Source organism: Dasypus novemcinctus, chromosome 6 (assembly GCF_030445035.2).
Source record: "Dasypus novemcinctus isolate mDasNov1 chromosome 6, mDasNov1.1.hap2, whole genome shotgun sequence".
NCBI classification, from domain to species: domain Eukaryota; kingdom Metazoa; phylum Chordata; class Mammalia; order Cingulata; family Dasypodidae; genus Dasypus; species Dasypus novemcinctus.
The window spans coordinates 85,885,539-86,969,167 of record NC_080678.1 but is presented as its reverse complement, the minus strand read 5'-3'; the positions used below and the strand labels follow the sequence as shown (position 1 = coordinate 86,969,167).

The following is a 1,083,629-nucleotide window of genomic DNA, read 5'->3' as shown; positions in this document are numbered from 1 at the left end:
TACATATATTAAGCATCCATAGTTCTTCTCAATCCTGCTTTTATCTCCTAATAACCTATACTCTAGGTTTTAACTCCATGCAGTTTTTCTTCATATTTAGTTCATATTCATGAGACCATGCAATATTTGTCCTTTTCTGTCTGGCTCACTACACTTAGCATAATGTCTTCAAGATTCATCCATGTTATCATATGTGTCCCATTTTAATTTCTTCTTACTGCAGCATAGTATTCCATCATATGTATATACCACAATTTTGTTTATCCATTCATTGGTTGATGGACACTTGGGTTGTTTCCATCTTTTGGCAATTGTGAATAATGCCATTATGAATATCAGTGTGCAGATGTCTGGTCATGACATAGTTTTTAGTTCTTCTGCATATATTCCTAGAAGGGGAATTACTGGATCATATGACAGTTCTATGTTTAGCTTCCTGAGGAACCACCAAACTGTCTTCCACAGAGGCTGCACCATTTTACAATCCCATCAACAATGAAGGAGTGTTCCTATTTCTCCACGTTCCCTCCAGCACTTATTGTTGTCCATTTTTTTAAAATACTGGCCATTCTATGTGGTGTGAGATGATATCTCATTGTTCTTTTGATTTGCATTTCCCCAATAGCTAGTGATATGGAACATTTTTTCATGTGCTTTTCTGACCATTTGGATTTCTTTTTTGAAGAAATGGGCTGTTTAAATCTTTTGCCTATTTTTAAATTAGATTGTTTGCTCTTTTATTGTTGAGTTGTATGATCTCTTTATATATAATGGAAATAAAACCCTTATCAGATATGTGGCTTCCAAATATTTTCTCCCATTGAGTGGGCTGCCTCTTCACCTTCATGATGAAGTCCTTTGAATCACGGAAGTGTTTAAGTTTGAGGAGGTCCCATTTATCCATGTTTTCTTTTGTGGCTCATGCTTTTGGTATAAGTTTTAAGAATCCACCACCTACCACCAGATATTAAAGATGTTTCCCTACATTTTCTTCTAGGAGCTTTATTGTACTTCCTTTTATATTTAGGTCTTTGATCCATTTTGAGTTAATTTTGTATAAGGTGTAAGATAGAGGTCTTCTTTCTTTCTTTTGGATATGGATATCCAGTTCTCCCAATACCATTTGTTGAATAAATCGTTCTGCCCTGGCTGGGTGGGTTTTACAGGCTTCTCAAAAATCACTTGACCATAGATGTGAGGGAATGTTTCTGAATCATCAGTTCAGTTCCATTGGTCTACATGTCTATCTTTATGCCAATGCCATGATGTTTTTACCACTGTAGCTAGGTAATAGGATTTAAAGTCTGGAAGTGAGGGTCCTCCAACTTCACCTTTCTTTTTAGTATGTTTCTGGTTATTTGGGGCCTCTTGCCCTTCCAAACAAATTTGATAATTGTGGTTTCCATTTGTTTAAAAAATGCTAGTGGAATTTTTATTGGGATTGCATTGAAACAGTGTATCAACTTGGGTAGAATTGACATCTTAATGATATTTAGTCTTCCAATCCATGAGCATGGAATGTTCTTCCAATTATTTAGGTCTTTTTAAATTTCTTTTAGCAATGAATTGTAGTTTTCTGAATACAAGTGCTTTACATCCTTGAATAAGTTTATTCCTAAGTATTTGATTCTTTTAGTTGCTATTGTAACTGGAATTTTTTTCTGACTTCCTCCTCAGATTGTGCATTACAATTGTATAAAAATACCACTGATTTTTTTATTGATCTTGAATCCTCACACTCTTCTTAAATCTTTTATTAGCTCTGGCAGCTCTGTTGTAGACTTTTTGGGACTTTCTAGATATAGGATCATATTACCTATGAATAATGAAAGTATTACTTCTTCCTTTCAGATTTAGATGCCTTTTATTTCTTTTTCTTGACTGAATGTATATCCTGCTCTTTAGGGGTACAATGTTCTGTATTTGTCTATTAGGTTTAGCCCATTTATCATATTATTCAAGTTCTGTGTGTCTTTATTGATCCTCTGTCCAGATGTTCTATCTAATGCTGAGAGTGGTGTATTGAAGTTTCCAACTGTTATTGTAGAGATGTCTATTTCTCCCTTCAGTTTTGTCAGTGTTTGCCTCATGTATCTTGGAGCATCCTGGTTATGTGTATATATATTTATGATTATTATTTCTTCCTGGTGAATTATCCCTTTTATTGATATGTAATGTCCTTCCTTGTCTCTAAATAACAGTTTTGCTTTTAAAGTCAATTTCATTTTATATAAGTATAGCTGTTCCAGCTTTTTTTTTTTTTTTTTTTTTTTTTGGTTACTACATGCATGGAGTATCTTTTTCCATCCTTTCACTTTCAATATGGTGGTATTGTTGGGGCTAAGATGAGTCTCTTGCAAACAGCATATAGATGGCTCATATTTTCTTATGCATTCTGCCAGTCTGTACTTTTGATTGGGGAGTTTAATCCATTAACATTCAATGTGATTACTGTGCAGGCAGTTCTTATTTCACCCATTTTGATCTTTGGGTTAATCTGTCATTTTATTTTTAGCACTCTTTTGACACTTTTAGTTACTGTTACTGATACAATCATCATTTCTAGATTCTCTCCCATGCCCCTCTCTCTTGTCTTTTCTTTTCAGGCTGTAACACTTCCTTTAGTATTTCCTGCAAAGCTGATATTTTTGTTATAAACACTCTCACTTTCTGTTTATCTGTGACTATTCTAAACTCACCTCATTTTTGAAAGATAAACTTACTGGATATAAAATTCTTGGCTGGAAGTTTTTCTCTTGCAGTGTCTTAAATGTATCATACCACTGCCTTCTTGCCTTCATGGTTTCTGGTGAGAAAACAGCACTTAGTCTTATATGTAATGCATTGCTTTTCTCTTGCTGCTCTCAGAATTCTCTCTTTGTCTTTGACATTTGACATTCTGATTAGTATGTTCCTCACAGTTGGTCTATTTGGATTTATTCAAATGGGAGTACAATGTGCTTCTTGGACATGGATACGTATGTCCTCCAATAGGATTGTGAAATTTTCTACCATTATTTCTTCAAATATTCCTTCTGCTCCTTTTCCTTTCTCCTCTCCTTCTGGGACACCCATGACATGTATGCTTGCACTTCTCTTGCTGTTGTTTAATTCCCTGAGGCCCTGTTCGGTTTTTTTCCTTTCTTTTCTTCATCTGTTCTTTTGTATGTTCACTTTCAGAGGCCATGTCTTCAAGCTCACCAATCCTTTCTTCTGCCTCTTCAAATATGCTATTACGTACCTCCAGTGTATTTTTAATTTCATTTATTGCATCTTTCATTCCCATAAGATCTGCTATTTTTCTATGTATGCTTTCAAATTCTTCTTTGTGCTCCCATTGTTTTAATATCCTTAATCTTTTTAGCCATCTCATTGAATTTGTTAAGGAGATTTATTTGAACATCTATGATTATTTATCTCAACTCCTTTATGTCATCTGAAGCCTTATTATGTTCCTTTAACTGGGCCATATCTTCCTGTTCCTTGGTATGGATTGTAATTTTTTGTTGGTGTCTTGGCACCTGGCTTGCTATATGTATTCATTCTGGGTGCAGTTTCTCCCTTTAGTTTAGGGCTTTCTTGTCTTTTCTCCCTTGCTTGTTGTGTAGTAGGAGACAAGGATGTAGTTGGTGCTGCCCACATTGCCCCAGGAACTGATGAGGCTTCTCCCACCTTTCTCCTCTGTCAGGGGTAGGAACAGAGCTGTGGCTGTGCATAATAATCCAAGTTGGGCAGGACAAGACTGTCTGTAGTTGCCTGGAGAGACTGATCAAGCTTCATACCCCTTCCTCCCTTACTTGGGCAGAAATTTATGTCACGTGGGCCCAAAATGATCACAGTTGCCCAGGTAAGCTGAGGTAGCACTGGCTCCCCTCCCTTTTGGGGGTAGCGATGGACCCTCTGGAGTGCCTGACAATCTGTGTTGGCCAAATATGCCTGCAGTTGTCCTGATAGGCTGAAGGAGTACTGTCCCTCTGTCCTTCAAGGGGTGGGAATGGAACCACCAATGTCCAACAGTTCAGTCCACGTAGGCCAGAAGCATTCACCTTGCCTGCAGAAGCTGAGGAAACATCAGCCCACTCCTATCCTATTGGGTGTGATAGTGGATCCATAGGCATCCAACAGTCTAGTCTGTGCAGATTGAAAGTACCTGCTATTGCCCGGAGAGGCTGAGGAAACACCAGTTCCCTCCTTTCCTCTTGGGGGATTGGGGTGGATCCACAAGTACCCACCAGTCCAGGCTGTGTGGGCCAAAAGCACCTGCACTTACCCAGCAAGGCTGGGCAAACACAGTCCCTCTCTTGTCCTATTGGGGGTGGAGGTGGAGCAACAGGTGCCCAAAGTTCAGGTCTGTGCAGGTCAAAACTGCCTGCAGTTGCCCTGAGAGGCTGAGGGAACACCAGCCCCCTCGTATCCTACTGGGGTGTAGGGATGCAGCCCCAGGTGTCTGACTAGTCCATCTGTTCCCGCTGAAACAGTTGCCTGGAGAGGCTGGTGTAGGTCCCAACAGCTTCCTCCCTGCTGGAAGTGAGGCTGAAGCTAGGCTACAGCTATAGTCTGATTTTGGTGGAAAGAAGCCAGTCCTTACCAGCACTGGGCTTTTCAGCCAGCCCCACTTTCCCTCATGCCAGGGGTGGAGTCAAAATGGCAGTCACCAGCCTCTTTCCAACTTGGACAGGCTCAAACCCTAGCCATTCCTAGAATAATATGTTAACCGGCCAAGACCACCAATCAGAAGGTGAAGTAGGTGGACAACCATCTCCTCCTCCCCCCAGTTATGGGAAATTAAGCTTTTAACTCCAACCATAGAATAGATCTGAGGTGGCTTACAGCCATAGAGTAGGATGGGTACTGGCATCTATGGCTTGGTTTGCAGTTTCCCAGAGAGGTGGTGCAGGTCCCCCCAGCTTCCTCCCTGAAGGAGGTGGGACTGGGGTTTAGGCTAGAGCTGCAATCGAACCTGGATGGAAAGAAGTTGGTCCCTAGGTCTCTACCATCACTGGGATTTTCAGTCTGCCCCACCTTCCCTCATGCCGGGGATGGAGTCAAAATGGCAGCCACTGGCCTCTTTCTGACTTGGACAGGTTCAAACTTTAGCTGTTCCTAGGAGTATACTTTAGCCAGCTGGGGTTACTAATCAGTAGCTGAAGTCGGTGCCACACTGCCTTCCTCCCCTGTTTCTGGGAAATAGAGTTTCCAACTCCTGCCACAGAATCACTCCCAAGCCAGGTTGTGCCATAGGCTCCGACCTCTGGAGTGTGGAGAGTCTACTCATGAATCCTCTCTGCAGATGGGCAGTCTCCTTCCATTCTTTCAAGGCCTCCTGGGGCCTCCTGGCCTCCTGGGGCCCCCAAACAGGTCCTTCAGCCAGCTTCAGAGAGCTCTGGGTGTTTGCTAACTGCCCTGTAGCAGGAGCCAAATCTAGGAGATCCTAACTCTGCTGCCATCTTGGTGTCCTCCCTTTCCCCCTACTGACTGTCTTTGACAGATCCCTAGGATCTTTTCCCCCTGAGCTTATTTCAGCAGAACCTTCCCTGGAGAAGGAAGGTGTCTCTAGAGGGAGAAGTTCGTGGCTGTTTTTGCTGGAGCCTGGTGGATTCTACCAATTTCAGACGAGTTTTACGGCTGCTCAGATTTCCCACGCTGCCTCCCAGCAGCCTGGGGCTCCTGATCTCCCCCATGGGCAGGCAGGGGCCTCTCCTGTGCCAGGCGCTGGGCCTGGGGTGAGATCTCCTTGTCCCATTTTAGGGAGTGTAGCCCCCACAGCTCCTGCTCAGGAGGGAGAAGATTCCAGCTTTGGGTACCTGAGGCTGGGGCCCCCTGCCCACCCCACCCCATCCCACCCCCAGCCCTCAGGGCAGGAGCCCACCACCCCCCTCTCCAGGGGCTCCAGCTGCCTCCACTGTTCTGGCTTCAAGCTCACGCTCTTTTACTTTCTGCCACTTAGAACACTGGTTTTCTTGCTTTTTGCCAGCCCTTTCCTGGGAAGTTTTGTCTAGTACCGAGGCTTCATTTGTGGTTGGTGGGCATCTACATGGCAGGAAGCCAACCTGCCAGTGGTGGGCTCGTCCCCAGCAACACCAGCAGCCCTGGTGGCCCGGAGGGCACCCCATGGGCTCCACCCATCTGTGCTGAGGTTTGAGCCTGAGTGAGGGACAGATAGGAAAGGGGCCAGGGGGGCCGGCGTATTGGAATGGGAGGGTCCAGGGATGCCCTAGACCTCCCCGGACAGGAAACAGAGATGCCGAAAGAGCAGAGGCTCCCACAAGGCTCAATGGTCGCATGACGGAGGAACTGAGAAAACTGCCTGGATGCACAGCAGGTGTCGGTGAGGGGCGAGGTGTGGAATTGTGTGCCCAGGTGACGGCGAGTTCAGGAGCAGGTCCAGGTAGCAGGTAGGCTGCCGTGTGGGGAGCTGAGCCCAGGAGGTGTTGGGTGGAGATCACGGGGCCACAGAGGGTCGTGAGGGTGTCCGTGGGCCCCGGGTGAAGGCGGAGGGTCGGCCAGGAGCCCAAGGTCAGGACCAAGAGGAGGCCCAGGAGTGGGGGTCCACATGCCGAGATGGCAGAGGTGGGCGCCGAGGGGCTTCACGGGGCAAGGGTCTCCTGAGAGGAGGGCCGGTGGGGGTGTGGGTGCAGCCTGGAGGGCTCCGAGCTCCTCACTGGACTCGAGGGCCTGAGGGCGATCACGATTCGCACTCAGGAGGACGGGCCGCGGGGCAGCTCTGGGGTGGGCCGGTGTCCAGCAGGGATGCAGAACCAGGAGGATGGGCATGGGAGGGGTGAGGCAGGAATGGCCACGGGGCTGCGGGCCACTGGCCAGGCTCTGTCACAGGGCACCAACGGGAAGGCGGGCTCCGGGCGCTGGCCCTGCCCTTTCCTTGCTCTGGAGCCCTGGGATCACTCTAGGCCTCCGTCTGGTGCACAGGCCCAGCTGGACTGCCCGGCCCAGCGCCTGGTCCATGGCCATGGGGTATGGGCTTCGGTCACCCACAGTCTCCACAGCACCACGGGGCTGGCGCTGGCTGAGCAGCGCGGCCTGATCATCCCCACAGGACGGTCACGGGGAGCAAACCCAGGCTTTGGCCGAGGGATGGGAGGGGGAGCAGGTGCCGTGGAAGGTGGAGGCTGTGGGTTCCAGGTGTGAAACAGGTGCTCTGGAGGGCATTGTGGGGCGTTGTGGGCTGGGAGAAGCAGTGTGGGGGAGCTGGTTGGGAAAGGGGGGACTGCGAGGACAGGGACCAGGAACACTGAGAACCCGTGGGCTTGGACAATGACGGACACCAGCTGGCCTGTGCGGCTTCCAGGACTCAGCTCTGCAAGTCACCTGTGGCCCTGTGTGTCCCTGGAACTAGGGTGGCTGCAGGGGGCTTGGGAGCAGGGGCTGGGGCTGGGGCTCCTTCCCATGGCCCATGGGGCGAGCTCACATGCATGGAGCCTCACAGTCCTGCCTGGGGGTTCAGCAAAGAATGTGCAGTCAGGCCCTGGGTCCCCAGGCAGACATGGACCCCCTGGCCTGACCTTGGGCACGGGGACCTGTAGAGGGGCTGGGCCCACCTGGGGGCTCAGGGCTGGGCTTGCTAATCCCAGCAGAGGCTGAGCTTAGGCAAAGGGGCGCCTTGAGCTTGGCACCTGCCTGCAGAAAGGGGAAAATCAGCCTAACCATGGAAACGTGGTGAAACGTGTGACATGACGGGCAGGAAACCAGCTCCAGGTGAGACAGAAGTCCCAGTCCTGTGTATCCCATTACTGCAAACACTGCAGTTTTGAGATCAGCTCTTTAAAAGGGCAAGGGATGACTGTGAGCCATGAGCGCCATCTCCTGGAGCCAACTGCATGTCACAAGGGACTCCCCAACCCCCAGGCCCCACCTGGGTGCCTGGGCACCTGGTGCTGAGGCAGGAAGGTGCTGGGGGGGTGACCCTCAGCCCCAGGCCTTCTGGCCCTGCACCCTGGCTCAGGCTTCCCAGCCAATCTCTGAGGCAACCCCCACCCAGGGCAGGGTCCCCCACCCCCAGCCTCTTGCCCCTTCTTGGTTTCCGGGTGCCCAGGGAACACCTCCCAGGGCCGGTGCCATGGGAACCAGAATCAGCTTCCCATGGAGGCCCTACCCGGTGGGGTGGTGAGATGGGGGTGGCAGGGAAGGTTGGGGGGGTTCCCAGATACAAGGAATCCTGTCCCTCGGGCTTGAGGGCCCCAGGTCGCCTTTGGGCTCAGGAGCTGACCCACTGGTCATTCTTCTACAGGACGTCACTGGGGCCCTGCCCCATGGGGTCCCGCCCACTCTCCTGCTCCCACGTGTCAGAGCCACCTGAGCTGAGCAGCGGGGTCCCCGTCCAGCACCGCCCCCGGGCCCCTTGTCTGGGGGTTACTGGGAGCTGTGCAGAGCCTCGTCCACCCTCAGGACCACCGGGCTCCACTCCACCCTCCTGGTGGTGGCTGCACAATGTGCCTGGGGCCACGGGGTCAAGCAGCAGCCATGGCCTTATGGTTGCCAAAGCTTGGGGGTCTTTTCAGAGGACACCTTTACCCCCAGTACTTCTCACTTTCTGAGGGGCTCCTGAGGTGTTGGCTGAGCACTGACCCCCACTTCCTGCACGTGAGGGACAGACCCCGCCCTCCCCTCCCAGGCAGCACAGCCCTGGGGAGGCTGGGGCAGCAAGGGGGGACTGCAGGGGGGCAGGTGCTGGGCAGGGGGCAGAGAGGAGCTCAGAGTGACCCCAGGGCTCAGCTTGCCATGAGGAGGAGCAGCTGTGGGAAGAGGAGCAGGAGGGGGCAGGGCATCCCGAGAGGACTGAGGCAGAGGCTCCCCAACATGTGGAGACAACTCTGGGGGCACTGGGGACTGTCAGGCCCCCCCTCCTAACTGCCCTCCCCCTGCCTGGGTCCTGACAGCAGCTCTGTTGGAGTCACGTGACCAGTGGGTGGCCAGGAGGGACCCTAACGCATAGGGGCACCGGGCAGCTGTCTGGAACCCCTCAGTCCTCTGTGCAGGGACTGTGGGGGCGGGGGAAGGTGGGATGTGGGCAGCACCCAGAGGGCAGGAGCCTGCAGGAGGAAACGCCGCTGGTTCCCAAGGCTTTCCAGCTTCTGGAGCCCTGGGCCTGATTCCCCGCCGCGGCCAGGCCCTCAGGTCCCAGGCCCGGCCTCTGTGTCTCAACCCCTGCCCAGCCCTGCCCCCAGGCCCCACCCCCTCAGCTCTGTCCTTTGCTCTGGGGTCGCTGCCTCTGCACAGCCTGAGGAGGGTCAGGCCTGTGCTGCTGGGAGCAGCCTTTGGCAGGGCTGCTTTGATGTTTCCATGGAAACGCCCCTTGGACAGAGGCGCTGAGGGACACCGCAGGCTGGGGGCATCTGGAAGTGGCCTGTGAGAGTTGTGCAGGTTTCATGGGTCCCTGGAAGCTTCCATGTTAGGCAATAGAAACCCTCAGCTTCAAGATGCGGCCTTCCAAGCTTCTGAAGCCCCCCTCCCACGATGGGGGCTCCCCCTCCCCAGGCTGGTGTCAAAGTCCAGAGGGTCCTGGCCCCTCTGCCGTCCTCGGGGCTGCCCGGCTCACCTGGTCATGGCCCGCTCGGGCCTCAGGCCCTGGGGCCTCTGGGAGGGCAGGTCCAGTCCTGGTCACCACACAGCCCTGGGACCAGTGACCTGGGGCTTCAGCCCTGGATCCTCAGGTTGGTTCCCTCTGACCTCTGACCTTGACCTCTGCCCTCTGTCCCTGTTGACCCTGCCCGTGTTTAGAGACACAGCATCCCTTGGGATGTCAGCCTTGGTCCACACTGGGAGGGGATGCTGACCCCAGGACTCTCGTTCCCCTGGCAGTGTCTGGGCCACCAGCCTGTCCCATGGATCAGAAGTTGGAGGACAGCAGTGGCCGAGCTGCCACTGCCTCGCCTGGCCCAGGCTGCCCAGCACGGCACAGGCAGAAGCACCTGTGCACGTTTGAGAAAAGCAGTTTCCTCCGGGTCCCCTCCATCTCCATTCTGGGCTAGGCCTGGGGGTGCTGGTGGAAGCAAGGGGGCTGGGGGCAGTGTGTGGACCACATCAGGGCCATACACGCTCCCCGCAGGCTGCACGTGTGCATGCAGGCGGGTCCTGCGGGGGAGGCCGGGGGTCTGAGAGAGGGTCCTGCCTTCAAGAGGCTTGAGCATCACCCAGGATTAGAGACTCATGTCGGGGGGCCAACCGGGGCTGATGCCACAGCCCGAGATTAACCCGAGGCCAGGGAGAGGGTCCCCCAGACTCGGAGGTGACAGAGGAACCCCTGCCCTGAGCCACCCAGCGGCCCCCAGGTCGGGGCTCCCTCCAGGCTCCAGTGCCCCTGGTGGCCAGTGCTGACCTGGTGGGGGCTGGACAGGGACAGGCCCAGGCTAGGGGAATCTGGAGGCAGATGCCACCCCCACACCGTCATCCCCCGTGTTCTCCCTGGGGAGCCCAGGATCCCACTGCACACAGCGTGTCTGCACTGGCTCCTTGGATCCTCCAGGGAAAAGCTGTGGGATCTTAGGAAAGTGACCTTCAGTTTTCAGGCCCATGTTTGCTGATCTGTCAAATGGGGAAAGGAATCCCAGCTCCCATTAGGGCTGGGGATCCCCTGAGCACTAGGCACTCGTTGAAGTGGGGCGGGAGCTCCTACCTGGGGGCACGTGCACTTTGAGGCCCTCCAGGATTGCACCATGTCCCCTGTGGGGTTTAAGATGCTCGTGCGAGGACATGTTCAGGAAACCACGTTCCTAAGCCTAAGCCATTCCTGTGGCTGTGAACCCACTGGAGACAGGATCTTCTGATGAGGCTACTTCAGTTAAGGTGTGACCCACCTCAGTCAGAGGGGTCTTAATCCTCTTACTGGACTCCTTGATGAGAGAAGGAAATTCAGACAGAGAGAGAGAAAGCCACGGAAGCAAGAAGCTGAAAGCAACAGACCGTGGGAGAGCAGGGAGAGCCCAGCGTGTGGCGGAGGAACCCAGGACCGCCGGCAGCCGGCCTTCAGAAAGAGAGCATCGCCTTGCTGATGCCCTGATTTGGACATTTTCTCGGCCTCAAGTTGTAAGCTAACAAACTTCCATTGTCTAGACCAACCAATTTCATGGTATCTGCTTTGAGAAGCCGAGGAAACCAGAACAGATGTGGGTACCAGGAGAAAGGGGTGCCCTATTGCAAATACAAAAGAGTGGAAAGGACTTTGGAATTGGGTTAGGTAGAGGTTGTAAGAATTGTGAGGTGCTTGAAAGATAAGGCTTAAATTTATTTGAAGAGCCTGTTGGTAGAATTATGGATGCAAAGGTATTTCTAATGAGTCCTTAGATAGAAAGAATGCATGTGTATTGAAAATTGGGAGAAAGGCAGCCCTTGTTTTAAAATGGTAGGGAACTTGGCAATATTGAGTTCTGATGACAGATGGGAGAACTTAAGAGCTATGAACTTGAGGATATTTCCAAGCTAAGTGTGGGTGGAAAGTGCAGCCTGCTTCTCCTTGAACCTTATAAAATGCGAGAGGAAAGGGATAACTGGAAACTGAACTCCTGGATACAGGGGAAAAAAACAGAAATTGATGATTGGGAAAATTCTGAGCTTTGAGAAAGCAAGTCCCAGAAAATAGCACTCCCTGTGAGGGTTTAGCTGAGCATGGAACCGGGCAGTGGTTTCCTCCCCAGTCAGGACTGGAAATGCGGCTCTCCAGGCTGGAGCTGGGAACACCCTGCTGTCTGATGGCTTGGACCCCTGTGCAGCACATGAAAACCAACAAGCTTCTGTGAGATCCCTATGAAAGGAACCCCTGCCAGCCTGGACTGGAAGGGACAGAAAAGGATCAATGGAAGGAAAATCCCTTTAAGGGCAGAACGCTGGTGGCTGAGGTCTGGACTACAGGCATCTCCTGGGGCCCAGAGAAGGGGCCACGTGTGCGAGTGGGAAGGGCGAGCGTGCCCGCAGCTGGAGGCTGCGCCTTTCCCACCGTTGCTCAACCAGCGCTGCTCCCCCCTGTCGCTCAACCAGCGCTGCTCCTCCCCTGTCCCTCAACCAGCGATGCTCCCCCCTATCACTCAACCAGTGCTGCTCCTCGCTCTTGAGTGGGCAGAGCCTCCACCCAGGACTGCAGAGGGTCTGGCCCCCAGCCCAGGGCTCGAGGAGGGGGACAGTGAACGGGCACTGCAGGAGCCCGGCCAGGCCAGTGCCTAAAGAGGAGGAGGGGTCTGTGAGCCTGAGGCCCTGCCCTGGCTCTGAAAGGTGGGGGTTCTCGGGGTGCAGGGGACCCTGGGCTGCGAGGCCAGTGGGGCCCGTGACTCTGATGCATCCCTGGGCTGCTCTCTCCCCTGCCTGTGGAGGCCTTGGCAGGGAAGGCCCTGTGGGTGGGGTGGGCATGGGTGGGGGTCCCTCAGGACTCTCCTTGCCACCAGGCGCTTGGGTTCCAGCCCCCCTGCTCCCCTCCCCATGGGGGCTGTTGGGCTGACAGGTGCAGTGCAGGGCCCAGGAGAAGCCCCTTCATCCGCGTTTCCACACAGGGCAGCCCCCGTCCCCCACCGCCCCTTCCCTTGCAGGTGATTTGGGATGACGGCCGCATCACGTCCTGCTGCCACCTCTCTGCAGGGTCTGGCTCCAACAGCACCCTCCCCTCAGCGTTGTTCCCAGAGCATGTCCTGACACACTAATCACCCCCAGGCCAGCCTGCATCCCCGGGTCTCCTCTAGCTCAGGTGAGCCACCTAGAAGAGGTCAGCTAGCACAGGTGTGCCGACCTGGTCCACCAGGCCCCGTGGGTGTCACTGCCATGGCCCCTCTGTGTGGACACCAGGGTGACACCAGGAGGCCAGCCCTGAGGTCCTCCCACTCGTGAGGGGTCTGTGCCAGAGCCTGGGGACTCTCCACACGTCCCTCCTCCCTACCTGGGCTCGCGGCTGGACTGAACCCCAGGGCCCGTGGTCAGGTGGGGCCACGTCTGAGCTCACATCAGGGCACATGGCCAGGCAGGCCCCTGCCTCTCCAGCTCTTCCCCCTCCTGGGTGATGTTCCAATCGGCAGAGCTGCCACTGTCATTGGCCTCGAATGACCATGTGGCAGCTCAGTGTCTGCCGTGGCCAGGAACCCCTCTGCCCTGTCACAGTGAGGGAGTCCTCCCATGTGGCATTTTATGAGTGGGGCTATTTGCTCCTGCACCCGTTCCAGCTCATTCTGACTTTGCAGGGTCTGCTTCATTTCTGCCTCTTGGAAAATGTGTGTTTATTGCTCTGATTTAAAATAAAGAGGAAGAATTCCCCAGGAGAGTCCCCCTTTCACTCCTCTCAGATGTGGGCAGCTCAGAGGGGGGGCTTGTTTTCTCCAGCCCTGAGGACTCAGGTGGGGGGGCGGTCACAGAGGGCTGCACCCCTTCTCCCTTCACCAGGGTTGAGGGGCCCCTGATCAAGGCCCCAGCCAAGGGTCAGCTGAGGGGAGGGAGGGTGGAAGAGAGCCAGGGAGTGACTGTCCATGAAATCCCATTTTTCTGAAGCCTTGTGTTCAGTTCTCAGCAGAAGCGGAGGTCTGAAGTCCCAGGTGTGGCCGTCAGGGGGCCCGGTGACCTCACAGACAACCTCTGACCTAAGCCCGGTGCTGCCGCTGTGTCCTCGTGTGCAGGGACCGGGAAGGCATGAGGGGCCATGCCAAGCTCTCATCATTTAAACTAAGAGCGTTCTCAGCCTCCACTGTAGGAGGACGTAGTGGTCTCAGTCGGGACTGCATGGAGCCTTTAGGAGGAACAGACCTGTTCCTCCAGAGTCCAGAGTCCCAGGCATGGGCAGGGGCCTGCTCGTTTCACACAGGGTCAGGGAAATGCAGCAGCCTCGGGGACAGCCAGCTGAGGCACACTGAGCCTTGGGGCACAGCCAGCAGAGGCACACTGAGCCTCGGGCCACAGCCAGCTGAGGCACACCGGGCCTTGGGGCACAGCCAGCTCTGAGGCACACCGAGCTTCAGGGACAGCCAGCTGAGGCACACCGGGCCTTGGGGACAGCATGCTTCCTGCATGCTAAACCAACAAGGTTTTTGGGAGAGCTGTATGAACAAAACCACTGTCAGTCTGGAATCAAAAGGACATGGAAAGGAGAGAGTGAAGGAGAAACAGCTTTAAGAGGAACATCATGGAAGCTGAGATCTGGAATTAGGACATCACCTTGGGCCAAGAGAGGAACCCCACCCATGTGTACAGAGAGGGTGAGTTTGCCCCAGCAGCTGAAGAGGATAGATATTCCAACCCAGTGTTCTGGGAGAGTTTTGCTGCTCCAGGGCACAGAGAGGGTGGAGCACATTCCCCAAGGATTATGGTGGTTAAGATCAGCACCCCACAGGTCTGAGAGGGTTGGACCCATCCCCCAAAGGTTAGGGAAGGCCAGGTGGTCAACTCATTGCTCTGAGAGGGTTGAGCCTATATGCCAAAGGTTAGAGAGAATATTGTCTTCACATCACTGTACTAGAGGGGTTAAGACTCTAACCTAAAGATTGGATGAGGTGTGGCAACCACCCCAACACTCTTGGAGGGAGAGGTCTGGAGCTTGGTTGACACCCAGATCCTTGATGAGGTGGAACCAAGAAAATAGTCATTGGACAAGCAGGTGGAAAGGGTGGGTTTCCATATGGCCCCAAGGAGAAGAAACCATCATCTTAAGAGGTGGCATTGGATTGGGAAAAGTGGACATAATGGACAAAGGGTATGGGGAAAGGCAGGAAGAGATGAGAGGTGGAGGCGTCTTCGGGACATGGAGCTGCCCTGGATGGTGCTTCAGAGGTAATCACCGGACATTGTAAATCCTCACAGGGCCTACATGATGGAATAGAGGAGAGTATGGGCCATGATGTGAACCAATGTATATGAGGTGCAGAGGTGCCCAAAGATGTACTTACCAAATCCAATGGATGTGTCATGATGATGGGAACGAGTGTTGTTGGGGGGGGGGAGAGGGGGGGGTGGGGGGGTGGGGTTGAATGGGACCTCACATATATATTTTTAATGTAATATTATTACAAAGTCAATAAAAAATAAAAAAATTTAAAAAAAAAAAAAAAAAAAAAAAAAGAATGACTCTCAGTCTGAAATGGAATGGAGGATGCCTTGTAGGTTTACTGAACTGTAGAGGACTCATGACTCATGTTTCCCTCCCAATTTCTCTGAATTGTGATGAAAATGTTTATCCTTTGTCCATTTGTGTATTGGAAGCAGATGAATTGTTTTGTAAGTTTGAGAAGTCTGTAGTAGACAGGACTTGGCCCCAAGACAAACTATATTTCTTTACATTGATTGTGATATGATTTAGTACTTGCATTACTGATTTAAGGTTTTTTTTTTTTAATATTATAATGTTTTTTTTGGAATTCAGAGGGTGGAGTGTAGCAGTTTGATATGGTTATGAATTCCAAAAATAGGTATTGGATTATGTTTGTAATCTGGTCCGTACCTGGGTATGATTAAGTTATGATTAGGGCTTTGATTGGGCCATATCACTAGTGCATTCAGTCCCCACCCCTTGGTGGGTGGGCTTCACAAATAAAAGGCATGGCAAAGGACAGAATTGAGGGTTTTTATGTTGGAGTTTTGATGTTGGAGTTTGATGCTGAACCCTTAAGCTGGAGCCCTGGGAAGTAAGCACACAGAGGAAACAGAAGCAAGCCCCAGGAAGAGAGGAACCCTGAGCCAAGGAAGAAGCAAGAACCTGGAAGGGAGGATCTGAGAAGCCTGAACCCTCACAAATGTCAGCAGCCATCTTGCTCCAACATGTGAAAATAAACTTGGTGAGGGAAGTAACTTATGCTGTATGGCCTGATATCTGTAAGCTCCTACCCCAAATAAATGCCCTTTATAAAAACCAACCCATTTCTGCTTTTTGCATCAGCACCCCTTGGCTGACTAATACAAGAGCTGTCTTTTGTAATCCTAATTTCTACAAGATCAGTAGAAATACATCCCGTTTCATTTCCAATTTTGTCTTTTGTGTGTCTTTTCTCAAATGTTTATAAATTTATTTTTCCATAGAAAAACTTTTGATTTTGTTGATTCTCTTGATTGGTTTTCTGCTCTATATTTCATTCATGTCTGCTTTAATGCTTATTATTTCCTTATTTTTGCTAGCTTCAGATTTAGTTTGGTCTTCTTTTTCTAGTTCCTCAAGATGTGAAATTAGGTTTTGGAATTGAGATCTTTCTTTTTTCTAATGTACACATTTACAGCTATAGTTTTCACCCTGAGCATTGTTTTTGCTACACCCGTAAATTTTGGTATGTTGCATTTTCATTTTTATCATTTTCTAAGAATTTTATGATTTCTCTTGTAATTTCTTTTTTTATTGATTTTGTGTTTAAAGGTGTGTTAATTTCCAAATTATCTGTGGATTTTCCAAAATCCCTTCTGTTAATGGTTTCTAGCTTCATTCTGCTGTGGTCAAAGAAGAAACTTTTCATGATTTCAATTATTTCAAAATTATTATTTTTTGTGACCTAACATATATTCTGTCCTAAAGAGTGATCTGAGTCAACTAGAGAAGAATGTGTGTTTTGCTGTTCTTGGGTGGATAATTTTGCATGTGTCTCCTGGGTCCCATTGGTTTATAATATTTTTCAAGTCCTTCTCTTTCTATTTTGAAGTTCTGCCTGGATATTCTGTTGATTATTGAAAGTCATGTACTGAAGCCATCAACTACTACTGTAGAACTGACTGTTTCTCCTTTCAATTCTTTCAGTATTTGTTTTAAATCTTTTGGGGCTCTGTTATTAGCTACATAGTTATTTATAATCATTATATTTTCTTGATATATTGACCCTTTTATTAATATATATTGAAGTTATTTCTTATAACACTTTTTGACTTAAAGGTCCATTTTGTCTGCTATTATTCACTTGGAATATTTTTCTTTCCTTTCACCCTTGGGTTTAAGGTGAGTCTTTTTGTAAATGCATATAGTTGGTCATGCTTTTTACCCATTTTGTCAATCTCTGCCTTTTAATTGGCTAGTGTAAACCATTTACATCCAATGTAATTACTGATATGGCAGGATTGACTATGACCATTTTGCTTTGTATGTGTGTGTAAATCTGATGCCTTTTGTACCCTACATTTCCTCCATCTCCTTCTTTTGTTTTAGTTAATCTTTTGTAGTGAAATGATATGATTCTCTTCTCATTTCCTTTTCTGGATATTTTAAAGATATTTTCTTTGTGGTTCGGTTCCCATGAGGTTTACATTTAGCATCCTTAATATATAACAATCTAGATAGAATTGATACTAATAATTTGCCTTCAATAGGATACACAATCTCTGCTCTTAATACTCCTCCAAACCCTCACGTGGTGTTTTATTTCTCCACAAATTGCATCTTTCTATAGTATGTGCTCAATAACATAGAATTATTCTTTTATGCTTTTATATTTTAAGTCATGTAAAAAATTAAAAAAATTAGAGTTACAAACCAACATTATAATAACTCTTCATTTCTTCATATGACTTCAAGTTGCTGTCTGGTGTCCTGTCCTTTCCTCCTGGAGGACTCCCTTTAGTATATCTTGTAGGGAAGTTAGAGTGGTAACAATCTCCCTCTATTTTTGGGTTTCTGTGGATGCCTTGATTTCTCCTTCCTTTTTGAAGGACAGTTTTGCCAGATATAGAGTTCTTGGTTGACAATTTTTCTCTTTCAGCACTTTAAATATGTCCTGTCACTGCGTTTTCACCTCCATGGGTTCTGATTAGAAATCAGCAATTAATTTTAATGAGGATCCCATGTATGTAACTAGTTACTTTTCTCTTGCTGTATTTAGGAGACTCTTTGTCTTTGGCCTTTGACAGTTTGACTATAATGCATCTCAATGTGGATATCTTTGAATTTATCCTATTTAAACTTTGTTGAGCTTCTTGGATGTTATACTCACACCTTTCACCAAATTTGGGAAATTTCCATCCTTTATTCTTTCAAATATTCTGTCTCTCCCTTTTTCTTCTACTCTGGAATTATAATATGTTGATATGGCTCATTGTGTCCCACAGCTTTCTTAGGCTCTGTTTACTTTTTTTTTCATTGTTTTCATTTTTCCTCACCAGCCTGAATAATCACTTGTCTTATTTTCAAGGTTGCTGATTCTTTCTTTTGCCTGTTCAGATCTGTTCTTGAACCCCTCTAGTGAGTTATTTCAGTTACTGTATGCTTTATCTTCATAATTTTTTTGATCCTCTTTTCGATTTCTAATTCTTTTTGCTCATGTATAATTTTTCTGATTTATTTTAGTTCTTTGTCCATATTTTATCTCACTGAACTTATTTAGGAAAGTTATCTTACTGTCTTTGATTAGGAATTCCAGTGTCTGGCCTTTCTCAGAGATAGTTTATTCATTTTATTTTGTTCATTTGAATGAGCCATCATATCCTGTTTCTTTGTATGACCTGTGATTTTTTTTGCTGAAGTCTAAACATTGGATATTTTCATGTGTTAATGTTTAAAGTCAGATTCTACCACTTCCCAGGGTTCTGTAATGTTTGTTTAATGATCGTTGAAGGCTGTAATGTGGATCAACTCTGTGTTGAGAGTCTCCTTCTACATGTAGGCCAATTTGTACTGAGCTCTCATAAACCAGCCCATATTGAAGAATTAGGTTCCTCTCTGGTCTTTCTATGCATGCATCTTGCCCTGGACATGTGTAGTAGCTTTCAAAAATTCTCTGGCATGCACAAATTCTTTTTTGTGTCCCAGCTTCCCATCCTAAAGAGAAACTCTCCAGCTCTTCCTCCTGTGTCCCAGGCACCTTTTATATCTTCACCACATTTTACCCCAGTGGCTGTGGCTTATTTCTTCCCCATGATCTGTTTGCCCTGCTTCTCCACCCATTTTCTCTGCCCTGCATACTTTCCACATTAGGCAAAACCAGTGATCACCTTGAGTCAGTCTTTCAGGAGCCGTTGTGTGTGCAGACAGGCTGATGCACTAAATGGGACCCACCCTGTGAACCTGCAGTATTTGTCGGATGTGTGAAGTACTGATAAATGTCACAATGATGGTTTATTTTTTAGATTATCACTTAGGTAGGTTAGTCCTTACCACAATGAGTCATTTTTTTAAATGTGCATTTTTTTTTAATGAGCAGATTTTACAGATACATCATAATAAAATGTACTGCTACATTTGAAAAATAGGGGATGATGTGGGAGAGTGAGGAAGGTACAGGGGAATTCCTCATAATTTCAATGTAACTTTTCTGTAATCTAAAACCTCTTTAAAAATAAATTTTATTATATTAAAAAAAAACACAACAAAAATGGAACTGCCGAGCCCCTCCCCAGGGCTTTAAGCCCCTCTCCCTCGCTCCTGGCTCTGAGTTGGTCCATTGCTCGGCCTTGCCTTATGCGGCATTTTGTCACAGGAGCAACCTTCTTACCACCAGCTTGGGAGAGGATTTCCTGGCACACAGATGGCCTGAGAGGCGAGTGGGAAATGCTCTCCCCAAGTCCGTCCTGGGAGCTGGCTGGACAGACGGGGGACTCGGCTGCACAGGAGGGCGTGGGGCAGGGAGGGGGAGAGGGGGCTCCCTCAAGCAGCAGCAACGCCAGACAGGAAGGCTTTGAAGGTCAATGGTTATTTGTCCCAGGGTAAGCCTGCACATACAAACTACGTACACAAAAACGGGCCCCTCCAGAGAAACTTTTTTTAAACATGGGAAAAATTATGGTTATTTCCCTCACTAGCCATCTAACTCAATCGATATTAAACTCCAAAACCTGCCATATTTTTCCCCATTCTTGCCGTGCACTCAATTGAAAGGCAGAAATGTAGCATTCAGGAAGACGGGATTGAGGTGGAAACAGCCTAGTTCCCTAATGAAGTGAATGCCTGGCGCCCTCAGGCACAGCTGCCCTTGCAGACCCTCCTGAGGTGCTCGGGGACCCCACGCCAGGTTCCGGGGGCCCGTGGGCCTGGTGATTTCACAGACATGGAGAGACCGTGGGCTACGCCTGGTGGGAGGACGCTGCTCACTAAAACTCATCCTTCTTGTGCGTGGATTCTCCAACAGGGGCAGATGGAACCAGATGGGGAATTGTTTTTCTTCTCTAGTGGAGAGGACATGGTTCAGTGGAATCCTTCTGGGCTTGGGCACAGTTCAGGGCACCTGGACGGAGAAGTTGTGCTTCCAGCTAGTGACCCTGGGGGCTCCTCACCACCTTCTATGACACGTTCAGAATGTGGGACTCCAAAGTGGGAGACCAGGGACATGGAGAAAGGAGATGAGAAATTCAAAGGCTTCTCTTTGCGTGAAGTTAGGGAGGGAGACACAGGACTGGATTCACATGAAATAGGCTCTTTGGGCTTTTTCATGGAGCGGAATTTGGCAGATGGATGAAGACGAGGTGCTGTGAGAGGCACAATCCATGTCCATCCCCCACGGGGCCCCGGGATGCGTTATTCTAGCAGGTGGAGTGTACATGCATCTCAGAGAGGACAGAAACTCACCATGTAATAAACTCTTTTAATCATCAGCAACAAATGCCAACATCTTTTTGACTGTAAAACCAAAACTGTGTGTCCACCTAAGCAAGTCTACAATCCGGTTCATTTGGTGCTTTAGCGATGGGGCTTTGCAGTCAGGGCTCGCGGAGGGCAGGCGGCCTGTGCCCGGGAGTAGGGCGAGACCAGCGGCAGCATCCGGGAGGACCAGGAGTACGCACGGGGGGAATGGCAGCACCCCGGGCACACGGGGAAGGGGACCCCCCTGCGGCAAGGTGGGGCGCACAGGGCTGGGTCGCAGACCACCGGCATGCATGGGGCTCTCACTGGGGCGAACGTGAGGCACCTCCCCTGGAGGGCAGAGAAGAGAGAGAAGGTCACAGGAAGGTTGTCCGATTTGGGAGCGGAGGTTGCAGTTCCCTTGGCACGGTGGGCTGGGCTCAGGACACCTGCACCCATTGGTGGACCTTTCCCTGGGTGCTGGCCTCCAGCCTCCACTCTACTTGGTGATGAGCGTTGGCTGTCACCTCCTCTGCAGGGGCACTCCCCGCCCTCCCCAGGCCCGACCTCTGACCTTGGTCTCTCCCCAGGCCCGACTCCACCCGGGGCTGCAGCATTGCCCGGTTTGGGCCTCGGCATGTGTCTGCTGAAGGAGGACCCCTCCCCACAGCCTAGGCCACGGCGGGGACCTGAGGCTGGGGGCTGCAGGGGGCCCCTGAAGGCAGAGGGTCTGCCCCACCCACTGTGCAAGGAAGCCCATGCAGACCCTGCGTCTGTCTGCAGCACCTGCCGCCCCGGCGCTGCTGTCCTCTCTGCCCCTCCCTCCTGGGCTTGCCGAGGACCCCCACCCTCCACTCAAGGCCCCCGCAAGTGCCAGGAGAGTGACCAGAGCACATTGGCCCCTCCCTCACTCCCAGTAAGGAAGGGTCTCCCCACGCCTTCGGTCAGCCCCCTGGGAGAAGGGAGACCGCCGGCCTTCCGGGACCCCCGCTTGCCTCCAGCGGCAGCACCTCAAGACCCCAGCGTCTATCTTTACAGCCCAGCACCCCCGGCGCCCAGGAGGCCAGCCTCAGCAGGACAGGCCTGGCAGGGCCCCGGCGGGTGCTCGGCCGCCACCCTCGGCTCAGGCCCAGGGCCGCAGTCCTCCAACTCGCCCGCACACCCGTGTCCACCTGGCCTTCCACGAGGGCCCACCCGTGCCCGCTCTGAGCCAGGCGCCTGACATCAAGACAGCCCTGCTCTCAGGCACATGGCCCTTAGCTGCTGGAAAGTGAGCCCAGGGTGCCCATGTCCTTGAGGGGCCTGCAGAGCTGTGCACGTTTGCCAGGTGAGGCCAAGGGGCCTGGAGACCCCCTCCAGCCTGTAGATGGAGGACGGGCCAGTGTGCGCGCCTGAAGCCATGGAGCTCGGGAAACTTCCACGGCAGCTGGAGGAAGCTATGACACCGCCAGGACAGCCAAGCAGGGACTCCAGGAAACGGTCGCGTCACAGCCTCCAAGCCACCCAGGAAAGGCCACTGGAACCACGCGAGGTCCCCAGGCCCTGCTGACCTCACATGTCCCTCCCCACACCCCGAGCACACGCCGGGGCCTGTCCTGTGTGGTGGGGTCACCTCAGGACCTCACACAAGAGGGACGGCAGAGGACACAGAAGGCAGGTGGAAGCCAGCCCCGCACAGCTGGGGTCAAGCTAGGGTCAAGCTGGGGCCCGGCATGTCGGGGAGCTGAGAGCTTTCCTCCACAAGACATGGGGCCTGACCCCCAAACCAGGACACAGTGGGGATCGGATTCGGGGGCCACGAGCCACCCAGGAGCACTTGGAGAGTCTTCCAGCACGTGGACACGCTGCTGCTGGGCAGACGCCTCCTCAGTCGGAGACCTGCCGTCCCCTGGCTGTGGTCACTCGTTGGCCCCGCAGTGCCTGTGCTGACCTGCAGCAATCCCACTGTGGCAGAGACCAGGGCAGCCTGCACAGGGGCGCAAAGTCCCGATGAGGAGCAAGGGGCATGGGAGGCGTGTTCTCCGGGGCAGCATTTGGTGGCTGGGTGGGGTGTCAGCTTGACCAGTCATCTACTGGATAACACAGCTGCCATCTCTAGAACGGAGCTGGAGCCGAGCCAGGAGAGCAGGAGGGAGAGGCTGGGCACGTGCACCGTCATCCACGTCTGCCAGCCCAGGGGACTGCGCGGCCCTGGGACCACTCACCAGGCCAGACTCTTACCTTCACCAAGAGGAATTTCTCCTTTCCTGTGTTTACTAAGTGTGCTCAGCTCTGGGGGCGAATCTAAGAGCAGGCTGCGTGGCTCTAAGGTTCTCTTTCCTCCTGTCTGTTCCACCCCTGTGCTCACCAGTCCAGGGACGATGGGCCCAACAGGCATGATGAGGCTGATCTGACGGCAAGGGCACCATGTGCCATCCAGAACAGATGTGCATGGAAACTTTACATCAGATCAGGCAGGGTGGAGGAGGGCTGCTGCAGCAGGTGGGCGAGCAGCGCTTGGGCCGCCCGGTCCTCAGGGCAGCCGCACCCTCCCTGGCTCAGGCCTGTCTGCCCTGGGTGGCCTCAGGTGCTCTCTGTGCCCTCGGGCACACAGCAACCAGAGCTGCACACGCCCCGCACCTGCCAGGATGCAGCAGTCCTTCCACCTGCAGTGCCTGTCCTTGCTGGGCTTTCTCTCTGCTGGGTGCTTTTCCCAGATGATGCAGGACTAGCCTGGTCCCAGCCCAGAGCAGTCCTGGAGCACCGCCCAAGCCACAGACGTGGCGGTCAAGGGCCGGGCGCCTCCAGGGCCCCTGCCCCACCTGCACAAAGCGTGACGGGGGAGGCCGCGCAGGGTGGGCTGCAGGCTGGGCCAGGGGGCCCGCGGCCACGTGGGGACAGCTGCCAGGTGATGTAGGAGGACCACATGAGATCCCAAGTGCTGACCCGAGCACAGGCAGTGCAGGGTGAGGAGGGTGCTGGGCTCTGGAGCCAGGCCACCGGGTCCCAGTCCATCCCCGCCCCGCAGTGGCTGTGTGAGGTGGGGCAAAGCACAAGCCTCTCTGTGCTCCAGCTTCCCGGTCTTTACAGCTGCACGTAACACAGTGCCAAGGCTCGGGCCAGAGGAGGGGCCGGAGGGGAGGACTGTAGGGCTCCCCAAGGGCAGCTGCCCAGGAGGTCCACCATGAGCGCAGCACTGCCCTGACTCCAGGTGCACACGCAGTGCTGCCGTTTACCCCCGTGCCAGGGAGCCCACTCCAGGGGACCATGGCTACCTGGAAGAGCCTGTGGGGGCTGCACCCTGAGGCTCCCACATGGGAGGCCACCTCCCGGGTGGCATAAAGCCAGCTGACCCCCAGGGCTGCAGGCGCAGGGGCCTCGTGGGTCAGGAGCACTGGAGCTGGCGGCCGGCCCTGCTCTGCAGCCCCTTGCCCTTGACTCTGGCCGTGGCCCTTCAGCCTCCAGCCTGGACAGTGCCCCGCCCATCCGAGACCACAGGGAGGAGCGTGTGGGCGGCCACGTCCGGCCCCTGGGGCCTGCGTGCTCCTGAAGCCCCTGTCTGTGGGCACGTGTCACAAGGGAAAAGCACTGGGGTGTCGGCCCGCCGTGAAATGGGGGCCACATCAGGCGCACTGGGGTGCAGCATGGACTGAACAGGGCACACAGGAGGTCCACCTTGCCCTGCAAAGGAGATGTGGTGTGAGGACACATCCAGAGAGGGTCAGGCACCCCTGCTGCATGCCTGCTGGGGTGGTGGTCGCTGTGCTCAGTGTCAGAATTTGGAACAAGACACCCTTTTGGAGTGTGGGGTCAGTGACTCATTTAGGGGACAAGTTCCCAGGTCGGGCGAGCTACACCAGGAGCCAGGAGAGGTCCCTGAGGGGGCGGTCAGGGGGCGCAGGGAGTTGGGCAGGAGCCCACAGTGGGCAGGGAGGCCTGCACTGGGGTGGAGCAAGGAGGGGGCAGGCAGGGGCCAGGCGGGAGGCAGGTTCCTGATATGGGGGGTGGGCAGGGCAGAGAACAGCCCAGAAGGAGCCCTGCGCCGGTAGAGGCAACACCTGGCTGGCCTGAGCCACAGGGTGGGGCGGGTCTGGGCCAAGCAGGCCAAACAAGTCACTGTGTCAGGACAGGGGTGGGGCTGGCTGTTCCAGTGCTTTCCGGGGCCACAGAGGGGCACGGAGCAGACGCAGGAGAAGGGCGGAGGGGCCCGGCCAGGAGGAGGTGGGACTCTTGTCCTCCAGGTGGCCCTTTCACCCCAGGACACTCGGCCTGGCAGGGCTCTCCTGACCAGGTGGGTGGCATGACCAGGGAGGGTGTCTTGGGGCTCCTCCTCCCTGCAGCCCTGCGCCCCGTGTCACCAGCCACACAGCCAGCAGCTCTTGTCCTCATTCTGAGGAAACCTCGGTGGGAACTGCTTACCTGCCTGCTGTGGGCCACCTGCAAGCACCAAGAGACCAGGTGGGGCAGGGGCGGCCAGGCTCGGTCAACTTGGAGCACCTGGGGCACAGGCCCCCCAGCTTCGTGCCCTCCCCTGGCCCCCACACCCAGGGAGGAAGCAAAGCGACCCAGACCCTGCACTCCCCCAGGTGAAGCCTTCCAGCCAGGCCTCTGCACCTGAACCGTCGCCCTCTCCCCTGCCCCAGCCCTCCTCACCTCCATTTGGCTCAGACGCCCAGTGCCCGGGCAGTCACAGCAGCGGGTAATCATCACAGGGCGTGGCAGGCTGCAGCACACTGTCTGTGGGAAGAGAAAGCACCTGCTTCAGGGCGGCACAACCGGGGGGCTGGTGCTGCCACTCAGCCGATGTTTGTGGGATGAATAAGGAACGATCGAGTGAGGGACCCCAGATTCCATCAGCAGCCCGCACCCCCAGGGAGCATCCTCTGGGGTAAACAAGACATCATCTGGCTCGTCCCCAAAGTGCTGCAAAGCTCCCCTGTCCCCTCACTGCTCTGACGCTCCCGTTGGCAGAGCCTCCTTGAGGCTGTGCCCTGTGTGGGGCCTGGACCGAGGGCCCCAGAAGACAGGGGTTCACGCCTGCAGCTGTGCTCTCTGTGGGGAGCCATCTGTAACAGGGCGTGCCCAGGACGTCACTACTGGATGGGTGGCCAAAGAGAAGCGGGGGGCTCTGTCCACTCCAGGAACCTCATGAAGGAGGAAATGTGACTCAGGAGGAGCCTGAAGGCAGAGGACGGAGGGGACCAAGGATGGCGCTGTGTGGCCAAGGCATGAGGCCAGCCAAGGACCCCGAGAGCTGCAGTGACTGGCACCGGAACCTGCGGACCCGGGAGAAAGCTGGACTTCTGGGCTCCAGACCCAGACACAGTGACCTCCGGGTTCAAGCCACCCAGTGCATGGCGTTTGTCAGAGCAGCCCTGGCAAATGAAGACACCACATGCTGGGCTGGTCAGGGGTCCACGCACAGGCAGGGGATGCCCCTCAGCTACTGGGCTCGAGCTTTGAAAGCGTGACTGACCCAGGCCCACCTGGTCCCACGGCTGCTGCCCTGAACCTGGCCCTGGGCTCCCCCGGGTGGGCGCCCCTCACAGCTCCATGCCAGGTAAGCTCCCTTGCCCACCCTCAGCCCTGCAGACCCCAAGAGCTGACCTGGTCAGGCCCCCTCTGCCCACCAGGAGACCGTGATTAAGACAAGGGCCCGGCAGATCCCAGAGCTGAGTCCTTGCAACATGAGGCTCCTTTTCCAGAAGCTTCCCTGAGTCCTGGGCAAGTACCATCCTGCCAGCCAGCAGGGGCCCAAGGCCCCACTTGTCTCAGGAGTGTCCGTGGTAGACCCCCCACAGGGCTGCCCACACTGCCCCTTTGGTGGGGAGCCCAGGAAGGGGGGACGCCTGGCTTCGCTAGCAGCCCCCGTCCCCCCCACCCCTGTGCCCTCCTCCTCCTGCTCTGCAGGCTCTTGGCACAGGCGGTGGAGCTCCTGGGGTGGGGAGCGGATCCCTCCCTGGGCCGTGGGAGCCTCCGTGCATGGCAGATGAGCTCACAGGAAGTCAGGACGCACTTAGGGACTTACAGTAGAGGGTTCCAGCAGGAGTTGTGGCAGCTCCTTTTCTGTCTAGATTGAGAAAAAAAACATAACCTGTGCTGGAAGGTGTGATTTGGGCTCAGCCTCAGCCCCTGGGAGAGGTGGGGGACCCTGCTCAGAGCCGCAGGGCACAGACCAATGCCTGTGGGGCTGTGGCCAGCATGGCTGCCTCTGAGCCTCAGTTTTCCTCCTTTGTCACAGGGACACCACCCCTCCCTGGAGGGGCTTAGGCAGTCCAGGCAGGCTGAGGCCACCCCAAGCCGAAAAGCCCTTCGTGGGATGGTCCCCCACAGGCTTTCCCTCGAGCCCTCCCCTGGGCAGGGACCTGCCTGCTCCTTCTCTGCCCCCCCCCCCCTTCTCCTCCTCCTTCCCACAGCTCTCGGGATGGTCCTCCAGCCCCTCGAAGGCCCCTCCTTCCTAACCCCCGGAGCACCTCCTGTCTGTCCTCCTGCTGCCCTGCTGCACACTGGCCTCTGGTCACCTCTAGAAGGGCCATGGGCACTGGAGCAGCCTGGCCCAGTGTGCGCAGCCTCCCCGTGAGCATCCCATGGCAGGTGGGGCAGGAGGCCAGGGCGCTCTAGGTTCCAGGGGGGAACGAAGCCTGAGCTGTGAGCAGTCTTGGGAGCTGCCACCATAGCAGGGGCACTCACCTGCCTGCTCATGTAGCAGGGCACTCACCTGCCTGCTCACATAGCAGGGGCACTCACCTGCTTGCTCAGGCAGCAGGGGCACTCACCTGCCTGCTCATGTAGCAGGGCACTCACCTGCTTGCTCAGGCAGCAGGGGCACTCACCTGCCTGCTCAGGTAGCAGAGACACTCACCGGCCAGCACAGGTAGCAGAGGCAGCCCAGCAGCAGCAGGAGCAGCAGGGCGGATGCGCCGGCCACGACAGGGATCCAGGGGAACTTGGAGCTGCCTTGGCTCTCGGTGGGGTCGTCGTCCTCGTACTGGTACTCCTCATCAGCGTCCTCCTCGGGGTCCTCCTCCTCATCAGTGCCCTCGTCTTCTCTATTCGTGTTCTTGCTGGCATGCTCAGGGGACTGCTCAGGGGACTGCTTGGGGGACTGCTTGGGGGACTTCCTGGGAGTGCTGGCTGCAGCATTCTTGGAGGGCTTTGTGGGGCTCTTCTCAGGGGGTGTGTCGGGGGATTGTGCAGCGAGGCTTTGGCTGTTGACCTTGCTTGGGTTCCCAGCCTTGTCCTCGGTGGGTTTGGCAGCAGGATTCTCCCCCTGTGGAAGGGCCACCGTCACCATCCAGCCTTAGCTGCCAGAGAACAGGTGTGGCAGAGGGCTGGGCTGGGGCTGGGTGGTCCCCTCCTGGCTCCCGTCCCCTGGCATTCCACCCCCAGCCTCCTCCTCTCCTCAGGCGCTCCACCTCCAGGGACCCCAGGGGGGGCCAGGAGTCCATGGCCAGATGCCCAGACCACCTTGGCAGAGCCCAGGGCCACAGACACCACATGTGGCGGAGGCTGCCCCATCCCACTGCCTGAACCCCAACCTGGAGGGGTGGGCCTTGGGGCCCACACAGCCAGGGGAGCCACAGGCCTGGACTCTGGTCCTGGTGGGCCCCCTGCCCCACCCACTCGCCCTGGCTGCCAGCTGCCCCCCAGGGTGTCTGCATCAGGGCTGGGCCGACGTGCCCCATGATGGGGGTGCCCCCACCCAGTACTCACGCAGTCCTTTCCACTGAAGTTGAGGTTGTTGGCGATGAAGGTTATGCCTTTGTTGAGGCTGATTTCAACGAAGATGGGCCTAAAGCACAGAGGGGTTGGGCCGGTGACAACCAGGTCTCCCCCCTGGCTGGACCTTGGCCCCCAGCTCTCCTGGGTGCAGTGACTGTGCCAGCAAGGTAGTGGGGTAGTGGAGAGAATGAGGCAAGAGCTCCTTTCCCAGAGCACAAGGTCAGCCTGGCTTGGAGGCCCCAAGGGACACAGCTGGCCCCAGGAGCCCGGCATCGTCTGCCCGCCGTGCGGCCATGTGCCATGTGAGCGGCGGCCACGGGGGGGTCCCTTGGCTCCTCCTTGTGGACAGGGCACGTGGGCTCAGCTCCGGCGAGTGGCAGGAGCCCTTTGGAACCAGATGGGCTGAAGCGCGTGCCCCAGAAAAAACCATGTTCACGACCTGCACCCCGTCCTGGGGTGTAACCCAGCGTAAGTGGACCTTCTTAAGACATCGTTACGCTGCGGTCAGGGGAATGCGACTGCCCTTAGTGCTGTTACTGGGGGCTTTCAAGGGAAAGCCATTTGTAGGAGAAGACGCTGGAAGTCCTTGGGAACCCGGCAGAGAGAGGAGAGCACACAGCCATGTGGTGGGGAAGCCACGGGACCCCAGGATTGCCAGCTGCCAGTACCAGAGCGCTGCCCACCCTGGAGGGAGCCAGCTTCCAGCCCCAACACTGGCAGCCAAGAAAGCCCTCTTGTCAAGACAACACATGGCTTGGTAGATGTCACAGCATGGAGAAACTAAGGCAGGCACCCTCCACCTCCTGCCGTCCTCAGCAGAGCCGGGCCATGCAGATCCCTGCCCACCTCCAGGACCACCCATCAGGGCAGGTACAGAGGGCTCCCTGGGTGCCCTGGCCAAGGGTGCCCTCACCCAGGACCTTTAAACCACTGCCCACCTGGTCTCCTGCCATGAGGGTCCCCAGACCGGGGCACTTACTTTCCAAGTACTTGAGGTTCTACTCCAGGACAAGTTATGAAGTTGTCTCCAGAAGAGCTTGCTGCTTTATCTAAAAGAAAATCCACAGCAGAAGGTCAGTGCACGTCCATCCATCCACCACCTCCTGCTGCCCTCGGCCAGACAAGTGGACCCTGGCAGGTGGCCAGCCTCTCCTTCGGCCATCGTCTACTCAGAGAAATTGTGGGATCCCTGGCCTTACCCCAGGCACTGGGCAGCCGATGGTATTTAACAGAAGCAAGGCAGGCAGAGAGATGTTCTCAAGGCAGGAACGTTCTCGTGACTGGATGGGGAGGCAATCCCATAAAATATAACCATGAACAAAATAAATGTCAGGGAGTGCAAAGTGCATGACAATGAAAATGGGGAAGGCACAGAGCATGCAAGTGAAGGGACATCTACTCAGAACAGGTGGCCTGGATCATCTTTTACAGGTACAATTTCTCATTTGGAGACATTACGATATTTGCAGATGAACAGACGTGATGTCCGGGATTTGCTTCAAATAAGTGGCAGCGGGGATACCGACGTCACCAGCTTGGCATGGGTGGACCATTACTGACAGCAGGTGATGAGTATTTCAAGTTCATTCTATAATTCTCACAAGAATTGTATGCTGTTGAAACTTCACTAAAAATCAGGCCTCTCCAAGGAGGCAGTGCTTGCTCTGAGCCCCAACAGGTGAGGAAGCCACCAGGGAGAGGTCTGAGGGAGGAATGTTCCAGGCTGTGGAGGGGCCTGTGCCAAGGTCCTGAGGTCAGAACTACTCGCGCGTGTGCAGGGAGGAAGGGAGCGAGCAGGGTGGGCAGCGTGGGCTTTATCCAAGGACAGCGAGTGTGCCGGGGCCTGACAGATCCCGGGGTGCTGTGGACTTAAAGGCAGCAGGACTTTTGGTGGCTGGATGCAGGGGAAGCAAAGAGGCACGAGGGGGCCATGAGCTTTGGAGGAGAGGACTGAGTGGCTAGGGGCGCCCTTTCCCGCGATGGGGAAGCCTGACATGGGAAAGGATGTGGGCTGCTTTGGCTTTCCTTTAGCCTTCAGTTTCTGTGGGGTTTGGGACTGGGGCACAGGAGGCTGAGTGCAGGCCCACAGCTGTGGGGGGACCTCTCAGTCCACAGCCCACGCACTCACTGGCCCCTGGACTGGGGTGAACGGCACTGCAAAGCCGCCCTCTGAGCGGGGCTCGGCCTCACGGTCATCCCCCAGGCTGGAGGAGCAGGACCTCCGCTTCCCGAGGCCCGGGCCCAGCTGCGCCCAGGAAGGAGGGTGAGCAGCAGCGTCCACTGTCTCTCTGCAGGACGGAGGCTGGGTCTGCCACCACCTGCAGCCCCCGAGAGCTGTGCTCAGAGCTGCTGGGAGCACTGCCCTCTCCAGCAGAAGGACCCTGGAGGTGACAGGTCAGCCCCCTGCAGGGGAGAAGATTTAGGGGTGGTTCTTGTGGAATGTTTTCAAAACTAGGCTTTTTATCTCTTTAGAAATGCCAATTTTGGTGGGACTGGCAGCCAGGTGTTACTTCCTGGGCACTTGACCTATAAAGCACATGGATCAAAATGAAATGGAACCCCTGGTTACTGTCCTAACCACTTCAGGGGTTCCAGTCTCCTTTAACTTCAAGGGTGTCTTTTAGGAACCAATAGGTCTTATAAAGAAATATTTCTAGGGCATGAGAGTTGCATTAATTCCAGTTCAGTTTCTTTTCTTTTTTCTGTCAAATTTGAGAAAAATTATTTCACTATGCTGTATTTGAGAGGGTAAATGGTAGTTATTTGGGTTTGGGATCGGGTTAATGTTTTATTCTCTATTCTTTCCTCTAATTCCCTGTGGCTGCATCAATCTTATAATTAAGAATCTCTAACAATTGTGATTGTTTTTCTCTTTTCTACCACAGATCAGGGCTCTTCTCAACAAAATGGCTTGTTTCCACAGTGACCCGCTGACATTACAACTGTCAGAGGAGCCATGAACCTGGAGATCTGGAAACTCATCTCCAAAGCAGGGCTCGAGGTGAGGATTTGCTGTGGGAAGGTTGGGAGTCACTGGAAAACGGACTCCCAGGGAGAGGATGACCACAGCATGTCCAAGGTCAGGGTCAGGAAGCACAGGGCACTGCAGGTGCCACCAAGCCATGGCCAAGATGGCTCGTGGCCAAGACGGTTGCCTGAGGGGCAAGGCGGGCAGATCAGGAGGGAGGTGCCACCCAGAACGAGCAAGCTCATCACCCGAATTTATAGGCCTTCCCGCTGTCGTGAAAACAGCATGCTAAAGACAGAACTCATGGGACAGGGGGACACACTGGCTATTACATTTTTCTTCTCATTTCTCAGGTTTCCAAAAGTTTTCCCAGGTGTTTTAATAAGAGGAAAATGTGATTAGAAGTAACAAGACAAATTCTTCTCAGTGCATCAGAGCTGCTCATGACATGCCACGTGCCCTGGCTCTGACCACGTGGTATGGCCGGGTGCCCGGCACCCAGCACTGCCTCAGAGGGGACACCAGGGACCCCCGGGGGGGGCACAGGAACCCCCGGCTCTCTGGGGAAGGACCTAGAAGCATTTCCAGGGCCATCAGGTGGGGTTCTGCCTGCACCAGGAACTCTCTTCTAGGTGAACTAGAAGGTGCCCTCCATGGTTTTGGCCATCAGCACTGAGGGGCTCGGGCTCACCCACCCTGGGGAAGGGGAGGTAAAGGGAAACAGCACTTCCCTGGGCACATCACCCACATGCAGGGTGGAGAGCCAGTGCTGAGGTCCTCCCCGTGCTCTGCCCACCCAGAGGAGCAGATGCCCACCAGTGCTGGAGAAGGGAGCCGTTCTGGGTCTACCAGGCGGCTGGGCAAGGCACTGGCCCAGGAAGATGCAACTGCAGCAAATGGAAGCAGAGAGGAGCCAGCAGGGAGCAGAGGGTGCTGAGGGCTGCCCAGCAGCCCAGGCTCTGGGGAAGGCCCACCCAGCCCCAGCTCCCTGGGGGCTGCCTGCCGGGCCCTCTGCTTCCTCAGGCCGCTCACCCTCGGCCACGTGCCTGGCACCTCAGTCCTGCCAAATAATAGGCTGCTTCTTACATTTTCACACAATTATTACACCCTCGAGGGCACCTCCCGCTCTACGTACGAGATCTTGCCATGACCACGGCCCATGTTACAGGAAAGAAAACAGGTTCAGGAGCAAGGCCCTGGGGCCTGGGCCTCAGACTCTGGAGTCCAGGCCTGGCTGGGGCTCCTTGTCTCAGCTCAGGATGAGCCACCTTCCCTGCAGGGGCCAGTGGACCAGGCAGGGAGCACAGCTCAGGCTGGCTGCCCATGCCCCCAGAGCTGCCTGCGGCCCTGCTCCAGGTGCCCGGGGCCTGTTTCCAGTCGGGGTGGGAGGGGCCAGGCCCCCAGCCCATCTGACTCTACGTGGCACGCTGCCTCTGACCCCGCCAAGGCCACTGAAAGAGGCCATCAAGGGCAGGCAAGGCTGGGCATCTCAGAAGGAACACATGCTGTGGGGTCACTCGGGACTCAGAGGCATCTGGGCAGGTACTTACCTTCGAACTTGGTTCTGCTGAACTTGAATTTGCAAATTATGTCCTTCTTATTCAGGGCATTCGCAAAGCCTCTTCCGTGCACCTTGATATCAGGGCTTTCTGCAAGGACAATGTGGAACAGGCTTGTGAGGCGCTCAGGGCTGTGTTCCCTCGGCTCTTCCTTTCAGGGCAGGCTGCCCCAGAATGAACACCCAAGGGGACTCAGGCAAGGAAGTAGCTGTGGGGACACCACCTCTGGGGGACACCACCTCCGAGCAGCCTCTTCTCTCCACTGATTCTTAGAAGCCCTGTGTCCTGCCAGGCCTCTCCTTAGGGTGAGCTCAGCCCCTGAAATCCCATGGGGCTCCCTAAAGCCACAGGATGCTGGCGGTGGGCAGAGTCACCCCTTGCTTTATAGGTGAGAGCAGAGCTCGGTCCAGGTGGGCCCAAGGCCCCCAGGCTGCCTGAGCTGGGACCAGGCCTGGAGCCATGGGACTTCTGCACATACAGGGGCTGTTCCTTCATCCTGTCCTGTTGGTGCCCAGGGCAGCATGGAAGCCCCCAGGCCTGCTCCCGAGAGGCCCTCATGGCAGGGGCAGTTCCGTCCTAGCCCTGGGTGCAGAGCCCTGAGTCAGCTACCCCAGCACCTGCCTCTCCCTGGCCACCAGGGACCACTCCTGGCCCATGCTAGGCTCAGTGTGCACATCCGTCCCCATGTGAGAAAGGCTGACACGGAGGTGCCATTCGGGGCCTTGCACATGTCCAGGCGCTGGGGCTCCCCTGGGCTTCCTGGCCCTGAGGCAAATACTACAGCGGCTTTAGGGAGGCCCGCTGGACCTTCGGCAACTCCATCGCCGTTCCACCCCGGTGCGCCCACCTGAAATCCATCCATCCCCCCCCCCATGCTGCCCCCTGACCCGGGCCTGCTAATTTCAGCCCTCGTGCTTGGATGGTCCCCGGTCACTGGACCTGAGGGACTTTGCCTCTGAGGCCCAGCATGGCCCAGCGATTCCCTTGCTCAGGCAGCACCTGGTGGCTGTGGCCGTGCCCTTGGAAATGAGCCATGCGGAAGCACCAAGGGCCAGGGGCCAATCATGCCTGCCATAAAAGTCACTTCCAAGGCCAGTCCCTGTGCCCGTGGGTTCAACCCCTTTGTAAAGAGGAACTTTGAAGATGCTATTACGAGTTAAGGAATGAGCTCATCTATGAACGAGAAACCCAGGGATCATATTTCTTAAAATGCAGAGAATATGCAAATGCAGGCAAGGAGAAAACGCCAGGGGAGGAGACCATGGAGACTGCTGGCCTTGGAGTGGTAGGTGGGGAGCCAGCCAAGACCCCCAAGGATTGTGAGGCGCTTACGCCAGCAGGCCGCAGACCCCAGGAGAAAGCCTGGCCTGGAGCCCTTCGTGTGGGACTTTGGGGGCCTCCAACACGATGAGCCAGGAAACTCCTGATTGAAGCCAACCAGCACACGACCCTTGTCATGTAGCCTGGCAAGCTACGAGGACCTGCGGTGACAACATCACCTGCGGCTAATGGCAGGCTGTGTCGCTCGGCAAGGGCTCCCCCTCCGGGCGGGGGGCACAGGCTCCTTCTATCATGGCCTTCTGGCTGCACCCTCAGGCACGTCCCTTCTCCCCCAGCGGTACGCGGGCTGGGCCTTGGCCCAGCATTGAGTCTGCCACCCACACGGGCCCTTGCTGACCGGCCGACCCCACCCACACTGAGCAGAGGATGATGCTCAGTCATTTCCAACTTCCATCCTGGGATTATTTATTAACAGAAGGCGGAACCCTCATGAACACAGCGAGGCGTGGCTAGATAGACCCCAAGAAGGGACGTTCCCTGCCGGAGTGCAGGCAAGCTAGGCTCTGGACGGGGCCTTCCTGCCCCAAGAAGAAGCTGAGAGGAAACGTCCATGGGCAAAGTTCAAGCGGCGCGTGGACAACGGGCTCATCCTAAATCGCATTCCCTCGTTTCTGAGCATCTTCCGAGCAGAGTGTTCCCACTTTACAGAACCGGAGGCTACAAAGGGCCCTGGGCCAGGGCCCAGCTCGGCGCACGCGGCCCGGATCCCAGGCTGCTTCCCACGGGGCCCAGCCGGGGTCGCGCCACCCCAGCAGCCCTGCTCCTGCCCGTCCCTGTCGTGTTCTGAGCCGCCCTCTCAGGGCTCCTCCCCAGTAAGCCCCCGAGCCCCTGAGGAGTTGCCAGCTCCAGGAGATATGGGTCCTGAGCCGGAAAGCCCCGAGCAGGGGTGGGCATGGAGGGCAGGGATGGAGGCCCAGGACAGGGCCTTTTGGGGACCCCAGCACGGCGAGCACTTGCCCCCATGGCACAACCCTCACCCCCAGCCTCTACCTGGAACGCGCGTCCAGCCCCACAGCCCTAGCCGGCCTCAGGCTCCAGATCAACCCACCCACGCCTTGGACCCACCCCCACCCCCCAAGGATTCACCTCCAAGAGGAACCTGCTTCCATGAGGGAAGGACAGGGAAGGGGCAGGGAAGAGGACGCCCAGGCAAGGACTTCTGCTCTGCGCAGCAGCCACTCCTTCCCCTTCCCAGCCCCTCACCACCCCTGCCCCCTCAGCACCATCCCAGGGTAGGGCATCCGCCACTCCCAGCGCCGGCAGCCCCGGAGGGAGGCCGGGCTTTCGGCAAAGGGGTCTCTTCCTCTCAGGAAAAGACCCTACACCAGGCCGCCCGGGTTGGGGAGCTGAGCTGGGCAGCAGGGGTTCCCCAGGAGGGAAGGGCTGGGCAGGAGCTGAGGGCCGACAGGCGGGCAGCACTGTGTGGGCAGCAGCTTCCAGGTGACAGAGCCTGGTGATGGGAGGGCCTCCCACACTTGGAGACCCAGCACCAAAAGTCACTGCTGAGCAGGTCCCCTCTGGCTGCGCTCAGCAGGGCCCCGTGGCCATGACCGGGGAGAGGGCTTCTGCCCAGTCCCCAGGTGGGCGCGGGGCTCAGGATTCCACCTCAGGGAGGAGGCAGCTGCTGGCCGATGAGCAGGCGCCCCTGCCAGGCTGGGAGGCCCTTCTCCCCGGCGCTGAGCTGGGGGCATCTGGATGTCGGGCTCGGCCATGTCTTTCCTCCACGCCTGAGCCGCGCTTGTTGGGCTCCCCGTCCTCCGACGCTGTGACTTGCAGGTTTCAAATGGCCACTCAGTTTTGCGCAGCGGGGATGATGGCTAATTCCTCCTGTGTGACGTCTGTCTCGTGTGCTCCTGTGCTCCACCGCCTGGTGCTGCATTGAGGGGGCTCTAAATATGCTTTTCCTTTCTTGTTGTTTGTTAAACATTTTTTTTGAGAGGGGAAAAATGTACTTGCACACACATACCCACAAACACCCTCACAAAGCCACTCACAAATGAGCACCTTCCTGCACACTTCAAACACACTCACATACCACACACACACAAACACGTGCACACACATATAGACACCAAAGTATAAACAAAGGCACATACACGTGCACATGTGCACACACCACACATCCAAACACATATTCATGCTCACACGTACACATGCATACATTGCAAATACACACACACTGCATGTACATAGATACATACACAAACATGATTCTCACACATGCCCATGAACACACATAAACACACATGGATATGCATGCATACACATACACAACAACCCAAATATACACATACACATGCATGTACACACATCATGATATCCACATGCACACACACATGAAGTCTGAAACACATACACACAAACATGCACGCATACACACATACAGGTTCATGCTCCTATTATACTCGTATCTGTGCACAAAAGCATGCCTGCACACACACACACGATTGTTCTGGTCCACTAGGCTGCCGAAAGCAATATACCAGAAAGGGGTTGGCTTTTACAGTGGGGATTTATTAGTGTACAAGTTCATTGTTCTGAGCCTTGGAAAGGTCCAAATCAAGGCACCATCAAGATGGTACCTTCCTCCTGAAGACCACCAGCTGCCAGTGACCTCGCCTCCTCTGTCACACCACAAGGTCCTTGTTGGCATCTGCTGGTCTCCCTCCTCTTCCAGGCTGTTGCTTCCAGCTTCTTCCTTCCATGGCTTTCTCTCTCTTTGTGTGGATTTCATTGTCTTATAAGGACTCCAATAAGAGGATTAAGACCCACCCTGAACCAGGCCTTAACTGAAGGAACCTCATCAAAAGGCCCTACTTACCATAGGTCCACACCCACAGGAATGGATCAGCTTTAAGAACGTACTTTTCTGGGGTTTATACATGTTCAAACCATCACACTCTGCCCCGTGAATCCAAAAAGACATGCTCTTTCTATACTGAAATACATTCATTCCATCACAATATCCCAGAAGCCTTAATTCATTTCAGTAACAATATTAAGTAAACTTCTCATCAAAAGCAGTTACAGCTGTCATCTGTCCTGGGGCACAATTCCTCTGGCTGTGGACCTGGGGACTCAGAGCACAAGTTACCTGCTTTCAAGAGACACAGAAGGGATAGTCATAGGACAAACATTCCCACTGCCATAGGGAGAAATTGGAAGGAAAACAGGGGTCACAGGTCCCAAACAATTCCAAAACCCTTCAGGTCAGACCCATGAGATTTCCAGGTCTGAGAGTCATTATGGAACAATGGTGTGACCTCAGGCCCTAGTACATCAGAAGCCCCACCCTTTCCAGGTGCTTGCACAGAGTCCCTGCCACCACAAACACTGGGGTGAAGGCTTGTCAAGCATCTGAGTGGCAAACATCCTCTCTGCAATTCCACAGGCATCTGAGAAACCTGGCATGGTGGCACTCTTCCACAACAAGGCCACCACCTCCAAGCTCCCAGGCATACTCACACCTTCCACATGGAAGTGCTAACCTCCAAGCTCCCAGGTGTACTCACACCTTCCATATGGCAGGGCTGACCTCCAAGCTCCTGTGTGTACTCAAACCTTCCACATGGCAGGCTGAGCTCCAAGCTCCTGGGTGTACTCACACCTCCACATGGCAGGGCTGAGCTCTAAGCTCCTGTGTGTACTCACACCTCCACATGGCAGGGCTGAGCTCCAAGCTCCTGTGTGTACTCACACCTTCCACATGGCAGGGCTGAGCTCCAAACTCCTGTGTGTACTCACACCTCCACATGGCAGGGCTGAGCTCTAAGCTCCTGTGTGTACTCAAACCTTCCACATGGCAGGGCTGAGCTCCAAGCTCCCGGACATACTCACACCTTCCACATGGCAGGACTGAGCTCCAAACTCCTGTGTGTACTCACACCTCCACATGGCAAGCCTGAGCTCTAAGCTCCTGTGTGTACTCACACTTCCACATGGCAGGGCTGAGCTCCAAGCTCCCGGACATATTCACACCTTCCACATGGCAGGGCTGACCTCCAAGCTCCTGTGTGTACTCAAACCTTCCACATGGCAGGGTTGACCTCCAAGCTCCCAGGTGTACTCATACCTCCACAAGGCAGGGCTGAGCTCCAAGCTCCTGTGTCTACTCACACCTTCCATAGAGCAGGGCTGACCTCCAAGCTCATGGGTGTACTCACACCTTCCACATGGGAGGGCTGACCTCCAAGCTCCCGGGTGTACTCACACCTTCCACATGGCAGGGCTGATCTCCAGGCTCCTGGGTGTACTCACACCTTCCACATGGCAGGGCTGACCTCCACACTCCTGGGTGTACTCACACCTCCACATGGCAGGGCTGACCTCCAGCTTCCTGGGCATACTCACACCTTGGCTGGGCTGGTCTGCTCTCTTGGCTGAATACTGTCTACAGTGCAGATCTCAGCTGCCATCATTGTGCCTTTGAAGTTATTTTTCCATCAGTCTACCCCTTTTCTGTTCCTTATAGACTAAACTGGTAATGGCTCCATTCATACAGATTTTGCAAAAAATGTGTTGGTTTCACAGGTAGAATACTGGGGTCCAGGCCATAAGACAAAGGACCTTCCGGAGATCCTCCCTGGATGGTTGTGTTCCCAGTCCTGATGCACACTGACGACCGGCTCCCTGTTCAGGGATGTTTTCACATGGGGCACTATTCTCTGGGGACTCGCTTTTCAGAAGCTCAGAATTTACCACCCATCAATATCTGCTCTCTTTGTGCCCATCAGTTCAGTCTTCAGCTTATCCCTTTCCTCTCACATTTTACTATGAGCTGCAAGGAGAAGCCAGGCTGCATTTTCTACATTTAGTCTCATATCTCCTCAGCTACATTTCCAAGCTTGTCATTTCCAAATTCTATCATCTTCCATATGATATCAGGACTCAATTTTGCCAAATTCTCTGCCATTTTAAAACAAGGATTGCCTTTCTTCCAGTTTGCAATGACACATTCATCATCTCTGACTGAGGCCTCATCGGAAGTTCCTTTAGCATCTGTGTTTCTACCAACAATCTCTTCAAAGTACTCTGGGCCTTTTCTATCAAGCTTTGCCCAATTCTTCCCACCTCTACTCTCTCTCCCTTCTAACAGTTTTTTAAACATTTTAGGTATTTGCACTAGCAGCTACCCACTTTCCTGGTACCAAAGTCTATTCCAGTTTGCTAGGTTGCTGACAGCAACATACCAGAAATGAGTTGACTTTTACAGTGGGGATTTATTAGCATATAAGCTTACAGTTCTGAGGCCTTGGAAAGGTCCAAACAAGGCATCATCAGGATGATACTTTGTTCCTGAAGATGGGCTGCTGGGACCCTGGACTCCTCTGTCACATGGCATGGGGTGCATCTGCTGATCTCTCTCTTCACTTCTGGGTTTCATTACTTCCAGCATCTTGCTTCTGTGGCTTTCTCACTCTTTTTCTGAATAATCAACCCAAATGCCCATCAACAGATGGATGGATAAACAAAATGTCATTTATACATACAATGGAATACTACTCAGCTGTAAGAAGGAATACAGTACTAACACATGAGATAATATGGATGAATCTTGAGGACCTTATGTTGAGTGAAGCAAGCCAGGCATTGAAGGACAAATACTACATGACCTCTCTGATATGAATAAAGCAAGTCAAGCTCTCTCAGAGAGCTGGAGACTAGAAGATAGGCTTACAGGAAATAGGGGGAAAGAAGAAGGTTGTGAGCCATTGTCCACCTGGGCAAAATCTATCATTCACTTTAAACAACTCCAGTAAGAGGACTGAGAATGTCCCTGGGCCATGCCTTAACTAAAGAAACCTCATCAAAAGGCCCTACATGCAATAGGTTTACACCCACAGGAATGGAATAGCTGTAAGAACATGCATTTCAGGGGTCCATGCAGCTTCAAACCACCACCACAACACACGTATATACACACACAAAAACATGCCGACACACACATGCACACATACAGACTCATGCAGAGGCACACACCTACACACACACCCATATGTATGCACACACACATACATATACACATACACAAGCAGACACACACACACCTCTGTCTACACCAGTGACACCTCAGCCCTTACCTCCCATGCAGACACTGGTAGGCTCCAAAGATTTAATTTCAATACAGCTCTTCTCAATTACCTAGAATCCACAGTGGGCAAGAGGGCAGGGTGTGAGCTGTGGGGAGATTCTCGACAAGCCCCTCCTCACTTGCAGCTTCTCATGCCCATCGGGGTTCTCACATCCAGTTCCCACTCACCTGGGAACTGATGCTTGACAGGGAGTCCAGATCAGGGACCCCAAACATATGGTCCTTGGAGTCTGCAATTCCTTCCAGCTATGAGGGAGAGGAGGTGGTTGGGACGTACAGCCAGGGCATGGAAGGGGCAGCTGCTTCCACAAACGGGACAGTGCCTGGCCAACACGTCAGGGTCTGGGCAGTGTTTCCCTGGAACTAGATCCTTCCATCTGCAGGAGAACTCATGGGGGGCGGCCTCCACCCTCAGCTGGGGTACAACCAAGCCCACCAACTCCATCCTTTAAAGTGGATGGGGTAGACCCAAGTAATTGGGGAGGTTAGGATGGCATCCCTGGGCTACCCAGGGAAAGCAGCCTCTGACACCTGCCCCCAAACAGGCTCAAGGGTGGCCCCTGCGTTACCTGCTCTCACTTACCTGTTTTTGCTCAAATTCGTTTGCGCCAATGGCGAAAACGATTGCTCCCATCTTCCGAGCCTTTTGAGCCTAAGAGAAAGAAGGCGTTGAGTAGAATTCCCCAGAATCAGTGCAGCATAATGGCTGTAATGATGGATTGGACTCACTTCCTCCGCAGCCAGCCGGTCTGCCCCTTCAGGTATTTTTGCAGCCATCAGAGCATAGACCATGCTGGTGACCTTCTTACCTGGAGGACAAGCAAAGAGGGCCCAGGTGGGAACGGGACCTTGGGTGCACCAGGGAGCCATGGCGGCAGAACCTCAGGGCTGCCCGTGCGGGCAAGGTCTGAGCAGCTCACTGGGAGGCGCATGTGCCGGCCACCCTACTCTGCAGGCTTTCAGCAGAGAAGGGCCTGAGCCCAGGACCCACCTGGCAGACAGGAGTCCAATCCCACCTCAGGGCCCCTCCTGCCTGGCTGCCCCACCCTCCCACACCAGATGGTACCACCTGTGCCCGGAAGGGAAACCCAGCTCATGCACCTGACAGGTGCAAGACTCCAGAACAGCAGGGAGACCACAGGCTGACCTGCTGTAACGGGGGGGCTGCAGGTTCAGGGTAAGGGCTCCCTGAGCCGGGCTGGCCTCGGGGTTCCTGCCAGTGTCCTGGGCCCCAGGGCCCCTGGCCAAGGCCCTTGATGGGGGACCATGCACCCAGCTAAGGGCTCTGCAAAACCCAGTGCAGGCCCCTGGGAAGCCTGGAAGGACGTCAGTCCTGGTCTGAGGACAGCACACAACACCATCAGGGAGGGAGGCACAGGGTGGAAGGAAGAAGAGCTGAAAGCCACAGTGCAGCTCAGAGGGCACAGCGGGCAGCAAAGGGTGGCAATCGAGAAGATCCATAAACCAAATCCTACGTCTGTGCAGGAACATTGGCTGCTTCCTTTTCTTTTCTCAAGTGCAGGCCAGAGAGGGAAATGGCCTCACCTGGACACACCTGCAGCCTCTCAAGACCAAAGGTGCAGGCAGGTACCTTAGTTCTCATAAAGGCGAGGTGGGTATTACCTTAGCCTCCTTGTCCAAGGGAGGAATCTGTAACTCGGAGACCGTAAGGAACTTTCTCCAACTCAGAGATAGAACGTGGGGGAGGGATCGGGACCCGAACGTGCTGATGCCCAAGCCCGGCTTTGCCCTCAGCCCCTGAGCCCACGGCGGGCAGGAGGGGGCTTACCTCCAGTGGCGGCTTTTCTGATCATCATATTTGCCTGCAAAAAAGGAAGGAAATGTTGGGACAAGGGGTTTAGATGAACAAGGAGCTCTCCAAGAACGTGGTCAGGCGGGATGAACGCCCCAGGCTCCAGCAGATGTACCTTCTCTAGTCCTTCATTCACATATGAAAATGTCACGAGAATGGGCTCAACTGTTAGTCTCCGAAGGCCTTGTTGAAGATATTCTCTGAAATGCAACATGGAAAAGGCAGTGGAGGTGGGCGTGGCCCTCCCCCCGTCACTCTGCGTGGACGTGCAAGGACGCAGGTGCATCTCACATGCAGACAGGGCTCCGCTGTCCCCATGGGCTCGACCTGGTTTGCTGGGTTCATCCCTGACCCACAGCACCCAGCACCCAGCCCCAGGGGCCCTGCCTCTGACCATCCACTCCACAGTGGGGGCATCCCTGCATGTGCAGCTGCGAGGCAGCACTCACGAGGGACCAGTGTTTCCGTGGAACTCCTGGGGGTCCCCCGGCAGGTGGCCCATTGGAGGCTGAGTTTGGAAAAGCTCATCCTGCTTCTCCACTGCCCACCCCCTCCTCTGTTCAGCAGCCCCCTGTGCGGGGGGGTGGACTCAGTGCCACTAGATGCTTGTGTCAGTGCCAGAGGAAGCAGCAAATAGGCCTGAGAGGGTTCCTGGGCTGCTGCGGGAGAAAGGCCAAAACCTGGGAGGAGCATGGGCTGTGAGCAGAGGGCGGGGCAGTGGGGGCGACCTCACAGGCCCGCCCAGCCCAGGAGGTGGGGCTGGGACCCCTGGAGGCTGGTGTGCAGGCTCCGCCTCCCTGGGCAAGCCCCTCCTCTTGCAGGTGCCTCTTCCCGTAGGAAACCCCCCAATCTCACTGTCCTGACAGCCCAGCTGGGGCCGCCCAGCCCCTGTGCTCTAGCCTTTGCCCGCACAGCAGACCCTCCAGGACACTGCACCCACCACCCATGGCCACACGCTCTCCACACCCCCCCAGGGGGTCAGGCTCCCTCTGCTCCCAGGCCCAGGGCCCCTTCAGGCCCCACCCCATCCCTCTGCCCACCCCTCCTCAGCTCGGGCAGGAAGCACCTGTGGGAGCACCAGTCCCAGGCCGCCCCAGCTCTGCTCTAGGCCACACGCCCCCAGGGTTGCTGCTTGAGGACTCGGGGCTCCCTGCACGTGTCCCTCCTGCACGGCTCCCACAGCCTCCTGCCTGGGGGGGCCTTCCTGGCCCAGGCATGCTCCCCCTGGACACCACAGCCCCACCCAGGGGCCTTCCAAGACTTGCTTCCTCCCACCTCCAAACCCACAGGACACCCACTCCCCCTCCACGCTCTCACCCCTGCCCAGAGCATCAGCCCTGGCAGCTCCTCCCGGAGCACCATGGGGAGGCCTGGCCCCCCCGGTGCCCCCTCTCGGGTGCTGCCTCCTGCTTCCCCTGCTGCCCTGGCTTCCTTCCAAGGTGCGGGCAGCACGCTCTGCTCCACCCGTAGGCACCACCCACAGGATGACATATCCCCAGGTCTCATTTGGGCTCCCCACTCGGCATGGGGCCCCAGCGCTGTTGTCCCCAAGTGCCTGGACCCTGCATCCACCAGGCACTTCCCCAGCCCCACCCCCAGGCATTGTGACTCCATTCAGGCCACTGCATGCCCCCAGCTGTGCCCGCCCCATGCCCACAGGACCCTGCCCTTGGGCTCCTCTTTTTGACCCACTCTGGCTTCCCCGGACCCTTCGCTCCAGAACCCTGACTGCCCCCATTGTCCCGCCTGGCACTGGGGCTCACTCCTCACTGCCCTGCGGGGCCTCTGGGTCCACCGAGGGCGTCCAGGGGTCTTACTCGTCTGAGGTGAGGTCCATGGACACGTAGCCTCGAGAGTCGAATGTGATGAAGCAAATCCGCATTTTTGGGCTGCGAGGAAGTGCCCACTTGTGAGAGGCCACTCACAGCTGGAAGCCGCACACCCAGGCAGCCAGGCTGGGCCACAGCCCAGCTGCCCCCTCCCTACCGCATCTCACGTTTGAGCCCACTTCCCACCAGGCAGTGCCGACAACTTGAGTGAAGGATTTGGAGGCTTCACGCAAGAGCAGGTGCCAGGATAGCATTCTGGCCACCCCTAGAGCACACACCCCAGAAGATGCATGTGCACACCTGCACACACCTGCACACACCTGCACCTGCATCTCTGAGGCATCTCCCTTCTACTGTGATATTCTTGCAGCTCTGTCCCTCCTTCCTCTCCCCCATCTCCCCTCCTCCCTCCTCCACCAATTAGCCCCCTCTGGGGAGTTGGTCACCACCTCCCTGTCTTGGCCATGGACGGTCTTTACTGAGCTCCCCCCCACTTGGCACCACCCCTCGGTCACCACAGGGGGCATCCACTGGCATCTGTTCATGTGTCCTCTGCTCTGGCTCAGAGCACTGGGCTTGGGGCTCCCACCCAAGGGACGTGAAGGCCCCTAGAGGCTCCAAGGGATGTGTTCTCTGCCTGGCCAGGGCCAAGCTCCCACAGCCCAAGGGGCCTGCAGCTCGGAGAAGCCTTACTTCTTTAAAGTATTTGCAATGTCAGCAACGAAGTTGCAGATGCTCTTCCAGTTTTTCCCCACAAATGTCGACCTGAGGACAAGAGGGCATGGGTCAGGGGGACGAGGTGCCCTGTTGGGCAAGAGGGCAAGGAGAGTTTCTACCTGTCCCCCAATTCCAGCAGCCTCTCTAACAGGCACCTCCCTCCCGCACACAGCCTTGGAGAGCAACAGCCCTCAGGCCCCATGGCACATCTGGTGAGCAGGGCAGGGGGTGCCCCCAACCCATTTGCCCAGGTCAGAGGAGCTTCCTGGACCAGGGCCTTCCAGTGCTGAAGCCGAGTCAGCCCCAGGCAGACAGAGGTGTGCACCCTGGAGGGGCCGAGAGGGCCAGGATGGGGGCGATGGATTGGCTGGCTGAGCCCATCAGGTGCTGACCAGCAGGGAAAGCCACAGGCCCTCCCACCCACACTTTCAGGTACTTTCTCCCTCTGAGTAAATGGAGAAGCTTCTCCAGGTTGTGTTCAGTGCCTGGAAGAAGTGAGGTGGTTGGAGGAGGCTGAGGCCCCTTCTGGCCAGGTGGGAAGCTGCTTGTGTCTACGTATCTCCCCTGGGTTCAAGGTCTTTGCACATCCACAGATCTGTTGTGTACAGCTTTGTGGAGCTGGGCATGACTCAGGTTATGGAGGGAAGTGGCAGGTGCCTGGGTTCCTTGCAGGCCTGCAGTCTGAAGGCCTGCAGAGGTAAGTCATGGGGGCAAGGCTGGCCCCAGGCCTCCTTGTTCCCTGCTGGCTCTCTCCCTGGATCTGGGACCACTCAAGTCTCCCCTAAGTCATGCATCAGAGGGACCAACCCACAGGGAGGCCCTTCCTTTCCCTTCCAGCAGTTAATGTACCTTTGGGCAGTTTGGAGCTCTGTATCCCATAAAAAACATGTTCTGAAACTAAATCCATTACTCTGGGTATGAACCCTTGAGGATAAGGACTTTGATGAGGTTGCCTTAGATAGTATGTGGTCCACGATGGGTCCTAATACTGTTACTGAAGACCTTATAGGTAAGGTCACAGAGAAAAAGCCACAGAGGGAGCAGCTGGAAGGTAAAAGTCAACAGAGCCCAGAAGAGAAGGGGGAGACCAGGAGAGGCTGCCATGTGCATTGCATCATGACGTAGGGGCTCAGGACCTAAGACCTAAACAGCCTGCCCTGGGAGGCCAGTCTTTGGGAAGAAAGCATTATCTTGGCTTGGACCTCTCTCAGCATCAAAACTGTGAGCCAATAAATTTTTTTGTCTTTATTTATTTTTCAATATTAAATTAAAAAAATATGAGGTCCCCATATACCCCCCACCCCCCTTACCCCACTCCTCCTACAACAACCTCCTCCAACATCATGGGACACTCGCTGCACTCGGCGAACTCATCTCTGAGCACTGCTGCACCACATGGTCGATGGTCCACATTTAAGTCCATACTCTCCCCCAGTCCACCCAGTGGGCCATGGGAGAACACACAATGTCCAGTAACTGTCCCTGCAGTATCACCCAGGACAACTCCAAGTCCTGAAAATGCCCCCACATCACATCTCTTCTTCCCACTCCCCACCCCCAGCAGCCACCATGGCCACTTTCTCCACCTCAATGCCACATTTACTTCCATCACTAATCACAATTCCAGAATAGAGCATCAGCAAGTCCTCTTTAATCCATACTCCACTCCTCCATCCTGTGGACCCTGGGATGGTTATGTCCACTCCACCTCTGTATCAAGAAGGGGCTTAGCTTCCACTTGGATGATGGATACAGTTCTCCTGTTTGCAGTTGTAGGCTCTCTTGGCTCCCTGGTGTGGTGGTTGACCTTCTTCACCTCCCTGTTAGCTGGCTTTTTGTTTAATCCAACCCACTGTATGGTATTTGCTTTAGCAATGAGGAAACTAAAACAATTCTCAATGTCCTGTTTACAGACATTGCTATACACCCAAGAGCAACCTTCTCCTCCCCTCCCTCCTTACTGCCTCCTCTAGGCTGTGTCTAAAATGGTCAGCAGGGCAGTGCTCCAGGGTGTATTCACCAAATGCAATGAATGTGCCTTACTGATAAAAGAGGATGTTGATGTGGGAGGAGCGGGGGTGGGGGGTGGGGAGTGGAGTATATGGGAACTTGCGTTTTTTAACGTAAGAGTTGTGTGATGTATTTATCTTTTTTAAAAAAATTTTAAATAAGTAAAACTGCCAGCAGACAATGAGGAAACTAAGGACAGATGGTTCTAATGATATCAGGATTATCATTTATGGGGTATTTATATCCCAGGCACTTTTTATGCATGACTTCCAATTCCAGGACAACCTGATGACCCAGTGTTACTATCATTTCACAGATGGGATAACTGAGGGTCAGGCAGGTCAAGTCGTTGGCAACACTTTCTGGGGCTAGCATGGATAAGAACCCATCTCCAATCACAAAGCACCTGCTCTGCTCGTTGCAGGAGGTGCAGGCACTCTGGGTCCTATCTAGCATTGGACAACTTCTGGACTTCAAAGCTCTAGCTTCTGAAAAGGCACCCACAGTACAGACTTTACCCTTGGCAGCCCACAGGAAAAAGTACAAGGTCCCTCCTTTTCCTAGCTAATGCTAACACTTCTCTCTACTCTTCTCTTCTTGCCCTGAGTGAAAAGGCCCCTCCAAAGAATTACAATTACAAGAATATTTATAGGAAGCAAGAGTCGTCAACTCACACACAACATCTAGGAAAGTTCCCAGTTTGAGATGATTTTGAAGGAGGGTCTAGACTACAAAAAGAAAGCAAGGGCTTATGGCCAGTAGAATGAGTCACAGGATACCCAAAGACTGGAGAAGGACACAGTGTGGAATAGCAAAAAGCTTCTGGCACAACGAGCTGCAATAGTGTTTTTGTGCCCCCCTTTTAGATGAGAATGGACAAAGATGGTCAGACACTCGAGGAACACCTCAGCTCTTAAAATTTGTGACCAAAATATCAGTACCTACAGCAACAACCAGAAAAATTCAGAAGAATTAGTGAGCAGGATAAAATGTAAAAATTCTGCAATTCATAGTCTCAGAGAATTAAGAGAATATCTATGAAAAAATTGGGAAGCTAGTTATATAAGAGGGAAGCTTCTACATAATCAGAAAACATGGGAAACTAAAAGATCCCTGAAGTAACAAGATAAAAATAAACATAACAAATAATTAAAAACTAAATAACACCATAATAAATAGCTCAGCTATAAACAATACTTATATTGTAATGGCAAAGTAAGCAATAAATATTTAGTATGAAATTATTTAACTCTGTTGGGAAAATGGAAGAGGTCAAGAGATAATATGTAAACTTTAACAAGAAACTGCACTCAGTACAACCATGTTATCAGAATAATGTGCAACATGCTCACAAAAGAAGAGGTTTTGCAAGTGGCTGCTTCTGGAGGGTAGGAGTGGAGGTCAGGAGATGGGAGGTTAATTTTCAGTTTCGATGGGGCCATTCCTGCAGGGTATGAAAATGTTGGTCCATGCAAGGAAACCTGACCTAAAATTCAGAGTTATCTTCACAGTGTCTCCATAAAGAATGTGTCCCTGGGCACTGGACATGTGTGAGTGGAGGCAGATTACCAGTGCAGTTCTATTCCCAGGTGGAGATTGAGCCTGATGACCTGTGAGGTCACTAACCACTCTCTGAGCTGTGAATCCTGAAACCAAGCAGCAAACAAGAAAGGGTGGAAAAAATATGTTTCAGCATCAAGCCTGTACCTTCCTCCTGATCTTCCCACTGCCTGAATATACTGAGGTCAGACCACAAAAGCCACATGGGGCCATTGGCCTGCAAGGGCATCCAGTGAGCCACTAGGTCTCAAGCATCTTGGGGAGAGGCCCCAACATTTGGCTACTAGGACCATCTGGAGCAGGCTGATGCTTCTTGGACAGTGAGATGACAACTCCCAGCAGGAAGTGGTGGAGGGCATGAGTGCCAGAGGAAAGGACAGGAGGCTGCAGGTGGGACCAGGCATCCCATCCAGCCTTTGAGCACCCTGGAATGCCCTTTATTCCACACCTGCACATCAGCCACAGGTGCCTCCTTATGGACTTGTGAGGGGTCCTGAGAAGGTGAAAACAAGAGAACCTGGATGGCCCTCTGAAAGGGAGAGCACAGATTAACTGCTGCCTTGCCTGGCTCTATTCATCCTTGTGCATCTGCTGCCTTCCTAAGGTCAGTTCCTGGAACTGACTTAATCCAGCAGTACACCAAGATCTCAAGGATGCTGAGAAAGGGGGTACAAGTCACAGCCAAGGCTGTAGGGAAGCTGTGCGGCAGCCTATTTTGTGGGTTGAAAGAATTTTGTTGGAAGACTCCAGGCTCACTGCCTCGGGCCATTGGCTAGATCTCTGCTGTAACACTGGCTCAGGCCTGGTGTGAACTGGGGGGCCCAGGCTGCAGCTCCCTGAGGCAAGCTGTGTGACATCTCAAAAAAAAGATGGCCCAAGTGCATGTCACAAGCCAAAGGGAGATGAAGGGACACTCGGAGATGCCCAGGAGAGGAGCAGGACAGGCAGGACCTCTCCCCTTTTGGAAGAGAATTTAGGACAGGTTCTAGATCTGTCATCAGCCTATCAGAAGCCGCTTCTCAACCATCTACTCCAGGTCCAAGAAAGAATTAACCAGCTGAAATACTTTGGCCTTCCTTCAGTTAAACCCCCCCCCCCAAATTTGGCTGCAAACCCCAGAGATGAAGAAGTGACAGGACAGTCCAAATCCAAGGCACTCATGGGGAGGCTGCACACAGAGCTGGTTAAGAAAGAACCGAGGGATTTTGCATCCTGACCTCAAGATCTCTAAGCATGGAGAGGGGCGGGCCTGGCTCATGTCCCACAGAGCCTGGCCTGGAACCCAGGTCGGGACGCCTGGCATGTGCTCTGAGGCCTGGGTGCTGCCAGAAAAGAGCCATGTTGCGGGCAGACAAAGGGTGTGGGTGGGTACTGTGGGTTCTACAGAGAGTGGAGGCCGGTGGAGGCGGCCCTGGATGTCCCTTCCCACCTCCCTTGCCTGTGGGGCTATCCCCCCACCAGGGGGCTTTGGCGTGGGCCCTGGAACGTCAAAGGCTATCCCAGCTGCAGGGATCTTGGCTGACAGCTGAGGACAGGCACAGCCAACCCAGCAGAGACCCAGGCGAGGGCTTCCTCACTCAACCTGAGCCTTTCCTTTTCTGCAAAAAGAATTGAGAGTGGTCCTGCCTCGTTCTGGTAGAAACCTGGAAGGGTAAAGCTGCAACTGAGAAGGAACATTCCTTCCTTCTTCCCAGGGTCGAGGCACCAGGCAGCGTTCCTCCAGTGTTGCCATCCAGCCTGATGGAGGCGGGGCTGGAGACCGAGGAGGAATGTCAGTGTGTGGCTCTGACTCAAGGCCCCCAGAGCAGAAAGCCAGTCAGGGACCCTCAGGGACTGCAGCATGCCATCAGCAGAACACTGGAGACTATGGGAAGAGCATGTCCTTGATCAGGCCTTAGTGTGGGACTTCAAAACCCATGAGCCAATAAAAGGCTCTTCTAAGCTGACTCATTGTGTGCCTCAACAGTGTCAGCAAACCAAGACAGTTTTTGGTACTGGGAGTGGGGTGCTGCTTTTAAAATTATCTAAACATATGGAAGTGGCTTTAGAATTGGATAATGGGTGAGGGTTGGAAGAATGTGAAGCACTTGATTTAAAAAAAAAAAAAGCCTAGATTACTTTGAAGAGAAGATTGGTAGAAAACTGTATATTGGTGGGCTGTGGCACTGGTGCCAGAAGCAGCGTTTTCTGGAGGCTTTGCATTACTGGGAAATTCATAAGCCCTGAGCGGCCTATCCGGGGGTTAACAGGACAGGAGGCCTTTGCAGACTGATTTGGGGAGACAAATAGGAGTTTTATTGCTAAGCGGGGGAATTTTTGATTGCGGACACAAATAATAGCACTTCTGCCTAGAGCCCCGGCGCCCCCAAGCCTGGCTGCTGATCTGCAGTGGACTTAAATTGATAGCAATAAAGAGACGTCACCAGGGTCTGGCAGGGTGGGAGACATCTGGAAGCTGATTAGGGGAATATTTTGTGAAGCGTGGGAATTTCGGTTTTGGACTGTTATCAGCGTTTCCAGCTGGAGCCCCATCCCCGGGCCTGGCTATTGATCTGTGTCATTAAATTGGCTGCAGTGTAGAGGTGCCCCCAGGAGGCTGTTCTGGGGGTTTACAGGGTGGGAGGAGTCCTGAAGTCAAATTGATGATACATCCACAGAATAGACCCCAGTGAGTGAGTGAATTGTGGGGTTCAGACACACAGGATAGTTTGTGGATGTGACCTCACCCATAGGGCTGGCACCCAGCTGTGGGGATCCCTGAAGGCTGTGTTGTACTGCAGTGCTCCCAGGCTCTCTGTTAACTGGACTTGAAGTTGCCAGGTCTGAGTCCCCTAAACCCTGGTGGCCCACAACCCAGAGACTCACATCTCTTGAGTCTTCAATATCTCAGACTTTCCATCCCTGAATCCATCATGCCCTGAGGTCCATCTGAAGTCCTTGAATGTCCTAGCCCTCAACGTTTGTGTTTTTTCTTTTTTGTTTTGTTTTGTGTTTATATTTATTTTATTTTATTTTTTATTTTTTTAATGTCCTGATTGCTAACATTGCATTATTCTCTAGTCTTTTCTCACAGCATATCCCCCAAAGTCTTTTTTTTTCAGTTATTTAGGGTTTTTTGTTGTTGTTGTTGTTGCTGTTGTGGTTGGTGTATATCTTTTTTTCCTTTTCCCTACCTGTTCCCTGCCCTTTACCCACCCCCTTTTTCTATCTTCCTTTCTTCTCTTTTTTTTTTCTCTCTCTCTTGTCCCTCATTTTCTTCTTATTTTATTTTATCTTAATTATACAATAGGTGCTGCAGGGAACACCTCACATTTGCTGGGTTTCCTCATTCTCCACTGCCTCATTTCTGTGTGAATTTATTTTGGCTACCTACACTACAACCTTTCCCCTACATCTTGATATCCTCCATCATCTACTGTCTCTCCTATATTCCACCTCCCTTTCTTTGATTCACAAAGTGTCTAACTAAATTTCTAATACCTTTGTTTTGTTTTCTGTCTGTTATCCACTCTTGAAACTATTGCCTTTCTTTTCTCTTTCCCTCTTTCACAAAAATACTAGCTTTTTAATTATACCACATTCCTCCCATATTCAGTCAACTACCTCATTATAGGTACTCTACCTCCTGCTATAACTCTACACAACTTACATGAATCTAATATCCATCCTCCCAGATCTCATATTGTTGCTCTGTTAACATTTATCACCAATACTACTTTACGCTTTTTCCTTGCTTACATAATTGCCTTTCCCTGGCCCTAATACTTTCCTTTAAAGTGAACTCAACCAGCAATAAGAAATTAGAATAAGAAGAACAAAGTGACAAAGAGAAGATATAACACTTATGCAAAAACAACAGCTAATTAATCCCCAAGACTAGACAAAGAAGCTAAGGAACTGATTAAACCTGTCAAGATAAAATGACCAGACAGCAACAAAAACTACAAACCAAAACAGTAATCAGGAAAACATGGCTGAATCCAGTGAATAAACTAAAAATCAGGAAGGGGAGCAGAACTTCGCACAAGTAATTAAAGATCTCAGAACATTTATCACTGACAAATTTAATGAAGTAAAGGAAGAGGTTAACAACATGAAGACAACACTTGGAGGGGAAATTGCAGACATATGCAAAAAGATAACAGATATGATGAGAATGAACACCACAGTTCAAGAAATCAAAACAACTTGCAGCAAATATCAGCAAACTAGAAGAGGCAGAGAAGAGAATTAGTGATGTGGAAGACAGTACATCAGAAATCAAACAGATAGTAGAATTGGTTGATAAAAAGATAGAAAAAATCCAGCTAGGACTTAGGGACCTGAATGATAATACAAAATGCTCAGACATACGTATTATAGGCATCCCAGAAGGAGAAGAGAAGGGAAAGGGGTCAGAAGGAGTGTTGCAGGAAATAATGGCTGAAAACTTCCCAAATCTCCTGAAAGCGAGACAGATGTACATATCCAAGAAGCACAGCGTACCCCAATCATCATAAACCCCAACAGGCCCACCCCAAGACATATACTTGTCAAATTATCCAACGCTCAAGATAAAGAGAAAATTCTAAAAGCAGCAAGAGAAAAGAAAACCATCACATACAAGGGAAGCTCCATAAGATTAAGTGCTGATTTCTCATCTGAAACCATGGAGGCAAGGAGGCAGTGGTATGATATAGTCAAGGAACTAAAGGAAAAAAATTTCCAACCGAGAACACTCTACCAGCTAAACTAGCATTCAAAAATGATGGAGAGTTCAAAATATTCACAGATAAACAGAAACTGAAAGAGTATGCCAACAAGAAACCTCCCCTTCAAGAAATTCTAAAGGGAGTTCTGCAGGAAGAAAGGAAAAAACAGGACAGGCAGAGTTAGAGGAGAGTGTAAGAGCAACAAAAAAGACAAAAAGAGAAGGGGGGAAAAAAGCAAACAAAATATGACAAACACAAGTCCAATCAAAATATGGCTAACACAAATAATTCCTGGAAAGTAATAACACTGAATGTCAATGGATTAAACTCACCTATCAAAAGATTCAGACTGAGACATTGGATAAGGGAATATGACCCATCTATATGCTGTCTACAAGAGACACATCTTAGACCCAGAGACTCATGGAGGCTGAAAGTGAATGGTTGGAAAACAATCATACAAGCAAACAATAACCCAAAAAAAGCCAGGAGTAGTTATATTAATATCAGACAACATAGACTTTAAATGCAAAACAATTGTGAGAGGCAAAGAAGGATACTACATTTTAGTGAAAGGGACCATTTGTCAACAAGATCGAACAATCATAAATATTTATGCTCCTAACAAGGGCGCCTCTAAATACATGAGGCAAACACTGGAAAAACTAAGTGAAAGAATAGATGCATCTACAATTATAGTGGGGATTTTAATACACCACTATCAACTCTGGACAGAACATCTCAAAAGAGAATCACTAAAGAAACAAAATATTTTAACAGTATATTAGAGGAGCTGGATCTAATAGACATATATAGATCATTACAGCCAAACACAGCAGGATATACATTTTTTTTAGCACACACGGATCATTCTCCAAGATAGACCATATGCTAGGCCACAAAGAAAGGCTTAATGAATTCAGAAAGATCAAAATCATACAAAATAATATCTCTGACCACAGTGGAGTGAAGCTGGAAATTTGCAGGGGTCAGAGGCCCGGATTTCACACCATGATTTGGAAATTAAACAGCACACTCTTCAAAAAAACAGTGGGTCAAAGAGGAAATCTCAAAAGAAATCAATGACTACCTTGAAACAAATTATAATGGTAACACAACATACCAAAATTTATGGGATGCAGCAAAAGCAGTACTGAGAGGGAAATTTATAGCCATAAATTCATATATCAAAAAAGAAGAAAGAGCAAAAATTGAAGAACTAACTGCACATTTGGAGGAATTACAAAAAAAAAACAAAAACAAAATAATCCAACAGAAAGAAGAAGGAAGGAAATAACAAAGATAAGAGCAGAACTAAGTGAAATAGAAAATAAAGCACTTGAAAAGATACACAAGACCAAGAGCTGGTTTTTTGAGAAGATGAACAAAATTGACAAACCTTTAGCGAGACTAACAAAGAAAAAAAGAGAAGATGCAAATACACAAAATAAGAAATGAGAAAGGAGATATCACCACTGGCCTCACAGAAATAAAGACTATCATAAGAGGATACTTTGAAAAACTATATTCCAACAAAAATGACAATTCAGAGGGAATGGACAAATTCCTAGAAACATATAAGCAGCCCATATTGATGAAAGAAGAAATTGATGATCTCAACAAACCAATCACAAGTAAAGAGATAGAATCAGTCATTAAAAACCTCCCAACTAAGAAGAGCCCAGGGCCAGACGGCTTCACAGGTGAACTCTACAAAACATTTCGGAAAGAACTAACACCAATCCTGCTGAAACTATTCCAAAAAATCGAAACAGAAGGAACATTGCCTAACTCCTTCTATGATGCCAACATTACCCTAGTACCAAAGCCAAACAAAGACACCACAAGAAAGGAAAATTACAGACCAATTTCTCTAATGAACCTAGACACAAAAATACTTAACAAAATACTTGCTAAACATATTTGACAACACATTAAATGAATTACACACCACAACCAAGTGGGATTCATTCCAGGTATGCAAGGGTGGTTCAACATAAGAAAATCAATCAATGTAATACACCATATAAAGAGATTGAAGGAAAAAAATCACATGATTATATCTATAGATGCAGAAAAAGCATTTGACAAAATACAGCACCTTTTCCTGATAAAAACACTCCAAAAGATCGGAATACAAGGAAATTTTTTGAACATGATAAAGAGTATATATGAAAAACCTACAGCCAACATTGTTTACAATGGAGAAATCCTAAAATTCTTCCCTCTAAACTCAGGAACAAGACAAGGATGCCCATTGTCTCCTCTTCTAATTAATGTTGTCTTAGAAGTACTTGCTCGAGCACTGAGGCAAGAACCAGATATAAAAGGCATTCAAATTGGAAAGGAAGAAGTCAAAATTTCATTATTTGCAGATGACATGATCCTATACATAGAAAACCCTGAGAGATCTACAACAAAGCTTCTAGAACTCATAAATGAATTTAGTAAAGTTGCAGGTTATAAGAGCAATGTGCAAAAATCAGTAGCATTTCTTACACCAATAATGAGCAAGCTCAGGAGGAAATCAAGAAACAAATGTCATTTACAATAGTAAATTAAAAAAATCAAATATTTAGGAATAAATTGAACTAAAGATGTAAAAAACTTATACACTGAGAACTACACAAGACTGTTCAAGGAAATCAAAGAAGACCTAAATAAATGGAAGAATATTCCTTGTTCATAGATAGGAAGACTAAATATTATTAAGATGTTTATCCTACCAAAACTGATCTACACATTCAATGCAATCTCAATAAAAATCAACACAGCCTTCTTTAAGGAACTACAAAAACTAACTATGAAATTTATTTGGAAAGGAAAGAGGCCCCGGATAACCAAAGACATATTGAAAAAGAAAAATGAAATTGGAGGAATCACACTACCTGACGTCAAAACATACTACAAAGCTACAGTAGTGAAAACAGCATGGTATTGGCATAAGGAGAGACACACAGACCAATGGAATCGAATTGAAAGTTCTGATATAGAACCTCATGTATATAGGCATATAATATTCGATAAAGCCACCAAGCCCTCTCAACTGGGAGAGAATGGCCTATTCAACAAATGGTGCCTGGAGAACTGGATATCCATATGTAGAAGAATGAAAGAGGATTACCATCTCACATCTTATACAAAGATCAATTCAAGATGGATCAAAGACCTAAATATAAGAGCCAAGACCATAAACACCTTGGAAAGCAATGTAGGGAAACATCTACAGGACCTTGTAATAGGAAATGGCTTCATGAATATCACACCAAAAGCACAAGCAGCAAAAGAACAAATAGATAAATGGGACTTCCTCAAAATTAAAGCCTTCTGCACCTCAAAGAAGTTTGTCAAGAAAGTAAAAAGGGAACCCACACAATGGGAGAAAATATTTGGCAACCATATATCTGATAAGAGACTTATAACTTGCATATATAAAGAACTCATATATCTTGAAAATCAAAAGATAAACAATCCATTTAAAAAATGGGAAAAAGATTTAAACAGACACTTCTCCAAAGAAGAAATACAAATGGCTAAAAAGCACATGAAAAAATGTTCCAAATCTCTAACTATCTGGGAAATGCAAATCAGAACTACAATGAGATACCATCTTACTCCCATAAGATTGGCAGCTATGAAAAAAAAAACAGAAGAATACAAATGCTGGAGAGGATGTGAAAAAATGGGAACACTCATCCACCGCTGGTGGGAATGCAGAAGGATACAACCATTCTGGAGGACAGTCTGGTGGTTTCTCAAAAAACTAACCATAGATTTGCCATAGGACCCAGCAATACCACTGCTGGGTATATACCCAGCAGAACTGAAAACAAGGACACAAACCAATATATGCACACCAATGTTCATAGCAGCATTGTTCACTATCACCAAAAGTTGGAATCAACCCAAATGCCTATCAACAGATGAGTGGATCAATAAAATGTGGTATATACACACAATGGAATACTACTTGGCTGTAAGAACAAATACACTACAAACACATGTGATAACATGGATGAATCTTGAGAACCTTATGTTGAGTGAAGCAACCCAGGCATTGAAGGACAAATACTACATAACCTCAATGATATGAAATAAGCAACCTGCCTCAGAGAGCTAGAGACTGGAAGATAGGCTTACAAGAAATCGGGGGGTGGAGGAAGGATGTGAGCCGACATCTGCAGGGGTGGAATCTATGATGAGCTGGCAGTAAGTATGAGCACAAAGAAGAGATAAAATGGGGGCAAGGGGTTGCCTTTGGGTGGGGCTTTGTGGGTTTGATGGGGGCTGGGGATTGGCAGATGGGTAATATTGCCCAAAAAATTGGGGGAAGGGAAGGGCAACATACGAACATAGGAGAGTGTCAGGTGTTGGTTGAGAGTAAAATGCTTAGAAAAGCATATCAAAATATAATTAGGAGGGTTACCTGTTTAGGATGCTCGGAGGGGATGGTCTGACACGGGACGGACTCCTGGGGAATGTCTGAATGCTCATTTTGCCAGGGTGGGTTGTACCATTGGGTAGAGACCCAAGTAGTGAGAGTGGGGGTGGACCCACATCCTGAGGAGGACCAATGCCATCAAAAAAGAAGGAACTGTATCTCTGGAGAGAAAGGGTGGCTCCCAGGGCATTAGGGCAGTTGAGCAAGTCAGGCCCTGAACACTGTTGCAAGTATCTCTGGACGTGGCTCCTCGGGAAATGGAGATTGGCTGTCACTGTGGGCCCCAAGGGGAGGGGAAAATCGATGTTGAATGGATGGAACCAAGGTAAATGTGAGGGTAAGAGAGGAGTTTCATGAGAGTACACAGGGATGGATATAAAACATGTAATATTACACCAAAAACATATAGGGGACGACAGACTAATAATATAAACCATAATGTAAAACATAGGATAACTAAAAATTTAGAAAACTGTATATCCTAAAGCATGGACCACAATGTAAGCACAGATGTCACCTTGTTTGAAAGCTATTGTCTCAGAGTCTGTACATCAGTTTAAGTAAATATGATATGAATGTTATAAGATTATCGCTGTGGAAAGGAAAAGGTTTTATGGTGGTTGTGTGGGAGTACTGTATATTGTATATATGAATTACTGTGATCTAAGGCTCTTGTGAAGAGAAGCTCAATAATTAGGAAAAAAGAAAAGAAAAAGATAGGATGTAGAATTTTTCCAAATCAATACGTATTCTATATCTAACCTTTAAACTCATCGCTATGTTCCATTTTACTATTAAGGGAACCTGACATTATATTGGGCTTCACTTTTCAGGAAGTTTTGGATCACAGAGTGGTTCAACAATGGCAGCAAAGGAATACTGGTATGGGATGTTATTGACAGGCGATATATGGCTGACAGGGAGTTATACAGGGCATATGTCCAGGGTGCATGGTAATGTTTGGATATACTCATAGTAGAAACAATTAAAAACAACACCTAGAGGATACTGGGTTACTGGCTGGGGGGGGCTCTTTCATGGTCCCTAGGGGAGCAGCAGCAGTCCCCCATGTGCAACAGTAAGGACCAGGAAGGAATGAGGGTCCAACAGTGTGCCCCTGATACTAATGACTATGCTTGTGAGCCTATACGCCTGAAATAAGAACAAGGCCTAGAGCAGCACTGTGTTTAGGAGTTTCCTCCTGACAGCCTTCATGTTACTCAATTGTGGCCAGTCTTGAAGCCAAACTCAGCATGTAAATGCAATGCATTCCCCCCAGCGTGGGACATGACACCTGGGGATGAGCCTCCCTGGCACCGAGGGATCACTACCAAGTACCAGTTGATTATACAACTAGAAAATGACCTTGAATTAAAGGTTCAATGCAGACCAGCAGAATATCCCTGTCTACATATAATAACAGGAGTTTAAAATGCTGTTTCACCTAAATTAAGGGGGAAATGGAAAGGACAAGTGAGTTTATATGGCTATGAGTCTCTAAAAAAGAGTCTGGAGCTTGTCAGAAGGATTGCCCTTATGCACACCTGAGCAGAGCCTCAAAGACAGATAAAGTAGATACAACCTCAGGTATTGGTCCTTTTGAGGGCTAAAGAGACCCACAGGTTCTATGGTCATGGCAGCTGGGTTTCACTGCCATGCCAGTTGACCCTTCTTTGGAGCTGGTGTTTCTGCGTGATGGAGCTGGACTCAGATGGGATCTCTTTTCACAAGACTTTCATGCTACTTTACTGGAATTGTAGTTGGTACTGGGGTTTAAGATATATCTAGGGGATTTGAATCTCTGGACTGACAACATGATAGCCAGGCCCGGACCTCAACAGACTTCAGCTCCTACACTCTGATTTATTGGACTTACTCCACTCAGCTAACATGGAGTTGAAGAATGTCAACCACCACACCACGGAGCCTAGAGTACCTACAACTGACATAGATGTGGAATGGACACAACCAAGCCAAGGTCCACAGGAAGGAGGAATACAGTAAGGATCAGAGTGGACTTAATGATAGTCTATTCATGAACTATTGTGGTTAATAATCGAGAAAATGTGGCATTGATGTGGAAAAAGTGGTCATGGTGGCTGCTGGATGTGAGGAAGGGGAGGAAGAGAAGAGATGTGGATGCATTCTCGGGACTTGGAGTTGTCCTGGGTGGTGCCCCAGGGACAATTGCCGGATGTTGTATGTCCTCCCATGGCCGACTGGATGGAACGAGGGAAAGTGTGGGCTATGGTGTGGAACACGGGACATGGGGTGCTGAGATACCTGGAGATGTACTCACCAGACACAATAGATGTGACATGATTATGGGGGAGAGTGTTATTGGGGGTCGAGTGGTGGGGTGGGGGTGGTGGGGGCAAATGGGGACCTCATATTTTTTAATGTAATATCTTTTTAAAAATGAATACATTGAGTAGAATTTGGAAAAAAAAGAATTAAACAAAAAAAAAGAAAAGTGTATATTAAAAGTAAATTGTATACAGTTTCTATTTGGTTTGAGCCTAAAGTTTTGGTAATGAAGGGTGGCGATGGTTGCACTGCATTGTGAATGTAATTAGCAACACTGATTCATAGCCCTGAATTACATTGTGAATGTGGTTAAAGGGGAAATGTCAGGTTGTATATGTGTTACTAGATTAAAATTTTTAAAGAAAACTTAGGACTGTACAACTCAGGCAGAGAACCATTGTAAACTATGGACTACAGTTTATAATACAATTATAAAAATGTCCTTTCATGAATTGTAACAAATGTAAAACACTAATGTAAGGTATTAATAATAGGGTGGTATATTTGAATTCTTTTTCTTGCATGATTTTTCTGTAAGTCTACAACTTTTCTAATAAAAAAAAGAAATTGGCAAGCAAGTGTTTCTGGTGAGGGTTCAGAAATAACTGAAAGGTGTATAGAAAGTTTCTATCAACTTAGAGAACACTTGTATTGCAATGAACATCATGTTCATAGAAATATGGACATCAAAAGTGCTTCTGGTGAGGCCTTAGGAGGAAATGTTGAATGTGTTCTTGGAAACTGGAAGAAAGGCAATCCTTATTATGTAGCAATGAACTTGGTGAAATTGTGTACCTAAGCTGGATGGAAGACAACACTTGTAAGTGAGCTCTTGGATGTTTAGCTAGGAAATTTCCAAGGTAAGTGTGGAAAATGCTGCCTGGTATCTCCTTGCTATTTTTAGCAAATTGAGGGAGGGAAAACAGGTCTAAAAGGAACGAGCTATTGATGCTTTGGAAAGTTCTCAGCAGATCAAGACAACACATTCTGATTAGGCATGGAAACAGCTCTATTAGGGCCCTCCCCGAGATATGAGAAAGGCAGCTCCCAAGAACACGGTCCCACAGGAGGCTTTGGTTGAACTGAAATTTGCAAAGATTAGGTGTATGACTCATGGATCCAACCAGCCCCCTCAGAGGAAGTCAGGCTTGAAAATGCATTTATCCAGGAAGGATCTGTGGGAAATCCTTTTGTCTAGTAGCATGGGCACTCTTGAACTGCATGCAAAACTGACAAGAATTTTGAGAACTTTTTGAGTACAGGCACTGCCAGCCTTGGCACAGAGGGTCAGAGATGGGACAAAATCAAGAAAAAATGACTGCAGAGGCAGAGCCATGGAAGCAGAAGTCTGGGCTAACTCTTCTCCTTTGCACTTCAGTCCTTGATTCCATCCTTCCTCCTTCATATCCATTCTCTCCACAGATGCCAAAGGCTCTTTTGAAAACACAAGTCTGACCCATCACACCTCTGATGAAGGCCTCCTTTCAATGACCCCCAAATGCCCTTGAGATGAAGAGCAAACCTTATTCATGGCCCCAGGTCCCCGCCATCTGGCCTGTCCTCTCCTCTCCCTCTTCCTTTCTCCCCCCACTTCCTTGAGCTCCAGGCCTGCCTAGACCACCTGACATCTGCTTTCTCTGGACCTCTGCACAGGCTTCACCCTCAGTATGGAGTCCCTTCCCTAGAAGTCAGAGGTGCCCTGGTCAAGGAAGTGGGCACACAGTAGGGGCTCACCCACATTTTCCAAGTCCATCCAGTGTAAACACCTGGTCCCCAAATTCTGGGTGTCCCTGAATGGCAATGATAACCAGAGAGCCTCCACACGGCTAACAGATTTTTTTTTTAATTCCTCCCACTCCTTGCAGCTTGCTTGTTGTCTGCTCTCTGTTCATTCACTGTGCTTTCTTCTGTGTGTCTGTATATTTATTTTTATTTATTGCCCCCCCCCTTTGTGGTTTGCTTGTGTTGTCTGCTCTCTGTGTCCATTTGCTGCACACTCCTCTAAGATTTTACTTGTCTCCCTTTTAGTTGCGTCCCCTTGCTGGGTTGGCTCTCCACGGCATGCAGGCGAGCCTGTCTTCACAAGCCTACCACCATATGGTAAATGGGAGCCCAACTGACTGAGCCACAGCCACTTCCCTAAAAGATTATTTTTGCCTCCAAGACCACATCAGCAGCTCCCAGGGACCCCAGCCATTGGTTTAGGACTGGGTCCTGGAGTTGCACACTCCAGAGTTTCTATTCTGTCTCCATGTCTTCCTTCTAGAAGTGTCAACAGACCACTTTCAGTCCATGAGCCTCCTCCTCTCATTCTCTACAAAATAAGGGAAATGCCATTTACCCACAGTGTTGTCAGACACTCAGTCAGGGGCGTTAACTTCCTCCTTACACTTACCCCAGTCCAGGCCACAACTCACCTTCCTCACTCAAACTGTCAAAAATTTCATGGCCTCTGGTTTCAATATGGGTTTGGAATGTGGCCAGTTACCATATTCTCCACCAACCTATATCCTCACCATCATCTTCTCCAACTCCCACATGAATATGCGCCGGGCTCAGGAAATAAGGCACATTAGTTCCCTGGGGTTAAGAAGTCCACTGTGGTCCTGATAAGACTTCCACACCCACCTCTGGCCACATGCCAGCTTGAGGATATGCAATGTGTATACAAGGGCGATTTCTTTGGCAAGCTCAGCATACACTCCATTTTCATAATCCAGTAGCATCGTGGACTAGCAAATAAATAGACTGAGTGTGAGGAAGGGACCATGTAGAGCATCATTAATCCTAGGGTCTGATCTGGACCATAGACAACTTGAGTTGCTCACCCCCTCCCCTGCTCTCCAAGGATACCTAGAGGTACCTGTGCTTCCTCCCCTCTTTTAAGAAGCCAAATGAGAGCTATTTGGAGCAAAATGGTAAAATAGGAAGTATTAAAGAATCTTCCCTCCACCAAAAAAAAAAAAAAAGAGCTAGAAAAAGAGAGTGTAATTAACTAGGGGGTAACCCCAAAACCAGATCAGACATTCAGAACAACCATGGGGAGTTCAGGATGAAAGGAAAGACTGCCAAGAATTCAGTTTTTGTAATGAAGACTGGAAACCATGAGGTACTGCAGTGCTGGCAGTGGAGGTGGCACAGCTGTGGAAACATGTCATAGATTCTAAGAGTAGCTGGCTGTAGTCACTGTGGGCAGAGGAAACATCAGCCTCCAAAAGTCTGGCTGAAGGTCAAGGTCAGTTTGGGAAATCCTGAGACACCAGCACACATGCTAAGTTCAGTCTGGGCCCACTCATCAGTAGGGCGTTCTGGCCTCAAACAGCATCTGCTGGAGGTAAAGATCCAAGCATCTTTATATTTGGTAGGTATCTATGATGGTTAGGCTAATGTGTCAACTCAGCCAGGTAATCGTACCCAGTTGTTTGGTCAAGCAAGCACTGAGCTAACTGTAGTAGAAGGGCATTTATGGACTTTAGTCACCACTGACTTTACTGCATAGATAGCTGATTACATCTACATCAGTCAGGGAGATTTCTGTCAGCAATGAGTGACACTTTATCCAATCAGTTGAATGCCTTAAAAGGGGAAGTGATTCAGCACTCAGAGAGAATTTCCCAGCTCGTCTTTGGACAGCCAACATCTCTCAGAAACTCATCAAGGACCTCCATTGGACGTTCATCAGAGCCATGCTTTGCAGCCTACCTGTGGAACCTGGAGGTGTGCAACCCCACGGTGATGTAAGAGATTCTTATAAAATCGCATACAATTGACCGATATCTATTATTGGTTTTGTTTCTCTAGAGAACCCTGACTAACACAGTTTCATTTCTCTTTTTGTGTGTATTTTCTGGTGGATGGGTCATGAAGGACCTGCAGAGACACAAGCCTTGATTTTGGCTTTCCTGGCAACAATAGCTTCCAGCTTTCCACTGGCATCTACTTAGAGAATTAAGGGGTGGCAGACATTTTTGGAAGGGGTGGGGGTATGTTTTTTTCCTTATTATTCTACCCCCTCACTTTTTTGTCTTTTACTTGGTCTGGCAAACTGAGGAAGGCAATAGCTAGCCTGCAGAGTGACCATAATACTCAAAACTCAAAATGTCCAATTCTCAACCAAAAATTACAAAAATGCAAGGAGAGAGGAAAGTATGATTCATTTGTAGGAAAAATGAATTCAAAAGAATCTTTTAACAGAGGAAGCCCAGTCACTTGGATTACTAATCAAAGATCATAGATCAACTCTCTTAACAGGACAAATGAACTAAAGGAAACCAGGAAAACAATTTATTAACAAAATTATTATTTTAATCATGAGACAGAAATTATAAAGAGGAATCAAATAGAAATTCTTGAACTAAAATTATTCTAACATGAGGAAAATTCAATAGCATGAACAGACTGAAACAAGAAGAAAGGATCAGCAAACCAGAAGATAAGACCATTGAAATTATGCAAGTTGAGAAGCAGAAAGAAAAAAGAATGAAAAAGTGAAGAGAGTATAAGGAAATGGTAGGACCAAATCAAGTGTTCCAATTCATATGTCATAGGAATCCCAGAGGTAGAAGAGAAGAAGGGGAAGAAAGAATGCTAAAACAGATAATTGCCAAAAATGTCACAAATATGATGAAAGATAGAAATAAACTAATTCAAAAAGCTCAATCAACTTCATGCAAGATAAATTCAAAGAGATCTACATTAAGACACATTTTAGTGGAAATGGCAAAGCCCAGAGATAAAAAGAGAATCTTGAAAACAGCAGGAAAGAAGTGATATATCTTGTAAAAGGGATGCTTAGTAAGATTAACATTTGGTTGTTAATTCAAATATATGGAAGACAGAAGGCAATGGCATGAAATATTTAAAGAGTTGAAAGAAATAAATGACTGTCAAAGGAAAATAATATATCTATAAAAGTGCTCCTCAAATATGAGGGAGAAACTGTAATATTTCCAAATAAACACAAACTAAGGAAGTTCATTACAAATAGACATGCCTTATAAAAATGTTAAAGGAACTCCTTCACATTGAAAGGAAAGAACACTAGACATCAACTCCAAACTGTTTGAAAAATAAAGACCTGTGGTTTAAGTACATATATGGCTAAATGTCAATGTCAGTATTATTGTATGTGTCATTTGTAAATCCATCTTTTATTTATTATCTGGCTTAAAGTTCAAATGCATAAAACCAACCATAATGATACATTATAGAGCACACATGTAAAGAAGTACCTTTCAATAAAAGTAACATAGGGAAGGAGAGAAATAGGAAAAGGTTATGTGTAAACTATTGAAAATAAACTATAATAGATCTATTATGTCAAATGTGATCCATATGTTAATCACAAAAATGTCCAAAATATCTATACAAATGGAAATGAGAAGTGATTCAAAATGGGTCATGATAAAGGATCACCTTAGCAAAAAAGGTAGATAATAATGGAGCAAAGGAGGGATAAAAAATGTATGAGACATACAAAAAGCAAGTAGCAAAATGTTAGAAGTCTTGCCTTTTAAATAAATACATTACTGTAAATGAATTAAACACTCAAATAAAAAGGTAGAGATTGGCAGAAAGAATAAAGAAGCATGATCCAACTATATGCACTTAAAAGAGACTCATTTTCATTCCAAAGACACAAATAGGTTGAAAGTGAAAAAATGAAAAAGAATGCCCCAAGCAAATTATAACCCAAAGAGAGCTAAGATGGATATCTGATATCTTTCATATCAGAAAAAATATATGGTAAGCCAACACTCTTACAAGAAACAAAGATGGTTATTATATATTGATAAAAGAGTCAACTAAAAAAGAAGATATAACAATTATAAAACATATATGCACATAACAACAGGGCCCCAAATACATGAAGAAAAAGTAGAAAGAGCTGAAAGGAGAAATAGACAGTTCTATAATAATAGTTTCAACACACCATTTTCCATAGTAGATGAAACATTGAGACAGAAAATCAGCATAGAAATAGAAAATTGAAATAGCACCATAAACCACCTAGAATTAAGAGACATATATAGGGCAATTTACCCAACGACACAGAACACATACATCCTTCAAGTGCACATGGATCATTCCATAGGAAGACCATATGTTAGGGCATAAGACTTGTAAATTTTAAAAAATGGAAATCATGAAAAGTAACTTCTTGGAGCACAATGGAATGAAGCTAGAAATCAATAACAGAAGGATCACTGGAAAAATTATAAATATGTGGAAATTAAACTACAAACTCTTCAAAACCAGTGGGTTGAAGAAGAAACCACAGAGGAAATTAAGAAGAGATCTGATGCGGGGGCATTTTCAGGACTTGGAGTTGTCCTGGGTGGAACTGCAGGGACAGATGCTGTACATTGTATGTCCTGCCATGGCCCACAGGGTGGACTGGGGGAGAGTGTAAACTACAGTGTAAACCATTATCCATGTGGTGCAGCAGTGCTCCAAAATGTATTCACCAAATGCAATGAATGTGCCACGATGATGAAAGAGGTTGTTGATGTGGGAGGAGTGGGGTGAGGGGGGTAGGGGATATATGGGGACCTCATATTCCTTTAATGTAACATTTTTTAAAAATTAAAAAGGAAGAAAAAATAAATAAAATACTTAGAAAGAATTTTTAAAGCCAACATACCAAAATTCATGGGATAGAATGAATGCAGTGCTGAAAAGAAAATTTATAGCTATGAATTCCTATATGAAAAAGAAGAGAAAAATCTCAAATCAATAACTTAACTTCACATCCTGATGAACCGGTGAGAGCAAAATAAATTCAGTGTTAGCAGAAGGAAGGAAATAATTTCTATATTAGACCAGAGATTAATGAAATGGAGAATGGAAAACCATTTGAGGCAATCAACACAAATAAACTTGGGTTTATGATAATTTGACAAAATGGTCTGTATTTTAGCTACAGTGTCAAAGAAAAAATATGCAAATAACTAAAATCAAAATAAAATAATGCTGTCTTTACTGACTTTATAGAAATAAAAAGAATTAGAAAAGAATACTCTAAACATTTTATATCAACAAATTAGAGGGCCACGGTCAATTAGAAAAAGTCTTAAAAACACATCAACTACCTAAACTGACTCAAGAAGAAAGAGAAAATCTCTACAAATCTATAACAAATAAAGACACTGAATAAACAGAGCCGTCCACCAAAAATCCAGGAATAGATGGTTTCAATAGTTAATTCTACCAATATTTCAAGTACAAAATAACACCAATCCTTCTCTGATCCTTCCAAAGCATTCAAGAAGAAGGAACACTTTATAATTCATTCTATAAGGCCAGCATTACCTGGATACCAAAGGCTGATAAGGGAAGAAATTTACAGAGCAAGTTCCCTTGTGAATACTGATGCCAAAAACCTAAACAAAATGCTAGCAAACTGAATCCAACAGCATGTGACAAAAGATTGTACCCATGACCAAGTCGTGTATATATACCACTTGGTTCAAGACTGGTTCAATATATGAAAATCAATCCACGAATAGAATGAAGGAAACAAAAACACATGATCATCTAAATGGATGCAGAAAACACACTTGGAAAAAAACCCAGCATCCTTCCTTGATAAAACACTTAGAATTCTAGGATTAGAAGGGAAATTTTTCTTTATGATAAAGGTCAATTACTAAAAAATGACCTTAAATAAAAGGGTCAACTCAGACCAGCAGAATATCTCAGTCTACATATAATACCAGGAGTTAAAAATGCTTTTTGACCTGAATAAAAGGGAGAAATGGAAAGGACAAATGAGTTTATATGGCTATGGGTCTCCAAAAAGAGCCAGGAGGTTATCAGAGGGGTTGCCCTTATGCACACCTCAGCAGAGTCCCAGAGACAGATAAAGTAGATACAATCCCAGGTACTGGTTCTTCTGAGGGCTACAGACACCCACAGGTTCTATGGTCATGGCAGATGGAGTTCAGTGCCATGTCAGTTGGCCCTACTTTGGAGTTTATGTTTCCATGTGATGGAGCTGGACTCAGATGTGATCTTTGTCCACAAGTCTCTCCTGTTACTTTTACCGGAAATGTAGTTGGTGCTGGGGATTCAGGGGACCTGAATCTCTGGACTGACCATGTGATAGCCAGGCCCTGAGCCTCAACAGACTTGCAACTCCTACACTCTGGTTTATTGGACTTACCCCACTCAGCCAACAAGGAGGTGAAGAAGGTCAACCACCACACCAGGGAGCCAAGAGTGCCTACAACTGAAAGCAGGAGGATTGCATCCAGCATGCATGTGGAATCTAAGCCCCCTCTAGATATAGATGTGGAGTGGAAACAACCATTCTAAGGTCCACAGGATGGAGGGATAGAGTATGGATTAGAGTGGAATTACTGATATTCTATTCATGAACTATTGTGATTAGTAATTGAAGAAAATGTGGCATTGGTGTGGAGAAAGTGGCCATGGTGGCTGCTGGGGGTAGAGCGTGGGAGAAAGAGAGGTGATGTGGGGGCGTTTTTGGTACTTGGAGTTGTCCTGGGTGGTGCTGCAAGGACAGTTATCAGACATTGTTTGTCCTCCCATGGCCCACTGGGTGGACTGTGGGAGAGTGTGGGCTATGGTGTGGACCATTGACCATGAGGTGCAGTAGTGCTCAGAGATGTATTCACCAAGTGCAATGAATGTCTCATGATGATGGAGGAGGTTGTTGTTATGGGGGGAGGAGTGGGGTGAGGGGGTGGGGGGTATATGGGGCCCCATATTTTGTTAATTCAACATTAAAGAAAATAAAGACAAAAAAGAAAAAAGAAAAACTCACATCTAACATCTTGCTCAATGATGAAAACTGAAAACTTTCCCCTTAAGATCAGAAACAAGATAAGGATGCCCATTTTAATCATGCTATTCAATATTCAATATTGTACTAGAAGTTCTAGCCAGAACAATTAAGAAGGAAGAAGAAATAAACTGCATCCAAATTGGAATCAAGAAGTAGAACTATCTATTTTGCAAATGATGTTGTCTTTTAAATAGAAAAGCCAAGGGAATCCATGAGAAAACTACTAGAATTAACAAATTCAGCAAAGCAACTGGGTACAAGTTTAACACATTAAAAATCAGTTATGCTTCTATATACTGACAATGCACAATCTAAACACAAAAATAGGAAAACAATTCCAGTTATGACAGCATATAAATGAATGATATATCTAGGAATAAATTTAAGCAAGGATGTAAAAAACTTTTATAGTGAAAATTACAAAAGACCATTGAAAGATATCAAAGAAGGCATAAATGTGTGGCATGACAAAGCCCATGTCCATGGATTGAAAGAGTGAATATTGCCAAAATGTCAATTCTGCCCAATATGATCTATGGATCCAACACAATCACTGTCAAATTACAGCAGCCATTTTTGCAGAAATGGAAAAGCTGATCCTCAAATTCACATAGAACCGCAAGGAGCCTCAGATAGCAAAACAATTTTGAAAGAGAAGAATTAGGTTGAAAGAGTACCATTTTCCAATTTCAAAATACACTACAAAGTTACAGTAATCAAAACAGTGTGGAACTGGCCTAAAGATAATGCATAGTTGGACCATTGGAATAGAATTGAAAGTATAGAAATAAGCCCAAACATATATGGACAATTGATTTTGTACAAAAATGTCAGTAACACACATATGTGAAAGATTAGATTCTAACAAATGACATCATTAAAACCTGGATATCCCCTTGCAAAGGAATGAGGCTAGACTCCTACCTCATATCATATACAAAAATTGACTCAAATTGGATGAAGGTCCTAATTATAATGGCTAAAAATGCAAAGCTCTTTGAAGAAAGCAATCTTTATGATACACTATTTGGCTATGGAGCCATAGATATGATGCCAGAGTATGAACAACAAAAGAAACAATATGTAAGTTCCATTTCATGACAATTAAAACTTTAATTCATTAAGGCAGTATTAAAAAAACTGAAAATATTTTACAAAATGGGAGAATAGTGGCAAATCATATACTAATAAGGGTTTAATGTCTAAAATATACAGAAATTTTTACAATGCAACAACAGAAGCATAAAAAACTCAGTCAAACAATAGGGAAAATCTTGAACATACCAAAGAAGATGCACAAATGAAAAATAAGCATATGAAAAGAGCCTCTACATCATTAGCCAGTAGGGAAATATAAATGCAAACTAGGTTTAACTGGCCTTGACCAACCCACTTAGCCCCTCCAAGCCTCAGTTGCATCATCCTAAAAGAGGGGAATTGAACACACTCCCTCAGTTGGCAGGGACTAAAGTGTCCAGTATGTTGCTTAGCATGTAGTAAGTGCTCAGTTATTGTGATTTCACACACCCCTGGTGCCAGAGCTCCTCCTCCATCCCAGGCTGGGCTGTGCCCCCACTGGGCCAAACAGCAGAGCCTGGGAGAGCAGTAGGATGGCTGCCCAGCAGCGGGGAGCCCTCTGGACTCACTGCCCTTTCCGGAAAGACTAAACTAGAGAGGCTGTCATCCCCTCCAGATCCAGCTGTCCTCCAACCCTGATCCACTCTCCAAGGGGATGTCAACCAGGCGAGACCTGTCCAGGGTGTGTCAGAAGTCCCCCCACTAGGCAGAGGAAGGGATTCTCTTCCAAGATCTGCCTCCATCACTTGCTCCTGTGTCCCTCACTCACCCCTAGGGCCTCACCCCTCCCAGCCAGAATTGGATGGACACCCCCCTTTGCTCCTGTCCATTCCAGGGCTGTTTGGAGGATGAAAGAAGACAACACGGTGAAACCATAAAGTGCTCCAGCAGAATTGCCATTGGTTGCACTTCCATTACTCTTCAATGAATGCAAAGTTCACTGTCAACCCAACATGAGTTGAAGGTAGAAGCAAGACAATCTCTCCAAGGCTGACCCTGCACCTCCCTTTCCTTCTTTGCAAGGACAACCTCACAGGGGCCAGGAGGCACCTGAGCCACAGCCCAGGGGCCAAGGCCACAAGCAGACCTGCCAGCTGCTCCTGAAAGTGACTGTGAAGAAGGAAGCAAAGCCACCAGAAGAAGCAAAGCAAAGGATTTTCCAAGCACCAGAGACACTTAAAATACCCCAAGAAAGCCACGAACCTGCTTCTTTGGGACCCTGTAGAGACAGAAGTCTTCTAGACTAAAGATCAGCCCACTTGAAGGCCACTTAAAAGGAGGGACAGAAGCCTCAGAAACTTTGTGGTGGCTTATGTTCCCTTCCTTATAAAGAACTAAAAGAAAACAGAGTTTGACAGCCAAGAGATTTCAAATGGAGTCAGGAGGCCACACAGAGGTGACTCTTAGGCAGGTCTCAGGTGTCACAAACCACTGGAGTCTGCAAAGCCTCAGGCACAGGCTCCTCAAAACCTCAGGGACATCCCTACACCAAAAAGCAAAGTGCAATGAAAGGACTCAGCTAACTCCTAACATAAACCCGAACATCCTCCAACCACAGTCAACTTTTGTGCCCGTCTTTTTCTTTGAAATCTCTTGCTTGGAAATGCCACAACACAACACTACTTGGGGTGCTCCCTGAATCTCTGCTCCCCGAATTGCCATTCAAGAGCCCAGATGAACATCTTGGTTGCCTTGCAGCTTAGTCTATTTCTCAGTAGAAACCTCCAAAGGAAAAGTATCTGGACACAAAAGCCTGGAGCATCCTTCTGCCTCGGGAAACAAGGCGTTCCCAGAGCCACCTCTCTTGCGCCTGACCCCTGGACCTCCCGCAGCGTCCACAAGACAGGGGCTCCCCAGGCCCTGGACCCAGGCAGAACCCCCTGTGGAGCCTGGACCTGCTCCAACGACCCTCCCCCCCCCCCTCCGTGCACCAGGCGCCCCCAGCAACTTACTTGTCCAGGACGAAATAGAGATCCAAGGAGGGCTGGCAGGTTCCCAAATCCCCTGAATTCTGGAGCCACGCGCCCCTCCCGCTCCGAACGTGATGGGGTCTGCCCCCCGCGCTCAACACCTGCAGCTGCAGGAGCAGCAGCAGCAGCCATAAGGGCGCTGGCCCAGGCGCCCCGGGAGCGCGGCTCCCCATCCGTCTGGTCCCTCTGGGGGCCTGGAGCCAGGCCCAGCAAGTCCACCAAAGTCTCTTCCAGGCACTACCTCCGCCTCTGCGCGTGCTCAGCGGCCGCCGGCCCTCGCCTCTAGCCTAGACCCGCACGACCTCGCCACGCACCCACCCAGCGCGCCAAGCAAGACAGTGGCTGGCTCTGGGCACCAGCAGCAACTGCCTGCTCGCCCCCTTCCGCCGCCCCAGGGCCGGGGCCCGGTTATTACGATGGCCATGAGGCTGACGTGGCCACTTTGTGACCTGCAGCACTGCGGGGCTGTTCACAACAGCAAGGGGGAGTCACAGGATCTGTGCGGGGTGGGAGGGGCTAAATGAGGCGCCCCTTTCCCCCAGACCCTCACAGGGGGCCTCTAGGACCCTCAAAATCGCTGCGTTTTTGCTTAATAGCATATTACCACAAGGTTCTGGGTGTTTGTGGATGAGTACCCGGCACTCCCTCGCCCCCCACCCGCCCTCCCCACCCTGGCCTGGGAGCAGAGCCTGGAGGCAGAGACTGGGCTCAGGCATCTCTCTGGTCCTCAGTTACTGTCAATCCTGCGGGGGCCGCAAGTGGAACCCAGAGGGTGCTCGCAGGCTGAGGACGCCTCTCTCTCCTCACCCAGCAGGAGGCGGTCCTCCCCTGACCAGCTCCATGGGGAAACCGAGGCCCTGCAGGAGTAGCCAGCGCCGAAGGTCTGCAGCAGGCAGTGGGGGGAGGCGGGGCCAGCCACCGGCTCCCAGGGTCTCCCGACTCTCCCTTGGGGCTGCCTCTGGAGGGGTGGGGGGAGGGAAAGCCGGCTGGGGGAGCGGGAAGGGCCCTGGGAGCCCCCATCTGTCCTGAGGGGCCCTTTCTCCTGGAGAGAATGTCCCGGCCGGGCTGGCGCAGCCCGTTCCCCCGGGGTCCAGCTGAGACTCTCCTGGCTGGGAGGCGGAGCTGTGGGGACCCGCCTGCTCAGCGCCCCCGGGCCAGGGCCAGGCGCTGACAGGGCAGCGGGGCTACGCCCGCGGTCCAAGCCGGCAGGGAGGAGGGCCCGGGTCCCTCTAAGTGCACTGGGCTGGAGCTGGCTCTGGGCTGGGGGTGCAGTGACGGGGCACGGGCTCTTCTTTCACACCCGCTCGCTCAGCACTGCGACCACCGGCTGCTCCGGCTGCGGGCTGCGGGGAAGGGCCCCGTGTGGGGAGGAGGGGAGCCCCGCGCTCAGCCCTTATCAGAGCAGGAGCCGCAGGCCCTGGGACCAGCAGTCCCCACACCGTGGAGTCGGATGCCAGCGGCGCTGGGCCTGGTGGAGGCGGTGGTGGGGCCGCCCCGCGGGGCCGGGTGGTCCTTCGGGGCCTTTCTCCTCCAAGCAGCTTCCCGGGGAGACACGGGGTTCGTCCAGGGCTGAAGTGTTTGCTGAGGGAGCTTGAAGCCGCGTGCAGGGGCTCGGGGTGCGAGCTCATGTTGTTGAAGGGAGGGCCTAGGATCCCAGCTGCTGGTGGGAAGGGGCAGGCAGAGGGTGCCTGGAGCCCCTGGGAGAAGGCGTCACCCCATAATTTTACATTATATATTTAGTTCATAATAGCACAATCATACAGTATTTGTTCTTTTGTATCTGACTTGCTTCAGTCAACATAATGTCCTCCAGGTTCATCCATGTTGTCATGTTTCCACATTTCTTCTTATGGTTGCATACTATTCCATTGGAAGAATATACCACAATTGGTTTACCCATTCATCAGTTGATGGATACCTGGGTTGTTTCCAACTTTTAACAATCGTGAATAATGATGCTATAAACATGGGTGTGCAAAAGTCTATTTGTTACACTGCTCTCAGTTCTTCTGGGTATATACCTAGTAATGGTATTTCCAGGTCACATGGTAAGCCTATATTCGACATCCTTAGAAACTGCCCACCTGTCCTCCACAGTGGCTGTACCATTCTACATTCTAACCAACAGTGAATAAGTGTTCCTACCTCCAACACTTACAGTTTTCCATCGTTTACTAGTGGCCAGTCTAATAGGTGTGAAATAATATCTTGTAGTTTTGATTTGCATTTCCCTAATTGCTAGTGATGTTGAACATTTTTCATGTGTTTCTTCACCATTTGTATTTCTTCTTTGGACAATTGTGTTTTGAATTCTTTTGCCCATTTTTTAATCAGGCAGTTTGACTTTTTATTGTTGAGTTGTATGATCTCTATATATCATGGATATTAAACCCTTATCAGATATGTGATTGCCAAATATTTACTCCCATTGATTCAGCTGCCTTTTCACCCTTTTGAGAAAGTCCTATAAGGACAAAGTGTTTAATTTAGAGGAGGTCCCATTTATCAATTTTCTCTTTCATTGTTCATGCTTTTGGTATAAGATTAAGAAAGTATTACCTACCACAAGATCTTAAAGATGTTTCTCAACATTTTCTTCTAGGAGCTTTATAGTTGTCTCTTTTATATTTAGGTCCATGATCCATTTTGTTTTATTTATTTTTACAGTTTTTTAATTAAAGTGAATAGATTACAAAGAACATTACATTAAAAAATATTTTAAAAAACATGAGGTTTCCATATACCCCACTCCCCACCCCCCACCCCATCATTTTTGTAAATTATATATTTTTGAAGATATATACATCACACACAAAAAAGTTACATTAAAAAATATAAGAGGTAACCGTATACCCCCCAACTCCCACACCCCACTCCTCCCACACCAACAACCTCCTCCATCATTGTGGCACACTCATCGCACTTGGTGAACACATTTTGGAGTGCTGCTGCACCACATACATAATAGTTTACCTATAGTTCACACTCTCCCCCCATACATTCAGTAGGTTATGGCAGGATATATAAAGTCCAGCATCTGATCCTGCAATATCATTTAGGACAACTCAAAGTCCCCCAAATGCCCCCACATCACATCCCTTCTTCCCTCTCCCTGCCCTCAGCAACTACTGTGGTCACATTCTCCACCTCAATGCTACAATTTCTTCTATTACTAGTCACAATAGTTATAGTAAAATGTCAGTAAGCCCACTCTAATCCATATTTTATTCCTCCGTCCTGTGGACCCTGGGATGGTGATGTCCATTCTACCTCTAGATCAAAAGGGGGCATAGGTTCCATGGATGATGAATGCAATTCCTCTGCTTGCAGTTGTTGGCACTTTTGATTCCCTGGTGTGGTGTTTACCATCTTCACCTCTCTGTTAGCTAGCCTGGGTAAGTCCAAAGAACCAAAGAGTAGGAGTCCCAACTCTACTGAGGCTCAGGGCCCAGCTGGCACATGGCCAGTTCAGACACCTAAGTATGCGCCATCCCTAGCACCAACCACAGTTTCAGTAAAAGTGACAGAAGAGGCATGTGTAGGAAGGTCACATCTGAGTCCAGCTCTATCACACTAAGGAGCACAAAGTCCAAAGTAGGGCCCTCTGACATGGCACAGAACTCCAAATCAATCTGCCATGACCATATACCCTGTGGATCTCCATAGCCTTCAGGAGAACCAGCACCTAGGGTTGCATCTACTTTGGCTCTCTCTGGGGTCCTGCTGAGGTGTGCATAAGTGTGACCCCTCTGATGACCTACCAACTCTCTTTTGAAGACTCTTAGCCATATAAACTCATTTGTGTTTGCCAATTCCTCCTTTTATTCAAGGTCAAAAAGTCATTTTTAACACTTGATCATACATTTGGGCTGAGATATTCTGCTGGTCTGAGTTGACCCTTGTATTCAAGGTCTCTTTCTAGTTGCATCAGCAGTTAGTGATTGGTTGTAATCCCTCGGTGCCAGGGAGGCTCATCCCCAGGAGTCATGTCCCATGCTGGGGGGAAGGTAATGCATTTACATGCTGAGTTTGGCTTAGAGAGTGGCCACATTCACGCAGCCATCGAGGCTTTCATAAGGTAACTCTTAGTACCCTGCAGCTCTAAGCCAGTTCATATTTCAGGCACACAGGCTCATAAGCATAGTCATCAGTATAAAGGGCACATTACTGGACTATCCTTCCTTGTTGGTCTTTGCCGTTGCACTTGGAGGATTGTTGCTGTTCCATTGGGGAATGTGACAGAGCTCCCTGGGTAGGAACTCAGCACTCCCTCTGTTGATGTTTGTAACTGTAACTACTATAAAAATATCCAACATGTATCAGAACATTTTTATGTCCCCTGTATACATGCCCTGGAGAACTTCCCCCTCACTCATGTGCCCCCCATCAATAACATCCCACACCAGTGTTCCTCCGCTGTGATAGTTGAACCTCTCTGTGGTCCAAATCTTCTTCAGCAATGAAACCTAATATATTGCCAAATTCAATTAATAAGAAATTGAAATACAGTGATGGGTTTAAAGCTTAGAAATAGAATACATAATAATTTAGAAATACTAAAGTAAAAATGAATTGGTGTATTAATAAAATGTAAAGTATTATAAAACTTTGTTTCAAACATTTTGCCTTTTATCACTGTAATAGGTGTTGCTCTGTATGTACAGTGGCAAGGCACTTTCTTTCATTTCTTCCTCAGTGTCTATATCCTTTCTTTATTTTTCTAATTTTTAGAAAAAGTTTTAGATCACAGTAACTCACATACACAATATAGGGAACTCCCATATACCCAACATCAAACCCTTTTCCCCTTTCCCCAGCAATGATCTTTTTACATGTTCGTGTTATATTTGCTGCAGCTGATGTACAGATATTGAAATATAACTTTCAAACATGGTTCCATTTTGGTTTACATTATGGTTTATATTCTTAGACTGTACAAATTTCTAAATTTTTAGCTTCCTTATGTTTTACATTATGGTTTACATTTTAGTTTATAGACTTTTAGACACTTTTGGTGTAAGTTAACATGTCCTATATCCATCATTGCACGATCTTGTGGAGCACTTCCATTGCCCCCCAGTTGCCCTGCTTCCATCTATTCTATACCTCTCTCCCCCTCCCCTCAGGGCCCACAGTGACAATAAATCTTCACTACATGAGGGACCAGATTTACAGATACTGCAACAATGCTGAGGGCTTGGCATAGTAGACTGCCCTAACTAATTGGGAGCCACCAATTCTCTCAAGAGACACAATTCCCTCTATTTGGGAACATCAGGTCTCCCCAGGATGTGGGTACACTTTTTCACTCATTGTATGGGTCTCCACCCAATGATATAACACACTATGACAAAATGAGACCCACACCCTCCCTAGAAGCTTGCCCCTGTACCAGATGCCCCCCCCTTAAGCACCTTAAACACGTAATCCTTATTATATTTTCTGAAGAGTTTTCTCAACATTATAGCTTCAAACATTTACCTGATATTCTCCCATATTAAACTGTTCCCCCCAACTCTCCCCCCAATTCCTTGGGCCATCTGACCCATCCTCCCAACCCTAGTCCACCTCAAGCCCACAAAGCCCCACCCAAATGTATCCCTATACCCCTATCTTATCCCTTCCCTCTATAAATACTTGCCTCCAGCTTCTCATAGACTTCACCCATGTAGGCATCAGCTCACAAACTTCCCCTCCCCCACAAATTCCTTAAAAACCTATCTTCCAGTCTCTAGCTCTCTGAAACAGCTTGGTCTGCTTGTTTCATATCAGAGAGTTCATGTAGTATTTGTCCTTCAATGTCTGGCTTGCTTCACTCAATGTAAGGTCCTCAAGATTCATCCAAGTTATCACATGTTCTTGTACTGTATTCCTCCTTATGACTAATATCTCATTGTATGTATGTTCCACATTTTATTTATCCATTCATCTGTTGATGGGCATTTTGGTTGATTCCAACTGTTAGCAATAGTGAATAATGCTGCTTTGAACATTGGTGTGCGTATATCCTTTTGTGTCCTTATTTTCAGTTCTTCTGGGTATATGACTACCAGTGGAACTGCTGGGTCATATGGAAAATCTATAGCTAACTTTTTGAGAAACTGCCGAACTCCTCCAAAATGGCTGGATCCTTCTGCATTTCCACCAGCAGCGGTTGAGTGTTCCAATTCCTCCACATTCTCTCCAGCACTTATAGTCTTTTGTTTTTTTGATAGCTGCCAGTCTTATGGGAGTAAGATGGTATCACATTGTAGTTTTGATTTGCATTTTCCTAATAATTAGTGATTTTGAGCATTTTTTCATGTGCTTTTTAGGCATTTGTGTTTCTTCTTTGGAGAAGCATCTGTTCAAATCTTTTTCCCATTTTTTAAATGGGTTTTCTCTTTATTTTCGAGATATAGGAGTTCTTTATACATGCAGGATATAAGTCTCCTATCAAATATATGGTTACCAAATACTTTCTACCATTATGTAGGCTCTCTTTTCACTTTCTTGACAAATTTCTTTGAGGTGCAAAAGGCTTTAATTTTGAGGAAATCCCATTTATCTATTTGTTCTTTTGCTGCTCATGCTTTGGGTGTGAAGTTCATGAAGCCATTTCCTATTACAAGGTCCTGTAGATGCTTCCCAACATTGTTTTCCAAGGTATTAATAGTCTTGGCTCTTACATTTAGGTCTTTGATCCATCTTGAGTTGATTTTTGTATAAGGTGTGAGATGGTAATCCTCTTCCCTTCTTTTGCATATGGATACCCAATTCTCCAGGCACCATTTGTTGAAGAGGCCATTCTCTCCCAGCTGAGTGGGCTTGGTGGCCTTGTTGAATATCAGATGACTGTATATATTAGGATCTATTTCAGAACTCTCAGCTAAGTTCTATTGGTCAGTATGTCTATCTTTGTGCCAATACCATGCTGTTTTCACTACTGTAGCTTTGTAGTATGTTTTGAAGTCAGGTAGTGTGATTCCTCCAATTTCATTTTCCTTTTTCAGTATGTCTTTGACTATTCAGGGTCTCTTTCCTTTCCAAATAAATTTCATAGTTAGTGTTTCTAGTTCATTAAAAATTGCTGTGTTGATTTTTATTGGGATTGCATTGAATGTGTAGACCAGTTTTGGTAGGATAGACATCTTAAGAATATTTAGTCTTCCTATCCATGAACAGGGAATAGTCTTCCATTTATTTAGGTCTTCTTTGATTTCCTTGAACAGCGTTGTGTAGTTTTCTGTGTATAAGTCTTTAAATCATTAGTTAAATTTATTCCTAGGTATTTGATTTTTTATTTACTATTGTAAATGGTATTTCTTTCTTGATTTCCTCCTCAGATTGCTCTATTATCAGTGTACAGAAATGCTCCTGATTTTTGTGCATTGATCTTATACCCTGCGACTTTTCTGAAGGCATTTATAAGTTCTAGAAGCTTTGTTGTAGTCTTCTCAAGGCTTTCTATGTATAGGATCATGTCATCTGCAAATAATGAAATTTTGACTTCTTCCTTTCCAATCTGGATGCCTTTTTTGTCTGGTTCTTGCCTCAGTATTTGAGCAAGTACTTCTAACACAATGGTAAATAGAAGAGGTGATAGTGGGCATCCTTGTCTTGTTCCTGATCTTAGAGGGAAAGATTTTAGGGTTTCACCATTGTAAATGATATTAGCTGTGGGTTTTTTATATACACTCTTTATCATGTTCAGAAAGTTTCCTTCTATTCCTATCTTTTGCAGTGTTTTTATCAAGAAAGTGTGCTGTGTTTTGTCAAATGCTTTTACTGCATCTATAGATAATGAACATGTGATTTTTTCCGCTTATGTGGTGTATTACATTAATTGATTTTCTTTTGAATTATCCTTGCATACCAGGAATGAAACCTGATTTTTTGTGGTATATAATTCATTTAATGTGTTTTTGAATATGATTAGCAAGTATTTTATTGAGGATTTTTGCATCTAGATTCATTAGAGACATTGGTCTGTAATTTTCCTTTCTTGTGGTGTCTTTCTTCAGCTTTGGTATTAGGGTAATGTTGGCATCATAAAATGAGATAGGCAATGTTCCTTCTATTTCAAATTTTTGGAAGAGTTTAAGCAAGATTGGTGTTAGTTCTTTCCGGACTTTGTGGTTGAATTCACCTGTGTAGCCATCTGGCCCAGGGCTCTTCTTAGTTGGGAAATTTTTAATGACTGATTCTCTTTACTTGTGATTGGTTTGTTGAGGTCATGATTTCTTCTTTCATCAATGTAGGCTGCTTATGTGTTTCTAGGAATTTGTCCATTTCCTCTAAATTGTCTGTCTTGTTGGAATATAGTTTTTCAAAGTACCCTCTTATGATAGTCTTTATTTCAGTGAGGTCAGTGGTGATATCCCCTTTCTCATTTCGTATTTTGTGTATTTGCATCTTCTCTCTTTTTTTCTCTGTTAGTCTAACTAAGGGTTTGTCAATTTTATTGATCTCTTCAAAGAATCAGTTCTTTGTTTTGTTTATTTTTTGAGTGCTTTCTTATTTTCTATTTCATTTAGTTCTGCTCTGATATTTGTTATTTCTTTCTTTCTTCTTTATTTGTGGTTAATTTGTTGTTTTTTTACTAATTCCTCCAATTGTGAGTTATTTCTTCAATTTTAGCTCTTTCTGCTTTTTTGATGTATGAATTTATAGCTATGAATTTCCCTCTCAGTACAGCTTTTGCTGCATCCCATAAGTTTTGATATGTTGTGCCTTGATTCATTTTGAGTTAATTTTTGTATAAGGTGTGAGATAAGGGTCCTCTTTCTTTCTTTTAGATATAGATATCCAGTTCTCCCAGCACCATTTGTTTAGACCATTCTAGCCCAGTTGGGAAAGCAGTCTTTTCAAAAATCACTTGACTGTAGATGTGTAAGGGTCTGTTTCTGAGTTCTGGATTTAGTTCCTATGGTTAGTCTGTCCACATTTATGCCAGCACCATGATATTTTTACCACTGTCACTAAGTAATATGCTTTAAAGTCAGGAAGTGAGAGTCTTCCAACTTTATTCTTCTTTTTTCAAAGCATTTTTGGTTATTCAGGGCCTCTAACCCATCCAAATAAATTTGGTGATTGGTTTTTCCATTTCTCAAAAAAAGGCTGTTGGGATTTTTTTTGGAATTACATTGTATCTGTAAATCACTTTGGGTAGAGTTGACATCTTAATGATATTTAGTCTTCTAGGCCATGAACATGAGAATGTCCTTCCATTTATTTAAGTCTTCTTTGCTTTCTTTTAGCAATGCTTTGTAGTTTCCTGAATGCAGGTCCTTGATGTCCTTGAGCAGCAGTTTGATATTATTTATGAATTCCAAAACAAGATATGGATTATATTTGTAAACTGATCTGTTCCTCTGGATGTGATACCCTTCAATTGTATTAGATTCAGTTGGGATGTCTTTGATTAAATTACGCTAAGATTAGGGCTTTGATTCAAACATGTCAGTAGTGCTTGACTCAGGGTTGAGTTCCAGCCCTCTTGGTAGGCTGTATAAACCAATGCTCACTCAAGAAGACTCACAGAAGAACAGAGAGCTTTGTCAGTTGTGATCCTTGAGCACAGGGGAGAGATGAGCCATTTGCCTGATAGTTTATAGCTGACCTTGTGAAAAGACGAGAGCAGCTCAGAAGCCCTGAGAGATGAGTCCTATGCCAGTCAACATCTGAGATTAGAAGAAGCTGGGCCCACAGAGTGATAAGAGGAAAAGGTAAGGAGAAACTAGGTGGAGACTGCCTGCCATCTTGCTTCAACACGTGGCAACTGACTTGGGCGAGAAAGTACCTCTTATGGTACCTTGAGTTGGACACTTCAGGGCCTTGTAACTGTAAGCTTTTACCCTAAATAAATGCCTTTTATAAAAGTCAACAGATTATGGGTACTTTGCCTTAACAACTCTTTAGCTGACTAACACACCTTGGTTAAGTTTATTCCTAATATTGAATTGTTTCAGTTGCTATTAAAAATGGGATTTTTTTTCTGATTTCCTACTCAGATTGCACATCAGTAGTGTTTAGAAATGCTACACAGGAAGCAGACTTGGCCCAGTGGATAGGGCGTCCATCTACCAGGTGGTAGGTCCACATTTCAAACTCCGGGCCTCCTTGACCCGTGTGGAGCTGGCCCATGTGCAGTGCTGATGCCTGCTAGGAGTACCATGCCACGCAGGGGTGTCCCCCACATAGGGGAGCCCCACACACAAGGAGTGCACCCTGTAAGGAGAATCACCCAGTGTGAAAGAAGTTTCAGCCTGCCCAGGAATGGGACCACACACATGGACAGCTGACTCAGCAAGATGACGTAACAAAAAGAGACACAGGTTCCCATGCCGCTGACAACAACAGAAGTGGACAAAAGAACAGGCAGCAAATGGACACAGAGAACAGACAACCAGGGTGGGGAAGGAGAGAGAAATAATAAATAAAATAAATCTTAAAAAAAAAAAGAAATGCTCCTGATTTTTGTGTGTTAATCTTGTATCCTGCCACTTTGCTGAATTCATCTATTCTAGTGGCTTTGTTGTAGATTTTTTTCAGGAGATTCTAGATATAGGATCATATCATCAGTGAATAGTGCAAGTTTCATTTCTTCCTTTCCTATTTGGGTGTCTTTCTTTTTCATTATCTAGCCTAATTGGTCCAGATAGAACTTCTAGCACAATATTGAATAACAATGGTGACACTAGGCATCCTTGTCTTGTTCCTGATTTCAGTGGAAAAATTTTCAGTCTTTCATCACTGAGTACCATGCTAAGTGTAGGTTTTTTGTAAATGCATTTTACCATATTGAAAAAGTGTCCTTCTATTCCTATCTTTTGGATTATTTTTATGAAGAAAAGGTGCTGTATTTTGTCAAATGCTTTTTTTGTATCAGTCAAGATCATGGAATTTTTCTTCTTCAATTTATCAAAATGGTTTATTATACTCTTTGATTTTCTTGTGTTGAACCACCCTTGCATACCTGATGTAAAATCCACTTGACCACAGAGGATAATTCTTTTAATGTGTTTTTTATTAGGTTTGCAATACTTGGTTGAGGATTTTTATAACCATATTCATTAAAGATATTGGTCTATAATTTTCTTGTTTTGTAGAATTTTTACCTGGTTTTGGTACTAGGATGATGTTGGCTTCATATAATGAGTTTAGTAGTGTTCTCTTCTGTTCAATTTTTTGGAAGAACTTGAGGAAGATTGATATTATATCATCTTTGAATGATTGCTAGAATTCACCTGTGAAGCCATTTGGTCCTGGGCTTTTCATGTTTGGGAAGGTTTTGAAGTCTGTTTCAATCTCTTCATTTGTGATTAGTTTGTTGAGGTCTTCTATTTCTTCTAGGGTCAATGTAGGTGGTTCATGTATTTCTAGGAATTTGTCCATCTCATTTACATTTTCTAGTTTTTTTTGCCTACAGCTGTTCATAGTATTCCCCCATGATCTCAGTTATTTCCACAGGGCCACTAGTAATGCTCCCATCTCATTTATTTATTTGTGCCTTCTCTCTTTTATTCTTTGTCAGTCTAGCTAAGTGTTTCTTGATTTTGTCAATCTTCTTAAAGAACCAATGTTTGGTTTGATTGCTTCTCTCTATTGTTTTTTTGTCCTCAATTACATTTATTTCTGCTCTGATCTTTACTATTTCTTTCCTTTGGCTTAGTTTGAGATTAGGTCACTGTTCTTTTTCTAGTTCCTTCTTTGACTCACTGATTATTTAAGAGTTGTTTTTTTATATATTTATGTTTATATATTTATTGGTTCCCAGCTTCATTCTATTATCATCAGAGAAAGTGTTTCATATAATTTCAATGTTTTTAAATTTATTGTCTTGTATTATGACCCAACATATGGTGTATCTTGGAGAAAGATCCATTAGCACTTGAATGAATGTGTATTCTGCTGTTTGGGGGTACAATGCTCTATGGCTGTCTAGTCTGTCTTGCTCCTTTATCATATTATTCAGGTTCTCTGTTTCTTTATTTATCCTCTGTCCAAATGTTCTATCCAGTACTGAGAGTGGTGTATTAAATCTCCAACTATGATGGTAGAAACATCTATTTCTCCCTTCAGTTTTGCCAATGTGTGCCTCGTGTATCTTGGGGTACTCAGGTTAGGTGCATAAATATTTACTACAGTCATTTCTTCTTGGTGAATTGTTCCTTTTATCAATATATAATGACCTTCTTATCCTTTATAACAGTTTTGCCTTTAAAATCTATTTTGTCCAATATCAGTATCATGACTCCAGCTCCCTTTTGGTTGCTATTTGCATGGAATATCTTTTTCCAGCCTTCCATTTTAACCTGATTGTGTCCTTACATCTGAGGTGAGTCTCTTGTAGACAATAAATAGATGGCTTATATATTTTTTGTGCATTCTGTCAGTCTGTCTTGTGACTATGGAAGCCATTAACATTCCATGTTATTACCATAAAGACATTACTTATTTCATCAATTTTTCCTTTGATTTTCTATTGTCATAGCTTACTATTGTCTGTCTTTTGATCCTTTAATTTACCCTTCCTGATCATCTTCATTTCTATACTCTTCTCCAAATCTCTCACCCTTGTTTTTTTCCTTTCCAGCTGCAGCTCTCCCTTTAGTATTTCTTGTAATTCTCATCTTTTGGTAACATATTCTATCAGTTTTTGTTTGTCTGTGAAGACTTTGAACTAACCCTCATTTTTGAAGGACAGTTTTGCCAGATATAGAATTCTTGGCTGGTAGTTTTTCTCTTTTAGTACATTAGGAACATCATACCTCTTTCTTCTCACATCCATGGTTTCTGATGAGAGGTCAGTAATTAATCTTATCGTGTTTCCCTTGTATGTGATGCTTAGGTTTTCTCTTGCTGCTTTCAGAAACCTCTATGTCTGGTATTTGTCATTCTGAATAGTAGGCATCTCAGGATAAGTCTATTAGGATGTATTGTGTTTGAGGTGCACTGTCCTTCTTGGATATTGATGTCTTTCTTAAGGATTGAGAAGTTTTGGTGATTATTTCCTCAAATACTCTTTCTGCCCCTTTTCCGTTCTCTTCTTCTTCTGGGATGCAGATATTGCATATGTGTTTGTGTTTCCCATTGTCATTCAATTCCATGAGATCCTGTTCCATTTTTTTCATTCTCTTTCTACCCTCCTGTGTTTTCCAGTTCAGATGTTCTGTCCTTGAAATCACTAATCCTTTCTTCAAGCAAGTAAAATCCACTCTTATGTGCCTCTAATGTATTTTTTAATAAATTGTGGAATTTATTAAATTATAAATTTCATAATCAAAAGAATAATGAAGATTGAGAGAAACCTCAGAACTACAAGGACTAGACAGCAAAGTCTATGAGAATGCCATGAAGTGTATTACTGACAAAATCCCAAAGCATAAGATATTAGCAATTTACTTTACATTTACATTTCAGTAACTTTTCTATAAAATGGTTGTTAGTCATCTATTTTAAAATCCCAAATTCACATCTATTCTCACATTAAATTAAGCTTCCTGCTCATACTCTTACCAAATATCTCAAAGATACCAAATTTTATTAATGATTTTATGTCAATCCGAGCAAAAAAATAACACACAATGCAAGAGTCAGATGAGGTCTGTTAATGCACAGATAATGGGGGAGGGGCAAGATGGCGGCTGAGTGAACCTCCCTGTTAGGGTCTTCTGCAGAGAATCGGCTGGGCAGCGTTGGAGACTCTTTGGGACCGGGTTGTTTTGGGATTTTTGCTGGTCCGGAGGTGTCTGGACATCGATTTGGAGGGAAGGTAACAGAGAGGATCCGTCTGTGAAATATACACGGAGATCCCAGCTACGTGTGGAGGATTCCCTCCTTGGGTAGGCAGAGCCAAGGCATCTAGCACTGCCACAGTGGGGGTGAGCCCGGCCGGGCTGCAGCGGCGGATGCCAGGCCGGGCTGTGGCAGAGAGCGGAGCCGGGTGGAGCCGGGCCGGGGCGCAGCAGACGGAGTCGGGCAGAGCCGGGCTGGGCCATGGCGGAGGGCAGAGCCAGGCGGAGCCGGGCCGGGCCGCAGTGGTGGGCAGAGCCGGGCCACAGTGGCGGCAGCGTACAGAGCCGGGCGGGCGGAGCCGGGCGGACCAGGGCCGAGCACAGCGGCGGGGTTTCTGTTCTTTGTTTTTTCTTTTTTTTTTTTTGAGCCTCTGCAGTACTGGGGAGTTCGTGGGCCCTGGGCGGCCTATTGGGGGTTGGTGGGAAAAGGGAGGTGCTTGCAGACCCATTTGGGCAGACAGACGGGGGTTTTAGGGCAAAGCCGGGGGAATTTGTGATTGCGGACACAAACAATAGCATTTCTGCCTAGAGCCATGCCCCCCCCCCAAGCCCGGCTGCTGACCTACAGCAGTCTTAAAGTGATAGCAACAAAGAGACGCTACCAGGGTCTCACGGGGTGGCAGACGTTTGGAAGCTGATTAGGGGAATATTCTGCGAAGCGTGGGAATTTCGGGTTTGGACTCTGGTATTAGCGTTTCTGGCTGGAGCCCCTCCCCCGGACCTGGATATTTGATCTGAGTCATTAAATTGGCTGCAGCCTAGAGGAGCCCCCAGGTGGACGTTCCCAGGGACCACAGAGTGGGAGGGTTACTGAAGTGAATTGGTGATATATCCACATAATAGACCCTAGTAAGTGAGTGAATTGTAGGACACAGAACACAGGATAAAGCTTGTGGATGAGACCTCACCCATAGGGCTGGCACCCAGCTGCGGGGATCCCTGAAGGCTGTGATGCACTGTGGTGCTCCCAGGATTCCTGTTAACTGGACTCGAGGTTGCCAGGTCTGAGTTCCCTGGACACTGGCGGCCCACACGCCAGAGACTCACACCTCTTGAGGCCTCAGTACCTCAGACTGTCCATCCCTGAATCCACCACGCCCTGAGGTTCATCTGAGGCCCTTGAATATCCTAGCCCTCAACGTTTGCGTTTTTTCTTCTTTATTTTATTTTGTTTTGCTTTTATTTTTATTCTATTTCTATTTTTTTATTCCAGTTTTTTAATATTCTGATTCCTGACATTGCATTATCCCCTAGTCTTTTCTCCCAGCATATCCCCCAAAGTCTCTTTTTCTTTTTCTTTTTTTTTAATCCTCTCTTTCTTGTCCCTGATCTTCTTCTTATTCTATTTTATCTTAACAATACAATAGGTCCTGCAGGAAACACCTCACATTTGCTGGGTTTCCTCATCCTCCACTGCCTCATTTCTCTGTGAATAGATTTAGGCTATCTACACTATCCCCTTTCCCCTACAACTTGATATCCTCCACCATCTGCTATCTCTCCTACATTCCACCTCCCTTTCTTTGATCCACTAAGCGTCTAACTCTTAATTTCTAATACCTTTGTTTAGTTTTCCATCTGGTATCTGCCCTTGAAACTATTACCTTTCTTTTCTCTTTCCCTCTCTCATGAAAACAATAGCTTCTTAGTACATACCATATTCCTCCCATATTCAGTCATCTACCTCATTATAGGTACTTTCATACTACTATAACTCTACACAATTTACATGATCTAACCTCCATCCTCCCAGAACTCATATTGATGCTTTGTTAACATATATCACAAATACTACTTTACACTTTTTCCTTCCTTACACAGTTGCCTTTCCCCAACACTAATACTTTCCTTTAAAGTGAACTTAACCAGCAATAAGAAATTGGAATAGGAAGAACAAAGTGACAAAGAGAAGATATAACACTTACGCAAAAACAAGAGCTAATTAATATCCAAGACTAGACAAAGAAGCTACGGAACTGATTAAACCTGTCAAAGAAAAATGATGACAAGACAGCAACAAAAATCTACAAACCAAACCAGTAATCAGGAAAACATGGCTGAATCCAATCAACAAACTAAAAATCAGGAAGGGGAGCAGAACTTCACACAAGCAATGAAAGATCTCATAACATTTATGACCGACAAATTTGATGAAGTAATGAAAGAGGTTAACAACATGAAGACAACACTTGGAGGGGAAATTGCAACATGTGCAAAAAAATAACAGATATGATGGAAATGAACACCACAATTCAAGAAATCAAAAATACACTTGCAGCAAATATCAGCAGACTAGAAGAGGCAGAGCAGAGAATTAGTGATGTGGAAGACAGTGCATTGGAAATCAAACAGATAGTAGAAGTGGTCAATAAAAAGGTAGAAAAAATCCAGATAGGACTTAGGGACCTGAATGATAATGCAAAATGCTCAAACATACATATTATAGGCATTCCAGAAGGAGAAGAGAAGGGAAAGGGGTCAGAAGGAGTGTTGCAGGAAATAATGACTGAAAACTTCCCAAATCTCCTGAAAGAGACAGATGTACATATCCAAGAAGCACAGCACACTCCACTGGTCATAAACCCCAACAGGCCCACCCCAAGACATATACTTGTCAAATTATCCAATGCTCAAGACAAAGAGAAAATTCTAAAAGCAGCAAGAAAAAAGAAAACTATCACATACAAGGGAAGCTCCATAAGATTAAGTGCTGATTTCTCATCTGAAACCATGGAGGCAAGAAGGCAGTGGTATGATATAGTCAAGGTACTAAAGGAAAAAAGTTTCCAACCAAGAATACTCTATCCTGCTAAACTAGCATTCAAAAATGATGGAGAGTTCAAAATATTCACAGATAAACAGAAACTGAAAGAGTATATCAACAAGAAACCTCCCCTTCAAGAAATTCTTAAGGGAGTTCTCCAGGAAGAAAGGAAAAAACAGGACAGTCAGAGATGGAGGAGAGTGTAAGAGCAACAAAAAAGACAAAAATAGAAGGGGAAAATATAATAATACAAACAAAATATAACAAACACAAATCCAACCAAAATATGGCTACCACAAATAATTCTCTGAATGTAATAACACTGAATGTCAACGGATTAAACTCACCTATCAAAAGATTCAGACTGGGACACTGGATAAGGAAATATGACCCATCTATATGCTGTCTACAAGAGACACATCTTAGACCCAGAGACGCATGGAGATTGAAAGTGAATGGCTGGAAAACAATCATACAAGCAAACAACAACCAAAAAAAGGCAGGAGTAGCTATATTAATATCAGACAACATAGACTTTAAATGTGAAACAATTGTGAGAGACAAAAAAGGATACTACATTTTAGTGAAAGGGACAATCTGTCAAGAAGATCGAACAATCATAAATATTTATGCTCCTAACAAGGGTGCCTCTAAATACATGAGACAAATGCTGGAAAAACCAAGTGAAAAAATAGATGCATCTAGAATTATAGTGGGGGATTTTAATACACCACTATCAACTCTGGACAGAACATCTCAAAAGAGAATCACTAAAGAAACAAAACATTTGAACAGTATATTAGAAGAGCTGGATCTAATAGACATATATAGATCATTACACCCAAACACAGCAGGATATACATTTTTTTCAAGTGCACATGGAACATTCTCCAAGATAGACCATATGCTAGGCCACAAAGAAAGGCTTAATGAATTCAGAAAGATTGAAATAATACAAAACAATTTCTCTGACCACAGTGGAGTGAAGCTGGAAATTCGCAAGGGATGGAGGCTCAGACTTCACACCACAATTTGGAAATTAAACAGCACACTCTTAGAAAAACAGTGGGTCAAAGAGGAAATCTCAAAAGAAATCAATGACTACCTTGAAACAAAGGATAATGATAACACAACATACCAAAATTTATGGGATGTAGCAAAAGCAGTACTGAGAGGGAAATTTATAGCCATAAATTCACATATCAAAAAGGAAGAAAGAGCAAAAATTGAAGAACTAACTGCACTTTTGATGGAATTAAGAAAACAACAACAAAGTAACCCAACAGGAAGAAGAAGGAAGGAAATAACAAAGATAAGAGCAGAACTAAATGAAATAGAAAATAAGAAAGCACTTGAAAAATAAACAAGACCAAGACCTGGTTTTTTGAGAAGATCAACAAAATTGACAAACCTTTAGTGAGACTAACAAAGAAAAAAAGAGAAAAGATGCAAATACACAAAATAAGAAATGAGAAAGGTGATATCACCACTGACCCCACAGAAATAAAGACTATCATAAGAGGATACTTTGAAAAACTATATTCCAACAAAATGACAATTTAGAGGAAATGGACAAATTCCTAGAAACACATAAGCAGCCCATATTGATGAAAGAAGAAATTGATGATCTTAACAAACCAATCACAAGCAAAGAGATAGAATCAGTCATTAAAAATCTCCCAATTAAGAAGAGCCCAGGGCCAGATGGCTTCACAGGTGAATTCTACAAAACATTCCGGAAAGAACTAACACCTGTTGAAACTATTCCAAAAAATCCTGTTGAAACTATTCCAAAAAATCAAAACAGAAGGAACATTGCTGAACTCCTTCTATGATGCCAACATTATCCTAGTACCAAAGCCAAACAAAGACACCCACAAGAAAGGAAAATTACAGACCAATTTCTCTAATGAACCTAGATGCAAAAATACTTAACAAAATACTTGCTAATCGTATTCAACAACACATTAAATGAATTATACACCATGACCAAGTGGGATTTATTCCAGGTATGCAAGGATGGTTCAACATAAGAAAATCAATCAATGTGATACACCATATGAACAGATTGAAGGAAAAAAATCAAATGATTATATCTATAGATGCAGAAAAGGCATTTGACAAAATACAGCACCCCTTCTTGATAAAAACACTCCAAAAGATCGGAATACAAGGAAACTTTTTGAACATGATAAAGAGTATATATGAAAAACCTACAGCCAACATTGTTTACAATGGCAAAATCTTGAAATCCTTCCCTCTAAACTCAGGAACAAGACAAGGATGCCCATTGTCTCCGCTCCTATTTAACACTGTCTTGGAAGTACTTGCTCGAGCACTGAGGCAAGAACCAGCTACAAAAGGCATTCAAATTGGAAGGGAAGAAGTCAAAATTTCATTATTTGCAGATGACATGATCCTATACATAGAAAACCCTGAAAGATCTACAACAAAGCTTCTAGAACTCATAAATGAGTTCAGCAAAGTCGCAGGTTATAAGATCAATGCACAAAAATCAGTAGCATTTCTGTACACCAATAATGAGCAAGATCAGAAGGAAATCAAGAAACAAATACCATTCACAATAGTAAGTAAAAAAATCAAATACTTAGGAATAAATTTAACTAAAGAGGTAAAAAACCTATACACCGAGAACTATACAAGACTGTTCAAGGAAATCAAAGAAGACCTAAATAAATGGAAGAATATTCCTTGTTCATGGACAGGAAGACTGAATATTATTAAGATGTCTATCCTACCAAAACTGATCTACACATTTAATGCAATCCCAATAAAAATCAACACAGCCTTCTTTAAGGAACTAGAAAAACTAACTATGAAATTTATTTGGAAAGGAAAGAGGCCCCGAATAGCCAAAGGCATACTGAAAAAGAAAAACGAAATAGGAGGAATCACACTTCCTGACTCCAAAACATACTACAAAGCTACAGTAGTGAAAATAGCATGGTATTGGCATAAGGAGAGACACACAGACCAATGGAATCAAATTGAAAGTTCAGATATAGAACCTCATGTATATAGCCATATAATATTCGATAAAGCCATCAAACCCTCTCAACTGGGAGAGAATGGCCTATTCAACAAATGGTGCCTGGAGAACTGGATAGCCATATGTATAAGAATGAAAGAGGATTACCATCTCACACCTTATACAAAGATCAACTCAAGATGGATCAAAGACCTAAATATAAGAGCCAAGACCATAAAGATCTTGGAAAGCAGTGTAGGGAAACATCTACAGGACCTTGTAATAGGTAATGGCTTCATGAATATCACACCAAAAGCACGAGCAGCAAAAGAACAAATAGATAAATGGGACTTCCTCAAAATTAAAGCCTTCTGCACCTCAAAGGAGTTTGTCAAGAAAGTAAAAAGGGAACCCACACAATGGGAGAAAATATTTGGCAACCATATATCTGATAAGAGACTTATAACTTGCATATATAAAGAACTCATATATCTTGAAAACAAAAAGATAAACAACCCATTTAAAAAATGGGAAAAAGATTTAAACAGACACTTCTCCAAAGAAGAAATACAAATGGATAAAAAGCACATGATAAAATGCTCCAAATCTCTAGCTATCAGGGAAATGCAAATCAAAACGACAATGAGATACCATCTTACTCCCGTAAGATTGGCAGCTATGAAAAAAACAAAAGAATACAAATGCTGGAGAGGATGTGAAGAAAGGGGAACACTCATCCACTGCTGGTGGGAATGCAGAAGGATCCAACCATTCTGGAGGACAGTTTGGTGGTTTCTCAAAAAACTAACCATAGATTTGCCATATGACCCAGCAATACCACTGCTGGGTATATACCCATCAGAACTGAAAACAAGGACACAAACCGATATATGTGCACCAATGTTCATAGCAGCACTGTTCACTATCGCCAAAAGTTGGAATCAATCCAAATGCCCATCAACAGACAAGTGGATCAATAAAATGTGGTATATACACACAATGAAATACTACTCGGCTGTAAGGACAAATACACTACAATCACACGTGATAACATGGATGAATCTTGAGAATCTTATGTTGAGTGAAGCAACCCAGGCATTGAAGGACAAATACTACATGACCTCAATGATATGAAATAAGCCTCAGAGAGCTAGAGTCTGGAAAAGAGGCTTACAGGAAATCGGGGGGTGGAGGAAGGATGTGAGTTAATGTCTGCAGGGGTGGAATCTGTGATGAGCTGGCGGTAAGTATGAGCACAAAGAAGGGACAAAATGGGGGCAAGGGGTTGCCTTCGGGTGGGACTTTGTGGGTTTGAGGGGGGCTGGGGATGGGAAGAGGGGTAATATTGTCCAAACATTGGGGGGAGGGAGGGGCAACATACGAACATGGGAGAGTGTCAGGTGTCCGTTGAGAACAAAATGTTGAGAAAATCGTATCAAAGTATAAGTAGGAGGGACACCTGGTTAGGATGCTTAGGGGGTAAGGTCTGATGCGAGAGGGACTCCGGGGGAAGAGCTGAAGGCTCATTTCACCAAGGTGGGTTGTGCCATTGGGAAGAGACCCAAGAAGTGAGAGTTGGGGTGGACCCACATCCTGGGGAGGACTAATGCCGTCAAATAGAGAGAACTGTATCTCTCGTGAGAAAGGATGGCTCCCAGGGCATTAGGGCAGTTGAGAAAGTCAGGCCCTGAATACTGCCGCAAGTATCTCTGGACATGGCTTCTTGGGAAATGGAGATTGGCTGGCGTTGTGGGCCTCAAAGGGAGGGGGAAAATGGATGTGGAATGGATGGAACCAAGGTAAATATGGGGGCAAGAGAGGAGTTCTGTGAGAGTACATGAGGATGAATATAAAACATGTAATATTACACCAGAAACATATAGGGGATGACAGACTAATAATGTAAACCATAAGGCAAAACATAGGATAACTAAAAAATTTAGAAAACTGTACAATCTAAAGTATGGACCACATAGTAAGCACAGATGTCACCTTGTTTGAAAGCTATTGTCTCGGAATCTGTACATCAGTTTCAGGAAATATGATATGAATAAGCTAAAAGATTATCGCTGTGGAAGGGAAAAGGTTTTATGGTGGATCTGAGGAACTACTGTATATTGTATATATGAATTTCGGTGATCTAAGACTCTTGTGAAGCTGACATTATATTGGGATTCACTTTACAGGAAGTTTTGGATCACAGAGTGGTTCAACAATGGCAGCGGAGGAATACTGATATAGGATGTTATTGACAGGATATATATGGCTGACAGGGAGTTATACAGGGCATATGCCCAGGGTATATAGTAATGTCTAGATATACTCATAGTGGAAACAATTAAAAACAACAGCTGGGGGGGTACTGGGCACCTGGCCGGGGGGTCACTGTCATGGACCCTGGGGGAGCAGCAGCAGTCCCCCAGGGGCAACGGCAAGAACCAGGAAGGAAGGAGGGCCCAACAGTGGGTTCCTGATACTAATGGCTATGCTTTTGAGCCTATACATCTGCAATAAGAACAAGGCCTAGAGTAGCACTGTGCCTGGGAGTTTCCTCCTGACAGCCTTCATGTTACTCAAATGTGGCCACTCTCACAGCCAAACTCAGCATGTAGATGCAGTGCATTCCCCCCAACATGGGACATGACACCCGGGGATGAGCCTTCCTGGCAACGAGGGATCACTACCACATACCAGCTGAAGATGCAACTAGAAAATGACCTTGAATTAAAGGTTCAATACAGATCAGCAGAATATCCCTGTCTACATATAATAACATGACTTCAAAATGCTGTTTGACCTAATGTAAGGGGGAAATGGAAAGGAGAAATGAGAATATAAGGCTATGAGTCTCTAAAAAAGAGTCTGGAGGTTGTCAGAAGGAATGCCCTTATGCACAACTGAGCAGAGTCTAAGAGACAGATAAAGTAGATACAACCCCAGGTATTGGTTCTTTTGAGGGATAAAGAGACCCACGGGTTCTATGGTCATGGCAGATGGGGTTCACTGCCATGGCAGATGGCCCTTCTTTGGAGCTTGTGTTTCTACATGATAGAATTGGACTCGGAGGGGCTCTCTTCCCACAAGACTTGCATGCTACTTTATTGGAATTGTAGTTGGTCCTGGAGTTTAAGATATATTTAGGGGATTTGAATCTTTGGACTGATAATAAGACACCCAGGCCCAGAGCCTCAACAGACTTCAGCTCCTAGACTTTGATTTATTGGACTGACCCCACTCAGCTAACATGGAGTTGAAGAAGGTCAACCACCACACCATGGAGCCTAGAGTGTCTACAGCTGAAAGCAGGAGGAGTGCATCCAGTATCCATGTGGAATCTAAGCCCCCACTTGACATAGATGTGCAATGAACACAACCAATCCAATGTCCACAGAGAAAATGTGGAATGGGTGTGGGAAGGGTAGCCATGGTGGCTGCTGGGTTTGGGGAATGGGAGGAAGAGATGAGATGTGGAGGCGTTTTTGGGACGTGGAGTTGTCCTGGGTGGTGCTTCACGGACAATTACAGGACATTGTAGATCCCCCCAGGGCCCACTGGATGGAACGTGGGAGAGTGTGGGCTATGATGTGGACCATTGACTACGGGGTGCAGTGATGTTCAGAGATGTACTTACTGGGTGCAATGGATGTCTCACGATGATGGGAGAGAGTGTTGCTGTGGGGGGAGTGGGGCGTGGGGGCGGTGGGGTTGATTGGGACCTCGTATTTTTTTAATGTAATTTGTAAAAGTAAATAATTTTAATAAAAAAATTTAAAAAAAAAGAATATATGGGGAAAAAATGCACAGATAATAACACACACTGGTCAAAAGAATTGAAGAAAAAATATTTTATTCTTTTTTTTTTTTTTAAAGATTTATTTATTTATTTAATATCCACCCCCTCCCCTGGTTGTCTGTTCTTGGTGTCTATTTGCTGCGTCTTGTTTCTTTGTCCGCTTCTGTTGTCATCAGCGGCACAAGAAGTGTGGGCGGTGCCATTCCTCGGCAGGCTGTTCTTTCTTTTCACGCTGGGCGGCTCTCCTCATGGGCGCACTCCTTGTGCGTGGGGCTCCCCTACGCAGGGGACACCCTTGGGTGGCACGGCACTCCTTGCGCGCATCAGCGCTGCGCATGGCCAGCTCCACACGGGTCAAGGAGGCCCGGGGTTTGAACCGCGGACCTCCCATATGGTAGACGGACGCCCTAACCACTGGGCCAAAGTCCGTTTCCCATTTATTCTTATAAAATAAGCAGACCTCAAGAAAACTGGGTTATTACCAAACAGCTCTCAACTATTAACACCCAAATTCCTTATATTAAATAAATTTTTCAACAGAGACATGTTAGACATTTTACTTATAGGTCTATCTTGTCCATACCCCTTCCGACCCCCACTCCTAAAATATACTATTAGGCTGAGTATAATGTTAATGGGCAGAAATTTGCAGATAACCATTTCAGCTTTTAGCATGGGGCTGAAAGCTATTTTTATTTAAACTTCAGTTACTGTGCACTGTTCATCAGGCCTTCTAGATCTGACTCTGACACTCACTGTTGCACCCCCTGCTACTGAGCAATCAGTTCCAGAATGATCTTATTGACCATTACTATCTGATTTATATTAGAATCCAAAAGTTTCTGTTGGTTCAAGGGGTGCTATGCATCAAGTGCAGATGCATGCTCACTATCACTAATGGCATCTGATTCGGTTTCTTCAGTAGGGATGTTTGGAGCTGGTCCCCTGCTTGAAGATGTTGATCCTTGATCTTCTTCTCCTTCTCCCCTATGGCTCCTTTCAGCGATGCTATCTCCTCCCAGTTGCAAATGATCAAAAGAGTTGTCCAGAGAAGTGCTTGCATCAGAGAATGGTGCTGCAGGGTTTGTTAACTGACCATCTACAGAAGTTAGGAGCAGTAGCTGGTCAGTTAAGGAACCCTGCAGCACTACCTTTTGATGCAAGCACTTCTCTGGACAACTGAGGCTGAACTGAAGCTCCCCTCAGTGCTAATATACTGTCCTTTCTATCAGCAGAGCTCTCTCTTGCTAAGTTTGCAGTGGGAAAGTCACAGTCCAGCCCAAGTCCAGCTACACCCTTTGGCATCTATGATATCCTATTTAATCTTCCTGCAAAGCCCATGTTCATTTCTCCTACACTGAACCAAATTTTCAAGATCAGCAGCATAGAGAAACCCAGAAATCAGCATTTCAGTGCTCTTTTTATCTTTGGAGAAAGCATGCGTCCCCATCATAATACCACGCATTTTCACCATTCCTCTTCTTGTAACAACAGGTTGTTTTGTAAAGGAAATCCTCAGAAATTACTTTTCAGCTCTATTCACACACACATAGAAAACATGTTTGCAAGGCAGACTGACTGGGTGAACACGTTTGCAGACAAAGGGCACATTCAGGGACAGCTAGAGAAAGTGCGGTATTAGAACAGGACTCGGCTTTCCTGTTCATTGGAAGCATGTTTACTGAGTGGCCAATTTCACCACAACCAGCCATCATTTCTATTACAATTCCCACAGATTCCTGCCACAAAAATACAACATCTTCTTCCCCAGCAGTCAGTTTACAGTACTTTCTCTTCCACTGCTTGTTGATTCTTTCTCCCGCTGTGGCCGCAGCCACTTCGCAGTTTTTTCTCTTCAGCCTTGGAACCCACAGCTGCCATGTGACCGACCATCAGACCATGGGTGCTAATGCTCATGGGTGCAGAGGCTCACCCTAATGCACTTTTAACTCATCCATCGTGTCTTTCATTCCCATAAGGTCTGTTACTTTCCTTTGCAGGCTTTCAAATTGTTCTTTGTGCTCTCCCAGTGTCTTTTTAATATCATTTATCTCTTTAGTCATATTTTCTCTCAATTCTTTGAACTGATTTAGGAGAGTTTATGATTTTCACTGATTATCTTAAACCCTGTATGTCTTCAGGATACTTGGTATGTTCCTTTGCCTGGGCCATCTCTTCCTGTTTCATAGTATGACTTGTAAATCTTCTCTGATGTCTAGGCTTCTGAATATGTTGGTGATTTTGCTCTGATGACCAATTTCTCCATCTTGCCTATTGGTTTTTTTTCCACAGCTCTTCTTTGATATTTCGTTCAACTTATTCTAAGTCTTTAAAATTGCCCAGCTTAAGTTATCAAAATAGGGCCACGGACTTACTAACGGGGCACAGACTTTCTCTCAGTGCACAGAGAGAAACAAAAGTAGTTTTTGTCCATACAATTTCCAGACTGGCCAGCAGATGGCACTCATTGGTGATTGTCTTGGCTTTCCTGTGTTTTGGTCTGGCCACAGCTGAGATTCAACGTGGGCTTTACTGGCTGAATTCCTGAAGAAAAAGCCCCCTGGCTCCCCATCCCTTTTTGCTTGAAACAGCTGACAGGGAGGAAGATGTCTGTTCCCTCTCAGTCACTGCAGTGAGCCAGGGTTTTGCCCCAGCTTAATATACTGGAGTGGGGGAAGGGAGCCCTTCCCAGCTGCTGTGGGGGTTTGGTAACTCATGTTTGCTGTTTCAGCTTCTTCATCTCTTTGTCCCTCACCCTGTTAGGAGTTGCACAGCACTGTCCTGGTCTGCTGATCTCCAAAGCAGGTCCCCCAGAGAGCTGGTGGCCCTTTCCCCATTGTTTTTGTGAGAAACTTGAGCCCTGCCTTCCTAGTCCAATGCCATCTTCACACAATCCTCTCAAAGCATTGGGGGATTTTCCCTCCTGAGTGGTATTTAAAATAATGGAATGTCTTAAATAAATGGTATTTGCCAATTGTTGAAATCTGACATATTTCCCTGTGAGGGGTCTCTTGGTTCATATCCAATGTCATTCTTAATGTCATACTTTAATAGTTTGGCCTACATATTGGACGTCTCATTCATTGGGTCTTAACCAGCATTTCCCTAATTTCTGGTGGGAGAGGTCATCTGTTCACCTGATTTGAGGCCTTTGTGTTTCCTTCTCTGTGACATGCCTGTTCATATCTGTGTCCATTCTTTGATTTGGGTGTTTCTTCTATATATTGATTCCTTAGAATTAGCATTTATTATGGATACAAGTCCTTTAGCTATCATTGCAACTACCTTCCATTTTGTGGCTTGTTTTTTCTCTTTATTTGTTGTGACTTTTAATAAGCAGAACTTCTTTATTTTAACACACCTGAATATGACCATTTTTATAAACTTTAAGATTTCAGCTGTTTTGTAGTGTATCTTATTTAAGAAATTCTCCCCTATTAAAGGTGACAAGCATAGTCTCCTACCTTTTAAAGGTTTTGAAAACTTGCCTCTTACACTGAAGCCTTAGATTCATGTGGGGTAACTTTATAAGTGTGAGCTGCGCTCTCATCTGTTCCACCTTTTCCCATGGAGGTAGTGAGTGGCAGCCCCCGTAGTGGCACTTCCTCCTGTCCTTAGTGAGCTGCCACCGCCCCAGGAGTTTCCAGCTCCGAGCTCCTGGCTCCAGTCCGTGTTCCGGATCCACTGGTTTAGGATTGACAGGCTCAGCCCCAGGAGGTCTGTTATCCATGTGGAAAGTGGTCGGGGGTCTTGCTGCCCCTCCCCTCTTAGGGGAGATTTCAAACCATGTCCCCCTGGAGTCCGTGACTCCCTTTGACCAGTGACATGCTCCTATGTACCAGGTGCTGTAACGTGTGGCCAGGAGCTTTCAGGGCCAGCAATGGACCAGTGCCCCCACTGCCTGGTGCCTGAGGGAGGCTGAGGCTGAGAGCCCCCGGGGACCCAGGATGGGTACAGGGGGTGAGCAGGGAGGAGCATGTGTGCTTTGAAGCTGATCGGCTTTGGGATGCCTCGTTACCAGATGACATAACCCAGCCAATTCTGACACATCACGGACTTCTGTAGCCAGCCCTGATATTTCTGTGATTTCATACATTTTTGGAATCAGCTTGTCAAGGCTCCCCACCCTCCAGGCCTCTCAATGGTGGATTATAATGGCATTAATTATAGAGGTTCATCTGGGGGAAGGGAGTCTTTGCAGAACGATCTTTCTCTGTGGGCACCTGGCGTATCTCCACATCCTTAGGTCTTCATCAGCGCCTTTCACAGCATCTTCCCCAAATACCCTATATTTTTGCTGCTTTTATTATGGTAGTAATGATGTTTGCCTACTCTTTATTGCTGTTGTGACATAATTTGTTTTATTTATTATATCTGGCCACCTTGCATACTCATAATTCTAAAAATTAACTGCTGAATCTCGGGTTTCTATGTAAGTTGAAAGGAAAGGTGAACAACCGTGCTCTCCATCCTCAGTGAATTTTTTAATAGAAGCTGTAATAGTGGCAGGCTTGATTTTAGGTGGCGTGCTTCTCACATATTACTGTCAACAACTATGAAGAAGGCTATTGGCAGAAATCCTTTACCAGGGTAAGGAGGTTCCCAGACCTTCTATATTTGCTACAAATGATGAATGAGTGTCAAATTTTATCTAAACTATTTTATTCACATTTTGTGACCATATTTTTTCTCCAGTAGTCTATTAATATGGTTAATTATATTAATCCATTTTTGAATGTAAACCTAATTTAAATTTTTTGGAAATAAACCCACCTTGATTGTGATAATTTTTTTAATTCTGAAAGACTGAGCTTTACTAATAGTTTAGAATTTTTATGATCTAGGATCATGCATGAGGGATGCTGGCCTGTAATCCCCTATTTTTGTGCCATCCTTAACTGACCTTGATATTATGGTAGCCTCATTAGTGCATCCGGGAGTGTAATTTCTCCTTGGAAAGATTTCGTATGTGATCAATATAATGTGTTTCATGAATATTTGGTGTACCATCTGAGCCTAGTGTTTTCTCTGTGAGAATACTGTAAACTATGGATGCAGTTTATTTAGTAGCTCCAGGCTTATTTAGTATTTCCATTTGTTTTAAAGTCAACTCAGTTTATATACTTCAGAATTTATTCATTTACTCACATTTGATCATTTATTGATATAAAGTGGTTCAGAATGTTTGACTTTTTAAAATATTTCTGCTCTATTTTTGTTAAACCTTATTAATTACTATTACTGCTTCAATTTGCCTTCTCTTAACAAGACACAGCAAATAGACACAGAGAATAGACAACCAGGGGAGGGGGGGAATTAAATAAATAAATAAATCTTTAAAAATAAAAATAAAAATAAATTTGCCTTCTCTTAATATATGTATTCTCAACAAGGATAATATCAACCAAAGGTGGTGTATTAGTCAGCCAAAGCAGTGCTGATGCAAAATACCAGAAACTGGTTGGTTTTTATAAAGGGTGTTTATTTGGGGTAGGAGCTTATAGATACCAAGCATAAGTTACTTCCCTCACCAAAGTCTATTTTCATGTATTGGAGCAAGATGGCTGCCATCATCTGCAAGGGTTCAGGCTTCCTGGGTTCCTCTCTTCCAGGGTCTTGCTTCTGTTTCCTCTGTGAGCTTACTTCCCAGGGCTCCAGCTTAAGGCTTCAGCATCAAACTCCAACATCAAAAACCCTCGACTCTGTCCTTTGCCATGCCTTTTTCTGTGAGTCCCCACCAAGGGGTGTGGACTCAACACCCTAATGATGTGGTCCAATCAAAGCTCTAATCATAACTTAATCACACCCAGGTACAGACCAGATTACAAACATAAATCAATACCTATTTTTGGGATTCATAACCATATCAAACTGCTACAGGTAGCAAACATTGGTTTTGGCAGGGAGAGGAATCTTATTCTTTCCATGGATAAAGCACAGATGCACAAAAAGCACATAAGAGATAAAGAGCATATCTGTGGTATTAAAACCCCATGGGAGTACTCACAGGAAAAAAATTGAAAAATGGTTCTTATGAGGGCACTATAATGAAAATAGAAAGGTTAATAAACCCAGTTTCCTTTATCTTGAATTTCACCAGAATATTTTCTGTGTTAGGTTACTTTTCAAATAAATTTTGGCTCTTTTGTTAATCTCTATTGTGTTTTTGTATTTATTTATTTGTTCCTTCTTTAATATCACCCTCTCTACTCTTTTGAATTATTTGTTACATAATTATTTACAAGTGTGATTTAAAATTTTCTATTCAGTATGTTTTCTCCAAGGAATTCTTTCAGGCATTGATTTCCAAACTAATTGCACTGCCGTTGAAGAACATGATTTGTATGGTAGTGTTTCTTTGATTTTTACTGATACTTGTTTGATTACATGACTGGATGGAAGATAATTTATAAGCCCGTTAAATCAAGTTTATTGTATTGTCCAAATCTCAATTTTTACTTATATTTCATTACTTGACCAGATTTGTGTTGAAATTTCTCACTGTAATAGTGGGTTTGTCAATTTCCCCTTAAAGTGCTCTCATTTTTGCTTTATTTTATGGATTTTTATAGGTGCATGTGAGTTTAGAAATTTTGTAGCTTACTGGCCAATGAGACTCTATTAGATACGTATTCTCCTGAAGTCTAATCATGTGTGTGTGTGCACGCATGCTGAAGAATGTGTGCAGTTGCAGACTCCACCACCACTGCACACCGCCTCCCAAGCCTTTTGTCATGTTGAGGAAGTTCCCTTTTATTCCTATTTTTCTCAGTGTTTTTGTTTGTTTCTTTCCTTGTTTTATCAAGAAAGGGTATTGGATTTTGTCAAATGCCTTTTTTTTTCTTTTTTAGTTACCGGGGGTGGGGGATTGAACCTGGGACCTCACATGTGGGAACCCAGCACTCAACTACTGAGCCACATCAGCTTCCCTGAGGTGGTTTATCATCTGTTTTGCTTGTTGTTCGCTTTTGTTTTTTTTCAGGAGGCACCAGGAACCGAACCCCGGACCTCCCAGGTGGAAGGCTGGAGCTTAGTCTGTTGAGCCACGCCCACTCCCCTCAAAATACCTTTTCTACATCAATTGAGATGATCAAGTGATTTTTTCCCCTTCATTCTATTTGTGTTGTGAATCACATCGATTGATTTCCATACATTGAACCACACTTGCTTTCCTGAAGTAAATCCTGCTTGCTCATGGCATACCCTTCTAATATACTTTTGGATTTGATTGGCTAGTATTTTTTTTGAGGATTACTATGTCTATATTCAGACGGAAATTAGTCTAATTTTTTCCCTTGTGATATCCATCTGGCTTTTATATCAGAGTTATGCTGGCTTTATGGAGTGAATTAGGAAAAGTTCCCTACCCTTTAATTTTTTAGGTATGTTGAGATATTCTATTTCTTTTTCAGTTAGTTAAGTTGTAAATTTCTAGAAATATATCCATTTCCTCTAGGTTATCTGATTTATTGGCATACAATTGCTCATAGTATTCTCTTATAATCTTCTTAATTCCTGCAAGAGTATTAGAATGTCCTCTCTTTCATTTCTGAATTTGGTGATTTGCTGCATCATCTCTCTTTTCATTCTCTGTGACAGCAACTAAAGTTTTGCCATTTTTTTATCTTTTCAAAGAAACAACTTTTTGTGTCATTGATTTTCTTGATTGTGTTTCTATTTTCTCTCTCTGCTCTGATAGTTATATTTCCTGCCCTCTGGTAACTTTACATTTACCTTACTCTTTTTCCAGTTTCTCATGATGTGTAATTTATGGATGGTCTCTTTTTTCTTACATATATGCATTTATAGCTATAAACTACTTTCTAAGCACTTGAGAAGTCTGTGTATTCTGCTGATGTTGGGTCATGTTTTATATATGTCTAGGTCTAGTTGGCTTATGGTATTATTCAAGTCCTCTGTTTTCTTACTGATCTTCAGTCTAGATATTCTGCCCACTTATGAAAGTGGTATATTGAAGTCTCCAACTGTTATTGTAGTACTATCTCTCCCTTCAGTTTCATCAATGTTTACTTTAAATATTGGGGCTCCGTTATTAAGAGCACATATGTTTATATTTGTTATATCTTCTTGTTGGATTGATCTTCTTATTAATATATAGTGTCCTTTTTTGTCTCTTATAACAGATTTTAGCTCAGAGCCCATCTTACTTTCCTGGCTGCTATGGCAAATGCCATACAGTTGGTTGGCGTAAACAGGAATTTATTGGCCCATAGGTTCAGAAGCTAGGAGGCTGCTTCCTCCTGGGGTTGGTATTGTTCTGCATGGTTGGTAATCCTTAGGTTCCTTGGCTTTCCCATCACATGGTGATTTTCTCTCCTTTCTCTTCTGGGGTCTACTGACCCAACTTCCAGCTCCTTCATGTGGCTTTTGCTTTTTAATTAGGCCTCCAATAATAGGATTAAGACTGGTTCTGATTCAGTTGGACCTTACTTTAACTAAAAATAACATCTTCAAATGGTGCTTTTTACAAAGTGTTCTCCCACATGAATGAGGTTAAGATTAAGAACATGCTTTTTTTCCCCTGGGGTACATAATTCAACCTTTCACAAAACTTATTTTCTGATGTTAGTATAGCCACCCTGACTCTTTTGGTTACTGTGTGCATGGAATTTTTTTCATCCCTTGACTTTCAACCTATTTTTGTCTTTGAATTTAAGGTGAGTCTCTTGTAAACAACATATAGTCCTATCTTGCTCTTTTATCCATTCTGCTAATCTCAGGTTTTTTGAGTGGATTTATTAATCCACTTACATTCAAAGTAATGTCTGATAATACAGGATATACTACAGCCATTTTTTTTCTTGTACATCTTATACCTTTTTTTGTCCCTCATTTCCTCCATTGCTTCTTCTTTTGGGTATAGTTGATCTTTTGTAGTTAAACTATTCGATCCCCTTCTCATTTCCTTTACTGTATATTTTTATTTTCTTTGTGGTTACTATGAGTTTTATAATTAACATCCTATGTCTATAACAATGTAGCTTCAATTGATATCGACTTAACCTCAATACCACATGCAATCTCTGCTCCTACACACCTCTGTTCCTCCTCTTTATTTACTTCTGTTCACAAATTCTCTTTATATTTTGTGTTTCCAATAATGTAGAAATAGGACTATTTTTATGCATTTGTAGTTTAGGTTATGTAAGAAATAAAAAATTAGAGTTACATAGCAAGACTGTACTAATACTGCCATTTATAATTACCTATATTGTTACCATTACTGAAAAGCTTCATTTCTTCATAAGGCTTCAAACCACTGTCTAGCATCCTTTTTTTTTTTTTCAACCCAAAGAATGCCCTTTAGGAGGGGAGGCTTTGTGGTGTTGAAATTTCTCAGCTTTTGCTCATCTGGGAATGTTTTAATCCTCATTTTTAAAGGATGGTTTTGCTCGATACACAATTAGGGGCTGTGTTGTTTTTTTCTTTCAGCACTTTAAATCCTGCTTGCTCATCTCCTTAGTTTCTCATGAAATATAGGCACTTAATCTTATTGAGAATCCATCCCCTTTTATGTGATTAATCACATCTGCCTTGCTAAATTTTTTGGATTTTCTCTTTATTTTTGCCCTTAAGCAGTTCAGTTATAATGGGTCTCAGTGTGGATCTTTTTGAGATTACCCTATTTGAAGTTTGTTGGGCTTCTTGGATGTCTATATTCACATCTTTCATCAAGTCTGAGATGCTTTTGGCCATTATTTCTTCAAATATTTCTTCTTCCTCTTTCCTTTTCTCTTCTAATGGGATTCCTATGACAAATATGTTGGTACAATTCAGGTTTTCCTCATATCCCTTCAGCTCTACTCACTTTAAAAATTCTTCTTTCTCCTCTTCAGACTGAATAATTTCACCTAGCTATCTTCCAGATCACTGAATCTTCCTTCTTCCTGATTAAATCTTCTGTTGAACCCATCTAGTATATTTTATATTTCTGTTATTGTGCTTTTCAACTCTAGAATTTCTGTTTGATCCCTTTGAAAATTTTCTAATTGCTCCTTTTGGTCAAACATCACCTTCCCAATTTCCTTTAGTTCTATGTCCATGATTTCCTTTAGCTCATTGAACTTATATATGAGAGGCAACTTAATATCTCTGATTACTCATCCCAATGTCTGCGCTTTGTCTGTTGTTTTACCTTGTTCTTCTCAATGGCCCATCTCTTCTCATTTCTTTGTGTGCTTTGTGATCTTTTGTCAAAGTCTGGGTATTTGATTACTTTGGCTTTTTAACTCTGGAAATTGTATTCTCTCTCTTCCACCAGACTTAAGATTATATTGGCTGTGCATTGAGATTCTTCTTCTATAGCCAGTCCAGTTTATACTGAATCCATAGATCAGCTTGCGGTGAAAAGTTAGGTTGTTCTCAGGTTTTCTGAGCAGGTCTCTTGCCCTAGCATGTGTAGGAACTTTCAAGAAGTCTTCAATATGTGTCACTGTTTTCTCTCTACTAAAGGAGTTTCTCTTCTCAAATTTTCCTCTTGGCACCCTGGGCTGTGCTTTTTGTCTCAATCACAGTTTTTCACCCCAGGCACTACAGTCAACTAAGCTCTGCTCCTTCTTTCTGCACTGTTTCTACATCCCAGACAAATTCCTTGTTAGGAAAAACAAACATGTGCTTTAAGTCAGTCTTCCAAGTAGCAGATTGGAGCTGATGTACAAAGACATTTAGTGTGTGTGTTTGGGTGAGTTAATCACCAGGCATCATGGACCAGTACTTCAAGTTGTGCAGGCTGCCAAACCATCAAGCCACAGACTCTGAGCCAAGCCAACAGCTGGGGAGGGGCTCACAAGTAAAGGTTTCTGCAGCTTTCCAACCAATTTTAGGTTTTACTTTTCCTGATTTGTTGTTTCCTAAAAAGTTATTTATTGTTGACCAATTTCCAGAATTCTGGAAAGTTGATTCTGACAGCTGCCAGATTTCCACTATTTCTAAGGGGGGGGGGGCCATTTACCAGTAATGTCTTATTCCACCATTTTGCTGATGTCACCACCTTAAGCTTTGGGTTCCTTTAAATAATTTAAACTTTTTTTTCATTTATTAAGAACTTTAATCTTTCTACTTATTTGACTCAAAATGAAATGTGAATGGATTTGGCAGTTGATAAATCATGCAGAAATTAACAAAAATATATTATAGAGGAGCATTGTAGTCTGTCTACTGAAAGAATTTTTTCAGTCTATCTATATCAAAGAACCTCAGACCAATTCATAATTAGATACATGGAACTTTGGTTTGCAAGACTATTCTGTATTGATTTAAATTGTTTTTAAATCATTAACTATTGACCTCAATACCTCAATTTATCATAATTCTGGATGGGGGGGTTGTGAAAGAGATGCTTTTCAAATGATTTAGAATCATGTCAGCTTTGCCTAGTAGAATCCTTTTTCAGAAATCCCATAGGTGGCAACTTTTCTTAAACCATGTAATCAGACAAAATTTTTCATACAAGCCTAATTCTTGCAATGCTTTTAAATGTATTCTCCTTCACTAAGTAGGCTGTGTCTCTGTTTAGAAGGTCATTCTCCTTTCTAGTAGATGAGGTCATTGTTGGCATGTGGGAGGGTCTAGCTAAATAGACTGATGTATGAACCATGAACTTCCCCTTGCCAGTGTGCTCCCACCAACAAGAGGGGACTGGTAGAACACATGGGGTATGCCTGTGACCAGAAGAGCACACATGCTGTCTATTTCCCTGTTCTTCATGGTTCCACAAGCATTTAGAGGTCAATTCCAGGAGTTATGTTCAATAATACTGCAAAATACAGATCAGGACCCAGTGAGTTTATTTTTATTTATATATATATATATTTTTTTTTTTAGATACCAGGGCCAGGGATTAACCCTAGGATCTTGTATGTGGGAAGCCGGCACTGAACCACAGACCTACACTGGCTCCCCCAAGCTGGTTTTTCATTTGTTTCTTTGTTTTTATTTTTAGGAGGTACCAGGGATCGAACCTGGGATATCCCTGGGAAGTAGGTGCTCAACCACTTGAGGTACAACTGTTTCCCCTGAATTTTGTTTCAAAGAGACATCAAAAACCAGGAGTTACAAATAGACTCAGAGGTGCAGCTCAGGGGGCCCTGGACCTGAGCTGTCCAGTATGGGAGCCACAAGCCACCCAGATGATATAGAGATCAGGACCCAGGGCAGGGAACTGACTCCTGACGCTAGAGGCCTTGCACATCTAGGCGAACGATACGGCACCGGGAAGCACATGGTCATTGTGACCAGCAGTGCGATGGCTGGCACCACGGAGGAGTTTACTGACATCACAAAGAGGCTGGACTGGGCACAGGCCATTGGGGAGGTGACCAGCGGGGCCTGCCAGCCACCACAGAACTGCCATGTGGGCATGATGCACCCGTACATCACCATCCCCGTGGCCACAGGCCGCAGGTGGCAGCCCCTGGAGGGGTGGGCGTGGCATGCCACGTGGTGGTCCCTGCAAACATGGCCCTCGCCAGAGCCAAGGAGGCCCTGCAGTGCACCCCCAAGGGACAAGACAGAGCTCAGGCCTGCAGAGCCATGGGGTGGGGCTCCCCGGCAGAGGCCCAGGGCGGCAGGACCTCTGGGCTGCCCACGAAGGGCCTCCTGCTCCAGGCCCTTCACTAGGCCCCTGGAGGGCAGCACAGGGCTGGCTCAGGCTCCTGTGGGGAGAATGGGGAGCAGGAAGAGGCAAACAGTCCCCCCATATCTCTTTTCTGGGTGGCTGACCCAGAGGCCCCGAGTCAACTGGGAGCCCCTCTGCTCCCGGATCCAGGCCCTTAAGCCACCATGCCCGAGAGTGAGCTCCTCCCCTCTGCCCTCCCCACCTTTGCCCTCACCTGCCCCTCCCTCTGCAGGGGATCCCACCTTACCCACAGGCACTCTGCCCCCAAAACCACGGCCAGAGACAGGTAACGTCCACATTGCCTCCTGTCCCCGCCCTGCCCTGTGTCCACACGACTCCCAAGGACCAGGTGCAAGGGAGCTCCCGTCACTCTGCCCTGGGCCTGGGCCACCCTGCCTCCCCTCTGCCTCATCCTGGGGTCCCAGCTCTGTGCCCAAATCCCCACCAGCCTCCTACCCCCTCTCCCCACCAGCCTCCTAACCCCTCTCCACCCTGCCTACTGCGCAGCCTCTCCTCTCTCCACATCATCAGCCCCACCTTCTCCCAGTCCTCAGGGGTGGACACTGCCCCTGGCATGTCTCCCTTCACCCCCCACCCCTGCCTGGCACACAGGACAGGACACAGCTCAGCTCAGACAGCCCGAGGGAAGGCAAGGCCCAGTTCCCAGGAAGGGCGAGGCTGAGGGAGGGTTTGACTGGCTCCCCCAGGGGCTGCAGGGAGTGAGGCTCAGCGGGACTGTGGGAGCCTGAGGCCTCCCTGTCCAGGTGGGCAGGGACGGGGGGCCCGGGAGGCCCGGCTGGGTCGTGGGTGGGAGCACGGACGATGAAGGGACTAGAAAGGCCCTGAGTGCTCAGGCCTCACCCTGGCAGGGCCTCGGCTGGCTGTCTGGGCAGGGCCCTCGGGGGTCCATCCAGGGGCAGCAGGAAGGAGAAGGGGTCTGGGCATGAGACCCGGGGTCTCCCCAGAGGCCGTCCCCAGGGAAGGGGAGGCACAGGGGGCTGCAGAGAGGACCCAGGGACAGGTGGGACAGAGGAGAGCTGGGCCCTGCACCAGGGCACTGTGGGCAGGGGGAGGGTGACCGGTCGGTGACGACCACCTGGGACCCAGGTGGGCAGGGCTGGGCTGACCGCAGAGCCATGTCCAGGGAGCCTCCGTGGGGAACAGGCCACACCTCTACTGGACAGCGCATGGACAGAAGGACAGAGCACCTCACCTTCAGGGCCTGGGGGCTCGGCCCAGCCCCGAGGCAGGGGACCTGGAGAGCTGGGGAGCGCAGCACCCAGAAAGGTCCGGGAGGTTCCCGGCACCCACCCCCCCTCCTCGGCCCCGGGCGCGCTGCGGGAGGAGCCCGCGGGCCTCCAGCCCTGCTCCCCTCCTGCTGGGCACACCCCTGCGGCCGCCTCCCGCGGGTCCGGGCCCAGGGCAGCCAGGTCAGCTGTGGTGAGGTCCCCGCTGCCCACGCGGCCTCACGCCCGAGAGGAGTGGCCGAGGGGGAGGCGCGCGGGCCCTGCACGCTCCTGAGGAAACCTGGCCCGCCCACGCGTCCCCCGTCCTGGGCTGCCCCGCCCATGCGCCCCCCGCCTGGGCTGCCCTGGTGGGAGCCCCTGGTCACGGCCCTGAAGGCAGCGCCTCCTCCAGGCAGCTGGGGCAGCGGGGCGGGGCCCGCGGCGTCCTGCCGGGTGGACGCACCGGGAGTGGAAGGCGGGCGTCGCCTGGTCCCTGCTCCTCTCGCCCGCCCTGCCCCCTGTCCGGGCGTTTCCAGTCCTCTCTTCTCAGAGCTGCACCAGCTCAAAGGATCAGAGAAGGAGGTTTTCAGTGAAAGGGTTCCTCTAGGAATTTCGCATCTTGCTGCATGGTCTTTAGGCCCCCCCAGCCTGCATCCTAAAAACTGGACCAAAATTATGCAAATCACCCATCACCTCCCCTCCTGGAGAAGCAGCCTGCAGGCAGCCTGTCGCCCCCGGGGGCGCCGCCATTTCCAAGGCCAGGGAGGTCCCGGGAGCCCTGGGAAGGGTCTTGCTGACCCCTCACCCCTAAGCCAGGTCTCCTTCTGCGCCCGGGGGAACAGGGCGCTCTGCGCGAGCTCAGAAGCCCCAGGCGCAGCCAGGCTTGCTGAAGGCTGGGGCAGAACTGAGCTGGGGTCCACCCCTCCCCCAGCAGTCCACAGCTGCCTCCCCCTAAAGGACTCATTTCAGGCCTCCCCCAGCCTGTGACCTGCCGGTGCCGGGAGCCGCTGCCCCTTCTCCCAGGACACGGCTCAGGGGCCAAGGGCCCACCCCCAAGCAGGGGGCCCCTCTCACCTTCACCAATCTGCAGGATAGTCATCTGGGTGTCAGAACCCCGGGTGGAAGGTTCTGGAATTGGCAGGTAGTCGAAATCTGGATTCCTGGCCCCGTCGTGTTTTATTTCTCTCCTACATAAAGATGGAAAGATGTAACCCTGACAGCATCCCCAAAACACAGGTGCTATCACCTCCACTGCACAGATTAGAAGCCTGGGACTCTGAAGGTTACACAGGCACAGCTGGTCTGGGAAAGAGTCAAGACTCAGGTGCAAGTTCGCCTGCTTCCGGATTCCATGCTGCATGTCCACCTCACTGCCAAACGGGGCAACAAGAATGCTGATAGGAGCAGGCCCTGTCTTGAAGATGCTAGAAGCACCTTTGGAGCCTATTGGTCCCAACACCCTGCATTAGCCCAGTGCACCCTTTAATCCCACAAGTTACTTCTCTCATCACCCAACGCACGGGCTTAGCTGGCTTTTCCACATCGTGCGCTGCTCGTGAAGGAGTCCTAACGAGTGCATTTCTGCCCACAGCAAACCCAAGGCCCCTGCTGCCCCCAAGGCTGACCCCTGGCTTCCCTAGCTGTGGGACGTTAGGTGTCAGGAGAGGTGGTGGCGCTCCCGGAAGTGCTCGCAGCACACGGGGCACTCAAGGGTCTCTTCCCTCCGCTCCGCATGCGGCTCCGGCCCCGCAGGCTCCTTCTTGTGGCAGGACCACATGTGGGAGACCAGGTCGGATGCCCGGAGAAAGCAGAGGTTGCATACTGCACACCAGTTCTGGGGGGACAAGCCCGGGGAGGCAAGGGTGGGTGGCAGCAGGGTCAGCGAGGAAGCAGGGGCAGGTGACGCAGGTGTGGGTGTCTCGGCAGCGGCATGCTCGAGCCACAGTGCAGAGTCCCCCCAAAAAGCGCTGGAGAGGAGAGCATTTCGTGGCCACATATGCAAGTGCCAGAAGCCACCCACCCAGTGCTCAGAGTTTGAAAGCCGACTCCAGCAGGGGATGCCTCCAGTGTTGGCGAGTGACAGGTGCCCCAGGGCGTCTCTGGGTTCGCTGGCTGGGAAGACAGCTGGCCCCCGTGTCTCTCCTGGACACTTGGTGGGGTTGCTGAAGGCACTTCTAGGGCCACTGCGGGCACCACTGGGCCACCAGGAGAGGACCACACTGCTGGCCGGGCCCCAGGCTGGACAGCAGGGTCACCATGCTCGCCCTCCAGGCTCTCAAGTCCCCCCAGCCTCTCCTTAAGCCTCTGCACCTCCATGAAGGCGCTTTGCCTCTGCCCCCAGCACGCTCTGTGGGGCAGTGCTTTGGCCAGTCTGAGCTTACCCAGGGCCGCTGATGGCACCAGCTCAGCCCAGGCTGCCGCGTCCCAGCTGCCACTGCCCACCACAGTCTCGGAGCCCGGGCAGTTGGTTTTCTCCAGCAGCACCGGCTTGCAGCCCCAGCCTGGCTCAGGCCAAGTGAGCTGCCTGCCGTCCCCAGCCGCTGGGCTTGGAGTAGCCCCCTGCTCAGCAGCCATCTCCGTTAGCAGGTCCTGGACCCGCCGAGCCAGGGGACGCCCCAACAGGGGGGCCACTCTGCAGGGCTCCGGGGTCCCCATGGGCCTGGACCAGGCTGCAGCCATGAGATGAGGAGAGTGCCCCGTGATGGCAGGGCCTGGCCATGCTCAGATGGCAGGGCCCTGCAGAGAGAGGAAGCAACAGGGAGAGAGGAAGACATTCAGAGGCACCCTGGCCGCACCACACACCCTGCAGCTACATTTACCAGGCTACATTTACCAGGAGCATGGACCGCGGGGACTGGTCTCATTTGGGGCCAGGCTCTACCAATCACTGGCCGTGGGTTGTTAGTGCACTTGATCCTCTGAGCCTTCGTGGGTTGTCTGTAAAGTGGGAGCAATGAACGACCTTGACCAGCCCTCATCCTCACAGGAGAGGGGATCAGAGATGTCGCTGACATGGGGTGGGGAGGGAGGACTGGAGAGATAACAACATGGAAAGAAACACCCGGATCCCTGGGGCAGAAATGGCAGCTCATGGTCGATGGGGCAAGGCTGTGTGCCAGGCTGAGAGTCACCGCAGACCTGCTTGCCAAAAGAGACCCCCATGTGGGGGCCCACCTGCTTCACCTCTGCTCCTCTGCCAAGTGTTTGTTGACTGCCTACTTGAGCCAACTGGCTGCGTAGCATGAGTGGGGATGGACTCCAGACTCAACCTGTGCCCTGAGGTGTCACAGTCAGGAGAGGAAGACATTTGCTGACCACAGGCGGGACAGTGCAGGGTCAGAGGTCAGTGCCAGAGGAGAGGAGACACAGGGGTGCTGTCACCCCTGCTGGAGTGGCTTCCATCCTCACCCTGCCCTAAAAGGCTCGCTCCACATCATGTTCTTCAAACTAGTAAAAGCACCTACAGTTTCCCCAGCGGCTGGCGAGCGGTTCCGTCCCACTCCACTGAACACTCGCCATGTCTTCACCACTGGGAAAACCACCAGGGGGCAGAATCACTGCACCCTCTGCAGCTTGTTAGGTGTGAACATCCTGGGCTCCAGCCAGCACCTCCCACTCACGCTGTCCCTGTCTAGAGAAGGAACACACGGATCCACGCTCTTTCTATGGAGAATGTGCAAGTGTCACGTCCTTTCATTTTCATCACATGTGGGGGGTTCTCATTGTCTTTCCCTAGTTGGGGGGTCCTGGGGCTCTGAAACCTGAGCACCATGCTCGGTGACAGCAGGAAGTATGGGGCACAGCTTGGATGTCAGCCCATCGTGACCCCAAAGCCTTTCTGGTGGCTCCCTCCACATCTCCACCCCAGGGCCCTGCCTGGTTGTCTCCAAGACAACAGTGACATGCAAAGCCAGAGGAGAAGACCTGATGGCATTCGGTCTCCTCTTCCTAATTTCTCTCCAACTTTTCCATGTGCTTTCACCCCATCAAAGAGTTGGACTCTGAGCAATCTCTGCAGGACCTTCCCAACAGGTCCTCCCGAAACATTCCAACCTTTGAGCCATGCCTGGGCAACCCTTGGGGGTCAGGCTGAGAGGATGTCCAAACTGCATGCTGCCTGGGACACTGGAGGCACTCCTTCTCAAAGCAGTGGCTACACGGGGACAGCTGGTACCAGAGACTGGTAATATCAGATCATGTCTCCTCCAGAGGTGGGGGTGGCCTGCTCAGTTCACCAGATGACCCTGGGCCATGCTTCAATGTCCCATCTGCATACTGTGGGCTAAGTTATCCATCTATCTTCCAGATCACCAGGGAGTCATATTGTGCTAACTGGTGTGAAGCCAGTTCATCCATTTCTCAAAGAATAACTCGTCTCAGAAGCCCCATCCCTGAGCTTCCGTGAGCTCGTTTGCTCTCCCCTGTTCTCTTTCTCTGACTGTCCTCCAAATGACAGCTCCGAACCATATAATGCCTGTCCCCAGGCTGGGCAGGAGCCTGTCCCTGCTGCCCTTCTGGGTGCCACTCTCTGTAGATGGCCCCCCAGGCTCCCTTCCCAGGGTCTCAGGAGCCCTTTGCCAACTGCTGCTGGGTGGGAGCCCCAATGTCAGAACTGTCCACAGGCACCCGGGACCAGAGATGAGATGACCCGGGACCCGGGACCAGAGATGAGACCACCTTCTTCTCAGACAGAAAATCTTCCAAGAGGAAAGAATAGTTGCTAACAGGATGCTTCATGATATAAAAATAGAAGTCACTGTTACCGAAACGCTCTTACATGCCAGCCACTGAGCACACTTCATTTAATTTTCACAACCACAACACGGAAGTCAGGGAAAGACCCAAGTGCTGATCTCCAACCTGCCAAATACCATCTTGCTAACTTGAGCCCAGCTGTGCACCCTCCGAAACCAGTACGGTTCTGGGGTCCACCAACTGCTGAGTTAGATATCCCATCCAGCCACACAACATCCCATAACCTAAGTAACACTCCATCAGTGCAGTCAACCAAAACTTAATAATGGGGATAAAAATTCTGAGGAGGAAGGAAAGAAAGGAAGAGAAGAAGATACTGAACAGGCCGGCATTTCAGCAAACCACCAGGGAACCCACCTGGAGTCACCGCCATCACAGTCATAGGCACTGCTTGGGAGAAGGTCACCTGGACACATGCTAAGATGTCCTGCAAAATGACCCTAGCCCTGCCCCACTCCGACTGTGACAACGGCAGGCTCTCTGCTTGTCAAACAGACGTAATGCTGGTCTGAGGGGGCTGGCTCCCGGGGACCCCTGCCAGCCCTTGTACTCCTCTACCCTCATCCATTAAAACGCCTTGATGTCCAGGGCCCCGGCCAACCCCAGGCTTTGGAGTCTCATCACCTTCAGGCTTCTTTCCGAGCCCCCACGCCCTCCGACTCCTCTCAAGCCACTGCAGACAGGAGCTCTCATCTCACGGGCCCCTTGGTGCCCAGCTGGACTTCCCTGGGTCAGGAGAGCAACCCAGGACCACAGCAGCTCCAGGCAGCCTCCCTGCTCCCTCCCCACGAGGGCCTGCTGTGCATTCCCATGGGAGAAATGTCGCCTGTCCAGACTTCCAGAGGCAAAGGGCAGCTGGCTGCCCCCTCCTCTTTCTTGCTGCACAGACGCCAGCTGCCCTGGGGACAAGGAGTCCATGCATTCCTCGTTCTTCTGGCTCCAGCTACAATGCCAAAGACCACTTTGTTGTCCTCACACTCCTCCCTGGGCTCAGTTCACTCTGGGCTCTCACCCCCTGGCACGATTTGCTGCTCCTCAGTGCTCCTCTCTGCATGTGCCCGGAGCACACGTTGGTCTTGTCATCGTTGGTTCTTTTCAGTCCCAGCTCAGCCACACAGGCTCCTTTCAGTGCCACTCAGGCTCTCCCTGCTGGAGGAAACCTGCTTCAATCCCAAGACTCTGTTTTCAAGCCCTTGGATCATGAAGCCGGGTCTTGGAAACTGCGGATGAGCCCCCCCAGTCTGCAGGGTGCCTGAGCCCACCCAGACACTTTCCCCTAAGGCTCCCATCCCCCTCCTATGACCAGCACAGCCAAGTCTGCCTCTGAGAGCCCCAGCGCCCACCTCCCCACTGGGCAGGCAGCCCATGTTTCCTGGTTTATCCCCACCGCCTGGGCACTGGCTGCAGAAAGCTCATTGTTTCTTCCTGGGGACCACTGCCCACATTCTCCCATATCCCCCCCTGTCCATGCCATAATCCAGGCTGCCCAGGGAGCCATCGTGCTTTCATTCCTCATAGTGATTGAGTGCTAAGAACATGGGCTCTGGGGTCCAAAGGTCTGGGTTCAAGTCCTGATCTGCTCTGTCTGGCTGGGCACAGGATGCACATCTCCTCTGGGCCTGCACTTCTTCACTGCTATGAAAGCATCCCCGAGGGCCCACATCATGGGATACTATTGTAAAGATTAAATAAGTGGCTGTATCAAAAGTGCTCATCAGCCTGGCTCAGTAAATGCTGGGTAGCATCAATCTTATTCTCACAGTTCCTGCAAAGGGTTAGCCACCCACATGCCACCTTACTTCTCCTAGGGGCCAGCCAGAAGTTGGCACTGATAGCATTTGATGAAAGACCAAATGGCCTGGGCATCTTTCTCCTTCCCCCTCCATTCACAGAGGAACAAAACAAAACAAAAGAGAACTCTTGGTAAACAATGAGATGAGCTCATATTCCCCAGAGATCTGAAGATACTCTCCATGCCCAGTCATCTGCCAACCCTAGGTGTTCTAAGCCACAGCTCAGAAATGACTCTTCCTTGTTGACACCATCTACCTGGCTGGCTGACCCCTTCCTGTGTCTGCCTTCCTCTTCAGGGAAAACAAATACACATAGAAAATGCCTCCTGGCCTCCTGCTGCTTTGGTGACCCTGGATGTCAACCCTTTTTGGAAGATTGCAGAGGATGATCATCAGTGGAACTCAAAGGCCTATGGGTGGCTTTTGGTAGGAAGGGCATTACTACACATGGTTCTAGGCATCCTCCTAGCCCTGGCACACTGAAAAAATGACAACCTGGAGAGCCGGCCAGGCTTCTGTGGGGGCCAGCTGGGTGCCCAGGGCTGGGGGCGAGGACGGCTTCCTGCCCAGCCACCATGGGCTCCTCAGCCAGCTCTGCCTGCACCCCCGCCAGAGGGGATGCTTTGCTGGGTTCATGCCAAACCAAGGGCAGCCTTCAGGACACAGTCAGGCCCCAGGCTTGCAGGGACGGTGGCCTGAGTCCCAACACAAGTCAGCTGCCTGCACCCAAATGCTCACAAACTATCTTCTAAGGGGACATGCAATCCCATCGCCCACTTGGATGCTGAGAATCTGCAGGGGCAGGGCCAATGAAAGCAGAGGAGCAGGACCGGGGCTTCCAAAAGGCCCTGCGGGGGCATTTAGACAGCCAGCCATGGCTGAGGATGGCCAGGGCCCTAGAACTGGGAGAGTCCCACCACTCTCCATCAGTCACCCGGGGCTGCTGGCTGGCGCCACAGTGCAGACACATCACAGGCCCAGGCTGCAGCTGCACAGGCAGTCCACAGTGGGGCTGCGTTAGCCTCAGCACCCAGGGCTCCAGGGATGGCTTGGCTGGAGGCTCAGCCCCACCACTCACTCCCTCACTAGCTGTGTGGTCCTGGGCAAGGCCCTCGGGGCCTCCGTTTCCTCATAAGTAAAAGGGGGGTGGTTATCTTCACTTCAGGGCTTACTGGTAGGATTACACACGTGTGCAGGGCAGGGAGCGAGAGTCCAAGAGCAGCCTGGCTTTATGACTAACAAACTAGAGTATAGCAGCTCCCCAGCTAGGGGTCTCAGTTCCGGGGTGGGGGGTGGGGGGCTTTCAGAGGGAAATCCATGGTTCAAACATCAGGCTGCTCAGCCAGGCCCTCCCACTTGCCAACAGTGTCTTCCTCTACTAGAAAGGAGGACTCTGTGCTCTCAAGAGAGACACAGCCACAGCCAGGGAAGGTAAGCCTAAGAGCATTGCAACTCAAGAATTAGGTGTGTATCTGAAAATTGGTCTGATCACCTGTTTGTTAAGAGAAGTGGCCACCTCTGGGCTTCTGGAGAAGGATTCTGCTGAGCAAAGCAGACGTGGTGGTTCTGGATCCTTTGAAAAACATCCCTTTTGCCGTACCCCGCCCCACACACACACAATAATGATAAATTGGAGGTCAATGGTTAATGATTGAAAAGGCACTAACTCTTCAAGAGCAAATAGGGTCCCCCAAATGAAAGCTGCCCACATGTACCCATGAATTTGTCTAGTCATCTTTGATCTAAAGTGAAAAAAATCTTTCCTCCTCCATCATATTTAATTTTGTTCACTTCCTCTGTGTGATTTATCTACTGCCAAATTCCTCTTCCAAATCAACTGAAGAATCAAATAGCTGAATTATCATTAAAGATTATAATAACCTAAAGTAGGTTAAAATATTTATATGAAGCCAAAACTTTAAGCTTTAGCTGCTACTTAATATCCTTAAAACAAAGTTTTCTTTTTATAACTTAGCATATCTATCTATATATTACTTGTGTGTGTATCTGTATGTTTGAATATATAGATTTATATGTCATAGAAATATCATTAAATAAGGAAATCACATCTCTCTGAGAAGAGTAAATTTTTAACACTCAGTAAAAATTTGCCTTGATATATACTAGATCTCCTTTATTCCTCCAAAATGAATCTGACTTCCTTTCCTAGATTTCTTTACTTAGTGTGTCTAAGACATTCTTTGATAGTAAGATGAAATATTTTCACCCTGACCCTCCATAATGTAAACAAAAACATTAATGTCCAAAGCCACAATTAATACTATAAAATGGCCAGTATCTCATCAGTAATTCTGTGAGTTGATTTCTGTCCAACAACAGCATTGTGAGTAGAGGTATTAGAAGTGAACAGTTCACTTACTTCAACTCTCACCCAGATGTTTCCACTGTGAAGCCCCAGCCTCTCTATTGTCTCCCCAGAACCTGTCTCTGAACCTCTCCTCTCCCTCCACCCCTCCCTGCCCCAGCCAGGCCCTGCACCTCCACAAAGCAGGGCATGGGCACCCAGTGCCCCCTGTGTGCCCCTGCAAGGCTGAGCTTCCTTCCAGGTATGCTGTCTGTACGATTATGAAGGCAAGATGTCAGGAACAGGTTTCAATCAACGCCTGTCTCTAAAACCAAGTATTTTCTTCCAGTTTACCCTGAAAATTCAGATTTATAATTTGATCATTTTTGTTTTTTTGCCTCAGGAAAGGCACTGAACAGTTTGCCCATGCAGATCTATGAATACAAAATCTTAGAGAGTCTGAGACTGACGCATGCTTTTTACCTAGTGCTCAGCACAAGTCCTGGCTGAGCATGATGGGGGTGATATGGGATAGATGGGGGGTGGAGGATGGTGGGGGACGGGGGATGGACAACTGGATCATGGATGGATGATGGATGGATGGATGGGCAACAAAGACTGGAGTCCTGTGCGTGAAAAAGGAGAGGGGGAGAGGGTGTAGAGGAAGAGGAGGAGAGAGAGGAGACGGAGAAGGCAGGGGAAAAGAACAAGACAGACAAGAAAAAGTGAGGGGGACGAGAGGAGAGGGAGGCAGGCGGAGACGGGAAGACGGGAGTGCGCCCAGGGCAGGACAGAGCGGGCCCACGGCCCCCGCACCCCTCGCTCCGGGCGGCCGGAGGGCGCTCCTCCCGGGGCTCTCCCGGCGCTCTCCCCGCGCAGGGCCGGCGGTGCGGGTGGGCGGGCACGTCCGCGGTCTTGACTCCGCCCCTCGCGCCCCCGCGCCGCCCGCCGCCCGCCGCCCGCCGCCGCGAGCTCGGCGCTGGAGCCCGGGACGGCCCGGCCCCGCCTTCCTGCGCTGCTCCGCCTCCGGGGCGGGGTCTCCGGGCACCCCAGACCCTGGGTCCCCACTCCCGGATGGGCCGAGGCGGCTCGCGGGGCGTGTGGTGCGGTGGCCGCCCCGCTTTCCTTTAGGGGGGCGGCGAGGGGCGCAGCGCGGACCCCACTTCCCAGGCACGGACGCCAGAGAAGCCCACCGGGGCTCGCCGACCCGGGCCCCGTCCGGGGACGACGGCGGGGCGGTGAGACCCGGAGCGCGTCCTGGTGCCGCCAGCGCCACCCAGGCGGTGCCTCCAGCCGGGAGAGCGCAAGGGTCCTGTCTGGAGGAGCTCGGGACCCCCCACCGCCCTGGCCACGTAGCGGCGGGGCGAGGCGGGTCCTCGGCCCAGCCCGGCCAGGGCGCCCCCGCTCTGGTGAGCTGTCCCTCCGCCTCTCTCCAGACCCCGCAGAATTGGCGGCGCTGCGCCCAGGGACCCCGGGAGTATACGGGGGTCCAGAGACCTTAACTGCATGCGGAGGGTGCGAGCCTCGCGGGGCGGAAGCGGGCGGCTGCAGGGAAGGGCTCCTGGGCGCTGACGGGTGTGCCAAGGCTTGAGCGGCCGAGTGGGGGCTAAAGGGAGGTGGGAGCAGAATCCAGCAGTGGCTTACAAAATCATTACAACAAAGTTGGCTTTATTTCTAAATCTTACAGTGGATTATAGAGTTGAAAATGCACTAATGTAATGGGCCCTATCGTACACACTAGAGGAAAAAATAAGATGAAAAAAATGTTCAGATAAAATTCGACACATTCATGATTTGTAGCAACCAGACAGCTCCTTAATTTGATAAAGAATTACCACCAAAAACCTTCGGGTACCAGCTTTCTTCAGGGTGCTGTGTTAGAAGCATTCTCTTTAAAGCCAAGCCTACAGCGCTTCATGAGGATTGGGGAAGAGGGCAATGGACTAAGGGGCAGAGCCGAACGCCCTCACAAAAACGGAGAAGGAGGCAGAAGCGCTGTGAGAGAGCTGCTGTGGGGTCAGCAGCTCAGGACAGTGCCACACCACTCCCAGGAGGGGGAGGGACAGAGAGGAGGGCGCGGGAGGGACAAACTTTGAGTTACCAAGCCCCTGTGGCAGCCAGGCAGGGCTCCCCTCCTGCAACCCCCAGATAATAAGCTGGCGTAAAACATCTGGCTCATGCAGTGACAGAGGGGAACAGACATCGCCCTTCCTGTCAGCTGTTTAAAGGGAAAAGGGAGGGGAGGTGGGGTGCTTTTCTACTGTGAATTGGGCCAGCAGAGCCGGCTTTGAATCTCAGATCTGGAGATTGCACACGGGAACACCAGAAAACGGAGACTGAAGCACCTCTGTGGAAACTGCATAAACAAAAACTGTTGAACAAAAACTGTATCCAGGGAAGCAGACTTGACCCTGTGGTTAGGGCATCCGTCTACCACATGGGAGGTCCACGGTTCAAACCCCAGGCCTCCTTGACCCGTGTGGAGCTGGCCCATGTGCAGCGCTGATGCGTGCAAGGAGTGCCCTGCCACGCAGGGGTGTCCCCCGCATAGGGGAGCCCCATGCGCAAGGAGTGCACCCTGTAAGGAGAGCCGCCCAGCGCAAAAGAAAGTGCAGCCTGCCCAGGAATGGCACCACACACACGGAGAGCTGACACAAGATGATGCAACAAAAAGAAACACAGATTCCCAGTGCCACTGATAAGGAGAGAAGCAGTCACAGAAGAACACACAGCGAATGGACACAGATAGCAGACAACGGGGGTGGGGAGGGGAGAGAAATGAAAACAATAAAAAATAAAAAAATAAAGCAATTATGTTACAGGATTAAAAAAAAAAAACCTGTATCCATCTCCCTGGGAGGAAATCTGCACCCCACTAATGATGTCCCAGGCCCAATTTTGAAAACTTAAGCTGGGCAATTTTAAAGACTGAGAATAAATTGAACCAAATATCAAATAAAAGCTGTGAAAAAAATAGGCAAAAGAGAGAAATTGGCCTTCAGAGTAAATTCACCAACATATTCAAATGCCTAGACATCAGCAAAAAATTACAAGCTGTACTAAGAAACAGGAAGAGATGGCCCAGCCAAAAGAACAAACCAAATATCCTGAAGAGATACAGGATTTAAGGCAACTCATAATCAGTGATAATCACGTAACTCTCCTGAATCACTTCAAAGAACTTAAACAAAATATTGCTGAAGTAGTAATGGATATTAAGAGGACACTGGGAGAGCATAAAGAACAAGTTGAAAGCCTGCAAAGAAAAGTAACAGACCTTCTGAGACTGAAAGACACAATGGATGAGATTGAAAATACATTAAGGCACGAAGGAGCAGATTTGAATTGCCTGAAGACAGAATTAGTGACTTTGAAGGCCAACATCTGAACTAGAAAAGACAAGAGAACAGAAAGAGAAGAGAATGGAAAAAATTGAATAGAGTCTCAAGGAAGTGAATGACAAACATTGGCATTATTGGTGTCCCAGAAGAAGAAAAGGGAAAAGGGACAGAAAGAATAATTTGAGGAAATAATGACTGAAATCTTCCCAACCCTTATGAAGGACATAAATATCATTACCCAAAAAGAAAAACTCACCCCAAACAGAATAAATCCAAATAGAGTTACCCTGAGACACCTACTACTCAAATGACAAATATCAGATACAAAGGGAAGATTCTGAAAGCAGCAAGAGAAAAGCAAAGCATCACATCCAAGGAAAACTCAATAAAATTAAGTACAGACCTCACATCAGAAACTATGGGGGAGAGAAGAAAGTAGTGTGATGTATTTAAGGTACTGAAAGACAAAAACTGCCAGCCAAGTAATCTGTGTCTGGCAAAGCTGTGCTTCAAAAATCAGGGTGAGTTCAAAGTATTCACAGACAAACAAAAACAGATAGAATATGTAACCAAAAGACCAGCTTTGCAAGACACTAAAGGGGGTGCTGCAGTCAAAGGAAAAAACAAGGGTGAGAGATTTGGAGAAAAGTTTTAGAAATGAAGATTATTAGGAAGGGTAAACTAAAGGATAAAAAGACAATAGAATGGTATGACAGTAGAGAGCTGAAGGGCAAAATGGATGAAGTAAGTACTGCCTTTCCAGGAATAACACTGAATGTTAATGGATTGAACTCCCCAATCAAAAGACAAAGACTGAAAAAATGGGTAAAAATATATATGAGCTGTCTATATGTTGTCTACAAGAGACCAAACTCACATGTAATGATGTAACTAAGTTAAAGTGAAAGGTTGGAAAAAGGTATTCCATGCAAATAGTGACCAAAAAAAGAGAAGGAGTAGACCAGATAAATGTAAAATAACAATATTAAAGTATATGAACAATAATTACTCAAGGTAACTAACAAATTGTTTCTGGGATCAGTATTCTGTAAGTTTCTTCATACAAAATAAAGACTTGCTTTTTTTGTTGTTAATGAAAATAAGCTTTATTGCATCAAGTAATGAGTACATACAAAGATGAAAACAGTTCATCATTTTTTTTCCAGGCATTTTGATCAACTTACAGGAAACAAAACTGAAATCTACACATAGTCTCAGTATGAAAATTTTCAGGGGTCCTTGTTAGGTATGATTGATTGCTCTTCCGTATTTATAGTTTGTGTATTTTTTATTTGACTTCAAAGCACTAACAGTCATGCAAATGCTTAAGCAAAAAAGTTATATTAAACAGAAGCTACACTGTATGCCAAACTAGGAGGGGCCACTAAGTAAAGCGCACTGTTAGTATTTGCTAAAAACAGAATCCTTCAACCTGTATGAGCTTATGAAAAGAACAATTTATGTAACAATTGTATTCAAAAAGAGAGAATTAAAGTGAGACACTAGTATCTTGAAAGCAAACTACAGTTTGATGTAAGATAGGTAAACTTTCCATTTATTATTTTTTAATCAATGCTTGGAGGAAAAAAAAAAACCACAGGGACTTCCTAACTACTTAAAAGACAAATCCTAATCAACTGCAAAATCTTTTCTCAATTGTAAAGTCTGTAGTTTCAGAGCCTAATGAACCATGAGAGGGAATGGGGAGAAATAAAAACCAACTGAACATTTTGAACACAAGAGTTTCCTTTGAATAGGAAGATGAACTGTAATTTCTCGTCTTGTAAAAGCTGGAAACCTTCAAGGCTAACAAGGCTGCTAGGCTCCGGCATTCCTGTTTAGGCAGCTGCTCGGGAACCAGTCCTCTGGCGTGAAGGATGCCTGGTTTTAATCTCTCCATGGCACTCTTGCTCCCTGCGTTGGTGTTCTGATCTTTTTTCCCAACTCTTCGATAATGGCCAGCAGCTCAGCAGATTTGCTTTGGGGCACCTGGCCGGTCCCAGCTCCCTTGATTCCATTAAGAGTGGAAAACTGAGATTTGGGGCCCATCCTTCTTTTCGCTGGCCCAAGACATCGTGATGGAGATGCATGGATTCCTTCTCCATCCAACAGGCCTCACTTCCGTGGGAGTAGCCAAGGGATGGCTGCCCTTAGTCACTCAGCAGCTGGCGCGACTGAGCGGATGTCACCATGCTAGTGGCAGGAGAATGGACACTTGCAGCCGCGCTGAGGGAGGCGGCGGGGACGTGCGCGTTCAAGTTGGGTGTGTAAAATCCCCGCCGGCGGCACGGCACCCGCGTCCCTGCGCCGGTCCGCGCGCCCGCCTGGCTCCCGCGCACTTTCTCCGGTTGGCCGCCGCCCGCCGCAGGGTTCGCCCGGTCGTCAGGCGGGCAGGGCAGCGACTTTTCGCGGAGCCCTTGGGCCGGCTGGGCAGGGAGCGGGCGCCCCGGCGTCAGCTTCAGCCCCGCGCCCGCCCCGCGCCTCCCGGCGGGGTTGCAATTTGGCAAAGTTTTGGGGGCGGGGTACTGGGCACCGGGGTTGGAGGGGCCCTGGCGCTGCCCGGCTGCCAACGCTTGCTTTTAATTGGGAAGGACTGGAGAAGAGAACATTTGTTTTGGATACTTGATTTTTCTTGAACCCTTTCTTATGCATACACATTAATTAAAATAATCCATCCGGATCAATAATGATTTAACATAACTACTTTGAAAAAGACTTTTTCTTGCCTCATAAAATTATGAGATAGTATACTGTTATCTGCTTTAGTTCATTCCAAGATATGAAGAATTCCTAAATAGGAATTTGATTATCCAGAAAGAACTACGGCCTAAATGGAAATTAAATAACTAAACCAATAATTTAGTTCATTCTTAGAAATTATTATGTCCTAAAGTTAGAGCTCTGATATAAAAATTAGAATTAGGTTATAAATAATTTCTATTATATTAAAATTATTATTTACATTTGTAAATGTTTGTTTCTATACTATCTATTTCTTATAATGATTATTAAATCTAACCTGGTCTTCTACTCTCCTTTAAAATTTGTAATTTTTTATTTCTTTCAAATTATTTTTCTATTTAGTTTACAATTTGGGAAAGATGCTGTGAAAGCCACTGATGAAGACCTAAGAACGATGAAATGTGCCAGGTGCCCACAAAGAAGGATCTGCTCTGCAAGGACTCCCTTCCCCCAGATGAACTTCTATAATTAATGCCATTATAATCCACCATTGAGAGGCCTGGAGGGTGGGGAGCCTTGACAAGCTGATTCCAAAAATGTATGAAATCACAGAAATATCAGGGCTGGCTACAGAAGTCCGTGACGTGTCAGAATTGGCTGGGTTACATCGTCTGGTAACGAGCCATCCCAAAGCCGATCAGCTTCAAAGCACACATGCTCCTCCCCGCTCACCCCATGTACCCATCCTGGGTCCCTGGGGGCTCTTGGCCTCAGCCTCCCTCAGGCACCAGGCGGTGGGGCCACCGGTTCATCGCTGGCCCTGAAAGCTCCTGGCCACACATTACAGCGCCTGGTACGTAGGAGTGTGTCACTGGTCAAAGGGAGTCACGGACTCCAGGGGGACATGGCTTGAAATCTCCCCTAAGAGGGGAGGGGCAGGGGGGCAGCAAGACCCCCGACCACTTTCCACATGGATAACAGACCTCCTGGGGCTGAGTCTGTCAGCCTAAACGAGGGCCTGGAGCCGGGAGCTCGGAGCTGGAAACTCCTGAGGCGCTGGCATCTCACTGAGGACAGGAGGAAGCTCCACCACGGGGGCTGCCACTTGCTACCTCCATGGGAAAAGGTGGAACAGATGAGAGCACAGCTCACACTTATAAAGTCACCCCACGTAAATCTAAGGCTTCAGTGTGAGAGGCAAGTCTCCAAACCTTTAAAAGGTAGGAGACTGTCCTTGTCACCTTTAATGGGGGAGAATTTCTTAAGATACACTATGAGACAGCTGAAATCTTAAAGTTTATAAAAATGGTCATATTCAGGTGTGTTAAAATAAAGAATTTCTGCTTATTAAAAGTGGCAACAAATAAAATGGGAAAAAAAAACAAGCTGCAAACTGGAAGAAGGAACTTACAACAATAGTGGAAGGATTAGTATCCATAATACATAAAGAACACTAAAGAATCAATGTGAAGAAGATAAACACCTAAATCAAAGACTGGACACAGATATGAAGAGGAATTTCACAGAGGAGAGAACATGAATGGCCCCAAATCATGTGAATAGAAAACCTCTCCCTCTAGAAATTAGGGAAATGCTAAGTTGAGATCCAATGAATAAGATGTCTGCTTAATAGGCCAAAATATTAAAATATGACCATTCTAATACATGAAGGATTAACATATGACAATTCTAGTAATAGGAAAGAGATACCTCATAGGGAAATATGTTAGAGTTCACCAATTCTAAAATGCTGTTTATCGAAGATATACCTTTATTTTAAATATCACTCCAAAGAAGGAAAAAACATGACAATGGAGGGATTTTTTAAATCACTTACTGTTCTGTTACACATATTGAATACACATTTTTAGAATTAAAAAAGGGCTTTTAGAAAATAATGTATCATACTTGTACATACCAAAACTACTTTGGTTAAGGTATTTCTACATGTTTTTACATGCTCAGCCTGACATTTTTGAAGTTCTTACGATGCAGAGTTGTCTGTGCCCCGTGTTGTGCACAGGGGACTCTCCAGGCCACTGAAAGCACTGGGGAGGTAGCAGCTTTAAAACCTGGTGGAAGTGCCTTGGATGGCCTCCATGGAGAGGCGGGTCCTGTGTCCCCCTGGCTGGCCCCGGCAGGCTCCTGACTTGGGCCAGCAGGGTCCAGGGAAGTGACACGTCTAATGGGCAAGGTGATGTCACAAAGGCCAAACCCTTTCTGCCTTGTTCCCTGGAGGCAGAGCTCCTGGAGGCCTGAGCACCTCGTAGGCATCCAGTCCACCAAACCTTGGGGCTGGGGGGAGCCAGGTCAGCTGGCAGGCCCTGGGCGGGTGTCCCTCACAGTCCCAGCTGAGTCCACATTCCGGCCTTTCCCACGCAGGTCCCAGCCCTGGAGGGGAGAAGCTCCCAGATGAGCAGTCCCTGCCACTTGGGGGCTGGCGGCTGCTGGGGTCTTGGCGTCTGAGCCCTGGGGTGTGGAGCTGGGAGCAGCCGTCCCGTGTGACCCTAGAACCTGTGAGCATGACCCAAGGACTGCAGCTGCGTGTCCTGAAGGCTGGGGGTCTGTCCCTCAGCCCTGACCCCGGAGCACCCCCATTCCACAGGCCTGGGGCCTCCCGCACAGCCCCCTCCTCAGCCCAGACCCTGCCACCTCAGGCGGCTTCAAGGCCAAGCCGAGTGACCTTGAGCACTCTGACCTCCCAGGGCGCAGGGCTCCTCATGCCCTGTGAAGTCCTCGTCCCCCACTCCAGGGTCCTGGCTCCTGGTGACAATCTGCACTTTGTGGACCCCGGAACCTCTGGCACCCTAAATCAACATCCTACTCTGATCGACCTCGGCTCCGGGGGGTTTATTTTTAACCACACCCCCCCCCCCAGCGTGACGCCTTCTCCCAGGGGCTCCAGGCACCCTCTACCTGCCCCTTCCCTCCCCCCCCCCAGCAGCTGGGACCCTAGGTCCTCCCTTCAACAGCACGAGCTCGCACCCCGAGCCCCTGCACGCTGGCTTCACGCTCCCTCCCTCAGCAAACACTTCAGCCCTGGACGAACCCCGTGTCCCCCCGCCCCGGGAAGCCGCGTAGAGGAGAAAGACCCCAAAGGACCAGCCGGCCCCGCCGGGCGGCCCCAACACCGCCTCCACGAGGCCCAGCGCCGCTGGCATCAGACTCCATGAGCGGGGACGGTTGGTCCCAGCGCCCGCGTTCTGATAATGGCTGAGCGCGAGGCTCCCCTCCCCGCACATAACACTTCCCCGCCGCCCGCAGCCGGAGGGGACCGTGGTCGGTGGTCGATGGTCGCAGTTCGCAGTGCTGAGCGCGTGGATGTGAAAGAAGAGCCCGTGCCCCGTCACTGCACCCCCAGCCCAGAGTCAGCTCCAGGCCAGTGAACTCAGAGGGACCCCAGGCCTCCGCCCTGCCGGCGCTGCTTTGGCGCTGGCCAGGGGGCGCCGAGGAGGCGGGTCCCCACAGCCCCCCTCCGAGCCAGGAGAGTCGCGGCTGGACCCGGGGGTGCGGGCTCGCCAGCTCGGGCGGGGCTTTCTGTCCAGGAGAAAGGGCCCCTCAGGACAGACGGGCTCCCAGGGCCCCTCCCGCTCCCCCAGCCGGCTTTCCCTCCCCCACCCCCTCCGGAGGCAGCCTCAAGGGAGAGTCTGGAAACCCTCGGAGCCCGCGGCTGGCCGCGCCTCCCCCACTGCCTGCTGCAGGGCCTCGGTTTCCCTCTGGAGCTGGTCAGGGCAGGACCGCCTCCTGCTGGGTGAGGAGAGGGAGGCGTCCTCAGCCTGCGAGCACCCTCTGGGTCCCACTTGCGACCCCCGCAAGACTGAGAGTAACTGCGGACCACAGAGATGCCTGAGCCCAGCCTCTGCCTCCAGGCTCTGCTCCCCGGCCAGGGTGGGGAGAGCGGGTGGGGGGCGAGGGAGTGCCGGGTACTCACCCGCAAACACCCAGAACCCTCTGATAACCGCTATTAACCAAAAACGCAGAGATTTTGAGGTTCTAGTGGCCCCCTCTGAGGATCTGGGGGAAAGGGGCGCCTCGTTTAGCCCCTCCCACCCCGCACAGATCCTGTGACTCCCCCTTGCTATTGTGAACAGCCCCGCAGAGCTGCAGGTCACAAAGGGGCCACGTCAGCCTCATGGCCGTCGTAATAACCGGTCCTGGGGCGGCGGAAGGGGGCGAGCAGGCAGGTGCGGCTGGTGCCCAGAGCCAGCCGCTGCCCCGCTTGGCGTGCTGCGCGGGTGCGCGGCGACCTCAGGCGGGTCTAGGCCAAAGGCGTGGGCCGGCAGCCGCTCAACAAGTGGGAAGCGGGGACTGCACCTGACTTGTGGTGGCCGCCTGGGAGCCCAGGGAGATGGGGAGCCGCGCCCCCCGGGCAACCCCGCCTGCGCCCCTCTGGCTGCTGCTGTTGATGGTGTTGAGCGCGGCGGGCAGACCTCACCATGTTCGGAGCGGGAGGGGCGCGTGGCTCCAGAATTCAGGGGATTTGGGAGCCTGCCAGCCTTCCTTGGGCCTCTATTTCGTCCTGGACAAGTAAGTTGCTGGGGGCGGGGAGGGGGAGGTGAGGGTCGTTGGAGCAGGTCCAAGCTCCACAGGGGGGTTCTGATTCCCCGCCTCCCTGGGTCCAGGGCCTGGGCCCTGTCTTGTGGGCACTGCCGGAGGTCCAGAGGTCAGGCACAAGAGAGAGAGACTGCTCCGGGAACACCTCGTTTCCCGAGGCAGAAGGATGCTCCAGACTTTTGTGTCCTGATACTTTTTCTTTGGAGGTTTCTACTGAGAAACAAACTAAGCTGCAAGGCAACCAAGATGTTCATCTGGGCTCTTGAATGGCAATTCAGGGAGCAAAGATTCAGGGAGCACCCCAAGTAGTGTTTGTTGTAGCACTTCCAAGCAAGGGTTTTCAAAGAAAAAGATGAGCACAAAAGTTGACTGTGGCCGGAGGATATTTGGATTTGGGCTTGTGTTAGGAGTTAGCTGAGTCCTTTCATTGCACTTTGCTTTTTGGTGTAGGGATGTCCCTGAGGTTTTGAGGAGCCTGTGCCTGAGGCTTTGCAGACTCCAGTGGTTTGTGACACCTGAGACCCGCCTAAGAGTCACCTCTGTGTGGCCTCCTGACTCCATTTGAAATCTCTTGGCTGTCAAAGTCTGTTTTTTTTTAGTTCTTTATAAGGAAGGGAACATAAGCCACCACAAAGTTTCTGAAGCTTCTGTCCCTCCTTTTAAGTGGCCTTCAAGTGGGCTGATCTTTAGTCTAGAAGACTTCTGTCTCTACAGGGTCCCAAAGAAGCAGATTCGTGGCTTTCTTTGGGTATTTTAAGTGTCGCTGGTGCTTGGAAAATCCTTTGCGTTGCTTCTTCTGGTGGCTTTGCTTCCTTCTTCACAGTCACTTTCAGGAGCAGCTGGCGTGCCTGCTTGTGGCCTTGGCCCCTGGGCTGTGGCTCAGGTGCCTCCTGGCCCCTGTGAGGTTGTCCTTGCAAAGAAGGAAAGGGAGGTGCAGGGTCAGCCTTGGAGAGATTGTCTTGCTTCTACCTTCAACTCTTCCTGTTGGGTTGACAATGAACTGTGCATTCATTGAAGAGTAATGGAAGTGCAACCAATGGTAATTCTGCTTGAGCACTTACAGTTTCACCACCCTGGAATGGAGAGGAGCAAAGGGGTATGTCCATCCAATTCCGGGTGGGAGGGGCAGGGACTACAGAGGGATCTAATGTTTTCAAGGTTCATCCTGTTGCAGCAGGTCTCAGAACTTCATTCCTCTTTATCACTGAAAAATATTTCATTGTGTATATACTACATTCTGTTATTAAATTTATGTGTTGATGCCACTTTGGTTCTTTCCAACATCTGGGTATTTTGAATATTGCTGTAATGAACAGGTTTAGGGGTATCTGCTGGAGACCCTGCTTTCACTTTCTTGGGTATATACCAAGGAGTTTAATAGTCAAATCGTATGGTAGTTCTATATTTAACTTTTTGAGGAAGTGCAATACTGCTTTCCACAATGGCTGCACCATTTTATGTTGCCACCAGCAACGCTTTGGTGTTCCAGTCTCTTCACATCCTTTCTAATAGTTATTATTTTCCATGTTGTAAATAATAACTATTCTTGTGGGTCAGGGGTGGTAGCCATTTTGGTTTTGATTTACATTTCCCTACTGGCTAATGATATAGAGGTTCTTTTTTTTTTTTAAGATTTATTTATTTATTTATTTCTCTTCCCTTCCCCCCCACCCTGGTTGTCTGTTTTCTGTGTCTATTTGCTGTGTCTTCTTCTTTGTCCACTTCTGTTGTTGTCAGCAGCATGAGAATTTGTGTTTCTTTTTGTTGCATCATCTTGTGTCAGCTTTCCGTGTGTGTGGCACCATTCTTGGGCAGGCTGCATTTTCTTTCTCACTGGGCAGCTCTCCTTATGGGGCACACTCCTTGCGTGTGGGGCTCCCCTATGTGGGGGACACCCCTGCGTGGCATGGCACTCCTTGTGCACATCAGCACTGTGCATGGGCCAGCTCCACACGGGTCAAGGAGGCCCGGGGTTTGAACCACGGACCTCCCATGTGGTAGACAGATGCCCTAACCACTGGGCCAAGTCTGTTTCCCTAGAGGTTCTTTTCATGTGCTTATTTTTCATTTGTGTATCTTCTTTGATAAGTTCAAGCATTGCCTAGAATTTGACTGGGTTATGTTTCTGTTGTTGCATTGTAAAAATTCCTTTATATTTTAGACATTAAGCCCTTGTTAGATGTATGATTTGCAACTATTTTCCCCCTTTTTGTTAAATGCCGTTTCAGTTTTTTTGATAATGTCCTTAATGAATGAACAAAAGTTTTAATTTTCATGGAATGGAACTTATCTCTTGTTTCTTTTGTTGTTCATACTTTGATATCCTGTCTATGACCCCAGAGCCAAATGGTGTATCATGAAGATTGGCCTTTATGTTCTCTTCTAAGTGTTTTGTGTTTTGTCTTTAGCCATTATAATTAGGCCCGTCATCCAATCTGAGCTAATTTTTGAATATGGTATGAGGTAGGAGTCCAGCTTCACTCTTTTCCAAGGGGTTATCCAGGTTTTTAACATCATTTGTTAGAGTCTAATCTTTCCCATTTGCATGTAATTGACACTTTTGAATGAAATCAATTGTCTATTTATGTTTGGGGATATTTCTACACTTTAAATTCTATGCCAGTGGTCTAATTATTCTTATGCCAGTACCACACTGTTTTGATTACTGTAATTTTGTATTATATTTAAATTTTGAAAGTGTTACTCTTCCAACTTTATTCTTCTCTTTCAAAGTTGTTTTGCTATCTGGGCTCCCATATAGTTGCATGTGAATTTGAGGATCAGCTTTTCAATTTCTGCAAAAATGACTGCTGAAATTTGACAGCCATTGTGTTGAAACCATAGATCACCTTGGGCAGAATTGACATTTTAGCAATATTAACTCTTACAATACATGAACACAGGCTATGTTATGCCATGTTTTTATGCCTTCTTTAATGTCTTTCAAAAGTATTTTGTAGTTTTCACTATAAACGTTTTCACATCCTTGATTAAATTTATTCCTGGATATTTTATTCATTTGTATGGTATCATAAGTGGAATTGTTTTCCTATTTTCTTGTTTAGATTGTTCATTGTTAGTGCATAAAGACATAATTGATTTTTACATGTTATCTTGTACCCATTGCTGAATTTGTTAATTCTAGTAGTTTTCTTGAGTATTCTTTTGGATTTTCTATTTAAAAGATATCTGCAAATAGAACTAGGTCTACTTTCCAATTTGGATGAAATTTATTTCTTCCTCTTTCTTAATTTCTCTGCCTAGAACTTCTAGTACAAAATTGAATAACATGATGAAAATGTGCAGCCTTATCTTGTTCCTGATCTTAAGGGGAAAGCTTTTCAGTTTTCATCATGGAGCAAGATGTAAGATGTGGATTTTTCATAATTGGACTTTATCATAATGAAGTTCCCTTCTATTCCTAGTGTTCTAAGTGTTTTTATCAAGAAAAGTGTGCTGGGATTTTTCAAATGTGTTTTCTGCATCCATTTAGATGATCATATTTTTGTTTCCTTCATTCTATTTATGGGGTGTATTATATGGATTGATTTTCATATATTGAACGATTCTTGAATATTGGAATATATAACACTTGGCCATGGGGTACAATCTTTGTCACATGCTGTTGGGTTCACTTTGCTGGTATTTTGTTAAGGTTTTTGGCATCAATATTCAAAAGGGAAATTGGTCTGAAATTTTCTTTCCTTATGATAACTTTTTCAGCTTTCGTATCGGGATAATGATGGCCTTATAGAATGAATTAGGAAGTATTCCTTCTTCTTTAAAGCATTGGAAGGATTAAAGAAGGATTGGTATTATTTTCTGCTTGAAATGTTGGTAGAGTTCACTATTGAAGCCTTCTGTTCCTGGACTTTTTTTTTTTTTTTGATGGGAGGTTCCATTTGTTTATTGTGTATAACAAAATATCTTTAAGATTTTCTATTTCTTTTTTTAGTCAGTTTAGGCAATTGGTATGTTTTTAAGAATTTTTCTAATTCATCTAGATTAATTCGTTGGTATAATATTTTTAGAGTATTCTCTTATAATCCTTTTTATTTCTATAAAGTCAGTAGTGATGTCACTATTTTATTTTTGATTTAGTTATTTGTATCTTTTTTCTTTGACAATAAAGTTCAGTCCATTTTGTCATATTTTCAAAGAACTAATTTTATTTGTGCTGATTCCCCCAATTGTTTTTCCATTCTCCATTTCACTAATCTCTGGATTAATCTTTAAATTATTTTCTTCCTTCTGCTAACTTTGAATTTACATTGCTTTCTTTCCAGTTCATCAGGATGTAACATCAAGTTATTGGTTTGAGATTTTTCTTTTCTTTTTTATAAAGGAATTCATAGCTATAAAGTTCCTGCTCAGCACTGCCTTCATTGCATCCCATACATTTAGGTATGTTGTCCTTTCTTTCATTCTTTCTAAGTATTTTCTGATTATCTTTGTGATTTCTTTTTCAACCCATTGGTTTTGAAGAGTTTGTAGCTTAATTTCCACATATATTTTTCCAGTGATCCTTCTGTTATTGACTTCTAGCTTCACTCCATTGTGCTCCAAGAAGTTACTTTTTTGCAACTTTTAAAATTTACTGTGACATGTCCTCTGCCCTAACATATGTTCTCCCTATAGAGTGATCCATGTGCACTTAAGGGAAGTATGTATTCTATGTCATTGTGTAATTGTTCTATATATGTGTATTAGATCTAAGTAGTTTATGGTACTGTTTAAATCCATTTCTATGTTGATTTTCTGTCTCAGTGTTCTATCTAGTATTGAAAATGGTGTGTTGAAACTCACTATTATTATAGAGCAGTCTACTTCTCTTTTCAACTCTTCCTAGGTTTTTCTCATGTATTTGGGGGCCCTGTTGCTGGGTGCACATATGTTTATAATTGTTACATCTCCTTGTTGAATTTGCCTTTTTTATCAATATATAACAGCTATTTTGCCTCTTGTAAGAGTGTTTGACTTACCACCTATTTTATCTGATATGAGTATATCCATCTTAGCTCTCTTTGGGTTATAATTTGCTTGGGGCATTCTTTTCCATCTTTTGACTTTCAACCTGTTTGTGTCTTTGTATTAAAATAAGTCTCTTAAAACAGCTTATAGTTAGAGCATACTTCTTTATTCCATCTACCAATCTCTACCTTCTTGTTGAAGTGTTTAATCCATTTATACTTAAGGTAATTATTTAAAAGGAAAGACTTCTAACAATTTGCAACTCTCTTTTCATATGAATTTTAGGGAATGATTTCTTGCAGACAGCAACCTTTTTATACCCTGAAGTAATGGCCCCATCTAGACTGGATAGGAAGTTCCCATCTCTTGCCCTCCAATCCCACTCCCCAGAGGCAACAGCTTTAAAATCATCTATCTTTTTCTTATGAGTCTTTTTGCACATTTTGCTAATAACATGGTTGTACTGACTGCAGTTCCTTGTTAAAGTTTATATATTACCTCTTGACTTAGTATGGAGAAATACATTTATTTTCTTATACCTTTGTTCCCCTTCACAATTTTGCCCCCAATACTTCCATTCTCTCAAAAGAGTTCAACCATTTTCTGTTACCTATTTACTGCTTACATTGCCATTGCAAAACAAATATTCTTTACAGCTGAGCTATGTATTCTAGTGTTTTTTAATTTCTTAATTATTACTAATGTTTATTTATCTTTTTACTTCAGGGGGTCTCTTAGTTTCCCATGTTTTCTGCTTATGTAGAAGCTTCCCATTTATAAAGCTAGCTTCTTAAGTTTTTCATAGATAGTCTCTTTGTATCTTATCCCACTCCCCGTATGCTCCCTACATTCCCTGTTTCTTCTGAATTTTTCTGGTTGTTGCTGTAGTTGCTGATATTTTGGTCAAAAATCATAAGAGTGGAGGTGTTCCTCAAGGGTCTGATGATTTTTGTTTATCCGTTCTCATCTAAGAGTGGGGCACAAAACATAATTGCAACTCTTCATGCTAGAAGGCCTTTGCATTTTTTGCTCTTCTACACTGTCTTTCTCAAGACTTTCGGTATCCTGTGATCTATTTCATCGACCATAAGCCCTTGCTCTCTTCTTTGTTCTGGAGTCTAGACCCTCCTTCCAAATCACTTCAAACTGGAAACTTCCCTAGATGGTGTGTGTGCGTTGATGACTCTTAGTTCCCATAAATCATATCATTGTAATTCTTAGTTCCTTTTCAGTTAGGGCAAAAAGAAAGGAGTAGAGAAAAGGGAAGTTGAGAGTGTTAGCGTTAGCTAGGAAAATGAGCAGAATTGCACTTTATCCCAGGAGCTGCCAATTGTATAATCTGTATTGTGGGTGGATTTTCAGAACCTAGTGCTTTTCTATCTAGCACTTTTTAGATGCTGGGGTAAGACTGAGGCAGTTTGTGCATCCTACCATGAGCAGAACAGGTACATATTGGATTCCTATTCATGTTAGCTACGGAAAGTGTGGCAGATAACTTGACCTGCCTGAGCTACAGTTATCTCATCTGCAAAATGAGAGGAATGCTGGGGTCATGGGGTCGTCCTGGAATTGGAAATCATGCATGTACAGTGCCTGGGACATAAGCTCCCCAAAAACGAGAGTTCTGATGTCATGAGAAACATCTGACCTTAGTTTCCTCCTTGTTTGCTGACAGTTTTAGATGCAGCCTAGAAGAGGCAGTAAGGAGGCTGGGGAAGAGAAGCTGCTGTTGGGTGTATGGCAACACATATAAACAGGACATTGTGATGGTTATAGTTTCCTCATTGCTAGAGCAAATACCATGCAATGGGTTGGCTTAAACAATGAATATTTATTGGCTTGTGGTTTGGGGGCTGAGAGAAATCAAGGACTCATCAAGGTGATGCTTACTTCCCAAAATCTGGCATTTTGGGGCTGGCTGCTTATGATCATAGGTTCTGGGCTTCTCTCACCCGTGGCAACGTACATAACAGCCTCTCCTGGTCTTTCATTCTCTTCTGGGTTCTGTTGATTTCTAGCTTCTGCCTGCTTCTTTTGTGTGTGTTTTTGTCTGTGACCTTACTATAAGGTCTTCAGTCATAGGATTAAGACCCATCCTGGGCAATGCCTTATTGGAAGCAACTTCATCGAAAGGTCCTACTTGCAAGGTTCTCTCACTCAGAGGACTGGATTAAGTTTAAGAACATGTTTTGTGGGATACATAGCTCCAAACCACCAGAAGCATGCACGTTTGTGGGTACAGAGAAGAAGGGCCTTGCAGTGTATTGGTCCTTCTGATGCATGGCTTAGGAGAGACTTGAGCGGTCACAGATCCAAGGAGAGAGCCCAGCAGGGAATGAGGAGGCCTGGGACCAGCCTTGCCCCCATGACATACCTTGTGCAGGCCCTTAGCCTAATCATGTGACATGTGCACCTCCCATTATCCTCCATAACCTGGACCTATGCCCATCTACAGGATGCTGTGCGGGTCAACAGATCTGTGGGCTTGCAGAGACCTTGAACCCTGGTAGGTCAGCAGATGTGAGTGGCTTCCCAACTGCTCTCCAAGGCTGTGTCCGGGAGGGAGGCGCCTGTTAGAGAGGCTGCTGGAATTGGGGGACAGGTAGAAACTCTGCTTGCCTGACAGGGCACCTCGTGCCCCTGACCCATGCCCTCTTGTCCTCAGGTCGACATTTGTGGGGAAAAACTGGAAGAGCATTTGCAACTTTGTTGCCCACATCACGAATAAATTAAAGAAGTAAGGCTTCTCCGAGCTGAAGGTCCCTTGGGCCGTGGGAGCTCGGCCCCAGCCAGGCAGAGCAGACATCCCTTGGAGCCTCCAGGGGCCTGCACGTCCCTCAGGTGGGAGCCCCGAGCCCAGTGCTCTGAGCCAGAGCAGAGGACACATGGACAGATGCCAGTGGATGCCCCCTGTGGTGGCCGTGGGGTGGTGCCAAGGGTGGGGGGGAGCTCAGTAAAGACCATCCATGGCCAAGACAGGGAGGTGGTGACCAGCTCCCCAGAGGGGGCGAATTGGTGGAGGAGGGAGGAGGGGAGATGGGGGAGGGGAAGGAGGGACAGAGCTGCAAGAATATCACAGTAGAAGGGAGACGCCTCAGAGATGCGAGTGCAGGTCTTGATGTCACTGCAGGTGTGTGCAGGTGTGCACAGGTGTGCGGAGGTGTGCACGTGTGTCATCTGGGGTGTTGGGCTCTAGGGGTGGGCAGAATGCCATCCTGGCACCTGCTCTTGTGCGAAGCCTCCAAGTCCTTCACTCAAGTTGTTGGCACTGCCTGGTGGGGAGTGGGCCCCAATGTGAGACGCGGTGGGGAGGGGGCAGCTGGGCTGTGGCCCGGCCTGGCTGCCTGGGCTTGCGGCTTCCAGCTGTGAGCAGCCTCTCACAAGTGGGCACTTCCTTGCAGCCCAAAAATGCGGATCTGCTTTATAACATTCGACTCTTGGGGCTACGTGTCCATGGACCTCACGTCAGATGAGTAAAACCCCCGGATGCCCCCGGCGGACCCGGAGGCTCTGCAGGGCAGCGAGGAGTGAGCCCCAGTGCCAGGCGGGATGATGGGGGCAGTTAGGGTGCTGGAGCGAAGGGTCCGGGAAAGCCAGAGTGGGTCAAAAGGAGGAGCCGAATGGCAGGGTCCCGCAGGCATGGGGTGGGCACAGTTGGGGGCACGCAGTGGCCTGAATGGAGTCACAATGCCTGGTGGTGGGGCTGGCGAAGTGCCTGGTGGCTGCAGGGTCCAGGCACTTGGAGACGCCAGTGCCGGGGCCCCATGCCGAGTGGGGAGCCCAAAGGAGACCTGGGGACATGTCAGCCTGTGGCTGGTGCCTGCAGGTGGAGCAGAGCAGTCTGCCCTCACCTTGGAGAGAAGCCAGTGCAGCAGGGGAAGCAGGAGGCAGCACCCAAGGGGGGGTGCTGGGGGGAGACAGGCCTCCCCATGGTGCTCCAGGAGGAGCTGCAAGGGCTGATGCTCTGGGCAGGGGTGAGAGCATGGAGGAGGAGTGGGTGTCATGGGGGTTTGGAGGTGGGAGGAAGCAAGTCTTGGAAGGCCCCTGGGTGGGGCCATGGTGTCCAGGGGGAGCTGGCTTGCAGCAGGAAGGCCCATCGCAGGCAGGGAGGCTGCGGGAGCCGTGCAGGAGGGACACGTCCAGGGAGCCCCAAGTCCTCAAGCAGCAGCCCTGGGGGCGCGTGGCCTGCAGCAGAGCTGGGGCGGCCTGGGACTGGTGCTCCCACAGGTGTTCCCTGCCTGAGCTGAGGAGGGGTGGAGCAGAGGGGCGGGGTGGGGCCTGAAGGGGACCTGGGCCTGGGAACAGAGGGAGCCTGAACTCCTGGGGGGGTGTGGAGAGCGTGTGGCCATGGGTGGTGGGTGCAGGGTCATGGAGGGTCTGCTGTGGGGGCAGAGGCCAGAGCACAGGGACTGGGTGGCCCCAGCTGGGCTGTCAGGAGAGTGAGACCTGGGAGGGGGGTTCCCAGGGGAAGAGGCACCTGCAGGAGGAGGGGCTTGCCCAGGGAGGCGGAGCTGCACACCAGCCTCCAGGGGTCCCAGCCCCACCTCCTGGGCTGGGCGGGCCTGTGAGGCCGCCCCCACTGCCCCGCACTCTGCTCACAGCCCACGCTCCTCCCAGCTTTTGGCCTTTCTCCCGCAGCAGCCCAGGAACCCTCTCAGGCCTCTTTGCTGCTTCCTCTAGCACTGACACAAGCATCTAGTGGCACTGAGCCCACTCCCCCCTCCACAGGGGGCTGCCGAACAGAGGACGAGGTGGGCAGTGGAGAAGCAGGATGAGCTTTCCCAAACTCAGCCTCCAATGGGCCACCTGCCGGGGGTCCCCCAGGAGTTCCACGGAAACACTGGTCCCTCGTGAGTGCTGCCTCGCAGCTGCACATGCAGGGATGCCCCCACTGTGGAGTGGACTGTCAGAGGCAGGGCCCCTAGGGCTGGGTGCTGGGTGCTGTGGGTCAGGGATGCACCCAGCAAGCCAGGCCGAGCCCCTGGGGACAGCGGAACCCTATCTGCGTGTGAGATGCACCCGCGCCCTTGCACATCCACGCAGAGTGATGGGGGGAGGGCCACGCCCACCTCCACAGCCTTTTCCATGTTGCATTTCAGAGAATATCTTCAACAAGGTCTTTGGAGACTCTAAGTTGAGCATATTCTAGTGACGTTTTCCTACGTGAATGAAGGACTAGAGAAGGTACAGCTGCTGGAGCCTGGGGAGTTCATCCCACCTGCTCGCATTCTTGGAGAGCTCCTTGTTCATCTAACCCCCTTGTCCCAACATTTCCTTCATTTTGGAAGCAAATATGATGATTAGAAAAGCCACCACTGGAGGTAAGCCCCCTCCTGCCCACAGTGGTCTCAGGGGCTGAGGGCAAAGCCGCGCTTGGGCATCAGCGCATTCAGGTCCCGATCCCTCCCCCACGTTCTATCTCTGAGTTGGAGAAAGTTCCTTACGGTCTCCGACTTACAGATTCCTCCCCTGGACAAGGAGGCTAAGGTAATACCCACCTCGCCTTTATGAGAACTAAGGTACCTGCCTGCACCTTTGGTCTTGAGAGGCTGCAGGTGTTTGCAGGTGAGGCCACTTCCCTCTCTGAACTGCACTTGGGAAAAGAAAAGGAAGCAACCGAGGGCCCTGCACAGACGTAGGATTTGGTTTATGAATCTTCTCGATTGCTGCCCTTTGCTGCCCGCTGTGCCCTCTGAGCTGCACGCTCTCTTTCAGCTCTTCTTCCTTCCACCCTGTGCCTCCCTCCCTGATGGTGTTGGATGCTGTCCTCAGACCAGGACTGACATCCTTCCAGGCTTTCCAGGGGGCTGCACTGGGTTTTGCAGAGCCCTTGGCTGGGCGCATGGTCCCCCATCAAGGGCCTTGGCCAGGGGTCCTGGGGCCCAGGACACTGGCAGGTACCCCCAGGCCAGCCCGGCTCAGGGAGCCCTTACCCTGAACCTGCAGCTCACCCATTAAAGCAGGTCAGCCTGTGGTCTCCCTGCTCTTCTGGAGCCTTGCACCTGTCAGGTGCATGAGCTGGGTTTCCCTTCCTGGCACAGGTGGTACCATCTGGCGGGGGAAGGTGGGGCAGCCAGGCAGGAGGGGCCCTGAGGTGGGCTCAGTCTCCTGTCTGCCAGGTGGGTCCTGGGCTCAGGCCCTTCTCTGCTGAAAGCCTGCAGAGTAGGGTGGCCGGCACATGCGCCTCCTGTGAGCTGCCCATGCCTTGCCTGCAAGGACTTGGTGTGGGGCACTGGGCCGTGTCCCAGCATGGGCAGCCCTGAAGTTCTGCCACCATGGCTCCCTGGTACACCCCAGGTGCCATTCCCACCTGGCCCCTCTTTGCTTGTCCTCCTGGTAGGAAGGTCACCAGAGTGGTCTATGCTTTGACGGCTGCAAAAATACCTGAAGGGGCAGACTGGATGGCTGTGGAGGAAGTGAGTCCAATCCATCATTACAGCCATTATCCTGCACTGGTTCTGGGGAATTCTACTCAACGCCTTCTTTCTCTTAGGCTCAAAAGGCTCCGAAGATGGGAGCGACCGTTTTCACCATTGGTGCAAATGAGTTTGAGCAAAAACAGGTAAGTGAGAACAGGTAATTCAGGGGCCGCCCTTGAGCCTGGTTGTGGGCAGGTGTCAGAGGCTGCTTTCCCTGGGCAGCCCAGGGATGCCAACCTAACCCCCCCAGAAATTCCCATCACCTTGGAATCCTTCCCTTCTTGGTCCCTAAGTCACCAATGCCCACTGAGCTAGCCATTTCCCTTTTTATTCTCACAGCCACTATAAGCTACGTTTAGGCTCTTATCAAAGGCTGGAATTTTGGAAGCCTCCTGCTTCTTTGCCTTATACAGCAAGGCTAATCTTCCTCAAACACTTTTTTTTTTTAAAAGATTGATTGATTTATTTAATTCCCCTCCCCTCCCCCAGTTTTCTGTTCTCTGTGTCTTTTTGCTGCATCTTGTTTCTTTTTCTACTTCTGTTGTCGTCAGCAGCACGGAAGTGTGGGCAGCTCCATTCCTGGGCAGGTTGCACTTTCTTTCACGCTGGGCGGCTCTCCTTACAGGTGCACTCCTTGTGCATGGGGCTCCCCTACATGGGGGACACCCCTGTGTGGCATGGCAGTCCTTGCGCTCATCAGCACTGTGCATGGGCCAGCTCCACATGGGTCAAGGAAGCCCGGGGTTTGAACCGTGGACCTCCCATGTGGTAGATGGATGCCCTATCCACTGGGCCAAGTCTGTTTCCCCATTATCATTGTAATTCTTAGTTCATTTTCACTCAGGGCAAAAAGAAAGGAGTAGAGAAAAGGGAAGTTGAGAGTGTTAGCGTTAGCTAGGAAAATGAGCAGAATTGCACTTTATCCCAGGAGCTGCCAATTGTATAATCTGTATTGTGGATGGCTTTTCAGAACCTTGTGCTTTTCTATCTAGCAGTGTTTAGATGCTGGGGTAAGATTGAGGCAGTTTGTGCCTCCTACCATGAGCAGAACAGGTACATATTGGGTTCATATCCATGTTAACTATGGAAAGTGTGGCAGATGACTTGACCTGCCTGAGCTACAGTTATCTCATCTGCAAAATGAGAGGAATTCTGGGGTCATGGGGTCGTCCTGGAATTGGAAACCATGCATGTACAGTGCCTGGGACATAAGCTCCCCAAAAATGAGAGTTCTGATGTCATGAGAAACATCTGACCTTAGTTTCCTCCTTGTTTGCTGACAGTTTTAGATGCAGCCTAGAAGAGGCAGTAAGGAGGCTGGGGAAGAGAAGCTGCTGTTGGGTGTATGGCAACACATATAAACAGGACATTGTGATGGTTATAGTTTCCTCATTGCTAGAGCAAATACCATGCAATGGGTTGGCTTAAACAATGAATATTTATTGGCTTGTGGTTTGGGGGCTGAGAGAAATCAAGGCCTCATCAAGGTGATGCTTTCTTCCCCAAATCTGGCATTTTGGGGCTGGCTGCTTATGATCATAGGTTCTGGGCTTCTCTCACCCGTGGCAACATACATAACAGCCTCTCCTGGTCTTTCATTCTCTTCTGGGTTCTGTTGATTTCTAGCTTCTGCCCGCTTCTTTTGTGTGTGTTTTTGTCTGTGACCTTACTATAAAGTCTTCAGTCATAGGATTAAGACTCATCCTGGGCAATGCCTTATTGGAAGCAACTTCATCAAAAGGTCCTATTTGCAAGGTTCTCTCACTCAGAGGACTGGATTAAGTTTCAGAACATGTTTTGTGGGATACATAGCTCCAAACCACCAGAAGCGTGCACGTTTGTGGGTACGGAGAAGAAGGGCCTTGCAGTGTATTGGTCTTTCTGATGCATGGCTTAGGAGAGACTTGAGTGGTCACAGATCCAAGGAGAGAGTCCAGCAGGGAATGAGGAGGCCTGGGACCAGCCTTGCCCCCATGACATACCTTGTGCAGGCCCTTAATCATGTGACCTGTGCACCTCCCATTATGCTCCATAACCTGGACCTATGCCCATCTACATGATGCTGTGCAGGTCAACAGATCTGTGGGCTTGCAGAGACCTTGAACCCTGGTAGGTCAGCAGATGTGAGTGACTTCCCAACTGGCCAGTAAGGGCCCTGAGTCTCAGCCTCCTTCAACCTCCTCACTCTCCTTCCAGGCACTGAATACAACCTGGAGAAGCTTCTCCATTTGCTCAGTGGGAGAAAGGGTTTGAAAGTGGGGGCTCCCCCTGCTCATCCCCCTGGCAGTGACAGCTGGAGGAGGACTACCATGCCAGGCCTGGCTCCAATCTTCAGGTGGCTAAGAAAGAAGGGAGACAGGAAGGTCCAATCTGCCCTCCTTCTTCTGAGATGAGGGTTCTGTAGGGAATTCTTCCATAAGAAGGAAGTTGGGCAGAGTCTGAACCCCAAGAATGCGGGGGTCTAGCATGTCCTCATTAGGCCCATGTGAACTTTAGAGCTGGGCTATGGCCCCCAAGGGGCTTTGGATTGGAGTAATGCCAAAAAGCCCCCTCCCCCACTCAATCAGAGAGGAGCAGACAACGGGAATGGCCATTGCCAAGGGGCGGTGGACCTAGGGGATAAGGACCTTCAGAATCCACTGGGGCTTTGCGGCCAATCCATCGCCCCCATTCCTGGCCCTCTCGGCCCCGTCCAGGGTGCACACCTCCGTCTGCCTGGGGCTGACTTGGCTTCAGCACTGGAAGGTCCCAGTCCAGGAAGCTCCTCTGACCTGGGCAAATGGGCTGGGGGCGCCCCCCTGCCCTGCTCACCAGATGCGCGGTGGAGCCTGAGGGCTACTGCTCTCCAAGGCTGTGTCCAGGAGGGAGGCACCTGTTAGGCTGCTGGATTTGGGGAACAGGTAGAAACTCTGCTTGCCCGACAGGGCACCTTATCCCCCTGACCCATGCCCTCTTGTCCTCAGGTCAACCTTTGTGGGGAAAAGCTGGAAGAGCATTTACAGCTTTGTTCCCGACATCATGAATAAATTAAAGAAGTAAGGCTTCTCTGAGCTGTGGGCCCCTTGGGCTGTGGGAGTTCGACCCTGGCCAGAGCACACATCCCTTGGAGCCTCCAGGGGCCTGCACGTCCCTCGGGTGGGAGCCCCAAGCCCAGGGCTCTGAGCCAGAGCAGAGGACACATGGACAGATGCCAGTGGATGCCCCCTGTGGTGGCTGAGGGGTGGTGCCAAAGGTGTGGTCCCTCGTGAGTGCTGCCTCGCAGCTGCACATGCAGGGATGCCCCCACTGTGGAGTGGACGGTCAGAGGCAGGGCCCCTGGGGCTGGGTGCTGGGTGCTGTGGGTCAGGGATGCACCCAGCAAGCCAGGCCGAGCCCCTGGGGACAGCGGAACCCTGTCTGTGTGTGAGATGCACCCGCGTCCTTGCACGTCCATGCAGAGTGATGGGGGGAGGGCCACGCCCACCTCCACTGCCTTTTCCATGTTGCATTTCAGAGAATTTCTTCAACAAGGTCTTCGGAGACTCTAAGTTGAGCATATTCTAGTGACGTTTTCCTATGTGAATGAAGGACTAGAGAAGGTACAGCTGCTGGAGCCTGGAGAGTTCATCCCACCTGCTCGCATTCTTGGAGAGCTCCTTGTTCATCTAACCCCCTTGTCCCAACATTTCCTTCATTTTGGAAGCAAATATGATGATTAGAAAAGCCACCACTGGAGGTAAGCCCCCTCCTGCCCACAGTGGTCTCAGGGGCTGAGGGCAAAGCCGGGCTTGGGCATCAGCGCGTTCGGGTCCCGATCCCTCCCCCACGTTCTATCTCTGAGTTCGAGAAAGTTCCTTACGGTCCTCGACTTACAGATTCCTCCCCTGGACAAGGAGGCTAAGGTAATACCCACCTCACCTTTATGAGAACTAAGGTACCTGCCTGCACCTTTGGTCCTGAGAGGCTGCAGGTGTGTGCAGGTGAGGCCACTTCCCTCTCTGAACTGCACTTGGGAAAAGAAAAGGAAACAACCGAGGGCCCTGCACAGACGTAGGATTTGGTTTATGAATCTTCTCGATTGCTGTCCTTTGCTGCCCGCTGTGCCCTCTGCGCTGCACGCTCACTTTCAGCTCTTCTTCCTTCCACCCTGTGCCTCCCTCCCTGATGGTGTTGGGTGCTGTCCTCAGACCAGGACTGACATCCTTCCAGGCTTTCCAGGGGGCTGCACTGGGTTTTGCAGAGCCCTTGGCTGGGTGCATGGTCCCCCATCAAGGGCCTTGGCCAGGGGCCCTGGGTCCCAGGACACTGGCAGGTACCCCCAGGCCAGCCCGGCTCAGGAAGCCCTTACCCTGAACCTGCAGCCCACCCATTACAGCAGGTCAGCCTGTGGTCTCCCTGCTCTTCTGGAGTCTTGCACCTGTCAGGTGCATGAGCTGGGTTTCCCTTCCTGGCACAGGTGGTACCATCTGGTGTGGGAGGGTGGGGCAGCCAGGCAGGAGGGGCCCTGAGGTGGGCTCAGTCTCCTGTCTGCCAGGTGGGTCCTGGGCTCAGGCCCTTCTCTGCTGAAAGCCTGCAGAGTAGGGTGGCCGGCACATGCGCCTCCTGTGAGCTGCCCATGCCTTGCCTGCAAGGACTTGGTGTGGGGCACTGGGCCATGTCCCAGCATGGGCAGCCCTGAAGTTCTGCCACCATGGCTCCCTGGTACACCCCAGGTGCCATTCCCACCTGGCCCCTCTTTGCTTGTCCTCCTGGTAGGAAGGTCACCAGAGTGGTCTATGCTTTGACGGCTGCAAAAATACCTGAAGGGGCAGACTGGATGGCTGTGGAGGAAGTGAGTCCAATCCATCATTACAGCCATTATCCTGCACTGGTTCTGGGGAATTCTACTCAACGCCTTCTTTCTCTTAGGCTCAAAAGGCTCCGAAGATGGGAGCGACCGTTTTCACCATTGGTGCAAATGAGTTTGAGCAAAAACAGGTAAGTGAGAACAGGTAATTCAGGGGCCGCCCTTGAGCCTGGTTGTGGGCAGGTGTCAGAGGCTGCTTTCCCTGGGCAGCCCAGGGATGCCAACCTAACCCCCCCAGAAATTCCCATCACCTTGGAATCCTTCCCTTCTTGGTCCCTAAGTCACCAATGCCCACTGAGCTAGCCGTTTCCCTTTTTATTCTCACAGCCACGTTTAGGCTCTTATCAAAGGCTGGAATTTTGGAAGCCTCCTGCTTCTTTGCCTTATACAGCAAGGCTAATCTTCCTCAAACACTTTTTTTTTTTTAAAGATTGATTTATTTATTTAATTCCCCTCCCCTCCCCCAGTTTTCTGTTCTCTGTGTCTTTTTGCTGCATCTTGTTTCTTTTTCCACTTCTGTTGTCGTCAGCGGCACGGAAGTGTGGGCAGCGCCATTCCTGGGCAGGTTGCACTTTCTTTCACGCTGGGCGGCTCTCCTTACAGGTGCACTCCTTGTGCGTGGGGCTCCCCTACATGGGGGACACCCCTGTGTGGCATGGCAGTCCTTGCGCTCATCAGCACTGTGCATGGGCCAGCTCCACATGGGTCAAGGAAGCCCGGGGTTTGAACCGTGGACCTCCCATGTGGTAGATGGATGCCCTTTCCACTGGGCCAAGTCCATTTCCTTCAAATACTTCTTTACTCAAGCCTCTTGGCTACATTTAAAAAATACAAATTTCCATGGCTCCAGTAATTAGTGAAATATAATTTGGACACCTTAGGTTGCCCTCGAGACTTTTACAAGCTTATCTGTGGCTTCCTGCCTTCCCAGCCTTCTCTACACCTGCACTTTTAAAACTCCCTGCTCCAACTGGACTGATTTTCCACTGTCTCCCCACCAGACATCTGGAACTATTAAATCTCTGCATCCTGCCACAAGAACCCATTTTGTCTTTCACAATCCTGCCATTCCTCTAAGGCCCAGGCGAGCTAGACACCTTTGCGATACCTTCCCCAGCTACTTCCAAAGACCACAGGCTATTTCTATTTACCCTTGAAACTCTTGAAGCTGATCCTTCAGTGCCCCACATTGCCAAGCCCTGGACCTTATTTTATGTTTGTAATTTCGTATTATTTTTTTTTAAAGACGGTCTCCCAACTGTGTAAACTTGGCCAGACCCACAGAAAACCTGAACCCATCCCTGCTTCAGATCAACTGTAACTCATTTGCTGCTTAACTGACCTGCGGCACTAAATTTGCTTATGGATGTTTTATTACAATAAGCCTGGGTTGGAAACATCCTCAGAGATCATACTTAGTCTCCTATTTATTTCCATTCAGATCAAATCCACAAGAATATGTCAAACGTGTATTTTGTACAGAGCTCAAGCTCCTGGAGGCAGAGCCAGGGAAGATTTTGCCCTTTGCATCAAGGAAAGGCACATGCTGTGGGATTAAGTACACAGGACTGTAAAGGGAGGCAAGGAGAGTTAGGTGCCCTAAAAGGAGCAGAGACAAAGTGCTCTGGATGCTTAAAGAAGGAGAAAGGAATCCTGGGCTTGGCGTTTTACCCACAATATCCCCACATCCCAGCAAGGCATCCTGGCTATGCTGGGAGGGAAAAGACCAGGGTTTCCCTGGCATCTGCAGGCAGTGAGGATTTAACACTGCCAAAGGAGGGCTGAGGGGGGGAGGTGGCCTCTCTGGGAGAAGGCCCAGCAGCAGCCGCCATCAGGCTCAAGGCTGCAGCAGGGGGCAGAGTTCCTCACTGGTGCCTGGCTCACCCCCAGGGCCAGCACCCCTCCCTGAACACCTCCACCTTGGGATCAGGTATTTCCTAGGCTCTTGTCCTGCTGGCGGGCTCCTTCCTGGCTCCCCCAGCAGCTTGTGGTATGAACAGACATCAAAGTGATGACATTGAAGTGATTCCCAGTCTAACTTGCCAAGTGAGTTGCTCTTAGGAGAATGTTTACTGCTTCATTTTTGTTTCAAAATCCCCATCTGTGCCCATGAATTGGAGTTTGTCCAACTCACTCAAAGCACAAAACCAAATCTATATAAATTTCCCTGAATTGAAAGAGAGGACTTGAAAAGAACCCTTGTGTACGTGGACCCCTTCAAGTTAAGTATCATTAATTTCAAGGTGATAGCCTCTAGTCAACCTCCCTCTTCCTTTTGAGTTCAGTTCCCTTTGCTACTAATGCTAGTGAGGCTGTGGCTTACTGCCTTGCTTAGGAGTCAGGGTACTTTACCATCCTAAAGAATTGGTATTGACGCTTCCTTCTACCAGTCAAAGAGTATGAAGTTACTCAACTGCTCCCTTCTGTGCTTTGGCTTCCAGGAAGCCCAGAGTTAGGTTTTGTGCACTTACTCCAACCTACGGAGGCAAATTCTTTGCAGTTATATTTCTCTGCTCTCACCCTGTTACCTGATTTTGCCCCTCTCTTCTTTTGGGTTAATAAGTTTTGATCCTGTTATGTCTTTATATATATCCATTTGGAGTTCTGCTGAACCACCATTGCATCATTGCCCTGGTCACCTCTACTCTTTTTATAGGAAATTGGGCCACCCCCAGCCAGAGGAGGTCTAGCCATTTTCCCTTCAGGACTGAGCAGAAGGATTTTCTCCTCAGCGGTGAACTCTGATGGTAGCTCCTCCCAGACCTGCACCTTCTCTGAGCCCTCCCTGTAGGCTTCAGGAGCCTTCTGCATTAATTGGGCTCCACATTAGGGCCTGGCCCTCTAAACTCTTGAAAGGACTTCTATTTCCATTTCCCCCCATCTCCAAGCTCTTCTGTCTCAGAGGGAAAGCAGCATCCCTGAGAGCTTCTTGGTGAGGGCCTCCTTCCTGCCCTCTCTTCACAGGACCCTGGCACGCTGGCAACTGGGCCTGGTAGGCTGGGCTAGTCTCAGCGTGCCTGGTTGCCCTGGTAATGTAGGCGGGGCTAAGCTTACCAACTGCCAGTGGCAGTTATTCAAGAACATTCCATTGAACCTCATCTGCCTGAGGGCTTGATTCCGTAGCAACTGTTTAACTGCATTTTACAGAGGAGAGATGTGGGCTAGTCTCAGCAGGCCTGGTTGCCCTGGTAATGTGGGTGGGGCTAATCTTACCAACTGCCAAGGGCAGCTATTCAAGAACATTCCATTGAACCTCATCTGCCCGAGGGCTTGATTCAGTAGCAACTGTTTAACTGCATTTTACAGAGGAGAGATGTGGCTTGGTGAGAGTCATTTAAGCTAGCACTAACACTAGGTATCCTCCCTCCATGCCCATTTGTGGTCCTCTATGTCACAGCATCTGCCACTAATAGCTCCAGTGCCATCTCAAGGGCTAAATTGGCCCAAGTGCATCTCAGAGCTCTTACCAGATGGTCAAACGTGGCCTGACTCTGACCCAGGAGAAAAATCTAATGAGGGTAAGATTTCCAAAGTGTGGCCTGAGGACGCCTGAATTGGGATAGTCTCAGATGCTTGTTTCAAAAGTGAAATCCAGGCCCCACTCCTTACCCTATCTCCTGGAGGTGGACCTCAGAATATGTCTGAGGAGCCTCCCAGGTGATACTGATTGTATGTGCTTTGAGGACCACTGAGGCAGGGGATGGGTTGCAGGAATAGCAGAAAACTATAATAGTTACAGCTAATTTTCAAAAAAACACTTTTATTACCTACAATAAAATGTGGCCATTTAAAATGTACAGTTTGAAGAGTTTGGGTGAATGTATATGCTCGTTTAACAATTACCACAATCCAAATAAAGAACATTTCCCTCATGCCCCTTTGCAGTCAGTCCACACCCCCAGCCCCCAAACCTCACTTATCTGCTTTCAGTTAGAAATTAGTTTTGTCTTTTCTAGAGCTTCATATAAACACTATTATACAGTATGTCCCTTTTTTGTGTCTGGCTTATTTTGCTCAGCCTAATGTTTTGGAGACCATTTTGTTGAATTTATCAATAGTTCATTCCTTTTTACTGCTGAGTGATACTCCATTCACCTATTGTGGTTTGGGCTGTTTCCAGTGTGGGACAGTACATACAAAGTTGTTATAAGCGTTCTGCAATCATCTCAAGTTAATTTTTGTGTCTGGTGTGATGTAAGTGTAAGGGTTGAGATCCACTTTTTTTTTTTTCAGTATAGGTATCCTGTTCTAGCACCATTTATTGAAAAGAATCTCCTTCTCACCCTGCCTCTTAAATTATCTTGCCAGCTCTGTTGAAAGTCATTTGACCATATATATGTGGGGTCTGTTTCCAGATTTGTCATCAATCTACATAGCTACCTTTAAGCCAATTCCCCATTATCTTTATTACTGTAGCTTTACAGTAAATCTTAGAAATCAGGCAATGTCAGTCCTCCAACTTCTATTCTAGGTTCTTTGCATTTCCATGTAAATTTTAAAGTCAGCTTGTCAATTTCTACGAAAAGCCTCCTGGGATTTTGATAAAGATTGCATTAAATCTGTAGATCAATTTGCGGAAAAGTGACATCTGAATGTTGACTCTTTCAGTCCATAATTATGGTATGTCTATTTTAGTCTTTCTAAATTTCAGCAGTGTTTTATAGGTTTTCATTATACGGATTTTCCATATATTTGGTTGAATTTATTCCTAAATATTTCATGTTTGGGCTATTATTGTGTCATTTTTCCAATTGTTTGTTGCTAGTATGTAGTATATAGAAACAACTGCTTTTTGTTTATTGACCCTGTATCCTGCAAACTTGGCTAAACTCTTACTAATTGTAGTAGCTTTATGATGGATTCTTAAAGATTTTCTACACACCTGATCATATCAGTGTAATTTGGCAAGACTACCACAGAAGTCATGTTGTGTCCCTCTCAGTGCATCATGTTGTGCCCCTCTCAGTGATAGCCTCTAGTCAACCTCCCTCTTCCTTTTGAGTTGAGTTCCATTTGCTACTAATGCTAGTGAGGCTGTGGCTTACTGCCTTGCTTAGGAGTCAGGGTACTTTACCATCCTAAAGAATTGGTATTGACGCTTCCTTCTACCAGTCAAAGAGTATGAAGTTACTCAACTGCTCCCTTCTGTGCTTTGGCTTCCAGGAAGCCCAGAGTTAGGTTTTGTGCACTTACTCCAACCTACGGAGGCAAATTCTTTGCAGTTATATTTCTCTGCTCTCACCCTGTTACCTGATTTTGCCCCTCTCTTCTTTTGGGTTAATAAGTTTTGATCCTGTTATGTCTTTAAATAGATCCATTTGGAGTTCTGCTGAACCACCATTGCATTATTGCCCTGGTCACCTCTACTCTTTTTATAGGAAATTGGGCCACCCCCAGCCAGAGGAGGTCTAGCCATTTTCCCTTCAGGACTGAGCAGAAGGATTTTCTCCTCAGCGGTGAACTCTGATGGTAGCTCCTCCCAGACCTGCACCTTCTCTGAGCCCTCCCTGTAGGCTTCAGGAGCCTTCTGCATTAATTGGGCCCCACATTAGGGCCTGGCCCTCTAAACTCTTGAAAGGACTTCTATTTCCATTTCCCCCCATCTCCAAGCTCTTCTGTCTCAGAGGGAAAGCAGCATCCCTGAGAGCTTCTTGGTGAGGGCCTCCTTCCTGCCCTCTCTTCACAGGACCCTGGCACGCTGGCAACTGGGCCTGGTAGGCTGGGCTAGTCTCAGCGTGCCTGGTTGCCCTGGTAATGTGGGCGGGGCTAAGCTTACCAACTGCCAGTGGCAGTTATTCAAGAACATTCCATTGAACCTCATCTGCCCTAGGGCTTGATTTGGTAGCAACTGTTTAACTGCATTTTACAGAGGAGAGATGTGGGCTAGTCTCAGCAGGCCTGGTTGCCCTGGTAATGTGGGTGGGGCTAATCTTACCAACTGCCAAGGGCAGCTATTCAAGAACATTCCATTGAACCTCATCTGCCCGAGGGCTTGATTCAGTAGCAACTGTTTAACTGCATTTTACAGAGGAGAGATGTGGCTTGGTGAGAGTCATTTAAGCTAGCACTAACACTAGGTATCCTCCCTCCATGCCCATTTGTGGTCCTCTATGTCACAGCATCTGCCACTAATAGCTCCAGTGCCATCTCAAGGGCTAAATTGGCCCAAGTGCATCTCAGAGCTCTTACCAGATGGTCAAACGTGGCCTGACTCTGACCCAGGAGAAAAATCTAATGAGGGTAAGATTTCCAAAGTGTGGCCTGAGGACGCCTGAATTGGGATAGTCTCAGATGCTTGTTTCAAAAGTGAAATCCAGGCCCCACTCCTTACCCTATCTCCTGGAGGTGGACCTCAGAATATGTCTGAGGAGTCTCCCAGGTGATACTGATTGTACGTGCTTTGAGGACCACTGAGGCAGGGGATGGGTTGCAGGAATAACAGAAAACTATAACAGTTACAGCTAATTTTCAAAAAACACTTTTATTACCTACAATATAATGTGGCCATTTAAAATGTACAGTTTGAAGAGTTTGGGTGAATGTATATGCTCGTTTAACAATTACCACAATCCAAATAAAGAACATTTCCCTCATGCCCCTTTGCAGTCAGTCCACACCCCCAGCCCCCAAACCTCACTTATCTGCTTTCAGTTAGAAATTAGTTTTGTCTTTTCTAGAGCTTCATATAAACACTATTATACAGTATGTCCCTTTTTTGTGTCTGGCTTATTTTGCTCAGCCTAATGTTTTGGAGACCATTTTGTTGAATTTATCAATAGTTCATTCCTTTTTATTGCTGAGTGATACTCCATTCACCTATTGTGGTTTGGGCTGTTTCCAGTGTGGGACAGTACATACAAAGTTGTTATAAGCGTTCTGCAATCATCTCAAGTTAATTTTTGTGTCTGGTGTGATGTAAGTGTAAGGGTTGAGATCCACTTTTTTTTTTTTTCAGTATAGGTATCCTGTTCTAGCACCATTTATTGAAAAGAATCTCCTTCTCACCCTGCCTCTTAAATTATCTTGCCAGCTCTGTTGAAAGTCATTTGACCATATATATGTGGGGTCTGTTTCCAGATTTGTCATCAATCTACATAGCTACCTTTAAGCCAATTCCCCATTATCTTTATTACTGTAGCTTTACAGTAAATCTTAGAAATCAGGCAATGTCAGTCCTCCAACTTCTATTCTAGGTTCTTTGCATTTCCATGTAAATTTTTTTTTAATTGACTTTGTAATAATATTACATTAAAAATATATATGTGAGGTCCCATTCAACCCCATCCCCCCACCCCCCCTCTCCCCCCCCAACAACCCTCGTTCCCATCATCATGACACATCCATTGGATTTGGTAAGTACATCTTTGGGCACCTCTGCACCTCATAGACAATGGTCCACATCATGGCCCATACTCTCCTCCATTCCATCCAGTGGGCCCTGTGAGGATCCACGATGTCCGGTGATCACCCCCGAGGCGCCATCCAGGGCAGCTCCACGTCCCAAATATGCCCCCACCTCTCATCTCTTCCTGCCCTTCCCCATACCCATCGTCCACCATGTCCACTTTTCCCAATCCAATGCCACCTCTTCTATGTGGACATTGGATTGGTTGTGTCCATTGCACCTCTATGTCAAGAGGAGGCTCAGATTCCACATGGATGCTGGCTGCCATATTCCCATTTTCACTTGTAATCACTCTAGGCTCCATGGTGTGGTGATTGTCCTTCTTCAACTCCATCTTAGCTGAGTGTGGTAAGTCCAATAAATCAGATTGTAGGTGCTGGAGTCTGTTGAGGCTCAGGACCTGGCTATCACATTATCAGTCCAGAGATTCAAATCCCCTAACTATATCTTAAACCCCAACGTTAACTGCACCTCCAGCAGATTAGTATGAAAGTCTTATGAAGGGAGATCCCATCTGAGTCCAGATTCATCACACATAAACACCATTTCCAGAGAGGGGCCATCTGCCCTGGTAGTAAACCCCATCGGCCATGACCATAACTCTCATGGGTCTCTTTAGCCTTCATAGGAACCAATATCTGGGGGTTGTATCTGCTTTATCTGTCTCTCTGACTCTGCTCAGTTGTGCATGAGGGCAATCCTTCTGCCAGCCTCCAGACTCTTTTTTAGAAACTCGTAGCCATATAAACTCATTTCTCCTTTCCATTTCCCCCTTACTTTAGGTCAAACAGCATTTTAAAGTCATATTATTTTATGTAGACATGGATATTCTGCTGATCCGCATTGAACATTCCATATAAGGTCCTTTTCCAGTTGCATCATCAGTTGGTATTTGATAGTGGTCCCTGGTTGCCAGGGAGGCTCATCCCTGGGTGTCATGTCCCACGCTGGAGGGAAGGCATTGCATTTACATGCTGAGTTTGGCTTCGAGACTGGCCACATTTGAGTAACATGAAGGCTGACAGGAGGAAATTCCCAGGCACAATGTTGCTCTAGGCCTTGTTCTTATTTTAGGTTTATCAGCTCACAAGCATAGTCATTAGCATCAGGGGCTCACTGTTGAACCCTCACTCCCTCCCGGTCCCCGCCGCTGTACCTGGGAGACTATCGCTGCTCCCCTAGGGACCACGACAGAGCACCACTGGCCAGGAACCCAGTACCCCCCCTGCTGGGTTTTTAATTGTTGCCACTATGAGTATATCCAATCATTACCATGCACCCTGGACATATGTTCTGTACAGCTCCCTGTCAGCCATATATCACCTGTCATTGGTATCCCATACCAGTATCCCTCCATTGCCATTGTTGAAACACTCTGTGATCCAGAACTCCCCGAAATTTGAAGCCCAATATAATGTCATGGTCCCTTACTAGGGAATGGCATATAGCGATGGGTTTAAAGGATAGATAAAGAACTTGGATAAAGAACTTAGATAAAGAATGTTGACTTGAAAAAATTCCACATCCTATCCTTTTTTTTTTCTTTTCTTTTTTCCCCCCCCCCCCTAATTATTCAGCATTTCTTCATAGGAGTCCTAGACCACAGCAATGCATATATATAATATACAGCACTCCCATACATCCACCACAACACCTTTTTCCTTCTACAGCGATACTCTTACACCCTATTCACATCATATTTACTTAAGGTGATGTACAGAGTCTGAGATATTAGCTTTCTAACATGGTAATATCTGTGCTTACATTATGGTGCATACTTTAGGATACACAGTTCTTTACATTTTTAGTTCTCCTATGTTTTACATTATGGTTTACATTATCAGTCTGTCGTCTCCTATATGTTATGGTGTAATATTACATGTTTTATATCCATCCTTATGTACTCTCAAGAAACTCCTCCCTTGCCCCCCATTTACTTTGGTTCCACACATTTAACGTCCATTTTCCCTTCCACCTTGGTGCCCACAGTGACAGCCAACCTCCGTTTCCTGAGGGGCCACTTCCAGAGATAGATGGAATAGTGTTTAGGGCCTAACTTGCTCATCTGCCCCAATGCCCTGGGAGCCACCCTTTCTCTCGAGGGATAGAGTTCCCTCTATTTGGTGGCATTAGTCCTCCCCAGGATGTGGGTCCACCCCCACTCTCACTACTTGGGATTCTACCCCATGGTGTCACCCACTCTGGCAGAATGAGCATTTAGACATTCCCCAGGAGCCCGTCCTGCATCAGACCCTCCCCTCCGAGCATTCTAAACAGGTAACCCTCTTTATTATATTTTGATATTATTTTCTCGGCATTTTACTCTCCACCACCTCCTAACCCTCTCCTGTGTTCGTATGCTACCCCTCCCTCCCCCCACTTTTGGGCAACATTACCCAACCGTCCCTCCCCAGCCACCCTCAAACCCGTAAAGCCCCAACCAAAGGCAACCCCTTGCCCCCATTTTATCTCTTCTTTGTGCTCATACTTACCACCATCTCGTCTTAAGTTCCACCCCTGCAGACATCGGCTCATATCCTTCCTCCACCCTCCGATTTCCTGTAAGCCTATCATTCAGTCTCTTGCTATCTAGGGCAGCTTGTTTATTTCATATCATTGAGGTCATGTAGTATTTGTCCTTCAATGTCTGGGTTGCTTCACTCAACATAAGGTTCTCAAGATTCATCCATGTTATCACATGTGTTTGCAGTGTGTTTGTTCTTACAGCTGAGTAGTATTCCATTGTGTGTATATACCACATTTTATTGATCCACTCATCTGTTGATGGGCATTTGGGTTGATTCCAACTTTTGGCAATAGTGAACAATGCTGCTATGAACATTGGTGTACATATATCGGTTTGTGTCCTTGTTTTCAGTTCTGCTGGGTATATACCCAGCAGTGGTATTGCTGGGTCATATGGCAAATCTATGGCTAGTTTTTTGAGAAACCGCCATACTGTCCTCCAGAATGGTTGGATCCTTCTGCATTCCCACCAGCAGTGGATGAGTGTTCCCCTTCCTTCACATCCTCTCCAGCACTTGTATTCTTCTGTTTTTTTCATAGCTGCCAATCTTATGGGTGTAAGATGGTATCTCATTGTAGTTTTGATTTGCATTTCCCTGATAGCTAGAGATTTGGAACATTTTTTCATGTGCTTTCTTGCCATTTGTATTTCTTCTTCGGAGAAGTGTCTGTTTAAGTCTTTTTCCCATTTTTTAAATGGGTTGTTTATCTTTTTATTTTCAAGATATAGGAGTTCTTTATATATGCAAGTTATAAGTTTCTTATCAGATATATGGTTGCCAAATATTTTCTCCCACTGTGTGGGCTCCCTTTTTACTTTCTTGACAAACTCCTTTGAGGTGCAGAAGGCTTTAATTTTGAGGAAGTCCCATTTATCTATTAGTTCTTTTGCTGCTCGTGCTTTTGGTGAGATATTCATAAATCCATTTCCTATTACAAGGTCCTGTAGATGTTTCCCTACACTGCTTTCTAAGGTTTTTATGGTCTTGGCTCTTATATTTAGGTCTTTGATCCATCTTGAGTTGATCTTTGTATAAGGTGTGAGATGGTAATCCTCTTTCGTTTTTCTACCTATGGCTATCCAGTTCTCCAGACACCATTTGTTGAATAGGCTACTGTCTCCCAATTGAGAGGGTTTGGTGGCTTTATCAAATATTATGTGGCTATATATGTGAGGTTCTATATCAGAGCTTTCAATTCGATTCCATTGGTCTATGTGTCTTTCCTTATGCCAATACCATGCTGTTTTCACCACCGTAGCTTTATAGTATGTTTTGAAGTCAGGTAGTGTGATTCCTCCAATTTCGTTTTTCTTTTTCAGTATGTCTTTGGCTATTCGGGGTCTCTTTCCTTTCCAAATAAATTTCATAGTTAGATTTTCTAGTTCCTTAAAGAAGGCTGCGTTGATTTTTATTGGGATTGCATTGAATGTGTAGATCAGTTTTGCTAGGATAGACATCTTAATAATGTTCAGTCTTCCTATCCATGAACAAGGAATAGTCTTCCATTTATTTAGGTCTTCTTTGATTTCCTTGAACAATCTTGTATAATTCTCGTTGTATAAGTTCTTTACCTCTTTAGTTAAATTTATTCCTAAGTATTTGATTTTTTTTATTTACTATTGTGAATGGTATTTGTTTCTTGATTTCCTCCTGATCTTGCTCATTATTGGTGTACAGAAATGCTACTGATTTTTGCGCATTGATCTTATAACCTGCGACTTTACTAAACTCATTTATGTGTTCTAGAATCTTCGTTGTAGATCTCTCAGGGTTTTCTATGTATAGGATCATGTCATCTGCAAATAATGAAATTTTGATTTCTTCCTTTCCAATTTGAATGCCTTTTATTTCTGGTTCTTGCCTCAGTGCTCGTGCAAGTACTTCTAAGACAATGTTAAATAGGAGCGGAGACAGTGGGCATCCTTGTCTTGTTCCTGAGTTTAGAGGGAAGGAGTCTAGGATTTCTCCATTGTAAACAATATTGGCTTTAGGTTTTTCATATATACTCTTTATCATGTTCAAAAAATTCCCTTGTATTCCAATCTTTTGGAGTGTTTTTATCAAGAAAGGGTGCTGTATTTTGTCAAATGCTTTTTCTGCATCAATAGATATAATCATGTGATTTTTTTCCTTCAATCTGTTTATATGGTGTATTACATTGATTGATTTTCTTATGTTGAACCATCCTTGCATACCTGGGATGAATCCCACTTGGTCGTGGTGTATAATACGCTTAATGTATTGTTGAATACGATTAGCAAGTATTTTGTTAAGTATTTTTGCGTCTAGGTTCATCAGAGAAATTGGTCTGTAATTTTCCTTTCTTGTGATGTCTTTGTTTGACTTTGGTACTAGGGTAATGTTGGCATCATAGAAGGAGTTGGGTAATGTTCTTTCCATTTCAATGTTTTGGAATAGTTTCAGCAGGATTGGTGTCAGTTCTTTCCAGAATGTTTTGTAGAATTCACCTGTGAAGCCATCTGGCCCTGGGCTCTTCTTAGTTGGGAGATTTTTGATAACTGATTCTATCTCTCTGCTTGTGATTGGTTTGTTAAGATCATCAATTTCTTCTTTCGTCAATATGGGCTGCTTATGTGTTTCTAGGAATTTGTCCATTTCCTCTAGATTGTCATTTTTGTTGGAATATAGTTTTTCAAAATATCCTCTTATGATAGTCTTTATTTCTGTTGGGTCAGTGGTGATATCGCCTTTCTCATTTCTTATTTTGTGTATTTGCATCTTCTCTCTTTTTTTCTTTGTTAGTGTTGCTAAAGGTTTGTCAATTTTGTTAATCTTCTCAAAAAACCAGCTCTTGGTCTTGTTTATCTGTTCAAGTGCTTTCTTATTTTCTGTTTCATTTAGTTCTGCTTTTATCTTTGTTATTTCCTTCCTTCTTCTTCCTGTTGGGTTACTTTGTTGTTGTTTTTCTAATTCCTTCAAATGTGCAGTTAGTTCTTCAATTTTTGCTCTTTCTTCTTTTTTGATATATGAATTTATGGCTATAAACTTCCCTCTCAGTACTGCTTTTGCTGCATCCCATAAATTTTGGTATGTTGTGTTATCATTATCATTTGTTTCAAGGTAGTCATTGATTTCTTTTGAGATTTCCTCTTTGATCCACTGTTTTTCTAAGAGTGTGCTGTTTAATTTCCAAATCGTGGTGTGAAATCTGGGCCTCTGTCCCTTGCAAATCTCCAGCTTGACTCCACTGTGGTCAGAGATAATGTTTTGTATGATTTCAATCTTTCTGAATTCGTTCAGCCTTTCTTTGTGGCCTAGCATATGATCTATCTTTGAGAATGATCCATGTGCGCTTGAGAAAAATGTATATCCTGCTGTATTTGGGTGTAGCGATCTATATATGTCTATTAGATCGAGCTCCTCTAATATACTATTCAGATGTTTTGTTTCTTTGGTGATTCTCTTTTGAGATGTTCTGTCCAGAGTTGATAGTGGTGTATTAAAATCCCCCACTATAATTGTAGATGTATCTATTCTTTCACTTAGTTTTTCCAGTGTTTGCCTGACGTATTTAGAGGCACCCTTGTTAGGGGCATAGATATTTATGATTGTTCGATCTTCTTGACAGATTTTCCCTTTCACTAAAATGTAGTATCCTTCTTTGTCTCTCACAATTGTTTCACATTTAAAGTCTATTTTGTCTGATATTAATATAGCTACTCCTGCCTTTTTTTGGTTATTGTTAGCTTGTATGATTGTTTTCCAGCCATTCACTTTCAATCTCCATGCGTCTCTGGGTCTAAGATGTGTCTCTTGTAGACAGCATATGGATGGGTCATATTTCCTTATCCAATGTCCCAGTCTGAATCTTTTGATAGGTGAGTTTAATCCATTGACATTCAGTGTTATTACTATCAAGGAATTATTTGTGTTAGCCATATTTTGATTGGATTTGTGTTTGTCATATTTTGTTTGTATATTTTTTTGGTCTTTTTTGTTGTTGTTGTTGGTCTTATACTCTCCTCCAACTTTGCCTTTCCTGTTTTTTCCTTTCTTCCTGCAGAACTCCCTTTAGAATTTCTTGAAGGGGAGGTTTCTTGTTGGTATACTCTTTCAGTTTCTGTTTGTCTGTGAATATTTTGAACTCTCCATCATGTTTGAATGCTAGTTTAGCTGGATAGAGTATTCTTGGTTGGAAGTTTTTTTCCTTTAGTACCTTGACTATATCATACCACTGTCTTCTTGCCTCCATGGTTTCAGAAGAGAAATCAGCACTTAATCTAATTGAGCTTCCCTTGTATGTGATGGTTTTCTTTTCTCTTGCTGCTTTTAAGATTTTCTCTTTGTCTTGAGCCTTGGATAATTTGATAAGTATATGTCTTGGGGTGGGCCTGTTGGGGTTTATGACTTGTGGAGTGCGCTGTGCTTCTTGGATATGTACATCTGTCTCTTTCAGTAGATTTGGGAAGTTTTCAGCCATTATTTCCTGCAACACTCCTTCTGACCCCTTTCCCTTCTCTTCACCTTCTGGAATGCCTATAATACGTATGTTTGAGCGTTTTGCATTGTCATTCAGGTCCCTAAATCCTAATTGGATTTTTTCTATCTTCTTATTGACCCCTTCTACTATCTGTTTGATTTCTGAGGTACTGTCTTCCACATCACTAATTCTCTGCTCTGTCTCTTCTAGTCTGCTGATATTTGCTGCAAGTGTATTTTTGATTTCTTGAACTGTGGTGTTCATTCCCATCATATCTGTTATGTTTTTGCGTATGTCTGCAATTTCCCCTCCAAGTGATGTCTTCATGTTGTTAACCTCTTTCATTACTGCATCAAATTTGTCGGTGATAAATGTTCTGAGTTCTTTCATTGCTTGTGCCAAGTTTTGCTCCCCTTCGTGATTATTGGTTTGTTGATTGGATTCAGTCATGTTTTCCTGATTATTGGTTTGGTTTGTAGATTTTTGTTGCTTTCTGGTCATCTCTTTATTTTGACGAATTTAATCAGTTCCTTAGCTTCTTTGTCTGCTTTTGGAGGTTAATTAGTTGTTATTTTTGCATAGGTGTTATATCTTCTCTTTGTCACTTTTTTCTTCTTACTCAAGTTACTTGTTGTTGGTTAAGTTCACTTTAGAAGAAAGTATTAGTGTTGGGGAAAGGCAATTGTGTCAGCAAGGGTAAAGTGTAAAGTGGTATTGGTAATGTATGTTAACAAAGCAAGAATATGAGATCTGGGAGGATGGAGGTTAGATTTATGTAGATTGTTCCATGTAAATTTTAAAGTCAGCTTGTCAATTTCTACGAAAAGCCTCCTGGGATTTTGATAAAGATTGCATTAAATCTGTAGATCAATTTGCGGAAAAGTGACATCTGAATGTTGACTCTTTCAGTCCATAATTATGGTATGTCTATTTTAGTCTTTCTAAATTTCAGCAGTGTTTTATAGGTTTTCATTATACAGATTTTCCATATATTTGGTTGAATTTATTCCTAAATATTTCATGTTTGGGCTATTATTGTGTCATTTTTCCAATTGTTTGTTGCTAGTATGTAGTATATAGAAACAACTGCTTTTTGTTTATTGACCCTGTATCCTGCAAACTTGGCTAAACTCTTACTAATTGTAGTAGCTTTATGATGGATTCTTAAAGATTTTCTACACACCTGATCATATCAGTGTAGTTTGGCAAGACTACCACAGAAGTCATGTTGTGTCCCTCTCAGTGCATCTTGTCACTACATCTTATATTCATGATGTTAATTATTAGCATTTGGTTAAGGTGGTTTCTCCCAGATTCATCTACTTCAAAGTTACTATTTTCCCTTTGCAATTAATGAGTGTATTCTGGGAAGATATTTTGAAGCTATGTAAACATTTTCTTTCTCTTCATACTTTGGCCTTCTAACTTCAGCATCCATTGAAGATTCTTGCCAGCAATAAGTATTACTGTGGTATTTTCCAAATGGTGATACTCTATTTCTATCATGTCTTCTATACTGATTTATTGGAGTTTTAATGAGAAGAAAAGCTATCCATTATCCGCTATTCACTTACTTATTTATATCAGTGTGGACTATGGATATTTATTTTATTCTGGTGGTTGTAATCCACTAGTGTATTAGGTGTTCTTGTTTAAATTATAACAGACTTGGCAATTAAGTGTTCATGAAAATTGAGATACTCATGGTTCATCTCAATCCTACTGAAGCTTATTGTATGCTTTTTTTTTTTTTAGGGCTGTTCTTGATTAGCCTTTACTCTAGGGTTATTTAGCCATACATTTTTTTGGTTGGTTGGTTATCTATCTGTCTATCTTTCTAACTCTCTGTATCTTTTTATTACAGAGTTGTGAACTTACAAAACAATCATGCACATGTATAGAATTCCCATACAAGAACCCTTCCCCAACACACCACAGTGTTGTGGAACATTCATTACAGGTTATGAGATAATATCAATGGACTAGTATCACTAACTATGGTCCATGGTGTATATTTAAGACAGTGGATTTAATAGTCTATTATGTCCAATGTCTGGGCTTCCTCAGAGACAGTTGTTAATATTTTCCCTTTGTGAATACATTCTTCTTTCTTTGCATTCTTCATAATATTTTGGTGAAAACTGGACATTTTGAATATCATAAAGTGGTAACTCTGGAGACCAGATTCTTTCTTCTCCCCAGAGTTTGTTGTTGCTGTTTGATGTGAGTGTAGTTGTTTATTATTGACTTCTAAATTTTCATTTATTTATTTGCAAAGACTGTATTCTTTGTCATTTGTGGTCACTGAAGTTTCTGTTCTGTTAGTTTAATGCTGAGTTATTTTATATATATATATATATTAGATTTTTATTTCTCCCCCCTCGCCCATTTGTCTGCTTTCTGTGTTCATTCACTGTGTTCTTCTGTGTCTGCTTGTATTCTCATTAGGTGGCTCTGGGAACTGATCCTGGGACCTTCCTCAGTGGGAGAGAAATGATCATTCTCTTGCACCACCTCACCTCCCTAGTCTGCTGCATCTCTTATTGTCTCTCCTCTGTGTCTCTTGTTACATCATCTTGCTGTGCCAGCTCTCCACATCGGCCAGTATTCCTGTGCAGGGTGGCACTCTTGCACAGGGGGACACTCCCATGTGGAGCAGTGTTCCCACACAGGGTGGCACTCCTGCATGGGCTGGCACTCCATGTGGACCAGCTCGCTGCACAGACCAGCTTGCCTTCACCACGAGGCCCTGGGCACTGAACCCTGGACCTCCTATATGATAGATGGGGAGCCCAACTGCTTGAGCTACATTCATTTCCCTTAGTTAGTAATTTGACAGACTTTTTTTATACACCTGTAGCAAAAAAAGAAAGAAAACAAAACAAGAAACAAAACGATACTTTCCCAGTCTTAGCAGATAGACTCTGAGTTGGGACATTACTTCAACATTTAGGTTATTTACAATTTTGCTTTAACCTTCATTTCCTGCTTATGTGGAACCTGAAGATCATCCAGACATGAAAGTAGGGTATTCTTAGGTGTTTTCTGAGCCTGCATCTGGCCTTGGGCTTGGATGTGGACTTCAAGATTCTCCAGCATTTGCGGTAGCTTTCAAAGCCCTTATTTATCCCATGTATTTATCCCATGTATCTCCTTCCCTAACCTTTTACTTCATGGGCTTTGGGACTGCCTGCTGCTTGTCTCCTATGTTGTCCCTTGCTCTAAGCAGCTGCAGGTAGTGCATGACTTTAAAGACTTTTGGAAAATATTGTCTGCAAGAGTACTCTAACTCGGAGAGAGTTCCAAGAAGGGCAAAATATAAACAAGTCCCTGAGCTGATCCCTCAGGAAGCCACCAAATGCACAGCCACATTTTTTTTTGAGATACTGGGGCTGTGATTGAATCCTGACACTTGTATGTGGGAAGCTGGTGCTCAACCACTGAGCCGCATTGGCTCCTGAGTTGATTCTTTCATTTGTTTGTTTGTTGGTATTTTTTTTTAAGAAGACACTGGGGACCAAACCCAGAACCTTCCATGTGGGAAGCAGGCACTCAACCACTTGAGCCACATCTGCTCCCTACCCGCCCTCCCCCTTTTTTGGGGGGAATAGGGTCTGTATTTACTCCCTTGGCATAAGCAAGCTGCACCAGGAAGGTGGGCCATCATTCCCATGGCTGCTTCCGAGCAGCGAGGTGGCAAACAGGGAAGTGAGAATGCCACAGTGCTCTTAATGAAATTTAGCATCTTCTTTATTCTTTAAGCACTCCCACGACTATTGAAAGGTTTTGACTCCAGAGTTTTGAAAAATTTGATTCTGACAATTTTTTCCAGCTTAATCATTCCTTCAGTGGAGGAATGGCTCTTTGGAGCTATGTTCTCTTCATTCTCAGTGATGGCACACTACACAATTGATTTTTGTGTATTGACTATTGACTTTGTGCCTTATATGTTTGTAAATTTTTTTTTAAATTTTGGTAGCTTTGCAGTGTATTTTTTAGGACTTTCTACATTCATGTTCATATCATTTGTAAATCGAGTTTTTATTCTTTCTTTCCAATCTGTATGCTTTTTATCTCTTTTTCTTGTTGTATGGTATGAGCTAGGACCTCCAATACAATGTTGAATAGAAGTGGTGAGAGTAGATATCAGTGATTTTTTCCCGATGGGAAATGAATCTCATTTCATCTTTATAAGTTGGTTTATATTTACATTTCATATAAATGGAATTATGCAAAATGTAGTACCCTGTATCTGGTCTCCTTCTCTCATTATAAATTTTTTTGTCTGACATTAGCATTTTGTAGTATTAACTTATATTTGTTTAGCTTCAAAAAAATGGTCTTATATGTGCAATTCTACCCATATTCGTATTTCATATAATTATATATGAAATAATATATTTACATACACATAATATATTTAGTTCATAATATGGCAATCATACAGTATTTGACCTTTTGTGTCTGGCTTGCTTCACTCAACATCATGTCCTCCAGGTTCATTCTGTTTTCATATGTTTCATGACTTCATTTCTCCTTACTGTTGCATAATATTCCATTGCAGGTGTACTCCACAATTTGTTTATTTGCTTATCAGTTGATGGACACCTGGGTTTTACTTGGATATTGTGATTAACGCTGCTATGAACATTTGTGTCACTGCTCTCAGTTCTTCTGGGTATGTACCCAGCAGTGGTATTGCTGGGTCCCATGGCAAGTCTATAGTCTGCTTCTTTAGGAACTGCCAAATGGGTCCTCCACAGTGTCTGTACCATTCTAGATTTCTACCAACAGTGAATAAGCATTCGTATCTCTCTACATCCTCTCCAACATTTATAGTTTTTCAACTTTTTAATAGCGGCCAGTTTAATAGGTGTGAAACGTTATCATTGTACTTTTTTTTTTAAGATTTATTTTTATTTATTTCTCTCCCTTTTCCCCCTTCCTCCCCCCCCCATTGTCTGTTCTCTGTGTCCATTCATTGTGTGTTCTTCTGTGTCTGCTTGCATTCTTGTCAGGTGACACTGGGAATCTGTGTCTCTTTTTTTTGTTGCATCATCTTGCTGCATCAGCTCTCCGTGTGTGCAGTGCCACTCCTGGGTGGGCTGCGTTTTTCACGTGGGGTGGCTCTCCTTGTGGGGTGTGCTCCTTAAGTGTGGGACACCCCTACGTGGGAGGCACCCCTGCATGGCACAGTACTCCTTGCACGTGGCAGCACTGCATGTGGGCCAGCTTACCACATGGGCCAGGAGGTCCTGGGTTTGAACCCTGGACTTCTTATATGGTAGGTGGACACTCTATCAGTTGAGCCATGTCCAGTTCCCTCATTGTAGTTTTGATTTGTATTTCCCTAATCCACTAGTGATGTTGAACATTTTTTCAGGTGTTTCTTTGCCATTTGCATTTCTTCTTTGGACAGTTGTCTTTTCAAGTCTTTTGCCCATGTTTTAATTTGATAGTTTGTCTTTTTATTGTTGAGTTGTTGTACGGTCTCCTTATGTATCATGGATAATCTTTATCAGATATGTGATTGCCAAATATTTTCTCCCATTGAGTCAGCTGCCTTTTCACCCTTTTGACAAAGTCCTTTGAGGTACAAAAAGTGTTGAATTTTGAATTTTGAGGAGGTCTCATTTATCTGTTTTTTCTTTTGTTGCTCATGTTTTGGGCATAAGGTTTAAGAAACTACTGCCTACCACAAGATCTTTTTTTTTTTTAATTGTCTTTTGTCTTTTTTTTTAAAATACATAGATCACAGAAAATGTTACATTAAAAAAACATAAGAGATGGGAAGTGGATGTGACTCAACAGATAGAGCGTCCGCCTACCATACAGGATGTCCAAGGGTTCTATACCCAGGGCTTCCTGGCTCATGTGGTGAACTGGCCCACTTGCAGTGCTGCTGTACACAAGGAGTGCTGGCCCATGCAATTATGCCCCCACATAAGGGTGCCCCCTGCATAAGGAGTGGCCCCTGCAAAAGGAGAAACTACAGCCTGCCCAGGAGTGGTGCCACATACATGGAGATCTGATGCAGCAAGATGACACAACAAAAAGAAACACAGATCCCCAGTGCACCTGATGAGAATACAAGCAGACACAGAAGAACACACAGTGAATGGACACAGCAGACAATGGGGATGGGGAGGGGGAGAGAAATAAATAAATCTTTAAAAAAATAAAAAAATATATATGAGGTTCCCATATACCCCAAACCCCAACCCTCCCCTCTCCTCCCACATCATCAACCTCTTTCATCAGTGTGGCACATTCATTGCATTTGGTGAGTACATTTTGGAGCACTGATGCACCACATGGATTATAGCTTACTTTGTAGTTTACACTCTCCCCCAGTCCATTCAGTGGGTTATGGCAGGATATATAATGTCCAGCATGTGTCCCTACAATACACAAGATCTTCTTGAATATGTTTTCCTATATTTTCTTCTAGGAGTTTTATAGTTGTTTCTGTAAGTCCTTGATCCATTTTTATTTTTTGTATAAGGTGTCAAATAGGGGTCTCCTTTCTTCCTTTTGTATATGCTATCCAATTCTTCCAGCACCATTTGTTGAATAGACTCTTCTGGCCCAGCTGGGTGGGTTTAACAACCTTGTCAAAAATCACTTGACTGTAGATGTGAGGGCCAATTTCTGAGTTCTTGATTTGATTCCATTGGTCAAGCTGTCTATATGCCAGTAACATGCTGTTTTTTGTTTTGTTTTTTGTTTTTTTACCACTGTAGCTAAGTAATACAGTTTGAAGTCAGGAAATGAGAGTCCTCCAAACTTGTTCTTCTTTTTAAAGACAGTTTGGGGCCCCTTGCTTTTCCAGATAAATTTGATTATTGGATTTTTGATTTCTTTGAAAAAGGCTGTTAGGATTTTTATTGGGATTGTGTTGAATCTGTAAATCAGTTTGGGTAGAATTGATATCTTAATGATATTTAGTCTTTCAATTCATGAACATGGAATGTCCTTCCATTAAGTCTTTTGTTTTCTTTTAGCAATATTTTGTAGTTTTCTGAATACAGGTCCTTTCTCTTCTTGGTTAAGTTTGTTCCTAAATATTTAATTGTTTTCATTGCTATTATAAATGGAATTGTTTTTTCTAATTTCCTCCTCAGAGTGCACATCAGTAGTGTATAGAAACACTACTGATTTTTGCATATTAACCTTGTATCTTTCAACTTTGCTGAACTCGTTTATTCTAGTAGCTTTGTTGTGGATTTTTCAGGATTTTCTAGATATAGGATCATGTAATCAGCAATAGTGAAAGTTTTACTCCTTCCTTTCCTATTTGGGTGCCTTTTATTTCTTTGTCTAGCCTAATTGCTCTACCTAGAACTTCTAGCACAATGTTGAATAATGATGACACTGAACATCCTTGTCTCAGCAGGAAAGCTTTTGGTCTTTCACCATTGAATACAATGCTAGCTGTAGGTTTTTTTATATACGCACTTTACCATAATGAGAAGCTTCCTTCTATTCCTATCTTTTGGAGTATTTTTATCAAGAAAGGGTGCTGTATTTTGTCAAATGCCTTTTCTTCTTTAATTTGTCAATGCAGTTTATTATACTAGTTGATTTTCTTGTGTTGAACCACCCTTACATACCTGAGATAAAACCCATTTGATTGTGGTATATAATTTTTTAATGTACTCTTGAATTCTGATTGCAAGTATTTTGTTGAGGATTTTTGCATCTATATGCATTAGAGCTATTGGTCTTTTTTTTTTATTATTATTAATTTTTTTTATTTTTTATTGACTTTGTAATAATATTACATTAAAAATATATATGTGAGGTCCCATTCAACCCCACCCCCCCACCCCCCCTCTCCCCCCCCCCCAACAACACTCGTTCCCATCATCATGACACATCCATTGGATTTGGTAAGTACATCTTTGGGCACCTCTGCACCTCATATACATTGGTTCACATCATGGCCCATACTCTCCTCTATTCCATCATGTAGGCCCTGTGAGGATTTACAATGTCCGGTGATTACCTCTGAAGCACCATCCAGGGCAGCTCCATGTCCCGAAGACGCCTCCACCTCTCATCTCTTCCTGCCTTTCCCCATACCCTTTGTCCATTATGTCCACTTTTCCCAATCCAATGCCACCTCTTCTATGTGGACACTGGATTGGTTGTGTCCATTGCACCTTTATGTCAAGAGGAGGCTCAGATTCCACCTGGATGCTGGATGCAATCCTCCCATTTTCAGTTGTAATCACTCTAGGCTCCATGGTGTGGTGGTTGTCCTTCTTCACCTCCATCTTAGCTGAGTGTGGTAAGTCCAATAAATCAGATTGTAGGTGCTGGAGTCTGTTGAGGCTCAGGATCTGGCTATCACATTGTCAGTCCAGAGATTCAAATCCCCTAAATATATCTTAAACCCCAACATTAACTGCACCTCCAGCACATTAGCATGAAAGTCTTATGAAGGGAGATCCCATCTGAGTCCTATTGGTCTTTAATTTTCTTTTTTCATAGTATCTTTATCTGGTTTTGTTATTAGGGTGATTTTGGCTTCATAGAATGAGTTTGGTAGCATTCCTTTCATTCAATTTTTTGGAAGAGCTTGAGCAGGATCAGTGCTAGTTCATTTTTGAATGATTAGCAGAATTCACCTGTGAAGTATCTGGTCCCAGGCTTTTTATTTTTGGGAGGTTTTTGACGACAGTTTTAATCTCTTCACTTGCGATTGGTTTGTTGAGGTCTTCTATTTCTTCTAAAGGCAGGGTAGGTAGGTGTTTTGTGTATTTCTGGGAATTTGTTCATCTCGTCTACATTTTCTAGTATTTTTGGCATACAGTTGTTCATTGTATCTTCTTATGATTTCTGTGGGGTCGGTGATAACTTCTCCCCTCTCATTTCTGATTTTATTTGTCTTCTTTTTTTCTTTGTCAGTCTAGCTAAGGGTTTGTCTATTTTGTTGATCTTTTCAAAGAACCAACTTTTGGTTGTGTTGATTCTGTTTTTTAATTTTGTTCTAGATTTCATTTATTTCTGCTCTGATCTTTACTATTTCTTTCCTTCTGCTTGGTTTGGGATTAGTTTGTGGTTCTTTTTCTAGTTCTTCCAGGTGTGCTGTTAGATCATGGATTTTAGCTCTTCTTTTTTAATGTAAGCACTGAGGGCTATAAGTTTCCCTCTCAGGACTGCCTTTGTGGTGTCCCATATGTTTTGATATGTTGTGTTCTCATTTTCATTTGTGTGAAGATATTTGATGAATTCTCTTGCAATTTCTTCTTCGACTCATTGATTGTTTAAAAATGTGTTATTTAATTGCCATATATTTATGAATTTTCCCTTTTTCTGTCCATTATTGATTTCCAGCTATATTCTGTTATGATCAGAGAAAGTGTTTGTATAATTTTAATCTTTTTAAATTTATTGAGACTTGTCTTGTGACTCAACATATGGTCTATATTGGAGAGGAATCTATGAGCACTTGAAAAGAATGTATGTCCTGCTGTTTTGGGGTGCAACACTCTATAGATGTCTGTTAGGTCTTAAACTTATTTACCATATTATTCAAGCTCTTTCTTTATTTATCCTCTGTCCAGATGCTCTACCCAATACTGAGTGGTGTATTGAAGTCTCCAACTATTATTGTAGAGACATCTATTTCTCCCTTCAGCTTTGTCACTGTGTGCCTCATATATCTTGGGGCACTGAGGTTAGGTGTGATTAGATTGCTTTTTTTTTGGTCAATGAGGCATGACCCAGGTTGGGTCTCTGCCCTCTCACTGGAGGCTTATATAAATGGAGACACACAGTGAAAGTAGACATACAGAAAAGGGAGATCTTCCATTTTGACCCAGTCATGTGAGAGAGAGGACTCAAGGATCGCTAGCAGCTGAAGCTGAGGTGAGAAGAGGCTGAGCCCACAGGGCACCTCAAGGCTGAAGAGTCAAGCCATAGGCCTGATGACTCATAGCTGGGTTCAGGGTTCTGAGGCTGAGGAGGCCTGGAAAGAGACAAACCATATGCCTAAATACCCAGAGCTGAGCTCCTAGAGAAGATGAGCTTTGAGGGGGAAGGCTGGAACATTAGCAGGGATCAGCTACCATCTTGTTTCACCACATGGCGTGATGCCAGGATCACCAGTAGCTGACTTTGGTGAGGAAGCATCTCTGATGATATCTTGATTTGAACATTTTCACAAACTTGGAACTGTAATCTTTTACCCTTAATAAATTTCCCATTGTAAAAGCCAACCTGTTTCTGATACTTTGCATTGGCAGCCCTGTGGCAAAAAAAGATAATAGACTTAACTAGTGAAGTCATCTGTGCCTGGTATTTCCTTTTTGTAAGGTTTTTTAACTTTAAATTCAATTTCTTTGATAGATTTAGAGCTTACTTAATCTTTCTTATGTCAATTTGTGTAAATTGCCTCTTTTATTGAAGGTTTATTTAATGATGTTGATTAATTGGCATAAATGTGTGTGTAATATTCCTTTGCTTCATTTAACCTCTAAGCCACATCAACTCCTCAGAGTTGCTTTTTACATTTGTTTGCTTGTTGTTTGTGTTTTTGTTTTTAGGAGGCACCAGGAACCAAACCTGAAACTTCCCATGTGGGAAGCAGGAGCTCAACTGCTTGAGCCAATTCTCTGTGTCCATTCACTGTGTGTTTTTCTGCGTCCATTTGCATTATCCAGTGGCACTGGGAAACTGTGTCTCTTTTTTGTTGCATCATCTTGCTGCATCAGCTTTCCATGTGTGTGGCACCACTCCTGGGCAGGCTGTGCTTTTTTCACATAGGGAGGCTCTCTTTGAGGGCCACACTCCTTGGGCATGGGGGGGGGGCACCCCTGCATGGCATGGCACTTCTTGTGCGTGGCAGCACTGCACATGGGCCAGCTTACCACATGGGTCAGGAGGCCCTGGGGATTGAACCCTGGATCCTCCATATGGTAGACAGACACTCTATCAGTCAAGCCGTGTCCACCTCCCTAAAGAAGTTTTAGATATCATAAATATTACATCAAAAATATAGGGGATTCCCATATACCCCACCCATCCCCCTCCCACACTTTCCTCCATTAATATATTTCATAAGTGTGGTACATCTGTTACAATTGAACAAATATTGAAGCATTGCTACTAATCATGGTCTATAATTTACATTATGGTTTATACTTTGCATCACACAATTTTATAGGTTTTGACAAAAATTTATAATGGCCTGTATCTTTTTGCAATATCATACACAATTTCAATGTCCCCAAAATGCCCCATGTTACACGTATTCTTCCCTGTCTCCCCTCACAACCTCTGGTGACCACTGTCTTTATATCAATGATATGTGTTCTTCCATTACTAGAATAATGTCTCCTCTAGTCCTTATGTTTGTTCATTCCTCAATCTTGAGGATTTTAGGATGGTGGTACCCACTTTGCTTCTGATTGAAAGGCCCCATAGGTTTGGTTTATTTTTGGAGGCCCTGGGGCTTAAACCCAGGACCTCACACATGCAAAGAGGCACTCAACCACTAAGCTACACCCGCTCTGCCATATAGGTTTTCATATGTTGTGTTCTTATTTTCATATGCCTTGAGCTATTTAGTAAATTCTCTTTGACCCACAGATTATTTGAGTGTGTTGTTTAATCTCCATATATTTGTGAACTTTCCCCTTTCCTGTCTATTACTGATTTCCAGCTTCATTCCTTTGTGATCAGAGAAAGTGCTTTATATAATTTCTGTCTTTTTTAATTTATTGAGACCTGTCTTTGACCCAACATATGGTCTATCTTGGAGAAGGATCTATGAGGACTTGAAAAGAATCTATATCCTGCTGTTTTGGGGTGTGATGCTCCATAAATATCTGTTAGGTCTTGTTCATTTATCATATTATTCAAACTCTGTTTCCTTCTTTATCCTCTGTCCAGATGTTCTATGCAATGTGGAGAGTGTTGTCTTGAAGTCTCCAACTATTATTGTAGAGATGTCTATTTCTCCCTTCAATTTTGCCAGTGTGTGCTTCATGTATCTTTGGGCACCCAACTTAGATGCAAAAATATTTATATAGTTATTTCTTCATGGTGAATTGTTACTTTTATTCGTATATAATGACCTTCATTTCTTAACAATTTTGTATTTAAAATATGTTTTGTCCAATATTAGTATCACTGCTCTGGATCTTTTTGGTACTATTTGCATGGAGTATCTTTCTCCAACCTTTAACTTTTGACCTGCTTGTGTCCTTTTGCCTGAGGTGAGTCTCTTGTAGCCAGCATATAGATAGCTCTTTTTTTTTTTAACCTACTTTTTTGATTGGGGATTTCAAGCCATTAACATTCGCTGTTATTACTAGAAAGGCATTACTTACTTCATCCGCATAGTGCACATAGGGGTTACTCTGCTCCCTGCAGAACAGGGCCAGGGCCCTTCATCTGGAGTGCGGGCCAACTCCCCACTGTACAGTGGAGGGCACTGGGGAGGGGCCAGCAAGGGTGCCGAGAGTTTTCCTACTGTCTCTAAAGCTGTGTTTTCTTGACTCAGCACTCACCCAGCTTAACTATGCTCCTGAGGTTTGAGGAAGACGGTGTTGCCAGTTTTCACTAGTTATTCAAAGATTCTGTGTGGTAATGGTATCCTGGAGTGTCTCAGGCTGCCATCTTGGTTGGCTGAACTCCATTTATGATGCTCTTAAGAAGAAGCTTTTAATGCTCTGTCCAGCCTTTTAGCTGAACTAATTGAGGGATTGGTGTGAATTACCTAGTTGGCCGTTACAGGAACTAATAATATTAAAGAAACATTTATTTCCTCTAGTTATAAATGTAATATTTGTTCATTGTAAAGAATTTTGGAAACTAAAAGAGAAAAGTAAAAGGTAAGGAAATAAATACCTTATTAATACCACAAGTCAGCGATAAATGCTTATTCATTTTCTGGTATATTTCATTTTAGTCTTTTTTTTCTGAGTATTTCAGAATCTGGAAAACTAAATAATCACTCTAATGCATATATGCTTTTATATCCTGCTTCCATTTCTTAACATTGTATTGTCAGTTTTTCCTATTATAATTAAATATTTTGTGAAAGCATGGTTTTATTCACTTTATCATATCTTAACAGAAGTGTACCTAAATTTGGTTAGCCATTTTTCTGTTGTGGGACTTTTCATGAATTCTGATTTTTCATGATATATTGTATGATCAGCATCTCTGTCTGTATATGACTTTTCCTGGAGTATTTCCCTAGAATTGATTCTCTAGAGTGGAAATAGTAAGACAAAGAGTCTGTTTGGAAATGCTACGTTGGTAGGAACAGGAGCTATCAGTAAGCCAGTTTAGCTCTTTGCCAATTTGCCCTTAGTGCAGTCATGGCTGTTGGCAATGTGAACTCACTGTGAGATATGATTTCAGGAAGCTTATAATTGTTAATAAAGTGCATCAGTCAGAAAAGCTTTCTGCTGAACAGATGTATAAACAACTCCACTTCAAAGCAGTGGTCCTCAGCCCCAGTTATGCATTAGCATCCCCCAGATCCCCACCCCAGACTGGTGTCCCATGAATCCCTGGGATGTAGACATGGACATCTGGGGAATGAAAACAAAAATAGGCTTAAGAACCACTGATCAGATTTTAGTAGCCAAATGAATTCTAACTATTGAACTAAGCTCCTTTAACCTTTGCTTTCCGAGGACTTGGATTTGTTTCTGAATATGGCTGTACTTAAGGTGGGGTTATCCAAATAAAATATACAGTACACAGTTCTATTTGGAGTTCAGATAAATAACAAATAATTTTTTACTATAAGTGTGTCCTAAGTATTGCATGGGACATATTTACATTAAAAGTTATTCATTGTTTACCTGAAATTCAAATTTAACTGGGGGTCCTGTACTTTTATTTCCTAAATCTGGCCACCCTAATCATGGTTCAGTTTGAGGATGCATCTGATTCTCTGTGACATTCTGTGCTCTTGCTGAAGACTGGTGTTAGAACTCTCAAAGTTTATGAAGAAGTTGGTGTTTATAACTGACTCAGCCTCAGAATTTTTCTGCCCAGGACAGAAAATAACATTCATCATGTTTTAGAAGTAAAAGCACACCTTTCATAGGTCTAGGTTAGCCCCTCAGCCCATCCTAAGGTCTTTTGTGTGAAGCTTTTAGCTGGTGGAGGAAAGGGTTCCTCAGGTTTTAGTTTCTGAGGCTGCTCAAGCAAATACCATGAAATGGGTCAGGTTAAACCATGGGAATTTATCTGTTTATGGTTTTGGGCCTTAAAGAAAGTCCAAATCAAGGTGTCCTTAAGGCGTCATCAAGGGCTGGCTGCTGGTGATTTGGTCCTTAGCTTGTCACAGTGCAACGCACACAGCCGCATCCCCTGGCTTCTCCATTTTCTTCTGGTTCTGTTGAATTTCAGCTTCTGGTTTCCATGGCTTTCTCTCCCTCTGCCTGAAGGACTCCAAGTAATGGGAGTAAAACCCTTAAAATGGGTTCACACCCACAGGAATGGGTCAAACTTAAGAATATCTTTTTTTCTGGGGTACATACAGCTTCAAATCACCACAGCAGATAATTGTCTCTTTAGGCATGCCAGTGAACAGAACTGGCTATCCAGGAGCGGGTTTTGTTCAGCCGGGAGGCACTGGAGCCCCTGGTAGCCATGTGCACATAAGAGGAGCTGACCCCTAATAACCTGAGCAAAGGATAGGACATGTTAGTCTGTGTGTGTTTAGAAAATGCCTCTCCCTTTAATAGTCAAGTCTCAGAAGAGGGTGAACCAATTTGCACAAGTTGTCCAGGGGTCTTCTGTGTGTAAGGGCCCTTGGACCACAAGTTTAGTGGCTCCTTAAGACTTGAAGTTAGGGAGACCTGGTCCCTGGTCTATTGGCATGGCCCTGCCCAGTGCATTTTAGTAGATAGGAACCCCAAGGCATCCACCAGAAGGGAAGCGGGAGTCCGAGTTGGTAGTCCAGACAACAGGGGGCTGAAACAACTTTGATTCAGCCACCACCCCTCCCCCACCCTGTGGGTTTTGAGGAACATTAGCCAAACGTGTGGATGAGAAATTACAGGAAAGGGGAGGTCTCAGAGCCCCAGCGTGTGACCCCACTGTAGCCGGGCAGGAACGTGAACCAGCTTCAACACCCCAGCAACGGAACCCTCGATCCCACCTGGCAGGATTGACCTTCTGTAGCGCACCTCGGGGCAGGGTCTAGCAGTGGCAGTAGAGGGCTGGCTGTGTTCTTTCTTCCCCTGGGGCCAGGGAGCAGGACTGAAGTAGGAGGGGTTGACGACATGGAGGAGGGTGGGCTCGGGAGGCAGATCCTGGGCTTCCTCTACCTGAAGGCGGGTGGGTGCTTGGGCAGTTAGGACAGGTGGTTGTAGTGGAGTGGGAAAGAGTGGAGCCACACTGCTGCGTTCACATCCTAGCTCTGCCACCATCTGTGAGAAGGTGGCAAGTTGCTTCATCTTGTTTGGCCTCAGTTTCTTTATCTGCATAATGGCAAGAATCACGGCACTGATCTCACACAGTTACTGTGAGGATTAAATGAGGTAATGGATGTCAGAGTAGTGTCTGGCTCATAGCTAGTGCGCAGTAAATGTGGGTGCTGCAGTTGTTTTTAGGAAAGATAAAAGGAGTTGAGACAATATCAGCACCCAAGTGAGTGGAATCCCCCTAACAAGCTGCAAAGGTAGATAGATTCTCACTCTGAGAATTCATAGATTGTGTTCCAGAAAATGTGACTTGTTCAAGAGCAGGTGGGCAGGGTGTGAACTCTGGTGTTCTGGAAACTTAAGATTACATAACCTAAAAGCCCGGTCTCTGGGTTCTTCACCATGATCAGAGCCAGAGCTGAGGGAATATCACGGCAAATGAGTTGTTGGCCCAAGTGTACCCCCCAGGGGAAAAAACCCATCTTCTCTTTCCCATCTGCAGTGCCTCTGCCTTATTCTAACCCTCAGCTCTTGCCTGGACTCAGCAATCACTTTCTGATTGGTTTTCCTGCTTCCTCCAGTCTGCCCTCCTAGCATCTCAAGGGGCAATCTTCCTAAAATGTACCCCTACTTAGAGCCTCCCAGTGTCTCTCCACCTCCTAGAAGACAGTCCAGACTTCTGAGTTGCATACAAAATGAGGCTCCTCTCTCTGCTAAGCATCTTTTCCTGCTACTCTCCCAAGAGCTAGGTTCCCCTCCTTTTTGTTCCTATAGCATTTTGGACACACTTTTATGGTATCACTCTCCATCTTGTGTTGTTACTCTTGTTTGCACTCGATCTTTCCACAAGCTGGAATTCATTAAGGCAGAGGTTGTGTCTTGTGCACACTTGTCCTCTTAGTGACTAGCATGGTGCAAGCTACTAAGTGTTGTGAATGAGCCTGATAATTCTTGGGGCTCGTTTAGGATGCAGAGGTAGCCCCTCCTTGAGTGTAGGGTAAACATGCAACTTTTCATTGAATCATGGGTAAATGTGAAATAAATGGGAAGAAAATAAATGACTTTTTTACAACATATTGATGTGCCAATTCTTTGTCTATTAAGAAACCTGAAATAGTGCCATTTGGCTGTACATAAGGGCTCTCTAACCGACCAGCAAAAAGAAAGAAATATTACCAGAATTTGGTGAGGTCCTTTGTGGTGATACTGGTGAACTGCAGGTCAAGTTGGAAAGCTTAGGCAGGTCTCAATTAGCAGATCTGAAGGCTGAGGTACTCTTGGGTATTAAATAGGTACATTGGGGGCATCAAAGCAGATTATCAATTCTTCTGACTGATGGTGGTATAGTAGAGAGGTTAGGCCTCTTAACCAAGTTACCTAGATTCAAATCCCAGCTTAGCTGTGTCACTGTGGACAAGCTACTTCACCTCTCCATCACCAAGCTTACTCATATATAAAATGGAGATAGCAGTGGCTCACCTCCTCGCACTATTGTGAGGAGCTAATATTTCAAAGTGCTCAGAGCAGTATATGGCTGGTAGTAAGTGCTATGCAAGTGTTAACTCTTTTTAGGCTCTGCCCTATTCTTGTGAACACTGAGCTCTGTGAAATCAAGGACACTTCTTTCCTTTCACCCATCCAAATGCTCCCCAACCCCACGCACACCACCTGTGTGTTACTTTCACACACATCAGGGACAGTTCTGACTTTGAAAAGAGGCAATCCTCATTTCCTTCCTCCTGGTTGTAGAACTTTGGCCAGTGCTGGGCTGGTTAACAGCCATATTTCCTCTCAGAGTAATTGAATCTGGGGCATCTGACCAGTATATCACCTTCATGCCTTTGGCTCCTGATGCCAAGTCTCCCTGAGAATTAGTTCCCTTGGCATTGCAAGTTTCCAAACAAAGGCATGCTGAGCTTTGAGTTAGGGCTGCCCACTGTTTCTGTTGCCCTGACTGCACTGAAGAATGTTCTGTCTTTTCCTCTTCCATTATAGAGATCAAAGGAATTTTCCCTGATATATTGCTTAAGTTACATCAATTTCTTAGTGAGAGAAATATATATATATATATAAAAAGTGCATTTTCTAGCACTTTTTCTTTAGTGGCTCCTGGATGGATTAGTTTATGAACAAACCATGCTTTCCTTTTCTATTGCTTGCCTCAGCCTCACTCACTTCTGGATGGCATAGTAGAAAAAGCACAGGATTTGATGGCACAAGGTGCTCTGGGTTCTGGATCCAATTTTCCTCCCCCAGCTGTGTGAGCTCAAGCCATCCCTTCACTCCTGGGCCCCCAGGGTCTGCTCTTAAATGAGATGGTTGGACTAAGGTGCTTCCTAAGGATGCTCCCAGCCCATGATTCTTTGATGCTGCAGCCCTTCTCCCCATTCCGGACTCCAGGCTGACCTTTCATGAAATCCCCTCAAGAGGGCAGCAGCGAGACCTCCCATCTGCTGCAGCCGGGGAAGCGCAAGAGTGCCAGGCTACGTCCTGCACCCCGGAAACGCGATGGCCAGACTGCTCAGCCTGTGGGTTCGCATCCTCCGACACGGGCTCTGCTGATGCAGAGGAGCCAAGTGGGCATAATGGGACCCTAGGCCTGGGGTGCTGCTGACGACACTTCGGGTATCCTCTTTGGAAATGTAGAGATTGTAACCAGTTGCCATGTAACCAACATTTCAGTGAGACAAATGGCGACTTCTAAGAGGCTGAGACCATGCCTCTTCTCTCTCTCTCTCTCTCTCTTTTTTTTTTTTTTTTTGAGGTACCATTGCTGGGGATTGTACTCTGGACCTCATAGGTGGGAAGCTGGTGCTCAACCACTGAGCCACGTTGACTCCCCTGAGTTGGTTTTTCATTTGTTTGCTTGTTGTGTTTGCTTTTTTGCTTTTAGGAGGTACTAGGGACTAAACCCAGGACCACCCATGTGGGAAGCAGGCACTCAAACTCTTGAGCCACATCCGCTCCCTGACGCATCTTCTCTTACATCTCTGTAATATATAGCACAGGGCTGGGAACACTGTAAATGTTTACAAGCATAGTGTAAAAAATATTTCAATATTTTTTAATAATAGTAATGTGTTGGTGGTAAGATGTTGCTGCTGTGAAAACCAGTGGCATCTCAGGCTGCATTCATGGAAGCATGTTAACTAGGATGAGGGAGGTGATAGACTGCTCCATGCCAGAGAGATCTCAGCTGTAGAACTATTTCATTTTTGATTGCCCACTAAAGTTCTGTGACATCAGGGGCAATGCTTATCCTTTTTGCTAGTGTATTACCAGTAAGAGCACTGAGCCTACCAGATAGCAGGCCTGCAATGAACACACTGTCTGCTTGACAGAGGCAGATTTGTTCTTCATGAAGATGGAAAGGGGGCTCGTCACAGCTCATGAAGAGCAGCAGAAGTAAGGGGGATAGTTAGCCCATAGAACCAAAGGGAAGCCTGAGTATCATTGCCAAATATTTGAGTGGTTGCTACATAGAGAGGGAATTAGCCTTTTAGTGTTTTAACCAGAGAACAATGTTGTCACAGGGGTCTGGACATTACAACAATCTAAGCCATCCACAAATAGGATGGGTATGGTGTGATGGTGAGCTTTCTGGCCCTAGAGGAATTCAAGAGCAAGCTGGTTGACCCCCTGGTGAGGATGTTGCCATAGGGGATTCAGACAGTGGAGAAGGAATGGCTTAGTGGACATCTGTGCTTTTTCCTGCCTAACATTTGTTCCCCTTTTTGGTTACAGCATCCTGAGCTTGTTTGGGGGAGTTGTACTGATCCCATTGAGTACAGACTTGGAGGGACCATTTCTCAAGGTGCTCCCTGCTTGCAGCTAAGAGCAGCACACAACCCAAGCTAGGGTGCCCTGGAGAGGTGGTTCTCAGAGTGGGATCCCTAGACCAGCAGCACCAGCAGCACCTAGTAACTGGTTAGAAAGGCAAAATTCTGGAGTCCCACCTCAGAATCAGAAACTGAATCACAAACTCTAGCCATCTGTGTATTTATGAGCTTCCCAGGTGATTCTGACGTAAGCCCCAGAGTTTGCCTTTCCGATTAGAACCAAAACATTGCAAGCACTTGGCACCTCATCTTCTGCATGGGGCCCTCAAGACACTGCCCAGTGGTTCCTGCTCCTGAGTCCTGGAGCCTGTCCTTTCATGGACAGAACTCTTTGGCTTTTCCTCATTTCCACGAACTTCCCCAGGTTCTGCCTAAAACTGTCTGGTTTAGCTTTAGGTAAGCAGAGTCAATTTCTGGTGCTTAGAATCAAAGACCAGACGGCACTAGTTTGGACAGATTTGGTCAGCTGACCCCTAAGGTCCTTCAGTGAACCTATAAATGGCTGGTTCATGAAATTCAACCAGCTCCCCTCTAGTGTGAGCTCTGAGAGAAAATAAAAGTAGGCCAGGGGAACAAAAGAAGGTGGGGAGTGTTACCAGATACTGATGCCAGAGCAACCAGGATTAGATCAGGCACCAAGAAACCTGTCCCTGGTGGGAATGCATCTGCCGGCCGCCCGGACTCTTCAGGGCCCATGTGCCTCTCTGCAAGGGAGAGGATTAGCCAGTGCTCTTTGCACATTCCTTTTCTAAGAGCCGAGGTGGGGTGGCCTGTGTGGTGGGGTGGCCCATTGGGTTGGGAGTGATCTGAGGAAGAAGTCCTCACCTTGGTAACTTGGACCAGATGCGGCAGCACAGACCCTGCTGCCACAGGACAGCTCTGCTTTCCTGAGGACCAGGCTAGGGCCGGCTCCCAGCGAATGATGCCAACTGCTTTCCCAGGAGCGCCCTCTTGGGTGGTGGGGTGGGGTGGGAAGCAGAAAGAACAGGCACTTGGGAGAGATCTGAAGAATGATGGGAGTTTTTTCTAGTGGGTATGAAGATTTATTATGAGGCTTTTCTAAGGAAAAGTGGAGAGAAGTGAGTGGGTACATGTGGAAGTCATAGGGGCTGTGAAATGTCCACACATTTGGAACAGGTTCTGTTCCAAAGCACGCATTTGTGGATGTTCCTTGGCTGCCCAGGGCATGGGGACAGGGGAGCCAGGCTCGGAGCACAGAGTGCTGGGGCTTTGGGCCTCTCTAGCTTCATGCTCTTTGTTGCTCTGCCACTCTGGGCTTAGCTCTGCCTCTCTCTGGTTCTTCCTTATCCTCTCCTCTTCTGGGTTTCTCCAAGGGTTCTTGTTTTGGGTAAGAACACTTTGTGGTTGCAAGTGATTGATACCCAACTTACAACAACTTGGGGGCAGAGGAGGCATGTATTGGCTCCTGGAATCAAATCCTGAGTTTGAACCACCAAATCTTTGAAAGGGAAGGATGCAGCTGGATTTCTAGGGTAACTGCACCTCACCTGCACTCCTCTCTATGATGGTTTCCTTCTCTTGCAATATAGACCAGCTTCTGTCACATGGGGGGACACATGGAGGCAAGCAGGGCCCCACACTCACTGCTTGCAATTCCTGCTCCTGGAGAGGGGTCCACTTTTACTTTCTGGGTCCCAAGCGAAATTTAAAGAGAAAACCTGAGTGATTAAAAACCACAACTCGGAGTCATCACTATCCCAGCTCTGTCGAGGAGTACCTGGGTATCTTCCCCAAGTTACTTCGCTTCTCTGAACAGCAGTTTTCTCAGCTGAGAAATGGGATGAAAATAGTTGTGAGATCAGAGAGGACGTGTAGCCTTGCGGTTAGGAGTAGAGACCCCAAAGCCAGGCTGCCTGGCTGCCGTCTCAGTTATACGCGGTGTGGTCTTGGGTTGGTCCTCCATCCTAGGGTAGCTCAGCTTTCTAAAACAGGGAAAATAATGACACCTACTCATAGGGTTGCTGTGAGGATTCAGTGAGTCAGAGCACGGAAAGAACTTAGGGTGGTGCACAGCGTCTAGCTAGCACTTGATCGGTACTTGGTTTATCTCCAGCTCATGGTCTGTTCCTGTGGGCTCTCCCCATGGCTACAGCTGACCTAAGCCAGGCTGAGGGCTAGGGACCATGCCCTCCTCAGCTGGGGACGTTCTACTCCTTTCTTTGCTTGTCAGGAATGCCAGTGAGTAGGAACTGTGAGGGATGTTATTTTAGGGATGAACTTGAATCTGTTCTAATTTATATTTTTAAAAAGTCATCACTCTTAAACCTTGGATCCCTGTTATTAACAAATTGCTTTTGAGATTCTATTTACTGAGCACTTACTATGTGCCAGGCAGGGTGTCGAATGGTCCACATCCATTATTTAATTGAATCATCACAACACAGCACAGCAAGTGTCCTTAACCCTCTTTTACAGATTGAGGACATGAACTGCTGAGAAAAAGAGTAACTTGCTAGACAGAGTCCACACCCCTGGTCGCGGGAGGAGCCAGGAGTCAAACCTAAGCCTGCCCCGCTGCAGAGCCCACGTGGCCCACCCTGGCCGAGAGGCACTTTCTGAGGGAGACTGAGTCTGGAGAGCACCTTTCCTGAAGCGCCAGGGCATCCTGGAGGCCTCAGCCAGGCCTTCCACCTGCCCCTCTCGCCTCCTCCGTCGCAGTCAGGTGGCCTCTTGGCATGTAAGCCTATCCTCTTTTGGCTGGCTCCTTGTTCACTCTCTGCCTGGTTTACTCTGAGCTCCTGTTTCGTTTTTCCGCTTCGATGATAGGCTCCTTGTAGTGGGCATGTGCTTCAGCCTTCGCCCCCGTCCCTCCCTCACCGAGGGCAGGGAATAGGCAAGCACTCTGTGAAAGCCTGGTAACTCAACGGGAACCTGGGATGTAAAGGAGCGCCTCAGTACCGCTGCTCGCCAGGCGGTGGCGCCAGTCTGCAGGCCAGGCTCCCTGAGCCGAAGCCGCTGGTTTGGAGCCGGCAGCCTCAGCTTCTAGGGCCACCACCTAGAGAAGCACCAGGTATTGGTGCTAGCTGGGGGCAAGGGACCAGGAGAGAGGCCCAGGGAGCAGTAAAACTAGCAGAGAGTGTGGTAGGTTTGTGAAGCCCACCCTAAAGTGCACAGATGGAGTAAGGACGCCTGACTTCCTGGGGACAGCCCAGATGGCTGTGATGCCCCAGCAGTGCTCGTGGAGCTGGGCAGCCCTGGATTGGACATCAAGGCTTCTCTGAGCTCCGAGCTGCTCTGAGCACGGCCAGCCACGCTGCACGTGGACATGAGAAGTGAGAGCTGAGGCCTCTCCCTGCCTGGGCCAGACGGTAAGCTATGCAGGGCAGAAGTTGAAAGTAGAGTGGAACATCTGGCAGTCACTGTCCACTGCTTTCAGGGGCACTAAAGATTAGTGGGGAAACAGACAAATTGAGAAGGCATTGCCACATGATATGAGAAGTGCCCCAGTGGGGGAAGTGCACATGGCAGAGCCTTTAACTCAGCTCAGGGGCACCAGGGGGACTTCCTGGAGGAAGAGGCACCTATTCTGAAATCAGAAGGCAAGAAGGAGTTTGCTAGGCTTGAGGAAGGAGGGGTTGAGTTGGATGCAGAGGCTCCTGGGTTTTTGGGATTGGGGAGTGCCAGAGCCCCTGGGTCACTCCCGTTGCAGTCTGTTTCCCTCTGTCTTCATGCAATGCAATGACCTGCATGGAAGGATTAAGAATCTCATGAAAGCTATCCACCCTCTCCACAGGAAAAACAGATCCATGATTCCTCCTTAGCTCTGCGCACAGCTGCAGGGTTCCGTGGAGGCACAGAGGAACCAGGGTGAGAACCCGTGGATGAGGGACAGAGAGGTGGCGCCTTGTTCCCCTTCCTAAGGACGTCCATTCCTGCACCCCACATCCCCCAGCTGCTCCAGGTGTCTGAACAGGTTGGAGAGATGCCAGCAGGCTCGGCACTGACCTGGCCTGGCTTCCCATGGCATGGCTCTGTGGGGGTGGGCCTACCCCTCCAGAAGGTACCCCTCTGGTTTGGGCAGAGACAGAGAAGGCTTGTTCTTGGCCCATAAGAAGCACCCACTGGATGCCTGGTGTAACACCATTTGCAAAATGCAACGGGCCCCCCACCGGGCGGGCGCAGCACAACTGGTTTTCTCGGTCAGGTTGGGATGAGCTCTGGCCAGCTGGGCTGGCCTCCTGGTGCTCCCGATGAGCTCTCTGGCAGGAGGAAGCAGGGACCTGGGTTCTCAGGATTGACATCTTTAGATCACTAGAGACTTGCCGTCCTCATCCTGCTGCTTGGTAAAGGGCCCATCAGCTCCCCTCATGGCCCAGAGCTGGGGGTGGCAGAGCTGCACTGTGGGCCCTGCTGAGCCAGGGGCTCCTCCTCTGGGGGGCTATGCCCCAGGCCAGAGGAGGTAGGAGGCCGCTCCTGGAGGAGCAGGAGTGCTGGGCCTTGCTGGGCCCGTACTAACCACAGGGTTTTGAAAAGCCCCTCAAGTGGCGGTATGCTCCTTAGCTGCTGTTTGTAAAATGAAGACACTACCACTCACGGCTTAGCATGGGCAGGTGGAGCTGAGCCCCCGCCACCACAATAGGAGCCACCACTGATCCTCGCTCGCTGGGTGCAGCTTCTCTGCCAGAGCCTTTACAGAAGCCTTTGCCCAAGTCCCACTGATCCCTTTGGTGGAGATTCCCAGCCCCGGAGAGGTGGGTGACCCTTCTGGAGGTGAATCAGAATCGCTGAGAGGCTTTCGCAAAGGGGTGCTCTCTCCCTTGGCCCGTGGTGGAGATTCTTGGCCTTGTGGAGTCAGCCACAGGTATCAGAAGCAATCAAGATAGAACCCAGGGCCCACAGTGACAGTCAATCTTCATTGCTTGGAGGGCCATGTTCAGAGATACTTGCAACCATGTTGAGAGCTTGACGTGCTCGACTGGCCCACACATTGGGAGCCACCATTTCTCTCGAGAGATACAATTCCCTCTATTTGAGAACATAAGTCCTGAGGGGTGGGGGAAAGAGGTATTGACTAGATGGAATCAATGTAACTGTGTGGGCAATAGAAGTGTTCCACAAGATTATGCAAGGATGGATGTAAGACACGTTAAATTATACCAAAAATGTATAGGGACTGATAGGCTAAAATGTAAATCATAATGTAAACCATAGGATAACTAAAAATTTAGAAAATTGTATAGTCTAAAATATAAACCACATTGTAAACCCAAATGTTACCTTGTTTGAAAGCTATTATCTCAATATCTGTACATCAGTTCCAGTAAATATAGTATGAATATGTAAAAAGATTATTGCTGTAGAAGGGAAAAGGGTTTTATGTTAGATATGTGGGAGTACTGTATATTGTATATGTGAATTACTGTGATCTAAAACTTTTGTGAAGGCAAGCTTAATAATTAGGGAAGAAAAAGAAAAAGAAAGGACGTAGACACTAAGGAAAAGATGGAAGAAGTTGCCTTGCCAATTTGCATACAGGGCAACACTTATTGCAGTGATGGAAGGCAAAACATCAAAAACAAAGCTTTTGCATCTTTTAATTTTTTGATACCCCAATTTATTTTTACCTTATTTTTCTAAATTAATATGTATTCTATATCTAACCTTTAAACTCATCACTATATTCCATTTTACTATTAAGGGAACCTGGCAATATATTGGGCTTTATTTTTCAAGAAGTTTTGGATCACAGAGAGGTTCGACAATGGCATGGGAGGAATACTGGTGTGGGATGTTATTGACAGGGGACACATGGTTGGCAGAGAGTTCTCCAGGGCATATATCCAGGGTACATAAAAATGTTTGGATATTTTCATAGTGGATACAATTAAAAGCAACAACTGAGGGAGTGCTGAGTTCCTAGCCAGGGGAGCTCTATCACAGTCCCTAAAGGAACAGCAATAATCCCCCAAGTGCAATGGCAAAGACCAAAAAAAGGAAGGTCCAACAATGAGCCCTTGATAGTAATGACTATGCTTGTGAGCCTGGGCACCTGAAATAAGAACAAGGCCTAGAGCTGCAGGGTGCCTAAGAGTTACCTCCTGAGAGCCTCCGTGTTGCTCAAATGTGGCCAGTCTTGAAGCCAAACTCAGCATGTAAATGTGTTGCCTTCACTCCAGCGTGGGAAAAGACTCCCAGGAATGAGTCTCCCTGGTGCCGAGGGATTACTACCAAGTACCAGCTGATGATGTAACTAGAAAATGACCTTGAATAAAAGGGTCAACTCGGACCAGCAGAATATCTCAATCTACATATAATGCCAGGAGTTAAAAATGCTTTTTGACCCTGAATAAAAGGGGGAAATGGAAAGAACAAATGAGTTTATATGGCTATGAGTCTCCAAAAAGAGCCGGGAGGTTATCAGAGGGGTCGCCCTTATGCACAACTCAGCAGTGTCCTAGAGACAGATAAAGTAGATACAGCCTCAGGTATTGGTTTTTCTGAGGGCTACAGAGACCCACAGTTTCTATGGTCATGGCAGATGGAGTTCAGTGCCATGTCAGTTGGACCTACTTTGTAGTCTGTGTTTCTGTGTGATGGAGCTGGACTCAGATGTGATCTTTGTTCATAAGCCTCTCCTGTTACTTTTACAGGATCTGTAGTTGGCACTGGGGTTTAGTGTATACCCAGGGAACCTGTCTCTGGACTGACCATGTGATAGCCAGGCCCTGAGCCTCAACAGACTTGCAACTCCTACCCTCTGGTTAATTGGACTTACCGTATTCTGCTAACATGGAGGTGAAGAAGGTCAACCACCACACCAGAGAGCCAAGAGTGCCTACAACTGAAAGCAGGAGAATTGCATCCAGCATCCATGTGGAATCTAAGGCCCCTCTTGATATAGATGTGGAGTGGACACAACCAATTCAAGGTCCACAGGAAGGAGGAATAAAGTATGGATTAGAGTGGACTTACTGATATTCTATTCCTGAACTATTGTGATTAGTAATCAAAGAAAATGTGGCATTGGTGTGGAGAAAGTAGCCATGGTAGCTGCTGGGGGTAGGGAGTAGGAGGAAGAGATGTGATGTGGGGGTGTTTTCGGGACTTGGAGTTGTCCTGGGTGGTGCTGCAGGGACAGTTACCAGACATTGTATGTCCTCCCATGGCCCACTGGATGGACTGTGGGAGAGTGTGGGCTATGGTGTGGACCAGTGACCATGAGGTGGAGCAGCACTCAGAGATGTATTCACCAAGTGCAATGAATGTCTCATGATGATGGAGGAGATTGTTGTTATGGGGGAAGGAGTGGGGTGAGGGGGGTGGGGGTATATGGGACCTCGTATTTTTTTAATGTAACATTAAAAAAATAAATAAAGACAAAAAAAAAGAGATAGAACCCAGCCCTGGGTGAGCCCTGAGAGTCACTCAACAAGCCTCATTAACCCCACCCTGCCCAAAGTCGGATCTGGTGAGCAGTTACTCAGTTCACAATATTATTACTGAAGTTGTTTTTTTAAATGCCTGTGCAATTCCACCCACCGCAATTCACATTTTCCTTCTCTTTGCAATATTTCCCTTCTCCCCTGACTTGAGACAAGTGAAAGTAGTAGCCACTGTTTAACGAGCACGGCCGCACCAGGCCCATGCGGCTTGTGCTCCGGGTTAGTGCTGCACAGGTCTTGTTTCATTTAAGCGTGTCAGCAGCAGCAGCCCATTTGGGAAGGAGGAATCTGAGGCACAGGGAGGTTAACTGGCTGCCCTGAGGTCTTGCTGTGGGGGAATGGCAGAGCCCATTTCCAAGCCAGGTCTTTTAGATGCCACTGGACTGTGTCCCACAAGGTAAGAAGGGATTTGGGGGGTTTTATTTTCCCTCGTATGGACCTGATGTGGCCAGTGTTGTTCCCGACTGCAGGGTGACCATGATGTCCTCCATGGGAGGCTGGCCAGTTCACATTTGGTTCCCCTCTGCTCCTTTCCTTCTGCCCAATGATCCTTGGGAAACTCAGATGTCCCCAAGAAAGCCGTGAGCAGGTCAACACATTGTTGCCGGCAGGTTTTGGCTCACATCAGGGTCAGCTCTCTCTGGTCATGGACCACAGCCAGACTCAGCCCTCCTGGCCCCAGCCGAGAAGCTGGTTCCCACCCAGCCCCAGCCCCTGACAACAAGAGATGGAAATAGAAAGGTCTCTTCCTGCTGGCCTTCTCCTCTGGGTGGTGGGGCTCTGGGAGAGGGGCCGGGAGGGGAAGGAGCAGTTCCTCGTGGCCTCGGCCACTTTGGTGTGTTCCTTCACCACTTCTCCAGGGCCATGGTGATTGCCCTTGGCAGGGCCAGACAAGAGGGGGCCCACGGACACCCCAGCTGGCAGAGGTTCCCACAGCCATGGAGATATCAGCCTGCCTTCCTGCCTCTCCCAGCCCCCCAAACCTTCCCCTCTCAGGAAGGGAGTGAGAGCTCAGTCACAATGAAGAGTCAATGACTGCTCAAGGCTTAATAGATCACTGCTCCCCAGGGGAGGGGTGGCAGTTGCACTTCAACTGTCAATTAAGTTAATGGACTGCACTGGTGGCATTTCACATGTTAGTGCCCCACCTGGGGGAGGCTACCCTGGGGCTGGCTACAGAAGGATGCTGCTGGTGTTCTCCAAAGAGGATTGAGCTTGTAGGCTTAATTTGCAAATGCCAACCTTCAGTCATGATTCTCCAGACTCACTCCCAGTCTCCCTCCTCGCTGCGCCTCTGGAAACAACACACTGGGCTCCTTCTGGGGTCGCTCAGTTAGCCAGCGGGATCCGCATCCAAATCCCCCCTGGCCCTGAGGGCTGTGCAGCCTGTGATTCTAAGCTTAATGGGTTACAGGGGGGTTACTGGGGAGACCACAATCACTGCCCTTTGATTTCAGCCCCAAAGCCTTGGTTCCACCCCAGCATGGCTTCTGCGGTGTGGACTGCCCCTCCGCATCATGCCATCACTTTCTGCTTGCAGATCCACACAGGCAGAATGGTCCAGTGGACAGAGCACAGAACTCAGAGAGAGTAAGAGATGGGTTTGAGCTTGAGCCCCGTCCCTGTCTGCCACTTACCTGTCACGTGATCTCGAGCAATTCACTGTACATTTCTGGCTCTGTTTCTGTTTATTATAATCCCTGACCACTTTGAGAGATTGTTGTGAGGCTCAAAGGAGATAATATAAGGAAAAGTACTTTTAAATGGAATAGTGATTATATCTGATAGGATGCTTTCAGCGACCAAGTTAAAGAAAGTAAAACCCAAACTGGCTTAAATAATAAAGGAGATGGATTGGTTGTTATACTTGAAAGATCTGGAAATTGGGCAGGAACTGGCCCCATGGCTTCCCTGTGATTCTCTGAGCAGCGCCCTCCCCCCTGGGCTGACTTCATCCAGAGGCTCGGGGTGTGGAGGCTGCAGGACTTGGGTCTTACTCCAACCACAATCAAAGAGTCTCTTGAGAGGGGGAATGAACGTCCCCTCAGGGCATCCACCAGACCTGCCCTGTATCTTGCAGTCCTGAATTACATCATAAATCTGTTAGGGTATCTGAGGAGGCCTCCCCCCAAAATAGTATGCCTTCCCTCTGTCTGAGTTATGAAGATTTTGATATGTAAAGCAATAGAGGGGAAACGGACTTGGCCCAGTGGTTAGGGCGTCCGTCTACCACATGGGAGGGCTGTAGTTCAAACCCTGGGCCTCCTTGACCCGTGTGGAGCTGGCCCATGTGCAGCGCTGATGCACGCAAGGAGTGCTGCCCCACACAGGGGTGTCCCCCGTGTAGGGGAGCCCCACGCGCAAGGAGTGCCACCCCACGCAGGGGTGTCCCCCACATAGGGGAGCCCCACGTGCAAGGAGTGCACAGGTAAAGAGAGCTGCCCAGTGCGAAAGAAAAGTGCAGCCTGCCCAGGAATGGCGCTGCCCACACTTCCCGTGCCACTGACGACAACAGAAGCGGACAAAGGAACAAGACGCAGCAAATAGACACAGAGAACAGACAACCGGGGAAGGGGGAGGAATTAAATAAATAAATCTTTTTAAAAAAATAAAAAATAAAAAAACTAAAGCAATAGAGTTTGTTATAGACTAACGATATCGACCAGACTCAGACTCTGAATAAAGTTCCAATTGAGAGCTTTATTAGCCATGCGGCAATTGCCTCATCCTACGCAGAGGAGAGAGCAGCCCTGAATCGCGAGGGTGGAGTTTGCTTATATAGGCCTTTAGGTTCAGGGTGGGGGGGGGGCAATAGCTCAGCAAGCAAGCACATACAGAAGCAGGTGTTTGTGGTTAATCAAGCGCTGGGAATTCTATCAGGGAAGATAAGCGGTTGAGGAGTTTTTGTGATTTACAAGGGTCTGGGTCAGGTTGGTCTTTTGGCAGGGGCTGACCACACTTTCTACAGGAGGAGGCCTTGAGATAAGGTTTTACAGTTGAGCAAGCTTATTACAGAAGCGAGATATATGCAGTTAGGGGGCTGTGGAATTTTCCTCTTGGGTGGGGGTGGTCACAGGCTCTTACTTCTCCACAAGTTAAAAGTATGTATCACCTCTGAGGACTGGAAACTCACCTCAAAGAGGAAGAAGCAATGGATGGCTGAGTGTGCCCAATTTGCTCTTCCCAGATTTCCAGGTAGGGATGTTATTTGTTATGTTGCCTCCTCTGGATCAAAGTAAGCAAGGGTGGGAGAGAGACAAGGAACAACCTTAATAGATTTTCCTTCAAGGGCTTGAAGCTTAAGGAGAGGGAAAGGCACATTTCTCCTAAAATTCCCATTCCAGAACCATCTATGTCCAAGAAAACCATATACTAATGGTTTGGGCCTGGTTTTACTGAACTTGCCAGTGTCATGAAGAGGTGGGATTATCCTGAGTGGGTTAGAACAATACAGACCCCAAAACTGCAGGGTCCACTTCAGTAAACAGAAAAGTAAGCCATATATGGTAATCTCTTTTTTTTTTTTTTCTTAGTTTCTCCATTGTATTTATTTGAAAGCTAATGAGCAACTTGCAACATAAGCAACTTGCAGCATCTACAATAAGGTACAGGAACATCTTGTACAAGAAGAAGAAACAATTAACAGGTAATTTACAATAACAGGTGGCAACTCAGAACATCTTGTACAATAACAAGAAACAACTAATAGGTAAGCCAGTTTCCCACATCATATACCCTTTTTGGTTTTATAAAGCAATGAAGGCAGATTAGGTAGTTTCTTACTGCCTCATACCCTGAAGGGTTCATTGTGTGCTTACCGCTTAAGTGACAATGTCAAATCAGAAAACAGTATTTTATTTATTAATTTTTTGTCTTTATTTATTTTTTTAATATTACATTAAAAAAATATGAGGTCCCCATATACCCTCCATCCCCCTCACTCCACTCCTCCCCCAATAACAACAATCTCCTCCATCATCATGAGACATTCATTGCATTTGGTGAATACATCTCTGAGCACCGCTGCACCTCATGGTCAATGGTTCACATCATAGCCCACACTCTCCCACAGTCCACCCAGTGGGCCATGGGAAGATATACAATGTCTGGTAACTGTCCCTGCAGCACCACCCAGGACAACTCCAAGTCCCAAAAACGCCTCCACATCTCATCTCTTCCTCCCATTCCCTACCTCCAGCAGCCACCATGGCCAATTTCTCCACACAATGCCACATTTTCTTCAATTACTAATCACAATAGTTCATGAATAGAATATCAGTAAGTCCACTCTAATCCATACTCTATTCCTCCATCCTGTGGACCTTGGAATGGTTGTATCCACTCCACATCTGTAACAAGAGGGGGCTTAGATTCCACATGGATGCTGGACACAGTCCTGCTTTCAGTTGTAGGCACTCTTAGCTCCATGGTGTGGTGGTTGACCTTCTTCAACTCCATGTTAGCTGAGTGGGGTAACTCCAATAAACCAGAGGGTAGGAGTTGCAAGTCTGTTGAGGCTCAGGGCCTGGCTATCACATGGTCAGCCCAGAGATTCAGGTCCCCTGGGTATATATTAAATCCCAGCATCAACTACAGTTCTGGGTAAAAGTAACAGGAGAGGCTTGTGAACAAAGATCACATCTGAGTCCAGCTGCATCACACAGAAATGCAAACTCCAAAGTAAGGCCAACTGACATGGCACTGAACTCCATCTGCCATGACCATAGAACCTGTGGGTCTCTGTAGCCCTCAGAAGAACCAATACCCAGGGTTGTATCTACTTTATCTGTCTCTGGGACTTTGCTGAAGTATGCATAAGGGCAATCCCTCTGATAACCTCCCGGCTCTTTTTGGAGACTCATAGCCATATAAACTCATATAGATCAGTTTTGGTAGGACAGGCATCTTAATAATATTTAGTCTTCCTATCCATGAACAGAGAATATTCTTCCATTTGTTTAGCTCTTCTTTGATTTCCTTGAACAGTTTTGTGTAGTTTTCTGTGTATAAGTCTTTTACATATTTGGATAAATTTATTCCTAGGTATTTGATTTTTTATTTACTATTGTAAATGGTATTTATTTCTTGATTTCCTCCTCAGATTGTTCATCATTGGTGCACAGAAATGCTATTGATTTTTGTGCATTGATCTTATACCCTGCAAGTTTAGTGAATTCATTTATAAGTTCTAGAAGCTTTGTTGTAGACTTCTCAGGGCTTTCTATGTATAGGATCATGTCATCTGCAAATAAATTTTGACTTCTTCCTTTCCTATTTGGATACATTTTATATCTGGGTCTTGCCTCAGTGCTCAAGCAAGAACTTCTAAGACAATGTTAAATAGAAGGGGTGATAGTGGGCATCCTTGTCTTGTTCCTGTTCTTAGAGGGAAAGATTTTAGGATTTCACCATTGTAAATGATGGTAGCTGTGGGTTTTTCATATATACCCTTTATCATGTTCAGAAAGTTTCCTTCTATTCCTATCTTATGCAATGTTTTCATCAAGAAAGGGTGTTGTATTTTGTCAAATGGTTATTGTTTGCCTGTAAGAATGTTTTCCAGCCATTCACTTTCAATCTCCTTGAATCCCTGGGTCTAAGATGAGTTTCTTGTAGACAACATATAGATGGGTCATATTCTTATCCAACTTTCCAATCCGTGTCTCTTAACAGGTGAGTTTAATCCATGGGCATTTAGTGTTATTACTTTCAAGGAATTAGTTATATTAGCCATATTTTCTGTGGATTTGTGTTTGTCTTAGATTGTTTGATTTTTTTTCTTATTGTAGTTTTAGTTGTTCTTACACTCCCCTCCAACTCTGTATCTCCTGTGCTTTTCTTTCCTCCTGCAGAGCTCCCTTTAGTATTTCCTGAAGGGCAGGTTTCTTGTTGGCATTCTCTCTTAGTTTCTGTTTATCTGAGAATATTTTGAACTCTCCATCATCTTTGAATGCTAGCTTTGCCAGGATAGAGTATTCTTGGTTGGAAATTCTTTTCTTTTAGTACCTTGGCTATGTCATACCACTGCCTTCTTGCCTCCATGGTTTCAGATGAAAGATCAGCACTTAATCTTATGGAGCCTCCCTTATATGTGATGGTTCTTTTTTCTCTTGCTGCTTTTAGTATTTTCTTTTTGTCTTGTGCATTGGATAGTTTGACAAGTATGTCTTGGGGTAGGCCTGTTGGGATTTTTGCTGTTTGGGGTGTGCTGTGCTTCCTGGACATGTACATGCATCTCTCTTAATAGGTTTGGGAAATTTTCAGCCATTATTTCCTCCAACACCCCTCTTGTTCCCTTTCCCTTTGCTTCACCTTCTGGGATGCCTATAATGCATATGTTTGTGCATTTTGCCTTGTCATTCATGTCCCTAAGTCCCTGCTGGATTTTCTATCTTTTTATCAATTAATTCTACTATCTGTTGATTTCAGATGTACTGTCTTCCACATCACTAATTCTTTCCTCTGCCTCTTCAAATCTGCTTATTCGCTGAGAGTGTATTTTTGATTTCTTGGATTGTAGCTATTGATTCCCATCATCTCCATGATCTTTCTGTTCATGATCACAATTTCTTCTGTAGCTCTCCAAGTGTTTTCTTTTTTTTTTTAAAGATTTATTTATTTATTTATTTCTCTCCCCTTCCCCCCACCCCAGTTGTCTGGGTTTTTTTAAAGATTTATTTATATTTATTTATTTATCTCCCCTCCCCTGCCCCCGCCCCAGTTGTCTGTTCTCTGTGTCTATCTGCTGCATCTTCTTTGTCTGCTTCTGTTGTCAGCGGCACAAGAATCTGTGTTTCTTTTGTTTGCATCATCTAGTTGTGTCAGCTCTGTGTGTGTGGTGCCATTCTTGGGCAGGCTGCACTTTCTTTCTCACTGGGTGGCTCTCCTTATGGGACGCACTCCTTGCGTGTGGGGCTCCCCTACGCAGGGGACACCCCTGTGTGGCAGGCACTCCTTGCGTGCATCAGCACTGCACATGGGCCAGCTGCACATGGGTCAAGGAGGCCCAGGATTTGAACCGTGGACCTCCCATGTGGTAGACGGATGCCCTAACCACTGGGCCAAGTCTGCTGCCCCAGTTGTCTGTTCTCTGTTTCTATTTGCTGTGTCTTCTTTGTCCACTTGTGTTGTTGTCAGTGGCACAGAAATCTGTGTTTCTTTTTGTTGCACCATCTTGTGTCATCTCTCTGTGTGGGTGGTGCCATTCTTAGGTAGGCTGCACTTTTTCATGCTGGGCGGCTCTCCTTATGGGGTGCACTCCTTGCACATGGGGCTCCCCTACATGGGGGACACCTCTGCGTGGCACAGCACTCCTTGCGTGCATCAGCACTGCGCATGGGCCAGCTCCACATGGGTCAAGGAGGCCCAGGGTTTGAACCGCGGACCTCCCATGTGGTAGACAGATGCCCTAACTGCTGGGCCAAGTTTGCTTCCCCAAGTGTTTTCTTCATATGCTTAATCTCTTCCTTCACTTCATTGAATTGGTCCATGATACATGTTTTGAGAACTTTAATTACTTATTCAATGTTCCACTTCCCTTCCTGGTTTTTAGCTTGTTCATTTGATTGGGCCATGTTTTCCTGATTATTGGTATGGTCTGTAGTTTTTTGTTGCTGTCTGGTCATCATTTTATCTTGTTGGGTTTATTCTGTTGATTATCTTCTTCATCTAATCTTGGGGTTTAATTAGTTGTTGTTTTTGTGTGCATGTTAAGTCGTCTCTTTGTCACTTTTTTCTTCTTATTCTATTTCCTTGTTGTTGGTTAAGTGCCCTGGAAGGAAAATATTAGGTCCAGAGAAAGCAAAAGGGGTAAGAAAAGAGAAATATAATACTAGTATTGATAGTGAATGTTAGCAGAAGAACCATGTGAGATCTAGGAGAATGGATATTTAACTGATTAAGCTGTATATAGTTATAACCATAAAAAAGTGTAGTACTTATAATGAGATATTAAACTGAATATGGGGAGGAATATAGTATGAATTAAAAGGCCAGTGTGGTCAGGAGAGAGGGAAAAAGAATAAAGAGGACAATAATATGAAGAATGAATACATGATAGAAAACAGATAAGATGTATTAGAGATAAAAAGTCAGAAATATCAGGGGCTAAACAAAGAGAGGTGGAATGTAAGAGAAACAATAAATGATGGAGGAGAGAATGATGTAAAGGAAAGGGAATAGAGTTGGTAGCCAAAATCAGCACACACAGAAAAGAGAAAATTGAGAATGAAGAAGCACAGCAAATAAGAAATGTTGCCTGCAGCACCTAATACAACAAAAGAAAAAAAAAAGGAAAAAGAGAGAAGAGGGGAAAAAAAAGCAAGAAAGGAAAAAAGAAAAAAGGGGAGGTGGGGAGGGACATAGAGGGGATAAAGAGGAAGGAAAAACAAGAAAACAAACCAAGAAAAAAAGACCAGACAAGGCCCCAGGCAAGGAATCCTCTTTGCAAATGAATAAACTGCTTAGGAGTCTGACCTTCCTTCTTTCTCCCTTCCTCACTTCCTTCTCTCCCAAGGCTGCAGGAAGGCTACATGAGGGCTCCTGTAGGAAATCCAAATGCATCCCTGGTGAACCAACCCACCTCAGAAAATAATGACTCTTAATTTCTTGAGAGAGCACCCACCCTTTGCCAGGAACCCTAAATATGCTATTGGAAGGCTGTAAAGCACATCCTACTGTCCCTCTCCCTTAGGTGTGCTATGAGGGGGCTGCCTAATTTTCTGACTCCACCTTCTCCCAGACCAAGTTTCCTATCCCAGGGTTTTTAGGTAAATTGGGCTCTCTCACCAGATTTGCCTCTTCTCTATTCCTAGGCTCTCCCCAAGTCAGCTAATATCTCCTCCAAACTCAATAAAAGAGGGGGACCAGAAAAATGAACCTGTACTCTTGGGCCCCTCTGCACCTCCCACCTAAACGCTCCCACTCCTGGAGTTAGTTCATAACAGGGAGTGGGGGGGTGGATAGGGCAATGCCAGATTTCCAGGAGTGCTGGGCTTGGGAAACGGCCTGGGAGAATGTGGACTCGGGATATGTAGGTCTGTGAAACGTGGGCTGTGGGGGTTCAGGGGACACAGGCTTGGGGTTCACGCATTTGGGGAACAAGGGGCTTGGAAACTCTGCCCCATGACCAGCAGTTCTCAGTGAATGCTGCAGCTCTTAGCCCCAGGGGCAAGGCATCTAAGTTCAGTGTTAGACACCCATAGTTCTACCTTGAGCAAGCACCAATTCTGCTGCAGTCTCTCCAGATTGATGTCCAGACACCTCCCGCCCTGCAGGTTCCCCAAACAGCCTGCTCAGGCAGACTCTGTCACCACATAGCTGGTCTTTCTCAACAATCTTAAAAATTGAGATTGCTGTTTCTAAAATGATGGATCAATTATACCAGATTATACCATCATGCCAAATTAACCACAAAACTGGACATTAGACAGCAGGAGGTGCAGAAGTGTTATCCCTGAGAGGTAGGCCCTGTGCTAGCTCAGCTTTCTGCCTGGAGGCCCTTATGGTATCCCAGCTCAGGGAGAGGGAATCCAAGCAGAACACAAATGGCACTGAGACAACAGTGTCCTGAGGTCAGGAAAGCTGAGGTAGCTGGGGTTTGTGAGGCAGATATTAGAGAGGAGGGAGCTATGCATACATAGAGCTCCAGAAATATGCAAAAGCATTCCTTTGGGGTGATATAAAGTTCTGGAATTAGATAGTAGCCATAGTGAATTGTACACTGTTAAAGGGTGAATTTTATGGTGTGTGAATTATATCTCCGTGAAAAATAATGGAGAGGAAAAAATGTCCCCTTGATCTTTGACTGAATACTAAGCTGCCCACGTATATGGTGAGACCCAGGAGGTTGGGCTAAGAACAAACACAGGGAAAAACTACCAGGGCACTCACAGGATTGGGGAGCTTTTCAGTTCTGGTCATCTAGAATGAACACTTAGGGAATTTAGCAGTGATTTCAGAAAGACCATGTCTAAGAGGAAGGGTTAAATTATCCCAAAAATAGCAGTGACATAAACAGACATCTGCACACCAATGTTCATAGCAGCATTGATCATGATTGCTAGAGGTTGGAAACAATCCAGGTGTCCATCAACCGATAAATGGATAAACAAACTGTGGTGTATTCACATGATGGAATATTATGCACCTTTAAGAAGAAATAAAGTCATAAAGTATATGACAACATAGTTGAACCTGGAGGACATTATGTTGAGTAAAACAAGTCAGACACAAAAGGACAAATACTGTATGATTATGGTGCTATGAACTATTACTAAATATATTGTATAGCATATTGTATGATTCCATTTATATAAAGTGTAATTATATATCAATTTATAAAGATAAAAAAAAAATTATCCCCAAAAGTAAAGGCTATTCTAGATGCACTCTAACAAAGCATGAAAAGACTGATCCACAAGTAACTTAACCATACGGCAGAACAAAAATCAATGTTCTTTAAAGGAAGGCAACAAATTCCAGCACTCAAAAACACACAATTTGTAACACTAAGCATCTAATAAAAATGATTAGGCATGTAAAGAAGCAGGATAATATGAATCATAACTAGGTGAAAATCTCAGTCAATAGAAATAGACTTGGAAATGACAGAGATGATATAATTAGGGGACAATTTTAAAATAGCTTTAAAAAATATGATCAAGGATTTAAAGGAAAACATGGACATAATAATAGAGAAGGACTATAAAAAAGAACAAAATGGAACTTGTAGAGTGAAAAAATAGAATATCTGAAATGAAATTTTTTTTAATATCTCATTCATTGCCAGTGAGAATGTAGAATGGTAGTCAGTTGGTAAGACAGGTTGGCGGTTTCTTACAAAACTAAATGTGGTCTTACCATATGATCCAGCTGTCATGCCCTTAGGTAGTTATTACCCAAATATTTTGAAAACTTATGTCCACTTGGATGTTTATATTAGTTTTATTCATAATTGTCCCAAACTGGAAGCAACCAAAAGGTGAGTGGATAAGCAAACTGTGGTGTAGCCATATAATGAAATATTATTCAGCAATAAAAGAAATGTGCTATCAAGCCATGGAGTATGGAGGAAACTTAAATGCACTTTTCTTAGTGAAAGAAGCTAATCAGAAAAAACTACATACTGTTTGAGTCCACCTATATAACATTCTGTAAAAGGCAAAATAAGGGACAGTAAAAATGTCAGTGGTTGCTAAAGATTTGGGGGAGGGAGGGAGGGATGAATAGGTAGAAAACAACAGATTTTTAGGGCAGTGAAACTATACTGTGTAATACAACAATGGTGGATACGTGACATTATGATTTTTCAAAATCCATAGACCTGTGCAGCATCAAGAGTGAACTCTAAAGGAACTATGGACTTTACTTAATCATAGTCAGTGTTGGTAACTAAAGTACCACCCTAATGCAGAATTTTAATAATAAGGGAAATAGAGCAGGGGAGAAGGAGATATATGGGAACTCTCTGTACTGCCTGTTTAATTTCTGTAAACCTAAAACTATGAAAAATAATGTGTATTAATAAAAAAATTACCGGATAGGCTTAACAGTACATGGAGAAAAGAGCAGTGAATTTCAAAACAGGGAAATATAAACTATTGAAATGGAAACACAGAGAATAAAAGCTTGGAAAAAAATAATAGAGCCTCGCTGACCTGTGGAATAACATTAAATGAACAGGCTTTCTGGTTTACCAGAATAGTGGTGGGGGAAGGAGGGTTGCAAAAATATTTAAAGAAATAATGACTGAAAAATCTCCAGAAAGGATGAAAAATGTAAATACACATATCGGAGAAACACAACAAACCATATGCTGAATAAAACAAAGCAAACCATACCAGGCACATCAGAGAATTGCTGAACACTAATGATCAAGAGAATATATTACAAGCAGCCAGAGAAAAAAGAAATGATAGAGAGTGGGACAAAGATAAGAATGACAATGGACTGCTTATCAGAACAATGCAAGCCAGAAGACATTGGCAAAGTCTAATTAAGCAATCGTTCTTTTGTAGACAAGGAAATTGAGACTCACATTAATATATATGCCTAAATCACACTGCTAGTAAATGGCAGGATGTGATTTGAGCTCAAGTCTGTTGACCTGTCTCTGATTTTTTCCCCCTAGTTTGTCTCCTTTTAACTAATGAGAATATCTGATATGCTTTGGTAAGAAGGGTCAAGTTTGATGTACAAAAAATTTCAATATATTAAAGAGCAGAAAGTTAAGTTAAAATAACCTGAATTGCCCACCCAGTTATAAGCTTTTAATATATTTGTAAATATCCTTCCAGACCTATAAATACACATGCATGTAGACAACTTTATGGAAATGAGGTCATGCTCCTTGTGATTGAGTGCTAATTGCCTCCCAAGTATATATTCTCATCTTCTCCTGGACAATGTGGCCAATTGAGATGTTGCATTTTCCAGACTCTCTGGCAAATAGGAGTGGCCACTGGGACATGATTTGGGTAGGGCTCCTGGGAAAGCTGTTATGACCCTTCACTTGGATTCCCAGATCACGGGCATAGGGACTGAATTTCCAGTCACCATATTGTGACCTTGAGGAAAGAACTGCTTTCCAAGGATAGTAGTGGAAGCTTGAGTCTCTGGTGAGTTTAAGCTTTAAGGAGCTGCCATGCCATGGACTATCTCTAACTCCTTTTATGTAAGAGAATAAAGCATTCATTTATTTAAGACATTGGACTTAAAAAAACTACATACCCCTGTGCACATTTTTAACTTGACATCTAAAATTGTTTATACATTTGAATGTTACAAAGAATGTAATTTGACTTATTAAAACTGTTAGCATTCTAAAACTGTCACATTAATCTTTAAAATGTATTCAAATGTATACAAATTCCAGAGTGATTCAATACTCACCATCATTTATTTAAAAATACATGAACAAGTTTTTCTTTAATAGTCAAATTTTACATCACTTATTTTTCTTCTTGAACTCTTTTTTCCATTCCATGTATCTTGCAGAATTTCTTCCTAACATATTTTATGCTCAAAAGTCTTATAGATTACTTTATCCTGCTTCTCTACAATAAAATTATATGTCTTTTGATCTTATCTGAAATTAATCCTGGATTGAGCTAAATTACAATTTAACGAATATGCAATTGAACAAAATAACACAAGCAAACATAAGTAAATCAAAATTCTAAGCAAATATATAAACTTAAAAGTGAAAAATTGGAAATGTATCTCAATAGACAAATGAAGCATTTTTCCAGTTTATTTCCTTTGGCTGAATATTACTTATTGCTAGAACAAGACAGGGTTCAGCTAACTTCTCTTTCTATTTATTGTTTCTGTAGAGGTAGGCACAAAGAATGCTTGTTCACATAAGTAAAAAAGAACTGTAATGTATTTTGGTATATCATTGTCAGGTAATTCTTTTAAATTCTTATGAATTATGTACTAAAATCACATAATGATATACCATCATAATTTTTTTTTAGGAGGTGCTGGGGATTGAACCCAGGACCTCATACACGGGAAGCAGGTGCTCAACCACTGAGCCACATCAGCTTCCCTTTTTTGTCTGTTTGTTTGTAATGTTCTCAGGAAGCACCAGGGATTGAACCCAGGATCTAACATACAGAAAGCAGAAGCCCAGCAACCTGAGTTACATCCACTCCCCACAAATCTTTTTAATATTCCATCAGCTAATAGTTTACTAAGTCATCCTTTAATTTTTTTATCCCTCCCCACCTTGTGGCTTTTTGCTTGCTGTGTGCATCTATTCACGGTGCATTCTTCTGTGTCTGTATTTATTATTTATTTATTTACCCCCCCACCATGACTTGCTTGCTGTCTGCTCTCTGTGTCCATTGGCTGTGCGTTCTTCTTCATTTTCGCTTGTCTCCCTTTTTTTTTGTTGCGTCACCTGGCTGAGTCAGCACTCTGGGGTGCTTGAGCGCTTGCGGGAGAGCCTGCCTTCACAGGGAGGCCCCGGGGCGCGAACCCAGGGCCTCCCATATGGTAGAACGGAGCCCAACTGATTGAGCCACAGCCACTTTCCCCTTTAATTTTCTTCAAAGTAGAGAATTGAAAACCACTGACTTGCAAAAGGCTTTGTAACACAATCATTAGAGTAATTCACATCCTCAATTTCCGGGAAAGTATATGAAAAAGGCTATATACCTAGACTCACCGAATGACTATTAATTATACCTTTTTTTCATTACAAAGGGCCACCTTACTTTTAAACTGATATTTCATAAGATTTGGGGGGTGCTAAATTTAAATTTACCCCTATCAACACAATAATTTTGATGAAATCCTTTTGCCTCAGCCCAAGCTTTAAATATATTTCCAACTGAACCTTGGAATTGAAGGTCTAGTTTATTTATGGAAAATTTCCACCAGATATCCCAGTTGGCAAAGCCAACTCTTATTGCCAAACCAATTAGCCAAGTCAAGGTTACTTAGTTTGAAAAAATGACACACTTTCAGAAAAGCTCAGTAAGCAAGGCCAATAAATAATCAAAGAGCAAACACAAATGTAAATATTACTCTTCACTGGTCATATCAGAAGCTCCATCCCAGTAATGCCCCTCCTCCCTTCTCCTTAGAAGAGACCATTATCCTGACTTTTACAGTACTCATGCTTTTCTTCTTAATAATTTAATTTATCATTAATAATTTAACCATGTCTATACTTAGTATTGCTTAATTTTGAATTCTTATAAATGGAATCTTACAGTGTGTATTATTTTGTGTCTCACCATTATGTTCATGAATTTCATACATGTACTTACATGTAGCAGTAGTGTGATTATATTCAGTGTATTTTAGTTGTCCACTGTATGCTATTACCACAATACATTTATCTATTCTGCTATTAATGGGGATATCTGGATTATTTCCAATTTGGGATTATAATTAATCATGCTGCTGTGAATATACATTTCTGTTCCATCTAGAAGTTGAATTGTTGAGTACTATAATTGAAGAAAGTTCAATTCTAGTAAATTATGGTAAATAGTGCCAATCTAGTTTCCGAAGTGGTTGTACCAAAATTACACTCCTGCCTGCACTGAAAGAGAGTTTCTGTTGCTTTACATCCTTGCCCATCCTTGATTTCATCAGTCTTTGACTCTCTTATACCGTAGAACATTCTTTGAAAATCCTGTGCATTTGTAAGTCTTTGGATCTTTGTACTTCCTGTACATAAGTATGTAGTGATATCTATAACTGTGGTTTTAATTTGCATTTCTTCGCTTATGAATGGGATTGAGTTCTTCCTGTGAAATGCATATTCAAGACGCCTATCATTTTTCTAGTGACAGGTTTGTTTCTGGCAGTTTTGTAGGAGTTCTGTTATACATGCTGTAAATATCTTCTCCCACTCTGTGGTTTGTGTTTTCAACCTTTAATGGTTGTTTTTGATGAACAAGAAGTTCTTAACTTAATGGGATCTGAATAACAATTTTTCCCCTATGGTTAGTGCCTTTTGTAACTTGATCAGGAAGCTTTTGACTACCCAAGGCCATAAAGACAGCCTCCCATATTATCTTCTAGAAGCTTTATTATTTTCTTTTACATTCTGGTTGATAATCTGCTTGGAATTGATTTTTTTGGTAAGGTGTAAGGTAGAGGTTGTTTCACTTTTTTCCCTGTACAGATATTCATTATTCCACTTTATTTATTAAAATTATTTTCCCTTTCCAAGTCCCTTGTAGAACCATATTGTTGTAAATCAAGTGTCCATATCTGATTGGAAATTTTCTGGGCTCTCTATTTTTTTTTTTCTGATTGTCCAGTCCTGTGCCAAAACAACACTATCTTAATTACTGTGTTTTTATAATAAATAGGTAGAACATTTCCCCCCAAAACTCCTTCTTCTTGATTGTCTTAGCTATTGTTAGTTTGGGTGCTCTAAGAAGCAAGCATCAAGTTGACATTAAACATGCACATTTTTTAATGGAGGGAAATGCCTGTGTGAGAGAAAACAGGGAGGGAGCTTGGTAAGGCTGGGAGGGATGTCATACTGTGATGCAAGTCTGATCATAAGTGAAGGAAAGAAGATTGGACAGAAAGTTCTAGGCTACCATGCAGTTAAAGAAATATTCGGCAAAGTTGGGAATTCCTGAGTCAAACTAGGCCCTAAGAGTCCTTTGCCTCCCAAGAACAGGTGTGTTTTAGTATTCTTCCCTGTGCTTACTTGGTCATTGACTGGGAACAGCCCGTGAGAGGTGTGGCCTCAGGACAAACTCAGTGAAATTTCAAAGCGCAGTAGCTGGGGCCTTTGGCTGGCTATTCTCCCAGTAACTGAAGTCTGCAAGGCACACGCTGACGGCCATCACGTCTATCCTTGGTGTCAGGCAGGTCTACTTCTCCACACAGCTTTGGGAAGCAGCTTCTACATGGTTCCCTGTTAGGATTTGATCAGGATTACATCAAATCTACAGATCAGTTGCAGATAATTGATACTTTTATAACACAGGACTCCCAATCATAATATTTACCTTTGTTTATTGATGTCTTCTTTTATTTCTCTCAATAGTGTTTCATTGTTTTCTTCAAGATTTTATAGTTTGTTAGATTAGGTTGTAGGTATTGGCTATTTTTTTTTATACTGTCCAAAAATTTTTGTTGAGCAACAGTGCTAAATTCATTATTCATTTTGACAACTTGCACATTATTCTGGATTTTCTCTGTCATTAAATTAGAAATCAATCTGCTACTGGTTATTTTATTTCATCATTTCTAATCCCTATACTTTTTATTTCTTTCTCTTGTCTTGCTGCATGGGCTATCTCCTGTAAAATTTTGAATAGAAGTGAACAAATTTACCATGTTCTAAATCTCAAAAGGTGAACTTTCCACATTTTTACTAAGTGAGATTCTGCTGTATATTTTTTATTTACTTCCCTAGATCTATTCCCTACATTTCTGTGCTCTAGGAGGCAACTTGCAGAGATATCATTAATTGGCTCCATTGCCCTTTTGTTTTAGACTGGTTGTGGGCAATTGGAGGCATTGCTTTGAGATAGGGTGAGGAGGAGAATGAAGGAGGGGGTATTTATTCCTCCTGCTATTTCACATAGGTTAGATGTCATTAAGGTAGAAATCAAAAACAAAAAGATGAGTAGAAAATTTATCATATGTTTGGAAATTTAAACATTTGCTTTTAAACAAAGAAGAAATCACAATGTAAATCAGAAAATATTTTTAATTGAATGTAATGAAAATACTGCATGTCAAAACATGTGGTTACAGCTAAAGGTATACTTAAAGGGATATCTATAGCATTAAATACACATATTTTAATATATTATTTGTATATTAAATAAGTAATGTAAATTTAAATACTAATGGATTTGTAAATATTATATTAATACATTAATGATACTCAGTTTAGTTATTTAATGTAATTACTGATATATTGGGGTTTTTTGTTTTTAAAGATTTATTTTTTATTTATTTCTTCCCCTCTCCACATTGTCTGCTCTCTGTGTCCATTTGCTGTGCGTTCTGTCGTTCTCTGTCTGCTTGCATTCTTGTTAGCGGCACTGGGAATCTGAGTCTTTTTGTTGCGTCATCTTGCTGCATCAGCTCTCCGTGTGTGCAGCACCACTCCTGGGCAGGCTGCACTTTTTTCATGTGGGGCAGCTCTCCTGCAGGGTGCACTCCTTGCACATGGGGCTCCCCTATGCAGTGGACACCCCTGCATGGCATGGCACTCCTTGCCCGCATCAGTACTGTGCATGGGCCAGCTCACCACATGGGTCAGGAGGGGTTGGGTTTGAACTTGGACCTCCCATGTGGTAGGTGGATGCTCTATCAGTCAAGTCATATCTGTTTGGGGTTTAAATCTACCAACCTACCATGTTCTATTTTTTCTGCCTGTTGTAGTTTCACTTTACCTTCTTTCCTTTGATTTATTGAATATATTATTATTTTTCACTCTCTTTATTACTTGAAGTTTACTTATTGTAATATTCCTTGAGTGTTTACCCCAGAAATTACAACTTTCATTACTGACTTATCAAAAGTCTCATTATAACTAGTACTATTACTGTCCTTCTGGATAATGGAAGATTGTTAGAACATTTTAATTCCATTTCCCCCCTCTTGACTATATTTTCATTTTTGGAAAACATTTAAATTTCTTACATACTTTAAACTTAACAATACATTATTATTACTGTTTTTTTTTAAAGATTTATTTTGTGTTTATTTATCCACCCCCTCATTGTTTGTGGTTGCTGTGTATTCTCTGTGTCTGCTCATCTTCTCTTTAGGAGTCAGGGGGATTGAACCAGTGACCTCTCAAGTGGAAGAGAGATACTCGATCACTTGAGCCACCTTAGCTTCCTGGTTTGTTGTGTCTTTCAGTGTCTTTCCTCTTTGTGTCTCTTTTGTTGTGTCCTCTTGTTACACCAGCTCACTGCACCTGCCCACCACACCAGCTTGCCTTCTCCAACCTGAGGATCTAGAAAAAGAAGAGCAAACTAAACTCAAAGTGATTGGAAGGAAGGAAATAACAAAGATTAGAATGGAGATAAATAGAGAATAAAAAACAATATAGAGAATCAATGAAACCAAAATCTGGTTCTCAGATAATATTAATATAATTGACAAAACTTTACCTAGACTGATGAAGAAAAAAAGGAAGGGTGCAAATAAATAAAATAAAATAAAATAAAATAAAATAAAATAAAATAAAATAAAAAAGGGGGCATTAGTACTGACCTCACAGAAATAAAAAAGGATTGTAAATGGATACTATGAACAAGTATATGCCAGCAAATTAGAGAACAGATGAAATGGACAAATTCCTAGAAACACACAAACTATCTACCCTGACACAAGAAGAAATAGAAGATCTTAGCAAACCAATAAAAATTAAAGAGAAGTGAATTAGTCATCAAAAATCTCTCAACAGGGAAGTGGAGTTGGCTCAATGGATAGGGCACCTGCCTACCACATGGGAGGTCCAAGGATCAAACCCCGGGCCTCCTTGACCCATGTGGAGTTGGCCCATGCGCAGTGCTGATGCGTGCAAGGAGTACCGTGCCACGCAGGGGTGTCCCCCACATAGGGGAGCCCCAGAGCCACCCAGCATGAAAGAAAGTGCAGCCTGCCCAGGAATGGGGCCGCACACATGGAGAGCTGACGCAGCAAGATGATGCAACAAAAAGAGACACAGATTCCCAATGCTGCTGATAAGGATAGAAGCAGTCACAGAAGAACACACAGTGAATGGACACAGAGAGCAGACAACTGGGGGGGCAGGGAAAGGGGAGAGAAATAAATAAAAAATAAATCTTAAAAAAAAAAATTTCTCAACCAAGAAAAGACCAGGACCAGAAGTCCTCATAGGTGAATCTTACCAAACATTCCAAGAATAACTAACACTACCTCTACTTAAACTTTTCAAAAACATTTAAGAGGAGGCAACATTTCCTCTTTTTTTTTATTTTTTATTTCTAAAACACCCCTAGTCTGTTCTCAGTGTCCATTCACTGTGCATGTTCTTCTGTGTCCGCTTGCATTCCTGTCAGCAGCACCAGGAATCTGTGTCTCTTTTTGTTGTGTCATCTTGCTGCATCAGCTCTCCTTGTGTGTGGCACCACTCCTAGGCAGGCTGTGCTTTTTTTGCACTGGGTGGTTCTCCTTGCAGGGGCACACTGCTTGCGCATGGGGCCCCCCTCTGTAGGGGATACCCCTGCATGGCATAGCACTCCTTGCATGCATCAGCACTGTGCATGGGCCAGTTCACCACACGTGTCAGGAGGCCCTGGGTTTGAACCCTGGACCTCTCATGTGGTAGGTGGATGCTCTATCAGTTGAACCAAATCCGCTTCTCCTAACTCATTTTATGAGGCCAACATCATCTTAATAATGATACCACAAGGAAAGAAAATTACAGACCAATATCCCTTATGAATATGCACAAATTCTCAATAAAATACCAGTAAACCAAATCCAATAGCACGTTTAAAGAATTCTGCATCATGATCAAGTGGAGTTTATCCTTGGGTATGTAAGGGTGGTTCAACATAAGAAAAGAAATTAATGAAATACACTATATTGGTAGAACAAAGGTGCAGAAAGGCATTTGACAAAATCAGCAGCCCTTCATGACTAAACACTTAGAAAACTAGGAATAGAAGGAAACTTCCTCTGTGGAAGTCCTCTACTAACATCAGACTCAAAGGTGAAAGACTAAAAGCTTTCCATCTAAGATCAGGGACAAGTCAAGGATGTCCACTGTCACCACTGTTATTAGCCATTGTACTGGAAGTTCTAATTAAAGCAACTAGGCAAGGAAAATTAAAATACAACGAGAAAGGAAGAAGCCAAATGCTCCCCATCTGCAGATGACATGATCCTATATATAAAAAATCCTGAAAAATCGACAACAGAGCTACTAGAGCTAATTTTAAAAAATTTAGCAAAGTGGCAGGGTTCAAGATCATCATGCAAAAATCAGCAGTGTTTTCTATATACTATATACATTTTTAGGAGGTACTGAGGATTGAACCTGGGACCTCATATATGTGAAGCAGCTCCCTCTATATACTATTAATGAACAATCTGAAGAGGAAATTTTTTTAAATTCCCCATTTACTATAATAAGTAAAAGAGTAAAAAATCTAGGAATATGTTTAATGAAGGATGTAAAGGACTTATACACAGAAAACAACAAATTGCTAAAAAAAATCAAAGAAGAACTAACTATATGGAAGACATTCCCTGTACATGGATTGGAAGACTAAATATTGTTTATATGGTCAGTTCTACCCTGAGTGACTGACAGAATCAATGCAATTGCAATAAAATTTCCAACACCCTTCTTGGCAGAAATAGAATAGCACAAACAACTATAGAACAAGTAGATAAATGGAACCTCATCAAAGTTAAAACCTTTTGAGCATAAAAGGATTTTATCATGAAAGTAAAATGACAACCTACAGAGTGGGAGAAAATATTTGGAAATCATATTTCAGATAAGGGTTTAATATCCAGGATATATAAATAAATCCTACAACTCAACAACAAAAAGACAGATTTAGAAAGGGCAAAATCAATGTTGTTGCAAGTAAATATGAACCTTGTTTTTCAAGGAGTGAAGCGTGGTGCTTGCCATGGGTCCTGAGGGAGGGGAGGGAGGAAGAGAATAGATGGAATCTGGGGCATTTTGGGAACACGGGAAATGTTCTACATGATCTTGCAATGATGGATACAGGCCATGTTAAATTTCATCAAAATTTATACAAGTGTCTGGTCCAAGATGTAAACCATAATGTAAATCATTGACCATTATTAGTAGTAATATTTGTACATTGATTGTAACAAATGTACCACCCACATGTAAAATGTTGTTAATAAGGGAAAGGGGAACGTTGGGTATATGGGAATCCCCTCTATTCTGTATGTGGCTTTTCTGTAACCTAAAGCTTCTTTGAAGATAAAATGAAAAAAAAAAAAAAGACACAGGGGAATCAATGGAAAAAAAGTCACTTTACATACAACAGATCTTGCAGTGATGAAAGACATAATGCCCAAATTAATTTTTTTAATTTAAAAAAATTTTTATTTCAAATTTTAAAAATTTTTTGTATTTTATTTGTCATTTTTTAAACTATAATTACTATTTCATTTTCTTATAAATTTTATTTATTTTGTTGACTTCATTTTCAAACAAGTTTTGGGTCACAGAAGGGTTATGACTGTGGCAGGGGAGGATCATTGGTGTGGGGTGTCAGTGATGGGGGATGCATGGGAGGAAATTCACCTGGAGCATAAGTTTAAGGCATAGGAGAGTGTTCAAGTGTTCATGGGGCATTGTCACGGTGGGTGGAGATCCACACAATAACTGAAAGAATATCCAATTCCCATCCTGGGGAGCTCTGCCACATTCTCTAAAGGAAGAGCAAGAATCCCCCAGTACAGGGGCAGGGACTAAACAAGGAGGGTGGACCATTGAGGGGCCCTTGATATTGATGAGGTACTTATGAACTTTTTCTTTTGAAATTGGAACTAAGCATAGTATTATAGGGTGCCTAAGAGTTACCTCCTGAGAGCCTCCTTGTTGCTCAAATGTGGCCTCTTTCTAAGGCAAACTCAGCACACACATGCCTTACCTTCCCCCTGATGTGGTACCTGACTTCCGGGGATGAGCCTCTCTGGTATTGAGGGATTATTACTAAGCACCAACTAGCAATGCAGCTGGAAAAAGACCTTACCAAAATGGGGAAAGGGTAAAGAAAAATGAGTTTACATGGCTAAGAGACTTCGAAGTGAGTTGGGAGGTCATTCCAGAGATTATGTTTATGCACATCTCAGCAGGACCTCATTGACTGCCATAGAAAACGTTGCCTCAAATCCTGGGGCTCCTGAGGGCTCAGGCATTTGGCGCCCTGCCAGTGGGCCATAGTTTGGAATTGATGCTCCGCAGTGTGACGGAGTTGGATTCAGTTGTGGTTTCCCTACACACAGCTCTGCTGCCCGTTATATTTGAACCTATAGTTAGTGTTAGGGTTGATAGGTATACATCCAAGAGACTTAACTTAAGTCTTTGGGCTTTCCATGTGCCAATTGGGCCCTGAATCTCAACAGAGTTACAACACCTACTCACTGGTTCATTGGACTCACCCAGGACAACTGACAAGGAAATCATGATGGATAACGACCATCCTGAGGAACAGAGAGAGTCTACAACTGTGAGCAAGGTAGTGCCATCCATCTGTCCCATGGGATCTAAGCAGAGTGGGCTTCACCATCCCAGAATCCTCAGGATTGGGGAATAAATGATGGACTAGAGTAGACTTAATGTTATTCTACCATAGACTTATTGATATTCTAGCAATGGAAGAACTTTTTTCACTGATGTGGAGGCAATGGCTACCAGAAGTTCTGAGGGGAGGGAGAGGGGAAAAACAGGTGTAATATGGGGGCATTTTCGAGACACTGGAATTGTTCTGAATGATGATGCAATAACAGATACACCGCCATTATAAATCTTGTCAAAACTTACAAAATTGTGCAGGACAGAGTTTAAACTATAAAATGAACTATAACCCACACTTAGTGGCAATATTCCAATATGTATTCAGAAGGACTTTGGTAATGTGGGAAATTGTGGGAGGGGTAGGGAATGGAGCATATGGGAATCCCCTACATACTTTACATAACATTTATGCAATCTAAGTATCTTAAAAAAGGAGGGGGACAGGGCCAAAAGACTCGAATAGACATTTCTCCAAAGAAGATCTACAAATTACTGTTAAATACATCAAAAGATGCTCAACATCTTTAGCTTTTAGTGAAATGAAATCAGAACACAAGACACCATTTCATACCCTCTAGAATGGCTATTATGAAAAAAATTGGAAAGTAACAAGTGTTGGTGAGCATAAGGAGAAATAGAAACACTTGTTCATTGTTGGTGGGAATGTAAAATTAATGCAGCCACTGTTTGGTGGTTCCTCAGATAGTTAATGTATAAAATTACCATATGACTAGAAATCCCACTTCTAGGTTTATACACAAAAGAATTGAAAGCAGGTGTGGGAAACAAAGGCATGTTGTTTCCATAATAGCAAGTTACCTCCTTAACCACTGAGTCATGCTGTCCTTGGAGATATAGGTTCAGGTCATAAATCTATCAGGGAAATGTAACATTCTGGTGGAACAAGGACTTGCTAGAACAGAACGACCTGAGCAACAAGATTAATGAGTATATTTGTTTCAATAATATAATAGAACATTATGAGCTTTGGTAACTATCTAATTCACTGTGTTAGTAAGAATGAGGTAATGGTAATAGTTATCTAGAATAGTTCCTGCTTCTCACGGCCTGTTGGGGTATATAAGCAAGCCCCTGAGATTAATAAATTTGTCTGATGAGCTTAAGAAATCAATGCTAGCAGATCCCCTGATCCCAATCTCTCTTTGTCTTTCATTCCCGATACCCTTCAAGTCCGTGATTCCGACAAGCAGGGACCTGAACAGGTACATGCACATACATGTTCATAGTGGCATAATCCATAGTTGTCAAAAGATGGAAGCAATCCAAGTGTCCATTAACTGATGAAAGGATAAACAAAATGTGGTATATATATATACAATGAAATACTATTCAGCCATAAAAAGGAATGAAGTTTTCATGCCTTTGACAACATGGATGAACCCAAAGACATCATACTGAGTGTAATATGCCAGACATAAAAAGGAAAATATTGTATGATCTCACTGATATGAAATAATTAGAAGAATCAAATTCATAGTCAGAAACCAGAATACAGATTACAAGGGGCTGGGCTGGGCATAGGGAATGAGAATTTAATGCTTAATTAGAGTTTTTGTTTGGAAAAGTTTTGGTATTGGATGGTAGCGATAGTAGCACAACATTGTGAATGTAATTAACAATGGTTACATATTTGAATGTAGTTAAAAGCAGGAAATTTGGGAACTGATGTGGCTCAAGCTGTTGAGTGCCTGCTTCCCACATGGGAGGTCCTGGGTTCAGTCCCCGGTACCTTCTAAAAGCAAAAAGAAAACAAATACTGAGCAAACAAACAAATAAAACAATTCAGGGGAGCAGATGTGGCTCAGTGGTTGAGTGCTGGCTTTTGGCATATGAGGTCCTGGGTTCAATCCGTGTACCTAAAAAAAATAAACAAATAAAGGGTGTGGGCAGAAATTTTAGGTTGTACGTGTTACTAGAATAAAAATTTTTAAATTTGTAGGAGTGTATAACACCACCAGTGAACTCTAAAGAAAATTATGGATTATTTAATAGTGTAATTATATTGTTTGATCAATTGAAGGTACCACATGAAGACAAAGTGTGAAAAACAGGGAAAAGTGTGTGTGAGATGGAATGTGCATGGGAACTCTGTATTTTCTGCATAATTTTTCTGTAAACTTACAACTTTTCTAATAATAACATACATCAATTTTTCTTCATCTCTTTCTCTTCATATTTCTGCTCCTTCTTCTCTGATGGAGTGTTTTAAAGCAAATGCAATATATTAGTATGTGTATTTAACAGACACGGAGTTTAGAAAATCATACCCACAAAATCATTATCATACCAGCAATATTAACTAAATCCTTAATTTCTTTTATGGCCTTTTCTATGTTTAATTTTCAGTACTCACCATTTAGCTTAAAAAGTTTTTAACAATTAATTTTTCTTCAAATTTTTTCTTTAAACAAGGCCTACACATTACATTTAGTTAATGTGACAATATTCTCTGTAAAAGTATGGTTATTTTAAAGTCTGTATAAGATGTCAATTTCTGGAGCCTCCGTGGTTATAGAGGCAATCGCTCCTGCTTCTTTTTTTAAATATTGTCTTATTTCTTCATATGCCTGGTTATTTTATATTCTGTGTTTATGTTGTATTTGTAAGGTCATTTGTATCATATAATGTAGTGTAGTATAATCTCTATGTAATATAGCCTATATAATATAAACTATGCAATATAATCACATCCAATATAAACCATAGACAATATAAAGTATATGTAATGTAATGTAATGTAATGTAATGTAATGTAATGTAATGTAATGTAATGTAATGTAATGTAATATGCTATTGCACACCAGGGCTTTTCCCAGTAAACCCAGCTGCAGTTAAGAGCTGTGAGAAGTAGAGTTAATACATGTGCTTAGATCAGTGCCCAGCACTACATAGGTGCCCTCATAAGGGTGTTTTGGGCAAGGATGGTTAAAGGAGGATGAGCTAGGGCTGAGGGCTGTAGGGAAGAGGCAAGACCTTATGGAGCCCCTGCCCACAGGAGCTCAGCAATGGGTGGGGGCTGCTGCGTGTCAGGCGCTCACGTGGCTCTGCCAGCGCCAGGCGGGGGCTGCGGGAACAAGCTGCCCCTGCGCCTTGAGAAGCAGTGTCATCACCAGAGGCAGGCCCCCTCCTCCACGGGAGCGGAACCTTAATGGGTTCCACATTCGTCGGACACCTGCCCTGTGCTGAGGGCTGCACAGAGCCGGCTGCTGAGTGTTTGCGGGGACAGGCACCGATGGGCAGTAGATGGCTATTTGTACACCTGCAAAGCAGTCAGCCCAAGACCGAGAGAACAGCTGAGGTGGGAGCCCGAGCTGCCCGTGGAGCCCAGGAGCACTCCTAGGTCAGGAGCTCACCTGCTGCAGAGCTCTCCAGCTTGTAGGGCAGCCACAATCAGGCCTCGGGTCCCGGCGTGGGGCTTTGGGTAGAATGAACATGCATTCAAGTCCTGACTCCACCACTTACTAGGTGTCTGGCCCTGGAGCAGATCACTCGCTGCTCAGAGCCTCACCGTCTTCATCTGTAAAGTGCAGGTTATCACAGTACCTGCTGTACAAGATTGTTATGTGGATCAAATTAGAGCAGGCAGGAAAAGGAAGTGCATGGCAGAGCATGGGATTGGCCTGCGACAGCAGTGCTGATTGCCCTCTCTGCCCCAGTGGGCCGGGCAGGGGTCCCAGAGCTGATCGGACAGATAAGGAGAACAGGCTGCAGCATGGTGACATGACTTAGCCCAGGTCACATGGCTTGTAAAGGACAGAGCCCTGTTTTCAAGCCCAGTGTGCTCTACCCTAGGAACCATGTCGTAGGCAAGGCGTGGCGTCTAGCTAGGCAAGGCATGGCATCTAGTTGAGCGGCCCTCTGAGTCGGCTGCAAAGGGGAATGATGAAGTTCAGGACCTGGGTGTGCTCAGATAGACAATGATATGATTTATTGGATTTACATGAACTCTCTGGACAAAAATATGGCCAAAGTTTTCATTTGCGGATGAACCTGGATTAGTAAATGAATGAAGGGGAGCTTCATTTACACCTTCAGGGTTCAAGCGAATCCCAGGGGGTTTTAGGTGAGACATTGCCCCTGTTGTGTGCTGCCCAGGAAACTGCACTGGGCCGTCAAGGTGTTAGACACACACGGGCTCAGGAAAGGGCCTTTTACAGTTTGAAACTTGCTGTGATGGATTAGCATGTGGCTCAGTATCCTGGCTGTGCCGCTTATGAGCCAGGTGGCCTCCTGAGCCCTGGTTTCCATTTGTGGCGTGGTGATGAAGTGGTGTCTACTTCACAGGCCATGATGTTGCTAGAACAACACAGGGCCTGGCTCACAGCAGGGGCTCCGTGATGATAGCCAGTACCATTATTAAGGCACAGAGTCTCACTTTAACTTTCCAGGTGTTATCTTAAACAACCCAATATCAAGAAAATTGTCTTTCCTGGTGTGGACAAGAATGACGTCTCAGTTCACAGCCCTGGTAGCTAAGCTCCTAGATACCTATTACCTTTGTGAAGGCAGCATCTGCATTTTGTGCCTCAGTATCCGCCACCATCACCGTTCTCCCCCAGACCCAGGGCTTAGCCCAGTGAGGTTCTTCATGATGGTTCACCCAGTAGGACTGAGCATGCCATCCACCAGCTGGGGAAGTTGTTCCAGAAGGGACGGCACACTGGCAATGCCTGGGTCTGGGGCCAAGGAAAGGGAAGCCAGGGGGACTCAGCTCAGCTGATGTTTGGCTGTGACTTCAGCACTGCCCTTTCTGATGCAAGGTGTTGCTTTCCAAGGAGCTTTCCAGGCATCTAATGTGGAATGCTGATGACACAGCTATATTGAGTATAAATGATCCTGGTAGGTCATTTAGCCTCTATTTCAATTCTTTATCCAAAAAAAAAAAAAAAAAAAAAAAAAAGAAGAATAAAAACCTGCCCTCTAGGGGTTTTTAAAGAAGCAAATTAAGTCATAATTGTGATGCTCTGTAACTGTTCAGACACACACACACACACACACACACAGAGCTTACTACTAATTGGTTTTTCCATCTTCCCAATCTGGCAGGCTGGTGGGAAAACAAGACTGCCCAGAAGTCCCCTTTCCCTGTATTGACTGGATTCAGTAAAGCTCTCCTCCTGGCTGTGCCTTCAGAGAAAAGGAGCTACATGCTGCTTGCCGGGTGGTAGGAGAAGTGTCCTTAAATACGGTGTTATGCTGCTACTATTCGTTGCCCCAGTGGACTCGGGAAGGAGACATTTGTCAGGCAGGAGACTCCAGAGCACATGGTCACTGCTCTCGGGCAGGCAAACCCTCCAAGCTGAGCGCAGGCAGGTGCTCTCGTGTTTGCTCTGGGCAGAGGGGACAGCATGCCAATAACTCTGCCTCCCACCCCCTCGCCCCCCAGACTGCTGCTCTGATTCCTCAAGACACTCATCTCCTCTGGCCTCAGCTCTACCTCTAGCATTGCCATTCACCATGCTCAACAAATAACAATAATAATGATGATGATTATGATGGTAATAGTAAATGCTTGAGCACATACAGTCTGAGTCAGAGGCTGTGCTGAGGGCTTTGGGTGGCTCGTTTCATTTAAGTCTCACGACATACCAGTAAGGCTAGTGCTGTTATTATTATTCCTATTTTACAAGTTAGGCAACTGAGGCACAGAGAGGTTAAATGCCCATGTACAAGGCCATATGGCTAGAAAATCAGAATTTAAACCCTATTGATCTGACTCCAGAGTCTAAACTTTTTACACCTATACTTTACTTACTAACCACCACTTCAGTGAAGAATAGGTGGAAGGAAGGAAGGAGGGAAGGACAGAAGGAGGGAAGAATGGAAGGAGGGAAGGAGGGAAGGAAGGAGGGAAGGAGGGAAGGAAGGATCTCTCAAGTTGTGAGGTTGAAATGAGGACTGTGTGTTCTATCGAATGTAATGTAATGTTCTATTGAATGTAAAGTTTAAAAATGGTGACCTTGAGTATTATCATTTGTTTCAGTTTGCTAGGCTGCCAAAAGCAGATACAATAAAATGGGTTGGCTTTTAACAATGGGAACCTATTAGCTTACAGTTTTGAGGCTGAGGAAAATGTCCAAATCAAGGCATCATCAAGGTGATGCTTTCTTCCTGAAGACTGGCCGCTGGTGATCCTTGGGTCCTCTGCCCCAGAGCAAGGCCTATGGCAGTGTCTTCTGGCCTTTCTCTTCTCTTCTGGGTTTGGCTGCTTTCAGCGTCTTGCTTCTGTAGCTTACTCGCTCTTTGTCTGTATTTCATTCTCTTATAAAGGACTTCAGTGAGAAGATTAAGACCCACTCTGGGCTACACCTTAACTGAAGTAACTATCAAAAGGCACTACTTGCAATAAGTTTACTTCCACAGGAATGGATTAGCTTTAAGAACATGATTTTTCTGGGGTACATACAGTTCCAAACCACCGCATCATTGTTAGACCAAAGGTTGTCTCCTCCAGGAGGAGAAGCTTGCCTTCTCTAAGCTGGGCTCTCAGTACTCCTGGCATCTGGCTGAGACTCTTGAGATTTTCCCATCCTTCACTGCTCTCCTAATCAGCAGCTCGAAGGCTTTCCTCTCCCTCTGGGATAATACGAGCTCACATCTCTGAGTCAGGAGATTTGGAGATTTCTGCCCTTGGCCCTCTGGTTGCTGTGTGTGTCACTGGGAAAGTCCCTTAGCCACTGTGTATACATGAGTCTGCTTTTGTGTCTAATGAGAGGAAGAAATCAGAGCCCTGCCAGGCCACAGGGCAGGGAGGATCCGAGTGTGTGTATAACACCAGATTCAGTTGCTCCCTCACGTTCACCACATGTCAAGGGTTTGCTCTCCATGTATGCCCACAGGGGTTCCTGTATTGGTCGGCAAGACATAGAATATCTCTATCCCTGCAGAGAGTTATACTGAACAGTCCTGCTCTAGAGTTGTTGTTTTTCTTTTTTTCTATTGAGGTAAAACTTCCACATGATGAAATGCACAAATCAAGGAACAGAAAGTTTCCTTAAGGCCCCATCCCAGTTGTCGTTCACCCCTGCTCCCAGAGGCAATCACAATTCTATTTTTATTTGTTACCATCACTTAGTTTCACCTGTTTATGAAAGACTTTTGACTGGTTTGGCTAAAAGTCCCCTGAAAAGTTGCATCATCTTCCACGCCTGTAAGGAGTAAGGAGGATGCTGGTTGAAGGAGTGGGAGGGTCTGATGAAAACTGAGGCCAGAGGGGTAAGCACCCTCTCTAAGTCTTCGTGAGCACTGTGACCAGAAGCCAGGCCTCGCTGTGCCCCATTTCCTCCTCAGTGTCGCAGCATGTGAGAGAGCCAGGCCTTGGGGGTTTGAAGGTGGTTGGCTCCCACTGTTCTGCCACCTTCTGCTGAGATTTGACCCTTTGGGGCTGGTGGGACATGTTCCCTGCTGCACTTCTTTCCAGGAGATCTGTCTGGCATTCCAAGGCTTTCTGCAGGATTGCCCGGTGCGGGGAGTAGGCATGGAGACAGAGTCTGCCCGCTTCTGCAGACTGCGGGGAGCGGGATGGCCAGAGGACATGGCCCAAGGTCACAGTCACCTGGGCTGGTTGCTTGCCAGTAGCCTCAGCCCTTCAGTGGACATTTCCAGAAATTTGAATCACATTTGAGCTGGAAAGTGGATGCTGTGTGTGGCATTTGGCTTAAAACTCTGGAAAGGGGTAAGGGAGACACATGTCAGCTTTTTGCTTCAGACCAGTTGAAAGAAAAGAGGCTCAAGAAGGAAAAACCAAGTCCAACCCTTTGCGCATATGCTATCACCAATGTTCAGAAAATTCCCAGGTGCTCCCAGCCTGCCCCAGTGAGCCTCCCCCGGTGCCTGCCATCCCCAAGACAGGGGAAGAGAAGGCATCTGTGTGCCAAGAGCTGGCCAAGAGGACAGGAACTGTGACCCTGGGACTGCAGAGCTGCTGGCGAATGACCTTAACTGACTTTTGCTGGGTGAGGGAAGGGGCAGCCAGGTAGGAGCAGGCCCCAGGAGTTCTGCCCTCAGGCATAAATCCTAATTATGCACAGTGCAGAGACTTCCTGAGTCATCAAAGGAGATGGGGGGGCTGGGGTGCCGGCAAATCCTGGAAAGGCTCAGGGCCGGCTGCCTGCTGGTCACACTCACTTCAGTGGGCACTGACTGGCAGCTACACAGGATGAAAGAAAAGGGCCCTGTGATCTCCAGGAGGAGGCCAAGGGGGCAGCTGAGGATACGGCAGCCTGGAGGAGGGAACTCAGGAAGGACGCAGCTGAGGAGGCGCCCGAGGCAGCAGGGTCCCGAGTGGTGGGGAAGGAAGCCGGTGCGTCATGGGGAGGGGGCTAGAGACTCACCAGGCCCCAGGAAGGTCGCAGGTGTCCCTGAAAATGCATGTGAGCACAGCCAGGAAATGCTGGACAAGGAATCTCTTCACAGACAGATGTAGAAAGAGAGGCTTTTTCTGCTCACTGGTCAGGAGCATATGTGCCTGTGTGTGTGAGAGAGAGGGTGTGTGTGTGAGAGAGGGTGTGTGTGTGAGAGAGAGAAGCTTCGGGGCTGGCCAGGGGCTGCAAGGTATCTTTGTATTGAGGCAGGATAGAATGGGGACTTACGGAGGAAGGAGGCAGAAACCTAATAAGCCACAGAAATGGAAACTGAGGCAATGGCCTGCTGGCTCCCGTCAGCCTGCTGCCTACACGAGCAAGTAGCCAGGGGCTCAGGGCATACACCAAGGGCTGTGTCACCGGAAGGCAGCCAGCAACACCATTACACGGCGGGAGAGAGGGCAGGGGCAGGGGGGGCTCCAAACCCCCACCCTTTCAGGTTACCTCACGTCTAGTGGGCAGTGACCAGAGGCCACTCACCACCAGCCAGCGTGCCCTGCAGAGCTCGTGGCCAGCAGCGAAGCCAGTCACCACCGGACAGCACCCCCGAGCCCCCTAAGAGAATCAGCTCACCCAGTAGAGTCCTCCTGCTTTGTCTCAAGGATGCCAATCAAGACAGACCCTGGAGTCCTGTACCCCCGTCAAACAGGGGACCCAGGGCTGAATGTTGCATTTCTCTCTCTTAAGAATGCCTGTCCCCATGTCCGAGGGGCTTCTGTTCTCTTGCCTTACCCCCCAAGAAATTCTCTGCCTGCCTGGTTAATTTGTGCCTCGCCCTTGAATTCTTTCTCACGACAAAGCCAAGAGCCCAGACACTGACCACTGGCTCCGATAACAGTATCAGAAGCTTACATGAAAAATCAGGAAGTCTGAGAGGCCTGTGTTTCGAGGGGGGGGGGAGAGAGGTGGGCTTTTGTTGTTGAAGAGGCAATAAATTAATACTTGTTTATTTTGAAAGGATGGAGCTGCCCAACCATAGATTGGACTGCTCGAAAGGTAATGAGTTCTCCATCACTGGAGAGATACAAGTCAAGACTGGACTAACACTTGGCAGAGATTGTGTGCATAATATTTCAGAGGAGGAGTAGAATGGGAATTCAAAAAGGCATCATAGTCTGGACTAGTTCAGCGTTTCCATTCAGGTACGGACTTCTGGATTTTTGACATACCTGTGACTTGCCGGTTTAATTATTTATATACTATTTTTCTTTTAATAATTCACTCTTTGCCTGAAATTGAATGCATTTTTAAAAGAAAATTAAAATCAATATCATAAAGGAAAGCCAGAATCGTGTTTCATAAATAAGGGATAACCCTAAAAATCAATGCCACCACTGCCACCACCACCACCAAATAAATCCTCGCTAGAGGCCGTTGCCTGCCTTGTGCTCTAGGTCAGAATGAAGACAGCAAGTGGTTGATGCTAAAGACGGATGGGTCAGCTCCAAACCAGGCTTTCTCCCTAAGGTTATCAGAATTGGGGATGAAATGAAAAGCCTCTAACATGCCATCTGGGAATCAACCCCTGTTGTTACTTGAGACCACGTTCCCCTTGGCTGCTACCCATACTCTGTAGCCCTGAGGGAAGCCCTCCTCGACCCCTCTCTGTCTCCCAAGTGCCCCCACAAGGCACGTGGAGCCACTGCTCCAATCCTGCGCAGGAGCACGTTCCCTCGCCTGTCCCCTGCGCTCGTGAGTCCTCAGGGGTGGGCTTTCACAGCCGCTCGTGCAGGGAGGAGGGGGCTGCCCGGGAGCACCTGCCAGCCCCGCGGCCCAAGCACACCCCGCCTTTAAGCCTCCATCCCCAAACGCTCCTCCTTCCCCCTTCCCTGCTTCAGAGTCCGGCTGCGCTCAGAACTCCGCGTGGGCTAAACGCCGGTTTGAAAAACAGGATTCCTTTCAAAGACTGTTGTTTGCCTCCTGCACTCAGGCCTTTGAGATGGGGCACTTTAAAAGACGGCCAGGGATCGTGGAGCTAATTGATCACCGAGAGGGAGACAGCCGGGAAGCGGGTTTCCCGGGGGCTTTGTCTATGAGGCAGGGACCGGCTCTGCGCTGTTGCCACCTGCAGCGCCAGCGGGTGACGACAGCGTCAGGCACAGCTCCCGTGCCAGGATGCGGCAACACCTGGCCAGCAACGCCACGACGTGCACGGTAGGCGGGAAGGAAAGGTACCTTACCAGGTAATGATGAGCTTTACCCAGGGAGGGTTATATAAGAAGTCCTTAAACAGGAGTTCCCTGGTGAATTTTAAATAAAATTCTGTTTCTTCTGAGGGCATGCTAAGGATTTAATAAGGTGACAGTGTTTCAACCACATGTATTTCAGGGGCCCGTTTCCTCCTCCAGGCCACAGCTACTGCATGAAAGCAGCCTCAGGCCTTAGGACTGCTCAGGCACCCCTCACAACAGGCATTCTGTATAGAGCATTCTGTATAGAGCAAGGATTTTGTACTTTGAATCCCATTTCCCAGGGACTTATGCTATCGTTTCAAAGATGCTTTCTGTGAGCGAATGTAGCTCAGTGGCTGAGCGCCTGCTTTACTTGTAGGGGGTCTGGGGTTTGAACTTCGTCACCTCCTAAAAAAATCAAAGATGCTTTCCTTTTATATCTCATTTTGTCTTGTATTTTTGACATCAAGCACGGTGCTGAAAGAAAACTACTGGGGCCTTGAAAAGTAATTCTTCTAAAAAGAAAAGAAAAGTAATTCTCCCAGCAGTCCTGTGTGGGAGGGAAGGAAGGTGTTAATGTCAACTAATAGTGAGAAAGCCGAGGTGACCCGGTGGCCCCGGGTGACCCTGGTGGTAAAGGACCACACCCGCAACTTAAAAAAGTCAGCTTTATTGAGATATATTTCATATACCATAAAATTCACCCATCTAAAGGGAAAATATACTTCCACAGCAAACCTTCAGTGCTTTTTAGTATATTCACAGCATTGTGCAGCCATCAGCACTATATGATTTTAGAACATTTTCAGTATCTGAAAAGGAAACCTCAAAACTCTTAGCAGTCACTCCCCTTTCCCCTCTGCCTGCTGCTCCTGCTTTCTGCCCTGTAGATTTGCCTATTCTGGACATTTCTTACAAGTGGAATCATACAATATGAAGTGCTTTGTATCTGCTGCTTTCAGTGTTTTGTGGCACATATCACTATTGTTCCCCTTTTATTGAGAAATAATATTCCATTGGATGTCCTCAAATGGTTAAATATAGAGTTACCATATGACCCAGACATTCCACTCTTACCAAAGAGAAATGAAAACATATATCCACACAAAAACTTGTATCCAAATATTTATAGCAGCATTAATCATAACAACCAAAAAGTGGAAACAACCCAAGTGTCCACCAGCTGATGAATGAATGAACACAACACAGTATATATATGCATATATGTGTATATATAATAGAATATTATTTGGCCAAGAAAGAAAGGAAGTGCTGATACACACTACAACGTGGATGAACCTTGAATACTTTATGCCAAGAGAAAGAAGCCAGATACAAAAGTCACATATTGTAAGGTTCTATTTATAAGAAATGGCCAGAATAGGGACATCTATAGAGATAAAATGTCAATTCATGATTGCTGAGGGCTGGGGGTGGGGACAGATGGACGGTGGGGGTGATAACTAGAGGGTATAGGATTTCTTTCTGAGGTGATGAAAATATTCCAAAATTGACAGTAGTGATGGTATGGATATTTATTTATCCTTTTATTCATCAGTAGATACATTTGTTTTGTTTCCACTTTTTGGTCATTATGAATAATGCTGCTGTGAACATATGTGTACAGGGTTTTGTGTGGAAGTTTGCCTGCATTTCCCTAGGCTATATACCTAGGAGTGGAACTGCTGGGTCAGATGGTGACTCTATGGTAACCTTTTTGAGGAAACACCAGAGTTGTTTTCCAAGGTGGCCACCCCATTTACAGTCCAACCAGCAATGAGTGAGGGTTCTGTTTTCTCCACATCCTCGCCAACAATTATTATAACTACCTTTTTAATTTTAGGTACCCTAGTGGGGCGCAGCAGTATCGCCCTGTGGCTCGATCTGTATTTCCCTGATGCTCACCACTCGATTCCCAGGTCAATGCTTCTTTAGCCACAACATCAAAGAACAAAGCCAAGGAGAAACTGTTGGGGGAAGAAAAGCCGCTTCTCTCATTCTTCTCTCCCATTGTGTTGAAAGGTGAATTTGTTCAGTCCCTGAATGAAAATCTGTTTTGGACATAGTAAAAGGGTGCAACAGTCTCTTTTAGAAAGTAGAGGAAGCTCCTGTCAAACTAGACTTAAAAAGTCAGGATGTGGAGCCAGTTCATTTAAAATGAATATTAAAAAACATAACATAAATAAAAAACATAATAGTACCCAGTAGACAATAGACACTCAGACTGCCAACAGAGCAAACACGCACAGCGATTCTCAGGGGGCGTGCGCCCGCTCCTCCGTCTGCCTCCAGCCTTTCTCCAGAAGGCTCCCTGAGGCCGAAAGCTGCTTGCTTCATTTGGGTCTGTCTCCTCAGGGCTGTTGGGGCAGAAGCTGGCCTGAGAACCACAGCTCCATGGGCTGAGATTTGACACCCCAAAACATGTCATTGCTTCACAAGTGAATTACTGGCCGATTTAAGTGGTTTTCAAAGGGCACGTACCACATAATAGGCTTCTTTGCCATCCAGTTCTTCAGGTTTTAATTCTGTGACTTTGCCAACCAGAAGTGTGAGCAGAGAGTTAGAAAGAATTCATTCTGGGAAACCCATATAGAAATATTGTAGCAATTATACCACGTGTTGAGGATGAGAGCGAGAGCTCCATAGACTAGGCACATTTCCCTGAGACAATAAAAAGCAACCTTTTAGTAGTGATCTATAGATGGAAGATGAAAAATAAAGTATAAGAAAAAAGGAGCTGCCAATAAAGGAGAATATTATTGAATTTTTAAACCAGTACTTATTAAAGGTCATCTCTAAATAATCCTAAAAGAGAAGAAAATTCCCAAAGAATGGACTGGCATTGTTTTTTTTCAAATTAGATTTTTTTTGGTAGTTTTCATGTGTATTTAACTTTTTATTTTGAAATAATTTTAACCTTACAGAATTGTTGCAAAAAAATGCAAGCCCCATACAGAGAGCTTCGACCTACCCCTGCCCCACCTCCGATACCCAGATCCACCAATTTTAACACTTTGCCTCTTTCTTTCCCTCCTTCGCTCCTTCCTCCCTTCCTCTTTTCCTCCCTTTCCTTCTTCTCTGTCGTCTGTTTCTCTCTCTCTCATTTTCTGAACATTTGAGATCAGGTTGCACACATTTTTGTACTCCTTGAACACAATATTTCCATGTGCATTTCCTATGAACAAATATGTTCATTTGTCCAAAGGGCACATACCAAGTGTAATTCTCAAGGTCAAGAAATTTAACATTGATAAAGAGCTTACATTCTATCTTCCAATTTTTTCTTATGTACCAATAATGTCCTTCTGAGTCTTTTCTCCTCCCTTCTTAGATCCCATCCAGGATCAGGTAATTCATTTAACTGTCATAATCTCTTTAGTTTCCCTTTCTCTCTCTTTTTAAAATTGTGGAAACAATATTATAAATCTTCCCATCCCAACCCCTCCCCAGCACACCATCCAGTGGGATTAATCATTTTTGAATGTTGCAGAGCCCTCACCACCATTCATTACTAGAACTTTCTCTTTACCCCAATCGGGAACCCTCTACTAATGTCATCCCCTTCTCGTGCCCTGCCCTGTCTCTGCCTCACCCCCACCCCCTAACCTGTACTCTCCTTTCTATCTCTATGAGTTTGCATATTTGCTGATATTTTCTTTGTGCCTACCATGGGCATTAAGTTTGATATCCTAAATCCATGACAGTCATATTTGCTTCGGTACCAACTTAACTTCAATAGCATACGTACACCATACTCCTACACCCCCCTGTCCCCCCACCTTTCAGGAGTCCTTATCACTAATTATGTTATTTGTACAGTATGAGTCCAAAGCCATTTATTTATCATTCCATTTAATGCATTTGCCTTTTTGATCCTGTAGGAAGTAAAAAGTGGAGGTAAAAACGCAAAAATACACTAGTGCTGGTATTTATATCTACCAGTGTCATTATCTTTACTGGCAATCTTTATTTCTTCATGTGGCTTCAGTCAGATGTCCAGTGTCCTTCCCTGTCATCCTGCAGGACTCCCCTTAGTAATGTGTATAGGGCTGGTTGGGGGGCCACCTTCTAGCTTTTGTTCATATTTTGTGCACAGAAGTATCTTCATTCCTCTTTCATTTTTGAAAGATAGTTTTACCAGAAACAGAATTCTTGGCTGGCAATTTTTTTTTTCCCTGCCAGCACTTTAAATACATCTTCTCATATAACAGGCTTTTAATAAATGTTTGTTGAGTTCATCGATCCACCCAGACAGTCAATAAACATTTATTGAGGGAAACGGAATTTGGCCCAGTGGTTAGGGCATCCGTCTACCATATGGGAGGTCCGCGGTTCAAACCCCAGGCCTCCTTGACCCATGTGGAGCTGGCCCATGCACAGTGCTGATGCGTGCAAGGAGTGCCCTGCCACTCAGGGGTGTCCCCCGCGTAGGGGAGCCCCACGTGCAAGGAGTGCACCCATGAGGAAAGCCGCCCAGCGTGAAAAGAAAGTGCAGCCTGCCCAGGAATGGCACCGCCCACACTTCCCGTGCTGCTGATGACAACAGAAGCAGACAAAGAAACAAGACACAGCAAATAGACACCAAGAACAGACAACCAGGGGAGGGGGGGGAATTAAATTTTAAAAAAATAAATAAATAAACATTTATTGAGCACCTACTTTGTGCCAAGCACTATTCTAGGTTTTGAGGATACAGCAATGAATAAAACAGACTGAAAAGCCCCTGCCCTCATGAAACTTACATTCTAGCTGATGAATAAATGAAGTTGATAAATTTTGTGTTGGAGGCAATGTATATGAAGGGAATTTGTAAACTTTACTATGCTCCATAAAATAATGGGTTATATTCACAAAGAGATATAATATTATAATATAGAAACATATTTAATCTTCACAATAGGAGTCATTATAAGGTAAAAGTTTTCATTCCCATTTTATCAATGAGAAAACTGAGGAACAGAGAGGTTAAGCAATGTGCCCAGGATCACATAGCTGGTAGGGAAAACCAGAATTTAAAGGGTGGATTGGTAGCAGCATTTGTGTGCCAGACCCCTTTGCTATGGCAGCTCTCAAAGGACAGGAGGCAACTATGAATTTGGCATGAGTCGGCTTTCCAGGCTCTGGAGCCTGGCTGCCATGGTTTCTACTCTTCGGATCCACTTTGCTTGGTGCCAACGTGGGATGTTTGGACTGGATATTGGCAAGCCAGCCAGGTCACTGGAGCAGAGACAAGAAAAGTCCTATGGGACCGACTGACACCTGCTGTCCCACAGGGCCATCTGCATCCTGCTTGGCCCATGTCCTCACGACTTTGAGGCTGACCCTACCAGAGCCACCTGCACTGTCACCCACTTGCTGCCCTTCCTGCGTGGCTTTGCGGGAAGTCACACCCATTCCCGGCACCTGCTGTGGCGAGGCTTGGAGAGTCAGGAACGGAACTTGCCTGCTCAGGGCCACTCCTGTGCCCGGCCGGCCACCAACCCCCTTTCAGGGCAGAGAACCTCCCTGGGTCTGCAGGAGGAGGGGAGAGAGGGAGCAGTGTCAACTGACACCCCGTGCTGGGGAGGCCCTTGACGCTTCTCCCTGTAGAGGGTGGGCTGGTCCATTAAAGGCTGTCTCATCACCTTCGGTTCAGGCCTTTAAAAACTGAAGCTGCAAATGTCTCCAAACAGGGGACGGAGAAACATGCCAAGGACCCCAGGATCCCAGAGCCCAGGCCACCGTCCCGCTCACGCCTGTACCCCAGCTCAAACCTCAGGAAATAGCTGTAGAAGGAGAGGCCTGAAAGGGAATGGAGACCTACCCCGTCCAACCCTCTCATTTTACAGGCAGGGAAACTGAGGCCCAGCGAGGGGAAGCCACTCGGCTAAGCCATTATTGTTAGTTAACAAGTGGGTGAACGCAAGGGCCAGGCCAGGCCTGGGGTGGGGGCTTTTGCTGGGGGCGGGGTCCTTTCCCTGGCCAGGTGCCAGGCCAGCTGGGTGCCTCTCCCAGAGTGCCTGCTGCCCTCTGCTCCCCATTCCCCGTTGAGGCCCCCCTCTGATCTCCTGGAACACCTGCTAATTATCAGCCCAAATGGCAGGCAGGAAGGAGCCAGTTCACTTTGTAGTTCAGAGGGCTTTCAGGGAGAGGGCGGAAAGGAAGAGGAGCTGGAAAAAAGGAAACGGTGAGAATACCAGGAACGGCTCTCTCTGCAGATCCGTGGGGGCCAGGGACTGTGAGAAGCCTCTTCAGAGCTATTATTTTGAGGTTTCCAGTTTTATTGCCCATGGTTAGATGTCTTGCTCTTCTCTTTTAAACAAAGTCAATAAAGGAAACTTTCTAAACAAAATGGATTTTAAAAAAGTGTGGGCCCAGGCACTGGAGACAAGGACTCAGTGGCCCACCCTCAGCCTGGAAGAGGGGTTGGCAAAGCACCTGCTGCCTGTCTTATGGGCCATCGGTGGTCCCTGGGGCCCACAGCCCACAGCCCACAGCCCTAGCTGTCAGCCCCAGAGAGCCTCCCACCAAAGGAAAACCGTGCGCTTCAGAGGCACATAGTCCTGTGCATCCCAGCCCACTGCACACAACGAGTATTCCCTTTCACATTCTAAAAATAAGTGGGTAACAGCAACCTCCCAGCATGGTAGAGAGTTTAAAACATGCAGGATGAAAAGGATCTCAAGTCTGTAGCACAGCATATAGTAGCGAATGTCAGTTCCCATTCCTTTCCCACCCGCCAAACCCATGTCTAATTCCAAGAAGGATGATGGCCTTGTATTCTTTTCTCCAAAGGATCAGCATTTTAACTGGTGACTCTTAGGAATCACAGAGTCTGAAGGCTCAGAGACATGTGTTCCTAAAGGCAATTGGGGGAGAGAAACTATTTGCAGATCTTATATCTGATAAGTGTCTAGTACCCAGAGTATATAAAGACAATTCAAAAACAAAGACAAATAACACAATTTAAAATTGGGCAAAGGACTTGAATAAACATCTCTCCAAAGAAGACATATAAATGGCCAGTATGTACCTGAAAAGACATTCAACATCATCAGTCATTAAGGAAATGAAAATCAAAACCACACTGAGGTACAACTTCACAAGAATGGGTATTTCTAAAAATATGGAAAATAACGAGTGTTGGAGAGGATGCTTGTGCATTGCTGGTGGGAATGTAAGATGGTGTAGCCATTGTAGAAAATAGTTTGGTGGTTCTTCAGAAAATTAAACATAGAATTACCATATGTCCTCGCAATTCCACTCCTGGGCTATACCCTAAAGAACTGGGGGGAAAAAGGTGTTCAAATGAAAACTGGAACCCAAATGTTCATAGTGGCATATCTGCAATAGCCAAAAACTGGAAATAATGCAAATGTCCACCAACCGATGAATGGCTAAACAAAATGTGGAATACTGTTCAGCCACAAATAGGAATGGCATTTTGATACATACCACAACATGCATGAACCTTGAAAATATTATCCTAAGTGAAATAAGCCAGACACAAAAGGACAAATATTGTATCATCCACTTAGATGAAATAACTATGATAGGCATATTGATAGAGACAAAAAGTAGATTAGAGGTTACCGGGGCTGGGGGTGGGGTCAGTATGGGAAAATAGGGAATTATTGCTTAATTTAGTTAGGGGTGATAACAAAGTTTTGGTAATAAATGATGATGGTTGCACAACATTGTGACTGTAACCAATGCTGTTGATTTAAAAATGGTTAAAAAGGCAAATTTTATGTTATATCTATGTTACCACAATTTAAAAAAATATCAAATCATGGCCAAGCTTGTTTCATCTGTACTTGCCTCCATACTGGCTATTATTTTGAAGCCAATTCCAGGTATCATTTTACTTGATCTCTATGATTTCAGAATGCATCCTTAAAAGACAGTACTCTTTAAAAAAAAAAAAAACCCAAAACAATAACAGTAGCATTGACACACCCAAAAGAATGTATCTAATTTCATCAGACATCAGCAAGTGAACATTGACATACGCCTAAGGTTCTTCTTTTGAGTGCACATTGGCTAATTAAGTTCTGAGTGTCTTTCAGCAAAAAGCACATCTGTAATGTATACTCTACAATTTGAATGTTCAGTTTCTTTAACGTGGAATGGGAATTTAAAGATAATTTTGGAAGATGGTTGAGAGCAGAATCCTCCCGGGTGGTTATTATTATTTTGAAATTTGCTTTTATTGTGTATTTCCAAAGCATTCACCTTAGCTTTCAGAGAAATGACTCTCATTTTGTACTCACACAATTAGTTTTTGAAGTACTTAGTTATAAACTGACGTTAATAAGTTCAACTGGCATAAACAGGTTTGGAAACAAATACCTGCTATGCATCTTACTCAAATTGGAGGAGAAGAGCCTTGGAATACTGGCCGTGGTCATCATGCTGTGTAATTTACCCAGGGAGTGAGGGCATCAGATGATTTGATGAGTTGGTAAAATAGAGACTAATTGAGTTCTTTCTGGGTATTTTGAAGATCTGTTTATATTGCACAAATGCCTCTGCACCACTGCTTTTATATGCTGCATAGCATCCATCGTATAGAGAGGCATGATGTGGTACTTAACCTCCTATGTCTCATTAATAGACATAGAAGTTGTTTCTAGATCTTGTCTTACCATTTTACCTTTTTGCTAATATACACAGTGCTTCAACAGGCTTCCTTATTTGTACATCTCCATGTACTTTAACCAATACATCTATAGGATAAATATCTTAGTGTGCAATTCTTGGGTCAGACAAAGGATATGTGCATTCAAATTTTTATTGATGCTGCCAAATTCTTCTCCAAAAATTTAATTGCATTTATTTATGCTCCCATCAACTGTATTTGAAAGTGCTTATTGCACCCACACTTACTAACCATTACCAAACGTTTCCATCTTTACCAGTCTGATAAGTGGAAAGTAATATTGTTTTACTTCAATTTCTTTTTTAAAATGTATTTTTAAAAGATACTTAGATTACATAAAATGTTACATTAAAAAATATAAAGGATTCCCATATGTCCCACTCCCCCCACTTCCCACTTTTCCCCACATTAACAACCTCTTTCATTAGTGTGGTACATTCATTGCAATTGATGAACACATTTTGGAGCATTGCCACACAGCATGGATTATAGTTTACATTGTAGTTTACACTCTCTCCCACTCCGTTTTGTAGGTTATGGCAGGATATATAATGGCCTGTATCTGTCATTGCAATGTCATTCAGGACAATTTCAGGTCCTGAAAATGTTCCCATATTACACCTCTTTTTCCCTCTCCTTAACTGCAGCACCTCCAGTGGCCACTGTCTCCACATCAATGATATAATTTCTTCCATTGCTAGAATCACAATAAGTCTGTAGTAGAATACCAATAAGTCTACTCTAGTCTATATTTTATTCCCCAGTCCTGAGGATTCGGGGATGGTGATGCCCACTCCACCTCTAATTGAGAGGGGGCTTCAATCCCATATAGCTGATGGATTGGACTCTCTTGCTTGCAGTTGTATAATTTCTTTTATTATTTGGGTGCTTTAGCATTTTTCGTATGTTTAAAAGACATTTACATTTCTTTTGCTCTGAAATGTGATTCATAATTTTGTCCTGCTTATCTTTTTAAACAAATTTGTGAAGCTCTCTTTAATGATATTTAATTATATTTGTCCTTTGCTTTCATATGTGTGACAGATATTGTCACAATGAGGCTGAGACATTCATCAGAAAGGTGTGCCATCTTACTGTTGTATAGAGTTTTCTGAGGAAGAACCAGGGACTACACTTCCCAGCCTCTTTGCACATAGTCATGTGACTGTGTTCTAGCCAATGGCCTGTGAGCATAGTTGATGGCTTCTACTGCCAGGCCTAGTCAGGGGAATTTCCCTCTAACTCTCCACCATGATGGTAAGGGCTAAAGGTGGGAAGGCCTGTGGCAGCCTAGGTTCTGAACGATTCATAGGAGGGGACTTGTGCTGCTCTGTTCTGTTCATTGAAACCACTGAGTTTTGCTTTTTAAAAATATTTATTTATTTATCCATTCCCCTGCCCCCGTATTGTTTATGCTCGCTATTTTCTTTGTGTCTCTTCATTGTGTGCTCTCTGTCTTCTTTTAGAAGGCACCAGGAGCCAAATCTGGGACCTCCCATGTGGGAGGGAGGAGCCCAGTCACTCATGTAACTTCTGCCCCCTGCTTGTTGTGTCTCCTCATTGCATCTCCTCATTGTGCCATCTCATTGCGCTAGCCCACTGTTCAGTCTGTTGCGTCAGCTCACTGTCTTGCTTGTCTTCTTTAGGAGGCACTGGGAACTGAACCTGGGACCTCCCATGTTGGAGGAAGGTGACAAACTGCTTGAGCCATGCCCACTCCCAAAACCACTGCGTTTGAGCCATTACACATTAAGAATCTTTTTTTTTTTTAATTTTTTAAAAAGGTATTTAGACTACATAAATGTTACATTAAAAAAATAGGGGGTTCCCGTAGGCCCTGCTCCCCACACCACCCACATTTACCCCCATTAACAACATCCTTCATTAGTGTGATATCTTCTTCTTTGCAATTGGTAAACACATTTTGGAGCATTGCCACAGAACATAGATTATAGTTTACATTGTAGTTTACACTCTCTCCCACTCAATTCTGTAGGTTATGGCAAGATATATAAGGGCCTGTATCTCTCATTCCAATGTCATTCAGGACAATTCCCAAGTCCTGAAAATTCCCCCATATTACACCTGTTTTCCCTCTCCCTGACCTCAGGACCTCCAGTGGCCACTGTCTCCACATCAATGATATACTTTCTTTCATTGCTAGAATCACAATAAATCTATAGTAGAAAGTGGATGTGGCTCAATTGACAGAGCATCCATCTACCATATGGAAGGTCCAGGGTTTGATCCCCAGGGCCTCCTGACCCATGTGGTAAGCTGACCCACATGCAGTGCTGCCAGGTGCAAGGAATGACATGCCATGCAGGGGTGCCCCCATGTAGGGGTGCCCCATGTGCAAGGTGTGTGCCCTGCAAGGAGAGCTGCCCCATGTGAAAAAAGTGCAGCCTGCGCAGGAGTGGCACCACACACACAGAGAGCTGATGCAGCAAGATGACACAACAGGGAAGTGGACTTGGGCCAGTGGTTAGGGCGTCTGTCTACCACATGGGAGGTCCGCGGTACAAACCCCAGGCCTCCTTGACTGTGTGGGGCTGGTCACATGCAGTGTGGATGCCCGCAAGGAGTGCCGTGCCACTCGGGGATGTCACTGTGTAGGGGACCCCCACGCACAAGGAGTGCGCCACGTAAGGAGAGCTGCCCAGTGCGAAAGAAAGTGCAGCCTGCCCAGGAATGGCGCCACACACAGGGAGAGCTGACACAACAGGATGATGCAATAAAAAGAGACACAGATTCTCATGCCGCTGACAAAAACAGAAGCAGACAGAGAACACGCAGCAAATAGACACAGAGAACAGACAACTGGGGTGGAGGGTGGGGAAGGGGAGAGAAATAAAATAAATAAATAAATCTTAAAAAAAAAGATGACACAACAAAGAAGACACAGATTCCCAGTGCTGCCTGATAATGCAAGCAGATGCAGAAGAACACACAGAGAGCAGACAGTGGGGGGAGGGGAGAGGGAAATAATAAAATACATCTATAATAGAATAACAATAATCCATTCTAATCCATAATTCATTCCCCAATCCTGAGGATTCTGGGATAGTGATGCCCACTCCACCTTTAATTGAAAGGAAGCTTCAGTCCCATATGGCCAGTGGATGGGACTCTCCTGCTTACAGTTGTAGACTCTCTCAGTTCCTTGGTATGGTGGTTGTCCACCATCACCTCCTTGTTAGTTGGCCTGGGTTAGTCTGATGAACTGGAGAGTAGGTATTGCAACTCCATTGAGTTTCAAGGCCCAGCTGGCACATAGATAGTCCAAAGAGTCAGTTCTCATGGATATATACCTACCAACTCCAGCACTAACTGTAGGTTCAAATAGGGACCAAAGAGCCATGTGTAGGGAAACCATAACTGAGTCCAATTCTGTCACACTGGGGAGCACAAACCCCAAAGAAGGGCCCACTGGCAAGGCACCAAGCTCATGAGCTATCTGCCCTGACCAAATCATACTGCTTGGAGCCCTCAGGAGCCCTGCTATTTGGGGTAGTGTCTAATTAGCAGCCAATGAGGCCTGCTGAGATATCCATAAGTGTAACCTCTGGAATGAATTCCCAACTCATTTTGAAGTCTCTTAGCCATATAAACTCATTTGTCTCTATCTTTTCCCCCTTTAGGTCAAGGTCTTTTTCCAGTTGTGTTGCTAGCTGGTGCTTGGTAGTAATCCCTTGGTGCCAGGGTGACTCATCCCTGGGAGTCATGTCCCATGCTGGGGGAAGTTATTGCATTAATATGTTGAGTTTGGCTTAGAGAGATGCCACATTTGAGCAACAAACAGGCTTTCAGGAGGTAACACTTAGGCATCCTATAATACCATGCCAAGTTTCAATTTCAAGAGTAAAGGTTCATAAGTACGTCATCAATATCAAGGGCCTGTCAATGGACCATCCTCCTTTATTAGCCATTACCTCTGTACTTGGGGGATCTTGTTGTTTCATCAGAGAATGTGGCCGAGCTCCCCAGGAAAGGAATTAAATTCTTTCGGTTATTGTGTGACTCTCCACCCACCGTGACAATGCCCCATGATCATTTGAACACCTTTATATGCCTTATATGTATGCCCAGTTAACATCCTCCCATGTATCCCCCTTCACTGACACCCCACACAAATGGCCTTCCCCTTCCACAGTTGTAGCCCTTCTGCGATTCAAAACTTCTTCAAAAATGAAGTCAATAAAATATCCAAATATAATTAATTAGAAAATGAAATAATGATAGTTTTAAAAAATAGGAAATAAAAGAAATTTTAAAAATAAAAAATAAAAATAAAAAAATTTGGAATAATAAAAAATAATGAAAAAATACAGAGATTTTTTTTTACATTTGCCTTTCACCAATGTAAGATCTGTTATCCTGTATGTACAGTGATGTTTTCTTCCATTTATTTCCCCAAGGTCTTACTTTTTAAATTTTGTCTTCAAAGAAGGTTTAGGTCACAGAAAAGTCACGTATAGAATATAGGAGGCTCCTGTATATCCAACATCCTCCCCCATTTCCCCCTTCCCCTATTAATTACATTTTGTATGTTGATGGTACATTTGTTACAACTGATGTACAAATAATAAGCATATCTACCAATCACAGTCAGTGGTTTATATTATGGTTTAAATTTTGGACCATACACTACAATAAATTTTGATGAAACTTAACATGGCCTGTATCTATCACAGCAAGATCACTTAGAACACTTCCATTGCCCTCAAAATATTGCCTCTTCCATCTGTTCTATTCCTCCCTCCCCATCCCCTCGGGGCCCAGGGCGACAACCAGGCTTCTCTCCTTGTAGGACAAGATGCATAGTTAGTTACTTGCACAACACTGAAGGCTTCACACACTGGTCTGTCCTCCCCTATTGGGCACTGCCCACGCTCTAAGAGACTCACACCCCTCTGTTTGAGAACACAGTGGGGCTCCCAGGATGGGAGTCCAGCACTATAAGTCAAGATAAACACTTACACACTCCCTAGAAGCCTGCCCCTGGTACACCCTATCCCACATGTCCCCCATATCCAATGCCCTAAATCAGTAACCCTACCTTAACCTATTGCCAAAAGAGCACCCCCAACATTGTAGTTTCAACCATGTACCCAGTAATCCTCAGTGTTCACCTCTTCCCTCTTCCAACCCTCCCCCCAGTTCCACGGACAGTCCAAACCCCTAAAAATAGATTTTTAAAATCTATTTTTTAAAAATATAGTAGTTAGCCTATCCTAATTCATACATAAAATATCCAGCAAGTAGCCTACTAAAAGTTATATGCTAAATATATGTAGTATTTGTTTTTTGACCTTTTCTTTTTTAAAGATTTATTTATTTTTATTTATTTCTCTCCCCTTAACCCCCCCCAAGTTGTCTGCTCTCTGTGACCATTTGCTTTGTGTTCTTCTGTGTCTGCTTGTATTCTTGTCAGTGGCACCGGGAATCTGTGTCTCTCTTTGTTGTGTCATCTTGCTGCGTCAGCTCTCAGTGTGTGTGGTGCCACTCATGGGCAGGTTGCACTTTTTTTGCAGAGGGTGGTTCTCCATACAGAGTGTAATCCTTGTGCATGGGGCTCCCCTATGCAGGGGACACCCCTGCGTGGCATGGCATTCTGTGTGCATATCAGCACTATGCATGGGCCAGCTCACCATACAGGACAGGAGGCCCTGGGTTTGAACCCTGGACCTCCCATGTGGTAGGTGGGTGCTCTATCAGTTGAACTAAATCTGCTTTCCTGTTTTTTGACCTTTTTCATGCTATTTTTTTCCATATGTTAAAAAATTTTATGTTGTCAATTTTTAAAAATGTCTTTTGGGTTTTGTGTTATGCTTGGGAAGAATCTCTGTTTAAATTTCACACTTAAAATTTTGCTCCACCGGAAATTTATTTTGGTCTAAGTTGTGAAGTATGTTTCCAGCTTAGGTTTATTTCCCCCACCCCTAGCCTCCCACTTAATGGTTACAGAATTGTTCTCATTCTATTTATTGAATAATTTATTTATTTATTACCACTGATTTGAATTACATTTTTATCATGTACCAAATTCTCTATACATTTGCATTTATATCTGGTCTCTCTCCTCTGTTTTGCTTATCTATTTATCTATTAATGTACAGACCAAACTGTTTCAGTTATTGTAGATTTACAACAAACACATTTAAATATATAGAGAGGAGGTCCATTTTCCTTTTTCCTATTATTTCCTTACTAGTCTCATATGTTTGTTTTTCCAGATAAACATTAGAATAAACTTGTCTAGTTTAAAAATGTCGCATTTATATTTTAAACCAAGATTGCTTTGAATTAGGAACACCAAAATTTTATGACAAAAAATTTGTATATAAGAATATGTCTTTAATTTATTTAAGCATTATTTAAAATTGCTCAGTGGAGTTTTAAAGTCTTCTTTCATATAGATCCTGTACAGTTCTTGCAGCGTTTATTCTTAGATGCTGTGTCTTTTTTTTTCCTTCTTATAAAAGGTATCTTTCCTTCCACTCTATTCTCAAACCGGCTGTTGTTTGTATATGAAGAAGCCACCTGACTGAATTCCCTTTTCATTTCTAATGTTTTATTTCAGTTGATTTAAATATATAATCATATCACATGTAAATTTAATATTCAATCGACCTCTTCTTTCCTAAGTTAAATTCTCTAAATTACATTTACCTCCGCTCTTTCTCTTTATCTAGATTGCATTGGCTTGTACTTCCAGAACAATGCCAAGCAATAATGGGGATGGGGGTCTCCTGCTGCTAAGGACCTCAGGGCATCTCTAGTCACCACTGGCTGCTGTGACACTGCACAGAGGAAGCAGGGGTTGCTCTGGGAGGCCTCCGCGGACAGGCAGTGACCTCTGTTTGGAAGGCCCTCCCTGACCGCCCCCAGCCCACCTCCCTAGCCCCTCCTGCACTGTCTCCCACCCCCGGAACAGAAGCTCTGGCAAGGCTGACACGTGCCATTTTGTTCACTGCCATTTCCCTCAAGCCTGGTTCAGTGCCTGACAAAAGGGGAACCATACAATGCCACTTTGTTCAGTGAAACCAAACGATCACAGACAACCTTAGGCTGCCTTTTATAAAAAATGTCCTTCCTAATAACCACCCCTCTCAGTTTTATAGTGTTTTTTGTTAACAAAGTTCATTCATATACATTATCTTGATTGACTCTTTCACTGAAAAACTCTGCCAGTCTTTCCTTAATTCTCATTTTATGGATTTGGAAAAGGAGGTTCAGAGAAGTTAAGTCACTGGCTCAAGATCGTTCAGTAGATTCTGTTGTAGTCTTCTGATCCTTTCTGTTGAGTTCTGCTGCTTCATTACTGACCACCCCTTAGAAAACAGCTCTGGAAGGTTTTCCACGGGGTATTATTCAGCCAAAGGGGTACCGATGCAAAGTACCAGAAATCTGTTGGCTTTATAAGGAGTGTTTATTTGGGTAAAAGCTTACAGTTAAAGGCTCTAAAGAGTCCAACTCAAGGCTGCTTTCTCACCAAAGTCTGTTGCTACTTGTTGAAGTGAGGTGGTTGCTGATCTCTGCCTGGGGTCCCAGGGCTTCCTGTATCAGTCACTGCCATAGAGCTCATTTCTTTCCGGTCCTTCTCAGCTGCAAACTATCAGGCAAATGGCTCCTCTCTCCCTGGGGCCGCCAGAATAAGAAATGGCAGCACTGTTTCTCTTCCCATGGCTTTAGCTGTTCGAGCCTTCTCCTTTCTGTCACATGGTAGGACCAAAATGACCAACTCCATTCATATCAGTCCACCAAGGGGGCGGGGGCTCAACCTGAGCCATGCCCTTCAGACATGGTTGAATCAAAAGCTCTAAATTGATCTTATCAAGTAAACTTGAATCCTTTGGAAGAATTTAATACCATCAAAGGGTATCACACCAGAGGAAGAGATTAGTTTACAAACATAATCTTTCTCTTTTGGGGATTCATAAATAATCTCCAATCACATGGTGATGAAACGTGACTGGTTTTTAGCCATATGCTGAGGGTGAAGAGGGGAGTGAGGGAGAGAAGATTTGCCCCCTGGAAGTTGTTATGGGTTCTGCCCCTGCCAGCAAAGGTTTGCGTGGCAGCCTGGGAGGGTGGGCAGGGTGTGGATGTTTAGCAGCTGGGCCTTTCTCAGTTTATCCTCTGGATGACTGGGCTTCAACTGCTGCTTCTTGGGGCCACTGGGAGCAGTGACTCAGCTTCGGTCCCTTTGGCTGAGTGGTCCTCTTGGCTGGTGGTCCTCTGGGGGTGACTCCAGCCTCCAGACGCTGGCTCCTGGGAACTTGGCAGCCCTCCCTGCACATGCAATCCTCTTCCAACCGCTTTGGGATGGCTGGGCGTCGCACTTCCATTAATTATTCCATTTCATCCTCACCACGGCTCAAGAGACCACTATGATGATGTCCACGAATGAGCCTCGGGGAGGCTCAAAGGTCACAAGGTCCCCAGCTCATCTGCGACCTCGAGAACGCTAACGCCCATGCTCTTTCCAGTGCTCCTTGCTGCCCCCCACAGGAATGCTGACCGCATGCATGTGAAGTTCAGGTGGCTGTTCACTGTATCCCGCCGGGGGTAGAATCGGGGGGGCTGCCTGGAAGTGGTGAGTCAGAGGAGACGGTGCGAATTGTCCCCGGGGAAGGCAGAGTGAGAGAGGCAGGAGACAGCAGATTCAGAGAGGGTCGCGTAGCAGTAAGGAGGGCTGAGAGGATTAAAACCAGGCTCTGAGCTGAAGGGTAACATCTGAGTCAGAAATGCGGAGGCCACGTTTCCCAAAGGGCCGACCCTTTGATGTGAATATAGATTAGCTCCTGTGTGAGTTTCACTGGCAGACCTGGATTCCTTTTTTTCCTATGTTATTTTTTTTCTTTTTCTTTTTTTTTTATGTCTTTATTTTTTCATGTTACATTCAAAAATATGAGGTCCCCATATACCCCACACCCCCCTCACCCCACTCCTACCCCCATAACAACAACCTCCTCCATCATCATGAGACTTTCATTGCATTTGGTGAACGCATCTCTGAGCACCGCTGCACCTCGTGGTTAATGGTCCACATCATAGCCCACACTCTCCCATAGTCCACCCAGTGGGCCATGGGAGGACATACAATGTCTAGTAATTGTCCCTGCAGCACCACCCAGGACAACTCCAAGTCCCGAAAATACCCCCACTTCTCATCTCTTCCTCCCACTCCCTACCCCCAGCAGCCACCATGGCCACTTTCTCCACACCAATGCCACATTTTCTTTGATTACTAATCACAATAGTTCATGAATAGAATATCAGTAAGTCCACTCTAATCCATACTCTATTCCTCCATCCTGTGGACCTTAGAATGGTTGTGTCCACTCCACATCTATATCAAGAGGGGGCTTAGATTCCACATGGATGCTGGATGCAATTCTCCTGCTTTCAGTTGCAGGCAGTCTTGGCTCCCTGGTGTGGTGGTTGACCTTTTTCACCTCCATGTTAGCAGAGTGGGGTAAGTCCAATAAACCAGAGTATAGGAGTTGCAAGTGTGTTGAGGCTCAGGGCCTGGCTATCACATGGACAGTCCAGAGATTCAGGTCCCCTGGGTATACATTAAACCCCAGCAACAACTATAGTTCTGGTAAAAGTAACAGAGAGACTTGTGGACAAAGATCACATATAAGTCCATCTCCATCACACAGAAACAGACTCCAAAATAGGGCCAACTGGCATGGCACTGAACTTCATCTGCCATGACCATAGAACCTGTGGGTCTCTGTAGCCCTCAGCAGAACCAATACCTGGGGTTGTATCTACTTTATCTGTCTCTGGGACTCTGCTCAGGTGTGCATAAGGGCAACCCCTCTGATAACCTCCTGGCTCTTTTTGGAGACTCATAGCCATATAAACTCATTTGTCCTTTCCATTTCCCCCTTTTATTCAGGTCAAAAAGCATTTTTAACTCCTGGTGTTATATGTAGACTGAGATATCTGCTGGTCTGAGTTGACCCTTTTACTCAAGGTCATTTTCTAATTACATCATCAGCTGGTACTTGGTAGTAATCCCTCGGTGCTAGGGAGACTCATCCCTGGGAGTCATGTCCCACGCTGGGGGGAAGGTAACACATTTACATGCTGAATTTGGCTTTGAAACTGGCCACATTTGAGCAACATGGAGGCTCTCAGGAGGTAACTCTTAGGCACCCTGCAGCTCTAGGCCTTGTTCTTGTTTCAGGTGCCCAGGCTCACAAGAATAGTCAATAGTATCAAGGGCTCATTGTTGGACCTTCATTCTTTTTTGGTCTCTGCTGTTGCACTTGGGGGATTGTTGCTGTTCCTTTAGGGACTGTGATAGAGCACCCCTGGCTAGGAACTCAGCACTCCCTCAGTTGTTGTTTTTAATTGTAACCACTATGAAAATATCCAAACATTTTTATGTACCCTGGATGTATGCCCTGTAGAACCCCCTGCCAAACATGTGTCCCCTGTCAATAACATCCCACACCAGTGTTCCTCCCATGCCATTGTTGAACCTCTCTGTGATCCAAAACATCTTCAAAAGTGAAGCCCAATATATTGCTAGGTTCCCTTAATAGTAAAATGGAATATAGTGATGAGTTTAAAGGTTATATACAGAATATATATTAATTTAGAAAAATTAAGGTAAAAATAAATTGGAGTATCAAAAAATTTAAAAATGCAAAGGCTTTGTTTTTGATGTTTCTCCTTCCATCACTGCAATAAGTGTTGCCCTATATGCAAATTGGTAAGGCAACTACTTCCGTCTTTTCCTCAGTGTCTATTTCCTATCTTTTTCTTTTTTTCCTAATTATTAAGTTTATCTTCACAAAAGTTTTAGACCACAGTAATTCATATATACAATATACAGTACTCCCACATATCCAACATAAAATCCTTTTCCCTTCCACAGCAATAATCTTTTTACATATTCATTACTATATTTACTGAAACTGATGTACAGATATTGAGACAATAGTGTTCAAACAAGGTATCATTTGGGTCTACATTGTGGTTTATATTTTAGACTATACAATTTTCTAAAGCTTTAGTTAACTTATGTTTTACATTATGATTTACATTTTAGCCTATCAGCCCCTACATATTTTTGGTGTAATTTAACTTGTCTTATATCCATCCTTGTGTAATCTTGTGGAACACTTCTATTGCCTGATTTCTTGGGCAATATTACCCATACTCCCATCCCTAACCCCCTCAAGCCTGCAAAGCCCCACCCAAAGGTAACCCTATGTCCCCATTTTATCCCTTCCTTGTACAAATACTTACCTCCAGCTTATCATAGATTTCACCCATGTAGGTGTCAGCTTACATCCTTCCTCTATCCCCCATTTTCCTTTAAGCCTATCATCCAGTCTCTAGCTCTCTGAGGCAACTTGGTTTACTTATTTCATATCATTGAGGTCATGTAGTATTTGTCCTTCAATGCCTGGGTTGCTTCACTCAACATAAGGTTCTCAAGATTTATCCATGTTATCACGTGTGTTTGCAGTGTATTCATTCTTAAAGCTGAGTAGTATTCCATTGTATGTATATACCACATTTTATTTATCCATTCATCTGTTGATAGGCATTTGGGTTGATTCCAACTTTTGACAATAGTGAACAATGCTGCTATGAACGTTGGTGTGCATATATCAGTTTGTGTCCTTGTTTTCAGTTCTACTGGGTATATACCCAGCAGTGGAATTGCTGGGTCATATGGCAAATCTATACCTAACTTTTTGAGAAGCTGCCAAATTGTCCTCCAGAATCGCTGGATCCTTTTGCTTTCCCATCAACAGTGGATGAGTGTTCCCATTCCTCCACATCCTCTCCAGCACTTGTAGTCTTCTGTTTTTTGATAGCTGCCAGTCTTATGGGAGTAAGATGGTATCTCGTTGTAGTTTTGATTTGCATTTCCCTAATAGCTAGTGATTTTGAGCATTTTTTCATGTGCTTTTTAGCCATTTGTATTTCTTCTTTGGAGAAGCATCTGTTCAAATCTTTTTCCCATTTTTAAAACAGGTTGTTTATCTTTTTATTTTCAAGATATAGTTCTTTATATATGTAGGATATAAGTCTCCTATCAGATATATGGTTACCAAATATTTTGTCCCACTGTGTAGGCTCTCTTTTCACTTTAATGACCATCTCCTGTGAAGTGCAAAGGGCTTTAAATGTGAGGAATTCCCATTTATCTGTTTGTTCTTTTGCGGCTCATGCTTTTGATGTGAAGTTCTTGAAGCCATTTCCTATTACAAGGTCTTGTATATGCTTCCCTACACTGCTTTCCAAAGTCTTTATGGTCTTGGCTCTTATATTTAGGTCTTTGATCCATCTTGAGTTGATTTTTATATAAGGTGTGAGATGGGAATCCTCTTTCCTTCTTTTACTTATGGATATCCAGTTCTCCAGACACCATTTGTTGAATAGGCCATTCTCTCCCAGTTGAGAGGGTTTGGTGGCTTTATCGAATATTACATGACTATATATATGAGGATCTATATCAGAACTCTCAATTTGGTTCCATTGGTCTGTGTGTCTCTCCTTGTGCCAATACCATACTGTTTATACTACTGTAGCTTTGTAGTATGTTTTGAAGTCAGGTAGTGTGATTACTCCAATTTTGTTTTTTTTTTTTCAATATGTCTTTGGCTATTCGGGGCCTCTTTCCTTTCCAAATAAATTTCATAGCTAGTTTTTCTAGTTCCTTAAGGAATGCTGTGTTGATTTTTATTGGGGTTGCATTGAATGTGTAGATCAGTTTTGGTAGGATAGACATCTTAATAATATTTAGTCTCTCTATCCATGAACAGGGAATACCCTTCCATTTATTTAGGTCTTCTTTGATTTCCCTGAACAGTGTTGTGTAGTTCTCTGTAAGGTTTTTACATCTTTAGTTAAAGTTATTCCTAGGTATTTGATTTTTTTATTGACTATTGTAAATGGTATTTGTTTCTTGATTTCCTCCTGAGCTTGCTCATTATTGGTGTATAGAAACACTGCTAATTTTTGCGCATTGATCTTATAACCTGCGATCTTACTAAACTCATTTATGAGTTCTAGGAGCTTTTTTGTCCATCTCTCAGGGTTTTCTATGTTTAGGATCATGTCATCTGCAAATAATGAAATTTTTACTTCTTCCTTTCCAATTTGAATGCCTTTTATATCTGGTTCTTGCCTCAGTGCTTGAGCAAGTACTTCTAAGACAATGTTAAATAGAAGAGGTGGTAGTGGGCATCCTTGTCTTGTTCCTGATTTTAGAGGGAAAGATTTTAGGATTTCACCATTTTCAACGATGTTGGCTGTAGGTTTTTCATATATACTCTTTATCATGTTCAGATAATTTCCTTGTATTCTGATCTTTTGCAATGTTTTTATCAAGAAAGGGTGCTGTATTTTGTCAAATGCTTTTTCTGCATCTATAGATAAAATCATGTGATTTTTTTCCTTCAATCTCTTTATATGGTGTATTACATTGACTGATTTTCTTATGTTGAACCATCCTTGCATACCTGGAATGAATCCCACTTGGTCATGGTGTGTAATTCGTTTAAGTGTTGTTGAATACGGTTAGCAAGTATTTTGTTGATGATTTTTTTGTCTAGGTTCATTAGACAAATTGGTCTGTAATTTTCCTTTCTTGTGGTATATTCGTTTGGCTTTGGTACTAGGGTAACACTGGCTTCATAGAATGAGTTAGGTAATGTTCCTTCTGTTTTGATTTTTTGGAAGAGTTTCAGAAGACTGGCATTAGTTCTTTCTGGAATGTTTTGTCGAATTCACCTGTGAAGCAATCTGGCCCTGGGCTCTTTTTAGTTGGGAGGTTTTTAATGACTGATTCTATTTCTTTACTTGTGATTGGTTTGTTGAGATCATCAATTTCTTCTTTCATCAATATATACTGCTTATGTATTTCTAGGAATGTGTCCATTTCCTCTGAATTGTCATTTTTGTTGGAATATAGTTTTTCAAAGTATCCTCTTATGATAGGTTTTATTTTTGTGGGGTCAATGGTGATATCTCCTTTCTCATTTCTTATTTTGTGTATTTGCATCTTCTCTCTTTTTTTCTTTGTTAGTCTCGCTAAGGGTTTGTCAATTTTATTGATCTTCTCAAAGAACCAGCTCTTGGTTTTGTTTATCTTTTCAAGTGCTTTCTTATTTTCTATTTCATTTAGCTCTGCTCTTATCTTTGTTCTTTCTTTCTTCTTCCTATGGGGTTACTCTGTTGTTTTTTTACTAATTCCTCCAAATGTGCAGTTAGTTCTTCAATTTTTGCTCTTTCTTCTTTTTTGATGTGTGAATTTATGGCTATAAATTTCCCTCCTAGTACTGCTGCATCTCATAAATTTTGGTACGTTGTGTTATCATTTTCACTAGTTTCAAGGTAGTTATTAATTTCTTTTGAGATTTCCTCTTTGACCCACTATTTTTCTAAGAGTGTGCTGTTTAATTTCCATATCTTGGTGTGAAATCTGGGCCTTTGGCCCTTGCAGATTTCCAGCTTTACTCAACTGTGGTCAGAGAAATTATTTTGTATGATTTTGATCTTTCTGAATTCATTGAGCCTTTCTTTGTGGCCTAGCATATGGTCTATCATGGAGAATGAGCCATGTGCACTTGAGAAAAATGTATATCCTGCTGTATTCAGGTGTAATGATCTGTATATGTCTATTAGATCCAGCTCCTCTAATATACTGTTCAAAGTTTTTGTTTCTTTATTGATTCACTTTTGAGATATTCTGTCCAAAGTTGATAGTGGTATATTAAAGTCTCCCACTATAATTGTAGAGGCATCTATTCCTTCACTTAGTTTTTCCAGTGTTTGCCTCACGTATTTGGAGGTGCCCTTGTTAGGAGCATAAATATTTATGATTTTTTGATCTTCTTGAACAATTATCCCTTTCACTAATATTTAGTATCCTTCTTTGTCTCTCACAATTGTTTTGCATTTAAAGTCTATTTTGTCTGATATTCATATAGCTACTCCTGCCTTTTTTTGGTTATTGTTTGCTTGTAAGACTGTTTTCCAGTCATTCACTTTCAACCTCCATGATTGCCTGGGTCTAAGATGTGTTTCTTGCAGACAGCATATAGATGAGTCATATTTTCTTATCCAATCTTCCAGTCTGAATGTTTTGACAGGTGAGTTTAATCCATTGACATTCAGTGTTATTACTTTCAAGGAATTATTTATGTTAGCCATATTTTGTTTGGACTTGTGTTTGTCATATATTGTTTGTTTGTTTTTTCCTTCTCTTTTTGTCTTTTTTGTTGGTCTTACACTCTCTTTCAACTCTGCTTCTCCTGTTTTTTTCTTTCTTCCTGCACAACTCCTTTTAGTATTTCTTGAAGGGCAGGGTTCTTGTTGGCATAATCTTTTAATTGCTGTTTATCTGTGAATATTTTGAATTCTCCATGATTTCTGAATGGTAGTTTAGCTGGGTAGAGTATTCTTGGTTGGAAATTTTTTTCTTTTAGTACCTTGACTTTATCATACCACCGCCTTCTTGCCTCCATGGTTTCAGATGAGAAATCAGCACTTAAACTTATGGACCCTCCCTTGTATGTGATGGTTCTCTTTTCTCTTGCTGCTTTTAGAATTTTCTCTTTGTCCTGAGCATTGGATAATTTGACAAGTATATGTCTTGGTGTAGGCCTGTTGTGATTGATGGTGTTTGGGGTGCATTGTGCTTCCTGGACATGTACATCCATCTCTCTCAGTAGATTTGGGAAGTTTTCAGCCATTATTTCCTCCAACACCCCTTCTGTCCCCTTTCCTTTCTCTTCTCCTTCTGGGATGCCTCTAATACGTATGTTTGTGCATTTTGCATCTTCATTCAGGTCCCTAAGTCCTAGCTGGATTTTTTTCTATCTTTTTATCGATCAGTTCTACTATCTGTTTGATTTCAGATGTACTGTCTTCCACATCGCTAATTCTCTCCTCTGCCTCTTCTAATCTGCTGCTATTTGCTGAGAGTGTACTTTTGATTTCTTGAACTGTGGTGTTCATCACCATCATATCTGTTACCTTTTTGTGTATGTCCGCAATTTCCTCTCCAAGTGTTTTCTTCCATATTTTTAATCTCTTCCTTTACTTCATTAAATTGGTCTCTAATGTATGTTTTTAGATCTTTAATTACTTGTCCAATGTTCTGGTCCTCTTCCTGGTTTTTAGATTGTTCATTGGATTTGGCCATGTTTTCCTGATTATTGGTTTGGTTTGTAGTTTTTTGTTGCTGTCTGGTCATAATTTTATCTTGACGGGTATAATCAGTTCCTTAGCTTCTTTGTCTAGTCTTGGGAATTAATTAGTTGTTGTTCGTGCATAACTGTTATGTCTTCTCTTTGTCACTTTGTTCTTCTTACTCTATTTTCTTGCTGCTGGCTAAGTTCACTTTGAAGGACAATATTAGGGCCACAGAAAGCAAAATGAGTAAGAAAAAATAATGTATAAAGTAGTATTGGTAATAAATGTTAACAGAGCAACAATGTGAGATCTAGGAGAATGGATATCAGACTCATGTAAGTTGTATAGAGTTATAGGAGTAAGTAGAGTACCTATAATGAGATAGTCAGCTGAATATGGGGAGGAATATAGTATGAATTAAAAGGCCAGTGTTTTCATTGAGAGAGGGAAAGAGAAAAGAAAGACAATAATATGAAGAGTGGATAACAGACAGAAAACAGAACAAAGGTATTAGAAATAAAATGTCAGAGAATTTGGGGGCCAAAATAAGGGAGGTAGAATGTAAGAGAAACAGCAGATGATGGAGGATAGAAAGATGTGGGGGGAAGGGGATAGTGTAGGTGGCCAAAATCAATACACACAGAAAAGAGGAAATGGAGGATGAGGAAACACAGCAAGTGTGACACGTTCCCTGTAGCACCTATTATATAAAGAAAATAAAATAAAAGAAGAAGAAAGAGAGAAAAGAAAGAAAAGAGAAGAGAAAAAGAGGGGGCAAAAAGCAAGAAAAAGAAAAAGAGAAAAAAAGTAAATAAATGAAAAAGAACCTTGGGGGATAAAACGGGAGGGGGAAAAAAAAAAGAACCAAAGTTTCAAGCAAGGAATCCTCTTTGCAGTTAAATAATACACTTAGGGATCTGACCTTCCCACTTTCTCCTTTCCTGACTTCTTTCTCTCCCAGGGCAGCAGGAAAGCTGCCTGAGAGGTCTGGTAGGAGATTCAAGTAGGTCCCTGTTGAACCAACTCAACACAGAAGACTATGACTTTTTATTTCCAGTGTGAGAGCACCTACACCTCACCAGAAACCCCAAATATGCTATTGGAAGCTTGGATAGCACCTCCTACAGTCCCTCCCCCTTAGGTGCACTAGGAGAGGTCTAATTGATTTTCTGATTCCACCTTCTCCCAGACCAAGTTTCCTATCCCAGGGTGGTTAGGTAAATTGGGCTTTCTCAGCAGATTCACCTCTTCTTTCTTCCCAGACTCTCTCCAAGTCAGCTGGTATACTCCTCCAAGCTCAAGGAGAGAGAGAGAGAAAAAAAAACAACAACACAATGCGGCGGCTTGCTCGGTCGGTAGAGGTGGGGTCTGGCTGCAGACGAGGGGTTGGTCCAGCTCTGGACGAGGGGTCGGTCCCGCTTGGGACGAGGGGTCGGTCCCACTTGGGACGAGGGGTCGGTCCGGCAGCAGACGAGGGATCGGTCTCACAAGGGGTTGCGCGGTTTGGCTGACGGGGTCGCCCGGCGAAGCCGGCGATGAAGGGGTCGCCCGGAGAAGCCGGCGACGAAGGGGTCGCCCGGAGAAGCAGGCGACGAACTGGGGACAAGGGAGGCCAGGCCCTTGTCGGGGGCTCTCAGGACTGGAGGGCGCATGGCAGAAGAACTACCACGGAGACAAGGTAAACACGCAAGTCCACTTTATTGAGGGAGAGGCAACAGTTTTATAGGGGCTGGGGAAGGCTGATTGGTCGAAGCCACGCCCTGTTCTGATTGGTTGCCGGCGAAAGGTCAGTGGGCAGTACTGGACGGGGGAGGGGTGGTGGTTAGGGATTGGCTGTCACTGTTGCTGGGGGAAGGGGCAGGGTTTAGGGATTGGTGGCTGCTGTTGCTGGGGTGGAGGGCAGACTTGAGTTTCCCGCCCACGCCTGGCTGTTGCTGCTGTCGGGGGAAGGGAAAAGGGCGGGCTGGATTTTTCCGCCCACACCTGGCTGTTGCTGCTGTTGGGGGAGGGGAAAAGGGCGGGCTGGATTTCTCCGCCCACGCCTGGCTGTTGCTGCTGTCGGGGGAGGGGAAAAGGGCAGACTGGAATTTTCTGCCCTGCGCCTGCGCAGGGAAAAGGAAGAAGAAGGGTGCCGCCCCACAAGGCATCGGGTGACGCCATCTGGGAGGAGGGGCGGCCGCGGAAGCATGGCTGCCGAGAAGGGGAGACCCGAGGGCACTCTGCGCCCATGCCGAGCTTCCTTCAGGGGTGGCGGTGGGCCCGACCAACTACCCTATTATGGGGGCAGCGGAATTAGGCCTACCGCGGCCGCTCCCCCGCCAGGCCAGCAAACCACACTTCAGCCCGAGGGGTGACCGCATTTCCCCCTTCTTTTCAAATAAGGACCAGGATGGCAGCAGCAACAAGTAGCTGAGGCCCAAGAGGCAATAAGCAATGAGGGAAGCGGGGCTGAAGAGGGAGGTGAGTATGACGGGGATATAAATGTACAATTTAGGGGGTGGTATCTTGCCGTTGCAAGCAAGGGTGGCCAATGTCCAATTCTCGTTTATCTTGGTGGCTATAAGGTCCATGTGCTGTTAAAAGTCCAGGATGATAGCGCGTTACAGGTGGTTGATCTCTTCTTGGTGGCAAAGAGTGGCAGAGGCAGACTGTGTGATGGTCTGGAGGATCGCAGCGGTGAGAACAAGTTGTGTCAGGGCACCAGCGACAGTGGTGGCGGCAGCGTCGGGAGTGGTGGAAACGTAGGCGAGGACAACAAGAAGGCCAAAGTCTTCACGGGCGCGAGAGAGGCCGATGTTAATGGGGCGGGCCGACACGGGGCAGCCCAATCTGCAACGCAGTGGGGGTTCAGGCAAAAAAAAGGAGGGGGGCGGGGGACGAGAAAGGACGCTTTGGATGGCTGAGAAGAGGAGTGAGGTCGATACAGGAGGAAGCTCTGCAGAAGTATGGGGAGGCAAAAGCAGAAACGTTATTAGATGCTAGAAAGCAAGCCGTGGGCCGGGGAAAGCGGGTTGCGGGCCGTTTAGCAGGGCTGGAGCTGCTTGAGAGCGATGGCGGCATGGGGGGCTGCGGTTACAGAAGACTTGGGGCTGTTTCAAAGAGATCTTACACCGGTGAGTGTCTAGGAGACCGGCGAGGGCCCAAACTTGCGGGGCTTGCTTAGCAGATAGGATGTTACCCATTGCTAATGGCCTTTTGGAGCCGATAAGAAAAGGGGCCCTTACCTTGAGAGCGCAGCGATGGGAGCCGAGGTGCGCGGTGAGACGAGGGGTCGGAGCCGGTGGGGCTCCGACGGTGGTCGCGGGCCAAGAGAAGGCCCCGACGAGGGGAGGGCGGAACGACGAGCAGTGGAGCAAGGCAAAGGAGAGCAAGCACGGAGGGGAGAAGGCAGAGGTGAAGGCAGGGGTGGAGGTGCTCAGGCACGTGCTCCTGAGAGTTTTATTGGCGCCTCTTAATCATAGCGGGTCGGTATAAGCCCCCGACATGGAAGGAGAAAGCCATCCAGCGATTCTCCCAGACCGCTGTGGATCATATGAGGTCACCAAGGTTCAGGAGCAGCAATGCAGAGCAAAAAGATAGGGGTGAGAAGAGAGGAGGGCGTAGGGCTGTGGTAGGGTTACTTCAGACGTGCAAGCGTGCGCTCCCGAGAAATCCAAGGCTCCTCTTAATCATAGCGGGTCGGTATAAGCCCCCAACATGGAAGGAGAAAGCCATCCAGCGATTCTCCCAGACCGCCGTGGATCGTATGAGGTAGCCAAGGCTCAGGTAGCAGCAATGTTGCACGAGAGAAGTCCCAAGGTGAGAAGAGAGGAGGGGGGGCGACCGCCAGGTTATGGAGTGAGGCTGTGGTGGAGTTGCCTTGCCCCACGTTGGGCGCCAGCTGCGGCGGCTTGCTCAGTCGGTAGAGGTGGGGTCTGGCTGCGGACGAGGGGTCGGTCCAGCTCTGGACGAGGGGTCGGTCCCGCTTGGGACGAGGGGTCGGTCCCACTTGGGACGAGGGGTCGGTCCGGCAGCAGACGAGGGATCGGTCTCACAAGGGGTTGCGCGGTTTGGCTGACGGGGTCGCCCGGCGAAGCCGGCGACGAAGGGGTCGCCCGGAGAAGCAGGCGACGAACTGGGGACAAGGGAGGCCAGGCCCTTGTCGGGGGCTCTCAGGACTGGAGGGCGCATGGCAGAAGAACTACCACGGAGACAAGGTAAACACGCAAGTCCACTTTATTGAGGGAGAGGCAACAGTTTTATAGGGGCTGGGGAAGGCTGATTGGTCGAAGCCACGCCCTGTTCTGATTGGTTGCCGGCGAAAGGTCAGTGGGCAGTACTGGACGGGGGAGGGGTGGTGGTTAGGGATTGGCTGTCACTGTTGCTGGGGGAAGGGGCAGGGTTTAGGGATTGGTGGCTGCTGTTGCTGGGGTGGAGGGCAGACTTGAGTTTCCCGCCCACGCCTGGCTGTTGCTGCTGTCGGGGGAAGGGAAAAGGGCGGGCTGGATTTTTCCGCCCACACCTGGCTGTTGCTGCTGTTGGGGGAGGGGAAAAGGGCGGGCTGGATTTCTCCGCCCACGCCTGGCTGTTGCTGCTGTCGGGGGAGGGGAAAAGGGCAGACTGGAATTTTCTGCCCTGCGCCTGCGCAGGGAAAAGGAAGAAGAAGGGTGCCGCCCCACAAGGCATCGGGTGACGCCATCTGGGAGGAGGGGCGGCCGCGGAAGCATGGCTGCCGAGAAGGGGAGACCCGAGGGCACTCTGCGCCCATGCCGAGCTTCCTTCAGGGGTGGCGGTGGGCCCGACCAACTACCCTATTATGGGGGCAGCGGAATTAGGCCTACCGCGGCCGCTCCCCCGCCAGGCCAGCAAACCACACTTCAGCCCGAGGGGTGACCGCAACACAAAACACTGAGGGCTAGGGTAATCAAGGTCTTCAGATGGACCTCAGGGCACAGTGGATTCAGGGATGGGAAATCTGTGATATTGCAAACTCAGGGTGTGTGAGTCTCTGGAGCATGGGCCACCAGGGTTTAGGGGACACAGACCTGGGAACCATGCATCTGGTTAACAGGGGCCTGGGAACACCACAGCACAACACAGCCTTTAGGGATCGCAGTGGCCAGGCCGCCAGCCCTAGGGGGAGGGGTCCACCCACAACTTCTGACCTCTGTGTCAGAAACCCAAAATTCCACCTCTCACAAGAATCTTTTCTGTCACTGTCTCACCAAATCGACATCCAGACATCTCCTGCCCTGCAAGCCCCCAAAAGAGTCCACTCAGGGTTTGGGAACACCCCAGCGCAACAAAGATCCCAGGGATCGTTGCAGTTGGACCACCAGCCCTAGGGGGAGGGGCCCCACCCACAACTTCTGACCTCGGTGTCAGAAACCCAAAATTCCACCTATCACAAGAATCTCCTCCGTCACTGTCTCACCTAATCAACATCTGAACACCTCCTGCCTTGCAAGCCCCCGAAACAGCCCGCTCAGGGCTTGGGAAAACCCCAGCTCAATGAAGCCTTCAGGAATCACCACCACTGGGCCGCCAGCCCCAGGGGAAGGGTCCTACCCACAATCTCCGACCTCCATGCAAGAGACCCAAAATTCTACCTCTTGCAGGAATCTCCTCTGTCACTGTCCCACCAAATCGATGTCCAGACACCTCCTGCCCTGCAAACACCCAAAACAGCCTGGTCCAGCAGGGCTCCAACCCTACTTAGCCACTTCTTTGCAGGAGAGATTATGAGGTGCACTCACTCAGACAGCATCTTGCCCCCAGCCTATGTTATTTTTTTAAATTAAAGTTAATAGATCACAAGGAATGTTACATTAAAAAACATTAAAAAAACAAAAAACAAAAGAGATCCCCATATAACCCACTCCCCACCCCCCACCTCATCATTTTTGTAAATTTTATTTTTTCGAAGATATATACATCAAACAAAAAATGTTACATTAAAAAATATAAGAGGTTCCTGTATAACCCCCACCTCCCTACCCCACTCCTCCCACACCAACAACCTTCATCATCATTGCAGCACACTCATCACATTTGGTGAACACATTTTGAGGCACTGCTGCACTACACAGATAATAGTTTACCCTGAGTTTGCACTCTCCCCCAGTACATTCAGTGGGTTATGGCAGGATACATAAAGTCCAGCATCTGACCCTGAAATATCATTTAGCACAACTCAAAATCCCAAAAATGCCCCCACTTCACATCTCTACTTCCCTCTCCCTGCCCTCAGCAAATCCTGTGACCACTTTCTCCACCTCAATGCTAAAATTTCTTCTATTACTCGTCACAATAGTTTTATAGTAGAATATCAGTAAGTCCACTCTAGTCCATATTTTATTCCTCCATTCTGTGGACCCTGGGATGGTGATGTCCTCGCCACCTCTAGATCAAGAGGGGGCTTAGATTCCACATGGATTATGAATACAATTCTCCTGCTTTCAGTTGTAGGCACTCTTGATTCCCTGGTGTGGTGGTTGACCATCTTCACCTCCCTGTTAGCTGACCTGGGTCAGATGAACGAACCAGAGAGTAGGAGTTGCCACTCTGCTGAGGCTCAGGGCCCAGCTGGCACATGGGCAGTCCAGAGATTCAAGCCAGACTGGATTCTGATCACAGGCCTTTCATTTAGCGACAGGTAAGCTCTACCCCCACTTTCCCTTCCACCATGTCAAGCTTCCCCTCCTGCCCCTCTGGGGATCTGTAGGCTACTAAAGGGTCCTCAAAGACTCGAGAAGCCTCCAGCTGTCTATGGAATAGGAATTGCTATTGTGGGTGCCGGTGCCCTGTGCAGGCTGCCAGGGGCATCTCCTGCACCCATATGGACCAGAGAACAACTGCCCTGCCCACCCCTGAGCCACGCTAGTGATGCAACTCAGTGCTGGACTTCCCTTCTCACCTGATTCTGACAGGGAGAGAGTCCCAGGGTTGGCTTTGCCCTCCCATCACTGACTTCCAATGTCATTGACTCCCCTCTACACAAGCAAAGTGGGGCAGCAATCCCAGGCAGCAGTCCACTCCTGAGAGACTCGATTTCACTATTGAGATGGAAAATCTGCAGGGGTTATTGTTTTCCAAGGGGCTGGCCACCTCCCACACTCTCACCCCCATCTCCATCAGCAGCTCGTTAAAGCACAATCCAATATCCTGGTCAATGTCCCTTGAAACCAAACCTGGTGTCCCTGGCCTTGCCTCAGTCCACATGTACACCTCCTGCCATGGCTGACAGCGGACTCAGCACTGGCCCCCTGCAGCTAGATCCTAAAACGACTGGGCTTGGGAGGTGGATGGAATGAAAGAGGCAGCTTCATACTTATGGGATGGACAAAGAGGGACTCAATCTGAGGCCCACTGCCCTTTGTCCTCCTCAAACTCTAGTTACAAGGGATCCACAATAGGTACACTCTTAGAAAGAATGAAAAATCCTTAGTCAAGGATAATGTTGACAAGCAAGGGTCCGGCTAAGTCAGGTGGAGATGGGGTTATAAGTTATAAGCAAGATTGCAGGAGCTGGATCCTCTCATACTTTGGACCTCCTGATGGAGGTCAAGGGCTCCATCAGCTTCCTAATCTCTTTCTCTTTTCCCCACTCTTGAATCCATGCCATAGAACAAGTGCATCAGATTAGCACTGAGACGGATCATCTGATTCTCACCAAGGCTTTACACATGTGTGCATGCGCGCACACACACACACACACATACACACATACAGTCACCCTTACCTCTCCTCTCCCCAATTAGCTCCCTTGTACATCTAAGAGACATCAAGACTCTGAGAGGCCGCGGCGCGCCCTGCCGCAGCCGCCCCCAGGCACCGCTCGCGCCGCGCCGGGGGCGCCCAAGCCGGGGAGCGCGCGGTGGGCGTGCCCGGCCCGGCCCGGCGGGCGGAAGTGGAGCGCGGATTGGGTGCGGCGCCCTGGGCGCGCGGCGGGCGGGGCGCGCCCGAGGAGGCCTGCTGCTGCGCCCGGGCATGGGGCCGCCGGCCGCGCGCCGCTGAGGCCCCGTTCATGGACTGTGAAGACAAGGCTGGACGACCTAACAAGCCGCCCTCCCCCAAGCAGAATGTGAGGAAGACTCTTGATTTTGAGCCACTTTCCACCACTGCACTCATCCTAGAAGAAAGACCCGCCAATCTCCCAGCGAAACCAGCGGAAGAGGCTCAGAAACACAGGCAGCAGTATGAGGAGATGGTGGTGCAGGCCAAGAGACGAGAGCTCAAAGAAGCCCAGCGGAGGAAAAAGCAGCTGGAGGAAAGATGCAGATTAGAAGAAAGCATTCGGAACGCTGTCCTTATTTGGAACAATGAGATTTTACCTAACTGGGAAACAATGTGGTCTTCTAGAAAAGTTCGAGATTTGTGGTGGCGGGGTATCCCTCCAAGCGTGAGAGGCAAAGTCTGGAGCTTGGCCATCGGCAACGAGCTGAACATCACCCACGAGCTCTTTGACATCTGCCTTGCCCGGGCCAAGGAGAGGTGGCGGTTCCTGAGCACGGGAGGCTCCGACGTGGAGAATGAAGATGCCAGTTTTTCAGCAGCAGACAGAGAAGCCAGTCTTGAACTTATTAAACTGGACATTTCTAGAACATTTCCTAATCTCTGCATTTTCCAGCAGGGTGGTCCGTATCATGACATGTTGCACAGTATTTTGGGCACTTATACTTGTTACCGACCGGATGTGGGCTATGTTCAGGGCATGTCCTTTACAGCAGCAGTGTTGATTTTGAACTTAGATACTGCAGATGCCTTTATTGCTTTTTCTAATATTTTGAATAAACCATGTCAAATGGCGTTTTTCTGAGTGGACCTTGGCCTTATGTTGACTTATTTTGCTGCATTTGAGGTATTCTTTGAAGAAAACTTGCCGAAATTATTTGCTCATTTCAAGAGAAACAACTCCAGACATCTACCCAATTGATTGGATCTTCACCTTGTACAGTAAGTCCCTGCCCCTCGACCTGGCCTGTCGGATATGGGACGTGTTCTGCCGGGACGGGGAGGAGTTTCTCTTCCGCACGGCCCTGGGGATCCTGAGGCTGTTTGAGGACATCCTGACCAAGATGGACTTCATCCACGTCGCCCAGTTCCTGACCAAGCTGCCCGAGGACCTGCCTTCGGAGGAGTTCTTCGCTGCCATCGCCACCGTCCAGATGCAAAGTCGAAACAAAAAGTGGGCCCAGGTACTGACTGCACTGCAGAGAGACAGCCGGGAGCTGGAGAAGGGCAGCCCGTCCCTCAGGCACTGAGGCCGCCGGCCACGCTCGAGCGGCTCTACAGCGGCGTCCACGCGGCACCGGTTGTTTCAGACTGACGTGCCGGCAGCTGAGAAGAGCAGGGGCTGCTTTCATGTGTGATTCCTGGCACTGGAGTTGACCTTAAAACAAACTTCTAAAGAATTATCCCCAGGCATAGCCTTAAGAAGCCCAGTGGCACCAGGAGCTGGGACGGCAAGGGTCAGCCACTGCACGCGCCGCACGGCGGTAGAGGAGGGTGCCGGCTAGTTCACCCTTTGTCTCAGCAGAAGCTAATTAAATTGTAATGCTTTTATGTCAACTCCTGGGAAGTCCATTACGATCTTTCTTAGCCAAGATGCATGAGAAGTGTTCCTTGGGGGACCTCAGAGATGTTGTGGGCTCATCTAAGAAAGGGAGCGATGATTTAGTCACCCATGTCATCTTTCTGGAGCTGACGTCGTGTTTTAAAAGCCATCCACCAAAGATAGCGTTTGCAGAAAACGGCTCGTAGGAAAGCGGCTAAAGGTGCTCCGGGGCTCCAGGGAAGGCCCTGCCCGGCGGTGGCTGCGCAGCCGCCCTGCTGCGGTGGAATCACCGTGCCAGGCTGCCCAGTGGGCGCCAGCGGACCCCTGCTCTCCTGGCGCTCGCTCCCCTGCGTTGATGGAGCAGCGGTGAGGGGGACGGTCAAGGCCCCCTCCTCACACCCCACTCCTCTCCGTGGAGGCTGGGGTACCCGAGGCACAGCCCAAGATGCCCCTCTGTCTTTCTACTGGAACATTCGAACCAGTCCTAAGTGTCAGTGAGTCCCTTCTCATGCACTTAGCTTTAAAATATTGCTTCAAAAACCATCTTACTACTGAGTAAAGCAACACAAGCCTGAGAGTCCTGGGCAGGCCTGTCAGAATTCTCAACCCTCAGCCCTCCCCCCTTTTTGCTGGGTTTTCTCCCATTCCATTAGGAAATTTTTGCTGTAGCTTTTTCCTTATTTTGAGAACTCTGTATTAAGAACTTTGATTATCCAGATTCAAAGACAAGGCCAGGCTTTGCCCATTTCAGCCAGAAGGACAGGCAGGCATCCGTGCAAACAGGTCCCAGGAGCGGCTGGCGTGCTGGCCTGGGGGTGCTAGGGAGACACGGGCAGAGGGCAGCGCAGGTCACCCAGGGGCGCTCGGGGCAGGCCTGCCCTGCCCCCCAGGAACGTGTCCACAGCTTGGGTCTAGTTTTTAGGCTCTTGAGTGTGGAGCCAAGAATGGGGACTCTGGGCCAGGGCCTGGAAAGCCTGGCTGCGGCGGTCTTCTCTAGGTTTTCTGTACCTGCCACGCCCTAAGCGACACCTCCAGGTGCAGCAGCAAGTCGCAGTGGGGTGTCCTCCCACCCTCTACCCTGCCTCTGGCCCCCGTGGTGTTTCTCAGAAGCGGCCTTTCCCTGCCGGCCCTGAGTGCTCCAGGGCGCTGCAGAGCCAACCGCTGTGGCTGCTCCTGGGCCCCTGAGCTCCGGCCCTCCTGGCCTCTTGGCGCAGGCTTCCGGCTTCCCCTGGAGGTCTGGGGTCCCCCGGCTTGTGCCTTCCTGACGGTGAGATGGTGACGTGGCCCTGGCTGGGGCCGGCGTGGTGGGGTGTGGACAGCCAGCGCGTGCTGCCCTCCTCCCAGGTGCGCTGGCCCCTGTGTCGTGACATAGACTTTCTGTTCTTGGAGGATGTATATATTTTCTTACTGTACATAAAGATGTTGCTTAAGTCGTGACAGAAAGTGATGCACCGAGGGGCTCTGCTGTTCAGGATGATGGGCGGGATTTTACACGCATCCAAAACCCAGCTCTTAACGTTTTTAGTCAAGCAGTTTGACTTACATCTCTTCGCTAGCACCATTTATGCGTTGACTTTTGAAACAGGATCCTGGGCCAAGCTGGAATACTTACCAGGCTTTAGTTCAGAAAAAGGGTTCCATGGCCTCAGGGCCCGCAAGAGGGCTGGTCAGGGTGACGTGTCCCCTGCGGGGTGCCCACCTGGGGTCTGTGACCTTTCCGTGGGACTGCTGGAGAGCGCAGCCAGGCTGCTCTTGTCCCTGGGGTCAGGTAAGCGGAGACGTATGGAAACCTGTGTTCCCACGTCACTCGTCACTCGCCACTGATCTTTCAGAACCGAGGACTTCAGATTGGGGACCTTTGTGCAGCTTGCCCTTGACGGCAGAGAGCTGTGTCTTCCACCAGTCCCTGGGATCCCCTGTAGAAACAACACTCACTTTAAAAGGAACTTTTTAACTGCTCAGTTTTTGACTATTTTAAATAGTTTGCTGATAGAAGAATCCTGGTAACACTTGCTACATATCATGTTCTAATTGCTTGTACAGTTAACTTTTAATTTTATTTAGTAAAGTGTATCAAACCTAGGACTTTTTGAATTGTAAATATGTGGTTTTATTAAATAAAAGTCATGTAAAATTGTTAAAAAAAAAAAAAAAAGACTCTGAGAGGCTAAAGTAACTCAATGAAGTTCCTCCAAAAGAACAGGGTTCCAAAGACTCTGGATTGAATTCCAAAGTCCTGGACTGACCTTTTAAAATCCTTAAACTAACTCCTGCCATCATCACCTTATACTCCTTGCTCACAGACCTAAAATAGTACATCATTGTACCAGCCCAACGTCTTCTCTGCTATGCAAGAACTTTCTCTGGGTCTTCATTGCTTTGCAGTTTTCCCTCCTCCCCCTGAAATGGTGAGCATGGCTGTGCACACATACTTGTGCACGCACACAAGCACACATCCCTTCACTTCCGCTCTCCTCGGGAAAGGCTTCCTCCAGGCTTCTGCCCCATGCCTTTGCGAGCTGACTCATCCCTCAAGGCCCAGCCGGCTTCTGCTTCTGCCCGAGTTCTCTGATTCACATTCCTTTCTTGTCTCGGTGTGCCAGGAGCATTTAGGAGATGATTACACATGGTTTCCCTCCTGCAGGCATTTTGCTAGCTCCTTGTTTTGTAGCATCTTTCCTCCCTAACTAGATTACAAGCTCCATGAGGACATAGATTCTCCTTCTTTGTTATCCCTTGGAGTACCTAGCACAGATTTGGACAAAGAGCAGGTCCACAGGAAATTCTGAATATTTGATTGAGAATTTTGGATTCTTGTCTGAAGGGATAATTCCTAGTTCCTTAAAAAATTCCAAAGAAAGAGAAGCAGAAGAAATGTATTCTGGGAGAAGAGGACTTGGCCCAGTGGTTAGGGCATCCGTCTACCACATGAGAGGTACGTGGTTCAAGCCCTAGGCCTCCTTGACCCATGTGCAGCTGGCCCATGCACAGTGCTGATGCACATAAAGAGTGTCCTGCCACACAGGGGTGTCCCCCGCATGGGGGAGCCCCACACGCAAGGAGTGCACCCTGTAAGGAGAGCCGCCCAGCACGAAATAATGTGCAGCCTGCCCAAGAATGGCACCGCACACATGGAGAGCTGACACAACGAGATGACGCAACAAAAAGAAACACAGATTCCTGTGCCACTGACAACAACAGAAGCAGACAAATAAGAACATGCAGCAAATGGACACAGAGAACAGACAACCAGGGCATGGGGGGAAGAGGGAAAAAGGGGAGAGAGAAAAAATGTATTCTGGAAGCATTGGATATATTTGCAAGATGTTTGAAGAGTTACTGCATCTGTGTGTGTGTGTGTCTGTGTGTGTGTGTGTGTACAGGGGTGTGCTCGTCCCCATGGGTATACATGGGTATTGGATCCAAGGCAAAATTAGGCTCATCAAGAAGATGTTTGGTGACCACCTGCATATGGATATGACCACACAGTCCTTAAATTGTCCTAATTTGGATGCCTTTTTCTTCACACATTGTAACAAACCTACAGTAATGACAGAGAGCTGAGGCTGGAATGCCTAATGGGCCGTGGATTGAGAAATGATGTGATAGCATCTTGCAGATTGTAATTAACATGGGGCCCCTATTATGTCCTATCTGAGCTGCATCTTCTTGCTGACAAGCATTTCCCCACAATAATCACTTGTCTTTCAGCATCTCGAAGTGAGGGCTAATTGTGAACAGCTCCTGCCTGGAAAGGCCACCTGGAACAATTGGGGGACAATGGCATGGGACTCAGTGGCTGCTGGGCACAATTACCTGGGCATGCATACATGGTGAGTGAGACGGAGCATGGGGCAAGAGGCATTGGCTGGGCATTCAGACAGCACCTGCCCATGGCTGCTGGCTTCCTAAGAGGTTTCCTATCACCCTTGAGCAGAAGAACGAAGCATTCATCAGGAGGACTTGAAAGCACTTGAATCAGCATTTCTCCCTTAAATGATGCTAGTCATGATAAACTGTACAGAGACGGGAAAATACAGATCAACAACACAACCATTACTAGCATCTTGGTTAGTGTAGTCTTCACCACCCCCCATGATCATCAAAATTGCTACCATGTAGGAGCCTGTACTCCATGCACCACTGCTAGGCACCTTCCCTATATTCTCTCCAGATCTAGCAGGAATTTGCAAGGTAGACAATTGTACCCCCATTTTATAGATAAGAAAACTGAGGCTCGACCACTCCCACTTGCACAGAACAATAATTATCAGAGGTAGGATTTCAGTTCAGCTTTGCATGTCCAAAATCTGTGCACATGTTGCTGGGCCTGTTTTTTAAGCCTTATCTTTAAAACGGGATGAGGACCCTTTCTCTCCCTGATACCATATAAATTTGCTGTGAAAATTGAGTAAGCTGATGGATGTGCAAACTTTTTTGTAAACTGTAAAGTTCTGCATAGATCCAGATACCACACCCAGCTGTCAAGGAAGTGAACATGGTTGATCAAATGGTTTCTAATTGGATCTCACTGAGAAGCTGAGCCTGGGAAGATGTGTGTAGAGTGTGGAAGGAGGAGAAATGAGGCAAGTCAAGTACGTGGGCATGGACACCCTGGGTTGAGAGGAGAGAGTACGACTGGGCCACCTGGGCAGGACTGAAGGAATGGAGAGTGTGCTGAGCTGTGGGAGCACCCCAATGGCTCCCAACAGCCACCCCAGCAAACAGTCAAAATCAACACGATATGCTTATTCTGCAAATGCAGTCTCAAGACAAGCTTCCAACCAGATTGTCAACTCCTTACAGAAAACTTCTGGAGCTGCCACTCCTGCTGGGGAGCAGGAGGAGCACACGTTTGAAGACATGGGGTCAGCCCAGTTATAGGTCTGTCTTGGTTTGCCAGAGCTGCTGCTTTGGGCTTGACCACAGGAATTTATTGGCTCATTCTTTTGAGACTAGAAGTCCAAAATCAAGTTATCAGGGAAGCAGACTTGGCCCAATGGATAGAGCATCTGCCTACCACATGGGAGGTCCCCGGTTTGAACCCCGGGCCTCCTTGACCTGTGTGAAGCTGGCCCATGCACAGTGCTGATGCACACAAGGAGTGCTGTGCCATGCAGGGGTGTCCCCCGCATAGGGGAGCTCCACACACAAGGAGTGTGCCCCGTAAGGAGAGCCGCCCAGCGCAAAAAAAGGTGCAGCCTGCCCAAGAATGGTGCCACACACAGGGAGAGCTGACACAACAAGATGATGCAACAAAAAGAAACACAGGTTCCCAGTGCCGCTGATAAGGATAGAAGTGGTCACAGAAGAACACACAGCGAATGGACACAAAGAGCAGACAATTGGGGGGGGGGAGAGGGGGAAGGAGAGAGAAAAAAACAAACACAAAACAAAACAAAAACAAAATCAAGATATCAACCAGGCTTGCTTTCTCCCAGAGCCTGAGTGTTCTGGTGGGGGCTGCCTGCGACCCTCGGGGTTCCTTGCCTCAGCTCTGCCCCTTCTCACACAGCCATGTCCCTCTGTGTGTTGCTCTTCTGGTTTCCACTGACTTCTGGCTTCTTCCTGTGTGGTCTTCTCTAACTTCTGGCTTCCAGTTTCTTCTCTTTAAAAGGCTTCCTGTAACATGGATTAAGACCCTTCCTTGGGAAACGGACTTTGGCCCAGTGGTTAGGGCATCCGTCTACCATGTGGGAGGTCTGCGGTTCGGACCCCGGGCCTCCTTGACCCGTGTGGAGCTGGCCATGTGCGGCGCTGATGCGCGCGGGGAGTGCCGTGCCATGCAGGGGTGTCGCGGGGGGAGTGTGCCCGTGGGGAGGGCCGCCCAGCGTGAAAGGAGGGAGCGGCCTGCCCAGGAATGGCACCACCCACACTTCCCATGCTGCTGTTGGCAACAGAGGCGGATGGGGAGGCAGGACGCAGCAAATAGACACCGGGGGCAGACGTCCAGGGGAGGGGGGGAATTGAATGAATAAATAAATCTTTAAAAAAAAAAAAAAAAGACCCTTCCTCATGCAATTGGGCCATGCCTTAACTAAGAAAACTTCAAGAGGTCCTGTTTATAATGGGTTCACATCCACAAGAATACGCATTAAGATGAAAACCATGCCTGTGTTGGGACACATAATTCAATCTACCACCGGCCTGAGCGTGAGAGAGGGGCCAGGGCCAGGGCCGCTTGGAACGAGGCTCTCTGTTTCTGCCTCTCAGACCATGTGCCAGCCTCGCTGCCTCACTGCCTCACCGCCACTCTGCCTCCCATCACCTCACTTCCCTTCCAATTCTAGAATTTAGAAAAGACATAGAATTCAGAAGCTTTGGCTCCATTGCGTCTGTGAAAGTGTTGGGATCAGGAACTGGCTCTCTTCTTGAAAGACGAAGGTAGAGAGGACCCAGCATCTTAAACATTGACCCGGAATGCCAGCGAAGCCCCCCGCCAGGCCGGATGCTGAGCTCCACGCCCATGTTGGAGGCCCCGACCACAACCTGAGAGATTAATTGAAGTTCTGTTGGGCAACGCTCCAGCCCCCTGTGGCTTGTGCGTTTGTCTTGGAAGAGGACCAAGGCAGGAGTGGAGTATGACCAAAAGTAGGTGGAATTGAATCACAAGAGCCAGCACAGGCAGTGGCTACCATCCAAAAAAAGTATACAGAAGGTGGGTGAGGAGGGAAACCAGGGGGGCGTTAATGAAGATGGTACTTTGCTGGGAAGAACTTACAGCCACAGCTTGGGAGGGGGCAAGGCTGGCCACGTGCAGCTCCACATATCCCCGGCTGGGGCCAAGGCAGGAAACAGCTTGAACTTGAGCTCCTCATCCATGCCCTGCGGAGGGGAATCATCCCTCAAGCTGCAGCCCCCAAACACTGGGCCATCAGCACAGATCCCATCTTCCTTCCCACCAGATTTGTCCCAGCATGCGGCAGTAACCAGGGCTAGTGAGGTGATGGGGACCTGTGTCCACCAACCAGCCACCTCACAACTGGCTGCATGACCAGGTTCAGTGAGCTGGGAGTAGCAGGGAGCCAATGATTGTTCTTCTACCCATGGCAGTGACAGTGGCACCCTTAAGAGGAGACACCAGTGGGCACGGGCTTTCCTTGCTGGTGGTTTGCTGTGTGTATCAAAGACTGCCTTCATTCTTAAAATTGTTGTGGGGCTTAGTAGAGAAAGGGGCGTTGATGTGGTCTTTGCTCTGGGGAAGATTTTCAGAGTAATGAGTGATGTAAGGAGGAAGGCTAATGGATGCAGGATATTTAATGAACTGAGAGTAATGAATAAAGCAGTGTTTAGGAAGTTAAGCTATTGAGCTGCAGAAGCGAAGATGTGCTTGGATAATCTGAGCTGAAAAGTCGGCTAGGAATTTTAAAATGCACATGTATGTTCAATACCAGGGATCAATGGGCCTATTTACCACTGGCAGTCAGTTGATCTTGGTGTTGATGATTCTCCCCCATGGGCACCGGCTCCACAGGGATTTCCAGGGAAGGAAGCCATGTGTAACTAAGTGCCCCGCCCCCGTTTGTACTGCAAGTCTGCCCTTCCACTCCATCCCATACAGCCACCAGGCTATCACAAGGCAAATGAGACAGAGCTCTTCTGTCCAATGTTGGGATTTGGCGCCTGGAAGGTGGAGTTCAGAGTCTTCATATCACAGCTTAACTCTCCACTTAGAGAGAGAGGGATTACTTTGGGGGGCTGTTGTGAAACCTGCCCATTCAACTAATTAGATGGGTTCACATGGAGGTGAACCTCAGAAATAGTAATTAAATTCAGCCACAAATCCCTGTTAGGTCTTGGCATCCCTTGGTCCAGGACTAACTCAGTTGTTAGTTTGGTATTGTGCCCTCAGGCCCTCAGGGACCATCACTCTGGTATGAGACCTGGAGTTCCATTTCCTTGAGCTTCTGTCCCAAAGAATCACTCATTCTCTGGGTACATCAAATTCTACCTGCCCCTTGGCCTCATCCTATTTCCATTTCAAAGGACTGAAGCTGCTCTCTCTCTGCCTCCCTTGTTTTAATCTGTCGAATGCCTGATGAGGATCTAGAAGTTGGGTTTTATGAAGGATGTTTGAAGAATGATAGGAATTCAGATTGGAGAAGAGAAGAGGCCAGAAAGTACCATTTCTTTCTTTGACCCAGTGATATTTGGATGCCTGCAAGAGTAATCAAAGTTTGGGTGTACCAAGAATTAAGACCCAGGGGTGGGATCAGGAAGGGGACAGTCTCCAGGTCAGTATGAGGAAGTTGGCAGCTCTGCTACTAAGGAGCTGAGCCACAATTCAAGCAGCTGATTCTGGAGGAAGTGATGGAGACTATCCATCCTCACCAACATAGTCGTCATCATCTTCATTGTCTGCATCAGTGTCACCATTTCCAGAGCACCTACTGGACACCAGGTCCTCTGCTTTGTGTGCACAATCTCAGTTGGTGTCCCGTTAACTTGCTGCCACCTTCCTTTCTCACCCAAGCCATTCTCCCTATTCCCCAACTCTTTTAGCTTTTAGTCTTCTGGAGGATTGGCACTTGGGTCAAGGAATCTCAACAAGGCTGGACAGCCTGGGTAGAGGGTGGCAGTGGTAGGCAGGTGCCCACAGAGCTTAGAAAATAAAGTACTGGCCAGATGCAAAATAAAATTTGTGTCTCTCTCTGAAAGCTTGGGCTTTTCTTAGTTGAGCAAGCAGATAAAAAGGATCTTTTGCCCCTGAACCAGAGACATCATGAGGTAGACCATCATCACTGACCATTCCAGCTTCTTCTACCTCACCCCACATGGAAAGCTGCCCATGGCAATAAGTCTTTCACATGTTTGCATGAAATTTAAGACTTAGGTTCCCTCTTCCTGGGGATTTTTTTTCTGCAAGCCTGATCTCATGTAATACAATGGAAGTCTTTGTCCCTTTATTATTCAGTGAATGCTATGGTTCAAAGAGCAATTGGGAGTATTTTGAGGGACTTGGCAGGGGAGTTGGGTTCTGCTCAAACCATGCCACCTGGGCAAGTGCTAACATAGATAAGAATGGATAGAAAGGCCCTTTGCAAACTCTGAAGCACTATATAGATAGAAGGAGTTAATAGTAAGAGAATAGTAATAATGATATAATAATAATACTCCTCTAAGAGCTACCATTTGTCAAATGTTTACTAGGTATCATGTTCTGTGCTAAATACTTTCTATCTTTTTTGATCCTTATACAACCATATGGTCATAATGATCTTTAGTTTTATAGATGGGAAAACTGGCAATCTGAGTAGTTAATTAAATTGTCCAAGGTCATGCTTCTAGAAAGAAACAGAGCTGGGATTTGATCCCAGATCTGTCTGCTGCTGACACCTGGTTCCTGACTCTATGCCACACTTCCCTTCATGCCAGTCCCCAGTAGCTGATTTTCTTACATGGGGAACTTTATTGTCCACACTGCCAGAGCTGTCCCTGGCATGACATGACCATCTTCCAAGGACAGCTCAATTCTTTAGTGGTCTTCCCTATGCCATTCTTGGGGGAAAAAACAGAACACCTTGACATGCCAGTCTGCCACAGGCCATGTGGTCATTCTGTCTTTAGAAGGTAATTTTGGCCATAATTTTCCTACAAGTGACATGATTAGGCATAATTCTTCCTTGTGGTTGCTCCTGGCACTCCCGAAATATCCATCCAGGATCATGCTGGCTCCACCACCTTGGATGGAATCCAGAAGAAGGTTTTTATGGAACACGTCTTTAAACTGGTTAACAATTTAGGAATAACTTGGCCATGAAGGTCCTACGCTCATGCCCGCACAACAAACCTTTCCCTGCACTCAGACGACCTCAGAGTCGGGCGCTTAAACCTGCAAATGGGGGTGCGTAATTACATGGCCCCCAAAGAGGCCCAACAGTCAAATGAAAATTCAATTGTAAAAATAATTAGATCTCAGGATATTTTAAAACAGTGTCCAGAGGCAGAGCCTCAGGCTCCAACCACACTTGATTTCAGAGATAGGACCCCAACCTGAGAAACAAGAGACAAAAGTATTGGTGTTTGGCAGGTTGGAATTTCAGGCTCCAATTCTGCGGGAACATGCTGGCTGCTGGTGGGATGGCCAGATGGAAGGAGAAGCCTTTTTGAAAGATTCCATTGGGAAAGTTTGGAGCCTGCAAGTTCTCAGCATGTTTCCATAAATGGAGCGCAAACCACCCTTTCCCCAGTCCAGACATGATGACTTGTCTCTCCCACAACAGTTTATACATTTTTTAAGTTAATGGTGCTCTGTGCCCAGAGAGTGAGGCAACTGATGTGCAAGTGCTTCCCTGGAGGGGTGAGTTATGGGATGTCTTGTGAAAACTGAAGGGCCAGTTTGTTTCAGGATAAATGATCTTATTGTGCTCTGTTTGCTTTATCTCATTTGATTTCCTGCAACCAGCCTAAAATATTGGGGCATAGCTATTGTGATAGAAAGAAAAAGTAGGGTTTTTTTTTTCTTTTTTCTTTTCCCATAACCAGCAGCCAGAGTATCTAGGAAAATCACATTCCCCCAGGTCATATCCTCTACCAGGAGCTGAGCACTGGTTTATAGTTCCAGTCTCCCTGGCTAAATCAAGTCCCTCTGAGTTGTAGACCTCTTCCTTTGTTGGTGGGGAGCTGACTTTTGCTCCCAGTCATACACACACACACACACACACACACACATATAAACCAACAATGCTTTCTACAAAGGTGTCAAGGGTGACACATTTGGTAGGATGGAGAGAGAGAGAAAATTGTGAGAAATAAGTCCCTGGAACTAGACAGTCTATCTGACCATCTCAGTGGGAGTTTTCATCAGAGGCTTTGGAAGCATTGGTTCCTGGGCTGGTCTCGGATGCCCCCCTAGCTCTGAGCTGTCGGCGAGGCATGGAGGTCTCCCATGGTTGGTGACACATTAGGTGGTGCTTGCTCCCATTGGTCTATGCTGTGGGTAACTTCTCTTTCCTGCAGCAACCCTTAGTAAACCCTTTAGCAAATGCTGCTCCTGCAATTTTGTGGATTCTTGCTCTTGCTTATAGAGCTCCCAGCCTGCTTCCTGACAGCTCTCTTAAGGAACTTGTTCCAATATTCCAAGAGTTGGGAGGTAAGTCACTGTAAAAAGAGTTACACCAGGAGCATCTTACTCCCTGTTCTAGTTTGCTTTGCTGTCAAAAGCAGATAATTTTAAATTACTTGGCTTTTAACAATGGTAATTTATTATCTTACAAGCTTACAGTTTTGAGGCTGAGAAAAATGTGCAAATCAAGGCATCATTAGGCAATGCTTTCTCCCCAGAGATAGGCTGCCAGTGATCTTGGAATCCTCTGACATGTGGCAAGGCACAGGGTGGAGTCTGCTGGGCTCTCCCTTTCCTTCTGGGTTTCTTTACTTTCAGTTTCTTGCTTCCACGGGTTGCTTTCTCTTTCCCTGAATTTCTTTCTCTTGTAAAAGACTCCAGTAAGAGGATTAAGACTCACCCTGAATGAGTTGGGTCACATCTTAAGTTAAGATCCTATTCACCAAAAGATCCTCCTTACAACGGGTCCACACTCTCAGGAATGGATTAAGTTAAAGAACATTCTTTTCTGAAGTACAAACAGCTTCAAACTTTCACACTCCTTCCAATGAAATGTCCCCTGAATTGCAGAGAGAACTCATCAGATTTTGGTGACAGTGTCTGAGCTCAGGGGGCACTTGGTAACAGCTCCAAATTTTCTTTCCTGTGACCCACTATGGGGTAACCAGGCCAACCAAATGCCATGAACAACTGGCATTCCCTGCTGCTCCCTGAGATGGGCATGTAAGCATCTCTGTGTCCCCCAGGTTAAGTTTTGCTGAGCAGAGCCTTTGTTCAACAGACACAACTGAGGTGTGAGTGCAGAGGTCAAACTGATTCAGAATTAATGTTTTCACTGTTCAGAGACCAAACCTCCCCCATTCTTTCATTCCTCTGAAGAGCAGCAGGTTTTGTCACACTGCTTTAGGGAAGCAGGGCCTGATGGGAGCATCTCCAAGGATTTAGGAATATCGGGTTCCAACTGTAGGTAACCACCCTTCATTCACACTTGATGCACTAAGGAAGAGTTTCCCAACACTACTGGATAATCCTGTGTGTGTGGAGGTGTCCTGTGCATTGTGGGATGTTTGGTAGAAGCTCTGGCCTCTACCTACTAGAGGTTAGATGTCTCTATGGAGGTGACAATCAAAAATGTTTCCAGACATTGCCACGTGGCCCCAGCAAGGGGCGGACGGTGGGGTGGCAAAATCATCCCACTGCTTTAGTGATCCCACCCTGCTTGGGGCTCCCTGTACATGTCCGCAGACATGCATTTGGGTCTTTGCTCTTGTTCCTATGGCCAGGGCTGCTTCCCTTCTCCCCCAGCTCCTTGCCAGCAAATGCCTGATCTGCCTTCCGCTCAGGCTTCCTCTCCCAAGTAAACCATCCCTTACTTCTGCTCTCCTAGCAGTGCTCCCACAGGACCTTTGCATAGCTGCACCTTTGCACTGACCGTGCAGGTGCAAGTCACTGCTTATGCATTTGTCTATCCTGCATGAAGGACCATGAGTTCCTCGGGATCCAGAACAGGGCCCTGCTCCAGTTTATCCCCAGGGCCCAGTGGAGCATGTGGCACCTCACGGGCACTTCCCTGGTGTGTCTTAACTGGCCCTGAATGAGAGCCAGGTGGCCAAGAGCTGACTCCAGGGTGTGTCCTCTCTTGAGGGTTGGAACATCTTGGCCATTTAAGATGGTAACCCATGAGTTGGCCCCAATCCTTTTCCACTTGATTAAATAGGCTGCCAGGACTATTTCTTGGGGGTAATAAGTTGAATTCCACTCTCTGAGGCCATTCCTCACAGGGACTCATGGACCCACTTCAGGGGGTCTGCAAAGTCTCTGAAAGTTTTGTGTATATGTGCAAACAGGCATGGTTTATTTCCCCTGGAGATGGAAGCCCATACATTTAATCAATTTTCAAATGGGTCCATGAATTAAACACTGTTAAAAATAATTGCTTTAGCTAAATAATCTAGAGTCAGCAATCTAACCACTTATAGTGGCTCATTGGGTATTGTCAGGAGCAGGAAGGCAAGAGGCCTAGACTAGTAAAAGACACAATTAATGATGACTTCCAGGCTGAGCTGCATAGTACAGATTATTTCTGCAGGAGGGGTTCTAAACAGGAGGATCAACTTCAATGCCAAGTTCATGGGTGTCTTAGGAGGACCCTGGGAGGGCCGTTATGCTATAGGGATTTTAGTCTCAGTTTCCTTGTTCCAAAGCTTTGAATGACCAAGAAGAAAAATGGTCAATTGTTTTTACGTACTACAGCTACTTAGAATCATTAAGTATAAGAAGCACTCTGTGACGTTCCTCATTTATTGCTGGAGAGAAAAAGTGCAGCCATTTGAAGGGAAAAAAAAGACCTGGTTTCCCATCAGCTCTGCCATGCAGGAGCTTGGGGCCCTGACAAGGCTCTTGGCCTCTGAGCTCAATTGCCTCATATGACAAATGATGAAATACAGCTGACTCTTGTGGAGTTGACTGTTTTGCTTGTTTCCTTCTTTTGGAAAAGCAGTCCTTCCCCACATCGATCATGAGGTTTCAGTTGGAGGTTTCAATTATAATACCCCATCCCCCAGGCTGGCTAGGAGCTTGACCCAAGCTTGTTCCCATCATAATGGCTTACCCCCTTGAACTCAGTGGGGGGTTGGGGCGGCCATGAGATCTGAACTTGGCCAGAGTCCTTCCAGGGGGTTTTCTCCTGGGAGAGCCGGCTCTGTCTTTACTCGGAACTCAGGCCCATTCAAACTGTTTTCTATTTTGTGCAACTAAAATTGTACTAATAAAGCACCTACATTGTAGGATTTCTTTGAGGAGTAGAAGTGATGTATATAGAATAGTCAGTGTGGTATCTGGTGTCCAGCTCATCAAAAACACACTTTAAAAAATAGCAGAACATCATGTGGCAATTAAGCAGAATCTCAGGGAGCAGGTGTAGTGAGTAGTTGAGCACCTGTTTCCCATGAATGATGTCCCAAGTTCAATGCCTGGTACCTCCTAAAAATAAATAAATAAATAAAAATAAATAGTTAAAAAAAAAGAAGAATCTCTACCCATATTTGAATTAGGGCTAGTGAAATTTGTTAGGCAATGTTCTCCCTTTGTGTCTTTGCTCAGGGCGTTTCCTCTGCTTGCATTGACTGCCCCTCTTCACCCCCTCCACCTCGTCCCACTTACATAAGTTCTATTTATTCTTGCCTCAAATCTATATTAAAACAGTCACACCACTTTTTTTTTTTTGCTTAGAATTTGTCCGGTATATCTTTCCCAGGTCCTTTACTCTCGACTTCTCTGGGTCCTAAAATGACTGATGTTTCTGGGAAATAGCACATAGCTAAACAATTTAATTCCAACCAGGTAATTCTTTTTATTGGTGAGTTGAATCTATTTCCATTCGCTATGATCTCACTTTTGCCTGCTCCCCACTCCCACTCCCCTCACCCCAGTCTTCTTTTCTGCTTCTTTATTTCCCCCTTCATCTCTCTCTGATTTGGAAGCTATACATTTCATTTTGATTCTTTGTGATTACTCCAAAATTTTAATGTTTACTTGAATTATGCAATCTCAAATTAATCCATTCCTCTACCTTCTTAAAAATGATCTAGGACTCTAGATGCACTGTCCATTTAACAGGTTATTGCTGTCTAGTACGTTAGTTCCATCTTGCCTTGGCACCACCCAAATTTATCATTATATTATTGTTGCTGGTGTAGACACTCAATGCTAGTTTAAATTTACCCATATGGTAATCAGTATCTTTGCTCATCAGTTGTGAACCAATTTTTCATTACTCCCTTCTGGGTTCAGTTTCTTTATTCTAGAAGTTTTTAACCTTTAGACATTCTTTCAGGAAGAGTCTATTGATGATAGATTCTCTGTTTTCATTTGTCTAAAAATCCTTTATTTTAGCTCCATGTTTGAGTCACAGTGCAGCTCAGCATAGAGTTCTAGGTTGACAGTGATATTCATTCTGTCCTCTGAAGATATTATTCCAGTGACCCTGGTTTCATTTTGTGACTGTTGAGAAGTCTACCATCTGTCATTCCTCGTAGGTAATTTCTATTTTCTCTGTTGTTACTTTTAATATTTTACTCTTTGACTTACAGTTCTTCTACAAAGCATCTAAAGGTGGGTTTTATTTATTTTGCTTAGAACTTTTGCTTCCTGAATCTGTGGGTTCTTGTTTTTCCAATTGTCAGTTATTGTCTCTCTTTGACTACTGCTTCTTCCCATTCTCTCTGATCTTTTTCTGGAACTCACATACAGAGCAGATATGTAGCAGACCTCTTTCTATCTTCTCTTTAATGTAAATGCTCTTATTTCTAGCTTTTTCTCTATATGTACTACATTCCGAGTATATATCTCAGATGTATTTGCCTAGTTATATTCCAACCAAATCTAATCTGCTATTTAACCTATTTACTGACTTAACATTTTCAATAGCCAATTTTTTTATCCCTCCCCCTTGCAGCTTTTTGCATGCTGTCTACTCTCTGTGTCCATTTGCTGTGTGTTCTTCTGTGTCTATATTTATTTTTATTTATTCCCACCACCCCCCCCCATGCAGCTTGTTTGCTGTCTGTTCTCTGTATCCGTTTACTGCGTGCTCTTCTGCATTTTTTTTGCTTGTATCCCTTTTTGTTGCGTCACCTTGCTAAGTCGGCTCTCTGTGGCGCTTGTGGGCTGGGCAGCACTCCACAGTGCTTGTGGGCCAGGCAACATTCTGCGGCCTGCGGGCGAGCCTGCATTCACAAGGAGACCCTGGGACACAAACCCAGGGCCTCCCATATGGTAGACGGGAGCCCAACTGATTGAGCCACAGCTGCTTCCCACCAATTTGTTTTTAATATTCAGAAGTTCTATTTGATTCTTTTCTAGATATGTTATTTTTTTCTTCTATGATGTCTTTTTCCACTTTAAATTTTTGTATTCCTTCTTTTATGCTTTTAAGAATGTGTAAATTACTAATTTTACCGTCTCTATCACTCATTCATTTTTATGAGGTTTTTGGCAGTGTGATCTAATCTTTTTTTAAAAATTTATTTATTTATTTTTATTTCTCTCCCCTTCCCCTCCCCCCCAGTTGTCTGTTCTCTGTGTCTATTTGCTGCGTCTTCTTTGTCCACTTCCATTGTTGTCAGCAGCATGGGAATCTGTGTTTCTTTTTGTTGCGTCATCTTGTTGTGTCATCTTGCTGTGTCAGTTCTCCGTGTGGGCAGCACCATTCCTGGGCAGGCTGCACTTTCTTTTGTGCTGGGTGGCTCTCCTTAAGGGGTGCACTCCTTGCACATGGGGCTCCCCTATGCGGGGACACTGCTGCATGGCATGGCACTCCTTGCACGCATCAGCACTGTGCATGGGCCAGCTCCACACGTGTCAAAGAGGCCCGGGGTTTGAACCACGGACCTCCCATGTGGTAGATGGATGCCCCAACCACTGGGTGAAGTCCACCTCCCTGATCTAATCTTTACTTCTATCTACTGACATTGGCTCATGATGTAATTGTTTCTTCATGGGCTTTGAAATTTTGGACTGTGAGTTCATATTCACTGAGGCTTTACCTTTGGGAATCCTTACCACATAGAGTTGAAGGAATGTATCTTCATTCTTTCCTTTTTGTTGTATTCTTGGCAATTAATATACTTTTGTATGCACAGTAGTTGCTCAATAAACACTTTCTTGGTGGACGATATGATAAACTTACAAAAATATGCAAAATCTCCTCACTCTCCTTATTAGAAGGAGACCCCAATTCTCTACCACATTTCTTCAAGCTTTTCTGTGTATGTGAGATTTCCATTGTTACAGAGATATAAATTCTTGAGACAAGGGAATGTAGTTGACCTTGGGAGACAAGAAATGAGCAAAGGATCTAGAAAGAGGGAAAAAGGGATGGAAGAATCCTCTAGGAAGGAGAGAATACATTGGACAACAAATGAAAATGATTAAACAAGAATATTGGCATTTTGGGTTGAGAAAGGGAAGCAGATGCAAGAATGACATGGCTTATGTGCCAGAGGAGCAGGAGGCACCACACTGTTTGATTATAGGATGGGCACTCAGGGAAAAGTGGGGAAAGGCTTATAGCATTAGTTGCCTGCTTTATTTTTTAAAGATTAATTTGATTAATTTCTCCTCACCCCCTCATTGTTTGCACTTACTGTGTCTGTTCGTCTTCTTTGTTCCTTTTAGGAGGCTCCAGGAACTGAACCTGGGACATCCTCCCATCCTCTGATGTGGGAAGGAGGCACCTAATCACTTGAGCCACCTCCGTTCCCTCTTTGTTGTGTCTCTCATTGTGTTTATCTGGTGTTTCTTGTTGTGCCATCTTGTCACGTCAGCTTGCTGTACCTGCTCGTCGCGTCAGCTCTCTGTCTTGCTTGTCTTCTTTAGGAGGCACCAGGAACCTCTGCTCCCTGCTTTGTTTGTCTCTCATTATGTTTTTCTTCTTGTGTTTCTTGTTGTGTCATCTTGTTGTGTCAGCTTGCCACACCTGCCAGTGCTGTCTTCTTTAGGAGGTACTGGGAACCGAACAATGGACCTCCCTGTGATAGGCGGGGGCTCAATCACTTGAGCTACATCCACTTCCCTAGTTGTCTGCTTTTATTAATAATAGCAAATGGCAGTGAAAGGCCAGCACTTACCATGTGCCAGGCACTGTGCTAAGAGCTTTATCTGGATTCTTTTATTTGATCCTCATAACAACTCATTGAGGTGGCACTTTTATTATCCCTGCTCTATGGATGAGGAAATTGAAATTTGAGAAGCTAAGAAACTTAACCCCCATCCCACAGCCAGAGAATAGCAGAGCTGAAACTTGACCCCAGCTCTGTGGGCTTCCAGAACCGGAACATACAGCTGCTTTGGCTGACCAGCACTTGCGCTGGGATACGCTGTCTAGTATATTTTAATACATGACCCATGTAGTAGCTATGCCAGGGACCCTCCTGTGGCACTAGGGAGATCTTCTGTAGATGGGTAGACCCCATTGACCAAAATCACAAGTAGCACAAAGCACATGACACCTGGTGGGTGCCAGTAAATACACACCTAGTAAATAAAGAATGTGTTTTCCTTTGTAGAAGTGAGGAGCTGAGCACCGGAGCAGTGGAATAAGACGTGCTACACCCAGTCCCTCTCCTCCCCTCTCCCTTCCCTTGGCTTTCAAACACTGCACAGTCAGCTGGAGAAAGCAGTTTCCTGGTTCACTTTCCCTGGCAAGGAGGCTGAGCTGGGGGTGGCAGGGATTCCTGTGACATGTGGGGCACTGCAGGCAATAATGGTGCCGGGGAAGCACCGCCTGGCCTCTTGCAGCCTCTCCTGGCTGGGCGGCAATTTCTAGATACTGACCCTGCTGGGTTCCGTTATTAGAAATCCTCATCGTGGTAATGGAAGCACAACGCGGAATGCAGGGGATTCCTCCCAGGTCCCACCCTTGGCACGCGCACAGCCGGGTCTCCAGTGCACCCCCCGAGCCTTCCTAGGATTGGGGTGTCCATGCTGTAGGGCCCCCCAGGCCTGTGCTCTGAGGCAGAGCCAGCATCTCAAGCATGTCTTCTCCCTGGAAGCCCAGAGCCAGTGGCAAGGCTCACCTGCAGGGAATTTGCCACCAGGGGTCTGTATCTTTCCTTTATAAGGGAGATGCCTCGTTTCTTGCTGTCGAGGCTTTGGAACCCCTTTTATTGTGCCATAAGCTGCCTGTGCTGTGCTAGGGAAGCAGAGCACGGCGGAGAGGCTACTGACGTGGCTGGTGTGTGCTCACTTCGTCTTGTTTTACTTTCTCATTCTCTGCTGCTTGCTCTCCTTTCACTTTTCCCTACTTTTCTTCCTGTTTCTTCTCTGCTCTCAGCTCCTCTCCATGCCTAACATGGGTTTCTGTGAACTTTTCCATCGCTCCGCCCCCCAGCGTCTTCCTTCCTCCCTGGGGCTCAGCATGACATCCATGCCCCCCATTCGCCCTGCCTCCCTACAGCCCCAGAAAGGGCCTGGCTCATCTGCAACCCCAGGGCCCCTCCCTCGGAGGAGCTTCAAAGCTGCCTTCTGGGCCACAGGCTGGGAGGAGGCCGAGGAGGATGAGCTGCACCTGCTGAGTTTAAAGCCTCCAGCCCAGGAGCATTTCCTGGCCAGCCTGGGACGCCAGCCCCAGCGGGGTGTAGGGGCCCAGATGCATCGGGGTCAGCCCGGGGACTTCTGAGGGACTCTGTGCAGACCCACGGAGGCAGCTCACCTGGCAGGTGGGCTCCTGATGGGGCACAGGCCCCATGGAGCACAGAGCCCTGATTAGCATTTTAAAGAAAGGTCAGCAAGAGAGGAATTCCGAGACCTGCTGGGAGCAGAAGGGAGGCTGTCAAGGAAAGTTCACTGCCCCCTCCTCCAGGGGCCATCTGACAGGACAGAAAGGGCACCAGATGACGAGGAAGAAGAGTCAGATTCTAACTGCAGCTCAGTCACTGATGAGAGGAGGGCAGGTTACCTGACATCTCCAAACTTTGCTTTCCTTGCCTATAAAAAGACAAAGCCAGACAAACCACCTGCTAAGTCCCACCAGGTCCGGCGTTCTGATGGCTCCCGGGAGGAGGCGCACAGGGCAGTACAAGCAAGACCCCTCATTTCCTGATGTTGAGGCTTTGGAACCCCTTCGTACTGTGCTTTGCTAGGGAAGCAGAGCATGGAGAGGGGCTGCCAGCTTGCTGGCTGGTGTCCACCAAGCTGGTGGTGAGGCCTCGGAACAAACACCAGCTCTCAGTGTGACTTGGGATGGGGAACTTGACCTCACGGAGCCTCAGTTTCCACGTTTGTAAAGTGGAGGTCATACCTGGTGCTAAACCAAGCAGGAAAGCAGTATTTCCCAAAGGAAACTGCTTAGCCCTGGACTGTGCAAGGAACAATTTTAGTTCCTACTTGACCCTGGTGTTAAAGAAGAGTCATTCCCTTTTCAATTTTCTCTCCAACCTGATTGCCACAGAAACAGGCTTCCCATAACTCCTCTCCCACACGTCCAATTTCTCCATTTAGCAAGGAGGGTCCAGGTCAGCCAGCAACACCAAGCTCTGATTTCACCATGTTGCTTTTGTTCATTGTGTTTATTTTTACACTTCTCTTTTATTTATAGCAAGTGATGCTGGTTTTCCATTAAGGTAGCATTTTAGAATTTCCTTTGGAAGTAAATTTAAGTAAAGTAAGTCAACTTGAAGGCTAGTATTAAGTAATAGTGAAGGCAGCATGACGATATGGCCAAAATTGTGAAGATGATCTAAGACTCGGGGAAAGGTTGGCAGTACAGTTTGGGATGTGTGAAGTCCCCACTCTGTCCCTGTCCTCAGCGGTGGTTCATCATCACTGTTACTGTGCTGGAAGGAAGGGGGTCTCTGCTGATTTATGGTAGGTTGAGCATAAATGCCATTTCTTCCTTTGGCCTTGCTGTGGGTTCTCCGAGGAATAGGTCAGGTACTCTGTTCTGAGCTAGTGACACCAGTCTCCCTGGGAGACCCAGGATGAGAGAGTCCCCTGGGCAGTGCAAAGTGGGGATACATTCTGTTCAGCTTTTAGATTGCTTCTAACTCAAATGGTCTTCCCCACTGAATTTAATGGCAAGCCATTTCAATGGGCCGCCAGCTTATGAACCATTGAATTTCTACACTAATGACAAAGGGGCTGGAAGTCCCATCTGAGCCATTCTACTTTAACAGAATATGTTTTACCTTCTGAAACAAAAACTACTTATGCATACCAAACAATCTGTCTCAGTAAAGTGCGACCAAGACAGAACTTGATAGAGGAGCCAAGAGCAAGTTAAATAAAAAGTCTTTAGCCCATGACTATCCATCACCTGGGGGGTTCCCAGCACAGCTAGGACAGCAGGTGGGTGACTTTGCTCAGCTTCCAGCTTCCAATTCTGTTATAAGGAGGGAGGAAAAAAGGCAATTTATAGATAACCCACAGGATGTTTTCGTGGTCCCCCAACTCAGTGTAGCATCTTGCAGAAAAAGCATTTAACACGGAGTTCTGGAGCCCACGGAGGCTCTCCTACAGAGAGGTTCAGCTGCTTGCGGGACAGTGACCCAGCTGCACAGTGCTCTAGGCATACTTTCTGGAAGTCTGTAAAACTTTGTGCTCCAATCAGCTCATGTCTGACATCCCCAGACAAGGGGTCACTCTTCTGAGTCTGGATTGGTCAGAACAGCCAGGCGATTGGCAGGGGCCTCCAGCTCCTTGAGTGCCCCTCCGGACCGCTTGGAGAGCCATGCCTACTGGGCAGACCCGAGGACTCAGGTCCTGCCCCTGATGAGGACACCCCTCTCCTTCCTGTCCTTAGGCAGCTGTCCTCGGATGGGGTTTCATACACCCCAAGAAATTTACAGCATTTTCCTGCTGACACATGACAAGTCCCTTTCATAAAGACTCTCAATGAACTTTCCTCTTGAACTCAGCATCCAGTTTATTGCTCTGCTCCCAGAACATTGCTCAAGTGGGGTTTTGTTTTGTTTTAGTTGCTTTAAAAAAAAAAATAGAGCAACTAAGGGGTTTCTTAGGTTCACAGTCTTACCTCGCAAAATTCATACAGGTTATTTTTTGAGCCATTATCATTTCCTCATTTTGGGGAAGCAGAAAGCTTGGCAACTGTGGGGACTAAAGCAGAAGAGATGAGACATCACGGGAGGTAAATTCTCAAAATGAACCTACGGGAGTCTGCTTCTGATGATGCTATGCCAAAAGCAGATGCCTGTAGAGCAAGTTAGAACTGGAAACCCAAGAAACTCCCTAGAGATACGTGACATCCCAGCTCCTCACTTTTTCGTGTGTCAGTGTTTTTGTTGAGGGGGAAGAATGGTTTCCACGTGGTCCTTCCTTGCAGATGTGGCAATGGCCACGAGGCAGGTTCAGGATTAAGCCCTTGGCCTCTGTGCAGCCTCCTTTATGATCAAGCGATTGGATTACCTTGGAGCTGTAGCTGAGGAGTTTTGTCCCCGACTGCCCCCATGTTGATATTGCAAAGGTCCAAGCAGGACCCCTCTAAGAAAAGGATTAGAAAGCCTGCTGTTCTGAAAGAACAAGGTATGTGCCACTAAGAAGCCCCTCTTCCCCTTGGGTGCCCTGTTTTGCCACTAGTTAAAATGAGTGGACTATATTTTGCTCTACCTGCCTCCAGAGGTAAGATGCATGGTCCTTGTGTTCTGGCAGAGGGGCCGTGATCACTGGGGTAAAAGGTTGCTAGAAATTTCTGGAAGTCCCCCAGAATAGAAGTCAGAGGAGACTTCTAAGCCAGGTCATGGTCCATGAGGTTCGTCAACTTTGACCCAGCAGTGCAGATAGTTTCGGGGAATGAAGACTATATTTTTGCAAGTTTGCATCTTGGTGGCAGCAGGGACAGTTATGGTGGCACCACAGTCATTATTTTCCCAAAGGTGCTCGCTTCAATGTATTAGGAGAGGGAAGAACGACTCTTTAGGTACTATGTCCTGGCTCAAAAAATCCTTCATGTGGACTTGGCTATTCGCTCAGTGATAGCTGGGGGAGGCTGGGGATATATCCCACCCCCGGGCTGGCCCACACATGCACGTCTCTGTCACATCCAGTCACCGTGGAAGACAGGTGCTTGCGTCTAGGATGTACAAATATCAGTGGAAATCGCCTCAGATATATTTTTGACTACTATGAATCACTGGCCCACACTTGTAGGGTTTATTTTAAAAGTTGTTAAATTTTGAATCCTCTAAATGTCAACAGAATGAAAATTATTCAATTATTTTAAAAACGCTTTCCAAGGTATTTAATGACATGCAGAAAAGGCTTACAATGTAACATTAAAGGCAGACTAGGATAACAATATAGAAGTTTAATCTAATTTTAATTTTGCTAAAGTACACACCACAGAAAAAGGTGTAAAAAATAAAAATAAGTATTACGAATGTTTCTTTGTGGGTGGTGGAATGCTAGGTGATTTTTGGATTCTTTCATGAAACATTTACTTCCCACATTCTTTACAATGATTATGAATTATTATTATAAGCAGAAATAAAAATGGAATACCTATTTATAAAAAACCAACCTGTCGGAAGCAGATGTGGCTCAAGCGACTGGGCTCCCATCTACCCTATAGGAGGTCCAGGGTTCAATTCCCAGGGCCTCCTGATGAAGGCAAGCTGGGCAGTGGGGCAAGTTGGCCTGAGTGGAGTGCTGGCCCACGTGCAGAGCCAGCCCTTGTGGAGAGTTGGCACAGTGAGATGATGCAACAAAAGGAGACACAGAGGAGAGACAATAAGAGACGCAGCCGACCAGGGAGCTGAGGTGGCATGAAAAGATTGAGCATGTCTCTTCCACTCTGGAAGGTCTCAGGATCGGCTCCTGGTGCTGCCTAAGCAGACATGGAAGAACACACAGAGAGCAGAGAGTCTTTAAAAACAACAACAAAAAGAAGCAAACCTCTCAAAGTGTCTTCACCGAGTCGCTCCACGTTGGGGGCCAGGGCTCCCTTCTGGGACTCAGTGTTCCCATCAGCATGGTTTCAAGGATTGGGCCACTGTGATCTCCCTTCTCATTGTAAATCACAAAGAGGATTTGCTCCAGAGGTAACAGACTAATGTCATGTCAAGTTGCTTGACGGATCCAAGCCTCAGTTTACTTTCCTGTAAAGTGGGGAGAATAGCTACTGCTCTATCATGAACCATAAGGGTTTTATGAAGACTAAAGGAGGTAAGAAAGGGGAGAGCACAGTCTGCCATTTAGAAGGAAACACAGAGGAGTTTGAAGGAGTTTAGGGTTCCTAATGGCAGTGATAGCTTAGATCTGACATCAAGTCACCAAACAACATGAACCCTGTTAGCTGCCTTTATCATAGTGGTTTATATAATGCTAGGACTAATAACTGGATAATTAATATTGGGGTTGCAGTTTTTTACAGCAGGACTTCCCCTGGAATTTTCACATTTCAAATTTCCGACTGTTATAGTAAGCCCCTTTTTGAAGGCTCAATGTCATGAACCAGAAATAGCCACCAGAGGGCGATAGATCACTTAGAGTCACCACCTCGCTTCTCCAGAGCAAAACTAGGTTTATGTCAAGAGTGTGTGGGAACCCGGTGGAAAATGGAAAAAAATAAAATCCAGGGTACCTTAATGCTGGGCCAACATTTAAGTAAATAACCTTTATTGTTCTCTTGTCTTTTATTTTCATCACTCAGCTTTTTTAGTTTATATATTTATGCACTTTTATTTTAAATCCATTGTGATTATTCAGGTTTTAACAACCTCTGGTTTGCTTTGAACGCTGTTTCAGACACATATGAACATGGCAAAGAGGCTGCTCTCCACTCTGGGAAGCTGAAAAATATAATTTTATTAGAACAGTTGTAGGTTTATAGAAAAGCCATGCATAAAGTACACAGTTCCCATAGATGCCACCTGCTCCTCCCCATAGAGTTTTCTCTGGAAAATTTTTAAATGCATTTTTAAAAAAAATAAGTGGCCCTCATGGTTTTTATAACCGAGGCTGAGGTGTCTACTTTTGCTTAGCGCCTTCAGTTCTTGTAGTGAGTTCTCAGGCTGCAGACACACCTACGTTAAGTGAAAGTGCACCGAGGCTGCTTGTAGGTGACTGTCCATCCTCTTCACACTGAGGGAAGTCCCAGGGTGGAGCTTCGGACCTGAAGTGGGAGGACGGCGGTGAGGGGGCTGCAGCGCCCGGGAGTCAGAGGAGCCAGTCGGCTGGATGGGCTCTGCCGCGGGTGCCCCTGGAACCTGCCCATGGCCAGGGGGGCTGTGGGGCCATCTGGGCTCAACCAGGGCTGTGGCCGAGAGGAGGGGCCACTGGATTGCCTCTGTGCAGTTCTCATCCAACCAAGGGGACTTGCTGGGGTGCAGACAAGCAAAGTGGGGTCTGGGAGCAATAGTCGTACCTGCACTCATCTCTGGTGTTTTGGGGCAGGCACACACACCTGGCTTGGGGGTCAGAGATCTCACTTCTGGTCTGAGTCTGGCCATCTGAATTTGGGGTCACAGTAATTGCAGCCAAGATCTGTATACAGTTTTATTTTTCATTCTCATGATAATCCTTTGAGGCAGGCAGTGCAGTTCCTGTTTTTGTTCCAATTTTACGATCTCCAAAAGATTCCTGGGCCCCTTTTCAAGTGAGAGGATCCATCACGTCTGTGCAGAACCTTTTCCTAAATTGCTAAGGCTGGGAGCCAGGTTTTCTGAACCTGGAACAGAAGTTTGCAGACAATAAGAAAGTGGCTGGAGAGCACTGGGCAAAAGCCTGATTTTGTCTCTTGCTGACAGATGGTGGCCCTTTCTTGTTCAGTACCAGTCCCTGCCACTCCAGGAAGTGGTGAGGGATAGGGGATTGGAAGGATAGTAGGATATTGACTTTGACAGCGAGGTCTCTAATGAATCTGGAGTAAGGCTAGGTTTCGAATAACACAGAAGCTGCTAAAAGCTTTGGTCAGCAAAGACAGGGGTGAAGAGCAGGACGAGATGGTGTCTGGAGGCCCCTTGAAGGATGCTGAGATGACAAAGGTGGTGATGGAGCAGAAACACAGCTGGTGCTCCTGCAGCTGGGGGGCACTCATGCCACCAGTGGCCTCTTGCTCACAGCTCCTGGACTGGCGCTCCAGGGGAATCCAGGTTGTAGGGGGATGCGTGGGGAGGCCAGGGAGGGTAACAGCGGTTTGCAGATGCTCAGTTTTGTGTGGGAGGGAATCCTTTCTGGAGGTTTCATTGCCCAGTGGGGAGACGGTGCTCCCCTTTGATGCTCTTTTTATGTTAAGGGTGTCTTCCTTTTAAATTTCACTTCTTAGACTTCATTGAAGGGAAGTCCTTAACTTTCTTGGCATATGCTGAGGCACAAAGGCAACAAGTGCAGCCATTTAGAAGGCTGAGAAATAAAGCGGCCTCAGTGCTCACCCTTCTTGCAGAACCCCCCAGCAAGCTCCCCCACCCCAGTGCCGGAGACCACCCAGAACCCGTTCATGAGTGAGACCAGCGTGGGGGGATGTGTTCAGAGAGGGTGCTGAACACGGAGGATGGGGCTGGACGTACCACCTGGGCGACAAAGAGGGGTGTCTCAGACAGTTTCACTTTCTGAAAATACTATTCTGAGCTTCCTCGTGCATACTGCTTTTTGAGCACCAAATACTCAAGTCAGTCCGTTTCCTGCTTTGCCCTTGCCTCCTTTCTAATCACTGTAATGACTGACCCCCGAGCTCAGGAAAAGTATTCTGCAAAAGCAAATACATAAATAAATAGGGAGCCGATGTGGTTCAGTGGTTGAGCGTCGGCCTCCCACGTATGAGGTCCAGGTTTCAATCCCTGGTCCTGGTATGCAAAAAAAAAAAAAAAGTAGTAAATAAAAAATAAAAACATCCCTGCCATCGGCCTCTCTGCCCAGAGTCACCTTCCCTGCCTCCAACGACCTCCCAGGGCAAGGCAGGGGCTGATCCCAGTTGATCTCACTCAGCCAGACACTCCACCAGCCTGTGCAGGTAGGGACGTAACGTGGGTCTTCGCACCACAAGGAACCTGAGGGTTCCAAGCAGGCTGAAACTAACGCGCTGCAAGCTCTGGGCGTGAAGCACTGCGGGCACTGAGGGGAGGCGGAGATCATCTTCCTCGGAATTAGCACAGGAGAGAACTTGTGGCCCGCTTGTAGGGTGAGGGTCGGTGTCGAGGAAGGGCAATCCCCACGCTAGGAAAGGGATAGAGGCTGCTTGACGAGGTCACACACCCTCAGCTTTAAGTGGGGAGGAGGGAAGCCTCTAAATGGGAGAGGTGAGCCCTGATGGCGCCTGGAGCACCCCTTCCCTGAGTCGCACGCGTCCCGTGCTTACTGGGGCGCGCACCTTGCCTGAGGCCAAGTCCCTCCTGGTCCTCTCTTGCCCCCTCCCCTTTAGACAACGTCTATCGTTTACTGATGTTAAGGCAGAAAAAATCTGCTCTTGGCCCTGCCTCCAGACCAAGCACGGGACCCTGGGGCACCTAGTAAGAGGGACAAGAGCACACTGGAGATCGGTCGGTGTGTGGATCCTGGAGAACGGTCCTCCTCACTCCCGAAGCCCGAGGGCCCGGGGGCGCGCAGACTGTGGAATTCAGTTGAATGGGGCTCTTTGGGGGACCTCGGCCTGCCCCGGGCGCCGCGCGGTCCTCCCCGAGTCTCCCAGGGCGCTCAGCTGGGGGCGCAGCGCCCTGGAGAGAGGCGCCCGGTCCCGCGCCAGGGGCGCTCTGCCCTGCGCTTGGGGGACCGCGGGCGCGTGCGGGGCCGCTCTCAAGGGGCCTGCCCGCCCCCTGCCCAGCGCCGAGCCGAGGCGAGCAGCGCGGCGAGCCGCCTCCCCTCCCACCTAGGGTGGCCTGAGCCCGCGCCCGCTCCAGTTGCTGCAGCTGCTGCTGCTGGCGGCTGCGGGGAGCGCAGGGCGCGCGCCGAAGAGGCTCGGGCGGAGAGGACGGGGACTAGGAGGAGCCGCGGGCGAGGAGGAAGAGCGAGCGGAGGCCGCGGGCGCTCGGCGGCTCAGGGATCCCGGGAGGATGGGCTAGGCGGCGGCAGCGGCCCGGCAGCGGACGCGGTGAACCTGCCGCGGCCCCGCGCGCACAGGGCCGGAGGCGCGAGCTGAGCTCAGCCCCCGGAGGAGGCGGCGGGGGCGTCCGGGGAGGAGGGGGCTGATTAGACATTATTAACGAGTTCCCGCCTCATCAGGAAGAGCGGCTCGTTAGCGGCGCGGGAGGCGCGCGGCGCGGGGGGAGGGTCCCCGGCGGAGCGCAGCGCACACTCGTGGCGCACGGCGGGCGGGCGGCGCGCAGGGCCGGGGCAGGCCGGGGGGCGGCGCGGACCCCGGGCGCGGGCGGCCCGCGGCGTGTCCTCCCTCTCGGGCGCCCGGAGACAGCGCAGCCCCGGGCGAGCCGGGCGCGGGCCCGGGGAGGGGGAGCCGCCCGCGCGCTCCATCCGCCCCCCCCCCCCCGCCCCGGGCGCGCGGGCAGGCGATCGGGGGGAGGGCGGGCGGCAGCGGCTCGCTGTATATATCTCCGCGCACCCCGCCAGGTCGCGCACAGCGCCCCGAGCCCAGGCGTCTCCCCGCCCCCTCCCCGCGCTCCGCGGCGGCGGCGGCAGTAGCACAATATGGCTGTTGGTGGGTGCTCGGGGTGGCGCTGGCGGCGGGAGGAGCTCCCCCGAGCCCCTGCGCCGGCTGCCCGTTGCTAGCTATGGCAAATGGTGGCGGCGGCGGCGGCAGCAGCGGCGGCGGCGGCGGCGGCGGCGGAGGCAGCAGTCTTAGAATGAGCAGCAATATCCACGCGAACCATCTCAGCCTAGACGCCTCCTCCTCCTCTTCTTCTTCCTCCTCCTCTTCTTCCTCCTCCTCTTCCTCCTCGTCCTCGGTCCACGAGCCCAAGATGGATGCGCTCATCATTCCGGTGACCATGGAGGTGCCGTGCGACAGCCGGGGCCAACGCATGTGGTGGGCTTTCCTGGCCTCCTCCATGGTGACTTTCTTCGGGGGCCTCTTCATCATCTTGCTCTGGCGGACGCTCAAGTACCTGTGGACCGTTTGCTGCCACTGCGGGGGCAAGACGAAGGTAACGCGCGCCCCAGGCGCCCGCCCCCGCGCCGGCCCCGCCGCCTCTCGGGGTCCTCCACAGCCCACCTCCTCGCTCCGCACACCGCCGCGCCTCCCTCCCTCCCCGCCTGCCTTCCCCTCGCTGCCTTCCGTTGTCTCCGCTCTCCCTGCGCCCTCGGGATGGGGCAGCGGGTGGCGCGCCGCGGGGTGAGGAGTTACCCCCCAATCGGTGCGCTCCAGGGCGCGGACGCCCAATCCTGTCCCCTTTTTTTTATTGCAGGGTCGTTTGCGGCAGCGGCCGGGCCCGCGGGTGGGGGACGCGCGCCGCCCGGGTGAGGTGGTGCGGGGTAGGGAGCGCCAGCCCCGCGAGGACAGAGGAAGCTGGGTGCCGCTGGTGCGTGTTCCGTGCGGCTCACCTGCAGCGGCTCGGCTCCTCGCTTGGGCGAGGGGGAGCACATCAGCCCGCACTTGAGGAGTCTGTTGGGGAGATGAGTTCGTGGGGTTAGAAGGAGGGGGGGATTCTCTGGGATAGGGAGAACATCTTTGGGACTGAGGAATCACGGGGGAGGAACGCGGGGGGAGGTTTTGCGGGAGGGGAGGGCGAAGGAAAGTTGGGGAGATCCACCCCAGTTTTGGAGCATCCCGTGCGGCTGCCACCTTAGGAATGTGGCGAGGTCACGGATCTGATGTTACCTCCCTCTCCATCCCTTAGATATTCACGTGGAAAATACCCCTCACCCCACGTCCTCGGCCTCTGTCTTCCTACCCCCAGGCCACCCCCTTTGGGTCCCCAGACAGGCTGGCAGCAGCGCCAAGTTGGAGCGGGAACGGGAGGTCCGCTTTCGAGTGGGCCGAGGCGGCGGTTTCACGCCGATCCTCTTCCCCGGGCGCTTTTGAGGTGGCTGGATGTGGGCTGAAGCTATCCTGGCGCAGAGACGCCCACCAGCACCCAGGCTACACCTTGGATGTGTGGTTACTAGGCTGATTGGCTGGTCTGTGGTCTGGTCTAGAGGTTCCCGCCAGCTGGAGGTGAGGGGCGCGGAGGGGGGTGGAGGCTTGATAGAAAACTGTGGAAAGAAAAAGAAAGGACTGGGGGAAAAAAGAGTGCTTTTTTGCGCGCACGTGTGTGGGGGTGTAATTTCCATCCTAGGGAACTTCACAGCGTTAAAATTTTTTGGAGGGAAGGTATATCAAGGGAAAAGTGGGAGGTAGACAGAGATCCATGTCCCTCATTTTCACACCTTTTCTAGTGTGTAGTTTATCCGAGGACCCTCTCCAACTTCCCGCGGCGCAGCAGCCTCCTTGGTTGCCAAGCGAAAGCAGTGCGGAAGCTGGGGGTATGGGTGAAGGCTGGCTCTGAAAACACAAGGGGGAACTGAAGCGCTCTCTCCTCATCATTAATTATACATCGTGTTGGGTGGTGGAGCTCAGCTGTGTTTTGTGGCAGCACATTTGTGTTTTGGAAAATACTGGTGTGTTGGAAATAAGAGAGAAAAAGAAAAGCCATCACTCCACCCCCACCACCCCCTCTTCCTCCCCCTTCTCCGGAGACCTACAGGCGCTGGCCAGTCAGCAGGGAGAGAGGTTCCTCCTTCTTGCCTAGGGGGAAACCTCCCAGCTTCCGGAGAAGCCCTCCGATTGAGCCAGATCCTGGCAGTGAGCCGGAGGCGCCCTACCAGCGCCCTACCAGCTCGCAGCTTCGTAGGGCTTCTTGTGCACGTGTTCTCTCTCTCCCACCTTCTGCGGAGCCTCTTTTCCTTTCCTGAGATGCAGTGATTGCCCTTGGGGAGTCCTGGTTGCCCCTGCTAGAAATGTTTCCCAGATGGAGGGATTTTGGTGAACTTTTAAAAATAGCCCCCTTTCTTTCAGGCATGGGCAGTTTTGATGAAAATGAATACTTTTTTTTTCAATGAGGAAAAAGAAGTTTTGGTGTTTTTGTGATCCTGGGGTTTTTAACATGGCTTCTAAAATATTTTTATTCTGTGGGTACATAAATGCCAGTGCGGTGCTTGGGATGAAATGCAAATCAGATAGTTCACAGAAAGAATCTCTTTCCTAAATGATGACCAAGCATAACTTATGTCCGTTTTCTCAAGAAAATAGGTCTTTGGCAATCACTGTTAGGAAAAACAATTCCTAAGTATTTGGCTATATTTTATAGCTCCAAGACCTGCTCAGTTGACATAGCTGGAGGCTACTACAAAGAATCATCCTAAGACTAGAGATGATTGCACTGTCAGTTGGCAAGATGTGAGGTCAATGTCGAAGGACATCAGGTCACTTTTGATGCCATCCCATTAGAAAATACGCCCAGAATCTTTTCTACCTGGCCCTCAGTCTGCTCAGTTAACCATGTGTAGCCAGCTCATTCTAGCCAGTCACAACTTAGGCCTTTTATTAACTTTTCTTCCTACCCTGAAAGAATGTATTTTTGCCACAATCTTGCCTTTTTTTGCTCTTCATCCTTTTTGCTTTCCAGGTGTTTGGTGGTTGTGGTCTAGACATGGTAGAGAGCACTGCATTTGGCTATAGTTTGGAATAATTCTTTTAGTGCCAGGTTTCCCAAGCAAACCTAGGTTACATTTCCCCAGAATTCTCCCATCACTCAGCTGCATTGACCCTCGCCTCCTTCAGCCCCCTGATGCTTGGCCAGGAGGTGGGGTCTAAGGAAGGCAGGCCTTCTTAGCATCTGAAATTCCATGGGAGATGAGTTTCAGAAGAGAGCTCTGGAATCCCCAGGATTTGGTCTGTGGACTGCACTGTCCTTTTTGATCAGAAGGACAAATATTGTATGATCTCACTAATATGAAGTAATTAGAGTGTGCGAATTCACAGAGTCACAAACTAGAATATAAGTTACATGGGGCCAGAGAAGAGGTAGGAAATGGGGAAGTAGTCCTTAATTGGTACAGAGTTTCTGTTTGGGGTAGTGGGAAAGTTTCGGTAGTGGATGGGGTGATGGCAGCACAACGTTGTGAATTTAAGTAACACTGCTGAGTCGTGTGTTTGAATAGGGTTGAAAGGGGGAAATTTTAGGTTGTATATGTGCTACTGAAATAAAAATAAAAAGCCTTATAGAACTGTACAATACAAACAGTGATACCACCCTCATACAAAGTGTTAACAGGCAAAACTGTGTGTTTTGAGGGGGAGTATATGGAAACTCTGCACTTTTGTGTGATTTTTCTGTAAACCTACAACTTTTCTTAAAAACAGTGAAACAAAATACAGAACCTGAGATGGTAGAAGCGGGTCATGAGGCATCTTATTAGTCTGGCCGCTGAATCTTAAATGATGAATGACTTTACTATTTAAACAGAACTGTATGTGGCTTATTGTTTTTTGGAGAATAAAGTAGAAAGCTAATGCCTCCCCCCATTGGGAACATGGGCACAGTCATTCCAGTAGTGTGTTCTTCGCTGTGTTTTTTCACAGTATTGCTTTTTCTTCCTTTGAGTTTTGTCAGAACTCTCTGTTCACCTGGCTGTGATGTTTTGAGGTCCACAAGCAGGCTGGAGTGACAAGGGAACTAGACGGGCAGCCTAAACAAAGCTGCGACCTTGCAGCAGTCATTTAACCTCACTGGTCTCTCTCTGCTTGAGTATGAAATGTGGGGATTGAATTCTGTGAGTCATAATGTCCTTTCCTGCTTTCTGATTCCACATAGGAGAAAGGAAAGTTGAAGGAACTATGGGAAAAGTGTCTAACTCAGAATGTGTTTTGTGATCCCCTTTCAATTCCTTGAGGAATTCAGCCTCGGAGTGTGTATGTGTCTTTATTCTCATCCTCTACTCTTCTTCCAGCGTGCACTCTGCTTCTCTTTAAATGTCTGGGGAAACTGAGGCTTAAGGTCCAGCTTCCTGATGGAGTTTGCTGAGTGCCCCGCATGTGACTGGGCACACTTTCTGGCTGTCAGTTGAGCTGTCCTCCCTGCAGAAGCTTGGGCGTATGCAGGAATGGTCTGCATGTAGTGAATTACTGAGGGATCATCTCCAAGACTGTCTGAGAAAACCACGCATTTCCTCTCTTAGGCGCCTGACTAATTTTTATATCACATCCCATCATGGCTTGGTAATTATCCCAGGTCTGGCCTGATGCATTCAGCCAGGGTTGGAGTTTCAGAGCCTGGGGACTCTTGATTCCAGATTTGCCCTGGTGCCTTGTCCCTTCTCGGGGATTGGCTGCCACTGGCCCACCTTCAGGTACCCCTTGTGATCAGATCCCTTGGGGTAGCCTTGGAGACGTTCCGAGCTCCCAGTCACTGGTGAGTTTCAGCTGGCCTTCCCTTGGTCTGAGAACCTTGGCTTCTCATTCCTCACCCTCTTTATAGAAATACACTTTGGTAGTGACTCTGCAAACAGACAGACCCAAGGTCAAATTGTGGGTATCACACATAGTGGAGCATCTTTGCCTGGCATCCATCCCAAGCCTTGATTTCTTCCTCTGTAAAAATGGCATCATGATGCCCACTTTGTTGGATATTTATGAGGAGTGGCAATAATCTTATAGGATTCCTAAAGGAGTGACAATAATATTCAGCATGCAGCAAATGCCTGGCACTTAACGGGCCTCTGATAAGTGGGAGCTACCTCAGCTTCCCAAATTGTTGAGTTCATTTACTCTTTGATCCACTGAGCTTACAGCCTTTGAAGGGCACAAGACTAGAATAAATAGAATTTATTTAGACCTTGAAGTCTCGAGGTCTGGGTCATATGACTAGTTAGGATCAGACTGAGATTTGGGCTCATGGCTCTTGGCCATTGTAAGACAGGAAGATTGGTCAAGGTCAGCCGTGGAAGTCTGCGAGGATGAGGACAGTGTGGAGTCAGTGGGGGAGCCCTGACAATGTGGGGGTCTGGGAACTCTCAGCCTAGCACAAGTGGTGTTTAGCGGTGGGTATGTGGCTGCCTGGCGTCACTCCCCAGCTGCCATCCCTTTACTCCAGGGCCAGAGCTCACAGTCGTGATTCCTCAGTCACACAGCAGTCTCCTGGCCAGGGCTGTCTCTGCCTGGAGCAGCTCTTCCTCGACAGCCTCTAGAGCAGCATTTCCCAAAGTGTGTCCTGGGGAGCCCTTGTCCTTGAAGTTACCCTGTGGGGGGAAAAATGGGAGTCATGGAGCCTGCCTGAGCTCCTGTCTTGGAGATTCACACGGCAGGCTTGGAGAATCCTACCTGTAGGGAAACGGGTGAGACTGCTCTTGAATGTGCTCGCTTTGAGCACCTCTCCTGGGTGTCAAAGCTGGCCTGCGCAGTGACCAAGAGTCAACCTTGTGACCTTGAGCAGGGACTTGACTTTGTGCCTCCGTTTCCTTATCTGCACATTGGGGATCATCATCGAGCACAACCCTATGAGATAGGCACACTTATTAACCCTATTTTACAGCATTTCCTAGGGGGACACTGGTGACCCATGGCCTCGTTTGCAAGCCTTGGACTGGCTCTGCTTCTGGGTGCCCAGTGGCCTTGCTCAAACATGCAGCGGGATGCAGGGAAGAGCTGGCCCACCGCTTGGCCTGGGGGGCAGGATTCCAAGGGCTGGGCTAAGTGGGCTTTGTCTCTGCCTCGCTGCTTTCTTCATTGGATGGAGTAAGTGTCTGCTCTGAAGCTCCCTTTCTTTGACTGCAGTGAGAAGCCTGGTGTCAAAGCTGTCAGGTTGGTGTTGGGTTCTGCCACCAGGGCCTTCTTTCCAATGAGGGTGGCCCCACTCTGACTGGTAATGGCTGCGCTGCTCCATGAATCGCAGCAGCCAACACAGGTTTCCTGGGGCTTCAGAGCCCTGGAGCGTACCGCTGTGGTTCTGGTGACAAGGGCTGCATTTGTTCCACAGGCCCTGTGGAGGATGCTCGTCCCCATGGAGATGTTGGGCCAGCCAGGCCTCCCTGCTGGACCTCGGCCATTCCACAGCCTTTCTGCATGCAGCAGAGCAGATCAAAAGCATCCTTCTTTGAAGTGCCTCTTGAGAGGGTAACCTGGGCCCAAGGCATGCAGAGAGGGGATCTCGGGGGCCACAGGCGGAGGCAGAAGTGCCCTGCCCTTTTGGGCAAAATGGCCAGGCAGGTTCAGTCGGGGATATGGGATCTCAGCCTCCAAAGGCTTGAGGGAGCATCTGGTCCAGGCCCTCTGAAACCATCATCTGTACACAGATCCCCTGTGGAGCTGGAAGAATGCAGACTGGGATTCAGGGGAGCTGGGGTGGGGCTTGAGATTCTGCACCCCTAACAAGACCCAGGCGAAGCTGATGCCATGCAGACCACACTTCCTTGACCAGCCAGGACCTGGCCCATTCCTCAGCCTCCAGGCGGCCCATCTCTGAAGCCCGGCCTTTTTTAAAATATGGAAACCCCTAGCTCTTCAGCAGACAAAGTGGGAAGGGGCGTGAGGAGGCAGGTTCCCCATGTCAGGACAGGCAGGTAGTGAAGACTGCTCTGGCTTCTCCAGCATTCTGGGGTTTGGGCCGAGCACTTGTTGCTCACTCTGGACTTCTCTGGCACCTGCCCCCCAGGGAACCCATGGGCACGGCTGGGTTGGGGCTGGGTTGGAGCATTCTGGAGAAGTACACGGTCTCATCTGTGCCTTGTCCATCAGAGCACAGGCTGTCCCTGGTGCCAGTTGGTCATGGTGCATGGGGTGAGGCTTTTTGAAGGCCAGCATGGCATCTCAGCCAAACCACCATCTTGCAAAATGAAAGGCAAGCCGTGTGGCCAGGGCTGATGGTGCTGGTGCTCCAGGGATCCAGCGGGGGGCCACGCCCTCTGGAATGATTGAAGTTGGTGATGGCAAAACCACAAGCCCAGCTTTCCACAGGGACCTGGGTGGGCCTCCCCAAACTTGAGGATTTGGCTGCGAAGGACTAGGCTCAAGCCCTGATCATCTGTGGCCAGGGATGGGTAGTACCCCTCATTGCACTTCTCAGGAAATCCAGCAGATAAAACTGAAGACAGCTCCTCTCCTCGCCAGAGTGGAGTTGCACAGCTCATACTGCCAAGGACTTTTTCCTTGAGATGCACTTTCTGTGCTGTTCCATTGTCAAAGGGGAGACCCCGGGACAAACTTAAGCCATGTGAATTTCAGCACATACCAGGTCCCCAAAGAAACCTTACCGTTCTTATTACTGTTCATTTTGGTTTAATTGCATATTATGTGCCAGGAACTGTGCTAGGGGCCAGGTTTTGGGGGAAAAGTCATTAAAACCCAGTACCTTCTGCCTGTCTGCTCGATAGGACGTTTCCTTGGCCAGGAAAAAGTTATTTTTTTGTGTGGTATGGATTTGTGTGATCCCTGAGTTGACTGCTGACTCCTCGAGGGCAGGAACTGAGTCATCAAATACAAACACAGGCTAGGAGGGAACTTTCCCTAGTGGTTAGCTGGCCTGAGTGGGAGGGAGGTGGGTGCAAAGTCAGCCTTGCTTTTCGGGGATAGGTTGTTAGAAGCAATGGAGAAATTCTGGGTGAGAGGGATAAGCTTGACTTGATGAACAAATGATGTTTGAGTCATTCCTGGATTTTAATTATTCATGCCACTCCTGGCTCTGACCAGTAGATAATAAGGAATTTGTCAGGCCGGGGGATAGTTGCTTCTGAGGTAGGTGAGTCAGGCAGAGCACAGAAGGGCAGCTTCAAAGAGTGGCTACCGCAAGGGGGAATTTGCTTTTTTTTGGCGGGGGGGGGGGCATTATTTGGCGATTGTCTTTAGGGCATTGGGTCTGATTGCCAATTTGAGAATGTCATTGGCACTCCAGGCCCTGGATGGATATATGTAACCTTGTCATACCAGGCCTGAGAGCCTTGTCCCTATCAGACCTGTTTGATGAATGCTTCTTTGCATGGCCTAAAACAAACTTATTTAAAACACACACACATCTCACTTTGTAAACTTTATGCTGCTTCATTTGCCTCCTCCCTTCCAGGTTATTTTAGGGATCCAAATCCCACTGACTCTTGCTTTTTCAAAGATAATGAAGAGGAAAGCCTGTTTTCCTTCCTTCTTCTCTTCCATCTCTTTCTCCTTTCCTTTATTTTCCCTCTTCCTTAGTGGTCCTCATTCTCAAGGGCTTTCATGGGAACTCACTGTCATTTAATTTTGGTTTCTAGCACAATAAGGGGAAATACTTAGATTTGAGGAAGAAGTGGAGAAGAAGTAATTAGGGGAAATGCTGAATTAATTTCCCCATTATCAGAGTTCAACTTTTATTTCGGGGGAGGGATGGCTGGGTATATATATATATATATATATATTTTTTTTTTTTGAAGGCTGATAGAATTTTAGATTTGTGGCTTGAAGTGCAGTTCATTTCCATCCATTGACTGCCAAAGTCTGGTGTTTGTGATGCCGTTCACAAAGAGTTATTAAGGCAGGGATTTCTAGTAACACTCTTCCCAGGGCCGCTTCTAACTGTGTGAAGCTGATCAGTGACTGGTCTGCATCTTTGCATATGATTTGAAGGCAGGTTACCTACTGGGATGTAAAGACTGGGATGCCAATACCTAGATTTCAAGTGGAAAGTTCAAGAGCAGGGCTTATTTTCCTTTTCTGTTCCTTGTCTTGGCCTTGCTCCTTCTCCCCTCTTAGAAATGGGAGGGGTGGAGAGTGGCTGGTTAGGTTCAGGGCTCCAGCAGGTTAGTGGACAAGAAACAGGGGCTTGATTTACACGTTCTGAAGCACAGAAGAACTGTGACATCACGGCGGCAGAAGGGCCTTCAGGGCTGCAGGTCCTGCTTCTTGCCAGCGCTGGAGCCATCCTGCACCTTTACCAGAGGGCACAGGAGTGTGTGGCTCTCCTCAGGCCACTATTTCTTAGACAAATACACTTTAGAAAGAACAGAAAATGCTTTCTCTGCACAGCACTGGCCCTCTCTGCCTCTGGTCTGTCTCTGGAACACACAGGACAGGTCCTGGTTGAGGATAGCTGTCACGTTTGGAATCCGGTTCTGGAAGACCCCCAGCTGGTTGGAGTTTAGACGTGGACAGTGTTGTTGAGGCAAAGGATGGCTTTAAGCTCTGGCTGGTCACTTTCTTTTCCTCTCCAGGGCTTCTCCATGCTCCTCCTGTGTAAAGGTTCCCCTTGCCCCTTTATGCAGACTTTGGAAAGCAACCTGCTCCTGCCTGTTGGTTATCATAGTTTGCCCTCTGCGATCTGTTTGGTCTGTCGGGCTCTCTGGCTGTTGTTTTTTTTTTTAAATTAATTAATTTTTTTATTACATTTAGAAAATATGAGGTCCCCATATACCCCCCACCCCCCTTCACTGCACCCCTCCCCCCCACAGCAACAATCTCCTTCGTCATCATGAGACGTTCATTGCATCTGGTGAATACATCTCTGAGCACCACTGCACCTCATGGTCAATGGTCCACACCATAGCCCACACTCTCCCACGTTCCAGCCAGTGGGCCATGGGAGGACATACAATGTTCTGGCTGTTTCTGGACCCTGAGTCTGTTCCTTCATCTGTGATGTGCGCTGTGCCTCCAGGTTTAGCTTCCTTCACGGTTTCGCACAGGGCTTGGTCAAGAGCAGATGTAATTTGGGGGCCATGCAAAGACTCCAAGTGGACGGTGTGGGTCCTTCATCAAGAAGTCTGACTTGAACTCTGTGTTCTGGGTATCGGCCCTTTTGAGCCCAAAGGAGAGAGAACAGGTAAGAGTCTTGAGCCTCTTTTGCATCATTTTAATATAGCTGCTCCCTGGAATCGAAGGCTCTTCCTTCCCCAACTGCCCACCTTATCTCCTCTTCCCTTCAATTTCTATCTACTGCTGCTCCCATTCACCCCATCCTGCTGAACAGAAGGAGACCAGGCAAATAAAAAGGAAAGAAAGGAAACCAGGAGAAGAACTTGAGAGAGGGCAGAGGGTAGAGGGGAGGTGTTCACAAGAAGAAAAATAGAATTTGTCTCCTGGGAGTTAGAGGTTGGATAAATATATAATTGGGTGGATTTTGGGTTTTGTCCCTTCACCTTTGTCTTAATGAATAAATCATGTAAAATGACCTCACTGCCAAGGAGTGAAGCATTATATAAAGACCAGTGGGCAGAGTGACTTCACTTTTGGAAAAATTTAGCTTTTCAAGTGAGAAGTTCTGTCTAATTGAGAGCACGGGGCCTGTGTGTGGCCCTGTGGACCAGAGGGCAGGGTTTTAGGGCTTGGTGGGGATCTTCTTTGTGTGCTTATGATATGAGGACAGGAACTTTTCACTCCTCTTAAGGAGGAGTTGCTGCATTAATCTTGTTTCCCCTTTACGTGGCTTTGGAAAGTGGATCCTCTGTGGCTTTGGAAGTGGAAAAGGTGGGCGTCCGATGATAATCAAATGGAGAACTCAGAGTTGAGGTTCAGAGGCATGGGGGAAGGATTTTGAGGATGAAGGGCTTATCCATGTGCTGGGGATTTTTATGACTAACATTAGCTGGCAGATTTATGTATTGTTTTTCTCCTTTGTGCATGGGGGACTTCTTTCCTAAAAGGCTTAGAGGAATTGCTTAGCTGTCCGTGAATTATAGTCATTTCTCCCATAGATTATGGGAGACACTGCCAATTAGGTGAGAAGATTCTTCTTTTTGGGAATATTAATTTATTAATGAGAAACACATTTTTAAAAAAACTTTATTAACATAAAAATTTCCCCTTTTACCACATTCAAATATATAATTCAGTGCTGCTAATTACATTTAAAATGTTGTGTTACCACCAGGAAGATTCTTGAAGAATATAGTTAGGGTGTCCCCATCAGGAGTCACAGGAGAGGTCAACCGTTTGCATCAGTCTTGCAAAAGAAATCAATTTCTTAGATTCAACCGCAAAGCTTTTTTCTTTGTGAGATTTTCTTTTCAACTTCAGTGTTTTACATATTTGTCCTGAATTTTAATGGATTTTATGTTCATTGTAGAACATTCAGGCACTACAGGAAGGCATTAAAAGAAAACCCAACCCCTGCCACCTGGAGACGACCACATTTCCTTCCCTGACCATTCTCCCGGGGGGCTCAGGTTTTGTTGGTGGGCATTTGATGTTCTTCCTTTAAGAATTTGAAAATGGCAGCAACCTGAAAAGTGCCCATACTGGCTTTGTTTGATTTTGGGTTAAAAAAAATTATGGTAATAGGTGTGTGTGTGTATGTGTGTGTGTGCATGGGCATGTGTATAAAACATAAAATTTGCCCTGTTAACCATTTTTAAGTATACAGTTCTGTGGCATTAATGACTTTTACAGTGTTGTGCTACCATCATCAACTTTCATTCCTAAAACTTTTTTTGTCTTTATTTTTTTAATGTTACATTAAAAAAAATGAGGTCCCATATACCCCCAACCCCCTCACCCCACTCCTCCACCCGTAACAACAACCTCCTCCATCATCATGAGACATTCGTTGCACTTAAACTTATTTTTATCACTCAAAACAGAAACTCTATCCCCATTAAGCAATAACTCCCCAATGCCCCACCCACTCCCTAGCCCCTGGTGACCACTATTCTATTTTCTTTTGCTACGAATTTGCTTATTCTAGGTATTTCATATAAGTGGAAACCTACAATATTTGTCCTTTTGTGTCTGGCTTATTTCACTCAACATGATGCCTTCAAGGTTCATCCATGTGTAGCATGTGTCAGAACTTCCTTCCTTTTTATGGCTGAATAATATTCCATTGTATGGCTGGGCCATGCTTTGTTGGTCTCTCTTTCCATTGAGGGGCATTGGCTCATTTCCACTTTTTGGCTGTTGTGAACAATGCTCCTGTGAACACTGGTGCACTGTATCCATTGGAGTCCCCATTTTCAGTTCTTCAGTGGCCTTGTTTGATTAGATGGTGTTCAGATGGAGAACAAAAGAAAGGACCATCTAACCCTCCAGCAGCTTTTTTTTGCCCATGGAGTTGGATTAAATGGCTTCTGTTCTTAAGGTGAAGTTAAAGAATTACTTTAAATCAGAAGTTTCAATTTTGACACATGAGTAGCGGTTGTGTCTTAGGCAAGTCTTTGACTCTGGGCCTAGCTGTTCTCTGATTCAGTGATTTCAATGTAAAGCCATTTCTTAAATCAGATTTCAAAACTATCATTTTTTTCAAAAATATTTATTTATTTATTTCTCCCCCCTCCCTCCATTGTCTACTCTCTGTGTCCATTTGCTGTGTGTTCTTCTGTGTCTGCTTGTATTCTCATTAAGCGGCTCTGGGAGCCGATCCTGAGATCTTCTAGAGTGGGAGAGAGGGAGTCATTGCCTTGTGCCACTTCCACTGCCTCATCTGCTGCGTCTCTTATTATCTCTCCTCTGTCTCTCTCTTTGTTGCATCATCTTGCTGCAGCAGCTCTCTACATGGGCCAGCACTCCTGCGTGGGGCAGTACTCTCTGTGGGCCACCACTCTGTGTGGGCCAGCACTCCACGTGGGCCAGCTCGCCATGTGGGTCAGCTTGCCTTCACCAGGAGGGCCTGGGTATTGAACCCTGGACCCCAATTGCTTGAGCCACATCCACTTCCCAAAACTATCATTTTTATTGGATAAAGGACCAAAGACTAAGCTATTCCAGTTGATGGACCCAGGGAGAAGTTCTGGTTCTGGTGTAAATCACAAGAGTGAAATCTGATCGACATGCACTCCAAATTTCAGTATCAACTTTGATGAGGTTGCGTATGTCAGAACTAGGATCTGGAGACACAGGCCCTGCTGGAACCACTGTCAGACCTGTCATTAAAAAAAGTCTCAGAAATAGGATTTTGTCACTCTGCTATTACTTTTGACATGGCCATACATCACTTTTGAGGTTTAAATTTTAATTTTTGATGCTGGGGAAAGGTTGAAAGCATCTTAGATTATAAATAATGTGCTGTGTGATAGGCTGGCTGTGTTGAGGTTGGGCATAAAAAGAAGCATCTATTTAAGGAGGAGCTCTTGCAAATCAGCTTTCTTTGATGCTTTTCCTTAACTCTCCCCAGAAGGCAGCCCCGGTGCCAGAAGGCTCATCTCAGCCCTGTCCCATGGAACGTTCCTGCTGTTTAAAGCAGGGATAAGATTACCACAGCTTCTGTGGCAAAAGAGCACGTGTCTGAAGAGATGATCCCCAAACACTCAATAACCCCTGAAATATAATTCCTCTAGCACCTTAAGCAGGCAGTGCACCAGAATTTTCTGGAAAAGTTCTCCTAGGTTACATAATAACAATTTTATTATGCTACTGGGGTCATGTATTAAATTTTAACTTGTCACAGATACATTTCATGAACACTGCACAAATCCACAGATTACCAGGTAGCTTGTGGGTGTTATTAAGTGAATCAGTGATTGTGTGGGAATTGGCGGAGCCCAGGCAAAAATACTTATTTGGATAATTAGATTCTTCCATATTATAGTTTAATCCCTAAGGTGGGTAAAAACATCCTACCTCCAAATAAACTAAAAATTTTGGCAGTAGTGATTGCAACGACAGTACCGAAGAGTTGATTTATGGCCACGAACCACATATGAGAGAGATTTTTAAAAACTCTGGGCACCTTTTCATTTTCCTCGGACAGGCAGTGCGAGCTCTATATTTTTAACTGCTCCCCTCTTTCAGTCAGGAGCTGAAATGTCATCATGCAGATCTCTCCTGAGTTGCATGGAAACTAATAAAATCACGAAGGTTTCTATTTGTACTCTATGAACACATACTGTAATGAAACTGAAACAGCCCATCTCCAGGGATGATGCTATTTAAATGCCAGGCAGTGGTTTAAAACTGATTTTAATGGTGAAAAGAGAAACCAGCCAGTGAGGCACTCCCATTCCTCCCCCCCCCCACCTCAGCAGTACCTGTTTTCCTGAGAAAAAATTAATTTAAAACAGGAACCTCCAGTCTCTAAAATATCTGGTCTGTCACCTGCTATAGAAGCTGACAGTTAGTTCCCCAGATTCTCTCTTAGCCATTTTCTCTTCTTCCTCAGGTGTGGCCCTTTATCTCCCAAGCTTCCAGGTGCTTTTGTTTTGGGAAAGTCTTTCTGTGTGAACTGGAATTACTGGCTTCTTAGGAAAAAGAAATTCATATCAAACTTTTTTGAGTGCTTAATTGCTATGTATCAAACATTGCTTTAAGCTCCTTATAATGATTATGTTATTTAATCCTCAAAACAGTCCTACTTTTTACAGATTAGAAAACCAAGGCATAGAGAACAACAAAATTTTTTTTGGATAATCAACTTGGAGTGCTTACAGTATGTCCGGCAGTTTCCCAGGACTTTGTATGTCTTATCTCACTTAATCCTCACAACAACCCTATGACGTCAGTACTTTTGTGATCTTTGCTTTACAGATTAGGAAACTGAGGCATGGAGAGATTGAGTAAGTCGCCCAGGGTCACACAGTGTGGAGGGACAGAGTCAGATTTAAACCCAGGCAGGTGGTCAAATGCCTAACTCCTGCCCTGTAGGGCAGCAGTGCTCAGCTCATTCCTGCACACAGTGGGAGGGAAACTGTGAAGATGTAGAGGGGACACTGGGAGAGGAGTTGGCAGTTCAGACTCATGCACCATTCCTAGACTAGATGTGAGGCCCCTTGGATAAGTTCAGAGAATTCTATACCACCAGGATAGACAAGAGCCCTAAAGGTTATCTTGTCCTTTAATCTCTCTGAGTCTTAGTTTTCCTTGCTGTAAAATGTGATAATTACCTTTTTCTCTACCTAACAGGCAGTGATGAAGCATGCAGTTGTTCAGGTTGTTCACTGTGCAACTCCAGGTGTGCTATGATATTCACACCAGATAACTCATTAATTGATGGTCTGTGGCACATAGACCCTGTGCTCGGGGGTATGCGGAGTCATGGAATAAATATTGGGGCAGTTTTCTGAGCATCAGTCTTCCTTGAAGATTTGGAGAAAAACATGATTTTTAATGTTAACGCATACACAGATACCTTAGGAGTAGGAGGCAGAATTCAAGCACATGTGTACACACTTGAGAGAGATGTGTCTGTGAGAGGTTTGTGTGTGTGTGAGTGTCATCGGCATTGGTGCATGAGGGCATGGAGGAGCGGCCTGGGTCACCCCCCGGAAGTTTGTGTTCCTTCTCTGCTGAGAAGTGTCTTTTGATGGAAAAGTTTGAGACATAGGGGCGAAGTATTATCATTAAAGCGTGAGTGTAAGCATCCAGCACGGGGAGGATGCCTTACTGTTTCTACAGGCAATCTACTCATATCTCAAATTCTGAGACTCTGTTATTATATGAATGGAAATTCCATGAAAGGCAAAAAAAATCCCAAAATTCTCAGGTCTATTATCAACAAGGTGTATTTTGGATATCAGCAGGACAGAGAATTTAATCTGAACACTCGGAAGATGGTGGCGGGAACCCATTCAGTGGCCGTGCATGTCCCCTTGCCTTAGACGGACCCTGCCTTGCTCCTCTCCATTCACAGCCTGGAAGTCCGTCACCGTAGCCTGGTGTGGATCTCTTCTGAGGCCACTGGGCATGGTGGCCTGTGCCTGCTGAGCCCCAGGCACAAAATATTTGGCGACAGGTGGTGAATTGGGCAGTGAGCAGGTCTTCATGAAGCTTGGCTGCCCGGAAATGGCAGAGAACATTGAGAATCGCTCAGAGAGGGGGTGGCTAGAGCAGGCCCTGGGGCGAGCGGTGAGCAGTGTGAAGACCACCCCAGCCTGCCCACCTCCAAGCCCAGCCCCCAGGGCTGTTTCCACGAGGACTTGGGAGCCCTGGGCGGACCTCCTGGTGTGCTGGATGAGCCTCCCAGGCCCCCATGCCTGTGGCGTTGAGAAGGGAGAATGCTCGCATGCCAGCCCGTGTGTGTCCCAGAGGCCCCTGGCGAGGCATAACAGGACCTGGGGGACTTAGAAGATGCTTCTCTGCTGCCAGCGGTGCTATTTTTAGCTCCCTCCCATGCCCCCTGCTGTCCCAGGTGTTTGTCAGCAGAGCATCCTGCAGGCATGGAAAATGGCCGTCACCGCTGGGTCTGCCTTGTGTGGCCCCAGCAGTGTGTCTGGGGGACCTGCCGGCCCGGCCGTGCCTCCAAGGCCGGCAGATTGCTGCGAGGGAGCTGCGTCTCCAGCCTTTCTACTGGCCGTGGGGCCTGCTGGTTCGGGTGAGGTCAGACCAGCGTGAGCAGGTCTGCTGTCCCTGGCCCCTTCCTGAGTGCTGGCGCATGGGGCAGCATCGCCGGCCCGGCGGCGAGCTGTCACACTCAGCAGCCACTGTGCTCTCCAGCCCCCTGCCCATGACGGAGGAGTGCTCCAGGCTTGAGCGACATCCCTGATGGTGGGGAACATGGCGATGGCCACATTCGGCCACATGCGGTCCAGATGTGGTGGAAGGCTGGGGTGGCCTCAGGGTTGGTCCACTGCTCCCCTTTCCAGCCCTCCAGCTGGCCTCACCCTGTCACTCATGGCTCAGCTCAGATACCACCTTCCTGGGAAGTCTCCACCCACCCTAGTTAGAGGTCTGTCCCATGCTCTTTTTGGCGACTCCCCACTCTGTTTCGATGTCTCGTGTGGTCATCATCCATCTGAGGCTGCACTGCTGTTTATGTGGCCAGCACCTCGCCTCTTTGGCTGCAAGCTCCCTGTGGACAGCAGCGGTCTTTCTTCAGTTTTGGTCTTTTTCTTTTCTTATCTCCTGCTGTGCCTGGAGGGTGGCCAGGGAGCATCGGCTGCTCACTAGCAGTGCCATAGCCAGTCTCCAAAGAAGCCTCTCCATGTGTTTGGCTCCTGGTGTTCACATCTAGGGACAGAACCCTCCTTTGAGCCAGGCTGGCTCTGTCGTAGCTGGTAACCATGGGGGCATGGGGGAAGTGAGGAGCGGGAGTTCTGAAGCTGGGTGGGAAGAAGAGCCTTGGAATGCCTGCTCCTGGAGCAGCTAGCCACCATGTAAGATGCCTGAGCTTACCGTGTTGCGACAAGAGTGGGCCACCTGGAAAGGCACTGGAGGGTGAGATACTACATGGAGATAGACACAGAGGGAGAAAGAGAGAGACACAAGGCTCCCAGCATGAGAGTAAAGACACCATTTTAGAAGTGGATCCTTGAACCCCAGCTGACATCAGATAGATCAGAGATGAACCGACCAGCTGATCCCTTCCTGAATTTTTGACTTAAAAATCATGAACTAAATAAAGTGATCATTTTAAGCCACTTTGGGTGGCGGACTTGGCCCAGTGGTTAGGGCGTTAGTCTACCCCATGAGAGGTCCCCGGTTCAAACCCCGGGCCTCCTTGACCCGTGTGGAGCTGGCTCAGGCACAGTGCTGATGTGCACAAGGAGTGCCCTGCCACGCAGGGGTGTCCCCCATGTAGGGGAGCCCCACGCACAAGGAGTGCACCCCGTAAGGAGAGCCGCCCAGCACGAAAGAAAGTGCAGCCTGCCCAGGAACGGTGCCGCACACACGGAGAGCTGACGCAACAAGATGACGCAACAAAAAGAAACACAGATTCCTGTGCCACTGACAACAACAGAAGCGGGCAAATAAGACGCAGCAAATAGACACAGAGAACAGACAACTGGGGTGGGGGGGAAGGGGAGAGATATAAATAAAATAATCTTTAAAAAAAAAAGCCACTTTGTTTTAGGGTGATTTGTTACCCAGCCATAGGGAATTGGAACAAAGAGCCACTCTTTAGTGAGCTCCTTCCCCAAGAGCCATCTCATGCCCTCTGTCTCGGTGTCTCTTGGCCTCTCTTCCCAAGCTCTCCACCCTCAGCCCCCTGGGGCTTCTTTCTTTTTTTTTTTTTTTTTTTTTTTTTATGTGCTTTTTTTTTTTTTTTTTTTTAATTTTTTAATTTTTTATTGACTTTGTAATAATATTACATTAAAAATATATATGTGAGGTCCCATTCAACCCCACCCCCCCCACCCCCCCTCTCCCCCCCCCCCCAACAACACTCGTTCCCATCATCATGACACATCCATTGGATTTGGTAAGTACATCTTTGGGCACCTCTGCACCTCATATACATTGGTTCACATCATGGCCCATACTCTCCTCTATTCCATCATGTAGGCCCTGTGAGGATTTACAATGTCCGGTGATTACCTCTGAAGCACCATCCAGGGCAGCTCCATGTCCCGAAGACGACTCCACCTCTCATCTCTTCCTGCCTTTCCCCATACCCTTTGTCCATTATGTCCACTTTTCCCAATCCAATGCCACCTCTTCTATGTGGACACTGGATTGGTTGTGTCCATTGCACCTTTATGTCAAGAGGAGGCTCAGATTCCACCTGGATGCTGGATGCAATCCTCCCATTTTCAGTTGTAATCACTCTAGGCTCCATGGTGTGGTGGTTGTCCTTCTTCACCTCCATCTTAGCTGAGTGTGGTAAGTCCAATAAATCAGATTGTAGGTGCTGGAGTCTGTTGAGGCTCAGGATCTGGCTATCACATTGTCAGTCCAGAGATTCAAATCCCCTAAATATATCTTAAACCCCAACATTAACTGCACCTCCAGCACATTAGCATGAAAGTCTTATGAAGGGAGATCCCATCTGAGTCCAGATTCATCACACATAAACACCATTTCCAAAGAGGGGCCATCTGCCCTGGTAGTTAACCCCATCGGCCATGACCATAACTCCCATGGGTCTCTTTAGCCCTCAAAGGAACCAATATCTGGGGGTTGTATCTGCTTTATCTGTCTCTCTGACTCTGCTCAGTTGTGCATGAGGGCAAACCTTCTGCCAGCCTCCAGACTCTTTTTTAGAAACTCGTAGCCATATAAACTCATTTCTCCTTTCCATTTCCCCCTTACTTTAGGTCAAACAGCATTTTAAAGTCATGGTATTTTATGTAGACATGGATATTCTGCTGATCCGCATTGAACCTTCCGTATAAGGTCATTTTCCAGTTGCATCATCAGTTGGTAGTTGATAGTGGTCCCTCGTTGCCAGGGAGGCTCATCCCCGGGTGCCATGTCCCACGCTGGGGGGAAGGCATTGCATTTACATGCTGAGTTTGGCTTCGAGACTGGCCACATTTGAGTAACATGAAGGCTGACAGAAGGAAATTCCCAGGCACAAAGTTGCTCTAGGCCTTGTTATTATTTTGGGTTTATCAGCTCACAAGCATAGTCATTAGTATCAGGGGCTCACTGTTGAACCCTCACTCCCTCCCGGTCCCCACCACTGTACCTGGGAGACTGTCGCTGCTCCCCTAGGGACCACGACAGAGCACCACTGTGGGGCTTCTTTCATCACACCTTTTGTTCTTATACCCCTGGACCTTCACACGTGCTCTGCACACTGCGGGGGATTCTCTTCCCTTGTGTTCCCTCTCCTCTACCACTTAGCTGATGCCATTTCCGTGGTGTGCTGGTGACTGGGTAACAACTGACCTTCCAGGGAAAAACGTCCCAGGTAGTAGCATTTGCCAGTTTCCAGGGAGCGACTGCTCCCATCACAGCTGACTTCACAGTACCAGATGCCACCGAACCCAGAGGCAGGCATTGGTATCTACACTTCCCAGACAAGGACACTGAAGATCAGAGAGGTTCCGTCACTTTCTGAGATAGTCATTGGCAGATACGGGCTCTGGTCTGCTAAGCCTCAAAGCCCCTACTCTCCCCACAGCACCACACTGCCCTCCTGAAGAACCAGTGGCTGACCGTGAGCACAGGCAGTTCTGCTGCTGAGCTGGCCCACTTCTCCCGTAGGCCACTGGTCCTCCCGTGGTGTCTCGTGAGTTGCTGCTGGCCCTTCCTCATGCTCACCAGCCCTAGCCAGTTGCATCCTATCCTTTCTTTCTTGGACATTATGCTGTCTAGTCTCTGCAGTGCTTGCAGTGGTCATGGAAGCACCTACCAGTTCAACTTGAGGCTCGATTAGCTGTGTGTTGCAGTCAGGTTAGACCAACTGCTGCAACAAGCAACCCTAACATGTCAGTGACCAAGTATAGTAGAATTTAGATATTATTCATATAAAGTACCATTGCTGGTAGGGGTGGAGGGACATGCTCCACACAGTCATTCCGGGGCCTCGGCTCCTGTGGATCTGCCATCTCCTGGGGCTCTGAAGACTTCTACTAGATCCTCTGCACCAGCCTGGCAGATGGGGAGTGAGGAGGAGGGACCGCAAGGGGTAGTTTTTATGGAGTCATGTTGCAGTTGTTCACATCCCTTCTGCCCACACAGTGCACTGGCCAGAATTCAGGCACCTGCAGTAGATGCTGAGAAATTTAGGAGTGTGCCCAGGGAATCAGAAATGGGTTTGGAGGACCTCAAGCCAGTTTCTGTAGAACCTGGATTGCAGAGTCCCAGGCTGAGTAAGAATCTGGGTGAGGTCTTTGGTTGTTTGTCCATAGCTGGGTCTGCCCTAATTAATAATTACCATGGCCTAAATAGTGAAACTGAATATTTGCTGGTATCTACCAGATTACAGATCTGGCTTTATGCAACATACATTCTTAATCCTCTGTGTGGTAAGTATTATTATTATTATCCCCATTTTATAGGTGAGCTAAAGGTGCTTATGTTGTTTGTCCAAGGTGCATATGTTTCCAGAGTGTTATTTCTTAGTCCCTGCCCATCTGCTCTGGGGTTCCCTCTCCTCTACCACTTTTGGTCCCTGCCTTCAGCTTGAAGCTACTCTGCTTCTTAAACACCTGAGGAGCAAAGGGATGAAGGGGCTTAACCTCCTCCTCTCTCTGCGTGCCGTAGAGAACAAAGGCATCTTCGCTGTCCCAAGATGACGTTGCCCTTGCCCTCCCTGGTGTCATTAAAGGGCTTTGAGCTGAAAGTGGTTGCCCACTCTCATCCTTAGGATTTGAAAGCACCGTCTGCTGCTCAGCTCTTTCCTGCTTTGAATATTACCTTGAGTGGCTCTTTGCCTGGAACATGAAGAGCATAAGTGGGCTGGATGACAGAGGCTGCTTCCTGGGTCCCTCATCTTTCTCCCCATGGTGCATCCCCATAGCCCATTCCGCTCAGTTCAGATTTCATATTTAAGGAGAGTTCAGGAGTTCACTGGTGAGAAAACAGGATTGAAAGTGAGTAAGAACATGAGCAATGTGGCTTTTTTCTCAAATCCAATGGACCAGATTGTAGGTGTCCAAATGAGCTTTTCTTGTTCTATGCAGTCCAGTGTAGTCATCAAGAGCCTGCCCTTTGAGCCGGACAACTTGGCCTCAGACCACAGTTCTGCTACTTGCTGACTTGTAGACTTTGGGCAAGTTAACTTTTTGGGTCTTCCATGTACTCGCTTGAAAGGAGGAACTGGTGGGAACAGATGTGGGTCAAGCTGTTGAACATCCGCCTCCCACAGTGGGAAGTCCCAGATACGGTTCCTGGTGCTTCCTGAAAAAACAAAAACAACAAGCAAAACAAGCAAAAAAATCAACTCGGGGTAAGCGGCTGTGGCTCAATTAGTTGGGCTCCCATCTACCATATGGGAGGCTCTGGGTTCCAGTCCTAAGACCTCCTTGTGAAGACAAAGCTGGCACTTGTGCAGAGGAGAGCTGACGGCCCATGTGCCGTGGAGAGCTTGTGCAGCAAGATGACACAACAGAGGGGAAGCGAACTTGGCCCAGTGCTTAGGGTGTCCATCTACCACATGGGAGGTCCGCGGTTCAAATCCTGGGCTTCCTTGACCCGTGTGGAGCTGGCCCATGAGCAGTGCTAATGTGCACAAGGAGTGCTGTGCCATAAAGGGGTGTCCCCTGCATAGGGAGCCCCATGCGCAAGGAGTGCGCCCTGTAAGGAGAGCCGCCCAGCGTGAAAGAAAGTGCAGCCTGCCCAGGAATGTTGCCGCACACACGGAGAGCTGACACAAGATGACGCAACAAAAAGAAACACAGGTTCCCATGCCACTGAAAACAACAGAAGCAGACAAAGAAGAACACGCAGCAAATAGACACAGAGAACAGACAACCCAGGCAAGGGGGAAGGGGAGAGAAATAAATAAATAAGTAAATCCTTAAAAAAAAAAAAAGATGACAGCAAAAGGGAGACAAGCAGATACAGAAAAAACATGCAGCAAATGGACACAGAGAAGAGACAGCAAAACGAAAAGGAGCAAGCCACAAGGGGGGGAATAAATAAATAAAAATTGATCTTAAAAAAAAAATCAACTCAGGGAAGCTGATATGGCTCAGTGGTTGAGCACTGGCTCCCCACATATGAGGTCCTGGGTTCAATCTCTGGCCCCTGGTACCTCAAAACAAAACAAAAAAAGCAAAAAGAGGAACTGGTAATGGGAGCTGCTTCGTGGAGCTGTTGGGAGGATAAGAAGTATGAAATGCTTAGAGTAGTGACATATACAGAGTAAGCTCTATATACATTTTAGCTCTTGTTATTATTTAAATCTGGTCTCCTCTGGGAGACCATGACTTTTTTTCTAATGTGGACCATGACAGTAGAGGCTCACCCTCTCTTCCATTATGCCCTCCTCCAGTCCACTGGCTTCAGAGAGGTTCACACATGATCACATGGCCATCTCCCCTGCTGGAAGGTAGACTTTCTGAGGTCTGGAATGGTGTCCTCTCCAGCTTTGTATCTGCAATGTCTATCTAGTGCGTGTGTCTGTTGAGTACTTGGCACAGGCTGCCTGCAATGTTGAACCCATGCTTATGACCAGCTGCCCAGGGGCTGAGGCCTCTTTGAGGACAGGGACCTTTTTGTGCTTATCATGTTCCTTAGAAACCTATGACAGTGTCCAGCATCACAAAACACTCTTTGAACAAATGCAGGATTGAAAGGATGAATGATTTCATCCTTATTTGAATGATGAGGGAGTCTTCTTGGGGACAGCCTTGATAGTGCTGATTTCATTCTTTTTAATGCTGTCCTGGGTGACATCTCTCAGCATTGGAAAGTCACCTTGATTTTAGGAAAGCGTCAGAAGTAGTTTGCAGGCAGGTGGCATGAATAAGAGAGGAAGCCAATGGATAAGGGATCTCTGGTCTTATAAATATGTAATTATGAAGTGTTAAATCTGGAAGTTTTAGGTGGTTTGTCAATTTGTGAGCAATTTCCAAAGAAAAGTTCCAGAAACGTTTTGAGTTTTGGAGGCATTGGAATAAAGGTGTACTCCTCCCCCAACTTCCCACCACAAAGGGACAGCTGTCATTTTGAATATGAACTGTGGTCTCTTAAATTCAGCCTTGTGAACTTGATAGCCTAGCTTTGGCATTGAACAAAGATAGTTTTAAATCCCAGCTTTTCCTTTCATAAGCTGGTGCTTTTGAACAATTTACTGAACCTCACCAAGCTGACTTCCTATACTGGTAAAATGCAAATACTGAAAATACCCACCACATTGAGTTTTTGGGAGGGCTAAATGAGATAGATGATCAAGATGAATACACAGCCTTTTGGAAGTGCTCAGTAAATGGCACTGGTGATGACAAGGTGGACTTAACTGTAGATGCCTCTCCCTCAGTAGCCACAGTGAGGATGCTATGGAGAGGAGGAGGAGGCTGCTGGTGGGAAGCGTGGAAGTCAGGGGCCACAGTAAGTACCAAGATGAGAGGACAGTAAGGCATGTCAGTTTCTCTTGGGACACAAAAGATGGAGACAAAGTTTAGTATGAAAGAAAAAGTGGCATCAGAAAATGCTCCTTCCCTCTACCTTTACACCATTCCCCTGCCCTCTGTGCTACTATAGGAAGGAAGAGAAGGGATGGAAAGGGGTGGGAGGATGGGAAAGGAACAATTTTGGAATATAAGAGACCTTACTTTATAGGGTTGTTTCTGTGGGCCTCAGTTTGCCCATCTGTATCATGAAGGTTGGATTAGGCAATCAGGTCCTTGCTTGCAGCTCCACCAATCACCCATGTTTTGGAAGAGCTTTGCCTTTGCTCCTAACTGTTGTTTCCCCACACCAGCCCCCTTCCACAGCCTCAGGCAGACGTGAACAGGAGCAAAGGGAACAGAGGTGCTGGAAGGCATGGAAGTCACTTCCTCCAGAAGGTGGAGGGTCTGCAAGGAGGCTTTTGAGTCTGGGGGCAAGACTGCAAAGAGCCGGGTGGGCAGTCTTTCCATCCACCCCTCCATCCACCATCCTGGGGCTGGGATACCCACAGGGGACTGGAGTGAGTGCTCGGTGGGCCACAGGCGCCTTTTGGAGCATAAGGGCAAAGAAGATGTGTCCATCCTAGCTCCTGGCTACCAGTTTGGCGCATTAAGGAATATGTACTTCTTTGATATGCGGGGGCAGGCCGGGCACTGGCTTTAAGGTTTACATAACATCTGGTATTTGTCCTTAGACTTTTTCCTCTCCTGGGGATTATGTGTTCTGAGGCACCAAAAGCATTTGTCTGCACACTGATCTCCTCCTGGAAGACTTCCCAGATCGAACTTCTTTCCCACCTTCCACCTGCTCTAATCTCAAGTTTGTTTTGCCACAGTCATTCAGTTAAACAAATATTTTATTCACTGGCAATTTGTCCCACACTGGGCCAGGCTATGAAGAGAATACCAAGAGTATTGGTCATAGTGGCGCTGGATGAGGGGTGGACACAGGCTGTCCTTCCTCTGCTGGTGAGTGGGGGCAAGGGCATGGACTTGGGGGTACAAAGACCTGGGTTCAGCTCTCGCCTCCACCACCGAGGAGCTGTGTCATCTTGGACAAGTTGGCCATCCTCCCCCAGCCTCGGTTTCTCTTCCCGATGGGATGAGGACCACAGAGATAGTTCTGTCTAACCCATAAGAAATACACAACAGATGTGCCCACCATTTTAATTATGTATCCAGCTGGAATGATGTCATTTAGCAAATGTCGATAGAGTCAACCCCACCTTTGAGCACATCTTACCAAAGCACTGTGTTAGGTGGGGATGTAGATGACTCCCGAGAATTCCACCTAGCTTCCCTTGCCCGGCTCTCCAGCTAGGTTGTAAGCTCCTAAATGTAAGCTGCCTCTTCTTCATTTGTCTCTGTATCCCCTGCCCCAAGCCAACAGTGTGGCATAAGGCAGGTCCTTGGGAAACACTGGGTGAATGAGTGAACAAATGGTCATTCAACAAATTCTTGCTAATGAATTGGCTAAGAGTCCACACCTGTTAACTGTACATTTCAGGCACTGTCTCTCTTTCTTGTCTGTGGCTTCTTGGGCTCTGAGGGCATTGAGATATTTCTGGAAGCCAGACATCAGGCCACCTTCACCAGGTCCCAGACTCCGAGCAGAGGAGATGCCTGTCCCGGCCTGGGCTGCCGCAGGGTGTGGAGGCCCTGGGGTGGACTTGCGAAGTTAGCCTGTCTGCCCCCACCCCGGCCTCGCTTGCCTGAGGCTTGGCACGGGCTCCTGAGAAGTCTTATGCCCGACTTCCATAGAAGAAAGAGTATTTTGTGTGCTCCATGTGTGTCTAAGTGCTAGGTGGCAGCTTCCTGCCAGACAGTCTTCTCCTGTGTTTGATAAAATGACAAATTTGTTCTCTTCTTCCCCATCCCACCTTACCCCACCCAGCTCCTTTCATTTGCCATGTGAAGGGGCCTCTGTCAGGCCAGGCACCAGCTGTCCCCAGGGGAGCCAAGTTCCTCATTGCGCTGTGCCGTACAGAACCGTGGCAAATCGGATGGCGGTGGCTCAAATGCAAATATCCTGTCTTAGAACAGAGCGGTCATAGTTTTTCCTGCACACGGGGAAATAACAGCACAGAGGTAAATCGCTGAGCCTCTTTACTGCTAATTAACCCTTCTGTGCACACTTGAGTTGCCACATGAGCCCGGTCTGTATCTCCTTGGCACCCGCTGGTGGCCAGGATGTGTCAGCTCGGATGCCTCAGTGGGCTTTACCTGTTGCTCCCATTCTGTCTGCTTCGAGTGCAGAGACTTCTTTTTGAGCCGGGCTTGCTTTGACTTCTTTGATGAGGCTCCATGTGTATGGGCAAGCGCATCCAGGGGTTTGTCGGTTTATCCCAGTCCAGCTCTTGTTAATTGGGCTCCGGGGAAGTTTTCAACATGCTGTTAGGGATGGGGCCAGGGAGCTGCCTCTTGTTAAGGCCTCACAGCCCACCGTGTTCTGAGCTAGCCGCTCTGCACCTGAGCTGGTGAAGCCTTGCAGCAGCCCAGAAGGGTAGGTGTGCTTCAGAGGCTGAGACTACAGCTGCCCAGGGCCATGTGGACATCCCAAGAGGTAGAACCTCAGGACCTTGGTCCATTTGAAAGTATTCCTGCCATCTATCATCAAGCGCTGACTGCCGCCTGGCCCTGTGTGCAGAGCTGGGGATCCAGGAATGAATGAGCCCAGCTTTGTCTTTCAGGGAGCGCATGGCCCCCTCTGGACTCTTGGCCTTCAGGGCTTAGGGTAGGTCCAGGAGCTGTGTCAGGGCTGTGTACGAGGCGAGGCAGAGGTGCTGAAGACAGGAAGGCTCCCCTGAGACTGTCACACTTGCAATGTGGATGAGGAGGGGAGGACTCTGCCGGTGTTTGAATTTAGGTTTTTTAGCTGGAGTCTGACATTCAGACAGGGAGTATGCAGATCTTAGTGTACAGCTTGGAGCATTTTTACCTGGATATGTACCTGTGTAACCACCAGTTCCTGGAGGCAGGAATCGCATTCTCTGTTCCAGTTAAATAATAGAATTCCACCAGGAGTGCTCCAAGGAATTCAGAGGAAATGGAGCTCCATGAACCTGCCCCCAAACCTGGTTTCCATCAGAAGGGAGAAGATGAATATTCATGTATCTTGATCTCTTTTTGCATCATTTACATTTTGCTTTCTCTGGATTTGAAGCTCCCCACCTATCCTTGGGGTTCCGAAGAATAATTATTTAGTACATCACATCTATTGCACGGGGGGGGGGGGGGGGGCAGAAAGAGGGAGAAGAAAATAAATTGGGGAAAGTGAACGGCTGGACACCTTGAATAGCTTAGCCAGCTTCGTGCCCATGACCTGAACTTTATCTGGGTCTCTGGCCATGTGCATGAAATATGTATGTTATTAGGTAGCCGGATCTCTGGGGTTTGCAAGAGCAGGGCTGCTGCTAGGCTCTCACATGTGGGCCCTGCATTCATTCTTAGGGGAGTGCATTTGGATCTGGGTAGACGCAGAGGGCATGAAGAGAAAGCAGAAAGCTGCTGGGGTTTCTTTTCTTTTTTCCTTGAGCCCTTGTAAGCTTTTACTTAAATCATCTCACTAGGCAAATAGTTGCTTTACTGTTTTGTGGGTCTTGATCTTGCCTTCGAGTTTAGATGATAAACTCCTCCACAGGTGGACAGTGCCTTGCTCTTCTCTTGCACTATTCCAGCACACCCTCAATCCCTTGTCAGTGCTCATTGTGTGCACTGACTTTAGGGTCTTCGTCAAAATTGTTTGTCACTTGCTATCCCAGGGACATGAAATTGGACCTGGTTGTAAGCTTAGTACAAGAGTGCTCATCTCTGGGCATCTGGATGAACCTCCAAATTCTCACCATTGACCTTGGTGAACAGCAGGAGAAAAGTTTGGGGAAGTCACAATAGCACACTTATTGAGAACTTGCCTTGGGCCAGGTCCTGTATGAAGGAACTTACATAGCAGAATCAGTTATGATGCTTCTGGTTGCAAGTAGCAGAATCTCTGATTTAAGTTGGATTAAACAGTAAAGGGATTTCATTGGCTCATATCATTGAAAAGTCGGGTGACTTCAGGTGAGTCTTGATCCAGAGGCTCAGTGATGTCATCCAGGACCCAGTTTCTTGCTGTCACTCCAATCTGCTTTTTGTGTGCTTGGCCTCATGCTGAGGCTGGTTTGCTGCTGGTTCTAAGAGGGCCGCCTGCAGCTCTGGAGGGCATGTGCTTGGGTCAGTCTTGGCAGACAGCATTTTTGTTCTCACCTTCCTAGTCCAAGTCCTGAGCGTCACTCTAATTGAGACTGGGGTGTGTGGTCAGTGTCCTCAGAAGCTCAGTGCTCCCCAAATGGAAAACAGGGTCTGCAAGGAAAGGGGAAGATGGAAGTTTAGAGCAGTCAGCTGAAGTAGATGGGCTCAAGTAATTCTCGCAAAGCCTCAGCGAGGCTGGCACTGCTGCCACCCCCATTTACAGACAAGAAACTCAGGTACAGAGAGGCCTAGTAATTTGCCTTCACTAGTATAAACTCACATCAGGAATTAAACCAGGACAATTGACTCTAGAACCTGTTCTAACCACTCTCAGGCAAAGTGCTGTTTTAGGGCAATAAATCATTTTTGTTTTTAAAGATTGAGATAAAATTCACCATTTTCAAATGTGCATTCCAGTGGTTTCTAGTATATTCACAAGACTGTGCAACCATTGCTACTACCTAACTCCAAACATTTTTTACCATCCCCCAAAGAAACCCTGTACCCATTAGCACGAACTCTCCCTTCTCCCTTCCCCCAGCCACTGGCTACTCTACTTTCTGTCTCTATGGATTTGCCTCTTCTGGACATTTGTATAAATGGAATCATGCAACATGTGGCCTCTTTCTCTTAGTCAATGATTTTAAATTTTTTATTGGGATCAACTGTGCCTGAAGTCAAGGCTTCTTCCTCCTCACCTTTCCCTTCATGAAATGGACAGTGCTGCTCAGGGACTGGGAAAGAATTTCTCTACAAGAGGGAAGGGGGAGAGAGGGAGGTAGAGGGAGAAAGAGAGGGAAAGGAAGCGAGAGGAAAGGGAGGGAGAAGGTGGGAGAGGGAGAGAGGCAGCTCGGGATGTGTGCTGTTTGCTTTTTGGTGGTGCCACCAGCCTGGGGCTCTGAGAGGGCGGGATGTGCTTTTTTCTGTACCCAGTACATACAGAAGGCCTGGTACATACTCTGTGCTCGGTCATCATTTATTCTGCATTCTTGAGGATCTCCTCTAGGTCAAGTTATGTGAGAAGCCCTGGGAAACAGCAGTGAAACAGTCCCTGCCCCCCAGTGCTGCTGGTTGGTGCTGAGTTGTGTGTGGGCCTGAGTGTATGGGAGGGCACATGATAAATGCACCAACAAATAAATGAAAAATTTCAGGTGGCACATGGAGCAAACTAAAGAGGATGATGGGGTTGCAGTGTAGAAGGCCTACTTAGGAAGGGTGGTCTGGGAAGGCCTCCTGGCGAGTGGATACCTGCCTATGGAGAGAGGCAGCTGGGCATGGGGCCAGGGTGTCCCAGGCAAAAGTCTGTGGGAGGCACGAGGGTGGCATTCTATCCAATTAGAGATGACATGGGACGCTGCCACCTTGTTCCTTCTGCTTTTCCAGTGGCACCTCCCACGTCAGGACCGTCCTTTACCTGCAGCCTCTGCCCTGGCAGGGTTTGGCTACTGCTAAAAGGCCTCGGCATTTCCTCCCTATTTATCAGGTCCCCGGAGGCGCTGGGGTCTGTGCTCGGCTGGATCTTTCTGTGATTTCAAATTTTGGGTCCTGACTTCTTCATTTTACTGATTTAGGCCTGAGGCTGCCGATCAGCTGTCTTCTTTTTTTGCTTTTAAAAGGCAAATTGGAGTATTTGATGAGCCTTTCTCTTCCAGCGTCACGTCTGTCAGGTTTGAGGGAATGCGGGCCCAGGCGGGGGCAGGCATGCTGTCCCTCACCCAGGGGCGTGATGTCAGTGATGCTGAGTGCCGCTGCCTGCCCTGTCTGGAGGAAGAGGAGTTCAGGCCCATAAGGAGTTGGTGCAGCTGAGGGGGAAGACCCGGCACACACAGGCATCTTCCTGTCCCCGGGCTGGGGCGGCTTGTTCCCCTGAGCTCTAAAGCCACTGCAGCCGAGGGGAGCCCTGAAGCCGCCTGCTGCAGGCTGGGGAGGTTCGGCGGTGAGCAAGGTGAGCAAGCCGGCCTGTAGCCCTGCCCTCCCAGGGCTCACCAGTCCCATTGGGGACCCTAATTACACACCATTCGGGGACTGGGTTGAACTCACTTGAACACACACACACATGTTCCCTGCCCAAGAAGCCTGAGGTGCAATGCCAGGGGATGTGATGGGGCACCTGGTGGCACGGGGCTGGCAGCAGCACTGCAGGGCAGGCTTCTCTGCAGAAGTGAGACCTAAGGCTGAGTAGACATCAGCCAGGCCCGGGGCGGGGTGACTAGGGTGTTGAAAGATGGGTGCGTTTGAGGGCTCTGGCGGGGGAGGGCTTTGAGAGGCAGAAGGCAGCATCTTCCCAACCCCTGGGACCTGAGCACAGAAGACAGAAGAGGACAGAGAATAGCCACCTAAGCCCCAGGAGGCCGGGGTGGGGGGGTGCCTATCCCTCATTGCTCAGCCCCTCCTGGCTAGCACGGCGGTGCATAGCGTGAAGGCGCCCACCAAGGGCTTAGTGATGGAGTGTGGAGTGGTGTCCTGTGCTCCTCTAACAAATGACCGCACCCTCAGTGGCTCGAAACAACCTAGATTTATTCCCCCGCAGCTCTGGAGGTCAAGACCCGAAATCAGTTTTACTGCGTGGTGGGTGGTGAGTTTCTAGGTTCTTGGCTACATGGTGGGAAAGAATTCAGAGGCGCCACGGGGTAGACAGGCACGTCAAGGGCTCGATGAGAAATGAAAGAGCGGGCGCACACCCTCGGGACTCCGTGCGGGCGTGCTCCAGGGCAAGTCGCGTACTGGGGCTGGGGCCGTGGCCCCATGAGGCCTCCCCCTTCCCTCATCCATGCATCAGGGGTTCTTAACAAGGGGTCTGTGAGCTTGAACTGAAACACCAGAAAAGCATGGTTCTTGGGACGTGTTGGTGCGGGTGTGATGTATTTATTAAATAATCCACAGGACAGTGTGGACTTAGTTTTCACCTCACTGGCAAAGGGGCCCATGGAACAAAAAGATTAAGCACCCCTGATGTAAATGAGGGCTAGTGAGTCACAACATTCTCGTTGGTTCTGAGTAGCAGAAGAAGGAGTGGACCGTTCGTTGGTTCTGAGGGTCTGCCAGCTCCTCAGAGGTAAGGGGATGGGGTCCTGAATGGGCTTCTCTTTACCTGTTGTTTTTAGGTATTCGGCCTTGGGCCCCTTGTTGGCAGGCAAGGATGGGCATCCCAGCAGGAGTTTTACACAGAACTGACTGTTGGTCCTCATTGTCCATATGTCCCTGTTCTAGCTGCCTCGACTGGGCTAAAAAGTCAAGGTGTCAGCGGGGCTGGTTCCTTCTGGAAGCATGTGGGGAGAATCCGTTTCCTGGACTTTTTCACCTCCTTATGGCTTCCTGTATTCCTTGGCTTGTGGCCCCTTCCTCTGTCTTCAAAGCGCATGGCTGCTGTCCCTGCTTCCATCATCATATTGTGGTTTCCTCTTCTGTAGTCAAATTTCCCTCTTATAAGGATCCTTTTGATTTAGGGCTCAGCTGGATACACCAGGATAATCTCCCATATGAAAACCCTTAAGTTAATTGCATCTGCAAAGTCCCTTTTGCCATAGAGGGCCACTTTCAGAGGCTCTGGGGATTAGGACGTGCCCATCTTGGGGTTCGTGTGTCCACCTTCTGCAGTGTGTTAAATGAACAGCATTTTTAAGGGATGGTGACGGGATGTCCCTTGTGAGGGCAGGGGCACCAGAGACATGTGCTAAGTTGGGGAGCAGTGCCTTAAAAAGGGGTGACAGGCTCAGTCCTTTAGTTCACCCCCTTAGCTGCTCCTAATGCTCTCCTCGCACCTGCTTGAGCTGGAGGCAGTTTCTCTGGAGGCCCAGGAGCCTCACTCTCACTGTCTTCTGCAGCCAGCATCTTCCTTACACCACAGTGCTTCCTCCTTTCTTTTTTGCCTTTCTATCGTATATGTCCTAGTAAGCACTTGCTGAATTATAGACAATTGACTAGTAATATCGGCACAGAGGCACCCCAAGACCAGAACCGCATGTCTCACTTCTGACCCATCTGCTTAGGTGACTCTGGACTTGAGGGCCTGGGGGCAGAGTGATTTAATGGAGGTGAACAGAGTGCTGGGCAGGGAGGCTCCAGCAAGGCCACTGCCATGGACTGGTGGGGTGGGGTGGGGTGGGTGGGGTGGGCTCTTCCGGGCTTGCCCAGAGGGCTCTGTAGCTATCAGGGTGCCCTTGTGCACGGGTGGCTAAGACGACTGCGTGCAAGAGTGTGTGGGCTGACCCTGATGAAGCTCTCCTGGCACTCCCCTCCAGGCTCCCCGGAAGGGCCTCGGGGAGGAGCTGAGCTGCCTGCAGCTCGGGGACTGCCAGAGAGGGGTTGGGTGGGGGGAGCTGGGGTTGCAGACCAGGCTTTCCTGGCTCTGGGGAGGGGTGCCTTCTGAGGGCCATTGGGGCTCGTTGCTCTGACTCAGAGAGGTACTTGTACCTGACTCTCCCCTTCCAAAGGAGTGGGGGTGGCTGCAACTTAGAGCCAGCCTGCCTTTCAGCAGTGTCACCTACAGAGGGACCGAGGGGACCCGGGAACTGGGGGAGCCAGGAGATCTGAGCGAATGGTGGGACACAGAGCCTGAGGAGCACCCCTGGGCCCCAGCCCTTCCATCGTGGCAGGAAAGATGGTGGCCAAGTGGACACATTCGTGACGTGGCACCGTATCCACACCTGCTTCCTTTCAGGCCATGTGGGGTGGTGAGGAGCATGGATTCAGTGCCAGCTCCGCTGTTTCCAACCTCCAGAAATCTCAGTGTTCTGTGAAATGGGTGGAACCCCAGAGCCTCCCTCTCAGAGTATGCCCGACTCGGAGAGCTAATCCTCTTCAATACTGGGCACATAGGGCTCTCCTAGATCACTCTGTCATCACTCCTGTATGTCAGCCAGCCCAGGGCCTGTGGGGCCCAGCCTTGGTTGCCTGATGCGTGGAAAAGCTTTCCAGAAAGGGGAGTCTCTGCCTCCTCCCCCCAGCCCTCCCGAATCAGGGCTCATCCCCCCAAGACCCCTCTGGGCTCTCCCGCAGACCCAGGAAGGCTGCCCTGGAGGCAGAGCTGTGCACGTTGGAGCAGGCCCTGAGCAGAGGGTCGAGAGCTCCAGGCCCCTTGTCTAGCATCCCTGCCAGGAGCAACTGAGAAAGAGGGAGGTGGGCAAAGCCCCACGTTTGGAGTCAAACAGCCCTGGTGTGAAGCCCAGCCTGGTCACTTCCGAGTTTAGTAACTTCCAAGAGCCTCAGTTTCCCCCACTGAAGGATGAGGTTACTGCTCAACCTGTGGGCTGAGGAGAGGCCATGGGGGCCCCATTGTGAAGTCCTCCCCAGCTGTGGACTCTGTGCTGGCTCTTTCTTGCAGTGTCTCCTTGGCCCCAAGGAGGGCCTGGGGTGCACGCCCTGGCAGCTCGTAAGTGCTGGCGCAGGGCTCCTGGTGTCTGAGTGGACCTCTGCAGTCCCGGGCCCCAGGTGGCAGCCGGTGGGCCAGGGGCAGGGAACGCCTGTCTCGGCTCCCCTGAGCCCAGCAGCTGGCCGCCTGGCCCGCCCCTGCATCTGCTGTTAGAACCATGGTTTTTTATGGCTGTTCTCTTGCTGTCGGTCTTGAGGTGGTTTTACGGGCTCCGTGTTCTGGGAGCCACACCTCGGCCTGGGCCAGGGCCCTTGACATTCCCTAGAGCCTTTATGGTACCACAGGGGCATACGGGTGGGCGCATGCCCGGAGCCGCCTGCGGGGATGGAGCTGAAGGAGGTGGGAGGACGGGCTGTGAGCAGAGTGCTGCCCAGGTGAAGTCCAAGGCCCCCGGGCAGCGCGTCTATTCTTCCCATTGCCTGCTGCCATGGGAGCCATCTGCTTGCCTGTGGGACTGGAATGCTTCCGGGTTCTGTGCCCTGACATAAAGTAATCTCAAAAGACCTGAGGAGAATTTGGCGACTTTAAAAAACTAATACATAATGAGTGATCCTGTCTGTCAGTTAATTATTTTTTGAAGAGGCTGCCCCCCTCCCCCCTGGTCCTATATCCGTGTCCCTTACAGTGGTTGCCTTTCAAGGCTGCCTTTTGACATTTTCTCCCACCGGACTATACACTCCTTAAGGCTTTGCAGGAGGTGGTTTAGTGTAGGGCAGTGGTTAGAGCTGGACTAACCTTGGTTGGAACCCTGTTGTCACCCCTCAGCCATCTGGGTTGTCACAGAGACCAGAGGAGCCCCCTGCCCTTACTTCCCAGGGGCCAAGAATCCTGCTACATACAAGGTGGCCCTGGAGAATGAAGTGTTGTCCAGCCCAAATGCCACGGCTTCCCTGGAGAGACACTGTTAGAAAGTCCCCAGTAATACCTGGTGTTTGTTGTACACCTTTATGTGTTGGCCGCTGTTGTAAGAACTTTGCAGTAACCCTGTGAGGCAGGAAGCATGGCTATCCTTCTTTTACAGATAAGCAAAGTGAGGTCAAGTACTTGTCTATGGTTACACAGCTAGTGAGTGGCAGAGCTGGGATTGGAACCCTGGGCATTCTGACTCTGGAGCCCACACTCTTACTTACTCAAGGTACATGGCCTCCCTAAGGCTGTTCTGGTTCTAAGAGACTACAGCTCTCCTACCATGTGTCGTTCTTACCTATGTACTCGAAGAATTGATAACAGGTTCTCAAACAGATTCTTGCATGCCAATATTCATAGCAATACTATTCACAGTTGCCAGAAGGTAGAAGCACCCCAAGTGATGGCCAACTGACAAATGGATAAACAACATGTAGTACATCCATACAATGGAATATTATTGAGCTATGAAAAGAGTGAAGTTCTGATACATGAGACAACATGGATGAACCTTGGAGACATTACATGGAGTGCAATAAGCCAGACAGACACAAAAGGACACATGTTGTATGAGCTCACAGACCCAAAATAATTAGAATAAGCAAACTCAGAGTCAGGAATTAGATTATAGGCTATCAGGGGCCAGAGTGGAGGTAGAGGATAAGAGTTAAGGCTAAAATTGTACAGTTTCTGTTTGGGGTGATATAAAGTTTTGGAAATGGCTGGTGATGATGGAAGAACAACATCGTGAACATAATGAACGGCCCTGAACTGTGAATTTGAATGAGGTTAAAAGGGCAAATTTTAGGTCGTGTATATGACTAAAAAGAAAAACAAACCTATAGGACTGTTCAATGCAGTGAACCCTAATGTAAATCATGGACTTTAGCTAACATATAATGATGAGCTCTTATCAGTTGTAGTAATGATAGCACACTAATACAAGGTGTTAGTAATGGGGGCGGTATATGGGAACTTTGTATTTTCTGCATGATTTTTCTGTAAACCTACAGTTTCTCTAATAATAATAAAAAATGAGTATAGGGCAGCCCAGGGACTGGGGGGGGTGGCTGTGGAAGGAGGGAGAGGTGGCACTGCCTGCTGAGTAAGGGGGCTGGGGTGGGGGCGAGTAATGGCATGCATCTGTGTGACCCCGCTGCTGGACCCTGGGCACCCAGCCTGCCTTCCTTGAGAAACACTGCCCTTAGTTCTCAAGGCTGGGACCACATCCCTGAAATGGGACATTAGGAGGAAAAAACCATATCTGTGGACACACTTCCTTTAGGCCGGGGCTCCTTGCTGCCTTGGGCTGCGGAAACCCATGGCCGAGGTGGCTGAGAAAGGGCGAATCGAAGGGTGCCCAGAGAGAGGCTGGCTCAGCGGGGAATCCTGAGAATTCTGGTACTGGAAAGACCGAGCCCGTTGCGCTATTTTTAGCAGTATGAGGGGCCCTCGGGCAACGGGGGGGACGTGGGAGTCCTATTTTTTCCTCAGTCTTGTTAATGGAACCTCTAGCAGTGTTTATGCCTGATTAGGTTTCCTCTGAAGTCTCCCTTGCCTGCAGCCCCAAATTGTCCTTTTCCTTCAGCGCAGCTGGGAGGAGCAAACAATGAATGGTGTGAATCTGCGGTGTTTTCATTCTCCCTTCCTACCAGATCCAGCTCCTCCCAGAAGGCAGGTGGCAGCCTCTTTGGTTTTACATCCTTCCCCATCCTGGGCTGTTGCCAGAAACACAGACGGCTCCCCTCCCAGATGAATGAGTATTCCCAGAGGTGTTTCCTGGGAATGTTCTGAGAATGTTCCCAGGCCTGCCTGGCTTGTTTGGAACCTGTGAGTCCCCCAGGCTGGCCCGCCGGAGGGATGAAGGAGACTGCTTGGCTGGAGGGGCCTGCTGAGGGCTGGACAAAATGTGGGTGTATGGCATGCAGGCCCCACCCCTGCAGGGCCACCGCAGATATGAGGACCCAGTGCAGGGGGCAACTGGTAAGACATGGGGCAGGGATGTGCCTCCTCATTCGGTACATTCATATTCTCTCTCTCCACCATGAATGCTTTTTCAGAACAGCTTTATTGAGATACAATTCACGTGCCATACCTTTCCCTCTTTTAAATGGCTTTTAGTAGACTCACGAAGTTATGCCAACATCACCAAGATCAAATTTCAAAATATTGTCACCACCCCAAAAAGAAACCCTGTACCCATACCCCACTTCCTATATCCCCTGGCAACTACTAATCTGCTTTCGGCCTATTCTGGATGTTTCATATAAATTGCGTCCTCCAGTGGGTAGCTTCTGATCTCCATGTTCTGTGACAGTGTTCTGTCTTTTTCTCTGAGCATGTTTGTCTACATAATTTCATAGGTAACAGACACAAAGAAGAGGCCTCTTACGCCATCAAGACAGAAAGTTAGGCATGAATAATTAGAATCTGGAAAAAGTTGGTATCTTGAGAGAATCTCTCTTTCCCCTTACCCTGGCAGATGGGAGACCATCAGATTTTGCTGTCAGATATTGGTAAGTTTTGTGTGCCTCACATGTCAGAATAAGATCCCTCCCACCAACTAGGATGGTGAAATGTATAAAGGATGGATTCAGGATTAAAGGCATTTTCACTGCCCTTTTGTGATATACCGTTTGATGAGCAGCAAGGTTGGTTTTGTAGGTGGCATGGCATCCTCTTGTAAGCAAGGGAGCAGGGACTAGGTTACCTTGGTCACTACTCTTTGCTACCTGGACCTTAGCACAGTGTATGTCATTTTCTTTGACTCTGGGTCCAAGTAGCTTGTTATATCCTTTGACCAACATGACCTTGGCCATGCCCTTGAAGGCCAAGACGTTGCCTTGAAGTACACATGGTCCCTGATAGAGTCACTGGCAAATAAAGTGGGCTTGATGCTTACTAGTGGCTGTGGGGAGGGGAGGTACCATGGCAATGACCTTTGGTGATTAACAGACCATCAGGATTAAAGGGAGGCCTCATTGGAACCCTATGCTGGAGCTGCTTTATTGTGGGGCTGCTGGAAGTAAGTTGCCAATAGATATTTCAGTTCCTAGATTATAAAAGGAGAGCAAATGTATAATCCAAGGGTATAAAGGTTTCGTGCTCCCAGTCTCAGGTGATGGCATTATTTGTGCTTGGATGGCTGAGTCATGTGCTGATTTCTTCCTAAGTCCCTTCACTAAACACTTGCAGAGTATTGATCACATACGAGACACATCACAGTCTTTGTATTTGAATATGGGTTTAATTGTATCTCTATCTTGAAATGAAATTTTTGAGGTGGTCTTTATTCCCCCCACCCACGGGCTTTGGCTGGGATGGGAAGATGGATGTTGGCTGGTGTTCTTGGATATGTCCGTGCTGGTCTGACTGGGGACCTTGGGTAGAACCTTCACATCTGAGCCTCAGTTGCCTTCTCAGTCAAGTTCCTGCCTCTCAGAGGGGTGACGCTTAAATGAGATCATGTTTCTGAAAATAGTTTGAAAAAAAAAAGGAAAGGGCTGGCTGTGAGAGCACGGAGTCAGCCCTGGCTCTGTATGAAGGGCTGGGATGAAGTCTTCCCTTGCTTTTGTCTTTGCTCAGTGGGAGGGACCTTTGACCATCTCAATCTGGGGTGAATCATTAAGTGTCCATTATGTGGCTGTCATCGCTGTGTCAGGCTGTTTAACGCGAGGTTTCATGCCCTTTTGGTAGGGTTAGAATGAAGCTGTGGTTTGAGCATAAGGTATGGAGTCAGAGGACTTTGAGGCACATCTGGACTCTGTCCTCTGCTAACTGTGTGACCTTGTGCCAGGTGTGTGCATGTGTGTGTATGTACATGTGTGTGCATGTGTTCTATTGTAGTAACTTCTCTATGTATCCTGATACCTAAAAGAGTTGTTGTGAGGACTAAACAAGGAAATGTATATAAGGTGCTTGGAAATTCTAGATAAATCCTACCTCCTGCTCTTTCTTCTAGGCTGTTACCACCTCCTGCTCACATTCCTTTTGTTTTGTCTAATTATCCTCATTTTACACATGAGGAGACTCTAGTTCATTTTCATCTTGTGCAGCAATACATTCATGGGTGGCAGTCCCACCTCTGTTTAAATAATCCTGTGAGGGGGGAACTGACTATCTCTTGAGAGCTTGCCTTCCATTTTGGATCAGCTTTATGTGAACCTTTGAACATGCTGAGGTGGATGGTGTTGTATTTACATCAAAATAATGAGCTGTTATTTACATCAATGTGAATAATCCTGAGATGTGATATGATCTGCCGGCTTCCCAGAGTTCATGCTTGGGTTGTTTGTCAAGACATAGAGATGGGTTGATAGTGAACTTGCTCTTGTCTTGATGGTCCCCTTCCCACAGGTGAAGGCCTGTGGCATTTTAAGGACTAGTTCAGGATGGAGATGCAGGAGATTAGCTAGGGGAGTTGTAGGGTACAGGGGGAAGGGCTGTGTCTGGGAGGAAATGTCCATCAGGAGCTGTCTGGCCACTGAGTAGGAGTGATGGCATCATGTCCAGGGTCATAGGCCATGTTCTGCCTGCCTGGCAAGTGGAGCATCCCAGTTCTGTGAAGCTCTCTATGAAAATAGAGAAGAACAGATGATGACTCCTGAAGTTGCTGGAGAAGCATTCAAGAGAATCCCATAGGTACTTCATGGATAAAACACAGTAAACTACATACAGAAGGAAACTTTCTTAATGTGATGGTATTTGCTAAAATCTATAGCATGTGCTCAGTGGATAAATTCTAGACACATTCCCTTGAGGTTAAGGATAAGACAAGAATGCCCCCTATCATTGCTCTTAGTCAGCATTGACCCTTAGTTCTGAGCCAGTGCAATAAGACAAGAGAAATGCAGGAGAGACACAAATGTTGGAAAAGAAGAGTAAAAGAGTCATTATTTGGGGGGAGGATCTGATCATCTAGCTGGAGGAACACTAGACTCTGAATCTATAAATTATTAGAAGCAGGGAGTTCAGCAAGGTGGCCAAAGGGCAAGTACAAAAATCATGGCTTTCCAGTATACCAACAACTAATTAGAAGGTAAATTTGAAGAAACCAGTGTTCTATCTGGTGTGAAATATTGGTACTTATCCTATGTGGCAACCACAGCAGCAATTATTTTTGCCTAACATATATTTGTACAATGTGATAAGTACTATTAAATATAAAAATAGATTAATAGATTTATAAAATAAAAAAATATGTACAATAACATCAAGCCCATGGGGCAAGATACGTATCTTTAATTTTATTTTTATAGGGAGGAAACTGACTCAGAGAGGTTAAAATGACCTTGCCCAAGGTCACCTAGTGAATAAGAGGCTGAGCGGGGACTTGGCCTCCCAGGAAGGGCTCCTCTTCTTGGTTGCTCTCTGCCACCTTCTTCGGGCCTTTGTGTATCCAGCAGTTTGTCTTGTGCTGTCAGTTCTTTATTATCCATCTTCGGTGGTGGCAGATCTCGGTGGAAGGGATAATCCAGAAACATTTATATTTGGGTTGGAATGTACTCTTTGAATTCTTTTATGAGCAGCAGCTTGACCTGCCTAGAATGCTCGCTTTGTCTGATGCTGGGAGGAGTTGGCTTCCTTTGGAGGGTGCCTGGTTGAGGCACGTAGAGGGCAGACAGCGTCAAGCAGCTGCTGGCTATGACCTGGGGTCCCTCTCTTTTCATATTGGCTCAACTGCTTTCTCTTCATCCAATGTACATTTTTTGCTTTTTAAAATTTTATTAAATGCTTCTGCAAAAATGATAAAAATGACATGTTCATTGCAACTGGTAGAAATACAAGCATATTTATTTTTTTCTTTGAAAGCTCTCAGCTGCTACACTCCCCTTTTCCCATGCTTCCCTAATCAGTGGTCAGAACTCATTTCTCCTCCACTTGTTTCTCCAGGCTCATGTCAAGATATGCAAACATGTTTTCGTTCATTCAATAAGTATTTACCAAATGTCTATTCTGTGCCAGCCACTATGCCAGAACGAGAAAGACAAAATTCCCTTCCCTCATGGAACTTACAGACCAGAGGGTTACAATATCTGATGGTTAAGTATCTACTGTGTCAGCCAATGATAAATGCTATGGAGAAAAATAAAGCATGACCCTTTTCTCCTGCCTTTTTATTGCAATTTGAAAGGAAGGGTCAGGGTAGAGTTCATTGAAAGGTGAATTTTGTAGAGTCCTGCAGGAGATGTGGGAGAAAGCTATTCAGATCTCTGGGGAAGGAACATTGTGGCTGAGAGGAAGTGCAAAGGCCCTGAGGTAGTACTATGCCTAGAAATGGGCTCATTCTACTGGAACAGAATGTGATACCAGAAGAAAGGCAGGAAGTGAAGTTACAGAGGCAGGGGGAAGGAGCTGGAGGAGGGCAGGTTGCAGAGGGCCTTGTGGGCATTGTATAGGACCTTTTTGGTTGCTTAATGAAAATGGGACCTTATTCTGTAGTCTTTTTCCTTACAACTTGCTTTTCTTATTTAATAATACATCATGGACACCACTTCAGGTCCATAGATATATAGATCTGTCTCTCTTAGTTTTTAACAGTTGCAAAATATCCATGGTGTGAATGTACCTAATTTATTCAACCATTCTCTTTTGATGGGGTGTCTTTGGGTCCCATCTCCTACCTCCCCCACCCCCAACCCCACGACAGAGCTGCAGTTAACATCCTTGTATACACCGCCCTCCATTCTGGCACTTCTTTCTGGAAATTAGAGAGTGGAATTGCTAGCTCAAAACATGTGTATAGTTTAAATTTTAATAGATATTGTTAGAGTTCTCTCTAAAAAGGTTGAGGCCATTTTTTTTTTTCCTGCTAGAATTCCATTCCTACGACTCAGATGCCTGGCTTTGCTCCCAAGGAGCTAAATAGCTACTCTGCAGAGGGGGATGTCACAGCTACCAAAAGGGATGAGTCTAGAATCCTCTGTCTGGTGGGCAGGTGTGTGGCCTTTTGGAGGACGCTGCTGGGAGCGGTATTGGTTGCTCTTTTTTAGGGTTTGTTTTTGATGGTTGTGACGTCAGGATATCCAAGAAGATGAAAACACAGCTGTTGCTGTGTTGTTTGCATTACGTCTAATTTTCCATATGCTTAAAATAAGCACAACACCTAAGCGCTGCTGGGAAACAGATTCACACCTTGTCTGATATTGAATTGTGCCTGGTAACTTAAAGATATGGTTTCTCCATTGCATGCTCTCTGTGGGCTTGTAAATCCTATAAAATGGTGGTGGGTGGGTGGTGCTTGACCAGATCACAGTGGGGAAGGAGTAGTAATTGCCCAGCTCTCCTTTCCCACCCTCAACGTTTGGGAACAGGGTCTTATAAACTTGGAAGTACACTTTTCATCTGTTTAATAGCCATGTGTATTTGTGTGATTCGTACTGTTGGACATGTAGCTTGTTTCCTTTCTGTTGCAATTCAAACAATGAATTATCTTGCGCATGGGTCTTTTTATACATGGATGAGCATATCTTTTGGGAAGATTTCTCAAAGTGGAACTGCTGGATCAAAAGGAATCTGCTGTTTACAAATGCTGATAGAGATTGCCAATTGATGTCCACAGGGGAAAGAGGTGCCCCGACCATGGTGGTGTAAGTAGTGCCGTTGCACACCTGCTGCAGCAGCACCGGGTCTGGTCACACTTCCTGATTTTCACCAATATGATGGGTGCAATGTCTTATTTTATTGTCATTTCATTTTATATTTATTTCTCATGAGTAAGGGTGAACATCTCTTCAGATATTCACGAGCTATTTCTGTTATGTGTGTGTGAACTGTATTTCCAATCCTTTGCCTTTTATTTTTTCCTTCCTGGTGGATTATTAGTCTTTTTCTTATCTGGCTGCTTTCAGCATGGTCTGTCCACATTATGAGGGTGTTTGACTCTGTGCTCAGATAACCTAACCCGTCCAACTAGTAAGAGGTCGATCCACACTGTTTTTGTTGGCAGAAGTGAAAGTCTAGGCATTGGAGAAAAGGAGATACTTCTCAACCATCTGTAGGTGCATGTTGCATTTTGACAGGTGTGTTGCCCCAACAGTTCTTCAAACAGGTTGAAAGCAGACATGACAGTGAACTGCTGACCCTGGAGTCCATCAGCTGGTGTGTATCTTTTATATGGTCTCATTGTTATCCTGTTATTAGTTTGAGGACATATGCAGAATCTTGTTTGGTTGCTACTAAAATGTGTTTTTCCATTTGCTTGAATTTACAATCCTATCGTGTGCAAGTTTTCCAAGTGACAACTCCTTTGGGTTATGATTTAGTCCTGGTGCCCTAACTGCTGTAAGGACCCCCGACTTCAGTATCTTAACTCAATACAAATGTTTCTCTCTCTGGATCCTGAGCCATGTGGGGATCCTCATGGGGGAGCTCTCCTGGCAGGGCTCTCCAGCACCCGTCAGGGGTCCATGCCCCTTGTGTCAGGGGCTCAGCCCTTTCTGGGCCCCAGAGTTCTCTGAATGCTGGGCCAGCAGAGGGATGAGAGGATCGTGTGGAGGGTGGCATGGGCCAGGTGCTTTGCTGCCGGGGCAGTCCATGGCCAGTCTCAGCCTTAGGGCCGAGTGCCCCAGGGAGCCTGGGAAACAGTAGGCAGGCCATGTGCTCCAGTCCTTGGCCCTGATCCCAGCCCTCCCTGCATGTGCCTTGTCTCTTGTAAGTTCTCAGAGTGGCTTCCCAAGTGGGATATCATTCCAGCTCCACAAAGGAGGTGAGTCTAGTGTCTGAACCCCTTTTCAAGCCGAGGAACCTTAGGTCCAGGGACACTCCCAAGAGAGGCGAGGCCTTTAGGAGTGGACAAAGCAGGTATGGAAAATGGGCCTGAGAACAAGGCTCTCACCCTGCTGGTCCTTTCTTTCATTGCACTAGAGGGGCACCCACTTTGGCTGCACCTGAGCCACTTCTGTGCATGGCGGGCAGGGGAGAATGGGTGGTTTAGAAAGGCAAAATTGGAGGCAGGCCGGAGCCCTTCCTTTGCCCTGGTGAGTGACATGAGGGACAGTTGTCCCTTGCCCTTCATCAACAGCAGCCAAATGGTGAGGGGTGACAGCACTGCCCTGGGTAGAAGGCTTGGCCAAGGTGTCCCATGTGGGGCAGAATTTCCCAGGCTGCTGTGAACCTGGTGCCTCCAGGGGAGCTGTCCCCTTACCTTGAGTTCAGCTGTCGTCCCTCTCTTACCATTGGTGTGGCACACTGGCATTGACATTGGAGCTTTCTTCCTCACACTCCCATTGCCCTTTATTTAATTATTTTGAAAACATCTGATGCTGCGTGAGATCAGCATGCGAGCTGTGATATCACATTGGTTCTATTTCGAGTAGCGGGGAAACACGTGTGAGATGCTGTCACCGCCCCCGCCTGCCCCTGGCAAGGGCTGCGCTCTCAAGGGCCCATTGGATGAGCTGAGGCATGGCCGCTCTGGGCGCACCTTGGATGCTTTTCGCTCTAAGGGGACACTTGGGTTTCCTTATAGCACGAATGCCTTGAACTAACCTGGCCAAAGTCTGTAGAGAGACCCTTTAGGTTGTTTTATGAATTATCAGGGTGGCAGAGACAGCACCGAGGAGCAGAAAGAAAGCGAGCCATCAGAAGACCTGCATACAGATCTTAGCACTGTCACTTATGATTGAATGACCACTCAACTTTGTTTTTTTCATCTGTACAAAAGAAATAATATCCCTACCTGCCCTCCCACCCCGGATTCTTACGAGGATCACATTTATGTAGAAGTGCTTTGTAAATGGAAAAGCACCCTTGAATATAAGGTAATATTGTATTTATGGTAACAGTGGTCATGTGCAATCCTGGTGACCCATTTGGGGTAGAAGCTCATCGACTTCACTGCCATTCCTACCCCACATTGTGTTTCAAATCTGCAGTCACCATCTGGAAGTCCATTTGATACACCATTGGTCATGGAATGTTAGAACGGGTAAGAAGCTTGAGGCCTAACTAAACCAACCTCATCCTTTTATAGAGGTTGAAACTGATACATGGAGGGGAGAGACTTGCCCAAGGTCCCTAGAATGTAGGGGCTTCAGACTGTCAGTTCTAGGGAGTGGGCTCTTTTGTTAGTTTTTTGGGGTCAGGGTGCTCTGTCCATTCTGAAGAGGCTGGAAACTGGAGCTTCGGGTGGGGCTTTACCCTCGGTCACGAGGAGGAGTTGCAGCTCTGACTCACATTGGCTCACTCCTGCTGACCCCACATGAGCTCCACGGCTTGAGGTTCTGGGAAAATTTGGAGAGTGCTTGGAGGAGGAGCTTAGATGCTGAAAAGGTTGGGCACAGGGTCTGAGAGAGAAGGAAGGAGGAACTGAAATTGTTTGCTGGGAAGAAAAGGAGACCAGGGGTTTTCCAGAACAAAGAAAGTGAGGAGCCCGCTCCTGATCTTGGTGCTCATAGGCCCTCCACTCCCCCTCCCCCAGCTCCCACCTCCTATGCTCTCTCTGCCCTCTCCAGGGGGGCATCAGCCCCCAGGGCATATGCAGGAGGGACAGCTGCAGGACTGTGAAGTTCCTTCTGAGGAGCAGACTGAGGAGCTCCCCACGTGTCCTTTAAGTTAACCTAGAGACGACAAGGAGCAGTTGGTGAAAGTCCTTGCGAGACCGACTTAGGCCTGTTACTCGCTGAGCCCCGGCTACTCCTCTGCTGCCTTCAGTCTTGCTCACGTGTCATCTTCTCATTGAGGCCTTCGGAAACCCCTCTGTTTGTAGGTAAAGATACACGACTAGTCCCCACCCCCATTTGTCTCTTCTTTCCAAGTTCGATTTCTTTTTCCATAGCATGTGTTTTAGTTTGCTGGGCTGCCAAAATGCAATATACCAGACATGGGTTGGCTTTTACAATGGGGATTTATTAGGTTGTAAGTTTACAGTTTTGAGGCTAAGAAAAATATCCAAATCAAGGCACCATCAGGTGATGCTTTCTCTTCTAACCTTCACATTCTGTAATTTTACAACCTGGTAGTGGTTCATGAATTCTGTGTATGTTAACAACACATACTTGCTGTGAAACCTGTGCTGACAAAGGGGACTGAAGACACAGACACCTGTGATCTAGGCTCTGAAATGAATTACATTCCCCGTGGAACTCAGAGCCTCGGGAAACACATGGGAAGCATTGGATCCATGCTATAGACAGCAGCACATCTAGAATGTAGATTCTAGAATCAAATCTAGTCCAAGAACTAGTCAAATCCAGAATCAAGTTTGGACTCTAGATTCAAGTGTAGAATCCTCCCATACTTTAGTGTGCCTTAGAATTACCCAGAGGACTTTGTCAAAACACAAATTGCTAGCCCTACCCTCTGGTTTCTCATTCACTAGAACTGGGTAGGGCCTGAGAATTTGCATTTTCAACATGTTCTCAGGTGATGCTCATGCTGCCAGGCCAGGGACCACCCTTTGAGAACCACTGCTGTAGAAGTAGATGTGGAGGAGAAACAGGTCATTGTGAATTGGCAAAATCTGGGAGAGCTCGGAGCAGGAGGTTAGGTTTGAGTGGGGTATGATTGGAACAAGTGAGTGTGGAGGTGGAATTTATGCACCGCCATCTTGGAGTCACCACATGAAATCTGTGGGTACCTTTTGCTGGCCTTTCTCCTCTTGGCATCTGGCCTTACTCATGGCCTTGTCCAGTTCTCTTGGTACCATGAGCAATCTTGGCTGGCAGAGTCAGAGCCCCCAGAAGAGGAGGCTGACTAAGGCTTTGCCTGAAGTTGACCTTGGCCAGCTTGGATGAAGTCACTCCGAGCCCTGGACATGTCCCTTACTGCACAGACTGTCTTAATGTGTTTATTTGCCTGGGCCTCGCTCACTGCCTGCTGGCACCATCAGAGGTGTTGCTGTTGGGTTCTGTGGCTCTATTTCTGTTTTCCCGTCTGGCACCAGCACAGCAGGGGCAGATGAGGTGTGTGGCCACCCTTGCTTTACTCCTGGCTTCATGTTATTCTTAAGGCTGGTACTTGGTCAAGTAGAACATTTGAATCTCACCAGAGAATCTACAGTGGGAGCAGATGGATTCTTTTAAGGGGAGAGAAATTCCTTGGAGGAGGGAGAAGGCCTTTAGGAAGATAAAGAATGAGATTATGTTTAGACTTAACACACAGCGATGGGAGTGATGTTTACATGTGTGTGCGTGTGTTTAAACTCCAGAATGATGTAGGAATTTTTATTCCTTTAAGTGCCCTTCTGAAATTGGATATTAGACATTCTGAAATGGATGTTAGAGGTGAGGGGAGGCATCTGGGAAGCTTGGGAGGGGCCATATTGCTTGTGTGGTTGAAAGGCTCTGGGGTGGAAGGCAGCAGGTCATACAAATCACAGAATGTTGGGACAAGAGGGACCCATCAGCAGGCTTCTGCTGTGACCCCATCATTTTATCTGTGACCAAGACTTGTCTTGCTTGAATGTCACCTCTCCAACCATTGCCTGACCAAATAGCTCTCTCTTTCCTCTATGCTCCAAAGCTGTTTTATTTATGAAGTACTTCCCTTGTTTTCTAACTAGTTTTGTATGGGTTTGTTTTACACACTAGATCAGGGATCATCAAGCTACAGCCTGTGGGTCAAATTTGGTGAACTGCCAGTTTTTGTCCATAAAGTTTTATTAGAACATAGCGATGCCCATTTGTTTATGAATTGCTCATGGCTGCTTTTGTGCTACAGCTGCAGAATTGAGTAGTTAAGGCAAAGACCAAATGGTCTTCAAAGCTTGACTTTCTGGCTCTTTACAGAGAAACTTTGCCTGCCTATCTCAGCACCAGAAGGCGAACTTCTTGAGGGCAGGAATGAGGTTTCACATATTTTTGTGTCTTCCATTCCTTGCTCCCAATAAGATACTCAATAAATACATATTGACTAGACTTGATATGCAGTGAATTGATTTGTCAACAATCTTATCCATGAGGCTGGAGCCATCCCCTGGGTCTTCTTATTTCCTAAGTGATTTGTCCCACTGTCTGACCACTTTGTGCCCCAGTTTTCCCTCTGTAGAAAGAAGACAATTTTGTCAGCTCTGTTGAGTTCAGTAATCTGTGGTGAGGATAGAACAGGAAAGTAGAATATCTTACCCTAACTATGGGCCTACCTTCTGGTCTTCTGCATAGTTCTGGCATAGCCTGAAAACAGCACTTCTCTTTTTGGGGCCCTCTTGCTCCTCTGTCCCCACACTTTCAGTGCTCCCATTTGCAGGCTCCCATTTGCCTTCAGGCTAAAGTTCAGCACTCACTGCCTGGCATTCAGGAGTCTCTTTGCTTTGACCCTGACCTGTCTGTCCTGGTCTCTCGTTCTATCAGCATTTGTTTCATTCAGAGCCTTCTGCACACTGTCCCCTGCATGTGCCACCTTTGCCTGGGAACCCCCTTCCCCTGGCCCCATTTTGGAGGAGTGCCTTCCTTCTCCCTTCTTCTCTGTTGTCTGCTGCCTGTTGGCCTTTGCAGTTTCCCCTAATGTCTGACCTTCCTGGAGTCCTTTGACCTTGGCCAGTAGGAGTGACTGTCTCCTTTGTAGTGTAGTGTTGTTTTTTTTTTAAGACTTTGTGCATCCTTGTTAAAAACAGGGACCAGACCCCAGACCCATGGAATTAGAGCACAAGCCTCTTTGTTTGATTGTGTTTTGAACAAGCTCCTAATGGAGTTATAATTCTGATTGAAGTTGGAGGATCACTAATTTCAAATTATCTTTTTATAGGACTCTTTCTTGTCTCTTCAGATTAACTGTAAACCTCTTGAGGGGAGATCCGGGCCTTATTTTTCTCTTCAGAGCTGCAGGCCTATTTGGAGCTCCAGGCAGTGAGATGATTTGTAGGTGAGATAATCTCCTGCATCAGCCTGAAATCTGGTAGGCTCTCAGTAAACGTTTGCTTATTGATCGATCCCAGACGTAAAAGTTCCTGGGAAAGCAAACCATGCTCTGCTTTCTACAGCTTTTGCAAAAAACGTTCTCAAAGCCTGCGCATTCAGGAGCCCATAACCCAGACACAGAAATCCCACCCCGCTGAGAAAAGCACACCAGGCAGAATCCTTGCATTTCTTTAGCTCAGTTCTCTTTACTTTGATCTCTTTATGCTTATAAGATAAAGTCTCTTTTCTTCCCTCCCTTTGGCTCATCCCAGTAATGCAAAACCATAGGCGTGCAGGCTGACTGCTGGGGAGAAGTTTATTTGGACACTTAAGAATGTAGCAGAGGGTTTAATTTGTATAATGAGTTTTGCTTTCCCATTTAAAATGCTCAGAGAGACGTGCAAGTTATACTGCTTGTTTACACAAGTCCGGACTGTGCGATCCCAGCAAAGCCTCCTTCCCTCTTCAGGGAGTGATGGTACAGCCTTGGTGTTGAGGGCTGAGCTCAGGCCTCATGCTTTACTTCAGCCATGTGGTGGGAGGGAGGTTCAATTCCAGAAAAAATAAGTTCAAGCAGTGTTTGCTTAGAACACGGGAGGCTGTCTTTTCACAAAGCTGGGAGAAGAGAGCAGTGTATAGCCAACCCGTCATAACTGGGAGCCTGGGTCCCAGGTCAGGGCTCTCTTCTAACTGGAACAGAAAACTCTTAGGCTATAATGGAAATAAACTGGAGTCAAACAACCAAAACAGATGATCAAAAAACTGTGCTAGCAGTCAATAGGGAGGGCAGATTTGGGAAAGTTCTCTGTGCTCCTTGGTATGCAGATAAACTCTTCTTTCCTGTGTGTTTCCATTATCGGCATGTTTTATTTTTTCATGTAGGGAAAAAATATGGTTCTTCAACTTATTCCCCTCCTCTCTTCCTCTCTCACGATTTTACTCCATTAATATTAAGCTTAATTATTCCAATTTATTTTAGTACAGGTTAATGTTATAACGTTAAAAATGAATGGACCCTTCGTTTTAAAATAAGCAGTAATATTTAATATCTGATTAGAGCTCAAATAATTTAACACTGCATCTCTATTCTGTCATAAAATGCAACAGGAACTTACCTGTAAGAACCTGGATTGTTGCTGTGCTCTTGAGAAAACCCACAACCCTCTTTCTCTCTTTGTCATGAATCTAGACAGTGGAGGGCAGTCCTTTCAGAATCCAGAACAGGTATCTTCTGGGGTACAACAAGAAGCTGTCAAACTTGAAACAGTCTGCATTTAAGTGCTACAACTGTTTTTCCTCTGTCACCCCTGGAACCAAGAGCGTTGGTGGGAAAAGCTCAGTAGTGTTAGTGTGTGATCCTGTATTACAAATGAAGACAGAATCTGGCGCCTTAGCCTCCTCTTTGTACTCGCAGGTTCTCTCCAGTGGTGACTGTAAAACTGGCTCATCCCCTGTCACATTCAGAAGAAGAGAAAGTGACACAATGATTTCAGAAACATGTCGGATGAAAACTGGGGTCTTTTATTCTGTGAAGGGAAAATGTGTACTAATAAGCATGTTGTTTGTTTGGACAGTTAATTACATTGTGATATAAAGTGTGCTTGGTCAAACTGGCTTCTATTTGTGTTAAATATGAGAGTTTAGAAGGCCATCTGGCTTGTGTGCTTATGAGAGGGAGGTTTTGGAAAGGAGCTTTGGGGAAGCGGACTTTGCCCAATGGGCAGGGCGTCCGCTTACCACATGGAGGTCTGCGGTTCAAACCCTGGGCCTCCTTGACCCATGTGGAGCTGGCCCATGCACAGTGCTGATGCATGCAAGGAGTGCCGTGCCATGCAGGGGTGTCCCCCACATAGGGGAGCCCCACACACAAGGAGTGCACCCCATAAGGAGAGCTGCCCAGGGTGAAATAAAGTGCAGCCTGCCCAAGAGTGGTGCTGCACACACAGAGAGCTGATGCAACAAAAAGATTCCTGTGCACCTAACAACAAGGATAGATTACATAATTTTGTCTTTCTGTGTCTGGCTTATTTCACTTGACATATCTTCAAGGCTCATCTATGTTGTTGCGTGTATCAGGGCTTCATTTCTTTTTACAGCTGAATAGTATTCTATTGTATGTATATACCACATTTTATCTTTTCATCTGTTCATGGAGACATGTATTTCTTCCCCCTTTTTGCTATAAACATTAGTGTACAAATATCTGTTGGAGTCCCTGCTGTCAATTCTTTTGGGAAGACCAAGAAATGGGATTGCTGGGTCGTATGGTACTTCTATGTTCAACTTTCTTCTGCACTCTGGATTTTTGTAACAGCTATGTATGCGATTGGAGCAATCAACAAATTGTTAACCAATTAGATCCTTGGTAAAGTATGATTAAATATGACATATTAAAGAGGAACAGAGGTTAATCATCCTACCCCATTAATCCAGCCCCTCTGCTATCTGTGTCCTTTGTGAATGAGACTTTGCTTTTAAGAAATGTAAACTTTTCTTAAATCTACCTATGGTTATGCCTCCTTAGAATTTCCTCCCTGGGTATGGCCAGGGCTTGGGTTGAAGAAGTGCGGTTGGATGCACTGGCTTCTCCTGTTGAGCCAGTGCTGTGGCTGGACTTGGAATGTGGGTGACCAAGACAGGAAATCTCTGGGAGAGCCCCAAAGCCATAATCCTTCAACATCATGCAAAGCCAAGGAGGTTACAGCAAGACCCAGGACTAGCCTTGATCTTGCCCTCCTTGCAGAAATAATTCTTCAGAGAGGGGTAAGCCAGTTTCCCTCAAGGATGGCTTCCTTATCGTGAAGCTGATGGTTGTTGTATTACTCAAATTCCAGATCTTAGAATATTATCACTGCATGGGCCCCCAAGGCCAAGTGTGTGATACTAATCCCTTTTTGGGGTTAGACTCTCCTAGTGTTATGACCAGTACCCACAGTTACTGCCTTTGAAGTGGAGTTGCTGTGTGTTTGCCAGAGCTTGGATTCCAGTGCCCATTTGTGACCCCATCCATCTTTCTGTGAAACTGGGCCCGTGGTACATTGACCTGATTTCTAATGAGCTTTTAACTGCTCAGGATGGTATTTGCTGTGGTCAGGCCAGAATGAGGTGAGGGAGAAGCCTTGCCTGGGAGCCCAGGCAGCAAGAGCAAGGGTCAGGGCTGGGGAGGGGCAGGCAGAGCCACAGGATCCAGGCTGGCAAGAACAGCCCTGCTTGTGAGCCTGGCACAGGGATGCCTGCTAGACATGATAGTCCTGGGCCCACGAGCAACATTTGGAGCCAAAAGAAGGTTGGAGGCCCACAGTGCTGTTGATTGAAGCAGGAGGGGACGGAGATGCTGGAATTATGTCACCTTGCCAGAGTCGACTTTGCCCCATACACAAATTGGCAGATGGGTTGCTGGCCGGTCACGGGTGCAGACGGATCACAAAGAAGTGGGTCCTCCCTGGCTGGCTGCTTGTTCCCTGTGTTGGGGCCGTGCCTGCATCTAAGCAACCATGAGTCTGTGAAAATCAATTGAAAGTCTCATCCGGAATCAAATATGGAACTGAACACCTCAACCACCCAAGTCAAGGAGGCCCTGAAGGGGTGGCTCTGTGAGCTGACCTCATGGGGTGGGCTTTGGCAAAGATGCAGTGTCCTAGCAGGGGCAGGTAACTTCCCTGCAGTTGGTCAAGAAAGGGCAATCCTGCTTGCTTGTCCTTGGGATTCTAGAGGGAAGGAAAGGCTGAGGCTGCTTCTGGGTTTGTGAACATTTCTTTGTGTACCTAAATCAGAGCTCAGAGATGATGACAGTAATACCAGTCGCTAGCAACTCTTAAGCTTTTAGTCCTCATATATTAATACATTTATGCTTCATAATAACCCTATGTGGTAAGTGCTAGTTTCTCTGTCTCACAGAGGAGGAAACTAAGGCACAAGAAGGTTCAGTAACTTGCCAAGGTCAGTCAGCTAGTGGGTGACCAAGCCAGGATTCAAGCCTGGGCAGGGTGGCCCCAGAGCCCGCGCTCGCCTCCGTGCCCGCTGACCCTGGGGATGTGCTAGGCTTTTGCCCTGTGGGTCTGCGTGGAGATGCCTTTGATCTTCCTGGAGAAATTTCCCATCTTCTAAACCCTTGGAAAATGTGAGGAGTTGAACTTCCCAGCTCTATCCTGAGGGAATGTCTTCTGGATTTGCTGAATTTTTAAAAAAGGTTTCATTCTCTAGGAGCTTTCTCATGGGGATATCAGAGACTGGTGATGGCTAGCAGCATCAGCCTCTGTTCTGGCTCCCTTCCACCACTCCTAAAACTTGGGTGCTCTTTGCAGTTAGCTCTGCCTGCACCTGTCAAGGTGTGTGTGTGTGCGCAGCCACAGCCAGAGACCTGGGCCTGCTGAGCGGGCCTTCATCAGCCTCCCCTCTGCGGTATTGCCAGTCACCATCCCAGGGATGTCACGGTGTGGCTGGGAGGCTTCGTGGCCCAGGAGGGACGGCCACATGCAGAAGGTGCCTCTTACCCAAGGAGGGAGAGAATGTTTGGGAGGAAGGTTGGGCCTGGGGGCTGGACTGGCCCAGACCCAGGCAGCAGGTTTTTCCTGCCTGGATGAGAAGTCCAGTCCTTGGGGTTGAACAGCCTGGAGGCTGTCCTGGCATGGGCTTTTCAGAGCCTGGGCCCTGGTTGGCACTTCCGTGCCATTTCGGATGGAGTAGTGGTCGGGCAGGCAGCTGCTGGAGCCCTGTTGCCATGGTAACCCTGACTCCACCACTGCTTAGCCACGTGACCTTAACCACTTCAAGCAGGCCCAGCTACATAATTTGCAGGGTCCAGTGGAAAATGAAAATGCAGGGTCTCTTGTTCAAAAAGTTAAATTCAGCCTTTTTGGCATGGCATCAAAGTCCCTCTGCCACTGAGCGCTGCTTCCTCCCCAGCCCCACCTTGCTTCTTCTGCCCTTTCTGCTCTTGGGCACAGCCCGCTGCTCCGAGAGCCCTCACTGGCTGCTTCTGCACCTTTGCTCTTCCTCTTCTCTCCTCAAGGAAATGCCCTTCCCCTTCCTTGGCCGATAGCACTGCATCCTCCTGTGGCAGCCATCTTCCCAGGCTCCTGCCTTCTTCCTCCTTTCCTCTCCTCCCTCTCTGGTTTCACAGCTCCCTGCTCTGGGATGCCCTGTTTGGATAACGAGAAACAGGGAGAAGCCCAGAGACTCCCAAGAGCTGGGGGTCCAGGTGCTTAGCACAGGGGCAGCAGGCCTGCAGGGGAAATGGCTCACCCATCAGGCGACGTCTGTCCAGTGCCTGATCCCTGCCAGGCACTCTTCTGGGCTTGGGCTGTAGAGGTGAAGATGACAGACACCGCTCTGTCCCGTGGGGCTTACATTTGAGTGGAGGAAGATAGTGACACATATATTAACAAATTGATGGGGAAAGAGTTTCTGGTCATCAGAGAAGTGGAGGGGAGGGTGGGTTGTTTAAGATAAGGAGGGCAGGGAAGACCTCTGAGTGCTGCATGAGGCAGGACACTGGGCTGCCAGAAGCTCTGGGGTCTCCCAACCCCCTCTGCCCATTTCCTCTTCAACCCCAAGAGATGGTGAGGGGCCGTCAGTTTTCTTTGCCCCAGTGCTCACTGCACCAGCAGCCTGAGAAGTCACACCCTGTCTTTACATCACATCCCTCCCTCCGAGTAAACAGCATCCACCCTCAAGGTTTCTGCCTCGTGGATGGGCTGCTGGTTTCCCATAGACCCTGCTTTAGAGCCTCCTGGCATTTTATCCCAGCCACGGAACTTAACCCAGAGCCCCTTTTTGAGATCCCTGAGATGGCTGGGAGTTTGGAGCTACAGGGAACTGCAGTGATGGACCTGGCTGACCTCTTCATTTAAGAAGGTGAGTCCCTCGGTCACGGGGCTGAGAGGCAGGGGCAGGTGCCGCATCCCGGTCTCCTGACCCTGCAAGAAAGGGGTCACTCTTTCTCTACTTTTGATTTTTGATGTTCTTGGGGGATGCCAGGGGCAGGCCTGAGGTCAGGACATTTCAGTCATGTGGGTAACCCTTTGGATCAACAAACCAGCCCAGAGAAAGGCCCACTGGCTGAGACTGGGCTGTTTCCCTGAAGAGACTCCTCTTACGTATCACCAGTTCTTCTTTGCAGGAGGTGTCCGGAGCTGCTGGCCTCTAAACCCCCCGGCTTAATTTAGCTCCAGGCCGGACAGAGGCTGGGCTAATTATAGCCAGCTGGCCATGCTGGGTGCTATAAATAGTGTGGGATGCACCTGTTGGGTCGTTAGTAGGCATTTATCAAGGATTCCATAGCGGGCTGGACACCAGGTGTGGACAGGAAGCACCTAGAAGCTTTGAACTGTGCTGGCAATTTACAGTTAATCAGAGGGAGTCGGTGTGAGCAGGGGAGTGGGATGGTCAGGAGCACAGGCTTGGGAACCAGATGGCCTGAGCGCAAATCCTGGCTCCACCACTAACTAGCCGTGAAACCCTGAGAAAGTTCCCACCCTCGGTCCTTCCGTTTTCTCATCTACCAAATGCAAGGTTTAGTAATATCTACCTAAAAAGGATGTTGTGAGGATGGAGTGTACGTATACAAACACACACACATAATGTATGGGCGTATGTGTATAATATGTGTATATCATTTAGAGTAGCCTAGTATATTACGTGTAATAAGATTGTCATTATTTTTATGTGTGAAATGCCATGAGGATGTCAGAAGCACCCTGGCCAGGCGTGTGCCATCCTGTTGGAGGGATGGGGAGGCCTGGCCCCTCCCACCTGGGCACTTCCCCTTGGACAAGTTGCCTCCTATCCTCAAGTCTCCATTCTTCCTCTGTAACAGGGGGCACCCCGGTTACATTTCATGGGCAGCTGTGAGGATGAAATGGAAGGATCCCGGCAGGGCACTTTACACAAGGCCGAGCACCTAGCAAGCATGAAAGCAGGGCTCATTTGTAATTGTGACCCCTGCCCTGGTGGATGACTCTGGCAGGTCATGCAACATCTCCAGGCTTGACAGATGATTTAATCTGCGAGAGAAAGGGACCAGGACCTTAGAGGGCAGAGAGCTGGCAATCCTGAGACCCCCTGGCTGAAGATGGGAAGCTGGATCTTCTTCCTGTGCCATCGTCTTGCACCCGCCGCTGGTGGCTCTCGCCTTGGGACCTCATGGCACTCTCGCTGCAGGGCTGTTTGCTCTGTGTCTCTGCCCCTGTGCCCAGTGGGGTTCTGAGTGCCATGCAATGGAGAGTTTTGTCTGTGGTCCTGTTTGAAGACGATTTAAAGAGACAGGGGACCATTGGCTTAGTGTGGTGAAACAGAGGTCACAGGACAGAGATAACTAGAGGGGCACGTTCACTTTGTTCTGCTCTCAGAGCAAGCGTGCGTGATGGGAGTTTCAAGGAGGCAGCTCTCTGTTCTGGGAAAGGGGAGTTGCCTGCCTTAGACCTGCTTGAAGTGAGAAGACCCAAGAGCTCAGCAGCTCATCTTGGGCCTTGTTACTCAAAGTGAGGTGAGTGGGTGGAGTCACGGCACAAGCCCTGCCCCAGGCCTCAGACCCAATTTACCTTTTTTGTTGTTTTAAATTTTTTGTAATATTGCGCTTTATTTTTAGAGAAGTTTTAGATTTGCCTTTTAATGGGATTCCTGGGAGATTGGTGTGTACATGCAAGTTTGAGAAGCGTTGCTCCAGACCAGGGCTTCTCAAGCCAGGAAGCATTTGCCCTAAGCTACGGCAGAGAAATCGGAGGCTTTTGCATGGATCTTGAGCTTGGTTCTCACAGTGCCCTGGCAGCTCACCTGGGAGCTTGTTAGATGTGGGATGGGTCAGGCCCCACCCCAGACCTGCTGAATGAGAGATAACTGAGGGTGGAGCCCAGGGCTGTGTTTTCACCAGCCCACCAGGGGCTCGGGTGCAGATTGAGAAGCAGGAGCTGGAGCTGGCTGTCAGTCCTGACTGCACCTTGGTGTCACCTGGGGAGGGAATCACATACAGTGCCTGGGCCTCACCCAAAGAGGTGTGCCTGTGCCATGGCCACTGGGATTGTTAAAAGCTCTGCAAGGAATTCTTGGGTGCAGCCAGGCTCCAGAACCACTGCTTGAGGCCTGTAAGTCTCAGTTTTCTCAGCTATAAATTGGGCAGAAGAGCCCTGATTACCTGCCGGGAGAGATGAAAGTACCCTCTAAGCTACCATTTAGCTTCCTGGACCCAGGAAAAGTGCACAAAAGAGACAGGCTTTCCTCCATGAGGAAAGGTGCAGCAGGGGTGCTTGCCCTGGGCCTGGAGGGAGGGTGGTGGGGCCACATTGGAGACCTTCTGCAGCATCGGGATGGAATTGTAACGTGGCGACTTGCTGGCCTTCCAGCCAAGCACTAGAAGAGCAATGTCCTGCTTGATGCAAAAGCTCTGCTCCCAAAAAGGACATGGCCAGTTCCTGGGGAGCCCAGTTTGCACAGCCTCTTCCTTTTATGCTTCCCACACTCTGCCACTGCTGCCCAGTTCTGGGGCTCGCCTTTTTGTGTGGCCTTCGTGCTGTATTCAGGGAGGAGGATGACATCTGTTCCTTGCCGGCTTCCCTTGCATTAGAATGGGGAGGGGGCTGCTGGGGCACTGGGCCCCCTGGCTCTCAGTACTGGTGGTGGCAAGAATGAGGTTTAGAGAAATATTTATGCACAGTAATCCCTCTGCTATGCCATTGCCCATCTCCCGGGAAGCTGTGGAGCAAACACAGAGTTCTGGCCATAATTTATTGAGGGGATGCGCTGAGCCTTCCAAGGGTGAGGATGAAGCTGGAGAAGGGGGGGCAGGGTGATCATGGCCTCCAGCCCCAGCCCCTTTAGCGGGCCAGGGTCTGAGGGCCCCGGAAAGTCACCAATAACTCCAGCTACAAAGGGACAAACTGTGCATGCATCATGCATGCTCAGTTCAAAACAGTGTGGACACCAGGTGTGGCAAGTAGTCAGTGTCTTATCTCAAAAACCAAATTATACGGCCCTTACTGTGTGCCAGGAGGCACCGTTCTAAGTATTGCCTCATGGCATCCTTGCGACAGCCCTGGGAGGTGGGTGCCATTATTTCCCTTGTTTGCATGAGCAGTTGCTTCTCAGGGTCTGTGATGGTCAACTTCTGCTTGGCACAGATGGGGAACCTAAGGTCCAGAGAGTAGGGACCTGCCCAAGGGGTCAGAGTGAGGGAATGGCAGAGACAAAATGAGAAGTCAGGTCTCCATCATTAAGGCAAATCTTGAAAAACAAAAGGCTTAGCCAGGTCTCTTCTTGGTTTTAAGTTTAGGAAGACTTTATTACCAGGGCTTGGATTATGTAACAGCAGAAAAAAGAATTTCCCGGGTATTTGTGCTAAAAAGATTTATAGGAAAGCATCGAGTATGGTAAATTCGAAAACTGAAGACCATTTCCCTAGTAAGAAATACCTGTACATTATGAGTATGTGTCTATATCTATGTGCATCTACCTACACATATAATACATATATCGTGTATCCAATGCTAGATTATACATATACACCATACACAAACAAAAGGCCAACAAACAATAGCTGCTCTTACCACATGAGATGCAGCCTGATGTTTTCTTTCTGTTCTGTTCCATTTTATTAAAAATGATAGCCCATGGCCCATTAAGCAGACTTCTACTGGGTTAAGTCCTGCAGTTTGCAAACTCTTGGTCTAGTCCAGCTCTCTCACATTACAGAAGGGGAAGCGGAGCCTTGCTCACGTGCCACATCTTTTAGTGGGCTCCCCTCCCGCCTGCCCCTACCACTGCACCTGCGGCTTTTGCTAAGAACCTTTTTAGGGTGTTGCTGCCGGGTTGTCTGAGGCTTCTGGGTTTTGAGGCCTGGGCTATCGCCCCTTCCTGTCCTGTGAACATGCTGCAGACACGGGGCTCTCAGGCCCTCCCTGGCCTTCGCTGTCTCAATGCTTCTGTGGCTCCAGGTCCTTGTTCTTTTCAGCTCCTTCTGAGAAGCAGAGCTGGGACTTTGACACTGCGTCCCCAGGAGTTGTGGGCTGGTGGATACGGGTGTTAGGGACTTTGAGAGAGGATTCATTTATCTAGATCTCAAACCCCTTGTTCCCAATTCTAAAACCAGCCCCCCAAAGCTTTGAAATGTGAGGGTTTTCACGTAATTCATTTGGGAGCAAACTGACCTGAACTGACAGGAGGCTGTTCATTGCCTTTATTCATTCAACGTGGTGTGAATATTCAAACATCTCGTGGGAGAAAAGCTAATGTGTTTGCGATGTGCAGCCCAAACCTCATTCACCTTATCAATTTTCTAAAACTTAAAATAGTCTGAATTCTAAAACACATCTGACCAAGAGTTTTGGTAAGAGATTGTGGACCTATAGATATATTTGAAGTGTCTGTGTTATTGATTAATCAATGAATATTTCTTGAGAGAAAAGATTGATAGACAGCAGAAAGTATACAGGACCGGCTTTCAGAAAGTTGACTGTGAATAGCTATAAAATGAACCTCTGAGGGCTTTTGTGGGGGTGAAATGAGTGATGGCAATGGAAGCACTTTGTAAACAAGCTTCGTACCTGTGTAAGGTTGGGTGTCGTATGGCTTTTTAAAAAACTCTGAATTATATTTTCTAACCCTGCTCTGCTTTCTACTTTTTACAATGTTCATGTGTTGTGCATGTGGGTTGAAAAGGTATCGCTTTTATTTTGCTGTGCCCTGATGAAGAGTAACCAAATGCAAAATAAAAAGACAGAGCTACAGCTCTGTATCTTTGTCGAATCTTTTCCCATCCCCTCTGCTCTTTTCAAATATTTTCTTCCTCTTCTCTGTCCTTCCTTCATGGTATTTCAGGTTTCCCTTTATAAGGACTGTTGCCTACAAACTGGCATACATTTTTTTCTTTATGACTATTAGCCTTGTAGGGCATTAAAACCTCACTGTGTTTTCTTTTTCCTGAGAAATGCTTCACAATTTCAAAGTTTTTTGAAGTTTCTGCTTTAGAGGGCCCTGGAAACCTTGGACTCCTGAGACAAAAGCAAGGCTTGTCCAGCTTAAAATCAGAACCATCGAGACAGCAATCCTCAATAAGGATGCACCAGAGACAACATTTCTTATAAAGTAGCATACACGGTTTTACAGGATTTGAAGTGCTGTAATATCCTGCAAGTAAGACTGATTGGGACTCCAGTGTCCTGCCTGGTTCGAGCCTGATGGTTTCGTGTGGTGGCTGTGTCACCTGATGTCACATCTTAACATGGGGTCTATGCTTGTGCATCACAGGGCAATGACCTAGACCAGGCAGGTCTGTTCTGAGGGCTCAAGGAGATTTGTATTTCAGTTGTATTTGTAAGCATCCTTATTTCCCTTTCCCATTACTATGCTGGATTCTGGAGCTCAGATCATCTCCCCCACCTCCATTTCCCTTGGGAAGGGTCCAATCCTACAATTTCTCATTTAATTAAATTCACTCCTCAGATGAATAAGGGGACTTGTATTCATAACGGCCAGGACTTCCTCCAGAGACTGTTATTTGCTCCTGAGTTAATGTATTTATTTGGAAGCCGACAGGGGAGCCTGGCTGCTCTGCGAGGAGGGGGCCAGGCTGGCTGAGAGGCAGGTCGCCTGCCAGAGGGCTGGTGCCTGGGCAGCACAGTCCTGGCCGGGCCTCCCGTCCCCAGGTGGTGATGGATGGCGTGGCCTCTGAGTTGGAGAGAGGCACAAATGTGGTTGACACATGACAGACCCGGACCTTGGGTGGACCCAGCCTGCAAATCCCTCCCCGATTAATCTAATCCTAACTCTTGGGAGATTTGAGCTTTGCATGAATTTGAACTCTACTTTAGGGCTTGGCCCAAACCTGTTACATCGCCCTGCAGGCATCCTGCCCCCTTCCCCCTTGGTCAGCTCTGCCAGAGGACAGGACATACCAGGGCTGTCCCAGTGTGGGAGCTCCCTGAGCAGCGGGGGTGGTGGGGAAATGGGAGAGCTGGCTCCTCTTCTCTGTCTCCCTCCTTTCCCCCCACTTCCTTTCTCTTTTTCCTTTTCAGTTTCTGCTTTACTCTTCTTTTTTTTCCTCTTCCTCTACTTTTTTCTTTTTCCCCTATCTCTCCCTCTTCTTCCCCTCATTCTGTATCAGAGGAATGCAGGACCTTTTTTTTTTTCATTCTGGGCAATGAATACAGTGAGAATTTGGGGATTAGATCTCATCTAGGCTTGCCTGAGCAATGCTTGATGCACAATAAGTTTTTAGAAGGTGTCCTGGACATTGGAATAGCTTCTGAACTTTTCCTGGTGGGAGGCCAAGTCATCCCAGCGGAATTCTACCCGGGAAGGGCAGCAGTGGCAGCCTGGAGAAGGCGATGGCAGGGGACCCTCTCCCCAGGGATGCGAGCTCTGCCAGCTGGGGACCTTTCTGCCCAGCCCTGCCTTGGAACTCGGCACAGTCAGGCCTGCTGATGACGACACCGGCCTGTGGTGGGACAGCTGCAGGCACCAGCAGGCCACTCCAGAAATGCCAGGGGTAATCGGAAACTTTATTTTCAAATGCTTTCCCCAGCATTCATGGGTGGCCAGAAGCACTTTTGCTGTGGCACTTCTCAGGTGGCTGCCCCAGGCTGGGCCGGGGCAGACCAGGGAGGCCTGAAGCCAGCTTCCATCATCCCTGGACAGGGCCCCTGGGAGTGGGATGGAGGGACAGTCCCCAGAAGCCTGCAGCTTCATGCCCATGGGATTCTGGTGCTTTAGGCCCCTGGAGAGCAGAATCATGGGGGACATTGCTAGGCAGGAGTTTTCAAGGTATTCTACTTTAAAAAATATTTTCTTACTATTTTTACTTATCACTGCTTCCTATCCTTCTCTGTGCAGTGGGTGAATGTAAGAGAAATGCGGGGAATGAGTAACAGAAAGAAAGATTTTGGGGAAGAGGCTATTCCATGGAGGCATGACAGCTGCTTTACCTCTGGCAGTTTGTAGTGGGGAAGAGGCACTAACTTGTTCCGTGTATCCCCTGATAAGAGAATTAGGGCTGCAGGGAGGCATTTCTCATCTCAGAATTCTAGTGGGGTGGGGTGTGGGTGGGAGGCTGCATTTACACTGTGGGGCAGCCACGGGGCTGGGTGCTTTCTCCCCCAGATGAAGAGACCTTGTATACTGCAGGAGATCACCTCTAGCATAGCACCCATATTAGCTGCCAGTTACTGATCCCTCCTAACATGCGGGGTGCTCAATGCTGTCCCGGGATCAACCCATTTGATTCTCACAGCTCCCTGCTGGGCAGGAGCCATCGCCAACTTCATTTTCCTGATGGGGGAAATTGACACACAAAGAGTCCAGTCGCCCAAGTGCACGGCTAATTAGAGTTAGTGACAGGGCCTGAATTCTCCCCGGGGCAGTCTGATGTCAGCCCCTTCCCCTCCTTCCCGCTCCCATCTTCACCCCCAGGCCCTGCTCCACTCTTCAGCATCAGCGTCTACCTCTCCATGATGTTTTAATTGTGGGTTGAATGGCTGGGCTCTTTCTTTCACTCTTTTCCCCCTCTGCTTTCTTTTTATCATAGTCTTAACTGTCATATTAACATATTACCTTATAAACTAGTTGAAAAGGTACCACTTCGGGTAGATGTGCTCGGAAGTGAGAGCTCTCCCCTGCCTCCCCACCCCGCTCCCACCTGTTTCTCTCCTTTAAGGGAGAACCTACCTTGGAGGTTGTCATCTACACATGGGATGGCTCTGCTCTAGAGGGATTCAGGAGGGTACTGGGTGGGAGGACTCGAGGACATGTAAAAAGCCCAGTCAGTCAAGGCCATTCCCAGGGTGTCCCCTGATGGCCCTCTTCCTGGGTAGAGACAGATGCTGCCAGAAGTGGGATTTGCCCGGAGGTGGGCGCAGCAGGCCCTTCTCTGCATCTCCCTGGAGTTACGTCCTGCCCTGCCAGCTCAACTCCGCTCCCTTCTGCAGGCTGTCCTGCACCAGCTTAATCTCCCCCCCACACTGACTTCATGTCACTCCTCTGAGCTTCCTTTACTTCCCTGAATGCTGAGAGCCGGAGCTCCTCAACCCCAGAGTCATGGCCTCTGCTCTCTGACCCCAGCTTGCTGTTCCAACCTACCCTTCCTTGTCTGCCGTCCGTGAACTCCCACCGTGCCCAGGCTGGCCTGGCAGGGCATCCTAAGCGCACCTTCACAACATCCTTGTCTTTGTCTGGGATTTCCTCTCCTCTCCTATTGACTCAACTCTTGCTCATTCAGGGTTCAGCCCATTCTTTCATTCACTCAACACTGGGCCAACTTCAGGCCAGAAAGAGGCTGCAAAGCTGAGACCTAACAGGGCAGATCTCTCACCCATGGAGAGCCCTGGGCCTAAGAAGGGGCATGTATAAAAGTACTTAAAAAAATTTTTTTTGGGAGGAACGGGGGATTGAACGTGGGAACTCCTAAATGGGAAGCAGGCACTCAACTACTGAGCTACATCTGCTCTAAAAAAGTACTCCCCCACACACTTAAAATTTTTTTAAAAAGATACTTTGATTACCTAAATGTTACAGAGATTATATAGGGGATTCCCATATGCCTCACTCCCACACCTCCCACATTTTCCCACATTAGCAACATCTTTCATCAGTGTGGTACATTCATTGCAATTGATAAACACATTTTGGAGCATTGCCAGTAAGCATGGATTGTAGTTTACATTGTAGTTTACACTCTCTCCCGTTCATCTCTGTAGGTTATGGCAGGATATATAATGGCTGTATCTGTTGTTGTAATGTCATTCAGAATGATTCCCAAGCCCCATAAATGCCCCCTATTAAACCTGTTTTTCCTTGTCCTTAACCCCAGAACATCCATGGGTCACTGCCTCCACAACAATGGTATTTCTTCCATTGCTAGAATCACAATAAGTCTGTAATAGAATACTAGTAAGTTTATTTTAGCCCATAGCTTGTTTCCCAATCCTGGGGACTCTGGGATGGTGACGCCCACTCCACCATTAATTGAGGGGGCTTCAATCCCATACATCCCATGGATGGGACTCTCTTACAGTTGTAGGCACTCGGGGTTCCTTGCTAAGTTGTTTGTCCATCATCTCCTCCCTGTTAGTTGTCATCACCACACAGAATGCCTCTCTGGGGGTAGAGTATAAAGCACCCAGTAATGCCCTCCTCTAGGAAGCCTTTATTGATTGCTTCTGTCACTGTGAACCTGCCCTTCCCTGGAACCCTACAGATCGTCATCTCGATTCTTCTCTTTTGGTTGCTTGTTTTCTGCCTGGTATAATTCACTTTCTTTTATTGCCAATGTCTCTTGGCCTCTGTCCTCAAGGAACATACCACACTGCCTAGCACTGCACTGTGTGTGCCTATTAATAGGAATGTGCACTTCTATTGAGCTCTGACTTCAATGTGCGTTTGCATCTGTGCTTCCCCTTGATTCTCCTAACAGCCCCGTGTAACGGCAGAACAGAGCAATGAGCCCCATCTGCCAGAGTGTATGTGGCTTGCTCATGGCCGTGTGGTTGATAGGTGGTAGAGCCCGGCGAGGACCTGGGTGCTCTGGTCCCCACCCTAGTTCTGCTGATGCATGTACCCCTGCCACGGGAGCATAAGCGGATGGAGCTCCTCTGGGCCTGCAGCATGGGTGAGGGTGTGTGCTGCAGGATCAGAGGGCACTAGGCAACTGGGCGGAGAGGAAGGTTTTGAGGTTGAGATGGAGGAGGCTCACTGTGGACCAGGGAGGTACCGGGGGCAACCAGGGCTGATTGGATAAAGAGGGATTCATACCCCGACTCTTCTTATCCTAACACTTGTACTCATTCTCTTTCTCCACGGAGACTGGGAATAGCTGGTGGAGTCAGGGTTCAAGGAATGAGGGGTGGGGCTGGGGGCACAGTGGGCAAGGATGGATGAGAAGAGAACAAACTGAGCAAGGCCTGGGACAAAGGGCAGGGGGACCCATCCCTTCTCCCCGCGGTGACACGGCCTCTGGGGAGTATGCAGGTGAACCAGAGACAGGGGTTCCCAGGGAGGAGAAGAAGCTGGAGCCTCCCCCTCCCCTTACACATTTCAGAATTACATGCAGTTCTTTAAAGTATTTAGTGGAACTAGAGACAATCTATACAAAAAGTGGAATTCTCACTCCCTCTCACCCTGGCTATTGACTTCTGGCCTTGCTGTGACAGCAAAGGAGCTCTGTCAACACCACCTGGTTGGAAAAGTGGGGCTTTTGAAGCTCGGCTGTTTGAGTTACCTATGTGTTAAAAAAAAACAAACCTTACCTTGCACTTGACAAGAACAAAGTGTGTTTCTTTAGCCCTGGCATGAATCAAAAAATAGTTGAACTTTATTTTATTTATTTTTTGCTCAAGTTTAAAAATAAAAAGCCACCTTTGGGCTGAGATCAAGAATGGAAAATTTCAGGGCATAGGAGTAATTTTTTTTCCATCTGTTCTGGGCAAGGGATGATAATATGTTTTGATGGAAGGTTGTGTGTGAACCTCAAGACAAGGCTCAGTACATATTGCCTTGCATCCTTCGTTAGGAGGGTGTTGTCAATGAAAGGCCCTCCTATCCTGCCCTGGCACAGCTGAATAGACACGGTACAGAATGGTATGGGAGAGACTCGTGTAATTAAATACGAGTCACTGCCTGGGACAGGCAAAGAAGGAGGTAATTAAAAGTAATTGAAAGGGAAGTGGACTTGACCCAGTGGATAAGGCATCCATCTACCACACGGGAGATCTGCAGTTCAAACCCCAGGCCTCCTGGACCTGTGTGGAGCTGGCCCATGCACAGTGCTGATGCATGCAAGGAATGCCCTGCCATGCAGGGGTGTCCCCCACGTAGGGGAGCCCCACGTGCAAGGAGTGTGCCCCGTAAGGAGAGCCGCCCAGCACAAAAGGAAGTGCAGCCTGCCTATGAATGGGGCCACACCCACGGAGAGCAACAAGATGATGCAACAAAAAGAGACAAAGATTCCCGTGCTGCTGACAACAGAAGTGGACAAAGAAGAACATGCAGCAAATGGACACAGAGAGCAGACAACTGGGGGGGGGGGGGGAGAAGGGGAGAGAAAAAAAATCTTAAAAAAAAAGTAATTGAAGTTGCAGGTTCTGCAAAGGTGGCTTTTATCACATAAAGTGCAGGCCAGTACCTCACATGATCGATCACTGGAGCTCTAGATGGACAAATATCTAGAGGTAGCTGCTGAAACCAGGGAATTGCATTGCACCAAGAGAGACTAAGGGTTGGAACAGCACTGAGTTTTCATTAAAAACATCTAGAGGGAAATGGACTTGGCCCAATGGATAGGGTGTCCGCCTACCATATGGGAGGTCCATGGTTCAAACCCCGGGCCTCCTTGATCCTTGTGGAGCTGACCCATGCAGAGTGCTGATGCGTGCAAGGGGTGCCGTGCCCACAGGGGTGTCCCCTGCGTAGGGGAGCCCCACGCGCAAGGAGTGCACCCCGTAAGGAGAGCTGCCCAGCGCAAAAGAAAGTGCAATCTGCCCAAGAATGGTGTCACCCACACAAAGAGCTGACAGAACAAGATGATGCAACAAAAAGAGACACAGATTCCCAGTGCCGCTGATGAGGATAGAAGTGGTCACAGAAAGACAACAACAACAATAAAAAAAAAATCCAGAGAGTTCTTGACTACTATAGTTCATTTTGAAGGATATTATGGTTAAAGCTTTGTCTGAGATACTCTTCTTACAGTTTAATACTATTAAGTATGAAGAAACTGTTCTATGTGTGTCAATTTGATGGTTTCTGACCTCTTCCGAGGAAGTACACATTTGTGCTACCAACCACTTCAGATGTTCATTCTAAATTTAGAAGCTGTCTCCCATGGATGCTGAAATCAGTCACAAAATTCAGGTTCTTTCTGAAAAAATCTGAATGTCCATGAGTCTAGCACAGTCACTGGTGGAAATTTGGGCAGCTGAGACTCTTCCTTAGAAACCCAGGGTTGTCCTGGTGTGGCATCTCTGCGTGGGGCTGGGTGCTCCATGTGCCCACCCACAGATCTCACCGAGCAGCACCAGCGTGGCTGGAGGAGGGACAGGCAGCCAGCAGCAAACCCCCAAAGCACAAACCAGGAGACCTGGAGTTTTGTCTCAACTCAGTCATTTTCTTGCTATGTGACCTTGGGCATGATGCAGACTCGTCTTCCTTGTCTGTAAAATAAGTGTGTTAAATCATATATTCTCTAGGGTCCTTTCTAGGTCCCAAACCTTGTAATGAACAAACTAAAATTCAAAAATTCAAGGAAGAGCGTTAGCTCTTATTGGGGTGGTCAGTGTTGATAAAAGGTTGAAACACTTCCTGCCAGTTAAAAGTAGCCATGACCACAAGCAGCTTGATTGTCCCACTTACCAGGACCCCTTCCCTAAAAGCCTCTGGATCCTCCATGACCAGCTACTACAGGATTGAAGCCCGGCGCGGCTTTAGGCATTGGACCTCCACCCTGGACGGGCACCCACCCCAGTAGCCATGGCTGCCAGATAGGGTGCCCATCATCCCAGCTTACGGGAACAGCCTCCAGGTGGAGTCAGAAGCCTGAGTCCACTCTGCAGTTGATGTGACTTCCTGTTTGTACATCTGAAAACAGAGTTCATCATAAGCAGCCTACCTGCCTCTGGGGGGAAAGGGAGGCTCTGAAGCTTGACAGCCTGGCTCTGCCACTAATTAGCTGTGTGATCTTGGCCAAGTCACAATGTCTTTCTTACCTCAATTCATTGCCTGTAAAATGGGGATAATAACAGCACCTACTGTACAGAGCTGATGATGAGATGAAATGAGCTAACCCTTGTAAGATGCTTAGAGTAGAGTAAGCATCGTAGAAGTGACAGGTTCTATGGTCAAGGCAGATGGCTCTGGAGTTCACAGCCATGTCATTTGGCCCTACTTTGGAGTTTGTGTTCCTGAGTGTGATGGAGTTGGACTCAGATATAATTTTTCTACACATGCCTCTTCTGTTACTTTTACCGGACCTGTGGTTGGCGTTTGGGTTGGTGTATACTCAGGAGACCTGAATCTCTGAACTGTCCATGTGACAGCCAGGCCCTGGGCCTCAGCAGACTTGTGGCTCCTACCCTCTGGTTTCTTGGACTTACCCTGGCCAGCTGACAGGGAGGTGAAGAGGGTCATCCACCACACCAGGGAGCCAAGAGTATCTACAGCTGCAAGCAGGAGAATTGCATCCATCACCCATGTGGAATTTAAACCCCCTCTTGATGTAGAGGGGGACTGGACATAGCCATCCCAGGTATACAAGAAGGAGGATTAGACTATGGATTAGAGTGGACTTACTGTTGTGCTGCTGGGGAACTATTGTGATTAGTAAGGGAAGAAATTGTAGTAGTGATGTGGAGAGGGTGGCCATGGTGGCTGCTGATGGTCGGGAGAGGGAAGAAGAGATAAAGTGTGGGGGCATTTTCAGGATTTGGAGTTGTCCTAGGTGGTGCTGCAGGGACAGAGGCTAGATATTATGTGTCCTGTCATGGCCCATTGGGTGGACTGGGGGAGAGTGTGGACTACAATGTGGACCATTGTCCCTGTGTTGCAGTGGTTCTCCAGAATGTATTAGCCAGATGCAGTGGATGTGCCACAATGATGGAAGAGGTTGTTGATGTGGGAGGGGTGGCATGGGTGGGGTGGGGGGTATATGGTGGGGACCTCATATTTTTTGAATGTAAAATTTAAAAGAAAATAAAGAAGAAATGAAAAAAATAAGTAAAAATAAATTAAAAAATTAAAATAAGCCATCATGGGGGAAAGACACTAAAAAAAAAACCAAAAAACGTGATAGCTGTGTGTGTGCTGCGAATGCTTGCACCTGAAATAGAGGGCTTTATGATGGGTCAAGTGAGATAATGTGTAGGAAGTACCTAGTTCAATGCTTGACACATAGTTCATGGTAAACCAATGCTAGCTCTTATCTAACTGGGTCCTATTAGAAAAAACAGTCACATTTGAGGTGTTTTTAGTAGTGTCTCTCCCAGGATCTATGTTATTTCTAATTGACATAAAAATAAGTTTAAGTAAATTATCTGGAGGAGCACTCCACCTGCCCTAGTCTGTCACAGTCACACCTGCACACAGGCACATGCACACTCACACACTCTCTCCTGTTTTCAGTAGCCCCAGGGCGGGCCACCTGTGGAGGTAAGGAAGATTTGCTAAAGAGCAGAGGCATTTTTTTTTTTTAAGGAGAACCCTAGTTCCTTGCTTGAGCTTAGTTTGGGGTAGACCCTGTTTGACCTGGAGCCCCATGGTATACTGGCGACTTAGGGACTTTAGTGGTGCAGAAGGGGGTCTGTCTCTTCTCTGGGTCTTTGCTGGTAGAAGTCACAAAGGCACTAGAGAACTTGAGAGCAATTTTTTGACGCTGAAGAGGCAGCACTTAGCATCTAGGAAACTGGATGCCTGTGCCTGGAGCCCCAGCCGATCTGATGGGAAGGAAAGTGGGAGGCACACGCCCTGCCGGGAACCACCGCGGGGCTCCATGCTGGGTGGGCTCGCCCACCTCACTGCTGCCTTACCAGCACAGGGTGGAATTTGCTGGGTCAGGCACTTTCTAACTTCACGTGGTCTTCCCCTGAGACCCACACAGAGTAAGAGACACATTTTACCTCTCAACCCATTCCACACATCCCTGTATGCAACCAAACAGAAGATTCATGAAGCAGCACCATTGCGAGGTGCCATGCACTCTATGTTGTGTGCTGTATTATTTTCTATTTCAGTTAAAAATTACTGATTGTGAACTACTAAATAGGTTCTTTTTTTTTAATTTATTTTTTAAATTTATTTTTCTCCCCTTCCCTCCTGCCCCTGCTGTTGTCTGCTCTCTGTGTGGACTTGCTGTGTCTTCTTCTGTGCCCACTTGCACCCTCGGTGGCACTGGGAAATTGTGTCTCTTTTTTGTTGCGTCATCTTGCTGTGTCAGCTCTCTGTGTGTGCGGCACCACTTCTGGGCGGGCTGTGCTTTTTTCACACGGGGCAGCTCTCCTTGTAGCACACACTCCTTGACACGGCAGCTCTGTGTGTGGGCCAGCTCACCACATGGGTCAGGAGGCCCTGGGGATTGAACCCTGGACCCTCCCGTATGCCCATATGATAGGCAGATGCTCTATCAGCTGAGCCATGACTACTTCCCCTAAATAGGTTCTTGTGGCCTGCTACTGGGTCATGACTTGTGGCTTGAAAAAACCAGGTGGAATGATATTGGAGGTCCCTTGGGTGCTGTTATTCTGTACTCTGCTTGGGACAGGAGGGGAGGGTGCAGGGGTTTCATCTCTGTTGCTCTGGACACTGCGCTGAACTATCATACCAGCTGGCTGTCCGGTTCCAGCATTGGAGCCAGAAACTCAGCACATGGGCATTTACATAAACACGAAGACTTGAAGGTATGGATAAAATACTTGTAGGCTATGGTGCCCCTTCCGGATTTCCCAGACTTAGGAGTTTAAAAGGGGAGATCCCTAGCCAAAGGGAAGGGCTGGTGTGGCACTTTCATCACCCCACGTGGACAACATAGATGATGTGGCCTCACGAGTTCTCAACAAAGCAGGGTCCTTTAGCTCTTACAGTTGGCCACTATCTTAGTTTTCCAGGGCTGTTGTGACAGATGGTAGACACTGGATGACTTGAAAACAGGACTTTACTGTCCCATGGTTTTGGAGGCTAGAAGTCCAAAATCAAGGTCTTGACAGGCCATGCCTTCCCCCAGAGTCTGTATCATCCTGGCGGTGGCTTGCTGCAATCCTTGGGGTTTCTTGGCTTGGCTTGCATTTGCCTTTGCCATATGACCATCTTCTCTGGCTTTGATTCCCTCTTCTTAGTCCCCTGTACCTCTCTCTAGATTTCCTGTCCTCATAAGGGCCAGTCATATGAAGTCCCATCTTGACTCATTTGGGCCTCATTTATATAGGATCTTTGCAGATCCTGTTCACAAATGAGTCCACACCATAACCAATAATAGGATCTGCAAAGATCCTGTTTACAAATAGGCTCACACCTATGGACTTGGGGGGAAGTTGATTAGAACTTGAACATACATGTCTTTTGTGGGGGACATGATTCGATGGCCCACAGGTGCTGTGGTCAGGCTGCGGGCTGGGCATGTCAGGGAGGGTGTGCACAATGGCTAATGGCTGCCCAGTGCGGGCCCTGACCGAGTCCAGGAGCAGCGTCCAGCCACCGTGGCAGGTGCCAACCCTGGCATTGCTGGATCATGAGGGACTCTGGGGTCCCACTGGAGGGTCTGGGGTGATGGTGATGCCCATGCAGCAGTTCAGGGCAGCAGCTGCTTGCTGATGTGTAACAAGTCTTTCAGTATTTTAGCAACTGGGAGACTGTACCAGTATGTACTTCCCAATCTCAGCCCTGGACAACCTAGCCCTGTTGCCTTAGGTTGTGCCAAGGAGAACACCATTAGACCCCACCTTTCATGCACCAGCTGGGGGTGGCCCCAACTCTCACCCAGTGCTGCCTGGTGACAGGGACTGGGCTGACCACGGGTGTGGGGGTGGCTAGCCTTCTGGGCCTGAAGCCCCCAGACAAAAAGAACCCATCAGTCCTTTTCAAATTTATGGCCAGAAGTCACTCACTCATGTCCCTGGAGTAGCATGGAAGCGAGATGTACACTGATGATGAAGTTGCATTAGCTGGCTCTATAATTAAGGTTCTCTGGGCCTGAGCTGCAGCCATGGTCCTGATGGGCAGGGCAGCTTCCTAGAGGCAGGGACTGACTATTGGCATTGAGGGAAGGTGGCCCCGGTGTTGGACTGGGGAGTCTCCATTATCACAGGCCCATCTGTTTCTTTGCCTCGAGCATCCATTGCTGAGTCTGTGATGAAGGTGTCAGGTGATATCAATTTAAATGTGGACACCTGTGTCCTTGGACCTGGTCAGATGCCACAGCCTCTTTTCCTACATGATGCAGATCAGCTGATGGGCCCCACCACTTGGTTTTCCAGCACTGCGTTCATGCCAACCTCTTCTCCCCTCCCCCAGCATCAAATGGCTCTGAGGAAATCTTTCTCAGGCTGGGTGAGGAGTTGAAGTTGACACTCCAAGTCCCATGCTGCCGGGGTGTCACCTGCCTCAGGAGGTGGGTCCTACCAGCTTTGTTGTTACTTTTTTAAGACTAAGGTTATGATCTTTCCAGGACTAAATTGGAGAAGCAAGGACTCACTTTCTGAGCCCCCTCATACCATGGGATAGGACTATCCATTTCACGGATGTACTGTGAAGATCAAAGGAGATAGAAAACCAGCTTTGGCAAAAGAAAAGAATGTATTATTATTGTCATTGTTATTTAGCATTTCTTAGACTATGAATACCCAAATGCCTCATTTGATAGGTACAATCTTCTACCAATCCAGTCTGGGATGTTGGCTGACTTTCTTAGAGAATTTCTTAGAGAATGGCATAAAGAGAAAAAAAATCACTTCCCATGCATAGTCTGAATTCTTAACTTGGCTTGACATTGTAAATTAAAACAAACAAAAACAAAAATATGGAAGAGGGGGACCCAGAATTACCCAGCCCCTCTTCTAATAGCCCATTATTGCTGTCTTTTGATGGCCCTTGTTCGATTCTGGAAACCCTAAAGAGGATGAGAATTATATTCTGCCCAGGAGTCCCCTATAAGCCGTTTAAACAGTGTTGAATTGTACACTCATTTTTTGTAAACCCAGTTGGGCTAATATTATAAACTTGGTTCTCTGTCACTTCTGGCTGGCTTGGTATTTGTGTCTTTCTACATATCTCTTCTGTCTAGTGCACACTCTGTACAGAAGAAGATTGCACCCTCCCAGCTGGAGAATGCCTATAACTCATGAACTGGAAATTGAAGGGCTAGTTGTGGGCCTTGATTCATAGTGGTCCTGAAAGCTTTGGGGCAAGATTAAACTGCCTTTGGACAGTGACTGGCAGCTGCCAAGATTGAAATAATGAGCCTGGAGCCCCCAATTCCCTGCAAAACGCTTGAGTTAATTTCCTTCCGTAGCTTTCCCTTCCTTTCACAAACCTGCCTCTTGTCCTGCTCTATGCTCATTATGTCACATCCATCTACTGCTCTTTTGCCAGACTTAATTGCCAGAATTATCTGAGTGAGTTATTTATATTAGTCTAAAACCAACCTGCTCTTGCAGCTAGAGGACCATCAAATAGAGCACATTTGATTGTCTTGTGACTTTCAGCCCCAGCTCTGGCAGCATCTATAGGAGATGGGTTTGATGTATTAGAGTGTGATTGTGCCTGTGACTAATGGGCTGAAGGCTGGAGCTGGGGAAATGCCCCAATGATTGTATTTTCAGCTCCCACCTCTGCGCCTTCACCTGTGACTGTTGGGTATTGATGGAAGCTGGCTTCCTGGGGTTGGGCATGAGACACTAGGTGGGGAGTGTTTGTGACCCAGGCACCTGTGCTCATCTTGATCCTCAATTCTGGATGGATCTGGGCCATGTCTCCAGGGTCCTGGTTTCCACCAGATGCCTCATGGTCATGGCTTTGAGGTGAATGAGGTGTGCAGACCCTACCTTATTGCATCACTGTCTTCATCAATATCAATGTTGACATTTCTGTGGAGGGTCCTTTACAGTTGATAGAGGCCTGTCACTTCCATTATGACTTTTCATTCCTCCCAACCACTTTTGGAAATTATTGCTCCATTTCTAAAGATGAAGAAACTGAGGCTCAGAGTGGTTCAGTGACTTGCCCAAAGTCTCCCCGTGGTTTCAGTGACAGAAAGGGGCTTTGAACCACCGTCTGTGGTCAGAGCCTAAGGTCTTTCAGGCCACACTACATGTCAACCGTGAATTCTTATCCATTCTTCTTTGAAAGGAGCTCAGCAGGCTTTCAGGAAACATGCATTTTGCTATTGCTCTTTTACAGGATGTCAGCGTTTGCCTACGTTAATTTCCACATGGTCTTGATCAGGACTCTTAACAGTGAAACAAGGCTTACTTGGTTGATTCCAGCACAGAACCAGAGGGCCCAAAACGCAACCAAGACTCCTGACCTCTGTAGCATTAGCTCTCGTCTCTGGATGCCGCTCCCGGTCAGGCCTGTGTGTGCGCAAAGGATGCGGGGGAGGTTTCTGCCTTGCAGAGCTAAGTTTGGGTCTCTGTACTGCTCCCTTTTCATCTGTTTAGTTTAACCTCCAAAGTATTATACCATGTTCTCTGTGCCAAATGAAAAATGATGTTTTCACATTGCTTCATGTATCATTCTTAACGCCAGCATAGGGGCTGGGTTGCTGGAACACTTTACCACACTCGGCACAGAGCTCACTCTGCTTAAAGCTCCAAGAGGTACTTGGCTTTAAAAAAAATCAAGCTGACTGGACAATAGGATGTTGTAAAGATAAACAATTGTTTTGGAAGTTCAGCCCAGAAAGACAAGCTGGAAAAATAGGTAACGCTGAAGTGTCATTTTAGTAAATGATTTTTTTTTTCCCCCAGAGATGGAAGGTGGGCTGTTCTTTGATGATAATTTTTAGATTATTTCTCCAAGATTTACATTTCTGTTATTCTTTAAAAATTTTTTCCTGCCCCATGGGGTCTTCAGTCCTGGATACTCATTTCTTACAATAGTCAAAGTGACCCTTGATCCATAGAGTTTTATTTGGGCTGAAGTCAATTTCCCAGGAGAGAACACCCCGGCTTTTCCTAAAGTAGATCAGCCACATCTTATCACGCTCTCTGGCCCCAGCCACCCAGGTCACTTCTAATATAAAGACCTTCCTCTTCCTTAAAGGTGGGCACAATCAGGAACTCTTTATCCTATACATTTTTCTCTGGTGCACACATGTGTTGGTGTTTGTGCAAATGTGTGTCAGAGTGAAGAGATGATAAGGAAAGAGGTATGGGAGTTGGGATCTTATGAGTTGGAAGATTTTTCTCAGAAAAGAATGTCATTTTTTATAGGTTGGAGGAAGTTAGTAATATGTCACCACCGACCTGGCCCACACCCTGCTTTGATCGACCCTTCTTCAGGGTTCTTTGTTTGATGTTTTCTGTCTTTCGTAAGCCCTGTTGGCTCGGAGCTTTGTGCCATGACCTGTGAAGTCAGGTTCTTTCAAACACAAAGCGTTCTTTAGAGATGGCAGCGATTCCATGAACGGGAAGGCCTTGGAAAGCGTGTGGGCTCATTAGCCAGAGGCACAGGTTCTTTTGGATTCTTCCTCAGTCTTCATTTCCAAATTGCAAAAACAGTTTCTGTGGACTCTTCCTCACCTCATCAGAAAGGACTGTACACAAGGGAGCTTTTTCAGGGAGCCTTTGATAGTTTCTCTCCTGGGCCCTGTGGCATAACCTGGGCTGTCTGAGGGTTACAGAAAGAGCAGGCATGCCATTGGCCCTGGAAAATCTGGCTTTGGCCTGACTTCAAGGAATTTGTTCTGCCTGCTTTGAAGAGCCAGTGTTGCCAGCTCAGGGACGCGATGAGCTCCCCTCTCCATGAGCTTTATGAGTAGCCTACGCCAGTGGTTCCTGATCTTGGCCATCGAGTCACCCGTTGGAACCTAAAAAGGAGGTTAATCCCTACTCAAGACCTATCCAGCATGGTGGAATTATCATGTACAGTGATAATGTATTTTTTAAAAACCAACTCTACAGGGGATGCCCTTTCAGGCATGAGAACCAGGGACTCCTTACTTATTGACTAGGAAGTGGGGAGAAGGTGGTGGTTGGGGGATGACCCTTGACTAGCACCTTCTTTCCTTCTGGTCAACTTGAACTCAGCCCCTGGCCACACACCTTCATGGATCTGGAAACATCCTCTTGCTGGCATTGAGCCCTGGGTTCAGCAGGACACCCTAGTCCCTGTGGGGGCGTTTCCCTGAGAAACGGCCCTGAGATAGAAGCTGCTTCCTGGGGGTGGGGTGCTCCTGAGACATCACAGGGGGGCTCATGACTGAAAAACTCAGCAGCGCCTCCTTGCCCACAATGGCGCCCGGGCTGTGGCCCAATGGGCATGGCAAGTGGGCAGCTCATTTCATGGCCACGTAGGGTTGCCTGATAACTGCCCAGCAGAGGTTGGTGCACTCCTCAGTCCAGATCTTAACCTGGGCCTGAGTTGAGGGAGCCATTAGCTCCTTGAGGAGTTCCTCCCTGTCCCCATTTCTCCATCTCCCTTCCCTTTACTGCAGCAGGAAAGGAAGGTGTGGGCAGTGGTGAAGAGCCATTGATCCTTGATGGCCTATTTGGGAACATTCAAAATATGTAAGGGTTACATTAAAAAAAATCAAAATAAAAATAGCTTATGGAATCCCAAGAGGGCAAGCAAAAAGCATACAAAAAATTTCAGATTTTCTGATTTATGAAGTAGGGGAATAATACTGAGAAAGTTGGCTTTGCCTTTTTGTTGCTAAAATCTTAATGATGATGCAGCAGCACAGAGGCTACTTTCTACCTTTTTCTCATTCTTTAATTAGATAATGGGCTTCATCAAGACTCTGAGCCACAGCTGATGCTCAGGCCATCGTGGTCCCCAGGTCTAAGAGGTCCACGACAAGAGAAAATCATAACATGATTTTCAGGAAGAACAAAACTATTCCCTCTGGGGGGTTAAATTCTGATGCTGGAAATGCCAAATGCTGAAGGGGAATCAGAGAGCACCAACAGACAGGTGTATCAGTTGTCTACTCACCTGGTAGATGAGTGCCTCCACTGGCTGTTTATGATGGTTACCACTTAGCTAGTACTCTCCATGCTAACTGCTTGACCTATTATCCCTTCAATCCTTCCCACACCCCACAATGCATGTGCCCAGTTACTGTCCCTGTTTTCAGATGAGAAAACAGACCCAAAGAATTAAATAACCTTTTTAAGGTCTCCCAGCTGGGAAATGGTAGAATTAGGACCCAAACCCAGGCAAGTGCATTCCAGAAGTCACTGGTTTATCCACTGCTCTGTTCTGCTCTTTCCTGATATAGCAGATGACTCTGCTCGGGCAGCCCCACTGTACATGATAATTCCATTACGCTTGCAAACCTCATGTTTGTTTTGGCGGGACTCTCCACTGATAGAAATCTCCCCATCTCTTTACATACAAGCTCTTAGCCTCCTGCATGTAAACCCTTTTACTCTCTGTCCAGGTCCCAGAAACACTTGGAGATTGTAGATTTGTCCAGGGAGTATTTTCCCCCCTTGGCTAAAGGAGGTTCTATGCCTCTGTCATCTAATATTTGACCTTATTGCTTCTGGCCTTTCAGTGGACTTTGTAGGCACCTGTAAGCTTTTAATTGTAGTGCTCCCTTAGTGGAAATCAACTTCCCAAGCTGTCTTCAGGAGAAGAGGGTGACCTTTAAATGCTTATCTGTCATCTTAATGATGGCTAGAGTAGATGATGCTGATCAGACTTGACAGTAGGGTACCTGTCCTTCCTTTTTTTTTTTTTTTAAGGATTTATTTATTTCTCCCCCCTGCCCATTCCCCCTAATGTCTGCTCTCTGTGTCCATTTGCTATATGTTTTTTTGTGTCTGCTTTTATTCTCATTAGTGGCTCCGGGAACTAATCCTGGGATCTTCTGGAGTGGGGGAGAGGCAATTACTCTCTTGTGCTACCTCAACTCCCTGTTCTGCTACATTGTCTTATTTTCTCTCCTCTGTGTCTCGTGTTGGTTCATCTTGCTGCGCTAGCTCTCTCCATTGGCTGGCACCCCTGTGTAGTGTGGATTACCTGTGCTGGGTGGCCTTCCCACGCAGGGTGGCACTCAGCGTGGGCCAGCTTGCCACATGGGCCAGCTTGCCTTCACCAGGAGGCCCTGGGCATTGAACCCTATATGGTAGAAGGGAGCCCAATTGGTTGAGCCACATCTGTTTCCACCATTCTTCCTTGATCCTCCATGTATGTACTTGGTGGAAAGAGGACCTTCCTTGAAGGACCAAGGCCGAAGCATCAGTGAATCTCTGGGTGGAATCTTGTAGCATCATTGCGCTCATCAGAAATAGTCAACTGAGGATGCCTCCTGGACTCTTGTCTGGGCAAGTTACACTGGAAACAGCACCTGGCCTCTTGGGTGGGGGACCTAAAGGTAGAGACGGTGATGTATTAATGGAAAAAACATGGACCGTGGAGTTGGGGAGCTTAGGATTCAGTCTGATTCTGCTGTTCTCTTTCTCTGGTCCTCAGCTTTCTCATCTATAAAATGAGGCCATTGAATTAGAATCACAGTACTTTTCAGAATTTTCTACTGAAATTCTTTCAGAGGAGAGAAAAATAAAGGTAAACAAGCCCTTCTCCATCCCTCCTCCCAAGTTATAGGAGATTAATCCAAAGTCAGCCACTCTACACACAACATTTATTTAATAAACTTGTGTAGGTTTTTCTATGTTACTCCATGTTATATGCAATTTATGTAATATAAAAGTAGTGTTTTGTCTTTTTTTTTTTAAAGGTATTAGGGCTGGGGATTGAACCTGAGACCTTGTATGTAGGAAGCCAGTGTGCAACCACCGAGCCACATTGGCTCCCCTGGGTTGGATTTTCCCCCCCATTAATTTTTTTTGTTGTATGTTCTTTTTGTTTTTAGGAGACACCAGGGACTGAACTTGGGACCTCCCAAATGAGAAGTGGGTGCTCAACCACTTGAGCCATATCTGCTCCCCTCCCTATCAATTTTATATTCTGTTAGTATGTCTCCTGAGTGGCTTTGTATACTGTATCTCTCACACCGTAATTCTCCTTGAGGCCTAAGTTCTGGGAGGCAAATTTTTGGGGCAGGTCCTGTGCCACTGGTTGGATTGGGGAGGGCAGTATATGAAAATAATTCTTCTGCTTTGACTACCTTTACTGCATGTCTATTTTCGCATTGCTTCTAGCATTGTTTCCTCGCGGACTTAACAATTATGTCAACATCTTACCTTAAAAATGCTCCACTTTTTGAAAATGTGCTCAGAGGGAGCATGTCCAGTCCCACTTCTCCCCCTAGCCTTGACCCAGCCATCTTCCCCAGGGAGAGGCATGCCTGAGACTGACATGCCTGCTTGGGGATGTTCTCCAAGGCCCCTTCCGCTCAGCTCTGTGGCTCTGTGAGGGATTGCAAAGCTAAGATAAGCGTGCCCACAGCTCTGCAGATGGCCCCACAATATGTTAATCCAAGAGAAAAAAGAGAAATCGATGCAGGAGAGAGCAGCATGAAATCCCAGAGGGAGCGGGGGCCCTGGGAACTTCCCAGTGCTTCCAGCAGTGGAGTAAAGGCAACTCTGGCTGCTGCTGCACCCCCTGGGGCCAAGCATGGGCTAGTCTCCCATTGCAGGCACTGGGAGCGAGGCAGCCCGACCCAGCCATGCTCAGATGAGAGCCTCTGGGAAATGATTATCAGATCTGGGCTGGGAGCAGGGCCAGACCTCTGTCTTCTCCAAGCCATCTCCATCCCAAGCAGACACCCAGGACCTACCCTTGGCCTCAGAGCTGTCTCTTCTTTCTCATCCTTTCTCTTTGCTCTGCCCTGGCCATGGTCATGAGCAGACCAGAGGCTAGCACCATTGCCTGGTTTGGGAAAGTCTCTTAAGTGGCCGAGGCTGGGGGTCCCTGCACAACTCCTGAATCTTACACCTTTCCTTTACACTCCATTCTTTCTCTCCTCTTAGCACCCTCATCTTCTGAAGCTGTTCTCTCTCTGAATAAACTAGCACTTAATCCTCCAGGGTTGGCAATGGAGGAAATTTCTCCACGTGGACAAAATATGCCCAATGTCCCTGACTGCCCAGTTTTACCTTTCTCTTAGAGAATTGCCTGCTTATCAGTACTACCGCCAAAACTAGTTACAGGGTCACCCTTTCCCTCTTAACTTGGTGGCTCAAACTTAGATGTGTGGCTTTCCCACCTTTCTCTAATTCCCTGTATCATGTTGGAATTTGGTCTGGGACTTTACTAAAGACTCAGGGACAGCAAAAGTGAAGGAAACAGAGGGTAAAAGCCAGGTAGCTGCCTCCCAGTGTCTAGTTTATCCCTCATAGCTCACAAATCCTCCACTGTGTCCTAGATTTGGGCTTGCCTCCATGAGATGGGACCACCCATCTTTCCCCAGCCCACAACTAGATCATCTGCCCTCCTAGACACCCAGAACCAGGAGAGGGAGGTCAGAGAGGGAGGTGTGAGGGCCACTCCCTCCTTAGGTCAAGGCTCATCTTCTGGATCTCCTGTTAGAAGACCTCCTCTTCCAGGGATCACTAGTGAAGGAACAAGAGCCTCCTACCCCTATTCAGGGACATTTCCTCCTGGCCCAGAGGGGCATCCCCCGACCCCCCAGGATAGTGGTGGTAGAATTCAGTGTAGTTCATTCAACACCTCCAACCAGCCTGGGAGACATCCTAAGGGCAGGACCCTTGGATAGGTCTTGGTGGAGGCAGGATAAGATAGTGGCTGGACGTGGCTAATCTCAGATCACCTGCATTCTAATCCTGTCTCTGCCTCATTCGAGTTGTCATTCTGAGAGGATACCTTAACTGCTCTGTGCCTCAGTTTCCTTCTTTGCAGAATATGCATATTTATAGTGCCTATTTCAGCATGGACAGGTATTTGGGATTGCTGGGTTAATACATACAGGCATTTAGAATGGTTTCTGCTGGTAACCATTGCCAGTGATTTATTCAGAGCGGGTCTGCTCCGTGGGTCTAATCCTTGAGTGGCCGGTGTGGCAATATAGTGTCACCAACCATGGCACAGCAAGGCATGTTGTAAGTTTTCCGAGCCTTCATACGTGCTTCTCCGTATTAGGTCCCCTCCCCTCCCTGGAGTATTAGCTCCATGAGGCAAGGCTCTTGCCCATCTTATTTCCCTCTATAGCTTCAGTACCTAGAACCATGTCCAGCCCACAGTAGATGCTCAATAATTATTTGTTGGGGGATTGAGGCTTGTGAGTGAGTCATAGCTGGTGGTATTAACTCATTTGACAGAAGAAAAATCCAAAGCTTGGAGATACAAAACACCTCTTCTAAGATTGCATAAGGAGCCAGCAGCAGAGCTGGGATGAGACCCCAAGTCTCCCACCCTGCTACACCATTGCCCCTATCAAGAGTTGTACCCACAAGTAGGCTGGCGAAGGGGCTAGAAGGTGGGTTGCTGCTAGGGCCCCTCTCTGTACATACATGGGTGCACACTGTAAGTTGGAGGCTTTTGAGTTTGTAGACCAGTGGAATCTGCTACAGAGAAATCCTGCCAAGGGGCAGCTTTGGGGAAGGCATTTTTTCTGCCAAGAAGGGCAGGAGGGGTGGAGCAGGTGACTGCCTGCCCTTCTACAGCAGGCCTGGCCCACCTGGGGCCTCGAGGTGCTGGATGGGCGTACAGGACTGAGGTTGCATGCTCACACTGCTGGTTTGACCTCTCTGAGGTGGCGCACAGGTCACCATTCTGTAAATAGGACGTGCATCCCGTGAGGAGCTGGCCACTAGGCACCTTTTCCCTTTTTGGCTTCCTCTGGGGCTGGAAGGCACCTCAAGGGACTGTTTTTTTCCCCATCCCTTTCCCTCCATACTAGACTGTGCCAAATATATTCTAGAGAGATTATTTGCTCTTAAAAAGGGTCAAGAAATAGACCCAACGACTCCTCCTGGAACTTGTCCTAAATCAGGGGCAAGCAAACTTTTCTCTGTATAGGGCCAGAGAGTAAATATTTTAGGCTTTGTGGGCCGTACAATCTCTGCTGCAACTCTAAGCAGGCCATTGTAGCACAAAAAGCAGCCACAGAGAATATGTAAATGGATGAGCCTGACTGTATTCCAATAAAACTTTATTTACAAAAGCAGGATCGGGCTGGATGAGATCCATGGGCTATTAGTTTGCCAACCCCTGTTCTCAGTGATTGTCTTTGGGGTCAGCTCCTTTCCTTTGGTTTTGCTGGTCCTGGATACTCCTTGAGTCAGATAATCCAAGACAGCCAATTCCCTGTTGACACGTCTCCTCGGCCTCTGCTTTAGAATCCTTCTCTGAGAATACTTGCTCGGGAGAGGTCCTGGAAGGGTCTGGAAACATGCTCCTTCCATGCAGAAGGCTTCCTGCGTGTAGAAAGGCTGACTTTCACCCTAAATCCCAGTTGCCCTGGAAAGACCACACAGAAGTGGGCTTGGATGGGGGGCCCTTCTTGGGTGAAGCTGAATTACAGTAAATCTCAGGCACTTGAGTTCCTGGCTTTGCGTTCCCCTCCGTGCCGGTCTAAAGCCAAGAAAAATGAAAGGCAAGGGCTGTCTGAACTTGGGCATAATATTTAAGTTTTCATGGGTATGGTGAAGTATAATTACCGGGTCCTATTCATTCAGCCAAGCCCACGTGGTTCCCTAATAATTCATGGTGAGGGTGGCAGGCCTGCGGGGAAGCCGTGGGGCCCTCTAGCAGGCAGGGCTCAGACATCTGGATTCCAGGACGTCCTGGCCCTAAGAGGGGAAATTTGGCATGATTTTTTTCAGCCCATCCTTGCACAAGGAGGTTTTTATGGAAATTTGAACCCTCCCAGCTCTACACCCTGGCTTTTAGCACCTTTCATTTTGACTGAAGAGCTTTCTTCCTCCGCTCTGATGGATTATCCAGGCCGGGCTGAATTCCTGTGCAGAGTTAGGATACGTTAGGGGAAATATTTTGGTGTGGTAGAAACATCATGATTTCTGGGACTAGATTTGCGTCTTGGCCATTACTCGTCGTGGCCCTTGGTGAGCTCCCTGACCTCTGTGCACCAGGCAGGGTGGGGGTGGTGGTCCCGCCTCGTAGCTGTGAGGATGGAGGAGGGTCGGGCTGCAGAGCACCAGGGTGTGCCTGCCCCGTGGTAGGGGCCCTATAAAGGAAAACCAAAAACTCAGTTGCTACAACACAGAAGGACAAATACTGTGTGATTCCACGTACATGAACTATCTAGAATGAGCCAATTCACAGGTAGAGAGTAGTTACAGGTTACCAGGGCCAGGGGGAAGGGGGACTGGGGAGTTACTGCTTGATGGGCCTGGAGTTTTTGTTTGGGGTGATGGAAAAGTCTCGATAGCGGATGGTGGAGATGGTAGCACAACACTGTGAAGGCGATGAATACCTCTGAACTGTACACTTAGCAATGGTGAAAATGGGCAATTTTGTGTTCTGTGTATATTGCCACAGTAAAACGAAAACAAAACCATAACAACCCAGGTGCTGAAGTTCAGGTCTGGCCTGGAGGCTTTCCTGACAAAGAACCATCCAGCAACAACGTTTTAAAGCCTGAAAGGAGGCCTGAAATCTGGGGCGCAGGCTGAGCAGACATTTCCGAGAGGCCGCCTGCCCCTTCCTTTTTCCACCTTGAAACATTCAGCCAGCGTGCCTGCACACCTTTGGAAGACTCTCCTTGGTGAACTTTTCCAGGGGAAGGGGTGGGCTGGGGCTCCGTATTTTCCAGGGGACCTGCTGAGAAGGGCCCGCCTTGCCCGTCTCCGTGAACAGGTGTGTTAGCAGGTTCTGGGAGGCAGGTGCCCCTTTATCGGTCCCTTGCATGGAGCGTCTGGCCGGAGAGGGGCCGCCCGGCCAGCGATCTGTGTGCCCTGTGTCCTGGCGGGGTGGGCCAGGGCTTTCTGCAGGTTTTCAGCGGAGCCGGGTGCCCCCAGCGTGCCGTGAACCAGTGCGAGGCAGGGAGGCCCGGAGGCCACCGAGAAGGGTGCGAGGACGAGGAGGTGGCAGGGGTGGAGAAGGCTCTCTCCCTTGCAGGCAGGGCGTGTGTGATCACAGCCAGCCCCACACAGACATTCCTCCCTGGGAGCCGCGTCAGGCTCCACACAAGGAGTGAGAAGATATAATTTTAGCGTCTGGGGTTGACTGATTCCCTGCGGAGGTTTCTGGGCTGATGGGCGTCACTCCTCCCCATCCAAAGGATGGACTGGCCCGGGATCAGTGGGTGCAGATGTTGCCAGGAGGCAGCCTGCAGGGAGTAGGTGGAGAGCAATGTGTGTGCCCGTGCGGCCCGGGGGCCTTTGATTTCAGGACAGGGAGGTGACATCAAGGACACTGCAGGGGAGATTTAGGGACAGGTCACGGGTCTGCGCGGAGCTATATTGGGTCTCTGTTCCCAGGCCGAGGAGCACCCTCCTGGGAGTGAGGCATGTTTTCCAGGCCCTGATCCACGGCCCTGCTGCCAACACAGGTGTGCATTTCGGTGGAGGCTTGCCCACCTCCGCGCAAAACCAGGCAGCAGAATCTCTGGAATCTGGGGTCCTGGCAGAAGCCTCTCGGCTGTGGTCTGGGAGGGAGCGCACCAGACCTGGCGGAGGGGCCCCTGGCGTGGGGGCGCCAGGCAGTGGCCCCGCTGGCTGGCTGGGCTCTGCACCTCTGTGTCAAAGTCCATTTCTGGGAGATGGAAAACCCAAAAGACAGAGCCCGGGGGCCCTCGCCCAGCCCAGAGTTCCCAGCCATTCCTGTGCACATGGAGAATTCACATCTGCGCAAAATCTGCTCCACATTTTCGCAGAGCTTTGCCTCCCCTCACCATCAGTCAGGGTGTATTAGGGGAGTAGAAACTCATTTGAATATGAGTCTAAGAAAAAATATAATTAGGAAGATAAATTGAAAAATGCATATAATATACTTCTGTGCCAGATATAAATTACTTTATCCACACCACTGCTCCCTTCCATTAACCCGGAAAGCTGGGAGTAGTCTGTGGCATAAAAAACCCTCCTGGAGATTTTTCCCAAGGAGCCCAAACTATCAGGAACTTCTTAAAAGTGAAACTTAAATGATAGCATATAGATAATAACATACTGGAAACTTTATGATTCCATTTAAATTAATGACTCAATGACTTCGTCAAGGGCTGGAAAGAAATGAAACTATTTCCCTTTTGCTCCTCGTGGGGATCTCTTGGGCAGGCAGAAGGCTGGGCTGGTGAGGGCAATGCAGTTTCTGTCTTCCTCTATAGGAAGACAGTGTCATGTGGAAGGGGGGGGTTGACTTTCTTTTTTGGTGTAGTTCTAGGGATCAGAGTTAGTGTCATTGGTTAGAAATTATAGAAGGGTGGATTTCAGGTAAATGTAAGGACTCACTTTGTTTAACAACACAGGCTTTGGAAACCAGAACGTGGGTTGAAGCCCATCTCTTCCACCTATTAGCTATGGAAACTTGGGAAAATTCGCTTTTTTGGGTGTTGGTCTTTTCAACAGTAAAATGGGCAAAACCTGATGGTAACTTCTTAGGATTGTTCTGAGGATTATGACAGAATGTGCTGAGCTTAGAGTAGGGCAATTCACTAAAAGGTAGGTGTTATTATTATGATAGCAAGGGTAGCAGTGAATGGCACGCCCAAACATCACTGGAGATTTTGGTAATGTACAGATAGATGGATGTCTTCTCTTTTTTTTTTAGTTAGGCCAGTAATTTATTCAGGTAGGACTGGAAGAGAAATGGGAGAAAATAACAGATCATGGGTCCCAGGTAGAGAGAAAGGGGCTGAAAATGATAAAGCGGGCTGATTTACAGACTGTAGTTTCCAGTTATAGCTTATAAATGCCCAGGTTTTACTTGCATGTTGATCCATATGGGGGGACTCAGTGAAAGCAGGACACAGAAGGCAAGAGCAGGGGTCCAAAGGCAAGAGAGAGAGAGAGTTCAGCTTTTGTGCTTGCTTTTTTTTTTAAATTAGCATTTTTAAAATCTTTTTTTTTTCAAAGCAACATAGATCACACAAAATGTTACATTAAAAAATATGAGGTTCCCATATACCCCACTCGCCACACCCCTCACTCCTCTGACATTGACAACTTCTTTCATAAGTGTGGCACATTCATTGCTTTGATGAATACATTTTGGAGCACTGCTATATTGCATGGATTATAGTTTATGTTGTAGTTTACACTCTCTCCCAGTCCATTCAGTGGATTATGGCAGGATATATAATGCCTTGCATCTGTCCCTGCAGTATCATTGAGATTAACTCCAAGACCTGAAAATGCCCCCGTATCACACCTCTTTTTCCCTTTTCCTGCCTTCAGCAACTCCCATAGCCACTGTCTCCACATCAATGATAAAATTTCTTCCATTGCTAGAGTCACAATGTCTTCTTAGGCCTCCTGCCTGGAGCTTCCTGGGTTAGATTCAGTGGTCCCCAAACTTGTATATGACCATCTCACTCACCTGGGCGTTTTTCTCCTTAAAACTAGTAACAACTGATTTTGAGAATATTCACTAGGAATATTTCAAGCAACAGCCAAGTTCAGAGAAGAAATTTTAAAAATTACTCAAAATCTTGGCAACTAGAAATATCCATCATGAATATTGGGAGAAAATCATTAAAAAATCTTTCTATGGACATCAAAACCGGAAGGGTACCCAGATAGTTGATGGACTGACAGAAATTCATTTAGAATAATGGGATCACCCATTACACCCTAATTTTAACAAAGAATATTAATTTGCTTGTTTTCTAAAAGGAAACATGGAAATAGGAATCACTGAGATCTGGTGTTGCATTTTGATATTATTTATGAATTCCAGAAAGGGTATTTGATTATGTTTGTAAACTGGTCTGTTCTTCTGATACCCTTTGATTGTATTTGATTCAGCTGAGAGGACTTTGATTAAATTATGTTAAGATTAGGGCTTTGATTCAACCACATCAGCAGAATGTAACACTCCCTGCCCCCTTTGTGGGCTATATAAATGGACATTCACTCAAGAAGAACATAGAAATAGATACAAAAGAGAAGATGCACAGAGGAATAGAGAGAGCTCTATAGACACGGAGGAGGAGAGAACTTGTCGGCTTTGATCCTGTGGCCTTGGGAAGAAAGATGAGCCATTCACCTGATAGTTTGCAGCCGAGGAGACCAGAGACCTGAGCTACTGAGCAGGCCTGGAAAGAAATGAGCCCCAGAGTAAGAGAGATGAACCCTACACCAGCCTACAGCTGAGATCAGAAGAAGCTGGACCCATGAAGGCTTAAGAGGGTAGAGGAAGGGAAATGGATGTCGCTCAAACAATTGGGCTCCCGTCTACCATATAGGAGGTCCAGGGTTCGATGTCCAGGGCCTCCTGGTGAGGGTAAGCTGGCCTACGTGGCAAGCTGGCCCACACAGAGTGCTGGCCCATGTGGGAATGTGGCCCTGTGCAGGAGAGCCACCCTGCATAGGAATGCTGCCTTGAGTGGGAAAAGCCACCCCGTGCAGGAGTGCCAGCTGACATGGAGAGCTGGTGCAGCAAGATGATGCAACAAGAGACACAGGAGAGAAAATAAGAACATGTAGCAGAACAGGGAGCTGAGGTGGCGCAGGAGAGTAATCGTCTTTTTCCTACTCTGGAAGGTCCAAGGATCGGTTCCTGGAGCTGCCTAATGAGAATACAAGCAGACACAGAAGAACACACAGTGAATGGACACAGAGAGAAGACAATGGGGGAAACGGCGGGGAGGGGGGACGAGAAATAAATAAAAATAAGAAAAAAAAGAGGGTAGAGGAAGGCTGAACCCTTGTGGACATTACCTTCTGTCTTGCTTCAACATGTGGCAGTAGACACTTGGTGAGAAAGGAGGGAGGGAGGGAGATTCCCTAATAATTCATGTTGCTGTTTTCTCTCTTCCTAGGAGTTTCCAATTTGTCCTGTCATCTCCCTCAAGTCAGAAAAGGGAAAAGATAAGTATACAAGCATAGTCTGCTTCTCTCCAAATTTGTAGTAATTAGTGAGAAGTCAGGATTTTGGTCTCACCAATAATGCTTCTGGAGAATGAAGTGGGGTTAGGAACTTCCCAAGAAATGCTAAATGCTGTTCTCCCATCTCCAGCGCCCTTCTCCACCTTTAAATGCTGATGGCTGGAACGCATCTCATTCCTTGTTAGATTGTTCCTGGCTTTCCTCTTTTGTTTTGTTTTGTTTTGTTTAATTGCATATTAGGTGAGGAAGTTCTTTTGAACTAATTCCATTCTGTAATTTGTCCCCTTCCAAAAAATAAGCAAACAAAAACAAACCTCCATTAGTGTTTAAAAAAAAAAAAACTTTCCTAGTCTCAATCCACATATATGGAATCATATTCTCCTACAGAATCTGATCACAGAAATCTATATTTTTACAAAGTTTCCAAGGCAATTCTCACAGTAATCCAAGTTTGACATCCTTAGGTTTCCTATAAGATTCTTTCCAACCCTAAGATTCTGAGATTCATTATGTTCTCTTAAGAAGTAAGGAAGGGGCATTAGCACAGAGATTCTAGGAGTCCTATTTTAGACTTTTCCAGGTGTGGCTTCCCCTCACCATGTGGAGGAAGGAGGCTACGCATCCACTTGTATTCTAATGATTTCTTTTTTTGGACCTTGGAGTAATAGAAATTTAGTGAGAATCCTTTTTGTAACCTACCTTCTCTTTACTCAATTTCCTTATCAGGAGTAAGGATTTTCCTTGGACTGTTTTGAGGACCAAATTTAAATAATGTATACCTTAAAAGCAGTTCTTATGATATTAATTAAAGGTTATACCTGTTTTCTTTTAGTTAGTGTTTTCATGGTATATAATATATTATCTCTCTTTATTGTCAACCATTTAGTAAGTTTTTGTCTTTGTTGAATTTCTTGTAATTGTCAAATAATTGAATTTTATTTAGCTTTTAATTCAATCTGATAATCTATATCTTTTAATAGGTAAGGTTAATCCACTTATGTTTACTATAACCAGTGATATAATACCTGAAGCTTTCTCCATAATTTTATTTTGAGTTTCTATTTACCATCCCCTTTCTTTGCTCCTTTAATTCCCTGTCTTGTCTCATGTGGCAAGGACAGTTCCATTTCCCCTCATTTTTTCCCATTGCTGGTTCAGAAGCTTTAGATCACATTCTATTCTCTTCTTGATTACCCTTAAATTTTTAATGTAGGTACTTGACGATATACTTTTTAGGAATATTTAAAGTGATACAGTATTATTACCAAAATAATGTACGCAGAGGTTCCAGCACAGTGCCTGGCATTCGGTAAAGTACACAATGAATTCCGGTTACTTGTGCTATTCTTGCTATTGCCAACACTACAATTGATATTAATATCATTATCATTTTTGTTTTATCCAAAGAACCACCAAGCATTATTTATATCTGTGAATACATTATCAAGAAGCTTAATTTTATGAAAATTATCCAGAAGATATTTGGGTCTGAGTAACACCAGTTTCTCCCAAGGCGGTGGCAGTTAGGAGAGGCAGCTCCGTTGTCTGGGTATGTTTCTCCCCTTGGCTTATCACATCTTTTCACATGATTTTTCTCCTTTGTAAAATGTTACATCTCGGATTCAGCGAGATCAGTCTTGCAAAGTGCTTAGCACATAGTAGGTTTTCAATAAAAGGTAGCTGTTAGGTAGATACCAAGCTGAACTCCCCTTAAAAATCCCAGTCTCGACTCATTACCTCGTCTTGTTTCCCTGAAGGCCAGTTCTCAGCTTGTATCCCTCCGACCCTGAACCCCTGGCCCCGGGCCTTTGTGGACCCGGTGTGGATGACTGTTCATCTCCACCTGGCTGCGGCACAGCTGGGCAGGGGCAACCAGGCCTGTGGAGTCAGTCAGGAGGATTCTGAGAGGGATTACTGGCGGATTAGTGGAATGCCAAGAGGGATGGTTCCAGATGGAGGTAGGTGTAAAGTGGAGCTTTGCTGGATGGAGTTGTTTTTGCACAACATATTGATCTCCTCGGGATGGGAGAAAAAAAGAAACAGCAGCTCCTTGCTGCTCTAGGGGAGTGGCAGGTGGGAGAGGACAGGTGGGAGTCTGTGGGCCCCCTCAGCTGGCTTTTTTTAGATGTACCATCAGGTACTGGAGTTGCATTCCCACTGCTCCCCCCGGCAATGCAAAGAGCAGATTACTAAGCAGGGCTGGGCTGGCAGCGAGTTTAGCTGCTTTTCCTTGGGTGGTGGCTGTAGATACTCCAGGTGGGTGGGTGCAGATACTCGGCGGGGGGAAGGAGGATACCCATGCCTGCTACGCACAGAACAGAGTGCCTGGGTTTGCCTGTCTCTGAACCTTGGAAATAGCAGGGGCCCGCAGGAAGGTGAGCCTGGACACTTGGGGACGAGGGGCCCCACCAGAGCCAACTCCCATCCTTGAAGGTGTCTCCCAGATAGACCTATTGGAAGAAGAGTGTTCTGGGCCCCAAGCCTTAGTTCTGCCTCAATGCCACGGCCCATTATCTGGGTGGTCCTAGGTCATTCATGTGTCCTGCCTGTGTCTCCATTCCCTAACCTGTAAAATTAGAATTGCAGGTATTTTCATGGATTAGGACTTAGGAGATGAGACTTAGGTTTTCCTTCCATCTCCATCAATCTGTGATCTTGGACAAGCCACCTGACTTTGCTTCCCCATCTATAAAACACAGAATGATAGCACCTGCCCTTGCTACATCGTGGGGAAGATGGGAAGGGCAAATGTGAGGCTGGCCACGCACACAGCTCTCAAGACGGGAGGGAGGGCTCTCTGGGGACGTTTGCTTCTTAATGGGGCAGGTGTGGGCAGCTGACGTGTGGATGGTGTAAGTCCCACCATCACCAGCCTCTTCCAAGGGTGTTCCTGGACCAGTCTTATTAGGCTCTGACCGGCCCCACGGGGTAGACGCAGGACTGCATGGCAGCCCACGGGAGACAGGTCATGTTCAGCAGGAGGAGGGACCTGCTCACTGAGCTTGCCAGCCTGGGAGGTCACTTGTACCAGTGCCAACTCTGTGCCAGGCACTGCAGTACTCACTTCACGTGCATTATCCCATGGAATCTGTCCTCATAGGCATGGGCTGATCAGATTAGATGCTTTTCGTAGAGGGCCTGTGTGGGTCAGGCTTTAGCCCTTTGGTTGTTGGGTTGTGGAGAGATCCAGAGTTCATGGTGGTGGGACAGGGTGGGGGGTGGCGGGGGTCTCATAGACTCGGGGCTTCTGGTCTAGCTGGGCTGGTGAAGTGTCCTGTTTGCCTTCGGTTTGGTCCTGGCACTCTCCAAGACACATGGGGAAAGCGAGGTCTACAGAGTTGAAGTGACCTTCAGGCTGATCTACCTCAGATCCAGCTAACTCAGGAAAGTCTGCAGTGAAGGCTCTAGAGCTGGCAGAGGTCAGAGCAAAGGGGCCATGGGCCGCTTCAGTGGCCAGAGAGCTTGGTGGGATCCTGGCCTTTGAGGTCACCCTGAGGGTTCCCGGGGGCTGGTGGCCAAGGGCGAGAACTTGAATGTGTGTGTGTGTGTGTGTGTCGAGACTGGGCGGGTGCGTGCACAGGCTGTTGGTGAGGGTGTGCGTGTTAGAGTGTGTGTGCAGGGTGTAGAGTGTGAGTGTTTATGTGTGTAGGCTATTTGTGAGGGTGTGTGTGATAGGGTGTGCATGCAGGTGTAGAGTGTGAATGTATTGTTAGTGCGTGTATAGTGCATGTGAGTGTGTGAGAGTGTGCAAACGTATGTCTGTGTGTGCGCATAGTGTCTTCCCAAGGGCCGGGCTTTGCCGGCAGCCTGCTTGTCCATCACCGCAGTAGATGCAGGAGCCCATTGCATTTCTGCTGAGCCCTGCCAGAAAGTCAGCACGAGGGACAGTCACAAAGGCCGTGCAGGGTCTGCAGAGGAGCAGCCCACCTTTCACCACTGCACGGCCCGTTGGGAGGGCTTGGGTGACAGAGGGGTGGGCATTGCCTTCGCGGATCTACTGGCTCCTTAGGAGTCTTTCTATTCTTTTTTTTTTAAAGATTTATTTATTTATTTATTTCTTCCCCCTCCTCCCCCCTCCCCACCCCGGTTGTCTGTTCTCTGTGTCTATTTACTGCATCTTCTTTGTCCGCTTCTGTTGTTGTCAGTGGCATGGGAATCTGTGTTTCTTTTTGTGGCATCATCTTGCTGTGTCAGCTCTCCATGTGTGCGGTGCCATTCTGGGCAGGCTGCACTTTCTTTCGCGCTGGGCGGCAATCCTCACGGGGCGCACTCCTTGCGTGTGGGGCTCCCCTATGCAGGGGACACCACTGAGTGGCAGGGCACTCCTTGCGCGCATCAGCACTGCGCATGGGCCAGCTCCACATGGGTCAAGGAGGCCCGGGGTTTGAACCGCGGACCTCCCATGTGGTAGATGGACGCCCTAACCATTGGGCCAAGTCCGCTTCCCTCTTTCTATTCTTAATAGCAGGTGTCTCAGTGCTAGGTAACTGTTTTCTTCTTAATTTATTTCTTCTTTTAAAGGCAGATGAGAAGGAGAAAGGGAGGCAGAGAGCAAGAGTCTGAGAGATTTCAGGTACCATGGAGTCAATCTGAAGCTCTTAAGCAGAAGAGAGAGAGAATTTGGAGTGAGTTTTCTTTTTTTTGCCTTTTAAGAAAGCTCACGTGTTGGACGTCAGAAGTTTAGGCCCTGGTTCTGGGAGGGCGGACCAAGGGGAGATGGCGAGGATGAATTTTGAGCTCTAGCAAGGCTCGGGTGCTGCAGAACGCCTCGGGCCTGTGGAGGGGGAGGCCCCTTTCCCTCGCATGGGCCTCTGGTGGGATGTGGCCGATTTTGGATCATGAGGAAGGCGATTCTCATTCCAGATATTAAAGTGGAGAGGGTTGACGGGAGATAAGAGAAGTTTGGTTCTAGAGGAGAACTGAAGCCCTAGTGCGTGTCGGGATTAGGTGACAGGGTTCCTAACCGCTTCTGTATATTCCCTTGCAGGCTGTAGAATCAGCCATCGCCCCATAAGGGAAGTGAACTAGAGTCCCTCAGCTTTTATTGATTTCCTGCTCTGTGCCAGGCACTAGACGGGGCCCCATAAATTACACAAAGATGAATAAGACAGTGTCTGGCCCTGAGGACCTAACGCTCTATGCTGTAAGACATAAGCTTTGAGTTTGTTTTTTTTTTTTAACATATTTTAGTTGCCTTTTTAAAAAAAAGATACATACATCACAAAAAATGTTATGTTAAAAAATATAAGAGGCTCCCATATACCCCACACCCCCCACTCGTCCCACATCAACAACCTCCTCTTTCATCATTGTGGTACATTCATTGCATTTGGCGAATACATTTTGGAGCACATGCTGCACTGCATGGATTATAGTTTAATTGCAGTTTACACTCTCCTAGTCCATTCAGTGGGTTATGGCAGGATATATAATGTCCAGCATCTGTCCCTGCAATGTAATTTAGGACAACTCCAAGTTCTGAAAATGCCCCCATATCCCACCTCTTCTTCCTCCTCCCTGTCCTCAGCAACTCCAGTGGCCACTGTCTGCACATCAATGATACAATTTCTTCCATTGCTAGAGTCACAATAGTTCTATGGTAAAATACCAGTAAGCCCACTCTAATCCATATTTTATTCCTCTAGCCTGTGCATCCTTGGATGGTGTCCACTCCACCTCTAAATCAAGAGGGGACTTAGATTCCACATGGCTGATGGATGTGATTCTCCTCCTTGCTGTTGTAGGCACTCTCAGTTCCCTGGTGTGGTGGTTGACCATCTTCACCTCCCTGTTAGCTGACCTGGGTAAGTCCAACAAATCAGAGAATAGGGGTTGCAACTCTGCTGAGGCTCAGGGCCCAGCTGGCATATGGACAGTCCAGAGATTCAAGTCTCCTGAGTATACACCAACCCCAGCACCAACCTCAGGCTCAGTAAAATGACAGAAGAGGCATGTGTAGAAAGGTCACATCTGAGTCCAGCTCCATCACACTCAGGAGCACAAATTCCAGAGCAGAGCCCACTGACAAGGCACCGAACTCCAGAACCATCTGCCATGACTATAGAACCTTTGTGTCTCTGTAGCCCTCAGGAGCACCAGTACCTGGGGTTGTATGTACTTCAGCTGTCTCTGGGATCCTGCTGAGATGCGCATAAGCGCAACCCCTCTGATGACCTCCCAACTCATTTTGAAGTCTCTTAGCCATATAAATTCATTCGTCTTTACCATTCCCCCTTTTATTCAAGATCTTTATATAGTTGCGTCACCAGCTGGTGATTCGTAGTAATCCCTCGGTTCCAGGGAGGCTCATCCCCAGGAGTCATGTCCCAAACTGGGGGGAAGGCAATGCATTTACATGTTGAGTTTGGCTTAGAGAGTGGCCTCGTTTGAGCAACATGGAGGCTTTCAGGAGGTAACTCTTAGGCATCCTGCAGCTCTAGGCCTAGTTCAGATTTCAGGCATACAGGCTCATAAGCATAGTTGTCAGTATCAAGGGCTCATTACTGGACTATCCTTCTTCACTGGTCTTCGCCCTTGCACTTGGGGGATTGTTGCTGTTTCATTGGGGAATGTGACAGAGCTCCCCTGGCTAGGAACTCAGCACTCCCTCAGCTGTTGTTTGTAACTCTACCTACTATGACAATACCCAGTGAATATCCAAATATTTTTTTAAAAAGATTTATTTTTTACCTATTTCTCTCCCCTCCCCCCAGTTGTCTGCTCTCTACGTCCATTTGCTGTGTGTTTTTCTGTGACCACATCTATCCTTATCAGCAGCACTGGGAATCTGTGTTTCTTTTTGTTGTGTCAGCTCTCTGTGTGTGCAGTGCCATTCTTGGGCAGGCTGCACTTTCTTTCGCACTGGGCAGCTCATGGTTTTGGAATCAAATGTGTATTAGCACATGCCTGCTTGGGGATCCCTCTGCAATTGACATATTGCGTGATCGACTGGGTGTTCTCACCATGCTGACATGCATGCTAAGCAAGCCCCAATTTCAGTGCATTTCCCCAGCAATTGCTGCTTTTTGTAGGAGATTATTTCTGATTCATATTGACTTCTTACTGGAAAACGCTTCAGCGGGATAATGAGCTGGGTAGATTTCCTCTTCATTTTCTTTGTTGTTGTTGTTGAATCCATATGGATAACCGGGCCCTTCTCTTACACTTTATCGATTCCCGAGTTTAGGAGATGGCTCTGTAATCGACAGTCTCCTCAGTGTCACATGGGCAGAGAGAAGTGGCTTACTTGTGGATGCTGGCCGTTCGAGAAGCAGTGCCGTTCCAGGAAGGAGGCTCTGGCCTCAGGCTACAGCGCTCCCTTCCAGCCCTGCCAGCCCACCAAGTGCCCATGGGCAAGGCCCTCGCTGCCTCTTCTGTGGCCCTGGCTTTCCCTTGTGGACCTGTGGGGGTCAGGCTAGGTGGCAGGGAGCAGCCGCCCCTTCCTGTTCTCACTGTTTCCAGGCTGGAATGGGGCCCTTCTCTCTGGTGGCTTTGTGTCTGAAGGCTGGAGGATGATCCTGCTGACCTGTGTGCTCTCACCATGGTTTTCCCAGGAACCCTGATGGATGTGTGCTGAGTCTCTCTCTCTCCCTCTCTCTCTCTCACAGACACAAACACGCACACACACGCCGGAGTCCTTATACTGAAGCTACACTGTTTTCAGGAGGGCCAGCAGGGTCAGCTATGTGGCTTCTGCACTGGGATAGCCTGGACCCAGTTGGCTCTGCTGGGGACCAAATTATGACCTTGCTGGCACAGGTGAGGGGCGCCTGCCCACAGAGCTTACTGGGCATGGGCTCATGTGGAGTCCCTCCTTCTGTCCATTCCAGGGTGCTGACTGTCAGCTGAGCTTACGTACAGATGAATTATTCTTGTTTCAGATTATCATGGAAAATCTTGCTTGCATGGAAATTCTTAGGCCAGGATTCAGTGGAATAGGTGATAAAGGTCGGTGGCATCATTTACAGTCTCTTGACTTTTATTCTCCCCTGTAGCCTGTAGATGAGCTGGATGCTTGCTAGAGTAGCAAAGACTTGGGATTTGGGATCAGGCACACCCGAGTGTTAAGCCCAGCAGTGGCACTGTTGGCCACATGTCCTAAACAGTAACCTCCCTGAGCCTCTGTTTACCTTCTCTAAAATGGTCGAAAGCAGCCTTGACCTAAGGGGTTTGCTGGTGAAGACTAAGGGAGCTAATCCTATGTTTGCAACATCCTGATATTGGTGATATGCAAGATGCTTTTAGGTGGGACACAGATGAATTTCTTATTATAGTTGGATATTTTAGTGTGCTTGTGAATAAATAGAACTAGCACATCAGAGCTCGTGATTTCTCAGATATTGCCCAAGACAATGCTAATTTAAAAAAGTGAGACTATTTAAAGTTGATTTAAGGAGTAATGTACAATAAGAATTAGTGCAGGACCGTTGCAGAGATGGCAAAATCATGAAGGTGGGAAACAAGATTTTGGGTCCTACTGAGCTACATTACATAAAAAATCTTGAACGTGGTATCCGCAGGATGAAGGTGTCTTTCCTTTCTCGTCCTCTCCTGTAGCAGAGAAGCTGTAGGTCAGTGGTGTAAGAAGCGCGAAGGATTAAATCGATGGTAGCTCAACTTTGCACACTGCATCTGAGTTCTGTTAAGCCATGCTAGATAAAATGACTACTGTTCCAGAACCTTCTGGGGCAGATGTTAGTCATTATAACCTTACAGCTCTAAAGCTAGAATAGTCTTGGGGACAATCTACTCTGTTTTATATTAGACTTATTTGATTAAAAATAATAATGGAGGACAAGGAAAGACCCAAAGAGTTGTAGACTTATGGAAAGACACACAAACAGTAGACTAGCTCCGCTAATCTTTAGGTTTTGGTACCTGAGGAGCTTTCTTCCCTCTCATGGTCAATGGCTACACTGTTTGTAGTGAGTTCCTAGAACTGGAGCCCGCTGGATTCAAATGTGTAAGTCCCAGTACACAAGGATCTGTTCTTTAGCCTTGTCTCTCTGGCCCTCTCAGTTTGGGGAGAGGCTTGGAGGGTCAGCGGCTGAGACACTGGGCTGGAAGAAGAGAAATGAATTTAAAGTCCGACGTCTTCACAGTGGCTGTGAGGGCTGCGCCTGCTGCTGCCCTCTGGGCGAGGCTCTGCCTTTATGAGATGGCTTTAGCCACCCGCTGGTGGAATGAGATAAGGGGTGGGAAGTGCCTAGGGCCTGGCTCTCCAGATAAGTGTAGTGGAGATTGAGTGTGAAGGCTAGGCGGTCCACTTTAAACTGAGATAGGACCTCACAGTCCCAGGCCCTGACTTTCCTGATAGACACTCTGCCTGGCACTTGGAATTAGCCTTGTCACTGCCTGTTGGGGCCTCATGGTCTTTTTCCTGGGGATGTTCTGGGGTGGGGGTGGGGGTAAGTTAATTTTCTAGGAATGGAACCTCTCTTTTTCATACTGGTTTTCATTTCCATTCTCATGATCTCTAGATGATGGCCAGTTATTTTTAACACATTCATTCATTTATGTATTTGTTCTTTACTAGGTCCTAGGTACCAGGTCCGAGGCCCTAGGTTCTAGGTACTAGGTCCTAGGTCCAAGGTACTAAGTTCCAGGTCCTAGGCTCTAGGTACTAGACTCTAGGTCTCAGGTCCTAGGCTCTAAATACTAGGTCCTAGGTCTTAGGTCCTAGGCTCCAGATACTAGGTTCTAAGCCCTAGGCATTAGGTTCCAGGTCCTAGATCCTAGGTCCTAGGCTCTAGGTACTAGGCCTTCGGTACTAGGCACAGTGTGCTTCACCTGCTGTTGGGCTAGGGCACTCCAGGTGGGGGCATTAACTGCTGTGGAAAAGCCCATGTGTTCCCCTGGCTGAGGAATGCCCAGGAGTGAGGAAGGCTCTTGGGAGAAATGAAGAAGATGCCCCAAACCAGTTTATTTTGTGGGAGCCGGCCCAAATTATTGTTCACAATGCAAATCTGGGAGTGTGCCAGGCCGTATTAATACTGCATGAGACAGTAACAGGGCCCAGGGCTTGAAACCCGAGCTGCAGCCTAGAATGGAACTGAACAGTGGGCCTTGTCTTAAGGGGACATGACGCACTCCCAGAAGTATGCGCGGCATTATTTCCCTCTAATGCTGTTGACTATATTTGCACACAATGGCCCCGAAGGGTTTCAAAAGGAAATGGCAAGGTCAGATGGGAAGTGTTTTTTATTACACATGGTGGCACCTTTTAATGCTCATTGACTTAATTATTATTTCTTTTGTTACCTCGGTGAATGAGAAGAGAGGAAACCTACATCTCTCCTTGATTGTCTGCTGAAATATATCTCAGCTAGTAAGCAAATTGAGAAATCTGGGACTCATTCACAGGTAGAACAAAATGAATAACACTTAGAAAGCTCAGAACCACCAGCGTGGCATCGAATTCTGTCTTCTAAGTGCCAATTTGGACTCTTCTGCACTTCTAATTCAGTTCGTGGCTGTTTCCATTGTCTTCCTGGAGAAGAGGAAGTCTGTGCAGTTTCTAGTTGGAATGTTCCGGCCACTTGCATCTGTCTAGAAACCAAGCAACTGAAAAGTGTAATTATCTGGATGCTGTTGGCTTCTGAGAAAGAAATGGAAGGGATGTCAGGGATGTACTTGAAGAGGGACCTCCATTCAGACTGTGCACTAGAGCATTTTCCTAGACGTTAAAGGAAGATTCTGCTGTATACAGTACAGTTTAGTGTTGAGTATTTCAAAATATTAATTCTCTTCAAATTTATAGTCCACTGTAAATGTCGCAAGTCAGGATGCTCTGGTTGCAAGTAATGGAAAACAAGGGCTCAAACTGGCTTAAATAGTAAGGAAATGTGTTATTTTCCAGAAGTAGACCAGAATCGGGGGGAGTGGCAGGGGTCCAGGGGGGATGGCAGTGTTGACGCGGGGGTGTGTTTCAGGCCCAGCTCCTTCCATCCCCGCTCTGCTGTCCTTAATGGCATCTTCATCCTAAATCTAGTTCCTCTCATGGCAGCAGGATGGCTGCAGCAGTTCTGGGTGTCACATCGGACATGGCAAAGTTCAAAGCAGGATGGGACCGTCTCTTCTGGTGAGGGCTTTATATAGAGAGGAACCCTTTCCCAGAAGCCTACTAGCATTTTCCATTTGTTTCATTGACCAGAACTAATTTGCTTCCCACCCCTTCACCAGTCAGTGGTAAGTAGAATGGGACTGTCCTGACCGATGTAGACTAGACAAGGTCTACCAGCTGGTGTGGGAATGGGGTCAGCTCACCTCAGGCACAAGGCAGTGGAGAGAAAGGTGGAACCTGAACAAAATGGGGTCATGCGAGGAAAGAGGAAGAGGTGATGTCTAACTCCCTCTTGCCTCCAGAATAGCAACAGTCAAATCCCATTTACCTGCAAGGTTCGTGCTAGAATCTGGAAGGGAAATTAGAGATGGTCCACTTCAATCCCTTCATTTTATAGATGAAGCAAGGGAGCCCCAAGAATGGCGGTTACTTGCCCTAAGCCACCGTGGAACCCCAGGCTCCTGCTGTGTGGGGTTTCCTGGCTGATATCACATACCTGTGGGGTAGTAGCTGGGATGGGAAAATGTTGGCAGAGCTTTTAGAAACTATTTGTAGGGCCTGTCATTTTTGTTCATCAAGCATTTATTGAGCAACCACTGAGTCCATAACCCTTTGGGCATTCTGTGAGCAATATAGGAAAAGTGACATCGAGGAAGTCCCAAGGCATGGCAGAGAGAAGCCAGGCCCTGGAACCCACGCGGGGACAAGTTCAGATTCGTGAGGGCATACCTAAGGTTGGGTGTGTGTTTTCTTTGTGGGGGAGTTCTCCTTTGGTTCTCATTTTGATATTCTCCCTATATGATTCCAAAGACTTAAAATGGTGTCTGGAATGCAACCAGTACTCCAAAAAGGCATGGCAAATTGCATGAGCTAAAACTGCATGAAGCCTAGAAAATGTTGATTTAATCTTCTTATAACCTGTTCAAGTTGGATACAAAATTAAGTGATTGTAGCTATTCCCTAGATAAGATTGTCCAAAGGAAAATATTAAACCACCCTACCTTCCTGAAGCCTAGACTCTTTGGCCAGATTTGGACCGTCCTCTTGATGGGTGGGTATTGGCTTGGTTAGAGAATCAGGCAGGGATGGTGGCTAAGCCTGCTGGTACCCAGGGAGGCTGCAGTTCATGGCCATGCAGTTCATGGCCATGCAGACTGTCCTTGACCAATGTCAGCTCCTACTGTGTCTTCCTCTTAACCTCTTGCATCACCCTCAGGTCACCCTTCAAGTCCTTCCTTTTACCGTCAAGGTGGTTCTAGTTGTTCCTTTTATCCTAATATCAATTGCAGAATGTATTGGGATGGGAGGTAGCTCTTGTATAAATAGCTCGGTACCATTTTCAATAAAGGAACCTACAGCTGGGCCAGCATGGCCAGTGTTTTCATTTTCTCCTTTAGGGTCGAGTCTCCTGGGCTGCAAAGGATCCAGAACTTGAGAAGCAGACTTGGCCCAGTGGTTAGGGCGTCTGTCTACCACATGGGAGGTCCGTGGTTCAAACCCCAGGCCTCCTTGACCCGTGTGGACCTGGCCCACGTGCAGTGCTGATGAGCGCAAGGAGTGCTGTGCCACTCAGGGGTGTCCCCCGTGTAGGGGAGCCCCACGTGCAAGGAGTGCACCCCGTAAGGAGAGCCGCCCAGCGCGAGAGAAAGTGCAGCCTGCCCAGGAATGGCGCCACCTACACGGAGAGCTGACACAGCAAGATGACGCAACGAAAAGAAACACAGATTCCTGTGCCACTGACAACAGAAGCGGACAAAGAAAGAACACGCAGCAAATAGACACATAGAACAGACAACCAGGGCAGGGAGGAAGGGGAGAGATAAATAAATAAATAAATCTTAAAAAAAAAAAAAAAAAAAAAGGATCCAGAACTCAGAACCCCACAGACGTACCGCTGCCCTAAGGGTTTCTAAAATCAGGCTCTGGTTCCTGTCCGTTTTTGAGTGTCAGAAACTTCAAAACATTTGAAGTTTCCCAGAGGAGAAAGGAGCAGCCGTCTTGTTATTCCGAGAGAGGGCCGCAGAGGCAGTTTGCGCATTCTTGGCTTCCTTAACGTTTGGATTCTCGAGCCTGGCCTGCGGATGAAGAGCAAACTCCGGCAAGCTTCTCCTCTTGTCATGCCGATGGAAAGTTTTCTGCATCTGTTTTATTACTCAGGCATTCCACATTCCCTGTCGACCTCTAACATACTCTTCTGCTCTTGCTGTTTTTTCATTTTTTCATTTTTTTATGTACTAGTGCCAGAGATTGAACCTGGGACTCGTATGTGGGGAGCCGGCGCTCAATCACTGAGTCATATCTGCTGCCCTGAGTTGGTTTTTTCATTTGCCTGTTGTTGGTTGTTGTTGTTGTTTTTAGGAGGCACCAGGGACTGAACCTGGAACCTCCCATATGGGAAGCAGGTGCTCCCCTGCTTGAGCCTCATCTGCTCCCTGCTGCTTCCCTTTTCGCTGTAGAGAGCTATCTTCATAGACTGTAACAGCTGAGTTCTCTGAAGAGTGAAGTTTTGTCACACAAATCCTAGTCTTACATTGACTTCCGCTGGGAAATTGAAGATATGTTCCTTTGAGGGAAATATCATTAATTCATTTATTTTTCTTTTTACTTTTAAAGTTGTAGTGTATAAAATAATTAAAAGTGAGTATACCATTGAGTCGGTGAATCTTCAAAGCTAAGCACACCCTTGTAACCGATAGGCAATTCAAGAGTAGAACTTCTTAATAGTTTCTTGACTTGAACATGTCCATTCTTTTTGAAGCATTGCTTCAGCATCTCCCCTCTGATATCACCCTCTCCTAGACATCACCAAACTGTGGGAAACCCTCACGTGGAGGTTTACCGTAGCGATTCATAACCATTAAGCACCTACTGTGTGCCAGGCATTCTGGCAGGTACTGAGTATGTATCTCTGTGTGGCTGGGGAGTGTGGTGGGGGAAAGATCCAAGATCAAAACATGACTTCTCTTCTCAAGGGCGCCCCAGGCTAGGAGGGGAGATGAGATGTGCACAAGCTTGATTTCACCCCTATGAGAGTGATCAAGAAGAGCTGTGAAGAGTGGACTTACTGGTATTCTACTATAGAACTCTTGTGACTAGTAATGGAAGAAATTGTAGCATTGAAGCAGAGAAAGTGGCCACGGTAATTGCTGAGGGCAGGGAGAAGGAAGAAGAAATGTGATGTGGGGGGCATTTTCGGGACTTGAGGGGACAGATGCTGGACATTATATATCCTGCACTAACCCTCTGAATGGACTGGGGGAGAGTAAACTACAGTGTAAACTATAATCCGTGCAGCGTGGCAGTGCTCCAAAATGTATTCACCAAATGCAATGAATGTGCCACAATGATGAAAGAGGTTGTTGATGTGGGAGGACTGGGGTGAGGAGTATGTGGGGTATATGGGAACCTCTTACATTTTTTAATGTAACATTTTTTGTGATCTATTTATCTTCAACAAAATACAATTAAAAAAAAAAGAAGAGCTGTGATACAGTTCAGAGGAGCAAGAAGTCCCGCCAACCTGCAGGTGGGCACGGGGTTCAGGAGGACTCTGTAGATGAGCTAAAGTTCCACCCTGCAACCTGGAGAGATGAACCTGCTCCTTGATGGGACCTGTGCCTACACTTATGATGTATAAAACGGGAAGGAGCCAAAAAAATTTTATTTATTTATTTATATATTTTAAAGATTTTTATTTATTTATTTCTCTCCCCTCCCCCCTCACCCCAGTTGTCTGTTCTCTGTGTCTATTTGCTGCGTCTTCTTTGTCTGCTTCTGTTGTTGTCAACAGCACGGGAATCTGTGTCTCTTTTTGTTGCGTCATCTTGCCATGTCACCTCTCCGTGTGCGCCATTCTTGGGCAGGCTGCACTTTCTTTGGCGCTGGGCGGCTCTCCTTATGGGGCGCACTCCTTGTGCATGGGGCTCCCCTACGTGGGGGACACCCCTGCATGGCACGGCACTCCTTGCGCGCATCAGTACTGCGCGTGGGCCAGCTCCACATGGGTCAAGGAGGCCCGGGGCTTAAACCGCGGACCTCCCATGTGGTAGACAGACGCCCTAACCACTGGGCCAAGTCTGCCGCCCTATTTATTTATTTTTTAACCTCCCCCACCCCGAGATGGCTCCCTGTCTGCTCATCTTCTCGAGGAGGAACCAGGGACCAAACCTCCCACGTGGGAGGCGAGTGCCCAACCCCTGAGCCATGTCTGCTCCCCCATGTCATGCTTTGATAGTAGGTGCTGCTGTTTAATACCTGAAGCTTACTCAGATGCAAGACTTTATTAAAAGAAATTAGGGCTTTCTGTGCTACCAGTTCTCTTAAGTTCAAAATGAGGTAGAAAAGATTCACTTAAACCACTGGTTGCCCATAGACTCATTTCCACTGGACTTGGCAGTGTGGCAGAGTTCGAGCCTGTGGACTCTGTCCTCCGAGGCTGAAGGTGGGAACCAGGCTCTAAGCAAGGCCCCCTAAACTCTGCGCCTGCCCTCAGCGCCAGTCCTGCTCCTGGGCAGCGACAGCTGTGCAGTGTGGGTGAGAGGGCGTTGTGAGGAAAACGGTTCCAGCTTGCATTTTCTGACATGAGGATTTAAATTAGCATCTTTAAATGCAGTTCCCAACAGTTACTCAATTTTGAAACTACTGGGTATTTGAGGGCGGGTGGAGGGTGTTGAGGGGGAAGAGAGGCAAGCTGAGAAGGCAAAACATTTGGGGGTGTTTTTAAAAAAGTTAATTAAGGGAAAGAGTGTCAGCTGGGGGAAAGCGCATCCCAGGCCCGTGGCAGAGCTGCTCTATGGAAATTGCAGAATCTCCCCCATCTGCCCCACGTGGTAGAGGCGGCTTCTAGGAACAGGTTGGAAGTGGCTCATGGGACTATATAGGAAGCCCTGAGGCCAGTTACAGTCTCCAGAGAGCACTATATTGCGTGAGGATTGACCTTAAGGCAAGAGGCTTCCCAGGGTGCTGGACCCAGATATGGGCTGGACTTTTGGGAATTTGGGTGTTGTACTAGGGTGAGTGTCATTCCTTCAACCATCACTCCCAAGGGGTTGAGTAAAGTGGAGGAATCAAGTAAAAATAAAAATAGCCATTAAAAATAAGTAATGGTGATGCTCACATTTATTGGGCACTTCCTATGTGCCAGGGACTGAGTTAAGAGTCTTGCCTTAGCTTGTCTAATCCTCACAGCAGCTCCCAGAGGTGGTTCCCTGCTATCCTTGGTTTACAGAGGAAGAAAGTGAGGCACAGATAGGTTAAGTCCCTGTCCTAAATTGCAGAAGTAGTAAGTAGCAGAGTTGGCGTTGAAACCCATGCTTTCCAGCACTAGAGTGCTTGCTCTCATCTTATATTTTACTGGCACCAGGAATTGGGCACCAGGATGGTAACTTAGGAAACCAGATGAGTGCAGGAGAGTGAAATGGAAGATGGGAATCGGGGCCTCAGAGTATTTTTGAGTTGTAGATTGTACCTCTCATAGCTTTTTACAGGTTGTGTTTGGATGAGGATGAGCAACTAGAGGGATAACGAAGATCTCAACCCATGCTGGACAGTGACTGTCCCTAGAACTCTGTCCACAAAGACCATGCTGAGCTCTTTTATACCTCTGGGCCTTTGCACATGCTGCTGGCTAAAATCCCTGTTGCTCTTGTGCTTTGTTTGCCTTGCTCCTTCTCTGTCAGGTCTTAGAGTAAGAACATTAGCTCAGACAGGCCTCCTGACCACCCCTCCTGCAACGGATGTTTATTGTGCACCTACAGGCATTATGTTAAGTACATGGCACACAGTGAACAAAACAGAGATCAGTGCCCTTGAGGAACTAGTTCTAGCAGAGGGAGACAGATAAACAATTAAAATAAATGAGTACAATGTCTAGCAGTTCTGTTATTTTCTATTTCAGCAGCCCACTGGCCTCCTTCAGAGCACTTATGATTTGTAATTATTTTCTTTCTTTAGTTGATTCTGGTCTGTCTACCTCCAGTGGTAAGCCCCTGAGGACAGGGACCCTACCTGACCTGGCCACCACTGTATCCTAGATGCCCAGCCCAGAGCCTGGCACAATAAATGTTGGTTGATTGACTGAATGAGGAATCAAGAAGATTCCTCTGTAGCTGAGCCTTTTGAGATTTCAGTGTCTTCCAAGGGCAGGTTTGTTGGGGAAAGAGTGCCCACGCGTCATGGGCATTTCCTCTGCTAAACTCCATCCTGAGCTTCGTCCGCTCTCTCCCTGAGGGCAGTCCTTGAGAATGTGTCCTGGGTGACGCCCACGCTCCTTCTTGAAAATGGGCACGGTGGCGCCCTTTCTTCTCGGTGAGGATTGGGAGTGAGGATGAGGGAGCAGGCTTGGCGGGAGCCTGGCTCCCAGGAGCAGAGGCTTGTGTGTGAAGTGGGGTGACGGGTGGGCTCCTCTGGAGGTGGCGGCGCTGCCAGGCAAAGGGGCAGGCTGGTGGGAGGAGGGCAGAGGGCACGCGCCTCTCATCTCATTCCCGGGTAAGCGTCAGCACTGAAAGGGACCACAGGCTTCCGTCTGAGATGTTTCCGTCAGCTCGTGGTCACAGGTGCCGCCCAGTGCTGAGCCTGTAAGTGCCTCGTCCACGGACGCCTCGCCAGCACCCTGTGTGGCGCGGCACCCTGCAGAGGTGAAGTGACTTGTCCAAGGTCCCAGGGCTGATCAGCAGTGGAGCTGAAAACCAAACCCCAGCCCTCCCCAAATCTTCCTCTACCTACCCCAACTGCTCCTCATTTTTGGTGACATCGAGCAGAAGGCACTCATAATGTCAGAAGGTCCCTAGAGAGAACCTTAGAAAAAAATTCTTTTTATTCTGTGTTTCACCAAGCAGGGCCTCAACTTTTGAGGTAATAGCCAAATCTACTTACTTTATACATGTTCCTGGTATTTATTGTTCTGGCTATTATTAATAAAAGCCATAACAATCCAGCCTTTGGGTTGGAGAGGCAGCCCGGAGCGAGCTGCACGACCTTGGCTGCGATGCTGATACTCTTTTCCAGTCTCATCTCGATTATCCAGGCTCACGGAAAGGGGACCGGCACCCACAAATAAGCCTACAACGGCAACCACAACAAATCAATTACCTGCTCACTGCAGTGTTGACTGACAAGTAGGTCCTAAGTCTTTATGAGGCCGACCTTCAAGCATGACTGGCTTCTCTCGTGATCTTTTAGAAAGTACAGGGTGGGAAAGCGGCCCTGCTTTCCAAGTCAGGGATGGAGAAGCAGCTTTAGCTGCCGCCTCTCGCCTCTGAGTAGAGCAGGCGTGGGGATATTTTCAGCAGCCGAGGTGGGGGGTGATTTCTGTTTTTCTCTTTCCTAAGGCAACTCGGGGTGATGTAGCAAGTTGTCTTAATCCCCCTTTTAGCATTTTGCTGGCTGGTGGGGCCAAATGGAAAATGTCAGCGTGCTCGCCCGGGCCAGGCCCCGGCCCAGGCCGAAGCCAGCTGTGTCTCAGGGCTGCGCGCGGCTGACGTGGCGTGCGGCTGGAAGGGAATGGAAAGGTCACAAAGGCCTGCCTGGGACGAGCAGCGGACGGAGCCAGGGGTGCTGTCCGGTAACATTATATGGACGATGAAATTGTAGTGCGGAGCCCGAGAGCTGCAGGGCTGGGAAAAGAGATCTCAGCATTTTCCATGATTAACTTTCTAATAGTAACCGAGTGTGTACGGGGGGTGCTTAGCAACGGGAGATAATCTTCACTGGGTGTGCATTAGTACAGTGCATGTGGCTTCCCACCATTATTGGGTTTTTCCTATTTTATTTCTATCATAGTCTCATGGCAAGCCATGGGGGTGCTGGGGGGAGAGGGGCAGGGGTCGGACCATAAATCTGTTGTTCTTGCCTGCAGAATGGGGAAGCAGCTGAATTTGTCTCCTTTCCTCATTGATCCGTTCCCTCTCCCTTCAATCCCAAACTGTAGATGAGCACAAGCTCCTTTTTAGCTCCAAGTCCTGAAGAAACTGATGCTTGGGAAGGTTCCTTAGAGGTTGGGGACAGAAATGGACCCAGGCCCCCTGCCCAGGCCCCCTGCCTCCGAGCCCAGTGCTCCCGGAGCCTACTGCAGGCTTTTCCCTTCTTCTCCATCCCCTCTGCTAAGAGCTGTGCCCTTTTCTTGGGTTTTTAAGCAGCCCCTGGAGAGAAGAGATGGAGTCACATTAAAGTTTTCATGTTTTATGTGTGGCTTGCCCGAGAGGATTTTTAAATGGGTGCGGAAAGAAGGCGTTGCTTAACTCAAAGGAGTGAAGGGTTGATGATGAGATTTAGAGTCCCAAGGCCTGCTGCATGGTGGAATATTCTAGGTGCTGAGGACATAAGGGTGAATAAGACACAAATCCCCTCTCTTTTGGAACTTATATTCCATGGGATGGTGCAGAGACAGAAAAATATTAAATGGTTAATTTAGTATTAAATGGATAATTTAATTAGTGATAAAGATTTAAGAAAACGGCATAGGGAAACGGACTTGGCCCAGTGGTTAGGGTGTCCGTCTACCACATGGGAGGTCCGCGGTTCAGACCCCGGGCCTCCTTGACCCGTGTGGAGCTGGCCCATGCGCAGTGCTGATGCACGCAAGGAGTGCCCTGTCACGCAGGGAGAGCCCCACGCGCAAGGAGTGCGCCCCATAAGGAGAGCCACCCAGCGCGAAAGAAAGTGCAGCCTGCCCAGGAATGGCGCCGCCCACACTTCCCGTGCCGCTGACGACAACAGAAGTGGACAAAGAAACAAGACGCAGCAAATAGACACAGAGAACAGACAATCGGGGGAGGGGGGGGAATTAAATAAAATAAATAAATCTTAAAAAAAAAAAAGAAAATGGCATAGGCTAAGGGGATCATGCTGTGTGTGAGGGGTCAGGAGGGTCTTACTAAGGAAGTGATCATTCAGTGGAACAAGAATTACCTACCTGAAAAAAGGAGACCCTGGGTGTGTCTGGAGGAACAGCATGTCGGGCGTATGGAACAGCAGGTGTGAAACCTCTGAGCAGGGAGTGAGCATGGCTGCTGGAGAGCTTCCCTCACTGCTCTATTTAACTGTCCCCATTCCTCTTTTGCTCACCTGCTTAATTTTCTCCATGGTCTTATTTGTCATTTATTATCTGTCCAAGGAGAATATTCCTTCCACGAGGGCAATACTTTTGTCTGTTCAATTCAGTTCTGAATCCCCGTACCTAGGAGAGCGCCTGGGACATGCTGATGTTGACTGAAGCTGTGAATGAAAGCACCTGTGTTTGGGTGGACAGTTGGAGGAACTGCGGCCAGTGGGCAGGCAGGAGTCAGGGCTCATGGGAGGAGCGGGAGAGGCTGAGACTCAGGCCCTGGAGTTAGTAGGTCCTTGTCCCCCTGGTGCAAGGGGCCTGGCCTCCTGGCCCTGTGAGCCCCACCGCAGCAGGAAGACCAGGTCGTAGCCTCTCAGAGCCTTGCTGGCCCCACCCCTGGGAGGCTCATTAGCTGCGTAGCTGATAATGAAGTGCCTTCTACTGTGCCAGGGAATCTACATCCGGGTGTTCTGCTCTGGTGCAAAATTCCTAGGAGCCTGGGCGCCTCCTGAAGGACGTCAGTGTCCCTGCTCCCGGGAGCCCAAGGCCCCACGCTCGGTGTTGGCGCGCGTTGTCCAGGGGTGGTTTCCCGCCTGGTTGCTCTGTGCAGGTGCCTTCTGTTTTTTAATGGAGGTGGCCTGGGCTCTGGCTACAGCATTTCCTTCCCATATCGATCAGGCGGAGGAAATGGAGGGAGACGTGCTTGCTGAAGACCCAAGAGCAGTGCCATCTCTCCAGCCTGAGGTTGCGCCAGGGGAGGAAGTCCTAGCACCTTCTTCCACCCACACAGCCCTCCCCTTCTGCACACAGGGCACACTTGCGCACGCGCACATGCTTGCTTCCTCTCCCCCTCACCTTTCCGTGCACACTTCCCCATGTCCACCAGCTCTCTCCCCCGCATTCCGTTCCCCGATCTCACATATTTGCTCACACACCTGCACGTCTTCAGATGGGCCTCCCCGGGGTGAGCCCTCTCCTCCCCACACCCGCCTCTACCCACTCAGCTGCTCACCCCCCTGCCGCTCCACCTCACCTGGGTATCCCCGCTCCCACCCACTTACGCAGGCACAGAGAGGGATCTTGACCTGCTTTGCAGCACCTGAGCCTCAGAAACGTGGCTAGGCGGGAGACATGGAAAGTTTTCCGGGTGCCCTGCTCCCTGATACCGCGGGGGAGGAGGGGGAGGGAGAGGGGGAGGAGGAGGGGGAGGGGAGGGGGAGGAGAAGAGGAAGCAGGAAGCCAGGCTGCCGCTGGGCACGTAGGGCTCACAGGCCTCTGCTCCCTGCAGTGCTTTTGGAAGGATCTGGCTCTCTTAGTCTTAAGTTCCTTCACTTAACAAACATTTATTGTGCACCTACCACATGCCAGCCACCGTTCTAGCCTCTGGGTGTACGGCAGAGAACAAAGCACATGGGCTCTGCCCTCAGATTTGCATTCTGGTTGTGAAGATAGACCATAAGCAGGACAAATCTGTGCCACAATCAATAGATCAGATGGTGATAAGTGCAAGAAGGCAAGTAGGGAGAGGGTAGGAATGGAGTGGAGGGAGCTCGTGCGGAGGTGCCAAGGGAGCCTCTGGGGTGAGGGAGCCTCATGCAAGTGCCTGATGGCAGCGTGGACGTGAGCTCTGCGGACATCGGGGAACGGCATTGCAGGAGAAGGAACAGCAAGTGCGAAAGTGTGGTCAAGGCCCAGGAGGTGTAGGGAAGGGCCTTAGAGGACGGGGAAGCCGTGGGGACGGAAGGGTAGGAGTGGCAAGGAAATGACCTTGCTGGTCATTTATTAAACATCTGTCACCTCCAAAAGACCCTGGCCCCTGTAGCCTCCTGGATGTGTCAGATTCATCCTGTGGGCTGGTGCCTGGTGCTCAGAGTGGCTCAGAAAGCACTTGCTGCTCGGATCAGTTGTCCTGTGGAGTGTCCTCTGTGTTCCGAGGTCCGCGCTGGCCACGGCCGTGCCAGGGATGGAAAAGGCCTAGCCCATCCCCTGCGGGGCACCAGGCTCCTGAGGCAGGCCCCCTGCATCGTATCGGGCGTGGGGCGCAGAGCACCGCAGGGGTGCCGGAAACCTACCCGGCTCTGGGCTGGCGGGAGACTCTTGGTTAGGGGACCACAGCTCGGGGAGCTGATAGGTGAGCAGAAGGAAGGGGAGGAGGGAGGAGGAAAGACACATTTCAGGTGAGGGATGGAACCGTAGGACTGGGAAATGGCCCCAGTACGTGGTGCATGGTGGGGGATCCCCACAGTTTGGAGGTTCCAGGAGTGCTGTTCAGTGTGACGTTCCTGCTCCATTTGTGCTGGGAAGAGCCTGGTTCAAGAGGACCCCAAGTGCTTCACCCGGCAGGTGCTGCTCTCGTGGGGCCGAGCACGGCCAGCCTCCCTTGGCGATGCTGGACCTGCGAGCATCGTCTTTAGTTCCCTCTTCACTGTGGCTCTCGCCCTCTTGCCGGTACAGCCTGTTGGAGCAGCAGCCGGGACGCTCTCCCCAGGGAGAAGCCGAGAAGGCCGGAGGCCTCTGAACGTGCATCCAGGCACCCAGCCTCCCCCTCACAGGGAGCAAGGTGGTGGCCGCACCTGTGTTTTCTTTGGTTTGTATGGTGTAGCAGTTTTTTGTGCTTTTTTTTTTTTGCATTAATTGCCTATATTTAAAGCGGGAGGTTCAGATAAAATTCAGGATTTCTAGCTTTCCTTGGAAAAATAAAAAGAGTGGCTGGACAGTCATAGGCCCTTGTCCCCTCAGGGCTGGGCTGAGCAGTCGCTGCCCTTCCCCTGCAGCCCCCTTACCCCCAACAGCCTGGCTCCTGGGACATGCACACTTGGACCCCTTTTATGGCTAAGGAAGCAAACACGCAGGGCTGTACTGCTTCCACTGTGCTCAGGACTGGCTTTTGAACCCGTAAACTCTTCCCGGGTCCATTCCAGTGGGTGGAAGCCCTCTTTCTAGTGTCATTTATTCTGGGACAGTTGGATTTCACTGGAGATCAAAATAATGGAGGGGGGCAGTTATGTGGCTCTAGACTGGGTCATTGAAACACACAGGCCACATCTTCTGGCTTGTGCAGAAACAGTCTCTAAACTTGGGTGAAGAGGTCAAGGTCAGACATCTCAAAGGCTGAGTGCAGAGTTCCCGGATGCAGAGAGCAGGGTGGGGCCAGGCTCTCCTCCTCCCCTCGCTCACCCTCCATCCTCCCTCTTATCCTCCTCTACTCGCCTAGCCAGGTATTCGGTGAATCTTTACTTTCAGAAAGAAAGACTAAAAGGCTGAGGTGAGGAAGGGTCTCGTGAGATGGCTCCCTCCTGCCCACGCCCCAGAGCAGCTCCCTTTGGCTTCTGAGAAACATGTGGGCTGTGCCCGCCAAGTGAAAAGGCCTGGAGCCAGCTCGGAGGAGGCGCCGTGCTGGCGGTTTGCCCCTCGAGCCTTCGGACCTCCGTGGGGAGCTGTGTGCGCTCTCTCCTTCTGGTCCTTGCTCTGAGGAGACCAGGCTCGAGGGGCCCCACGTGGAGATCGTCTGGGTCACGTGCCAGGTGGCCACCTGGGGAAGCTGCAGCCAGGGCCCAGACCCTGTGCTTCCCCCTTTCCAGGGCCTTTCCGGGGACTGGCGTTGGCCCGCAGCTTCTTGGGGGGCCTGGTCCAGCTCAGAGGGACAGACCAGCTGCCCCTTGTCCAGAAGGTGGGACTGTGGGGCCCTGTGGACCCTGAGCGCCGGTGTAGGTCGGGGAAGCCCCACGCTGCCTGCCGCCGAAGTTAGCCGGGAGGCTCCGGGCCGGGGTGCAGTCGGGTCAACTGACCCTTCAGCCCGCGGGACATCTAAAGATAGGCTCAGGGGGCGCGCGCTGGCCCCGGGCGTGATGCACGTCTGTGAGTGACGGGCGCCCACCGCGGTGGCGCAGGGGCTGCGCGGCTGCCCTGCGGTCAGGAGGCTCTGCTGCGGGACGGGAGGACCCTGCAGTCAGCCCAGCCTGGGGGCCAGGACCCGCCTCCCAGACGGCCCAAGGAGGGTTCCCAGAGAGCTGCTGCCTATGTCATTTATGTGGGCGCCGGGGCTGGGTGGAGCAGACAGGGCTGAAGAGAGCAAGCGGACCCTTGGTGCAGCCAGCCAGACGTACCCAAGGACGCGGCTGCCTGGCTGAGTGGTCACCATGTGGATGCACTTACCCCCAATTGCCCATTCGCCCCCCCTCTTTTTTGTTTTCTGCCTATTTCCTTTGACTTCCTGGCCTGGCAGTTCTGGGTACAGGTGACATTCCCTTAGAGTTATGCAGTGCTTTACAGTTTGCAAAGCACTTCTGATATATTGTCCAGGCAGCACATGCCTACATGCATATATATATTTTTTACTCTTCACTGTGTCTTGTTTCTTTTACTATTTGAGCTTTTACCACAACATGTATTCATTTTTCAATTGGAAGTGTTTTATTTCTTTTCCTTGTATGCCACTCTCTCCTCCTGCCTCTCCAAATTTAAGACTCAAGAGAAGGAATCGCTTTTGCTTATCTTTTGTTATGTAACAAAGTACCCCAAAACTTGGTGGCTTAAAAACAGCATTTTATTTTTTAATTTTAATTTTTACATAAAATAGTTATTTTTTTTGAAAAAGCACATGGATGCAGCACATATTCACTGTGCTCCTCTCAGGTACTGGAGACGTGTTACGGGCTAGGGAAGCAGCAGTGACGTGGAAAGTTGTGGTACTTGCTCTCGGGGAGATGCTATGAAGGAAGAAAACACTGTGCAATGGTATGGAGTGTTTCTTTACAATGAGTGGGAGCCAGGCAGGTGGAGATTTGGGGGAAGAGCATTGCTGGCAGAGGGAACAGCTAGTGCAAAGGCCCTGTGGTGGGAATAAACTTGCTTGTTTCAGAAACAGCAAGAAAGTAACTCTGAACAGATTGTAGGCTACAGATGATAGGGGAAGGTGCGATGGAAGGAGTTTGGCAGGGGCTATGTAGGTACAGATGAGGAGGTTTTCCTTCTCAGTATGATGGGACATTATTGGAGGGGTTTAGCTAGCCATGTGAAGTGTTTAACATTTTTAAAAGGTCACTCTTGCAGCCATGTGGGCAGGGCGCCCTCTTAGGAGGCCATTACATCTACCCAGGAGGGAGTTGACGGAGGAATCAGCGGACTCCAAGGCTCAGGTCAGACATACCATCTCAATCCTTCTCGATGAAGACGTGTGCTTCAGAGAGTGTCAGTGGCTTGTCCTGTGGCTACCAGGCGGCAGGGCTAAAAATGGCATCCGGAACCTCAATTCCAGGACAGCCCCATTCTTTCCTCACCTCAGCCTTGGTGTCTCGGGAAGTCGCCCTGTCTTCTGTCTTGCAGAATCTGGTCTGGGTCATTAGCTGATGGGGCAGTCCCTGTGAGCCCCTTTCCTCATGATGCCAGCTTGGCTGCCAGGGTGGCACTTTCGTAGGTGCCGCTCTCCTTCAGACATGTGGGGTTATTACTCAAGGCGCACACTTGGTTTGTCTCCAGGATGGTGATCAGTCGGTACTAACATAAGGTATTAGTGGGTGGTCGTGTTCCAAAGGCCAGCCCAGTGCTTCAGGCGTGGGTGGGAGATGGGGTCAGCAGAGAGAAGAAATGCACTTTGAGGAGGCAGGAGGTGATGGGTGAGAGGAGAAGCATATTACAGCATTTCTAGCCATGAGCATTAAAAAATATCACCTGACAGCATGCAGATGATGAAGTGCTCTCTTCATCTCGAATAACAAAATCATTCAAAATAAAAACCGATATTTATTGTTTCCTATGTGCCGGGAACTTTTCCAAGTATTCAGCATTCTTTATTTCAACATCAGGGAAATTCTGAGGGCTTGGTATTTTCACTGTTGTCCCCATTTTAGAGATGAGGACACTGCAGCTTGGAAAGGGCCAATAACTTGTCTGTGCTCCTTCAGCCAGGAGGTGGTAGAGATGGGGTTTATGAAATGTTGTCTTTTTCTGACTCCAAAGTCCATTTAGTGAATGACTATGAAATGTTTCCTTCAAGATCTTGTCCCAGAAGGGACCGGATTTTGATGTTCTGAATTAGACTTGGTTTCTTTTTGTGTGGCAGTAGAATTTGCTTATGGTCCTGTGTTAAACTTGTATGTGAGGGGTTGTTTTGTTTTGTTTTGTTTTTTACTGCCTGCGAAGTGGGGTCCCTGGGTTGGCAGTATCAGCATCACTGAGAACTTAGGAGAAATGCAAATTCTTGGGCCCTATCCCAGACCTATTGAATCATAAACTCTGGGGCTGGGGTCTAGCAAGCGGTGTTTTAATAAACCCTCTAGTAGTTGTCATGTTCCAAAAAAAGTTTTTGAGAACATTGGTCCACACTGATCCCAACACACTCCTATGTGTTTGCATTTGGAAATCTCTTAAGTCTGGATGTGCTTGATGAGCCTGACTCTGAGGCTTCAGATGGGGTGAGGACTAGAGTAACATTTCTCAAAGTCACTTCCACGTGATTTAAACGGTATTATGGGGAAGTGGACTTGGCCCAATGGATAGGGCATCCTCCTACCACATGGGAGGTCCAGGGTTCAAACCCAGGACCTCCTGATGCATGTGGAGCTGGCCCATGCGCAGTGCTGATGCGCGCAAGGAGTGCCGTGCCATAGGGGAGCCCCACGTGCAAGAAGTGCACCCCGTAAGGAGAGCCACCCAGTGCACAAAAAGTGCAGCCTGCCCAGGAATGGTTCCACACACATGGAGAGCTGACGCAGCAAGATGATGTGACAAAACGAGAGGCAGATTCTGGGTGCCGCTGACAAGAATGCAAGTGGACATAGAAGAAGACACAGCAAATGGACACAGAGAGCAGACAACTAGTTGGGGGGGTGGGGAAAGGGAGAGAAATAAATAAAAAATAAATCTTAAAAAAAAAAAAGGTGTTAAGCCAAAAAAGGTGTTGTGTGCTCATGTCTGAGAAACATAGGTTTCTTTATTACAGACTTTTAATATATTAATTGATTGTACTATTTTTGGAGATACCAAAATTATTGACCATAGAATTCCTTTCTTGAGGAGCAAATAGCAGGCCTACTGTTTAGGAAACACTGCACCCCCTAGAGGCACTTTATTGAATTCGGGTCATCATACTAACTCCTTTCAATCAATCAATTACACCGTATTTTCTAGTAGATATGCCGTGTTCCTTCCTGTGGCGGAGGCTATGACCAATGCCAGAAATGAATAGGGGATTATTATTTATCAAACACCTGCTCTATGGCATGCGAAGTGCAAGACACTTCACAGTCTCAGGGGTTGAGGAGCAGATGAGAAAACTGAGGTACGGAAAGGTGAAATCACTTATCACACAACTAGGAAGTGGTGGAGCTGGGATTGTACCCCAGGACTGTGTGAACCCCAAATCTCTTTTCTCTCCTTTTTCCACTGTGTAACCTCATGGAATTTGGGGAGACAGGAGCAGTTCTCATGGAACAGAGGACCAGACCCCCTAATGGGCGGTCTTGGGACACTGTGCAGCTCTGATGGATGAGATGGGCAGCATTCGGTGAGCTGTTCCTAGCACGCTTTTGAAAAGAAAACCACATTAATTACTGTTTTTCTGATTCTAAACTTAACACATGCTTCTTGTTGGAAACTTGGAAATCCATAAAAATGTAAATATGAAAGCAACTGTTTATATCCCAGAGACAATTGCTGTTACTATTTGGATAGATTTCATGTGAACCTTTTCTCAGGGCATCTAGATGCATACAGGAGTATTTTTCCATTTCATCAACAATTCTCTGCTTTTTAATGATGCATATTGGTTTCTCAAATGGATGCACTGTAATTTATTTAACCATTTCCCTCTTGTTGGGCCTTTAAGCTATTTTTAGTTTTTCACTATTTTAGGTTGTGCCACAGTCAAGATCTCTAAGTGTCCATTTTTATTCACATCTCAGATAATTTCCTTAGGTCAGATTATTAGAAGTGGAATTCATTGGGCCGAAGGATATGCATGGTTTTAAGGTTCTCTAGAAATACTGCCAAGGTGTTTTCCACAAAGATCGTGCAGTTTTCGTTCAGTCCACCAATAGGGAATGAGAGTCTTTTCCTATTCGCTTTCTACCCCTTCCCCCCAGGGAGCCGAGAGGATGCAGGAAAGGAAGAGCAGGGCAGCCTGGCCCCTCCGGGTCCCCCGCAGCTGGGGGGTGGGCTGGGTGTCTGTCCCTCGGGCTGCGATGGGCGCCGCGTCAGTGACCTGGGGCCGCGCTGATGAGGGCTGTGATCAGCCCGGCTGCGGAGTCCACGGTGGGAAGGACCAGCTGGTTCAGGGACAGTCCCTTGGTTTGGGTGGTGCTCCCTGCAAGCCAGGCTCTGGGGGGCTGTGCCGGCGGGGTCATCGGCAGAGCTGGCCAGGCAGGGTGCGCGGAGCCTCAGATTCGACCCTCAGCTCATTTCAGGGAGAAACATTAGGAAGCCGTCTCCACCTTGCTTCATTCCATTGTACCCAGATAAAATGCCTTAAGCACTGAGAAAACAGCGCCGCTTTTTGTGGATATTCTAGTCAAAAGGGAGCTAAGCTAAGTTTCAAGAATAAATATTTTCCCCATGGTGTCCCACATAGCTAATGATATTTTGAGTGAAAAAAGTTAATTTACAGGCTGCAATACATTCTTGGCTTGTTGTTGATTGGAGGGGAAAAATATCACTTGCCCAGCCGGGTTGGGTAGCAGTGCACTGCTTGTACTGTGAGCTGAGTGTGCGCGTGGGACCAGAATGGCCTGCTCCTCTGGAATTAAGCTGTGTGGTTGAAGGGGGAAGGCATCAGAAGGCTCAGAAGGCCACCCCGAGAGGGTTGGGGCCTGAAGGTTTCAAAGAAACATCTCGTTCTCCATCTCTTCCCATCTTTCTCTCTGTCCTTTCTTCTCCCTCCAGTTTGGTACTTAGGAACATCAACTCTCACCATATTAGTTGCTCTCTGGGTGTAGGAAGCCCTGGCAAGCCTCCTTGCTATTTCCCGTTTTGGATTTTGGAATGTTCTTGACATTGCTCTGGTTTGGGCTGGAAGCCAGCAGTGTTTCCTGGCTCTGACCACACCCAGCGCATCCCCTGGATGTGCTACAGTGGAGAGATGATGGGAAGAAACAGGCTGCCTAATGTCTGATGGTCAGGCTGCATGGGGCATGGGAGGGGGTCACCGCTGCTGGCGTTTACCAGCGTCGTCCAAATTCAGAAGAAAGCCTCATTAGTTCAACACGTGAGGCAGTGGGGTTCAATCACCAAGGGTGGTGGGGAAGCTACTCTACCATTCCCTTAGAGGAAATGGAACAAAGAGTTGGTCTTTCATAAGCCACGTGGCTTTCAGCGACCATCTTTCCCTTGTATTGTTTAGGGTCCGTTGCCAAAATCCTACTGGTTCTACCCCATTCGTTCCCAGGCATGTGTTCCTCTCCTCTCTACTGCTGCTGCCCCTTGTGTAGTTCCAGCTTCCTTCACTGCTTACTTGGCTGTTGCAATAGTCTTCTAGCAGTTCTCATGACTCCTTTGCTTCTGATTAGTCACATGTCTGACTACGCAATTAAACTTTTCAAATGTTAGCTGATTTTATTTCACTTCCCCCTCAAATACTCTTCCTTGACTCCACGTTAGCTAAATGGAAACAAAAAAGTTCAAACCTCTATTCTTGATGTTGTAAGACCTCCATACTTCCTACCCATCTACTCCCCTCCTTCGCTGTGCTTCATTCCTGCTCCCATTCATGTGCCTCTGTTTTCTGCTCTATTGGGTGTTCTTCCTTTCTGCTTCTTTGCCATGTACCTCCAGATCCCACTAATTCTTCATGGCCCCAGGTCAAAGCCAACTCTTTCAGGAAGCTTCTGCTTCTGATGTTCCAAGCTAAAAGTGATTTCTCCCTCCTAACCACTCCCTCCCCAATTCCCTCTATTGTGACACCAACACTTCATATCCTCTTTAGAGTTTCTGAATACAAGTGCTCTCTTTTTTTTGCCTTGTGGGGCTCCATCCACCTTTGAGTCCCCACATTGCCAGGGAACAGTGCCGGGCACACTGTAAATATGCAGTAGTGTGTGAGGAATAAATGAATGAACGGCCGAGGGTGTCCAGTGGTGGCCAGCCCTTACTTTCCCGTGCTTTCCACTTAGCCTTGTGCTCACCTGTGCTGGCTCCTGCTGGTGAGCCACTCGCTGCCCAGGTGCCTCTCAGGATGCTTGCGTCTGTCTTTCCAAGCACGTAGCAAGGGGCAGTGGGTTAGTGACTCATGAGTAGGTGGAGCAGGTGTTCGCCTTGAGAGCTGTTGACTCAGCCACCGGTGGCTAAGCTGGGGCTCCTCTGGGCTATGAATGAATGCGCAGGTAGCATGAATGAACAGCTGGTCGTGGGCTCTCAGGGGACAGGGTCTCCTGGCTCCAGACTTCCCAGCTTTGGGGGTGCACAGCCCAGGGCCTCACCGGGAATGCTAGATGCCACAGTATAAGCATTATACATTTTCCAGGAGAAGCAGTTGTTCTTGAAGGTTTGGGAATAAATATTCTTTAAAATTTAAGTACATCTATCATGGAGAGGAAGGCACATAGGCACACAATTTAAAAGATAAAATGGGGCACTTTAAAGAAACTTCATGCCTGGGGAAGGCTCGTTTCAAGTTACAACCAAACTCCCCGAGGTCGGTGCTTTTTTTCTCTGCGCCTTGGAGATCTTATGATGGAAGCATTTGCAAGAATCAGCCGCCTCCACCTCCTTCGGTTGCTAGTTTCCCATCACCACCTTCACCAGCTCCCACCCATGTGCAGCTGTGACGGGAGTCAGGCTCGGGGAGCGGACAGGCCGGGTCTGAACCCCTCCAGCTGTACAGGCGCGTGGGGGGCTGTGGGGGGAAGGGACGCATGCGCTCTGTCTTTCCAGAGGCGGAAATGACTGTTGGGAACATGATAGGGCTGCGAAAAGTGTGGGGAATAAATTACAAAGCTAGCGAAGGTCAGCCCACAGTGATCAATGAATTAATATGACACACTCTTTTCAGGCAGGAAAATAACAAAACCCAACTGGGAGCGCTTCAGCTGTTGATGCTACTCACGGGTACCACCTTGTGGAGATACCCTCCAGTGCCAGCTCCAAGGGAGCTCCTGTCCCTCCCAAGTGCCACCCACGTTGCCTGCTGTGTGCCCTTGGGCAGGCACGTGTTCCTTCCCTCTCATACCAGACTTGTTGAATGATCAAATACCCAACACAGAAGGTTGTTGAAATGGCAATTTATGTAAGATGCTTAGCATAGTTTCTGGCTCTTGGCTGACACTTCATACCTTGTTGCCCATTTGGCTGACCACTCCCAGGCCTGGAGAATCCACCAGCACCCATGGCAGTTCAAACCCAGGGAGGGACCAACTATTTGCCCTCCTGGGTTTCTGGAGGAACAGTTTAGAGAATGCAAAAGCTCTGTGTGAGCAGAGACTTGTCTGATTCATCACCATACCTGCTGGAACAGTGCCTGCCATGTCGTTGTTCATATTTGGACGACTGTGTACAGGAAGTAAGTCCCTGTACATGCAAGGACACTGAGGCACCAGAGGATGTGCCCAGAGTCTCCGAGGAAGTTACATGCTAAAATGTTGTCAATTTAATGACCTCTCCTATTTGAAATTAAGCCTCCACACTTCTCTGAAGCTTAGAACTAAGCTCCTGTTCTCATGTAGGGTCCCAGCTGTGGGGGCAGGGAGGGGTGTTTCCTGCACATGGGTGCGTCTTTGGAAGTGAGGAACCCATTCTCTTTAAAGCCACTGGTACTACAATGAAGAGGTGTGAGCATGATCTCAGTAAGGGATTGAATTCATCCTCTCGGAAGAAAGAAAGAATATCCTCTGTGTGTATTAAAACAATGCTTGAGGGCATCCAAAAATCTGTCTTTGGGAAGGTCACTGTGATTCTTTGTGATTGCTTTGGTTGGGCTGTTGTTGACCCTTATTTATAAGGATATCAGCTATTTACCAGTGAATCACTGTCACCTCGATTGAATACTGCCTTATGTGTTTTTGTGTATCCTGCATATTAATTACTCAAAAGAAAGAGGGGGAGTGGGTGTAGTTCAGTGGCTGAGTGCCTGCTTCCCGTGTACGATGCTCTGGGTTCAATTCCCAGTACCTCCTAAAAAGGGGGCGGGGGCTTATTGATTCCTAAGGCGAAGAGGTGGTAGCTTCGCTTTTTGAATACTTTGTATACTGAGATTCCTGAGGTAGCTAAGTTAGTTCTTGTTTGGAAGGTGGGTTTTATTATTACAATTTTAAACCAAGAAGTTCATGGGAAACGGACTTTGGCCCAGTGGTTAGGGCGTCCGTCTACCATATGGGAGGTCCGCGGTTCAAGCCCCGGGCCTCCTTGACCCGTGTGGAGCTGGCCATGCGCAGTGCTGATGCGCGCAAGGAGTGCCGTGCCACGCAAGGGTGTCCCCCGCGTGGGGGAGCCCCACGCGCAAGGAGTGCGCCCGTGAGGAGCCGCCCAGCGTGAAAAGAAAGAGCAGCCTGCCCAGGAATGGCGCCGCCCACACTTCCCGTGCCGCTGACGACAACAGAAGCGGACAAAGAAACAAGACGCAGCAAATAGACACCAAGAACAGACAACCAGGGGAGGGGGGGAAATTAAATAAATAAATAAATCTTTAAAAAAAAAAAAAAAAAAAAAAGAAGTTCTTTTATCACTGACTCTCTGTCCCTGACCTAGAAGCTGGGGCTGATGTATATTTAACATTTTAACCAAAAAAAAAAAAAAAAGAGTCTTATCTGGCTATGATTGTGCTTCTTTGAGAGAGTTTCCAAGTAATCTTGAACAAATCAAATGAAAATGAAAAGAATCTATTATCCATTAATGGGATAGATCATCATCGTTACTATTTTTGTTATAGCTACTTCTCTTCAGTATCTCTTGAGGAAGTTGTTATTTTTGCCATTCTCCAGGTGAGAAAACTGAGTGAGACTCGGCGAGTTTAAGTGACACAGGTCTGGGGAGTGGTCGAGGTGAAATTTGAACTGGGTGAAGTGAGAGACAGGGTTTAGCCCTCCCAGGTCAGGCCCAGCTGAGACAGTCTCAGTTCCAGCCGAGACAGTGTGGGGCAGCCCCCGAGCCTCCAGTTCCTCTCGGGGACCCGGGGGGAAAGAGCGTGTAACGAAAGTTCACTGGAGGCCTCCGGAGGAGGGGCGCCGCGGCACTTCAGGTGGAGGGAAGCGGCGCTTTGACCTCAGCCTCCCCCTCCTACGCGCCTTTAATGAAGCAGTGCGAGGAGCATTTTCTCTGTGTAAGAAAAGGGCTATAAAGAAAAGGCTTTTCCAGTGCTGAGAACGCAATTATTGGTGGGCGTGTCGGGTAGAAATCTCTCTTTTCGTGACTTTCTCACTCTACCCAGAAGCCTCAGCTGTTGTTTCATGGCAACCGATACAGCTGAGGGGCGGCTTCCTCTGGGCCCTGGGATGTGCGTTTTAGTGCTCGTTGTTAGATGTTTCTGCTGTGTGATATTGGGGCGTCGCCTCCCTGTGCTTCATGGGTCTCGCCCATGAGATGACGGGGTTCTGTGGTTGGTGGCAGTGGGCCTTTGTTGCTCTAAAATGCCAGAGCCTGTTATCTAGCCGTGATGACACATAGTCAGCCGCCGTGACTGTCGCATGTCAAATTTGAATTGCATCTAATAGGAGTGGAAAGTTGTCTCCTGCTTCAAGGGACATTGTGATTTAACTGGGACGTTCCCGACCTCGGTCTGTTTACAGACGCAGAGTATATACTGCGTGGCCCGAGGCCCGCGCCAGCCCCTGCCCTGTCCCCGTGGGCGCACTGGCGGGGAGGGCGGAGTCCAGTGTACCCAGGCTGCCCTCCGGCTGCTGTCTCTTCGTTGCAGAAACCAGGGCCTGGGGCCGGCTGTGCCTCCACTCAGCAGGTTGCGGAGTCGGGCTGGGAGGAGGGATGGAGGACAACACGGGTGGGAGGGAGGCCCTTGAGAGACAGGCTCACTGGGTGGCTCAGCGTCTCTTCCGGCCGGAGAGCCTTGGGGAGGGGTCGTGGTGCTGTGTCGTGAGAGGCATGATGCCGTCGCTCCATTGTCGGGGGCAGCATACATCCTGAGGAGTGGGTGCTGAGGAAGGCTTTTGACCTGCGAGGCAGGAGAGCTGGGTTCGAGGAATGAGGAACATTAGGCACTGTGAGTGCTCTATGGCCCTCATTCCATTCCCACTGCACACCGAGGGGCAGACTCCATTATTCTGTTTCATGGATGATGAATCTGAGGCCCAGAGAGGTTAAGTAGCTTGCCTGAAGTCGCCCAGCAATGACGAAATGGGGCAGGATTCTTGCACTCTGCACTCTTGAACCAATGGGCTTAATTACTGTGTCAGTGGCTCTCAAACTTGAGCTCTCACCTGAGGATCTTCTTAGAAGACACTTGCTGGCCCCACCCACCCCAGAGGATCTGATTTCAGTAATTCTGGGGCGGGCCTGACAGTTTGGCATTTCCAGGAAGTTGTAGGTGGTGCCAGTGCTGCTGGACTAGGGCCCCCTCCTTGAGAACCACTGCTCTGCGTTAAACTCCTCTTCCCCCTCCTCCCAGTTTTGTTACCTGTAAAATGAGAGGCTTGGAGTCTTGTACAGGTTCTCTCCAGTTGGGCCAGTTAATTTAGTTACCCAGGAATGCTCGTCCTTCTCATCGGTCACAGTCGTGCTTGGTGTGACCAGCAGAGTTTGGGAAAGACCAAGAGAAGTTGGACAAACTCCCACTGTTGCCGGGTTTCTGTCCCTCGTCTCCTTTTACTTTTGACAATTTGCTGTCATAGATTTTATGGCGTTGTTACTGCCCGAAGGTTCTTGACTTTCAGATGATCACTTTGGATTGCACTCTTTATCAACATGAAATCCCCTGCGTTGTCTTATTAAATGTCTTTTGCCTTGAATTTTACTTGCTGGGATACCAATGCCTCTAATGTTGGCATCACTCATTTTACTTGATTTTTGCATCAAATATTTTGGCCCATTGGGTTTCTTTTAACCTTATCATAGCCACTTGTTTAGGATTTATTTCTTATAAAAAGAGTATCATTTTATGTATCTGTACACCATATATTATACCATACATTTTATACTATATGTTTATGTACACACATACGCAATGTAATTTTATTCTTTTAACTATTATTAAGTCAGCCTCTTTGCTGACTTCCATTTTTTATGTTTCTTTGCAATCTCCTTTGTCTTGCTACAATGGACCATTTTTTATTTTTATACTTTTCTCTAATAAGTTGGAATGTTAGCTCTACCTGTGTTGCTTCTGAGGTGATTAAAAATGCACTCAGGGAAGTGGACGTGGCTCAACTAATAGCACGTCTGTCTACCATATGGAGGGTCCCGGGTTCAAACCCAGGGCCTCCTGACCCATGTGGAGCTGGCCCACGTGCAGTGCTGCTGCGTGCAAGGAGTGCCATGCCACGCAGGGGCACCCCCATGTAGGGGAGCCCCACGTGCAAGGAGTGTGCCGCTCAAGGAGAGCCACCCCATATGAAAAAAAACCCAGCCTGCCCAGGAGTGGCGCCACACACACACAGAGCTGACACAGCAAGATGATGCAACAAAAAGAGATACAGTTTCCCAGTGCCAACTGATAATGCAAGCAGACACAGAAGAATACACAGCAAATGGACACAGAGAGCAGACAACCAGGGGGAGAGGGGGAGAGGAAAAAAAAACGTACTTAGTGAGTGAATGTGGCCCAAGTGGTTGAGCACCTGCTTCTCACATGGGAGGTCTTGGGTTCGGTTGCCGGTGCCCCCTAGGAAAAACAAAAAAACAAACAATAAGCAAAACAAATGAAAGGACCATCTCAGGGGAGCCGATGTGGCTCAGTTCTTGAGTGCCAGCTTCCCATATATGAGGTCCTGAGTTCAATCTCTGGCTCCCCGTACTTCAAAACAAAACAAAACAAAAGCATACTCAAAATATATATTTCTAAAGATTAATGTACAGAGTGAAACATCTCTTTACTCTCTACAGTATAAAGAAAATAACATTAAGAGTTTTCTTTTTTCTATTCCACTCATTATACCCATGCTCCTATTGTATAATCTGATATGGTAAGCCTTTCTTTACTGTATTACTATTACATTTTACATTTTTATATTTACATGTTTCTCTTCTCTTTAAAGAAGTTTTGTCTTTAATTTTCACTTTAATTTGTAATGATAGCTATAACAATTATTTTGACCTGACAGATCTTAGGGCTTAGTACCAGATCTTGGATATCAGGACAGTTCCTAATATTGAAGTCTTTGTTGTGATTAATGCCTTGGTCATAAATGTACGGAAGTATAATACCTATATAACTTCCTGAACAATTTACTCAGATTTGTTGCACTTTGTTTCTTGTAATATGCGTAACAACTTGGCTCTGATGTTGAGTTTTACAGAGGAGAATTTAGATACTAACTTGATTTTTCTTCCTTTCATAGATGATTTTCCATCTTCTGCTTGAATGCACATAAGGCTAATTTTTTTAATGAATTTAAAAAATATGTATGCCAGATAATAGTGAGCCTTTTGACCTTCAGAATTAGGTCTTTTCAGTGTTGGAAAGTTTTCTTGTGTTTTCATTCTTTCCTCAATTTGGATTATTCAGATTTGGCAGTCCATAGCTGTCATATTTTTGTATGATCTGCTATTTTAGAATTCACAGTATTTCTGATTATTTTTTGATTTCCTCTTCATTTGGGGAGTTCTTTGCAAAAGTTGTCCTTCCCATCACGTCTTGTTTCAGGGCTAAGTTTTCCTGACTTCTATTGTGGAGGTGAAATGGGTTGTTTCTAAATGCTCCAATTGCCACAAGAGTTATCATTTCCTGAGCACTCCTATGCTCTCACTGCAGCCCTAAGCATTTTACCTGCATGACCTCGTGTCCTCAGCACCGCCTTGAAAGGAATGTGCTTTGATTGTCCTCACTGTGCAGATTGGGAAAGCAGATGCTTAGAGAGGACCGGCCCTTCTCAGCATCACCAGGTGGTAAGCTGTGGGGAAGGACTCATGTCTGCCCAGTTGAGGCACTAGGAGACCTTTCTAAGCAGTTTTTCTTCACGTCTCTTCTTCTTCAGTTTGAGTGCCATGTTCTCTGTCTTTTATGCTAAAGAATGTTTTCGAGGTATGGTGGGAGCTTTTCCCATTTTTCTCCCATGAATGCAGCCAGTGTCTGCCTGTAAATAGAGAGGCTCCGTTTTCCACAATCCCCTCACTGTCCACCTCATTGCTGAGAGAATGTTCTTCTTGGATCTTATACCAGAGCTCTGGTTGATGGAGTTTTACAGGATCCAGAGACCTCTGAGGCCAGGCTTGTGAGCTAGAGCCCTGAGTAGTTCCAGAAGGGGAACTTAATCCTGGTGATATTTCTTCTCTGCGTTTGGTGAACCTACCGCACCATGTGCCAACTGTTTGCATCTGGCTTGCTGTTTGACCTGGCCACCACGCCAGGTACAAACTGTGCTTGGACTTGTTTTCCTTCCTGGATCTGCCACCTGTCATGTCAGGGATAAGCTTCTGCCACCGGCCAGTTTGCTTCTTGGTGTACCTGCCATGTGTATCCTGGGGCTTCCCAGAGCTGCTGCTGGCAAAAGCTGCTGTGGATCTGCGGTTCCAGAGGGAGTCCCGGTGCTGAGCCGCAGCTCTACCCCAGGCTTGGCTCGTCATGCCATAAAGTCCTACCAATTTAGGTAGCTCTGATAGGAGGTTCTTCAAGGGCATATCATAGCCACTCTGCTGCTTCTCAGGCAGGGAACTTGTTCAAGGGGCTTCACTACCTTCTCCCTTTTTTTTCTCTTTCTTTCTTTCTCTTCCCTTCCTTCCCTCCCTCCCTCCCTCTCTTGCAGAGATTCTTTTAGGTTTCTGGCATAGGGTGACACTTATTTCTAGTTTCCTGAGTTGTTGCATGTTTCCCAGGCTCCTTTGGTTAGGTGAGCAGGAATCAGGGAAGGAAGACGTGGCCTGCCTGTACCCCATTACCATGGCACTTGTAAATTGAGCAGCTCCCTTTGAAGCCAGGTGCAGGGCCTTTTTTCCTGCCACTGCCCATGCCACAACCTATTCTTGTGGGCAGGTGTCTTTTTGTCCTCTTGACTTCTCTGTTCACCTGTAAGTTGCATATTCCACTTTCTCCCTTTCTCCCCACCTTAGGTTTCAAGTCTTAGGAAGAAAGTATTGGACCCTCTGGGCTAGGTATTGAGTTGGATGGGGTCATTGCAGCCTCAGATTCTGTGACTTTGTGTCAGCATTAGTCCTGGTGATCTATGTCAGGTTCAACTGAGTTCTCTTTTAGGTGATCAAGAGACTTTGTAACAGAGAGTGGGTCCTGCACCAACTCTCCTTGCAGATTCCAGATTCTCAGCTTGGGAATTAAGTTTTTGGCAGCCTGTCTGGGGTTTCTGGAGTTCACAGTAATGCAGCGATGTGCCCTTGATTCATTGTCAGGAGGTGAGAGCGACAGTGTCAGCACTTAGACTCAGCCTAGGGGCTCACTACCCTCCAAGGGCATCATCTTGGTGCATTGGTTCCAAATCCATTTTGTGTCAGCTCTGGGCACAGTCACGTCCTTGAGGTTTCGTTGATGGACAGTCATTCCTACCAAATATCTGACCCCCCAGTGGTTTCAAATGTGTTATTCAGATGACCTCCACTCCCGGGCTAAGAAGCAATGGACATTTTCCCCCATGGGACTTTGATTATACATAAACAACAGTCAATGTTAAAGCACTGACTGCTTCAGAAAAGTCATTAAGGGAGATTATGGGGTGTTGCCAATGAGCGCTAGGAGAGAAAACCAACAGAGGTGCACGGCAAGATCAGGGATTCAACCCCCGGGGAGTTTGCTCTTGGGCTGTTGCTTGCTCTCCTGCATTGGCCTCTGCAGAGACCCTGGGATACATTGGTCCTCTAGTTGGCCTTGCTGAGAGCGTAGATGGTGACGTCCTAGTGAGGCGAGAGAACATGGGAAGAGTGAGGTGTGTGGGGGAGGGGGGTGGGCAAGGAGGGAGGGCGAGTGGCTTGAGGAGGGACGGACAAGGAGTTGAACTCTGGAGAGGCTGAGTATGAGGTCCCCACGGGACACCAGGTGAGGGAGGCAATGGGCAGCTGGGGTGGGGAAGCCTGACCAGGAGGTGCAGAGGGTAGCCGCTTGTTCTCTGTCTTGGGAAACTCACTCAGCCTTTTTTTTTTTTTTTTTTTTTTTTTAATTTTTTTATTTTTTATTGACTTTGTAATAATATTACATTAAAAATATATATGTGAGGTCCCATTCAACCCCACCCCCCCACCCCCCCTCTCCCCCCCCCCAACAACACTCGTTCCCATCATCATGACACATCCATTGGATTTGGTAAGTACATCTTTGGGCACCTCTGCACCTCATATACATTGGTTCACATCATGGCCCATACTCTCCTCTATTCCATCATGTAGGCCCTGTGAGGATTTACAATGTCCGGTGATTACCTCTGAAGCACCATCCAGGGCAGCTCCATGTCCCGAAGACGCCTCCACCTCTCATCTCTTCCTGCCTTTCCCCATACCCTTTGTCCATTATGTCCACTTTTCCCAATCCAATGCCACCTCTTCTATGTGGACACTGGATTGGTTGTGTCCATTGCACCTTTATGTCAAGAGGAGGCTCAGATTCCACCTGGATGCTGGATGCAATCCTCCCATTTTCAGTTGTAATCACTCTAGGCTCCATGGTGTGGTGGTTGTCCTTCTTCACCTCCATCTTAGCTGAGTGTGGTAAGTCCAATAAATCAGATTGTAGGTGCTGGAGTCTGTTGAGGCTCAGGATCTCACTCAGCCTTTTTGAACCTTAGTTACCTCACCCATGAAATGGGAATATTCACAACTCCCTCATAGTGTGTTTTGAAATCGAATAAGCAAACAAACCTGGTGTTGCTGTGGGTGCTCCCTGGTCTGACAAGGTGCTCAGAATGCCCTCTCTTCCACGAAGGGTGCGGTCTTTGTACCAGCCACGAGGTGCCCTCTTCTCTGGAAGGTTGGTGAGGCAGATGCATAGGATTTGGTTGTCAGTGAGGGGGTAGACATGGGTCTGGAGTGCGGGCTGGCACGGAGGGCTGGTCGGGCTGGGTGGAGGGGTATGCAGCTGGGTGAGGGTAAGCCGAGGCCGTGGGTGGTGAGAGTGGGGCCAGGGAAGAAGAGGGGGTGAGCCAGTCCTCAAGGCAACCTATTTTGGAGCCCAAGTGCCATCCCAGACCATCCACATCCAGGTGAGCCTTCTGCTTCCTCCTGAGGTTGGGGCCTCCAGGCCTCCAAGGAGAGGCTCTGGGTCTTCCTCAGACCGACGCTCCCTGAGAATCTTTGCAGATGGTCTCAGCGGGCCTTGATGCCAGCAAGCTCCCCCGGCAGGAGGACTGCCGGGATGGGAGAAAGCGCAGAGAGCAAGCAGAGGCAGCTCATCAGGGAGCGCCGCTTCCCGGCCAGGGGGATGGCGGAATCCCTCTCTGGACCGCTAAGTGGGGGGTTAGCTTTTCCCTGGGGCTGGGACCAGAGCACATACACCCAGTGCCACCAGGACCGGCTCCGTCAGGCTCCATCAGGCTCTGCCGTGCCTGTCTCTGCCTGGGCCAGCCTCGGTTTACAGGGCAGAGAGCTACCTTGCAGGTTTTTCAGGCGAGTGGATGCATGGGAAGTTTGCTTCTCCAATTCACTGTGGAGAAAACAGACGCTTGGAAGCAGTCAGTTGTGTAGCTGTTCTCCAGCTCTGTGTTGTGTCTATTGTCATTTGGATGTTGGATCCCACCCCCTTGATGCCATTTACAAGTGCCCAGAGGACAAAGGCCATTTGCGCAGGGGAAGCCACCCTTTGCACAGGGCTTTGCAGTTGGTTAAACACTTCCTCTGGGTTGCCTCCTTCGGTCCCACTCAGCAGGTCTGCATGGGATGTATGGCCATCATCATCCTTATTGTTCAGGCAAGGAAAGAGACTCTGCTGGAGCAACTAGTTCATTGTTCTGCAACCAGCAAGTGGCAGACCTAGACAGGGGTCCTCCTGCGCATAGTAGGCTCACTGGCAAGATAGCAACTCGATGAGCACCACGTCCGAGTCCAGTGCCTAATGCCCCCTAGATGTTGCAGATGTGTCACTCTTGTGTCCTCAGCTAAGGCCAGGAACCACTGGGGACAGGAATCAATCTCTCGTGGCTCCCCCAGGCTCCCAGCTCTGGTTGTGCAGTCTCCTGCCTACCCTTGCACCTCACTGATTGATTGGTGTGGTGTTACACATGTGGCCTTTTATAGGCCACTCTAGGAGGGTGATGAGTTTTATGGATTTGTCCAGTGCCTGAACTTGAACCGCATGCACCGTTCACTCCCACGCGCTTGCTCGGTGGTGCTCGCATTCTGTCTGCCTTCCTGCCTCCAGCGCTCGCTTGACACGTTAGCATTCTGGACTACTGCGGTATGCAGTAGTGCCTGCCCTGGCCGGCAACGACCAAATTCCTGACCTTTGGGCCTCGGGTCCCCGTGGGCAGCTTGTTGCCATCCGGACACCAGGCCCTGGCCCTCGGCAAGGCATCTCCCGGTCTTCTGCCGGCTGTTCCTCTGCTTTCCAAGCACCGTGCCTTCCTTGGGGGTGTGGTAGAGAGAGGCATGGTGAACGGGGGTGTGTGCAGTGTCCTGGGACGGGGTGGGGGCTCCTGATCTGCAGCCAGGGTCCTGCTTTTAGAAAGCCTTGCCAGAAATCTGGAGTCATCACTGAGTCTTTTTAAAGGACCAAATCCAGTGCCTGGTACTGCATGTGCTGTGGAAACAAAACCACTGTTGCCAGAGAGACAAGACAAACAGCAGAGGATTCTGGTTAAAACTCAGACTTGTGTTCAACTACCTGGTTCAGAGTCTCTGCTTACTAGCTTTGATGTTGGGCAACTTATTTCACTTCTCTAAGCTTTAGTTTCTTTGGGTGTGTCAAATAAGATAATTCATGCAGAGTGCTTAGCATGGGGTTGGCACATGGTAGGAGCCTAATAAATATTAGCTTAAAAAATCTCTGGCCCCCTCCATGTCCACTGTAACAATAAGAACTGACCCTTAGGTTTCAGGCACCTTTAAAGGGTCTAAATAAGTACAAAGTCTTCTAGTCTTCATGGGGACCCAATGACAAAGCTGTGCTTATCTCAGGTTCTGAGATGAGGAGCTGGGATTGGACCCAGGCAATTGGCTTCTCAGTCTTTGCTTTTAACACTTCACTTTACATGGCCTTGCTTTGAGACCCACGTTTTCTATCCCTCAGTTTCCTTATCTTTAAATGAAGATGATGAGGGTACCAACTAGGACCCTGAGGAGAAGTCCTTGAGCTTTCTAAAGTGCTTAGCATGATGCCTGGTGCATCATAAGCCCTCAATACACGGCCACAGCTGTTTCGAGAAGGAGCACATGCGCAGGTGACCAAAGACCCGGGCTCTTAGCTGTGGAATCCCATGATGTTTTGTTGCAGGTGCTCAGAGCAAGGAGGCTCAGCACGGGCCAGATTCTGGAGAGATGGGGAGGGAGATGTTCCAAGTGAGGGGTCAGCTTGGGCAAAGGTGAGGAGGAGGAGAAGCAGAGCGTGAGGAGGAGAAGCAGGATGTGAGGAGGAGAAGCAGAGCATGAGGAGGAGAAGCAGAGCATGAGGAGGAGAAGCAGAACGTGAGGAGGAGAAGCAGAGTGCGAGGAGGCCAGCGTGTCCGGCAGAGAACCTGTAGGAGAACACTGGGTTTAGAAAGTTCGGTTGGGGGCAGATCACTTGGGACCTTAAGTAGCCGGTGGCTTCTGTTTTGCAGGCCGTGGGGAGGCTGAAGGTTGTTCGGCTCGTGGAGGACATTTCCGAGAGCCTTCTGGCCCGCTAGCAGGTGGCCGCTCCGGGACGTGAGGGAATTGGTGTTTGTCGGAATCCTGCTGTCTTTCCCTGGTCCACAGGGCGGTGGTCACAGAGACAGACCAGAGGGTGCACAGGTGTTTGCTGTTCTCTTGGTCTGAATTGGGCTTGGATTATCCGAAGGGGCTGCAGGGCTCTAGACCCATCCAGCGCTACAGGTTGATTCCGTTGAGCTGCTATTTGTGTCACACATGCCTGTCACACAAGGGGCATTAAAAATAGCCCAGTGGCTAATAGCATTTCTCAAAATAACTGCCTGCAAAGTGCTTTGCTGGGGCGAATGGCTACTAAAATTAGACTCCCTGGTGTGTGGGAGTGAGTGTGTATGTGCGCGTGTGTGTGTGTTTGTGTGTGAGGGAGAACTTTTAAACCCACTCTGCGCAGTTCGGGGCCCACAGTCAGACCCTTTTGTTCGCTGGTCCCTCCTGCTGGTGCTGGTGTCCCTGGGAGGCCCCCACGGGGCTGTCGCACACCAGCGCGTCTGCCCTACATTCCCTGGTCGCCCTGCTCTGAGGAGCAGACTTTTGAAGAATCTTGGGCGGGGTGGGAGGGTGGCCTCGTTGTAGCTGTGGCCTCCTTCTGCGGTGTGCCAGGTAATAATAGCACGCCGTGGGGGCACTCGCGCGCAGTGCGCTGTCCAAAGGGGAAACTGGGCCACGTAACAGCGTGGCAGGCCCCTCAAGGTGACCTAGTAACTGAGGGCATGGACACACATGATTTTCCGGGCCCTCACTCTCGGCCGAGGCCCTGGAATTCCTCAGAGGCCTCCTCGGCCTGTCTTTTGGGCCACCGGGCTGTCGGGTCACTCCCAGTCAGTTCTCAGTTCACCGACGATACCATCGGGCCGGGGTTCTTAACCAGGGGTCCATAGGGTCCATGGGAAGATTTCAGGGGGTCCGTGAGCTTGAATTAAAAAAGAAATCAACTTGTTATCTTTATTTTCTCTTGCCTTTAACTGAAATCGAGCATTTCCTTCACTTATGAAGGTATGCAATAACTTAGAGTGGTATTCATTTCACATCACATTACAGCTGTTGCATATCTTGAAAAATCATGCTCATCCATACTTTGAAATTACGGTAATAGTTAGACCTGACACTGACTGAGTGTCAGAACTATCTACTGCTACATTCTGAGGAGGGGTCCGTGGTTTCCACCTGACTGGCAAAGGAGTCTGTGGAACAAAAAAGGTTAAGAACCCCTGCTGTAGGGGATGTGGGGTTCCTAAGAGCAAGCTAAACAACTAAGTGAATCGGCACTGCAAGGAATTTGGGAGGCAAGACCAACTGGATCCGAGGGTGAGAGCCTCGTGTTCCCTTGGTCAATGAGTTGCTTTAAGAAGGTGGGTCTTAGTATACTCATCTCTGAAATGGGAGAACATTCTGTTATTCATTTAGCAAGTGTTTACTGAGAACCTGCTGTGGGCCTGGCCCTGTGGTCGGCACTGGAGTTATGAAGAGTGGTTCATGGCACAGACAAGGTCAAGGGACATTGACAAGTCAGTGGGAGGTATGTGGCAGCCCCATGGGGATGTGGAGGTTCGATGTGGGCCAGGTTGGGGAAACGCGTCCTCAAAAGCTGACTGGATAACTGGTGCTCACTGGCCTTGTGTGGTCTCCAGAGATTTGGGTGCTGCGGATGGAAACTTGTGTGTTTCACCTGGATGGACTCCTAGGGAAAAGCAAAATTGCCTCATCCATGGGAAGCTGTGTTTAGATGGACAGTTTCTATAGTGGACAGAGCATGGGCTCTGGAGTCAGATGCTGTGATCTTTGACAAATTGCTTAACCTCTCTGAACCTGTTCGTTTTCCGCTCTTAAGTATGAATACTCATAGAGCCAACCTCCAAGGGCTGTTGTGAGCATCAAATGGCATCATAGATCCCCAGTGCCCAGCGCGGTCCTGGGGTGCAGCAGGGACCCCATACACGGAGGCGTTTGGTGGTAGTAGTGACATGAGGATTGAACTAACTGAAATTGCATTTGCCTGAGAAGTTGTTCTGCTCAATCATCATCTTCAATCATGGTGACGACGATTTCATTTTTGCATATTTTCAAGTTATGGCTATCCATGAGACATCAAGGAGCTGAAGTCACTTACTGGAAACGAGTTAGGTCAATTTCTGAATGTTGGAGTGGAGAGGAGCAGAAGGCAGAGGTGCCCCTCTTTATGTGCCAAAGTTTATTTCAAACAGTTTACTTGTCATCACATCTCAGGTAAACTGCATCCTATGTAATATTCTCTATGGACACTGGGTATTTAAGAGGAATCTTTCCCATAAACCCATGGGTAAAGCCAAACACTGTGGACTCTAGTTTGGCAGGGACCTTAGACATCAGGACACAGTTCCCTCGCCCACAGGTTCTCGACCAGGGTGATTTTGCCTCCTATGGGTCATTTAGCACAACTGCTGGCATCTTGTAGATGGAGGCCAGCGATGATGCTAAACACCCTGCAATGCACAGGACAGCCCCCTGCAGCAGACGGTTGTCCAGCCCCAGTGTCACCAGTGCCAAAGACTAGAGAATTGACCCTCAGTGGAGGAGAGTGACATGCCCAAGGTCACACAGCACATTTAAGCTGGATCTGGGACCCAAAACTGAGTCAGTTGATGAGACCACGCCTTCTTCTAATGCACCTTGGTGTATTCGTCTCATTGTGCAAATAAATCATCAACTTTAATAATGTGAATGAGGTCTTATTCCACACGTTATTATTTTCAAGGCACTTTCCCTATAGTATCCTACATTTTTCTTTGGAAGTCCAGATCTCCCTGTTCTAGACTTGCTTATTGAGTAGGGCTAGTTTTAGCAAATAAAAATACAGTGAGCCCAAGTTAAATTTGAACTTGAGATAAGAAATATTTTTTAGTACAATATAGTCTACGTGATATTTGAGATACCTGTTGATCTTAAATTCAGATTTCATGGGGTGTCCTGTCTTTTATTTGGCAGCCCTATAATCTCTACTTAGTGACCTGAAATCACTGTCCATGAACACACAAGACTGTGGGACTCCCCCCCCCCCCCGCCCCCCGTCCCCGGCATGAGGCCTCCCTGCATTGCACACAGACCCCTCTGCTTGGAGGGTTAGGTGGAAGGGGTGGTGGGTAGACCCTGAGAGTCAAGCAGGCATCCCAAACTCCTGGCCGGCAGGTGCCTGGGAGGGGCTGGCCCTCCACACGGGGCTAATGGGAAACTGCCTGTAAGCTGAGACTGCGCCAGGCTGGCCCTTTGTATAACTGGAAAATAGTTGTGGTTCAAGTGAAGTGTTAGCAAGTGACCTGTGCCCCTGAAACACCAGGCCTGGGGGAAGTAGTGGCAACTTTGCTCTTGACCTGAGAGCAGAGGGTCCTTTCCACTCCCACCAGATTCCAGGGAACATGACCACCTGGGCACGAGGAGCTGCAGGGCCGTGGGCACTCGCCCCCTCGGCTGGGTTGCGGCAGCTTCTAGGACGGTCGTGCAGTGTCTGCACGGCCCCCGGGCTCTGGGCCTGCCCCAGGGGCTGGAGCTGGGCATCTGTAGTCGGTCCAGGGAGAGAGGACAGCGGCAAGGGGCCAATCCCCCGAGCCACCTCCGAGCCTGTGTGACCCTAGCCTTTCTAAGAGGTTTGGAGGTGGAGGCAGTGGCAGGCTGGGCCAGAGTCCTGCCTCCTGCTGCAATGCTGCTTCTCCACTGGCCCAGGCACCACCTGGGGCTGTCGGCTGGCAGCCTTTCTTCCCGGTAACTGAGAGCAGCCTTCGAGGATCTTCGGGGCCACTGCCTGGGGGCTTCCCCTGTGCCCTGCCGTCTTGTGGCCATCCACGAGCCTGTGGGCCATCTGGCGTCCAGTGGATAGCCCCCGTCTCTGCTGAGGGTCCCAGGAGGCAGAGAACCAGCTCAGAGCTTGGCATCTAGGAGTGACTGAGCTGTGGGGTGGGCGAGAATGAGCAGGTGGCGCTTCAGCAGCTGGGAGTGTGGGGGACAAGGGCCAGGGCTTAGCCCAGAGTCTCTGAGCGCTGACAGCGGCTTTTCCTGGTTGTCCCCTCCCGGGGCGGGGAGACCTGTGGATCACAGTGCACAGGACTGGGCCTGTGGGGACCTTTTTGGGGGGGGTCGAAGGGCGGGCGCAGTGTTCAGGACTTCCAGGCCATTGTACAGAAGAGAAAACCGAGGCACCGAGGGGAAGGGGCACGTCCTTGGTCCCCTGATGCCAGGGTCCCTGGAACCTGCTGGTCGGCCCAGGTTGCCTTGGATCCCACTATCCCAGCTCTGCCTGCACCCCCTGCCCCCGGCCCAGCCCCTTCTTCCAGGGCTGCGGTGGGAAGGAGACCCCTTGGTGACTGCTCTGGGCTGGGAGCTCCGACAGCAAGTCGAGGAAGGAAATCTGCTCCTTGCTTTCAACAGGGACAGGAGAAACCCTCAGGCTTGGCAGGGGCCAGGATGGCTTCCCGTGACAGTCCCAGGCCCTTTCATCCTCCCGGTGTCTGGAGGGGTAGCCACACCCCAGATCTAAGCCTGCTATAGCCACCACGAGTAACAAGACTATTCCTAAGAGCGCATGCTCCTGGGGAGCGCATGGCGCGGAGAGCCTGGTCCTTAAAAATACCTGAGCTGCCTGAACAGATGGAAGAAGGGTCACGAGCGGTCAGGAGTAATCGGCGTTTCTCGAGTACCTGTACCCAGGGACAGTTCCGAAGCCCTTTACACGCGTCACTTCGTTTCATCTGTAGGACAGCCCTGGGAAATGGGGGGAGATCAGCCCCATTTTAAAGAAAAGCACACGGAGGCTCTGGGAAGGCACCTGTCTCCAGATCTTTCTGCAGGTAAAAGGGCAGCACCTGGTTTGACTTCAGATAGTGTGACTGGGACGGCGGGGCCTGGGCTGTTAATTGCTCGAATTGGCGGTGCTGAGGGCATGGGAGATGGAGGTGAGGGAGAGGGAAGGGCCCACGGCGCGTTCTAGGACGTGCTCTGACTTCCTCACCCTAAAGCTGGCTTCCCCCAGAGAGTCCCAATGGCTCCAGCCTCGATTACCCCCTGTTTCTTCTGTCTTAACCTGAAATGGATATTGAAACTCGGTTTGGCTTTTTTTTTTTTCCAACCCTACCTTGGCAGGATGGCAGCTGCCTTGGGGACAGGGCCTGGCCTGGGGCTCCCCTGTCTTTCCCCTGACACCTTCCAGCAGAGGCCACACCGCGGGTGGCCACCCAGCGAGGTGTGCCAGGGACTGTCCCAGTTTCAGCAGCGAATGTGTGGTGTCCTGGGAAACTTCTCAGTCCCAGGTGAACCTCACTGACAGGCTGCGCTGGGGGACACAGCTCCGCCTGGTCTCACGGTGGTTGTAGACAGAGGCCCCACCCAGGGCGGGCCCTGCCTCCCAGCAGGTGCTCTCCTCCCTTGCCCTGAAGTGCCTGAGCCTCCTGCTCCGTGCCCTGAAGACAGACTTTCGTAGGCAGCTGCTCCGGCTTCTCATCCTGGTTTTGGGAAGTGACCCCCACAATCAAGAAGCTGGAAAGCTCCTTATGTAGTGCTCGGGTTGGGCTGGGGGCTTTTGGGATAATCTTGGAGGTGCAGCGAGTGCCCGGGGGAGGCTTGTCCTTAAAGAAAAGGGCATGGCTTTTCCTCCACCACAGAGCTCAGGGCCTCTCGGGCAGGACCTGTCGGCTCGCAGGGGCCACGGGACAACTGACATGTTCTCATGGCCAGATGGCGGATGAGGCAACGCTGCCTTCTAGACCTGAGGACCGCAAAGTGGGGTGCACCCAACCATCCCCTCTTTGGAATATGGAAGAAAATACTAAACTGTCAAGTTTCTTTTTTTTTTTAAGATTTGTTTATTTATTCATCTCCCCCACCCCTCTGCCACTTGTGCTTGCTGTCTGCTCTCTGTGTCCATTCGCTACATGTTCTTCTGTGTCTGCTTGTCCTCTCATCTTCTCTTAAGGAGGCACTGGGAACCAACCCCGGGACCTTCCAACGTGGGAGAGAGGCACTCAGTCGCTTGAGCCACCTCAGCCACCTGGCTTGTTGTCTCTCTCACTGTCTCTTCTCTCTGTCTCTTCTTTGTTGCATCATCTTGTTGCACCAGCTGTCTGCACAAGCCAGCTCACTTTTACCAGGAGGCCCCGGGAACTGAACCTGGGACCCTCCATATGGTAGATGGGAGCCCAATTGCTTGAGCCACATCCTCTTCCCTGTCAATTTCCTTTTATCATCCTTTAAGTTACTATTTTTGGGTATATTTTATAATGTCTATACTATTAACACAGTATGATAAAATATTATATATATATATATATATATATATATACACACACACACACACTCATACATACACACACGTGTAAGGATGTGTCTTGATGGGGCTGCTCAATCTGAACTGCTCCTCTTGTGTCCAAAGAAGTATTTTAATGAAATGGTTTGGCTGCAGGATGGATGTTAGAGTAATTTCAGCCGAGGGAGTTCTGGATGAAGGAGAGAGAGAGTTTTAGTGTAAATTGCTTAGAACACCTCTTAGTTGGTGTTTAACCGATACAGATGGTGCTTCTGTCTCCCTGAGGATGGCTGGGCTGTATTTTAGGGTAGCAGGTCTCAGGGCAGTGGTTCTGTGCAGAGGGAGGTAGCTCTGGCAGTCATATTTTGCAAACCTTGTTTCATCAAGTCTCTAACAGGATGTGTGTTAGCTGATGGGTGACAGGAGCAGCAGTGGATAGAACAGTGGTTCTCCAAGTGGGATTCCTGGACCAGCAGCTAGCTCAGCATCACCTGGGAACTTGTTAAAAATGCAAATTCTCAGGCTCGGTGCCAGACCTACTGAACCAGACTCTGGGGGTGGGGCCCAGCGGGCAGTGTTTTAACCAGCCCTCCAGGTCAGCCTGGGGCAGTTCCAGTTTGAGAGCAATTGAGATAATCTGGCAGCAGCAAAGAGCGTGAGTCCTGGTTGAGTCCTGGTTCCAACGGCTACTGGTTCTGTGGCAGCCCTGGGCAAGTAACTGAGCCTTGGTTTCCCTGCTGACAAATGAGGGTCATAGCACCTCTCTCCCAACTTTAGTATAAGGATGAAAGGAAATTGATGTCAAGTGCTTTAACCACAAAGAGCACAGAGATGCTTGCTATTTGGCATCAACTATTATTATTTTTATTGTTCCTTGAATTATGATGGGGTGGTGGCACCTTTTACGAGGAGGTATGGAGAGCCTGATTCCCAGTTCCTCCACTCACGGGCTTCTCAGTCTTGTGTTGTCAGTTTCAATAAAATGTGGACAATAACACCTATCTAACAGGCTTGCCCCGGGATTGAAGGAAACGAAGTGTCTAAAGTGCTTTGTAATGTGCAAAGAGCCAATCAAACATGAAATTTCTGGATAGTTATTTACCAAGGTGGCTCCTACTTTCTCCTCTCTGGAAATTGTACCATTTCTCCCCAAATAATTAGCGAGAGAGAAGAGAAAAGAAAGTCAGAAAAGAAGAAACATTCCTGCTAACTAACTGGGTCACAAAGGGAATTTTTTTCCCCCCAAGAATCACTTTGTTGTCTAACAATCTCTGACATTTCTCTTCTTTTCTCCCGGGTCCTTTGAGACCAGATACTGGCCTCCACTTCCTTCCCCTGTGATGCGAAGTTGATCCCTTATTAAAATATCAACCGCAAGTCTTGAAAACTCTGCCTAGTTTCCTGGAGGAGGGGAGGGTGGTGGTGAGTGTCCAGCATGTCCTTTTGTCATTACAATAATTGCTTGGTTGGTGGTGCCAAGACATCAAATAAATTGCATCCTCCTGTTAAATGTCTCAGTGCTGTTTTTGCCACATGAATTGTCCCAAGGTGGAGATAAGCTTTGCTTATAATTTCACCAGACTCTTCAGTGGGGAAAATGGGCAAACAGCCTTCCCTTACCCACACACTCCCACTTTTTCCATGACAATGTCCAACGACAACATATCCATCACCAGAGAGAACTGGAACCGGCCGACACAGGCTTCTGGAAGGTTCTGTTGTCCTGTGAGAGTATTGAGGGTCCAGTGAGTGTGTCTGCAAGGTAGAGTTAGAGCTGGGGGGATCCCCGGGGACAAGAGCCCCTTTGCCCTGGTGTCTGCCAGCAGGAGGCAAGAGCTCTTCGACCTGGGATGAGAGTCATAGCACGTTCCTCTTCGTCACTGAACTCAATGAGCCACACGTGGATGAACTGAGAGCCTAAGTCACGACCACGTCTCATCATTAGGCTAATGATGAATAAGGACAGCAGAAAAAATCATCTGGGCTCTGCCGTGGCATTTCTCTACTTTTCCAGAAAACTGCCAGAATGCCCTTCCCCTGTATGAGTTGAAGGAAATGGAGGAGAAGAGAAGGGTCAGAGTGCAGAGATTTCTGATATGCTGTTAGTAGCACAGCCAATTAAAAATAAATTAAAACAGAAATCTCTGCTGGCTGCTGGAATGAAAATGTCTCCTCTCCTGGCCCCTCTAAAACCTTGAACAAATTAATTGGATGGATGTTGACCGGGTATCAGTCAGATCCTCAGATGCTGCTTCTTTCTGTGGTGGGCAGAGAGGGGTGTGAGTGTGTCTTGGGGCGGGGGGTGAACTGGGGAGCAGTTCAGGGATTGAAAGTATACTGTGTGATGGTCGAGCATTTTTGGGACAGAACCTGCTGGAATTCCATTTTGAAGATGATAAGAAAACTGGGAAAAAAGACCTTCTCAAGCCTTGACAAAAGCATTTTGAGGCCTGGGAAGGACTCCTGCCCCCAAATTCTTTTCTCTGGGCTCCCAAGCCTCATGGGAGATAAAATTAGCATCAGGAAGACCTCTGTGGCTGTGAGAGTTACGTGTTGCCAGAAAGGGTGAGCGGAGCTGCAGATGGTCCCTTGCGATGCTCTTGGTCGGCTGGGAGGTGGACGGGGCGACCTTGTGCTTGCGCCATGCCATACTTCAGGTCTGGAAGCCTTGCTTTCCCTGGATGGTCAGAGAGGACACAGGAAGGAAGAGGCTGCCTTTCCTTCCTGGGTCACCTGGGTTCTTCCTGTCATGCTGGGCTGTCCTCAGCTTGCTGTCCCCACAACCTCTGTCTCTTTTGTTTTTCATAGATTCTCTTCAAGAACTTAGGAAGCAGCAGCTGTGCTCCATTTAGTCCGAGGGTCTGGAGAGAGAGTCAAGAGGGCAGATGACTGAGGCATTGACTCCTCTCCCCGTTGCATCCCAGTTTCCGGTTTCCTTGGCCAGAGGCTGCTCTGTCTCAGGGCAAGTAGCGACCTCGCTGTGAACGGTTCCCTCCACTCATTGCGCCATAAAAAATTAAACTGCAGGGTTATCAAATATTTAATCAGCCTGATAAATGAGTGCTCGCAGAGTCGTATGAATTCTTTGTTTTGATTAAATAAAATTGAAGGATTGGAATTGTCTTACCAGCACTTGAGCGAGAGGCGACTTAGGGAAGTCACTTTCTGCTGGAAATCTGGCCCCTGGGAACAGCTTGAGTCCTTAGACCCCCACCTGCTTCACGTTTCACCACTGATTCTCCGTTATTCAGAGTTTTGGAACTTGCCCAGTTGGTGGCCGAAAATGGGCAGTTCTAAGATGAACAGTTCCTTATAGGTTATGAAGCCTTATCCCAACAGATCCCAACTCCAAAATTCTCAGCCTTGGCTGGCCCTTTGAGTGTCATTTATCTTAACTGAAAAATGGGAATAATGGTGATAACTTTTATAGGATTATTAGGAAGATTAAATGAGATATTATATGCCAAATGCCCAGAACCTGGCACTTAGTAGCTACTCAAGAAATTGCTAATGTCATTGTTAATTTGTTTCTAATGACTGTAGTTGAGTTGCATAACTCTCTGGATTTGATTGGAGGAGGAGGAACCTGCGCAGGCTGCTGCCTCCAGTTCCTTGGAGTTATCAACTGACCAGTCCATCCATTCATGTGTTCATTATTTCAAGGCTATAGAGTCCATTTTCAGCAAGACGAAGGAAGTGTAAGAGATTGGTCCTTATACTTAGAGAAAGGAAAATATGCTCTTGTTGGAGAAATAATGTGCACACAACATGTGTATAGGTGAGTGTTGCCTGGGTGTGTATAAATACGTTCGAGGTACAGGATAGAAATTGTTAAAAAAACAGTTGAGATTGCTCTGGGTAGAGTTACTGGGTGGACTTTCCTGGGGAGAAACCTGTGCAGGGCGCGGGATGGTTCAGCACTCTGGGGACGCCTACAGTGATCACTGTGGTCCCATAGGAGCTCAGAGAGGGGAGCAAGAGCCCACGGCCTCCAAATGTGTAACCCCATCTGGGCAAACTTACACCTGAAGGCCTAAAAAACTCTAAGGGAGAGTCTCCTTCCCCAATCCCCACATCTGCTTCAGGAGAGAACTGTTTACTTATTTGCTTAGGATGCTTTAACGTGTAGTGTAGGAAACATCCCCTCTGACTGCCTTTGGATCAGCTAGAAGACAAGGGGGCTCTGTTGCAATTTGGGGAGGCATCATGGGGCGGGCTTGCATGCAGGTCAGACCACAAGTTTTATATCTGGAATTTGCTGCTGGACCCCTGGTCACTGTCTGGGACCCAACACCAGGTCAGAAAGTGGAACTGGATGCACGCGGCCAGCCTGGGGCAGGATGCGCAGGGCCAGCTTTTCCCTGTCAGTGGCCTGTCACCAGCTCAGGTCTCGTGGATGTGAGGGAGACACCCTGATGTCTGAGCGCCCTGTGACTCATTGGCCTGTGGCTCATTCCCATGGGGGACAAATGCCAAGAGCAGGGTTGACATACATTGGCGTCCTGTTTGGCGAAGGCAGCAGGTCCTGAGGGAGGCGCATCCAGCTCCTGTCTTGGTTGAAAGCCAGGATGCCCCATGGGACCATTCTCACCTTTAAACCTATTCAATCACCCAATCGATGAACAAATCGTCACTGAGACCCAAGGTGTCAAGTATTAAAAAAAAAGCCCCGTGGTTGGCTCTGCAGGGGACAGAAGGAATTGTAAGGCAGCAGCTTCCCAGGTGTTTGCAGTCCAGTTGAGGGAAGCAAGAGAGATACATGTGAAAGGTTAAATAATTGGACTAGCCTAAAAGACAAGAGCCGTGGTGATCAATGCAGGAGATGTTGCAAGGCAGCACCTGCTCAATGCTACAAGGGTCCAGAAGAGGGAATGCCTGGCCAAGGCACAGTGTTAAGGGCACAGACTTTAAGAGTCCAGTTCTGAACTGGGGAACCTTGGCCTCCCTGAGGCTTAATCTCCATATCTCATGGGGACAGTGATATCTACCTCACAGGGGTGTGGCGAGGATTAAATGGGCAACTGTATAGAAAGGACTTAGCAAAGTGCCTGATAAAGGGGAAGCGCTCAAAAATCATAGTCAATTAATTGATTATTAGTGGCTGCAGGGTCAGGGAAGTCTTTGGGGCAGTGCTGATGTAACACTGAGACTGCTCTGGCCTTGCCAATCTTTTGGATTAGGTAAGGACTGTGTTTGCTTGAAGAGGGAAACTGGACACCCTTGTGGTTTGAATGGATGGGTGGCCAACAGGGAGTTGATCTCTGGCTCTGGTGTTTAAGAGCAAGTCTGGTTGTGTCTGCCTCCTCCCGGGCAGACCTTGCTCAGAAACTGTGGCTCTTTTGTTTTATCAGTTCCTCTATGTAAAAAGAGATAAATAATCTCTATCTCTTTGCAAGTCGCAAAAAGGATGAATAATATCTATGTACATTCTTTTCTATTTCTTAGTATTCTCCCATTGATTATAAAGCCCAATGGGCACATTGTAAAATATTTGCAAAATACAGAAAGAGTACAAGGAAACAGAAACGAAATCACCCAAAATTACAATAGAAACATCTACTATTTATGTTTTACTTTATATTCTTCCAACAATGTTACCATGCATTTTTCTTTATAATATTGAGACTATGGAGTATGTACAATTTAGTGTGCTGCTTTTCCCCTTAACAGCATATAATCAGCAATTCCATGTATTATTGGGACTCACTATGAACATATTTTTAAATGACTCTTTACTCTCCCATTTTATGAAATCTCACTCCTTTCCTTTATATTGGCCCCATAGATTTTCCTTTTTTTTTTTTGACTGTTATAAAGAACACTGCACTGAACATTTCTGTGCAAAATTGTATATACTGCTTCACCTGTTCATTAATATAACAAACAGTGAATATCTGCAGTGTGCAAAACAATATTTTTTATCCCTGAGAGGGATAGGGTTTATAGACACACAGTTTGGCATTGATGACATTATGGGAAGACTTTGCATCTGAAAGAGCAAAAAGGCACATCTATGAAATACTTTGGAACATGCACAGTTCTAGGATGCTGTCATCTGTAGTAATTGCCTTGGCTTGCATTAGGACCTTGGTCAGGTTAATTGTTCTGGGTCTTACTTTCTACATCTCTAGTTGCTGGATAGTTTCTAAGCTGCCTCCTGTTTCCAGGGGTCATGGTTCTAGTGCAAATGTAAGATCACCCAAGGCTCCATCTACCCTAATGATTAGCTAAGGCTTTTTTTTTTATTTTTTTTTATTTTTATTGACTTTGTAATAATATTACATTAAAAATATATATGTGAGGTCCCATTCAACCCCATCCCCCCACCCCCCCTCTCCCCCCCCCAACAACACTCGTTCCCATCATCATGACACATCCATTGGATTTTGTAAGTACATCTTTGGGCACCTCTGCACCTCATATACATTGGTTCACATCATAGCCCATACTCTCCTCCATTCCATCCAGTGGGCCCTGTGAGGATTTACAATGTCCGGTGATTGCCTCTGAAGTACCATCCAGGGCAGCTCCATGTCCCAAAGACGCCTCCACCTCTCATCTCTTCCTGCCTTTCCCCATACCCTTCGTCCACTATGTCCACTTTTCCCATTCCAATGCCACCTCTTCTATGTGGACATTGGATTGGTTGTGTCCATTGCACCTCTATGTCAAGAGGAGGGTCAGATTCCACCTGGATGCTGGATGCAATCCTCCCATTTTCAGTTGTAATCACTCTAGGCTCCATGGTGTGGTGGTTGTCCTTCTTCAACTCCATCTTAGCTGAGTGTGGTAAGTCCAATAAATCAGACTGTAGGTGCTGGAGTCTGTTGAGGCTCAGGATCTGGCTATCACATTGTCAGTCCAGAGCTAAGGCTTTTGTGTTCGGAGCACTCAGGGTGCACCCGGGATGTTGATGGGTTTGGGCGTGGTCTTTCTCTTCCCTCTCAGCCATGATCATAGTGTTCATTTGCTCAGCTTTCCTTTTTCAAAAGAAGTCCTGAGATTGACTGCAGTCTTGCTTTGTCTGGAATCAGCACAGACATGATAGAAATTTGTATAAAATTATGAGCAGAATAGTCAAGTAAGTACAGACTCTTTACCAAAATCTGACATGCCAAGAGAGAGGTTGGTCTCCTTTCAAACTCCAGAAGAATAAATCTTGGGCAAATGGGAGGAATTCTGAGTGCATAAAGCACATAATAAACTCAGGCATTTCCTGAGAAGTAATGAAGGAGGAAAACAGAAAAAAGTTTTACAAGATGCTGCAGAATTAAAGGCCAGGGCGTGTCTGGTACCTGCCAGGTGTTTTAGCTGGGTGACTTTATGTGGCAGTGTCCAAGCTCCAGAGACCCCAGATAATGGCACCCAGATTTATGAGGTATTGCTCCCACTTTGTAAATACAATCATTGGACAAGCTAGCACATATCAACACGGACTGAAGGACCAGCTAATTTCCTAAGGATGGCAGTTTCTTGCTGGGATCATGACTGGTTAGGCCCAAAACTTAATTTTAACAGTTTGGAAGTAATCAGTTTCAAGGATTGACCAACACTAAGCTAACTTTTGAATTAGAATGGCATACAATGAAGAGCGTGGTTGAGTGGGAGTGTCATTTGTCCAAGGTCATAAATGACAAAGTGCCACTTTCCCATTCTTTCCTCATTGTAAACATCCTTCATTCATCAGCTTAATCTTTCTGGCTAAGCCAAGGTGCAGACTCAGAACCCTTCTTAACATTGCCGCCAGCAGTCATTGTCACACAAATGTAATTCATTCGCTCCTGGTGTAAAACCTTCTTGCTATTCCCTAGCATAAATACATTCTTTCTCCTGTGGGTAACACTTTTTAGGGGATATAGATCACTGTCTAGAATATTCCTTGGTAAGCACAGATAATGTGGTAACCTGATAAATTGCTTTTCTTTGCTCTTGGGCTCTTTGCCCAAAGAACTGAGTGCCATCTTGAGTAAGACTGGTGCGTGTTGGAAAATACCTTTTCATTACCAGCCATCAGAATCTCCCCCGGTTTCTATCATGATAATGAGTTAGGTTGTAGGCACTTCACAAAGCAATCATGTGTTCTTTATAGCAACACCTGTGGGATAAGCAAGGCTGACCTTATCTCCAAGGCACAGATGAAGGAGTCTCAAGGAAGATAAATGACCTGTACGAGGCAGTCATAAAACTTGGAGCATTTCCTGGAAACCAGGTGTCCCTGCCTCCAAGTGCCAGGTGTCAGGTTTGTTGCACTGTGAGTTCCTTAGGGCAGAATCAAACCTTATTTGTTTCTGTGTCTGACTTTTTTCCTCCCCAATCTCCAGGCCTGTAACTACCATCCCAGAAGCGCTCAAGAAAATGTTTATGGAATATAAGTCAGCAGAAGATCCATTCATTCATTCGTGCAAGTAAGAAACAGGGAGATGCCCCTCCCTTCCATGCTGCCCTTTCCCAGTCCCCTCCAGGGGAGCTCCTTGAGTTTTAATTACAAGGGCAGACTTCTGGCTGGGAGGTGGCCCTGGGCACACACACCTGAGCAGCAGCTAGTGACAGTATTAGACCCTGGGAGGCATTTTATCCCCCATAGAGATGCTAGTCATTGAATCCTTATCTGTAGCCATGACAGTAGGAGCAAAAGCCACTAACCAGCTGACGCCCTAGGTTAGAGACCCTTGGGTCCTGAGAGACCCCTGGGCAGACGGCCTTCCAGGAAGGCTTCGTTGCATCCAGCTGCAAAGGGCAGGGGGTTTGCAGATCAGGGGCCCCCAGGCTAGGCTGGCTCAGGGCAAGGCAGACCGTTAGGTCGGGGTGGCAGCTGGAGAGAGCCAGCACCAGGAGCGAGGTGGCTATGGAGGTATGGAAGGTAGATTGGATTTAGGGCCATGGGGAGGAGGGGGAGGCTTGACGGCCGAGCTCTTCAATCCCTGTCTGGGGCCATCTTTGTTTTCTGATTTATAATGTGTCCCTTTTGGGGATGGCCTTTTGACATGTGCTAATTATAAATTGTCCTTTGGTGCATTCTGAGAGCTCTAATAATTAGAATTTCTAATTCCAGACCTCTGAGCAGCTCCCAGCAGCCTTGTCCTGTGAGGAGGAGCACTTGACATATTTGCTCTCCTGCTCAAAGGTTTGGGGTAGAAACTTCTCCCCCCAACCCCATCCAGATGTCCTGGAAAGCCTTTCTCTTGAGCTTGTTCTTTTTCAAAGAGGGAGATTTTCATGCTGAGCCAACAGGCAGGGCGGTCTAAGGAATTGAACCCTGGGATCTGGCTCTCGCCCCTCTAGACCTTCGCCGCAGGACCTGGGACACCTCGGTTTCCTTGACTATGAACCAAGGGACTCAGATCTGAGATTGCTAAGGGCCCTTCCAGGACCCAGATTACCTGAATCTGTGAAATGTAGTAATGGTGTGTTCTGGACCAGAAGTCCTCAGATGTTGTTGTGGCTTTGCCAGGACTAGCCACATGACTTCATTTGCAAGTAATTCCACAGCAAGATTTTAAGTAACTTTGTTCAAGGTCAAGGTAAAAGCCCAAGTCCTGTGTTCCCTCCCCACCCCACCCCCAACAATGTCTCACTTTGTCTCACCTAGCCTTGGTTTCTTCATCTGAAAAATGGGAATTATAATACCAGGGAGATAGTACCTGGGAAAGCACTAGGTCAAGTTCAAAGCACTGAGCATGCTTCAGGGATCCTCTTCCTTTCACTCTAGCCTCCCGCAGATGACTCTTTGGGCAGCCTGGTCTGTGGTGGGGAGGAATTGGGCAGTGCCCGACACACTGCAGCCTCACCCTGTCTCACTGGTGAGTCACACAGCAGGAAACCAGGCCACTTGGCGTCCACCCTTCCTTCTCCTCCACTCTAGCAATAGTGAGTGTGCTTGGAGTGGTAGACCTTTCCACTTGTACAGAGCTGGGACGCTCCAGTCCTCTCACTGCACCTATTTACAGATGCAGTGGTGGGCCCACTTTGCAGCTGCTAAGGAGAGGAGTGAGGGCAGGGACCAAAGCTTCTAGCCCCAAGAGGCAGCCAAACAGCTGGCTGCAGGCATCACCCCCCACCTGTGTGCTGCTCCCTTGGTCGTCCCACTCTCCCCTCCGGGCCTTTCCCTTTAGGCCTATGCCTTAAAGCTGCCTCTTGCGGGATCTTCCAGCTTTCTGAATTGGAAGGAGAGAATGTTTATGCTAGAGGAACCTTAGATGTCATTTGTCCAGCTTTTTTGGTTACCTGATGATGAAATGCAGGTAAGAAGGATTGAGTAGTTCCCAAGGTCACATAGCTGGTTACAGCGTCCTGGGACTAACCTACTAGTATCCCGATTAGGGGTTCAGCATCATTTCTCCTATACCCTCCTATACCTTCTTTCCTTAAAATTCCATTTAGTTGTGGGGGCGGGGGGTGCACATACCAGTAAAAGAGAGGTCCAGAGCTGTTTGTTTGAGAACACACACTCTCTGTGCTGTACCTGGGCCTGTGTATGCATTTTGGCTATTTGTCTGACTGCTGGAGGCATTTGAGTTTTCAACACTGTTTTCCCCTGAAAGACTTGGCATGATCAGGAGAGAATGTAAGACCCCAGAATGGAATGAATGTCCCAGGGATACTTGAATGTGGGAAGCCGAGGTGGCTGCCCATGATCCCTCTCCATTTCACTCTGCAGTAATGGTGCCAAGGACATGCCTTGAAGATGGGGAGGTGCAAGCCTGCTCAGAATGCAGTCAGGACCAAGGCGGGTGATGGTAGACCTTCTAGGGAGCGTGGCTGATTAAAATAATCATATTAGCCCGCCCTCAAAGAGATGTATTTATAGCTATCGTGACATGCTATTAAGGATCTAATTTGAATCAGGACTCTGGGACTCTTATTTTTAGACCTAGAGAAGGAGAACCCTACAGGCAGGTGACCAGGAGGTGGTCTCCAGAGCTTTGCGTTCATTCTGTAGAATCAGAGACTCTCAAGGTTGGAAGATGCTTGTTTCGCTGCTACAGTATTGCCACCAAGGGATCATCGGTTTCTTTTTAAATGTGTCCACTGTCAGGGAGCTCGTTTCCATCCAAGGAGGCTTGTCTTATAAAAGTCTTGAGCTTCGTTAGACAGGTTATAGTGAAGAGCAAAATGGAACTTTCTTCTTTCTAAACTTTCCATCCCTTAGGGATGGACAGAATATGTCTAATCATTTGGCAGCTCTTTAGAGACTTTGAAGACAGTGCTAAGGCTCTTCTTGGGACTTCACTTCTCTAGACTGTGTCCTTGTTCTCTCCGTAGCTCCTTTGATGATACATTTCCAAGAGCCTTCTCCACCCTATTTCTTTTATTTTTTTTTTTTCAGGTTTTTAAATTTTATTTCTTTCTCTCCCCTTACCCCCCCCAGTTGCCTGTTCTCTGTGTCCATTTGCTGCATGTTCTTGTCCGCTTCTGTTATTGTCAGCGGCATGGGAATCTGTGTTTCTTTTTGTTGCGTCATCTTGTTGTGTTACCTCTCTGTGTGGGCGGCACCATTCCTGGGCAGGCTGCACTTTCTTTCGCGCTGGGCAGCTCTCCTTACAGGGTGCACTCCTTGCACGTGGGGCTCCCCTACGCGGGGATACCCCTGCGTGGCAGGGTACTCCTTGCATGCATCAGCACTGCGCATGGGCCAGCTCCACACGGGTCAAGGAGGCCCGGGGTTTGAACCACGAACCTCCCATGTGGTAGACAGATGCCGTAACCACTGGGCCAAGTCTGCTTCCCATCCACCCTATTTCTTGAGGTGAATGTTCAGGTATGAGTACCAGGCTCATGCTGACACCTGTCACTGTGGGATGAAGCATGGCCAATTGCAGCCACCTGACCTCTGTTGTGGGCCTTTGAGAAAGCAATGTATTTCTAAAATGAAATCACCCTGCAGACACCTGAGCTCTGGGGCTGAGGAGGAAAAGGTGAAGGCTGAGTATTGCTAGAGGGGTTTGTCCCTTGTGAGGGGTTGTACCATGCTCCTAAGGGGACCCAGGTCAGGCCACAGCAAGGGGTGGTAAATCCGAGCTCCCCATGGGTGGCCCTCTGGGAGATGAGCAGCTGGGGCTGCTTTGGTTTGTACGCCTCACCTTGCCCAGCCCTAGTATAGGTTCGGGGGCAGGGGGAGGCAGTCTGTTTGGCCCAGTCCGCAGGTGGCATGGCAGGGACAGCCCAGGGTATGTCTCATGCAGGCTGTGTCCCCTGCTTACACTGGATGTACGCTTAATGCTACATTGACTGGATTAAATGCCCTTGTGGTCCAGCTCTGTGGAGAAACTACCCATTATGAGACCTTGGGCAAGTCATTACTCTGAACTTCACTTTCTGCTCACCTCCTTTATTGCTTAAAGATGAAATGAGATGATGCCTGTGGATGAACACAACCTCCAAAGTTCCCCTCAGATGAAAGAGTAGGAGGCTGCCTCTGGGTACACAGATATTTATTATTTTAATACCTAACAGCAACAAAGGAACAGAAAGAAAGAAATTGGTTTTCAGCAGTGGGAAATTGGACTTTAGAAGACATTTCATAGGATCTGTCATCGTAGGATTGGATTACTTGTCCAGACACCTGTTGACTCTATTTCCTTTTGAAGTTCTCTATTTTCCATTAAGGGAAGAAAACAATGTGTGTGTGTGTATTTACTCTTTGGGCAAAGCAGGGAAGTTTTTCTGTAGATGGGAGCTCTCTGCTTCACCCAGACTCCCCAGCCCTGTCTTCGGCCTTCTCACCTCCTCTCTCTCACAGTTGTGCTTAGATTACCAGGACAACAAAGTAGGACCATGTTTTGGTAGAAGACAAATGCCTACAAATTGCACTTTTCAGGAAATAGCTTTTGTGGTCTCTTCTACAGACACCCTGGTTGGTTGAAATAAGAGGAGTGTTTCCCAAGTTAGACTCCGGCAAGGTGGCAGCTCCTGTGGACAGGCTTTGTGAAAATTATTAAATCAGTAGGTCATTGTGCTCAGGATTGTAGTCAAGTGACTTATTCCCATTCTTCTGCCTGGCTTACAGCCACAACTAAGACTTAGAATTACATCTTTCTTTTGCTTTTTAACCAAAGAGCAACCTCTGTGAGAGCTGGCACTTGTTAGTGAGGAGATGGCTTGCTCAGAGAGATTGTGTCCCTCAGCAGCCCTGTGTGCTCCTCTGGTTTATGTTTCTGGGATGAAGTGCTTCTCTTGACCTGTCTTTCCTTCAAGAATCCACCTGGATTCTTCCATTTGTAACTTCAGTGACGTGATTCTGTGGCATCACCTCATTGGCTTGCTCACCCAGAATCTTAAGGGGATGGACAGAAATAAGTCTAATCATTTGGAAGCTCTTCAGAGATCTGGAAGATGGTGCTAAAGATCCTCCTTAGCACTGTAAGCTCCATGGAGGCAGGGACAAGACTATTGGTCTTGATTGTATCTATGGCACAGACTGGGCAGTCAGTAATCATTTGTGGGCTAAATGAACGTATTTACATTTCTAGGACCCTCCTAAGAATTGGCACAGGGAATGGAGAATTCTGTTTGCTTCTCCTTTCTAGATCCTTCCAGTCAGTGAAGGATCTTCTCCAGTGGAGAAGATGGCCCTGGTCTTTCTGTCCCAACCCCAAGTTCCTATATCTCTCCCAAGAGGCTCAGAGAGCAGAGAGCCAGATACACAAGGAGGCATCTGACCTTTGCTTCCTTGGCTCACCAAGATTAACAGATTCTTGGCAGCCTCTTTAGGTCTTCATCTGCTATTAGCTGATTAGAATTTAAAGCACACATACAAGCCCTATCCCTGAACAGCCTGTTCCTTGCTGCAGTTTAAGAGAGACTGAGGAGCTATCAGCAACTTCCTGGCTTAGGTGACCCTATTTTTGGCCTCAAACCCACTGTGAAATCCCATCTTCTCCCCCAGCCATCAGTGGGAAAGCCCATTAACAAATTAAAATTCCCTCCAGTGTCAGAATAGGCTTTCATTTCTGGGTTTCTAAATGACCTTAATTTTAATCACCAAATGCCATATAGGTTTGGAAGAGCCATAGTCACCAGTCTCTTCCTACTTGCTGAGGCAGCGAAGTGCTGGGTTTTTCCCAGTTTGGCCAAGTGTCTGGGCTCACAGGGGACACCTCTGAAAGCTTTGCTGGCTTTCTAAGGGTCTTTGCTCCTTCTTTCATTGGCCTGTCCCAAACATTTGTTCACTCGGCTCAGTTAACTTTACAAACTCGTGACAGCTTTTCCATCTTTTCCATGACCTGCAGTAAGGACCCTCTACCTCCTGCCCCTGTGACTGGTATATTCAGGGGCCTCTTGCAAGTTACATTTCCTGACAACACACATTTCTCAAGCTGCCACCGGCAGGCTGTATTATCCTTGGGGGAGTCTTGTCTGGGAGAGTAGTCCAGAACGATGCCAGCTCTCCGGCTCATCTCACAGGAGAACGTGTCGACCAGAAATCCTTCCTCTCCAGGAAACAGAAAGGGAGTCCTCCAGACTCCACATTTTGGGGATTCATAATACATAGCCTGTAGATCTTTTTCATCACCTCAAATTTTTGGATCCTCATCCTAAATTGTCTGCTTATTATTATCCAGAGCAGAATCAGGATTCCTAAGGAGCCTTGGAAAGCATGGGATCATGAGAATGTGGGGATTGGTTTGCACGTCCTAAGGCAGTGAGCTAGACAGTGCAGGATCAAAAGGAAAGGCTGTGGGACAGAAACTCCAGGGCCAATTCCTTTAAGGAATTGGAGGTGAAGGGGCCTTGCCGCAGTGGGAGAATGATGAAGTGTTCCCGCTAGCCTACAGAGTTCACTGCTTTCCACTTTCATTGAAACCTCTTTCCTCACACAGAAGGCAAAGATAAAGCAGTACACTGAGACCAAGTAGGATTAAGTCTCCCTATGACTAATAAGAAATGTAGGAGACACTTTTGGGGCATCTATTAAGTGCCAGGAACTATGCTCAGCTTTGTACATGCTATCTCTACTTGATATTCAGTACAGCTCTGTAAGAAAAGGACTATCATTCTCTCCATTTTCCCAATGAGGAAAGGGAGGCACTGAGAGTCTAAGTAACTTGCCTGAGGTCACACAGCTACAGGGTTAAAAGTCAGGCATTCCGACTCCAGAATCCCCTGGTTCTGCATATATTAAAAAAAAAAAAAAAGATAAAAATTGCCAAAGCAAGGTTATGAAAATTGTGGGTTATTTAAAATGTCTATACTAAATAAATTAGTTCTTCTTAAGAAGAAAAATGGAACACAGTATGATTGAGCTATTCAGAGGATAATTACCTAATAGGTAAACAGCATTAATTCCTAGTGCTCTAAAGGGATGATCTAGTGAAATTATACACGTTTACATTTTTTTTTAAAGATTTATTTATTTATTTAACTTCCCCCGCTCCCCTGGTTGTCCGTTCTTGGTGTCTATTTGCTGCGTCTTGTTTCTTTGTCCACTTCTGTTGTCGTCAGCGGCACGGGAAGTGTGGGCAGCGCCATTCCTGGGCAGGCTGCACTTTCTTTTCACGCTGGGCGGCTTTCCTCACGGGCGCACTCCTTGCGCGTGGGGCTCCCGCACGCGGGGGACACCCTTGCGTGGCACGGCACTCCTTGCGCGCATCAGCCCTGCGCATGGGCCAGCTCCACACGGGTCAAGGAGGCCCGGGGTTTGAACCGCGGACCTCCCATGTGGTAGGCGGACGCCCTAACCACTGGGCCAAAGTCCGTTTCCCTATACACGTTTACATTTGATGGTCAATATGTTTCCCCCCATTCCATCAGTGCCTCCTGTGGTGGTAAATGTAACCTACTCAGGGATAGCTTTGAGGTCTTTATTTGAGGCCCTCGTGAATGTAGAGCCTTAGCAAATGGCCTGCCCCCACGGGCCAGCCGCCCTGAAACTTCAGGGCTCCCTACTTGCTAGCCTGTCTGACAGCCGTGCTATGCTCTTGCCTAAGGGTGGAGACTTGGGTTTTAGTCTTGACTCTGCCAGGAAGCAGCAGTGACCTTGGCCATGTCCTTAACACCTCAAGCTTAGTTTTCCTAGCTGGAAACAAAGGTTTTGGAGGTGACCTTCATGGTTTCTGGCAGCTCCAAATGTCCATGTGCCTCTGATGCTTTCACTGAGCAGCATCAGATTCTGTGGCTGAGTAGTAAGCCAGCCTAAATTGCAATATCTAGAATCCCTCTGGACAATGTGCCTTGGCACCCCAGAATATCTTCTGAGCACCCACCATTACATCAGCTGAACATCACTTGCTCACCATTGTTGTAAACGACGGCATCAGAGATGGACTTTCCATCCTGTGAAAGTGCAGTCCATAAAGAGGTTGATTTAAAAGCAGTTATTTTGTGCGAAGTCTGTCCTGCCACCAGCTTAGCGATGCGGCAATGGATTAAGATGAAAACTGACACACTCACTGAGTTTAAGCATCTGAGAAGCCTCTGGAATGAAAGTTTTTCTTTTTTTAAACAGATGAATATGGGAGGCCAAGAGCCATGTGAGGTGACGATGTGTGTCAGATGGAGGTGGCAATAGCTTTATGACATGGAGTCCTTCACAATCTGGCATGGCAGCCACCCCGAGATCATAGGATAGGCTCTGTGTTCTTCCAGCTGGATTTTCCACGGCACGGGCTTCTGTCTTTGTTTTCTCTAGTCCCTTCCCTCCCCTCCTTTCTCCTTCCCTCTTCTTTCTTTTAAATCCTCTTGTGGGTATCAACATTCCATATGACATCACATGCAAGTCTTCAGTTCTGTGAACATGTCAATGTGTTTGGAAACCTCTTGCACAGAAGGGTTTGTATTTTCCTTTCTCTCTTATCCTTGCTGAGTCGTTATGATCCTGCTGGAGCTAGATCAGCCTGTCCTTTGCGTTAAGCTTTCTATGACTGTTGGTGCCTTCAATGATTGATTATGAAATGCAGTGAACTCCTTTCTTGGGACGTATTGGTACATACTTGTAATATTGGTTTGTTTACCTGGTTGTTCTTTGTCTCCTGCCAGAGAATAAGCTCTTCGAGGTCAGGGACCCTGTCTACTCTTGTACTATTATGCTCCTGATAGCTTAGCATGGTGTGCGGCATCCAGTAGGTTCTCGATGCATGCCAGCTGAATGCATGGGTGAGTAGGCGAGCTCCTTTGGGCTTTCTAACCCTGTGAGGTAGGTGGGTGGCTAAGTCAATCTTCTTTTTAAGCCAAAGAAGCGGGTTCAGAGAGGTTAGGTGGCTGGCCCCAGATGTGATGGCTAGCCGGCAGACAGCACAAACCTGGGTTCTTGGAGACCAGAGCAGCTCTCATTGGGGCTTCCTGCCTGGCTGGGGAGACCCAGTGGAGAGAGGGGAGAGCCCTGCTGGGGAGACTGGGCTAGGTGGTGTGAGCGGCAGGGCATGGGAGGCCAAGTCCAGAGAGAGAGGCCAGGCACAGAGAAGGCGAGATGGTCCTAAGGCCCTGTGCACAGCTCCGGGCCCCCGGGCTGCTCACCTTTGCCTCCCCCTCCGGCAGGTCAGGTCCTGACGCCCCTGCCAAGGGCGGGCCACTACTGGGAGTCCAACGTCCTGCCAGCTGAGCCCCTGCCAGGGCCACTTTCTTAGGAGGGCCCTGCTCCCTGCCAGGGCAGATCTGGGTCGGTCCTTTTCCTCCCAGCATCCTGTGAGCATCTCTATAGGCCGAGGCAGGTGGGTTGTCCATCCCCAGGGCACCTTCTATTTAGATCATGGGGTGGACTGTCCCCCTGCACTTGGGTGATGCCGCCACCTTGGGGAGAGGGCTGGAGCTGGGAACCTGGCCGGGACCGGCCTACCCTCTTAAAATAGGGGACGAGAACATTCCCAGGGAGGGCCCACCCCTGAACAGTTTTGACTGTTCATTCTCCACTGGGGGAGGGAGCCAACACTCATTAGATGCCTACTGTTTGTAGGCCCCAATGAGATGCTTCGTATATGTCATGTTATTTCATCCATCCACAGCCCTCTGAGACCGGTGCTGCCATTATCCCCATTTTACAGATGAGAAAGCGGAGGGTCCTTGGGTTGAAATGGCTCACCCATTTCCGTCACAATGCCCAGATTCAAACGCAGGCTTCTCCTGCTCAAAAGGCCCAGTTATTTCCATGATGTCGTGCTGCCTCCACAGAACCAGGAAGCCAAGCAGATCCCGAGGCAGGAGGTGCCCACCTGGAGCCGGCGGGGAGGGGCCCTTTCGATGAAAATGCCCTCCCAGCTGCAGACTGCCGGGAGCCCCCGGGTCAGGAGCAACCAGCTCTGTGCATAAGCTGCGTCTCCAGCTGTGAGCGCCCTTCCGAGGCCTGGGAAGGCCAAGCCGTTGGCTCTTAGCTCACTGGGAAAACACGTGTGGGCCAGGAGCCCCGCTTCTGCGCAAGTTTCCCTGCCTTTCTCAGCATCACTCGAGCCTGAGTGTCAGACCCCTGGCGGGGCGGAGTGCCCGGGCCCAGCTTTTCCAGAGCTTACCACCTGCATTAATTCCCACTGTGGGCTTGGCTACATTTTGGGGTTCGCTTAGTCTCTTGTCTGTGTGTGATTTAGAGTTTGTGCTTTTCCCTGCCCCAGGAGGTTTGCACACAGCCTCAGCACTGCCTCGAAGACAGGTCAGTACTCGGCCGTCTGAGCCACTTGAGCGAATGGAGGGAAATGATGAATTTGATGAAACAAGATAACCAATAATTTAGATACCTGGATTCTGTGATGTAATTTCCTCCCCAGGCAGAGTTATCTTGGTAATGCTGTTCAGCTCAGGCCCATACTAGAATGGCTATCAAGGACAGGTATCCTGAGGTTCTGAAGAGAATTTGCCTTGGAAGGCAGGGGGCTGGCTCCTCGTCCTGTCCCTGCCTCTCACTGGCTGTGTGACTTTGGCCTGCTCACTTAACCTCTCTGAGCCTCGGAAGCATCATCTCAAATGAGAATTCAGCTGTGATACCTGAATTGCCTGAAGGTAAAGGGATGCTCTGGCTGGTCCCTCCCAGCACGCAGAGCTGGGATTTCTAGATGGACTACTCAGGCTTCCATAGCATGACTCAGACTTGTTGCTTCCCATTAGCAAGAGGCTGTGTCTTTTTTATCTCCCTTTTTTAAAATGGGAGCCATTAAGGTTTAAAATGGAATTAGGAAGCCATCTTCCTGGCAGCAGTGTGTCCTTCAAGGATCATCTCCCCATCGGCCTCTCGGCACCTTAATGACTTCAGGAGAGGGGCCTGGTAGAAAATGGAATCCTGTATTTCTAAAGGCCCTCCCACTTTCCCGAGGGCTTGCAGATGAAATATCTGACTTGAGCCTTCCCAGAACCCAGGAGAGAGAAACAAGACTCCCTGGTCCCATCGCCCAAATGAAGACCCCCTTACCGCTCAGAGAGGGCAAGAGAGTCCACAAAATCACACAGCAATTAACGGCAAGAGATGACCCAGAATTCAGGAGTTTTGCCCCCTGATCCAGTGCTTCTCAAACTTGAATGCGCCCAGGAATTGCCTGAGGATCTTGTGAAAATGCACGTTCTGATTGAAAAGGTCTAGTTGGAAGAGGAGAGTCTGCGTTTCAAATAGGTTGCAGGCGATGCCCATAGTACAGGTCTGGGGCCTCCCTTGGAGTCACGAGGGGCTCCATCAAGTTCTCTGCAGCCCAGCACAGGAGAGAGTGAGGCCCTCGCCCCTCGGGAAATCTCTCGCACCCCTGGTTACTGATCCCTGGGCTTCCAGCTCCTTTTCTAAGTTTCTTTTTCCTCCAGTTGCAGAGCCCTGGGCTGCCCGGCCCGTGCTGCTCACCACCCGCCCCCCGCCCGTTTTCTCCGATTTCATCCCGCTCAGCCTCAAAGTAAGCAGCACACATTAGCGGGGATCTGTGGGCCCCCCGCCTCCCCAGCCTGCTGCTCTGGCTCGCAGTCCCAGTTCCATGGAGAGGCTAATGCCGGAATTAACTCCCTCTTGGAGGATGAGCCACCCCGAGTGCTAACCCAGTTGGTATTTTTAGAGTGTGCTCCATCACTTACTTCACCTGCAGAGCCGCTCCTGCCTGCTCACCGGGGAGGTGCAGGAAGGAAAGCTCTTCCTCGGGCCTCGCGAGCTCTGCCCTCCTCTGCCCCGTCTCTCGCGAGGCCGGAGTCCTTTTTCCTTGGCGCTGTATCCCTAGCGTTCAGGACGTAGAGACTCTTCACCCCATTTTTGGACAGGGAAGAAATGCTGAGGCCCAGAGGGTGACGGGGCAGTGCAGCCCTTCGCCTCCGCCCTACAGGGGTCTGGAGAAAGGGACATCTTCCGAGGCAAAGCAGGGCTCGGGGCTCTGTCGAGTCCTGTGTGCAGGACTGTGGTCTGGGGGAAGCCGGGTGGGGGTCCTCAGCGGAGACGTGAGCTCCTGGCTCTGGTTTTTATAAAGTTCAGCCGGAAAATCCTCACGCTGGGAGAGCGGGGTTTCTGCCGCCCCATGGAGAACGTGACCTCCAGCCGCAGATGTGTGACCGGCTGTGTTGGCTGGAATTTCACCCGTTTCTCCCACCTCTGGCAGAGGTGTTAATTAGCGACACTTTGCCACCAGGTCAGCAAGAGGCCGAGGGATTCCAGGCGGGGCTGAGGGTGGGGGAATGGTCAGCGCCTGCCGCATCTTAAACAAGCTCTTCCTGGGGTCCCAGGGATGTGGGGTCACTTCTTTCATCCTGCTGCCAATTAAGCATGAGTGCCAGCTGTGTTCGAGGCACCCGACGGGGTGCTGGGCGTGTTAGAGGGCTCGGGTGAGCAGGATGCTGTTGCTCTCCTGGGCGCCTTAGACGCCTTCCTGGGAAGGCGCCACGTGTGTCTGTGCAGGGCAGCACGGCGCGCGTCGGGCCCTGCGCGTGTGCCTGTGCGTGCGTGTCCCCATGTGCATGTGTGCATAGATATGTGTCTGTGTGTAGGTGTACGTGGGCCTGTATCTGTTTATGCACCTGAGTGCACACATTTGTTTATGTGTGTGAATACGTGTCTGCAAGAGTGTGCATGTGAGTGTGATGTGCGTGCATGTGCGCATGTGTATAGGTGCATTTATGTGTCTCTGTGTGTGTGTCCTGCGTGTATGCGTCTGTGTGAGCACATGTGCCCATTCCTGTGTGTACACGTCTGAGCTGATGTGTCTGGGGATGTGCTTTGGGCTGTAAATCTTTGAAGCCCCCTTCCCCCTCTGAGGGCGGCTACCAAACAGCTCCAGGCTCCAGGCTGCCCTGGAATCTGCCCTTGACAGCTTGGATGGGACAGGGACACCTTCCCCATTGAGTGCCCCTGCTTAGTCTACCCTGGGTGTCCCCTCTGCAGAGAAGACAGGACAGTACTTGTGAGTGACGGGAGAGGAAGCCACACCAGGTGGGAAAGACTCCTTCATCCGGCATGTGCCAGCTCCCCAAACGGATGTACGCAGACTCGAAAGTGAGCTGGACTTACCCAGCGTGGGGGGCAAGCCTGGGAAGACTCTGCCAGGAGAGAAGCTGATGTGGGCAATGAAGACGCTCTTGGGGATGGGATCCCAGCTTAGCCCAGCCCTAAGTCCAGGGTAGAATGACCCGTGGAAAAGAGCAGTAGGTGGTTGGCAGTAGAACTTCCACTGCCAATGACTCTGTGCTCCCCTCCCTCCAATAAGTAAGTCTAAAACTTACTTATTAGTCCAATAAGTCCAATTAGTCCAATAAGTCCAATAAGTAAGTCTAAAACTATAATGAATTGAGAAGCAGGACACCCAGTGTCTGGCTCTGACTCTGCTCCTCACTGTGTGACTTTGAGAAAGTCCTTTGGCCTCTCTGGGCCTCACTTTCCTGCCTGTAAAATGAATGGTCATCTGCTCATCTTATGTATTTCACCAGATTCTGCCTCTGAACAAGCACCTTCCACGAATGGCAGACTTATAGAGGGCACTCGGGGTGTGACCAGGGAAAGAGGGAAGGGCTTTGCAGGCCAGACGGTCTCTGTCACTCCTTCTCATCTGCACCCTGGAAGCACCACAGCAGCCAAAGCCAATACATAAATGAGTGGACATGGATGTGTTTTTTATTTTTTAAAAAAGCAGTAGACCAGATTTGACTTGCGGGGCATAGTTTGCCAACCCCCATCTTAGCACGATTCCTGTGCTATAGTAAGTGCTCTTTGAATGCTTGTTAAATGAAAGCAGTATGCGGTGCCCTCCAGCCTCTCAGATTCTTCTTGTACTGTGTCCTCCGCCTCCTCCTCCACTCACCCTTCCAGGCCAAGTTCAAGAAGCCTTCCTTGACCCCACACTGAATTCCTCGCCTTCCCGTCTTACTGCCCACCTTCCTTACTGGTTCTTCCCTGGGAGTGCCATTTTGTTTTAGGTCGAAAGACAGTTGAATATTGGTCCTTCCGTATGGTTCCATCTGCACTGAAACCCCTGCCTGCCCCAGGCCTGTGGCTGGGGAACCCCCCTTAACAGTGTGCTGAGGTTTGTGTTTGTGCCTGTGGGCAGGCCGTGGGAGGGTGGTTGAGGTCAGTCCCTGCCTAGGCTGGGATCTAGACCCAGCTCTGCCTCACAGGGGCTGCGTGACCTTGGACAAGCCCCTGGCCTCTCTGTGCCTCCGTCCTCAGTGAGCCTCCTGCCCCGGTGTGGGCCCTATTTGCCTTGCAGAATGGATGGAAGGACCAAGTGTGCTTACAGACGGGGCTATTCTTTAAAAGAAGTGAGCACGGAAGAATGTAAGCCGCGCCCCTGCGTGGGCCCTTGGGAGTGGGATACCGTGCTTCCTGGGTAGAGGGACGCTTGCTCGCTCACAGCTGAGGGACGCCAGAAGAAGGGTGCATTTGATGCTACAGGACTGGTGTTCTGGGCGCCCTGGGCCCCGGGATAAGAGGGCCCCGAGGCTGTCTTTGCGTAAGTGAGTCTTTTGGCTGGGAGCGCTCAGTGGAAGCGGGACCTCTGGGAGAGCTCTTCCAGGCTGCTGTTTGACCAGACGTGAGCACGATTTAACAGATGGCTGTTCACGGCCTCACGTTTGTGTCCCTCACCCGCAGAAAGGCAGTAAACAGTTTAACTAGGCGGTGATCGTGAGGCTTTTCGGTTGTTAGCCTGTTCCTGGAAGGGAATTGGACAGAGCGGGGGCGCCGCTCTAGCCTGCCCTGCGCGTTTGCCTGGCCACCTCCACCTTCCTGCCTCTCACGGGGCTTCGTTCCCTCAGCTCAGACTGGTGTTTCCCAGGAGCTCAGGGGCTCCGAGAAGGCCTGTGCCGGCAGGGGGCTGATCAGCGAGCGACAGACAGGCAAGCGGCTCACGCCAGTTAGTCCAGTAGAAGGACTTTATGTAGGGAACTAGCTCTAGAAGTGCTGGAAGGGATCAAAAGCCAAGCAGGCCTTGGCACGCTGGCCTGTCCTCCCCTGTTAGGAGCCACCCACACTCTTGAGGGACACCTTCCCCTCTGTGAACATCGGGCCTGCTCAGGATGGGGGTACAACAGCCTCCCGCCCGTGTATGGGTCTCCACCCACTGATAACAGTATGACAAGGTGAGCGCTCACACCCTCCATGGACGCCTGCCCCAGGGGCACCCTGGGCCGAATGTCCCCCCCATCCAGCACCTTAAACTGGTAATCCCTTCCTTATTATATTGCCAAAAGTTTTCTCAACTTTATAGTTTCAACCACATACCCACCAATCCCCTGTGTTCACCTGCTCCCCCCCAAGCCCTCCCCCCCAGTTCCATGGACCATCCAACCCATCCTCCCAATGGAGACAGCGGCCACTGGAGTTGCTGAAGGCAGGGACAGGGAAAAAGAGGTGTGATATGGGGGCATTTTCAGGACTTGGAATTGTCCTGAATGACATTGCAATGACAGATACAGGCCATTATATATTCTGCCATAACCCTCAGAATTGAGTGGGAGAGAGTGTAAACTACAACATAAACTATAATCCATGCTGTGTAATGATGCTCCAAAATGTACTCATCAAATGCAATGAATGCACCACACTAATGAAAGAAGCTGTCAAAGTGGAAGGAGTGGGGGGTGTGGGGAGTGGGGTATTAGGGGCCCTCTTACATTTTTTAATGTAACATTTTGTGTGATCTATGTATCTTTTAAAAATAAATAACAAATATATTAAAAAAACAAACACAACCAAGCAGAAAGTAGAGAGGCACCTAAAGAGTAGCAGTAGCAGGAAGCTGCTCCCATCCCTGGGGCCAGAGGGACAAGCCGAGGAGCTGGTTTTCCCAGAGCCCAGGCTCCGGTCACACCCCGTGGATGCTGAAACTGCAGAAGGCTGGCTAGGTGGAGTGGGACCACACTGGAAACAAGTGTCTGGAGAAAGCTGGAGACCCAGAGGTGGTGGAGTCGCTGTGGAGACATGACTCAGAGCGAGAGAGGAGGAGAGGGGCCCCATTTCTCCCCACCTCCCACCTCCGGTCTCTTGCCTGCGTTCCTGTTGGCTGGACCTACGCAGAGGCCCTGGCAGTGGGGAAGAGCAGGCTGGAGAGCAGGGCAGGGGCCGGCTCCGAGAGCACAGGCCAAGGACCAGCGCGGAGGCCGGAGAGCGCCTTGAGGTCGGAGATGGTCAAGCTGGGGCCTGTGGCGACCTTCGGGGGACCTGGGCACCTCCAGGGAATGGAGGTACCCCTTGGTCTCCATGCGTGCACAGGCATTTCTCTAGAAAGAGAGTTGCTCTCTTTCTTCATATAAAGAGGCCCATGGTCCCCCGAAGATTCAGCATAACCTTGTCTTGCTGAAAGAAATCTAAGGATGCAGAGAACCTCCCCTAGGTGTCTGTGCCCTTGGCCCAGGTTTCTATCCGCTAACTGGCAGCTGTGCTTCAACGGCCCCTGCTAAGTGAGGCTCGCTAAGAGAGGCTGCTCTCTGCCCTCTGCCTCTCGAGAACCAGTCATGAGTCTCATCCCCCGTGCAGCTGCCCCTGACCTTGAGCACACAGACCTGCTCCCTGCTCCCCCCGGGCTCCCACGTGCAGCTCGTGGCAGCCACGCCACTGATCTGGATCCTGGATCCTGGTCTAGCTGCACCGCTCACTGCTCGAGGCAGGCAGAGCTGGCACTGCAAGTAGAAGCCAGTTCTCCTTCCTTCAGTCTCCCTCCTTCAGTAAATATTTACCTTGAACCTCCCGTATGCCAGACGTTTTTCCAGTGCTGAGGATACCATGCCTTTAAAGATAGACCGTGTCCTTGCTGTCATGGAAGTAGAGAATAAACAGGAGGATAAGTTCATTAGTGATATAAGTCCTGATTGTGTAAGTGCCAAGAAGATACCAGAACAGGGTGATGGGGTAGAGTGATGAGGGTAGAGCACAGGGGCTACTTTTTTTTTTTTTAGCATATTTTTTATTGTCTTTTTAAAAAAAGATACATATATCACACAAAATGTCACATTAAAAAATATAAGAGGTTCCCATATACTATACCCCGCTCCCCACTCCCCCACTCCTCCCACATCAACAACCTCTTTCACCATTGTGGCACATTCTTTGCATTTGGTGAATACATTTTAGAGCTCTGCTGCACCACATGGATTATAGTTCACACTCTCCCCCATTCCATTCAGTGGGTTATGGCAGGATATATAATGTCCTGCATCTGTTCCTGTGATATCATTCAGGAGAACTCCAAGTCCTGAAAATGCCCCTATATCACACCTCCTCTTCCCTCTCTCTGCCCTCAGCAACTACTGTGTGCCCTCAGCAACTACTGTGTCTTCATATCAATGATATAATTTCTTCCATTGCTAGAGTCACATAGTTCTATAGTAGAATACCAGTAAGTCCACCGTAATCCATATTTTATTCCTCCATCCAGTGGACCCTGGGATGATGATGTCCACTCCACCTCTAAATTGAGAGGATGCTTAGATCCCACATAGCTGATGAGTGGGATTCCCCTGCTTGCAGTTATAGACTCTCTCGGTTCGCTGGTGTGGTGGTTGACCATCTTCACCTGCCTGTTAGCTGACCTGGTTAAGACCAATGAACCAGAGAGTAGGTGTTGCCACGCTGCTGAGGCTCAGGGCCCAGCTGGCAAATGGACAGTGCAGAGATTCAAGTTTCCTGAGCATACACCAACTCCAGCACTAACGACAGGTTCAGTAAAAGTGATAGAAGAGGCATGTGTAGAAAGGTCACAACTGAGTCCAACTCTATCACACTCAGGAGCACAAATTCCAAAGTAGGGCCTACTGACTAGGCACTGAACTCCAGAGCCATCTGCCATGACCATAGAACCTGTGTGTCTCTGCAGCCACAGGGGCTACTTTTGATGGGAAAGGCCTGTTAGGCCTGTCCAAGGAGGCCACATTTAAGCTGAGATGCAAGTGATGAGCAATGTCTGATGGGAAAGTATGCCAGTTGAAGACAGCAGCCAGTGCAAAGGCCCTGGGGTGGAATGAGCAGGAAAAACAGGCCTATGTGGCTAAAGCCAAATGAGTGCATCTGCCTTACAGTCTGTCTCTTCCAACTGCTTTTCTGTGTCCCACACAGACTCTTCCTGCTTTAGTGGGTGAATGAAGTGTGACTAATGCACCCCTTCTTTAGCCACACTCTTCTCTACGACATGTCTGGCAGGTAGCTAGAAGCTAGTTTTCCATCTCCCGAAGCCATGGCTGAATTTTCGTGGTGTCTCCAGGTTGTCAGGAGGGCAGCAGATTGTTTCTGTTCAGTCCATCAGTCACACAAAAGCACTGAGATCAAAGAGCAGGAGCTTAATTTATTTTGTTTATTTTGCTGGGGAAATAGCATTTCCTTGGACAGAAAGCACCGAGGACTAAAAGCTGAATGGAGAGGGGAGTTTGGATTAAATGAATGGGCTGGCCAGCTCTGACCCAGTTTCCTCCCAGTGCAGCGGTGATGGGGGAGGGAATTCTATTCCCGCTCTCTCTGATCGGTCCCAGGGGCCGGTCACTTCCCCAGCCTTCTGTGCAAGTCAGGCTTGCTGGAAGGTGGCTTACAAGGAGGGGTGGGGCGCAGGGGGACAGTGCGAGCCTCGTGCCCTGGCTGCGTTCATGCTCACGTCCCGCAGCCCTGGCTGATGTTACCCGTCACCTTGGCAGCGACGGAAGGAACAGATTCAGGCGAAACCTATGTTAATGTTTTAGGAACTCATCAAATATGCATGAACAGGAAGGAAGAAATGACTGTGCCTCAGGACTGCAAAGGAGCACTCAAAGTGGGGGGATTCGGAGGGGCCAGGACTGGCTGGGGGGCAGGGAGGGCAGGGGACCTTCTCCCGCGTCTCCATGTCCAGTTCAGCACAGCGACTGCTGTGTGTGCGACTTGTTCATGTTCAAGTTCCTTGCTCCGAGTCTTCTTGTCTTTGTGACCTTGTGTAAGTTATTTCATCTCTTTCAGGGGCCTTCATTTCCTAACCTCTAAAATGTGGGTAATGATCCCTGCCTATCCCACCTCTCAGGGTTGATGTAAGGATCCAAAGAGATACAAGATCTGGAAATGCTACCAGGCACACAGTAGGCACTGAACAAATATTTGCTTAAATGAACAAATGTATGAGTAACTGGAAGAGGCCACAGCGGGTATATTATTCTAGAACTTTACGACTAAGGAATGAGGATGATTAGTATGGCAGGGGTTATAAATAGGAACAGGTCAGGGAGGAAGCAACGGGGGCTCCACGAGTACCTGTGGGAATTCGCTGTTCTGGCGTCCTGGCCAGCCCCCACACCAGCCAGATACCCTTCTTGCAGGAAGATCAGTGCTCCAGACAAATTGCAGATTATCCTGTTCGAATATGATGGATAACAGTAATGCACAACCCTGGAGGCCTGAGCGTGTTTATGGATTTCTTGCTCCTGTTGCTTTAGGCAGCTGCTACTGTTAGGACCTTAGGCGGGAATATATCCCAAGAGTGATGGAAGGCTCAAACCATGGCATTTTGAGTGTGTTACACTAGTTAGATAATTAATTCATTAATTTCCAAATGATGAAAGAAAGGGCAAAAGCATCAAAAGAAGAGAACATGTTCATATACTGTGATCGTGGATGAACTCTGATTTCAAAGAATTTTACATGTGAGTGATGAAGCATTATCTAAGGGCAGATCAAAAGAGGTTCAGGAAGGTGGGAAGCACAGAATGAAATAAAACTGGTAAAAACTGCTAAAGATAGCCACAGACTTTTGAAAATGATAGCACAGAGAAGGTGAGTGAGATGGGATAGTATCACTGCTTGGGAAAGGTGACACTCTTAGCAGACAGAAAGGAAATAGAAAGTGAGCATTTCTGTGTTGTTGTTTGTTTAACCTCCCCTGTTTTCACCACCTATGATGACCCTTTGTAGAATGAGAAGGATAGAGCAAGCCTCTTTGCAAGAAACTGGAGTTCCAGATGGGGTGTGGGTTCAGGAGAGGCACTTTAAAATACATTTTTAGACCCAGGAAGGTTCTGTGGCAGGGTCTTGAAATAAACTGTGGATGTGACTGCAGAATTGTTTTGGATAGTCTTTTGATTGATTTCTCTCTTCCTGGGTTGTATTTTCCTGCTTCTTTTTCGCCTGGTAAGTTTTGATTGGATGCCAGGCATTGTGAATTTTACCTTGTTGGATACTGTGTATTTTTATATTCCTATAAATGCTAGTACACATTTAAATTTCTTAGAAATAATTTGATCCTATTGGGTCTTGCCTTCAAGCTTTGTTTGGTGGAAACACAGCTGCCTTAATTTAGAGCTAATTTTTCCTCACTACCGAGGTAATTCCATTCTGAATTTCAAGGTTTTCTGATCTGAACACATATGCATCCCATCCCCATGTAAACGTTGGGGATTGTTCTCTCTGCTCTTTCTAGGTGTTCTGCCTTGCCATGAGCAGACTCTTCTCAGGGCTGTGCTGAACAGACTCAGCTGAAAACTCAAGAGGGGTCCCCTGCAGATCTGCAAGTTCTCTCTGAGCAGCCCTCTCTTTCGCTGCACGCTGCTCTGTGAATTCCCATGGCCTTGCCTTCTGTGGCCTCCCAACTCCACCTCCTCAACTTAGGGAGATCCTGGGCTCTGCCTGGGTTCCCCTTGTTATGTGTGCTACAGCCTGGACACTTTCTTCAGGAAGCTGGGGAAATTGTTGGGCTCATCGTTCTTATTTCCCCCTCTCTCAAGGATCACTGTTCTGTACTATCTGAGTTCCAATGTCTGGAAACTGTTTCAAATATCTTGCCTGATTTTTTTAGTTGCTTCAAGTGGGAGGGTAAATCTAGCTCCCGTTACTTCTTTTGGGGAGTCTTTGGAGAGTGGGATAAGATTTTTTCTGTCTCTAGCGTTCTGGAATTTCTCACCCTGGAGAACCCATTTCTCAGTGGGTTTTAGAATGCGAGTTCTGGAGACTCCACACTAATGATGTGGCTTATCCCTGGAAGTACTTTTTGATTGGATTATTAGGCTGAGTGATACGTTAGAGATATACGTAGTGGCAATGGAGCCGACCTGGACTCTGTAGGAATACATCCAGCTGGAATGAACAGTTACTCAGGGACCAGTGTCAACCTGTAGGCCTTCCTTTACTATGACTTAATCTAAAGTGTTTGATGATGAGTTTTTACTAGGTACCAGGCTTTCTTTTGTGTCAGCTTTTATCCTTATACCAGCCCTCTCAGGCAGCTGCTTTCATTTCTATGTTCCAGATGAGGAAACTGAAGAGAGATGAAGGACCTTTCCCAAATCTAGAACATGAATTTAGATCTGTCTGACTCCACCCAGATCTTCCCACCCTTACTTGAGCTGCTACATTGTCCAACAGCTCCGTGAGCATCTTGATTAGAGCTTGAACTTAAACATGAACCGTAAAACCAAACAACAGATCAGATGCAAGTGGAAGGGTCCTTCTTTGTCCCAGCCATAAGACAGGAGAACATCACGGAAAGCAAATGGAGATAAATGCTTATTCCTGAAAGAGTCTTCATTTTCAGAAGGGAATTTAGAGATCATTCAGTCCATTATTCTCAGTTTATAGCTGGGGGTTACCGAAGCCTGGTGGCCAATTGCTCCATGGCTGTGCCCCTGTTAAGGGCAGACAACAAGCTTTCCTGATAGGATTTACCCCTAAATGGCCCCAATCTCCATTTTGACCTAGTACAAAGGGACTTTTCTTTGTGCATTTCTAAAGTGCTTAATTATTTCCATAGTTGGATACAACGTTGTCGATTATAAATAAATCATCGGCCGCCTCCTCATCACCAGCAAAATGCCTTTCACACTCCAGTTAAATTAACCCACTTAGTTCATCTCTAACAAACTTTTCCAAAATTTAACCCCCTCACTCCATCCCAGAAAAGACTCCAGTCGTAACTGTTCTTTGGTCTCCTCTCACCCTGCCCAACTCTCTCGGCCAAGTATACCTCCCTCCGTGTCATCGTCCTGCCCCATCTAAGGTCCCTCCTGTAGTCTGGGTCCCCACACGTGGCATAACCCGTGTTAGTCCAGTTGTGTGGGGACCTGGACTGAACTGGGAGGTGGTGGCAGGATCATATTCTGTAACTTCCTTCTTTCAGTGGTGGGTGAGGGACGTTCTAAGGATCTTCTTGTATTTTCTTCCAAAGCCCTTTGCTGTCTAAAATGGCAATTCATGTCCAGAACAGAGAAGATGGCAAGCAAATACAGGATCTGTGCTTTTATTTTCACTGCTAATAGCCACATTTTGAGAGGAAGGAGACATTTGGTGGGGAATTCCACCAGAGCCAGGCATGCACCACAGGAAGATAACTTTAGAGCTTGTTTTCTGTGGCAGAAAGACTTGTGAATCTCAAACACATTTTGGGAATACCCACCAACCATTGTTCATTGCGGTTTGTAATTGAGGTTTCTGCCCTGGGGAAAACAAATCCAGGCATGTGGACCTCTGGACATATACGTGCCTTGATGTGGCTTTTGGCTGGCAGCTGTGCCCACAAAGCAGGACGGGTGGTGGTGGTAGGGCATGGGCTCTGCCTGTGTAGCCTGAGTGCACTCAGACTTCAAACCCAGGTCCTTGTGCCTCCTCCTTGGGAAGCCCTCCTGCACCCCAGGCTGGATGAGAGCTTCCCCCCCTTTGAACCCCACTTGCCCTTTATGCATATCTCTGCTGTTTGGGATTGGGTCACTTTCTGCCTGGTATTTGACTTATATACCTCTTACTACCTTACCTGGACTGCCAGGGTCCAGGTTGAAGTCATCTTTGTGCCCCTTACAGTGCTTTGCACATAGCAGATGCAACCTCCCATTGGTGGATCCATCACCTCCAGGGGCAGGAGGTTCCTCCTTTTATCTAGCCTAATGTCCTCTGCCGGGGTGAAAACAAGAAGCTCCTTGCCCTGCTTAAAATTCAGGAGTGGGAGGATGCAGAGTTCCTCTGACCAGGCTCTCCTTCTAGCTCAGGAGTCCAGGGCAAGGGGGTGTGACTCTGGGCTAAGCCAATAAGGGTTTGCTCTCCCCCTTTGGGTGGTCCTTGTAAAGGATCTTATGCAGTCTCTGTTCTCCCCAGCACTGAATGACACTTTGGGTGGGTCTGAGGTGGGACGTGACTGGTGAGACTCTGAAAGCTCTAAGGTTCTTAGTAGGACTAATAGAACTTATTAGATCCTACTAATAGGATCTTTTCAAGTCTAAAAAAGAGGGTTTTTTTTAAATTAATTAATTTTTAATGTTATATTAAAAAAAAATATGAGGTCCCCATATACCCCCCACCCCCCTCACCTCGCTCCTCCCATAACCACAACCTCCTCCATCATCATGGGACATTCATTGCACTTGGTGAATACATCTCTGAGCACTGCTGCACCGCATGGTCAATGTTCCACATTACAGTTTACCCTCTCCCCCAGCCCACCCAGTGGGCCATGGGAGGACATACAATGTCCAGTAACGGTCCCTGCAGCACCACCCAGGACAGCTCCAAGTCCTGAAAATGCCTCCACATCACATCTAAAAGAGGCTTTTTGTGATAGTAGAATTATGTGTTGATGGTAGAAAACTTGGCAAATATGGAAAATTATAAAGAAAAGATGATGTCATCTCTAATTCTGCAGTGCAGTGATGATATTTTGGCTTATTCTATTATTAACATGAAATATTCATAAAACATGACTGGATCATTGAATATGCAAAACTTTAAAGGTATTTATTTTTAAAATAACACTAGTACATATAGTAAACATTCAAATCATCCATTCAGATATAAAATGAAAAGTAAAGGTTTTCTGCTCACCTCACCCATCCTAATCTCTGAAACCTCTTTGCTGGTATCCACTCTGTGTGGATGCTTTTATATCCTTTTATATTGGGAAATGCATATGCCAGTGTTTATACGCATGAAGAGATAGACTTACATGTTACTTTCTAAGCCTAGAAATACTTAATGAGCATTTTCCCATGTTACTACTGATTTTTCAAAAATATTTTTAATGATACCACCCCAGGCCACTAGGAGGATGCCCAATCTTTACTCTCCAGTTGGTGGACATTTACTTTCTTTCCAATCTTTCATTATTAAAGGTAATACTGTAAAAAAAAAAAAACCCCAAAAAACCTTTTACATATAATTTTACCCACTTTTGCTTAAATTTTTCAGAAAAGTTTCAAGAAATAGTAGGATTGTATCAAAGGACAGACATTTTTCTGTCTGTTGATTCCTATTACCAAATTATGATACATTTTTATATGGAAACAGGGCCATATTTCTTGCTCATAAATTCTTTTTGATGTTTTGAAGATTAAAAAAGTAATGCACAAAGACTATCTTTGTACCAAAAAAAAAAAAAAACAAGAAAGAATACCAAACTTTCCTCAGATATAGTCCCTGTTAGAACTAGATGAGGAAGCGAACAGACCCAAATTCAAATTTGCCTATCATTGCTGCTTAGCTGTGTGCTGTTGGATTAGCTATGTCATCGTTGAGCCTTGGTGTCCTCATCTGTAAAGTGAATGTGCCAGTAATCGCCTTGTAGGATAGTAGGGCTGTTGTAAGGGAGAAGTGAGTGTGTGCAGAGGGCTTGGCGGATGGTAGGCACTAGTGTAATTATCACCACTGTTGACCAATTGATTGTCTGTTCTCTTTGTGGTATGTAATCTGCAGACTCAGGCCGAGATTGTGCTAGAAGACAGTTCCTTCAGGCTGGTGACTGCTGGCCCTTCTCTGCAAAGCTACTTTCAGAAGCCTGCTGATAGAATCACAATGCTGTGAACTCTCCAAGTAGGAGACAGTGTATCCAGCAACTTGGGTAGCAGCAGCTGCTCCACAGTTTGGATTTGTGTCTTTGGGTGGTTGTCTGGACCCTTTGAGTAGCAAGGTATCGCCAACCTTTTGTTAAAATGGACACGTGCATATTCTATCTTTGAGAACTCTGACATTAGGGAGAGAAGAAGCAGGCAAGAAAAGTCCCAGCATGGCTGGGCATTTACTGTATGTCCCCTGGAATATTACCCTGTTCAAAATTTTAGGCATGACACCGTAAACCCCACTACTTATATTGCACCAAACTCTGCAAATATCTTTAGTAACACTAAGCCCTGGGTTGTTCTAACATATCTAATTATAACCTTCTTAACATTTACTGCACTGTTATGCCATGCTAAAGTGTGTGACATGCAAGGCAGTGTAGCTGAGGGAAAAGTACCACTAAAGCTGACCTTGTAGGAAAAAACTGAGTTATTGCTTAGGACCATGGAGGTACCAGCAAGCCACTCTTCCTAATCCCAGGATCTGAAACCCCCCAGGTAAAGCATCTCCCATGTAGTTTACAAGATGCTCGTGTGAGAGGAGGGCCAGCAGGAGGAGTGATTCTGGGGAGCCAGAGGAAGTGATTTGTTGAATAATGATGTTCCCATTTCATTGACCTCCACACCATTCTGTCTACCTGATGACCAGCTACTATAAGCGTGCCTAGAAGTGGGATAGCTCTGCGGGAGGTCAGTCAACAAGTAGAAATACTAAATTCTTCATCTGCTTGTCAAACATTTACTGAGCATCTTCTCTGAAGAAATGGCCAATGATTGAATGTGGAGGGCAGTGGATGCTAGGCAGATTGGGTCATCTCAACAACGATGTTGAGTTTGGGGTGCAAGATGTTTATTAGGGACCCAAACCTGTAAGAGGAGGGCAGAAGCTTGACTGATCATGTGGACAAAGCTGAGCAGGGAGGCAGGTCTCACGAGTCCAGCAGAGAGCTCTGGAGTGAATATTGCTCAGCAGAGTTGATCCCTTTGGGCTGAAATGCTGTGCCTTGTCCCCCACCTCACACAGTCCTTGGAGGCAGGCTATCTCAGGAAGGGTGTGACCTTGGGTGAAGCCACTCTGTGCAGCAGAGGCTGAAGATGCTGACAGCTGAAGGCCGCCTGCAGGCCCCATGCTCTGAAGCTGGGTGGCCCATGCTTCTTTGCAGGGGCATCTGGGAGGCACATCACCACAGGCAGGTAAAATTTGACGAAGCTAAAGTTTGCCTTGAAGGACAAATTGGGCTTTCGTGTGCAGAAAGGAGCAGGGAGAACTCTCCAGGTGAGCAGAGCAGGGTGAAGGAAGCAAGGAAGAAGGGAAAACAGCACGTTGTCTGAGTCGTGCCTGAGGTAGAGACCATGTCAGGACTGAGAAACAGCCCCGCGTGTTCCCTCTTGTTCTGAGACCTTTCCAGGTGTTTCTTTTCTAGCCACCCTGGTGCCTCTGATGCCTGCTGTTCCTACCACCGCTAAGGAGGCCAGGCCAACCTGGGGACATATCTTCTCAAGCCACTTAGAACGTCCTTCAGCCATTTGCCTTGGGTGACTGGGAAGATTACCTGCTTCCTTCTGTACAGAGCTCGGATTGTCAAGGCTCCTCCTTGAATAAAGTCGAGGTGACTTCCAGAGCAGATGCCCAGGGCCTTGAGAGTCTCCCTGAGCCAGGTCACCCATTTCCATTCCTGCTCCTCTGGGGTGGTACAGGGGATCCAGATAGAGCACCCCTAATTCCCATGGGTGGAAGGGCCACCTTGGTCCTTGGCTGGCTTTGGGCTGGAAGCAGCCGGCCATGCAGCAGGAATTCAGAGGCGCCTGGTCCGGTAGCCCCCTCCGGGGATGGAAGGCCTGGTCCCTGGCCTGGACCTAAGTCAGCTCAGAGCCGAATGGAACTCGGTAGGCAGAGCCCCTTTCAGCTTCCCTGGTGTCAGGGGGCTCCTTAGCCAGGCCCTCGAGGCGTCAGGGGCTCTCAGAGGGGAGCATGAACAGAAGTGTGTCCCGTGACCAGGTACTCCCTGAGCCAGCCTCACCCTCTCAGTGCTCCTCTCTTGCAGACGTGTGTTCACTTCTCCCCCAGCCACTCAGCTCCCCAGCCGGAGCCACCTCTTGGCTGGCGAGGGCCATACCTTGAGCCCCTGTGGTGTGAAGTTAGATTTCTTCTCTTTGTCCTCAGAGGACCCAGCTTGGGTGTCCCCGTGGTATTTTGGGGTTTGATGGAGAAAGAGCCGGAACGGCCCCCTAGCCTGCTTGTGGCTGGCCTCCCTTGGCCTTGACTAATGACTGTGGTGGCATCTGTGGACAGTGAGCAGGTCCCCGTGCAGCTCCGTGGTGATTGGGTTTCCTGAGTTATTCCATATCAGCATTCAAGAGGCCCAGCCGCTGGCTGTTAATTGTGCTTGCTTGTCTACCTGGTGCCGAGTTTGGGTTTCATGTCTCTCCCCACTCCCAATGCCAAGTTCTAATAGGAAACCTTCCACAGCTCATATAGCAGCTGCTCTACCAGTATAGACACCGAAGTATTCGAAAGTTTCATTATAAACATTCAGTAAAGAACCTTGTTGAAAGTGGGTATTCATGGATATTTTTCTGATCTGCAGAACAACCATAGGCTCCTTTGAACAAAGGCAGGACTTTCATAGTTTTTATTTTTCCTTACGTCCCTGCAGCTTGTATGTGTGTGTGAGGGTTGGGTGGGGAGAGCGAGCGAGCATGAGGATGTGGAAGCCCCTGAGATGGTCTGTGCCCTTTACCTCCCAGCACAGGTCGACAAACCCCCAGTGCCTGTGTCAGCTCGGCATGCCAGCTGTAGGCTGCCAGGTACTCTTGGAGCTTGCCTTGATAGAAAGCTGGGATGCTAATCACATTCCCCCCCCCACCCCCCCTCAGAACTTCCCTGGGCATTTCTGTACCCAAGCAAAGCTTGTTTTCCAGTTCTAAACGCTGCAGTGCTGCCCTTGCTGTTGGGATTCCAGAATTCTGGCTCTGTTGGGGACAAACCTTGGCCATCTAACAGGTATTCGTACGTCCTCCCTTTAGTTACTATAGCAACCAAGTCTAACACGATGGCAAGGGGCAGGTTTACTTCTGCGTGTCCTGCCCAAGTTGTGGGAGAGCGGGATGATGGAGAAGTCCCATTGCCAGCCAGCAAGACTTCTTATGGCCCAGCTTGCTCAGGGGAGCCTTCAGCTCCAGAGGCTGCACAGCTTCTTCTCCAGGTCCAGCTGTGCCTGGTGAGGACCAGAGAAGCCTCCAGCTTTTATGAATGCCCTGGAAGTGCTGGAGCCACCGAGGCACTGTCCAGAGTACCTGGGGACACCACTGCCAATAACCACCCTGATTACAACCTCTTACCTCTTAGCGTGGGCCACACTGAGGCATATGGCGTATGGCATATTGCCTCTCTCTGACCAGCCGACAGGATAGTGAATATAATTGCCATGTGGCCAATTAAGGTGGCTCCAAGTTAGCTAACAGGTGCCATTTCATTATTAATTCCAATCAAAGGCATTAGTTGCTATTTAAGGATCTAACTGCTCGGCCACCTACACCATGCTTCATCTGGCTGCCTGCAGCTTTTCAAGAAGAGAGAGTGAGAAAGTCTCTTTCTCTTCCCCCTCCTTTCTTCCCTGCTACTCATCCTTGGAGAATTTACTTCCAGAATGGTTAAGGGACTCTCAGGAATAAATCGTTCTCCCAAGTAGAAGGAGCTGGAACAGGTCACCACAATAATCCTGCATACGGGCAAGCCCCGGCCCCTCTTTCTTTCTAAATTATGTCCTTGCAGAGGGCATTTGCTATTCCCATTCCCCAGATGAGGAAATTGAGGCTCAGAGAGGTTTGAATGGAGCGTTAGTGTTCACCTAGCTAGGAAGTGGCACAACTGGGGCGGACCCCTGGCCTCTGCATGTCTGCCTCGGAGTCCACCTGCGCAGAGGCCACTGCACTTCACGGGGGCTGCCATCCCCTCTGCTGGTGGGCATCTCGCCCTGTCCTCTGTGAGCAACTGGCCCAGCTCTGGGCATAAGCGAAGGTAATGGAAATGCTTATCTGGGAGGGATTAGTGTTGAGTCCAAAGAAAGTAAATGGCCATGCAGAGTCTGTGAACACAGATGCTTCCAGCAAAGAGAAATAGGACCCCTGGCCTGCAGGAGCATCCCCGAGGCTGCTGTGACCTCTGAGGAGCATGGGGCCCCTGCTGGGGGACAGCCTTCCCCCACTCTTGGGAAGGAAGGCCATCTGGCTCCTCGGTGGGAGGCAGGCAGCCCCCAGGGCTTCTTCTCATGCCTGGTTGCCCCATCTGTGTGTGCACCCATCCACCCGACCCTGCTTGTCACCATGGCAGCCACATGGCAGGCAAACATATGAGCAGAAGAGCAAACACATGCTAGGAAGGACAGTGCTTTCACGTCTTGCACGGGCTAAGACTCCCTGAGTGAGGACAGGGGGCAGGAGGGCGAGCAAGTGCAAGCGGCAGGTGTCAGAGTCTTGGGCCAATGCAGCCGGAGTCCTACTGGACAGGGCCGGGACAGGCCAAGAAACCAGCCTGTCAGTGCGTGCGTGCAGAGTCCAGTGCAAGAGGGCTGGGGGGAGGATGTGTCTAAAAGCTGCCAGTGACGCTCCTTAGAAAGCACCTGCTGGGAGCTCAGGGAGCCCTTCCATGGGCTTTCTCACTTGTCCCCATAAGCAATCCTAGGAGGCTGGTATGTTATTTTCCCCACGGTGCAGTCAAGGGAACTGAGGTGTTGAGCGATTAAGCTACTTGTCCAAGGTTTCACACCTAGTGGAGTAGCAGAACCAGGACTCACCTGAGTCCCAGCTTTTGGGGGAAAGAGAAGGAAATCATGGAAATGGGGACAAGAGAAGGCCAAAGCAGGGAAAGCAAACTGCACGTTCTGGGGAGGTGATGCGTGCAGGGGGGCGGGGTGAGCTGGGGATTGGGCCTGGGGGAGGCCAGGGGGTGAGGGAACCCAGGGCAGGCTTCCCTGTCCTTCAGAGACCACTCAGCTCTCTCCTGGTTCTGGCGCAGGAGGATCCCCTCTGTGGGGGCCAAAAGCAGGGGCTGCTGTGGTCTGAGAGTGGAGGGGGGCCGGAGGAGAGCCAAAGTGGGGGTGCAGTGGGTGTTCAGGTAGGAAGGGCCTGATCTGGCCCACAGGCAGGGTGACACCTCAGAGCAGGGTGGCTCTCTCGAGGGCTCCTGGGTGGTTTCTTTTCCTGAACCCCCACCCCCACTCTAGGGGGTGCCCCAGCACATCCCTAGTGATGGCTCAGCTGGGAGAAGAGCGTCCCCTGCATATCCGGGCCCCTTCTATTCTGGACCAGCAGGCATGGCCGCAAAGCTGTCACAGCTCAGGCAGAGGGAAAGCGGCCCGGACTGAGCCAGCCGGCCCCCCACTCTCCTCTGATTCTGCCAACTGGGGACCCTGCCTTTGTCTACAAGACAGAACAAATCTTGGGCTAGTCTCCAATGCTTCTTTTTATAGCCACCAAATAATTAAGCAGATCAAACTGTCGAGGCCGAGCGGGGCCACCTAGCTGGGGGCCATATGTGAGTCTGCGAGGTGGCCGCGTGGTTGGGGGGAGCGGAGGGGAGGGGCGAGTTTAGAGGCCCCCTGGGCCTCTTGTTGATGTTCATGCTTCATTTCTTCCCAGTGTGTTTTTGGTCAACAGAAGGATTAAAAATAGAATTTTATTTTCCTTGTGCTCACTGGCTATGACCCTGATGGTTCTTTGAATTACATTTGCTTGCTTCTCTGATGATGTAATGTGACAAATTCTAAATAGTCCTAGGAAGAAGCCCAGCGAGATTTCAGGCTCTCCTGTTCCTGGGCAATCTCTGAGGCTCGTTGTGAACGTCACCTCTTGCCTTCCTTTGTTGTAACTCAGCAACACCTGTGATAATTCGGCAGGTTCCCTCCTGCTACCTTGTGGGCCATCCAGTGCCTCACCACCAGACATTGGGTCCTGATACTGCCCCACCCTCACTCAGATTCCTCCCTGGCTCCCTATTACTTACGGGGTGACGTTCAGAGTCTTGAGCTTGACATCCATGGCCCCCAGGAACCATGCTCAACCCACCTGTCCAGCTCTGTGCCCTGCTGCCTTAAGCCACCTGCAGTGGTTCGGGCTTCCCACCTCCCGAAATATGGGAGCTGCCTCTTGGAATTTGGACTCTTGCTAGAATGCTCTCTTTCCTCCTCTTTGCCCTTTCAAATCCAGCTCACCCTGCAAAATCCAGTTCAAATTCAACCTCCCCGACTTCTTCCAATCTCAGAATGATCTCACATTTTTTTTCCCCAAGACCTTTAGAGCAATTGTGTCTGAACAATTTCATGTGGCAATTAATCATGTTCTGCCTGGCAATCTCTTTCCTGTTATTATCTCAGAGAGTTATTTAAATATTTATCAGCATTTAAATCTCCCTATTTGTCCTGTCACCTCAACTGGCATGAGCCTCCGTGGAGGGCGGAGAGTCCCTGCCTCCTCCAGCAGACAGAGCTGAGTGGCGGCCACGCATGCAGAAGGCTGAGCCTGCTGCCTGGGGCACCGCTCTGCCTCTCACCAACCAGGTGACGTTTTAACCTCTTGGTGCCTCAGTTTCCTCATGGATAACACCCAGATAAAAATCACACCGACTTTCATAGCTTTGTTTTATGGACTGAGAGACAGAGAGGGCTCAGCTCAGGCCTCTGTAGCACCTGCGGAGCTCCTCTGCGTGCCTCCTCCTCTCTACCCAGTACCGGGGCCTGCTGCCTTCACCGTGGAAGATGCATAGGCCAACTTCTGGTGGTTCTTTGCACTTGGTGTGGTGTCAGTTTTAGAGATGAGAGAGCTCTGAGCCAGAGCGGGTAGGAGGGTTTCTTAAGGCCAAGCAGCAGGAAGTGGTGGAGTGCCTAAGGTGGCAGGTCTGAGAGGGGACCAGAACTCCCAGGGCCCGGTTCTAAGGTCTTTCTTTCCATGTGTTGCCCAGTCTTTAATTTTTCATGGATCAGATGGATTGGAGGTTGGCAGGGATGCTGGCGCCAGTCAAGGCTCCAGGGTCACCATTTGCGTTGTATTGGAATGGGGTCTCCTTGAGGTGTGCAAAGAGATCCTAGGGTGAGAAATATCCCTGACCACCTTCCCATCTTGCTCCCGGGCCTGGTGATGAAGGCTAAGAGCAGCTGAGCAACACGGGAAGTGTCTGAGCCAAGGGGCTTTCTGAGTGCTAGTAAAATCCCACTTGAGCAGAGACCAACACCTCTGAGGGTAGAACAGCTATGCTTTCCCTGGCTCGCTGTCTGTTGGCTCCTCCCAAGACCACCAAGTTGACCAGTTCTCAGGGCCCGAGGAGGTTTTGAGGGGACGAGATATCCCCAAACACCATCCCTCCTTGCTTCACGCCGGTGGAGAAATCAGAGCCCGTTTGGGTCAGGGGTTGTGATACTGTGCACAAATGTTCCAAGACCACCACTCCCCTGCCCGCCTGTCCCCACCCCACCCCAGCCACACGGGACGGGGGGCGAGCCGGTTTCAGAAGCTGCCACATGATTTCTACTCAGAAATGGCCTTGTCTGAGCTAAACCTCAAAAGAGTTTTCCAAGTTTGCTTTTCAGATGGAACCGAAGGAGACCACCTTTGGGTAGATTTGTGGTAAAGCAAGGCCAGTAAAATGTTCATGGTAGAATCCAGATGGGGGGTATACAGGTGTTCACTCTGCATCTCTTACAACTTGGCTGTTTTGTTTGGAAATGGTCACAGGAAGATGTTGGAGGGGAATGGAGAGAGGACTTGGTGGCTAACTGCCTGGGTGGCCAGTCCTGCCTCTGCCCCTCGGCGGGAAACTTTGGACAAATGACTCAACATCTCTGAGCCACAATTTCCTCATTCCTGAAAACGGGGCTAATCATAGAACATAGCATAGAATGTAAGATAATGCATTTCGAGTACTCTTTGGGCAAAGGCTTGGGTCAGTGTCTGGCACTGGAGATGCAACTGATAAATATTGGCCATCATTATTATCACATAGAGAACTTGGTTAGGATGAGATCTTAGAGGAAATTGTGGAATTAGGCAAGTAGAATTAGGCAAGTTACTGGTAAGTTGAGTAATTCTAGGAGTGTGGAGGAGTAGGAAGTTGAAGCCAGCCTATGGAGTCTGAACGTTGTTGGGGGGACGAGGGGTGTGTGTGGAGAAGTTAAGACAACGAGCATAGACTACTCTTTCAAAAGGTTTATTAGTAATGGGAGAGAAGTGGAGGGAGAGGTTGAGAGGGAAGGGAATTTGAAGGCTAGAAGAAACTTGTTAGTGGGCCACTGGGGTAGGGAGAAGAAGTTCAAAATGGGCTTCCTTGCTACTCAAAGTGACACTTGACCAGTGGCAAGTGTCATCACCTGGGAGCTTGTTAGAAATGCAGAAAGCATGTGCTCCTTAAAGTTTGAGAATCCCCATTCTGGAACCCACCGTGTAACTGCACAACCACAAGAGCCTCAGTTGGCCTCAGCAGCACGGTCAGATGCCCAATCTCACATCCTGAGCCAGGAGACAACGAATCAAAGGGTCCAGCTCTGGCCCTTTGTCACTTTTCCCAGGGGGCCAGGGAATGTCGCTGCCGAAGCCCTTTGCAAAAGCTTTTGCAGGAGCTCGTCTCCAATCCAGCAATTGAGATGGTTAGTTCCACCAAGAAGTTTCTCCTGGCTTTTTTTCTTGCCTTCTGTACGGACTCATTGTAGCATCCCTTCCAACAAGAGTCATGTCTTGGAGGTCAGCAATTTATGTGCCAAGCAGTAGTAAAGTGAGAGCAGACAGCGGGCAAATTTGACACCCTACGCTCTTAGGGAATTTCTGGGTCACCCAACTCAGAGAACACAACTGTGGTTTACCTCACTTTCAGGATGTTAGCATTTTAAAAAATGAGATGCCAAAGGTAAAACTGAGTCCACGTAAAGATTTCCAGATTCTCTTGGGAAAAATCAACTGATCCAGCAGCAAGGGGCCCAGCAATTACCTGGGTCTGAATGGCGGCTGTCCCCTTGGTGGATGCATGAGATCCCCAGGTCACCAGGTTCTGTGGCCTGGCCAGCCTAGGCCTTTGAAGAATTTGAGTTTGTGAGCCTTGGTCTAGTGCAGCCTATTATTTTAAGGACGTGGACACTAACCAGCCAGGTGAAGCGACTTTCCCAGGGTCACCTGGTTTGTCTGTGGCCTCTATATTGCACAGCTCCTCCCTGGATATCTAGGCCTTGTCACCAGAAGCCACCTTCAAGCTCTGTGAAATCACAGGAGCTCTGCTGCCCTGGGCCAATGGACAGTTCTCACTGCTGGGGATTCTTAGATGAGTTAGGAACTTTATACAACCCTGTTTTGTGAAATTTTCGCAAACCACGTTCTCCTCGGTGACTGGTTATGAATTTTTTATCCATGAATGTTCTTATACTCTTTTTCTCCAAACTTTTACCTGTTATAAAAATCATCTAAGAACTTTCAAAGGATATATATTTTTTAAAACCCTCGAAATCCCATCACCATAGTACAGTAGCTGTTCCCAGCTTTGATTTTTAACAATGCTTTAAATCAGAAAAAAACAATTTTTATTCTTACCCTGTGTCACTGGTAATATATTTTAGCCAAACTTCCTGCCTCTCACGGCCTCTCTCTTCCCTTCCCTTCCAGTCTTTTCCCTTTCTGTTTCCTTCCATCCTTCCCCACCGACTACCCACTGGGTAATATGCTACTTCCATCCTACATCCAGAGTTGATTTCCTGCGCAATGGATACGGTCTTTAAAGCCCGTCAGTGAGCAGCCAGGCTCATGCTTGGTCACAGAGCCCTCTGCTCTGCTGGCTGGTCGGCCAGATAAACTCCACATCCTAGAGGCGGAAAGGGGAAGCAGACATCTGGGATAAGCTGAAAATGCCTCCCTAGCCCTTTCTTCTGCCTATTCAAGAGGAACATTTTGGCAGAAGAATTACATGTGATATGTACCTGGTGTGAACGTGTGTGCATATAAGGAAACAGGATTGGGATGGTGGGACTTTCAGCCCCAGACACCCTCCACCCCACATGCCTGTCTAGCCCGGTACAGTTAGAGAATTTCTTCTCATTCCTCTGACCCATGATAACGTTTATGGTCCCTACAGCTGTCCTTACTGTGTTTTGCCTTCCTTGTCTTTATGCATGTCCATAAAACAGCTGCTGAACTGTGGGACAGTGGTGCATGTGTCAGTACACAGTGAGAATGAAATGCAAATTGTACCTGCTGGGAAGGACGTGCCTTCTGCTAGAAATGGCCCCCACTTTTAGTGCTGTACTAGCTGTGTAGTCTTGGGCAAGTTTGTCTTCTCTATTCTCACTTCCTCCTCTGCAAAATGGAGACGATAATTCCGAATACTGCTGGTAGGATTAAATGAGATTCTATATGTAAAGCACTGAGCACAAAGACTGGCAAATGAACAAAGCAGCAGCTATACCAGCTCCCTCCGCTTCCTTTCCCTACACCTTTTATTTAGTGTTTGAAAACCCTAAAATAATCATATTATTATTATTTAATAATATAATCTGTTAACACTTTTCTAAGTGTTTCAGGAAAGCTCAGTCTACAAAGCATTGCCTATTGGGAGTGAAGAGGCCTCTTGTCATGTCAACTCCAATTGAAGTTGTTAAAAAAAGTTCAGTAAGGAATTTAACCTCAGTTTTCCCATCCCAGCTCTGCATGGGATTCTGGGGGATCTGTCCAAGTCGGATCTTGATTGAGAAGTAGGGCCTGGGTACATGGCCAGGGTTGCTGCACAGTCTTCCCTGATTTCAGTGGGAACTGCTCTGGACCAGGCCTGTTGTCAGCCTCTCCCAGCAGGACTTAGGCTGTTGCTGGACCTTTCTCCACTCAGATGTGACCTGTACCTGCTGGGCTCCTACTGATTCACTGCCTCCATTTCTTGGGGGGTCTAAGACCAGAAATGAAAGCATTTTATAGCTTTCCTCTTCTTTAGAATTCTGAGAACCATAACAGGAGGAAAGGTTGAGGATTCTGAGCTCTGCCACCTGCCCACTGGTGCCTTGGATATGTACATTCCTTCTATGGGCTGCTGTGTCCTCATGTGTAACCTGAAGACCAGATGATATATTTAACCTTGGAGGGGCCAGAAACTTTTGAAACCCGTTCAGTCAACAGACCAGTGTTTTAGCATTGTCTTTCTTCCTTGTGCCTGATTTCTTTGACATTAATTGTAGAATTGGATGTTGAAAGAAATCTTCAAGTTTGTTTAGAGCTTCCCTAAGTGCTGGAAGCACTAACAGGTGGTGGGCAGTAGCCCCTCTAATGTAATTGTATAGGACATTGTATCTCTCATGAACAAGTTAGTCCTTTTTCAATTTCTTTCAGTTCTTCTAATTATCTCAGGGAGAAAGTCTTGGTTTGGTGTACTGAGTACCTCTCAACTCTCGGCCATAAAAGCAGGACAAGCCTCTGACTGAGAGCCTTTCTAGGCCATGGCCTCTAGCTGGAATTTCATAACCTGGTTCTGTTTGTTTTGTTTTCTTTATTGTGGTAAAATACACCTGACATGAAAGTGGCCATTTTAACTGTCTTAAAGTCTACAATTCAGTAGCTTTAAGTCCATTCACAACGTTGTACAACCATTACCACTACCTCGTTCCAGAACTTTTGCATCACTCCAAACAGCAACCTTGTACCTGTTAGCAGTCACTCTCCATTCTCCTCTCTCTTCAGTTTCTGGAAACCACAAATCTGCACTCTGCCCCTATGGGTGTTCCTATTCTGGATAGTTCATATAGGTGGAATAATTTAATATGTGGTCTTTTGTGTCTGACTTCTTTCTCTGAGCATGTTTTCAAGGTTCATCCATGTTATGGCATATATCAGTACTTCATTTCTTTTTATGGCTGATTAATATTCTGTTGTATGGATATATCTCAATTTGTTTATCCATTCACTTGTTGATGGACATTTTGGGTGGTTTCCACTTTTTGGTGATTGTGGATCATGCTGCTGTGATCATTCTTGTATATATTTTTTGTTTGGACACCTGTTTTAAATTCTTTTGGGTGTGTACCTAGGAGTGGAATTGCTGGGTCACATAGTAACTCTGTGTTTAACTTACTGAGGAACCACCAGTGGCTATACCATTTTACATTCCCACCAGCAGTGTATGAGGGTTCCTGTTTTCTCTGCATCCTTGCGAACACATATTACTGTCTCTCTTTTGAATTATGGCCATCCTAGTGAGTGTGAAGTGGTATCTCCTTGTGGTTTTGATTTACATTTCTCTAAAGGCTAATGATGATCAGCATCTTTTTCATATGCTTGTTGGCCATTCAGATTTCTTCTTAGTGGTATGTTATTCAATTCCTTTTCCCATTTTAAAAAATTGGGTTGTTTGTCTTTTTGTTGTTTCATTGTAAGAGTCCTTTACAAGTTCTGAATACTAGGCCTTTATTAGATACATAATTTGCAAATATGTTCTTCCATTCTTTGGTTTGTCTTTTCATTCTCTTGATAGTGTCCTTCTATGTGTAAAGTTTTAAATTTTGATGAAGTCTAGTTTTTCTTTTGTTGCTTGTGCTTTTGGTGTCATATCTAAGAAACCTTTTCCAAATCACAGGTCATGAAGATTTGTCCTTACCTTTTTCCTAAGAGGTTTAGCTTTTATATTTAAGTCTTCGATTAATTTTTTAGTTAATTTTCATAGATAGTGTGAGGTAGGGGTTGAATTTCATTATCCAGATATAAAATCAGGTCATCTGTGTATGGAGATAGTTTTACTTCTTTTCCAATTTAGATGCCTTTAATTTTTTTTCTTGCCTGATTGCTCTGGCTAGAATTCTACTGCAATGTTGAGCAAAAGTGGCAATCTTTTCTTGTTCCTGATCTTAGAGAGAAAGCATTCAGTCTTTTGCTACTGAGTATGAGGTTAGCTGTGGCTTTTTCAGATATGCCTTTACCATGTTGTGGAAGTTCCCTCATAGCTGGTTGTGTTCATGTGGAAGGCTATCTTTTTTTTTTTTTCCCCAGAAGTGATACCAGTTTTCCACATATGACAGTGCTACCAAGTTTCCTTAAAATGCATTTATTTAATTAAAAAATATGATTCAGTTTAAAGAAAAAGGTCAAGTAGGTACTAGTGTAGGTGGCATGCAGATTTTGTGATGGGGGAACAAGAATAACTGACATTTAGGAAGCAAGTCCTCCTTCTGGATTAGCCCAAGAACTGCTGACTCTCACTCCACTTCTGACCCCAGGAGTGACAGATAGTGGGGTAGAAGGGGGAGAGCACTGGCCAGAAAGTTCCTTGGCGCCAGGGACAGTGTGTCTTCATCCTTGCCTTCCCAGGCAAGGATATGCCTTCTCGGCGTATCACTGGTCTGTTGAACACTATAGATGGGGTATCTGTTCCTCAGCAGTCTTGGCCTGGGCCTGGGAGTCCAGTAGTGAGAGGTATTGTGCCCAGGTTCCTGGGGCTTTGAGAACCCTTGGCAGATGCTGCTGTTGAATGTGACATTTCTTAATAGGAGAGAATTTATCCTAGGTTCATAATGACCCCAAACATACATCACACAAATATGCGGACCTCTCGCTTATCTGAGGGTGGGGCTGGTACAGGAAGGCCTTGAGATGTGTCTGGGGAGAAGGACTCTTAGTGACCACTGTTTTTCCAGTTCTGATCGCCACCAGCTCTACCCCTCACTGCCCAGAACCAGACGCATCCTTGCCACGGGGCCGCCACTCTCCCCAGACCATCGGGAAGGATGTGCACACCCCTTCTTGGTGGGGTCCAATTTCCCAGCAGTCAATTCACACATGGGGTCAGCAGACAGACCCTGCTGCAGGCGTCAGAGAACAGGCTGGGAGCCCTCACCCCCTCCCCACCCTCGGCTCAAGCAGGGCTCTTTGCTAATGCACTGACCTTAGAGTCTTACTTCAAATACACGGTTGCTGTGGTTGGGAGAGCAGAAGAAACCTCAGGAGCAAGTAATAGATGGTCTGGTGTGTTGGGTCAGGGAGGGATGTCTTTGATGGCGTGTTGGTGATATGAGAAGTTCGACCAAGCTTCCCAAGGGGGGAGGCATTCTGAGGTTGACGTGGCTCTGATGGAATCGCAGTTACCTCTGTAGCCTGAGATCAACCTTGAGACAGGCTGAACATTGTGCTACACTCCATGTGATGCCAGTCTTTGAAATGGTGGTGTCAGAATTATCTGCCAAAAACTGGAACACTCATTATGAAAAGTTAGAGCATCGCAAACATTGCCTGATCCCTGAGCTGCACTCCACTGTTTTGAAATATAGTCACTGCTTTGTTCTTATTATTGACGCTAAAGCAACCCTTAGTCTGTACTCCATCTCTTACCTTCACTCCTTCCATGGCCCTTGCTCAATCCCTTCTCTCACTGGCACTGGGGATTGAACCTGGGACCTTGTAAAGGGGAAGCTGGCGCTCAACCACTGAGCCACATAGGCTTCCCTGCGTTGTTTTTTTCATTTGGTTGCTTGTGGTTTGTCTTTGTTTTAGGATGCACCGGGAGCCCCACCTGGGACCTCCCATGTGGGAAGCAGGTGCCCGGCTGCTTGAGCCCCATCTCCTCCCCACGTAGCTCTTAAAAAAAATAAAAACTTAAACAAAAATTTCACTTCAAGTATAGTAGTGCTTTTTTTAGAGTTTTTTTTTATTAGAGAAGTTGTAGATTTACAGAAAAATCATGTAGAAAATACAGTGTCCCATAAACCCCCTCTTACTAACACCTTGCATTAGTGTGGTGCATTTGTTTTAATTGATAATAGAACATTTTCATAATTTTACTACCAATTATGGTCCGTGTTTTCCATTTGGGTTCACTCTTTGTGTTGTACCTTCCTATGGATTTTTGTTCTTTTTTAAAAATTGCTTATTCCGGTAACATATGTACAACCTAAAGTTTCCCCACCACACCCCTTGCGCCTCTGTAAGGCTCTCCCACCTACGTACAGGATAGGAAAATCAGTTTTGTATTGTTCTTGGTAATAAAAAAAGTTAAAAGTTTAACAATTCAAGTTGTGCCAGAATGCTCCAGCCTAAAAATTGTGTCTGTCAAGTTGGCGGTGTGGGGCAGGGGTGGGGAAAGACCTGGCTCTGCCTCCCACCACCGCCCGGCGAGAGTCAGGCCTTTCCCTGGGTTGCGCCTCCGTTTTCCCAGGTGTGGTAAAGGTGATTTGGGCAGACGAGCAATCCTCTTCATTTCTGGATTTCAGGTAGCCCTTTTGTGTGATGGTGCCTCTCTGGCTGATCCAAGGCTTCTGCAGTTCTGAGTGTGAATCTGGATGGCTGTCCTTCAGTTCCACCTTGTGAAATGGGGAAATAAAGTCAGGACAGCAGCATATTTTACATGGATTTTACAAGGAGGGTGTTAGAATAGAGTAAGACCAACAGGTGAGTAAGGGCCTTCTCTGTCTCTTCACACCTGTGCCCAGTGCCTAGAATAGTGCCCGTGTGAACGGGTTGTGATTATCCTGCAAAGCAATCAAGAAGCCGCAGGGAGGAAGTGTCCCTTTGGCCTTGCCCCAACCATTACCTGACTTCAGGAACAGAAAGGAGCAGAGAAGGGTGGAGGAATGGAGAGAGAAAGAATGAAGAGTGGCTCTTTGAGTTTGGAATCCTGCAAGAATGAGAGACCAGCCGTGTGCTTTTCCGGTCCCCCACCCAGGGTCCGGGCATCCAAATCCTTGTCCTGTTGGTGTTCTAACAGCCCAGACTCGAGGGAGAAGCGGCAGATATCCAGCAGTTGCTGCTGCATTTGTGTGGCAGCTGTCAAGACACCCTTTGGTAACAGCTGCCCTGGGGCTGAGCCCTCAGCGTCCCCTCTGTTAAAATTTGAACCTCTGTGTTCTTCAGACTGACTGGAGCCAAGGCAAACTAGGGTCCCAGGCTGGCCCCCTGGATTTGACCCTCCACCATTCCTGTCTCCTTGTACCCTTCCGCTTGGAAAGCCACAAAGGGCTTGCAGGAATTCCTAGGACTCGCTTCTGCTCCCCAGGGCTGAAAGAGGATCTCTGGAACACCAGAGGCCTCTAGGTACGATTAGATTTTAATCCCCATGCAATATTATAGAATGTCACACTCTCGAGAGTTTCCCTTCTTAATATTATTTTTGTTGGTTTGCAATCTGAGAAGGGGAACCAACCTATGGTTTCTCCGGTGCCAGGTTTTGGCAGCTGAGAAGGTCCAGAGAGCAAATTATCAGTAAGTGCTGTGGTCTGGCCCAGAGTGAGAAGAAACTGGAGCCTCAATGTGCTGCCTTTGGAGGGATATCAGGCCAGCTGATCCGAGCTGGAAATTGATCTCATATCTCTTGGAACTGGTACTTGTGCAAAGATGGACAGTGCACATGTCATGAGAGAGAGGGTGGGCACTGCAGTACTGAAAAGGTCTCTGCAGCCTGGGAGGGCAGGGCAGAATATGACATGAGAAAATCACCAAGAGGACAGAGCAGAAAGACTTTACGGTGTTATTAACAATTTGTGGATTTTAATGGCCGCACGTGGATGGACAAGGCCTTGACCTTTTTTGGCTGACAGTTTATTCCTTCTACCAACCTTAACTGAGGTCCACTCTGAGCCGGCACGATGTAGGCGTATGGATACAAGATGAGTAAGGTTTGGTGACTCTCGTGGGGATTGCACTTGGATTGGCTGGTGACGCGTCCCTGGACGCGGTTTTGAGTGTATCACCTCTCTCGGCGCCCTCCCCTGGAGACCACCATTGTGAGATCCTCCTGGTTCTCACCAGGTTGAGTGACCGTTTTGTTTGCTATCCTGTGGAATAGTCATGACGATTTTCCTAGGTTTACTTTCTAGGTGGGTATCCTGCCTTGTGGTGGTAGAACCAACCTGGGACCTGGCTGGGGGAGGGTGGACTCTTGTGTCTTGTTGTGGAGACATCCGAATCACTTGGAGGAGTGGAGGGTAGACGGGGATCAGAACACCAGCCTTCCAGGTGCAGCTCTGCCACTCCTCTGTTAAGAGGATTTGGAAGCATGACCTGCTTCTCGCTCCTGTGCCTCTGTACAGTGGGGAGGCTGGGTGGCCCGACACCCTTCACAATGTATTCTTTGGAACACGAGCCCTGAAAGATGTCAATAGGTAACAAGAATGAAAAGGTGTTGTTTGAGAGCGTTTGCAGAATACTAGGTCAAACAAAGGTGACAGGTTTCTTCTGAGTGCAGAACATTTCAGAGGCTTTCAGGTGCTAATATGGGAATCACCAAAGTGGGGTACAGTATACAGTGATTCCTGGTCTTCTTTGACCATGGAGTGCTTATATTACAGAGAAGCTTCCTCAACTAGTGTGCCTTGGAATCTACTTTGGGAATTGCTAGACTAAATCTGTGTTTTTCAATGAGATTTTGCTCCCCGGGGCACACTTGGCAATGCCTAGAGACGTTTCTGTTTGTCACAAGTGGTGTGTGTCTGTGTGTGTTACTGACAGCAAGTAAATAGAAGCCAGAGATAGTGCTAAACATCCTAGAATGCACAGGACAGCCTCTTACAACATAAGATTTTATAGCCAAAATGTCAGTCGTGCTGAGATTGAGAACTGTTGGACTAGATCGTTGCTAAAACCCCCTTCCCCCTTCCCAGCTTTCACACTTGGGCGATGGGTGGATATGGCGACACTCCCCAACTTAATAGAACTAGTCTTCCCTGAGGGAGCTCTGGACCTTGAACTTGCTCCCTAGAAGGTGGGAGAGGTGAGGCCATTCTCCTGTCTTTGCAGGTATTCACGTATTGCACAGCCCTGTGTCCAGGCTCAGCCAGGCCCAGGGGCTGATGGCCAGGTGAGAAGGAAGCAGCGCCTCCCTCTCCTGCGACTCTTTTCCACCTGCAGTGTCTAAGCTGGGGGGCTCATTTTGCTCCATTGCCCCCAGAGTCTTGGATTTCAAAGCCTGCTGCCTTCCAGGAACAGTTCCCGTGGACAGAGCTGAGCTTCCAGAAAGAATCTCTGGCTCTCAGAGATTCATCATTTTATTAAGTTTTAAATCACAGATGGTTTTTATGGATATTCAAGGTATTCCAGGCTTTCATTTTCCTCCTGATGCAACTCCCCACCTTCCCCAAACACACATTTTTCTCCGGTAACCAAAACATACTAGGTAATGGAAATTCCATCACACCCTGACCCTGAGAGGCCCGGACAAACCAGTGCAATTATGTCTGAAGCAAGGCCGTGTCATGACTAATTAGCCTTGCACAGAAATGAATTTTCCTATGGTCAGCCTCAGGGAAATCAGCCTGAACGTCTCAGGGTACACTCTGTTAGCTTTCCCTGGGCCCAGGAGTTAGGCTTTCTCTAAGGCTTTTCTTCTACTCCTGGGCCATGTGGAAATTCACTTCCTGCCCGCCTTGCATCTGTCTAGTACTGATTCCTATCGGAGCGGCCTCATTGCCTTGAAGGGCATGCGCTATTTACTGAGAACCTTTCTTATCCCCTGGAATGCAGTGTAGGTAATTATCAGCAGGCTTAGTCACCTCACCCCTGTCACTGGCATTAGCTCAGGAGGGTCTTTCGGAAGCCCTGTGTCCCATTTTTAGAGAGGGGGTCATTTTACTGGGTCTAGAGATACCAAATTACATTGAATGAGCGAAACTGACTCAACCAGCTTTATTGGCCACTTTGGCCTGGAGAGGGTCGTATAAAACCCCTTTGTTCAGAAGGATACTCAATGATGGGTGACCTATTGGGGGAAGCCCCAGGTCCTCCCTGCACTGGTTACTTGAGTGTTAACCCTGTGCCAGGGAGTGCTGGGATTTCTTTTGCATGTTGCAGAATCTCTAACTATGGTGATATAGTAGAGAGGGGAAGGAAGGCCCTTGTAGGGCTTTGGATTAGATGCAAGAGGAGTCAGCCAAGCTCTCCTCCCATGTTGAGTGCTTTCCTTAGACTGAACCCCTGCTTCCCTATAAGGGAACTGGGGCTCAGAGGAGGGTAAGAACCGGAGGACACATGGGTTAGTAATGAGCAGAGCTGGGACTTGAACTCAGTTCTTTCAGACCTTAGGGCTGGGCTCTTGACCCTGTACCTCCCGTGAGATCAGACTTGAACCCTGTTGGCTTGGCTCCCAGGCTGTACCCACTCTCCACCGTCTCAGTGCCCCAGCCAGGCTGGGTTTGTGGGGAGGATCTGACGGCACATCCCAGGCAGTGACAGCACCATGTCGCACGCAGGAGGAACGGCTGCCTTTAAGAAGCACTGCCGTGCACTGGTGTTACACAGCATGTTTGGAAAGTGCACGTGCTGCATGTTAGTACTCAGCTCCTGTAAGGATTTGTCAAGCTGTGGCTGCAAACCATAAGTGGATTAGAAAATTACTTTGATTAAAAAAATGATGACACCAAAATACATCCCCGGTAATAAGGTCAAGAATCGTTTCATTGACTCCTGTGCTTCAGTTCCTTACATACCAGGTATGTATGGGTCATGAGGTCAAACATATTTCTTAATTTGGCTTGAGGCCCCAAGTTTGAAAGCCCTACCCTGGGGGTTAGCTGGGCATTCAGCAGTCACTGCCGAGGGAGGTGCACAGTGCTTGCTCTTTGAATCTTGGCTGGAGGATGCCTTAAAGAAGGCCAAGGGCACGGCAGGTCTTGGGAAGGTCAGTTAGCAAGGATTAGCTGAGAGCCCACTCTGAGCCAGGCTCTGTTTGGTACCTGCAGGGAGATGTTAGGGAGAGGTCCCTGCCAGGCCTGGAAGCTCTTCCTTTCCAACCAGAGAGACCAGTTCTGTCCAACAAGATGAGCTGCAACAGGCAACATCTACAAGAATAACAACAGAGCAGGGCAATGTAGCAAAGACCTGGAATGAGCATGCATTCTAGAGCCAGCCTGGGTTTAAATCCCAGTTCAGCCTCCTAGAGCTCGGGACTCTGGGTGGGTTGCCTAACCTCTCTGTGCCTTGGTTTTCTCCTCTGTAAAGTAAGCATAATATCAGTACACACTGCATACAGTTGTTATGAGGATTAAGTGAGTTAATATTTGCAGAATGCTCAGAAAAATGCCTGCTACAGAGTCAATATATATACATTTTTGTTATATCGAAATAAGTCATACAGACTTTATTAGAGTGCCCAACAGAGAGCTTTGCCAGGCATGGCTTAAAACAGGCCTTTATGATTATGCCATTTAATATTCTTCTTATCATTTAATCGATAGCTACTATTTTCTGAGCCATGAATATGTTCCAGAAACCATGTTAGGTCTCCCATGTATGTCTTAGAATTTAGTGGAGTGGGAATCCTTGTATAGATGAGGAAATGAATGTTTAAAGAGGCTGGTCTGGGTCTGAAGCCTGTGTTCTTGAACCAGACCCACATTCCCTTCTTGGCCTGACCCTGTTTCCTTTGAAGGTCAGGTTCTGGGTGAGAAAGGGCACTGTCCTCCCCAGTGAGCAGAGGGAAGGATTTGTGGCTCACTGGCTCTATGGGGTCACCCAAGGGCCCACCATGGTGAAGACCTGGTTTCCTGATGGCTTCCACAGCTGCTTGGCCCCCCAGACAGCCTGGAGATGTGTTAGAAGCCTGCCTCTCTGTCCCACACCTTGCTCGCCCCTTAGAAACCTCAGAAACCCAGGTCCCTGCTGGTACAGAGGGCCCCATGAGAAACTCCAACTCCCATTTAAATTGCCATGCCAGAGATGTCCCCAGCCTGGGAGGTCAGCAGGCTTCCAGGCAGGGTGTGTGGCTCAGCAGAGACCTATGCATTTTTAAATGCCCTCCTGCTTTTGGAAGAAGGTCCTTGAAAAAGTGCCGGAATCATTTGTGCTCTTAGTATCAGGCTTAGCACTGGTGAATGAAGGATCACAGCTCTGTTCTCAGCAAAAGTCCTGCCCCTGGGGAAGGCAGGGAGGGCAACTCATGTTGCTGCACCTCAGGGAGCCTCAGACAATGCCTGCAGGGTGAGTGTAGGCTGAGCAGCAGTTGGCTGGTGGGAACGTGAGGAGAGCGAGAAGGCGGGGCCTCTCAGCTGCACCCCAACCATGACTTTGGCAGAGCACTGACTTGATGTCCAGGTCTCCCCTGAGCCCTGAGGGCAAATGCGAAGGAGGATACCCAACTGCTGCCCTCTTGGGGAGTCTGGTCTAGTTGGGGAGACAAGACTCGCCCAAACACATTCATTCTCACAAGTTCAAACCCAAGTGCTGTAAAAATCCAGAGGAATTGTTCAGGAGAACTGACGTGGTTATAAAGAGTTTCCCACGAGAGGAAATCCACAAGGAGTTGAAATTACTAGAATGGTAGATCTGGGCAGTGTCTTTGCATGTAGCATTCATTCCTTCCCGACTTGACCACCAGCCTCATTCATTCAACTCATTCATTCATTCAAATCATTCATTCATTCAACTCCTCATTCAAAAATACCTATTCTGTGCCTGCTCTAACCCAGCCCCATGCTAGACCCTGTGTAGACAGGAACAAAGCGGTTATGCTTTGTAGCCTTCTGGGCTTATTGTTGAGAGAGAGACACCAGCATGAAACAAATAAATTTGCAAAGAACTGTGAAATTAAAACTGCAGTAAGTCCTACAAAGGAAACAGATGGGTTGCTATGAGAAATAAAGGACAAGGGGACCCTGCTTTAAGCTGAACCGTGCTGTGTGCATCCATCAAAATCATGCCCCTCCTTCAAGGCTGAGCAAAAATATGACCTCCTCTGTTAAATCAGCCAGTGCCACAAAGACTGTCTCCTGCCATTTTACAGCTCCTCTGACATACCGTGTTCTCTTCTCTTGTGTCATATTTACCTTTAATTAGTTTTGGGAACTCATCTTATTTACTCTGACTGATACATATTCAACTCCTGGAAGAGGAGGTTGTATTTTATTTTCTGAGAATCTACTATGAACTCTTGATTGGTGAGAGATTCACAGGTGAATTGATGAATGAATGAATGAATCTAAGTGTACATTCCCAACTGCAAAGACTCCCCTGTTGTAACAGCACAGCTTCTGGGGCCAGGCTGCCCGGGCTTAGCTCTGCCGCTGACTGGTTATGTGGCTGTCAGCAGGTGCCTCTGGCTTTTTACCTGCAGAATGGGAAGTTAAGAACAGTTAACTGTTAATAACTGTTGATAACAGCTGTTACAAGGATGAGAAAGGTTCATGCAAGTGTATCACTGAGATGCATACCTGGCTTTATACATGTTAAGTCTTTTTTTATTAGAGAAGTTGTGGGTTTACAGAACAATTGTGCTTAAAATATAGGGATCCCTTATACCACTCTATTATTAGCACTTTGTATTAGTGTGGTGCTTTTATTACAATTGGTGAAAGCACACGTTTATAATTGTACTATGAATTAGAGTCTGAGGTTTACCTTAGGGTTCACTGTTCTTATTAAGTCTTTAGAAGCCAGCAGTGATGTGCCAGACCCATTACATCGAACCTCTCACAGAATCTTCCCAAATGCCTGCAAAGTATTGATTCTTATTCCTCTCTTGTAGCTCAGAAATCTGAGGGTTCAAAAAGTTGACCAACATGCTGCCATTTGTACAGCAAATTAGATCTAAAAAACAAACCCAAACAAGCAAACTAATGAAGCACCAAGACAGACCTCTGAGGCCAGGACTGTGTGCTTGTCCAGCCTGGCCCCCGGTGATGGCGTGCCACTCCTCTGGCCACCTGGATTCTCAACGTGTCAACAGACGGAGGCTCCTCACAGGGAGATGCTGGTGCTCTGGAAGTCCACTCTCCTGGCCCAAGGCAAACGTGCTGTTCATGGAGCGTTTGGACGTTGGGAATTAGATGCTGACCTTGGAAAGGATGAGGGAGGGTATACTCACCTTCCAGGGTGGTCCCTGCTCAACCTGTCTCAAAGAATCAGACCCTCCTCTGACTTTTCAAGGGCCTTGAGATGGGTGACAGCATCCAGAAGTTTTCTTGGTCTGCTGCAGCAAGAAGACATGGCTCTGGCCCACCTGTAAAACATCTGGGGGCTTCTGGGTTCACACAGGCTCCAAGTGAGCATCCAGGCCTGGGCTGGCATGGACTGGAGAGGCAAGGAAGGTTGATTCTGGTTTGTTGTTGTTTTTTTTCTATTCTGAGGCCTCTGAGCTTGAGAATACAGTCCCCACCCCCTGGAGTCCCCTTCCTCTTCGTCAGCAGTGACAAGCTGTGTCCACATTCTCTTCTTGGCTCTTTCCTAAGGTATCGGGCACATAACTATGTCTGCTGGTGTTTCTTTTGAGCATAAAAATTATACCCCTTATTTTTCCAAAAAGAGAGGGGTATAATTTATGACTAAAACCAGGGTACTCAGACTGTGAAAATATCTACTGCTTAGCCATTTCCATGTCGATTAGAGAAGGGCATTTATAGCTCAGACCCAGAGGAGAAGAAACCATTTCTTTGTCACCGAGAAGCCTGTCGTGAGTGTCTCCCAATGAGAAACAGGACCTGTGGAGCCCAGGATGGGGGAAAGCCAAGTCTCCTTAATTTATTCATTGACTGGTTTTTTTTTAGACTGAAAGATAATCACATGCTTTTTGCCAAAACCAGCCACAGGGCATGAATCCAACAAGACATCACATTAATTAGATAATCTAATTTCCAAAGAGAGACCCCAGCTCAAACCCCCAACAGCTAGCAGGGATCTAGACGTGAGAAAAGGATGCGATAGCTGATGCCTACTGCTCCCTTGAAGTTGGTGTGGACCCCCTCCCAGATAAGGCCCAGGTCAGAGATTCATCAGGTCTCTGCTCTGTGTGTATGTATAACTCCAGTATTTGTGATGGTGGGAAGCATCCTGTGCCTTCCCCTGATGCTGGAGATCTGGGTCAGGGTTTCTTCTGCCAGTGTGAGGAAGTGGGCAAGCTAGGGTTCACCTCACAATCAGGTCCTGGAAAGGAGGAGGAGCCACCAGGTGGAGGCCTCAAGCTCTAAAGGCCCTTTTCCCCTACCTCAGTGGTTCTCAAAGTATGGCCTCTAGACTGGCATCATCAGCATCATCTGGGAATGTGTAAGAAATGTAGGTTCTTGGGACCCACCTTGTGCCCACTAAGTCAGGAACTCTGGAGATGAGGCCCGGCAATCTGTTTTAAGGAGCCCTCCATGTCATTCTGAGGCATCCTGAAGTTTGAGAACCATGGATCTCAGTTCTTGTCACACATGCAGGATTGGTTTCATGGTCATGCTAAGGGTTTTGAACTTGATCCTCTGAGCAGTGAGGAGTCAGTAGAGAGTTTCCAGTACAGCAGTACAGGAGTAATGTGGTCAAGTTAAACTTTATAAGATCCCTCTGGCTTTAGTGTGAAGAATGGGTTCGAGAGGGAAGGAAGAGTGGACGTGGTATAAGTAATTATGAATCTCTGCAGTAAACTAGGGGAGAGAAGGTGAGGATGGAATGGATTCAAGATGTCAAGGCTCTTTGTCATGCTTGTCCTCCCTCCTGCCTGGCCTTTCACATTCCTTGACAACCTGAACAACCCTCTCACTTGGACGCTGTGTGCCTGTTGCTGGGTCTGCATCCTCTTAGGCCCTGATTTATTAATAAATGGATTGCTTGTTACATACCTCTACATATCCATTAGGCAGTGTAGGTGCTATGAAATATAAGAATCAACAAGACCCAGTACTTAACCCCAAGATTCTTAGCTGGGGCAATGATAGGTATAGCCACAGAGCGTGTATGATATGAGATTAAATGTAATGAGGTATTCTAGTTTCCTGTGCTGCTCAAGCAAATACTATGCAGTAGTTTGGCTTAACCAATGGGAATTTAATAGCTCACAGTTTTGAGGCCAGGAAAATGTCCAAATCCAGTCCAAATCAAGACTATACTTTCTATCTGAAGGCTGGTGTTCTGGGACTGACTGCTGGTGATCCTTGATCCCGGGTTCTACTGTCACATGGAAATGCACCTGGTGGCCTTTGCTGGTCTCTCTCGGCTCTTCTGGGTTCCCTTGACCTTCAGCATATTGCTTTCCATGGCTTTCTCTCTCTCTGTCTGAGTTTCATTCTGCTTATAAAGTACTCAAGTAATAGGATTAAGACCCATCCAGGGCTACACCTTAACTGAGGTAACCTCATTAAAAATCCTATTTACAATGGATGGATTCACACCCTCAGGAATGGATTAAGTTAAAGTACATGCTTTTCTGGGGTATCTACAGCTTCAAACCACCACATAAGGGCTAAAAACCAGAGGGACATGTAATAATCCAAGGGTTGAGAGAGGAAGTATTGAGGGAGCACCACTGGGAGATGTTAATTCCAATGAAGAGATCAGGAGAAGTTTCACAGTGGAGATGGCTTTTAAACTACATGTTGAAGGCTGCGTAGGACTTGGAAAGGAGAGTGGTAATTGATGTAACATGAACAAATGATGGATCGTGGAGGTGTGTGGCGTGTACAGGGAAGAGCCGGCGGACAGTGCAGCTGGAATGAGTGACCTGTGAGGACTCATGGAAGGAGAAGAGGTGGTCCTGCTTGCTTACCATTCCTGCCACCTTCACCAGTGGGCAGCAGAAGGCTTGCTCTTTTGCTGATGACCAGGGCCATTCCCACCTCATCTCATGACTTCCCAAACCATGAAAAACACCCCACCCCCTTGGCCTCTCCCTACTCCTGCTGATCTTGTTTATGCCACAGTCCTTATTTTATCCCCTGCCAACAGCAAGTTGTTGTATCAACAAGTTTTCTGGGGTTTCTAGCCCAGAAGACTATTTCTAATTGCCTTTGACCTCTGTTTCTGCTTTCTCCTTCTGGCTGGTGTCTTAGCCTCTGGTCATGATAATGACTTTCCAGGAGGTTTTCTGGTTCCTGGTACTACCCTTGCTCCCCGTGGGTTGGCCTTTGGGTTATCTGCAGTCTGAGACTTCAGTCTCACACCAGGAGATCCTTAATACACATGGGCGATGATGATGAACCTCAAAAGCAGTCTGGCCAATTTATTTTTTAAGTTTTTATTAAAAACAATGAAATGAAGCAGATATGTAGCAAAGTATATAGAACATTAAAGTACAAAATAGTGAATAATTATGAGAAAATCCGTGTAACTACCAATGGTATCAAGAAAGAGAATATTGGGAAAGCAGACTTGGCCCAGTGGATAGGGCATTCATCTACCACATGGGAGGTCCACGGTTCAAACCCCAGGCCTCCTTGACCCGTGTGGAGTTGGCCCATGTGCAGTGCTGATGCGCGCAAGGAGTGCCGTGCCACACAGGGGTGTCGCCGCATAGGGGAGCCCCACGTAGAAGGAGTGCACCCCATAAGGAGAGCCACCCAGTGTGAAAGAAAGTGCAGCCTGCCCAGGAGTGGTGCAGCACAAACGGAGAGCTGACACAATAAGATGACACAACAAGATGATGCAACAAAGAGACACAGATTCCCATGCCGCTGACAACAACAGAAGCGGACAAAGATGACACAGCAAATAGACACAGAACAGACAACCGGGGCGGGGGTAGGGGGGCGGGGGAGAGAAATAAATAAATAAATAAGAAAGAATATTGTCAATATCCAGAAGCTTCCCCATGTGCTCCCTCCCCAACCTTGGCTGGCTTCTCACCTTTGAGGGATCAATGCTAAGAATCTTAGTAGCTACTCTCTCTGTCTACCTACTGGTCAGAAAAATAGCTACAAGAGGAGAAGGAAAACAGACTTGGGATTCAGGCAACAAGAGCTTCCCAGACAGAGGAGCCCTCCATCTCCATCAGTGCTAGGGGACGGTGGGGTGAGGGTTGTTACGGAGACATGGGGTTTACGAGATGTAGATTACCAGGTGATGACTAGGGGGACCCTGGCCTTGCCAGGCTCATCTCTCATTGCAGTTGTTAGGGTATTATAATAAGAGACTTCCGAGATTGAAAAGCTTCTCCTCTCCTGTTGCCTTCCTCCCAGGTGCCCACCGCGTGTGGCCCCACCTCAGCATGGGAAACCGAGCGCCAATGGAGAGCAGGTTTCTGTTTGCCCAGGGGGGAATGTGGGTCCTCAGGGGGCAGAAGTAACAACAGTTCAGTAATAATTCATTAGTATACTTGACATTCAGGTTACGGCCAATTCGGCAAATTGCATTTTCTGACGGTTGTCATGGGCCTCCCTCTGGACAGAGTCTGTTTTTGTAGAAGGAGGCTTGTCTGTACAGGTTGAGGGGGGAAACCTATCTCCATTGGAGAAGAAATCTGAGAGACTCTGCCCTCCTTTCAAGGGGAAAGGTGTGTGCCCTTAGAGAGTTTGATTATTTAATCACTTCCACCAGATGCTCTTCAATTATTTATACTGGGTACATTGCAACTAGATTCACAAATTCAGAAAATTGGGGAAGGGAAGGGGAAGGCTGTAGGGATGGAGGCCCCATGGGTGCTGGTGTGTGGGCAAGACCTGTTGGCTTCCTCTTGGCTTGTGGGCCAGATCTGATGTCATCCTGGCGCTGGACCTGCTGCTGCCAAGTCTGACCTCCTGACTGAGGTCTGGAGATGGGCAAAGGGCGTGGGTGCCCCGGGGGTAGTGAGGTCCAGACACTCGGTATCTGGGTGGGAAACCTCATCCGAAGCCAGACTGAATCACACCAGTTTCTAAGACATTCCTCAACCATGTTAGGCAAACAGTCCCCTGCTGACAAGCTGGGGTAGAAGGAAACCTGATCTGATTTTGGAAAAACCTTCCCTAAGAAAGAAGGTTCTTGCAGCTGCTGAGCCGGCAACCATTGGACGCTCCTCCCAACTTCCAGGGTTGGAGGCGCCCCAGGCCACATGAAGGAGATTGATGGATCCAGGGGTGCCAAGTAGAGAGTGCAGGCTCTGCCACGCCGAGCACTCACCACCCTAAGTCCCATCAGGGATCCAGAAGGAAACGAGGAAGGAGTCATCGGAAACTGATGACTCTCCCCCCAGCTGCTGAATTATTAGGATTTCAGATTAACAGCCAGTCCTGACATTCTTGTTTTGGCTGCTGTGTTGGAAACCTAGATCCAAACTAGGGTGTGTGGGAACCCAGGGGTGCAAGAGGCTGTGGCTTCGGAGTCTAGCCAGGCCTCCTGAGGGGGCCCGGAGCGGAGCTGCGGTGTCCAGGGAGCCCGGCAGGCTCTGAAGCTACACAGAGCCGAGTCTGGGTCCTCACTCTTGGCCACTGTTTGCATTTCCGGGAGGGGTTGGTCCCGACTGCATCTGTGTGCCTGGCGATGTGGCTCCACCACCCTTGCTAGACTTTCTGAATGTGGGCGTGGGGGTCATGGTACCCACTGGAAAAGGCAGTTTGACAGCAGCATAATTACAACAGCTCTTTAGACCTGAGCCAAACCCCATCCAATTTTAGCAAACGGAAGAGGCAGGAAAATTTTTAGTCGGTGAGGTCTATAGGCGCATACGAGATTAGGTCCTAAATCACGGTGGAAATTTTCCTGGAATGGGACAAATCCTTTTGTAAACAAGAACATTCATCTTTTTCTGACTGATGTTGTCTGGTGAAGCATGTGCCTCTCAGAAGCCCCATGACATCTGATCTTGTTTGGGATTTGGTGTTTGTATTTGAAAATGTAGCTGCACTAAGGAACAGCAATTAGGGAGCCAGCCCCTCAGTTCAAGCTTCAAGTCATGGAAACTGGCCTGATTTAGCCAGAACGTCAGTGATGCCTGGGAAAGTGCTTGCTTTTCCAATGCTTGTGAAGCCAAGCTTTAATTTACTGTCAGTCCCTATCTACTAATCACTTACTTGCTGTATGCCAAACACTCCGTGTGCCTTCAAGGAGCTTCTAGCTTAATTGGGGAAATAAGTCGTGCATGGATACAAAGACAATTAAGGCTTCCAGCTGGTGTCCCTCAGGTGTTGACCGAGAGGAGCAGGCTGTGAGCACTAGAGTTAGAAGAGGAAGTACTGCCGGTGGCTAGAGCCCAGGGAGATGACTGCCGGAGCCGTGGGACTTGATGGGGAGGATGAAGATGGGTAGAGAGCCATGGAGAGGACAATCTGGGAAGTGGAATGGCCAGCTTAAAGGAGTGGAGGTGAGGAGACAGATCAGGGAAGAGTGAGTAGACAAATCTGACGTGGGAACAGGGTCATTGAGAGGCGGGTGGAGCAGATCGGCTTGGGCCTGATGGTAGAGACCTTGAAGGCCAGGCCTCGAGGAGGTGGGATTCTGTGCTTAGGACATGGGGGAATCGGGAGGATTTTGAGATTCTAGAAAACACGAATAAAGAGTGAAAACAAAGCAAAAAGCAGAAAACACCAGAATTCATACCATCGTTCTTTCAAAACATTCTTCAATGCCTACTTACTAAGATCTGTGTGTAGCACTCACTGAGGATATATGGTGAACAAATCTGGCAAAGAGCCTGTCCTTGTAGAGCCGACAGTCTAGTGGAGCTTGGCAGAAAAGAAATGCACACCTGTATAAGGTTGTATGTGGAGAGTGTTACAGAGCAAAGCTAAGGGGAAGAAGATGATCCATGTCATCTGGGGCATTGGGCTGTTACTTAGATTGCTCACAATCTACTCATCTTTTTTACTCTCGGTTGCTTCAGTAAGCTGACTTGAGGGTGGGATATTACAACCACATGCAATCCATCTTATGGGTGTCTGCTGGTCAGTCGTTTCTCCATTTGCCCCCTGAGTGGTGGTTTGGGGCCATGGCCACAACTGCAGCATTTGCCAAGAGGTTGCTTTAGTTCTGTGGGTTTCCAGCCAGAGGGGTAGTGAGGGCATCAGAGTCCTGAGGCAGGGAACTCTGGGTCCTTTGGTGTGGCCCCTCGCCCAGAAACTCGATGCAGCCTCTTCTCCCTGCTCCCTGGCCCAGTGCTCGCTGAGCTCTTGGAGCCCTGATTGAGGTACCGTCCTCCTTCAGTCCGTACCCGCCCTGGCCCCGAGGCTGTCCCTGATTGTGACAGACCTGGATGCTATGAGTGTGGCCTCTTTGAGCCTTAAGTTTCCCCATCTATAGAAGGAGACATTTGGATTAGGTGACTGGTTCCTAGGTTTTTGGAGGAATAGTCAATTCAACTTTAGAAAAACATGAGAACATCCCAGGGTTGCCAGCTTTATATTTTGACAGGCAAGGACATTAAAGAAGAAAACCATCAAATGCCAGCTCTACCATCAATGTCATTTCACTTCAAAGGGCATGTTAATACCCAACAAAGGAGTGACCGCATAATGTCAAAGAGAAGGACAGTTCTGCCTCAGAAAGGCACGCAGCTGCCTTTCACTGACACGCGTCTTTCACTGACACATGCATATTACTGACACATGCTTATCTTCTCCTCACCTTGTTCTGGAGCAGTGCTGGTCCGTGCCCCAACATGTGAGAACCGCAGGGCTGGGGGATCGGGGAGCCCACCTCCCAGGATCCATTGCCCACCTCCCAGAATCCATTGCCCACCTCCCAGTATCCTTTGCCTACCTCCCAGGATCCTTTGCTGTGGAGGGCAGACCTCCACTTGGGCCAGGTCCTACTGCTGATGCACCGGCTGGTGAAAGGCTCAGCTCCTTCTGCTTCTTAATTCTTGATCCATTCACTGTCTGCCACTTCCCTTCTGGAGGTGAGAACATTTCCAGTTGTCCTGTGGCTGCTTTTCAGGAGCTGGGAAAAGGTGGGAGAGGAGGAAGAGACAGTGACCTTTCTGATAAGATAAATGAGTTCCACAAATATCAGATAAACTCCTTCCTTATCTTTGGGTAGTATCCAGTTGTTCTCCAACTGCATCCACATCCTTTTTATTGGATCTGTCTTCTTCCCCACTAACTGGACACACAAAAGTCAACTTGGCCATGGCCTGGCAATTTCTGCAGTGTTTTATGAAAATGAAGGCTTTGGATTTTCTGTGGGTCTGTTATCCATATGGCAGTCTGTCTTGACTAGAAACCAAATTCTGCCTCTATTTTCTTGAAGCAGCCAGAGATCAGGGTTGCATTCTGGATAATAGGGATTCAGATCCTGATCTGCTCTTTAACAACTGTATGACCTTGAACATACAAGTGCATTGCCTGGCACTTAATAATAAGAACTGCTTCATTGAGCCCTTCCAGTATGCTTTGCATTCATTGTTACGGTTAACCCTCTCAGTCGCTCTAGGAGGAGGGTATTTTTAAGCCTATTTTGTCAGTGAGGGAACTGAGGCCAGACTGCAGTGCTTAAGCTTGCACACCCAGAGAAAGAAGCTGGGATGCAGACTGCAGACTCTCAGGCAGCAACGTGCATGCTTTTCGCATTTCTCCATCTGCACCTCTCACCCACTCGGAGCTCTTCAGCAGTCTCCTCTGTGAACAAGTTGTGTTTCTTGAAAAGGCCCTCACCCTTCTCTGACCTTGGGTTTCCCCTTTCTAAAGGGAGGGGCTCAGACTGTGCAAGTTCTCAGGTCATTCGCAGCTCAATCTCTACAGTACTAGAATTGTTTCATTTAAAAAATGTGAAGGAATTTGGGTGCTTTCCTTGAAGCATCCTATACTGCCTTCCTAGAAAATGCAAGAGTCTTCTACAAGGAAAAGGGTTTTGCATTGAGCTCACTGGGTGTCAGTGGGATTTGTTCTCTGAGGGGGTTTTAAGGCTGCTGTGCTAACCATATACCTAACAGAGAACCCCAGTGCCTCATGGCTCATCTGTAAAATGGGGATAATAGTGCCTAACTTGCAATATTGTTAACAGGATTAACCTGAATAACACAAAGCAGAAAACTATAGCCATTACTAATCCTTCTGAACTGCTGGCCCCTCCTCAGATTTGCCTGGTGTGATTGCAAGTTATTCCTTAACTGGAAAACAGATGAGATTTGTGTTTTCCAACTGGGCCGTGTGGTGGCTTTCTTGTCTGGGCAATTTTTGAGCCATTCTCCCGGGGAAAGAAGGGCGGGCTGCCCTGCAGATGTGACATCTCTGCAGGTGAGCAGACAATCCTGGACTTGGGTCATCCCACCCAGGAGATAGAGCTAATGGGCTCCCCACTAATCCAATTTGACATATCTGTGGCCCAAAGAGTGAACTCTCTACTGTCACTTATATTTTCCCATTTTATTAAGCTAATTGAAGCAGATCATTATTTTACATATGTGGTTTATTGGCTGAGAGGTATGCATTAGCCTGGAAAGTTCGGGGATCCCACTTAATTTTAAGCAGTAAGTGCTGCCATTTGAAGAGGTATGGGGCGTTGGCTAAAGGGCCATTATATTCCCAGGTGGGAACCCTCCTCCCCAGGCCATTTTTCCAACTCTCTGTTCTTATGTGGATGCTTATAACTGAATTTAAACATCTATATTACAGACTTTTGTTATTTAGAAGCCATAGAGTATAAGATAATTGTTTTAGTAGTAATGAACAGGAGTTTTATAAGGAGATCCTATTTTTCCCTTGTATTTTGTGCATCTCCTAAGGCAGCCTGGAATAGAAGAAAACATGGCTGTTAGTCTTAGAATAGACTGGATTTAAATTTCAGCTCTGCCAATTAAGAACAGAGTGATCTCGAAAAATTACCCAACCTCTCTGAGCCTCATAAAATCCCTACCTTGCAGACTTGTCGTGAAGATTAAATAAGGTGACGTAAAAACACCAGGTAGAGAACACGGCCCACAGAGACAAGAAGGAGCCAAGAATTTCCTGAGGACCACCCAACGTCCTTAGTCCAAGGAGATTGGAGAGAGGCCCGGAGAGAGGGCAGGAAGGGTCCCTGTCCTGAGCGACGTGCCCAGGGCCACTCAGTTACCTGCCAGTGCCGGGTGAGGGACCGGGACTCCAGACCGGAGGTCAGGCAGCTTCAGAGCGAGACAGAACCCCGGAGAGCATTTACACAGACCCTGTGAATCTGAGACAAGGAAACCCGAGACTCACAGATGTTAAGAGACTTGTTAAAGGTCACTCCGTCTTTACACCGTCACCTTTTACTGCCCCCAAAGACTTAAGAAGAGCAATCGTTCACACGTAGTGCAGGGGTGCTCCTCAGAGTGAGAAGTTAGACAGTTAAACCAGAAAGCAAGAGCTAAAAGTACCTGTGACGATGGAGTGGGTTGTCAACAGCAGAAAGACCTGGGAAGCTTGGATGGGTTTTCTAACCCCCTGGAGCAGTGGCCCTGGCTGCGCTTCCTTTTCAGCTCCCCTGGCCTGAATCTGCAAGCCAGGCATCCCCTCCCTGGGCGGCCTAGCCCTCTCTAGCAAACAGTCACTGCCGGATGAGTTCACCTGGCACAAGCGTGTCACCCCTGCCCGTGCAGGGGCCTGGGCGCTGGATGCCAGGTGGAGGCTGGAAGGTGCAGGGGGGTCTGCCTGGCCAGGGAGAAGTTGGAGAACTGGAACTTTCCTAAGGCCGAAACAAACTCTGGTGGCCCCGCTCTGCCCCGGGCCCCTCTCTGCTGCCTTATTTCCCTTAACCCATGATACTTGAGCAACCGCTTCCTTCCCCGCTCCCTCTGCACAGCTCTCATCATGAAAATCCCAGCTGGGGTGCCCACATTAGGCTTTATTTGCCTGAGCTGCTTTAGGTAATCGGCCTAATCCCCTAATCCACCAGCTTATTGGTGACTGGGAGGAGGCCCGTGGCTTTGCTGCCCCCCAGGATGCAAGAGGGCCCAGCTGGCTTTCCCCCCGGGCAGTTTGGCAGGGGTGGGAGTGGCTGGAATACCCTTCCCCAGCACTCAGGCCTGGGGAAAACCCAAGGTAGGGAGAGCAGGGTGGCTTTTCTGGAGGTTCTCTGGAAGCACCAGGGATTTGTGGGTGTTAGAGTTCAGGCATTGCTGGGTCTAAAGCCAACCTGTGCCACAGAATGTCATAATCCTTGTCACCTGTGTATTTTACTTGGTGGGCTAACCCCCCCCCCACCCCCCATTCAGATAAAGTCTAGGACTGGGCCATAGTAGGTGGAATTGCGCAGTATCATTTCGTAGGAGTGGGAGCCTCACCTCCTCTGCTTTCCCTGGGTGACCCCCTAAGATCCCTCACAACACAGGCTCTGAGAAACAGAAAAGAAAGGGTTTTACCCACCTCTTGCCCCCACTTCTCAGGTGGGACGTCTGTTCAGAGAGATTAAGTGGCTGGCCAAAGCTACACAGCCTGTTCCTGGCAGAGCTGGGACTAGAATGTGGGCTGCTTAACCCCCAGCCAGAGCGCTTCACCCGCCGCCACTCCTGTAACAGGAGAGAAAGAGTTCTCTGCTTTGTGCTCGAAGGAGGGCAGCTGGGTCAGTCTTGACAGATGAGAAGGGGCAGGGAAAGGCAGGGGAGCCGCTGGGGTGTGGGTTGGGGTGGCGAGGGGATGGTAGGGAAGGGGGTCGGACAGATGGAATGGGTGATTCACAGCAGAGCCACCAGGACAGGCTCAGGGCAACCAGCTTTCTGCTGTAGACCAGGAAAATTGGGGGACAAAGTGGGACTGTGAGACCTGAGCTTAGGACAGACAAGTGTCCTTCCTTCTCCCATAGCTCTCTGGGAGTTGAGCATCCTGGGAAACATCCCGTGGTACCACGGTATGGAGCAGAAGGTCCAGGCATGAGATTCCAGGGATGGGAGGTGCTACTCTGGTCCTGGAGGGGTTGGGGGAGGGGTCTCCCATGGCAGGCTTCCCCAAACCCTACCATTCCCCACTCCCACCCCAGGTGCCTCCGCCCCTACAGGACTCCGGCCCCAGGCTTCACCTCTACTTCTCGACCCCTCCAGGAGTGCCGGGGACCACTGGGCAGAGGCCACACCTTCTCCTTCAGGGGCTTCTGCGTGGAGAACCTCCGTTCTTAGCAGGTGGGCTTCACCGCCTGGTGACTCGGCCATGCTCATTTCCTATTTGGTGCTCTGCTCCCTGAAGGATGACTTGTGGTTCAGAGCTGGTTTGTTGGCAGAAAAAAAACCATGCTCCTCTGCCCTTGATCTAGCCACGTGCTCAAGGCACAGAGTCCTTGAAGGAGTGTCTCTATGGCGTGGTGCAGTGCTTAGGCGTGGAGGGAATTTTGTGCTCATAATGATCTTAAACTTCTCCTGGGCGCTTTGCGGCAGCCTAGACCCCGTCCCCATGCATTAGCCCCTTTGCTCCTGACACTGGCCTTGGCAGGGTACAGAAAGGGACTCTTCCTTTTTTGACATCACATGGCTGGGTTTAAATCCAACTGGGTCTTGCTGGACCAGCTACTTAACATTCATCTCTCAAATGAGTGCATTGAGGCTGACCTCATAGAGTTTCTGTCATAGTGCTCAAAAATGGTAGCTGAGGGAGGTGGATTTGGCTCAACGATAGAGCGTCCGCCTACCACGTAGGAGGTCCAGGCTTCAAACCCAAGGCCTCCTGATCCGTGTGGAGCTGGCCCATGCACAGTGCGGACATGAGCAAAGGGTTCCATGCCATGCAGGGGTGTCCCCCGCATAGGAGAGTCCCATACACAAGGAGTGCACCCCATAAGGAGAGCCGCCCCATGCAAAGAAACACCACCTGGGAGTGGTGCCACACACACGGAGAGCTGACATAGCAAGATGACACAACAAAAAGAGACACAGATTCTCGGTGCCGCTGACAAGAATGCAAGCAGACACAGAGAGCAGACAATGGTCGGGGGGAGGCAGGAAGGGGAGAGAAATAGATAAATAAACATCTAAATAAAAAAGGTAGCCAATATTACTTCTAGCATAGCTATACTATTATCATTCTTACCTATTCTAGATACTGGACATGCCAAGAATTGATTTTCTTTTTGCTGCAGTTTCCCTCCTATCCTCCCTCCTGTTCTTCCTTCCAATTTCATGAACATGTATCAAGTACTTAACTATGGCATCTCAGTGTTGAGGATATAGCAATAAATGAAACAGAAAAAAAATTATTTCCCTAATGGAGTTTACAGACAATAAAAAAATAAATAACTAAAAGGTCAGGCTATCAGATGTTGCTTCAGATGTTCTAAGAAGAATTAATAGTGAGGAGGGACGGGCCAGGGAAGAACTCAGAATAAGGTGAGGACTTGAACTAAGACCAAAAGAGGTGAGAAAGTTGCCATGTGGAAGTCTGGGGAAGTGGAAATAGCCAGTGCAAATAGGCCTGAGATGGGAGTAGGCCTGGAATGTTTTGGCAACACAAAGAGACCAAGAGACTGGAGTGGAGTGAGTGAGAGGGAGAAGGGTAGGATACAGAAAGAGGGTAGGATGCAGGGACAGATTGGGTGAGACAGACCATGTGAAGACTTGTCCTCCAGGGAGGCGAGAACTCTCTGGAGGGTATTGGGCACAGCAGTGACATGGTCTGACTTATGTTTTGTGTTTTGTTTTATTTTATTTTATTTTTTATTTATTCCCCCACCCCTGCCCCATTGTCTGCTCTCTGTGTCCATTCACTGTGTGTTCTTCTGTGTCCGCTTGCATCCTTGTCAGTGGCACCAGGAATCTTTTTGTTGCATCATCTTGCTGCGTCAGCTCTGTGTGTGTGTGCGGTGCAACTCCTGGGTGGGCTGTGCTTTTTCCCGTGGGGTGGCTCTCCCTGCAGGGCGCACTCCTTGCATGTGGGGCTTCCCTATGTGGGGGACACCCCTGTATGGTATGGCACTTCTTGCCATGGATCAGCACTGCGCGTGGGCCAGCTCATCACATGGGTCAGGAGGCCCTGGGTTTGAACCCTGGACCTCCCATGTGGTAGGTGGACACGCTATCAGTTGAGCCAAATCTGCTTCCCAAATCTGCTTTTTAAAAGAGGACTTTTCCTGCCAGATGGTCATTGTGCAAACAATGTCACAGACCTAGTATGAGGGAGCCCGTGTCTAAATACCTAAAGAGTCAGTAAACCTGGAAACAGACTTGGCTCTTCAGGTCGGAGTTGGGGGCCTCTACAGCTGCTGGGCATTTCCTCCGGTTGTCTCTCCACCAGGGAGGTTGGAGAGAGTATCTGAAATCCCCCTCCCAGGTGGCCCCTCCTCCCCTGTCCCTGCTACAGTCAGTCACCCTGCAGGTGTGGTGCCCAAGTGACCTTGGCACCTGGCTCAGCCCAACAGGTGTCTGTGTGGGTGTGCCTGGGGTGAGTGAGCACAATCTGGCAAGAGCAAGTCTGGTGCGGCTCACGGGGAGGGTGTGCCCAGCCTGGCGAGTCACCTGACAGGACTTGGCAATTCCAGCATCCTGTTTGAGGAGCAGGGTGACAACCTAGCCCTGCCCTGCAAGGTGTACCTGGGTGGGGATCTGAGAGTTCTCCCCCACTTCTCTATGAGGACTCTGACTGGGTCTAGAGGTCCTTCCCCCAGAGCGGCACCACCTCCTGCTCAGAGCCAGAGGGCAGTATCGTACATCTGCCTGAGTGCTTTTAGAACCAAAGCAGTTGGTGCTTTTAGAAAGTTCTGTGCTCTATATTATCAGATTAGGGCTCTTATGAGAATCAAAGTAGACAAGGTAGTGCTCTTGTCTTTTTACAGGAGAACACATGGAGGCTTTGGGAAAGGAAATGATTTACCCAAGTTCACTCATGAGAGCTGGACATGAATTCAGAAAAGGGTTTTGGCTCTTGGAGCTCCTCCAGCTGTACTAGAGACAAGAAATTTCCATCACACTGGGACCAATTCTAGAAGAGACAGCCCAGATTGGGGAGTCTGGGGCTGTGGGGTGCTGGGATTAGAATGGCTGGCTCTTCAGTACTGGGCCAAACAGCTCTTGCTGCTGGGGAGAGCTGGGCTCTTAGAGGACTACAAGGTTGCTTCTGCCCAGCTAAGGGTGGGAGCACTTGGCACCATCCCTGTTGTGGCCCCCATTACTTAGACCGAGTACCAGGTCCAGGCAAGGGTTCTGAGATTTCCACCATCTTAGGGACACACTGGGGCAGCAAAGGGATCTGCTTGGGAGGAACTCATGAACTTGGGCTAGATTTAGAGGGAGGCAACAAGAGATGAGAGAAATAGAGCCAAACTGGGTTTGCGTCTTGGCTGGGGGTGAAGCTTGTTGCCTGGCCCGGTGGGCCCCCAGTTTTCTCACTGGTAAAGTGAGGAGGGAAAGAACCTTCAGGATTGCTAAGGGTCCTTCTCAGGCTTTCATCTTTGATCTTGTAATTCAGGGGAGACGCCTGAACACCCTACTGATGGGTGTCCGTCTTACGTACCAGGACACTGATTGTGCCTTTGGCTGCAGGTGGCAGAGAGGCAGCCCAGTCAACAAGCTGTCACTGCAGGGAACACCACTGAAAGGCGCTGGGGAAGGCAAAAGAAGGGGCGGGCCGTGGCCTGGGCTCAGGCCAGTGAGGGGCTGTCCAGTGAGGGTGGGCTGGAGGCAGGGGCTGCCTGGCTCTGCTCTCTGACCTCTCCGGCCGCCTGTCTCTGCACCTTGGCCCTGAGGCCCTCCCCACCCTCTGCTCTGAGCACTGAAGTTAGATGCTGTGCTGCGCTGTCCCCAGAGGGCAGCTGTGGCTTCGCAAGGACTCTGATGGCGAGAGAAGAGCAGGGCTGGACAGCAGAGGGTTAGAGTCGTCTCCGAAGCAAGGCTGAGCCCCTGTCTCAGGGAGCTGTGGGAGCTCCAGCAGCCACCCCTCCGCCATGCTCACGGTTGCCCTGTTCCTTCCCGCTCCGCGTTCCTCTGCCACCCAAGGCATCCTTTCCGCCATTTCAGATCTCCGATGGCACGTCGCCCTGAGGTTGTGGTAGCTGGAGCCCGCAGCCGGCAGGTCTCCTTCTCTCTTATCCTTGTGCACACACACACACACACACACAGAGCACAGGATGATTTGCAGGAGGACAAGGAGGGACCTGGGCCAAGTCTCTGCAGGCCCCAGGGTTTGCCTGTCTGGCCCTGCTCAGGAATCTTCCCTGCATAGTTTCTGGGTCTTTCTCTATAATGGGAGGTGGGGGTGGGGGCCTTTCAGGCAACCAGGGGTGTTTTAGGTTTGGGGATGGATGGACGTCCCTTTGCCATCCAGGACGAAGCCCTGTTCCCATTCTGGCAGCATCCTGCGGGGTGCACTAGAGAGAGGGGTGTCTGGGACCCAGGAGGCAGCCCCGTTCTGCCTGTCCTTGGTTTCCCACTTGGAAAATGGGAGGTAGGTCTAAGGAGCTCGGGGTCAGAAGAGATGGAAGAGGTCTTGTGGTCCAGGGCCTCGTCCCATGCAGGAGCCTGTGCGCTAGCTGTCCCGAGGGGGGCCCACAGCCCCTGCTGGAACTTCTCCAGGGTTGGGGTGCCTGGCCTCCCTGGGGCCTGTTGCCTAGTTAGAAGACAGCAGCCTCCCTGATAGTGCATAACATTGACTGAGGGGTCACTGTGGGGCAGGGTGCCTTCCGGGGCCACCCGTTTCTGAAATGATGCAGCTCTGTCTGAACACCCTCGTGCTCGTCTCCGAGTGCGCCGTCACTGGCCGCTCTCACCGCTGTGGGCCAAGCACTGTGCCGAGCATGGTCTGTCGCTCTGCCAGCTCCTTCACGGGTGGTGTCCCCATTTTACACTGGCGTCCCGGCGTCTGCTGCACACCCTAGCGGGGGGAGGGGTTCTCTGACTCCAGCTGAGCTCTTGGACTCTGGGAGAGATTTGCCCTCAGGGGCTCTGTCTATAAAGTGGAGGTAGATCCACCTGCCTCTTTTTGAGATAAAACAGAGAAAGCACTTAATTCAGTTGCTGGCACCCCATTCTGGCTGGATAAAGGGTGGCACATGGCTAGTCCGCTGGACTCTGCCCCTTCCCTCTCTCTCCTCCCTCTGGGCCTCTCTGGAGCTTGGGACTTTAGTCCCTGCTCTGCACGAGGGACGCTTTGGCCGGATTGAGATGAGGGGCCATCTCCATCCGGGCAGGGGACCAGTAATGTGGCCAGAGGGATCCGGCTTTGCGCAGCTCCCCCCACCCTCCCACCTTCCCCCACCTCCCCCCAGCCACTTCCCGTTCTGCCTCCCACCCGTGGTAATTAAGCTCACAATATCTTGTGTAAGCAAATAATAACAAGGGCACTATCTCCCTTTAATCTGTGTTTTTCCTTGCCTATCATAAAGTAATTAAAATAATGAATGCCTTGTAAAACAATAGGTAAGAGGGTTGGCAAGATAGCATTTTCTGCCATTTACCTCTTGTGCTGTGAATTATTGATGCATTAAAACCATGGGGACGGCAGAGGACTCCCTGCCTTCCAGCCCTTCTCAAGCTGGTTTTCCTCCCCCAGAGTGGGCCAGGGGACCATTGAGCCTGAGCGCACATGGGGTGGAGGGGCAGAGAGATGGCCCGACAGGCCCCAGGTGGTGGCTGTGGACCAGTTCAGAAACATTCCTGGTGGGTGTTGCTCTAAAAGAGGCCCAAGAGCCTTTGATGGGAGGGCCTGTCCCCTGCCCCACCTCTTCCCTGCCCACTCCAACATTCTCCACTTCTAAAAGAGGCAGGTGGTTCTGCCCTGGGAGAGGGAAGAGGATAGGAAAGGGGGCTGGGGTGAGGTTTAAGGTTCATGGTTCATTTCAGATCTGGACAGAGGCGGCATTACGTCATTCCAGGATGATTAGGAGCAGGGCTCCCCAGTCAAGACCATCAGCATCTCCTGAGCATCGGGTAGACATGCAGATTCTCAGGCCCACCCCAGATCTGCTGAAGAGGGAGCTTTGGGGGTGGGCCCACCATACGGCGTTTTAACAGGCCTGCAGACCGTGATGCCCGCCAAATTTTGAGAACCACTGACTGAGCGTCAGTGTGGCATGACGGGAGGTGGGAGGTGGTGGGACTAATTACTTGAACACGTGTGTGTGCCAGCAAGGCACTGCTTCCTCCCGACAATGCCTGCGGGCCAGGCAATAGTGGCCCTAGGTCCAGGTGGGGCAGGGCAGGAGAACTAGATTTTGAACCTGAATCTGCATCTTCGGTTACTAAGTCTGCTTCTGGCGTGTGCTGGACACCCACCTGTGCAGAGTCTCCGCTCAGCTGAGAGTAGGGGACCGGGACAACTCCTAACAGGCCACCGTGGGCAGCAGGTCCTGCAGATGTAGGCTGGCGGCACTCAGGCTGTGGCCTCCCCACGCCCGTCTCCTCTTGGACTGCTGCGGCTCAGTGAGATTTAACACACTTGGGAATTGGCATCCGGGCTGGTGCTGCTTCTCCCTTCTGCTTCCCTGGAGCCAGGGGAGGCCAGAGGGAGAGAACCGAGCTTCAGCAGCAGCTTCCTGCCTGCCGCCGCCAAGCCCGAAGAGGGTGACTAATTCCGTTGTCCTCACTGCCTGCCTCCCACTCCCCTCCTTCCCCACTCCGCCCCAGCCCCACTCACTGCGGAGAAGGATTTCCACCCCTGCCTGTGATCTCTGCCCCCACTCCAAGTCATGTCGATCCCCACTGTCGGTTTGCTTTGGAAATTTATTCTAGCATTTTAAATGAACATAAAATGCCGGCATCTTTTTTTTTTTCTTTTCTTTTTAGATTTATTTTTTAAAAATTTATTTATCTCCCCTTCCCCCCTCACCCCCGTTGTCTGTTCTCTGTGTCCATTTGCTGTGTATCCTTCTGTGTCCGGTTGCATTCTTGTCAGTGGCACCAGGAATCTGTGTCTCTCTTTGTTGCATCATCTTGCTGTGTCAGCTCTCTGTGTGTGTGGCACCATTCCTGGGCAGGCTGCACTTTTTTGCAGGGTGCACTCCTTGCACGTGGGGCGCCCCTACATGGGGGACACCCCTGTATGGCAAGGCACTCCTTGTGTTCATCAGCTCTGTGCGTGGGCCAGCTCATGACATAGGTCAGGAGGCCCTGGGTTTGAACCCTGGACCTCCTATATGGTAGGCGGATGCTCTATCAGTTGGGTCATATCTGCTTCCCGGCATCTTTCTTAATGTCTGCATCTGTAGGAATAATCTGTAGGTTTCTGAGTGGGGGGGGAGACAGTTAAATTTGAATTTTAGAAAAACTAGGAATAATGATTTTAGCATAACTATGATCCATGAAATATTTGGGACATACCTATATTAAAAAACGAGTCCTTATTTATCTGGGATTTGAATTTAATTGGGCATTCTGTATTTTATCTGGCAATCCTAAGCCTGGATTCTGTGGCCAGTGAGGGGCTGAGACTTGTGACTCTTTTTAGACATTATTCCTATTTTTGAGTCAACTGTATGAGGCGTGCGCTTTTAGGCACTAAGGATATCTGAGGCTATAGCACTGACATCCTTGGCATTTACTGACCCCACATCAGTCACTGAGCAGACTCAGCGGCTCACTGAAGATGACGTTATAAGGCAGGATAAGAAGGTCAAGAGCATTCTCCAGTGCTCTCTGGAGTCCAGGGGGCTACGGCCACTTTCAACCAAGTCCCACTTTAGCTGGGGATTCCTTTGGCTTTGATTCTTTATGGGTGTGTTGTGTCTTTAAAACCTAGCTCTTTCCTATGTCTCAATTGTTGTTCTCTCTGTTGCCAGGAGGCCCAGAAGATTAACAATGGCTCAAGCCAGCCCGATGGCACTCTCAAGCCCGTGGATGAAAAAGAGGAGGCGGTGGCGGCCGAGGTCGGCTGGATGACCTCCGTGAAGGACTGGGCGGGGGTGATGATATCTGCCCAGACACTGACCGGCAGAGTCCTGGTGAGTCCCCACTCCCTCATTGTCTGTTGACGATCACTTCGTTTGCAGAGATGTGATGTTTTGCTGGGCCTTGCCAAGACTCCGGCTGTTTTGGGGAGTGGGAGGTTGACCCTCTGTCTGCAGAGGGATTTGCAGATACAGTGGGCCAGGCCGTCAGCAGGGAGACTCAGTTGGCAGGAACGTGGAGCGTGTCCTCTGCTGGCCTAGTGCGAGTGCACACACCTGGCCATCTTGGAGAAAAGAAGGGGGTCAAGGAAGCATGCACCCAGACACCCGTAGAGGGCCTGTGAATACTGGATCCGGGTTCTGTGTACTAATGTGCCTGTGTGTGCAAGTATGTGTTTGTGTTTGGTAGCCTTGTGGAGACGCTCCTGTTGTCCTCTGCCTGCCAGGCAGAAAGCCCCTCTGGGACAGTTTCCTAACCTCCTGGACTGTGTGAGCTGGACCCTCCTATGGTGGAAATCATCCTTTATCCCAATGATGAGACACTCCTCAGCAACCCCCCGAGGCTGCCTGGCCCCAGGCTCGTCCTTGTAGCCCTGCCCAAGTGTCCTTATCTTTGATGAGGTTGTCTCCCAGGCCATCTGCAACCCCTTCTCGGTGCATTTCTTGCATTCTCTGTCATCTGCTTGTTGTGGAGCTTGGCTTGACTGGCTGGCCTCTGGAGCACCTGGTTTTAGGCCAGGGTCATTGCTGGGACAGGCTGCAGTGATCAACCATCCTGGTTTGCTAGAACTGAGAAGTCCTGGGCAGGCAGGGACGGGTTGTAAATTAGGTGAACTCTCTGCCAGGGGCAGCCCTGCCCACCAGCTCTCTTGGGTCTGCTCTGGGTCAGGAGTTCCCTGAGAACAATGTTGCATTTGGCTGATTTCACACTGTTTTTTGTCTAGTGATTCTAGAGTGCCCTTCCTGGGCCTGAAGTTGGGCTCGGCCAAGAGTTAATGGGCTCATGGACAGAATGAACAGGGATGTCCTATGGTGGTCCCCACAAAGATCAGACACAGGCACTGGAAAGTAGATGTCATTGCCTTTAACAGTTCTTAGTATAAATCTTGGTGGGGAGGTCATTGTGCATGTAGGGAGGTGGTGAAAATTTCATCCATTGGAATCCTTCTTGGGGAGAACCATACGTAATGTTGGGAATGAGTCTCCCAGAAACTGCTTGAGAAAATGGGTGAGGTACTGAGTGCCAAGCTGGAGGGACCAAAGGTGGGGTCGAAACAGCCTCTAAGGAGTTTGGGGTCCTGTTAACTGAGGGGCCCAGTGTTGGCTGAGTTTCCTCAAAAATCTGGATTCAAAGCTTTAGCTGATCTAAACCGATGGCAAAATAGCCAGGGAGAAGTTTAAAGGTGAAGTTTTAGAGGAGGAGACTGCAGCTGGTGAGGTCAGTTGCTGCATGGAAGAAGATCGAGAAAAGGAGATCCGGGTCAATGTGACCCTGGAGAGATGGGGAGCCCCAAGTGTGCAGTGAGGAGTCAAAGGTGCCTTGCACTGGACTGGGGTGTGTTGCCTTCTCATCCATCCCCCTGCAGGCTCTCCAGTGAAGTATTATTGCTCTTCCATGCTTGTGTAAGAGTGGATTCCACGTGGGTCTGTGCATTCCTATAGGACAGAATGGAGGCAGTACACTGAATACATACAATGGTGGGTGAGGGGCAGCAGACAGATGAGCCGCCCAAGTGTGATGCTTGCTTTTTCCATGAGGCCATTATAGACCATTCTAACAATCTTCAATCAGCCTCAGTCCATAGTTATGGAGCACCAGCTCTGGGTAAGCTCTCTGAAAAACAAGGAGTGATCTGGATTCTATTCCAGCATCTATGGAAGTTATTGCAGGAATGCCTGGAGGATAAGGGCTATGTGTGTGTGTGTGAGGAGGGGGCTGAGTTGGAGGATCAGGAAGTCTTCAAGGAAGGAAAAACCCTTGAGCTGACACTTCCATTTCAAGATGAACTGAGCACACACTGTAACCCTACTCCTCCTTCTTTAGGAAATCTTTAAATATGGTAGGGAAGATGCCCAAAATAAATATGCACACACTTTCGACATTGAGAAGGAGACCACTTAGTGAAAAAGTATTTGACTTGAGCTTTGACATGTTAGTTTGGATTTTGAAAGTCAAGAGAGAGGCCATCATTCCAAAGTGGGTGAAGGGCTTGGGCAGGGGAAAAGCCTGCAGGGAGGGAATGGGAGGTCTCCCAGGGAGCTCTGTGGGCTGCAAGGAACCTGAGGGGAAGTGAGGCTGGGCGTGTAGGCTGGTGACAGCTTGTCTGGTCTTTAAATGCCCAACTCTGGCATTTGAACTGTAATTAGTAGGAAAAGGCGATTTCGAGGAGAGGAGTGCAGGGATTGGGTTGTTTTACGGTGGTTAAGCAGAGACCACATTGGCGAGGCAGGAGCTCAGAGGTCTAGGACCCATTAGGACAGCGAACTCCCCGTGCCATGATGGCATGAGGAAGGATGGATGCGGTGGTCCAGGGGGGGCAAGGTCTGGACCGATACCCAGTGATGGAGGCAGGGAGGCAGATGTGGGTGGTGATGTGGGAGTAGGGCTGAGTGCACCATGAGGCTGCTTCTCTGTGAGCATCACGTGGGTGAGCTAGTCTCTTGGCCAGGTCCTAAAGTTGACCTCCTTGAAGGGCAAGGCCCATTGGCTCTCTAGTTCCCGTATTGCTGTTGTGCTGTAGGGGCTTATTACAAGGAAGCAAGTCAATCAGTCTAATGAAGTCAATGAATGAAGCTGCATTTCGTAGTTGAGAAAATCAAGGCACAGAAGAGCAGCAACTCACCTAAGAATATGCAGGCTGCTCGAACGCGAGAGCCAGGCTGGTACTTCCCAGCCTCCCCACTCCCGTCCAGGGCTCTTTCTGTGTCAGTACTTCCCAGTCAAAGATAATGTCTCTTTTCTAAGCCACTGCCAGCTGGTGCTTCGGTTGTGACATCTTGACATTGGCGTCTCTGAGCCAATTAGGTCCGGAGGCTGCTTGGCCTGATTCACTTAACATTTGCATGGACCAGCACGGCCTGCCCAGGCTTCCTTGCCCGGGACTGCCCTGGGTTCCCGCTGGTCTCTGAAGGTCTCCTTGGAGAAAATCTTGCTCTGGCTGCTCTGGCCCAGCAAGATTGGAACAGGCCCTGCTGCACGGAAAGCAGACATCTCAGAGTTCAGGCGGTACTTTCAGAATAGGCCTCTTCCCCGGGAGCAGGCAGGCCCTTGGTCTGAGCAAGGCACAGATTTCACACCGAAGACACAGCATGCACGAGGAAGCAGCTCTGCCTGCTCAGAACCCAAAGCTGTGTTTGTTTTGAGCTGTCCAAATGTTTATCCCTGCAACAATGGGACCAAAGCAAGACTAGACACCCGGCTGTTCAGAGTTTCCCTTTTCAATTTTTAATTTGTTTTCCTTGATGCCTGGCTCAGGAGCTTGGCTTCCACATCTGGGCCCCTCGCTCACCTGTCTCATTTTCACAAGTGAAAATCTGGAAGCTGGGGCATTGTGGGTAAGGCCCAGCTGGAGAAAGGATTTGCCAAGACAACCTCAGAATATCTGCAGACTGACCTTGTGTGCAGGATCCTCACGATCTCTCAGATGAGCACATCGTTCATTCCATGTGTTTATTTCCTACCTGCCGTGCACCTGGCACTATTCTAGGCACTAAAGATGAAGCTGTGAGCAACAGAGACCAGGGATGTGCATTAATTATATTGATAAGCTAGATAAAAACTATAGAACTCAAAAATTGACAAGTGATAATCACTCATGGGATTTTATAGTTAATACCTGGAGCCTCATCATGAAAGTGATACAAATTCCTTAATCCCCATAGCTCCACGTCTCACAGTAGCCTCTCTCTGCCTTGCCTCTCACCCTGGAACTTAGGCTCGGCTGCACACAAACCGCAAGAGTGGTTGGAACCATCTCTTGGAGCCTGTGACTGAGGGGTTCTCCATAGAAGTGAATGCCAGGCTTCCCACGGTTACTGCAAATTTTGTCTTTTTTTTTTTTTAATTAAAAAATATTATTTTCTGGTTGTAAAAATAATACATGCTTATTTTAAAGATTTGGAAATTGCCAAATCTTTAAATTTGGTAAATTCCACTTTGAGATTTGGAGTTGGCCGGCCCACCCAAGGGACATTTTGACATAGCAGTAAATGTCATCGGGATATTGCCCAGTGTTTGAAGTGTGTGAAGGACTTCATCTGCTATAGCTCATATTAGCTGCTGAATGCACAGACTCATGGATAAATCATCTTTGTGCCAGGGATTCTTGTGCTCTTCCTGGTGAACGTCCAATGAATGGTCTAAATTGGGAAAGGAAAGGGATCATGGCTCTCTTTTTTGTGGTGGCTGCTCAGAGCCAAGTTGGTGGCCCCCTGCAAATATACAGGGACTCGAAAAAGGAGAAGAAAAGAAACTGCACAGGATGTCAGAATTTGCATTCTTTGTCTTCACCTCCCACCTGGCTTCATTTCAGTTTCTTCTCTCATTTCCCCTTTGCCCTGGTTTCCTCACTCTCCTGCTTGAAATTTTCCTTGTATGTGGTAATGTGCTCCATACATTTTCGTGAGCCAATTTAAATCCTTCTAAGAATAAGGCAGGATATAAATAAAGAGGGCAAGAAACAGGTGGAGTAGGCTTTTGTGTGGTTTGGCTGTACTTTCTTGATAGAATCATAAGCTCCATGAGATCAAGGATTGGCAACTTTTTTTTCTGTGAAGGCCCAGCTATTTTAGGCTTTGCAGGCCCTAGGTCTCTGTCACGACCACTGAATTCTGCCATTGTAGTTCAAAAGCAGCTGCAGATGATATGTAAATGAATGGGTATGACTGTATTCCAATAAATCTCATTTACAGAAACAGGTGGTGGACTAGATGTGTTCCACAGGCTGTAGTTTGCTAACTCCTGACCTAATTTGTCCCCTTATTTTATAAATAAGGAAAATGAAAGATGGGGTGGGGAGGGCTTTTCTAAGATCTTATTGCATAAGAGGGAACGATACCCCCATGATTCACAATGGGGCAAGTACAGACACATACACACGCACATGGATAAATACAGGTATACACACGCACTTACACTGTATACGTCCCCACCATGTTTCCGTATCTGCTTGTTTATTTTCATTTTGATACCTAAGTGCCTATCTCTGCAAAAACGGACTATGTCTTGGTCTAGCATGGCCCCATCTCAAGGTGTCAGAAATGCTTACACCACCTGAAGTGTGTATCTCTATCCCCTTTCCAGATTCATTGCTTTGCATGTCTCTTTCAAGATTGGCCTGGCTAATACAGTTACCAGCTACTTGAGCAAAGATGGAGCTCTTAGAATTACTTTTTTAAGTTATTTTCCCCACATCCCCACCCTACTGCTTTTGATGGCTGCTCCAGGAAACATACACATCTAGTTCCATTAACTGAAACCATGTTACTTGCTTTAATATCTGGGAGATGATGTACCCAAGTACAACTCCAGTTTTTCCCTTTATCCTCCTAAATATCTTACAAGTGTGGCATTTCACATCAACATTATATATGAAGCCTGGACTACTTTGTCCTTATCTCCAAGGCCCAAAGGAAATATGTATCAAATACACTCTTCAAATAGAATTAATCCTGTTGCTTTATAATAGAGTTAAGTGGTTGTGCTCATTGCTGTGCAACTTGCACATGAAATCATGCAAATGGAACAGACTGTGGGGGTACATGTGGGCCATGCACTTAGTCAAATATGTGACTTTCCCTGTGTTCATCTCCCCTTGTAGGTGGCTCATGCCGCAGGTGACATTTATCATAGCATCCTCTCCATTTCCACACATAGCTCATACTTCCACCCTACTCTCACTTCTTCTCATCTATGCCCCACCCACTTACTTTTTTCTTTTTCCATTTTAGGCAAATCTGCATAAAATATATCATCAGCAAATGTCCCGGGTCATAGAGAGAGCAGAGGTCTCACAAGGACATTCTTTTAAATGTCCATATTTTAAAATAAAAATGCCCACACAGTGGACAGCACTGTTATCTGTGCTGGTGGGAGTAAATTGAGGTTTCATTTGAGTTATTTGAACCCCACTAAAAGAGGTTTCTGTTTAAAGGAACCACATAATAATTCCCCCCCAGGGCTTAATAATGGCTATTCCTCTTATGCTGGGCAGGGTAGTGAGTTCACATTTTGGGTATTAGTCAAAAAGTCAAAGATGGTACATACTCCTTATATTATTAGACGTGAAATTTTATCTTTATCTGATGGAAGATGCACTAGATTGCACTAGGTTTGTTCTTTGTGACCCACTGGGTGGACCTTTGGGTGGTAAAACAACAAGCAGAGAAGTCCTTAATGGATCAGGTGGTGAGCGGCCTGGCCTGGGAGAGGCTCAAGGAGATGTGGGATCACGTGTGGTGGCACTGTTGCTGTTGGGCGGTTAGACTTTATCTGCATGGCTTCTTTGGTTGGGGTTCATAGAACATGAGATTCAGGAAATGACCCAGGATGAAGATGGTTCCTGGGAACTTGAACAGACTTTAATCCTCATCCCTTCCTCAAGATTGCCAATATCAGTGTTTATCTTTATGAGGCTTGCAGGAGTCCTACAGAATGAAACCAGAAAGATTTTGTTTTGCCAAGCATTTCCCATTCTTAATTTATCATGGAACCCTTTCCCCTTGAAATACCTGTCAGTACCACAAGGAACACACTTTGGGTAACATTAAACTCTCCCCAAGACTAATAAACTACAGCCCATGGGCCAAATGTGGCTTGGTGCCTGTTTGGTACAGCTCATGAGCTGACAGTGGTTTTTACATTAAAAAAAAAAAAAAAAATCAAAAGGGGAATATTTTGTGACTCAGGAAAATTATATGACATTCAAATTTCTGTGTCCATAAAGTTTTATCTGCATACAGCCACACTCATTTGTTATTTTTTAAAGATTTCTTTTTTATTTATTTCTCTCCCTGCCCCCCCCACCATTGTCTGCTCTCTTGCATTCTTGGTGTCTCTTTCTTTGTTGCATCATCTTGCTGCATCAGCTCTTCGTGTGTGTGGCACCACTCCTGGGTGGGCTGTGCTTTTTCGCACGGGGTGGCAATCCTTGCAGGGCATACTCCTTGTGCGTGGGGCTCCCCTACATGGGGGGCAGCCCTGCATGGCACAGCACTCCTTGCGTGGCAGCAGCACTGTGCACGGGCCAGCTCACCACATGGGCCAGGAAGCCCTGGGTATTGAACCCTGGACCTTCCATGTGGTAGGTGGATGCTCTATCAGTTGAGCCACATCCGCTTCCCCTTATTTGTTTATATATTGTCTGTAGCCACTTCTGTGCTACAATGACAGGTTGGGTAGTGACAGAGTCCAGAAAGCCTGCAAAGCCTAAAATAGTTCCTTTCTGGCCTTGTTTGTTAACCCCTGAACTTGACCACCCAGTTCCCCTTTGGTCCTAGGACTCTCAGTGTTCCTCTGTTGGAGGAAGGCTGGACTTGCTCTGCAGTTCTCTGTGGCACAAGATAATGGGTAATATGTACCATTGGTCCCCTCACCGTAGAGACATTCCTCAGTTTGTATCCACAAACTCATAGAAATGGGGAAACAGGTGGGAGTCAGGTGGGCCCCCAGGTTCACCAGTTGGGCTCCGCATACAGCTTTTCATTTCCCAATGAACTTGTCTGGGAATTTGGTATCAGGGTCACTCCCTAAGTCTCCTCCCTCCTCTGTGTCTGCTGCAGCTGGTCTTGGCTTGCATCGTCCTGCAGGACCTCCGGCTCAGAGTCCAGTCCTTCTCAAGAGGTGGCTCCTGCTGCCTGAGCCTGCACTGGCTGTCGATCTGCAGGCCACACGCTCTATGCACTGGGTTTCTCCAATGCATTCTGTAAAGAGCAGCTGCTAATTTTATTAGCTGGTGTGTTGGCTCCTCCACCCTCCCCAGGACTGCTGCAGATGAGGGAGCATTTCAGAAATCAGTCCTCAGGAGCTGCTTCATCTTGACCATTCATCTCCGGTTCCGGGCTTCTGGTTCTCCAGGCCTACTCATGCTGCTGTTACCTCTCTTTCCCGGGGGCTTAGGGTCCAGCTGGGATGCTTGCTTTGTCCTTCTGTCTCATCCAACTGTCCCTCCGCCCATCAACATCCCTTTATCCATCTGTTCAGGCGACATACATTTCTCGGTGTCTCCGACACACAGTACAGGCATACAGTCAGTGGGTGCCTGATAAATAAGACAGAGCACTTCCGGCGTCTGTGTAGGATGGCGCCCTCCTCTGCTTGGCCACCTTGTCTTTCAGTTTTAGCTTCTCTGTTTGGGCCGGGAGATGGGGAGTCCTGCCCCCTTTGCAGATGTGCTTTGTCTGAACCAGAGCCCCTACCTCTCTTTCCATCTGGTCTGGCTCCTTGAGTCTCTCAGTTGACTGGAACCAACAAAGAGAGTCGCTGAGCACTTAGCACTCCAGCTTCTGCTCTTCCTCTCCTCCTGGAGAGTCTTTGGGAAGGAGATGCTAGGGCTGCTGTGTGGTACAGCAGGGCAATTAGAAACCCAACTGCTAAAGCCCCTGCTCCAAGCTCTAAAGTCCCTGGTCTTTCACCCCAGGCAAATTACTTTTCTTTTTGGCGCCTCAGCTTCCTCATCTGTGGAATGGAGGCAATAATAGGTTCTGCCTCTTAGGGTTGTCATGAAGATTTAATGAGTTAATGCATGTAAAATATAGAGAAGAGTGCCTTTTACATGGTTAGCACTTAATAAGGATTCGCTGCCATTATTCTTTTGTTATTGTCCGAGTGAGCCCAGTCACTATGTCAAGGAGAAAATGGGCTGTCGTGGATTCACACAGTTGGGGAAGAGAGAATAAATCTCCCTGCTGCCCAGGGATAGAGATGGGAGGGGCCCTCACACCACACCAAATCCAGATGTCCTCTGAGAGTGCCGAGCTGCTCCGGGCACGGCCATTTGATAGGGGTCTGGGTGTCCCAGTGGGCCCTGGTTTGCATCCAGCCAGCTGATGCCATTCGCTCCATGCACACACTCAAGTTGGGTTCACCCAGGCCCTGCCCTTCCTGAAGCTGGCTCCGGCCTGCCTGACTCACCACTGTCAAGTGGGCCAGGAAACTCTCACTTCATGCAGCCTCCTGGGCTCCCCGAGCTGGCGGGGGGGCTGGAGGGCGGGCAACTGGGCTCTCTCTGGCGCTGTGTGTTGTGTTCACGGGAAACCTCTAGGCAGACTGAGCGATGAGTCGTGTGGGAAGAGGGTCGAGCGTGCCCACTGTGGTCCCTTTGTCCTCCCTCCCTGGGTGTGAGGTGCAGCCAATGGGGCAGAGACAGGGCTGGTTTCCAGAGGGCACCTCCCTGGGGTGTAGGAGGGGTGTGGAACATCCGTTTTGCTGGGCGGCCACCACAAACACACGAGAAGGAGAGCGTACCGAGTCCTCAGAAGATAAGAAGGCAGGCTGTGCCGCCTCGGGGGCAGCTGCTCTGGGCTGGTCACCTACTCCTCCAGCAGACAGTGCTTGCGCTTCTACTGCTGGGAGTCCACTGCTCTGCCAGGCACCGGGCATGCGCTGTTATCCTTGTGAAATCTCTAAAGTGAACTCATCCAAGATATTGAAAGGAAAATATTCTGCCTGCGTTTTGCTAGAATGCTTGTGAGTGGGTCTGTGACCCCTCAGTTCCTGGGGAGACCTGGGGTCTGGCTCATCTAAGCCTGATCCCACATCCTGTACCTTCCAGCTGCTGGACTGAGGGGCCTGAGCAAATCTATTTATTGATATATGACTAATGTTAACATAACATCTTCTTTCTTCCCTCCCTCCTTGCCTCCATCCCTCCCTGTCTCCTTTCCTTCCCCCTCCCTCCCTTCCTCTCTCCCTCTCTCCTTTTCTCCCATTTTCCCTTCCTCCCTCCCTCCTTGCCTAAATTCCTTCCTAACTAGTAAGAGCTGACACCCCCCAGAGGCATTGTAGGAAGTAGAATGTCCATGTTTGGAGCCACGCCTTGGCTTTCTCCCACCTGGGAGAGTAGTTTTCTTACCCAGCTTTTACCCCAAGGACCTTCAGAGGATGCTGATGATTTAGGATCCCCTATTGGTCAGAAAAATATCCTGATGGACTGAGGTTCTCCTTAGGGCCTCCATCTCAGCTTCAAGGAAGTTTGTTTAGCAGGGAGATTCCAAAATAGAGAGGACGATGACAGTTGGCAGCCTTTGTTGGAGCACGTGCTTGGAAAGTCACACTGGGGGCCACACACACACAGATGTTTCTAAGTTTGGTTTACTAGGCTAAGTGTCAGGAGGGGCAGACTGATGTGGGCCTGCAGACTCCAAACACTCAAATCTGGTGTACCAGAGGCCCCATTTTTTGGGTCTAAGTACAGAAAGAGGCTTTTTCCAGAAAGCAGCTAGTTCAGGGGAACGACAGCAGCAATCCACCATTTGCTCTAAATATTTTATTGCAAAAAATGTTCTCTGCTGCTTGAGAAATGAGGGAACTAGGACAGAAGAGTTGCTTCTTTCTCTTTCTTAAGGAATTAGGGCACACAGAAACTCAATTAAATGCACCCAAGCCTCTTAAGCACCAGGCTCTCTTTTTGCTCATCCAGTTAATTTTAGTTCATAAACTTGGGCTTGTGTTGAAATGGGAAAGCACTGGTGGGAAGATAGGGGCCTCTCTAATGGGGGTTTGGATCTGAGTTTAGAAGCCTGGGGGTCAGAGATTTTTCCCTGGGGCCTTGAGGGTTACCTTCAAAGTTTGAAAGCCCTTCCCTGGGCCAGCAGATCTCTGGGCCTCCCTTGTTTATTGACAGTGGGTTAATCCAGAAAGTCAGTGGACTGGGCCCACCAGCACTGCCACCTGCTTGAGGAAAGCAGGATCCAGCAGTTTCATCCGAAGAGGAGAAACCGGCAGCTTTCTACAACTGCTCCCAGACTCTGTTTTAGCAAAGAGGCTGAATTCTGACCTTTCTCCCTTTTCCCTTTATAGCCTCTGTGTGTCTTTGTGTGTGTGTGTCTATGTGTGTGTGTTGCTGTGTGGCAGCTGGTAAAGCAACTGTCCCGAAGGAAACAGAACAGCTTGCTGAAAGGAGAGAGAATGAAAGACCCCTTTCCTGCATCACTCTCTCAAATTCAATCTTTGCTTAGCACTAAAAATAGCTTGAAACAGAGGTTGAATAACAAGAAGGCGACATTTCAGAGGGCAGGGGCTGCCGGCTGGCCTGGCTCCTGGGCTGCTGCACAAGCCTGCTGGGGTTTGCTGGCATCTGAGCCCGGACTCACCCAGGCAAGCTTGGGGTTTGGAATCCCAAAGAGGGGGGATGATGGCGGCGGGTTCCAGACCATTCTCCTCGTGCGTCTTTCTAAAGCAAGGGCCTGCTGGTGACCACATTGGTTGGAGAGCCCATCAGCAGCTAATTATATCAGCTGGGTGCTTGCAGAGATGGCTGTCCATGCTGATACCCAAAGGGTGGAAAATAACTTCCTGCCAAGTTGAGCTCTTGTTTGCAAGAGCTGCTTAATGCCCCAGCCACCTGTGTGGGCTCCTTGGGAAGTGACCACAGCGTCGTTGTCGCCCTCTGAGCCATGGGATGGTGGGCATCTTGGTTTCTTGGCCACCTTAGATCTCTCCAGAAAGAAAGCTCAGATCAGCAGAAAGAGGGGAAAACTGTTTCCCTGCCTAGGGTTGCGTGCTGTGTTTCTTGGGGCAATGGGGATTGAAGATGGTATTGGACATCAGCTTAGGGTATGACTGTAGAGATGAGAAGCACTTACTATTATCTGAGGATCTGTGGTCAGCTGAAAAGTGGGCTCTCATCTGGCTCTACTTGGATCTTTCTGGGTGACCTTGGACAAGTCAGTTCCCGCTTCCAGGCCTTGGTGTCTCCATTGATAAAATGCATGGGCAGCAGCAGTTTGTCTCTAAGTTCCCTTGTGGCTCAAAATGTCTCTGTGTTTTCTCATTCCCTTTAACTGCTCTTCTGTCAGCCAAGGCAGCAGGGACTTTTTTCCCCTGTGTACCTACTGTGTGCTTAGCATCTGCTAGGCGTTAGGGGAGCTGCAAAGGGAGAAAGAAGACTAGCCCTCCTCTTAGCGGCCAGAGCAATTGGACAGAAGCAGGGTAGAGTCAGGGCGCCTCCCTGCTCAGCCCTCCACTGGCTCCACATTCCATGTACAATAAACCTCGCAACCCTGAGTGTGGGCTTTGTGAGAAGCCCTGCCTCTGACTCATCGCGCACCCTTTTCTCCTTTCCCCTCACCTTTCCAGGTGGGTTTCAGTATGTAGAGAAGAGGGAAGCATGGGGCAGACAGCAGGGCCCGGGGCTGGGGAGCTGGGGGGTAGAGGATGCGGGGCCAGTGGCAGCCACATCCCGAAGGACCAGCTCCTCCCACGTGGGTTCGTTTCCTTTAAACCAGGGGTTCTTCACCAGGGGTCCGTGAGCTTACATTAATTCAAACAAACATGATTCTTGTGGGGACGTGTTGGTGTGGGTGTGATCTATTTATTAAATAGTCTACAGGGATAGTGTGGCCTTAGTGAGGGGTCTGTGGTTTTCACCTGACTGGCAAAGGGGTCCGTGGAACAAAAAAGGTCAAGAACCCTTGCTGTGAGCCGTCTGATCCTTGGATTCCCTTCTTCGAGCCGTGCTCACACAGTGCTGATTTGGTGTGAAACGTGGTAACCGCACTAGATACAAATTGACTGGAAGAACCTCTCCCAAGTTAGCAGGCTCTCCTTGGGGTGGCCCACGTCAAAACGCAGCCTCTGTCCTCTGCTCTTCAAATTGCTGTGACTGAACTGCTACTGGAGCTGGTCCTCTTGTTCCTGGAAGTCCTTTCCCTTTCTGGAGGCTGAAGTAGCCTCTTCATACCTGTAAACATTTCAGCAGCTGCACATTTATTTAAAATAATAGCCAGCAGAGGCTCCCGGGAGGGGCTGAAGAGCGAGGAGAACTTACTGGGGTGAAAGTCATTTTTCATTCCTGCAGTAAGGTAGCATCCTCGGGGGGCTGGAGGGGAGCTGCCAGGTGAACCCCAAGTTGCGGGTGATTAGTGAGTTTAGCGGTGCAGAAGTTCCCCAAATGAAGCTTAATTTTAGGTTAACTACTCAGGTGAACTTAGAAAAACAGCAAAGGCAACAAACCCTCAATTGGCCAATTCCAATGTTTACAATTCAATGAACGTGATTTAAGCAAAGGCGGTTCAGAATCTTAGGAGGAAGAGCTGAGGCCTTTTCTGGATGCTAAATTACAGAAATGTCTCTATTCCTCTGCCGTTTGTGCCCAGTTGGCAGACCAGTGGGCCTGTCTGGTGCTTTTTTTTTCTGGAAAGTGCTGCACAGAAGCAGGTTTCCATAGCACCTTGGCCCTGGGGCAGTTACTGTTTTGGGGGCTAAGGGTTGTCTCTAACCAAGCAAACCTTGTACAGGCAATTGGGCAAGGCACCCTTCCAGCACCGTAAGATGCAATTCTTCTTCCCCAGGCTGAGATAGAAGTAAATAAGTAACCAGAGCCTCTTTCATGTAAGTCTGTCTCAGAAACAGCCCCAGGTGCTAATTATTTCTGCTATGGATTTTATCAGACCTTGAATCCCAATCCTTTTGCCATAGGTGGGATAGTTTCAGAGATGAAAAATGACATGGAAAACAATCTGCTTTCCTGAAAGATAATTTTTCGTACATTAAACAGACACACTAAGCCATTTACGAGAGAGCTGTTTGTTCTCAAGGATCTAGAGGAAATCTGAATTTCTAATTCTGAGCTCTTTAATAATTTTCAAAAGAACTGAGGGCAATAATTAAGTATCTTTGAACTTACCCAGGCAGTCATCTATCCCATGATCTTAAAGCATTTGAAAAGGAAGAGAATTCTCTATCTTGATGCAACCCTTAAGAGGGCAAAGAGGACATCAGCCCTGGAGGAGCTCTGAGCAGAAGAGGGGGAGTCCAAGATAAAGAAGCTCAAGTAAAATGTAAAAGGCCACTTCTGGAGCTTTAAGCATGGAGTTGAGTGAAGTGCCTTCATCCCAGTTTTTATGTCCTTAAGGTCTGTCTTTTGTTGCTAAAACTTAGAATGAAGGCCAAAGAGAAAACAGAAGGAGAACTTAGTTAAGGCTTTCTGTAATCAGATTACATATAACAAGTAGAATATTATATAGCTCTAGTGCTCAAAGATTAGAAGAAATCTAGTCCAGGGAGAGCAAACACATTTATCCTCTGGGTCCCCACTGACTGGTGGTGGTTATGGCAGCTGCTGTGCTGAAGAGGCAAGACTCAGCAACTAAGAGTAATCAGGGCTCTGTGCTCAATGTGCTGTGATCGATTAGTGATGTCTGCCATGAGTGCCCGCTTGGAGAGTGGCAGAACCAATGTTATTTATCCCTGTTCTAGATGATTTTCCAAGAGTTTTTTTTTTTTAAGACTTATTTTTTATTTATTCCTCTTCCCTTTCTCCCCATTGTCTGCTGTGTCTATTCGCTGTGTGTTCTCTGTTGCTTGCATTATCCAGCAGCACTGAGAAACTGTGTCTCTTTTTTATTGTGTCATCTTGCTGTGTCAGCTCTGTGTGTGGGTGGCACCGCTCCTGGACAGGCTGCGCTTTTTCATGTGGGGTGACTCTCCTTGCGGGGCACACTCCTTGTGCGTGGGGGACCCCTACACAGGGACACTCCTGCATGGCATGGCACTCCTTGAGTGTGGCTGCAACACTGTGCCTGGGCCAGCTCACCACACAGGTCAGGAGGCCCTGGGAATCGAACCCTGGACCTCCTGTATGGTAGGTGGACAGTCTATCAGTTGAGCCACATCTGCTTCCCTTCCCAAGAGGTTTAATTTGTGTGTGAGTAAAATGAGACCTGGGATGTTGAAGTAACTTGTTCAAGGTCATGGAGTCAATCACAGGCAGCAGATGGACTTGACCCATGTCGCCTGGCTCTGTCTAGTATTTGATACCCCAACTCCATAAGTTTGAGCTCAGGAGAGCGACAAAGTTGTCAGCTTCCTATAGATGAGCTTTCTTTTCGTTTTCTTCTTTTCATACTGTAACCATCTGGAGACTTTCTGTGGTGTTTAGAGCAGTGGGGGGAATGGATTTCAGAGCCACAATGATTCTGTAGACAAACATGCAAGCAGAATTTCCCCCATTCGTTATATATAGTCTCAAAATTCTCTTATCCCAGAGCACACCTTGACTGCAGCTCTCCCACTGCAAGGCTTTCCCTCAGCCTGCTCCTGGGGTTTCATCTTCCCAGCCTCTGCAGATGCCATTCCACGCACCCCACTCCCCCGACACCATAAAAAGCTTTTGGTGAGGCTTGGTGCGTCATTTCCTCTCTTGCTTCAGAAGCCTTACCTCCTGTTTCTTCCTGTTTTCTCCCTTAGTGTTTTATCACTTCCATCTATGCATGCTCACATCTTTAATGGCTGAGCCTACAGAGATGAATACATTTTGCCTCTCACCCAAAGCGGTTTCTTCCCTGACTTGAATGGAAAAGTCTGCAAAAGGTGCAGGGTGGTAAAAAGGGCAGAGTCCTCTGTTTCGTCCTGGGAGCCATAAAAGTTTGCTATGATTTTATAGCCTCAATCTAGATGAAAATGAGATTCCAAGTCTTCAAATATGAAAGATAAATAGTAAAGGCAAACCTCCAGCTTTTTATCAAAGCAGGGTTCTCTTTGCCAATTTTATGAGTCTCACCTCTTCTGCCCACATCTGGGCATCTCTTTCATTCTGCTGTCAGACAACTTTTTTCAGGAATTGATGCAAAAGTGGGGCTGCATAAAGGATTCCAGGCAATTGGCAGAGCCTGGAGAAGATTGACAAATCATGTTCTTGGGCCACGACTCACTCCCAAACTCCTTATCCATTCCCCAATTCTTATTTCACTCCTTCCAATGAAATGGGAATTGGAATAGAAAGCCCCATTAGTTGTAAGATTCTGGGGTTGTGATTTATAGAGCATTATAACAGATTGGATGGGTAGATATTCCTGGCTATCTTTCACTTTTGAAGTAGCCAGGATTCTTTGGATGGCATTTGCCATTTTGCCTTCAGTAACCATCCATGTGAACCTGGGAAAGACCCTGCCCAGGAAAGTGCCATGTTTCAGCTTCCCTGGAAATTTCCCAGGGCTGTGGGCAGCCAAGGCACTGCTGTCGGTGGCCAAGAAAACACCCGAGGAGTGCTCCCTGGAGCTTGCTTATGGTGTGAATGAATTGCTGGGAAACTGCTGTAGATCTCCTCCATCCTGCTGCTTGCCAAGTCCTATGGATTGGCTCCTCTTTGTTGTCTTGTTTAGATCCTGTGACCATTTCCTTCTTCTCTGTTACTTTCCCTATTGGCCCCATCCCCTTCCTTCACTTCATTTTATTCACCGTTGTCAGATGAATCTTCCCCCAAACTCTCCTTGCTGAGGTTCTAGCCATGGCTCAGATACCATCAGTGGCCTACCATGGCATCAAGGCCACCCTCTCTTCATACAGGTGTGTCAGGGCTTACCAGCACTCAGTCCCCGCTCTCTTTCCAACTACCTCCCCATTTATTCTTCTCTGTTCACTCCATGTGTTCTTGTCCTCCACCATCTTTAAGAGGCAGCTCGGGGTCTTTCCCATTCTGTAACCCAGCACTCTTTGAACACACTGCCCATACAGTTGTGCATGTGGCTATACCATCTGCCTTACAGAAGGGCAGCACAGCAGAGTGTTTCAGAGCACATGCTGAGGAGCCAGACTGGTTGAGTTTGACCTTTGCTTTTCCATTTACTAGTGTGACCTTGGGCCAGTTACAGGGCACTATACTTGTACGTACCTTGTAGGGTTCTTATGAGGATTAAGTGAGCTAATATTTATAAAGTGTTTAGAACAGTAGCTGGCACAGACTAAGTATTATTTATATTGTTTGTTAAACATATACAGCAAACTATAAATTCCTTGAGAAGAGGAAATAAGTATTTTAATTTTATAATCCCTTTGTTTTTTACTGGGTTGAGCTCATCTGGGACCAGATTGCTGTGAGAATGGAATATAAAAAGAGAGAGGGTAAAGGAGTACCATGGATGGACTTTATAATTTCTTCATGCATTTGACTGATATTTATTGAGCATCTGTATGTAGCAAGCTCTCTACTAGATAATTGTTGATCACAGTGGAATGAGATGCAGTCTCGATACTCAAGGAGTGTCCAATGTAGGGAAAAAACAGACATGTAAGCCAGTAACTAAACATATTGAATATAATTGTGTGGAAGACACGTGGCAAACAGCCTGTTGTCATCCCGCATTACAGAGGAGAAAACCAAGGCATAGAGGATTTTCATTGACTTCTGTAAAGCCATCCATCCATCTAATAAGTATCAGAGCTGGGATTTAAGCCTCGGTTTGTCTGACTCAGTGGCCCTTCTGCTGTGCCACAGTGCTCTTCATTCAAGAATGTGTGAAGGAATGAATGTGTGTATGAAAGAATGAATTGAGAGATTGCAAAGACACATGGCACTGAAAGAGAAGATCAGATCAGGAACTAGCCATAGAAAATGAGTTCCAAGTTAGACTGGGTAGTAGCAAAGCCCTAAAACCACAGCGGTTGGTTTAGCCAAGCATTTGCCAAGGTGGACGTTGGGGTGGCTTCATTGCCTCCCTTTTAGGGTCCACCTCTCCATTATTACCATACTTGTGTGCCCTCCAGCCATTTCTATCTGTGGCAAGGGTGGCTGTATTTTCTTCTCCCCTGGGTAACACCTAGGACAAAATGTGGAAAGTGACGGTGGATGGAATGGCACGCAACTGTTTCCTCTTTGATCTTCTTGCATCATAATAGGCCTATTTTGAAGGTTTCCATAGGTACAGGGACAATGCCTCTCCACTGGGCTTCAGCAGCCACTGAATGATCAAGGCGCCAGGGAAAAATCTGGAGTGAGGCTGGCTGGTTTCCATGGAAACCACTGCTTGCCTCAACCCTGCACACATCCTTCCCTCTGTCTACGCAGGCAGGTGTTTGTTTATTATTGGCACGACCCAGGAGTGCCAGTGTGGCTGCGTAGGTGACATCCCCCACCTGCTCTGCTGAGGTCACTCTCTCAGTTGAGAGATGGACTTACAGCTGGGTGGCCAGAGGCTCAAAATCTGCTCCACCAGGAAAAGCTCTCCAGAAGACTCTAAACATCGTGTTGTCGACGTGATGACTACCGTCCCCGGGGCGTCGGAGAAGCCGATCTAGAACCACTGGAGTCTGACACCATCTCAGGTCCTGCGGTGAATCGCAAATTGCCCTGGAGAGCGGATGGTGACGCATGTATTTTTCATAAACATATGGCTTATTGCTCTCCCCTGGGGATTCCCCTGAGCTGCCTGAGTGTGCCCTAGCCTGAGCGGCTCCAGACCTGGGCTGCCAGTACAGGGGCCACTGGCCCCACGTGGCGACGGTGCACTGGAACGTGACTCGTCTGAACCAAGAAGTGCTGCCAGCATAACACACAACTTGGATTTTGAAAACTTCATACCAAAAGAAAGACTGGAAAACATCTTCTAATTTTATAGTGATTATAACTTGCAGTAATAATTTTTTGGCTGTTTTAGGTAACTAAGCTATATTAAAACTAATTTCACTGCACTCTTTTCACTTTCTTTAAATGTGGCTCCTAGAAAATTTAAAATTATGTATGTGACTCACTTTATGATTCTTTTGAAGCAGAGGTTAAACATAGGCTCAGGGCTGTTCTCTTTGATTTACCCACTCTCTGACCTTGGACCAGTGGTTTCACCTTACTGTGTCTCAAGTTCTTCATCTTTAAAATGGGAATGACAATAATACCCACTTCAGCAAGCTGAGTCAGTGCATGTAAGTGTTTAGAGCAGCGTCCAGCACATGGTAAGAGCCTAATGGGATTCCTTGTGAACCTGTGGCTGTCGGGGGAGTCTCCATTCCATTCCCTCCCGCAACTGCACACGGCAGCTCCTCTGGCAGGCAGAAGGCTGACTCTGCAATGTAGGGGAATCACCCCAAAGGGAGCTCTTAATCAGACATCACTGGTGAGTGCTTGATGGATGGTTTTTCCTTCTCTGGACGATCCCATATGACTTTTCCTGGATGAAGGGCCTCTCGCTGAGTCTTAGATCAGCTTCGTGACAAAGCAAGAAAGAGGGCAAGAGAAGAATGCCTGAAGAGGGAATCCTCTGTGTGTGCCTCCTTATCAGGGCAGGTCTGACTCAGTTTCGCTCAAGCCTGCCGAAGCTCACTTGTACGGTTCTAGGATACGCGGTGACACCAGGTTGCCCCGTGTTCTTCCTCTTGGAGTCCCACTTCAGGACCTTTTATAGGGGCTTGTGCCCATGAGGAGGGTGTCTTGAGGGCATCTGAGAGGAAGAGGGCCTTATGGAAAGTTGTTTTTAAGTTAGCAATTGGAGAAAATAAAGTAACAAGTGGATTTGTGATTACCCTCACAATTATTTTGGCCTGTGGAAGATTTGTTGGGCTCTCCAGAGAACATGGAGATATTTTTTGTTTTGAAACTTAGACCTCAGTCATGGGGTCTTGACAAACTCAAGTCTCAATTCAAATAGAAACTTCTGCTTAGAGCAGTAGAATTTCAGTGCTAGAAGTTACGTGAGGGAGACTTGGTGGCTCCACCTTACATTGCAGAGAAGGAAACTGAGGCTTAGAGGGCGCCTTGGAGTGCCTTGGAGTTTGCATAGCAAATTAGTGTCAAGTCATATTTTTTGAAGGAGTTTTTCTTATATTTTCTATAACTTTCAATTTTTAAAAAATAAATTTCCCCCCATTTAAAATTGCTCCCATTCTCTGTCCTCCATATATTTCATTTTTCCATAGCATTTATCATTTCCTCATGTATCATATACTCCACTAATTCATTTCATTTTCTGTCTCCTCCTGCCACCACTAGAATCCATACTAGCTCCATAAAAGCAGGAGTTTCTGTCTGTTTGGGTCACTGCTATATCCTTAGTACCCTGTGCCTGGAACAGCCTAGATGCTCTGGAAATGTTTGTTGAATGAATGTATGAAAGCCTGAATGGATAGCATAGGTCCATCTCTGTGGAAGTAAGTACTCCAATCATTTAATTCAGAATCCCTTGGAAAGAAATAAAGTTATACGCTAAGGTTAGAAAGGCATGGGGTTGCCCAGAACTAAGAGACAATTACTGACTTTCTAATAGAGCGTAAGTTTGGGGATTTTGTGTTCTCTTTTGAAGTGGAAAAGTCACTTCATATGGCCATGTCCATTAGCTGGCTTGAAGTAAACAGCAGACAGAGCAGAAGTTTTGATCATCGTTCCTTCAGAACTGAAGGGATCTTTAACATACAGTGGTAGTTTAAAGGAGAGGCTTTCCAAATGAAGGGACCCCACAGCAGAGCCATTGGAGGCGGGCACGATCCTTCATTCCACAAACCTTTCTTTGTGCATCTGTGGTGCACTGGGCTGTGGGCCAGATGAGTGCCTACAATTTGATAACAGGTGCATTTGAGGGAATAAGGGTTTGTGAGGGAAAGAGGGAAAGATGAACATTTTCTGCCAAGTTCCTGAAATGTGTCTCAATTCCTTGGTAAAGAAGCCTAAGCAAGAAAGAATGCAAAAAAAGAGCGATTTTCTTCAAAGGAGCCATGCTAGAGGCTTTAGATTAAAGGATTCCCTTGTGAGGGAAATAAAGGAAGAAGACAGAAGTGATGTAGTGGTAGAACCAGTAGCTGAGTGAAGAACTGAAATAGGAGAACTGCTCCTTAAAATTGAGTCCAGGACTGGCTTCCTAAACAAGGCTCACAGCGGGGGTGGCAGGCACTGAGCTGAGGGCTCGTTGCACAAACCCAGAGGCAGGGACCAGATGTGGTGTGTAAGTCTTTGGTAGAACCTGAAGAAGGTTCTCCAGGTTGTGTGTGAGACATGAATCAAACTGAGTATGATCCCTTTCACCTAGTAAAGAAAGAACTGAGAATTTAAAATTTCCAAAGATTTTTGTTTCATCTATACATGCACATACTCATTCACTCTTTTTCTCTCTCTGAGATGAGCTGTTGTAAACCCAGTTAATAATAAATGCTACAGTTTATTAAGGATCTACTAGGAGTCACACATGGTGCCAAGTGTTACATTTTTAATTTTTATATCCCTTCTCCACTGTGGGTGCTGTGTTTGTTTGCTTTCTATGGAGATTGTAGATGAGGAAACTTTGAGTTGGGGAGGTTTTTTTTTTTAGGAGGTACCAAGGATTGAACCCAGGACCTCTACATGGGAAGCAGGTGTTCAACTACTTGAAGTAAACAGCAGACAGAGTGGTTACTTTATAACCTCCCCATTGCTTTGGGGAGGTTATAAGGTAACTTACCTTAGTGAGCGGTAGCCCTAATTGAAATGCTGGCCTATGTAGACACCAAATATTTTACATTGAAAAATAATACAGCATAGCATTCTGGAGCAGGGATGAAAAACTTCTGGCTTGTGAGCTGGGTGAAGTCTTGATACAATTTTATCTCATTAAGGAGGCAAAATGTCTTTCACACCAAGAAGCAACATACCCTTTAACACCTGTCTTATAAATATGCAACATAGCTTTGAAAGACTTTTTGATAATCTCACAAAATTAGCTCTTCCTTTATGACAGTTTCTCCTTATCTCTCATTTCATTCTTGTCTTTTGTTTGCTTGTTTTGATTTTCTCTTGATGCCTGCCTCCTGGTGACTTTCTCAGTCTCCTCTCTGCTTCTTTCATGTCACCATTGTTTTCTTCTCCAATATATTTATGCACCTCTTTTCCTTTCTTTAGTTTTCCCTTCTTTCTCTGTCCCTATCCATTTCCCTCAAGTGTGTTCATATTGCTTTTTGTTTAGAAGAGAGTTTTATGCTTTAATTTTTAAATTGTTGATGATTTAATAATAATCCTCTCTTTAAAACGTTACAGTATTAAGTTGCTTTTTTGTTTAATTAGTTTTAGAAGAATGTTCTGATTCCTGAATGGACAGTGGTCATTGGTAGGTATGGGGGAAGATTCCCAATTTTGTTAACTAGTAGTCTAGAGAAATTCTTATTTGGTCTATTGTCTTTTCTGGTTATTTGTTACTCAGTTTACTATAGAAATTATTAAATAGACACTGTTTTCTACAATGTCAGGGGAGAACATTGCTATTCCCCAAACATCAAATGAAACAACATGCTTATGAACTAAGACCTTCTGAATAGAAACCAGACACTTACCAAGGGTGTCATCAGTATCTCATCTTGGTATTTGTAACTGAACAATCAAAATAAATGTACATGTAGGTGCCATGGAATGAAGCTTTTAACTGGAATTAGAGCTGGCATTTAGAACACTTCATAAATATTCCTGTAATGAATGATAATTCAATTTTGAAATGACTTAGGTCCTTCCTGCCAGGTGATTGATCACCTTAGACTAGTTGGTTTATAAGGGTGATATTAGAGCTTTATATTTGCATATAGTGCTTCACACTTTTCACGGTGCTCTCTCATACACTGTCATAGAGGACTTTTGAACATTTTAAATAGTCTGAAAGTAATGAGACCCATAACTAAGATCTCCCTTTAGAGTATGGAAGCTGAGGTTCAGAGAGGTCACATTGCTTGCCTTATGATGCACAGCAGGTCAGTAGGGACAGTGGACCAAATCTCAGTTCCAGAATGCAGAGCCAGGGTTGTTTTCCTAAATGCATATGGCAGGAAGGAGATGTACTATCCATGGTGCTGATGGTGCAGACTATCAAACTTGGCAGGCTGTTCACGGGCTTTGTGGTCCTCACCTGGAAAGAGAGAGAGTCTTCTTCCTCTTCCTGAAGAGTCAGACAAAAGCACTTTGTTAAGCTTTTCCTGGATAAGTCTTTGTCCCAGAACTCAGGCACTTGTGAGATGGGGGTGGGCAATGAGGAGGTACAAACACAAGGATGCGTAGAAAAGAGGCATCACGCGCTGCCCCTCAGGCCACTGTGAGGTGATTCCCTTTGGTGGGTGAGTCCAGTCATTTCGTTTTCAAAGCTCATGGGTTCCAGTGGCATTGTGGAGGCTACTGTGACCCAGCATTTGCTTCAAGTGGATGCGTCCCAAGCATTTTCATAATTATGACTTATTTCCACAGGTTTTAAGCAGTTCAAATCCTAGGCACCTAATTTGAACTCAGTAAAAGAAATCATAGCCCTAGAGTTGGGAGCTCATCTTATGCTGTAGGTGCTAGAAAGGGTCAGTGCTCATTTATTTATTTATTTATTTATTTATTTATTTATTTGTTTATTTATTTATTTATTTATTTATTTTTAAGATTTATTATTTATTTCTCTCGTCTTCCCCCTCCCAACTCCAGTTGTCTGTTCTCTGTGTCTATTTGCTGTGTCTTCTTTGTCCGCTTCTGTTGTTGTCAGCGGCATGAAATCTGTGTCTCTTTTTGTTACGTCATCTTGCTGTGTCAGCTCTCTGTGTGTGTGGCACCATTCCTGGGCAGGCTGCACTTTCTTTTGCGCTGGGCGGCTCTCCTTACGGGGCGCACTCCTTGCGCGTGGGGCTCCCCTATGCGGGGGACACCCCTGCATGGCACAGCACTCCTTGCGCACATCAGCACTACGCATGGGCCAGCTCCACACAGGTCAAGGAGGCCCCGGGTTTGAACCGCGGACCTCCCATGTGGTAGACGGACGCCCTAACCACTGGGCCAAGTCCATTGCCCCAGTGCTTTGTTTAAATAGAATATCCTGTGCTTGACGTGACTTCTTACATCTATTGCGGTCTCACAGTTGGGCCAGGTACTGAGTGAAGCACTTCAGCCGCAGGTGCCTTATTTCATCCTTACATCCGCTCCATGAGGTAACCTCTATTATAATGCAGTTTTACACATGTGGGTTAAATATGGGCTCAGGTTGGTTGAGTGACTTGCTGAGGGTTGCACAGATACTAAGTGGTCTGCCTGGGATTTGCATCCAGCAGTCTAAATCCATGGCCTCTGCCCCCCAGGAATATCTTCTGAGGCCAGTGCTTTCACATTCTCTCTTCAAGGCCTGGAACTCTTTGTAAACTGACAAAAATCCTAGCTGTTTCGGTTAAAGAGTGTGGGTGGGGAGGAGGCTGGAGCTCCACCCCCCCACACACCCACGCAAAGCCCCTGCAGGGTTCTGTGAAACCCCTGGGTGTCCCGGTAGAGCAGCATTCCCACCATGTGAGGTCACCCTTCTTTTGAAACCCATCTCCTTTGAAGAGGAGGCCATTTCCATCACGCCCACTGGGGACCAGTCTCGGTTGATGGTTGATTGTCAGATTGCCACTTCCCTGACGTAATAGCAGAAGGTCCAGCCTACTGGCTAGTGAAGGACCCGGCAGGCTTTCTCCTTGGCCAACCTCTTGGGAAAAGGGAGCAGGCTCTCGTTGTGAAGAAACCGATGTGCGTGCTAGAGGTAGGAGGTCCCTTGCTTGGGGAGAAAGCACGGGCAGGGGAGGGGTGAGGAAGGAAATACCATTCTCCCACCTGGGCTGAAGGTTGGTGAAAAGTGAACTGGGCTTCCAAGGCAAGCTGGTTCCCATACCAAAGGAGCCTCAAGCGGCCTGCCAGAGTTGGCTGAGGGGCTCTGTAATGGCTGGGCCTCCGTTTCCTTGCCCTGATCAGTCAGTGCAGGTTGGCTGCCCTGAAGGGGCTGGTGACAGCTCCCCTGGCAGCTGGGGCAGTGAATCCTTCCTGGAAGGGGTATCTGGGTGGCACCTCTGTGGGCAGTCCTGCTTAGATTCCCACTAGCGCCCCTTTCTTTCCCAGCTGCCCCCGGTCTGGGGTTCTGACCAGGGCTGAAGGGGTGTGGGCCTGGTGCACAGATGGCCCCAGCTCCTTCCTTCTCCTCCCTGCCAGAAGTACTGTACACCTAAATATTCCAACTCTTCCATTTTAAAAAGTGAAGCACAGTTCATGCTTTTTTTTTTCTTTCTGAATTAACTTTTTAAGAAAGAAAACTCATGCAGCATTTGATAAAATAATTATTTTGAAATTGGCCATCTATCTTCTAGAAAAAAGTATTACTGGCATTTCTGTTACTGGCAGAAGCTTCCTCCTCCACCAGGGTGACTTTGAAATAGTGTCCTGTGGTGACATCTTTCAATATTCACTTTTATCTGAGCCACTCAAGGCCTGCAGGGACTCAGAGGCTGAAAGAAGTGGGTCCATCCCATTTTGGGTTCCCCCTTGGTCTGTTCTGTTGTGTCATTTGTCCTCTTGCCCAGGACTGACTCCCAGCCACATGGGGAAATAATCCCGGGGGGCTTCTGTGCCGGGAAAGGTGTACAGAGCCTCACCTCGACCTGAAAGTTCCCCAGCCCTGCTGGAAGACTTCAGGGGTCTGATTTTCCTGGGCAAGAGTGTTGCCTGTGGGGCAGCGCAGCCGCGCTTGTGGTCACAGCACCGCCACATGCCACTCTGCTTACCCTTGTCCCTTGTCATGGCTGTAACAAGACCACCTTTGGCCTAGAGCAGCCAGGACCACCAGCCCGGACGGGCCTGTGAGGTCTGCACCATACTCTAGATTTAGCAGCCAGGGGGTCTTGTTTCAGACGTTTATTCATTCAACAAATACTTCCTGGGCTTGTTGCAGGTATGGTTCTTGGGAAGCAGACTCTGAGCTCGAGCTGAGTGTGCAGGATGATTATTAGGGAGTGCCCTTAGGACCAGTACCTGTGGGAAGGGAGGGGCCAGAAGCAGGACTGCACAGAAGTCGAGCTGGGATGAAGGCCTGATGCAGTGGGGAGTGCTGGAGCTAAAATGGCCCACCATATTTCCACACCTCTTTCATGCAACCTTTCCGGCTTCCCCAGCCCACATGGCTTCCTCCTCCTCTTGATTTATCTTACGACTTGTGTGTTGGCTGTAATTATATTCTCTAATCCTTTGAGACTGAACGTTTCCAATGGGCAGGGGTGTTGCATGCGTGCATGCTGATTTAGGCCTTGTGGGGGATTCCTATAATCTCAGTCCAGGAAGCTTTGGGATTCTTATGATCACAGTCCAGGAAGCTTTGTCAGGGTGACTTCCTTCTCCCTTATATAGAAACTTCTGCAAGTTCTCTCTGGGAATCAGGCTATTGCAAAATATTGACACCCACTCATCCTTAGAGATCATGGAAAATCTCACCAGTTTACCTGAAGCCCAGTTGGTAAAATGGTCTCATGCCAGAGCCTTTTAGAGGGTCCATACACCCTCCAGCTCATGGACCTACAGGAGGACATGTAGGGCAGAATACGGCATCAACAAGTCCATTCCCAGAAGCTCAGTGAGCCCTGTGTTTACTGAAGCTCCAGAGAGAATGGTGTTGAGGCCATATGAAGGCAAGTTTGGAAAAATCCCAAAGGCGCCCAGGCCTTGCCATCCAGCCACTCTGCCAACCACTGAGTCAAATCGCCAAGGACGTGTTAAGAGGGAGAAATGTGTAAATGTTTAGAGAGCAGTGAGTTGTTAGCTGTAAATGGCTCTGGCATGTTTATAAGAAATAAACAGACCAGACCAGAAACCCCAATAGATTTTTTTAATATATGAAATTGCCAAACTGATGGGTGGAGGGAGTGGTCTGGTTGTTAACTCTTTGGGCCTCAGGAATCTTTTGATGTAGTGCCTTGTGACAACTGCTTGCAAAGTGAGTTCAGACTAGCTTAAATTAGCTCAGGCCCACGTGTTCGGAAAGGAGGCTAGAGTTTGGAGCAGATTCCCTCTATGGCTGTTTGCAACTCCACCTTCGATGGTTTCCGGACTCTCGTACTTGGAGTGCCTAACCTTGACTTGATCTGGCCTCCTGGGGAAGAGTTGGTCTCTGCCAATTTACCACCGTACATGGTACTCAAGGTCTGGGTGATTTTGGAAAAGGCACTGGAGTGAAGGAACCATATCATGATTTTCAGTCAGCCATTAACGTATATGGAGACCAGTCCATCTTTCCTTCTAAGTCCATCTCCCACCACCTCCTGTCCCCATGCTCTTTTCAGCAGGCTGCCTTAGCTGCTCACTGGTCTTGTGCTCTGCTCAGTCTTCCTGCAACCAGACCTTTCTGCCCACATTTCCTTCAGAAAAGGGCATTCTTTTGACCTATCTCTAAATAGCCCTGCTTGAGCCCTCAGGGCCAAGCTTGAAATTGAATCTCTTCCACAAAATCTTCCTGGACTCACCAGCTGGAAGCAATCTTTACCTTTACTAAGTGCCATATCAGTTAGTTAGGTAGGTCCAGTGTGAAAGCTGGAGCCATCTTTGTTTTGTATAAACTAAGTGGATGGGTGGCAAGATGGATGAGGAGAGAGGTAAATAGATGAATGGAAGAAAACATGGATAGAGGGGTGCATGAGGTGTAGCCTGGTTAGGGAACACTATACATCAGCTGTAAAAGGGGCTAATAACAATAATGCCTAACCCATCATATGAAACTTAAATGAAGTAATAGTTGGCATCTTGGGTTGGATAAATATTAGCTATTATTATTGTTGCTGTTTTTGAAAATACCTCCATAGGATATGCAAATCCTATGAGGACATTATCCTTTTTTAAAGTTCTGCCTTAAAATCAAATATCTGCAGGGTTGGTGTTGCCCCATCTAAACCCACACCCTCATGTTCCTGATGAAGCAACTGAGTCCAAAAGAGGAAATGGGGAGGGATTTGCCCAAACTCTCAGAGCTGGTGGCAGACTTGGTGTCAAAGTATAATCTTCAAAAAGTTAAAAAATGTGACTCATACCAATCTAAAATATGCACATGTCAAAAATGCATTTAGCTCATTGAAGAGGGAACCAATGGAATGGCAAAATGAGGCTATTTAGGCACTGGAGAAAGAATGGTGGAATAAGATTGTGAGATTAGATATGAAATTGTTTAATGTTTTATAGGGCAATAAAATCATAACCTTTGGGATTATCTTTTCTACTGAACAGAATTATTTATATTTCTACCAGGCAAATTCACACATTATCATGTAACCTCATAGAATCTGGGCCTTTAATTAATAGTAAATAGCAAGTCATACAAAGGTACATTCTCCTAGATAATCAAATATTCCTTGGGAGCATCTGTTGAACAGTGTTCCAACATGACATACAAGGGCATGACACCCTTCCTTTGCTTTAATCCTGAGCATAGGACCAAGTCTTCTCACCAAGCCCACTCTTCTTCCTTCGTTTATCTGCTTCCATTTCCTCATTGGTAAAATGAGGATCCTCACACCTTGCTCATAGGCTGGTTATGCTAGTTGACTTGGCACTGAGTAGGTGCATGGAAGAAGTTCACACAGTCCTGGCATTGAAGGGGCTCAACATCCAAAAGAAAGGCAGCAGGCAAATAATTGCACTACCACTGGGAGTGGCTGTGGCAGAGCCGAGAGCAAAGTGCCGCAGGAGCCCGGAGAGAGAAGTGGTGGGAACATTAGAGCTGGATTTCAAAGACCTATAGATCTGGGTGGTTGGCAAAAATGGAGGGAAGGCATGCTAGACCATGTAAGTAGCATATGCAGAGGCATGGGGAATCAAAAGCCAAGTGCTTTTCATTTAACGTGCATTTGTTGAGCTTCTATCTTGTACCTGGTTCTGTGCTTGACTCTGGGAAGCAAAAAAACCAAGATCCTAGACTTCTTTTAGAGGTTCCAGGAGACTGAGGTGCAGGCGTGTTTGGAAGGGGGGAAGGGCTGAGAACTGGACTGAACACAAATGAGGCTGGAAAGGTGGGAGTGCCCAGCCATTGGCTGAGTGATGATTTGGATGGTAACCCTTGACCAAACAATTCATCTTTGTCTAGGACCTTCTCTATGCAAAGCCCAGTAGCCACCCTCTGGGGAAGGCAAACAAAACAAAGCACATAGTAAACTCTCCAGAAGTTTACAGTTTAGCTGGGGAAAGTGGATATGCTCATGGGAAAAGCTAACAATGTGAGACAGTGGGTAAAACGGCAACTATTTGCTCAAAGCTTTGGGAGAAGGAGAGATCTTTGTGGCTTTGATGATCAGGAAGATTCTCTGCAGAGGGAACACTCTTGATTGGGGTTGGGGTAAAAAAAAAGAGCAGGAGGTATACTTAAAAGTGGTTAAAATGAAAAATTTTATGTTGTATCTATGTTACCATAATTTAAAAAGTAGAACAGTACAATACAAAGAGTGAACCCTAATGTAAACTGTGGAGTTCAGTCCATAACATAATTTAATAATATTGGTTCATCAGTTGTAACACATATACCATACTAATGCAAAATATTATTTTGCATACTATGTGTACGGGGGGAGGTATATGGAAATGTTGAACTTTCTGCATAATTTTTAAGTAGTTGTAAACGTACAACTACTGAAAAAACGGCTATAAAGAAGTACCATGGAGGCGGCGGACTTGGCCCAGTGGTTAGGGCGTCCGTCTACCACATGGGAGGTCCGCGGTTCAAACCCTGGGCCTCCTTGACCCGTGTGGAGCTGGCCCATGCGAGTGCTGATGCGTGAAAGGAGTGCCATGCCATGCAGGGCTGTCCCCTGTGTAGGGAGTGCGCCACGTAAGGAGAGCCGCCCAGCGCGAATGAAAGTGTAGCTGCCCAGGAATGGCGCTGCACACACGGCGAGCTGACACAAGATGACGGAACAAAAAGAAACACAGATTCCTAGTGCTGCTAATAAGGATAGAAGTGGTCACAGAAGAACACACAGTGAATGGACACAGAAAGCAGACAATGGGGGGATTGAAGGGGAAGGGGAGAGAAATAAATAAATAAACTTTAAAAAAAAAACTACCACGGAGGGCATACTAGGCAGGGGGATAGCTCCCAGCAAATCCTGGAGGCAGGCAGATTATCAAGCGCTCCCAGGAGAAGAGTCGGCATGGTAGACCAGGTTGAAGCACCTTGACTACGCAGCAAAGGAATTGGAAGTCCATATTATATCAGGGGTTGAAAACTCAGATGCTGATGGAAGCTAGGAAGGTCATGCAGTGAGTGCAGTGGGACTGGCTGGGTTCTTGACTAGTAGCACAAGAGTGTTCCCTGCTGAACGAAACAGCTGCCACAGTGCTAGGCTGATTATGGCCATTTGGCTAGTTTGTGATTTTTCAAAGGAAGCCAGAAATCTGCTTTTTGTGTGTGTGAAATGTCCTGATTTTTTACATGTTGCAATGTAATTTAAAAAATTAAAATCACTTCATGGATTAGGAAATATATGTCCGTGGGTCAGATTGTAGCTGCAGGGCTCTAACCTTCTCGGAAGGTTGTGCACTCCCTGAAGGTGCTCACAGATTTGGGTGCCATGGGGCAGATGGCTGAGAAAAGATGGGGTGCTGACCTTGGGAACTGAGAAAGGAGTTGCAGTGACAGGGTCAGGGTCATGTGTGGTTGTAGCCAGAGGTCATGTTTATTATAGTGCAGAGCTCAGCCTGACCAAGGAGAAATAAAGGAAAGCGAGCGGAGATCTCTGATTCAGAGTTGGATGAAAATTATGAATCCAGTTTCCTTACCTTGCTGTCTTTAAAGAAACTGGGGTGGTGCTGGCCAGTACTTGTGAGGAGGGCAGGGGTATTTACCCCTTAACCCAAGAGAGCTTATTGGAATAGCTCAGGGTCTTCGTTGAATATAGTCTGAAAGAATACCGAACTGGGAGTTGGGAAATCTGGATTATAAAGATCACTGCTGTTCACTGAATATCTATTGAATGTCAAGCAGTTTGTGCACATTTTGTTTTGTGCACATTTGCTGTCCTGTGACGTAGAGTACACTGTGACTCTCCTGGTTCAAGGTCAAGGTCACATGGCTGGTCAATGGCAAGGCTGGGATCGGAAGGTCAGTCAGTTTCCTTAAAGCCAAGTCATCTCTTGTCAAGTCTTCTTCTGGCCCATGCTGGGCATCTCCCCCTACTCCATGTCCAGCCTGTTGTATGACCTTGGATTGGTCACCTCTACTTGCTCATGGAAGAATGAGAGAAGATATTTCAGGACCTGCCTGTTCTAACCTCAACACACTGGGACTCTGCAGTTGAGTCATTTGCATTGTGGGATTTTGGAATTGTGAAAGAACTTTGAATATTTAGCTTCAAACTAAGAGCTAGGATTCCGAAATGTGTCCGTCTCAAATAGGCAGCTGTATTAAGAATAAACTTGGCACCCCTGCAGGAAAGGATGTGTTTTCATCATTCTTGGAAGAATTTTTATTTGCAGGAAATAGGTACACGGGTATCTGAAAAACAGGCGTTCCAGCTTGGCTGTCTCCGAGGTCCCACCCTGGAGGCCCAGAATGCAGCTTTGACTGTTTTCATATCTTTCCTTCTATCCTTTCTGGTATGTTCACAAACACCAAAAAGACCTGCAGCTTCAAAGAAAAATATTATTGGTGCAGTTGAGGCTATTTTTAGCCAGCTGGGCTGTTGCATCCAAAGCTGAAGCACTAAGTTTTATAGCCCTTTATCTACATTGGTTCCTCTGTCCTCCAAATCCATTAAAAGAAAAAGAAACAGAGCTGTCTTCAGTTAGCATTCAAATCATTCATATTTGGGGGCGGGGGCCAGATAGGTTATGACCCAAAGTACTATAGCTGAGATACGCATTTAACATTTCCAAGAAGCAAATAAATAAATAAAGGACAGGAAAACTTCCAGTTGCTCCCCAGAGATTAAAGGAGGATTTTTCTTGTAAGTATGGAGTTGTTTCCCTGCCTCAGCAGGCAGGGGAGAGAGGTGGATACGAAAACAAAATACATCCCCTTGCCATGAAGCAACGTTTTGGGTCACAGATCTTATTGATCACTTATGCAACTGAACATTTCTCCCGTTCAAACACATTCTCTCTCCGCTGCTTCCTGATGCCTCAGTAGCGTCCAGAGAGACTGCCGAGATGACTCGATGGGCTTCTGGAATGTTGCTCCAATCCCTGAGGTTGGGCTGGCCAAGGCAAGCATTGCTCTAAAGGCAGTGGCCACCAGAGGTTCCGAGGGGAAGGAGAGGGAAGAATAGGTGTAATAGGGGGGCATCTTGGGGACATTGGAATTGTTCTCCATGACGTTGTAATGATGGATACAGGCCTTTGTGTAATTTGTCATAACCTACAAAATTGTGTGGAGTAGAGTGTAAACTATAATGCAAACTGTAGTCCACGGTTAGTAGCAGTGGTTCAGTATGTGTTCATCAATTGTGGCAAATGTACCACACTAATGAAGGATGTTAATGTGGGGAAGTGTGGGAGGGGGAGGGGGTGAGGCATATGGGAATCCCTTATATTTTTTTATGTAACATTTATATAACTAAAGCTTCTTTAAAAATAAAAATAAAAAATTAAAGACAATAGTTACGAATTAAAACAACAACAAAAAAGAATAGTTGCCTGGCACATCAGTGGGAATTCAACCTGACTTATTCCTTGAAAATTCTCAGTGAGGGGACCCCTGTCTGAGGGGGATTTGCAGATTTTTCATCCCTGGTGGGCTTGTCAGAATCACCTATATAGTTATGGTTTTATGGAGCTTGGGCATGGGTGGGTTTTGCAAATTCCTCAGGTGTTTCTAATGAACAACCCAGGTTGAGAAGCAATGAACTAATGGCCTTAATCAGACTGATTTAATGAACACAGAGGCCAGATTCTCCTAAGCCCCTGCTGCCCCTAGAGCAGTCACAGCTGACTGCTAATTAGAATCACCTGGGGCAATTTTAAACCATTCCAGTGCCCAAATGTTCTGCCTTTGACCTGCGGAGACTCTGATTTAGTTGGTCTGGGCTGGGACCCAGGCACCCACAGTTTGTAAATCTTCCCAGATGATTTTTTTACTATGATTTCCACCCTAGAGCAGTGTTCCTCAAACTAATTAATGTAAAGAGGAGTTACCTGGTGTGTGTGTGTGTGTGTGTGTGTGTGTGTGTGTGTGTGAAGGAGTGTGGGGGGGTGTTAAAATGCAACTTCTGAAGACCTAAATAAATAGTGAAACGTCGTAAACATGACAGTTCTTCCCAAATTTCTCCATAAATTTAACACAATTCCAATCAAAATATAAACAGGATTTTTTTTGTTATTTATAAATAAGCCGATTTCTAAAATTTTGGTGGAAAGGCAAAGAAACTAGAAGAGCTAAAATAATTTTGAAAATGAAGAATAATTTTGGAGAAATTATGTTACTTAATTTTAAGGCCTATTATAAAGTCACGATAATCAAGACAATGTGGTGCTTTGACCAAGAGATAGACACATAGACTAATGCAACAAAATAGAGAATCTAGAAGTAGGCCTATACAATATGGCCAATTGACTTTTGTCAAAGTTCCAGTGGAGAAAGGATAGTCTTTTCAACAAACAGTGTTGAAACAATTGGACATCCCAAAGCCAAAAAGTACCTTGACCTAAACCTCATGCCTTACAGAAGAATTGACTAAAATTGATCAAAGGTAAAATGTAAAACTATGAAACTTTTAGAAGTGAACAGGAGAAAGTCTTTGTGGAAAAATGAGGTATAGACTGGGGGAAAACTTGTAAGTCACCTAAAAGCCTTGTATTCAAGTTATATAAAGAAGTCTCAAAAACCCAATGGCAAGAAAACAAACAACCCACCTGAGAATAGGATAAAAGATTTGAACGGACACTGACCAAAGAGAATATACGTATGGCAGATAAGCATATGAAATGATGATGATCTTCATTCACCATTAGGGAAATGCACATTAAAACCACAATGAAATATCACTACATACCTTTTAAAATGGCTAAAATGAAAAATAAATACTAACAAGACCAAGTGCTGGTAAGGTTGCAGCATAGTTGGAATTCTCACACATTTGCTGGGAATGCAAAATGGTACAGCCACTCAAGAAAACAGTTTGGAGGTTTGTTATGAAGTTCAACATACACTTACCATGTGACGCAGCCCTTCCATTCCTGGCTATTCACATGCAGCAACTTGGATGAGTCTCAAGGGCATTTTGCTAAATTAAAGAAGCCAATGTCAAAAGGTTTCATAGTGTATGATATGTAAATAACAGTCTTGGTTCTATATCCTGATCATGGTGGTAGCTACACAAATCTATGTGTGTTATAAACTATGTGTGTATAAACTATACACCAAAAAGTAAAAAAGTAAATTCACTGAAAAAATGCAGATTCTGGTTCAGGAGGTCTGCCATGGGGCCTGGATTCTGCATTTCTAGTAGGCTCCTGGGTGATGCTGATGCTGCTAGGAACTCACATCGAGAGGCTCCACTCTATAGAGTAAACTTTATAAAACTCATCTAATAAATGGTAGAACAAGGATTTAGACCCAAGTATTCTTGCCTTTCTCAGTACCTACTGTGGGCACACTGGGCCAGCTCCAGAGTCTCTGGAATCAGCTCTGGAGAAGCTTATGGTCCTATGCAGGATATGGGTCTACCTACATAAGTAAGGCTATGTTTGAGTAGGATGATCTTTAATATCGAATAACCTCCATCACCACCATTTCACTATCACCACCACCACCATCTCTGCCATCACCGCCATTAGCACTATATCCACCATTATCACTGCTGTGTCTTCACCACCATCTCCATTACCGCAGCCACTATCATCATCATCATCTCCATCACCATGACCACTATCATTCTCATCTCACTATGACAACCACATCATCATCATCACCATCTCCACAGTCACCATCATCATCTCAATCTCTTAGGGTTATTGCAGTTTGTGTGATATAACAAAAATAACAAACAACTCTAATAGTGAAATAATTTTAAAAACCCTTGCCCAGTGCCTGACTGCAAAGCATTTCCTTGTGAATTAACTCCTGTTGAACAAGGAGGCTGCACTGAATTATTCACCTCAGCACAGCCCATCTGCACTATATTCTTCTTTCAAAGCCTTATATATTATTTTCTTCAGGTATACTCTATATTTTTCTGGGACCTTAGGCAGGAATTTTCTCCCCATTTTGCTGGTAATAAAATGGAGGCCTGAGAGGTTAAGGTTCTAGAGCTTGGTTGGTGAAAGAGCAAAGAGGAACCTGGTTTCTTTTCTGTACCTACCCAAGTGCCCATGATTCCTGTGAGAGGCATGTTGAGTGAGCTGAGCTGAGTGCAAGGCCTGTCCTGCCTGAGGCCCAGGGAAGAGGTTCCCAGGGCTGCTTCCAGGAAGCAGGCAGCAAGTTCACACACTAGGGTGGAGATGGCAGTATAAGAGGGTGGTGCAGAGAGGTTCAACTATGGCAGGGAAGGAACACTGCTGTGGGGTGTTATTGATGGGGGGCATATGATTGGGAGGGAGTTCTCCAGGGCATGTATACAGGGTACATAAAAATGTTTGGGTATTTTCAGAGTAGTTACAGTTAAAAACAGCAACTGAGGGAATGCTGAGTTCCAAGCCAGGGGAGCTCTATCGCATTCCCCAATGGAACAGCAACAATCCCCCAAGTGCAACGGCAATGAACCATAAGGAAGAATGGTCAAACAATGAGCCCTTGATACTAATGACTATGCTTATGAGCCTGTGTGCCTAAATATGAACTAGACCTAGAGCTGCAGGGTGCCTAAGAGTTACCTTCTGAGAGCCTCCATGTTGCTCAAATGTGGCCACTCTCTAAGCCAAACTCGGCATGTAAATTCGTTACCTGCCCCCAGTGTGGGACATGACTCCTGGGAATGAACCTCCCTGGTGCCGAGGGATTACTACCAAGCACCAGCTGTTGATGTAACTAGAAAGAGACCTTGAATAAAAGGTTCAACTCAGACCAGGAGAATATCTCAGCCTACAGGTAATATCAGGTGTTAAAAACTGCTTTTTGACCTTGAATAAAAGGGGGAAATGGAAAAGACAAATGAGTTTATATGGCTATGAGTCTCCAAAAAAGAGTGAGGAGGTCATCAGAGGGGTTGCACTTAGGCATACCTCAACAGGGTCCCAGAGAGAGCCAAAGTAGATAGAAGCCCAGGTACTGGTTCTCCTGAGGGCTACAGAGACCCACAAGTTCTATGGTCATGGTGGATGGCTCTGGAGTTCAATGCCATGTCAGTTGGCCCTACTTTGGAGTTTGTGTTCCTGAGTGTGATATAATTGGACTCAGATGTGACCTTTCTACACTTGCCTCTTCTGTCACTTTTACTGGATCTGTGGTTGGCCCTGGGGTTGGTGTATACTCAGGAGACCTGAATCTCTGGACTGTCCATGTGACAGCCAGCCCCTGAGCCTCAGCAGACTTGCAACTCCTACCCTCTGGTTTATTGGACTTGCCCCAGCCAACTAACAGGAAGGTGAAGGTCAACCATCACACCAGGCAGCCAAGAGTGCCTACAAATGCAAGTAGGAGAATTGCATCCATCATCCATATGGAATCTAAGCTCCCTCTTGATATAGAGGGGGAATGGACATAACCATCCCAGGGTCCACAGGTGGGAGGAATAGAGTATGGATTAGAGTGGACTTACTGATATTCTATTATGGAACTATTGTGATTAGTAATGAAAGAAATTGTAGCACTGATGTGGAGAAAGTGGTATGGTAGCTGCTGAGGGTAGGGAGAGGAAGAAGAGATATGATGTGGGGGCATTTTCAGGACTTGGAGTTGTCCTGGGTGGTTCTGCAGGGACAGATGCTGGACATTTTATGTCCTGCCATGGCCCACTGGGTGGACTGGGGGAGAGTGTAAACTACAATGTAAACCATTATCCATGTGATGCAGCAGTGCTCCAAAATGTATTCACCAATTGCAGTGAATGTCCCATGATGATAAAAGAGGTTGTTAATGTGGGAGGAGTGGGGTGAGGGGGGTGGGAGGTATATGGGAACCTCTTTTCTATATATGTTTTATTTATAAAAGTTAATAGATCACAAAGAACGTTACATTACAAAACATAAAAAAAACTCTCCCCACCCCCCACCCCATCATTTTGTAAATCGTATGTTTTTGAAGATATGTACATCACACAAAAAAATGTTACATTAAAAAATATAGGAGGTTCCTGTATATCCCTACACCCCCCCCACCCCACTCCTCCCACACCAACAACCTCCTCCATCATTGTGACACACTCGTTGCACTCGGTGAACACATTTTGGAGCACTGCTGCACCACATAGATAATAACAAACTCTTATATTTTTTGAATGTAACATTTAAAAAAATAGAGAAAAAAATAAAAATAAAACACTGTAAGGCAAAAAAAAAAAAGGGTTGTGGAGGGGGAGAGAAGGCCACTGGAAGGAGAAAGAAGGAAAGAAGAGAGGAGACAAAATGTGGCCATAATGTATAGGTTAAGACTCACAGTGAGAGGATGGGAGGATTAGTCTTTGCCAAGTAGCTATTTTGGAGGAAGCTATACTATCACCTCCCCTAAAATAGCTTCCCTCCATCCCCAACCAACCAAGATTGTGCACGAAGGTTCTACTGTTGAATGAGAGGCTCTGTAGCATAGCACTCAGGTTCAGTCCTGCTTCAGCTGACAGCTAGCTTGTCAAGTGATCTTGAACTAGTCAGTTAAAGCCTTAGTCCATAGAAAGGTTACCTGGGGTACAAAAGTTGGGCAGTGAGAGGAGCCAAGGGGACCTCCAGGATAAGGTGCATCTATTTCCCAGGTGGGGATGTTGGGGTATGAAGTTGTGCTTCTGCTGTTGTTTGGTCTAAGCGTCACTATCTTCAGTTGTCTTTGGTTGATCACTTTAGTTGATTGTTCTATGCAGATGGCTCTTCCACCTCCGTTTTCTTGGCAATTCCTCTTCAACTGCATCCTCCTTGGACATACAACCTTAGTCCTTAGTTAAAATACCGCGGAGACTGGAAGGCTTTTTCCCCTTCTCTTTGTGCAGCTCTATTGGAAAAGGAGTTGCCTTTGAACAAAGGTTCAGATTCTAGCCCAGCTCCTATTTATTTATAGCCTAAGTTATTTCAGCAAAGGCTGTCAAGTAAAAACTCTGTTTAATCAGAAGCAGGTAAACATGCCAATTCCGTTACATTTCCTAAGCAACCCTCGGTGGTGGTGGAGGAATGATGCCACACTGCGTTGGACCCTGGATGCTGTAAGGTTAGAAACCAACGCAATCAAGACCGGCTAACCATTCAGACCTGGACGCCCAGTTATAGTCACTTAGTCATTTGGCGGAAAAGGCAAGGAATTACGAGCCAGAAGTACCAATTCTGGCCTTGCCACTTACTAACACTGTGACTTGTGAAATTACTTGGCTTCTTGGCGTCTCTGTTTGCTTCTCTGTAAAATGAGTGTATTAAATACTCCTAGGATTGTGGTGAGGAATAAATGAGCTGATGTCTACCTCCAGGACAACACTCAGTAGACAGCGGTTTCTTGATCCCTGGTTTGTGGGAGATGTGAAAATTGGCATTTTAAGCGGCTGAATGAATGGAGTCAGGCACTGGAGAATTGGATGAGTAAGTGAATACATCTTATCAACAAAGATTTGTTGAGACTCTTCTAGGTGTCGGACAATATGTAAACTGATGGGGGGAAACAAATCATTGTCCTTGGTCTCGTGGAGCTTGTGTCGAGAGCAGGTGGAGAGACAATAAGCCCACAAATGGATAATCATGAATATTGATGAGCCTATTTTAAAAAGAACAGGAAATATAAAACAGACAAGGGTGGGAATAACTTGCAGTGGCGGGAGTGGTTGGGAGTTGTCTTTGAGGAGGCAATGTTTGGGCTGATATCAGAAAAGGGAGCTGGGAGTACCTGGGCCAAGAAGCAGGAGAACATGTATCCAGCTCTGAGCAAGAAAGAGCTATGCATAGTCAAGGAAGTCAGAAGAAGCCAGGGAAGCTGCAGTGTGGATCCAAGGTGGACCCCACCTGAAAGAGGCTGGAGAGAAGGGGAAGTATACGTGGGCTTTGTGGGCGTAAGGAGCCTTTTCCATTTTATCCTGTCGGGAGGGCCCTCATTTTCTCCTCTGGGAAGGAGGGTCACTGTGCCTGCCTGGTCAGCCTGCCCTCCTCCAGCCTGCCGGGAGCCTGTGTGAGATAATGGAGGCGAAAGGTCTTTGGGGAGTGGAGAGCTCAGGAGAGGTGGCCGAGGTGCCAAGGGCCAGCCAGAACTTTCTGCAGCCTGTTGAGGGCCACCCTGGGCTTGACTCAGCTTCTAGGGGAGGGGAGAACTGGGCTGGCTCAGATGCAGCCTTTGCTCAGCACACGTCCCAGGCTCCCGTTCGCCCGGGCTGAGGAAGTGCCTGAGCAGCCTGCTCCCTGCCTGGTTGTGGCTGTATGTGCCACTCTCTCCACCCTGCTTCCTAGAGCCCTGCATCTGGGGCAGCTCTTGGTTCCGTGGCATGGAACACATGGACGGTTGACGCTCTGTCCTGCCAGACCACAGAAAGTCCCTTGGGCCACTTCCAGCAGGAGCCAGGGCCCCTGTCGTGAGCTGGTGACCTGGATCTTCCAGCTCACCTCCTCCTGTTCTCGCCTCCTGCTTGGAACTGCTCTGTAGTGGGAGTGGGAGGTGCTGGAGCAATTAGGTGGAAACCCCCTCGGCTTGTCTTTCCCTGCCGAGCTCTCTGAATCCCATTAGTGCCTGGGAGCTCCTGCTCTCCTCCCTGTTCTCTGCTTCCAGCCAACCCAGGGCCCCCCAGGCACCTTGTTGCTGTGGGTGAGCTGGGACTCCAGGCAAGTGGCACAGCAGCCTTCCTGGGAGGAAGGGCGCATATTTGGGGGGCCAGTGTTTGAGCAGCCCTTTTGTTCTATTCTACTTTGGGGTCTCTCTTCTCATTCTGGTCTGCCAAAGCAAAGGCCTCTGAATTCAGAGTTGGGAAGTCTGGGGTCTTGTCTGATATATCCTCGTGCTGATGGCGAAGACAATAGCAATGTACTAAGAATAGTATTATCAGTTGCCTATTTCATTTCAGAAGCAACTTAGACCTCATCACATTTAATCCACACAACCTACCTGCAAGACTGGCATTGTGTCATTTTACAGATGAGGAAACTAATGCCCAGAGAGGTTAAGTACCTTGCCCAGAGTCACACAACTGGTAAGTTACTGGGCTGAGCTTTGCACCACGTCTCGGGGACTCCAAGCCTAGCTCTGCCATCAGGGTGTATTGACATGTGACTTCAGGGCGCCCCAGCCTCACCCAGCCTCTGGGGCTCTGGATGATTCCAGCTCCTGACAGGGAGGAGGCTCAGGCCCTGGCCTCGCTGGCAACCTGTGGCTCCTTACTTCCTATTTCTACTCCTCCCTCCATCCGGGAGATCAGGGTGCCTTGGCTGGGTTGGGTGCTTTGAAAAGCACCAGGCAGCGAAGGAAACTCAAAGCTGCTTGCCTCAGCTTCTCCCCTGAGTTTCCCCTCGGAGATCTGAAAAACGCACTTCGGAAACAAATAGGCAGATGAAAAGAAAACAGGAAAAGAAGACCCAAGGCCTTGGATGTGCAGAGGATGCCTGTCTCCCCGGGTGCTCAGGGATGTGTGTATCCGGCCTGTAGGAGGCAGTGCCCTCCCTGATATGGCAGTGCTCGCGGTGGCCAGAGACCCTTCCAGGCTGGGCTTTTTCTCTAGTTCTTGGAGACAGTCAGAGACCAAACTGAGGAAGGCCTGGTGTTAGCCTGGTCCTCCAGCAGGGGCAGGCCCACTCTCCCTGGGAAGGCCAGCAGCTCTCCAGCCCCGGGGGCCAGCCGAGGGAACAGTTCCTGGCAGCTGTCCTCCCTGCCTGCAGTGTCTGTCCTGCCCTTCCACCTGCTCCCATCTTTCCTTCAAGACTAACTTAGTGCCGATTCCTCCAAGGAGCCCTCCAGGCTGCTCCCTTGGCGGAGCTCACACAGCAATTCGTCCGGACCTTCCTTCTAGAACATCTATCGCATTGTATTGTACTCACTGGATGCCACATTTTTTTCATTTTCTCTGAAATAGACCATGAACTCCTTTAAGCCTGGATGGCATCTTATTCTGTGCATGGTCAATTCCAAGAAGATTTTGAATTTTCACTGGCACAATCTAGCATATATAATAAAATTACACTCGTGTGTATTTACAGCCTATATATATAACCTCTTTGCTTCCCGCCCTCTTTTCCTGCCTTGACATTCACCTGTATATTTAACAAACATCCCCTGGGCACCTGCTATATGCTAGACAATGTCCTAGGTGCTGGGGACACACAAATGGATAAAAGCCTGCCTTTGGGGAGCAGATTTCTAGCTGGGGCTCACTTTGTCAGTTAACGGAGTATTTGTGAGTTACTTGAGGGCTTTTCCTATACCCTCTCAAGTCTTTCCTGAACGAGTGGCTCATCTGGTAATGAATGAGGCCACCCAGCTCACACACACACTTCTTCTGGGGGTGGGAGCCGCCTTTTCAGGGTTTCATAATGAGAACATGCTTTTTTTAGGGGAGCAGGTGTGTGGCAGACTCTGGACTCCACACTGCTCTTCTCCGATTATTCTGGGAGAACTGCACTTCTCTGCTCTGGTTTGGGTGAGGCTGTTTTCATCACCCCCACGGGGCTGTGTTGTTTGTTCCTGGAGCAGAGAGACATCTGTCAACCTCACTGAGCCTTGACAGATGCCACAAGCAAAGCAGCAGCACCAGTTTAAAGACACACAGAGGCTGCGGCACTGCTGTTGTCATCCACTCCAACACCGGCACCTCGTTTCCCCCTTCTAGGGTCTTTTCCTCCTCCCGGGGAGCATCCTTCCCAGCACCTCCACTCTAGACCTTGTGCCCACACTGCAGGACAGAACCAACTGTACCTGTGCCATGTGAAGACACCCCAACGAAGTGATCAAAAGGACTTGAGCCTGTAGATGCAAAGGAAGGTCTATCAGGGAAATTAAGAACCTGCCTGGAAGTGAGCAAATCTCAAGGTCTCTGAGAAGGAACAGCGTTTGTAGTTGGTTGATTCTGAGCACAATGGGAAAAAGCCAACAGGATGTCTCTTCTTGGACATGAATGAATCTTTGGTCTGCTATGGGGTGTGCCTTGCCTGGCACCTGTTATCATCAGAAGCTGGAGGCCATAGTGTAGGCACAAGAAATGCACTTACTTTTAGTATTAAAGCAGTCCTGAGGAAGCCCAGCCCCCAGTGTAAGGGAGAGAATGCTGATGTGGGGACTTCTAACATAAAGCTCAGAGCACTGACAGTAAGGAAGGAGGTGGCAGGGTCAGAAGACCTAGAAGAACCAGGCCCAAATTAACTTACTCTTTATGAAGACCTTGGAAATATTTCACTAGGTTGTTAGAACATTTTGTCATTATTTTGTAAAATCGCCCTTGGTTTTGACATTCTATCATCCTCTCTGAGTGGGTCCTAGCAAGAGCATTCCTGGAACGTGTGTGTGAATATGCTTTAGAGAAGGTGTGTTGAGGGTGGGGGGGGGGGGGGTAAGACGTTTCATCCTGCCTGGCAGGTTACTGGAGGGGCCAGTGGTCTATGGAAAGATGCCGGGGGGCCAGGTCCCTGAGGTCTATGAGAGAAGAAAGAAGGAGTGAGGTCAGCAGTGTCCTGGGAGTGGGTGGCTGGGTAGGTGTCAATCATTTGTGAGTCCTGAACAGTGTCTTGGTGTTGTGTTCGCTGTGGGAGGGTGGTGAGATATCGACCCATTGGTGGCATCTTGCCTTGATGACTGGGTATAGGAAGATGGGGAAGGAGACTTAAATAGTTTGACAAGAACTATTACAGACAAGCTAATGAGATAAGCCCTGCTCTTTACCTTGTTTGCTTATAGAAGACCTCTAGTTGGAAAAGACTGGTTTAATCTTGAAAGCTTCCAGAAGGACTTGTCTTCTTGAGGTCCCACCCGAACTAACATTCCAGATCTGGGATGCTGGAGAAATGCAGGGGGGTGGGGACCAGTTTCCTATCTCTTAGCTGTGCTGCAGGGAGATTTGGGGAGTCCCAGGGAGTCTCTACTAATATGCAGTGCTTCTCCTTACCACCCCCTCCCACACATCCCCTGCCAGAGAGCCCTTCTTTTTTTTTTTGTCAAGATTTATTTACTTATTTATTCCCCCCCTTGCAGCTTTTTCCTTTTCTTTTGCTGTCTCTTCTCTGTGTCTGTTCACTGTTTTTTTTTTCTGTATCTGCTTGTCTCCCTTTTGTTGCATTATCTTGCTGCACCAGTTCTCCAAGGTGCATGGGCCGTCAGCTCTCCGCAGCACATGAGCCAGCTTTGCCTTCACAAGGAGGCCCCAGGATGCAAACCCAGGGCCTCCCATACGATAAATAGGACCCCAGCTGATTGAGCCACAGCCGCTTCCTGAGCCCTTTGTTTTTATCTTTTCTTTCTATTGTGCTGTGCTTAAATATTTTACTGGGGAAAGGGCTTCAGGAAGTAAATCATTTCTTTACAGCCTACTGTAGTGATCCACAAGCTCCCTCTGACTCAGATAAGTTGGTTTTGTGAGTTGGTGTTTCTGAGACCTCAGCCCACTTCACCTCATCCTGCTTTGTATTTCTCAGCTGCTCGCTCTTTCTTAAGCTCACATTTGAATTCCTAGGTTGTTCTTTCTGTATTTCCCCAGATTATATTTGTGACTCATTCTTTTCAAGTTGTTTTAAGGAATGAAGTGAATCTGAATCCAGCAGTAAAACTGAATGCCTTCTTCATAACTGCGGAAGCTACTAGAATCTATAAAACACTAGCTTGTGTACAGGAAACTGAAGTTTAAGAAAGACTAGCTTTTCCCTTAATTTAAATGACTCCATCTCATGGGAAATCTAATTTTTAAAATAAATCACATATTCCAATAAAGTGGTAAGCTCCACTTGATGAACAAAGAAGATATTTGCTTATAAGTGATTCTTTATTCAACTAGAGAAGAACCAGGGGAATGGAGGAAGATAAAAGGTGCTGAATGGAATATACAAGACCAGATTTTGAAATTAAGGCTATTCATCATTTGCCCTTTCAGTGGCCTCCATACAAGCAGACCCTTTCCAGACCCTCATTGTCCTTGCTTCAGTACCACCAAAGGAAGCTACCAGAATAACTAACCCAAAGCCAATGATTGTCAGGGTATAAAGTCAGGATAAATGATAGAAAGCCTTACCAGATGGAGTACATGTATCATTTTTGTCTGCAAGTGAGAGGAATCTAGTTCTAGCTGCTTGCCTATGGAAAGGGACTTTGTTGGCTTCAGTAATGGAAAAGTCCAGGGGGTGGTTTGGCTTTAGATGTAGCTGACTCCAGGCACTTAAGTCTCCTGCTCTCACTGGCTCACCCTGTTTCTTCTTTCTTTCATCTTTTGCTTTCTGTGTTGGTTTTGCACTCGGGCAGTCATTCTTTCACATGGTCTCATCGCAGAGTCAAATGCTTATCATATTAGCTTCTTACTTTCAGCTCTCAATGGAAAGAGAACTTCTCTTTTGCATACAGTAGCTCCAGGAAATATACCCAAAACTGACTCTCTTTGGAGCAGGTTGGGTTGCAGGCTTGTTCTGGAACCACTTGTCATGGCCCTGAAGATCGCTCTGGTGCTCTTACTGCCCAAGCCTAGTGGAAACCCACTTCTGCAGCAGGCCAAGGTGGGGCCGTTGCCGAACCACAAGGATGGGGAATGGGGAGGAGGCCCACATGTTGCTGCCAGAACAGGCAATGGGTGCTAGGCAGATAAAGGCAATGGCTATCCACCATGGTGTGGTTTGATCAAGGTGGATTTGAGAGCCAGTGCTGAGATGACCTGTTGCCAATTGAGCCTGTTAGGTGATTTCTTCCTGTTCAGTATCCTGGAAAACCAGCTCAGTTTTTGGCCTGGTTCTCCTACTATATTGCTCCTAGACACTGGAAGGGCATCCAGAGTCTAATTTACCAACAAGTGCCTGATCTAGAATGTAAAGACCACATCTAGGCCCACCCTTCTTCCCCAGCTACAGAGTTAAGACCTTGCTTTTACTCTCTATGCTTAGTACATATGGCAGTTTTTAGCTGTCAGTTGAGAGATGGATAGCTATTGGAGATTTTAAATTATTTTATTTACTCACTTTTACTATTCATTGGACAAACTTTTACGGAATACCTATTGCTGTCTTTTATCAAGAATTTACTGTGTGCCAGGCAATTGCTTGTTTTACAAATGTTAGGTCAGAAAAACAACCCTATGAGATATATAGTTAGCCTTACTGTACAGGAGAGAAAACATTTCAGGCATATAGGGATGAATAAGACATATTCCTTACTGTTGAGTAGTTCAGAGGCTGTGGATGGAAACGTGGAGGCAAACAGCCCGGTATGTGATTGCTCTGTGTCTACAATTACATAAAAGAATGAGTCATGTGCTTCTATGGGAATAAAACAGAAAGAAGGGATTAATTTTGTCTTAGGACAGTCTAGGGACATTGAGTGGGGCCTTGATGAGTGAGTAGAAGCTTCCCATGTGGGTATGGTACAGAGTAAAATTTGTTCTTTAACTGAGTCTTGCATGAGTTTTGTTTGAGGTGGTGCTGCCAGTTTCGGGTGATGCAATATCACCTCTGACCCTGCTGTCCCATTTTCCCTGATGGTCAAAGCAGATGTACATTTGTATTAGTTCAGATGCTTTAGTTTGCAAATAATAGAAAGCCCAACACAAACTGACTTAAACAATGAAAACGGTGATTTATTGGCACATCTATTTTGTCGTTGTTGAATAGTGACTGGATTAGCCAGAGGGCATAATGATTTATTTCTCTCATGTAGCAGGTTGGAGAAAGGTGGTAGTTGAGGGAGGTGGGCAGCTTTGCTCCATGAGATCATTCAGGGACTTGGGTTCCTTCCAGCTGGTTGCTCTGCCATCCTTCATCTGGTCTGCATGGTCCAGATTACAGGATAGAAACACAAGAGAAGAGTCAGGGAATTATCTTTCTTTAAGCAAGCTGAACACATTTCTTCTATTCACATTCCAGGGAGAATATAGTAACTTGGTCGCATCTAGCTTGCAGGGCAGTCTGACCTTTTCTAGCTGAATGGAGCAGAGTTAGGGCTGGTCGATCTGTTGACTCAACACCATCAGCAAAGACCTGGTTTCTTTCTTTTCCTCTGTCTATATATGCAACAGTTTCTTCATCAAAAGTTGGTTTCTTTTATGGCCCCAAGATGGCTGACAGAGGTCCTGTGGCTGTCTCCTTCCTTTACCATACCCATGAGGAGAGAAACAGTGTCTTTGTCCCTAAATTCCCAGTAAAGGACCCGAGAGTCACTCTTACTGCACTGGTTTAGGTCACATGACCATCCCTGAACCAATCATTGTCAGTAAAGAACAGAGCACACTGATGGATTCAGCTCCTGGAACCAAAATTCCCAAATAGAATTTTGGAGATTGAAGGAATGAGGAAGTGGGCAAGGGATGCTGGGAAAGCATCAAAGAAATGTTCACCACAGCATTCAAGTCTGTATGTCTTTCCTTCTCTTTTGGCAGCACAGGTAGTCTTTGGTGCCCACTCTCTGTTATGCCAAACTTGAGGCCTGACCTTGTTAATCCAGCCATTGAACTACCTTTATTCTCTTTGTAGTGTCTTCCCAGCTTATCGTATGGACAAGCTTGCTTTTCTTTTCCCAAGAACACTTCTTTGTATTATATCTATTAGTATATGATGAATTTCTTGGACAGAAGAGGGTACTTTAGCATGATGGCACAAGTACCACAGAGAATGTCTAGAAATTTAAGGCAATTAATCTCCTAGATCTTTTTTTAAAAAACAACAACAGCAGAACTGCTCTCTTTCAAAGAGGGCAACAAATTTAATGCAGTTTTCTAAAACTCTTCCCAACCTCCAAAATTACCACTCTCCCCTTCCTATTGAGATATTTGAACTTATTTTCAGTCATGAATGGTAAAAAAAAAAAAAAAAGAGGATTCCAAACTTTCTTTACTGATGAGAAGAACTATCTGAGGCCACTGACCAGTTGTGACAAAATGTGTGTAGTGTGTAACTGAAGCAGGTGGCTTGAGTTATTGGAGATAGGAAGGTGTGGGTGTCAAGTCCTGGTGCTGTAACTTTTTAAGAAGCAGTGTGCCATGGGGATGAGGCATACAGACTCAGGAGCCAGACTACCTGAGTCTCCTCCTGGCTTTCCTGTTTATGAGTTCTGCCTGGCTTCTTGTCCCTCTACTTGTTAGTAGGTGTGGTAGATTGAATCATGTCCCCCCCAAAAGACATGTTTAAATCCTAAACCCCTGGTCCTGTGGGTGTGAACCCATTTGTAAATAGGACCTTTATGGATGTCGCTAATTAAAGTATGACCAAACTCTACGATATGGATATAAACCAATATGGCTGAAGTCCTTATATGCAAAGGAACTTAGACACGAAGTAGAAACCAGAAGGGAGGCCAGAGAATGAAGCAGATGGCCATGTGATGGAGGCAGAGATGCTAGTCAAGGAACACCAAGGATTTCCAACAGGTCACCACCAGAATGCTACAGACTCTGGGAGAAAGCAAGCCCTGCCAATACCTCGATTTGGACTTCCAGCCTCCGGAACTATGAGATAGTAAATTCTGTTGTTTAAATCTACCTGTATGTGGCATTTGTCATAGCAGTCCTGGCAAACTAAGATACTACGCCTGGATCAGAAAATAGTCATCAAGTTCCCATGTTGCAACCAGGGGATTCTTTTCCGTGGAGAAGACTGATATGTCCTATTTGCTACCTTCCAGGGAGGGTAGGAGGCTATCACTTTTCCTCTTGGTCTCAGTATTTCATCTGTAAAGTGTGCATAAGAATCCACATCATATGGTTGTCGTGGAGATTAAACAAATTAACATATGGAAAACACTTGGAACTGCATCGAGTAAGCACTGATGGTGCAGATAATTAGATGTATCTTGTAGGGTTGCTGTTTAAATGTTAGAGACATTGCATATCTATTGCCTGGAATATAGTAGACACTTGATAAATGTTAGCCATTATTATTAATTATTATGTTGATTGGGCTGCTTAGTAATAACGTGCTTCATCTGAATAGAGCTTTATAGTTTGTGGAGTGCGTTCTGCCAGTATCGTTCCCCTTGAACATCCCAGCTGCTTAACGATGGGCCGCTATTCCTGAGCATGGATCTCAAGGAACCATTGAGCATCTTCCCCAGAGTCTCCTGGCCAGGTTGTCATGGTCATGGTCAGGCCATGAACCCTTCCTTCCATCTACCCCCTCCTCCCCTCCCCATATCCCCCATCCTGGAGGCTTCCCCCCATGTGTTGCAGCCTCATTTGAAATGCATGTGGTGCTGCTCATCTAGAATATCCTGATTGTCCCATTAATCTCCTTTAAGCTTCATGAAAAATACAAAGGGCTACATCAGGAAATAGTCACCAAGCTCTAATTTTGCATTCAGAGGATTGTTTTCCCTGGGCGTGAAGAGACCGTTGTTTCCCATTTGGCATTTGGCTTTCAAACTTAGTCGGAGAAAGCTGTCACTTTCTGAATTATCAGCCAGTTTACAAGGTTGCATCTATATTTTGCCTCTAATATATCAGTACCTTTTGTTGCTTCTCTCTCTGCATATGTTCTTCTTCCTAATGGTGTTTGAACTGTGCTGCTCAGAGTAAGTACTAAGAAAATTTCTTTTGATAGCACCTTAGAGCAGTAAGAAGTCTAGAACCCAGGCTAGGCACCAACTTGGCAGAATCATCAGACCCTGAGCACAGAACAGTGCCCATCACAGAAAGAACAGAGTTTGTTTTGTTAAAACACACATACATACACACTCACAACACAGACTCTCTTCCAGGTCTGGAATTCTAGACTTAACGCACTCTTTAATACAGTAGTTACTAGCTATGTGTGCCTATTTAAATTTAAATGAAATGACAAATTTAGGTTTTCAGGTGCACTAGCCATGTTTCAAGTCCTCAGTAGCCACATGTGGCTGTGACTGCTTATTGGACAGCACAAATATAGGACATTTCTATCACGGCAGGAAGTTGTACCAGACAGTGTTTCACATAAGGGAGAAAAGGAGTAGGAACTGACCTATGAGTGTTAGCATTTAACTACACAGTACCAAAGACCAACAAAGATGAGATATTCCTTTTCTTTCTCACCCTATTCCTGCATGTATTTCCCATTATTTCCAATGACCTTTACAGCCGGAGAAATGAGAGATTATTGTTGCTTGACCTAACAAGAGCACTTGATGAATAGGATTTTTAAAATCTTATGGGAGCTATCAATGCATATTTGTTATCTAATTTGAACCCTGCATTTGACAGCCTAGTACCTGTGTTTCCTCCCATCGGTGAGGTGACTGACACAGCGTGTGGCCAGGAAGCCAAGGTAAAACCTTGTTTGTGTTAGAGAGGCTCAGGAAGTCTAGTCAGGCATATTTTCCAACAGATTTAGCATGGGCTCAATACTTTTAAACGTTCCTATCCAGTCCAAACTTTAAAGTTTCTGCCTGTGGACTACTCTGTGGGGCAAAAATACTTGTGGACCACCCAATCTGCTAATTTCTCCAAAAAGACTACGCAAGAAATGACTGAAAAATCATGTTTGCTTTTAGTAATATGAGGATGGTGTTTTGTTGTGAAAGATCAATTGACTATTTAACAGTACCAGACCCAAATTGCTGAACATTCTTGCATGAATATTGTAAGACCCCCATGGACCTCTTGGAGACTTCCAGACCTAGGTTTGAGAGCCACTGATTTAATCAGTCTGCAGAGTTTCATTCACACATTCAGACAAGGATTCTGAATTCCTTTGTCCTTGGGAAGAAGGAGAAGCAGAGAGATGGCACTGGGTGAGTCTCAGGGCTAGTGAGACTCACGGTCATTGTATTCCAAAGCTTTGTGGCTAGATGACCAAACACTCCCAGAATCTGGCTGGAGAATATCTATAGGACTTTCCAGTGGTCAGTAGCCTGCAAATATGAGGATAATCTTCCCTAAATGTCCTTGTAGTCTTGAGTTAATGGTGGCACCGTTGGCACTTCAACCCCATGTTAGACATCATTGTTTGGGTGCCCTTTGACCTTAAGTCACTTCAGAGTAAACTGGTGACATTATGAGAATTTCTTGACTGCTGTCACTGATAATTCAGTTTCAGCTCTTAAAAGATTTATGGTCATCTAAACATATCACAGTGATCAGTATAATAATATTTCTTTGTGTTTTTGCAGTCTTTTGAATAAAGCTCTTCAGAAGCATTATCCCAGTGGTTTTCAAACTCTCTTTGAGTCTTCAAAATCTTTGTTCAAATGACATCTTGCCTTGAACCCCACAAATGAAACTGATAAAAGTGGAGCTGTACTGAAGGGAGAGGCAAGGCAGAGCCCAGCTCGCTGAACATCTCTCCCCACAAAATCCTCCCCTAGATTATGAGTCAGCCTCTGAGTCACCCGTGAGCACTCCCTGTGGTTTGCAATCCCACCAAGTCCTCATGATCACCCCTATAGTGTCCTATCCTCAGGTCACAGCAGTGACTGCCCCAGAGTTAGGAGTTAGAGAGGTGGCTGAAGAGGAGGGAGTGGGCCCCACACTGCTGGGCACAGTGCAGGGAGTGTCTGGGATGGCAGGAATGCAGGGGACTCTTCCAGGGTCACACAGCCAGTCACTGGTTGGGGGGATGGGACCCTGGAATCTCTGTGGGTGCTTGTCTAGAATAGAAATATTTCTTCTAGAACTTGGCTGTAGGCAACCTGTAGAATTCCTGAGACAGACCTCCATGGAGCCTACCTCCAAGGGGGCTGTGTGCTCCTTGAAGACCCCCAGGAGATTTCTCAGCCTGTCTTCAGGTCCAGGCTGTTTTCAGTGGTCCTGGCTTTTGCAGCTCAAGTGCCTGGATGCCCTGCAGTGGTCTCTACCTGAGGCCAAGAGATGATCCTGTCCACTCAGCCTCTACACTGTCATCAGAAATTAAACAACTGCAGACATAGAGTCGGGGGGTGCATTTGGTTCTTGCACAAGGACGAACAGTTCTCCTCCGAAGAGTCATTCATTCTTGTCTCTGTAACATGTTGTTTGCCCAGTGCCTCAGTCTTCCAAGCTATCAAATGGGCATATAAATAAATCTATGGAAAACTCACTCAAGCTCATAAAGAGTCATGAAAGTTTTTTTTTTTTTCAAGGGCAATAGCAAGTTCTCCCAAATACATGTTAGTCCTAGGCCCAGAGAATTGGATTGGCTTCCCTCCCATCTCAGAGTGATTTATCCCTAGACTCCATAAAACGTCATTGCTGCTCTTATTCTGAACTGGAAACCAAAGAAACCAAAGTCTTGGCATTTTGTCTAGCCTTTGCTCATGATTTTCAGATTGACTTTAGATGCAAAAGAACTGCAGATCAATTATTGTATAGAGGAAAGTAGATGACAGGGAGGAATGGAACTACATTCAGTTACTAATCTTACTTCCCTGCTGACTCACAACTGAGTCTTCATATCTATCTTAAAAATGGGATGAAGTTACCCTTTTGCACAGTCAATGGGAGGATGGCTGAGGATTGCTTTAAGAAAGTGAGTGCTGGAGCAAACAAACATAAAAGCTTTCCCAATTTTAGAGCTAGTTCCAGGAAATTTGACAGTAGATTTGAGAGTCACTGAAAGAGAGAGGGAGAGAAAGGAAGATAGGGAGGCAGACGCTTCTTTTGTTTGGAATTCCAGTACCTTCCTTTGCAAGGCCAGCATTGTAGAAATGCCCTAAAGAGCAGAGGCAGCCTATCCACGACACGGAAGCACTTAAATGTGTCTAATTGTGGCAATTTCTAGGATTCATTGGGAAATCGGGTAGCTAATGAAGGTGCCCCTGCTCTGTCAGTTCCCTATAGGGATAATCAATATTCTCTAGTTTTTTAAAAAAAAGCTTATCAGCTAAGGGGATTACAGAGGTATATTTCTGGGAGTCTGCTGGGGATAGGAGAGGGGATATAAACCCTCCTTCTTTCCCATCACATGAGTCCCAACGGCCCAAGTGAATGTCACACCTGTATTAAAAGGGCTATTGACTTCCAGCAGGCTTCGACCTGGGCCTCAGCTTCCCAGGGCCCTGTGTCAGCCTGACCTCCTTTCCCCACATCTGCGCCTCATCTGGGCCTCGGTGGGCCTTCCATTTAGCAGGTGCTTGTGCAGGCCCAGGTCTGTAGTCAGACATGTCTAAACACCTAGACCAGGTACACAGCCATAAGATGAAGACCACTGTGCTGTCCACTTTTTCTCTCCCTCTCCTCTCGCCTTATACTAAGGCATCTAGAGTAAATGACTCAGCTGTGGTATTGCTCAAATTGTATTTCAGGACATATCGGGGTCTCTGAAAGTTTGGGAAAGGCTGAAAATTCAGTCTCCCTCCAGGTGATTTCCACGTACATTTACATATTAAAGACCAAGGAAGTCCTGTCACTTGCCAGTATTGCTCAGTGAAACTAGGAGGCTAGTGTTCTGCAGGGCACAGTTTAGACATGCAGCTCACCTGGATTGACCCGTCCTTTTGAATAAAGTTTGGACGCAGCCATGTGAATAGCAAACCTGTATATTTTCAGCATCTAGTTTTGAGACCTTGAATAAGTTACTTAACATTTACATGCCTCAGTTTCCTCATCTATAAAAGGAGTTTGTAAAAGTACCTACCTCATTGGGTTATCACGAAGATATAGTGCTTTAATTAAGCTCTTAGAACAGTTTCTAGGATATATGTTCTGTATGTGTTAGCTATTATTATAATTGATTATTTACCAAAAGCTATTAATACTGTGCTAAATGTGTTAATGCTTTCTTCTCATGTCATACAGCATAGGCTAGTATAAGAATTCCACCTTGAGTGAAAGATTGCCAAACACCATTGCAGGTACTGTGTTGTTTTTTTTAAAGGAGGTACCGAGGATTGAACCCAGGACCTTGTCCTTGTGAAGCCTGTGCCCAACCACTGAGCTACACCCGCTCCACTGCAGTTATTGGGTTATTGAATCCTCACTCTAGTCTTACAAGGTCGATGTGACTATCCCCATTTTATGGAGAAGATAGGTACACCTGAGAGGTAAAGAGACAAGCCCCAAGTCATACGGCACATACAGGACGACTCAGCCTCAGGCCTGCTGGCTCCCAGCCCAGGATCCCCGAGCACCTGTCAATCAGCCTTGTCTCAGCCCTGGTAGGAGGCACTTGGCACCCTCTCCCTCTTGTGGCTAAGGAAGACCTAATTCAGCCCCTGCTTAGCCTTGCCTTTGCTCAGGTTACTTAACTTCTCTGATCCGCAGCCTTCTCTGTTGTAAGTCAGGATGGTGATGCCCATTTCTTAAGAGTGTCGTGAGGCTCAGTGACATAGTGTGTGCAAGAGGTCAAGCACAGAGCCTGAGGCCATCTGCTCAATAAGCTCATAAGGATACTCTGCACCTAGCCTCGTGCTGGGATGCCTTTCCTCCATGATCTCATGCACTCCTCACACCACTATCATGAGACTGGTACTTCACTTTCAAATGGGGTAACTGAGGCTCCTGGAGGTGAAGTGATTTGCCCAAGATCACAAAGCCACAGATTGTGAAGTTGAGACTCAAACCCTGGCCACCTCATAGCACGGAAACATCTTCCCTCTTCCTTTTCTTTAGAGCCATGTGCTAGGATCCCTGGAGAGCTTGTGCAGGGCCACCTGCCTTGGCCAGCAGGACAGCCAGCACTGGGCACTTCGGTCACACCTGGTAGACAGGGTGTCTTTTGGCCTGGAGGGCAATGCTCGTGGCCTGGGAGGAGTGGCAGCAGGTTAGTGCTGTTTCTGCAGGAGGGGCATCAAGTACAGCCTTGGGTCCGGCAGTGTCATCACAGATGGTGGCCCATTCATATGTGCATGCTGGGGTTAAAGACTATTCACATGACACAGGATCCAGCCATCCCAATGAGACCTTTTACCTGTTTAACAGTCAAGCCGACCAGAAGATAGACATTTCTGCAAGGCAAACTGAGAAAGTACCAAGCTGCTATTTCAGCCGTTTGGGGGAAGAAATCCAGTGCATTGCAATGAGAAAGGGTTCGAATGTGTCCCTAATCAGAATTCTCCAGAAAAATTCTAGTTAGCAATTTCATAACTATGGATGCCCTTCAGCCTGAGGGACAGTTGTAAAACAAATGACTGGAGTTACCAGATACAGGGCACTGAAAAAGGAAGGATGGAAGGAAGGAAAGTCCAAGATTAGTAACATGATTTTCCTACTAAATTGGCTTTCAAAGTCAAGGGGAAGAACCAAGGTGGGCCATTAAAGGAGTATTGATTTGAATGTGCCGAGCAGTTGGAATGTTTCTGTTTACCTGACATGAAAGCACACTTGGCTTTGCATGATTGGGTTTTAAATTGCTCAGCAGAGCATCACTTGAAGCTGACCTGAGTCTGGGAAGTGCCACAGTTTAGGGAGAAAGGCTACTAGAGCACTCTTGCATTTCAGGATTTGCCATGGGGAGTAGCCAGTTTCACTTCTCAATTAAATTTTCCCAGGATACCCCTATTTTATCTTCCTTGATGCAATGTCCTGGGAAGCATCTTGCATCCAAGGTCAGATGGTACATGAGTGTGTCTGAGACTTGGGTGGTCCAGGGGTTCAGGAGAGGGAGCCAAGTGCATACCTGGCAGTTGTGAGGGTGAGTGGTGAGGGCAGATCCACGGTACGTGTGGGAATGGGGAGCCTTCATTCAGGTAGACAGCTTTTACTGAGTGCCAGGTATTGTTTAAGACAGGGCCGTACAGCCCTGATCAGTGACGTCAAGTAGAAAACATGCACAGTCATGTGTCATAGATAAAGAATAATCCATGGGAGCAGTGTGGTGGAGAGGAGGGGGTGTTTGGGAGTCAAAGACATATGCTGTGTAGATCTGCCTTTGTTGGTGACCCTTGCTGCCTTAATAACCCACCTTGGTTCTTCCCCACTCTTCTTTTTTTTTTTTTTTGTATTGATCTTTTTTTTTTTTTTTTTTTTTTTTTTTTTTGATATTATCAGAATTTTATATTAATCATTGCAATCAATATTAAAGCATTTTCATCATCCCTACAAGAAAAGGGTCCTACTGTTTTGCAATCACCTCTGAATCCTTCTAACTTTTTTCTTTTTTTCTTTTTTTTTTTTTTTTTTTTTTTTTAATTTTTTTATTTTTTATTGACTTTGTAATAATATTACATTAAAAATATATATGTGAGGTCCCATTCAACCCCACCCCCCCACCCCCCCTCTCCCCCCCCCCCAACAACACTCGTTCCCATCATCATGACACATCCATTGGATTTGGTAAGTACATCTTTGGGCACCTCTGCACCTCATATACATTGGTTGTATTGATCTTATATTGTGAACTTTGCTAAATTTGTTTTTATTTATTTATTTTAATTTTATTTTAATTTTTTAAATTAAAGTTAATAGATCACAAGGAATGTTACATTAAAAAACATAAAAAACAAAAAACATCAGAGGTTCCCATATAACCCACTCCCCAGCCCCCATCACATCATTTTTGTAAATTGTATTTTTTTCAAGATATATACATCACACAAAAAAGTTACATTAAAAAATATGAGGTTCCTGTGTACCTCCCACCCCCGCACCCCACTCCTCCCATACCGACAACCTCCCCCAGCATTGTGGCACACTCATCGCATTCAGTGAACACATTTTGGGGCACTGCTGCACTGCATGGATAATAGTCTACCCTGTAGTTCGCTCTCTCCCCCAGAACATTCATTGGGTCATGGCAGGATAAAGTCCAGCATCTGACCCTGCAGTATCATTAAGGGCGACTCAAAATCCCAAAAATGCCCCCAAATTCCATCTCTTCTACCCTGTCCCTGCCCTCAGCAACTACTGGGGCCACTTTCTCCACCTGGATGCTAAAATTACTATTACTCGTCACAATGGTTTTATAGTAGAATATAAGTAAGTCCACCCTAATCCATATTTTATTCCTCCGTTCTCTCTTCCCCACTCTTAAAAACACTTTATAGGAGTTCTTAACCAGACACCCAAGGGGTCTGTGGAAAGATTTCATGGGGTCCATGAACTTGAATTAAAATTCAGAAAAACATTTTTCTTGTGGGGACATGTTGGTGCGGGTGTGATGTATTTATTCAATAATACATAGGCTTAGTAAGGGGTCCTGGTTTTCATGTGACTGCCAAAGGGATCCATGGACAAAAAAGTTTGAGAACCCCTGCTTTCACAGGAAAAGCATTATCTTCTCCTCTCCCTCCCTCCTGCACCACCCCTACCCTTAACATCCTAGACTCTAGCAACTGGACATTTTGCCTTTGTCTTTAGGCTGAAATGTGGACATAGATATGAAACTCATCACTTTATCCAATGGGATTCAGTTTCTGGAGGGGGAAATGAGGGAGCAAGAGGAAGAGGGGGGAAGAAGATCATAAACTCTTCTTGTGCATCATGAGATTCAAGGGAGGCAATATACAGACGTGCCAATACCTTGGCATGTTAGGATTATTAAAATGCCAGAGCATGTGTGTGGCATTGGTACTAGTAACTAATTAGAATTAGGGTCTGGAGCACACAAAGGAACTCTGACGTGGGTCTGTTGGGAGGCCACAAGTAGAGCAATGCTTGTGTTTAGGAGCCAGTTCACCTCGGCTGTGTCCACGCTCTGTCGTGTCCTGAGTGAGCCCAGACAAGTTACTTGACCTTGGAGTTCTTGACCTCTAAAATGGAAATAATGATGCTGCTCCGTTCACTGAAGGTCTTGACTTTGAGACCAGGATCTTCTGGGCATCCTCTGAGAAGCACTTTGTCCTATATCTTTGGCTTGTCTTTTTTTTCTGAAGGTACTGAGTCCATGATTTCAGATCACGGTGGCATCACCTGGCAAAGGGAGAACTAGGCTGCCTGAGCTGGGCAATGAGGTGTCGTTCTAAGTACCAGTCTCGGGACGGATGCCTGGGGAGAGCAGGTCATTGTGAGAAGGTTCATCTGAATAAAATGTTTAAAGAATTTAGTACCAGTCCTTGTATGTAGGGCGTCCAAAAAAAGTTAAGGACAAATAATCCTGTAAGTTTGAAATTATTTCAAGTAAAAAGTTCAAGAAAAAAAAATGTGAAATCAGCATGTCTATGGAATTTCCCCTCTCAAGAAAAGAAAGCACTCGGGTTTTCAAGAGAGGCAAGCAGGATGAACAGCCAAAAATAAATACAGTTAAATAAAGATTGATTCTGGGGCCAAATAAGCTTCAAGATAATGATTTCTCCTGGTAGTGAATCATGATGGCTTGCAGATGAATTAATCTTTTCCTGTTTTCAGAACCAAAGGGCCTGGATAGATGGCTTAATCCTCCTTAGCCTCTTCTTTTCTTCACCTGATACCCCACCTCTCCTTGAATTGAAATTAAGGGCCATTCATTTGGAAAAACCCATTAACTCCCTTTCCCTCTGCCTGGCTGGCTCCACCTTGTAGGGCAGGAGCCCTCGGCACCTTTGGTGTCTCCATTAGTGATCCTTTTGGGCCCATGGGTGAGGAAATAAGGTGCATGGAATATTCCAGGCGCTTCCCTACATTTCTCAGCCTCTACAGCTTGGCAGGATGTGGGAATCTAAGAGGTGTGCATCGCTCCCGAGCTGAGGCGGGAGCCCCATGCGCGGGGCTCTGTCCCTGCCTTTCCCTGGGATGGCGTCTAAGGAGGTGCCCTCCAGGACGTTGGAGCTTGTCCTGTGCCAGCAGCTGAGCCCTGCGCCCTCTGTATTCGTGGGTCTCCAACTTCTCAGACAGGCCCTGCCTCCTCTTTTGAGGGCCATTGAAAACCTCTTTACAAATGAATTGTCCAGCTCTGGAGGGGCCCACTCCCAAGCTGTTTTCTCCTGTTATTCCAGTTACCTTGTCTCCTCCTTCAGGTAAGTTGTGGTCTCTCCCTGCCCTGGTCACTCTCTTACTTCACGATTTCCTTTTCTCTGATACTGCCTTATCTGCATGTTTCTATGTTATCTTCGTCCCTTCTCTGGAATGTAATCCCCTGTCTGCTTATGCTACACCATATCCCCAGTGCTTAGAACAGTATCTGGCATGAAGCAGATGCCTGATGCCAAGGTGAATGAGTGAATATGAACTGTGGGGGAGGCACCCCCCACCAGCACCCCTCACCTTTCCCCTCTTCCCTTCTCCAGGGCTGAGCTATGCTGATTTGCTGGGACAGTGGGCGTTGGAGCCAAACTGCCTGGGCTCAAACCCCACTTACTCCTGTAGGACCTTGGATAAGTTAGTCTTTCTGTGCCTCAGTTTCCTCAGCTAAAAATCAGGATGACAGTGGTAGCTCTGGCCTAGGATTGTTTGGATGAATAAATGGGTTATACCCACAAAGCCCACAGAAAACTGCACGGCTCCTCGTAATTACAATTGCCACCCATTGTTGGGAGAGGAAAGGTGCCTGAGCCCTCTGCGGGCCCCTAGGCCGCCCCTTCTGCCCCCTGGTCACCTGCCTGCCTGCTCAGCTGGGGCGTCCTCGTGTCCATTCAGCAGGTGGCCCAGGAGCAGGCGTTTTAGTGGACAGGGGATGGGTTAGTGAGAGACAGCGAATCCCACACCCTTCTAGGCTGGATTTCTCACCAAGCCTGCAAGCTTTCTGAAGGAATCAGAGATCTGCCGAAGGGGTCACGGGATCCACTGAAGAGGTCGTGGAATCCACCAGAGGAGTCACAGGCTCTATCAGTCCCATTCCTGCCTCCTTTCTGGCCTGCCCAGGGCTTCCTTAGCAGGACTCAGGAACTTGGTGTGGCCAGGAAGAGTGCCTTCTCTCCAAGAGCTTCCTTTCCCGGGTGGAAAGCCAGACCCATGAGCAGCACAGTGACCTGCCTTGGAGAGACCCCTCCCCTGCCTCTCCAGACCTCCTCTGCTCCAGCTCCCCAGCGATAGCTGGCCCTGGCTCACACTGCTGAGCACGTCCCCTGTGCTCGGCACTCTTGTAAATGCTTGTCTTGCACTAACTCGCTGAAATCCTCTAAGTTATATCCAGGGACTTTTAGCTTACAAATGGGGAAACAGAGGCCCAGAGGGGTTGGTGCTATCTCCGAGATCACACAGCTACAAAGTAGCAGAAGCATGTTTGAACTCTAGAGTCTGCCCCTTTTGTAACAATAATTACAACAATAGCAAAAATATCGAGAAAATAATTTTTAAACTAAAAAAAAATCCATATATTGCATTTATTATATCCAGGCATATATTATATTCTAAGTGCTTTATATATACATCAGTTCATTTAATCGCGCACCAGCACATTGCAATAATTACTGTTATTACCCGTACTTTACAAATGGAAGTGGAGACCCGGGGGGATACAGCATTCTACCAAGGCCTCAGGAATGCAAAACCCTAAGAGCTGGAATTCAGGACTCTGTCTGCTACAGCATCCGAGGCCCCCCACCCTTTATCTCCCATCCTACAACCCCCCACCAGCTTCCCTACAAGCCCCAGGCTCACACATCCCAGCTCCAGGACCCCCGCCCCCCACGCCAGAACCAGAAGGCCACTAAGGGTTGACCCCCAAACTAACATTCCTCCTTAGTCTTATGAAATGTGAAAGGAGCTCTGAGCTCAGGGGCCTCGGCTGCTTGCAAACTACAGAGGTGACGCGAGGTAAATTCATTTACTTCCTGTCAAGAGGAACTCAACAAGGGTATAATCAGAAGCTAAGGTGTGCTCCCGTGATGGGGCCCCTTGCGGGGTGGCATGTAATTGAAAAAGTTCTCAGGGCCCAGAGGAGCAGAGCAAAGCCCCGTTCTGAGGACTTGTCACTCATCTGGCCAGTGCATGTGTTTTTTTCATAACATTATAGAATTACGGCAGAAGGGCTGAGGAAAAAGACAGAGACTGACCATGCCCTCAGAAAGCTTCGCCTTGAGAGAAGGACCTCCTGTCCCCTCCAAGGTCAGTCACCTTGCTCAGGGACCCTCCCTGAGGCTGGGTGGGTTTATTTCTCCTAGGCTAGAGGGTTCCAGCAAACCAACTTAAACCTCAATCTACCCAGTAACCCTCACCTTGAATGGGGGACCATTTGGTTCTCTTGAAAGTTGTAGGCAAGTCCTTGACTTGAGCATCATTCTGAGTTGAGCTAGGAGGTGGCGGGAGGGCCACCCATCTCCTCCGTGCCCTGGCGTCTTCGGAGGTGGGCAGGAAGATGAGCATGCCTGTTGCGTCTGGAAAATGAAGGCTGGAGTTTCTCAGCTCAGCAGTGCCTGCTTTCTTTGTAGCCAACAGCAGGGCTCACCTCCCGGGAGAGGCAGGAGATTAGATCAGTGAAGGAGCAGAGAGGCTGGGAAGGGTGGCGGAGGAATGAGAATTGGACAGAATTTCTAAAATATCACATTATTGATTTGGAAGAGACACAAAAGAGGAAATGTAAGAGATGGGCGATAAGAGGCTCAGCAGAGAAGGGCATGAGAGAGTCTGCCTGTTTTTTTAAATAGGAAATGACATTAGGTGAGTGTTTCTGAACATTTTCTTCAGTATGCCCCCCCACCCAAGAGCCTTCTTAGACATTTTTTTCCCTCATCGCCACCCCTTTTCCAAAAAATTTTAACATGACATATATTATAAATCTGTTTATGTGTACTGTTTGTATATCTGTGCCTTATACATAAAAGCAGTAAGTTTTTTCACCACTGCCCCAAGAACCAATTTTGTCCCCTTGGGGGAAGTATTGTCACCATTGGGAATAAATGCATTTGACACATCTCTGGACTTCCTTAGGGAAGGAAAGAGCTGGTCTTGACCTCTGAGAGTAAACCTTCTTCTGAAGAAGGGGCTCTGGGAGGAGCCTCCCATTTCTTGAGCACCTACTATGTGCCAGACACCAAGACAAGCACATTAGATACATCATCTCATCCAGTGCCCATGGCATCTCCAAGTGGTCAGAGCTGTGACCCCTTTCACAAAAGTGGTGTTCGGGATTCAGAGCGTCACACCTCCTCTGAAGAGACAAGACTTGCCCAGATGAATGAGGTTGTGCTCTACCCAGACCAGAGTAGAGTTCTGTGCCACAGTGGGTTCAGAGCTGGTGGGCTGAGGAGGACAGAAGCACGTGGTGGCACGTGCTTTTAGTGGGAGGGTGTGAACTGGACCTTAAGGGGCAGTTGGGCTTTGAATACCCAGCAATGAGAAGGGGGAGTGGCCCAAGCAGAAGGGACAGCGGGGGCAAAGACTTCGGGCTGGCAAAGGAGTGCTGGCTGGAGGTGAGGCTTCTTGCTGGGGAAGTGTGGGAGACCTGGATGGGGCCATCCCAGGCAAACAGAGGAAAGCCAGGCATTGGCCTGTTTGTGCGACAGACTCTTGTTAAAATGCGAATTGGGGCAGGGATCCAACTGGAGTGTACTTGGCAACATTTCCATATGGCAAAAAGGCACTTTCTGTCCAGGTTAGGGCAGGAGATGGAGACAAAAAAGGCAGGGGCCTAGGGTGCCTGACTCAGGGGAGTTCAGAAATTGGGTGGTCTTTTCAGAGTGGCCCGTGGAGGAAGTCTGTGACAGCAAGTAGTAAAGTCAGTGGCTGCAGAGAGACTAGAATCCTGTCCCCTTCAGCCCCAGGCCTTCCTGCCTTATTCACCGCATTTCTTGCAGGTACTTTGCCCTCCCCCCAGTGACATGGTTAGGCTCCAGGAACCAACAGCCCCAAATCTTAGTAGCTTAATGCAACAAAAGTTTCTCACTCATGCTGTGTGCTCTGCACAGGATTTAAGTCATACTGGGACCCAGGTTTATAGAGCCTGCATTTTTCCTCCCAGAGCTGTCATTTTAATGCCTCTACTCTCGACTGTGATAGGAGAAGAGAACATAGAGAACTGTGCTTGGCTCTTGAAGTTTCTTCGAAGATGTGACTCTTGCTACCTCTGTTGACATTTCATTGGTCAATGCAGGTCACGTGGCTAAGCCTACCTTCAAAGGGGGCAAGAAAATGGAATCCTAACATGTGCCTGGGCTGTGAGGAGCAAGAAGTATTTGTCAACAGCCCTAGGATGAGCACAATGATAATAATTATAATAATGATACTAAGTTCATTTTCAAGATCAAGCTGAAATGTTATTTTTTTCCTGCTTACCACCCTGTACTCTAATTATCCCTCCATTAGAGCACATATGATGCTGAATGGTAAATATTTTTTTGATATAAAGTAAATAAGCAAAAGTAAAAACTCCTTTAGGGAAGGAAGCATGTTGAATGAGAGAACTACAAATGTTTACCGAAGCCCTACTCACTATATACCAGGTACAGAACCAGGTACAATAGAGCAAAACCCCAATATCTCAGGGTGGTAAGCCTGGTGAGGGTGACAGGTGAGCCCTGGGGCACCTGAGTGAGCCTGAAACACCTGACAGGTGAGCATGCCTCTATCACAGCCTGACTACAGCCCACCTGCTTATTGATGGACTCTCTAAGTTAGAAAAGACAAGTGGGGATGGGGAAAGTTTCCAGAAGGAGATGACCTTTGACCCAGTGACCTGGCACAGAGCAGGTGCACGATGCATGCTTGGTATTTATAATGCTTTGCCCTTGACAATGCTTAATTCATCTTCTGTCCCACTTGTTCCTTCAGGTAAGGCAGATATTATTAGTCCCATTTGACGGATGGGCTAAGGGAGCCACAGCATTGACGCATCAGCCTGATCTGTTTAGTTCCTTGGGGATGAGGGCTCATCTCCTCTCTGGCTGTGTGAGAGGAGATGACAAGTTCAGGCTTCCTGTCACTCGGCTCCCAGCATCACCAATCAAGTGCTCTCAAATTGGTGAAGCTTAAAAATGACAGCCATTTGAAATTAAGTAGAATTCGGTGCTATTAAAATAGCGTTCTAAATTTTAATCTGGCGCATTGACTTTTTAATAGCTTCTACTTTCCCAAAAAGTTATGGGCCACACTCACAGACATTCAATTTACATACTGTCAGGCAAGATTGATTTCTCTCCAAGCACTGCCGGCTTCTTTTCCTCCCTTCCTGCCTTCCTCCCTCTCTCTTCGTTTTCTTCTTCCTTTTCTTTTTTAAGAACTGAGTTAACTTTTTAACACTTGGAGATTTCACAGAGTAAGAAATCTAAGAAAAAGTGTAGCCTTTGCTGACCGCCCTTCCATTCTTTCTCTTCTGTTCTCTAGCCTTCCTTCCAGGGTGTCCACTGCCTAGGAAGGGCAAGCTGCCCTGCGGATGCTGGGTAATGGGTCTTTGGCCTCGGGCATCTTTTCTCATCACCTCGTTGTCATCAGGATACCAAACAAGTTTTAGTGACCAATATTAACACATCCCCAAGGCCCCTTCAACTCTCTTGCTACAGAAATGCTGGCCATCTATGAAGGATGCCCGCCCGCACTGCTGCCTCCTCCTTCCTGAACCCCTTCCTGTCTGGATAGCTTTGTCCTCTGCTACCAGCCCCCGCTTCTCACCTTGAACCCAGATTGTGGTGGGGGGTGCCGGATCAACAATGAGGAGAGACAAGGGGTGATAAGGAAGGGTGGGGGTCTTGGAGTCAGACCTCGGTTTGGATTTGCTGCTTTGCCAATTTCTGACTTTTCCAGGAAGACAAGCTTCTTAACCTCTCCAAGCCTCAGTTTCCTCACCTGTGACCACAGGGTTACAGGGTGGCTCAACACAGAAAATGTACCCAGGGCTCGGGGCTGGGCACTCTGAGTAACAGCGTATGTGGTCAAGGGGCCGTTCTTGCCTCTCCTCTCACGTCCAGTTCCTAAACCCCAGCCAGCAGTTCTGAGCAGACTTTACAGTCACCCGGGAGCCTTTACAAGGGGCCGCAAGCCCCAGGCCTCACAACGGGACAATCAAATCAGAACCTGGGTGTGTATACTTGTGGTGTCTTTATTTTTTTAATTTTTTAATTTTTAATTTTTAATTTTTTTCTTCATTTCTTTTAAGTGTTACATTAAAAAAAATGAGGTCCCCATATACCCCCCACCCCACTCACGCCACCTCTCCCACATCAATAACCTCTTCCATCATTGTGGTACTTCCACTGCACCCGGTGAATACATTCTGGAGAACCGCTGCAGCACCGTCTTTACTTTAAAAATTCTTCCCAGGCGAGCCTGATGTACGCAAGGGTTGAGAACAACTCCTTATCCCTAGGGTTGTCTGACACTTGAATACGCTTTTCTTTTGAAATCAGAGGGCTCTGATCTTTAGTGCTTGTGGGGCAAAGTCCCTGCTCTCTTACTAGCACTGGAATGGGATTTTACCTTTCCTGACTGAGCCTGGAGAATGAGGAGGAGGGAGGTTGTTGGGCTGGGACTCCTGCTGGGTAGGGACTAGGCATGCCCTTGTTTTCTTCTTGGGTGCCTGCAACCATCCTTGCTTCCAAGGGGTAGAAGGAAGAAGACGGAGGGGAAGGAAAAGAGAAGGAAGAAGGGGGAGGATTTCCCTTCTGGAGACTTCCTGGGGTACCCTTTCTCCCAGAGGTTTTCCCTTCCTTTATAGTCTGAAAAACCTTTTGTCTAATCCTGAGCTATACAATCTGGTAGCCACTAGCCACATGTGGCTATTAAACATCCGAATATGATATGGCTAGTCTGAATTGAGATGTGCTGTAAGTGGCAAATACATACCGGCATTAAAGAGTAAGTATGAGAAAAAGATCTCGGGGAGTGGATGTGGCACAAGTGATAAGGCCTCCGCCTACCATATGGGAGGATCTGGGTTCGATCCCTGGGGCCTCCTGGTGAAAAAGAAGGGCAGGCCAGTGCCTGTGTGGTGCACCTGTGCCCACGTGGCGAGCTGAGTGCCCATGCAAGTGCCTGTGCGGCGAGCTGAGTGCCTGGGTGGAGTGCCTTCATGTGGTGAGCCAGTGCCCACACAAGTGAGCCATGCAGCAAGATGATGAAGCAACAAAAGAGAGATGAAGGGGAGAGTCAAGGTGAAGTGTAGCAGAGACCAGGAACTGAGGTGGCACATTTGACAGGGAACCTCTCCAAATCTGTGGTCCCCAGGATCGAATCCCAGTGAATCCTAGAGGAGAAAGACAAGAAGAGAAGACAAAATGAGAAATAGATACAGAAGATCACACAGCAAATGGACACAGACAGTAAAAACAGCAGGGTGGGGAAGGGAATGGGGAGGAGAAGAAAAAAGAAAGTTTCTTAAAAAAAAGATCTCATCAACAAAATTAAAAAGATAATTTTGGGGTACATGTTGAAATAACAATATTTTGGATAGATTAAGTTAGGTAACATTTTGCCTCTTCCTTTTTACTTTTTAAAGTAGATATGAGAAATTTTTAAATCACCTAAGTAGTTCGCATTATAATTCTGTTGGACAGCGCTGGTTTACCCTTTCATTGGGCACTCAGCATGTATTTCATGCAAGCATGTCTTAATGCTTCCATCAGATGGACAGTTGGAGGGCAGAGACCACAGCATCCCACTCATTTCATGTCTCCCAAACACCTGTCGTCAAAGTGCATTGTACTCAGCAGGTGGTTGGTAAATTTTTTTTTCTTTTGACAAATGTTGATTATGGTGGTGATGGTTGTGGTAATGAAGCAGATGATATAATAAATTTCAGGTGGTATATTTGGGTCGAGTGATAAAGATTTTTGAACCACCCAAGATGGAATGGCTAAGTGTCTCAGAATAAAAGACCTCAGGTACATCTGAATTGCGGGATTAATTTAAATATAATGATTTAGCACATGGATCCTAAGTATTTTCAATAATTTCTATTTAGAGATGAGCAATTTTTAAAAAAATCTTAAAATACAGACTTTCCTAAAAGTTTAGTGAGCTCCTGCTAAGGGCCAGACACTGTGATGGGTGATGGCGATATAGCAGGGAACAAAAGAGATACAAATGCCTGCCCTTAGGGCCTTATATGTTATGTGAAAATATGTCTGCTGGTATAATAAACAATCTGGAGAAAAATAAATCAAAGGAAAGGGAGTGGAGGTGGGGGCAGTTGGGTGTCTGGTGAACCTTCTATGGAGTTATCTCTAGGTATCGGAAGAAGGTGAACAATTCATCAGCAAACCCCGTGACTTGTTTTATCTTATTGTTTAGTGAGTCACCTAAAGCAGTGTTTCACACATTTATTCGTTCAACAAATGCATGTATTGAAAACCTATTATGGGCTTCAGGCAATGGTGATGCAAGGAAGTGGGCTCCACTTCCCGAGGAGCTCACAGATTAGTCTCAGAAGTATGAAAAATGTGCTAATTATACATCATACTCACATCCTCTTTGAAGTTGATCCTCAATTAGGCAACACTTCAGCAGCTTCAGAGTCACGCTCTAGTATACTAAGGTAACACAAGTGCACCTCATCTGAAATACTCTCTAATGCAGGTTGTATTGGAGCTGCCGTGGGGAGATTATTCTCAAGGAGCCTGGGGCCCTCCAGCAGATGCTGTGGTACTCTGGTTACCATTTTTAGCCCAGAATGAGTCAAGGCCTAACAATGCTGCAAATTCATACAATATGGTAGTTAGGGTTTCGATGCAAAGATTTTTTAAAAAAATTATAATAATGTGACTGGTTTGTAGAGATGTAGTTTGAGTGCACTGTGGGTCATTTGCTAAGCTTTTCTTGATACCAGCTGTGTCTCCCCCATTTAGTCCATAAAGAAAGAAGCCAACAGGCCCTCCAACCAGGGAATTCCAAGGTAATAGGACTCACATATGCTCTGTCCCATCTGTGCTATCACTGGATACCGTGGAATTTGCTAGCAGAATGGAGACCCACTTTGACCAGATGAGGCCATCCCAGAGTTCCAGGCAGGTGGCAGAATGAAGATGTGCATTGTTTTACTCAGAGTTCATGAAATCAGTGTTCCCTAGTTAAAGGCCCCACTTGATAAAAGAGAGACTAACTTGTTCTTTGTTAGCTTCATCTTTAAAACTAGGAAAGTGGTCTTAACTAGGTAAATAGCAAGCCTCATCACTAAATGGTTCAGTATCTCCCTGAATCAGTCTGTATTTTGGAAGCTGGGATGAGGCTGATTGCATGCCTTCCATTTGAGAGCTGTTCATGTCTGTGGTTTTCATTTCTCTCCTTTTAGTCCCTAACCTGTCCTCCTCTGCCTCCCTTGCTGCCATCCCATGGATGTGTTCAAGAATGCTGTGAGTTCCCCATCACTCCAGAACTCTGCCAGCTCTACCCGGTGATCCGCAGATCCTTGGTGTGCCATGCCTGGTGGTCTGGAGAGGAACGTAGCTGGCAGGGATGACTTTTTTCCTGCCCAGTGAGGCAGGTAGAGGATTAGTGAGGGTCACAGTAGGTGGGTGGGGAGGTGGGACTTCTGGCCTGAGCCCAGAGGGGACTCCAAACCATCAGCCCCACTTGCCCTCCAGAGGAACAGCTCACCTGGAGCCAGCACTGATGGCAGAAAGTGGCAGCTGCTGAGGGCTGCTTCAGCTCTTGATCAGGCAAGGAAATAATGCTGGGTGGCGACGGGCAGTTGCAGCATTTCTGCTTGTCATCAGCCACTCACCTCCTCTTACCCTTGCAGTGACTGCACTGAGGTTGCCAAGCTCTGCTCTAACTGGGCGTTTGCCCAAGGTGCTACCTGCACCATGAGCAACTTCTTCCCATTCCTGTCCTCTCTTCCACTGGTCAACTTCTGTGTGCATTCAAGGTCTCAGCTTTGAGCTCCCTTCCTCGAGAAAGTCTTCCCTAAAACCCCACAGTTCCAGGTATATGTCCCTCCTCTGTGCCCACCCCCTCAACCCCAAATACTCTGCACATCACACTCTTCTGTACTTACCTCTGTAATCCATCTCCACCCTGGGCTGTGGATTCCTTGATGGCAGGGACCATGTCTTGTTCCTCATTGTTTCTCCAGGACATGAAAAGTATGTGGTGATGTGACTATTTGTGGACTTGAGTGAATTCCATCGATATACATGGTGGCATTTAATTAATTTTATATATCTCTTGATCATCTATGAAAGCATGGAACACCCTGGATATGCCAAAAGAGTAGATAACCCAAAATTTATTTCTTTAAAGGCTTTGCAGTGCTCCAGAGGGTAATTTGGGTGAGGAGGATAGGTTATCTATCTTCTTGCTCATTACCATATTTATTAAATAACAATGAGAATTGGGATGGCATTTGAATATACTGGTAATTATAAACGGCCTTTCACTGCCTCCTCCTTCAGCATCATTTCCTCCTTACTGTTTTCAGCTTCCCAAGGTACTTGCCAGTTCTCCCCATCAAGACAGGAATGGTCATTTGTGGAAATGGATGTGTTTTATTGACCCACTCTTGCCACAGTGCCATATATCATAAAGCACTGTTGAATAAATTAAACATAAGGATGAGCACAGTCTTTTAAGTTATTAGCTGTTATTTTCCTTATACTCAGACCTACTGCCAGCCAGTGTTAGGAGCCTGAGAGTATGCCAAGTGGAATGAGCCAGGCCCATCTGGGATTTACAAGTTCCCCAGATAAGCCACATACTATAACCGAGCTTTCTGTAGTGCAGGGCTGTGGCTGGCAGATGCCCCTGTTGGGGGAGAAGGGTCAGTGGGACACAGAAGTTTGCTTGGAACCAGTGTGTTTGTCACTGCCTCCTTTGTAAGTTGGAAAGAAAACTGGGCTGGCCTAACAATAGCAGTAACAACCACATTCTTCTGTTGAGTCCCCTTTCCAGATCAAGCAGTAGGCTTGACCCTTTGCCCACATTATTGATCACCTCTCAACAGTGCTGAATGGAAGATATATTTTTTTAAGGTTTATTTCTCTCCCCTTCTTTCCCCGCCCCCTGTTGTCTGCTCTCTGTGTCCATTTGCTGTGTGTTCTTCTGTGTCTCTGCTTGCATTCTTGGCAACACCAGGAATCTGTCTCTTTTTTGTTGCGTCATCTTGCTGTGTCAGCTCTCCATGTGTGTGGTGCCATTCATGGTGGGCTGCACTTTTCTCATGTGGGGTGGCCCAATGCAGGGCATGCTTCTTGCACATGGGGCTCCCCTACATGGGGGACAACCCTGCGTGGCATTGTACTCCTTGCACATGACAATGCTGTGTGTGGGCCAGCTCACCACTTGGGTCAGGAGGACCTGGGTTTGAACCCGGGACCTTCTATATGGTAGGTGGATACTCTTATCAATTGAACCACATCTCCCTGAACGGAAGATATTATTTCCATTTCACAGATGAGGAAACTGAGTCCCCATCGGTTAGGTCACTTTCTTAAAGTCACACAGCTAAAAGCAGTGGAACAGGGATTCAAAGAGGGTTCTCCATGGCTGCCTGTAAGAGCCAGCCTTGACTCTCCTGAAATTGCCATTCAGTGCTTATTGCTGTGCAGTTTTCAGTGGGTCACACCCATCCCTGGGCATCAGTTACTCTACCCCATTCTGTATAAGAGCAAGATACTAAGTGCCTGCTTTAGATGACTGCAGGAACTAGGTTGCATGGTGACATTTAGTAATGTATTGTGAGTTCAGGAAAAGGTGGGGTCATTATCATTGTTTGTCTTTCATCCTGACTACCGGAGCTTCTAGAGTATGTTGGGAACAAGGGGCTAATGCATTCTTCAAGGAAGCCAAGCGTCTGAGACACTGTGGGCCTGCTGGGCTTCTCTGGATGATGACAGAGTAATGGGGTAGCAAGTGGGCACTGGCTCCACGCATGGCTGAGTGAGGGGCGGAGAGCGGCTCTGCTGTGACACCAACTGAAGGCTCTTAGGCTCTCCACAGCCTTCAAGGAAATCTTGGCATTTGTCCTTTTGCTGTGTCCCTTTTAAAGAAGTTTCTGAATTCTTTTAAGGCTGAACTCAGAGGGTGGGTGAGAAAATAAACTTCATCTTTTACCTGATCTGTCTCCACAGTTTGCTCAGGAGGGGTCTAGGAGAACATATGTAATAGGTGCAGAGAGAAAGAAGGGCATCCATACAAATGAGGATGTGGGAAGGAAAAAGCAAGTTTCTTCTGTCATTGATTTGGAACAGTACTAGAAAACAAAAACAATGATAATATTTATACTTACTGAGTTCATTCTTTGTGGCAAGGACTTTTCTAAGAGTGGTACATGAACTTATTTAAGTTTTGTAATAACCTTATGAGGTAAGTACTATTTTATAACCACTTTTATAGGTGAATGAAATGAGTTACCAAGAGGTGAAGGAACTTACCCAAGGTTGCTTCCTGATGAGTGATAGAGTTACAATCACAATCCAAGCAGTACGATTTAGAGCCTTATTCATAAATATTTTCTGCCTTCTCTTTTCAGTATTCAAATCAGGGAATAGAAGAATTAACTCAGTTCAGGATAGAAGATGCATGCTATTCAATTTCTCATTATCCAGGTCAACAGAGGGGCGTCAGTGATTCTCAAAGGATTCACGTTAGCTCTGGTATGCAGTACAAGGCTGTTTTTGTATGATCCATTTAGAATTAGGAGCACAAGAGGTGGGGAAGCCCAATTACTAAGAAAAATGTATTTATTCTCAATAATTGTGTTTATCTGAAAATGATAGCAAAGAGTCTCTATTTCCTCCTTGGCAATCTCTCGGAAGTCATGAATTCCCATCAGTTTCTTCTCTTTATTCCTTTCAGAACCATGGACAGGGGTCCCCGTGTGCTTGGAGGGATGAACAGTTAACCTGTGCAGATGACCTTGGCTCATTTTGTCTTCCTTAGGGCTTATTTTTGAGCCTTGTAGGGGGTCACACCGGCATTCTCTGAGTACACACCTGCTGACATCAGAGTGCATGCTACTTAAATAGTTTCCAAGGATAATCTGCCGAGTGGCTAACTGGCCCTTTTTCACTTTTGGTAGCCTTACAGTGTGACCTGTCTGCCTGAGATTTAGGTCCTCCAGTTTGGGTGTCACAAAAATCAAAGATAGAATTGAGCATTCATGTGTTCTGCAACATCATTAATTGATGATGATATGACAGTAATGATAACAGTACATACATTTAAAAATTTTTTTTATTGCAATAACATATATATGTAACACAAAATTTCCCATTTTAGTCACCTTCATGTGTACAATGCAGTGATGTTAATAACAGTGACTATATTGTACCACATCACCACCATCCATTACCAAACATTGTTCTTCACCCTAAACAGAAACTCTGTATACATTAAGCAATTACTTTCCATTTCCCCTGACTCCAGTCCCTAGTAACCTGTAATCTGCTTTCTGTCTTTGTTTATATAGGTATTTCATATAAGTGAAATCATACAATATTTGTCTTTGTGTGTCTGGCTTATTTCACTCAACATGATGTCTTCCAGGTTCATTCATGTAGCATGTATCAGGACTTCATTCCTTTTTATGGGTGAATAATATTCTGTTGTATGGCTATACCTCATTTTGCTTATCCATTCATCCGTTGATGGATGCTTGGGTTGTTGCCTCCTTTTGGCTCTTGTGAATAATGCTGCTATGAACACTGGTGCACAAATATCTTCTCAAGTTCCTGCTTTCAGTTCTTTGGAGTATGTACCTAGAAGTGAGATTGCCAGTTCACTTGGTAATTCTATGTTCAACTTTCTGAGGAATCACCAGACCATTTTCTAATATGTATTTATGAGTACTTACTGTGGGCAGGCACTTCCTTGAAGACTTTGCATTGATTATTTTCTTTAATCCCCACAACAATCCTAGGGAATATGCATATCTCAGTTTTATTGATGAACAAAATGAGATGCAAAGTGACTAAGTAAATTATGTCAGGTAACCCAGTTAGGTCGTACATAGGGGAGCAGAGTCCAGCCTCTGAACCTCAAGGTCATTTGGCATCCACTCCCACAAGGTCCTCTGCAGGGAAGGGGGGAGGATGACTTTTTCTGAGGACCTGTCTGTGATGTGTGCTTCAGAATGTCATTGTACTCAGTACCTCTCTCCTGGATTATGTTGAGTGACTTGCCCCAAATCACTCAGATTATAGCAGAGAAGCCAGGTTTGTCTGCCTTGAACATTTTTTGTTTTTTGTTTTTGTTTTTTGCAATGGACTATGCTATTTCCCAGACTGCTCTTTATTCTGTCATAGTTCTACCTTACAGTGAATTCTGGTATCTTATTTTCTAGGATGATGTGAAAGGTGTGGTTGATACTTGATAGAATTTGATGCCCAGCCTGTGTTCTGCTTGCAATCCAAGCTTGTCCAGATAAGGGGATGGTGATACCCCAGCAGCCAAGGATGGTGGATGGAGTTGACTTAGAAGCAAAAATTGGGGTGCCATCCTGAAGGGCTAGTAAGCTCCTCTAGTCTGGTTCATTTTGCAGTAACATCTGCTGCTAACCAGCTGCTGGGAGAGGGAATGTCAACCATGACACTGCCTAGAGTAACCTTTAAAACAGAAAACATTGGCACATTGCAGTGAGGACTGGAATTTTGATTCACCGATGTAGGTCCCAGTTTTGCCATTGCCACGTTGGTGGGCTTGCATTTGTGAACAGGTAGGGATGATTCTATAGATGGAGGGCAGGGCTCACTTTGGGGTGGCCCAGTCTCACTGGTCACCACTGAATTACAGTGTCACCAGTACATGGGACCTCAGATCCTTCTAGAAAACTCATTTATTTATAGCTGAGAAAACGGAGGTCCAGAGTGAGAAAGAAGAACTAATTGTCAGTGTTTGACCCCTAATGCAATGTTCTTCTCATGACTCTATGCTGTCAAACCTGCAAACATAGGGAAGTGGATTTGGCTCAATGGATAGGGTGTCCACCTACCACATGGGAGGCCCAAGGTTCAAACCCAGGGCCTCCTTTACCCGTGTGGAGCTGGCCCATGTGCAGTGCTGATGTGCGTAAGGGGTGCTGTGCCACGCAGGAGACCCCACGTAGGGTAGCCCCACTCACAAGGAGTGCGCCCCATAAGGAGAGCCAGCCAGCGTGAAAAAAGTGCAGCCTGCCCAGGAATGGTGCCGCACACACGGAGAGCTGATGCAGCAAGATGATGCAACAAAAAGAGACAGATTCTGGGTGCCGCTGACAAGAATACAAGTGGACACAGAAGAACACACAGCGAATGGATACAGAGAGCAGACAATGGGTGAGGGGGGGAGGGAAGGGGAGAGAAATAAATAAAAAATCTTAAAAAAAAAAACGACCTGCAAACATGATTAATATCAATAACATGAAAATATTATCATCACTATTAATATCAGTGAAGCTTCCATGAGGAGTGAAGCACATGGATGTATGCTTTGAAGTTAGTCTAGACAAAATAAGCAGTGGTCCTTCCTTTCAGAGAGCTCCTGATTGGCAGTCTGGGGTTTGAAATATAAAACAGAGGTATTGCGATTATCACTGTCATTGTCGCAATCCTTATCATCACCATCAAACAAGAAGCCTCTCCTGAGCATTTTGTATGTGCCAGGCACAGTGCTACATGCTTTATATGTATTGTTTCTTAATTTAAAACGTGTGGCAAGCCTATTATTAGCCGTGCTTGTAGATTAGGTTCAGAGGTCTTAACTAGTACATGGCCTTCCATTATGGATGCCACTTGGAGGTTGCGGCTACTCAGGAACAATAGACGCTTTAGAAAGGCAGAGAGCACAGTGCAAAGGCTTCATGGAGAAGGTGAGACTTGCAGGGGGACTTGAGCTAAGCTGTGAAGAGTGATTGGAACTGTGAAAACAGATGGGATGAGAAGGACACTCCAGAGAGTAAGGAGCTAACTGAACCGGTTTTAGAGTCAGAAAGACTGATGGTTAAGCTAGGGAGGAAGGTGTAGTGTGATCTGAGGAAAGGAACGAATGACCTTCTGATTGCTACCGAGCATGTTCAGTGCTCCAGGGCCCTTTGAGGCACTGGGCAGTGCAGAGGCAAGAGCCACAGGCTACGGGGAGAAACCCCAAAGTAGACAACCACCATCCTGTGGAAGGGCTGGGTAAGAAGCAAACTTGAGCATCTTTGTGACTTCAGAGTAATGGTGGCAAACTCAATATAGGCTTATCCTCAATGGATCGACAAGGACTTGGGCTTTATATTGAAGGCCAGAGAGAGCCAAAGAAGGGTTCTGAGCAGGGCAGTGGCCTGGCCACATCATCCATTTGGAGATACACTTGCTGACGCTGTGGAGGATGGGCTGAAGACAGGAAGACCTGTTGGGGCAGTGCTGGTGAGCGCAGTAAGGCCCAAGGGAAGGCAGTACCAGTGTCAATGACTAGATAAGGCAGAAAGAAGTGCTAATGGGAAGTCAGACGGTTAGGGACTTGGCGATGGAGCAGGTGGAGATGGGCTCTCCAAGGGTGACGCATTTGGAGCCAGCTGGTAACTGGCCTTGAAGGCCATCCTCTTTCTTCTGCCTGTTCTCAGCTTGTGACCTTCTTTGAGGGTCAACCCCTGGCTTGGTCAGGTGCTGGGGCTGAGCCCAAAGTCAGGTCTCAACAAAGCCAGGGCTTGGGGCTGTCAGGGGCTCTTGCTCCATGTCAAGACCGTCTCCCTTTCGTGGCTGGACTGGATGTGTTTGCATTGACAGTACCTGCCACTCCTGCTCTGGGCAGTTCTCAGCACTGAGGCTGGGTTTGCTGAAGAGCTTGCTTCCTGGAGCCCGGGCTTTCCGGTGGAGGGGAAGGAGGGGAGCAGCACAGCTGGAGCCAAGAGAAATATTAGCCTGACATTTAGCAAAAGAGTGAATCCGCTTATTGTACTGCAACAATGAGGCTTTTGCATCCTGAGTGGCCTTCTGTTTTCCTATTCTCTTTCCTTCTTGGTGGTCTGGCCAGGCTGCAGCCTTGGCAATTAAAATCAGCATGGTAACAAGGAAAGGCTGCTAGGAAGTTCAAAGTCAGAATATCTGTCTCTCCCTTGCTCTCACTGTCTGTCTCTCTCTGTCTCTCTGTCTCTCTCTCTGTCTTTCTCTCTGTCTCTCTGTCTCCCCCCTCTCTTTCTCTCCCTCTCTCTTTCCCCCTCTCTTTCTCTCCCTCTCTCTCTGTCCCTCCCTCTCCATCTCTCTCTCTCCCTCTCTCTCTCTTTCACACACACACAAACGCACACACACACACTCCCCACAGCTATAATACTAATTGTTCAGAAGTCTACTTTTCTTGACTCCTTCCTTGATACCCCTAAAATTGTAGCCCCCACTCAAACAACTTTGATGCCTTGAAATGCATAATTTAATGGGATTCCCTGTATTCCTTCTGTTGCCTCAACCTTAGCCTGGCTTTCTGGTTGCTAAGAAAAGTCACTTCCAGGCATGAAGTATGTATTAGACTCCTGCTAAGTACAGCCACAGATGCTGAGTACATCACAGAAGTCAGCTCCACATGTACGTAAGGATGTTAGCATTTACAGGGTTTTGCCCTATCATCCCCCCCAGGGGACCTGGGAAATGGGCAGGGCACATGGCATTCTGGGTACAGAACTAAGATTTAGGTGTCTGGATAGTTATAATGAGCCTGGCTCTATACTGGGTACTTTCTTTGTATTATATAATTTAATTCTCACCAGGACACAATGGTGTCCCATTTTCTAGATGAGGAAACTGGAAGAGTTTAAGAATTTTCTCAGCTGGGAAGTGGCAGAGCCAGGAAGGAAGTCCTATCTACCTGACTAGCTGACTCTGGAGACTACCTCACAGCTTCAGGGATGTAGCTTAACCTGGAAAGGGGACACAGTGCCCAGTGGGTACCATATTCTCTGGTCCCCTCTATCAAGTCCCTTTAAATGGGTCCATGAAGGGTAGTCGGTATTCTGGAGAAGAAGGGGATGTTGTTTTTGCTTCAGCACCCATCGTAGAACCTAGAACCTCCCAGAGAATACATTCCTTCTTGACTTGCCCCGACTGGATTCTGGTAACTCAGCATCTGAATATTTAGCTCAGGACCACTGAGAATCTCACAGGATATTCTCTCCAGAAATGTCCTCCAGTCTTCACTCATGCCAGCCCTTGAGTGAAGGGCTCCACTTGGCCAATGGAGGGCTCTATTGTGTTGACAACAACCCAAATTCGAACATCCCTAGGCACTGAATCTCCTAATTCTACAGGGGATGGACAGTCCTGAAAGGATTCTTGACCTCTGCAGCTTACAGTGAAATGTGAGGCTCAAGAGAGAAGTAGAAAACATAAAAATATATCTGCTATATATTATGTAACTTTTCTTCAATGACTAAACAAGGAACTCTTAGCTCTCACAAGCTATCTGCACATTGTGATGCAACTGCTCTTGCCATTTAGGAAATATATGGCAAAGCTCTTGCCACAAAATTATGCTCTAGTAAAGTGGTGGGCCTGACTGCAGTTGAGGAAGGGACAAGAAGCAAACCCATGGCTACAGAGCTAAGTTCTGCTCCTGGAGACCCCACTTTGTGCTACTCTTTGTCCCAAGTGAATTCCCACTTGACATGGAATGGAAATGCCAGTGCTTACCATTGACACAGGCTTTGTTTATTAGAATTTGTTCCTACATCAAACTCACTCTTCCATACCTATAAACATCCTTTCAAAGTGATCCAGTTGTCACTAAAGGAAAAGTTCAACTCCTGGTGTCTTGTTTTCCAAGTGATGGGACCAGTTGCATCTTTATTGTGGTCAATATGAAGACCAGCTTTAGCCCTTTTCCCTCCATCAGCTATTGACGGGGGTCCAGTTGTTTGCTGAAGTATTGGAATGAATCTGTCTGTAGACACTGGGAATTGATGATCAAGTCTGTGTCATGCATTTATAGGAATGTCAAGGCCACATTTTCTTTTTTAAAGGGGAATGTATGTGTGTTGTAATAGAGTGGACTTGAGCATCAGCTCTGGGGTTATGAATTCTAATCTTGGTTTTATACAACACAAAGACTTTGTCCTGGTTCTTATTTTAGTGCTGAATAAATTAATCCAAGGTGCCCCAAATTATTCTACTGCTGGCAGTGACCTTAGAGTTTCCTCTACTGCAATGGCTGCTGAATATGGTTGTGCATCAAGATAAATACCTTTGAATGCTTGTTAATTTGCAGATTCCTGGGCTTTACCTTAGAGCGACTGAACTAGAATTTCTAGAATCTGTATATATATTTAAAAATCATTCCTCCTTCCAGGACTTGAGAACAGTGATCTAATTTATCTCCTGGCTCCTAGGTAGAAGGAAATTTTGCATCAAAATCCTTCCAGTGTGGGTGCTCTTGTCCAGTCCTCATTGCTTCCTCTACATTGACAACTTTCATCCTGCAAGGCTCTCACCAAAGTTCAAGGTGACTGTTCTCTGGACAGTTCTTTTCTTACCAAAGCACAGGAAGTATTTCCATCTAGCACTCCTGGAGTGCTAAGATAACAAAGAGAAGAGAAGAAACTTTTGGGTTCTGATAGGCTCATTCATACCACACATCTGGTGAGCTGCTTGATACCTATATCCCCTTCATTGCCTCTGCTGATGATTTGATGATGAACAAACTTCAGAGGTTGGAATTCAAGGTTGCTAAGTAGAATGGCAACCTAATAAAGTGTTTCAACACTGCAAAGTGATAACTTGTGTGGAGAGACATTTGATGGCCACCAACTAACCACATAATATCCCGTACTTCCAAGGCCCTTTGCAGTTAAAGGGACCATGAGCAGAAATGACAGATGTCACTTTTAGCTTGAGTCAGCAAAAAAGTCTTGGTCTCTTCCACTCTTCCTCTCTTCTACTCTTACGGCAATTGTGCAGGTCATGTATTGAGAGACACAAGATAAAATCAGCCTGATATCTACTTTAGATAGGCACCAGGCCCAAATGACTTTGCATGAGTGAGAAATAATTTATTAAATATTATGTCTCTGGAACTTTAGGGCTTATTTGTTACTTCAGCATAACCTGGCCTATCCTGATTAATTGTGGTTGGTATCCTCCCAAAGCAGACTTCCTTAAAGAAAGCAGCTTCATGTGTTTGGCATTTGTAAGTTGCCTCTCCTCCTAAAGTCTGAATGGAACGCAAACTTTCTAGGAATCTTTTCAAGCTGTGGTAATGATTTACTGAAGCAGAAAGAACATGGTTATTTTTAATCACAAAAGAAAAAAAAAAACGACTTAGGGCTGTTGTCTTCCCCCCAGAAAAGACCCGAAAAAAAAAAATGGAAACATTTGTACACGGCGAAAACATAACAAAACAACATTGCCTGATCTAGTGTGGATGGATGTGTTCTTAGAAAATATTAATTATACATTCATGCCATTTAAAAGTATTAATTTAAATGGACAGAACTTGTAAATGAAGAATCTTCTTAATTCTTTCTGCTGGGTAACTTGGGACAAAGCCAGCTGAGAATTAATTGATTAATAGCCAGCTCGGGCTTGTATGTTTTCACTGACAATATCCTTAGGACTTGGTTTCCTTGCAGCCATATTTCTGTCTGTAGGAGAAGTGGGATTTTTTAGGGGAATTTTACCACTTGGAAGAGCTTTCTAATCTGATTTTTGCACTTCTGGCAGTGGCAAAAATTCCTTGTTCGAGAACAGATACTTCTGTGGTCTTCTGGGGGTTGTGTGGATGAGGTTCATTTGGCCTTCGTGGCATGTAGAATGGTATGTGGGATGGGGGTGCTCCAGGAAGGGTCTTCTGTCATCATGGCCCCTCAGTGTACCTAAAAATTCCATTAGACGGATGTCTGTCTTTTCACTAAAGATCCACACATCATTCCCGGGAGGGAGCTGGTTAAATATAAACAACTTGTAAGGGGACGGCAAAAGATTAAGTCATTAACAGCATACATTTGAAATTTCCTTGGGAGCTCCCTCAGAGAAAGGGACGGTTTGGGTGAGCTTTGATGGTGGGACCGAAACAGGGAGATGAGCCCTTAGGGTCCAATCTAGCAAAATGAGCCTGAGCCAAAGGCCGTGGTGGAGAACCTGGGCTGCCCAAGGACACTGATTTGATGATTTGATTCAGGTGATGAGGTGGGGGTTGAGAGATGAAAGTTTGGTTTTGTCCTTGGCATGTTGTAAAGGTCCTTAGAGGTTGATTTTATTTTTTCATGTTGAACACAGGCTTCCTGCATTTTTTCGAGCTGCCTTGGTACTGTAGCCCTTAGGCTAGGGTTAGGTTCTGTCCTATTTAGCTCAAGTGATCTGGCCACTGCCCTCAAGTGTGGTGAGGCTGGCAGGGAGGAGGGAGTAGGGGGGCAGGTCAACAGCAGGAAGCATGTATCTCTGTGCCTGGGAGTGAGGTAAGAGGAGGGATGGGAAGTCCAGCCTGCCAAGGCGCTGATGCTTGTGTGGCAAGAGGGGTTTGGTCCAGAGGTGCAGAGCTCTGGAAAGCATGCGTATGTGACCTTGTCTGCCCTTGCCCGTGTGTGCTCACTGCCTTTCCAAAGGGCAGCAGTGCCTTCTTTCTTTTTTAGTGTGTCTGGGTTCCTAACCTCAGCTTCAGGTGCAGGGCTAGATCCACATTAGATTCTTCGGGCAGTGCTCCCTTCCTTCCTTGCAGGGACACCTACATCACGTCTATGTGAGGGTTTGGGGAACATCGCCTCAAAGGTTTCTTTGGTCTAAATTAATCCCATCATTTCCTGTACCCTCCTTTCTTATGGCACTTGCTAGGGCATACACGTTTCTTTTTGCCTCGGTCAGAAGCTCCTTTCCCAGAATACCCCTTGGGGCCTTGCCACCATTTTGTTTTTTAAAAAATATATGTTGACGAGTCTCTTGGTGGCACGGGGAGACCTCAAGGAGAATGCTCAACTGTCAGGAGTCGCCATGCACTGCTGCATGCAGAGTGTGGGTTCTCTTACCCGGAGGATCTTCTGTTGGGCGAGCACTCGGATTGTTTGAGTATGAAAGTTTGCATCTAGATCAGGGCAGAGCTGAATTGTCCTGTGTTAAAGAGGGCTGTATCTGTCAGGTTAGGCCATGCTATCCTGCAGTAACAAACAACCCCAACAGTGGCTTAACACGAGAAAGGATTATTTCTTGTTCAATAGATGTGTAATATGGGCCATAGGGGTGGCCAGGAGGAAGGGGAGGGCAGGCGCCTCATTACAGTCACTCAGACAACCATGCTGATGAGACATCGTGGCAGGGGCAGTGGCGAGCCACTCACTGTCTCCATGTATCCATCCAAAGTGACACGCATCACTGCCCATGTTTCATGGGCCAGAGCAAACCTCTTGGCCACACTTCAAAGGAGACTGGAAATTACAATCTTACCAATTGCCTAGAAGGAGGAGAGAATGGAAATATTTGTGAATGTTCCTAATGACTTTCACAAGGGGATTTTGGAGGGATGGTTGGGGACTTAGGCTTCTGGTGGCAGGTTTCTGTCTGGAAGAGCTTTATGGGGAAGGGTCAGGGGAGGAAATCCTTGGAAGAACTAAGGTGAACTCGATGGGAGGCTCCTATTAGACCCGTTTGCCCCGAGGTGTGTGGTTTAAATCCTGTTCTCCTTGTCTGGGTTGTACCTTCACATCTGGGTTTAGGAGCATGGGACCAGGTGGTGATTGGGTGGGGGTGAGGGCAGGAAGGAGGGTCTCAGAGCAGTGCCACTTGGGGGACCAGGTCATTCAGGGCGAATTGGCTGAGGGCCCGTGATGGCTGGAGATAGCTGACATAACGTAAACGTACCTGTTGTTTTTCCTCCCAGATCATAAATTTCTCAAGGTCAAGGACTGCTTTAATCTGTGTTTATGTCCTCTGCAGAGCCCAGAGCTTCCCTGGACGCAGTGGGTGCTCAGTTGCTTGAGGCATGTTTGTGGGTGGATGAATACCTGAGTGACTGCATTTCCGCCTCTTTCCCTTACGGGGCGGCAGTCATGGGAGGACGGGGTGGGGGGTGGGGGCCAGCACCCTCTGCACTCACAGAGGCAGCTCTGCTCACTCTGCACCCCACCTTCATTTCTAAGCCTGTTAAAGGAATGACAGCCCCGGCTGCTCCTGACGCAGGCTGCAGAAAGCCTCCTCACCTGCTCTCGCCTGTACTGGTGAATGGTTGACCCTTGGAGAACTGGCTCCATCAATATGCTGAGAGGACAGTAGTGTAGGGGACCTGGACCAGGAGATGGAGGGGGGGGAAGGGTAGGGTGCAGGCAGGGGACCCTGGCACCTGCCAGGAATGAGGACTGCATTTTGTGGGTAACAGGCAAAAGGCCAGCCTTGGGCAATCTTCCTTCACTGCTCATTCATTTGTTCATTCATTCACTCTATCCTCAGTGATAAAATAGGAGCATGTATACAGAGCACTTGATGCAGTGCCTGGCACATAATGAGGGCCAAGTAAACGCGTTTGCTCATTCCTTCATCAGCCACAGATTGTAAGCGCCTGCTTTGTACCAGGCGCTATTCCAGATCCTGAGGATATAGCAGAGAACAGAGGGGCCAACAAAAGTCTCTGCTCTCAAGGAGCTTATGTTCAAGTGGATGAACAGGAATTATTACTTTGAAGTTTAAGGGTTCTGGGAATTGATAGAAATATACAAAATGCCCAGCTCCTCAGGGAGATAAGATCTACTGGGAGACATAACACAGCATAAAACACGACGAGGCAGCCTGCGCAGAGGCCCAAAGTGCACTGTGGTTAGGACAATTGACTCCAAGTGCGGGGGTGCTCACAGCAGCCTTCCTGGCTCGAGCCACGTGGCAGAGGGGCAGGGAAGGCTCGTGGAATGGGCTGGCATGGGAAGGAAGGGAGTGGCGGAGGCGGTGATGGGTTGTGTCTGCTCTGTTTCTTACTAGCTTTGCAACTGTGGGCAAGTTTCCCTACCTCTTTGTGCTCCTTTCTCTTCTTTACAAATTCTGCAGTCAGTGTGAGTTAATATTTTGTGATGCTTTTGGAGCATTGTGGAGCACTAAACCACTACTATGTACAGTCTGTAGAATAGGTACATGAATCAAAGAGGGGAATGAAGGGCCCTTGCTGGAAGGTGTAGCTGTCCAGGTAGCAGAGAAAGATCCTGGGTGGACAAGGGCCCTCTCAGGTATCCCTTCCCCAAGAAGACATCTGGTTTCCTCCAACTATTTCTGTCCTACCTCCTCCCCTCTTTTTCACTTTCTCCCCAGCTGTATACAGTATCTAATTCACCTTTGTACCCCTAGTGCCTAGCACAGTGTCAGGAAGACAGATGGTGTGTAAATATTGCTAAATGAGTGGGTGACTAGTCCTCCATCAAATGTCACTAGATTTCACTTAGTTTTATTAAGGTATTGACCTCTTACCTCCATGTTCCCAAACTCTAGTGTCAGAGTTTGATGAAACCAGCTGGAATTACATGTCCTTCCTACCCTTAGACAACCTTGACTGTACCATCGACTGAATGTCACCCCATCACTGACCTTCAGCTGTTGGCCTTTGAGCCTCCCCCAGGGACAGAGGGGTACGGGGTGGGATGGGAGTGAGTGAATGGCCTGTCCTCAGCAGAACTCTCCTAGTGTCACTTCAGGTCGTGGGCGGAGCTGCTGGGGGAAGAGGGATATATGATCAGCTATCACAGTCGTTATCCTTGGGAAGGTGCCAGTCTTCCTGCACGTTGCCCTGAGGCCCGTACTAGTAAGAGTGATAACGGTGATGATGATGATGGTTGTCATCATCATCACTGAGAGAAGCTAGCACTTGAGATGTTTCCTGGTTTCCAAGCTTTCCATGCATGTCACCGCACTGAAGCATGGTCAATCCCGGAGGCCACCTGGGAAGGACCCCTCCACACAGGTGGCTTCCTGCGTCTCCTCCCAGGAGGGGTTCTTTGTCTCTGTATGGGGCAGATGTGACGTGCCAGGGAGCCACCCCTCCACCAGTGTCATCTCTGCAGCATGACAAATGGGTTGAAAGAATACATAACCCCCCTTCCTCACCCTCAGTGGGACAATTCCGAGGTGTGATCCCACCATCTCTTGATGGGTTCCCAGCGGGACTGAGCCCAAGTTGCCCACCGTGGGAACAACCCACTCACCAATGTACCCATTACAGGATTTCTCCTTTTCCTGACTCAACTACTCACTCCCTCACAGTGTTTCCTGTGGCATCTCCCAAATAAATGACTCGCACCGAGCTCCTTTTCTTCCAGTCTGCTTTTAGGGGGAACCCAGGCAAACACGATTATCCCCATTTTGTAGCTGTAGTAAAAAAATTAACTTCTCGAGGTGACACCATTGCTAAGTGGCGTGGCCGGGGCAGTGCCAGAACCCAGATCCTAACCCTTCCTTCCTCTCCCCCCACCATGATTTTTAAGTCATGGGCTACAGGCTGCTTGTTTAAAGTCTTGGGGCCCAAAAAGCAGACCTGGATTGCTCACACCCTCTTAGCCGGGTGTCCTTGGAAACAAGCTGGGCATTTATATCTTGCCTGGTCCAGGCAGAAGCTCTGCTCCCTCCTGTTTTGTCAAGTAGCTGCCAACCCCTTCCCCACTTAGTATTTGTTGGCAAGGCACAGTAAAAGCGTTTCTGAATTAAAGGCACGGTGAAATGACACTTGAATTCTCTGGGGAACAATTCTGCTATGATGGATAAACATGTTAATTACTCAGAATTTAACCTCCAGCTGCTGCCTTTACGTAGCTTTTTCCACTCAGCCTGAGAGCTGGAGGCCTTAGCCTGGTGGACTTCCCAGGAGCTCGCTCAGGCCAGGGAGAGGCCCCTGTGTCTCATTTCTTTGCATTTGGGGCCATGATGTTCCATGCGTGTCCAGCAAACTCTTGGGAGGCGATAGTGGAGAGATCATGAACATGAGGGTCCTGGCGCTATATGGCCTGGGTTCGAATTCTAGCTCTACCACTGGTAACTCGTGGGGCCTTGAACAAGTGACTGAGTGTCTCTGTGTCTCACTTTTTCCATCTGTAAAAAGGAGATATCATAGTAGTACCTGCCTCATAGGGTAGTTGTGCAGATTAACCATGTTCATTTCTATAAAGGACCCAGAAGGGTGTGTGCCATGTAAGGAAGTGCTTGGTGCTCCTGTGGTTTTGTGCCCTTGCAGGTGGCTGCCTCGGTGCTTGCGCTCTGCTCCATTGGGTTCTTCTTTCTGTAGAGGCACTTTGTAAAGTATTCTAGGACTCGTGAAGGGACTGCCCATCAACTCACTTATTGAATAAGCATTGAAAGAGCTCCTGCTAGGTGCCTAGCCATGTGCTGAGACCCCGGGCTGCAGCCTGCCATAAGACAGAGCCCCCGACTGCAAGCCACTTTCATATGGGAAGGCAGAAGGACTGGTGAACTGTTCCCTGCAGGGCAGAGTGGTGGGTGCTGCGATCACAGCCAGTGGTTCCTCTGGCTGGGTCCCCCACCGCCTCCCCATGATCAGGGTGAAGTGTGGCCACGTGGGCTTTGGAATCTCACAGATGTGGAGTCCAATACTGACTAAGCATCTGGCCGTGTGACCATGAAACATATTTAACCTCACGAAACCTCAACTTCCAGCTCTGCAAAAGGATAATAATAGGGTTTAGCTGATAGGATTTTTGTGACTATTAGAAGTAAAAATGCAGGTAAATTCTTAAAGTCCATCTGTGGAACATAGAAAGCACTTAGTATATGTCTACAATTATGATACTGATATTGCTGATGATAACCTAAGTCAGAGAGTCCTCACGTGAAAATAGAACCCCCCCCTCTCTCATCGAGCATATGGAAATTAAATGAGATGATAGGTATAAAACAGGACTTTCTGGGCACAAAACAATAATAGGTGCTATTTACTGAGGGTGTTTTTTTTGTTTTTTTTGGGGGGGGAGGCCCTTGTTCTTTTTGTCCTCCCTCAGCTTTCCTGCCTCACCTGGGATACCTGGAGGACCTGGGGGACGTGGGGGAGCCCAGGCTGGAGGTCTGGGCTCAGGATTCCCCAAGCAGCTGAGCAAGGAGTTTCCAGCCTTGCGTTTGCCTTCCACAGAGCCATGAACTTCTGGGCTCCCCGGCTGGGGATGGCTCACTGCTGATGGGGTCATTAAGAGTGCCAGCCAGATCTGATCTCCACATTCAGAGGTTTATTAATATCACCTCGAATTTATCTTCCTTGATGGGGAGATGTCGCCAGCATCTGATAAAAATGAAACGCGCAGCAGCCTGTGCCAGCAAGGGCCCTTTTCCTGTTATCGGCTGTTAGCAGAAGGCTAGTGCAGCAGACTGCGATGGGCTAATGAAAACAAGAGGGAAAATGGGATTTCTATTTTCAGTGCAAAATTTGGGCTTCAAACCTCTTCCTGAGACCCCACCTTCCCCAAACGGGGCTGTAAAAATATATTTCAGAATCACGTCTTCCTCTCCCCTTAACCATCCTTCCACATCCATCTATGCTCCCAGTGAAACCACACATGTCCCCCCTAAATACTTCATTGTGATCCCGCTTGTCTTCCAGTCTAGGAGGTAACCACAAAAGAATATCAATGAGATAGTCATTATTTGGAGCTGGCTGCCAAAGAAAGGGAGGAAAACCTAGGCAGAGTGCAGTTGGGTTTCAGCAAGGACTGTGCCAGGGTGAGCTGTCGTGGAAGTGGGTCCCTCAGCTCCATTAGTGGGGCCCCTGCGGCCAAGCAGGAGGGCCCTCACGGGCAGAGCAATGAGGCTGTGTTGCCAAGGCAGTCTTGAGTTGACCTGCTGGAGATTTGGCCGTGAGGAGCCCGAGGTGGTAGAGGGTGCTCAGGGAGGCTGTACTGGTGTATGGTTGTGTGTAGTTGGGTGGGGGAGCAAGGAGCTTTGGAAGTCTCTAGTTCAAAGGCACCTTCACTCAGTTTTCCTAGTGAGGACATGAAGCCCAGAGAGGGAAAGCCATTTGCCCAGAGCACTACAGCAGCTCAGCGGTGATAGGGCTGGAACTAGAATGAATGCCTGGCTTCGCTTTCCCCAGTCTTTCCACCAGATCTTATTCTTCCATTTCTTCTTTATTTGGTTAACTTCCATTGGGCCCTTTTTCCTGCCAAGCACAGTGCCCAGCAATGGCTGTTCTCATTTAATCCTCATAACAATCTTGTGAGAAAGATGCTATTGATTTCCAGACACTTGGGGACAGGAGGCTGGGAGAGCTTAAATGACTTGTTGAAGGTTATGTATTTGTAAGCACTGGATCCAATCTGACGTAGACAGAAGACTGCAGCAGGCTAAACCAATGGCCCTCAAAGTGGGGTACCAGGAAGAGCATCAGCTGGAGTTAGAAAAGCAGGTTCCTGCATGAGGCACTCTTGGGGTGTGGGGTGGGCCCCCCCCCATCTGTGTTTGAACCAGCCCTCCAGGTGATTGCTGTGCACGCTCAAGTTTCAGCTGGTCTAAACTATTTAAGGTGTAAATCTGCCAGTTTTACAGTGAGTCTTACTTCCCATGCTTTGTAAACCAAATTGCTGACTTCTCACACCTGAGGAAATCTCCAAGGTCATTGCTCTCTTGCAGCAGCCCAGTTGCAGGTGGCCTCTTTTAACACTGGGATCCTTCAGGAAGCCTGTGCTTGGCACTGGTTCTCCACCATCCAGAGGGGTCGAGTGTGCCTCTGAGCTTGAAGACGGCAAAATTAGCATTTCTGAACCTCCCGTTGGCTGGAGGGGATTTTGGGAGTCCTGTCTGCCTGCATGCAGACTTGGACAATTTGCTCTAGTCAAGTGGAAAATTAACAACCCAGAAAGGAAGGGGACATGATTCAAGACCAAATGCTCATCGCACCCAGGGTGCTGCCAGGCATCTAAGCATCGCTCTTGAGAAAGCATGAGGAATTCTGCACTGGAGATGTTTTCTTCTTGATGCCACAGACATTTCTCTTGCACCCACCAAACCCTAAGCACTTAGCTTAGCTCTGGGAATATAATGATGACTAGGTGTGGCCCCTGCCCACAAGGATCCCACAGTCTAAAGTGATTATCTGGTGACTGGGAGTCTCCTTTGGGGAGAATATAATGGCTTTTAATTGAGGCAGTTTATGATGCCTGGTTAATAGAGTGTCTCGACAATAAATCCCCAATTACCCCACGGGCAGTCGGTGGCACAGCATACTAATGAAGGCAGCCCTTCTTTGGTGGTGTGGGCTAAAGGAATTGTAGTCTAGTGAAAGAGGGTCTGATGAAGACTTCATTATTTAATGAACCATGTCGTTGTGAACAGCTGTGGTGTAAACCAGCCTGGACAATTATGCAAGTTGGATTATGTCTCCAGTAAATTGATTCTACTTTATTTGATTAGGTTGGTTCTCCAAAGACAAATTCTTTCAAGTTTGGGTTTGGAAAAAAAATCACCATTCAAACTTTGCTTCTCACTTTTTATCTTTGAATTGCTTTTACTTTCAAATCTTAAGAGGAAACATATACACGGTGGCCGCTATGTTGTTATCAGCAAGAGAAGAGAGAGTAATGATGTGTCTGTAATAGCTATTAAAGTTCTCTGTATAAGATTCGCACTGTTTTTTCTAAAAGAGCCTGTCCAAGGGGGTGATAAGAGACTGGCAAGAAACTGTGACCATTGCTTTGTGAGTCCCCCAGACATCCAAGCTCCAGCTTGCCAAGCAGCTATCATCCTTTACACCCAGCCAAATGTAGGCATGCTGCTAAACATAATGCAGAGAAATGGAATTGGTGTAAAACTCTGCCCAGAACCCTAGCCCCACCATTTCCAGAGTATTAGACACCATCTCCTATAGTGTTTTTCAAACTGTGGGTCATGTTGCATTAGTAGCTTGTGAAATCTTTTTAATGCAGGAGTTCTGAACCAGGGGCCCATGGACTGCAAGCTTGAATTGAAAATTTAAAAAGACATTATTCTTGTGGTGGTGTGTTGGTGCAGATATGATATATTTATTAAATAATACATAGTATAGTGTGGACTTAGTAAGGGGTCCATGGTTTTCACTTGACTGGCAAAGGAGTCTGTGGAACAAAAAAGGTTAAGAACTCTTGATTTAATGGATCATTACCAACATTTAAAAAAGGAAATAGAATAAACATGTCACAGTGCATCTCATTATACACAGTAAGGATATATATTGCTTAATGAAGCATGTGTGTGTGGTGTGTTCTGAACCATGATGTAAAATATATTTAGGGCTGTGGTCAAAAGCATTTGAAAAATATTGCTAGTTCAACCTCTTTTCTATAGACAAAGAGAACAGGTATTTAGCTGCTTTGTGACTGATGCAGGTGGTTGACCAGATGGTGCTAGGGCTTTCATTAAGAGAGTTAGTGAGCACCAGGGGCCAACTTGAGTTCACTAACGCTCTCACGTAGACCAGCTACAGACTCATGAGACCAGAGCCAGAAGGTTCTTTCCAGAGTCCTGATGTCTCATACCAGGGGTCAGGCTGGAATGTTTGTACACACAACCAAGTAGGATAATGAGCAAAACAATCTCTTCGGAGGAATTCTTGAAAGAACTGGAAATCTTCCTGTTTTCCAGGCCACTCAGCAGGGACACAATGACCAGTTTTAAGCCTTTGAATATCAGTCATGTGGAGAAAGGATTTGGATTCATCACTATGGTCCCAGCACATGAATGTTTGTTTCAAGCTAGAAAAGAGTTTTTGCTTCCTTATAGCATTTCTGATTGGGCCTAATTCCTACAACCTGTGTATGGAGCAGGCTCCCAGATGCACTTAGTTTCCTGTAAGGGAGGGATCCAAAAAGGCTGGGAAATCACTACTCCTGGATGTGGCCTCCAAAGGCAGGGAAATCCCTGGATGACTGTTGGATTCATCAGTGACTTGCTGATTTGTCCAGATACAGTTGACTTGGTGCAAACCCCCCACAATCACAAGTCTGGCTTACCTTATTTACCCTTACTATGCATGATGCATCGTGACCTTTTCCATCCCATCCCATCCCATTTCATCCCATCCATCCCTTCCCATCTAATCCCATCCTTAATTCATTTTTCAAAATGATGACCAGGACTCACTAAATTGATTTCATGACCTACAAATGGGTTACAACCTGCAATTTTAAAAACACCAGATTAAGTTATGTTTAAATTCCCTTTCAACCACCAAATTCTGTGAATCCAATGTAAATCACCATTGTCTCATTAGAGTATAAAATTCTATGTGCAGTAGACTTTCAGATAATGTAATTGATGGACTAAAAGCCATCTGTTACTGATTCACTCACTCACTGATTCCCTCCCTCATTCATTCCATGAGCACATGTAGCAGGCACCCTTGATGCTATAAAGTAAATAAACACAGTCCCTGCCCTCTAAGCGTTCATAGTTATAGGGGAACTGCTTAGGTTTCCTGAGGTTGTGAGGGTCCCAGCAGCAGCTTACCCTGGGTTCCTTGAGGGAAGCAGGTTCCTTGAACTTCCACTCTAGCACATCCTCCTCTCTGTTCTTGGACTAGAGTCTTGGCCCAATGGCTGAGAATTCCACATTCTGCCATTAATGAAAACAAAACTCAAAACTAACAAGTGTTAGGAAATGAAGGCTGACAGAGCTGTGGAGACCAGTCTCCTCTTGGCCCCTGCTGAAAGTGGATAATGGGAAGAGAAGTCTCCTCTCATGTGAAAGAGATGTAGTCACTTCTTGTATATTGATTTTCTTCCTACCTACATGACCGATTCTGAGGACAGACTTGCAGAAACTAATAACATGAGAAAGCTCAGTGTTAGGAGCTAATGTTTAGATCTCCTTTATGCCAGGGTCAAGGAAGTTCCTGTCCCAAGTCTGGAAATGCTCTGTTTAACCAGAGATAAGCCATCGAGTATCAACACAACATCAGATGGGTTATGGGGAATTGGGCCCAGGATGCTAGAATTCTCTAAGGCTGTCCCACAATGAGACCCCTTCTTCAGATGTTCCATACCTTGTTAATCCTCTGAACTTCTGGAGTTCTGAGGTTAGTTGAGAGGACAGCCATGTATCAGTTTAGAATCGTGTGCCAATTTTTTCATAATTGTTGTTCTTGCCTCTCCAGCTAGGAAAGGAGTAGTTGTCAGACTTGGTCAACTCACCCCATGCTCTTAGTTGCTGGTTTTTCACACCCAAAAAGGGAATAAGTATGTCATTGCGCAGGCTTGTGGGGAGGACTCAATGACCAGAAATAGGCAGTCCCTCCTCTTTCCTGTCCTTCTGCCCCTCCCACCTAAACCAGCCGTGGCACTTGCTTTGGCCCTCTAATCTCGGAATCTCATTTTCTCCCCTCAACCTGGCTCTGGAAGCACCTCCTTGACGTTAAACCTCCAGGCCTCCTTCGTCTACTTTTCCATCCTTCCTTTCTCCCCTCACCTCATTCTGCAACCCTCATTCTACTCTGAGCCAATCAGTGAGGATTATAAGTAGTTCCCCAACACATAGGGCCACTATAGTTTGCATCACCTTGCTTTTGCTCATATTGTACCCTTTGACCAGGAAGCTTCTCTCACACTCCCTGCCCCTCATGCTCAGCTCTTCCTCTTTGCATCCTGAAACCCAGCACTCTCCACACAGAACAGATACAGGGGTTCTTTACAAGGGGTCTGTGAGCTTGAACTGAAATTTTGAAAAAAAAAAAAATTCTTGTGGGGACTTGTGCTGTGGGTGTGATGTATTTATTAAATAATCATAGTACAGTGTGGCCTTAGTAAGAGGTTTGTGGTTTTCACCTCACTGGCAAAGGGGTCCATTGAACAAAACAGGTTAAGAACCCTGAAAAAGAATAACCTCTTCTGGTGTCCTTCTAAATAGAGTTCCTCCTTAAGCTGTCCTAACAGGGCCCGACAACTGGTAGGCTGTGCACTCCTGAATTTGTGGGCTGAACACAACAATGTCTTCAGCAAGGCTGGGGTGGGTATGAGACATGCTGGCTCAGCTGCCACCGCATGGCTTGTGCGAGTCCAGCAGTTCCATCTACCCTTTGGAATGTGTGTGATAGGCCCACTGAGCTCATCTCCTTGGGAGAAGACCATTGTAAGGGAGGAATACCGCTGGGAAATGAATAAATCACGGGTCTCCGCATGAGGTGAACAGATTCCAGTCCTGCGGACTTTGTCTTTACTCAGAGGGCTGGAAGGTGAGGCAAGGTGCTTTCCCGGTGATTGGCCTGGTTAGACAGGTCTCTGAATACTTGGATGCTTGGTTCTTGGATCCTGGATACTTGGATTCTGAAGCTGGAAAGGCTTTGCTGGGTTATTTCTGGCCCAGCCCTCTCCATTTACAGATGAACAAACCAAGGTCCAAAGGTGGGGCACGATTGGCCCAAGGTCAGCCAGAGTGAGCATAAAGGAAACCTAACGATAGCAGTTGCCACCGCCATGTGGGGTGGCAGCTCCTGGGCTGTGAGGCAGGGGGCCCTGTTGCAACTTCCCCTCCCCTGGTTGCCAGGGGAGTCCTTGTCCTTCCCCAGAGCCAAGAGACAGAGATGAAGGAGCATCCATTGTCATGGAAACCAGCCCTTAGTGCTGCAGGCTGCCCTCCCCACAGGGCTCCTTTGCTGGGGCTGCTGGTTCTGCCGATGGGCCTTCATGGGGACTCTGGGCCCATCACTGGATTTACCAGGAGAAAAAGCTGATGCAACAACAGACGTCTTTGAGCATAAACTGCACAGGCTTAGCCAAGTGGGGTTAGGTGTGCATTATAGGAAAACTTTTTTTTTGCCTTTTTCTATCAGTTTCTCCCCTGCCAGGATTTAAGATTAGGAGACCAGCCTTCAGCAGTCTTTGGTCTTCAGCCAACAGAACCAAACTTTTGAGTGGGTGGCAGCTCTGGTTGAACAGGACTTGCCAAAAGAAGATTTAAAAGGAAGAGTTAGAGTTGGGGGAAAGAAGAAGGAAATTAATTTTTACTTTCAGACATATTTAAGTATCTTAAATCCTCCAGGAGTTAAATTGGGGCTTTAAAAATAAATAGGCTTCCTCCTTCATGTGAACCTGAAGAGTTCTGGAGTTAGAAAGGGCCTTATTAGGTCAGCTTGTCCATCCCTCTGTCTCCAGGCTATTCTAACAACCCTTCTCCATATTTTTAATAAGTCTCTCTGGAGAAGGTGATTTCATAAGCTCCCACAATAATTTGTTCCACTGTCTAGCAATTCTTGATTCCAAAGATCAAATTCCTCTGGTTGCCTCCAAAGCTCTGCTGTCCACCAGCTGGGATTGTGTGAATGACTTAATCATCTCCATTCAAATCCTGCCATTTAGGCAGGGTGACCTTGGGCAGGTCACTTAACAGCCCCGGGTGTCAGTTTCAGATCTGAAGAAAAGGTTAGTGTGCGGTTGTAGGAAGCGTAGAGGTGAATGTGCCTCAGATAGTGCCTTGCCCAGGGTGATGCTCAATAGGGAGGGTAGCCCCGGGCTAGCCAGGCTGGGGGGAGAGGCATGGCACAGCATTTTTGGGAAAAAGACCTTGGGCATTAACCGTTCGGTTGTTGGATCATGGAGGGGTTAGGGATTGGGTGGACTGGAGCAGCTGGGCAAATGAAGGGCACTCACAGACTTGGAGCCGTGACCTTTCATTTACCTACCAGTACCCAATATTTCAATATTTTAGAAACCATTTTGACTGGACCAGCGCACCCTGCCTAAATGACCAGGCTTGTAGGTTCCTTCAAAAATGCCAAGCAAATCGATACTTCAGCACCTTTGTTTGTGCCACTCACATGTTCCCCTTGCCTTCACTGGTTTTCTGAATTCCTCCCCATCAATGAAGGTACAGCTCAAATCCAGCCTCTTACGTGGACATGATTCACTCCAAACTCATAAATGAGTTTGCTGTGTTCTTTATCTAAGAGGCAAGAAAGAAGAGGAAAGGTGATTCCTGCATGGTTGATTGAGCAATCGGCTCAGTCTGTCACAGAGCTTCAGATGCCATTTGGTCTGTGAGTCATAGATGAGGAGACTGAGGTCCAGAGAGGGGGCAGGATCGCCCCAGGCTATCCCAGTCATCAGCAACACTTCTAGAACCTTGGTCTCCTGACTCTGCCACCTCAGCTTCTTACCCAGGACCCCATCACTGAGGCTGACCCTGAACTGGAATTAGAGCAGAGCCAGCCCCTGTCGGTACATGCTGAGCCACATGGAGGTGGTAAGGAGGGGAATGGATGTTTGTCTGGAGAACACACCCATCTGGAAAACTCAAGCTGGGCAGTGTCCATGTGGGGACCTCCAGCCAGTCTCCATCCCAGTCCTCACACCAGGGTTGGGGTGCTGGGAACAGTGAAAAGTATTGGTGTCTTACCTACCTGGGGGCTCACTTTACGCCACATGCGGGAATGGTGGCAATTTTAACTTGACTTTGCTTTTATTGGACTTGTTTTTTAAATGAAAATTCTTTATATGAACTTGTTCTGACACCAGGGAGGTGCTAGGCAGCTTCTGAAACACCAGGGTTATGGAAACATCTGGAAGGGCTATTCAGACTAGGAGTCTAAGAGATATATGTTTGTATGTGTGTGCGTGCAAATTCTGACAATGCATCATGGAAAATCCTTCCTAAGGAAAAGTGACAGATGCAAAGATGCTGATGTTGTAGCCATCGAAGAAATACAGTTTTGGTCACAAAAAATGGTATTTATGTACTGACTTAGCATGTGGTTGACTCCAGATGGGGAAAATATTACTGAGATGGCCAGGCTCCTTCTGGTAAGAGAGATAAAGGGGCTCCCAGAGCAGCAGGGGGCAGTGAAGAATAGGAAAGCAAGGTGCTTGGAGCTCCAGAGACTGGAGTTCAAATCCTGACTTTGTTACCACCTAGCTGTGGCCATAGACAACTCTCTTAACACCTTGAACCTGCTTTGTGGGTGGGAGTTCTCTGTTAACTTGGGGTTCCTTCTCCTGGGGCTTTCAGGGATAACTGTGACTGGCTATCTCAGGGGACTGTAGCACAATGTTGAGCTCTCTAGCCGTAGGTATCAAGGCAGAAAAAGGTATCTGTGGTGGTGGAGAGACCTGCACATATGGAAACCCCTTCGGTTACCATTTTGGCCACATCTCAGCATTAGGAATCTTCCAGCTGGCTTGCTTCATTTCCTGAATTCTGACAAGGAAGCAGCCGGAGTCATCTTCTTTGCTGTTATCTAGAACAGCTGCTGGGATTTAATAGCGCACTTAAAGGAATTACCTAGAATCACAGCAGGCATTAAGAAATGGGAATGCATTTTTGTAAGCCAAGCTAATATTTGTGAGTAAGAGAGCAGGGTCTTTCCTTCCAGAGTGGGTGAGACACAAAAAGGACTGGGCTGTGATTATGCTGTAAAGATGAACAATAATTTCATCTGAGTTCTGCACAGCGTGGAGTTCGGGTTGAGTAGTGTGTGAAAATGAATGATTGGATCTGGCCTGGGGACCTCTTTCCGGATCAGATGCTCAAGGAAGCCACCCTCTGTAGGCAACTGGAAAGTAACAGCCATCTTGGCCAGGACACAAGGGCGACTCTGGATTGTACAGTTGTTCGGCTCCCATTCCTGTACTTGCAGTGTGGTCTGATTAGGTATCTCCCTCTTTATCCCTTTCCAAGGTGAGTGTTGGCCTGAGACCACTTAAGGCTGATGTACCATGATGGCTATGTGGTTACTTGACTTTGTACCAACACTGGCTCCTGAGTGGCTCCCAATGATGACCCTGGCTCAGTGAGACTGGATGTAAAGCACTTGCAAATGCTAATTCAGTCAAGTAATGCCCATTTATCTCTTGTGCACCTCCTAAGTCCCCAGCCCTGTGTTGTGTTGAGCCCCAAAGCAATCAGTCCTGCTTCCTGGATGTGGCTGTGGTCCATTCACATTGTCCGTAGTTCAGGCTGCCATTACTGCTCCCCCAGCCAGCTGCAGTCATGTCCTAAAATTCTGCTGACTTTTCCCTTCTAATTGCTGTCTCCCTATCAAACTGATTCTTCCAACAGCGGGACCTTTCTAAAATGGTTTCTGGATCATTTTACTTCCCTTCTTAAAACCTTCTAGTTGTCCCCATTTGTACTTAGAAGCAAATTCAGTCTCCTTATCACATCCTACATAGGCTGTCTGCTCTAAACTTTTCTTTCTCCATGTGCTAGTAATGATGTGACTTAAAGAAAAGGGGAGTTGAGGGGGCAACTTCTCTTAGGGCCTTTACTTATGGAGATCCCTTTACTTGAAATGCCCCCCTTCCCCATCCAAACTTTTGCTTAGCTAGCTCCTTTTCATTGTTTATGCACATCGTCTCTTGCCAGGTTGGGGTGATTGTTACTGCCCCACACCTCATAGCTAACTGTACTTTGTAGCACCTAATGAATTATTGTTGTATTGGGTCATTTTTAAGGAAATATCTTAATGTTTGTGTCTCCCCTCTTTCCTTCAGCCACTCACAAAGTCTTTGAGAGCTAAGACCACACCCAACTTGTTGGCTACTGTACAAGACCTAGCACAGAGACTCCAACCCAGCAGGAGCTTAGCGCATGTTTGTGGAAGTGCTGCAGCCCTTTGGGTGCCATTTGGTTCTGGGTTTCCAGAACTTCCAGAGGAGGTTTCTGTTGTCTGTCTCACTGATGAGGGAACCACAGGGGGTGAGGCGAACTTTAGACAATTCAGCCAGATGTTCCATCTTTAGATGAGCTTTAAACCCAGGAATGAAGCAGAAGAAACTATTTGGATTCATAAACTGAATACATTTATAGTGGAAATCAGTGGGAGAGAGTAAATATGAATTCCCATGATGTCATTTTATGGACTGCTTTTTAGATTATAATCACCCATTTAGAGTTTATAGGCTATTCACTTGGCTTATGGAGATACAGCACCCTTGGGGACAGAATTTACAGGACTGTGGTGTCAGGCCTGTGGATCTGGACCTTCAGTCCTGAAGAGTTTTGGACAGAGGATATATAGCTGTGGGAGCGATTGGGAGTAAGGGGCCAAGAGGCTTTTTCTCTAGCTTTCCTCTTGGAGATAGTTTAAAAAATTATTTTAAAAGTATTTGTCCACTGTCTTATCTTAATTTTACCCTTTAATTTCCCCCCTCCTCCTGAAAGCTAACTGATGGTGGAATTCCACTTTCAACTCTTGGTAGAGAAAGTTCTACCTCTGAGAACTTGAGCAGATCCAGGGGCAAGCCAGGGCCATGGGTACTGGGTCAGATAGAATGGGTAGAATTCCAGCTGTACCACTTAGCTGGTGATCGTGAGCCAATTTTTGTTGTTGTTGTTAATTTTTGGAATCATCATTTCTTCCTTTTAAATTGTAACCAATGGCCCCAACCTCAAAGGATGGTTGTAAAGATAAAAGAGATGAAATATGAAAAGCATCTGGTACTAAAAAAAAAAAAAGATGGTTAATATAATGATTATGATGATTGCTCTTTTAAAGTAAGCCTGGTACAGTGCGAACAGCGTGAAAACTAGGTAGGAGTGGGAAGACTTGGTTTCAACTCTGTCACTAATGTGCTAGGTGACCTTGGGCAAGTTAGTTAACCTCTCCGGTCTCTGGGCTCTGTATTAGTGAAATGAGATGTTTGACTCAACTGATCTCCAAGGCTGTCCTGCTTAAAATGTAGTCTGTGGATAGGCACCACCTGGGGACTTGTTAGAAATGCAGATTCTCAGGCCCCGCCCCAGCTTTCCTGGATCAGTAACTCTGGGAGTGACGCCCAGCCATCTGTGTTTTAACCAACTCTGCAGATAATTAGTGTGGTTTGAGTAAAGTTACTCCCTGGACCTTCCTAGCTCTAGCATTTGTGTCTGATGTCAGCCTCCCAAGCAGCAATCACCTCTGGAACCTGCCTCCTTGGCGTCTGGGACCTCGGTGGCACTTGGCACAAGGGGAACAGAGTAAAGTAGAATGAGCACAGGATCCTCAATCAAGACCCAGCCGAGCTTTGAACCCTGGCAGCCTGATGCGAGTGTGTGTGCATAAGCATGCCTGCATTGTCTCCCAGTGGTCCTGCCTCTGCATCTTACTGGCTGGGTCACCTTGACCAAGTCATTCAGACTTCACTGGGCCCCGGTCTCCCCATCTGCAATATGAGGAGGATAATGGGACCTATCTTAGAAGGGTTTTGTGAGGATTCAATGAGCTACATGGGAAAAGTGCTCAGAAGGCCTACCCTGGGGTAAACGCTCTGGGCACCTGCTGCGGCCACCCTTGCTGTGCCCTTCCTCCTCCTCCTCAAGGGGCCCAAAGTACAGAGCTACACGGGGCGTCGGGTAAAATGGACTAGAAGGGACTGAAACTCAGGCTTCCCAGCTTGCTCTGTGACCTTGAGCAAGCCCCTTAAGCTCAGAGAAGCAAACTCTGCTCAGATGGGAGCCTGTGTTCTCTCTGCCTGTTTGTACTGGGCGCCTCTTCAGGGTTGGACGGGGAGCCAGGCTCCGGGAACACAGCTTGAAGGCGGCCACGGCCTGGTGCATGCTCGGCCTGCCTTCCCAGCTCCCTGCGCGATTGCGGGTGCGACCCCATGGGAGAAAACCTGTTGCGGTTGTTGGTAATCCTTGTACCACTGACACAGCAGTAGGGTGAGGGGTTAGTAAGGGTGCTCCTTCTTATGCTAGGTGGTTTGGAGATTGGTTTCCAGGGGTCAGGCCCCGAAGAGAAGGGCCTGGCATGGCTGGCACTTGATGCCTGGATATTTGCCCACTAGATGTGGCTGGGAGGACCTGCGCTGACTTGACTAGACCAACCACTCTACCCTCCACCTGGAGGGCTCCCCCTCTCTTTTTGGTGCAGCCCTAGCAGAAACCTCTGTCTTCATTTCCTGCGATTGCCCTAACACGTTACCACAAACTTGGAGGCTTAAGACTACAAAAATGTATTTCCTCTTCCAGTACTGGAGGTCAGAAGTCAGAAACCAAGGTGCCAGAGGGTTGGTTCCCCCGGAGGCATTAGGGGAGAGGCTGCTCCGTGCCTGGCTCCTGGCTCCTGGTGGCTGCAGCCGTCGTGGAGCACTGTGGATTGTAGATACATCACTCCAGTCTCTGCTTCCCTCTTTAGATGACCTTCTCCTTTCTATGTGTCCATGTCTCAAATCTCCCTCTCCTTTCTCTTATGACACCTGTCGTTGGATTTGAGGCCTAGTCGAAATCCAGGAGGATTTCCCCATCTCAAGATCCTCAACCTAATTACATCTGTGAAGACCCTTTTTCCAGATAAGGTCACATTCAGAGGTTCCCAGCATTAGGACAGGGATGTATAATTTTGGGGGACCACTATTCAACCCTCCATGCCCTCAAAAAGTTGATGCAAAGCTGAGCTGAGGCTATGTCCACCTATCATCCAATTTTACCAGATCTATTTTTGAAAATTAATTTTATTTAAAAATACCCTAAAATATTGCAAACACTGTAAACCCACCGTGTAACAACCTCCCTTTCTCTCCTTCCTCCCATTCCCTGGTAACCTCTAATCTATTCTCTGCCTCTGTGAATTTGCTGCTGTTTCTAGATATTTTGTGTAAGTGAACTCATACAGTATTGGTCCTTATGTGCTTTGCTTACTTCACTCATCATAATGTTTTAAGGTCCATTCATGGTGCAGCATGTCTCAGAATGTCATTTATTCTTTCAGCTGAATACTCTTCCACTCTGTTTGTACCACCTTTTGTTTATCCATTCATCTTTTGAATGGACATTTGGGTCATTTCTACCTTTTGGCTGTTGTGAATAAAGCTACAATGCACATTGGTGTACAAGTATCTATTTAGATACTTGTTTTCAATTATTTTGCATATATATCTAGGAATGGAATTGCCAGATTATATGGTAATTCTATGTGTACCTTTTCGAAGAACTGCCATACTGCTTTCCACAGTGCCTTTACCATTTTCCTTTCCCCAACCAGACCTTTTCTTTTTAATTTTTATTTTTTTATGTCTTTATTCTCTACCTGCAAATATTCTAACTTGGCAGTTTCTTTGGAACCCCAATTAAATGTATCAGTGGATTAGGTACATTTGACGTGTTGGCATAGGACAGGAGAGTAGAGCTGCGGAGGGGGAAGGAAGGGAGGGCAGGTCCTTTAGGGTGGTGCTGGTTGGATTTGTCTTTGAGAAAGTGCTTTAAATGTTGACTGTGGGAATTACACTGGGCTTTGCCCTCAGTTTGACTGTAGTCTGATGAAGTCTCCTGTGGTTTAACTCTCTGGGCGGTTAGGGAAGGAAGGCAAAATTTTCCCTCATGCTGCATTTGGATTGTAAAATTATCTGTGTTGTCCTTGAGAGTCTGGGTTCTCTTGGGGAAAGGAACATGACCCTGAGGACCGTGCTGCCCCAGCTCACCTTCTGAGTTTAAATATGGACTCTGCTCTCAGCTGTGGTCTCTTCCTTCTGCCAACCTAGGGCTTAGTGAGGAGATAAAATGATATCATGGGCTCTACCTCCCATGAGTTTGCTCTGTAGATGGTGAGGTGAAACTAGGTCACAGGAAAAGATGCTGCCATTCATAAGAGGTAACATGGAATTTATGGTTTGAGTAGCAGAGGCAGATATGAAAGGTAAAGAGAACTTTGAGAGCTGGAGATAATGTAGCTCCATCAAAGACACAGGACTGTAGCTGGACCAAATGGGTGGGCTTTCAAGGGGGAAAAACAGCCTGGATAAAATCCCAGGTAGACGTGGGGTTGGTTGGTTCATCCATAACTTCCCATTTGCAGTGGGTGTCTCAGGTCACAGACTTAGGTGTGAAAACAATGTCATATTTGTTTTTGGATCTTCTAATCAACCTAAATTTGACTTCACAACTTCATCTGCATTCTCCTGGAGGGCTTTCTCTCTAACAACGGGTGTGCAGAGCTATTGGGTCTAAGAAAGCATCCAGCTCTACCCAGTCCCTTCTGGCTACAATGATGTATCCACCTGGTCCCTGCTGAGATGCTGGTTGAGTCCATGCTGGGGTAATCTGCAGGGCAGCATGGCTACCCCTCAGAGATTTTGCCTTTTTATTGCCATCAGGAGGGTGAGGATCTCTGCTGCTCACAACCCTCCACTCCTTCTCTTTTAGTCTGGGGAAATCTCTCCCTCTCTCCTGTAATTGCCCCCATAGGCATCCCCCAGAAGAGGCTTTCTCTTCCAAGAACTCACATTGTATAGAATAGAAAAAGCCTTAAACATCAAGCCACTTACATTTCCCATTTCCCAAAATCCACTAGATATAAGCAACCTACAGAGAGGATGAAACTAAATTGGTATTTCAGGAAATTATTTCACCAAACATTTTAGAGTTGGAAGAGCAGGAGTAATATCTTTAAATAGCTGAAATCAACCCTGCCCTTAATACTTAAGTATTTACTAGAATCATTCAGAAGCCAGGAAGGACCAAGATCAGGCAGCTGGAGGTGGGCCCCAGGCAAGCAAATATTTATTTTGAGTATTCACCCTAAAATGCCCCAGAAGTCATTTTCCCATCACAGCACCCATTGGCCATCTCTGGAAGACTCATTCTCAAGACCCAAGCAAACAAGAGGAGGGGCCTTCTCTAGTTGGCTGTCACTTAGGAGTTCTACTTCAAGGCCACAGAGACTGACTACTGAAGTTTGAAGAACCAATGCAGGTGATGCATGGAGAACCCTGGTGATGGGTGGGGGTCCTTCTCCTGTGGAGGTGAAAACAGGAGGCATGATTCATCGAAGGCTGGCCCAGCAGACCTGTTATCTCTGTGCAGTGGATCTGGGGCCTCAGTGGGGTCATCTCAGGAAATGTCACGTCTTTAAGACATACTTTTTGGCTCTTACTAAGTGATAACAGATGGCAAGATGATATTATTTTTCCAAACCTTTCTAATAACATTCAATCATTTCTCAAACACCTCCCTAGTTGAAGAAGATACCTGCAGGGTAAAGAAGTGGCCTTGTTCTTTCTCTTTCCCATTTTTCCTTCTATGATTTTTTTCCCTTCATATATTTTTGGAGGGCCAGGTAGTTCAGATCCACGTGCAGGAGAATCGGGGGCTGAAGTATGACTTGGAGAGGCGCCAGAAGGGTCCTGTGGCCCATCTCCCTGTGATTCCTTAGCACTGGCCTGAAATATCCATGTCTGTTACTCCTTTGGGTCGAGGCATGAAGACCTCTGTCTAAATCCCAATCTTTTCTCAGAATCTCAGATGGTATCTGAGACAGTTGATAAACTACATGATGTGAAAAGCTGATAATGGTTCAAAGTCAGTTGAGCGTTGGAGCTGGAGATGAGTAAACAGCAAAGGGTCCCATCCCTGGTTTTATTGCTGATAAGTAAAAACACTATAGTTGAGTCATTGAGAGCCCAGACCCTAGAGCAAGACCCCATGGACTGAAATTCTGGAATTTTCTAAATCGAACAGGTTACCTAACCTCTTTTTTCCCCTTGGTTTCCTCATAGATAAAATATGGACAATATTAGCACCTAGATTTTAGGGTTGTTCATAGATAAAACTTCTTGGGTTAACATTAGAACCAAGCTTGGAATATAATCAGTATTAACTAAGTGTGGCTGAAGTTATTGTGGTCCAGGATTACACAATATGTTTCTAAGACCTACAACAAGAACCGTGTATTTTCTCGGGGGTTCAGGGAGTCTAAGGAGCCATTTGCTTAGCTGAAAAGGAATGTGACCAGAGCATTTTGATGAGGACCAAGGAGAGCTGGTGACGCAAGGGCTCCATCAGTGAATGTTAGAACACTAAGGACTTTTAAAATCCCAGTGACTGGACCACACCCCACATCTACTTCATCAGAATCTGTAAGGTGGGGCCTGGACATTAGTAGTGTTAAAATCTACCCCCAGGTGATCCTAATGTGCAGCCAAAGTTGGGAACTAGTGGTCTACTGCTTCCAAACCTTATAAAAATCATCTTGAAAGCTTGTTAAAGGATCTGGACCTCATCCTCAGATATTCTGGGGGAGGCACCTGAGCATTTGCATTTCTAACCAGGTCCCAGGGGCTGCTGCTGCTGCTGGTGTAGGGACCACACTCAGAGTGGCAAGTGTAAAGCAGAGGAGGGCCTGGGCAGCCTTAGGTCCACAGTGGGAGGTGGGGGAAGCCCAGGGCCACTGTGGGATTTAGATTTACTTCACCCAGGGGACTTTCTGTAGTGGAGGTTGGGAGTGAGGAAGTGGGTCCATGGATTAGATAGTAGAAGCCTATCAGAAACCCTGGTAGTTCAGAAAAGTGCCCGAGTAGGTGTCAGAATTCATTAGGAGACAGCGATCATTAGGCACCTATGGTTAGCTAGACACTGAGGGGAAAGGAGAAGAACAAGAGCTGCCCCAAGGAGTTTACTGCCACACACCCTTGAAAAGGTGAACTGTGCAGCTGTCTGCTGGAGGCAGTATTATGACTGGTGATAATGAATAGCTAATTTGAGTTCAGAGTTCCCAGCACCATCATGAACCAGCTCATGTAATGTTCATAGCATATTAGGTATAGTTATTTCCATTTGGCAGATGAAGAAACTGAGACCAGAGAGGTTAAGCAACCCATCCAAGGCTACACAACTGGTAAATGGTAGAGCGGGATTGAACCTAGGATTGGTTACAGGTCAGCATTAGTCAGTGTGCCTTAAGGAGCCATGCAAAGGGGGAGAAGAAATACAGGGATGCAGAAAAGAGAGAAATCTCAACCAAGAGCTTCTCGAATTCGGAGAAGCACCCCATTCCCCAGGCCTGGACTTTCTGGTTGTAGGCAAGTTGCCTCGCCCTTTGGCAGAAAGAGGCTTGGAAGTCAGAGGGACCAGGGCTGAATCACAGGTCTTCTGTTATTATCCTTGTGACCTTGCAGGAGCCTGAGAAGGTCTCCCCGTACCCCCAGATTGCTGTGAGCAGAAAGTTAAATGAGAGAGTATACTTAAAGCACCCAGTGCCACCCCTGGCCCACAGGGGGCCCTCAACATTTGGTGGCTCTTCTCCACTTGGCCCACTCTGACTCTGCTCCCAAGCCCGGGAGTCTGGGACATGCCATCACCATGCCTGGATTCACTGGCTTTGATTTGCTGCCGTGCTCCCCAGGCTCACTGGGATTCAGCTTTCTGATGGTCTGAAAACATTAAGCTATTGCTAGATGCTCCCATTACCGTGATTTAAATGCATTTTGGATGCCTAGTGTAGCTTTCTCACTGGATTGCCAATTTCTCAGAGAATTAAACTTTTAGTGCCCAATCAGATATTTTCCTATGCTGAATACATGTGGAAATGCATTCTCACCCCTCTAGGGGAGCAATTAAAGTGCAGTTGAAGGCAGCTCGCACTAATTCTCCAATGCAGGATAGCCTCTTTGTGGTTGGTGAAATGAATAATGTTTATAATTTGTTGAAGTGTATCTCATCTCCAAAAGTAGAAGATGGAGGAGAGAAAAGGTCTTCAATAAAGAGAAAAGATTGGCATAGATTCCAAAGGAAAAAGAAGGGTGGAAATGCCTCCAAAGTGGATCTAGTTTACATTGAAACAGATTTACCTAAAATGATAGAAACAATTTGCTTCTGATGACAATCCTTACTGTTGACTACTTCTCATGGGATATAGTCAGTCTAAGAGTTGTCTAGTATCATCAAGGTTGGCTGAGAGTATTAGGTCATTTGTAAATCTAAAGACTTCAACACAAACAAAATAGGTCAATTTCTAGGTGTCTGAGCTTAGCCACCAGGCTGAAGTGCTCAGATAAAGGCAAGTTTCCTCATTTTCAGTTTAAAAACGCCATCAAAACCAGAAAGACACTGCCTCAGGAAGACTCTCTCCTTTTTAAAATAGTGTTACATTAGCCTATGTTTGTAATGTCATTTTTCCTGGAATTCAAGAAGAGCTGGAAAGCTTCCTAAAAGTTGCTGGAAGGGGATTCAGATGTCAGGTGGAGATGACTGATGGCAGGGGTAGTTCTCAACCCTGGCTGCATGTTAAAATCATCTGGGGAGCTTTCAAATCCCCCAATGCCCAGACTCTACCCAGTGACTTAAAATCAGCATTTCTGGGGTGGCAGAGCCCCCTAGATGATCCCAGTGAGCTGCCAGGGCTGAGAACCACTGGACCACATGCTCTCTTAGGTCCTCCAGCAGGGATCTTAGGTGTTTAAGAAAAACAAAAGGGGCTGAGAAGGAATGTGCAGGGCTGGGGAAGAAAGCAGGTGCTGCCTCGTGTGGCATCTATACCTCCAGGGATTTTGGTAGAGACCAAGCTGGAAAAATTCACAAGAAGAAGGACATATTTAACACTGCATCTGTTCCTGTGCAGAGAATGGTAAATAAAGAATGTTTCCTTGATTCTAAAATACATCAATTAGTGAGATACACCATTGACTTAATAACTTCTTTCTTTTGGAGGATAGGAGTTGGGGAAACTCCATATTAAATAAATACTAAAATATGCATTGATTGTAAGATCCATCTTGATTGCAGAATCATCATATATTGGAAAATGTGCCTCTCGGAATTGGTCTGATAACATGACAGTGTTTTATATAAATTAGTTCATTTAGTCCTCACCCCTATTTTACAGGGGAGGGTGTTGAGGGAGAGAAGTTAAGGAAGCTGCCTGGACTCAGAGCTAGTTAGTGCTAGAACTGATTGGAATTTGAAGTTGTTATTTTTTTTTTTTTTTGGAGGTAACCCAGAAAAGGAGGTGAGAGCCAAGGGGGCACTTTCTCAGGTTTCTTCCTTTCCCCAGAGCTCGGGGAGGTGGCTTTCCCTTAACTAGGGGCCCTGAATCCCCCAAAGGCAGGGGCATTTTGTGTGGTTGTTTCTTTTGGGTCCTATACAAGGGTGCTTGGCTGAAGGAGTGAGTGGGGATGAAATCCAGCTGAGGTCTCCTTGCCCAGCCCTGGGCCCCAGGGGCATTGCTTCCCAGAGGATTGCTTTTTCTAACTCTGCAAAGGCTCAGCGTAAGCTTCCCCGGTGCAGTCCTGCCTGCGTGTAAGCAGCCCACCTGACTAGGCAGGGGAGAGAGCACTGAGTGGTAAGGACTGTGCCCCACCCTACTTTCTGATGGTTATTTCGTCACTCTGGGCACAGCTTCTTGGAGAATCATTATAGTTGTTCTGTTTGATGGCAGGGGAATAGAGAATGAATTTGAGGTCGTTCTAGCTCTGGGGCCTTTTTTGTTGTTGTTGTTAAACATTTTTATTTATTTATTTTTATATATCAGTTTTTGTCTCTGATTTCAATTTTTTTAAATTGATTTTGTGAAAATAGTACATTAAAAAACAATATGAGGTCCCATTCAACCCTACCACCCCACCCCACCACTCCCCCCCAAGTAACACTCACTCCCATCATCATGATACATCCATTGCATTTGGTAAGTACATCTCTGAGCATCTCTGCACCTCATGGTCAATGGTCCACATCATGGCCCATACTCTCCCACATTCCATCCAGTGGGCCCTGGGAGGATTTACAATGTCCGGTGATTGCCCCTGCAGCACCATCCAGGGCAACTCTAGGTCCCAAAGGCACCTCCACATCTAGATGAAGTAGATACAACCCCAGGTATTGGTTCCTTTGAGGTCTAAAGAGACCCACGGGCTCTATGGTCACAGCAGATGGGGTTCACTGCCATGTCAGATGGCCCTTCTTTGGAGCTGGTGTTTCTGCGTGATGAAACTGGATTCAGATGGAATCTCTTTTCATTAGACTTTCATGCTACTTTACTGGAATTGTAGTTGGTGTTGGGGTTTAAGATATATTTAGGGGATTTGAATCTCTGGACTGACAATATGATAGCCAGGCCCTGAGCCTCAACAGACTTCAGCTCCTACAATCTGATTTATTGGATTCACCTCACTCAGCTAAGATGGAGTTGAAGAAGGACAACCACCACACCATGGAGCCTAGAGTGCCTACAACTGAAAGCAGGAGGATTGTATCCAGTATCCATGTGCAATCTGAGCCTCCTCTTGACATAGAGATGCCACTGACATAACCAATCCAAGGTCCACAGAGAAAAGGTGGCATTGGAGTGGAGTGGGAAAAGTGGACATGGTGGCTGATATGGGTATGGGGAATGGCAGGAAGAGATGAGATGTGGAGGCTCTGGGGCCTTTGATTCCGTGCCTCCAGAACAAAAGTTCCTTCCATGCCAATTTTCTCCAACAATTGTGGTGGACAAAGAAGAGGGGAAGTCAGGTTGACCAGGAAGTCCTGAAGCCAACAGCTTCTGGAAATTACTGAACCCAGTCCTTCTGGCACAGGATTCCCCCACCCCACCCCCTTTGCTTTCCTCTTTTGCAAGCTCCTTGATGTGAAGGCAAGCTGAACCTCTAAGAAGCAGCATTCCAGAGCAACCTGAGTAATGGAAAGTTAAAAAAAAAAAACATCTGGAGCTTGTTTCTAAAGCTGGATGGGTTACCCTGGCTTCTCAGAAAGTGTCCATTTAGACCCAGAATGTGAAATATCATTTCGAGGCTCACTGGAAGAGGGCCAGAGGGCTTTGCAGCTCAGGGCATGGGCCAGATGGGAAATCCAGCTGCTGATACAATGAGTGAGGTCCTTTTAGCTGCTCATCTGGGCTGTCAAAGAAGCAGCCTTTGCAGGACCTTCACCTTCAAGCCTTAAAACTGCTGCTTTGTGGGCAGAATTTCAGATCTTCAAAACATGTAACATTTTAGTTGGGGATTTTTTTTTAAGAGGGAGAATCGGTGGTAGCAGTAAGCCATTAGTGGGGGGTTTGGAGGGTACATTTTTTAACTCTCTCCATCACTGTCATGTTTCAAAGTCATTCCACTTAAGCTGGCAGTCTAAATTTAAATAGTCTGTTGACTTTGCAGATACGTCTTAAAAAAGTCCCCTATCATCCCTGTCCAATAAGACTGCTGCTGCTCTGGCACCAACATGGGTGAAAATTATGCATCGGAAAACAGCAAATACAACAAAATCAGTTGTTTGAAAGACTTATTTTTATGCTTTAAACAGGGCTGGACTTCTCATGCCTTGGGGTGGAGGTATTCTTTGGGTGCCATTAGGGTTGGTTTCCAGGACAATGCATAACTTCTACCCAGGCCAGCCTGGCTCCAGCTGTCCAAGTGAAGATGGCTGTACAGATTCTCCTTCCTGCCCTGCATGTGGCAGGAGCCCCTGTCCCACCCGGCTGTGGAGGCTGCGGCCATAGTTCCACTGCGTGAAGACTGGAAAGATGGTCTCTGGAAGCCAAGGTCCAGTCTTCTCCAGGCCCACTGCTTCTCAGGCAGGGAGTGGCAGGGGACATCAAATTAGGGGACTTTGAGAGGTTTCCTGACATGGTGGGCCTTCAATTCCTCCCCCCCCCCCAACCAGGTGTTAGAATCATCTGAGGATCTTTTTCATTTAGCAACACCATATCCCCCTAAGCTGATTACATTGGGTCTTTGGGGCATTCCAAGCATCTGCTTTCAGTAGTGTCTTGGTGATTTCTGATGGTTCAGGGAACTCGTCCGACCCTAGCACTAAGAGGGCCATTTGGAATCACTCCATCTTCTTTGTTGACAAACATTCTCTGGTTCAGCAGAGTACCTAGATTGCAACCATTGTTACATTCATATGATATAATTCATGAATCTGGTTTAGATACAAGAGTAAATGGGTTGCTAGTATTTTGGACAATTTTAAGAATGTGACTTGAGAGGGAGAGGCAAGCCTTTGGGACGGATGCCAATTGCTGCTTTGAGGGTTAGATCATTTAGTATCACTAGTTGTCATTTTTTTTTAAGATTTATTTCTCTCTCCAATCCCCCCACCCCATTGTCTGCTCTCTGTATCCATTCTCTGTATTGTTCTTCTGTAACTGCTTCTATCCTTATCAGCGGCACCAGGAATCTGTGTTTCTTTTTGTTGCGTCATCTTGTTGTGTCAGCTCTCCGTGTGGGTGGCACCATTCCTGGGTGGGCTGCACTTTCTTTCACACTGGACGGCTCTCCTTATGGGGTGCACTCCTTGCGCATGGGGCTCCCCTACGCAGGGAACACCCCTGCATGGTAGGGCACTCCTTGCACGTATCAGCACTGTGCATGGGCCAGCTCCACATGGGTCAAGGAGGCCCAGGGTTTGAACCTCAAGACCTCCCATGTGGTAGGCGGACACCCTATCCATTGGGCCAAGTCTGCTTCCCTCACTAGTTGTCATTTGAGGCCATTTAATGCATGGATCCATCATTTAGATCTCCCTCTTGGAATCCATGGCAGGAGAATTTGACCAGGGAATGAAGTGGATCTTCCTTTCTCTGTATTTATCATGTTCAGATCTTGGGAAAAGAGGCTGGGGAATGAAAGGGTGGTTGTAACTAGGCTGAAGAAGACAGTGTCTTTTATCTTATTTTTTTATTCCCCCATCCTGTCATAGGTAGAGGCTGTCTCCTTTATATTATCTTAGAGTCCAGCCAAATTATTTGTGCATGTAGAGCTTTATTAGCTTTGCCACCAAATGTATGTAGGTCTTATAGCTTGCAAAACGGCTTACCTGCTAATCTCCTTGGATTTAATGAGATGATTCAGTTTGTTATAAATCACCAAGGCAGTATCATGCACCAGGCATGGCAACCATGGAGCTTGGGTGAAGTTGTCATTTGAGTGAAAGAAAATGCTGAAGGTTTGTATTCCCCAAGCAGAAAAAGAAAATAGCTGTAAACTTTCCATTGACATTCTTGCAATTATATCTTTAGCTGTTTAATAATCTTATGTTTAAGGTACCTAAGAATTTTTGGTAGAAATGACCTGTAGATGGAATGTGAGTTGAGACCGCTGGTTGGGTGCCAATCTGCATCCTGTTGAGCGTGTTTAGGACCATGAGTTTGGGGAAAGTGGGAATCTGTCTTGATTTTGTAGTTCTTAGAAATACTAATACTAGAAGAAGGCTGTGATTATAAACCCTGCCCTTCACAGGCTCCTTTGTATCTCAGCGAAGCCTTTTTCACAGGGACCAGGTCCTCAACCTTGACACATGTGTAACACTCTTAAATTCTGGAACAATGAGACAAGTCTACATCCTCATCAAATGTCTTGGATGCAGCCGGGTGAATGGGTCCAAAGGCAGCAGGAAGTTCAGGTTCACAGCAGACTCTTCCAAAGCCCCAGAAAGACCTGCTTTCCCTTCTTCCTCTCCACATTAACCATGTTGACTTTTCTTATGTTTTGTCATCCCCATTAAGCAGGTTGACAGGTAGGGTCACACATCTGTTTCCTTCATATCGCCATGTCACCAGTTTGACAAATGGAACCGAGTCATGGTAGGGTAGAGACACCATTCTGTTAAGAGAGTATTGATTATCCAGATAGACTCTGGCTTCAGAGTCTTGGGAATGGGAATGGTGGCTCCAGCCATACTAAGAGGCATGTCCATTGTTCATTAGACTTTATTGTTCTGGAAATCCTGTTGTGTCTCCAGCAAAGTGATCAGTTAGGGTTGATGAGCCGCCATTTGGGGCAAGACGGGCCCATTGTCCCCCTTCTGACATGCGAATCAGAAGACTATGAGAGGTGTTCTGTGTTAGTTTTCTATGGCTGCCCTAAAGAATAACCACAAACTTAGTGTCTTAAAACAAAGCAAATTTTGATCTTATAGTTCTAGGGGTCAGAAGTTCAAAATGGGCCTCACTGGGCTAAAATCTCAGTGTTGACAGGACTGCGTTCCTTTCTGTAGACTCCAGGGACGAATGAGTTCCTTGCCTTTTCCAGCTTCTAGAGGCTGCCTGCATTCCTTGGCCAGTTCCTTTTACTCTTTCCACATCTGCCTTCATCTCTCCTGTGACTCTGACCTCTCTGCCGCCTTTTATAAGAATCCTACCATAGCATTGGGCATACTCTGATAATCAAGGATAACTCCCTGTTCCAAGAGCTGTAGTTTAATCACCTTGGCAAAGTCCCTTTGACCATGTAAGGTAAACTGTTTCCAGGGTCTGGAGATTAGGGGGCTACCTTAGGGGGACATCTGTCAACCACAACTTTCAGTAAGTGATTTCTCTGTTTAATTCATCAAATTCTCAGGGAGGATTGCGTTAGCTCTTAAAAAATTCATGCACTTGCAAAAATAAAATTGAGACCATACAAAAGAACAGGTCATGAGAAATGTCTCTGCACTTCTGGTTTCCAGTGCCCCACTCCCCATTCCCAGATGTGAAAACATATATTAATTGCCAATTTCTAGTATAGCCTTCCAATGAAAATCCATGCATATACAAGCATATATGCAAATATGCACGTGTGTGTGTATGTACATGTGTAAATCTCGCCCCCCCCCTTTGCTTTTTAAATATGGAATGCTTCACGAACCTGTGTGTCATCCTTGCACAGGGGGCCATGCTAATCTTCTCTGCATTGTTCCAATTTTAGTATATGTGCTGCCAAAGCGAGCACTCTCCCTTTTTAATTAAAATTTTTATTTAACTGTATCTTAGTGACCTGTTTATATCAGGACCTACATACCTGTACTTTTTAAACAGCTGTGTAGTTTACTATTAAATGGTTGTAGCAGAATATATGTAACCAACTCCTCACTGATAGACCTTAAGGTTGTTGCTAATCTTTTGCTCTAATAGTGTAGCAGCAAATGCCTTTCTTCATTTGTCTTTGCACATCTGTCTGATTGTCTCTATGGGGTAAACGTCTATGAGAGGTGTGGCTGGTCCCAAGTTATGTACTTCTTCAATTTTGATCGTTATTACCCCATTGTCTTCCACAGAGGTGAATTTCAACATTTACTTGAGAGTGTGGCATCTGGCCAAATGCATGCTTGGCAGGGCTCTGCCATGTCACCCATGGAAAGCCACTGGGTCTTTTCATTTCAGCTCTGTCTCTGATCATGGCCCATCCTCTAGGAGGCTGCTCACCAAGTGGGAATTAAAACAAGCATTCCAGTTGCCCACACTTGGAGAGCCACAGCAGACCTGGACCTAGAGTTGCAACCAGGACGGACATGTCTACTCAAAAGGATATTCATTAAACGTCGCATTCCAAGATACAGTGCCAAATGCTGAGGATACTATGTCTTCTTGAAAAACCAGGGATTTCTTTTCTCTCTCCAAGTTGCAGCACCTAGATAGTGTCGAGACTTTGATTTGAGAACTGCTGTGGCGGGCTGTTCTGGGAGGCATAGACTTGAAAGCGACATTGCATTTGCCAGAGATTACAGCCATGCTGGCTGGGGCCAGAGTGCTTGGATGTGACACAGCTATTGTTTGTGGAAGAGATTTGATGCTTCATTAGAGAAAAACTGTGTACAGAAACCCGGCAGAGACTTCTTAATGGCATCCTGATTAAAGGAGCAAACAACCTAAATGCTAGATTAGTAGCATTTTGGGGAAGAATGCACGATAGGGCCTGCATTTCTATTTCCTCCTTTCTCTCAGCCTTGCTTGGCAGCATACATTTGTCGCTTGGAAGAAATGAGAAAGGGGCTGGCTGATGTAGCAGAGAAAAACAGCTCTCCAGTAGTCCAAGGGGGCAGTCTGGGGATTCTGATAGGGTGTGTCCAACACCCAGAGTCCTAGAATAGAATTCTGGAAGGTCCCGTGGCTTGCCTTAGAATGTACGGCTAGGCTGGTGCACCTGGGTTTTTCCACCAGGAGCCATCCAGAGGAACTGGTGGCCACCAAGGACCCCGAATGCCAGCGAGGCGTGCTCGTGCATGGCTGCCTGAGAACATGGGGAGCCATTATCAAGGGAACCAAGGTGTTTCCCACAAACAATGTTTCAGGAGCAGTGGTTGTCCCCCCGTCCCTCTTGTGCAAGTTGAGTAAGGAGGTTACTTAGATTACCCTTAGCCATTCAAGAAGGGGTGAGATTCCTGAACAGGGAAGCAACTTCGGGGGAAGGGGTTAAGAATCTTTCTCATCATGTTCAAAAATCGTCTCTACTTTAGTCAATGTGATCTTTTAAAACATAAATGAAATCCTGCTAAAAACCTTCAGGAACTTTAATAAATTCCCAATCCTTTATCATGATCTCTGAGGACTGGCATGATCTTGTCCCTGACTACATCTCCAGTTTCCTCACATACCCTCTCCTCATCACTCATACATGTCATCCACTCTGGTCTCTTTGCAGCATTTTTTTTTTGAATAGAGAAGTTTTACGTTTACAGAAAAATCATGCAGAAAATGCAGTTTCCATATATCCCTTCCCTCCAAACACATAGTTTACCCTATTATTAACATTTTGCTTTAGTGTGGTGCATTTGTTACAACTGGTGAAACAATGCTATTATTATTAAACTATTAACTATAATCTATAGTTTACATTGGGCTTACTGTGTGTAGAGTTCTGTGCTTTTAAAATTTTTTATTCTAGAAAAAAACAACTTAAAATTTCCTCTTTTAACCATAATCAAATATATAATTCAGTGGAGTTTATTACATTCACAATGTTGTGCCACCATCACCACCATCCATTACCAAAACATTTCCATCACCCCACACAGAAACTCTGTACCCATTAAGCATTTGCTCCCCATTCCCTACCCCCACCCTGGCCCTATTCTAAGTTCTGACTCTATGAATTTTCTTATTCTAATTATTCTACATCAGTGAAATCATACAATATTTGTCCTTTTGTGTCTGGCTTATTTCACTTAACGTGATGTCTTTAAGGTTCATCCATGTTGTTGCGTGTGTAAGAACTTTATTCCTTTTTATGGCTGGATAATATTCTGTTATATGTATATATCACATTTTGTTTCTCAATTCTGTTGATGGACACTTTGGGTTGCTTCTATCTTCTGGCAATTGTGAATAAAGTCACTATGAATATCTGTTAGCAAACATCACTTTGAGTCTCTACTTTCCATTCTTTGATATATTTATCTAAAAGTGGGATCATTGCATTATATGGTAGCTCTATAGTAAATTCTCTGAGGAGCCACCAAATTGTATTCCATGGTGGCTGCACCATTTCATATTCCTACCAACAATGAATGAATGAACATTCCTACTTCTCCACATCCTCTCCTACCCTTGATATTTTTCATTTTTATATTCCTACCAAAAATGAATGAATGTTCCTATTTCTACACATTCTCTCCAATACTTGTTGTTTTTCATTTTTAAAAAAATAGTAACCATTCTAGTGGGTGTGAAATGGTATCTTATTGTGGTTTTTGATTCGCATTTCACTAATGATTAATGATGTTGAGCATCTTTTTATGTGCTGTTTGGCCATTTGTATATCTTCTCTGGAGAAAGGTCTGTTTTAGTTTTTGCCCATTTGAAATTGAGTTAGTTGTTTTTGGTTTTGTTTTCTTGTTTAATTGTAGGATTTTAAAAATATATTCCAAATAGTGTACCTGATCAAATATGGGTTTCCAAATATTTTCTCCCATTCTGTTGTCCTTCTGCTTTCACGAGGAGTCTTTATGTACCAACATTTTAAATTTTAATGAAATCCCATTCATCTATTTTCTTTCTTTCTTTTTTTGTTTCTACTTTTGGTATAAAGTCTAAGAAACCATTGCCTAACACAGGTCCTTGAAGATGATTCCCTGTGCTTTCTTCTAGGACTTTTACAATTTTGGTTCTTACATTTAGTCTTTTTAATTAATTTTGAGTTAATTTTTATATATGTTATGAGGAAGGGAGTCCCCTTCATTCATTTATATATGGATAGCCAGTTTTCCCAGAAACATCTCTGATTTTAGTTATTTGTGTCCCCTCTCTTTTTTCTTTGTCAGTCTTGCTAAAGGTTTTTCTATTTTATTGGTCTTTCCAAAGCACCAACTTTTGTTTTTGTTGGCTTTATTGTTTTTTTTCCCTGTTTCATTTATCTCTGCTCTAATCTTTGAAGACCTATATATGTCTGTTAGGCCTAGTTGGTTTATAGTATTATTCAAGCCTTCTATTTCCATATTAATTTGCTGTTTAGATGTTCTATCTGTTATTGAAAGTGGTATACTGATGTCTCCTGCTGTTAATGTAGAACTGTCCATCCCTCCAAATCTGTAAATATTTGCTTCATTTATTTTGGGATTCTGCCATTAGTTATATATATATTTATGATTTTTATGCCTTCTTGTATACTCTTTTATTAGTATATAGTATTCTATGTATACTCTTTTATTAGTATATAGTGACCTTCTTTGTACCTTGTAATAGTTTACTTAAAGTCTGTTTTATTTGATATTGATATAACTACCCCAGGTATTTTTTTTAGGAGGTACTAGGATTTAGTACATGGGAAGCTGGTGCTTGACCACTGAGCTACATCCACTCCCCAATGAGAGTTGGTTTTTTTGTTTGTTTTTTGGAGATACTGGGGATCAAACCCAGGACCTCGTACATTGGAAGCTGGTACTCAAATACTTGAGCTACATCCACTTACCCCCCTCCCAGACATCTTTTGGTTACTAGTTGTGTGATATTATTTTTTCTGTCCTTTCATTTTTGGCCTATTTAGGTGTTTGAATTTCAGGTGAGTCTGTTGTAAACAGCATATAGTTGAGCCATGCTTTTTGTCCATTCTGCCAGTGTATGCCTTTTGACTGAGAATTTAGTTCATTTACATGTAAAATAACTAGAGATAATGCAGGACTTTCTTCTACTTTTTTGCTTGTGGTGTGGGCTTTGTAAGGGTTATTCCTTTTTTGTCCCTTAATTTTTCTGTTAATACCTACTCTCCTTATTTTTATTTGATTTTTTTATATTGTACCATTTTAAGTCCCTCCTCATTTCTTTTTGTGTGTATTTTTCAAATATTTTCTTTGTAGTCACCAAGGAGCTAAAATTTAACATCGTAAATCTATAACATTCAGCTTTGATTTGATACCACATTAACTTCAATAGCATATACATAAACTATTCCTATATTCCTCTTCCCCTCACCTTTTATTGTACTTGTTACAAATTATATTTTTATACATTATATGTCCAAAATCAGAGTTCTATCATTATTTTTATGCATTTGCATTTTAGTACCTGTAAGAAGTTAAAAGTGGAGTTATATACCAAAAAATACAATCCAGTGTACTAGTCTTTATAATTACCCACATGGTTACATTTACTAGAGGTCTTTATTTCTTTATGCCATTTTGATCCACTGTCTAGTGACCTTTCCTTTCAGTTTGAAGTACTTTCTTTAGTATTGCTTGCTGGGCAGGTCTAATAGTAAAGAACTCCCTGAACTTTTATTTATCTGGTAACATCTTGATCTCTTCCTTATTTTTATTTTATTTTTAAAAAATAATTCCTACTTTATTATTATTATTATTATTATTATTTTCTCTCCCCTTCCACCCCCCCACCCCCTGCCCCAGTTGTCTGTTCTCTGTGTCCATTTGCTGCATGTTCTTCTTTTGTCCACTTCTGTTGTTGTCTGCTGCACAGGAATCTGTGTTTTCTTTTGTTGTGTCATCTTGCTGTGTCAGCTCTCCATGTGTGCGGCGCCATTCTTGGGCAGGCTGAACTTTCTTTCACGCTGGGCAGCTCTCCTTACAGGGCGTACTCCTTGCGCGTGGGGCTCCCTCCCTACACGGGGGCACCCCTGTGTGGCACAGCACTCCTTGCGCCCATCAGCACTGCATGTGGGCCAACTCCACATGGGTCAAGGAGGCCCAGGGTTTGAACCACAGACCTCCCATGTGGTAGATGGATGCCCTATCCACTGGGCCAAGTCCGCTTCCCTCTTCCTTATTTTTGAAAGTAAGTCTTGCCAGATATAAAGTTCATGATTGCCAATGGCTTCTTTTCAGTCCTTTAAATATTTCATCCTACTGTCTTTTTTAAAATTATTGTATCTTATCTATTTTTTAAATTTATTTTTTGTCTTTATTTATTTTTTTAATTTTACATTAAAAAAATATGAAGTCTCCATACACCCCCCACCCCCCTCACCCCACTCCTCCACTCATAATAACAACTTCCTCCATCATCATGAGACATTCATTGCATTTGGTGAATACATCTCTGAGCACTGCTGCACCTCATGGTCAATGGTCCACACCATAGCCCACACTCTCCCACAGTCCACCCCGTGGGCCATGGGAGGACATACAATGTCCGGTAACTGTCCCCACAGCACCACCCAGGACAACTCCAAGTCCTGAAAACACCCGCAAATCACATCTCTTCCTCCCACTCCCTACCCCCAGCAGCCACCATGGCCGCTTTCTCCACACCAATGCCACATTTTCTTCAATTGCTAATCACAATAGTTCATGAATAGAATATCAGTAAGTCCACTCTAATCTATACTTTATTCCTTCATCCTGTGGACCCTAGAATGGCTGTGTCCACTCCACATCTATATCAAGAGGGGGCTTAGATTCCACATGGATGCTGAATGCAATTCTCCTGCTTTCAGTTGTAGGCACCTTTTTGCCTTCATGGTTTCTTGTGAGAAATCAGTACTTAATCTTATTGGGACTCCCTCGTATATAATACATTGCTTTTCTCTTGTAGTTTTCAGAACTGTCTCCCTGTCCAGGCATTTGACAGTTTGACTACTATGTGTCTGGGTGTATTTCTCTTTGAGGTTATCTTGTTTGGGATTCTTTGGGATTTTGAATGTGCATATTCAGGTGTTTTATTAAATTTGAGGAATTGTCTGTTATTATTTCTTTGAATATTCCTTCTGTTCCTTTCTTTCTTCTCTTTCCATGACTCCCATAATATATATTTTGGTATATGCTTGATGGTGTCCCACAGTCTTTGTTCACTTTTTCTCTTTGCCTCTGCTTCCTCTCTGGTTCTCAGCCTGCATCATTTCAATTATCTTGTTTTCAAGTTCACTGACTCTTTCTTCTGCCAACTTCAATCTGCTGTTGAAACCCTTTAGGGAATTTTTATTTCAGTTATTGTGGTCTTCAACTGTAGTATTTCTGTTTGGTTCCTTTTTCAAATTTCTGTCTCTTCATTGAGATTGTCATATTGTTCATCCATTGTTTTCCTAATATCATTTAATTCTTTTTATGTGTTTTCCTTTATCTCTGTGAGCACTTTGAATATCATTTTTTAAAAGACTCTGTCTAGTATGTCAAAGTCTTGTTTTTGTTGATGGTTTCTATATATTTTTCTTGTTCCTTTGGATGAGCTATCATTTTCTGTTTCTTCGCTTGTCTTCTGTTCTTTTGCTTCACACTGTACACTTAATCTTTTAAAATGTTAATTCTGGGATTTAGTCTTTTTTTTTAAGATTTATTTTTATTTATCTTCCCCCTTTCCCCCAGTTGTCTGCGCTCTGTGTCCATTCTCTGTGTGTTCTTCTGTGCCTTCTTGTATTCTTGTCAGCAGCCCTGGGAATCTGTGTGTCTTTTTGTTGCATCATCTTGCTGCGTCAACTCTCCATGTGTGTGCCACCACTCCTGGTCAGGCCGGACTTTCTTTCATGTGGGTGGCTCTCCTTATGGGGTGCATTCCTTGCGTGTGGGGCTCCCCTATGCAGAGAACACCTCTGCATGGCACGGAACTCCTTGCACGCATCAGCACTGCATGTGGGCCAGCTCACCACATGGGCCAGGAGGCCCTGGGTTTGAGCCCTGGACCGTCCATGTGGTAGGTGGATGCTCTATCCTTTTAGCCAAGTCTTTTTCCCCTGGGATTTAATCTTGATCTCTCTGTTCCTTAAATCTGTATACATTTAGTGATATAATAGAGATTTCTGTTATTGCAGGAGCTAACAAAAAACAATAGACCAATGCAAAAACACCTTTCACAGTCTTTGCAAATTGGCTCTGGCTGATGCTCTCCTTCAAATTTTAGTCCTCCTATCAAGAAGAGCAGTCTGAGGTGACTGTAAAGTAAAATGTCCTTTCTGTTTTTCTGGATCTGAATCATGTTCTGAGATTCTGCTTGCTTGTGGCCTTAGGAATTCCCGCTTTACAGGCATATGAATGTCCTCAATTCTCCCAATGAAACAAATTTTCTCCCCCTCCTGGGTGCTCTGTTGTATGGTTTAAAAGAGGTAATCCTTTACTCCAGACCATTTTGACCGAATTGTTCTTTTTTTAAAATTTTATTTTATTTCTTAATTATATATTTTCAAAGTTAATAGATGACACAAAACTTTACATTAAAAAATGTAAGATGTTCCCATATACCCCATTCCCACCCCTCCACCCCCAATTGTTTCTTATACTGCTTTAGTTGTCCAGGTAAGAACTTGCAGGCAAGTTCTGGGAGGGTGAGCCAGAGATAATTTTCTTGTTTAGTCTTCCAGGCTGCCACCTGATAGATTAACACTGACGTACAGTCACTGCAATGTGCATGTAGGAGTTACCCTTCTTCCACCAGAACAGAGCTAGGGATCCACAATGGGAGCACCGGCTAGCTCTACACCATCCTGAGGAAGGGTTGTGGGAGGGGCTAGGAAGGACACCATAAGATTCTCATACCACTTTTTTAAGCCTGTGTTTTCTTGATTTGGCATTCACCCCATTACTGAACCCTTTAACTGTTTCCCAGAGTTCTGAGGAAGATGGCTCTGCCAGTTTTTGCTTGTTGTTCAATGATTCTGTGTGGTAATGGCACCCTGGATCATCTAATGCCGCCATCTTGGTCAACCAGAAGCCTATACTCATTGCATGGCTTTAAACCCACCAAGCTGTTTCTTGCCTCAGATCCTTTGCCCTGCTGTTCCCTCTGCCTGAGGTGTTCTTTCCCTGGCTTCTCATAAGGTGGATCCCATTTCATACTTCAGCTCTCAACTGAGAGGTCCTTTTACCATCTATTGTTGCTTACCACCCCCTACTCCATGCTGCTCATTTCCTTCATAATCCTTAACATCAGCAGGAACTATCATTTATTTATAATAAATTAGGTTGCTTACTTATTTATTGTTTCTCTCCTCTCTAGAATGTAAGTTCTCAGACATTAGGGATCTGATTAGTCCTATTAAATGCCTGAATGGATCAGAGCACAGTTAGGAAAACAGGCTGACTAAAGAGAGGGCATTTAATAAGGGGAGCTGGTTACCCAGTTGTAGGAAGAGCTGAAAGTTCAAATATGCCACATTGTTGTACCCCAGGGATTAGTCAGACAAGGAACCTGGACCTGGAAGGACAAGGGGCAAAGGAAGCAGCCCAGACTGTTGTTGGGAGACTCAGTTATTGCTGAAGATACTACCTGAAGGAGAGAGAGGTAAAAGAAAAGGAGAAGGGAGGGGCAATCCCAAGCTTCTCCCTTCACTCACACTTCAGCCTTCTACCAGAGTTTCCATTGGCTGAACTCAATAGTGATCCATTTGGCAAGGAGCCTGAGAAACCTGGTTTGTTGGGGATGAGCCCCTGTAATTAAAAAAAAAAAAAAAAAAAAGAAGACAAGGAAAAGAAAGGGAATGGATTTGAGAACAATCAAAGGACTGGCTTTACCTTACGTATTTCCAGCTCTTCAGGCATTCCATGGTACATAGTAGGTCCCCAATAAGTAATTGTCAAATGGGTGCCCAAATAGGATACACCATTCATTGTGAGTCAATTCTGATGTCAATTCTAGTGGGGTAGATCCTGAAATTTAAGTATCAGAGTCTAAAGGGGGAAGCTCTTAGGCCTGGGGCTTGACAACCATTCTCTGTCCCTGACAGGTTCAGATCTTGGTGCCATTTTCTATCTCTACTGCTCTAACCCAGGGAGAGAGAACGATTCTTATTTCTAGAAATAACACTCTTTCATGAACTCTTTAATCTTAGCCTGCTGATGCTTTCATATGTGCAGGGTTTTGTTACTTGAGGATTTCCTTTGAAGACAATTTTAAACTTTCATTTCTTCATTCAACTTTAAAATGTATACATTTGGGGGCTCTTCCCAGAGCCCTAGATTTATTCATGTTGTCAGAGTGTTATCTGAAGAGCAGAATTCTGCATTCCTACTGATCTTTCTTCTTGCAACTCTGGAATTTAGTTAACGTCTTCAAGTCTCTATTGCCTCATCTCTATGGTGGAGTTAAAAACGTCTTGGAGGGAACATGAAATGGCAAAATAGAAGACCCAGATAAGTCACCAGCACATACGAGGCTCTTGATAGTGTTGATTCCTTTCCCCCAGGTGGTGAAAAGTGGCTTAGGCTTCCCCTACTCCAGGTCCCACCTGCCAGCTCTTCTCAGCCTCTCCTCTGATATTCAGGTTTCTTCCTGTTGATTATCCTCCAAGAAAGAATTTGGCTGGAGCATAAGTGGTGGGTGGCCTATTATTAATATATCTCCTTATTATGACATCATGCCTTGCTAAGGGAATAATTGTGCGTTTTCCATGAATTTTACTTCACGTGTTTTCTGGGTTAAAAAAATACTATCGACTGCCTAACTGATTTATGTGGGTAATTTATGGAATACATAATTCTCTCTCTCTCTCTCTCCCTCCTTCTCTTTTTTGCTGATATGGTGCTTTTGCTGCCTTATGCCCAGAATTTTGTATAAATTGAATTATGAGCTGCAACAGTTTTTCCCATTTAAATGTTAGAGTTGACTGGCACTTTATCAAAGCTCGGTAACTGCCTTTTATTATAGGAAATCTCAGCAGGTTAGAATCTGGGGACTTTTTTTTAAACCTCTAGTGTTACAATGACAATGACCTGTAATTAAGGCACTTCTAGAAGGTATTCCAATTGAATTGCAGAAATGAAGGTAACAGCCCATTAGGGGTTGGTGCTGAATTCATGGGAAAGAGATACATGGGAAGCTGTAATGTAGGAAGAGTGGACACGTGTGTGTGTGTGTGTGTGTGTGTGTGTACTTCTCTGGATTTTTATCTGAATTGCTGATACGATGGTAGTTTAAAAAACACTATATGTCTATGTCTGTTGAACATCCTGTATACTGAATCTTCAGGCCTTTTTTCCATTGCCGCTCCTGGTCAGCCTCATGAGACACTGATGAAAAAATAAACTTCAGCTTTCAAAACAGTTAACCTCTCCCCTATCAATTCAAAGAACTGGGCTTAGTCAAGCTTATGATGACATAGAAATTTCCTTGCTTGAAAAGTACTGCTTAAGTATTTTTGTCCTCCGCTCTTCAAAAGCAGAGTCATTGCGTTTTCCTTGTTCAGAGGCAATGTCAAGGCTGCCAGAAAGTGGAATTTCCCACAAGACTGGAATTTCATCAGCCGTCGTTCATGACCTTAGAACTTTCAGCTTTAGAGGACAAACTTGCCCCTCTTTGAGTATGGAAGGGAAACAGTTTAACTCCCTATTAAGGGTCTGCACACGTACATAATTGTATAATAGAAAGTAAATGCAGGAAGGAACAGCTCCTCCCCTGGATCCCCCTTTTCACACCTGAGGAAAGTGGAGTTGGGGGAGGGGCAGGAACCCCCCTCAGGCATCCCAGCCAGGTCTGGGCAAGAGCCGAGGAGAGCCCCGCCTTCCGCCCCTCCACCTCATCTGGTAGAAGTTGTAAAACCTACCTTGACTTCTTTCTCCAAACACTACCACTCCTAGTCCATCGTCCTTTGTTTTAATTTGAAAAGCACTTTAATGTATTTCATTTAATGTCCGTTAAAGTCTCTTCATTTAAAATTCTTATTAGGTATTTAATCAATGGTATTAAAATATGATCCAATTAGAAAAAAAATGTAAGGAAATATAATCTGGAGAAAAACATATTATGGTCCTTTACATTTTAATTTTTTAATAATTATCACATGTAGAAACTGACTTTTCTCCCTTTGGTGAACAGTTCTATGAATTTAAACACATGCATTGTTTCGTGTAACTACCACCAGAATCGGGGTTCACAATTCCAACACCCCATAGATCTTCCTCCCTCTGATCTGATTCTCATTGTTATAACTTTGTCTTTTCAAAACTGTCAGATAAATGGAGTCAGCAGTAGGTAACCTTTTGGGACTGGCTTCTCTTATGGGCCTTTTATTGATTAACGCAAAATATACATCCTTCGGGGTCACCTCTATCATTTCTTTCCTTACTCCTTTTGTACAAGCTTGAAAGAAAAATTTGAATGGTTCCTTCAAAGAGAACTTTCTCAGGAAAATTGATGCTGTGGACGAAAGCGTCACATTGAGACCTTCATTTCTGTCCCAAACACTGACACCTAGTGGGTTCTCGCTAACTTTCGGCTGCTGTCCGTTTCCCCGCATACTGAAGTTGTAGGTGGCTTATAAGGAGGCACTGGTGGGTGGTCCTGGGGCCTGTTGATTATCAGATTATCGACTTAGCCCAAGTGTGCTGGGATCACGGGGCCCTCTCAGATGCAGAGCCAGCAGCCTGCCCTGGGTGAGCTGGATATAAGCCTGCCAAGTTCCTCCCCGCCCCGGGAGGCAGACCTCCAGTCCTTCCAAAAGGGGAGCCAGGGAGTTGCGGGGTTCTTTCTCCAAGCACCAAGGAGTCACAGATTCTGTAGCTAAGCTGGAGGGAGCCAGCCTTGGCCCCTGACCTTTTTTCTGGTCCAGCCATTGCCTAGCATGCACTTTGGAGACAGAAATCTCAGCTTCTGCTGTGGAGCTCTATCTCTATGTCTCTCTCAAAAAGGTGTTAGTACAAGTGGGAACAGGTTTTTATTTTAAGCCTCAGATCTCCTCTCATCAGTTAAATAGCTGTCACTTAAAAATCTTGTTGACTGTTACTGGGAGGCTTTATAGTCCAGTGGTAAGAGCAGGGACTCTGAAGGTAGAGTACCTGGGCTCCAAGACCCACCCCAACCTTTGGCTGGGTGACCCTTGGGCAAGTTGTTGACCTTTCTGAGCCTTGGTTTTCTCATCTGTGAAATAGAAATGATAATAGTACCTCCTTCATAGGGTCATTGTGTGGGTAAATTGGTCAATACATGTAAAACAACTAACAAATACCAGCCATTGGTTACAGGTTAATTTTGAGGTCTCCTGTCCACTTGTGTGTTGCAACATTTGGGTTAAGAACTGTGGGTTGTCTAATAGTCTACTTTACAGAGAAGAAAGCTCAGGTCTACAGAAACTTAGGGGTGTGCCCAGGGCAGAAACAGGCCCGGGACCCATGTTCCAACCGTTGGCTCTTAATACTTTTCTTCACACTGAAAAGCACAAAGCTGATTATCTGTGTAAACTGTTTGCTATTGAGCACTTGGTTAATTGGAAATCTCCATTGACTTGGACTCCCATGCATTGTCAAGACCATAGAAATTGATTTTCAGAACCACAACCCAAAATCACTGGAGAAAGATGTCATTTACTTCGTGGAGTTTCTGTGTTTAGCGTATTTTGCTGCACTCATTTATTTGCACAATGACCATCCATATATAGTATGGTACCTGAGAGTTACCCGGAATTTTGCTTAGCAAGAGTCCTTTGTTCACCAACCGGTAGCGATAACAGAGTATATTGCCATTTGATTGCTCTCAGCCAGCCCATTGGGGGTCACTCATTTCTCTCTGGTGTTCACTCTCTCCATCACATTGTTCCAATGACTAAGAGCCCAGTTTAGTGATGACAAGTTTGTTAATAGCGGAGCTCAAGATAAGGCAGTGTTAACTCCCTGTGCCCTGAGAGTTGCTGCCTGCCTGGTGAGTGATCCAGGGACCTGTCAGCCCTTCGTGTTGGCGTGTGTGAGGTGGGGAGGAGCACGTAGTGTTCTTTCCACTTGGACATATGCTCGGGCTGCCACTTCACCCCCCTTCCCTTCCCAGAAAGCCTCTCTGTCTCCTTGCAGGTGATCCTCATGCCAGCTCCCGGTTAAAATATACATGCTTTTGATTTGGGAAAACATTTTCTTAGACACACAGAAGGTCTTTAGAGTTCTGGTTTTGGCTCATCCCACAAACTGGATAACTCTCAGTTGTCCATATAATGTATTTGTAGCCAAATTCAGATTCTAAATTGGCTTCTCCCAATCACTGATCAAATTTCTGGACTAGATGATGTCACCTAACATTGCTAAAGCTAAGGCCATAAGAAAGAGAGGAGGAATTAGCATCAACCCAGAGCAATGCCTTCTCTATTAACGTGAGGGTTGATTGTGGGCTGTTTGTACATTGCTTCCGAATTACCTGTGCAGCAGGTTTGCCTCTTTGATTGTGAATAAGCGGAAGTTGATTATATACACAGGGAGGGGTCTGAGAGCACAGCGAGGACCCTCCCCCCCAACACTTGTTGTCTTTGCCTTTCCATTCATCTTATTAAGGTGGGTGTGAACCATGAAGCATGAATTAACTGGGACTATGGCTGACTGAGTGAGTTCAGATATGCTGAGCAGGCCCATTCAGGAAAGTGTCCTCGGCTGTCCTGCTGTTTACTGTGTACAGACACTGTTCTTAAGTGAATGTGGCATCTGTATTGGATGAAGGTCGTAGCTCACTATGAAACGTGATTGCGTGTCTACTCTAATCCTCAACAGGCAATTTCCACTTAGGGTGTTTTAAAGGACATGTGTACTATCGTACTCACACAATTTTTGGGTCAAAGGCATTTCTAGACAGAGATGGAAGGTATAAACCATTACAGGAGAGGTATAAACCCAACTGCAGGAGAGCTGGGAGCCTGACTGAGGATGCCTCAAGTTTCAGTAATCCCCTATCTCCCTGCCAATGCAGACAGATACACATCATCCCAGCCAAATTTGTAGACTTGCTGATAAGCTAATAGCATTGCAGCTGGCCAGAAAAATTCACAGATCTGTAAATTTCATACATTCTAATGAGTCACTCTGCAATTTTAGAAGTGAATGGACTAGAATTAATTGTGGGCTTTCTTTCCAATGGAATATTGGAATTATTCTTTGGTATCATGGGATGTTGTTTGTTTATGCATAAAACCCCACAAATTGGGAATCTCTCTGGATGACATCAGGTGGGACAGGTGTTTCCTGGGGGCAAATGGAGTGATTTTAGGAGGTGTAGAGGAACCTGGGTGAGAGAGTTCTTTTTTCTTTCATGTTTTTTACCTCAGGGAGAAAATCTCAGCATGGTTTTACCACATCTCTCCAAACCTTGCTAAGCAGCCTCCGGCCTCAGGCTCAATCTTTGCTTGGGCAACAGTATGAAAGTAGAATTTAAATAGCCTAGGTTTCCTTTTGGGCTGTATATTTAGGTTTACCTTTTAGTTAGAGCACACGAGACTGACTTATCCAATAATGGAAACAATTCAATGTTCCTTTTGGAAACTAAGTTCAGGAGGATGTGGTTTAAAATTAAAACATTCTGTAATTAATTCTGTAGGTGGAACCTGGTTATAATTGTGTTGTCGGGACAGGACACGATTGATCAAGGTGAGGAGACCCTGATATTGGACACGTCGATCACTTTGATTGCAGGTGGAGGTGGTGAGGGTGGGTTAGTTCTCCTCACGTAGATCTTTCTAGCAGAGCACTGCTGACTGCTACCCGATACACAGGCATGGGTGCCATGTACGTGCTTTTCCTACAAGCCATTTAATCATTCTCACAACTCCATAATGTCTGTATTATTACAGTCTTCCCAGTTGAAAGACAGGGAAGCTAAGGCTTAGAGATGGTAACTGGCTTTTCCAAGGACATGTGGCTGGTGAGCAGCTGAGCTGACATTTGAACACAAGCAGCATGAGTCCAGAGCCTGGCATCTTACCTCTGGGCCACTGCACATTCTAGCACCTAATGACATCCCTGGGGAAGTGATCAGGACGTGTCATAAGAGAAAACTCTAGTCCTTTCAGTTTGCTACCTGTTAGCAAACTGAGCATATAGTGTGGGGAAAGAAAAAAACATGCACACAAAAAGAGCAATGCCAGCGTGAACTTAGACAGTTGAGACCCATAAGCCATCACCTTGTGACATCTTAATTTTCACTTCCGTTTCACTGTCTGTTCTCTGTTTCCCTCATGCCACTGACAATTGAGGATGGTTGATATTCTTGAGATCCCTAGGTATGCTCATTAAAAATTAGATTTTATTATTCTTTCTCTCAGAGTCTGGACCAGTAAAGCTTTTGGATTTGGAATGCTTGGCTTGGCTATACAGCAATATTTACACATTATTGTGAAGTTTTCTTTTTTAAACTTTAAAGGAGGGATCCTTTTGCATCTTGACTTAAAGTCCATTGGCAATATTCTTACATATTTGGTGTAAGTATTGTAGGACTATATATACCTTCTATAGATATACTCAATGTTCAGCTCAGCTGAATGCATTTACTCCTCTATTTAAAGTTTTCTTGGAAAATTTCATAACCATCAAGATATTACTTAAGTTGCTAGATTTTATTAAACCTCCAAGAACACACTTGACTCATTTGATAAATTGTTAGTGTTTACAGAAATCTGTGATCAATGAGACCACTTAAGACAAATTCATAGCAAAACAGTTTTGCTAACTGGAGAAGGCAGTTTGCTAATGCTGGCCCCATTCTCTGATATTGTGAGAAATAAGTGAGTGTTTATTACTAGCTGCTGGAACCTTAATTTGAGAATTCTTTAAAAGCAGTTACGTATATTTACAGAAGGATAAGGCTGGCATTTAACTTCATGTGTTCAGTTTAACAGTGTCTCCCCTGAAAGAGGATTGCAAAACTGTGCTTGCTGCCTTAGTTGAAGACACCTTTGTGCTTGGGTTGGTTCTGCTCTAAATTTTAAAAAAAGCAACCACAACTTTTTAGTTTCGAATGAATTTTAAACTTACAGGACAGTTGCAAAAAAAAGACAAAACCCATATATAGAACTCCAACATACCCTGCCCCCCAACCACGATACCCAGATTTATCAACTTTTAACATTTTGCCCCATTTTTTGGTTCTAATTTTAATATTTTAATATCCTTGTGTCACAATCTAGCCCATTTTAAGAAATTTTAGAAAAGTGTCAGTGCTCAGTCTCAATGTCTGTTTAATTGCATTTTACTCTCTACCACGAGGCCTGGAGAATTTTGTGCCAAGTCATGACCACGAGGAGGGCGAAACTGAAGCAAAATTATTCTATGCAAAAGGCCTTTCCTCTTTCACTTCCCTGGGCATCATCTAGGCAGCAGAGGTCCACGATATGCATATATTTCACTTACTGAAATTCAAATATACCTTCTGTGCACACACATGAGATGTGTTGCCACAAGAGCCAAGGAATTCGATTAGGTCAGGTCTCTCGTGTAATACCTGCCTTGAGATCTGCAGGACAGAGAAGAGCCATCTAAATGAAAGTGGGTCAGCTGGAGGAGGGTCTGAAAGATTGTTCCAGACAGATGGAACAGCATCTGCAAAGGTTTGGTGGTGTGATGGAGGAGGGCACCCCTGAATCCTGAGAAAAAAACCAGTGTGGCTAGAGATCTTGGGGAGGGGGACAGGGAAGGTGCCAGAGAAACCACAGGGACTTGCTATCCTGCCTGAAAAAAAAATAAATGGGCTGAGGAACAGGATCTAAGGGGTGGGAAGAAAGTGGGAAAGACTTGGGGAGAAAGGTTAAGTGATGATAATTGAAACAAAGGGTTGCCAAGTGCATGTTTTAATGGTGGTGGCAGAGCTAGCAAGAAGTAAAGTATTTCAGTTTGCCAGAGCTGCTATGACAAATACCATACACTGGTTGGCTTTAACAACGAAATTTATTGTCTCCCAGTTTTGGAGAGTAGAAGTCCAACATTGTGGTATTGGCAGGACGTACTTGCTCCTAGAGTCTGAAGGATTCTGGTAATCCCCTGTCACAGGGCAATCTCTCTCTCCTTGTGTCTGCTCCTCTGGTTTCCTCTGACTTCTGGCTGCTACTTCCCATTCCTATTTCCTTTGCTCATAAAGACTTCAGCCATAAACGATTAAGGTTCACCCTCATTCAGATTGGGCACATCTTAAGTAATAATAACATCTACAAAGGTCCCATTTACAAATGGGTTCACACCCACAGGACTAGGGGTCAGGACTTGAGCACAGCTTTTGTGGGGTGCATGATTCATTCTCCACATAAGGGTTGGGTAAATAAGGTAAAGCAATGGGTTTCACTTTTCTTGATAACCTACACCAAGGTCTCCTTTCCCTGAGCTCCTTGTTCCTTGATTGTCATCCATATCCTAAATCCAGTTTTACAGCATGCTGGAAACTTGCTCTCAGGGAGAGGACGAAAGCTGGAGTTGGCAAAGAATCAGTGGTAACTCATGGGAAAAGAAGGACTGCCTCCCTTGAGGATGGGTCACTTGTTAAGCCCAGATAAGGCATTTAGTCTAACCCAGGCTAGGGCCAATTCCAGGGGCTCTGGTCAGGGAAATGGACTTTTAAAAGGGCCTCTCTGATAGTTAATACTTAATTGGCACAGGATTTACGTTTGGGGTGATGGGAAAGGTTTGGTAATGAGTGATGGTGATGTTAGCACCACATTATGAGGGTAATTAGCAACACTGGTGTGTTTATTTCAATGTGGCTAAAAGGGGAAATTTTAGGTGGTATATATGATACTAGAGTAAAAACGAGAAAACAAACAAACAAAATCCAAAACTGTAGGCCTGTACAGCACAAACAGTGAATTAATGTAAACTATGGACTGTAGTTAGTTGTACAATTATAATAATATTTTCTCATGCATTGTAACAACTAATGCAAAATGCTAATAATGGCAGGGGTCTGGGGGAGCTCTATCTTTTCAGCATGTTATTGCTGTAAACCCACAACTGCTTTAATTAGGAAAAAAAAGACTTACGAAAACAACATAGAGCCCCCAATGGCTGGCCAAGTTGGTGGAGAGCTGCTGTAGTACAGAGAGCATAGTTCTTGTGCCTCCCTCGTGACCAGGAGGCAGCCTGAGCCCAGGATGACCAGCACAGGCCATGCAAGGGACAGGCAGTGGGCAGAGGAGAGCCAGGGAAGGACGGAAGGCTGGAGGGAGAGCCCTGGTCTGGGGTCTGGGTGGGAGGCCTGCAGGAGTGTGCATGCGCACACAGCCTGAGATAGTTGCATTATTGCTAGAAATGCTCTCTGAGGATTCTAGAGGCCTAGAGTCCCCCTCGGACATACCTGGAGGAGTTAATTAGTGGAAGAGAAACTCCTGGCATTGTGCAGGCTCAGCTCTGTTGGGCTGAGAGCTCAGGCTGCCTGAAGGCACTGACTCCCAAGGGCAGCTGGGGCAGGTGGACGCTGATCTTTTCAGGCTGTAGGGCTTTTTCTAACATGCAGCCAGGATCTGCTTGCTTGAGTCTCTTATTGTTTCTTAGGCTCCTTTGTTTCCCCCCTTCTCTTGGTCTTTATTTTAGGAAGGTACTGGGAATTGAACCCAGGACCTTGTACATGGGAAGCAGGAGCTCAACCACTGAGCTACATCTGCTCCTCCTCTTGATCTTGAAAGTACCTTGGCACTGCCAGGCATGGGAAATGACCTTAATTCCTTTTTTTTTTTTTTTTAATATTTTTAAAAAATTGTGGTCAAATATAATTAACTTAAAAATTACCATTTTAACCACTTCTAAGTTTACAATTGAGTCATAACCCCTTTTTGATTTTAATATGCGACGCTTCTGTAAGGATTCCCCAATTATTCTATGAGCACTACCCTATTCTGGTTCTGATTTGGAATCATATAATATGTGATAATTGTGGTAATTTGTGTCTAGCTTCCCTCAGTGCAAAATGTTTTTAAAGTTCACCATACCGTAGCATCCAGCAGTACTTCATTGCTTTATGTTGCCTCTTAGGCACTTCTTGACCACCTTGGAAAAGCGTCTAGTCACAGAGAAGCCACTGGTTCCCATGTGTGTGACTGGAAGGGGCACTGCAAATTAGTGATTGGACCGTAGTGGTCCAGGTCAGGTCAGCCTGTTTCTCTTTTGCCCTACTGAGCAGCAGTCATTCTCCAGTACTGCATCTCATATGGTTCTGGGGCAGAGGGTCTTCCTCTACCCTAGATAAACATATAGAGTTGTATAAGTTGGGCACTGCACAAGGATACCCAGCTAAAGGTACAAGAAAGAGCTCAATCTATCTGCACCCCATTTGCCAAACCATCAGCCCCAATTGTCCATTCAGAGGGAGGTGGGAATGCACATTTTTCTGTCACACAAGGCTTTATAGGGACTCTAGTGGCCCTTTGGATGACATGCTGTCTTGCCTTTGTCACTTGTGGGAACCAAGGTCTTGGGTCAAGTTAACATGTCTTATGTTTGATTTAGCAAGAGCAAAGTGATGGCAAGATGGAGGATAAAGTTGAGGCTGTTTTCTAATTTATGGATTTGCCCCCATAAGAAAAACTTGCCCTATGTGGCGTTCAGGGATCTCTATAACTTGACAGAGGGAGAAAATGGGAATTTTCAACTCTCTATTTTCTCCATCAGTTCTAACATCTCTTGTGCTGATCCCATCTGTGTTTCTAACTTTGGGGTAGAGGAGGTCTACAGTTAAATTGGTTTTAAAAGACAATTTTCACAAAAGAGTAAAATCATAACTCTCAGATATGAAAATGAATACGTGCTAAAGATTTTATTCTGATTATTAATCACTGAGGGAACTAGGCATATGTTATAACTGGTTTATAAGAAGAGCCATGTATAGATCAGGAATATCAAAATGAATGTGCAATGGAGGCAAAATTGTTTTTTTCCACAGCAGGAGAAGGGAAGTCAATTGAATCTACTGGACAGGACCAAATTTACATGTCAATAGACAAGCATTATTTTGCACTGTTATCATTTATTTATAATTTGCCAATTTTTGAAATCGCTTCCATAGACTCAGAATCAGACAGCCTGGAGAGGTGTCCTCTAGAGTCTAACAAATGCCCAGTTTTTCCAGAAAAATGTCCAGATAATATCCTGAAGCACTCAGTTCCCCCTACATTGGTGATTTGTGGTATCTCTAGCAGATTGGTGGGTGCAGATAAGCTTTTTAAAATATATATATATTTTTTTAGAGAAGTTGTGAATTTATGAAACAAGCACGTATAATGTATAGAATTCCCATACATGTCTTGTCCACTAACACCTTGCATTGTTGTGTAACATTTGTTACAGCTTTTGAAAGAACATCATCAGACTATTCCTACCAACTATGGACCATAGCATACATTTGGTATATTTTTCCATATACCCCCTATTATTGACACCTGTCTTAGTATTGTACATTTCTTATATATAGTTCTTATATAATAGTTCATGAGAGAACACTCATATTTGTACTGTCAACCACAGTCCATTTCTACCATATGGTTCACTGTGTTATACAGTCCCATGCCTTGTACATTTTATCCAAAGTATATACTCGGTGGCTCTCACTTTCATCACAGAATTGTGCAGTCATCTCCTCAGTACATTGTTGAACATTTCCTTAGTCCAAAAAAAAAAAAAAAATCCCATTACCGACCCTCCCCCAATTATTGACCCTTAGTGTTGATCTGGTAAGTTCTTTGACATTGATGCAAGAATACTACAATATTGCTGTTAACTATAGTTGGTACATTACATTAATTATATTTTCCCCATGCATCCCCATATTCTTACCACCTTGTAATAGTGATGTACATTTGTTCTAGCTCATAAAAATACATTCTTGTATTTGTACTAATAATCAGAATTCTCATCTACCTCTGGGTTCACTATATTATTTGGTCCTTAGAGTATTCTCTAGCTTTCTTTCAATTGACATTTACATCCCTAAACTATCCCTTTCAGCCACAATACCATTTATAAACCAGTTTTGTTAGTAATACTTATTATGATGTGTTACCATCAACTCTATCCATTTCTACACTTATATAGTCAAGCTAATCAAAATTCTACATACATTGAGCATCAGTACCCCTTCTCAGCCCTCAAACTATCTCCTACTAACCTATATTCTAGGTTTTAACTCCATGTGTTTATTCTTCATATTTAGTTCATGTTGGTCAGGCCATACAATATTTGTCCTTCTGTGTCTTGCTTATTTCACTTAGTAAAATCTCCTCAACGTTCATCCATGTTATCATTTGTGTCCCAATTTCATTTATTCTTACAGTAGTATTTCATTGTATATATATACCACATTTTGTTTATCCATTCATTGGTTGATGGGCACTTGTGCTAGTTCCATCTTTACGCAATTGTGAATAACGCCACTATGAACATTGGTGTGCAAATGTCTGTTCTCGTCACTGTTTCAGTTCTTCTGGATATATTCCTAGTAGAAGAATTTACGGATCATAAGGCAGTTCTATGTTTAGCTTCCTGAGGAACAGCCAAACTGTCTTCCATAGAGGCTGCACCAATCTGCATTCCTACGAACAGTGAAGGAGTGTGTCTATTTCTCTATAACCTTTTCAGCACTTGTTGTTTTGTTTGTTTTTGTTTTAAATAATGGCCATTCTATGAGGTGTCAGATGACATCTGATTGTAATTTTGATTTTCATTTCCCTAATAGCAAGTGATATAGAACATTTTTTTTCATGTGTTTTTTTTTGCCATTTTTATTTCCTCTTTGGAGAAATGTCTAATTCTTTTGCCAATTTTTAAATTGGATTGCTTGTCCTTTTATTATTGAGTTGTATCACCTCTTTTTCTAAATTTCTATTTATTTGCTTATTTATTTAGAAGAATGCTTTAGAGTACATAAAGATTACATAGAAAATGTAAGTGGATTCCCATATACCCCACACCCCACTCCTCTGATAATTTCCCCCTTTAAGAACATCTTTCATAAGAATGATACAACTGCTAAAATTGATGATCACATATTGAACAATAGCCTATAGTTTACATTATGTTTTGTAATTGGCACCACACATTTTATAGGTTTTGACAAAATGTCCTGTATTCGTCTTTGCAATTTCATGCAGGACAATTCCAATGACCCAAAAGTGCCCCATGTTAAACCTATTCTTTCCTCTCCCTTCCCTCAGAAACTCTGGTGTCCATAGCCTTTATTTATTTATATTTTTTTTCTTTATTTTTTTTTAAATGTTACATTAAAAAAATATGAGGTCCCCATATACCCCCCACCACCCTCACCCCACTCCTCCCACATCAACAACCTCTTTCATCATCGTGGGACATTCATTGCATTTGGTGAATACATTTTGGAGCACTGCTGCACCACATGGATAATGGTTTACATTGTAGTTTACACTCTCCCCCAGTCCACCCAGTGGGCCATGGTAGGACATAAAATGTCCAGCAAATGTCCCTGCAGTACCACCCAGGACAACTCCAAGTCCTGAAAATGTCCCACTTCATATCTCTTCTTCCTCTCCCTCAGCAGCTACCGTAGCCACTTTCTCCACATCAATGCTGCAATTTCTTCCATTACTAATCACAATAGTTCTATAGTAGAATATTAGTAAGTTCACTCTAATCCATCCTATATTCCTCCTGCCTGTGGACCCTGGGATGGTTATGTTGACCCCCCCCTCTATATTAAGAGGGAGCTTAGATTCCATATGGATAATGGATGCAATTCTCCTACTTGCAGTTGTAGGCACTCTTGGCTGCCTGGTGTGATGGTTGACCTTCTTCACCTACCTGTTAGTTGGCTGGGGCAAGTCCAATAAACCAGTGGGTAGGAGTTGCAAGTCTGGTGAGGCTCAGGGACTGGCTGTCACATGGACAATCCAGAGATTCAGGTCTCCTGAGTATACACCAACCCCAGGGCCAACCACAGATCCAGTAAAAGTGACAGAAAAGGCATGTGTAGAAAGGTCACATCTGAGTGCAATTACATCACACTCAGGAACACAAACTCCAAAGTAGGGCCAACTGACATGGCACTGAACTCCAGAGCCATCCACCATGACCACAGAACCTGTGGGTCTCTGTAGCCCTCAGGAGAACCAGTACCTGGGCTTCTATCTACTTTGGCTGTCTCTGGGACCCTGCCAAGGCGTGTGTAAGCACAACCCCTCTGGTGACCTCCTCACTCTTTTTTGGAGACTCATAGCCATATAAACTCATTCGTCCTTTCCATTTTCCCCTTTTATCCAAAGTCATAAAGCAGTTTTTAAAATCTGATATAACATGTAGGCTGAGATATTCTGCTGGTCTGAGTTGACCCTTTTATTCAAGGTCTTTTTCTAGTTACATCATCAGCTGGTGCTTGGTAGTAATCCCCTCGGCACCAGGGAGGCTCATTCCCGGGAGTCATGTCCCATGCTGGGGGGAAGGTAATGCATTTACATGCCGAGTTTGGCTTAGAGAGTGGCCACATTTGAGCAACATGGAGGCTCTCAGGAGGTAACTCTTAGGTACCCTGCAGCTCTAGGCCTCGTTCGTATTTCAGGCACACAGGCTCATAATCATAGCCATCAGTATCAAGGGCTCACTGTGGGACCATCCTTCTTTATTGGTCTTTGCCATTGCACTTGGGGGATTGTTACTGTTCCATTGGGGAATGTGATAGAGCTCCCCTGGCTAGGAACTCAGCACTCCCTCAGTTGTCATTTTTAACTGAAACCACTATGAAAATATCCACACATTTTTATGTACCCTGTATACATGCCCTGGAGAACTCCCTCCCAACCATGTGCCCCCTATCAATAACACCCCACTCCAGTGTTCCTCCCTGCCATAGTTGAACCTCTCTGTGGTTCGAAACTTCTTTAAAAATGGAACCTAATATATTGCCAGGTTCTATTAATAGTAAAATGGAATATAGCAATGGATTTAACAGTTAGATATAGAATACATATTAATTTAGAAAATTAAATAAAAACAATAAATTGGGGTATCAAAAAATGAAAAATGTAAAAGTTTTGTTTTTGATATTTTGCCTTTCATCAGTGCTATAGCTGTTGCCCTGTACGTACAGTGGCAAGGCAATTTCTTCCATTTCTTTCTCAGTGTCTGCATCCTTTCTTTTTCTTTTTCTTTTTCTTTTTCTACTTATTAAGTTTGTCTTCACAAAGTTTTAGATCACAGTAATTCACATATACAATATATGGTACTCCCACATATCCAACATCAAACCTTTTGTCCCTTCCCCAGCAATGATCTTTTTACATGTTCATATTGTATTTGCTGCAGCTGATGTACAGATATTGAAACAATAACTTTCAAACATGGTTCCATTTGGGTTTACATTATGGTTTATATTTTAGACTATACAATTTTCTGAATTTTTACTTATCTTATGTTTTACATTATGGTTTACATTTTAGCCTATAGACTTTTATACATTTTTGGTGTAATTTGACATGTCCTATATCCATCATTGCATGATCTTGTGGAACACTTCCATTGCTCCACAGTTACTCTGATTCCATCTATTCAATATCTATTTCCCCCTCCCCTCAGGGCCCACAGTGACAATCAATCTTCATTACTTGAAGGACCATATTCAGAGATATTTGCAACAATGTTGAGGGCTTGACATACTCGACTGCCCTAACCCATTGGGAGCCACCAGTTCTCTCGAGAGATACAATTTCCTCTGTTTGAGAACATTAGTCCTCCCCAGGATGTGGGTATACTTTCACTCTCATTGTGTGGGTCTCCACCCAATGGTATAACCCACTATGACGAAATGAGCACTCACACACTCCCTAGAAGCTTGCCCTGTGTCAGATCCCCCCCCCCCCAAGCATCTTAAACAGGTAACCTTCCGTATTACATTTTCTAAAGAGTTTTCTCTACATTATAATTTCAACCACATACCTGATAATCTCCTATGTTCAAATGTTCCCCCCTTCCCCCCAATTTCTTCGGCCCTCTGACCCTTCCTCCCATCCCTAGTCCCCTGCAAGCCCACAAAACCCCACCCAAAGGTATCCCTATGCCCCCATTTATCTCTTCCCTGTACAAATACTTACTTCCAGCTTATCATAGATTTCACCTATGTAGGTGTCAGCTCATAATCTTCCTCTACCCCCCAACTTCCTTTAAACCTATTATCCAGTCTCTAGCTCTCTGAGAAAGATTGGTTTACTTATTTCATATCAGGGAGGTCATGTAGTATTTGTCCTTCAATGCCTGGGTTGCTTCACTCAACATAAGGTTCTCAGGATTCATCCATGTTATGACACGTGTTTGTACTGTATTCATTCTTATAGCTGAGTAGTATTCCATTGTATGTATATACCACATTTTATTTATCCATTCATCTGTCCATGGGCATTTGGGTTGATTCCAACTTTTGGCAATAGTGAATAGTGCTTCTATGAATATTGGTGTCCATATATCGGTTTGTGTCCTTGATTTTAGCTCTGCTGGGCATATACCCAGCAGTGGAATTGCTGGGTCATAGGGCAAATCTATAGCTAGTTTTTTGAGAAACCATCAAACTGTCCTCCAGAATGGCTGGATCCTTCTGCTTTCCCAACAGCAGTGGATGAGTGTTCCCATTCCTCCACATCCTCCCAAGCACTTGTAGTCTTCTGAATTTTTGATAGCTGCCAGTCTTATGGGAGTAAGATGGTATCTCATTGTTGTTTTGATTTGCATTTCCCTAATAGGTAGAGATTTGGAACATTTTTTCATATGCTTTTTAGCCATTTGTATATCTTCTTTGGAAAAGTCTTTGTTCAAATTTTTTCCCCATTTTTTAAATGGATTGTTTGTCTTTTTATTTTCAAGATATAGGAGTTCTTTATATATGCAGGATTTAAGTCTCCTATCAGATATATGGTTACCAAATATTTTCTCCCATTGTATAGGCTCTCTTTTCACTTGCTTGACAAACTCCTTTGAGGTGCAAAAGGCTTTAATTTTGAGGAAGTCCCATTTATCTATTTGTTCTTTTGCTACTCATGCTTTTGGTGTCAAGTTCATGAAGCCATTTCCTATTACAAGATCCTGTAGATGCTTCCCTACATTGCTTTCCAAGGTCTATATGGTCTTGGCTCTTATATTTAGGTCTTTGATACATCTTGAGTTGATTTTTGTATAAGGTGTGAGTTGGTAATCCTCTTTCATTCTTTTACATATGGATATCCAGTTCTCCAGGCACTATTTGTTAAAGAGGCCTTTCTCTCCCAGTTGAGAGGGTTTAGTGGCCTTGTTGAATATCATATGGCTGTATATGTGAAGATCTATATCAGAACTCTCGATTTGGTTCCCTTGGTCAGTGACTATCCTTGTGCCAGTAACATGCTGTTTTCACTATTGTAGCTTTGTAGTATGTTTTGAAGTCAGGTAGTGTGATTCCTCCAATTTCAATATTCTTTCAGTTTCAATATGTTGGCTATTCAGGGCCTCTTTCCTTTCCAAATAAATTCCATAGCTAGTTTTTCTAGTTCATTAAAGAATGTTGTGTTGATTTATATTGGGATTGCATTGAATCTGTAGATCAGTTTTGGTAGGATAGACATCTTAATAATATTTAGTCTTCCTATCCATGAACAGGGAATATTCTTCCATTTATTTAGGTCTTCTTTGATTTCCTTGAACAGTGTTGTATAGTTTTCTGTGTATAAGTCTTTTACATCTTTGGTTAAATTTATTCCTAGGTAGTTGATTTTTTTATTTACTGTTGTAAATGGTATTTGTTTCTTGATTTCCTCCTTAGATTGCTCATTATTGGTGTACAGAAATGCTACTGATCTTTGCACATTGATCTTGTAACCTTCGACTTTACTGAACTCATAAGTTCTAGAAGGTTTGTTGTAGACTTCTCAGGTTTTTCTATGTATAGGATCATATCATCTGCAAATAGTGAAATTTTGACTTTTTCCTTTCCAATTTGGATGCCTTTTATTCTTGCCTCAGTGCTCGAGCAAGTACTTCTAAGACTATGTTAGTAGAAGGGGTGATAGTGGGCATCCTTGTCTTGTTCCTGATCTTAGCAGGAAAGATTTTAAGATTTTACCATTGTAAATGATATTAGCTGTGGGTTTTTCATATATATTCTTTATCATATTTAGAAAGTTTCCTTCTATTCTGATCTTTTGCAGTATTTTTATCAAGAAAGTGTGCTGTAATTTTGTCAAATGTTTTTTCTGTATCTATAGATATGACCCCTTCAATCTGTTTATATCGTGTATTACATCGATTTTCGTATGTTGAACCATCCTTTCATACCAGGAATGAAGCCCACTTAGTCGTGGTGTATAATTTGTTTAATGTGTTGTTGAATATGATTAGCAAGTATTTCGCTGAGGATTTTCATGTCTAGGTTCATTAGAGAGATTGGTCTGTAATTTTCCTTTCTTGTGGGTGTCTTTTTTTGACTTTGGTACTAGGGTAATGTTGGCATCATAAAATGAGTTAGGTAGTGTTCCTTCTGTTTCAATTTTTTGGAGTTTAAGCAAGATTGGTGGCAGTTCTTTCCGGAATGCTTGGTAGAATTCACCTATGAAGCCATTTGGGCCAGGGCTCTTCTTAGTTGGGAGATTTTTAATGACTGATTCTGTCTCTTTACTAGTGATTGATTTGTTGAGATGATCAATATTTTCTTTTGTCAATGTAGGCTGCTTATGTGTTTCTAGGACTTTGTCCATTTCCCCTCAATTGTCCTTCTTATTGGCATATCATATTTCAAAATATCTCTTATGATAGTCTTTATTTCTGTGGGGTCAGTGGTGTTATCTCCTTTCTCATTTCTTATTTTGTGTATTTGTATCTTCTCTCTTTTTTTCTTTGTTAGTCTAGCTAAGGTGTTTGTCAATTTTATTGATCTTCTCAAAGAACCAGCTTTTGGTTTTGTTTATCTTTTCAAGTGCTTTCTTATTTTCTATTTCATTTAGTTCTGCTCCGATCTTTGTTATATCTTTCTTTCTTTTTCCTTTTCGTTTAGTTTGTTGTTTTTTTACTAATCCCTCCAAGTGTGCAGTTAGGCCTTCAATTTTAGCTCTTTCTTCTGTTTTGATGTATGAATTAATGGCTATAAATTTCCCTCTCAGTACTGCTTTTGCGGCATCCTGTAAGTTTTGATATGTTCTTTATCATTTTCATTAGTTTCAAGGTAGTTTTAATTTCTTTTGAGATTTCCTTCTTGACCCACTGTTTTTCTAAAAGTGTGTTTTGTAACTTCCATATCTTGTTGCCAAATCTGGGTCTCTGGCCCTTGCACATTTCCAGTTTCATTCCACTGTGGTCAGAGAAATTATATTGTATGATTTCAATCTTTCTGAATTCACTGAGATTTTTCTGTGGCCTAGCAGGTGATCTATCTTGGAGAATGATCCATGTGTACTTGAGAAGAATGTATATCCTGCTGTATTTGGGTAATGTTCTGTATATGTCGATTAGGTCCAACTTCTCTAATATATTGTTCAAAGTCTTTGTTTCTTTATTGATTCTCTTTTGAGATGTTCTGTCCAAAGATGATAGTGGCGTATTAAATTCCCCCACTATAATTGTAGAGGCATCTATTCCTTCACTTAGTTTTTCCAGTGTTTGCCTCACGTATTTGGAGGCACCCTTGTTAAGAGCATAAATGTTTATGATTGTTCTTTCTTCTTGAAAGATTATCCCTTTCACTAATATGTAGTGTCCATCTTTGTCTCTCACAATTGTTTTGCATTTAAAGTCTATTTTGTCTGATATTAATATAGCTACTCCTGCCCTTTTTTGGTTATTGTTCGCTTGTAAGATTGTTTTCCAGCCATTCACTTTCAGCCTTCTTGAATCCCTGGGTCTAAGATATGTTTCTTGTAGACAGCATATAGTTGGGTCGTATTTCCTTATCCAATATTACAGTCTGAGTCTCTTGACAGGTGAGTTTAATCCATTGACATTCAATGTTATTACTTTCAAGGAATTACTTATATTAGCCATATTTTCTTTGGATTTCTGTTTGTCATATTTTGTTTGATTTTTTTTTTCTGTTTTTGTAGTTTTAGTTGCTCTTACACTCTCCTCCAACTCTGTCTTTCTTGTTTTTTTCTTTCTTCCTGCAGAATTCCCTTTAGTATTTCTTGAAGGTCAGGATTCTTGTTGGTGTACTCTCTTAGTTTCTGTTTATCTGTGAATATTTTGAACTCTCCATCATTTTTGAATGCTAACTTTGCTGGATAGAGTATTCTTGGGTGGAAATTTTTTTCTTTTAGCACCTTGACTATGTCATACCACTGCATTCTTGCCTCCATGGTTTCAGATGAGAAAACAGCACTTAATCTTATGGAGCCTCCTTGTATGTTATGGTTCTCTTTTCTCTTGCTGTTTTTAGTATTTTTTCTTTGTCTTGAGTGTTGGATAACTTGACAAGTATATGTCTTGGGGTAGGCCTATTGGGATTTATGGTGTTTGGTGTGCGTTGTGCTTCCTGGACATGTACATCCATCTCCCTCAATAGGTTTGAGAAGTTTTCAGCTGTTATTTCCTCCAACACCCCTTCTGTCCCCTTTCCCTTCTCTTCTCCTTCTGGGATGCCTATAATGCATATGTTTATGCATTTTGCATTGTCATTCAGGTCCCTAAGTCTCTGCTGAATTTTTTTCTATCTTTTTATCAATCAATTCTACTATCTGTTTGATTTCAGATGTAGTGTCTTCCATATCATTAATTCTTTCCTCTGCCTCTTCGAGTCTGCTGTTATTTGCAGAGTGTATTTTTCAATTCTTGAATTGTGCTGTTCATCACCATTATATCTGTTATATTTTTGTGTATAATTGCAATTTCTTCTATATTCTCTCCAAGTGTTTTCTTCATATTCTTAATCTCTTCCTTCATTTTATCAAATTGGTCCCTAATAAATGTTTTGAGAGCTTCAATTACTTGTTCAATGTTCTGCTCCTCTTCCTGGTTTTTAGTTTGTTCATTGGATTGGGGCATGTTTTCCTGATTATTAGTTTGGTTTGTAGTTTTTTGTTGTTGTCTGGTCATCATTTTATCCTGATGGGTTTAATCAGTTGCTTAGCTTCTTTTTCTACTTTGAGGTTTAATTAGTTGTTGCTTTTGCATGCATGTTAATCTTCTCTTTGTCACTTTGTTCTTCTTATTCTACTTTCTTGTTGTTGGCTAAGTTCACTTGAAGGAAAATATTAGGGCCAGAGAAAGCAAAGGAGTGAGAAAAGAAAATGAATAATAGTAGTATTGATAGTCATTATTAACAGGAACCATGTGAGATCTAGGAGAATGGATATTAGACTCATGTGAGCTCTGCAGCTCTGTAGAGTTATAACAGTAAGAGAAGCAGAATATTTATAATGAGACAGTAAACTGAATATGGGGATTATAGTGTGAATTAAAAAGCCAGTGTGTTCAGGAGAGAGGGAAAGAGAAAAGGAAGGACAGTAATATAAAGAGTGAATATAAGACAGAAAACAGAACAAAGGTATTAGAAATAAAAAGTCAGAAAAATTGGGGGCCAAAGAGAGGTGTAATGTAAGAGAAACAATGAAAGATGGAAGATAGAAGGATGTAGAGGAAAGGAGATAGTGTTGGTGGTCAAGATCAATACACACAGAAAAGAGGAAATGGAGAATGATGAAACACAGCAAATGTGAAGTGCTCCCTGCAGCACCTAATATAAAAAAAATAAGAAAGGAAAGAAAGAGAAAAAAAAGGGACAAAGCGGGGAGGAAGCAATCAAGAAAAAGAGAAAGGAAAAAAAAAGGGCCTTGGGGGGATAAAGAGGAAGGAAAAACAAGAAGACAAATGGACAAAATACCAGACAAAGTTTCAAGCAAGGAATCTTCTTTACAAGTAAATAAAATGCTTAGGAATCTAATGTTTCCCCCTTTCTCCCTTACTCACTTCCTTCTTTCCCAGGGCAACAGGAAAGTTGCCTGAGAGGTCCGGTAGGAGTTTCAAGTGGGTCCTTGTTGAACCAGCTCAGCACAGAAAACAGTGACTCTTAATTTCCAGAGAGAGTGCACCCACATCTCATCAGTAACCCCAAGTATGCGATTGGAAGCTTGGAAAGCACCTCCTACAGTTCCTCTCCCTTAGGTGTGTTACAGGAGGGCTGGTTGATTTTCTGACTCCATATTCTCCTGGACCAAGTTTCCTATCCCCAGGTGTTTAGATAAATTGGGCTTTCTCAGCAGATTTGCCACTCCTTTCTTCCTAGGCTTTCCCCAAGCCAGCTGGTATGTTCCTCTAAGTGCAAAAAAAAAAAAAAAAAAGGGGGGGGGGCACCAGAAAATTGAATCCACAGTCGTTTGGCCCCTCTGCACGTCCCACCAAATCCTTCCCACTCACAGAGTCAGTTCAAAACCGGAGGGCTAGGGTAATCCCAGACCTCTGGGAGTGCTAGATTTGGGAAAGGGAAGTCCAGGATATTGCACTAAGTGTATGTAGGTGTGTGGAACGTGGGGTACAAGGGCTTAAGGGACATGGACCTGGGGACCACACATCTGGGGATCATGGGGCTTGGGGCCGCTGCCACACAACTGACAGTTTTCAGGGAACACTGCGGCCACCAGCACTAGGGGTAAGGGTCCCGCCTCCCCACAACTTCTGACCTCTGTGCTCGTAACCTGCAATTCTACCTTTAGCAAGCACTATTTCTGTCACAGTTTCTCCAAATCGATGTCCATACACCTCCTGTCTTGTAATTCCCCGAAACAGACTGCTCCGGCAAGATTCCAACCCTACCTGACCGCTTCTTTGCAGGAGAGATTATGAGGTACACTCACTCAGATGCCATCTTGCCCCGCCTCCTGTATCACCTCTTTATATCATGGAAATCAAACCCTTATTGGAGATGTGGTTTCAAATATTTTCTCCTATTGAGTGGGTTGCCCCTTCACCTTCTTGACAAAGTCCTTTGAAGTATAAATGTGTTTATGTAATTTTTTTTTTTTTGCTCATGCTTTCGGTGTAAGGTTTAGGAAACCACCACTTACCACCAGGTCTTGAAGATGTTTCCCTGCATTTTTTTCTGGAAGTTTTATTGTTCCAGCTTTTATATTTAAGACTTTGATCCATCTTGAGTTAATTTTTGCATAAGGTGTGAGATAGGGGCCCTCTTTCTTTTGGATATGGATATCTAGTATTCTCAGCACTGTTTGTTGAAAAGCTAGATGGGCCTGACAGCCTGGTCAAAAATCAATTGACCATAGTTGTGAGGGTCTGTGTTAGTCAGCCAAAGGTGCGCTGATACAAAATACCAGATATCTGTTGGCTTTTATAAAGGGTATTTATTTGGGGGTAGAAGCTTAATTACCAGGCCATAAAGCCTAAGTTACTTCTCTCACCAAAGTCTTTTGCCACATGTTGGAGCAAGACGGCTGTGAGGGTTCAGATTTCCTGGGTTCCTCCCTTCCCAGGGCTTGCTTCTCTTTCCTCTGTATGCTTACTTCCCAGGGCTCTAGCTTAAGACTTCAGCATCAAACTCCAACATCAGAAACCTTCAGCTCTCTTCTTTTGCCTTGTCTTTCATCTGTGAGTCCCCATCCACAAAGGGATAGGGACTCAATGCCCTACTGACATGGCCCAATCAAAGCCCTAATTATAATTTAATCATGCGCAGGTGCAGACCAGTTTCCATACACAATCCAGTATCTATTTTTGGAATTCATAACTATATCCAGGGTCTGTTTCTGAACCATGAATACATTTCCATTTGTCTATATGTCTATCTTTATGCCAGTATCATGCTGCTTTTAACCACTGTAGCTAGGTAATAATGATTTAAAGCCCAGAAGTAAGAGTCCTCCAACTTTGTTCTTCCTTTTCAAGATGTTTCTGGTTATTTAGGGCCCTTACCCTTCCAAATAAATTTGATAATTGGTTTTTCCTTTTCTTTAAAGAAGGCTGTTGGAATTTTTGTTGGGACTGCAAGGAATCTGTATATCAATTTGGGTAGAATTTAGAACCTAACTTTATTTAGTCTTCTAATCCACGAACACAGAATGTTCTTCCATTTATGTAGGTCTTTGATTTTTTTTTAGAAATATATTGTAGTTTTCTAAATACAAGTGGTTTAGGTCCTTGGTGAAATTTATTCCTAAACATTTGATTATTTTAGTTGCTATTATAAATGGAAATTTTTCCTGACTTCCTCCTTAGATTACTCACTACTACTATATAAAAATACTACTGATTATTGCATATTAATTTTGTATCTTGCCACTCTGCTGAACTTGTTTATTAGCTCTAGTCACTTTGTTGTAGATTTTTTAGGATCATATCATATGCAAATAGTGAAAGTTTTTCTTCTTCCTTTCCAATTCAGACAATTTTTACTTCTTTTTCCTCCCTGATTGCTCTAACTAGAGCCTCTAGCAGTATATTGAACAGCAGTGGTGACAGTGGGCAACCTTGTCTTGTTCCCAATCTTAATGGGAAAGCTGTGGGTTTTTCATATATGCCCTTTATCATGTTGAGAATGTTTCCTTCAGTTCCTATCTTTTGGAGTATTTTTATTAAGAAAGGATGCTGTATTTTGTAAAAAAAAAATTTCTGCTTCAATTGAGATAATCAGGTGGTTTTTCTTCTTTGATTTATTAATGTAATGTATTATGCTGATTAATTTTCTTGTGTTGAACCCCCTTTGCATGCCTATATATAACCCACTTGATCATGATGAGTAATTCTTTTAATGTGTTGTTGGATTAGATTAGTGAGTGTTGTTTTGTTTTTGTTTGTTTTTTTTTTTTGAGGATTTTTGCATCTGTATAATTAGGGAAATGGGTCTGTAATTTTCTTTTAAAAAATATCTTTATCTGGTTTTGATATTAGGGTAATATTGACTTCATAGAATGAGTTTGTTAGTGTTCTTTCCTGTTCAATTTTTGAAAGTGTTTGCGTAAGACTGATAGTAAGTCTTCTTTGAACGCTTAGTAGAATTCACTTGTAAAGCCATCTGATCCAGTGCTTTTCAATTTGTGAAGTTGTTTGATGACTGAACTGCTTTAATTGTGATTGGTTTGCTGATGTCTTCTATTTCTTCTAGGGTCAGTGTAGGTTTTTCATATGTTCCTAGGAATTTGTTCATTTCATCTACATTGTCTAGGTTATGGACATAACAGTTGTTTATAGTATCCTCTTATGATCTTTATTTCTGTGGGGTCAGTAGTATTGTCCTCATTTTTACTTTTGACTTTATTTTTTGCAAGTTTTCTCTTTTTTCTCAATCTAGCTAAGAATTTGTTAATTTTGTTGATTAACTCAAAGAACCAACTTTTGGTTTTGTTAATTCTCTTTATTGTTTTTACTTGTTGTTCTCAATTTCATTTATTTCTGTTCTGATCTTTATTTCATTCCTTCTGCTTGCTTTTGGAATAATTTGCTGTTCTTTTTCTAGTTCCTCCAGCTGTGTACTGTGTAGTTAGATCATTGACTTTAGCTCTTTCTTCTTTTTAATGTAAGCATTGAGGGCTATAATTTCCATCTCAGCACTGCCTTCACTGTATCCCATTGGTTCTGATATGTTGTGTTTGTGTTTTCATTTGTCTTGAGATATTTACTAATTTTTTTCTTGCAGTTTCTTCTTTGACCCACTGATTATTTGAGTGTTTTGTTTAATTTCCATATATTTGTAAATTTTTCCTTTTTCTGTCTATTGTTGAATTCTAGCTTTATTCCATTTAATCAGAGAAGTGCTTTGTATAATTTTGATCTTTTAAAAATGTATTGAGGGAAACAAATGTGACTCAAGTAATTGAGCTTCTGTCTACCGTATGGGAGGACCTGAGTTAGATCCCCAGGGCCTCCTGGTAAAGGTGTGCCCCATGTGGCAAGCCAGGCCTGTGTGGTAAGCAATGAAACAAGATGATGACACAACAAAAAAGAGATGCAAGGGAGAGTCAAGGTGAGACATGACAGAAACAAGGAGATGAGGCGGCGCAGCAACAGGCTACTTCTTTCCCACACTGGAGGTCCGCAGAATAGAGTCCAGGTGAAGTCTAGATGAGAAAAACAAGAAGAGAAGACAAAAAGAAACAGACACAAAAGATAACACAGCAAATGGACACAGAGAGCAAAAAACAGTGGGGGGAAGGGGGAATAAAAATAAAATAATTTAAAAAAATGTATTGAGATGTGTTTTGTGACCCTATATATGGTCTATCCTGGAGAAAGATCCATGAGCGCTTGAGAAGAATGTATATCCTTTTGGGAGGGCAGTGGTTTTTATATGTCTCTTATATTTAGTTCATTTATCGTATTAATCAAACTCTCTGGTTCTTTATTGATCCTCTGCCCAGATGTTTTATCCCATGATGACAGTGATGTATTGGAGTCTCCAAATATGACTGTAGAGACATCTATTTTGCCCAGCAGTTTTGCTAGTGTTTGCCTCATGTAAATTGGGGCATCCTGATTAGGTACATATACATTTATGATTGTTATTTCTTCCTTGTGAATAGCTCCTTTTATTAATATATACTCTCCTTCCTTGCCTCTAATAACAGGTTTGCTTTTAAAGTCTATTTCATATGATAGGAGTATAGTTACTCCCACTTTTTTTTCAGATTTATTTATTTATTTATTTCTCTCCCCTCCCCCCCCCCCAGTTGTCTGTTCTCTGTGTCTATTTGCTGCATCTCTTCTTTGTCCACTTCTGTTGTCAGCGGCACAGGAATCTGTGTTTCTTTTTGTTGCGTCATCTTGTGTCAACTCTCCGTGTGGGTGGCACCATTCTTAGGCAGGCTGCACTTTCTTTTGCTCTGGGCGGCTCTTCTTACGGGGCGCACTCCTTGTGCATGGGACTCCCCTACTCAGGGGATACCACTGCATGCACGGCACTCCTTGCACGCATCAGCTCTGCACATGGGCCAGCTCCACACAGGTCAAGGAGACCCGGGGTTTGAACCGTGGACCTCCCATGTGGTAGACGGATGCCCTAACCACTGGGCCAAATCCGCTTCCTCCAACTTTTTTTTGTTTGTTTACTGCATTCATGGTACATCTTTCTCTAGCCTTTCACTTTCAATCTATATCATTAGGTCTAAAGTGAGTCTCTTCTAGACAGCATATACATGGCTCATATTTTCTTATCCATTCCACCAACCTGAGTCTTTTGATTGGGAATTGTAATCCATTAACATTCAATTACTACTGTAAAGGCAGGTCTTCCTTTACCCATTTTGAGCTTTGGGTTTTATCTATCTATATCTTATTTTCACCACTCTTTATATACTTTTCATTACTTTTATTGGTATCATCTTCATTTCTAGACTCTGTTACAAGCCTCTTTTTCCTGTCTTTTCTTTTCAGGCTGTAGCACTCCTTTTAGTGTGTCCTACAAAGCTGGTCTTTTGGTTACAATTCTGTTATCCGAATATTCTAAGCTCACAATTTCATTTTTGAAAGACAGTCTTGCCAGATATAAGTTCTTGACTGGCAGTTTTTTTCTTTTTAATATCTTAAATATACCATACCATTGCTTTCTTGCCTTCATGGCTTATGCTGAAAAATCAACACTTAATCTTATTGGGCATCCCTTGTATGTGATGAATTACTTTTCTCTGGTGGCTCTCAGGATTCTCTCTTTATCTTTGGCATTTGACATACTGATTAGTTGTGTCTTGGAGTAGGCCTATTGGATTTATTTGTATGGGAGTATGTTGTGCTTCTTGGACATGGATATTTATGTTCTTCAATAGGGTTGGGAAATTTTATACTATTATTTCCTTAAGTATTCCTTCTGCCCCTTTCCCTTCTCTCTCCTTCTGGGACACCCATGACATGTATGTTTGCCTGACTCTTGCTGTCATTTAGTTCCCTGAGACTCTGTTAAATTTTTCCATTCTTTTTTAAAAAAATCTATTCTTTGGGAGGCCCTGTCTTCAAGCTCACTTCCAGAGATGTACAAAGATGCTCTTATGGTCTCCTGGGCCCCCCAGAAGGTGATTTAGTTAACTCTGGCTGATTACTGACTGCCCTGTAGGTGCTGATCCTTGGTGCATACTACTCTGCTGCCGCCTTGTCCTTCCTCTTGTTCTGGTTGAGTTTTGAAGAAAAGACCTTTGGTAGGTGCTGTTCTCTCCTGAAAGAACAAGAACCTCCAGGTTTTCAAAGGCCCTATGGTTGGTTGAAAGGGGAAGGGTGAGATGCATTGTGGGACTAGAAAGGAGGAGCCTGTTAGCCCAGAGACTGAGGAACAAGATCTTGATTTAGTCTTAAGACTGTCACACATTTCCTGTGTGACCTTTGGGCTTGCCATTTATCCCTGTGCCTCTCAGAGCCAGGAAAATAAGTATTATTTGTAAAGTGCACTGTGCTTCCCTGTTGAAAGGTACCAGTTAAGTGCAAGTGTTATAATTAATTTGCTCAGCCTTGCCCTTTGTATTCTTGCTGGGATTTTGACACCCTGGGTATATTTGTCCTCCAAATCTTCCCTCTCTTCTCTTTTCCCACCATTAATTTCCACTGAAGCAGGTGGTGACCCCACCATGGGATGAACTATTTTCCATGGTGGCATTGAGCTTTTTCTATCTTTTCCCACAAATCAGAGTTATATGGAGCCTAAAACATCCATCCCAGCTTCCTTCTTTTCCTTTAAGTAAATAATCAATGGAATAATTATTCTAAGTATAGTAAAGTAGAACTGCTTAAAAGTCTTTCTATAGATTCAAAATTAGTCTTGTCAGAGTTTAATGTAATTCTTCAACTATGCCAGACACGGCTCTGCTAGACCAGGGCTGCAGACTGGTGGAACGTGAAAAGCTGGAGCTTTAAAAAAAAATAAAAAATAAAAAATGGGAATGCTTCTGAGATCCACTTGTCTAGAAATTACTCAGTTTCTATTCATCCTGAGGTGGTCTTCAGATATCTTTTCACTCTGTGAGAAAAGGCAATTTTTATAGAAATTTCTATACCAGATTTGTGATGCAATATACCATGTGTCTGCACAATTAGCTTCACTTCAAAACACTGACTAGCAGAGGGATGGATGATAGTAGCTGGAAGAATTATTTTTCCTTTTAGCTATGATGTTTTAATGACTTTATCCCTCAAATTTCCTTCTGGCTCCAGATAATAATATTCTTATACACATTAAGTCATGTGATTCTTTACTTTTACCACACCAAATCCTACAGATCTCACTTCAATTATTGATTTGCTTTGGGTGACTCAATGTGGTAGAGAAAATCATTTTTGTCTTCACTGTCATTCCAAGTTTCTATAATATGGGGCTGAGGCTGGATTTTGGAGACAGCTTTGTTCTTGTCTAGACACACCCCGAAGTGGGGGACAACAACAGCATTTCAATCCAGTGTACCCAGACACAGGGCTCCGATTCATGTACACTTCACACATTCATCACTGTACTTGCTTTTGATAGATTATTTCCTTAATCATTCTAGCCATACCAATTATGTGCATCTCAATTCTTAAGGCATTTGTCATCTCTTCTCCTGATATTTGCATTTAACCATACAAAATCTGATCTCATTGTCAGTCTGTTTGTTGGATATTAATCTTGTCTCCCCATGAAAAATATACATTCCTTAAAAGAGAGAAACATATTTTATATTTCTCTTTTGTCCTGTCACTGCCTAGCAGGTGCTGAGAAAATTCTTTTTCAGTTACCTAAATGCACATGATATTGGCTATACTCACCCTAATTTGATAGTTCCAGAGGTCTATGATTTTACATATATATATATATATATATTTGCAAGACTGACTTAAGAATACACCATGCTCACTTGTGAATGGAGTAGGCATGGATTGGGACAGCTCTTGGAAGTGATTAAAGGAAAGGTATAAACCTTAGATTGTTTGGGTGGAAAGGAAACACCTCTAGTTGCTTTTATCTTCCTTGAATGAGCCATTAGAAAAGGTCTTAACAGCCCAAGTCCATGGAGCATATCCGTAGGCTCCTTAGGCAGTTTTGAAAACAAGTACCCTCCCACTTGGTGCTTGGAATAGAGTAGAAACAGGGAGAGGAGTTCAGAGGTTATTGCAATAATCTGGTGAAAGATGATGGCGGCTTGGACTGGGCTGTGTGCAGCAAGAGTGGTATAAAGCGTGGGAAGCTGGATCTACTTTGAAAGTAGAGCCAGTTAGATGCATAAATGATCAGGGCCCTTTCAGTGACGCCAGAATTCCAGAGAATGAGCTCACAGAGGGATGCCACATAGAAGCTCCCTGTCCCCGCTGGTCAGTTATGTGGGCCAGATCCTGGGTGTTGGTGTCTCACTTGTGGTCAACCTGGCTACTCTGACAGATTGGCAAGTGGATGGCATGTTGGAGAAACCACCTAGGCCCTCCTAGCTAATTTCTTTCCCGGGGAGGTGACATCAGTCATTCAGAAGTTTTAAAAATGCATTAGCTGGATGGACGGTCCCCCTCCCGTGCTAGGCACAGCCACATCACGGGAAAACATGCAGCCTGTGCATTTTGCATTTGTTGACCTCTTTATTGTGAGGGGCTCAGGAAGCGGAGCCCCGTCCAGTGTTGGTCCATGGAACTCCCTTTCTTATTACTGTTTAGCAAAACCAGATTTTATTTATTCCCACTTCATTGTTCACAGGATTTGACCTGGAGCACAGTCCTGCAAACATTACAAACTGGCTGTGTTAGCAGCTCCTCACCTCCTCATCACCTCACCGGGGGGGGGGGTGGGAGGACTTTTTTCTATAAGACGAGGATGACTTGCTAAGAACATCTCCTCGGTAGAGACAACCAACCACAGGGATGAACTGTCTGAGGAATCCCAGCCTTGTTTACTAACTGTGCCCTGTTTACTAACCGTGGGTCCTTGGCCAACTGACCTTACAGCCCTGGGCCTCAGTTTGCTCAGCTATAAAGTGGGCATAATAATAATGGTACCCAGTTCCTAGAATCTTTGTGAGGATTAAAGTAGTTAATATGAGTAAAATATTTAGAATAGGGTCTGGCACAAGTATCACGTAAGTATTTGCTGCTATCAATAATTGCATTATATTATTTATTATATAATGTATTACATATTTAGCATGTTATTTATCATATTATATACTTTTTATGTTATTAGTATTTTCTTGAACCAGGTTGAGTCCCTAGCCTTTTAATACCCTGAGATTCAGTTCAGGGTAGTTACTGGATTAATTTATGTGACTCCTGTACAGATATCTCTTGTAACATCTTTAACTGAATAACTACTAAGCCTGGATCTTGGAAGCTTCCCACCTGTGGTTCACAAACTCATGGTGCCTGTTTAGAGGTAAAGAAAGTGACGCTCACAGCATTAAGGAATTTCCACAGGCCATACGGCTAGGATTGAAAATCAGGTCCCTGACTCCAAGCCCGGAAGCCTCTCCACTACCAGTGTTTACAATGTCAGGGCAGTGAGTGCCTCCCAAGCCTCTGCTCTATGCTCGTTGCTGAGCAAGGCACTTCGAGGCAGTTCTTCTTAACCTGGATCAGGACTCTGAGCTTGGACATCTGGGGCTAGGTCTGGGGATCTTTATGTTCACAGCAACTCTGGGAGCTTCCAAGGCAGGTCGGCCTCAGAGGCATACTGAGGGCACATCAGTGGAAGGTATGCAAAGGCATGGCCTCGGTGCCCAGGGGGTCTTCCTAGGGGGACAGCCCTCACTGAATTAAATAAAAATGCACAGCAAGCAGTGGCACTGTGTATGTCTGTTCTGCAAACAACCCAGTTATCCCAAGCCCTCGTGAGAACCATGTTCTACGTGTTGAACGTGGTCGGAGAAAGAAAGTATCATGGAAGGCAGGGGTAGCTGGGAGATGTTTCAAGATACAAATCTCCACAAATTGGCAGGGTTTGGGTGTGTGGAGAAGAGAGGCAAGGGCAGTCAAGTGGGGAGGCCATTTGCAGAAAGGGCCAGATGTGAAAGCACATGGCCTGAGCAGGATGGGGAGGACTGCCAGGGACGTATTTCTCACATCCTTAGTGAACTGAAGACCAGACTGCGAAATCAGTGGAACTTCATATTGCTTCCTCTGCCTTCACCAAGGGGGTTATTATGGGAGAGATGAATGGTGGCATAAAGTAGGGGAGAGCCCACTGGAGGTGGCACAGATGGGTTGACCTTGGCATGTTGGTGATGGCCCTTCTCCTTTTCCTGGTGACAGTGTTCCTTGCTCTTCTCCCTCACTCTTACTATTCCACCAAGTGATGGTGATAGACCAGTGCAGCCTGCTGAGAAGTTCCCTCAGACATGGGTGGTGATAGTTGCCTGTATTGTGGGTTTCATTGTGGTCTTATAAACCTTTTGCTTGTTTGTTGCTTGGCCAGCTGTGTCCTCCTTGTAGGAGTCACCACCAGGGACTGTGGCAAGTGGAAGGCAGACCCTCTAGGCTTTCCCTCTTCATTCTTCACCCCTCCTAATTTTGCTTGTGCCTCTGACATCAGATGATCCAGTTCTCATCACTGGATTCCACTTTTCTCTCCTAAAATGAAGGCCCGTCCACTGGAGATTCTGAAGGCAGGGAGAGGGGAAAACAGGTGTAATATGGGGGCATTTTCAGGACTCAGGAAATGTCCTGAATCACATCGCAATGACAGATACAGGTCATTATATATCTTGTCATAACTTACAAAATTTTGTAGGAGAGAAGATAAACTACAATGTAAACTATAATCCATGCGTACTGGCAATGCTCCAAAATGTGTTCATCAATTGTGATGAATGTACTACACTAATGAAGGGTGTTGTTAATGTGGGAAAATGTGGGAGGTGTAGGGAGCAGGGCATATGGGAATCCCCTTTATTTTTTATGTAACATTTATGTAATCTAAATATCTTTAAAAATACATGTGTGTGTGTATATATATATTTAAAAATAGATTAAAAATAAAATGAAGGCCCAGAACTAGGCAATCTTGACAATAATCCTTCCCAGAGTAACATTCTACAACTTGGATACTGGTTTAAATCCTTAGGACTAACCTTGATGTTTAATTGCCGTACTTCCTCCTTCCCTGTTATATAGGAACCAGAGTGAGAGCTGGCCATTTTCCTTTATACCTCCTGCTAGACTGGAGCCGTGATTGAGTTAAGGGAAGACAAGAAGGGTATCCTGAACACAAGTACCATTTCCTCAGACTTGAAGTCACGGTGTTTTGCTTGGTAAAGTTTCTCTGAGGTCAAAGCCTTCTAAACAGGGAGGACCTGGCTTCAATGTGTGGATCCAGTGACTATAGGTGATAGACATTCTCAGATAAAAAGCTCTTCCACTCACAAGATAGCCATTGCCACAGTTTTTGCCAAAGCACAAGTCTGAATGGGGACCTTGTGATTAAGCCCTGTGTGTAAATTGTAAATGGAGCACAAAGAGTCACCCTTCCATCAAGAGGGAGTCAGTCTCCCGGAATGATGGACACCATGACCAACTGGCTCCCACCCACATCTCCATCTTTATCACATCCCCTATCTGCTTCTCTCCCTCCACAGCTCACCATAATACATAGCATCTGCAGCAGGACGGTTTACCTAATCTGACAGAAAGGAAACCCAGTGGCAATTGACTTATCCATCAAACTTAACTCTGTATCCTCTGACAATCGATAATTATAAATTGCCTACGTTCTCCTTAAGCCTGTAAACCCTGCCTCCCTTTTGTCTGTGAGACTGCAAATGGAGTTGGGATTAGCCAGCCTGGCTTTGTGATGTCTAACATGCTTGTCTTTGTGCTTTTGGCTCATTGCTGCCTTTGCTAGGATGAAATAGTGGGCCTTCCCACTAGGCATGGCTCAGCAACTCTGCTAGTGTCTGTGCTTTATTGGGCAATAAATTAATACAGAACACTGCCAGGAAAACAGATAAATGGATAGGAGAGCAAGCACGTTTTAAAAAAGGAAAACGGCTTTTTTTTTTCTTAGAAGCATCATTTATATGATTAGCTCAGTTACTGTTTGGGGTCCTTGATTGGGAATGGGGAGGGGATCCTGATTAAAATTCATCACTAGGAGGAACAGTGTAGACACACTCACTGCCTCAAGGGATTTGGGGAAGAGGAGGGAATTTGTTTCTAAGGATCCTGGATCCTAGAAGAGACTGGTCTTTTAGTTATGTGTGAGACAAATTCTGCCTGAGTTTTAAACCTATAACTAACTAGTGTGTGGTTCAGGGCTGGCCATACCTGCAGTTCATGATCAGGGTACTCATAGTTGAAGGAGTTAGGAGAGATCTTTTATGATTTGTCGTGGCGATCAACTGTATTTCCACAGTTAACAATGGAAAGAGGGAAGGGAAGGGAAAAGAGAGACTGTGGAAAAGGAGCTCCTTGTTTGCAACACAAGTCTCATGAAGCCAAGAGAAAGAAATTCTGATGTAATTACAAATGAAAGCCTTCTGGACTCAAGCAAAAGACAATGGAAAACACTAAGGGTATGAGAAAAAAAATAGGTATTGAAGTATTGGTAGTTGTAGTAGCTCAAGAAAGTGTCCCAAAATATTCTGACTTGGAAAAAGAAAAACACAACTATCACAGAATAATTGGTATAGATAGATATGGATTGGTTTCAGGGTCAAACACTGAGAAATTATATCCTTAGCAGGGAAATTCACAGGTTAAACATGAATTGTGGACAGAAATTTTATTTTGATTGTAGAAAAAATTTTAAATGATAAAAAATCCCTTCCTTTCGTATATATATACTTGCAAGCATAAAATTGTGTATGTCTTGTCGTAACTAATTTCTGGAAGGAGTCCTCTCCCCAGTAGAATATCAGCTGTATAAAGGACTTTTTTGTCCTCTGCGCCTTGTGTAAGAGATCAATACGTATATGTGGAACAAAGAACCTATAAGTAGATTGTGTTCTGCCCTCCAGATTCTACCCATTATTCCTTTACAGTTTAACCACACTTCCATGAGCACCTCCCTGACTACTGCTGCCTGGAGTGACTGTTCTTTCTTCTCTCCTCTACTCACCTGATTAATTCTAAATCTTTTTGTTTTATTGAAAACAGGTTCCTTGCTTTGGACCATTTCTATTGTCTCAAGATGACATTAAAATCTTAAAGTATTGATCTTTCTATATCTATTCCACAAACCTTTTCAGGTTGCTATAAAATTTTTATCTGCATTCCTCTTAGAAGTGATGAGTTGCATGAATTGAATTCAATTCATCCTGCAAGCATAATAGCTTATCATAATAGACCCTTCATGTAATAAGTACTTCAGAAAATAATTTAGCCTGCACTGGATTTTTTTTTTTTTCACTTCAAATGATCGGTTGGTATGCTTAATCTCTCAAGAACTCAGCTTTCTCACAGAAATTGAATTCATATTTGCATGTGACCAACCTCCTGATTTTTGCTTTAAGGACAGAAACAGAGGAAGAATGAGGGGGAGGCCAGCAAAAAGAGAATAAAGGAGAAAGAAAGAAAATATAGACAAGTGTTCATGTCCAGAGCTTACTTTTTAAGTGTTGAGGACTTATGTACAGCTATCTTGTAGAAAATATTTATAAAGAGTAAGAGTCATAGGATTTGAAATCAGAGGAGGGTAGAGGAGTCCATGATTATTGGGCTTAGGGAAAATACCCTGATGACTTCTGATAGAGGGACTGTTTCAAGCTCCCTCATCTCTGGTGCTCATTCTATTTCCGTGTATCTATTCTTGGTAGGGGGTTTAGTAGAAATGGCATGTATTTGCCAAGGATTTGCTTTATTGGAACAAATCATTTGCAATAGAAATGTGTTTACTAAGATAAGTGCCATTTTAAATGTAATGCGCTGTGTTCCTGGCAAGGAATCTTAAAGATGACTCAAAGCTTTTTTGAAACATTGCCATATAATTAAAGAAAACCAACTTAATGGTCTAAGATTTAGCATTATTCTTTACAGTTTTACTCTTGGACTGGAAAATGGTTACAAAAATAGCTTCACTTAATTAGAATGAGAAACAGTGCACATGTATAGATGTATGCATATATATTTACTTCATTTAAAAAATTATTATTTGTAGAAATAGTCCACCATGTGTGACCAAGAAATTAATTTAGGGTTTGTGCTTTATTCATCCCATTCAATCACCACTGAGTATTCACTGAGGATATGCCTTATGCTGGGCATTAAGAGGAATGCAGAAGGAACATAATATTCAGTGTACAACCTCAAGGAGCTCATAGTTTATTTGGACAGACAAGACATACACACAAAAATAATCTGCCAAATATCAAGTAATATGGAACTGAGTGTCCTCAAAATGTGAATGCTAAGTGGGCTTTGGAATATCAAGCAAGGAGGAGCAGGAGAATCAATGAATCAGTGAGGGCATTAGTTCATTCATTCATTCATTCATTTAACAATTCTTTATAAAGCACCTAGTATGCTACAGGCACTGAACTGCTTCGCTGGGAATACACCAAGAATAAAACCACACCACGTCCTTGTCCTTACACAGTTTATTGTCTCTTGAGGTTAGAAAAGCAATAAACAAGCTAAGGGGTAAATAAGCAAGGTGATTTCAGGTCCATGAAGCCAATGAAGGAAAGGAAGCACCATGAGGTAGACCCGTGCTGTGGGCACATGCTCTCTCACTCACTCACTCGTGGCACAGCTTTCCAAAGGAGAGTCTGGCAAAGGCTTCTATGAGGACCGGCCCTGAAGCCAGACCTGAACAAGTAGAAGGAACCTGCAGAAAGAGTGGTGTTCCATTCTTGCCTTCTAAGACCAGGAAGATATGGTTTGGGGACAGGATGGGGACATGTGCTCCTTCAACGTTTCAGACTCTCTGAGCTCTTTTCTCCTAAGGCATGGCGTCATGGCACTTTATTGAAGATAAGAACTCCATAATGTTGGGTGAATCAGTAAATGCAGCTGGTACCCAGAGTGGTTTGTTTGCATCTTCCAGTAAGGTCATCCTGGAATTAAAGATATTTATCAATGTGCTCACAACCCATTTCACCACCATAGTGCTAGAACAAACTACATGCCCGAAATTGTTCATAGATCATTCCTAGTATTTCATTCATAATTTTCATATGAATTACATGTGGAAGTAAACCTGTTTTGGATATATTGGGTTAAATAAAAATGTTTAACAAATGTATTCCACTTCTTTCTTTTTATTGTTTTTAATATGGCTACTAGAAAATTTTAATTTACATACGTGGCTTGTATTCTATTTCTATTGGATGTCACTGGCCTATCGTTCACCCTCTGACACTGGAAAGGATGCTTGAACAAAGGGGAAATACCTATTGTGTTTTTGGAGGAAATTGAGCTATCATCCACAGGTCCAGTTCTCTCTGGACACTATGTCCTTGATATCCTCATTCCAGTTCCCAGAGACCAATGTGTGCTCTTGTTATTTATGTTTACAGATGGAATGCCAGAAGACAGAGGAACTCGTACATTGCATATGGTCCCCTTTTGCTCGAAAATATTAGATTTGGGGAGTTGCTTAACCTGATCTCACTCGTACCTTCTGCCCTTGCCTGTTTCTTGTTAAGGACTGAGGCCTGTGTGTTGCCACTGGCAGGAAGCAACTGTCCATCCTTTCCAGAGGAGCCCAGGAGCAGGGAATGAGATGGCTGTGCTTGCTGGAGGGTCCTGCAAAGCCAGGGAATCAGCCTGCCAAAACAAGTCAGGCGCCTGCAGATCAGGAGGCAGCAGACGGCATAGTTAATGCCAGGTGCTGGCCCAGTCCTGGTTTTCACCCTGCATCTGTGTCCCTCCTCTAGGTCAGACTTGCAGCAGCCTCCCTGTCCATCTTGGTTTCAAGGATGGGGATGGGGATGTGTAGGGAAGGTGGGGGTACTCAATGACTGAGTTAACTGGGGACCATTCTGGTAGGGTCACTCACAGGGAGGTGTTGGAGAACCAGGTAGTTCTGCCAACACAGAGACCACACCAATCCTGGGCTTTCATTTACCCTAGGCATTCCAGGCTCCTCCTGTCCTTGCATATCCCCCTTCTCCCTCCCTTTTTCCTGCATAGATGCCACTCAGTCACTTCTCAGGTGACCATAGTTTTCAGCTTTCCAACAGGAAGGGGCTTCTTGAACACTGGATGCCTCAACCCCAATTCAGGAAGTAGCTTTGGTATCGTGGATGCAAACAAAAAACTTAGGGTGTCAAGTCTGGATTTGAGACCCAGCTCTGGCTCCTGCATGAGACATTTAACCTTGTGTGGGAAGGCACACAAGGGAAACCACATTGCTTCCAGAAGATTCCTAGAAGTGTACAGCCTGAAGAGAGAGAGTTGGTCTGTCCTTCATCTGCCTTAGACACGCCAGGGTGAGATGGACAGAGTCATAACCTTTGTTTCCTTTGGTTTTAGAATGCACATGAAACACCACACTTCTTTAACACTTTTTTTCCCCCCAATAAAGGAAACAGTATATTAATTAACTCCCATTTTAAATTGATGGTACATCTTCTATATACTCTGATTACTTCCTTTATAATCAGAAGTCTCCTCAGCCACACCTTCACACATTTTATAATGTGGACCCTGGTGGAAGTTTATTGTCAGAAATTTAAACCTCCCTATTTGAATTAGGGGGATTTTCATGGTTTTAGTATCAGCAATGTCATCATATTTACATTCTTGAGGTACCTTTCTGTGAAGAAAATATATCAACTTAAAAACTTAAAGAAAACACCTTGCTGGCATTGTCTAACCCATCAACTGGGCTATGAACATGACTTAGAATATTTCAGGAGAAAGAGTTCCAGCCAATTGTCCCCCTTCCAGAAGACTTCCAGTCTTCCAAATGTCTTTTTATAGATCTTTGAAGGGGATTTTGTCCAAGCAGCATGTGCTTAAACCTAACCAACTGAAAATGTTTTTACAATCATATTCAAAGGGAAAAAAACGAGTATCTTGAAAGAAGAAACTTTTTTCTTCTGTAATAGTTTAAGGCAGTGGTTCTCCAAATGTGGTCCTTGAACCAGGCACCTCTGCATCACCTGGAATGTGTTAGAAATGCACATTCTTGGGCCCCACCTCAGAATTGTTGAATCAGAAATTCTGTCCCTGGCACCGAGGGGCCACTATCAACTACCAACTGATGATGCAACTGGAAAATGACCTTAAATGGAAGGTTCAATGCGGATCAGCAGAATATCCCTGTCTACATAAAATAACATGACTTTAAAATGCTGTTTGACCTAAAGTAAGGGGGAAATGGAAAGGAGAAATGAGTTTATATGGCTACGAGTTTCTAAAAAAGAGTCTGGAGGCTGGCAGAAGGATTGCCCTCATGCACAACTGAGCAGAGTCAGAGAGACAGATAAAGCAGATGCAACCCCCAGATACTGATTCCTTTGAGGGCTAAAGAGACCCATGGGAATTATGGTCCTGGCCGATGGGGTTAACTACCAGGTCAGATGGCCCCTCTTTGGAAATGGTGTTTATGTGTGATGAATCTGGACTCAGATGGGATCTTCCTTCATAAGACTTTCACGCTAATGTGCTGGAGGTGCAGTTAATGTTGGGGTTTAAGATATATTTAGGGGATTTGAATCTCTGGACTGACAATGTGATAGCCAGGTCCTGAGCCTCAACAGACTCCAGCACCTACAATCTGATTTATTGGACTTACCACACTCAGCTAAGATGGAGTTGAAGAAGGACAACCACCACACCATGGAGCCTAGAGTGATTACAACTGAAAGTGGGAGGATTGCATCCAGCATCCATGTGGAATCTGAGCCTCCTCTTGACATAGAGGTGCAATGGACACAACCAATCCAATGTCCACATAGAAGAGGTGGCATTGGATTGGGAAAAGTGGACATGGTGGCTGATGGGTATGGGGAAAGGCAGGAAGAGATGAGAGGTGGAGGCGTCTTTGGTACATGGAGCTGCCCTGGATGGTGCTTCAGAGGCAATCACCAGACATTGTAAATCCTCACAGGGCCTACTGGATGGAATGGAGGAGAGTATGGGCCATGATGTGGACCATTGACTATGAGGAGCAGAGGTGCCCAAAGATGTACTTACCAAATCCAATGGATGTGTCATGATGATGGGAATGAGTGTTGCTGGGGGGGGGAGAGGCGGGGTGGGGGGGTGGGGTTGAATGGGACCTCACATATATATTTTTAATGTAATATTATTACAAAGTCAATAAAAAAATAAAAAATAAAAAAAATTAAAAAAAATTAAAAAAAAAAGAAATTCTGGGATGGGGTTCAGGATTCTGTTTTTTAGCAGGCTCTTCAAATGATTCTAATGCACACTCAAATTTGATACCAGCTTTGGGGTCATTAACATCTCATCCTGAAAGGCTTCTGATGCTAGGAAGCTTACCTTGCCATCCTTCACCCTGTATTGCACAACAAAAATTAGAACTAGAGTTCAAGTTCCATAAAGCAGTGAAATTCTTCAACTCTGTATCCCTTGCTGACTCAACCCTAAAGTCCATATTTGACCCTCAATAACTTTGTGGAATGAATGAGTGAATGAATGAATGTAAAACTGTTGAATGGTGTGTAGAGTCCACAGGAATTAATTCTTGCGCATAAAGATCTTCTAATGTAGTATATGGGGAGGGGAATTCCGTGATCAGACCAAAACTGTGCTGAAAGGCAGGGCGGACCTATGACCATAAGAGCCCCTCAGTCAGGTTCTTCACCTTTTTTTGTTCCACTGACTCCTTTGCCAGTCACGTGAAAACCACGGACCCCTTATTAAGTCCACACCAAAATGTGTGTTATTTAATAAATATATCACACCCGCACCATCACGGCCCCACAAGAATAATGTTTTTTTGAATTTAAATTCAAGTTCATTGGCCCCCCCTACGCTAAGTGCTGAAAAGATTTTGGTTCTTCCCAACATACAGATTTTTAAACATGGAAAAAACATATGACAAGCTTAAGGAAGTCCAACAGTTCTGATTTCTCCCCAGTAACTATGAAGAAACTTTTAAAAATATGAAATGAAAACCTCCTTTTGAATCTTCTGGACCCCTGGTTTGCTCATGCTCTAAGCCAGCGCTTGATCTGTCTGTTGAAGATGCTCAAGTATGACGCTTATCTAAGCATTGTACAATTGCCCTTTCTCTTTTCAATGACTATGGAAAACAACCAGTGACACTGCACTGACAGGTCTCTTTTTTCCTCATATGTTTTCAAAGTGTGTGGGTAAGAGAGGCAGGGAAGCTTGTGGTAGCTGACACAGGCTCACCACTCCCCCGCCCCCCACTGTACAAAGACCCCGTGGATGTGGAGCACATGGTTTTCTGACCGTGCCCAAAGAAAGCTTCAGTTACCCTCTGTGGCAGGTTTAGCATCTGAGCCTTACTGGACGCCGGGGAGCTTGTGAGATGGTTGTGGTAAGTGACACAGCAACTGGGCTATGTTTTATCCTTCGTACATCGGCAGCAAGGCAGTGCTTAATGGGGTGTCCTACCCTTGCTTGGGACACCCATAATTGAGCGTGCTGAGATTTGTGCCTATGATCCTGCCTTCTAATCATCCAGGAGGTGGTGAGTGGGAATTTGTGAGCCTGAGAGATGGTATCTCATGAAGTTTTCTACTTCCTTTGGGAAGGGGAGCTTATCTGTAACAATTCAATGATAAATGCAAAAATCATTTCCTTTGAAGTCAAGGAGGGAAGTGTGATGCCGGAAGTGGACTAAGTTGGTGCCTTCTCTTTGGAGACCTGGATTTCAGTAGCATGTCAAACTTAACAAAAAGAAGTTGCAGGCTTCATTCGTATTCCTGGAAGTGTTTGTCAAGGCCAGCCCATTTGTTATGGTTGTTGTTATGGACAACAGTTGGTTTCTGCCAAGGAGTACGAACACGTCGAATAAGCGTGGGGCAGGTGGCTGAGTTTGAAGGACGGTCAATGTAGGTGTTGATGACACTGTCAATGTCGGTGCTGATGACACTGTCAATTGGATAGTTGTTTTGTGTAGTTGGCCGACTCCCTCAAGACTGAGAGGCTTTGGTGTCATCATTTTCTAGTGTGTATTGATCAAGCTTTTTAAAAGCAGCACTTTTGGTAAAGATCATCTCTGTAGAAGATGGAAATTTTAGGTTGTTTCTGGGGTGCCTTTAAGGTCCCACTGACTAACCGCCTGAGGGGCTGTTAGCAAGCCATCCCCACAGCTGGACCTTGAGGTTCAGAGACTGAGATTCCATTATCTTGGAGAGTACATTGTTGCATGTTATTTAAGTGATAGTAGGACCAAAAGCACACTCTTTGAAAACTCCTAATCATACCTGAGACTCAGCTACAATTATCAAAAGACACAATAGATTATTCTGGCTCCAGTCAGGGTCTCTGATCCCTAGGAAATTCACAGCCTGCTGCGTGTACCAGTCATAGATTAAGGTAGGGATGGGAGAGGAAGGCAGGGGCCCTGGTAGGGTATCAGTGGCAAAATGGGGAGAGATTCTGGAAACTAAAGGAGAAATTCTCCGAGGGATACAATCAAACATCCCTGAGAGGACAGCATCACTTGAAACATAAGTTTCTCAGAGGTACCCAGGGCGAGTGAAAGGAAAGGTATTAGGATCTGCCTGAGAGGGTGATTGCATTTAAGTTTTTAAATTTAACTATCTTGCTGGATTCTACTTGTGGAGTCTCAGAATGTTCCTTCCACTTGTTTTTAATATAACCTGGGAGCTGGCAAGATTTGAGGAGTAGGGCAAAGGTGGTCATAAATTTAGTCCTTGGTGACAGTGAGTGGCAACTGGTGATGTGACAGTACTATAGACAAGTTTTCTCTTCTTATGATCCTAATTAAATTAAAACTCCAGTTGGCCAAACCCACATGCACTTAAACAAGACAATTTTTCAAAAAGCTCATTAGCTGCAAACTTGGGAGCACTACCAGCAGATGGAAATTTTTCCCCTAGATTTTTCAATAATTAGACAGAAAAGGTTTTCAAACTTTAGACATCGAATGGAAGATTTTATTAGCTTGCCAATGCATCAATCTTAAAGCCTTTGTTGAAATTATGCAGAAAACAACCTTTTAAGTTTTATGATGCAATGGTATAAGATCTCAGTGTCATTAAACCTCAACTCTCATGAAGGATACATGTTTTAGGGAAATTTTTCTAAATGTTACCATTGCTTTTCCTCATTTTGATCTCTTATTTCAGTTATAATAAATTAGGACCTCAGAGGAATGCAAACTTTCTGTATTTCTGTGCAAAATGAGCCAAGTATAGTAAAAAAAATCTAGGACCTAAGATGACACCCCAGGAACAATTGGGAAACATTAAACTTCAAAATGTCAGATAGCTCTGACCCTAGAGTTATATCAACATGCACAGAGAAAAGGTAAGGCAACTATAATTTATGCCCCAGATCCTTCCTTGGGGAACATAAAAAACCAAGAAGAATTCAAAGCCTTCATATCTATCAATATTGGTCAAATTCTCCTCCCCCACAAAAAGCCCATTATTATACTTAATTATGTACCTTTGTCAGCTGATACATGATTTATAATAAACTTGTTCTTTGTAGTTACACTAAGAAGGAGGCCTGTTTGCTTCTAGGGCTTCATTTTTATCACACACATTTTGAAATTACCTAATTTAAAAATGTCCAGAGACATGTTGCTGGAAATAGAGTTGATTAATAAATATTGGGAAGAGATCCAGGCTTAGCGGTTAGTGAAGTGCAATATTTTTCTCTATGCAGTGTGTGTGTGTGTGTGCATTTGCATTCACTTGCATGCATATATATTCATTTATTATTTATACACTTATACTTATGTGTTGTTTTTCGTCTCTGAGTCTCATCTCATGACATGTGCTTCACTTTGTTTGGACCCAAATCTCAATTCTCAATGTCCTTACATAATACTGCCCACATCTGAACCTTCCTTGAAACTGTTTTTTCCCAGAGTCTTTGTTTGCCTCACTCTCTCTGGGCAGGCTGCTTGTTTCTTCATGGCCCAGCGACCAGTGGACACTCTGGCCCTCTACCGCCGTTCCATCCTTGTGTGAAAGCGCTTTCTCTCTTGACGCTTGTGCCATTCCCCTCAGTCCCCCGCCCCTCCCCTTCCTGAGCTGCTGCTGACCCACCTCCAGGCCCCTCCCCATGATCCAGGGTGGCTTCTCTCCTCCGCCCTTCTGTTCTGGACCTCAGCTCCAGCCGTCACCTTCAGTCAGGTGCGCCTGACTCTGCCAGCTGCCACCTGTGCTGCCCAGGCCCTGGCACTCCTCCACCAGGAGGCTCCCCCCCGCCCACTCTCCTGGGCTTCTGTCATCACCCCTGCCTGAGGCTTTAAACTCCAAAGTCTCTCTCAATGAGAGTAACCCGTGACCTTCTCTCTTTTGCTTTCATTACTCCTAGTCTCCAACATCCCTCTTCATCTACTCTGCAAGCATTTATTTAACAAATGTTAATGAGATGCTTTATTCACGTCTTGGAATTTAGTGATGAGTAAAACTGGACATGCATCCTGCCTTCATAGGACTTACAGTTCCATAGAGGAGAGAGCCATTAATCAAATGATTGCATAAAAGAAAAGGTAACATTGCTGCTTGGTGAGTGCTACAAAGAAGAGCGACAGGCTCAGCTGATGGGGAAATTCCCTCATCAGGGAGGCAGGAAAGTGACAGTAGAGGTGAGATCTTCAGGATGACTAAACTACAGGGGAGGTAAGTCTTCCAGAGGAGAAACGCCTGTGCAAAGGCCCTGTGGTAGTTGAGGGGGAGGGGGTGTGGTGAATGAGGTGAACTGAAATTGCAGAGGAACTGTAACCTAGAGAAGGAGGAAGCATGAGATAAGGCCAGAGAAGGGAAATGAGGCCAGCGTAGGCTATGTCAGGGAGTTTTTTCCTCATACCTAACATAGTGGAAGTCATTTGAAGAAATTTAAGTTGTGGCCCTCTCCAGTTTATATCATTTGTCTTGAGAATCCAGTCCATTGTACACTGATATGGCTTCAGAGTATTGCCTTTTTAAAAGCACCAGATTCAAATTTCTGTGAAATCACAGCCCTTTTTTTTACTAGGCTTTTTAATATATGAATAAAGCACAGTTTTACTGTTAATCTGGAAGTCCATTAATTTAATGCTGTAATTCCAAATACAAACTACTCAAGCACTGTTTTCTTTCTTTTTTCTTTCTTTCATCCCGAATACATCTATACTTAAACTGTTGTTTGGACTCTTAGTTTCCAGTGAATCAATTTATAGCATTTTTGTATAAGTACTCCCATAAATCAAAAGGAATGATCCAGGATACTAGATAGGAAACTTAGGGGACCTTTGGATGTTGGAATGGTACTATCAAAATATTGTCTTTATACTTTACAGACCATTGGTTAATTGTGATGACAAAAATACCTTTTTATAATAAGATTCTATCTTCTATTGAGAACCAATGATAGTTTAGGGATGAAAGAATCATATTACTATATTTCCCAAATTGTGAAGCACAAAAAATTTGCTTCTTTTCCTTAAGAAAACACCCAAACTCAGAGCTTGAGCTCTTGGGAGTAAAACCTGCAGAAACATGGGATTTTCAAAGAATTGCAAAGGCAGGAGGGGACAGGGCCGGGTCAGGACCACCACTCAGTTCCTTGCATGCCCCAGTTGGGGACACAGACCCGGGAGAAAGGTGACTGGCAGCTCCTCTACCGTGTACCTTTTTGCTTGTTTGTTTTTGTTTCAAGTTGTATGGGATGACATTCTGCATGGGCAAGTGATTGTGATGCTGGAGACACAAACTGAATCTGGGTGTGATGGGGATTGCACTTTTGATTTTATGAAATACACACGTCTCTCTGGCACAGATTTACTGACACGCATTACTGTCGGCATGCCGAATTATAATTATGTACAAATGGTACACAGGTGACAGATGGTATACAGTTGACATAAAAGGGTGCTGCCCTTCCGAGTCAAAGCAGTTTCTCATTTCTTCACTGTATAGAGCAACAAACCAGGAACCCCACTTAATTGTCATCTGTTCCAATCCTGCCATTTCACAGATTGGGAAACCAAATCCCAGAGAGGTTAAGTGACGTGATCAGGAGTGTACTGCCTAGTGGCGCAGCGTCGACATTCACACCTAGGCCTGCCGACTTCCAGTCCTGGGCTCCTGCCACGTCGGCCGATGCCTGCAGCTGGTGTCTGCCTTTCCCTGGAACTGCCGAGTGGACCAATCACGATTCTCCTTCATCTTCCAGGGTTTTCTGTCTCCCCATTCCCCTTCCACTTCGAGAGTTCGCAAGGGGGCGGTGTTACTTCCATACCCTCTCCTTTCTTTCACAGCCAGGAAGAGTCTGTTTCTATATGTAGCACTTACCAGATTTCACAAGGGACTTCTGGGTGGTTCCAGCTCCTAGATTCTACGTTGGTCGAGGGCAGAAGCCAGGCCTGCCGGCTCTCGTGGCTTTGTATTTCCCGGTCTCTCACTCTGGGGCATGTGCATGTGAGTTCAATAAGTGTTTGCTGGAGCTGTTAATTTCATCAGAGCAAACATTATACTTTTGATGTTGGAATGAGATGGACTCTCGTAAACAGAATGTCCCGAGATTATTGTGCCTTGGGAGGGCTTACGTTTATTTATCACCAGGCCCCTGTGAATTTTATGGTATATACATGATATCTCAATTTTAAAAAATTGAGTTATGTGCCTTCGGGATCATATACAGGAATTTGCTGGTTTTTTGAGAGGTGTCGCAGCTGTCAGTAACCAGGTGGGCCCTATCAAACCTGAGGAATCCTTAATTAGGGTCGTTGGCACTGCCCTGAGCTGAGCAGGATGTGCGAAGCCTGCTCAGGAGAGAATTAATCTGTCCGACTCTCTGTACTTTTTGGAGTACTGCTAGCACGATTCTCAAAGCCTGCAGGTCTCATACATATGTTCTAATGGGCTAATTGTTAAGGCGACATTTGTAAATTAATCTCTGACTTGAGCTAAGTGGTTCTCCCTAATGGCTCTAATTCGGTGATTCCCAGCTTGGCCATACATCAGAATCACTGGAGGAGCTTGTTAAAAATAGAGCTGCTCCGACTTCCCTGAGCTCGGCTTCCTGGTCCCAGGGTGGGAAGAGGGCATCTGTGTTTTCTGAGGGGAGCTCAGGTGGTCAATCTGGTGGTGCCTACACTTGGGAGCCTCAGCTCCAAATCCATCTCCCAGGATCTGTGTGTAGCCACGTGTAACTTGAGCCCAAACTCGGCAATTCGAATCCAGTTTCTTGGACAGGCGAATCTCTGAAGAGCCATCTTTTCTGAGCTTCGGGCCTCCATTTTCAAATCACTGGATCTCTCTTTTCCTTGGAGAGTCCCAGCTGCCTGGGCGGGAATATTTTTGCCTTGCCATTTTCCATTTTTATGAACTTTCTGAGACATTTAGAACTTCAGCTGGATTTGTCTATGAAGATGGCTATGAGTTTATCCATTTATCATCAGGCTTCTCAAGTCAGGTGTTACGGGCAGACTTTTTTTTAACACACCCCGTGAGTGTGTTTTCCTGGCAGTCGTGTGTGCAATCACATGAAGTGTTTGAGCTTGGAGTTTTGGAAATAGATGAGTCACCAGCACCATTGTTCCTATGACATTTATCAAATTGCTTTTGTTTTTAGGAATCTGGCACTCTGTAAATATCACTCAGTACCCAGTATCGCCACAGAGCATATGGGTGTTTTCAGCAAATCTAAGAATATGGCAATTAGCACCTTTCAAGGTAGCAACAGTGATTGGCGAAACCCACGCTGTGGGGAGTTAGGAACGCTGAGCAGACTCTCGTGAAAGTGAGCAGAAGTTGTGCCCTAAGAGGGAATGTTCAAATTATCTCGAATAATTAGGTCCCTGTTCACTGGCTCCTGTGTGGAACAATCCTTTGTAGCGTGCCAGGCCATTGTGAGGGATTATTCTATGACCGAGATGCAGAAGGGCAAGTATGTTTGCACTGCTAGACTATTGTGCTTTTCTTGGCCTCCTCTTACCACGTCCCTTGGGCTTCCCTTCTCCTTATCCCTTGGGCTGTGGAAGTGCACAGGATTTCCAAGTGCCCTCCCCACTCACTAACAGAATTTTAGAGAAGCCGTAACCTGCTGGAAGAAAGGATACCATGAGAATGAAGATGTTGAGACAAGGGCCCTGTTGTTCCAACCCTCCTCGAACTCCTTTTCCATTTATTGATGTTCTACATAGACCACGGGTTCTTCACCATTTTTGTTCCACGGACCCCTTTGCCAGTCAGGTGAAAACCACAGACTCCTTCTCAGAATGTAGGGGTGGATAGTTTTATGACACTCAACTAGCGTCAGGTCTAACAACTACCATCATTTTTAAGTATGAATGACCATAACCAATTTTTTGAGATAGCAACAACTGTAGTGTGAGGTGAAATGAATGCTATGGTAATTTATTTATTGCATACGTTCATAAGTGAAGGAAATGCTAGATTTCAGTTAAATGTCAGAGAAAATAAAGATAATGGGTTGATTTTTTTTTTCAATTTAAGTTCACAGACCTCCTGAAATCTTTGTCTATGGACCCCTGGTTAAGAACCCCTGACCTAGTCAATAATGCAATATACATCCCCTATAGCACACAGTTTAGCACTAATTGCCTAATAGTGGAGGAGTACTCCATGGAAGGATTATTCTAGAAGGGGCTATGTTTCATGACTCCAAGTGGGTTTACTTCTTTTACTTTTCCTAAGGCCTTATGCATCCCAGATGTTAAATAAATACTTGATTATTGGGGAGTGCTCTGCAATAAACATCACCATTTAGGCAAAAATCGAGTCCCTTTGTGTTGTCAGACTGAATTCTTGTGTATTTAGATCAGGGTTCGCAGACAATGGAGGGTTTTCCAGAGAAAGAATCAATGAATCCCTCTTTTTTATTTTATTTTATTTTTTTAAAGATTTTATTTTATTTATTCCCCCCCCCCCCCGCCCCAGTTGTCTGTTCTCTGTGTCCATTTGCTGCGTGTTCTTTTGTCCGCTTCTGTTGTTGTCAGCGGCACGGGAATCTGTGTCTCTTTTTGTTGCATCATCTTGTGTCAGTTCTCCCTGTGTGCGGCCCCACTCCTGGGCAGGCTGCACTTTCTTTCACGCTGGGCGGCTCTCCTTACGGGGCGCACTCCTTGCACATGGGGCTCCCCTACATGAGGGACACCCCTGCGTGGCACGGCACTCCTTGCGCACATCAGCGCTGTGCATGGGCCAGCTCCACACGGGTCAAGGAGGCCCGGGGTTTGAACTGCAGATCTCCCATGTGGTAGACAGATGCCCTATCCACTGGGCCAAGTCCGCTTCCCCAATGAATCCCTCTTGACATCTGCTTATTACCCTCAGACCACTTGGAGAAGAGAACATGCCCCCCTCTGAGATGGCTTTGCTAGGGCCCTGTAGAAGGGACTCTTTCTTGGATTTCTATTTTCATGGCCAAATCTAAGGGTTGATTTATTTTCTATAGTACCTGGATCCAGGTTGACAATGTAATCAAGCCTGACTTGATAAAGATGCATTTCACAAGTTTAAAAATCACAACACACAGTTCCCTCTCTACTGAGAAGCAAACTCTCTCCACATTAATCATTCCATGCAAGGAGGGTGATAGTGGGTGGTGGTGGGTCGTGGTGGGTGTGTGGCAGTCTGGAAACACCCTGGACCTCATCCAGAGACAGCTTTTTGGGCTGAACATGTGGAACTAACTAAGCAAGGGTTCACTCACCAGCATCCTCAGCTCGAAGGAGCTCTAGAGGTCATTTCCCCCCTGGGTTTCTTTCCTCTTTTACTCTATCCCAGAGACACTGAGATTGGAGTTCGCATCTTTAAAGAGTATCAGGATTCCTTCACTCCTCCTGTCACTGGCTGATTTGCTTAAATAAGCAGTGCATTATTCCCCATCATGACGCCAAATGATGCAGCTGGAGCAAATTAGTGTCAGCCACTTTGGCCATGCCAATGTTGAGAAATCATCCACCATGGCAGAAGAGCTTAGATTGGAAGTTCATTTCAGAATGGTGCAAGTGGCATTTGAAAGGGCTTTTTCCCCCTCCCTTCCTTTCCCTCCCCTCCCCTCCCCTCCCTGTCTCTTCTCCTACAACTGTGGATTTCAGTAACTCAGGCCCATATAGCCAGCTTTGATGGAGGCCAGCATTGACAGATACACACACAGGGAGCTAAACTGACAGGGATTCCTCTTGGATCAGCTGTTTATGAATGAAGAAGCCCCTCCCCTCTGTTATGGCCACACCCCTTCTCTTAGCATTTTGAGAATGAGGTCAGGGCCAGGATCTCACTGCTTATGTCTCACAAATAGCAACACAGATCAAGATTAAGCTCTAGTCGTTTGCTTTGCTGCCTCATTCAGATAATGGAGGCAAAAACAGAGGCCTGTTTATGTGTGGTTTGCTTTTGTTTGTAACTTTGCAAGAAATGTGTGTGTGTGTGTGGGAGAAGGTGTGTGAGGGGAGACACTGAGGCAAGGGGGTGGGGTGGCTCCGTACTGGTAGGTGGTAATTACGGGAGGCTGCAGGAGCTTCCTTGGATTTAACCAGAGCATGTTGTAGTTATTAAAACCAAATGGAAGAAAAAATAAGCCCCAGCGAGGACTGTATGTTTTAGACATTTCCTTTCAGAAGGAGAATTTATCGAGTTGCTGTGAAACTTTGCATTCCTTTTACAGTGTCCAGGTGTTTTGACTGGTGTTTACATTCATGTAGCCCACCTTCCCTCCCCACTAGCTCGATGGAGTTTTGCAATTTTTTATTTTAATTAATTAAATTTTTTTTTTGCAGTCCCAGGGCCGAGGATTGAACCCAGGACCTTGTGTGTGGGAAGCTGGCAGTCAAACACGGAGCCACATCAGCATCCCTGCCTTGGCACCCGCCTTTGTTTGCTTGTTGTTTGTTTGCTTGTTTGTTTTTAGGAGGCACCGGAACTGAACCTGGGATCTCCCATGTGGGAAGCAGGCACTCAACCTCTTGAGCCACCTCTGCTCTGCTCCACTTCCTTGCCATATTTTAATCAATATCTCACACATTTCGTTTTCCATCAACTGGTTTGGTAGACACATGCAGTCTAGAGGTGTCATCTCGTGTTTCTCCTTATCTCACTGCCCCCCCATCTCTCTTACACACACACACACACACACACACACACAGAGCTTTATCTCTGGTACCCAGTCTTTACATACACTGAGCTCCATCTCAGTCTTCCAGCCAATGCCAGAGGGATGTCAGTATCTGAAAACCCTGAGGGGCCGCCACTTGCTCACACCCTTCAATCTGCAGTCTCTTTAGCAGTTTAGCATGTCAGCAAGGTATTTGTTGGCCTGGCATTGTGTGTGTGTGCTTACTTTTTGTTCTTGAATTTAATTGTTGGCTCTTAACTTCCTTTTTATTTCTTTTATTTATTTTTTTATTTTATTTTATTCCCCCCCTCCCCCGGTTGTCTGTTCTCTGTGTCTATTTGCTGCGTCTTGTTTCTTTGTCCGCTTCTGTTGTCGTCAGCGGCACGGGAAGTGTGAGCGGCGCCATTCCTGGGCAGGCTGCTCTTTCTTTAACACTGGGCGGCTCTCCTTACGGGGCGCACTCCTTGTGCGTGGGGCTCCCCTACGCGGGGGACACCCCTGCGTGGCACAGCACTCCTTGGAGTGCATCAGCACTGCGCATGGGCCAGCTCCACACGGGTCAAGGAGGCCCGGGGTTTGAACCACGGATCTCCCATGTGGTAGACAGACGCCCTAACCACTGGGACTAGTCCGTTTCCCCCTTTTTATTTCTGTACATCCTTTAACTGCACTAGTAGTTTCCTCTGTGAAAGATGAAATAAATTAGAATGTTGAGTGAGGACAGGCATGTCAGTACCAGCCTAATCGGCTACATTTTCATTTGATGGACTTTAGTATGACAGGTGTCCATAGGAGGAGATGCCAAAACTGTCATTTATATCAGTGGTGATTAATTTTGAGTGAAGTGTGTAAAGAAGAATAAGGATTGTCATTTAACTGACCTAATGCATTACCTCATTTGGCTTCCTGCACATAAGCTGTTTTCTTAAATATTTGAGAAGTATTATAACTACCTATATATATATTTTTTTCAAAATATGAAATAAACATTTTATGTGCATATATATACATGTACAAGCAGTTTTATGCTTTTTAAATTGCTATTCCTCCTAAAGAGACAGAAAATAGATTAGTGGGTGTCTGGGGCTGGGGCTGGGGCTGGGAACAGGATTAACTGTTAACAGGCCTATGGGGTTTTATTAGGATGATGAAAATGTTCTAAAATTGGATTATGGTGATTGTTGCACAACTTGGTAAATGGAATCATTGACTTGTCCACTTAAAATGGATGAATTTTATGGTATGTAAATGAAACTCTAAAACTGTTAAAACTTGTTTTTCTTCTATTGGAGTTCCTTTTGCCTCTAGGTCACATATAATATTGAAAATTGTATCACCCCTAACTTTTACCTGCTGTTTTCCCACTGAAGTTTATTGACTTCAGTTGTGGAGAAACTGGAGTGTGAGATAACAGTCCCAGAGAAAAGCCCGATGTCACAGGATACAAGTCTGCCCTGACCCCTGTTGGCTGGGAGCGAGGTTGCTGCCCCCTGCCGTGTAAAGAGCCAACAAGCCGTGTAACATATGGGAGCAGCCCATGCCCTGCATTGCGATTTCAAAGCAGGCACCGCAGAGCAATTGGCGCTGCGTTTCAGAGGTGCTGCTGCATGTCCAAAAATAAACATCCCAGCTTTCAGCTCCTAAGTGATGGCATTTTTTTCTCTTCTTTTGCAGGTTGTCTTAGTCTTTGCTCTCAGCATTGGTGCACTTGTAATATACTTCATAGATTCGTCAAAGTGAGTATTCAGATGCATTTTCTTGTCCTCTTTTCTGAAACAATCATGAGGCTTCACGCTGATTAGTTTATTCACTTTAACACCAAACTTCGCAGGAGCCTCCCGAGTTTGGGAGACTTCCGGAAGAAGGCAGGGCTGTTGTGTGCTGATTTTCTGAATGGGAAGGCTACCAGAAGGAAGCCTACTTTGATTCCGCTGGCACAGGAGGGAGAAGTTTCAGAGGTCAAGCCTTCTTGCTGATTGTTGTTTTAAAATAGCTGTTTCCTGACAAAATAGATGTGCTGAAGATGTCAAGACGGAAGAGGACCTTGGTGCAACTTGCAACCTGTGGGAGGGTTACTGTGTTCAACATTTGAGGATCTGAACCATTCTTGTCATGGTTTTAGAATCCTTTTCTTACTAGGGTTTCCAATGCCTTAATCTTATTGGAGGTCACATTAGAAAGCATGACACTATCCTTTGTACTTTCCAACTAAATAGTCAGCAGAAGCATCACGTGCTGGTGCTTCTTGACTTGTTTAGATAAGGAGATGGATGGAGGAGTTCATGATGACTCCCAGAGGTAGAGCCCTTGGCCACCTGAAAATGCCTAGAGTGGATACTTGAGCAGACCCCTTGAGCACCCACCGAGGGAACTGGTGCTTTAAGGGTGAGATCTGTCTGACAGATGATAAGGCAGAAGAGGACGCTGGCAGGGCTGCTAGATGGCAGCCAGATCTGCCCTGGTTCCTGCAGGTGCCCCCTTCCTCCCCTGCTCTGCTGCATCATTTGTTCCTGCTATTCTTGCTGCAAGCTTGAAGGTGACAACATCTGGGAAACAAGTGAGCTGGAGTCCAACTGGCCTTTCTGTTGTAATAGGAACTAGACAATTCTGGTGACAGTGGTCTTGAGTTCTTTGCCTCATTGTCTACCATGAGAATGTTTTAACTTCTTTTTAACTCCTTTCCTAGTAGGGTTGGCTACTGACTTAAATGCTAGGAAAACTTGCTTGGTGCCCACATTGACTCAGACCTCAGCATGCCTGAATTCTGAGCTTAGCACTAGTTTTCTGTGGCTCAGAATGGTGGTAGTTTCATATGTACCTGAACTCCAAATTTCTCAGAGCTGTCTGGTCACCAGCCAAAGAATTTTGTGCACTTGGGTTCAGAGGCCATGTCAGGGAAAATAAAGAAAACAACTCCTCTAATAACCTGTCTCTGGGAATCAATGAAGTCTGAGGAAGTGAGTTCCTTCAGCCCAACCATGTGCACAATTTAGATTAACATATAAAACAGTTTCCAGTTTGCTGCCTGGATGGCTCAGAAGGAGGGTCCTTTAAGGTCCTTCAGAGGATGACACTCTACATGCACGCTCCATCGGTCGTTCTGGCCAAGAAAGGTTGGAAGACCTGATTGCTGTGCCACTGAAGGTAAGCCCCTTTTAAATATTTGCTCTTCATAATTCTGAACCATATTTGCATTGAACCAAAAAGCTACAGCTCCCAGGCTTATTTCTCCATTCTTTCTCTAGGAACTTTTCTCATGTCCTGGGGTGAAAGCCCCGGCCAACTTCCATGGCACTGGGCCAGCTTCCACACCAGGGCCCAGGAAGTAGGTTGGGGTATGTAGTCTGTGAACCCTGAGAAAGCAAACTTTTCTATGGAGGTGAGTGTGGCGATCGGTTACAAGGACAGCGGCCTCTGTACTGTCTTTTCCTTCCTCTCCCCTTTTGCTCCTTTGTATTCCTCAGAAATAAAATGCTCTTGTTAGATGGATTTGGGTGGTGTCTTTTTTTTTTTTTACAAAGTCTACACTGAGGCAGTCTTTTGTTCTATAGATCCCAGGGTTTTTGCCTCTGTATAAAGGATGGAAAGGGATGGAAGTCCCCAAATCAGGACTCTCTTCCCCAATGCCCTGCACCACTGGTGTCCTTTGGATTTAGTTATGATTCTGCCCAATCTTGGGGAACCTTGCAAAGTGAGTCCTCTCTGCTTCTATTTTCTTTTATGGATTCGCAAGGCATCTGCTTCAGGGATGAATCTTCAATCCTGCTCTCGGCTTTCCCAGCCAAAATGTCAATGGTCAACCCAGGTAGTTCCTGTTTTCCCTGGGGACTGTCATAGTACCAGTCTTTCTCTGTTCCCTGCCAAACTGTGGTTTGGTGTAGTGAGGCTTTGCTTATAAGACCTCATCTTTATATAGCCATTTCTACTTTTCTTTTGCATTCCTTTGTTTGGTCTTGAGACCATATCCCAAGATTCTGTCCTGCAGGGGTACTGATCAGCCCAGTCAACACAAAGAACTTTTCATCTTGCTGGGGAAAGCCAGAAGCATGCTTAATTTAAGTGAGTGCGAGAATTAAGGAAGAATCCATGAAGTGACCTTTTTGATAGAGTCTCAGGAATAAAAAAAATAACCTATTGAACAAATTATAACCAAGCTTAGTGAACAGTAAAATGAAGTTCTGTCCACACAAAAGTTGCAAATGGAAAGAGGGTAAGAAAGCTGACTGTAAATTCCTAAAATCCATCATTTTCATTGAGAACTGTCACCAATTTTACTCACTTGTGGATTGCCTGGCCATCTGGACACGTTGGAAAGATAGCTTTAAACTTCTCTTGGAAGTTATACTAAATTATCACCCTGGAAAAAAATACTCATTGTTCTTCAGATGAATTTTAGTTATTATTTACATGCTTTAAATAAATCAGGAGAAAATCTCTAGGCTTTCCCTTGAGCGAACTTAATTGGACAGACATGGGCCACAAAATGGCTTGTCTTGATGAAGTTTAACCAGAGCTGACCTCCCACAGGCCCTTTAAAAAGGCAAGGAATGAAGATTAACGTATAAAACAGGTGCCAGTTTTCTGCCAGGACACTTCACTCCTGGCAGTGACAGTGAAGGCTGTGCACTTCAGATGTTGCCGATGGAGAGGCAGTCTGGCAGCATTTTTCTACCTTCTGGGCAGGAGGGTGTGGGTAATGCAGTCCAGCTTAATATCATGATTGGTGCCTTTAAAATGTTGTGCTCTTCCAAAGCTTATTTTACCATAAAGAAGAGATGAGGAAGTCATTTCCGAAGGCATCCTCCTCTGCACATCTTTCCTTTTCATTTGTTAGGCCAAGATAATTCCCTGAGTAGCTATTCTTCATTCAAGGGTTTGAAAAACCCTTCTTTGGGTCTTAATTTTCCAAGAGGAATTGCTATGGCAAACGCACCAAGAAGCCTCGAGTGATTATTATCCAGCAAAGACAGAGTGTCCTCAGAGCTCCTGGAGTTGAAAGCCAAAGGTAATTACATTAAACGGTGTTAAAATTATGCCTCATCATCTCAGAGATAGGCTCTCTAGAAACCCCAAGCAGAGGAAGATGTTCTCCCAAGTCAAAGGTCAGTGCCTTAACAAACATGGGGGAGCATTCCAGCCGCCCTGCGCACGCATCCCATTCCCCCGAAGATCTCCTCCATTAGGCAGGTAGGCCTAGAGGGTATCCCTTTCATTCTCATTCCTTTTTAAAGGCTTCACACCCAGTTGAAGGCACATGTCACTCCAGCTCCTATCTTGAGGTCTGCTGATGCCTGTGACGGTCCTTCCTGCGTACTCTGATATGATATGCCGTAAAGAAAAGATTTTTTTAAAATTGTAAAACCAAGTCAGAACAGTCCCTAGACACCCTGTGGGTGAAAATGTCAGCTTTGCTGGTTCTATTCCTATTTCCTTCTTTTGACATAGGGACGATAATTCTTCTAATAGATAAGGAAAGAAAAAAAGAGAGAGAGACCCAACGGGAGGGTGTCAGCATGAGGGCAGGATTCATGGATTGCATAATGCAGTAGTCCCTGGTGCTTCCAGAATTTCAAGAGCAAATTGGAAGAGAAGGAGGCTTTGGGACATTCTGGGAGAGGCTGACTGATATGTGTTAAGATACCTATTCTTTTGATTTGTGTTTAAACTCTGCTACTTCTTATGCTATGGTTATGTGGATTATGAAAATTTAATGCTGCATATACTGAAAAGGAAGGTCAAGTCCTGATCACTGGTGACTTCAAGACAGGTTCATGTGTCTGAAAGTCAAACTACCTGCTGTTTTCAGAGCGAAGCGGAAAGATTATACATTGTTAAAATATTCTTTAATGACTTTGCTCCAAAATGGCAGCTCTACTGTGGAGGCATCTGCTGAGGTTGCCAGGCTTTGCTCTTGGCTTCTGGTATCAACAGTGCCATTTGGGGAATATGGGCATTATGCAGGGGGAGGGAATAGCAGTGCAAATTTTGGAGAGCGTCTAATCCAAGGACTCGATTGCCAGGGTAACAGTGGCATTAAAATTTGACAACATACCTCAGTCTTACGAATTTTACTTGTGTGTTCATTCATTCATTCACTTAAGTGTTCATTCATTTATAACATCTTCAGAACGATCCTGCTGAATACAGGCAGTAAAATTGCTTTTGGTTAGGTAGAGTAATTAAAGAAAACTATCTTTAAGATTAAGATAGAAGTTGTCCATAATATTTTTATAGACTCTGAAAATAAAGCTGATATTGTTGATATAAATCTTTAGCAGAACCAACCTGACAAGTTTACCAGTCTTCGCACAACCTTGACCTTTTGTCCTTCTGCCTAGAAATTCTCCCTTAAAAGGGAAGAGGGAGCAGGTGGTTGGATGAAACTAACATTCATTGCTCATGTGCTGTGTGCCAAGTACAGTGCCAAGTCTTCTCAAATAGCACATGTAATTCCAATCATTTCTCCTAACAACATCATGCATCAGATATTACCGTTCCCATTTTACAGATCTGGGGACTAAAATTGCAAAAATTACACAAAACCAGGTAGCTAAATATGGTAGAGCCAGAATTGGAATTCAGTATCCTAAAGCCATGTCTCTTCTAAGTATCAAGAAGTGAAAGTCCAGACCATGCAAGTGACCAGATGGGTTCATTGAAATATTGCAGGAATGAGAGGTTCACTTAGCTTCATCCTGCCAGCTCCTCTGTCTTCTTACCTTTTCTTTTCCATCTCCTCATTTCTCACCTTGGTGGCCAGGTCTGGACCTCAGCAGGCTTTCGGGGCCTCCTGCCCCAAGCTGTTCCTCTAAGATACTGCCTTAGCATGCTTTCTGTCTGGGTCTTGATTCATTTCTTCCTAATTATGCCTTAATTAGGCCCTCTTCTCTTTTTATTTTAGTGGAGGTGACAGTATTTTGTTTTGGAACAGGGTCAAGTTCACAAAGAACAAGGAAAGTTGATTGCCTCTCAAGGTCTCCCTCCCACCTAAGAGATTCTTTACAAGTGGCAAGACCTTTGGTTCTTCCCATCCTTACCTAGTTCTCTGTGCCTGTTATTTGGTACAGCCAGGGAGCTAACAGAAGGGGCACTGTTTTCCCACTAGATAAATTCTTTCATTTCTTTAGAGAGTTACACAGTCTAGTTAATTCGTTATCATTTTTGCATTGTGATGCGCAATATTTATATGCCTAGAGAGTAAATATTATCAAACCAGTGGACTTTTGGAAAATTTGATCCAAAGGAGTTTTCTATGGAGGTCTTTGAATGATATGGAAACTATTTGGCCACCACCTCCAGTCTTGGGCTGACAGCCCAGAGGTGTTGACTGAGTACCTCCTGGGTTCCCAACACCGTGGCAGGCCCCTGGCAGGGCTGTGAGGACAGTGTGTGGTCCTCATGGCAGTGCATGGTGAACTGTAAAGTACTGCGAGGCCAGCTTTCACTGCTATCCTTAGCACACTCCCCCTACCCCCTCACCCCTGCCATCCCTGCCCCACAGGCTGAACAGCTGGGCAACTCATGGCATAGACCAGGAGGCACCCCTGTCCAGCGCCTTTGTAGAACCCAGCCTTTCCAGGTAGTCTTCTGAAAAACAAGCTGCAGCTCCCTCCTCATGCCCTTTCTGAGACGTCACGGCATATGTTTAGCCTTTGTTGAGAAAGTCAAAACAAATCACTGTGTGAAGCATCTCCATTTCCTCTATTTTTTTATTTTTAAAATACTCCTCCCCACCCCAGTTTTCTCCATGGCTCCCTGACATTTTTATTGCCAGGCTTTGATTGGGAAAATATGGGTAGGGAAAGTTCAAGGGCAGGATGTTCAGAGCAGCACTGCACATCTGTGAAGGGAACAGAATAGGAGAGCCAGCAGCTGTTGAAAGAATGGAATGTCAGATGGCTCAGTAGAGCAAGGGGGGAAGAGGAGGTGCCTTCAGGGCAAAGAGGCTGCAAATAACTCTCCAATGAGAAGTCCTCGTCCCCTTTCAGAATTTACCCTTTAATGGCAACACCTGGTCCTCTGGCATGGGAGTAACCCTAACTCAACCTTTTTCCATTCTTTAATCAACTATTATAAACCTAGTAGAGGAAACAGGCAAGGAACACATTCTATTTCTGTATATTTCTCTGTCTTCATGCAGGTAGGTTTTAGGGCATGGGATCTTTCTTTTGTTGTCAAACAAGTAAACTTCACATTGAACTTCACCTTGAATTTCAGAGCTTAAGTGCTTTTCTTCCTTTCCCCTTCTCCTTTCCTGAGGCGATCTTGGCCTCCTTGCTTATTTTTCATAATGCAGGAGATGCGTAGGTACTATATGCAACCTCTTGAATCACCAAAGGAACTACTTATTTTGGGCATTTCATTGAAAAAAATATCAGGGACTGTGTTAGGAGTGGAAGTGAGGAGTTCTGAGCTAGTGTTTTCAGGTTTGCAGCAGAAGACAGTTTTAGAATAGAATGTTGGAATTTGAAGAGGCTTCAGAGCCCATGTGATACAGCTGTTTCCTATGCCTTCACATCCACTTCTAATGAATGAGGGGTAAGTGACTCCCTCAAGATTATCCAACTAGCCAGGGGCACTTCTAGAGCCAGAACCAGAGCTCTTATCTCTCAGTCCAGGTCCTTTCCTACTTCCTTTCTTGGCTTATGTCACTAAATAAAAACAGACAGCCATGTGATAGATTACCTGTGAAATAGCAAAGCAAACATTGACTTTTTATGCCAGTTTTGGATGTTTAGGCCATCATCATGGGACTTTGGGGCTCTGAGAAAAAGAACTCAGACAATCCCAGCTGGAAAAGATCAAACCCAGCCAGGTGGGATTAGTTTATTTCATTCTTATTGACGACAGGCCTGAATTCCTTGATTTAATGATCCTGCTCCTCAATTTTTTTTTCAGGACCCTTTCCGAGGGCCTAGTAAGAGTTCATTTCTGTTGTGGAAGATTAACAAGGCCGAACACATTGCTCTGGCCAGTTTAGAATTTGTTATGCAGAACTATTTAGGACATTTTGCCCAGTCACTCATTTGTTTCTCCTGTGCAAACACTGATAACTGTATCTGTACAATTAATAGCTACTTGACCCTCCAAAAATTGGAATGAATTATCCCTGCCCACCAAGATTCTTCAGAATTTAAAGAGAACATGTTTAATTATCTGATGATCTCTTAGCCCTCTTGCTTCTTTTAAAAGAATGATTGCATCAGGGCCAATGAGTGAAATTCATCGCATTTCATGTCACTTCCATGTCCTCCGCAATTAGCATGTGTTTGTACAATGAGGGAGCTGGATCTTCTCCTCACTGCATGGGACTGGTCGTCAACCTAATGTCATAGCCCAACATGCATTTGGGAACTGCTGAGAGACCTGGGAGGAGCCAGCTGGAGGGAAATGTCATAGCTGAGGACAGTTAATTCAAACGAAAGGGCAGGGCGCACTCTTGAAATGTCCGTGGTCATGCTGAGATACGGAGCTGGCTTTTACAGCTTCAGTGAGGACTTTATGGACTGGAGATGTGGAGCTGAGACCTTGCTTTTTGTTTGTTTGTTTGTTTAACTTTATTCTCCTGGCTCTTCTTCCTGACACCCTAACCAATTGTAGCTTTGGCAAGAACCTGTTGGTGGTGCCTCATTCGTGGCTTAAATGTAGACTCCCTTGCATCAAGGGCGCCCTGGGGACTTTTTGGTATCTGTGTCACTGTTCATAGAAGTTGGGAGCAGGGAGGGTGTGTATGTGCGTGTGCATGTAGAGGGCAATCGTGTCTCAGCCATAAATCAAGTGGGGAAGTAGAGCATGGGATTTGGCCCCAAGCCTTATCACAGTACCAGAGATGAGGCTGAGAGCCATGTACCTGTGGCCGTCAAGGTGTCAGTCAGGTAACAGACCTCTATTGAGTATGGACTGTGTGCGAGGCATTTTTCTAGGCTCTGGGGGATTTTCAAATACTATGCACAAGGCTGGATCTTTACCATTAAGTTGTTTTAAATATATATATTTTAATGAAGGCCGTGGAGTCCAGCTATAAATATAGGAGAAGTGAGGTAACCAAATAAGATAATAAGTGACAAAACCACTAGGCACTATATTAATACTTAATAAATTGAGCATTGCTAACAATAAGTGTTGAAGGTTGGGAAGCTGAAAAGAAGGTTGGATGCTATGGAGGGTTTTGGCTCTGGCAGAGATTTTGAGCTGAGGAGACAGGAAACTCAGTTTCTTCTCCCTGCAAGGAAACCACAGGAGGGGATTCTCCCTATGTCCCGAGGCACTTTGACCTCTTGGTTTTCATTTTCAATATGGGCTAGGTCAAGCCCCATCGTGAAATTAGCTGTGAGATTCGGGATTAAACATGCTTCACAGTCGCATAAGAGAATTGGAAAAGCCAAACCATCTCTGCTGGTGTTCATAGCCATACTCCAAATGCATATGATTAAAACCTTCGGAAACTTCTAATTGGAAATTTCTAGAAGGTGACTGACTGAAGGCCATCCTCTCCATCTTTTTAAAACTGAAGTCAGTGTGCCACGTGATTTAACAGCCTCCTTGTTTGGTAACTTGACCTCTGCAGAGCAGCATAGGGAGGTGGTGGGGAGGGAGGGGACAGGACAAAGTGAGAACATGCTCTTAACAAAGCGGTGTGATGCTTGCATGGAGACCTGGATTTCATCCTGGGGCACATTAGGATTTCCATGTGCCCTAGACACTTTTGCATTCTTGGGTCCTGTTTTGGCTTCCAAAATATAATATAGCAATGGGCTAGCTTTTAACAGTGGGAGTGTAATTAGCTCACAAGCTTTATTACTGAGGCAATGAAATTGTCCAAATCAAGGCATTATCGGGCGATACTTTCTTTCCCAACAGGCTGCCAGAGTTCCTGGATCCTCTATCACATGGCAAGGCACATGGCAGTGTCTGCTGAGCTCTCCCTTCTCTTCTGGGTTTTGTTGTTTCAACTTCTTGCTTCCTAGGCTTACTCTCTGTTTGTCTAAATTTTATACTCTGATAAAGGATTCTAGTAAGAAGATTAAGACTCACCCTGGGCCATGCCTTCACTGAAGCAACCTAACCAAAAGGTCCCACCTACAATGGGTTAATACCCACAGAAATGGATTAGCTTTAAGAACATGATTTTCTGGGGTCCATGTAGCTTCAAACTATCACAGGTCCCTTCCTCCACAAAAAAAATACTGAAGTTTTAATTTTTGACTGCCTTCATATGAAAACAAATATAATCTAGGCAGGATTCATTGTTACATATGCATTACTATTATGTTTATTTTTTCTTCCAATTTTAAGGAAACTAAAAAATTTTGGTGGCCCCCTAAAAGCCTCTTGGGCCCTAGGCCTTGTGTCTGCTGTGCCTGGTATCCTGTTTTCCCCTCCGCCATTAGCCTTGTCCTTCAGGAAGTTTTCACAGATAAGAAAACATGCTTAAGACAGATGCCTTATGCCACACCCCTCCCAACATCAGATGACAATTGTATAATTGTTTTAGATGAGAAAATAAAAATAAGCATTCCATTTCTAGCCCTGTCTTGTGACTTAGCTTGGGGAAATATTAAACTTTAGCCAGCAGCATTTTAAAAATGACACCTGTAGATACAGCAAAGGATTGTAAGAAAACCTAATAATCTCACTTTTTTGCCGAGTTTTGGAAAAACACATACTTTTTCCATCCTTATATCTGGAAGTAAGTCCTTGTGGTCTGGGGAATTCGTTCACTGAGAATACCATTATTTTTTAAAAAAATCTAAATCAGAACTGTGCAAATGCAAATAGACAGGGGTGGGCAGATGTCAGGATGAGTGAAGCAGACCTGGTGAGGACCATGGTGAGCTCGGGCTTCACCTAGACTGGCTTCCAAGCTCCAGTGGATTGTTCTCAAGCAGGACAGATCTTCCAGAATTTCAAGAAAAGAGAGAAAATCGGACTTTCATATTGAATCTCCAATTTAAAAATATTGGCCACCAATCTAAAACTAATAAAATTCTCTGCAGGCCAAACAAAACACCTCTGCAGGCCAGATATGGGTCTCCAGCGTTCAGTCTGTGTTCTAAACTTTCTTTCTGGCCTTGAATTAGCTTTGCTCCTGGAGTGCCAGGGAATGTTCCTAACTGTTGGTCCTCCAGCTCCCAAAAATGGACCCCTCACTTTCCAAGCCAGGGAGTCCTTGTCTTGAGTGTTACTGGCTGTTTCCCACCTAACACATTTTCAAACATTGCTTAATTAAATTTCTACTTTTCTCTAGGCAAATACTGTATGTCACAGCCATAAATCACCCACAATTTACTGTAAATCCCCAAAGCTACATATCACTAACTCTACGTCATCTCTGAAAATAACGTTGTTAGAACCTCATAAACACAAACTCTGTTTGTTTAAGAACTGCAAGAGCTTTTTAAACATGGTTGCTAAGTCACAAGGGCATATTTTCCAGGACATAAATGGAAGCGAACATATCCCCCTTAAATTGTCAGATTCTTTATAAGGAAAGAGGCCCAAATCTGTCTGTTCTGCCAGTGTATTAACTTCACCAAAACAAAGATGATTGTGCTAACCATATAGTAGAAAATATCTTATGACTTACTTAGCTAAATAGGGGCATTATAGAAAACTTGATTTAATTTTTAGCAAATGTTATGGTGGACTGGTCAACATTGATAAACATTGTAGATTTCATCAGCCTTGCTGAACCTTGTCTTCCATGTTTACTGATGAAATTCTAGTGCTATGGCTTCTTCAAAAGCAAAATTGTAAGTATATGTGAACTTTTCTCCCCAGATATGGCCCCAAGTCTGAGCTGTACCTCTATCACCTGACCTTTCACTTTTCACCTGGAAACTTGGCAGTTAATGTTAGGGTAGCTTTGGGATCTGCTCCAATATATAGCCTAGAGCTCAGGTATTTTCAGAAGCTAGGAAAAACATGGCCACTCCATGATAACAAATCCAATTCCAGTCTGTCTGGAATTGCTTCATCAGTCTGGCTTCCCAAGTGCACCTTTTCCTCCCGTGGCACTCTCAGGAAGAAGCCATAGGTAAGGGCTGAAAACACCATTCCTTCTGAACAAAGAGACTTTGCCCCATGTCTCCTTTCATGCCCAGGCAAAGAGTTGCCAGTCTCTTCCTTGACAGCTCCCCATTTTACCCTCCCGATGCCAGCAAATGCAGAATTTGAACTGTGGCTCAGTTTGAGATGAAATTGATCTTGATGCCCTAGAGGGACCTGCAGGGCTGGGCTGTTGAGAAAGCGGAAGAGAATGTGGATGCTGTTGGATGCCTCTACCTGGCCCATGCTTTTCCTCTACCAGCAGGAGGAAGTGGGTGAGGAGTACATGAAAGGTTGTACCCTCTTCATAATAGCGTGAACAGGAATAATAAGGTGAGGTCTCTAAAGAGCAGCATTAATAATTGAAATGTGCTCCAGGCAGCCGTGCAGCCTGTCAGTGCCTTCCGGCACAATCTGTTATCAGGTGCATGGTACAGTGGGTGAATAGAGAAAGAAGCAGCATTTGGTGGCCTGGTGGCTGTGTGCATGCATGTGCAAATGCTCGAAAAAGCCATGAATGAGTAAGAGGTGGTAGCTACAGAAAGGAAAATTATAGCAGGCAGTGTGTGTCGCTTACCACGTAGAATGGGGGTGGTACTTTCGTGTTCCAAAGATCCCTTTGGGATTTTGATATTTTGCTTGCTTAGGGCCCTATAGTTGATTCAGGAACCCCAAGTTCAGGATGCCTTCTATCTCTAAGGTTGGTTCATCTGCTCACTCACCCCAGTTTCTTCTGTTCTGAAAATCACTTGACAGACAGAGGGCTGTCTTCATACCCAAAGTCAAGTAGAGTTGTTTGGGAACCCTCTACTGCCTGGCATCCAAAATCGTCTGAGCAGGAGTCTTTGTCTGCATTGTATTTTGACATCTTGTGCAGGCCTTGGCCCTCGTCCATCCACCCCCAGCCCCTGCATTTGAAATCTTGAAAATGAAGTAGCGACGTTAATGAAACCCTGGGCTTCCTAGCTCTCCTTCAGTACCAAGCCACACTGAACGTAGCAGGTACAGCAAGGGGGGTTTATCGGGGAGTGCCTGAGAGCTTTCTGTTTTCTGCGTCTCTTGGCATTGCGGGTTAGCAGCTGTTTTTAGAGGAAAGGTTTTCCCTTGGCCTGGGATTCAGGCATGCAAAAATCTCCAGCAGAAATCATTCCATCGAGACCCAAACTTGGAGCACCAGGGCCTCGGCATGGTTGGGGTGCCCAGCTAGAGAGCCTCCAGTTCTTTGCAAGGCAGCACCTCCTGCCCACCACTGGGAAGGCAGGCGTGGATGTGGAGAGTCTCTGGGGATCTCTGTGGACTCATCTGTCTGGGCTACAGACCAATTTGACAGGAAACAGAAGGGCAGCTTCAGAGAGACGCCCCGTCTCCCTTGAGTTCTCTGCTTCCTTCGGATGTCTTCCTGCCCTCACCTGTCTCCAAGCCAGCCGAGTGTGACAGTTTAATTGGCGCGGGGGTGGGGGGGCAGTGGGGAAGCAGGCAGGGGCAACTGATGTTCTGGAAGAGGGAGGCTCCCCCGAGACCAAAGCATTGAGCTGTGACGGACAGGCGGGATAGCGCTGCAAATGGGCAGGATGGCCAGGCCCTGCTCGAAAGCAGCGCAGCCCGGAGAGGACGCGCTTGCAGACTTCCTCTTCCTTGAGGTGCTTGGGCCAATCCTGCTCCTTCGTATTTTCGTTGGCATCCTTTCCACTGAGGTTCTGGCCAGGAATGAGAATGGGTGGGAAGGGGAGGCAGCGCTGCCTCTTGGTTTGGAGCAGGGTTTGGAGTTAGACCTTCCTGTGTTTGATCTTGCTCTCCCCTGTGATAACTTTGTGTCCTTAGGCAAGCTAGTTAACCCTTCCATGCCTTGATTGTTTTTCCTTTGTAAAATGGGAGGACAGTGGTGATAAGGATCGATTATAAAGTCTACCTTATGTGGTGTGTGGGAAAAAGTAAATGATGCGTGTAAAGGCTCTGAGTCCAATGCCCAGCAGGAAAGTGGAGGAAAAGCATTAGATATCATTGTTATTGTCCTTTGGAAGCTCTGTGTTGAAGATTTTAGTCAGGTCTTTAGAGAGCAAAGTTAAGAAGTACAACAAAGTTAAGAAGCACAACAAGATATATTGCAATGTGGTGGACATGGCCAGTGCTCTAAAAACTGCAAACCTCAACTCATTAATAGTCTGGAAAAGCAGAAGGGTGGGGTCACAATAAGCATTTTAACAAGATGAGCTTGAACAACCTAAGATAAAAATACAGCTAGGGAAAGTAAGCGCTCCCTCTCCCTCTCTCATATCTGTCTCTATCATCTATCATTTATCTCTGTATCTATCATCTATCTCTATCTCTATTATCTATCTCTATCATCTGTTTCTATTATCTATCTCTATCATTTGTCTCTTTCTCCATCTATACCTTATAAATATATGTGGGAACTAACTTGTGATGTAAAATATATTTCTTATTGTGGATTTTTGCTGAAAAATAGTTTGAGAAGTATGGGTGCAGACAGTGAATGCTTTTGATCTGGAAGAGAGCATGCTCACCAGGGCTGCAGTCACTGAAGGAACCTGCAGGGAGAAAGGGACACTAGAGCTGGACCCCAAGGCATGGGTCAGTGTTAGCTAATGTAGAAGGGGAAATGGCAGAGACCAGGAAATCCCAAGTGGCACAAGGGACAATGAGGGCACTGGGCTATCTGGAGAAGAGGCCTCCCATGGGGAGCACCAGAACCGGGCCTCTCGATCACACTCATGACAAGCAGAGGAGAAGGAGATGCTTTTTCACGAGGTTTGGTGCTTCCAGGTTCCATTAAGGTCAGCACACTCACTGAGAGCCATGTGGTTTACCCATCCCCTTGGTCCGATGCACCCTCCAGCTTAACCACAGCGGTGAGTTAGGCTGGGCAAAGCGGGCCTTTGGTTCTGCCCCACGTGCTGCGCCCTCTGGGCGACCGGGATTTTTCCTGGGCCCTGTTCCTTTGCAGACCCAGTGGATGGGCTTCCAGGTGCCAGGGGCAGCCCTGGTAAGGAGAACATCTGTCTCCTTGCTCCAGTTTAACTTCTTTACTGCAAGGCCTGATGAGGTCAAGGCCAGAAAACACCGAGACCTCCAGCTGGGAAGAAAGGGCAGATCCGCTCTTCGTCAGACCATGCTGCCCCCTCGCAGCCTGACAAATGAGACCATCTTCCGCCAGGGACAGTGTATAATTGTACAGTCAAATTAGCTTGGATTTCAGCTTAATGAAGTGCGTAATGTCCTGAATGAAGCTGAGTTCTCATGTTTAGAGAGGCAGGCTAGACCCTAGGAAAGGAAAGAAAGGACTTTGGCTTATGCCAGTTAGTATTAATTGTGCTTGCAAAGTAAACCTTTCAGAAGTTCATCCTCTTGTAGGAGGCAAACCCATTAACACCAAATTCTGCTTTGTTTTTGCTAAGGGGTTTTCCTGCGATGGCTTAGACACACAGCAGTGGAAAGAACATTTTAATGGAAATCTCTGCTGAACTCTGTCCTGGGGCATATTTCTTAACTTCATAGAATCTCACCTTTCTTAACTGAGCAATAAAAAATCCTCGCCTCTTTCTCCAGAATAACTCTTTTTCTCCCCTGAAAGAGTTGTATTGTTGTTAAAAGCTGTTACCCTGAAGGCAGGTAGAGCTGGTGCAAGTTCCAACTCTGCTACTTACCAGCTGTGTGACCTTGGACAAGAAATTAACCTCTCTGAGCCTTGGTTTCCTTGACTGTAAATATGTATATTAATAGTTTCTGCTCCTCAGCACTGAGTACATGAAATAAGATAATACATAGAATGCACTTAGTACGGGGCTTAGGACATACCAACATTTATTAAATCCTGATTATGATGATGATGGTATGAATGTGAAATTATTTTCACTATGAATTATACATCACTATCTTGGTATCAATAATATTTATTTTCATTATGCTGATGACTTAGCTTGTGTTTAGAGAATTACAAATGATTCAGTCATTAACGCAATAAATATTTATTCAGTGGCTATTATGTGCCAGGCACTATTTTAAACATTAAGCACTTACATTCTAGTATCAGAGGGGGACAGGCAATAAACAAGTTGATATATACATAAACAAGATAATTTCAGTTGGTGATAAATGCTGGGAAGAAAAGAAAACTGGTAATGGGAAAAGCAGGGCTTCTGAATGCTTTTGTGTTAAGGACTACTTGTCAACCTGGTGGCATCTACGAACCCCTTCTCAGAATATTATAAAAAAAAATGCATAACGTAAAAATATCAGGTTGCAAGAAAACCAATTATATCAAAATACAGTTATCAGAATATGAAAAACAAATTCATGATAGACTATGCATGCTTCTTGAATAATGCATCATTATAAAGCTCTAGCTGCCATCTCAGGGCCAGAGCTGCCTGGCGGGTGCAGCCCCTGGTGCTGTGTGGTAGCTCTGTGCCCGCGGTGGGCGGACGGCAGGCTCTACCCCTCACTGCAATGTTTCCCGACCCCAGCTGGTGATGGGGGTCCCAGGGGAGAGAGGGGTCGGGTCTATTTCAGATGCCTGTGAAAAGTCACTCCACACCTCCTCTTTGGGGCCAACTGGCTTTTTCCTCTTTTGTTTAAAATGTTGATTGTTTAAAGCTTAAGGTGTATATGTTTCTATTTTTAAATGAATTTCTCTGGCTGTGAAAAAAAATTCCCATAATTTCAAAGTAGGGGGAATATAAATGGTATTTTGAAATATCTGCAGCAACTATAATATGATATGCAAATATCTGGGTTTCTATTGCCAACAAAGTCACGGGGATCCTCCAGACTTTCCCGGTTTGTTGCCTGCAATCATACTGAAAGGAAATGCCAAACCTGGCTAAGAGGTTAATAAAAATAAAGGTGTAATTTTTCTCACCCAAGTTCTCAGATTCCCTGAACACTAGCCAAAGACCCCTTCAAGGTCTGTGGATCCCAGGTTAAAAACCTCTGGTTTAGAGAGTAATTTTTCCTGGGATTGCGCTATTACTTCAAAAGAGATGAATAATGGGATTGTGCTTTTTAAAAATCATTCTGAACATCAATGCAGTAGAATTGAGAGTTCAGAAATAAACTCATATCTATGATCACTTGATTTTTTGATAAGGTGTGCCAATGGGAAAAGCATATCTTTTCAGGAATTGGTGCTGGGACAACTGAATAGTTCCTTGTAAGAGAATGTGCTTCAAAGGATGCAATTAAGAAAGTGAAAAGACAACCCAGAGAATGGGAGAAAATATTTTCAAATTTTGTATCTGTGAAGGGACTTGTATATAGAATATGCAACACAAGACTTAAAAGACAACAAATTAAAAATGGGCAAAGTATACAATTAGACTTGTCTTCAGAGAAGATGCGCAAATGGTCAATAAGCATCTGGAAAAATGCTCAACATCTTTAGACAACAGGGAAATGAAAACCAAAACCACAATGAGATACCACTTCACACCCACTAGGGTGGCTATAATTCAAAAGACAGATAATGACAAGTGTTGGTGAGGATGTGGAAAAATTGCATCTCTCATATATTTCTGGTGGGAATGTAAAATTGTGCAGCCACTTTGGAATACAGTCCGGCAGGTCCTCAAAAAGTTAAACATAGAATTACCATATGACCCAGCAATTCTACTCCCAGCTATATACCAAGAGAAATGAAAACATATGTCCATATAAAATCTTGTGCAAAAATGTTCAGAGCAACATTATTCAAAATTGCCAAGAGGTGAAAAATCCCAAATGTCCATCAACTGAAGAATGCAAAAAACATGTTGTATATCCATACAGTCGAAAATTATACATTAGCCAAATTATGGCTATACAAAGGAATGAAGTATTGATACGTGCTGCAAAAAGGATGATTCTTGAAAGCATTATGCTAAGTGGAAGGAGCTAGTCACGAAAGGCCACACAGTACATGATTCCATTCACGTGAAATGTCCAGAATACACACACCACAGAGAAAGAAAGTGGATTCGTGGTTGCTTAGGGCCAGGGGATGGGGTTTGGGGGATCAGAGCTGAAAAGTTCAGAGTTTCTTTTTGGGGAATGAAAATATTCTAAGATTCATTGTGGTGATGACTACACAACTCTGTGAGTAAACTAAAAACTATGGAATTGTATACTTTAAGTGGGTAAATTGATACATGGATTATTATTTCAGTAAAGTTGTTATAAAAATTGTTATTCAACTGTGATGGGGAGAACAGAGTTTGGGTGCAAGGGAAAAGTAAGGACAATATTTAGGAAGCTGTTTAATCCCAGCAGAGAGGATGATGCATTGGTCCAGGCTGGAGGCAGCAAGGGGGTGAGCGGTTGGAGGATGTAGGTGCGTAATGGAAGTATCAGGCAAAATGTGCTGTTTAGTTGAAAGTAGAGAGGAATCAAGGGTGGCGGCAAGGTGTTGGCCCTCAAAATTGGTGTTTTCTCCCTGGAAGACCTGAGATTCAGTGACAGTCTGTAGAAATCCATACACTCCGTTGGGAGGATTGATGACACTACAAACTCTTTGGTTCCTGGGGTTGCAAGTTATCATTTTCTTTGTACCTCTTAACAGGAAAAATGTATTCATCATAAACATGAATTTACACACACATTCACATGCATCTTTACATGAATACTTGTACATGCAGAACAACCACAAAAAAAACCACACACATTGGAAAACCAACCTAGCAGAGAAGGAAGGAACCACCAGCCTCATGAGTTCTCACGTGGATGATTAAATTTATTCAGTGGAAACGGATCAGTGATTAGAGCAAGTAGGGAAGAATTTCTTTAGACAATGTATGTGTCTCAAACATGTCCATCAAACATAATTAGCTTCCAGTCACATGGATACATTGTAAAGGAGAGGAAAATGTCATTTGGGGGCCTTGGGCATTACAGGATTTTGTTAACGTCAGCAAAATCATGGGTAAAATAACCAGGATTTTTCCGGTCTTCTGGTCCCAACTAAAGCCCAGGCTAAGTAACTTGTCAGTCCAGGCGCGTTAAAATCCATGTTATTTAGGGTCCTTCCCTAGAGACCTGTGGCTTCAGTAATGAACGAGCTCTGGAAATTAAAGAAGTAATCAGGTTGTTAATTGAGGTTATCCGCTTCACCTCAACAGAAGCCAATTAAACTGACTATTCCTGAAGACTAAATGCCCTCTGCTAAAGAGAGTTCAGTGTTACACTATGCTGAATTCTCCACGGCTCGTTTTCATATAGAAATAGGAAGCCGTTTTCCCTGGAGAGGCAGGGTGGTGCTGGTGGCAGACGTACCAGGAGCTTAGCCGTGAGTCAAAGAGGCAGGAGTTGGGACACCCTCAGTTAAGCTTGCAGAAGATTTATTTCCCTCAGAATCTCTCTTTTGCCTCCAGTGTCCCTTGGAAGCCTGGGTGCCCAGCTCAGTTGAACTAATTTACAGAGGGTTCATTTCTACCACTGACTGCGTCAACATAACTGTACTGCAGAACTCTAGGACGGGCTTCAACGTACCGGCTCGACTTCCTTATCCACGTAGGGTAATGACCCCTGCGCGCACCACTTCACAGACAGTTTTTGTTTTAAAAGCAGTTAATGGACTCGAAAGTTCTTTGCAACGTCAGATCCTCTGAATATATGACCTCATTATTAATTTAGTGGGCAAAAGGATCTGTGTGCTGGGCTTCAGGCATTTCTGAACTACTTGGTTTTCATTTGTACATTTGGGAATGAATTGAGCCAAGGCACTCAACAGGTTGCAGAGGTTGTCTGAGGGTTAGTTCTTTTAGGGATCCTTATTTAACTTTCCCTTTGCCATTCAAGTGAACGGTTTCCAGTTCTGTTCCTGCCATCCTCTCTCCATCTACAGAGGAGGTGGTACAATAGAGAACTTGTGAAATATAATCTTCTATACTTTACTACTTTTAAAAATTAAGGAAAAATCCGCAAAGCATACAATTAACCATTAACCATTTTTAAATGTACATTTCACTGGCATTTGGTGCATTGACACTGTTATGTAGCCATCGCTTCTGTTCAGTTCTAAGACATTTTCCTCATCCCAAAAGGAAACTCTGTACCCATTAAGCAGTCATTCCCTATTCCACCATCCCTCAGCTCCTCTTCTGGATATATCATATATATGGAATCATGCAATGTGTGGCCTTTTGTGTCTGGTTTCTTTCATTTAGTTTAATGTTTTCGAAGTTCATCCACATTGTAACATGCATCAGAACATCAGTCCTTTTTTATGGCTTGGTAATATTCCATTGTATGATTATGTCACATTTTGTTTCTCCTTTCATTGGTTGATGGACACTGGTGTTTTTTCCACTTTTTGACTATTGTGAATAATGCCTCTCTGAACATTTATGCACAAGTTTTTTTGTGGACATATGTTTTCATTTCACTTGGGTATATAACTAGCAATGGAATTGCTGGGTCATATGTTAATTCTATGTTTAACTTTTTGAGGACCTGCCAGACTGTGCTCCAAAGTGGCTGTTCCATTTTACTTACCAGCAATGTATGAGAGTTACAGTTTTTCCACATTCTCTCTGACACTTACCTTGTTGGGTTTTTTTGAGGGGGGTTTGTTTTGTTATAGCCATTATCCCTTATTTTTGATTTCTAAAGGGAAAGCAGCTTGTCTGCATTTGAATCGTACTCTGGTTCATCATGGGGTTTACTCTAGCTACAAGGACAGCTTCAGGAGTGGGCTAGCTGGGATGTGAGAGTAGCAGAGACTTTGGACTCAGGGCTGAGGTTCAAATCAAGCCTGCCTCTTCCCAGAAGTGTAAACTTGGGCTAGTTATGATCTCTACAAATCTTGATTTTGCCATCTGTGCAATGGCAATGAAATTGCCTACATAGGGACTCCATGGTGGAGAGATAGTAAACCTTCCTACAATATGCTTGGCACCTAGTACATAGTAGGTTGAATAAACACTCTTCAGTCTAAGTTATGAATACCAGTGGAGCAAGTGGCTTCTAGGGAGTGGATCGCATTCATCTTGTCATAATGTGTTATATCAGGGGGTGGAGACTCATGTAATATGCGGGAAGGCATTGCACTCCCATCCTGAGGAGTCTTGCTATGAACTCACATAGAGGGGTGGGAGCCTCTTGAGAGCATAGGCAGTGCCTGATAGGAGAGGACAGGCCAGTATGTCAAGCCCTCAATGTTGTTGCGAGTAACTATGAGTATTGTCGTTTAAAATGAGTTCATCTTGGTGGTTACCATGGGTCCCAAGGGGAGGAGGAGGGAGGAATAGAAGAGATGGAACACAGGACATTTTTGGGGTGATGGAGTTGTTCTACATGATCTTGCAATGATAGGTACAGACCATGTCAAACTTCATCAAAGTCTATAAAAGTGTATGGTCCCTAATGTAAACCATAATGTAAGTCATTGACTGGTTAGTAGCAATGTTTTAATATTTGTACATCAATAGTAACAAATGTACCATCCACATGTAAAGTGTTATTAATCAGGAAAAGGGGGAAAGAGGGAGGATGTTGGGTATATGGGAAACACCTGTATTCTGTACATAACTTTCCTATAACCTAAAGCTTCTTTGAAGACAAAATGAAAAAAATAAGACACTGGGGGAATAAACAGAAGACAATTTCACTGTACATACAAGACAATAGATCTTACAGCAATGGAAAGACAGTGTCAAAAAATTTTTTATTGTGTTTTTAAATTTTTTAATTTCCAATTAAAAAAACTATTTAGTATTCATTATTTATAAAACTATCATATCATTTTCCTATTAATTTTATTCAGTAATTTTATTGGTTTCCATTTTGAAGAAGTTTTGTTTCACAGAAGGGTTACAACTGTGGCAGGGGAGGAGTACTGGTATGGGGTGTCAGTGGGGGGGGGATGCATGGGAGGAGGCTTACCTGGCATACCTACAAGGCATGTAAACATGTTCAGGTGCTCATGGGGCGTCGTCACAGTGGGTGGAGAGTCACACTCTGAACAAGGGAATATGCAGTTCCCATCCTAGGGAGCTCTGCCACATTCTCTAATGGGACAGCAAGAATCCCCTGAGTACAGGGGCAGGGACTAGTGAAGGAGGACAGACCATTGAGGGGCCCTTGATTGTGGTGACTGCACTTACGAACATTTACTTTTGAAATGGAAACTTAACCTGGTATTATGGGGTGCCTAAGTGTGACTCCTGAGAGCCTCCTTGTTGCTCAAATGTGGCCTGTCAACAATATGCTTTTAAGTTATTCTTATTGCTATTTTTGGTGCTGGCCCTTATCATGGAATGCTGTCTTCCCAGCTGGTTTCCCTGCCAAATTGTGCTTTGATTAATTAATATGAAAAATATACTGTATTTATTATGTATGTTTATGTTGGTTGATGGGGGTAGAGGAAAGGAAGCTGCATGAAAACATCAGGAAGATGAGCTGGGCTCACCGTGGATCTGATGAGCCCCTTTGCTTTCCCTCCATCATGCCCATGTCTCAGGGTGGACTCGGAGGGCTGTTCCTCGTGTTCCTTCAAGAACGTGTCCTTCTTACACATTCTGAAGAAAATGAAAAAAAATTGACCACAAACCGCTTTATGAAGTTTTAGGGAGTCAGCAGTTGCTTATATTACTTATGATGTAAACAGGCATCTCTGCATAAAACTTCCAGCCTCGTCTCCCAAACAAGTAGCACCCACTGAGAAGCCCGCTGACGTCGTCTGGAAGGCGGCCTGTTCTTTTCTCGGTTTCCACACAGCGAGTGCCGAGGGCCTCTCCCTCCCTGGGGTCTGGCTCCTCAGGCCGGGAGGGTTGGCACTGGGAGGAGGGAGTCTGCCTGGGAGTGCAGCTGACCCAGCTGGGAATTTATTGATCACTATAGAAGGTTGAATAATGGGAAAGAATGAGAAAAGCAGCACGAGTGTTTAAACCTTGTGCTGGGTTAGCTCAGAACGCGGTAGACCAAGGACCCAACTGGGCAGGTTAATAATTTCCTATGGCTTCCAACTGATATCCTTTACTTATTTACTAACTGTTTATTTAGTGGAGAGATCAATCTCTGGGGGGGGGAAGGGGAGGGGAATGCAGGCAGAAAAATCTGACAAAGGTACTTCAGAGGCCCTCGTCACCCTCCTTTACAGCCGAGAGACCCTCTTTTAGTCTTCAAATCTGTCTGACAGAAGGTTTACTGCCTCACACAGTGGCTTCTCCAAGTATTCTTTCTGACCACATATACCAAGAACTCTCCCTGAAAATTCTGTCATTCCGTCTTGTTACTTTTCCAGCCATTACAGGTTGGTCCCCAGGCAACTGACCAATAATCCTGCCCCTTAATTCATCTTTAGCTGAGAGTTTTCTAAAATAAAATTAATCAAATCCTTCCTCCATAACAGGCTCTTTGCTAACTTCTTTGTAAGCATCACCTCATTTAAGCCTCCTGACAACCTGTAAGGTAGAATCCATTATTATTCCTGCTTTCTGCATGGGGAAACAGAGAAACGGAGAGGTAGAGTAGCTGGCTTAAAGTGACTGCCAGGAAATGACTCAAGCAGGAGTCAAGCCCAGACCTTTTCCTTGAAACCCTGTGCTTGGCCATGACAAGAGCCCAGAAGATTTAAAATCAGGATTTCAAACCCCTGATGATATCAGCACCATGAAAGCAGTTTGTGGAACATCTGATCTTATGGCTTCACGCATAAAAACCCTGGTGATTTGCTCTTAAATCAAGGTTGCTATAATAATGAGGTTAAGGGTATCTATAATGTAAACCTTTCTAGAGCTGGTAGAGTGACCCACCTGTAGAGATGGTTCTGTTTTAATTTGGTTCTCAGGAAGTACACGTAAGACCCCTACAAATTTCGGCAGTTATTCTGAGTCCAGCATTTATGTCAGAATTTGCGCTTGGTGGTTCCTTCCACACCTTTAGAATGATACCAAAGCTTTAGAATAATGGGCGGCTGAAGTTCCAAGATCATCTGGGGTCTGGTGACCCCCAGACCAGAACCTGGCTTTAATCAGATGCTCAGGAAAGAAAGTGACTGCTTACATTTCCTATCTGTAACTCATTGTAAGAAGCCAGGAACTTCACAGGGAAATTTTCCTTCTTCTGCTTCTCTCCATGGACCTCAAATTGCTTGATATCCTGGCTGTTTCCAGGGTGTTGACGTCAGTGGAAACAGCACGCACAGAATAATTATCTAATATGCCATAAAACTCTATGCTATGGTCTGGCAAAGGAAATACCGCCCCAAAAAAGGGGAAGTCGAATTATACAAAGGTAATAAACCTTTCCTTAATTACTCCCTAAGAAGGAGCTTTCTGCCTTTTAAGATGCACTAAAAGTACAAAAAGCATATTTTGTAATGAGGGAGGAGGTACAGCTCTCTCAAAGAATACTGCAATTCATGTTTCTGGATTTTGGCTATTAGTAAAGGGGAGACCATGAAAATCTCCAATTATATTCTTAGGAGTGTGTGTCCATCCCACACTAGTCTCCCTTTCCCCCTTTTGCCTCCTTGTGGAATAGACGACTTACATCAGAGCCGTTATTATTTATTCCTCTTCTTTCCTGAAAGCATCAAGTCCCAGGCTGGGCGAGAGTATTTGGGAAAGATAAATGACTCCCAGTGGCCGGGTTGTAGATTACTTAGTGCCAGTTGTCAGTTCTTTTCTCCCTGGGAAAGGTTTGAAATGAGATTGTTTTCGACAGACTGTCCATGATAAATGATTTTCCGAGTAAGAAATTGCTTTCAGGGCTGAACCTCACCAAATCACCCTGACAAATGTCTTGGCTGCAGGGGCCCTCACCGTTGCTGCACCAAGCTTGGGGGAGTGGGGGGCTGAGATCTCAAACCAGGATGGGTCAAATAGGATGTCTTCTGGGCGAAGACAAAAAAGGACAGGAGTTTTGTTTCTGGAATGTGCCTTTGGTCAGCTCCTTGCAGATGTTGCCAAAAACCAACAGGGATGCCCAGAATATTCCAGATCTGAAGGGAGAAGAGGCCAGCTCTTGCTGGCAGTGTAGTGGGAGGCCGAAGGGGCCCATACCCTCTTTGTTTTGGATTATTACGTTATTTCCATGTATAACTGTTAGGAGCGAGGCAACTCATGTGAGTTAGAACTATAGAAGCCATATTTCCTCGCAGTTTTCCCAACCTTTTATTAGTCTGTGACCCTTTCTGGAAAACCATAAAAATAGCACACCTTCCTTTAATATTACCTGGCGTTTCCTCGGAGACGAAATGCCAGGAGTAAGATCACAAGGAGATATTAGAGCGTGCCTTTTCCGCCTGCACTGAGTGCCCCTTCCTGGGCCTCTCCTGTGGAAGTGTCGGGCCTCAGAGGAGAGTCACCTGCTTGGCAACAGAGACCCCAGGGCGGTGGCAGGGAGCTCTCTGGAGAGCTAGCGTCTGGGGTCTCAGTCTGCTGCTTTGTGGGGTTGTTTAGTCAGGGCCCTGGTAACACAGCGCCTCTGCCTGCGGGGCCTGAAGCCCGCTCTGACTGCAGAAGGGATCTTGGCAGTTCTGGTTTCAAAGGAGCTTCTTGCATGCCACCTCCAGGGCTCCTTGACTGCCTGCCAGATCCCAGGACCCCCTTCCTTCTGAGGCCACAGGGAGTGGTGATTGCAGGGTAGCCAACGGCCTGGCTGGCCTTGCGGGCTGCCCGTGGTTGGCGGCACGAGCTTCAGCTGCACAGTCTCGGGGATCAGCAAGGTGGGCTGCTGCGCTCCGCGGGCCTGCGCTGGGGCGCCCTGGCTCCTGGGTTGGAGGAGGGCCCGCAGGCACACCCCAGCCGATTACCGCGAATACCAGCGCTGGTTTCTGCTGTGGCATCAGGGTCAGGTCTGTTGAGAGCTTGCTGGTTTTCCCAGCTGTGATGGAGTCTCTTGGGATAAGTCGAGAAGCCCACCGCTCCCACCCCCTCAGGAAGAGCCCACCTAGTTCTTCCTGCAATTAAAAATCCTTTGTTTGGACATCTGCATGGACTGAGGCCTCTCTGAGAGGAAATGTAAGTGTCCAAGACCATCCAGGTTTCCAACTTCAAGGTCAGCCTCCTTGGGTTCAACATCTGCTTCCCTCTGTCCATTTTTGCCTTACTCAGGTGGGTTCCATTCTGCCTGCTGTGCTGCAGACCTGCTCCCTCTCTCAGGATACTGCGGAAGAGGCCTCTCTATGGCAGCTGCCACCCAGCAAAGCTGAGTGTAAATAGCCCAGCGGGCCCTTTGTTCATTCATCCTTTAAACATCGGCTGAGCCTTGTTATGTTCCAGGTTCTGTACTGTGTGCTGGGGCCACGGAAGGGAACAAAACAGGCCTCAGGTCTCCACAGGGCTCACAGCGTCCCATGGAATCAGATAAATAACTGTAGTGGTAACAACAGTGACAATGGCAACAGGAGCATATTGAATGCTTAGTGTGTCCTAGTCCTTGTTCTAAAGCATTTTCTTCTTCATCATTCTTCTAATTCTTATAACAAGACTGCAAGGCAGGTACTATCATAATCCTTATTTTGTAGGTGAAGACACTGAGATTCAGAGAAGCCGAGTAGCTTGCCCAGAGGCACAGAGCTCGAGGCTGACATGGCCAAGCTCTGCATCCCGAGAATTCCCACTGCAGGGACAGATGCTCTATCTTGGTTCTGCAGTGGAAGTGAGCCAATGGTAGGGAGGACGGAAAGGGAGTGAGCGGTCAGCAGCTCAGTGGGGGAAGGAAGGCTGTGCTAGGGAGATGACGCTTGAGCTGGTCCTCAGTTGTCCAAGGCATCCTGGGTTTCAGCATTGACAAGAAGCCAGCCTTGCTTTCCTGAACATCCAATGCCATCTTCTTGTATTGGAAGGACCTTCACAAATGAGCTGTCCTCACCACTGTTCTTGCTTTTAATCTGGAGACTTGGGGGCGGTACTCTGAAGAGGAAAAGATCTAAAAATCCTTGTGCTTAGTTGTGTCTTCAGAACACAACTTTTACAGTCACAATTCTGTAGGCTCAAAAGCCTTTTAGGAACCACTCAGAAGGAATGTGGCTCCTCTCTGAATCTGGAGCTACGAGCCCTGGGCCTAGGCTGCGTCTTGCTAGTCAGAGAAGAACCTGGAATAATTGACTCTCTGTTGAGAGAAGAGACATGTCTAGGGCTCATTAGATCAGCTGAGCTCCAGGTGTGTCTGTATCCTCGGAACTGGATATATGGCAAATGTGACTAAAAGAGACAGAGACAGAGACTGATGGACTCATGGAAAGCACCCCCTGTCATTGTGCATTGACTTTGGCAGCAGGAAAATAGCAGGAGCAAGGCCCAGAAAATATCCAAATTCTTCTGTAGCCGCCAGGTGGGAGAGGCACAGCCTACTTGCTCAAGGACTTCTCTATTCTGGAATTTCTCCGGTATCAAGTTGATATTCCAAGTTATGACGACTTCCCCATACGTACTTATTGCTCCAGGTCTAGGTTTACCAGGCTGTTTGGTTCTGTACATGAACTAGCACCACTCATGCTTTCCACCTTCTTCTTTACTTCTCCCAAGACCTCCACTCACTGATGCCATTTGCAGCCTCACGCTCCACCTTTGATGGGCTGTCTAAAAATAGTGCTGTTTAGAGAAGCTATCCTCCATCATAGGGCAGCCCCCCATAACTGAGGAAGGAATGGAGTCATGACAACCAGTCAGAACCCAGAGAGAGGACAAAACACCTGTGTTTGGGAGAATGGGCTTGCAACTTAATGAGCTTCATTAGTCCTGGCAGTGGTTTCTAGAGCCCTCAGTCTGATGCTCCCTCCGTCTCAGTGTCCCACTACTCTCTGTAGGTCCCTAATCCAGAAACTCTCTCAAGAGGCCACCAATATTTGTGATTCTCAATTGTGCTTCATCCTAGGCACATTCCAATTCTCCTGCATATTCCTTTAAAATTGTTTTGGTGGCTGAGGGTTTTCTAGCTGCAGAATGAAGCTGAGGACATGGACTATGGAGACAAGAATCCAGACAGGCTGGGACCACCAGAGTTGCATCAAGATGAGCAAGTGGCTGGGTCAGTGTCCTCTGAAAAACCAGCAAATTCTGTGGCATGACATGATTTGATGAGAAAAATAATGGCTACCATAAACAGCTTCTAAATTATAGTTCTTTAAAGCCAAAGAGAAACGACATAATTTGTAAATTGCAGTTAAACCCTGCAACAGTGTACTCCATAATCCAATTCCTAATGTAAAATCAGATATATTGAGAATGGTAATCAGCTCCAATTTCCTACCTACTCTCAGCTAATATGGCTAAAGTTCTTTTCCTGGGCTTGGGGGCAGTGTTGACTTGGAAAGTAGAAATGCAGAGGGTGGGGTCATCTTGTCCCCCTTGTTTTCCTGGCTCAGTCTCCTTGGAATCTGGCTGAAAAAAACAGGAGCCAACTGATCAGAATGTTCCTGGACCATTGTCTCTGGAAGCCACTGCGGTCAAAGGATCTAGAATCATCCCACTGATATTAACTCCAGAGCAGCCAACAGCCCCAGGCTGCAGCAGGGATGGGGAAGATTTGGCTCTTGCAGTAGGACACTGGTGGCTGGCTGTATAGGCTCCCTCAGGTCATTTCATTACCCTTACAGTAATCCAAATCCACATTCTACGTGACCGAAGTGTTTAGGCTTCACTTATCACATGAAGGCAGATGTGGGGAAGGGATGGAGGGGTCGAGGGGTGGAGGCTTATTTCAGTTCAGCTTGGGCATGCTACTGTGAGACCCAGGAAAAGGCCTATAATCTATTGTGATGGTCAAACAAGAGTTCTCTTCCTGTCTGATTCTTACCAGTCACACCAACAGGTCATCTTTGTCAAACAGTGACCTACACCTATAACAAAGCCTAAGCAGCATCTCCCAAAGACGGGAGAGTGGTGTCGCTGCTGATGAGCTAGATCTAGCTTATCTTGCTCCTGCAGTGAGGGGTTTCATTTTGCCCTTTCTATATAGGAATGCTATACATTTCTCCATTTCAGGAGTTTTGTATTTTCCCTTTATCTACTGTGTGTAGGACTAGGTCCTTTCTTCCGTTATCTTGTGTTTTCACTCAGTAATCCTATGGTGAGGCAATTAACACTTATCGTCATTTTACAGAGGAAGAAACTGAGGCTCAGGGAAGTTAAGACACTTGTCTAAATCTGCATAGCTTGCAAGTGACAGAGCTGGGATTTGGACGTGGGTCTGTCTGGTTCCAAAACCCAGGCTTTCCCACTCTGTATCATATATGTTCCTTATAATATGGTAATTTAGGCAGGTATGGGTTTAGTCATTTAATGCTCAATGCTTTTTTTCCTTTTGGGGACATAGACCTCCTGGAAAATTTGATGAAGATTGTGGATTTCTGGTATTGGAAGGGAGCAAGTTAGGAAACACTCCCCCCCCACACACATACACACTTTATGTGTAATTCAGAGGTCCCCTCTAGCCCCTCTGTGCCTGTTTAGGCCTAGGGGAGTCTCCGGATCCCAGGTTAGGCTAATTAGAGTCTTAGGAAGATACATGAAAAATAAAAATTTCTTAAAAAGTCTTAAAGGAAATCTTAGGTGATTGGAAGGCCATTTCCAGAAATTTCTTTTTGGTCCTTCAGGAATAAAGAACAGGTATGAAGAGGGAGGGGATTGGAGAGAGGAGTGAATGGTGGAGAAAGCAGGATGAAAGTCATTGAGGAGTGATCCAGTGAGCAGTAAAAGCAGTTGACATTGTGAATAATTAAGGTTTTTCAAACCCTATGGACTTGGCTAAAGTACCATTCACAAGCGCTTCCTTTTCAGGTTAAAATTAATTGGAGTGCTGGTTTATTTATCTTTTCCCTTGGTGAACCAACTGACTCATCTTGATTTATAAACCTTCTACCTACCCATTCTCTATTAAAATTAGTGTGGGTGAATGACTGATGCTATGATTGAATTCCCCGGGGCCATTGTTTGTAAAACCCAGTTGCGACTGGCTGGGTCCATGGCCACTAGAGATTTCTCAGAGCCCCAGAAACTCCTACTTTCTATGGAAAGAGAAAAAAAGATGACCTTATGATTTTGGATATTGTTTATGGGCTGTCTTGAGGCCAACATGGAACCTAGAATATATGGCTAAGTGGGTAAGGAGGGTCAGATCAAAGATCTAGGAGACTCTTAGATTTTAAAACTAAATAGTTTCCTCCCCCTTCTCCTTCAGGAAAGGAGGAGAGGGGTACAACCATATGTTTCTTGGGTTAGAAAAGACCCCTTATGGCATATTACTAGAGTATCCTCTTTATATACACAGAAATGACTTGGTATACCTTCATCTTGCTTAACTCCTTTGACAAAAATTGCCTTTTTAATCTTAAAAGATTTCAGAGATAAATAAGACAAGGGGAATTTTCCCAGCGGAGCTCCGAGGAGCTATGCAGGGGGACTACAGGGTACATGGTTCACCCAAGGCTCTACAGGCTGACCACATGGCTGACGCTCTAAGCTCTGGCTCTGACCAGTGGTATGACTGAGCAAGTCGACCTAGAGGTCAAAGCACAGCTTCTTGTATCAAACTACCTGATTTCAAATCCTTTCTACTCAGCTGCTCACTGAGTGAGCCTGGGTATCTCTGTGCTGCAGCTTCCTCATCTGTAATGTGGAAATAATGCCACCTATGAGAATAAAAGAGAAATACACAAATGAGAACAATGAAAAGCTAGTTATTCAGAATTTATTTTGCAAGGTGGTCAGTTCCCATCACTTGTGCTTGGCAAAAACTCCAAGGCAGACAGAGAAGTGGGAAAGCTTTCTAGTGGAAGTCAGGGAAGACTTCAGGTTTGTCTGGATTGGAGGCTGTTGGCATGGGGAAACCGGAGGTGGGTCAGCGGGAAGTGGAGTATTCCATTTGATTGCTTAGGGGAGCATATTTGGCTATCTCTGGTTGGTCTTAAATTAGAAGCTGGGGCAAAAATTAGGGAAGCTGACTTGTTGATCAAGTCTTGATAAGTTTGGGTTGATTGTTACAGGGATTGTGGATTGGTTTCCTGAACTGATTGCTCTAGATGGTGGCCAGTTTCCTGATCATTTTCCGTTTGCATTTCAGTCAATACCTACCTCCTAAGGTTGTTCTAAGAATTAATTGAATTGATATAGGAAATCATTTAGAATAGCGTCTGGCTTGTTTAAGAGGTTAGAACAGTGCCCTCAATGAAGTTTAGTTATTATTATTTAAACTCTCTAAGTTTCAGGTTCTCCACTTGTAAAATGGGGCATAAGGATAAGGAGCGAATGCAGCTAAGTTGCTCAGAACAGGGTCGGGCAGTGCATGCGTGTTCAGTGCTTGGCGGCAGCATGTCATAGCTCAGAGGGAATCTTGACAGTTCCTATGTGGATTGAGAGTTGGGGTTCCTGAGAAAACTTACAATGGGTGAAAGCCATTACAATGTTGATCTTTACTTCCTATGTCCTCCTATGCTTTGGTATTGACTGAAGATGCCACCTTATGGCCTCAGGCCAAAGGCAGCTCCCCTCTTTGAATCCTCGACACCAGGCCTGCTGGGGCCTAGAATTTCTAACACTGTCCACTGCCTGCCAGTTTTAGCACAGTGAGCAGGAGTGCCTGTGTTCTTTACGTATTAAGTTTCAGCTCATTGGAAATGGTGCTTCAGAGAAATGAGTGTATTAGGGTTCTTAGAAGAGTGATTCAAGATTGTTTTATGCTGATGGAAAGCAGGGAAAGAAATCAATGCTCCCCTCTAGGCCTCTAGGTCTAAAGGGGTAGAATTAATTTATTAAGCATGTCTGTGAAGTGAATGCTCTGGGGCATGGCGCCAATGCCGAGTCTCTGGGAGAGCGGGGATATGGAGTAATTATTGTCAATAGATGAAGAAAACCAGGCAGGTGCTTCAAGAGGAGAGGATCTTAAAGAATTTGGGATTGGTCTGAAAAAATAATAAATTAAAAGACAAAGGAAAAGCAAGAGTCTCAAATGTTGAAATCTGACCAGCATTAGAGAAGGGTCCTTCTTAAAATCATGGCTGTTTGTGGGTTATCTTATGTGGTCGAACTGCCTGATGGAGGAGCTTAGCGCTGAAGGGTCTGCTGGGATTAGAGCTGAAATGCTCCCAGCAGCCAGGCTGGAGGCAAGGCCACGGGGAGAAGTGGGTGCTGTGGGACCCTGGGCGTCTGCCCTGTCTGCAGGGGGCATCTCCCCAACACTAGTGTATTCTCCAGGGGGAACATGGAGTAAGTCTTTCCGGTCTTCTCTTCCTTTGCATGATTTGGAAAATCCAGTTGTGTTTTTTAATGTAAAACATCTGATTCTTAAAAAAAAAAAACTGCGGGTGGCTGTTTTGCATCTTCTCCCAATAGAAGAAAACCAGGGTGCTAGTTCCTTTGTATCTGTAAGGAGGCCAGAGGAAAAGGGGTACTGGACTCCTTAAGCTTCTGCCACCACCATCTGGCTGTCAAGGGAAAAGGACTTGGGGCTTTTGGGGACCCAGAGGGGACACCCTTTACCTCCCGCCCTCCTCCCCAAAATGAGGTGGTTCTGAAATTCTGTCACAGGGTATGCTTCCTCCTCCTTTTCCAGGAAGCATCCCCTTAGACTCCCCGTAATGTTGAGTATTTCAAGACTTATGGAAATGGTGATTTTAAGAAAGGTAGATAGGCAATGTTTCTAAGCCTTTAAAATAGTTTTTGGTCTCATGATCCTCCTGCCCTCCAGGGATCCCAAGGAGTTATGGAATGTTTATGTACAGGTGGGCCCCACTTGAAAAGGAAAAAGAAAACTGAATTTAAAAACACAGTTTGGGCAATTGACTATTCTCGGCACGGAAGGATTTTTCTCATTACAGAAGTTTCCATCACCAGGTTCCATGCCAATGTTCTGTTGAATTTACAATAGGGCTTAGCTTATAAATCAATTTGATAGACACATAATTTTTAAGAAAATATCTTTGGCATAAATTGAGGTGCACCTGTGCTTCATACCCCCCTCTTTTTTTCTCATTTTGATTTTCATTTTCTACTTTGTTCTGTCTGTGTCATCTTTAAGTATCTCCATTTTTTCTTTCTAGCAGCTCTTGGAGACTTCATAGCAAACCTGCATATGGAAAGGTAGGAAGCTCAGGCACGGCCAGAAGTCTTCTCCACAAACTGGATCGTAATTTCCATCCCTTTAATATAGAGCAGCTGATGTTGAGAGGAGGTAGTCACACAAAAGAAGTGGGGGGTGAGATGATGGGGGTTGATCTGCATCTATGTCTCTGTAACTGACACAGGAAATCTAGGGTTTATTTATGCCAAACCCATAAAGAAGGCCTCTGCTCACAGTTTTTGCATTTGAAATGTCCAGTCATGAGGTTGTGGAAGAGGGTAGATCAGAGGTATGGGCTGAGTTCCTGGCTCTGCTTTTTACTATCTGTGGACTCTTTCTGCAGCCTGTCTCCTCATCTGTAAAATGGGCAGCATGAGGCCTACCCTGCAGGATCATTGTTGAGAGTTAAATGAAGAGCGTGTACAGAGTGTCTAACCAATAGCCAGCTTACGGTACTCATTTGATATATGTTCTTTTTTATTTATGAATGAGTGCATGGTTCATGAATATCCCTCTCAAGAAGGAATTCCTATTTAGAAGGTGTCAGGTGCCTATTATCTAAAGTCAACTACTTTATTTCATTATTTCTAAGGCGCAGATAAATTTGTCATATTTTAAAATCTCCAGAATCAGGAAATCTTACAATTGATGGCTTTTCATGGATAAGATTGGCAGACTATTTTCTTTCTTGTTGAAACAGAAAGTAGTGATCCATCTTTTAATTGATGGCAACTTTAGATTTTAAATTGAGTGTTTACATTTTTAAAGGTGAGTTATGTATTACATATGTATGCTTCTTTCTGCATCTCAGAACACTTGACCTTAAGCCATCTTTTTTGACGTGGGTAGCAAAAGGGCAGGTCTTACTCTTTACTAGTTGCAAGATATTGTCATTGAATGTCTGTAGAAAACCTCTTGGTTGTCACAACTGTAAAACAAGGCTAGTAATAGTAGGTACTTCATAGAGTTGTTGCAAAATATGCAAAATGATTCAAAGATTGTCTGGAAGGGCATTTGATTCTGTACTGTAATTTTAGTTTCCTATTTACCAACTCTTCTCCCATTTCTCTAGGGGAGGCAGGCCACTCAGCATTCTGCTCTTAAGTTCATGTGCTGAAAGCTAGTGAGTGGTTGCATAAACTAACTCAGCCAATTAGGTGTCCTTAGATTCTTTTGTTTTTTTACGGCTTTATTGACATATATTTCATATATCATAAAATTCACCCATTTATGGTGGTTCATTGGTTTTAGTATATTCACAGAATTTTGCAGTCATCACCAAAATCTAATTCTAGAATATTTTCATCACCCCAGAAATATAAACCATCACCCATTAGCAGTACTCCCCATTTCCCCTGATCGTCCCAGCTTCTGACAACTAGTAATCTACTTTCTCTATTTCTTTATGGATTTGCCTATTCTAGACATTTCAGGTAAATGGAATCATAATACGTGGACTTTGATCACTGACTTCTTTCACATAGCATAATGCATGCAACTTTCATCCATGTTGTATCATGTATCAGTACTACATTCCTTTTTATGGATGAATTAGATTCCATTGTATGGTTATATCACATTTTGTATTTATTCATCAGTCGATGGACGTTTGGGTTGATCCCTCTTTTTGGCTATTATGACTAATGCTGCTATGTATATTCATGTTCAATTTTCCTGTGGACATGTTTTCATTCCTACTTGGTATATACCTAGGAATGGAATTCCTGGGTCATACAGAATCTCTATGTTTCATATTTTGAGGAGAATTTAGCATCTATTATAATTAGCTCTATCTGACCCCAGCTTTCATGGTGACCCTTATCAGTTTACCATGAGCTCATGCTCTGGAGCTTGCTGATACCAACACCATGGTCATTTATTTATCGATTCAACAGAAACTTAAGCATCTGGTCTGTGTTGGATGTTGGGAAACACTGGTAAGCATGAAAATCATGGAACACATATATAATCTATCTGGTGGGTGAGACAGGCAAAAAAAGCAAAACAAAACAAACACATGAATAGCAGACTGTATCATGCTCTGAAGAATAAGCAGAAGACCAGCCAAATCAGAGATGAGAGAGGCTTGACGGTAGGGGGCAGTAAAGTAAGGAAGATAATGAGGAGAGAGAATTTGGGCAGGACTCATGGATGGATTTGAGTTAAAGTGAAAGAACAGGTGGAATCAAGGATCCTTCTAGGCATCTGGCTTGAATAACAGGTAGATGGTGGTGGCATCTGCTGAGAAGGGAAGGACTGCTTTGAGAGGGGTTGTTTGGAGGAAATTAAAGTTTCAGTTTCTGTTTCAGATATAGATACCTTTGGGAAGGCTGTGAGAAGTGAACAGAGATATGGTTCATAGGAAGTTAGGGCTATGAGGCTAAGATTGGAGAAGAGGTTTGACCTGGAGATAGAAATTTAGGAATGATAAAGATGAGTTTTGAACCCGTGGGAGGAAAGTTTTCATTGTGTAAATGGAAGGTAGTTGATTATCTTCTAACCGAGCGATCCAGCAGCAAAGGAGACTGCTAGGAAGGCAGAAAAGGAGCGGAGCTGAAAGGTGGAAGTCTTATCTGAGAAGGCTGCCAGAGGCTCTGTGGAAGACCTGGCCTTTCCTTCAAGGAGGGACATTTCCTCCACTGGATGAGGCAGCCAAGAGCAGGGACTGCGTGCACATGGACGCAACGCTGGAGATCTGAGTGACAGGAAAAAGTGAGATTTTGTCTGGTGCTCTATATAACTTTTTTTCATTTTTTAGAAAGCACTGGGGATTGAACCCAGGACTTAGTACATGCAAAGCAGGCGCTCAACCTCTGAGACACACCTGCTTCCCTTTTTTCTGTATTTCTTTCTTTTTTTTCTTTTTAACAAATCAATTTTATTGATACATATTAATAAAGCATACAATTCATCCAAAGTATGCAATCAATGGTATTTGGTATAATCATATAGCTGTGCATCCCTCACTTCAATCATTGCAGCATTTTCATTATTTCAAGAATAATAACAATAAAACAGACAAACCAACAAGAAAATTCTTCACCTCTCAATCTCTTTCTGGCTGTACATAGCTGCTATTTCTGGCTATTCTTGCACAATTCCTTATTTATTACAGTTGTATTGAGATATATTCACATACCATATGCTCTATCTAAAGTATATAATCAGTGGTTTTTAGTATGGTCACTATGTTGTGCATTCATCATCACAAAAAATTTTAGAACAATTTTGTTACTCCAAGAAGAAAAACTCCACACGCCTTAGCATGGCTTCCCTAGCCCTAAATAACCACTAATCAAATTTAATCTTTACAAATTACATTTTATATGAATGGTATCGTACAATATTTTAAACAATATTTTTTCATGGTAGTCCAATCATACAGTATTTTTGCTTTTGTATCTGGCATGCTTCACTCAACTCTATATTACTTCTAATGACATTATGGGACATGGGAAGTGAGACGATAGTAGAGGAAAAATGAAATAGTGGTCCCAGAAAATTGGTAAGCAAACTGATTCAAGAAAAAAATAGTTTTCCAGTCAGAATTAAGTGTCAATTTGCAGTGATTTTTTAAATTTTATTTATTTCTCCCCCCCCCCCACCCGTTGTCTACTGTCTGTGTCCATTTGCTGTGTGTTCTTCTGCATCCACTTTCATTACCCAGCAGCACTGGGAAGCTGCATCTCTTTTTTTTTGGTGCATCATCTTGCTGCGTCAGCTCTCCCTGTGTGGGGTGCCACTCGGCTGCACTTTTTTTTTCCACGTGGGGCGACTCTCTTTGTGGGGCACACTCCTTGCGCATGGGGCACCCCTCTGTGGGGATGCCTCTCATGGCACGGCACTCCTTGCATGTGGCAGCAATGCGTATGGGCCAGCTGCACATGGTTAGGAGGCCATGGGAATCAAACCCTGGACCCTCCATGTGGTAGGTGAACACTCTATCAGTTGAGCCACATGCCCTTCCCCCTCAGTTTGTAGTTTGAGATCATGAATTTAAAGTGAGAGTCAGTCATTTCAACTGTGTGATTTTATCAAGGAATTTTCAGCTGCTTGGGAGCAGGTGTGGAGCAGAGGAACAGCTGAGTTTGTCATGGGCAGGGCTTTTGTTAAGGATTGAGGAGGCTGCAAAGAGGTGATGATAGTGCTGGGCTGTGGAAATGAGGCTGGACAGGAGGGAGGAGGTGGGGCTGGGAACAGATGGCTGGCAGTGGGTTGGAGATTTGGAGGTTTCCTTGAGGTTGGCGAATGATCCCAGTGGGGACACCAGTGGTGAGCCCAGTGGGTAGGAAGTTGAGGTTGAAGACTGCGGTGTTTGAGGTAGAGGTATCCCATATGTTCATTAGCAGCTGGTGACCCAAGGCCAGAAGATGGCCGTGGAAGGGAGGGGGTGACAAGACTGAAGGACAAGGTCCCTGACAGCTAGTAGAGGTGGGAGCTGAGTGGCCAGAGTTTCTGGTGGCTCATCTATGTCACAATGATCTAGAACATCACAGGAGATGGGGTAGAGGGAAGACTGTCCCCAGCCATTACTGGCTTACTAGGACCACTTGGCAATTGTGTATGTGATCAGAAGACATTTTCCAAACCAGGTTCTTGTGCCCTAATTAGTTTCAAATGTAAAACTGATGCACAGTAATGAACATTTCAGAAATGCAAGGAATAGTCCTTGCAGTTCCTCCGTTAACTTTTAGGGATGGTTGTTTTGTGATCTGGTACTTGGAGATTGGATGCTTTTGCCCTCACAAGGACCTTCTTTGGGCCTCTGAGGCTGCCTTCACTTAGGACAGAGAATAAATGTCAAGGGTTAGATTAGTGAGATAACAATGAATAGGTAGCCCAAATGAAGATGCTCAGAGCCACTTGTCAGGTGTCCAAACCTTAGCTTCATTCTGCGCATACAGGCCGGGAGCTGCCTTTGCTCTTTGCAGGGTACCCTGTGAATTATACCACATTGTTACACATCATAATCGTATCATTTCACGTCATAACAATGGATTTCAACAGTTATTATTGCACATTCTAATTATGTGATTACTCAGTCTTTCACCAATTATGTAATTAGATTTAATTACACCAATTGCACAAATAAACGATAGTCAACTACAGATTACTTAAAATAAAATCCAGAACTGTGTATACATCGGCAATTGCCCTGAAAACCAGACTAGAAAACAAGAAAAGGAAGAAGACTTAGGAAACCGATTAGCAATTGAAAGGAGCATTGGGATCTGGACCAATCTTTAAAAATAATGTCAGGGAATCACCTTGCCTGGAAGTTGCCTGTCCTTTTTATTTTCCTTCAAAAAGAGTGGTGATAAGAATCAAGGATGTCAGAACCAAAGAGTGCAGATGCCCCTTTGCTTTGCCTAGTAGAGCTTGCTCTTGCTACTTTAGCCATACGCTATCATAAGAAAGGAGGAAGGGAAGAGAACAAGAGAATGAGAGAAGAGAAGAGAGAGGGAGAATATAACAAACCTGGTGTTTAGTCATTGCAAAAATAGTCAGGCCTGCAGGATTGGGCTAAGACAATTCAGATGTATTGAACCTTTGTCCCTACCTAAATCCCTCTGGTATTTCTGACATTTCTTCCCTTCACCCTCGGTTTACTTCCCCAAAACCCTTCTGGTATTTTTCTCTGATGTTAGGCTGTTGGGCCAGTGTCCTTGTTATATTCTTTTCAAGAATAACTTTGCAAGACAAAAAACTAGTAAGAGAGTGACTGAGTATTTGGACCACATGATAAATACAGTCATTGTCCTTCTTTGAAATTATCTTGGGTTTTGGGGTACTTTTGGATGTGCCTGTGAGAAGGTGAGGACTTGGGGCTGTATCAGAGAGACATCTCTGTCTTGTTTTTCTGGAGACGTTGTAGAGGAATGATCTTGCCTGGAGAGTCTGATTTCTCCGGCTCAACTTTAAGAGCCAGAAGAGAGAAAAGTGATGACTGAACTAGTCATGGAATTCTCTCAGCTGCTTCTGTTCCTGGGGAAAAAATTAAAAAGACTCCCCTAGTGCTTCCAGAGAGGCAAAGAGGAGGCTCTGTGGGGGTGGGGACGTGCACACATCTGGGCGAGTGGGCATGCTGCACTGGCACTCTTACAAAGAGATATAATTGGTAGGTGCCATTTAAGCACATCTATACTTAAGGAAAATTACCCGCTGAGCTTGGCCAAGGACTGCAGAACCGCTAAGCTCTAGGATTGCTCAGCATCTGCCCCAGGATCTTACAGTAGTTGACAGGATGAGGATTACTTCAAAAGTAAACAGAGCGGCTGTTGTGAGTACTTAACACTGCTATAAAAATAAGTCTCAGTGCTATTCAGGGTCAGCTTGGAGGTTCAGTGTACTTGGTTAGCTCTTGCCTGTACATTAAAAATTAACAAGCTCCATAGCTGCAGTAACACAAATGAGAAAAAAATGTGCTTTTAAGTAGAAAATAAAGGCATTTTAATGCATTCTCCTTTACTCTGTATTTGTCTATGGAAAGCCCTGAAATGAACAGTGGAACGTGGAGGTACTTTACTCTTGACATTCATTGGTCCTTTGGTTTCCACCTGGCTCCAGGATTGTGTTTCAAGTTTGGCTCTTCTGTGATGGGCTTTCATTCCGGTGGGGAGGTTTAATGGCTGTTGACCATTTACATCAGCTCCCAGCTAGAGAAGGATGGCAAGGAGGATAGGGTAGTATAGTTAGGTAGAAACTTTGAGAAAGCAGCTCCTGTGTGATTGGAATGAAGAGAGAGGAATTGGGCTGGAATTTTGCAGCACAAATATCTCTCTCTTCATCTCCAAAAATATACCAAAAACAAGTAAAGTTAATCCAGTGCTTATTAGCTGGTTTGCAACAGCACGGCATTCCACTCTTGCCCCTTATTTTCAGACACTAGCAAAGTGTTAAACAGAAGATGTTCTGCCATCATGTAGCCAAAGAAAGCTATTTTCTAAATGAGAGCAAAAGAAGCAAGAGTGGTTTACATAAAGCAAGTCAACGCGCTGAGCTGCTATAATCTGTATTCCAGTTTCTAAGCCCAGAGCCAGTCATTCCTGGTTGCTCTTGTAAACAGAAATGGCAGTACAAAGATTTAACGTGGAGCAGGATTGATGTAGAAATGCATGAGTGGGAACTAGCATCCCAGTCTCACAGAGGCACTTTCCTGATTATGCATTTCTGTGCTGCATGCAATTCCAGTTATAATAGACTCAATGAAAGATATCCCCAAACCTGCAAAACCTAAGTGAAGCATAGTGCAACATGAACAGACATCAACAAAGGAGACAGAGGGCTGCCACCTGGCCAGGCTAATTCAGTCAGTATTTATTGTTGTCAGACAGTGGCTTGCTTAGCTAGCTATCAGTTAAGGAATTCTGACCTTAGTTCTACTTTGCTCTCTCTAGGTCTACAAACAGTTTCTATGTTTATTGAGAACTTGCATGTGTAAAGTGCTCTGATTAGCCTGTACACTTATCTTTTTATCTCACTCAATATCACTACTCTGATTTTCTCCATTAGCTTGATGGAAAAAAAAGGGCTCAGAAGGATTAAATCACTTGCCTCATATGACTAGCTGACAGCAGAATTTGAGCCCCTGGTCTGAATCCAGAGTACTTTTTCTTAACCCTTAAGTTATATGGCCAAAATCTAAGGAAGCCAGGGAAATTATGCCACTTTGAACACACTTTAAGATTTGAGTAGATGGGCTAAAATCTATTTAGGGACACTGCCCTATTAAATTTATGCAAAAAAAGCAGAGATTTGTTTTAATACGGGTTAAGCTGTCAATTTCTTCTTTACATCACCTAGAAAAGCAACTGACGAGGAGATGTTCTCTTGTTTTGCTTTCAAGTGAGATTGGAAGTGTGTGGTTAAGTGTCAATGAAAAATTAGATATTAAACATCATTCCAGGTGCATATATGATAGAATATTCAATTATCAAGGGATTCCTTATGTTGGAACAAGAGGACTGAAGATCCTTTGATGTGCGTACAAACCATACAGATAGAGGAATTGCGGTGGGAACTACAGACTAATAATAATCATGATTCGACAGGGAAAACACTAGCTAACATTCTTTTTTGTGTGTCTTTATTTATTTTTTTAATGTTACATTAAAAAAATAAGGGGTCCCCATATACCCCCCTCCCCCCACTCCTCCCCCCATAACAACAACCTCCCCCATCATCATGAGACATTCATTGTACTTGGTGAATACATCTCTGAGCACTGCTGCACCTCATGGTCAATGGTCCACACCATAGCCCACACTCTCCCACAGTCCACCCAGTGGGCCATGGGAGGACATACAATGTGTGGTAACTGTCTGTGCAGCACCACCCAGGACAACTCCAACCCCTGAAAATGCCCCCACATCACATCTCTTCCTCCCACTCCCTACCCCCAGCAGCCACCATGGCCACTTTCTCCACACCAATGCCACATTTTCTTCGATTACTAATCACAATAGTTCATGAATAGAACATCAGTAAGTCCACTCTAATCCATACTCTATTCCTCCATCCTGTGGACCTTAGAATGGTTGTGTCCACTCCACATCTGTATCAAGAGGAGGCTTAGATTCCACATGGATGCTGGATGCAATTCTCCTGCTTTCAGTTGTAGACACTCTTGGCTCCCTGGTGTGGTGGTTGACCTTCTTCACCTCCCTGTTAGCTGAGTGGGGTAAGTCCAATAAACCAGAATGTAGGAGTTGCAAGTCTGTTGAGGCCCAGGGCCTAGCTATCACATGGTCAGTCCAGAGATTCAGGTCCCCTGCGTATACACTAAACCCCAGCACCAACTACAGATCTGGTAAAAGTAACAGGAGAGGCTTGTGGACAAAGATCACATCTGAGTCCAGCTCCATCACAAAGAAACACAAACTCCAAAGTAGGGCCAACTGACATGGCACTGAACTCTTTCTGCCATGACCATAGAACCTGTGGATCACTGTAGCCCTCAGAAGAACCAATACCTGGGGTTGTATCTACTGTATCTGTCTCTGGGACTCTGCTGAGGTGTGCATAAGGGCAATCCCTCTGATAACCTCCCAGCTCTTTTTGGAGACTCATAGCCATATAAACTCATTTGTCCTTTCCATTTCCCCCTTTTATTCAGGTCAAAAAGCATTTTTAACTCCTGGTATTATATGTAGACTGAGATATTCTGCTGGTCCGAGTTGACCCTTTTATTCAAGGTCATTTTCTAGTTACATCATCAACTGGTACTTGGTAGTAATCCCTCTATGCCAGGGAGGCTCATCCCTGGGAGTCATGTCCCATGCTGCGGGGAAGGCAATACATTTACTTGCTGAGTTTGGCTTCGAGACTGGCCACATTTGAGCAACATGGAGGCTCTTAGGAGGTAACTCTTAGGCACCCTGTAGCTCTAGTCCTTGTCCTTATTTCAGGTGCACAGGCTTACAAGCATAGTCATTAGTATCAAGGGCTCATTGTTGGACCTTCCTTCTTTTTTGGTCTTTGCCATTGCACTTGAGGTATTGCTGCTGTTCCTTTAGGGACTGTGATAGAGCTCCCCTGGCTAGGAACTCAGCACTCCCTCAGTTGTTGTTTTTAATTGTAACCACTATGAAACTATCCAAACATCTTTATGTACCCTGGATATATGCCCTGGAATTCCCTGCAAACCATGTGTCCCCTGTCAATTACATCCCACACCAGTATTCCTCCCCTGCCATTGTTGAACCTCTCTGTGATCCAAAACTTCTTCAAAAATGAAGCCTAATATATATTGCCATGTTCCATTAATAGTAAAATGGAATATAGTGATAAGTTTAAAGGTTAGATGTAGAATACATATTAATTTAGAAAAATAAGGTAAAAATAAATTGGAGTATCAAAAAATTAAAAAATGCAAAAGCTTTGTTTTTGATGTTTTGCCTTCCATCACTGCATTAAGTGTTGCCTTGTACGCAAATTGGCAAGGCAACTTCTTCCGTCTTTTCCTCAGTGTCTATGTCCTTTCTCTTTTTTTTTCATAATTATTAAGCTTATCTTCACAAAAGATTTAGATCACAGTAATTCATATATACAATACACAGTACTCCCACATATCCAACATAAAACCCTTTTCCCTTCCACAGCAATAATCTTTTTACATATTCATACTATATTTACTGAAACTGATATACAGATATTGAGAGAATAGCTTTCAAACAAGGTAACATTTGGGTTTACATTGTGGTTTATATTTTAGACTATACAATTTTCTAAATTTTTAGTTATCTTATGTTTTACATTATGATTTACATTTAGTCTATCAGCCCCTATATATTTTTGGTGCAATTTAACATGTCTTATATCCATCCTTGCATAATCTTGTGGAACTCTTCTATTGCCCACACAGTTACATTGGTTCCATCTATTCAATACCTCTTTCCCCCTCCCCTTAGGGCCCGCAGTGACAGTCAATCTTCATTGCTCTAGCAAACATTCTTGACAATAGACTTCATTGCAGCAAGGTTGAGCTAGAATTTTAACCTTCCCTCCCTCCCTCCCTCCTTTCCTCCCTCCCTCCTTTTTTCCTCTCCCCCCTCCTTCCCTCCATTTATTTGTCTATTCATTCAATAACATTTATTGAATACCTACCTGTATCCGGCACTGTTCCAGGTTCTGGTGAAATAGCAAACTGTCAAGAGAACCAAATTTTCTGTCTTCATCGAGGTTGCATTTCAGTGGAGATGAGCAAAAACACTACACGTTTTGAAGGGACAGAAAGAAGGAATGTATGACTGGAGCTTAGCAGACAAGGGGAAGAGATCTGAGGTGTAGAAAACTTAGGTAGAGAAAAAGAGGGGTCAGTCTGCAGCTAGAGGTCCCCGAGAGCAGACACCGACTTGGTTCATACCTTTAAATTTCATAACGCCACCAGTCAGTGAGCCCCTGCAGGAGCCAGCGACTGTCTGAGCACTTGTCATATTTTAACTGATTTCAGGTTCACAGCTCCACTCAATGAGTTTTAAAACATCTCTACTAAAGTTGAAAAACAATGAATTCAATGCCAGGTTGATAATTTAAAACCTCTTTTTCTGTTGACTTGACAGTTGGACACAATGACATTGATTTTTTTTCAGTTTCAAACAGTGATAATGCTGCACTCATTTAATTGCTTTACCACTAATAGATAATTTTTAACTTAGGAGAGGCATTTTATGTTTAATGGGATTGTTTTTAAACTTTAAATTAAACTAATATTCTACCTCCTCATGCTGAAACCAGTTCCTTTGCAAACGGGCCATCTAAATGCTTCATTATGTTGTTCCTAGTTTTATCTGAGCAAAAATGGTATTGTTTCGTACACTTTTTATTATTTTGTATGATAAACAACTATTGTTAATCTTTGTTTCTCTAATATTAAGCTAGCTCACCCGTAATTACGAATAGTCTTTTTAGCATTGTGTATGCAGAGTATGGCATTTCAGAAGCTGGTGACAACTTTAAAATTTTTACAGCTTCATGTACTTTTATAAAATAATCCTACTTTTAAAATCCATTTATTTTTTAGGGAGAGTAATTGCTAGAAGGAGCTATCCATCAAAATATATGCTGACCTGAGAGGACAAATTAAAAGGAAAAGTTAATGTCAATGATTTAAATGCTTGGTTGTCAGTTCCCTAAGTGGAGGTGGAAATTCTGATAGGAACCCCCTTCATCTATAAAGATGGCTTTAAAAGTTACTATTTTTTTTTGAAGATCAGAAAGTATTGGAATATATTTTACTCAGTATTACTTGAAGGATTGACACATCTTAGTTCACATGTAATAAATCCGGTCTGTTTCCAAGAAGAAGCTTTAGGTTCAATTCCTCATCCAAACTCCTGTTCCAGGTCTCCTTCTGTGGACATTTTAATTTGTGTCTTTTCACTGTAGATTAAGCACTTCATTCTTTGAACTGGATTTCTGGAGAAGTGGATTGAGAAGAGAGACCCGACCCGCCTTCCTAACGTTTGATCGACACACATCTCCAGATTTTTAGCTTATGCTGCTTGTGTGGGAAATGTCAAGTTCTGGGTTATGCTTCCTGACCTATGGCACAAAAAAATATCATTTAAAGAAAAGAGGGAAGAATGATTGGGGCTCCAAACATCTCTATGTATTATTTCTATCCTGGTTTCCTTGCCATTGCCTCTGGCCCCAGGTTGTAGAAAATATAGCTCTCACTTAAAGAGTAAAGTACTCCTGCATTAGTTGAAGACAAATGAGTTTTAGTTTAGTTATAGACGTTTTAGTTTGTGCTACCTAATGACCCAGAGAAATCAAAGATCCTCCTCCTGTAGGATTGCAAATCTCCCATAACCCTCTCAGGGCTTTGGCCTTAGAAGTTAGTAAAGTCAGTTTTGGCTTCCCTGAGTGGTGAGTCTTCTCCAAGACCATGCCTCTTCTAAGCCTCAGAATCTTCCCTTACACATGACAGGTGAGATAACCCTTAACTCTCCTGGGACATGGGGGGGTCCATAGATCAGTGTTTGGAGGACACCACCTCCTCTAGAGATTGTAGTGATATTGTAGCTGATGTAATTGACAAACTAAGTTGTTGATCGTTACAGGATCCTGGGTCCTTTTAAAGCCATGTTGGAAGTTGAGATTTCTCTGTTAGTCTTGATGCAATTGGATTATAACCATTTTTCCCAGGCCCCTTCATCTCGTCCCTCGATCCTTTTACTTTTCCTCCTACCTTAAACATTTGTTGAGGGCCAAGTGCTCAGGACCCATGCTAGTGGGAAAACAGCCATAAACAAACAAAGGCCCTGCACTCAGGGAGCTCACATCCAGCAAGGAATGGAGTCATATATGCAAACAAGTAAAAGGTCCCTGCATCAGTGAGGTGTGCTACAATGGAGGCTCCCATGCAGAAAGGAACAGGCCAGAAATGAAAGAGCCCAGTTACCTCTTTAGCGGAAGCTGGGGATCAGGTTAGGCTTCTTGGAGGAAGTAACCACTGGACTGGTTGTTCAAAAATGAATGAGTAAGAGTTTGTGAGGGAGTAGTCTGGGTGTGAAAGAGAAGGGAAAGTTCAGCAACTCACCCTTTCTTAGCCAGGGTTCCTTCTCACAGACGAGTCTTCTGTTTTCAACTTGCTAAGGAATTCCTTAAAAAAATTATTCTGACTAGGACCATTTCAGAGTTGGAGTTTCCCATCTCTCCAGAAAATGCTTCAAGTAGCTTATTGGTTCCTGGTTCTAGCAGTCCTTGTTGTTTATCTTCTAAACAGTGAGAAAAAGGTAGAAGTTCCAGACTGCTTATAAGTGCAAGCCACCTGCAGGTGATGACAGTGGTGGGCTAACAGCAGTGACACATTTTTTATTTCAGGAAGGCTTGAATTTACTCTTCGTGCATAATCATTTGCTGAGGTTTCACTATGACAGAAGGCTTTTCTCTGAGCATGGCTCTCCATTTTTCTTTTGTTCCTTCTTAGAGGAAATTTCTCAGAAAGATACAAACTGTTGACATGTAACCTTTATGGTCTTCGGCATTCTAAGGACCCATCCTTAGCATCCCTCATTTTGGCTTTGACTTCATTTCCAATAACATTGCCAAAGACACACATTATTTGAGTAGCTAAAGTGGATGGCCACCTTTAGGTGATTTTAGGTGTACTACAAAGACTACTATCTTCCAAAACATCTCCTGCTCTAACCTATAATCCACTTGTAATTCCACAGTTGGAAATTTATTCTTGAAACCTTTTTGATTGCTTCTTAAAATCTAGTAACTTTGTAAAAGTTACTGGTTAATCTAGTACTAGATTACTTAAAGTAACTTCGATTGCTTCTTAAAATATGGTAACTTCTTCAAAGTAGTTCCAGCAGGTATCACCTTATAGATTATGCAGGTATCAGCAATTAGTGCTTTAGGGTGGAGAACACTGAGCTCTGGGAAGGGAATAGAAGAGGCTGATAAACAAGCAGAAAGGTATCTTAGTCCAGGACCAGCCTTACGTTAAGTAGAGGGGTCATTATGACATCAGTAGCATTATTCATCATGGCTTGTTACCTGACATCTGTTTACCTGAGGTGATGACTGTGGGGTTAATTCTAGGAGCTTCCTTATCTCATTCATGATCTATGTTTATTGACAGCTAACTGTCTTGAGAGATTGTATATGAGAATTTACATAATAGGTAAATATTTTGCCTCAATTAGTGTTCCTCTGAGAAAGGGAATAAGACAGTTAATATTGAATGATATCTCTACCATATCTTATACGTCTTTTGTACCTTTTTGGAATGTAGCACAATACTACATGTATAACCAGGAGCTAATAAATGCTTTTTAAAGAAAACAGTTTGTAAATTTTTTTGAGGTTCATGTCTCCACAAAGAATACTGGCCTGTCACGAAGCTAAGTTAAAACAAAACAGGGGAAAAAAACTGAATTGTTTTATTATAACTTCTAAATTTTGAAATAGTTTAAGATTTACAAGATGTCACAGAAACAGTATATAGTTTCTATGTGCCTTTGCCCCAGCTATCCCTTATTTATATCCCTATATCTTGCATAATCATATATTTATTAGTCAGTCAGAGGGGTGCTGATGCAAAGTACCAGAAATCTGTTGGGTTTTATAAAGGGTATTTATTTGGGGTAGAAACTTACAGTCACAAGGCCATAAGAGTAAATTACTTCCCTCACCAAAGTCTGTTGCCCTGTGTTGGAGCAAGATGGCTGCAAGGCTTGCCTCTCTCCCCAGTGCTCATTTCTTACCAGGCTCAGCTTCTCTGGCCTCTCCACAAGGTCAGTTGTAGACTATCAGCCTCTCTCTCTTCCCGGGGCCTCTGTCGTGCCTATGGAGCCCTCTCTCTTCCTGTGTTCTTCTCCTGTGTGTTTACTTCCTGGGGCTCCAGCATCAAATAACTCTAACTCTTTCTCCTCTGCCATGTCATTTTCGCTGTGAGTCCCCACTCACCAAGTGGGCAGGGACTCAACAGTCTACTGATGTGGTAGTATCAAAGCCTTGATCATAATTTAATCAAGTAAATGTGAAACCTCTGAATCCAATACAATCTAATATGCCCAGAGGAACAGACCAGTTTACAAATATAATTTAATATCTATTTTTGGAATTCATAAAGAATACCAAACTGCTACACCACAGTACATTGTCAAAACTAGGAAAACGATGTTGTCATGACACTTTTAATTCACGTACAGACTTTTTCAAACATGGACCTTTTTTACACTTCTCCATTATATCACGTATAGATTTGTGTGGTCACTGCCACAAGCTGAATACAGATCTCTTGTATCACCACAAAAAAACTACCTTTTGAGAAATTTTTGTTTTGAAAAGAGGAATAAACAACTTGAAAAACATAGACAGTTTTATGAGGTTATATTTATGGAATTTTAATATAGTCATTTCATAATGACTTAGATTACAATTTAACATCAATTAAAAAGCAATTTTTATTCAGTTAACAACTTATAGATGTAATATGCATGGATTTTTAAAAAATCACTTATATTGTTTCCTTAGCTCCCCTCCCCTGGTTAAACCGCCCCCCTCCCCAATTTTGGCCTGCTGATGATCTGAATGTAAACTTGCTACCTACTGAAAAATTTTTCTCACTTTGCCACACTCATCCAAAATCACACACAAATGTGTAAATATGAAAGGGCACAAGTTTATCTATGTTCCTTAGTGGGAGCACAGCTTTGGTAGGAGGAGATGGGTTGCTGGGAAAGGCTCCTGCCAGGAGCCTTAGGGTTGGCTGTTTCCCGTTGGGTTTCATCTATCAGGACCAGGCGATTAACCTGGGGAAGACGCTGAGGCTCTCAGGACTTTATATTGCTGCCTGCTGCTGTGTGTGTGTGTTGTTTCCATGCTGACTGAGGACAGCAGGAGAGAAGACTGCTTTTGTTGGGCACCCATCTTTTGACCCAGCTGGGAGAGAAGGGCAGGGGGGCTTTGGGTAGCTGAGAATCGTTCACACTCTTCCCAGACCACAGGACAGATTCACTCCTTTCTCCGTTCTTCAGAGGCAATGGCCACTTGGACTGAAGCTTCTCTTTTCTGCTTTAGTTAAGACCTATTACGTTCTCCTGTGGAATGATGCTGCGCACCCGTGGTGCTGCCCCTCGAAGACAGCTTCCTGCTGAGTGGTGGCCACACTGGCCATTTCCTGGAGTGTCTGCTCAGCAGCAAGGCAGCAGTGACTTAGCACCGACCTGCGTTCCCATTAAGAGTTCAGCCCATCGTGTTTTCTTCTTCTCTATTTTCTGTGCACAGAGGGTTCATTCCCCCCACATCGGCATTTTGTTTGTGGAAGCTCCAAGTTAGAATGCACTTGGAACAAATGAAAATGCGCTAGGTGTGATGGCGTGGTCACAGCAGTGCAGGGACCAAAGTTTCTCGTTCCTGCTTCATCAGCTAAGGGTACAGCGTTCCCACCACACTTCTGTTATAAATGAAAGTTGAGCTTCGTGAGCATTCAATACATTTGGTAAATTTTTAAAGACAAATCAGTTAGTCAGATAATATTTTCCCTCTTGTTTTCTTGACTCTACCAGAAAAAAGCTTCATCCCCAAAACTCATGCTCTCAGGCCTTCTTCACAAACTGGAGGGTTCCCGAACCCCTCAAGAAAAGCCTTTAGTGAAGAACGATCAGCACACCGTGCTGCTAGAGGCCTTGCTGTGTGCGTTCAGCATTCCCAAGCAGTTGAGTGTGATGGCTTGGTGGCACCTCTACCCAAGTTCTTTAGGAAATGAGTAGTGGAGACAGAGGAAGTGTCAGCTAGAACTCTTCCACATGCCTGAGGTGTGTTCACATATAGTTTGTCTTCGGCTGGCGGCATGCGTCTGAATATGTATGGGTGCCCCGCGTTCAGTGAACTAGAATATGTCCGTTGCAGGTAGAGTCTGGCAAGGATTTAGAGACTGCTTCTTTCCAAGGAGCAGAGAGAACAGTTTCTTATTGGCAGGTGGGGGGTGGTAGGGGTTCTTTCAAAAGGGAAGAAACGTGTTCTTTGACGGCTTTGTGGCAAGACTCCTGCATTGCAGTGGTGGCCAGCTGTGGTTGCGTAAGTGCTACCGTGGTGCTTTGGGCCTAAGACTCTCTCCCTACAGAAAACTCTGACAATATGAGGCCCTGGAGAAGGAGCATTCATCAGGATGTTAGGATACTTTAATTGGACCACAGCAACAGTTTTTATCTGGGTATTCACATAGATGACTCTTTTCCTTTGAAATTTAATTTGACCAGTGGACCTTTGCCTCCACATTCTCCTGCTTCCAATTCCTTCTCCATTTTGAAACACAAATAATGGCATCATTCTCCTGCATTTCAATTTCTATCAGCTCCCTGTTTCCTAAAGGACAAAGACCAGACATTCTGGCAAGAGGCACACAGATGCTGCACAGTCCCCTGGCTGACCTCAGGTCTTGCCAGTCCCACAGTCTACTTGTACTTCCTCTAGAGAGGGTCCATCCATTCCCAGAATGCACTGCATCCTCTTGGCCTCCATGTTTCTGTCCATGCTTATCCCTCTGCTTCCATGCCTTGCCCTGCCTTTTCTCCCTGATAAATTTGTACTTATCATTCAAGACCTACCTCAAAAGGTAAGCAGTGGCCATCTTCTGCTGCTTACCTGTATTTGAGAAGTAATAATCAAAGTAGCTATCACTGATAATAGCATTTACCATGTGCCAACCACTAACTACAGTTTTCACTTACCAAGTCATTTATTCCTCTCCATCACCCAAGGAGGCAGGTATTATATACATTTTATAGATGAGGAAGCGGAGGCACAGAGAGGTCAGGTAACTTGTCCTACATCTTATAAGATGGTCAGTAGAATTCTGAAGCAAGATACTCTTGCTTAGCTACTGCTAGAAATTAAAATTTAAATAGACTTCTCTATTAAACCGCAAACCACTCAAGAGAAAGAACCATATGTTATTGAATGTTATGTCGACAATACTAATACAGCACTGTCGCATAAGAATCTCGGAGGTAGTTTTTGAATGTATGTACAAACTACTTCCTCTATTTCTGTTCAAAAAATATAATCCTTTTGAAAGCATGCCGTTCACCTTGAGCCTTAAGGTTTCTCATCTGTAAGAGGGAATAAAGGTGATCCGCTGGAAGCAGTTGCATCTTGAGGCACGTGGGAGGTGGTGCTGGAGGAGGCTGTGTTTCCTTTCTTCCTGCATTTGCCCACACACTCAGGGGGTGTCTTGAGACCCGGTGGGAGTTTGGCTCTCACTGAGCATTCAAGGGCAAGACAGCACCCGGTTCATACAGGCGATAAGAAGGCTATGCTCTGGAGAATGTTTTAAGGAGTCATTTGTACACATGAGGGCTGCTTTCTCCCGCTCTTTACAGTCAGAGCCAAGAGGGAGGAATCGTGAGTTGGGACTAGACTACAGCATGCTTTGAGCTGTGTTCAGAGATCACAAGAGGCAGAAAGGGGAGGAAAAAAAGGAAGATGATGTTATATTAGATTAAGAGGCAGTTCACAGGAAAGCGGTGTTTAGATATCTGATGAAACCTTGACATTTGAAGGAAGCTGGGTAAGCTCCTGCCAAATGAGGAAGATTTTTATTCGTTTAAGAAGAAATTTAAACTTTAATTTTTATCTTATTTATGTATTTGCTGATCCATCTATTTTGACATTTTGATAAAAACCACCTCTGGAACTTGCACCTCTAACTAAAATTGCATTGAACGGTTGCTGTGTCTGTGGTGATCTCATGGTGTGACCTGCTGTGCCCGCTGAGATGAAGACAAGATGCCTCCAGTTGGCAGTGGGTTTAAACTCGGGTTTGTAGGTGGCTTTTAAGGAAGTAGTTGCATAAAAGCCTTGGAATTCAATATCTGTGAGCCCCTCGCCTGCCCTGATATCACCCTGGACTTTCCGTTCTTTTGGTGCCATGACACACCTTGGCGGTCTCCAGGTCTGTAACCTGAGTGTGAAGGATGTTGGTGCTTAACTGTCTCTTGTTTATCTGACCAGCCTCAGCTCTGCTTCCATAATGAACCGTAACCACAGGAAATCATGGTGTGTATCCACTTTGTAACTGATGCCTTGCTTCTCCTGAATTTTTAAAACATCTTAAAAAATTATGGTTGATGTTAAAAACTGGAACGATGAGGTTATTTGTTTAAGCAAACTACATTATAAAAATGCAAACATATGCAAGGACGACCAGGAAAGCCACCTCATCAGAGGAACAATCAGTTCCGTCCTCACCCTCCCTCCTCTGTCTCCTGGTCCCCAAAGCTGCCCCTTCTCGCGTGTGATGCCAGTGCTCCGTACAGTGTTCTGTTATAGTGGTCTGAACGTTTTTCTGCCCCTGTCTTTCATTGCTGAAGTAACTCACCTCTCTCATATCGACTCTTACCCAGGAGCCGCACAGCAGACTCTTTGATGTAGGTCTTTTCTGCATGGCAGCTAAGGCCAAGCTGTGGTTTTCATTGCATGATGCATCCCACCCTTTCGGTTGTTGCCTCAGGTTAACGAGACTCTTTTCCTGCACTGCCCATGCATGTTGGCGTGCTTTCCCTAATGGCCCTGGACATAGTGAGCATTGGATGCATGCATGGAATTGAAGCGGAGAGCATTCCAATACACTGAAGCACTGAGTTTTAGGACTCTCTTTGGATATCCTTGTGGGACCCCAATTTGTTGTAATACTACAAAGCCCACTCCTTCCCTTGAAAATGCAAGGCTAGAATGTTTGGGAAAAGTGAAATACATCTCATGTTTTTAGGCATATGCTGAACAAAGGCTAATGACAAGGAATTTAGAAGTTGGGGTCCAAGTGACAATGGGCAATCAGGCATATACATTCCCATCTTTTTTTTGGGTATGCTCAAAGCGATCAGTTTTGCAACGCCCCACTTTTTTTCTCTCTCTTTTTTTTAATGTTGCATTTAAAAAATATGAGGTCCCCATATACCCCCCAACCCCCACCCCACCCCACCCCTCCCACATCAACAACCCCCCTCATCATCGTGGGACATGCATTGCATTTGGTGAATACATTTTGGAGCACTGCTGCACAATATGGATAATGGTTTACATTGTAGTTTACACTCTCCCCCAGTCCACCCATGGGCCATGGCAGGACATACAATGTCCAGCATCTATCCCTGCGGTACCACCCAGGACAACTCCAAGTCCTGAAAATGTCCCCACATCACATCTCTCCTTCCCTTTCCCGAACCTCAGCAGTTACAGTGGCCACTTTCTCCACATCAATGCTATAATTTCTTCCATTACTAAACACAATAGTTTGATAGCAGAATATCAGTAAGTCCACTCTAATCCATACTCTATTCTTCCATCCTGTGGACCCTGGGATGGTTATGTCCACTCCACCTCTATATCACATCCTTTCAAACAATATTACTAGTTTGGTTTTGCTTAGATCTAATAAAGATATAAAATGTATATACTTTAAAAATCACTTCTAAGCTAAGTTCCCTGGGAAATACAATCATTGGCTTTTCTCAGTTTATTGTGTTTAGGAACACCATTAATCCAACTTTAAAAGATGTGAAATGGTAATGCTATAAGAAATATTGCATTTGTGGAAGCATGTTGGCGTTTCTTTCAGTGTTATTGATTAGCAGTTGTGATCATTATTTTCTCTCCTTGTTTGCTTTAGGGCTATGTAATGACTTTCTTTTAAAAGTGCTTTTCTTTTTCTTAACACATGTACTTCTTCCCTCTTTTTTTCTTTATTTTTTCAGGATGGATGTTTATAAAACATAGGCTTGCTAGGATATTTTCTTACTGGATTTTTAAATTATTTCACGTAAGAGGATACTTTCCATTTTAGACAAACTGTGATATAAATTGATATTGATGAATGATGGGCAGTACTACGCTTTGATTATCTTAGAGTTAAGAATACTTTCCTATAGAGAATTCCTGATGGCAAGAGCCCGTCAGTTCTAAAGCCCCTTAGACTGAAACTATGCACTAAGTTAGTCAGGAGGAAGCCAAAGTTGATGGCATCTCATCTTCTTTCTTTGGTTTAAAATCTCCCTCCTGGGTTGTAATTTCCCCATCGAGAGGGTTTAGTAGATTCAAGTTCTTTTCACACTCTTTCTTTTTTCCTACTCTATTAAACATATCCTTTTCACCCTATAGAAAATCCTTTGTCTAGAATTTCATAATGTATTCTTTTGGTGACCAGTAAAAAGTTCCTTTGGAAAGGAGCATTTTGTTTTCTGAGATGAGCTTGGCTGGAACAAGGCTGCAGACCTCTGCATGTTCTGACCGGTACATTGAAAGGAAGGCGCTTCACCAGCATTTTCTTCTGGGCATTTGCTAAACGAAGCATCTGAGCCTCCTTTGTGAGGTTCTTCAGCAAAGGGACTCTTTCCTCTTTCTCAGGAAAAAAACACAGTGCTTCCTGAAAAAGTGAAAAGATGTCTACATTCCAGCAGAGAGTGAGGGTACATTGGATCCATTCACGGAGACAAATGAGAAAATCCTAAGAAATCAGCTTCCTAGAGGTATCCCAGGTCCCTCACAGAGATGTTTTTACAGTGCTGGGGAAAACACCTCTAGTGAAATTCAAGGTTGTGGCTGTAGAATTAAAAAGGGAACTGCAGGAGGAAGAAAGAAAAAAGAAAGTTCACCCCAGCAAGCATGCGATTCATGCTATTCCTTTCTAAATTTGGATCCTAAAGTCAAGTGGATGCCACTGATACAGTGGAAAGAGCTGTTACTTCTGAGGCATGAGGAAGACAAAGTTGATTTTGATAAATAAATGGTTTCCAGTGCTAACCAGAAACAAATGGAAAAGAAAATGTGAAGGGAAAAATGGGCCAAGAGATGAGTTATTTTCCTGAAGTGGTTGAGAGGGAAATTAAGAGTGTGTACTTGAAGATATGATTGCCTAGTCATAGGATTTACAAGCTATTACCACTTAATGATGACACTTTGTTTCTAAAGGTAACTTGCTACAGCTAATTTTCCCTGGTATGACGGTCTCTCCTGCTCAGGTTGCTTCTAGGACATTCCTAAGCCCTGACTCCTGCCTTGTACCCAGCAGACTCATGACTTCTAATCAGCACCATCTCAGCCTCTGCTTTTTGGCTGTGAGGCTGCTGGGCTCTCAACAAAATTCCTAAATAGGAATACTTACAAAACTCCCATGCTTCAGCTGTCAGCTAAAGGCAGAGCTAAGACCCAGCTCTTTTATTTCCTTGTGCAATAAAGGTATAATTGTTTTCTATGCCAGAAGTGTGGAAGACTTGTACCAGGTCTTTTACTGCGTCTTCTTGAAAAAAAAAATCCTCAACAGAAAAACAACCTCGGGGTGTCAGAAACACAGCTGTCATAATTATCCTTTAGCATCACATATAAATTCATGTGTAACTTTGAACAAACACCAGTGTCCTCATGGTGAATATGTGTTTTAGGTGACAATGTTTTCTGTTCTTCAAAGTGCAGCAGCACATAAATGGAACAGTTGTTTTGTTGCGTATTTGTTCCCTGGATGCTGTTAGGCCTCCTAAAAACAGTATCAGGCAGCTCTTCAGGGTTGGTACCCTTTGTTGGTGCAGCCCTTTGGATGAGACCACGGATGGAATTGTGTGCCATTCTGCCTGGCTGCATGGGTGGCTGGGAGACAGGAGGTTGAAAGTGTGGAAGGTCTCTCAGGCCGCTGGCAGAGCATCAGAATTCACCGAAGAGAACATGGCAGAGATCTTTGACCCACGTGCCCATTTCCCTGACCTGATTAGACTGCCAGCCTGGGACCTGAAACAGGTAGAGACCCTTAGCCAGGATACATTCCCAAGGCCAGGCTGTCCAGATCTGAGAGGATTATGTTCAAACCAGGGAGGAGGACAAGGGAAAGGAGCACAGGCCCTGATCCAAGTAGGAGGTAGTTGAGGTAACCAGGAAGTGCCCGGAAGAGACCGAGATAAACATCTGGAGAAGGAGGCCCAAACAGAAGAGCTCTGGTCTGTAACCAATAGCAGCTCAAAGGGGTCTCTGGCTCTGTGAAAGACTGCTCAACCCCACCTGCTCAACTCCGCCCTGATGGGCTAGGCTTCTTATATAGACAGCTGCAGCTTTTTCTTATCAGCCTCTGCCCTTCTCTCTACTATTAGTGTAGCTTCTCCTTTTGGGAGGATGCTGAAGTGCCTGGTAATTGGGTCCAAGGCTTGTGCCTTGTTGCTCTCTCATTCCAAAATGGGGAAACCAGGCAATTGCCCCTCAATGTCTAGGAGCTGACTATTGGTTCTCCCTGTTTTGAGATGATTGTTTGGGGGCCTTTTCACACAGGCATAGGTAACATTGAATATCTAGCAAAAAGTCAGCAGAGGCAGAACGTCGTGGCTGGAGGAATCACCCCGTCTTATTTCTCCATAAGCCTGGAGAGGACCGTGGCTCCAGAGATCAAAGGCGCCTCTCCCACGTGGCACACTTTTGTGTCTGGGTCCCCTGCTGTACACTGAAAGTTGGATATTCTTCCTTCTCCTTTCTTCTCCCCATTTAAAATCACCTGAGATACAGAATGAGCCACTTACGTCCTGATATGTTCCTTTGGAATCTTTTCCAATGGAGAAGGAAAAAGTTTCTTTTACCTGACTCCTACTAGACCAGCAGTCCTGAGAGAGTCAAGGCCACAACCCAAGAAGAGGAGTGGCTAAGGGTAGATTGTTTTTTCTCCCTCACCCAGGCTGTCCAGTTTTGTGGATGGTCTCAGGGCTGGGTACTTGAGCTTTTGGAGGGCAGTGCATTCATGTGTGCTCATGTGTGTGAGTCCATCCACATTCACAATCCCATGCTTATACATCCTTAACCTTGCCCTTGAGGAACTCCTAACCTGTTTCATGTGGTGTGCATGTGTGTGTGTACATACACATTAAGTACTATTTGAATCATTGAGTCCACCATGTCCCTCTACGAGATAAACAAGAATTTCCTAAAGAAGAGATGGCTAGAATCAGTGGAGGTGGCAGAATGAGAGCTTGAGAATTGGTCATTAATGAATCCTCAGACAGTTTAGTGAAAACCAAAGCAAGCAACGCTCATTTGGCAAGACTGTTTTATGTAGCAGCTTAATTCTGATTTATTACATAAAAGTTGCTGGCAAATATGAGCACTAATTCAACTCTGATAACAACTGTGATTGAAATAATTGTAGTCTGTAGACAAGCTTGAGAAAACAAGCATTAGTGGGTAGGTTGTCTTGGACATCATTCCAAGAGTCCAACAGTGAAGAAATACATAATCTTAACGGAAGTAGAATTGGAAGAGATGTTTAGAGGACATGACTGATTTATCCTCCTGCCTTTCCTCCAGATCTGCTCTAAGCCAAGGAGGCAAATAAAACTCTGGAGTACGAGAACACACCACCTCCTGTGGTCACGCAGAATGACTGACTCTTGGCGCCCTCTGTCAAGAAATCTTGGTTAATTATTTAGTATTTATGAGACTGTGCAGTCGTCTTCATAGAAATATAATTTCCCAGTGTTTTTCCTATAACATCTAATTTTGGTGCTCTAATGTATAGAATCAAACCAGATGTTAGTGGAATCTTCTTCTCACATTGGCTCACTATACATTCTACTGGGCATTCAAATCAAAACCTGATAAAGAGCCCATAAAACACATTCAAATGGAAAAATAAAATGTAGAAATAATTTATTCTATCAGTTTTGTTCAATTGGAGCAAAATGCCTTTTGGGAACATTTTTTTAGAAATGGTTCTTGCTATCATTATTGTTATTCCCTTAGTTTTAAAAAACAGCTCTCACTTATTGAGTGCTTAGTTTATACCAGATACTGTGCTAAATGCTTTACTTACAGTATCTGATTTAATCCTTACAACGTTCTTTGAAACTTTTGATGCAAGTTTACATAGGAGAGAACCAAGGCTTCGAGAGGTCCAATAATTTGCACTAGATCATACAGCTAGGAGGCCATAGAGCAGGGATTTTAACTCTTCCATCAAACTCCAAAACCACCTAACTGCTTAGTGCTCTCAAGGTTGATTTGTAATGCCACATTTCGCTTTTGATTTCCTTCTCTGGGTGCATTAGTAAATGAAAAGATATGAAATAAAGGATACTGAAATCTTGAGAGAAAATTTTGGAGAGTTCCATAAGAAAGTGTCAGAGACTCTACCATCAGAGTCTCATGAAACAAATGAGCTGTGTGTTTCACTGAGAAACCTAGTGTGAAAGGAACTGACATATTTATTCTCTCCAGCAGCAATCTGTGTCATTTTCTTTGTCTCCTAGAAGAATGATTCATTCTTAGGACCAGTTGTTCAGGCAGACACTCTGAGCCATACACCTGCTCTGTGTCTACTACTGTCATTGACCCAGGATTCCCATATCACTCAAAGCTCAAGAAAGCAGAGCAAATAAGAATCTAAAGAGGACTTAAGATTTATATCTCACCCCTCCATATGTTTCAATTCATTTCAGCGAGGTCCTAATAAGGCTTATGTTTGTGACTCTCGGGTCATATCTCATCAGTGGAGCAGAGGCATAATTAGAAGGCTGCTGCTGTCAGAAACTTAATAGATTTATTGATACAAACCTATGACTGAGGACCTCCCCTCAAAGCCATTTGACAAACTGGGTTGAGCTCATGATAGATCGATATTACATAATAATGAAAAGCATTTGCTACTCACATTAGAACCCTTTCACGGCCCAGGAAATGTGTTTTAAAATAAAACAAGGGGTCCATCTGATGTGATTGTCATTGGTACTGATAAATAAATGAACACAAGCTGTCAAGGAGAACAGTGTTATAGAAGGTGACTAACCGAAGAAGTCCTAGGTTAGAGTCACAATGCAGCTCAATAGAAGAGGCTTGATGCTTTTTGGTAAAACTAATCAAAGCTACACAACTTATTGAATATATGCCCTGTCCTGTGTAAACACCCAAAGCACCAAGATGGGAAAGATAAACTCTTAAGTACATAGCTCTGACCTGTCATTAAAGTGTGGGCACTGAGAAAGCAAAAAAGATAGAAAGCTTTCGACTTGGCATCTTGGAGACATTCCTAACGTGCCCAGTTTAGAAGACAATGTTCTAATGTGTCTTATATTATTGCTTTCTTTGCTTTCTCAATGATTAATTAGTATCATTTTATTAGCACTAAACCTAATACTGTTATTAGCTTACAAGATATTTTCCTGAGACCTAAAATTGTATGAATGATATTGATTTTTTAATTTGGAGTTTATCGCAAAGACATGCCTCCCTTTTAAAATTAATTGGTCTCATAACATCCTGTTAGGTAGGTGCCTTTATTCTTATTTTGTAGGCAGGAAAACCAAGGCATTTATTTTATCTGGTATATCCAGACATTACATGGAAAACACCAAATCACTTAGATCTACTCCCTGTTGGTTGTAGATGATGCTCCAGAGAACCTGTATCTATACGATGTCATCATTTTTCTCTGTTTTGATTTATCGGCATGGGATGCAAAGCTTATTGTCTAGGCCAGAATTAGAAGTGTTCAAAGTATCTAAATATTATCAGCCATCAGTATGTTCCTCCTTGTTCCCCTGGTAAGAGAGGGGAAGGGAAAATGGGACGGCTGAGGTTAATCCATTTTTAAGCAGATGGACAGCTGGGAGTTATTTCTCTTTTAGCAGAGAACTTCCCCTTAGCAGATGGGTCAGTCTCCATGCCGCTGCTACCACCAGGGCTCCAGGGAGGACTTCTGGGGATTAGAGTGTCCCACGTGACAGTCTTGACAAGGCAAGTTGAAGTACAGGTTGGACATGTCAGCTTCCTCTGAATTTTCCCAGACCATCCGTCATGCACATAGTATTTTCTATGGGAGTCTTGCCTCTGCCATGAATCAGTCAACCCCCAGTGTTTTCCCATAAGTTCAGAGTCAGGCTCTGTGGATAGCAGAGACTGTGTGTTACCTGCTTCTTCCTCTCCAACGGTTGAGGTTGTGATCCCTCCGAGGAGGTGAGGTGATAAGAGCAGGGAGACAGTGGGTCTCTGTCCCATCCCCACCACTTAGCTATAGGATCTTGGGCAGGTTTCTGAGCCTCAGCAACTATGTCAGTAAAATGAGGGAATAACCAAAAAAATCTAATTTTAATAGTCATGTTATCGAGATCAAATGGGACCATATTTAATATATGTAAGTGTTGTAGGCCTATTTAATTGCCAGGTGTTGTTTTTTGGAATTGAGTGAGGATCAGCATTATGGTACAGTTTAGAATTCCTTGCTCCTAATAATATAGGCATTCAGAGAAGGGAGAGGTCAGGAAGATCATGAAGAATTTCCTGAACCGAGCCTTGTGGTGGGCCTTGAAGGACGCCTAACATTTGAACACAAAGACGGGGGGACATTTGAAGAAACCACAGCAAAAGCAAATACTTAGAATAGGGAATACCCATCGTGAAATAATGACGGCACCAGCGGCATGGTAGCCTAGGGTTTGGATTGACGCATTAGAGGATCAAGTTGGAGGTGGAGGGAGAGGATAGGTTTTGGAGGTCCTTCACAGCCAGGCTCAGATCTGATGCATGAGGCAGGAGGGAGCTGTGGTGATGGATGAAGGATGCCTTTTAATTAAATTAATCTGGCAACATTGCAGAGGGGAGACTAGAAGAGCCTGGAATCGTGAAGCTTATTTCATTGATTCATGCCTGAGGTGCTCTGGGTTTGAACTCTGGTGGTCCCTAATCCTGGTGGGAATGGACAGGGCTCCAGTCAATTTAAAAAGGGATGAGCTGCAGGAGTGAGGAGAATTTGAATGCTGGCCATTATTTCACCAAGGGCTGTTTTCTTTGTCAGCTAGTCCTTTCTCTCTCATGTGGTTATTTATTAAATCACTCCTGGATTTTTTTGTTGTTGTTCCTAAGCTGCTTAACATTTCTCTAAAACTTATGAATGACTGACGGTCTCCATAACCCCTCCCCATTGAGACTTCATTATTTTCCTTTTCATCTTCAACTAAAAATGTGTTCAGCTGGCACTCTTTGATTGTTAATTGGAAAGTCACTGGTGAAGCCTGAGCCTGCTCAGTGGCATGGTAATTACTTCCCTGTATCTTCCTAATTTTTTTTTTCTGGCTCACATCTGAAACTGAAAATATCTGTTTAGCTCCCCGCCCCCCCCCCCCCACCTCAGCAATTAGTTAAGTGCTATGCAGCTGGTTATCTGGGGTGGGCTCAAATGCTTAATCATCTCCGTTCTGGTCTGAATGGGAATCTTCTCAAGCAGCAACACCTGCAGTTAGGATGCAGTTGCAAGGAAATTCTTTTGCAGCAGTTGTTCTCAAAGTGTGGGCCCTGGACCCTGGACGAGTAGCATCAGCATTACCTGGGAAACTGTTAGAAAAGCAAATTATCAGGTCCCCACCCCAGACCCAATAAATCAGAAACTCCAGGCATGAGGCCCAGCAATCTGTTTTAACAAGGTGTCCAGGTGCATGCTGGAGATAGACAACAGCTGTCCTAGAGAACCGTCTTCAGAGGCTGGGCAGCCAGAGTCGGAGAAATGGGAAAACAGTCTTTGGGAAGTGCCCGGTCAGCTTAGAGGCTGAGAAGAGAAGGGCATTACTTCCCTCTTGGAGATGACGCAGACATACAGGGGAACTAGAAGTGAGACTTTTGTCCTTTGAAAGGAACCCTAGGTTGCTATGTGCTTTGGAAAGTTGAATTTTCAAGTCAGTCTTGAGTAAGGACTCTAGAATCTTCATGCTCAGGGGTCTTCGTTGGATAGCATACTGTTAAATAGATGAATAATAAAGAGAGAGATTTTCCCTTTTGGATGAGTGTTGTTTCCCTGTGTACAGAAATCTAATACAGAGACTGTTTATTTCAAGAAGAAATAGGAGTTTATATTTCACCCTCTAACCTATGATGATGAGTGACCCCATCAGAAGCAGTTCTTTCTTCAGGTTCTTTTGAAGGTGCCCCAATTGTAGAGTCCTGGGCAAAACACTCAATTTGCCTAAGATTTTGGAATCACACTTGATTTCCATGGCCTATGGAGACTGGGAATGAAAATAGTCAACTTACCAAGTATCTCTATTTACTAGCTAACCAAGAACAATTTAATGAAAGCCAGTAAACTCTTAGGGTCAGAACTAGTGTCTCACTGTCAGTTCTTAAAATGTCATTATTTATTTACTTTTCTGTTGGCAATGCATGTCCATATAAAGCCTATTCTTATATAAGCATGCTTCCTCAGACAGGCAATCCAGATTTAAGTGTGTAATCCAGAGTCACTTTATTCATAGTTTAAAAATAGTTTTTTCTAGCTCTCAAGACTTCTGTGTATCTAGACCTAGGGGACACTTATTGTACACAAGAAGGAATAGGCATTTGTATTTCATTCTCCATCCTTAATAAGCATGGATCATTGAGATAAACTCCCTTAGGGGAGGAAATAAATGCTGGTCGATATGGCCATCCCTTTTGTTGTTGAATTATGCATTCTCATTTTATAAGATCAATGAACTTCTCCATGGGGTATCTCCATATGAGGAATGAAATGATGGGGCTTTGGATTCTATGCTCTGCGGCCTCTGATTGTGTGTGTCCAGGGACTAAAGGCACTTGTAGGATTTAGCTCAGAGGGGATCCTGATAAATAGTTCTCTCACCACTTGAGAAAGCTGGGCAGGATATTTCCGCTGGGGTTTTTATGCCACCGGGAGAGTGCTAAAAGGGACAGAAAACAGCCTCCCTGACCACTCACTGGCGGGGCCTGCTCCTCTTTTATTTTGTCCCAGAATTTCTTGCTTTCCTGCCCCCTCCACCTTATTGATGAACTTATATTATTTGGGAACTTTAGCCAGAGGAAAAGCCACCAGAAGCAGCATAACTGACCCCCTGTGTCATTTCAGCTGAAGGACTGAAGTGAAATGATTAAATCAATGGGTTCTAAATTTTTTGAAGGAAGGATTAGAAAGACATTTCGGGTTTCACCATGGTTCCCTGTCAAAGAGAGTTGTTCTCATCGAGGTTTATTTATTGACACAGCATGCTCTAGCTTAAAGCCCTCTCCTTGTTGCCATTGGGTCTGGGCAGTTTGTATTCAAAGGAGGCAAGACGCAGAAATGACCAGGGAGGGAAAGAACAATGGAAAGAAGCTGCTGCAGCCCGATTCCTTGTGCTCCTTTGAACATCTGCTTACCTCTCTGTTGGGCCACCTCCTGAAGGACATTGAGCTAACATCTCTGTGCCCACCTATTCCATTCCCTTCCATAGCCTAGCAAATACTTTTTTTTGGCTAGATATATTTTAAGGTTACCACCAAATGAACCACAGAGGTCATGAAATTAACAAGAGCTGGAGAACTCATGGTACCCCAAAATACGCCGCCACTAACTCTTGCGAGGACAACAGTAAAGTTATTGTGTGGCCTTGGTGAAGTGATAATGGTTTTTCCACGACAGACTTGGGAACAAAGGCCCGCTCTCTGTCCCCTTGACCTTGTATGCATCAGTCTTGAATACCAATTTGTAACGCACTTCTCAGTCACCCAAGGGAACACATGGGTGCCTAACCTACCCTTGCTTGTGCTCCTTTATACATGTGTGCACACACACATCCAATTTCTTTTCCAGTAGCACATCATGCCAGTGGCTTCCCAAACATAGAGCTGCTTTGTCTTCAGATACCTTGGACTGTACAATGGATTTCTGGTCAAACCAGCCCATGTGCTCCCTCACTGCAACTGCAGTGGCAAGGAACTTTGGCACCTTGCATACTTCATGCATCTGGTTCTTGAAAAAAAACCACCACCATGTCCTGGGCATTGCAGAAAAGTTACTCATTAATCCTAGGCCTGGCCTTTCCTTTTGCCATTAATTTTGGTATCTGTAGGAAAGCAAGCAAAGAACAGTGGTAGGCCATGCTGAGTTTTTTCTTGTTCCTGCCTCCTTATAGCATTCACGAGCCCAACGAACCACATTCTGGACTGTATTTCCCCTCATTTCCTCACCCTAGCGAAGACCTGATGGTTGAGATTTGCTTTGTAAAAACATCTGTTTTTCAGTGTTTGTTTTTTGTTCCGTCCGCTTAGTCTGTAAATGCTAACATAGGTTCCTTGTAGTGCTTGTGCGGAGGTTTTTCCACGTCTTTGTGATTGGGGAGATGACAAAGGGCATGTGTGACTTGTATTAGAGATGAAGAATGGGTAAATCCGATGCATGCAACCCGACTGGAGAGTCGCACAGCCTTACCATGCCTCGCAGTGGCCCCCGCACCCCTTTATACTGCACAGATTCCTGCCTGTCAACCAAACGAGCATCGTCCTTATAGAAGTACAACTATACCAACTGGTATTGCAGACAGCGATTTCCAAAGTGGCCACACTGGGAACCCCTCTGTCCTCCTTGTCCCAGCTCACTCGCTTGGCACCTGACGTCCACGTTGCTGCCCATCTGGGAAAGTATCGAGCTTCTTCCCAGGCGCCCTCCCCTTTTTCCCACCTCACCTTCTTCAAGATCCTGCTCTGGGTATTCCTCTTTGCTTACGGGTAATAGTATACTGTGGCTTTTCATTCACGGCTTTGAGATGCTTATGAGGCTTTCCTGCTTCCCACCCAGCCCGAACTTTGGGACTTTTCACACCCTGATCCCCTGATCAGCATTGATGCAGGAAAGCCCAGGGAAGCCATATACCAGTTTGTATAGTAGTGCCCTTTTGAACTGCTTACTCTTAAACAAAATAAAGTGTGCTGGGGGGGTTTGCATTGGCTGCTTGACTCACACAAAGCCAATTAACCTGCATGCCAGAAAAGAAAAAAGGAAAAATTAACCCTTAGAGTACTGCTTCAAATTCCTCAATATTTTGGTTTAATGGTCTTGAATTTTGCCAGGTGGGCTACGCTTCTTTCCCCAGATTAGAGTGCTGCACATTAAGTCCATACCTAGTCTAGTGAGAACATCAAGCAGGACCCTGTCCTGCACAGCCTCTGTCAGATGCTCCTGGGTCCTCTATTAATCAATTGGTTGCTTTAAAAAGGTCTAAAACATAGCCACTGTGTTGAGTTAAAAATGGGTTCCATTACCAAGGTGCTGGAGAGTGGGGGGACCTGCTTTGAGCCTTGGTGGGGTCCTCTAAAAGAGTCAGTTCTTTAAGGGTTAATATGAATTTAAGGATTTCAGTGGTCTCTCCCGCTTGCCCTTTCTCCTAGGTATCTGCATGATCCTCTTTAGAGTCTTAGCTCAACTATTGAATGATGATAAAAATAAGAGATACTTACATATAAATTACAGAAAATAAACAAATGGAAACCAAAAGACTGAATGGTTGAATGGAAAGACCCCTTGGCAATGCTTGCTTGATTATCACAGGGGGTAGACAGATTAAATGTTTTATTTTACGAACACTCATTTTGTCCTCTACCCCAAGCACCGCTACTTCTCAGCATTGTAGAAGCCTTGACCATGCTTTTCATTTACCTCTTGCCTTTTTTTCTTCCTGTCTAATAGCCCAATAGAATCCTGCCAGAATTTCTACAAAGATTTCACATTACAGATCGACATGGCTTTCAACGTGTTCTTCCTTCTCTACTTTGGCTTGCGGGTAAGTTGAAGATTTTGCAAGGATCACGATGGGGCACGGAAGTCTTGTACTCAAGGGTCAACCCTCCCCCCGCCCCATCAGTATCCGCTCTTGCAGTCAAGGTAGAGTCCATGTTTTCTAGAAGCATACCTGCATTCTGATTTCCAGGATGAGAGAGCCCTTTCCTTAGCCATACATTTTCTGGAATGCATGTTAATTTTGTTTTAAAAGAGAGAAATAGGGGTTGAAATACCTATTATTCATTCACTGGCTGATGGTTTCTCAGTCCTCAATTCAGGGAGTGCATCGTTCCCTTAAATTAAATAGAATAAAAAAAAGACCTTCCATTCTTAAAATTTAGCCAAGCTTTTAAAGAGCAGATATAAGAGTAGAATCAGAGGTGTAGATTGGCCTAATTTGGGGCTTGAGTGATTTATACTAGTCCGTTAATGATGGTGCTATGCGGAATGCAGATTACTGGGGTGTGTGTGCATGTGAGAGAGAGAGAATGTGTAAACAGTGCTTTATATGCAGTTATATTTACATTAGAGATTCTAATAAAGGTGAGATCACTGCCTTCCCTGTGATGCTGTTGGAAACTACAGAAAAATACAATGCCTGATCTTTCTCCAAGGCTAACAGAACATATAGTCATGCTTGAAAGTAGGCTGTGTATCCAAATTAAAAGATAAGGATAGCATGTGATTGGTAAAGATCTGAGAAGGACAATAACATCTTCCTGCAGGCACCCACAAAAAGCCAAAACATACCCTGAAGGCAGAAGAGTGGTATAGATTTGATGCTGGCATCATGTGTCTCATTTTTTTCCCTCACTCTCCTTTCTTTTTTTCCTCCAGTTCATTGCAGCCAACGATAAGCTGTGGTTCTGGCTGGAAGTGAACTCTGTCGTAGATTTCTTCACAGTTCCCCCAGTGTTTGTGTCTGTGTACTTAAATAGAAGTTGGCTTGGTAAGTCCATCTCCCTTCTCTTTGCTGGGTCCTGGGCCATGGCTGAAATACAGCATCTAGGGTTGATCCGGTGGGGCTGTCCCTACGGAAAGGCAGTTGTGTGTGAGTCTCTTGGAGTGTTAGGAGTTGCTGGTGCCAGTTCTCTTTGGAGCAGCAGCCTGGAAGGACTTGCACATGTAGTGCTTCAGGTAGTGCAGCAGTCTCATTGTTCAAGTCCAGGGGTCATCACTGCCATGGCTGGGATCCTTCTTGGTTCTGCCAATTTTAATTCAGGAAACTAGAGTCAGGAATAAGAAATCTATGGGGATAAGACCACTTTCCAGGTGCCCCAGAAGGACTGCCCACCAAGGAGAGCTTCTTCCTGCTCCTTAGTTTTATGAAGACTGGGTCCAGCACGGTCTATTTATAGTTGAGCTCCCATATGGGGAAGGGCAAGGCAGAGCTCCTGGAGTCACCCCTCACCTTACAGGAGACTGAGCTCCCTTCTTGTGTGATGGGGAGATCTTCCGCTGGTGCTGTGCTCAGAACGTCACTTCCTGTATTGGCACTATGTCAATTGGCAGGAAAAGTAACTCACTCAGACAGTTGTGCCAGCCATGGGCTAAGAGAGGTGGCATCGGGTTCTCTTGGCTCCCTGAAGTCAGTGTGTTCCCACTGCCATTGGGTCTGTTAGGGAAGAAGGAAGGCTCAAATAGAACTTGGAGGACTATTTGGGGATTCTTTGCATTTTTACTCTTGAATTTTTTGACTCAAGGTATTTTTTTTCAAAGATCTATATATATATTATAATCAGTGAAAACATCCAAAAATGTATAAAGAACATATTATCTCTCCCCTCCATACCCATTGCTGCTTTTCCCCAAAGACCAATGTTACTCATGTAAGAGTGTCCTCATTTTCCTTTCATCTTCATTCTACCACCACGAGTGGCAGGGATTGGTGCATATAATCGTTGTAGAGGTGATGGGTTTTGTACAGAAAATTGTATCCAATGATATACATTACACTGCAATTCGTTGGTCTTACAATACATTATGGGCATCTCTTTAGCTTCATGATTCGTTTTATAGTAGTTGCATACAATTTCATGATTTGTTCATAGCATAGTTTATTAATCCTGGACCCCCTAATTGTCTTCTTTATCATCTTTTTCCCACTATAAGCAGTGGTTTAATAAAGATCTTCATTCATCTATTTCTATGGGCAGTTTCAGGTTCTTGGAATAGGCATGGCTGGAACAAAGATATGTGTGTATCGGTTTGCTCAGATATAGATGATAACATTCCAAAAGTGTTGTTTTTGGAACAGTAACCACTATCATTATGTCTCAGTGTCCTTGCTAGTACCATGAACTTGTCATGCACCTAGAGTAAGGAGTTTAAAAGAAAAGCATCTTTTCTATATAGTGTATGTGATAATCACACATATCCATATCTAATAAGGATTCTATTTTCCACTAGTTTTCTCAGAATTATTTTCACTTGCTCAGTGGAAACATTTTCATCTTTGATCTGAGACCTGCTTGCTCAGATTGGGTTTTCTAGCCAGTGAGATGAGACTGTTAAAGCCATACCCAAATCTAATAAGTGCAGGTGGAACTTAAATGTGCCCCCTCAGAGCCCAGGAGAGCCTGCCCATGGGGGCCGGTGGGCCTGAGGGTCCCAGCAGGCCTGGCGGTCCCAGCTCCCTCGGCTAAGGGTGACCTGGCTTTGTGACCTTGGAGAACTCCCTTTTCTCCTTAGACAAGTTGTTCTCTAAGGTTCTTTCAGTTCAGAACTCTCTAAACTCTTGTGTCATTCATGGGCAGTTTGGGCTCTGAGTTGTTGGGGAAGGACTGGGAAGTTAACAAAATCAAGTTACCAATATCCCTGAATCTAAACTATGGATGGGCTGTAAACCGGAGCTGTTCTAGAGCATCCTGTTGCTGAGAGTTCAGACACATACCATGTGTATGCCCAGTGCATATGTGTACCCCAACCAGGAAACACACGGATGGAGGGGGCAGGGTGCGAGGCTGCTGCCTCCTTGCCCTGGCTCTGCTATAATCACTCTGTGCACTTGGATTTTCTGGAGGTCCGTTTTTCCATGTGAAAAAGTAGAGGTTGAATTATATTACCTTCCAGTCCTCACATTTTATTTCCTGCTGACTGTCCATTCTCTCCCTGTCCCTTGTGGTTGTGGATAACTGAAAGAGGCCCCTTCCTGGCTGTGGTGGAGAACATGCCGCCACCTCCTTGAGCAGGTCCCACCTCGGGGAAAGCTGTGGAGCTAAGTCTCCTTATGGTCAGCAAAATGTTCCCAAAAGTGTCCCAGTGCCAGGAGCTGTTGGATGCTTTTCAATCCCTGCTTTTTCATCAATTTGATCCTAATTTTTGGAGATGTGATCTGGTCTAGAGAAAATTGATCAGACCAAATAGAAAAGAAAATAGATGAGGTTAAACTGAATTTCTGATAAGATCTTTTTTTTTTTAATAAAGATGTTTCTCTCCCCTTCCCCCCACCCACCCCCTGTTGTCTACTCCCTGTGTCCTTTTGCTGTGTTCTTCTGCATTTGCTTACATTATCAGGCGCACTGGGAAACTGCATCTCTTTTCTTTTTTGTTGTGTCATCTTGCTGAGCCAGCTCTCCATGTGTGCAGTGCCACTGCTGGGCGGGCTGCACTTTTTTCACGCAGGGCAGCTCTCCTTGCAGGGTGAATACCTTGTGCGTGGGGCATCCCTATGCAGGGGCACCCCTGTGTGGCATGGCACTCCTTGCATGAGGCAGCACTGCACGTGGGCCAGCTCACCACACGGGTCAGGAGGCCCTAGGGATCAAAGCCTGGACTCTCCATATGGTAGACAGATGCCCTATCAGTTGAGCCATATCTGTTTCCCAAGATACATCTTTACATCAACTGTGGTTACTCTTCAAAAGAAATATGTTCCGAAAACTTGCTTCAATGTATTAATTAAACAATATTCATTGAGGACCTACTGTGTGCTGGGTACTAATCCAGATGATGGAAACAAAATGAGTAAGGTAAAGTCCTTCCTTCTTACATTTCAGTGAGAGGAAAGAGAAAGAATCAATAAACCTAAGAAATAAGTAAACTGTGTAGTATGTTAGAAGGCATAAGAGCTACTGAAACAGGAAACACAGACTGATAACTTTTGGGCCATAAAATAGTAACAAATAACTTTCTCCCCTTGTAGGAGAAGGCATCTTTTAAAGAAATACTTTTTGTTGTGTGATAACTAAGCCCTTCAGGTGAGATCCCGAACTGGTCTACCTGTTGTAGACAAGAATTCAGTATAAAAATATTTCAGGGAAGTTCCTGTGTCTGATTTAATACATGGCTTATTACATCATGAAACAATTATTGCACTGATGAGCTGCCAGAGATGAAATGAGCATTCCCATGAGGTGTGACTTAGAAAGTAGAAGGAATAACCCCATTAAATGGTCATTCCAGGAGTATTACTCTTCTCTCAGAAAATGAAAAGATGCTGCTTTTACTGGCTGAGGTTTGGGATAAGGCACAGGAAGCTGACCATCTATCCTAATTCTCCTGCACAATTTTCCTGAACCCCACCGAGGGGTATAGCTGGCACCGTTTGGGGTATAAAAAAACAACAAATGCCAGGTACTTGACCTTCCCTTTCACAGAGCACAACCCAGTATGGCCTGGAACACCAGGCCTGATATATTATCGTTAATAACAAATTACTGTTTCTATATGAACGCATGTTCCATAGTGTAATTTACTTTCTTGTATAGATCATCTTAGCACATTCAACAGTATATTAGTAACAGCTAGTAGCTATTCAGGTACTGCTAGGTGCTGGACACCCTGCTGAGCAGAGATGAACACGCTTCATCCTCAGAGCAAACCTTCAAGGTAGGAATTATTTGCTCCATTTTACAGATAAGGAAAGTGAGGCTCAGAGAGGCTAAGTCGCTTGTCCAAAGGCAAACAGCTTGGTAGACATAGAAGGGGCAGTGTACCCCAGTTTCCACCTGACTTTAAGTCCTTACTCATACCCTGCTCTTCTGCTTCCGTTTGCATCGTCGGATGATTTTAGGTTTTGCGAACCGGGTTGGGTATGACTGAACCGATTGTGCTCCTTGTGTTGGCATCCCGCCATCTCCTCTTACTGCTGAAGGGCTTTGTGTGAGGCAGGGAAGGAGGAGAAGAGACCTTATTTAAGCATGCGCGTGCCAGTGTCTCCTCTTTTCTTTCTCACTCTTCCTTGCCCTCATCCAGTTTCTAGAACTGCCGCGAGGATCAAGGAAACACGGCGCGCTAGTGCAGTACTTCCTGCATCCCAGGGTAGCTGAGCGGTTTGGGGGTCTGCCCTGCTCCATCTGGGAAAGAGTTGGCAGCTCCAGCACCCAGGGGGGAGGAAGGGCCAAGCTCTGGGCGCGGCCACATCCATTCCCATCTTCGCTCAGCCACCGACTCGTGGGTCACCGTTGAACAAGCGCACCTGCCTCAGGTGCCATCTCCTCACCTGGACGATGGGGAATATAACCGCACCCACTTCACAGGATCACAGTGGGGTTCCCATAAAGCACCTACTAAGACTTACGAAAAGCTTAACGAGCAGAAGCCATTATTATCCCCAGGCTCTCTTTCAATCTAGCTTCTATAATATCTTAAAGCACCAAGGGAGAAAACAAACCAGAATGGAACAAAAAACACGCCAGTGGGATGTGAGGACATCCACCTCGGCAGACAGCAAGTCGCTGCTTATTTTAATTCCTGTTCCCACGCACGAAATTATTCATTTTTGTTTTCCCTCACAAAATCTTCATCCTACTTCACTAAAATAACGTTACCTTGAAATGAGAGCTGTATCTTAATTTGAGACCTAAATAGCACCCCTCTCGGGACAAGTCTCTTGTCTGTCTCCTTCTTTTGGGAGATCTACCCCCCAGGTGGGTTAAAAGACTGTGCCTCCTTAGTCTGTTTGTGTGTTCTTGTGGAGAGTCATTTTGTGGGGTTAAAAAAGAAAAAATAGGGAAAAAAACACTAAATGACACTCCCTGGGCAGTTGCCTCTGGTTTTTACGGCGCGCCTACCGTGTGCTCGGCACCGGGGTAAGAGCCACCCTCTTTCCTAGTTTTACTATGATGCCCCTCCTCTTACTGATGAAACTAGGGTCTGGTAAGGAGCCTCTGTCATTGGCACCATGGTTGGAAAGCTGTAAACCTGGTTCTCGTCTCTGCCTTTGACCTATAATTCTCTGGCATATGAGCTTGGCCAGAAAATAGAAAAACGGTTTAGTGTCCCATCATGAGGCAATTTAAGTGATCCAGGGTATCTGCTTATAAATATATGCCTTATCAGTCCCTTTGTGTGTCAAGAAGGTGATAAAAACAGGAAATTTTTTTTTTTTTTAAGAAGGACAGGCCCTTAAAACAACAACAAGAAAGCTCACAACAAAGTTCCTGTCCCAGACCAAGGTTTCAATGGAACCAAAATAAACACACATGCATCAACAGCAGGTAACACCACTCAGTGTATAATTAAGCCCGAGACGGTGAGGTACTGGCTGTAAGGGCTGTGGGAGCTCAGGAGGAGGCAGGAGGCTCCGGCGAGAGGGTGGCGCTGAGCCGGGGCTGACTCACGACGTGTGCGCAGGCAGAGTGGGAGGAAGCGAGCACGTCTGAGAGGAGAGAAGCATGCGGAGCAGGGAGGATGGCATTTGCCCGGGATGAGACCCTCCCACCTAAGGGTGTGCCGAGGCAGTCTCCTCATACCCTGCAAGAGGGGTGTATTAGCTTCGTACTGCTGCAGTAACAAGTGACCATGACCTTAGTGGCTTAAAACACCATCCATTTACTCTCTTGTTCTTGTGGAGCTTCGAAGTCCAACACTCGTCTCGCCGGGCTGAGGCCAAGGTGTCGGCTGGGCTCTGTTCCTTTCGGGAGCTCTAGGGAAGACCCAACTCCCTGTCTCTTCCAGCTTCTAGAGGCCACCTTCATTCCTTGGCTTGTGGCCTGCAAAGCGAGCAACAGTGGACAGAGTCCTTTGCACATAGCATTACTTTGACCTTGATTTTGCCCTCACTTCTCTCTCTGATTCTCCCCTTCTGTTTCTTTTCCCCACTTTTCAGGGCCTTTTTGATGACTTTGGGCTCACTTGGGTAATCCAAAATAATCTTAACTCAAGGCCAGCTGATTAGCAACCTTCATTTCCCATTGGTATGTAACCTAACATTCACGGGATTTGGGAATTAGGACATGGACACCTTTTTTTCTTGGTGGTGGGGGTGATAAGTGCCATTATTCTGTCTACCACGATAGATACTAGTACCGTTCCCATTATTCTAAAGAGGAAACAGGCTCAGGGGGGCTAAACACCTTGCTCCAACTCAGGAAGAGTTAAAGCTGAAATCGGCGTCCCTGTTTAGATCTGCCGGTGGCTCTATAAATCCTAGGGTAAAAGTCCGAAAGAGGGCATTTCGCGGTCTGACTCAGCCTTGCCTATTGTACTTCACTGTGGGGAAGGTCCTTTTGGGGGCTTGAGACACACCTCAGCCCTTGGAGTGGTTTTCTTTTCTTTCCAGGGGAACAGGTGAATTACTCGACAGACTTGCCTGTTACCTTTTATCTATTGTGATTAAGCAAGTCACGGGGAGGTCTGTGCACCCCTTCCTGTGTTGCTGCAACCTTAGGAAATGCGTTAGGTCTGCATGTCCCCTGCTTAAAAGCCTTCTTTCCTGTAAAATCATGCTTTTTTTGCTTTTTTGGAGTTACTTAAAAGAGCAGGGCACCAAATGAGGGGAAAGTACAGTGCATGGGGTCAGAACACCATTTTGGTCCCCCCATCAGGGGCTTGGCTTGGGACCTGGCCTGCTGCCCACCCCCTTCTGTTGAGCATCTGCCCCCAGGGCCTTGAAGAGCCTTCGGGGTGAGAGTGACGGGCCTTTGATGAATACCAAGACGTAGCATGCACTGTTCTCTGCATTTGATAAGAATAACAGGAGTGGAAGCTTTTGGCTGGTCTCATATTCCTGACATCAGTAATTCTCGGCATATTGCAGTTTTGTTTTGTTTTTTAAAGCACAGTTTGGCCAGAGTGTAGGCAGCGCCCGGTTGGCAGCCCCCAGCACTCAGCCCTTGCTCCTGGCTCCCCTTTCTCTTAGGCTTTGTGCTCCCGCTCCTCCAGGCTGCCTGTCCCCCCCGGAGCCCAGCCCTGCTGCTGCTTTCCCTGGCCTGTGTCAGGAGCTTCTCCCGCCTCTGCTGGTTAAAGGCCCACTCACCTTTAAGCCCGGCTCTAACTCCGTCTCCCACCTGAAACTTTCCCGTTGGCGCAGTTGGAATGAGTCCCTCCCTCGCCTTGTGCCCTTTGCTCTTGGTGATCCTGACTGGAAGAGCTGTAGAAAGAGTCTGCTTGGTGCTGTCAGGTTTGACTGTGAGCTCCATGGCAACAAGGTAGCAGAGACCCCGGCCGCCTGGTCTTTCCAGACCCGAGTGTCCAGCTAGTGTCTGCTTTATAATCGTTTGTGCTTGCTGAATGAATACATGAGTCCTCTTTTAATAATGATAATGATTAACCACTGCTGATGGCTTAATAAGAGCCAGGCCCTGTGCTCATCATCTCTATTAATATTCACAGCAAGAACTAAAGCCTCTCGGTCTGATTTAAAAGGCAGGCTACTGAGCTTCAGGGCCTAGGTAACTTTCCCAGGTAGCGATCGGGAGGATCCAGGACTCATCCCAGGTTGGTGCGATTCTGGAGCCCGTGATTTTGAAAGTACTCGGCCAGTGGTTCTCAAAGTGGGGTTCCTGGGGCCAACAGCATCAGTGTTACCTGGGAACTTGCTAGAAATGCAGATTCTCAGGCCCCGTCCCAGACCCCTTGCATCAGAAGCTCGTGCATGTGTTTTTACCAGTGCTCCTGCTGATTCTGATGCTAGCTCAATTTTGAGAACCACTGTCCTAGGATATGCTGCAGGGGCTCTCCAGTTTGGCTGCACGTGAGAGTCCCTTGGAGAGCTGTTAGAATTCTCCATGTCCAGGCCCAACCTATGCTCAATTAAATGGGACCTGGATCAGCATTGTTCTTTTTTTAGCTTTCCCTGCTTGCTTCTATGAGCAGCAAAGCTGAGAACCCCTTGTCTGTATCGTCCCTGTGAATGTTGAATTAGGTCCTCCCTGGAAGGGTGCTTCAGTGTGCACGGGGAGCACCGGGAGAGGTTATTGGCACCCAGTGCCTGCCTTGGAAGGTCTGGGGTGGGATCCGAAGACCCTGTGTTTCTACAAGCTTCCTGGTGATACTGATACCACGATCTTGGGGGCTGCGTCTTCCAAGTCCAGACTGTGTGGTCCAATATGGTAGCCACAAGCGCGACTGTTTAAATATAATTAAATTAAAAGTGAATGAAATAAAAAATTCAGCTCCGCAGTCACACTAACCTCATTTCAAGTGCTCAGTGGCCCCCCGTGGCTGGGGGCTCCTGCCCTGGACGGTGCAGAGAGAACGTTTCCGGCGCTACTGCTCTAGAGCTCAAGTCTTGTAAACATGATGACATTTCACCTTTTGTACTTCTGGGATGCTCTGCACACAGTGGGCGCTTAACAAATGTTTAGTGATATGATTTTTGGAAGAAAGATTGATGGTACTAGTCTATATCTAAAATGGGTTCTTAACAAGGGGTCCGTGACCTTGAGTTGAAATTCAAAAAAGCATTATTCTTGTGGGCACTTATTGGTGTGGGTGTGAGATAGTATTAAATAATACACAGGACAGTAAGGGGTCCGTGGTTTTCAGCTGACTGGCAAAGGGATTTCTGGAACAAAAAGCTTAAGAACTCCTGATCTAAAGGAAGTAAATAACTAGCTTGAACGGATGCTAGAAAAATAGTTAAGTTGTCAAAAGGAAAAATCCTTTGCTGCCCCTCCAAATTGAATTTAAACACGCTTAAGTCCTCGGTAGGCAGAAAAGCGTGAGAGAGACGGTGGACCTGTCTTCAGCCTCCACTTCTTCCCCAAATCCAGACCCTTCACACCCTCTCTTAGAAGCTGTTCAGCCTATTTCGCGCTGAAGGGAAAGGCCTCTGGCTCCCCCTAGAGGACGGCTCTGGAATTTGCCGGATGAGCGTGGCATTAAGTGGGAAGGGAAGAAAGGGCGAACTGGCTGGTCCTCAGGCGGCAGCGTGCGGTTAGCAGAGGAGGGGTAGGCTCACGCTGCACGCCCATAAACTGCTTGGCGTCAGAGACCTCGACTCTCCACCGCTCTGAGCAGGCACAGCCCCCTCCCTCTGCGCTGGGGGGCGGCTCCGTTGGTCTCGGTTGCCACAGAGCCCAAGGTGTGAGAGCCCCACCTGCTGCACCCCGGAGGGGCTCGAACGTCACCTCTGACATCCGCATTGTCTGAAACCCAAAGCCTTCCAAGTAAGGCCTCCCTGGGGTCAGTGGTTCTATTTTAAAAATCAAGGAAAAAAGTTAAAAACAGTGACTAAAAGAACAAGTATGGCTTCCCCTCTTGGGGCTGGGTGTCTTTAAGAGAGGCAGGGGTGTTGGGGGAGCACTGAAGGAGAAAACGTGTTTCTATAACCAGAGTGAAGTCGGACCTGGTCATAGTATATGCACATATGCGTGTATACATATGTATGTATGTATGTGTATATGCATATGTGTATAAAATATAAAATATCTCAGCTCAACCTCCTGTTTTACAGATGGGGAGACTGAGGCTTGAGAGGTTAAGTAACTTGCTGAGAGTCACATAGAAAGTGGCAGAACCAGGCTTTGAATCCAGGCTTGCACTGGATTCTGCCGTCTCCCAAGCTATAAACTTGTCTAGCCCGTAGAGTTCCATTTGTTTTTGTTTTTTTGAGGTTGAATAGTTTTTCCAATCAGATCAAATACTAAATACATCTTCCTTTATGCTTTGGTCCCCTGACAAAAGGTAGAGAGTCTCCCTAACAGGATTTCACTGGTATACCTAGAGGAGAAAGGAAATTAAGAAGAAAAATATCTGTCTATTTTTTTTTAATTGAGGTAATAAAATTTCTATAACTTACTAAACTCTAAACTACCTCACTTTTACTTTTCCCTTGCCCAGTCTTCTGACCTTTTTGATTTATTTTCTATAAATAGCCATGTCAATAAAAATAATCCATATTGTTATAGTCAGTCCATTTTGAAATAGTATCATTTTAGACATTATGGGCTCCACTTTTTGCCTGAGCTTATCTTGGGGGCAGGTTAGGGGGGTAAAAACTGAATGGCTCAATGTATCGTGGGAATAGCAATGAGACGGAATTGCTGTAGTGTGGCAAGAGAAATGATTTCGTTAAGTTCTGTCCCTGTGATTGGGCTCTGAAGAAGGCAGTCCCAGTAAAGCGTAATGCTAAAAGTCTGGATATATTTCAGGGAGCTGATTGCCGTTCTGAACGGTAGCTGAAACTGCTGGTAGAGAAATTATTTCCCTCTAAAAGATTTCCAATTGTGTTCCCTTGATATTGCTTTGTCAGGCACATGCTTTAAATAAGTTGCCCTCCATAGGTAGCAGAGATTCTAAATCCTCATTGACTTGCACGGCTCTGTTATATGCCAAATTGGAAATAACATCCGAAAATGAATGTCTTCAAGGAACAAATTCAACAGTAGGTGTGCGTAGATGCCAAAACCTCTCCAGATGGCTGTACTTCATCTGGGGTATTATTGGAACAGCCTCCGCGTGCAACCTAAATCTCTAGGACTAGGCATATATTTACCTTAGCATCGTCTTCAAAAAATAGAAGCTTTGATTCTTTTCGATGAAATCAGGGCTGTGAGGGATTGACCTGACTAGCAGATCACGTAGAGAGAAGATAAACACTGGAGAGTCTCTGAGCGGCCACTGCATTTTTTCAGTTGAACACCTACTGTGTGCAAGTCCCTGATTCCTAGGAGCTGCACAAAGATAGCGAAAACCCAGCTTCTGCCCTTAAGATGTTGGTAATTTAACTGTGTGAGTACTTCATGGGGAAGAGCAGTAACTATTCTAGCAATTCAGTGGAGAAGAGCAGGTGGAGGAAACTCCCTATGTCAACCCCAAGTAAACTTCATGGCTCTAAAAAGTAAACATTCTTCCCAGAGCAGGGCTAACTCCAGGTGTGGTCTGCAGGCCAGTGACAACAGCTGGGAGCTCAGTAGAAATGAACATTCTGGGGTCCAAACGTTGGGGGTGGTGGTGCTGAGGAATATGGTTTAACAACCCCTCCAGGTGCTCCTTGTCGGTGCTAGATAACCTTGGCAGAACATAGCACCCCTGGGGAGTTTTGAATCCTGCTGTCCTGACTGTACCATCAGAACCTCTGGGGCAGAACTTGGGCATCCATTTGTTTGAAGGTTCTTCTAGTAATTCCAGTGAGTGATCAGGGTAGCATGGTGGTGGGTCTTCACCTAGAGAAGCACATTTGAATAATGGAGGAACTTAGCTGACATCACCCATGTAAGCTCCTTCCTTCCCAGGCCTATCGAAGTCACTCTCCAGGTATGAGTATTAGGTCGGGGTGCTTTGGAGCATGGACTTTACAAATTCTTGATGGACCAGTGGTTCTCAGGCTTGACACTTCATCTTCTGATCCTTACCTGGAGGGCTGCTTGAACCACAAATTGCTGGGCTTCACCTGCAGAGTTTTTGACTGAGTACCTGGGGGTGGGGCCTGAGGATCTGCCCTGCTGACAAGCTCCCAAGTGATGCTGATGCTGTGAGTTGGGAGAGGACCACACTGTGAGATCCATGGGTCTAACCTAGAGGGAGGGTGAACTTGGTTGCTCTGCCAGGTTTCAGGATTCTAGTATTCTAGTAATCCCTGCTCTTCCTTTGCCCCAAACTATCATTTTTGTTGCTGTATCCCTGCTTTGGTATTCTTTGTAAATATATAAAATATGAACCATTTACATTTAAGATATACCCAGCATATTATATTCCACATTATAATTTTGGCTCAAACAGAGGCGCCAAAGAGCCTCCAGTTCTCCCACGTTACCCTTCCAAGGCTTTCCCGGTCCTGGGTTACTGGCGAGAACAAGCCTCTTCGCTAGTGTTTCTTAGTTATTATTATTTTCTCCAGAGCCAGTTTGGGTTGATCTCTCATCCTGAACTCCCTGGGATTGGGGTGCACTAGGCCCACTAAGGAAACAGGAAGAGGATGTGTTGCAGATGAGGAGGGAGGAGGGAGGAGGAAGGCCCTCACTTAACCCTAATCCCTTCCCTAGAGCCTGCCTGCCTCCCCCACGCAGGGCTGGAGTCACCAGCTGCTGCCTCCAGGGAAGGATCCGTTAGGGCCTTTCTGCCCTGGATAACTTATTTTGATGGGATCTTCTTTCCCAGTTTCCCTCTGAAGTCACAGACCCTCAGGTTTGGACCTGGTCCTGCTTGCAGAGTAAGAGCAGATGAAGAGGGATGAGCAAATGTCCATTTTTCAGAAAATGTATTGTATTACTTGAAATAAACACCAAATACCAGTATGGTGTCATTTTGCTTCCCTATCACAATCACTAAATTCACCTTCACTCTCTAAGGCTAGATAGGAATTTAGCAACCTATTTCACAAAGGGTATCGTTCACTTATTATTTTTTGGGTGGGTTGAAGAACTGTCCTTTGGCCAGATTGGGGGCACATCAAACTCTTTTTAAGAAATTCAGTGTAAGGATTGGATGTGGCTCAAGCATTGAGCACCCGTCTCCCACATGGGAGGTCCTGTGTTTGGTTTTCAGTGCCTCCTGAAAAAAAACAAAAACAATAAGCGAAACAAACAATAAAACCAACACTGGGACGCCACTGCGGCTCAGTGGTTGAGCACTGGCTCCCCACACGCAAGGTCCTGGGTTCAATCCCCAGCTCCTGGTAGCCCCCCAAAAAAAAGAGAGACAAAGAACTGAAAACTCAGTCTAACGGTCACTATCTTTTATTTCTCACCAAGTCTTGCTTTCCGCCCTTGTTGCCCTCTTTTCTCTGAATTCTCCCCTGTCGACTCTAACCAGCCACTCCCATCCCGAGTGTAGATATACCCCCATTACCATGGCTTTGGTGATGCCCCTCCTGGGGGCTACTCACTCATCCTCTGTTCATCTGAGTTCAGCCAGTTGTGCTCTTGCCTCTTGTAAAACCATTAGCACCTGAATCGCTCTCTTGAACTTGGCGGTCTCCCACTGTTGGTTGTATTTTCCTAAGTGGCATGTAGAGGCCCTGGCTCGTCAACGAGATCAGGGGCTGACAAATCTGGCCCACTGCCTGTTTTTGTAAATAAAGTTTTATTGGAACACAGCTGCATGCTTACATATTGCCTCAGGGAGCTTTCCCACTGCAATAGCAGAGTTGACTGGTTGAGACTCAAAGCCTAAAATGTTTACTATCCGGCCCTTCACAGAAAACGTTTGCTCACCCTAGCCTGGATTAGCAGTGACATTACACATTCTCTTACATTCCTCTTAATGTTTGGAACAGTGTTTAGTACAGAGTAGCTACTAATGAGTTTTGGTAAATAAGGCATGAAATTTCCCCTCAAGTCAGTTAGAAATGTAATGACAATAAACTAAACTGTTTTTGCTGTTTTATTTTTGCTATATTATGTTCCAGGTATTGGACTGAGCAGTTTACATGCCTATCTCATTTAACCTCCTTACAAAGCCTATATGGGATAGAGACTGATATTATATCCTTTTCATAGGGGAAGAAACTGGGGCTTAGACAGGTGAATTGTCTTATTCACTGTGTCACTTTAGCAGGTAGTGCAGGAAAACTTTGAACCCAGGTCTTTCTGATCCTAGAGTCTAGGCTTACTGTCAGGTGCTCATTGTCCAGTACTAGCCCTTGTATGTGACGAGAGGCAGAAATCTTCATCAACCCTATTGAGAGATAAGGCATGCACACAAAACCAGCTTCCATTCTAAGTGCCTGGGAACCTGACGGTGAGTGCCTGGGTTTGAGCTTGCTAAAGGCTGCCCGTGCAAAATACCAGAAATGGGTTGGCTTTTCTAGTAGGAACTTATTAGGGGAGAAGCTTACATGTCCAAGCCGTGAAAATGGCCAAAGGAAGGCATCATCAAGAGATGTGGTCTCGCCAAGTTGCAGCTGTGAGTGATCGGGTGCGTGGTGGCGTCACTTATAGACGTGTCCTCTCGTCTCAGCTGTGGGCTCGGGCAGTGGGCAAAGCATCACGGGGCTCGTCTCCACGCTCCTCCCTGCCTGTAGCTGGCTGTGCTCCAGGCTGCTCCATCTGTGGCTTCGCTCTGTGGGTTTCTCTTTCTGTGACTGCAGGCGACCCTGGAGGCCTCTCTCACGTGGCACCGTGAAATGGCAGGACCCTCTCTCCCCCCACTCCCATTTATTGAGGATTAGGGCTCATCCTGGGTTCCACAATCTAATCAAAGACCCTCCTCTGAAGCAGTCCAATCTAAAGGTCCCTTAACTGAATCTAATCCAAAGGCCTCACACACAATAGGTTTACACACACAAGGAATGGCTTGGTTTCAGAACATAGTTTTCCAGGGTCCACAGAAGACTCATACCAGGCCAGGTTCCTTAAGTTTTGTCCCTGGGCACCTCTCCCTCGCCTTATTGCTCATTATGAAACTCTTTAAAAAACAACAACTGTATTTCAACTTAAACAACAACAGCAACAAGGCAGCTTAACAAATTATGAAAGCACTACTTTAAAAAATACTGTCCAGCTATGTAGTTAACAGCAATATTGTTATATTCTTGCACCAATGCCAAAGATGTACTGTATTAATAATAGGAGGGTGTGGAAAAAACATGCCAAATGCACACTATAGACCACAGTTAGTGGTAATAGTCTGATAATATTTTCTGAGAATCTGTAAAAAATATTCCACAACCATGTAGTGTGTTGGTGGAGAGGTGCCATATGGGAATTTCACACATGTGCATGATTGTTCTGTAAGTTCACAACTTCTCTAACAAAAATACATTTTAAAAAAAAATCTGTCCAGGCACATTTATCTTATATAGTCCTAAAAACAAACTCTTTTGTCTCCAGTGTTCAGAAAGATGAATAAATGAGCACAGATTAGTTAAATGACATGACCAAGTTTTCCTTGTTAATAAAGAAAATTTAAAAGATGCTTGATCGTATTCACATCTCATAAAAACTAAATCCCTTTATTCTTTTTTTTGCCTTCATTAATATTTTTGTTGCCTTTGCTACAGAAATATTACAGCTAATTGTATTCTGCAAGTTACATTTTATGTTTTTCCCATGTGTCACCGTATTCTTAACACCGTGTAATAGAGGAACATTCTTGTATTTGTACTATTAACCGCAGGCCTCATCTACCACTGAAATCATGACATCATCCCTATATTTTCCTCTAGTTGTCTCTCCAACTTTAGTTAACTCTTTATAAATATTGTCATTGTTGTCATTACCTTCTTCCTTCATTCATGCACTCAAATTATAAAAGAGGGGAAATGTGTTAGCTCTTGTGCTGGGCCTGGAATTTAAACTGTGAATGAGGTATCTTCTCCCTTGTGTGGGAAATATGAGTCTAAATCTGAGGTTGCAAACCCAAATGTTCACAGGGACAGGAAGGTAACAGAGGAGTGAGGCATGCCAGGTGACAGCTGTCACCAGCAGGGGAACAAATACCCCGTTTAAAAAGGCCCTTAGCTGATCCTCACTATGCTGACACCATCTCGGAGCCTTGTCCTTTCTGTCCTCCTTTTCCTACTGCTTTGGCTCATTTTCCACCCACAGTCATTGCAACTGATGAACACATTTTGGAGCATTGCCACTAAGCGTGGATTAAAACCATTGTTCGTTTTTGTTTTTCAAATTCATGTTGGATAATAGGCGTTGTTTCTCTTCCACCAGTAAAGTCTAGTGAAGTGTTTCTGGTCTGGTGGAGAGCAAGGACCCAGGCTCTGTTACAAGCACAGGGAAACTGGGCACTGTGGGTTTTACAAGCTTTTCCAGACACTGACTGCCCGAGTGCATGTGTCCTCTCTTTCAAGTCCTCAAAAGTTCCCCATTCCCCCACTTTGGCGCATCTGCCTTTTCCAGGACATTGCTCTGAAAGATTTGTTGTGCTATGCTGCCACCTAGTGTGAGAAAGTAGGAATGATAAAACACAGTAGCTCTTCACAGAATTCTCTTCTGGAATCTTTGTGAATTAACCTCAGTAAGACTCTGTCATTTTTAACACTTAGAAGATAATACATTTGCTCGAAGAACCCCAGACCACGTAGAAAATCCTGAAAAAGACAAATGCCAGGAAATCAGCTAGGAGATTGAAACGTAGCCATATGAATTCAAGCTAAGCATGAACTAAAACCAACTCCCTGTACAAAACCAAATCTAAAAGAATATTCAAGGCAGGTTGAGGAGATGAATTCTTGTCCAACTCCAAAGAAAAGAACTTACCAGTTTTGCTAGAGGGAGAAACCATCTTCAGTTGTCTGTGTAATTTTATTACATGCAGTAGGATATTTTCCTTCTGTCTTTTGACTGAATTCGGTTTGCATTTGAAAGAAATATTGAAGTGATCTGTCACTTTCCTTTTTTCCTGTCAAGCTGTCAGCTTCAAATAATGAAATGATGTACAGATTCTGAATAGATATGTTTGTCAAACCCAAACAAAAATAGGAACTTTATTAATAAACTTGAGTCTAGTTCTAATGTGTCCTGCCAAAAAAGCGGAATGGATATACGAAATAGAAGTACAATTTTTAAATGAGGACTGCACTCCATTAGTGTTGTGTTTTATTTCATTATTTCTCCCCTGGGAGGGCAAGTTAGCATAATATTGTCAATGACTACCATTGAGTGGGTCCCAGAGATCATTTCTGTGGAAGATAATAGAGCTTTTCATATAATATGCTTTCAGCCGCCTAGCAGATGCAGCATCATGTGAAAAGAGGCCAAAAAAAGCTGTGAAATATTTTTATCCTGGGTTGTCATTCCTTGTATCAACTCATCTTTAAGGGACGAGAAAGCCTGGCATTTTCTATTATGGTGTTTCTGTCACTTCCTTTGACTCCCTGGCTGGTCCTCCTGTCAGCAAAGTGGGGGAAAATGTATTTTAGATGGAAATCAGGATGGGAAAAAAACTAAAAGGGGTAAGAGCCAGGACACAACAAGAACCAGAACTCCGGATGCCCTTATTGCCATATGCAAAGCTCAGGGCTTTCAAGTGGGAAAGCTGTTTGTTTGGTTCTGTTACCCCTGGACCAGCAGAACCCTGGGAGCAGTGGCTTTGGTGGAGCTGCTCCAGCGGCTGGGGAGCCAGGAAGTTGAGAGGGCAAGGAAAACAAATGACCCAAGGACAGGACGCAGAGGTGCTTTTGTCGAAGCCCTTTCCCTCCATGGGGTCCAGATAACAAAGAAAAACAACTGCTTCTAGAAAGAGCCATGCAGTAATTCTGGAACCAGGTTTTCAGGATTCCTTTCGATCCAGGGTATTTAAAAAATGACGATTAGGCTCTTTCTCCCTAGAGGAGCCCACACCAAATCTTGGTGCATATTTCCGTCCTTCTCTCCCATTTCTCAGCAAGCTTTGTTCTTTTCCCACATTTCCCAATAAATTCTTTTTACAGGCCTAAAAAAAAAAAAAAGACCATTTGCTTGTGTGTATGTTAGGGGAGTGGGAGGATTTGGGTGTGTGTTTTAAATAGCTACCCATCTTGAAATACCAACTTAAAAATGCATGTGGAAAGATAATCTTCATGGTTTTTTAGCCCTAATGGGATGATCTGTGAGGTCAGCGTCTCCTCCCTGCTGGTGCGTGTTCAGCTCGGCTGCCCTTTATGCCAAAGACCTTGAGCAGACCTTGGCTACAGCCCCACGGTCTATCCCTGCTCTCGTCAGCAGCCGTCTGTGGAATGGATTGGTGTGGGCTGCTTTGCCTTGGGCAGGGTTCGTGTGGCATTCAGGGGAAGAGGCACCCGGCTGTCGAGTCAGAGAGAGGCTGCTTTCTGTCCACGGAGATGAGTGAATCAGCCAGCCAGATGGGGGCCGGTTCTAAGGATGGGAGGGATTAGAGAATGTTACGCTGGAAGGGCTTAGGAGCATGGTGAACCCTTCATTTTACTTAAGAGAAAACTGAAGTCCAGGGATGTGATGTGCCCAAGTTCCTTCCATTAACTCCTTTTTCCATTTATTCAACAATGATGCCTCAACTATCTCTGTGTGTCAGTCATTGCTCTAGGTGCTGGGTTATAAGGGGTAATGTTGTCCTGAGTCAATCTAAATGGGAAACTCTATTGAGCATAAAGAGTCTCAAGACAGAAAAAGAGGGAGAGAAGCCAAGAAATCCACCTTAGCATTATGCAGTTTAGGCACTGACATGGCCGCCTCTAGTAATTACAGTAGCTTTCAGTGTACAATCAGAGGTAACTCTGCGTGCCACTTCTTAACACTCATCATGGTTGTAAGTCTCAAGGCGCGTCTTAGTTTACCCGAGGGCTGCCAATGCAAAGTTTCAGAAATGGGTTGGTTTTTATGATGGGAATTTTATCAGGGATAAAAGCTTATGGTTCTGAGGCTGAGAAGTGTTCAAGTCAAGGCTTCAGCAGAGATGCCTTCTCACCAAAGCCAGCTGCTGGTGATCCTGGACTCCTGCCATGTGGCAGCTAGGCATATGGCGGGCTCATCTCCTCAGCTTTGACCTGCTCCGTGGGCCCAGCCTCTTGGGGACTTTGTGCTTAAGTGATGCTCGAGTTCTTGCTCCTGTGGTCGGATAAAAAACAGAGGCTCACTTTCTCCTCTATCTCTTTCTGTGTCTCTGTTTATATCAGACTCGGCAAGAGGGTCAAGACTCGCAGGCTCACGCCTCACTGACCCAGTGCAGTGAAAAGCCCTAAAGTGATCTTATCAAGCCATCTAAAGAAAGGCCCCTCAACTGCACTGAACGCAATCAAAGCGCCCCACCCCCACAGGAATGGATTAGCTCAAGAGCATAAACTTTCTGGGATTCACAAAATTCAAGCTGTCACAAGTTCCTTAACAAGGGGTCCATGAGCTTGAATTTAAATGAAAAAAGAAAAACATTATTCTTGTGGGAACATGTTGATCGGGTGTGATATATCTATTAAATAATAATGTAGTGTGAACTTAGTAAGGGGTCCATGGTTTTCACCTGACTGGCAAAGGGGTCCATGGAACAAAAAAGGCTAAGAACCCCTCGACTGGGAGTTTCATCAAGGTAGGCACCTTTCTTATCACTTTAGTTTGTCCTCAGGACCTGGCAGATATCTTCTTATTTGGGTATCAAAAAGTCAAGCTTTATAATGATTTTTTTGGCAACATCATCAACAATTCGTAGCATGGATCACTTCAAGCAATTCAGCACCCATAATCACCCCAAAACACTTGACTCATGGTAGATAATAAATACCCATTGAGGGAACAACTGGAAGAATGGCACGTTCCATGCTGTAGGGGAGGTGTCATTGAACATTTTCTGTAAAGGGACAGATAACAATATTTTAGGCTGCAAGGGCGTAAGGTCTCTGTCGTAACTATCCAGCTCTGCAGTCATGGCATGAAAGCAGCCTTGGACAATACGTAAAGGAATGGGCAGGACTGTGTTCCAATAAAACTCTGTTTTTGAACGTTGAAACTTTAATTCTATACAATTTTCATATATCATGAAATAGTATTCTTTTAATTTTTCCAACTATTTAAAAACATTCTTAGCTCACAAGCTATGCAAAAACATGTGACAAGCCGGGTTTGGCCCATAGTTTACTGACCCCTGCTATAGGAGATAGGTTAATGGGAGGAGGAAAAGTTTTATGAGATTTTTCATTGGTTGATTTATTTGTGCATTTAGTATTTGGGCTGATATTTATTGAGTATCCGCTCTATGCCAAGCTCTGTACTAGTCACGGGACTTGTAAAGAGAAATAAGACACCAGTCCTTGGGTGGTTTGGCATCTAACTGAAGGAGACACCTATAAAACAATAAGTATAAAAAAGATATATATATATATCTATATATAATAAAGAGACCTGATCTTGGCCCGGTGAGGAAGTAATCAGAGCTATGCAAGAAGGATGGGAGAGCTTCATGGAGGTGGTGTTTGTGGATCAAGACTTGATAAGTGATTTCGCCAGGGACAGAGGGAAGGAACCACGTGGGACAAGCAGCTCCTTTTTGGGGACCTGAAAGGCTGCTGTGCCGCATGCTGAGGCCAGAACCTTGACTGACAGCCTCGGGGCAGGGCCCTGTCTCCGGGGACTTTGAGTATTGTGCAGAAGGGGTTGAAATAAGTGCATCTGCTCTTATAGTTCTCTCCTTCACCATTCCTTAGAATCCTGTTGTCTACAGGAAAGAGTGGAAAGAGCACCCTGGGAGCAGAAATTGGAAGGGAATCAGGTTGAAACAAGGAGACCGCGGGGACCCTTTCTGCATCTAAGGAATCAGACAGGCCTGCGTTCACGAGGGGGTAGCAGGAGGGATGGGGAGGAGGGGAAGAGCGGGAGCGGACTGAGGGGAAAGACCTAATGGAGGCCGTGGAAGTGTGGAGGATGAGGGAGCAGGAGAGAGCTAGACTACGCTGCTCTTTGGTTTGGACATCTCCCCTGAACGGCACCACTGCCCACGCAGCGGGTATTGATAGTGAAGGGGACTGTGTTTGACGAGGGGTCAGGGGAGCCCTGGCTGTTATTCCTTTGATAAGCTTTAAAAGTTCTCCTCTCTGTAAAGTGGGAATAGTTATTTCTGTGCTTTGTGGAGCAGAGCTGGTGGGAACAGCATCTGGTGGAACAAGGTATCATATGGTGACTAGCAAGCAGCAAGATCACGGTTCTCAGCAGGCCAGCTCTTCCACGCGAGTCACGAGTGAGCGAGAACTCCCGTCTACCTGATTAATGTATGTGGCACACTCTAGAAATGATCGAGGATTTCTGGATTATATCTTCTGAATGTTTTAAGCAATGTTTTTGGCATCTCATGACCATTCCCTATCTAAAGACTGGAAACTCAGTGCTGCTGGAGTGTGTTCCCGTTATCTCTAAGTCAGTGCGCTCAGAAACGTTTAGCCAGTTCTATCTCATTCCTCATCCACTGGAGAGTGCCAGTGGGCTTCTGGATAACTTCCTTAGAGATTGGAGAGAAAGGTTCAGAAAACAACATTCCTCTCCTATGGCCAGGGGTCTGCCCAGTCTCCAGCTTGATCCAAACCAGAGGCAAAGACGTTATCTCTGGATTGTAGTCAGAAAACAATAAAAACCCCTGTTTTATTGAAGATGAGAAGTGCTCTGGGAAAATATTAATAAAAATAGAAGTAAGGCAAGATTAGAACCTTAAAGGGTTTGGCGTAATGCTTTTCTTATATGTTTGTTTCTGGTCTCTCTTAAGTCACTCATCTATTATACTCTGGCTAGGAGTTTCTTTCTCCATCACCAACAACTTGTCAATCCTCCAGAATGCTTACGGGGATTCTGCAGCAAATGACCTTGGGAATAGGAACTTAAACAGGTACTTAATTGTCTGAAAGATTTTATTTGCTTATTAGAACTGTTGGTCTACTGTGTTATCTGCAGAGGGGAAAAATTCCCTTAGCTGCAGTAAGTTTTACAGCTGCTTGCACAAAGGATTGCAGTTCTTTCTACATAAAATGTTACTTGGACCAGGGCCACCCCACGTACCAGTTTTGGGTACCTTTAACTGGACCCAAGGTAATAACAATTTAAGTAGAATCAGCGTGGTTGCTCTTGCGCTATGAAGTAAAGTCAGAGGGAGGAGAGAGCAGGACTTGGGGATGCAATTGGAGACTTATAAATGATTCATCCACCAGATACGTGTTGCTATGTACTGACTGTGCTTCTCGGGGGGGGGGGGGGGGGGTTTGCTTTGAAATGTAAGGCACAATTTCAGCCCAGAATGGTTTAATCTAGTTACAGATACTAGAATTCAAAAACACCTTATCTACAACAGGAGTTTAGAGTCTTTGAGAGGGGTAAATAGGATAGAGGAATGAATACTCAGTTATGTATTACAAATGAAGAGTAAACATAAGAAGATATTCAATAAATGTGTACAAATATGCTTTTTACTTTGGATGTTATTCACATGATACCCATGTGTTGACTACCTGATACACGTATCTATACACACACACATAACCAAGTCCATTTGGTAGAGCTGTAACTGAACGATGGAATCTACTGTGCCTGACTTTCTCTGGGCAGGTATCTGATTGGCACAGTGCAGTTACTAATATTAAAACCACTGGGCTATATCAGTGAATCCAAATGGAAAATCCTCCCTGTCCTGCTCACCTTGCCCTGAATGAATAAATGCAGGCATTAGTGAAATGGCCCTTACTTAGTTCCTTATCTCACTTCTGTCCTTGAAGGCCATTGAGTGGGAAAGGGCCTTGGGGTGGTCAGACAGTGTTCCCATCAATGGGCAGTGCACACCAAGCCTGTGGCTGCACTGAAGTGGGTGGGTGAAAGGGCCTTAAAGAGGCTGGGGCCTCCAGAAAAAATGGGTAAGTCAAGAGCAAGATGTCAGTTCCTTGTATATTTCATGGTGAGTGTGAAAGCTGACCTAAATTAGGAGCTGTTGAGTCTCCTGCTTGAATGTTCAATCTTTAATTTGAAAGCAAGCTCAATGCCGGGGGAGTATAACCTAGAAAAGAAGTGGGCTCAATGACCAACAGAAATTGGGGCCTATCAGTTCTGCCTGAGGTTTGTTGTTGAAGTTGTGCTTGTATGATATACAATGTACCTACAGCTGTTCAACAATATGAAAGTATTTCGGAAATGCTATTGTATTTGAGCGATTCTGTAAGGGAGGTGATGGTGTTATTTTATCCCCAGTTGGGCAGACATGGACAAGGATGTTTCAAGAGGTTTGTGATTAGTCCAGTGTCACACATTAATAAATGGCATAGCCAGGGCTAGAGCCAAGGGTCTTTTAACCACTGACATTCCCATAAAAATGTGAATTATGGCATGCCCTGTTCCCTCAGTGCTTATATATGTCAGCATCCTAAACCATTGATATAAAAATTATACATGTATGACAATATATAAGTAATATAGTGCAGACTCTTATCTGATAGGAGCTGCATATATGGAACACTTGATACTATAAGTTGAAAGCAGGCATATGTGCCTGTGCCATGGGGACTTGCTGGAGGAGTGGGTCTTGAGTTGAGCCCTAAAGCATGGGTAGGGTTTGAATGAATGGGCTGGAGGAAGGAAGGTCCTCCATCAAGAGTACAGGGTAAGCAGGGATTGCAGTTTGCATGCTACTTTGGGAACCAGTAAGTAGACCACTCGATATTTCAGAGTATTTTTGTAGGGGAGTAGCTGATGGATCTGCAGGTGGTAATAAAATCACTGGAGGAGATTTATGCCAGGACAGGCAAGCCTGCCGAAACCCCTTGGGGAAGCTGGAGGATGGCCGTTCTAGTTACGGTCCTTCTCTTTGACCATCTTTGATGCACAGTGAATGGAATTTGCCCACCTACCCATCCACCCATTCCTTCACTTCATTTTATTTTGTTTCATTCAACACTCATTTATTGGGTACTTACCATGTTCTAGGCAACTTGTTAGGTTTTAGGGAAGTCACTGAAAGGAATGCTTAATTCATATTTGGTTAATTAATACATGAGTGAATGCATAAAAGAAATGGCAGGGACCTGGATGGGTGAACTCATCTGTGGGGAAAGGAGCAGTAAAGAAAGCATTCCAAGGCAGTGGGCGAAATAGGGCCCTGGGTGTGTGGCTGTAATGGTGCGAGGGCACCACGGGGTCCACGGGAGGCTGCCCCACAGAGGAGGCATTTGGGCTGGTCCTTGGAGAGCGCGAAGGAGGACTTTGCTAGCTGGAAAAGGGGGAAATAGGCAGGTCAAACAAAAGGTGAATGTTTGCAAATGAACAAAGGCCTAGAGATTTGGGTACAAACAAGAAAGTGGGTATGGATGAGGAGAAGAAGGTAATGGCAGAAGTGTAGGAAAAAAGTCTCCATGTGAGAACAAACAGGACATCACCATCTCTTGGCCCCTGCACAAAAATGGTTCTGCTGCGGGTCTAGAAAGTTTTCTGAAACAAAGCCAAACACTAAGCCTATCTTTCTCATAAGAGGGCTGAGGAACATCTAAAATGAACTGCTCAGTAATTTAAGAAGAAAGAGAAAAGGCAGTGATACAGTTAGGAGAGGAGTGGTGATACCGAATTATTTCTTTGCTAAAACAAAAGCAAGAAATCAGGTATCTTCTAATAACTGGCCTAGAATGCCATACTGGGGGGCTTAAGGAAAAAAAATCAAAATGTGTTAGAGTTCTCTTCAGACCTTGGTGGGTTTATGACAACATCTAAAATTGCTGGTACGGCGGCGGACTTGGCCCAGTGGTTCAAACCCCGGGCCTCCTTGACCCATGTGGAGCTGGCCCATGCGCAGTGCTGATGCGCGCGGGGAGTGCCCTGCCACAAAGTGGTGTCCCCCGCATATGGGAGCCCCACGCGCAAGGAGTGCACCCGTAAGGAGAGCCGCCCCGTGCGAAAGAAAGTGCAGCCTGCCCAGGAATGGTGCCGCACACACGGAGAGCTGACACAGCAAGATGATGCAACCAAAAGAAACAGTTTCCCGTGCCGCTGACAACAACAGAAGCAGCGGACAAAGAAGACGCAGCAATAGACACAGAGAGCAGACAACCGGGGTGGGGGGGAATGGGGAGAGAAATAAATAAATAAATCTTTAAAAAAAATAAAATTGTTGGTAAAATTATGACCTTGAAATTAACAGCTGTGTCATATATTCTCCAGCACACGGTGTAATATATGTACCAAGCCAGTTGCTTTTGAAAAAAGAATGGGAAAATTCACACAGAGAAAGCTTATCGTGTGTTATTTTCATGTATAATATCTTTAGCCTAAGCCTGCCTCTGTTAGGAGAAGTTAGCTCTTGGTCAAGTTACTGTCAGAGTCCTGGAAGGGTGGGAGTGGGGGTATGAAGGTTGCTTCTTAAACTTCTTAAACCACAGAGAGAGCTGTCACCTTGAAGCCTCTTCCTCCCTTAAAATAACCCCCTGCAGCTACCTAAGTTTGACCTTGACTCATGCCTTATACCTGAACAAGGAAACTTAGCCTCCCGTGGGAGATCTTCCTCCCCAGGAAATGGAAGGGCTCTAAGAACAACCTGTCAGGAAGCCACAACCTGAATTCCACCACGCTTCTCCCGTCAGTGTGGCTTTGACTCCCAGGTTGTGAAGCTGGAGGGAGAAGGAGCTGGGAGCCACCCAGGACCATGGAGGGATGGTGGGAAGTAGCAGAATCTTCAGCTCTCACTTACCCAGACAAGTAGAAGAGGAGACCGAGGAGACCCCTCTGCTGAGGGGTCAGGTGAGAAAAGGCCTCGATGTGAGGGGTGAGTGGGTCCAGGCTCTGCCCCTGCCAGTGTGGTTGACCTTGGGCCACAAGGTTAGGTCACTGGGTCCCATACCCCTCCCTTGTAAAAATGGAAAGAGCTCTTATCTACCCAAGAGCATTATTATGAAGAGCAAATGAAGATGTTAACCCTAAGCCAGTGACTGAAGTCCTTAGTTTTCTCTTGCTCTACCTGGTTCATTTTCCCTCCTCAAATGCAGTCCTTTTATCTCAAAGAAGGTTTTTGAGGACATGGACCTGGCTCAGATTTCCTTCTATCTAAATGTCTTCTTTTGTTCAGTCTCATTTATGTATTTCCAGTTATTCCTGACCATTTTCTCTGAGTCTGTTAGAAATCTGGTCATTTCCCTGTATAAAATCTATTTATACTCATTTTTGAAAACTGCCACCTGCTATTCTAGATCAGACTCTTAGCGCCGCTTGCTCACGCCGTGCCTGCCCCTGCCCGTGGGTCAAGTGGGAACACGAGAGGGAGGCAGTGTTCACGGGGCAGGAGGAAGGCCTTGCTCTGGGGCATCGCACTGCTGGTGCCCTGTGGCCCCTGAGGAGATGCCAGCATGCTCTTCCCAGGAAAGCCAGCAGAGCTTGGAGGGCACTGCAGCCTCGTGTGCAGCATCTCCCAGACTTTGGCCCTCATGTGGAATCTTGCTTAGTTCAAGGCAGCACAGGGGCTTGTTTCCCCTCAGTTCTGGCACATTGCACCCCAGGAACCATAAAGATGCTTCCACTTTCTCCAAGGTGAAGAAGCTCTTATTTTGTTCCAGCATATGAGGAGGGTTTTATTTTATGGGGTTGGGTCAAAGAGGTCTGAATGTCTTAATTAGGCATTTTAAAAATAATTCTTTCATCATTTTTATAAAAGTAGCATTCTCATTTAAAAGAAATGGAAATGACAGAAAATACAAAGCAGAATGATCAAACAAAAATAACACAAAATTTAATAACATTAGGTGAACATTATTCTACATACCTTTCTATGCACAAAGTATACATACATTAAATAGACAAAACTGAGTTCATAGTATACATGCTTTTAAAAAATGAAAGGATTCAATCTACTTGAAAGTAACAAAAAAATTCTGAAGATAAATGCAGGAATCACTCAACTTTGCTAACTTTTAGTTCCTAAGACATTCTGGTATGATGAGAAAGCAATTGGGGCCAATTAGGAAAAAACTTTGCTTTAATTTTAGATGATAAGGATGAAATTTGTGTTATGAAAGGAGAAAGATGACCACATTTACGCTTCCTCCCACATCTTCTCCCTCATTTGTTACTTAGGTTATTATTTTCACTTTGTCAAGGTTTTGGAAGTTTCCCATTCTCTTCTGGAACTAGAGTAGCCATTTTTTATTCAGTCTTGGTTAAGTATTTTGAACCATGACTGGAAGCATTGGGGAGGCAGGCCTGGAGGTGGACTGTGTAGGCTTGTACCCAGCTCCAACACCTATTTGCTGGGTGAGCTTGGGCAAGCTGTCGAACCTCTCTGTGCCTTTGATGCCACATCTGTAAAATGGGGCTAATCGGGACCACCACGGAGGGGGTGTTGTGGGGATTAAATGAGTCATTTTAAAAATGCTTAGAAAGCATGTGATTGGCAGAAAATTTCTTTGCTCTTATTCTAGAATCACACTCTTCTGAGATCTGTAGCAGACAGGAAAGGAGGCGCTGAGTACGCCACACTCCTCTCACCTCTCCAGTCCTTGGTGGGGATCTTTTACAATGTCAGATCCCATTAAATCTGATCCTGTCATTTACCCACGTAACATTTTGTTTATGGCTTTCCTTGTTCTTAGATTCAAACCAGGTCTCCTCTTGGGGTCCCCAGGGCTGGGCGAGGTTGGCTCCCGCCAGCTGCTCCAGCCTCTCTCGGGCCTCGCGCTGCCTCCTTTAGGAGCCCAGCACCCTGGCTTTCTTGGCCTCAGAGCTGTGCCCACGTTGCTTGGGGTGGGGGCTGGGGCTCTTGCTTCCCCTTCCCCATGGATGGCCCATTCTCACCCTTCAGTCAGCTGCTCCATCTCCTCAGCTGAAAGGCCGTTTCTGACCGCCCTGTGGTTTGTTCCTTTGTGACTACTTATGGCAATTTGTAGCTTGTTCTTTTTAGCTCATTGTTTAATTCTGTGGTCTGTCTACCTGCAGGACTGGACCCTCCTTGAGGCCTGAGTCGTATTTGCCTTATTCACTGCTGGGTTCACGGTACATTAGCTCAGGGCCTGGCACCAGTAGAGGCTGGATAAATATTAATTAAATTACATGCATATATATATTTTTAATTAAGTGATCTGAATGAATGAGTCCACATTCCTGCCCTCTTATCATTCCCTTTTCTCCTCGTGTGACGATTATCTCAATCAACAAGAATTTGAACTCGGGCTCTGGTGGGGAGTTAGAGGAGGAGAACTGAAAGGCAGCTGGCCCTCATGGAGGGTCGCTGAGTGCTGTGCTGTGCTGGGTGCTCTGTGCTGTATTTTACTTGATCTTTGGAAGGACCTGTAAGCTAGGCATTCTTCTCACTGCCCAGGCAAACCTTGGGAAAGTAATTTAATCTCTTCTACTAGTTTCCTATGGCTTCTGTAACAAATTACCCCAAACTTGGGGCCTTAAAACCACACACATTGATTTTCTTACAGTTCTGAAATGCAGAGCCTGAAATCCATTTCACTGGGCTGAAATCAAGGTGTCCATGGGGCTGTGCTCCCCTCAGGGGCTCTGGGGAAAAACCTGTCTCCCTGCTTTTTCCAGCCTCTAGAGAAGCCTGCCTTCCATTCCTTGGCTCGTGGCCCCTTCCTCCCATCTCCCGAGCCAGTAGTGGAGCATCTTGCTCCAGTGTCACATTGTTGCCTGGTGTGTCTCCCTCTACCTCGCTCTTACAAAGACACTTGTGATTGCGTTAAGAGCCTCTGGCTGTAGTCCAGGAGAATCAAAAGCCTTCACTTAATCACACCTGCAAAGTCTCTTTTGCCAGGTTCTAGGGATTAGGAGCTGGACCTTTTGGCTCCTCCACATCTTTCAAAGTTAGTAAGCCAAGAGCTGGGCCTGGAGAAGTCCATGCATGAGATCAGGCTGCCTAGTAAAGAAGTTTGATGTAGTAACCAACTTCAGGCAGATGGCCATAAGCCCCTTCGGAGATATGAGCAGCTCATGCAGGTCCCAGAAAGAATGCCATCAAATGACAAGTTTCTGTCATCATCACCTGAGAAATGAAAAGCAATGGCATCATCATAATGCTTGGGTTTCATGTGAAAGGAAATAGAAGAGGATTTGAATGAAGAAACACATTTGTCAGCAGAATGTAGGGTTTTACCTGGAAACTGCAGAATGCTTTCATGGAGAAAGTTCACCTGTCTCAGGTCTACCTTTCCTAAACTATGCTCCATGGAACATTGGAGAACACAGAAAGTTGGTAGGCATTATCTGCAAAACAAGCTCAATGGCCAAGTAAGTTTGGGAATCCTAGCTTAACTGCAGGAATTCTCAGAGGACACTGATGCATATTGCCAACCTCCAAGGACAGGTCAAGCCATCTGTCTGGTTGCATGGGGTCTTCCAAGGCTCTAGGGGGCAGTGCCCCTCGGAGGCAGGGCTTCCCAGGGGGTTGAGGAGGGTTCACCCTCTCTGTGTTCCTTTATAACAACAGTAGCCCTCAGGAAATGGAGGCAGGGTGCATAGAGCCGAAATAATAAGTTCTTTGATATAGTATTTCCTTTAAGCTTCCCGGCAACCTAAGAAATGAAGTAGGTTTGATGATTCTTTTGAGGAAAACTCTGTCCGTGCCTCACCTATATCTCCATCCCTGTGGCCCTTTGAATTGCCAGCTCCAGCATTTCTTTGCCTGGAGGCTTTCTCCAGTCACTGAAGCTGGCTTGGTGAGACAACCTACTGGTCAGAAAGAACCTCTAGGGAATTAACGCTTTCCAGCAGGACTTTGCTCCAGTTGCCCTTGGTGATAACTTGCTCGGTAGTGAACTCTTTATTGCTGCTTTCCCATCTCTTTTTCACCTTCCCTTTCTCCTACTGGAGTTTCTTAACCTTACCTCCCAAAAGAGAGCACTTGTAAGTGAAGCCCTGTTTCAGGTTCTGCTTCTAGGGAACCTGGACTGAGAAACTCCATTTTACAAAAAGAAAACAGAAAGAAGAAAAAAGGATAACAGGAGGCACCCCAGACGGCAGTTTATACAAGATAGAGCTGGGATTAGGATTTCGTCGGCACGTTTACTGAGAACCTCCGGTGTGCCTGTCTCTGGGAGTCCTTTTCCACAGCAGACTCACCGTGGCCTCTGGGCCGGGAGGGCCAGCATTCAGCTCCTTTAAGGCACTCTCAGCAACTGAAAGGAAGCAGAGAAATAAATCAGGGGGAGAGCAGATCAAAGCTTTTTGGTTCATGATGAATGCTGGAGGAAAATCTCAGGATTCCCCTACTCCATCATTTGTCTGCCCAGTATAACATCTTTCTTAATTAGTGAGTTGCCGTTAGAGTTTATTAAAAGAGATGATTCCACAAGGTGAGTCCCCTGAGATGAAATATCTTGTTCCAAATGCTGTCTGTCCTCCTGGTGCATGGGACCGTTCAGGAAGCAGGCATCTTAATGAGCTCAGTGCTCCACGTTCAAGGGCATCTGGACTAGCAGGGAGGGAAGGGCTGGTGGCTGGTGGGAGTCTGCAGGAGGCAGTCGGTGTGCCAAATGTAGTTGAATTTGTTCATGTGGGATTGCAGATTTATGAGAGAAAATGGTATTTTTCTACTTCTGGCTATCTTTTAAAACTTTATTGTGATAATACACATAATTTGTCATTTTAACCATGGTTAAGTTTACAATTCAGTGGTATCGATTACATCACAATATTGTACTACCACCTTTACCACCATCCATTGCCAAGACTTCAACCCAAACAGAAACTCTGTACACACTAAGCAGTGACTCCCCATCTCCCCTCACCCCTCATCCCTGGGAACCTCTAATCTTTGTTTCTCCATGAATTTGCTTATTTTTGATATTTCATATATGAGTAATCATACAATGTTTGTTTTTTCTGTATCTGGTTTAGTTCACTTAGCATAATGTTTTCAAGGTTTATCCAGGTCATGGCATGTATCAGAACTTAATTTCTTCTCATGGTTGAATAATATTCTATTTCATGTATATAACACATTTTGTTGATCCATTCATCTGTTGATGGACACTTGAGGTATTTCCACCTTTTGGCAATTGTGTATAATGCTGCTATGGACTTCGGTGTACAAGTATCTGTTTTTGTCCCTGTGTTCAATTCTTTGGTGTCTACACTTAAGAGTGGGTCTGTGTGGTCATATGGTGATACGTTTAACTTTTTGAGGAACAGCCAAACTTTTTTCACAGCTGCTGTACCACTTTACATTCCTACAAGCATTGCATGAGTATTCCAGTTTCCCTATATCCTTTCCAACACTTATTTTCTGTTTATTTTTAAAATAATACCCATTCTAGAGAGTGTGAAGTCTCTTATTGTGGTTTTCATTTGCCTTTCCATAATGATCAATGATGTTGAGCATCTTTTCATGTGCTAATGGGCTCTGTTGACTACTTTTAAAGTATTATTTCTATGTTAATGAGTGACCTTCAGAAGTAGACAGACACATAATTATAGAATTTGTCCAAGAAGGGACATTAGAGAATATCTACTACCAGCACTCCCAGTCCCTTCCTCCCTGTCTCCTTCCTCTCCCTTCTTTCTACATCCTGGAGAGGGAAATGACTTGTGACACATCTCTCCCTTCTCCTACATCCTGGAGAAGGAAATGACTTGTGACACTTGTGACACAATGCACTCTTACTTAAGAATTATGAACGGAAGTTTGAAATGTCAGCCAGCCTAAGATTTTGCGTTGTCTGTGGATTTCTGCCTTTGTGGATTACGGTCTCTGCACTCATAAAATATTCATTATTTGCTCTAGTTTTTTAATTTTCCTTTTGTTGTTATTATTTGGGCTTCCTTATAATAGGAGCTGTATCTTCTAATATTTTTGGCTTGAACAGCTCCCAGAAAAGGACCAAATACATAATAAAGACTTAGTGATTTACTGCTGAGTAACTCATTTATAGATCTCTATTCTTCCTCTTTGCTTCTTAGGTTGCAGTGTATTCCTCTCTTGCCCCTTTGTGTGGTCAATGAAATGGCCATAAGGAAAGGCTTTGATAAATGATGAGGAAAGGGCTGGCCTGTTTTACCCCCTAATTGGTTAATCAGTCCAGAATAATGGTGGCTTGATTTTGTTTGCAAACCCACACCTCAGGCAGTAGGTAAAAAAAAAAAAAAACATAAGCAGTGTGTGTCGTTCATTTACATCCTCAGTGGTCCTCGGCAGGAAAAAGAGTGCGTTTGCTGCTAATGATGAAGTGGGGAACCCATCTTATCTATTTTCACATAAATCATGTCTTTGCAGGCATTTTCAGTCTGAGATCAACTTGCTGGAATTTTTCCAATCTATGAGATTTTTCCTGTTGAGAATGACTATTTTGTAGAGCTTCAAGAAGCAATGCTTAAGTGTGATCTATCTTCATCAGTGAAGCAATATGCTGTAAGGACTTTCAGGACGTGATCTGTTATTATATGGCCTAAGTGTTGGTTGCCTCCTGCACTGGTTCTAGGAAAGGATGGAGATTTCTTTCCACATCCTCTCATTCATTGAGGTGGGATGCAGAACAGAATTGGCCAGTCAATGAAGTCTCAAACTCAAGTCAGTGACATTTTTTTCACTTCAAGGACAAATTGGGGTGAAGGTCCCAGGCTGATAATGGAGATAGATGATTTCACTGAGCAATGCTAAATATGGGTTTGAACTAGGCAATCCAAGAGTGCAAGATCTTGCCTCATAGAATGTTGTAACTGCCTGAACCAGTTGGCAAAGACTGTGAGCATAGTAAAGATTTTATGAGCTAAGCCTCACTTATATTCATTTTCTCATTCGTTCAACTCATATCATATTTATTGAATGCTACCATATGCTGGACATGGGGGACATAAAAATGAATGAGGAGACAGAAGTCATATAGCAATTTATTTATAGGAAAGTGCTGAAATAAGCACATGAGCCAAGGACTTCGGACTGGACTTACTAACTTGTTTTTGATTGAAATGAATTAGTTTGTCTTTAACAAAGCATTTTTTCCTTTGTTTTTTTTTTTTCTTCTAGGTTTACAGAGAAATCAGGCAAAGAATAGAATTCTCATAGACCACCCTCACACATAGTTTTCCCTTTTAATATTTTTCATTTGTCTGGTATCTTTGCCACAATCGATAAAACAACATTATTACAATTATGCTATTAACAGTGGTCCATAATTTTCATTAGGGTTCACTCTTGTAAAGTTCTGTGGACCTTTAAATTTTTTTTTTTGTTCTAGTAGCATATACTATTTAAAATTTCCCATTTTAACCATTTTCAAAATTTGAGTGTTAATTATATTCACAATGTTATGCTATCATCACCAATATCCATTACCAAAACTTTTCCATCACCCCAAACAGAAAATAGTCTACAAATTAAGCAGTAATTCCCCATTGCTCACCCCCTTCCCAACCTCTGGAAACCCGTATTCTAGTCTATCCTGGCCCCTAGTTTCTGACTCTGAATTTGCATATTCTATTTATTTCCTATAAGTGAGATCATACCATGTTGTATCATGTATCAGAATGTCATTCCTTTTTATAGCTGAATAATATTCCATTGTGTATATATACAATTTTTGTTTATCCAATCATTGGGTAATGGACACTTGTACTGCCTCTACCTTTTGATCATTGTGAATAATACCACTATGAGCATCAGCATGCAAATATCTGCTTGATCTCTTCTTTCAAATCTTTTGGCATATACCTAGGAGTGGGATTGCCAAGTCATATGGTATTTCTATGTTTAACTTTTTCAGAAAATGCCAAACTGTCTTCTGCTGCAGCTGCACCATTTTACGTTTCTACAGTGAATGAGTTTTTATTTCTTACATCCTCCTCAATGCTCTCCTCTCCCCTCTCCTCCCCTCTGCCCTCACCTTCCCTCTTCCCTTCCCTCCCCTCCCCTCCCCTCCCCTCTCCTCTCCTTGCCATTCTAGAGGATATGAATGGTATCTCATTGTGTGTTTTTTTTAAATTTGTGGTTCCCTGTGGCTAATGATGCTTATCATCTTTTCATGTGCTTATTAGTCATTTTGTATATCGTCTTTGGAGAAATGTGCATTCAAGTCTTTTGCCCATATCTTAATTGGATTATTTCTGTAAAGATGGCTGTTGGAATTTTCATTTGTAGTGCATTGAATCTGTAAATCTCTTGGGGGTAAAATTGACATCTTAACATTATTTAGTCTTCTAATCTATGAACATGAAATGTTCTTTGGTTTATTTAGGTCTTCTTTAATTTCTTTCAGCAATGTTCTGTAGTTTTCTATGCACAAGACCTTGATATGCTTGTTTAGACTTATTCCTATACAGCTGATTATTTTAGTTGTTATTGTAAATGGAACTTTCTCTTGATTTCATCTTCATTACTAGGTCATTACTAGAGTATAGGAACACCATTGATTTTTTAAATCAATTTTATTGATTCATATTAATAAAGCATATAATCCATTCAAACTGTACAATCTATCCAAAGTGTTCAATCAGTGATTGTATTTGGTATAATCACATAGTTGTGCATTCATCACTTCAGTCATTATTAGAACACTTTCATTATTCTAATAATAAGAAGAAGAAGCAATAAACAAAGCTGTACCCCTTAATAATTACCTATCAGTCTTACTATGCTTCCACTGCTATTCACAGCTGCTATTCTCTTTCAATCTTTCTAATTTATTTGTATTTATATTTTGTATAGATGGAGCCAGGCAATATGTAGTACCTTTTGTCTAGTAATAGTGTCTTTCACTAAGTATATTTCCTTTATTTCTCTTACTGGAAGATTATTAATATATTCCTATACACTACTGTCCATATTTTGCTTGGGTTATATTTTTTTCTGATATTAACATGCTGTAAAACTGACATATGTTTGTTCAGTTTTGAAGAAAAACAGTCTAACATATGCAATAGTACCCATATTCATATTTCACATGAGGTTTCCCTATGCTATACAGTCCCATGTTACAGTTTTTAGTTTTCCTTCTAGTATTACACATGACCTTAGACTTTCCCTTTCAACCACTGTCATACCCATATATTAGCACTACTGGTTAAAAACACTGTGATGTGATTTCACCATTTCTATTCATTTCCAAAGATTTATGAACAACTTTTTACCAGTTCTGTGTAGAATGACCCTCAGCTTTCCATTCTCTAACCTCATTCTATTTTCTAGTGACCTATATTCTAGTAATTAACTCCATGAGTTTACTCAATATATTTAGTTCATAATAGCACAATCACAGTATTTGTCCTTTTGTGCCTGGCTTGCTTCACTCAATATAAATGTCCTCTAGTTCATCCATCTGGTCATATGCTTCACAACTTCATTTCTTCTTACAGCTACTTAATAGTCCTTCATGTATATACATCACAGTTTATTTATCCATTTATCAGTTAATGGACACCTGGGTTGTTCCCATCTTTCAGCAAATGTGAAAACACCTCTATAAACATTGGTATGCAGGTGTCTGTTTGTGTCACTGCTCTTAGTTCTTCTGGGTATATACCTAGTATTGGTATTGCCAGGTCACATGGCAAATCTATATTCAGCTTCCTTAGGAACTGCCAAATAGTCTTTCAAACTGGCTGTACCATTCTACATTTGCAACAACAGTGAATAAGCATTCCTATCTCTCCACATCCTCTTCAACAATTGTAGTTTTCTTTCTTTTTAATAGTGGCCATTCTAATAGATGAGAAATGATATCTCATTATAGATTTGATTTGCATTTTCCTAATCACTAGTGATACTGAACGTTTTTCCATAATGTGTTTTTTCACCATTTGTATTTCTTCTTTGGACAAATGTCTATTTAGGTCTTTTTCACATTTTAAAAATCGGATCTTTTGTCTTTTTATTGTTGAGTTAGAGCATCTCTTTATAGATCATGGCTACTAAACCCTTATCAGATAATGTGATTTCTAAATATTTTCTCTCATTTAGTCAGCTGCCTTTTCACTCTTTTGACAAAGTCCTGTGAGGAACAAAAGTGTTAATTTTGAGGAAGTCTCATTTATTTATTTATTTTTTTGGTTGCTCATGCTTTGGGTGTAAGGTCCAAGAAACCGCCACCTACCACAAGGTCTTCAAGATGTTTTCCTACATTTTCTCTAGGAGTTTTATAGTTCTGACTTTTATATTTAGGTCTTTGATCCATTTTGACTTGAATCTTATATAGGGAGTGAAATTGGGGTCCTCTTTGATTCTTTTGGTTATGGATATCCAGTTCTCCCTGCACCATTTGTTGAAGAGACTCTTTTGTCCCAGTAAGGTGAATTTGGTAGGTTTGTCAAAATTCAGTTGGCCATAGAGATGAGGGTTTATTTCTAGACTCTCAATTCTATTCCACTGATCAGTGTGTCTATCTCTAGCCAGTACCATGCTGTTTTGATCACTGTAGTTTTGTGTAATATATTTCAAGGTCAGACAATGAAATCCCTCCCATGTTGCTCTTTTTTTAGAATGTTTTTGGCTATTCAGGTGTACTTTCCCTTTCAAATGAATTTGGTAATTGCCTTTTCTATTTCTGTAGAGTAGGCTTTTGGAATTTTGATTGATATTGCATTGAATCTATAAATCAGTTTGGGTAGGATTGACTCTTCATGATATTTAGTCTTCCAGTCCATGAACAGGGAACGTCTTTCCATTTGATAGGTCTTCATTGATTTCTTTTAGCATTGTTTTGTAGTTTTCTACATATAGGTCCTGTACATCTTTGGTTAAATTGATTCCTAGGTATTTGAGTCTTTTTGTTGCTATTGTAAATGGAATTTTCCCCCCTATTTCTTCCTCAGTTTGTTCACTACCGTAGTATGGAAACATTACTGACTTTTGTGTGTTGATCTTTTATCCTGTCACTTTGCTGAACTCATTTATTAGCTCAAGTAGCTTTGTTGTAGACATTTTAGAATTTTTAAAATATAGGACCTTGTCATCCACAAATAGAATTTTATTTCTTCTTTTCCTATTAGGATGACTTTTTTTTTCTTGCCTAATTGCTCTAGCTAGAACTTCTAGCACAATGTTAAAAAAAAAATGGTGACAGTGGACATCCTTGTCTTGTTCTGATCTTAGATGGACAGATTTTAGCCTTTCTCCATATAGTACAATATTGGCTGTGGATTTTTCATTTAGGCTTTTTATCATATTGAGGAATTTTCCTTCTATTTCTATCTTTCAAAGTGTTTTTATCAAGAAAGATGCTGGATTTTGTCGTGTGCCTTTTTTGTATCAATTAAAATGATCATGCGTTTTCTTTCCTTTGGTTTGTTAATGTGGTGTATTACATTGATTGATTTTCTTATGTTTAACCAGCCTTGCATGCCAGGAATAAATCCCATGTGGTTGTGATGAATAAGTCTTTGATATGCTGTTGGTTTCTATTTGCAAGTATTTTGTTGAGAAATTTTGCATCTATGTTCATTAGAGAGATTTGTCTGTAATTTTCTTTTCTTGTAGTGTCTTTTTCTGGCTTTGGCATAATATTAGGGTGATGTTGGCTTCATAAAATGTGTTGGGTAATTTTACCTTCTCTTCTATTTTTTTGGAAAAGTTTAAACAGGATTGGTGCTAATTCTTCATGAAATCCTGGGTAGAATACACCTTTTCTTTGTTGAGAGATTTTTGATGACTGATTCAATCTTTTTAAATGTGATTAGTTTATTAAGTTCTTGTATTTCTTGTAGTGTCAGTATAGGTTGTTTGCGCATTTCTAGGAATTTGTCCATTTCATCTAGGTTGCCTAATTTGTTGGCATATAGGTTCTCATAATACCCACTTTTGATCCTTTTTATTTCTTTGGGATCAGTTATAATTCCCTCCTTTTAGTTTCTGATTGTATTTATTTGCATCTTTTCTCTTTTTTTTCTTTGTTAGTCTAGCTAAGGGTTTGTCAATTTTATTGATCTTCTTAAAGAACCAGCTTTTGGTTTTATTGATTCTCTCTCTCTCCATCTCTCTCTCTCTCTCCCTCTCTCTCTCTCTCTCTCTCTCTCTCTCACACACACACACACACTCTCTCTCTCTTTGTTCTCAAATTGCATTTATTTCTGCTCTAATCTTTATTATTTCTTTCCTTTTGCTTGCTTTGTGATGGTTTGTTGTTCTTATTCTAGTTTCTCTAGTTGTTCAGTTAGATCTTTGATTTTACCTCTTTCTTCTTTTTTAATATAGGCATGGAGGGCTATACATTTTCCTCTTAAGACTGCCTTTGCTGTATCTCATTAGTTTTTGATAAGTTGTGTTCTCACTTTTATTCATCTCAATATATTTACTGATTTCACTTGCAGTTTCTTCTTTAACCCACCGACTATTTAGGAGTGTGTTGCTTAGCCTCCATACATTTGCAGATTTATTTCTTTCCTGTCTATTATTGATTTCCAGTTTCATTCCATTATGATCCGAGAAGGTATTTTGAATAATTCAATCTTTTATTATTTATTGAGACCTGCTTTGTGACCCAACATGTGGTTTATTCTGGAGAAAAATCCTGAGTACTTGACAAGAATGTATAACCTGCTGATTTGGGATGAAACATTCTGTATATGTTTTTAAGTTTAGCTCCTTTATAATATTTTTCAGGTTCTCCATTTCCTTGTTGATATTCTGTCTAGTTGTTCTAATGATGTGAGTGGTGTGTTGAAGTCTCCAACTATTAATGTCAAGATATCTATTTCTCCCTTCAGTTTTGTCAATCTGTTTTATCTATTTTGGGGCACCCTGGTTAGGTGCATAGATAATTTATGATGGTTATGTTTGCAGTCATAAATATCTGAACTGTCCTTTTTATTAATATATAGTGGCCTTCTGCATCTCTTATAACATTTTTGCTTTTATAGCCTGTTTTTTTCCAATATTACCCCTGTTCTTTTTTGGTTACTGTTTGCATGGAGTATCTTTTTCCAAACTTTTTTTAGCCAGTTTGTATCCCTGGGTCTAAGGTGAGTCTTTTTTAGGCATCGCATGGATAATTGATTTTTTTTTTTTAACCCAGTCTGTCAGTCTTTATCTTTTGATTGGGGAGTTTAATTCATTCACACTTAATGATATTGCTGTAAATGCATTATTTATTTCCACCATTTTATTCTTTGGTTTTCATGCATCATATCTTATTTTCATCTGTCTTTTTACTCTTTTGGTTATCCTTTCTGCTAGTCTTCTCTTGTACATCTGCCTCCAAGCCTCTCTCTCCTGTGTTTTTCTTTAGTGCTCTAAGGCTCCCTTTAATCCTTCCTGCAAAGCTTGATTCTTTTATATGAATTCTCTTAGTTTCTGTTTATTTGTGAATATTTTGAACTCACCTTCATATTAATATTTGAAGGATGGTTTTTCCTGGATGAAAAATTCTTGGCTGGCAATTTTTCTCTTTCAAAATCCTAATCATATCATACCACGCTCTTCTTACTTCCATGGTTCCTGAAGAGGTCCACACTAAGTCTTACTGGGCATCCCTTGTATGTGATGGATTGTGTCTCCCTTCCTGCTGTAAGAATTTTCTCTTTATCTTTGGCATTTGACAGTCTAAATAGTACATGTTTTGGAGTAGGTCTATTTGGATTTATTCTGATTGGGGTGTGCAGTGCTTCTTGGACATGTAAATTCATTTCTTTCATGAGATTTGGGAAATTTCCAGCCATTATTTCCTCAAATATTCTTTCTGCCCCCTTTCCCTACTCTTCTCCTTCTGGGACTCCCTTATGTGTGTATTGTTGTGCTTTGCATTATCATTCAACTCCCTCAGCCCCTCCTCATTTTTTTTTTCACATTCTTTTCTTTCTGTTCTTCTCTCTCTTCAACTTCAGCTGTTCTGCCTCTGCATCATCTATTCTTCTTTCTTTTCAAGACTGCTGATCTGTTGTTGTGTACCTCTAATGTGTTTTGTTTTGTTTTGTTTAGGTACTGGGGCCAGGGACTAAATCTGGGACCTGGTATGTGGGAAGCTGACACTCAACCACTGAGTCACATTAGCTGCCCTGAGTTGGTTTTTTCATTTGTTTGCTTGATGCTTGTTTTTGTTTTTAGGAGGCACCAGGTACCAAAACTGTGATCTCCCAAGTGGGGAGCAGGCACTCAACCACTTGAGCTACATCTAGTCCTTTCTAATCTGTTTTGATTGTGTCTTTCATTCCCATCAGCTCTGATATTTTTCCCCGCAGGTTTTCACATTCTTCTTCATGTCTGCCCAGTGTCCTCCTAATATCCTTTATCTCTTTAGTCATATTGTCTTTCAACTCAATTTGATTTAGGAGATTTGCGTAAACCTTGTTGATTATTTATATCAAATCCTGTATTTCATCTGGGGCTTTGATATATGCTTGTGCCATTCCTTACAATTTCTTAGTGAGACTTGTAATTTTTTGCTAATGTCTAGGTATCTGGTTATGATAGTGAGTTTACTCTGCTGACATTTCTCTCTTTTGCATAGGGATTTGGTGATGGGAGGTCATGTGTTACTGTTGTTCATCGATTTTCAGTTCAAGCTGTTCTAGTTCTTTGGGATTATTCCTCTGTAGTTGCTCAAATCTGGACCATGACCCAATAATGGACTGCAGACCCACTTCCAGAGGCCTTGGGGAGGGAGGTGTAAAGGCTGGAAAAAACCTCTTATATATTTACTTTTAATTTCCTCACATGTACTTCCTTGGTACATGTGAGATGGCGTCCATCAACAGCCCTCTCAGTTCAAACCCTGGTCGGAATGTTATCTCTTCAACACCAATTGCAACAAAGTGACAGAGGAGTCTGCCTCAGGGCTATTCAGAGCCACACAAATCAAACTTTCTCAGAGGCTGTTCTCCAACCTTTGCCGGCAGCCCCCTCCCTTTTCCTGGGTAGGGAAATAATTCCACTCTCCTCTGTGTCCTCAACAACCAGTCCTGGTCAGTAGGAAAGGTGTTTTTGAGAGTTGAATATCCTTAGTGTCCTGCCAGCTCTCAGGGCAAATAATGACACAGCTCCACCCTGCCTTCAAGGGCTCATGGGACACAGCAGACAAATTTTTTGGCCAAAAGTTGAATCGGGTGGGGATGGTGTTAAAATCTGTCTTTGGAAGAAACTTTCTTCTCTTAGTTTAAATTGCCAAGTCCTCGCATTTCAAAGCCAGAGATGGAGATCAGCCTGGAAATCAGTAAGGGAAAAAGTCATTTTAAGCAGGTTCAATGTGCTCTGTTGTACTCAGCACAAAGAAGAGAGACAGAGACCCTGAATCAAGGAGTTGACAGTTTAGTTGAAGACACATGGTTTAGACATACCTGAACCCAGTGGGAAAAAGAAAAACAGCCTAATATTGGGTGCTAAAATGAGTTGTTACAGAAGGAACTACAAAGTGTTGCTAATGACAGGCATCTGCTTTGCAAACATTCAAAATACTTCTCTGCAAATTAACCATCCACTCCTCTGTCCAAAATGCCATCTAGATTAGAGATTGGCAAATTAATGGCCCATGGGCTAAATCTGATTCACCACCCTTTTTTGGGAAATAAAGTATTATTGAAACACAGCCAAACTCATTTGTTTACATTTCATCTATGGCTAGTTTTCACATCATACTGGCAGAGTAGAGTAGTTGTGACAGACACCATATGGCCTGCAGAGCTTGAAATATTTATTATCTGGCCCTTTACAGAAAAAAGTTTGCCAACCCCTTGGATTCAGATTGGTCAAGTTTATCTTGGTGTTAATTCTGAGCATCAGAACAAAACATAGCTGAGGTATACCTGGTGGCAAATTAATCCTTGCCCCCAAACAAACACTTCATTTTCCTTCTCCAAGTTTACTTTAAATTAATTTAGAGCATTGGAATTAAACATAGCTAAATCCCATGGTATCTGAACCCCTTGTGAAAGTCCTTGTACTGATTCAGTGTTATGCTTTCTGCCTTTATAAAGAGCTAAATCAAGAGTGCCCATTGAACGGAGAGTGCCTCTGTCCTTTGTAAACTGTAATTGAAGATATAATTCACTGTGTTCCTCAGTCTTTATTCAAAGCCTCTGGCACAAACATTTTGCTTGAATTTAATTTTAGCTTGAAGTTGATCTCTGAATTGACTTCAGAGGTTTTCGAGACTCACAACAATCATAACCTAGTATGTTTCTCTCTTGCCACCAGTGACAGAAAATGCTGAGCCAGTTTCAGAGATGAGCTTAGGCGACTCCTTGCAGGTGCCAGTGCTGACTCTAGGGTGACACAAAAGGTGGACCTCGGTTTTAGAACTTAAGGTGACACACATTCTCAAAGTCATAAAAATGCAGGATTGGCCTTAAAAAGGAGTGCCCCCTTAAACTTTGCACCGAGGTGCCTTGCTTGCCTCACCCTGGTCCTGGTGCTGGCAGATGCCTGATAACATCCATTCCCCTCTGCTTCCAGAGGGGCCCTGTCCTGGTTCATCCTTACATATGGTTTTTACTTTCTTTCTTCTTAACATGGTAAAGTGATCCAGATCCTTCCCACAGTAGATGGAAGTGCAAATCTCAAAAATCAAACTTGTGGGTACTTTAGTGACTGGGAAATGCCATCTGTCCCCTGTGGGTCTAAATGTCAGGCAGGAGGGACGCTCGGGGTCATGTGTCAACTTCCCAGCCGGGGCCTGCATCACATGTAGGATTAGGGAGGATTATTCCAGTTTTCTTCACTAGCTCAGGTTTTCCTCTTGGGGAAAGAAAGGGAGATTGGACTTGGTTGGATTTTTTTGTTTCTCACCGGTCACATTGAATATGCCAGGACACCGTGGGATTGAGAGCAAGCTAATGGGAGCAAAATGTTGGTGAAGCTTAAACTGGTTGGAGAGGAGGGGGAGCAGGGGCAGGAGGAAGAACAGGTTGAATTAGGGACTGCTCTGTCTCAGATGGTTAGTTTTCAGGAGGGAGAGAGAAGGATGAGAAGAAAAGTAGATTAATGGGCTATTAGGCAAGATTCTCTTAAGTAGTCAAGCCAGGGACCAAAACCGAGCATCAATTTCCTTTACAAATTGAAGCCTGTGCAAACACCACAGGTCTTTGGTCCCCAAATTTAATTATGAGTAAGAGTGTGGGGAGGTGACCTGTGGGCCATTAATTCAAATGGTTTGGGATTTGGCAAGTAAATTATAGTACAAATAATAGGTGACCGGTTGTGGATTCAGCCTTGACATTTCTGTTTTCTATTTCAAATCACAAGCATTGGATGACTTTTTTTTTTTGTCAGCCAAAAATAGGGCCATCACTTGCCAACAACTGGAGTTAGGTTTCAGTTCAGTTTGCCCCTTTCTACTCCTTCCTTTGCCCGTCCCCATCTCCTTGCCCAGGTGGCCTCGTGGTTTTCCTTCCCATCCCATCAGCCCTTTTTTCTCACTGAGGTATAAATTATTCCCAGGGAGATGTGTATTTTAATAGGAACCAGACCATTAGTGGAAGAGAGAAGGCCAAGTTCAGGGGTTCAGACGAAACAGGGACATGGGAAGTACGTTCTGTGAGTTAGGCATTTTAAACATGTTAAGTCAGTTTATTTTCACAACCCCTTAGGGGCATAATTACTTATCTTCTGTTTCATACATGAGGTAACAGGCTTGCAGGTTGTATATAAGTATCCCAGTTTCTCACGGGGCAAAAGGAACAGAGTAAGATTCAAATCCACATCTGTCTGTCTCCCAAAGTGAGGTCTGTCTTACTATGTAATGCTGCTGCTGGAATGGTGGAATTGCAGGCATCGATAAACAAGTAAGGGAAGAGGATTAAATGGGGGGAGGGGTGCAGGGTCTTCTCCTAAAACAAAATTATGTAAGTTGTCATCTTTCCTCTCTAGCTAAATAAAATAGATTTCAAGCTGCTCCACAAGTTGTAAATTCCTCGAGGGTGGATGGATAGCTGATCATGTTTGTATGCCAGTGGACCATCCCTCAGAAATGGCAGCAATCTCCTATTGAGCACTTACTGCATGCAGGCACCATTTTAACTGTTTTTGTTTGTTTGCTTTTTGTTTTTTAAAGACACATTCACTAATTCATCCCTTATGATAACCCTAGAGGTAGGTTACTATTACCAGCCGCATTTTATAGTTGGAAAAACAGAGGCTCTTTAGTTGCAGTCACTTGCCAGTGGTTTGACTCCTATCACTCTGGACCCAGAGTCCTGCCTCCATTCGAAATAGATTCTTAACTAAAATTTGTGGTTAGATAAATAATACTATCGATTTGTACAGGGTGTAGGAAATTAGATATCTGTTGATTTCACTGAAGAGGTCAATTGCGCCTGACATTAATTGCTTGATCAATATTTTTAAGCGAATGGATTTATGTTCTCACTTTTTTCCTAACCACCTGTCTCTCAGAGAAACAAGCCAGATGCAGAGGAGGAAGGAGCAGGGGTTCTGCCCACACTGGCTGTGGAGGAAGGCAATACTCCATGCTTGGCAGTGCTGGGCCTTGGAGAGAAATGAAGCCCTTGTTGAACTGTTTAGGGCAGCACCTGTGAACACACTGAGGGAGGTGCAAAGTGTGGATACATTTTTTTTTTTTTTGGCAATACACACATATCCAGAGTAATAAGCCCAAATCCATTTGGGTGTGTGTAAATGTGTGCATGGAATTCTCTTTTAACTGTTTTAAACTTCTAAGGAACACTTTCTTGTGGTGAACAGATTTGTCTAGAAGTTTTTCTACCTGCAGGAGACAGGGACTCGAGGCAGTGTATGAATAACTTTGTCCAAGAGCACATGATTCATAAGTGGATATGCTGGGATGCAAAACCAGGCAATCTGGCTACAGAAACCACACTCATCAATTCACACTAATGGGGTCTTATGAAGAAGCTGGCAGAGCTGCTCCATGGACATGGGAAGAATTTGTGGCATTTAACAACAGGAGACCAGGTCGCCCATTAATGAACACCCAGATCCATTAACTTGTAGCATTTTGCCATATTTTCCATCTCTCTCCCTCTCTCTTCCTCCTCTCTCTCTCCGTTTCTAGATAGGGCTCTCTATTTTATAAACATTTGAGGATAGTTTGAATACATCATACTCCTTGAACATTTAATGTTTCTGTGTCCTTTTCCTAATAACAAGGTTATTTACTTATATAACCTCTTCAAGTACCATTATCAAGTTCAAGAAAGTTGACATTGATTTAAAACTTATAATCCGTGGTCCAATTTTTTCATATGCCCCAATGTTGTACTTTTGGGCCTTTTCTCTTTTATTCTTAGATCTAGTCCAGGACCATGTTTTGCATTTAATTGCTTTTATCTATTTTGTCTCTCTCTTTTTTTAATTTTGGAAACATATACAATGTAAACTTTCCATCTCAACCACTCCCAAGTATACCCTTCAGTGGGATTAATCACTCCCTGGGTTGTGCTCCCCTTACCACCATTCATTACCAGAATTTTCCCATCACCCCAAACAGAAACCAAGCCATCTCTTGATTTTTACTGAGGTACATAATACAAATGGTATTATAAAATGCATAGATCTTAAAGATACAGTTCTCTGAGTTTTAACAGATGCACCTGTGTAACTATTTCCCATTTCAAGATAAAGAGCATTTCCTTTACCATGGAGAAAAGTTCCCTCGTGCCCTTTTTTAGTCAGTATCTGCTCTCTTCCCCCAACCATGGCAACCATTTCCCTGATTTCTATCACTGTATTAGTTTTGCCTGCTCTTGAATGTCATATAAAATATAGTCAGACATTTTTGGTATCTGGCTCTTTCCACATAAAATAAGGTTTTTAAGATTTGTCCACTTTGTTGTAACACAAACTAGTATTCCTTTTTATTGCTAATAGTATTCTATTGTATGGATATATCACAATTTGTTTATCTGATCACCTATTGATGGACAGTTAGGTTATCTGATTTTTGGTTATTTTGAATAAAGCTGTAATGAACATCTTGTACCAGTGATTCTGTGGACATGTATCTACCTTTTTCTTGGATAAATACTTAGAAATGGAACTTTTAGGTCATAGGATAGATATACATTTAACTTTCTAAGAAACTGCCAGTTTTTCAATACTGGTTATGCCATTTTATACTTCCCACAAGTAATTTATGAGTGTGACAGTTGCTTTGCTTCTTAACCTACACTTGGTATTGTCCAATTTTTAAAATGTCATTCAGATGGATTTGTAGTGGTATTTCCTTGAGGTTTCAGTTTGCATTTCTCTGATGACCAATGATATTAAACATCTTTTCATGTGTTTATTGGCCACTCATATGTCTTCCTATGTGTGGATCTTTTGAAATCTTTTGCCCATTTTTAATTGGGTTGTTTGCCCTTTTTATTATTGAATTGTAAGGCTTATTTATATAGTCCAGATTCAGGTCCTTTGTATGATATACATATTGCAAATATTTACTTCTAATTTGTGGCTTATGTTTTAATTTTCTTGAGTGGTCTTTTATGAGAAATTTAACATTTTAAAGATATTTGTCAGTCTTTTTTCTTTAGTTAGTGCCTATACCCTAAGAAATAATTGCTTACCTCTGGGTCATCAAGGTACTATTCCTTTCTAAAATTTTTAGCTACAGCTTTTACATTTAAATCTGTGATTCATGTCACATTAATGTTGTACTACTATGTGAGGTAATAGCCAACATTAATTTCTTTCCCTTTAAAGATATCCAGTTTTCCCAGCTCCAATTGTTAAGAAGACTTTCCTTTTCCCATTGAATTGTGTTGGTGTTTTTGTTATAAATCAATTGTATATTTTTGTGTCAATTTATGGACACTCTACTCAGTTTCATTACTCATCTCGTCTTTGTATAGCCCACAACATACTGTCTTAACACACTTAAAACACCCCGTTTATAGTTTTTAATCATAAAATCAAAAAAATTATATCACCATTTTAACATTATGGTTTGTCAGTTTTTTGATATTTATTAAAATGGTGATATAATTTTTCTATTTAATTTCTTAATGTGAATGACATCAAATGATTTTCATTTGATAAATCAGTTTTATATTCCTGGGATGAACTCTACTTGGCCATAATATGTTATCCTTTTTATATACTATTGAATTTATTTTTTAATATGCTTTTAGATTTTTGTGTTTATGTTGATAAGTTATGTTGTTCTGCAGTGTTCTTGTCAGGTTTGGGTGTTGTACTTATGTTGGAATCATAATACAAATTGGGAAGAGTTTCTTCTTCCTTTAGTTTCTAAAAAAGTTTGTGTGATATTGGTATTATTTTCTTCTTAAATGTTTGATAGGATTCTCCAGTAGAAACCATCTGGCCAGAAATTTTCTTTGTGGGAATGTTTTTAATTGAAGTTGTGATTTTTAACAGATACATGGCTGTTTAGAATTTCTATTTCTTTTTGTGTCAATTTGAAAAAGTTGTATTTTTCCAAAGAATTTGTCCATTTCCTTTAGTTGTCAAATTTGTGAGATAAAATTTTTCATATAATATTCCTTCATTTTCCTCTTAATTTCTGTAGAACCTGAAGCTATGTCCATCATTTCCAGACACCATTAGCTGTTAAAAAGTTTGTCTCCCATCTACTAATTCATTTTGGACACACTGAGTTTCTTTCATTTTAGGAATAAGTCATTTCCTTCCTTCTTCAGGATATTTGCAAGGCTGTTCACTCAGCCTAAAAATCCCCCTCAAAACAACCCTTATCTCCTTTCACTTGGAGAAACTATTAGAATTCAGCATTAATGTCAATTCCACAGTGAAACCTTTTCTGATACACACATCACAACCTCTTCCATACACATACACATTCAGATATACATATATACATACCATACACATAAGCATATACTCACACAGATAGCTATTTATGCTTTTCCTTTGTATACTTTGCTCAAATTGTTAATTACTTAAAATTATGATAGAATCCTTATATTGTTTCTTTCTCCTATTAGACTATAAACCAGGCTTGAGTTGTTCCTGTTAATCACTGAATATCCAATTCCTAGCACCATGTTTGGCACATAATAGAAGCGCAATACATCATGGTTGAATAAAGAAATGAAAGAAAAGAAAGGAGTTGTTCTCTGAAAATTCTACTTAATAATTTTTACTTTTGTACAGGGCACTCTGTAGACTAGAAATACAGGTGAAGTCCACATTAGGAGGGATATTGACTAACAACTCAAGGAATCTAAATATTTCTGTTTATTTTTTATCTTTTTTCCTGTCTTTGTCCCTGCTAAACTTATTTTTATGCTCATTGTTTTGGAGATGGAGACCAAAGAGGAGGCTGAGTTGGTAATGAGAGGAGATGCTCACAATAAGAAGACAGGAGAATGAATGTGTATGTGTGTGGGAGCTCTAAACTGGAGAGTCTCCCAAATCTTCCTTTGGAAAGCCCAGAGTCCATCCTCCACCTGAGTCCTACATGTAGTATTACCAGAGGATTTGTGTATTTGGGTTATGTTAGTGGTGGGAGGTAGGACAGAAAGAGTGGTCCATTCAATTTTTCTTTCTAGTTGGGTTTCATATCCTAAAAGGTTATGCTCCCTAGGAATCCTCAATTGTTAGGAAGGATCACTAAAATAAAAGAAATGGCTCATGGGTCCTAAGCTGCAGCCTCCCTATATCTTATTCTGTGCCCCTTGATTTGAGGAATTACAGCTTTCTCTCCTTCCATCCCCCTAAACCATGCCCAAAGGAGCTTACGTGGTCATTTCAGAGTAAAGCTGACTGATAAGCTGCAGGACACAGCGGATCAGAGCAGGTCCCCCTCCCTTTTCACCCTTCTTTCTGACATCACTGCATGTATCTGGTGCCCAGAGCATGCTGGGAATTCTTGCGGGTGGCGCTGGTAGGTCAGGATGGAGAGTCTCTATTTGCCTCACCAGGAGATAGATGCTGCTGAACATCTCTGAACTGTTTCCAGCACAAATCAGGAACATGGGCTTCTCTAGGCCCTTCCAGAGCTTCAGTTGGTGCAGAAAGTGAACTGAAGGCAGCTAAAGCTCAGCCCATCTCTGTCCCCACCATGATTCCCAGTAAGATTTTGGTGTATCATCACCCATCCGGCAACACCAGCACAGAGGTTTACGGATCAACCAGATACCACAAAAAGTCCCTGGGGGATTTGTTCCATAATGGCTACCGGGTGAAGTCTGGGCCCCAAGTTCCTGAGAAGGAAGAATCACAGAGCTTCTGGCAGTCATTGGCATCTGGCAGCAGGGTTTGCGCCGCTTGGGGTAAGCTCCCTCCAGCCATGGTTCTTATCATCCCAAAGATGTCCTGAACCTGCCCAGGAGAATGCCTGGTGGAAAGGTGACATCCTTCTCCATTCCCCGCTCCTTGTCATAGCCTCTGAACTCAGATGTGATAGGTGAGGCAGAAATCTTGCCCTTGCTTTTTAGATAAACTTAACTGGCCTCTAGAACTCCTGAATGTTCTGTGCTATTAAAGGGTATATCTCATATATGGGGAATGCTTGGCAAATGACAGAAATAGCCTCCTTATTAAGTGGCAGTAATTTCCAGTGAGTCAGCATTTTCAGTAGAGGCATTTGGAGCTATTGACAATATTTATTTTCAGGGGCAACAATGCATTGGTTTGCTTTCTTCAGTCCCTACATCCAGCCATGGGTGTGTGTTTTTACAGGTTTAGGGTGGTACTTTTTTCCCCAGCAGAGATGATAAGAAAAGTCCCTTGGCAGATTTTCTTGACTCAGCTGCTTTCCATTGGAGATTTGGTTTATTTGTGCTTCCATAATGTTTAGGAGTTCCCAATAAGGGGTTTAAATTTACATTTCTGAAACTAACCATTTCATTAGACTGAGGTATCTGCTATTTTCAGAATAGCAGCAACAGAAGCTTCTTTACACTGAAATATAGGCCCTTTGAAACCCAGCTTAGAATTCTGATGTCAGTAGGGCACACTTCAAACCACCTCTGCATTTTATGCTTTTGTATAGCCGAATTCCAATTAGCAAGCAAATTATAGGTGAATCATAGCTAATCCTTTTCATTAGCATTGGCATAAAAGGCTTCCTTTAGCTGAAATATCTGCATGGACTTCTTTTGGAATTTAAATATTCATGCCCCTGTGTTTATGACCCAAGGTCCGAGGGCCAGATTTTATATTCCCTCTCCTTTCATCCCCAAACACAGCTGCTTTGTGCTTGATAACATCCTGAATAGGCAAGGACCAATCCAAAAAGACCAGCAAAGAGATGAGATTATTAATCTAAGTGTAGCTTGATATTTCCTGAAAGAGTTTTGGAGAAAGACCACAGATTTAACTTAGTATCCGATATCCTTCTTACCTTCCCTCTGACTTGATGCATTGTAACTCTGTTCACATTCACTCAGTTTCAAGTCCTGAGTGTTTACTATGTGCCTGTCGCCACTGTTCCAGAAGATGATGGATATAGTGGGAAATAGGTATACAAGTTGCCTGCTCTCATAGAGCTGACATTCCACTAAGGAAGACAGGAAGGGAACATCTAAACAAGCAAATAAGGTAATTTTAGGTAGTGATGAACACTATAAAGGAGACACAGGATTGGGGTGTGGGTGTGGTCCAGTCCAGATCAGGTGGCCAGAGAAGACTTCTGAGAGGTAGTATCCATTGAGCCAAGCCTAACTGGCGAGAAGGAGCTGGGCTTGCAGTGATCTGGGTTGAGAGTGTTTCAGGAAGATGGAACAGAAGGGAGGCCCTGAGCTGAGAGTGAATGCAGAGCAGCCAATATGGCGGAAATTAGTGAGGGCAGGTAAAGTGGCAGGAAATTAACAGAGGCCAGGTCATGTGTCACCTTCCAGAGTGAGGTATGGAATCTGAATTTTATTTTTCATGATCTGAAAGCTAGCTAGGGTTATTCTTTTTTATTTTTATTTTTTGAGACTTATTTATCTCTCCCCACCCCTTTGTTGTTTGTACTTGCTATGTCTGTTTGCCTTCTTTGTTTCTTTAGAAGGCACCAGGAACCAAACCCAGGACCTCTGATGTGGGAGGCAGGTGCCTAATCATTTAAGCCACCTCCATTCCTTGCTTTGTTGTGTCTCTCCTTATGTTTTTCCTCTTGTGTCTCCTGTGGCATTATCTTGTTGTGTCAGCTTGCTGTGCCTGCCTGTTGCGCCAGCTCACTGTCTTCTTCAGGAGGCACCAGGAACTGAATCATGGACCTCCCATGTGATCGGCGGGAGCCCAGTCACTTATGTTTCAAAAGATCATTCTGGTTGCTTCCTGGAGAATGGATAAGAGGGTCTGGGGTGTGGGGGTGAATAAAAGTGGAAGCAGGAAACTAACTTGTTCAAGAGGAGTGATGGTGGCTTGGACTATGATTCTGGCACTAGAGAGGGAAAAGATGAGTTACTTGATGTGTATTTAAGAGAGAAAGTCAATAAGACTTGTTTGTTTACTTGTGGGTTTTTGTTTTGTTTGTTTTTCTCTGGCTCCCCTGTTCAAATAGAAGCCCGTAGAACTAGGAGCTTTACCATTGTGCCCACGATCTAGAACAGTTGAGTTTGGCACAGAGCAGGCACTTGGTACACCTGCATGGGATGAATGAATGAATGAACAAATGAATAGGTGACAATCTAAGTTTGAATAGAAATTGTTATTTAGTGTCTGCCAGAATAGGAAGCAAGACCTGGATGAGGTGAGGAATTGAACAGCCTGAACAATTGCCAAGGGGGAAAGGATGGTGAAAAGGCCAGATAAACAAGAGCTGTTTATAAAACAGAAGTTCTTACTAGGGGAACGAAAGCCATGGCGCATTGGTGAACAAGAAAGATAGTTCTCTTCTTCCCACTGGGAAGGAGAGGCTCAGCCTCACTCTGTGTTGGGCTGGGGGTGGGGTCTGGTGATGGCATATGGGCTCAGGGTGACTGCAGGAAGAAGCCTCCACTGCCTGGGTGCCTCTCCGTCTCCCCACTAACTCTTGTCCTTGGTTTGAGCTCTTGGGCTACAGGGCCAGATGACGATGACCTTGTCAGAACCACGAAAATAATTACTCTTCAGGATTTACATGGCGGTGTAGGGATTGGAAAGTGCAGAGGTTTATTTGAGCCCTTCAGCTTTCAGATTTAAAGATTAAGGAGTTAATAGAATGGAAAAGAGCAATTTGGAAAATCTGGGCAGGCTTTCCACTGGGTGGAAGGCACTTGCTTTCCTGTTTTCAGGGCCGTGTACTCTCCCTGGGCCCTTGCTTTGCACATATCTGAGTCCTCTTAGTCTTGGTGAGCAGCACTCCTTGTTTCTCTCTGTCACCATCCCTGTAGTAACTCTGCTTTCAACTGAGAAAGGCGTCCCGAATCCCTTAACCTGGCTAGTTGGTCTTTGACTCCACAGCATTTGGCCTCATGAGGACCCTCACCTGGATGCTCAGGTCCCAGGTGCCAAGTCTGAGCCTCTATAGGGACAGCAGTGTTTGGGGGTGGGGGTGGGGTCCTCCCCACCTGGAGCCCCTCACCTCAAGATACTGAATATTTGACATGGGCTGAAGCTTAGAGCCACAAGACTTGCCACTGACAACAACCTGAAGAATAAAGTTAGACATTTTAATACAAATGTTGGAGAAATTTGAAAATACTTGAGAAAATTAAAGAAGTCCAAAATCCTGCTTCCTTAATATAGATACCATCATCTTAAGGTTTTCCTTCTAGCTTTATTTTTTTCATGCACCTACAATTTTCACAGTTTTATCAAATAGCGTATACTTAAAATCGTACCTCTTTAACGTAACATTTTCCTTTAACTTAACATTTACCCTGTGTTACATTATTTTTTGTGCTTGTACAATATCCCATAAAGAAGATGGACTACATTTAAGAAGACCTACTTTTAGATATTTGGCTGCTTTCCATTTTTCTTGTTTAAGTGAACAGTTGTGCAATTTGTTCCTGTAGCATTTTTTCCATATATGTTTATTTTCTTAGCTGATATTCCCAGAAATGGAATTAGTTTGATTCATAATGTTGAATTACTTTCTGAACAGGTTGTTTTAATTTACAATTCCCCTATCAGATTATGAGTATTTCATTACGGTGTCATCTCTACTGAGTGAAACACACATATATTACTATCTAAGTAAAATAATCACAGTGCTTACTGTATTTTTGTTAATTAATATTTCTTTTATTTAACCACATGTGAGCATTTCTAATGGTTGTTTACTAGTTATATTTTCTATTTCATGATGTGCCTATTCACTACTTTATTTTATTATGTTATTTTTTTAAATTTATTTCTCTTCCCTTCCCGCCGCCCCCGCCATTGTCTGTTCTCTGCGTCCATTCACTGTGTCTTCTTCTGTGACCACTTCTATCCTTATCAGCAGCATAGGGAATCTGTGTTTCTTTTTGCTGCCTCATCTTGTTGTGTCAGCTCTCTGTGTGTGTGGCGCCATTCTTGGGCAGGCTGCACTTTTTTTTTGCACTGGGCAGCTCTCCTTACTGGGCGCACTCCTTGTATGTGGGGCTCCCCTACGCGGGGGACACACCTGCGTAGCACAGCACTCCTTGTGTGCATCAGCACTGCGCATGGTCCAGCTCCACACGGGTCAAGGAGGCCCGGGGTTTGAACCGCAGACCTCCCATATGGTAGGCAGATGCCCTATCCATTGGGCCAAGTCCGCTTCTTCTATTCATGATTTTTGCCTACACATCAATTAGTGATACAATATTTTACACAAATGCTTTTTCCATTACAAATAATTTAAAGTATTGTAGCATATTTTATAAAATTATTTTTAGTGGGTTATTGTCTTTATTTTCATTACTTAACAAGCAGAATTTTGATATTTTGTGGTGTTTGAGCTGATATTCTAAAAATTGTATGCTTTCACATTTGATTTTAGAACTTTTCTTTACAGGGTTAAAAATATATATATGCATTTTTTTCATGCATTTTTATGATTTATTTAGTCTTATATTTAATTTTTTAATATTTCAATTTTAATTTGAGTTTGGTATGAGATAATATGTAAATTGACCCCCATTGTTAATCAATTATTCCATTAGTACTGCCTAATACATGCCTCCCCTTTGATTTGCTAATACTGCTAATTCTACATTATATTGAATTCTTCTCTTTATAGTATATTGTCATATGTTCTTTATATAAGAGAATCTATTTCTTTACTATTTGTTTTGGCTATCCTTTCTTATTCTATTGCTTTATGGTTGATGTGGCCTATATGACTCCTACATTTGGAATTTGGTGAAATTTCTTTGGAAAGTAGTCAGTTTTGTGACAGGTCAATGGTTGTTATTAAAGAATGTGTATTCTTAGTTTACCAAATAGTGTATGTGTGTGTCTGTCTCTCCATCCATTCAGGTGGACATAAATATAACTGTGTCTCAAATGAATGAACTCTTACGACAGTATCCTTTACTTGTGTTTTTTTTTTTGCTAATATGATAGTTTTTGGAAAATGAACATTAAAGTTCCCCACAGTGATGTAACATTATTCTTTTTGTTTGTTTGATGCGTTCCTATCAAGTTTTGCTTTATGTATCTCAATGGTGTAGTCTTAGTGGGGGTAAAGGTTTTTCACTGTTAGGTATTCCTGATGGATTGTTCCTTTTGTCAATAGGAGGTATTATTTGAAGGGGGCAGGGGAAATGATTATGTTCAATCTATCATGTTTAACCAGAATGTGCTGGATCATTTTCTTAACCCAATGATGAATTATATATGTTGGCATTTTATGTAGCCTATTAGCATCTCTTATTCAGTGTGATCAGTTGAGAGTATTTTGTTTTTGTGTTTTGGGAGTCAGATTTGTACCAAGAAATAGAGATCTCTCAATTTCTGTATGATTTGCTGAGTCTGACAGGACCTCAAAATATTTACAAACTGTCCAGTAGTAATGCATTTCAGCTTTGATTGCTCATTAGTATCACCTCTAGCTTTAAAGTTGATATTGCTCAGCCACACCCCAGGCCTACCAAGTCAGCCTCTCTGGGGTGAGGCCCAGGTGTCAGTAATTCTCAGAGTTCTGCAGGTGAATTAAATGTGCAGTCAAGGTCCAGAACCTCTGCCCTAAATACAGAGAAGAAGTAGATGCGTTAAAAAGAAATCTGTTTTCATGTTGGGGGTGGCCTTTTTGAATATTAAAATACAAACAACAATGGTGAAACACTGATATATTTGACCATAGAACAACTTTTAGAGTTTGGTAAAGAAAAATGCTTTAGGCAAAATTTTAGACTTAGAAAAGTTAAGCAAAATCAAAAGAAGAAGGATGAACTTTAGGAAATAATGTATATTATATCCAATATATAATAATATATATTAGATATATACTCCAATAATATATGTTAATAAGAAAAAGATGAAAAAACAGGTAAACTCACAAAAGCCACTATAAAGCAGGTCAAAAGAAGAAAATAAAATGACTAATATAAAAAAAATAATTAACCTCATTTGTTACCAGAGAAAAGCAAAATTAACAGCAATTAGCTTCTGTTTGGCTTTTATCAATTTGGATATCTTCCTTGCTTTCTTACCCTCCCTTCCCTCTTCCCACCTTTTTTTCTGTCATATCTCCCACCTCCTGGCCCCAAAATAACACATCATTTTGTCTACTCCTTTCCTCAAATTTTCCCTCATTATTTTTACTTTTCTTATTAAATTGATGAGAAGATACACGATGAGGGTGGGGTGGGTGACATTTTATGGTCCTAAGTTAACTGGAATTCCTGTAATAATTCACTATGATGCATATTGTCATTTCATCAGTTGGCTTAAGATAGATTTTTAACAACAGTTTTAAGGAAATCACCTTATAGTAGGAGGCAGTAAGATTATTTTAAGAGAGATGAACTTAGGCATATACAAAAAGCTGTGTTTGGTGTCACTGAGTTGATCCTGTAGCTTTCTTCCTTTGATTTATCTACTGGTACAGTTAGAGTGATACATTCACTAATATTTAACTATTCTTGATTTTCTGCAATCAAATTTATTTTCCTGTATCTCAGGTTGGGTACCTGAAAACAGACTCAGAGACTGAGATTTGCCCACAGGAAGTGTGTTGGGGAGTTGGTGGGGAACAGCAACCATGAGGGAGAGAGGCAGGCAGGGCTGGGTGGAGGAGCTGCACCAGAGGCAGCTGGGAGGCCCTTCACAGTTGTTCCAAATCAAGGCAAGTCTGCAGGCCGCTGTTCCCACATCCGCCAGTTGTGGGGGGCTGCCCCAGGGAGAGGTATCATCTCGGCAAGGGAGCTTCCTGGAGTGGAGAGCAATTTAGCAGACCGGAAAGTATGGGGCAGCCTGGAGAAGGGTTCTGGGCATTGTCTCATGGCATCCACTGCATATCATGTGTATATTGTTCTTTTAATACAGTCTCTGACTTGATGTGCCAGCATTATTGAGGATTATTTTAATTAGTCATTAGTGTGATAAACCTGCCATTAAATATATATATATATAGAGAGAGAGAGAGAGGGAGGGAGGGAGAGAAATAACACCTATGTCCAGGTAAGTTAGTTTTTATTACCTGAGAATTGAGAGATCTCAATTTCTTGATGGTTTAAAGGAACTCACTTGTAAAGTCAGTGGGACCTGGTACCTTTTTGGTGGGGAGGTGGGGAAGATGCAATTCAAGGTACATTCAAGCTTTTTTCTTTTCAACTTGGTTATAACCAATTTATGTTTCCTTAGAAAAATCATGGTATTTCACATATTTTAAATGTTGTTGAATAAATAAGAAGATAGGATTATAAAGCAGAGAAATGTCTAATTTGGCACTTGGGTTTTTCCCTCTCCCCTCCTCTATTTCTTGGCCTCCTCTGTGGAACCTGAGACTGTTCTCTGTACTCCTCTGGACCTTCTCTGGGTATGTTAGGGGTGACCATTGGTTAAGGCTCATCCCTGCTTAGGCCACTCTGTTTCCCAACAGTATCACCTCACCGATGAGTTCTTAGAGCGTGTGGCTTTTTCCTTTAATCAGCAGGTAATGTTTCAGAAATCAGAATGCAGGCTATCTAACATTTAACTCTCTGCCATCTAACTCTTTCTCAAAACCTGATTTGTTCATTCAATTCAATTAGTTTTTATTGAGCATCCACCTTATGACAGGCACTATTTTAGGTACTGGAAATTCAACCTTGAGTAAAACAGACATCAGCCCCTCCCCTCATTGAGCTGACTTATTAAGAGCTAATAACATGAGTAAGATGCTAGTGCTTCATGCTAAGAAGGAAAGTAAAGCAGGCAAGTGGAATGAAGAATTCCAGGGGCAGAGTGCAGGGAGTTGCAGTTTTGGATGGCATAGCCAGGGAAACTTTCACTGAGAAAGTGACATTGGACAAACAGCTGAGGAGGTGAGGGAGTGAACCATGGAGACATCTGGGGGAAGGATGGTCCAGGCAGCCGGAAAAGCTCGTGCCAAGGCCTGAGGCAGCAGTGTGCCTACATATTCAAAGGTCGGTGAGGAGGACTGCCAGATGGGGAAAGTAGTAAGAGGGGAATTAGTAGGGGATAAGATCCAAAGGAAATGGGGCAGCGGTGGTGGCATCTCTTTACCTTGAAGGACATTCAAGGTGTTGAATGAGATGGCAGGCATTGGAGACTTGGAGTGATGGAATCCATTTTACCTTTCAGCAGGCTCACCCTGGCTGACCTGTCAAGGGGTCATGGGCAGAAAGCAATTAGAAAGCTGTAGTTGTGAACTGTCACCCAAAGGATCCATATTTCAAAACAACCATTTTTCTGGATGGTCTGGCTTGATCTAAGGATGAAATCTATACTGTTTTTTGTTTACCTTTTAACTTTTACTAATTTGTGTCAATGAACTCCAGTGCCATGAAGATGACCATTAGAAGTCAGTCAGATACTCAAAGCCCGTCTTTTGCTAGAATGTTGGTCCTATTCCACTCTGGGTTGGTCGGTCCCTCTTTATCTTCCTTTCCCTCTCTCCCCCTTCCTTTGCCACTCTTTTTGTAAAAAGGTATTTTATGGGGACACTATTCAACAATTGAGACTTTCCTTTTGATTTGGATTGGCCTTTCCTCCAATCAGTAGTGATAAGGTGATTTAAACACTACATATATATTCTCTTTTCATTCTCTTCTTCCCTCTTTCTTTCTTTCTTAGTCTGTACTTCTTCCATTGTAATAGATTCCTCTTCCGGTCCTTGCTCTTGTTCCTGTGTCAAGCCTTCTCTGGAGCAGATTCCTTTCTTCCTGTGGCCCCCTCCCTTCTTTTCTTTCTGAGTCCTTATTGCTAGGGAGCACATGGGGGTCTTCCTGAATTTTTCTTGTGGTTCCTGCGCCTCATCTTGCTCCACAGTTCTCCCAGCATCTGCATCCATCTCCACTTGCTTTGCAGTTGTCTTTCTTTGGGTTCCTCCAAGAGCCGAGCCTGAGCCGAGGATTCTGGTACACGTGGATTCTTTGGGAGGTGACCCTGGGAAGCTATTGTGAAGGAGCAGAGCCAATCAAGAGCAGCATCCTGATCTGGCTCCTGGTGTGCACAACCAGGGCTCAAGCCCATGTGAAATGCACCTCAGAATTGCCCTTTGGAAGGCAGGTGGCTGGGGCATTGGTCCACAGGCTCCCACAGGCTGGCTTCTTCGGGCCTTTGCTTATCCCTCTAAACTTTCAGATTGCCCTGCGTGGGCTGAGGGTCTCCTGTGGGGTAGATTTCTCTTTGGTCTCCTTGCTGGGAACAACTCTTCTGAGAACCCACTTGCTCTTCTCTTTTATATTCTATTAATCTTAGGGCTTTCCTGGCTTGTTCTTGTCGACAAGGTGCTCAGAGGAAGATATGCAGTTGACTTGTGTCAAGCATGTAGTACCTTGTGACCTGCTGAGTTCAAGTTTGCTCTACCTGTATTTCCATATACCATGTCTCAGTTAAAAGAAAAACTTTTATTCTGTTGTGTTTTGGTGAGTCACTTTACAATGTGGCAAACTACAAATAAACACATGAAGTAGGATGTACAAGGCATCATTTAAAGATAAGGAAGAAATCCAGTTCTAAGTTTGGGTCATTTGTATTCTATTTTTTTTGTTTCTGTATATATCTATCCACACACAGGATTTTCAGAATTAAGCTGTTAGTTGCTAATATGTTATGAATATAAGGTTACATCCTTGACAGATTTCAATGCTAACTGCCCATCCTTTCCTGCCTCAAGTTTCTAAATTTGTTACTTTATTTTGTAACAGTATGCAACATTGGTGGCTAAGGGAGATCAGCAGTCTAGGTTGGACCTGGTACTTCTAACCAATGAGAGAGTTTGTTAGAAGTATGCTTTTTAGCCCTCTCCATCCTCTCTTCCCCCAGATTCTGATTTGGAGGTCCTGAGAATATATTTGAAAAACTTTTATTTAAATGGAACAAGTGAGACATTGGGCATTTGAGAATATTTTTGTGGTCTTTATTGTTGGACAACCATAGAACTGGTTATAAAAATTTGGGGTCATATCCTGTTTGATTTAAAATTCTGAGTGTTGCTCAACTGTTGTTTAGTGCTCATTATTATAGAGTGACAATATGGTCCTAGTTTCACTGCTTTTATGATTTTAGGAACTTTTTTTAAAAAAAAAACTTGCAATTAAGAAGGAAAAGGCAAATACTGCTTTATTTTGGTCTCTAATTGTTGGTAATTAATTTTACCTTTCATTTTGAGTACCTTTTTTTCTAGAAAATTCTTTTCTCCCATGGTCTGACTATTGCTTATGATCTATATGTGGCTCATAATTCCCTTTAGAACACATTTCATTCACTGGTTCACTATCTGTGATCTCTGCTCCATTTCTATTTTCTTAAGTCTCATCTTTTTCTGTTCTTTTTCCTTATTTTCCTTGCTTGCTGAGATTACTTCTCAATTTTGTACTCTGCACTGAGGTCAGTTTTCAGCTGTGCTAACTCAGCCTTACATCAGTTTGGTTATGACTATGCTTTTGACTCCTGAGCCTTTTCTTTTCGTCAATATCTTTTCTTATCACTGTATTTCCTTGTTGAATAAAAGTAATATAAATGTCATTTAGAATCGAAGGTAAATGTTTTCTGGGAGGAAAAAATCTCTTATTCATGCAGGCAAATCTTTTTCAGATGAGAAAATTTCCTTTGAAGTCATTATCCATTTCTCCCTCTTTTCTTGTGCAGTGGGATTTTCCCTCCGATGAGCGTTAAGATGATTTTCCCTTGTTAACTTATACTTGAACAAGGAGTGCTCTAACTGGTCCCAGTGTGAACTGTTGAGGGGGGACGTCCCCATCTGTTTTCTGCCCTGTAAATTCCTCCTGGGGGCTCTAGTTCGTCACCTCTGCCTCTTCCCACCCCTGTCCTTTAGACCCCTCGTTGCTCTCCTGCATGTGGAGGTAGAATGACGTCTCACCCACTGGCTTTGAGCTGCCTGTGGCCTTCACGTGTGCTGACACCACACTTGGCACCTGGGGGCCAATTGATAAAATGCTTTCAGAAACCAACTAAAAGGAAATCAGCTTGGGAGTGGGTGTGATATTGAAAGCATCTCAAAGCTGTGATCATCAGTGTTTTGCAGCCAGTTCTCCTGTGTGAAGGCCAAGGCTATGAAGCCCATGACTGACTCAGAATGTTTTTGACTCGTGAATTTGACCTCAGCAGAAATATATTTTGCCCTTGGCTATTAAAACAATAATAATTTGCATTTTCCTTCTCTGTCTCCGTCCTTTTTCTACCACCTAGAAATGCTATTCTTTTGTACTCAGGAAAGTTGTTGATTTAGAAAGGACAAACATTTATCTTGACACTTAGTAAAAGTGGAATTGTATAACTTTTGAATCCTAGAGTTATGGGATCTGATGATATCTTACCAGACTGTAGTCTTCATTTTATTGGGACTGAAGGTAAAGATTTTTAAAAATCCATAAAAAATGTAAGGTGAGCCAATTTGTTCTTAATCTGCTCTTAACACAAGGCTTACTCTGTGCTACCACGATTCCCAGTGTTTTTCAGAGATGAGTTATCTCAAACCATAGGTACACAGAAACGGTTCTATAAAATCAGAGATCGGCATATGAGAAACCTCATTCAACTGTGCTCTCCCTACCAAATCTTCTCCTAAAGTGACCCCAAACAAGCAACCTTTGGTTAGAAAATCAGTTTACCAGTTGATACAGAACTTGTTAAGGATTAGAATGAAAGAACATGTCCAAGGGTACCGATGGTTTGTCTTCTGCAAGAACTACATACCCCGTCAGTCCTGGCTGCTGCAAATCAACTGGCAGAGGTCAAACATGAAAGCCACACATTGCAAATAATGCATCTCTATTTCATTTCTCTTTCCAGGTTTGAGATTTTTAAGAGCTCTCAGACTGATACAGTTTTCAGAAATTTTGCAGTTTCTGAATATCCTTAAAACAAGGTAAGAAGCTCTTTCTCATAGTTTTCCTTGCTCTAGCCCCCCAGTGCCAAGTTGTAAATCTTGGGTGTGTTTGCTTTCATCACAATAAAATTGGAGTTGTATATTATTGACAGAGTGATGGAACACAAGATAGGGAGAGAAGGAGGCAGGGCTGGGTGGAGGAGGAGCTTGGGGTTGCTTTTTTACACAGGGCTTTGGGAATTTTGCGGGAAAGTGTGGGGAGGTAGGTAGAGATAGCCTGGGGGAGTGTGGCTATCACCTGGTCACTTTGCAGAGAGTTGTTGCTCAGAGCCCAGCCATGGCCGGCGTGGAGAGAGATGCTCAGTGGATGAGGGATAGATTTGCTCATTGATTGGGAAATCCTTGCTGCCAGGTTCTAAATCGCCCCTTTATTACATCACTAAATAAAAAATTGAACCTGGCCATAAAAGCAATAGAAGTAGTACTCTTGGAGAGGCAATCACAAACCTCATATCGCAAACAGAAAACCATTTCATTTCAAAGTACACTTTAGATATTCACTGTGTAGCCCCAAGGGCTTTCTCTGTGAATTACCTTTTGGGGAAAACCTAAAAACCTCCCGCTGAATATACCATGACTACTTCTGTTAACTGTGTTATGATCTGGAAAGCACCACTGGACCAGGAGGAAAAATCCCCTAGAGGATCTCTTTCATGATAACCTGCTGGTTCACAGAGCTGGCCCGAAACCAGGGCCGTCTTGATGAATAAACTAATAAAAGAGGTTAGGCGCACTCTAATGGAAAATAAGTGCAGGCCATAAATTTCTCTTATAGGAAATTACACTTAAGCTTCCTTCTAATGTTCCCTTTCCTCTCTTGCTGGCCTTAACGTGTTTGATAAATGCTTAAAAATAGGGTACTTCTCTATTTTCTGATTTATAATTAATCTACTTGAATTTTTGAGGGCTTGGATTAAGCACTGTTTTCCCAGTAACTGAGGCTCAGATTCAGCTTCTGGAACCTGAAACATCCAGCAAATGCAATCAAACTATTCCCCGTTATGAGTGTGTCGTTTTTTAATTGTTTCATTCCAAATTGGTTTCTCCATCTCCACTACTCATCTATGCAAATATAAGGTAAATTCGTTTTCTATAACAAAACAAAATAAATCCCACTGAAGACCACAGAAGCCCTTTGTAGTATGTCCTATTATCACCCTTCACATTTTGTTATCCTGAGGTCATAATTTATCAGTTCTCTGTTCATTAGTATATAATACTGGTACATAGTCAATATTGTTTTCCTTTATATTTTCCTCTAAATAACAGTAACCTTGATTTCCACCTTTTAATGGTTATTCTGTGCAATGGAGTTATATCACTCTTGAAATTTAAAATAGCAACAAAGCTAGCAACCATTAATTTTTACCGTATATAATATTTGCTCTTCTACATTGTATTTAAGGTAGAATTGATGGGTATCTAGTGCATTGTTTTATACTTTACACTTTTTTCCCCATGGTGATGATGTTAAGTGGAACCATCTACACTTCTTGGTATAGTGCTTTTCTCTTCCTGTGTCAATTAAATGAATTGTTATTCTCTTATACCAACATTTTAAGAAGGTGGCATTACCCTGAGGAATAATGTGGAGAGGCTCTCACTCCTTATGTATTCCTTATGGAATCCTTATGGATTCTTTTTGGACTTTGGAGAATGATGGGCAAGCTGTGGACACACACACAAACACACACACACACAAACACTACAAATATATATTTGCCTTTTGTTGGGTAACCTCCAGTTTTCCATTCTGGAAAATAGTCCTTTCCTTTCCATGCAGGAAACACCATCAACGTCCCTGGTGAACAGTCCATCTGGTAACTATACATTTATGGTCATTCATTCTTTCAGAGCAGAGGGGAGAAAGCTGAAGCTACCAGCTAGGTAAAGAGGCAGCCCTAGGGAAGAGGCATGTGGTGGCAGCTGGTGGGAAGTCTGCCATCGTAACCCCGAAAAGTTGTTTCCCCAGTGAGTACTTCCCACTTCTATTGTTAGAGCGTGCTTTTCATCAGAGCCCCACAACTCAGATTCCCAGTTCCTATTGTATGGGCACAACCAGTTGATAAAGAGAATTCAAAACCAACTAGTCTTGAGCCCCTATTTGTGCCAGCACCAAGGTGGGTGCTGGGAGAGAATCGTGTGGAAGAGCAGGAGTGACTGGCAGCGTGACTGGTGCTAAGGTGCAGGTGCACTCAGGGTGAGGAGGTGGAGAGAAGAGTAACTAAGCTAGTGGCCTGACTTGTGGGGCAATCAAAGATCTTCTCAAGGAGAAGAGGGTGTTCCAGGTAAGCCTGCAAAAGGCACGTAGGTGAGAGGATTTGAATCTTGGGGGATCTCTGGATAATTCTATGCTCTGGAGGCTGGAGGTTCAATGGCACAGTGAAGGGAATGGGTTAGGAAAGAAGGCAGGGACTAGATCACCAGACTGAGATTCAAGCTTCATTCAGTTGTAAGGCTGAATGAAGGCTTTACAACAGCTCTCTGGGCCCATTCTTGCCCCAAGAACCCAGCTAATCTCAGCTCCTTCCTTTTGTGCACCCCCTAACTGAGGTCCCAAAGGCTCTGCTGCAGAGAGGGGGGAGGCATGAGTTTTGCAGGGTTGTGGGCTTCCACCAAGATTCCATCTGGAATGGTCCCACCCTGCTGCTTTCACTTTGACATCAGAGGAGTATGGGCAGAGGCTTGTCATCACCCTCAGGGAATGTTTGTCTGGTTTTGGCAGGTGGCAAATTCCTACTAATCTTGGCATTAGGTACGGGTGGAGGCCTTGAAGATGTAATTTGTACTAATGATTTGGAATTGTTGTTTCATGTCCTGTTCTTTGGCAGCCTCGCTCATCAAAGAACCCATAGAAATGGAGCAGGGAAACAAAGGGGGAGAAAGTGTGATAAAGAACTAAGAGGGCAGCCCGAGGGAGATCAGAGAGAACAGGATGACAGAGAAAACAAAGACTAAGGAAGCACATGGGGTCATTCCCCATACTGCAAGCCAACAGAAGGGCTTTAAATATTCTGTATCCTGAAAATGGTGTACTACAGGGGAGACTATGTAATGATCTGAGCTTTTGGTAATTCCTCAGTTGTCCTGCAGACTAGTAAGGAGACGTACAGGTGACAGACACTCTGAAATCAGAGTCAGGTAAAAGACTATATTTAAAGGCTCTAATTCCACGTCTCAATTCATGTGGTAGAGATACATGATTAAACCTTGAGTCATCTAGTGATTTGTTTCAAAATGAAAACCATTTTGTTTCCTTTAATTAGTAAAGGTAAATTGTGCTCTTTGTAAAAATGCCAACAAAATAGAAAAGCATAAAGGATAAAGTTAAATTGCCCCCACAGCATGCCTCTTTGAGGTATTTACTAATATTCTACCAAGTTGCTTTTAGTGCCTGCTTAACTTCCATTGTAAGCATGCGCCATCATTTATTTAACTAATACATTTTGGGAGCTAAAATCACTGTTCTACATACATGACCTCAGCAACAACTCCAATGTAAAGTGCTTAAGTAAAGAGTTTAACATGGAGATGGGAAATGGGGTGGTAGATAAAGGCCAAGTCATGTAGATTCTTAGATGTCATGGGTTTTACTCTGAAGGCGAGAAAGATGATGAAGAATTTTAAGCATTAAAGGAACCCTTTAGAATGGACCAGATTTACATTTTAGGATGACCAGCGATTCCACCAACTGTACAGAGAATGGGTTTGAAGCCGTTAGACTGTCGATCCAGAGACCAGTCAGAGGTGATAGTCCAGGTCTATGGATAGAGGTTTTAGGAAATGACCGTAAGCAGTGGAAGCTGGGATGGAGAAGAGGAGGTGGTTTTTCTTCTCTCTCCATGTCTCATAGTTCAAGCCATTCATGTGGTATGGTATAGTCCAGAAAATTTGACTTTCTGGGGCTGGGTATAGTCAGGAATGGTGACAATAGAACAAAATATGGCCTTTGGCTCCTGACTTCAGCCAAAAAAAAAAAGGAAAATAAGGGTGTTGAGGGGGGCAAGCAGAGGAGATGCAAATTTATGCTTCTTTCTGGAAAGTACATGACATTTTCCATCTTAGTTTCTGAACATGTCCTGTTCAAAACATGAAGGGCAAAGATGACCCACCACAACTCTGAATTTACAACTCTAGTCTCAGGAGGAGACAGACTCTCCTTGCTCCTAGAATCCATGGACTCCTGGAAAACATCTCTGATGGGCCACACAAGAACCCTGTGTCCGCCTTTGATGATTCTCTGTGACCACTGAGAAATCATGAGATTGGAGCCTGCAAATGATTTTCTTTAGATGGGTGAGGTGTTCATGATAAGGTCACAGTCCATTCCTCCTTTAAGGCATGGGGGTAGGGATGGGATGGTTCTAATTACTCTAATAATCAGAAACCTTGTATTTGGCCAGACCCCTGGGCTTCGCCGTGAGGGCTATGAATATCTCCAGTGGCCGCTTTTGCCAGGCTGAGCACACAGCCTTGCCCCTGCACACCCTCCCTCCTTCCAAGGAACCCTTCTAACCTGGCAAGGTTTGGATCTTCGAGTATGGAGAAAGTCCACCAAATAGTTAATTGTGTGTCTTTTGCATAGCTTTCCAATGATTGCCTAGTCTTAGGGTTTAATTTGGAGAGCAAATTCCTAATACTAGGAGTCTGCAATGATGCTGCTGTCATACAAATAATCAGAGTGCAGTGCTGAGTGTGGACTGTTTCAGCAACAGTGATTAAATGTCCTACACACAGCAAGAGCTCCCAGAAGCACTGTTAATATCACTGTGACAATCATTTAGAGATTGATAATCACCATCTTTCGGTCGTTTTTCCAAAGCACCAAGAGGCTGAGAGACTCCAGTAGGTTTGATATCTCAAGAGGGCTCCAAATGGTTGTTGGTGGAGCATTGATTTGTTCAGGCCCCAAGGATCTGGGGGAATGTAAGCAGATGAGCTTGGCACTTAATTATCCTCTGAGAAAATGAACATACATCCTTCCCTGAGGTCTCTCCCTCTTCTACCCATTCCTCACTTCTCATCTACTTCTCACTCTCCAATGTTGGAGCAAATTTTGAGGACATACAAGGTAGAGGCTGGTTTGGTTTTCTGCTGAGAAACACATCTTGAGAACAGGATGCAGTGGTGACCTAGCCACCAATATCAGAGTTCACTGATTGCCGGTGTGGTTCACTGAATCTGGCTTGTTGTCCTGAGGCTTCTATCCATTTGCCTAATTTCCACTCTGCCAATTTGTGGTTGAGAGGAGTCCTTCCAGAGAGGCAAGACTGCCAGTGAGTGGCCCCATGGCCTGGCCAATCGCTCTTGGGAGCAGAAAGGCAAGAGTTAATGTTATCTCTCAGCTCTGAGGAGTTTAGATGGAAGATTTTAAACACTGTTTTAGGCTGTTGGTGATCTCCACTCATGGATACAGAAACCGTTTGGGAAGGGTGAGGTGGGGGCAGCTTGACCGTGGTTGCCTCATCAGTGCCCAAGAAGAAGGATGAAGTTCTGGATTTAACAGACCTGTCCTTGCCCTTGTGAATGAAAGTCAAACTGGAACTTCTAGGGCCGTCGAACTCATTGTACCTTCATCGCACGAAAGAGGGTGAGACCAGAGTCTGCCCCTTCTCTCAGGCGGAGACAGCCCCAAACTGGATTTGTAGAGCTGATCACTCATTGGGATATCAACGTTATAGGCAGAGGTGTTTCCATTTCAAGCAACAGAGTCCACCTCAAAGTAGCCTCAGTCAAGAGTGTAGCACTCACTGGCTTCAGGCACATGTGGTCCAGGAGTTCAGACTCCCTCATCAGGATTCTGCCTCTCTCTCCATCTTTCCTCATTCTGGTTCCATTGTCAGGAAGGTTTTCTCTATAGGGCAGAGGACACTCCAGGCCTCCAGGCTTATGGTTTTTATACTCAAGTCTCAAAAATATTTTTTATTTCCTGAAAAATGCATCTGATAGATTCTACCCCATGACTCTTAAGAGGTAGGAGTTCTTCCATCTGCCAAACCGACTTGGGCCACTGTCGTGGAGGCAGCGTGTGCCCTTGATCGACACCCACAGAGGTCAGAATCTATGGACACAGCTGCTCAGCAGAAGAGACACTGGCAAATCAGAGTGAAAGAGAAGTTCATGCAACTCCTCTATATTGCCCCCAAATCATTTAGGTGAATGGGTGTTAGACTAGAAAGGCATGACTGTCAACCCCACCACTTAACAACCATGTTTCCTCAGGGAAACTCCTTAAGCCAGCCGAGCTCCCATCTCCTCATTTTGCGTGAGACCAATAGTACCTGTATCAAAGGTTAAATGGTAGAAATGGAAGGGATGAAGAATTCCACACAGTACCTGTAACCTAATAAGGGGTCAATAAGTATCAGCCATTATTATAACTGGCAACTCTAGAAATGACCAGGAAAGAAAGAGTGCACATTCTTGTTGTGTTTCTAGACCGTTTTTGAACCAGAAGGAAGTCTTTCATTTCAAAACATCATTCTTCCACACAGAATTGAACATTTCTGCTTATTCTTTTCCTGAACTGTCAGGAAACTCTGCAACAATGCAGACCCCAGTTTCCTCAGCTCAGCTACATAAAAGAAGAAAGAGGGAAGTGGATGTGACTCAAGTGACTGGGCTCCCCTCTACCACATAGGAGGTCTAGGGTTTGATGCCCAGGGCCTCCTGGTGAAGGCAAGCTAGCCTGCGCAGCGAGCTGGTCCATGCAGAGTGCTGGCCCGTGCAGGAGTACTGGCCCGTGCAGGAATGCTGGCCCATGCAGGAGTGCTGCCCCGCGCAGGAGTGCTGGCCCACGTGGAGAGCTGGTACTGCAAGATGATGCAACAAAGAGACACAGAGGAGAGAGAATAAGAGACACAGCAGACCAGGGAGCTGAGGTGGTGCAAGAGAATGATTGCCTCTATCCTACTCCAGAAGGTCCCAGGATTGGTTCCCAGAGCCACCTAATGAGAATACAAGCAGACACAGTAGAACACAGCGAATGGACAAAGCAAGCTGGCAATGGAGGGAGGGGGGAGAAATAAATAATAATTTTTAGAAATTCTAAAAAAAAACAAAAACAGACTGGAGAGAAAGAAAAACTGAGAACTGGACGTCAGCATCATGCCTGTTCCAGCACTGTTGGCCCAGATCTCCCCCCAGGGACCCCTTCCAGGGGCCTGATGCCCCCACCCTGCATTCCTTGTAGCTTGAGTGTAGTCATCAAATTTCACCTTTTTCATTCTTTCCTGTAGTGGATCAAAAAGCTAATCAATATGTCTCAGTCTCTCTCCTTACTGATGTCACACTTTCTGCCCATTTTAATATCCTATACACAGGGTGTGGGAGAGGTACAGCTTTGCTTTAGCAATCCAGGAAAGACTTTCTGGCAGACACCCACCTGACTGTTGTGCTACTGGGCAGTGGCTAAGAGCACAGGTTCTAGAGCCAAACTGCCTGGGTTCAAATCCCAACCACGTGGCCTACTGTGTGAACATGGGTGAATTTCTTAACTCTGGATGACCTCAGAGGCTCTTCTGAGGATTGGATAAGATATGTAAAGCACTTAAAATGAACCCTTAGAATTTAAATCATGGCTGGGGGCGGGGGAGAGGTGGGAGAGGGCAGAAATAACAGAGATGAATCAATCAAGAGTAAGAGACTAAACAAGTTTATATGTATGAAGCCACTGTCGATTGGAGAATGGAAGAGGAGAAAACAGAGAACAGAGTTCTTTAGCAGTCTAAAATGATGTTGCAAAAAGTGTCTTAATATAGTGGGATTAACTACCATTGAGTGGCTGAAGGAAAGAGCCACAGGAGGAAAAGTCACCTTGGACTGCAGGGAATGTGGAAAGACTTTGAAGAGGAGTCAGGGATATGAAAGAAGCCTTGAAGAATATCGATGTTTGGAAAGAAGGAAAGGGCTTTCCAACTGAGGTAATAGCATAGGTTTGACTGTGATTGAAATTTCCAGAGTTTTTATAGAACAACAGTAAAGGAGCCTAGAAATTTAGAGTGTGTTGAAGATGGAAGGAAAGAGATAGAATATAACATTTTAGGCAATGGGAAACTATTGGACAGGGACTGATCTGCTGAAAGCAGCGTTCAAGAAATTTATCCCAGTGGGAGTGAACAGAATAAAGTTGAATGGGGAGAGTATGGAGAAAGAGATCCTTCATTCAGGACATACTCATAGATCCCTACTATGCACAGGGGCTCAGTGCTCCCATGATCCAGAGGTCTAAACAGATAAAGGCCCTGTGCTCATGAAGCTTAAAATTTTGTGAGTTCCAGTTGATCCACTCAGAGAACACTGGTGGATGCTAAAACGATTAGGTACAAGGTTCTTGGGAAACAGTCTTCACATGCTCCGTAAGTATCCCATAGATAACTTATTTTTTCAACATAGTTAATTTTTTTAAAAGATATTTAAATTACATAAATGTTACATAAAAAATATAGGGGATTCCCATATATATCCCACTCTGTACCCCTCTCACATTTTCCCACATTAATAACATCCTTCATTAGTGTGGTGCATTTGAAGCATCGCCACTAAGCATGGATTATAGTTTACATTGTAGTTTACACTCTCTCCTGCACATTTTGTTAGTTACGACAAGATATATAATGGCCTGTATCTGTCATTGCAATGTCATTTAGGACAGTTCCCATGTCCCAAAAATGCCTCCAATTTACACTATTTTTCCCTCTCCCTCACTTCAGATCCTCCAGGCGCCACTGCCTCCACATCAGTGATAAGTCCTTCCATTGCTAGAATCACAATGTCTATAGTAGAATAATAGTAAATCTACTCTAGCCCATCATTCATTCCCCAAACCTGAGGATTCCAGGATGGTGAAGCCCACTCCACCTCTAACTGAGAGGGGGCTTAGATCCCATGTGGCAGATGAACAGGGCTTTCTTTCTTGCAGTTGCACCATAGGTAACTTATGAATTACAAAGGGAAATGGGCACATTTCATTGGAGAAATCTGGTGTTCCCATCTTTACCAGTGACTGGACCAGTGTCACTGAGTTGGGATGTCCTGATGTGATGCCATTCCCACCAGAGTATTCTTAACATAAGTATTTAAACAGAATCTAATCAGAGGAAATAGGCAAATCCAGGGACATTCTACAGCCTAGCTGGCCTGGGTTCAAAGAAAAGTAAATGACATTAAAAGCAAATTTTAAATGCTGGGGGTGGGAATGTTACTTATAAATTAATAGAGATGACTATAATGGTTGGCAGAATATAACCCATGGAACAAATAAAGAAAAAAAAATTTTTTTTAAGATATAACCCATGGGCCAAATAAGTCCACCACAAATACAATTTTGTCAGAACACAGCCACACCCATCCATTTATATATTGTCCAAGTCTGCTTTCAGGCTGCAGTGACAGTTGAGTAGTGGTGACAGAGCCTATTTGCTCTCTGGCTCTTTACAGAAAAGTAATTCATAATAACCAGTGCAATGTATTAATCTTGATTGGGGGAAGTGGACTTGGCCCAATGGATAGGGCATCCACCTACCACATGGGAGGTCCACGGTTCAAACCCCGGGCCTCCTTGACCCGTGTGCAGCTGGCCCATGCACAGTGCTGATGCGCGCAGGGAGTGCTTTCCACGCAGGAGTGTCCCCCTCATGGGGGGAGCCCCACGCACAAAGAGTGCGCCCCATAGGGAGAGCTGCCCAGTGCGAAAGAAAGTGCAGCCTTCCCAAGAATGGCGCTGCACACATGGAGAGCTGACACGATATGATGATACAACAAAAAGAAACACAGATTCCCGGTGCTGCTAATAAGGATAGAAGCAGTCACAGAAGAATGCACAGCGAATGGTCACAGAGAGCAGACAACTGGGGAGGGGGGTAAGGGGAGAGAAATAAATAACAAATAAATCTTTAAAGAAAAAAATCTTGATTGGTTTTTGGGTCAGAGGAAAATGAAAACATCTATAAATATAATTTCAGGACAACTGGAGAAATGTTAAATAAGGACTGCATAATAGGTAACATTGCTGAATTCCGGTTAATTTTTGTAGTCGTGATCATGGTATTGTGCTGATGTTGCAAAATGTCCTCCTCCTTAGGAGTTTAGTGCTGGTGTGTTTAGGGATTGTGTTATGACACCTACAATTTACTTGCAATGGTTTAGCTCCCCCTAACCCCTCCAAAAAAAGATTTTAAAAAGTATAGAGAGATAAAGCACATGTGGCAAAATATTAATAGCTGGTCAAGCTAGGTGAAGGCCTCAAAATTTCTCCTTATATTATTCTTTCCATTTTTCTGTAGACTTGAAGATTTTCAAAATAAAGTTGTGATTTTTTTTTTAAAGTTTTTAACAAAATTAGAGAGGGTTAAGCTGTAGTAGCCCAGATATAACTTTCCTACAGCCTCTGGTCTGAACTTCTTGCCTGACTTCCTTAAGACCCCCTTCCTGGCCCACTCCCCTACAACTGAGAAAAGGTGGGTGAGTTAGAGGTGGCCTGCCTCTCCCCTAAATGGGGAGTCTGTAAAGCAGTACCAACAGCACCTTCTCTCCTTGTAACTTGGGGTTTTTGCTTGTTGTCTCCTTTGCACAGTAATTCCATCAAGCTGGTGAATCTGCTCTCCATATTCATCAGCACATGGCTAACAGCAGCCGGGTTCATCCATTTGGTAAGTGTCCTTAAAGCGCCTCAGCTCTGGTTTTCTTTGGGTGAGTTATTTTATTACCTGAAATTCTCTTGCTGGGGAGAAACTTCAGCCTAGCTGTAGAATGCAGGAAAAGGGAAGCAACCACACAATTGTCTGGGGTTCCAACCTGTCTACCCCAAAGTAGTTCCAAATGGTGACTAATGTTCCTGCTATTAACCCGTGTTTTTCAGCTCACCAATATTGCAGGGGGGCTTTGTAGATTTTTTTCATCCTGCCTGCAATAACCTGACACAGTCACAAGATGGCAGTGCTTCCCCAGCAAATGCCCCAAAAGGGTCTGAAGACAAGGTTGGAAGTTTGACCCACACCTCTTGGTAAACAACAAATTCAGGTCCCTCCATTTCTCTCCTCTTCCTTTTTACAAAAAGCCACTCTTGATTTTTTTGGCCTGATTACTTGTCAAGTTATTTTATACCTCAGAAAATGTTAATTCTTTTAAATTAATGACTCTCTGAAGCCTTATATTATTAAGCCAAGCTCTTCTCACCTTCCCAAGCCAGGTTTCCCCTCCTAATTTAGAGAGCACAGCTATTGTTGAAAGAGCATTTCATACAACCTCAACAGTTACAACTGGCAGGAGCCTCACCTAGCTGTGAAGCTTTGCCAAGTCTCTATTTGTGTAAGGGTAACGGATGCATTCAGTTACCACCACTTGGATTTATGGAATTATCATCCAGAGGAAGACAGGCCTGGGTGAAAGCCAGGAGGCTCTTGTTCAGTTAGTTTCCCACCTGACCCTTTATGGCAAGGGACTACAATCACTGTAAAATGAGTCACCCCATCTCGCAAATGTGGAGTGAACATGGACGTGGTGGTCCTCAAGAGGTCAGCAACCCCCTCTTACAGGCTGTTATGTGACAAGTCCCTGGTTGACCAGGGAACCCCCTTAAAATGGCACCTTAGGGACACACTTTGATGTGTGAAAGAGGCCTGGAATGTTCTGCAGAGGCAGAGCTCGAGACTGTCCACTGTGCCACACGGTGTTGGCCTTCCAGTGCCAGTAGGACTGGGGTCTGGGGTGGAAGTCCGGGGACCCAACCAGTCCCTGGCTCTCTCCTGAGAGTCCTTATTCTCCCATTGAGAGAGAACATGTCTCTCCTGCCTGCCTCACAGCACTGTTGGCAGATCACACAAGGCGGGATAGCAGGAAAGTGTTTGGTGAAGTCTAAAGCACGAGTGGGAAAACTGCTGCCTGGGCCCAAAGCTCACCAAATCTGGCCTTATCCGTTTATTTACATATTCTTCCTGGCTGCTTTCCTACCTCAATGGCAGAGCTGTATGTGGACCAAGACTGTATGGTCCACAAAGCTGAAAATATTTACTATCTGTCCCTTTACCCCCCCCCCCCCCAAAAAAAAAATCACCAGCCCTTGGTCAAAAGGGTTGCACAAATGCAAATTGTTCTCAAGAGCTCACTTATCCAGCTCCAGGGGAGATTCTGCAGCCTGAGGTGTAGAACCGTTGTTGACCTTGTAGGAAGAAGGGAGGGCCTCATTAGGCTCCTAGGGGTGCTCTGAGGGCCGTTTGGGGTATGGGCATACGGCCTGAATTTCCACCCAGTACCTTCTGGGTCAGGATTATGAAAGGAGAGGGCCTTCAGTGACTGGGTGGAGGATTCCACAGGAGAGCTCCAACCACGCCCTCCGAGGTTTAGCAGGAACTCAGAGTCTTGAAAGGGCCCCCTGGCCTTTTTTCCTTGAGCAGTGCTGTAAAACGTCACCAGAGCCAACGCCCTAAAATTCAGTGGCCTCAGCTCTTGAACAGTGAAAAGAAAACCAGGCTTGGGTGGTCCCCCTCTCATCATTCCTCCTCCTTCTGCCCCAGTCGACTAGGAAAGCAATTTCCTATCAGACAGCTCCGCTTTCTCCATTACCTGCTGGGAGATTCTGAGCCATCACTTCCAGAACTCCACCCAGGGACCCAAACAACTCGTTTTGAGAGCGACGAGGATCAGGGAGCAGCCTGCTAGAGTGCTTGGGCTTCCTGCTGTATTGTAGAGATCACTTCACTTTCCTTTTTCTCCCCTGGCCCCTTGTTTTAGGTGGAGAATTCAGGGGACCCATGGGAAAATTTCCAAAACAACCAGGCTCTTACCTACTGGGAATGTGTCTATTTACTGATGGTTACGATGTCCACCGTTGGCTACGGGGATGTTTACGCGAAAACCACGCTTGGCCGCCTCTTCATGGTCTTCTTCATCCTCGGGGGACTGGTAAAACTCTTTCTAATGATGTTGCTGTTTGTGGTGGTTAATATTTTCTGCTATCCATGTCTTTAAAGCTTTGAATTTTTATACTGTGTTTCTGTACTAGAAGCAGGCGATTGTCTCCGTGTTACAATCGGGCTACGTAAATACAAACACGATTGTGACTTTTCTGCCGCCTCTTTGGCGTATTGAACGCGTTTCCCATAGACAAGCTGTTCAGCCCAGGTACATTGCCCTTGTCAGGGTCAGTCATTTAGCCAGGAGCAAGCCGAATTCACTTAAGAGAGTGATGCAGTTAAAAAGCAAGTGTGCCCGTCCCATAGCGAGGTCGTTCTAAACCTGAGGGTCTGCAAGGACAGACAGTCGCCACCGTCTGACCCTGGTAGATGCTGTTGATACCTTGCAGACAGCTTGCGGTTTCAAGAGCTCACTCTCCCCTTCACGTTTCACCCTACACTTCCAACAAACACTGTGGCGGGGGCCTGCCCCAAAGAATAGGGTACTGCAGGAGATGGTGCAGGGACATTGGCAGGTCCTAGTGGACAGCAGATGAGTGGAGGGTGGTTTTGTAAACGGCCACCTCCTTCGTGCAACGACACGGATGGTGTTTTCCTTCTCCCTTTATAGAGCAGACAGTGTCACTATTGGCTTTTCTGGTTTCTGCAGGTCTTTCCATAGCACTCAGGTGTGTTATGATGTCATTTTCAAGGGGGGTTTCTGGCAACACATTAGTGGTTGCTGAGTTTTGTCTTTCAAAGTAGCTGTAAGTTTAGATTTTTGCCATCCACAGGGTAAGCAATTAAAATCATAATTCACTGATGGCTTTCACGCTTGTGCACGGCACACACATTTATATTTCTTTATGCATACGTATCTATTTTGTATGCATATGTCATATACATTCTAATAATGTATATAAATGTACATGTGTGTGTGAACGTTGACGCGGGGTTTCCACAGCTCCTGCAGAGTCCCCGTAGATGATGGGACCCCATTATCTGAAAGCAGGTCCTAGGAGTATCCAGCCACAGCAAGATGTTTGTTGGACAAAACATGGCAGATTTGTTTTTCTCCTTGCTATCCTTTCCTCCCATGTGATCTCCTAAATTTACCTTTTGTGTTTTTGTGATTTTTTTTAAAACGGAAAGGTTTATTTTTTTTTTAATTTTCTTTTGGAGTTTATTGTCTTTAATAACTCATAAAGGCATTGATTCTCCTTTGGATTTTCACTAGAACGAAAAGCCTTCTCCTGCAATAGTTAGCGTGTGCACGCGCACCTGTGGTTTTTAATTTTGTCAGCCTGTGCTTTTTATTTACTTATTTCTCTTCTGGAAGAAGAGCATCATGCCAATTTATTTTTGGCTTCTTTGTACTTTCTCGATTGTGATTTATTGGGTTTTTTTTTTTTTTTCAGTTGTCGAGGTCGGCTAATGTTTTATTTTGTCCCGTGTGCTTCAGGACCTTCCCTTTTCTAGCGTTTTAATTCTTTTTATAATCAAGTATGTTAAGATACACCTTCACAGTTCTAATCCTTTTGTGTTTTCAAACCTTAGTGTCCCCCCCCTTCTGAAAAGGTCGTCCCTTTCTTGGGCCTGTCTTTTTAGTCTCTCTTCTGTCTCCTATCTTCTCCTCAGGCCATGTTTGCCAGCTACGTCCCTGAAATCATAGAGTTAATAGGAAACCGCAAGAAATACGGGGGCTCCTATAGTGCGGTTAGTGGAAGAAAGTAAGTATGCCAAGAGGTTTTGCTGCCTCCACTGCAGTAGAATCCTCTCTGCATGCCATTTTTTTTTCCGGCTCTTGTTTCTTTGTCTCATGCATGTAGGCAATGTTTGCCCGCTACGTGCCCGAAATTGCTGCTCTCATCCTGAATCGGAATAAATTCGGCGGGACTTTTAACAAACATGGAGGCAGAAAGTAAGTCAGTTGCTTCAGAAAAGGCGTGGTTGAGTGACTTCCGAGAGTCCCCAAGGGGGTGACATGCCTGCCTGCCCCTCTCCTACCCGACCCTGGGGCTTCTAGGTGGGACGGGCCAGGTCCTGCACCGGGTGTGATGTCACAAGTTGCCCCGGGAAGTTCGTCACACTCAGACCAACTACCTAGGCCTTGTTACCACTCACAGTTTTCTTCCCCACCCCTCTTCTCCAAAAGAAACAGTGCATTTATCCTGGAAGGGTCCTTATTAGGTAGGCACCTATTTTCTGTTCTGACGCCCAACAGATTCTTTGCCATCAGCTGATTTAGTGGTTAAATTCTGGTCCCTCAGACCAATGTGATGCCATCCTCTGGTGGTTTTTGAGCAGCAATAATGTGGGATAAGACTCTAGCAGGGACGGCCCAGGCAGGTCAAGTTCAAGGTCATCTTGCCTACTGTCCCGGCACCGTGGCCAAAGAACCAGTTCTTCTCCTTAGCCAAGAGGTGCCAGTCTGTCCTCAGAGGTACTCACTGCTCAGTTGAAATTCCTTCTGCACACGGAATATTATATTTATGGTTCGTTGGGGCGCTCTGGTATTCCTCATGAGTCTTTTATTTGGCTTTTCATATTTGAATGCTTTTGTCTCGGGGGCTGTTTCAATTTGTGCTCAGATAACTGTAGTATCACTATCAATACATGGGTCTAATATCAGTCAGAGCAAAGCTTTTTTTTTTTTTAAGCTTTTTCTCAGGTACCCAGCTTTGCAGGTTTGATTTTGTTCTCGAGATATAGTTTACAGAGAGTAAAATGTACAGATTTTTAGCACACAGCCTGAGGAATTTTTACCTAAGTACATACCCACCCCGATCAGGACACGGAATATTTTCACCACCCAGGAAAGGTCACTTATGCTCCTTCTCAGCCATGGAAGTTCCTATAAGGCAACTGGTTTTTTCATTCATTTTTAAATGAACTTTCAAATAGCCTTTTTTTTTTTTAAAGAAAAAATGATGCAAAACCAGTCACACTGCAGTTGGCTGCTCCTCCTCCTGGTGGCAGGCCACTTTGGGTGGAGCAAAACCCCTCTTCTGTCAGGGATCCCAGTGTATCCTGAGCTCAGGTGTCAGTCCTCTGTTCAGAAATGAGTCGATGGGGAAAAAAAAAAAAGTCTCATTTTCTTGAACTACCCACAGGGCACCAGTTTCCTTTCAAAGGAATAAAAGACTGTGGGCAAGAGGGGGCCAGTTGGCATCTGTTCAGCCCAAGCAGCAAATTCCTCCACCGTCCCTCTAATGGAGTCCTGCTCTTCCTATTATCTTAACTGCCCTGGATTAGGTGAGAACCAAGCTGTTCTGATTTCTGGGCCATTGGTTGGATCCAAAAGGCCACATAAGTCCAGAGATTCCCATTGTGGTCATCTCTCACATGCCAAGAGGAAAACCGCCCCTCTCTGTGTTCAGGCTTTAAGCTGCAGACAGGTGGCAGTGAGCAGAAGGCACTCGGAGGGCCTGGGGCTCTCTTAACCGCCTCCCCACCCTACTGTCGCTGCCGGCATTTCCTTATCACTGCCCCTGAAGAAGTCAATAAAATCAATTACCCTGAAGTCTAGGCTGAAAATATTTCTTGACTCTTGCTCTGGGTAATAGGGTAATATTCTCCCAAATTCGTTTCAGTGGTCAAATGTGGGTGGGCCTGGTGGCTGGCGGCCTTTGTTGATGGGGACAGAGGAGGCCCTCAGCCCAACACTCACTCCCCCGCCCCTGGTCTGGTCGTCGTCTTTGTGCTTTGGCACTTTCCCCTCCAACCCCCCACATGCTGCTGACTTCAGGTCCCAGCTTTCCTGCAGCTTTCGTTCTTGCTTTGCAATCCTTTATCACCGCTTGTAACCCGATTTTCTTTCTCTCTCTCTCTTTCCTCCCCTTATGAAAATGCACGCTTTGCTTTTAATCTTCTCTTTGGGTCTCCAATGTCCCACAACCCTATGGACAGAGAAAGGTGGTGCTGTCATCAACAGTGGGACAATTCCCTTTACTTTATGCATTGTTTCCTGGTTCAAAAGCTAATTACTAAATAGTTTAAAGAAGCCCTTTGGTCACCTAGATCTTTCATCAGAAAATATAAGCTTGGGAAAGGAATGGTAATAAAGGACCATTAGCACCCTTTGTTTGATGTTGTTTTTCCAGTGGGTAGAACAAGATTGATGAAATGTTATGTTTGGCCAAAATTTGAGTTTTCATTTGGAATTCAGTGTTGAGAGAATGGGCTGTCAGAATCAATAAGTTTTCTTTCGCTTGGGATATGGGCATGTGGTAATAATTAGCAATATAAGGTCTTTAGTTGAGCAACCAAGCATGGATTCTGGCAGCAAACATAATGAGAAACTACAGTTGTTCTTTCTAACGTCAAAAAGTTTCCAGATAGAATTAAATGCATTTGCAAAATGAAAACAGCTAAACTTTGTTGAAAGATAGAGTTCAGACTCTTAAAATAGCATGCTGTGCTTGGCATTTTTGTGTATGTGTAAATATATATGCTCCCTTCATGGGCACATGTACATATATGCTCTTCTTAATCAAATGAATGCCCAGAAAATAATTAAAACTTACAGATGATAAACGGATTTGTTCATGTGCATATTTTATTCAGGAATAACCTGTCTGATCAGTCATTTCCTTGTCAGAGGACTCACTATAACTCATAATCCAAAGCTACAGAGCCACGGAACTTTGAAATTCAGGGATTATTTAAAAAAGAGAGAGAGACAAGGACACTCAAATTTTGTTTATGTGGCACCCTGTTTCTGGATATCGGAGAACAGGAAGATTCCACTGGTGTCTGATTTTGGGTTTTAATCTACACATTTGGTAGCATGTGCAGACTTCAGGGAGTCAGGGCATCGCTGGCCACACAGGATGGAGGGCGTGGCCGACTCCAGCCTCCTCATCAGTGTCCCTACCTGACTTACCTCAGGACCTCCAGAGCCCACGGAAGATGGGGTACACACATGTGCACAGCTGCTACTGAATTTAGTCTTTGATGATACTTTGGGGCTCTGAAGAATAGGGATGGGATTCAGAAAGAGACCGAGGCCGGCACTCTCCCTGGTTGGAGGTGTTGAGGACCGGCAGCCTCTTGGGCTGGGGCGCTAAGTCTTAATCTGAGGAGTAAACCCTCACGCAGCCCAGTTTCCCTTCTTGAGGCCACACCCTCCCCCTTCTTCCCTATGTCTCCTCAAAGCTGCACAGAGCTGGGTTGGGGCGAGTGTGGGGTGGGAGTGAGGCTCCCGTGGCCCTGGGGATCCCAGCTCACTTGCCTCCTCCCTCCTACGGCCCCTTGAGTACCGCCCCCCCCCCCCCAGGTTTCCTCTCTGAGAGTGACTCAGCTAGTCCTGGTTAGTTCTGAGAATTGGCCAAGATTATGGTCCCAGGTCCCATGGCCAAGGGCCATGGAAAATAACTGGCCGCAGAGAAGAGCCCATCTGCGGGAACCTGAGGGGCGGGGCTGGGGGGCTGGGATTGGGTGTTTGAGGCCCGAAAGGGAGGCAGTCCCGGGTCAGGTGGTGGCAGCAGGGGAGAACAAGATGGTTTAGATTATTCTACTGATTCCCAGGAGCCAAATGTTGAGAGGACACAGAGGAGAGAGGAAGGAATAATGAAGGGCAAAGTATAGGCAGTGAATGTGGTCTGGAAAACATGGCCTCAGGCTCTCAGGGGAAGCTGAGCGCCCCCTTCTGGTTGGGGGAACCATTATCACATTAGTCAGCTCTGCTCCAATTCGGGAAAGCCATTTGTAAAATTTAAATGCTGTGGCTTCTTTTAGAATGTTTCCTTAGGTAGGGAGGAGCGCTGCATATTTCTGGAAATGAGAACACGTATCGATACTCCCAGGACTGCATGATATGACAGTAAAAATTAGCAACATTGGCACAGATCTGAATCCTCACAGCAATCCAGTGAGAAAGGTGCTGTCATTATCTCTATTTTACCAGGAAACTGAGGAACAGAAGGGTTGAGTAACTTGCCTGATGTCACACAGCTGGTAAAGGGTACAGCAGGGATTTGATTCTGGGCACTCTTCTCCACTGTGCTCTGCTGCCCCTCCAGACCACGTCTGGAGGCCTCTTTGAGCTCTGGACTCCATGCTCTGTGGTTGAATGTCTCCTTCCACCTCTCCCTCTGAGTATGACCACAGCTCTGTGCATACAAGGGAGAGGAACAGGAAGGTGTGGGTTTCACTCTAGGCCTGTCTCTTCCTCCTGCTCATCCCGTCTCTAAGGACTCTGGGCCACGAATCAAGGCAGGAAAGGTGGGAGGCAAAATCTTCTCTTCCTTTATTTTTTGCAGTCAGGTTAGACTAGGTTGGACAGACAGATCATTACTCCAAGGAGATTTGTCGCTTCTTTGTGGGTATCAACACTTGGAACCCCTTCTAACTCCATCCTTTCTGGGCTGCTCATTGCCTGGGCCACCAGCCATAGCAAATTGTTGCAGACTGCTGGAACCTGGGCTCCCTCTCTGGGCAGGGCCTACCACCCACCTAGAATCTTTGTCTTTGAAGACTTATGACCTGTGCTCTTTAATTCACTTCTTTCAATCTTTGACTGCTTTGTAGCATTGCTCTTTGCGGTTCTCTGGTGGTGATTTCTCCTTCTTCCCTTCCTCCCTTCTTTCTTTCTTTCCTTCCTTCTCAATGCATTTATCTTAATTTCTTTGATTCCTGTGTTTGGAAATGAACCTTTGGATAGCAAAGGTTCAGAAAGCAAGGGCAATCTGCATATTCATGGCCTGGGTTTCTTTTATTAGCATGTTCTCATTTTTTCTTTCTACGAATGGTGGTGGTTTCAGCCTCCATCGGAAAGTCTTCTGTAAGTTACACTTTATGTGTTTATTTCATAGCTGTGAGTTGGAATATTTATAACACACAGGAGGCTGTATCAGCCTCAGCTGTGGATCCTTAAACCCATGAAGGTGGGGAGAACTTATCATGCTTTTCCATTTATAAAGGAAAGTAGAATGCTTTAGGATGTTCCTTAATATACATCCTCATGCCTTTAAGAGCACTGATAATTTCGAGCACAATGTCAAGAACTAAAAATTGCTGGGTATAATTGGTTCACTGTCTCCATTCCCATTGGGCCCTTTCCTCCACCAGTGGGTACTCACTGAGTTCTTCCAATGTGCCAGGCACAACACTGGGCCAGGTTGGAAGCGAGGAATTTGGTGGTGGACAAGCTCCCCACGGTTCCTGTCCCCAGGGAGCTTACAGTCCTGAGTAAAGGCCTTGTGGGTAATGAGCAAGGGCATGATGAAATAAAGGTTTTGTGACACCTTTTAATGCATGGTACAAAATCAATAAACTAAGATTCTGTGATAGGTAGAAAACAGTGATTATTTACTCTAGGTAAAGTAGTCCAAGGAGGTGATGCCTCAGAAGGGATAACATTAAAACTGTTGACTTACTCCCAACCCAGCTTTTATTATCCCCTAGGTTGGGATAACACCCTTAGTTTTAGAATTCAGGTCATGTGAGCATCTGTCACAACCACTGGTCTATAGTTCTATCTCTAAAAGAGTAATGCTTGCCTGAGCAACGCCCTCCTCCCGCTTATCAGAACAGGCCATCCCACATACCTCTCCCCATTCCTTGTTATTGGATCCTCATTTAACTCTGTCTCTCCTCTTGTTAGAAGTAGGCTCCTCACCTCACTCATTGGCCTTTGTTCCTTGCTGAGACCACTTGCTATTGCTATCTCATAACAACCTGAAACCCAAGTCCTTTTTTCCCACCACACTCAGGTTTTGTCTGCATGGTTCTAGACCATTTTTAAAAAGCACTGGGATTTTAAATGATCTGCAATGCCAAGGCATGGGTTATTTCTCTACAATGACTCATTTACTCTATCTCCCATATTCCACCCCCACCTAAAAGAGAATTCACACATATCAGGCCACTTTTCCTTCTGCAAGTATTTATTGATTGCCTACCATGTGCCAGACAGTGGGACAGATGTATTTTCTATTTACCCAGATAAATCCTCAGACATGCCACATCTCTCTTTAGCCACACATTATCCTATTTGGCCACCTGAGTGGGGGGAACTCAGAGCTTGTTTAAACCTCCCCTTTAGGTTCCCAGAGGTGAGTCTTCCTAAAATAACATTTCCATCTCTACTCTCTGAGAAGGCCGGGCCTCTGGCTCTTGGGATTAAGATTCCAGGTTAATTCATGGGGTGTTGACTTGAGCTGAGTATGCAGGACCTCCTTTCCTTTCCTGTTTATGAATGGCTTGGGTAAAAGTCTCACTTCTCTGGGGCCTGCAAGAGCAGAGGGCTGCTTTTGTGAAGGAAGTTTCCTGTAAGATGTCATTTGTGATTTCTGTATCACAGACATTCCCTTAAGCCCCCAAAGACATGGCTCTGGTTGAAATGTGACTGAAGCTTTGCATATTACACAAACTTCGATTCCTTGTCAAATAAGCCATTCAGCTCTCTCTTTGCGCCACCATATGCCTCCCCAGCCTGAACGCCCCAGCAAATTCTTCAGATCCCTGGATTTTAAAAGCCATAAATTAGCAAATCATCAACATATCACCAGGAAGGATCATCTGGTAGCGATTCTAGTCAGAAGGAAACACAGTCCTCAATAACTGATCTTCACAAAGATATGAAGAACTGTAGACAGACAGATACAGTAAATAGGAAGACAAACAGATAATTCAAGTTGACAGGCCATCTTGAATTGATTAGGCATTCGGCTTTGATTAGTATTAAACTTTTTGGGAAGGAAAAAAAAAATGAGATTGCCTTAATACCTTGGAAAAATGACCCCTTGACTACTTTAGAAATTCAGAACCGAGGGCCAAGTGTCATTAGATGCTGTATCATATGATATAGTATGCCAGGTATTCGTTTCCGAGGACAGGATAGTGAAATTCGAGCCCAAAAAGGTCTTGGTGGGTGTAGATGCAGGCACCACTTTCTTTGCATCTGCTTTGGATTCTTCTAAGCCACATCTTCAATTCCTTTCAAACTTGAAACTCTATTTAAAGAGACTTGGATGCATATTAAATCAATTTCCCAATAGCACCAATGTTCCCCCTCTCCCCACTTTCTGCTGCCTCTCCTTCCACACACTTATAAAAATGTTCCTGCTATTGTTCTGAAAAACAAGAATAGAAATGTAGGTGGGAGATGCACTGTATACCTAAAAAAAAAAAAAAAGTTAGGTTCAAGCCTAGACTTTTGCTCTTAAATATCCTTCCATAAAGAAAAGAATTCTAAATATGACTTTTCTAGTTATAATCCTGGAAGATTCTTTCTTCTCAGTGTTACATTTGGTTGGTGAGTCTTCACTGGGTAAATTCAGAGTCCAAAGAACAGATGCAACCACCTGAGATTAAATTTCACTGTGTTTTCTGTCTTTCCCCTATGTCATTCGTTCTGATAAGTCTTTCCAAAACTGTGCAAAGGTGTCTCTAGTAGATTTGGGGGTTCATCCTACCACTACTGCTGTCAGACACTACAAGTAATCAGGTAAATGTTCCAGCTGGCCGAGTGAGTCAGTCTCTTAACAAACTCTCCAGAGGCTAATGGAGTGTGATACTCATGGAATCTGAATCCATTGCTTTCAAGGTTTGAGTCTCCGCATTTAGCAAGGGTATCTCTTGCCCTTCCATGGTGTTGCCTAATAATGACCTGTCCCCCACCCCTGCAGAGAACCACAGGTGGCTGTTTCAAATATGGATACCTACTGACAGTAAAAGCAATCTTTGTCTTCCCTTTGCAATAGGGAGCTTGGAAGCAGCTCAGAGAGAGAACATGCCCATGTCTGTGAGAGGTCTTATGACCTCAGCCAGCTGCCTTATAGGGCAGATTCAGGAAGATTTCATCCCAACAGCTTTCTCAACAAATGATTCTTTGAGTCACTGTGCTAGGTGCTAGGTTAAAAGGACAAGCAAGGTGTGATTCTTGCTCTCCTGGAGTTGCCTGAGACTTTGACCAAACAGAACCACTCAAGGAGCCATGGCAAGCAAATACAAACCTAATTACATTGAAGCATCTTCCCAGTGAAATGCTCTTTGGGCAGGAATTTCATTCCATAAAATCACAAAGGTATAAAACAATCATGAAGGTAGCAAGACTTTTAGAGGGAAAGCTCCTAAAAGCATTTGATAGTTCACATGGTCAAATATACCCATTTGCACAGATTAGGGCAAAGGTAACAGCAGGGTGCCTTGTGTTCCCTAAAAACCTATGGAGTTAATGATGGACCCAGTAAAAGAGGGGTGCAGAGAGATTTGGAAGGATTAGTGCAAGGGGGAGGGTGTTGACTGTACCGGCTGCTCCTTTTCTGTGCCTCACAAAACTCTGCCTGTCTATGGTGCCTCAGTAAGCCCTTGAACTGGTGGACTCCTTTCAGGAGGGTTACCTCACGATGAATGCTGGCAGCATATGCTAACTGGGTCAGCTCTCTTGAGTGTGACTATAGGACAAGGTGAGAATATGTCAGCTTTGTCACTCCCAACAGCATATGCTCCAGGACCATGTTGCAAGACTTACCAATGGTGTTAGGCAGTGAGGTAGGGCTTGCTTTGCAAAGCAAAACCTGGAAGCCTCAGCCTCTCACATGTAAAATTAAGAACCATCTCTTTCCTCAGATTCTCTTCCCTCAATTCCACCTTATCCCTAAGAAGTGAGGTTGACCTTTGCATTAGTCTTTTCTTGGGTCCTGCTTGGTCTGAGAAGGCATTTACAAGTGGAGACTACCAGCAGATCTGCTCTGATCTAAGTAGAGGAAAGTGCTGCTCAGTGCCCTGATTTCTCTCTAACAGCAGAGAATCATCTTGGATTGGAAGACTCAGGCCAAGGGAAGATTGGCTTATTCAAAAATGGCCAAAGGCCAAACCTGAACTACTGGGATGAATAAAATGCTGAGTGGTAAGAGTGCTGGGAGAGACACCAGAACTAACCAGTGCAATTTGTGAGAGTTGGGAAATTATGGGATTGCTCACTTAAGAAGGCTGCATAATTCCTTTCAAGGAAGAAAGGAATGGAAGGAGGAGAGAGAGAAAGAAACCAAAATGGTACATAATATTTACATACTGGGCTACTGTGAAAATTAAATGATAAAGTAAAATTAAGGTAAACAAATCTTCCATTCAGGGTTCTTTGGTTGTAGGCAACAGAAACCAATTCTTGCTGCTTAAGCAGTAAAGGAATTTTGTTGTTGTTCAAGGTTAGAATACCTTACAGAATCCAAAGAAGGCTGAAGAGCAAGTTCCCCAAAGGAGAGATAAGAGTCAGGGAACAGCTCTGGGGTCCAGGAAGTAAAGACACGGGGAGATTTCACAGGGCTTTGCTATGAGAATGAGTCAACCCCACTGTCAACTTAATCATTCCAGGCAAGATATAAATTCACAGGAGAAAGCACTAATTGGCTTAGCTTGGTCAGGAACTTTAAGGGTCCTCAGACTGTATCTAATTAGGGGAGGTGGTTCCCCAAATTAAAAATGAGGCACGATTGACAAAAGGAAGGGTACATGCTGGGTAGTTGAAAACAACCCATGACTCCTACACTGAAGTTCTAGATTTTTTAATTGAAAGAGTTGGACTGAGGCTCCATATATGCTACACGCTTATTATCATGTGCATACCTAATTATGATTTGGGATGGTGACGTAGAGACAGATCCCTCTGGAGTGGCACAGGTCTTGGTTTGATGTTTGGTATAGTAAGATGTCTGGTCAGGACATCCCAGTACTCTCTGTTGTGACTACCAGTTGTCTGTCCTCTGACCTTGGGGCTGTGCTTGACAGAGTTGCCTTTGCTACCCTGTTCATATCAATTTACTCAGCCTTCTGCCCCCATTTAGGGAAATAGTCTGTCTCCTCCAGAGTGGCTCTATTGACAGCTGGATGAGATGATTACTTTATTCTCTTTCTCACTAGGAGGGAGAGTGCATTTCCTTCTTTTGTAATTAGCTGGATGTGGCTGTGGGTAGGAAATTATCTTATTTCCGGCCCTCCTTGGTTTTTTCATTTGTTTTAACAGGAAATGGTTAAAACAAGCATTTGTGATTGAGGGCACAATATGCCCTCATGGTGTTATTTTCATTTTTGTCCTCTTAACGCGTAGTCTTTCACAAATTCGAAATGCCCTAGTAGCGTCAAGGAGGCAGAATCAGCTGATGCACTAACAGGCATATAGATAATTAACTGGGAAATTTCTTCTACATTTAGCACAGCATAGGGTGTCCAAAACAAGTACACTTTATCCCCATGTGTAAGGCACTTCCTTTGGAACAGCCTCTCTTTAAAGAAGGGGTATAAGCAGAGGGAGTAGCCTCCTTTCTTTTGGGTAGCACAATCATGAGCCTCAAGGGAAAAACTGGGTAACCCTGAAGGACCTGCCCTAAATCAGGGAAAACTGCATGAAGACAAAACATTTGGGGAAAAATCATGACCAGGTGTTGTCAGATGTAAAGGCCGAAACTTCCAAACTCTCAGTTCGTATGACAGTCATGAAGAGGTAGGTAAGTAGACACTGAATGTCCAAGTTCAAACCTAGGAGCAGAAACATGAACTTTTAGTCCTCATGTGCTTTTGGTTGTTGGGTCTCTAACCACCCCCACCCTGCTTTCTTTAAGATAAAATGCTGCTGAATCCCCTTGACAAGTACTTCTTAAAATTCATTCCCATCCTTTCAGCAGCTACCAGTGGTGGGAGGCACTGGGGGAAGGTTGCAAGAGGAAAGCATAGTTAGGAGCCTCAGCAGAAAGACAGAAGAGATTCTAGCATATGTATTTGATATAAATATTATAGTTTTACAGAGACATCTAGATCAATATATGCCACATTTCATCTACCTCCTTGACAAAGTGAGCACGATGTATTCAGGGAAAGCTGTATAGGATTTTCAATTTACTCTGTGTGATTTATTGTGACAGGATAGCTATGAGTTTTTTAAGTTCTCTATACTTGTTCCAGTAAAAATGGATATAGTATCTTTAAAAATAAACAGCCCAGAGCTGTGCATTTTACATTGTCTTCCTAGAGTAAGGCATTGCTGTACAGAGATCTGAGACCCCCTGCCCTTGTGGGCCCTGATTGCAGCAGATTTGCTTCAGTCCCTTCTCTTTATTTGGAGGGGGTGGGGGGTGGGAGGAAGTGGTGGTGGGGAAACTGAACAGGGAAATCCATTAGGAAGCTATCACAGTTGTCTAGACAAGATATCATGGCTTGACCTGGGATGATGGCAGAGGATTACAGCACAGTTGGTGGATTCACCAGTGACTGGTGGGAGCTCCGTAGGTTCCAGCCACCCAATCAGTCTAGGCCCCTTCAGTGTGTGGTGACTGGCCCCTGGTCACATAGGAGCGGTGCCCCAGTGTCCTGATTCCCAGTCTAGCATCCTCTCCACAGTGCCAGCTCTTGGATTTGGAAGGCATCGAACAGTGGGGTAATTCCCCCCTCGCTTTGGGCTCAGGTTCTGAGTTTCTGCACCACCATACTGCAGGTCATGGATTAAACATTCTCCAGAGGCTGTTCTGATGCTGAGATAAGCGTGAGAATGCCAAGGGAGCCATCTACATCATCGCAGATCCCTTTCTCAAAGGCCACCGGCTCTGATGACCACTCTCTGGGACTTTTTTTTTTTTTAAGGTTGGAGGTTTTAGTTTCATTGAGGTACACTTGACCCCAGTGGGTCTAAGGATGTCTCACTCAAGAGAAATGTCATTCACACCAGAGCCTTGGAAAGCTCTATCTGGCTACCATCCTTCCTGCCACCTTGTATGCATCCTGTTATACATCAGTTCCACTAAGTTGCCCATTCTGAAAGGCACCAGTGAAATTCAGCTCTGAAAACAGAGGTTCTAGCTCTCATTGGGCATGCAGACTTGTCTGCCCTAGCAACAAGAAGGGAGTAGAGTTAATACTATTGATTGAGGAGAATGTGTTGGGTTTTGGTTTGGAGATGATTAGTAACGGGAGAAGCACACCAATGTATTTAGTGAGGCTGTACCCATGAAATAATCAGCAATTTTCTGGTGACCCCTAGTAGAATTCCTAGTAGTCAAGCATTATTCTTATTCTGAGTAAGTCATGCTCACCCATTTGATGCCATGCTTGCACCACGACCCACCATTGTCACCCACTCCTAATTCAACCCAACCCCTTGTTTCTGGAGCCTTTACCCAGCACCAGACACTGCTTGCTTACACTGGATGAGAAGTCATTACTTGCTTTAACTCCTTTCCAGAAAATGCCATCTGCTACTATTTTGGCATTTAAGATGTGTTCTCATGCATTTCAGAGGAATCTTTTAACCCAAGCTATTACCTTTGTTGAGAAAGATTTGTTCACAGAACTAAAGAAGGCTTTTATTTTTGAAAAATAAAATGCCCATCAGATCAGAAGTGGTTATTGATTTAGGCTTGTTGGTCATCTTCTCAAACTGTGTGGCCAGGTCTATAGAAATCAGTTATGGAGACCACCAGTAGGCTCAAAAATTAAAATCCAGTACCAGAGAAGGAAACAGCTTTAAGCACCTTCATAGCTTAACTTTCCTCAACACTTTGTACTGCAAATGGGTCACTTGGATGTTTATCCTCTGGATCCCTGGGACTCGTAGGCAGGTCGGGTGCTGGGCATAGTATGTAATAGATCTAAAGTGGATGTTTGCAGCACTTTGCAGCCTCTTGGGTAGCCAAATTGTGTGACTTAAGTTAAGCACTTAGAGTTTCTGACCATTGGGACCTGTGCTTTCTGCCTGTCACTCAGCCTCTGTGGTCTTGATCCCCTGGACTGGCTGACCACATGTAGCCAGTCTCTAGAGCTAAGGCAGCATTGTGATGTTGGAAGAAAGGTCCATCTCTTTCCATGCCTGTCCCCAGGGCCTCCCTGGCCCATCAAGGACCCCTCCAAAATCCCCTGCTCCATAAATCCAAGAGGAGCTCTGTTGGCCTGGCCCTGCCATATTATGAAGGAGGAGAAGCCGGAATGCTCACCCAAGCCTGTGCTCTTTTCCCTCCATGACCATCATTTTAGTGAGAACTAGAGTAGGAGACCTGGCTCATATTTTAGGCAGGTCAATTTTACTTGCAGGGAATGTGGGGCATGTGTTAAGAAAACTGAGATTCAGAGAGATTTTCTGAAAAGGTGCAGGTAAGGAAAACACAGGGTTGTTTGAGGAATAGGTGCAATTACAGGCCACAGAACACCTTGCATATATTATGCTGTAGTTTACAAGTTTGTATTCTACCATTTATAAATGCTTTCAATGGGCCAGATCACTTACTAGGCACTTCTCATATATTATCTATTTAAATGAGTCCTCAGGATAACTTCATGAATCAAGTACTAGATTCAGCCCTTCAGAGGCTTCAGCACTTGAGTTGTAAATGCAGAATTGGGACATTGTCCAAGACTATTTAGTTATTCAGTGTCTAAGTGAGTTTGAACCTTTAACATAGGGATATCAAAACATGAATCTCACATGGGGCATTTGTTAGTTCCATGGAACTCAAATGAGGTTTTTGGATGGGGGTCTTTTTGCTTTATCATCATTCTACTTCCAAGGAAGGTATGCCCTTTTCTCAGTCTTAGAATATTTTCAGTTACAGTTTCAACAATTGAGGATATAGTAAATTCTGCTTCTCTTCCCCGTGATAACATCCCTCCCCGAATGACTTCTACTGGAATTTTAAAAAGTCCTGAAAATATTTCTGGAAGATAAATTTTTCCCTTTCACCATCCATCCCTCTTACTCCTGCGGGGCCTCCAGCGCTTTCTCAGAACCCTGGCTGGCAGAAGCAGATCTTCTAATGCAGATGCTAAGTTACAGAGGCAGCTTCTCCCCATCCATCAATTCTAACTGCATTCAAACATTTTCAATATGTGGGCTCCTTGATGACTTTCGCTGTATGGAAAACAAAATGGAGGGAAATGATTATTGGCACAAAAGGGGGAAGCCGTAAATCTTCAAATCAGATATAGGACAGATTGGAACAATATGGGTTCTCCAAGGTTGCCATGATAATGTACCTAATAACTCTCCTTGGGCAAAAAGGCAATCTGCTTTCAATCAATCTTGCTTTTTCTGAGCAAAAATACCAATTATGTTGAAGGAAGATTTTTTTCCTTCCTTTTTGATAAAGACTGCTCTCCACCCCCAGAAATCACACTGTAGCTAAAAGATATATATTTTCAATTGTCTAAAAGGGTATTGGACAGCCAGTACCAAATGAGAAAAGTCAATTCTTTTTTTCTCCCTCTCTTGCCAACATTTGTCTACTTCTGAAGAGAAGTGAAAGCTAATTAAAGGCTTAAGGGATAATATTGATTGCATTGGAATATATTTTATATGTACCCAGCACATTTTCAACTAAAGAGAACCCTGGCTCTTTCTAAGGCTGAATAAATCAATTGGACGAGCCTTTGATTCAAGGGTAAGAAGGGTGAACACATCTCCTTTTCTTCCACTTCCCACACATCCTTCCTAGGGATGAATGATTTCAGAAGAGGAAAAGCGGTTGCTGGCAGATGCTCTTTCAGTTCTTCGCGTGCAGGACAGAAAGGATGAATGTTCAGGCACTGTGCTGGACCACTCATTGATTTGAGTTCAGCTTTGAGTAATAACCAGGCATATACTGGTATAGAACTTTGAACTTTGCAAAGCCTGGGGCTGGAGGCTAGGAGGATGGTACTACCCTCAGTCTCATCATCCACTGAATAGGGAGGAGTCACTTGCCCAAGGCCACGCTTATCCTTGCTGGCAGAACGTGGATTCAAATCTGGCTTACTTTTATATATATATTTTTAATATTTTTTATATTATTTTTATATAAGAACCCCAACCGCATATCTGTCCATTGGCGGTACCCATAGGCTGTCATCATGTTGGCCTTGTTCTTAATCTTGGAAACCCATGGGCAGAAAGCCTTAGAATAGGGCCAAGCAGCCCTGTTAACATTTGTGGGGAGGTCAGGTCCAGGAGGTGGGGGGATCCTATTTCTTGGTCACTTACTGAGGACCCTTGGCAAATTCAAACTCAGAAATCTTAATCAGAACATGCAAATTCTTCTGCAGCCAATTTGTCTGTATTCGTGTACATATGCCACAGGAAACCTCTTAGTATTTGGAATGATGAAAGCACATATAATCTGTGTTCAATTGACATTGTGTATTCTGGTATATGGTGTATTTCACAGCCATACACTAAGGAGGGAATTATTCATATGGGTTTTGGGCATAAAATTCAGGTGGGTGGCCAAGGGACCTTCCCTATCCTAGCAGGTACTGGCTAAAGAGCAACATGGCCACATTCAAACGTCTCTTCTGGAGCAGTTCATTGACATTCTGATCGCTAACTGCACCACCGTAACAATAACAGTCCATAATGGTGATATTATTAACTGCATCATGCATATTATTGATTTACTCTTTGTTCTGCATCATTATCCTTTCACCAGTGAGTTTACAGCATTATTCTCACATACTTAGTCAAGCACCAAATTATAGCAAAAGGGCAGGCTCCTGTAATGACATCTAATGGAACATTGCGTAAGCCATCATCACTGCCTTCTCTTATGAGCTCCTCCAGCCAGTGAGCTCTCGGCTTTATTGGAATGTGCACAGATCAATTATGAAGTGCAAGAGACATGGCCATTCTAAATTTTACCCAGGAAATTACCGTGCTTCGTGTGTACCACCTGCCCAAGCCTCAGAGCCCAGCCAGTGATTTGGCTTTTGTCACTTTCAGAGAGGATGGGACCTGGGCTGAGCCCTCTGCTACAGTCTCTTCCCATAAAGCCAGTGGGCACATCCCAATACTCAGTCCCTGGTTTTTGGTCTTGGGGCTACCTCTTGTACCCAAGTGGTTACTTGGAATCATCTACCAGACAAAAGTAGCCTCCTTAGCAGTCCCAGGCCAGTTGGTCCAGGTGCCCAGAAATATTAGAGGGATAGTGGATCTCAGCAGTTCTCTGAGAGGGGACCTATATCCTCAGGGACAACCACCATTTCCTGAAACAGAAGCTGAAACTACCCTAGGACAAGGCAGTCCAGCCTTACCCCTTCCTGGCTTCTCCCTATCTTGAGGTAAATTTTTTTGGCATTCAGGAAAATCACAGGCACCCTAAGGAAGCAAGCCCCTGGGGATTGCCTGATCTCCGACTCCCTTGGCGTTCGGTCCCCATTTAGCCCTGAGTAATGCTCACTTACTGTAAAGTGTTACATGCCCCCATTGTCGGAGGAGTTATGGCAGAAAAATGCAAAATTTCCTTTTTACTGCTTATGGCCAGCAGAGCCTATAACATGTCAAGCTGCACATTAGCCACCCTGATAAAAGTCCGCTTTCTTACACACAAAATCATCATTTTAGCAAGATTTGTTATCTCATTACCTGATAAGCTCTATGTCATAAACCAAGACTCGTGCGGTAAATCTCCCGGGAGGACGCTTTGTGGGCAGAAAGGGAGAGATGCGAAGACGCAAGGGCTCTGCGAATGCAGCATTTAAGCGCAAGCATAATGTCACTTATTGTTAAATGCATAAAACCACTTGGCCAAACGGTTGGGCTTTAATAGGATTTTGTGCAGCCTCAGGTGAGAAGCCATATGCCTTCTCTGTCTAGGAGTCTCTAAGCACCTGCTAGCACCGCTGCTTTGCCTCACGGCCCCCCGGGGAGGGGAGCTGGGTTTTTGCTAATCAAGGCTGGGGGAGGAGATGAACGCTTCCTCTGCAGCTGCTGCGCTTCTCTGTGTTGCCACGGGGTGGGGTGTGGGGTCCTCGCCGGCCTGTCCTCATCTAACCGGCTTCTCCCATTCAGGCATATTGTGGTCTGTGGACACATCACTCTGGAGAGTGTTTCCAACTTCCTGAAGGACTTCCTGCACAAGGACCGGGACGATGTCAACGTGGAGATCGTCTTTCTTCACAAGTAAGGGGTTCCTGATGTTTCTGAACCCTCCATCCTACCACACACCCTACCGGGGACTCCCAGGGTGCGTAGAGGGGTGGCGATGGTGGTAGGAGTGGAGCAGAGTTGAATAGCCATCATCCTTGCTGACATCATTGGAAAGGATAGTATAGTACCAACGTGCTGGTTAAATAACGAGCGCATAGCCTGCCTCTTGCGGTGGCAACCCTGGGACCAAGTTTACATTCCTCTCTGGAAAAAAAAATAACAGTGGCATTCATTTTCAGTCAAACAGATCAATCGCCCCTGCAGTCATTTGGAACTATGTCACCTGGGTGCGTTTGCAGTGTCTGGTGTGGGATGATTAGCGGTGAGGTGTTGAGAATTTAGGAGTGCAAGAATGAGATAGGGACCAAGAAGACACAAGCATAAAAGGGAGCTGAGTATAAGGTAATAAAATCATAACAGTAACAAGGACTGCTATTCCTGGCAACTCCAGTGTGGGGCGCTGTGTTGTCACTGGCCCAACAACCTCTCTTTGACTCAACTAGGGAGTCAATGTGCCTGCCCAGGAAGCAGATCTCTTGCTTTGATCCTATCTCAACTAATTATTTGCTGAAGCAGTTTCTTAAGCTCTGTGTGCCTCTATTTCCATACTCATAAAATGGGGAGATAATAACGCTTCCTTCCTCACTGGGCCATGGTGAGAATGAAATGAAGTAATCCATGTAAAGTATGCAGAGCAGAGGTGGGCACACATAAATGCCAGCTATTAGAGAAGATTTTTTTCTTTAAACTGTACAACCAACTTAGGAGGTAGGTCGTATCATATTCATTTTACAAATGAGAAAAGCAAAATGTCTCCCTGCCACCAAAGGTCCTTGAAGTTTTTAGCTCTGCCCAATCCCAATCTCCTTTAGGTAAAAGGTAGTCTTCCTCAAGGAATGGAGGGAACTAGGGAACTCGGCTGTGATGACCTGGGTGCCACTATTTTCTTTCTTGGAGGTGGGGATATCACAGGGCCAATCCTGGTACCACATTGCAAATGGCCAGGACAAAGCTCCCAAGTGAGTGTTGGCTGCAGGTTGGTATTGGCTGCACTGCCCAGGGCCCCAGCCCACTCTCAAGGCACAGGGAGAGGTTTAGTCTCCAGGGTTAACTTCCCTGCTGGTTTCTGTTCTGTGCATCCCCTTCCTCTGGCAAGTGTTTGTAGAACGTCCTGCAGGTAGATGACACCAAGCTTCTTCCTTGCCACCATGCTTGAGCACTAGCCTTTTTCTTCTCAGTGCTACCCTAGGCACTGAAAAGACAGATCTGGCCAAGAAGCACAGAAGCTGGTTCCCGCAGGTCCAATTCAGTCTGTAGCCACTGATTACCAGCTCTGGGGCCAATCGTCTGCTGCCCATTTTGACATGCTCATGAGAAGCGTAGTGTGTAGATTCTGCCCTCATATTGGCTGGAGATTTCAAGATGAATACGTGTGTAACAATTAGGAGACAATGTAATATCCTGCATCATGCAATGAATGCTGAAGTCAGCTTACTTAAGCGCAAGAATCACACGGGGCAGGAATATCAGTGAAAGATAGATGCTGTTTGAGTTACCTGGGCAGGCTTTTGTGAAAGATGTGGGACTTGTAATGGACCCTGGAAAACTGGTCAGGTTTGTATAGACAACTGCTTTTCTCTCACCCCCAGCTCTGGTCTGGATGAAAAGCTGGCTGCTGCTGGTGTAGTTGCCAGCATCTATCAGAGTCAGACTCCTAGGAGACAGCCCAGTTAATTAACCTCTTGAAGGTTTGGGTTAATAACATACCTTCCTCCAGCTAGGGTTGTTTTCAAGTTTAAATAGTTAATATTTGCCAAGTGCTTAGAACAGTGTCTGCTACATAGTAAATTCTCAAAAACATTAACAGTTATTATCGCAAGTGTCGAGTTAGTAGAGTCCTTGGCACATAGTATGTTCTAACTAAACATCGTCTTCCATTGTCAGCACAGTACCTTACAGAGAGTGGCTACTTTTCATCTCTGCAGAATTAATGACTGACTGAGTAGGCCAATCAGTTTCTTTAGGCTTTGTCTGCCAATGGGAAAGATATGATGGCATACAACTCAGTCCTAGCCAGTGTGATTGTGATGACTGTACCAGCTGTGTGTATCAAGTCTACACAGAAACAGTACAGAAGGTGAAGGGATTCTGTCTGCAGCTTCTCACAGGTGACAGGTTTTTAGTGAGACCTGAAGGAATGAGGAGTCCGTAAAGCAGGGAAATGGCAAGTCTGGTGAAGGAATAGCAGGCAAGCTCTGGAGGGGCAACCTTTGTATAGTCACTGATATCTTGGCCTCAGCTCGGCCTCAGTTTCTCTATTCATAAAATGGGATCCCATCCATAACAAAGCCAAAGGTATTTTGTGCCATAGGCTACAGAATTTGTAAAGGTCATGAGCCTGTTTATTTTACCTCGTCTTGGTTTTGGATTCCAGTTGGGCTGAGTTTTACTTCTCTTGAGTGTGAGCACTTCTTTCTGGCAAGAGATGGGTAAAAGCTCTTCCCTTTCTCGGTGGAGATTAGAGAGGAGGGAGGCCATGGAGGCTGAAATGCCTAAGTTTGTTGTATTAATGGCTTTTTTCTTGCCCTGTACAGCATTTCCCCCAACCTGGAGCTTGAAGCTCTGTTCAAAAGACATTTTACTCAGGTGGAATTTTATCAGGGTTCAGTCCTCAATCCACATGATCTTGCAAGAGTCAAGGTAAGGAAGAGGGGGTGACTTCTGCTTTTACTCCAGTGCAGAGGGGGTGGTCTGGCTCTGTGGTAAGAGGACATACCTCCCAGAATGGCCAAAAGGCATCTCCTCAAACCCTAATGAGATTCGTCATGTATTATGAGTCTCAACCTCTTTCTTGCCGTGGTCCTGGGACCTTATTCTGCTGGCACGTGCTAAACCTCCTATACGCATTCCATTCCTGGACTTATCATAACATGAAACTCATTTTGCTGGTCCCCTCAATATCAGCCACTCCTAAAGGAAGTGGACGAGAAGTACAGACACAGGAGTCTCTTATACAACATAAGAACCAAGTAATTTCCATCTCAAATATTAAGCTGGATTCAAGGAAATCTGACATTTATTATTTACATCTGAATGGAACACTAGGGATAATGTATGAAATAATTTTTTTTAGTAATCTCATAAAAATTTTTGAGCTTCCTTTTTTCCCCACTGTCTAAAGACTCATAGTGCAAAACTAAACATTGAGGTGTCTGATTGTACTTGGTAATGGGCAAATCTTTCTTTCATGAGCTTGCTATGTTAGAATCTTTTCATGAAGCGAAAGGGAAATGTATCCCTTTCACTTTATATAGATTTTGTTAGCACATTCAACATTTGCATGCCAGTGGTTGTACATCAATATTGTGCAATATTGTCCACTGGAGCCTGAACACTAACCATGGTCGTCATGTAACTCAGTAAATAATATTGTGGACAACCATCACTAAGCAAAAAAAAAAAAAAAAAAAAAAGATTTGGGTGGGTTCTTTGGCTTATTAAAGAAAACCAGAGACAGTTTGTGATATACCACAGAGGAAATCATGCCCTCCCACCAGATGTGGAAATGGTCTATTAATTACAAATTCCAGGCAGAACAGATTACAGACCTGAAACAATGTGAAGATTCTTCTGCTTATGTGGTCCAGTTAATCTTAATATTATCCAAACATAATCCAGGTAATGGCTAATTATGAAGGCTTGTGGAAAATTAGTTATTGTTTGTGGACCTAATTTAAAGGCAAGTAATTACTAGCATATCAATTTTATGAATAAACTGATTTTGGATCATGTTTAGATGATTTAGTAGGTTGTATTGAGAAACTTGTCATTTCATTTTATGCAAATAGCTTTGTTATCTTTTGAATATCTGATTATAATTGAATACTAAACAATATAGGGTTGCTCTCTGATTTAAGGTTTCGATCCTTCATATTCCACAGTTAATGAAGATGTAGGAAAAGGTTAGATGAAGGACTTGGGCATCCAAACTTCTGAATCCCTAACTACTCTGTTAACTTGCTAACCTGAAAGAAAATGTTTAGCCTACCCACCTCTATTTCCCGACTGGAAAAAATTCACATGATGGTGCAGATGGCCTGGAAAGGAGGAGGGGAAGGGGCTGAAAGGCTTAATTAATTTTTATTTAAAGAAATCTGGAAAAAGTACATGTAAGTGACTACACAAAATGGAAAGTATAATTATCAAGGTACATGTTGTACCCTCCAACTGTAACAAGATGAAATGTTTATACCATAACAAGAACTTGTAGCCTACACTTTTGACAAAAACTATAATTTCTCAGGATTATTATTTTTTCCCTTTCCTTCACAAAACACCAGGTTCCTCAAGAGCTGTCAGAGACTGCAACCAAGTGTTGCTATTTATGTTTGTGTTTTGTGAATTTCCTTTTGGTGTCTTAGATAGAGTCAGCAGATGCGTGCCTAATCCTTGCCAACAAGTACTGCGCTGACCCAGATGCTGAAGATGCCTCCAACATCATGAGGTAACCTCGGGGAGCCTGGGAAAGGCCTTGGGCTTGAGATGCTGCCACCTGCTCGGTCCTCCTTTGGGTCCTCTGCAGAGGACCATCTCTGCTGGAGCTTCTTTCCCCCACAAACCACCCCCCAGTCTGCCACCTGTGTAGGTCACCAGGGGAGGGGGGCAGTGACATAGTGCACACTGACAGGAAGCTCGGCTTGGGCAGACAGGAGGGGCTCTGGGGCCCTCCACTGGTATTAGGTTTGAGATGCCTTGAGACAGAGCTAGAAAAGGAAAGAGATTTGGATGGGTGCAGGCCTCAGTTAAGGTCCCATGCTCCCCAGGGGGACTTGAGATATCCCGTCTGGGAAGTTTTGCCCCTCACCTCCAGAGAACATGTGACAACATCTGAGGGCACTTTTGGCCGTCACAGTGGGGAAAAGGTGCTGCTGGCCTCCAGTGAGTGGAAGCCATAAACCTCCTACAATGTGCAGGACAGTCCTCCACAACAGAGAATCACCTGGCAATAGTGCCGAGGTTGAGAGAACCCTGTGCTAGCACTCTCCATAGCATATACATTTATGTTCCCTCCAAAGATGAGTTTATTGACCAATAAGCTTGTTTCAACTGGTTTACCCAAATTAGGTTTCTTCAGTTCTTACCACTTCTCCTACTTTTATTACTGGTATGACTCTAACAGTGCTCTACAAAACTTTTCTCAAACCAGTTTCACGACGATTCCCCTTGCCTTTCTTTTACAGAGACTTTCCTGGGAGCACACTTTGCCTGATGCCTTTCCTGCGTATGGGTTAGGCTCATCTAGTGCCAGTCTCTATTCCCAACTCCAACATCTTATTCTTTTCCCATTTCAAAAGAAAACGGTTCTGTTTTCTTGTATTCATAGTCCCATATTCCAGATACACTGTGACTATGAAATGACTAAAAAGACATTTCGATCCAGCTAGTTAAAGCCCTTTTGGAATTCTCTTCTCTAGCATAAACTGCAGAATAGTTGAGAGCTAAAAGGGAATGATAGAACATTCTGGAGAAGAGAAAATGTTTCACTCCCAGTGTATTCCCAGAAATTCTTGCCTAATTGTCAATAACCATTCTTTTGGTCTTGAGAGAGATTTCCCCTCTGTTTTAGTTCTCTAGCTGCTAAAGCAAACACCATACGATGAGTTGGCTTAAACAACAGGAATTTATTGACCTGTGGTTTTGAGTCCAAAATAGAGGCACCAGCAAGGCAATACTTTCTCCCAGAAAACTGGCCCTCTGGGGCTGGCTGCTGGTGATCCTTGTTCCTTGGCTTTTCTGCCACGTAGCACTTTCTTGTCCTTTCTCTTCTGGGTTCCATTTACTTCCAGCTTCTGGTTGCTCCCCTGGGCTTCTCCCTCCATCTGCAATTGTCTTATTTATAAGGATTAAGGCCCACCCTCATTCACTCTGGGCACAACTTAGCTAACAGCATCTTCAAAGGCTCTCTTTACAAATGGATCCACACCCCAGGATCAGGGGTTAGGACCTGAACATGCCTTTTTTGGGGACATGCTATTCAATTGCCAATATCTTCTCTCTCTAGCTTGGTTACTGTTCCTGGGAATTTATGTGAGGTTGAGTGTTGGGAATTTGCTTTTGCATGGTTATTGCCTCTCCTTTGTCTTTGCTTTTAATCAGTGGCCCCAAGTGACATGAGCTTTCCGTTCAACAAGGTGGGGGAATTCTTCTAGTATATTTCAGATGAGCAAGTGCTCTCAGAAGCATCTGGTCCTTGTGTCTGGCAGGCAACATCTGGCACAATGTTCTCTTCCCACTTGCTTTTCTTTGGCAATATGCTTAGTGCAGTCATTTTAAGGAAGTTGACAAATGAGGTCTTATAAGTATTGGGCTTGCCAGTCTGCAGAGAGATGGTAGAATAGGGTCTAACTTCACACCTGGGCCTTTTTTAGCTCCCCACCCCTAAATATTTACAGCTGGAAATGACTACAACAGCCTACTAACTTAGGATGTGTCAGTGTGCCCTTTCCTTCAACACTGAAAGTTTTTCTGTCCCAGGGTCATTTGAAATGATAAAAATGTAGCCTCTAAGAAACTAGGTTTCATTAGCTTCAAAACTTCAAATGAAAATCCAAAAGAAGCTGAAGGTATTAGCTCCACTGAGAAGTTTGGGGCTGATAATGCTTTTGTCAAAAGTGAAATAGAAATGAGTAACAGGTTTCAGATGGACATTTTTCTTAATCACTTATTTATTTAAACGCTGATTGTGATAGGGTAGATATGAAACATATAGATACCAGGGTGATTGGCATGATGTCAAGGCATAAAAATGACAGAATACAAGTAATGCCAGAAATGTAATAAAGCCATCCAGGAACCAGAACCAAGGCCCAGGCAGAAAAGTAAGTGGAAAACTCAGGGTTAAAAATAGGCGCTCTCTTTCCTTAGTTTGTATACTTCTCCTTTCTCCTTAGTTTAATGAGACCAGTCTGCCCCCTTTGAAATTAAAATGTCAAAGATCCATTTGAAATGAGCTAATGCAGAGCACTGGCTCCTGTTGCAATGGCATTCAGATGGCTGACAGAGGCTCACAGCCCTTGAGTTATGAGCAAGGGCCAACACAACACTTTTTCAAAAATAAAAGGGAATCCTTCAAGTGCAAAAGCCCAGGGTGAATTTGTGCAGAGAGATGCTTCAATGTGATCCATTATCCAAATTCACAAGTTGCAGCTTTTCAGGCAAAGCTGCCATCCTGGCTTCCTTCTCTCCATCTTCGCACAAAAAGAGATGGAGCTCGGAGGCTTTCGTGGTGGGAAGTTTGTGGGGGTGGTCCTATAATAAATGCACTTGCATTTATAATGAGGCTTAGAAGGGGGTCCTTTCTGTGGAATTCCATTCTTTAGCCTTCCTTGTCACAGAAGGAAATGTACAATGTCACCTCCGACAGAGTCGGTAATGACGAAAAACATAACTCACACGTGGAGGGAGCTTTTAATGATTTCAAAGCATTTTCACATCTGGCCTCCCATTTGCTGCTCATACCAAGCCTGTGAAATAAATAAAACAGGTATGGTTGTCCCCACTGTCCAGATGAGGAAACAGGCTCAGGCAGCCCAGGGATTTCCTGAAGGTCACCTGGTTCACTGGTGCCATTCCTGGGACTAAAACCCAGGTGCTGCAATTCTTTCTGCTCCCTGCCCCTTCCCTTTGAGCACAGTAACTGACATGAGGAGTGGATGGGGGGCGGGGTGGGGGGAAGATGGGGCAGGCAGTAGTTAATATTGAGTAGGGATTGTGGCAGTTTGAGGGAGGTTGCCACCAGGTTCTGGCCTCTGCAAGGTATGCATCTCTAAGCGGCACTGAGGGCAGCATTTAGCCCCTATTAGCCATTGAACGTTGAGTCGTGCTCTCATCCTAAGAGCCCTGCTTAGAAATCATTTTGCAAGAGTAGCCAAGTGTATGTGACAATTAGAAACATTTGTTATGCTGCTTGATTTGTCATTGTTGTCTCATGTTATTAACTTGGAGAATTTGACTGCGTAGCAGATGTTTCTAGGTTCATCCCTAAGGTATAAGAGTTTGGAAATCTCTGGAGGCCCCATGATTTGAGCTTGTCTAAATACCCATGACCCCATGTTCTAGAACTCCTGCATCCCTCCCACCCCCAAACAGACATATGCACACACCATCACCACAGCATCAAGGGACCCCTTCTTCCTTTTATGTCCTAGACACCTTCTGTGGCCATTTTATGACTTCTTTTACCCCAAGGTATGGAGCAGAGTGGTGGAAAAACAGTGTAACAAGAGCCTACAACTTCTCTAGATGGCCCTGGCTGCTGGCCCCATATTTCCCCCATTTGGAAGTAATCAAGTTAATCTTCCCATCAGAGAATCCATGGGTAAGGCAGCCCCTGCCTCAGCTTTGGTTCTTTCTTTTTCAGAGTAATCTCCATAAAGAACTACCATCCGAAGATAAGAATCATCACTCAGATGCTGCAGTATCACAACAAGGTAAACCAGTGAGAGCCCATTGCAGGCTGAGATGCAGAGGAGGAGCGGGGTCTCTCCTCTCTTCACCACACAGCCTGCACACACAGTCACAGACACACACGTCCACGTGTGCACACCAGTGTAAAGGCCTGGATAAAGACGTGTGCTGGGTACAAACCTCGCTGGGACAATTCTTTGGTCCAGACCCCTGGTTTGTAGTTGACCACTTCAGGGAAGTGATTATTCATTCAGGATTCTTCAATCCCATCCAGATTTCCAACCACCTCAATTTTTTTTTTTTTAAGATTTATTTACTTTTTTTCTCTCCCTTCCCTCCCCGCCCCCCAAATCCCCACCCCCCAGTTGTCTGTTCTCTGTATCCATTTGCTGTGTGTTCCTGTGTCCTCTTGGATTCTTGTCAGCGGCACCGGGAATCTGTGTCTCTTTTTGTTGCATCATCTTGCTACATCAGCTCTCTATGTACAGCGCCAGTCCTGGGCAGGCTGCACTTTTTTCATGCAGGGCGGCTCTCCTTACAGGGTGCACTCCTTGCGCATGGGGCTTCCCTACGCGGGGGACACCCCTGTGTGGCACGGCACTCCTTGCGTGCATCAGCACTGCGCATGGGCCAGCTCACCACACAGGTCAGGAGGCCCTGGGTTTGGACCCTGGATCTCCCATGTGGTAGGCAGACACTTTATCTGTTGAGCCAAATCTGCTTCCCCACCTCCATTTTTTGTGCTGTAGTCATTTCTTCAAAAATCTGTAAGTTTTGAATACCTACTCTGAGCTTGGAATTCTCCCTGATGCCAACAATGGATACAAGTAAAGGAGAAGTCCTATTTTGTGCCCTCTGGGATCTAACAGTTAAGTTGTAGAGAGTACCACAGGCAAGGGATGAAACTTGGGTATCTGAGACAGGTGAACTTGAAGAATAGTAATGTTCACTGCGTGGAGAATGTGGAACCCAGCATTCCCAAATTCAAGATGAGAATTTGTGCAGCTGGGTTTAGGAAGATAGTTTTCTATCCAGAGACTAAACATAAAGGAATTTTCCTAGTGTTACAGCTTATAATTGGAGGATTGGAAAGAAAACAAATGTCAGTGTCCATGGTGTTCCCCTTGTGATTTATTTCTCAGTAAACTAGAGTCTGTCCTCTCATCCAAAGGCCATGCTCTTCTGCAAAGTCAGTCCATAAACTCCCAGGAAAACAGCTTTGGGGGAGGGCAGGTGGCACCTTTCTCGGTTTGACAGGGAACCGGCTATGGCTATCTCCTTAATGAGGCTTAGAAACTGGAGGCTGCTTAGTACCTGGAGCCAGGTGTCCTATTTGAGCAAAATAACTCCCTGCTGGGTCATGAGCAAGCGTGTGGTCCATCTTATAGGCCAAACTCCCTCCAAAATAGGCAGTCAGGTGCCCAGAGAAGACCCCATTCTGCCAAATGCACCAGCCCCATGCCATTATTTCTTAATTGCTGGCAAATGCTGGCCCATTTTGCTGTGTGGCGGCCCACCAGAGGCCATTGTGGAGTGTGGAGCCTGCTGTCGGTGACTGGCCCACTGCTCGCAACTGCTGCCCATGGCCAACAATTACCCAACCCACGGCAGGTGGCTCCATTGCAAGACAGTGCTCTCTAGCCAGTGGGCTTGGTGGTGGACACCCAAGCTCACATTCTTCTGCTCGACTCTGAAAAACTCAAGGACACCAATGGGATAAAGTGAAAATATTGGTAACACAGGCTTCAACCTAGAGAAGTGTTTGGATCACAGCCCTTGTAGGTGGAGGTGGATTTTATGAGCAAGGCTGTGCCTAGTGACAGCTCCTGAGGCAATAAACTTCCCTCTTTCTTTTGTGATTTGAAATTTCATTTGGTGTGGGAGTGCTTTAAGCTGTTGTTTAGATTTTTGGCTGAATTTCGATTGAATAGGAAGATTAATGTTGTATGTTTAGAAAAGGATGTCAGTTCCTTTTTTTCTCTTTCCAGTGAATGCTGAAGCAGCATCTTCAAGAAATTAAGGAGGATGTTAGCTATGAAATTCTTGTCAAACTCAAAGTAGCTCAGCCGTCCTAGGCTCCAGATGGCACCTCGTCAGTATTCACATAGTCTCATCAACATGAATATCTTTTGCAAACTTCTGCACCATAATCGTTCAGAGACAATAATGAAGACATCAACCTACCCATGATTATTTGCTTAAAACACATTTTGTTTAGAACCAACCCAGTCATTTTGGGCTTCAGCGTTAGGCAAAACCACTTACAGAGATTGTCCCTGTAAGATTAATAAAGGATGTAAGGTACAAAATGACATGGGGCATTTTTCTCTGTCATTCAGTTGGGCACAGGAAGAGACTATCATCTCAAGGAAGAAAAGAAAATCATTGTTTGGCTTCTTCTTCTTTGTAGAATTCCAGATGGACACTCTTTATCCTACTTCACGATTTTGCTGTGCTTTCTAAAATGCTCCTACCTTTTCAACATTTTCTTCCTCCTACCTTTCAACAGTTCTTTTCTTCTTCTCTTGGTACTTTCTCTTCACCTGTGACTAGATGTCCAGAGACGTTCACCCATTAAAACTTGCTTTCGGGGAAGCACATGTGACTCAAGTGATAAGGCCTACACCTACCGTATGGGAGGACCCAAGTTCGATTTCAAGGGCCTCTTGGTGAAAAAGAAGAGAAAGTGTGCCTGTGTGGTGAGCCGAGTGCCTGCGCGGTAAGCCGAGTGCCCACGTGGTGAGCCAAGTGCTCATGTAGTGAGCTGAGTGCCCACATGAGTGCCCGTGTGGTGAGCCAGTGCCTGCGTGGTGAGCCTAGTGCCCGTACCGCAAGCTGAGTGCCCACACAGTGAGCCAGTGCCCGTGCACGTGAATCATGTAGCAAGATGATGATGCAACAAAAGAAAGACAAAGGGGAGAGTCACGGTGAAGCACAGCTGAGACCAGGTACTGAGGTGGCACAACTGACAGGGAACCTCTCTCCACATCAGAGGTCCCCAGGATCGAATCCCAGTGAATCCTAGGTAAGAAAGACAAGAAGAGAAGACAAAAAAGAGAAATAGATACAGAAGATCACATAGTGATTGGACACAGACAGCAAAAACAGCAGGGTTGGGAGGGGAAGGAAAATAAAATAAAAACTATGTTCCCCTCCAAAAAAAACTTGCTTTCAGGAAAGAACCTTGTATGTGTGTGTATAATTTAGTCACTGTGAACATATTCCATGGGACATTTAATCCCATAATTGGACTTCAGGCTTAAAATACAAAGAATTTCAATCCCTTATGACCTAATAATGGAGATATTCTGAGGCCTAGAGGGCTGTGTGGAAGCTGGGTACTTTCTTTCCACATAATACTGGTGTTGAGTTTGTCATTATCATAATCTCAGACATTTGTGTCATATTTTATAGTTTTCAAAGAGCTTTGACATCCATTATCTCATTTAGTCCTCATTTGACCATCTGTGCACTTTAGCATCCCAGTGTGATTTCAGACCATGGGGCCTAAGCTCTGTGACAGTGTAGCTCTAGTCGGTGCAAATCACAGCCATTCTGCAGCCAACAAGTGAAGAGACAGAAGTGCCAACTGCCACCTTCGCTACAAATAGAGCCACGGCCCATGGAACCAAGCAGTGCTTCCCCAGAGTAAGCAGTAGAGAAGGACTGGTGCTCTGGAAATGAATGCCTGCAAGGAACTCTCTCAGTCTGACCATCTCTGCATGTGGAAATCAGCATCTGCTGATTTTAGTGTAAATGGCTTGAAGCTCTTCAAGGAAGAAATCGTTTATGACGTTTTGGAAAGTGTTATTCCTGATGACTTAACAAAAAATGAATTTTAAAAATTTTCCCAGCAGACTCTAGTGAAAGAGGCCTTCATTGCTGATGGGGAAGTCAGAGCCCAGGTCCTAAAGGAGATGCAGGTTCTTGGCGCTTTCTCACTATAAACCCCTAAACTTGGATAATAGTGTTAAAGTATTTCCTCTCAAATGGTCTTCTTCATTCCTCGTGGAGGCTTCTCCAATATGTACAAGCAGTGAGAGATGGGTCTAGGACTAGAATTCATGGCTCCTGGGTTCCCAGGAGAGCCTATTTTTTTGTTCCTTCTCAGTGATGTGTTGTAGTAGCAGAAGCAGAAGTACTGGTCCTGCCATTTCTGCTCTTTATATTCTCTAAGTTTGAGATGATTTTTCTTCAAACTTCTGAACTGGCATTTTCCACTAACCCCAAATTTCCTTCCAATGAAAAAAAAAGACAGAGCTGACAAAAACAAAGGCTTTGCATTACTGGGTCAGTCTCCCCTTTTTGTTTCACTCCTTGTCCCCTGCATCCCTGGGTTTGGAGAAAATCTGATGGCCTAAAAAGGAGGCCGTGGAAGCCTGAGAAATGAAAGACACTTGAACGTCATGTTTAATCATATATAAAATGTGCCTAAAGATCTCAAACCAAATGAGGGACCCAAGGCCTAAAAAAAGCTTGGACTTCATACCCTGGGTGGCACATGGGAATATGGGAAACCCTCTATTTTTTTTTATTTTTTATTTTATTTCTCTCCCCTTCCCCCCCCATCCCAGTTGTCTGTTCTCTGTGTCTATTTGCTGTCTTCTTTTGTCCACTTCTGTTGTTGTCAGCGGCATGGAAATCTGTGTTTCTTTTTGCAGCATCATCTTGTTGTGTCATTTCTCCGTGTGCACGGCGCTATTTTTAGGCAGGCTGCACTTTCTTTCTGCTGGGCGGCTCTCCTTACGGGGTGCACTCCTTGTGTGTGGGGCTCCCTTACGCGGGGACATCCCTGCGTGGCAGGGCACTCCTTGTGCACATCAGCACTGCGCATGGGCCAGCTCCACACGGGCCAAGAAGGCCCGGGGTTTGAACTGCGGACCTCCCATGTGGTAGACAGATGCCCTAACCACTGGGCCAAGTCCACTGCCGAGAAACCCTCTTGAAAAAAGTTTTGCTCTTTTGTTTTAAGGTGCCATGAAAGTTATGTAGTACTATGTGGAACTTTGACCGCCCTAATATCCTTTCATCATAGATGACTTACTTGCTCATTACTTAGACTTAATTTCTCCTCATTTTTTTGCAAATGTTAGTGCAAATGAGTATTTCTTCTTTCAAGTTGATCTGTTCTCTCTGAAGCCAGGAATGCAGAGGAGGAAAGTGACTTTCTTAAGCCACAGAAGAGTAGGGAGAGAAATGGGATAAAGGGTAGGGCTGGTTTTTGGAATTGAGTGTCTGATATGAAGATGGTTCACTGATATTCAGCTGGACAAAAATTGTCTGCTACGGCCCCCCATATAGAACTATTTTAACCCTGGTCTCATCAGGTAGGATACAGGCATTTCTCTTGGGAATAACCACTGCTGGGTTAGGACTCATAAGATTTCCACAGATGTGATTTTTTTTTTTTTAGTTTGGGAAGTTGTCAAGCATAAAATACAGGATTCCCTTATACCACCCTATTATTAATATTCACAGAGGTAGATTTTTGCAAGAAGGAATTTCACAAGAGTAGTGTTTCTAAAAGAAGACCATGGAGCTTTTAGACTTGGTTTTTGCTCCAAAACTGAGTCTTCCATTCTCCTTCTAGTACAAATATTTAATATTGTCCTGGAAGTGAAGAGAAATTTCTTTTGGTGCTCCTTGTATACACTGATACATGGAGAAAAACAAGTTTCAGGGCAATAAAATCTTGACATTGGCAAGGACTTACCCAAAAGGCTCTCTGATTCAACCTCATAAGGAAGGCAAGAGTTTTTCCTATAGTGACTTAGAGAAATCCTTACTCATTTTAGGGACAAAGACCTTATATATATATATTTTTTTTTTTTTTTTGAGGCAGCCATCTCCTTTTATTAGATGAAATTACTTCCTTAGAAAGTTCCTTTATATAAAAGACAAAATCTGTTTTCCTAATTCTGATTTCTGGAACAAATTGGGATGAGTTTAATCCCTCTTCACCATAGCAGCACCTCAGGTATTCTAATGTAACCATCCTGCCTCCGTGAAGAGGTTCTTCAGGCCAAACATTGCAGCTCTCTTAGGTGCTCCTCAAAAGATATTGTCTAAAACCTTCACCTCAACTTGTCCTTGTCATTTTTCTCTGGCAGTTAATCAATTTATCATTTTCCCCTTTTAAATGTGACTGTTAAAACTGGATCAAGTACCCTGGAACTAGCCTGCCCAGTTCACAACAGAATGAAATGTTCATTTTCCCTCAATCTGGAGACCATTTCTATCATTGTGATCTCTCACACAGTTGGTGTCTATTTGGGATTTTACCCACACACTTGAGTTCTGCTTAAATTTTTTTTTTCTTCTCATGTGTCAGCTGCCAACTTAGATCTTCTCATTTTGAATTGATATAATGATTGTTTTGAACTTAAGTGCTGTACTTGACATTAAGGCCTTCTTAAAACTGTGCTGGTAGGGTTGTTTTTTTCCCTCCATTTTCCCAACACTAGAGTACTTCTGGTAGTTTCATTCTTGCATCCAGTGTGTCATCTATGACTCCCTGCTTCATGCCATTTGAAAATAACTGGATGAGCATGCCGTCTGCGCTTGTATATCAGGGTCGACCTAATTACTCCGTATGCTTGGTCTATCTGCAAGAAATTGTAAAATGTCTACTCTGACTTGTCTGATGATTTAGGAGAATTCTTCTCAAGTGTGGCCCTCAGACCAGCAGTGTCCACACCACCTAGAGCTTGTTAGACATCCAAATTCTTCAGCCTCATGCCAGACCTACTGAATCAGAAACTCAGGGTCTGCAAACCCTCCAGGTGTCCTCTTAAGTTTGAGAGCAACTGATCTAGGGTCTTGGGAGGCAGGTAAAAGAAGAAATGGAAAGTTCATGGGCATCTGACAGTCTTCTCTTCCTAGTTACAAAAGCTGCTCTGTCTGCCACTAAGGGAAATTCCCTCTGGGCTCTACTGGGCTAAATGACAAACCCAAGGGGAGGACTTGGGTTTGGTAAGTGCAGAAGCAGTGCTCCTGAGAGACTGAAGTCTGGTGAATGGAAGAGTTGAATAAAACACCAAAAGCCAGATCCAGGCGTGGAAAATTGAAAAGACGAGTCTGGGTGTCCCGGAAGAGTTGGGCAAGGCTGCGTTTCCCAGAAGAGGTTTTAAAGACTTAAGATGCAAAAGCAAGGTCGCATACCTGTTTTTTTGTTTCCACAGGCCCATCTGCTAAACATCCCGAGCTGGAACTGGAAAGAGGGCGATGATGCAATCTGCCTTGCAGAGCTGAAGCTCGGTTTCATAGCCCAGAGCTGCCTGGCTCAAGGCCTCTCCACGATGCTCGCCAACCTCTTCTCCATGAGGTCATTCATAAAGGTAACGTCTTGTCTTATTAGAGCACATTAGTCTGGGATTCAATTTGTCGTGGGGTTGAGTAGAGAGCACAGCTTAAACTCAAAACAGATCGACGCGCTTTAACCACTTTGGTTAAGAAGAAATTCCTTGTTAGAGATTTGGGCACGAGGCCAGCCTCTTTCAAAATTATGTTTTTATTTTTATTTGGCACATCCACGGCCATTAAATGATTGTTCAAAGCACAGTCCTCCTCTTTTTTTTTTAGATAAACCACATGTTTATCTATCAACAAAGCCTCCGCTGTTAAAACAAAAATATGACTTATATACATTCCATATGGCACCAGAGTGCCTAAAGAAAAGAATTATCATTTTGCTCTTTTACATCAAGTGGCTGGTGGACCTCTCACTGTGCGGATAAATGCAGACCATGTGTTTGTGCCGAAGTCCAAACCCCAACAACATAATTCATTTATTTATTTCTGCACAATCAAGGAGGCCAGCAGGGCTGACGTGCCTTGGTTATTGGAAGGGAGATTGAAGCGATGAACTGAATCCTCAGTGCATTGCCCTTTACTCTATGGGACAGGCGGTCTGGATATATCCATCTCCTTGTCAGCCGTGTTTACCCCGCAGAACTGATTGTGCCACCACCCTAAAGTCCCCCAAATGGCCACCACCCACTGGACCAACTCGGGCAAAGAGAGAAAGGCCTAATTCAGAGGCCAGAAGTGTGTTTCCATAGCATCAGTTTGAGAGTCCAGACCCCTACAAAGAGGGCTTTTGGAGTGCAGGATAACACATAACACCAGCCTTTACTCTTGGGGTGTTCTTAGCCTAGGCAGTCAAGGTGGCAAACCAGTGCAGTAAAAGCTGACTCGTTTGGGTCTTTCTTATTTGACGTGGGCTCAGGATGGACTTGCATTCCCCTGCCAGTTATCGTCGAACCAGCTGAATTAGAAATGGCTGAGTCTGAGAAATTAGTGATTCAACACGAAAAAGGAGCCCCAAAATTGTGCCATCAGAGGTGAGACTTCCAGCCTTTGCTGCTATCGCCACTGTATTCATCCCAACCAATAAATGGAGGAGTTGAGGCAATGGCCCTGGTTGGGGTGAGATGGATGGGTGAGAAGGATAGAAATGCAAGTGATGGACTGAATCCGTGTCAGTGCTATCCCTGGGCATCCACAAGTTGGATTGCTTGCCATAGGATTTTTTTTTTCTAGGATCTTACTCTTTTTACCCACCTAATTTACATTATTTTGCCTTTGCTCTAGGTAAAGGGACGAATTATTTTGAAGCACCTTTTAGGCATGCTCATTTTAGGCATGCTCATAGCAGTTCATATCTTGATTGAAAAAATCTTTCTCCTGTACTCACTGTGTGTCTGAAGAACTCGACAGAACTCCTAGCTCAGAGCCAGCTTACAAATAAGGGTGTTGCATTCCTTTAAATGTCATCTTTAATCTATGCTGCCATTCCCTTGCACGGATGAAATGGAATGTCGGCAAAAAGGAAGTGGCAGGGAGGTCTGTAGGGCTGTGTATTGTGCTTCGGGACAAACCCCTGAAGCCAGACATAGTCCTGTGGTTCCCAGGGCTCTTAGGGTTAATGCAAGGAGCCCAGACCCAGGATGAAGGGTTGTCACCAAGAGAATTCTCTGGCTCTTTCAACCAAGCTCTGGTGGTCTCTTCCAGGAGGGATTTCCCACAGGACCTAGGCACGGGGTCTGTGGAGCTGGGCTTTGCTTTTTCATATTGATGTGACATGGGCCTTGGCAGGGCCCCACCACAGATGGGGGCACTGACGTGCGTGTGTTTTGATTTTGTGGTGCCTGCGTGGTAACTAGAGCTGCCTATCAAGAAAATTAATAAAATGGATTTGGCACTGATTCCTCAGGGTCATTACCAGCAGGGAGAACTTCTGCCCAACTTTCCTCAAGACCCTTAAGGGCCTCACCTCTACAGCCAAGTTCATCCCCTGCAGCCAAGCTAATCCCACTGCCAAGTTCCTATTTAGGAAGTATTTGGGAAAGACTGGGCCAGGCCCTGGTGTAACTGAAAACACATTTGCCTCCCCAAGTTATGTTACCACATTATTTCTGGGTGCGGCCAACTCCTCCATGTTTGGAAGTAGCTCTTTGAATATGGCCTCTTGGCATTGAGGTTGTCTTTGTGTTGGAATTCTCATAATGACATGACCTGGAAATAACAAGGCTTCATATATATATACTTTTCATTTAAAGTAGGGATGTCTTTGTTTACGTGCTTTGTATTCTAATTGCTGACTTTGTGCAAATCCCAGATCCTTGTCTCTTTCAGGTCATAATAGACACCATAATGATACTCTCCTTGGCATGTTTTATATATTATCCCCCTTTCTTGGGATCACAAAGCCCTCACTTATTTTGTATGTGTTGAGGAAGCAGATGGGAAAGGAAACCTGTCTTTGTTTCCTAGACTGCTAAGACAAATACCACATGATGGGTTGGCTAAAACTATAGAAATCTATTGACTCATGATTTTGAGGCTAAAGGAAGTCCAAAGTCAAGGTATTCTGGAGCTGGCTACCAGAAATCCTTGGGTTCCTTGGCTTTTCTGTTACACACAATGTCCTTTCCTTTCTCTTTGGGTTCCGTTGACTTCCAGCTTCTGCTCCTTCATGTGGCTTTCTCTTTATAAAGCTTCCAGTAATAGGATTAAGGCTTGACCTCATTTAATTAGGCCAAACCTTAACTAAAACTAACATCTTCAAAAGGTGCTATTTACGATGGGCTCACACCCATAGGAGCAGATTTAAGAACATTTGGGGCGGGGTGGGGTGGGGTGGGGAAGTACATAAGTCAACCTACCACAAAACCTATAAATGTACTGCTGTTTACAGAAATTGCTTCCTTTACCAGGGCCTCCCAGGGAACTCATCAGCACATCCATGGGACCGACAGGTGTACTTGGATTGAGGGAGAAGGGATAAGGCTGTGGCAGCAGTCAGTCCTTGAAGAACAATTAGCATTTGTGGAAGCCAAAGGTGGTATGTGAGCTTGCCCTCTTCCCTACCCTGGGCAGGTACAATGGCTTTTTCTTAGTTCCATGAAGCACACTGTACACTGGCAGTGCTGCAAGGAGAAGGAAGAGGGATGTGGTGATGGAAACCTGTCCCTTGTAAAGACATTTTCAAATCCAATCCCCAGTCTGGTACATGTGAACTCATTTGTAAATAGGATCTTTGAAGATTCTGTTAAGATGAGGCCAGCCTTAATCCAGTATCCTGGAGGCCCTATGAGCAATGATAATTTGGACACAGAAGTGAAAAAGTGAGGAGGAGACAGAGAGAGATCACCATGTGATGGAGGATTTGCCAGCAAGACAGCACCAGAATGCTACAGACTGCTGAAACTTTGGTTTTGAACTTCTTCCTACCACACTGTGAGTCAATGAATTACTGTTGTTTAAGCCAACCAGCACATAGTACATGTCCTAGCAACCCTGGCAAACTAAGATGAGGAACAAGTCTATAACCATGACAACGACCCAGGCAGAAGCCCAGTGACTATTGCCTGGGCTTTTTATTATCCATGAGACCAAAGAGCTGAAACTGAAGGTGATGAAGCTCAATAAGAGAGGTTCTGCTGACATACAGGAATTATATTAGAGCCCCATCTGAAGGTTACCAGGATATATAGGGGAGCATTTATTTATCTTCCCAATACTGTCATTCTCAAAGACCTTAGTGCTAGGACTCTAAGTCCTGGCACTTGAAAGTTCACTCCCATTTGTAATTTGTCATCTCTGAATGGATCTAAAATTTTTTGGAAATCTGTATTTTCAATTCAGGTCTTTGGGGGTATTGAATTCCTTAAGTTTGCTACCCACTTTTAATGGCTTTTTTTTTCCTGGCTATTTATCCTTAATTTACTCCACCTAAACTTCAAGGCTTGCCCTCTGCAGTTTCTGGTATGCTAGATTTCTTTAACAAATCCATGTTTATATCAAATACATTTATGAAAGAGACTCAGATTGGCCACCCAGGGGTCCTTTGGTCCAGCACCTGTTTTTAATGATGGGTTCAGCACTTTGTTCAGCAGCATCTTGTTTTTACCCTTGAATCCAAAGGAAAGCAGGCAAATGACCTGGTTTCTGACTTATCTACATGTACATTATCAACTAGGCTGAAACACCCTGTTCATTTACTACTATCTGATCTTCTATGCCAGCCTGTCAGGTTAAAGTGAGAATCTTCCTAGTGTCTTCTGTAAAGACCAAGACAATGAACTTATTTGGCCTATCTGCCATCACCTGGGGCCTGAATAAGTGGCCACATTTATTTTCTACTTGACTTCCTCACATGGATGTAATTTAAGACCCATTGTTTTTGTTTTGTGTTTAGGTTTCAGGGTCTTATCATATAATATTTAACTTTTTCTTCAGCATATTTGGTTTTGTATTGGGGCTTGAGCTGCCAAATATAGGGAATATGCTATTATTCCTATTAGAATTAGTGGTCCTTGGACAGGAGAAATTGTGTGTTTGTATGTTTGTGTTTAAGAAGCTATTAACACTCTTTTTTCCTGCAATAATATATTTAAATATATTTTCCCGGAAGTAATGTGTGTGTCTTTTTTTTTAATTTGAGAAGTTGTGAGTCTACAAAACAATCATACTTACCATACAGGCTTGCCATATATTACCCAACCAACAACACCTTCTATTGTTGTGACACATTTGTTACAAATGATGAAAGAACAACATGATATTACTGCTATCTGTAGTCCATAGCTTATATTTGGAGTATTTTTTTCCCCAAACCATCCTATTATTAACACCATGTATTAGTGATGTATATATCTTATAGCTCATGAGAGTACATTCTTGTATTTGCACTGTTAATCACGTTCATCATTCACCACAGGGTTCACTGTGGTATATGGTCCTGCGCCTTGTATAATCCATCCAGAGTGGCTCTGTTTCATCAGAGAGTTGTGCTGTCATCGACTCAGTCCATTTCAGAAGGTTTTCATTACTTCAAAAGGAAAAACTGGGGGGGTTATTAACTCTTAATTTTTTTTTTCAAACTACGTTGTCTTCCGGCTTAGTACATTTAAATAGTTCCCAGTGCTGTCAACTATTTTAACTTTGTCCATCTGTCAAACAATTTCATACATACACATATACAAATATATAGCCTGGAACAAGGTATGCACTCCACTTGTATGAGGACAAGTACTTAGAATGGACAAATTGAGGTGTTAAAACCCAGACTAAATGGGACCACATTGGCTCTTGAGTAAACCAAGAGAAACTATGGTAAAAGATAAGAAGAAACCTTAGCTGGTGTCATCATCTTAGCATGAATCTAAGCTTTCTATAGTTTGTTTATTAGAAACTATAGATTCAATAGTGATTCTCTGGCTGTATACCATATTCCAGGTGGCATGCTAATCACACCAGTGTACTTGTGGCTTAGGAGGTCCTGGTAATGCCAATAAGCTGTAGGAAGCTTCTGTGTGCCTTGGGTGTGTGAACAAATGTTTGCACAGCCCCATCCTGTAGGTCTTTCTCTCTGGCCAGCTTTGCAAGGGAAGAGGTCACTGCTTCAAGACTAGTGAGGAGTTAGCCTTGGCTGGGCTGACTCAGAGTAGGGAATGAACTAGACTCCCAAGAAGCTATTAACATTACACACGACAGCACTCACAGAGTGAAGTTAAGTGACATCTAAACCAATTGACTATGAAAGGCTAGTATGGCTTAGTTATGTGCTTCCGGAAGACAGCAAGGTGTCCTTATTGTCTGGTGAGTATAAGATCTGCAGATCAGAGGTGTTCATCCAGGGTGAGAGAGGTAGATGAGAATTAAAGCTCAATGCTGTGTGGAGTTGAGGTGGGGTTTGGGGGAGTGGTTGATCTCTGAATTGGGGCCAGGGCTCCAACACTTAAGACTGAGATCAAGGTGCGTCTCTACTTCCAGGTGATTCTAATGGTACCAGTTTAGAGGGTTCATCTGGCCAAGTAAAAACATATGGTACAAGTTAGTGAGCTGCAAACTATTGCTTGTTCCACTACCCATGGGCAGTGTCACCCTAACCACAGATGGTACAACAACAAAGGACTCCTGCAGCTGTCCCTCACCAGGGGAGAGTGTCTCCTGAGACAGTTACACTCACTTCCTTGTTAATCTCTTTTATTCTTATAGCTTTTAGATACATAGATGACTTGGAAATTTCTCCTCCATCCAGAACCTCTCCCTTAAACCCTGTATCATTTATTCAGCTACTAATCAACATCTCTGGACTGTCTCATATCATCTCAGACATAACATAAACAATTATATTCCTGTTCTTCATTTGTAAACCTGTTCTTCCCATGGTTTGTCCCGTTTCAGTATTGGTAATACCATCCTTCCCATTGCTCAGATGAAAAAGTTTGAAGTCATCCACTACCCCCTTCTTTTTTCTCATGCACATTTGATTCCTCAGAAAATCCATTTGCTTCGACTTTTAAAATATGCCTAGAATCTGAGCACTTCTCCCCACCTCCATGGTTATTTCCAGATCCCAAACTCTCTCCTAGAGTATTAAACCAGCCTCCTGCTCTGCCTGCCCCCACCCTCAGTGGCTCCAACAAAGCATCTAGTATAGTCCTTCTCAAACATGAATCATATGCTTGCCACGCCTCTGTGTAAATATCCCCGTGGCTTCCCATCTCACCAGAATAACATCCTTACAACTGCTTCCAAGGGCCTAAGCAGCCAGATTCCTGCGGCTCCGCTGACTTCATCTCCCAAGTCCTGTCCTGGTCCTTGCTTCAGCCACCCTCCCTTCGGCTCTTCTAGGGTTCTGCACTTGCTGTCCCCTCTGGCTGGAATGCTCTTCTCCCAGCTAAATGCCCATCTTCCCTACTGCTTGCTGTGTCTCCAATGCCTAGAACAGCACATGTGACTCATCACAGGTACTTAACATTTGTTGAATAAATGATGCATAAATTGGCCTCAGCTTAGGCCAGCCTCTTTTTTTTTTTTTTTTTTTACAGCCAGCAGGGTGGGCCCAGGATCAGCAGGGACTTACAATTTGGTGTGATTTTGGTGCTGAAAACTTCTTCCTTTGCTACTGTATATGGCGCTCTTGCCAAGTTAGAAAACTTTGACTCAGTGTAGAAACTTGAAATGCAAAGCTTTAAAATCCTTGGCAAGGACTGCATGGAGGCTGGTTAGATTTGGTTATAAACCATTTCTACTGCCAGAAAATCCAGTCAGTGTGTTGTTTCAATTCACAAATCAAAATACACACCCAAGAAATGAAATTAATTTGCTAAGCCGCAGTATCCCATTTGGATGAACATCATTTTATATCCCCTTTTCTTCCTACTTAAATCTCATGAGATTTCAGAGGCATTGTTGCAAAATGCCGCTCACCCTCCCAACGCCACCCCTTCTGCTAAGATCGCTAACACCCACCTGAAAATAGGACAACTTCTGTGGAAACTATTTCAAATATATAGAGGGAAGTAATCCATGAACTGTTAAAGGAATTCCATTCCCCTATGGCCCTGGTAATTTCTAGAACATTGAATTAAAGAGTTCTCAGACCTTTACAAATTCTCAGGGCAAACATTATTAGCAAAGAGAAGCCCGTACAGATTGCCAGAAAATGTCAATGGAACTTCTGAATAAAATAGAAGAACTTGAAACTCCCCCTTTTTTTCTCCCCTCTTCCCCTTAACATGATTAGAAAGTCATTTCATGTGTCTTAAATGTTTGGTCAATCGAAGGCAAATGCTCATGATTGATGGTGACAGGGAACACATTTAACTCATTATTCTTTACTTTGCAGCAAAATGCTTTGTGTAAACTGTCTGCCTAGCATTAAAGGTAAAACAAACTTAGAAACCCCAAAATGTTATATTTTCATCTAATATTTTCCTTTCGGTTTTATAGCTATAATCACATATGGATCCTTTTATTTGCCTTTGGCATGGACTGAACAAAGGGAAGGCAGCACAGTAAGATTACTTAACATACAAACAGAACCCTGTGCCCCTTGAGGAGAGAGCCACAGCGGCTTAACGTGTGAAACCCAGGAGCAGCTGCTGTCTCCCCCTGGCCCTTATCTACTGGAAAGATACTGCCACTATGTAAAATAAGGACCATCTTCTTAAGATTCAGCTCAAATGTCAAAACAAGCTCTTTCAGAGATTATCGCCTTTAATGAATTGCATGTATCTCTGGAGTAACCAGCCTATCCACAGATGGAGTACATGGTCCCGCCCCCCAACTTTTTCACTTAGATTTTATGAGCACCATCCTGGTCAGTGACGCTTTCAAGCAAAAGTCTCATATTGCTCAAACGCTATAGAACCATAAAGAATGAAATCTCAGATTCCCTTATTACATTTATTGGTTCTCACTACCCAAAAGGAACCAAGAGTGACTACATTACCAGGACAATGATGAGGGACCTCTCTACACATCTCTGGGGTACAAAAGAAAGAAACCACTGGTGATTTGATACAGTACTCTTTAAGTCAAGAATTTTAAAATTAAGCTTGCATAGCACTTTATAAAGTTTACAAGATGTGTATTTTTACTTATTTTTTATTTAACCAGATCACATAAGCATTTATTGAATATCATACGGAAACAGGGCTTAGTTCAAAGAAATAAGCAATGTTGATGAAAGGAAGAAAGGACAATCTCTAGGGCAGAAATGTTCAGTTAATCCTAATCCTTGCAGGCTCCTACTGATCATAGTAAAAGTATTCAAGTAATTTAAACCACTTGGGCCCAGATTCTGGGGCTTTGAACTGATATGTCCTCACAGCTGGTTGAGCAATCTAGTTCATTTACCTAGCATTTCTTCTGGCCATTTTCCATTATAAGAAAATGCTAAAGGTATGTAGTCCCACTAGATTCAGAAATGGTTATAACTGTCCAGCTAACTCTTTAATTTTATTTTTAAATCAACATACAGGTTGATTTTTTTTTTTTTTTCAGATACGGTTTTAAGCCTTTAACAATGTACAACTACCACCCCAATTAGGCTACAGAACAGTGTCATCACCCCAAAACTCCCTAATGGTATCACTTTGTAATCTTATGCTCTCCATATCTGGCAAACACTGATCTATTCTCTGTCCCTATAGTTTCATCTTTTTGCAATTGCCTTGTAAATGGAACCCATATAGTGTGTAACCTCTTGAGATTGTTTTTCTTTCTTTTCATTAAGCATAATTCTGTTAAAATCCATCCAGGTGATTGTGTGTATAGGTCATTTCTTTCTCTTGCTGAGGAGTATACCATTTTATGGATGTATGTCAGCACATTTATCCATTCATCCTTTGAATGATATTTGGGCTCCTTCCAATTTGGGGTGATTATGACTAGAGCTGATACAAGCCTTTGTGTTGAAGTTTATGTGGATGTTTTAATTTCTTGATGATAAATACCTAGAAGGAGAATTGATATATAAGTGTATGTTTAACTTTATAAGAAACTATCAAATGATTTTCCAGAGTGGCTGTATCACTTAAGCATTCCCACCGGCAACAAATGAGAGCCCCTTTCAGCTCTAGATATTTTCAGTATTTCTTCTTTCAGCCATCTATGAAGTGGGTAGTCATATCTCATTATAGTTTTAATATGCATTTCTCTAATGGATGATATTGAATATCTTTTCATGTACTGGTTTGCCATCTGTATATCCTTTTTGTTTTTTTTGTTTTTAAGATTTATTTATTTATTTCTCTCCCCTTCCTCCCTCCCACCCCAGTTGTCTGTTCTCTGTGTCTGTTTGCTGCATCTTCTTTGTCCACTTCTGTTGTTGTCAGCGGCACTGGAATCTGTGTTTCTTTTTGTTGTGTCATCTTATGTCAGCTCTCTGTGTGTGCGGTGCCATTCTGGGCAGGCTGCACTTTCTTTCACGCCGGGCAGCTTTCCTTACGGGGTGCATTCCTTACGGGGCTCCCCTACGCGGGGGACACCCCTGCGTGGCAGGGCACTCCTTGCGCGCATCAGCACTGCGCATGGGCCAGCTCCACACGGGTCGAGGAGGCCTGGGGTTTGAACTGTGGACCTCCTGTGTGGTAGACGGACGCCCTAACCACTGGGCCAAGTCTGCCGCCCTTGTATATCCTTTTTGGTGAAATGTTTGGGTCCATTTTTATTTTTTTCACAGCTGAGGTTTGAGAGTTCTTGTTATATATTCTAGATAGAAATATTTTGTTGGAATGTGACTTGCAAATAATGTAAATCTGTAGCTTGTCTTTTCATTTTCTTAACACTGTCTTTCCTGAGCAAAAGTTTTTAATTTTGAACAATTTTGGATTTTTCTCAAAATGTTAAACATAGAGTTGCCATATGACCCAGCAATTCCTAGGTTTCTACCCAAAAGAAATGAAAACAAATGTATTAGTTTCCTATGGCTATTGTAACATGTTATGACAAACTTAGTGGCTTCAATTTATTCTCTTGCAGTCTGGAGGCCAGAAGTCAAGCCAGTTTTACTGGACTAAATTCATGGTGTCAACAGGGATGGCTCCTTCTTGACTACTTCTCATCATTGCTTTGTCACGGCTCCCACTTCCTCTCTCAGTGTCCATTCTCGCTCCACTTTTCTCTAGTTAGGATTCCATTTTAGGGCCAACCCAGATATCCTCCCTGTCTCAAGATCTTTAACTTAATCATATCTACCAAATTCCTTTTGCCATATACGGCAATATTTACAGGTTCTGTGGATTAGGAAGGTGGATATTTTGGGGGCCATTGTTCAGCCAACCACAGCATGTGTGGACAAAAAACTTCTACATATTCATAGCAGCATTATTCATAATAGCCAAAAAGTGGAAGCAGCCCAAATGTACATCAGCTGGTGAATAGAGAAATAAAACCTCGTGTATCCATCCAATTAAATAGTGCTTGATACATGCTTTAAAATGGATGAATATAAAAAACACTGTGCTAAGTGAAAGAAGCCAGTCACTAAAGACCATAGTTTGTATAATGCTGTTCATATGCCATGTCCAGAATAGGCAAATCTATACGAACAGAAAGTAGATTATTGGTTGCTTAGGCCTGTGGTTACCTAGCTGGGCTAAAGTGTACCGTTTCTTTTGGGGGATAAGAAATTGTTCTAAATTAGATTATGGTGATGGTTGCCCAATTGTATAATAGACTAAAAATAACATTGAATTGTAGGCTTTAAATAGGTGAACTTTATGGTATGTAAATTATACCTGTTAAAATCACTGTTAAAAATGAATAGGAAAAAAAGTTCTACAATTTAATGAGGTAAAATTTATCACATTTTTCTTTTATGGATCATGCTTTTGGTGTCATATCTAAGTTTTTTTTTTCCTTCTAAAAATTTATAATTTTGTTTTACATCTAAATGTTTGGTCCATTTTGAGTTAATTTCTGTTCAGGGCATAAGGTTTAGGTCAAGGTTCATTTTTTTTTTAAATGTGTACCAAATTATTCTAACACCATTGATTAAAGAGCTTATCCTTTCCCCATTGAATTGCTTTAGCAACTTTGTCAAAAAACCAATTGGCTATATTTGTGTGGATCTATTTCTAGACTTTCAAATCTACTTTTCTATCTTTTAGCCTTTGGTTGCTCCTCTATTCCTTATCCGATACTACCTGTTCTTTATTGGTATAGCAGTATACTAAGACTTATTATTGGAATTGGGTAGCGGTAGTTCTACAAATAAATTTTTTTAAAAGATTGCTTTGGCTATTCTTGTGTCTTTGCCTTCCCATATAAATTTTAGAATCAGCTTGTCTCTACTGAAAAAAAATCCTGCTGGGATTTTGATTGGAATAGATCAATTTTGGGGAAAATTGGCATTTTTACTATGTTATCTCCATTCCACAAACATGGTATGTTTTTTTTATTTATTTAGGTTTTCTTTGACTTCTTCCCATCAGTGTTTTGCAGTTTTCAGCAGATAGATTCTGTACATGTTTTGTTAGAATTATACTTAAGTATGTCATTTTTACAGTGCTATTATAAATGGTATTTTAAAAATACATTTCTCATTGTTCATTGATGGTATATAGAAATTCAATTTATTTTTCTATGATGACCCTGTATCTCTGAAGCATAGTGTACTGCCTAGACTTCTAGTAGGGTGTTGAATGGTGGTGGGGGACTGGCGGGGAGTGGGCGTACAGTGAAAATGGACACCTTTGCCTTGTTCCCAGTCTTGGGAGAAAGTGTTCAGTCTTTCGCCATTATGATATTAGCTGTAGGAGTTTTGTAGATGCCTTTATTTGGAGGTTGAGGAAGGTCCCATCTACTCCTAGTTTGCTGAGAATTTTTATCATGAATGGATGTTGAATTTGCCAAATGCTTTTTCCACATCAATTGATATGATCATGTTGTTCTTTAGACTTATTTAGGCTGTCTAAATGGTGGATAAAATTATTGATTTTAGACTATTGAAACAAGCCACCTTGCATGCCCAGGATGAACCCCACTTGGTCATAATGTTGGTATTTTTAAAATATTGGTAGATATGATTTACTAATATTTTATGAGATTTTTATGTGTATATTTGTGGAGAATGTTGATATATAATTTTCTTATGCTGTCTCTAATTTTGGTATTTGGGTAACATTGGCTTCATAAAATGAGTTGGGAAATTTTTCTCTTCTCCTTTATTTACAGGAAGAGATTGTGTAAAATTGATGTTATTTCTTCTTTACGTGTTTAGTATAATTCACCAGTGAATTCACTGAGGCCTGGATTTCTCTCTCTGAAGCTTTTAAAATATAAATTCAATTTATTTGATAGTAAAAGGATTATTCAGATGTATCTATTTAGTCTTGGGTTAGTTTTGGTAGTTTAGGCTCTTTTTTTTCAGGAATTAGTCCAATTCATTAGAATTTTAAAATTTATTTGCATAGAGCTGATCATAATATTCTATTGTCCTTTAAATATATGCAGAGTCTGTAGCGAAAAACCACTCTTTCATTCCTTTTTTTTTTTTTTAATTTTGTGTCTTCTCTACTCCTTCTGTCAGTCTTCCAAAGTCTAAATTTTACTGATCTTTCCAAAGAAGCAGCTTTGGTTTCATTATTTTCTCTGTTTTCAGTTTTACTGATTTATGCTCTAAGCTTTATTATTTTTCTATCGTGTTTTGTACTAATTTTACTCTAGGTTCTTAAGGAGGAAGCATAGATGATTGATTTGAAACTTCTTTTTTTCTAATATGAGCCTTTAATGCTCTATATTTCTATCCCAGCACTGCTTTAGCTACATCCCGCACATTTTGATATGTTGTATTTTCATTTTAATTCAGTAAAAATACCTTTTTAATTTCACTCAAGACTTCTTTGGTCTATGTATTATTTAAAGTTTGTTGCTTAGTTTACAACCATTTGGGTATATTCTTCTTTTCTTTGCATGATTTCAGTTCTTTTAAATTTGTTAAGGTGTGCTTTAAGGCCCAAAATATGACCTGTCTTTGTGAATGTTCCATGTGAGCTTGAAAAGAATGTGTCTTCAGCTATTGTTAGGTAGAGAATTCTATAAATGCCAATTAGAACAGTTTGATTGATGTTGGCATGCAGTTCCCCTACCCCTTGCTTATTTTCTGTCTGCTGGTTCCACCTTTTACTGAGAGAAGGCTACAGAAGGCACCAAGACTAAAATTGTATATTTATCTATTCTAGTTGTCAGTTTTGGCTTTGTGTATTTTGAAATTCTATTGTTAGTATATATGCATTTAGAATTGCTGTTTTCTTGGTGAATTGACCTTTTTATCATTATATAATGTCCTTATTTTTCCTTGGTAATTTTCTTTGTTCCAAAGTCTCTGATATTAATATAGCCACTCAAGCTTTCTTTTCAATGTGTTTTCATGGGAAAAGTATATCTCTTTTGATCTTTAATTTATTTATTTTTAATGTACCTGTGTTAATACATTTTAACTGAGTTTCTTATGGAATGCTTATAGTTGGGTCATTTTCTAAAGTCAATTCTGACAATCTGTTTGTTAATTGGTTTATTAGATCAATTACCTTTGAAGTAATTATTGATACTTCTGGATTTAAGTCTATTGTTGTTTTCTGTTTGTTTCCTTGGTTTTAGGTCTACTCTTTCCCTGTTTCTTCTTTTAGTTATTTTGGATATTTTTTTAATATTCTGTTTTATCTATACTATTTTTATTATATCTCTGGGTTTTTTTTTTTACCAGTTTCTCTTGGGATTATAATATTTATACTTTTCAAGAATACTTAGAATCAACATTTTACCTCTTCAAATGTAATGTAGAGATTTTAGCTACAATGTAAGTCCATTTACCTCCCCCTTTTAAGTTTAGTTGTGCTATGTATTGTGTCCATATACATTGAAATTCTCATCAGTGTTATAATTTTTGCTTTCAACCATTAAACAAATTTTACAGAACTCAAGAGAAGTATAGTCGTTTATGTTTATCCACATTTTGTGGTTTCTGTTGTTCTTTTTCATTCCTGGAGTTCCACCCTTCCTTTTGGCCTGTACCATTTCTGTTGTGTCTGAAGAGCATTCTTCAGCAAGTCTTTCAGATCAAGTCTGCTAGCAAAAAATACTATTTTCCCTCATCTGAGGATGTCTTTATTTCATCCTCATTCCTGAAGGATATATATGGCAGATATAAAATTCTGGCCTGACATTTCTTTCTTCACTTTAAAAATGTTGTTCTACTTCCTTCTTGCCTCCATTGTCTCCTGATGAGAAATCCATAGTCATTTGAATTGTTGTTAACCTGTAATTAATGAGTCATTTTTCTTTGGTTGCTTCTAAGATTTTTTTCTTTATCTTTAGTTTTCATTCGCTGATTACTATGGCTCTGGGCATCATTCTTTTGGGTTTATTCTATTGGGGTTCATTTAGCTTCTCGAATGTTTAGGTTTCTCTTTTGTGAAATTTGAGAAGTTTTCATCCACTTTTTCTTCCCTTTTTTCCTCCGCTCTTTCTGGAATTCCTAATGATACAAATATTGGACCTTTTTCTAATAACTCACAGGGCTGAAAGTCTGTTTACATTTTTTTCAAACTTTTTTCTCTTTATTGTTCAAATTGCATAATTTGTACTGATTATCTTCAAGTTCAGTAACTCTTATTTTGTCCTCACCATCTGCTATTGAGCCCATCCAGTGAGTGTTTTGTTTTAGTTATTGCATTTTTTAATTCTAGAATTTCCAGTTGATTCTACTTTCTATATTGTTTCTGTGCGAAGGTTGTCTGTCTTTGAATTCCTTACAAGAGTGTTTGCCCTTCCTTACTGAGGAATTTTTATAACAGCTTCTGTATTAGTTAACCAAAGGGGTGCTGATGCAAAATATCAGAAATCAGTTGGTTTTTATAAAGAGTATTTATTTGGGGTAGGAGCTTACAGATACCAGGTCATAAAGCATAAGTTACTTCCCTTACCAATATCTATTTCCACATGTTAGAACAAGATGGCTGCCAACATCTGCCAGGGTTCAGGCTTCCTGGGTTCCTCTCTTGCCAGGCCTTGCTTCTTTCTGGGCTCAGGGTTTCTCTCTTCCCAGGGCTTGCTTCTCTTTCCTCTGTGTGCTTACTTCCCAGGGCTCCAGTTTAAGACTTCAGCATCAAACTCCAACATCAAAACTCCCACATCAAAAACCCTCCAACTCTGTCTTCTGCCATGCCTTTTATTTGGGAGTCCCCACCCACCTAAGGGCAGGGACTCAATGCCCTACTGACACAAGAGGTTTACTTGATTACTTATAAGTAATACTCTGAATCAAGTATAATCTTACAGGCCCAGAGGAAAAGACCAGTTTACAAACATAATCCAATATTTCTTTTTGAAATTTGTCAATAATATCAAACTGCTACAGCTGCCATAAAGTATTTATAACTAATTATAGCATCTGTGTTATCTAGGAATTGGCATCTACTGATTGTGCTTCCCATGTAAGTTGAGATTTTTCTGGTTCTTTGTAGGCTGTATTCTGGAAATTTTGCATTGAATTCTGGAAATTTTTATTATTTTAACATGCAACTCTGAATCTTGTGTAACTCAGAGAATGTTGATAGTTTTATTTTGACATACAATTGACTTATTTAATTTTTTCTTACTAGGCTTCTCTAGGTTGTGATTACAGTGTTAGTTGAGTTTTCAGAAACTGTTGGATTTGTCCCTCATGAGTCCTGGACTTGGGCACCGTAGTTTTTAGTTCTCGAGCTCATAGGTGAGCCTAGGCATTCATCACCAATTTTGAGGGGTAACCTTCCCAAGTCATCTTCTCTGTGATCTCTCTGATACTTGCAGTTTCTCTGGGGTCCTTCCTTTTGATCCTCTGACCAGAAAGCTGGGGCTTTAGTTACCCTGCTTTACTGCACACTTTACATATGGGACCCCACAGTGGGAAGATAGAGAAAGGAAAAAACCAACAGGGTTTTACTCCAGCCCCTTGAGACCACTGCTCCTTTGACGAGAGGAAAGGGTTCCTTCCCGCAGAGAAGTAGTCTCCTTCCAGCTCTTGTCCCACTGCTGCTCCTATCAGTGTTTAATAGTTTGTGGCCTGGGCTGCAAGAAAAGAATGAAAAGGGGAAAAAAAAGAAAAAAGATTATTTCCCCAGTATTCCTCTGAGTATTAGAACTTCTGCTGCTTGTCCCTGGAGCTAGACGTAGAGCTTCTCCTGGAGTTCTCTCTGCCTTTGTCTTGGTGTTCTTCAGGCTTTGGGCTGTTTTGAGTTCAGGCCAGGGGATACCAAAGGAAACAAAATGGTGGGGCTTCCAATCTGATCTTCTTTCCTAATCCCTCCCCTACTATTTACTTCTCTGAGTCATTAAGTAACTGCTGCAAGCATTCTGTCCAGGCTTTATAGATGCATTCCTTGGAAGAGACAGGGCAGAGTATGCCAACATAATATTATCTAGAACCAGAAACCCAGAATATCTCTTTAGAACTAGTCAGTGCTTGTCCTCTATAGCTGGTTCATGGGGAATGTTTTCTCTAAGGCAGTGTCATCATCTTCATGTCCTTCTAGCATATTCAGTCATCATCTGCTTTGAGGGCAAGTTCGAGGTAATCCACCTTTTCATTAGAGGCTATGAATAAAACAATTAGGAAGCTACATGACGGTGGGTGGCACCCAGAGCAGGGCTGGTAGAAAAATGTGAGGTGGCTGTTCCAACTACAAATTCATTTGGCTGATTTAGAGAAACTTTGGGACACCAGTAAAATGGCACCAAAATCAATTTAGGCATCCATCTGCCATCTTGAAAAATGGCATGCAATAAAACCTTTCAACTGGGTATAATTTTTGTAGTTTTTATCATCAACTGCCACCTGTATTTCACAATAACAAGAGTGATATGGTTCCACTGATTCAGGTTTCAAGTTCAGAGAAATATAAGTGTTCTACCTTGGTGTTCTGTGCTTTGTGCTCTAGGGGATAGGTCATGGGATGGGAAAAGGATGGTATTAATTGACATATATGAGTAAGAGATATCACTCCCTCCGTTTACACCATTCCCTATCAGTGGACAGGATTTCCCTACCCAGTGAAAAGTATGTTTTATATCTCTGTGCATACTGATCTTGGTGTACAAAATCTCTTGGTTGTCAGTCTCCCTCAGAACTCTGTGTTTATTCCCAGCCTCCATATTTATGGCTTTGTTCTTTATGTCAATTGCTCAGTTTCTCCTCCTTTCTCTTGGCTATAGCAAAATAGAGGTCATATTATAAGGAGTTTTTTGTTTTAGCTGAAGTTTGATGGTAAGAAGACCATTTTGTCAGTGGTTGGGTATTTTATTCTTCCCTTTGAATAAACAAGTGAGGAAGCAACCATTAAAAGAGGAATATTTGGTGGCCCCTTGAAACTGAGATTAGACTTTTTATACCTGATTACCCAATGATCATGGTGTATCTTCCCTGCACAGATATACTATAGACTACTGTGTTATCCAAATTCTCTACCATAGCCCTTACCTTCCCTGTTCTCCTTCACTTGTCAAATGTGAGGGGAGCTATATGGCTGTGCAGTGGGCAGGGGTCTGGGTAGGCCAATGGACTCCTGGTTGTATGACTCTGATTTTGGACATGATTTGCTGAGAGATCTTGGGACATTTACATAACCTCTTTGATCTTAATATTTACCCTCTGTAAAAAACAGAAGCACTCACAGGATTTTTGGAAAGATTATCAGTGCATGAAAGCACCTAAATTTTCTCCATTTTCGTTCTTAGGAGTGCTGTGGTACCATCTGGGTTTATTTATGTTGAGATCTGAGACTGGGTTAGGTTTTGGTCCCTGAGGGGAGAAGACACAGGGATGAGCCTTATAGGAAACTATCTTCTAGAATGGCATAAATTTACCCCTTCCTGTATTGCTTGCTGTTTTGTGGTGCCAACATATTTGTAAATGACTAATGTTGGGGAGTTCCCTGGAATTTTTGTGTTAAAATACAAAGTCAGTAGAATTTTCTGCCTGGATACATTTTCCAGGGCAGCAGCACTGTTCATCAGCTTAAATGGCATTGGTTCCACCAGCCTTTTCAACTTTTCCGTCAAAAACCCAACCCCCCAGGGCTAGATGATTTTATCTTCACAGATAGGTAAGAGCTGAGTTCATCTGCCTGACTTCTCCCAATCCTCTGCAGTGAGTAGAGATTCCCCTGACTATTCTTTCCCATTCGTTAGTGAAAGCCCTAGTAGCACCTGCAGCCTTGCTGCAGACAGAGCCTTGCAGTGGCAGTGACTGGAAGAACAGCTATGTGCTGGAATGAGTTACCTGCAGAGAACTCAGAGTGTAGCAATCTTCTGGGTACTGCCTCGGGGAGAGAAATGTATTATTGCCTTGAATTTGCTCATGGGACAAGTTAGCCTGATGACCAAGAGACCCCTTTCCTGCTCATACAGGATCATCACAGGTTCTTTTTCTTCCCATCTTATATAAGAGCAGTGTGAAGGTCAGTCAGCCTGGCAGTTTTCTGAGGATGTTAATCTATACTGAGTGGTAAAACCTTCCTAGAAATGCAACTAGGAGGAGGAAATTGCATCTCTCAGAACTCTTCTCAGGAAAAGTAAAACTGGTAGTTGGAAGGAGTCCTTTGATAAGCTATTTGGGGTGGGAGAGATGAGTTCCTTTCTCCCAGGAAGCATATTCAAATAGCAACAACTGTTTTCTCACTTGCCTTCTAACAACAATGGGTCCATTCAACTGCAAAGGTTTGGTTTGACTGAATAGTGTATGCAAATTTGGGGCCAGAGTTGAATTGCTGGAGTAGAGACTGAGGGTTCTGACCAGTGGTCCTTCTTTTCTCTTATCAGCCCAGCCAGAGCTCAATGTGTTCTCCAAATACAAGTTGAGCAATTGTTTTTTAAACAATGCTGTGAACAAGCACCAGTTTCATAGCATGCCCATCCTATGAACCAAGGATGGCCAGGTATTAGTTCATAATCAGTCTGGAAGCTGAAACAAAAAGCAAAAGCCAATAACTAGGAGACGCAGATGTGGTGCAAGTGATAGGGCTTCCATCTACCACATGGGAGTACCCGGGTTCAACCCCTGGGGCCTCCTGGTAAAAAAGAAAAAGAGAAAACATGCCTGTGTGGTGAGCCAGTGCCCATGCAGCGAGCTGAGTGCCTGCATGGCAAGCCGAGTGCCCACGCAGTGAGCCAGTGCTCACACAAGTGAGTCATGCAGCAAGATGATGACACAACAAAAGAGAGAGGAGGGGGAGAGTCAAGGTAAAGCGCAGCAGAGACCAGGAACTGAGGTGGCACAATTGACAGGGAACCTCTCTCCATATCAGAGTTCCCCAGGGTAAAGTCCCTGTGAATCCTAGAGGAAAAAGACAAGAAGAGAAGACAAAAAGAGAAATAGATATAGAAGGTCACACAGCAAATGGACACAGACAGAAAAAACAGAAGGGAGGGGGAGGGAGGAGAAAAATAGCTAATGCCTAGGAAGGAAGATGGGAGATGAGAGTCAAGTGTAGAGAGTACTCAACTGAGGGATGTGAACACTCGTCAAGTCCAGGAGCCAGAAGCAGCCCATTCATTCTTCCTGTCAGGTCATTCTGACTTGGGGCTCCTTTCAGAGGGCCAGGAACAGTGGTCCAGATCATCATTTGCATCAGCTTAATGGGGCTGACCACGCATGACTCTTGTCCTATTTTGGGAGGCCAATCTTTCCTCCAGTTACCTTCTTCTGCTTATCATTCTATCTCTTCAAGGTCATGTTAGGTTGCTGGCTACTGTGTAAGGCTATGGGGTCAGATGGAGCTTTCAGGAACACTGCAATCCTGTTGGGGACAAATGCAAGCTGCTTAGTGTTTCTCCTCAGTCCCAAGGATTATTGATGGTGATGTTCCAACATTTTAATAGCAGTAGCCAAGAAATAGGTAGTTGTGAATTCCATACCCACCATGAATTGGCCTATGTCCCTTTGCCTGAGTGGGAGAGATACTCTCATTACCACTACCATCATCATCATCATCACCACACACTACTTATAATGATAGCTTATATCTACGGAACATATACAAGGTACAAACTGAACAAATGCTGTCATTTAATTAAAGCCTGTGTGCACCTGTCAGAAAGGAAGCACTCAAAAACATTAGCATTTGCCAGGTGCTATGTTATCTATTGAGCACTTTACATCACTCATTTCATCTGCCCAGCAATTATAGGAGACAGGTACTTCTGCTGCTCTCACTTTACAGGCAAGGTGATTAACGCTTGGAGAGGTTATGCACCTTGGCCTCAGAGCACAAGAGGAGGCTGGGATTTGAACCTAGAGCTTGCCTGTGCCCAGGCACATCTCTCCATTGCTCCTGCATTCAGTGAGGATAAGGATCACGGTCCCACCTTAAAAGGGAACTGTTAAGCCTGGCTAAATACCTCAAGAATTTATAGGCTGCCCATTTTCAATTTCTGAACCAAATGTCTTTTTGATGAGACCCAAAATACACTCTAGGAAGCTGCAGAGGGGAATTTCTGAAGTAATTTCTAACTTCCTGTGAAAATATTCTTAACTGGCAAGAGACTGTCCAGATAACAATGAATACACAATAAAGCGGTTGCCTCTGCCTTTGATACCTGGCTCACAAACAAGCCATTTGGCTCCCCAATCACCCTGATACCTAAAACCAGCAGAATTTATGCTCAAGGCTGGAATGGCTCTGTTCAGCCAGAAAGCAAAAGTTTATGGCTGAACCCTTTGCTCTGAAATGAAATCTAGTCTCTTTGGCTTGACTTTATTAGGCCATATTGTACAGCGATAGGAGACATAAGTATCGAGAATCTGCTGTCACTAAAAAGGGACTGGGTTGGCAAGCATTTTCATCTCATACTCAATACTGGGTCCTAAAATGGGAACACAGAATAGAAATTAGGGATGCAAATCAGGGTCATTTTCTGAAACTTTGTTTTTAATTCAATTAAACATAGTCATGTTCTTATTTCTGTATTTACACATCCCACATTGAAATCGAGATGAAACTGTCACTGGGGTCATTGGATCAATGTAGACAGGTTAAGTTGATAAATCTGGACCCTTCAGATATGGTTTAGACTAATTACCACAACAACCCAAACACTTGGATGCCCATCTTGTACTAATTATCTACAAGCTTTTTCTGTAACTGGTTCCAACACGTAGCAGTACTTCATGGAAAGCATTCCTTTTTCAACTCTAACTCAAATCCTTTTGGCGGCAATTAATTCTCCTTAATCTCTGGTTCTTAGAGGCATAATGGAGAGTTCCTGTTCTCTGTTTTTTCACTGTGGGAAGAGCTTTTTTGCTACTCAAAGTGTTGTCTGCAGATGGCCAGCATTGGCATCTTCTGTGATTTCCTTAGAAATGCATAATCTTAGGCCCCACCCGAGAACTACTGGCCCAGAAACTGCATTTTATTAAGATTCCTTGGTGATTAAACACATTAAAGTTTGGGAAGCCTCAGGGCACTTGTATTAGGTAAGCCCTCCAATACGCCTACTAGTGAGAAATCATCCTGCATCTTCACAGCAGTGGATGCATTGAGATTCTCACCCAGCTGTCTAAAATATTGACGATTTTTCAAAGATACAGGCAACTCTGTAGTTGATTGTCTCGTCAAAGGCAAGTTCATAATTGCTTTGCTGATTGAAATGCTCTTTTGCTAACTCCTTTCCTCTTAATTTAAAACAAAACTCAAAAAAACAAGAAAACAACAGTTGTTTTTTACTTCAATTTTAGAATTTAGTGAATTTGCCAAATACAACTTTTGGTGGGCTTAGTCTATTTCCTGTTTAATCGGTGTTCTACTTTACTTCGGAATCCAGAGTGTGAAGAAGAGAAAACAGTGCACAGTCCCATGTCACAGTATAGGTATGAGAAATGGGTGGAAAGAACACTCCTTTCTAAGGGAACGGAAGGATTCCAGACCCATAGAAAAGAAGTGGCCTGTTAGATTGGTGGCAATACAGCAATTCTTGGGAGTTCCTCCTCTCCACTTCAAGCCTCCAGGTTATTGGATTTAGAATTTAGAAAACTCATTAGCCATTTGCTAAGTGGCCCAACATGTTCTGAGATGACAAATTTCCCAGAAAATATTGCTTATAGTAAGAATTTCTCTGAGAAGTTTAAAAATGGCCCAAATCTATATGCCCCCTGTTAATTCCCAAGCATCTTAGTTTCCCAGCTATTATGACAAATACTCCATAATGGGTTGGCTTAAACAAGGATTTATTGGCCCATGGTTTCAGAGGCAGGAGGGCTTGCCGCCTCCCAGGGTTGGTAGCTTTCTGGCAGGCTAGCAATCCTTGGGTGGCTTGCCTTTCCCATTGCATGGCGATGTCCTCTCCTCTCTCTCCCGTTTCTCTTGAATTCCAGCTTCTGCTCCTCCAGGTGGCTCTATCATCATAAAGTTTCCAGGTATAGGATTAAGTCCCACCCTCATTCAGTTGGGTCACACATTAACTAAAACCAACATCTTCAAAAGGTCTTGTTCACAGCAGCAGATTGCATCACAGGGATGGATTAAGATTAAGAACATGTTTGCTTATTTGTTTGTTTTCCCCTGAGGTACACAATTCAGCCTACCATACCAAGAGTGTGTTAAGTTTTCAGCGGGAAGATACAGAAATTTGGTTCCTTTCATGCTTATGTACTTATACTGTGAAGTTATTAATGCTTACCTGTGATTAGAAGGCAGGCAAAAATTGTGCTTTTTTTTTAAATACCCTTTTCTCTCAGTTCAACTCAACAAATATTAATTGAGCCCCTCTTATTTGCAAAATACTGTTGCTTTCACTCTAGAAGTTATGAAGTTGAGAAGCAGGGGAGCAGTTGTAGCTCAAGTGGTAAGCTCTTGCTTCCCACGTACGAGGCCCTGGTTTCGATCCCTGGTACTTCTTAAAAACAAATAAAACAAACAGAAAAACCAACTCGGGGAGCCAGTGTAGCTCAGTAGTTGAGCACTAGCTTCCCACATATAAGGTCTGGGGTTCAATCCCTGACCCCGGAATCTCATAAAATCATAGTCTGCTCATAGTCTAATAAGGGAAGAGGCTCACTGACCACATTCCACTTCATTGTAGTTATTAGCAGAAGAGGGAGGAATCAATGCTATGACAGTAGCTAATAATAACTAACACATACTAAGCACTTTCTGTACTGGGCGCTGCTCTAACTAGTCTATGCCCATTATCACATTTAGCCCTAACAACCCCTGCTAGATGTGGTTGCCGTTAGTGTTTTCATTACAGCAGGGGAGAGTACATCGATTTGGGGGAATTAGGTAAAACCTTACAGATGAAGTGGCATACAATTTGAACTTTATAGGAAGAGTTGGATTTTGACAATTGAAAATTGCCAGAGAAAGATACATTCCGACAGAAGGGTCAAGGGAAACCGAATCCAAGGGCAGGGAAGTCAGGGAGAGGCTGTTTTCAGATTAGCATTTCCTAGCTCCATGAACCACACTCCTTGAAATGAAGGATTCCGTGACCAAATATCATATTTCGCACTTTGAGATTTACAATTCATATTAGTATGTTATATATTCCAAGAAGCATTCACACAAAAACCATAGGTTAACTTTGCTCAATCAACTGTCTCCCAAACTTATTTCATCTATTCAACAATATTTGTCGAGTTACTACTTTGTACCGTTCACTGTTCCAGGTGCTAGAGATTCAGATAAAAATTTCTGCCTTCAATATAAGCAGCATTATGAAGGGGGTCACTACAGAACCCCCTCCCCTCTCTCTTTTGTTCCAAGTAACACCTGTTACTAAGTTCTGGGGCCCTCACTTTGAGCCATCTCAGTTGAGCGTAATCCTCCTTTTCTGAAATTTAGTGGAAATCCTGAAAAATTAGGTTCATAAGATCAATGGGGCCAAGCAGTAGGCCAGCACAACTCCATGGGTGCTGTGAACTTTGTTACAGGTCCACAATGAGTTAAGTACAGAAAATAAGAATAAGGGATCAGAAAGTTTTGTACCTTTGCGAGAGTCATCATACATAGGTTGTTTGAATCTAATAGTAAGAATTTTGGGCTAGTACTTTGCATATCTTCTTGTTTCATTTCTTTTTTCTTTTTAGGGGTAATTAGTTTTTATTAGGTTTTCCGAAAGTATACATCTACAAAAGAACAGATATTAGGAATAAAAACAAAACCCTGATTCCTCAACTCAGAAGGTTTGAGAATTGCTGTCCTGGAAAGCCCTCCTGCTGGGCTGAAGGAGCCTCCTGAGGTCTGCCCAGCAGGCATCTGCTTGAGACCATTGACTTCCTGCTCACTCCACCCAGATTAGAATTCTTTTTAGTGGTGTTTTAAGAACCTTATTATTTGCAGGACAAATGAAGATGTTTGTACTATTAGCAAAATTGCAAAACCGAATAGATAGTGGATAGATAGTGAATAGATCTTCCCTGGGATGGTCTGATATCTCTTTAACATAAGCACATTTTCTGTATCAAAGATAAAATGAGGGAGAGTTTCAAAACCCTTCTCCTTATGAAAAAAAGTACCAGTTTCTTGCCACATAGGCAACTTCCTTCAATAAGTTCTAAATATAATAGTTCTTTTTCAAAGTTCTTATACCACTCTTTGCCCTCAAACCCTCCTTTCACTTCAAGCCCATGCACACTCTTTGTCTCTTCAGAAATGATCTGAACATATTGGGGAAAATGCCATGCATTCTCATTCCTTTGTGGGTGACTCCCTCTCTGAACTCCTCATGTGGGCTGATTGTTTTTCATAATGCCTAATGGTAGAAATCTCATTTGACAGTCTGCAGCCCACTCATCTCAGGGCAAGAGATTTGGCTCAAGTCCACTCAGAAATTAATCTTTGGAGTTGTTTATTCCATCGGTGCTGAAGCAACCAGTTATCTGGCATTCCATCAAATCCCAAGTAATTTGTTGTAATTGACATCATCCTGAATCTTTGGAAAAATCTGAGATCCTTTTATCCTATTTGAACATTCTGGAAAATGCAACCTGAAAGTGGCCATAATTGTGGAATGCCAAATTGTTATGCAGTCCCTGAAATTCAGTGCTACTCTAGGAGGGACAGCAGACCTGAGTTCACGTCCAAGATGTGTGGCATTGATATGCAATTTGGCACAAAGAAGAAATATATTCTGAAAAAGTGCAAACCACCTTTCAGACCTCCTCTTCTTTCCTCTCTTGGTTTCAACTTTGCCACCAGTTTGTTCTAGCCCAGAAAGCTGTGTGTGCAGTATCCTCTGTGCTGGTACCTGTGACTGCCAAAGCCAGAGAGAGTCAAACATTTTATTATTTAATTATATAAGTTGCTTTTAGAATTTAATTATACTAAAGAATGTTGAGGCCAGGGAGGGGTAGAGAAGAAGAGAGCCACATGCCCATTGGTAGAAACTGAGGAAAGTATGTAGACATTGGAGCACAGAGGGAAATAAAGGAGGAAAGAGAATCCAAGAAGCCCAGTGATGAAGTCTTTTTAACACCCTGTTCTCCTTAGCATTGTTCTTCCCAGCAACAAAAGAGAAGATACCATATCACATCAGAATTTTCCAGGTGTCCATCTGTAATCAGCAGGCATAGGTATAAAGAACCCAACTCATTCTAGTAAGCAGCCCCCACACTCATCAGCCCAGAGCTAATTTCATATTTATTAATATAGTCAAGGACTTGACACATTCTACAGGTGTTCCCTCTATTTGTAAGAGTCAATATATATATTTTTTAATATATTCTTTTTTTTTTTTTAAAGATTTATTTATTTATTTATTTAAATCCCCCCTCCCGGTTGTCTGTTCTCTGTGTCTATTTGCTGCGTCTTGTTTCTTTGTCCGCTTCTGTTGTCGTTAGCGGCAGCGGCATGGGAAGTGTGGGCGGCGCCATTCCTGGGCAGGCTGCACTTTCTTTCACGCTGGGCGGCTCTCCTTACGGGGCGCACTCCTTGTGCGTGGGGCTCCCCTACGTGGGGGACACCCCTGTGTGGCAGGGCACTCCTTGCGCGCATCAGCACTGCGCATGGGCCAGCTCCACACGGGTCAAGGAGGCCCGGGGTTTGAACCGAGGACCTCCCATGTGGTAGACGGATGCCCTAACCACTGGGCCAAGTCCGTTTCCCTCAATATGTTTTTATGGGATCCAAGCCACATAAGTCATTTCATGCCATGGCACTCTGCTTTAGACTGTCACATTATAGAAGACAGTGATGATATATTGTATAATTTATATGTACAAATATTCACTCAGATTAAGCATTACTATATTTTAAAACTGTGTACCTTTTAGAGGAAGAATATTAGCAGAGAATTCAGATAGGTATATATTTTTTTCAAATGGTAAATGTAATAAATACCTGCGAATACACTAACCTACTACCAGTTTAAGGCAAAATTAGGAGCAAGTGTATGTATGTTATGACTCATCTCTTTTTATTGCAGCTATTAACAGAATCATCATTGGTTTTTATAATTTCCTTTCAGTTCTTTATTTCTAATGTGTATAATATAACGTGCATTTGGATTGTTTTCAATTACATAAGGATTGGTGTATGATAATCTTTAGAATTATTTACTTGACTATGGAGGTAGGGATGGACTTTTGCAAAATTATTTGGCTGTTATCAAGACGTTTATTCAGACTATTTACTGGGAGCAGAAATCACAGTGATTATAACATACTCCAGCCAGGAGAGTTGAATTTTTCACATTCATCAGGCTGTTAGCATTAGAGCAACACAGTTTCACTTTAATCAGAGGAAGCATAAAAAATAAAAGGTGTCATTACTGATCCGTCATTAGTATTGCCTTCAAAATCTGGGATCAGGAAGGTGTTACTTCCCCTGGAGCCAAGGCCGAGGTTTCCAGTTGGAAGGTACATTTGATGGTGATGCCGTCTGCCTTGGATTTGTGTGAAACCATTTGCTGGGGAGGTTCGACTAGACTGGTTGAAAAATTAGATAATGAAGGGTAGATAAATAACACCATGAGGGAGGTAGACAAGATAGCCCAATGGCTCAATTCCCTTTTCCCACTTAAGGTTCTGTGAGTATATGATAAATAAGGACTTTGCCTGCTCATCTTTGCTAGGTGCTCTTCTAAAACAGCTGGAGTTTGATGTGACAGCCAAAGGATAAATTGCTGCCTCAGGAAATGCTTTGCTTTTGACTGATGGCTAAAGGGCTGAAAAATTAATTTGGCCCCTTTCCCGAAGTCATTTCAGCCTCATTCCTGCATTTTTCTCCTGGGAAGTACATAATACACATTGCAGTTAAAAATGCACTGACAAATGTGGGGGGCAGCATGTACTGTTTTAGGAAAGTAGTTGTAGGCTGGGAGAGTTGCATTTTACATAATGGAATTAATGCTGTTGGGCCTGAAGTATGCTTTCAGCCGGACTCACAAAATTTTAGATTTTGCGTTCTTGGTGAGTTTCTGCTCTGATCTTATTACCACCACCACCACCCCCATACTTAGAGGTGGCAAATCCTCTCTGTTCCCCCAAAATCTCAGTGCAGCTATTCCCCTAGATATCTACCCTATCATCTCTAGGAAGAGGTGTGGTAGATGGTTAAAAGCATGAACTCTGAGTCCTGTTTGTACCTCTGAATGGTTTTGTGACACTCAGTAAGTTACTTAACCTCTTTGTGCTTCAGTTTTATCCCTTGTAAAAGGGGAATCATAATAGCAGTAACTCCCTCCATCCTCCCAAGATCTCTTTTGTTCACTGTCATTTTCCCTTGTTAAGGACAACTTTTAAAACTCAACATATTTTGCAATGATTTTTTTTTCCTATTGTTAAGAGTGTATTGCATGGCAGCTAGCAAAGGTAAAAGGAATGTCCACATTGGTTTTTGCTTGTTTCAAAGTAAATCAAAGATGTCATGCTTAAGACTTAGAAAGATAACCCTCACTGGAAGGTGATAGCCTCAGTCCTTGCCTCAGTATGAAGACTGAAGTTCTGTTTCCTGAGGTTGGCACGTGCTACCATGTCAAAATGCCGGGTTCCCTCTCCCTGCCTCTCCTGATGTGACTGGCCTATTCCTGTGGTTATTATGATAGCATTATTATTGTTCTTGCTTTTATTTTATTTTTATTAATTATTATTGTTCTTGCTTTTAAGGATTAAAGCATCTTGGGACTTACAATAACTGACTCTTATGCTATATATTTTGGTTTTGGAAAGATGATATTGCTATGAAATTAATAGTATATAGACACACGTTTTCTTAAATTTAAATGTGTGTGTGTGTGTGTGTGTGTGTGTGTGTAATGCCTTTATCAGAAACCTCCAAAACATGTTGACAATCTATATGGAAATAGTCTCATAAAATACTAAATACAGAAATATGACAGTGAACTTAAACTCCAAAGTATTTATTAATATATAGTTGGTTGGGTGCTAGTATATCAACATTTTAGATATCTCAGAATTTATAAGAGAATGTGGGAGAGGTATTTTGCTTTCCAGAAACTGGGTACATTGCTTCTAGTTATTTGACTTTCAGTCCTCAAGTATTTCAGATCAGCCACAAAGGAAAACTTATAGGAAAAGAGGTTGTGAAAAGATCAGTAAAAGTCAGATCTTTCTGGTCAGATAGATCTTAGTCAGACCTATCTGACTAAGAGAAAAATATGGGAAAACAAAGGCCATTTTAAAATAAGATTTAATCACCAAGTAGAGCAGATTCTAAGATACAGAATATTCTCAATAAATATTTGCTGCGTGGATCAATGAAACAAAGTATTTGCTAAGTTCAAAACAAGCATGAATCATATTGTTAGCCTACAGCGAATCTGTTCTTATTTTAAAAGTTTAGTGATCCACCTGCAATAAAATTTGTTCTAGAGGTTCATTAAGATCGAGAAGCATGAAAACAATGACCCTAATTGAAAGAACCATATTAAAGCTATATTAACTGAGGAATAGTATCAATAATCAATAATAATGGAGATAAAGTCTCATCTTTTCATTATTTTTAATGTGGGTATAATATTTAAATTATCAACATAAGCAAAATACTGTGAATGGGATGTTTATGCTATCTGAAAGAATAGGATTAAGTCTTCCATTTCATGGATACTATTTGTCCATGAAGCCCTGCCGTCAGGATTTATAACTGGCAGTAGTTCACAAAGTATTAATATCACTTGTTCTGATAAAACAAATTATGATAATATTGTTTGCAAAATAGTCTATTTCATATTCTTCATTAATGCAGGCTAGGCTCTGTCCAAATTACTTAAAATTATTGAGTTTTGTTTGTAAAGTCAAGAATAACTTTTGTTTGAAAAAAAGTTGAAATCTTATGTTTCTGGGAAATTAAAAAGTTCATGCTCAATAAAACACATTGTGGTTAATTTTTAAAATCATGCAGTTTAGCAATAGAAATGGCTGAATGATTTTTTTTTTCCTTAAAGACCCCACTCAAGGGAAGACAGATTTGTAGGTAAACAGCACATCCACAGCAGCATTGCATAGCTAATGACTAACCTGTGGGAGTAAGTTAGAAGCAGCTCACTCTAATGAGGTTAACCCACATAATCTCATCACCCAGGCTGAGCAAAAAGCAGACAGATAGCAGAGGCAGTAAGCATTGGGTTTGTCTCTAAATTATTCCTGTTTTTAAATTTTATTTTATATTCCAGAGTATCACCAAGTAGAAGCCGAGCCCTTTCCACTCTCCCTATCCTCTCTAAATTCAAGCATCCCAATTCCCCCAGTTAACTGACTGATGGGCTGCAGGAAAGATGACTTTTAATGCAAGGTCAGCAAAAGAAATTGTCGAGAACCCCTCTCGGTTGGTTGGGGAGCTACCTCTCATCTTCCCCTTACCTGAACCTCCCTAGGAAGTCAGTTCTTGGAGAAACAGTTTACAGATACCCTGAGAACCCACAGCCAGCCTGCCTTCAGGGAGTCTGTAAGATCCCCAAGCTCACAGAAGAGATTAGCATTCTTGTTAGTCACTTTGTAATTCCTAAGGGCTGATTGCAACGTAAAATCCTTTCAAAGATTCCTAGCATGATGAGGATTATTGGAAAAACCAGTTGAACTTAATGAGGAAAAAAAGAATACATGCTTTAATGAGGTTTGGGGTAAGACCTCTCTTAGACATCATTTTACTTTTTGTGATAATTAAGGTGAGGGCAGAAAAATCTACTTTTGTTCCCAAAGTAGAAATAGATTTATTGTTTCATTGTGATATATATATATTCTCATTGATGAGTCTTCAGACAATGCAGAAATCTAGCATGAAAAAAGAGTCATTTTACCCCTCAGAGTTAATGGTTAGTGTATTGGTATTAAAGTTTTCTGGGTTTTTCTATGACTTTAAATTCAGATAATTATATTTCTAAAAATAAGGATCAGATTGTACACACTATTTTTAATGTGCCTTTTAACCTAATTTCTATGCAAACAGATAAAATTTTCATCATATTTTTTAACTGCTTCTCAGAATTTGGTGGTATAAATGTACCTTTATGGTGAGCATTTAAGTAATTTCCAATTTTTCATCAATAGAAAGGATGTTCTTTTACCTATGTCTTTCTATATATGTCTATTTCCTTGCTATGAATACTTAAAACAGAATTGCTGTTGTATTAAAGAGTATAGACTTTTACAAACTTTGATAACTGTTGCAAAATTCCTCTGCCAGAAAGTCACATCTTTTTACCTGGACACTGATGTTGTATGTGAGCTCCCAAGTCCCCACACCCTTGAAATTCAGACAGGTTTAAAAAAGAAGTAATATTTTATAAATTCATAAAGACAGAAACTAGATTAGAGATTCCCAGGGGCTGGAGAGGGTGGGAATGGGGAGTTATTACTTAATGGATTCAGGGTTTCTTTTGGGCCTGATGCAAAACTCTTGGTGATGAATGGTGGTGATAGAAGCACAACATAATTAATGCCATTAATTGTGTACCTAAAAAAGATTAAAATGGCAGATTTTACCACATATAATCACAGTCAATAAAGTAATTTTAAAAAAGAAGTGATGCTTTAGAGGGACATATAATACTTCCAGCCTTGAATCTTGGGATCATTGAAAGCTTCACATGGGTGCCCTGGTTGGGTTCCTGGCTGCCAGTGAAGGATGCCATCATCTAACCAGTGCATTCATTTTCTCGCCAGCTTGTGTAACTCAGGCCTCCCTTTTGCAGCCTACAGTCATATTTTAAACCCTCCTCCTGTGCTTTTCTCCCTTAGATTGAGGAAGACACGTGGCAGAAATACTACTTGGAAGGCGTCTCCAATGAAATGTACACAGAATATCTCTCCAGTGCCTTTGTGGGTCTGTCCTTCCCTACCGTTTGTGAGTAAGTGACCGATGCCTGTGTGCTCTTTGGCACTCGGTGATACTTCACGTGTCCTTTGCAGGAAAGCCACCCCACCTCTGCAAGGCATGTTCAGGGCAGGCACCAATTACTGAGTGTCCGCTGAGCCCTGAACAGGAGGATGGTCATTCCATAGTTCCTACCTTGGGACTCCACTTCTTCCTCCAGGCCTGGCCTGGGAATCTTGGGCTTCAATCTATCATTTGCACTAATGTATGACCTGCAGGTACCCTACTTGTCTTGAATTAGGCCCCTGTGATATAGACACATTTAAAAAGAGTGGCATGAGCCCTCATCTCTCTGAATGTATTAGGGCAAAAACAGATCTTGCCAGCCTCTTGATGAAAGGCATTTTTAGCTCCTTTCCAATCAGGTTGGATCAAGTCAAGAGAAGCCACTGAAATAAAACACTTCAAAGTGCTTTCCTGATTTTCTTAGGAGATGCAGGACCCAGTGTGTAGAAGGAGGCCTTGAAAAAGTCTTTTGCAATTTAACCCCACCATGGACAACTGCCATGTCATGCTGGTCACAAAGCTTAAGAATGAGAATGATAAGGCCCCTCAAGGTAGAAGAGGTGCTCCCTAATGAGGTGTGACTTCAGGATCTTTAGGTGTTATCAATTCCAAGAAACTGCCATCATGAGGCAAGGGGATGCCTCAGATTCCACACTAAGAATTCCAATATTGAGTTTAAGCCAAATAAGCACTTTGTCTCTTATTAAAACATGAATTTCCTGGGAACAGTGAAACACTAAGCCTGATCTGTGTACACCTTAACAAAGGATAAACTCAATTGCACTGATAAGAAACTGGGAAGAGCCCGGGGGGCCCTGGGAACCCACTGGGGGAAGGAGGAAAGGCAGTTCCCTCCTGCTCCCTGCCCACGCACGAACCACCCCCTCCACCTTAGTCACCCCAGGCTTCCCTAACAATGACTCCCACACTGGGTGGCTTAAAACCACATACTCTTCTCTTTTCCCAGTTCTAGAGCCCGCAAGTCTGAAATGAAAGTATCACAGGTGTCCTCTCCATTCCATGCCTTCCTTGGCTTCTGGTGTTGGCATTGCCTGTCTCAGTTCTCATGTGGTGTCCTTCCCTCTCTCCATCCATGTCCAGAGATTCCCTTCTTAGGACATGAGGCATGTTGGATTAAGGGTCATCCCTACTCCAATCTGCCCTCATGTGAACTTGCCTAAATCCATCGGTAACAATTCTATTTCCAACGAGATCTCATTCTGAGGTGCTGGGGAGTAGGACTCCAACGTAGCTTTTGCAGGGATAAAATGCAACCAGTAACCATCCTTGGGTAAAGGAGGTTAGAAGGGGCCTAGACCAAACTGAGTTCCTTTTGTCGTAAGGGAGAGGCCAGCCTCGGGGGCTCTTGGCCCTTCTCCCTTGATGGTTTTCTGTGCAAAGGCAGCAGAGGACGGGTGGAGCACTGGGGAGCTGTTGACCTGGAGACTCCTGCCAGTGAGCTCGGCAGGAGCCCTCTGTCCATCCTGGGCCCAGACCCCCAGCAATGCAAAATGGTTTGGCTGTTTACTGAAATTTCTCACTCTGTCTCTAAGAGAAAGTTTAAATGCTAATTGGACTGGAAAAGTGAATAGGTGATTGATTCGGAAGGAGTTATTTTCTGAACATGGCTGCCCTTTGTAACACCCACACGTTCCTTTCTTGGAGGGCTTGTTCTCCTTCTGCCACACAAGTTAACTGTTCAGAGGCCTTGGGTCACAGACACCAAGGCTACCTCGGGGTTTTTCTCCACCTAACACTCATGCTCCCTCGAAAGTGCCCTCCTCTTCCTGCTTTCCCACGGCAGCCCTTACTCTGCCCTGCCCTGGTCAGTTCCTGTTTACCTGGAAGGCTAGGCCTGCTCCCCTAGAGGCTGGAACTGGGACACCCACAGGATAAATTTGATAGACAGTGTTTAATTTCATACAAATTAGTTGCCACTATTTCAAAAGAGTGATGTTTAGCACAAACCCTAGATTTGGGGTCTCTTGAAAATATCATGTGGCAAAATAGGACCTGCGTTTCGATCAAGTGCTAATTGGCTGAAACTGGGTAGTGGCAATGAAAGACGGGTGGCATGTTCTCCCTTTCTGTAGGGAAGGGGCTGATCTAGTCCCTTCCTGTCATGTTAGGCCAGGCCACGTTGGTATTTTCATCCCAGGCCTGGCCCCGTAGGTGTGTGATGTGCCAATCCTGACCCACTGGTTGGCGGGAGACATTGGTGGCCTTCAGAGCCAGCTCAAGTGCTGGGTGGGAGTGCCTGCTCTGACTGTTGCCAGTGATAGATTCTTGTATTTAGAGCACTTTCTAAGGAGGAGCAAATCCCTCTGACTCACCTTGTTGTCAGAGAATTTAGTATTTGTTCAGTCTGGCTTCTGGAATACAGAAAAATAAAAATGAAAAACAACTTCGGATGTGAGTGAAAATGTGTTCAACTCAAGTGCTATTATTCGTTTAACACAGTGATATAGCAGAGGTAGAAGTAATCAATAAAGAAAGGACATTTAATGAGATTTAGGAACATCCCAAAACATTGAAGCTCTCCTCAAGCATTTGATTATCTGGAGGCTTAATTATCTGTGTTTTCTACTTTAAATTAAAGAAAAGCCATAACTCAAAGTTACCAGCAATTTAATGATAACACTCTTCAATTCAGGTTAATTAAAGCACAGCCGTAATTAGAGTGTAGTGCTGTACATCACCGAGCTGGCGCATAAGTATTTTCATTACAGTAAGAATTGGCTATTCAATTTCAAGATGACATAAAGGATGCCAAAATATATTTTAAACTGGTTCATATAGGAGAGAAAGAATTGGGGGAATATTCTGGGCATAATAAAGCACAGATAAAATGTACAGATTTTCAGAGCAGTTTTTGTAATTATGTGCTGCACTAAAACAATATGCAGCCAATAATGTCTTAAACCATGAAAAGAAATACATTTGCTCTTCCTCTGGGCTGGCAGAATGCCTCCTTGCAAGGTGTTTGCTTCACAGGAGAGCCTGGAATTTTCTCAGAACCCAGGAGAGTCATTCTATAAGAAGATAAGGGGGTAGGATAAATGGGTGAAATTGGAGGTTGTTTTCTCAGGAGAACAGAAAGTTAAAAGGAAGAGAGTCAGGAGGGGTAGAAGCAAAAAAATTTCAAAGCGGAGAGATGATTTTTCTTCCCCAGCGTTCGAGTCATAGCAGGTGCAATCCTGGGCCTGTCTGCACTGCATGGGAAAGATGCAGCTTTGCTTTCTGTTCCCCCAAACAGTAAATAATTTAGGCTAACTCCAAAATTATTTCACAATCTTTCATCTAATTTAGTCCTCCCAACTGTCCTTTAATCTTCCCAACTGTCCTTTAAAGTTTATCTTAATATCATTAGCCCTGTTTTATAACAGGGCTGTGACTCAGAGGAGCCTGAGGAGTTAGATGGTCTTTCCAGGGTCCCAGCAGACACATTCTGGTACAGGATTCCAGTGCTGGGCCCTTCAGCTCCTGAGAGCAGCTTGGAGTAGGTGCTAGATGAAGGTTGACTGCGTAAGGTTCTCGAGGGAACATGTTAAGTGGAGAGGTTTCTAGACTCCATCTATGGGGTAAGACCTAAGAATCTGCAATTTGTTTTTCACGAGCAAGCCTAGAGATCCTGCCTCAAACTCAAAGCCTGATGCCTGGGAACCTCCAACTGACCCCAGCCCTCCATACCCCCCTCCGAAATACCCCCCTCCAAAATGCCCCTCTCCTGTTACCCACTTTGGGCCCCTGGGAATGTTTCTTCCTGATTTTAACCTAATCATCGAGTGACAGATGGGGCGACTCTTTGGAGGTCCCCGCTGATGTGACCATGTGCCCTGTTGCCTCAGCTTTCTCCCCATCGTTCCTTCTTCTCGTATATTTGGCAATCTCCAGGGATACAGGAATGGGTCAAACGCTTGGCCACGCCAGGCAAATCCCTGGCTGACCCATCCACCCAATACCTAATCCAATTTGGTATAGGTAAAAGGTATGGGGCACCAAAGCCCTTTAACTCTGTCTGTCAGGATGCCCCTGGGGGTTGTAAGAGTGGTTTCAGCCTGGTGAGGAGGGATTTGTGCTTATTACGAAGATGTGCAGTGGAAGAAAGGGCAGTTCAGGACGCCACCCTCAAAGATAGCTCTTAGCTGTTGAAGATCATGGTAGGTACGTCCTTTACCTTCCCCATAAAATATTTGGTTTAAGGACCAGCAGCTCCTGAAACCTCGCCCCTTGGCTTGGCTTTGCATAGCAGGCTTGCCCCAGGGTCTGTGTGCGGTAACACCAAGGCAAAAGGAGCTTTGGGAGCTGAAGTAAAGAGTGCCGTTCATTGCTACCTGAACACTAGAAAGCCATCTGCTCAGCGTTTCCTCCCACTGCTTCCCTCCTCACCGTGCAGGTGGCGGAGGCCAGGCCTGTGTGAAGTTAGGGCAGGTCGTGAGGCCATGCTGGCCATTCAGGGTCCTATTTTTGAGCAGTCCCCACAATAGGATGCCGTATGATGTGGGGAATGGGAGCTGTGGAGTCACAAAGGCCTGCAGTCCAACCCCCGGCGGCCACTTACTGGGTAGGTGACTTTAGGTAGGATACTTGATTTCTGCCCATCTCTTTCCTTTGACAATTACCAGCTGCCTGACCTTGAACCTGGTGCTGACCCCCCAGTTTCCTCACCTCTGAAACAGGAATGGGGTTGCTTATCTCTTGGTACTAGTGAATGTCCATTTTCCCTCTCCCTTCCTCCCCTCCTTCATGGGCCCATCAAATGTAATACAAACACCAAGTAAGAAAGGAAATACATTGCAGAGTCCCCAAGTTAGGTGAATGCCTACTCTTGAGTAAATTCTTCTATTGGTCCATCAGTTGACCAGGTATTTAATGAACTTTGGGATTTGTACCATTGTACCAGGCATCATGAACCACCTCTGGAGAAACCTGCAAAGATCACTGGCAGGACTTAAAAAGGCCAAGGAAAGACCACTGTTTCCTGATTCTGGTTGCCCTCTAGAGGTTATAGTCTTGCGGAGGGAAATACTACCCATTGTCAGGGAGAGATAAGTGCCCACTGATAAGTGCTTGACAAGTGCACAGGACTGGAGGAGAGGTGGAGAGAGCTATGGGGGAGCACCCTGCAGGCTGGGGCTGGCCAGGGGGCGCCCGTGGAGGAGATGGCACTGGAGCCGTGCCTTGTAAAGGGGCTAGGAGTCAGATGGGGGTAAGGAAATCAGAAGTAGAAGGAAATTGGGAGGCTGAGGGTTAAAGTACCACCTAGAACACTCCCAACTTCCAGGTCTCTGAGACTTTTCTGACGAGAATAACTTGGTTTCCCCGTTACACGGGAGAAAGAGATGAAACAGGTTGGTTTTGGCATGTTATGTTTTAAGGGGGCAACAGTGCTAGTATTTCTATCATGAGAAACAGCAAATGTGAAGATGCCCTCTCCTGCATCCAGGTGAGAGTGCGGGTGCTGAGGAGAGAGGAGGGAGGCTGGCAGGGTGGGGAGGGGGAATCCACAAGTTCAGCAGTTGGGCTGCTGCAAGAACGCTGAGTTCCAGGTTCTGAAACTCATGGTGAGCCTATTAGTCAGTCATCAGTCATTCATCACTTGTAAAATATAAAAGCTTAATTGTTTCAGGTTTTATGGCTCAGATGGGATTAGGACAAAAGATGTATTTAAATTATGGTGCCTCTCTCCATCCCTCTGCAGCTAATGGAGCAGTTAAAATTCAGATTTGATATGGAGCAGTTAATACCTCAGTACTAGGGTAACTCCAGTCAGATCAGGTCTGCCCTCATTGTGCAGAACAGCAGGTGTCTGTCCCCAAGTCCAGGTGGGAGGGTGGGCGTTTCTGTGCTGGTTTAAGATGGGGCTGGGTAAGTCCTCCATCTTCCAGCCACCTGCATTCAGTGCTCCTAAAAATTCTGAAAACCGTGCTCCCATCCTGTGTTGTTTTGCGTGGACACATTATTGAAATGAAGCTGCTTGAGGCAAGACCACTAATAATTTAAGACCACCGGAGAAAGCCAGGTCTCTTGCCCAATGGAAACGTTGGCTAGTTTAACTTGAGTTCTGTGAAATTAATAGTTTTTCAGAGTAAAGCATCCAGATTTGAAAGTGGAGCAGAAAGAAACCAGGCAGCTCTGCCTGTTAGAGGACAGATTTCTTTAGCCTGGCTGTAGAAATGAGCATTTTATATGAAAATATTATGGAGCAACTAAAATCTCATCTTTAAAAAATACTTCGTCTCAAAGGACTGGCCAAATACCTCACATAATTTTGGGAGTATTTTAATTAGGACAGGATGTATGGGAACACAGGTGTGAATAAAATATTTATGATGATTTCTACTGTAGGGAAGCAGAAGGTGGCCAATAATTCTTCTCCTTGCTACTGAATAATCCAGTGACCATGACCTCTACTGAAATTCTTAATCACAGGCTACAGGGGCAGGTCCGAAATCTATCCAAGAGAAGTCAGGGTGGCAGCGATTTGGAAATGGGGTGGATGATAGGGGTTTGACTTATAGTGCTGGAGACACAGAGCAAGCACAATTTTTATTCACATTTTATGTTTCAGGAGATTATTAATAACAGCAAAACCTTCTAAAGATGCACTAATTCATATATTTGGCAAATGCTAATTGTCCATATGAAAGAATGTAATTATTTTTAACTTTGGGTCTTAGGCGTGCCAGTGGAAGTATTGTGTATGTTTGGGGGGAGGGGTGTTCTAAAGCCTTCCCGCCCCTTATCAGCTGATGGAAGATGAAGCCTCAACAGTGTCTTCATGCACATTTTAAATGACTTCAGTGTTTCTGGCGTGACTCTTACAAATCCTGCTGTTTCAAATTTTCTTTAATTCGATGTTTCCATTTCAAGGGCCTGTCATTTTAAATCAAAGCTCCTCAATGTAAATCTATTTCATGAAATACTAGTATATGTGTCATCCTAGTCCCTCGATTCTAAAGATATTAATGTGCGTATATGTGTTGGCCTAACATTCCCAGGTCCCCCGGGTACCTGGAGGAGGGCTGGAGGTTCAGGGTAGCTGGGTTTGGAGGGCCTGATAGGGACTGCCTCGTCTGCCCTCCTCCATCCCCGGGGTGAGTCGTCCTTAGCAAAGATGCCAAACTGCATCTTTGCATACTGTTCCCGAGCGCGTTAGCAGGTGCAAACTCTACAACCGGTTTCCATGCTTAATTCACACAACAAGTAATCTTTCTAGTCAAGAGGACTGATTTAATGGCAAGAACAATTTATTTCACTCTGGGTAGGTAGAAACAGTTGGGCTCTAATTATTAAGAGCCTTTGTTCAGGAACATCTGGGTTGAAACTACTGTAGTTAACGATGATGATAGCGGTAAAAAGGGGGGGGTTTTATATAATGTCGTCGTCAAATTTGGTAGAGCTCTACTTAATAATTAGCAAGAAAGCAATCTAACTTGTTGTTATAACAGTTTTATTGCAGATTGCTGGTTTAAGACCTTTTTGTGACAAGTGGTATTTTTCTCAAAAAAGAAGTTAGTCATTTCTATTCCCCTGTAATTATTTTTGTAACCAGGTACAACTTCCTGCATTGGACATATTGGGGCATTTTATTTCAGGAACCAAGAATTAAATTCTTGCTAAGTTATGGATAATAGTACCCTGTTTATCACATTGGGAAGCTTTATTACTTTTTTCTACAACCCTATTTCACCTTGCCCTGTGTCCTAATCCTACCCCAGCCCTATCTACATTGAGCTACCTAAAGCCAGAAGAATGGCTGTAAGAATGAATGTTGTAAAGCCCATTTGCTTTGCAAAAACCAGTGATGTCGAATGATACAAGTAGATATTTAACACCAGAACATCAGTTCTGGATAGTTTAGAGGCATATTCTTGGGAGTGAACCCCTTGTAAGAGAATTTATATAGAGTCCCAAGGATAAATTCATGTCAGTATCTTACAATTGGATTTGCACCTTGGCAGAGTGGATTGACAGCAAAAGTTAGATTCCCAGATCATATCACTACTATTATTTTTTTCTTCATTTGTCTTTTCCAATCTCTCTGCTTCTCCCAAACAAGATAATTTAGGAGGATCTTGTTTCATGATTCTATATTCCCTTCTAAGCCTTCTTTGTCTAAACTCTCCTAGTTTACCATTTTATCTATTGTCCATTCTTCTTGAAATTCATGAGATTCTGCCCCCCATTCATGCATGTATTTAACAAGATTTTATGGAACACTTTCTATTTGCACTTTGCAAAGTGCCTAAGAGAGCAAATATGCGTCCTATAACAGGAGAACCTCAATCTAGAGTAAACCCTGTTTACTCACCATGGTCTCCTCTCTTCTATTGGGCACTAAGCAGAGGCTGTACCTCTGCTGCGGCCTTAACCCCAGGATCCTGAGATTGGCCAACACTTTCTGGCAGAGTCTAACAAAAAAGTATGATCTGAACTCTCATGGGGCAGTCATAGTTCTGCTTGCAGTATAAATTGTTGTTTATTATTCAATATTTGTATTTTTCCAGCATCCTGTCAGAGTGGGAATTAAAAATGTAGATTCCTGTAGGGAGCAGGCAGTTAGCAGTAAAGAGTGAAGAAAGAAGAGGTTTGAGATAAGCAGGAGTGGTGAGGACTGTGGCAAACTGGAGAGATGTCCCATCCATGTAAATGCTGCACAGCTGGGTCCAGCATGATCATATCTTATTTTCTCCCACTTTAGATGAAATCTGCTGGCGTCTAATTCCATTTCTAAAACACTGTACAAGCCAAACAAAACACATCTGTATGCTGGTGCTGGGCTTGTGGCCACTACTTTAGTTCCTCTGCTTGTATGATAAAATCCATATAGTTTACTGGATCTGGCATCTCAGAGACTTGATTTCCACTTCTGGCTTTTCACTGTCAAAGCAATTTGACCTTGAGCAAGTCACTTACCCCTCTTTGGACCTCAGCTTGTCTTCTATATATAAAGGGCAGGAACAGCCAGTCCTGAAGGTCCTACATCCGAAAACCTATGGCCATAGCCATGTTTGCACATGTTCATTCTATTTATGTCCCTTTGTCCACCTCCTCTGCCACCCCTTCGCCTAGTGAGCAAAGGTTTCTCCTGGGTCGAAAGGCTTCTTAAAAAGAGGCTTCTATAAAGCACACTGGAATCACTTTAGGCAGGTATGCATTTGAAAGGCATGCAGTTATGGATTTAAAGCTGGAAGAAGACTCAGATCTGCTGGTTCACTCCCTACCCTGGAAACTGAGGCCCAGAGAGGTTAAGGGACATGCACAATGCTGCTTGATTTTTTTTTTTACTTTCCTGCATTTTCTGTTTATGTCTAGTTGGCAAATGGTATTGTAATAGCTAGGAAGGCATAATTCACCATTATAATTTCTTCCCTTCTCATCAGAACTGTTAGGATCATTAAAGCAATTAATCGTTGATCCTGTGAACCACCCAAGTCCCAAATTGGTGTGGCTGTTGCTCATCCATAGGGTATCAGGAAATTAGCCTCTCCATGATCCCTGCTAGGTTAAAGACCAGCCTTCTCCTTGATCTTTTGGCATTTAACTACTATTTACTTTAGAAAGTAGTTACTTAATTTGGTAATTTGGTTCAATAAACATCACATAGGCTATCAGATTTTTATATATTTTTAAACAATATAAGTGCCAGAAGTAACAGCCCCATAAAGGGTGCATGCTAGCGGTGCTCCATGGGACATAAATTAAGAAGGGCATTTTTCCAAAAGCTGTAGTTGGATATGTGGGTTGGTATTTCAGCAAGCTGCATAATCAGCACAAAGCCCAGGTCATTAGAGTCTGCTGGCAGGAATAAGAAAACCTGCAAATCACCTGGCAAGCCCAAATTTGCTTGGATGGAAATGGTCCTTTGACACCTGTTAAAGGCAATGCCAGGGGATCAAGACCCCACACGCGGGAATGAGCAGTGGGCCACCTTCCCCGCTAGAGAACATGAGATCTTCACCAGCACCTTCCCTGAAAGCACACGTCCCTATATCTAGCATAGGTGATTATGCCGCTTTTCTATTTAAAACCAATCAAAGGCTTCCTATTCCACTTAGAATAAGCGGCAGGCTCTTCTATGGCCAGCACGGCCCAGTGTGATCTCACTCCCCACTTAGCTTTCTTACTTACTCACCATCACTCTCGACTTTGCTTACTAAGCTCCAGCCACTCTGGCTTGATTGCTGGTTCTCTCACACTCCAGGTCATTCCTGTTTCAGGGCCTTTGCACTTACTGTTTCTGCTTCTTAAAAAGCTCTTTCTCCAGATCTTTTCATTGACTATGTTTACCTATCATGCACAAGTGTTCTCTATTCCAGAGTTCCTTCCAAAGGCCCTCTCCTGGACCATCCCAACTGACTCACCCCTTCCCAGTCACTCCTTATCCTCTTAGATTGTTTCATTTTTGTGTAGCAGTTGTCATCGTTTGGAAATGTATTATTTATTCATGTGTATGTGCTTATTGTGTATCTCCCCAATATAAGATAGGCTTTATTGGGGACAGAGATGTTGTATATCATGCCACATACTAGCTGAAAATGATGGGCTGACTGAGCTTTTGTTTCAGCACTTATGAAATAGAGCAACAAAAGTGTGAATAACTGGGATAATCTCTCCCTCTTACAGATATTGTGGGGATTAAATGACACCACCTAGAAAGGCCCCAACCTGCACCCTAATACTACTCCCCTTTACAATGCTGGAGCTAAATAGAATCTTTTTATTCTCAAGAAAGTACTTGCCTTAGTATGCTAGGGTTGCTATAAGAAATACTACAGGCTGGTAGGCTGCAATTACAGAAATTTATTGTTACACAGTCTTGGAGACTAGAAGTCCAAAATTAAGATATAGTCAGGCCCACACTTTCTCTGAAGTCTGTAGATTGAAATCCATCACTCAGTCTCTACCTCTCATCACATAGGCATCTGTCTCTATCTCCCACTACTCCTGTGTCCAGTTTCCTCCAATTGTAAAGAACCCTAGTCAAATTGGATTGAAGCAGGGAAGAAAACTTAACTAATAGCATGTTTAAAGATTCTGTGTATAAAGGAGTTAGGGTTTGAGCATGTATTTGTGGGGAGCATGATTCAATCCATAATAGTCCTTAACGTATAAATGATGCATTGTAGCAACTTATAGTATATATTTTGTTTTGGTTAGCTCTTACATGAGTATATAAATATGCATTTTCACCTAAATCGTATCATGTCATTTATATTTTTGTATCTTTTTACAAAGTATTTGTTGATCTTATATCTTGAAATATTCTGAAAGTCACTGTGAATGCTGTATAAAATCATATCATACCATATTTGATTTAGCCATTGCCCTATTTTTGGAAACTTAGATTGCTTTCAGTATTTGACTCAGTATAAATAATATGATCCTGAACATCTTTGTGCATACATCTTTTACTACAGCTCTTATTATTTTCTTAGAATTGAAATCTCTATGTGGAAATCACTTGTTTATTGAACTTCTCTTACTCAGTGGTTCTATGACCAGCACTATAGGGAATTCCAAAGAAGTCCAAAACTCTGAAAGAAGTTCCTCTGGTTGAGGAGACATAGTTCAGATGTGTGAAACCATAGGGAGCAACCACAGCCAGTATGAATTTGACTAAGGGATGAATTAAGTGGTTACAGACCAGGTGCTGAAGGAGCTCTGAGAATAGGAAGTCAGTAGCAGTAGCTGGAGAAGAACCCCATGGAAGACAGTGATTGGACAGGGGCCTGGGAGGTTGGGGAAGGAGAGGATCAGCCATCCAGGTATTGGCCGTGCGTGGAGGCGGCTTGGATGGAGCCAGGCATGCCTCTGCCACAGTCACGGCTGGGCCATTACACAGAGGCTAAGTATTATTACCATCATTCCACGCACATGGAGGTCTGCTCAGAGCAACAATTTGAACCGTTTGTACAAAAGGCCAAAATGGAATCCAAATAACAGGTCCAGCTGCTCCAAGTACCTCCCTCCCCCTGCAGTTAACATTTTACTACCCAACCAAATAACTAATGAATCTGGCCCAGAATAAATCCCCAGCCACAAATCCCTGCTTGGGGTCTGTGTCTCGACATCCAGCCCTGAGTGCAATTTGCACTTTGAATGTTCAGCACCTCATCGCTTGGGAGAAATGGAGTTTAATGGGGAAGACGGCGAGGTGTCGCTCCCACCCCCAGCCTCTCCCCTTGGCACAGTGGCTGTGGAATGAGGGTCCTCTTGGAGAATGACCACATTAGGAGATGGAAAGGTCGTAAGTGTGTTTCTAATGTGGTCTGGTCATTCTGAGCACTGACTGGAAGGTCTCTCCATCTCATTGCAGGCTGTGTTTTGTGAAACTCAAGCTCCTAATGATAGCCATTGAGTACAAGTCCGCCAACCGAGAGAGCCGGTAAGTTCGCTGCGGACCAGCTGCCGGCTGGTATTTAGGAGGGCGAGAGGGCATTCTGGAAGTGTTTCACCTGGTTTTTCTTTCTTGAGCATTGTTTATTTGACAAGGGCACATTTCAAGGTGTGTTTAACTGAACACTAGCCTTGCAGCCCAAGCCTTGCTGGCCATTTCAAGAGTGTTTCTTTTCGGGAGAAGGACAAGGCATCCAAATCTCCACCTGCTCGTGCCAACTTCACATTTTACCCTCTAAGCATAAACCCTCTAAGCATAAACCAGCCCTGTCCTAGAACTCTTTCATACTGCCGTAAGCAAAGAGTGGATGGACTCTAGCCTCCATTACAGCAGGCATGGGGCAGAGTTATTGATGGGAGACACCAAATCTCAAGAGCCAAATCACCAGCAGCCTACTGTGTACCATTTGTGCTTCTCCTGGTGCAACCTAAATCCAGGTAGCAGAATATCAGCTTCATGTAAGTTATTCTGGAGAGGGAAGCACAAAGGCAGGAGCTCTCTTTATTTATTTATTTTGCACTTAATTATGTGCAAACCAGACTGAGGAAGGACTGGGTCTGCCTGGAATAGATAACACCCCAGTCAATATATGAGTTCACTCAGAAAGTGAGGATATAACCACGTTTACAAGGCAGTCTGGTGATGGGGTACTGTATGCATTCCAGAGAAAATGGAAATGGTTTTTGTTCCCCAGTTCATCCCAGCAGCTTTGGAAGAAAGCTTTGAGAGATGTCTGGGCCTGTGTCCTCTGAAAAGACACACATAGTTCCTTGCTTCATTATTAAGCCTTTCTGCAGATGCCCTGGTGTAGGGTGCAGCTACCCTCCCACGTCTGCCTTCCTGGCTGCCTTGCATACTGAACAGTGTGCAGGACAAGACTGGAAGTTCTCTAGTTCCCACAAGTGCTCAGGTTCCTGCTATCATCCTTGAGTTCTCATCATGTGGATGAATAAGCCAATAAAGCCAGATTTCCAAATGTACAGTCTGTGTCTCTATGACAAAAAAAACAAAACACTGGATTGTAAGCAAGCCAATCCAATGTTTTCTTTAATCTTTAACACCAGATCAGATTGCTCACAAAGTCAATCTGATCATATGTTAAGCTATTTTGAAAATCCAAATCAACCAAAAGGAAAAGCATGGTAGATTTGGTGGCCACACGTAGGACCTGGCCGTAGCTGTTAATGAGTATGTATAGAGATATACATTTTTCTTTTCTGTGCTGGCAAAGTGAAGAGTATTATCTGCAGAAAACTACAGGCCCTGGCTATTTCCTGTCGAGCAGATAAACCGAAATTTGCTGGATTAATGTTTGCACGTGTTTTTGCCAATACTCACCTGTGTAGGGGGAAATGTGAGCCTGGGTTTTTGCAAATGATGTTCTTCATGTTGCCAAGTCAGTAAATCTTTGTGTACCTCAGTGTTCTCTATCACTTTTGTGCATCTCTCAAAAAAGTGTCATGATGTGGGTGGTGCTGATGCTGGCTGGTGTTTTTCAACCATTCTGGGATAGTTTCATGGCAGCAGACTGCACACTGACCCTTGACCATCATCTCCCACCTGCCACCTTTTGGTCACATGGGGCAGGAAGTGAGGTTATTGATGGCTCAGAGTCAATCCACTGTCACCTTTCTAAGAAAGTTAACTCAGTTTTCCCTGAAGATACAATCTTTTCTTTGATGGATCCTCTGGTTGATTTGTAAATCTGAGATGTTTTCAACAAAGCCATATTTATAGATACAGTTGTTGTTTTTTTATTTTTAGGAAAAGGTAAACAAACAAAAAAGACCTCCTTTGGCTTTGTTTTGGCTTTCTATGTGCAATTGCCAGCTTTACCCTTCAAATGTGGCTTGGTCTCATTGTGGAAGCACATTGGTTCTTGTGGAAAAAGGTGTTTGAGGGAATGTGGATCGTACCTTTGAGAAAACACAAGGACTCACGGAACACAATATCCATGTTAAAGCAAATTTGTTATCCTTCCTGAGATGATAACTTTAATTTTTCTTTAAAGATTTCCCATTTCTCTTCCGTTCACATTTTCTAAGTGACTGGGTGTTTAAATTTAGAGTACTCTGCTCCTTTTCATCCTTGCCTTCAACCTGCGTTTAACTGCCTCCTCTGTGGTTGGTTTACGCCATATTACTGTTTCCATGCTTTTCTGAAAAACCTTGTTTTCACATACATCCTTCAAATAATTTGAAACAAAGGTTTTATTTCTTCTTTCCTTATGGTGTCAGTCAAGTTGCTATTAAATTGTTTGATCTTTTAAATTCTTTTCTTGTCGTTTTGCAGAAGCCGAAAGCGGTATGCACTCTTCGTTAACTTTCCTTCCAACTTCCACCCTCAATCTTCATTCCTAACCACAGGACTAACAATTTGCCAAGAATTCAGGAAGATAACACCTACTTCTTTGAATTTTTCTCTCTCTTTCTATGTGTATATATATATATGTGTGTGTATATATATATACGCTCAATATATACATAAAATCTCATTTCTTTGTCTAGTACATATATAAATGCATATATGTATATTATATATGTGTATTTATATACAAGCCCCTCTCCAGCTAGAGGACATAAACATTGAAAGCAGCATATTGCTGTTCTCGTGTGATTTGTTGATTCTCTGGGATGACGCACTAACTTCTTTGCAGGAAACCTAAAAATGGGAAAGGCACAGTCCTCTTTTCAGTCATGGCACAGATGATGGAAAGAAATGCTATTCAAGTTGAAGGGAGGGCGTTTCTCTCCAGCCCTGTGTCTGTCTCTGTGTTGTCCTGCTGTGTCCTTGGTGTTCACCAGACTCTGTGGGGCCATTTTGTCCGCATCCAGCATCCACATTCCCAGTGACCTCCTCCTCCCTCTGTCCAGTTTCCAGTTTGTAGAGCAGAATTCATGTCCTTTTATCCACAAAACAGAGACCAAGCCCTTACACTAACTGGTTTTTTATATACTTGTTTCAAAGATGACATTTTGATGACTCTATTTCTTGGCAGTACTCAGTAGACACTTAGAACACTGCTATTAGATTGCCAGATTATGACATTTGATTTACTGAATGAGTACTGTCTATTGAGATGAACTCATGGCTTTTTGTTTTCTTAGTGTCTTGAGGCCTATTTCTTAATGTGAAGTATCTCAACTTTCGCCCTGCAAATTCACCTGTTTTGCTGCTGTTTTGTGTTGCATGAAGCATGACTAAATCCTCATCAATGGCATTTTTTTTTTAATCGATATTTGGGTTAATAGTTTCAGCAGAGTTTTTCAATAATGTGTTCTTAAGACAGTATTGTTGAAAACACACTATTGAGATGCCTGTTTGTTCACCTTTGCCAAAGTTGATCTTCTCTGTGTCATGTGTTTGTATTTGTAATTGTGTGTGTGTGTGTGTATGGGTTTGTCTGGAACTCTTTCCAAAGTCAGACTCTTCTGTGATTCTTTTGAGTAGGTGTGTGAAAATAGAGGTGGCTTCCTGTCAGTTTGGTATTATTGATATGATCCAACTGCGAGAAGTTACTGCAACACTCTGTATCTTCAAAGGTCCACAGTGGTTGCACCTCTGCTGTTGGCTTTTGGCCTTTCAGTCCTTTTATCTTGTGGTGAAGGAATGTTGTGATGTAGGCATGACTTTTCCCTAAAGTATAGCAGAATGTGGCACGGCTTGCTCCCAGAACCAAATAGCCAGCATTCTCCTCCCTAGATAAACTCTCTCTCCACCAGTCCCACATGACTAATATTTTCCTGACAAGTAAAATAATTTCCAAAATGCCATTTCTAAAATTCTTGAGATCTGTTCGGGATGAGCAAGTCCTTGCCACTATGGTCCAGTAGTGGCTGTTTGAGGCTGACAAACTGGGAGCAATCTTTACTGACTCTGTGTAAGTGAACTAGGCTTGAGCATACTGATGCATGGATTATTATGTATCTGTGTCTCCTACATATATCCTATAAGTAAATGTCCATGTCTAGTTGTATGGGACTCCAGCAACAGGGAGTATGAAGTCCAGAAAAAATGAAAATTTCCAGAAAGGTGATAAGATTTGGGGTTACTCTGGGCACTCTCCTAACACAGCCCACAAATTATAGTGCTGTTGAATTCCCTGAGAAGAGGATACAATTGTCTTAAACAAAGTCCCTCTTGATGGTAATTGTATATGGCCTGCTCTAATCAATGGGGTCGTGTCACAGTGTCTTGATTCATCTTGGCACAGCATAAATTGCAGTCCTCGATGGTTCATATTTGCCGGATCTAGTTAATGACGTCCCATTAGCTTTTTAGATATAAATATAATTATCACGTCATCAACCATAAAGTATATTATCATGTAAGTGGTGATTTTTTTTAATTGCCTGGGGAAATGGTACATTGCACCTACCAAAAATGGAGGAGGGAGGAGAGAGGTACACACTTACCACATTTATCCATAATAAGAAAGCGTATTTTTTAAAAATTCGTTTCAGTCAAAATACCAATCATTGATTACCTCCAAAAAGAGCAAGTAAGTAAAGTCTATGATGACTGAGGAAGGAATTGCTAGATGCTTTACAGATGTTATGCACAAGTTATAGCAAAAAGGGATAAATCATCCCCCAATCCTCCAATCTGAGTTCAACAAGATACATAGCAAAATGTGCTGCAGCTTGAGAGCTGGTGGAACGTGATAGGAAATATTTCCCTGTTGGACTGACCCTTGGTAGCCAGTTCCTTGCAATTGTGTTTTATGTTAAGCAACAAATATTTCAGTCCTCGGTGAGTATTGTTTTCAATATGGAAACCAATTGCTCCAACTCCCCAAGCAGCTAGCTTTTTTTTCATTTGCATATTTATCCTTAATGCCTCTGGGAGATAGCAGTTTTTTGTTGTTATTTTTGTTTTTTGGTTTTTGCCGGCTTACTCGAAGAAGTGTGGTGTCTCCTGTGATAGGCTGATGAGAATTGCAGCTTGGTCTTTGAAAGAACAGCTGTGACTCCTTTTCCTTTACTAGAGTGGAAAAGGAGAAATTTTGGAATGGAAACCAAGGACTTAAGTTTTTCATTAATTTAACAAATAGTTGAAAAGTACCTATTGCTAAGCCTTCTACTATGAGAAACTCAAAGAGAAATAAAGCAAGATCCTTTTTTCACCCCTCTATTCGATTTTGGGTTCTCAATGGAAAACATGTATGTATTTGCTCTATACAGAGGATGAAGAGCTAAAGAATAAATCTAGGTACAAAAATAGTCTGAAAGCAAAGGAACAAGAAAGAGCAAGTATCGTTGGGGAAGGGATCTCACCAGCCCTGTGCCTCCAGCTGTCACTGAATGTTTTCAGTTGAAATTAGCAAGGTCATAGAAGAAAGAGGATCATTTATATGTTTCTTAAAATGAGGGAAAGTCCACCCATCCCAAAAAGATGTCCCTACTGGAATTCTGCTAATTGATAGATGGGCTTTTTTTCTTGGAGGTTTTCTTGATTTCTCACATGACGCCTTTTGAAGTATGTCTCTAATAATCTAGTGAATTAGACAAAGCAGGAACCACAGAACTGATTTAAAGTGGCCCACAGGAGGAGAGACTTTTGGCAGTCATAACACCCAAACAAGCATAACTGGATATTCATTTAAAGTGATCAAAGATCTTTGGGAAGATTTACATATTCATGTTAGGAGGTCAGTAACAAATTCTAAAGGCAGTAGGCACTTTGCAGAAAAAACAAAGTTACGTCTGACTAGGATCCTTATCTTTTTTATGTTTTTCAGAGGAGAAAGATTAATGCTTTATTTAAACTTTCAAGATTTGGAATGTGGATAGAAGTCTTAATGTCCAAAATATGAAAAACAGTAATATATTGCCTCAGAGTGCCTTTGAAACTTTGTACCCTTACACAGGGAGTATTATATACCACGGTCCCCTAGAATCAGGAGCACATACTTCTTTAAATATATGAGCCAAATCCAGAACAATGAGTATCTTTATGTATCTTGATGTCTTTTGCTTGTTATTCTCAAGAGCTAGCTCATTCTTTGGATTCCACATCCAAAAGGCTGCCTTAGCCTTATCCGGATTTCTGAAAATGGTGCTGCTGCTGACTCATGTAGAGATGATTTAAACTCTCTCACCCCTGTCCAAAGGGGCAAGAGGGTATCACATATTCAATTATCTCATCAGAGATGCTCTTGGGCCTTACACATCAGCTTAAGGAACAGGGGCACACACTCCTTGTGTAGCCAAAAGGCAGTCCACATTAGCCCATCTCTAGATCTTGTGCAGGAATGAAATGTTTCTAATACTGCGGTCAGCAAAAAAGTCTTTCAGTGCCCATAGGTTACCTCCTGGGTAGCTTATTCCTGCCAAGGACAAAATGAGGCTCTGTGATACCAGGAAGTTTAGTTACTAGTTGGCTAGTTTTAATAATCACCTTGCTTGCATAACTAATAGCTACCATGTATTAAGGACCTACTCTGTGCCAGTTGCTCAGCTCAAAGACTTACTTTAGCTCTCCCCATATTCAGATGAACGGGGTGATGCTTGGCTACAGCGACCCCTGAGGTTTGTGTGCTTAACCAATGTCACTGGCGAACCTGAGATTTGAACACAAATATACCTGACACCAGTGCATAAAATCTTTTCTCTCCACCACACTAACTTGACGAAAGCAAGCTTGAAGGCTGTAATAAATTATCACATCCTGCAGTCTCTAGAATGCCGATCCCAATTTTTCAGTTAGACCAATTCTTGTTCACTGTTAGTGAAGAAGAGAGGAAATGAAAAGAAACTTTTCGTTGATAGGAACCTTGCTATTGCTGTATCTCCCACAATGACACAGTGAGCTTGATCATTGACGTATAAATTAATGAAGCATATAATGTGCAAAAAGGAAAGAGGGTTCCATGACAGGTTTGTTTTGCACATATATGTCACCGAGACATTGATGGATGTCAGATTTCCCTGCTGAATTCCATTGTTCAAATCATCATAGGATTTTTTTTCCTACTCAGAAGTTTTTCTTACATAGTTAGATGAATACATATAAAAAAATTCAGACTCTTCCAGCTTTAAGGTCCTAGCCCCTTTAAGCTACAGGAGAACACAGAATTCTCCATGTATATCCTTATACATAATTCTGAAATGTACAGTTCTTCACCCTGTAACTTTACCCATCATGGGCAGGGTATTTTGATAAGAAGACTGTGTTCCGTTCCATAGGGATGGCTAAAGGAAATCTCTGATAATTCCATTGAAAACAAAATATGTTTTTGGCTTTTTTTTTTTTTTTTACAGTAACAAAGTAAACATAATCCACATGTATTGAGTTCTCTGTGCCTTATCTCATTTAACTCTCTGAAGAAAGGCTGTCATCATCATCCCCATCTTGTAGGTGAGGAAACCTCCGGGGGAGTTTAGTCACTTGCCCCCAGTCAGAAGGCTGCTAAACGGCAGAGCTAGAATTAGGACCGGATGATTCTGCCTAGCCAGGGCTTCTAAGAACTGCCTGTAGTAAAGGTGAGGAGAAAGGGGGCAAAATCCAAAACAATGCCTTTCTGAGTTGTCATATTTAATTGTCTTTGTTCAAGGAATCCAGCTAACCCACAGAAGCTCTGGCCCCCTCTCCTCGTGACCGCAGGAAGTCAGAGGGCGGGTTAGCCTTTCGTGAAGAGTTGCTGGAGGAGCGATTAGGAGATGCCTGGACAGTGCTGCCACGGGTCACACGCTGCGCTGTTAGGGTGGCCTGCTGCTTTCTGATTTCTGAGGAACATCATTGCAGCCTGTGGCTCTGGGACAGAAAGTCAAATCTTCTGGACCCTTGCTATTATTTAGCATTAATAATAGCAATAGCACAAGTTGGGTTTCCTTCTGTCAGGCTTGTTTTGGCTAGTAGGAGATGTTCTTGTGACCACAAACCATTATTGCAATTATGATCTCCTCAAAGATCTCCCAACAGAACAAAAGTTCACCCGGGTCCTTCCTGTATTACTACGCACATAGCACTCTGTTCACTGCAGTACTTTTTCTGGAACAATTTTACCAGCAGATAAAGATTACATGCTAATTATCATCCTCTATTTTCATTGTTCTCAGCACTCAAGGACTTCCTTTAGCCTGATTCGAAACATCTAATACTTCAATCACCAACTTTTCAAATCAAAGAATACCTCCGTTGTTTCTATGGCTGCATTTAGAGTCCCTAAATTCAGTATCCATTAAGCCCAGAGCCTCCTCTCGGAATCTGCGTAAGATAGCCCTGTGTTCTGCTTTTGAGCTGCAGAAAATTAAACTTGTTTGTTTCATCCATTTATTAGATTAGGATACATTAATCTCTTCTGGCAGTCCAAACACAAGATGGTCAACTCATCTATTTATACCACTTTGAAATAGGACAGCGTTGATTTAGGCTCTTATTTCTCTGCAGGGGAAGTTTTCTAATGATGGCTTGCCATAGTCAGGATGTGCTAGGCACACACCTTATCCAAACACATTCGTACGTTTTGGTAAGCAGCAGACTGAAATCATTAAGCATTTCCAGCTGCTGGCATTTTTCATTTTCAGTGTTAGGGTAGATCCAATTCTGCATAGGCTGGACATGGACTTTACTTCCATGTCCTTATCAATGTCTTGCAGATGTCTGTTTCCTTCTGCATTGGTTGTGGGTGTCCTGTACCATTCCCCGCAGGAATATGTGGTGTGAATACATGTATGTTTCGGTATGCATATAGGGGTCCCATTAATGCTCTGTCATCTGAAGGAAAATGGGTGTAACAATGGCTTTATTAGACTAATAACATTTCAATGTCGACTATAAACAGCAGTTTCCAAGGGGACACATTATTAGAAACCTTGTTTTGGTGGCAGATGCCCAGCATGGTGGCCCGATGGCCCCATTGTACAAACCTGGGAGTATGCCAACTTGAGAAGCATGTAGTAGAGTGTGATGATGTCATTATCCAATTAAATGTGTGGGACAGTGGACATCAGACTCTGGACAAAATCTTTGAGGAGAGCATTAGACTAGTGGGCCCCCTATAAAAAAAACAGCATGATATAGTCTTGTAGGTTTTTTTCAGAACACAACCTCACAAATGTGTCTCCTTTGTTTGTTTTTGTTCACTGAGCAGTATATTAATTAATCCTGGAAACCATCTTAAGATCCAAGAAGGTACTTTAGGATTTTTCATCGCAAGTGATGCCAAAGAAGTTAAAAGGTAAGAATTGTTAATTTTCACCTGCCTTCCTCTCTGGCCCAGCTAGAGACATCTTGACCCACTGAAGAAGGTGTGTTTCCATGTGTGTGGGGATCTAGCCCCATATGTCTGTGAGGGTCAAATGGTGCCAAGGCTTAGGAAAAGAAGACTCTGTTTTCAGGTACATCCATGACTTCCTTTACACATAATCAAAGCCATATCTTTGAATTAGAAGAATAAAATTTGAAAACTAGGAGGGCCTAGGTACTGCTTCATCATTTTACAAATGAGGAAACTGAAGCCAAAAAAGCAGATGTGACTTCTCAAGGTCATCTTGATTCTTGATGGTCCCAAAGAGCACGACATAGGACAACTGGCTCCATGTCTAGTGCTATTTGTGTGATATTATCTGCCCAGATTTCCCCAAGAATCATCAGTTTTCTACTTTAGGTACCCAGTTAATGCAAATGGGTTTTCAAAAAGTTTGGATTAATGTCAGATGAAATAGTAAACTAGTGAGATTGCTCTCTTTTTTTTTTTTTGTCTTTATTTATTTTTTTAATATTACATTCAAAAAATATGAGGTCCCCATATATCCCCCACCCCTCCACCCCACTCCTCCCCACATAACAACAATCTCCTCCATCATCATGAGACATTCATTGCATTTGGTGAATACATCTCTGAGTACCGCTGCACCTCATGGTCAATGGTCCACATCATAGCCCACACTATCCCACAGTCCACCCACTGGGCCATGGGAGGACATACAATGTCCGGTAACTGTCCCTACAGCATCACCCAGGACAACTCCAAGTCCCGAAAATGCCTCCACATCTCATCTCTTCCTCCTATTCCCTACCCCCAGCAGCCACCATGGCCACTTTCTCCACACCAATGCCACATTTTCTTCTATTACTAATCACAATAGCTCATGAATAGATTATCAGTAAGTCCACTCTAATCCATACTCTATTCCTCCATCCTGTGGACCTTGGAATGGTTGTGTCCATTCCACATCTGTAACAAGAGGGGGCTTAGATTCCACATGGATGCTGGATGCAATCCTCCTGCTTTCAGTTGTAGGCACTCTTGGCTCCTCTTTGTGGTCACTCAGGGAAGTGCCTGAAGTCAGGGTCCGTTGTTATACCTCTGTAGATGCAGCCAGCCCAGGATTTCACTGGCCTTAGTGTTATGGCATTTTTAGTAACACCTGTAAACCTGTTTAGGCAGCCTAGGAAATCATAGTCTTCCTTGCAGAACACCAGGGATATTATTACATAAAATTCTATCTAATAAACTTGGAAAAATTCACTAGCAGAAAATGGGACTCAAGTGGTCATTTAGCTCAGCAATAATGTTGCATAAAGTATTTAAAATAAGTAATTCATCATAAAGGTATATGATTGATTACAGAAGCCTATTGTCTTCATTTAATGAGTTCCTTCTCAAAACCAGGCCCTGGATGAGGTGCTCTATGTTCTTTATTGTTAAGCATCAGAATAACCCAACCAGGTAAGTCTCCTTAAGCAGTCAGGTCTTTGGTTTCCTCATCTGTAAAATTGAGATTAATGGTTTGTCCACAGACCATGCAACATATAAGCAAGTGGTAAAGCCTCGATTGGAACTTATCTTTCCTTCTTCTAAAACCCATGCTTTTTCTACCAGTGTAAAATGTAAAAATACTAGTAAGCTCTACTGTAGGTTCTAGTGTGTGCCAGCATGTCCTGTAGCCCAGGTACTCCATACTTGTTAACTCACGACAACCTCATGAGATAGGAGTATTCCTCTCTCCAGTTTGCACACGAGGAAACTGACACGCAGCTTTGTTAATGAACCTGCCGCAGTCACACTGCTGGTAAGTGGGAAAGCCAAGATTAAGAATTGGACAGTCCAGTTCCAGAGCACAGGACTGATACTTGGCGACTGATCCCCATTACTTTCTTCCTCCTCATCCACTCTAGCAAACCAGCCATACCAGTTACAAAAGGTTTCATAAAATAAGAAAATGGAGGGAGGAGGAGCAAAAAATAAATTTAAAAATCCTTAAAAGGAAGCTATCATCTCATAACTTAGTTTTATTTCTGCAAATTGAGAGAAGATTGCCATCATGCAGTTGTTGGATTCGAACACCTCCCTACCCAGTTCTTGCATCCCTACTGTCCTTCAGGGCTAGCCCAAGAGCTGGGTTGCCCTGAGCGAGGGCAATGGTGATGCATCGGGTGCTCTGGAGTGGAAGGTTGTGAGACGCACAAGCTCAAAGCAGCATCTCAGCACAAGCACGAGAGGCTGAGGAGCACAGCTGCCACATATATCAAGTGTACCTCCCAGATAGCAAATATAACATGAAGCTCCCATTTGTGTAATTCTATTTTCTATTGCATTTCTCACTAATGAATGTCACAAATACCAGCCAGTCCAAAAAACAAATTACCTCCTATATTAGGGAGTGCAATATGTCTCGTTTCAGTGCTTTATGATATTCACAAATACATGCTGACACAGTCAGCTACACCACCAGCCTGTAATTTCCCGTGGCGTGTGATGTGTCAGGGCAAATACTGTCAGTTACAGGATTTCAAATAGATGAAGACTGTAGAAAGCCACAGAAAGGACATAGAAGATTTGAATGAAACTAAACAAGTTTTGTAAAAACAGAAAAATATATTATGATGATCTGGTGTTGAGTTTGACCCTCTGCTGACAAAAGCGACAAAAGCAACAAAAGAAGTTAATAGATTCTAGCTCGCAGAAACTTTCAGATGCAGTGTTTCAGGGAAAGAGGAGCAGAGCCATCCGATTCCAGCCTTAAAAAGGTCACATTGGGATGGGCTTTCGAGAACTTGTACTTTACTTGCTGCCACTAAATATTTTCCTTTTTAAATAAGATTGGAGCCCATTCTTTAATACAGGAGTTATAAAATGTTGGCTCATCAACGAAATTTGGCTTTCAAACATGATTCTTTTGACATTTTAAAACTGAATTAATTGCCAAGATGAAAAAAGTCATGCAATTTTATATAAGAATCGCTGTTCCTGGTTTATCCTGAACAATTGGTAAATCCCGCAGTACTGGGCAGCATTCTCATACTCATTCGTTCATTTAGTCATTCATTCAGCAAATGTCTATAGGAGGTTCGGTTCTAGGTGGTGGAGATACAAAATGGCAAACAAGGGAGAGGAGACTCTGCACTCATGGGGTTCACACTCTAGTATAGGAGAGGAATACAATTTTGTCTATTTTATCACTGGATCTATTTTATCACTGGGTCACTGACATAGATAGGGTGCAGGTGAAAGTTGATGCTTATAAATCCTTAGAACAATGCCTGGCCTATTGTCCATGCTCTATAAATATTAGCTGTTATTATTGGTACTATGATTATTATGTATAGGAGTATCAGATGGGGAGAAAATGACCAAAGGAAGTAGAGGAAAAATTACTGTCCCTGACTAAGATGCTTTCTCATTTCCTGTCCTTTCTCCTTCAAGATGATTCTTTGATGATTCTTTAGTCACATTGCCACTCAGGGCTATCCGCTACCTTTTTTTTTTCCAACATGATTGAGAGTTGATATTAAGAGTTGCTATGACAGAGAGAGCACTGGGCTGGGATTCAGAAGTCCTGGGCCAGCCAAGCTCTCCCGTGGGATGACGCTGGGCAGGTCATGAAAACTGCCTCCATTTACAGAGGACATGGTGTCACAGAGACTTTGGCTGTAAGAGCTTCAAGATCTCATCCAGACTGAAAAGTCTTAATATTGGTCTCCAACTGGTACCAATCACAAATGCATGTCCTGTGAAAAATATAAAAAGAAACACCAAGGAATAAAATGGTCAAGAACTGTGTTTCTTTAGCCACTCGTCAAGGAAAATCCAGGTTTTTCTCTGGCATTCAGTCTCACGTTGGGAGTGGTGAAGTTGCTAAGCCAGGGATTTGGTTGGTTCCTGTCCAGAAGGTTGTCAGTTGTTCCAATGAATTAAAAAACTAATTTTTAAAAATTGTGAAATACTTTCAAACTTACAGGACAGTTACAAAAATAATACAAATTAAGTACAGAGAACTCCAACATACCTCTAACCCCCTCAGTCCAATAACCACCAATTCTAACACTCCACATTTGCCATATCATTCTATGTCCATCTATCTGTTTATTATCAATCATTTTCTGAATACTTGAGTATAGGTTGTATACATCATGCTCCTTGAACACCTAATGCTGCCATGTACATTTCCAAAGAGCAATGATACTCACTCACGTAGTTACCTTAAGTGCAGTTAACAAGTTCAAGAAATTTAACATTGATATAAAGTTTATATTACAATTTTTTCATATCTCCCAATAATGTCCTTCTTTTCTCCTCCCTTGCTAGATCTCATCCAGGATCATGTATGCATTTAATCATTTTCTCTTTAGTTGCTCTTTTCTTGTTTTTGGTTTTTTAATTTATAAAACATAAATTTCAACCACTGCCAAGCATACCTTTCCATGGGATTAATTGCATTCTCCACATTGTGTTGCCCTCACCACCTTCTATTACTAAAACTTTCTCATCTCCCAGAATAGAAGCTGAGCACCCACTGTGCATTAACTCCCCTTTTTACTCTGCCCCCTTCCTTCTTTCTTCCCTTTCTGGGACTCCCATATATTGGTATACATGATGGTTCCCCACAGGTTCCTCAGGCTCTGCTCATCTTTCTTTGCTTTTCTTTTGCTCCTCAGACTGCATGATTTCAATTGCCATGTCTTCGAGTTCATCTGATTCTTTCTAACTCCAATCTGCCATTGAACCTCTCAAGGGAATTTTTTTTTTTAAAGATTTATTTATTTATTTAATTTCCCGCCTCCCTTGGTTGTCTGTTCTTGGTGTCTATTTGCTGCGTCTTGTTTCTTTGTCCGCTTCTGTTGTCGTCAGCGGCACGGGAAGTGTGGGCGGCGCCATTCCTGGGCAGGCTGCTCTTTCTTTTCACGCTGGGCGGCTTTTCCTCACGGGCGCACTCCTTGCGCGTGGGGCTCCCCCACGCGGGGGACACCCTTGCGTGGCACGGCACTCTTTGCGTGCATCAGCACTGCGCATGGCCAGCTCCACACAGGTCAAGGAGGCCCGGGGTTTGAACCGCGGACCTCCCATATGGTAGACGGATGCCCTAACCACTGGGCCAAAGTCTGTTTCCCAAGGGAATTTTTTATTTCTGTTGCTCTCCAGCTGTTTCATTCCTTTTCATATTGATATTCCCTTTGATTTCCTCAGTTGTTTTCCTGATTTCCTTTAATTCTTTGTCCATGTTTTCCTTGCATTCTTTAAGCATTTTGAAGACCTCTTTGCCTGGAATAATCCAAGTCTGGTCCTCCTCACTGATGGTATCTAATGCCTTATTCTTCTTTGCTTGGGCTTTCCATTTCTTTGTAGGTTTTGTAATCTTTTGTTGAAAACTGGGCATGTTGATATTCCTATGTACTGCTGGAATTTAGCTTCTGAGGTGTCAGCTTGCCTCCAGGGAATGTTATGGCAGGGCTCCTTGAATGCCAGGAGCTAACCAAACACCAAAAGAAGGTGAAAAAGAAAATGCTTTTCCCAGTCTTTGCAGACTAACTGTGCAAGTGCTCTTTTCAGAGCCTATCCATTCAGTGACTTTAGTGAACAGCTCCAGGCCAAAGCCTGGTCCTTTCTGCTTGTGTGCCTTGCCTTGGGCATGCACCTGTGGGCCTGGGAATTCCCTTGTTTGCATGGATCCCAGTAACCCTTCTTCCCTAGAAAACCGCTTCCTCAGGGTCCCTGCCACTGAACTGTTTGCCCTACAGCCAGCGATCCCTTGCAGTGCAGCATGGCTTGACCACACGCCCTCAGTGTTCTCTAGATGAGCTCGATGAGCTGCCTTCTACACGCAGGACAAGTTCTGAGTACAACTAGTCCCTCGGGCTACTACCTGAAACAGATTGAGCCAGACATACATGCTCCCAGCTTGTGCGCCAGGGTTACACTGCTCCTTCCAGAACTGGGACCAGGGATCCAGACTAGGTGCGCAGACCAGCTCCCCACTGAGCTGGTGAGGTGCGGGCAAGGGGCCAGCAGGGCACCCGGAGATCCTTCTGCTTTTAAGTGGCCTTTGTCTTTATCTGGTGCTTGCCCTGTTACTGCAACCCTTAAACTGTCTTCTGGAGCCTTGAGAAAAAGGTTTCTGCCAGATATTGCTAGGTTTTTGGCTAGGTATTCTGTGAGTAGATGGAGGATCCCACTGAATTTTTTAAAATTTACTTTTTAGAGAAGTTGTAGATTTATAGAAAAATCATATAGAAAGTACAGTGTTCCTATATACCTCCCTGGCACACAGTTTTCCCTATTATTAATATTTGTCATTAATGTGGTACATTTGTTACAAATGAAGAACCAATATTATTATAATTATGTAATTAACTAAAATCCAGAGTTTATATCAAGGTTCATTCTTTGTGTTGTATAGTTCTGTGATTTTTTTTTCTTTTTAAAAAATTTTATTGTGGTAAATATATATATAAAACAGAAACATTTCCCACTTACCATTTTCCAATATATAATTCAGTGGTGCCCATTATATTCACAATATTGTGCTACCAACAACACCATCCATTACCAACATTTTTCCATTACCCCAACCAGATACTCTGTACCGATTAAAGCATCCCAGCCCCTGGTAACCAGTGTTCTAGTTTTATAAGTTTGCATATTTTAGTTATTTCATGTAAGTCAGATCATGCAGTATTTGTCCTTTTGTGTCTGGCTTACACCACTCAACATAGTATCTTCAAAGCCCATCCACGTTGTAGCACGAAGCAGAACTTCATTCCTTTTTACACTTGAATAAAATTCCATGGAATGTATATTCTCTATTTTCTTTATCAGTTCATCTTGTTGATGGATGCTTGATGTTCCAATGAATATTATCTACACCCTAGTACTGAAACAGTGCAGTCCTCCTGTGCCGTTCTTCTAGGCACTGGACACTTGAGACAGTTCTCGAGTGATCTTGTCTCATCCAGAATGTCTCTGACACAACCAGCACACTTTATTGCATAATGACACTCTAATCTGATTGGGGGATTTTCTTATTGGTTGCATCCTCTAGGTCTCCTCCTCCTCACCCCATCCCAGAACCCTCTCCCACCCCCATTCAAGTGGTCAGGTGAACACATGTTAGACAGTGAGACGAGAACCTCATTTACTGCGTGTCTCAGGACTAGATAAAATGGGGATTGGTCCAGCGGCTTGGGAGTAAATATGGGCTCCCAAATCCCAGAGGGAGTCTGACGGAGAAACTGCTTGACTCCTGGTTTTTGTTTTGTCCCACCCCTGCCCTCCCCCTCATCACTCCCTCACACTCTGTGGCTGATAAGGAAAATGCTCTCAAGATGACAAGGTTAGCATGAGGTGCAGCGGTGCTCAGAGATGTATTCATCAAGTGCAATGAATGTCTCATGATGATGGAGGAGGTTGTTGTTATGGGGGGAGGAGTAGGGTGAGGAGGGTGGGGTGCATATAGGGACCTCATATTTTTTTAATGTAACATTAAAAAAATAAAGACAAAAAAAAAAAGATGACAAGGTTAGTATTTTTATTTGAGTGAGGAACGCCATTCTTGTGTCCCTTTTAATATATATTTGACCAGGCTGTGGCAGCTTGCAAGGTGAACGTAATGTCCTTACCAGGGGCCCAGGGCTGGATTCCTACGTGTCCCAATGGGTGGCATTGGCTGCTGTTTCCACAAAGGAAAGACAGGCGAGCAGACCCAGTGTGTCATATCAGCAACCTTTCCCCCGCTTCCTTTTCAAATGAGAGTTTATTAAAAGAAGCACTAACTCAAATCACAGAGTCCTGTGTTTGAAATAAGTGATCTTGCAACAAACATTTCCGTCTGTAAACGTCTAAACCTTTCAAAAGATTAAAGGAAATTAGTGCTGGCATGTTTCATTAATTTGGCACCGTAGTGGAGGAAATGTGGTACTCATTTCATTTGGGTGGATTATGAAACGTGTCAGTTTTTCCATTCTCTTTCTCCAGGGCATTTTTTTACTGCAAGGCCTGTCATGATGACATCACAGATCCCAAAAGAATAAAAAAATGCGGCTGCAAACGGCGTAAGTAGTATTTCTTTCCCCTCTCCCTCCCTCCTCCTTCCTATTACCCACATTCATTTCCCTCCTCCTTTTCCATACAGAGAACCATGAAACATCCAGCATTTTCTTGGATATGTTTGTTTCACCTAGACGTTTATAGAGATATGAGATAAATACCTGTCCTCACTTTATTAAAGCAAAGGATGAAAAATCACTTTATTAGAGAAAAGGATGAAAAATGAGCCCAGGGCCTTATCGCCACTTTTTGACTCTGAAAAGGTATCTTGGTGTATGTCCCCCGTCTAGTAGAGTCAAGAGTGATATATAAAAAGCAGGAAAGTTAAGGCCATATAGGAGGGATTGTTTGTGCATAGTGACATCCAGTGACAAATGTAAAGGTGGCCTTACTAAGGCTGAAGGGAAAACTGAATCTGAGGACATGGTCTCCAGAATGGGAGTCAACTCTCTATGCATTTGGGGTTCTGCAGGCTTTGGTACCAAAGGCCAGAGTTTTCTGGCTGTGTCGCCATCAGACTGGCCCCAGGAAAGAATGCTGCCACCAGGAATGAGCTTCACTACGAATGAATGAGCGTCCCTCGTCGTGGCCCCAGGGTCAGCCCCATAGCCCTACTCCTCTCTGATGTAGACTGGTTTGTGTCCAGTATATCTGCCTCAAGCCTCTTTCCTAAAGAAGCTTGCTAATGGGTACTCTAGAGGTAGATGTGGTAAGTGGGGAGTGTTGGATTGTGAGTGCCAGAGAAACCATGGCTTACAGTGGGCTTCTCCTGGGGAAGACTGTGTCTCTGGCAGCAGTTAGGCTGCATCATTTAAGAGAAATGTTCATAACCCTAGAGAAAACAATAATAACGGTACCTCTCTTCCTGTGGTGATTTGGCATTTTAAAAGCCCCTCATGATCCTTTTTGGCCTGGATCCTCACCATAGCCCTGTGTAATTGGCAGAGAATGCTATTATTAATCCCATTTTATAAAAGAGGAAACTAAGGCTCTAAGTCTAGAGAGAGGATGAGATTATTGAGCATCATTAAACCAACCTACAGGGGTTCAGACTCAGCCGAAGGTCTCCCAGGAGGCTGTGCTGCGAGCGCCCTGATATTTTTTTTTTGCTGGGAAGATGGGCAGGATCGTTAATCTTGGGTCTGATGTGTAAGAACACAGTGATGCGAGATCACCCCTTAAAATACCTTTTCACTAGTGAAAACCAGATAGAATGAGCGATGTTCTTTGGCTGTGTGAGGCCAGGCCCCTTATCCCTGCACTCATAAAGGGGTGCTTGGTAAATACAAAGCCCACGTCTTATCCATATCCTCCCAGTGGAGTCCCAGAGAAGACAGAATCTTGGGCCAGTACCCATGGGGGTACTCCTGGTCTAGAGCAGACTTTCTAGAAATCGCCTCTGACCAGTTCCAAGTTTGGGGCATCTTGAGCCCACTGTCTTAAACACCACACACACATACACACACACACAAACCTGCTTAACACTGTCACCTTACCAGGATGAGTATGTATTGCCCTCTCAGAATTAAAGCCTTTAGCTGCCTGGGGCTGGGAGTCTCCAGTGATGATACCCTACCAGCAAAGCATCTAAGTGAGTATGAAGCACAGAACAAATCCTGCTACCCATCCAATCCCCTCCTCAGGCTCTGTGGCTCAAAAGGCCCTTCTCACTGGGCAGTCAACCCCGTCCCCACTCTGCTGGTAGTGAACATGAAGGACAGCTCAGCTGACCAGTCATTTCCTGGACCATTTCCCTCAGGAGAAACACTGCATTCTGAGGAGTGAGATCAACAGGGAACAAATACAAGAAATTGAATTCCTTTTCAAGGAAACTGATAGTGGAGAGAGGGTGGAAATGCATGAGAACTTGCTTTACCAGAGACCCTGGACCAATGGGGGGTGTCAAGAACATGGAGAGGCCACACTGCACTTTCTGGGTAGCCTGTTGCATACCAGTTGAGTGCCTTCCGTGTGTGCTGCTTGGTGTTAAGGCTAGACAGGTGAACAAGACAAAGCCACTGCCCTCCTGAAGTTTTCACTCTAGGGAAGGAAGACAAATGGTGGCCATATGAACAATTAGGTAAGTTTGGATAGAGATAAGTGCTGTGAAGAAAATGAAACTGGTCATGGAGGAGAGTCCAAGCAAGGAAGTGAGGAACCTTGCTGGGCTCCTACTTGACAGACAGAGGTCAGGAAAGCTTCCCACGAAGGTGGCAGTGAAGCCCAGACCCATTCCAAGTAGAGCAAATAGCCAAGGCCCCAAGGCAGGAACAAGCTTGTAGAGTTTGAGGGACAGAGGAAAGCCAGTGGGGCTGGCAGGATTGGGGAAAAGGCGGTGTACAAGAAGAGGGAGGCAGCAGCCACATCCCACAGGGTTGGTTTTAGTCCTGTAATAGAAGCCACTGGAAGGTTGTAAGCAAGGAAAGGACAATGATGGATTTTTATTTTAAACATTCTCCTGGTGACTGGCTAGACAACAGAATCTAGGGAGGCCAGAGCAGAAGCAGAGGGATGAAAGCGAGAGCTTCTCTGAGTCTTGCTCTGATACTGTAGCATCCTTTGTAAGACAGTTTAGCGGAACCTGACAGACGAATTTTTACATCTCTAGATAAAAGGGTCTGGCCCCTCAGGTGTTTTTCCACCTTGGTTTCAGGCAAGCTAATAACCGCTGCTTTTAGCTTCATCCTGTAGGGAGAGGCACATAATTGTTTGAAATAATTTTATTCTCTTCATTTCCCTTAAAGTTGGTTCAGCTAGTGAAGCATATGATTTTCCATCATGCACGGCACAGATTGCTGCAAACGGATTGCCTTTGCGAAACCAAGCCAGTGTGACAGGGGTCTCCTCTTTCTCTCTGCACCCTCCCTCCCCAGCTCTGCATCATACAGAGGGGCTCGGCTGGGAGGTTAATGTTTGGCAACAGTCTGAAATGTCCAAATTACTGTTCTTCCTAATTGAAAAACCATAGCAGACTGTGGTACTGAGGGCAGAATGCAGCTGTGTGTGTGTGTAGGGGTGGAGTGGGATCAGAATAAAACAAATTATAACAAATAAACCTCCCTATGCAAGGGAAGAAATCGGGAAGATATGTTTTGGTGCAAAGACACATTAATTAGGTCATTGGTTATTGGCAGCTGGTCTACCTACCCAGAATTTGGATTGTTAATAATGCACTGATGAGTGTCCATCCCTTTGGACACACATGGCCTGGTGCCCAGCCTAAGTTGGAGAAGGCAACTGACCCACCTGGTCCTTTGTCCAAACGGGTTAGGCCAGGTATTAATCATTTACCCTGGAATGATAGCATCTCCATGAGGGCAGAGCTAATGAGTCACTGGCCTTTCCCACAGTTTCCTCACCTCCTTCCCTAACCCTCCCCATCCAACCCCCCCCCCCCAATTCCCTTTCATTCAATAACCTTAAACGTTTTATGTCATGCTGTCTGGAGAAATCTCAACTATGGACAGTCCATGTGCCCCTTTCTAGAAATTCTGTGGTAGTATAGTTTAACTTTTACATTTCTTTACATTTCTTCATAGCGCTGCATCAAAGGAGGAAAGTCACATTCTGCTGCCCGGTCAAGGAGCGAGCGCCCAGAACCCACAACTTACCCATTTTCTTCTTTGTATATCAAACCTGGTCTAATGATTTACATTTTACCCCTAGCCTCAAAAGTTTGCCGAACGGTGGACCCCTAGACATGACAAGGGGACGAGTCATGTCTAAATGGATGTGTTTGAAGGACTCTTATTTTTAACTTCTAACCATTGACATATTCTTGATTTATTTTTTTCTCTTTGCTGCCTCGGAATACGGCCCCTACTCTATTTTAACTGCACACTGGTAGTGATATATTGTGAGTAAACCGGGTTGCCAGTAGCCCGAAGTCCAGTTCCCCCTGTCTTTTTCTAGAAGAGATACTCCTTTTATTTTCTGTACAGTTTCAGTTTTATTTTCCTTTTGGTTTTTATGTTGCATGTAGCAGTGAAATCATGCCCCAACTTCCTCATCGTTCGGCACTGTCCACAGAGTAGCCTGCAGCCGGAGAGTGTGTTAGGGAACCCACTCTCTGTCCATCCACCCCACCCCCCCACCCAGCCTCTTGCCAGCTTCTGGTGCTGTCTTATTTTTCCATTTAAAAATAAGACCTTGACAGCAGCGTTTCTCTTGAAGGACTCCACTCAGGGCTTTTAGGGGATACTGATTAGGCTGAGATAATTACCACTATAGCTGTAGATGCCTCATCAATTGGGAGACATTGTCATGCTTGCCTCTGATAACTTATACTTGGTCTCCTCTGCTATTGAGCTTGAATTCATATCCCAAAGGAAACACATGCTACATACATATTCATATGCTACATATATACGTATATTCATATTTATGCATATATATGATATGAACCTGTACTTTTTATATGTAACATGTTATACATATATAAGTATAGAGATATTTTATAGAGAGAGTGACATATCTATTACAGTATACGTGCCTCTCTATACGAGAAAGTGCTTGATAGAGAATTAATTGTATACTCCCCTTTGGAAATGTAAGTATTTAAATTGCTTTACTGGAGACAAGTATGTCCACAGTGGTAATTATTTCCTACAGTCTATGAAGTCCCCTTGCTTTAAAATAAAGTTTCTCTTTTAAAAATACCCATTTAGATATACCTGGCTACTTTACGAGTGTGAGCCAGGCATCTTGGAATATGCATTTACTTGTTGATGGCTGAAAAGATGGCTCAAGGAGAATGTTCCCTTTCATTAATGAGCTATGGAGAAGCCTGAACAAGTAAATGGAAGTCTCCGCCTTACCGTACTCAAGGAGTAGGACCCTCTCACCCAGCAAGAACCTTGAGGGCTCATGTTCTGTGTGCGACTTAGGCAGGGCTGCTCTCTGTGATCAGGTCTTTACTCACCAGACTCTACTGAACTTGAGACCAGCCTGCAGGCCAATTCAGTCCCATGGCTTGGGTGTCTGGAGATGGTGTTTCAGGATTTGTTTCTCTCCTATTCCTTTGCAAATGCTGTAAAAAGTTCAGTGTAAAACACAACACAACAAAATGATGACCTCCTTCAATTCAGTCCACAATTCTACCAAAGTTGACTTTTTGGCTCCCTTCATCTGCACAGCACCCTAAGGACGGCTTGAGGGCATGAGCCACTTGCAGACCTGCAGAACTGCCTGGTACATCTATGGAATCCTTTAGAATCAGAGGGGAAATACAGAGTCCATCAACAAATGACTCTAGTGCCAAACTCGTCTGCTTCCCCAGCCTCGAGGTGGTTGCTGAGGGCAGAATCAACAAGCTCGGTGTGCTGTGTGCTACTGACATTAACTAGCTTTTCCCTTTCCCTCTTTCCATTCTTGGAAAACCACCTGGAAGATCTTTATTCTCCCTCCAGAAGCTAATGGGAGGAATTTTGCTAAGTGAAGAAATCATTCCTAATTTACAGGACTTGAAAGAACACACCCTGATTCCCAGTGTCACATCCAACAAATGCCTCAACCTTCAACCTCGGAGGACTTTTGCTTCTACGGATATTTTTACTTGTAATTTTAGTGACTGCTGAGCACATGAAGAACAGCTCCAGGGTTCATGCTTGGAAAGAATCCTTCCTTCATTGGACAGGTTTGAAACATGAGGTTATGAGCTGAAAAGTGTTAATTGTAGGGCCGATTTTTTTTTTCTTCCACACTGACCTTCCCTTGAATTTGCTCCATTTGAAGCTGGAAATGTAATTCCCAACAGGTGGAAAACTCCACTTGAGCCTCTCGTTCCAGCTAGGCTTTTCCTGCCCCTTCCAATCCACCCTGGAAATTAAGATTCTGCAATTGGAAATTGGCTGACAATTTCATTGCCGACGCAGGAGGCAGATGGTGCTGAGGACAGGATGGAATCCAGCTCTATCTTCCATTCCACACTTGGCTAGGAAGGGCGAACCAGGAGAGAACCTGAGTTTGACAGCCCCGTGTTAGGTTGACTCAAAGAGCAGTAACTAAGCATGTCTAGAGGAGCCTTTAGACTTGTAAAGTTTTTTCTCATGATCACTACCTTTGAAAATTCAGGAAGTTGTCCAAGGCTATGTCTGAGAAGTCTTTCATTTTTAAACATTCAAGAGTAAACAGATAGCTTTGATGATGTCCATTAGGGAAATACATTTTTTTGTCTCCATAAATAATACTAGGAAGTCATAATGAAAATATTGGACAAATATCCACTTAATTGTAGTGAAGGAAGGCACATAAAAGCCTTTTTTTTTTTTTTGCCCAAACTGTAAAACTGTTAGGATAGAGTTCTTTGGAAGAAGGCGAGACCCAGGGTCCAATTCTTGGTAATCACATCACTTCTTTTAATATATGGCCCTGATCCAAGAGCAAGAACCTTGTGATGTGGGCCAAAGAGAAAACTGAGTCCTCAGAGGCTTATATTTCTGCTTTCCCAGAGTTAAGTCGGCTTATGGGGCCATTAATTGAATATAAATGTCCAAGAACCATGAGACAGTGACAAGTAGCTAAAGTATGCATACCTGCTAGAGACATACTCTTGTCTGTTTCCAGTTTTTGAAAGCTGCTGCAGGCCTTTGAGGAGAGCCAACAGTCTATTGACGGTCCTACTCTGTGCAGGTCCAGGGCTGCAGAGCTATTGTGCTTGCAGGTTGCCACTTTTGACCATCCTAGGACCGTCTCCTAGGACATCCCACCCCTTTTTCCCTGCTACCCCATAACAGCTGCTATGGATTGTAGGAAGGTGTCCAACTGAAACGACACTGCACGTATTTCAATTCTGTACTCTGTATGCTCAGAGAAAGGCCTGCTATTTCGAATTGTTAACTAACTACGCTTCCATTCCAGTCCACTAGATGTCCCCATAGATCTACTTTCTATTACCATTGAACTCGTCAGGAAAACCCCCTTTTCTAAGGATTAGGATTTGGGAAGGGAGCAATGGGTGACTCTGTACAAAAAGAAAAGCAGCCAAGACCAAAGGAGAAGCACTCTTTGTGGCCAGAGAGAATATAGGAAACTTCCTTCTGCTTTATGTAAATACTGAAAGTTTCAAAGTTGCTCTGTGAAACCTAACTTTGCAAGATTTAAGTGGCTCTCTAATATCAGTGAAATTTACCTTCTAACCAACACATCTTTAGAAAAGGAAACAATCACTGAGAAATGGAAAGAAAATGTAAACAGCTCTGAATATCCATGTTCACTAAAACAAAACAACTACTGGATTTGGAAGCTAGACACAGTAGTAGAGGGAGATAGGGGTAGTAGTTTCCAAATTAGGAAGTCCACAACTTAATTTTGATACAATTATAGTTTACAATTCGAGAGCATAATTTTAATCATAGAGCGCCCACATCTTCTGGAACATCCACCATTGGGGAAGCAAATCCCCATTGAATTTAGTTAAAGAGCTTGATTGTGACTTGTTATAATATCTCAGTGGGAAGCTCTGCCTGACTGTACAAGAATCCTTCAAGCGTGATGGACCTCCAGTAGGTTAGAGTTGGCTGCACCTTTTAAGAAAGTGGACCCGAAAGATTACTGACAGGGGGATCCATGAAAATGGACTCTTCCCAGAAGTGAGGGGCCACCCTCCCCGTTGGTGGTAGCCATGAGGAGTCAGAAAGGTTTGTCAACCTGTGGGGCTCAATCATTTTTAACTGTTTCTGTCTTGTCTTGAGCCTCTCATTGAGCATTCTTATGGAATTTTTCATTTTTTGTGGTGGTGCTTGTTTGTCTTTTGAGATTTCTATATTGTATCTGGTGTGAGTGTCAAGATGACTGGGGAGGAATGTCGAGTAATAGCATGTTTTCTTTTTTTATGCATATGCTGCTTTGGAATGCCACTGCTTATAATTAACAGTTAATCTTATAGCCAATGATTTTTTGCTGCTTCGATGACCAATTCTAGCCTGTTCCTGCATGCTAAAATGTGGCATTTTAAAACAATGCATGGTCTCCAGAACAGCTGACAAGAACAGTTGCAAACAGTCCCTGAGGGGTACTAGTTTAAAGTGGTGCTTCTTCCTGAACCCTTGTAGTAGGAGGTTTAAAATGCCCATTATGATGGGTTTACCTCTGACAAAATAGTTTCAAAAGTTATTCCATCCCCATCATTCTTCTTCTTGTCCATAAAGACAGTATATATAGAAGATTTTTTTTCTCCAATAAATGTGTCAGATTCTATTATGGTATATGAACCCAGAATGGCTGTATGGAAATGAAAACCAGGGACTGTTGCTAACGAGAAGCATAACATTTCAGAATTTGATGGGCTTCTCTTCTACTATAGCATTTGATTAAATTTTTTTCAATACAACTTATCTGCAGTGAAACAAAAAGTCATCCTTGTTTCCCTCCTTTGTGTGCACAGCAAATCAACATTTCTAGAAAAAGAACTAAGAAAGAAAAAGCAACGAGTAGTCTCCAAGTTGTATATCAAATGTGGATACATGTAAAATAAATTTATTTCCATGTCTTCAACTGAAGACTGTTTTCTCCTCTCTTACCACGTATTCAGAGCATCTGGGTATTCAGACAATGCCTTCTAAATTCCTCTCGATTCAAATGCTATAGTGGAACATTTTTTATTTTCTTTCTTTTTTACCTTCGGTAAAAGCTTAGCTCAAAGGAATGACGCATCACGCATTGAAAAGGGCTGGGGCTGCATGACGATCTGAACAACCGACTGGTAGCTAGGAGCTAGGATGCTAAAAGAACATATCACTAAAAATGTGCGCCAAGTTTACAGGAATGGAATTGTTGCTGAAGAGATCTCTCATTCATCTCCCCCAGTGGCTGTTTTTCACAATCATAACGTTACCCTTGCTTGACAAATATACTGTATGGCGAGTCATAAAGGTCTTAGAACAGGACTTGACCCATTCGAGAGATTTAAACCCCTCTTCCTGGTGACTGTAACATTCAAAGAGGGCAAAACTACAAGCCATATTTTAAAATAACAGTGCAACCATTCTCCACAAAGGAAAGGAAGGGGGGTGGGGGCGGGTGAGGAAAGTCTTTCAAAATGGAAGGTGTGGCCGCAGGGAATCACACCTCTTCAGTCCAGGGTTGCTATTTGGCTGTGACACTTGGAACAAATATGAATTCTTTTCCCACCCTGTGAGAGAAGCAGGCCAGTTCATGCTAAGTGATAAGCAAACATGTTTGACTGTTGTAGCATCAAAATGAGGTACAAAAAGTGTTGCTTGTTGTACTGAAATATAAATTGGCTTGAAGGGTTAAGGTGAAGGTCTCTAAAACTACCACAGTGCTGTCCAGACAATTTTTTGTAGGTTAGCACTAGGGTTGGCTCCCTAGGCAGTGTGGAACCTTCGGTTCTAGCTTAGAAGAGCTATCGATGCTGCATGGAGATCTCATTAAGATATTTCTCAGTGGGATCTCCTCTCTTATTTCCTGTTTTGCAATTTTTAACCTATTTTGGCCAATATTTTCTTCATGAGAAAAAAAAAGAGTGATTAACCAATAGCTCAATTGCTTTCTGAATTTTTGGTAAGTGGGGAGGGAAAGGCAGATGTGATTTTCAGATTCTCTCAGCTTTAAACAGAAAATACACCCATGAGTAGCTAAATGCATTCCAATAGACCAACATCTCATATGCTTTTGGTGATTTCTTATTTGTGAACTGCCTTTAATGTCAAATACGCAGCGTTAGCCTTGAGTGGCTGCATTTCTTATATGGACAGATTTGGATATTTGTTCTGTCAAGAGTAAATTTAAATTCCTGTAGGCATCATGTAAACTCACTCTCGGGAAGCTGAGCAGAGGCATCCTCAGATTCTATATTAACACGTAATCGCTTCATGTCTAATTTGATGAAAGCTTGTCCCAGGCTCTGCCTAATGCCCAGAAATGGATGGAAATTAGAAAGCCTACATATTAGGTATTTTTGCACCTTGCAGAAAGCCATTTATTGTACCCAATAAGCAATTAATTGATAGGCTCAGTGTATATGTTTTGTTCTCCTGTATTAATTGTGTCAGGGGAAAAATGTTGGTTACATTTTTTTGCTGTCTCTAATTTGTTCCTCTTCTCATCCAAAAGCCTGATTGTAATCAGCCATACCCTTTTCCTGCGGTCACCCGCTTTACCTTGGCGGGGAGTGGGGATGATATGCAACAACCTGGGTGACTATAAAAGCAATTTATATTTTCACTGCCTTTTTGATGTACAACCAAACTGTTACCAACAATCACTGTGCATTTTTGTTTTCTGGGTCAAGACTGTGAACATGAACTAAGACCTGTTTTAAATCCCTTTAGCTCCCTTCCGGCTGCCTTGTGGCATCTAACCTTGCCATTAACTACCGCTCTTCCTCTCCTCCCATCCGGCCTCATGCTTATAGCCAAGATGTCCATCTACAAGAGAATGAGACGGGCATGTTGTTTTGATTGCGGACGTTCTGAGCGTGACTGCGCGTGCATGTCAGGCCGTGTGCGTGGTGACATGGACACCCTTGAGAGAGCCTTCCCACTTTCTTCTGTCTCTGTCAATGATTGCGCCACCAGTTTCCGTGCCTGTAAGTTTAACCCCAACATACAGCCCCGTGTCTGTGCTGTCTGTGGTATCATCCCTGCCCTGTGTTGTGCGCTGTGGTCGTGCCTCAGCCGGGCTGATGTTTCCCTCCCAGTGTGATCTCTTCCGTGGTGATCTGTTGCCCTCTTTGCCGTGTTTCTGTGTACGTGCCGTGTACGTAGGGAAGGTCTCCCTTCCGCTGTCGTTGACTCAGTGTGCTTCTTGTAATCGCATGCAGAACTATGAGATTATAGCCTGGTGAGAGTCTCTCTCTCCTTCAAATAAATACAAATGGTAGTTAATGTTAACAGCATATCAAGTACAATAATAATACAGAAATTTGTGGAAATGTGTATCTTAATATTTTGGGGAAAAGCTATAAATTGGCTTGGGTTGAAGGGAAAGGGTGTAGAGAGAACAAACACACCAGCTCTAGAGCTAAATTATCTTTAGTGAGCTTAGATGGTTTTCAAAATACAGTGGTTTGGATGCAGGTGGATAGATTTTTATTGGGGCCTCCTAACCTATATCTCATTCCTCCAGTTCCAGACTCTGTCCTATATTCTGGAAAAGAATATTCTAAACCTGCCAACCTATAAAAGCTGGTGGATTCTAGAGCTTCCCCACAGAAAGATGACTAATTCAAAGGATCTTCGCATGAGTATCTCTTATTTTTCCAAGAACAGCACCCCCTGCTTAACAAAGGTAGCAAAACAAAAAAATATAAGGCATGGCACAGGCCTTTGAGGTTCGACTTTCTTGCCTGCAAGCCCAGAGCTGTTTAAGAACCTGCCCCTGGCCAGGGAGCTGGTAGCTGGCAAAACTGAGATCTGTGCCAAATTCCCAAGCTTGCCCTTGACCTTCCCCATGGACTTTGCTGATGTTTTACTGCCACAATTCATAGGTGATGGTATTGCAAACTCTAGTCTGCATGCCAAGACTTTGGAATACTGGTCATTGCCCAAAGGCAGAAGAGGTTGCGGTTCTGGTGAGCACTCGGATGCCTTAAAGTCCGGCTGCAAACTTATTCTCAATTTTTGGTAGCATCAGAAGTGGGAGACATTTTTTCCTTCTGTACGTCCTCCACTCCTGTTTAAAGTATAAAACACATTTCTTGTGTTTTCTCCCTTAGAAGTGCCAAGAGCTGGTTGGACTAAACTTTAACCAGCAGGCCTCAGTACACCCTGATAGCAAGCAGGAGGAAGTGCCCTCAGCTCTTGAGCGTTTAGTTCCAGGAGCACTGAACTTCGTTGACTCACCCGTGCCCATGTTGAAAGTAGTCCCAGCACAGCATGCCTGTATGTCAGTGACTAGCAGAGGCTTCCTGCTCTGGGGTAGCCCTGACTTCGCTCTGTACAGGGGAACTGTGGGCCATGCCAGGCAGTGGTGGTAAAACCTGCACTTCAAATCTGAGGCATGATCTGTGCATGGAGCTGTATTCGAGGCATTTGGAAAACTTAAAGACGAAAGAATCATCCTCTCTGATCATGACTCACTTGTTCCTCTGAAGCAGTGCCAAGGTGTACTAGATTCATTTTTAAAAGTGATACCTAACGAAAGTTAAATTGAGAGGGGCTTTGGACTATCTCAACCACATTGGCCTAAAATGTCAGAAAGGAAATTTCCTTTTAAATCTTTCTTGCAGATGCCATGGTATGAATCCTGAACTCCATAAGATTTTTCTCTGGTTCATATGACTCTGTCAGGATGGCCTGGGTTACGAGCATACAAAGAAGTAGTCCCTCTATGATGTGTGGCAAGACACCAGGTTCAAAGGCAGGAGCTGGGGAGGGTGGCATAGAGGGATTGGCTGTGGTGGCACAAGTTGGCCCCATCTCTTCAATTGCAAATGTAACCACCAGCCACCTGGGTTGCCATTCTGCCAGAGGCACAACTTCTTCGGGAAGCCGTATCCTTCTGTTCTCAAATAGCCTCAAGGCTCTAAAACCTTGGCCAAGGATTCCCTGGAGAAAAGGAAGAAGCCACTCAGGCTCTGAATTATGGCCCAATGGTCAAGTCTTGGCACTGGCCACCAGTAGTAGTCACAGCAAAATCTGTGTTCCCTGCCTGGGACCCATTACTCCCAGTGTGTGTAATTTCTCTTTTATGTAGGAGAAACCATAATTCAGAGGACTTCTTAGCTCTGCAATTTAAAGCCTTGATGGAGGCCAGGAGAAGAAACCCCTTTGGGGCAGAATTGCCCTGTCTTGTTAGAAGCATGCATGTACTGTTGTCTTTCCTTCTTCTCCATGAATCAGCCCCACTATGGAAAACATGGAGCTTTGGGTTGTATGTTGAAGCCCTAACTGGTATTGACAGCTCAGAGGGGTTTTGCCTCCTCTGTTTCATCAATCTCCCCGCCGTCGTCACTCTATCAAACAAAGGCAGATTTCATCCACCCCTGTGTGAGACCATTCACCTTTGACCACTAATAATAAGTTAGAAAAATCCATTCCAATTTGAGCCCCTTCATGAACCCACATAAGCCCTTCTTCTTCAATTAAAAAAGAAATGTCTCTCTCTATGCAAAATTCCATTGGCAGAGCTTCAATAGAAATCCCTGGGCTTTCCTCACTGGTGGTGGGGTTGGGTGGTGCCCATTTGACAGAGCCAGTTGACTCAAAGAGCAGTGGTGAGAGTAGGCTTTTCATTAAATATGAGCAGATGTGAAATGTAGAGGTTTTGGCAATTAGAAATGGCAGGAGAAGGGCCCTTGAATCAAAGTGAGGTCAGATGGGTGGATCAGATTACTTCTCTTACATTCTTTAGTTGTTCTGAAAATCATTTTGAATTAGTGTCAGCAGAGCCATGATGGGTTTTGCCCTTTGTCTTTTAGACTAGGACTGTATTGTTTCCCAAGACACTCATTAAAGGTCATTATACTATTATGGAGCTTGCTTTGGTCGCAGTTTCCCAGTTGAGCCAGTGTGCTTTGGAGACTGCTTAATTTGTTTCCCTCTTTCCTTTTGCCTCCTCCTTTAATATTTTTTTTTCTTATAAGGGGAAAGAGTTCCATTTTCAAGGGACTTGAAATTTAAACACAAAGTCCCATTATGTGTAATCTGAAGTGGGAAGAGAAGTAGCCACTTCCCAGAGGAGTACTTAATATATTAAAAATGTTCACACTGCTTTAAAAATCTGCCTTATAACAGCAGGGTGTCCCTGCTCAGGGCACCTTTCTTTGGAGGTGTGACCCATAATCACATTTTGGTTGCTGTTAAATCATCTGCTATTTAACAGTTGTCTCCTTCTATGGACAAGGAAATGTAAGGCCAGGCTGTGGTTACAAAAAGATCTTCAGAGAGGAAGGTCTAATTTACAAAAAGGCTTAAAAAAAAAGAAAAACTTTGTCAGAAAAAAAAATAAGGCAAATAGTGACCAATAAGGATTTATTCTACAGTATTTTACTTTCATCAGGGCTGAATTTTTCTGTATCAGCTGGAATTAGTGCATATAACATCATTTTCTGATCATCCTAATTTTGTTTCTGCTTCAGCTGGTCCTAGGCAGGAGGACCAACACAAGGATGGTATGGGCCCCAGGCTCTTCATAAGTAGCTGTGTTCTAGCACTGTCAAATGCAAAAGATCAACCTATCTATCTATCTATCATTCTATCATTCTCTCTATCTATCAACATTCACGTGCATGGAATGGTTCTAATGCATTCCATTCTCTGCCCCTGATATAATTTTGTAAAATGGTCCTGTCTTTCTGCTTAGAAGTTCGTTCTTGTTATTTCAGACTTGCCTGATATCTGATTGGTAAATCTAATAGAAACAGACAATTAAAATTATGATGCAGAGACAACATTGGACCATATTGATTCAAACCTGCTGAGACCTGCCTGACGTGAGGCTGGTCCCAAATCGTCAGGAACCATGACACGAACAAATTAATCATATGATAGAAGAGAAACAGATCTTCAGACTTGCAGTTGGAAATGGTTTTAGCTAAAGTACATGTGTGATTACTCACACCAGCCTTTCAATGTACTAATAGTTTAAACCTGCACAATTACATGTACCCTTTTGCAAACTACTGTAGCTAATTTTAAATTGTGCATGACTTTTATTTCGGGTATAAATGTAATACAAGGAGGCATTCAACTCCAGCAGTTCAGTTGAGAGGAAAAGTCCAATACGATTAAGTTGAAGGGAGGCATACCAAAATCAGTTTAGTGTAATCTTGAGTCTTGTCAGATAATAAACAAAAATCAGTTTATCGCGAGTGGCCTTTGGTTTGTGCAGGCAGAGAATTAACATTGTCAATAGAGCTACAGTCACTCGAGTGAACTAATGGCATTTTGAAGTACATAAAATCAGACACTGGGGCAGGGGGTGGAAATAGCACTAGGGAAATGTCTATAATAGGACACGCCCAGTGCTGACTGTCTCCCACACCTGTTAAAATGAGATTTAATTAATAACCTGCATTTAAAAATCAACAGCCTATAATTATCTCATTCCTTTTATAGTTTTGGGTGACTCCCACAAATGCCTCAGCCCTAAACTTTGTTTATTTTATTTCTGGACCCTGGAACAAATGACCCCCATTTCCCTCCCTCCCCCATACCATCACCACCAGTGAAAGAATGATAGAAACTGGAGAACAGAAGGAAATGCTGCCCAAATCCATTCCATCAGTTTTCCATGTACTTCTGTTTCTAGCTCATTCATTCATTCTTGGTCTGCAATTTCTTCCATTTTATCATGCGTGCTGGTACGATGGGATATCTTCCACCCCCCTCAACCCCCCCCCCCCACATACCCCTCCTCACCCCTCACTGGTCAGTATTCACACCCAACACTAAAGCAGCCTTTGAGTTCTACCCTCGCTTTTCAGGTAACTCCATCCCATGTTGTAAGCTTTGGCCTTTTGTGCTTTATTATGGGAAGTGAAAATAGGCAGCACAGGTGTAGGCAGCTCCTTCATCATCCCATGGTCCCAAATGTGTATCTGAAAGGGGGCCTCTTCACCTCCTTTTTGTTGATAGCACAAGTCAATGCCTCCCAGTTTTTGTGTGTGTTTTTTTGTTGTTGTTGTTGTTAGCAACACGTAGCAATGGGTTGACTGGGAGTGTTCTTTCCTACGTGTTTGTGTCATGTCTTACCCAGTGGTCAGCTTCTTAAATCAGCATTGTAAGGCAAAAATCATGCGGCATAAAAATCTCCCTTGAACAGACTCCCTTACGTGGCCCATCTCTAACCAATGCCAAACAAACCAGGTTTTCATCCAGAATAAATTGCCTTTTTTTTCAGTTTAAAGCCAGATGAAGTAGTTGGCTTGTATTCAGGAACATTGTGCCCTTCCCCACCCCCCAAACCCAACACCCCAAATTTCAGTATTGTTGAATTCCTCCAGAATAACATGCTTATGAAAAAGCTGCGCATATTGAGGAAGGGAGCAATAAGAAAAAGGACACCAACACTTGGAAAGGAATTCTTTGCAATAGGGTTGGGAGACCAGAAATAGATGAGCATGAGGAAGATGAAAGGGTATTTTGCATGTACCCCCATCACCTGGGTACCACCTCCCTTCCTGGGGACATGAAGCTGTGATGGTGGCTCTTTAAGGACAAACCAGGAAAGACGTTGACATGCCACAAGACGGTTGAGCAGAGGAGCTTATGTTAGGTGACCGGAAGTGCTCTTGTTTGCATTTTCACTCTGGACTGTGGCAGGTTGTCAAAATATCAGAATATTCTCCCTGACAGCTCTTTACCACCAGGCACTGAGATGCTTCCTCTTACCTCCATGGTCGAGGATGGCTGTGGCCAGTTAGTTCTCCATCTCCCCTGCTCTGCCACTATCTCAGGTGACAGACGCCACAGTCAACCCGCCTTCCGCTTGAGCTTTCTTGTCAAGGCTCTGCCTTGAGCCCAAATCCTGACCTTTACAATATGGGATAAAGTCCTGATGAACAAGCAGAGGTTTGAATTAGAGCAGACTGGGAGCAAATGTCAAGTCCGTCACGGCCTCCCTCTTCCACCTGCACCAGGAGCCTCGATTAGACCCAGGCTCCGAGTTTGCAGCGCCTTCGGCTGTGTGGGTCTGGGGAGACATCACTTATTAACAAAGAGTTATTAAATTTTTATCCATTTTACAACACAGTGTAAATGCCTCCTATGAATCTACATTGTATTCATTATCATTTAAAACGTTAATTAAGTGAAAGTTGCATTTAATTTTTCTCTAAATGGGCCTCTGGGAAGAGGCTTTTAGGAACATCTGTGGGAGCTTGCAGCACTCAGCATGGGAAGGCCCAGTCCGCACTCAGGATAGCCCCCGAGCTGGTTGCTATCTCGCGTCTGGGGCTAATTTGTTGTGATGGGGTTGGGCATTGTCTCAAATTAGTATCAGACCAATAATGGTGCAAAGCCACTCCAGAGAGGCTTGTTGGGTGGCGGAGGGGGCTCCGTTGCACCCTGCCTTCAAATCACATCCAGACGGAGAGGAGCAGTTGATCCCCAGCACCTCTGGTCACAATCAGGCTTGGGATTCTCCCTTCTCATATGGCACACATCAGAGCAGTTGGACACTTCATCTGAGAGGGACGCTTGTCATCCAGCCCAGCCAATTTGGAACGTTTGTGCTCATAGGAACAATCTTGTCATTTGGGATCTCTGAATCCCATTCAAGCTTAGAAGCAATAAGCACAGAGCAGCATAATGGAAACCATTGTCAGAATGGCCTGTATTATCAGCTGGCCATGCTCATTGGTGAGGAGAGAATAGTGTAGCCTATTAAGATTTGCTGAAAACTTGCTTTCCCTTTTTGAATCTGGGTATTTTGTCTTATCTAACTGCATGTAGGCCAACTCCCTGAACATACATGAAATCATTAGATATGTACTCCACCACCTAGGAACCCAGTGACTGAGGCCTGTTCTATGGCCACGGTAGTAGGAAAGGGTCTGTCAGTTAACTTAGATTCAAGACGATGCTTAGCCTTATCTCTACTCTTTCTATGTGCAAGATACTCTGCCAGCACAGTAAGGGCGTGCACCCATGTACATATATAGACCCTATTGCCGCTATTGTTCAATTGAACACACGCAGCATTTGCCATATTGCAGGTGTTACTCTATGTTCTTTACAAATGTTATTTAATCCTTATGTTGTTATCCCTATTTACATTTGAGAAAACTAAGACACAGAGGTTAAATAACTTGCCATGTATTGCACAACTAGTCAGCGGTGGACCAGGGATTTGGAATCAGGTGGTCTGGCTCCACAGTCTGAGCTCCTGTCTGTCGGGTAGATGGTTAGCTCAGTCAGTCTTCAAGAAAAGAGGTGGTGGGAAGAAGTCATGGGAGATGCTGGGAGAGAGAGATGCAAAGCGCCTTGGCAGTTTAAAGGGGCAGAGGTCATCTGTTGGTCATCTGACGAAAGGTCATAGAGGATGTGCATACAAGATAGGCCTTGGAGAATGGCCCAAAACAAGTGTTCTATCAGCATAAGCCAAAGCGTGGCCGTGGATGGCAGGAGCTTTCCTAGGAAATAGCTGGTCACCCAGTTTTTAAGCACCCAGGAGTTTAAGGCTTGTTCTGAGCAGTGCAGGGGGAGGAACCCAGGATATTAGGGCAGTGCCCCAGATTGGGAAGGGCTGGGCCAGGGGACTAGGTTTTTAATCAGTGATACTCTAGAGAGCATTTAAGGTGCTTGATCAGGGAAATGGCCCCGCAGAAGCTTTCTTTTAGGAAGACTCCTGCGGCAAGTGTGGAAAAAGGGTCCAGCAAAGAGGGGCAGTTGGGAGACTCTCCCAGTGAAGAGCAAGTATGTGTCAGGAGGGAGCAGGTCTGAGCTGCCACGAGGAGCTCATGGAGGACCTGCAGCCGACGTGCAGCTGGAGCACGTTCTCCATGTGCAACGGCAAAATGTTCACATCTTAAGGAAGTTTAATTGATGGCTCTGAAGCAGTTGAATTCCATTAGTGAAATTTCATGAACTTAATTCTCCCAGGCACGCACAGCAAGCAGTCATTGTGATTCTTATTTGGACTCAGTGGACTTTTCTTCTTGTAGAAGGATTTGCAGAGTCTCCACCAGGCCTGGAGACCTGTCGGGCTGTAACAGCCTGTGGTCTTGGGGATCAACTCCAGCTCTTTCCTTTTTCTAACAAGCACTTCATCTTCCTCACTCACCATCCTCCTCACTGGAAATGACTCACACCTTGGGTGTGTTGAAGGTAGCAGAGGCAGGAAGCTCTCAACTGCCGGCATGAAGAGTATTTATTGGCCCTGGCTGAACAGCAGATAAAGTGAATGAGGTCCATCAGCTGGGGCATCACCAGCCTGAGAATCTTGGCTTGAGTGGCATGCAGTAGTTTCAGTTACAGCTAATGAGAATTATTTTTTTAAATCCCTGTGTATGGCAATGAGACTTTTCTCCTATCTTTCTCAGGGAGATAGCCTGTCTCCTTTCACCTATGGGAAAAAAATAATAAAGTACTTCACCTCCCATTCATTTAAAATCAACTGTAGTTTGCAACCACTTATCCTACTCTAGTGGAAATACAGAACACATTTCCTGTGAAGTACTACCACACAAAATCCTAGGAAGTCCTGTGGCATTTCTAAGTACCATGGCACAGTCTTCTTTCCCTTTTTCTTTCTTGGTGCACCAGACCTTTTTCTGCTTCTATTGGGTCTCTATGTTAGCATCCATCACTGCAGCTATTGTGCACACCATCTACCTCAAAGGGTCATTAAAGCAGCATGGAAAAGCAGCTGAATCATTGCTTCCTTTACGGGGGTAGGGCATGCATGCTGAGAATGCCAACATCTGGAAGTAAAATGTGGCAAAATGCACTCACCCATCTAGCCACGCATTGTCTCTGGTCTCTCCTGGGCTGTTTCCCACAAAGCGTGTTCAATTATCTAGATAATCAGGTGGTCCTCTGTCCACATGTGTGCTTCCAAGCCTGACCCTAAAAGTTCTGCTTCCCAAACCTACCATCTTTCCAAAGGGAACTAAATAGAGCTAAGCCCGGTGATGTCAGACTCACACACTTGAAATCTCAGAAGACATTAAGAAGACCTTGTTGTAAATTGCTAGCCAGTGCCTGGTTGGAGGGAGATTGCTAGGCATGCCTATAGATTCTGGTTTCGAGGAGAGAGTGTTCTGACATACAGATCAAATGAGTTGGGCTAAGGGACTGGAGATTCCAAAATGATCTTTTTTCTCTGGCCATGTCATTCATCTTTGGCTGGAGCCATCCCCTCATCCTCTTACATCCAAGAGAAACAACAAAAAAGAAAACTCTCCTGGCATTTTCTGGTATACCTGGAATCTTCCATTCCATCTCCTTAAATGTGGCAAGAGGAGCACCACCCATTATTCCTAGAGATATAGAGAAAATGTGATTCAAGCTCAAAGTGGAAGCCTTTGCAGCAAATCTGCATCTATGATTAATGATCAGTTTTGCTGAGAGAATTTTAAATGAAGTGAGGAAAACTGCTCCTGAGAGCTAGAGCAACACAAGATGTATGGGTAGTAGGTAGAGGGGCATCTGTAGACCACAGAGTGTGGACCATCTTCTGGGAGTAGAGCTGGCTGCTTGGATTAAGCAATCTGCATTTCAGCCAGTGTCAGTTTTTTGGGTTGGTGCCTATTGGACTGCACTCAGTCAAGAAAGGACCCAGGGGCTGCCTTCCATCCCAGGTCAGCCTTGGCTAGGCTTTGTGGGCTGGCAAGAATATTTGAATAGGAAATGGCCTGAAGGATTCCAGTTCAGTAAATATTTGATGAGCAAAAGAATGAATAAATGAAGGGATTCTCAACTGACAGTTGAAGGAATAGGTGACATGCCAGAAGCAGGATCACCCTAGATCTGTGAAGTTTCCTAAAACTTTTTCTAAGCAGCTTAGTACATAGTGTGTGCATGTGTATGCATAGAACTGGAGATACACACGAAGATTAGGAGGGAAAAATACAACAAAAAGTCATAATTGAAGTATCCTGAAATGACCACAAGTAGGTATAATCTGTATTATTTGGAAAGGATAAATATTGGGAAAGAAGATGTAGAAATGAAGCACTGAACAAAATCACAATAGGCAAAGATCCACCAGTTTTTTGATTGAGGATAGACAGGAATACCACCACCCAAAGGATATATGTATATGCAGAGGATTTGTTCTAGAGAATAAAGTTCTTGGGACATTTGCATTTGATTTCACTGATTTCGATGATTCTAATCATTTTCCTATGCATCAGAGTAGCAGGATAATATCGATGCATCTCTTAGAGTCATATGAGGAAAGGGGCCTCTTGGAAAGTAGGTGTCACCATCTGCAGATGGCCACATCGGTCTGCTCAATTGTGGAGAAACAGTTAAGGCTGCTCGTAACTATTAGGATCATTGACTCTGACTTAAGTGGCCAGACTGAATCCAATAGCACCCAAGTGACAATTCCTCCCACCTCGAGGTGTTCAAAGGACGAGTTTCTTCTGGGTATTTTATAAGGTGGTATTATTCTAGTCATTCTGCTCAAGACAAGGTTGCTCCCAAAGCTCTTTCAGGCTGCGGTAAGCATCCTTTTACCTTTGAGTGGCTTTGAATTTCTGCATTTTGTCAAGGTTGATCTGGCCATTTCTTTAGTGCAGATAAGTAAATTTCCACATATGGCCTGTAAAATATCCAACTGAGAGAACACATCCAGTAGGGATGCTTCAAATACAAAGCCCTAAATAGGTGTTACCAAAAAAGGAGGTACAGTGACCTGGAGAGAGGAGAGACGTGCCATGAAAATGACAGGATGAAGCATGCTTAGGATACATGCAGGGAAGAAGGGGCTCAGATCACGTGGCCTGCAGTCTTGGGAGGAGAACTGTGAAATGTGCAGTGGTCTGCTTGTTGATTCACAGATGAAGGTGCGCATCAGCTAGGCAGACATTTCCTGTCTTTTCTCCTCTATATATTAGGGGATTCCCAAATCATTCTGCTCTCTGTGAAATGAGCTAAGCAATCTCATTAGGAATTAAAACCTGAAATTCTTGAGCACTTTGGAGCAGGGAAAGGAAGACAAGGGGTGAGATTTGTGTGTTTTCTGGGGACTTTGGAAATAAGGCCTGAGTACAGTTATGCTTTTAATATGTTCACATGGATGCTCAGTGGAAGCTAATCTTTATAAGGAGTGCAATTCCATCTATGTTTGAGTCTTCAGACTTCTCAAGGTACCAACAGCATCTCATTGCATCTGTGCAATCCCAGAATAGACATCACCCCTTACTAGTTGTAGACTTTGGGCAAGTTCCCAGTCTTCTCTGTTCCTTAAATTCCCATCAGTAAAATAGAAAGAGCAGGACGTATCTCATGGTGTGGCTGTAAGGATTAAAGAAAGAAAAAAATTTACATATATATATATATAAAGTTCTTATAAGAATGCTTGGCACATGTTGAATCCCATGATGACAATGATGATCTTTAACATGTAAATCACAGACACAGATGAATTTGACCAAGATTACACAGTTAGTAAATAAATGGACATCTAGATCAAAAGACTGTCTTTTCCCATAATATTGATGGAAATAATAATGATAGACCAAATTGCTAAAATTGCTAATGCATTTTATTCCATGGATTGACTCTTACCAAGCTGTCCTTATGAAAGGACACATCCACTACCAGCAGGGAAACCCATGGATAGTAGTCAAGAGTTGAGCAGTTTCAAAAAAAGACTAGAAAATTAGAATTGGATCAATTAATTTATAGATCAGGGAATAAATGATCTCAACAGAAATAAACCTGTGAAGGACCTTTATGCCAAGTTGGGAATCCCCTTCTACTAAAAACAAGGTTGACCTCAACCAAGTTTTCTGTTTCATTCTTCACATAAATATCCTTCATCCAAACATTATCCAAAAATTGCTTGCTGTCATTACTTTATTTCTGTAGCTGGTGAGTCTTTCTCCTTGCTCTTCCAGCTGATTGATTGAATTTGACCCATCCTTTAAAACAGGGGTCAATGAACTGTGGCCCGAGGATCAGCTCTGGCCCACCCCGTTTTATGAAATAAAGTTCTCTTCTAATACAGTCATGCCCATTCATTGACATATTATCTATGACTGTTTTCAAGCTACAACAACAAAGTCGAGTAGTTTGCAACAGAGAACGCATGGTTCCCAAAGCCCCAAATCCTTTCCATCTGACCCTTTACAGAAAAAAGCTTGCTCAACCCTGCTTTAAAGTTATAGCTCAGCTATCTCCATCTCTGTGAAGCCTCTTTGACTGGCCCACCCCCCACCCCAAATCAGAATTAATGGATCCCTTTTCTCTAATCCTGAAACACTTTATATAAACTCCATTCAGAGCATTTTTCATCTTGAGCGTCTGAGAGTTCAAAACAAAAAAACAATTCTTATTGGTCTTCGAATTCTCAGCACGTTGCTCACAGCAACCAACACAAAGTGGGAATTCAACAGATATTTGCTACATCACGAACTATGCAGGTAATACGTTTCCATGCTTTATTAGGTATATGTCTAAAGAGAAAAGTGTCCTCAACTTAGAGATCTTCCTTATTTTTTTTCTCTTGTGCCATCTTGAACAAAGCACTTGTATCTTAACAGCTGATTCCTTTGACTGCTGGCCAGGCTTGAAGAGCTTGATCTACAATCGATCACTGCTTCTTTTGAAGGTGGCACGTTTCTTCCACTGCTTCTGTTGACAGGTACACAGTATTTGGATTCTGTCATGGATCTGGAGCTGCCCAAGTATTCCCCTTCCAAATATCATTAGTTATTTGAGTGGGAAGGAGGGGAATGGAGGGCAGGGCAGAGGTCTTCTTTGGGGAGGTGCAGCAAACTCATTGTTTCCCTACTCCCCAGGTGACCTCCTGCCCTTCAGGTCACAATTTCTAACACAAAGAAGCTCTTTTCATCCACTTATGATTCCTCATTGATTTGAATTTATCCCAACTGCTCTGGAGGGACAATCTGAACCTTCAATCATTCAGCCTCCAGCCAGTTGCCTGGGCCTAATCTCGCTGTGCTAATATACTGGCTAATACACTGGGAGTTATATCTGGGTAGGGTAAGCCCCCAGCTCAAATCTTGACATCCCTAAGCCCCACCAAATTCTTCTCGCCCTTGCTCCACTGAAATTGCTCTTGGCAACCTTGTCTCTACATAGGGAGTTGAGGTGTAGGATGAGATGCTCCTAGGCAAGGTCCTGGTGATGGATAATGGAGACACATTAAGCTCAAAGGAAGTGCTATGACATTTGATTCTCTTCACTCATGTCCCTTCCCGGGCTTAGGCTGATGGAAGAGCTCGATGCTAAGGGATTCCAGAGTTTCCACTGGAAATAACAAAATCGTAGTGGTGGTGTTAGGGGTGCTCTTTTGGTTGCTGCATGAGCTGTTTTTTTGTCGGTGGTGGTGGTAGAGATTAAATCTCAATAACTTTGAAATTAGAGTGGCCTTCCCATCAGCTGAATGGGCAATTGCACCCACCTCCTTCTGTAACAACCCCAACTACTGCTCTTCCTTCCTCTTAAGTACTGAAACGTTATCGGCTTGGTAGTTTTGCTTGAGATCAAATCAGGGTAACATAGGAGCTGTCATTTTTCATTTACTGGGGCCCTTTGATCCCATTTGGACTTTATTTGTTTCAAGTGAAAAATACAATCCCTATTGTATCCATCTATCCCTTAGAGTGCTTTTTTATTTTTTATTTCTTTCAGTTAGAGATCAAATCAGAGTTGTAAGTAGTGTGGTCATTAGTTATCACCACCAGATTTCACAACCTACACTTTATTTCTGTTTTTATAAAATCACCAGGCTTCTCTCTTGCATAACGATCATTCGCAGTGAAGCCAAGATAGGCCTTTCGTGGGTGCTTTGGTGTTAATTTATTTCACGGTTTCCTTTGCAGATATAATCAGAGTTACCCATCACAATCCCTTTTCTTCCTTTTATTGTGTTCCTTTGCTATCGCGTGTGTGTGATCTTTTTCTGAAAAATGACAGGTAGTGTTTCTCTGCTCACTGTAGCAGTGACTTATATTCTCCATGACTTCTCCATTGCCATTTTAAAAAATACAGCGTTTTATAGATGTAATCTTAGTTATTTATAACTCAGGTTTGGTTACATGAGAAAATTTCCTAAATGGCACCTTGGTTTAGCTACATTTTTTAAATGAAGGGAAAAATATTCTTGACAAAATATCTTCTTCTAAATTGTGAATGAAGGGAAAGCTCTCACTTAATAAGATTATAATGCATTTTTCCTGATTTCTCAGTACATCGAAATGCATGAACATTTTAATGTAAGTGATCAAGTTGTGGTGTTTAATAGCATGTTGTTAGAGGAAAAGGAGCTATCCCTTTTGATTTATTTGGATATTTACTGGGTGACTTAGAGTGCTTTACATATTAGAATTGGTTTGTCAACAATTAACATTCTGGGTTTTTATATAACCCATACTTCAGGTAATAGAGGATTATTAAACTCTAACCAGTGTGTTAGAAATCTGCCGACTGGTAATAAAATTCTTATGTATAACAGCAGCTGAAAAATACTGCTGTATATTTATGCATAGATTGTAAGATAGATGGCCTGCAAATCCCAGAGGGGCTTGACACTCAGTGAAACCAGCAGGTGGCACTGCTATTCTAGAAATGAACCCCTCTAACTAGATGGGATTCTAGGTATTAACCTCTCCATCCCATGCCACTTTCTACTTGTTCTTTTCCATATTCTTTCCTTTATTTCTCCAAAATGAACCTCTCAAACTCTTGTTTTTTTTAATGGGGAGTAGAGTGGAGATATACCTCCACTATAACAATATATCACACTTGCTAAGATTTCTTTAAATGCAACCATCTTGATTTTAGCGCTCACTTGGAACAAGTCCCGGTTAAATAAATGTTACTATGTTTTTTAAAAAGCAAACTACACAATACCAGATTCCCACCACTAAGACCCTCTGCCATCTGAGTATTGTTACATGGCAAGTTCCCATTTTTATCTATTATTTATTTATTCAAATTAATTCTCCGGGCTCTATTCCATACCAGGATAATGAGGAACATTTTTATAAAGGTGACTTAAGTACCAGATTAATGTACTATATAAAAATAATTTTAAGATGATGCACTCTCATAAGGAATTACTTTAGAATCCAAGTTAAGGAAGAATGTTTCTTTTCTGTCTGGGCCGGAGCTAAACTTCTGGTAAACAGAATCAGGTTTTTAAAAATAAGTTTATCTACACAAAGGCTGGTCAGCCCAGTCATTCTGGGCATTGATGAGGCAAAAAAAGCAAACATACAAACAGAACCATTTTCTTCTCTTCTTTTGTCCATATACAGCTTTTCAACCCATTTTTTTGTTGTTGTTTGTTTGTTTTACTAATATCTTTCTTTAAACATACTTTCTTTTGCACAGAGTATGTGGATGTAAACACAGGCGTGAACAGGAGACAGTGAGTTTACAGGGTTTTGGAAGGGAAGAGATGAAACAACTTTTAGGATGAGTCACTTATTTGTTTATTTTCTTCGTCATTCAATTCTCCCAATCTAACCCACAAAGAACTTTAAATGCATATTTTTTTATTATTTTTATAATTTAAAATTTTGAAACCATTAGTTTTGATTATTCAAATAGGAATTTTCTCTCTTGAGTTTGACTTCTCTTTGGCACAGCAGGGTAAGGTGTAGGGCAGGGATCCACATAACATGATATATATTCTTATTTTTAAAAGCTATCTGTTTTTCACAAAATCCTAAAATATTGCTGATTAGGTAAAACTAAGGAGTAGTGGATTGGGGGAAGCACTTTCTTTTCAGTGAATCTGCATGAAAGCACTGATTTTGCTGAAAACGTTTTCAAAAAATATTTGTTTCCACTAGTTTCCATGTAAAAGTCAAGCCTTGGTGGCTTTCCTCCAGTTCTCTTTTAATATGGGATGGGATCATCTCAAATAGTTGGGGACAGGAAATAACCATTCTAAAGTCCAGGTTAGATTTACCTGGCCGGCTGTGAGGAACCAGCCTTGTTTTGTTTGCACAGGACCCCTTTCCAAGGCATTAAATACTTCTATTTTTCAGTCATATACACACTTCAGCATAAAAATGAGATGTCCAAAGGAAATGGACAATTGCCAAAACCCTTCTCCTTGCTTTTCATTCTTTGCTCACGGGTTTGCGTCTTATCTTTGACACTTATAACTTTTAAGAAGCCAGAAAGAAAGAAAGCTGAGCTCAGGGTTTTTTGATTGACTTTTTCCCCAGAGGCATACCACCCACTCTCCTCCTGTTTAAATAGAAGAAAGGATACCTTTCTGAGGATTCAGATTGCTAGACCAAACATTGCCCAAATTCTGTCATTTGGAATTCAAAGCCTTGCAAAGTCTGCCCTGATACCCCCAGCTATGCTCCCCAATAAGTCATACTGCTCCAGCCAAGATTATTTTCAGTAGTTCTCTGCCTAATACTTTCCCACCTCCCTGGCTTTCTTCAGGCTGTCCCCTCTGCCTGGCATGCCCTGCCCAACTTCACTGCCACCTCTTTGTTTATTCTGAATCTTGACTTCAGTGTCTCCAGTGTGCCAGGCTCTGTGCTTGGCTCTGTGGTCCCAGGTGAAGAAGGCTGACATCTTCCATCCTATCCTTGTTTTAAATCTGTCTTTCTTCCCTGAACATCCTAGATCCTCTAGCACTTATTGTCTAAGGTACTTCATTTAGTTCTTGCCTGACATTCGTCATGTGACATCTTTTGTACTGTTGTTTTATGTAACTTGTGAATTATTTGATATATATTTTAATGCAATTGTATCATTTCCTCAACGAGACTTGTGGTTCTCTCTTTTTGTGCATCTTTAAAAAGATTTGCTTAAAGAATAAGAAAGAAAGGGAAAGAAAAAGAAACCAACAATGTTCGGGCCCCACCTGAAGGTTCTTATCTAGTCAGTCTGGGGTGGGACTCAAGCACTGGTGTTCTGTCAAGTCCCCTCACTCACTTCAGTGAAAGCCAGGCTGCGTGCCATTAAGCATGACCACACTTTCCTTGGACTCCGGAACCCTGCCTTTCCGAGTCTGTTGATCTTCTGGATTGAGTCCGGAAGTGCTCGTTAATTATTTGTGGCTGGACAGTTATGAGACCACCAGTCCCTGGCTGGCCCCTGCCATATTTGTCAAGTAACAGAAGAGAGTATTAAGCCCAGACTCATAACACATCAGAGCTGAGCAGGACCTTCTGTTTAATTAATACCAATCCCTCATTTTACAGGAAAGAAACTTGTCCAGGCCACATAGTTGATCCAAGCTGGGAATAGAACCCCAGGCTCCTGGCTAATGGATTATGCTTTTCCATTCTGCAATGCCGCCTCTCTGTTAACTGAAGATATTTATTAGGAGCCTTACCAGGTGCTCAGTACCATGGGAAATTCAGACATTTGTAAACGACAGCAGAGGAGTTTATAGTCTAGTTGGGAGAGTGGAACACGTTGAAATGGATAACAAATGTACAATGCAATAACTATAAGGAAATTCCAGAGGGATGTGAGATGAGAAATGCCACAGAATTGTTAAAGAAAGAAGATGCTTTAGCCTGTTCCAATTATCCAGGAAGGCTTCCTGGAGGAAGCAGGCTTAGCTTGTGCTTAGCCAAGGGAAGCATGGTGGAAGAAATAGAGGTGCTGCTTCCCTGTCCCATCATTCTCCTGCCCCTCCCGCCAGCTCCCACATGCATGTGCCGTGTCCATGATCTTCCATGAGAAATTCCAGGGAAAGAGCCCCTCACAGTCAGGCAGCACGAATTTCCTGTAATTTAGAGGGAACAATGGGGTTTCTCCACTTTTCCATCTGACTTTCATTTGTTATTGCTCTGAATGGTCTCAGCCCTCTCCGGTGAAGCCTATTTATACATTTTCTGGCTTTACTTGTTTTTTTATGACACTTGGTAAGGCCTAATATTTTTGACCTGAGCAGTTCATTAGGGCCTTATAGGACCAAGGTGACACTTAAATGAGATGCAAAGGGTGGAGGTGGGGGTGGCTAATCTCACATGGCTGAGGCTTAGAGCTGTTGGATTCAAATCAGTTGCTTGAGGGCAAGGGGAGGGGATGAATCTGTTTAAGCGGAACACAGAGGAAAGCAAACTGACACTGTGCAGAAGTACACAAGCACAGTGGACTCTGATTACTTTGATTTCTAAAAGCCAAGACAGTAATGGTGGAAACACTTATTAAGAACTTAACAGGAACTCTTCTAAGTGCTTTTCACGTTTTCAGGCCATTTATTCCTCACAACAACCCTACAAGGTAAGTACCCTGATTATTCCCACTTAATAGATGAGAAAACTGAAGCTAGGTCCTTTGCCAAAGCCCAGCTTCAGGCCCCGCAGCGTGACTTCAGCGTCTATGTGCCTAAGGCTTACCCTTAGCGCAGCTCAGTAGGAGTTGCTATTTGTCGAGCTTGTTAAGTGCCTCACCATCCTCAGCCAAGGGATGGCACTCTTGAGTGTCTCTGGAGCCAGAGACATAAACGAAGGGGTGTCTTGTCCTGAGACGGGGTGCAATAAGCAGCAGTGGGGGTTTTGGTGGGCTGGTGAGCTCCCTGAGACAGCCACCCCCCCAGCCTCCTGGAATGTGGGCCCTGACTTCTGCAGGACTTTTAAATAGAAGTTAGCAGTCTACCTTTCCGTGTACGCTCTCCAGACTTCAGTATTGCCCTCTGGTTGACACGTAAAGTCCCGTGGGCCAGCAGCTCGGTGGCACCTAGCTGAGCCTGCGGGCCCACTGTGGTCCTGGCGCTGTCAGCGTGGGGCCTCCGATCATCTCATTTCATCCCACGGGATCTCTGAGCCTTGGTGTCCCCATGTTTCCAGCAGGGATAACAATAGATCCTGCAGCGTTGTGGCATTGAGCAACTTGTCCGATATTAGAGTGCTAATGAAGGGCAGGACTGCGACTTGAGCCGGCCAGACTCGAGACGCTCGTGTCCTTACACTGTCCTCCTCACCTGCAGAATCCTAGAGGTAGAGGGCCTGGGTTACAAGTCGGCACGCCCGGGCCCTAGCTCTGGGTTTGCATGTCAGGGTAGCCTCCTTTTCTCCATCCATAAAGAGAGAGTGAAGCCCTAAAATCCCAAAAACCCTCCTTGCCCTGCTAGCATATTCCATGCCTTGTTCTCTAACCATGCTGACTGACCAGGAAGAGGCCCCACCAGGCACTAGCATTTTAAAATGTTGCGCAGGATGCATCGGAGGATAAATTATAGTAGAATACAGATAGTGATTTTATAGTTCAAGAACATCTTTAGAAGGTGACTATGCCCTTAAGAAATAAACTAAATGCTGTATTTAGTGTAAAATCACAATCTGGACTGGTCCTTCGCTCCCAAGGTTAAAAGCCTACAGTATTTCTAAAGCGCTCTGGCAGGGCATTCTTCATCGGGCCACACCGTGCACCTGCGTTGCGCTAAAAGCCCATGCATTTTACCTTTATCTGAGTTTCAGAGAAAGTACTGGTGCAACCATCTGGAATACATATTAGAATTCTAGAGGACTCCTGACACCGCCGGTTCAATGGAAGATATGAGCCAATACAAATAATGATGATGTTCATAATAATGACTCTTCTCTTTTAACGTCTTATGGTTTAGAAAAAAAATTCACATGCAGTTTCACAATTAGATTCGAGGCTGCTCTTCAAGAAGCAGAATCACTAGGGCAAGCACTAATTTAAGAAATGTAAACAGCAAAGTGAAAGTGGAAATGAAACATGATTGACATCTCCTGCCAGTCATGTTTATCTGATGCTGTTTAGGGGGAGGGAAAAAAAAAACAGGAAGATAACGTCTGAGTCAAAACATATAAGCAAATAAAAACTTTTGCCTCTGAGTGGAAATGTAAATGCACATTGTGTTAACCATGAAGGATTTGCTGTGAGGAGTGGAATAAAGTACAGCCCAGAACTGACCCCTTCTCTCTTTTCTGTTTCTCACCCTGGGCAGGTGGCAAATCTCAGATTCCTGAAGCAGCATGATCTTTTCTCCACTCCTCTGGATTTCTGACAATTTGTAAATCCACGAGGAAGCATTTCTTGCAAGGGCCTTCCTTAACAATCTCATGCACACAGCGTGAAGAGATCAAAAGAAATAACTCTGACCTTGTACTTGCCTTGTCCGGGGCTGAACGAGGGAACACATGGACATATGTGTAGTCACAAACTAAGATCACTTCTCTGTAACATAGGAGAGGAGGCCAAGCTAGCACCTAGAACAGATACCCTGGAGAAACGGACAGGATAGGGTTGAGATGGGGTGAGGCAAGTGAGGTGCTTGCTTTGGGTGCAAAAATTAAGAGGGCACCAAAAGACTCACACTATTTTTTAAAAATCCAAATGCAAAACAAAAAAATCCAGGATAAGGAAAGTAATAGAATTTCAAATAAAGGCAGGCTCAGTAGTGTCTCTAATGCTGGTACTTAAGTACCAGACTTCACAAGTCAGTAGGGATTAGAACCTAAAGACAACAGAAACACTGACAGATGTTGCCCTTGACGTGAGCACATTTCAATGTGCCAGGAATAGTGTTTGGTGCTTTACGGGCATTATCTCTCAATAACGTTTCTGAGGGACCCAATGTGACCCACAGTAAATCCAAATCTATTTGATAATAAACCATATTAGAAAAAGAGTTCCTTTATAGGCTCCATAAATTCCATTACAGTCCATTTTGTCTTTGTTAAATGGAGGGGTTGAAAATTACAACCCCTTTATTCACAATGATCACTTGAGACACACCGCTTAGAAAGATCAGCATTCACTTTAAAAAATAGACTAGCATGCTGATATCTACGAAGCACCATTGCTTTGCAGTCTCCAGCCGATGGTTTTCTTAAGTAGACTGCAGGAGGGGAAAAATCAAGGATAATTAGAAATTCATAACCACATAATTCCTTGGCATAAAATGATTTTAATGGGATGGAGACGGAATTATCTATTTCCTCAAGAAAATAACAGAGATGTTCTGATTAAGCCCATAATCAAGTATATATGAAATTCTAGCCACACTGATGGGCTACATTTTCTTCTCTGAAACTACCTTTGATAAGAAATGCATTACAAACTCATCAGTTTGGCTTCCTGTTAACAAAGAGACAGCAGCCGTCTGGATCATTCCGGATTCACAGTGAAACTGCCACACCATGTATCCTCCAACGAAAGCTGTGCGAGTTTGACAAGGGGCAGATGAATCCAGGAATTATTGCGCAGGGGTTTAAATCTATGCGGCAGCTGACGGTTGAAATAATCATCTATATATCGCTCTGAGCGAGCTGGGGAAAGGTTGAAGCTGTATATTTTCAACATATCTAGTCTAATGGTTAATCTGTTGCCTTGGACAGGGCTCTTGCCAGGTGGACTTACAGCACACGCTGACAGCTTCGAGGAATTGCTTGTGGTAGATGGGCTCTGTCTTGTTTTTCAAAGTACTTCGGGGTGGAGGAGTCTAACTTAACTTGAGGTGGAAAACGGGAAGCTTGCCTGGCCCGTGTTCCCAAATTCGAGGGAACCAGCAGGGCTGGTAGCAGGGAGGTTAGGGTCACTAGTCTGCTCTAACCCTCCCAACTTCCCCAAATCTGGGTGCTTCAAGTGGTTTCCATGTGGATTTCTTTTGTTGCTTGGCTGGGCATGGGCAGATCGGGAAGAACGTTGCCCATTTTGAAGACTGGAGAGCCAGGAAAATGTGCAAAGTTAAAGTGGATCAGGGGTCAACAAACATTTCTATCAAGGGCCAGATAGTAAATACCTTAGGCTTTGCGGGCCATATGGTCTCTGGGGGACTAAATTCTGTCGTTGTATATCCAAAGCAGCCATAGACAAAATGTAAGCAGATGACTGTGGCAGCGCTCCAATCAAAATGTATCTTTGGACCCTGAAATTTGCATTGCATGCCATTTTAATGTGTTACAAAATATTCTTCTTCCTTGACTTTTCCCAATCATTTAAAAATGGCTCATGAGCTATACAAAAACAGGTGACCTGCTGTAATTTGCCCGCTGAACTTGAGAAAGATAAGGGGAAAGAGGGCAGTTGTTGGAGCCAGGGGCCTGCACATGTTACCTCTGGTCTGAAACTTGGATGTACTGCTCATGCTAGGGCTACTGCAAGGAGTCAGGGAGACATTTGGGCCTCAAAGTCTTCACTGTATAGTTGGTTAGTAGAGGTAGTAGGAAGTGGGAAGTAGGAAGAGAAGGAAAACTGGAAAGTGGCTGTTTTTGTTGGACTCCATACGCTTTTCTCAGGTTTGATGAAAATGAACAAAGCAAAGGGGATCTTCCATCTTTTACTACCTCCCCAGTCCATAGATTCCATGGCAGTGATTCAGGGAAATTCTTGTAGTTCTCATTTCAGCTGTGTATTTGCCCTTAGAATTCCATGTCTAGTCCCTGAGAAGCTAATACCTAGTGATTTTTGTTTGTGACTTTTCTTTGCCCTTGAGGCGGTGGAGAGAGTCTGTTCCAAGAAAAAAAGACAGAGGAGTTAGTGGCAACCAAATCTCCAAAAGGAATTTCCTATCAAGCACTGCGCAGGGCATAATGTTGGGCAAGTTGTTATAGAAAGTCAGGTTTTTAGTGAAAATGTATGGACTGAGATTCTAGATACAGGAGCCTTTGATAAATGTAGTACTTCTACCAGGACACATAGAATGTGACGTTTGTGGTTTGAGATGGAGGGGTATGGGTACAAGAGGAACATTGAATCTACCCCATTTGATTCTAGAGGATCTATTAGACCTGCCATCTTTCTGTAGAGAGCGCTGCATTGCAGGTCACATGGATTTCTGTTAATGTATTTATATTGTATTTTTTCTCTCTTCTATGTAGGAGCTGAATTCTTTCATTACTCTGTTGATGGGCTCAAACTTACACAATTCAGCTTTCCTACACAGTGAATAGAGCCAGAAACATACCCTATGATTAACTTCTGCGTAACCTATTGTTCCTTAAAGTCTCCCTCCCCACTCTCCTATTAGCTTCACAAAAGCCAGAAATGAAAAAGCTCCAACAAGCCTCCCCTTCCTGCCCCCACAGCCTCCTCCCTGCCACATCTAAGGGCCTGGGGCTCCTGCATCCACACTGGGGCTGGATCCGCCTCTTGGAGATACATGTCCATTCTCATTTTACATGACAACAGATGAGTTTTTAATCTACACTCTCTAAGTTTCTCAGCCAGAAGTTGCCAAATTATCCTGCTTGTTAATATATATTATAAAACGATTGTTAAATGGTGGAAGGTTATAATTATTTGAGATATTATCATTGTTGAGGTTGCTTTTGAGGGCCAGAGTCCATCTTTTCATTTTCTGTGTCTTAATATTTGCCATGATCTTCCAAAATATTGCTACATAGGTTGATCTTATTAATGATAACCCAAAGTGTGACCAAACATCTTGATGCTATGCCAAGGCTGTCAGACCAGAAACTCTCATTCCTAGCATATGGTCTGCTTTAATTCACCTTGGTTCTGACCTTGCAGGCACAGAACTTGGCTCCACTGCCGGCCTTAACTTTATCTTACCTGGGTTTAGCCGCTCAACCTCATCAATGGGCACATGGCCTTCCCCAAGATGGGAGTCATCCTGAATCAAAAGCCAAATGCTCCTTTACAGAAATTTTATTACCAAATGCACAGTATAGGTTATTTAGTTGGTATTAATGTTAATATTATCATTACTGTTATTTTTACATCATCAGTTAAGGAAACACACCTTCTCATTGGTTCCATTTGCATGAGGCAGCCACATTCTGGTAGTCTATGATCACAGGACAGGAAATTTCCCTCTATAAAGCAGGCCCCATCCTGTGCTCCCACACAGCGATGGCCACGTTCTCCTGGCCACGTCATAGAACCTGTCACCTAGTCTTTCTGGTGACAATTTCAGGCACTCATATTAGAACAAGATCAGATGAGCTTGGGGGTTTTGTCCAATGTGGCAAAATGATTGTGTTGATAGGACTTACAGGTGAGTGATTGTTTTTAGTGGCAAGTTTAAGAAACCCAAAGAAAATAGAAAGCACACCATTTGATCTCTATTCCAGCAGTTTTGCTCTCTCTCCTTAGCTTCTATTTTTAGTAAAACAACATTAATTGTCTGAAAGACTGAAAACACATACATTCCTTTCGTTGATATCACTCGTGACACAAGGAGATGCTACAGGTCACCCTGAGGAGTGGCAAATGCAGGGTATTGAATGCAAGTTTGGTGGCAGCATCACAACCAGTGAGGCTGACCAATCCAGTGGTTTGAAAGTGAAAGCAATACTTTAACATTGAGGGTTGGTAGCTTGCAATGTGCTGATTAGTTTGTGGGATTCATTTGAGCAGGCTTCAGGAGATAATGGTTCTGATCCTGTTGCTAAATTGAGTTTTCTCTATGTATGTTGTTAGGCCCAGGAAGAGCTTGGTATGTTGTTGTTGTTGTTTTTAAGTATTGCACAAAGATGATCTTCTGAATTTCCACAGATATTATCCCATCTGACATCAGTGAAAACAACAGAACAAAAAGAATTCCAGGAAGTCATCCGGATAAAAGAAAAGAAAAGGGAAATAAAACAACAAAAAAAAACCCCTGCTATTCAGCTGTGGGAGATAAACCTCCATTTTAATTCAAAGCTATAATTCTACTCACTGTTAAAATGGGTTTGGAACTTTTATAACCAAACATTTCACCAAGGATTAATTTCCGTTTTCTTTTCTCCTTATTGTTTGGCAGTCAAGGTTGAAGCTAGATCACGCTATCCCAAAGACCCATTTGAGTTCAAGAACGCAACTCCCCATTCTCGGCTTGTGACCGAGCCAGGTGAAAGGAGGGCTGGGACCCACCCCATTTGTTAATAACTGCCAAGGGTGTCTGCTCTGCCCTGCACCCCTCAACATTCTACTTTAACATGCTGAGCTTACTTGCAGAAGACAGATGTACCTCTGTGGATGTCAGCATGCATTTAACTTGTTGGGCGGCAGCAAAATACCAATAAAGGAAAGCCACCGAAAAACAATAAATAATAATTAAAATGACCTCCAAACCAGCGGCTTGCTCGAGGCTCCAGTAGGAAGCCCTGTTAGCTCGATGCCTCTGCCTTCAAGCCACTTTGCATGACTCTTACTGTGAGTGATTCCAGTGTGAATATGACATTACTAATGACCTGCTAAGTGTGTGCAGATGTGGGTTTCTCCAGATGTGGTGATTAATAATGTAATGGAGATAGCCAGCCGACTCATGTTTATGGGTTGTTTGCCTTTTATTATGTTTCTTAGTTTATTTGCTTTGAACTATGTTTTAAGTCCAGCCAATAAGCTCACCTTTAAGTCTCAAAGGGCATCATCCCCTAAAACAGGCAATCGGGAACGTGAGATGGGTCCATCTCCTATTGGCTCTGGGACTTTTTTGGAAAGCTGAAAGTTGTGACCGTTGCCCCATTTTATTCCCAGGGCCCCGTAAAGAGGCACTGGTGAACCTGGACACAGCGTGTGCAGCCAGGCTAAGGCAGAGAGAGAACGAGATTTCTTTAGAAGAAAATCTAATAAAATATATGCTCATTTCAAAGTAAGCCCAAAGTTCTGGCCAGTGTTTCTGGAGGATGTTGAATTTCTTTCTTTTGAAAACAGAATGTGGCTGAGAAGCTGAATAAAATGTTGTTACAGATGTTCGACTCTGTATTAAGGCTGTTGGAATTACCACCACATCTTAAATCAATTCCCAGAACATTGTCTGGAGGTTATGTCATTGAAATAATGAATCCTCTTTAGTCAAGTATAAGCAAACATGTTAAAACATCATTGTAACTTTAAATTAAACTCTAGCGTAAACCAGGGGATCTGAAGCCTCATTAGACTTGCCTGACATTTTTCTAGCACTGAGTCTTCCCAAACTGTAAAACTGTTAGATTCAGTGCCTATTAGACAAGCGAGCGCTGGGAAGTTACAACAGCACATTAAGTGTTATACTTAGGGATGTGCAAAAACAAGCCCTTGAATTTTATGAGTACTTGGAGACTGGATGGAGTTCAGCTCCTATAAAAATTCCACGTTAGATTCCTGAACTTGTGTGTGTTTTAAAGATGCTGGTAAGTCAGGTTTCTTTAAAGAATCCTATCTTCATGTGACTTCCACAGTATGAAGACCAGTGAAACTGCTAGAGACAAAGGTGGATCGTAATTAGCCAAAAGGTAGGTTAAATATGGGCTTATAAATGTGAGTTGTCATGAGGTAGTGGCCCATTACTTCGATATGTTTGTCTTTCATGGAAGAAAGTAAATTCGAGTCTCCCTTTTAATTCCATTTTTATTCCTTTCATGTAGGCACAGAAGCCATGGAATGAAAATTATATTTTATAGCTTAAGTAAAAGTTTTCCTAGATCCCCTTTCTTTAAATATGCAGAAATTGATAGAATCCATATAAAGGATAATAATTAAATATGGTTTATATCCTCCTTATGAGAAAGAAGTTATCACTGCTTGTCTTGTAGGATCTAAGCCACACGTAATGGTCTCCATTACACAACATTCATGTATTTAAACTGGAGACATTTTCCCCATTTCTTCAGGGAACAGATCTGCATTTCCAGCCTGTGAGTGCAGGAGGAAACCTTTGAACACAAGCTTCGTTTAAGAGAACAAATCCCAGTTTAAATGCAATATGATTATGATGGATGATCTTTCTGTGTTGCAATGAAAATAAATAGTCTCCTTGCATAGAAGGAAGCATAACTTTACCACCAAAATGAGGTGTCTCCCTGGAGCTGGCCAACAGGTATTAACTTACAACTCTCAATTGTGGCAGGTAAACATAGACAGTGACAAGGCATGAGGATTATGGGCACTTAACCAAAGAGGGTTGTTTATTGTAGGCCCTATGCAAATGGGGAAACAAAAGTTAGGCTAAAGAACCCAACAGAGATGCCAGTGAGGTGGCAGCTGTTTTGGTCTCTAATATAGACTTATTATATAATTGGACAAAACCCTGGTAACATCTGGTAGCTTTGAATAAAGCTAGCCATAATAGGCTAGGTTAAATAAAAGACCTTTTCGGATATTTCGTTCTGACCATAAGAAGGCTGATGTGAAAGAAAAGAGTAGAACTTACACCCCCTCTAAACACTCACATGAACACACACAGATCCACACATTATTTAGTCCAGCATATTACTTAATTACTTGATATCACTGTGAACAATACAACACTCCCAAGTGGTCCGTATTAACAGGGCACCTTGTATTTGTGTGGAGTCAGCACGAGACTTTCTAACCCTTCCTTAGATGGGGAGAGCACAGAAGTATATTTGTCTGACATACACACTCTCTCTCCTTCTCACTCATTGCCTTTCTACCCCATTATTGCCTTGGATGCACACTCCCCTGTCCTTTGAAAGGAAGATGAATTCAGGTCAAGCTCAGAGTGCCTGTCTGCTTACCGAGAGATGCATATCAACTCTAAGTGATTTTTTTCAATACCATTTATGTGGCTTGTATTTATTTCCTTTAATCTTTTAAGTGCTGTTTAGTCTCTGTGTGATTTGCTGTGGATACTCATTTCTGATAAGATGCAATGTCCTAGCTGCCACATGGCTCCTGCAAGGAGCATTAAGTGATTGATAGGGTCGCAGCCTGAGCGTGGTCCTCGGGAGAGGGGAGCAGGTGGTAGGGTTGGTTAGTGGGCGGTGGGCATTGGCAGGTGCTTTCGTGCCTTTCTTCTGTCATTGCTCTTGCCTTGTACCATTCTTGTCCTCGATTCCGGCTTCAGCCAGGATGTAGACAACTCCAGACGGACAGTAGAGTAGGGGAGCCTATAGAGTGATAGAACAGGTTCGGAGGGTAGCTGATTATTGTAAGCCTTCTGGAGCCATGTTTCATAACATCGTCAATTTATTTTGGGTTTTCAGGGAAGTATCACACCATGCATGTTCTGATATGGGTCTTTGGATAATAACAAGTAGCTGAGATGGCATTTTCTTCCCTCTCAAAGCCTCGTACACCGTTAACATATCAAGCTTCTTTTGATGTCGTCAATGCTAATATTTCTCTTCTAAGCTTTAAGGTAACTGCTGTGCATTCTGAGTTCCAGGGCTTGCTTCCTCCTAGACAGTGTTGCAGTCAACTCTAAGAATACGAGGATCCTACTTCTCCTTCTTGATATTACAGCTTTAGCTTGAATCGGGGGTGGGTGGGGAGAGGAAGACTAGAATTTTGCCTCTGATGCCCTTGGGTGACAGACTGGGTACTCATCTGCTAATTATCAAGCAGCTCTCTTACAAAGAAGCATGATGCAGGCTATTACATCTACAAAGCTTATTAGTGGGTGTCATCGGGCAAAAGCAGTTGAGTGTGCTGTGCTGTTTGTGAGCGAAACTTCTCATTGCTTAGCGCAGCCTGTGTGGTGTAGACATTTGGAAAACAGCCTTTGGTTTCCAATCCCCTATGCTTCCCTCCTTTGCCTGCCCCCTTCCCCGCACCATCAGAGCTGTTATTCAGTGGCCACCTCCTCCACTCCGGGGCTGTTCTCCAGCCTGGCTCTCTAACTTGCCAGCTCCAGTTCTCCTGTCTTACTCAATGAAGAAAGGACTCCATTCGTACAGCCCCACGTGCCCTCCCGCGTGGGAGGTGGAGGAATAAGAGCAGAGTGGGCTGGAGATTCTCGAGCCAGCACGTGCCAATGTTCCCAGTCCCAAGCGATTGAAACATTGGCTGCGAAGGCCTTGAATCCTTGCCTCTCTTCCGGCTCTTTCTCTGGGGTGCAAGGTTGAAGAACCAGTTAAGTCGGTTGATTTGGAGAAGCAGCAGGCTGGCAGCTGTTCTGCAGCTCTTTCAAATGCCACTTTATTTCTGGTTTTGGTTATGACAAGACTCATTTGATTGCCCAGCAAAGCAAATTAACCAAAATTAACTCTAAGAATAACAATTAAGTGTTCCCTTTTTTTTTTTAGGGGTGGGGGTGGTATGCAGATAAATTATGATTTCCCTTTTTTCTGAATGGCAGGGGTGTTTACAAACTGTTTTAGTCCATTTAAAGTGCATGCTTAAAACATTGCAGTGTAAAGAGGTGAGTTTTCACCTCTCCTAAGCCGGCCTCTTTGCCTAACACGTTTGGTCTCTGTCACTGGGCCTAGAAGACAGCCACGGATTACTAGTGAGTGACTGAGCCGTGAGTGTGTGTCCTTTGACATCTTGCCTGTGTTTCGCAGTCTGCCCTCACACTGTACCTAATCTCATGAGCTGCCTGTATTTCCAGTTGAAGACGAGCAGCCGTCCACGCTGTCGCCAAAAAAAAAGCAGCGAAACGGAGGCATGCGGAACTCGCCCAACTCCTCGCCCAAGCTGATGAGGTAAGAAGGGCCCCGCGGTCCCCCTCTCAGGCTCCTTCTTTTCCTCTCTTTGCCTCCTTCCCGCCGCCCTGCCCAGGCCCCGAGCCTCCCTCCCCAGCAAGAACCTAGCGGGGGGAGGGAGGGAGATCTTCAGATGGCTTCTTAAGGGCTGGAGTATTTATTCTGTCAGCTTGTCAGCAGTTAATGATAGAGCTGAAAAATTTCTGTCATGAAAAACAGTTTGAAAAGCTGTTTGAAAAATACATAGGCTTTAAAGTCTTAGCTGTCACCGTGTCCTGTCGCCGTGTAGTTCCTAAACAGCAGTGGCACTAATGACAGCGGTAGCCAATCAGAGGGGCCCGTGTGGTTAGCTCGCCTCCGGCGAGCCTCTTTCTGCTGGAGTCCCTCCGAGGACTGTTTTCTGTACTTAAGGCCATATGTGAGATGTAGCATCACAATCAGAAATGAACCTGAAGATTACCTTCCTTTTATCCTGTCGATTGAAATCAAATTTCCCTTTATTGATTTTGACTGATTAAAAAAAGTCTGATGATCTGTGGACTTGCCAAAGCAAGGTTCAAAAGTAATCCAGTTCTGCTCAGGCTAAACCATTATTAATTATGAAATACAGCATGCGTCATTCTTTTTCTTTCCTTCCTTCCGTTTCTTCCCTCCCTCCTTCTCCTTCCCTCCTCTCTTCTCCTCCTTCCCTCCCTCCCTTCCTTTCTTCCTATAACTTCCTCTAGAAAGCGTCAAGTGAAATCAAATTTTAAAAGAGTTCTACAGATTTCCAATTGACCTATTCATCTTTCTTCTCCCCCTTACTGTCTTTTATTCATCTGCCAAACCCAGTGCGTATTTCCTCAGGCATCCTAACTGTCTAGCACCCCAATGAAACAAGAATGATATTTCAGATTCATACTGCCCGCCCTAACTGGTTACTGCCATCCAGTGGGAACAGCTGCCATTCTTGCGGCTGCTTTCCTCTTTTGGTTGCCATTAGCCACTCTCTTCCATTTGAATATTGAAATAAATTGTGATTTTCTTCTCCATCTCCCCTTCTCAGTGACATTAGCATCTCCCTGGTCCTCTGCATCCACCTTCCCTTGTGTAGTTGAGACATGGGTACTCAATGGAAGACACACCCAGCCCTGTTCCTTATTCCGTTATGACCATCTATTCCTGTTAAAAGTTTCCTTAAAAGTTCTTTCCTTTACCCGTAGCTCAGCCTTGCTGGGCTGTAGCTGATTTACATGCTTGTTTACAGTTTATGAGGAGGGATACAATTCGCCAACTGCCAAGCTTCTCATTTTTATGACACCAGTTGTCATGCCAGCATTCATTTCCTATTTACTCACCTTTAGGTAATCACCTTATCTAATGCTAATAGTTTTCTCCATTTAAAGTAGAAAGAAAGGCAGGCTCTTTCCTTTGCCTAAATTTAGAGAAGCAAATAAATAAGTAAAGAGAAGTCTGAAAAATCAGAAACCTTTGGAGCCAAATTCCCTGTCCCTGTTTGCTATGTAAAGTATGGCTCATTTCTTTGATCTTGAGTAATAATAATTCTGAGGAGTTATACTGTTTTCATAAGCTTCAAAGCTGTGTCAAAGTTTTGCTGCTTAAGGGTACTTCTTTATTCTGTTGGCTCTTGGGTACCAAGATGACAGGTCTTCTGTACGAGGTGGAGGCTTTTTTAAGTCGTAGCCTTCAGCAAAACATCAAATTACCAAATCCAGGGTAACATACTTCTACACAAATGCCTTTCCTGTAGATATATTATACCATATATATTAAATACTTTAGTGTTACCCGCTACATTTTATGTGCAATAGAAAGTGATGGTTTGAGGTAGCCTGGGGGGACTTTTTTTTTCACAAGCAGAGAAAGCTAGTATATACCGTATCAAGTATGGTTTTTACAGGACTTTCTGCCCAAAGGCCTTTGTAAATAAGTAATGATCAACAGATTGGCTGTGGGTTTTTGAAAAGCATGCCTATGTCAGTTTGCATGATGGGGGAGAATTTTCAAAGTAAATCCTGCTTTCATTGCCTGATGGAGAGGGACTGAGGGAGGCAGTCATCCTGGGCTGGAGCTGTCTGCTCCCTGGTACATCAGAATTGCTAAACGTGGGTCAGGCGGGGAGTTGAAAATTGCCAAGCTGTACAACTCAGTCTTCTCATGTTGATGCCTTTGGCGGCTGCTGCTGCTCCAGCCATGGCTACTGGGCCCACGAAAGTGTCCATGTCAGCTCAGTTGGAATGGGCCATCCCATGACGAGTCAGAAGGTCTTAGCCAATCCTTCTTTACCATGACTTTGAATGGCCTAAGGGTTCTTCATACTCTGTCTCACGTGCAGCAAAGACAGAACACCTGCTCAATCTTTTCTCTCTTTTCCTTTACATTCGGTGTGTAAATGAAGAACCCATGGACCATAAGATTGGCGTTTGAATATCTGGCACTGGCAATGAGGTTTCCAGGGCTGATTTTTGCTGGATGCCTCCTGTTTATTGACAGAAAACAGGAACTCATGCAGTGCCTTCTGGCTTCTACAGTTCCTTCCATCTCTTCAAATGCCCCTTTCTACTCTACAGAAGATAGGACTCCCAGGTCCTATTTCTTATGACCTGAACAGTCCATAAAGGAAGTTAATGGCTTATTGGAAGTGGGTATTTCGACATGAGTTTGTGGCCTGCTGTTTGAGCAGAATCAATCATTCTGAGCTCAGGCAGGTTTTAGTGGCCTATGGGCACTGATCGGAATAGCTCCAGGAGAAACCCGAGGGTTCAGAATGGACTAGGATGGGCTTTAATTTACCACCATGGCTTCTACAAATAAAACAGGCCCCCCCGTGTGGGGTCTCCTTCCAGATCATCTGCCAGGATGAGTGCTTCGGGGACTGACACTAATGGTCTTTGTCTCCCCTTTATTCTGGTATCAGGCTTACCCTGTTTTTTAAGTGTCACTTAACTCTCTGAACAGTCATTAGGTGAACAGCCTCGATTTCTGTGTCTGGGTCCTGATGTAGTATGCTTTTTAGCCATTCTGGTCTCATTTAACCCAGCCCTGAATGATGACAAGAATTCTCTACTAATGGTATTACCTACCCTTGTTCAGCATTTACTAGGTGCCAGACATCATTCTAAGAGTTTATGCCCATTAACTCATTTAATCCTAACTACAACTTTAAGAATAGGTATTACTCCTGCCCCTGTTTTACAGATGAGGAAGGTGAGGCACTGAGATGGAAAGTTTGGTAAGTCTAGCTAAGTCTTACCTAACTAGGATCCTTTGAACCCAGGGGTTTAGTTTCTGAGCCCCTTATGCGTAACAGATTCGATGTTCCATCTGATGGAGGAAGTTGGGACAGTGCTCTGGACACAGCAGATGGCTTTGTGTGGCTGGAGCAAAGTGCTCTTGGGGTGGCATAAGTGAAGTTGAGAACGTAAGAGTGTGCTAACAGTCATTCATGTAGGGGAGCCCTTGCATGTTTCTGAAGAGGCAGGGCCATGCCTTAACTTGTATTTTGAGATGAACATTATAAATAAGTGTTTGGAACCCTTTACCAAAACCTTCCTAAGACACATGCTACATAAGCACAAGGTTGTGAAAGAGAAGGCCCACCCCAACCTCAGCCTCTGCCAAGGCCCTTTGGATTCGAGACTTCCCTCAGAGTCTACTGTAGAACAGTAGACCAGTACTGGCATAGAGAGTTTTCCCCAAGAAGGACTTGTGGCATTCCTGACTTCTGTCCATGTTATATGCCTTTCCCAGTATCGAGGAGGCATGGCATAAGGCAGAGTACCATGGGCTGTGGTGATTTATGCAGGATGTATCAGGCTAGATGATGTACACAAAGAGGTAGCCTCTAGCTGGGGTAGGCACCCAAACCAGAGAAATTGAATGCTTTGAGGAGAGCTTCATGTCACTAGACCCAAGAAATATCAGACATTAGCTTCCTGAATGGTAGGGGAAATACAATTCAAGAAAAACAGCTTATCCTCTTGGGCATTGGTTGAGCATTAAGAGGAAAAGCTCATCTGCTCTAAGTCCCATCCCCTCTCTTTTGACTCATGACCTTCATGAGGTCTTATTAGTTCTTCCCATGTCAGAGTCTGCCAGTGTGAAGACTAGTAATAGGAAATGGCAAAATGGCCTGAGCCAAATCAGAATTGTGGGAACAATGCCCCCCCCACCCCCATTCCTTCCCCTGGGCCAAATAGAGAGAAAAGGCAGTGGCAGCTTCGCTAAGTAAATTCACCTTTTAATTCACAAACAGATGGCATGTAACAGGGCCCCAAGGGACTGGAGAAGAAAGAAGTAGTGGGTCTCTCATACCAGGGCTTGGGGAAACTTGACACAGATCTTACGACAGTTGCATACTCAGCCAAGGTTCATTATCCTTTCCTCTCATTTCAAGAGCATCTTGGACAGTCTCCTCCAGGACTTAATGTGTCAGTTCTCCTGGGTTGTCTCCCAAACCTAAGGACAGTTATTTCCTTCTTTCTCTAAGAATGGCAGCTGCCTAACCAAAGGTGATGTTTTAGGCGACAGTAGTTCTTGATTGTCTGCTTGTTAAGCAGGAAAGCAGTGCAAGTGGCTAGACACAGAGAAACTGTAAAACACCCTAGTTTTGCCAAGATAATTGAGAGTCTGGCCTAAAGGTTTTATGAAGGTGGCTTCAGGGACATCATCTGGTGGAAGATGGGGGGATGGTGAGCAGCAGTGGCTCAGAGGAGCTTTTGTTTGAAGGACAATCCGAAGAATCCAGAATCCCAAAGTCAGCATCTTTGCAAACAAGCAGGAAATGGTATCTGCCCACAAAAAGGCATACCTGAGAATGACGTGGATCCAGAGGGACCATTTTAGTACTGAAAATCCAAATATGGACTCTTTTGAGGCCATCTGAGACCTCCAGTCTGCTGTGACAACACATGGAACTTTGTACTGAAAGCTTTTGTTAGTAGACCCCATGTTTTTTTCTGTGGAGCAGAAGAGAAAGGGTAAAAAACCAAATTCTGATAGATATTGCACTTTACAGAAACTTATATTTAATGTGCTTTTTTTCTGTTTATTTGCTGATTAGCTCATGGAAATAGAAGCCAGCAAGAGAGAGTCATCAGGGTAGCAGCCAGGTTAGGAATCTCTATCAACTGTGGACACAGCCACTCTGGACCTGGAGAGTCAGGCCCAGGATAGGCAACCAGGTTGTGCTTTTGTCACCAGCTCTATAAGAGCCACCCCCCACCCCTCCAATTTGAATAGCAGGGCCAGGACTAGGGTGAGGTAGGCAACATCCCAGGGCACAGAAGTTAAGAAGGAGCTCCCTCCTCCATACATGCAAATGCAGGGTGGCATGTGCATAAACTTGGAAAATACCTCCTTAAATTTTGTGTCCCAGATGCCTCACTCACCTCACCGTCATCCTGGCCCTGTTGAATAGAACAATAGCCTTCAAGTCTGTGGGTTGCTAACAACTTTGGTAAGGTTGACGTAACAGCTTTGTTTTTCTCTGTGGGCAAAACTTTATAGCAGTGGTTCTCAAACTGTAGCGTGCATCCAAATCTCACTCAGGCTTGTGGCACTTAGCTTGCTGTGCCCCACTCCAGTCTAATCTCATTCAGTAGGTCTGGGATAGAGTGAGAATTTGATGGCGGTGCATCTGGTTGGGGGACCACACAGGAAGAACCACTGCTTATAAGATTCAGAGCAGAGAGAGAAACTTAAAATTATAGGGACCCACCCCTCAGAAATGTTCAGAATTTGCAATGGAGCATTGAATAGCAGCTTAATTAAGAATGTCTGCCTTGACCACTGTCAGACATCAAGCATGTGTCCTCCCTGCTGATTAGTTATAGCAACTGGCACCAGGCAAACCCGAGGCAACCTCCGCCGGTCAAGAGACATGTTTCAGAGTCCCCCTTCAGATCACCATGTCCGTTTTAATGGTGAATGTTCTATGCCCTAATTCAAACATAGTCCCTGTATGTGAAAAACAGCGCAAGAGCTCTGGTTCCCGAAACAGATTGTTCCAGGATGTCAAAGGTGAATGTGCTTTTACTGGGCACATTTTATGGGCTCCATAAAAGGTCTGGTGAGGTTCTGTTCCTGATTCAAAGAGTGCTCAGAGACTAGACCATTCATCAGCTCTCTTTGTTGGTTGGTTATTTATTAAGTATCTCCTATGTCCCCTCTGCTGGGTCCTGGATACACAAGGAGGAGTAAAACAGGTGTTCCTGGCCGTCAAGGAGTTCACAATATAATTTATGAGGCAGACAGCTCAATCATCTCAGAGAAAAATTCTGTCACATTTCTCTAGAAGTGCCTAGGAAGTGGAGACAACTTCTGTCCCTGTGGTTGAGGAGGATGGCTTCATGAGGAAAATTTGAGCCCAGCTTTGAGACCTAAGAGATGTCCTGCTATAGCCAAGCATGCTACCTGACATACTAGATGCTCAATGAAAATCAGCATCTGCTCTTTGCATGAAAGGTCTGCATAGGGTTGAGAAAGCCACCTTTATTCCTCAAGCTTCCCGTTTCCCAGAAAGGCCACCACAGGGTCTGCCCGCAATCAGGATGAGATGCTTCAACAGGCAAAAAAGGTCTTATCCTGTGATGAGAAATGAGGCTGCAACACCAAACAGGGAAAACGACACAAGTTTTTCCACCACTGAGTAATTTTCCTCTTTGGTAACTTTTTTTTCTTGGTTGGTTACTTGTACTTTTAATAAAAATTTCTGAAGGCCAGTGCTGAACTGACTGCTACAGAATCAACCTGGATTTTCTATATTTGCCTATAGGGGACATTGTGCTCTTTAAAATATAATATAATATGGGCTTCCTCATGGCAGGTTTTCTAGAAAAGGGGTCTGTGGTTTTGCTTTAGGCTGCTGTCTTCAAGGCAGGTTTTTCTGTTTCCGCTACAGCAGGGCATTTAGTTCACTTCCTGAGATTAATTGATGGCAAGTGACATTCCTTGCTCAACAAACCCTCAAAACAATGATCTTTTATTCTTTATTTGAAGTCAGGCATGCTTAATTTCTAACTGTGGACCTTGCAGGTAGGAGCTGAGATACAAGGAACAGAGATATGGAAAATTCAACTCACTAGGGCTTCTCTGTTGTTCCAAAAAAAATGTGGATATTCTTAAACCATGCCCTCAGATCTTTGGGACACAGCAAGAGCTTGCCTAGCTTTAAAGATCATCCAGCCTCTCCTTAGCACATTGTCTTGACAAGGGCTCAATTATAATTTTCTAGTGATTATTCCTATGAACTGCCCGGTGAGATACACACGATGCTAACCTCCCTCTGTCTGTGGCTTAGGGCACTGTGGCTTGGGCTGCTGACATGGAGAATGAAGAAGATACAGCTACATCCTGCAGGTGGGGGGATGGGAGGTGGGGGGTCTGAGCAGTTCTGGCTTCCAGTCAAGTAGATCTCTCAATGCTCTTTCTCTCATTAGCTCTGCAACTTTAGCCACATTACTTAACCACTCTGTTTTCCATCTATACAAAGGAGCTGGTAATCACAGAAATCACCTACAAGTGTTGGTGGGATGATTAAATCATAAGGTCTAGGTAAAATTTGTAGCACAGCGACATTAGTCAACGTTAGTAGAGTTTGAGCCATGGTAGCTATTCATAATCGTTCTGATGGTAGCAGTGATAATAGCAGCAATAGAAATAATAATAGTTACCCTGTATCTTTATTATTGAACTGCCCTACCCATCCTGCATCCTTTCACTATATTCAGAGCTACAAACAGATTTGTGGGTCCTAAGGAAAGCATAATAAATGATAGTAATAATAATTAGCACTGACTTGGACTTGGTCTGTGCAGGTTCTGTGCACGTGCATTTACTTATCCTTACAATAAATCCTTTGAGCACTGACAATGATTGAAACCCCCATTTTTTAAATAAAGAAACTAAGGCAAGGGGCAACATGCAAGTAATAAGTGAGCTAAGACTAGAAGCCAGGAGTTTTGGCTCCAGAGCCAGTGTACTTAACCATCATGCTATAGTGTCACTAAGGAGTTAGGTAATTTTCTGCCCCCAGTGGTGGCACCCACCCCAAAATACCCACTCTGGAGATCAACTCTCTTGGTTCAACTGACTAATTAATTGGCTAGTATCCAGCAGGCTGCTTCTTTGCTTTGGGTTGGACCACCATAGGTATTGATTCTCAAATGCAGGCACAAAGTTAAGGCTGGGGAGAAGTTGCCTGTTGTGTATGTATGTTCAGAGTGGAGGGGAGTGGTAAGGAGGGGAAGGACGTTGGCCCAGACTCTTTGAAGAAGATATCATGCTCTCTGGTGTACTTCCATGTATTTTCTAAACTCTTGCAGGAGGCTTTTCTCCCTTAAATGAACGGGTAGACCCTACGCCCGATAAGGCAGCTGAGGTATCAGCTAAGCACTACCTGGTACAGTGTGCCTGTTTTTCCAAGGTGGAAAATACAACAAATATCATCTACCTCCTAGCTTTCCTGTTACCCTAAAATAAACCATGTACATGACTAAGTAGTTAGTGACAAAGGAGCTTTGAATTAATTATGGTACATTTTCGGGGAGTTGGGGATTACTTTGTGATTCGAGGAAACACATGCAGTAACTAGGATGTGAAAGGCAAAATCTAGTATTGGTCCTCGGTCCAAAAAAGTGGTCTGTGAGGAGTCATCTGAGAGCCTTTGGAAGTAGTTCTCCTTGTCATTTTGTAAACTCATGATGTTGGGAGGCTTCATTCCAGGGTTTCTGATGGCCCTCTTCCCCACGAGCCACAAACTGCCCAATTCTTCTCCTGCGCGCCCCCTCATCACAGCAGCGTTGGTTGGTATTTGCTGGCATGTCTTGCACTTTCTTCCATGAACACGCACTCCAGGAACCTCAATTCAGGAGTAGAAGTCCCTATGGACAGCGGACTCTTTACCTGCGACAGAAATATCTCAGCAGCAGAGACTGACCAATGGCACTTGACATGGCCATAGGAACAGAAATGATCATGAAATTCACCCTGTCTGGCCCCACAACAGTGTTCTTAATTGCAGTGTAGTTATTTTTTTTTTTTTTTTTTAATTTTTTTATTTTTTATTGACTTTGTAATAATATTACATTAAAAATATATATGTGAGGTCCCATTCAACCCCACCCCCCCACCCCCCCTCTCCCCCCCCCCAACAACACTCGTTCCCATCATCATGACACATCCATTGGATTTGGTAAGTACATCTTTGGGCACCTCTGCACCTCATATACATTGGTTCACATCATGTCCCATACTCTCCTCTATTCCATCATGTAGGCCCTGTGAGGATTTACAATGTCCGGTGATTACCTCTGAAGCACCATCCAGGGCAGCTCCATGTCCCGAAGATGCCTCCACCTCTCATCTCTTCCTGCCTTTCCCCATACCCTTTGTCCATTATGTCCACTTTTCCCAATCCAATGCCACCTCTTCTATGTGGACACTGGATTGGTTGTGTCCATTGCACCTTTATGTCAAGAGGAGGCTCAGATTCCACCTGGATGCTGGATGCAATCCTCCCATTTTCAGTTGTAATCACTCTAGGCTCCATGGTGTGGTGGTTGTCCTTCTTCACCTCCATCTTAGCTGAGTGTGGTAAGTCCAATAAATCAGATTGTAGGTGCTGGAGTCTGTTGAGGCTCAGGATCTGGCTATCACATTGTCAGTCCAGAGATTCAAATCCCCTAAATATATCTTGAACCCCAACATTAACTGCACCTCCAGCACATTAGCATGAAAGTCTTATGAAGGGAGATCCCATCTGAGTCCAGATTCATCACACATAAACACCATTTCCAAAGAGGGGCCATCTGCCCTGGTAGTTAACCCCATCAGCCATGACCATAACTCCCATGGGTCTCTTTAGCCCTCAAAGGAACCAATATCTGGGGGTTGTATCTGCTTTATCTGTCTCTCTGACTCTGCTCAGTTGTGCATGAGGGCAAACCTTCTGCCAGCCTCCAGACTCTTTTTTAGAAACTCGTAGCCATATAAACTCATTTCTCCTTTCCATTTCCCCCTTACTTTAGGTCAAACAGCATTTTAAAGTCATGGTATTTTATGTAGACATGGATATTCTGCTGATCCGCATTGAACCTTCTGTATAAGGTCATTTTCCAGTTGCATCATCAGTTGGTAGTTGATAGTGGTCCCTCGTTGCCAGGAAGGCTCATCCCCGGGTGTCATGTCCCACGCTGGGGGGAAGGCATTGCATTTACATGCTGAGTTTGGCTTCGAGACTGGCCACATTTGAGTAACATGAAGGCTGACAGAAGGAAATTCCCAGGCACAAAGTTGCTCTAGGCCTTATTATTTTGGGTTTATCAGCTCACAAGCATAGTCATTAGTATCAGGGGCTCACTGTTGAACCCTCACTCCCTCCCGGTCCCCACCACTGTACCTGGGAGACTGTCGCTGCTCCCCTAGGGACCACGACAGAGCACCACTGGCCGGGAACCCAGTACCCCCCCTACTGTGGTTTTTAATTGTTGCCACTATGAGTATATCCAAACATTACCATGCACCCTGGACATATGTTCTGTACAGCTCCCTGTCAGTCATATATCATCTGTCATTGGTATCCCATACCAGTATCCCTCCATTGCCATTGTTGAAACACTCTGTGATCCAGAACTCCCCGAAATTTGAAGCCCAATATAATGTCATGGTCCCTTACTAGGGAATGGCATGTAGCGATGAGTTTAAAGGATAGATAAAGAACTTGGATAAAGTTAGATAAAGAACTTAGATAAAGAATGTTGACTTGAAAAAATTCCACATCCTATTTTTTTCTTTTTTTTTTTTTCCCCCCCCCCCCCCCTAATTATTCAGCTTTTCTTCACAGGAGTCCTAGACCACAGCAATGTATATATATAATATACAGCACTCCCACATATCCACCAGAAAACCTTTTCCCTTCCACAGTGATACTCTTACGCCCTATTCATATCATATTTACTTAAAGTGATGTACAGAGTCTGAGACATTAGCTTTCTAACAAGGTGACATCTGTATTTACATTATGGTGCATACTTTAGGATACACAGTTCTTTACATTTTTAGTTATCCTATGTTTTACATTATGGTTTACATTATCAGTCCGTCATCTCCTATATGTTATGGTGTAATATTACATGTTTTATATCCATCCTTGTGTACTCTCAAGAAACTCCTCTCTTACCCCCCATTTACTTTGGTTCCACACATTTAACGTCCATTTTCCCTTCCACCTTAGTGCCCTCAGTGATAGCCAACCTCCGTTTCCTGAGGAGCCACTTCCAGAGATAGATGGAATAGTGTTCAGGGCCTAACTTGCTCAACTGCCCCAATGCCCTGGGAGCCACCCTTTCTCTCGAGGGATACAGTTCCCTCTATTGGATGGCATTAGTCCTCCCCAGGATGTGGGTCCACCCCCACTCTCACTACTTGGGTTTCTACCCCATGGTGTCACCCACTCTGGCAGAATGAGCATTTAGACATTCCCCAGGAGCCCGTCCTGCATCAGACCCTCCCCTCCGAGCATTCTAAACAGGTAACCCTCTTTATTATATTTTGATATGATTTTCTCGGCATTTTACTCTCCACCAACACCTGACCCTCTCCTGTGCAGTGTAGTTATAAACTCTCTTGTTACTAGAATGAGAAATATTCCAAGCTTCCTCCCAGACAATGGAATATACTGGACAAGGGGCAGTGCTGGCCCTTAATCTATAAAGTAATCAGTTGTCTGTGCTTCTTATCTCCCATCTTTCCTCCAATAGCACCATTCTTCCCTCTGGCCTTTTGATGCCCAGCAATTATCCAGTGTTTCCAAAATCCTTCTAGCCACCTCTTCAAGCCAAAAGAACCCAGTACATCAAACTTAAAAGGTCTTCTAAGCTCACCCACCATTTATAATTACATCCATCCCTGCCATATTGCCAGCTTTTTTTTTTTTAATGTCATAAGTGATACGAAGCCCACTGCCTGAGAGACAACGCATTTCAATTTTGAAAATGCTCCTATTTTTATAACATTCTTTGATTTTGGTTCCCTTAAATCCCATGCATCATTCCTAGTCTGCTCTCTGGTCATAACAATCAGTTGAATCCATTTTTGAATTAGCAGCCAACACTTTCCCTCTGAGGAGAGTTAGGATTCCCAGCCTAAAACTCCTATACTTCTGGTCAGGTACCTTTTCCCCAGCATCATTAACCATCATTTTAGGTCCCATTCTGTGGCCCTTTTCCTCTGGGCCTCAGTTCTTGAATGGGTCCTAAGGGGTACTGGAGGATCAACACTAAACCATGCCGAGATTCCCATGCACATATCAGGATTCAGGTCAATTTTCCCTTCTCCTTGAAGCCTTCCTTGAGGCTCCTCAATACCAGGCAATTAGCGTCTTCTTCGGTGTTCTCAGACCATCTTATATATTGCTTTGCTCTAATCTAACATTAACAGTTACATCATAACTATTGATTTAAATTCTCTATCTCCTGCTATATTGTGAACCTCTCTTTGTCCAGGGACTGTGTCTTCACATTATCATACCCTCTCGTCCTGGCTTGGAATAGAGGATTTATATTTTTTGGTTGCTTGACTGATTTGATTTAAGAAATCAAAGTTAGAATTCCAGGTACCATGGCTTTTCAGAGAAGGAAATATCTTCAATTAGGGAGATTATCAATCTTATACCCATTGGATAAAGTTCTGAATGACATATTTAAATTATCCAGGCCAGGGTGAGACACTTATGGGGACAATAGCGTGAAGCATAGAATTCCTCAAAGAATTCCTGGGTGCTTTTGGATGTTCTATTACAAAGTAGAGGTTGCAGCCTTCCTGTAAAATTGTACCAGATTTCCCCAAATGTCCACCCCATTAATGAGACTTGGCATTGACTGTGGTTTTTTCTCTCATTGAGTGGTGATTGGTCCATCATGCTGGAGGATTGGAGGCCCCTACTACCAAGGAATGATTACTTCCCAGAAATGTATGGAAACAAAATTTATCTCCTTTCTCCCAAAACACATGTTGTCTAAGAGGAATTTTGACCAGCTTGCTTTATCATTCATGAAAGTATTCTGAGAGTATATGCACGCAGTCTTGGCATCTTTTTTAAAAAAAGATTTATTTATTCACTTATTTACCTCCCCCCCACCCATGCTCTCTGTGTCCATTTGCTGTGTGTTCTTCTGTGTCTGCTTGTATTCTCATTAGGTGGCTCTGGGAACCAATCCTGGGACCTTCCGGAGTGAGAAAGAGGCGATCATTCCCTTGCGCCACTTCAGCTCCCTGATCTGCTGAGTCTCTTATTTTCTTTCCTCTGTATCTCTCTTTGTTGCATCATCTTGCTATGCCAGCTCTCTGTATGGGCCAGCACTCCTGCACGGGGCTGTACTCTGGACAGGCCAGCACTCCACACAGGCCAGCACTTCACATGGGCCAGCTCACCACATGGGCCAACTTGCCTTCATCTGGAGGCCCTGAGCGTTGAACCCTGGACCTCCTATATGGTAGACAGAAGCCCAATTGCTTGAGCCACATCCGCTTCCCTGTCCTGGTATCTTTGATTTATTTATTTTCTTAAAAAAAAAGATTTATTTATTTATTTAATTCCCCCCCCCCCCCCCCCCCCCGCCCCTGTCTGTTCTCTGTGTCTATTTGCTGCGTGTCTTATTTCTTTGTCCGCTTCTGTTGTCGTCAGCGGCGCGGGAAGTGTGGGCGGCGCCATTCCTGGGCAGGCTGCACTTTCTTTCACACTGGGTGGCTCTCCTTATGGGCGCACTCCTTGCGCGTGGGGCTCCCCTATGCCAGGGACACCCCTGCGTGGCAGGGCACTCCTTGCACGCATCAGCACCGCGCATGGGCCAGCTCCACACGGGTCAAGGAGGCCCGGGATTTGAACCGCGGACCTCCCATGTGGTAGACGGACGCCCTAACTGCTGGGCCAAGTCCGTTTCCCTGGTCCTGGTATCTTTTAAATCCTGCATGCATTGGGGAAAGGTCTCAGATCTTCCTGAGATAACATTTCCTCTCCAATAAACAGGTTAAGGGAATTTGAACCTGGCTCTATCTGTATCTTCAGGGCAAATTTATTAATATTCTTTTGCAACTAAAATATGTCCTTCTAGGGATGGGAAGAGTTCATTCTGTACATTCTCTCATATTTCTTCTCCATGGGTGTTTTTGTCCAACTTACCATCCCAGTTAGTGGATATCTATGGTACTATTAAGGATTCTTCAACAAACACCGAGCTTTGCTCTCATGCTGATCTTTGACCATTTCCTATCAGCAACTCCATTTTCATTTTAGAAAAATTTTTTTCACCTAATTCAGTACTTAAAAGTGGCCTGATGGTTTACAACACCTCAAGACCTCCCAACAACCCAGCCATTGAGATGCTATTATGAGTTGGGTCACTCCTAACTCCCCTTTTAGAAAAGATATGACAGTTCCTATCATAATCAAACATGTTCATTGAAGATAACTTTGCAAGATGGCCTCATGTGCTGTTTGTCATTTGGCAAAATTCTCAGAAAAAAAATAAATGTAGTAAGGGCATTTGTCCATCTTAGGTGGGAGTAGGGTCCTATTGGGAAGATTATGATAGATATCCCAAAAGCTTAATTCTAGGTCTGTGGACCTCATAAAGAAATTGCTGTTCCACTATCTGTGTTCCAGACATGTAAATGAAAAGTGTCAGAATAGAGACATTTCAGAGGGAGAAATAGTGAACAAAATAAAGGTTACCCTTGAGGCTCAAAATAGATCATTTCAAAGGTAAGAGCACTTGACAGTAAATGTTTATAGTTTGAACCTATTTATATTTTCAATCCTGGAGTGACAATATTATCCAGGGAAGATAGCTCCATTGCCGGGATAGTAAGGTATGGCTGGGACAGTGTCCTAATTATATGCGGTCAAGGTTGTAGAAACTACAATAGCCTCTGTCAAAATGAGGTACAAAATCACTGTCAGAGATAGGATCCTGGGCAACAGATAGGACCCAACATGCGGAAGCATGTTTGTTATGTTGGTAGCTTGTTAGACTTGCCCAGTTCTGTTGTAATTTGTCAGTGTGGCCCTGCCAACCTGCTGGAGGGAAGGCCTCTAGAGAAGCATCTTCCCTTTCCCCCAATAAACAAGGGAAGAGAAGGGGAATTTGGTCTGAGAATTCAAGACATATTATTAAGATGCTTCTGAGCTTGAGGCTCTCATCCAAGGATGCTGCAGTTGGGAGGTAGAGGTGGGGGTGGGGGGAGCTAGTCGTAAGATGATTAGTGCAAATACAGTTGTCAAGGCAAGGAGAGAGGGGATGGTTGTTTAGTATTGAAATCATGTATTCCAGATGTGGGCATTTGGTAGTCAATCTGCTCTGAAGTGACATGCTGCTGAATCTTTAAAGGGCTTCAGCTGAAGAGAGCAAAATCTGATTGGGCAAATTGCTAAAATATTTAAAGTGCAGCCTGTTAAAGCTTTTACTGCGAAGAGCATCACGTCAGAAGTTGTAGTCGGGAAGAGCAAGTAATTGGCTTTCCATCCTTATGCCAGTCAGTCAGCATGAGGCTCTATTCCTATCCCTTCCTCTTCATTGCCAATGCTAATAGCAACCCTTTGGTGTGTATGTGTGTGCACGCGCGCATGTGTGCACGTGCACGTCCTGGGGAGATTGGATAGCTTGTAAAATGAGAGTGGGATGAGTGATATATCCTAAAAAGGGAATCCGAATCCACAAGATTATGTGAAATCCATTTTAGAAAAAGGGGAAGAGGAAAAAGGCAGAATTATTGCCTTACAAAGGCCACCCACACTTCCAGGTGGGTGGTGGTTCGAGGCAGGTGCCTTTCAAAGGATGGTTTCTGCAAGTAAAGGGGTGGCCTTCAGTGATCATCACTTCCTTTTCATCTTTCAGCATCTCTGACATGGAACTCTGGGGACACTTTCTATTGATAATTTATTGCATCTCAATTTAGGATTTCCTGTCCTTTTCTCCCCAGGCATGACCCCTTGTTGATTCCTGGCAATGATCAGATTGACAACATGGACTCCAACGTGAAGAAGTACGACTCTACTGGGATGTTCCACTGGTGCGCACCCAAGGAGATGGAGAAAGTCATTCTGGTGAGTGACAGACTGTGGAAGTGATGCCGGCCACTTCTGTTCCAACCTACATTTTCCAGGAAGGAGGTTTTCCTAGCTGTGTAGTGGAATGATACAGTCCCTGGCCTTAATTACTTTTTAAAATTGAAATTAAGAATATTTATCGAAGGATCTAGACCTCTGACCAGAGACAGAGCAGAGACTAGAATTTTCAATCACTGAATTTTTCTTCACCCCTTACAATAATGGTAGATCACATGTGATGCTAAAATGCCTCCTAGGGGGCAGTATGGACCACAGTTCTCCTGGACATGACTCTGGGGCTGAGCTGTAAGTACTTAACCTCTCTGCACTTGAGTTTTCTTATCTATAAAAAGATGAGATGAGACTAGCTCCTAACTCACAGGATTGTAGTGAAGATTAAAAGAGGCAACTCTTATGAAGGTCTTAGAACAGAACCTGATATATGACTCAATAAATTTATCTCTTATCATTAAATGCCATGAAGAAATAAAAATGCTGCTGTTGATGATCCTTATGAGGGTCTGGTTTATGATAATATCTTGTGTCCTTATAGATACTAGATCCCAAAAGCAGTTATTTGCCACCCTTCATTGTAGACAGGCAAAGTGCATCTACTGATGAAGACAATGATGAACCTCAGGGAGGCCAGGGCTTGGAGCCCGTTTCTTGGACTCATGAACATCTCAGTAGTGGCCATGGTTTTCTCTGAGTCTGTCCCAGGAATGTCAGCAGAGATCACAATCCCATGCTACTTTTTAGTCCTATTAAAAGCTTTAGGATTTAATGCCTCCAACGGCTTTCCTACAGTCTATTGTCTTGCTAATCCATGAAAAATGGATTAATAATCAGGAAAGGCAGATGCAAGGGTCCTTTCTCCCTCGTGCCTCTAATCCCCAGATTGCCGTGTTCCGCTCCTTTCTGTCTTCCAGAAAAATCCTGTCATTTCTGATGTCATGGCCACTGTTCCAGGTCTTCAGAAGAGTTTTTTTTCCCTAATCCACTAAATTTGTCCCTTTTCTTACCAGAGAGAGATTGTATGTTCACGTGTACATGTGCATCTGTGTGCTTTCTCAATTTCCTCGTAAAGGAGCACTAAGAGCCAGAGAGCACTGTGCTGGGTGCTATCCTGAAGGTCTAAAAGTTGCAGGTAAATCATTAAGAGTCAGAACTCTCAGCAAACAGCCATTATGCAACTTACCAAGAGTGAAAATTGTTCTAACCACAAAGCTGCTCTCTGATAACCTTAGCCTATGACAGCACATAGGCTGGGTGCTATATCTGGGATACAGGGTTTTAATGGATTGCCCATACATTCCTAAGGAGCAGTCACCATCTCCTATCAGCCATGAAAGGGTTTAGGGAGGTGAGTTTCTGTTTCTCTCATCTGAAAAATAACATCATTCAGCAAACCTTTATAAGGAGCCAACTATGTGCCAGCACTCTTAAAAACCTGACAATGACTCTTCACCTAGAGCTTGGATCCTTTTGGCCTGGAGAAGGTTGCTAAGTAGACAAGTAAGTTCAGATATTGGTAAGTGCTGTGAAGAACATAAAGCAGGATGATGGGCTAGAAAGGGACTGGGAGGGACTAACTAGACAGTGTGGTCCAAGAAGCCCTCTCTAATGTAACATTGGAGTGGAGTTAAGAATGATAGGAAGGGTCAGGCTACAAGAGGATGCTTTGGGCTTGTGTGTCGCCCCTGGGGGACACAGCTTTGGGCAGGTTAGAAAATATAAGAGACGGCCCCAATATCGATGGACAGTCTTGTTAGGGAGAAGAAATAAAATGTAACTATAAAACAATATATTTAAAGCTAAGTGATAGGAATAACAAAGTGCTATTCAGATCCAGGGGAGAAAGACTTCTTCCATGTCTTCAAGTGGCCAGAGGAGCTATCAAATACCCATAGGTTGTGCTTTGAGGGTGGTTAAACCTTCAAGACTCAGCTTGGGTTGGTCCTTGAAGGATTCATAGGAAGTGCATGATGTATGGCTGAGCAGTTTCTCTAGTGGGTCTTAAACCTGGCAGAATCAGACTCTGCAGGGCCAAAGCCCAGAAAACAGTATCTTTTCAAGGTTCTCCAGGAGATCTTACCATGGCTAGTCTGGGGATTGGTGTTTTACTTCCCGGATTTATGTTTCTGGGACCAGCATCTGTGCCTCAGCGACCTAACATCTCTTCTTGACTTCCCCATTCCAGACTTCCCAGATCCCGCTCTGGACCCTGTTTGTAACCCTCTGGTTTGTTGAGAAAGCTAGCCTTCCAGCTAACTTGGCCAATAAAAAATAATTAGGAGACTCATCGCAGCATGTTATAGACTGGATGCCTCTTGGCTGGTGGTATACAGGCAAACACACACACACACATATACATACTTCCATGAGGCCGAGATAACTAACTCCAGGTATTCTCCAAGAAGTGGTGATGTACGTTATGAGTTCCCCAGTGGAGCCTCACTTGGTCACAGTTTATAAGGCATTTCTTACAACCCATGTATCAGGTTTCCCTGCACTGTTACAGAGGGAAACCAATAATGGTGACAGCCCCTGCTTTATTCTAACGATCAGGGAGTAAAAGCTAGCTTGCTCCTCTCCTTAGGGGTTACTGTAATAACCCTGACATTGTCATGAATTGCAATATTGGCATTTAAACAATCAATATGCTGGTCAATCCTAGGGATTAAATCAAGCAGAGTTTGATATGTGCACTGGAAATTAACATACCTCCCCAAGCACTGTGAGCCACTGGGGCTGTCCAGGCATACAGTGAGTAGACTGGGAGGAAGGAAAGCAAGAGTGTAGGCACTGGCCAGAAGGAGAGGCAGAGAAAAGCCCTTGTATTGTCATGCTAACACAGTGATCAAAGAACCAGCAAGCATAATTATTTGCACTTCCTAAGGAACTATGTCCGTCCTCTAACTGATTATTTGGGGGTCTTATTCTGAATGATTTACATAAGGTGTGCCCCTCTAGGCGCGTCCCTGGATATCCCAAGAAGAGTTAGCTTAAGATAGGGGTCAGCAAGTATTTTCTGTAAATGGTCAGGCAATAAATAGTTTAGGCTTTGCAGGCCACATGGTCTCTGTCGCACTCAATGAACTATGCCCTTGCAGCGTGAACTCAGCCGTGGGCAGTACCTAACTGAATGAACATGGCTGCATTCCAATCAAACTTTATTGGAATTTGAATTTCATATAGTTTTGCATGTTATGAAATATTCTTCTTTTGATTTTTCTAAACCATTAAAAAATATAAAAATCTTTCTTAGATCACTAGCCATACAAAAATAGGTAGCAGACCAGATCTGTCCCAGAGCCCATAGTTTGCCACCCTGTGACTTAGGATGTCCAACTCTTTCCACTGGTAATTGAAGGATGGGCATATGTCTTCCTCAATATCCAGTGTTAGAGAAGAGCACTGGAACCTCTCACTGATGAATCTAGAACTCAGTTCAGTTTCTCGAGCTGAGACCAATATGGGGATCTGACCATTTTATCATTGTCTCTGCAAGAGAGGCAGAAAAGGTATCTCATTTGCTCAGTTTCACAGAGATCAAGACTTCCTTCCAAATCACATAAATATCCCTACTCCTTCCTATTTTCCCCACTTGGAAATCGCTGTGAAGGATCTCCTGCTCTCACATGTGTGTGGCATATCTTTCTCAAATCTTCTGTCAAAGAAGGCAGAACTACGTGTGGATATATGTTTATGTGTATTTATTACATAAATAAGATATATGCACACTCAAAATTATACATATGTGACACGTATATAGCATCATTGAAATAAAAATATTAGCACATATTAGCCCATAGTGAGCACTCAGCAAATGTTTGCATTGTGCGTTTTTTTTAATTCTCCCCCCCTCCATTTCCCTCGTTGTTTGCTCTCTGTGTCCATTCACTGTGTGTTCTTCTTTGTCTTCTTGTATTCTCATTAGGCGGCTCCAGGAACCGATCCTGGGACCTTCTGGAGTGGGAGAGGGGCAATTACTCTCTTGCACCACCTAACTCCCTGTTCTATTATGTCTTCTTATTTTCTCTCTTCTGTGTCTCTCGCGGTGTCATCTTGCTGTGCCAGCTCTCTGCGATGGCCACCACTCCTGTGGTGGCTTTCCCAGGCTGGGTGGCATTCCCACACAGGGCAGCACTCCTGCACGGGGTGGCATTGCTGTGTGGGCCAGCACTCTGTGTGAGCCAGCTTGCCCTCACCAGGAGGCCCTGGGCATCGAATCCTGGACCTCCTGTATGGTAGATGGGAGCCCACTTGGTTGAGCCACATCCGTTTCCCTGCATGGTACTTTACACAAATGATTCCTGTATCCCTTACAACAACCCTAGGACATCTTCTTCCCCAAGCGCCTGTACCTCTCCTTGTTGCAGACTCGAAGTGAAGCTGCCATGACCGTTCTGAGTGGCCACGTTGTGGTCTGCATCTTTGGCGATGTCAGCTCAGCCCTGATTGGCCTCCGGAACCTGGTGATGCCACTCCGTGCCAGCAATTTCCATTACCATGAGCTCAAGCACATTGTGTTTGTGGGCTCCATTGAGTACCTCAAGAGGGAATGGGAGACACTGCATAACTTCCCCAAAGTGTCCATATTGCCGGTAAGTCCAAGGTCATCATGTTGTCGATGCTTTTTACTCTTCCTTTCATTCACAAAAGAAAATCCCAGATGGATGTGAGATTGTAGCTTTGATCATGCCAGTGCTTCTTCATCTGGTTATGGCCTGAGGACTCAGCCCTTCCTCTATGCTCCATCTAGGAAAATCCAAACCCTGGGAGACCTTATTAAAAGAAATCTGCGGCCAAGTCCACCCCTGATGAGGGAGTGAAGTTTAGCGGTATCAGATGTATTAACCATCTCCCTTGCCTACACGAAACCTAGTAATTGTGGTATTGTGAAGCTTATCACAGAGCTTACTCATGGAATTATTTCTCGCATTTTACTTAGGGCATCATCAATGCTTGGGGAAACCTTGATCTGTACTACCTTCTGTTTGAACTAAATGTAAATAACAGAGCTATTTATTTATATCTGCTGTGTACTTGGCCCACTCCACCCTCCCATTCATTTAGAAGCTTAGCAGCATTTTTATGGATCTCTCTGTGTGTGCATGTGATACTCTTGGTTACAAAACAGCAGGGCCCAAATGTAAAAGGAACAGTTTGGGACTCCATAATTCAGTGCAGGTATATGGGATTTCATGATCTGGGAATAATGGAAACAACTATCTCTAATCATCGATCAACTTTCTGAAAATTGTAGTCTTGTGCATTTCAGCATTAATGTAGTTATTCATGTCACAAATCCATGCAAGTAGCAGACTGTCCTTCAAACATGTTTCTTGGAAATTCCCATCCCTAAAACTAAGACATATGGATTTGAAGCTACATTTTCTTCCACCTAATAGAACTTAAATCCATTATTTTTTTCATAGCATCTAGAATCACAAAAATGGGACCAAAGACTCAAGTTCATATCATTCATTAAAGATCATATATGAATCTAGGTATCATTAGCCCTTACATAATGCCTGGCACAATCTATACTCAATAAGTTCTTAAAGAATCAAGAAAAATATTAGATAGGTCCCTTTTGGATGCTGGGCCAAAAACCCGCTGACTTAGTGAACACATGTTTTCAGAAATAGTCTCCTATAGACAAATAAATACTCATATACTTATAAGTACGTTAAAGATATATTCCCTGCTAATTTCAAATCTATGGTAGATTTGATTATATATTTCCATGATTGACTATGTACATGTTCTCTTCCACATGGTCACGAGTGAACACATTTGGACTGAGCTCTAAAAGCTTTGTTAATAGCCTCATATTTTTCTGGGGCACATGAGTCTAGCTGTGTGTGTGTGTCAGCCGTGTGTGTATGATGCTTGGGGTGTGTGTAGAGTGTTGGGTATGTATGATGTTTGGTATGTTTTGTGTGTGTATTTCCTTCTGTGTGCCCTTGTATGCATCCACTCACCTGCGTATATATGAATGAGCTGTCCTATTTGCAGGTGCTTTTCAAAGCCTCTGAAATTTAGCACATTCAAGCAGAGCATAATTGTACAAAATGGGCATCCACCTGGGTCTGTTTCAATAGTATCGCACATACAGGGCCAGCCCAGAAAAACACGAGACATTGCTATGTATAACATTTGTATTTCTTGTGCTTTGAAACCGTGCATATACAACTGTGCAGGCATTGTCTTATATCACAATTACTACTGGATTCCCTACAAGTGAAAATTAAAAGAAAATGGATGTCAGCAATTGAGGCTTATATGTTAGCAAAATGATTCAGGCAGTCAGTCAGACTTCCTTTGCACAAAGAGATTGAAGGACAAGAGGGCATTCTTCATTTCTCCAAAGCTACAGCTCCAGGATCTAGAAATAGAAGCTTCCCAGCACCATAACACTAAATGCCTCTTCCTCCCTAATTCCACTTTGCAGTAGTCTGTTGGGGCTGAGAATAGAATCATGACTGACTCTAAGTCATAAAAGAGGGTCGATGGCCTCTGATCTCTACAACCAAGTCCCATCTTTCCAAAGCCTCTTCTCCAGAAAGGGGAATGAGAGGAAAGCATCCAGAAACACACAGCAGCTGGAAAACTCAAAGGCAACGCAGGACTCCATCCAGGCAAAGTAGAAGCTGTATTCAGGCTGGAGGGCCAAGGAGACTGGAGTCTCCTCATGAACCCCAAAATGATGCTGCATGGCTCGTGGGACTTCTGGTATTTGCTGGCCAGCTTAGTCCTGCTCTGGCCCCTCCTAAGGACACAGAGCCTGAGGAAGTCTTGCCCTACTCCTTCAATACTGCCCCTCCCATTTTACCTCTGGAGGCATTCCTTGGCTCTTTGTCATTACCTTCTTGATTCTGTTTTTTTTCCCCCACTGTCTTTTGTTGTGTTAGCATTTTTAAATAATTTGTTTACGGGCTTATTTATTTTTAATTACACACATTATATACAAATATGCTCTTGTTATAAAATATTCAAACAGTACAGAAGTATACAAAGTCAAAAGCAAAATTCCCCTTCACTTCCCAATCTATTCCCCTCCCCAGAGGTAATTACTGTTATTAGTTTCATGTGTATTTTTTTTTCCCGAGCTTTCTCTCTGAATTTATACACATTTATAAATACTTTCATAAATATATGGGTTCGTTTTGTGTTTTTTTAACATAAATGAAATCATACTTTGTTCTAGAACTTGTACTTTACCCTTAGCCTGTATCTCAGATATCCTCCCCTATCAAGGCATACTCGGAGCACTAGCTCAGTCTCTTTACTTGCTGCATAGTTCTCCATTGAAAGCAATCCTGTACTTAGTCCTTCCTCTGTTGTTAGACAATTCCCTTCTTTTTTTCCCTTGCTGGGAATTTGCAATGAAATTATGTGACCTGAAGCTCAATTCCCTTCCCCTTTGCATGAAGCACAGTAACTTGGCTCCCTCTCCCCCTCATCGTTCAGAGCTTCCAGCCCCAACCCAGCATCCCATGCTCTCTGGCCATTTCCCCTGGCTGTGCTGGAAATGTTAGCTAGAGCCGCTGTCTTTCGCCTGGGACAGAAGTGACCTGCGATTAAATAAACAGGCATTTGAAACCCACCCCCTCATTACATTCTGAAAGCCAGAGGTTGCCACGGGACAGTTACTTAAATCAAGACAATTTCCAGGCAGGAAGAAGATGGAGAACCCTGGCATTATTTCTCTCTCCCGTTAGTAATAGCTTGATTGAGTATTGAGAGCAAGCCTAAAATGCTGCCATCAGCACCAACTACCCTTTAGATTAGCACACGGCTTCTATTCCCCTGAATGCAGTTCGGCCAGCTTAATGTCAAGGCATAAAAAAGACACTTGTTAAAGAATTTCCCAAAGCTCTGGCTCCATCTTTAATTTGTTGTATTTTTTTTTTAATTTTTTTTTTCTGGCCTCTTTTCCTCTCCTCCCTCGGTCTCACGTTGGCTATGTTTTGTTCTGTTTTTCCCCTTTATGCCAAAGGGTACACCATTAAGTCGGGCTGATTTAAGGGCCGTCAACATCAACCTCTGTGACATGTGCGTTATCCTGTCAGCCAATCAGAATAATATTGATGATACTTCGCTGCAGGACAAGGAGTGCATCTTGGCGTCACTCAACATCAAATCTATGCAGTTTGATGACAGCATCGGGGTCTTGCAGGCTAATTCCCAAGGTAAGGACAGCCTGTAATATTCTCAGCTGTGCCTTTGGGGGACAGGGGCTGGCAAGAGGGATATCCTTCACTCTGTAACTCAAAGGGGCTTGCATCAGCTTGCCTGGCAGTGAAACCTGCCGGTCACTCTGATGGCTTTTAAATGGGCATCTGCTGCCTCTTTTTGGCTGTCCTGGGAAGCAGGCTTTAGACCTGAAAACCCACACGCAGAAGCAGGCTGCCTTTCCAGAGAATAAACAAAGCTTTAAATTGCCACCCCGTCAGACTTCCCAAAGAGTGGCTTTATGACCAGGGTCACCAGCTAAATGTCAGGGCACTAAAAAGATGCTGGCTGAACAATTCCCAATGTTTGTTGCCAGTATATATTTTTGCCAATGGCCTGGGATGGGGTGTTGGGCTTTGCCATTGTTACAGCTGCATTTAAGATTGTTCTGCCCAAGGGGATGGTGAGCTCTGGAGAATGGGAACTCTCTGAGCACTAAAAATCATTTAGCAAGAGGTGACACCTGTCAGCCCATGCATACTCCTGTGTAGGAGGCACAGCAGCATTAAGTGATATCTGTCTTCTGTTCTCTGCCCTCCATCTTCCCCATCAGTTGCTCTGGGATCCTGGCTAGGACAAGCAAAGATGTGGCTTAGGGGTCTCTAAAATGTAGCCCAGCAAAACCCCCAGGACAAAGGACCTCAGCCATTGGGGATTTGGCAGAGTAGAATGCAAAGCAATTTTCTCCAAGGGTTGACTTCTGTGTAGGCTTACCATGAACTGAATGGCCATTGTCACAGGTGATCTACTGAGCGGGTGCCTGATGGGTACCTGAATCCCATCACTCTAGGATCCCAGGTGGTGGCAGCCTAGCTCATGAGAACTCTAGGTAGTAGGAAACAGCACTGCTTAATTGAGAGCTGCGCAATTGTTGACACTCACCTACCAAGACTGGCTTCTGCAGAAGATGATGTAGCCCACAGGTCATGCAGCCTTGACCCGTGTACTACATCATCTGATGGTAACGCAGCTCACCACCACTCCATTCTATCATCGGCTCAGCCTTACAAGGAAGCCAGTGATAATAGTTCAAGAATCCTCTTTCCTATTTGGCTCTGGATTAGAGTCTGCCAACCAGAGAGAGGCACTGGGAGGAGATTTGGAAAGTGGAAGAGAAAGAGAGGCCTTGATTCTTTGGAGGCAGCTGCCGCTGTAAGCATGGGGTTCCAAGTAGCTATCAAATGAGCTTTCTGAGAACCACTTGTTTTGCTCCTGAGGACTCAGAGTGTGGGTGGGGCTTTCCAGAGGGTCTTGAGATACATGGCAGCTTCTGGGAAAGCTGGTGAGAACCTTCCACTTTGGTGCTACAAGTGAGATGGCTAATGGTGGCCTCCCTGACTTGCTCCTCCAGCCTTTCCAAAGGTTGTGTCAATCTCAGAGTTTCTCCATACACAGAATAGAGTGGTTTCTATTCTGACGTAACCCTGATTGATACAGCCTGAAGCCTAATTTTGACCTTTTCACTCCATTAACCTCCACCAATCCCGAATCTAAATCTTGGGGTCCACATGCTCAGCTGGGCTACAGGAGAGGGCTACATGGCAAGGCCCTAAGAGAGGCCCTAAGCAACTTATCTACCCAGCTGCATACCCCACATGCGGGGCTTGCCTCCTACACAATGTGTCCAGGGAGCAGAGATGAACAAGGATGTTGGAAGACAGTACACTGACCTTCTAGGAAGTGCAAAAGGCAAGCTGGCCCTGGGTTCTTGCCTTTTGGCCCTTGTTCTTAAATGTGTATCCTTCCCATCCCCTCTCCCCTCAGGTGGGCATCACCTGGGAGCTGGTTAGAAAGACAGAGCCTCATGGCCCAGTGCAGACATACTGGGTGGAATTTGCATTTTCAAAAATTTCCCAGGTGACTCAGAGGCTCTCTAGGTGACTCACATGAACTGCTTTAAGGCATAATAAATCTTCACACCAATAAAACCTAGTCCAGTGATCATGCTGACCATCCTGTTATATACTCCTTATCTCTCGGGGAGGAACTAGTAAGGGGAATGGAAAGAAATGAAGTAACTCCCTTTGGGCAGAGATGACATCTAGCAGGGAGGGACAGGAAAACTTGCCTTGCCCCAGTATGCCTATTTCCTTCTCTCAATTAAATAATTATGAACTTTGAGGTTCATATATTGGAATTTCAACTTATAATTTAGTTACAAATACATGTGGTTTCAATGCTCCTACCAGCTCTCTTAAACCTTGTTCCAGCCTCTCAGATCCTATTTAATTACCTAACTGTAAAAATACTCTTCTCCTCTCCCTAGATACTTATGCAATGCTCAAAAGTCTTCTCTACTCTTTTTAGCAGAGAAATAAGGAAGAAGAAAAATAGGTTTTGGTGGGAGATCTGGAGAAGGAAGAAAGGAAGCTCGTTTTTTGTACATACACACATGCATGCTCACACACACACACACACACCACACCACGGGAAGGCAGAGGAGGTGTTTCCATGCCCTGAAACAATTTTCATAGACTCCAGGTCAGCATTGGAGTTCAGCTTATGTGTCCCAATGGCCAGCAAACATTTGGTTTCTGCTCTCAATGAAGGCAAGTCAAATCTATGGGCCCTCAGCTCACATTTCTCCTCATTTTCCTACCCTATCTGCTCCTCTCTCGTCCCTTTCTCCTCTTGTGATACTCGGGTCTTCCAAAAGGCAGGTGGTCATCAACAGAGGGCAGTACTTCCTCCCCAGTGGGTGAGCATTCTGTGTCCACCTTTGTCTGCTTACCTAAGCCCAACTCTTTGGACTCTCATGGGACCAGATGAATAAGCTGAGTTTCCCTGCCACAGTCCTACCCTTTAGACCAACTGGAACACCCTGTAGCATCGGACACTTTTGTTACTGTTCATCTGGGTATTTGGTGTGGCCAAGCACGAGTGGTGGTTGGATTGACAGGGCACGTAATGGATTTCATGTTACTCTTTTCGTTTTGGGAAACAAATCTAACTTCCCCTGAGTGAGGAAAACATAGATTTCTCATCACTTTCATCACTGTTTATTCCATAGACCTTTATGAAAACCCATCTTCTACTTCCAGATAGCTGTGTCACTCTCCAGACAGAAGTGTGAACTTACTTAGGACAAATTTATCTGCCCTTGGGTCATAATATTCATGCAACCATAGGGGAAGTTTTTTTTTGTTTGTTTAAGATGATGCATTTCAACATGGGACATGTGTCTTAACATCGATTAGGCCGAGAATTCATGGGATTTGGTGTCTGGACACATGCTGCATGTCATTAGGTCTTCCAGATGAACAAAAAATACTCTCTTCCCCCTCTCTTCCCTCTTCCCACCCTTTTGGTGTCACTTTTCAGCCCACATGGTATCAGAACTGACCTGCCTAGGGATTCTGGACTAGACACTTTCTGAAAAGATGTGAGATGTGATGGCTGGTTGTCAGAAACATTTACAGTGAAAGGTGGCATACCCCACACTGGATGGTGTATCTGATGTGACAGTTGGGTCTATGAGATGCAGTTTTAATATACAGCAGGCAAGACTGCAGTGACAATTACATAAAGCAGGTGAAGTTGCTTCTTGCTGGTCAGCAAACATCGGCTCAGAACCACTTTACAGCTCTTTACCAGCAACTAAGTGCCTTTATTTACAGAGTGGCTGTCACTTCCCTTTGGCTGGAGAGCTGGTGTATTATTTAGCACACATTTATCTGGGGAAAACATTTCAATTTAAATCAGCTGGTACAACAGTGGCTCTTGCCAGACTATTTCCCTGTGGTTCTAAAAGATGAGAACTGAGTCTGATCTTGGAAGGGAGGGTGAGCAGAGGGGAGGATGAGTACATTTCAAAGAGCTGCCTGAGTCAGTACCTGAAAAGAGGGGGGATGCGAGTGACTACCCCATTTTGCCTCAATATCAAATTTGTAAACTGAGCATCTTATACTTCCTTCCTGTAGAAGTAAAAGTAACTAATAAAGGTCAACCTTCCAGTAAGAGAAACTTAAGGGAAAGAGAGAGGGCTAAATGAGTGCCCACTGTGTGCTAGGCACTATGCAAGGCACAGAACACAGAGATGAGTTGGATTTAGCCACTCACCATCCTTGAAGGGCTCAGGTTAGTGGAGGTGGCATCCCCATGAACAATTGCAACACAATGCGATAAGGACAAGGGTAGAAATATGGAAGAGTCATGAAGGCATCACAGAAGCAGTGGCATTTATGAGTATGTTGAGTGTATGAGGCTATGTGCACTTGAATTGTAGCCAGTGTGACTGAGGAACTGAATTTTTGACTCAATTTAATTTTAATAAACTTAACTTGAAATAGCCATATATGGCTAGTGGCTGTCATATTGAACAGCACAGGTCTAGAGCACAGTCTTGTATGCTTTGCTAAGGCCTTGGGGGATCATCAAAGATTTAGAAAAAGGAATGATTAAATCCATCTTTTGAAGAGGTAACAGGCAAAAATAAGAACATAGACCAGAGGTGGGAAGAGATGGAGGCATGAGGGAAGACAGTTCAGTGGATTAGCAGCGATGTAATGAGGGCTGACACTACAGTTTTAGTTATGTTGGTAGGGAGAGCAAGACAAAATTGTGATGGATTTGAAACATAGACATGATGGCCACTGAAGGTCATTTGGGTGGAAAGGAGGTATGGATGAGCAAGGCTGAGGAGTTGGAGATGAGTTTTGAGCTTAACTACCAGATGGGTATAGAAGTGACTAAATAAGCCCAGGATCTAGGAAAAAAAAACAGGTTTGGAGTAGAATATAAGAAATTATGTCTTTGTCCTTTTGAGATGGTAGTATCTATGGGATATTCAGCAATAAATAAGAACATTTGGCTACAGGGATCAAGTCAGGCTCAAAGATACAGTCTTGGGAGTCATTAGCCATGGGCAGTATATAGGCCTAAAAATGACTATTTCCCAGGGAGTTGGGGCAAAACAATTCAGAGAAAAGCACTAAACATGGAACCTCAGGAAACATCAACATCTAAGGGACAAGCCAAGGAAAAAAAATCTAGTGCAAGAGCTGAGTGCAAATATTTAAGAGAGTAGGAGTGGACAGTGTGAAAAGTAAAGGAGAAGAATTAAACAAATTCCAGATTAGCAATCTATAATATATCCTAATTATTTGTGGGTGCACTCATTTTCTTGAGTAGACTGTGAGCTTTTAAAATGGCAAGGTCTTCCCTTGTCTTGCTAATCTTTGTGTCCCAAGTACCTCCAGCACAGGGTCTACCACAGGTTTGAAAAGAAATAAGCATTTGTTGGGCTGAACTGATTTGAAAGGAAGGAGTGTTTAGTATTGTCAATTATTGAGGAAAAGTCAAGTACGTGCCCAAAAGAGGCAGTGGTGCGTTTAACCATCAGGACATCGTTGATGACCTTGGGAAGAGCAGTTGATGGCTTGTTGCCATAGAAGCAGCATTCAAGGGACTGAGATATCAATGGGAGGTAAGAACTAGTGACCATGTAGTACTCTTTCAAGTACAGGTAGTGAGAGGAATAATATCTATCAGAGGAACTCATCACAGAAAGCATTTCCTTTTAATTTTTTAGAATGAGGAAAAATACAGCAAATTTGTTGGCTGAAGTAGGCCAAGGTGAAGCTCCTTAGAGAGGGAAAGTTTGAAACTACATTAGAGAGTTGTTCAATGAAAGTGGGAAGGACAGAGCAGAAGATGATATGGCCTTACGAAGGAGAAAGAATGAGAACTTGTTCCTCTGAGACAGGAAGGCTGGCTGGGAAATAGAAAGCTTAATGTGGAATTGAGAGGGTGATTGATGTAAAGGTAGCTCAGTCTGATGGCTCTTCCTTTCTACATGAGGCAGTATGTTTGGTTTTCACTGAGGAGTTAAGTGGCTGGGAGAGTTGGGGCAGGGAGCTGATCTTGAGAAAGGTTCAGAGCCAACATCTTGGGAAACATGGTAGGGACATGTAACAGGATGAATGACCTTGGGTAGGGATCCGCTGAGGCTAGCCCCATGGAGGTAGAATGAAGCCAGGTAGCAGAGCTATGTGGTTTCCTTTGCAACACTTGGCAGGAAGAGCAGAGGAATAGAAGTTGGCTTTAGCTTGGGATATGAATTAGTAGGAGGCAAAAGATTCAAAAGTGCTGGTGAAATATATTAAAATGAGCATCCCCCAGGTCTATCTGGGTAGGTAGAGGAGACAAACCAGGAGGTGGAGCTTATTGGCTTAGAAACTAAAAAATGACCCCAAGTCCCTGTAAGATCAAAGAGCAGTCATGTTTGTTAAAGATGTGAGAGTGCCATAAGGTAGAACATTGGATCACCGAGAGGAATATGTGATGGCCTCAGAGAAAGAAATATTCCTTGTGGAGCCAGAGCAAAGTTTGATGGCATTACACTGAAAACTTTCCTTCTCCATGAGAACTCTGAGTCTAAGGCAAAACCCATCTGAATAACAACAACAAAAACCATAATAGTAATTGTCAATGAATGGTTGATGCTATTGTGTGGTAGGATTTTTGCCAACTGAGACAGTACACATGTCCTAGATGCCTGGTTTGCATCTTTGGCTGCACATTGAACCACCTAAAGGAACTTTAAAAAATATCGCTGCCTGAGCAATTCTGATTTAATTGGTCTGTGGCACAACCCGGGTGTCAGGAATTTTACAAGCTTCCCAGGGCTGAGAACCACATCCCTATGTGGTCCTTGGAAGAGCTGTGTGAGGTAAAGAGGTTCCTAGTTTGATTGTAAAGATGAGGAAACAGGTTTAGAGGGATTAAGTGATGATTTCAACCCAAATCTCAGGAGCTGTCCATTTTGCTTCTTTAGGGAAATTCTTTCTTCTCAGCTTGACCATGGTCTGCCTCTTTCCTTTCATATTTTTTAGATGGTCACTGGCTGAAATGCCTTAAGTGGAGGAAAAGGAAGGGGAGCGGGGTTGCAGCAGAGATAGGCTTTAACTATATTTTGTCTAAGTGTCTATTTTGTCCACGTTGTGCCTGTCATATGTAGCAAGGTGGTAAGTAAAGCCTCAGGACTCAGGGCCACCTGAAATGTGTGGACAAGGACTTTTCAGCAGCTAGAGCAGTTTCTTCCTGAGCACAACTTCTGAATGACGGCAGAGCTGAGATCCAGCACTGCCCCAGTGTTCAACCACAATATTACCTCCAAAGCCGGCACACAATCCTCAGATACCAGATCTCTTTAAGAAGACTGAATGTGTGTGCTTCAAAGTCTGGGCTAAATGTGGATGTTGGTTAAAGTTCTTCTGTGGTTCCGTTTTCTGTTATTACCCTATATTCATCTGATTCCCAGTGGCTGGCATGTAGGTGGCACTGCAATTCCACAGACATTTAGTAGGCACCTGTTTTGTGCCCAGACTCTCCATGGCAGGCATTGCTGGAGAGGGAGGGATGAAGAAAGCACATTTCTGGTCCTCGCAACCTCATATGCAAATGTATAACTCAGCTTTATAATTTTGGTTTATTACCATGAGAGAATTACATTCTATGGGGACTAACATTGGGAGCAGGCAGAGAAGCAGAAGAGTATATGAGACAGACTTTGAAGAGATGGCATTTCCCCAGGCAGAGATGAAGATAGCTGGCCTGAATCAGAGAGAAGAGTATACGTAAAGGGATGGAAGTTCATGGGGATGTGTTGCAAGGGCAGCAAAGAGTTTAATTTGGCTGGAATATAGCATGTATATAAGACAACAGGGAGAGATGAGACAGAAATGAGGTTGGGGCATTGAGGAATGGCCTTTAAGAGTTAGGACACTGTAAATAATTGAGGAGGCACTGGAGAGCTATGAAGGTTGGGAAGGAGGAGAGCGATGGGATTGGACCTGAGCTTTAGGGAGATTGATCTGGAGGCCCCGTGAAGTGTTGTTGGGAGTGGAAAAGAAGAGGCTGCGAGGACACTGGTTAGGAGCTGCAGTTATCCAGAATTAAACCAGTAACCCTTGAACCAGAAAAGGAGTGGAAGGTTCTAGTGTATGACATCGTAGATGTAAAATAGATGCATGAAAGTAATCTTCATGCTGTTCATAGGCAGAGGCCTAGAGAGCAGAAACTGGCTTGTGGGAGAACGCTGTGGTTCATCTCCACGTGACTCTAGAAAGTCCAGGTGGAGATGAAAAGCAGATGGGTGGGAGTGAAGTTGTGAATCTAGGAGAGTGTCACCACTAGTGATCTGACACATTGTTCCTATTCTGGGAGTGTAGGAAAGCCTCAGGGAAGGGAGTGAGAAAGAAGGTTGGAGGACAAAAGTCTGAGGAGCATCTTGGAAAGAGAGGTTAGAGGGAGCCTCTGGTTGAAGTTAGGGGCCCACAAGCCGAGCAGGGTCCTTGGCATCCCAGGGGAGGGAAGAGCAGAAAACCTGCCCACCACAGAACTCCTTGCCTCCTTCAGCTGCTTTTCTGTATTATATTCTATGCCCCCTTATAGGCTATTAAGTTAAAAAAAAATTTATGAGGCTTACACACACATCAGTAGACATAATCATGTGTGTGCACACACACATACACACACGGCAGTTCCTCTCACACTCTGTGGCCTTCAGCCACAGCTACGCTAAATGAATGTCCGCACAGAGGCAGATGTTCTCCTTGGTGTGCACTGCAACAAAGTAGGGAATGAGGCGTTCCTTTTGAAGTATGGCAGTTGTCCCTGGAAAGGCAGTGTTAATTGGGGGCACAGGGTACACACGCCATTCCCCTTCCGAAGTCTGAGATACCTTTTAGTGTTTCAGAGAAGAAAATGTGATTGCTCTTTTATCTTTGGACAAGACTCTGTGGATAAGGATCTCTAAACTATTGGGGATGGCAAAATTGGGTTATAAAAGAAGCATCCTAAACTGAAACTTTGGGACAAACCTACAGGATGAAATATAATGAGGACAACTGAACATTAAATTTCAAATAATCACTAAAGGCAGACCGGAGGAGGCCTATCTTTAACACCAGCTGGTGATTCATTAATGTAGCCTTAAACCTCACACATGGAATTATAATATATTTTGAGCACTGATTGCTTCATCCGATTCTGTCTGAGGGAAAATATGCCAAAATCTATGAAAATTGGGAAGAAGGAATTGACAAATAAAAGAATGTTGCAGAGGGGACAACCAGAATGGTGAAAAGTCTAGAATGTATCACTTGCCAAATGCCTAAGAGAACAGGGCTAGCAGACTTGAAGAGCCGTTTCTTCTGTTGCTCCATTAGACAAAACCAGCACCAGTGGCTACTGGTGAAGGCGAAGCAGATTTCGGTCCAACCTAAGGAAGATATTCCAGAATAGAATGGGCTACCTAAAGCATAGTAAGTGTCCTATCAGTCCATGCTCATGCCAAAGGAAAGCTACAGAAATGATTGTGTGGAAGGGAGAATTGATGAGATGAGTTCTCTGATCCTTTCTAACTGAAGGTCTCTGGTATTTTTCTTGATTTTTATTATATAGGGGTCTCTACTTTATATGCTCTACAGTCTTAGTCCAGGGGGAGAACTATGGGGTTATGGCTTTTTTTTTTTTTTTGGTGGAAGTGCTCACACACTTCCTGAATGTCTTTGTGTCTAAGATGGGAAGCAGCCAACCTCAGGATGAGTGGCTTGCATCTGGATTTCCCATTAATTTGACAGACCACCCCTATCTTCAATTCCCAAGTCACCCATCAACACTTGCCCGTCCCAGTTTTCTCCCTTCTTCAACTCCTAGGCCTCACTTCCTTCACCCCCAGGCTGCACCATCACTCTTGTAAACACTCCTAGACACATATCCTCACGCACATTCTCCTGCCTTGAAGTCAGAGAAGCATTTTTTCAGCTGCTCCCATATAACATTTCATTACTACAATATTCTCTCTCAATTCTGAAATGGCGGTAGGGGAGAAGCCATTTTTCTTTATACCCACCGAACGAACAAAGCTCAATGCTAAAATATTTTTCTTCACTTGTAACTGAAACTGCTGTTGGCTTCCTTCCCAAAAACCAGAAAGACAATTATACTTAACTGTTTAGAGATTTATAAATACCATGCTGGAGTAGCCTCTAGGTAGTAACTTTAGATACCCAGCCCAATAATTTTCTTTTATGGGTTTGTGATTTAGATCTTATTTTGAGTCCTCTATAATAAGAGTAGTACATTTCATTAAAAGAGCTTACTAAACAATAAAGAAAATCTGGCTTAGGGCTCCGAGCAGGTCTCCAGTACAGAAAGGGGCCTGCCCGGTTACATTTCTTCTGTGGGCATCACAAGACAGATCTCAGCACAGCAGTACAAATGTATTTCAACAAAGCAACAATTGCAGCTGTTTTCTAAATGACTTCAACTTATGAGAATTTTTTTCATACGCAGCGTATTTCACCACATGAGAGATCCTTTTAAGACTGCCATTTACTATTCCGGTAATAGATTCCTAGAGAAAGGAGAAACAAGAATGAGAACTTTAGCAAAAAGTGGTTACTTTTGAGCCTGTGGAGGTTGCATCCTCTATAAAACTGAAGGTCTTTTTTGGGGATGGTGGGTCAGGAAGAATGAAATGACCTTTTCCTTTCAACTGCACGCAGAGCAGATTCACTTCTCCTCTCAAGCCGTGTCCAGTTTCGGACAAATGCGGTGAAAGGAAACTTGAGCTTCAAGACAGAAAACAGATGTGGGCTAGTGTCAGGGTTGGGCTAAACTCATCATCTTAGCATCAGGCAAAGGAGAATTGTCCTCACAAACTGGTTTACTACTCAAAATTTTTATGTTACATTAATATCCCTTTTTAAAAATTACAATCTTCTTTCTTTAGATGAGCCATGCAATGGGCACGTTCATTCATATACAGCGTATGAAATATCTCGTTCAGTCCCCTAAAAACCATCTGAAGCACAGGTGATTATCCGCATTTAACAGATGAGAAAACTGAGGCTCAGAAAGACTAAGCAACTTGCCCAAGTCTCAGAGCTAGTCAAGAGCACGTGGGGTCGATCCCCAGACTGCCTGTCTCCAAAGCCTGTGCATTTCTCACCTTAACAGTCTGCCCAATAAAAGAGTGTAAGTTTTATTCTGATAAGAAAAGTCCTACACATCTGATTTTAAGAGTCTTGGAAGCATTCCTGGGGACAGAAATTTTGAGGGGAAAGAAAACACTCAAGGCATGCCAGCCTCACTCCTCGATTCATCTTTGAATCTGAGGAACTGGAGTTTGTTGTGGACGTATCTTGTCTCCATGCACCCCATCGTCTGGGTCCCTAATTTTACCCATCCCAGCAAAGGGAGACATGAGCGTTTTTGGCCAGAGTCATTCTTGCTACAACAACTGGACAGAGAAGAGTAGTTGGGAAAAGTAGGAAGCATTCTGCTTGAGCTTCCCTCCCCCCATGCCCTGCCGTTGGAAGAAAAGGATTTGACTCTGCAACTGTCAGAAAGAGGTTGAGAAGGGGAGACAGTGCATTGCTTTCTCTGTCAAGAGATTTACAAAATATTTCCAGGTTTTATCTACTCATTCCACTTTCCAGGTGGAAGTTCCTATAGAAGGCAGTAGATGAGAATGAACAGGCTACTCTCATCCCAAAACCCAGGATTTCAGGTGGGTTGTTGGACTCAGAAAATGGTCCAGAGAAATTGTTCTATGGGAGGAACATTCAGTTATATAATACGAAGTAAAGAAAGTCTTTTAATCCCATGGGCTTACTAAGGCCCCTGATGAGATTCCAGGGAAGGACAAATCAACCAACAGATCATTGTCTGAGTTTCGAGTTGGTTTATACCCCACACCTGAGGTAAGTGTCCTGGTTTTGCCCATGCTCCATGCCGTCACAGAGCTAATGGAATATATAAGCCACAACGACATAGACATGTGAAATAAGTTGTAGAGCTCAACTTGAACTCACATATTTAATAATATTGGATTCGGGACATTCCAGAGTACCTTGTAAAGTACATGGTATGAGTCGTGTGTAATTTTCTGAGGCAGGAATTTAATACACATGCTGTGAAGACAACATGCATACCTCCAGCTAGCAAATGAGCCTAGCCAACCATCCAATGCATTTTTATTTCAATCCATCCTTATATAGGCAAAAATTCATGACAAGTCCTAAAAATTGTTTTTTGGTTTTTTTTTAAAGTGACTCTTCAAAGAAGTTAACTGATTTATAAGTGACTTCTGAATGTAGGAAATATTTAAGGATATGAATGCTCCTTAAATGCTTCAATTACAGTTCATTGAACATTTTGGGGAAACTATATCCTAGGAGCACTTTAGTAGTCAATTGAATGTCTTGTTACCTATCTCTAGTATAAAAATTTCCTAGCAGATATCTGAGCATTACCAGGCAATGAAGTATGAGAAGGCAGATGTTGCCTTGGGCTGTGATGGTCAGGGAAGGCTTCACAGAGTAAGTAGGACTAGCAGTCCCACATGGGTATGATTATCATAAGAAGCTGACGGGCATCCAGAAGGGGCTGAGGCTGAGTAAGAAAGCAAAATAGTGGGAAAGGCCCAGTGCCATTCATGAAGGATCACTTAGCTCTATGTCTACTTTTTTTTTTTAAAGATTTATTTATTTATTTTTATTTATTTCTCTCCCCTTCCCCCACCCCAGTTGTCTGTTCTCTGTGTTTATTGGCTGCGTGTTCTTCTTTATCTGCTCCTGTTGTTGTCAGCGTAATGGGAATCCGTGTTTCTTTTTGTTGCATCATCTTGCTGCCTCAGCTCTCCGTGTGTGTGGCGCCATTCCTGGGCAGGCTACACTTTCTTTTGCGCTGGGCAGCTCTCCTTATGGAGCACACTCCTTGCGTGTGGGGCTCCCCTATGCGGGGGACACCCCTGCGTGGCGTGGCACTCCTTGCGCGCATCAGCACTGCGCATGGGCCAGCTCCACATGGGTCAAGGAGGCCCAGGGTTTGAACTGCAGGCTTCCCATGTGGTAGACGGATGCCCTAACCACTGGGCCAAGTCCACTTCCTATCTATCTCTACTAATGATATAACTAAGGGGGGCTTAAAAGGCTCAAGATGTCCAAGGAAATGATTGTCAGTGAGGCCACTTAATTTGGATAGGCCCTGGAAAGAATGGCCTCTCTCCTTATCTTACTGATTTTCCCTACCCCCAGCAATTGTCAGAAGTACATTTAATCTTACTTTGCATAGCATCTCACACCTAGGAGTTTTGTAGAGTGAGTGAATGAGTGATTAATCCCAGGATCTGCCGCTTGCTTCCTCTTCATTTGCCCTCAAATGAGATAAAGAAGTTACTATTTAATACCTTTATTAAGTCCCATACCCTTCCCCTCTAGGCTTCATTTGACAGCTGTGCCCTGGGAACGGGAAGGCAAAGATGGAAGATGCTGAGCCAATCTCTAGGACCTGTGGTTAGAGTAACTTGCCGGTTTTTCAGTTTTTCTCTAGTGTGAATTTGTCCCACTCTTTTAGCCTTTGCTACTAGGTCCTGAGCCTTGAACTTTTACTGACCTCATTGGAGGGACCAGCCCAAAGCTTGAGGAAGCTGTGGGACTGAGACCTCTAAAATGTAGCAACAGAGCAGGACACATCTCTCCTTTCTGCTCCCGGGAGCTCCAGGTGGCTCCTGAGGAGTGACCCTGGCCTCACAGAGATGGCCACACTTCTCAGTGCAAGAGGACATCAGCAGCTAGGTTTGATTGCTGTAGTTTATGGTAGTGAACCACAAACTGGTGGTCAGAGGGATGACATGGTCAAGGAGGGTCAAGAAAACAGATTGAGTCCTAGTTTCAGTAGTATGCCACTTGACTTCAGATAAACAATCTGTGATTTTATTTCTTCATCTATAAACTGGGGGTTTTAAAACAGCCCCATCCAAAGACCCCAAGGGAGCCACGTATGAATCCAGAGTTGATGGCTACAGAGGGACTTTGCTGAAGTATCAGGGGTTGTAGAAATGGCACTCTACCATTAAACTTAATCAGCTCTGCCACTTATGACTGTGTGACCCTGAAAAATCTATTTAACTTCTTTGTGATCCGGTTTTCTTTTCTTTTCTTTTTTTTTATTGCTTTTTTTTTAAAGATACATAGATCACAAAAAATGTTATATTAAAAAATATAAGAGGTTCCCCTATACCTCACTCCCACCCCCCACTCCTCCAACATCAAAAACGTATTTCATCATTGTGGCACATTCACTGCATTTGGTGAATATATTTTGGAGCCCTGTTGCATTACATGGATTATAGTTTATATTGTAGTTTACACTCCTCACCAGTACTTTCAGTAGGTTATGGCAGGAAATATAATGTCCAGCATCTGTCCCTGCAAAATCATTTAGGATAACTCCAGGTCCCAAAAATGCCCCCACATGACTTCTCTTCTTCCTTCTCCCTGCCCTCAGTAACTACCATCGCTACTTTGTCCACATCAGTGCTACAGTTTCTTCCATTACTAGTCACAATAGTTCTAATAGTAGAATTCCTGCAAGTCCACTCTAATCTATATTTTATTCCACCATCCTGTGGACTCCAGAATGGTGATGTTCACTCCACCTCTAAATCGAGAGGGGGCTTAGATCCCACATGGTTGATGGATGTGATTCTCCTACTTGGAGTTGTAGGCACTCTCAGTTTCCTGGTGCGGTGGTTGACCATCTTCACCTCCCTGTTAGCTGACCTGGATAAGTCCAACGAACCAGAGAGTAGGTGTTGCAACACTGCTGAATCTCAGGGCCCAACTGGCACATGGCCAGTCCAGAGATTCAAGTCTCCTGAGTATACACCAATCCCAGTATCAACCACAGGTTCAGTAAAAGTGACAGAAGAGGCATGTGTAGAAAGGTCACATCTGAGTCCAACTTCATCACACTCAGGAATACAAATCACAAAGAAGGCCCCACTGACAAGGCACTGAACTCCAGAGCCATCTGCCATGACCATAGAATCTGTGCATCTCCATAGCCTTCAGGAGCACCAATACCTGGGGTTGCATCTACTTTGGGTATCTTTGGGATCCTGCTGAGGCATGCATAAGCATGATCCCTCTGAAAACCTCCCAACTCTTTTTTGAGGACTTGTAGCCATATAAACTCATTTGTCTTTACCATTTTCCCCTTTTATTCAAGGTCTTTTTCTACTTGAATCACCAGTTAGTGATTGGTAGTAATCCCTCGGTGCCAGGGAGGCTCATCCCCAGGAATCATATCCTACACTGGGGGGGGAAGGTGATGCATTTACATGCTGAGTTTGGCTTAGAGAGTGGCCACATTTGAACAATATGGAGGCTCTCAGGAGGTAACTCTTAGGCACCCAGCAGCTCTTGGCCTAGTTGAAATTTCAGGCACACAGGCTCATAAGCATAGTCATCAGTATCAAGAGCTCATCATTGGACCATCCTTCTTCATTGGTCTTTGCCCTTGCACTTGGGGGATTGTTGCTATTCCATTGGGGAATGTGACAGATCCCCCTGGCTAGGAACTCAGCATTCCCTCGGTTGTCATTTGTAACTTTAACTACTATGAAAACACCCAACAAATACCCAAACATTTTCATATACCCTTTATACATGTCCTGGAAAACTCCCTCCCAGTCATGTGTCCCTCATCAATAACACCCTACACCAGTATTCTTCCCCTGCCATAGTTGAACCCCTCTGTGATCTAAAACTTCTTAAAAAATGAGGCCTATCATATTCCCAAATTCACTTAATAAGGAAATGAAATAGTAATTACAGGTTTAAAGATTAGAAATAGAATACATACTAATTTAGAAAAACTTAAAGTAAAAATAAATTGGGGTATTAAAAATGAAAACTATCATAAAACTTTGTTTTTGACATTTTACCTTTCATCACTGTAATAGGTGTTGCCCTGTATGTACAATGGCAATGCAGTTTCTTACACTTCTTCCTTGTTGTCTACATCCTTTTATTTTTTCCTGATTTTTACTTTTGTCTTCAAAAAAGTTTTAGATCACAGTAAAGTCACATATACAATATAGGGGACTCTAATATATCCAACATCAAACGCTTTTCCTCCTTCCCCAGCAATGATCTTTTTACATGTTCATGTTATATTTGCTGCAGCTGATGTACAGATATTAAACATAGCTACCAAACATGGTTCCATTTTGCTTTACATTATGATCTATAGTTTAGACTGTACAATTTTCTAGATTTTTAGTTACATTATGGTTTACATTTTAGCCTATAGACTTTTATACATTTTTGGTGAATTTTAACATGTCCTATATCCATCATTGCACAATCTTGTGGAACACTTCCACTGTCCCCTAGTTACCTGCTTCCATCTGTTCTATTCCTCTCTCCCACTCCCCTCATGGCCCACAGTGACAACCAAGCTTCACTGCTTAAAGGTCCAGATTTGAAGATACTTACAACAATGCTGAGGGCTTGACACACTAGACTGTCCTCCCCCATTGGGAGCTACCAATTCTCTCAAGAGACATAATTCCCTCTGTTGGAGAACATCAGTCCTCCCCAGGATGTGGATACACCTTCCCACTCATTGAATGGGTCTCCACCCAATGATATAACACACTATGACAAGACAAGTACTCATATACTCCCTAGAAGCCTGCCCCTGTGCAAGATGCCCCCCCTTAAGCACCTTAAGCAGGTAATCCTTCCTTATATTTTCTAAAGAATTTTCTCAACATTATACTTTCAACCACATACCTGACAATCTCCCACGTTCAATTGTTCCCCCCAACCTTGCCCCCCAATTCCTTGGGCTATATCACCCATCCTCCCAACCATAGCCCCCCTCAAGCCTACAAAGTCTCACCCAAAATTATCCCTATGCCCGTCTTATCCCTTCCCTGTACAAATGCTTACCTCCACTTCATCATATTTTTCACCCACGTAGGCGTCAGCTCACAACCTTCCTCTCCCCCCCAATTTCCTGTAAGCTTATCATCCAGTCTCTAGCTCTCTGAGACAGCTTGGTTTGCTTATTTCATATTAGAGAGGCCATGTAGTATTTGTCCTTCAATACCTGGCTTGCTTCACTCAACATAAGGTTCTTAAGATTCATCCATGTTATGCCTTTTATATCTGGTACTTGACTCAGTGCTTGAGCAAGTACTTCTAACACAATGTTAAATAGGAGGGGTGATAGTGGAGCATCCTTGTTTTGTTCCTGATCTTAGGGGGAAAGATTTTAGGGTTTCACCATTGTCAGTGATGTTAGATGTGGGTTTTTCATATATACCCTTTATCGTGTTCAGAAAGTTTCCTTCTATTCTGATCTTTTGCAGTGTTTTTGTCAAGAAAGGGTGCTGTATTTTGTCAAATGCTTTTTCTGCATCTATAGATATAATCATGTTATTTTTTTCCTTTGATATATTACATGAATTAATTTTCTTATGTTGAACCATCCTTGCATACCAGGAAGGAAAACCCCTTGATCATGGTGTATAATTCATTTATGGTGTTGTTGAATATGATTAGCAAGTATTTTGTTGAGGATTTTCACATCTAGATTCCTTAGAGAGATTAGTTTATAATTTTCCTTTCTCGTGGTGTCTTTGTTTGGCTTTGGTATTAGGGTAATGTTGGCATCATAGAATGAGTTAGGCCATGTTCCTTCTATGTCAATTTTTTGGAAGAGTTTAAGCAAGACTGGTGTTAGTTCTTTCCAGAATGTTTGGTAGAATTCACCTGTGAAACTGTCTGGCCCAGGGCTCTTCTTAGTTGGGAGGTTTTTTAGTGACTGATTCTATCTCGTGATTGGTTTGTTGAGATTGTCAATTTTTTCTTTTGTCAATATAGGCTGCTTATGTGTTTCTAGGAATTTGTCCATTTCTTCTAAATTGTCCTTCTTGTTGGCATATAGTTTTTCAAAGTATCCTCTTATGATAGTCTTTATTTCTCTGGGGTCAGTAGTGATATCCCTTTTCTCATTTCTTATTTTGTGTATATGCATCTTCTCTCTTTTTTTCTTTGTTAGTCTAGCTAAGATTTGTCAATTTTATTGATCTTCTCAAAGAACCAGCTCTTGGTTTTGTTTATCTTTTCAAGTGCTTTCTTATTTTCTATTTCATTTAGTTCTGCTCTGATCTTTGTTATTTCTTTCTTCTTCCTTTGGGGTTGGCTTGTTGTTTTTTTACTAATTCCTCCAATTGTGTAGTTAGGTCTTCAATTTTAGTTCTTTCTTCTTTTTTAATGTATGAATTTATGGCTATGAATTCCCCTCTTGGTACAGCTTTTGCTGCATCCCATAATTTTTGGTGTGTTGTGTTATTTTTATTTGTTTCAAGGTAATTACTGATTTCTTTTGAGATTTCCTCCTTGATCCACTGATTGTCTAAGAGTGTGTTATTTAACCTTCATATCTTGGTGCCAAATCTGGGTCTCTGGCCCTTGCAGATTTCCAGCTTAATTCCACTGTGGTCAGAGAAATTATTTTGTATGATTTCAGTCTTTCTGAATTCACTGAGACATTCTCTGTGGCCTAGTATGGGGTCTGTCTTGGAGAATGATCAATGTGCACTTGAGAAGAATGTGTATCCTGCTGTATTTGAGTGTAATGTTGTGTATATGTCTATTAGGTCCAGCTCCTCTAATATATTGTTCAAAGTCTTTGTTTCTTTATTGATTCTCTGTCGAGACATTCTGTCCAACGGTGATAGTGGTATATTAAAGTCCCCCACTATAATTGTAGAAGCTCCCTTTTTGTTTTATTATCTTGCTGTGCCAGCTCTCTGCCAGCACAGGCTGTCAGCTCTCTACGGGCATGGGCCATCAGCTCTCCGTGGGTGCAGGCCGTCAACTCTCCATGGATGCAGATCAGCTTGCCTTCACGAGGAGGCCCTGGGATGTGAACCGAGGGCCTCCCATATTGTAGATGCGAGCACAATCGATTGAGCCCCATCCACTTCCCATGTGATCTGGTTTTCTACCAATAATAATAACTGTACCTGGCTTATTCAGTTGCTGTGAGAATTAAATAAGATACAGGGCTTTCTCCAGTCCATAGAGTGCCTTTATGTGAGTTAGAAAAGTCACTTCTTTCTCAGGACACTTTACTTCTTTCTCAGGACACTTTACTTCCATCTGTTGAAAAAGTGTCATAATATACTGATTATGTTTAAACAATGCATCTTTTTTGCCATCTGCTGGGGAAAAAGTGTTGTGATAAATATTCAAATATACCAAGTCCATGATATGGGTGGTGCCCACTTAGATTAAGCCATTGTTTAGTGTACAACCTTCACAACTCTACATGGCAGCACACTTAGTACCTAGGATGTAGCGATCTAGCAATGTTAGCTATTTTTGTTATTATTATTGGACAGTTTCACCATTTTCCTTCTCTTCATTCTAAAAGTAAATAACAAAGATAGGGTTATCCATTTGTACCCAGCAGCCAGAAATTCAATTCACTCTGCTTGTCTGTAAATATGCACAGGAACTAGATGCATATCTATTTCACCTTTGTGAGGTGAGCAGTCCAGGTAAGGTGGACTTACAAAAGCTTATACTGGGGGTGGGCAGCAGCTGTGGCTCAAGCAATTGAGCTCCCATTTAGCATATGGAGGACCAGATTGGATCCCCAGGACCTCCTGGGAAAAAAAGGAAGGGAAAAAAAAGGAAGAGGAGGAGAACGGAGGGGAGGGGAGGGGAGGGGAGGGGAGGGGAGGGGAGGGGAGGGGAGGGGAGGGGAGGGGAGGGGAGGGGAGGGGAGGGGAGGGGAGGGGAGGGGAGGGGAGGAGAGGGGAGGGAAGGGAAGAAGGCATCCCAGACCTATGCTGATGCAATCAGACAGGGAAAAAAAAAGCCTATGGAAGTGTTGAAGAACAGTGAGGCAGGGTTGACAGTAACCAATGGGTTTTCCCTCAGTGGTGCCACACAGTGGAGCTTCTCTGTGAAACAAAACGCGGCTCAGCCTCCCACCACTCACTGCAAGAGGATGTCGTATACTTTGGGGCAACGGGTTATGGCAGAAGCCCTGATGCCTGATAGGAAGTGACACCATCTCAAATTTGCTACTGGCAGAGTAGGGGCCCAGGGGCCCTGCTGCCCAACACCTTGTGGTTCCCCTCTTTTGTCTCTTTTTCCCTCAAAAGGGTAACTTCAGCTCTCAGCCAGGAGACATGTAGCATGTTCTTTTTTTTTTTTAAGGATTTATTTTATTTCTCTCCCCTCCCCGCCCCTCCATGGTCTGCTCTCTTGTGTCCATTTGCTGTGTGTTCTTCTGTGTCTGCTTGCATTCTCCATGGCACTGGGAATCTGTGTCTCTTTTTGTTGCGTCATCTCGCTGCGTCAGTTCTCCATGTGTGCAGCGCCACTCCTGGGTGGGCTGTGCTTTTTTTGCACTGGGTGACTCTCCTTATGGGGTGCACTCCTTGCACGTGGGGCTCCCCTACGTGGGGGACACCCCTGCATGGCATAGCCCTCTTTGCATGAGGCAGCACTGTGTGTGGGCCAGCCCACCACATGGGTCAGTAGGCCCTGGGTTTAAGCCCTGGACCTCCTATATGGTAGGCAGATGCTCTATCAGTTGAGCCAAATCCACTTCCCGCATGATAGTTCTTAACTGAGGGAGGGAGCTTGGACCCCTTTAAATATCTAATGAAGGGATAAATCTTCTCCCTGTCCTTTCCCCTGCCTCTTCCCAATAGGTATGTGCAGAGATATTGCACACAGCTCCAGAGATTTACCTAGCCCATAGGTTTCCCACCTCAGCTGCATATTACCATCACCTGGGAAACTTTTGAAATGCCAATGCCCAGGCCACACCCCAGAGCAATTGAATGAGAATCTCTGGGGTAGGACACAGGCATCAGAGAGTCCCACGTGCAGCCCAAGTTGGAAAACGTGGGACTTGCCCTGTTTTTTACCCAAGTGGATGCACTCAGGACTAGGAGTCACTAAACTCTCCATGGACCTGGCAGCCTCCAGATGGTGATTGCTGGGAAGTCTGGGCAGCATACGATGGGCGTTATGTTTGTTTTTTTTTTTTTTTTTTTTTTTTTTTTACGATGGGCGTTATGTTAATGCAGCATATGTAAGAAATGAACTCTGAATCATAAACTTCAGGTGGTTTAGCCCTACACCATCCTGAGCCTGAGAGAACAGGGAAAATAAACCAGGGGAGTATCCATTTGAGAGGCCAAAGTAGGCGAGTGGGCAGCTGCCTGTAGTTCTGTGAATGCTTGATCCGCAGAGCAAAGGAAGAATTTTGAATATCTCTGTCAGACCTTAGGTCTAAGGGCAAGCAAGGAAGGTAAATAATGAGAACATCAGGTTTGAAGTTTCATACTTAATCTATAAACCTACTTTTAATAGGCCTCCAGGTGATTATAAATTCACAGCGGCTTTCTTTTCATTGGGATTACATGCACTGTCCCACATTTCTAATGGAAGCCCTTCCTGGTGTGAAGATGTGTGTCTCGTTTGTTTGTTTGTTTGTTTGTTTGCATTTGGGACACTAGAAAAAAATTTTTTAAAGCTGTCTTTTTATGAACATTAATTATACACCATGCCAGGGAACCATTGCCTCTGTGTTATGAAATATTAAATCAAAATGCTTCCCTCTCCCAGATGTCCCGGAGATAAATACAGCAGCATTTTGAAGCCCCTCTTGGAGCTGTTTTGCCTGCAAATTTATAGTTTTGTCTCCATTTTCAGAAAGGCCTGTTTTGTGTGAAGTATAGCACTCTAGGTAGTTTTTAAGGAGCAAACTCCTCTGGAGTTGCCTCTGTCGGCAACAACTCTTATGTAGATAGCACACGAGGGATGGCGTGTTGATCGGCTCCTTTAAGATGACAAATGGGCAGAGGGTGTTATTGTCTTTGATTGCACGCCTTACGTCATCTATATGTAGGAATAAGAGGGCCATACTTTATCTTTAGCCATTTTATAAATATTTAAGTCCTTATAGTTGCCTAAAGATATTAAAGCATATTTTACAGTAGTCGGAATATAAATATTATATATAGTGCAAGATACCAAAGTGGTTTAATGAATTCATAATTTTCTGTTCACTTTTATTGGAATGTGTTTTATGTTCCAAAAGTTCCATTTAAAGAATAAGATACCATTCTGCTCGCTGACAACACACCAAGCTTCGGCTGGCATTATTAGGGCCTCAGTTCCAGTGTCGATGGAAGCTTCTGTTAGGGGGTGGGGAGGCAGGAAGTCAGGCTCCTGGAATTTATTTCCTCAATCTCTACATTAAAAAAAAAAAAAAAAAAATTCACTCTGTGAATAAGCAATTTTGGTGTTTATTTAAATCACAATGTGTTCCAAAGAGAAAACTTTTTCTAGCCCTTTCCACTATTTCACGATTAATTGGGAAAAAAAAAAAAAAACCTGGTAAGAAACAAAGGTGTAGCTTACAATTTCCCTGCCCTCCCCGCCCCACCCCTCTTTGTCAACAGGGACACAGACCCAGTTTGCCAGTATATAGTTGTGATTTAGGGTCTTGATTTGGACAGTGGCATCCCAACGCATCCTGAATATTTCTCCCTAAATGAAAGTATTCCAGTTTGCTTTTTTCTTTTCCTGAATGCAAAGGGGTGACAGGGAGATTATGACTGCACCTCTTTTCAATTTTCCAGTGAAATATAAAGACTCTTTAATATTTCACAAAGTTTCTCCAGCTCCCAGTGGGAGTCCATGCTGGGTAATGTTTGCTAATTACCAACAACAAAACTAGACACACAACACTGGTAAATTACCTGACCCTTTCCATTTTAATGAGACAACAAGGATTTCGTGAAGTGATGTTGTTTCACTGGTTAATGGTGTCAGCTGTGTTGTAATTGTGAGTTGAGACGTTAGCTGAACTACCACATGTAGAAAGGGCTTTCTCTCCACCAGCCCTTTGGAGACTAGAACCATATTATCATTAAGCCTTTGTCATTTGCATGCTGCTAATCACTTACTTTATTATCCCATGTATCCATTGTCTTTCTTTAATTGCTCTTTAAATTAAAATTAAAAATAGTTCTGAAACCCACAATGGCTAGGATAGCATCTTCATTATGAAGATAACTTCAGGAGAATGGAACGACTGGTAATATATTGCCGGGGTTCTGAGCAAGTCCCATGGTTATGCGCTGTGCCTGCGGCCTCAGGGGCCTAATTGTGATGGTTTCTCTTCCTTTAGCCCATACTGTTTGTTTAATAAATGGTTATTTATGACCTTTTCAGCCATTATAGCAACTTTAGAGAAAGTACATCCGTCTCATTGGTTTGGGCACTGAATTTTCATTCTCTGGGCAAAGATAGAAAACTGGGTTGAAAGGCAGACTCCCCAGGAAAGCAGGTGAGGTCCTCAGAAAAAACACCCTCTTAATTCTTTATTAAAATTTATTAATTCTTTATTCTCTATGAGCACCCTTTGAAAACTGGAGGTCATGAAAGAGACATAAACTTCAGAACTGAAAGGGGACTTAGAGTCTTCCCCATTTTACAGATGAAGAGACTGAGGGCCAGAGTAGTTGCCATTACTATGACCACACAACAGGAAATGTCCTCAGATTGTCTGTTAGAGAGACACAGGGCTCCAGGAGGGAGAAGCATGTCTCCCTTATGGGATACTCCCACGGGAGGAGAGGGTATGCAAGCTGCACAGTGTCCTATCTCGTGTGCAAATGCCGCTGTGTGTTCTTGGTACAGACTTTGTGGTTGAATACTTGAAGTTAGGGTCTATATTGTCCGCTTCCTTAAAAACACATGGACTTTGCATTCTGCAATCATCTCTTGAATATTCAGTGACTAATATTATCATGGTTGCCAATTTTACGTGTGCTTTCTTAGCATTAGGATCATAGATTTGTAAGAACTGGAACGGAGAGGACTTGCTGTCTTGTCTGCCTTATTGGGCGGATAGGGAAATTGAATTTGGATAAGATATTGAATCCTTCTCAGTTCTCACAGAGAGGTAGGGTTGATCGAGGCCTAAACCCACATCATTTCATTCCATACCAGTTCTCTGTCAGCATGACTAATGCCTATTTTTTACATAATCATAACGATGATGATGATGGTGATGATGATGATGATGATGATGATTGATTAGTGCTCACGAAGCATTTACTGTGTGCCAGGCACTGGTGTAAGCTGGTTACCTAGATTATTAACACATTCAGTCTCTATAACCTATCACTATTTTTCCAATTTTATAGATGAGGAAACTGAGGCACAGAGTTCAAGCAAATTGCTCTAGATCACAAAGCTGGACAATGAAAGAGGCAGAGTTCAGACTCAGGCAGTCTGTCTCCAGAGTTCGAGTTCTTAACCAAAACATCATGGCTCATTTCAGGTCTTAGATATGCTGGGAACAGAGTTGCTCAAAATCAAACTAGTACCAGTCAACCCCTTTTTTAGGGAAAACGGATGCCTGACCCTGAGATCCGAGAAGCCAGCCTACCAGTATAAACATATACACAGGAAAACCTTTAAAGCTTTAAACAAAAGAAAAGGAAAATGCATTCTTTTAAATTCTATAAAATGTTTGGGACCTCAACCTGTATCTAGACTAGGCACCCTGTCTCTATCCCCTTCAGAGACAGCTGTGCAAGTCCTAGGTGATGGGATCCCACTTTTTCTGTATTGCAGGGTAAGGCCTTAGATTGCCTGGCAAATCCATCTTTTACAGCTACTTAATTTTCTGTGAGCTTAAGATATGGATGTTTTAGCTTGCTTGTGATATCATAGCTCTGGCTTTTGCTATACTGGTCATTGGTTCCCATTAAAGCAAACAACTGCGGCCCATTTGGCATTTGGTGTTTTAAAAGTAAAAAGACATTTGAACTACATGGCAAATGCTGGAAAACATAAAGAAACTGTTTATAATGTAAAGGTGGTTACATTTTCAGTCAGTCTATCACTTTAATGAGCTCTTTGCATTTCTTTGATTAATGCTCACAAAAGGCAGAAAAAATGTTGATGTAATGGAAACAAAATGGTATATAGTCTGGGCATCATGAGGAGGGTTTTCTGTGTTTTATGAGTATCCACTTGGTGTGGTTGTCTGCCTTTTCCCTGGCATAGTAGGCTTCTAGTGCACAGAAAATGTGATCTGGCAAGAAAGAAGAGATTCCCTGTTAGTGCCAAAACTGCTTTTTTGTCCTCTTGTCATCATAGCAAAGAGGAGGGGTCCCAGAATAGGAAATACATATTAATGATGATAAAGAAAAAAATTCCTGCTTTGCTGAAATAAAGAATCCAATAGGCAAAAGAGAGAGAGAGAAAAGTAAAGACACTTACAAAGCATTTAAACCAAGAGAGTAATTAGTAGAGTTTAAAATAGTGAGTAAAGGGACTGAAAAAATACCAGGAAGAAAATAAATGAGACGGAAGAAGTTAGTCAAGGCAGGCTTCCTGTAAGAGGCACAGGAGGAGCAGGAACTGGGTTGGGAGAGAAAAGAGGAGACGGCATTTCCAAGGCAGGTAAGGATTGGTGGGGGCAGGAATGGGACCAGGAAGTGCCACTCCTCCTGTGAGATGGAAACCGGAGGTGACTGCCCCTCCCAGCTGTGGGCCTGGAGCGGTGTGGACTTTCACGAGCTCTTTGCCACATGAGCACGTAGCAGCCTTCTTTCTGAAATCATCAGTGGCTCCTATAAAATGATGTGAGGGGAAATAGCAGTGAGCTGGGACCTGTGAAAACTCTTTTTTGGCCCTGTTTTTTTGGCCCTGTTTTTCCAAAGCCCATTTACACTGTAACCTTGGACTTGTGACTTCCCATCTCAGAGCCTCAGCTTCACTGTCTGCAGTATCCAGGTAGGTGTTCAAATTAGCCTTGCGGTGCCTTGCAGCACTAACAAGGTGTGGCCATCCACAATATCAATCAGCTGTTCTCAACTCAGCAATTGCCTGTAAGCACAAGGAAGGAGATATATATATTACCTATAATTTTACCACTCCAACATAAGAAAGTTGGCATATTAGACTTACTTCTGTAGCTATGAATGCTTTCCCCCTTGAAAAGTGTGCTGTACATATCCATTGCTAACTTGTGATTTTCCAGAGGTATTTTATCATGACCAGCTTTTCATGCCATTAACTATTTTTCTTTTAATTTTAGTGGAAGCATGCTTAATATAATCAGTTTCCTAAAATTGGATATTCATGTTGTTTCAACTTAACATTCAGCAACCATGAATGAAGAATATTGTAGCCAAATCTTTAGGGAAATTTTGACTGTTCATGTTTTATTTGGGGGTGGGGGAGGTGGGGATGAAATTGCTTAGACCAAAAGGTATGTAAAATTTTATGTGATTTGATTCATATTGCCAAAGTTAGTATGTCTTATTTTTAAGTTGTAAGATGAATTAGGAAGGGGTCAAAAACAATTAAATTGTGGGAAATTCACTATGACACTATGCACTCTTAGGCAAATGAAGACATTAGACTTTGTGAATATTAGGTTTCTTTCCAAATCCGTGGGTTCCCACTGTGTTTGAGTTGTAACTAGCCTGCCTACCTCCTTCTCCCCTCCCTCTCTTCCCTCCTCTTTTGTTGTTTAAAGGGACTTTTAAAAAATAAAGCATCTACATTAACTGCCTCTCTGAGAGACAGATACTAGACAGTATGCTTTTTAAGAAAAGAAGTTGTCTGCTTGGAGAAACAACTCTTGCCAATGTATTTGTTTCATGAGGTTGATATTTGTCTAAATGCTGGATATTTCTTAAGAAGATTAATGGGAAAATAGCTATAAAGAGTTTTTGTTTGTTTGTTAGTTTGGTTTAGTTTGGTTGCTTTGGTTCAAACCCAAAACAAACTCTAAGAAGGATGAAATGTTCTATACCGGGTCTGTGGATCCAGCTCTCCAACATGCTAATCAAATACAGTCTCTAGAAAAAAGCACCGTTTAAAAAGTCAATGTCACCTATTATTAATAGAAATAAATGGAGGGGGTGGTTATTAGCTTTCTTGTCCCTGGCCAGTAGAAGTGAGCAAGAAACTTGGAATGAAGACACAGTCATGAATTTTCAGTAAAAATCAAACATGCATGAACCAGTTCACCAAGGAAAGGATAAGAGATTTTTCTCAGTTACTGTTTTAATCAGGACATTTGGGTTGTAAGTGATAGAAATCCAACTCAAAAAGGCTTAAATAAAAAGGGAATATAATTACTGTTATACCTGGGTTGCTGTCAGCTTCAGGAAATTTGGATGCAGGAGCTTAAATGATGTCAGGACTCCATCTCGTTCTCTTCATCTCTTGGCTGTATTTGCCTTGTTTCCATTCACCTTTTGGTGGGCTAAATGGTCACCAGCAGCCCCATTCTACATTTTTCTGGCTTCATAACCACAGCATTTTTTACCTCTTCAACATAATGTTCTGGAGAAAACACAGCCCCAGCTTGGGGGACAAACCCATCTCTAAACCAATCATGTGGCCATCTTGCTGCTCTTTTAAAGTCTGAATGCCTGGCTTCGTGTTGTCAGTCCTGTGGCCAGAGTGGGGACAGGGCTGTCTCCCCACCAAGCATGAGTTCCTCATATGGAGTTAAAGGGGAACAGATAACACCAGATGTCAACTACGCTGGTTCTGCCACTAACCAGCTCTGTGGCCTAGATACAATAACTTTTCCTCTGACCCTCAGTCTCATCATCTGTAAAATTAAGGGATCCATGAGAGGATTTTCAAAGCTCTTGCATTTCTAATATCAAATGATTAGTAGAGGCAAGCGAGGTCTAATGGTGTGGTTCAGGTTTCATAGACTTGTCCATTTATAAAGTTTACAAAATTTGTCTTACCCAAACTGTGGACAAGGGACATTCATCAGCTCTGGTTTCTCACCTATGTACAAGGGTTGTTTGGCATAAAGCAGATAACCACATGGTCAAAATCAAAACTGTCAGGGGAGTTTTCCTCCTCAACACTGACCTCCAGCACACTGTAGGGTCTTACTGCTACCTCAGGCTCCTATGTGGAAAGTGGTCAGCTGGATTACCCTTTGGATGGTGTCAGTAGAAGCTGCAGCCTTGGTAAAGAATCATTTTTTATTGAGCAAACACTGGTCAGCTCTACCCAGCCACCCTGACTCTGGGACTCCAACTTTGAGGGAAGCCACTGAAAACATACTGTGAAAAAAATATTATAAGTTTAAACTAGGGTCTTTTCCTTGGCTGGATTTGTCTTGCAATCTTTTCCAAAAGCATGTTCCTCAACTCACCCCTGTGTTCATGAATTTTTTTTCCCCTACAATTGTGCTTCTATACATGTAATTTTCTTTACTTCAGCTGCATAAGAATTTGTTGCAATACATACCGCAAAAATGACTGCTGTGGCTATTACTGTAGTTGCTCAGGGGAGCTATTCAGATGCCTCATTTATTGGAGCTTAATAGATTAAAAGTCCAAATTGAGTCTCATGATATAAGCCTAATCAAGTTCTAATCTGCATAATTTTCCCATAAGCAGCACTGGGAAATTTGGATAATTTATGTTTCAGCAGTTGCCAATCATGTGTTAAATATCATTGTTGCATTTACTTATCAAAACATTTTTATTGATCTTCACTCATCTGACATTTGGCTTTGGGATTTCACCCCCCTCCCCGGCATTAACAGGAAATTTAATTTACTTCATAGATGATGTAATATGAGATGTTTCTCTTGATTTTAACATGTCTTTATGGATCATTTTTAACAGTGATCTTTCCCTTTTATAACTTCATATTGAATACCTGTCTCAGCAAACCTCGATGACTCGGCCTAATTTATTTCCCTAGTTTAACGTAGCATATGGATTTCTAACCATCATTTATATGCACACAATAAAAGATAATTTGGCCCACCATTTGAACCAATTCCTTTATGTTAAATCCATGGGGGTTGAGGAAAGAGGCACTTACCTTCATTTCTCCATCTATTCTAGGGGAGGTGATTGATAAGAATTTCCATCTCCCTCTCTCCCCAGAAAAGCTCAGGGATTTAACTAGGGAAGATTTAGAAAGTACTTTGTGTTTCCCCCACGGAAAAGCACTGTAATAAAGCATTTATTATATGAACTGAGTTGTACGTGCTGCCATACCAAAGCAAGTTAGGCATAACGACAACGGTTCTTCCCTGTTGTTATCTGCTATTGTTTAAAAGGGGAAACCATAAAAAAGTAAGACTGGCTCAGGCCTCAGACCTGCTTGCCAGCGTTGGTACATGAGAAAGAGAGACCGTCCCACACATAGTGGCGGCAGCTTGGTTGACAGTTACCCTGAAATCAGACTGCCTGGCTGCAGCTCCAGATCTGCCGCTTAACAACTGGGTATGCTTGAGCAAGTTACTCCACCTCTACGAATCTTATTTTCCATGTTGACAAAATGGGAATATTAACCATCCCTAAACTCGTAGGGTGTTTACAAGGAATAAACAAGGTGGTCTATGTGAAAACCCTTAGCAAGGTCTGGCACATAATTAGAAGAGCTGTGGTGTGGTTTAGGAGAAGCTCAAGAGCCAATTTGCCTGGTTCAAATCTGAGCTCTGGTACTTCCTAGATGTCTGCCACTGGACAAGTCCCTTAATGTCTCTGTCCTTCGATTTCCTCATCTGTAAGGTAGAGGCATCTACAGAGGATGGTTTTGAGAACTAAGGAGATGATTACATGAACAGAAGAATTTAGTAGGTAGTAAGTGCTCAATAAATACAGATATATTAGTTTTCCTTAAGTTCTATTTAGATCCTCTCCTTCATTCTCAATTATCTTCATCTGTCCAGATACAACATTCTTGCCTTGCTTGTATTCCCTAAGGTTCCTGACATTCAGTCTTTCTCATTTTCTAACGTGCTCCTGCCTACATTACACTGGGATGCCCTTCTAGCCATTCCCTCTGGTAGAGCTTGTCTGAACCACAGCCTTTCTTCATTGGAAACCACATGCTATCTCCCATGTACTGTACATGTGTGTGGGTAGGTAGCAGGTGCCCAAAGCGTTCATGAAAAATGAAACATTGACTATCTCCTCGTTGTCCCTGCATTTCTCAAGAATAGGCCAAATTGTTTGCACTAAATTCTTCAATTTCATGCCATCCTAAATGAAATGCCCTTGGCTGAATATTTCACTAAAGGGCCTTAATCTTCCAATCACCTCAATGGCAGAGACCCCATGGTTCCACCCCTGGAATAATTGATACCATGAAAAGAACATCAGCCACTGCTGATTTCGTTCAACTGACCCCAACAGGGGGCACCTGCGACCAAGAATGCTAATGCTGGAATAGAATTCAGGGAAGAATAAGAACCATTTCAGGAGGCTGAGAAGCAAATGAGGAAAGTTTGTGCCCCCAAATGATTAAGGAAAGTGCAGGAGATTTAGGCCTAGAAAACAAAAGCTTCTAGGGAAACTCCGAAGTTGATATAAATAAATAAGAACCAGTTTTAGATAAAGACTGGCTACCAGCTTTTCAATATACCTAAAGAAAATCCAAGCCATCTCTGTATCATGAGTTTTCCTTCCCTAGCTATCTTGCCCTGTGTTTTAATCACTGGACTGATCCAATTATTTCTGCCAAGATATATTCACACTGATATTACTTTCTTATTAATTTTTCAGGATTTTGTCTGTATAGAAATTCGTATTGCTTAACTGGTAAAATATTAACATTGGTAGCCAACATTTTTGAATACTTCCTTCATAATAAGCCTTGTATTGAATGTTTTGAATATAGTTTTGCATGTATTGCCACAATTGCCCTATGTAGTAGGTACTTCCATTTTATAGATGAAGAATCAGAGGCTTGCAGAGATTTGGGGAAATGCTCACAGTTATATGACTAATAATAATTGGATGTGCCAGAATTTGAACCCAAGCCATCTGACATCAACACCCAAACTCTTAACCATTATATTCTTCTCTATGTGCCAGACATTTTGCCAAGAATCTGGGACATGAAAGAAATAAAAAATCCAGTCTCTGGCCTAAGTACAGCAAATGGGGTGAGAATCCTCGGCATGGAACAATGTTGCTTAAGGCATTATCCTCATGTCAGATGAACAGAACATAACAGAAACCCAGTCAAATCTGCCATCAGAATTGGAATGCGGACTGGCCTTCAGTGTAAGGAGGAGAAAAGAGTAGACTTTAGAAGTCAGTTTTAGCACAAATCTTGCCTTCCCATCTCCATGCCCAACAGAGAGAATGGGGACATATCTAAGGAAGGAGGAGGCCATCTTGGTGAGAGCTTCAGCTCTATGATTTTTAAACTTAAAACTTTCCTGATTGAGAAATTCTGATTCTCTCTCTCTACTACCAACATTTTTGCCATCTTGTCTGGCAAAATAAGTGATTGTTTCTAAAAATTAAAATTTCCCAAGCATTGGGTTATCTAATGAAGGGAGTGATTCCCCTACTTTCATTAGTCTCTAGTTGTAGATTAGGATCTCTGGTGCATATTCCATGTGCCAGTGAATTTAACATACAGAACTGGAAAGCTATTTTGCATAGCTCAGCTAAAGGTATATCCACTCTTGTAAACGGTGGGGGATGGGGGAAGGTGGGCAAGACAGTTAGGACCTGAATACAATTTCGATCTGTCCCTTTATTAACTGCTGTGATGATGAATTGAGGTAGATGCCATCAAAGGGCATTTAAGGGCATCAAAAGCCAGATTGCCCCATCTCATAAGACAGAAGGGGCTGGAGTTTCTGCTCTTTGTCTTTAGGGAATCTGGGTCAGCCTTGCCATTTCAATAACAATTTTCCCATATTTGGATCTCTAAGGAAGAAACAATGTTAATCATATATCTATTTCTCTTTAACGTACCTTTACATGAGGCAAAAAAAATAAAAAAGCTGAAATCTATTCCTTTTGTCTTCACCTTTTGCTTTTCTAAATGGGAGACTAGAAAAGTAGTGAAATAAAAAGAGACATTATCACTGTTGAAGTTCCCTTGCCAACAAAAGCACCCCCTATTTGGAGTCACTCATAGGAACAGAGGACTTTCAGTGGAGAGATGTCTTTGGACACCCACCATAGTTTGTCAGTTGTGGATACTAATGAACCAAGCTTGGCAACTGGAGGGGAAAATGGAATATGAAAGCAAAATGAAAGAGGATGATGAGGCAAGCGTGTCATTTCTAAATGAAGGTTTCATGCAAAGGAATTGAGTCTTTTCACAGCCAAAAATGGAATCTTTAAATAAGATAAAATAAAAAGATGCTTTGGCTTGTTGCAGGTTCTGTAATGAAATACAGTTTTCCTAATACCCTGTGACCTGCATTTCTCCCTGCTTTATGGGTGCTATTCCTTGACGTGAAAACCCGTATTTTCTCAAGTCAGCATTTGATGATGGATGTCAAAATACAGGCCATGTATTATGCATATAGCATTACCGATTTAAGGTGTTTACTTGTCAAGTTGAGGAAATTCAAAAACGTCACATCCACTGAATCTGCACAGCTGTCACTTGCAGTTTTTCATGCCTTTGAGTGAAACTTCTGATGAAAACAGTTTAGTTTCCCTTTGCTATTCTAGAGGAAGAAAACAGCTAGCATTTAAAATTCATGTTCTTGGTTATGTGGTTGGTTGGAATGCACACATTCTAAAGTTTAGAAAGATGGACATTCTACCATCATTCAAAATGATTTGCCCTGTTCAAGTAAATTAATATAAAGAATAAAATTAAGTGTGGTCAGGAAAGAATATGAAATAAAACTTCTTCTGAAAGTGTGACACTCAATGTTATAAAATGTTGTATACATGGGAGAGTGGAAAATAAGAAAATGTTGTAATATTATTCTGGCATTTCATATGTTATGCACCTCCAAAACAACAGGAAGTTATTGAGCACTTGTCATTCCATTCCTGATAAGTCGAGTTTCACACACAACCAAAATGCCATTTCACCTCAACTTTGTCACATTACTGGAGAGCAAGTCCAGAATCTGGTCACATGATCTATTTAGAGTTTTGTCCTAGTAAACTGAGTGATTTTGAACCTACATTTTCCTAATTCATCGATAAACCCATGGAGTAACCCACTAAAAACAAAGAAGAGAAACCAAAGCAAATGTGAACATCTCCCTGCCTATTCTCTGAGGTGGGAGGGCTATTGAGGTGGGATAGGTGAGGCAAATATGGCTTGCAGCCAGTGTTGAGCTGATGGACCATTTGCCATACATTTTGGTGCAAAATGAGAAATACAGAATTTGGTACGTTTCCAAGTTTTTTGGGTCTCTGTATACAATATTCTCCAAGAGGCAGTCATTCAGCTGGGATGATTCCCCACCCTAAGTAAACCCAAAGTTGTTGACTGGGCCACATTCATGCTGATATGTGCTTGGGGCTTGGGCATGAGACCCAAAAAAGCCCAAACTTCCAAAATTGAAACCAAGCAGGCTGCTTTTCAATTTTCCTGTGTCAACACCCACTTTATGAGGTCTATTGGGCACACTGAGAAGTTCGCCCTAAGCAGAGGACCTGTACATCTGTCAGGGTGATTTCAGTGGCAAGGAAAGAACACTCCTCAATTTGGCTTAAACTAAAAGAAAAAAAAATCTCATAAAGTCATATGTAATTTGATGAAAAGTAATTTTCATGATGAAACCCTGAAGCATGATGGTTTCCAGGCTGTTTACTTCAGGAGCTCAAGGACGTTTCTTTCTCTAGTTCAGTCAACATATTTCACTAAGTTACTTTTGTCCTCAGTTGCAAGGTGGCTGCCACAGTTCCAGGTTCTACAGGCATGTTAAACAATGCCCAGTGGATTAAAAGAAAATCTTTTCCTATATGTTTCTTTTTAAGGGCAAGGAAAAGTTTCCTGGAAGCCCCCAAGTAGATTTGCCACCCCCACCCACCTCCCATTGGCCAAGATTGTATAAAAAACCCAAACTTAAGTCACTCACTGGCAAGTGGTTTAATATCATTAATTTCATAAGATAACAGTCAGGATAGGCTAGATTATGCTGTGGTTAAAAAAAATAAAAAGAAAATCTCAGTGGCTTAAAGCAACCCATTCATTTTGTTTCACTCAAAATGACTTTGGGTCAGAACAACTGTCCTGGTTACTGCTTTTCCATAGTTGTCATGGTCTAAAAAGAGAGAGGTGGCAAGTTAAGCAGTAGTCATTAAATACTTGTACCAGAAGTGAGAGATATTGCTTTTGTTCACTTTTCATAGGCATATCTACATGGACCAATCTCACTTCCAGGAGGTTATCCTCCTCCTGTGTAGCTGGAAGGAGAAGAGAATCAAAATCTTTGAGCAAGATAAATAATCAGTTTAGAGTCTGGATTTTTAGACAGCTATCAAAGTGAGTTAAAAATATCTATAGTGGTCTCCTACATTGTCTTGCTAAAAAATAACTCATCAGAGTTTATTCTGGGATAACCCATGAGGTAGCAATTGGGGGATACTGTATGCCTACTGTGCTCTCTTTATTTCCAAATGTTCCACTTCTCTGATTTTTCTTCCTCCCCTCTTTCTCCCCCACTAGGGTTCACACCTCCAGGAATGGACAGATCCTCTCCAGACAACAGCCCAGTGCACGGGATGTTACGCCAGCCATCCATCACGACTGGGGTCAACATCCCCATCATCACGGAATTAGGTAGGAGGAAATGTCAGCTTTGGGGGGGAAGTCTTTGTCCTCTCTTCCAGACCTTGCAGGATATGTGGAGGCTGGCCTGATGCCCAGCCCTTTCAGCCTAGCAAGCGCTGGTGGGGTTTGTTGTGGGAGAGGTTGGACAGCGATGTGAGCAGCAATATGGCAGATCAACATAGGGACAACTGGTCTATCTTTCCTCTGAAATGAATAGACAGTTTCCTTCATGCTGGTCACTGTTTTCAAAGCAGCATGAGATGATGGATTTGAGATTGGGACATGTATTAGGGAAGAGGGAAGAGGGGAGGAAAGGCCTGGATTCTTTCTGGGGATTTTCAAGGGAAGCACCCCTATCTGGAAAGCTCCTATGATCTGAATCCTCCATTGACATACAAAGCTTTGGATCTAAGCCAAACTCATTCCAAAAAATGGGCAGAAGTATTGGGCTAATGTGTAACAGCTCTATTTTTAATCTATTCTTGTTGAACTTCTTAGCCAAAGCCCAATTTCAACGAATGCCAGAACATATGTGCTAGCCAACAGAATCCAACTTTTAACATAGGCACATGCCTGCCTGCTACCGTTGTGAATTTACAAAACTGTTGAGTGGCCTCTTCCCCCAAGACAATTACAGACTACTTACGATCCCGGGGTCCTTTACTTTAGAGGGTTTCCTCTGTTGTTCCCTCACTCTTTTCTTTTTCTGTACTCCCCTCCACTCCCTTTCCCCATCCCTTTAATACCGTGTCCAATTAGCTAAACCCGGCAAGTTGCCTTTGGTATCAGTCAATCAGGAAAAAAACAGTGGGACGCACATTCTAATGATAACTGAACTGGGTAAGAAGCTCTGTTTTCCTTCACTTCAGTTCTCTTTTGTTCTGTTGTTGCTGTTTCCAACTATCATCAGCTTGTTTTTTATTTCACTGGCTGTAACCGAAAGGCTACCCTCATGGCACTGCTTTGAATGTGTTTTATTTGTGGCTCCAGTTGGAATCGACTGTCTTGTTCTGGCCTTTCTTAATGATTTTTCCCCCCACAGCATCAGTAAACCTTTGATCACACCCATCTGACCTGGCAGTTGTTTCCAAAGCCTCTTTGCTCTATTTCATTTTCTTTGGCCTGGGCCTTTTTTTTTTTTTTTCACATGTCCCCCCGCTCTCCCGCCTTCTCCCCGTATATTCCTCTTCCAACACACTGTCAGTTTGACTGACACGTCTTCACAGCTCTCAGAGGAAGTCAAAGGAGAAATATAAAAATTTTAAGATAAGAAAACTAAGACTGAGCCTTCCCTCCAGCTGTTTATTTTCCTTTATTCTGACTTTATTTGCCTTTTTTCCCCCCTACTCAGTCGTCTCTCAGAAGCTCTGGTTCTGAAGCCATAAAAGCAGCCAGTTCCTTGGGGATCCTTTCTTACTAAAGCCAGATTTCAAGAAGGGTTCAGAGGATGCGGTTTACATCCACCGAGGTGCAGCCCTGAGCTGTGACACCCACCCCCTGGCCCAGAACCCCTCCCTGGGAGGTCCAGGAAGATAAAGGCCTCTCGACACAACCGCCTTTGTCAGGCCCTTCCACCATCCTCCAGGGTTTGGTTACCACTCCATGAAAGGCACCCCCCAGCAGCAGGTCTCAGGACCAGGGACTGATCTTCTAAACAGAGACAGCCATAGTGCTGTTAGGGGGTGCGATGGGGAGAGTGGTGGGAGCACCTGCCCTCCTGTGACTCCCAAGTGAAACTAACGCTCCATTTGCTTGGCCCCCAAATATAATTCAAAGAGAGCAGGCTCTTAACACAGTAATCTTGCTTGTGAGATGTCTAGAACCTAAACAACGAATGGCCCACCCGTCACCACTGCGTTGTCGTAGACGTAACTATTTATCAGGACAGGGAGTATTGCGCTGTTTTCTGTGTCCAACAGGGGGAGAGGTGTTGCTTTTATGTTTAGAGGAACTGGCTAAAAGCCCAGGTTTCTGGATTGCTCTTCTCAGAACCTTGAGGCCACAACTCCCTGGGTCCAGGGAGTGCATTGGTCCAGACCTCAGGTTGGAAATTCATCCAGACATCTCCAGTTCCGCAGAAGCATTTCAATGTCATTACTTCCAGGGATATCTTTTTCTATCTACTTGGAATTCATGAGCTGCTGATTAACTGGGGTATCTTGATTTGTAATTAGTGGAAGAGAGAGAGAAAATAAAAGGGGTTTTGTGCCCCCCAAATCTGAGGCAACAGTGCAGGTATTCGATTAGCATAATTGAATATCCTAACGCCTTTGTCCCTTACCAGATGACTTCTGGGTGCCCCAGAACCTTCCATGTGTTCACGCCAACCCTAACTTATGCCTTAAGCCCCTGCGTTTCTGGTATTCATACCACCTTTGGCAATCATACCATCTTCTGACCCCTTCACCTCTCCGCCTGTCTCCTACAGATGTTGACCTAAGTGTTCTGAGCTGTGTCCTGCACTACACCAACCAAGAAAGTGCCTTTAAAACCACAGAGGGTACCAGGGTCAAGCTAGTTTTTAAAACGGTTTAGGATATGCCCGTCTTATCTCTGTAGAGAGTCCCAGTGGATGGCAGCATATTCAAGAGTCCTCGAGGTTGCACAAGGAAGACATTTGCCTAAAGTTGTTTAATCCTACTGTTTCCCATTCCTCAGTCATCTCTGACAACATACATTTTGGGGCGTACGTGCCTGTGTGTGTTTTACTTACCTCTTGGCATCCCCCATAATTACTATTCTGTGAAATAGACATTAGGAAACACTGACTGCTTTTTCTCTAAGACAGGGTATCCCAGAGTATTATACAGGGCTTTCCCTCAACTTCAGCTAGTGCCTTGGGGTTCTTTTCCAATGAACAAACTCCTCTTTCACTGAGCATGTAGGCTCATTTCTCCCTACTTGGAGCCAGTTCCTCTCCCAGTCTAGTAACAGCCTTTCCCTGTCCTCTTGAAAAGAGCTAAGATACTGCTCCCTTTGAAGTGTGGATCACACACCAACAGCTGCTATTACAAATAATTAAAACCACACTGCTCTGCATGTTGCGCCAAGTTTACATTCTCAGAATCACAAAGCAGAAAGAATAAACTGTGGTCCACAGTATGCCTTCGGGTACAGAGAGGGAGGTGAAGAAAGCCACCCTGTAGCCCCCGAAGGATCGCTGAGCAAGGTCTTAAGTGCTTCTTGAGAAGGGCAGAGGGAAACTGGGAGTTTTCATAATGTAGCAGGCAGACAGAAAATTTAACATCCGAAGGGCAATCATGATGGCAGCTGACATTTATCGGGCTCACAGCAAGATCCCGGGGCTGGGCCAAGCTCTCTGGGCACTATCGTATATAAGCCTCCTGACAACCTCATGAGAGAGCATCTTTTATTTCTCCAATTGTACAGATCGAGAAACTAAGATATAGAATGAAGAAGTGCTTTGCTAAAGGGCGCTAGTGACAAGCCCGGATTCAAAGCCCAATTGTCAGAATCTGTATTTTACATGCTCACCCACTAGCCTCTAATTCAAATGCTGCTGAGACAACAGGGACCCAGATGCGATAAACTTCAGACAAATAGAGCAAAAATTTTCCCCATTAGAATCTTTCTCTAGGGAAACAAGATGGTGTCATTTAAAAATAATTCCCTGCCTAGCCCTTTATCCTATTATCACTTTTTTTGCCTCCTTCAATAAGCAAACAAAAGTAAAACAAAAAAAGTTACCCAAAAAGTTACTTTCAGAAAAAAATTAAAACAATAACTCTAGGAAAGAGAAGTAGCTGCTGATACATTTTGAAAGGAATCAAAAAAAGGAAACCTCATCTGTTATCTTCCGCAAAGCACAATAATTATTCCAGAAATCATGACTGCTAACCCCCCCAACACATACTTTCTTCCTCTATTACTTGCTTTGCAAAACTGATCATTTCTGAAGCCAAGATGGGAATGGAAATTAATTTGTCATTTAATTTTTAATAAGTTCAAGACATCTCAGTGACATAACCAATCAGTCTGCATGTGCATGCTGGAGGAGTCCTGGAGGAATCCTCAGATGCAAATGAAGTTCAGCATCAAATGCTGCATCTGCTTGGACAGAAACACATAAAATATTGAGCTGTTGAGAAGGGGAAAGGGAGAACGTGGGCATCCCCATGCAACTCAGAACACAGATCAAGACTTTGTAGGAGAGCAACCATTGACAGCCAGGGGTACACCCCAACTGGGGGTTCCTTTGTATTAAGTTGAGCCTGGATTCAGGGCTAGGGACATCAGTCACAATCTAGATCAGTCCCCAGGGCAGGCTGTGGGTCATGCCTGAGGGTAGTGGATTCCTTGCTCTTTGCCTTTGCTATGCTCCCAGTCTGATTGCTCTTGATGCAATATGTTACTATTCTTTTCTTTGTGGCTAAACTTATCATCCCAGCATGGCTACTCATTATTGAAATATGTTCATCTCTCAAAGGAATTGGCTATCAAAAAACACTCCTGGGTGTTTTCTGGTAGTGATTCTAAAACTGTCCAAAAAGGGCTGACCACAGTACCATGTGCTAGTCCTCCAGAGTCTGCCATGGTGTGAACCTGTTTGAACTCGGTTGCTCTCCAGGCCTCAGAAGCTTAAAGAATCACAGAGGAGCCACCCATTGAGTCCCACTGATCCCACCCAAGATCCATCATAGCTTCTGCCATGTTTTTATTTCTTTTCCGGTGACTTCAATGTTTTTAAACCAGTAACCTGATCTCTTGCTCTGGCTTAGCTGCCTGGGTATGGTCCTTGGAGCTAATTCTTATTTTATGCTTTTTCTAGTGAACGATACTAATGTTCAGTTTTTGGACCAAGATGATGACGATGACCCCGACACAGAACTGTACCTCACACAGCCATTTGCCTGTGGGACAGCATTCGCCGTCAGCGTCCTGGACTCCCTCATGAGTGCGGTGAGTGGTTCTGCTCACGTCCTCCTGCCTTATCAGTGTTGGCAGGATGTGCAAAGCAATTACCTCCAACATCAGAAGTGCCGTCCTGGTGCTAGAGCCACCAGGGAGAGCAAGATAAAATGGTCCCTGTCCTCAGGAAGCTTGCAGTCCAAAAGGGGATACAGACATTAATCAAACTATTCCACAAATAAACATCTGATTATAAATTCTTGAAAATGTGATGAAGGAAAGTTTCAAAGGGCATGGGCTGGTATAAATGAGCGTTTGACATGATCTCAGGGATCAAAGATGCTCCAAGGAAATCATATCTGGTTTATGCTAAGAGCTGATCAAGAAAGGGTAGAGATTTTTGGGGGAAGTGTATTTCCTAAAGTGCTATAGCAAATACAAAGCTCTGCTGGTAGTAGGAAACCTGACCTCTCTGGGGAGGGAAAAAAAGTTGGTATTGCTGGACCACAAGGAGAAAGGCAAAGAGGAGTACAAGACAAAGTTGGATATGAAGGACCTTGAAAATCATACCCTTGGTCTTAATCTTGAGAGAAATGAGGAAGCACTGAAGGGTTTTGAGTTGAAGAGTGCAGTGATCAGGTTTAGGCTTTGGAATGATTGCCTTGGTTGGCTAATGAGTAGAGGATGGATTGGTGGGGCAAGATGGTAGCAGGAAGTCCCATTAAGAGGCCATTGTAGCTTGGACTAGACGTGAAGGGAGGTGGATGGATTTGAGCAGTGTTTTGTAGGTGGAGTTGATGGGACATGGTAATAGATTGAATATGAGCATAAAGTACAAGAGGACTGAGTGTTAAAAGTGAATCCCATGGGGACCTCATATTTTTTTAATGTAACATTAAAAAAATAAAGAGGAAAAAAAAAAGAAATACACTAAATATAGCAACCTTTTAAACATTCTTATTCTGGAAAAACTGGGAGCTATTTGACTGGTTCTCATGATGTAAAACATTTGACAAATTTGTTGATTGTCAGGAGAAAAAAATAAAAGCAACTTTTTAATTGGAGAAAAAAAAAAAAAGTGAATCCCAGGTTTCTCTTCGTGGAAATGGGCACATGGTGGTGCCAACCACTGGGACAGAGGACTCAAGGAGAAGATCAGGTGCAACAGCCAGACCTAGCCAGTTCTCTGATGCAAAGAAGGTACCACACAGTGCAAAGAGAGGGATATGGGTATGGGTAAGGGGTCAATTGCATCTTGGATTTCTTTTGTAATTTTGCATGCATCAAACAATGAAGACATCTGTTTTCTTAAGTTTTTATTTTTAAAGACATTTAGATTACATAAATGTTATATCAGAAATATAGAGGATTCCTCTATATGCCCTCCCCCCCCCCCACTTTCCCCCATTAGCAACATCCTTCATTAGTGTGGTACATCTGTTAAAATTGATGAACATGTATTGAAGCATTGCTACTAACCATGGTCTATAGTTTACATTACAGTTTACACTTTGCACCGCACAATTTTATAGGTTTTGACAGAATGTGTAATGGCCTGTATCTGTCATTGCAATGTCATGAAGACAATTCTGGTTTCCCAAAAATGCCCCATATTACACCTATTCTTCCCTCTCCCTCCCCTCAAAACCTCTGTTGACCACTGCCTTTATATTAATGATACATGTTCTTCCATTACTAGAAGAATAATAAGTGTACTTTATTCCTTAATTGCATTCCCCCTTATATTTGTTCATTCCTCAATACTGAGGATTTTGGGATGGTGATGCCCACTCTGTTTCTGATTGGGAGGGGGCTTAGATCCCATGGGGCAGGTGGATGGAACTGGCCTGCTTGTAATTGTGGATACTTTCTGTTTTTTGGGGATGGGTGTTGTCCATCATCATCCTTTTGTTAGTTGTCCTGGGTGAGTCCATTGAATTGGGGAGTAGGTATTGCAACTCTGCTGAGATTCAGGGCTCAACTGGCGTATGAACAGACTGAAGATTTAAGTCTCTGGGACATATATATAATGAGTATAGTGCTAATTATAGGTTTAAATAAAAGAGACAGAATAGCTATATATAGGAAAATTATAAATGAGTCTAAGTTTGTTATATTGGGGAGCATATATTCCAAAATAAGGCCCACTGAAATTGTCTGCCCTCCCTATAGTGTCTACATATCTCTAGAGTCCTCAGGAATCCCACTGTTTGAGGCAATGTTTGTTCTGGAATTCAGTGAGATCCTGCTGAGATATGCATAAGCATAACCTTTGGAATGACATCCCAACTTACTTTGATCGCTCTTAGTCATAGAAAACTCATTTGTATTTAATATTTCCCCTTTTAAATCCAGGCCTTTTCCCAAATGCATTGTTAGTTGGCTCTTGCTAATAATCCCTCAGTGCCAGGGAGGCCCATCCCCAGCAGTCATGTCCAATGCCAGGGGGAAAGTAATGTGTTTATATGATGAGTTTGGGTTAGAGAGATGCCACATTTGAGCAACAAGGAGTCTTTCAGGAGGTAACTCCTAGGCAATATATAACACTAGGATAAGTTTCAACTTCACAAGAACAAGGTTCATAAGCACAATCATCAATATCAAGGACCTGATGTAATGGTCTGTCCTCCTTCTCTAGGCACTGCTCATGCACTCAGGGTATTCTTGCCACTTTATTAGAGAATGCAGCAGGACTTCTCAAGATGGGAATTTAATATTCCCACATTCAGGTGGGTCTTCACCCACTGAGACAACACTCCATGACCACTTGAACATATTCATATGTCACAGGGGCACGTTCCAGGTGCATCCCTCCCTACAAATTCCCCCATCACTGACACCCCACACCAGTGAGCCTCCCCTGCCACAGTGTGACCCGTCTACAATCCACAACTTCTCCCAAAACAAAGCTGAAAAAATATACCAATAAAAATAATAAAATAAAGTAATAATAATAAAAAATAAAATACAAAAATAAAAAGTAAAAAAATTAAAATCAATTTTCTGTGTCTTTCATCACCAGAAGACCTGTTGTCTTTTATGTACAACTTCTTCCATATGCCCCCCACCCCAGTGTCTTCTTTTTTTTTCCTTTATCTTCAAAGAAGCTTTAGGTTACAGAAAAATCATGAGACTGAGAAGAAAGTTTAAAAATAGGTCCCAGCTTAATAGAGTCATTTTCAACTACTAAAAACAAAAGCAGACATAGGACAGGTCATAACCTGGGTAAAGTATTCCCACTGAGCATCTTTTATCATTCTAGAGAAAGCCTCTTTATCTTGAAGTCCTCAAATTTACAACTTGTGAAAATACAGGCACAAACTGGATAAAAATGGACTTTTGAAGAATCCACAAAAAAGTGTTTTATTGAACACATTAAAACCATAAACATAGCTCCAAGAGTTTTTATACATATACATTTCTTAAAGTGCCTATGGAGGTTATTCTCCTGAACATGTGAAAAAACTGAGATGCTAATTATGTATTATTCTTATCTATTCATTAAAACTAATCCCAGGAGGACCTCTATTTGCAGAAAGAAAGAACATGAAGCTTTTTAAGACTCATTTAAGTTATTCTATATTCCTGAATGTGGTCCAACAGCAAGCAGATCTTAGTTAAAACACAGAACTATGGATTTAAAAATAATCATGATGTAACATTTATCTGAATTAAAGTTGACTGGGCTTCTTGCCCTGCCTTTGCTTTCCAAGTCAAGATGGAGATAAAATGGTCCCTGGAGAAGAGCACCCTTGGTGTCCCAGGGCTCATGGCATTTCTGATGGCCTGATGATCCCCAGGCCAGCTATTCTACCTAGTAGAGGTGTTGAGCTCAATTTGCAAAAACACCATGAGGTGGCCAGATAGGATGATGAAACTACAGAATGTGCTCATTATAGCACCATCTTCTCCACCTCCACTTTCAAACTGATTTGTGTAAATCACCTCTTCAGAAAGTTCATTTTACATCTCCTAAGTAGCAAAATTTCAGAAGTCTGTTCTCACTAAGATGATTAAAGCGTTTACATTAAATATTTATTTTTATTTTATTTTTGGGTATATTGCTCCCTTTACTTAGCTGCCTTTAACAACCGAAAACACTGGATCAAGAAGTAAACACTTCTTGAGGAGCCATAAAACTTTTCCACGGCAGCTGTACCATTTTGCATTTCAACCAGCAAGGCATGATGATTCCAGCTTCTCCACATCCTTGCCAATATTTTTAATTTTCCCTTTTTAAAATAATAGATTCCAGTGGGTGTGAAATGGCATCTTATTGTGGTTTTGATGTGCATTTCCCTCTAATGGCTAATGATGTTGAGCATCTTTTCATGTGCTTACCGACCATTTGTATATCTCCTTTAGAGAAATGTCGATTCAAGTCCTTTGCCCATTTTTTAAAAATCAGGTTGAATGTCTTTTTGGTGTTGAGGTGTAGGAGTTCTTTATTACTCTGAATATTAAACTCTTATCAGATATATGATTTGCAACTATTTTCTTCCATTCTATAGGGTGTCTTTTCACTTTCTCGATCATGTCCTTTGGCACACAAATGTTTTTTATTTTGATGACATCCAATTTATGTAGTGTCTTGTTGTTGCTCATTCTTTTGGTATTGACATTCCAACACATTTGCCATATTCTAGTTTTAGAAGCAAGTCAGTAGATCTAGTTCACTCACAAGGGGTGATTACCAGGAGGTGGGGATCATTGAGGCCATCTTAGAAGGCTGTCTACAGGCTTGCTATAAAGCCCGTCTTGTTAAATTGTATATAAGGTAATGGAATAATTGTTTTTTAATCCATGGAAGTGCCCTACACAAACAGTGAAACCTAAGTTAAACCATGGATTTAATTAATAGTACAAATATAAAAATGTGCTATCATCAATTGTAACAAATATTCCACACCGGTGCAAGGTGTTAATAAAAAGGTGGTATACGGGAATCTTGTATTTTATACATGATTGTTCCATAAAGCCACAACTTGTCTAATAAAGGAAAAAACAGTCTTCAGTATCCCTGGTATAGTAAAGCTGTGCTTCCAAACTTCATCTTGTATACAAACCACCTGGAGTTCTTGTAAACATGCAGGTTCTGATTCAGGAGGTCTAGGGTAGAGTGATTCTGCATTTCTTACTGGCTCCCAGGAGATGCCCATGGCTGGTCCAAGACCCCGTTTTGAATTGTGAGGTGGCAGACGACCAGCTGCCTCTTGGCTTGTTCTGAGGCAATTACCCTAGGCTCCTCTTCTAAGGCTTACAATGGCTTTTCACTTCCATTCTTCCTGGCGGTATCCTCTTTTATGATTTCTGCTTTCAAGACTGTTCATTTTAGCCACACTTTACAGGAGTTGTGACGGGGGTATCTCCAGGGCCGTCGGGGTGAGGTGGGCTGCTGCACGTTATATGTCTGCCTGCAGCTGGGTTCCCATCTCCCCCAGGGCTTCCCCACGCCCATGCTCCTGGATCCCCACACACCACAGCGAGTATAGTAGATCTTTTTAAAATCACAACTATGAAATACTTTTTAGAAAATTTTGTTAGATCCAAATTTACAAAATTGTTTCTGTTTCAGTATATTCCAACCAGAACTGACTACGTAATTTGCAAGGTCCCTTATTCCTAATCTTAAAATAAACCATATGAGGGGGGAAGTCCTTCTAAGCGTGGAGCCCTGTAGAAATTCATGGGTCACACGTCCCTCAAGCCAGCCCTGAGTCCAAGATATAAAACTGATTTTCAGCACCTGTGAACTTGCCCTCTAGATAGCCCAGGGAGCACATGATGGTCGTGGGTTAGAGGTGGGGACACATATGGATATGAGTGGCACAGCTCGCTGTTTGCAACATACCTGGGAATGAGGTCTTGGAGACTCAGATGAGAAATCAAGGTGAATTGGTTTGAAAAATTTAAAAGCCATCCCCAAGCCCCTTTGAAACGCAAACCGAAGTGTTTTCCAGAGGGTGTCTAGGGCATGTATGGACACTGGGATCTGAGAGCAGCATTTCTTCTGAATTCTAGCCTAGGGAAAAAGGATGCCAGGAATCTAGTGTCCACCATTATAATTATCACCAGCATCATTTATTGAGGGCACAGAGCTGTGTTTGGCACTTCTACATTGTCTTTTAGAAGACAAGCTGAATAAATTGGGTTTAAGTGTTGATGCAAGTCATTTTTTAACTGCTCCCCTGATAGTGATTTTTCAAATCATTAATCAGAATGCCTATCAAATTACTCCAGGCCTTGTCTCCATTGCCTAGGATGAACAAATTCCACAGGGAGGAGTGTCTGGTTCAACCAACAGCTGGACCTTTTGATAAAATGTCACCTGTCATTTCTTTGTAATCCACCCCCAATCCTAATTTATGAAAAAGTTAGAGAATACTCAAGTACCAAGGAGGCATCTAGAAGGAACTTAGAAGAAAGTAGAATGGTTGGCAGGAACATAAATTGAGAAAGTAAGACCCCTGAAACAGCAGGAACAAGAGGTAACCTTCCATTGCAGGCAGGTGCTTAACCAGCAGCCTCACAACAGCCACACACAAACCTCTTTAGATGTTGATTATCTCCCTTTTTTAGCAGTCCTCCCCAAATTGCCATTTAATCATGTTTCTAAACTATTCAGTGAATGATTGTCCTTTATAATTCAACTCCTGCTGCTCACTGCTTCATTTGTTAAAAGAGTAATGTTTTGATATATCACAGGCATTCCTAGAACAGATAGGAGTGTTACAGACATGGACTCGTGGCTTTATTCTGCAATCAACAGCAGAAACACAGGATGAGAGAGAATAATTATGCTGATGGGTATATGCCTCTGGGAAGATCACAAGTTAGAAATGTATTTTCCAAATGATGCCAGCTTGCTGCTCACACAAAAAAAGAAAAGACGGAGGGAAGCCTCTCCATATTTAGAGCCAAAACTAGCATAGGGGTGTTCAGATTTCTTTTCCATCCAGCCAACCACCCTCCTCTACCCTAATCGCAATTTAAGTTCGGCGAGGATCTTGGAAAGAGAAGGTAAGACATGGAATCAAGAATGGGAGTGCTTGGATGTAGCTCCTAGCACCGCTGTTTACTTCTGTGTAATCTTACTAACTTCTCTGTGCTTCAGTTTTCTCATCTGTAAAATGAGGATAATACCACCGATCTCATAACATTGTTGGGATCATTAAATGAATTCAGGTTTGTAAAGTGATTAGTGAAGTACTTAGCACATGACAAACTCCTTATGCATATATTGTTATTATTTATTTAATAAATTTATTCTGGATGCTGGGGCTTCAGCAATAAGGACAAGAGACAAAGGCCTTGCCCTTCACGTTGCTTAAAGTTTCATTCTAGTGTATTAAGATAAGGTAAGTAGCTATGTAAGTGCATGAAGGAATGAATGAGGAAATCTCAGATAAGGATAATTGATGTGAAGAAAATGAAATAGATTGGTTGGATAAAGTTTGAATGGTATGGAGACCTGTTTTAGCCAGAGTGGCCAGGAAAGAATTGCCGAAAAAGGTAATGTTAATGCCAAAACTGAAAAATCAGAAGGGGACAGCCATGAGAAAACCTAGGGGGAGGCGAGAGAACTCCCCCAGGCAGAGGAAACAGCAAGAGGCTGAAAAGTGATAACAAGCTCAGTTTGTCAGAAGAGACTAATTAAAGGCCATTGTGGTTGGGATGTAGTAGGTAGGGGAGAGATACACAAGAAGCCACACTATGATGATTCAAAAGGCGGTAGAAGGCCAAGTTCAAGTCTGGGGGTTGGGCTCTGCAGACTCGGTTTGAGCATATACCTTCTTTTGCATCCCACCATTATCCACCTAACTTGATTCATTTCCCACATATGCTAGCTAGAAGGGCAAACCCATTACTGAATTGATTTCTGAAATATAACCCCCCATCTTTGGAAACTCATTTCAGGAAACGTAAAAAAGTCTCAAAATGGCACTTTGCAGGCATATCCACCCTTCCTTTGCCAAAGTTTTTATTTTTAAAACAAATGCGTTGCCAAGATTTAAAAATTATAAGATTTTACATAAAATATGTGCTTCCAGCTTATTTTGATGGGCTTCACAAAGCAAAGACCCAGATTCCCACTAAGCAACAATTGGCTAGAGCTGAGCAGCTGCTCCTTTAGCCACAGTCCACACGACTCCCTGTTACTTTCCACCAGGTCAACTTCATTCATTTCCCTTTCCTGTCCAGTCCATCTCATTGAACCGCCTTTACCAGCGCCTTCTGCTTCTAATTTTGAGTGCCTGCATTATAATGTCCATGGGCAGACAGCTTCCTTGGCTTTCTGGCTGTTCACTGGTCCTGTTGATCAGAAAATTGTGCACATGGTGTTCATTCTCCTCAAGCCCTGGACCTTTCCCAAACAGATGTTCACCACAGTTGAAGGGGCAGCAGAAAGATACTCCATTCTAGGATGTAAAAATGGTATCCAATTGTAGGTGCTAATGAGTTTCAGTGCATACGAGTTTGCTGCAGTTTTTTAGAAGATACAGTTTCATGAAGTTTCTGGTTTACAGGGTCTACCTGATCTGGAAAAATTAAAAAGTATATGAATTTCCCGTAACAGTGTAAAGAGAAAGAGCAGAGAAAATCCAGATGTGGACTTTTCTAGTGCAAAATGCATCTGGGAAGGATTAGAGGCACAGAAGAGGGCTCTAACCTATTGAGAGATGTGGCTGTCAAATCCCCCAGGAGCACAAGAGAAACTTCAATATAATCATATTATGCAAGGTCTGTCTTTGCTTTCTCCAACTGCACCACAGTGCCCAGGGCAGGTGTTTGCATGTCCACAGAATTAGTAATTCATAACAAAGGCAGTGACTTGGAAGAGGAGCAATGTGGCATCTGGTTGTGAATTAGGACTTGTAGCTATGGGTCCCAGCCCACCAGCTACCCTTGCATGTCTTCTCCACTGTCTGAGACTCAGTTGGGTCCAACTGTTTATTGGGAATGATATTAACAACCTCTTACCACTTTAAGGTAGTCAAGTAAGAACAGAATATACGAAATCCTTTTCAAAGAGCAGGCAAATATTTTTTAAGATGGTATGAAACTACAAAGAAGTGAATTTATTGCCTGTATGTGTGCACATATGTTCATATATGTGTATGCTTATATGTGTTATGCACACACACATATATCTTAGAGTGACAGGATTTAGAAGATGAGTGTGAAAGGTAGTGAGAGGTACCCAGAAGAAATGTTTCTGTGTTTTCATCTCTAATACCAGAGAGCTGGCCCAGATGACATGTGTGTTAGATATGACTGGAGTCATACTGGTAAGCCGAGAGAGCGTGGCCTGCTGGAAGATGGGCACACCACCCGATATGCTCTCTTGACTGACTTTGATGAAGGTCTGACCCCTTGGAGGGTGTAATGGTGAACCAAGTTCCCTACAGCCCAAGGTAACCTCATGTCATGTGACTTCTGTCACACACGTTTCTCTGCAGGGAGATTTACTCTTTCACAACCCTGCTTCATACCCTCCACTCAAGAGCCCCCACAATGACTGCTCAAAGGATGTGGGCAGTCCAGGGGCCATCCCAAGGCAGTATGCCCAGTGTCCAAAGGTCCAACGGTGGTGTGTTCTGCTCAAATTGCAACCTGTATCACCCCTGTCACATCAGGCCAGGCAGGCACTAAAGAGTGGGGAAAGACTCAAATAGTTCTCATCCCTCATAAAAGAAAATACTAAAAATAAAAGTTATACCATGAAAACTCGCAAATATAAAAAAAATGGCAGCTATGACATGGAAAATGACAATTTTAGAGCAATTATAAACGAAAGGCAAAGTGCCATTATAGTTAAGGCAATGTTATTAAAAGATGTGTTAATTTTCAGTTAAATTTTCTATAAAAGACCAATTAGTTTAAAAGGCTTGACAGCATTAACGGTGAAACATAAGCTCTGGTAATTATACTTTGAAAAAGAAAAAGAGGAAGATGCTTGAGCCTGTGGAAGAGCTGCCCCCCAAACATGCACCCGCTGTGGAGCCTCCGCAGAGCTAGATGGCGCTGCCGCCTCACATTTCCCTATGGAATCACTTGGTACTTTCCCCAGCACTGCATGGTTTCCTCAGCATCTAGTAAGGGTTCCTTCTATTACATGACACAAGAATGATCAAATTTCAGAGGTCAAGGGGACCATACCTGGGATCTGGACCAGCTCTCTGATTTTAGAGATGGGGATGCAAAGGCACAGGGAGAAGGGACTTTTTGGAATCCGTTACCTTGCTAGTTGGTTGTTCTTTGTATAAATTACCAATTGTTGAGCATTTGTCATATATCAGATGTTAAGGAAGTTATATCATTTAAACCTATCCTATAAGCTGTTTTTTTTAAATCACCATTTTTATGGATGGGGAATCTGAGACAGAAAAATTAGGCATCTCATCTCTCCCTTTGTCTTAGTTATTGAAGGACAAAGCAAGGACCAGAGGCACCATTTTGCCCTACTCAAGAGAAAGCCTTCCCTGACCAGGCATAGAGGAGAGGGGCTCCTATAGTCCTTAGAATACACAGATCTTTGTGTATTCCAGGCAGTGAACAGACCCTCACTCAACTTGCTTATGCCCTCGAAGCCCAAGTGATGCAGAAACAGCCAAGTGGAAGGCTGCCCCAAAGCACCCCTTCGCTAATCCTGCAGAGGTTGGAGCAGGTCTGTGCATGAGACCTCACAGGCTTTTAGCCCAGGAATTGTGAACTCAGGCCATGGTGAGGCACAGAAAAGACCAGCAACACAAAAGCTTTTAGGGCAAAGGATCATACCTACATATTACATTTTCCCTGTCAGAATTTCATGTTTCTTCAATTCTAGTATTTCTCCAAAAAGCAATTGTACCTTCTGGGTCAGGTGAATTGTAGAGATGTTTGTTTTAACTGGCATATCCTCCACAGGAATAATCTCTTGATATTTGGCATTTGCAGTCCTAGCACCTGGTTTGACCCATGATGCTGAAATAACCTTCTATGCAGAGAGCTCAACTGCAGACTATTTGGTGCTCTGTGAAGTGGCCCCCACCCACCACCACCATCACATAGAAAAAGCTCTGCCTTTCAATAGGACAGCTCAGCCTCCTTTTTCAGAAGAGGCATGCATTGTTTTTCCACCAAATTATTCGGATCACAAAGACACCTTGTTACATGCTCAGAACACACCACTATGCAATATTTTGGTGTTCTATAAATGTTAGTGGCTGGTTCATCAAAAAATTTATGCTGTTTCAGTATAACTGATTTCGGTGCAGAAGGGGAAACATGTTAAGGTCAAATCCTAAAGATCCGACAAAAAAAATTCATGTTGACCATCTACATACATCATTGCAACAGGAAATTTTTTCTTTGTTTTAAAAAAGTTTTGGGCTGATTTTTATTAGACAAGATATTCGTACTCATTGTAGAAAACTGGGAAGCACAGAAACATATAAAAAAATTTAAATGACCCATATTCCAAACATCCAAAGGTAAGCATGGTTAGTATATTAATATATGCTCTTCCAGATGAATAGGTAAATATGGAATTATACGATTTAATATCTTGATTCTTTCTTTCAGTTTCAGTTAAAATATTACCTAGAGCAATCTACCATATCATATTCTTTGGTATCAGATTTGCAAAGCCTTCATAGGACTTCTTAAGTCTCCACTCCCATGGATGTGTCATTATCTAACTGTTACTCTGTTGGTGGACATCTAGCTTTCTCAAACTTTTGCTATAAAAATTAACCCTGTGATAACCATTGTTGAAAATCAATCTTTGAATAAGTAGCCATTTAATACCTTAAGATGAATTATTGCATTTATAACAAACATGGATATTTTTAAAGATCTTGATACATATTGCCAGAAAAAAAAATGCTTCAATTCACACTCCCACCTGTAACATATAAGTGCCTTCTCATCACATTCTGGCTGGCATTGACATTTTTGCTCATCCTTTTTGCTAGGAGGTACTTCAGTTGTGTTTAGATAATTTTGAAGTATATAAAATTCTGATTTGTAGCTAACCATGTCAATGCAAAATTTTTGTCAACTCTATCATTTTTATGATTAAAAAGTGATTGCCGAAAAAACTATCAGGGATCCTGAGATCAGTTAAATATTCAGCTAAATTTTTTACTAGGCTATTTGTAGTTGTGTTTTTGTTGTTGTTGTTTGGCCTTTACTTTTTTCTTAGAAATTTAAAATAAATATATTTTCATAGTAAAAACTATAGAAAATACATAAAATTATAAGAAAAATAAAAATCAGAATTCTATCATCAGGTGCTAACAACTAAGAAAAATTTGTCATACTATTTAGTTATTTTTATATAACTATAAATACATCTGTTCAGGTGTGTGTTTTTTATTTTAATTTTTGGATCAATATTACAAGTTACAGTGTTAACAGAAGATAAAACTACCATAACATTAATTTGCTTTGGTCCATGGTTGGTTTGTTTTGGCCCATGGTTACACTTGCTCTTATTTTTGTTCATTCCTCAACTTGAGAAATCTTGGGCTGATGTCCACTCTGATTGCCTCAGGCTGAGAAGGGCCATAGGTATTATGGGGCAGAGGAAAGGAATCGTTTTCCTTGCAATTGAAGATGCTCCTTGTTTTGGGGGTGGGACTGTTCCATCCTCACTGTTTTGTTAGTTGTCCAGGGCAAGCCTGAAGAAATGGAGAGTAGAAGTTGGCCCAATTTGCTGGTTTCAGGGCTCACTCAACTGGCAGAGGAACAATCCGAAGATTTAAGTCTCTGAGACATATAGTTAACAGGTACTTTTTAAATTATAGGTTCGGATAAAAGGAGTAGAAAAATCATTATTAAGGGAATTATAAATGAGTTTTATTGGGGAAATAGATTTTCATATATTCCCAGATGGGGCTCATCAGGAGGGTATTGATTTCGTGCGGCTTGCCTAAGGTGTCTGGACGTCCCTAGAGCCTTCGGGAGCACTTTTGCTTGAGGCTTTGTTTACCGTGGCAGTTGGTGAACTCTGCCTGAGACCTGAGTAAGCATAACCTCTGGATTGACCTCCTGACTCATTTTGAAATCCCTTAGCCATAAAAACTATTTTATTTAATATCCCCCCTCCTTTTGATCCAGATTTTTTTCCAAATGCATCACTGATTAACTCTTGGTTATAATCCCTCCGTGACTTAAAGGCTCATCCCTAGAGCCATGCCCCATGGGGCAGAGGTAGTGAGTTTATTTGCAGTGTTTGGTTTAGAGAGAGGACACATTTGAGTAAAAAGGAGGCTTTCAGAAGGTAATTCTTAGGCCATAGTTATAGGCTTAGTTTCATCATTACAGGAATAAGTTTCACAAATGCAAGCCTTAAGATCGAGAGCTCGGCTTATTGGCCTGTTTTCTTTTATTGGGCTAGGCTTATATATTTCAGAGTTTTTTTGTCTTATTTGAGAAAGTAGCAGGACTTACCCAGGGGGGAGTTTAATATTTTGTTAGCTACCATGTGGTCCTCTATCCAGAAAACACACCTTTGGCAACAAGGATATATTTATACCCCATAAAAGTCAATTTTAGGTGTATTTTTCCCCATATACCACCCCACTATTAATACCCTGTACTAGTACCTTTGTATAGATCCTGACAGAACATTTTTATATTTGTTTTATTACTATTGTACATGTTTAATGTGAATTCTAGATCATGTTTTGCATCCTACTTTTAAAAATATTTTAATATATAATATAGCATTGTAATATCTGTACAATATGTCATTATTTGTTTACTTAGTATGATATTGTTGAAAGAAGATTTTTCCAGATAGCCAGTTTTCCACAAATCATTTGTTGATTAAGTATAGCTTCACCGTGGTGTATGATACTTTTCTTATCTTATTAATGAAGAGATCGGCAAACTTTCTGTCAGGGGCTAGATTGCAAATATTGTAGGCTTCTACAAACCATACAGTCTCTGTCACAACTACTCAACTCTCCTGTTGTAGCAAAAAGCATCATAGACATTAGGTAAACAAATTGAGAGTGTCTGGGTCTCAATGAAACTTTATTGGGGGAAAAAAGTGGCATGACAGATATGGCCCAAGGGCCATAGTTTGCCAACTCCCACATTAAGGTCCTATAACTATTAGAGTATTTTTCTGGCCAGTCCATTCTGTTTGATTGATCAGCTAATTTTTAATATGGTCCACAATGTTACTAAATCTTTAAAATTTATTTAAAATCTGCAGGACAAATTTCATACGACTCTTTGTAAAAGAAAATTTAGCATAATTGTATCAAGTTAAAAAAATCCCATTGAAACTTTAGCTCTATTTCAAACAAATTTTACTAGGAAGAAAATGACATTTGTAATGTTGGGTTTACGAACACAAATTTCTCTTTAGTTTTTCTAATAAACTTCTCTCTCTCTGTAGATGTTGATTACTTTGACCTCTGCTTAAAAATAGCAGCTATTCTTATTCATGGTATTAGAAACCTCTAGAATAATAGAGTCCTCTTACATATCTGACATTATGTTCTGTATCTTATAGTTTTATTTGTGTTTTTTTTTAGTTATATTTGTCACAGGTTTGTTTATTTTGTCAAAGGATCAGTTTCTGTATTTATCAATTCATTAAATATTCCATTACTATTGCATTAATTGATGTTTTATAATTTCACTCCTGCTTTTCTTAGGGTATAAAGACAGATAATGACAATTCTTTTAAAGTTTAGCTTTTTTATTATAATTCTTATTTAATAGTGAAAACATTCAAGTCTCTGAATTTGTAGTTTTGGCCTCAGTCCATAATTTTTATGTCATTTTTCAAATATTCCTTAATCATTAAATAGTATCTAATTCTAAATTTGATTCCCTTCTTCACTTAGTAGGTGTTTGAGATACCTAAGAAAAACTTCAAATTGTTAGGATGTTTATTCTTGCTTCTTTTTTATTGTATTTAATTTTGAAATGTAGACTTTTCAGCTTAGAAGCTACCTTAACATGTTACAGAGTTTAGCACAATTTTACTAAATTAACCCTTTTAAATCAATTTTTTTTATTTGAGTTGTCAAGACTAACACAGTGATAGTGGGGACTTTCCATTCATTACTCTCAGATCATTCTTATTGTACAGCAGTTTCTAATTTCCGTAGCTTTATATATTCAAAGGTACATTATTTTGTCCATAAAAGCTATCTTAAAGTAAATTTTAACTGTTATAAAGTTCATTGGCTTAATGTAATTTTTTAAAAATTTCCCTTGAAATATAATTTGCTATGTCTGTTTTTATTCTATTTGTCTTTTATAAAAATATCAGAGTTTGAATTTGATTTTGGTTTTTGTACAAATCTGAAAGTCTGCCATTTTATAGAATCATTTAACTCAATTATTTTAATATAACTTATTGAATTTTTTGTTTAAAGATTTATTTATTTATTTATTTCTCTCCCCTTCCCCCCCAACCCCAGTTGTCTGTTCTCTGTGTCTTCTTTGTCCACTTCTGTTGTTGTCAGCGGCATGGGAATCTGTGTTTCTTTTGGTTGCATCATCTTGTTGTGTCAGCTCTCTGTGTGTGCGGTGCCATTCCTGGGCAGGCTGAACTTTCTTTTGCGCTGGGCGGCTCTCCTTATGGGGCGCACTCCTTGCGTGTGAGGCTCCCCTACGCGGGGGACACCCCTGTGTGGCAGGGCACTCCTTGCGTACTTCAGCACTGCGCATGGGCCAGCTCCACGTGGGTCAAGGAGGCCCGGGGTTTGAACTGTGGACCTCCCATCTGGTAGACGGATGCCCTAACCACTGGGCCAAGTCTGCCGCCAACTTATTGGATCTTAATGCTAAAATCTTACATTATGCTTTTTGCATGTTACTATAATAATTGTCTTTTATTATCTTTTGATATCTGGACTATAATTTCTTTGCTTATTTTCTCTAGTGATGTGTAAACTGTCAGTATTTAGCAATCATTCTATAAATATAATTGAAATTATATTTTTCTAATATTATTATCAAGAAATGTTTAGTAGCTCTTGGTTCCTTCCTATATAAGATCAGGCAGTTTTCAGCCTTTCTTCCAATCCCTCTGTTTCATTTTTCTGACTTTAAAACATAATTTTAGTGTCAATATATTAATTGATTATTTTTAATTCATGCATTTTTTCTTTCAAGAATTAGATATTTGTATTAGTTTTATAATGCTAATATGACAGTTTTTTAATAATTCTGTTTAATTGATTCCAATACTCCCCACCAGTATTTATAAACTAAATTTGCTCATTATTTAGTGTAAGAAAAAAAAGATTTAAATTAGCTTAAAGGAAGTTGATATTTGATTTTGAGTATTTTAAAAATAAAGTAAATCAATAAATGCTTGGCAACTCAGATTCAGAAATATAACTATTGCTTTCATAGTTTAACTGCGTGTGGAATTCTTGGAATAAGTGTTTCCCTTGAAGACTCAGTTGACCTTGTTATCATGTTTTCTAGAGAAGCCTGAGGCCATCCTGGTTTTGTTCTTTTCATATGGCATCATTTTCAGTCATTTCTCTTCTTCATTTAAAATTTAAATTAAAATATTCACTCTAGTACAGGGGCAGGGATTGGTCAAGTTCATGAACCCTTTCGATATGTACCCTCTTTGTAACCGTCAGCTTAAGACAGATCATTTTTTGTTTCTTTTTACCTGCTTGAATTTTTTTTACAACTTTAACTTTGCAAGCACTATTTATCATTTTGACCTCTGTTGTCTTTCCTCAATACCAGCATCAGCTTTCTTATTTTTAAAAAATGAAAATCTTTAATACCTTTTTCTTTGTTTCTTCATTATTTATGTTTGGTTTTTTGTTTTGTTTAGTTTTTTCAGTTCTAAAATTTACTTAGCAGATATAAGTTTGACTATTACAAGTTTGGTTTCCTTTTAACTATTTTTTTTAAAGCTTTATTGAAATTTAATTCACCATACAATTCACTCCTTTCAATGTCCTCCAACCCTGAACAACTACTAACCTGCTTTCTGTCTCTATGGATATATGTATTCTGAACATTTCATTTAAATGTAATTGTATAATATGTGGCCCTTTATTTCACTCAATGTAATATTTTCAACGTTCATCCATGTGGTAGCATGTTTTAATATTTTATTTATTTTTATGGCCAAATAATATTCCATTCTTTGAATTTATCCCATTTGGTTTACTTGTTCATGGATTGATGGACATATGGGTTGTTTCCACCTTTTGGCTATTATGATTAATGGTGCTATAGACAAATATGTACAAGTTTTTGTGTACATATGTACAAATATGTACATGTTTTCATGTGGAATTGTAGGGTTATAAGGTAACTCTAGGTTTAACCATTTGAAGAAGTTCCAAACTGTTTATCAAATTGATTGCACCATTTAACCCTCCCACCAACAATGTATGAGGGTTTTGATATCTCTATATCCTCACCAACTCTTATCTTCTGTTCTTTTTTTTATTATGGCCAGCCTAGTGGTTGTGAAGAGATATTTCACTGCTTTGATTGGCATTTCCCTGCTAGTCAATGGTGTTGAACATCTTTTCATTGTTTATTGGCCTTTGTAAATCTCCTTTGGAGAAATATCTATTAAGTACTTTGCCCTTTTTTAAAACTAGATTGTCTTGTTGAGATGTAAGAGTGAAAAAAAAAAGTAGAAAAAAGAAATGCAAGAGTACTTTACATATTCTGGATACTTTGTGAATAGTGTCCTGGCATGCACAAAAGATTTTTATTTTGATGAATCCTATTTTTTGTTTGTTTGTTTCTGGTGCTTTGCATGTCATAAATAAGAATCCTTTGCCAAATCCAGGGTCATGAAGATTTACTCCTCTCTTCCTTTAAGATATTTATAGTTTTAGGTCTTATATTTAGGTATTTGATCCTTTTTACTTAATTTTTGTGTATGTTGTGAGGTAGGGTTCCAAATTCATTCTTTTGCATTTGGATGTCAAGGTGTCCCAGCACCATTTGTATGAGATTCTTCCCCCCCACCCCTGCCCCCCATTGAATGGTCCTGGCACCATTTTGGAAAATCAGTTGACTATAGATATATGGGTTTATTCCTAGACTGTCAATTCTACTCTATTGATCTATATGTCTATATGTCAGTGTCTTGATTACTGTAGTGTATTTTGAAATCAGGAAGTACAAGTGCTTCAACTTTGTTTTTGTTTTGGCTATTTGTGTTATCTTGCAATTCTATAGAATTATAGAAACAGCTTTTCCATTTCTGCAAAAGTACTCTTTGGGATTTTGATAAGGATTACTTACATTGAATCTGTAGCTTGATTTGGGGAGTATTGCCATCTTAATATTATCTTCCAATTCCTAATCACAGAATGTCTTTCCATTTATTTATTTATTTCAGCACTATTTTGTAGTTTTCAGTAGGCCTTAAGCATTTTGTTCTGTTAATGCAATTGTAAATGGCATGTACTTAATTTTCCGATTGTCCATTTTAAGTGTATAGAAATACAGTTGATTTTTAAATTTAATATATTTTATTGACATATTCATGCATGAACATACATAAATAATAAGTGTATAGTAAAAAGTGTGAACTTACAAAATAAACACGCATAATATCATACAGGGATCCCATAGAGCACCCCTCCACCAACACCTTGCATTGTTGTGATACATTTGTTACAAACTATGCAAGAGCATTGTCAAAATATTACTAACTATAATCCGTATCTTACATTTGGTATATTTTCCCCAACCCACCCTATTTTTAAAAATATATATTTTATTACAGAGGTTGTGAGCTCACAAAACAATTCTACACATGTGTAGAATTCCCATATAACACCCCTTCACCAACATACCACACCATGATGGAATATTTGTTACAGATTGAGATAATATCATCAGACAATTACCACCAACCATGGTCCATAGCATACATTTGGCACACTTTTTCTATACCCACCATTATCAACACAGTACATTTTTGGCATTGATGCAAGAATATTACAGTATTGCTATTAACCACAGTCCATAGGTCACACCAATTGTATTTTTCCACACTTCTACACATTCCCACCACCCTTCAATGGTGATGTACATCCACATCTGCTCACAGAAGGACACTTGCATCTGCTCCATCAACCACAATTCTCATCCATCTCTGGGTTCACTGTGTTATTCAGTACCTGGATTATTCTCTAGCTTTCTTTCACTTGATATTTACTTCCCCCAAACTACCCTTTTCAGCCACAATCCCATTTATAAACCAGCTGTTACTCACTATAATATGTTACCATTAACTGTATTCATGCTATACTTTCACAGTCAAGTTAATTAAAACTTCTAAATACATTAAACATCAGTAGTTCTTCTCAACCCTCTTCCTATCTCCTATATTCTATGTTTTAACACCATTCATTTATTCTTCATATTTAGTTCATATTAATAAGACCATTAAATATTTGTCCTTTTGTGTCCAGCTTACTTCACTTAGCTTGTCTTCAAGATTCATCCATGTTATCATGTGTCTCCCAATTTCATTTCTTCTTATTATGATGGATAGTATTCCATCATATGTATGTAGAAATATGGTTGATTTTTGAATATTGATTCTTGTATACTGAAACCTTATTGAATTTATTATTAATTCTTATAGATTTTAGTAGATTCCTTAGGATTTTCTATATACAAGATCATGTCAATAGTATTACTTCTCCCTTTCCTATGTGGACGTCTTTTATTTCTTTTTCTTACCTAATTACCCTAGCTAGAAACTTTAGTACATTACTGAATAGAACTGGCAAAAGTGCTTGTTTTGATTTCAGGGCAGGGGGTTATTGGATTATTTGAACTATTAATAATCATATCCATTTTAATTACAGTATCTTAACTTAGAAAAGAATTTCATGGTGAACCCTAAGCTAAACCATGACCTTTAATTAATAATACAGTTATTAAATTGTTCTATCATCAATGGAAACAGATATTCCACCCCAATGCAAGTTGTTGGTGGTGGGGTGGTGTATGGGAATCCTGTATTTTGTGTATTGATTGTTCTGTAAACCCACAACTTCTCTAATTTAAAAGAAAAGAAAGAAAAAAGAATCGTGGGATGTATGCTCTCAGCTCTCTTATCTTTGATTGTTTACTTATCTCTGTATTTTTAAAAAGTATTCCAAACCATTTGATTCCAGAACAAATTCCAAAATATTCTACTTCAAAACAAATTCTTTCTAATTTTTCATTTACTTCTTCCAGTAACAAGTTAACCAGTCCAAAAATAAATGAATAAATCTTTCTTTCATATATTGAACACTGTGGTTCCCTTTATATTTAAGCAAGGAGAGGTCTAGACTGACAAGTTGGTTTTCAGCATCTGAGGTTGTGAATGTGCTGCTGTGTACCTTATGCGCCCTGAGAATCCTCCCCTCAGATCTTGATCTGAAAAGATAATTGTAACACAAAGGTCCTTGTCAAAGTTCTCTGTCTAATGCTCACAAGAAGTCTCCTACCGATGATGGGTTCTCTGACAGTAGAGAAGAGGATTTACTTCTGAAAAGTTTGTGGAAAATCCCTCTCTGTGCTCCACGCCAACCCCCACCAGAACCCACCTTCCAGGGCCCTTCCTGCTGCTTCTGTCACAGCCCAGGGTGCAATTCCCCATGACCTTGGCTGTACCATTCAGAAAATAAATTGAGACTTGGAATGGAGGCAACCTGAGAAGTACAGATTCAAGAGTAAACTGAGATGCCTTTGGTTTGCCACCATGCCCAAAAAAGAAAGACAAGACAAAGACAGAAAAAGAAAAAGAAAACAAAGAAAAAGGGAAGGGTTGGGAATGAGGTTGACTGTTTCTCTTGTTGGCAAATTCCCATGTCTCTGAGATGAGGCCAAAAGTAATAATGTATCAGTGCTTCCTGTGGGCCAGGGACTTTTCAAAGTGCTTCGCGTGCATTGTTATAGAGTCCCCATCAGCTCTCTAGTGTGACCTTTTAGAGAGAACGAAACTAAAGTGCTCAAACGTTAAGTCACTTGGCCAAGAAGCACCGCAGCAGTAAACCTATGCACAACCCCAACCCTCAGCTCCTACCGACTCCACTGATATCTCCTATGTTATCCTTGCTCCGCTTTTCTGTTTCAGAGTACACCTGAGCTCTGGTTGAATATAAATTCTCCTTGGGGGTCTGGCAGGTTATAAGGAATATTCCTGCTTTCCATAGCTGATAGGATTTTGCATCACCTTGGGTATTGTTTTGCGAGTATAATATTTCAATGAGCAAAGTAAATCTGGCCCCCTAGCAACTGTCATCTTAATGCACAAGTCCTCCTGGAATCCTTTTCACATAAACATGGTATTTTTTTTTTTTAAGATTTATTTTTTATTTATTTCTCTCCCCTCCCTCCCCCCCCACTGCCCCAGTTGTCTGTTCTCTGTGTCTACTTGCTGCGTCTTCTTTGTCCGCTTCTCTTGTTGTCAGTGGCACGGGAATCTGTGTTTCTTTTTGTTGCGTCATCTTGTTGTGTCAGCTCTCCGTGTGGGCGGCACCATTCCTTGGCAGGCTGCACTTTCTTTCGCACGGGGCGGCTCTCCTTACGGGTGCACTCCTGCGCGTGGGGCTCCCCTACGCAGGGGACACCCCTGCGTGGAAGGGCACTCCTTGTGCGCATCAGCACTGCACATGGGCCAGCTCCACGTGGGTCAAGGATGCCTGGGGTTTGAACCACAGACCCCCATGTGGTAGGCGGATGCCCTAACCATTGGGCCAAGTCCACTTCCCTAAACATGGTCTTAATGACCATGCCTATTTTATGAAAGAGAAAATTGTAGTACAGAATGATTAGGCAACTTCCCCAGACATAGAACTAGTGATGGCAAAGTGGGAATGAAAACTCTTCCTTCCCTGGTTTATTGCCCCCATGCTTCGCCAAGTAAACGGACTAAGAAACTGCTGAAATAGAAATGTAACTGTCTTTACTAACCTACTCCCAAGGTATATATATATACATCCTCAAAAGCCACGGGGAAAAACTTAGCTTAATTTTCGTTAGCTTTTGTGATTTCTTCTGACCCTGGCTTCTCAAATTAGACTGGATGACAAATTTTTTTTTTGAGCTTATTTGACAACCTACTCATTTTTTCTACTCTCATTCTTTTGTTCCTTTGACAGACCTGTTACGTTTTAGATGTGGGGAAAATGTACACTTAGAGGGAACCTTGTTTAATAAGCTGCATTTGCCCAGACTAAGGTTATTAAAAAACCCAAAATACACATACTGGCACTTCCATGCCATTCTAAGTTTATCTGACATATTTAATTGCTAGAGACTTCTGGGTTATTAAAGCATGTGATACCAGTGGTTGTGTAGGGCCTCAGTGTTTCTCTTGGTATCTCATCCCAACACAGAGAAGTTTTGCCTTTGTTGGGGTGAAGTCACTTCCTGGCACACGGGACGCAGCCTCTGGAGCAGTCCTGCTCGGAATAGCCTCCTGGGCAGACTGCATTTTATTACTCAGGTCCAAAGCCTTGGACACATCCGAATTGAGGAGGGGAAGCAGGATTTGCATCCCTCCTGGCACCAATTATGGCCACACCCAAAGTCCTTCAGTACAGCCCAGCTCCCGAATTGATGTTTAAAAGGCAGGCTCTCGCAGCAGAGCCAAACATGGGAGACAAGAGTGGCATAATTGGAGGCTGCTGTCTTTTCACTTCCCACAGAAAATTATTTGAAGAGACAGGCCAGAACTTGAAGCAGGAGACACCAAGAAAAGTTGTCATTTGGATGACGGATGTTGTGACTTTAAGGATCTTGGCTTAAGGGGCTTTTTTTCCCCCCTCTTCCCCTAGACCTACTTCAATGACAATATCCTTACCCTGATACGGACCCTGGTGACTGGAGGAGCCACGCCAGAGCTTGAGGCTCTGATTGCCGAGGAGAATGCACTTCGAGGGGGCTACAGCACCCCCCAGACGCTGGCCAATCGGGACCGCTGCCGCGTGGCCCAGCTAGCACTGCTGGACGGTCCCTTTGCGGACCTGGGGGTGAGTTCGTGGTGCAGGGGTCACCTCAGCCTGTGGTTTGCAAAAAGCTTGATCTGGATGAAGGTCAGACGGTGACAATTTAGGCATCTGTGGGATGGGAAATAACTAGAAGAGGTGATAGTTATGGTTTCTTCACTGGGTGTCAGTCACTGTGCTTCATACATGGTAATTCAGTTTAATCCCCATGGGAAACCTTTGAGGTAGGTCCTACTACCAGGTGTTCTAAGGAAACCGACTCCGAGAGCCTGAGTACTATCTGGACTTTGTACCTGGGTTCAGAGCCCGTGGCTTAGTCCCTCTTTCTTGGTGCTTTCCTCAGATTTCTTTTAACATGAGGTGGGAGGAGGCAGGTGATTCCAGCCTGCAGCCAAGATAGAGAACCATTTCCACAGGTCTTAGCCTAGCTTGTGTACTCCACCCTGGTTATACATTCAAAGCATAGTCCTAGCCCCCAGGAATCTGGTATTTTGGGGTCTGGATATGACCGAGGCACTGGTATTGTTCACAGCACCACAGGTAGTCGTGTGCATCAAAATTCCACAGTCCAACAGACCAGATCTCACGTGTGTCCTTTCAAGCTTCTAATTGCAAGCGAAGGTTTATCTACTTTCTGCGGCTGCCCTAAGTCCTGCCCGCCATCACCCACTCCTCCCTTTGGGTTCAGTGCACCAGCCTGGACCAGGCACATGGTAGGCGGAAGTGGCCTCCGTCCATATCCCCAGTGCCACCTCCTCCCACCCCCCAATGAATGCATTTAAGGGGTGGAGCTATGAGTCTTTAAGACGAGTAAACCTGTTGCACAAAGAATTGTGTCCCCAGAAAGTGCAAACAATAGAAAAGGACCCCAAGAAAAGGCCACATTCTCCCTTTCCTCTGAAACACAGATGCTGACTTGTGCCACGTTTTAGTTTGGTTATGGACAGGGACCTGTGTTGGACTAAACTTTTTTTTTGTAAAAGGCAACTCCCATAGCTGGTAGCTCTTTTTAATCCATCATTTAACTTACTGGTATACTTTAAAAGGGTTAGGAGTTTGAGTAATGGCAAGATTTGGCCCCATGTGTGTCCTCTAATATGCCCATATGGAAATGCCAGTTACCAGGAGGAGAAATAGTCACTTTATTCCCAGAGAAGTCATTCTTTGGTGACCTTCCTATAATAATGCCTACCTGAAGCCTCCTGCCTGCATGCAGCCAGTGTTTCCAAGTGAATGACTTTGCTTTCACGTTCCACGCCAGGCCCCAGACTCTTGGAAGGTGATTGTGAAATGATTAGAGCTGTGAATCCCAGCTATTCAGCCCACAGCCCTGCAGCTCCTGGGGAAACACATTCTCTTCTACCCTTGCCATCTCTGAGGTCTGTAAATTGTGCTTTTCACACAGTCCTTACCTGACAGAGTCTGTCACCATAATGCCTGGTGAGGTCTTTTCTCCTTGTGGTGATTTTAATTATCACTTGGGCATTTTTGACAACACAGTCAGATCACAGTGGTGATGGCTGAGCTGGGTCTAAACATAAATCACCATTTTGCAGAGCTGGTTTCTTCTCCTCAGCTGAACATACATCTGAGACCTTCAAGCTTTACACCCTCATTTAAAGTGGGTGACAGGCACAATCTCCTATTTCTACAGCTGGAAAACCTGGATACCAGAGGGACCCGCCTCTAACCAATCCTTAAAATTGGCAATATGGGGTGAAGGCCTTTAACCAGGTTGACTCTGTCAGCCTCATTCCTCGGCACAGACTCTTCTATACCAGAGAAGCCAAAACAAGCATTCATGAACACTCCTCATCCTCACCCTGTGCTTTACTTTCCGGAAATAAAAATATTTGCCTGTTCTTTCTTTGTCTCCCAGGACGGCGGTTGTTATGGTGATCTGTTCTGCAAAGCCCTGAAAACATATAATATGCTTTGTTTTGGAATTTACCGGCTGAGGGATGCCCACCTCAGCACCCCCAGTCAGTGCACAAAGAGGTGAGTACCTGCCCCTGCTATGGTCCCTCCCACCCAATGCAGAGACATCAGTGGCTTTTCCTGTCCCCTAGAATAATGGCAACAGGGTATATCATGCTCCCGACACGCAAGCGATTTTGCCCGCGTTAAATCTTACACTGAATTCAGAGGTTATGGGAAGCTTTTCACTTTCATTTCTAGTAGCTGATATAAAGGTGGAAAGAATTCATGTTTTATAGAACTGCTCCATCAGCCAATAACAAAAGTCAGAATAGAAGCATCTCCCCCAGACTCCAGCCACTGGGACCACCTATTGGTACCTAATAGGGATATTTCACCTTCCTAGTATTTAAGATAAATGGTTCTGTTGCTGTATCTTAGAACCTTACATTTTTACTTAATATATTTTTAATTGACTCACCTTTTTTACTTTTAATTTTTAAGAACATTAATAACAGTTTAGGTGTGCTTGTTATATTTTTCTAATCTGCATTAAAAATAAATTCCTAACAGGCAAAAATTAAAAGTTCATCCTAGCATTACCAAAGTCAGTGAGCTTATATAATACACCCCAGTAAACAAAGTTGTTGATGAGTATTTCTCAGACTAGTTTGCATATTAGAAGGATGGGGGGGGGCAGATTTTTAAAAATATTGATTGAACTGATCTAGTATAGATGTGGGTGTACATATATGATTTTTCTAATGCCAGGGATTACAGTGTATAGTCAGAATTGAGAATACTTTGTTGTACATTAGTGGGTTCCCAAATTTTAGCAAGCATGAGAATCACCTGCAGAGCTTGTTAAAACACAGATCGCTCAATCCTCATCCCCAGAATTTCTGATGCTAGAGATGTGGGTTGGGAGCCCAAGTAGTATACTTTCAAGGCATCAGGTGATGCTGATGTGTCTGGTTTGAGGACCAGACTTTGAAAACCACTGCTGTAGGTGAAAGTTATTTTTTTAGTCACTGAGAAAGCCTGATCATATTAAGAACAAGGCAGGGAAGTGTCTTCCATTCAGTAAGACCCCACCAAAGATTGATTCTTGAAAGGTAGAGTGAGAAAGGTCAAAGAAAATACTGAATCATGGAAATCAAAAGTCCTGAGCTATCTGGGATTCTAAGAAAATTCTAGGGTGAAGTTGCTGTGTGCTCACTGAAATCTCAGGTGGTTATGCAACTGAAGATCAGAACTTAACTTTGACATTGTATTAAAAGGTACACATAGACTATACGAAGCACAATGTGGTTCTCCTTCAATTGCTTCTCGTAAATCAGCACCTCTGCAAGCCCATGACTGGCTCCTCTATTTAAGCTTTGAAGATAACTTTAAAGATCTTGAACCTGCTAGAAGTCCATCTGCCAGATCCTCTGCCAGACTCAGGCAGTTCTTTTTGTCAGAGAGAAAGAGTTAAATTCTCCTCCCGTTTGTCCTCATACTGTCACTGTCATTGCTTTCTCCATCTAGGTACGTGATCACTAACCCCCCGTACGAGTTTGAGCTTGTGCCGACGGACCTGATCTTCTGCTTAATGCAGTTTGACCACAACGCCGGCCAGTCCCGAGCCAGCCTCTCCCATTCCTCCCACTCGTCCCAATCCTCCAGCAAGAAGAGCTCCTCCGTCCACTCCATCCCATCCACGGCAAACAGACAGAACCGCCCCAAGTCCAGGGAGTCCCGGGACAAACAGAAGTACGTGCAGGAAGAGCGGCTTTGATATTTGTATCCACTGCCACCGTGTGTGAAACTGTTATCTGCCACTCATCTTCCCAGTTGGTGTTTCCAACAGTAACTTCCCTGTTTTCCCTTGTAGTTTTCTCCCCCCCTCCTTTTTTTACACATATTTTGCATATGTATGATAGTGTGCATGTGGTTGTCATTTTTATTTCACCACCATAAAACCCTTGAACACAACAGCAAATAAGCAGACGGACCAAAAGTTATTTATGATTCTAGGGGAAAAATAACCCACAGGCATGCTCCAGACATAAATAGCTCACTGCAGGAAGGAGTTCGCAGATTAGAGAGGAACACTTAAGAGCAATGTCAGTTATGCGAAGCAAGTTTATTTAATGTAGAAGAAAAGTTTATTCTGATTCATCAGGATTATCAGGGTGCTTTGGGTTTTGATTTTTTGTTGTTGTTTTCCTTTCCTTTTGTTGTCGTTTTTATACACACACAACAAGGTAGCACGCATTTATTTGAAACAAGCAAACAGAATGCAGTGAAAACATATCGATTGTTTCCACTCTCTGGGCCTGAGTCTCACAAAGCATTTGAAAGGCTTTCACCGTTTGTGTAGATGATTATTAAGCACCTGCTTGTTGTAAGAGAACACGAGAGAGTTTTCAGTTACTCACCAAGGCCTTTAGTCCCAAAGCTATCTTTTCCTTTGAGAGTTCATAGGAACCGTCTTACCTTAATGCAGAGAAAAGAATAGTACTCCATTCACGGATGGATCAAATTCCAGTTATTTAAGTAAAAAGAGGTTTGATTGCATTTGAAATTGTTTTTCTGTCTCCTGATGCCGCCATATGAATAGCTATTTTTTCCTTTCACTTTTGACATTTGGGATGAAAAGCCATATGTATCATAAATATCAGACGTAAGTCATTAAAAATTGCCTTCCTGGGATTTTTTTTTTACATCTTTTAAAAGGTGAATTGCTTTACCTTATGTACAGAATAAATGATGCTCAGGAAAGAGCAAGTATTTTTCCACACATTCTCAGCGGACCTTTTTAGTCCCCTTTGTTTGATTTTCTAGGGCTCCAGTGCCAGTTTGGAGCAAGAGCTGAGGCAATGGTAGAACTCAAGGAAGAGAAACCCAGCAGGGGTTCATGTTTTTTTTAGGAGCCGAGATGCTAAATAAATCAGAATGTAGGAGGATGGAGCCACAGTTGGCTCGACAAAGACTAAAGCCCGCTGCCTTCAACTGTGGGCACAGCTGCGTGGAGCCAGCATCTCAGACCAGAAAGCTGGTGGGAGAAATTCCTCATCCTCAATTTCTTTAATTTGGCCAACTCACTTAGGCAGGTGATTGAAAATAACAGAGAACTGCTCCTTGTGATGAGATGAGGGACAAAAGCAGTAAAACAGGGAGCCAAATACATTTTGGTGTAGTTATATTTTTCTTTTCTTTTTTTTCTAAGTTGGCAGGTGTTTTAAGCATGCAAACCATGCTCAAGACAGTAGAGTAGTTCTTTAAAATTGACCAATTCTACCACAACCAAATTATTACATTTGTACAGCTGGGCTAGCCCTAGGATGGTATATACATGTTTGAAATATTTACTTTTCAAAAAAATTCTTTTGAGCAGAATAGGGGTGGGGAAGAAGAGAAAGAGGTCACAGTGGTACCATCTCTCAAAAGGTGTTTTTATGGTGAATGTTTTGGGTTTAGATTTTGGACCCCCTATTTCCCCAAGCATGATAGTTTTGGAGATTTGCTTGCTGTGTGAATTGACAAGCACTTTTACTGACAAAATGGTGAGGCTCAACCTCCACGCCCGCTCCCAGACCAAAGACAGGGGCAGTGCAGCTTTCAAACCACTAATGGGGTGGGGAGTAATTGTCTACATGTTTATTAAAAAGCCTTTTGACTGGACATTTTTTTTCGAATGATTTTTGTCCCTATATATATTGATTTATATATTCTTATAACTATATATATAGCTATATATATATAACTATTTACATAGTTTTATATATATATGTATCTCCCCTAGTTTTGGATCATGGAGACCTCTTCATGCATCCTTTGCAAAGGAGGTTATAAAGTTATGCCCTCAGAACATTTATAACTATTAGAATGTGCCAGTTAAAGTGCTCAACAGAAAATATGACAGTTTAAAAGCATTGTAAAACTCACATAGCTTACTTCTCTCTCTAAAGTGCAACAAGGATGACTAGAATGGGCCAAGGTATGACAATTAATGGTTCTGCATGACCTAGCCACTGCTGGGGGTTTTCTTCTATAACATTGTCCTTGTGAAAACTTTTGTGAAATTAAAAAAAAAAAAAAAAAAAGGAGTTACAAATTTTATTCTGTTATTGGTTTGTTTATTTTCATTTCTATGGTTTTGTTTGTGGTTTTCTTTCTTTTGGTTTGCTTTCCTTTTTCTCCCCCTTTGCCCCCTCCCTTGCCCTTCTTCTCTTCCTTCCTCTATTTCTAAATCGCTCAGCGCAATGAGGCTGTGTCGCTGCTATCGCTAGACCCCTTAGAGTTTGTTTTGGTGTTCTCGGGTTTGGGGCTGGGTGATTTGGGGGGAACTTCTCTCCATCTGGCTTGCCTTTAAATCTGCACGTGGCCTCCCCGCCCACCTTGGAACCTTGCTCCAAGTCCCAAAGCATTTTCCCACCAAGAAACCGAGCTTCCTTCACTCCCTTCCCCTAACCCCACCATTGCCACTACCCCAACCCAATCCCTCCATCAGTCTGTCCACATCTCTGTGTTCATCTTGGCAAGACCTACTAAATTAAGTGACGACGCCAGTCGATAGACTTTTCTGAAAACCGTTTGCAGCTATTCCATTTGGCAAACCTGCTTCTCTGTTAATATTTTACCGTCCCTTCCATTTAAAGCAGGAGGGTTATTAATGGCAAAAGCATTGGTCTCCTTTGTATTTGATCACAGAGCCCCAAGGTTAAAACTGTTCACCTGTACATATCAACTAAAGAGCCCATGCGCAGTTACTTGGTGATGCCATCTTTGTATGACCCAGATCTCTCCCGCCAACCAGCGTTTCAGACATTTGTTAAATCCCAACCAGAGATTGGGCAGATAGAAGTAAATCCAAAATGCGTTTTATGTACAATCTGGTGGCAGCTTTGATGAGATGATATTATAACTGAAAGGAAGTGGGAACAGAATATGACATGAGAAGACGTTTTGGGATTTTTCCAGGACTTTAATCAGGCCTGGGATTGAGTCCCACTGCTAGATAGTTGACACTGGACTGTCCTTGGGTAATGATATGTTTGATAATGGAAATAGTAATGTTATTACTCATGCTTTCTTAGCCTAAACGCATATATTATACTTTGCTCAACAGAGTAAAAAGTTTCTCCCTTATTTTCCATTCAACCCCAGACTGTCCATTCCTCTTTCAGGTGCTCATCTGCTCACCTGGGAGGAGACATACAAGTTTCTCATGATATGTCTCTCCCTCCACCCCACCCACAGTAAAAGAGAGTAAAGGGAGAAAGTGAAAGCTATTTTGAAAATTATGTGCATTAAAAAAACAACAACAACAGCTAGAAACCCAAAGATCTGCACATTCTGGAAGAGATACAGTTTGTAAGTCCAATTTGCTTTAAGCTTTGAAAGAGGTGAAGTTTAAATAAATTGGTAGACCAGGAGGCACAGTGAAGCCTTCCAGCCCATACTCAGATGATCATGAAATCATCAACATCCCTAATGACTGCTACCCCTGGTCCTTCCCAAAGTCAGTTCAAGTGAATAAAGAGAAAGCTGGACTCTTATACCTAGAGTTAACTGTTTACCAAAATTGGGAGAGGTTTCAAATTCTGTCCTGGATATTAGAAATAATGACCCAGAACCTTACTTAAAAGAGGTGCTCAGTAAATTTAGGGTAAACATTTTCACACCTTTAATCATTTTATAAACTGTCCTCATCCTCCTTGGCTTATTTAAAAAAAGAAGAGTGTTCCTAGGTGCTGCTGAGTGTTGTTGGTGCTTTCTCAAGCCAGGTCTGCAGCTTCTAAGAAGGCAACACAGTCAAGTAAGCTCAGTGAGCAGAAAGACTGACTGAGCCTCTTGCCAGCATTGTCAAGATCCCAGATGGCCAGAGAAATCTCTTGGCTGGCTCTTCTTAAGGGTGGGAAAAGCCTAAAGGTGTCTGCATCCCAACAGAGACAACTAAATCAACCTGCCAGGTTCCTATAGTGACAGGCCCCTTGAAGGAGAAATAGCAGAGTACAAAAACTTCGGGGCCCGTGGAAGTCAAGACAGGATAAAAATCAATGTCTCAATCAGCTTCATTCAGTCCATCCCTACTTTGTCATAACATAAGAAAGAAGCAGTCATGGGCATATGTCACTAAACTGGTTGACTATCTCCCAAAGGGATGATACACATTCATTGCATGGGAGATAACAGATATTTATCCACTGCCACCCAAAAGGGAAGAGTGAAGATTCTGCCTTCTGGATGTAGACTGGGTTGAGGACCTTAGGGGAAGCTGGGAGGGGGCATTTTGCTCTGCCCAGTGAATCATAACATGAGACTTTAAGTCAAAAGAGACAAACAGACTCCCGGTGGAAAGTTGCCAAGATGTAGGACAGTTTTTATAAACGGGAAGTGCTCTGGTTCTGGAACAAATGCTTTTCATCTTTATCAAATAGTCATGGAAGGGAAAGGGGTCAGTAGGCAGGGGTGGGGCCAAGTGAGGGCATCCAGTTTTGCAGACACAGGAAGAGCCCAAAGCTACCTCTCAAATGAGAAGCGTGAAACCGCAGGGCATCGCCCTGGAAGGGTGACGCTCTTCCTTAGCCTTTCTGTTCTCAACTGTTCTCTCTATCCAAGTGGAATCTTTTCCCTACAGGCCTTTCCTCCAGAAACCTCAGCTTATGGTGCAGCAAGAAGAAGGCCAATTATTCCAAATGACTTGCTGTGTCATTACTGCCTCCCCTTTTCTGCATTCTTCTTTGGGGAGTCATGTGTAAAGGCTAAATCCCTCAGCACTGACAACCCACAGAGCTGGCCCAGAGGCTCAGTTTTCACACTACAGCCTGTCTCTCTCCTTGTGGGGCCCAGGGGGCTTCCCTGCCACAGCCCATTCCCAGCAGAGCCCTGCTAACCCACAGCTGGGTGGCAGGAGGGAATCCTGACCCTGAACCCCACAAGTTAGCTATGGACATTACTGATGATATTCAGGTGGGGCAGGGTGCCTGACCATGGAAAGCCAGTATTTCAGAACACAAAGGTACCACACTAAAAAGTAACAGCACTGAACTCTCCAGAAATAATGCCAGGTCGTACCTTGTTCTCCTTTACTCCCAAAAGAAGACTCCCCAGGCAAATTCTCCACTGTCATCTCTACTGCCACAGTCTACATTCTTAAGGCCAGTGTCCAAATTTCTACATTCCAGTTCTCCACCCCAGCTCCTCTGTTGAAGGGCAACATTTGAAACCATACCTGAAAGGTACCCTGCATCCCTATCTAGTCCTTTAGCACAGGAGAGCGCTCACATCAATGCTAACCTTGTACTAAAAGGTAGCACCTTAGCACATTTTATGGACCAGGCATCTTCTAAGCAAGTTACTTACAGTGACATTTAACCTTCACAACAACCTCAGCAGAAGATGGTGCTTCAGTCGAAAGACAAGGAATCTCAGCCACAGATTGGCTCAAAGCCACACAGCCAGGAAGTGGCAGAAGTCAATGAATTTACCTGCTATGTAGCCCCAAGTAATATTAATAATACTACTAACACTCAAACCATGTATCTGACCCTGTAGTGAATGCTTTATACGCCTTAGCTTATTTTATCCTCGCAACAATATGAGGAAGTTCTTAAAACCCCATATAACAGAGGACAAACCGAAGCTAAGATAAATTAATGACATCTCAAGGGTCGTGCAATTAATATGCAAGAGAGCCAGGCGAGCTTGTCCTTAAAGGATTGTCCATACCAAATCCTTGGCCTACACCTCATTGTTTGTCCATCTTAGAGAGTTCAGATCATGGCTGCTTTCGATAGACACCTCCCAATGGCAGTGTCAGCTCTTCTACCCGCATCTTTTCATAGTATTTCCCCCACGTTTTATTTCACTCTATTAGTTCACTTGCCACAGACTGTGAATGCCACTCCTTCCCTCACTCCACTATCTGGCACATTGCAGAAACTTCTGAAAGTTCATACATTGTACTCACAGTAATGACATCAAGCCTCTCATCCTCGAGAGGCTTATCCACAAATACGCGTATTTTTCCCTGATAGTGAGGAGGTACTTGGCCATATTGATTGTTCCTCTCATGATACTAGAAATGAAAAGGAAGAACCCTGGACAATAGCAGGAGCAAGTGGAACTCAGGATTTTGGTTTTATCTTCAATCACTTCACCTACAATTTGAATTCCTTCTTTGAGGCCTCTTCCTCGTGGCCAGTCTTGTAACCACTCATTGTCTGCTTTTTCTTTGGAAGGCAAGATTGAGTAAGGCAACTGGTCATGGCTATATTTCGAGTGCTTCCCACCAAAGCTGAGTGCCTGGGAATCGTTAAAGTGTGCGCTCCTCTGACAGTCTTTGGCAGAATCACTTCATAAAATAACTTTGCCACCAGACACATCAGTAAAATACTCAGGGAAGTGTATATTTCCATTTACCAACATCCCATCTAATCAGTTCTTCAAAAACACGTACGTTTATGTCTTGAGAGGCTCCAGAATTAAACTGGTGCCAGGCACAATGAAAACCCCAACTGCTCAGTAGGATGTGCTTCACACAACTGGTTACTTGTGTTAAAGTTGTATGGCCAAAATAGGGGGCTGGTCTACTAAGATTTTTCCTGGCACAAAATTTAAAAGGGAAGAGAGAAGCTGAAATAAGAAAATAATGCTCCCTTTCTTACAGCGAGCTTGAGGAAATTTATATTCTCTGTGCTGTGAAAGTTCAAAATGCCAACTTTGAATTGAACTGTATGGACTAAATTCTGAACAATTATTCTCTGCAGCAGTTGTAAAAATTTCAGCAAATTGCAGCTGTCTTAGGTCTTTTGCCCAAAAGACCTACTCATTTCCATCAGCAGATTCACTTTCCCTTCCAACCTAGCGGTCCACTTAATGGCATAGGCAAAACCAAGGGCAGCTCAAGCAAACAGAATGCAAACACTAGACCCAACTCCTCTGAAAATCATCTTCACCCATAAACCATCTGAAAAAGTCATAGTTTGAAATTGTTTCAGCAGCCTGGCAATGCTTTTAAAACATGATAACCATCACACTTTACTCCTCTCTGAAAGGTTAGTTTAATCGTAGATCACAAAAAATTGGTTTCCACAAATGCATAATGGTTCATCTATGTCACACTTGAACTAAATGGTTTTTTAAATGGAGCTGAAATTATTTTGATGTGTACACAGTCCCAGATTTCTATACAACCTTTTTTAACCAGCCCATCAGGAGTCTTGCCTCTAAAGCCTCATTAATAATTCAGATGTGCTGATGACTTTAAAAGATCTATGGAATTGAAGCTTAGGAAGAAAAAAAAACTCTGCTTGACAAAAAGATAAATGAATGTAGAAAGAAGCTGTAGGAGTCTGGCAAGCTGTAGATCATCTCAGAACAGATTGTAACTTTATCATTCTGTCAGGGGGAATAATTTAAAGCACTTAATCAGTTAGCTTCACTGTGAGGATGTAACATTATGAATTCCTATCGTCCAATCTGTTCAAATCAAAGTGAACTTAATTATAATAGGTGAGAGAGCCAAAGTAGGAAAGGGGGGAGGAGAGACATCCAAGAGGCAGCAAGTTGACTGTGGGGTAAAATGGAGCTGCTGAACAAAGGGGAGCAAGGCTTTCACCCAGGCACACCTCAGCTTCAGCCATGAGGGTTCAGAACACTTGAAACAGCAAGAGAAAGTATCGTCCAAGGAACAACGAGCAGAGTGGTTATAAGCTTACCAGAGATGCGTAATTTATAACTAATTTGCCCGGTGGGTGCACATTTACTCACACGCCACACATGCTCTCTGCCAACAAGCCAGGGGAGACATTTTCTTTAATAAATCAGTCCAGGGAGAAATGGAAACTGGAGAGGCCATTGTCTCTAAAGCAGTGGATATACTTGAGGGCAGAGGAGGGAAGCTTTCTCCCATTTCTTTTCCTCAGTCATTAAAATGAGGCATATGATTCTGAAACTAGAATGTCTTATTTTCCCAGTCCTTATCTATACACATGAATGATTTCCCAGAAAATTTCTATCCTAGAAAGAGGTAGGGATGAGGGCTGAGACTTCTAGAATAGTCCTGGGATGCTAAGAGATGCTAGACCGTTATCATTCCCACCCTGGCCTGGAACACCCTGACTCAACAATTGCTCTCTACCGTTTCTGGATTTAGGGTGGAAATAAAAAGCCAAGACTTCACCAAGCTCCCTTGTGGACAATTAGGTTATTATAGTCAGTTAAGGTATTGCTTCTAGGAACTCCTTTCATAACTTTATGCCAACACAGAATGTTCTTTCTTGAAATAAAAACCATCTCAAAATTCTCTTAAAACATCAGTCAATATTCTGATTGTCACTCTTGTTGGCCAACAAATTCAATGGACTTATCTTAAGACCCCAAAGGCAGCTACAAAAAAAACAGAACATTGATATAGTTGAAATATACCTTTAAGTTTTATTTATTACAAGCAAAACCAAGTAAAGGCTGGGAAGAGGTGATTCTGCATAAGATTCTAGACCATGTTCTTCTATGTTCCTCGCAAGTCAATGGATGCACAAGTCTTGCCCCATATATATTGAGAAATATATATTGGTATATTCAGGTATATTGGTATATTCAGGATCTTCTCCCCACCAAATCTCTTCAGGCCACTAAAGTCACTCCAGGGGACATTGCCAAAGTTCATCTCCCAACCTCTCCTTATTCTCTGGGGTCCATCCATATAGTTCCTCCAAGTTCAATAGCACACCTGGGCCATGACTTATTATAGGCAGCAGAGGTAGGTTTAAGTTTCTGGGGTTCTCCTGTCTCTCTTAGCAAGTACTCACTGTCAGCTTCTTTCAATTACTTTTTTGCATTTTTCAATGAACTTTCCGAAGGCTTTAACCTAGGACTAATTAAGCTTCTCATTTCTCCTTCTGTTCTCTATCCATTTTGCCCTTTAGCAGAAAAGAAATGGTTTACAGATGAACCGGATAATGCCTATCCCAGAAACATTCAAATCAAGCCCATGAGCACCCACATGGCAAACCAGATCAACCAATATAAATCCACAAGCAGCTTGATTCCACCAATCAGAGAAGTTGAAGATGAATGTTGACTCCCAGGAGAACTATTTTTTTAAAGCCTGACAAACTTCATAAATGGTGACGTGACTTTTCTTCCTCTTACATGCTGAATCACTGGTGGAAACATTAGAATAAGCAAGAATTGCAAGAAAATTAAAGTAGACAGATCTTTCTCTTTGTCTGCCTTCAATATTGCTTCCATGTATTTTGGAAAGAAAATGATTTCATTTATAAATGAACATACTAAAATGGTCATGTATAGCCTCTAGCATTTTAAATTATTTTTATTTATTAGAAAGAAAATATATTTTTCTTTTTTTCCATTGTCAAATATCTTCCCTATATCAGAACAATGCAAAATCAAAATGAATAAGTGGCCAGACTCCTTAATACATAGTTCTCTTCTTTCTCTCTTTTTCTTTGAGGAGAATGATGGTCACCACCACAATTAATTGTAATTAAGAGAAGTGGATTATTTAGAAAAAATAGTCCAACTATGTAAACATGTATTTTAGTAAATCCAAAAAGGAAGAGAAAAGAGGGTAGGTAAATACCTGTTCCTTTCCTGGATGGGTGTGTATTTTGATCTGCATTGACACCAGCTCTTAATAAATGGAAACATTTATTTTCACAGTTGAAAGTCATACTTTTTGGTTTCAGTTTTCATTCTCTATTTCTTATCCCTTTCTTCATATATTTAAAAGGAAGACCTTCTTGCAGCTTTTCTACAGTTGCCAGATCAGGTGTACCCAGCCAACTAATGATGCCAGGAGGTTTGTGAACACGCCTGGAATGTGGAAATTGAAGACAAGGTGCACACAAGACATTGCTCTGTTTGTTGTTCAACTGGCGAGGATTCCAACATGTTCTTACACCACTCATTTCATGTTTCCAAATCACCCAAGCAAATAATTTCAACTTTGGAAGAGTCTGGTGGACTTTCTCCCCGCTCCCCGAGTCTCAGAGCTTTTAGCCTCAAAGTTTGTAATCACCAATGAATATAGTTTGACTTAACAGTAGAATATGTCATTTATTCTTTAACTGAGTTTCTGTTTATGAGCCAGAATATTTTCAGATTTTGATTTGCAGGCTTTCATTTAGTTGCTGGGACAAAACACACAAACTTGCTACAATAGTTTAAAGAATAACCACCAAGAAAGTATTGAAAGCATTGAACATGAACTGGTAGAAAAGGCCTTTGAAAATTGCCAGCAATGAAATCAAATGTATCAGCCACGTCAAACAGTGGCCAAAAGATTTTTCTAGCCACCAGATGCAATTACAATGTCTCAGGGCTCTGCTGTTGCTTGCATGCTCAGTGTACAGTCACCCAGCACCTGCTATCTTCCAAACACTTTAACAAGTCTTTCACCGTTAAAATGATCAATCTTTGATACAATCATCAGGGTCTCTGGAAAAGCATGGATGTGATAGTGATTTTTATTTTCTTAAAAATGTAAACTGTGGACACTTGAAGAAATCAAACAACTAAAATAGCCCCCAAAGATCCATGATATCTATCCCATTAAGTCTTTAGGCCATGACCCTGTGGTACCTAGTTATATTAGTGAAACTGATCAGAGCAAAGCAATGAAATTGCCATGAAAACCTATAACCACTAAGCACTCCAATTTACCAATGTAGGCAAAGAGCTTCCACTTCTGTCCACTCCCTGCAGAGCCAATGTAGCTGTGCTTCCGCCTTGTAGGCATTGTCCTGCAGTGATTTGTCGGACTGTGGTTACTTTGTCATCACATCTTGTAGAATTAGTTCTATAAAAGTATTGTGAATATAATGTATGTCTAATTGGGTTGTTGCAAAACTACGTATAATCAACCACTAGTCTATTCAGTAGACTAAAATGACATCAACAGTCTATATTCAGGCATATAAATATGTCCTGGTTTCCAATGAAAGTAAAGTAAGTTTGTGGGGTTAATCCCTTGCTGAGATTTTTTAAATTTTCCTGAAAGCTAGGCCTTCTTTCACATAATGATTTTGCATTGTAGTCACCTTACGAAATCCATATCAGTCCACGCTCTTCTTTCCTTCATGAACTCTAAAATCAGTCCACGCTCTTCTTTCCTTCATGAACTCTAACTATCTTCAATTTGTCGTATCTATTTTGTCTCCTCTAGCAGGCAATAGTAGCCACTTAAATGATCTTCTATTTGAGAAACACAGCGCTCCACGCCCACTGCACCTCTTTTCCCTCAGTCTTTCCATACCGTGACACTCTGGAAGTAGAAGTGCAAATTCCATCTCCATCTCAAGTTCATTTATGGCTAGATATTTAAGTCAAAATCATTTTTTTAAACCCATAATGGCAGAGATGGTTACCCAAAACAAAGGGCATACTTTCATTCATAAATCCCAAAAAACAAACTGGTAGTAATCCATTTTCTTCTAACCTAGAGTAGCCAGCTCATGTTGTTGTTTTATCTTTGTAATAATGAATTGTTCTGGACCATAAAATTGGGCACTTTTTATTTTTTAGGAGATACATAAAATGACTGGTTGGTAGCAACTTTGGCAAAAACTGGTATCTGAGAAGTTGAAAGTGAAATGGAATCAGGAACAAGATTTGTAAGACCATTGAAAGTCTTCAATGAATGCTAGACCTTCCTGATCTGTTTCTATATCTTGCTCCAAAGGTTTCCTCATCCCACCTCTACTCTTACAGATCCTCCTTTCTGTCTAAATCCAACATAGATAAATGACGCTCTTCTTTGGTAAAGTCCATGCTACGAAGCTTTGACTTTCCATCCCTCATTGGGGTGCTAGAGAAACCATTTTCTAGACTCAACAACAGACTATTTACAGAGTCAAAGACCCTACTTACAAATGCATCACCGCCATCATCACCTTTCTCTTTTAGAAAACGTTTATTTCTGTCTGAACAAATTTGATTGATAAAAAGGGCCTTGAATAAAAGTGATTGTGACTAAGGTATGCTGGGGAACACTCTGGAGCTCTTTGCTTCCATAGGTCATGGCATATAATGATATAATTTGTATGTAATATAATTGAAGACTTTAAGTAAACAGGAAATTTGATCTGTTTGGTTAGGGTTGGAAAGAAGCATAAAGAATTGGGGATATTTTCATATTAAAAGGGGAAAGAGCCCAACTTTCCTACTTAGGGTCTAATCCGAGGATTCAAGAGCCACAATTGTGAAGAACTAGACATGAACTTTGGATATTTCTTAACTCTGAGTTTCAGGCCTTATTTGTAAATGAGGTGGTTAATCCTGATGACTCTAATGTCCTTTTCATGTCTGATATTCTGAGATGTAAGTTGGGAAAGGCACCATAGAAGCAGCTATCTCCCCAGGGCCAAGGCCTTGGAGACAATCTTGTCCTGTGCTAGAATAATGGTCCTTCTTGCTGTGTCATTCAAGCAATAATCCTGCCCTTAAGGTACTGTACATTTTTCTGCCCTGGATTCATAGTAGTTAGGTTCATCCCCATCTTGCTTTTCATTTTGGAGTCTCCTTAGGTTCAAGATGCAAATTTCAAAATTCAAATTTGCCTGAAATACATTGATCAGATAGCTCTGTGTATTCTTAGGGTTTTCTTCTCAATCTCATCCCTGCCTGCTCTTTTTCTTGATCCAAGGCCCAGCTTCAGTTAATCCCTTCATTTCTAATCCCTCTCCAATTCCTAGTATGTAGTTAAAGGCTCACAATCCCCAAATTAATTCCTATAGTTTTCCTCCTTTATGTTTTCCCACATGGATCAGTCTTAGTCTAACTTCTTTCCATGCCCTCTGTTTAATTTTTTTCTTTCATTAATATACTATCCATCTCTTTAACTCATTAAACTCAGAATTCTAATTTGATCTCATTCTCTGCCAAAGAGAACTTCAGCAAAGGAAGGAGGGAAGGGAAGAAGGATGAGAAAGAAAGTGAGGAAGAGGGGGAAAAAGGGAAGGAGGCAGAGAGAGAAAGTATCACACCAGTTGACTAGGATGTGAACCACCTTCACTCTGAGGAGACTAAGCAAATCCACTCAACTTGGATATTGAGTATGAGTGCAGAATTGGTCCATTTTAAAAAGTCTGTTCCTATGTTAATGCTTTGGGAATAGTGATAAAATCACGCATCACAGAGGTCCTTGAAAGAGCCTTCATTAACGATGACTTGCCTCACCCTCTTAAGCAAAAGAACTGAGAAATCACTTAGAACCTATGTGGTAAATTACCTTTCTGTCCCTCCCCTCCTCACCCCATGCTCCCTAAGAGCATTTTTCTCTCTCCAGCAGAGATGATTTAACATTTAAATGCAATATTCATTTGAGAAAGAGATGAGACCCTTTAGATTTATTTATGAAAGTAGTATTAGCAATGATTTCCAGCCAGCTTTGTGCCAGCGGGGCCGTCAATTTGTTTATGTGGAGTCTGTTTTGATTGGTTGCTGCCCAAGCAGTACCCATTGTTAATATTTTCAATATTGCCATAAAAATAAGACAATTCAGAGAAATTTTATTTTTTATTTTATCTCCCAAGAAACTGTGGAGCCCGATTGCTATTCCTATGGTGTGCTTGCCTAAAACATGCACAGAGAGAAGGGAACCTGTGTGTCCAAAGAGCAGTCCCTCATAACCTACAGCAGCCTGAGGCGCTCTAATATCACAGCCCCACTTGTTTATACTGGGGAAGGAATGTTGTGTTAGACAATCTCTACCAGAACTTCCCCTTTTCTCCCTTATTTACATGCAAATGGGGCTGAAAGCCTATCTAAAGTTAGGCCAAATTCAGATCAGACCTCAAGTTGCTGGGAAGAAAACAAAATGATATAAACAGCAGTTGCACCATCAGCTAGGGACACATACTAGAGTCAAGAACTAGTGTTTGGGATTGAAAAGGGGGAAGAGGTTACATTGAACTGTATGGGTAGTGGGGAGTTCAGAGGTATATTAACACTTAATGGTATTTCATTGGAAATAGATAACTGGAGAAGAGATATGGGTAGGAGGACATTGCAGGGAGAGCGGACTTAATGAGCCATGACACATTAGTAGAAAAGTGACTTCAAAACAGATCTTTTCATCTACGGTGAAAAGTTTGTGTAAAGGAGCTGAGAGAGACTAAGATGAAGAGTTTTTGTAAGGGGCTAGAAAGTAGATCATCTTAACAGCCAAACTAAGAAGTTGGGACTTGATATAGACAATCACAGGAAACCATCAAAAAGGAGTGAAGAGTGGTAGATGCCAACACCTACAAAAGTTTTGAGATGTTGGTTTTTGGAAGTCATTGTGAGAGGGCCCACAAAGCTAAACATTTTCTCAGCAGCATGGAGTTCTAGAGAGTACACGCTGCAAGTCTACAGTTCAGCACATGCAGTACCTCCTTCCCTTACACATCTTGCTCCCTGCCATGGGGCATTCTGATCAAAGCACTACTGAATTACCAGGTCAGCAATAGACTCACAAAGTAGGTTAAAGAGAAAGAATAGATATTCATATATTTTTAAACCTGCCAAGCATACTATTTTCTAGACATTACTATAGTAGAATACGGGCCAGGCCATCAACAAATTATAGACCACAGTCAATAGTCTAGAACTGCCATTATAAATTCCCATGAATAAGTCATCCTGTCAGATAATCAAGTGGCCATGGCTTAGTAACGAGTTAGCATTCCATAAATATTTGTAAAGGGGATAGAGGGGATTTAAGGAATGAGGATGATATAGGTACCACTGTCAACAAGATTATAATCCAACTAAAAGACAAAAAGCACTCACTGAGCCATTAGAGAAAATTAAGAGTAAACACTAACTTTAGAGTACCACCTTTCACTATGATAGTAATTAATTCAAGGAGACACACTCTGGTTTCAAGTGGTTTGGCAGGATAGGCTTTCCAGAGAAAAGATGATTTAGGTTCCACCAGTAAAGATAAAGAGGATTAGTTAAATTAAAGGAGCAACTTTCCAGGTCTAAAAATAGGGAGGAGCTAGTTTGTGGCAGGGTAGGGAATGTTAATCAGTAACCGCTAATAGATTATTTATTGAATAGCTACATTTTGCTCCTTTCATCTAAGACTTTTAGAGAAAGACAGCCTACTTACCTAATTGGGAAAACAAGACTTCCATATATAAAAGAGATCATGTTATATAAGATTTGTGTTCAGTAAATAATTTTTGAATAAGTGTGTGTACTAAATAGCAAGTAAGTGTATGGGATCCTAATTGTTGCAGACGTTTGGTTGGTATTGCAAGGGCTACTGTTTGAGCTGGATGTTGGGGCAATGGCTATCGGAGGAATCGTTTAGAAAAGTTTCTTTGTGAATGGAACACTTCCTCTGAACTTGAGAGCAGAATCATGTTGAACTGGAAAGAAAGAAGAAAAGAAGACAGAAAGGGGAGGCTGCGGGCAACTAAGAATTATTGTATTGGATTCACCCAGATTGGAAGAAAGTGAAAGCCTTCCATAAAGGAATTCCTCGGAGGCAAAGGGAGTGGGAAAATTGGAGCTGAGGAGAGTTGTTTCAACAGGCCTTGTAGACTTGGGAGTCAGATGCATGGAGGTACCTGTAAAGCACAGAGAATGGATGGGGTCTCCAAAGGACAAAGTATAGATATGCAAGATCAGCTGGCAGAGGACTGTTTTAGGGGCTATGACCGTATTTTTAGGGGCTAAAAGGAATAAAGTGAAGTAGACGTTAAGAGGCCTATTCTTAGGACATGATATCTAGGATACTCCAACATCAGGAAAATGGGAAACTAGAGAATTTTATAAAAAGAGGGGCATCTATGAGATTGGAGTTGAAGGGCATTGGGGATGGTGACTCAGAAGTAAAATGACTCACTGGACAAGGAAAGGAGCTATGCTTATTTGTCTTTATCCCTCGAGCTAATGGGCGGTCATGAGCGAACAGTCAGTTAACCAGTAGTTCTTCTTTTGGTTGCCATGGGAAACGGAGGCTGGACAGAGGGTTGTATCACTGGCACACTTTCTGGAAAAGGATCCAAAAGAGCGGGCTCATGAGGTAGGCATCTTCTTTCACACTCCCCTGCTCATGTCACACCATTGTTTCTCAGCCCATCACAGAACAGCACACATGTCGGCAGGTTGGGATTTAGGATTCTTAAATGCTATGGACCACTTCCCTTTGGTGGCTTTTCTGAACAAGCAGCACGAGGGGAGATCTTTTTGGCCAGGTGAAAGTGGATAGATTTTCCATTCAGAAAGGTTTCCTTTAGGTCCATTTAACTCCGGTAGGGCTTCTTTATTAGTTCTTCTCCGACCCGTGCCATTCTTCAGACCAGGGGTGAACATGACGCCCTAGCTCCCCGGTGTGTTCTGTTTAGGAAGCATTACCAGGCCCCACTGTTTAGAATAGTAGATGGAAATGTACACATAGCACTGACTCAGGCTTGCCAGAGCAACCCAGATCTTTCCTCCCATGGGATTTCAATGGAGAAGGCAGTCAGCAAGTAAGGGAACCCTGCCAGCAAGGTTACACTAATACCAGAGCTGCCGTCCACTCCAGAGAGAGGATCTCTCCCCTTTCCTTCCTTCTGCTGAGTAAAGCCTGAGACACCTTTGACTAGAACTGCAACATTTCAAACATAAACCAAGGTCTGTTTGCAAATTGTAATTAAAAATGTTCCATTCCCAGGTGGCCCAATCACATCCTGCTTAAAACTTCTGGCCCACATCCCACCACCCAGATGCTGAAAGGAAACCTTGTACTCAAGGTTTCTTCAGGGGACAAAGCAAAAAAAAAAACCACATACATTCACGGAGTTCAGCCTACCCGTTCATTAAGGGAAAAGAGCGTGGCTCATTCATCTGTCCTTCCAACTTACGCACGTTGCCATTATTATCGCTGTTGTTATTGTTATTATTATTTTTATTACTATGACCTAACAGGAATTGGTGGAGAGAATAAATGCTGGTGCTCTGAAATGATCTACCCAAGTCTGTCATCTGTAACAACCAGTGATAACTCTCTTGTCTTGTAAAAAGAGTTTGTACATAACTTGTACATGGTTTCATTTTGTATTTTTCGCAGATTAAAAATTTATGTATTTGTGTTCTAAAACAGGAGTGATTCTTGTGTCTCTGCAGCAGTCACGTGGCCATGGGGTGGGGGAGATCTCTTCCGATTTCTCTCTCTCTCTCTGATGAAGGCACAGTGGTGAGCCCTGGGTGGGCCTTTCCAGCTGTGAGTGTAGACAGACCCCATGCCTCCACAACGATGGTCAGCATGTTCCAGCCCAAGACAAGAGTGGGCACTTAGGGACAGGAAGACCCACTGTCCTTAGATGTGATGCCTGAGAACACCTACAGGGCATGCCAGGACCCATGTCTACCTTGTTTCCCAAGGGACCACATGTTTCTCCAGAAGGCCCCAACATGCAGGCCTCTATAGAAATGGGCTCCATCAAATTGGTACTTGGAAAGCTAGAAAGTTTCTTCTCCAGAGCTCACTGCTCCCAAGCTAGTTACTCTTTCTTGCCATCTTCACACGAGAAGTAAAGTTCTTTCCCCCTGCACATAACTTACTAAAACCCAAGACTACCTGCTAGATGTTTTACTCCTCCGACCCCACACTAGCTTCCAACAGGGTGGCAGATGAAGCAAACAGACATCTTAAAGCCTTGTGCTGCAGTTTTGGGGCCAAGATTTAAATCTGCTTCAGAATCTTGTGAGTTTGAACTCTTTTCAGGAGGCTAGATCTCCTAGGTTAGGGGTGTTCAGCATGCAAGAGGGGAAGAAATCACCAAAGTTCTGTGTGCATGTGATATATAGAAGCTTGGTATTTACTAGGGTCAACAGAATGTCTCATGTATTTATTAGCCAAATACTTATCAAATAGCTATTACATCCCATACCTCTACTGGGTGCTGGGGACACAACAAGGGGTAATGTCATGATTCCTGCCCTCCATTCTAAAGAGGAAGTGGTCAACTAATAAAAAGGTAACTGTCACGTGTTGAATGGACCAACAAGGTAAGTACCGTATGCTATTGGGAATACATAAGAGGGCCACTTAGCCATTTGAAGAATAGTTCAGCAATTGGTTGATGTTTTCAAGAACAAATTCCTCTTTCGCCTAAGTGAATACCAGTACAAACCAGAACTCCTTCTCAGAGGTCAGCAAAGGCAGGCTTCCCTGTCAGAATGTCCCAATTCCTGACAGTTCTTTCCACTCCAGTTTCTCAACTTGCCTTCTCCAATATTTGCTAACAAATCTGGATGTTTTAGGGGAATATAATTGCAGAGCATATGGTCTCCATTAGTTAGGCAAACTCCACTGCCAAATTCAGCTCCAAGGAAGGAATCTGCATAAAGGATGAAGAATTAGGAAAAGATCGACAGTGACAGATAAAGCAAATAAAAGAGATGAGGCAGTGAGTTGCAGAATAGCAGGTCTGGCATACCCAGCACGATGGATGTGGAACATATTTTTCTATTTGTTTGAGGAAACAATGTATGTGAATTTGTACTAAAATCTCCCTGTAGCAAAAATCAAAGAAGACCATTCACCAGAATCAATGTTAACTGCTTTGCAGTGTCAGATAAGATAGATTTCTGCCTGGGAAAAGAAATAGGGGAGCAGAACAGGCAGTGTGCTAAGGAAATAAAGCATGGAAGACATAAAAATGTAAATTTGGCATGGGAGTTATTTTAAATGTTAATGGACCAGGCCTTTAAGGTGAGAAACAGAACCTCATGCTTGCTACCCTTTCACATCCAGAGAGTCTGAAAACATGGGCTAAAAATAAAAGAAACAAGGTCTCCAAGACCTAGAAAAGATGACTCTGCAAGGTGGGAGAGTGGGGCAAATCTAGGCAAGAAACAGTTCGACGGCCAAGTCCAGCTTCTGAGAATTGTGGAGGAAGCAGGGCAGTGCCTGAGCCCAGATGACCATCTGGCAGTTTGTTCCACATTTTCCAGAGAGCTAATGTGGAGGTCTTCATGCCCATTGCCCACCAAATGCCCCTTGGTTTTCAGTCTTTTGTAGTTATCTCATCTATATCTAATTTGACAGGTGTGTTTTCTCGTTATCGTTGTGTTTTGTGTGTGTGTGTGTTTTCTTTTTGGCAAAGCAATTTACGTTGATCAAGTCTTTCCAAAAACAATCAAGTTAGTTTTCATGGAACCAATGATCTTTTTCAGTACTTTCATCTCTTCAGTTTATGTAATATTTTATTGAATTGTATGTGACAATGAGTACAAATATTTAAATAAGTTTGGAACCAAGCTGGTAAGCAGACAGTTCAAAATATGAGTGCAAAATAACACAGGTAGGGTAAGGAACACCCTGCTGGGTATAGCATTTCAGGGTACCATGGAGCATTCAGCAGGTTTGCAGGGGATGGAAAAGGAATTTCAGCTAATTCAGCTAGTTAGAAAGGAGTGCTTGGTTCAATGAGCTTCTACTGGAAAATGATGGGGAAAAGTCAATGGGAGACTAGTTAAATGAAATTTATTCATCCATTAAATGGAGTACTAGGCACCCAGTAAAATGATGAGGTATATTCACATATATCAGATGTTGGCAAACTTTGACTCTGAGTCAAATCCAGCTTGCCACCTGTTGCTGTACATAAATCTTTATTGGGACATAGCCCTGCCCATTCATCTAAGTATTGCTTTCCTGCTCTAACAGCTGAGTTGAGTAATTGCAACAGACACCATATGGCTTGTGAAGCATACACTATTTACTATGTGCCCTGTACAGAAAAGGTTTGCTGAATCCTGGTCTATATTGACATAGAAAGTGTCTTTGAATTGCCTTAAGTGAAACATACAGGGGGACATGAAGTGTGTAGTATGATCCCATCTATGTTAAATATTAGATGTATTTATACATTCACTACAAATTTTGAAGGAAATAAGATTCAAACCATAAATAGTGATTATTAGAGAAGGGCAAGAAGCAGAGGAGAAAAATTAGGAAAAGTATGCAGGATGTTTGCTTTTCACTTTATACATTTCTGTGTTGCTTGGGTTTATATAGATTAAACACACATAATTTATCACTAGTAAAATGCTAAAGACATTTTTCTTTATGAAAAAAAATTTAAGGGCCTAAACCACAAGGGTTTTAAGTGGCTCTTCCAGGATGGGGAGGCAGTTCCACCCACTCCAGAGACCATTATTTTTCTTTTCTTTTCTTTTTAAAAAAATATACTTAGATTACATAAATGTTACATAAAAAATATAGGGGATTCCCATATGCCCCACTCCCTACCCCTCCCATATTAACAAAACCTTCATAAGTACATTTGTTATAACTGATGAACACATTTTGGAGCATTGGCCACTAAGTGTGGATTATAGTTTACATTGTAGTTTACACTCTCTCCTGCACAGTTTTGTAAGTTATGGCAAAATATATAATGGCCTGTATCTGTCATTGCAATGTCATTCAGGACAATTCCCGAGTCCCATATTATACCTTTTCCCGCCTCTCTTTCCCCTCAGAACCTCCAGTGGCCACTGCCTCCACATCAATGATATAAGTTCTTCCATTGATGCAATCACAATAAGTCTATAGTAGAATATCAGTAAGTCTACTCTAGTCCATCGTTCATTCCCTAATCCTGAGGATTCTGGATGGTGATGCCCACTCCACTCTAGTTGAGAGGAGTTTAGATTCCATGGAGCAGATGGACGGGGCTATCTTGCTTGCAGTTGCAGACTCTCTCTGTTCCTTGGAATGGGTGTTGTCTATCATCATCTCCTTTTTGGTTGTCCTGGATGAGTCCAGTGACCTGGAGATTAGGTGTTGCAACTCTATTGAGATTCAGGGCCAAAAGGCACATAAAAACCCAAAGATTTAAGTCTCTTGGATGTATCCCTAACAACTCTAGTACTAACTATAGGTTCAAATAGAAGGGGCAGAAGAGCCATGTGTAGGGAAAACACAACTGAGTCCAACTCTGTCACACTGGATAACATAAATTCCATAGTAGGACCTACTGGCAGGCCATCAAACTCCTGGGCTGTCTGCCCTGCCTAAAGTGTTTGGATGTCTCCAGAACCCTCAGGAGTCCCCCTGCTTTTTGAGGTAGTATTTACTTTGGCAGTCAGTGGAATCCTGCTGAGACATATGTAACCTCTGGAGTGAACTCCTGACTTACTTTGAAGTTTCTTAGCCATATAAACTCATTTGTCTTACCTTCTGCCTTTTGTTCAAGGTCTTTTCCAGTTGCATTGCTAGTTGGTGCTTAGTAGTGATTGCTCAGTGCTAGGGAGGCTTATCCCCAGGAGTCATGTCCATGCTGGGAGGAAGGTAATGCATTTATATGCTGAGTTTGGTTTAGAGAGAGGCCACATTTGAGCAACAAGTTGGTTCTCAGGAGGTAACTCTTAGGCATCCTATAATACTAGGCTAAGGTTTTCAATTTCAAAGCAAAGGTTCATAAGTACAGTCACCAATATCAAAGGCCCATCAATTTTAGGACTCTGAGTCTCATTATGACCTGTTTCCAAGCATCCTGGATACAGGATAAAAATTATGCAGGCTTAGGGCATTGCTGAATCTGTGTGCAGGCTCTAAAATATCTGTAGCCATCCCTTACCCATGACCACAGACATCACTAACATGCTGAAGACAGCAGAGCAGAAAAATGGAAAGCACTTAGATTCTCAGTAATGATGCTGAGCTGTAGAATGATCAACGCTGTGACTGGCTTATCTCTGGATTTTTTTCATTTTATAAGATGATACACATGTTGGCAAAGCCATTTTTAGTTGGGTATTCAATTACTTTCAGTAAAAAAAATCCTGATTAATATAACATCCCAAGTTTAAGAGGGTATAGAAAGCTAGGGGCTCAATGGTAGATGGTAGAATTATCATTTGAGAATCCTTTTGGGGGCATGATTTGGCAATATCAAATAAAATTAAAATATTATGCAATGCCAGAAATTCCACTTGTGGGACTATATCCTGTTATTTTCATGTTTGTGAACAAAGATATATACATAGGATGTCCACTGAAGGTTTGGGTGAAATAAAAGACTGGAAATAGCCCAAATGTTCTTCAATAGAGGAAAGATTAAATAAATTACTTTTTATATGGAATACTAAGTACCCCTTAGAAAAATTGATAGACAAAAAATGATCTGTGTATATATATATATATATATATATATATATATATAGAGAGAGAGAGAGAGAGAGAGAGAGAGAGAGAGAGATGAGATGAGAAAAAGATATATACAGTACATATAAATGGTACATTATATGTAGTATACTACCTGTGGCTTATGTTTGTATATAGACTATTTCTGGAAGAATAAAGAACAAATTATTAACCACAGTTGTTTCTAGAAAGGGGATCTGGGGTGACAGAGACAGAGATGGGACAGGGTTTTTCTTTCCTAGTTTACTTTTTTTATACCCTTAAAATATGTCCTGCTAATATGTATTATCAATTATAACTTATTAATTTTGTTTGAATTAATTCATTGGGTACAAGATTCTTAGAGTATATACCCTTTCTTAGAAAGATGCCTTGATATAAACAATTCTGCAAAATAGCATGAGGCCGTGACCCGACTGCTGTTGGCACATCTCGGCTGGTGGACAAATGTAGCCATAAGCCTTAGAATAGGTAGCTCAGTCTTGCAGCCTCCTCCTATGGGTGCATAAAGGGTGCTGTTGGGTGCTAGGAAGTACAGTTATAGGAAGAAGTGTTTACTATGGACTAAGACACATGCTTGCTAGCCTGGCAGGTTCATAGCTCAACAATTGTGGCAAACTCAATATTGCAGACAAGTCATCACTGTATCTCAGGTTTGCCAATTTTTTTCTGGTTGAACTTCCTAAACAGTTTACTTTAAAGTTATGTTTCTTTAATTTGTTCATTTATCTTTAAAATTTCAAAAGTAGCACATGCTAACCATTAACAATGAAAAGATAAAGAAGTGGTCTCCCCAGTCCTCTCTATATTCTCAAGCCACCCTCCCCCAAATAGAGGAAAAAAGTGTTAATATATGCAAATATTTAAAAATAAGAAGGTAAATGTTTATCAAGAGTTTTAGCAACAAAAGGGGGTTCCTACAATAAGCCTGAATTTGTACTTGATTTTCATAAAGAGAGATAAATATATTCCTACCAGATTAGTAGCTATAAATTTAACATATCCTTTTAAACATTGGAATTAAAATGACAAAAAGATACAAATACAGAGGGTATTAATATTCTATATTATGTGTATTCTGTAAGTTACAGACTCTTTCACTTTTACTATTTTAGGACATTGAGGTTGTTTCCTATTCTTTTCTCCAACACACGGAATGTCATTTCTGATGGAGCAGGTCTGACGCTCTCCTGAGGAGCTGAAAGTGAGAAAAATGGTGGAGTCAAGAGTGAATGCAAAGCTGAGTCTTAAAGATTATCATCTGTGGATTACCATTCTCCCCTTGGTCACTGTGGCAATTTGAGATTATTTATGAACACCAAAAAAGAGACAGATTACGTTTGTAAACTGGTTTGTTCCTCTAGGTGTGATATAAGCTTTGATTGTATTAAATTCAAAGGTTTTACGTTTACTTGATTACATCAATTTATGACCTTTGATTTGACCACGTCAGTAAGGCATGACTCAGGTTAAGTCCCTGCCCCCTTGGTGGGCTGATGGAAGCAGGCACTCACTCAAGAAGACACAGGAAGAGAAAGAAACACCAGAAAGAGAACTTTGTCAGTTTTGATCCTGGAGACCCTGGGAGAGATGAGCCATTTGCCTGATAGTTTGCAGCTGAGAAAACCTGTAAAAAAACAAGCCCTATGCCAGCTGATGCAGGAAACCCTGAAAGACCAGCCCTCTGCCAGCCTGCAGCTGAGGCTGGAAGAAGCTGGGCCTGTGGAGCCTTAAGGGGAAGAAGGAAGGAGGGACGGGACAGATGCCTGCGTCTGGCTTCAGCACGTGGCAAGACTTTGGTGAGAAAGCAGCCTTGAGCGGGACTCTTTAGGGCCTGGTAACTGTGAACTTCAACCCCAAATAAATACGCTTTATAAACGCCAACAGATTACTGGTGCTTTGCATCAGCACCCCTTTGACTGACTAACACAGTCACTAAAACGCAAACAACTCATGGATATGTCAAAGGATAAAATCTCTGGTAAAAAGCTGCTAGTGGTAATCCAATTAGAATATATACATTCTAAAGTTTCAGAATAAACACACCTACCAGAAAGCAAACATAAGCATACAGTGAAAGATGAACAAACAAAAGGGGCAATGAAAAATAGAAAAGATAATAGAAAGTAGGATGGTAAATCTAAGACAAAACATATATGAATAAATAAAACCGCCTGATTTTAAGAAAGAACTATGGTGACAAATAAGACCAGAAAGTATGTCAGATAAAAATGTTAACTACAAAAGGACTTAGTTGAAAGTAAAATAATGTGCAACAGCATATTGGGCAATTGGAAATTTTTAAAAAAGTGGTGGACAGCCAGTTCTTAGGATCAGACAAGGTTAACATCAGGACAAAACTCATTAAATGAGAAAAAAGTATAGCTCTTTCATGATAAATGTACAATGAATAAATATCGAACAATCATAGATAAACTTAAATATCACATTTTGAGGAGCAAAATCATGAAATGCAGATAGAAATACTTAGAAGTAAATTAGTAGTAGGAGCTGTTAAATCATGTCCATGAAAGATAAACTGTACAAAATAAGATTGTAAAATTACTAATGAACATAATTAATAAGGTAGACTTTACATGTAAACTTCATATACAGATAGGTATATATGTACATATATGTGTATCTATGTGTACATGTTTGTGTGTGCAAATGTATGTGTACAGAGGTATATATATACATACGCAAGCTGAAAATAGAATACACTTCCTTTTCAGATTGTCAAAAATCTATCAAATTATTTCACAAAACCAAATAAATTCCAAGTATAGAAATTATACATGACAATATTTGATACAAGAAAATCAGTGATTAACACAAGAAAGGAAAAATTACCCTACTGCATGGAAATTTATTTGTTTCAAACAAAAATAAAAACAAAAATTAGAAATTATCTAAAAAATGGCAAAAAAATACTACATATCAGGAACTATGTAATAGTTTTAGAATACAGCTCAAGGGAAAATTCATATCCTTAAATATAGTTATTTATGCAAGAAATAATAAAATAAACTATTTTAATATATACTACAAAGAGTTAAAAAGTAAAGTGAAATCTACTTAAGCAAAAGAAATTAAAATTTAAAAGGTTTAAAAAAAGGTCTAAAGGGGAAGTGGATGTGGCTCAAGCAATTGAGCTCCTGTCTACCATATGGAGGGTTCTGGATTCAATTCCCAGGGCCTCCTATCGAAAAGCAAGCTGGACCTCGAGGCGTGGAGAGTTGGAGCAACAAGATGATGCAACAAAAAGAGTCAGAGCAGAGACAGTGAGAGACACAACAAACCACGAAGCTGAGGGGGCTCGGGGGATTGAGTGCCTCTCTCCCATGTTGGAAGGTCTCAGGATCGCTTCCCAGTGCGTCCCGAAAAAAAGACAAGCAGACACAGAAGAATGCACACCGAATGGACACAGAGGAAGGTCTCAGGATCGCTTCCCAGTGCTTCCCGAAAAGAAGACAAGCAGATACAGAAGAATGCACACCGAATGGACACAAAGAGCAGACAGCGAGTGCAAGTGGTAGGGGGCAGGAGTGAGGAATAAATAAATCTTTTTTAAAAAAGGTTAAAAGAATATTAACGAACTAGACCAAAAAAAGCTGTGGAACTAATGCATATAAGAAAAGTGATTCTATAATGAAAAAGCAATGAAATAAAAGAGAATCATAAATTCATAAAAAAATATGAATGGGAAATAACTACAAATACTTAAATCTAAAGTGTTTTAAACTCTATTAAAATAACTAAAAATTTGGATGAAATGGGTGGTTTCTTAGGAAAATATAAATTGGTGCTTGAAGAGAGAAAAATAGAAACTTACCAATTGCAGTGGAAAAAATACAGAAAATTGCCAAGGTAAAATCAATTGTAATGAAAAAATTCCTGGGCCTATATAGTTTTACAGGTGAATTCTAACATTTAAAGAATAGATATTTACATGCTATTACAGACCATATAAAAGAAGTAATGCTTCCAATATTTTATGAAATGTTCAAAACATTGTTTACAAAACCAGACAATATAGTATAAAAAACTATAAATATATGCAGAACCCATTCTCGCTTATGAGATTGATTCTATTATCACAACTACTATAAAATGAATCCTCTAACATATACAAAATAAAGGATGTTTTGCTGTTAAGAATATAATGTTGCAATTCTCCATACAAAGAGATCAGAGAGTCAAATAATTATCATTTCTATGAAATATATTTGCTATCATCCAAAATTCAATCTTGGTGAAAACTTATAAGAAGCTAGGTAGCAGTGATTATTTCCTTAGCATTACAAATAAAATAAATTTCATAATAAAATGATGAGGAAACTCTAAAAGTCTTCCTAGTCAAAGGACAATTCAGTAAAGAAAGCTGGATAATATTTAACCTTGTTTAGGATATATAGCTAACTTTATCAGTCAAAAAAGTGTGAGATATTTGTAAAATTTGAATGGAAATAAGGTTTTTATTATTTGCAGATTATGATTATATACATGAAAACTCCAAAATGATCAACTGGAAATTACTGACAAATTATAAAATAATTCAGTATGAAGCCTGGCTAAAAAATTGAGCTACAAAAGTCAGTAATGTTTCTAAACACAATTACAAACATAAATAAATAAATGAACAAACAAATGTAAAAATCATTTTAAAATACAATGAAAGAAACGATCTCATAACAAAATTAAAAATTAAAATATTAATGAGCACAAAAAAAAATGTTCAGTGACAAGATGGTCAATATCTCAGTCATCTGAGATATGCACATTTAAACCTCAGTAAAATACTACTTGAATCCAGTAGAGTGGCTGAATTTAAATGACTGACAGTACGAAGTGCTGTGAGAATGTAGAACAAATAGAACTCTTATATATTACTGGTAAGACTTCCACTTTGAAAGATATAAATTTATATGTGCATTTCAATAAAAACACAATGATATCATTTCTAGAAATAAAAACATATCCATCTGCAGATTCATAGCAGCATTACTTATAATAACCTCTGACTGGAAACAACCCAAATTCCCCCAGTGGGTGAATGTCTAAACAAATTGCAATATGTCCATGCAATCAATGATTACTACACAACAATGGAAAGGAATGAACTAGTGGTGTAAACAATAATGTGGGTGAATTTCAAAATATTATGCCAAAGCAAAGAAGCAAGGTAAAAAAGAACAAATAGTCTATGATTCCATTTATTTGAATTCTAGGACATTTGGTGACAAAAGCAGATGTTTGTGTGTTGGTAAGGGAAAGGCAGAGGAAAGGATTGACTGGGGTGTGAAAAGAAGTAAATGTGGACATTATAGAAATGTTCTACATCTTGATTGCAGTGGTGTAAGTTTGTCATAATTCATGGATAAGCACACTTAAAAATCAGTGAATTTTATGGTATTTAATCCATTTTTCAATAACACTGATAAAAAATTTTTAAAAAAATTATAAAACAATAACAATCAAAACTATATGGTTCTGATGGATGATTTGACAGATTAAAAAAACAGACTAGAGAGTCCAGAAATTTCCCCCAAGTATCCGTTAGACTATAATAAAGATTGCAGGGGAAGCAGACGTGGCTCAGTGAATAGGGCATCTGTCTACCGCATGGGAGGTCCGTGGTTCAAACCCTGGGTCTCCTTGACCCATGTGGAGTTGGCCTATGTGCAGTGCTGATGCACGCAAGGAGTGCAGTGCTACACAGGGGTGTTCCCGTATAGGGGAGCCCCATGTGCAAGGAGTGCGCCCCATAAGGAGAGCCGCCCAGTGCAAAAGAAAGTGCAGCCTGCCCAGGAATGGCGTCACACACACGGAGAGCTGACACAGCAAGATGACACAACAAAAAGAAACACAGATTCCTGTGCTGCTGACAACAACAGAAGTGGACAAAGAAGAACACGCAGCAAATGGACACAGAGAACAGACAACTGGGGTGGGAGGGGAGACAAATAAATAAATAAATGAACAGATAAATAAATAAATGAATAAATAAATAAATAAAATAAAGATTGCATTACCTATCAGTGGAATAAAGGGTGTTAATTCATATGGCAGTGAGATAAGAGAGTAAAGGAGGTACATATTTTCAAGTCTATCTCATATCATATGCAAAAAAATAAAACTACTGAAGAGTAATAGAAATAAGAGTAAAAAGAAAAAATAATAGAAAAACATAGGGAAGCGGACTTGGCCCAGTGGTTAGGGCGTCCGCCTTTCACATGGGAGGTCCACGGTTCAAACCCCGGGCCTCCTAGACCCGTGTGGAGCTGGCCCATGCACAGCACTGATGCGCACAAGGAGTGCTGTGCCACGCAGGGGTGTCCCCCACGTAGGCAAGTCCCACATGCAAGGAGTGCACCCTGTAAGGAGAGCCGCCCAGTGCAAAAGAAAGTGCAGCCTGCCCAAGAATGGTGCTGCACACATGGAGAGCTGACACAACAAGAAGACGCAACAAAAAGAAACACAGATTCCCGTGCTGCTGACAATGACAGAAGCGGACAAAGAAAAACATGCAGCAAATAGACACAGAGAACAGACAAACTGGTGGGGGGAGAGAAATAAAAATAAAAATAAATAGAAAACATAGCAGGCATGAAAAAGATATCTCACATTGGGGAAGGAATTCTAACTATGACATAATATTCAAACACCATAAATTAAAACATTGATATAAACAAAATAATTTTTAAATCTTCATATGAAAAATAATATACAAATCATAAACCCATTTGTAAAGATGAACATGGTACTTCTGTTTCTATTAATCACAAAGTAGTAATATGTTCCAAATGTTCCACAGAGAACAAGTAGAAAAGATAAATATCTTTAAAGGCATTCCTATCCTCAACCCTGTGGTATGCTGCATTCCTATTGTCAATGCTATGATATGTTGCTTTCTCATATTTATATATCACTGGATTCAGTTTACTGATTTTTGAAAGACTTTTTTTCAACTTATTTCCAAAAACTATAATGAAAAATTTAGTTTTTCATTCTTTGTAAAGTCTTTCTATTCATTTTCAGGTCTTGGTATCAAGATTATGGAGACTTGAAAAAAAAGTGATCTAAAAAGTGTCCTTGCTTTTTCTATTGTTTAGAAAAGTATGTATAATATAAGTGTAATTTTATTCTTAATTTTTGGAAGAATTCACTGGTGAAGCTGTCTGTACGTGAAGATTATTTTGTGGGAAAGCTTTACATTACAGATTCAATGTGTTTATATTAGATATAGCATAGTTTTATTTACTTTATCCTCTTCTGTTGGTTCTGGTGAATTGTTTGCTAGATATTTGTCTATTTCATATAAATTTTCAAAAATTATTTTGCAATTTCTTGATATTATTTATTATCTTTTTAATATAAGAAGAATCTGTGGAGATGCACTGTTTTTTTGTTTTGTTTTTTTAAATACTGGAAACATTTATTGAAATTATTAATAAATCAATGAATGAAATGTCAGTGATTGGGCCAGATCAAAGAAAGGGGAAATGCTACAATTTCAGATAAGGGCTGATCAAAGTCTTTACGTCAGTTCAAGGATTAGGGTTTGAATCCCAAAGAGAGACAAGGTTAGCCTCACATATGGTTTTGTCAATGACAGGGCGTTGTTTGGAAAAAGGTTCTGAGAGTGAAAAAGGTAGTGCACTCCTCAGAAAACACTTAGTGTCTTGTAACCAGGGTGACATGTAGCTCCCAGAATTGTTTTTTGTTTTGTTTCGTTTGCTTTAATTAATTTATTGAAGTATAGCACTCATACGTAAACATACATAAACAGTAAGTGTACAATAATAGTTGTGAACTTACAGAACAAACATATATAACATCATACAGGACTCTCATAATTCACCCTACCACCAGTAACTTGCATTGTTGTTAAACCTTTTTAACTAACGATTAAAGAGCATTGTCAAAATATTACTACTAACCAGGAAGCAAACCTGGCCCAATGGATAGGGCGTCCGCCTACCACATGGGAGGTCCACGGTTCAAACCCCGGGCCTCCTTGACCTGTGAGGAGCTGGCCCATGCGCAGTGCTGATGCCTGCAAGGCATGTACCCCATGTAGGGGAGCCCCATGCACAAGGAGTGAGCCCTGTCAGGAGAGCCGCCCAGCACGAAAGAAAGTGCAACCTGCCCAAGAACGGAGCTGCATGCATGGAGAGCTGACACAACAAGATGATGCAACAACAACAACAAAAAGAAACACAGATTCCCAGTGCTGCTGATAAGGATAGAAGCGGTCACAGAAGAACACACAGCGAATGGACACAGAGAGCAGACAACTGGGGGGGGGGGGAAGGGAAGAGAAATAAATAAAAAGAAATAAATCTTAAAAAATATATTACTACTAACCAAAGTATTTTCCCCCAACCAACCCTATTATTACTATCTTTATATCATTTATATATAAACATACATAAACAATTAAGTGTGTAGTAAAAGTTGTGAACTTAACAAAGCAAACATGCATAACATCATACAGGGGTCGCATACATCAACCCTGCACCAACACCTTGCATTGTCATGAGACGTTTGTTACAAATTATGAAAGAATATTGTCAAACTCTTACTACTAATCATAGTCCTTATCTTACATTTGGTATGTTTTTCCCCCAACTCACCCTATTATTATTTTTTTATATATATTTTTTATGACAGAGTTGTAAACTTTAAAACAATCATGCATATGTGCAGAATTCCCAAGCAACACTCCTCCAACTAAGCACACTGTGGTGGAACATCTGCTACAGATAAGATAATACCATCTGATTGCTGCCATGTCCATAGTGTACATTTGACTCACATTTTCCATACTGCCTCATTATCACCACAGTACCTCTTGCGCATAGATGCAAGAATATTATATTATTACTGCTAACCACAGTCCATAGTTCACTCCAGCTCATTTTTCCCATACTTCTCCACATTCCCAACACCCTGCGGTAGTGATATACATTTCCTCTAGCTCACAGAGGATACTCTTGCATCTGTACCATCAACCACAATTCTCACCCACCTCTTAGTTTACTGTGCTATTCAGTTCCTAGATTATTCTCTAGCAATCTGTGAACTGGGATATACATACCTGGACTACCATTTTCAGTCACAGCCCCCTTTATAAACTAGCTGTTACTGTGTGTTACCATCCCTTTACACATTTCCACACTTTTACAGCAAAACTACATATATTTAACATCAGTAGTCCACTCAGTCCTCCTCTTATAAGAATCCACCACCTACCACCAAATCTTGAAGATATTTTCCTATAATTTCTTCTGGAAGTTTTATGGTTCTTGCTTTTATTTTTAGGTTTTTGATCCATTTTGAGTTAATTTTTGGATAAGGTGTGAGATAGGGGTCCTCTTTCCTTCTTTTGGCTAGGATATCCAATTCTTTCAGCACTTTTTGTTGAATGGATTGTTTTACCCAAGCTGTGTGAGTTTGATAGGCTAGTTAAAAATCACTTGACCATGTATGTGAGGGTCTGTTTCTGAACCATAAATTTAGTTCCATTGGTCTACTGAGTCTGTCTTTAGACCAATACCATGCTGTTTTTTACCACTATAGATAATAAATATAATTTAAAGTCTGGAGATGTGGGTTTGCTTTTCCTTTTTAATGGTTTTTCTGGCTATTCAGGACCCCTTACCCTTAGAAATAAATCTGATGATGGTGTTTTCTATTTTTCCCTTAATGCTGATGGAATTTTTATCAGGATTGCATTGGATCTGTATATCAATTTGAGTGAATTTGACATCTTAATGATATTTAGTCTTTCAATCCATGAGCATGGAATATTCTTCCAATTATTTAGGGCTTTTTTGTTTCTTTTTACATTGAGTTGCAGTTTTCTGAATACAAGTGGTTTACATCATTGCTTAAGTTGATTTCTGAATATTTGAGTTTTATCTGTCATATTTTATTTTCACCACACTTTTGACACTTTTAGTTACTTTTATTGATAAAATCTTCATTTCTAGACTCTCTTCCAGGCCTCTATCTCCAGTCTTTTCTTTTCAGGCTCTAGCATACCCTTTAGTTTTTCCTGAAAATATGGTCTCTTGCTTAGAAATTCTCTCAGTTTCTGTTTATCTGTGAATATTCTAATCTCATCCTCATTTTTGAAAGACAATCTTACTGGATATAAGATTCTTGGCTGGAAATTTCTCTCTTGTAGTAATTTAAATATATCAGACCACTGTCTTCTTGCCTCCATGGTTTCTGGTGAGAAATCAGCACTTAATCTTATTGGGTACTCCTTATATGTTATGCTTTGCTTTTTTCTTGCTGTTCTCAGAATTCTCTCTTTATCTTTGGCATTTTACATTCTGATGAGTATGTGTCTTGGAGTTGGTCTATTCAGATTTTTTTGGATGGGAGTACATTGTGTTTCTTGGACATGGATATCTATGTCCTTCAATAGGGTTGGGAAATTTTCTACCATTATCTCTTTAAATATTCCTTCTGCCCTTTTTCCCTTCTCTTCTCCTTCTGGGATACCCATGACATGTATGTTTACATGCCTTTTGCTATCATTTAGTTCCCTGAGACCTTGTTCAATTTTTTCCATTCTTTTCTTCATCTCTTCTTTTGTATGTTCACTTTCAGAGGCCATTTCCTCAAGCTCACCAACCCTTTCTTCTGCCTCCTCAAATCTGCTATTATATGATTCCTACATTTTAAAAATTTCATTTATTGAATGTTTCATTCCCATAAGGTCTGCTATTTTTCTATGTATACTTTCAAATTTTTCTTTGTGCTCATCCATTGTCTTCTTAATATCCTTAATCTCTTTAACCATCTCATTGAATTTATTAAGGAGATTTGTTTGAACATTTATGATTAGCTATCTCAACTCCTTTATGTCATCTGGAGGCTTATCTTTTTCCTTTAACTGGGCCATAGCTTCCTGTTTCTTAGTGTGGATTGTAATATTTTTTTTGGTGTCTTCTCATTTGGCTTACTAGAGTATTTATTCTGGGTGCAGTTTTTCTCTTTAGTTGAGGACTTTCTGCCATTTCTCCCTTTCTGGTTGTGCAGTAGGAGCCAAGGATGTAGTTGGTGTTATAACTGGTGGAGGCTCAAGCTGCCTACATTGTGCCAAGGACCAATGAAACTTCTTCCAACTTTCTCCTTTGCCAGGGGTAGGAACCATGTTACAGCTGTGTGGAATAATCCAAGTGCAGGCCTAGACCTAGTTCCCCAGAGAGACTGATTAAGCTTCATGCCCCTTTCTCCCCTGTTTGTGGTGGGGGTAGAGCTGCAGTTATGGGCAGCAATCTATGCAGTGTGGGTCCAAGATGACCGCAGTTGCCCTGGTAGCCTTCCGATTTTAAGTCTGTGCCAGTCATAGTGACCTGTAGTTACCTGGACAGGCTGGTGCAGGACCCGTCAGCATCCTCCCTGACAGAGGTGGGGTTGATGCCTAGGCTAGAGCTGCAGGCTGATCCAGGTGAGAGAAACTGGTTCCTCTTATCACTGAGATTTTTGGTCTGCCCGGCTTCCCCTCAGGCTGGGGTGGAGTCAATATGGTGGCCACTGGCCTCTTTCTGACCTGGGCTGATTCACACCTCAGTTGTTCGTTGGGTTATATCTTAGCCAGTCGAGTCTACCAATCAGTAGCCAAAATTGGCAGCCCTCCCCTGTTTTGGGGAAGTAGAGCTTCTAATTCCAGCCACAGAATAGCTCCTGGCAGCTCGTGTCACCAGAGTAGGATAATCACTGGCCTCCGCAGCTTGGCTGATAATTTCCCAGAGAGGCTGGTGCAGGTCCCTGCAGCTTCTTCCCTGCTGGAGGTGGCATTGGACCCAGGCTGGAGCTGCAATCTGACCTGGATGGAAAGAAGCTGGTCCCCACCAGCACTATGATTTTCAATCTGCCCCACTTCCCCTGTGCCATGCATGAGTTAAGATGGCGACTCTCAGCCTCTTTCTGGCTTGCACAGGCTCAAACTTTAGCTGTTCTCAGGATTGTACTTTAGCTCACTGAATTTACTCATCAGTAGCTGAAATTGGTCCTCGACTTAGTCTTCCTCCCCCGTTTTGGGGAAGTGGAGCTTTCAGTTCCAGCTGTGGAACAGCTCCCGAGGCTGCTTGTGCCTCCAGTGGAGGATGGGCATTGGTGTCCATGGCATGGAGCACTCTACTTAGGAGTCTTCTCTGCGGGTGGGCAGTCTCCTCCTTTCATTCCTTCAAGGATGTTGTGGGGTGTTCTTCTGGCCTCCTGGAGCCCCCAAACAGGTGCTTCAGCTAGCTCCAGAGAGCTCTGGGTGTTTACTAAGTGCCCTGCAGCAGGAGCTGACTCTAGGAGTGCCTTACTCTGCCACCATCTTGCTGGCTCTCTGATGCACTGTTTCTCTTATTTTTAATTTGTACCTTTTATTCTTATTTTTACTATGTGCTTTTCTTTTTTTCCTGATGTTAACACCATTTTGATTTTCCTTAGAGAGAGTCTATTGGTGATGAATTCTCTTAGCTTTCACTTGGTTGAAAATATCGTTCTTTTACATTTGCCTTTAAATTATAATTTAGCAGGGGATATAATTTTAATCTAGTTTAGTCTCAACAGTCAGGTTGTCTTTCCTTTATAATCTATTTCTTCTTTTCAGGGCAAGACAGAAGCTCTGAAAAGGTGGAGAGAACTTACATGTATTTTGCTTCAGGTTGCTCTTCTTGATAAGACAGCCAGACTCTAAAGGAGAGCACCAGCCAATGCAGAATTAATTGCATTAATTGCAAAGACTGGAAGGTATTTTTTTTTGACATTGGTTTGTTTCTTTTTATTATTACCTGTGATAGTTTGAAGTCCTTGTATGAATCCCCAAAAATAAAGATTATGTTCTTAAACTAGTCTATTCCTATGGGTGTGGGGGCCTTTGATTGCATTAAATTGGGTTAAGGGGTCATTAATTAGATTACTGGATAAAAGCACTTTAGGGCTTTTGATTGGTCTAAGTCAGTGAGGTGTGAGCCAACTTGGATGTCTGCCCTCTTGCTGGGTCTGCTATAAATGGAGACACAGAGAGAGAAACACACAGTAAAAGGAAGCTACATTTTGATCCGGCCATGTGAGAGAAAGCACCCTAGGTTCACTCACAGCTGAGCTCAAGGAGAGAAGCCCAGGGAGAGATGTCTGATTAGCCACAACTGAGTTCAAGGAGAAAGTAAGGAGGGATAGGCAGACTCACCATCTTGCCTGATTGCCACATGGCCATGTGGCAGTATGCTAGGATCACCAGAGCTAGCTTGAGAGAAAGCATCTCTGATGGTGCTTTGATTTGGACCTTTCATGGCCTCAGAACTGTAAGATTTTACCCTAATAAATTTCCCATTATAAATGCCAACATATTTCTGATATTTCGTATTGGCAATCCTGTGACAAACCGAGGCAGTACCTGTCACTCAGAAAAGTTTCCATCATATCACTAGCTGGGTATAAACTTAAGGAACAGGCAACTGAAGGACTAAATCCTGGAGTTAACACTTCAAAATATTAAAACATACAGTATGCAACAAAATATTACAAGACCAGTAAGAAAGCTGGTCTATCTGAAGAAACAAAATAAAAATCTAGAAATCATCAGTAAAAAGGCCATACTTTGGATATACTTGACAAAAGCTTTTTAAAAAATGATCCCCATTATGCTCAAGGAACTAAAGGAAACCTAAAGAACTAAACGATATCAGGGAAATGATTAATGAACAATATCAGAATCTCAATAAAGTGACAGAAATTTTAAATAGGAGTGAAATAGAAATACTGTTGAAGATCACAAAAACTGAAATGAAAAATTCCCTAGAGGCTTTCAACAACAGATTGTAGCTGGCAGAAGAAAGAATTAGCAAATTCAAAAATTTGAAAATTGAAATGATTTGGGCTGAGGAGCAAAAGAAAAAAGGATTTAAAAAAAAAAGTGAACAGAGCTTAAAAGACCTGCAGGGAACCATTAGGCTTTCCAATATAGGCATTAGCATAGTATGAGAAACAGAAGAAAGAGAGCAGGGGACACAATGAATACTCAAAGAAATAATGGCAGAAAACTCCCCAAATTTATTGAAAGTCATGAATATGCACATTCAAGAATCCCAAACAGGAAAAATTCAAAGAACCATGCCCAGAGCGTAGTAGTCAAACTGTCGAGTGCCAAGGGAAAGGAGAGAATTCTGAAAGCTATAAGAGAAAAGCAAAATGTTTTTTTATGAAGGAGTCCCAATAAAATTAAGTGCTGGTTTCTCATCAGAAACCATGGGACAAGGCAACAGTGGGATAAAACATTTATAGTGCTGAAAGATAACAATTGCCAACCAAGAATTTTATATCTGGCAAAACTGTCTTTCAAAACTGATGGAAAGATTAAGATATTCCCAGATAAACAAAAGCTGAGGGGGTTCATCAATCACTAGATTTGTCCTATAAACAATGCTAAAGGGATTTTTTCAGATTGAAAAGACAGGAAATGGATTGAAGCAGGGTAAGAAAAATAGACCTCTGGTAAATGTAACCACATGACTAACTAGAAATGCCAATATTATTGTACTGGCATTTTGGTATGTGTGGCAGGTTGAAATTATTTTATTAATACCAAGAAGTGAAATATTATGTTTTAAACTAGTATATTCCTCTGAGTATGATACCCTCTGATTGCATTAAATTCAGTTGAGGGGTCTTTGATTATATTACTTGTTAAGATAACTTTAGGGCTTTTGGTTGGACTACATCAGTGAGGTCTGAGTTGTATTGAGTCTCTGCCTTCTTGCTGGATCTGATAGAAATGGAAACACAGAGAGAGACTCATTTAGACAGACACAGGAAAAGGAAACCACAATGTTTGATCCCTGTCTTGTAAGAGAGGATCATTTACGCATGAAGCCCCAAGAAGCTGAGCAAACAGAGCAACTCAAGAGGAAAGGGTGAGCCTGGAGGGAAGGCTGAAACCTTGGCCTAGATTGATAGCCCTCTTACTTCACTATGTGGCAACATGCCAGAATCAATAATAGCTGACATTGGTGAGAAAGCATCTCTAATGGTGCTTCAATTTGGACTTTTCACAACCTTGGAACTATAAGCCTTTGTCCCAAATAAATAACCTTTATAAAAGCCAACACATTCCTGGTACTTTACATTGGCAGCAACCCTTTGGCAAACCCAAACAGTATATAACTCCAGTTTTTAAAAATTTCTTATAGTTTCTAAAATGCAAATGCATTAAAGTTATGACAAATGTATGGCATTGGAAAAACAATGTGTAAAGATATAACTTGTAACAAGTACAACATAAAGTTGAAAGGACAGAGTGGCAGTGGAACAGTGTTTGTGTATGCTATTGAAGTTAAGTTGGTATTTACATGATTGTTTTCAATATAGGATGTTAAGTTTAAGCTCCATAATAATAAAAAATACTATATATGAACCTGGATGCTAAAACCCTCAACAAAATATTTGCTAATCATATTAAACAACACATTAAACAAATTATACACCATGACCAAGTGGATTTCATCCGTGGTATGCAAGGATGGTTCAACATAAGAAAATCAATCAATTTAATGCACCACATTAACAGATTGAAAGGAAAAAAATCAATAAATTTTAAAATATTGAAATCATACAATATATCTCCTATGACCACAAAGGTATAGAGCTAAAAATCAATAACAGAGGGAGTAATGGAAAACTCACAAACATGTGGAAGTTAAACAGTACAATCTTAAACAAGAACTGAATCAAAGAAGAAATCACAAGGAAAATTAGGAAATATCCTGAAGTGAAGGAAAATGAGAACAGAGCACACCAAAACTTATTAGATGCAGCAAAAGCAGTGCTGAGAGGAATACTTATGTTATAAATACTTATAAATACTTATAAGTACTTATAAATACATTAAAAATACTTACGTTAAAAAAAGAAGAAAGATCTCAACTCAGAGACCTAATCTCACAAGTGAAGGATCTAGAAAAAGAGCAAACTAAATCTTAAGAGAGCAGAAGGAAGAAAATAAAGATTACAGCAGAAGAATGAAGTAGAGAATAAAAAAAGAAGGAATCAACAAAAAGAAATTTGGTTCTTTGAAAAGATCAATAAAATCAACCTTTAGCTAGAATTGACTGACAAGGAAAAAGACAAAGGCCACAAATAAACATCAGAAATGAAAGGGAGTACATTACTATTGACCCCACAGAAATAAGAAGGATCGTGAAAGGATAATATGAACAACTATACACCAATAAATTAGATAGCCTACACAAAATGAATAAGTTTATAGAAACAAACTACTTAAACAGACTCAAGAAGAAATAGAAGATCCATAGACCAATAAAAGTAATAAATTGAATCAGTAGTCAAAAACCTCCCAACGAAGAATAGTCCAGGACCAGAAGGCTTCACAGATGAATTTCACCAAATATAGGAATTAACACCAATCCTGCTCAAACTTTTCCAAAATATTTAAGAGAACACACACTACCTAATATTAGGGCCAACCTGACCCTAATATAAAGCCAGATAAAGATACCTTGAGAAAAGACCATTACACCAAAAGCACAAGCTAGAAAAGAAAAAAAAATAAACACAAAAACAATAACTAGAACTTCATCAAAATTTAAAACTTTGGTGCAAAGGAACGCATTATGAAAGTAAAAATACGACCTACAGAATGGGAGAAAATATTGGAAAACACATATCAGAATATTTTTTAAAAGTCCCACAACTCAACAAAAAGATGATCCAATTAAAAATTAGCAAAAGACTTGAAAGACATTTTTCCTAATAAGATACAAATGGCCAAAATAAGCACAAGAAAAGATAGTTAGCTTCATTATCCATTAGGGAAATTCAAATGAAAACCACAAAGAGATAGCATTTTCCATCCACTAGAATGACTAATATTAAAAAATGGAAAATAACAACTGTTAGAGAGAATGTGGAAAAACAGGAACACTTGTTCATTAGTGGTGGGAATGTGAAATGTTGCAGCCACAATGGAAAACAGTTTGGCAGTTTCTCAGAAAGAACAGAATTAATATATGACCTGGTAATTCCACTTCTTCATATATACAAAAATGAATTGAAAACAGATAGTTGCACACAGATGTTCTTTCAGCAACTGATGAAATAGAATGTTTTATTCACAATTGCCAAAAGATAGAAACACCTAAATGTCCATCGGTGGATGAGTGGATAACCAAAATGTGGCATATACATAAATATTATTCAGGCGTAAAAAGGAATGATGTTCTGACATGGGCTACAACGTGGATGAAACTTGTAGACATCATGTTGTATGAAAGAAGCCATAAACAAAAGGACAAATATTGTATTATATCACTTATATGTAATATTTAGAATATATAAATTCAGTGAGAAACTAAAATACAGGTTACAAGGTTCTGGAGCAGTAGCAGGGAATGGGCAATTAATGTTCCAGAGTTTTTGTTTGGGGTGACAGAATGTTTTGGTGATTGTTATAGTGATGGTACCACAACATTGCGAAGATAATTAACGTCACTGAATTATATATTTGAAGTATTGTTGTAAGGGGAAATTTTAGGTTCTATAATTGCTATCATCATAACTTAAAAACAAACAAACAGAACTGTACAACACAAAACCTGGAACCCTAATGGACTACGGTGTGTAGTATAATTATAATAATATCGTTTCATCAGTTGTAACACAGTTACCACACTAATGCAAAGTGTTAATGATAGGGAAAACTGTGTGTGTGTGTGTGTGTATTAGGGTGGGTCTATGGGAATTCTATACTTTCTGCATGATTATTTTTTGTAAAACTACAAAACAAACGAATTTAATACTTGCATGCAAGTGCAATTCAACTTCTGAAAATCCACTAACATTTTATTACAGTAACTGATTTTTTTAAAAAGGAAATCACATGATTCAATGGATGCAGTCTTTAATAAAGTCAACAGTCATTTATACTTAAAAACATAGCCAACTAGGAAAAGTAAGGAAATTCTATAACATATTAAGAGCATCTAAAATATTGACAGCTAACATGATACTTGGTGGAAATTGAAATTATTTATTTTAATTTTGAGACTAAGGGAAGGTTTAACACTGCCACTGCTTCTACTTAATACTGTTCCAAAGTCATAACCAGTACAGAAAAAGAAGGGGAGGGGGGAGATGAGAGAAGGAGGGGGCCAGAGGGGAAGTAGGGTGGGGAAAGAGGAAAGGAATAAAGAACTATGATTTTGAAAGGAAGGAAATGAACATTTTATGATAGCTTTGAGCTTTAATTCACACACCATGCAATTCAACCATTTAAAGTATACAATCCAGTGGTTTTTATTATAGTATATTTACAGAACAGTACAACCATCAATGAAATTTGAGAATATTTTCATAACCCTCAAAGAAACTCTGTATCAATTAGCAGTCATTCATTGTCCTCTTCCTCCCCATTCCTAGGCAGCTACTAGCCTACTTTTTGTCTCTATGGATTTGTTTTCTGGACAATTCATATAAATAGAGCCATACAAGATGCAGTCTTTTGTCACTGGCTTCTTTTTTTTTTTTTTTAAGATTTATTTATTTATCTCTCCCTTCCCCCCCACCCCCCTGCCCCCGTTCTGTTCTCTGTGTCTATTTGCTGCGTCTTCTTCTTTGTCCGCTCCTGTTGTTGTCAGCGGCACGGGAATCTGTGTTTCTTTTTGTTGCGTCGTCATCTTGTTGTATTAGCTCTCCATGTTGACGGCACCATTCTTAGGCAGGCTGCACTTTCATTCTTTCGCACTGGGCGGCTCTCCTTATGGGGCGCACTCCTTGCACGTGGGGCTCCCCTATGCGGGGACAACCCTGTGTGGGTGTCCTTGAGCGCATCAGCACTGCACGTGGGCCAGCTCCACACGGGTCAAGGAGGCCCGGGGTTTGAACCACGGACCTCCCATGTGGTAGATGGACGCCCTAACCACTGGGCCAAGTCTGCTTCCCTGGCTTCTTTTATTTATTATAATTTTTCAAGGCTCATTTATGTTGTAGCAGAAATCAGTATTTCATTTATTTCTATCATGGAATAGTATTCCAGTGGATGAATATAACACATCTTATTTATCCATTGATCAAATTTGGGTTGTTTCTACTTTTTAGCTATTATGAATAGTGTTGCTACAAACACTTGTGTGGACAAATAATTTCATTACTCCAGGGTATATACTTATGAGTAGAATTCTTGGGTCATGTGCAAATTTTCTGTTTAATCTTTTGCGGAACTTTTCCATAGCAGCTGCACCATTTTACTTTTCCACCAGCAGTGCATGATGATTCTAATTTCTCTACATTTTTGCCAAAGTTTGTTATTAATATTATTTGTGTTTTTGAGTATAGACATCCCAGAGGGTGTAAATTGATATCACATTGTGGATTTGATTTGCATTTCCCTGATGACTAATGACATTGATCATCTTTTCATATGTTTATTGGCTGTTTGTATCTTCCTTGGAGAATGGTTTATTTAGAAACTTCACCTAGTTATTAATTGGAAATTTACTTATTCCTGAACTATAATTATCCCTTACATATTCTAGATTAAATTCCCTTATCAGCTATAGGATTTGAAAATTTTTCTCCCATTTTGTGTTGTCTTTTCACTTTCTTGATGGTATCCTTTTAAGCAAAAGTTTTAAATTTTGAAGTCAAATTTATCTATTTTTTCTTTGTATGCTTGTGTTTTTGGTGTCATATCTAAGAAGATTTTGCTTAATCCAAGGTACTGAGGATTTACTTTTTTTATTTTCTGCCTAGACTTTTGTAGTTTTAGTTATTACATTTGAGACTTTGATCTATTTTGATTCAATTTTCACCTGTGGTCTGAAAAGCAGTCCAAAGTCATTCTTCTGCATGTGGATATACAATTGCACCAGGAGCACATGTTGAAAAACTATACTTTACATGTCAAAGTATTTTGCTATTACCATCAAAAATTAATTTACCACAACATCAGGGGCTATTTCTAGACAATGAACTCTATTTCATTGGTCTATATATTTATCTTTATGCTAATATCATATTGTCTTGATTACCGTAGCATTATAGTTAAGTTTTGAAAGTGACAAGTGTGAATCCTCTTAATTTGTCTTATTCAAGGTTGTTTGGGCTATATAGGGTCCCTTGAATTTCCTATGAATTTTAGGACCAGCTTATCAGTTTCTGTGAAGCCAGCCAGGATATAATGATAAGGACATCATCAAATCTGTAGCTAAATTAGAGGAGTATTGCATCTTAATGTGGTCTTCCAATCCATGAACATGAGGTATCGCTTTCCATTTACTTAGGTCTTTAACTTCTTTCAACAATGTTTTATATTTTCCATATGTATTATTTAGGATTCTCTAGGGAAGTAGAACCAGCAGGAGGTATCTGTAAATAGTATGAGATATTATTATATTGTCTTATGCAACCATGGGAATACACTAGACCAAATTCTGTAGGCCAGGCTGCAAGCCAGGAACTCGGAAGAAGGTCTTCAAAGAATTCAAGGAAGCTGTTTGTCTGAAGTAGAGAGGGGAATTCTCTTTCTGAATGCTGACAATTAGCTCTCCTTTTAAGACCTTCACCTGATTGGATGAGATGTCTCTTGTTGCCGAAGGCAATTGCCTTAGTTGATTGTAGATGTAATCAGCCATGGATGCAATTACCTGAGTGATGATTTAAGTCCACAAAATGTCTTCACAGTACATTTAGGCCAGTGCTTGTTTGACCAAACAACTGAGCACCATTACCTGACCAAGTTAACACAAGAGCCTAACCATCACACAGGGATAGAAGTACAACATTTTTAGTAATGAATTTATATTTAAGTTTATTTTAATAGAATTAATAAATTTAAAATTAAATTTAAATTTAATTAATATTTATTAAAATAAATTTATTTTAATTGTTTTCTTAATTTTATTTTTGGGTTCTTCAGTGTTAGCATATAAAAATAACTTGGTTTTGTATTTTTGTCTTGTATTCTTCAACCCCTCTGAATTCATTTACTAGTTTTTAGTGACTTTCTATATACAAGATCATGTCATCTGCAAATAAAGACAGGTTTTCTTCTTTGTTTCCAATCTGAATGCCTTTTATTTCATTTTCTTGCCTAATTTCTTTGGCTAGGACCTCCAATACACTGTTGATTAGAAGTAGTAAGAGTGGACATCCTTGTCTTGTTCTTCATCTCAGGGAGATGGGGAAGAAAGGATTTGGTGTTTTACATTGAGTATGATGTTAGCTATGAGGTGTTTTTTATAAGTTCCCTTTATCAGATTGAGAATGTTCTTTTCTAACCCAAGTTTGTTGAGTGTGTTTATCATGAAGGGGTACTGAATTTTGTTTTTTATTTTGAGATTATCACATGGGCTTGGTTCTTTATTCAGTTTATATGTTATTAATTGATATTTGGATGTCAACCAAACTTGCTTTCTTGGAACAATTCCTACATGATTATGATGCATACTCTTTTTGTAAATTTTGCTGTATTCAATTTTTAACTATTTTGCTGAGGATTTTGGTATCCTTATTCATAGCAGATATTGGTCTAAACTTTTCATTTCTTGTAATCTCTTTCTTTGGCCTTGATATCAGAGTAACACTGATTTCCAAGAATGAGTTGGGAAGTGGTTTAGTGAAGAATTAGTATAATTGTCCTTTAAATATTTTGTACAATTCATCAGTGAAACCATTTGAGCCTGGCATTCTCTTTGTTGGTTTTGTTTTGATGACTAATTCAATCTCTTTACTTGTTATTGGATTATTCAGAATATCTATTTCTTTTTGAGTCAGCTTGTGTCATTCTAAATAAATTCACTTCATCTTAGTTATTTGTAGGCACATTTTTATTTCTATGAGTTTGGTATTAATGTCTCCTCTTTCATTCCTAATTTATCAATTTGGGTGCTCTTTTTTTCTTGATCAGGCTAGTTAAATATTTTTCATTTTTTAAAAATTGTTTTAAACAGCCAGGTTTGGTTTCATTGATTTTCCCTAATGCTTTTCTATTTCATATTATATTAATTTTTGATCCACTATTTATGTACTTTCATCTACTTGCTTTAGATTTAGTTTCCTCTTATCTTTCCTATATCCTAAGGTAAAAGATTCAGTTTTTGGTTTATATTTTTCTATCTTAATGTAGGCATTTAAAGTTATATGTTTCTCTATTAAGTACTGCTGAAATGCATCCCATGAGTTCTAATATGATTGTCTTAATTTTCATTCATCTCAAAGTATATTATAATTTCCATTGTGATGTCTTCTTTGACCCACTGGTTATTTAGTAGTATGTGTTTTGTTTCCACATGCTTGTGAATTTCTCAAATGTCTTTCTGATATTGCATTCTAATTTCATTCCATTATGATCAGAGAATATATTGTGTTTAATTCAAGAATTCTGAGGCTTGTTTTATGGCTTAGCATATAGCCTATACCAGAGAATGTTCCTTGTGCACTTGCGAGGAATGCATATTCTGTTGTTTGCATGTTCATTTTCTGCCTAGTTTTTCTATAAATTATTGGAAGTGGAGTATTGAGGTCTCTAACTATTATTACTGAATTCTCTATTTCTCTCTTCAATTCTTTCAGCTTTTCTTTCTGTATTTTGTGACTCTGTTATTAGGTGCATATATGTTTATAATTATTATATCTTCATGATGGATGAACCCTTTTATCACTATAAAATCACCTCAATTCCCAGTAATATTGGTTTGTTTTAAAGTTATTTGCCTGATATTATAGTTATTCTGTTTCTTATGATTGCTGTACATACGACAAAATTTTTTTTTCTTCTTTTTACTTTCAACCTACTGGTATCTTTGAATCTAAATGTATTTTATATAGACATTACAAAGTGAGATTTTTGTTACTCTAGTCTGACCATCTCTGGCTCTTGATTGAATCACTTAATGTATTTGTATTTAAAATTATTGGTAAATTAAAAATACATATTACTTTGAACTTTTCATTTTCTATATGTTATATCTTTATTCTTCTCTGCTTCCCTTTGCATTAAATGTGTATATTCTAGTATAAAATTTTAATTCATTTAATAATTCTTTTACTGTGTTCTTTTAAAAATTATCAGCTTAGTGGTTTCTATAGGGCTTACTTAAAACTCCATTCCAGTGATATATAGAAAAGCTACTAATATATACCTTTATTCCTTTTTTATGGTATTATATATATATATATATATATATAGCCATCTATATATGATAAAATTTCTTTTCATTAGAAAAGTATAGCTATTATTATAGAGACACCTTTACAGTAATAGTTGGAGACTTCAACATACCACTCACATCAATAGATGGAACAACTAGACAGAAGATCAACAAGGAAACAGAGAACTTGAACAATATGATAAATGAGCTGGACCTGACAGATATATACAAAATATGCACCCAAAATCAGCAAGTTATATATTCTGCTCAAGAGCTCATGGATCTTTCTTCAGGATAGACCACATGTTGGGCCACAAAAACAGCTCTCAATAAATTTAAGAAGACTGAAATTATATAAAGCAGCTTCTCTGATCACAATGGTATGAAGCTGAAAATTAATAATAGGCAGGAAGGAGGAAATTCTGCAAATATATGGAGGCTAAACAATACACTCCTAAGAAATTAGTGGGTCAAAGGAGAAACTGCAAAAGAAATTAGTACATATCTCATGATAAAAGACAACTAGAACACAACTTAACAGAATTTATGGGACTCGGCAAAGGCAATGCTGAGAAGAAATGTATATCCCTAAATGCCTATCTTAAAAAAGAAGAGCTAATATCAAAGACTTAACTAAACAACTAGAGAAACTAGAAAAAGAACAACAAACCAATTCCAGAGAATGCAGAAAGAAAGATTAGAGAAGAAAAAAATGCAATTGAGAACACAACAAAAAAATAGAGAAAATCAACAAAACCAAAAGCAGATTCTTTGAGAAAATCAAGAAAATTAACAAACCCTTAACTAGATTAACAAAGAAAAAAAGAGAGAAGTTGCAAATAAATACAATCAGGAATGAACGTGGGGGCATTATGACTGGCCCCAAGAAATTAAAAGGATCATAAGACGATGTTATGAGAAACTGTATGTCAACAAATTCGACAACCTAGATGAAATGGCCAAATTCCTAGAAATGCACAATCTATATAAACTCTTTAAGAAATACAGGAACCGAACAAACCAATCACAATAAAGAGATTGAATCAGTCACCAAAAATCTCCCAAAAAAGAAAAGTCCAGGAAGAGATGGCTTCACAGGTGAATTCTAGCTAACATTTCAAGAAGAATAAATATCAATCATGTGTAAACTCTTCCAAAAAATTGAAGAGGAGAGAAAATTACCCAACACACTTTATGAAGCCAACATCACCATAATACCAAAGCCAGGTAAAGATACTACAAGAAAAGAAAATTATAGACCAATCTCTCTAATGAACATAGATGCAAATATTCCCAACAAAATACTAGCAAATTAAAAAACCAGCAGTATATTAAAAGAATTATACACCTAGATCAAGTGGGTTTCATTCCAGGTATGCAAGGGTGGTTCAACATAAGAAAATCAATTAACATAATACACGACATTAACAAATCAAAGGGAAAAAAACATATGATCATCTTGTTTGATGCACAAAAGGCATTTGACAAAATACAGTATCCTTTCTTGATAAAACACTTCAAAAGATAGATACAGAAGGAAAGTCCTCAACATAATAAAGGGCATATATGAAAATCCCACAGCTAACATTGTACCCAGTGGGGAATGGTTGAAAGTTTTCCCTCCTAGATTGGTAAAAAGATAAGAATGTCCACTGTAACCACTGTTAGTCAAAATTGTGCTAGAAGTTCTAGCTAGAGCAATTAGGCAAGAAAGAGAAATAAAAGGCATCCAAAGTAGAAAAGAGGAAGTAAAACTCTCACTATTTGCAGATGTCATGATACTGTATTTAGAAAATCTTGAAATATCTACAACAAAGTTATTAGTCCTAATAAATGAGTTTTGCAAAGTGTCAGGATACAATATCAACTTGCAAAAATCAATAGTGTTTCTATACACTAGGAATGAGCAAGTTGAGGAGGAAATCAGGAAAAAAATTCCATTTACAATAGCAATAAAAAGACTCAAATATCTAGGAATTAATTTAACTAGGAATTTAAAAGATCTATATTCAGAATAGTACAAAAACACTGCTAAAAGAAATCAATGACATAAACAAATTCATGGAATAGGAGACTAAGCATCATAAAGATATCAATTCTACCAAAATTGATTAATAGATTTAATGCAATACCAAACAAAATTCTAATAGCCTACTTTATAGAACTAGAAAAGTCAAATTTATTAGAAAGGGAAAGGGTTGCAAATACCCAAAAAATCCTAAAAATGAAGAACAAAGTCAGAGGACTCATACTTCCTGATTTTGAAGTGTATTATAAAGCTACATTGGTCAAAACAGCATGATACTGGCATAAAGACAGACATATTGACCAATGGAATTGAATTGAGAGTATAGAAACAGACCCTCACCTCTATGATCATCTGATTTTTCGCAGACTCACCAAGTCCACTTTTCTGGGACAGAACAGTTTCTTCAACAACAACAGTACTAGGAAATGTGGATATACATAACCCAAAGATTGAAAGCGGTCCCCTATCTCACTCCCAATACAAGAAGATATCAAAACTGCAAACAGGTTAAAGGAACTCAAGATTCAACTCAAAGATTCTCCACCAGCCAAAGCTGAGAAATGTGAGAGAAAGAAGAACTAGAATGCATCAAAACCCAAAGAATATGTTGAAATTTATGAGCTATTATATATTTATCATTATGAATGCAAAATGATGCAAAAATAATTTTTCATCATCATTGAAGAATGTTTGTCAATCAACTCATTTGCTCCAAGAACTGCCAAATAACAGTTATGAATCAGACTTTATCTTATTTTACTATATGAAATGTACTACTTGGTAACCTAATCATAGAGGAAGGGAAGTTTCTCTTTATAGAAGTATTACAGCTAATCAATGAAGAAGGAAAGACCAAAGCACAAGAAATGAAAGAAAATATAGATAAATGGGACCTCCTCAAAATAAAAAACTTTTGTACCTCAAAGAAGCTTTTCAGGACAGTAAAAAGACAGCCTACTCAATGGGAGAAAATATTTCGTAAACAAATATCTGATAGGAGCCTAATATCTAGCATATATAAAGAAATCCTACACCTTGAAAATAAAAAGACAAATGACCCATTTAAAACATGGGCAAGAACTTTGAATAGACACTTCTCCAAAGATGAAATACAAATGGCTAAAAATCACATGAAAAGATGCTCAACATCATTAGCTATTAGGGAAATGCAAATCATAACTACAATAAGATATCATCTTACACCCATTAGACTGGTGGCTATTAAAAAAAACACAGAGGACTACAAGTGTTGGAGAGGATGTGGAGGAATAGGAACCCTTATCCATTGCTGGTGGGAATATAGAATGGTGCAGCCATTGTGGAGGACAGTTCAGTGATTCCTCAGGAAGTTAAAACTACAGAAATGCCATATGATCCAGCAATCCCACTGCTGGGTATATACCTAGAAGAATTGAAAGTAGAGATGCGAACAAATATATGCACACCAATGTCCATAGCGGCAATATTCACCATTGCCAAAAGTTGGAAACAACCCGATTGTCCATCAATAGATAAGTAGATAAACAAATTGTGGTACATACACACAATGGAATATTACTCAACTGTAAGAAAGAATGCAGTACTAATACATAGGATAACATGGCTAAATCTTGATGATTTTATGTTGAGTGAAACAAGCCAGGCACTGAAGGACAAATATCATATAATATCATATCATATTCACTGATATGAATTAAGCAAATTGAGCAGATTCACAGAGCTAGAGTCTGAAAGATAGGTTTATAGGAGATAGAAAAGGAGAAGGTTGTGAGGCAGTGCCCATATGGGCAAAATTATGATAAGGTAGAAGTGTGTAGTTGTGCAATGGATGGGCATAACAGTGGTGCAATGATGCTATTGGGCTGGGTGGTGCTGGTCTGTAAGGAGGTTTGGGTGGGGAGGATGGGTTAGACTGTCCATGGAATTTGGGGGGTGGGTTGTGGGAGGGAGCAGGTGAACTCTGGGCATTTGTGGGTATGTGGTTGAAACTACAACTTTGGGACCATAGGTCCCATGGGGAGAGGAAAGGAGGAATAGAACAAATAGAACATAGGACATTTTTGGGGCAATGGAATTGTTCTACATCAAACTTCATCAAAAGCTATAAAAGTGTACAGTTCAAAATGTAAACCACTATGTAAATCATTGACCATGGTTAGTAGTGTTGTTTCAATATTTGTACATCAATAGTAAAAAATGTACCATCCACAGGTAAAATATTATTAATAGGGGAAAGGGGAAAAGGTAGAAGACATTGGGTAATGGGAATCATCTATATTCTGTACATGACTTTTCTGTAACTTTACATTTCTAAACAAAATGAAAAAAATTACACTCTGGGTGAATAAATGGAAACAAATGTCTGTACATACAAGACAACAGCTTTTACAGTGATGAAAGACATAATGTTAAAAAATTATCTTTTTATTTTTTGTTTTTATTTTTTTGTTATTTCAAACTTTTAAAAAATTTTGTATTTTATTTGTTATTTTTAAAACCATCATTATTTTTATCATTTTCTGATTAATTGTATTCAGCTATTTTGTTGGATTCAATTTTGAAGAAGTTTTGGATGACAGAAGGGTTACAAGTGTGACAGGGGAGGATCATTGGTGTGGGGTATCAGAGAGGGGGGCTATGCATGGGAAGAGGTTCACCTGGGGCATACCTATAAGGCATATGAATGTGTTCAAGTGTTCATAGGGCATTGTCACAGTGGGTGGAGATCTACACAATAACCAAAGAAATACCAAATACCCATCCTGGGGAACTCTGCCACATTCTCTAGTGGGATAGCAAGAATACCCTGAGTAAAGGGGCAGAGACTAGTGAAGGAGGATGAACCATTGACAGGCCCCTGATCGTGATGACTGTAGTTATGAACTTTTAATTTTGAAATTGAAACTTAGCATAGTATTATAGGTTGCCTAAGTGTTACCTCCTGAGGGCCTCCTTGTTGCTCAAATGTGTCCTCTCTCTAAGCCAAAACTGAGTATAAATGCATTACCTTCCCCACTGCATGGGACGTGACTCTTGGGGATGAGTCTCCATGGCAATGAAATTGTTCTCCATGTACTGCGGGATTACTGCCAAGCACCAACTTGCAACGCAACTGGAAAAAGACCTTGACCAAAAGGGGGAAAGGGTAAAGACAAATGAGTATATAAGGCTAAGTGACTTCAAAGTGGGTCTCAGCAGGACCGCATAGACTACCAAAAAAAAATATTACCTCAAATAGCAGGGCTCCTAAGGACTCTGAAGACATCCAGACACTATAGGCAGGGCAGACAGCTCAGGAGTTTGGTGCCCCCCCAGTGGGCGAATTCACGCTTCCCAGTGTGACAGAGTTGGACTCAGTTGTGTTTTCCCTGCACATGGCTAAAACTGCCCCTTCTATCTGAACCTATAGTTGGTACTAGAGTTGATAGTTCTATGTCCAAGAGACTTAAATCTTTGGGCTGTCCATGTGCCAGTTGGGTCCTGAATCTCAACAGACTTGCAACACCTCTCCAGCTCATTGGACTCACCCAGGACAACTAACAAGGAGAAGATGACTAACAATGACCATCTCAAGAAATAAAGAGTCTTCATCTGCAAGTAAGAAAGTCCCGTCCATCTGCCCCACGGAATCTAAGCCTCTTCTCAATTAGAAGTAGAGTGGGCATGTCCTCACCATCACAGAATCCTCAGGATTGGGGAATGGATGATGGACTAGAGCAGATTTACTGTAGTTCTACTGTAGACTTGTGATGCTAGCAATGGAAGAATTTTTATCATGGATGTGGAGGCAGTGACCACTGGAGGTTCTGAGGGGAGGGAGAGGTAAAAATAGGTGTAATTTGGGGGCATTTTTGGGACTTGGGAATTGTTCTGAATGACATTTCAATGACAGATACAGGCCATTTTATATCATGTAATATTTTGTAAAAATGTGCGGGAGAGAGTGTAAACTACAATATAGTGTAAACTATAATCATCACTTAGTGGCAATGCGCCAAGATGTGTTCATCAATTGTGGCAAATGTACCACACTAATGAAGGATGTTGCTGATGTGGGAAAATGTGGAAGGGCTAGGGAGCGGGGCATATGGGAATCCTCTGTATTTTGTGTGTAACATTTATGTAATCTAAGTTTCTTTTTAAAAAATAAATTAAAAAGTAAAAAAAAAGAAGGAATAAGAAAATTAGAATCCAGCATTTTGCAACATCAACAAAATAATGAATCTAGAGATTGAGAATCAACTGTTACAATCACAAGAAGCAAGAGAACCAGACATTATGATGGAAGAACACACCATCAATTTGGGAGCCTGTAGAACTAGTGAGGATTTACGGAATATGTCAGAAGATATCATGGTGATTAAGTCACCAAAATCAAGTCTGGGAAATTCTATAAGACAAAACATCTAATTTCTTCATTAAATAAGGAAAAGGTGACGGGGATGGAACTGTAAAGGGAATCTATAAAGACATGACATGTACTAACTAATTGCAACATGTAGATTTTATTTGATGTTAATTAAAACAAACTCTTAAAATGTTTATAATGTTCATGAGACTATTAGAAATGTGCTTATTAAATTAATTTTGATGTGGGCAAAAGATATTGCAATTATTTTTTAAAGACTCCATACCATTTTAATATAACAACATAATTTTAGATTAAGTGATACAATGCCTGTGCCTGAGGCTTGCTCAAAAGATAGGGGACGGTAGAAGTCCAAATGAAAAAAGAATGGCCATGAATTGATGATTCTTAAAACTGGGTGATGGATATATAAGTGTCCATTATGTTTTTCTATATTTTTCTATATTTGAAATTCTCAGTAAAAATTTTTAAAGTTTGACAACACCTTGGTGTTCACCATGATTTGGAGGAATCTATATTCTTATAGACTGCTGATAAGATGGGAAATTGGTTTGGCTCTAGGTAGAAATATCTTGTAAATTTGAAGATGTGCATAGCCTATAACCAAGGAGTTCCATTCATGTCCATGTATTGCAGAGGAACTTTCAGATGTGCACAAGGGGGCAGGCAAAATATTTTCATTGCAGCATAGTTCTATATATATCAAAATGGGAAGCAACCTAGATGTCCATCAATAGGAAATTAGACTGATTGTCATATATTTATCAAATGTTCTTCAATAGAGCAATAGAAATTAATGAACTATAGCTATATAAATCAACTGTGACTCTCACAGACACACACTCCTAAACCCAACAAAAAGAAAGAAATCAGTTTCAAAAATCCATATATTACACAGATTTAAACCATTTAATGCTATAACCACACATATAGGAATAGGCGCAGATACAGTAAAATTATAAAGATTTACAAAGAAATGATAGGTGCCCAATTCTTTGCAGTGGGTGCCTGTGGAGGAGGGGAAAATGTGTTTTGGGTGTGATATACAATGCAATGCAAATATATTGGTAAAGTAAAAATTGTTATCTTGGCTTTTGTACTTGTTATGCATTTTTATTTTGTTTTTCTTTAAAATATAATCTCATATGTCTGTAATTTCAGAATCTTAAAATGTGAAAATTCAAGGTACTGGCATAGTACAGAGCAAGCACAAAAGAAGAAACTCTGACCCAGCCCAGGGACTCATAGCCCAGGGACTCTTTAATAAGGGGCTATTTGTGGTGATACCTGAATGATGAAATAAATACTTTTTTCTAAGACTCAGAAACAGAAAGAATGTTGAAAGTAAAAAGTATTAATTTTTGTCAGACCTGAAAGTCAAACCTGGCAGTTACATTGTTATTTTTTCCTTCCTTTTTTTTTTAATTGTCTGAGAGTTAAGCATGATTTTTTATGAACATGTTTAAATGGTTACGTAAGTACCTATGTAAAAACATCAATTTTGCCTAAATATTATGTCATTCATAGCAGCATTATTGACACTAACCAAAAAGTGGAAGTAATCCAGGTGTCCCTCTACAGATGAATGCATGAACAAAATGTGGTATTCACACATATACACACATGCCTACTACTGAGTCCTAGAAAAGAATGGAGTTCTTATACACGCTGCAATAGGGATGAACCCTGAAGATACCACGTTGAATGAAATTAACAAAGCAAAAAGGACTACTATTGTATGATTTCACTTGATACAAATACATAGACTATGAAAATTCATGGAGCTGAGCTGATGATTATAGGCTACCAGGGGCCGGCAGGGGCCTGGGGAGAATGGGGAGGTAATGCTTAATGTGTTCAGGGTTTCTGTTGGGGTGACAATAAAGTTTCAGTGATGAATTAGTGTGAT

The 1,083,629-nt window shown here is 44.8% G+C and overlaps 4 protein-coding genes, 1 long non-coding RNA gene, 2 other non-coding genes and 1 pseudogene across 19 annotated transcripts; 3 read left to right on the top strand and 5 right to left on the bottom strand.

Moving 5' to 3' along the window:
• Positions 1 to 20,442: 20,442 nt before the first annotated feature.
• Positions 20,443 to 71,596, bottom strand: LOC105746549 (anthrax toxin receptor 2-like). Its single transcript, XM_023590031.2, has 16 exons — positions 71,304 to 71,596; positions 44,433 to 44,504; positions 43,728 to 43,799; positions 42,026 to 42,110; positions 41,887 to 41,920; positions 40,827 to 40,906; positions 40,681 to 40,749; positions 40,266 to 40,343; positions 40,087 to 40,147; positions 32,657 to 32,755; positions 29,118 to 29,187; positions 28,130 to 28,208; positions 27,279 to 27,686; positions 26,445 to 26,486; positions 25,070 to 25,153; positions 20,443 to 20,788 (listed from the first exon to the last, which is right to left on the bottom strand). Exons 1-16 carry the CDS (start codon positions 71,492 to 71,494, stop codon positions 20,555 to 20,557), a joined length of 1,758 nt encoding a protein of 585 aa, XP_023445799.2. The 5' UTR covers positions 71,495 to 71,596; the 3' UTR covers positions 20,443 to 20,554.
• Positions 71,597 to 95,341: 23,745 nt separating this feature from the next.
• Positions 95,342 to 96,402, bottom strand: LOC101442346 (E3 ubiquitin-protein ligase RNF146-like; annotated as a pseudogene).
• Positions 96,403 to 110,165: 13,763 nt separating this feature from the next.
• LOC101442787 (zinc finger protein 488) lies at positions 110,166 to 111,082 on the bottom strand. Its single transcript, XM_004485066.2, has 2 exons — positions 110,890 to 111,082; positions 110,166 to 110,746 (listed from the first exon to the last, which is right to left on the bottom strand). The coding sequence occupies exons 1-2, from the start codon at positions 111,080 to 111,082 to the stop codon at positions 110,166 to 110,168; spliced, it is 774 nt and encodes a 257-aa protein (XP_004485123.2).
• Positions 111,083 to 127,702: 16,620 nt separating this feature from the next.
• Positions 127,703 to 185,115, top strand: LOC111762511 (uncharacterized). 8 transcript variants are annotated; one of them, XR_009186184.2, is made up of 13 exons: positions 134,795 to 135,415; positions 135,575 to 135,750; positions 136,311 to 138,230; positions 139,250 to 139,325; positions 139,403 to 139,471; positions 141,525 to 141,663; positions 142,292 to 142,363; positions 142,822 to 143,043; positions 144,063 to 144,138; positions 144,216 to 144,284; positions 180,204 to 181,096; positions 181,522 to 181,689; positions 184,379 to 185,115. It is a non-coding gene; the product is annotated as an uncharacterized lncRNA (long non-coding RNA). The 8 variants fall into 8 exon arrangements; XR_009186185.2 differs by lacking the exons at positions 134,795 to 135,415; positions 141,525 to 141,663 and adding an exon at positions 127,703 to 127,911; XR_009186187.2 differs by lacking the exon at positions 141,525 to 141,663 and having other exon boundaries at positions 135,575 to 135,646.
• Positions 185,116 to 198,646: 13,531 nt separating this feature from the next.
• Positions 198,647 to 198,722, bottom strand: TRNAG-CCC (transfer RNA glycine (anticodon CCC)). Its single transcript has one exon. It is a non-coding gene; the product is annotated as a tRNA-Gly (tRNA).
• A 52,528-nt stretch (positions 198,723 to 251,250) lies between these two features.
• LOC101443298 (TBC1 domain family member 14-like) lies at positions 251,251 to 252,859 on the top strand. The gene is given in 2 exon segments (XM_023586786.3): positions 251,251 to 252,202; positions 252,204 to 252,859. Coding segments are annotated over 2 exon segments (1,236 nt in total). The 5' UTR covers positions 251,251 to 251,315; the 3' UTR covers positions 252,553 to 252,859.
• Positions 252,860 to 280,851: 27,992 nt separating this feature from the next.
• On the top strand, positions 280,852 to 1,047,087 carry KCNMA1 (potassium calcium-activated channel subfamily M alpha 1). 6 transcript variants are annotated; one of them, XM_071215879.1, is made up of 30 exons: positions 280,963 to 281,453; positions 281,715 to 281,828; positions 492,384 to 492,545; positions 663,978 to 664,039; positions 728,770 to 728,863; positions 729,700 to 729,811; positions 790,492 to 790,567; positions 801,162 to 801,237; positions 803,318 to 803,488; positions 805,117 to 805,208; positions 822,224 to 822,334; positions 824,956 to 825,061; positions 826,783 to 826,865; positions 830,781 to 830,850; positions 838,009 to 838,164; positions 869,796 to 869,905; positions 882,260 to 882,328; positions 891,435 to 891,521; positions 899,538 to 899,614; positions 934,878 to 934,964; positions 939,390 to 939,483; positions 955,462 to 955,585; positions 959,971 to 960,195; positions 963,597 to 963,789; positions 998,137 to 998,250; positions 1,003,031 to 1,003,161; positions 1,025,907 to 1,026,101; positions 1,027,957 to 1,028,075; positions 1,029,525 to 1,029,749; positions 1,038,917 to 1,047,087. In XM_071215879.1, exons 1-30 carry the CDS (start codon positions 281,082 to 281,084, stop codon positions 1,038,936 to 1,038,938), a joined length of 3,729 nt encoding a protein of 1,242 aa, XP_071071980.1. In that variant the 5' UTR covers positions 280,963 to 281,081; the 3' UTR covers positions 1,038,939 to 1,047,087. The 6 variants fall into 6 exon arrangements, with proteins under 6 accessions (XP_058155097.1, XP_058155096.1, XP_071071982.1 ...); XM_058299110.2 differs by lacking the exon at positions 934,878 to 934,964 and having other exon boundaries at positions 1,038,914 to 1,039,669; XM_058299114.2 differs by lacking the exons at positions 281,715 to 281,828; positions 934,878 to 934,964 and having other exon boundaries at positions 280,852 to 281,453.
• LOC111762952 (U6 spliceosomal RNA) lies at positions 602,069 to 602,176 on the bottom strand. The gene has a single exon (XR_002795943.1). It is a non-coding gene; the product is annotated as a U6 spliceosomal RNA (small nuclear RNA).
• Positions 1,047,088 to 1,083,629: the final 36,542 nt, after the last annotated feature.

Bases quoted from the DNA above. Each gene is read 5' to 3' on its own strand.
- LOC105746549 (XM_023590031.2), bottom strand. From the start codon at position 71,494: ATGGGGAGCCGCGCTCCCGGGGCGCCTGGGCCAGCGCCCTTATGGCTG. The intron at 41,921-42,025 runs GTACATCTGCTG...CCTTTTTTGCAG, and splicing joins TGAATGAAGGACTAGAGAAG to GCAAATATGATGATCAGAAA. The intron at 40,907-41,886 runs GTAAGCCCCCTC...CTTGTCCTCCAG, and splicing joins CAGAAAAGCCGCCACTGGAG to GTAAGAAGGTCACCAGCATG.
- KCNMA1 (XM_071215879.1), top strand. From the start codon at position 281,082: ATGGCAAATGGTGGCGGCGGCGGCGGCAGCAGCGGCGGCGGCGGCGGC. The intron at 882,329-891,434 runs GTAAGTTCGCTG...TTCACTGAGCAG, and splicing joins TCCGCCAACCGAGAGAGCCG to TATATTAATTAATCCTGGAA. The intron at 899,615-934,877 runs GTAAGTAGTATT...ATTGTTTGGCAG, and splicing joins AAAATGCGGCTGCAAACGGC to TCAAGGTTGAAGCTAGATCA.
- LOC101442787 (XM_004485066.2), bottom strand. From the start codon at position 111,082: ATGGCTGCTGAGCAGGGGGCTACTCCAAGCCCAGCGGCTGGGGACGGC. The intron at 110,747-110,889 runs GTAAGCTCAGAC...CCTGCTGTCCAG, and splicing joins GGTGCCATCAGCGGCCCTGG to CCTGGGGCCCGGCCAGCAGT.